Source organism: Pelobates fuscus, chromosome 1 (assembly GCF_036172605.1).
Source record: "Pelobates fuscus isolate aPelFus1 chromosome 1, aPelFus1.pri, whole genome shotgun sequence".
NCBI lineage: Eukaryota > Metazoa > Chordata > Amphibia > Anura > Pelobatidae > Pelobates > Pelobates fuscus.
Genome location: NC_086317.1, coordinates 276,326,167 through 277,433,681, shown reverse-complemented (window position 1 = coordinate 277,433,681; position 1,107,515 = coordinate 276,326,167). Strand labels below are relative to the sequence as shown.

Genomic DNA, 1,107,515 nt, shown 5'->3' with positions numbered 1-1,107,515 from the left:
AATAGCTTTGGGTGATTTCCATCAGGTCCCATTGACTTATTTGTCTTTACTTTTGACAGTTGAAATAGAACCTCTTCCTCTGTAAACTCACGTGTAATAAATGACTCATTTATCCTTTTTCTTAACTGAGGTCCATTTCCTTCATTTTCATCTGTAAATACCGAACAAAAATATTCATTGAGGCAGTCAGCTAGACCTTTATCCTCATCTACATACCTTCCTTCTTTTGTTTTTAATCCAACTAATCCTTGTTTTACTTTTCTTTTCTCATTTATGTATCTAAAAATGTTTTGTCCCCCTTTTTTACTGACTGTGCTATTTTCTCTTCTGTGTGTGATTTGGAAGCTCTTATAACTTGCTTAGCCTCTTTCTGCCTAATCTTATAGGTCATTGTGTCTTCCTCACTCTGGGTTTTTTTTATAATTACTAAATGCTAACTTTTTGTTTTTTTACTATTTTGGCCACATCTGCGGAGTACCACAGCAATGTACACGAGCAAAGAAGAATGGCTGTGGGAGTATTGACACAGTACTTGGGATCATGGCAACGACCTGTTGCATATATGTCCAAACAACTGGATGCAGTGGCCAGTGGTCTTCCACCTTGTCTAAGAGCCGTAGCTGTTGCCGCCCTGCTGGTAGCCGAAGCTGATAAACTTACTCTGGGTCAGGAACTCTATGTGCGAGTCCCGCACGCAGTACAAACGTTGCTAGACTATAAAGGCAATCATTGGTTTAGTAACAGCCGCATGACTAAGTATCAAGCTATGTTGTGTGAGAACCCGAGAGTGCACCTATAGACTGTTAACACCTTAAATCCAGCTACCCTTTTGCCACAACCTACTGAGAGTCAACATGATTGCCTGGAGGTGATGGATGAAGTGTTCTCAAGTAGACCAGACCTTCGTGACTTTCCCATTCAGAACCCTGATGTCCAGTACTATACGGACGGCAGTAGTTATGTGAAAGAAGGGATTCGCTATGCAGGATATGCAGTAACAACCATAGACAAGGTGATAGAAGCTCGGCCATTGTCAAAAGGAACATCGGCACAGAAGGCAGAACTAATTGCACTCACACGAGCGTTACAATTGGCTGAAGGTTTAAGAGTGAACATCTACACGGATTCCAAGTATGCGTTTTTAACCACTCATGCCCACGGAGCTTTGTATAAAGAAAGAGGATTATTGAACTCAGAGGGTAAAGAAATCAAGTACGCAGCTGAGATATTACAACTACTGGAAGCCGTGTGGGAACCGAAAGAAGTTGGTATCATACATTGTCGGGCGCATCTGAAAGGAGATGGTGATGTAACCAAAGGAAATCGGATGGCAGATAATGCAGCTAAGCGTGCCGCTGAATCAGGAAGACAGGAGTATGTGGAACATATAGCTGCTCTTATATCGACCCCACTGTCTCAATGGACTCCAGTTTATACAGCTCAAGAAGAAGAGTGGTTAAAGACTGAAGCTGGGAAGTACCTGGAGAACAATTGGTATCAGTTAGAAGATGGAAGAATAGTTATTCCAGCATCACTAGCTGTTGAAATTGTCCAGAACTATCATAACGGGACACATTCTGGAAGAGATAGTATGGAAGAATCTCTCAGGAAACATTTCTACATACCAAGATTGTCCAACTTGACTCAAGCCATTGTACGAAGATGTGTGATATGTGCCAAGAATAACGCAAGGCAAGGACCAGTGAAACCACCGGGAGTCCAGTATATGGGGGGCTCCCTATGTCCGATCTTCAAATAGACTATACGGTAATGCCTAAATCCGGTGGACATCGCTACCTACTAGTAGTTGTGTGTACCTACTCAGGTTGGGTAGAAGCATGTCCTACTCGTACAGAGAAAGCAGGAGAAGTTGTGCGATTCCTGTTGCGAGAAATAATACCCCGGTATGGACTACCATGTTCTATAGGATCGGATAATGGTCCAGCCTTTGTTCACCAGTGCCTACAACAACTGACTCATATGCTTGGTATTAAGTGGAAGCTTCATACGGCATATAGACCTCAGAGCTCTGGGAAAGTAGAAAGGATGATCAGAACTATTAAGAACCAATTGGCAAAGATGTGTCAAGAGACTCAGCTTAAGTGGAATGTTCTTTTGCCCATAGCTCTGTTGCGTATTCGTAGTACACCTACCAGAAGGATGGGTCTCTCACCTTTTAAAATCATGTATGGGCATCCACCTCCCGTACTTGGTAACTTAAGGGGGGATTTGAGTCAGTTGGGAGAAGGAATTACCCGGCAGCAGGTTGTAGAGTTGGGTAAAACTATGGAGGAGGTACAGAAATGGGTAGAAGATAGATTACCTGTGAATATTTATCCCCCTGTTCATAGTTATCATCCAGGAGATCAAGTATGGATAAAAGAGTGGAACAGTGTACCGTTGGGGCCTAAGTGGAGGGGTCCTTATGTTGTTCTTTTGTCTACCCCTACAGCTATAAAGGTGGCAGAAGTGACTCCGTGGATTCATCGCTCCAGGGTTAAACCAGCCTCAGTAGATTCTTGGCAAGCTACACCAGATCCAGAGAATCCTTGCAAGATCCGGTTAAAGCGCACAACTCAGTCGGAGTGACGAGGAGATATCGGGATTCCAAGTGTGATTTAAGAGATCAGCAAGTAAGTGTTTTGACGGCCATAATAAAGCCTGACCACTTACCCACGTGACATAGCCAGAGTGTCTTGAAGGGACCTCTGTGAAGGGAAGAGAGGACCTGCAGAACTCCATTCCTTGCAGCCCTTACATCCTGGAAGCTGAGGTGCCATCGCACGGACGAAGAATGAGGATGAAGACGTCAAAAGAAATGCACCAGATAATGTATATATTTGTGTTTTTAATTATTCAGGAAGGTAGAGGTACCGACACACCTAGCTGTGAGGTTTGCATTAAGACTACTATAACAGGTAATCATATTTCCCAGACCCTTATTTGGCATTCACAATATGAGTGTAAAGGATATGTATCTAGGTGTAGATACTTAGGTATAGATTATAGTGTATGCCATTTAGGAGTAGGAGAACCTAAGTGCTTCAATCCTATTCTACAAGCTACTGAGTCATAGGCAGTAATAACAGTAGTGATTGTGATGCCACTACTCACCTGGCATCATCCAGTCATAAACTGTCTAACCATTTATGAACTGTTGTACACCTAAACTGGTTTAAATGTGATATGCTAAATCAGAAGTGTATATGTTTGTATGACCATACTAACTCCATACTAACTCCATACCAAGTGTGAACATTATACACTGTCTGAGAGCCATCATTATAATTACATAGCTGAAAAGAGACTTCCGTGCATCAAGTTCATCCTTCCTCACATATGTTTTTGCTGTTGATCCAAAAGAAGGCAAAAAAAAAAGCTAGTCTGAAGCGCTTCCAATTGTGCAACAAACTAGGAAAAAATTCATTCTTGACCCCAAAATAGCAGTAAGATGTCTCCTTGGATCAAGCAGATATTACCCCACTAATTAGAAATTATATACCTTTATGTTATGTTTTTGCAAGTATTTAACCAATTGCAGTTTAAACATCTGTATGGACTCTGATAAAATCACCTCTTCAGGCAAAGAATTCCATATCCTTATTGCTCTTACTGTAAAAAATCACCTTTTCTTTGCCTTAGATGAAATCTCCTTTCTTCCAGTCTAAATGCGTGACCTTGTGTCCTATGTATAGCCCTGTTTATGAATAGATTTCTAGATAATGGTTTGTACTGGCCCCTAATGTATTTTTATAATGTTATATCCCCTCTGAGGTGCCATTTCTCCAAACTAAAGAGATTTAAAGTTTTTTTTAACTTTCTTCGTAACTAAAATGCTCCATTCCTTTTATCAATTTTGTAGCTTGTCTCTGCACTTTTTCTAGTGCCTTCCTTAGAACAAGTGCCCAACATTGAACAGCATATTTAAGGTGTGGTCTTACCAGCAATTTATAAAGAGGCAAAATTATATTTTCATCCCATCACTGACGCCTGGGTGCAAGAATATTTTTGTCTCCCCCCCCCCCACCCCTGCTGTGGGTGTGGCTATATTGCTAACTCCTTCTCTTTACAAACATAACACTTCTAACCACCTCCATTTTCTATGGAAACCACTACACTCCCAAACCAGGTCACAAGTCACCCACTTCCTACAGTGCCAGCTTTGCCCCCAAGAAGCTTATTAGTGCCATATTTGTGCCCTGCTTCCCAGTGCCACCTTTGTCCCCATACAGCTTCCCTGTGCCATCTTTATCTCAAAATAGCTAATTTGTGCCATCCCTCTGTCCTAATATAGCTAATTAGTGCCATCTGAGTCTCAAAATATCTTTGTCCCCATTTTAGCAGTGCCACATTTGTGTCCAAATAGCTTAGTAATGCCATATTTGTGCCCAGCTTCTCAGTGCTGCCTCTGTCCCCACACAGCTTTGCAGTGCCATCTTTGTCTCGATATAAGCCAATCAGTGCCATCCCTCTGTCCCAATATAGCTAATTAATGCCAGCTTAGTTTCAAAATATCTTTGTCCCCTTCTTAGCAGTGCCACTTTTGTGTCCAAATAGCTTAATAGTGCCATTTTTGTGCCCGAATCGCTGACCAGTGTTATTGTTGTCCCAAAATTGCTAATCAGTGACATTTCTTTTTATTCTCACCTTAATTACGGTTGCTGGCTGGCTGCTGTGACTGCCAGGCTGCTGTGGCCAGCTGTCAGGCTGCTGTGGCTGGTTGGCAGGCAGGCTGACTGCTGTGGCTAGCCAACTGGCTGGCATCTATTTCTAACCCATTTGTGTGTCTCTTCCCCCAGCACTTCTGTCTGTTTGTTAATATCCGCAGCCCTTCTGTGTTCCTCTTTGTCTCTCCCAGCTCCATTGTGTGTCTCTTTCTCCCATTCCCCAGCCCCTCTGTGTCTCTTTTGCTCCCAAGTGCTTATATGTTCCACTTTGTCCCACCAGCCCTTCTATGTGTCTCTTTGTGCCCCCAGCACCTCTGTGTATCTATGTCTCCCCTCAGCCCCTCTGTGTGTGTCTTTCTGTCATCTCAGCTATATGTGTGCCTATTTCCCCCAGCATCTCTGTGTGTCTCTTTAGACTCCTCCCCTCCTGTCTGCTTATGTAGCCCCTCTCCTGTGCCCTCTTTAGCCCCCTCCCCTGCCCTTGTTTGCCCCTCCCCTGCCTGTGCCCTCTTTAGCCGCCTCCCTTCTTCTGCACTCTTTAGCCCCTCTCCACCACTTATGTAGCCCCCCTCCTGCACCCTCTTTAGCCCCCTCCCCTTCTGTGCCCTTGTTAGCCTATCTCCCCTCCTGTCCCCTTAGGTAGCCCTTTTCCCCTCCTGTGCACTCTTTAGCCCCTCTCCCCTCCTGTGCCTCAAGTAGCCTCAATTCCCTCCTGTGCCCTCTTTACCCCCTCCCGTGCCCTCATTTGCCCCTCCCTTCTTCTACACTGTTTAGCCCCCTCTCCTCTTTAGCCCCTCTCTCCTCTTGTCCGCTTATGTAGCACCCCTCCTGTGCCCTTTTAGACCCCTCCCCTTCTGTGCCCTTGTTAGCCTATCTCCTCTCCTGTCCCCTTAGGTAGCCCTTTTCCCCTCCTGTGCACTCTTTAGCACCCCTCCCCTCCTGTGCCTTATGTAGCCCCAATTCCCTCCTGTGTCCTCTTTACCCCCCTCCTGTGCCCTTATTTGCCCCTCCCTTCTTCTACACTGTTTAGCCCCCCTCTCCTCTTTAGCCCCTCTCTCCTCTTGTCCGCTTATGTAGCCCCCTCCTGTGCCCTCTTTAGCCACCTCCCTACTTCTACACTCTGTAGCCCCTCTCCCCCACTTATGTAGCCCCCCTCCTGCACCGTATTTAGCCCCCTACCCTTCTATACCCTCTTTAGCCCCTTTCCTGTCCCCTTATGTAGTGTCAGGGTACCTGTGGTCTCTACCTCCAAAAGAGGTAGAGACTTAGCTGTTCCACCATCCAGACGGTCTGATGACTCCCTTCCCCGCGGTCTATCCGGTCATGCAAGGCCGGCCGCGAGGGAGTGACTGCCTTTTACACCATCTAGGCAGGAAGTCATCATCAGGACACTCCCCCGGATCGACCTGTCAGTCAATTGCTGCAGGACCAATCAGGACGTCTCGGAGGTGTGGTTACTGCTCTGAACAGGGTATTTAACAGAGCTTCCTTCATTAGCTCATTGCCCTGTCGTGGTTCTAGCTTGTTCTAGTCACTCAGTGCTTGTGTATTCTATTATCCCTTTTGGTTTTGACCCGGCTTGTTTACCTTACTCTGCTTATCTCTGTTACCCTTGATTCGGCTTGTCTCTCGCTTACCTGTCTTCTGTTACCCTCGACCTCGGCTTGTCTTTGACCATTCTATACGGTACTACTTACGTTAGTCCGGCCATTCTAAGGTCCGGTATACGTATCTGGCTACTGTTTGTACTCTGCGTGTTGGATCCCTGTCCCGATCCTGACATTACGACAGGGCCAATGGATCCTGCAAGTACAAACAGTCAGCTGGCTTCTCCTGATCCTAGGTTTGAAGCCATGGATCACAGAATGGATCAGATGGCGCTTGCGCTACAGGCTCTATTATCTCATGCCAATAACCCACCAGAGGAGATACGTAATACCCCTGTTTCTCCTGTCAGTTTAGGTCTAGAGGTAGCCACAGTGGGTGCTTCTTCTCGCATTACCCCCCCAGTACGCTATGGTGGGGCTCCTGAGAAGTGTCGTGGTTTTTTAAACCAAATTAGTATCCACTTTGAATTGCAACCCCGCTCTTATCCTACAGATAGGGCAAAGGTAGGATTTATTATCACCCTACTTATTGAGAAAGCTCTGAGATGGGCCAACCCACTATGGGAGAACGATAACCCATTAGTGTATAACTATAACGCATTTGTAGCTGCTTTTAGAAGAACATTTGATCCTCCAGGTAGAAAGGTTAATGCAGCCAGATTACTGTTGCGCCTGAGACAGGAGAACCGAACACTGGTGGATTATGCACTAGAGTTCAGGTCTCTGGCGTCAGAAGTCAAGTGGAATGAGCAGGCGTATATGGATGTATTTTTGAATGGCCTATCTGAAGTAATCCTTGATGAGGTTGCTACCAGAGAACTCCCTGAGAATTTAGAAGATTTAATTTCGTTCATCTCTCGTATAGATGAACGTTTAAGAGAGAGACAGAACACTCGAGAGAGGAACCGGAGACCTTCTTTTAGGTTAGCCCCCGCTTTTCCAAGTCCTGACTCCACGGTATCTTTGCTTCCTGAACCTATGCAGATAGGTTATACCCGCCTCTCTGAGGAGGAAAGACAGTACAGGAGAAGAGAGGGTTTGTGTATGTATTGTGGAGCCAAGGGTCATTTACTCTCGAACTGTCCTAACCGTCCGGGAAACGCTCGCACCTAAGTCTCTCTAGAGGACAAGCCTTGGGTGTTTCTATTTTGTCCTCTACTCCTAATTATAAAGATCACAGGCTTCTGCTACCAGTTTCCTTAACTTGGGAGAAGGAAGTAGTAAGGGCTATGGCATTGATAGATTCCGGTGCTGCTGAGAATTTTATCGACCAAGCCTTTGCTATTAAGAACAATTTCCCATCCCAGCTAAGGGAGACACCCTTGGCCGTTGAGGCCATAGATGGTAGACCACTACTAGACCCTGTTATCTTTTGTGAAACCATACCCATTAGGTTAAATGTTGGTATCCTACACGTGGAGAATTTATCTCTTTTGCTCATTTCATCCCCTTCCGTTCCCATAGTTCTGGGGTACCCATGGTTGAAGAAACATAACCCTATTATCGATTGGGAGTTAGGGGAGATACTCTTGTGGGGCCAGGGTTGCCAGGATAGGTGTTTATGCAAGGTTTCTCCATTAGCTAATGTTAACATACCTGAGACTCCTATTCAATCCACAGAAAGACAGATACCAGACCTTTACCTAGACTTAAAGGCAGTATTTGACAAGAAGAATGCCGATTCTTTGCCGCCACACAGGCCATTTGATTGTAAAATTAAGCTTCTACCTGGGACTATGCCTCCGAGGGGCCATGTATATCCTTTGTCTGTTCAGGAAAACTTGGTTCTAGAGGAGTATATTCGGGAGAATTTAGAAAAGGGATTCATTAGGAGGTCTTCTTCCCTGGCCGGGGCTGGGTTCTTTTTCGTTAAGAAAAAGGATGGCACGCTGAGACCTTGTATCGATTACCGAGGCTTGAATAAAATAACTGTCAGAAATGCCTATCCTATTCCACTTATTACCGAGTTATTTGATCGTCTTAAGGGCTCCAAAATCTTCACCAAGTTAGATCTCAGAGGGGCATATAATTTGGTGAGAGTCCAGCAGGGACACGAGTGGATGACGGCGTTCAATACTCGGTACGGTCACTATGAATACACAGTTATGCCGTTTGGACTTTGCAATGCTCCTGCAGTATTTCAGGATCTGATTAATGAGGTACTTAGGGAGTTTCAACATGATTGTGTCATTGTCTACCTAGGCGACATACTGATACACTCTAGGGAGATTGAAACTCACCATAGACAGGTCAGAGCGGTATTACAGAAACTTCTGCAACATGGTCTATACTGTAAATTGGAAAAATGCAGCTTTGATCAGTCTCAGATAGATTTTCTTGGTTACGTGATTTCTGGGGAAGGTTTTAAGATGGACCCTGACAAACTCCAGTCTATTTTAGATTGGCCATTACCTAAGGGACTCAAGGCTATTCAGAGGTTTATTGGTTTCTCCAATTATTATAGGCGCTTCATTAAGGGTTACTCGTCTATTATTGCGCCCATTACCAATATGACCAAACAGGGGGCAGAAACTAAGACGTGGTCTCCTGAAGCTCTCGCTGCTTTCAAGAGGCTCAAATAACTTTTTGCTTCTGCTCCAATATTAGTCCATCCTGATACGACTTTGCCGTTTCTACTCGAGGTCGATGCCTCTGAGACAGGAGTAGGTGCGGTTCTGTCACAAAGATTAGCGGTAGATAAACCATTACACCCGTGTGTTTTTTTTTCCAGGAAACTTTCTGGGGCTGAGAGCAGATATGACATCGGAGACAGGGAACTGTTAGCAGTCATTAAAGCCTTAAAGGAGTGGAGACATTTGTTGGAGGGGACCCTACACCCTATTACGATTTTGACAGACAACAAAAACTTGTCATATATTGGGGAGGCTAAGCGCTTATCCTCTAGACAAGCTCGTTGGTCCTTATTCCTGACTCACTTCAATTATGTACTGACTTACAGACCTGGTTCTAAAAACTCTAAAGCCGATGCATTATCTCGCCAATATGAACCTTCTACTGTACCTGAACCAGTTCTTTCTTCTATAGTTCCGAAGTGCAATATCATTGCTAATACGAATCTCAGGATTCATTCTCCATTACTGGCCGAGATCATTAAGTTGCAACATCTCGCACCTAAACAGACCCCTGCGGGTCGTCATTCCGCCGTTCCTCCTGCTTTTCAACTGGAACTTTTACAGTGTTTACATAATAGCAAGATGGCGGGACATCCTGGTATTCGCAAAACTTACGCCTTGATCTCTAAGGACTTCTGGTGGTCTACTTTACGGAGGGATGTTGAGGAGTTCATCGCTGCATGTGAAGTTTGTACTAAAACCAAACAACCCCATACGCTTCCATGTGGACTCCTGCAACCCTTGGAGGTTCCAGAGAAACCATGGTCCTGTTTGGCCATGGACTTTATTGTCGATCTACCTATCTCTAAAAGACAGACTGTTATCCTCACCGTGGTTGACAGGTTTACTAGGATGGCACACTTCATTCCCCTGCCTAAACTTCCGTCTTCTCCCGAATTGGCAGAGATATTCGCCAAGGAGATTTTTCGCCTACATGGGATACTCAAATTGTATCGGACAGAGGCTCCCAATTTGTTTCCCGCTTTTGGAGGTCCTTCTGCTCTCAGCTTGGTATTAAATTAAACTTTTCTTCTGCCTATCATCCTCAGTCTAACGGAGCTGCGGAACGTACCAACCAGAAAATTGAACAATATTTACGATGCTTTGTTTCTGAACACCAGGATGATTGGGTCGGTTTGATTCCTTGGGCGGAGTTTGCACACAACAATCTCGTTTGCGATTCTACTCATTCAAGCCCCTTCTTCATGAATTATGGTTTTCATCCGTCTATTCTTCCTTCGGATTCTCCTTCCCAGGGGGTGCCGTCGGTTGATGTTCATGTTGCCAATTTGAGGAAGTTGTGGGATCAAACTCGACAAATCCTTGTGCACAACTCTATGTTGGTCAAGAAACACGCTGATAAACGTAGAAGGGCGGCTCCGGTCTTTGTTCCAGGTGATAGGGTATGGCTGAGCACGAGGAACATCCGTTTAAAAGTGCCCTCCATGAAGTTCGCTCCTCGTTATATTGGACCCTACAGGGTGCTGACCCGTATCAATCCGGTTGCGTATCGTTTAGCTCTTCCTAATACCTTACGCATTCCGAACTCGTTTCACGTTTCATTGCTGAAACCACTCATATGTAACAGATTTTCCTCCACAATAGCCCCTCCTCGCTCCGTTCAGGTGGAGGGTCAGGAGGAGTATGAGGTCAACTCTATTATTGATTCTCGAATCTCCCGGGGGAGAGTACAATATCTGGTTGATTGGAAGGGATATGGTCCTGAGGAGAGGAGTTGGGTACCTCAGGAGGATGTTCATGCTCCCCGTCTCCGCAGGGCGTATCACTCTCGCTTCCCATCTCGTCAAGGTTCATTCCGCCCGGTGGGCGTATCTGAGAGGGGGGGTACTGTCAGGGTACCTGTGGTCTCTACCTCCAAAAGAGGTAGAGACTAAGCTGTTCCACCATCCAGACGGTCTGATGACTCCCTTCCCGCGGTCTATCCGGTCATGCAAGGCCGGCCGCGAGGGAGTGACTGCCTTTTACACCATCTAGGCAGGAAGTCATCATCAGGACACTCCCCCGGATCGACCTGTCAGTCAATTGCTGCAGGACCAATCAGGACGTCTCGGAGGTGTGGTTACTGCTCTGAACAGGGTATTTAACAGAGCTTCCTTCATTAGCTCATTGCCCTGTCGTGGTTCTAGCTTGTTCTAGTCACTCAGTGCTTGTGTATTCTATTATCCCTTTTGGTTTTGACCCGGCTTGTTTACCTTACTCTGCTTATCTCTGTTACCCTTGATTCGGCTTGTCTCTCGCTTACCTGTCTTCTGTTACCCTCGACCTCGGCTTGTCTTTGACCATTCTATACGGTACTACTTACGTTAGTCCGGCCATTCTAAGGTCCGGTATACGTATCTGGCTACTGTTTGTACTCTGCGTGTTGGATCCCTGTCCCGATCCTGACATGTAGCCCTTCTCCCCTCTTGTGCTCTCTTTAACCACCTCCCCTTCTGTGCCCTTAAGTAACCCCCTTCCCTCCTGTGCCCTCTTTAGCCTCCTTCCCTTCTGTGCCCTCTTTCGCCCCCTCCCCTTCTGTGCCCTCTTAAGACACCTCCCTTCCTCTGCACTTTTTAGCCCATCCCTTATCTGTGCCCTCTTTAGCCACTTCCCCTCCTGTGCAGTTGTTAGCCTCCCTCCCCTCCTGTACCCTCTTTAGCCACTCTCCTGTCCCCTTATGTAGCCCTTCTCCCCTCCTGTGCAGTCTTTAACCCCCTCCTGTACCCTCTTTAGACTCCTCCCCTACTGTGCCCTCTTAAACAACCTCCCTTCCTCTGCACTCTTTAGCCACTTCCCCTCCTGTGCAGTCTTTCGCCTCCCTCTCCTCCTGTGCCCTCTGTAGCCCCTTCCCTTTCTGTGCCCTCTGTAACCCCTCCCCTCCTATAGTCCCCCTCCCCTCCGGTGCTCTTCTTTTAGCCCCTCCCCTTCCTGTGCCCTCTTAGCCCCCTCCCCTCCTGTGCTCTTCTTTTGGCCCCTCCCCTTCCTGTGTGTTCTTAGCCCCTTCTCCTCCTGTGTCCTCTTTACTCCCTTCCCCTTCTGTACCCTCTTTAGCCCCTCCCCTCCTGTGCTCTTCTTTTGGCCCATCCCCTTCCTGTGCCCTTTTGGCCCCACTCCTTTCCCATCTTTACCCCCTTCCACTCCTGTGCCCTTATGTAGCCCCCCCCCCCCCTTCCCTTCCTGTGCTCACCTTCCAGCCCAGCCAGCCTTCCAGGAGCTCTGAGGGGCTTCAGGCAGGAGGCGGAGTTTAAAACAAAGGGTGGAGCTTATCAAGAGGGCGAAGCCTAACGCCGTGATGCGCCTCTACTAACTGAGCGCCTGATCGGCTATGGCCCCTATTAATACATGACAAAACCTTACTGGCCTTAGCAACATTGCATATTGCTGCCTAATTTGTCATCTATAACAATTTCCAAATCCTTCTCGTGTGTGGTTATCCCTAATTCACTACCATTTAGGGTGTAAGTTGCTTGTGCAGGGGCTGACTAAGGGGACAGGGCTGGGGAGGGGACAGGGGCTGACTAAGGGGACAGGGGCTGAGAATGGGGGACAGGGGCTGAGGAGGGGGGACAGGGGCTGAGAGGAGGGGGGACAGGGGCTGAGAGGAGGGGGGACAGGGGCTGAGGAGGGGGGACAGGGGCTGAGGAGGGGGGACAGGGGCTGAGGAGAGGGAACAGGGGCTGACTAAGGGAACAGGGGCTGACTAAGGGGACAGGGGCTGAGGAAGGGGGACAGGGGCTGAGGAGTGGTATTAAAAAAACTAAAGTGCCTCCCCCCCCCCCCCGAGTCTTACCTTAGGCCATGGAGGGGTGGGCAGGACCAGCATACAGCAGCAGCTGCAGTCAGTGAAGTCGGCCTCTCCTGATGATGTCAGGAGGAGGGGGCATGATTTCCTCTGCTCTTCTCCCAGACTCCCCAGCGGTCCTGTGAGAAGAGCAGTGAAAGGCACGCCCCCTCCTCCTGACATCAGGAGAGGTCGGCCCACTCCACTGGCTGCAGGCTGCAGGAAGAGTGAGGAAAGCTGAAAATTCTGAGTCCTCAGCCAGAGGCAGGGCCGGTGCCAGAGGCAGGGTCACAGCCAGAGGCAGGGTCACAGCCAGAGGCAGGGCCGGAGCCAGAGGCAGGGCCGGAGCCAGAGGCAGGGTCACAGCCAGAGGCAGAGCCGGAGCAAGAGGTAGGGCCGGAGCCAGAGCCAGAGGCAGGGAGAGAGCCAGAGACAGGGCCGTGGCCAGAGGCAGAGCCAGAGCCAGAGGCAGGGTCAGAGCCGGAGCCAGAGGCAGGGAGAGAGCCAGAGGCAGGGCCAAAGCCAGAGGCAGGGCTGGAGCCAGAGGCAGGGAGAGAGCCAGAGGAAGGGGATTCAGATTTTTCCTTTTTTGCTGCATGCGGTCGGCCCTGGGTTTAGGGCGGCCTTCCCAGCCTGCCCCTGCCAACCCACCGCTCAGGCGTGGGGGCCAGGTGGGAGGACAATAGCCCCCCCCCCTTATTCTAATTTAGGTCCCCCATCCACCGCTCAGGGATGGGGCCCAGGGGGGGGGGGGAGCAATAGGTCCCCACTCGTGCGGCTCGGGAGGGGGGACACTTTTTTATTTTATTTACAGTGAGCAGTAAATTTGACTGAAAGACCAATTTAGGTATTTCAGCCTTTTCGTAGATGGCTCCCTAATACCGTGGGAATTAGGGAGTTATCTACTTATTCATTCCTGTCATTCCATTGACTGGCTAAGTAACTTACATTTTATATGACTGTGTTACTTGATTGTTGTAAGTGTTGCAAATTCTTACAGCCGAATCCTGTCTATGTTTGTATACTTTTTTATTTAAAGGCACAGTCCAGGCACCCAGACCACTTCTGCCCACTGGAGTGGTCTGGGTGCCAACTCCCACTACCCTTAACCCTGCAATTGTTTGTTTTCCTGGCACTTGAGAGTCCCTTTAAACTGGTATACAGTGTAAAAGTCGTCATTCTTCCACTGGGTATATTAATACTTTGGCAATTCTGTGCTTCGGAAATTAGGCATTTCGGAACTTCGGCATTTCGGCACTTTGGCATTTCGGCACTTTGGCATTTCGGCACTTTGGCACTTCGGAAATTCGTGAACTTTGTCAATTCGGACATTCGGAAGTATCGGAACGAAACAAATTGCACATGTCTAATGTGAAGTGTCCGTAATTCCAAGTTGTTAAAATGTAGGCCAAAGTGGAAGAAAAGTTCTTCAAGTCAGCTATGCTTTCATTTTTGCTCTTTTGGCCTAAACTCATAACCCAGAATGAAATACAAACAAGTGACGGGCACATACCACTTAAAGCTCCCGGTTGGTCCCAAACATTTTGAAACATCACCTACTATTGTAAATATGTAAGTGGATCATGTAACTTAATTTATACAAAGCAAATTTAATGACAACATATGAAACAATAGGAACTAGTATTCTCACCTTTACACAATAAAATACCTGATAAAGATTTAATAAAGTGATTTAAACTACACAGCTAAAGCCTATGCAGTATGTGTGTCACACTTTGCATGTTGGACTTTTGCCAAGATATACATTAATATTGTTATAGAACATAACATAAATGTTGATAATATTTCACAGTGAAATCCAAGTGACACGAGGGCCTAAATTCTTAACTGATATCTCTAGCGAATCTCTATTATCCTCTGCACGAATACAGACATTTATTAAATCCTTTGAACACAAAGGATATGTGTGTTTTATTGCAGTAAAAGCTAACATTATTATGACATTTACAGTTAAAATGCCATGCAGAAGTTGAAAAATAACATTTATTTTCACCCTCTTTTTGATTTTATTCATATTAAATTGTGTTATCTAAATAAATATTTGATGTGCATGAAAACCGTATTTTTCCTAAACAAAATGATATATAATAAGCGTGGGTGCACTTAATATAAAAGAGATAAATTATGGTTGAACAGACATACAGTTTAAATTCTAGGTTTGGTTTTGATCAGAACTTGTTCAAATGCCTCTATCCTTAACCCCTTAAGACCGCAGGGAGTTCTATGCCGTCCTTATTTAGATGGCTCTAAACGCCGCAAGGCGGCATAGAACGCCCTGCGATCTTTTGTACTTACCCGGTCACCGGCGATCCCACATGGGGACTTACCTGGGAGCCCAGGGAGTCCCCCTCCGTCCTCTTCGGCCCCCCTGGGCCATGTGATCACAAAGTCCTTGCGAGGACCTCACGATCACATGGACGGCATAGCCGTCCAAGGCATTGCCAGCAGGAGGAGTGCCTGTAATGACAGGTACTCCCACTGCTGCCTGGAAATAAAATTAAAACATGTTAAAACAGTGTAAAATTAAATTATATATACTTAGATCATATATACTTATTATATATATGATCTAAGTATATATACACATATACACACATACACATAAATATACATACACTGTCTACGTGTATTTTAATATTAATATATACATAATTATATATATATATATCAATATCAAAATACACGTACAATGATATTGATTAAATATATATATAATTTTCATTTTATATATATATATATATATATATATATATTTATATATAATAAAAAAATAAATATATAAATACGTTAAAAAATAAAATTAAGGGGGCGGGGCCTGACCGCCATGCAGAACAGTCGCATGAAACAACAGCTCCGTAATCAGGAGTACTTTAAGCAAGTAAAAGCTGACCTGGTACCCTCTTGAAGACCAGAGACTGCGGTCCGATACATGAGCGGGCACTGGATCTGAGGAGAGGCTTGCAATTCTTGTTTTAGTCCCTCAGAAAGACCCATGTCGTCCGCATAGGATGAGGCCTACTCAGGCGGTGAGTGAGGTGGACGGCCGCTGCCCCGCTATCCTGCCCGACTGTGTCACACAAGACTCCCACAAGCTTGTGGATCTGGCCCCGTCTCCCCCCTTGGGCCGGTGGGGGTCATCCCGGTCCATGCCCCAAGACCCCTGCAGCAGCAGTGACCCTGCAGCAACAAAACGTCACCATGCTATGGATGAGACCCAGAGCCACATGTAAAATGGCGGCAAGCTGGACTCTGAAAGCCCATACCCAGAGGCAAATAAACTCTCCCTCCTGGCTGGTCAAACTCCCCACAGAACCCTGTTGGAGGTCGACAACGAGATCAAGGAGGCTAAAGCAGCTGGGGCTCTGTGCTGTGCCCACTCGGTATTCGCCAAGTATCTGGACCCACAGGCAGCACATAAGATGGAGACATCGGTACACCAAAGAGGCTCGGAAGCAGCCCACACCGTTCCCCTTTAGAGAACTTACCTTCGGGCTTGCTCGGCACGGGGCGACACTTTAAAGGAAGATCCATGACACCCGACGACAGCCTGACCACAAGGGGGCAACAGCTCACACGAACTCTCCATACTGCAAGCAGAATCCACAGGCAACGAAGCTTACAATTGAAAGGGGAAACTTGCTGCAGGTTTCTAAAATAGCTGGGATATCTGCTACCACCACGTTGTATAATTTAATACCATTCTGAGGTTTAACCTTTAATTTGGGCCCTCTCTTACTGATGTCTGCTTTCTGTTATTAACCCTTGCCTTACATTATTAACCTGTAATTAACCTGAGAGGCAGAGCTACTCAGCTTGCTGTATAGTCGAGGGGGTCTCTGGGGCAAAAGAATCTCCTTTAACCACTAGTCGATTATCATAACTACCGGTACTTTAAAGCATAATAATAATCCATGAACCTGTCTGAGGATTTCTCATCCTCTGCCTTTTGAATCATATAACTGGTTATACATATGGGCAGACCCATTAGGCATGTATGCATGCTATCATAAAGAGTGCAGAATATGTGACATAATGTAAAGCTCCTTGAGACTACTCGTGCTGTTTTCCATAAGACATGTCGGGTATATAACAAGCATATCGTCCAGCATTTACTTTTATTTTTATTTTCTATGATTTGTAACGCGCTACAAAGGCATATATTTAACCAACTAGCCTGCTTCATATAATATACTGATACCTTTGCTAGCTTCACATATAGTTAATCTAACCCTTAATGCCTATAGGTCACACTACACCCAAGCTACACACCTATAAACTAGATCTGTTTTATGCATGTCTAGCTTAGCATGTTTTACCACAAACGATGTTTAAGAGCTTGATATCGTCATATAATATAAAAAATGTGCCGTCTAAACTGCCACACTGTGAAATGTTATGGAAATGCTTGTAGATGCTGTTGTGGGTCTACACGCTTGTTGTCAATCTATGCACAAGAAAAATAAAGAATAAAAAAAAAAAAAAAAATTATAAAAAATAAATAGATAAAAAATATACTTGCGTAATTTCGTTCTAACTGTATTTTAAAATCAATATATATATATATATTGATATCAAAATACATGTAGAACGAAATAATATATATATCTATATACATAAGTATATACGTATATATCACTATATATACCTATATATAAATAAAAATAATTTAAAAAAATTATATACATATATATACACACCTATATATATATATAATAATTCTACATATATATATTTATGTAATAATTTTACCTAATTAGGTCATTCTATTAATTACAATTTGCAGGACCTGCCTGACAACCCAGGCCGAAAGTTCAGGGAATTACATTTTCTAGCACTATATTTAACCCTGTAACTTTCCAAGACACCATAAAACCTGTACATGGGGGGTACTGTTTTACTCGGAAGACTTCGCTGAACACAAATATTAGTGTTTCAAAACAGTAAAATGTATTACAACAACTATATCGTCAATGACAGTGAAATGTTTTGCATTTTTCACACACAAATGGCACTTACACTGACGATATAATTGTTGTGATACGTTTTACTGTTTTCAAACACTAATATTTGTGTTCAGCAATGTCTCCCGAGTATAACAGTACCCCTCATGTACAGGTTTTATGGTGTTTTCAAAAGTTACAGAGTCAAATATAAGGCTTGCGTTTCAGTTTTTTCACATAAAAATTCGCCAGGTTGCCTTTGAGACCGTACGGTAGCCCAGGAATGAAAATTACACCCATGATGGCATACCATTTGCAATAGTAGACAACCCAGGGTATTGCAATTAGGGTATGTTCAGTTTTTTTTAGTAGCCACTTAGTCACAAACACTGGCCAAAATTTGCGTTCAAATTAGTTTTTTGCTTTTTCAAATATTAACAATAACTTTGGCCAGTGTTTGTGGCTACTAAGAAATACTGGACATACTTCATTTGCAATACCTTGGGTTGTCTACTTTTGCAAATGGTATGCCATCATGGGGATAATTCTTATTCCTGGGCTACCATATGGTCTCAAAGGCAACGTAACCAATCTGGCGAATTTCAAAGTGAAAAAACTGAAATATGTAACACGCTATATTTGACCCTGTAACTTCCCAAAACACCATAAAACCTGTACATAGGGGGTACTGTTTTACATGTGAGACATCGTTGAATACAAATATGTGTATGTTACTGCAGTAAAAGCAAACAGTATTTTGACATTCACAGTTAAAATGTTACGTAGAACTAAATTTTTTTTTTGAAATTCTTATTTTCTCCAATTCTTTTATATTTTTTTCATATTATATTATGTCCCATACCTAAATATTTGATGTTAAACAGAAGCCCTGTTTCCCCTGAATAAAATGATATATAATAAGTGTGGGTGCATTTAATATGAAAGAGGTGAATTACGGTTGGACAGACATATAGCGCAAATGCCAGGTTTTGTTTACGTTTTGTTTTGATCACAACTTGTACATTTGGCTGTGGTCTTAAGGGGTTACAGCAGCATGTTTTATCTTTTCCCAATCACTTCCTCTTCTCTTCCTCTTACAGAATCTGTTCTTTTCTTTATTTCTGATCTAGTTTTCTTTAAAACATAAGACAAAGTAGGGACTGATTGGGAGCTTCTATTTTTACATGTTACAGGGAGGGAGCCATGCGCCTGCAGCTTTATCCATGTAATTAACTAAATGAACAAACAAAGAGCAAATTGCAATTCGGTCTCTGTTTCTTTCAGTGTAATTTCTGTTCGTTCATTCGTCTTTCTGCATTGGACGAACAGCCAAAAATCGGTCCGAAATGTGAACGCTCGCAAATGCCCAAGTGTTAAACTGGACATGTGCGCGAATTTCCAAGTGCGAGCTACTGTGGACAGATGATGGCATTGCGAGACACGTCATGCAGGAAACCCTAAGATGCCTAGGGTGCCTAGGGCATAGATCCAGAGAAGAAATAAAGAGGTAAATAAAGGTGAAATGGGGGATCAAGGAGCATTTGTGGGACAATCAATTGTAGAGAAGTTGGGAGGGGGTAAAAAAAAAAGCAACACATGTGGCCATGACAGTCCTGGTTTAAGAGGTTAAAACCCAGTGATTGGGCAGCTATTGCTGCTCAGATGCCCTCCCCGCCCATGCATCCACTATGCTCAGTAATCAAAATCTATTCGGTTCAGACCAGTGCATTTTAATGGTGAAATTAATCATTCCAATTTCATAGCTATAATAAATGCATCATTGCCAATTAAGTGCAAAACAAATATAAATACCACTATATTTACACAACCTCTATATTAGGGATGTGCATGGGAAAAAAATTTGGTTCGGTTTGGCACTTCCAAAATTCGGGACTTCGGCACTTTGGGACTTCGGCAATTCCGGACTTCGGCAATTCGGGACTTCGGCAATTTGATAACCCTGCCAATTTATGCACTTCTCCCATTGGAGGAATACATTGATTTAAAGGAAGAAGACAAAAAGGCTGCAAAGAAGGAGGAGGAAGAGAAAAGGCGGAAGTATCGCAAGATACAAAAGTCTTTTTTTAATTGGTTGTGGGCGTTCTGCATTTTAGCCAGTGTGCTCTCAACTTTTTTGTTATTTGGATGGCATATGGGAGGCATATAGGACGTATGGGGGTTTAGCTTGGTGGGGCTACGATGAGCAATCTCGGCAGCGTCTCTCTGCTAAGCTGGGCATGCAGTGGGACCAAATGGACCTGCCTTTATGGATCAAGCTCATGATGGTGCAAAATTGTTATCACCCTTTCAGTCCGGGGCCAGCGCGGTCTCAGCCTCGACCTTGTTTATGTTGGTCATTCAACGAGGGACAATGTAAGTGGGGCTCAACTTGTAGATTTAAGCATGAGTGCTCCAGCTGCGGTGGGGCACACATCCTCAACCATTGTTTCAAGCGAGGGAAGGCGGCAGCTGGGGGTGGGGGCAATACCGCGGCCCCATCTACTTCCACAGGGTCGGCGCGATGCTGCCGTGGCTAAACTGCTACATTAACCAGGCAGATGCGGCGCTACTGCAGGATGGCTTTACGCATGGTTTCTTCATTCCGTTTCAGGATTGGAAACTGGAGTGCCGGTTCCATAATTTAAAATCGGTTGCCGAATTTCCGGATGTGGTGAGGGTTAAATTAGTTAAGGAGGTCCAATTGGGAATGATGGCTGGACCCTTCGATGACCCCCCTATGTCTGATCTTCGTGTTTCTCCTTTAGGAGTTGTGCCAAAGAAGGAGCTAGGGAAATATCCTACCGTACCCGAAAGCATCGTCAGTTAATGACGACATTGACGCGGACTTATGCACGCAGTCTTATACATCATTCAACAATGCTGTCGACTTGGTTAGGCACGCGGGGCTTGTGTCATTGATGGCTAAAGCTGACGTGGAATCGTTTTTTCACCTGTTACCAATTCATCCCGATTGTCACCATCTTCTTGGCTGTTACTTTGAGGGTTGACTTTGTTGACCTTTGTTTGCCCATGGGATGCTCTATATCATGCGCTTATTTCTAAAAATGTTGTACTTTCCTGGAATGGGTGGTCAAGGTAGAAACAGGTAGCAAGTTCATGGTTAATTATCTGCATTATTTCCTATGTGTCGGTCCCACCAGTTCGCATGCCTGTCGCGTAGGGTTGCGCACACTGGAATGGGTTGCCCATGTATTTGAAGTCCCTTTGGCGGCTGACAAAACGGTGGGACTGACCTCATGTCTCAGTTTTTTGGGTCGTGAAATTGATTCGGTAGCAGGGTAATGTTGGTTGCCAGAGGATAAGTTGGTGGCGTTGCGCCAGGCCGTTCGGGAAGTTCGGGCAGCGCGTAAAGTGACGCAGAGAACACTGCAATCCTTACTCAGTGTCAGGGACCAGGAACCAGACAGAGACAGAAGTAGATGCAACACACCTTTATTAATAAATAACAAATAATAAATAACAGCAAAGTCCAGGAATCAAGCAGGGGTCAGTCACCAGAACGGGTAGTCAGACAAGCCAGGATCAGGAGCACGGAGAGCAGCGGAGTCAGGAACAAGGCCGGAGTCAGGAACCAGGATCAAACAGGAAACACAGGAACAAGGAGACTTCTGGGAAACAGGAAACCACGCAAGGGCAAGGAGGTTCTGGGCTTAGCTGCTTAAATAGGCAGAACTGATTAGCAGCAGGGTTGATTACTACTCACAGGTGAGTAACCGTGGCAACAAGCAGAAGCAGCTCATAGTAATTGCAGCTGCAAACTCAATCACTGAAACAGAAAGGTTTGCCGTTTAAAACAGCAAAGAAACCCTGACAGTACCTCCCCCTCAACGATTCCCCCCATCTCTGTTGGTGGGTCCGGGCTTCATGGGGAAGCGGGCGTGATAGGAACGAAGGAGGGATGGTGCATGGACATCAGAGGCTGGAACCCAGGAGCGTTCCTCTGGACCGTATCCTTTCCAGTGCACCAAGTATTGGATCTGTTCTCTGAAGACCCGTGAGTCAATGATGCTGCGTATTTCATATTCCTCATGATTGTCAATCAGAACAGGACGTGGACGTGGCACTGAGTTGGTGTAGCGATTACAAACCAACGGTTTCAAGAGGGAAACATGGAAAACATTTGAGATGCGCATGTTAGCAGGAAGGTCAAGTGCGTAAGCTACAGGGTTAACCCTTCGAAGTACACGAAATGGCCCAACGTATCGGGGTGCCAGTTTTTGTGAGGGAACACGGAGGCGTAGGTTGCGGGAAGACAGCCAGACCCTCTCTCCGACTTGATAGGTAGGTGCAGGAAGGCGTCTGCGGTCGGCCTGGAGTTTGTAGTTCTGCATTGCGCGTTGCAAAGAACTCTGAACCTGCACCCAAGTGGAACGGAGTTCCCTGAGATGTTCCTCCAATGCCGGTATCTCCTGTGGCAAGAACGTATCAGGCAACATGGACGGTTGAAACCCATAGTTTGCCAGGAACGGGGATAGCCGGGAGGAGGCATTAATCGCACTATTGTGGGCAAACTCCGCCCAGGGTAGCAGATCAGACCAGTTGTTCTGGTGGTCAGAAATGTAGCAACGCAGAAACTGTTCCAGTGTTTGGTTAGCTCGTTCCGCTGCACCATTGGATTGCGGGTGGTAGGCCGAGGAGAAGGAAAGCTGAATTCCCATTTGCGTACAAAAAGCTCTCCAAAATCTGGACACGAACTGGCTACCCCTATCTGAGACTATCACTTTGGGTAACCCATGCAAACGAAAGATCTCCCGACCAAAAATTGTTGCAAGTTCCTGGGAAGTTGGTAGTTTTTTCAAGGGAATGCAATGCGACATCTTCGAGAATCGGTCAACAACCATGAGAACGACTGTATTGCCACGAGAGACCGGAAGATCTACGATAAAATCCATGGACAAGTGGGTCCAGGGTCGTTCACCATTAGGTATGGTTTGCAGGAGACCCACTGGAGGGCGTCGTGGGGTTTTGTTTTGAGCGCACACAGGACAGGCAGCTACAAAAGCGGTGACATCCGAACGGAGACTAGGCCACCAAAATTGCCGGGATACGGACCAGATTAACTGGTTTTTGCCTGGATGTCCAGCTGCTTTGGAGTCGTGGTATGTACTCAATAGTTTCGTACGGAGGTTAATAGGTACAAAACAACGGCCATTAGGTTTCTCTGGAGGAGCATTACTTTGTGCAGCCAGAATCTCCTCGCCTAGGGGTGAGGTTAGGTTAGTACGGATGGTTGCCAGTATATGGTCCGGAGGAATCACAGGAGTAGGGGTTATCTCCTCTCTAGATGGAGGGGAGAACTGTCGAGACAAGGCATCAGCCTGGATGTTTTTTGTACCGGGCAAGTAAGAAACCACATAATTGAATCTTGATAGGAAGAGAGCCCATCTAGCTTGCCAGGGGGAAAGTCGCTTAGCTTCAGAAAGATATGTTAGATTCTTGTGGTCTGTGAGTATGAGGATTGGCACTGAAGTACCCTCAAGAAGGTGCCTCCATTCTTTGAGAGCTAAAATTATGGCTAGAAGTTCTCTATCACCAATCTGGTAGTTGCATTCCGCCGGGTTCAATTTCCTCGAGAAATACCCGCACGGATGCCTGGAACTCTCTGGGTTAGGACGTTGAGACAGGAGGGCGCCCACTCCTGTCTCAGACGCATCGACCTCAAGAATGAATGGTAAGGCAGGGTTAGGGTGTGCCAGTATAGGGGCAGCAGCAAAGGCGACTTTGAGAGATTCAAAGGCAGTAATGGCTTCCTGTGACCAATGCTGTGGATCAGCATCTCTCCTGGTCATGTCCGTGAGAGGTTTAACCAAGGAAGAAAAATTGCGTATGAACTTCCGATAATAATTGGCGAAGCCCAGAAACCGTTGTATAGAGCGAAGACCCGTAGGTCGAGGCCATTTAAGTACAGCCGAAAGTTTCTCCGGATCCATAGGGAATCCAGTATCTGAGATAACATATCCCAAGAATGTAACCTGTTTGCAGTGAAACTCACATTTCTCCAATTTGCAGAACAGACTATTTTCTCTAAGTCTCTGTAGAACACGAGAAACGTCTGCGTGATGGTTCTCGAGAGATGTGGAATGGATCAGAATATCATCAAGATAAACCACCACACATTGCTGCAGCATATCTCGCAGGACGTCATTTATAAATTCTTGGAAAACCGCCGGAGCATTGCAAAGACCAAAGGGCATTACTAGGTATTCGTAATGGCCGCTCCTGGTGTTAAATGCGGTTTTCCATTCGTGGTCCTCTTTTATCCGGACGAGATTATATGCCCCTCTTAGATCAAGTTTGGTGAAGACCGTTGCTCCCTTGAGGCGGTCAAATAATTCCGTGATTAATGGAATGGGGTAGGCATTCTTAATAGTAATGCGATTGAGACCCCTATAGTCGATACAGGGTCTCAACTCGCCATCTTTTTTCTTTACAAAGAAAAAGCCGGCCCCGGCAGGAGAAGATGACTTCCGAATAAAACCCTTAGACAGTGCATCGGTAACATACTCCTCCATGGCTCGATTTTCTGCTACAGACAGTGGGTAAATCCGGCCCCGGGGAGGATTGGTACCCGGTTGGAGTTCGATACCACAGTCATACGGACGGTGTGGTGGCAGAACGCTGGCTTGACCCTTGTCAAATACATCTTGGAATTCTTGGTACTCAGCGGGTAAGGAAGGGGCAGAACATGCGCCCAAAACTTTGACCGGTTTCTGGAGACAGGACAATGTGCATTGCTGGGACCAAGATAATATCTCAGCTTTGCGCCAATCAATTGTGGGGTTATGCTTCTGTAACCAAGGGTATCCCAAAACAACCTGGTAATATGGAGAGGAAATGACCTGGAATTGGGTCGTCTCATGATGTAGAGCCCCTACAGCCAGAGATATGGGCACGGTTTCTTGGGTCACGTGGGTTGGCTGTATTGGTCTGCCATCGATGGCTTCGAAGGCTAGTGGGGAGTTGCGAGACTGTAAGGGTATAGAGTGCTTTGCTGCAAATGCACAATCTATAAACAAGCCTGCGGCCCCAGAATCAAGTAACGCCCGGGTTTCAATGGATGAATCAGACCAGGAGAGGATAACAGGCACCAAGGGTTTGTGCACACATATCTCTGGGTCTGCAGAAAGACCACCCAAGATCTGCCCCTGACAGTATCTTGGGTACGGACCCTTTGCCGGACGGATCGGGCAAAACTTTAACATGTGACCGTGGTGTCCGCAGTATAGGCACAGGCCCTCCCTCCTCCTAAAGGCTCTCTCCTCGGCCGAGAGGCGTGAGAAGCCTAACCGCCTTGGCTCCACACAGACAGAGGACTCAGGACCAGGAGGCAAGGGAGGTGAGGGAGGTTCGGGTGGGCAAGAAAAGCTCGGTGTCAAATTTACAAGAGGCCTCCGCAGGCGCTCCTTGGATGAGGATCTCTCTCGGAGTCTGATGTCAATGAGGGTGACAAATGATATCAGTTCCTCGAGATCTTTAGGTAATTCTCTGGCTGCAATCTCATTTTTAAACACATCGGAGAGACCTTGTGCAAAGGCAGCCACAAGAGTCTCGTTGTTCCAGCCACCCTCTGCTGCCATGGTACGGAATTCACTGGCATACTCGACAATAGTTTTTGTGCCCTGAGAATTAGACATGAGTAGTTCGGCAGTAGGGGTGGAGCGAGCTGGAATATCAAAAACCCTATTGAAGGATGCAACAAATTCAGGGTAATTGTAAATAATAGGCTTCTCCGCCTCCCAGAGAGGTTTTGCCCAAGCTAGGGCCTTTTCAGACAGCAAAGAAATCATGAAGTGAACTTTGTCACTGTCTGTAGGAAATGCCTGGGGCAGGGTTTCAAGGTATCCTTTAACCTGATTTATAAATTCTCTGCACTGTGCTGGGTCGCCCCCAAAATGCTGAGGGAGCGGGACAGACCCAGTCATTTCTCTAGCCGCTACAGGTTTGGAGGTTACAACCGGTGCTAGAACAGGAAGTGAGGCAGAGGCGGCCGCAATCGCAGGCTGGCCGGGTACTGGATCCAGATGGGCATACTGGTCCAAATGGTGGTTCTGCTGGTCCCACTGGGTAAGCAGGTTAGGTATAGGTGTCTTGCCTGTACCATCTGTATTCATGGCCCTTGCGTAATGTCAGGGACCAGGAACCAGACAGAGACAGAAGTAGATGCAACACACCTTTATTAATAAATAACAAATAATAAACAACAGCAAAGTCCAGGAATCAAGCAGGGGTCAGTCACCAGAACGGGTAGTCAGACAAGCCAGGATCAGGAGCACGGAGAGCAGCGGAGTCAGGAACAAGGCCGGAGTCAGGAACCAGGATCAAACAGGAAACACAGGAACAAGGAGACTTCTGGGAAACAGGAAACCACGCAAGGGCAAGGAGGTTCTGGGCTTAGCTGCTTAAATAGGCAGAACTGATTAGCAGCAGGGTTGATTACTACTCACAGGTGAGTAACCGTGGCAACAAGCAGAAGCAGCTCATAGTAATTGCAGCTGCAAACTCAATCACTGAAACAGAAAGGTTTGCCGTTTAAAACAGCAAAGAAACCCTGACACTCAGTGGGGACAATTTTTAATAGGTTTTTGCCAAAATCGACAGGAGGGATTAGTTCTCCTCATCATTTTATTAGAGTTACTGTCCCAATGAAGGAGGACTTAGCAGTTTGGGATGTGTTCCTTCGGGAATTTATTGGATGGGTCTTTTTTCGGGATTCAGCGGTCCACTCTCGGGAGTTGGAACTCTTTATGGATGCTTCGGGGAGTGTGGGTTTCGGGGCATATTTCGTGGGACAATGGTGTGCGGAACCGTGGCCTGAGGATTGGAAATCGAATCCCATCATTCATAATCTGGCATTTTTTGAACTTTTTCCCTTACTAGTTGTGTTGGCTTAATGGGGACCCATGTTGAGGGATAAGAAAGTTATCTTCTTTACGGACAACATGGCAGTGGCGTCAGAAGTCAAAAAGTTATCTGTCTCTTCTATCCCAGTAATTCGCTTGTTGCGACGTTTCATATTGTTTTGCATGCAATTTAACATTGTTTTTAAGGCACTTCATGTGCCGGGGTTCTTGACTATCATTGCTGATGCGCTGTCTCGTTTACAGTGGGGTCACAGGGTCAGGTCTGTCCGGACGACATATGGCAGCTAGGGACCTCCTTCTTGGACGTCTGATCAAGGAATCGCTGGCTTCAAGTACTTGGTTTGGAGGTCTTGGGATGAAGCGTGTGTATGTGCTGGTGGAAACCACTCCACAAAGGTATGGTCGGATACGTTGTTGTGGTATTTGTGCAGATTGTTTTCTAACGGGGCTTCTCCTTCCGTGGTCGACAGGCATATGTCAGCCTGAGCATTTTTGTTCAAGCTGAATGGGTGGGAAGATATCACAAATAATTTTTTTGCCGCCCCCCTGCGAAGTACCGCCCAAGGCAAAAGCCTTGTTTGCCTCGCGATAGATACATCACTGCTACTGTCTTCAACTGCATTACATGACACATTTGTGACTTATGGGAAGGTCACCCCCATTATGAAGACATTTGTGGTTTAATGGGAAGGCAGAAGTAGAGGAATCTATTAGTTTCCCCTTAAATCAGAGGAGTGGATCTTTAAATAGGCTGTTTAGTTTAAAAAAAGCCAAGAATGTTGCCTGTTTAAATAAATAGTTTATAAAATGGAAAGTCGCAAAAATACATACACACATATATATGCATATATGGTATTTGATTTTGAAATAGACATTGAAAGTCATGTTTCAGTGTTTGCAGCAACGCTGGTGCAAAGCTTTTTGGGTACATAGGCGAAGATGCATTTTTCCACCCCACCCCCCCACAAAAAAAAATAACATCTGCACCTGTGTGCCTCTTAACCTCCCTTTTGTGTTTCTTATCCCCTCTTTTAAATCTCTTACCCCCTTTAGGGTATCTTATGGCCCATTTTTTTCTCCATTGTCTGTCTTACACCTCCCTTGTGTATCTCTTACAACCCCCCTTGTGCATCTCTTATGTCCCCTCTTTGTATGACTCTTACATCCTCCCACATTTTGTGTGTCTTACTCCCCCAGCCCCTTTGTGTAACTCCTTCTCTCCTATCTCCTTTGTGTGTGTCTCTCTCAAACCAGCCCCTCTGTGTGTCTCTTTTTCCCCTACTCAACCCCGGTGTGTTTCTTTCACATCCAGCATCTCTTTCCTCTCCACCCCTTAGTGGTCCCCTTCCTTCCCTGTCCCTTAGTGTCCCTCTCCCCTCCCCTACTTTCCCCGTCCCTTAGTGTTTCTCTCTCTTCCCCTCACTGGCCCTTGGTGCATCCCTCCACCCCCTTAGTGGTCCCCTCCCCTTCCTGGTGTGCCTCCTACCTCTCTTGTAGCGTGGCCAAGCGGAGTGGATCCCGGTACAGGAGCTCAGGTCTCTGTACCCAGCCGGACTGACAGGAAGTGCTCTCTCAGTGAGCCCTTCGTGTCAGTCCGGCCGGATACAGGAAACAGAAGCTCCTTTACCGCGGTCTGCTCTGCTCGGCCATGCTACACTCAGTGGTGTATACACACTGACAGTCACACACACTCAATGACAAACACACAGTCATCACTGACAGACACAGACTCACTGATTTAACATACACACATTCCCCAACAGACACACATTGGCAAATACGCACTGACAGTCACACACACACACTCAATGACAAACACTCAGACGTCAATGACAGACACAGACTCACTGATCTGACACAGTCATTCATTGACAGGCACACACACGCACACTGATGGACACACACACTGACAGGCACACAAACACTAACAGACACTCACAGACTCAATGACAAATATACTCTTACTGATTTGACAGACACTCACAAACATACACTGACAGACACACACTGACAGACACACTCATACACTCACATGCACACACATTCACTCACAGACACACATACACACACTCATACACACATGCACTCACTCACAGATGCACACACACACTCACAGACACACACACACACATACACTCACTAATTATTAATATTAATATAATTAAAAATATTCCACCCACCATCCCTACCTGGAGAACTGGGGGGTCCAGTGGGGCTGCTGTAAGGCGTGCGGCTGTATTGTCATCCAAGGCAGTGAGGGAGCTCTGATCTCCCTGCTTTGCTCCCTCATATTCCGGCTCCCGCTGCATTAGCAAACGGCACGCGAAGGAACAGAGCAGGGAGATTAGAGCTCCCTCGCCACCTCGGATGCCAATATAGCCCCACACCACGGGTCCAGAAGGTGGCCTGGTAGGAGGGAGTGCTTTCCTCCTGCCGGTCACTGGAATCTTGTACCTCCAGAGCCGATGCGGCTAAGGTGGCCGCTTTTGAGGCCTTATGTACGCGCCTGTCCTGTTTTGCACAAAACTCTGCAAAGTAATAAAATGTAAGCAGGATATATGCTGCAGAGGGATTTGGGATTGGGGAACTGGGCACTAAAATTGCAGAAGATATTTAATGTAGATAACTACAGTTATACATAGAAACATAGACACATAGAAACATAGAAACATAGAATGTGACGGCAGATAAGAACCATTCGGCCCATCTAGTCTGCCCAGTTTTCTAAATACTTTCATTAGTCCCTGGCCTTATCTCATAGTTAGGATAGCCTTATGCCTATCCCACGCATGCTTAAACTCATTTACTGTGTTAACCTCTACCACTTCAGCTGGAAGGCTATTCCATGCATCCACTACCCTCTCAGTAAAGTAATACTTCCTGATATTATTTTTAAACCTTTGTCCCTCTAATTTAAGACTATGTCCTCTTGTTGTGGTAGTTTTTCTTCTTTTAAATATAGTCTCCTCCTTTGTGTTGTGTTGATTCCCTTTATGTATATAAATGTTTCTATCATATCCCCCCTGTCTCGTCTTTCCTCCAAGCTATACATGTTAAGATCCTTTAACCTTTACTGGTAAGTTTTATCCTGCAATCCATGAACCAGTTTAATAGCCCTTCTTTGAACTCTCTCTAAGGTATCAATATCCTATACAGAGTCAAATATAAGGCTTGTGTTTCATTTATTTCACATTAAAATTCGCCAGATTGGTTACGTTGCCTTTGAGACCCTATGGTAGCCCAAGAATGAAAATTACTTCTATGATGGCATACCATTTGCAATAGTAGACAACCCAAGGTATTGCAAATGGGGTATGTCCAGTCTTTTTTAGTAGCCACTTAGTCACAAACACTGGCCAAAATTGGCGTTTTTGGCATTTTTCCACACACAAACAAATACTAATGCTAACTTTGGCCAGGTATGCCATTATGGGTGTAAATTTAATTCCTGGGCTACTATACAGTCTCAAAGGCAACGTAACCAATCTGGCGAATTTCAATTTCAAATGTAACGTGCTATATTTGACCCTGTAACTTCCCAAAACACCATAAAACCTGTACATAGGGGGTACTGTTTTATACGTGAGACTTTGCTGAATACAAATATGTGTATTTTATTGCAGTAAAAGCAAACAGTATTATGACATTGACAGTTAAAATGTCATGTAGAACTAAAAAAATAACAACATTTCTTATTTTCTCCCATTTCTTTTCATATTAAATTATGTTTCATAGCTAAATATTTGATATTAAATGAAAGCCCTGTTTCCCCTGAATAAAATGATATATAATAAGGGTGGGTGCATTTAATATGAAAGAGGTGAATTACTTTGCCCAGGGTCATATTAATATTATAGATGGCGCGGAGTACGGGGAATTTAGAGCATTGACATATATAGTTGAAGAGAGATAAGATAAAATAGCCATTTTGTAAACTGGATGTTTGAATAGCAAGGGTTGTGCATTATACATCATTTTATTATTGGTTGGTGTTCAGTTTAGTCTATTGAGCAGAACAATGGCATTGTGTTTATCTGTGACTCAATGGTGTTGTGGATGTGATAAAGGGAGTATATAGGAGATGTGTATGCATTCTACAAGCTACTTCCTTAGAGTAAAATATAGTTAAGAAAATACAATCAATTAGTTATTTCTGTTTGTGTTTGTCATTGCCTGTGTTTTCATTCCAGAATGTTTAGCAAGGGGATTGTATTCCAACTGGTTATCCAGAAGGAGAACAAGCAGTTCTGAACTGTAAAAAGAAATACTGCAGATGAGAGTAGAAGTCTAGATCTTGTGACTGCCCTGTCATGTAATGATTTACAGATGTTATGGAGTTGTGGTGTCCAATGTTGTGTGAAGCAATCAGTCCTCTTTTCAGGATGTACCAAAGAGCGTCAGCTCTCTCTTTATCACCAGCTAACGAGTACTCCTCCTACTTCTCCCAGTGCTCTTTTAGTGTTTCTTTCCCTGGCTCTGCCTCTTCTACCCAATTCCATTCTGTTAGTATTCCCCAAGATTCTGTCCCTACTGTTCTTGATCTATTCTGCCTCCCTTGGTAAACTCATCAGCTTCTTTGGCTTCCAATATCATTTATATGCAAATCACATCAAATCTATCTGTCCTCTCCAGATTTCTCGCTGCACTTCTTGACTCATGTCTCTGACTGCCTCTCTGCTATTTCCAACTGGATGGCTGTTCACTTACATAAAGTCAACCTGTCCAAAACTGAACTTCTGTCCAAAACCATCACCTCTACCTCACTGCCTTGGTGTCCTCTTTAACTACGACCTCTCCTTCAACCCTCATGTCCAGCATCACCAAATCCTGCCGATCTGAAAAACACAGTGTGCATCCGCCAGTATTTAACACTGGATATGGCACTGGCCCGTGCCGTTGTCTTTTCTCATCTTGACTACTGCAATCCGCTTCTCACTGGTCTTTTATGTTGCCCTATTAGAGTCTATAATGAATGAGATGGCGAGACTCATTTTCCTGTTCGCGCACACCTCCCAAGTCTTCTTCCTCTGTCAGTCACTGGCTTCCTGTAAGATATAGGGCTCAATTTAAGATTCTGGTACTTGCTTACAAGTCTCTACATAATATTGCTCCAACCTACCTATCCTCCCTAATACACAAGTATGTCCGTATGGGCCCCTACGTTCTGCTGAAGACCTACGTCTATCCTCTGTCCTTACACCCACCTCTGATGCTCACCTTCAAGACCTGCGACCGGGTACCAGGCCTGTTGCCACATTTTGCGGCCCTGGCCCGCGCGGCAAACCGCCGGGGCCTTATATGGAGGGGTCCATCGGGTGGCCCATGCTATCAGGGCCACCCGATGGATATGGATTGTGTTGGGGCCCGGTCTGCGCTGGGCGCTTTAAGAGCATACTGAGAGCCCGCACGGGAGGAAGGAGAAGGAGGAGGGAGTCAGAGTGGGAACTCTTACTCCCATCAGGCTGAGCCAACACTGGATCCCAGGGAAAGTAACAAGGTAGGAAACATTTTGTGTATGTGTGTGTGTTTCTCTGTATGTATGTGTGTGTGTGTGTGTGTGTGTGTCTCTGTATTTGTCTGTGTCTTTGTCTCTGTATGTGTATGTGTGTCTGTGTCTCTGTATGTGTGTGTGTGTCTGTGTGTGTCTGTTTCTCTGTATGTGTGTGTGTCTGTGTCTCTGTATGTGTGTGTGTGTGTCTGTTTCTCTGTATGTGTGTGTGTCTGTGTCTCTGTATGTATGTGTGTGTATGTCTCTGCATGTATGTGTGTCTGTGTTTCTCTATGTATATGTGTATGTCTCTCTGTATGTGTGTGTGTGTGTGTCTCTGTATGTATGTATGTGTTTGTCTCTGTATGTACGTGTGTGTCTCTGTATGTGTGTGTGTGTCTATGTATGCAGTGGCGTACACACAATCCATGGGGCCCGTATGTATGTGTCTGTGTCTATCTATGTGTATGTGTCTATGTATGTGTGTATCTCTGTGTGTGTCTGTGTCTCTGTATGTGTGTGTGTCTCTGTGTGTGTCTGTGTCTCTGTATGTGTGTGTCTGTGTCTATGTGTGTGTGTGTGCCTGTGTCTCTGTATGTATGTGTCTGTGTTTATATATGTGTGTCTGTCTGTGTGTATGTTTTTGTGTGTGTCTGTATGTATGTGTCGAGGGGATGGGGGGGCACGGATCGGGGGAGAGAGGGGAGCATGGATCGGAGGAGAGAAGGGAGGGAGGGGGGCCCACTGATCAGTTTTGCACCGGGGCCCCATGGATTGTGTGTACGCCACTGATGTAAGCTCATTAAGCAGGGCCCTCAACCCCTTTGTTCCTGTGCATCCAACTCGTCTGGTTACAATTACTTGTCTGTTAGTCCACCCATTGAACAGAGTTCAATGTAATGTGCGTTATATGTACATATAAAGTAAGTTATATGTTTAGTTGGTTAATTTCTGTATTATATTGTTTTTGTAATTCATTGTTTCTGACCATAATTTGTTGTTGTCTGTTATATACTATAACTTGGTGTAGTAAATTGTTATATATTACCTTTTGTTGATCTTCTTTCCACATATTCGTACATAATACCAAGAAATATAAAACATAGTAATGCTGGGGGCGTGGCTTGGCACATGTGGAGTATGGCGGGTTAGCCTTAAAACTCCATGCAGGGTGGTTACTAAAGCCACTTCCACCACAAACGTCAGCACCATATTGAACACTGGGCAATACTTCATTGCAGGAGCCAAAGCAAAGAAGACACAGACAAGGCTGCAAACTTCACCTATAAAATTCAAAATGCTTATGAGGGAACTCCAAACTGACATTACACATCTGGCTTCACTGGCTCAGTGAAAGATTTATGAGAGCAGACTGATAAACTTGAAACAAAGATTGAAGTGGCTATCTCACACAACTGCATGGTAGGTAAATATGAGTAACATTCTCCTGATGTACATCACCTAGAAGGGCAGCTAGCTGAACTAGAGGATCAGTCGAGGAGGAAATATGTCCGTATCTGAGGAATACCAAACTTGGTCTCCAACTCAGAACTGGAAGATTACTTTAAAGGTTTTTTGATATCACTCCTGCCAGACTTAACATCGGATACATTTATAGTGGACAGGATCCAACTCCTCCCAAAGGGCTGCAAAGCGCCCACCACTGCTTCCATAAATATGATTATCTGCATCCACTTCATCTCCCACATGGTTAAACTGTTTTAGGCTATTCATGCTAGTAAGCACACAATAGGGAGGTTTGGAGACTTACAACTATTCCCAGATCTATCTCAACGTACCATGGAACAAAGAAGTGACTTGAGGCCTATAACACTGGCTCTTACGGAACACCACATATTATGTAGATGGGGCTTTCTGACTCATTTTATCATTACCAGGAATAGCATTACAATATGGGTCACATCTCTGGAAGAGGGCAAATGCTTGCTCAGAAGCTCGGATATCCAACTATATCCTTCTAGAGCAGTGTTCTGCAACCTTTTAACACCAGCGGCCTGGCGAAAAGAAGATAAATATTTCACAAACCGGCTTCAGCCAGAAATAAAAACCAATGGTATGTGTGAGGGATGCGGTGTGTGTGTGTGAGGGATGCGGTGTGTGTGTGTGAGGGATGCCGTGTGTATGTGTGAGGGGTGCAGTTTGTGTGTGTGAGGGCTGCAGTTTGTGTGTGAGGGCTGCAGTTTGTGTGTGTGTGGGTGAGGGCTGCAGTTTGTGTGTTTGAGGGGTGCAGTGTGTGTGTATGGGGGGCAGTTTGTGTGTGTAGGGGGGCAGTGTGTGTGTGTTGGGGGGCAGTGTGTGTGTATGGGGGAGAATTATTGTTGGTCTGTGGGGTTGGAGGGTAGATTAATAAATATCATTTTTTTTTTTTTTTTTTTTAAACTTACAGGGCGGAGCTTGAAAACGGAGCTGAGCAGCCGCATGCCGAGCGAGCTCCTGCACAAACTGACAATTTTCAGGGTAATACCCCCATTTTCAGCCTGAATCCGGGTTTCTATACCCATAAGCATACCCGGGGACAAGAAGCTGAGCATACTGACCCCACTCTCGAACCTCTGAGACGCAGTGAGCCCGCGGAGACGAGTTGCGTCCTTCAAGTGACCGGGTGGGGGGAAAGGTGGCCGATTTCCCCACTCTCCTGGTTGCAGAAAGGAACTGCTTTAGTCCATACCCTCCCCCCCCCCCCCCCTGTGGTCAGAAAGGGACACTACCCTGCGTACGACAAGAACACTCAAAATGGCGGACACACACCCTCCAGCAAAGCAGACTTGACTACCGACCAGTAATGGCCTCGGTGTTTCTGTCGCGCCTTCCCTGGCAAGACTAGAGGCTATATTCACCAACTTCTGGGCTAAATTAGAAGCACGAGCAGCAGCCTCAGACTCTTAACAGGGGACTGCGGATCAACAAGCCGAACCACGTGGAGAGAGTGGGCCCCCTCTGGACATCGAGGGTAAGCAAGCCCTTATACTCCCCCGTCCCTAACAACAACCGGGTCCCCACTTCGCCACACCAGCGCCCGCTCACCGCTGTTCGGAGGGAGACCCATCGCGGCAACCCACGCGAGAAAGATACGGGCACTCTGAGCCATCGGGCGCATGAAACAAAGGCACGGGACACCACACGGACCCAGCTCTGGGTGGACACTCTCTCACAAAGCCGCCCCAGAACTCCCAATGGTGAGGTCTCAGTCCACACCGTAGACCACCCAGGACTTCAGGATCTACCAAGCAAGCCATGGAGAACCTTGTTCCTGGCCACCGAAAAGCACAGCCTCCTACCTGGGACTCAAAACCCGGCACGCTCCAGTACAGATGGGAACTTTGCTTGGATGAAACGAGGCATAGGGTGACTGTTTTGTTCCACTACCTTCTCTGATAGAGAGGACCCCCTGGGGCATCGCTATTGCAAGTAATATCTCAGGCATACCCGGCTATGTTATATGTCCTTGCATTGTGCCCCAGACACACAACGCAAATTTAAGCGTAACCTACTTTGCATTATAGTTCATTGCCTACATAATCATAACCGTCAAGACACATGATTTAGGGGAACGGTATTAAGCAACATGTACTAGCTCAACCACTCACCTACCAGCATAATCTGCATTAGCATGTCACATAATCTCACAGTGATCCTGCATGTGTTAAACTGTACCTAAACCTGTACATATAGAATAGATAATCTTCATTAGCCTAGCAGGTATAAACCCACAAATACACTTTTGTCACAACAAGACTAGAAAAGCTAGAGTCTTACATCATAATCTGTTTACTTTACTTTACATCTTGTTATTTTTTATACCACTTCAAAAAAAAAAGTGCACTGTATTTCTCATGCCACGTCATACTATGTTAATGAACGGTTGGCTGCAGCTATTGTGGCGTAGCAAGCCAGACTGTAATTTCATGCACAAACAAAAATAAAGAATAAAAAAAAAAAAAAACTTACAAAATTTTAAATCCCCCCTTGCTTACCTTTGCCTTGGAGGGGAGACAGTACAATGCAATCCCTGGTGGTCCAAGTGGTGAAAGTGAACACTAGCAGCTCAGCCAGAGTTCACTTTCGCGAGATTCGGAGCGTTGCCGTGATAATCACTGCAACGCTCCGAGCTCATGAGTGGAGAACCTGGCGGAGCTGCAGGTTAGAGATCTCCCAGGTCCTTTTTCCCTTCCCTGCCGGCTGCCAGAATTACAGTGCTAGCTGGCCAGGGAGGGGAGAGGTAGGGGAAAGGGAGGCAGAGCCGGCAGGGGAGAGGGAGCCACAGAAGTCTCCACAACTCACTCAAAAATAAACAACGGCAACTACAAGTTTTTTCCGGCATTTTCTTTTTCTTTTTTTGATGATTTTTTTTTCATTTCCAGGTTTTCAGTTTATTACTCTCCCCCTTCAGTAATTTAAGTGTGAAGGAGGTAGGTAAGGTTTTATTGTATTGGGGGTGGGGAATAGGGGATTAGGGACTGGGGAAGGGGTGATTAGGGGGCTTGGGGACCCGTAGTCACCAAGCAGGGTTATAGTTACATTAAGCCCCTACCCACAAATGGGTGGGGGCTGAGGGTGAAGGCAGTAGGCCCGCCCGTTTTGTAATTTAAGAGCCCCCACCTGCCACTCATGGTGAGGGCTGGGGCGGCAGTGAGTCCTACCCCCCTTTGTCACTTAGGGCCCCCACCCACCGCTCATGGGTGGGTGTGGGGGGGTTGGAGACAGTAGGTTTTCCCCCCTTTGTTACTTAAGGCCCACCCCACTGCTCGTGAGTGTGTGGGGGGGGAGGCAATAGGTCTTCCCCTTTTGTCATTTATGGCCCCCCAATCCTCCACTCATGGGTGGAGGCTGGACCTACTGTCTCCCCCCTTTGTTATTTAGGGCCCCCGCTCAAGGGTGGGACCTGGGGGAGGCATTTTGTAATTAAAGAGCACCCACCTGCCCTTCATGAGTGGGTGCCAAGAAGTAGGTCTCCACTCCCTTTGTCACTTAGGGGCCCCACATGCTGCTCATGGGTGGGAGCTGGGAGGGGAGACAGTAGGCCCTTCCCCGCTTTTGCCATTTAAGGGCCCCCAACTGCCACTCAAGGGTTGGGGTGGCAGTATGTCCCTCCCCCCTTTGTCACTTAGGGCCCCCACCTTCACCCCTCTTTTCACCTACTTAGTTAAATAGCCCCTACTTCCAGGGCACAGGTTGGGGCTGTGGGGTGAAAACTCCCCCCCCCCCCAGTTAATTATTTTAATAGATATCCTACCATAGGGGCATTGGAGACCTGTGCTGGGGAGTTAAGAAAAATGGGTGCGGCCATGACAGTGCCGCTATATGTACCACTAACTGTGGAATAGGTTGGTAGATTAAATACAGTAGATACATACCTTAAAAGTAACCTCACACTAGGATAATTGACATGATGAGAATCTCCTATCTCCCACTCAAAGTTGTTTTCAGAGCCTGTCACAGTAGCTAACTTGCTAGATGTAGCAGTAAGCTAAATCTAATCTCACACTACAATTAATGACCCAAGCTATTTCCAACTCCCACATAGTCACAGCATGTGCAAAACACACAGGATCACTCCTTCTAGTAGCAGAGAGCAGCAGGCCCTGGGGCAGCGCAAGTTTCTGGGCTGCGCATCATTGCTGCTCCCAAGGCCACACTTGCCCTTGCATCACGGATGGCGCTTTTGCCATAGCAGGTGGCTCTGGGACCATGCTGATTAACATGGTGCCAGTCAAATCAATCAGCACCACACTTTAAAAAAATAAAAAATAATTGACAGCTGATAGGGGTAAGTGCTGCCAATATCCTGTTAGCTGCCCTGAGTCCATGACCTTGGTGGCCTTATAGCAGATCACCCCACTACAAAATATGTAGTTACATACAGATTTATTCCATACATACTTATCCACAATAAAACAGAAATAGGAAATAAACTGGCAGTTATAACTTTATTAGGTCTCTGCAACTCAATATTTGAAGCAAGGAGACATGGTCAACAAATTTATATGGAAAATTTGTAATATCATTAATATTCAAGACATGGTAGTACTAGCACATCATAACTGGATTTTCCTAATTTACCTCATTGGATTTTCAAGCATAGAATGTTCATCATTTATAGAAAATTATACAGTAAACATGAAACAACCAGTGGTGTCAGTTCATTGAGCAAGCATCCTTGTTAAGGATAGTGGTTAGAGGAGAATTAAAGTCTCATTCAAGCTGACAAACAGACCACAAATATGCAAACAGACATTCTTTACAGTGGTGCGCAAACAGCATTTTTGAACACCCAAAATTTTCAACATTGAAGATATGGGCTACAACACTGGGTCTTCTACTGTCAGGTAAGAACAGATGGCCAACTTTGGCCTGTATTCACTTCTCTATTATTTGCCCAGTTAAAGTGGTGAGTGGGAGAAGCCTTAGGTAAGGGTTGTGTTTACCTGTAAAAGCAGCTGCTAAATTGACAGCGTTAGAGTAGTTATTACCCTTACTTTAATAGACAACACTGTCTAAAGATGGCCTGTGACCCAGTGGAACTGGTGTGTGATGGGGACAAAATACAAATTTGTTTCTAATTTTGATACCGGAGAAACTGACGGAAGCCAAGCACAGAGAGATGGACACAGGTTTCTTCAGGAAGGAAGAGATTCTTTATTGGATCACCGATCGGGACTCAGAGGGACTAGCGTCACCAAAATACAGCAAAGTCTGAGTACTGAATACATAGAGTACATTCCTTATATAGCACTGTAGCTCCTCCCACAATTAACTACACCCACACATACCCTTAACCTATTTAATAAATAGAGTCTAAACTCATCCATCCGGTCTAACCACGTGGCTCATCTGATACAAAGGAGAGGGACGCGTAATTCCAGTTCTTACATTCCTGCACCTGGTCAGTACAGTGATGACAGTATCTTAGCTACGTGTTATTAACTAACTGATACTACAAACACATATACATACATATGCCTTGTGGCAATCTTAGCCTGCTAAACTTGTATTTTACTGGAATTACATCACATTCCCCCCTTTGATGCCTCTGATATTTCACAATTACTTGAGGCATCACTTAACCTTGGTTTGCATATACCTCAGGTTACCATGAACCAGACCAGACTTATCTTATGATGTGAATCTTTTAACACTCATCTTCCTGCATTGGTTCTCCTTGATCTAGAGCCTTATACTTATATATCGCCATTATCTGTGCAGCAGCCTTCCTCTCTGCTATACTTCCTATCAGGCTTTGCACAGACCTAACTACTAAGGGTATAAGACACGGTAGGAGTAGACACAACAGTAAAATCAGTAGGACTCCACCTACCACTGCCTTAAGCCCTCCAAACCACTCATACCAGCTACCAAACCAACTACTTGGATTGTACCCTTTCCATACCTGAGTAGGCACATGCGCTAGTTTAACCATATGGCTAGTAAGCTCAGCTATTGCTTGCCCTTCGTCATCTATTTGAAGACAGCAATTACTTAGGTTAAACTTCCCACATACACCTCCCTCTACTGCCAAAAGGTAATCCAAGGCTAATCTATTTTGGTAGACTGCTGTCCTCATCCTGGTGTTATGCTTCGCTAGAAGATTGAGCGCTTGTGATGTCTCATTTGTGATAATCTCAACCACCGCCTGTAATCTTATAATACGGTTGAGCATATAAATAGGGGTTCTATAACCAAAGGTACCATCCTCAGCCCACGTGGCTGGCCCATAGTAATCTATAATACGCTGGGGAGGCCATTCATCATCTTCCCAGGCGCCTATCTCTATGGGTCCCCTTTTCTTCCTATGATTCACATCATACACTTTAACACCTAAAGTCTCACCTGTTTCAATCGGTAACAAGAAGAAGGATGGTTTGAGCATACCCAACACACATGCCCCTTCCCAGTCCTGTGGCAACTCCGAATAGGCTTTCTTACCACAGATCCAGTACAAATTTGCTGGGGCTCTCCAGGTAGATGTGATGGATAGATCAAACCACACATCCTTTAAATTGGCATATCTAGCAAACGGGTTAGATGGTTCTGAGACATTTGAAGCCGACCACCAAGTTGTATTCTTTGTATCATCATCATAAGCTTTTTGCCCTAGACAAGTTAATTCTCCTACAGAAGTATTATACATTATTCCTTTCCTTGCTATGCAAACATAACCTATGATGGAGGTCTTTTAATCTCCACTCAGATTTACCTCTAACACTCAAATGATAATCGGCTTGTGTAGATATTAGTTGGTCAACTGCCTCAGAACCGGACATTACCTCCTTTGCTTCCCAAGGCCATTGGTCTCCCATGTTAGTACCTCCACACACATAGCAGTTGGTAACATTAAGACTACCGGCAATACTTTCAGCTAGGTCAATGAACAGGTTTTTAGCGTTATGGGGGATCTTATTATCTATACTCATCTCTTCATAAAAGGAATGGTATACTTGATGAGTCTGGGAGGATACCGTATCAGTCTCTATTCCTATAAACAATAATGTCCCAGGATCTAAACCCGTCCCGTATATCTGAAACCCAAATAAATTTCCATACTTATCTAGGAACTTGTCGGGGTTATTAATAAGTATATGGACTGGGTTGCATTCCATAGACTTACAATAAGGGCTAGTCGGCAACTTAGTCACTATCATGTCTTTATCTACTGTCTGTCCCCAAGTCGCCCACCCCACACAAGACCAATATGGACAAAAGTTATAGTCTTTATTTGGGCATCTAGGACTCACATATTTATTTTTACTACTGGGACAAATATATTTATCATTAGACCCATACGTCCTCTCCCATCTAAGATCCCCACATACATTCCACGGTTTTCTACCACTTGATATCGCCTTACATGCATCAAATAGCAGAACACCCGAAGAATGTACGGATTCTAACACCGTCTTATTAATTAGGGTCCCCTGAGGATCTCCATTCCTGAGAGTCAACCAAATTGTACGAGGTTGATACTCTGGACTGAAGCACTTAGGTTCTCCTACTCCTAAATGGCACACACTATAGTCTATATTTAGGTATCTACATCTTGATACCTCTCCTTTACATTCGTATTGTGAATGCCAAATTAGGGTTTGGGAAATATGGTTACCTGTTCTCGTAGTCTTAATGCATACCTCACAGCTAGGAGTGTCGGTACCTCTACCTTCCTGAATATAAAAACACATATAAATAAACACAATCAAAAGCACATCTTTCGCCGTCATCCTCAGTCTTCGTCCGTGCGATGGAACCTCAGCTTCCAGGATGTGAGGGCTGCAGGGAATGGAGTTCTGCTCATCTTCACAGGTGTCCCTTCGAGACTTTCCTGGCTTATACACTATGTGATGGTAAGCGGACAGGCTTTATTATGGCCTTCTCACTCACACCTGTAACAATAAAATTTGTAATCCACAATAATTCCTCGTTACTCCGACTGAGTAGTGCGTTTCAACCGGATCTTGCAGGGATTCTCTGGATCTGCTGTAATTTGCCAAGAATCGACTGCTGCTGGTTTAACCCTGGAGTGATGTATCCACGGAGTTACTTCGGCTACTTTTATCGCTGTAGGGGTAGACAAAAGAACAACATAAGGACCTCTCCACTTGGGCCCTAACGGTACATTATTCCACTCTTTAATCCACACTTGATCTCCTGGATGATAACTATGAACAGGGGGATAAATATTCACAGGTAATCTATCTTGTACCCATTTCTGTACCTCCTCCATAGTCTTACCCAACTCTACAACCTGCTGCCGGGTAATTCCTTCTCCCAACTGACTCAAGTCCCCCCTTAAGTTACCAAGTACGGGAGGTGGTCGCCCATACATGATTTCAAAAGGAGAGAGGCCCATCCTTCTGGTAGGGGTACTGCGGATTCGCAATAAAGCTATGGGTAAGAGAACGTTCCACTTAAGTTGGGTTTCCTGACACATTTTAGCCAACTGGTTCTTTATAGTTCTATTCATTCTCTCTACCTTACCAGAACTCTGGGGTCTATATGCAGTATGAAGCCTCCACTTTATACCAAGCATATGAGTCAGTTGTTGTAGGCACTGATGAACAAAAGCTGGACCATTGTCCGATCCTATAGAACAGGGTAGTCCATATCGGGGTATTATTTCTCGTAGCAGGAATCTTACAACTTCTCCTGCTTTCTCTGTACGAGTAGGACATGCTTCTACCCAGCCTGAATAGGTGCACACAATTACCAACAGGTAACGATGTCCACCCGATTTAGGCATTACTGTAAAGTCTATTTGTAGATCGGACATGGGGAGTCCCCCCATAAACTGGACTCCTGGTGGCTTTACTGGTCCTTGTCTTGCATTATTCTTAGCACACGTTACACATCTGCGTACAATGGCCTGAGTCAAGTTGGACAATCTTGGTATGTAGAAATGTTTCCTGAGAGATTCTTCAGTACTGTCTCTCCCAGAATGTGTCCCGTTGTGATAATTTTGGACAATTTCTACCGCTAGTGATGCTGGTATGACTATTCTTCCATCTTCTAGCTGATACCACTTGTTCTCCAAATACTTTCCCGGTTCAGTCTTTAACCACTCCTCTTCTTGAGCTGTATAAACTGGAGTCCATTGGGACAGTGGAGTTGGTATAAGAGCAGCTATATGCCCCACATACTCCTGTCTTCCTGATTCAGCAGCACGCTTAGCTGCACTATCTGCCATCCGATTTCCTTTGGTTACATCACCATCTCCTCTCAGATGCGCTCGACAATGTATGATACCGACTTCTTTCGGCTCCCACACTGCTTCCAATAGTTGTAGGATTTCGGCTGCGTACTTGATTTCTTTGCCTTCTGAATTCAGTAGTCCTCTTTCTTTATACAAAGCTCCGTGGGCATGAGTGGTTAAAAACGCATACTTAGAGTCCGTATAGATATTTACTCTTAAACCTTCAGCCAATTGTAACGCTCGTGTTAGTGCTATTAATTCTGCCTTTTGTGCTGATGTTCCTTTCGCCAGTGGCCGAGCTTCTATCACCTTGTCTATTGTTGTCACTGCATATCCTGCATAGCGGATCCCTTCTTTCACATAACTACTGCCGTCGGTGTAATATTGAACATCGGGGTTCTGGATGGGAAAATCACGAAGATCTGGTCTACTTGAGAATACTTCATCCATTACTTCCAAACAATCATGTTGACTTTCAGTAGGTTGTGGCAAAAGGGTAGCTGGATTTAAGGTGTTTACAGTCTCTAAATGCACTCTTGGGTTTTCACACAACATTGCTTGATACTTGGTCATACGGCTGTTACTAAACCAATGATTTCCTTTGTAATCCAACAACGTCTGTACTGCATGTGGGACTCGTACATAAAGTTCTTGACCCAGAGTGAGTTTATCGGCTTCAGCTACTAGCAGGGCGGCTGCAGCTACGGCTCTTAGACAAGGTGGAAGTCCGCTGGCCACTGCATCCAGTTGCTTAGACATGTAGGCAACAGGTCTTTGCCATGATCCCAAGTACTGTGTCAATACTCCCACAGCCATTCTTCTTTGCTCGTGTACATATAAGTAGAATGGTCGTGTGTGATCAGGTAGACCTAATGCTGGGGCACTCATCAAAGCCTTCTTCACATCTTCAAATGCCGTTTGCTGTTCTTGGGTCCATAAGAAGGGGTCGTGCTCTGTACCTTTGATAGCTGCGTACAGAGGTTTTGCTAGTATCGCATAGCTGGGAATCCATATCCTACAGAAGCCTGCTGCCCCCAAGAATTCTCGCACTTGTCTTCTATTCTTGGGTATTGGTATTTGGCAGACAGCTTCTTTTCTCTCTGGCCCCATAATTCTTTGACCTTCAGAGATATGGAATCCTAGATACTTGACAGTTGGCAAACACAACTGAGCCTTCTTTCTAGACACCTTGTATCCTGCCTTCCAGAGAATGTGTAGTAGATCGTGCGTTGCTTGCTGACAGATTTCTTTTGTAACTGCTGCTATCAACAAGTCATCTACATATTGTAACAATACACACTCTCCTGGGATGGACTCGAAATCCAATAGATCTTGACTTAGGGCTGAACCAAATAGGGTAGGTGAATTTTTAAACCCTTGGGGCAGTCTTGTCCAAGTCATTTGGCGTTTTGAGCCCGTTACAGCGTTCTCCCACTGGAAAGCGAAAATACATTGGCTTTCTGCGGCAATTCGGAGGCAAAAGAAGGCATCTTTGAGATCTAAGACTGTGAAGTAAGTAGCCCCGCCCGGAATTAAAGCAAGCAGGTTATATGGATTGGGTACAACTGGATGTATGCCAACAACCGCATCATTGACTGCTCTTAAGTCCTGTACAGGTCGATACTCATCTGTACCGGGCTTTTGAACAGGCAGCAATGGGGTGTTCCAGGGGGAAGTACAGAATTTTAGGATACCATACCGTATGAACTTATCCAGATAGGATTGGATGTTCTTCTTAGCCTTCTGCGGAATGTGATATTGTCTTAGGCTCACTGGATAAACCCCATGTTTCAGTTCAATTTTTATTGGTGGAATATTGCGGGCCAGTCCTGGTGGGTTGTTCTCTGCCCAAACTCCTGGTATGTTAAACAATGTCTCATCACTCCTAGGGTTTTGGCTAGTCAACACTGTATAAAGTCGCCACTCTTCTTCCTTTGGTACGGATAAAGTCATAATACCTGAAGGTCCATTAAACTTTAAAGATGTTGTTCCATCTGGTAGGAACGTAATCTGCGCTTGTAATTTGGATAGCATATCACGTCCCAGCAATTGGACTGGACATTCAGGCATATAAAGGAATTGGTGTTTTACTACGTGGCCTCCCAATGTACAGAGTCGACTTTTAAGAACCGGTCTTTCAGCACTTCTTCCAGTTGCTCCTATTACAGTAATAGTCCTTCCAGATGGAGGAGCAACTAGATTAGTCACCACTGAATGTTCAGCACCAGTGTCGATCATGAACGCACTCCTCTTTCCCCCTATTGATACATCGACCATAGGCTCCGCTCGACCAAGGGGGATGGAGCCCGGTCGGTATCAATAGTCCTCCATGACCGTGTCAGCCAATCCTACGAAGTCCCTACCTTCTCTATCGCGGGACCTTTGCGCTGCTGGAATATACCTATCTTCCCTAACACTTCCTCTGTTCCCATTACTCCCTCTATACCCATTACTCCCTCCGGGGCCTCCTCTACCTCTCGCTCTGCCTCTAAAGTTTCCGTAGCCTGCCCTGGGTTGGTCTCTCTCGTACTGCTCTCTTTGCGGACATTCGTTCCTCCAATGCCCTTCTTCCTTGCAATACGCACACTGATCCCTACTCAAAGGCTCCCTACTCCATCTATTATTGCCTCTATCTGGGCCCCGTTTATCTACGCCTGCGATCGCTACCGCTAGCATATCAGCCTTTTTACGCATCTTGCGCTCCTCCTCTTTCTTGCTTTCTGTTTCCCTATTCATATAGACCTTATTAGCTACCTCCATTAGTTGGGAGATTGACATACCTGCAAACCCTTCTAACTTTTGTAGCTTGCGCTTAATATCTCCGTATGCTTGGCTGACAAAGGCGGAGTTAACCATTCGGGAATTGTCTGCGTCTTCCGGATTAAAGGGGGTATACAAGCGGTATGCCTCCAATAATCGGTCATAAAAGACACTGGGCGCTTCATCGCTTTTCTGGATCACCTCAACTGTCTTCGACATGTTAATGGCTTTCTTTCCTCCGGCTTTCATGCCAGCAATTATAGCGTCTCTATAGGCTCTGAGTTGAACCATATCAGCACCATTTACGTTCCAATCGGGATCGGTGTTGGGATAGTGTGTCGCGGCCCATGCTGCTGGATTGGCTTGGTTCAAAGCACGGGCTCTATCCTCTAATGCTTTAATGGCTGCTTGATTTATTCTTGTCCTTTCCTCATTGTTAAATAAAGTCATTAGTAACTGCTGGCAATCAGCCCATGTCGGATTATGCGTCTGTACTATTGAGGTGAACAGATCAGTCATAGCTTGTGGTTTCTCAGTATACGAGGAATTATGGGTCTTCCAGTTTAAAAGATCGGTTGTGGTAAATGGGACATATACGAAGACTGGGTCAGCGTGTGCCATTTGACCTGCGGCATCGATATAAGCTGACCCGGGATTCAGACGAAGAGGCATCTGATAGTGCTTTAATTGTTGGGCACCAGTCAACTGTCGGGTTTGGATGGGGCTACGTAGAGAGGCGTCAGTCATGGGTTCCGGTCGGGGAGAGATAGGGTATGGGGATGTGGGAGGTCGGTTTTGGGAAAAGGTCGTAAATAGAACACTTCGGGCCGAGCTAGATGAAGCTTGACCGGAAGTCTGAAGTGGCGCCAAATCAGGATATTCGTTTCTAATGGAGGTTGGTCTATCTGGTTCCGGAAGGGGGGATTTAGTACGAGGGGGGGTGGATCCTGCACTGGAGGAGGAAGCGGAAGTGGATGAGGGTAATGAGGGAAGGGTTACAGGACTTCCTGTATTTGCGTCACTTCCTCTTACCGGAAAGTAAGGGGGCGGCAAAGGGATCTCGGACTCAGGGGGCGTGTCCAAAATGGGCCTAACACCAGTCCTAGTGGACGAGCAAGTCCTAGCTACCATGAGGCGACACTGCTCCTCGTGGCATGTCTGGAGCCATTTTGGCGAGTCATTTACGGCCTGTCTCCAACAGTCAATATAAGGAAACTGGCCGTAAAGTTCAGGCCTACCCGATACAGCCACGTGTAAGCGCTGTACCAGAGTTGGATCCAAACTGCCACGTGGCGGCCATGCCGCAACCAAAGTAGGCCACTCCCTAGTACACAAAGTGACCAAACGTACAGGAGACATCTTTACCCCAAAATCACAAACTTTGAATCCCTTTTTAAAATTCTTAACCATACATCCTAAGGGATCCGGAATCGTTGACTGCGACGCACCCATACTTAACAATGGAACGTCGTCGACAACGAATACTATACACGCGTACTATTCAACAGTCACACCCGTTTCCTCTGGCAACAGCACCACGTGGTACGGTTACCAAGTGAAACGTACACAATAACAATAAACACTCAGGGAATTCCCGTACACACACAGCTGCTACACCAGTCACTATATAATCAATATTATGCCCTTTGGCGTAACTACACAGTCACCCACGCTATAATTCTCTATATACGAATTACCCGTCTATAACACACCCCAGTAACATCGTCTTTTACAAATAGCGGTTACAGTACGGTTAGCATAGGTCAAAGCACAAGTTAAGGTCACAATACAATTATTAGTGGTTATGGTGTTAAACATGCAATGGACGACAATGATTAGTACTTATTATATAATGTCAGTAAATATACAGGGTTATGGTACCGTGCACTATAATACAGCAACACACTATTAACACTCTCGCTAGACGGCTGAGCTCGCGCTATCTAACAAGATATACACTTTACTAAAACAATCGTTAACACATTTACAATTCCCAACTAAACTATTGGCCAGTACCTTGAATGGACTACCTAAAACTATATACACCCGTTTTGGTTAGCCACACTGCCCAATCACCACATATACATAGCGAGCTAGAGAACCGAATTTACACAGGCGCCTCTTAGTCGCACTATACAACGAGCTAGAGATCCGAATTTACACAGGCGCCTCTTAGTCGTACTATCAAAAGTCTAGTGGGTTCCAAATTTACACGCCTTCCCACTTAGCCCAGATAGGATGAGAACTAGCGAACCGAATTTACACAGGCGCCGCTTAGTCTCCCGGTCCCTCCGACCTAGCGAACGTAATATACACCCTAGAACGCTAGTCTAGACAAGACACCGGTGTCCGGCTAGGGCTATCTTACACCAGGACCCCGCCTGACTAACCAAATCAAACGGTCTGACTAAAGAGCGTTCGATCGAGCGGTGCGCCTTCGCTCCTTCCCTCCGACAGAGGGGGCAGATACAGATTCAAAAACCCCTTTGGGCCTACCGCACAATCGGTATACCCCTAGCGGGTCCTGCCGTCTAAAACAGCAGTTATCTTACCTCCTCGTTCCTGAACCTGAGTTCACACTCATCGACGGGGACACCCCAGCACTTCTCACGTAGAGGCCGATGATCTCCTGGACAACAGACCAGTGGCGCCGAGACGAAGGGAGGTCCACGCAGAAGTTCAGGGGTGCAGCCGTAGAGAACGTGGGCAAAGATAGACCGTCTCACGCCTCTGCCTCTCAGCTACCGTTGAACGATGAGCTTCCCGGCCAATGCACCAAATGATACCGGAGAAACTGACGGAAGCCAAGCACAGAGAGATGGACACAGGTTTCTTCAGGAAGGAAGAGATTCTTTATTGGATCACCGATCGGGACTCAGAGGGACTAGCGTCACCAAAATACAGCAAAGTCTGAGTACTGAATACATAGAGTACATTCCTTATATAGCACTGTAGCTCCTCCCACAATTAACTACACCCACACATACCCTTAACCTATTTAATAAATAGAGTCTAAACTCATCCATCCGGTCTAACCACGTGGCTCATCTGATACAAAGGAGAGGGACGCGTAATTCCAGTTCTTACATTCCTGCACCTGGTCAGTACAGTGATGACAGTATCTTAGCTACGTGTTATTAACTAACTGATACTACAAACACATATACATACATATGCCTTGTGGCAATCTTAGCCTGCTAAACTTGTATTTTACTGGAATTACATCACAATTTCACCATCGTTATAGTTGAGAGAATATGGTTGTGAAGTTGTCAGGGTACCTGTTTGTGTTTGCCAGGCTGGGACATAGCTTGGGGATGTCCTCCATATGGAGTGTGCAGTCCTCATGAACCCTCATCTTTCCTCAGCGGTTCAGACATTGGCTGCTGTAGCTCGGGCCCTTTTTTTTTACATAGGACGTGTGTGTTTACGTCATGACGCTAATGAGGTCACAACCCACCAAAAATGTTTTTGGTGCATGGTTACATAATTAAAGAGCCACAATAGAAAAGGATCCTAAGACGTAGGTCACTGCTCTGTTGTGGTTCAAGCTTTGCTCCCAATAGTGTGTAATTATTATTATTGTGTATTATTCTGGTTCTGACTTTGTTTGACTATTCTACCTTCTATTCCCCCTTGACTTTGCTATTGTGGCTTCCTTGACTACGGCTTGTCCCTGGCTATTCTCTTTCCTTGTAAATATTAGCCCAGCCTCTCTAAGGTTGTTTTATATATATATATATATATATATATATATATATATATATATACACACACACATTATATATATATATATATATATATATATATATACGTTATCTCTACTATTCAATTACATTCTGCGAGTTGGGTCTTTCTGTATTCCTGACTGAATTACGGGCAAATTAATTTAGGGATCTAGAAATGATGCTACCACCAGTAATTCAACCCCTCCCCAAATAAAAAGGCCCTCTAAGCACTATAACTGTTATACTTTATTGTATCCAATATAGTACTCTTGATAAATGTGGTTTCTGCATTAACAGTGCGGTAAAGATGATACAGACTCTGCGTGCCTAGGAAAATTCTCATTTTTCTTTCTAACCATCCCCAAACTCTTGACAATTGAAAGCAAGCCCCTATAGACTAATATTATTAAAACCATTACAATGAGCTGTAATAGCTATGGCGTGAAAGTACTTCTTCAAACGATGAGAGGAGTTGTAGCCACCAAGGGGTGACCAGGCTATGGTTCAAAGGTGTCAAACCCTAGACTCATGTTTGAGATTCAAATGTTGCTAGGTCACCCCTTGGTGGCTGTAAATTTGATATTTATTTCATACGTGTCTGAGAGTGACTGGATTGGTGATCCCTCAAAGTGGAATAGTTGCTTCTATACACATCTTTTGATATAGTAATAAGAGAGCGGCTGAGTTAAAGACAGCAGTCACCATCAGTGACAAATGCATAATCTTGAAGGGTGTAATTGGGGAAAATAATGCCTTATAAGAGTTCTGGAGACCTCCATATTCCCAGAGTTCCTCAATTACATTATTTTCCAAAAATCCTTACTTTATGTATCCCTCTCTCTCTGAGACATACATCCAAAGGCCAGCAATTTACTGGTGATGAGAACCTTGAATTTCATAAAATCTCAGATGACAGATATCCCTTACAGTATATTAATCACATAAGGGCAATCATTAGGGTATGACCTGCCAAACGTGGAATAGGTCGGAGCAGTGGAAGGCTTATGCAACGTATAACCTCACTATTTAAAAGATACATGGTTTCATAAAATATTATAAACTAGATAATTGTGTTTTCCTGCTTGTTTGATAAAACCAGTGAATAGTATATGTGTGTGCACTATATGAGGTAGCGGGAATCTATAAGTAAAGAAATACACAGAATGCAAAAATGCAAAAACCACTGAAGTCTAAAGGTTACTTGTTATGTGGACAGGAAAAAAATGATCATTTGTGTAGCTGCATTAGGTGTAATATACAATCCATTTATTTACTTTGCTATATATGTTTCTTATGTGTTTAAATTCTTTGAAAATTTGAACATTTCTTGGTAGTTCATACTTGTAACAAACATGTTTCTTCCGTCATAAACCCTCCCCTCATCCCCCCAATATTGAGATAATAACTAATGGAATATCTAAAATGCTTGTTGTACTTTGTGATTGAGAAAAACCTGCCTGCCCCTGCTTCCTGCTGTAACAGTTTGAAAGCATTTTAAAGAACGAGTGCTGAGCAACAAATAGGTGACTCAGTAGAAAATTACAGTAATAATAGTGAGACACAAAAAAGGCACGTGGAAAATGTTTATCTGTAATGTGAGTGAAAGAAAGGCAGGCTTTAGTTGTTTTAATGGTAGAGATGCAAAAAAAAAAATAAAACATGACAATGATGCAATGTTCTTATCTATTTTTTGTGTCTTTTGACTAACACAAGGAACAAGTCCTTTTATTGTTTATAGGTAGACTATCAACATATAATTTCCTTATCTCCCCTGTTCCTCTTGTGTTTATGTATATGTAACATATGATTATGCTGGAAATTAGGGCATGTTACGCAGGCATAATTGCCATGGACTGAAGTATCTTATTTTGTTTTACAAGACTATCAAATAATCCTACAACTGTCAAAGCAATGAAAGTATATAATAAGGAAGGCTTTACTATGGTCCAGCTGTTAATACATCTTAAAGCCTCTCTGTCAACCCCCCAGCCCCCACCTCGTTCCAAATGAGCATTTTATAAAAATAAAATCTTTATGTAATTTCTCTGAAATTCCAACACAGTCAAAGATTTACTAATAGTGACTACTTCGTCTTAGTATTTTTCATCAGCCTGACAAAACTTGACAAAAGGCAGAGCTACCTTTGTCAAGTTTTGTCATTTCCCACAGACATCAATAGTGATGGCCATAAGAAATAAATGCTCAATCTATGGAGGATTCTGCAGTTTTGTGGGATATTTAATAGACTTCAGTGTTGTAGTCTCTTAAAGATGCTTGCCGGAGGAAGGGGGGCAGAGCCTGGCAGCACACCAAAACGGTAGCCATATTCTATAGCTCCAACAGATTGGAAATTAATCTAACAAATATCAGACACATAGAGCCCTTGCCAACCACGGACGGGCAGATATCAAAAGAGGGCATCTCGCTGAACATGCCGACGCCTTTCTTCCACACCGCGACAAGGAAAACCTCCCACTCGAAGCGGACTGGGCTCCCCAGGTGTGGAACGAACTAGGCCCAAGTGACCTGATCCCACACTCACCCCCAGCAGAGGAGATGGGGCAAAAGTCCCAGAAACCTCCACCAAGTACCTCAAAGACGCACCGTGACATAGGCCAGATGCTGACACCACCAACAGCCACAGCCCAGCCCCAACAGGCGGACGAAGGGGAATTCCCCCACAGCCAAGCTCCAGCTGAAGCAGTGAGAGATACCCCACACAGGGCAGAGGAAATGGCCCCTGCAACTAAAGGAGACATACAAGATATGCTGGCCAACCTCTAACAAAACCTCTGACAAATGTGGGAAGCGGACCTGGCAGCACTCAAGACAGAGGTACAAACAGTGACAGCTCGCACCCAGACTAACGAGGAGGATGTACTTACCTTGAGTCAAGGCCTGACCAAATGCAGCAGTTGAAGTCTACCCAAGCCACTGTCCTTAACCAAGTCAGCCTGTTGGATGACAGGGGCAGAAGGAAAAATATTCCGGAGATGGTACCCTTAGAAGAATTGCCACACTTTTTCAGTCGACTGGTGGCCACCCTCATCCCCACACGACAAGCTAAACACTTTTCCTTTGATGTGGTCTACAGCAGTGCTCCCCAACCTTTTTATCGCCGCGGACCGGTAAACATTTGATAATTTTTCCGTGGCCCACTTGTTTTGATTTAATAAGACAAAAAAAAAAAACAGTCACATATATTAAAAAAACACGCAGACACATACATAGTCAGAAAATCACAAACACAGTCACATAAAGACATAGACTCAAAATTGTGTGTATGTGTGTGTGAGCGGTGCAGTGTGTATGTGAGGGTGGCAGTGTGTGTGAGAGTTGCAGTGTGTGTGTGTTTGGGGCGGTGTGTGTATGGGGGGCAGTGTTTGCGGGGCAGTGTGTGTAGTGTGTGTATGGGGCAGTGTTTGGGGGCAGTGTGTGTAGTATGTGTATGGGGCAGTGTTTGTGGGGCAGTGTGTGTAGTGTGTGTATGGGGCAGTGTTTGTGGGGCTGGGTGTGTAGTGTGTGTATGGGGACAGTGTGTGTAGTGTGTGTATGGGGGCAGTGTGTGTAGTGTGTGTATGGGGCAGTGTTTATGGGGCAGTGTTTGTGGGGCAGTGTGTGTAGTGTGTGTATGGGGCAGTGTTTGTGGGGCAGTGTGTGTAGTGTGTGTATGGGGCAGTGTTTGTGGGGCTGTGTGTGTAGTGTGTGTATGGGGCAGTGTTTGTGGGGCAGTGTGTGTAGTGTGTGTATGGGGCAGTGTTTGTAGTGTGTGTATGGGGGCAGTGTGTGTAGTGTGTGTATGGGGCAGTGTTTGGGGGCTGTGTGTGTAGTGTGTGTATGGGGCAGTGTTTGGGGGCAGTGTGTGTAGTGTGTGTATGGGGGCAGTGTGTGTAGTGTGTGTATGGGGCAGTGTTTGTGGGGCTGTGTGTGTAGTGTGTGTATGGGGCAGTGTTTGTGGGGCAGTGTGTGTAGGGCTGTGTGTGTAGTGTGTGTATGGGGAGTAAGGAGGGTAGGGAGGCTTTTTAAAATTTATTTAATTAAATATAATATATTGATGTCCCCCCTCCCTTCTTACCTTTACTGGGAGGAGGGGGGACATTTCTTAGTCCCTGGTGGTCCGGTGGGGATTCCCTGGTGGTCCGGTGGTGGTGAGATGAACTCTAGCCCAGTTACAGGGCTAGAGTTCACTCTCGCGAGATTTGGAGCGTTGCCGTGGTTACCGCGGCAACGCTCCAAATCTCGCGAGAGGAGGACCCGGAGGAGCTGCAGGTAAGAGCTCCTGGGTCCTCTCTCCCTCCCCTGCCGGCTGCCAGCACCGTGCCTGCGGACCGGGGAGGGAGATCTCTGATCTCCCCTCCGGTCCGCAGGCACATTGCAGGGCTGGCACTTGGGCAATGCCAGCCCTGCATTAGCTGGCAGGCTCGCACACCCCTGGGCGGCCCGGTACCGTTTGATCCACGGACCGGTACCGGTCCGCGGCCCGGGGGTTGGGGAACACTGGTCTACAGGATAGCTAAATCCCCTCATGCCCCTACCACAGCACCACGAGACATCATCTTACGGTGCCATACGTTAACCGACAAAATGGGCCTGCTGACCGCCCTTAAAGGGAAAACACCATACAAGTTTGAAACCAGCCACATCTCCCTCTTTCAGGACTTAAGCAGATCCACACTGCTATGGCGAAAGGAAATGCAACCCATCACCAAACTACTCCAAACCGCAGGACTCACATACTGCTGGTCGACCCCCAGATCGCTGCTGGTCATCAAAGAGGGGAAACCATACAAGGCTACAGACCCAGCAGACGGCCCTGCCTTAATGGCAGCACTGGGCCTCACTTCACAGGGACTACCCACATCGGGACTATCCAGCACACATCCAAGTAACATTGAGAATATCCCCACTTTCACGCCCAGAGAGGGACGAAGCCGTGCGACCTGAACCCAAACAAGCAACCACAGTACACAATGTTTATGTTTTTTCCAATGTTTATGGTTTTCTTGGGCATGGTCACCCACAATCTCTGTATACTAGTTTAAAGCCTCATGGCGACCACTCCGCGCTCTGAGTACTTCACTCCCTTCCCCCCCCCCCAGTGCCCCAGGGTCAAAGTGATACCAGAGAAACTGACTGAAGCCAAGCACAGAGAGATGGACACAGGTTTCTTCAGGAAGGAAGAGATTCTTTATTCGGTTCACCGATCGGGACTCAGAGGGACTAATGTCACCAAAATACAACAGGTTCTGAGCCCCGGACAATAGTGCAGGCTCCTTATATAGGCATATAACTCCTCCCATATTAAGCTCCACCAGCACATTCTCTTAACCAATCAAAACAAATAAGAATTAACTTCCTGCTTGACCGCATGGCTTGTCCAGCACAATGGAGGAGGGGAATACTACATCCTGTATTCTCGCACATGCTCCGTACACTACTGATCGTATCTTACCACGTGCAACCAACCGACCGATACGTCAGCATATGCACGTACACATTATCACAAATACATCTTTCGTCGGCTGCATCCTCAGTCTTCGTCCGTGCGATGGCACCTCAGCTTCCAGGATGTAAGGGCTGCAGGGAATGGAGTTCTGCTCGTCTTCACAGGGGTCCCTTCGAGACTTTCCTGGCTTTTAAACTACACGTCGGTGAGCGGACAGGCTTTATTATGGCCGTCTCAACACTCACTTACCAATCTCTGAAACAATAAAATTTGTAATCCACAAGTTTCCTCGTCACTCCGACTGAGTCGTGCGCTTTAACCGGATCTTGCAGGGATTCTCTGGATCTGATATAGCTTGCCAAGAATCCACCGCTGCTGGTTTAACCCTGGAGTGATGAATCCACGGAGTCACTTCGGCCACTTTTATCGCTATAGGGGTAGACAAAAGAAAAACATAAGGACCTCTCCACTTGGGCCCTAACGGTACATTATTCCACTCTTTAATCCACACTTGGTCTCCTGGGTGGTAACTATGAACTGGGGGATAAATATTCACAGGTAATCTATCTTGTACCCATTTCTGTACCTCCTCCATAGTCTTACCCAACTCTACAATCTGCTGCCGGGTAATTCCTTCTCCCAACTGACTCAAATCCCCCCTTAAGTTACCAAGTACGGGAGGTGGACGCCCATACATGATCTCAAAAGGAGAGAGACCCATCCTTCTGGTAGGTGTACTGCGAATTCGCAACAGAGCTATAGGCAAAAGGACGTTCCACTTAAGTTGGGTTTCCTGACACATTTTTGCCAACTGGTTCTTAATAGTTCTATTCATTCTCTCTACTTTACCAGAACTCTGGGGTCTATATGCCGTATGAAGTCTCCACTTTATACCAAGCATATGAGTCAGTTGTTGTAGGCACTGATGAACAAAAGCTGGACCATTGTCCGATCCTATAGAGCAGGGTAGTCCATATCGGGGTATTATTTCTCGTAGCAGGAATCTCACAACTTCTCCTGCTTTCTCTGTACGAGTAGGACATGCTTCTACCCAGCCTGAATAGGTGCACACAACTACTAGTAGGTAGCGATGTCCACCAGATTTAGGCATTACTGTATAGTCAATTTGTAGATCGGACATAGGGAGTCCCCCCATATACTGAACTCCTGGTGGCTTTACTGGTCCTTGCCTTGCATTATTTTTAGCACACGTTACACATCTTCGTACAATGGCTTGAGTTAAGTTGGACAATCTTGGTATGTAGAAATGTTTTCTGAGAGATTCTTCTGTACTCTCTCTTCCAGAATGCGTCCCGTTATGATAGTTTTGGACGATTTCTACCGCTAGTGATGCTGGAATGACTATTCTCCCATCTTCTAACTGATACCATTTGTTCTCCAAATACTTTCCAGGTTCAGTCTTTAACCACTCCTCTTCTTGGGCTGTATAAACCGGAGTCCATTGAGACAGTGGAGTTGGAATAAGAGCAGCTATATGTTCCACATATTCCTGATTCAGCGGCACGCTTAGCTGCACTATCTGCCATCCGATTTCCTTTGGTTACATCACCATCTCCTCTCAGATGCGCTCGACAATGTATAATACCGACTTCTTTCGGTTCCCATACTGCTTCCAATAGTTGTAGTATTTCAGCTGCGTACTTGATTTCTTTGCCCTCTGAATTCAATAGTCCTCTTTCTTTATACAAAGCTCCGTGGGCATGAGTGGTTAAAAACGCATACTTGGAGTCCGTGTAGATGTTCACTCTTAAACCTTCAGCCAATTGTAACGCTCGTGTCAGTGCTATCAATTCTGCCTTTTGTGCTGATGTTCCTTTTGACAGTGGCCGAGCTTCTATCACCTTATCTATCGTTGTTACTGCGTATCCTGCATAGCGAATCCCTTCTTTCACATAACTGCTACCGTCTGTATAATATTGGACATCGGGGTTCTGGATGGGAAAATCACGAAGATCTGGTCTACTTGAAAATACTTCATCCATCACTTCCAAACAATCATGTTGACTTTCAGTAGGTTGCGGCAGAAGGGTAGCTGGATTTAAGGTATTTACAGTCTCTAAATGCACTCTTGGGTTTTCACACAACATTGCTTGATACTTGGTCATACGGCTGTTACTAAACCAATGATTTCCTTTGTAATCCAACAACGTCTGTACTGCATGTGGAACTCGTACATAAAGTTCTTGACCAAAAGTGAGTTTATCGGCTTCAGCTACCAGCAGTGCGGCTGCAGCTACAGCTCTTAGACAAGGTGGAAGACCGCTGGCCACTGCGTCCACATGTAGGCAACAGGTCTTTGCCATGATCCCAAGTACTGTGTCAATACTCCCACAGCCATTCTTCTCTGCTCGTGTACATACAAGTAGAATGGTCGTGTGTGATCAGGTAGACCTAATGCTGGGGCACTCATCAAAGCCCTCTTCACATCTTCAAATGCCGTTTGCTGTTCTTGAGTCCATAGGAAGGGGTCGTGTTCTGTACCCTTGATAGCTGTATACAGAGGTTTTGCCAATATCGCATAACTGGGAATCCATATCCTACAGAAGCCTGCTGCCCCCAAGAACTCTCGCACTTGTCTTCTATTCTTGGGTGTTGGTATTTGGCACACAGCTTCTTTTCTCTCTGGCCCCATTATTCTTTGACCTTCAGAGATATGGAATCCCAGATATTTGACAGTTGGCAGACACAACTGGGCCTTCTTCCTAGACACCTTGTATCCTGCCTTCCAGAGAATGTGTAGTAGATCGTGTGTTGCTTGCTGACATATTTCTCTTGTGACTGCTGCTATCAACAAGTCGTCTACATATTGTAATAATACACACTCTCCTGGGATGGACTTGAAATCCAGTAGATCTTGACTTAGAGCTGAACCAAATAGGGTCGGTGAGTTTTTAAACCCTTGGGGCAGTCTTGTCCAAGTCATCTGGCGTTTTGAGCCCGTTACAGCGTTTTCCCATTGGAAAGCAAAGATACATTGACCTTCTGCGGCAATTCGAAGGCAAAAGAAGGCATCTTTGAGGTCTAAGACTGTAAAATAGGTAGCCCCGCCCGGAATTAAAGCAAGCAGGTTATACGGATTGGGCACAACTGGATGTATACTAACAACCGCACCATTGACTGCTCTCAAGTCCTGCACAGGACGATACTCATCTGTACCGGGCTTTTGAACAGGCAGCAATGGGGTGTTCCAGGGGGAAGTACAGAATTTTAGGATACCATACCGTATGAACTTATCCAGATAAGATTGAATATTTTTCTTAGCCTTCTGCGGGATGTGATATTGCCGTAGGCTCACTGGATAAACCCCAAGCTTTAGTTCGATTCGAATGGGTGGAATATTGCGGGCCAGTCCTGGTGGGTTGTTCTCTGCCCAAACTCCTGGTATGTTGAATAAGGATTCATCACTCTTAGGGTTTTGGCTAGTCAACGCTGTATAAAGTCGCCACTCTTCTTCCTTTGGTATGGATAATGTCATAATACCTGAAGGTCCATTAAACTTTAAGGATGTTGTTCCATCTGGTAGGAACGTAATCTGCGCTTGTAATTTGGATAGCATATCACGTCCCAGCAATTGGACTGGACATTCAGGCATATAAAGGAATTGATGTTTTACTACGTGGCCTCCCAATGTACAGAGTCGACTTTTAAGAACCGGTTTTGCAGCACTCCTTCCAGTTGCTCCTATTACGGTAATAGTTCTTCCAGATGGAGGAGCAACCAGATCAGTCACCACCGAATGTTCAGCACCAGTGTCGATCATGAATGCACTCCTTTTTCCCCCTATTGATACATCGACCATAGGCTCCGCTCGACCAAGGGGGATGGAGCCCGGTCGGTATCAATAGCTCTCCATGACCGTGTCAGCCAATCCTACAAAGTCCCTATCTTCTCTATCGCGGGACCTTTGCGCTGCGGGATAGTATCTATCTTCTCTTACACTTCCTCTGTTACCACTATTACTCCCTCCGGGACCTCCTCTACCTCTCGCTCTGCCTCTAAAGTTTCCATAACCTGCCCTGGGTGGGTCTCTCTCGTATTGCTCTCTTTTTGGACACTCGCTTCTCCAATGCCCTTCTTCTCTACAATACGCGCACTGATTCCTACTCAGGGGTTCCCTATTCCACCTACTATCGCCTCTATCTGGGCCCCGTCTATCTACGCCTGCGATCGCTACCGCTAGCATATCCGCCTTTTTACGCATCTTGCGCTCTTCCTCTTTCTTACTTTCTGATTCCCTATTCATGTACACCTTATTTGCTACCTCCATTAGTTGGGTGATGGACATTCCTGCAAACCCTTCTAACTTCTGTAGCTTGCGCTTAATATCTCCATAAGCTTGGCTGACAAAGGCAGAGTTTACCATTCGGGAATTATCAGTGTCTTCCGGATTAAAGGGGGTATACAAGCGGTATGCCTCCAATAATCGGTCATAAAAGACACTAGGCGCTTCATCACTTTTCTGAATCACCTCAACCGTCTTCGACATATTTATGGCTTTCTTCCCTCCGGCTTTCATGCCAGCAATTATAGCGTCTCTATAGGCTTTTAGTCGAACCATATCTGCGCCATTAACATTCCAGTCGGGATCGATATTAGGATAATGAGTTGCGGCCCATGCTGCTGGATTTGCTTGGTTTAAAGTACGGGCTTCTTCCTCCAGTGCTTTAATAGCCGCTTGATTTATCCTAGTCCTCTCCTCATTGTTAAATAATGTCATTAATAATTGCTGGCAATCAGCCCAAGTTGGATTATGCGTCTGGACTATCGAGGTGAACAGGTCGGTCATGGCTTGTGGCTTTTCAGTATACAAGGAATTGTGGGTCTTCCAATTCAAGAGATCGGTAGTCGTGAACGGGACATATACGAAGACTGGGTCAGCATACACCATTTGACCTAAAGCATTAAGATAGGCTGACCCAGGATTCAAACGAAGAGGCATCTGGTAATGTTTGGGTTGTTGGCTACCGGTCAGTTGTCGGGTTAGTATAGGGCTTCGTGGAGGGGCGTCGGTTAGAGGTTCCGGTCGGGGGGTAATAAGACGTGGGGATAGAGAAGCTTCATCATGGGGAAGGCCGGTGAATAAAATATTCCGGGCCGGGCTAGAGGAAGCCTGACCGGAAGCTTGAAATGGCGCCAAATCGGAATAGATGGACTTAACGGGGGCTGGTGTCGGAAGGGTAGGTTTATTACGGCGTGGGGTGGATTCTGAGCTAGAGGAGGAAGTAGATGGGTGAGGGGGTGTGGAACTTCCTGTACTTGTATCACCTTCCTCTATAGGGAAATAAGGGGGCGGCATAGGGATCTCGGACTCAGGGGGCGTGTCCAAAATGGGCTTAATCGTGGTCCTAGTGGACAAACAAGTCCTGGCCACCATGAGGCGACATTGCTCCTCGTGGCATATTCGGACCCATCTTGGCAAGTCGTTTACGGCCTGCCTCCAACAATCAATGTATGGAAACTGTCCGTAAAGTTCAGGCCTATCTGATACAGCCACGTGTACACGCTGTACCAGATTTGGATCCAAACTGCCACGTGGCGGCCATGCCGCAACCAAAGTAGGCCATTCCCTAGTGCACAAAGTGATCAAACGGGCAGAAGACATTTTAACCCCAAAATCACATACTGTGAATCCCTTTTTAAAATTCTTTACCATACATCCTAAGGGATCCAAAATCGTCGACTCCGACGCACCCATACTTATCAATGGAGCGGCGTTGACAACGAATGCTATACACACACTCTATTCAACAGTCACACCCGTTTCTTCCGGCAACAGCACCACGTGGTACAGTTACCAAGTGAAACGTACACAGTAACACAATAAAAACACTCAGGGAATTCCCGTACACACACAGCTGTTACACCAGTCACTAAGTAATCAATATTATGCCCTTTGGCGAAACTATACCGTCACCCACGCTATAATTCTCTATATATGAATTACCCATCTATAACACACCCCAGTAACATCGTCTTTTACAAACAGCAGTTACAGTACGGCTAGCATAGGTCAAAGTACAATTTAAGGTCACAATACAATTATTAGTGGTTATGGTGTTAGACATGCAATAGACGACAATGATTAGTACTTATATACAGTGTCAGTAAATATACAGGGTTATGGTACCGTGCACTATAATACAGCAACACACTATTAACACTCTCGCTAGACGGCAGAGCTCACGCTATCTAACAAGATATACACGTTACTAAACAATCTTTATCACATATACAATCCCAACTAATCTATTGGTTGATGGACTACCTAAAACTATCTACATCCGTTTTGGTTAGCCACACTGCCCAAGCACCACATATAGCGAACTAGAGGGCGGAATTTACAACAGAACCCTTTTAGTCTTTCTACTCTATCAATAGTCTAGTGGGTTCCAAATTTACACGCCTTCCCACTTAGCCAAGATAGGTTGAGAGCTAGCGGACCGAATTTACACAGACGCCGCTTAGTCTCCCGGTCCCTCCGACCTAGCGAACAAATTGTACACCCTAGAACGCTAGTCTAGACAAGACACCGGTGTCCGGCTAGGGCTATTTACACAGAACCCTGCCTGACTCCAAACCAAATCAAACGGTCTTACTAAAGAGCGTTCGATTGAGCGGTGCGCCTTCGCTCCTTCCCTCCGACAGAGGGGGCAGATTCCATACACAGATTAACCCCTTATGGGCCTACCGCACAATCGGTATACCCCTAGTGGGTCCGCCGTCTAAAACAGCGGTCGTCTTACCTCCTCGTTCCTGAACCTGAGTTCACACTCATCGACGGGGACACCCCAGCACTTACTACGTAGAGGCCGATGATCTCCTGGACAACAGACCAGTGGCGCCGAGATGAAGGGAGGTCCACGCAGAAGTTCAGGGGTGCAGCCGTAGAGAACGTGGGCAAAGATAGACCGTCTCACGCCTCTGCTTCTCAGCTACCGTTGAACGATGAGCTTCCCGGCCAATGCACCAAATGATACCGGAGAAACTGACGGAAGCCAAGCACAGAGAGATGGACACAGGTTTCTTCAGGAAGGAAGAGATTCTTTATTCGGTTCACCGATCGGGACTCAGAGGGACTAATGTCACCAAAATACAACAGGTTCTGAGACAATAGTGCAGGCTCCTTATATAGGCATATAACTCCTCCCATATTAAGCTCCACCCGCACATTCTCGCACATGCTCCGTACACTACTGATCGTATCTTACCACGTGCAACCAACCGACCGATACGTCAGCATATGCACGTACACATGCCACGTGGTAATCTCGGCCTACTAAATTTATTTTTACCGAGATTCCACCACAAAAAGGCATAGTCACCCGAGGAGCATTACACTCTATACCACGAGCCTAACTGTAAGGGACACATAGCCTCATCAATCAGTCACAATAGGCTGCGTTCTGCAGCTACATAGACATCCATGCTCCGACTTCCACCCCATCCTCACTTAGACGACTCCCCGATAGCTACACAGAATAACACCTCAAATCAACCCTACACCTATGGGTTCCAAACCGTCTTACTGCCACAGAAGAGGGTATGCTTGCAAGACAGATGTAAAAGGGCACCCTATGCTATGCCATTCCCAATTAGTTTTCTTTTACCCTACTTATGCAGTACTGCAGCACTGATACAAGGGTCTTCTGACACACAACATAATTAACATACACCGGCTGCCACGTAGTGCTGAAAGGCATACTTCAGTGCGACCCAGGTTCCCAATGCTACCAACACCGCTCAACGGGACAGGTGGCTTACAAACGTAAAACCCTGTACCGACACCACACCCCTAATTAAAGGATCACTATAGTGCCAGGAAAACATACTCATTTTCCTGGCACTATAGTGCCCTGAGGGTGCCCCCACCCTCAGGGTCCCACTCCCGTGGCGCTGAAGGGGGAGGAAGGGGTTAATCCCTTACCCTTTTCCCAGTGCCAGGCTCCCTCAGCGCTGGGACTCTTCTCCCTCTTCTTCCGTCTTCGGCTGAATGCGCATGCGCGGCAAGAGCTGCGCACGCATTCAGCCAGTCTCATAGGAAAGCATTATCAATACTTTCCTATGGACGCTGGCATCTTCTCACCGTGAAAATCACAGTGAGAAGCGCGGAAACGTCTCTAGCTGCTGTCAATGAGACAGCCACTAGAGGCTGGATTAACCCATCGATAAACATAGCAGTTTCTCTGAAGCATCTATGTTTACTGCAAAAAATGGTTAAACCTAGCTGGACCTGGCACCCAGACCACTTCATTAAGCTGAAGTGGTCTGGGTGCCTATAGTGGTCCTTTAAGTGCTGAACCAACACATCATACATTGTAGCCCTAGCAATTACCACTATAAACAACAGCAAACTCGTTACAACTAACCAGACCATCATCAAAAAACATGTGCAACGTTTGTTCTAGCCAAGTCTCTCCATTGACATGTTTACTGTTATGTTTCATACATATGCTGTTGTGGCATAAACTAATGTGTCTGTACCACTGTTACTGCACTGAAAATAAAGAATTAAAAAAAAAAAAAAAAAAAGATGCTTGAGAGGACTACACTGACAGGAAGACCATGACTGTGAGGGACAGGTTCGGATGAATATAACTCACTGTCCTCTGCACGGCATGGCCACCGTACACACAGTGGAGCAAAGACCCCACATGGTGACAGAACCACTTTAAACAATTACACTGTAAAACTCTCTAGCAATTTCCAAAGGTTATGTATGAAAAGAGTCTGAAAAGTGGTACAAACATTGAAAAGGGACAAAGTCACCAATGTAATGTACCTACTGGCTCCACTGGTTTCTATGGTGACTACCCCACTTTTAGTACTTTAGACAACCTTTTTCAGAACACAAGACTTTTTATACACAACCCTTCCCATATGTTCTTGACTTCAATCTATTTAAATGGCTACCTTTACCATCATAACCAGCAGGGGTACTCATCTGGGAAAGGTAAATGTCAATCATACATAACTGATTTTGATTCGTAATAGATTACGTAATTTGATTTCTCAGTTGCAGAGCTGGACTGGGACAAAAATTCAGCCTGGCAGGCATTAGGGAAGTGAGTGTCAGAAAGGGGAAGATAGGAGATGTTTTGTGGTGAGAACTTTACCTTGGCGGGAAGCGGAGACCCAGGAAGGAAATATTTTCCTGGTCGTCTGGTGGATGCAGGGCCGGATTAACATAGGGGCTGATGTAGCTGCAGCTCCAGGCCCATGGAATAGGCCCATTGATTTTTACACACACTACAGTGTCCCTGGTGTCTCTCAATGTCCGTAGTGTGCCAGTGTCCCTAGTGTCTCAGTGTTTCCTAGTCTCCCAAAGTCCCCTAGTCTCCCAGTGTCTCAGTGTCACCTAATACAAAAGAAAAAAATCTCAGGCACTCACTGTGATAGATTTAAGCAGGTTTATTGGACACCGCAACATTTCGACCTGTAACCAGGTCTTTATTGAGTTTCCAGTGCCCCCTATGTATCACAGTGTCCCCTATGTATCAGAGTATCTCAGTGCCCCATGTCTCCCAGTGTCCTAAAGTCACCCAGTGTCCCCATTTCTCCATGTCTCCCAGTGTCCCAAGAGTCTCGGTGTCCCCAGGTCTCCCAGTGTTCCCTAGTCTCTCAGTGTCCCCATGTCTCACAGTGCCCCCAAGTGTCTCAGTGTCCCCTAGTATAGAAGAAAGAAATCTCAGGCACTCACTGTGATAGATTTAAGCAGGTTTATTGGACACTGCAACGTTTTGACCTGTACCCAGGTATTTATCAAGTCTCCAGTGTCCCCTAAATATCACAGTGTCCCCTATGTATCACAGTGTCTCAGTGCCCCATGTCTCCCAGTGTCCCCTTGTGTCTCAAAGTGTCCCAGTGTCCCCATTTCTCCATGTCTCCCAGTGTCCCAATAGTCTCGGTGTCCCCAGGTCTCCCAGTGTTCCCTAGTATCTCAGTGTCCCCATGTCTCCCAGTGTCCCAACGTCTCTCAATGTCCCCTAGTGTCCTAGTAACATGGAGACACAGACACTAAGGGACTGGGAGACATGGGGACACAGACATGCCCCCTTTTTGTGTATGTTCGTCCCTTTCGGCAGTTCCTGTTATGTGATTTGTGTCAGTGGCCCACCCTTTTACCCCATCCATAGACTTCCTGCTTTACTGGACACTGCTGTTAGGGGGTATGGGTTTACTTGAAAGATGAAAGCATGAGATTAGCATAGGGTATGTCTTTTCTCATAGCTGCATCCTGGAGTTTCCCTCCAACACCATCTCCATCAGATACATGACGCTTAGGAGGTAGGACTGTTTTAGTGTTTTTGGTCAATAAGATTTTGTAATTAGGCCCATCATAATTGTCAGCACCAGGCCCACTGGGCTCTTAATCTGGCCCTGGGTGGATGAAGTATCCACCCCAGGGTTGCAGACCATATGCACTGGGCCCGCACTGTGGAAGTTATCAGAGTAGTCATGCATCTTACCCGTCAACCTCATCCCATGGTCATCATGGCCCACTGGGTTATTGCCTTGTTTGCTCAATCACCAATCCGTGCCCACTCCGTGGAGAATCTAGTTGTCTTAATATAGCATCAGTGGGAAGGGGATGGGGCATAAGCACAACAGATGAAGGAGAAATTGAAAAAAATTGCAGGGATATTAAAATATTACATTTTCTGGGACAACATTCTAGCACCATTACTACTATAATAATATGTAGTGTCCCTTGAAATTTGTAGCAAATATGTTATAAACATGGCTTGCATATGGGTATTATTTCACCTTGAATACAAGTATTAAGAAAAGTTCAGAAAAGCAGTTATAAATATGTCTTCACATGTCTTGCTTACTTTTCCTTAGCTGTAGTGTTGCCAAATTGTTAGGTTAGTTTGAAGAAAAGCAAAAATTACTCATTTTTTGTATACTGCTTAAAATACTGTACTGTATTTGCACGGCAATCATCTTTTGTACGGGTAGCTCCATTGTATTCAATTAAAGAGTTTGTTCCAATTTGTCTATTAAGAGTTTCCTATGCCTCTTATCAAATTAGAAAGTATACTTATTCAGTTGCCTTGTTAAAATAACTAAAGGTACCTAAAGCAGATTTGACACATCTTGCTTTTTACAATACAGTAACTGACAAAATTTAATGGATTGTGCATTTTATTTTAAACCTCAGCCTTACAAAAAGAGATAAATACCAGAATTAAATTTGATTACACCTGACAAAGATTATGCTTAAAGGGACACTATAGATCACTTCATCTCATCTCAGTCACACTTAGTCCTGCAATGTAAATCATTGCAGTTTGTGAGAAACTGCAATGATTACATTGCAGGACTAAGACAGCTTTTAGTGGCTCTCAATCAGAATGCTGGACATCCTCAGGTTCTGTATGAGGACATCCAGCGTAAATAAAAAAAAATATTGAGGCGATGCTTTCCTATGGGGAGGGCCAAAACCACTTGCTTAATTTTTTTTAATTCATGTGTTTTGAAATTCTTCAAGACATTAATTGACTGCCGTTTCCATTCTGCCTTACTGACAGTTATATTTCGCATGTTCGCTCAAACTGTCAATTATCCCAGGCAGTACTCCATTGGCAAGTGAAAATTAAGCCCTGATGAGTCAAATATCACCCCAATGTAACTCTCCAGGCTTCCAGTGGTGAGTAACTTTTAAAGTATGGTTTGTAGGGTAGGACTTGATATTATCCCAGTTAATGCCGACTATTTTGCAACCAATCCATTGCTTAGCGTGCTTACGCTTTCTTGTAATTTCTCACACAATCTTGAGAGCTTCACATTTCATTAAAAAATAAATAAAAAACACCTACACAGGTTCATTAACTCTTTGAAATTATTTATCAGTCCTTAAGGCTGTAAAATACAATAAGGAATAAAATAGCTTTGATAATGTATCAGTAAATCTTATCTGGAGTGATTGTGGACGCTTAAGCTGCATACACCTCTCAACACAAAGTATATGGTCCCTTTCTTGTAAAACTGATAATGGTAAAGTATTTTTGAAATAGTGAAACAAATGGTTTACTTGGTGATCATGTCAGCATCATTAAGGGGGCATAAGTAGCAATAACCCTTGCGAGACATTATTCAGAATTTCAGCATGTCTGTTCCACTTCTGTTGACCAGTTGTCAATTTCGTACGAAAAATGTGGTTTTCTGAACAGGTTTTATTATACTTCCCTTTAGAAGAGGTCATATGAGTTGAGTGTAATGGTGTCATGACATGAAGGGGTGCTGCCCTGCAACAGCACTGTCCCTTTAAGTGTGGGAACCAACTTAGCAGAGAAATAATTCTAGGACACGATAAATGGAGTAATAAAGAAAATGTATTAAGGCAAACCAAAAGGATATAGATATATATAATATATACAAAACAAAATATGACAATGCTACAAATATATAAATATATACACAATAACCCAATATATACAATAGAGCAGGCAGAGTCCACGATAGTCCTAGGCAAAGGTAAAGGCTTAGTCAGGTTAGTGCAGCCACCAAGTACAAAATGAACATCAAGGGGCAAAGTCCTAAGCAGGTCACACAGATATAATGCAGCAGGTCAGAATCACTGGAGAAGGAGTCTAGACAGGAACACTGCAGGCGAACACTGGAACAGGAGGCAAAGGACACAGGACCATAAGGACATCGGAACACCGGATCAGGAAACACAAGATACTCAGGATACTCAGGAAACAAGACACAGGAGACAGGAGCCAGAATCACGGGAGCCAGGAAACAGCAGGTACAGGGTCAAGGATAGAGGATAATGATCTGACAGGGAGTGAGGGGAGAAACCAGAATATATAGGTGCTAAACAAGGGCCAGGTGTAGTGCCTAACGAAAGGAAATGAGAACAGTGCCAAACAGAAAGAGTGGTGAGTGCGAGTACTGCACGAGGGCATGTCGACTAAGGAGTGTCGTGACAAATGGCTGGCAAAACTGTCACCGAAATCTTATCCATCCCAATGGGCAAACTTTTTGTTTACTCTTTCACAACTGAAAATTCTTGTTTGTGCTATTCTGTACAGGTTTTTTTTTTTTTTTTTTTTTAATTCTTTATTTTTGTTGTGCAGGTAGGTACATGTCATTCACAAACGCCACAACAGCGTACTTATATAGTCATACAGGTTTGACAATGGCATGAGTGTGTGCACATTTTTTTTTTTAAATATTAACAAGCTCAATAAAACATTTAACATTTGGAGTATACAGGAGTGTACACATCTGCCTGAGAGACAAGGCTGGAGGATCAAGTGTAAAAAAGACAGACATGGAAATTGTTAAAACAACATAAGCTAGCTAGGTGAGGTCTGATGCTCGGTTGCCGCTGGGTACTTAACTTTACGGTGACTGGGGATAGCCCTCATGATGCTAGGGACAAATGATGCTAAATAACAGGCACATTTTTATAGATTATATCTGGTATGCGTAGTAGGTACTTTCGCTATGTGCTGTGAGTATACAGGCATTAGAAGAAAGAAAAGCTTCTGTGGCCAAAGATGGAGCCTAAGTAGTAGTAAATGTACATCTGTGTGATATAGGCTTACTGATAAGTGGCTAAAGGCATTGTCTATAACAAGTGACAAGTTGCAAGATGATATTGATTAATAAAAAATGAGAAAGAAAAAAAAAAAAAAAAATAGATTAAACATGCTGAATTATCTCAGAGCTATAATGCATTTCCTCTGCTGGGTCCATTGAAATGAGGCAAAACAGAGTTAACGTAGCATAGGGTTTTCATAACATGTTAACAGCCTTGTTGTATGCAATGAGGCTACATCAAGTGCAGGAGGTTTTGGTTCCGCCGGACCATAGGGGGGCCTCTCAGGTATGGGCCGTCGTCGGCATAGCCTGGGTGAGACCTTTTGGGAGAAATGTCTTGGAGGTAGCTGGGTTCCATTCATGGGTCTTGGAGGTTGTACGGGGTTGCCGTAGGGAGTCTTGTGGTAGGCCCCAGGTCGTTAAGTGTTGTCTCGCTTCCTGCAGGTCAGATATGATGTAAGTGGTGTTTCCCTGGATCACCTGGAGCTTGTGGGGTGAGCGCCACTGGTATTTGATGTTGCTGGTGCGGAGCAGAGTGGTGAGGGGCTTGAGGGTTGCGCGCCATGCCATCGTTCCTTTGGATAGGTCCGCATAGAACGTCAGAGACATATCCTCGAAGGTGTAAGGTGTTGCTCCTCTGATGGCAGCCATAAGTGCCTCTTTATCCTGTCTTCTCTGGAACCTAACTATTGTGTCCCTGGTTGCTGTAAGTGGGGCTGTCGTGGGTTTGGGTATTCTAAACAAGCCATCTATGTTCATGCTCTTGGCTTGCTTCTGAGGGAGTATTTGGCTTACCAGGCGTCTGATGAGATGAGGTAGTTCTGTGTCCGGGGTTGATTCGGGTATACCTCTGATTTTTAAATTTTGAGCACGCCTTGAGTCCTCCAGTGCCGCCATTTTATGTTCCATAAGCTTGTGCTGTTGTTGTAGTGATTGTAAGTCCTGCTGGTGCACAGTCAGTTGTCGTGTGAGGTTACGGGACTCCTGTTCCACTGTACCCACGCGATCCGACAAACCCTGAATGTCTCTTTTCATGCCCGCCATATCGACTTGGATATTTTGGCGGAGTTCGGCCAATAGCTCCCGCATCTCGGCCTTTGTGACCGGTGATGTGTCCTGTTGCGGTATGAGTGATACCGGCATCGGTGCTGTGAGTAAGCTCCCATCTTCCAGGTCTGAGAGTTGGTCGTCGGAGTTATCCAACTCGTCCAGGTAGTCGGCCATGTTAGGTTCCTGGGCGCCATGTGCTCGCCGCCATAGGTCCCCAATGCTTGCGCCCGGTCGGGGCATGTCAGCTTTCTGCTTTTTGCTTTTTCTTCCCATTGCTGGGTTCTTTGTTGGTGCAGTTCAGCTGTATTTTCTCTTGTTTGGGGGGTGATTTGAGGTCTTTTTCTGTGTTTTTAGGTTGGTATTTCACGGAGCTCTCTGTAGTTGCGACCAGTCGGCTCGGCAGTTGGCTCCGCCCCCCCTATTCTGTACAGGTTTTGCTATCATAACCTTTATAAAAAAATCATATGAGTTGAGTGTAATGGCTGGGTAAACTGTCTGCAAAACCCAATTCATCCTTGGACTAGTAACTAATTTTAAAGTTTTATTACAAATTATTGTGTCATTATTTTATATTATTCATTGTTTAGTGAATAAGTGTGAATAGCTGAAGCTTACGTTAAACATGTACATCTTTAGATGCAAGTGGCCAATAAGTAGCCAATTTATAGTCAATTTATTTTGTGAAAATATCTACTTGCTTTACTACTTTCCACCTGCTGAAGAACCTTCCATTAACACATTAAAATAAGAGCAAACGTGGAGGTAAGCAGGTAAGAAAGGGAAGAGAGAGGAAAAAGGAACATACATAAACAAGAGTAATTGGAAAAAGGGAGCAGACATGAAAGGGAGTTTATAAAGTGTCAGCATATATAATGGGCAAATGGAAAACAAGGAGAGCTTACATATAGGCAGACAAGAAAATGAGATACCTACATGACAGGTAAATGAAAAAAAGAGTAGAGAAGGAACAACATCAGAATATTTAACGGTCAAAAGGAGAAAATAGAGGGGCTTAAACTCTGTGTGAAAAGATACATTATATAATTGTGGGTAAATGTTTCTGCTTGTCCTTTTTTAACTTTATTTTAATTTATTTAAAAAAAATTTTTTAAAATATACTACTTAAAAAAAACCCCACAAAATGGTACAGATTACAAACGTACTCATGAAGGATATTAACAGACAAAAATGATAACAATTATAAAGTTAAAGCATATCTTGTGTCTTGTATACCCAGTCAGTGATGGCTTATGGAGGGGGTGTGCTAATAGATAACCAAAATGGTACTTTAATGTTACGGCCAGGTACTGGCAGGGTACAAAAACAACATAACGCTTGGCCAGCAAGGTGTACCAGTCACATGTAAGAACAAAGTGACAAACGGTGTCTGACTCCAGACTTTAGGCCCATCAACACTATTATATATTAATACCATCTAGTTTATCACAGGAGTAGACAACTTCCAGCACTCCAGATGTTGTGGACTACATCTCTCCTTATGCTTTGCCAGTATTATGGATATACCAGCACTAGCATGTAGATGGATGTCCAACCTAAAATTGGCTTCCATTTATGTATTAGTAGATTCTCTAATTTTAAAACTAGAAATCTGTTTGTTAAGATTGTTGGTAAGAGGAAGCCTGTGACCCTTGGCCTGGTTTGTGGTTGAAGAAGATTAGCAGTCCTTATCTCATTTTTATAATGTCTATAACTTGCAGCAGTTTGAAAATATGTCTGCAAATATGACCAGACACACTCATTTAATTTAATTTAGGGCAAGCTAATATTCATCCTGGCTGTACAAATACTTGTATGCCATGTGCCCAAATATCTGATAGGATTTAAAGCTTAGTATGCCTTTCTATATTCCTGTTCATAGAACCATGAATAGGAGTAGAATTAAGCTATGGCTACTATCAGCTTGTATGTTTCATGCAGGTTTTCTAATAATAATAAGAATGCAGGAGTATTTGATCTTCATATGTAAATGTATGTGTATATATATATATATATATATATGTATTGGTGCGTGCGTGCGTTTACTAATTTATTATCTATATAATAAGAATTAATGGCCCATTTTAGAGTGAGGAGACATGTTTTTAGGTTGAGTATATCAGTATGATCTTTTTGGGGGGACTTTTCTCCCACAATAATTTTTTTGGGGACTTTTCTCCTAATTATTAACATTTATGTCCCAGACAATACTTGAAAACTAGCAAAATCTTTCCTTATTAAGTATTTCAGTCATACTGTTATTATATCTTCATAGTTCTTATTCAAGGAGTTTTGTTTCATTGGACCCATGAAGATTTTATATGTCTACAAAATCCTAAACTCCAACTGTTCATCTGCGTAGCTAGTTAGTCATGCCATCCAAAACTGCTATTCCATTATTTGAATATACAGAAAAACAAAAACACTGTTTGACTGAAATCTGTCAAAGAGAAGCTGTGTTTAAAAAGAATGCATGTAGTCAGTTTTGAATATCTTAGAAAAACATGTGTCTTGGAATGTTGATTAGCGGGACAGAGTATACAGTATGTGTGACCTTTCATATTCATTTTAGAGGAGAAACATGGCAGGGTGTTGTTAGGAGAAGGCTATGCTAAATTGGACGGACATCAAAGCATTCACTAATTTAGAAACAAGAAGTGTGTGTTACAAGTTGCTTTGTTGCCTAAGGCATCTTGTAGCAAAAGTCTTTCGGGAGTGCTGACACTGTAAATGCTATATATGAATAAACAACAACCTATTTGAAATATTATGGGTAAAGAATTTTAGGCCAGAATGGACTATTTTTTTTAGCTACACCTACTATTTGCTTTTTAGTAGTTGTTTGCAATAAATAATTTTATTGCTCAACAAGATTGAGTTGCATTTAAAAAAAAAAAATGGTGTTGTTAAGGAACCCATATACATATGTAAAACTGTCTTGCTTGGGTTGATGGCTAAACTATATCTCCTCGCCTATGTTCGACCAGCCTAAAGGCTGGCTGAAAATCTTGGGAACTGTAGTTAACAAATAGTCTAAGTTAGTTGTCACTGGCATACAGAGTTTATCCACTGAGAGGGTTATCAGGTTAACAGAAGCTACATTAGATATGTCATATGTACTTATTAAGGTACACATAGGATGTTTTATTTATACAGAGTATACTGCAGTATAAAGTCACATCACTTGCATGGATACACAATCTGTGACTGAACATACTGTTGTTACAGAGCTTCAGTAGTAAAGGGCATGGGGTAGTGCAGGCATTTAAAACTGTACATTTTGGACCGTCAAGGACATAAGCTTAGAAAACTATTATCATAGAAGTGCCTAGTACTAAATGACCCCTGTTTGTAGTTGGTTCATTGAACAAACTGAGTGGCAAGCATACTATTAGACTGTTTATATTTTGCTGAGGTTGCATGGCAGGTGACTGTGGAAATGGTGAGAAAATAATATAGTGTTATCAAATTATCCCTATTGGACTATATTCATGAATCTAAAATAGTTTTTAGATTAGAACAAAGAAATTCTATAAGAAAGACCAACTGTATATAGCAGGTAGTAAAATTTTCCCGCATTTAAAATATTTTTTTTGAAAATAGCATACACTAAATCACCACATGGAGTCTAAGGTGCCAAGGATCATCATGCTCAAACAAATCCAGCCCATAAGGGATCCTAGGAGGTCTCTTGGTATTTTGTTTCTTCCTTCCAGGGCTCTATGGGAGCAGGGCCGGACTGGGAATGTAAAGCAGGCCTGGAAAAAATTCTACACCAGCCCCATAATGCATCGTGCCAGCATAGTGTGCAGATATGAAAGCGGGAAAAAAAAAACCTGAAAACTATCACTCAAACGTGAAAGAAAACACTCATAGGGCTTCAAACTATGTGCATTTGCATATAATCAATGTTTCAGTCCAACTACCTAGACATATTATGGAAAGTTTCATAATTGGATTGAAATTGTGATTGTATGCTATTGCACAGCAGTAAAAATAATTATGTTATCTTGCTCATTTTGAAGTAACAAGAGGGTGCTCTTCACTTTGGCTGACAACTGGATGATCTCAGTCAATGCCAATTCAATTCCCATAGTAAAGCATTGGGAGGCTATTGCGCATGTGTGGCAAATTGCTGTGCTTCACCGCACCAATCAGCATCTCCTCATAGAGATGCATTGCATCAATGCATCTCTATGGGGAGCGTTCAGCGCCTCCATGCAGAGCATGGAGATGCTCAACATAGGTGCTGCACAGAAACACAGCGTGTGCGGCGTTACTAGAGACACCGGCCTCTGTGGTTCCATCTTTAATAGGGAAATAGCCTTTGCCCATATCAAAGATAGCGCTTACGTGTGTGCCACGTCACGTTATAGACGTGCACGCATGTTTTGGGGTCAAAGGCCACATACAGCCAAATACAGCTTTAGGAGGGTTATTTAAACCCAAATTACCATTTGATAAGTGCCCTGTCATGGTTTCCCTTAGCTAGTTATCCGAGAGGGTGTTCCTGATCCTAGTATTTCTGGTATTTGACTTTTGGCTTTCCCTCATCGTTGTGTCTTGTTCTGTATCCCTGACCTCGGCAAGTATTCTGACTATTCTTGGATACGTTAAGTTCGGCCATTCTAAGGTCCGGTTATGCGTTATCCTTAGTCCTAGTTGTGATATTATTCTGCATGCTGGATCAACTATTTGTCCTGACAGTTCCTAGACAGCAATGTAAGCACTGCCTTTTCTCTGAAAAGGTAGCATTTACAGTGCTCAGCCTACAGGGACAGGCTATAGACACCAGAATCACTACATTAAACTGTAGTAGTCCTGGTGACTATAGTGTCCCTTTAATATGAAGTCTTTCTCTCACCGGTCAACTATAAATTACAGGGAGAGCAGGAGACACAAGTGAAGATGCACTTTGTTTGTGTCTTTCTCCCCCAAGCCCCTTTCTTGTGTCTCTTAGCCCCAGTCCCTTTGTCTCTTTCCCAGGCTGCAGCACCTCTGTGTCTCATTCCTCACAGCTCATGTGTGTCTTTTGTTCGTCTTTCTCAGCCCCTCTGTCTCTTTCTCCCCAGACCCCTCTGTATCTTTTTTCTCCACAGACTCTCTGTGTGTCTTTTTACTCCAATGCCCCTCCATGTGTCTCATTACCCCCCAACCCCTCCATGTGTCTTATTAGCCCCCCAGGTGTCTCATTAGCCCCCCAGCCCCTCCATGCATCTCATTAGCCCTCATTTGTCCCATTAGCTACCTAACAGCCTTGTATGTGTCTCATTAACCATCCCATGTGTCTCAGTAGCCACCCCATGTGTTCCATTAGCCCCCCAGCCCTCTATGTGTCCCTATAACCCCTCCTAGTCCTCCATGCTTCCCATTAGCCCCCTCCCAGCCCTGTATGTCTTATTAGCCCTCCCATGTGTCTCAGCAGCACCTCCACATTCCCATGAGCCCCCCATGTGTCCTATTAGCACTCTCTCAAAGCCCTCTATGTGTCCCACTAGCCCCCCTTCCAGCCCTTCTTGTGTCCCTATACTCCCTTTATGTGTCCCTTTATGTGTCCCTATACCCCTCTCTAGTCCTTCATGTGTCCCTATAGCCCCCCAGCCCTCCCAGTGTCCCTATACCCTTCTCTAGTCCTTCATGTGTCCTTCTACCCCCTCCCTGCCCTTCATATTCCCCTGTAGTCCCCTCCCCTGCCCCATGTGTCCCTATAGCTCCCCAAATCCACGTGTCCCTATAGCCCCCTCCCCAGTTCCATATGTCCCTAGAGCCCCCATGTTTCCCTATAGCCCCCTCGCCAGCCCCCATGTGTTCCTTTAGCCCCCTGCCCCTATGTGTCACATTATAGCCCCTTTCCCTGACCCCATGTGTCCCTATAGCCCCCTAGCCCCATGTGTCCCATTATAGCCCCCTCCCAAGCCCACATGTATCCCATTATAGCCCCCTCCCCAGCCCCCATGTGTCACTATAGCCCCCTAGCCCCATGTGTCCCATTATAGCCCTCTCCCAAGCCACCATGTGTCCCATTATAGCCCACTTCCCAGACCCCATGTGTCCCATTATAGCCCCCTCCCCAGCCCCCATGTGTCCCTATAGCCCCCCAGCCCCATGGCTCCCATTATAGCCCCCTCCCCCGCCCTCATGTGTCCCTATAGCCCTCTAACCCCATGTGTCCCATTATAGCCCCCTTCCCAGCCCCCATTTGTCCCATTATAGCCCCCTCCTCAGCCCGCATTTGTCCCATTATTGCCCCCTCCCTAGCTCCAATGTATCTCTATAGCCCCCAGCCCCCATGTGTCCCATTTTAGCCCCCCCTCCGCTCTCTTTGTAGGCCTGTACCTTGCTGTAGCATGGCCAAGCAGGCAGACTGCGTTAGAGGAGTTTCTGTTCTCGTACCCGGTCTGACAGGAAGCAATCATGTGCTCTCTGTGAGCACTTCCTGTCAGACCGGATAGGGGAACAGGAGCTCCTCTACCACGGTCTGCCTACTTGGCCACGCTACATTCTGGGAGCGGCAGGAGGGCATCCACTCCTGACGATTACTGTGTAATTATGCCGGCGGACCTGTGGGCCGGTGCGCACTAGGTGGCCATGCACCGGCCCAATAGTATGCTGGCCCACCGGGAAATTTCCCTGTGTCCCGGTGGTCCAGTCCGGCCCTGTATGGGAGCTATGCAAAAGTGAATGGGTAGCCAGCACGACCAACACTAAGCACAAACCAATCCTCATGTTGTAGGTGAGCAGCATCTTGTTCTAAAATGCAGATAGTGTAATGTCCTGGGCAGGGCTGCCATCAGAAATTTTGGGGCCCCTGACACAGCTCAAGGTCTGGGCCCCCTGGCGCCTGCACCCGAGTCCCCCCCCCCCAAGTCCGCTGACAGGGATGCAGTGTCTGCAGGGCCGGTGCAAGGATTTTTGCAGCCCTAGGCAAAAGTAAAGTTTGCCGCCCCCCCATGTGACATCACAGTGCCCCACCCATATGATCTGCCATGTTAACTAACACAGTGCTGCAGTGCCGCCGTGTTTACAATAAAAGGCCTGCAGGGACAGGCTATAGACACCAGAACCACTACATTAAGCTGCAGTGGTTCTGGGGACTATAGTGTCCCTTTAATGTGAGGTAAATTAAAGATTAGTGCCACGAATAATATACTAGATTGCCTACTTACAACCAGATGAGGATGATGATGGGCTTCAGCTGCCGTCTGGCTCCACTGGTCTGGTGTAGAACAGGCTCTCTGGAGGCGGTTTGTAACTGTGGTCACAAAAATCAATGCTCTGGGAGAACGGGAAGCAGCTCCATTTTTTGAGGGCCCTTTACACAGCTCAAGGTCTGGGTCCCAGGGTCCACCTTCATGTTCCACGAATGAGTTTGTTCACAGGGGTGTGTGGGGGGGATGTCCTGATGTGTGTAAGGAATGCATTGTGTGAATCTGTGTTTGTATGTGTAAGGGCTGCAAGGTGAGTTTGTGTATGTATGGGATGCACTGAGTGTGTGGAAGGGGTGCATTGTGTGTTGCTGTGTGTAAGGGATGCATTGCTTGTGTATGTGTGTCTGTGTGTAATGCATTGTGTGTTTTTCTGTGTGCAAGGGGTGCATTGTGTGTGTGATGGATGTCAATCTCTCCCCCTACCCCCGTCAATTTCCTTCTTCTCCCCCCCTCCAATTTCCTTCTTCTCCCCCTCCCTCTCATTGTCTTCTCCCCTCATTGCCTTCTCCCCCCCTCCAATTTCCTTCCTTCTCCCCCCTCCAATTTCCTTCCTTCTCCCCCCCTCCAATTTCCTTCCTTCTCCCCCCTCCAATTTCCTTCCTTCTCCCCCCCTCCAATTTCCTTCCTTCTCCCCCCTCCAATTTCCTTCCTTCTCCCCCCTCCAATTTCCTTCCTTCTCCCCCCCTCCAATTTCCTTCCTTCTCCCCCCTCCAATTTCCTTCCTTCTCCCCCCCTCCAATTTCCTTCCTTCTCCCCCCTTCCAATTTCCTTCCTCTCCCCCCTCCAATTTCCTTCCTCTCCCCCCTCCAATTTCCTTCCTCCCTCCCCCTCAAATTTCCTTCCTCCCTCCCCCCTCAAATTTTCTTCCTCCCCCCTCAAATTTCCTTCCTCCCTCCCCCCTCAAATTTCCTTCCTCTCCCCCTCCCTCAAATTTCCTTCCTCTCCCCCTCCCTCAAATTTCCTTCCTCTCCCCCTCCCTCAAATTTCCTTCCTCTCCCCCCTCCCTCAAATTTCCTTCCTCTCCCCCTCCCTCAAATTTCCTTCCTCCCCCCCTCAAATTTCCTTCCTCCCCCCTCAAATTTCCTCCCTTCCTCTCCCCCCCTCAAATGTCCTCCCTTCCTCTCCCCTCAAATGTCCTCCCTTCCTCTCCCCCTCCCTCAAATTTCCTCCCTTCCTCTCCCCCCCTCAAATTTCCTCCCTTCCTCTCCCCCCTCAAATTCCTACCTCTCCCTCCCCTCCCTCAAATTTCCTTCCTCTCCCCCCCCAAATTTCATACCCTCCTCTTCCCCCCCCAATTTCCTTCCTCTCCCCCCTCAAATGTCCTCCCTTCCTCTCCCCCCCTCAAATGTCCTCCCTTCCTCTCCCCCTCCCTCAAATTTCCTCCCTTCCTCTCCCCCCTCAAATTCCTACCTCTCCCTCCCCCCCCCAATTTCCTCCCTCTCCCCCCCACTCAAATTTCCTCCCTTCCCTCCCTCTCCCCCCCACTTATTCATATTTCCTTCCTCCCCCCACTCATTCATATTTCCTCCCTCCCCCCACTCATTCATATTTCCTCCCTCCCCCCCTCCCTCAAATTTCCTCCCTTCCCTCTCCCCCCCCACTCATTCAAATCCCCCCCCCAACTCCCTCAAATTTCCTCCCTTCCCTCCCTCTCCCCCCCACTCATTCATATTTCCTCCCTCCCCCCCCCCTCCCTCAAATTTCCTCCCTTCCCTCTCCCCCCCACCCCCACTCACTCAAATTTCCTGACACCCGGCGGGCGCGCGAGGGAGCACTCTCCTCTGAGTGCTTCCTCTTCAGCTCCCTCGCGCGCCGCGTACTGATGCAGGAGGCGGAAGATGACATCATCTTCCGGCTCCGGCATCAGTACGGTGCGCGAGGGAGCTGAAGAGGAAGCACTCAGAGGAGAGTGCTCCCTCGCGCGCCCGCCGGGTGTCAGCAGGGCCAGCCTCTGGGGGGCCCTGAGGTGACCGGCTGCTGGGCCCCCCAGGAGAAGAGGCTGGCCCAGTGGGAACATACCGGGTCGCAGGGCCCCCTGCGGCCCGGTATGTTCCCACTGAATGTGGGGCCCGGACGACCTGAGCAGTCCGGGCCCCCCAGGATCGCCGGGCCCATGACAACCGTTGCGGTTGTCATGCCCTGATGGCGGCCCTGGTCCTGGGCCATCCCTGCACTCTAATCCAATTTATTTTCTGTATTCATAAAACTTCATTCTGTAGACGTAGCATGTTTCCAGTGAAAATTTCAATGATAACTTTATCAGCAATAGCAATGAAAGGGACACTATAGGCACCAAAACAGCTTTAGCTTACTGAAGCAGTTTTGGTATATAGATTATGCCCCTGCGGTCTCTCTGCTCAATTCTCTGAATATAGGAATGAAATAACTTTATTTATACTGCCCTAGTCACACTAATCTTTAAACTTTCTTTATTGTACATTATTAATTATTAAGCATTAATAGTTGAATTTAGAATCTCGTATCTTCTTCTTTGTTAATAGCTTGCTAGAGCCTGCAGGAGCCTCCTGTGTGCGATTAAAGTTCAATATATAGAGCAGGAGATGAGAACTTCTGATTGAAAATGAAACCAATTTTTCCATGCAGGCTGTCTAAATCAAAAGCCATGGGAGGTGAGGCTAGGGCTACATGGACAGAAACAAAAGTGATTTAACATCTAAATACATATAATTGGCCATTGAGACTGTAGAGGGCTAGATCTATACAGTAAAACTGCTTCATTAAGCTGAAGTTGTTTTAATGCCTACAGTTCCTCTTTAACATGCGCAAAAATGCGCACTTTTGGTAAGTGAATACCAAAAATGATCAATGACACCATCTGCTGTCCACAGTTACATTTATGTTATAGGGTATTGCGTCATACTCAGAAATTTACATGTTCATGTTGTGTTTGTTATTGTTATCTTAGTGTTGTATCTTTGCGTTTCATCATACTGGGAAGGTTCTTTCCTACCTTGTATAAATGTTTGTTTTTTGTGAGGTAAGGTATTAACATGGATAAATTGCAAGCAACACCTGTATGCAGTAAGATTTAATGATGTTTAACTGAGGATTCTTCAAATCTTATTAATATCAGAGTCCTTGAAAAGACCTTGGTTAATTTATTAGATCCAAATTCTTGTGCATTGAGCAGTACAAACAGATTTTTATTTAAAGGCACAAAACAAACTGTTCAAAATAAAGAGGGGGTAGGGAGTTCAAGTATGGTTGAAGAATGGTTACTTTTGACAGCACATCAAATGACATGAAAGAAAGAGGCCAATGCATTGTATACATTTGGATTTAAATATGGGTAAGATGCTCTACGGGCTTTTAAAATCTGATGTTATTCCTAAAATCTGATAATATTCCCAAAATTAAAATATGGGTAAGATACTCTACAGGCTTTTAAAATCTAATGTTATTCCCTTGTTTGTGAGAAGAATTAACATATCCTTCACCTTACCTCAAATGCAGTAGAGTACAACTAGAATCACAAATCTCAAACACCATCATAGTGAAGCAGAAGACCTCTTAAAATCTCTTTAACCCCTTGTTGGGGTTAATACAGCTATACACGAAACTCCTGGAATAAGGAGCTATACACCAAACTTCTGGAATAAAAGGGAATCATGACATGTCACACATGTCATGTGTCCTTAAGGGGTTAAACTGACCATGCCACATTCTAAGACAAGATAGATGACTTGGAAATTGAAGTTGTCAGAATTTGTTCCTTTTTGTGTTAATTGTCTGCTAACACCAACAACAGCTCCCTGCATGCAATTAAAGAGACACTATAGTAACCAAAACATCTACAGCTTATTGTATTTGTTCTGGTGAGTATAGTCATGACAGGTGTATAGTCGCCATTTGGGCAGTCGGAATCCAGGACAAACCACCCCCATAACCTAACCCAATAACACACGGACACTAAGTATTATGGGGAAATTTGTCCACAGCTTTATTAACCAATAATTATAATAATAATAATAATTATAATAATAATAATAACAATAATAAATTAACATATTAAACATGGGTCATTGCCCCCCATACTCCGCCCCCTCGCATCCTGTTCCTTCGGCTACCATACAAAAGGCAATGACCCCCATATAATAACACCTATACATATTTATAACATATTTATAACATACACCAACATTCCAAAGTGCCAACCATCCATTAACCACGGCAGGGGTATACCCGGATACCCCTGCCCCACCAGGTTCTGAGTCACCTCCAGAACTCGAAACCTCTCAACCACCGATGACCACAATCTGTTTATTCCACCTCACGTTCATCCAGGGGAGCCTATTTCCTCTCCTTCGGCTCCCCGTCCCGCCACAAGCTCAGACCTTGACCCCTTAAGCTGTCTGAGCTCCGCCACCCCGAAGAAACAGAGCCATCCTGATACCATCCTGCCAACCCAAGTTGAGCAGGTCCAAACCCACCTCCGAGAGGTGAACACCATCCGAGCGGTAGTATCCTGGCAACCCTTCTTCCAGCTCAAGGTGCCTTACCACCACACCTCCTACCTTCCGCACAAAGCTTGCCATCAAGCTATTCACCTTCTTCCTGCACCTATCCATAGCTAACGGATCCCGAGCGTGCCGCCACCGGCGCCTCGGGACAATCTCCGACCAAACCAACATGACCCCCGGAAGCAGGCCCCTCAACTTATTGATGTCCTGCTTCATCCACTTCACCAGCCGGCGTTGCGGCGTAAGGCCCAGGTCATTACCCCCAATATGCAGGACCAGTAAGTCTGGCGTGTATCCCGCCGCCAGCATCCCAAACAGTTTACCACAAACATCCCCCCAGCAGAAACCCCGATACCCAAACCAGCGAACTGCCAACTGGCCTCTCGGAAAACCCAGCTGCTGGCCTTGCGCTCGAGCTGCGGCCCTCCTCTCGGCCCAGAAGACAAACGAATGGCCCACGATCCATGCCTCACGCCCTGGGGGGAGAAACAAATGATGAGGGAAGTCCGACAGAGACCCCCACCCCAGCCCAAATAACACAGTTAACCATTTTAGTACAGCCAGTTACCAGTCTCTTATTCCCAAAACCAAAAATCTTTTTTTTTTTTTGCATAAAACGGTCCCCAATCTCATTACTCCAACAGACCCAATCTGACATAGGAACGGAATCTTACCGATTCCCACCTCCCGATCCGTTTCACCACCTCGTCCCCCAATCCCAACCGAGCCGCCTCCGTGGCAGCCCCAATACGGAACGAGTGCGTTCCAAATCGTTCAGCCCGAAGCCCTAACTTGCCCAAGCCCAACCGAAAAACTTTCGTGAACTGAAACCGAGAGAGGGAGGATCCGTCGGCATGCACCAACAAGGAACCCCCCATCGCCGGCCTCCGCGCCAGGTACTCTGCCGTAGCAGCCAACGGGCACAAAGCCGAGCCCGGCAAGGCCCCCAGTGCCACGTCCCGGCCCACGCCGCGGACGTCCGTTTTGGATCTGCCGAGGTGCACCACCACCTTCCCATCCAAGACACGAACCCCCGAAAATTGCAGGCCCCCTTGCACCCTCTTATTAGCGCTCACCAGTTCCCCAATTCGGAATGCCCCAAAAAACGCCAAAATAAACGCCACCTTGAACAGCGAAGCCTCGAACCCATCAAAACAGATTTCAGGCAACAAAGCCACCAAATCCCCCAGTAGTCGAACCGACACCGGGCGCCTGGTATCCGGCGACCTGCGTCCCTTGCGATAGCCCTTCAGGGCCTGCCTGATAATGAAAGTCTTAGTAAAGTCCTCCTTCCCATGCCATCTGAACCAAAACGCCATCACCGCCATGGACCTGTCCACCATGGCAGGCGACGCCCCTTTTGCCAGCAACTGACAGGTGTACAACAGGAAAGCATCCCGCAGAGCCTCCCCGCTGTCCATGGCCAGCCCGTCCAGCGACCGCTCCCACAAGCCCCAAACCTTACTGTACGAGGCCCAAGTGGCCGGCGCCAGGGAAGCCTTCACAAGTCCTCCAAGCAGGATGTTCCCAGCTGCCAAATCTCGTCCGGGCAAGCCTGCCCGTCCTTCGAAGCCCCCGGCGCCGCCAGCCAGAATCGGGACCACTGAAAATGAGACAGAGCATCAGCCACCTCATTCAAATAACCGGGAACATGCCGCGCGCGAAAAACAACATTCCGAGACATACACAGCAATACCAGTCGCCTAAGCAGCCTAACCACCGGCCTTGATGCCGCAGATTGACGATTCACCGCGTGAACCACCGCCATGTTATCCGAGAAAAAGACCACTTTCCGATCACGCAGCCTGTCGCCCCACAGTGCCATCGCAACCACTAACGGGAACAACTCAAGGAAAGCCAAGTTGCGCATAAGAGGGCTCGAACCCCAAGAGTCCGGCCACCTCTCCGCACACCAGCAGCCACCAAAATATGCCCCAAAACCCACACTGCCCGATGCATCCGTGAAAAGCTCAAGCTTGGCCGATGACTGGCCCTCCTGCCTGAACAACACCGTCCCATTAAAATCCCGCAAGAAGGCATCCCAAACGCCCAAGTCCGCTTTCATGGCTGCCGACACCCGAATGAAATGGTGCGGGGACCGAACCCCCGCAGTAGCGGCCGACAAGCTGCGACTGAAGACCCTTCCCATCGGAATGACCCGACACGCAAAATTGAGCAGCCCAATCAAAGACTGGAGCTGCCGCAGAGTAACCTTGCGCGCCCCCGCTACAACAGCCACCGCCCCTCGAAGCCTGTCCAGCTTATCTCGGGGCAGCCGACATTCGCCCAACCCAGAGTCAATCTCCAGACCCAGGAAACTCAGACACGTGGTCGGGCCTTCAGTTTTTTCCGCCGCCAGCGGAACCCCGAAGTGGCCCGCCACCCACTCAACCGTCCGCAGCAGGCGCAGGCAATCCAAGGAATCAGCCGGCCCCACGCATAGAAAATCATCCAGATAATGCACAATAAAACGATTCCCCGCTTCCACCCGTACCACCCATTCGAGAAAAGTGCTAAATTTCTCAAAATAGGAGCACGAAATGGAACAACCCATGGGCAGGCACAAGTCCACGAAGTAGTTCCCTTCGAAGAAACACCCCAGCAGGTGATGACAGTCCCGGTGGACCGGCAGCAGCCGAAACGCGGCCTCAATGTCCACCTTCGCCATCAGAGCCCCACGCCCTGCCCGCCGGACCAGATCGACTGCCCGGTCGAAAGATGCATAAGACACCGAGCACAAGTCCTTATGAATACCGTCATTCACCGATTCCCCTTTCGGGTACGAGAGGTGGTGAATGAGTCTAAATTTACCCGGCTCCTTCTTGGGAACCACCCCAAGTGGAGAAATCCGCAGGCCTTCCAGCGGAGGCACTGCGAACGGGCCCGCCATGCGGCCCAGCCCGACTTCCTTGCCCAGCTTCTCCCTAACCACGTCCGGGAAGTCAGCCACAGACTTCAGGTTGCGCAGCCTCCCCGATCCCCCCTCCCGCTCCTGGAACGGAATGAAAAACCCCTTCGCAAAACCCGCCAGGAGCACAGCGGCATCCGCCTTGTTATCGTAGCGGCTTAGCCATGGCTCCATCGCGCTTAGCCTCACTGGGGTTAAGCCCAGGGGAAGCGGATGCACCCCCTCCCCCAGTCGCGACAGCAGCACCGGCACCCCCGGACTTCCCCTTCTTGAAGCAGCGGTTGAGCCCATGAGCGCCTCCACAGCCGGAGCACTCATGCTTGAAGCGACAGGTGGTCCCCCACTTGCATTGGCCCTCATTATAGAGCCAACATAAGCCCTTTGGTAAGGCAGCCGACGAGGCGGACTGCCCCCTAGCGCCGGCCGAGTTCTGAAAGGGCTGCGCCTTTTGCGCCATCATTAACTTCATCCAGAGCGGCAGGTCCATTTGGTCCCACCGCATACCCGGGTTAGCCGCCAGCCGCTGCCTAAACTGCTTGTCATACAGCCACCACGCCAACCCCCCGTAAGTCCGGTACACTTCCCAAATGCCATCCAAATAACAAAACAGAGAGGAGCATAACCCCGGCGATTTCTCGCCGAGCACGCTAGCCAGCACACAAAAAGCCCTCAGCCAATTCCCAAAGGATTTCGGAATCTTGCGATACCGCTTCCTCTTCTCCTCCTCCTCCTTCTTCTCGTCCTTCTTATCCTCCTCCTTGAGGTCTATAAAGTCCTCCAATGGGAGGAGGGAGAAGATCTCACAGAATTCCCCTTTCCATATCTTATCCTTCACTTCCTGCTTCAAATGAACCCCCAACGGGCCCGCAAACGACACATACGCGTGCTGCCTAGCCGCGTCGGGAATACCCCCGGTCAACTCAGCCCTCTCGCTCCCAATCTCCCCTACTTCCTGCGGCAACACCAAGTCCCCGCCCGAACTAGGCCCTGAGGAGTTCCCAACCCGAGAGCCCGTAGCCACAACACCCGGAGCCCACACCTGACCAATGCCGCTAGTGTCACCCCCCGCCCCCAATGAGTGGAGTAGTGCCTGAAGTGTGGTAATTAAAGCGTTAGAGTGTAGTGACCCACTGGACTCACCGGCCAAGCCCCCCGAAACCGGGACGGTGGGGGCTGCAGTGCAGATCGCCCGGCATCCAGGAAGAGGAACTTCCGCTGCTGTCTCGCCGACCGGGGAGCCCACCCGGTGACCAGCCTGCGAGGAGGCGGAACGGCTCCGAGACCTAGGACAAGGAGAAGAAGTCCTGGGTAGGGTGTAACGGACATCAGTACCCCTCCCGTCACGACCCCGGGAGCGCCTGCTCTGCACCGAAGCCTCCCGCCGACCTCTACCACCACGTGGCACCCTGGAACCCCTGGGGCTACGACTCTTCCCGTCTCTACTAGTAGGCCGCCCCTGCCGACCATACCTAGGGGCTGCCGCACATTCCCCTGCCGAGCTGTCCGAGGGGGAACAGTGCCGATCCGACCTCCCCCGAACCTCCCGGGACCCCTGCGATCGAACGGGCGATGGACTATCGCTACCACTCCCAGAATCCGGGCCCCCCCGCCGCCCAACCCCTACCGAGGATCCCGGTCCCCGACCTCCTTTAGTCTTCCGACCGACTGCCTCCGGAACCCCTTTTCCTGCGCCTACCACCACCGCCCCTTTACCCTTACCCCCCTGCTGACTAGACCCCGACAGCCCGGACCTACCCACCACCCCTACGGGGGACCCGCTCTCTGACCTGGCCACCTCTCGAGACCCCTCCCGCCCCTGGAACTCACACCTTTCGATCTACGTTTACGCTTAGGGGCCCCGGGACCCTCCCCCCTTAGGACTATGGCCTGGGCACCCCCCACTAGCCTACTCCCGCCTCTCTCCGTGGTAGAGCTCCCCCTAACGACCTTCCCGCCAAGAGGGCCCCGGCCGGAGCCCCCTGCACTTGCCTGTTGCCTCCCAGGCCGGCCATGCGGTCTCCCGGATCCAGCCTCGTCATCCTCGGTACTCTCCGATGGGGGGGAAGCCCGCCCAGACCTCCCCTCCGTGGGTCTTGCAACGCCAGGGGGCCGCCCGGCCACTTCCGACCCGACAGCAACAGCGCCCCCGTCCACGACATCCTTCTGCCGCCGAGTGCTCGTCCGAGGCTCCGTCCGCACGCTGCCGGTCGCAACCGAAACCCCACTGCTTCCGGGGACAACTTCACCGGGCCCCGTGCCCGGGCTTAGCCTCCTCGGGGGCCTCCGGGCCCTGACCGGTCTCCCGCCATCGCCGTCCCGCTCCGCCGCCTCCGCCAGGGCAGGGCCGAGCTGTGCCCGTAGCCAGTCCACACCCTGATGCCGTGCCGCCGACCTGATCCCCTCCAGCAACCGCTCCACGTCGTCCATTGGCCCTGCAGAGGAGACAAAGAAAATCCAACCAAGCAAAGTCCGCGCACACCGAGGTGAACACAAACTCAACCAGGTAGAAAGTTAGAATGACTCACCTAAAATGGCTGCTCATTTAAATAGCCAATCCTACTTACCCATAATCCAACCCTTGCTTACTTCCTCCTAAGCCCGCCTCCTAACCCCTGTCAAGGCCTTTTTCCGCTTAGCTGCGCTCTAGCTACATGGAGCTACATTCCCTGCAGGCTTTTTGCTGTAAACACTGTCTTTTCAGAGAATTTTTTTTCCAGTTATTCTTTCAAAGGGAAACAATGAAAAGTATACAACCTGTATCATAGCATTGTGTGTTGAGACTTTAGGCCATGTTCTGAATGATCAAGCCAAGACCAAGTAAAATTATTTTACTGGATTAAGACCTGATTGTCTAGTACTGTAAACCAAATTAATGGTGATACCGGAGAAACTGACGGAAGCCAAGCACAGAGAGATGGACACAGGTTTCTTCAGGAAGGAAGAGATTCGTTATTGGATCACCGATCGGGACTCAGAGGGACTAATGTCACCAAAATACAGCAAGTTCTGAGCCCCGGACAATAGTGCAGGCTCCTTATATAGGCACATAACTCCTCCCATATTAAGCTCCACCCGCACATTCTCTTGACCAATCAATACAAATAAGAATTAACTTCCTGCTTGACTGCATGGCCTGTCCAGCACAATGGAGGAGGGGAATACTATATCCTGTATTCTTGCACTACTGATCGTATCTTGCCTCGTGCAACCAACTGATCGATACGTCAGCATATGCACGTACACATGCCACGTGGTAATCTCGGCCTACTAAATTTATTTTTACCGAGATTCCACCACATTCCCCCCTTTGATGCCTCTTGATATTTCACAATTACTTGAGGCATCACTTAACCTTGGTTTGCATACACCGCAAGTTACCTTGAACCAGACCAGACTTATCTTATGATGTGAATCTTCAACACTCATCTTACTGCATTGGTTCTCCTTGATCTAGAGCCTTATATTTATAAATTCCTCTCTGCTATATTTTCTATCAGGCTTTGCACAGACCTAACTACTAAGGTTATAAGACTCGGCAGGAGTAGACACAACATTAAAATCAGTAGGACTCCACCTACCACTGCCTTAAGCCCTCCAAACCACTCATACCAGCTACCAAACCAACTACTTGGATTATACCCTTTCCATACCTGAGTAGGCACATGCGCTAGTTTAACCATATGGCTAGTAAGCTCAGCTATTGCTTGCCCTTCGTCATCTATTTGAAGACAGAAATTGCTCAGGTTAAACTTCCCACATACACCTCCCTCTACTGCCAAAAGGTAATCCAAGGCTAATCTATTTTGGTATACTGCTGTCCTCATCCTGGTATGATGCTTCGCTAGAAGATTGAGCGCTTGTGATGTCTCGTTAGTAATGATCTCAACCACTGCCTGTAATCTTATAATACGGTTGAGCATATAAATAGGGGTTCTATAACCAAAGGTACCATTCTCTGCCCACGTGGCTGGCCCATAATAATCTATAATACGCTGGGGAGGCCATTCATTATCTTCCCAGGTGCCTATCTCTATGGGTCCCCTTTTCTTCCTATGATTCACATCATACACTTTAACACCTAAAGTCTCACCTGTTTCAATAGGTAACAAGAAGAAGGATGGTTTGAGCATACCCAACACACATGCCCCTTCCCAGTCCTGTGGCAACTCCGAATAGGCTTTCTTACCACAGATCCAGTACAAATTTGCTGGGGCTCTCCAGGTAGATGTGATGGATAGATCAAACCACACATCCTTTAAATTGGCGTATCTAGCAAACGGATTAGATGGTTCTGAGACATTTGAAGCCGACCACCAAGTTGTATTCTTTGTATCATCATCATAAGCTTTTTGCCCTAGACAAGTTAATTCTCCTACAGAAGTATTATACATCATTCCTTTCCTCGCTATGCAAACATAACCTATGATGGAGGTCTTTAATCTCCACTCAGATTTACCTCTAACACTTATATGATAATCGGCTTGTGTAGATATTAATTGGTCAACTGCCTCAGAACCGGACATTACCTCCTTTGCTTCCCAAGGCCATTGGTCTCCCATGTTAGTACCTCCACACACATAGCAGTTGGTAACATTAAGACTACCGGCAATACTTTCGGCTAAATCAATAAACAGGTTTTTAGCATTATGGGGGATCTTATTATCTATGCTCATCTCTTCATAAAAGGAATGGTATACTTGATGAGTTTGGGAGGATACCGTATCAGTCTCTATCCCTATAAACAATACTGTCCCAGGATCTAAACCCGTCCCATATATTTGAAACCCAAATAAATTACCATATTTATCTAAGAACTTGTCGGGGTTATTTATAAGTATATGGACTGGATTGCATTCCATAGACTTACAGTATGGATTGGTAGGCAACTTAGTCACAATCATGTCCTTGTCTACTGTCTGTCCCCAAGTTGCCCACCCCACACAAGACCAATATGGGCAAAAGTTATAATCTCTATTTGGGCATCTAGGGCTCACATACTTATTTTTACTACTGGGACAAATATATTTATCGTTAGACCCATACGTCCTCTCCCATCTAAGATCCCCACATACATTCCACGGCTTTCTACCACTTGATATCGCCTTACACGCATCAAATAGCAGAACACCCGAAGAATGTACGGATTCTAATACCGTTTTATTTATTAGGGTCTCCTGAGGATCTCCATTCCTGAGAGTCAACCAAATTGTACGAGGTTGATACTCTGGACTGAAGCACTTAGGTTCTCCTACTCCTAAATGGCACACACTATATTCTATATTTAAGTATCTACATCTTGATACATCTCCTTTACACTCGTATTGCGAATGCCAAATTAGGGTTTGGGAAATATGGTTACCTGTTCTTGTAGTCTTAATGCATACCTCACAGCTAGGAGTGTCGGTACCTCTACCTTCCTGAATATAAAAATATACATATAAAAACATTATTAAGAACACATCTTTCGTTGTCATCCTCAGTCTTCGTCCGTGCGACGGCACCTCAGCTTCCAGGATGTAAGGGCTGCAGGGAATGGAGTTCTGCTCGTCTTCACAGGGGTCCCTTCGGGACTTTTCCTGGCTTATACACTATACGTCGGTGAGCGGACAGGCTTTATTATGGCCTTCTCACTCACTTACCAAATCTCTGAAACAATAAAATTTGTAATCCACAAAGTTCCTCGTCACTCCGACTGAGTCGTGCGCTTTAACCGGATCTTGCAGGGATTCTCTGGATCTGCTGTAACTTGCCAAGAATCGACTGCTGCTGGTTTAACCCTGGAGTGATGTATCCACGGAGTCACTTCGGCTACTTTTATCGCTGTAGGGGTAGACAAAAGAACAACATAAGGACCTCTCCACTTGGGCCCTAACGGTACATTATTCCACTCTTTAATCCACACTTGGTCTCCTGGGTGGTAACTATGAACTGGGGGATAAATATTCACAGGTAATCTATCTTGTACCCATTTCTGTACCTCCTCCATAGTCTTACCCAACTCTACAACCTGCTGCCGGGTAATTCCTTCTCCCAACTGACTCAAATCCCCCCTTAAGTTACCAAGTACGGGAGGTGGTCGCCCATACATGATTTCAAAAGGAGAGAGGCCCATCCTTCTGGTAGGTGTACTGCGGATTCGCAATAGAGCTATGGGCAAGAGAACGTTCCACTTAAGTTGGGTTTCCTGACACATTTTAGCCAACTGATTCTTAATAGTTCTATTCATTCTCTCTACCTTACCAGAACTCTGGGGTCTATATGCCGTATGAAGCCTCCACTTTATACCATGCATATGAGTCAGTTGTTGTAGGCACTGATGAACAAAAGCTGGACCATTGTCCGATCCTATAGAGCAGGGTAGTCCATATCGGGGTATTATTTCTCGTAACAGGAATCTCACAACTTCTCCTGCTTTCTCCGTACGAGTAGGACATGCTTCTACCCAGCCTGAATAGGTACACACAACTACCAGCAGGTAGCGATGTCCACCAGATTTAGGCATCACTGTATAGTCAATTTGTAAATCGGACATGGGGAGTCCCCCCATAAACTGGACTCCTGGTGGCTTTACTGGTCCTTGCCTTGCATTATTTTTAGCACACGTTACACATCTTCGTACAATGGCCTGAGTCAAGTTGGACAATCTTGGTATGTAGAAATGTTTTCTGAGAGATTATTCTGTGCTGTCTCTCCCAGAATGTGTCCCGTTGTGATAGTTTTGGACAATTTCTACCGCTAGTGATGCTGGAATGACTATTCTTCCATCTTCTAACTGATACCATTTGTTCTCCAAATACTTTCCAGGTTCAGTCTTTAACCACTCCTCTTCTTGAGCTGTATAAACTGGAGTCCATTGAGACAGTGGAGTTGGTATAAGAGCAGCTATATGCCCCACATACTCCTGTCTTCCCGATTCAGCGGCACGCTTAGCTGTACTGTCTGCCATCCGATTTCCTTTGGTTACATCACCATCTCCTCTCAGATGCACTCGACAATGTATAATACTGACTTCTTTCGGCTCCCACACTGCTTCCAATAGTTGTAGGATTTCGGCTGCGTACTTGATTTCTTTGCCTTCTGAATTCAATAGTCCTCTTTCTTTATACAAAGCTCCGTGGGCATGAGTGGTTAAAAACGCATACTTGGAGTCCGTGTAGATGTTCACTCTTAAACCTTCAGCCAATTGTAACGCTCGTGTCAGTGCTATCAATTCTGCCTTTTGTGCTGATGTTCCTTTTGCCAGTGGCCGAGCTTCTATCACCTTGTCTATCGTTGTTACTGCATATCCTGCATAGCGGATCCCTTCTTTCACATAACTACTGCCGTCGGTGTAATATTGAACATCGGGGTTCTGGATGGGAAAATCACGAAGATCTGGTCTACTTGAAAATACTTCATCCATTACTTCCAAACAATCATGTTGACTTTCAGTAGGTTGTGGCAAAAGGGTAGCTGGATTTAAGGTGTTTACAGTCTCTAAATGCACTCTTGGGTTTTCACACAACATTGCTTGATACTTGGTCATATGGCTGTTACTAAACCAATGATTTCCTTTGTAATCCAACAATGTCTGCACTGCATGTGGGACTCGTACATAAAGTTCTTGACCCAGAGTGAGTTTATCGGCTTCAGCTACTAGCAGGGCGGCTGCAGCTACGGCTCTTAGACAAGGTGGAAGTCCACTGGCCACTGCATCCAGTTGCTTAGACATGTAGGCGACAGGTCTTTGCCATGATCCCAAGTACTGTGTCAATACTCCCACAGCCATTCTTCTTTGCTCATGTACATACAGGTAGAATGGTCGTGTGTGATCGGGTAGACCTAATGCTGGGGCACTCATCAAAGCCTTCTTCACATCTTCAAATGCCGTTTGCTGTTCTTGAGTCCATAAGAAGGGGTCGTGCTCTGTACCTTTGATAGCTGCATACAGAGGTTTTGCCAGTATCGCGTAGCTGGGAATCCATATCCTACAGAAGCCTGCTGCCCCCAAGAATTCTCGCACTTGTCTTCTATTCTTGGGTATCGGTATTTGGCACACAGCTTCTTTTCTCTCTGGCCCCATAATTCTTTGACCTTCAGAGATATGGAATCCCAGATATTTGACAGTTGGCAAACACAACTGAGCCTTCTTTCTAGACACCTTGTATCCTGCCTTCCAGAGAATGTGTAGTAGATCGTGCGTTGCTTGCTGACATATTTCCTTTGTAACTGCTGCTATCAACAAGTCATCTACATATTGTAACAATACACACTCTCCTGGGATAGACTCGAAATCCAATAAATCTTGACTTAGAGCTGAACCAAATAGGGTAGGTGAATTTTTAAACCCTTGGGGCAGTCTTGTCCAGGTCATTTGGCGTTTTGAGCCCGTCACAGCGTTTTCCCATTGGAAAGCGAAGATACATTGACTTTCTGCGGCAATTCGGAGACAAAAGAAGGCACCTTTGAGGTCTAAGACTGTAAAATAAGTAGCCCCGCCCGGAATTAAAGCAAGCAGGTTATATGGATTGGGCACAACTGGATGTATACTAACAACCGCATCATTGACTGCTCTCAAGTCCTGCACAGGTCGATACTCATCTGTACCGGGCTTTTGAACAGGCAGCAATGGGGTGTTCCTGGGGGAAGTACAGAATTTTAGGATACCATACCGTATGAACTTATCCAGATAAGATTGGATGTTCTTCTTAGCCTTCTGCGGGATGTGATATTGTCTTAGGCTCACTGGATAAACCCCAAGTTTTAGTTCGATTTTAATAGGTGGAATATTGCGGGCCAGTCCTGGTTGGTTGTTCTCTGCCCAAACTCCTGGTATGTTGAATAAGGATTCATCACTCCTAGGGTTTTGGCTAGTCAACGCTGTATAAAGTCGCCACTCTTCTTCCTTTGGTACGGATAATGTCATAATACCTGAAGGTCCATTAAACTTTAAGGATGTTGGATGTTGTTCCATTTGGTAGGAACGTAATCTGCGCTTGTAACTTAGATAGCATATCACGTCCCAGCAATTGGACTGGACATTCAGGCATATAAAGGAATTGATGTTTTACTACGTGGCCTCCCAATGTACAGAGTCGACTTTTAAGAACCGGTTTTGCAGCACTTCTTCCAGTTGCTCCTATTACAGTAATAGTTCTTCCAGATGGAGGAGCAACTAGGTCAGTCACCACCGAATGTTCAGCACCAGTGTCGATCATGAACGCACTCCTTTTTCCCCCTATTGATACATCGACCATAGGCTCCGCTCGACCAAGGGGGATGGAGCCCGGTCGGTATCAATAGTCCTCCATGACCGTGTCAGCCAATCCTACAAAGTCCCTACCTTCTCTATCGCGGGACCTTTGCGCTGCTGGATAGTACCTATCTTCGCTTACACTTCCTCTGTTCCCATTACTCCCTCTATTACCATTGCTCCCTCCGGGGCCTCCTCTACCTCTCGCTCTGCCTCTAAAGTTTCCGTAACCTGTCCTAGGTCTGTCTCTCTCATACTGTTCCCTTCGTGGACACTCATTTCTCCAATGCCCTTCTTCCCTACAGTATGCGCACTGATTTCTACTCAGAGGTTCCTCATTCCACTTACTATCGCCTCTATCTGGGCCCCGTCTATCTACGCCTGCGATCGCTACCGCTAGCATATCAGCCTTTTTACGCATCTTGCGCTCTTCCTCTTTCTTAGTCTCTGTTTCCCTGTTCATATATACTTTATTTGCTACCTCCATTAGTTGGGTGATAGACATTCCTGCAAACCCTTCTAACTTTTGTAGCTTGCGCTTAATATCTCCGTAAGCTTGGCTGACAAAGGCGGAGTTTACCATTCGGGAATTATCTGCGTCTTCCGGATTAAAGGGGGTATACAAGCGGTATGCCTCCAATAATCGGTCATAAAAGACACTGGGCGCTTCATCACTTTTCTGAATCACCTCAACTGTCTTCGACATATTAATGGCTTTCTTCCCTCCGGCTTTCATGCCAGCAATTATAGCGTCTCTATAGGCTTTAAGTTGGACCATATCTGCGCCATTAACATTCCAGTCGGGATCGGTGTTAGGATAATGTGTTGCGGCCCATGCTGCCGGATTGGCTTGATTTAAAGCACGGGCTCTATCCTCTAGCGCTTTAATGGCCGCTTGGTTAATCCTTGTCCTTTCCTCATTATTAAACAAAGTCATTAATAACTGCTGGCAATCAGCCCATGTCGGATTATGTGTCTGAACTATCGAGGTGAACAGATCGGTCATAGCTTGTGGTTTCTCAGTGTACGAGGAATTGTGGGTCTTCCAATTCAAGAGATCGGTAGTAGTGAACGGGACATATACGAAGACTGGGTCAGCATGTGCCATTTGACCTGCGGCATCGAGATAGGCTGACCCGGGATTCAGACGAAGAGGCATCTGATAATGTCTAAGTTGTTGGGTACCGGTCAGTTGTCGGGTTAGTATAGGGCTACGTGGAGGGGCGTCAGTTATGGGTTCCAGTCGGGGGGAAATAGGGCATGAGGATGTGGGAGCTTGATTTTGGGAAAAGTTGGTAAATAGAATACTCCCAGCCGAGCTAGAAGAAGCTTGACCGGAAGTTTGAAGTGGCGCCAAATCAGGATATTCAGATCTAACGGGGGTTGGTTCTGGTTCCGGAAGGGGAGGTTTAATACGAGGGGGGGTGGATTCTGTACTGGAGGAGGAAGCGGAAGTGGATGAGGGCAATGAGGGGAGGGGTATAGAACTTCCTGCACTCGCGTCACCTCTTCCTGTAGGGAAGTAAGGGGGCGGCAAAGGGATCTCGGACTCAGGGGGCATGTCCAAAATGGGCCTAACCACAGTCCTAGTGGACAAACAAGTCCTGGCCACCATGAGGCGACATTGCTCCTCGTGGCATATCTGAATCCATTTTGGCGAGTCGTTTACGGCCTGTCTCCAACAATCAATATATGGAAACTGCCCGTAAAGTTCAGGCCTACCTGACACAGCCACGTGTACACGCTGTATCAGGGTTGGATCCAAACTACCACGTGGCGGCCATGCCGCAACCAAAATAGGCCACGCCCTAGTGCACAAAGTGACCAAACGTACAGGAGACATTTTAACCCCAAAATCACATGTTTTAAATCCCTTTTAAAAATGCTTTACCATACAACCTAAGGGATCCAAAATCGTTGACTCCGACGCGCCCATACTTATCAATGGAACGTCGTTGACAACGAATACTATGCACGCGTACTATTCAACAGTCACACCCGTTTCCTCTGGCAACAGCACCACGTGGTACGGTTACCAAGTGAAACGTACACAATAACACAATAAACACTCAGAGAATTCCCGTACACACACAGCTGTTACACCAGTCACTAAATAATCAAGTTTATGCCCTTTGGCGAAACTATACAGTCACCCACACTATAATTCTCTATATATGAATTACCCGTCTATAACACCCCCCCCGTAACATCGTCTTTTACAAATAGCGGTTACAATACGGTTAGCATAGGTCAAAGCACAATTTAAGGTCACAATACAATTATTAGTGGTTATGGTGTTAAACATGCAATGGACGACAATGATTAGTACTTATATACAGTGTCAGTAAATATACAGGGTTATGGTACCGTGCACTATGATACAGCAACACACTATTAACACTCTCGCTAGACGGCTGAGCTCGCGCTATCTAACAAGATATACACTTTACTAAACAATCTTTAACACATTTACAATCCCAACTAAACTATTGGCCAGTACCTTGAATGGACTACCTAAAACTATATACACCCGTTTTGGTTAGCCACACTGCCCAAGCACCACATATAGCGAACTAGAGGACCGAATTTACACAGACGCCTCTTAGTCTATTACTCTATCAAAAATCTAGTGGGTTCCAAATTTACACGCCTTCCCACTTAGCCAAGATAGGTTGAGAGCTAGCGAACCGAATTTACACAGACGCCGCTTAGTCTCCCGGTCCCTCCGACCTAGCGAACAAAATATACACCCTAGAACGCTAGTCTAGACAAGACACCGGTGTCCGGCTAGGGCTATTTACACAGAACCCCGCCTGACTCCAAACCAAATCAAACGGTCTTACTAAAGAGCGTTCGATTGAGCGGTGCGCCTTCGCTCCTTCCCTCCGACAGAGGGGGCAGATTCCATACACAATTCAAACCCCTTATGGGCCTACCGCACAATCGGTATACCCCTAGTGGGTCTGCCGTCTAAAACAGCAGTTGTCTTACCTCCTCGTTCCTGAACCTGAGTTCACACTCATCGACGGGGACACCCCAGCACTTCTTACGTAGAGGCCGATGATCTCCTGGACAACAGACCAGTGGCGCCGAGACGAAGGGAGGTCCACGCAGAAGTTCAGGGGTGCAGCCGTAGAGAACGTGGGCAAAGATAGACCGTCTCACGCCTCTGCCTCTCAGCTACCGTTGAACGATGAGCTTCCTGGCCAATGCACCAAATGATACCGGAGAAACTGACGGAAGCCAAGCACAGAGAGATGGACACAGGTTTCTTCAGGAAGGAAGAGATTCTTTATTGGATCACCGATCGGGACTCAGAGGGACTAATGTCACCAAAATACAGCAAGTTCTGAGCCCCGGACAATAGTGCAGGCTCCTTATATAGGCACATAACTCCTCCCATATTAAGCTCCACCCGCACATTCTCTTGACCAATCAATACAAATAAGAATTAACTTCCTGCTTGACCGCATGGCCTGTCCAGCACAATGGAGGAGGGGAATACTATATCCTGTATTCTTGCACATGCTCCGTACACTACTGATCGTATCTTGCCTCGTGCAACCAACTGATCGATACGTCAGCATATGCACGTACACATGCCACGTGGTAATCTCTGCCTACTAAATTTATTTTTACCGAGATTCCACCACAATGGGTATTATTGAATATAATATTCAGCACTATCCCCAATTTATGTGACACAGATCAAAAAGCTCTCTGGGTAGTATTTATTGATAAGTCAAGCCTTTAATGCGTGGAAGTACCTATAATGGGTTTACATACAGTGATGGAAGTAGTTCATCTGGACATGAGAGTTCCTTGATGAGTTCTGTCTGGTAAACTGGTAGTTAGTAATTTCTTGGATGGAAGTTGCCACTTCTGTTGTTGTGGAAGTTGTTGCATCGAGTGTGGTTGTTGAAATGAGTACCAGTCCACAATTTGCACAAAAGTAACTACAATTTGAAGAAAGAGTTTACCATCTTGTATAGAGGAAATGGAGTGGTTGGAGCCTTCATGTTTCACTATGATGGCGAATGGAAAGCCCCTGTGATATTTCAGATTATGATTGCGTAGGTGATCCATGATGGGTGTTAGAGCCCTTTTGGCTTGGAGAGTTAAACAGAATAGATCAGGGTAAACCTGTATGGGGTTTCCATGAAACATAGTTAAGGAGACAAAGAGTGCTGCATACACAAAATCTCTTCCTTCATAGAATAGTAGTGTAGCCTACAAATGACTTAATATAAAGAGGTACTTTTTCGACGTAGTTAATGATAGGCCCTGTCCAGAATCACAGGTGAGTCAATTGGCTTCCATATAATTAAGCTGAGAGAATTCCATATAAGTCTTCTCTGCTGTTTTCCAGTATGCCATGGATACAGAGGTTGTTCCTACGATGAATGTTATCCAGGTCGTTGAGGGATCGCTGGAGTGCTGTGAAGAAAGTAGAGTGGACTTTCATAGTAGTAGTAAGCTGCTGGACCTGAATGAGTAATAGGTCTCTGTCATCCTCCAAATCACTAACCCTTTTTCCAATATGGCGGACGTACGTCCCAGGCTGTCCAGTTTATGCTGGAAGGAGGCCTTTAGATTTCCCAGCATACTTGCTAGGTTTCCCCATTTAACAAGAGATTCTTTAAAAGATCCCTTATTTCGAGGTCTTGTGAGTAGGCTGAAACTCTGTTGGGAGGAAGAACCAAGGTCCAGCTCCCAATACTATCCAGCCAAGGGAGTGCCCAAAGGGTAAAGAAAAGTACTCAGAACCCACGGTATAACTAAATAATAAAAATCGAAAATAAAAAATCTTTATTGGAGAATTATTAATATTAAAAATCTATAGTAGATGACCAAATAAGTGCTACCAAACAACAACAAAAAAAATATGTCAAACACATTAAAATGGGTCTAGATATAGTCTACCTAATAAATCTGATAGATATCAAAAGACTGGAACTGGGTATTCCTTGAGACGGCAAGGTACCCGGACATGTTAGTTTATATATATAGAATAGGTAGACAGAGATAGCTGCCGCGGGGCATAGGTTGTTGTTGTTTTTGTTGTTTGGTAGCACTTCTTTGGTCATCTACTATAGATTTTTAATATTAATATTTCTCCATTAAAGATTTTTTATTTTCGATTTTTATTATTTAGTTATTCCGTGGGTTCTGAGTACTTTTCTTTACCCTTTGGGCACTCCCTCGGCTGGATAGTATTGGGAGCTGGACCTTGGTCTTCCTCCCAACAACACAGACCTTAGGGATTTTTTTCTATTTGTCTATTCTCCTGGGTTATGCCCATATTCTCTGCCCATCCAGTCCATGTTCGATTGCAGGGTTAGCTCGGCCTCTGCGGTCATTTCCTTTCTATTAATTATTATCTCCCTGAATATTATGTTTTTACAAGAATGCATCCAGTCACTGTTTAAAAATCTGTACATACACTGATAAAACTACCTCTTTAGTCAGACTATTTCATGTCTATACTGTTCTTACTGTAAAGAACTATTTCCTCTGCCTTAGACTAAATCTCATTTCTTCCAGTCTATCCTTCTTGAACATCGGGAAAGCAGAACGGGAACCGTCGAACCTGTCAGGCATAATGACAGGGTTCTGGGTATGTATGTTCCGGGATTGGATGTGCTGCTCCTTTAAATGCCAATGAACATCTCTGCAAATCCATAACATTCTGGGACAGGTTGGAGACTTGCTCAGTCAGGGAGGTGAGTAATTTGTATAACTCTGCAGACTCCATTGGTCAGTTCATTATGTAAGAAGTCTTACCTGATGGGGAGTCCAGCTAGCAGAGTTATACGCTCACCCTTGCAAAGTAGACACAGACCAGGTAAGACGCCACCTGACCTGTGAATCTGTGCCCTGGGGCTTTCCAGGAAAAGTGCTCAAAGTCGCAGTACAGCAGGGATTAGCAGAAGCGTAGTCAAGGAAAACCAAAATCAGGGAAGCCAGAGATCAGAGTAGTCCATGAGGAAAGCCAAGGTCAGAAGCCAGGATCAGTCAGGAAATACTGGACCGCTGATACGGAGAGACAGGAACCAAACAAGGGAACCAGAGTCAATGAACTGACACCCCTCCAAGGGTGAAGCAGGCTTTTATATCCAGCCAATTAATATGGGTTACAGGTGTGCAAGAGCAGCCACGGGTAAGTTCAGCTCCCAGTGCTGGAAACAAGGCAAGGACACCTATTAAAGCAATACTATGAATGACTGGATAGCTCAGTGGCAAAATAGCAACCACAGGACTGCAAAGTACCCTGGTTCAAATCCCCTGCTGGGCACTCCTGGGGTGACCTCGTCTGGGAGAATGGATGTCGTGGCGAGAACCGTGACAAGAAGTTACAGCATCTCTCTCTACTCACTGATCCGCGGGGGAGCAGCTCCGAGCCTGCGAGACAATCACCCCCCCCTCTCCTCATCTCAACTTTTTTTTTTTTTATTATCGGTGCCACATTTTTTATAAAGAGACTTGGGGACGCTGAGTAATTGGGAGACATAGGGACACTGGGGAACATGGGGATCCTGAGACACTAGGGACACAGTGGCCCCATGTCTCTCAGTGGCCCCTTGTCTCCCAGTGTCCCTGGTGTCTCTCAGTGTCCCTAGTGTCTGTGTCCCTAGTCTCCCAGAGTCCCCTATTATCTCAGTGTCCCTATGTGTCTCAGTGTCCCCATGTCTCTCCCAGTGTCTCAGTGTCCTCATGTCTCACAGTGTCCCAATGTCTCTAAGTGTCCCCTAGTGTCCTAGTGACATTGGGACACTGGTAGACATGGGGACACAGACTCTGAGGGACACTGGGAGACATGGGGATACAAACACTGGGAGACATGGGGGCACTGATCGACTTTGAGACCTGGAGACATGGGGCCAGGGCCGGATTTTCCTATAGGCTAACTAGGCTTCAGCCTAGGGCCTCAAGATCAAGAGGGGCCTACATTCAAATTGTTAGCAAAATTAAAATTACACTATTCTAAAAACAGTGAACACTAAAACACTGAACCGAAAATAAGGAGAAATTCTATGCATATGATATGACCAGTGGCATACTAAGGGGGGGGCGGTCCGCCCCGGGTGCCACTTACTAGGGGGGTGCGCGGGGTAGACTGCAATGCCCCTCCTGCCGCAATTGCCGAGACCGGTGGTCTGCAGCTCAGCAATGTGCAGAGTTGCATGGATCTCGCGTGCACTGCCCAATCAGAGCGTTGACGCGGGTTACCACGGCGGAGCTGCAGACCGGAAATGAGGGCCACCGGACCACCAGGCAGCCCCCACTGGACCACCAGGGATTTAAGGTAATTTTTTTTGTCACCCCCCCCTCTCCTCATCACCCCCCTCCCTCTCACAATCACCCCCCCTCTCCTCATCAACCCCCTCCCTCTTACAATCACCCCCCTCTCACAATCACCCCCCTCTCCTCATCACCCCCTCCCTCTCACAATCAGCCCCCCTCTCCTCATCTCGACTTTTTTTTTTAATTTATTCAACTTTATTTTGAATTTTTCATGGGTAGCAGGGTTAGGGTATAGAAAGAAAAACGTGGGAGTAAGGTTATGTTTACAGAGTTCAGTGGTTTCAATATCATATTCTGTAACAATCTCATATACTATGTGGTTCTACGACCATTTATTACATGTTGCCAACGTGGTCCTTCGTTGTCGTTGTTTGACTCCGTACATTTTGAGGGAGGGCCACATTTTTTATAAAGGTTAGTACCAATCACAACATGTTTCATTTATGATGTATTTTATTGTCTCTCATGTAATTTACAAACTTCAAAATGGGAGGTGAAAGGGCCTCATAAGTGGAATAGCCTAGGGCCTCTTTTCATCTAAATCCGGCCCTGCATGGGGCACTCCCAGTGTCCCCATATCTCCCAGCCAGTGTCCCTAGTATCTCAGTATCCCCATGTCTCCCAGTGTCCCAGGTGTCTCTCAATGTCTGTAGTGTGCCAGTGTCCCTAGTGTCTCAGTGTTTCCTAGTCTCCCAAGGTCCCCTAGTCTCCCAGTGTCTCAGTGTCACCTAGTACAAAAGAAAAAATTCTCAGGCACTCACTGTGATAGATTTAAGCAGGTTTATTGGACACCGCAAAGTTTTGACCTGTACCCAGGTCTTTATCAAGTCTCCAGTGTCCCCTATATATCACAGTGTCCCCTATGTATCTCAATGCCCCATGTCTCCCAGTGTCCCTGGTGTCTCTTAGTGTCCGTAGTCTCTCAGTGTCCCCTAGTCTCTCAGTGTTTCCATGTCTCAGTGCCCCCTTTTTGTGTATGTTTGTCCCTTTTGGCAGTTCCCAGGGCCGCCATCAGGGCATGACAACCATAACAGTTGTCATGGGCCCGGCGGCCCTCCTTCAGGGGCCCGGTCAGCGCTGTGGCCGTTGTATAGCGCGACCGGGCCCCTTAAAAAAAAAAAAAAAAAAAAAAAAAAGCAGCCGCAAGTGCTGCTGGGAGGAAGTGCTCACTTCCTCCCAGCTCACTCCGCGCGGGAGGAGCGCGCCTGCCCGCCCAGCCGTAAAGAGGGAGAGCCCGGCAATGAAGAGGGAGCAGCGCCGACTCCCATCATCCCCAGCCACCCTCCTGCAAAGAAAAGGTAAGAGACAGGAGGGTGGCTGGAAAATGAGCTGTGTGTGTGCATGTATGTATGTCTGTCTGTGTCTGTCTGTCTGTATGCATGTATGTGTATGTCTGTATGTCTGTGTGTCTGTATGCATGTATGTGTATGTCTGTATGTCTGTGTGTCTGTATGCATGTCTATGTATGTATGTATGTCTGTATGCATGTATATGTATGTATGTATGTGTGTGTGTCTGTCTGTATGTATGTCTGTATGCATGTATGTGTATGTGTGTCTGTCTGTATGTATGTCTGTGTCTGTATGCATGTATGTGTATGTCTGTCTGTATGTATGTGTGTGTGTCTGTCTGTATGTCTGTCTGTATGCATGTATGTGTATGTATGTCTGTGTCTGTATGCATGTATGTGTATGTATGTCTGTATGTATGTATGTGTGAGTGTCTGTATGCATATGTATGTATGTCTGTCTGTATGCATGTATGTGTATGTATGTATGTATGCATGTATGTCTGTCTGTATGTGTATGTCTGTATGCATGTTTGTCTATGTATGTCTGTCTGTCTGGATGCATGCATGTCTGTCTGTTTGCGTGTATGTCTGTGTGTCTGGATGCATGTATGTGTATGTATGTCTGTCTGTGTATGTATGTCTGTCTGCATGCATGTATGACTGTCCGTATGTCTATGTGTGTATGTCTGTATGTATGTCTGTGTGTATGTCTATGTATGTATGTCTGTATGTATGTATATGTCTGTTTGTATGTATGTATGTATGTCTGTGTGTATGTCTATGTCTGTCTGACTGCATGCATGTATGTCTACGTATGTATGTCTGTCTATGTATGTTTGTGTATGTCTGTATGCATACATGTATGTCTGTATGTATGTCTATGTATGTATATATGTATGTCAGTATGAATGTATGTCTGCATATTATTATGAACGTAGGTCTGTGTGTATGGATGTCTGTATGCATGTATGTCTGTCAGTATGTCTGTATATATGCATGTATGTCAGTCTGTATGTCTGTATGCCATTATGAATGTATGTGTGTATGGATGTCCGTGTCTGTATGTATGTATGAATGTGTGTGTGTGTGTATGTATGTATGTATGTCAGTGTCTGTATGTATGTGTGTCTGTATGTATGTTATTATGTGTCTGTCTGTCACTATGTATGCCTGTGTGTATGTCTCAGTATGTGTGTGTTAGTATGTATGCCTGTATGTCTGTTTCAGTATGTGTGTCTGTTAGTATGTATCTGTGTCCTTTTGTATCAGTGTGTGCGTTTGTGTCTGTGTGTGGACCCAGTGGGCGGTATTTGGAGGCGGGCCCGAGGGGGCCCAGACCCTGAGCTGAGTTAGGGGCCCCAAAATTTCTGGTGGCGGCCCTGGCAGTTCCTGTTATGTGATTTGTGTCAGTGGCCCACCCTTTTACCCCATCCATAGACTTCCTGCTTTCCTGGACACTGCTGTTAGGGGGTATGGGTTTACTTGAAAGATGAAAGCATGAGATTAGCATAGGGTATGTATTTTCTCATAGCTGCATCCTATGAGCTTCCCTCCAGCACCATCTCCATCAGATACATGACGCTTAGGAGGTAGGACTATTTTAGTGCTTTTAGTCAATAAGATTTTATAATTAGGCCAGTCATAATTGTCAGCACCAGGCCCACTGGGCTCTTAATCTGGCCCTGAAATCAACCACCTGCCCGTTCTCCAACTCTCCCATCTCCTTCCACTCTACTAGATGCCTCATTATACTCTGCCCAGTGAGTAGAAGACCCCTCAGTCAGTCTGCCTTAATGCTTGCAGATCTCTTCCAATGCTTACTGCCTTGCCCAATTGTGAAAAGTAATCACACAGACACACAGGCCACCTTATCCTTTGTTACTAGTTAAAATGTTAAGGCAGGTCTTATTGAAAATATTTTAATTGTAACCCTGTGAAGTCACACAGGCTGCATTATCTGAAATGCCCAGTAGATGGCACATGGCCCCAGTATGTTGTTAATAAAACATTGAGCATTGATCACATGACTTGCTGAAATCAGTGGGAGGAGTATGGCATCATCAGTTCCTGGGAGGATTTCCTGCACAGCTCTGGGGAAGGAGGGCCTAAAAGGATTCTAGAAGGATGACATGCTGAGCTGAAATGGAGGACATGTGAGAGACTGTAAAAAGAGATGGAACCTGGCGGAGAGAACTTGTTTCACCCAAGATCACACCAGATGAGAGAGGGACCTGCTGGCAAAGACAAGCATTGAGCCCAGACGTTTGGTGAATCCAGTGAGAGGAGACTGCTACTGACTACCTGGTTAATTGTGTTGTGAGGGTAAGCCAAATCTCTCCCTGTATCACCACAGGGCACCTGTCTTCTCACTCACAGTAAAGACTCTGAGGTCCCGTACAGACATTACACATCTGAGGCTGTGTCAGTGACTCTGTGGAGCAGGACTTATTAGGGCCCCAACTCTCCTATGTGCACCAACGGCTGCCGATAGATGTCCGTTTGGGAGTGTCTCCTGATGGAACAGATTCAACTTCACACTTTCAATATGTGAGGAACCTCAAACAAAACCTTAATCGGGCCTATGAGTTGGCCACCCAAGCTGCAGCAAAAATGGAAGAACGGAACAAAAGAAGATATGATGCTAAGGTGAGATATCGGGAGATTCAAGCAGGGGATAAAGTTCTTCTCCGGAATCTAGGTGTGCCTGGAAAACACAAACTGGCTGACAGATGGAAGGATACCCTGTTTGAGGTTGTGTCCAAACTGGAAGGACTACTAGTGTACAACATTAGGGGCCCGGAGGGCCGAATAAAGGCTTGGCATAGAAACCATCTGCTTCCAGTTGTGTATGCTGATGAAGAGGAAGAGAGTAGTGAAGAACTGGAGGAAAACCCAACAGAGAGTCCTAGAAATGGGGCAGAGGAGACCCCGGGGACTCCCAGTGCAGAGGATCAGTGGTGGTCATCACCCGCTGAAGAAACACAGCAATTGCCTCCTTTAACTCCTGTGGTTTCACAAAGTCCCGGAACCTCTCCTGGGTCACTAAGTTCTCCAAGGTTGAATCCAGAAAGTCCATGTTTTGTGCCTGGAACTTCCCTTAGAGACTCTACTTCGAGGGCAGGAGTCGAAGTTCCACAGTTGATGTCCCAAGATCCTCTCCCCCAGCGAGAACTGAGACACAGCACCAGAGTGCGGCAACCCCCTAGGACCCTAGTTTATGATAATATAGGAGAGCCCAGTTATGCCCCGCTGACACAAGCCGCATCTAAAATGGCCATTTTCCTACATGCACTAGCTGAAGTGGTAAATGTTAGTGACTCTTTACCCTAAATAACTAGCTAGCTAGGATGTTACTGTGCTAACTGTACTGTAGGTATGCTAAACCTTTCTCTGTTGAATTTTTGTTAAGCTCCCTGGCTAGGACTTGGAAGGCAAGTATTTTCAAGGGGGAGCATGTAACCCTGTGAAGTCACACAGGCTGCATTATCTGAAATGCCCAGTAGATGGCGCATGGCCCCAGTATGTTGTTAATAAAACATTGAGCATTGATCACATGACTTGCTGAAATCAGTGGGAGGAGTATGGCATCATCAGTTCCTGGGAGGATTTCCTGCACAGCTCTGGGGAAGGATTCTAGAAGGATGACATGCTGAGAGACTGTAAAAAGAGATGGAACCTGGCGGAGAGAACTTGTTTCACCCAAGATCACACCAGATGAGAGAGGGACCTGCTGGCAAAGACAAGCATTGAGCCCAGACGTTTGGTGAATCCAGTGAGAGGAGACTGCTACTGACTACCTGGTTAATTGTGTTGTGAGGGTAAGCCAAACCTCTCCCTGTATCACCACAGGGCACCTGTCTTCTCACTCACAGTAAAGACTCTGAGGTCCCGTACAGACATTACACATCTGAGGCTGTGTCAGAGACTCTGTGGAGCAGGACTTATTAGGGCCCAACTCTCCTATGTGCACCAACGGCCGCTAGGGCGAAGATAAGGGGGTGGGACGCAGGTGTGCTGGTGGGTGAGTGGGGAAAATCCACATTTGCATTGTTATCTGTTACGGCATTGTATTTTCCTATGTGTGTCGGTTCAATTGCTATTTACCATATAAAGTTAGTTCCAGTTAGGCTGTGTCAGTCTTATTGCACCAAGTATGTTCCCAGTGGGACCCCACATCCCTACCCCGGATGTTCCACTGGGTGGAGGCGCTGCCGCAGACATGTACCCCAGCTCCCAGATAGCGGAGGCTCAGGATCCGCCTGTCAGGCATAGTGAATTAACTAGGTTTAAGGACCCCAAAGACACTAGGGGGCATCCCCAAAACCCCGTTACATAATGAAAGATTGTGAAGCAGTAATGGGTAAAAATACATAATTTATGGACAATTTTTTTTCACTAGGCTCAAAAACTTCAAGTACACAGCAGAAATTACACTTATGCAATTTCAAATGTGTCCAACCTTGAACAGGAATGGTATGCTAAGAGCGCTGAGGCAAGGGGGGGAGGGGAGGAGGAGGGGCATTATTTAACATTACTGTCCAAGATTAGAACAGATTCTCACTTGATTATCTGCTGATTTTAGCATTATCAGGCGCTGGTGTGATATGGATGCTGGTAGGAGCACTGTTTATATTATGTCAAATCTCTACAAAGCAGTTTGAGAGAAAACCTGGAGATGATGCCCATAGACTCATAACTCCATAACCACTACAATGAGCTAAAGTGGTTATGGTGCCACAATTATTTAATTAATATAACATTTTGAATGCTGTTTTCATCCTTGAATGTCAACTGCTCTCACCAGCAGTTATACCTCTTCATTTCAATCTGTCCAGTCAGCTAAAACAATAGACTAAGGTGCTTGCAAACTTTAATCAATTACTGTGTGCTGGCGTATCTGTACTAACCATTGGTCTGTGACGTTCAAATAGTCAGCATAATTAATCTGCTCTATGTCCTACAGTTACTGTTGAACAATGCAAGCTGTGTGTGCAAATTCACCATCAGATGTGCCACCAGCTGCTGTCATCCTCCTAAGCGTACCTCTGATATATGTGAAAATGTGTGCGCATTGTATGTGTAAGCCAGGTTTATAGAGTGTATTTAGGCAGTAGATTTTAATGTTATCATCATTATCTGCAGGTGTGTTGGTACAAATAAATGATTCTTGAAAGTAGATGTCAATGGTTTAAAAAGATACTATAGGCGTCATAACAACTTTAGCTGAATGAAGTAGTTTTTGTGTATAGATCATTCCCCTGCAATTTCACTGCTCAATTCAATGCCATGTAGGAGTTAAATCCATTTTGTTTCTGTTTATACAGCCATAGCCACACCTCCCCTGGCTGTGAATGTTACAGCCTGCATGAAAACAAAAGATTTATTTTCAATCAAACCTAGGGACACTAAAGTCACTAGAACCAATACAGTTCAGGCCTGAACTGGACATCGGATAAACTGGCAAATACCCCAGTGGCCCTCGATGGACATGGCCAAGGCTGGGTGGCAGGGGAGGTCCTTTCAATTGGGTTACTCAGGCTAAAGAACACTCGCTAAATGCCACCACTGGACCACCAGGGCTGGCAAATTCCCCCCTCCCTGGCCAAAGGTAGGAGGAAGGGTGGGGGACATAAAGTTTTTTTTTGTTTGTTTTTTATTTACATTTGCGCCCCCCACTTAATATAGCCCCAATGCACCCCACATGAGCACCTTGCACCCTCCACACACTGCACCCAAAACAAAAACATTCTGCAACCCCTCACACATAGCATCCCTCACCAGAAACTCTGCAGCACACACACACTCACTCAGTGCACCACTCACAGTGCACTAGTTGTTACGGAACGTAGTATATTAGTCCATGATACCCGTTGGTATCCTCAGGAAATCCACAGTCACGACAGAAAGCACGGCAATATTCCCCATCCTCCCAATAACCGGACGAAACACAGTTTGGGAGTCAACTGAACTCGGTTTATTCACAGGCAGTATATTTATACAGTTCCCCATGCAAGGGGTTTCCAGACAATAATTCCAGGGGATTTCTCCCACCATGCACCGTGACTTTCCCAACAGGCCTTGCTGCACGAGGGAGATACTCCCACTAAAATGGACGACTAAGTGGATTATCTCCTCGTGCAGCGAAACCGACAATTTACATTAAAATACAGAAATTACACATTATTCGGTACTTTGCAATAGTTGAACGTTCGGTAGATAGCTGGGGTCGGAGCGCACACTTTGGGAGAATACCGCTCCGATCCCAGCTGAATTGACCGAACGCCGCACATAATACAACAAAACATTAAAGTGAGTTTAAAAGCACCGAATAAGTACGGGACATACAATGGACCGAACGCGGGACTCCCGAACGTGCTGGAAGTCCAGCGGCATTCAGATCATCGAGTAGCCGTTTTCAGTTCCAGGCGCTCGACGACCGAACACCGCTGCAGGGACAAAGGATCCAAGATGGCCGACCGCCGCATGGTCGGTAGTGGATCGACGGCCACCTCGGAGAGCCCTTAATCACCGATTGCAACAAGGTTGCAATCGGTGAATTGGTACCACACGACTTGGGAATGTGTGGTCGACCTGGGGAGCCCGGATTCGTATGGCGAACGGCCAGGATAGCCGTGTTTCGTCGTATGACTGCTTGGTGCGCTGGCCGCATACGGCGGCCAGCCTGCGAACGGCCACAACACGGTACATACACAGGTTAAAATACACAGTACATATTCAGCCTACGGACAACCTTTAATAACTACAGTCCAGAAGTGGCTAGTTTTGCCACACTGCTCCCCCAGAACCAAGCCGGCATACACAGTCTGATCCCAACGGATCGGCTTGGGGATGTCCGGGAGAGTACTCACAGATCACTTCTCGAGTTCAGTCTGTCTAGATAACCCGTCAGCGTTACCGTTTTGTTTTCCTGGCCGGTAATGGATAGTAAAGTCAAAGGGCTGCAGCGCCAAGCTCCAGCGCAGCAGCCTGGCATTGTCTCCAGACACACGGTTTAGCCACACTAACGGGTTGTGATCTGTGAGTAAAGAAAAAGGTTGTCCGTACAAATAGGGCTGTAACTTTTTAAGGGCCCACACCACGGCCAGGCATTCTTTCTCGATGGCGGCGTAGCTTACTTCGCGGGGTAACAACTTGCGGCTTAAGTAGGCTACGGGATGTTCTCCGCCATCGGCTCCCACTTGGCTCAGCACTGCCCCCAATCCAAACATTGAAGCGTCTGTGTGGACAAGAAATCTTTTAGTTGGATCAGGAGCCATTAACACAGGAGCATTAGTTAGTGCGGTCTTGAGCTGTTGGAATGCCTGCTCACACTCTGGGGCCCAGACAACCAGTCGGGGAAGGTTCTTTTTGGTCAGGTCCGTCAGGGGTTTGGCCAGGGTACTGTAGTCGGGTACAAATTTCCTATAATACCCTGCAGTCCCTAAAAACGCTAGCACCTGGGTTTTGGTCCTGGGGGTAGGCCACTTGGCCACGGCCTCAATTTTGGCGGGCTCGGGTCTCTGCTGCCCACACCCTACTCGGTGTCCTAGATACTGCACCTCGGCCATCCCTATGTGGCACTTACTCGGTTTCAGCGTTAACCCCGCTCCCCCAATACGATCTAGGATCGCCCCTATATGTTGGAGGTGGTCCTCCCAAGTCTGGCTGAAGATGGCTATGTCGTCCAGGTAGGCACAGGCATAGTCTTGGAAGCCGTCCAGTAGTCGATCTACCATCCGCTGAAAAGTAGCCGGAGCGTTTTTCATCCCGAAGGGCATGACCTTGAACTGGTACAGGCCAAACGGGGTGACAAACGCCGACTTGGGGATGGCATCATCGGCTAAAGGAATCTGCCAGTATCCCTTACATAAGTCAATTGTAGTGAGATACTGGCCCCGTGCCATTTTATCTAGCAGTTCGTCTATACGGGGCATCGGGTAGGCGTCAGACACGGTCTTGTCATTCAGCCTCCGGTAGTCAACGCAGAATCGGGTTGTGCCGTCCTTTTTAGGCACCAGGACTACCGGTGATGCCCAGGGGCTATCTGAGGGTTCGATAACCCCTAACTGCAGCATTTCATCCAGCTCGGCCTTCATATGAGTCCGGACGGATTCCCGGACCCTATACGGGGCCTGCCGCATAGGTAGCTGTCCCGGGGTTTCAACTCGGTGGGTGGCCAGCGGAGTGTACCCAGGTAAATTAGAGAACGTAGCCTCTTTAGCTACGATCAGCTCCTGTATCTGGGCACGCTCGCGAGGGCTTAGCCGCTCCCCCAGTTGAACCCCCCGGGAGGGCTCTACCGGCTCTTCCTGTTCTAGCAGATCAGGTAGTGGTAAGTTCTCCTGATCTTCCAGGGCTGAGGCACAGATTGCCGTCACATCCTCTATCCGCTCGTGGTAGGGTTTGAGCAGGTTGACGTGAAGCATGCGTCTCTTCCCTACCCCGGAGCAGGGGCCAATCACATAGGTAGTGTCGCATCGCTGCTCCACTACCTGGTATGGGCCTTGCCAGACGGCCTGCAGCTTATCTGTGCGGACAGGTTTTAAAATTAAAACCTTCTGCCCCACTTGAAAGCTGCGGTCCCTGGCTCCCCTATCGTACCATCGCCGCTGACGTTGTTGGGCCGCCTGGAGGTTGGTGTGTACGGCCTGGGTTAGCGCCTCCAGTCGGTCTCGGAACTCCAGCACGTACGATACTATAGGGGTTTCGCTAGCGATACTCTCCCCCTCCCAGTGCTCCCTAATCAAGTTTAAAGGTCCCCGTACTCTTCTCCCGAACAGTAGTTCGAATGGGGAGAACCCAGTCGATTCTTGGGGAACCTCTCTATACGCAAAGAGCAGGTGAGGTAGAAATCTCTCCCAGTCTTTGTGGGTTTCCCCGAACGTCCGAAGCATCTGCTTCAGCGTCCCATTAAAGCGTTCACATAGTCCATTGGACTGGGGGTGGTAGGCTGAATTGACTATGGGCTTAATGCCACACACTTTCCACATCTGTTGGGTAACCTCAGCAGTAAATTGGGTGCCCCGGTCAGATATTATCTCCTGGGGGAACCCTACTCGGGAAAATACTTTTATCAGAGCTTCCGCCACGGTTTCCGCGTGAATGTTAGAGAGGGCTACTGCTTCGGGATATCGGGTGGCATAGTCCACCACAGTTAAAATGTATTTTTTTCCCAGAAGGACTGGGTTTTGGCAGGGGCCCTACTATATCTACGGCGACCCTGCTGAAGGGTTCGGCGATAATGGGAAGGGGGCATAACTTGGCCTTGTGGCGATCCCCTCGTTTTCCTACCCTCTGGCAGACGTCGCAGGACGTGCAATATTGTCGCACATCCTGTGAGATCCCGGGCCAGAAGAACGCGTGTGTTAGGCGGTACCGGGTACGGGTCATCCCTAGGTGTCCTGATAAGGGGATATCGTGAGCAATTCTGAGCAGCTCCTGCCTATACTTCCGGGGTACCACTAGTTGTTTGTTCGTCAAAGTGACGGACCCCCCCACATCCTTGGCCGTGATACGGTACAGTAACTCTTTTTCCCACGTGTAATGCTCCCCCTCTAGCCCGGTCTGGGCAGCTTGTGCCCGGTCCCTATAGACTTGTAGAGTGGGATCGGTCTGTACTTCGGTGATAAAGGTAGTCGGGGTATCCCAGGATATGGAAGTCGGGTGAGGGTCGTGGTCTCTTACCTGAGCCTCAGAGTGTATCGGTGTAGCCGTGGTGCGTGCCTGTTGCCGTGTGGTTACTGGATGGGCTTCCTGGTGCCTGCGGAACAAAGGCAGAGGTCATCTGACCCAAATCATTCCCTAACACAACATCTGCTGGTAAGTTCTGCATTAGTCCCACTTCCACTGTCCCCTCTCCCGCACCCCAGTTCAAATGTACTTTCGCCGTGGGTAGTCGGTATACAGCTCCCCCGGCTACCCGAACGGCCACAGATCCGCCGGTATGCGTGCCCTCCGAAACCAAATGGGGGGCTACCAGGGTTAAGGTAGCTCCCGAATCTCGCAGACCCTGCACTTCGGTTCCCTCAAGAGTTACCAGTTGCCGGTGATGCTGCCGGTTATCAGTGGCTCGGACCGACATGACTTCGTGCAAAATGCCCAGAGGTTCCTCCGCCTGCACACTCCATAAATCCTGAGTGGCGGGGTCCCTCTGGTAATGGTGAGCAGCCGCCCTGGGTGCGGGGTTTGGACGGCCCTGATTCCAGGTGGGCCTGCTGCGATTCTGGGTGCATTCTCGGGCCATATGCCCCCATTGTTTGCAGGAATGGCATTGGATGTTGGCCCGCCCGTTGTATCTGGACGGTGGCGGTATCTGTCCTTGTGAGGGACGGAACGGGGCAGCGGTGGGCGCTAGGGGTGTTGTGGCGCTAGGTAGTCCTGGGGGTCGGGAGTAGCTTTTGGCTACGGGTCCCTGGGGTCTCCGGGCATCAAAATGTTGATCGGCCAATCTAGCCGCTTCCGTTAGGGTAAGGGGTTTCCTATCCCGTACCCATTCTTGCGTCTCCGGGGATAATCCATTAAAAAATTGTTCCAGCAACATCAGCTGGCGCAATTCCTCCATGGTGGTGGCGTTGCTGGCCTGGATCCACCCTTGGGAGGCTTGATCCAATTTGTGTGCCCATTCTGCGTGCGAATCTCGCTCTGGTTTGCGTAAGTGTCGGAACTTGCGCCGGTATGCCTCTGGGGTAATGGCATACCTCTCCAAGATTGCACGCTTTACTTTGGCATAATCTTTGCTGTCCTCACTGGGTACAGCACGGTACGCTTCGGCTGCCCGACCTGCTAGTTTGCTTGCTAGCAGTTGCACCCATACGGACCGTTCTAGCTCATGCAGATCACACAGTCTTTCAAAGTCCTGCAAGTACCCGTCTATCTCGTCCTTTTCCTCGCAAAAAGCCCTGAAGGCCTGGTACGGGATCTTGGGCTTTACTGGGTTGTAGAGGGACCCTGGGTTTGACTCGGTTCGAGCCAGGGTGTGTTGCGGGCTGTGTGCCATAACATATTCCTGCACATTTGCCATTACCATATTTAACATGGCATCTGATATCGGTTGCGGCAAAAACGCTAGCCTGGTCCTCATTTCTCTTTCATAGAGCGTTTCCTCCATAACTACCGGGGGGGTAGCGCTGCGGGCTTGGTCTCCCTCCATCAGCTCGGCAATGATTGTCGCCTTGTTTTTGCTGCTGGCTACTTTCCCTCTGGCTTCCAGTAGTTCCTTTAACGTCTGTCGCTTCAGTATGGTATAGTCAATCTCCATACGAATTGCCTTTGCTTTCCTCGTTCGGTAGTTCCAGTTACACGAACTCCGTTTTTCGGCTGTAAGGTTCGGATCCCGTCGCTTGCCACCAATTGTTACGGAACGTAGTATATTAGTCCACGATACCCGTTGGTATCCTCAGGAAATCCACAGTCACGACAGAAAGCACGGCAATATTCCCCATCCTCCCAATAACCGGACGAAACACAGTTTGGGAGTCAACTGAACTCGGTTTATTCACAGGCAGTATATTTATACAGTTCCCCATGCAAGGGGTTTCCAGACAATAATTCCAGGGGATTTCTCCCACCATGCACCGTGACTTTCCCAACAGGCCTTGCTGCACGAGGGAGATACTCCCACTAAAATGGACGACTAAGTGGATTATCTCCTCGTGCAGCGAAACCGACAATTTACATTAAAATACAGAAATTACACATTATTCGGTACTTTGCAATAGTTGAACGTTCGGTAGATAGCTGGGGTCGGAGCGCACACTTTGGGAGAATACCGCTCCGATCCCAGCTGAATTGACCGAACGCCGCACATAATACAACAAAACATTAAAGTGAGTTTAAAAGCACCGAATAAGTACGGGACATACAATGGACCGAACGCGGGACTCCCGAACGTGCTGGAAGTCCAGCGGCGTTCAGATCATCGAGTAGCCGTTTTCAGTTCCAGGCGCTCGACGACCGAACACCGCTGCAGGGACAAAGGATCCAAGATGGCCGACCGCCGCATGGTCGGTAGTGGATCGACGGCCACCTCGGAGAGCCCTTAATCACCGATTGCAACAAGGTTGCAATCGGTGAATTGGTACCACACGACTTGGGAATGTGTGGTCGACCTGGGGAGCCCGGATTCGTACGGCGAACGGCCAGGATAGCCGTGTTTCGTCGTATGACTGCTTGGTGCGCTGGCCGCATACGGCGGCCAGCCTGCGAACGGCCACAACACGGTACATACACAGGTTAAAATACACAGTACATATTCAGCCTACGGACAACCTTTAATAACTACAGTCCAGAAGTGGCTAGTTTTGCCACACTAGTGATAGGTACTGCATTGGTGAGCAGGTACAGGAGGTGAAGGGGGAAATGTATTTGGAGGGGGTGAAGGGTAGGGGAATTTGACACATGGAGGGGCTGGGACACAAGTAGGGGCAGGGTGGAGGGAATGGGACACATGAAGGGGCTGGGGGAGTAAGACATATGGAAGGTTTGGGGGTAGGAAATGAGACATATGGAGGGGCTTTAGGGGGAGGAAATGAAAAACATGGAGAGGCTTTGGGGGAAATGAGGTACATGGAAGGGCTTTGGGGGTTAAGGAAAGGAGACACATGGAGGGGCTTTGCCAAGGCAAATGAGGCACCTGGAGGGAATAGGAAATGGAGGGGCTGGTGGGAGGGAATGGGTTACATGGAGGGGCTGGGTGGGGGGGAAGGAGGTAGTAAAATCACCTTTAATCCCATACATGTTTGTATTACTGACACTATAGTATTCCTTTAACTTGCTTGATAGGTTTTTATCTCCTGCTCTGTAAATTGAACTTTAATTACATACAAGAGGCTCCTACAGAGTCTAGCTAGCTATTAACAGAGCAGGAGATAAGAAATTATAAATTAAAGGAACACTATAGAGTCAGGAACTATAGATTCCTGACCCTATAGTGTTAAAACCACCATCCAGCCCTTCCTGGCCCCCTCTTGCCTCTCTAAATATAGTAAAATCTTACTTTATGTCTGCAGCTGCTGCCTCTGCTCCTGACCTGTCTACTGTCTGCTGACATCATCAGAAGTGGTGGTCTGAGCCAATCACAATGCGTCCCCATAGGATTGGCCGAGACTGTCAAGGAGGCAGATCAGGAGCAGAGCCAGAACAAGTCAAGCATAGCCCTGGCCAATCAACATCTTCTCATAGAGATACAATGAATCAATGCATCTTTATGAGAAAAGTTCAGTATCTGCATGCAGAGGGTGGAGACACTAAATGGCAGTACTGCACACTGTACAGCACTGCTCCAGGAAGCACCTCTAGCAGCCTTCTGAGGAGTGTCCAGCGGAGTTATCACTAGGCTGTAATGTAAACACTGTATTTTCGCTGAAAAGACAGTGTTTACTGCAAAAAACCTGAAGGGAATGATTCTACTCACCAGAACAAATACAATAATATAGCTGTTCTGGTGACTATAATGTTTTTTTAAGCAGAATTTGCAATAAAGAAAGTGTAAACATTAGATGACTCTTTACGGGAAGTATTTAGGAAGGCTGTGTGAGTCACATGCAGGGAGGTGTGGCCAGGACTGTATAAATAAAGTGATTTAACTATTAAAGTTCAGTTTCTGATAATGTTACAACCATAGTGTTAATGGTTGAAACACTTGTGATGGAGTTCAGTTCCTCCTCCCAGTCCGCTTCTCAACCGCTTTCACGGACCCTGAAACGCTTCAGCCCCAGTCACTGAAGCTTGACTGAGGTATTTCAGAAACTCTGCCATCTGACATGCTGTAGGTATCTGCCTTTGCCTCCTCAACTCATTTTCCAGCCAGGTATCCACGCCTCTGACTGTAATGTGACCATCTACTGCCTTTACAGAAGCACTTGTGTCTCTCAGGCCTAATTATTTTTTATTTGTCCTGGGCCACAGATACCAAGCAACCAGCCAACAGATATAACAACTCTGCAAAGTTATGCACTTCGGGGCGAAGAATGCACAAGCAACTTTCACCATAAATGGTAGTAAATTAGAGATAACCACACACGAGAAGCACTTGAGAATTGTTATAGACAACAATTTAGGCAACAATATGCAATGTCAATCAGCAGCTACGGCCAGAAACAACAAAACATGGGAAATGTCTGTATAATCTAAAAGAGAACATAAAACAAAAAATAGTGTGGTACTGTTATAAATTATATATGTACGCTAGTAATCATTGCACTAACAGAATCGCGGATGTAAAAGCATTCAAAGGGTGCCTTCCCCGATGGTGTTTGGGGACTGTGAACCTACGCCTTGGTCCGTGTATAATCCTTTAAGAACAGGAATCCAGAAGATGGTGGTAAAAAAATATATTCTGCTTTATTTGTAAGTAAAAGGTGAACATGCACCAATAAAATTAAAAACAGAGGTTGGTTCTACGCATTTTGTCCAAATACACTGGACTTCCTCAGGATAACAGTATAACAGTATCATGCAAAATGACATACAAGAATAAAGAAACCTGACGAGTCGTTTCACCTGTGTGGGTTTTTAATCTTCATCTTTCTCAGCAGGTGTTCGGGCGTCTGTTGTGACTCGAAACCGGAAATGTAATGGCCTCAGCACTAAGGTTCAAAATATGCCTTTTGAAATACCCTGGGATGTCTTCTTTAAGAAATGGTATGCCTTTATGGTGTAGTTGGAAAATGTAGCCTGCTCAAGTGCTCCGAAGTGGGACACGGACGCATCAAAACATACATGAAAATTCACACTTAAAAACCTGAACTTAACACACAATTCCCACCGGGCATGACACCCAAAGACTTTGCCCGCTTTGAAGACAACGACCTCACCCGACTACATCACTTCTACAGAAACCAACAACCAATACCTTTCGCAGAACTCCCGCAGACCACGCCATACCGCACTTTCGACATGTTCCGCCACATCCAGATCAAAAGCTTCCTAGAAACACCGGCAATTAAACAAGCAGGCACCAAAGCACTCACACGAAAAACAATGCATACAATCACCAACACAAAAAGGCCATATATCCGCACTCTATACGCACATTATCCAAGATGTCAAAGAAGGTGCCCTTACATATGTGTCGGCTTGGGAGAGGGATATAGGCCCAGCAGCAGACCCAACCGACTGGGCCGAAATCTGGGAGGCCACAGCCTCCATCTCAATATGCGTCAATCACAAGGAACAGGACGCTGATGAGGTGGTATCTCACCCCCCTAAATCTCAAACAGATGGGCAGGTCAGACACGGACTCATGCTGGAAGGGATGCGGACAACAGGGAACATACCTCCACATGTGGTGGGACTGCACCCCTACCGCACAACTCTGGCAGCAAGTAGCCTCCATGGTAATGAAAATCCTCCACACAAACATACCACTAGACCCCTGGACATGGCTCTTATCTAAACCACTAACAAACACACCCAGGGCCCAAAACAAATTAATAGCCAAAATTGCACTTGCCACAAGAAGAGCCATAGCAGAAAAATGGGGTAGCCCCGACACCCCATCAATAGACACAGTCCACCGCAAGATAAAAGAGGCAATTAAAATGGACGAAATGTCCGCACTGGTCCACGACACGACCACACACTTCCATAGAGTATGGGACCCATGGTTCTACGAATTCCCACTCCCCACCTAAAACACATACTGATACACCCTGCACAAAGTCACTCTACAGGCACCCCACCTAAAACACCACAGGATACCACAAACCATCCCCCTCAATTCCAACTCCCCCGCCCACAACCGCAGTGACACAATCCCAAGGAATCTAAATGATTCACGACCGCCACAACGCAGACAAACCACACGCAACATCTCACCGGAGACCGAACAAATCCCCCAAACTGGGACACACCATAACACACCCAAAGAGACTGACCCCATACGAGGAACCGTGAGGCCATTGGAACGGCACGCCCTCAACTAATACACAATGGAACTGCTACGCCATAGGACAAAACGAACAAACTCATAATCCAGGACAACACAGAGCACCCAGAGCACACACACGCGCACACAAGAGAACCAAAACGGATAGAGCCACACCACCCACGGGCCACTAAACCTGGGCACCACCCGACAAGAAGCGCAAAGCACCCACCAACTAGGACACCACAACACATAATAACCCAGGTAGGCCAATACACCCTCAGTTCCAAACGGTTGCACCGATACAAAAAGACCTGGAACGAAAAAGGAAAGCACAAAGGGAAAAGTATGTGATAGTGTACCCTACCCCCAACCCTTCTTCCTTTCTGTACCCCACCCCTAGATAATGACGACAGACGTATAAAACTGTTAAGCTTGCTAAATTGTCTTGTCAAAACATGTCTGCTCTATGACACATGTACTAATATGCTTTCCCCAAGTTTTTCTTTCTGTACCCCAACCCCAAACAACCAAACCTTTCAAAATAAAGAATTTAAAAAAAAAACTGAACTTGTCACGTCTCTTTTACAGCACTGTAACTTCACGAAATAGAGTCTAGGTCATACATTGGGCTTATTGTTTTACTCAGAAGATGTAACTGAGCATAATTTGGGGGGAGGGGGGGAGGAAGGTTTATGATAGTGGTATATATCTAGTGTAAGAAATATTCAGCAAAAATGCAACAAATATGAAAAAAATCTATTTTTTCCCTCCTCACCACAAACATTGACATAAATTGGTGAAACAATGGTGACAAGTTAAGGCACAATATACACCATATAAGATACCCTGGGGTGTCTGTTTTATCAAATGAAAGCCCTTTGTAGGGTTATTTGAACAGATCCATGGGGCCCCAGTGCGAAAACTGATCCGTGGGTAAATAACCTTGGGTAAATAGCCTGTGATGTCTACTTTATATAAATATATACTTTTGTGTGGCAATTTTGTTTTCTGTGGTGGCTACAGTGGTGTATCCTGGTTTTGTGCTGCCCTAGGCGCCACCCCCACCCAACCCTTCCCCCGTCCCGCCTTCTAAACACACACACACACATTCACTGACAGATACGCATACACTAGCTAACAGAAACACACACTTGCTAACAGAAACACACACACTAACAGACACACTCACACTCACTAACAGACACACACACAGTCTAACAGACACACACACACACTAACAGACACACTGACACACACACACTAACAGACACACACACTAACAGACACACACAGACACACTAACAGACATACACACACACACACACTAACAGACACACACAGACACACTAACAGACATACACACACTAACAGACACACACACACACTTACAGACACACACACACACTAACACACAGACACACTTACATACACACACACTAACACACACACTAACAGACACACCCACATACTAACAGACACACTAACTGACATATACACACACACTAACAGACACACACACACACACTTACAGACATACACACACACTAACACACACACAGACACACTAACAGACATACACACACACACTAACAGACACACACACAGACACACTAACAGACATACACACACACTAACAGACACACACTAGCACACACACACACTAACAGACACACAGACACACTAACAGACATACACACACACTCACTCACTCACATATTTAACACATTTTATTTTTTTAAATTTAACCCCCCAGCCTCACCTCCTTACCTTTGGGAATGCTGGAGGGGGGTTATCTTTCTCCCTGGTGGTCCAGTGGCTGCTGTGCGCTGGCGGGCGGCTGGCGAGGGAGCACTTCCTCTGAGCACTCTGCTCAGCTCCCTCGCGCGCCTCAGAGTGAGGCTGGGAGCTGGAAGATGACGTCATATTCCGGCTCCCAGCCTCACTCTGCGGCGCGCGACGAAGCTGAGTAGAGTGCTCAGGGAAGAGCTCCCTCGCCGCCCGCCCAGCAGACAGCAGCCTGCACGCCCGGCATGTCAGTTAGCCGCAAGGCTAACAAGGCATTTGCCCTGAGCGTTTGGGGGCGGCTTTTTTTGCAGCCCCCTGGAAAATGCCGCCCAAGGCAAATGCCTTGTTTGCCTCGCGGCAAAAACGTCCCTGGGTGGCTACTAAACCTACTACAAGACAAACATACCAACTTCTAAAATTGTTTCACATGAAAAAAATTCTAGTCCTTGTATTTTGTGACCTGTAACTTTCAAAATTACATATTATGTACTCTATAAATCAAGACACATTAATGAATTTATTTTGAAATACTTTTTCTAAGCTGTACATATTATGCACACGCTTTTATTGCCAAAACTGAAAAACAAATTTAAAAAATGCAATTTTGTGGCATTTTTTTTATAATTAATGAAAATTTATCTATGTATATGTGACATAAAATTAAAGCCCTGTTTTCCCCCCTCAAAAACAGTATATAAATATATATATATATATATATATATATATATATATATATACGACAGAGATGCAAATTGCATTTGAACACAAACAGCAAGTACTGTTTTACTCGCTAAACACAAATGGAAAATTGTATTACAACGATGATATTGTCAGTGAAAGTGAATTTTTTTTGCATTTTTCATACCCAAACAGCACTTTTACTGACAGTATTATTGCTGTAATATGTTCTACTGTTTTGAAAGACTAATATTTGTGTTCAGTGAAGTCTCCTGAATATAACAGTACCCCCCATGTACAGGTTTTATGGTATTTTGGAAAGTTATAGAGTTAATATAGGGCTTGCGTTTCAGGTTTTTTCACATTGGCATTTGCCAGATTAGTTACTTTGCCTTTGAGACCGTATGGTAGCCCAGGAATGTAGCCCCATGGAACTTGAGCAGCATAAGTGGAATAGGGCCTTGACAGGGGTTGGAGGCCGGCTTAGGGGGAGAACTGGGTGGGTGTGTTTGGTAGTTTGTCAGGGGGAGCAGCTTAGATAAATAGGCCGGCCATTTTAGCTCCTGTCACCATTAACTTCCCTAACAGTCTGGAGCTGGTCCCTCCCTCCTTCCATTAGGTTGTTTTCCCCTCTTGGTCACAGCGATGGGGTAGTTAGGGGGATATTCAGTTATAAATAGTCACGGGGGAGGGGGGGGGGGACCACAGAGGAATTAAGAAAGTTGTGGGACGAGTGGTTCCAGTTGGTTGGTGACAAATTTGGTTATAAGGTTGGTTGTAATGGTGGTTAAGTTGGGGGTTCAAGCCCGGCGGTGGCTTTGAACCTTGGTGGGGTAGGGGTGTCTGAGGTACCAGGAAGCAATTCCAGGTCATGGAATTTGGATGGGGTAAGGGTATCTCGGTATCCCCTTACCAGGAGGACATTTGGGGTACGGGTGTCTGGGTATACCCCTACCAGGAGGCGTTGAATTATGTAAATATGTTTGGTATATATATGTATATATTATGTTATTTGGTATGTAAGTGTTTTATGGTTACATTATAATAAGCATATATTACATATGGGTCATTGCCTTATTATTATTACTGTTATTATTATTGTAATGTAATGGATACGGATGTTGATGTATGGTTGGGTGGGGGTGGGGCAATGACTTTTACATTTTTTTAATATATGCACAATGTTTAATAAAACTGCGGACATATTGACCCATACCCCGGAGTATTCTGGAATTATTTTGGGAATATGGGAAATGGGGAACATAAGTGTTTTAAAAGGTTAACCATCTCCCCCTGCCCAGATGACGACATACACCGGTCATGAAAATTACCCCCATGATGGCATACCATTTACAAAAGTAGACAAACCAAGGTATTGCAAGTGGGGTATGTCTAGTCTATTTTAGTAGCCACTTAGTCACAAACACTGGCCAAAGTTAGCGTTCACCACCTTCTAAATATCTTTATGTGCTATTATGAGTTTTGCATGTTTTCCATTATGATTTGCTTATTTATATTTCATTGAAGTTGTCACAGTAACTTCAATGTAGTGTGCATATGGGCTAGTTCTGAGTAAAAATTGTAAATGTTGTTTTTTGATCTGTGTGTCTATGATGGTTTGTTTAGATATACCAATAACTGAGTATTCAGGCCTGATTGCTGGGTGCTTAGTCTTTGTAGTCTAGGACAAGCTATATATATATATATATATAAAAAAAAATTGTAGAAAGAGGTGTAGATACTTCTTTGGGAAAGGAGCTGAAGCGGTGAATTCTGTGGAGACAATATCTCCTTGGAATGAGAGAAGAGCCACCTGGTCAAGGAGAAGAGTTCCTGAGACCCCAGCTAAGCTTTGGTGACTGGGGCTGGAGTGATCCAGTTTTTATGAAAGTGACTAGGAAGTGGACTGGGTAAAGGTACTTGGTCGAAGCAACACATCGGTACCTGGCTAGTCCACCTTTGGTGGAGGATGCATGTGACGGTAGTCACTATCACTGGTGATGTAACACTAACACTGTAGGTCCACAGATTACTGTTATGTTTTAGTCACCCTGTGCCCATTATAGGTGCAGGGTGTGAATAATGTATTTGTTTGATGTTAAATATTTTGTGTGTTCTCCCGAACTGCTGTTGCTTTCAACCACTTAGGTGGATTAGGCTGTGAAGTCTATACAGTGCCATCTGTTGGTGGTAAGAATCCTTAAACAGTTATATGGACTACATAAATAGCAAGGTTTGTTAATTTGCGTATTTAGGTAGAGTTGCATAGTATGACTTTTACAAGCAAGAGAGATATTTCTTTTTCGTTATTGTCTTCCCCACTCCATTTTTGAATATGTTTATCATTTCATTATTAGTTACTGTATGTTTCACCCTATGATTTGCTTATTTGTATTTTATTAATGTTGTCACAGTAATTTAAATGTAATGTGCATATGAGCTAATCCTAATTAAAACATTTAAAAATAAATAGTTGAGGTTGGTTTCTCTCAGCAACAGAGTCTTTGAACCTGTTTGTTGATTGCTTCGTCTTTGTTGATCAGAGGAAATAAAAACAATAAAAAAAACACAGCAACAACAGACTTAGCTGTTGAGAACCAAAAGTTCTATGAGGTTTGCTGGTGCTATATAAGTAATATATGTAGGCAGAGGTGTGGATACCTGTCTGGCAAAAGAACTGAAGAGGGAAAGGCCGATACCTGCCTAATAGAAGCGACTGGGGCTGAAAGTGGCCAGGAAGCGGTTGGAGTATTCCATGTAATGGCTTCTACACTTACAGGAAGCATTGGAAGGGTGTTTCTTCTTTCAGCACTCCACACCTTCCTATAGTTCACAGCTTTCCAAATAGTGTGGCGATGACACATTAGTCTGTCGGCTGCAGAGTCTAGGTGTGTCGCACCGAGATGTCTGGCAGGAAGGGGAGCGCATCACACCGCACTCTCCTCCTGCCGGTCATGCTATGTAGCGTGACCGAGCAGGCGGACTGCGGTAGAGGAGCTTCTAGAAGTGCTCACTGAGAACACAGAACTGCTTCCACTCAGACAGGGTAGGGGAAACAGAAGCTCCTCTACCGCGGTCCACCTGTTTGACCACTCTACATGGATGAGCAGTCACAGGTAAGGGGAGCACAGGGGAGGGTAAGGGGTACAGAAAAAGTGCACATGAGGGGAGGGGGAGCCAGAAGAAGGGCAAAGGAGGTGAGGTGGAGCCAAATAAAGGGCACAGGAAGGTAGGGAGGTACAGAAGAAGGGCATATGAGGGAAGAGGGGAAACGAAGAAGGGCACATGACGAGAGGGGGGGGGGGACAGTAGAATGGTACAGGAAGGTAGTGGGGACAAAAAAAGGGCATAGGAAGGGGAGGGGGAACAAAATAAGGGCTCGGGAAGGTAGAGCAACAAAAAAACAGCACAAGAGTGAAGGGGGGACATAAGAAGGGCACAGGATTGGGGGGGGGGAAGAAGGACAAAGGAGAGAAGGGAGAACAAAGAGACACACAGAGTGGCTGAGAGGGAACAAAGAGACGCAAACAGTGGAAGGGGAAAAAGAGACACACAAAGGGGTTGGGGGAGAAACAGATGCACAAAGTAGCTGGAAGAAGAAGAAAGTCACAGCTGCCAAACAGCCACAGCAGCTAGTGTGGCAGCAACAGTAAATAAGGTGATTAGAGTCAGCTTGGGCTGGATATGTTATATATTATGAATAGGGGCCAGAGTGTTAGAGCAGCGTTTCCCAATTGGGGTTCCGCCAAAAGTATAAAAAATAAAATGGCCGCGGGCAGCGAGGGAGCAGTGATCTCCCTGCTCAGCTCCCTTGCGAACACAGCAGTGATGCTGGAGCTGGAATATGACGTCACTCGGCTCCGGCATCACTAAGAGGCGTGCGAGGGAACTGAGCAGGAAGATCACTGCTCCTTCGCCACCCGCATGCCAGCTGCCCCACTGGACCCCAGGGACTGCACGCTCAGCACGCCTAAAGGTAGGGGGGGCTGGGTGGAGTAAAATGTAAAAAAATAAATAAATAATACAATTTTAAAAATTGTATGTGTGTCTGTTAGGAAGTTTGTATCTGTTTGTGTGTCTCTCAAAGAGTATGTGTGAACAGGGCACTTTTGTAAAAATGTTTAACCAAAAGAGTTGGAGTTGGTAGGGGAAAGGTAGGTAAGTGATTTCTTAAAATTTTAATATCCAGTGGGAGCTTCACGGCAGACTCAAAGTTTGGGATCCTGTGATATAGTCAACAGTATTTTAACAATTATAGTGTATTAAAGTGGCAGTGACACAAATAAAATAATTGGAGGTGTTATTTATCTCTCACTGTTATAGAGGAATTGGGACTACCAATGAAATTGTGCTAAAAGGGGATCTGGGGCTTTTCAGGACCTTAAGTGTTTCCAGTTCTGTGCAACTTTACCACTGATGTGGGATATCTAATTATCAAATAGAAACTTTAAAGACCGATTTTTTAATGATAGAAATATTCCATCTTTGGTACTTAAAAGGTTAAAATCTTCTTTTACAAGCAGTATAATACGTTTGTAAATGGTGGAATTCACCTTTTTGCCTTACTACATTATTTGCTTATATTCTAATTGTATTTATTTTATGTTCTAACTATCAGTTTCTTTGGAATGATAGACATAAAATACTAAAGTCTCTGATCTTCTTTCTGGGTTTCAAAGCTACACTTCTGTTCTCTCCCAATCTCACATTCCCCATTTATTTGTGACTTATGAAGAAGTTTTTTTCACAGATCCTAGCAAAGATAGACATATCAATGTGTATACTATATACATACAGTTGCTCTCAACAATTACCATCAGCTCATGTATCTGTATTTCTGACTTACTGATTACTTTTTGAAAGTTTTTTGCACATGTATCAGGTGTCTGTTATATTCTATAACTCTCACTTATATCAATGCACTAACTGTAACAAAAGATGGACTTTGCACTTTTTAAACAGATCCCCTTTTATTGTGTGCAGATATTTTTATTGGGACTAAGCATTATTGGGGACTAGAATACACTGATTAGAAATTAATAATTTTCTGTAATTTACAGAACACATTTACAACCTGGACTGGAGTGTTTGGTTCTTTTACAGGGCATAGTTAACCCCTTTTTGACATCCATCATTAAAGTGAATCTGTCACCATGACCATAGACAAACTGTTTTAGAATGTTTTGACTTTTTACCTTGGTTCAACTGGGCAAAGCTCCCCGTCTCCACTTCAGTTAGTTAGTCGTCAGGCCGGAAACCCCTGCTTGGAAGCTTCTGTTAGCTCTCATGAGATAAGCCCTGCAGGGCTGGATTAACATAGGGGCTGATGGAGCTGCAGCTCCAGGCCCAGGCCCATGGAATAGGCCCATTGATTTAAAAAAAAAAAAAGTTTTTTTTTTTACATTTTTGTATTTTTTTTACACACACTACTCTTAGCGTTGCCAGGTATTTCTCATGTATTTCTTATGGTTACCAGGTATTTCTCAGAAGTATTTCTCAAGTATTTGAGGCTGCCTAGCCAGTGCCAGTATTGCAGTAATACCGGCAATACAAATGTCTGTCTCAGTATAAACAGAGATTATTCTGCAATACCAGCACTGGCCAGTAGGGGGTCATTGCTTGTGTGGAGAGAGGCAGGGATAAGAAGTAACAGCATCTCTCTCCCTGCCTCTCTCTATTCACTGATCCGCGGGGGAGCAGCTCTGCACAGAGTCCAAACAGCAGGTTCGAGCCTGCGAGACATGGGGACGGTGAGAGACTTGGGGACACTGAGACATTGGGACACTGGGAGACATAGGGAAACTGGGGAATATGGGGACCCTGAGACACTAGGGACACAGTGGCCCCATGTCTCCCAGTGGCCCCTAGTCTCTCAGTGTCCCAATGTCTCCCAGCCAGTGTCCCTAGTGTCTCAGTGTCCCCAAGTCTCCCAGTGTCCCTGGTGTCTCTCAGTGTCCCCATGTCTTCCAGTGTGCTTGGTGTCTCTCAGTGTCCCTAGTGTCTGTGTCCCTAGTCTCCCAGAGTGTCCTAGTCTCTCTGTGTCCCCATGTATCTCAGTGTCCCCATGTCTCTCCCAGTGTCTCTGTGTCCCCAAGTCTCACAGTGTCCCAATGTCTCTAAGTGTCCACTAGTGTCCTAGTGACATGGGGACACTGGGGGACATGGGGACACAGACTCTAAGGGACACTGGGAGACATGGGGATACAAACACTAGGGAACACTGGGGGACATGGGGACACTGAGACACTGGGGGACACTGAGAGACATGGAGACACTGGGGGACACAGGGAGACATGGGGACACTGGGTGACTTTGAGACTTGGTAGATATGGGGCACTCAGTGCCCCATGTCTCCCAGTGTCCCCTCATGTCTCAAAGTCACCCAGTGTCCCCATGTCTCCCTGTGTCCCCAAGAGTCTCAGTGTCCCCATGTCTCCCTGTGTCCCCAAGAGTCTCAGTGTCCCTAGGTCTCCCAGTGTTCCCTAGTATCTCAGTTTCCCAATGTCTCCCAGTGTCTCTCAATGTCCCCTAGTGTCCTAGTGACATGGGGACACTGGGGAACATGGGGACACAGACACTAAGGGACTGGGAGACATGGGGACACAGACATGCCCCCTTTTTGTGTATGTTCGCCCCTTTCGGCAGTTCTGGTTATGTGATTTGTGTCAGTGGCCCACCCTTTTACCCCATCCACAGACTTCCTGCTTTACTGGACACTGCTATGGTATGGATTTACTTGAAAGATGAAAGCATGAGATTAGCATAGTGTATGTGTTTTCTCATAGCTGCATCATATGAGTTTCCCTCCAGCACCATCTCCATCAGATACATGACGCTTAGGAGGGATGACTGTTTTAGTGTTTTTGGTCAATAAGATTTTGTAATTAGGCCCATCATAATTGTCAGCACCAGGCCCACTGGGCTCTTAATCTGGCCCTGAAGCCCTGGAGTGCAGGACTAGCTCATTTGGCTGAGGGCATCATCTGATCTTGCTCAGCCAGAGAGCTAGGGCCTGCTGTTCTGTAGGTGTACATTCACTATAGTGGTTATGGTGCTTGGAGTGTTCCTTTAAAAAATAATAACCACTGGAAATGCTTGCCATTGCAACTCTAACATATACCTTCCAACATTAAAAAGCTGACGAATAGGAACACTTTAATTTTAGGTAACGTATTAATGACAATTTATGCAAATAAAATGTAAATAACAACATGACAAATCTATTTTATTTACACAAACTAATTTCTAAAAACTGTTTTTTGTAGGTTTTTAAAATTATCAATTTAGCAAGTCTTAAACACATTACAGTGAGTATTGTTGCTGTGGAGTTCTGTTATACACTTAAACCCACCAACAGAATGGAGCTCCTAGAAAAGAGAGACATTGGACAGAAAAGAGGGATGGAGAAATTTGAGCTCAAAATAGGTATTGCCCTTCTTAAATAGGGACACTTGGGAGATATGAAACATATGTGATGTGCCACCATTACATTTAAACACATGGGTGGTGCCTCTTATATACTTATCTTTCTCTACTCCATCTCACAGTCCAATGGTCATTGTTTTCCCTGAGCAAAACAATGCCTTATGTTGTCTCACACTAGCCAAAACATAATGTGCACAAAGAGAAGGATATATATTTTTTTTGAGGGTTATAAAATGTTTTTGATTTTACAGTGTAGTGATGTACATATTGGGTATATCATTCAGATGTATGAAACAAATACAAGTAAAATAATTAACAAGGAACATAGACAAAGACCAGAAAATCATGGTATATATAACATGTACATGATGTTCAGGTTGTATTAGCTTTCCCTGGACTGAGGTATCTCATTTAGTCTCCTATGGTTCTATGTTCCCCCATACGGTGGAGCCAAGTCTGCATGGGCGGTGTAGAGGACTGCTTCCAATACAAGCATGGACACAGTAAGTATATGAATAGTCAGGGAATTTTTATATAGTGACGGTCTTGTGTTTGTGTAGTGTAATTGTGGAGTTTTGTACCAAAGTGACCGAATTTTATAGGCTAATGTGTAGTGTTAGATCACAATTCTTCTGCCATTGAGTAGGTGTGAAGGAGAGCTCCCGTCCATGTTCCCATTTTCCAAAAATATTTGGCAAAGGGTCCCTAGCCTCGCGTTGGATTGTAGCATATAAAAGCGAGATCCCTGATCTATGGGATCAGGATCAGAACAGTAAATAGCGATGTGGGATAAAGTTAAAGAAAGTGATTAGTTGTCTATACCTGAATTGCATCATAAATGTGTGGTCAGAGTCCTGACTGTCCACTGCCAAGTGGCGCACCTGGGGGAGTGGGCATCTCATGAGTTGTTGAAAAATCGTGGGCGTAAGGTTAAACTCCAGCAGCAGCATCACATCCCATACTGGGAGTACTCTATTTAGGGGTTCAAAAAACTCCCAATTCCGTTCAGAAGCTGCTTATGACCCTTCTCCACTCCCAAGAGAGTGAGCGAGTGCATAACTTGAAAAAAGACAATAACCTGACCCAGTAGCCTTAACATAAAACAGGGCTATGTGACTAACACAGCATGTAGTGGCTACAGTAAGACTTATTGTGATTATATATATATATATATATATATATATATGTGGCGGGACAGCTGCCTGTTCGTGAATTGCCCATCAGATATTATGTGTATTTCCCTACCTTTTCATATCTTCTGCCCGCTCCACCCCGATACCCCCATTTAGAATGTTAGTTTAGAACTTTCACACCTCGCCACATGGTGTGAAACCGCAAACTGCAAGGGAAGCAATTAATGAACGCTCCTCTGGCTGGCGGCCATTCGTACAGACGAATGCTAGCCAGGGGGAGCGTTCGTGGATTGTTTACCGACTGGCCTCCCCAGTGCCCCATTAAAATGTTCACGCCAATCAATTATAACGTTCGTACTAGCAACATACGTGTGAAACTGCAAGGGATGTAATTAAGGAGTGCTACCCTGGATGGCCGCCATTTCTTATAGGCGAACGGCCCCCGGGAGAGCATTCGTATCCTGAAAGTAGATGCTTCCCTTGCCTGATTTCCACCATTCGCGATTGGAGCCATTGTGAGGGTCCCTGAGGTTGGTGTGGACACTTCTGGAGCACTAGCGAGTTTGGTGGGCTTTTCTGTGCCTGGGAGACAAAAGGGATGGTCCCTTTTTCCCGTGCCTAGACTAGGCACAGAGGCTCTTGGGAAGAAGACCCCTGGCCGTTAGTGTGGGCAACCCCGGGGATTTAGTAGCGGGCTCTGGGGACAAAGGGAACGGAGTCCCTTTCCAAGCTGGGAATTCGAGGAGGGGTGGAGGATGGTGGGATGTGTCCTTGTATGTGTGTGTGATCCACCACCTGCACAGGGTATGCATAAAAGCCGTGTGTGGCTAATAAAATCGTGTTGTACCTCCAGAACTGTGTGTCGTCCAGTTACTGGGGGGGGGGGGATGGGTCTCTTTATATCCTAAATGGTTCCTGTTCAGCTGAAGGAAGGGAAATAGCGGAGGTGATCGGTCGGGTTACCAGGAGGTCTGCTACAATATAAATATATATCTCAACCCCAGAAACTGAAATGCAGGTACCCCAACATGTCCCTTCCACCTGACCCAGCATGGTCCATCCCAAAAGAGTTGACCCCATCTTTCCAGCTTGAACAACATAAACAGTATGGAATCAAACACTGGAAAGCCCGTGCTCAGTGATCCTGATATCTGGAACATGCCAAGACCGGAGGTGACTGTTAGTAAAGGGGTTAGGTCAGGGCCCCCTAGACACCATGAGAAGAAATACTAGAGCAACTCTCATGGTCTCCGCTATACCTCAGACAGAGTTGGGAGTCTGCTAGTATGGTAGTCTTCAGCCTTCCACTCCTAGTTCTGGGCCGATCATGTGAAGGTACAGCAGATGGAGGTCTTTTAGAATTGGAGTGGCCTCTTGGAAGTCCTCTCTGGTCAGTAGTGCCCGGATTAGGTTAAGCCAGTCTGCTACCTGCGGGACACTTTCATGGCTGGAGGCAGGTAAGTCAGGAACCAAGGTCTCCGAGGTGTGATAGGCCTAAGATATTGCGGCCTGAGATGTGAGGTTGGCTGGTGTGTGGAGATATTGCCACAGTGAGGGTGTTATCCCTGTTTTGTGGGCATCAGGGGGCTGAGAGGAGATCTAGAAATTTTCGCCATTATGGCCCCCCTGGGATCTAGAATTTTTCGCCATTATGCTTTGCTTGAGCTGGATAATAGCAATGGGTGGCTGTCGAACAGGGAGAGCTCGAGATCAAGTGGCCATCTTAGCTTATGGCTCAATCATGCCCCCAGAAGATATCTGTTTTGCGTTACATTTTTAGTAAAGGAAAACTCAAATGACCATAACCACTGCAGTACATTGTAATGTTTATGATGCCAAAACTACTGTGGTGTTCCTCCCATTCTAAGTAGCCAAACCATTTAAGAATAGTTTGAGTTCTTGCCCTGGGTCCTAAGCAGGAACCTCTGTTATCTCTTCTGAACAAAATGCAATTAATTAGTGCATTGGCTAAGAACGCCACTGCTCTCTAGTATTTATAGTGGTTGGAGTGTTCTTTGAAGAGCTAACTGTTCTAAAATAAAAACAAGCAAACAATAAAATACAGAGGCACTGTCTTTTTTCAGTTGAGAGACAAATAAACATTCACTTTATTTAAAAGTGTTTACATTCTAATTACAATCTGTCATCTTGGTATTATAAGCATTTCCTGGATATATGTACTGTAAAGCAAGATGTGTTAAATAAAAGAAAAGTAATAGCAACTATAAAGACTGGAAATTACAGTGAAAGGGATTAATAATATAATGGGGATGAAGATCCCTCTAAAATCATCATTATTACATTATGCAGTTATTATTCGTGATGTTGCCATGCCAATAACTAGTATATCTATATCCCTTTTTAAAAAAAACATATTTAACATCCCACTTAACTGTGGACCAGGGTACTTATAATTACAAAGGATGTAATCACTCCAAATTCTAATAGATTTATACCTAATTCAAAGAAAAACAGATCAGATTTCCCCACCATAAGAGCAGGCTACATCCGGCTGATTGGTTCTCCAGATGATTATTTCAGCCTGCAATATACATCATAAGCGGAAAGCAACTAATATTGATACCGGAGAAACTGACGGAAGCGAAGCACAGAGAGATGGACACAGGTTTCTTCAGGAAGGAAGAGATTCTTTATTGGATCACCGATCGGGACTCAGAGGGACTAACGTCACCAAAATACAGCAAGTTCTGAGCCCCGGACAATAGTGCAGGCTCCTTATATAGGCACATAACTCCTCCCATATTAAGCTCCACCCGCACATTCTCTTGACCAATCAATACAAATAAGAATTAACTTCCTGCTTGACCGCATGGCCTGTCCAGCACAATGGAGGAGGGGAATACTACATCCTGTATTCTTGCACATGCTCCTTACACTACTGATCGTATCTTGCCTCGTGCAACCAACTGATCGATACGTCAGCATATGCACGTACACATGCCACGTGGTAATCTCGGCCTACTAAATTTATTTTTACCGAGATTCCACCACATTCCCCTCTTTGATGCCTCTTGATATTTCACAATTACTTGAGGCATCACTTAACCTTAGTTTGCATACACCGCAAGTTACCTTGAACCAGACCAGACTTAACTTATGATGTGAATCTTCAACACTCATCTTCCTGCATTGGTTCTCCCTGATCTAGAGCCTCATATTTATAAATTGCCATTATCTGTGCAGCAGCCTTCCTCTCTGCTATATTTTCTATCAGGCTTTGCACAGACCTAACTACTAAGGGTATAAGACACGGCAGGAGTAGACACAACATTAAAATCAGTAGGACTCCACCTACCACTGCCTTAAGCCCTCCAAACCACTCATACCAGCTACCAAACCAACTACTTGGATTATACCCTTTCCATACCTGAGTAGGCACATGCGCTAGTTTAACCATATGGCTAGTAAGCTCAGCTATTGCTTGCCCTTCGTCATCTATTTGAAGACAGCAATTGCTCAGGTTAAACTTCCCACATACACCTCCCTCTACTGCCAAAAGGTAATCCAAAGCTAATCTATTTTGTTAGACTGCTGTCCTCATCCTGGTATTATGCTTCGCTAGAAGATTGAGCGCTTGTGATGTCTCGTTAGTAATAATCTCAACCACCGCCTGTAATCTTATAATACGGTTGAGCATATAAATAGGGGTTCTATAACCAAAGGTACCATCTTCTGCCCACGTGGCTGGCCCATAATAATCTATAATACGCTGGGGAGGCCATTCATTATCTTCCCAGGCGCCTATCTCTATGGGTCCCCTTTTCTTCCTATGATTCACATCATACACTTTAACACCTAAAGTCTCACCTGTTTCAATAGGTAACAAGAAGAAGGATGGTTTGAGCATACCCAACACACATGCCCCTTCCCAGTCCTGTGGCAACTCCGAATAGGCTTTCTTACCACAGATCCAGTACAAATTTGCTGGGGCTCTTCAGGTAGATGTGATGGATAGATCAAACCACACATCCTTTAAATTGGCGTATCTAGCAAACGGGTTAGATGGTTCTGAGACATTTGAAGCCGACCACCAAGTTGTATTCTTTGTATCATCATCATAAGCTTTTTTTTTTGTAAATCTTTCTTTTATTATGGCATATGCGTTATGGGGTACAGAATAGAGAAAGGAGGTACATAGGGATAACACACGTGAATGCTAACAGGATGGTTCTCCTAAGAAAGACTGCCATATTTTCTTTTTTTTTTGGAACATGAATATACACAACGTTACAGATTAAGTTAAGTGTCATGAGGTAAAATAACATGTAATAACGTAAATGAGTGACGCTTAGTAGGTATTATTATAACACACGTTAATGCTGCCAGGCTGGTTTGTGTTTCACATTTAGGAAGGACTGCGATCTTCACTTGTTGAAACATGAAGAGACATAGTGTTACTGACAGTACAGGTCAACTGCTAGCCTACAATGGTGCATTCGTTCAATTGTAAGGGATTTATAGGCCATTCAGGCGCCACACTATTTTTAATCTATGCGTTGTATTACAGGCTGTGGACATACAACTCTAGTTGCGCAAACACATACAAGGTTAAGAAGTGAGATAAGCAGTTACGAGTAGTCTAATGTGACTTGCAGGGTAATCGTTATAGGCTAATACTAGCTTTCCTGCAACAGTTAGAAACGCGGGTTCAACTTAGGTTTTGCTCAGGAAGGACATGGTTAGTTACAGGCTGGAGATAAAGTGTATGGGGGATAGCCCCCTTTAAATGCTAGGGTCTAAACAATAACATTATAAACACAAGCCTAAGATTGCTAAGCATTTAGGTAGTTGGTAACACAGTAGACAGGGTAGACAATATGCCGCTCCCAGGATAAAGAAACATTTTGCCAGTACGTTACATGGTCGGTTGCACGGTTTAAACACGGTTAGTTTAACCATATAGCAGGGCTGCCATCAGAAATTGTGGGGCCCCTGACAAAGCACAAGGTCTGGCCCCCCCCCCCGCCCCCTCCCTCCCGGGCCGGCCCACGCCCTACCTAGTCCGCTGACAATGATGCGGGACTGAATGTGGTGTGTATAGTGGAAGTGAATTAGAATGTGTGTAATGGATGTAGTGTTTGTGTGTATTAGATACTGTTTTTGCAGTGAATGCAGAGTGTGTGTTTGTGTAGCGGATGCAGTGTGTATAGTGAACGCAAAGTGTGTTTGAGTAGTGCATGTAGTGTGTGTTTGTGTAGTGGATGTAGTGTTTGTATGTACTAGATGAAATGTGTTTAGTGGATACAGTGTCTGTAGTGGATGCAGTGTGTGTATTAGACGCAGTGTCTGTGTATAGTGAATGCAGAGTGTTTCAATTTGTGGTGGATGTAGTGTGTGTACTGTGAATACAGGATGTTTGTGTAGTGGATGCTGTGTGTACAGTTAATGCAGAGTGTGTGTCAGTATAGTGAATCCAGAGTGTGTGTTAGTGTGTAATGAATGCAGAGTGTGTGTTAGTGTGTAGTGAATGCAGAGTGTGTCAATGTAATGAATGTAGTGTGTGTGTGTTAGTGCAGTGAATGCAGAGTGTGTGAAAATGTGTAGTGAATGCAGAGTGTGTGTTAATGTGTAGTGAATGCAGAGAGTGTGTTAGTGTGTAGCGGATGCAGAGTGTGTGTTAGTTTGTAGCGGATGCAGTGTGTTAATGTGTAGTGAATGCAGAGGGTGTGTTAGTGTGTAGTGAATGCAGAGTGTTAATGTGTAGTGAATGCAGAGAGTGTTTGAGTAGTGGATGTAGTGTGTGTACAGTGATGTAGTGTGTGTTTGTGTAGTGGATGTAGTGTTTGTATGTACTAGATGAAATGTGTTTAGTGGATGCAGTGTCTGTAGTGGATGTAGTGTGTGTATTAGACGCAGTGTCTGTGTATAGTGAATGCAGAGTGTTTTAATTTGTGGTGGATGTAGTGTGTGTACTGTGAATACAAGATGTTTGTGTAGTGGATGCTGTGTGTACAGTTGATGCAGAGTGTATGTTAGTATAGTGAATGCAGAGTGTGTGCATAGTTTAGTGAATGCAGAGTGTGTGTTAGTGTGTAATAAATGCAGAGTGTGTGTTAGGGTGTAGTGAATGCAGAGTGTGTCAGTGTAATGAATGTAGTGTGTGTGTAAATTTGTAGTGAATGCAGAGAGTGTGTTAATGTGTAGTGAATGCAGAGAGTGTGTTAGTGTAGTGAATGCAGAAAGTGTGTTAGTGTAGTGAATGCAGAAAGTGTGTTAGTGTAGTGAATGCAGAAAGTGTGTTAGTGTAGTGAACGCAGAGAGTGTGTTAATGTGTAGTGAATGCAGAGAGTGTGTTAGTGTGTAGCGGATGCAGAGTGTGTGTTAGTGTAGTGAATGCAGAGTGTTAATGTGTAGTGAATGCAGAGAGTGTGTTAGTGTGTAGCGGATGCAGAGTGTGTGTCAGTATATTGGATGCAGTGAGTGGGTTAGTGTGTAGTGTATGCAGAGTGCATGTTGTATTAGTGAATGCAGTGTGTGTATTGTATTAGTGTATTAGTGTATGCAGTGTGTGTGTTAGTGTATGCAGTGTGTGTGTGTTGTATTAGTGTATGCAGTGTGTGTGTGTGTGTTGTGTTAGTGTATGCAGTGTGTGTGTGTGTTGTGTCAGTGAATGCAGAGTGTGTGTTGTGTCAGTGTATGCAGAGTGTGTGTTGTGTCAGTGTATGCAGTGTGTGTTGTGTCAGTGTATGCAGAGTGTGTGTTGTCAGTGTATGCAGAGTGTGTGTTGTGTTAGTGTATGCAGTGTGTGTGTGGTGTTAGTGTATGCAGTGTGTGTTGTGTTGGTGTATGCAGAGTGTGTGTTGTGTTAGTGTATGCCGTGTGTGTGTTGTGTTGGTGTATGCAGAGTGTGTGTTGTGTTAGTGTATGCAGTGTGTGTGTTGTGTCAGTGTATGTAATGTGTGTGTTGTGTCAGTGTATGCAGAGTGTGTATTGTGTTAGTGTATGCCGTGTGTGTGTTGTGTTGGTGTATGCAGAGTGTGTGTTGTGTTAGTGTATGCAGTGTGTGTGTTGTGTCAGTGTATGTAGTGTGTGTGTTGTGTTAGTGTATGTAGTGTGTGTGTGTGTGTTGTGTTAGTGTATATAGTGTGTGTGTGTGTTGTGTTAGTGTATATAGTGTGTGTGTGTTGTGTCAGTGTATGTAGTGTGTGTGTGTGTGTTGTGTCAGTGTATGTAGTGTGTGTGTTGTGTCAGTGTATGTAGTGTGTGTGTTGTGTCAGTGTGTGTTGTGTCAGTGTATGTAGTGTGTGTGTGTTGTGTCAGTGTATGTAGTGTGTGTGTGTGTTGTGTCAGTGTATGTAGTGTGTGTGTGTGTGTTGTGTCAGTGTATGTAGTGTGTGTGTGTGTTGTGTCAGTGTATGTAGTGTGTGTTGTGTCAGTGTATGTAGTGTGTGTGTGTTGTGTCAGTGTATGTAGTGTGTGTGTGTGTGTTGTGTCAGTGTATGTAGTGTGTGTGTGTTGTGTCAGTGTATATAGTGTGTGTGTTGTGTCAGTGTATATAGTGTGTGTGTTGTATCAGTGTATGTAGTGTGTGTGTTGTGTCAGTGTATGTAGTGTGTGTGTGTGTTGTGTCAGTGTATGTAGTGGGTGTGTTGTGTCAGTGTATGTAGTGTGTGTGTGTGTGTTGTGTCAGTGTGTGTGTGTAAATGTGCAATCTGGGGTGAGGGGGGGGCATTAACATAATAAAAAAAAATTACATTTAATTAAATTGTTTCTCCCCCCTCCCTGCTTACCTGTGTCTAGGGAGGGGGGAGATTCCATCCCTGGTGGTCCGGTGGCATGGTGGGGCCCCCCGGGTTCCCTGATACCGCAGAGGGGGCCCAGGCAGCACACAGCCTCTTCTCTTCGCTCTCCTCTAATAACTCTCGCGAGACCCGCGGAGCGTTTCCATGGCAACCGGGTCTCGCGAGAGTTATTAGAGGAGAGCGAAGAGAAGAGGCTGTGTGCTGCCTGGGCCCCCTCTGTGGTAACCGGGAAGCCGGGGGGGCCCGCGGCTGCACACATAGATAGCGATATTCGCTATCTATGTGTGCAGGGAGGGAAAGTGGGGCCCAGGACTGCCAGAGCAGTCCGGGCCCCCCAGGGCCGCCGGGCCTGTGACAACCGTCATGGTTGTCACCCCCTGATGGCGGCCCTGCCATATAGTGTCCTTGGGGTCGAGAGTCCATTATCAGCCGATGCCCTTGCTTGGCAGGACGACACCCCCATCCAGGTGAGACCGCGGGAAGGCAGTGGGGCGCCGTTGCCCGATGGCCATCAGCCAGCCCCAGGTCGTGGTGAAGGCCTGCACCTGTACTCCACTGACTCGGTGTCTCAATGAGGCCGGGTCTTCCCTTCTTTGGGCGCCACTATCAGCTTGGGTGTTCTGCCGCCGCCTGCAGCGGCCAAGCCTGCGGCGTTGTGGTCGGTGCCTCGGAGGTTTGTTCCGGGTGGTCTTCGGCCCAGGAAGGCGTATGGGACAACCATTAGGCGCAGCGGCCATTTTGCTGGTGCCGTGAGGTGGGCTGTCGGCCTGCCGAGGCTGTGCTTGCTGCCGCTGGCGCAGGGCCAGGTTTCTCCAGAAGTTGTCGAATATTTCATCCAGCCTTGCAGAATAATTTGATCGCTCGGTAAGGCAATCGGTGGATCTCGCTGTAATCTCCCAGGGCTGCGGGAATAAAGCTGTGACTGCCCCTTGTGTGTGGTTTGTCTCGCTTGTCGGCGCCATCTTAGGCAGGCCATGTGCTTGATAGCTTTTCAGTTTCTCTCCTGTGAGCTGTGGTTTCAGGCTCCGTCTGTCTCTCCGGTTGCCCAAGCTAGACCGAGATAACCCCCATCGGTCCAAAGAGGGGGGGGTAGGCGTTGGGAACCCCTGGGAGTCCATACTCAGGTCTGCCGTCTCTCCACTGCCCGATCTCTGGTAGGCCTCGGGTGTTAATGCAGGGTCTCAATGGGTTACACACTTCGTTTTTGCACCCAAGTGTCACCCGGGTGTTCCCTACTTAATGGCACCTCTCCTGCATGCCTTTGTGTCGTTATTTGGGGGGTAAATTCCCCAATTTGTGCCGTTTTGAGCAGGAGCTGAGGTGCAGCACAACCGCTCCGTTTGGATGCCAGGCTCCGCCCCCTCCATCATAAGCTTTTTGCCCTAGACAAGTTAATTCTCCTACAGAAGTATTATACATCATTCCTTTCCTTGCTATGCAAACATAACCTATGATGGAGGTCTTTAATCTCCACTCAGATTTACCTCTAACACTCATATGATAATCGGCTTGTGTAGATATTAATTGGTCAACTGCCTCAGAACCGGACATTACCTCCTTTGCTTCCCAAGGCCATTGGTCTCCCATGTTAGTACCTCCACACACATAGCAGTTGGTAACATTAAGACTACCGGCAATACTTTCGGCTAAATCAATGAACAGGTTTTTAGCATTATGGGGGATCTTATTATCTATGCTCATCTCTTCATAAAAGGAATGGTATACTTGATGAGTTTGGGAGGATACCGTATCAGTCTCTATCCCTATAAACAATACTGTCCCAGGATCTAAACCCGTCCCATATATTTGAAACCCAAATAAATTACCATACTTGTCTAAGAACTTGTCGGGGTTATTTATAAGTATATGGACTGGATTGCATTCCATAGACTTACAATATGGGCTGGTAGGCAACTTAGTCACTATCATGTCCTTGTCTACTGTCTGTCCCCAAGTTGCCCACCCCACACAAGACCAATATGGGCAAAAGTTATAATCTCTATTTGGGCATCTAGGACTCACATATTTATTTTTACTACTGGGACAAATATATTTATCGTTAGACCCATACGTCCTCTCCCATCTAAGATCCCCACATACATTCCACGGCTTTCTACCACTTGATATCGCCTTACATGCATCAAATAGCAGAACACCCGAAGAATGTACGGATTCTAATACTGTCTTGTTAATTAGGATCCCCTGAGGATCTCCATTCCTGAGAGTCAACCAAATTGTACGAGGTTGATACTCCGGACTGAAGCACTTAGGTTCTCCTACTCCTAAATGGCACACACTATATTCTATATTTAGGTATCTACATCTTGATACATCTCCTTTACACTCGTTGCTTGATACTTGGTCATACGGCTGTTACTAAACCAATGATTTCCTTTGTAATCCAACAACGTCTGTACTGCATGTGGGACTCGTACATAAAGTTCTTGACCCAGAGTGAGTTTATCGGCTTCAGCTACTAGCAGGGCGGCTGCAGCTACGGCTCTTAGACAAGGTGGAAGTCCGCTGGCCACTGCATCCAATTTCTTAGACATGTAGGCAACAGGTCTTTGCCATGATCCCAAGTACTGTGTCAATACTCCCACAGCCATTCTTCCTTGCTCATGTACATACAGGTAGAATGGTCGTGTGTGATCAGGTAGACCTAATGCTGGGGCACTCATCAAAGCCTTCTTCACATCTTCAAATGCCGTTTGCTGTTCTTGAGTCCATAAGAAGGGGTCGTGCTCTGTACCTTTGATAGCTGCATACAGAGGTTTTGCCAGTATCGCGTAGCTGGGAATCCATATCCTACAGAAGCCTGCTGCCCCCAAGAATTCTCGCACTTGTCTTCTATTCTTGGGTATCGGTATTTGGCACACAGCTTCTTTTCTCTCTGGCCCCATAATTCTTTGACCTTCAGAGATATGGAATCCCAGATATTTGACAGTTGGCAAACACAACTGAGCCTTCTTTCTAGACACCTTGTATCCTGCCTTCCAGAGAATGTGTAGTAGATCGTGCGTTGCTTGCTGACATATTTCTTTTGTAACTGCTGCTATCAACAAGTCATCTACATACTGTAACAATACACACTCTCCTGGGATGGACTCGAAATCCAGTAGATCTTGACTTAGAGCTGAACCAAATAGGGTAGGTGAATTTTTAAACCCTTGGGGCAGTCTTGTCCAGGTCATTTGGCGTTTTGAGCCCGTTACAGCATTTTCCCATTGGAAAGCGAAAATACATTGACTTTCTGCGGCAATTCGGAGGCAAAAGAAGGCATCTTTGAGGTCTAAGACTGTAAAGTAAGTAGCCCCGCCCGGAATTAAAGCAAGCAGGTTATATGGATTGGGTACAACTGGATGTATACTAACAACCGCATCATTGACTGCTCTCAAGTCCTGCACAGGTCGATACTCATCTGTACCGGGCTTTTGAACAGGCAGCAATGGGGTGTTCCAGGGGGAAGTACAGAATTTTAGGATACCATACCGTATGAACTTATCCAGATAAGATTGTATGTTCTTCTTAGCCTTCTGCGGGATGTGATATTGTCTTAGGCTCACTGGATAAACCCCAAGTTTTAGTTCAATTTTAATAGGTGGAATATTGCGGGCCAGTCCTGGTGGGTTGTTCTCTGCCCAAACTCCTGGTATGTTGAATAAGGACTCATCACTCCTAGGGTTTTGGCTAGTCAACGCTGTATAAAGTCGCCACTCTTCTTCCTTTGGTACGGATAATGTCATAATACCTGAAGGTCCATTAAACTTTAAGGATGTTGTTCCATTTGGTAGGAACGTAATCTGTGCTTGTAATTTAGATAGCATATCACGTCCCAACAATTGGACTGGACATTCAGGCATATAAAGGAATTGATGTTTTACTACGTGGCCTCCCAATGTACAGAGTCGACTTTTAAGAACCGGTTTTTCAGCACTTCTTCCAGTTGCTCCTATTACAGTAATAGTCCTTCCAGATGGAGGAGCAACTAGATTAGTCACCACTGAATGTTCAGCACCAGTGTCGATCATGAACGCACTCCTTTTTCCCCCTATTGATACATCGACCATAGGCTCCGCTCGACCAAGGGGGATGGAGCCCGGTCGGTATCAATAGTCCTCCATGACCGTGTCAGCCAATCCTACAAAGTCCCTGCCTTCTCTATCGCGGGACCTCTGCGCTGCTGGGAAATACCTATCTTCCCTAACACTTCCTCTGTTCCCATTGCTCCCTCTATTACCATTACTCCCTCCGGGGCCTCCTCTACCTCTCGCTCTGCCTCTAAAGTTTCCATAACCTGCCCTGGGTTGGTCTCTCTCGTACTGCTCTCTTTGTGGACACTCGTTCCTCCAATGCCCTTCTTCCTTGCAATACGCGCACTGATTCCTACTCAAAGGCTCCCTATTCCATCTACTATCGCCTCTATCTGGGCCCCGTCTATCTACGCCTGCGATTGCTACCGCTAGCATATCTGCCTTTCTACGCATCTTGCGCTCTTCCTCTTTCTTACTTTCTGTTTCCCTGTTCATGTATACTTTATTCGCTACCTCCATTAGTTGGGTGATGGACATACCTGCAAACACTTCTAACTTCTGTAGCTTGCGCTTAATATCTCCGTAAGCTTGGCTGACAAAGGCGGAGTTCACCATTCGGGAATTATCTGCGTTTTCCGGATTAAAGGGGGTATACAAGCGGTATGCCTCCAATAATTGGTCATAAAAGACACTGGGCGCTTCATCACTTTTCTGAATCACCTCAACTGTCTTCGACATATTAATGGCTTTCTTCCCTCCGGCTTTCATGCCAGCAATTATAGCGTCTCTATAGGCTTTAAGTTGGACCATATCTGCGCCATTAACATTCCAGTCGGGATCGGTGTTAGGATAATGTGTTGCGGCCCATGCTGATGGATTGGCTTGATTCAAAGCACGGGCTTTATCCTCTAGCGCTTTAATGGCCGCTTGGTTAATCCTTGTCCTTTCCTCATTGTTAAACAAAGTCATTAATAACTGCTGGCAATCAGCCCATGTCGGGTTATGTGTCTGAACTATCGAGGTGAACAGATCAGTCATAGCTTGTGGTTTCTCAGTATACGAGGAATTGTGGGTCTTCCAATTCAAGAGATCGGTTGTCGTGAACGGGACATATACGATGACTGGGTCAGCATGTGCCATTTGACCTGCGGCATCGATATAGGCTGACCCGGGATTCAGACGAAGAGGCATCTGATAATGTTTTAATTGTTGGGTACCGGTCAGTTGTCGGGTTAGTATGGGGCTACGTGGAGGGGCGTCAGTTAGAGGTTCCGGTCGGGGGGTAATAAAACATGAGGATGTGGGAGCTTGGTTTTGGGAAAAATTAGTAAATAAAACACTTCGAGCCGAGCTAGAAGAAGCTTGACCGGAAGTCTGAAGTGGCGCCAAATCAGGATATTCAGATCTAATGGGGGTTGGCTCTGGTTCCGGAAGGGGAGATTTAGTACGAGAGGGGGTGGATTCTGTACTGGAGGAGGAAGCGGAAGTGGATGAGGGCAATGAGGGAAGGGGTGAAGGACTTCCTGCATTTGCGTCACTTCCTCTTAAAGGAAAGTAAGGGGGCGGCAAAGGGATCTCGGACTCAGAGGGCGTGTCCAAAATGGGCCTAACACCAGTCCTAGTGGACAAACAAGTCCTAGCCACCATGAGGCGACATTGCTCCTCGTGGCATGTCTGAATCCATTTTGGCGAGTCATTTACGGCCTGTCTCCAACAATCAATATAAGGAAACTGCCCGTAAAGTTCAGGCCTACCCGATACAGCCACGTGTAAGCGCTGTACCAGAGTTGGATCCAAACTGCCACGTGGCGGCCATGCCGCAACCAAAGTAGGCCACTCCCTAGTACACAAAGTGACCAAACGTACAGGAGACATTTTAACCCCAAAATCACATGTTTTGAATCCCTTTTTAAAATTCTTCACCATACAACCTAAGGGATCCGGAATCGTTGACTGCGACGCGCCCATACTTATCAATGGAACGTCGTTGACAACGAATACTATGCACGCGTACTATTCAACAATCACACCCGTTTCCTCTGGCAACAGCACCACGTGGTACAGTTACCAAGTGAAACGTACACAATAACACAATAAACACTCAGGGAATTCCCGTACACACACAGCTGTTACACCAGTCACTAGATAATCAATATTATGCCCTTTGGCGAAACTATACAGTCACCCACGCTATAATTCTCTATATACGAATTACCCGTCTATAACACACCCCAGTAACATCGTCTTTTACAAATAGCGGTTACAGTACGGTTAGCATAGGTCAAAGCACAATTTAAGGTCACAATACAATTATTAGTGGTTATGGTGTTAAACATGCAATAGACGACAATGATTAGTACTTATATACAGTGTCAGTAAATATACAGGGTTATGGTACCGTGCACTATGATACAGCAACACACTATTAACACTCTCGCTAGACGGCTGAGCTTGCGCTATCTAACAAGATATACACTTTACTAAACAATCTTTAACACATTTACAATCCCAACTAAACTATTGGCCAGTACCTTGAATGGACTACCTAAAACTATGTACACCCGTTTTGGTTAGCCACACTGCCCAAGCACCACATATAGCGAGCTAGAGGACCGAATTTACACAGGCGCCTCTTAGTCGATTACTATCAAAAATCTAGTGGGTTCCAAATTTACACGCCTTCCCACTTAGCCAAGATAGGTTGAGAGCTAGCGAACCGAATTTACACAGGCGCCGCTTAGTCTCCCGGTCCCTCCGACCTAGCGAACGTAATATACACCCTAGAACGCTAGTCTAGACAAGACACCGGTGTCCGGCTAGGGCTATTTACACCAGAACCCCGCCTGACTAACAAAATCAAACGGTCTGACTAAAGAGCGTTCGATCGAGCGGTGCGCCTTCGCTCCTTCCCTCCGACAGAGGGGGCAGATTCCATACACAATTCAAACCCCTTATGGGCCTACCGCACAATCGGTATACCCCTAGTGGGTCTGCCGTCTAAAACAGCAGTTGTCTTACCTCCTCGTTCCTGAACCTGAGTTCACACTCATCGACGGGGACACCCCAGCACTTCTTACGTAGAGGCGATGATCTCCTGGACAACAGACCAGTGGCGCCGAGACGAAGGGAGGTCCACGCAGAAGTTCAGGGGTGCAGCCGTAGAGAACGTGGGCAAAGATAGACCGTCTCCCGCCTCTGCCTCTCAGCTACCGTTGAACGATGAGCTTCCCGGCCAATGCACCAAATGATACCGGAGAAACTGACGGAAGCGAAGCACAGAGAGATGGACACAGGTTTCTTCAGGAAGGAAGAGATTCTTTATTGGATCACCGATCGGGACTCAGAGGGACTAACGTCACCAAAATACAGCAAGTTCTGAGCCCCGGACAATAGTGCAGGCTCCTTATATAGGCACATAACTCCTCCCATATTAAGCTCCACCCGCACATTCTCTTGACCAATCAATACAAATAAGAATTAACTTCCTGCTTGACCGCATGGCCTGTCCAGCACAATGGAGGAGGGGAATACTACATCCTGTATTCTTGCACATGCTCCGTACACTACTGATCGTATCTTGCCTCATGCAACCAACTGATCGATACGTCAGCATATGCACGTACACATGCCACGTGGTAATCTCGGCCTACTAAATTTATTTTTACCGAGATTCCACCACAATATCTTTTAAGGTACCGTGAACACGGTGTCTAGGTCTGGACTCCCCATTAAACTTAGGGAGAGCCCTAAGCAAACTCATTGCAACAAAAACAGACTGAGAAATGAGCATGACAAGGCCCAAAGAAGGCCAAAATAAGTGTTGCTGTATATGAACTGTTCTTGTGTAGGGTTGACACTTGTATTTGAGGCTGTCAGCCAGTCTTTGCTGTATATAATGTCTCCCCCTCCCTTCTTATTACCTTTTACCAGTGAGGGGGTACATAATGCTGCAAGCCATGGTGGTATTTTTACTTTAGCCTGCAGGCTGACTCTCCTGTCATTCTGCGAACACAGCACTGTATTGTCACGCACGGCAACGCTCCGTCCAGCCTGCTCACAGGAGGAACACAGAGCCTCCCAGACCCTTCCCTCCCTCTGCTGGAGCTCACCAGCCCGAGAGGGCTTACAGCAAGGCTAGCTCTGCATGGGCCGGCAGGGGACATGAAAAGATCTCCTCTGCCGGCCTTGGTACACGGCCATCAAGGCCCACTAGGCTTTTTCTGCATAACCCACCACCGCCCACCTGAAATCCCAAACCAGGTTGACTACCACTGCTTTAAAGGAACACTCAGGGCTGGTGCAAGGATTTTTGTAGACCTAGGCAAAAAAAAAATGTGCTGCCCCATTCGCTCCACAGTGGTCATGTAGGTTTAATCATTACCTTACCTTGAAGGGTTAAACAAGCCTCTAGTAGCTGTCACACTGACGGCCACTGTAGACACCTCTGCTACAATGCCATGTTTAACTATGACAAGCGTTAGCACTTGCCACTTATGTACATCAGGTCCCCAATTCTCCTGTTTGAGGAACATTGGATTGGACCAATGATGCCCCATTAGTGACACTGAGCAAGGTAAGGAGGTAAGCAGTTCAGAGGGAATCTTGGTGATTGATAAATGTAAGTAACCCCCACCCTTTTTAAAAAATAATTTTTATGGTGGGGGGGAACTTGGATCTATGTAGGGACAGAGACACTATAGTATTTGGAATACAGGCATGGGCGTAGGAACCCAAAAAAATCTGGGGGGGGATAGCATTTTTACTCGCCGGGTATATTCTTATTCCGTAAACTAGGAGTTGTTTATCCCATTGTACAGCGCTACGGAATTTGCAGTCGCTATATAAATGATTAAATAATAACATTAAAGGGTCACTACAAGGAAGGGGTTTTACTTACCCGTATACAGCGCCGGGATCCTCCTGATTAGAACCACCCCTACCCTTCCCATGAATATTAGAACCACCCATACCCCTTCCATGCACAAAAGAACCCCACCTACCCCTTCCACGCATTTTAACCCCCTACCCCTTCCATGCATATTAGTACCCCCTAACCACTTCCATGCATATTAGTACCCCCTAACCCCTTCCATGCATATTATAACTCACCCTACCTCTTCCATTCATATTAGTACTCCCCTAACCCCTTCCAATAATTTTTCTACCTCCCCCCTCCTCCCATCCATATTAGTACCCCCCCTAAACCCTTCCAATTATTTTTCTACCTACCCCTCTCCCCCTATCCTTATTAGTAGCCCCCCTAACCCTTTCCAATTATTTTTCTGCCATGTTAACTAACGCCAGTGCTGGAGTGCCGCCGTGTTTACATTAAAAGGTCTGCAGGGACAGGCTATAGACACCAGAACCACTACATTAAGCTGCAGTGGTTCTGGGGACTATAGTGTTTCTTTAATGTGAGGTAAATTAGAGATTAGTGCCACGAATAATATGCTAGATTTCCTACTTACAACCAGATGAGGATGATGATGGACTCTAGCTGCAGTCTGGCTCCACTGGTCTGGTGTAGAACAGGCTCTCTGGAGGCTGTTTGTAACTGTGGTCCCAAAAATCAATGTTCTGTGAGAACGGGAATCAGCTCCATTTTTTGGGGGCCCTTTACACAGCTCAAGGTCTGGGTCCCAGGGTCCACCTTCACGTTCCACCAATGAGTTTGTTCACAGGGGGTGGAGTGTGTAGGGGATGTCCTGATATGTGTGTAAGGAATGCATTGTGTGAATCTGTGTTTGTATGTGTAAGGGCTGCAAGGTGTGATTCTGTGTATGTACGGGATGCAGTGTGTGCGTCTGTAAGGGGTGCATTGAGTGTGTGTACGGGGTGCATTGAGTGTGTGTAAGGAATGCATTGTGTGTTTCTGTGTGTGTAAGGATTGCATGATTGTGTGTGTGTGCACGGGGTGCATTGAGTGTGTGTAAGGATGAATTGTGTGTTTCTGTGTGTGTAAGGGTGGCATGATTGTGTGATTGTGTGTGTGTGATGGATGTCAATCTCTCTCCCTCGTCACTCTCTTTCTTCCCCTCCCTCCCTCGTCACTCTCTTTCTCCCCCTCCCTTGTCACTCTCTCTCTCTCCCCCTCCCTTGTCACTCTCTCTCCCCCTCCCTTGTCACTCTCTCCCCCCTCCCTTGTCACTCTCTCCCCCTCCCTTGTCACTCTCTCTCCCCCTCCCTTGTCACTCTCTCCCCCTCCCTTGTCACTCTCTCTCCCCCCCTTGTCACTCTCTCTCCCCCTCCCTTGTCACTCTCTCTCCCCCTCCCTTGTCACTCTCTCTCCCCCTCCCTTGTCACTCTTTCTCCCCCTCTCTCCCTCCGTCCCCCCCTTGTCACTCACTTTCTCCCCCCCGTTTCTTTCTTTCTCCCCCCTCCCTCCCTGTCCCCCTCCCTGTTTCTCTCCCCCTCCCTCCCTGTTTCTTTCTCCCCCCCTCCCTCCCTGTTTCTTTCTGCCCCCTCCCTGTTTCTTTCTCCCCCTCCCTGTTTCTTTCTCCCCCTCCCTGTTTCTGTCTCCCCCCTCCCTCCCTGTTTCTTTCTCCCCCTCCCTGTTTCTTTCTCCCCCTCCCTGTTTCTGTCTCCCCCCTGTTTCTTTCTCCCCCCTACTCCCTCCCTGTTTCTTTCTCCCCCCTACTCCCTCCCTGTTTCTTTCTCCCCCTACTCCCTCCCTGTTTCTTTCTCCCCCTACTCCCTCCCTGTTTCTTTCTCCGCCCCTCCCTCCCTGTTTCTTCCCCCCCTCCCTCCGTTTCTTTCTCCCCCCCCTCCGTTTTTTTTCTCCCCCCTCTCCCTCCCTGTTTCTTTCTCCCTCCTCTCCCTCCCTGTTTCTTTCTCCCCCTCTCCCTCCCTGTTTCTTTCTCCCCCTCTCTCCCTCTGTCCCCCCCTTGTCACTCACTTTCTCCCCCCGTTTCTTTCTTTCTCCCCCCCTCCCCCCCTGTCCCCCCTCCCTGTTTCTTTCTCCCCCCTCCCTGTTTCTTTCTCCCCCCCTCCCTCCCTGTTTCTTTCTCCCCCCTCCCTCCCTGTTTCTTTCTCCCCCCCTCCCTCCCTGTTTCTTTCTGCCCCCTCCCTGTTTCTTTCTCCCCCTCCCTGTTTCTGTCTCCCCCCTCCCTCCCTGTTTCTTTCTCCCCCTCCCTGTTTCTTTCTCCCCCTCCCTGTTTCTGTCTCCCCCCTGTTTCTTTCTCCCCCTACTCCCTCCCTGTTTCTTTCTCCCCCCTACTCCCTCCCTGTTTCTTTCTCCCCCTACTCCCTCCCTGTTTCTTTCTCCCCCCTACTCCCTCCCTGTTTCTTTCTCCGCCCCTCCCTCCCTGTTTCTTCCCCCCCTCCCTCCGTTTCTTTCTCCCCCCCTCCGTTTCTTTCTCCCCCCTCTCCCTCCCTGTTTCTTTCTCCCTCCTCTCCCTCCCTGTTTCTTTCTCCCCCCTCTCCCTCCCTGTTTCTTTCTCCCCCTCTCTCCCTCTGTCCCCCCCTTGTCACTCACTTTCTCCCCCCCGTTTCTTTCTTTCTCCCCCCCTCCCTCCCTGTCCCCCCTCCCTGTTTCTTTCTCCCCCTCCCTCCCTGTTTCTTTCTCCCCCCTCCCTGTTTCTTTCTCCCCCCTCCCTCCCTGTTTCTTTCTCCCCCCTCCCTCCCTGTTTCTTTCTCCCCCCTCCCTGTTTCTTTCTCCCCCCTCCCTGTTTCTTTCTCCCCCCTCCCTGTTTCTTTCTCCCCCCCTCCCTGTTTCTGTCTCCCCCCCTGTTTCTTTCTCCCCCCCTACTCCCTCCCTGTTTCTTTCTCCCCCCTACTCCCTCCCTGTTTTTTTCTCCCCCCTACTCCCTCCCTGTTTCTTTCTCCCCCCTACTCCCTCCCTGTTTCTTTCTCCGCCCCTCCCTGTTTCTTTATCCCCCCTCCCTGTTTCTTTATCCCCCCTGTTTCTTTATCCCCCCTCCCTGTTTCTTTATCCCCCCCTGTTTCTTTATCCCCCCCCCGTTTCTTTATCCCCCCCCTGTTTCTTTATCCCCCCTCCCTGTTTCTTTATCCCCCCTCCCTTCCTGTTTCTTTATCCCCCCTCCCTCCCTGTTTCTTTGTCCGCGGGTACAGGGAGCTTTTGTTTCCTGTATCCGGCGGACTAACAGGAAGTGCACACTCAGTGTTCACTTCCTTTTAGTCCGGCCGGGTACAGGAGACAGATGCTCCCTGTACCGGCGGACTATGCAGGGCTCGGCCACGCTACATTGAGGGAGTGACAGGAGGGAGCGCTGAGCGCTTCCCTCCTGTCAGCCCCTCTCCTCTGGCTGCGCCCGGGCAGAGCTGCAGCCGCCTGAGGCTCTCTGCAGAGCGCTCGGGCGGCTGCAGCAAAAGGGGAGCCGGTGGAGCTGGGGGGGATTTCCCCATTACCTGTCCCCCCCGCATGATTTGCTGGGGGGGATGCGTCCCCCCCATCCCCCCCGGTTCCTACGCCCATGAATACAGGCTTATATTCCTAACACTGTAGTGCTCCTTTTAAAGTATTGATTTGTTATTAATTGTTTTAATTATTCTTTTTACTCCAATACAATCGTTGATACATACATATACACATACACATATATACACACACACACGCATTCACTCACTCACTCACACTCAATGGTCCACACACTCACAATCAGTGACCAATGCACACACAAATTCACTGACTCACACAGAGTGACCAACAAGCACTGCAGACATCTCAACTTGCAAAACCTCATTTCATATATATTAACCCTTAATAGGGAACACATGGGATGGGCAGTGGTGTATCCTGGTTTTGTGCTGCCCTAGGCAGAACAAAACTCAGGCGCCCCCCCCGCGCGCCACCCCCACCCAACCTTTACCCCGCCCCGCATTCTAAACACACACACACACATTCACTGACAGATACGCATACACTAGCTAACAGAAACACACACTCGCTAACAGAAACACACACACTAATAGACAAACTCACACTCAGTAACAGACAAACTCACACTCAGTAACAGACAAACTCACACTCAGTAACAGACAAACACACTAACAGACACACGCTAACAGACACACGCTAACAGACACTCGCTAACAGACACTCGCTAACAGACACACACACACTCGCTAACAGACACACACACACTCGCTAACAGACACACACACACTCACTCACTAACAGACACACACACACTCACTCACTGACACACACTCACTCACTAACAGACACACACACTCACTCACTAACAGACACACACTCACTAACAGACACACACACTCACTAACACACACACACACTCACACTCACTAACAGACACACTCACACTCACTAACAGACACTCACATTAACACTTTTTTTTTTTTTTACTTTAACCCCCCCAGCCTCCTTACCTTTGGGAATGCTGGGGGGGGGGGGCTTCTTTTTTCCCTGGTGGTCCAGTGGCTGCTGGGCGGTCGGGCGGCGCTGCTAGGCTGTCTGCTGGGCGGGCGGCGAGGGAGCACTTCCTTTGAGCTGTCTGCTCAGCTCCCTCGCGCTCCGCACAGTGAGGCTGGGAGGGGGAGCCGGAATAGGACATCATATTCCGGCTCCCATCCTCACTGTGCGGCGCGCGAGGGAGCTGAGCAGACAGCTCAGGGGGAGTGCTCCCTCGCTGCCCGCCCGCCCAGCAGCGCCGCCCGACCGCCCAGCAGCAGCCCAGCATGTCTGTTAGCCGCAAGGCTAACAAGACATTTGCCTTGGGCATTTGGGGGGCGGCTTTTTTTGCCGCCCCCTGGAAAATGCCGCCCAAGGAAAATGCCTTGTTTGCCTCGCGGCTAATACGCCCCTGGGGATGGGTGGCTGCTTTATAACAAGGCTGAGTGATATAAAAAATGGATACAAATGCAGAAAGATAAGTCCTGCGCTCACTCCCATCACTGGGTGGCAGCAATGACTACAGTACACATAAGCCCCAATATATAGTAAAAACCAAAGAAAAACAAGTTACCTGCAGGTAGGCTTTTACTCTCATGGCCATTGGAGGTAACTAAAAACCTCCATTTGTTTAAAAATACATAGGGATTAAGGAGAGAGCAGCCATGTAAGTGCTCCCTAGTGCCCCGTGCCTTCATCTGTAGCACGCAATACAGAATTTGATCCATATAGAGGGGCTGCCCAAACCAGCAGTAAAGCTGCCCTGGGAACACAAAAGTCACCAGATTTACTGCAGCATAATGTGGTTGTACTGGTGTCTAAAGTCTGTCCCTTCAGGCTCAGCAATGTAAATGCTGCCTTTTAGAGAAAAGTACAACTTTAATGTCTGTCACACAGACGGTCACTAAAGGTGCTTCCTATTTTAGGCCTGCATTGTGTGCAGGACCTATGTTCAGCATCTTCACGCTCTGCGTGGAAACGCTGAACACTCCCCATTGTGATGCATTGATTCAATGCATATCTATGAGGAGATGGTGATTGTTGCAGCAAAGCGTAATGCACAATAGCCTGCCAATGGGAAAACATTGGATTGGCTGAGATCATAAAGATTGATGATCTCAGACATAGATACGGGGCCAGCCGAAGCAAGACCAGCATGGCGATGGAGAAAAGGTAAGTAAAATACTTTTTTTCACTGCTAACGTTATGTCCATTAAATAAATTAGTCTGCCTTATTTTACAGTTGGGCAACAGGGGGCGCCTCGGAATTTTGCGCCCACTGGCACCTGACATGTAAATCTAGCCCTGTGTCTGTCATTGTTCTGCCCAAGCAGCAAAGAAATGTATTGCATTAGTTTGCCTGGCATTTCTTCTTGGCATTGTTTACTAGGTCGAATAAAGGAAGACTGATTTAGAAAATAAGGTGTCTGATATTTCATATTAAAGGGACAATCCAAGCACCACAGACACTACAGCTTGCTCTAGTGGTTATGGTACCAGGAGTACCCTGGTGCTCCCCCAGTGTAAGAAGTCAAACTGAGTAAGACCATTTTTTAATGTTCTTAGTTCAGTGGCTAAGAGTGTCCTGTTTTGAGCTTCAAGCACTTTGGCATTATTAGTGGACTCCTTACACTGGGCAAGGCCTGAATTCTTATTAGACAGGCACTTATTACTCCCCATCAGCCCACTTAAACACCAAAAAGGTACGTTATAAATAGTCAACTACATATTTCTGTTTTCCAGTCGGCCTCCTATGCTTGATAGCAGACCCGCAGAAACTCAGTGTTGTCCCAACTCCTCCAGTGTCTGTGAGTGAGGCTGGACAGGAAGTAGACAGTATCACTTCTTATCAGCCCTCTAACACAGAAAATGCCTTGCAGGAGAACCGGGGACAGCACTGAGTGATGCACATGTACAACAACTACTACAGCATTGATATCAATCATAGAGAGTGCTTTGCAAATAAACCGTTAAATGCCATATGTATTAAAAACCCCTTTTCCTTAACATTACATTGAATCCCTCCCAAAAGTTAAACAAACTCTTGTCTTAAACTCACACTCAAGCACTCAAAGCTTAAACTTTAAAAAAAAACAAAAAAATTTACCTTAATCCTATGCACTCCTGGTACCATAACCACTACAGTGAATGAAACATACCATGAAAGGGTAAATTGGATTTGTAGAAACACTTTTTTGAGATACAAAATATTATGACCTTTTTTTTTTTTTTAAAGTAATACATTCTAGTCCCCACTTGCAAAAAGTCAAATCAAACCCCTTGATCTTTCAATATACCTAAAGATTTTTTCAAATAATGCTGGTGATTTATTTTCAAATGCATTCTAATGATTCACTTTAACCTGTATCTAGAGAGAGTTAAGAAAAATGAATATGCTGATTTGTTGACTTTCGCTAATAGTCAGCCTTTTTGCAGAGGGCTATCTTTAGTCTTACATTTTCATCTCGATACACTTTATCTGCTTGTATGGTTGCTATGCTGGAGGTCACCTTTGTACCATGAGATATGTTTCTATCCATTTGTTCATCAGGTTCTTGTGATTTTCCACTCTTCTAACTTGTGTGTTTTCAAAGCAAAGTGCTGACCTCTCTTATGTTAAATGGGTTGAGATAGTTTATATATAGATAGGGTGACCAGGTCCACCATGTCTTTAGGGACACATCATTTTGTCATATTTATGAAAATGCATGAAAAGGGTTACCCTACAATATGTGTAATACATATTCTGCAGAATTCTCCATTGCCTATTTACTTAGACACTTTAGTCACCAAAACAACTACAGCTAAATGTAGTTGTTATAAATGTCCCTGTAGACATTTTAATTGTAAACACAGCCTTTTCTGAGAAAAGGCAGTGTTTACATTACTGCGTAGGAACACCACCAGTGGCAGTCACTCAGACGGCCACTAAAAGTGCTTCCTGAATCAGTGCTGCACAGCATGCAGCACTGACATTCAGTGTCTCCACGCTATGCATGGAGGCGCTGAACTTTCCCCATAGAGATGCATAATTGGCCTTCCTATGGGAAAGCATTGGATTGGCTGAGATGATCAATTCTGATCATCAAGGGGGTGGATGCTTGGCAGATGATGGAATACAAGTAAGTTTTTTACTGTATTAAAGGGCGGGGGGAAGACCTAAATAGTGTTTTTAACACTATAAAGTCAGAAATACACATTTGTATTCCTGACCGTATAGTGTTTATTTAATTTTATACACCTTCTTCTGAATTCTCCATACTACACTTAAGCCTTTTCTTTTTTTTTTTTTATAATAATTTTTATTGAGAAATTTTGTTTTTAGAATACAAGACAGTTCAAAATGCATACATACAGTCATACATAGAATGTCCGATTGATATAAATAAGTCGACTTATAAATAAAGTGGATTCATATAATATCACAATCAGATGAATGTGAAAAACATACAAAAAAAAAATAAATACAAAAAAAAAAATCTTTAAAGAGCCAGGAAGTCATTAATATGACATAAACATATGTCTGTAGCCAAATAGTAAAAAATAGAAAGGAATGTATCGGTGGAAGCAAACACGGATTTAAATACATATTGTCCATGAGTTATTTTCAAATGGCCAGATAGATTTACATATACCATACTTCCAGTCAATCTACCTAATAGAATTTATAAGTTACCATAAAGTAAAGAGCAATTTTGAAGCCAAGTTGAATACCAGTCTCTTTTTTTGGAGACCGCTGAACAATTTTTGGTAATATCATTTTCCATTGTCAGTTGGAATTTAATTTGATTAATCAAGGAGATTTTCTGAAAAGAATTAGAGGATTTCCACTGTCTCGCGATGGTAATTTTAACTGCGATAAAGCAATGAATAGCTAAATAGATGTATTTACGTGATTTAAAGGGCCAATTCAAATGAAGAAGGGCCAAAGCTGGATTTGTATTTATATTGTTAAATGATACCTCATTTAGAGATATTTCAGAAAAAATATTAAATGCCCAGGCCCAAAGTGACTTAAGTGCTGGGCAAGCCCACCATATATGAATGTATGTACCAGAATAGGTACCACATCTCCAACAAGTAGAATCTTGGGAAGTGTACATTTTGGCCAATCTTGTCGGGGTGTAATACCATCTGTGGAGTAGCTTGAAATGACACTCGGTCAGGTGTAGGCCATGAACAAATTTGTTTACAAGAATTATAGAAGAAAACCAGTCGTTTTTTCTGCGTCTAAAGACAGGGCCAGGAGGGGCTCAGCATGAACTTTGGCTAGACCAATAATGTCGATGAGCTTTCGGGTGTTATTTGATGCCCATCTGCCGGGGATAAACCCTATTTGGTCCGGATGAATAAGTTTAGTTATAATAGTTTTCAGTCTCTCGGCAATAATGGCGGAATATATTTTCATATCTACATTGATTAATGCAATCGGTCTATAGTTTCTTGGGTCCGAACTATCTTTGCCCGGTTTCAAGATAGGGACAATATTTGACTGTAATAGTTCCTTTGGTATAGCCTCATTTTCTGCAACTTGATTAAACATTTCTGTAAGAGGTTTTAATAGATGAAGCTTAATATATTTATAGTATAAATTTGTAAAGCCGTCAGGGTCAGGAGTTTTATTTGTGGCTAATCTATCAATTTGAAATTGAACTTCTTCAGGAGAAATTTTTTTATTTAAGTTGGTCAGATCCTGGGAAGAAATTCTCGGAATTAGGGAACTAGATAAATATCCTTGGATGTCTGTTATTTCTGGGGACAGTTTTAGATTGTATAAGTCTTGATAGAACTGATTAAACTTTTGTCCAATCTGAGATGGAGTGGAGTATACAATGTGATCGTCCGCCAATTTTTCTACCCTATTTTTAGCATAATGATTACGTAATCTCCTAGTTAAACTTTTGCTCGCTCTGTTGCCCGAAAGATAATGGTTTAGTTTTAGTTTATTTATATTTAACTTAATTTTTTCCTCTTTTTTAAGTTGATTTGTATTTGCAACTCTTTTAATCGAGTTCTCAGCTCAGAGGTAGAGTGTAGTTTATTCAATTTTGAGCATGAATAAAATTCGATATATAAATCCGGCAAATTTGTGCAGTTTTTTTTCTTAAGGACATGGGCTATTTTGATTATATAACCCCTCATTACGGATTTATGAGAACACCAATTTATCAAAGGAGAGGTGTCTACCGGGTTATTTTTTACACAAAAATATTCTAGTAACTTGGTCAAATCCTCCCTATTATTAGTGTCCTTTAGGAGGGCATCGTTCAGTCTCCAGGTATTACGAAGGAGAGGAGGAGAATTACCAAGGTCGAATAAAACGAAGCTGTGGTCTGACCATGTATTTTCCTTAATATTAATATGATTAAAGAGCGGAATTGTAATAGCGTTTGTTAAACAAAAGTCAATCCGGGAGTAAGTACCATAAACTCCAGATAAATGGGAGAAGTCTTTTTTAAGGGGGTGAAATAGTCTCCAGATGTCATATAAATTATATTGCTTGCAGATATTATTTAACTTTTTGGCTTGCTTAATGGGTCCTTTATTGTTAGGAGAAGGAGATGAGGTAGTTCTGTCCAGGGAGGGATCACTAACACAATTAAAATCACCAGCGATGATCAAGTATCCCTTATTAATCTTATCAACTTTATCCATTATCAAAGAAAATGTAGTCGTTGGGTCAACATTAGGGAGATACACATTAACCAATATAAAGATCTTGTAATCGATCTTGCAGACCAAAATAATGAACCTGGCTTCTGGATCTAGTTCTAAATGTAAAATATCTAATTTGAGATCTTTGTTAAATATAATTGCCACCCCCCTTTTTTTATTATTGGTTAATGAGGCTTGGATCGTAGTTGAAAATTTATCTCCACCCCATGTTTGTCTGGTGTCTTTAAGCCAGTGCGTTTCCTGTAGAAAAGCAACCTGTATATTTTGTTCCATCAAGGAGTTATACAATCTATGTCTTTTCTTATTTGTATTAACCCCCTGGTCGTTCAAGGATAGAAATGTCAGCATAGAGATACATCACAAGCTATATTTTTTGGCTTCCTGTTCAAAAAAGAAAAAACATAACACAAACCCCCCCCCCCAAAAAACCCAAAACATATACTTCCTATAATTGGACTCTGAATAAGTCCAACATCATAAATCATCCGACTATTAGGTAAAGACCTAATACTGTTGTAAACATTGAAAGCCATATAGGCACAATGAAAATAGAGTAGTATTGATACCGGAGAAACTGACGGAAGCCAAGCACAGAGAGATGGACACAGGTTTCTTCAGGAAGGAAGAGATTCTTTATTGGATCACCGATCGGGACTCAGAGGGACTAATGTCACCAAAATACAGCAAGTTCTGAGCCCCGGACAATAGTGCAGGCTCCTTATATAGGCATATAACTCCTCCCATATTAAGCTCCACCCGCACATTCTCTTAACCAATCAACACAAATAAGAATTAACTTCCTGTTTGACCGCATGGCTTGTCCAGCACAATGGAGGAGGGGGAATACTATATCCTGTATTCTTGCACATGCTCCGTACACTACTGATCGTATCTTGCCTCGTGCAACCAACTGATCGATACGTCAGCATATGCACGTACACATGCCACGTGGTAATCTCGGCCTACTAAATTTATTTTTACCGAGATTCCACCACATTCCCCCCTTTGATGCCTCTTGATATTTTACAATTACTTGAGGCATCACATAACCTTAGTTTTGCTTACACCGCAAGTTACCTTGAACCAGACCAGACTTATCTTATGATGTGAATCTTTTAACACTCATCTTCCTGCATTGGTTCTCCTTGATCTAGAGCCTTATACTTATATATCGCCATTATCTGTGCAGCAGCCTTCCTCTCTGCTATACTTCCTATCAGGCTTTGCACAGACCTAACTACTAAGGGTATAAGACACAGTAGGAGTAGACACAACAGTAAAATCAGTAGGACTCCACCTACCACTGCCTTAAGCCCTCCAAACCACTCATACCAGCTACCAAACCAACTACTTGGATTGTACCCTTTCCATACCTGAGTAGGCACATGCGCTAGTTTAACCATATGGCTAGTAAGCTCAGCTATTGCTTGCCCTTCGTCGTCTATTTGAAGACAGCAATTGCTTAGGTTAAACTTCCCACATACACCTCCCTCTACTGCCAAAAGGTAATCCAAGGCTAATCTATTTTGGTAGACTGCTGTCCTCATCCTGGTGTTATGCTTCGCTAGAAGATTGAGCGCTTGTGATGTTTCGTTAGTGATAATCTCAACCACCGCCTGTAATCTTATAATGCGGTTGAGCATATAAATAGGGGTTCTATAACCAAAGGTACCATCCTCAGCCCACGTGGCTGGCCCATAATAATCTATGATACGCTGGGGAGGCCATTCATTATCTTCCCAGGTGCCTATCTCTATGGGTCCCCTTTTCTTCCTATGATTCACATCATACACTTTAACACCTAAAGTCTCACCTGTTTCAATCGGTAACAAGAAGAAGGATGGTTTGAGCATACCCAACACACATGCCCCTTCCCAGTCCTGTGGCAGCTCCGAATAGGCTTTCTTACCACAGATCCAGTACAAATTTGCTGGGGCTCTCCAGGTAGATGTGATGGATAGATCAAACCACACATCCTTTAAATTGGCGTATCTAGCAAACGGGTTAGATGGTTCTGAGACATTTGAAGCCGACCACCAAGTTGTATTCTTTGTATCATCATCATAAGCTTTTTGCCCTAGACAAGTTAATTCTCCTACAGAAGTATTATACATTATTCCTTTCCTTGCTATGCAAACATAACCTATGATGGAGGTCTTTAATCTCCACTCAGATTTACCTCTAACACTCAAATGATAATCGGCTTGTGTAGATATTAATTGGTCAACTGCCTCAGAACCGGACATTACCTCCTTTGCTTCCCAAGGCCATTGGTCTCCCATGTTAGTACCTCCACACACATAGCAGTTGGTAACATTAAGACTACCGGCAATACTTTCAGCTAGGTCAATGAACAGGTTTTTAGCGTTATGGGGGATCTTATTATCTATACTCATCTCTTCATAAAAGGAATGGTATACTTGATGAGTCTGGGAGGATACCGTATCAGTCTCTATTCCTATAAACAATAATGTCCCAGGATCTAAACCCGTCCCGTATATCTGAAACCCAAATAAATTGCCATACTTATCTAGGAACTTGTCGGGGTTATTAATAAGTATATGGACTGGGTTGCATTCCATAGACTTACAATAAGGGCTAGTCGGCAACTTAGTCACTATCATGTCTTTATCTACTGTCTGTCCCCAAGTCGCCCACCCCACACAAGACCAATATGGGCAAAAGTTATAGTCTTTATTTGGGCATCCAGGACTTACATATTTATTTTTACTACTGGGACAAATATATTTATCATTAGACCCATACGTCCTCTCCCATCTAAGATCCCCACATACATTCCACGGCTTTCTACCACTCGATATCGCTTTACACGCATCAAATAGCAGAACACCCGAAGAATGTACGGATTCTAACACCGTCTTATTAATTAGGGTCCCCTGAGGATCTCCATTCCTGAGAGTCAACCAAATTGTACGAGGTTGATACTCCGGACTGAAGCACTTAGGTTCTCCTACTCCTAAATGGCACACACTATAGTCTATATTTAAGTATCTACATCTCGATACATCTCCTTTACACTCGTATTGTGAATGCCAAATTAGGGTTTGGGAAATATGGTTACCTGTTCTCGTAGTCTTAATGCATACCTCACAGCTAGGAGTGTCGGTACCTCTACCTTCCTGAATATAAAAACACATATAAATAAACACAATCAAAAGCACATCTTTCGCCGTCATCCTCAGTCTTCGTCCGTGCGATGGAACCTCAGCTTCCAGGATGTGAGGGCTGCAGGGAATGGAGTTCTGCTCGTCTTCACAGGTGTCCCTTCGAGACTTTCCTGGCTTATACACTATGTGTTGGTAAGCGGACAGGCTTTATTATGGCCTTCTCACTCACACCTGTAACAATAAAATTTGTAATCCACAATAATTCCTCGTTACTCCGACTGAGTAGTGCGTTTCAACCGGATCTTGCAGGGATTCTCTGGATCTGCTGTAACTTGCCAAGAATCGACTGCTGCTGGTTTAACCCTGGAGTGATGTATCCACGGAGTCACTTCTGCTACTTTTATCGCTGTAGGGGTAGACAAAAGAACAACATAAGGACCTCTCCACTTGGGCCCTAACGGTACATTATTCCACTCTTTAATCCACACTTGGTCTCCTGGATGATAACTATGAACAGGGGGATAAATATTCACAGGTAATCTATCTTGTACCCATTTCTGTACCTCCTCCATAGTCTTACCCAACTCTACAACCTGCTGCCGAGTAATTCCTTCTCCCAACTGACTCAAATCCCCCCTTAAGTTACCAAGTACGGGAGGTGGTCGTCCATACATAATTTCAAAAGGAGAGAGGCCCATCCTTCTGGTAGGGGTACTGCGGATTCGCAATAGAGCTATAGGTAAGAGAACGTTCCACTTAAGTTGGGTTTCCTGACACATTTTAGCCAACTGGTTCTTAATAGTTCTATTCATTCTCTCTACCTTACCAGAACTCTGGGGTCTATATGCAGTATGAAGCCTCCACTTTATACCAAGCATATGAGTCAGTTGTTGTAGGCACTGGTGAACAAAAGCTGGACCATTGTCCGATCCTATAGAACAGGGTAGTCCATATCGGGGTATTATTTCTCGTAGCAGGAATCTCACAACTTCTCCTGCTTTCTCTGTACGAGTAGGACATGCTTCTACCCAGCCTGAATAGGTGCACACAATTACCAGCAGGTAACGATGTCCACCCGATTTAGGCATCACTGTAAAGTCTATTTGTAGATCGGACATGGGGAGTCCCCCCATAAACTGGACTCCTGGTGGCTTTACTGGTCCTTGTCTTGCATTATTCTTAGCACACGTTACACATCTGCGTACAATGGCCTGAGTCAAGTTGGACAATCTTGGTATGTAGAAATGTTTCCTGAGAGATTCTTCAGTACTGTCTCTCCCAGAATGTGTCCCGTTGTGATAATTTTGGACAATTTCTACCGCTAGTGATGCTGGTATGACTATTCTTCCATCTTCTAGCTGATACCACTTGTTCTCCAAATACTTTCCCGGTTCAGTCTTTAACCACTCCTCTTCTTGAGTTGTATAAACTGGAGTCCATTGAGACAGTGGGGTTGGTATTAGAGCAGCTATATGCCCCACATACTCCTGTCTTCCTGATTCAGCAGCACGCTTAGCTGCACTATCTGCCATCCGATTTCCTTTGGTTACATCACCATCTCCTCTCAGATGCGCTCGACAATGTATGATACCGACTTCTTTCGGCTCCCACACTGCTTCCAATAGTTGTAGGATTTCAGCTGCGTACTTGATTTCTTTGCCTTCTGAATTCAGTAGTCCTCTTTCTTTATACAAAGCTCCGTGGGCATGAGTGGTTAAAAACGCATACTTAGAGTCCGTATAGATATTCACTCTTAAACCTTCAGCCAATTGTAACGCTCGTGTTAGTGCTATTAATTCTGCCTTTTGTGCTGATGTTCCTTTCGCCAGTGGCCGAGCTTCTATCACCTTGTCTATTGTTGTTACTGCATATCCTGCATAGCGGATCCCTTCTTTCACATAACTACTGCCGTCGGTATAATATTGAACATCGGGGTTCTGGATGGGAAAATCACGAAGATCTGGTCTACTTGAGAATACTTCATCCATTACTTCCAAACAATCATGTTGACTTTCAGTAGGTTGTGGCAAAAGGGTAGCTGGATTTAAGGTGTTTACAGTCTCTAAATGCACTCTTGGGTTTTCACACAACATTGCTTGATACTTGGTCATACGGCTGTTACTAAACCAATGATTTCCTTTGTAATCCAACAACGTCTGTACTGCATGTGGGACTCGTACATAAAGTTCTTGACCCAGAGTGAGTTTATCGGCTTCAGCTACTAGCAGGGCGGCTGCAGCTACGGCTCTTAGACAAGGTGGAAGTCCGCTGGCCACTGCATCCAGTTGCTTAGACATGTAGGCAACAGGTCTTTGCCATGATCCCAAGTACTGTGTCAATACTCCCACAGCCATTCTTCTTTGCTCGTGTACATATAAGTAGAATGGTCGTGTGTGATCAGGTAGACCTAATGCTGGGGCACTCATCAAAGCCTTCTTCACATCTTCAAATGCCGTTTGCTGTTCTTGGGTCCATAAGAAGGGGTCGTGCTCTGTACCTTTGATAGCTGCGTACAGAGGTTTTGCTAGTATCGCATAGCTGGGAATCCATATCCTACAGAAGCCTGCTGCCCCCAAGAATTCTCGCACTTGTCTTCTATTCTTGGGTATTGGTATTTGGCAGACAGCTTCTTTTCTCTCTGGCCCCATAATCCTTTGACCTTCAGAGATATGGAATCCCAGATACTTGACAGTTGGCAAACACAACTGAGCCTTCTTCCTGGACACCTTGTATCCTGCCTTCCAGAGAATGTGCAGTAGATCGTGCGTTGCTTGCTGACAGATTTCTTTTGTAACTGCTGCTATCAACAAGTCATCTACATATTGTAACAATACACATTCTCCTGGGATAGACTCGAAATCCAGTAGATCTTGACTTAGGGCTGAACCAAATAGGGTAGGTGAATTTTTAAACCCTTGGGGCAGTCTTGTCCAAGTCATTTGGCGTTTTGAGCCCGTTACAGCGTTCTCCCATTGGAAAGCGAAAATACATTGACTTTCTGCGGCAATTCGGAGGCAAAAGAAGGCATCTTTGAGATCTAAGACTGTGAAGTAAGTAGCCCCGCCCGGAATTAAAGCAAGCAGGTTATATGGATTGGGTACAACTGGATGTATACTAACAACCGCATCATTGACTGCTCTCAAGTCCTGCACAGGTCGATACTCATCTGTACCGGGCTTTTGAACAGGCAGCAATGGGGTGTTCCAGGGGGAAGTACAGAATTTTAGGATACCATACCGTATGAACTTATCCAGATAGGATTGGATGTTCTTCTTAGCCTTCTGTGGGATGTGGTATTGTCTTAGGCTCACTGGATAAACCCCAAGTTTTAGTTCAATTTTTATAGGTGGAATATTGCGGGCCAGTCCTGGTGGGTTGTTCTCTGCCCAAACTCCTGGTATGTTAAATAATGTCTCATCACTCCTAGGGTTTTGGCTAGTCAACACTGTATAAAGTCGCCACTCTTCTTCCTTTGGTACGGATAAAGTCATAATACCTGAAGGTCCATTAAACTTTAAGGATGTTGTTCCATTTGGTAGGAACGTAATCTGCGCTTGTAATTTTGATAGCATATCACGTCCCAGCAATTGGACTGGACATTCAGGCATATAAAGGAATTGGTGTTTTACTACGTGGCCTCCCAATGTACAGAGTCGACTTTTAAGAACCGGTCTTTCAGCACTTCTTCCAGTTGCTCCTATCACAGTAATAGTCCTTCCAGATGGAGGAGCAACTAGATTAGTCACCACTGAATGTTCAGCACCAGTGTCGATCATGAACGCACTCCTTTTTCCCCCTATTGATACATCGACCATAGGCTCCGCTCGACCAAGGGGGATGGAGCCCGGTCGGTATCAATAGTCCTCCATGACCGTGTCAGCCAATCCTACGAAGTCCCTACCTTCTCTATCGCGGGACCTTTGCGCTGCTGGAATATACCTGTCTTCCCTAACACTTCCTCTGTTCCCATTACTCCCTCTATAACCATTACTCCCTCCGGGGCCTCCTCTACCTCTCGCTCTGCCTCTAAAGTTTCCGTAGCCTGCCCTGGGTTGGTCTCTCTCGTACTGCTCTCTTTGCGGACATTCGTTCCTCCAATGCCCTTCTTCCCTGCAATACGCGCACTGATCCCTACTCAAAGGCTCCCTACTCCATCTATTATTGCCTCTATCTGGGCCCCGTTTATCTACGCCTGCGATCGCTACCGCTAGCATATCAGCCTTTTTACGCATCTTGCGCTCTTCCTCTTTCTTACTTTCTGTATCCCTGTTCATATAAACCTTATTAGCTACCTCCATTAGTTGGGTGATGGACATACCTGCAAACCCTTCTAACTTTTGTAGCTTGCGCTTAATATCTCCGTATGCTTGGCTGACAAAGGCGGAGTTAACCATTCGGGAATTGTCTGCGTCTTCCGGATTAAAGGGGGTATACAAGCGGTATGCCTCCAATAATCGGTCATAAAAGACACTGGGCGCTTCATCGCTTTTCTGGATCACCTCAACTGTCTTCGACATGTTAATGGCTTTCTTTCCTCCTGCTTTCATGCCAGCAATTATAGCGTCTCTATAGGCTCTGAGTTGAACCATATCAGCACCATTTACGTTCCAATCGGGATCAGTGTTGGGATAATGTGTTGCGGCCCATGCTGCTGGATTAGCTTGGTTCAAAGCACGGGCTCTATCTTCTAATGCTTTAATGGCTGCTTGATTTATTCTTGTCCTTTCCTCATTGTTAAATAAAGTCATTAATAACTGCTGGCAATCAGCCCATGTCGGATTATGCGTCTGTACTATTGAGGTGAACAGATCAGTCATGGCTTGTGGTTTCTCAGTATACGAGGAATTATGGGTCTTCCAGTTTAAAAGGTCGGTAGTGGTAAATGGGACATATACGAAGACTGGGTCAGCGTGTGCCATTTGACCTGCGGCATCGATATAAGCTGACCCGGGATTTAGGCGAAGAGGCATCTGATAGTGCTTTAATTGTTGGGCACCAGTCAACTGTCGGGTTTGGATGGGGCTACGTAGAGAGGCGTCAGTCATGGGTTCCGGTCGGGGAGAGGTAGGGTATGGGGATGTGGGAGGTTGGTTTTGGGAAAAGGTCGTAAATAAAACACTTCGAGCCGAGCTAGATGAAGCTTGACCGGAAGTCTGAAGTGGCGCCAAATCAGGATATTCGTTTTTAATGGGGGTGGGTTCTGGTTCCGGAAGGGGAGATTTAGTACGAGGGGGGGTGGATCCTGTACTGGAGGAGGAAGCGGAAGTGGATGAGGGTAATGAGGGGAGGGGTGCAGGGCTTCCTGCGTTTGCGTCACTTCTTCTTAACGGAAAGTAAGGGGGCGGCAAAGGGATCTCGGACTCAGGGGGCGTGTCCAAAATGGGCCTAACACCAGTCCTAGTGGACGAACAAGTCCTAGCTACCATGAGGCGACACTGCTCCTCGTGGCATGTCTGGAGCCATTTTGGCGAGTCATTTACGGCCTGTCTCCAACAGTCAATATAAGGAAACTGGCCGTAAAGTTCAGGCCTACCTGATACAGCCACGTGTAAGCGCTGTACCAGAGTTAGATCCAAACTGCCACGTGGCGGCCATGCCGCAACCAAAGTAGGCCACTCCCTAGTGCACAAAGTAACTAAACGTACAGGAGACATCTTAACCCCAAAATCACAAGTTTTGAATCCCTTTTTAAAATTCTTCACCATACAACCTAAGGGATCCGGAATCGTTGACTGCGACGCACCCATACTTAACAATGGAACGTCGTCGACAACGAATACTATACACGCGTACTATTCAACAGTCACACCCGTTTCCTCTGGCAACAGCACCACGTGGTACGGTTACCAAGTGAAACGTACACAATAACAATAAACACTCAGGGAATTCCCGTACACACACAGCTGTTACACCAGTCACTATATAATCAATATTATGCCCTTTGGCGTAACTATACAGTCACCCACGCTATAATTCTCTATATACGAATTACCCGTCTATAACACACCCCAGTAACATCGTCTTTTACAAATAGCGGTTACAGTACGGTTAGCATAGGTCAAAGCACAAGTTAAGGTCACAATACAATTATTAGTGGTTATGGTGTTAAACATGCAATGGACGACAATGATTAGTACTTATATACAGTGTCAGTAAATATACAGGGTTATGGTACCGTGCACTATAATACAGCAACACACTATTAACACTCTCGCTAGACGGCTGAGCTCGCGCTATCTAACAAGATATACACTTTACTAAAACAATCGTTAACACATTTACAATTCCCAACTAAACTATTGGCCAGTACCTTGAATGGACTACCTAAAACTATATACACCCGTTTTGGTTAGCCACACTGCCCAATCACCACATATATAGCGAGCTAGAGAACCGAATTTACACAGGCGCCTCTTAGTCGCACTATCAAAAGTCTAGTGGGTTCCAAATTTACACGCCTTCCCACTTAGCCCAGATAGGATGAGAACTAGCGAACCGAATTTACACAGGCGCCGCTTAGTCTCCCGGTCCCTCCGACCTAGCGAACGTAATATACACCCTAGAACGCTAGTCTAGACAAGACACCGGTGTCCGGCTAGGGCTATTTACACCAGAACCCCGCCTGACTAACCAAATCAAACGGTCTGACTAAAGAGCGTTCGATCGAGCGGTGCGCCTTCGCTCCTTCCCTCCGACAGAGGGGGCAGATACACAGATTCAAAACCCCTTTGGGCCTACCGCACAATCGGTATACCCCTAGTGGGTCCTGCCGTCTAAAACAGCAGTTATCTTACCTCCTCGTTCCTGAACCTGAGTTCACACTCATCGACGGGGACACCCCAGCACTTCTCACGTAGAGGCCGATGATCTCCTGGACAACGGGCCAGTGGCGCCGAGACGAAGGGAGGTCCACGCAGAAGTTCAGGGGTGCAGCCGTAGAGAACGTGGGCAAAGATAGACCGTCTCACGCCTCTGCCTCTCAGCTACCGTTGAACGATGAGCTTCCCGGCCAATGCACCAAATGATACCGGAGAAACTGACGGAAGCCAAGCACAGAGAGATGGACACAGGTTTCTTCAGGAAGGAAGAGATTCTTTATTGGATCACCGATCGGGACTCAGAGGGACTAATGTCACCAAAATACAGCAAGTTCTGAGCCCCGGACAATAGTGCAGGCTCCTTATATAGGCATATAACTCCTCCCATATTAAGCTCCACCCGCACATTCTCTTAACCAATCAACACAAATAAGAATTAACTTCCTGTTTGACCGCATGGCTTGTCCAGCACAATGGAGGAGGGGGAATACTATATCCTGTATTCTTGCACATGCTCCGTACACTACTGATCGTATCTTGCCTCGTGCAACCAACTGATCGATACGTCAGCATATGCACGTACACATGCCACGTGGTAATCTCGGCCTACTAAATTTATTTTTACCGAGATTCCACCACAGTATAACTACACAAGAGGGGATACCCTAAACCATGCCTGAATAGGGAGTCTGCCGCTAAAGTGCCCTCCCTCTTTCTTGAGCTAAATCTCACTTGTAAGAAAAAAAAAAAAAGCCTTTTCTAAGGGGGGGCAAAGACATAAATAGTGTTTTTAACACTATAAAGTCAGAAATACACATTTGTATTCCTGACCGTATAGTGTTTATTTAATTTTATACACCTTCTTCTGAATTCTCCATACTACACTTAAGCCTTTTCATGTGCTGCCCATCAATATGTATACTTGATATGTGCCCAAGAAAACAGGCTGAATCTGGTAACTCTACATATAGTTAACTGACTTAAATGCTAGTTTAAGAAGTTTAAAGGGTCCCTGCCCTGCCTAACACAATATAGGCAAAATATAATCCAAAAATATTTTGCTACCTAACAAATATAATATAATGCTAATTTTGGTTTCAGCCTGGATAAGAGGTTGCCATGAAAATAGTGTGTGTATTCCTAACCATGCATCTCCTCTGATCTTTCCCAGAGTGCCTTGCTTGCAAGATGAAGCAGAGTAGATGACACACTAGATTTCAGTCCATCTATCTTTTATCTCCATGCACTGGGACAGAATGTCAAGCAAATTATTACTGTATTTGCTAATGTACACAATTACTAGTGATTCAGCCACAACAAAATAGATGAGATTAAATTAAAATGATAGAATCTGTGTTTTGAAGGGATTAGGTCAATCAAACATTCAGAGATTTTTTGAATGTATGCCTTTAGCTATAAATCTACCATTGTACTAGTATAGCACTGGCACAACTACCAACTGGCGCAATTGTTCCAGGCTAGTTAGTGCTCCCCCTTGCAATAGCATTACTTAAAGGAAAACGTTATAAGTAGTGGCTTTAGGAATAGAAAACTGTATTCTTAGAGTCCCTGTCTCTAGCTATAAAAGTCCCCCTCCCCCATGTGTGCCATAAAACTAATAAAACAAAGCTTTTTACCTACTTTTTTCCATGCTCGGATGCTCCCATGGCACCGCTTACCTCTTCTCAACCATTTATGGCTTCCTCCAATGTGGTCCGATCTAATGCTCCCCATACGTTTAGTAATTTAGAACACTTTCTAAATCGTCCCCAATGTCTCCAAGCCAGTCTTAGCATTCTTCCAATTACATCAAATAATTGGACGGACCATTCGTACATATAAGAGACAGACAGATGTTTCTGAAAACGCGTATATTTTTTAGGAATGAACTCACTGTAAGTCCATTCTTGCACCGGAATGAAATAAATGCACATGGTAACTTTTCTCTTTTTCCCCAGAAATGTAAAAATTATAGGTGGTGTGTATCTGGATGCAGATTTTGATAATAGACAATTTTTGATAAAAAAAAAAACAAAAAAAACATGCTCTTTGCACATGCTACACTGTGACAAAACTAGATGATGCCAGTTGCAGTGTAATACATATATGGGACTTTATTCTGTATTTTTTTTTTTCCATATGCCTTCCTTGTGTCATTCTAGGATGGTGAGTATAATGTGTAACATGTGATATAAAATATGGTTTCAAATTTTGTGTAAAAGTCTGTGTTAAAATGTTGTATGACAGGGGCGTGGCCTGGACACGGAGCGGGATGGACGTCTTCGCCTAGAGCTCCGCTCCGATTACACCACTAGAAAGCTAATATAAGCGTGCTATACTAATAAAACCACCGACACTAACTCATCAGAATGGAGAAAAGACCGGCCAAAAAACAGCCGAAGAAGGGCCAGGACACGGGTGCCTCTGTAGCGGAATACTTTTCGACACCACGCGCCGGGCCAGTAGGCCCACAAGATGCCGTGACATTGAGGCGAAATCCGCGGGAACACAGGGACCGTTGATGAGACCTACAGCGGTAACTGGGGGATCCCCAAGCGCCACTACAGAAACCACAAAAATCCTGGCAACCCTGACGGAGGTTCAAAATTATTTGGCAGGGGAGATCGAGCGCTCCACACGCGTCCTGAGAGGAGAAATACAGGCCATAGGCGACCGCACCACGAGGCTGGAAAACCGCCTAGAAGCCACCACAGCCGCCCACAATACGACGATCCAACAGATAAACCTGTTGTCCAACAGGATGGCTACAGCTGAACTGGCCATAGAGGACATGGCTAACAGATCGCGGCGGAACAACCTGCAGCTTCGAGGTTTACCGGAGGCGACAGGGGAAGGCCCACTGATCAACATGGTGACAGCAATCCTCAAACCCCTGCTCCCGGGCCTAACAGATCACCTCTGGCATATAGAGCGAGCACACAGAGCCCTGCGCACCAGGAGAACGGACGCAAACACCCCGCGGGACATCATCATACGCTTCTTACATTTCCAGACCAAAGAAGCACTAATTAAAAGGGGCAGAGACGAAGCAATCTCCTACCAAGGGGCTGACCTGGCACTTTACCAAGACCTGGCGCCGGCAACCTTACAAAGAAGAAGAGAGTGGAAGCCTATTACTGAGGCCTTGAGGGTAGCGAATATCCGCTACGCATGGGGTTACCCCTTCAAACTACTGGCCTTCCACAACGGCAGAACACACGTCTTACAACCAGGAGAGGACGCATCGGCACTCTCCGCAGATCTAGGTTTCCAGACCCCAATGCAAGTGCCTGCCACAATAACTGGGACAGGAGAACTTACGCCTCTTCCAGAAATGGGGAATGAACTCACTGTAAGTCCATTCTTGCACCGGAATGAAATAAATGCACATGGTAACTTTTCTCTTTTTCCCCAGAAATGTAAAAATTATAGGTGGTGTGTATCTGGATGCAGATTTTGATAATAGACAATTTTTGATAAAAAAAAAAACAAAAAAAACATGCTCTTTGCACATGCTACACTGTGACAAAACTAGATGATGCCAGTTGCAGTGTAATACATATATGGGACTTTATTCTGTATTTTTTTTTTTCCATATGCCTTCCTTGTGTCATTCTAGGATGGTGAGTATAATGTGTAACATGTGATATAAAATATGGTTTCAAATTTTGTGTAAAAGTCTGTGTTAAAATGTTGTATGTCAGGGGCGTGGCCTGGACACGGAGCGGGATGGACGTCTTCGCCTAGAGCTCCGCTCCGATTACACCACTAGAAAGCTAATATAAGCGTGCTATACTAATAAAACCACCGACACTAACTCATCAGAATGGAGAAAAGACCGGCCAAAAAACAGCCGAAGAAGGGCCAGGACACGGGTGCCTCTGTAGCGGAATACTTTTCGACACCACGCGCCGGGCCAGTAGGCCCACAAGATGCCGTGACATTGAGGCGGAATCCGCGGGAACACAGGGACCGTTGATGAGACCTACAGCGGTAACTGGGGGATCCCCAAGCGCCACTACAGAAACCACAAAAATCCTGGCAACCCTGACGGAGGTTCAAAATTATTTGGCAGGGGAGATCGAGCGCTCCACACGCGTCCTGAGAGGAGAAATACAGGCCATAGGCGACCGCACCACGAGGCTGGAAAACCGCCTAGAAGCCACCACAGCCGCCCACAATACGACGATCCAACAGATAAACCTGTTGTCCAACAGGATGGCTACAGCTGAACTGGCCATAGAGGACATGGCTAACAGATCGCGGCGGAACAACCTGCAGCTTCGAGGTTTACCGGAGGCGACAGGGGAAGGCCCACTGATCAACATGGTGACAGCAATCCTCAAACCCCTGCTCCCGGGCCTAACAGATCACCTCTGGCATATAGAGCGAGCACACAGAGCCCTGCGCACCAGGAGAACGGACGCAAACACCCCGCGGGACATCATCATACGCTTCTTAAATTTCCAGACCAAAGAAGCACTAATTAAAAGGGGCAGAGACGAAGCAATCTCCTACCAAGGGGCTGACCTGGCACTTTACCAAGACCTGGCGCCGGCAACCTTACAAAGAAGAAGAGAGTGGAAGCCTATTACTGAGGCCTTGAGGGTAGCGAATATCCGCTACGCATGGGGTTACCCCTTCAAACTACTGGCCTTCCACAACGGCAGAACACACGTCTTACAACCAGGAGAGGACGCATCGGCACTCTCCGCAGATCTAGGTTTCCAGACCCCAATGCAAGTGCCTGCCACAATAACTGGGACAGGAGAACTTACGCCTCTTCCAAGAGAATGGCAGACCGTCGGAGAGTGAGGTACTGGGGCCACAATACTCCACACATATGCTCGTCCACAGAGTCCACCGGACAGTCACAAAGGGACGGGCCCCATAGACACTGTGGGGAGGGGGCATGTATAAAAGGACACCGCAAATAGGAATGGGATCGGACATTTTACACAAAGGCCATAACTGTCTGATGTTCCCTCATCTCTACCGCCCATTGCATAAAGATCATCCCCGGGGTACCGGGAACTTGGGAGGGGGATTGGGGGGCTGGGGGAAGGGTCACGGACAAGGGGGGCTTACACAGGAGACCCCACCATCCCGAACCGGGCACAGGAGGGGGAACACACCGCAACTGGAGGCCGAGGACGTTGCCATACGATCAAACGGCAAGCATCCTCCCCCATGAGAGACCTCAAGTCAATAACTGTGAACGATATGCTTTGCACCCTCTGTATATACTGTTGTAAGCATAGTACCAAGTTCTAACACAATGTTATCGTGAGGGAGACCCAGGAACCCCCCAGGACGCAGGCACACAAAAGCTTAATCAGACGACGGTCGCACAGGCCCAGATCAATAGGATCAGACACAGACTCATTGCTACCAACTAACTACATAACTCGATAGACACGACCTCTTGACGTCCCATGCACCCTGACCACCGAAAACTCAGACCATGTTTAAGCTCCCCGCATACGGTTACACTAGCAAAAACAACAGGGACAGACTGTCTGTCATAAGCAGAGAGAGGGGATGCGAACAATCAATGGAGCCAGGGTCACACTTAAAACCCAAGCCTATATGACTAACCCCTACTCAATTGCACCCAAATACTCCTGACTGGGACCGAGCTAATCGACCGACATAGGGAAGCGTAACAGACAATCTCGCACGCGCTCGAACGACAGAAAGGGGCACCCTACGACGACACACGCAGACCCGATTACACCACCTCTGGTCACAATCACTCCCCAAGGTCAACCCCTGAAACCGGGCGACAGCAACAACTTAGGAAAACCCGGACCGGACGGGACACTCGTAGGTGAGTCGTCACATGCCCCCACACAAGGTCCCGTACCCCCTCCACTCACCCCTACACAGACTGGACGAGTAGGGACTAAGACGAGCGGGACAGGAAACTAAATGTATAACCGCACAGATCAAAGCTAACCCAAATATGCGGCAAGGTTTATAAACAATGTCTTTCACTTTGGTTCCCAGGCGAGAATGTCCTGGCATATGTACATATATGTTAACCTCAGTTATATTATTTTTCTATATGTTCGAAAATGTTTATGTATGTTTGACCATGTTGGTTACCTTTCACCAGCACTGAACAAAGGGCCCACCCCTATCGTCTACAGAGCTCGTAGGGTACAGCGATCGGTACTGCTTATAGCTCCAGACAGGGGGAACACAGAACCCTACATACAAGACTAAGCCATTCAAACCATACCAGCAGCTCCACCTCCGGCGACCTGCCACCTTTCCCTGACATAGTTCACCCACGGTCATAGAACAGGAAGCACTCACAAGCCCCCGGTGGAGTAGGCACTACATACAACAGGTCAGGCAACACCAGGAGTAGGTACCCATATCTCACACACCCCGAGTAGGCCGGGGTGTGGGACAGGGAACAACACCCCACAGCGGTCTGGCGATCAGTAAGTCCAGACCCTTTCTTACTCTTTCAGAGTTTCAACTCTTCTTCTCTCTTCTCCCCTTCTCTTTTTCCTCCTCCCTCCCCTATCCTGTTACGCCGGCGATGGATACAGGGCGGCGCGACAGCGTGGAGCCGCACAGGAACAGTCAGAACCCTGGGACACACCGTGTTCCTGAGTCTGAGACCAAGGATAGGCACATCACCAAATGGCAGGGATGACCCTAAAACTAACATCTATCAATGTTAAAGGCCTGAATGCACCAAACAAGAGAAGATTGATGTTTCGAGAGATAAAAAGACTAGGACCTGACATAGCCTTTGTACAAGAGACGCACATCTACAAGCGTACTACATTTCAATTACGGGACCGCACATATTCCACCTCATACGAAGCCAGATCACATCGTAAGGGCAACGGTGTTGCTATACTCATACATAACAAATGCCCATTACATATCGTAACATCCGATATAGACACGGAAGGGAGGTTTATTATGCTTTCAGGCAGTCTACACTCCCATCCAGTACACCTGGTCAATATCTATGCGCCTAACGCACCTGAACGCGGTGCCGTGCCCAGCCGCAGACAGAAGCTCTGGCAGAGGCCAACAAAGATCACAAGGGAGAGGAAGCCAGGACAAAATATACCATGAATTCAACCAACATACCGAACTGATAGACGTATGGCGGGCGCAACACCCGAGTTCGCTAGATTACACCTTCTACTCAGCCCCCCACGGGACATATTCTAGAATAGACCATTTCTTGGTAAATAAGGTGGGCATGGCTAGAGTGGTTGACTCGACGATAGGGTCTATAACGTGGTCAGACCATGCCGACATCTCATTAAAGCTAGGAAATCTCAGTACGGCTTCACCATGGAATTGAAGAATGAGCCCCCAGCTATTGAGACAGGGAATCCCAAGAAGCAATCCGAAAAGAACTTCAAGACTACTTCACCCTGAATGAAACAGAGGACGTGTCCCCCGGCGTTGAAGGGGCCGCACACAAGGCCGTTATCAGGGGCACATGCATTAAAATAGCCACACAGAAAAAAGCTCAAAAAATGCAGAGACTGACCCAGCTACTAGAAATACTAAGAAAAGCGGAACTACAACATATGTCCACACCGACTCCACAGATCCTAGACCACCTAACAGAGACGAGAAGATCCATCACCGAGCTCCTATTGGAAGACACTGCGAAAGCACTCACATGGACTAAAAGAAACTATTACGAGAAAACAAACAAGATGGACACTCTACTGGCCAGGACCCTACGCCCACGACAGGATAGGACACACATCACATTGATTAAGCACAAGGACGGCTCCGTCAAAAACACCCCCTCAGACATAGCATGGGTCTTCACAGACTATTATGAGAAGCTCTACAACCACACACCCAGAGACCCCGCGGAACAGGAAGAGACAGAATCACAAATGAAAACATTCCTAAATAATCTCGACCTACCAAAACTCCCGACAGCGGCGGCTCTGCAACTAAACGAAGACATTACTGCAGAAGACATAGATAGGGCAATAACAGGCCTCAAAGGCAACAAAGCCCCGGGCCCAGACGGATTCGACGGGGCATACTATAAAACTTATAGAGAAGAACTATCACCCCGCTTGGAAAGGCTTTTTAACGACTTTATGGACGGTGGGAACCCAGAGAAGGAGATGTCAATGGCTAACATAATACTTCTCCAAAAACCAGGAAGAGACCCTCTACTTCCAGATAACTACAGACCCATCTCCCTTATCAACCACGACATCAAGATCCTAGCGAAAATCTTGGCCCACCGCCTTAACCCCTTTTTGAAAAATTTAATTCACCCCGACCAAGTGGGCTTTATTCCAGACTGACAATTGTTCGAGAACACCAGAAGAAACATTGACCTTATTTGGCGTCAAACGACCACGGATACGCCCGCTGTCGTTGTATCGATAGATGCGGAGAAAGCCTTCGATAGGGTAGAATGGCCCTATCTTTTTAATCTGTTGACGTTTTTGGGTTTCCCGGAAAGATATATATCTACCATTAGTGCCGTGTATAACCAAGTATACGCACAGGTGAAAATTACCGGTGCCAGACCTAAACCATTCAAGCTGGGGAACGGAACTAGGCAGGAATGCGCTCTCTCCCCGCTACTGTTCATACTTACGCTAGAACCACTCCTACAAGCTCTACGACAACATCCCCACATACAAGGGATTATGGTAGGAGGACAGGAATTCCTCGTATCCGCTTACGCAGACTACGTCCTGCTAACACTCACAAATCCGATTGAATCCATGCAAGCTCTACAAGATGTCCTCACGAAATTCGGAGATATCTCGGGATACAAGGCCAATCTAGAAAAATCTAGCGCCATGCCAATGGGCCTGTCTGCGGAGGACACGGCGGCACTATGGGCAAACTATAACATCCCCATAGCAAGGGATCACATAAAATATCTAGGGATCCAATTAACGCGCGATCCAACCAAAATATTCCAGCAGAACTATGTACCACTCATACACACACTGATGCAGGACATGGAGAAATGGCTAGATAAACCCATTTCCTGGATCGGTCGTATACATGCTGTTAAAATGAATATATTACCCCGTATACTGTTCCTCTTCCAGGCGCTACCCATTAAACTCCTTAAATCCGATCTAGCCCTGCTACAAAAAGCTATAGGGGAATTCGTGTGGCAAAACCGGCGCCATAGAATATCCCGAAATATCCTATACAGACATAAACTGAGGGGGGGACTAGGACTACCACATCTATATTTTTATTATTTAGCGGCACAGCTTGCACAGGTGGCCATGTGGCACGCGCCACTGGACGTGAGGAGATGGGTGGACCTAGAGTCCCTCCTCGCGGGACCGGACCTGCCCCAATACCACATGTGGGTACCCAAAGCAGACAGACCGCTCAAAAGAACCAACTGCCCTGCAATATTAAACTCCCTACGAATATGGGACTTATCGGCACATAAATATAAATTAGCAACCTCGCCATTCCCATTAACACCCCTGCTGAGAAATAGGGCCTTCCCCCCAGGCATGGCACCTAGAGAGTTCGCAAACATAGAAAACGTGGGATTGCAAAGGATCTGCCATATGTTTCAGGATAATGAGGTAGTTTCATTTGAACACCTCAAACAGAAAGCACACCTCACACCAGCAGATTTTTTCCGGTACCTACAACTAAGAGACTACACACAAAAACCCCAAATACAAAAAGCGGGTAAGGGACCATTGACCTTTTTTGAGAAAATGTGCCTTAATGAAACAACACCACAGGGTCTAATAACCATGATGTATGCGCACATTTGCTCCGAAACAGAGGAATGGGGATCATTGACATACACGGACACCTGGGAAAGGGAATAAGGAGAAGTTCTGGAGGAGGTGGAATGGAGGGACATATGGGAGGCAAACAACTCGGTATCAATATGCGTATCCCTCCAGGAACAATCCCTCAAAACGATGCTCAGATGGTACACCACCCAGGTCAAACTATACCACATGAAACAAACACCATCTGACATCTGTTGGAGAGGATGCAGACACGGGGGCACTTACCTCCACATGTGGTGGGAATGCCCAAAGGTACAAATTTATTAGAAGAAAATATACAACATAATCAAGAAAATATTTCAGAGGGCTCCAGAGCTTAGCCCTTGGACATATTTACTAAACAGACAAATAGACGACTGGACAAACAGAGAACAGAGATTGATCCAAAAACTGACATTGGCAGCTAGGAGAGCGTTAGCTCAGTCATGGCTGAAGGTAGACATGCTGCCTATTAAACAAGTCATATCCAATATAAAGGAAGTTCACCTAATGGACAACCTTACAGCTATGGTGAGAGGATCCACGACTAAATTTGAAAAGCTGTGGGAACCCTGGGTAAACAGTGAGTACGCCTGACGCACCTCTACCCACTCTCCCAGGGAACAGGAAACTGACTGGGGGCCCCCTATAAGACAGTGAGCACAAAGAGGTAGCGTGGTCATGCCGCCCCCTGTACCACGCCGGCGTATCCCCCTCCCCCTCCTCTCTCTCTTCTCCTTCTCCTCTTCCACCTTCTTACTATCCTCCTTCTTGTTAACCTTTCCCCCCACTGGTCTATACTCTCTCTCCACTTTTTCCATGGGAAGGGACGCAAATGCAGAGTCCACTACACTTGCTCCCACCACAGACACCTAATAGGGTCCACGTCAAAGAGCCTAGTTATTGAGTCCCAACCCACACACCAAACATTACCACAGGCAACATAAACTGCTCATCACAGAAAGCTTGTCGAACTGCTCACCGCTGGTTTTTCTCCAAGTTATACAAAAACAAAAATGAGAGATCTTTGTTGCAACTAGTAACAAAAGTGTTTTTAACTGATAAAGGAACGCATTGATGTTGATATCACAGAGGCAATGTTAACCTGTACGTCAAATCTCACTGATCTGATGCATATTGTATTGTAACATTTCCAACAAGATTATGTATACAAAAATAAAGTTTAAAAAAAAAAAAATGTTGTATGACAACACAGGTAATATATTACCCGTTAATGTATCACATATACACAAAAGCAATGTTTTTGACTGTTTTACCTTGAAAAGACCTACTCATTCTGACTCTTGTTTCTTTCAAAGTTTTTTATTGTTTGACATTTTCTTACAGGTTAAACTAGTCATAGTGTGTTATTTTGGGAAATGTTGCAAAAAAGCAAACTATTTCCAGATTTTACTTTATGCAGAAATACCTTATAAAACAATTAATGATGAGGTAAATGATTACTTAGTTTACCACGCAGTTTTAAAGACTTATCATAATTCATAAAATACAGATTGAAGGATCAACTAGTTATTTAAATAAAGAATACTAAATAATTGTACGTTTATGAAGCTAAATTCTGTGACAGAAAAAGCTCATAAGTAAAAGGTCATCTTTCTAGAAAACCCATCATGCAACATGATCTAATAATAATCTACAGAAATGTTTTGAAAATCATTAAAAAATAAATCATTTTTTATAGTATTGACCATTTAAAACTAGTTAGCATTAGATTGTGTATGCATTGCCCTCTGCTGGTTAATAATTGTTACCGCAAATGTTAATTAATTTACAGCTTTTATTAAAAAAGGGACAGAACAATTACAATTATTTATAAAACATCAATACATTCTGCAGATGTACAATAGGTAAACAAGACAAACATTTATTTCTAACAAAACATGTTTGACATATGGGAACGATATGTGAAAAAGACCCTGACCAAAGAAGCTTACAATCTAAAGGGGTGAAAGAGAACTTGTATTTTATGTTCTTTTTAAAGTCTGTGAGGAAGCAACACACACTTTTAATGTGTTTCTAAGTTTGTAGTAAAGTACTTACAGACTTTACATGTGATTTAGCGATTATTTTATTGTGCAGAACAATTTCCACACAAATTCCCTGAATTTATTATGAGAAATCCACTGAAAAGGTTTTCTGTGACTTTTGAAACAAAATGAGTAGATTCATTTTACTTTTTATATTTGCACCTCACTGGTGGAACTACTGGGGGGCACAATGGTCAATTATGCGACTAAACCTTGGAGTTCTGCCTGTCAAGGAGCCGAGGAGGGGATCTGGCAAGGCTGAGGGCCCTCATTGCAAAACCATTATTTAGTATATTGCCAATTCAGCAATATACTAAATACAAAGGTGGACTGACCAGCCAGGCAATCAGTTGTGGTTCGAGGGCCAGACACCAGGTGGGGCAGCTTGTCAAGCGTGCTGCTGAATGTGGGGTCCCTCCACACAGACCGCCCTGCACTAACTAGAAGATAGTGGGAAAATTACAATAGGGAAAAGTGCGATATTTTAGGGACACATATAAAGTGGCAAACAGGAGGAGGGAATAGGTGCAGTTGGGGATTTAAAAGTAGAGACACAACTGGAGTTTAGAACAAAGAATCACAAGTGGATGTTATTTGGACTAACAAGATTAGATCTACTCTTTGGCCTATCTTTGACAGTACATCCCTACTAAATAACAATCAAATTAACAGCATGTCTCGAGGGGAGGTGATAAAATGGAGCTCCAAATGTCTGTGCTGCTCCCTTGGCCAGTGTCCTCAATGATTCTTGGCCCTGGGCGGATGGAGCACATTAGCACATTTTACATAGAAATGCATAATGCATCCTGAATTATGAAGACTAACTGAAGAGACAAGGTTGGGGAGTAGCAAGGCAGCAATAGTATAAATGATGTATCTCACACACAACCACACTCTCTGCTTATAGTAGAAATATTGCACACTGAGCATCTTTACCAGTGTGTAAAATCATGTGGGCATGAAACTCATTCTGAATATCACCCTGTATGTGGGTGATGGTTCCTGCATCTCTGTAACAGTTCTGCACCAATGGAAAACATACGAAAATACACAGTTATCAAACGTTTACAACAGTATAGAGCAGGAGAAGCGTGCATTAGGGATAAACAAAACTATTGCTCCCTTTTTGCTACTGTGAAAAGTGCGTGGAAGGCTTTTGTGCTTTTTGCAAGAACTGCCCAGGTGTGTTGGAATAGGGCTGACCTGGGCTGGAGTCCCACAGGTCTGATTTAAGCATCCTTTCAATTCATGGATACCTTGTCCCCTGTAATAGAGAGAGAGAGAGAGAGAGAGAGAGAGAGAGAGAGAGAGAGAGAGAGAGAGAGAGAGAGAGATAACATCTTCTAATATATAATTTGTGACAGTGCCACTTTAATGCACCAGATTTTAGAGTTAATTTTGCCGCTTAGTTTGAGGGGTATTGCTGTAGGTTCATGGTTTAAATGCAGTGGGTAAAGATGCAGCTGCATGTTTAGAGTGAATACTGACTGCTTGGTTAATATAGCATATTATAGGGTTCATACAAGAGACGTGGAGTTAATATATATATATATAGGTTTATATAATACAGCTATGCACTCCTTTTTTTGTAAAAGATTTGTGATATGTTCTACATCTGGCTGTTCAGATCATTACAACAAAATAGTTCAAGAGAGAGCCAATTCATTCTTTAACATAAAAGTTTGCTTTGAAGTCCTCATTCATTTACTCTGAAACTCAGGTTTCATGTATAGAATCAAAATAAAATGATAGGTAATTATTATATACCTATGTTCACCATTTACTGCTGCAAGATAGCTCTGCAGCTATTATAAAAGAGATCAAATTTAAAAAATGAACATATCCTTCATTAAATTATCAGTATGAAATTATGCTTCACACTTGCTCGGTCATACACAAAGGTTGGTAGAAGGAATTTAGGCCACACATCAAGTGCTCTCATGAAACCTTTCAAATAAATATGAAAGTTACAATATTTGCATAATAAAACTATAGTTTGTTGTAGTGCTCATGGTGCACAGAATGTTTAAGTGCTGTTCTAACTTTTTCTGACAATGTTTTTGAATGGTTGGACAGAAAAGGGGCTTTCATGACAATGAAACTTCATCTCCTCTGTGACAATAACAAAGATATTTCACTTCCTACTGAACAAAGGTCATCCAACCTTGGACAGGCTGTGAACACTGGGGCCTAGTTTCAATTGCCACTAAATGTTGTTGGACATATTCTTTCACTTTATCATTTTGGATGTTAAGGCTCAGGATTATGGTGAGAAAAGAGCCATGCGTTGGGTTTTATTTGTCAAACTCCTCAAAAAAGTTACTGGTAAAAAAAATTATAAATATGGAGTCACAGCACTGTGCTGTCACCTTCAGTGGTCTTTGTAGATGGCCACTTGTGTTGCAGAAGCTAAAGGTACATATATTAACCTGGAACTATTCCTCATAGGCATGGCCATCTTCACTTTGGAATCTCTCTTCAGCTCCTGAAGCACTATCCACCAGGAGCCACAAAAATGTCGCACTCTTATCACACATCTGAGAAAGTAAAACACAAAGTCCTTCAACACTGCTGAATCCTCCGTAGGCAAAACTCTCTCAATGCATAAGAAGAATTCTGTTTCCAGTAGCTGCCACCCTAGGCCCAGGGGGAAGAAACGGAAGTTAGGTATACTTATCTTAAGCTCTTCCCAGTAGGCACTGCCTTCTACATCTACAGTTCTTAGCACTTCATTTACTGGGAGCAAGTGCGATCCACCAAAGACCAACTCTGTGCTGACTGTTTTGGAAGCATTGACATTTCTCAAGTTCTGTTACCTTAGACTTTGACCCAGACAAAGTAATCTCTATTTTTTCTTACAATATCTTTTGATTGGGTTGGAAGTACAATGGAAATTAAGTTTTGCCACCGCATGCCCATCATTAAATGCTACAGTTAACTTCCACACACTGCTCAGTAAAGTGAGCCCTATGTAGCAAGCTTTTTATGTGTTGCATGCGAAAAAACAACCTGAAAACCTTGGACTTTGTGTCTCCAAAAATGTTTATTGTATTTTCCCATGTGTTATATGTGTATTTTCCTGTGTTATTGAAACTGCAATAATTAGGACAAATGCTACTGCGAAGGCTGAACAAGATGAGAATAAAATCAGGTATATTGTCATATAAACTTGATTTGTTTCTTCTGGTGCAATAACATTACCCAATATAACACAACCTCTCCAGTAAACAAATTATGTTCATCTTTTATATTTGAACAGATCCCTGTAACAAAAGGAGCATTTACTCTCATTCAAGGTCAAACTTCACAAGTAATCATTTTTATTTTCCATTTGTCTTGTAATTTAAAAAAAAAAAGACAGTTTATACAAATATTTGCAGATTGGTATAAATGTAATAGTTTAGCTAGGTAGATTCTCTACTTTTAGTTGTGTGTGATGTTTTAAATTCAAATCCATTTATTTACAGCTTTAATCTCTCAACTAAAAATCAGTCCCTAACTTGGTTTACTATATGAGAGAGATGGAAGGATCTGTAAGCTATTTGTACAGAGTATTTTTTAAATATTCTTTAACCCCTTATGGTGAAAAATATAACATGTAGTGTAAGCAGGGTATTGAGCATGTCAGTGAAATACAAAGTTACGATATACTAACTGACAGAGTGGAAAGTGTACAGAAGGATCAGCGCCTCAAAACTTAAATAAAGGCAGCACACCTAAAGGATAGGCTTCCCTCACAGGCCCTACAGGTATATACGTATAAGGAAGTAGAAAAAGGTGGCGCCACAGAGATAATATGTACAATTAAATATAAGCAAGTGGTAATATAGAAATAAACAATGATATATAATACAGAGAGAGAACAATACAAAAATAATAGGTGTATTAGTGGGCTAAGGTAGCGGCTGAGGAGCCGGGTATATGGCTTGGATGGTGTATTGGCACTGTGCGGTCTAGTATCAGGGTGGACTCCGTTAGCCTCGCTCGCCCCTCCTCCCCCACCCCTTTCCCCCCTCACCCGTTTTTATTGCCCTCACTTCATACATCCCTTCTCTCTTTTTTCCTCTCTCTCTTTCCTGCTTTGTCTATCTTCTTTTACGTCCTGCTTGCTATGCCCTTGGTATCTTGGGGTCTTATTTTTACTGACATTCATTTACTTTGAATGTCTCAGGTTATGTTTTTTTTTTTTTTTCTCTCTTTCTTTCCTTATTCACTCAGGCTTGATCATATTGGAGGAGAATTGGGGGAGCCTAAATTACAAGCTTACAGGGTCAGCGTTTGGGCCCCCTCTTAGGTCACATAGCCTGGCTATAAAAAACAAAATCCTTGATGGGAGGCAAGTGGTACAGAATTTATAAAGTGGCTTGTCAAATGTGCTGATGTCAATTATTATGTTTACACAATTGTTCTTTTGTATTTTGGCTTCTGCTCAAGCCTCACGGTTGTATTCTTCTTGCCTTACCTATCGTGTGCAAAAAAAAGAATTAAAAAAATAAATAAAATAATAGGTGTATATATATATATATATATATATATAAAGAACAGTTCAAAAAGAGTCCAGTAAAACCTTGGGATGAGTTTATACCACTTACGCCATAATATCGAGCAGTGTGTCTGCCCAATTAAATGTGATTAACCATTTGGTATTTTTATACACACTCCTGGTTTTATCACAGTGCACACTATTTTTGTTTTTTTATGTTACATATGGTCCCCATCTGACGAGATATCTACTTACAACACTCCCTCACGTATCCCATAAGGGGGGATTACACCACTGTATGCGGTTTATACTAGAGCTAGTTTTTAGCTCTCAAAAATGTGAGTAGGACCATATAGACCTTTTTTATTGGCTGCTACCTATTTGGGTTTTATTGCATTTTCTTTTTCATACGGATCCCGCAAACCCTTGATCCCACTACTCCATAGGCGTCTCTACCTCAGATAGAACTGTGATTGTTCTCTCATCCCAAGGTTTTACTGGACTATTTTTGGACTGTTCTTTATATATATATATATATATATATATATATATATATACATATGTTGGAAGGCCATTTGGCCTGAATTTGTGGGAGGAGTTATGATCCTATATCCTATATAAACCCTACCCCCCCCAACTTACCTTTGTCGTGCAAGCTGTTTGTCTCCATAGTTACCTGCACTTCCGGTCGTTGTTCCCGCCAGTCCTGCCTCGAACAAACACTCTGTCTTCAGCAGCTCCTGCCGCCGACCTCTGGGCTCGTCCACCAGCTGCCCCGCTGTATTCCTTACTCGTTACCGGCTTTCTTGCTTCTGGTCACGGGACCGGCACGCACACGTAAGCATCAACGTGGGAAATAGCGTTCAGCTATTTCCCACGTTCGGCCCTAAAAACGCGGGGATAGGCTCCCTATATTACTTACCCGTTCGTATAATTCTGCTGTTCATGTACTTCTGCGTTCGTGCGGCTATTAGCCGACCGCAGAGTACACACTCGTTCATTTTTCTTTCGTTAGTATTAAATACCGACCGATTATACTCACCTACATTCGCCTGTTTCTTACATACGTTCATTAGCCGAAAAACACGTACGAACGGCTGTTTTACTAGCTTTTAGTTTTTCCTAATCTATCACATGTGGTCCTGTTATATCCCTCTTGCACTTTCATTAACCGTACGCATGAGGTTTTATGCAGTTAATTGTATAATTTTGTTAATTTTGTTAATTGTAAAAAGTTAATTGGATAAGTATGTTCCTCAAATTTGTTCCTTTTATAAAACATATGTACAAAGTTCTCCCATTCGTTTTTCCTTAAATCAGAGTGTCACTATTCATCATAGTCACATTTAATTATGCATAAATTCCCAGGGGCATTCTCTTTTTTTTTATTTTTTTTTATTTTTTTTCTGTGTGCAGGGAGTAACAAAAAGGTTGTCAATGCCACAACAGCATATGCAAACGATATAAACATAGTAGTTGTACATTTGCGGCGTAAGAGTATCGGCACATTTTGTAAATGTTATGCTTTAAACACGCTGTATGCAGTAGATTATACATGCTTTAAGTAAGTTGTGAGATCGTAGCAGAGATTTCAACAGAAGATAACAGTAGATAACAGTATGATTAGTTACACGTTGAGAGGCCTCAATGCGAGGAACAGTATTAATATACTAGGCGGTTAGCATTATACTAGGTTTATACATGTTGGGATTTACGCTGAGTAGGGTGCCCGTCAGGCGACCATTTGCCAAGAAAACATATAAATTGAGACTGTTTCTATGGTGGGTGCATATTTAAGCAAGAATACATTGTCTAAATAAACAGGACCTCGGTGACTAGCTCCCTGTAACTGCATCCTTTCTGCTCACACATTACCTTTGATGCAGGAGATAACAAATCTTAATATAATGTAAGGTAACAACATATATCAGAGGAGGTGGACAGCTTTAGGGCAGCTTTAAGAAAAAGAGAAAAACAAAGTTCTGCCATAAGTCTCCTGTGGGTGAGTGGGGCCGGCATTAGAGACTGGTGCTTAGCCGAGAGTTCGCTCTGTACAGTCACCCTACCTCTTGCATGGGGAATGCGTCGTCTCGCACGGCAGCCTGAGATCCATATGCCACCGGTCTCCGGTCTTGTTGGTCTGCCTGCTCTCCCCAGCGCCATGTCGCTGTTTGGGTCGAGTTGTCGCGAGATGCTGTATGCGTAGGTGGGGAGGTGGCCGGTGTTGTGAGGCCGTTGATCGGTCCCAGCCCTGCGCCTCCAGAGGTACCTTGATAGGAGTTGGTGAGGTTGCTTGGCTGTACCTTGCTGCCGGTGAAGGGTCTCCCCTGAGGTGGTTAGCGTGTGGAACAGGCTTGTACCTGGCTTCCGCTGTGTCTTTCGTTTCTTCACCCTGTATGTGTGATGTGTGCGTTCCCCTCTCTGCCGCCATTTTCTGGGCATTAATCCCACCGATGTTGCGTACCGTTGCTGTGGGTTGGTTGGCAGCTGTCTTGGAGGGCGGCTTGGGCCGGATGGTCGTGGGGCCTGTTGTTGGAGCCGGTGCTTGAGCTTAAGCCAGAACTCGGCTAAAATGCGGTCCAAGTTGGACACTGGTTCTTGTGGAGTCTCGTGCTTGCTGGTGGGCCGCATGGACTCCACCGTCTCAGGGTGGCCTCTCGTTTCTCCGGCTTTCGTCTCATGTGTTCCCACTTTGTCTGGGGGGACCCCCAGGGGTGGACCGGGATCACCCCCGCCAGTCCCAGGGGGGGGGTTGCAGTAGGTCTCCGGGCATCCCCAGGCTGGGAGGTCGGCCGTCCCTCCCGCCCGGCGCGCGCCAGGCCGCATGTCCCTGCGGGCACAATTTGCCCTCTGTCGTCCACTCTTGGCCCTCTTTACCGGTTTACCATGTGGACTCTGCTTTAGGAAGTCGCTTTGGGTCTCGTGTTGTATTGTAGGGCGGTCAAGACGTGCCTTTGTTGCCATTTTGGCCAAGTTTAGTAGGGAGCTCCAGCTACACACGTCTAACCGCCATGACGGTCAGGCCCCGCCCCCCCCCAGGGGCATTCTCTTAAAGACACAGTTGGCCCCCTTACGCTTTTTTGATGTCAATAGGTCAAGCCCATCAAACCGCTTAAATTTATCCAGCTCATTAGCTCTTATTTCTAAAATCTCTATTTATATTAAAAACACTATACTCTGGTTCCCTATTTTTAAATAATGAACGTGTTTTAGGTTCTACTACTCTTCTTCAAGAAAACTCCAGGAGGTGGTTTCCAGTATCCCGTCTCACGGTATCAGATAGAAAAAGGTTAACAGTTTTACGTTTCTCCTGAGGCCTCATTCAGCCTCCACGGGCTTTTTTACTATCACCTCCCACCTCCCAAAGTGGGTTCTAACGTCAAACACACCAGGTCTAAAGATGCCTCACCCTCCATGTTACTATTATATTAATGTGTTAAATTTGTTTATCATTTCTACATATCATTACTTAGACCTGCACCATGTCGCAGATTCACTACGCCATCAACAAACCAACAGGCTACCTGGTCCCTGATGTTTCAGTATCAGGTATCCTTAATCTTACTCACTACGATTACGTTCCTTCTAAGGCCTCACTTTGCCTTCATATCTTTCACAAGTAATGCACATTTGTGGGAATCCAGGGGCTTGTCTCAAAATATTTGGATCAACGTTCAGGTCCCTCAGCTTACACTGGTTCTTACGCTACAGTTTCGCTGTTACACTCCTTTCCATACATTCTACATTTTTACACTTGGCATACCAGTGGCACGCCTCAGGCCTGCTAGCATCCTTTTACCCCTAGGTTCCTGGACTGGAACTTCGCAGTATATATATATTTATACATATATATTGAAGTTGCCCTGAGCATTGTCTATATATACAGGACAAACACTCGGGGTCAGTATCTACATACTTCCTTTCTAGAGACAAGCCGCGTCAGGTTAGAGAACTGGCTTTCAGGGTTAGGCGCGGGCCTAGCTTTCCCAAATAAAACTGTGGTCCGCGAGGTCTACACCCTCACCTCATACACGGAGGTTCAGCCCCACGACCAAATCATAGCTAGCCACCTTGCTCGCTCTTCTTTGGGCTACAGTTAGGGCTTCCCAAGTCACGGCCACACGTTTTGAATCTCTTACTGTCACCGAGAGGCCAACATCCTGCCACCTCGTTTGGTGGCCACAAAATCTCTTCCAGGCTTGCTTTCTGAGGCATAGTATTAGACGCCACTACTTTTCAAGCCAGACTCCCAGACGTTCTGTTCCGCATTAATAGGAGGGGGCTTCAGTCCTGGTTTAGGCCCCTCAACTTTGTTGTGCGTATAATTCTGCAGGGTTGGTCTCTTGTCCCTGGCTACTTAAATTTGCTCCACGAGGTACCAACCCCTGCCCAGCCATTCGGGTGATCCAGCCAGGGCAGTTTTACACAATTGGTGTAGTTTTTTGGCCGCATGGATTGGGATCTCTTCGGTCATTCCCCCACTTTCAAAACACTCACTTTCAATTCACACAGACGCAGCAGCACACACAGGGTTTGCAGCCTTTTTTCGGGAACCACTAGTTAGGGACGCCTGGCCACTGAGTCGGATGCCTTGCCGGCCTTTTGGAGAGACCTCTACTTTGTTGGAGATCTACCCTTTTGTGGTGGCCTCCCTCACTCTGGGTCATCTTTGGACCGGCAAGGCAGTTAAATGCTGCTCTGACGACTCCGCAGCCTGCGATTTCATTAGCAAGGGCGCTCATACTCACCGCCACTGTGGCTGATTCGCAGGCTGATTTGTCAGGCAGCAACCCCTCAGCTCTTTCTGGTCTACATTTACATTCCTGGTGTCCACTACACAGCCGCTGACACTCTCGCACGCTCTCATTTTAAGGTCTTCTTTCAGGCACTCCCTATGGTCCACTACATATCATCCGTGATACCACCATTCCATGAGCTAATCTTGGACTAAGCAAACAATTACACCACGTACAGGTGCGCTCGCTTCACGCAGTTTCACGACTACTCTATCACTCACGCCAGGGCCTTGTATATTGTACATGTCACAATTAGAGTTTGCTTGAATCAAGACTTTTGCAGTTAAATATGTTTTTTTTTGCCTCTTTCTCTAAACCTACAAATCAAGCATCTTACTTAACCCCTTGTGGCGAAACCAACTTCGCCACTGTGAACTGGAGAAGCCTGGTTGCTAGCCTCCTGCCCTGCGACTACGGCCCCTGGACATATTGCTCTATAAACACTATATTTGGGCATGTAATAATTTATATTGCTGCTACTGGCCTTTTAAAATCAGCGATGGACATATTGGGACTTTTGGGACTAATGTCCCTTTAAGACTTGGTAACATATCACAGTAATACTGTCTTAAATATTATGTAGGTATTTATGTGTTCAGTTAAACTGGGGATATGTAGAAATGTGTATATTCGAACTTTCAGCGCTTAGTAGATAATCCCCCTATTAATAAAGGGGGTCTTAAAATAAGAAACAGTGAAAAAAATATATGTAACACTGTAAACCATATAAAACTATGAATGAATATGGAATAAGATGACAAACAAACAAAAATAAAAATTATGAACTCAAGTGGAAAAAATCCAACTGATAAAAAATCCAGAATCAAAAGTGGAAAAATACCACTGCAAAAATCCAAAGTACGGTGAAAAGGAAGATGTAAGTCCTGCACCAAAATCCTAATGTATAATGGAAAGTAGGGGTCCAGATATGCGAAAATACCTTAGATAAAAGGGAAACAGAAACGGTATATAGTGTAAAACCGTAACACAATTTATTCAAGTATAAAATCCCCCCCTACATAAATACTCTTACACGAGAAAAAGAGATACTCATCATGTAGCAGACTGCTTCTCTGCCTAGTAGTTAGTTCGAATGAAGCTGTGAATCCTCCAAGAAGACAGGAACTGCCCGGTGCACTCGGGAAAAAAATGTCTTTGTTGTTGGTCGGGGAAACAGCGGACTTGCGGCAAATGCGGCTCAAATGGGTAGCCGGTGGAACAGAGAATGCTGCAGATGAAGTCTCAATAGACACCTGATCAACGCGTTTCGCCCCTACTACGGGGGCTTTTTCAAGATAGGTGTCTCATGCCTAGCTTGGCAGTTATATACCTTTGCCGGGCAAAATTTCATTTAAAACTTTAAAGGTGTAGCTACAAGCAAATAAAAACTTTATCAACCAACAAAAGCATTTCATATTCTTTAAAAGGCTGTAACTTGAATTATACAAATCACTGAAATGGGAGTGCATGTGCATCTTAACCCACGAAGTCTGAAGTGTATCTTAACAAAATTTGGAAAAAATACACATATAACTTCTGTGTGCCATATTCCCAATGTAACAACATCTTAGTACATTTTTCTGTATAATGGCAACTAATGTATATTTCTTTTTTCTTGAAAAGCCACAATTTAGATATAGCGCTCTAATAATACCAACATTATAGAGTGTCCTATCAAGCATTGAACCAAATGAAAAAATGATACATACATAAAATAGAGATGAAATAAAAATGAAATAAAAATAAATATATTAATATTAAAAGTTGAATCCAGATTGGGACCTGTGGGTAAGTATATAATAAGGACAGTAGCGACAGTATCTGTTAGGTCATGTTTTGATCCCGACATTGGTAGGGGTGTATCTCCTAAACCCTTTAAGGACCAAAATCATAGAAAACATTCAAATAGTGATGTACAGATTACTATAATATATTCATTAATTCCAGCTCTGCATTTAGGCCCCAGGGGACAAGGGTCTTCAAATTATAGATCCAGAACATTTCTCGATAAGTTAGTATCCTACTCAGCTCTCCTCCCCTCCATGGCACCTCTAGTTTTTCAATGCCACAATATGATAGGAGTGTGGGATCACGATTGTGATGTGTATTAAAGTGATTAGAGAGTGTGTGTTTATCAAACCCTCTTTTTATATTATACACATGTTCCCTGAGCCTAGTTTTTAATGTTCTTTTGGTTTGACCTATACATTGGAGGCCACACGGGCACTCCAACTTATATATAACCTGTTTTGTATTGCACGTGATACAGTTCTTAATCTGGAATATTTGTTTGGTTGTTGAGGACTGAAAGGTAGTGCAGTTTTTTCCTATTGTGCTTAATTTGCATGTGTGGCAACTGCCACATTTGTAGTACCCCTTTTGGCCATTTAAAAAATGGTGGGTTCTAGGTGGTTTACTATAGCTGTGAACCAAACTATTTCGTAACGTGGGAGCCCCCCTAAAGATGACTCTAGGTTTAGCTGGTAAAAGCATAGCCAAAGCTGCGTCTTGGCGAAGTAGGTGCCAATGTTTCTGTATGCTGTTTTTGATCTTATACGCCTGGGCACTATAATTAAAGACCAGGGGACATAGATCTTCATTATTCTTGTTGGACTCTGCACTTTTTCGTTTCTTATGTAGGATGTTTTCACGTTCTATATTTGTCACTTTTTCCAGAGCTGTATCCAGTGCTTTCTCGTCATATCTTTTTTCTATGAACTGATGTTTCACTTTTTGAAGTTGTTGGGTGCATACTTCAGGGTCAGAACAATTTTTCTTGACCCTTAAGAATTGTCCAAAAGGGACGCCTGAGAGCCAAGTTGGATAATGGCAACTGGACGTTAGAATGTAACTGTTGACGTCTACAGTCTTGAAGAAGGTTTTCGACTTGAGGGTACTTTGTTGATCCGTATAAAGGACCAGGTCCAGGAAGTCAATACTGCTGGAACTGTACTTATACGTAAAGGATAAGTTGTATTCGTTCCTGTTGATATATGCCAGAAACTCTAGTAGTTCTGTTTCCCCCCCTCTCCAGACGAAAAAACAGTCATCAATGTACCGTCTATAGAAGACCAGGTTCGCCCCCCACTGGTGTCCTTGCCAGATGGACAAGTTTTCCCAGTATGCCATGAAGATGTTCGCATAGCTTGGGGCGAACCTGGTCCCCATAGCGGTACCATTGATCTGCAAATAGATGTCATTACCATGCCAAAAGAAATTATTATTGAGTATAAAATCAATACATTCTATCAAGAATTCTACTTGTTCCACCAACATGGTGGGGTCCTCATATAAGGTTTTTCTCACTGCTTTTAATCCCTGATCATGTCTGATAACAGTATACAGTGACGTGACGTCACATGTAACCATAATATAATTCTGCTCCCATTGCAGGCTTTCAATATTTATAAGCAGATCCCCACTATCTTTTAGATATGATTTGGCCTTTTTCACAAAAGGTTGCAATATGACATCTATATACTGGGATAGGTTGCATGTTAAAGACCCTATCCCAGAAATAATAGGTCTCCCTGGGGGCTTTTCGAGGCTCTTATGGATTTTTGGTAGTTGGTAAAATACTGGTTTTTTGGGATGAACCACCATAACAAATTCCAGTTCTTTTTTATCCAATATATTCAGATAGCTACCTCTCTCCAATATACTGAACAAATGTTTTTTAGTGTCAGACGTGGGGTCTCCTCTTATTTGCTTATACGTGAGGGAATCATCCAAAATTCTCTTACATTCTCTATTGTAATCCTCAGTGTTTAGGACCACGATTCCCCCCCCCCTTGTCTGCTGGCTTTATAGTGATATCCTTGTTGGCACTGAGCTCTTTGAGTGCTTTATTTTCCCATACACTTAAATTATGTTGGTGATGGGCTACTTTTTTGGGAAGCTTCTCTATATCTGCCGCTACTGCCAGGTTAAATGCTGTCATAGGTCCACTTATTTGATTGGTTGGACAGAAGGAAGACTTGTTTCTCAGGGCTGTATGTTGGAAGATAGTTTTCTCCGGTTTTTGTATCGCCGGGATGGGATTGTTTAAGAAAAATTTCTTTAAAGTTAGTTTTCTGATATATTTTTGTACATCTAAATATGCTGAAAAAGGGTCTGATATGATTGTAGGAGCATATTTTAAGCCTCTGTTGAGAATTTTAATTTGATGCTTAGACAAATTGACATTAGATAGATTGAAAATTCCCATTAGGTCTACCTTCTCATTTTCTTTTCTCCTACGGTATCTTTCCCCCCCCCTGCATCCTCTAGCAGGGGTCTTTTTTTGATATTTGATTGTTGGGGCTCTGTTCGGTACCGACTGAGATATTGCCCTCTCGGTCCTAAAAAATCCTCACTGTCTTTTGAGTATGTTTGATTCTTAGGTTCAACCTCGTGGTTGGTCTCCTCTCGGTTCAGTACGTCGAACCTGTTGTAAGAACGCCAGTTCCGGGTTGGTTGATTTACCCTTGGTGATTCTAACTGTCGATTGTTCTGTGGTGTATTGGGGTTCCTCCTTTTGTGAGTGACCCTAGTCCACTCTTTGTTGTATACCCTCTGAGGTTGAGGTGTATGATATCTCTGCCTATGGTCCCCTCTTTCTATATGGTTGTGGCCTGGTGGATTGCTGGCAGTTTTATCATATTTTGATTTAGTAGAGGTGTCGTATTTTTTGCCCCTTGAAACATGTTTATAGGATCTTTCATTGGGGGTTCTCTTATAGTTCCTCACTCTATTTTCTCTAAAATCCTCCTCATCCCTCTCAAACTTTCGTTTTTTTAAAGATATGGTATCCTCAAATACAGAGGTCAACTTTCCTCTGATTTTGTCCATTAATTGTATGCACTCCGGTAGTGCCAGATGGGGAGACAACACTTCTTTCAAATTATTGATCTCCTCATCTAGGACCGCCAGCATACGTTTTCTCTTGCATATAATATGGCTCATAAGCTCATATGAACAATGGTCTAAAATCCTGTCCCAAACAGTATTGAAATCATCATCCTCTTTATCTGTAGCCGATTTCAGCATAATCCGCAAACCTCTAGGGATAATGCGTTTTTCCCAGTATTGTTCTAGGGAGGCGATTTCTAGCTTAAGTTTCATTTCTTTAATTATAAGTTTCTCAAGCTGGAATACTTGTTTTCTCCAATGTGTATCCTGCCTAATGATACATGCATTGCTATCATTATTTAAGGCTAGATCAATTTTACATTGTTCTCTAAACGTAAATAGGGACATGTTTGTATTGTACTGTGCAGCTACTCTTGTATAGGGAAAAACAGAATACAAAAGACAAGAAACAGAGAGCGCTAGTACTAGATAAATGGCTATAACAGCCAAAAAGAAGTCTAGACAGTATATAAATAAATACCAATATTGATGGATAAGCTGCTAAAACAAAAGAAATTCCCAATTTCTAAAAGACATGCATATTCGAACTTTCAGCGCTTAGTAGATAATCCCCCTATTAATAAAGGGGGTCTTAAAATAAGAAACAGTGAAAAAAATATATGTAACACTGTAAACCATATAAAACTATGAATGAATATGGAATAAGATGACAAACAAACAAAAATAAAAATTATGAACTCAAGTGGAAAAAATCCAACTGATAAAAAATCCAGAATCAAAAGTGGAAAAATACCACTGCAAAAATCCAAAGTACGGTGAAAAGGAAGATGTAAGTCCTGCACCAAAATCCTAATGTATAATGGAAAGTAGGGGTCCAGATATGCGAAAATACCTTAGATAAAAGGGAAACAGAAACGGTATATAGTGTAAAACCGTAACACAATTTATTCAAGTATAAAATCCCCCCCTACATAAATACTCTTACACGAGAAAAAGAGATACTCATCATGTAGCAGACTGCTTCTCTGCCTAGTAGTTAGTTCGAATGAAGCTGTGAATCCTCCAAGAAGACAGGAACTGCCCGGTGCACTCGGGAAAAAAATGTCTTTGTTGTTGGTCGGGGAAACAGCGGACTTGCGGCAAATGCGGCTCAAATGGGTAGCCGGTGGAACAGAGAATGCTGCAGATGAAGTCTCAATAGACACCTGATCAACGCGTTTCGCCCCTACTACGGGGGCTTTTTCAAGATAGGTGTCTCATGCCTAGCTTGGCAGTTATATACCTTTGCCGGGCAAAATTTCATTTAAAACTTTAAAGGTGTAGCTACAAGCAAATAAAAACTTTATCAACCAACAAAAGCATTTCATATTCTTTAAAAGGCTGTAACTTGAATTATACAAATCACTGAAATGGGAGTGCATGTGCATCTTAACCCACGAAGTCTGAAGTGTATCTTAACAAAATTTGGAAAAAATACACATATAACTTCTGTGTGCCATATTCCCAATGTAACAACATCTTAGTACATTTTTCTGTATAATGGCAACTAATGTATATTTCTTTTTTCTTGAAAAGCCACAATTTAGATATAGCGCTCTAATAATACCAACATTATAGAGTGTCCTATCAAGCATTGAACCAAATGAAAAAATGATACATACATAAAATAGAGATGAAATAAAAATGAAATAAAAATAAATATATTAATATTAAAAGTTGAATCCAGATTGGGACCTGTGGGTAAGTATATAATAAGGACAGTAGCGACAGTATCTGTTAGGTCATGTTTTGATCCCGACATTGGTAGGGGTGTATCTCCTAAACCCTTTAAGGACCAAAATCATAGAAAACATTCAAATAGTGATGTACAGATTACTATAATATATTCATTAATTCCAGCTCTGCATTTAGGCCCCAGGGGACAAGGGTCTTCAAATTATAGATCCAGAACATTTCTCGATAAGTTAGTATCCTACTCAGCTCTCCTCCCCTCCATGGCACCTCTAGTTTTTCAATGCCACAATATGATAGGAGTGTGGGATCACGATTGTGATGTGTATTAAAGTGATTAGAGAGTGTGTGTTTATCAAACCCTCTTTTTATATTATACACATGTTCCCTGAGCCTAGTTTTTTTTTTTTTGTCAATCTTTCTTTTATTGAGGCAGGAATTAAATGGGGTACAAAATAGAGAAGGGGGATGCACAGTAGTTGTACAGAGTGGGAGCACGTTTACACAACAGTACATCACCTACGAATGGCGGCCTCATTTTATATTAAGCAAGCTTTTTTCAAGAAGGTACTAACACGTATAAAATAACAATTGTGAGAGTAGCATTGGACAGTACGAATGTATCGTCAGCGTTAAATTGAGAAGACAAGTGTAGAACAAATTTAGAACATATGAAAAACAACACCAATCTATGCTTGTCATAGCTTGACTGGTTATGGTAAATAGTTAAATCTCGATGTTTAGGTACATGCTAGCTTGTGCACGGCTGTAGTCGCTTCAGTTGCTGTCACGTGTATATTCAGTAAGCCTATCATTGTAACCAGGCATATAACGGTTACTTATAACATTTGCTTATATCCACAGTAGTGGAATTTGTGAGAATATATGTAGGTGTATTTGGTAACTTACTGCTGTTTGAAAAGTCGATGTATGTAGTATAACTAGCAGTGTGAGCATGTGAGTAGTGAGAGTAGCTAGATATGACATTAAAATAGGCATAAAGGCACGTTCAGGTAAGTGAAAGTCCCGTAGTGTCCCTCAGGATGGGAACTGGCAGGTCAAACTGGTGGCTGCTTACTGTCCCCATGGTGGTGTGCCCGCTCATGAGGTACCAAGTTAGTCCTTTTAGCCGATGCCCTTTGCTGCTACTTGTGTCTTGCCTGTGGTGTTCATCTCAGGAGCGCTTCTAGACCGGGAGTCGGCTCCCTCTGCATGCCGTGGAGTGTGCAGTTTTGTGGCTTCTCGCTTTGCGGCAGTGGCGTGGAGGGAATGGCGTGAGACACATTTGCTGCCGTTGGGAGTCCAGAAGGTGAGCTGGTAGCGGATCACATATGAGCTGCTTTCTCTCTCTATCCCCTGAGCTTTACTGGTTGCTCGTGCAGCAGGAGTGGGTACATAGGTGGCTGGTTGATGGGAGCGAGGTTCGTCCTCTCTCCAGCCCCGGGCCGGGATGAAGGCCAACATCCTTACTCCACGGACCCCTGCACTTCTTTGGGCTGGGTCCTTCCCATGTTGGGAGTAACGGGGGGAGCTGATGGTTTGCCGCCTTCTGTGGTGGCCGTCCCTCCGTCCATGTGGGTGATGCCTCCGGGTCTTACCCTTGGTGGCCCTCGGCCCAGGTGGGCCAGTAGTGTGTAATGCAGGCTTGTCTGAGTGCTTTAGGTCCGAGAGAGTCCTCCTCGCCCTCCGGTTCTTGCCACCCCGTCCGCCATCTCGAGGAGCCGGCGCCATATAGAGTATGTGAGTTTCTAGTGTGACCCATAGCTGGTGGAAGTGCTCGTTTAGAGTCTGCAACATGCGGTCCACAGAGCGCAGGACAGGTTCTCGCTGTTCGTTTGCCGTCTCTGCTGGCCGTGTGGTAGTCGCCATTTTGGGTCGGGTCTCGCACGTGGCGGCCACCATGGGTGTCTCAAGGTGATTCTCTAGTGCTGGGTTGTCGCTTGTGTTTGCCGGGATATCCCCCGCCAGCATGGGGGGGGGAGAGGTAGAGTCCTCCGGGGAGACCTTCGTCCAAGGGGGCTGCTGCTGCAGAGGGATCGGCCGCTTCCCTCGCGTCGCCTGCTTTCGCCTCCCGTAGGCCTCAGATCGATCTCCGGTAAGAGACTGCTGCTGGCAGTTGAAATTTGTGGCTGGTATCGTCGCTTTGGTGTGCCCTTTGGGCTGGGGCTGTTGTGAGAGCAGATTTGAGGGCTTTATCTCGCTTATTTTGTTTGCTTTTTGGTTTTTGCCTTGGAGCCCATGTTGCATGCGACTGCTCGGCATGGCTGCCAGGCTCCGCCCCTCCTGAGCCTAGTTTTTAATGTTCTTTTGGTTTGACCTATATATTGGAGGCCACACGGGCACTCCAACTTATATATAACCTGTTTTGTATTGCACGTGATACAGTTCTTAATCTGGAATATTTGTTTGGTTGTTGAGGACTGAAAGGTAGTGCAGTTTTTTCCTATTGTGCTTAATTTGCATGTGTGGCAACTGCCACATTTGTAGTACCCCTTTTGGCCATTTAAAAAATGGTGGGGTCTATGTGGTTTACTATAGCTGTGAACCAAACTATTTCGTAACGTGGGAGCCCCCCTAAAGATGACTCTAGGTTTAGCTGGTAAAAGCATAGCCAAAGCTGCCTCTTGGCGAAGTAGGTGCCAATGTTTCTGTATGCTGTTTTTGATCTTATACGCCTGGGCACTATAATTAAAGACCAGGGGACATAGATCTTCATTATTCTTGTTGGACTCTGCACTTTTTCGTTTCTTATGTAGGATGTTTTCACGTTCTATATTTGTCACTTTTTCCAGAGCTGTATCCAGTGCTTTCTCGTCATATCTTTTTTCTATGAACTGATGTTTCACTTTTTGAAGTTGTTGGGTGCATACTTCAGGGTCAGAACAATTTTTCTTGACCCTTAAGAATTGTCCAAAAGGGACGCCTGAGAGCCAAGTTGGATAATGGCAACTGGACGTTAGAATGTAACTGTTGACGTCTACAGTCTTGAAGAAGGTTTTCGACTTGAGGGTACTTTGTTGATCCGTATAAAGGACCAGGTCCAGGAAGTCAATACTGCTGGAACTGTACTTATACGTAAAGGATAAGTTGTATTCGTTCCTGTTGATATATGCCAGAAACTCTAGTAGTTCTGTTTCCCCCCCTCTCCAGACGAAAAAACAGTCATCAATGTACCGTCTATAGAAGACCAGGTTCGCCCCCCACTGGTGTCCTTGCCAGATGGACAAGTTTTCCCAGTATGCCATGAAGATGTTCGCATAGCTTGGGGCGAACCTGGTCCCCATAGCGGTACCATTGATCTGCAAATAGATGTCATTACCATGCCAAAAGAAATTATTATTGAGTATAAAATCAATACATTCTATCAAGAATTCTACTTGTTCCACCAACATGGTGGGGTCCTCATATAAGGTTTTTCTCACTGCTTTTAATCCCTGATCATGTCTGATAACAGTATACAGTGACGTGACGTCACATGTAACCATAATATAATTCTGCTCCCATTGCAGGCTTTCAATATTTATAAGCAGATCCCCACTATCTTTTAGATATGATTTGGCCTTTTTCACAAAAGGTTGCAATATGACATCTATATACTGGGATAGGTTGCATGTTAAAGACCCTATCCCAGAAATAATAGGTCTCCCTGGGGGCTTTTCGAGGCTCTTATGGATTTTTGGTAGTTGGTAAAATACTGGTTTTTTGGGATGAACCACCATAACAAATTCCAGTTCTTTTTTATCCAATATATTCAGATAGCTACCTCTCTCCAATATACTGAACAAATGTTTTTTAGTGTCAGACGTGGGGTCTCCTCTTATTTGCTTATACGTGAGGGAATCATCCAAAATTCTCTTACATTCTCTATTGTAATCCTCAGTGTTTAGGACCACGATTCCCCCCCCCTTGTCTGCTGGCTTTATAGTGATATCCTTGTTGGCACTGAGCTCTTTGAGTGCTTTATTTTCCCATACACTTAAATTATGTTGGTGATGGGCTACTTTTTTGGGAAGCTTCTCTATATCTGCCGCTACTGCCAGGTTAAATGCTGTCATAGGTCCACTTATTTGATTGGTTGGACAGAAGGAAGACTTGTTTCTCAGGGCTGTATGTTGGAAGATAGTTTTCTCCGGTTTTTGTATCGCCGGGATGGGATTGTTTAAGAAAAATTTCTTTAAAGTTAGTTTTCTGATATATTTTTGTACATCTAAATATGCTGAAAAAGGGTCTGATATGATTGTAGGAGCATATTTTAAGCCTCTGTTGAGAACTTTAATTTGATGCTTAGACAAATTGACATTAGATAGATTGAAAATTCCCATTAGGTCTACCTTCTCATTTTCTTTTCTCCTACGGTATCTTTCCCCCCCCCTGCATCCTCTAGCAGGGGTCTTTTTTTGATATTTGATTGTTGGGGCTCTGTTCGGTACCGACTGAGATATTGCCCTCTCGGTCCTAAAAAATCCTCACTGTCTTTTGAGTATGTTTGATTCTTAGGTTCAACCTCGTGGTTGGTCTCCTCTCGGTTCAGTACGTCGAACCTGTTGTAAGAACGCCAGTTCCGGGTTGGTTGATTTACCCTTGGTGATTCTAACTGTCGATTGTTCTGTGGTGTATTGGGGTTCCTCCTTTTGTGAGTGACCCTAGTCCACTCTTTGTTGTATACCCTCTGAGGTTGAGGTGTATGATATCTCTGCCTATGGTCCCCTCTTTCTATATGGTTGTGGCCTGGTGGATTGCTGGCAGTTTTATCATATTTTGATTTAGTAGAGGTGTCGTATTTTTTGCCCCTTGAAACATGTTTATAGGATCTTTCATTGGGGGTTCTCTTATAGTTCCTCACTCTATTTTCTCTAAAATCCTCCTCATCCCTCTCAAACTTTCGTTTTTTTAAAGATATGGTATCCTCAAATACAGAGGTCAACTTTCCTCTGATTTTGTCCATTAATTGTATGCACTCCGGTAGTGCCAGATGGGGAGACAACACTTCTTTCAAATTATTGATCTCCTCATCTAGGACCGCCAGCATACGTTTTCTCTTGCATATAATATGGCTCATAAGCTCATATGAACAATGGTCTAAAATCCTGTCCCAAACAGTATTGAAATCATCATCCTCTTTATCTGTAGCCGATTTCAGCATAATCCGCAAACCTCTAGGGATAATGCGTTTTTCCCAGTATTGTTCTAGGGAGGCGATTTCTAGCTTAAGTTTCATTTCTTTAATTATAAGTTTCTCAAGCTGGAATACTTGTTTTCTCCAATGTGTATCCTGCCTAATGATACATGCATTGCTATCATTATTTAAGGCTAGATCAATTTTACATTGTTCTCTAAACGTAAATAGGGACATGTTTGTATTGTACTGTGCAGCTACTCTTGTATAGGGAAAAACAGAATACAAAAGACAAGAAACAGAGAGCGCTAGTACTAGATAAATGGCTATAACAGCCAAAAAGAAGTCTAGACAGTATATAAATAAATACCAATATTGATGGATATGTAGAAATGTGTGTTTTATGTGTTAAATGTATCAGTATGTAATTTTATGTCTTTTACTGTCTTTTTGCAACCATGTGGTTAATGGAGTCTGACTCTAGTCCTAGATAATTGGATTACTTCTCCAATTATCTCCAGGGCAGAAGGGAGGAAGCCGGGATGCATTGTGGGGGATGTTTTACTTCTGTTTGAGCCAGATTGTGCCATGCTGCAAGCCAGGGCCCAAAAGATACTTTTAGTAACTTTTGAACCCCTGGTCGGATTCATGCCATTTTTTAATATGTTGTTCCCCTGAATGGATTGATTGTGGATATGTATTTTTATGCGAATGTGATGTATGGTTTTAAAGTTATGAAAGTTGTGTAAAAGTATATTTTACTCTGTATGCATAATGGGATTATGTGTCACACTAAGGGGAGGGGATGTGTGGGAGGTAACATCTATGTCATTGGTTCTTTTATGCCTCCCCCTGGGTGTGGCCTGTATGTGTGAGTTGGAAATAAAAGCCAGGCTGGATGAGCCAGTCCTGAGTTCTTGCTTAACCCTCAAAGCGATGTGTCGTCTCGGTCTTTGGGGGAATGGGATTGTATGCTGACTGCCAAGAGTGTAAGCCGATGTCTGCTTTTCTTGTTCAGCTGTTCCAGTGTTCGTGTGGTTCCAGTCGGGAGAATGGTGTTTGCAGTAGCTGCCTGTGCATCTGGAAAGGGGATTATCGCCTAAACTGGGTTTTATCCTCTTGTAAGTGAAACGGTCCGTTACACCCCTTAAGGACCAAACTTCTGGAATAAAAGGGAATCATGACATGTCACACATGTCATGTGTCCTTAAGGGGTTAAAGGGAAACTCCAGTGCCAGGAAAATGATCAGTTTTCCTGGCACTGGAGGGTCCCCCTCCCTCCCACCCCCCAATCCCCAGTTGCTGAAGGGGTGAAAACCCCTTCAGTCACTTACCTCAGGCAGCGACATGTCCCACGTCGCTGCCTGCTCCACCCCCGCCGCTCCACCTTCTTCCTCTGTCGGCCGGTGGGCGAGACTGATCCCGCCCACCGGCCGAGGAGACCTAATGCACATGCGGGGTAATGCCGCGAATGCGCATTAGCGCACCCCATAGGAAAGCATTGAAAATTAATTTCAATGCTTCCCTATGGGGAATAGAGCGACGCTGGAGGTCCTCACACAGCGTGAGGACGTCCAGCGACGCTCTAGCACAGATAATCTGTGCTAAGGACCAGGAAGTTCCCTCTAGTGGCTGTGTAGTAGACAGCCACTAGGGGAGGACTTAACCCTGCAAGGTAATTATTGCAGTTTATAAAAAACTGCAATAATTACACTTGCAGGGTTAAGGGTAGTGGGAGTTGGCACCCAGACCACTCCAATGAGCAGAAGTGATCTGGGTGCCTAGAGTGTCCCTTTAAACCTCCTATGCTGTCACTCCGCTTTACGTCTCCAAGGTCATCCACACACTATCAGTCCTAATCCACTACTTCACATCTAAACCTTCCATTTAGGTGGAGCTACATCATGGCTTCCTTCGCCGGCCACTCTGTCACAAAGCGCTGCATCACTAGCTTCAAGCTCTTACACCCCAGTCTACATCACTAAGTGTCGGAGCCAGGGCCGGATTAACATAGGGGCTGATGGAGCTGCAGCTCCAGGCCCATGGAATAGGCCCATTGATTTTATTAAAAAGAAAAAAAAAAAAAATTTTAATTTTTTTTTTACACACTACTCTTAGGGTTGCCAGGTATTTCTAATGTATTTCTTAGGGTTGCCAGGTATTTTTCAGAAGTAATTCTCAGGTATTTGAGGCTGCCTAGCCAGTGCTGGTTTTGCAGTAATACTGGCAATAGAAATGTCTCTCTCAGTATAAACAGATTATTCTGCAATACCCGCACCTGTTTGTGTGGAGGCAGGGATAAGAAGTTACAGCATCTCCCTCCCTGCCTCTCTCTACTCACTGACCCGCGGGGAAGCAGATCTGCGCAGAGAGTCCAGACAGCAGCTCCGAGCCTGCGAGACATGGGGACGGTGAGACATTGGGACACTGGGGAACATGGGGACCCTGAGACACTAGGGTGTCAGGGTACCTGCCGTCTCTACCTCTGTAGAGGTGAGACACTTGGACGTTTTTCCTTGCAAAAGGGTTGAATCACTCGTTCCTCGCGGTTCCCTCGGTCGTTTACACGCCGGCCGCGAGGGATCCACTTCCTTTTATGACGCGGCGTTCATGACGACAAGCCAACCCGATCTGTCAATCAAGCCCCAAGCACGAATGAGGATTCGTCGGGGGCGTGATTACCTGTTTAGATCAGGGTATAAAAGAGGCCTTTCTACGTTTGTTCATTGCCCTGTCGTGGGTCTTGCTTGTCTAGTCACTCAGTGCTCTTGTATGCTGTTAGTTTCTTTGGTTTTGACCCGGCTTGTCTGTTCTACCTCGTTTACCTCTATTACCCTTTGACTCGGCTTGTCTCTCGTTTACCTGCTCTCTCGTTCCCTCGACCTCGGCTTGTCTCTAGACCATTCTTTACTACTCTTACGTTAGTCCGGCCATTCTAAGGTCCGGTATACGTACCCTGTACCTGTTTGTACTCTGCGTGTTGGATCCCTGTCCCGATCCTGACATTACGACAGGGCCATGGATCCTGCAGGTACAAACACTCAGGTTGGTTCTTCCGATTCTAGATTTGATGCCATGGATCACAGAATGGACCAGATGGCTCTAGCGCTGCAAGCTTTATTATCTCGATCTAGTAATCCACCGGAGGAGATGCGAGCTACGTCCATCTCTCCTGTAAGTTCAGGTCTAGAAGTAGCCACTGTAGGTGCTTCTTCCCGTATTACACCTCCTGTACGTTATGGTGGTTCTCCGGAGAAGTGCCGTGGTTTCTTAAACCAAATTGGTATTCATTTTGAATTACAACCTCGCTCTTACCCTACAGATAGGGCAAAGGTTGGATTCATTATCACACTCCTCATTGATAAAGCTCTGAGATGGGCCAATCCTCTGTGGGAGAATGAGAATCCGTTAGTCTATAATTATAATGCCTTTGTCGCTGCTTTTAGAAGAACTTTTGACCCTCCAGGTAGAAAGGTCAATGCAGCTAGATTACTATTGCGCCTTAGACAAGATAACCAAACCCTTGTGGATTATGCACTAGAGTTCAGGTCTTTGGCGGCAGAAGTTAAGTGGAATGAACAGGCCTATATAGACGTATTTGTAAACGGATTATCTGATGTAATCCTAGACGAGGTGGCTACTAGAGAGCTCCCTGAAAGTTTGGAGGATTTAATTTCGTTTATTTCTCGTATTGACGAACGTTTAAGAGAGAGACAGAACACTCGTGATAATACTCATAGACCTTTTCTCTAAACTAGCGCCTTTATTTCAAAGTCCTCAAACCACTATCCTATTTTTTTCTGAACCTATGCAAATAGGCAATACTCGCCTCTCAGAAGAGGAGAGACAGTACAGAAGAAGGGAGGGATTGTGTATGTATTGTGGAGTAAGAGGGCACCTTCGCCTAAATTGTCCTAATCTTCCGGGAAACGCTCGCACCTAAGTTTCTCTAGAGGACAGGCCTTGGGTGTTTCTATTTTGTCCTCTATACACAATTATAGAGATCACAGGCTTCTACTACCGGTTTCTTTAGCATGGGAGAAGGGAGTAATAAAGACAGTGGCGTACGTACCGCGGTCGCAGGGGTCGCAGCTGCGACCGGGCCCGGCACTCCAGGGGGCCCGGCCGCCCTGCGGACCCCCGCGACCGGGTAGCAGCTGCCACGCTTTGCGGCCCCGGCCCGTGCGGCAAACCGCCGGGGCTGCATGTTAAGGGGTTCATCGGGTGGCCCATGATGTCAGGGCCACCCGATGGACATGGATTGTAAGGGGGCCCGGTCTGCGCTGGGCACTTCAAGAGCGCGACCGGCCCCCTGTGATTACATCATCGCGGCTGGGAGGAAGTGACCGCACGTCACTCCTCCCAGCATACTGAGAGCCCGCGCGGGAGGAAACCGAAAGGAGGAGGGAGTCAGAGTGGGAACTCTGACTCCCATCAGACTGAGCCACCACTGGACCCCAGGGAAAGTCACACATGGTAGGAAACATTTTGTGTATTTGTGTCTCTGTATGTCTTTGTGTATGTGTGTCTGTGTCTCTGTATGTGTGTGTGTGTCTGTGTCTCTGTATGTGTGTATGTCTGTGTCTCTGTATGTGTGTATGTCTGTGTGTATGTGTGTATGTCTGTGTCTCTGTATGTGTGTATGTCTGTGTCTCTGTATGTGTATGTATGTGTGTATGTCTGTGTCTCTGTATGTGTGTATGTATGTGTGTGTCTGTGTCTCTGTATGTGTGTATGTGCCTGTCTCTGTATGTATGTGTGTCTGTGTCTCTGTGTGTGTGTATCCGTATGTATGTCTTTGTATGTGTGTGTCTGTCTGTGTCTCTGTGTGTATGTATGTCTGTGTCTTTGTCTGTGTGTGTATCACAGACGTATGTCTGTGTATGTATGTTTGTGTCTCTGTGTGTGTGTATGATTGTGTGTCTGTGTCTCTGTATGTGTGTATGTGTGTGTCTGTCTCTGTATGTGTGTCTCTGTATGTGTGTGTGTGTCTCTGTATGTATGTGTCTGCGTGTGTGTCTCTGTATGTATGTGTCTGCATGTGTGTATGTATGTATGTGTCTGTCGGGGGTGTGTGTATGTGTTTGTGTCTGTATGTATGTGTCGGGGGGGGGCACAGTCAGGGGGGAGTGGGTCAGGGTAGGGGGGGCCCACGGATCAGTTTCGCACCGGGGCCCCATGGAGTGTGTGTACGCCACTGAATAAAGACTATGGCATTGATAGACTCCGGAGCTGCTGAGAGCTTTATCGACCAAGTTTTTGTTTCTAAACACTCTATCCCATCTCAGCTAAGAGATACTCCCTTGGCCGTTGAGGCCATAGATGGTAGACCATTATCTGAACCTGTGATTTCTCATGAGACTATACCTGTTATTTTGACTGTTGGTATCTTACACGAGGAGGATATATCTCTTATGCTTATCTCTTCTCCTTCTGTTCCTATAGTTCTGGGGTATCCATGGTTAAAGAAACATAACCCTATTATTGATTGGGAGCTAGGGGAGATAACTTCATGGGGTCAGGGTTGCCAGGACAGGTGTTTACAGAAAGTCTCACCATTTTGCGTAGGTAATACACCGGTTAACTCCACCCAGTCTACAGACTTACAAATACCGTCTCGATACATAGATCTAAAGGCAGTCTTTGACAAGAAGAATGCTGATACTTTACCTCCACACAGGTCCTTTGATTGCAAGATTAATCTCCTACCTGGTACTATGCCTCCGAGGGGCAATGTATATCCTTTATCCACTAAGGAGAACTTAGTCTTAGAGGAGTATATCCGTGAGAATCTAGACAAGGGATTCATTAGGAGATCATCCTCGCCGGCCGGGGCCGTTTTTTTTTTTGTGAATAAAAAGGATGGTACGTTAAGGCCTTGCATTGATTACCGAGGTTTGAATAAAATAACTATCAGAAATGCATACCCAATTCCCTTGATTACTGAGCTCTTTGATCGTTTAAAGGGTTCCAAGATTTTCACCAAGTTAGATCTCAGAGGGGCGTATAACTTGGTGAGAATTCAGCAGGGAGACGAGTGGAAAACAGCGTTCAATACTCGATATGGGCACTATGAGTACACGGTAATGCCTTTTGGGCTCTGTAATGCACCGGCAGTATTTCAGGATCTGATCAATGAAGTTCTTAGGGAATTTCAACAGGATTGTTTTATTGTATATTTAGATGATATACTAATACACTCTAGAGAAATTGAGACCCACCACAGACAAGTCAGAAGGGTATTGCGCAAACTCCTACAACATGGATTGTACTGCAAATTGGAGAAATGTAGTTTTGATCAATCTCAGTTAAACTTTCTTGGTTACGTGATTTCTGGGGAAGGCTTTAAAATGGATCCGGATAAACTCCAGTCTATTTTAGATTGGCCATTACCTAGGGGTCTCAAGGCCATTCAGAGGTTTATTGGATTCTCCAATTACTATAGGCGCTTCATTAAAGGATACTCTTCCATTATTGCTCCTATTACCAATATGACCAGACAGGGGGTTGACACTAAGACTTGGTCTACTGAAGCTCTCGTTGCCTTCAAGACACTTAAGGAACTTTTTGCTTCTGCACCAATTTTGGTTCACCCCGATACGACTTTACCTTTCCTACTCGAGGTAGACGCCTCAGAGACAGGTATAGGTGCCATCTTGTCTCAAAGGTTAGGCGTGGATAAACCATTACATCCATGTGGGTTGTTCTCCAAGAAACTATCTGGGACTGAAAGCAGATATGATATTGGTGACAGGGAACTACTAGCTGTTATCATGGCCTTAAAGGAGTGGAGACATTTATTGGAGGGGACCTTGCATCCTGTTACTATTCTGACGGATCACAAGAACTTGTCTTATATTGGGGAGGCCAAGTGCTTATCCGCCAGACAAGCTCGTTGGTCCTTGTTCCTCACCCATTTCAATTACGTGCTCACTTATAGACCTGGTTCTAAGAACTCTAAGGCCGATGCTTTGTCTCGCCAACATGAACCTTCTACTATATCTGAGACGGTTTTCTCTTCTATAGTTCCCAAATGCAATATTATCGCCAACACTAGCCTCAGGATTCATTCTCCGTTGCTTGCCGAGATTATGAAGCTACAACATCTGGCTCCTAGACAGAGTCCTGAGTCACGGCATTTTGTTCCTGCTGAACTCCAACTAGAACTGCTACAATGCTTTCACAATAGTAAGGTGGCTGGGCATCCTGGCATTCGTAAGACATGCTCCTTAATAGCCAAAGATTTCTGGTGGCCCACCTTACGTAAAGATATTAGGGATTTCGTCGAAGCATGTGAGGTCTGTATGAAGACTAAACGACCTCAGACGCTTCCATGTGGGTTGTTGCATCCCTTGGAAATTCCCGAGAAACCATGGACCTGTTTGGCTATGGATTTCATTGTCGATTTACCTGTTTCTAAAAAACAGACTGTGATTCTCACGGTGGTTGACAGGTTTACTAAGATGGCTCATTTCGTGCCCTTACCTAAACTTCCATCTTCCCCTGAATTGGCTGAGATATTCGCTAAAGAGATATTTCGTTTACATGGGATACCTTCCGAAATAGTTTCTGATAGAGGTTCCCAATTTGTTTCCCATTTTTGGAAGTCATTCTGCTCTCAAATGGGTATCAAATTGAATTTCTCTTCTGCCTATCATCCCCAGTCTAACGGAGCTGCTGAACGCACTAATCAAAAGATCGAGCAATATTTGCGTTGTTTCGTTTCCGAACACCAGGACGATTGGGTTGGTCTGATTCCTTGGGCAGAGTTCGCACACAACAATCTCGTTTGTGATTCTACTCGTTCTAGCCCCTTTTTCATGAATTATGGCTTTCATCCCTCCATTCTTCCCTCGGTTTCTCCTTCCCAAGGAGTACCGTCGGTTGATGTTCATGTTGCCAATCTGAAGAAGTTGTGGGATCAGACTCGACAAATTCTTCTGCATAATTCCATGTTGTTCAAGAAACACGCTGATAAACATAGAAGGGCGGCTCCAGTCTTTGTTCCAGGGGACAGGGTATGGTTGAGTACCAAAAACATTCGCTTGAAGGTTCCTTCTATGAAATTCGCTCCTCGTTATATTGGACCTTACAGGGTCTTGACTCGAATTAACCCTGTTGCGTATCGTCTGGCCCTTCCATCTGCCTTACGCATTCCTAACTCCTTTCATGTTTCCTTGTTAAAACCCCTAATATGTAACAAGTTTTCCTCCACGGCATCCTCTCCTCGCTCTGTTCAGGTTGAGGGACAAGAGGAGTATGAAATCAATTCCATCATCGATTCTCGTATCTCCCGGGGGAAGTTACAATATCTGGTTGATTGGAAGGGATATGGTCCTGAGGAGAGGTCTTGGATACCTCAGGAGGATGTGCATGCGCCTCGCCTCCGCAGGGCTTTTCACTCCCGTTTTCCATCTCGTCCCGGTTCCTTCCGCCCGGTGGGCGTTTCTGAGGGGGGGGTACTGTCAGGGTACCTGCCGTCTCTACCTCTGTGGAGGTGAGACACTTGGACGTTCTTCCTCGCAAAAGGGTTGAATCACTCGTTCCTCGCGGTTCCCTCGGTCGTTTACACGCCGGCCGCGAGGGATCCACTTCCTTTTATGATGCGGCGTTCAGTAGCCGACGTCATGACGACAACCCAACCCGATCTGTCAATCAAGCCCCAAGCACGAATGAGGATTCGTCGGGGGCGTGATTACCTGTTTAGATCAGGGTATAAAAGAGGCCTTTCTACGTTTGTTCATTGCCCTGTCGTGGTTCTAGCTTGTCTAGTCACTCAGTGCTCTTGTATGCTGTTAGTTTCTTTGGTTTTGACCCGGCTTGTCTGTTCTACCTCGTTTACCTCTATTACCCTTTGACTCGGCTTGTCTCTCGTTTACCTGCTCTCTCGTTCCCTCGACCTCGGCTTGTCTCTAGACCATTCTTTACTACTCTTACATTAGTCCAGCCATTCTAAGGTCCGGTATACATACCCTGTACCTGTTTGTACTCTGCGTGTTGGATCCCTGTCCCGATCCTGACATAGGGACACAGTGACACTGCAACATTTTGACCCTCTCTCAGTGGCCCTAGTCTCTCAGTGTCCTCATGTCTCCCAGCCAGTGTCCTAGTGTCCCCATTTCTCCCAGTGTCCCTAGTGTCCCCATGTTTCTCCCAGTCTCTGAGTGTCCCCATGTCTCCCAGTGTCCCAATGTCTCTAAGTGTCCCATAGTACCCTAGTGACATCGGGACACTGGGAGACATGGGGACACAGACTCTAAGGGACACTGGGAGACATGGGGCTACAAACACTAAGGGACACTGGGCGACATGGGGACACTGAGACACTGGGGGACACAGAGACATGGAGACACTGGGGGACACAAGGAGACATGGGGACACTGGGCGACTTTGAGACTTGGTAGATATGGGGCACTCCCAGTGTCCCCATGTCTCCCAGCCAGTGTCCCTAGTATCTTAGTATCCCCATGTCTCGTAGTGTCCCTGGTGTCTCTCAGTGTCCGTAATGTGCCAGTGTCCCTAGTGCCTCAGTGTTTCCTAGTCTCCCAAAGTCCCCTAGTCTCCCAGTGTCCCAATGTCTCCCAGTGTCTGTGTCCCCTAGTATAAAATAAAAATCTCAGGCACTCAAGTCTCCAGTGTCCCCTATGTATCACAGTGCCCCCTATGTATCAGAGTGTCTCAGTGTCCCATGTCTCCCAGTGTCCCTGGTGTCTCTCATTGTCCGTAGTGTCTGTGTCCCCTAGTCTCCCAGGGTCCCCATGTCTCACAGTGCCTTCAAGTCTCTCAGTGTCCCCAAGTATAAAAGAAAAAAATCTCAGGCACTCACTGTGATAGATTTAAGCAGGTTTATTGGACACTGCAATGTTTTGCCCTGTACCCAGGTCTTTATCAAGTCTCCAGTGTCCCCTATATATCTCAGTGTCCCCTATGTATCACAGTGTCTCAGTGCCCCATGTCTCCCAGTGTCCCCTCATGTCTCAAAGTCACCCAGTGTCCCCATGTCACTCAGTGTCCCCAAGAATCTCACTGTCCCCAGATCTCCCAGTGTTCCCTAGTATCTCAGTGTCCCCATGTCTCCCAGTGCCCCAATGTCTCTCAATGTCCCCTGGTGTCATGGGGACACTGGGAGAAATGGGGACACAGACGCTAAGGGACTGGGAGACATGGGGACACAGACATGCCCCTTTTTTGTGTATGTTTGCCTCTTTCGGCAGTTCTGGTTATGTGATTTGTCAGTGGCCAACCCTTTTACGCGATCCATATACTTCCTGCTTTACTGGACACTGCTGTTAGTGGGTATGGGTTTACTTGAAAGATGAAAGCGTATGATTAGTATAGGGTATGTGTTTTCTCATAGCTGCATCCTATGAGTTTCTCTCCAGCACCATCTCCATCAGATACATGACGCTTAGGAGGTAGGACTGTTTTAGTGTTTTTGGTCAATTAGATTTTGTAATTAGGCCCATCATAATTGTCAGCACCAGGCCCCCTGGGCTCTTAATCTGGCCCTGGTCGGAGCCACGGGCAATCCTCAGCGCAGTTACATATATACCTCAATCAGAGTAAAAGCTTCTCACAAGCTTTCAGTACCCACGCTGTATAAACTTGCATAAAGTGTGTTTTCTTTGAATCTTCTTTTGCCCTCTTTTACAGGCCTACTCGTACGTTGGTTTCGGCACACCTCAACCAACTTTGCTTCTCATTCTACATCCCATTACATATTGGATAAATTCCGGGCACAAGTTGGAAGGCCATTTGGCCTGAATTTGTGGGAGGAGTTATGATCCTATAGCCTATATAAACCCTACCCCCCCTACTTACCTTTGTCATGCAAGCTGTTTGTCCCCACCCACCTACACCCATCTATATTTACAATTCACCTTTGTGGGCCCTCTTTTACAGGCCTACTTGTACGTTGGTTTCGGCACACCTCAACCAACTTTGCTTCTCCTTCTACATCCCATTACATATTAGATAAATTCCAAGCACAAATATATATATATATATATATACCTATTATTTTTGTATTGTTCTCTCTCTGTATTATATATCATTTTTTATTTCTATATTACTACTTGCTTATATTTAATTGTACATATTATCTCTGTGGTGCCACCTTTTTCTACTTCTTTATAACTAACTGACAGAGGAAGCAGTAATAATACCACTAACCAGCAGATATTAATATAAGGAGCAGTCAGTCTTGAAACGTATTGGAGGAGCTTGGGTCTCTCTGCTGAGTGCTAGGAGGGGGCACTCAGAGTGTGTTGATGTCGCCAGATTGCTTAACTCTATGCCGCGAGTAGGCCAAGCTCTTTTCCTCTCTCATTGAGGCTCCCATTCTCTTGCGCATGATGTGTGAGGCGTGACTGTCCTGCTGCTTGTTGTTCATGAGTCGATGGTGCCACTGATCTCCATGCCTCAGCCCCGAGGAGTGTTGGCGCTCCATGGGCCCCCCTCCTGCTGTTGATGCAGCCCCCTGGCAGTAGCTTGATGTGTGTGTCTCTTGGTCAGGTCGGCAAAGTTGGAAGCGTAGTGGATCGCAGCCCCTGTACCTTGGGGGTCTGTGCAATGTGAAGTTGGTGTTTCTCGCAGCTTCTGACCACGCAGTTTCCTTTGCGCTGTCCCTTTAGGGAAGCGCTGTGGGTGTTAAGACCTGAGGGCCCGTCGGATGGGACGGCTCCTGAGAGCAGGGGCAGGACCAGCAGGGGGTGAGGTAAGTCTCCGTTGACGTAGCTTCTCCCAGAATTGCTGGCAGATGTGGTAAAAAGCCATGAGGAGCTTATTCATTTGGGTGTGCATTTGTGGGGTAGTGGGGCAACCATTTTGACAGTTGAGCGCCCACGCTCCGACTCACCAGACGACTTGAGATCAGCTTCAGGTGGTGTAGCAGGCTAGTGCTTGCCAGTGGTGGCTGGAATAACCCCTCCCCCCTGGGTCCTGAGGGGGTGGGGAATTGGGGCTACAATGTACGTGTTTCTGGAGGACAGGTCATTGGCCGCCTCTCCCACCCCGCAGTTTTACCAGGCACCATCAAGGTTTCTGTCAGCTGCACAAGATAGTGCCAATTTGGCCTCCAATTTTCTCCTCTACTTCTTCCTAGGACAGGTGAGTGACTTTTGAAATCATTGGTGAAGTTGGTAGGTATAAAAGTCTGCTTAAATCATTAGTTGAGCCCGGAGCTCATGTAAAGCATCACCAGTCGCCATGAGGCCCCCCAAACTTTTAAAAACTTATTTTTTTTACTTATTAAATTTTTAAAAACTTTCTTAAAACTTTTTTTTTACCGTTAACCCAACTAGCAGTAAGCAGCACTAACAGTAAATTCCCCAATTGCCCATAACTCCCACCCACCCCAGCTAGCAAAAAATATAATTCTAAAATATTTGAAATAATTTAATGAAATAAATTGAGCCCCTGAGGGTTAAAAAAAAAAAAAAAAAATCAGATATGTGATCTGTATTTTGATCCCTGTAGGCATTTTGATCCCTGTTATTTTTTATTTTTTTTACTTTTTAAAGCTTTTTTAACATTAACCACTAGTTAGCCTAACACCAAATTCACCACTAACTTCGACCCCCCAGCAAAATATATAATTTTCAAATATTTAATTAATATATTAACTTTAACCCATGAGGGTTAAAAATAATAAATAAAAAGTTTAAAAAAAACAAAAAACAGATCACAGCAGCACATGAGCTCACTCAGATATCACTGCTGCAGGGACAACGCGATCGGGTGCTCGATCTGGGGTTAACGTTAGTAAATGACAGAAATGTTCTGTCATGCATCTTTAACGGTAGGACAAGCATGAGGGGCGTAATAAAAAATTATATCCTGTAATACAAAAGTAGAGTTTTGAAAATAATATACTAAGTATAACAAAGCAAACGTACATTATGCAATTAATTAACAATAGTGTATCAATCAACAGAGGCAGGTAAGAGTGGTGTAACAAAGAAACTTGTACAATAAAGAGGTCAGCCTATTTCAATAGGATATGCAGCAGGACATTCTCACCTATGTTATTTTTTTGAATGTTATGTAATGTGAATGTTTATTAAAATGTTGATATATGGTGTGGGCATGTACGCTTTGTCGCTTTCAGAGTGTAATGTATAAGGCTAGCTGTGTTCTGTGTGGGTAGCTGTGAGTGGTATGTGTATCTGTGTGAGTGATACGTTTGGGCCGCTGTGAGTGATGTGTGTGGCAATGTGTGAGAAATATTTGCAACAAATATATAAGGTGCTCTTTAGTGCTCTTTAGGTGGTACACCACCTCTGTGCAATTATTTAGAATAGGTAAGACATCCACCGATACCTGCTGGAGATTCTGCGGCCTCTGTGGCTTTTTTAAAAATATATTTATTTGCAGGAGATAACAGAAGATAGGTCACAGATAATCACAAAAAATAAACACTGTTACCTATGGCACAATCAGGATTTAATTGATCTCTCAATTTCCCACCTTTTTATTCTGTAATTTGGGTTATAATAAATAAAAAATACATGAAGTGAAAGAAGGGTAGATGGAAGCAGGATGGTTAGTAAATATGGTAAAGATGACTCTCCCAGTGGGAAACTAAGCGCTGCGAGCGCCTTGATCAGGACATCTGACCTTCCTACCATACTATGCTAAAAGATTTCATGGCATGTCTTATTTGGGCAGTAAATGTACCCATTTATCATGTATCTTTGATTTTATCTACCACCACATCTATTGAGGTGCTATTGCTCATTTGTGCTGTACCTGTCACAAAGTGGCTACCTATTGGAAACCTTTTTATATGTTTTTTTCTTTATTCAAACCCCTGGACGCTGTTATCTTGTCCTATGAAGGGCTTCCCAGCACATTCTCAAATGCTATTTAGTAAAATCACTTTAGTTACCCTGCCGGCTGTATGGTTTAAGGATACAATTTCTTTTCTACAGGAGATTATTGCCAAAGTTGCGAATAACTTCCTAGTGGACAAGCTGACAGCCAGTGTCCAAAATTCCCTTTCCTAAAATGTCGGCTCGGTGGCATAAACATGACTAGGCCCACGAGAGATGGATTTCAAAATTACCTTTTCCTCTACTCGCAGTGGGGGTTTCCCTTTACCTTATACTTTTTATTCTCTAAAGCTTATACAAAAAGATTGAATGGATAGATTTTGAAATCCTAAGGGTTTGCAAGCTGCTGTTCAAATGTTCAGAGGTTGCCTTGCAAGAACAAATGGACTGTTAAATGAAGAACCAATGGAATGGAAACTGTAGAGGCTTTTCCTTTTCCAAAGGAATATACTGAACCTTGGCAGTAATATCTCTGAAATCTTAACCTCTTAATTGACCAAGTTCCAAACCAAAATAAAACCTACAATTTGCACTATTGTTCCAAGGTAATTTAAAGGAACACTATAGTCACCTAAATTACTTTAGCTAAATAAAGCAGTTTTAGTGTATAGATCAGGCATAGGCAACCTTCGGCTCTGCAGATGTTTTGGACTACACCTCCCATGATGCTTTGCCAGCATTATGTGTGTAAGAGCATTATGGGGGATGTAGTCCACAACATCTGGAGAGCCGAAGGTTGCCTACCCCTGGTATAGATCATTCCCCTGCAATTTCACTGTCATTTAGGAGTTAAATCACTTTGTTTCTGTTTATGCAGCCCTAGCCACACCTCACGCCTGCATGAAAAAAAAAAAAAAAAAAACTGGTTTCACTTTCAAACAGATGTAATTTACCTTAAATAATTGTATCTCAATCTCTAAATTGAACTTTAATCACATACAGGAGGCTCTTGCAGAGTCTAGCAAGCTATTAACATAGCAGGGGATAAGAAAATCTCAATGAAACAGAACTTGCAAAAAAGAAAGCCTAAATAGGGCTCTCCTTGCAGGAAGTGTTTATGGAAGGCTGTGCAAGTCACATGCAAGGAGGTGTGACTAGGGTTCATAAACAAAGGGATTTAACTCCTAAATGGCAGAGGATTGAGCAGTGAGGCTGCAGGGGCATGTTCTATACACCAACACTGCTTCATTAAGCTAAAGTTGTTCAGGTGACTATAGTGTCCCTTTAAGGGTTTATTTTTACATGCTCCCATGCATATTATACATTGTTTTATAAAGGATAGAAAAGGCTATAATTTAATATCCAATATACATTCACAATCTTATTTATGATGAAAATCTTTATGGGAGTAAAATGCATATTTCCCATTTCTGCCTGTAATCATTTTTACACATCCAATGTAACTAAATAGCAGTGGCAGTGTTGGTAGTTACCACTAAACATATGCCAACACCACACCCCTCACACAATGTTTTCAATAACTATGTATATCTACCCTAATCTTACCATTACCATAAAACACACTCACCCTACAGCTAACCCCAACGACACCACTCTCCCAAACCCTGAATTCAAATCTGATATGAGATGGGTTTCCTAGTTAAAACAGAATATAGTTGTCTGTGACCATCATCTACAGGCTGTCTTCAGATTACATTTAATTATGAATGCAGCTTGCTTCTAGCTGGTTACGCTATGGTCAAAGCTAGGCAGATATTTAAATTTGGGGGTCCTCCCTTATAAAACATGCAGCCCAGAAATACTGACCAGCTGCAGTGTTATGAATGAATTTAAAGGGATCTAAGCAGCACTGAATTTGAATGCCACGTTATCACAATGGTGCTTTAGTAGTTGCCCTTTGTTGAACTAGTAATGATTGCTGTTGCGTACATACTTTCCACATCATTTATATAGAGACTGTGTGTCAGCCAAATCTGGTTCCGTAACCAAATCAGACAAAAGGGCGTGAAAATGGGCAGTGTGCTGCTAAATATATACATAACATGCAGTTCACTGAATAGACCTGAAAACATGTTCAGCCATTGCACATTTCTGTTGTTTCGAGGTTCAGCTAGGACTTCAGGAAGAAGGGAAAGGGGAAAAAATTAAAGGGACACTCCAGACCACTTCTGCCCAATGGAGTGGTCTGGGTGCCAACTCCCACTACCCTTAACCCTGCAACTGTAATTGTTTTTGTTTTTTATAAACTGCAATAATTACCTTGCAGGGTTAATTCCTCCCCTAGTGGCTGTCTACTAGATAGCCACTAGAGGGCACTTCCTGCTTCATATCACAGGTTTTCTGTGCTCCAGCGTCTCTCAATTCCCCATAGGAAAGCATTGAAAAACATTTTCAATGCTTTCCTATGGAGAGCGCTAATGCACATGCGCATTAGGTCTCCCCCGCCAGCTAACGTGATGAAAAGGGAGGAGCAGCGACGACCGCCGAGGGACATCGGCGGGGTCTCAGGTAAGTCACTGAAGGGGTTTTCACCCCTCCAGCAAGCAGGGATGGGTGGTGGGATGGAGAGGGGAATCTGCAGTGCCAGGAAAACGGATTGTTTTCCTGGCACTGGAGAGTCCATTTAAGGAACTAGTACCCCTTTCTGTATTTTCATGTGCTATGATCTCCTAAAGGTGGGCTTTAAAGACATTAGGGCAGCAGAGCCTGACAGTTTGTGAAATCCCCTGTATAAACACTGAAATGGACAGGCCCTAGCATTTGCACCCCCCACAGTGGCCAACAAAAAGACTTAAAGGACCACTTCAGCTTAATGAAGTGGCCTGGGTGCCAGGTCCAGCTAGGGTTAACTAATTGTTTTATAAACATAGCAGTTTCAGAGAAACTGCTATGTTTATTAATTAGTTAAGCCTTCCCCTATTTCCTCTAGTGGCTGTCTCATTGACAGCCGCTAGAGGCGCTTGCGTGATTCTCACTGTGAAAATCACAGTGAGAGCACGCAAGCGTCCATAGGAAAGCATTATGAATGCTTTCCTATGTGACCGGCTGAATGCGCGCGCAGCTCTTGCCACGCGTGCGCATTCAGCCGACGGGGAGGAACGGAGGCGGAGAGCTCCCCGCCCAGCGCTGGAAAAAGGTAAGTTTTTACCCCTTTCCCGAGCCGGGCGGGAGGGGGTCCCTGAGGGTGGGGGCACCCTCAGGGCACTCTAGTGCCAGGAAAACGAGTATGCTTTCCTGGCACTAGAGTGGTCCTTTAACATGAATTCTGGAATACCCCATGTTGTTGTCTTTGATTACTGGCATCACTTTTGCAAACAGCATGCCATCTCAGGGAGTAGGGGCAACTTCTGAAGTTAGTAGACCCTACCCTATATTTGACACCAACTGTGGGGGGGGGGAACTCAAACCCTGAACATGGGAGGTTTTTTTTATGTATGGACAAAATGTGAAAGGGTTTAAAATATACCCCTTCCTGTCTCATTAGAGATGTTTTTACTTTGTGATACCAGCAAAGTTTATTGTATGTGTAGAAGCCATATAAAGGGTTAAATGTGAAAGTGTTTATAAAATACCCCTTCCTGTCCCACCGGAGATTCCTGGCTGATAGCATAGCTAATGGCTAGTGTAGGAACTCACCTATTGAGGCTTGCCTTAATGTGGCAGGTGAGCTTATATATTCAAATGGCAATTGGAATAAAAACTAAAGAGCCTCCATTTTGTTTAAATGCACATGGGATTTTAGGCTAGAGCACAGGTAATGTTTTGTTTTTACTATGTATGTTAAGCTGTTGGATACTAAGCTGCTGCTGTAAGCACAGTGCTTAATCTTTGTATAAATCGATATTTGTTTATGGCAGTAAAACACGATGACGTTTAATTAAAAAAAATCTAGTGTGGAGATTCAGATTAAATTAGGTTTCATTTGTAAATATTTGATGACTAAAAGTCCTATTAAGTGTGTATGAACTTCATGTAAGGGAAGTAACTTGTGGTTGCACAGACATAACTCAGGTTCAGAACTTGAGCAATTCACTTCATCCTTAAAATGACCACTATAGGCACCCAGCCCCCTTCAGCTCAATGAAGTGGTCTGAGTGCCAGGTTTACATTACATGGTTAATCCAGATTCTAGTGGCCGTCTCCCTGATAGCCACTTCTGCGATTGAGGGAAATAAAAAATTTGCACTGAAATGACGCTGGACGTCCTCAGAGTCCAGCATCATTTCAGATCCTCATATGAAAGCATTGAATAAGTCTACATGTGTATATATAGATAAAGAATGTCTCTAAGTGTATTTTGTTACCTATATATGAACAAAATTACGGATGTATATATTTAATATTTTATTTTTGTAATTATATGTATATATAAAGATTATATAATGTCATTCTAAGTGTATTTTAATATATACTTATATTAAAATACTACATATTATATAAGATTATATTAATACATACTTTGATTAAAAAAAATAAAAGTTTAATTATTTTTCCACTACCAACCAGCAGGGTGACTGACAGCCCAGAAGATAATTCCTATCCAACCACCAAGTGTTAGCATTGCTTTTTAAATGCCTCTGTTCAGGCATAAAATTAATGTGCAATTGTGAACAGCCTTTTAAGATGCCAAACCAAAAAACATCACAATGGATATAATGCAGAATATTTACTTTTCTTCTGGGATTAAAGTGATTCACTTTCACAAGAATGTTCTGTTATGGGAAGACTTAGTTCCTGATGTTTTTTTAATTTTGCACAATCAGTCCCTGAGCGGGTATTAAACCCACCCTCAAACAGATGTAGCAGCATAATTCTGCAAGTAGTATGGAATAGCTACTCCCAGGTAAATTCACTGCATATTTTTCTTGCATTGAACATTTAAACAACACAACCTTAAAATATTTGTATTGTAGACCAACCAATGCCTCAAAGATGCACTTCATTTTGACTTTGTATATCTTCACATGTAAGAGTCAGAAGTGTAACATTGTTAGTTTGCGATTTAGAGCAACCTTATGCTTTGTAATTGTAGCTACATGTTCCCAGCCACAAGCCTCACTCTCCATTCTGACAAGTCTAACCCCAGACAGGTTTAGAAGGCAGACCAACACCACTATTAAACTCTCTAGCCATTCATACAGCACAATATAGCAACTTCTTCCACTAATTCATGCTTAATACATTACCACACAACACTGCTGCTATAGAATAGTTTACAATCAAGCTTTTATTTACAGGTTAGCATACACACCTTCCCGTGCTAGAGGTAGTAGGTTTTACATTGAAAAATTAGATCACAGCACGAAAGCAAAGATACTAGTAGCCAAATTTGAATATAAAATCTTTATTTCACAAGTTCATTGCAAGCAGACAACAGGACTTCCTTCTTTTAAACCTGTAATAAAGATGAAAGAGTTCAGCCAATTGTAAATGTAGCAATTTAAATAGGCCATGAAATTCAACAGATATCTCCTCTAAAATAGACCATGGTACACATCACAGAGTGCCCATAGTATCCTGTAGAAGATTATGCTTTAGGGTCATCGCGTAAGAACAAGTGGTTTGAAAGCCAGACAAGTTCTCTTTGAAGTGACCCTATTACAGTATAGGTGAATATGTTAAAGGTTTCACAGACATCAGTTTATAAGCAGGGCACTAGCTATTTGTAGCACAAATCTTACCTCATGTCACTGAAAAGGCCGCTTCTGAAATAAAGAAGCACATGGATGTTAAAACCTTGTTTAGTTACACTCACAGGTTGGAATGGTGGCAAGCAGACAAAAGTAAAAAAAAAAAAAGCATATGAAACTGTATGACAAAAGGCTTAGCCATATACATCTACAGCATCAGAAAGCCAAGTGACATTTACTTTTTGGTCATGTCCACAGCGAACTAGAAACTGAAGTTCATAGAAGCTTTGGTAATGACCACTTTTACTTTACAATAAGCAAGTGTTCTAATATATATAAAAAAAAAAAGAAAGTTTACCTCCAAACAAGGATTCTGATGTGTTCCCTAAAATTAAAAACAAACGGTTATTCCTTGACAGGCCTTAGATAGAAATTAATGTCACAGCATAAAAACCAGGCTTGCAAACACAAGAGGTCTGAAAACCAACGATGCCAGTTGCTGAGTTTATCTTGCACTGCGTAATGAACACCACAACAGGAAATTGCCATTGGGTGCAGATACCATCCAGTGCAGAACGCTGAAAGACCACTCACCTCATCTTCAGTTTAATGGATAGCTTTCACCTAAAACATGGAAAAGAGTTAATGGGCAACTAGTTTAAATGACATGTCAAAAACCCAAAAATTATGCAGTACCTGAAACAATGTATAAGTGGTAATTAGGTTTACCAAGTCTCCAGCTTAACAGAATACTTCATATTTTAAAAGCAGAAATTATGCCACCCATTTGACATCTTAAAGCAGAAGTGTGCTAGAATAAGGTCACCAACCCTAATCTTGCATTAAGTCAGTTCTTGTCAGAAGTTCATAATGTTAGTTCACACATCAGTCATACAGCAGTTGAACAGTGAAATCTCATCATATGAACTGATTTGAAATGCAGACTGAATGGAGCAGACTAATGGCAATTGCAGTATGGCTGCCATCTACCTGCAGCACTCATTTCACTCATGGAAGAAGTGATGCTTGTCAGTGATTAACCTGAATTCCATAAACTCCCCAAATGGCTAGAATGAGAAGCTACCAAGCTATGTTCTCAGCAAAACAGTATATGGCTTGCCTGGGTATTTAGAGCAGATTCAGAAACTATAAGTATGTAAAGATCATTTATCATCTTTACAAGATGTTGATACTTCAAGCATAGATTACTTTAACACATCTGATGTATGCTTAGATAATGCAGAGCAATCTACATATAAACATGGCTGCCAGACTGTACAGCATTGTTCTAGCCCATACTAACAAGTGGCTCTTTACTTTTTTTAACCAGGGAAACCTAGTCAAAGCAACATTCCACTTTGAGCTCTGAAAGTTCTTAATTGCAAAGTTACCTCTTAAATATTACATCTTCAACATTTGAAACCTCTAATTCTGACACCGGACAAGAATCACCTAAAAAAAAGAGAAACAAAATTTTTTTTTTTTTATTTGCGTCAGGAATGGAAAAAGAAATTATAAAATAAAATTATTCAGTGTAATGCAGTTTTATCCCACTAAAGATAAAGTTAGCAGGTAAAGCGAAACTGCAAGATTAATTTCTGAGGCATTTCCAACGATATGGTCCTACATCAAAGACCCATCGGGATAGACCTCAAGAGAGACAAATGGTGGTACACAGTTTTAGGACAATTCCAACAAAATGTTTGGGCATTGCCCTTTTCACCTACTGGTCATGAAGCAAGCTTACAATCTAGTCATGTGTCATAAGACTAACAAAATGCAGTCAGTGAAATAGAGTAGCAATACTTACCAGAGCAGTTTGCTAATGAAAGGGTCTCAAATTTTCAGATTTACTGGTCATGTTCACATCCAAATGCTAAATGAAAGAGGGACAAAAATATAAATAAAGATATGCATCACTATTGTGATAGAGGTGGGCCAACTGCCTCCCCCAATGCCACAGCTAAGAATATAATAATGTATCAACATAAAAACCAGGTTCACAAACACAAGAAGGCTTGAAAACCAACGATGCCAGTTGGAGTTTATATTGCACTGCGTAATGAACACCACAGTAGGTAGTGCTACTGAGTGCAGATACCATTCAGTGCAAAAAAAAACAAAAAAAACAATTAAGGCTTACCCTTTCCAGCAAGCTATGCCACTGTTAACCTGAAAGGAGAGGAAAATAAACAAACATCAAAAAATTTAGGCCAGGGCGGATTAATACATTGTGTAAAGATATCACTTTGTTCAGAAAAGCATATTATTCCATCATTCTGACTCAGAGCAGTTGAACATTGCCAATCATCAACACAAGTGAACACTGACTGCTAGAAGTGTTAAAGGACACCAATTCTTTATCATTGAGGAGTTAGAACATTTGTTTATGCAGCACTAGCGATATAGGATGTATTCTATCCTGCACTGTTAATTTAACTTTAATTACAAACAAGGCTCATGCAGGCCAACTGTGCAATATATAGCAAGTTTAAACATCTCCTGGAAAGATGTAATGATTTTAGGGGTTACATGCAGGGTAGGAGTGTATACACCTGCATAAACAAAGTTATTTAACACTTAAATAGACACTATACCAGTGAGACTGCAGGGGCATCAATACTTCAAAACTACTCCACTAACTAAAGCCATTTGCATGCTTATAGTCTCCCTTTGAGTGAAAGAGTTCATTAAGATACTAATTTGTCTATATGATGTTTGGCCAAAGATGGCAATACCATAGAGTTAAAGAAACCGTTCATAAAGGTCTCACATCGGTGATTGCTATAGAATAAAATTCTGTTAAAGATCTGTTGCCTCTGTTTGTACTTCTAAACAATTAAATGATTAACATACCTTATTTAAGATACATATTTCAGATGGGATCTAAGAGGGGGAAAAAAAAATAAATTTATAAGGCATATAGAGATCTCAAATTAAGATTTTTAGGTGACTGGCTAAACTAAAGGTTGTCCCTTCCCATAAGTAACACAACTCATACAGGACAAAAATGTTGTGGGTCGCAAGAGAAGGTTTTAATATCAGCACTTCTTTTAAGTTTGTACCAATAAAGAGGTACAGAGACACAAGTGCATTCATTTCATTTAAATTAAAACAAAAGACGGGGAACACAAACAATTTACCGTCATGGAGCCCTTTTCCAGTAAAGGAGTACATTTTCTGACAATGCATGTCAAAGGTTTCAACCTGAGGAGAGAAGCTAAAGTTTGAACGCATTCCAGAAAGCCATTGAGAAATCATTAGCAAGATAGTTTTCATAAAGACAGGTCTCATTGCAATACCAGTTAAGAATTATAATAAACATACAAGCTAAAATATTGTCCCTTCCCATAAGTAACACAACTCATACAAGACAATTTGTTGTGGGTTGCAAGAGAAGGGTTTATTATCAGCACTAGTTTTAAGTCTGTACCAACACAAAAAGGTACAACAAAAACACAAGTGCTTTAATTAAAACAAGTTTTACATTAATCTTACCCATCATGGAGCCCTGTCCCGGTAGAAGACTATATGAAAGTCAGACAAAAACATTTCAAAAGTTTCAACCTGAGGAGAGAAGTTAAGACATTCCTTGAATGAAGTGGTTATGTGGTAAACATTATGAAGTCAATATGCAAAAGGCTAACATGTGACAGGTCTCATTGTCATCACTGCAACAGAATATTTAGCATGATGGAAGCAAAACCTGTACTTTTAATTTTGCCTTGTAACAACTGACACATTCATGCAGAATTGTGCCTACAAGAAAAGACAAGGCGTCTTACAACACCCCCCCCCCCCCTCCTCAAAAAAAAAAACACTATTAAATTAATTCACATTTAATGACTGATCCATTATGAATGTACATGGGCTCTCCTATAAAGACTGTACAAGTTACACCAGATTTATGGCTGAGTTTTGGATTAGATGGCAACTCCTGGTGCAGCCAGAATGGGGTGGGGGAGGTTGTGCCTGCTGCCATTTGACTGTAGCCTGCATGCCATCAGATGCAAAAAAAATCAAATAGAAATGCAGATTTATCCTTAACTCAGCAATCAGAGATGTAGTTACACCTCCGCAGCATGGAGCTTTGTCTTGGAATGCTTTTAACGGAAAAATGCTGAACAAAGACTCCAATCACTAAAGCTGTCAGGGTGCTTAGCGTGACCCTTTAAAGAACACCAACTTTCACTGGTTATTGTGTCTCGAGTCCCCTGATGCCATTCTTTAACCCCTTAAGGACACATGACATGTGTGACATGTCATGATTCCCTTTTATTCCAGAAGTTTGGTCCTTAAGGGGTTAAGGTTATATGTTACTGTACAGACATCTGTAGCAGATTAAAGCACAGGGGACAATAGCATGGAAGGCTGAAATAAAAAAAAAAATAAAAAAAAAAAAACACATGTAGAACCTATTGTAGCAATAGAGAGAGCAGACAGAAAGGAGTGGGGACTCCCTGGATTGGGCGTGATTTGTAATAACCCAATATGTCCATTAGAGTAAGGGCTGCCATGGCAGGGAAATGCACTGCATATCGGGCCTGCTGGGAGCTTCAGACAGGAAGAAATGCTAAAACACTGCACAACATGAGTTTACATCGATAAGTAGCCAATTACTAAGAGCAGCATGGATTAAGAGCCATAACCACTTCAGTAGTTTAACTACTTACCCAGTATACACAAATTAAAGATTATAAAAAAATAAAAACCACCAGAAATTAATATCCAAGAGGTGGACAGAAGATGGCATTGCCAGCAGCAGGTACAGGAAGAGCTCCAAGTGCATTCAAAGTCAGAGAGCTTTATTTGCAGGAACAAAACCTGATGGACACGTGTAAAGCATGAATGTTAACTCGAAAATTATTTGGACGGAAACCTGTCTGCAAACATCAAATAACACAATGCAGTGCAAATGGGCAGGCAGCAAGTAAAAAAATAAAATAAATTTAAAAAAAAGAAATATAGAACACAACTCACCACCTACCAGCAAGGACAGCCGAGCAATGAGAAAGAAAATGGCGTGTGTTCCTCTTATATAGCCCTCTGAGATCGCTGAGGGTGACGTCATACTCTCGCGATTGCATTCGCACGCCTGGTCATGCGGCTATATAACTATGTATGACTCATGGAAATCTGCCAGAACCAAACCCCACGGCGGCCATCTTTATTATGGTCAAAACTGGATCACAACCTGATATGTCCATTTTAGAGTGGTAGAAGATAGTCCGTTTTACATTTCTGTTTACACACAAACACAGAATCTAGACATATGTAAAATAAAGAAAAGAAAAACAGAAAAAAAGAGCAACATTTGTGGTTAAACCGATCAAGAACAGTTTAACCCCTTGAGGCAAAAGTGCCTCCAGGGCCCTGCTAGCACCATAATGAAGTTGTTTTGGTGCCTAAAGTATCCCTTTATGGAAAAGCACCATATTGATGGTGTGGCTAATTGTATATCAGAGCACCTCAACAATAAGACTCCCGTTAATGTTCTTTTAGACTACAATAAATGTGTTTAGAAATCATTCTGTGCAAATGAGATACCGTATATACTCGTGTATAAGTCAACCCGAATATAAGCCAAGGCCCCTAATTTTGCCACAAAAAAAAACTGGAAAAACGTATTCACTAGAGAATAAGACTAGGGTGGGAAATGCAGCAGCTACTAGTAAATTTCTAAATAAAATTAGATCCCCAAAAATTATATTAATTGAATATTTTTTTACAGTGTGTGTATATAATGAATGCAGTGTGTGTGTGTATATAATGCAGAGTGTGTGTGTTTGTATAAATGCAGTGTGTGTGTATCATGCAGTGTGTGTATATGATGCAGAGTGTGTTTGTGTATGTGATGCAGAGTGTGTAACCTTGGTGGGGGGAGGACATTTTTATTATTATTGGTTTTTTTTTTAATTATTTTAATATTAAATTTTAAAAATATTATTAATTTTTTTTATCTTATTATAATATTATTTACATTTTTATTTAATTTTTTCGTCTCCCCTACCTGCTTGATACATGGCCAGGGAGGGGGCTATATTATTCCCTGGTGGTCCAGTGGATGAGCTGTGCAGGAGGGGGGCGCAAGCTGTTACTTACCTTTACCTTTTCAGAGAAACTGTCAATGGGACCTGATGGAATACACCCAAAGTTATTAAAAGAGCTTAGTGGTGTACTAGCAAAACCATTAACAGATTTATGTAACCAATCATTGTTAACAGGAGTAGTCCCAGATGATTGGAAGTTAGCAAATGTTGTGCCCATTTACAAGAAAGGTAGTAAGGAGTGATGTGGAATTATTAAAAATCCTTATTACACTTGTACTGAATTATTGCACTAACCCCATTTTAACTCCATACTGTGAATCCTCCATTTTGTCCTCCTAACCTGACTTCTTCATTCCTCCATTTTGTCCTCATAACCTAACTTGTTCATTTTAAAAACGACATTACATGACAGAATTTCCCAGCACATCTAATACAATAGTCAAAGACTGTATTTTCTAAAGACATGATTAACTCAGGAACTGCTGACTTTCCCCTAACTTGCAACATAGTATAATTTGAAGGCCATGAGAACACAGTAGTAATGAAATGTTCTATTCATAAGAGACCTTGCACCTGGCCACGAGGCCTGAGATCACCGACCGTGTAAAATGACGCACAAGACCCCCTTGTCCCCACCCGTGTCCAGAACAATCCCACCTCTTGGTGGGTGGGCACGGGACTAACCACTTAGTTTTTAAGCCAATTAATAATATTGATAGGTGGACACTAATCCCGACACTTAACAATTAATCCAATTAATGATGTTTATTTGCTGATATTCTAATAATCAACGATGACGCAAAATGCCTCTTAAAAGGGCCTGCGCGCCCGTTTTTTAATCACTTGCCAATAAATTTTCTCGAAGTTATTTTAACCTGAACTCTGTGTGTCAGACTTAATTACTTCAGCGTATATACGCAATTCAATTTTCTTAATTTGGACAGGAACAGATAGACATTTAAACATTTTGGTTTACTGCTAAAAAGTACCATAACAACTTGGCGCCCAACGTGGGGCACCGGGCTATGTTCGGCCGGTGAGCCGTCCTAAGGAAGACGCAGTTGGACGGAGGAATCCGGGGGGAAGGAAAGGAGATTGATCACCTCCAGGTACACGGTAGAGACTTCTGCAGAGCCACCGGTATGTTCCGGCCCCTTTGATTGACCCGTCCACGTGTCTGTGACTGCTTCCCGGGAGTTCATCAAAGACAGGTAATATCTTGCCCGGTGCCTCGTTACTCACTTGTTTACCTGCATTTTAGTCTATCTGTTGCCTGGGTATGTTTGAATTGTTTGCCTGTTTCCCCATTTTGAGATAAAGGGGGGTGGACCTGCAGGGGATTTGCCTGGGGTTCTCTGTTTTGCTTGTTTTCCCCTTTTTGGGATAAAGGGGGATGGACCTGAGGGGATTTGCCTGGGTCTTCAGTTTGTCTGTCTATCTGTTTGTATTTTACCCCTTTTGGGATAAAGGGGGGTGGACCTGAGGGGATTTGCCTGGGTCTTCTGTTGCCTGTTTTACTCCTTTTAGGAACCACGGTGCTGTGGTTGTAGGGAAAAAGGGGGGTTGACCTGTGGATGTGTTCCTGGGGGTCTTCTTTGCCTGTTTTACTCTTTTAGGAGCCTCATGGCTGGGGCTGTATGGAAAAAGAGGTGTGTTGGATCTGTGGAGATTGTGTAGACTCATAGTTTCCTGGGGATCCTTCTTGTGTCACTTTGATAGCCTAGCTAGCTTCTCTGTGCACGTAACTCTGCTTGCAGAGTGGTGGTACCCTCCAGCTTTGAGCGCTGAGCTGGAGCCATTCCAATTTTTAGCATATTTGGTGGATGAATTCGGGCATGCATTGCTGTCTTCATCGCCACGTGGTAGTGAGACCTGTAAGTGGGTTTTTATAGGGGCACTACGAGGGTGAGGGTAGCGCAGACACTATTAGTGGGCTGCTGTGACGAGGGAGGCTGGCGGAACTCGGACCGGTGTCAGTTGTTTTCCGCGGCCGCAGGTAGTGGAGACACTACGAGGTTGAGGGAGGTGACTTTGGAGTAAGCACACGAGTAAAGGAAAGGAATTACTGTTGATTTCATATGAACTGTGATGCATGCACTGTATTTCAATTGTATTGTTGTCTTGTTTGTTTAATTAGGAGTCTCATGAACTCCTGTGTCTGTCTCTAAGGATTTTCCTTGCCTTTCATCTTTTCTACACTTTCTATACTATTATACTATCCACTCCCATTTCTCTTAATAGAGAAGTGATTGGTCACACACTTCTCACCTCGCTCCAATCCGTGTCTACCACCCCGGGTAGGCGGATTCAGTGACTAGTCTACGTTTTGTAAAGACGCACTTGAGAAAGACCCACGGTTCTCAGGTGGCAGTCGAGCATTGTAGACGTTCCCGTTCAATTTTCCTTCTCTCTCCCTATATTTAGGACGCTGGTATAGGGGAAAAGGGATTATGGGACAGGATTTGAGTAAGCCCAGTAAGGGCTGGTTAGCATGTGATTTAGTTGAAGACAGAGAGGGTGAGGAGATGGTTAAAGGTGTTGAAAAGATTGCAAAAGTATGTAAAATTGCTGTACCGACATGTGGAAGATTGCAACCAGAAAGTTGGCGTAGATTACTGACAGAGAAGAAAGGCAAGCTTACAGATAATGATTTATTAAAGACTGCTGAAGCATGGTACAGAGTAGCGAAGGCTATTCAGCAAGAAGGTTGGGTTGAGGAAGAAGTAAATCACAAAGGTGTGAAATTGTTTGTGTATCATAATAATTGTGTTGCTGGGGTATTCCCCCAGCCAGCGCCCCAAAATGGCGCACAAGGGATGTCTATTCCCAAGGTTCAGTCAGCAATAGGTGATAACGAGCTGACTATGTTCCCCACTCCCAATCCTCCCGACGCCCATCCCATCACCTCCCCTGTCTGCCCGGTCCTGAATTCTGATGGATCTTTCTTTTCCCCTTCCCCTTCCCCGTCTCTAACATCCCTATCATCCTCATCCATCCCTACGCTACCTCCTGTACCTAATCCTAACATTTCATCTGCCATTTCTTCCCCGCATTCTCTCTCCGTTAATAATCCCCTCCCCTCTTTATCCGCCCAGCTAACTACCTCCTCCACCCTTGCTCCGGCTCCTCCTTCTGCACCCACTCCTACCAATCCCTCTCCGTCCCCTCCCGTAACCGTCCCTACCCCGGTCCAATACCCCACCTCCTTAACTGTAAATCCCCACCCTACTCTCCTGCCCTCCCCGGCCTGGCCCTACCCCTTCCCATATCCCATGGCCCTGCCCTACCCCGGCTACCCACAACCCCTTCCCCAAGCCACTCCCCAGGTTCCGGTCATGCCCAGTACGGCACAGTCTGCCCCGGATGTGCCCACATCCAACATGGCCGCCACTTCTTCCCTTAACCCCAATGCAGCTTCCTTTCACGCCCCCAATATGGCGGCCCCCAGTCATTCAGCCCTGATGCCGGTAATTCCCGGTGACTACCTAGGCTATGACTCGCTAACCACCCCTGCATCTGGGACTCCCTCTCACCCCCCGGTCCTAACACCTCAAGCGGGCCCCTCACGCAGGAGGGCCCAAATCATAGAAATAGATGAGGAAGAGGATGACAGGGTATCCCAGGTCTCATTGGAAGTTGCGGGAGCTTCAACTCATCGTTCTATCGATGATCCCTTCGGACACAAGGGTCGGGGAGGACGGGCCCCTCCTAAATATGTTGCCTTTAACCCCACTCAAGCTAGTGCTTTAATGAAGGCACTCCCTGACCCAGAAAAGCAGCCTATGCCTTTTTACCGAGGGATAGTTCAGATTCAAAAGACTTATTCCGCCGCATGGTGTGATCTGCTGAGCATTTGTGCTATCAAAGCAGGGGATGCATATTGGCCAAGCATGGCCCGCCACCTCAGTACAGATCTGCTCTCCAGTGATGTTGATTACCCCTCCGGGGTAACCTTTTGCAACCAATTAAGAGAATGGGCTAAGGACTTGCAGATCAGGCAGCTGGCCTTACTGATGTCATACAAGATAAAGGAGAATCAGTGGAAAGGTTTCATGCTAGACTGTATCAAATGTTCACAGATTTGGGGTTTGATCTTACTGACAAGATTCATTCACAAATGCTGTCAGGTGCGTTTGTCCAAGGAGTTAAAGACTCTATACGCAAGGGAATCATTGCTGCACGCCCAGAATATAAGGTTGTTCCTCTGGATACTCTGCTTTTAGTTGCCAGAGGTTTAGAATCTGCCCAGACCCCAAGAAGACCCACCTCGGCTCCTCTCATGGTGTCCCGCTCCACACCTGTTCCCAAGGGAACCAGACCGGAGGAGGGACATTGTTTTAATTGCAAAGCTAAAGGACATTTTAAAAGTGATTGCCCAGAACCAAAGAGAGAGCCAAGAAAGCCGCCCAGGCCTGCCCCGGCCCCTAAGGCCGAGAAGGAGGTTCCGATAATTGAGGAACCAGATGATTAGGAAATTGGCAAGCCTGTGTCATTAACCCCTGTTATGGCAGTGTCTACAGGGGATAAGGGGGGGCCACTTGCTACAGTGACTTTACCCATTGAGGGCCAACCAACCACATTTCTTGTTGACACAGGTGCAGCCCGTAGTGTTCTGCGAGAACAAGACCTGCCAGACCCATCTTTCCTGTCCAATATTGATGTCTCTTGTGTTGGAGTGGATGGCCAGCCAAGACACAGCCCTTTAACAACTCCACTACGAGTTGGCTCTAGCCTGCTTGCTCGCTTTGTGGTATCCTCCACATGCCCAATTAACCTGTTAGGCGCTGATGTTCTCTCACGCCTGCAGGCATCTATCACCTTCACTCCAGACGGACAAGTAGAAATGTCTACACCTCTATCTGAATCAGACACCTCAGCCTTGTGCTCCCTACCTCTGATGCTGCAATTAGAAGGTCCCTGTGGGGAGGCAGCAGAACCGAGGTCCAATTTCCCAGATGTGCTAAAAACACAGGTGCCTGCTAAATTATGGTCCTCAGGCCCAGAGGACATAGGCCACCTAAATGTCCCTCCTGTGGTGGTAAAGCTTGTTCCAGGAGCTAAGTTACCAAGAAAACCACAATATCCTTTAAAACCAGCACAGGCTGCAGCCATTTCTGTCCAAATCAAAGCACTCTTGGAGAAGGGTGCTCTAGTGAAATGTAAATCAGAATGCAACACTCCATTATTTCCTGTGAAAAAGAAAACTCCAAAAGGTGAGCCAGAGAAGTACAGGATGGTTCAGGATCTCCGTGCTGTCAATGAAGCTACTGTCCTGGACACCCCTCTTGTACCAAATCCCCATACTTTGCTCTCTGGAGTCCCACCATCTGCAAAGTATTTCACAGTCATTGACCTGGCCAATGCCTTTTTCAGTGTCCCACTGGACCCATCCTGTCAATACCTGTTTGCTTTCACTCATGAGATGCAACAGTATACCTGGACTGTCATGCCCCAAGGGGCACAAAATTCTCCAAGTCAATTTGCAAAGGCCATGGGCACCATCCTCGACCCATGGCAAGCTGAACACACAGAAGTTGTTTTGCTACAGTATGTGGATGATTTACTGCTCTGTGGAGATGATATACCCACTACTGAAAAGTGTTCAATTAGTCTCCTGTGCTATTTGGCAGAACAAGGATGCAAAGCTTCACTCATCAAGCTGCAATTCTGCCAACCTTCAGTAATTTTCCTTGGACATTGCCTATCTCAAGGTACCAGACATCTTACTCGGGACAGGGTGAGAGCTGTACTGGATATTCCGCCTCCAAGGACTTCAAAATCTCTCCATGCCTTCCTAGGCCTCATTTCCTACTGCAGAGCATGGATCCCAGAAGCCTCTCTGCTTATGCAACCTCTCTATGATGCACTTAAGTCTGACCCATTCTGTTTGACCAATGAAGCTCTGGACAATTTAAATTCTCTAAAACGTGCCATTGCCTCTGCTCCTGCCTTGGGCCTACCTGACTATACCAAACCTTTCAAGTTATTTGTCTCTGAAAGACAAGGCCATGCAACAGGAGTTCTTACCCAAACTAATGACTTAAGAGGCCGCCAGAGGCCTATTGGATATTTCTCATGTCAATTGGACATTGTGGCCAGAGGGACCCCTTCCTGCCTCAGGGCTGTTTTTGCTGCAAGGGAACTCATAGAAAGAACTTCAGACCTGGTCCTTGGCCACCCTTTGGTTGTTTTGGCCCCTCATGACATCTCTGCCATTATCAACCAAGTCCAGCTCAAGCACGTGTCCCCAGCCAGACACCTGCGCCTACAATGTCATCTTCTTTTACCTGACAACATTTCCATCCAAAGATGTCAAGTTCTTAATCCGTCCACTCTTCTTCCACTCCCTGAGGGGGGTATCTATTATGGATTTATCACGGATGAAACCTACATTTACCTGCTCTGTGGATGTATCAAGAAAGTCATGCATCCACATTTGACATTTTATGAAGATGAGACACCTCTTTGTGAAGGCCCGGATTACGCCTTCTGTACCATGTGGTACAAGCCGAACATTACTCCTGAACCTTGCTATGAAGATGAGCTTTACCACTGGACTGATGTAAAGCTCACTGCTCAAGATTTCTATTGTGACTCTGAAGGCAATAGCATGGTCTTGGTCCAACTACCTCAACAACTCAACTACCTCTACCGCCATTGGGATACTGCTATCCCACATATTCCTGTTACCAAGTTGAAGACAAGGTCATGGAATGATCTTGGGCCCATGGCAAAGTTATGGGCCACCATGGATGAAGAACAGCTACAGGAAAATGGTATTGCCAAATACCCAACAACTGACCTTCTGGAAGCATGGCCACGCCACTTCCTAGAAAAAGAATTTAAAGATCTGGTCATAGTGAATGATTATGACCCTGAAACACCTCATGACTGTTTTGAACAGATGAAAATGGAGACAGTGCACCTACCAACTGTGCATGAGAATCCATTACCAGATCCAGATTTTACCCTGTTTGTGGACGGTTCAAGATATGCTGATGAAGAAGGAAGATACCATACAGGATATGCCGTAACCACAACAGATGAAGTTATCAAATCATCATCCTTACCGCCAGCAATGTCTGCGCAAGAAGCTGAATTACAAGCTCTGACTTCAGCATGCAAAATTTCCGAAGGAAAACGTGCCAACATCTATACAGATTCAAGATATGCTCTGGGTGTGGCGCATGACTTCGGCCTTATTTGGAAGACAAGAGGATTTCTTACCACCGCCGGTACACCAGTTAAACACAGTTCTGCAATCAAGGATCTAATGGATGCCCTCCTACTCCCTGAAGAAGTGGCCGTTTTGAAAGTCAAGGCACATGGGAAGTTGGATACAGATGAAGCAAAGGGCAACCATTTGGCTGATCAGGCTGCTAAGCAAGCAGCCAGAAATTTGCAGGAAGTGGATGAAGAAGTGTCCGGACAAGAAGAAGAAGTTCCTGTTTTTGCTCTGCAAACTCTTCCTACCGATTTAAGAATTTTGCGAGAACAGCAAGCTGCAATCACCCCTGAAGAAATCCAGAAATGGAAGAATAAAGGAGCCATCCTAAAGGACGGAATATATTACAACAACTTCAAATTCTGCCTTCCAAGAAATTTATATCCAGCAGTTGTCCAATGGGCACATGGGCCTGCACACCTGTCAAAGGAATTGATGGCCGCCCTCATACAGAAGTATTATGAAGCACCTGGAATCACAACATTGATCAACAGCTTCTGTAAGGCCTGTGTCATTTGTGCAAAATGCAATCCAGGAAGACCAATCAAAGTGCCTTCAAAGCACCTGGCAAAGCCCATGTACCCCTTCCAGAGAATTCAAATCGACCACATCCAAATGCCCAAGAGTGGGCCTCATGAATATGCACTAGTAATAGTGGACATGTTCTCAGGCTGGCCAGAAGCCTACCCAGTGGCCAATATCACTGCAAAAACAACCGCAAAGCGCCTACTTACAGATATTGTATGTAGATTCGGACTCCCAGAAGTCATTGAAAGTGATCAAGGCCCAGCCTTTACAGCAACAGTGACTAAAGAAATTTGGACTGCTCTAGGGGTGACCCTAGCCTTCCACACCCCTTACCACCCACAAAGTAGTGGTAAAGTAGAGCGCATGAATGGCACTCTAAAAGCCAGAATGTTAAAAATGTCACAAGAAACAAAGATGCCCTGGCCAGAAAGCCTGTCAATAGCTTTATTCAGCGTTAGGCACACACCTAGAGGGAAGCATTCATTATCCCCATATGAGATTCTATTTGGGACAGCACCCAGACTAGGTTGTTATTATCCGCAGCAGTTACAGCTCCAATCAGATGTTTTAGTAGACTATGTAACTGAACTTGCAAGTGCCTTAAACAAAATACATGCCCAAGTTTTCTCTTCAATTCCAGATCCCGATTTGGATACAGGTACCCACAACCTGCTTCCCGGAGATTGGGTTCTGGTCAAGAAGTTTGTGCGGAAAAATACCCTGGAACCAAGATTTGACGGTCCATTCCAAGTTCTCCTGATCACCGCAACTTCCGTCAAACTGGCCGGTAGGCCACATTGGATCCACGCTTCCCATTGCAAGAAGTCTCCTGCCCCAGAGGAGGCAGATACCGCACAAGCATGTACCTCTGGTACACCTTCTCCTTAATTAGCCTAATTAAGGCCCAACAGGTAGCCATTACTAAGGATGTTAGTGGGTACACCTTCTTGTATAATTCATCATGTACCCATGTGGCTACCTATACCTTTGACTATTGTGACATCGTAGAATGCCCGTTCCCTACATCACAAATTCAGAATATCTATAGAGATATCCCCCATTCAAAAGACCCATATGTTTGTGTAGTGGACAAACAATGGGGGCACAATTGTGACCATTGGGGGGCGGCGGGATGGAATGCCGGGGCTGCCTGGGGTTACAAGCCAAAAAGTGCCTTATCTAAAGTAGATGATCAGGGTAGATCCCTTCTCCAGAGAATGACTTTAAGAAAGCCTGGGGGGGGAACACCAATGAAATTAATCCTTAACATTGAGCATCCAAGTCCAACAGATGCCGACCAATATGTGATGGGAATGTATTGGAAAAAGGGTTCCTACCATAAGTTAGGGCATTTCTACCTCAAAGATATGTGCAACTCTTCTGAGTGGCAAGGGGCCACTCATATGGTCCCTAATCCATTAAAACCACACATCCAGACTTTTCAAGATATGATGGCCATTGCTAACCCCACCTTTGAAGATACCATGGCCGCTGAAACAGGTTTTAATGATGTTAATCTATGGTTAGAATGGATGAAATATAATGCTAATAAGCATAACAAGACCGCATGCTATGTGTGTGGCGGTGCCCGGCCTCACCTGGGTACTGTGCCTTTAATCCTGCCAGTAGATATAGAAGAATGTGTTTTGAGCCTTTTTGCCTATCATTATGATTTCAATAGGTCCATATGTATAGCATGGACAAAGGAGTATCCTCTCCTAACCAAGGATGTCAAACCCCCGGATGGTATTACTGTGTATAAAGGTAATTACACTTGTTATGCTAATTATGATGGAATTGGTAAATTTTTGGGTAACTTCTCCAAGGGGTATTGTGCTACCTACAGAAATGTCTCCATGAACTTGTTGCAGTTTCACAGTAGGTCATTGGGGGATATTTACTGGTTGTGTGGGGATTTACAGCTAAGATCCAGGATGGACAAGGAGTGGTGGGGGGAGTGTACTTTGGCTAAGGCCATTATGCCCATACACATCATCTCTGATACACACCTCATCACCCACGAGTCCAGACACACTAAGGTTAAGCGCGAAGCCCCAGTGAAGGGGAGTTTTGACCCACATGTTTATATTGATGCCATTGGGGTGCCTAGGGGGGTGCCCAATGAATTTAAAGCAAGAGATGAAGTTGCTGCAGGATTTGAATCACTTTTTGCAATAGTTACCACCAATAAGAATTTAAATTGGATAAATTACATTTATTATAATCAACAGCGTTTTGTTAATTATACCAGAGATGCCCTCCAGGGATTGGCCGAACAGTTGCAGGCCACATCCCAAATGGCCTTCCAGAATAGAATGGCCTTAGATATGATCTTAGCCGAAAAAGGAGGGGTATGTAACATTTTACCTGACACCATGACATGTTGTACCTATATCCCAGAAAACACAGGCCCTAATGGTAAAGTTACATTAGCCATAGAAAAATTAAATGACCTGTCTGAAGAGTTAAAAAGGAATTCTGGGATTAAAGATCCCTGGGAAAGATGGTTTGGTTGGATGACAGGATGGCAAAAGGCTTTAATGCATATTGGTATGGCAATACTAATTTTTCTTTTTATTTTTGCTCTTCTCTTTTGTTGTATCCTCCCTTGTCTGAGGAAGTCCCTCATGAAGACTGTTGACCAAGCGGCACCCACTTTCACACATCTCGAAGTTGATGACCAAGATTTCCAAGATCTCAACTCACCCTGTTTACCGCTGCAAACTATCCCTTTTGTTGATAAAGTGCGAGAATTCTAGGAAGGGACCAGCTTAGGGACAGCATCTGTCAGTGAATGGTAAAGACCCCGTGTGGAGAAGTGGTGGGCAAGCCATCATGGGCCACCCATGGGAGTGAAGTGTTCGAGAGCCATGCTGACGATGAGTTAGCCTATTAGGGTCAGATCTAGGGACAGACTTGCACTTTGCATTAACACCAAGCTAGCGGCCACGGGGTTTCTGTGCCTTTGGGTTAACACGTCTTCCTGGTACTAACATAATAAAGTTTTATCTCTTAGAATCTAACATTTCATAGGGGGGACTGATGTGGAATTATTAAAAATCCTTATTACACTTGTACTGAATTATTGCACTAACCCCATTTTAACTCCATACTGTGAATCCTCCATTTTGTCCTCCTAACCTGACTTCTTCATTCCTCCATTTTGTCCTCATAACCTAACTTGTTCATTTTAAAAACTACATTACATGACAGAATTTCCCAGCACATCTAATACAATAGACAAAGACTGTATTTTCTAAAGACATGATTAACTCAGGAACTGCTGACTTCCCCCTAACTTGCAACATAGTATAATTTGAAGGCCATGAGAACACAGTAGTAATGAAATGTTCTATTCATAAGAGACCTTGCACCTGGCCACGAGGCCTGAGATCACCGACCGTGTAAAATGACGCTCAAGACCCCCTTGTCCCCACCCGTGTCCAGAACAATCCCACCTCTTGGTGGGTGGGCACGGGACTAACCACTTAGTTTTTAAGCCAATTAATAATATTGATAGGTGGACACTAATCCCGACACTTAACAATTAATCCAATTAATGATGTTTATTTGCTGATATTCTAATAATCAATGATTACGCAAAATGCCTCTTAAAAGGGCCTGCGCGCCCGTTTTTTAATCACTTGCCAATAAATTTTCTCGAAGTTATTTTAACCTGAACTCTGTGTGTCAGACTTAATTACTTCAGCGTATATACGCAATTCAATTTTCTTAATTTGGACAGGAACAGATAGACATTTAAACATTTTGGTTTACTGCTAAAAAGTACCATAACAAGGAGGAGTCGGGCAACTATAGGCCAGTAAGCCTTACTTCAGTAGTGGGGAAAGTAATGGAAACCATGTTAAAGGATAGGATTGTTGAACATCTAAAAACACATGGATTTCAAGATCAGAGACAACATGGGTTTACTTCAGGGAGATCATGCCAAACTAATCTTTTTGATTGGGTAACTAAAATAATAGATCAGGGTGGTGCAGTAGACATTGCTTACCTAGATTTCAGTAAGGCTTTTGACACTGTTGCACATTGAAGGCTTATCAATAAACTGCAAACTTTAAGTTTGGATTCCAATATTGTTGAATAGCTAAGGCAGTGGCTGAGTGACAGGCAACGGAGGGTTGTGGTCAATGGAGTATATTCGAAGCTTGGGCTTGTCACCTGTAGGGTACCTCAGGGATCTGTATTTGGACCCATTCTCTTTAGTGTTTTTATTAGTGATATTGCAGAAGGCCTTGATGGTAAGGTATGTCTTTGTGCTGATGATACTAAGATATGTAACAGGGTTGATGTTCCAGGAGGGATAAGCCAAATGGCAAATGATTTAGGTAAACTAGAAAAAGGGCCAGAGTTGTGGCAACTGACATTTAATGTGGATAAGTGCAAGATAATGCATCTTGGACGTAAAAACCAAAGGGCAGAGAACAGAATATTTGATAGAGTCCTAACCGCAACATCTGAGGAAAGGGATTTAGGAGTGATTATTTCTGATGACTTAAAGGTAGGCAGGCAATGTAATAGAGCAGCAGGAAATGCTAGCAGAATGCTTGGTTGTATATGGAGAGGTATTAGAAGTAGAAAGAGGGAAGTGCTAATGCCATTGTACAGAACACTGGTGAGACCTCACTTGGAGTATTGTACGCAGTACTAGAGACCGTATCTCCAGAAGGATATTGATACCTTAGAGAGAGTTCAGAGAAGGGCTACTAAACTGGTTCATGGATTGCAGGATAACACTTACCAGGAAAGGTTAAAGGAACTTAATGTATGTAATAAGTGGGGGGAACTGATTAACAGCCAAACTGTATGCCAATGTGTGATGTAATTCCAGTAAAATACAAGTTTAGCAGGCTAAGATTGCCACAAGGCATATGTATGTATATGTGTTTGTAGTATCAGTTAGTTAATTACACGTAGCTAAGATACTGTTATCACTGTACTGACCAGGTGCAGGAATGTAAGAACTGGAATTACGCGTCCCTCTCCTTTGTATCAGATGAGCCACGTGGTTAGACCGGATGGATGAGTTTAGACTCTATTTATTAAATAGGTTAAGGGTATGTGTGGGTGTAGTTAATTGTGGGAGGAGCTACAGTGCTATATAAGGAATGTACTCTATGTATTCAGTACTCAGACTTTGCTGTATTTTGGTGACGCTAGTCCCTCTGAGTCCCGATCGGTGATCCAATAAAGAATCTCTTCCTTCCTGAAGAAACCTGTGTCCATCTCTCTGTGCTTGGCTTCCGTCAGTTTCTCCGGTATCATTTGGTGCGTTGGCCGGGAAGCTCATCGTTCAACGGTAGCTGAGAGGCAGAGGCGTGAGACGGTCTATCTTTGCCCACGTTCTCTACGGCTGCACCCCTGAACTTCTGCGTGGACCTCCCTTCGTCTCGGCGCCACTGGTCTGTTGTCCAGGAGATCATCGGCCTCTACGTGAGAAGTGCTGGGGTGTCCCCGTCGATGAGTGTGAACTCAGGTTCAGGAACGAGGAGGTAAGACAACTGCTGTTTTAGACGGCAGGACCCACTAGGGGTATACCGATTGTGCGGTAGGCCCAAAGGGGTTTTGAATCTGTGTATCTGCCCCCTCTGTCGGAGGGAAGGAGCGAAGGCGCACCGCTCGATCGAACGCTCTTTAGTCAGACCGTTTGATTTGGTTAGTCAGGCGGGGTCCTGGTGTAAATAGCCCTAGCCGGACACCGGTGTCTTGTCTAGACTAGCGTTCTAGGGTGTATATTACGTTCGCTAGGTCGGAGGGACCGGGAGACTAAGCGGCGCCTGTGTAAATTCGGTTCGCTAGTTCTCATCCTATCTGGGCTAAGTGGGAAGGCGTGTAAATTTGGAACCCACTAGACTTTTGATAGTGCGACTAAGAGGCGCCTGTGTAAATTCGGTTCTCTAGCTCGCTATATATGTGGTGATTGGGCAGTGTGGCTAACCAAAACGGGTGTATATAGTTTTAGGTAGTCCATTCAAGGTACTGGCCAATAGTTTAGTTGGGAATTGTAAATGTGTTAACGATTGTTTTAGTAAAGTGTATATCTTGTTAGATAGCGCGAGCTCAGCCGTCTAGCGAGAGTGTTAATAGTGTGTTGCTGTATTATAGTGCACGGTACCATAACCCTGTATATTTACTGACATTATATAATAAGTACTAATCATTGTCGTCCATTGCATGTTTAACACCATAACCACTAATAATTGTATTGTGACCTTAACTTGTGCTTTGACCTATGCTAACCGTACTGTAACCGCTATTTGTAAAAGACGATGTTACTGGGGTGTGTTATAGACGGGTAATTCGTATATAGAGAATTATAGCGTGGGTGACTGTATAGTTACGCCAAAGGGCATAATATTGATTATATAGTGACTGGTGTAACAGCTGTGTGTGTACGGGAATTCCCTGAGTGTTTATTGTTATTGTGTACGTTTCACTTGGTAACCGTACCACGTGGTGCTGTTGCCAGAGGAAACGGGTGTGACTGTTGAATAGTACGCGTGTATAGTATTCGTTGTCGACGACGTTCCATTGTTAAGTATGGGTGCGTCGCAGTCAACGATTCCGGATCCCTTAGGATGTATGGTTAAGAATTTTAAAAAGGGATTCAAAGTTTGTGATTTTGGGGTAAAGATGTCTCCTGTACGTTTGGTCACTTTGTGTACTAGGGAGTGGCCTACTTTGGTTGCGGCATGGCCGCCACGTGGCAGTTTGGATCCAACTCTGGTACAGCGCTTACACGTGGCTGTATCGGGTAGGCCTGAACTTTACGGCCAGTTTCCTTATATTGACTGTTGGAGACAGGCCGTAAATGACTCGCCAAAATGGCTCCAGACATGCCACGAGGAGCAGTGTCGCCTCATGGTAGCTAGGACTTGCTCGTCCACTAGGACTGGTGTTAGGCCCATTTTGGACACGCCCCCTGAGTCCGAGATCCCTTTGCCGCCCCCTTACTTTCCGTTAAGAAGAAGTGACGCAAACGCAGGAAGTCCTGCACCCCTCCCCTCATTACCCTCATCCACTTCCGCTTCCTCCTCCAGTACAGGATCCACCCCCCCTCGTACTAAATCTCCCCTTCCGGAACCAGAATCCACCCCCATTAGAAACGAATATCCTGATTTGGCGCCACTTCAGACTTCCGGTCAAGCTTCATCTAGCTCGGCTCGAAGTGTTTTATTTACGACCTTTTCCCAAAACCAACCTCCCACATCCCCATACCCTATCTCTCCCCGACCGGAACCCATGACTGACGCCTCTCTACGTAGCCCCATCCAAACCCGACAGTTGACTGGTGCCCAACAATTAAAGCACTATCAGATGCCTCTTCGTCTGAATCCCGGGTCAGCTTATATCGATGCCGCAGGTCAAATGGCACACGCTGACCCAGTCTTCGTATATGTCCCATTTACCACAACCGATCTTTTAAACTGGAAGACCCATAATTCCTCGTATACTGAGAAACCACAAGCTATGACTGATCTGTTCACCTCAATAGTACAGACGCATAATCCGACATGGGCTGATTGCCAGCAGTTACTAATGACTTTATTTAACAATGAGGAAAGGACAAGAATAAATCAAGCAGCCATTAAAGCATTAGAGGATAGAGCCCGTGCTTTGAACCAAGCCAATCCAGCAGCATGGGCCGCGACACACTATCCCAACACCGATCCCGATTGGAACGTAAATGGTGCTGATATGGTTCAACTCAGAGCCTATAGAGACGCTATAATTGCTGGCATGAAAGCCGGAGGAAAGAAAGCCATTAACATGTCGAAGACAGTTGAGGTGATCCAGAAAAGCGATGAAGCGCCCAGTGTCTTTTATGACCGATTATTGGAGGCATACCGCTTGTATACCCCCTTTAATCCGGAAGACGCAGACAATTCCCGAATGGTTAACTCCGCCTTTGTCAGCCAAGCATACGGAGATATTAAGCGCAAGCTACAAAAGTTAGAAGGGTTTGCAGGTATGTCCATCACCCAACTAATGGAGGTAGCAAATAAGGTCTATATGAACAGGGATACAGAAAGTAAGAAAGAGGAAGAGCGCAAGATGCGTAAAAAGGCTGATATGCTAGCGGTAGCGATCGCAGGCGTAGATAAACGGGGCCCAGATAGAGGCAATAATAGATGGAGTAGGGAGCCTTTGAGTAGGGATCAATGCGCGTATTGCAAGGAAGAAGGGCATTGGAGGAACGAATGTCCGCAAAGAGAGCAGTACGAGAGAGACCAACCCAGGGCAGGCTACGGAAACTTTAGAGGTAGAGCGAGAGGTAGAGGAGGCCCCGGAGGGAGTAATGGTTATAGAGGGAGTAATGGGAACAGAGGAAGTGTTAGGGAAGACAGGTATATTCCAGCAGCGCAAAGGTCCCGCGATAGAGAAGGTAGGGACTTTGTAGGATTGGCTGACACTGTCATGGAGGACTATTGATACCGACCGGGCTCCATCCCCCTTGGTCGAGCGGAGCCTATGGTCGATGTATCAATAGGGGGGAAAAGGAGTGCGTTCATGATCGACACTGGTGCTGAACATTCAGTGGTGACTAATCTAGTTGCTCCTCCATCTGGAAGGACTATTACTGTGATAGGAGCAACTGGAAGAAGTGCTGAAAAACCGGTTCTTAAAAGTCGACTCTGTACATTGGGAGGCCACGTAGTAAAACACCAATTCCTTTATATGCCTGAATGTCCAGTCCAATTGCTGGGACGTGATATGCTATCAAAATTACAAGCGCAGATTACGTTCCTACCAAATGGAACAACATCCTTAAAGTTTAATGGACCTTCAGGTATTATGACTTTATCCGTACCAAAGGAAGAAGAGTGGCGACTTTATACAGTGTTGACTAGCCAAAACCCTAGGAGTGATGAGACATTGTTTAACATACCAGGAGTTTGGGCAGAGAACAACCCACCAGGACTGGCCCGCAATATTCCACCAATAAAAATTGAACTGAAACATGGGGTTTATCCAGTGAGCCTAAGACAATATCACATTCCGCAGAAGGCTAAGAAGAACATCCAATCCTATCTGGATAAGTTCATACGGTATGGTATCCTAAAATTCTGTACTTCCCCCTGGAACACCCCATTGCTGCCTGTTCAAAAGCCCGGTACAGATGAGTATCGACCTGTACAGGACTTAAGAGCAGTCAATGATGCGGTTGTTAGCATACATCCAGTTGTACCCAATCCATATAACCTGCTTGCTTTAATTCCGGGCGGGGCTACTTACTTCACAGTCTTAGATCTCAAAGATGCCTTCTTTTGCCTCCGAATTGCCGCAGAAAGCCAATGTATTTTCGCTTTCCAATGGGAGAACGCTGTAACGGGCTCAAAACGCCAAATGACTTGGACAAGACTGCCCCAAGGGTTTAAAAATTCACCTACCCTATTTGGTTCAGCTCTAAGTCAAGATCTACTGGATTTCGAGTCTATCCCAGGAGAATGTGTATTGTTACAATATGTAGATGACTTGTTGATAGCAGCAGTTACAAAAGAAAAATGTCAGCAAGCAACGCACGATCTACTACATATTCTCTGGAAGGCAGGATACAAGGTGTCCAGGAAGAAGGCTCAGTTGTGTTTGCCAACTGTCAAGTATCTGGGATTCCATATCTCTGAAGGTCAAAGGATTATGGGGCCAGAGAGAAAAGAAGCTGTCTGCCAAATACCAATACCCAAGAATAGAAGACAAGTGCGAGAATTCTTGGGGGCAGCAGGCTTCTGTAGGATATGGATTCCCAGCTATGCGATACTGGCAAAACCTCTGTACGCAGCCATCAAAGGTACAGAGCACGACCCCTTCTTATGGACCCAAGAACAGCAAACGGCATTTGAAGATGTGAAGAAGGCTTTGATGAGTGCCCCAGCATTAGGTCTACCTGATCACACACGACCATTCTACTTATATGTACACGAGCAAAGAAGAATGGCTGTGGGAGTATTGACACAGTACTTGGGATCATGGCAAAGACCTGTTGCCTACATGTCTAAGCAACTGGATGCAGTGGCCAGCGGACTTCCACCTTGTCTAAGAGCCGTAGCTGCAGCCGCCCTGCTAGTAGCTGAAGCCGATAAACTCACTCTGGGTCAAGAACTTTATGTACGAGTCCCACATGCAGTACAGACGTTGTTGGATTACAAAGGAAATCATTGGTTTAGTAACAGCCGTATGACCAAGTATCAAGCAATGTTGTGTGAAAACCCAAGAGTGCATTTAGAGACTGTAAACACCTTAAATCCAGCTACCCTTTTGCCGCAACCTACTGAAAGTCAACATGATTGTTTGGAAGTAATGGATGAAGTATTTTCAAGTAGACCAGATCTTCGTGATTTTCCCATCCAGAACCCCGATGTTCAATATTACACCGACGGCAGTAGTTATGTGAAAGAAGGGATCCGCTATGCAGGATATGCAGTGACAACAATAGACAAGGTGATAGAAGCTCGGCCACTGGCGAAAGGAACATCAGCACAAAAGGCAGAATTAATAGCACTAACACGAGCGTTACAATTGGCTGAAGGTTTAAGAGTAAATATCTATACGGACTCTAAGTATGCGTTTTTAACCACTCATGCCCACGGAGCTTTGTATAAAGAAAGAGGACTACTGAATTCAGAAGGCAAAGAAATCAAGTACGCAGCTGAAATCCTACAACTATTGGAAGCAGTGTGGGAGCCGAAAGAAGTCGGTATCATACATTGTCGAGCGCATCTGAGAGGAGATGGTGATGTAACCAAGGGAAATCGGATGGCAGATAGTGCAGCTAAGCGTGCTGCTGAATCAGGAAGACAGGAGTATGTGGGGCATATAGCTGCTCTTATACCAACTCCACTGTCCCAATGGACTCCAGTTTATACAGCTCAAGAAGAGGAGTGGTTAAAGACTGAACCGGGAAAGTATTTGGAGAACAAGTGGTATCAGCTAGAAGATGGAAGAATAGTCATACCAGCATCACTAGCGGTAGAAATTGTCCAAAATTATCACAACGGGACACATTCTGGGAGAGACAGTACTGAAGAATCTCTCAGGAAACATTTCTACATACCAAGATTGTCCAACTTGACTCAGGCCATTGTACGCAGATGTGTAACGTGTGCTAAGAATAATGCAAGACAAGGACCAGTAAAGCCACCAGGAGTCCAGTTTATGGGGGGACTCCCCATGTCCGATCTACAAATAGACTTTACAGTAATGCCTAAATCGGGTGGACATCGTTACCTGTTGGTAATTGTGTGCACCTATTCAGGCTGGGTAGAAGCATGTCCTACTCGTACAGAGAAAGCAGGAGAAGTTGTAAGATTCCTGCTACGAGAAATAATACCCCGATATGGACTACCCTGTTCTATAGGATCGGACAATGGTCCAGCTTTTGTTCATCAGTGCCTACAACAACTGACTCATATGCTTGGTATAAAGTGGAGGCTTCATACTGCATATAGACCCCAGAGTTCTGGTAAGGTAGAGAGAATGAATAGAACTATAAAGAACCAGTTGGCTAAAATGTGTCAGGAAACCCAACTTAAGTGGAACGTTCTCTTACCCATAGCTTTATTGCGAATCCGCAGTACCCCTACCAGAAGGATGGGCCTCTCTCCTTTTGAAATCATGTATGGGCGACCACCTCCCGTACTTGGTAACTTAAGGGGGGACTTGAGTCAGTTGGGAGAAGGAATTACCCGGCAGCAGGTTGTAGAGTTGGGTAAGACTATGGAGGAGGTACAGAAATGGGTACAAGATAGATTACCTGTGAATATTTATCCCCCTGTTCATAGTTATCATCCAGGAGACCAAGTGTGGATTAAAGAGTGGAATAATGTACCGTTAGGGCCCAAGTGGAGAGGTCCTTATGTTGTTCTTTTGTCTACCCCTACAGCGATAAAAGTAGCCGAAGTAACTCCGTGGATACATCACTCCAGGGTTAAACCAGCAGCAGTCGATTCTTGGCAAATTACAGCAGATCCAGAGAATCCCTGCAAGATCCGGTTGAAACGCACTACTCAGTCGGAGTAACGAGGAATTATTGTGGATTACAAATTTTATTGTTACAGGTGTGAGTGAGAAGGCCATAATAAAGCCTGTCCGCTTACCAACACATAGTGTATAAGCCAGGAAAGTCTCGAAGGGACACCTGTGAAGACGAGCAGAACTCCATTCCCTGCAGCCCTCACATCCTGGAAGCTGAGGTTCCATCGCACGGACGAAGACTGAGGATGACGGCGAAAGATGTGCTTTTGATTGTGTTTATTTATATGTGTTTTTATATTCAGGAAGGTAGAGGTACCGACACTCCTAGCTGTGAGGTATGCATTAAGACTATGAGAACAGGTAACCATATTTCCCAAACCCTAATTTGGCATTCACAATACGAATGTAAAGGAGAGGTATCAAGATGTAGATACCTAAATATAGACTATAGTGTGTGCCATTTAGGAGTAGGAGAACCTAAGTGCTTCAGTCCAGAGTATCAACCTCGTACAATTTGGTTGACTCTCAGGAATGGAGATCCTCAGGGGACCCTAATTAATAAGACGGTGTTAGAATCCGTACATTCTTCGGGTGTTCTGCTATTTGATGCATGTAAGGCGATATCAAGTGGTAGAAAACCGTGGAATGTATGTGGGGATCTTAGATGGGAGAGGACGTATGGGTCTAATGATAAATATATTTGTCCCAGTAGTAAAAATAAATATGTGAGTCCTAGATGCCCAAATAAAGACTATAACGTTTGTCCATATTGGTCTTGTGTGGGGTGGGCGACTTGGGGACAGACAGTAGATAAAGACATGATAGTGACTAAGTTGCCGACTAGCCCTTATTGTAAGTCTATGGAATGCAACCCAGTCCATATACTTATTAATAACCCCGACAAGTTCCTAGATAAGTATGGAAATTTATTTGGGTTTCAGATATACGGGACGGGTTTAGATCCTGGGACATTATTGTTTATAGGAATAGAGACTGATACGGTATCCTCCCAGACTCATCAAGTATACCATTCCTTTTATGAAGAGATGAGTATAGATAATAAGATCCCCCATAACGCTAAAAACCTGTTCATTGACCTAGCTGAAAGTATTGCCGGTAGTCTTAATGTTACCAACTGCTATGTGTGTGGAGGTACTAACATGGGAGACCAATGGCCTTGGGAAGCAAAGGAGGTAATGTCCGGTTCTGAGGCAGTTGACCAACTAATATCTACACAAGCCGATTATCATTTGAGTGTTAGAGGTAAATCTGAGTGGAGATTAAAGACCTCCATCATAGGTTATGTTTGCATAGCAAGGAAAGGAATAATGTATAATACTTCTGTAGGAGAATTAACTTGTCTAGGGCAAAAAGCTTATGATGATGATACTAAAAATACAACTTGGTGGTCGGCTTCAAATGTCTCAGAACCATCTAACCCGTTTGCTAGATATGCCAGTTTAAAGGATGTGTGGTTTGATTTATCCATCACATCTACCTGGAGAGCCCCAGCAAATTTGTACTGGATCTGTGGTAAGAAAGCCTATTCGGAGTTGCCACAGGACTGGGAAGGGGCATGTGTGTTGGGTATGCTCAAACCATCCTTCTTCTTGTTACCGATTGAAACAGGTGAGACTTTAGGTGTTAAAGTGTATGATGTGAATCATAGGAAGAAAAGGGGACCCTTAGAGATAGGCACCTGGGAAGATAATGAATGGCCTCCCCAGCGTATCATAGATTATTATGGGCCAGCCACGTGGGCAGAAGATGGTACCTTTGGTTATAGAACCCCAATTTATATGCTCAACCGTATTATAAGATTACAGGCGGTGGTTGAGATTATTACTAATGAGACCTCACAAGCACTCAATCTTCTAGCGAAGCATAATACCAGGATGAGGACAGCAGTGTACCAAAATAGATTAGCCTTGGATTACCTTTTGGCAGTAGAGGGAGGTGTATGTGGGAAGTTTAACCTGAGCAATTGCTGTCTTCAAATAGATGACGAAGGGCAAGCAATAGCTGAGCTTACTAGCCATATGGTTAAACTAGTGCATGTGCCTACTCAGGTATGGAAAGGGTACAATCCAAGTAGTTGGTTTGGTAGCTGGTATGAGTGGTTTGGAGGGCTTAAGGCAGTGGTAGGTGGAGTCCTACTGATTTTACTGTTGTGTCTACTCCTACCGTGTCTTATACCCTTAGTAGTTAGGTCTGTGCAAAGCCTGATAGGAAGTATAGCAGAGAGGAAGGCTGCTGCACAGATAATGGCGATATATAAGTATAAGGCTCTAGATCAAGGAGAACCAATGCAGGAAGATGAGTGTTAAAAGATTCACATCATAAGATAAGTCTGGTCTGGTTCATGGTAACCTGAGGTATATGCAAACCAAGGTTAAGTGATGCCTCAAGTAATTGTGAAATATCAGAGGCATCAAAGGGGGGAATGTGATGTAATTCCAGTAAAATACAAGTTTAGCAGGCTAAGATTGCCACAAGGCATATGTATGTATATGTGTTTGTAGTATCAGTTAGTTAATTACACGTAGCTAAGATACTGTTATCACTGTACTGACCAGGTGCAGGAATGTAAGAACTGGAATTACGCGTCCCTCTCCTTTGTATCAGATGAGCCACGTGGTTAGACCGGATGGATGAGTTTAGACTCTATTTATTAAATAGGTTAAGGGTATGTGTGGGTGTAGTTAATTGTGGGAGGAGCTACAGTGCTATATAAGGAATGTACTCTATGTATTCAGTACTCAGACTTTGCTGTATTTTGGTGACGCTAGTCCCTCTGAGTCCCGATCGGTGATCCAATAAAGAATCTCTTCCTTCCTGAAGAAACCTGTGTCCATCTCTCTGTGCTTGGCTTCCGTCAGTTTCTCCGGTATCAAATGAAGTGTTATTGTGTTCTAATACAGGGATTCAAGCCCCCATTCAATAATGGAGTCCTCTGTGAAGCACATGGCCTTTCACCAGGCAATATCAGTTGGGTTGTTGATAAACTCCTCCATTCCCTCTAGTGCAATCCCCCTTCCCCCAGGAGGCACTCTGGTTCTGTTACACTACCTAAGGGATTGACTAAGAAAGGTGTGTCCAGCAGAAGGAGGGGCTAACCTGTTTAAAGCCCTGTGAATAGCACATTTTCTCTCTCTTTTGAATTATCTCTCTTTTGAATTACCTCTCTTTGGAATTACCTCTCTTCACCTTCTCTCTCTCTCCCCACTATACACACCCTCTCTCTCTTACTCTCAGCTGACGATCAATGGAGTGGTAACTGCATCACGTGTCTATGTCTGTTTTACTATGTTAGTTTAGCCTACTTTCCATTCAGTCAATGATTAGTTTTAGTAGCAACATATACTAGCCTATTTCAAATGTATATGTATTGTTTATTTGTTTAATTAGCCTCTCTTAATAAATATTATTGAATTGCCGAAAGCAAGGAGTGTGGACTCTGACTTTACACTCGGTTTTTAAGTTATTATTTTTAGTTATTAATGTTATTATTATTATTTTTTTTAATTCTTTATTTTTGAGTGCAGAGGTAAATATACGATTCAGCAATATTACAGGGCTTTAGAGAGATTAAGAGTGTTCCGTATAGCATAGTCATGGTGTGCTGCACTTTTTTTCTTTTTTAACAGGATTAATAACAAGATATAAAACATGCTTGTCAACATTTTCTTTTGTGTGCGTTATAACAGGAGATGGCTTTCTTGTGAGCGCATCTGAGAGGTGTGATGGGTGTTAGGTATCTCGAGAAAAAAGGGGGCTCTTAGGTGTGCCCTTGTGATGTGTGAGAGAGTCGTATGGGATTCTATGTGGAGGCTCGTAGTGGCCTCCCATGCGTATGTCCGTGGTATTCTGCGGGAGGTCCCCAGGTGTGGGGTGTCTTTTGCCTAGTGGCTGTCATATTAAGGTATGTGGCTGGGTGTCGCTAGGCGCACTGCCAAGGTGCCTGAGGGGAGATGTGGGACCTCCTCTTTATGTGTTGCCCCCAACCAAGGGGGTGGCGGGGGGGGGGGGGAGGTTGTAGCATCAGTGTGCCTCAAGGTGCTTGTCTCTGCGGGTTCTAGAGCTCTGGTAGAGCAGTGGTCTGGAACGTGTGTATGAGAGAGAAACATGAATAAAAAAAAAAAAATATATACATATGCAACTTAAATCAAACAGGTATAACGGCTTGTGCCGATTGTGCCCCAGATGTTTTTTGTGCAGGTGCCATAGCCATAATCATTGGCCCAGTCCCCATTAGCTGTCAACCGTTGGTTTCCTGTGAGCTTCCGGCTCTTGGGACGAAGGGGGTGATGTGGGCAGGGTCCCATGTGCCCCCAGGGGTGGTCGCCAGTGGGTCCTGATGGCTGTCCGTTAGTCCCAGTGCTTGGAAGAAGGCCGGTGCCCCTTCTATTGACGTGAGTGTGTGAGTATTTCCATTGTGGGTTACCACAAGCGTTCCTGGGGCTCCCAAGCGGTAGGGTATGGCTGCGGATCGTAGTTGAGAGGTAACTGTACCCAATGACTTCCTCCAGACTAGGGTATTTTTGGTGAGGTCTTGATAAAATGTTAACGAGGAGCCTTCAAAGGGCAGAGGTGCTTTATTCTTCAGTGCCATCATGATCTGGTTCCTATCTTGTGAGGATAAGCAGCGGAGGATAACGTCTCGTGCTGTTCCAGTTGGTGTTTTAGGTGTGCCCGATATGCGATATACTCCGTCCATAACCATCTTTTTGGCTGTTGTGTGGGGCAGTATGGATGTGATTAATCTACGTACGTAATGAGGGAGTTCCTCTGCGGTCACCGCAGCAGGGATGCCACGGATTTTTATGTGGTTCCTGCGCTGTTTGTCCTCCAGGGCTGAGATTTGTTGGGACAGTGTGACTTGAGTGGTTTGCAATTGTTGTACTGTCTCTTTAAGGGCAACGATGTCAGTTCTGGCAGTACATATGTCCTTTTCAGACGTTTGTACTCTGTCAGTTATGGCCTGTATGTCAGTTCTCAGAGCCCTGAGGTCAGCAGTCCACACTTGTTGGATGTCATTAAGCAGGAGTTTCAAATCCTGCTTTGTTGAGGGTGCAGACCCGTCCGGGTTGTCAATTATGTGTAGGAGACTTGCCTGGGTGGTCGGTGTAGCCTCTTGTCTGTCCTGCGCCCGGTTCTCCTCATTCCGGTCTCCAGCAGGGGTCAACTTAGGCTGCATGGGCTGTCTCAGCATGTCCCCAATGTCTCTGCCGTCAGCCACTGTGTTTGGCTTTTGGGAGTGTCTCCCCATTGCGGTCCGGTGTTCCGGTTGCGGCAGGGAGGTTATGGGCTCCGTTCCCTGCGGGGGTTGTATGGTGCTGCCGCGGAGGAGTGCTTCCAGTCCCAGGCTCAGGGTTGTGTTGTAGGCCGCGGATTTGCGCCGTGGTTTGGAGTGCCTAGTCGTGAGAAAGAAAGGCATCTATCGATGCGTTATGGCTCTGGGGACCCAGCTGTGGCGGTAAGAGGGTCGGATGGGCTTTAGTTGCTTCGATATTTGGTTGGATTCAGTCGGTTGTTTGGTATTAATGTTATTATTAATTCCAAGTTTACTACAACTTGCGAGTTAAACGTTTATTACAATGTAGAATATTGCATATTCTATGTTTCTATTGATTATATATGGATGTGTGGATTGTGAAGTAACAGATGGTCTAAGTCACAAGGCTTTCTTTGTCTGAGAGCTCTGGAATGTGGATTTGGGGGTCTTGTCCTTATTGTCAGGATCGGGACAGGGATCCAACACGCAGAGTACAAACAGGAGAAGTTACGTATACCGGACCTTAGAATGGCCGGACTAACGTAAGGAGTAAGCAAAGAATGGTCTAGAGACAAGCCGAGGTCGAGGGAACGAGAGAGCAGGTAAACGAGAGACAAGCCGGGTCAAAAAGGTAATAGAGGTAAGCAGGGTAGAAATAATACAAGCCGGGTCAGAACCAAAGAGACAAATAGAAATAAGAGCGCTGAGTGACTAGACTAGCTAGAACCACGACAGGGCAATGAACCAATACACAAAACCTTATTTTATACCCTGGTTCTAAATAGATGATCACGCCCCCGACGAGTCCTGATTCGTGCTCAGGACTTGATTGACAGGTCGGAACGGATAGTCGTCATGACGTCGGCTACTAGAGCCGCGTCATAAAAGGAGGCGGATCAGAGGCGTCCGGCGTGTAAACGGCCGAGAGAACTGCGAGGAATGAGTGAGTCAGCCCCTCTGAGAGGGCGGAATTCTAAGTGTCTCACCTCCTCTGAGGTAGAGACAACAGGTACCCTGACAGTACCCCCCCCTCAGAAACGCCCACCGGGCGGAAGGAACCGGGACGAGACGGAAACCGGGAATGAAAAGCCCTGCGGAGGCAAGGAGCATGCACCTCCTCCTGGACCACCCAAGACCTCTCCTCAGGACCATATCCTTTCCAGTCCACAAGATATTGTAACCTCCCCCGAGAAATTCGAGAATTGAGGATGGAGTTGATCTCATACTCCTCCTGACCCTCAACCTGAACAGAGCGAGGGGAGAGTGCAGCGGAGGAAAACCTGTTACAAACTAGAGGCTTCAACAAGGAAACATGAAAGGAGTTAGGAATGCGCAAGCCAGGTGGAAGGGCAAGGCGATACGCAACAGGATTAATTCGAGTCAGAACCTTGTAAGGACCAATGTAACGAGGCGCAAATTTCATAGAGGGAACCTTCAAGCAAATGTTTCTGGTACTCAACCATACCCTATCCCCTGGAACAAAAACCGGAGCCGCCCTTCTACGCTTGTCTGCGTGTTGTTTGAACAACGTGGAATTATGAAGGAGAATTTGTCGAGTCTGATCCCACAACTTCCTCAAATTGGCAACATGGACATCAACCGACGGTACCCCTTGGGAAGGGGAAACCGAGGGAAGAATAGGAGGATGAAAGCCATAATTCATGAAAAAGGGGCTAGAACGAGTCGAATCGCAAACGAGATTGTTGTGTGCAAACTCCGCCCAAGGAATCAGACCGACCCAATCGTCCTGGTGTTCGGAAACAAAACAACGCAAATATTGTTCAATCTTTTGGTTGGTGCGTTCAGCAGCTCCGTTAGACTGGGGATGATATGCAGAAGAGAAATTCAATTTGATACCCAATTGAGAACAAAAGGATTTCCAAAAACGGGAAACAAATTGGGAACCTCTATCAGAGACAATTTCGGAGGGTATACCATGTAAACGAAAAATCTCTCTCGCGAATATCTCAGCCAATTCGGGAGAAGACGGAAGTTTAGGTAAGGGCACGAAATGAGCCATCTTAGTAAACCTGTCAACCACCGTGAGAATAACAGTCTGTCTTTTAGAAATAGGCAAATCGACAATGAAATCCATAGCCAAACAGGACCATGGTCTCTCGGGAATTTCCAAGGGGTGCAAGAGCCCACAAGGAAGCGTATGAGGTTGCTTAGTCTTCATACAGACCTCACATGCCCCGACGAAATCCTTAATATCCTTACGTAATGAAGGCCACCAGAAATCTTTAGAAATCAAGGAACACGTCTTGCGTATGCCAGGATGCCCAGCCACCTTGCTGTTGTGAAAGCACTGCAACAGTTCCAGTTGGAGTTCAGGAGGAACGAAGTGCCGTGCCCCGGGAGCCTGTCTGGGAGCCAGATGCTGTACCTTCATGATCTCGGCAAGCAACGGGGAGTGTATCCTGAGATTCGTGTTGGCGATAATATTGCACTTGGGAACTACAGAGGACAAAACCGCATCAGATATAGTAGAGGGTTCATGTTGGCGAGACAAAGCATCGGCCTTAGAGTTCTTAGAACCAGGTCTATAAGTGAGCACATAATTGAAATGAGTGAGGAATAAGGACCAACGAGCTTGCCTGGCGGACAAGCGCTTGGCTTCCCCAATATAGGACAAGTTCTTGTGATCTGTCAAAATAGTAACAGGATGCAAGGTACCTTCCAATAAATGTCTCCACTCCTTTAAAGCCATAATAACCGCTAATAGTTCCCTGTCACCAATGTCATATCTGCTTTCAGGCCCAGACAATTTCTTGGAAAAAAAAACACATGGATGTAACGGTTTATCCACACCTAATCTTTGAGACAAGATAGCACCTATACCTGTCTCCGAGGCGTCTACCTCGAGTAGAAAAGGCAAAGACGTATCAGGATGAACTAAAATCGGTGCTGAAGCAAAAAGATCCTTGAGTGTTTTGAAAGCAACGAGAGCTTCAGTAGACCAAGTCTTAGTGTCAGCCCCCTGTCTAGTCATATTGGTAATAGGCGCAATAATAGACGAGTATCCTTTAATGAAGCGCCTATAATAATTGGAGAATCCAATAAACCCTGAATGGCCTTGAGTCCCCTGGGCAATGGCCAATCTAAAATAGATTGGAGTTTAACCGGATCCATCTTAAACCCGTCCCCAGAAATAACGTACCCAAGAAAGTTTATCTGAGACTGGTCAAAACTACATTTCTCCAATTTGCAGTACAATCCATGTTGTAGAAGTTTGCGCAATACCCTTCTGACTTGTCTGTGGTGAGTCTCAATCTCACTAGAGTGTATAAGTATATCATCCAGATATACAATAACGCAATCATGTTGAAATTCCCTAAGAACTTCATTAATCAGGTCCTGAAATACTGCTGGTGCATTACAGAGACCAAAAGGCATTACCGTGTACTCATAGTGCCCGTAACGGGTATTGAAAGCTGTTTTCCATTCGTCTCCCTGTTGAATTCTCACCAAGTTATACGCCCCTCTGAGATCTAACTTGGTGAAAATTTTGGAGCCTTTTAAACGATCAAAGAGCTCAGTAATCAAAGGAATCGGGTAGGCATTTCTAATAGTTATTTTATTCAATCCCCGATAATCAATACAAGGCCTTAATGTACCATCTTTCTTATTCACAAAAAAGAACCCGGCCCCGGCAGGGGAGGAGGATCTCCTAATGAATCCCTTGTCCAGGTTCTCACGAATATACTCCTCTAAGACTAGGTTCTCCTTAGTAGATAAAGGATATACCGTGCCCCTCGGAGGCATGGTACCGGGCAAGAGTCTGATCTTGCAGTCAAAGGACCTGTGTGAAGGTAGAGTGTCAGCATTCTTCTTGTCAAAGACTGCCTTTAAATCCAGGTATAGGGGTGGCATTTGTAAGTCTGTAGATTGGGTAGAATTAACCAGTGTGTCAGCTACGCAAACCGGTGAGACCTTCTGTAAGCACCTGCTTTGGCAACCTTGACCCCAAGAGACTATTTCACCCAATTCCCAATCGATAATGGGGTTATGTTTCTTAAGTGAAGGATACCCCAAGACTATTGGAACAGAAGGAGATGAAATAAGCATAAAATATATACTTTCCTCGTGTAAGATACCAACAGTTAAGTTAACAGGTATGGTCTCATGAAAAATAACAGGTTCAGATAATGGTTTACCATCTATGGCCTCAACGGCCAAGGGTGTATCCCTTAGCTGGGATGGGATAGAGTGTTTAGTGACGAAGACTTGGTCAATAAAGCTTACAGCAGCTCTGGAATCTATCAACGCCATAGTATTTAATACTCCCTTCTCCCAAGCTAAAGAAACAGGTAGTAGAAGCCTATGATCTTTATAGTCATGTATAGAGGACAAGATAGAAACACCCAAGGCCTGTCCTCTAGAGGAACTTAGGTGCGAGCGTTTCCCGGGCGGTTAGGACAGTTTAGGCGTAGGTGACCTCTTGCTCCACAATACATGCACAACCCCTCCCTTCTCCTGTACTGTCTCTCCTCTTCTGAGAGACGAGTATTGCCTATCTGCATAGGTTCTGGAAGCGCTAAAGTTGTAGATTCAGGACTTTGGAATGAGGGAGCTAGTCTAAAGGAAGGTCTACGGGTTCTATCTCGAGTGTTCTGTCTCTGTCTTAAACGTTCATCAATTCGAGAAATAAAAGAAATTAAATCCTCCAAACTTTCAGGAAGCTCTCTTGTGGCAACCTCATCTAGAATTTCGTCTGATAGTCCGTTTAGAAATACGGCCATATAAGCCTGTACATTCCACTTGACTTCTGCTGCCAAGGATCTGAACTCTAAGGCATAATCAACAAGGGTTCGGTTATGTTGTCTAAGACGTAACAGTAGTCTAGCAGCATTAACCTTTCTACCTGGAGGATCAAAAGTCCTTCTAAAAGCAGTGACAAAGGCATTATAATTATAGACTAACGGATTATCATTCTCCCACAAAGGATTAGCCCATCTCAAAGCTTTATCAATGAGTAGTGTGATTATGAATCCAACCTTCGCCCTATCTGTAGGGTAGGAGCGGGGTTGTAATTCGAAATGAATACCTATCTGGTTTAAAAAACCTCGACACGTATCCGGAGAGCCACCATAACGTACAGGGGGAGTTATACGGGATGAAGCACCTACTGTGGCTACCTCTAGGCCTGAACTTACAGGAGAGATGGATGCAGTACGCATCTCTTCTGATTGGTTACTAGAACGAGATAGTAAGGCTTGCAACGCTAGAGCCATCTGGTCCATTCTATGATCCATGGCCTCAAATCTAGAGTCAGGAGAACCGACCTGAGTGTTTGTACCTGCAGGATCCATTTGCCCTGTCGTAATGTCAGGATCGGGACAGGGATCCAACACGCAGAGTACAAACAGGAGAAGTTACGTATACCGGACCTTAGAATGGCCGGACTAACGTAAGGAGTAAGCAAAGAATGGTCTAGAGACAAGCCGAGGTCGAGGGAACGAGAGAGCAGGTAAACGAGAGACAAGCCGGGTCAAAAAGGTAATAGAGGTAAGCAGGGTAGAAATAATACAAGCCGGGTCAGAACCAAAGAGACAAATAGAAATAAGAGCGCTGAGTGACTAGACTAGCTAGAACCACGACAGGGCAATGAACCAATACACAAAACCTTATTTTATACCCTGGTTCTAAATAGATGATCACGCCCCCGACGAGTCCTGATTCGTGCTCAGGACTTGATTGACAGGTCGGAACGGATAGTCGTCATGACGTCGGCTACTAGAGCCGCGTCATAAAAGGAGGCGGATCAGAGGCGTCCGGCGTGTAAACGGCCGAGAGAACTGCGAGGAACGAGTGAGTCAGCCCCTCTGAGAGGGCGGAATTCTAAGTGTCTCACCTCCTCTGAGGTAGAGACAACAGGTACCCTGACGCTTATATGGCTAGAGTTAAACTCTGATGTCAGTATGGGCACATCTATATAGTAACAGAGGTACACGAGGTCTCTCTCTCTCTTGGCTCTTGGCTCTCTCTGGCTCTTTCTCGATGTAAAGATGTAAGGATGTAACTCTCCCGTCAGGAGTCCAGCAATTACCATCTGCTGTTGAATGTCCATTATCCTGTAATATCCTTTGTTGTTGTATTATGTATCAGTAACTAAGAATAACCCTGAAGAAACCGTAAGTCAGATTGCGTATTAGTACTTTTCATTAATATAGACATATATTAATTAGTGATGTCGCGAACGTAAAATTTTCGGTTCACGAACGGCGAACGCGAACTTCCGCAAATGTTCGCGAACCGCCATAGACTTCAATGGGCAGGCGAATTTTAAAACCCACAGGGACTCTTTCTGGCCACAATAGTGATGGAAAAGTTGTTTCAAGGGGACTAACACCTGGACTGTGGCATGCCGGAGGGGGATCCATGGCAAAACTCCCATGGAAAATTACACAGTTGATGCAGAGTCTGGTTTTAATCCATAAAGGGCATAAATCACCTAACATTCCTAAATCACAATGGATATGGATTGACACCTGACATATGACATATTAACACCTTGACATATGGATTGACACCTGTCCTCAGAGACCCTGATACACACTGACACAGAGCAGAATAGGGACTGTTCCCCCTACATAGGGTCACTTGGCAGATATGTATTGACACCTGTCCTCAGGGACCCTGATACACACTGATACAGAGCAGAATAGGGACTGTTCCCCCTACATAGGGTCACTTGGCAGATATGGATTGACACCTGTCCTCAGGGACCCTGATACACACTGACACAGAGCAGAATAGGGACTGTTCCCCCTACATAGGGTCACTTGGCAGATATGTATTGACACCTGTCCTCAGAGACCCTGATACACACTGACACAGAGCAGAATAGGGACTGTTCCTCCTACATAGGGTCACTTGGCAGATATGGATTGACACCTGTCCTCAGGGACCCTGATACACACTGACACAGAGCAGAATAGCGACTGTTCCTCCTACATAGGGTCACTTGGCAGATATGGATTGACACCTGTCCTCAGAGACCCTGATACACACTGATACAGAGCAGAATAGGGAATATTCACTAAATGCCAAACATTGTTATACAGGGGAATATTCAGTAAATAAGGATAAGGGGGGGACCTACTGTCCTCCCACTGGCCCCCACCCCTGCGCGGTGGGTGGGGGCCATAAATCACAAAGGGGGGACCTACTGTCCTCCCGCCCGCCCCCACCAGTGAGCGGTGGGTGGGGGCCATAAAAATGGGGGGGGGGACCTACCGTATGATGTTGTATCGATCAGGTATTGTAAGGGTTACGCCCGCTTCACAGTGACAGACCAAACTCCCCGTTTAACGCACCGCAAACAGTCCATTTGCACAACCGCAAACTCCCCATTTGCACAAGGTTGGATACCAAGCTAGCCATGTCCCGTTCCTTGTCCTCACTGATGTCATTGAAGGTCTCTTCCTCCACCCAGCCACATACAACACCAAGGGTCCCCGAAAGGTGACAACAAGCACCCCTGTATTTTTTTTTAAATGTACACTACTGTTACACCAGATATGAGTTGCACTGGTGTGACACGGTGCCCTGGCAGGCCCTGAAACGCACACGTGTGAAGGAAACTGACTGCTATTATTTCACAGTCAAATTTCTAGTTTTTTTAATGTACACTACTGTTACACCAGATATGAGTTGCACTGGTGTGACACTGTGCCCTGGCAGGCCCTGAAACGCACACGTGTGAAGGAAACTGACTGCTATTATATTACAGTCAAAAAAGTTTTGTTTTTTTTAAATGCAAGCTATTGTGCCCCCAAAACGTTTGTGTGTGGGGGTGCTGGAATGACGTGGGCCAATGGGAGCATGAATCAACTTTTGGCTCCCACTGCCCCCTTAAGAGCGAGCTCGTGACTCGAGCCGTGCTCCTAGTGCCAGGCGGGCCACGTGACCGATCACTGCGGTCAGTGCACGCGGCTAAGTCAGAAGAGGAGATCAAGCCGCATGCGGCTCGTGTGGAGGCAGGAGTGATCCAGCCACGCGCGGCTCAAGCTTAGGAGCCAGGTCGGTCCCAGGATAAGGTAAATACAGCCACAACCACTTATCCCAATCACACACCTTTCCTAACGTCCTATCCCACTAAAAGCATATTACCGCGTATTTAATAAAATAGATAGACCCCCTACTTCATCCAGGTTACCGATCGATGGTTCGATATTCTGAACCCTCTCTGATTTACTGTACACGACTTCGATATTCCCACAAATTTTATATAGCATTTTATGTTTGTTTGAGACCACCTTAAAAATATTGGATATCGCTAAAAATCATGATCACTATATACTTTCTCTACAAACCTCTAAAACGAACCAAACTACCCATCCATCCGCTATACCACTTTATCCCACCTAGAACTAGTGCCCAGTTAAAATACTTGACTCTTACTTACCCACACTCAGTCATGCCACACACATTTCACCACTACTCTCACTGAATCCCTCTGACTACGGCTAAATTAATCTTCTACATCAGAACACTACTCCTAAGATTGGGTTGTATCCATGTCTCTGGTCTTTCATTTAGAATAGGGGCAGCTTCGGTCTCCTTCAACACTGACACTCCAGTGCATATTATTAAAAGATTGGGCAGATGGAAATCCTCAGTCTACAACCGATATATTCCTCATCCCGAGAAAGAAATTAGGAAAGCTTTTAAAAGTTTGGCTTTGTAAATTTGATGCAATAAGTGTGTTTTTCTTTAATACCTTTTCACCCTCTTTGCATGAACCCGATTTACATATATTACTAATATGTTTCTGAACATATATATTATATTATTCACTCACTCACTCTCTGGGCCGGCCTAAGACATCATGCTGCCTAGGTCCAACGATAAATGACTATGGGGGATAATGTATAATAAACACAGGTTACTGGCTATGGGGGGGATAATGTATAATAAACACAGGTTACTGGCTATGGGAGGGATAATGTATAATAAACACAGGTTACTGGCTATGGGAGGGATAATGTATAATAAACACAGGTTACTGGCTATGGGGAGGATAATATATAATAAACACAGGTTACTGGCTATGGGAGGATAATGTATAATAAACACAGGTTACTGGCTATGGGGGATAATGTATAATAAACACAGGTTACTGGCTATGGGAGGGGATAATGTATAATAAACACAGGTTACTGGCTATGGAGGATAATGTATAATAAACACAAACACACAAAAAAAAAGAATGCAGCTTCAGAATTAATCTAAATTGTATGCTGTCTGGGAGGTGGGAGGGTCTGGGAGGGAGGGTCTGCTGCTGATTGGCTGGAATATGTCTGCTGACTGTGAGGTACAGGTTCAAAGTTTACTCAATGATGACAAATAGGGGGCGGACCGAACATCGCATATGTTCGCCATCCTTGGCGAACGCGTACAAGCTATGTTCGCCACGAACTATTCGCCTGTGAACCGGGACATCACTATTCCTGATGCGAATTGGAAAACAAAAATATCTGCATGTGCCAGCAGCACACATATTCTAACCTCCCTACTGGGATTATCTCTAAAACAAGTCGTTGAGGAGCCAACTCGTAAAGAGGCCATACTAGATTTAGTGTTAACAAATGGAGATTTGGTATCAGATATTACTGTAGGTGAAAGTTTAGGATCCAGTGATCATCAGTCGGTGTAGTTTAATATAAGAACAGTGACTGAGTCACACCACACAAAAACAAAAGTTTAGGTTTAAAAAAAAAAAAAAAAAAAAAAGACTTTTCTAAAATTAGAATATTTGTAAAGGAGTCATTATCAGACTGGAGCAATTTAAATGGAGTCCAACAGAAATGGGATTATTTAAAAGTTGCACTGCTGAAGGCAACAGAAAATTGCATTAGGCTTGTCAGTAAAAGCAAAAAATTCAAGAAACCACTGTGGTACTCCGCAGATGTGGCCAAAATAGTAAAAAAAAAAAAAGTTAGCATTTAGTAATTATAAAAAAAAACAGAGTGAGGAAGACAGAATGATTTATAAGATTAGGCAGAAAGAGACTAAGCAAGTTATAAGAACTTCCAAATCACACACAGAAGAGAAAATAGCACAGTCAGTCAAAAAAAGGAGACAAAACATTTTTTAGATACATAAATGAGAAAAGGAAAGTAAAACAAGGATTAAAGAGGAAAAAGTAAGAGTGTATCATCCACTCTCACAAAGTGTGAGAGTGTTGGAACACCCAAGGTCAGAGTGGTGGTTCCAGATCCACCAGTAAAGGGCTTGTACCCGGATTAAAGTATTTGAAAAAGAAAAAAATAGAGTCTCAATAACAAGAAAGAGACTCTAAACTGGTTTTGAAATACAATTAATAGGACAATAATAAATATGGTGACCACACCGGAAAGCACTGTTCCATTTAAACCTAAAAATGCATCAAATGATATATAGCATGATATAAGGAATTACATAGCTCCAAAAAGTGGCTCAATATAAATAAAACTTACTTTATTGGTAAATGAACAGGAGAGAGGACACTTAAAATGGAATATAATAAATATGACTGAATACAATATATCAATATAGAGGCTAAATACCACTGTGCAAAAAATAAGGGGGTAAATTAGCAGCTTAACAGAGGCGCAGTAAAAAATAATAAATCCCCAGAGTTAACAGAAAACAGCTCAATTTACTGACTCCTAAATAGAGAGCCCAAGGAAATAACCCTATGGCTCCTATATAAGGCACCTTCCAGGGTGCACTAAGCTGCCCTTGCTGCTATATAATGGGAGAGAAAAGTCCCCAAATGAAGCAAGACAGCCAGTGACAGAGGTAGAGTAAATATAAAGAGCAAACATCCCTGTAACTCCTAGAAACACCTTCGAGGGTGTTCTGTGCTGTCCCTATATGGGAAAACAGGAAGGAGATTGACACAAGCAACTCCGACTACTTACTCCTGAATAGAGAGCCTAAGGAGATAATCCTATGACTCCTAGTAAAGCAAGACAGCCTACCACAAAAGAAAATAAATAAAGAAAACTGGTATCCCTGTAGCTCATAAAGGAAACACCTTCGAGGGTGTTCTGTGCTGTCCCTACATGGGAGAACGGAGAAACAAGCGGACTGACTGCAGCTGAAATCCCTTCAAAGTAAATAAAACAGTGCTTACAAAAAATAAATCAAACAGCTAGTGCTACCATTAGTGTAGAAAAGTGATAAGATTAAACCCGACGCGCGTTTCGGTGCGTCTGCTGCACCTTCGTCAGGGGCTAAAAATACCTCTGTCAGTGGGGAAGCTTTTAAATCCTAAGTAGCCAATCATATGGACAGTCCCATCACCCCGTAAGTATCAGCCGGTGTATGCACGGAGCATATCGTGGGAGGAGCAAGCGGCCGTCATCTGGTACTTCTGATGAACGATACGCCAACGTGTGCATCAACACCCACGTGGGTATCCAGGGGCGGAGCTAGGGGCGGCGAAAGGGAGGGTTCGCTCCTCCCTTACTCCAATCCGGCTCGAGTGTGCCGAAGAAGTGGGCGTACGGGGGGAGGTGGGGATCAAAATACCAATATGACAACTATGGCAAATTGCAATATATTATGCCGAAAGTTCGAAGCTGCAATCCATGGAGTCATAATGCAAAATAAATAAAAGTATATAAACCCAGAGCCAGATATTTAGCCCGTATAGACTAGGCAAAGTGTCATATATCTAGGGCTAAGATACTGCATACGTATATGTAAAGAAAGTATATTATGAGGGTTCACCTGGATCTCTATAAATATATCATCAGGTAATTAACCATATGTTCTCTTAGAGACAAAGGGCGAACCCACACATCACATATATCATATGTATGTCATATGTGGTCATAGGAATCTAGAGTTAACTTTAATTTCCATGTAGTGTGACTAAAATAGGAGATGATTCCACATTGAATTCTAGAGGTAATATCAAAAAATAATAAACGTGATAACAAATCGTGATGATTAGAAATGGTGTGATTAAAGTGTCATGAAATTTATTAAATAGAGATCCTATAAATGTGTAGGTGGTGTTATTATATTCAGAGATCACTAATGAAGGGGGAGTAGGAAAAACCTTCATTCAATCCCATAGGAGACAGTGTATTAAGGCAATAAATCCAAAAGCACTCTCGCCTCCTAAGGATTTTATCCAGATTCCCCTTCCTTTTGTCAAGTTTGACCAATTCTATACCCAAGAATTGGAGTACAGTATGGTCACCTTGGTGAAAATTCTTGACATGTCTGGATACTGTGGTTTCAATGTGTCTACTGGTTTTAATGGAATTTATATGTTCCAAGATCCGTCTTTTAAATTGTCTGAAAGTCTTGCCCACATATAATTTGTTGCATTGGCATTTTATCAAGTAGACCAAACCCTTAGAATTACAATTAAAAAATGAATTTGGATAGAAGGTATCGGTCTGTATACTGTTAGGGAAGCTCTTAGAGTCTTTGCAGATGAAATCACAAGCTTTACATCTGCCGCATTTATAGGTCCCTAGCAGTTTGTTAGATAGCCAATGAGTAGCAGTCTTCTTGGACTGTTTGAAGTGGCTATGTACAAGGGTGTCTTTGATATTCCTACCTCTTCGTGCTATAAGGGCCACATTTGCGGGGAGGACTTCTTTAAGATGTTCATCTTGTTTAAGTAGGGGCCAGTATCTATTTAAAATAGATTTAACTTGCTCCCAACCTGCGTCAAATGTAGCAATTACTCTTAAGTGTTTAGAGTTAAACGTGTTTTTACTTGGGGATACCGTTGCCTCTTTAATTAGATCTTTCCGATCAGTCATGAGAGCTCTATGGTAAGCCCGTTTAAGACATTTATGTGGGTAACCCTTAGCTCGAAACATTGCACGCAATTCACTGGCTCTCACTTTGAAGTCTTGAACATCAGAGCAGTTACGTCTAAGGCGTAAATACTGTCCCGTTGGTATGCCTTTCTTCAAAGGGGTAGGGTGGTGACTTCCCCAGTTAAGTAGGCTATTGGTAGCCGTATTTTTTCTGAAGAGGTCAGTTTTAATGGTGCCTTTTGTGTTTGGAATCAAAGTGAGGTCCAGAAAATTAAGATTCGGCGTACCCATTTCTGATGTAAATCTTAAATTTAAGTCATTATCATTAAGGGACTGTACAAAGCTGGTAAAGTCTTCTGTGGTGCCTCTCCACACAATCATAATATCATCGATATACCTCTTCCAAGAGAGGATATATCGGACAAATTGATTGGGATTGGCTGTAAACACCATTTGTTCTTCCCACCATCCCAGGTGCAGGTTGGCATATGAGGGCGCGCAAGACGTCCCCATCGACGTACCCTGCACCTGGTGGTAATATATGTCGTTGAATAGAAAAAAGTTGTGAGTTAACACAAAGTGTAGCAACTCAATTACAAATTCACTGTGGTGGTATAAATGTGGGCCTCTCTGTCTAAGAAAATACTGTACATGTTTTAGGCCTATGGTGTGAGGAATCGAGCTATACAGTGCCTCCACATCTAGGCTACAGAGTATGGAGTCCATAGGTATGGTCAAGGTATTAAGATGTGCCAATGCTTGTTTGGTATCTCTTAGATAGGAGGGAAGTTTCTCTACAAGGGGCCGTAGAATATGATCCAAATAAATGCTAACATTTTGTGTCAGGTTATTATTTCCTGACACTATAGGTCTACCCGTGAGGTCTTGGTACCTTTTATGAATTTTGGGTAGGCTATAAAATGTAGATATGCGAGGATTCATGTTAAGCATAAAGTCATATTCTTTTTTAGAGATCAATTTGTCATCGAGGCCCCTTAGTAAAATTTGTTTCAATTTTATCAAAAATGTGTTTGTTGGGTCTGTTTTTAGTATTTTATAAGTTGTATTGTCAGAGAGGATTTTCTGGGTAATGGTGACATAGTGTGGGGTGTCTAGAATTACTATATTTCCCCCTTTGTCGGAGGGTTTTATAGTTATTTCTTCCCTTGTTTGAAGACTTTTTAGGGCTTTTAATTCAGCACCGGAAAGATTAGAGTTTGGTTTGTGAATACACTTCAAAGGGGATAATGCGTCAATGTCCTTGCAAACCATTTCTACAAAGGTCTCTATGTATTTAGAGTCTCCCATTCTTGGGCAATATTCACCTTTACGACAGAGGTCTGTGAGGGGACATACTGTTCTTTCAACAGGATCACTTTCTTCCAAAAGTCCTGCTAAGAGTAAAGTCAACTGATAATCCTTAGAATCAAGACCCAGTGCTTTTGCCTTCTTTTCATCATTTAGAACATGTGTTTTGTGAAGTAACAGTTTTCGAGCAAATAAGTGTATATCCTTAACCCAGGTGAACTTGTCAAATATGGGGACTGGAACAAATGATAGACCCCTTTCTAATAAGTTAAATTCTGCCTGGGTTAAGGTATACTTAGATAAATTGACTATTTGGTCTCTCTCTAAAAAATTATTATTATTTTTTACTGCGCCTCTGTTAAGCTGCTAATTTACCCCCTTATTTTTTGCACAGTGGTATTTAGCCTCTATATTGATATATTGTATTCAGTCATATTTATTATATTCCATTTTAAGTGTCCTCTCTCCTGTTCATTTACCAATAAAGTAAGTTTTATTTATATTGAGCCACTTTTTGGAGCTATGTAATTCCTTATATCATGCTATATATCATTTGATGCATTTTTAGGTTTAAATGGAACAGTGCTTTCCGGTGTGGTCACCATATTTATTATTGTCCTATTAATTGTATTTCAAAACCAGTTTAGAGTCTCTTTCTTGTTATTGAGACTCTATTTTTTTCTTTTTCTAAAACAAGGATTAGTTAGATTAATAACAAAAGGAAGGTATGTAGAAGAGGATAAAGGTCTAGCTGACTGCCTCAATTAATATTTTTGTTCAGTATTTACAGATGAAAATGAAGGAAAGGGACCTCAATTAGGAAAAAAGGACAAATTAGTAATTTGTTACATGTGAGTTTACAGAGGAAGAGGTTCTATTTCAACTGTCAAAAGTAAAGACAAATAAGTAATGCATGGGATGCAGGAACAACACAACGCAAATATCTCAGATCTAGGAGTTCAAACATCCAATAACTGGAGACATTTTTTAAATAAAAGAAAATTTGAATTGTAACACAAGCGGAGTCATATGTCTTTTAATATGCCCTTGTGGTAAATATTATATTGGTGGAACCAAGCGATTGTTTAAAATAAGAGTATCTGAACATATCAGGAACATCAAGAAAAGTCTGCTAACACACAATCTCTCCAGGCACTTCCAGACCACACATTCAAGTAATCCAGAAGGACTACAATTTATGGCCATTGAAAAAATTAATCTACACTGGAGAGGGGGGAATTTGGAAAAGGCTCTGGATAGAGCCGAAGCAAAGTGGATATTCCAGTTGGACACTCTAGAACCAAAAGGGCTGAACCTTGAGCTGAATGCTTTTATATGAGAATTTTTTATGAGAATCTTTTATGAGAGAGTTCTACCAATTAGAAGGACTCTTTTTTAAGTTAGCCTCTCTCTTTGTCATTTTTCTCCTTTTCTTATTTTCTCTGTTTGGTCTCTTTCTGATTTTATCTCTTTTATATTTCTATTATTAAGTCAGTATTTTTAGAATGAAGAACTACACAATTACAATTTTTATTATATATTTTTATCTTTATATTTTATTATTTTCGGAAATAGAGTATTTCAATATGATTATGAAGTAGTGATGGTACCATGTATCACATCTGTATTTGTACAAAACATAATTATGTCCATGCTAAGAAAATATTTTTTTGGTGCTCTTTTCTGGTCTGTTTATACTTTATACTTCATTTTGTTTTTTCCAGTTTATTCTCTCCGTACATTCATACTATAGAAAGACCATATTATGGTATAAGAATTAAGTAACCAAAGGGTTAATATGAACCAAATGCCTATAGTGTATAAATATCCAGCTCTAGATGAAAGATGCTCTCCTCTGATGAAGTGACAGATCGTCACGAAACGCGTAAGGCTGCATCTTACCGATACACTGACACAGTTTGGAATGCAAAGTGGAACGCACGCGGCGAATCTCCCCTTCAGTTACTCGACACACACTGTAAGCCGGCTTCTGACAGTCAGCAACAGCAGAGTATCAAGACTGCAGGTGGTGAGACTCCAGAAAAAGGTTCCTACATGTTTGTGCCGTCTGTGAATATCTTTGATTTTCATATATTTACATAATTATATAATTTTTTAGAATAAAATCTTTTTTGATGAAAGACATGTTTCTGCACTTTATACTATGAAGACCAACGGCTGGTGTTGGATGGATAACATTGTCAGTTACTAACTTGATTTATATGTAGAAAAGTTAATTATACATTTCTACAACGACATTTCTTCACACAGTGGATTGCGTTATTATTTATGTGCACCATACTATTAATGCTATTACTAGTGTGTTACTAGAGTAATATTGTGCTCCCATTGGCTAGTTTTCCCTGCTGTTTCAATAGAAGGGATTTCAGCTGTACATAAATAGGAGCATACAGCTCACAAGACTCATTAGGACTGTTCTGCTTGTTTATGGTGTTTCAAACATATTAACCCCTTAAGGACGAGTGACGGACGAGGTCCGTCACTCAGGGGAAACCCTTAACGATGAGTGACAAACCTCGTCCATCACGCGGTAAAATTAACCCCAGATCGCCGCAATCGCGGCGATCGCGGGGTTAATGGTGCTCCGGTCTGCCTCTGTATTAGATGCAGACCGGGAGCACCGGATCGCGCTGTCCCAGCACATGTGCCCGTTCTGACAGTATGTCAGAGCGAGCACATGTGCTCTGTATACTCACCTTCCGCCTCCCTGCACTTCCGGGTTCACTGTGAAGTGCAGGGAGACGGATCAGTGCTGATCCTGCCCCCTGTAAAAAAATAAATAAAGTTTATTTAAAATCACACCCCCCTTTACCATTTTAATAAAAAATTAACCCCTTCCCTGCCAATTGATCACTGACTACAGTGATCAATTGGCAGGGATTACATTTTACTATGATCTTATTATTTTATTTTAACCCATGAGGGTTAATTCTTTTTTTTTTTTAACCCTCAGGGGTTAAATTTATTTTATTAATTAATTTAAGTATTTTAAAATTATATATTTGCTAGCTGGGGAGGGTGGAAGTTAGTGGGGAATTGGGGGTTTTGGTGTTAGGCTAACTAGGGGTTAACGTTAAAAAAAGTTTTAAAATAAGCTTTAAAAAGTTAAAAATTAAGTTAAAAAAAGTTTTAATAACGTTTAAGTAAAAAAAAAACAAAAAAAAACACCCCCCTTTACCCAGTCCAAATAAAAATTAACCCCTTCCCTGCCAGTCGATCACTGCCTACAGTGATCAAAACACAGATCACAGTATTATACGATTAACGATTGACGATTAACTTTTATTTATTTTTTAATCCTCAGGGGTTCAATTTATTCAATTAACTAATTTAAATATTGTATAATTAAATATTTTTTTCTAGCTGGGGTGGGTGGGAGTTATGGGAAAATGGGGAATTTATGGTTAGTGCTGCTTACTGATAGTTAGGGGTTAACTGTAAAAAAAAAGCTTAGAAAAATGTTAAATCCGTAAAAAAAAAAGTTTAAAGAAAGTTTAGGAAAGTTTAAAAAAATTAATAAGCAAAACAAAAGTTTAAAAAATAGTTTTAAAAAGTAAAAAAAGTTAAAAAAAGTAAAAAAATACATTTAAAAAAACTCATTACCACTACACCTAGAACAAACTAGAGAAAAAATGATACCACGCTAAGGTTCAAAATATGCCTTTTGAATTACCCCAGGGTGTATTCTTTAATAAATAGTATGTGTTTGTGGGGAAGTTTCAATAACCAACCATCTAAACTACTCCAAATTGGAACATGGACACAGCGTAAAGCTTCAAAGTTAGAAAAAAACTGAATGGCTGCGTCTCAAATGTGCCCCTTCAACATCCACATATAACTGGCAAAGGTACATACGGGGGTATTGCTGTATTTAGACCAAGGTTCAAAATATGCCTTTTGAAATACCCTGGGATGTCTTCTTTAAGAAATGGTATGGCTTTATGGGGTATTTGGATCATATAGCCTGGTAAAATACTCTAAAATGGGACATGAGCACAGCGTAAAAATTTAAAGTTTGAAAAAAACCTGGAATGGCTGTGTCCCAAATGTGCCCCTCCGATGTCCACATATACCTGGCAAAGGGACATACGGGGGGGGGGGGTATTTTTGTAAACAGCCGACATAGCTGAGCAACATATAAAGTATTATAGAGTGGTGGTACACATAAGGTTTGCAAAATATACTGTGCAAACTCACTTTGTGTGTCAAAAAGGCAGAAAAAACGCTTATTACCACTACACCTGGTACAAGCTAGCGGAAAAATGATCCCACGCTAAGGTTCAAAATTTGCCTTTTGAAATACCCTGGGATGTCTTCTTTAAGAAATGGTATGCCTTTGTGGGGTAGTTTGAATTATATAGCCTGGTAAAATACTCTAAAATGGGACATGGGCACAGCGAAAATAAATATAAAGTTTGAAAAAAATGGAATGACTATGTCCCAAATGTGCCCCTCCGATGTCCACATACATATACCTGGCAAAGGTACATACGGGGGTATTTGTGGGGTAGTTTGAATTTTAAACCTGCGAAGATGCTTGGAAATTGCACATAGGCCCAGCATCAAAATTCAAAGTTCTGTAAAAACTGATATGGCTTGGTCTCCTATATGGCACTTATGCTTCACAAAATAGTGCCAAAGACATTCATTGGGGATGTCTTTTTACTCAGAAGACTTAGCTGAGCATAATTTGGCAAAAAAATGCCCCAAATTATTTTTTACCACATACTTTGGCATATATTGGTGAAAAAATGGGGGCATGCTAAGGCACAATATGCACCTTATGATATACCCTGGAGTGTCTACTTTTACAAATGGTAGGCCTTTGTGGAGTTTTTTTGAACAGTCAAACTGTTATAATACCCCAAATGGAAGCATAGGCTCATTAAATCCGTCTCTCAAAATTCTACTGTGAATACTGAAAAGGACAGGTCTCCTATATGGCACTGTAGCTTCACAAAATAGTGCCAAAGACATACAATGGGGGTGTCATTTTACTCAGCAGATGTAACTGAACACAAAATAAAACTTTGTACAGGAATAGCACACACCAACTTTACAAAATACACGAGAAGTTCTTTGTTATAAGTTTGTGTGCCAAAACCCAAAAACACAATTGTACTCCAATATTTAGCAGAGATTGGCGGTGAAATGGCTACGTAGAAAGTGTCAAAACAACCTTAGGTAAATAGCCTGTGGTGTCTACTTTATATAAATATATACTTTTGTGTGGCAATTTTGTTTTCTTTTATGGCTATTAAGCTTGCAAAACAAACATACCAAATTCTAAAATCGCTCCACATTAAAAGTTTATTTTACTCCTTGTGCTTTGTGACCTGTAACTACCAAAAAAAAAACTTAAAATCCCAGACAAATTATATATTCTGTAAATCAGAACAACTAAATGAATTTATTTTTAATTACTTTCCTTAACCTGCACTAATTGTGCACACATTATTATTGCAAAAACTGTAAAAAAAAACACAACATTTTTCATTTTATTTGCATTTTTCTTATAATAAATAAGCATGTATATATATATGCTACATCAAATTAAAGCCCTTTCTGTCCTTTAAAAAATTGTATATAATATGCATCGGTGCAATAAAATAGTTAAATGTAAATTGCAGTTGAACGCAAACAGCAAAAAATGCAGAAAATGCCGGTCATTAAGTGAAAGACAAGCTTCCGAAGCTCTGTCCTTAAGGGGTTAAGGACTGAAACTATTACCATTTTCTTTACTTGTTGATACAATTCATATACTTTCATTTGGTTTGTGTATATTGAAGATTTAATTATCATTACAATTGCTACTGATTTATTGTATTACATTGTTTAGCAGACCTACCACTTCTGCAAACTTTAAATACTGAGGTTTTGAACCCCTTAAGGACTGAGCCAAATGTACAAGTTGTGAACAGAACAAAACTTAAACAAAACCTGGCATTTGCGCTATATGTCTGTCCAACCGTAATTCACCTCTTTCATATTAAATGCACCCCCCCTTATTATATATCATTTTATTCAGGGGAAACATGGCTTTCATTTAATATAAAATATTTAGCTATTAAACATAATTTAATATGAAAAAAATGGGAGAAAATAAGAAATGTTATTTTTTTTAGTTCTACATGACATTTTAACTGTTAATGTCATAATACTGTTTGCTTTTACTGCAATAAAATACACATAATTGTATTCAGCAAAGTCTCACGTGTAAAACAGTACCCTCTATGTACAGGTTTTATGGTGTTTTGGGAAGTTACAGGGTCAAATATAGCACGTTACATTTGAAATTTAAATTCGCCAGATTGGTTACGTTGCCTTTGAGACTGTATAGTAGCCCAGGAAATAAATTTACACCCATAACGGCATACCATTTGCAATAGTAGACAACTCAAGGTATTGCAAATGGGGTATGTCCAGTCTTTTTTAGTAGCCATTTGGTCACAAACACTGGCCAAAGTTAGCGTTAGTATTTGTTTGTGTGAAAAATGCAAAAAACGCCAATTTTGGCCAGTGTTTGTGACTAAGTGGCTACTAAAAAAGACTGGACACACCCCATTTGCAATACCTTGGGTTGTCTACTATTGCAAATGGTAAGCCATCATAGGGGTAATTTTCATTCTTGGGCTACCATAGTGTCACAAAGGCAACGTAAGCAATCTGGCGAATTTTAATGTGAAAAAAATGAAACACAAGCCTTATATTTGACGCTGTAACTTTTGAAAAAAACATAAAACCTGTACATGAGGGGTACTGTTGTACTCGGGAGACTTCGCTGAACACAAATATTTGTGTTTCAAAACAGTAAAAAGTATTGCAGCAATAATATCGTCCGTGTAAGTGCTGTTTGTGCGTGAAAAATGCCAAAAACGTCACTTTTACTGGTGATATCATCGTTGTAATACATTTTACTGTTTTGAAACACTAATATTTGTGTTCAGCGAAGTCTCCCGAGTAAAACAGTACCCCCCATGTACAGGTTTTATGGTGTCTTGGAAAGTTATAGGGTTAAATATAGTGCTAGCAAATTAAATTCCCTATACTTTCGGCATGGGTTGTCAGGCAGGTCACGCTAATTGTAATTATTTAGGATACCTAATTATGTAAAAATATTACATAAATATATGTGTAGAATTAATTTTCTTATATATATACACATATGTGTATATATACGTATATATATAATTTTTCTATATATTTTTATTTATATGGTATATATAGTGATATATACGTATATATTTATGTATAGATATATATATTATTTTGTTCTACGTGTATTTTGATATAAATATATATATATTAATATCACAATAGAGTTAGAACGAAATAAAACACATCTATATATTTTTTAATTATTTATTTTTAATTATTTTTGTATTTTATTTTTTTACGTATTTACATATTTTTTATTATATATAAATATATATAACAATAATTGTATATATATTTAATCCGTATCAGTCTACGTGTAATTTGATATTTATATATATATATAATATATATATATTAATAGTAAAATACACCTAGACAGTGTGTGTGTGTATGTATATATATATATATATATATATATATATATATATATACTTACATCATATATATATATATATATATATATATATATATATATATATATATATATGATGTAAGTATATAATTTTTCTTTTTACACTTAACTTTTTTATTTGATTTCAGCCAGCAGGGGGACTAACTGTCATTACAGTTAGTCCCCCTGCTGGCAATGCCTGAGCCAGCTATACCGGCCATGTGATTGTGAGGTCCTCGCAAGGACCTCACTCTCACATGGCCGGGGGAGCTGCTGGAGGGCGGACGTGCCGCGGGGGGCTCCCTGGGAGTCCCCCGAACCGCGATCGCCGGCGACCGGGTAAGTAAAAAAAAAACGGAGGGCGTACAATTACGCCCGGCGGCATTTAGAGCCGCTTAAAAAAGGACGTAATTGTACGCCCTCCGGTCTTAAGGAGTTAATACACCTATTTAAGAATTTTAAATGTTAGTAACTATCTCCTGGTTGCAGCAATTAGATTTTTTCTATTCCTATTCTTTAAATAAGTCAATGGGACCTGAAGTTATTAAAAGAGCTTAGTGGTGTACTAGCAAAACCATTAACAGATTTATTTAAGCAACTGTGGCGAAACCGACCTCGCCACGTGTCCTTGGAGGGGGCTGCTTGCCCGCCTCTTGCCTTTGGACTATGGACCCGACTTTATGTGAATGTGTTAACCCAGATAGCTATGCCATGGAGCCCATTCGTGTAGTTAAAGACTTCGGCTCCATGGCAATTGAACTGTGTGAATAGGATCTGAACGCTATTCGGTAGTTGTGTGCGCTCAGATCCCAGCTATCTGGGGATATGTGACATGTCTGTTTTATGTATAAAATGTGACTTTGTGTATTTTATAGTATTTTAATGCTTTGTGCTCACCATGTGCATAATGGAGACTTGTCTCTGTCCTGGGAGATAATTGAATTACTTCTCAATTATCTCTAGGATAGACTCTGAAACTGGTCTGGGCCGGAAAGCCATGCTGGCAGGGTTTTTTAAAAGATACTTTACTAACTTTTGAACCCCTGGTCTGATTCATGCCATTTTTTGATATGTTGTTCCCCTGAATGGATTGATTGTGAATATGTCATTTTATGTGAATTGGATGTATGGTTTTAGAGTTATGAATGTTGGTTAAAAAGTATGTTTTAAACTGTATGTATAATTGGATTACCTCTCAGGCTAAGGGGAGGGAATCTGTGGGATGTAACCATTGTGTGATTGGTGTATTGTAAATCCCTCCCTTGCATGGGAGAATCCTTTATAAGACAGTGTGTGAATAAATCTTGGCTTCTTGTTTTAACCCTCAAGCTGAAGTGTCGTCTCATTCTTGGGGGGAATTGGATTGTATGCGGATTGCCAGGAGTGTAAGCGGATTGTATGCTTTTCCTGTTCAGCTATTCCAGTATTCATGTAGTTTGCAGTTCGGGAGATTGGTGCTTGCAGTAGCTGCCTGTGTATCTGGAAAGGGGGATATCGCCTAAACGTTTTTATCCTGCTGTGGGCGAAACGGTCCGTTACAGCAATCATTAACAGTAGTCGTCCCAGAAGACTGGAAGTTAGCAAATGTTGTGTACTTTTACAAGAAAGGTAGTAGTGAGGAGTCGGGCAACTATATGCCAATAAGCCTTACTTCAGTAGTGGGGAAAGTAATGGAAACCAAGTTAAAGGATAGGATTGTTGTACGTCTAAAAATCACTTGGATTTCAAGATCAGAGACAACATGGGTTTACTTCAGAGAGATCGTGCCAAACTAATCTTTTTGATTGGGTAACTAAAATAATAGATCAGGGTGGTGCAGTAGACCCTGTTTACCAAAATTTCAGTAAGGCTTTTGACACTGTTGCACATAGAAGGCGTATCAATAAACTGCAATCTTTAGGTTTGGATTCCAATATTGTTGAATGGGTATGGCAGTGGCTGAGTGACAGGCAACAGCGGGTTGTAGTCAATGGAGTATATTCGAAGCATGGGCTTGTCGCCAGTGGTGTACCTCAGGGATCTGTACTTGGGCCCATTCTCTTTAATATTTGTATTAGTGATATTGCAGAAGGTCTTGATGGTAAGGTATGTCTTTTTGCTGATGATACTATGATATGTAACAGGGTTGATGTTCCAGGAGGGATAAGGCAAATGGCAAATGATTTAGGTTAACTAGAAAAATGGTCTGAGTTGTGGCAACTGACATTTAATGTGGATAAGTGCAAGCTAATGCATCTTGGACGTAAAAACCAAAGGGCAGAGTACAGAATATTTGATAGAGTCCTAACCTTAACATCTGAGGGAAGGGATTTAGGGGTGATTATTCCTGATGACTTAAAGTTAGGCAGACAATGTAATAGAGCAGCAGGAAATGCTAGCAGAATGCATGGCTGTATAGGGAGAGGTATTAGCAGTAGAAAGAGGGAAGTGCTCATGCCATTGTACAGAACACTGGTGAGACCTCACATGGAGTATTGTACACAATACAGGAGACCATATTTCCAAAAGGATATTGATATTTTAGAGAGTTCAGAGAAGGGCTACTAAACTGGTTCATGGATTTCAGGATAGAACTTACCAGAAAAGGTTAAAGGAACTTAACATGTATAGCTTGAAGGAAAGACGAGACAGGGGGGATATGATAGAAACATTTAAATACATAAAGGGAATCAACAGTAAAGGAGGAGACTATATTTAAAAGAAGAAAAACTACCACAACAAGAGGACAGTGTCTTAAATTAGAGGGGCAAAGGTTTAAAAATAATGTCAGGAAGTATTACCTTACTGAGAGGGTAGTGGATGCATGGAATAGCCTTCCAGCTAAAGTGGTAGTGGTTAAAGGGACACTCCATGCACCCAGACCACTTCTGCCCATTGGAGTGGTCTAGGTGCCAACTCCCACTACTCCTAACCCTGCAACTGTAATTATTGCAGTTTATTATAAACTGCAATAATTACATTGCAGGGTTAACTCCTCCTCTAGTGGCTGTCTTCTAGACAGCCACTAGAAGGCACTTCCTGGTTTCAAGCAAGGATTTTCCTTGCTCCAGCATCGCTCATTTCCCCATAGGAAAGCATTGAAATTCGTTTTCAATGCTTTACTATGGGGAGACCTAATGCGCATTAGGTCTCCCCAGCCAGTGGGCGGGATCAGTCTCGCCCGCCGGCAGACGGAATCAGAGGGAGGAGCGGCGCGGAGGAGGAGACAGCGACAAGGGACATCGCCGCTGCCTCAGGTAAGTGACTGAAGGGGTTTTCACCCCTTCAGTAACCGGGGATTGGTGGGTGGGAGAGGGTACCTCCAGTGCCAGGAAAACGGATTGTTTTCCTGGCACTGGAGTTTCCCTTTAACACAGTTAAGGAGTTTAAGCATGCGTGGGATAGGCCTAAGGCTATCCTAACTATAAGATAAGGCCAGAAACTAATGAAAGTATTTAGAAAATTAGGCAGACTAGATGGGCCCAATGGTTCTTATCTGCAGTCACTTTTTATGTACGTCCGCGGTCCTTAAGGAGTTAAACATTTTGTATTATGCTGTTCCTATGCCCTTTTTTCGTATAGTCTAACTGTTTCCTTAGATGTGTTTTATTTAAAGTAGGGATGTCAGCTTCTGAAGTCTTTTCATATTTGCAAAGAGCCTCAATGGTGACATAGTCAGTTGGTGGGTAGTTATCCGTATTAGATGTCACCTACAGGAGCTATCATCTACAACTTTCAGCTTCTGGTGCCTCATTCCCACAGCTGTTGCTAGCTAGGGCTGTAGAAAGTGATAACATCTTGACGGCAGTAGCCCTGCATTTTATCAAGCAAAAGATTAAATATAACACAAAGTAATCCCTTTAACTTTAAACTGCGTTGGAATTTCAACTTCTCACTATTACATAAAGGTGAATTTTTATGTTATGCACTCCACACAAGTTTTAAGGTTGCAGTTATTTACTACCTCTCATTTATTTACAAATACTGCTGTATTTGGTCATTTTTAAGTATTCTTACAGCTTTTGAGCTTATGGGGATTATGTTATAAAACAACTTACGTATATCTCAAAAGGTTTTAAACGTTCCTATTATTTAAAAGGGTATTTAGCATTCCTGGTTTGTCTTTTATATTTTATTCACTGCAGCATGTCCTCCAAAATAGTTCCCTAAAGTTTATTTTCATACATTTAAATTTGTCACATTTAACCAATTGAGAATGTTGTCACGCCATGAAATGTTAATCCACACTACAGCGGGCTCCCAAGACTTCAAGGTAGTATTTTTTTTTTAATAAAGACTTTCTTTTTTTTCTTTAAAGGTGGTAGAATTAGGATTCCAAAATCGATTTGGAGTGTTTGAGTGAACTGAATGATTAACGCATTAACCAACAGATGATGATGATGGAGAGGAGGAGGTGTCAAGCAATCCTTCATATCAAAAACAAACATCATCTAGATCGATTGTACTCGTCCATGTTCCTGTACAGCTCAAAATGAAACAGTTGTTGTCCTATTGAAAGAAAAAAATTACAAAAAAATTCATATTCCTTCATATAACATTTACACAATTTTAATATGTTGGACAATTTATTTTATGAGAAAACAGGGGGCTGGCTGCACTCACCTGAATATGAATAAGTAGGGTGCTGCCGGGAGCCAGTTTATACAATAAAAACAGAAGATCCCTTAAACAGCAACTTCAGTGCTGACAGATTTAGAGAACTCTAGATGGAACCCCCCCCTCGCCCCCCCCAAGTAAGTAGCTCATGAAGCATACACTATGCTGGTAGTGTATGACCTGCCAAAGATGGGGTACATTGACGTTGTGGCAGGCTTATGCAATATATGATCATATAATGTAACTAAACCCCCATTCTTTTTTTCCCCATGGATTAGGAGTTTAAAAAAAAACAAAAAACAACCAAAAAAAAAAAAAACAACCAAACAAAAAAAAAAAAACACTAACTAAATCTGTCAGCACTGAAGTTGCTGTTTAGGGGATAACGGAGTGCGCTGGATCTTTTGTTTTTATTGGACAATTTATATTTTTGACAATTAAGCACTTATTACCTATTTATAAATATACAAAATAATTTCAACAAAGAAAAAAAATAAACATAGAAGCAAAAACAGGCAATAATGGTGAAAGAATGTGAAATTAACTTGGAGCCAGCTTTTAAAGGTGAAGAAATAGAAAGTTTCACTAACCACAATTCTGGCATCATCTTCTTCTGGTTCTTCTTGATCACAGTTAGCATTTTCACTACAAAACATTTAAATGAATTCATATTTAGCACTTACATTTTCTGGTTTAAGTTACTACTTGCTTAAATATAAACTGTCACTTCTGAAGATAAATAATTAATTATTTATCTGTTATATTTAAAACAAACAAACAAAAAAAACTCTCAATGGAGGAACTGTGAAAGGTTGAGAGAAGTACATAGTTTTAGTTGCAATTAGGATTACTCATGATCATAAACTCTGTCCTTTATTCTTTACAGTCAACATAGAGAAGGAATGCAAAGAAAAGAAGAAATTAAGCAAATGTTTATATTTCTCCTTGTCATTTGCATTATGTGCCGCGCCTGTGCTGTCACTTGCCAAATCTTTAAAATAAATTTAAAAGAAAATGGAGCATCACATGAAAATAAGGTCAATAGAAGTTATAGGCAATTTTTAAAAAATATTTTTTATTTAAAAATGTAATTGCCACAGAAGTGAAGGCTCCACATTAATTATAGTATGGTATTTTTTTTTATTTTTTTTTTAACGTTCATGCAATACTTATGTAAACAGAAAAAAAAATGGCATATGCATACTCTACACATGGCGTGAACATTAAAAATATCAATATGTCAGTAATACCTTAAAGGAACAATCCAAGTATCATATCCATTACAGCACCTTTAAGAAATGCCCTGGCTCCCCCATTATAAGTGTTCAAAACAGTTTTCAACAGTTTACGTCTTACCCTGGATTTGCCAGGTGCTGCTCCGCACCTCCACTACTAATGCCAGAGACCCAGAGATTCCTTAGCAGGGACTTCCTGCCAAGTTAGCTCCCTTGTACGGATGATCTCACCGACACAGACTGGAGTTGTGGTAGAGGACCACCTCACCTCAGTGGTGTATCCTGATTTTGTGCTGCCCTAGGCACACACTCATACTAACAGGCAAACACACACACAGTCAGAGACACACACACTAACAGACAGACAGACACACACACACTTTTTTTTTTAATTTAACCTCCCCCCAGCTTCCTTACCTTTGGGAATGCTGGGGGGTTCTCTTTCTTCCTGGTGGTCCAGTGGCTGCTGGGCAGGCGGGCAGCTGGCGAAGGAGCACTTCGCTCAGCTCTCTCTCACGCCGCAGTGTAATGCCGGGAACCGGAAGATGACGTCATATTTCGGCTCCCAGCCTCACTCTGCGGCGTGCGAGGGAGCTAAGCAGACAGCTCAGAGGAAGTGCTCCCTCGCCAGCCCAGCATGTCAGTTAGCCGCAAGGCTAACAAGACATTTGCTCTGGGCATTTGGGGGCGGCGTTTTTTGCCGCCCCCTGGAAAATGCCGCCCAAGGCAAATGCCTTGCTTGCCTCGTGGCTAAAACGTCCCTGCCTCACCTGTTTCACTATTAGGGGAGCAGGAAGGGGGCCCAATAATTTAACTATACTTTTAAAAACACTCCAGAATTACATATAAAAGGTTTTTATTATTAACACTCAATAAAAAAAGAATCATTTACTGCACATATAACTAGGATATGATAGGGAAGCAAATATTACTGCTGTCAGACTCTATATAAAATTAAAAGTAGGACACAAAATTTGGTTTAGAAGTGTTTCCTATTTATATGCAAGCATTTATGAGCCAACATTTCTTATTTCACTTTATGCACTTATATTGCTGATAGTGAACAGTATCACAACAATAGCAACGCAAAGAATTCTTTTTTTTACACTGAACTGGAATGTAGTTACCCCCTCATTTTCTTATTTTGTGCTATACAATTCTAACATGTGCTTTCAAAGATAATTACAGCTACAGCTTACTCAGGCTCAGAGATGGGGGAAATGGGTCCTTCATCATCTAGATATTTGTATTTTCTGAATGCAAAACTATCATCATCCAAATCTTCTGTGACATTCATGCTCTTTAGTGAATTGTGCAAAGAACGCTCAGACTTGAGTTTCTCTACGTGATGAAGAAATCCACCTAGAACAAATTGCTTTAAAACAAGAAGTACATGTTTATAAAGTAGGTTCGAAGTAGCTTACATTAGTTTTACAAGATTACATTAAATGGTCAACAGAACACTTGGGCAAAAACGTGTTTCTCCCATACATAAACAAATCGATTTGTCTGAAGCAAAAGTCTTTTAGTACACACCTGATTAGTCGGGGGAATAAATGGACGGACCGATTTGCTTGCGTGTTTCAAAGGATTTTGATACAGGACAAATTTACTAATTTATGGAGGACATCAACAATTGGGGTGCGGTGACGCAAGTATGGTAAATTATGCTTCCCTGATGCTGTCCCCCGTGGGTGCAGCAATCCTCTTTCCTCAGCTCCTGGAGCACCATCCATCAGTAGCCCATGTCAGTGCTAAACTCTTGCACATACACCGCCTTTTGTTACGTTTTGTCACAGTAGGGTTTTATCAGAAGACAAAATAGTCCCTACTTAGTCTTATGTTATAATTTGACTGCATTGAAATTACAATGCAGGCTCTATTATCCAGCAAAGATGTTATCTTTTGTGAAATGCTCAACATTTCTTTTCTGTTGATAAAGCTACTTTCCCACAATATGCACCTGAGAATTAACAAATGCCAGCACCTGTATTATTACTTTTATCTGTAAAACACCAACATTTTCAGCATGGAAACACTTTTATGCAAAGTGTACAGCAAAAAGGCCTATGAGCTTACAATCTAGAAGAGAGATTTGGAAGGGAGACAAAAGTTAGCAGGGATTGCTTTAAATCTACAAGTTGCCAAAATAATCACAAATGACTAGAAAGTGTAGGACCCACCGATATTGGCATACTGTGAAGTAGTGGTGGGCTTAACACAATATGGCAAAATGGTGGAACTGAATCTCCATATTAGTTTGCTGAGATAGGGGATATTAAGTAGCCTTATAAATCTAAAAATGTAATTTTATGTATGCGCTGTTTCTTAATCTGTATGATGTACAAATTACTAATAACTCCTCACAGCAAACTAAACCATCGGTGGTATTAGAGATCCAAAACCAGAAATGGTGTTGCGCTACAATATTATTGCATACACATGGTCAGTTTCATATCTCACCCAAAAACAATTTTCATAAAACCATCTGAAAAAACTATATGCAAACAAATATAGTGCAGACCATCTGATATCCTATAGACTGTAAGCTCGTTTGAGCAGGGTCCTATTTAACCTATTGTACCTGTAAGTTTTCTTGTAATTGTCCAATTTATAGTTAAATTGTAAAGCTCTACGGAATCTGTTGGCACTATATAAATGGCAATAATAATAATAATAATAATAATAATAATAATAATAATAATTTATTAATTATTATTATTATAACATTTCTAGTTTTGCACACTTATAAAAAAGTTGGGAGTTTGCACTCCAAGAGCCTGGGAACTTTACAGGTGGACAAACAGGGAAAGAATATATGATAAAACAATTGATTACTTGTCAAACAAATTTTTATTTATTTATTAACATGCCCCTCTAACTTTCAATGTGTGGGTAAGACAACTAGACAAGTGCACACAAAAGTGGGGGAACAGGTCCGCAATATTAGAAGAGGTTTTAAAAAACACCCATTATCCCCCCACTTTATTTAGAAGCATCAACGAGATCCCAGCCAACTAACCATAGGCGTGCGCACGGGGTGTGCCGGGTGTGCCTGGGCACACCCTAATCCCCGCGGCACGCCTATGTATTGAGACCGGCAGGGGAGATCTCAGGATCCCCCATCTCGGCTCATGCAGAGCCGGCGCTATCCGAGCGCCGGCTCTGCTCTCAGCCTCCCCTCACCGGCTCACAGGCAGTGAGGGAGGCAGGAGAGGACCGGCGGAGCTATTGCCAGCAGCTCCGCCGGGCTCCTCTCGCGAGATCTGAGTGTTGCCACGGCAACACGCAGATCTCGCGTGAGTGAACTCTAGCCCTGCGGGGCTAGAGTTCACTCTCCACTGGACCACCAGGGATGGATGGCAGCAGCAGGATCCCCCCTCCCAGGCATAAGGTAAAAAGGGAGGGGGGATATCAAGTAATGTACCCCCACCTCCACCCCCCACAATCACCCACACACATACACAGCACCCACAGACATACACAGCACCAACACACATACACAGCACCAACACACATGCACAGCACCCACACACATGCACAGCACCCACACACATGCACAGCACCCACACACATGCACAGCACCCACACACACACACAGCACCCACCCACCCACATACACAGCACCAACACACACACAGCACCCTCACACACATTACACAAACAGCACCCTCACACTCACACAGCACACTAACAGTACCCTCACAAACACAAACAGGACCCTAACAAACACACACACACACAAACAGCACCCTCACACACAGTACATTTACAGCACCCTCACAAGTGCACGCACACACAAACAGCACCCTGACACACAGTACATTCACAGCACCCTCACAAGCACGCACACACAAACACCCTCACCCACATAGTACACTACCAGCACCCTCACATCACACTAACAGCACCCTCACACAGCACACACACAGCTTTGTGTGTGTGTGTATATATATATATATACATCCATACATATACATATATATATATATATACACACACACATACATATATATATATATATATATATACACGCCGCGTGTGCTTGTGCTTTAGGGTGCACACCCTAATGCAAAAGGCTGCGCACGCCTATGCAACTAACCTTTTTAGGGATAGAGAGTATTAAAGGGACACAATAGTCACCAGAACAACTACAGCTTATTGAATTTGTTCTGGTAAGTGGAATTATTACCTTCAGGCTTTTTGCTGTAAACACTGTATTTTCAGAGAAAATGCAGTGTTTATAATACATCCTAGTGATAACGTCACTGGCCACTCCTCAGATGGCTGTTAGAGATCCTTCCTTAGTCATTGCTGCATAAAATGCATCCAAACATTCAGTGTCTCCTCCCTCTGCATGCAGACACTGAACTTTCCTCATAGAGATTCATTGATTCAATTCATCTCTATGAGGAGATGCTGATTGGCCAGGGCTGTGGTTGAATCATGCTGGCTCTACCCCTGATCTGCCTCCTTGTCAGTCTCAGCCAATCCTATGGAGAAGCATTGTGATTGGATCAGGCTACCACTTCTGATGATGTCAGCAGACTGCTTTTTTTTTTTTTTTAGGCAAACAGCATGCAGATCTACAGCTTCAGGCTTGAATACATTTCTATATTTAGGGAGGCATGAGGGGCTAGATGGTGGTTTTAACCCTATAGGGCCAGGAATATATGTTTGTGTTCCTGACCCTATAGTGATCCTTTAAGAAGGACTGGGGGGGGGGGGGGGGGGGGGGAAGATTTGTAACAAGCTTATCTTATGATCTATGATCTATCCTCTTAAGATTTTTATTGGCAGTTTATCAAGTAGTTTTAATTAAGAATAATCTGAATACGATTAATTTATAATTCCATTTGAATAAGAGATTCTGCAAAGTCAGAGATCCAAATTTTGAAAATGTAATCCATTTTTGGGTTAGATGTGATTAATATAGTGAATAAAACTCTTAACAATAGAATATATGAGTATTTCATAAGTTTAAAAAAAAATGTATTTGGTACCTAAAGCATTTTTGATTTAGGCAATAATCCCTTTTCATTATAACAATGTTTTGGTCTTCCTTTTTCTTTCCTCTCTATATAAAAGCTATTTTTGGGGTAAAATTTTAAGCACATAGAGAATATCCTAATATAAGATTGGGCATTTTTATAAAACAGCATTTAGTAGACAATCTTTAGATTGCTTGAAAGCCTATAAAAATATATGGAGGATAAGATGTACGTATGTGGTATACAATTAAAACATATTCTGGGTTTTGGAATATTATAAAATGTGCCTGTTTTGATAATAATGAATAAATATATGATTGTTTCCCAATATTAAACTTTATTGTTTTGATGGATAATATATATGAACTCTGGTATACAACTGTGAGGACTTTGAAAAACTTTCGCCAGTTAGATAGAATGTGGGACGAGAGAGACACACGATTTGTATATCTTTGGATTTGGTTTACGAATTCCGCCAATCAGGAGCGAGTGGAGGCAGAGTTACAGGCGTAAATAGATGGCAAGCAGCACAGAGAGGACGTCTGAGGAAGCCCAGGACACATGGGTGAAACGTGTTATGTCACGAGGGGGCGGAGCCAGGATCCGTGACATGGAAGCAACAGGAACGATTTAATTTTAACAAAAAGCGCCTGTGGGAATTTGTGTATTACAAGCCCAAATCTTACTGAATAAGCAGTTTTTTTTTTATTCTTTATTTTGTTGTGCATAGGAGATTACAACATTGCTTGTATAGCCACAACAGCTCTAACAAGCGCGGTGGTCATAGAGTGATAAGCGTATTTGTGGCACAAAAATAACTTGCACATTTTTTGGTTAATTAGACGTTTCATAAGATTGCTAACAAGTTTAGCGTGAGAATAGTGAAAGTAGAGAGACATAAGCTTAATATCGAGTAGAAATTTTAGCAAGTATGTGCCATGAGGAACAGTGCACTTTTTAAGCATATGTGAGAGAGTAGTATCTTACCGGCACATTTTTTAATAAGGACGGGTGGTCCAGAATATAGGTATACAATGCTAGGTAAGAATTCTGGCTAGTGCGGTTAAGTTTTGTAGCAGTAGTATGGGTAAACAAGCTAGTCAAACATTTAGTCTCGCGTACAGTGTTGACAATAGTAATCAACAGTTGCTAGTGTAAGCTGCTTAGAGACATTTAGAAGCATACGTTTCAACAATTTAGACAGATTCAAATAATCCAGTATACATTCGTGAGAGTTCAAATGGGGCACAGAGGGCTGTGTGACATATGACATTTTTTTTCAGATGGTTTTATGAAAATAGTTTTTTGGTAAGTTATGAAACTGACCATGTGTATGCAATAATATTTTAGCGCAACACCATTTCTGGTTTTCAATATTTTACATCACAAATTTAGGTGATTGCTGCTGGTTTTATCACTTTTATGATTTTGTCTGTTGCACAATATATCCGAATCTTTAGCGCTGTCCACATTTTTGGTTACTTTTATCAGTGGTATAAAATGCAGACATGTTAAATCCCATACTGTTAGTAAATGACCCTATATATATTTAAGTGTCTTTAAAAAGAGTATTGCTGCAGACACATGTGATTGTCTCACACTTAATCAGGTAAAAAGCATTCCAGCATACCTCCTTCAAGTAATAGAGTAACCATTTAAGGCAACTGTAAAAGATTACTATCATCATTAACCACTGCAGCCCACTGTAGTGGTTCTGATTCTAGGAGTACCCTGGGACCTTCCCCTGGTAATGGATCAAACCATTTTGCAGCAGTTTGCTTCTTGCCTTGGTCCAACACATGCACAGAGGCAAATATCATGGCTGGCTGACCAAGCATCTGGTTCCTGCAGAGCTGAAAAAGCTGGATGTCAATCCTGCTGTATATACACTGGCTGAAAATTTCAGCTTAAAGTCCTCAGCCAATGAATGAACATAAAATATGCACAGGATTGACATTAGCGCTTCCAGACGAGGAGTTACTGAAAAAAAATGCACAAACTGCACAGGACTTACTGAAAAAACTGCACAAAACAAAGCACTCCTAGTGCTTGAAATAGCCCTTCATATCACAGCAGTAACATTTACCTTACTAGTTCTTGCTAATCAAGCTGTTGGGAAACTGCCAACTCACTCCAGGTAGAAACTACTGGGTTTAAATGAAATCCAAATAACAGAAGCCAAGAGAGGGTTTTTGCATAAAGATGTATCCAAAATAATCAAATGTTCAATGCCAACAGTAACATTTTATTAACAGCAGTTTTCTGTTAAGACCTTCTCTACGTTAGTGTTACTCCAGCTACCATGACCACTTCAGTGATTTGAAGTGACCATGAAGGTAGGAGTCAGTATCTGCAGTGTTTGAGAGTGAGAGACAGCCTACAGTACACACATGCGTTTTGAGCTGGCAAAATAGACCAATCACAGGCTTCTCCCTTTACACACCCAGTGGATTTGTATTAGATATGTAGAAGAAAAGCTACGGTTTACATAAACATGAAGCCAAAATAAACAAATATCCCTTAATAACTTGTGGGATAGAGTAAGTAAAGTAAGTTTTACATTGGGAAAAATGGAAAGCAATGATTATGCAACTTATCCCTCACAAAATTCGCTATGAGAAGCCTGTGATTGGACCACGCAAGGCCCTGTGACATCAGAGGTGGTGCATGGAAGACAGCGCTGGACTCAAAGGAAAGTAAAAATCTTTTATAGGCAGGTTATACTGCAAATGGAGGGGAGACCTTCTTCATAGTGCGCAATAGGGCATATTACTCAGAAAAGCCCCCCCTTTCAAAAATGGTTGGAGTAACTCGTTAATATACTGAATGCGTGACTGCTGTAGCAGGAAGGAACACATTGCTACTACTGCTTTTTTTCTACTACATAAGGAACCATAGGGGCGGATTATAAACGTGTCATGTCCTGGAAAGTGGTCTTAAGATGTAAAATGAGTGCAGTCACCAATGAAATGTGCTGCCTACATCCACAGGGTTTCATTGTGATTCTCCCACTTTTAATACTTCTGACCACTATTTGTAATACAAACAGTTTTTAAACATAATTTCAAAATATATTTTATAGTTAATCTGTTATGACAGGTTTCTCTTTAACACCCCCACCCAAAGTCTATGGATATATAATTTATCATAGAGATAGTGAATGTTTAATGTTGTTTTCATTTTAAAAGTTAAGCGTAATAAATATGGCAATCTTTTAAACGGTTTGGTGTTTTTGGACTATTGTATTGTCCTTTGCATTACTAAGAGATGCATTGCAAGGCTCACTTTTAAAAGATATCAGTGCTCTACAGAGTCCACCCACAAGGATGCAGTGTGTGCGCGCGCGTGTGTAGTGGTGCAGTGTGTGACAAGTGGCCAAAATGGAGATCCCCATTTGTTGTACAAGTCCCAGAATGCAGGGGATCTACAATTTGCTCATCCTTGCAGGATTGTATTTAGCATTTTTTTTAGATTGGCAGTATCTCTTGTTTTTCTATCCAATATATGGCACAGTGGGGAAGGCCAAAGGAGAGAGAGAAGCAATCCAATTTTCTTGTGAACATTTTTACATTATTTATTTTTCACTTAGATGAGGGTGTGGTTATATTAAAGGGACACTTCGGCCTATTGGAGTTGTCTGAGTGCCAACTCCCACTACCCTTAACCCTGCAACTGTAAATATTGCAGTTTTCATAAACTACAATATTTACATTGCAGGGTTAACTCCTCCTCTAGTGGCTATCTACTTGACAGTCACTAGAGTGAACTTCCTGGTCTATAGCACCTCCAGCGTCGCTAAAATCCCCATAGGAAAGCATGGAAAGCATTTTCAATGCTTTCCTATGGGGAGGTCTAATGCGCGTGCGCGGCATTGCCACGCATGCGCATTAGGTCTCATCCCGCCGGCGGCGGTGCATGCGCAATCGGTCTCCCCCCGTCGGCTGACGTCCCCCCACCGAGGGACATCGGCGGTGGTCTCAGGTAAGTCACTGAAGGGGTTTTCACCCCTTCAGCAACATGGGATGGGGGGTGGGAGGGCGAGGGGACCTGCAGTGCCAGGAAAACGATTTGTTTTTCTGGCACTGGAGTGTCCCTTTAAGTTTAATTTCACACACACTTCCAATTATTTGCTATAAATGTTGATGTACCAGCTATAGACATCTAGGAGAAGGAAAAGCACACAAAGAAAAAGACCCTGAAATCTTACCTCATATGCAAAAGACATCCTGAAGGACAAGTGTTTTCTATGTTTAAAAGGAAACTTAATTCCTTTGTGTAGCATCCGTTTTCTATACGCTTTCTTATTCTTGGGTGTTTTTCTTGGTTGTGGACGATACTTTCCTGCTTTGCCGATCTTTCTTTTTCTCTTTCCAAAATGTTTTTGAAAAATCTCATGGAGAGTAAGCTTCTTTGTTGGTGGAACATAGTCTGATGAGTCATCAGAAGATATGTAAGATAATCTTGGTGCTGGTTTCTTTCCCCCTCTTCGAGTAGGCATGCATGTCACCTCAGTTTGGAATAAGGACCCAGAGTCATCACTGATGGACACAGCAAAAAAAAAAAAAAATATAACAACAAAATAATACTATATAGTATTTTTCAGTGCAGTGGAAAAAGAGGTAACAATTAAAAAAGTGCTTACCTTTCCACTGTGCTGCAGTCATCCTTATTAGTGGAATTTTCTGAATCACTGAAAAGCTCTGGACTTGGTGGAATATCTTGATCAACACCTTCAGCTGTATTTTCTTGTTGGGATAGGTGATTAAGTTGCGCTACATTTGGAACTGAAATATCAGTAACTGCACCATGAGTCTTGTTGTATTCCATATCAAGGGCACAGGTGGAAGATGTGCACAATAATCACTGTATATATGTTTTAAAGTAACGCAACTGTATATGTTAAACAAACAAGAAATACACTTTAAAGCATTGCAAGCATATTTCACGAATGATGACTTGTCTCTTCATGTCCTCTGTCAAATGAAAGAAAATAAATACGTAAGACAAATTGAAAAATAGATGGAAAGCCAAAAAGAAAAAAAAATACCCCCAACGAGAGCAATGGATTAAAAAGTCCCTACCTTTGATTAACATTTAAAACTTTATTAATAGACACTCATCAACAAAAATTAAATATATCAAAGCAGTAGATTGGTGAGGCTAACTTACTATATAATTAAATCTATGATTTGCATTGGATATGTAGAAGAAATGCTACGGTTTACATAAACATTAAGCCAAAGTAGATAAACTCCACTCTATAACTTGTGGGATAGAGCAAATAAATGTAAGTAGGCTAGGTATCTGACAATCTTGGTGCTGGTTACTCCATTATCTTCGTCCTCCCCTCAATCAACTGCATGCTTGCCTTACAACACCAACACTCAAAAGTGACAAAGTAGTGGAATTCAAATAAATTATAACAAGGTGCCCATTTGATTGAGGTGAAATGATAGGTTACTGTAGGAATGCCCAAGTTACTTGACTGCTCCTTTGAGAATATAAGCATAGTAAGGGAGTTTATTATCACACACCGGTTTATCCTGCTCCTTATTCTAGACTATACGTCTCCCTCTTTGGAGTTGAAGTTGTAAATGGATAATACTTGGACATAGATGTACATGATTGTGTTAAAGGTAAGTTAATTATTGCCTAATTCTGTTATACATATAATTGGGTCTTAAGGTAGCATTTTAGGAATGGAAGTATTTTGTAATGGACATATCGCTAAGCATTGCTTTCCCTTTTTCCCAATGTAAGACTGTAGTCATTTACTTACCCTAATGCACAAGTTAGTGATGGGTATTTATCTATTTATTTTGGCTTGATGTTTATGTAAACAGTAGTATTCCTTCTACGTATCCAATGCAAATGCATGGATTTAATTCTATAATAAAGATAGCCTCAATCTAATCTTTAATTTATTTCATTTTTTTTTCTAATTCAGAAAAATACATGACCAAAACACTGAAAAGTCAAAACTGTGATTAAAAATGTAACTTAAGAAATTTGAAGTAATTTTGGGATCAAGGAGAAATGCATTAAAAGAAGATCATATTCCAAATAGTTTTAACTGGAAGACCTGATAACCTAAAACACAACACTGTTTTCTAAAATTATGGAACGTTGTTATGAAAGATGTTTTTTTGTATTGACAAATATACTGATCTATTTTAAAAATGCTAATATTTTATTTGCTTTAACCCCTTAAGGACACATGATATGTGTGACATGTCATGATTCCCTTTTATTCCAGAAGTTTGGTCCTTAAGGGGTTAACAGCAATGGACGACAGCCTAATAAACTGTCTCATGGCCTGACTGTCACGGTGCAGGGTGTTCGTATCGGCGTAATTGTGCCTGATCGGTGCAGCCACGCCGATACTTCAGACAAAAGTAAATCACATTAGCAGGGCAGTCGCGCCAAAAGGGAAAATTAAACTCACCTGGATCGCGGTGGCCCAATCCTCCCAGAAGACGGGTCCCGGCTGGTGTGGCATTCAAAGGGATGCCGGGGTCCTGTTCTTACTGATAAAGGGCACATTGCCCACATTAAAGATGACGCCGGCGTGTGTGAGATCACGATGTCGACGCACATGAACGTTTTGGGGTCAAAGCCCATGTACTGAACAATCACAGCACTGAGAGGCATATTCAAACTCTTTTCTCAGTGCCCTGTCGTGGTTTCCACTTGTTGGTTGTCAGAGTGTGTTCTTGGTATATTTTCTAGTTTTTGACTTCGGCTTACGTTTTGACAATCCCTACTTCTGGTATCCTGACCCTCGGCTAGTGTATTCGTATTGTCTCATTCTGTATCCCCGACCTCTGCTTGTTATTTTGGACATTCTCTTACATTATGTCCAGCCATTCTAAGGCCCAGTATACGTGTTACCATAGTTTTGCGTGTTGGGTCATACAGTAGTCGTGACATTGACTTGCAATTATTCCTATTGCCATCTGAACTATTTGTTATATTAAGTTTGGTAGTGGGACTTGCTCCTTGTCACATGTTCATAATATGCCAAGCCAGATTAGAGGGAGAGCCTAAAACTCAGTTATACTGATATTTCACAATCTCCACGTGCAGACATGGGTGTTTTAAAATGGATCCATGTTCTGATAAAAAAAAAAATGTTGCCAAGCTTGAAAGAACAGTCTAGACGTGCTTAACTGCTTTATGTGTCCAGAGTTTCATTTTTTTTCAACAGTTCAAACCACTTTACCTGCACAAATGGATATCTTTATGTTGAAGGGCAGCACATGAAAATGTTTCCCTGTAGTATGTGAAATAAATATTCTGCAAAATCCATTGATGATTGATGTGACACTCTATTTTTCATAACCACTCAAGTTTCCTGTAGTGTTTATGGTGTATAAATTGTTTATTGTGCCATCCCACTGTTTAATGGCAAAATATCATGAACTGAAAACAAAATGAGTATAGCCAATCAGGGGCTATAGTTAAGCTGGTGAATTTATGTTTGCCGATGCTGCAATTGGAGCCTTGCATATGAAAACAGCACCCATTCTAAGAAAAGGCATGGTTTATATCTTTCAGTTTCCACAACTACATCATCAGACATGCAGTAACTAAGGGATATGGACTAGAAAAGAGTCCTCTACTGAATAATTTTGACATCTGTCATCAGCATCATGAAAAGGTATGCTGCCAGGTCTAGGAGAAGCACTGGATTGGCGGATTGCGGCAACTGCCATTTACAGCTGTGTGTTTTCATTGCTTCTTATCGGATTGGACCACTGTCTTCAGTCTTGGAGACAGAGGACTGGAATGCAGCGAGAATACCCTTCTAGCTGTAATAATGTTATCTGGGGACTTTGCCAAATTCACAAAGATCCTCTCCTCCTCCGCCCCCCCCCCTCCAATAATGAAATCACCCCTGGGGGACTGGTGGCTGGGGTGGCAGGTAAAGGTGTGTTCTACTTACCTGAACCTGTCCCTCATGGGAGCGGCAATCTTCCTCCAGCGGATCCTTTTCAGGAGTAGACAACATTGCTGTACTCTCGCCCAAAGTACAGCATTGAAGTCTATTGAAGATCTTGTGATCCTCAATATAAAGAAAAAACAAAGTCTTGCAGTCCTCACTGGTGACTGCCGTCAGGATTGACACGGTAGCTTTGACTGGAGGGGGCACTTTAAAATACCAAAACAGATAACTTGGGTGGTGGGGTAGGCAATATTCTAACCATAAAAACCACACTGAATTGACAAAAAAATGCTGTTTTTGTATTTTTTGAGTGGTCCTAAAAAGCTCTTAGGACATACACATCATCTATGATGTATTTATATATATATATATATATATATATAGACTTCCTAATTTGTTTTGTCAGCGTTCAAGTTGTCAGTAATATAAATTAATAGGATGTTTTTTATTTATATATATATATATATATATATACACATCCTATTAATATTACTGACAACTTGAACGCTGACAAAACAAATTAGGAAGTCTCGTTTCATAAACCATAATATCGTCTGACAATGAAAATTTAGCAATGAAAAGAACGTACCTTACTACTTATTAGTTAGCAGAAGCATCCGAATACCTGCAAATCAAAACAATCCCCTAACAACCGGAACACACTCCGCACGCGCTATTTTCCTTTGCCTGCACCAATATGGCTGCGGCGTGTGTTCGGAGACGTAGTGGTTAAACCAAGAAGGCGGCGACTCGATGACGTTTATCCGATACCAGTAACTTCATTCCCTGAAGCTTTAGGATTACTTTGTATCAACTGTTTGGTTGGGAGAACGTGAAGGGCGGTAAATAGAACGTTCTCTGCTGGTGAGCTGCCCTTTTATGTAAATATGTAACTCAATATTCTGGCAGACTTTTTTTATTTTATTGCTTGTGGGCCTATGAAACGCATATTGCGTCTTAGAGTTTTGCAGTTAATGTCCAGTTTAATATAATAAATATCATATTCACACGCGATGGTTTTATAAACTAGGTAAGATTAGTTAATATATGCCGTATATAAAAATGTTAATGGAGAAGTGTGCTTTCTAAACCTCCATAGGCTGTGATTAAGGGCTAACAGAAATATATATATTTACACATTAACCCCTTAAGGACGGAGCCAAATGTACAAGTTGTGAACTAAACAAAATGTAAACAAAACCTGGCATTTGCGCTATATGTCTGTCCAACCGTAATTCTCCTCTTTCATATGAAATGCATCCCCCCTTATTATATATCATTTTATTCAGGGGAAACAGGGCTTTCATTTAATATCAAATATTTAGCTATGAAACATAATTTAATATGAAAAAAATTGGAGAAAATAAGACATTTTATTTTTTTTGTTCTACATGACATTTTAACTGTCAACGTCATAATACTGTTAATAAAATACACATATTTATATTCAGCAAAGTCTCTCGTGTAAAACAGTACCCCCTATGTACAGTTTTTATGGTGTTTTGTGAAGTTACAGGGTCAAATATAGCACGTTACATTTGAAATTTAAATTCGCCAGATTGGTTACGTTGCCTTTGAGACTGTATAGTAGCCCAGGAAATAAATTTACACCCATAATGGCATACCATTTGCAATAGTAGACGACCCAAGGTATTGCAAATGGGGTATGTCCAGTCTTTTTTAGTAGCCATTTGGTCACAAACACTGGCCAAAGTTAGCGTTAGTATTTGTTGTGTGTGAAAAATGCAAAAAAGGACAATTTTGGCCAGTGTTTGTGACTAAGTGGCTACTATAAAGACTGGACATACACCGTTTGCAATACCTTGGGTTGTCTACTATTGCAAATGGTATGCCATCATAGGGGTAATTTTCATTCTTGGGCTACCACAGGGTCACAAAGGCAACGTACCCAATCTGGAAAATTTTAATGTGAAAAAAATGAAACACAAGCCTTATATTTGACGCTGTAACTTTTGAAAACACCATAAAACCTGTACATGAGGGGTACTGTTGTACTCGGGAGACTTCGCTGAACACAAATATTTGTGTTTCAAAACAGTAAAACGTATCGCAGCAATAATATCGTCCGTGTAAGTGCTGTTTGTGAGTGAAAAATGCAAAAAAACGTCACTTTTACTGGCGATATCATCGTTGTAATACATTTTACTGTTTTAAAACACAAATATTTGTGTTCAGCGAAGTCCCCCAAGTAGAACAGTACCCCCCATGTACAGGTTTTATGGTGTCTTGGAAAGTTATAGGGTTAAATATTGTGCTAGCAAATTAAATTCCCTTTACTTTTGGCATGGGTTGTCAGGCAGGTCCCGCTAATTGTAATTAATTAAGATACCCAATTATGTAGAAATTACATAAATATATATGTAGAATTAATATATGTATATATATACGTATGTGAATATATATGTGTGTGTGTATATATATATATATATATATATATATATATAAGTTTTTTTAAATATTTTTATTTATATATAGGTTATATATATATATATATATATATATATAGTGATATATATGTATATAGATATATATTATTTCGTTCTGTGTTTTTTTTATATAAATATATATATTAATATCAAAATACAGTTAGAACGAAATAACACACATCTATATATTTTTTAATTATTTTTTTTAATTATTTTTTTACGTATTTACATATTTTTTTTATATTATATATAAATATATGTATAACAATAATTATATATATATTTAATCAGTATCAGTCTACGTGTAATTTGATATTAAAGGGACACTATAGTCACCTGAACAACTTTATCTTAATGAAGCAGTTTTGGTGTATAGAACATGCCCCTGCAGCCTCACTGCTCAATCCTCTGCCATTTAGGAGTTAAATCCCTTTGTTTATGAACCCTAGTCACACCTCCCTGCATGTGACTTGCACAGCCTTCCATAAACACTTCCTGTAAAGAGAGCCCTATTTAGGCTTTCCTTATTGCAAGTTCTGTTTAATTAAGATTTTCTTATCCCCTGCTATGTTAATAGCTTGCTAGACCCTGCAAGAGCCTCCTGTATGTGATTAAAGTTCAATTTAGAGATTGAGATACAATTATTTAAGGTAAATTACATCTGTTTGAAAGTGAAACCAGTTTTCTTTTCATGCAGGCTCTGTCAATCATAGCCAGGGGAGGTGTGGCTAGGGCTGCATAAACAGAAAAAAAGTGATTTAACTCATAAATGGCAGTGAATTGAGCAATGAAATTGCAAGGGAATGATCTATACACTAATACTGCTAAAGTGATTTAGTTGACGTAAAGTAGCTAAAGTAATTTAGCTGACTATAGTGTTCCTTTAATATATATATATATATATATATTAATAGTAAAATACACCTATATAGTGTACGTGTGTGTATATATATATACTTAGATCATATATATATTATATATATATATATATATATGATCTAAGTATATATTATTATTTTTTTACACTTTTAACATTTATTTTATTTTCAGCCAGCAGGGGGACCACCTGTCATTACAGGCAGTCCCCCTGCTGGCAATACAGAAGCCAGCTATCCCTGCCATGTGATTTTGAGGTCCTCGCAAGGACCTCACTCTCACATGGCTGGGGGGCCCGGAGGAGGAAGATCTGCCGCGGGGGGGGGCTCCCTGGGAGTCCCCCCAACCGCGATCGCCGGCGTGGGAATGCCGGCGACCGGGTAAGTAAGGAAAGAACGGAGGGCGTACTATTTCGCCCGGCGGCGTTTAGAGCCGCCTAGAATAGGACGTAATAGTACGCCCTCCGGTCGTAAGGGGTTAACATTGTATAAATCAAAAATGTTTATACTAACCCGCAGTAACATAACTACTAGTACTTGGAGTAATTATGCTATGAATTTGCAGGTGAGTGTTCTGTTTTAAGTTAACCCACGTCACCTAACATTATTGCACAACATGGTCGCACATGTGATTGAATCCTGAAGGTGTGCCTTTCAATTGAGTCCCAGGGTTTTAGCTAAGGGAGGCACCCTTCTTTGCCAAACTTACAGGGAACTTGCAGCTTCATTATTGATTTTGATTTTGGTACTGATCTTGATAAAGTCCCACAGTTTGGGACGAAACGCGTTGATCTGTGGGCTGCTGGCTGTTCCTTTCTTTCCATTTCCCCTGGGTTTGACGTCCTGTCTTCATCTTTGGCTGAATACCGCGGTCTTTTTTGAAAATACCGACCGCGGTTTCTATCTGCTGGTTGCTGTCTGGGCGGTTGCTGTACCACTCTGCACCTACTTTGTCCATCTTCACGGCTTCACCTCCACTGTGGTCTTTTTTGAAGATCCCGACCGCAGTGTGAGAGAGTTGGAGTTCCCATAACGAGGGTTTATCTGGTTGCTCTTTGATCCGCCCAACATCACCTTTATTCTGCCTACCCAGGGAGGACTTCCGGACAATTACTGTTTTTTTTCATTTTATTTTATTTGATTTCACTTAGTATTATTGTTTCTTGTCTCTTGTCTTTTATTTTTATATATCTCATTTATTCATCTTCTGGTTATATCTACCTCAGGTGGGGGCCCACACCGAGGACAGATATATATTTTTTCCCATTTATTATTACTATTGTGTTTATTGGTATATAATTTTTTTGCTTTTTTTATTTATTTATTTTTTTTTTGTATCCACCCTACCTTCACTTAGTGATCGGACCTCTATATATATATTCTTTATATTGAGGTTATTCCATCTTTTTGGCCATTCAGTGCAGTTAGTTTGTGGATACATTTGGTGTCATTTAATTTATTTATTTATTTATTTTTTGTTATTCTGTTTTATGAGATTTTTGTATTTAATTGTCCGGTTAAGGTATAACAGTGGTGATCGGAATTAGTCCTTTGCTGATTTATTTTTTACTTAATTAATAAATTATTTTTGATAATTTTTATACTATTTATCTAGTTTTATAATCTTAAGCGCACACACCCTATTTTCCATTTCTGAGTATATAACTCATCAAGTCGCTAGAGTGGGTGTGTAGCTGCTACTCTTCTTTTTTATTCATTTACTGATTTATTTGTGGTGTTATCACTGCATGTACCGTTTTCTATAAGTTTTTTTGTTCATTATTGATTTGTTGAAGTTCACCTCCCACACAACACTCGACAACACCAATTTATAACTAATAAAATTCTCCCTTAAAGGGACACAATAGTAACCTGAACAACTTCAGCAAAATGAGGTTGTTCAGGTGAGAACTATAGCTCCCTGCAGCCATTCTCATGTAAACACTGTATTTTCTGAAAATACAGTGTTTACATTGAAAGCTAGGAACACCTCCACTTGCAGTCACTCAGAGTGAACCAGAGGGACTTCTGAGCTGTGCACAGCATCCTGTGATTCAGTGTCTCCTCCCTCTGCATGCAGACACTGAACTTTCCTCATAGATATTCATTGATTCAATTCATCTCTATGAGGAGATGCTGATTGGCCAGGGCTGTGTTTAAATCATGCTAGCTCTGCCCCTGATCTGCCTCCTTGTCAGTCTCAGCCAATCTTATGGGGAAGCACTGTGATTGGATCAGGCTATCACATGTCAGCAGACTGCTTGTTTTTCCTGAGTCTAACAGCATGCAGATTTACAGCTTCTGGCTTGAATACAGTAAGATTTGAGTGGGCCAAGGGGGCGAGAAGGTTGTGTTAACACTATAGGGTCAGGAATACATGTAGTTGCACTGGTGACTATAGTGTCCCTTTAACCACCCCTGACATGCCACTGGTAGGAGATAATGGAAATATGGACATGTTCCAAAACGCTGCCAAAAAATTGGGTCTACTTGCAGAAAGAGACTGTTACCAAGACCTGGTTCAAGCCAGTGGCTATATCTACCCTAGCTGGGCTGGTCTCTAGAAGTGCTTTTCCTCCCAGGCAGGTATCAGCACCTCAGCCTGCCCCATTTCTAGCAGGCAGGTATCGGCCCTCTGACTTCAACTGCTGCTTTCTCAAAGGTACTTGTGGCTCACAAGCCTAGTTTTTGCCATTGTCTTTTCAAAGATGTTTTAGCTCTCAGGATGAGTCAATGCATCTCTATGAGGAGGTGCTGATTGGTGCAGCGGTTTGCCTATAGGAATGCATTTGATTGGCTGAGCTCATCAAGAGTGATGATCTCAGCCATGGAGACTGGGCCTGTATTTGCAAGACCAGCGTGATGAGGGAGAAAAGGTAAGTAAATTCCCCTTTTTATTGTAAAACTGAGAGGGATCGGTCACTTTAGCACTAAAGTGTCAGGAATACATGTTTGTATTCCTGACACTATAGTGCACATTTAAGAATTTAACCCCTTAAGGACGGTGGGCGTTCTAGGCTGTCCTTTTTGGGGCAGACTTAAACGCCGTTGGGCGGCATAGAACGTCCCCGCCATACCTCGGCGGTCACGATCCTGGGGTCTGCCTAGTAACTCAGGCAGGACCCCTTTTGCCCGATCCAGCCACCCCCAATTGCCATGTGATTGCGGGGTCCTTGCGATCACATGGCTGGAATAGCTGGCTTAGGCAGTGCCTGCAGGGGGCCTGCCTGAGCTCTCAGGCAGTCCCCCTAATGCCTGCAAAAAAGTTTATAAAGTTAATAGAAAGTTTAATAAAGTGAATAAAAATACTTGGATCTCATATAAATATATATTTTTATATATTCATATAAATATATACTTTTTAGGACATCATAAAACCTGTACATGGGGGGGGGGAGGAGTACTGTTTTACTTGGGAGACTTTGCTGAACACGAATATTAGCGTTTAAAAACAGTAAAATATATCACGATATGGTTGGTAAAAATTTATTTTTTTGCACTTTTCACACACACACAGACAGTCCTTCCACTGACAATATAATTGTTGTGATACATTTTACTATTTTGAAACACTAATATGTGTTCGGCGAAGTCTCCCGAGTGTAACAGTAAACCCCATGTACAGGTTTTATGGTGTTTTCAAAAGTTACTGAGTCAAATATAAGTCATGAGTTTACTTTTTTCACATTGAAATTTGCCTGATTCATTATGTTGCTTTTGAGACCGTATGGTAGACCAGGAATGAGAATTACCTTAATTATTGCATACCATTTGCAAAAGTAGACAACCCAAGGTATTGCAAATAGGGTATGTCCAGTCTTTTTTAGTAGCCACTTAGTCACAAACACTGGCCAAAATTAGCATTCAATTTAGTTTTTTCGCATTTTTCACACATAAACAAATATGAACGCTACCTTTGGCCTGTGTTTGTGACTATGTGGCTACTAGAAAAGATTGGATTTACCCCATTTGTAATACCTTGGGTTGTCTACTTTTGCAAATGCTATGCCATCATGGGGGTAATTTTCATTCCTGGCCTACCATGTGTTCTCAAAGGCAACATAACCAGTCTGGCAAATTTCAATGTGTATAAACTGAAAACTGTAATGTGCTATATTTGACCCTGTAACTTTCCAAAACACCATAAAACCTGTACATTCCCCCAATATTGTTTTAACCGTGAGACATCGCTGAAGACAAATATGTGTACTTTATTGCAGTAACAGCTAACAGTATTGTGACATTCACAGTTAAAATGCAATGCAGAACTAAAAAAATAACTACCGTATATACTCGAGTATAAGCCGAGTTTTTCAGCAAATTTTTTGTGCTGAAAAACCCCAACTCGGCTTATACTCGAGTCAATAGTCTGTATTATGGCAATTTACATTGCCATAATACAGACTGGGGGCTGTGGGGGCTGGCAGAGATGTTACTTACCTGTCCTGCAGCTCCTGTCAGCTCCCTCCTCCTCCGCGCCGTTCGTTCAGCACCTCGGTCAGCTCCCAGTGTAAATCTCGCGAGAGCCGCGGCTCTCGCGAGACTTAGAGTGTGAGCTGACAGAAGAGCTGACCGGACGGCGCGGAGGAGGAGGGAGCTGACAGGAGCTGCAGGACAGGTAAGTAACATCTCTGCCAGCCCCCCTCTCCCCCCCACTGAACTGCCAATGCTGGACCACCAGGGAAGGAGAGCCCCCCTCCCTGCCATATATCAAGCAGGGAGGGGGGACGAAAAAAAAATATAATAATACAAAAATTAATAATAATGAAATTAAATAAAAAATAATAAATAATAAAAAAAAATTAAAATACATTTAAAAAAAAAATAAAAAATTGCCCACCCCCCACCAAGGCTATGCAACACATATATACACACACACACACACACACACTGCACACATACACACACACTGCACTCTTATACACACACGCTGCACTCTTACACACACGCTGCACTCTTACACACACGCTGCACTCTTACACACACGCTGCACTCTTACACACACGCTGCACTCTTACACACACGCTGCACTCTTACACACACGCTGCACTCTTACACACACGCTGCACTCTTACACACACGCTGCACTCTTACACACACGCTGCACTCTTACACACACGCTGCACTCTTACACACACGCTGCACTCTTACACACACGCTGCACTCTTACACACACGCTGCACTCTTACACACACGCTGCACTCTTACACACACGCTGCACTCTTACACACACGCTGCACTCTTACACACACGCTGCACTCTTACACACACGCTGCACTCTTACACACACGCTGCACTCTTACACACACGCTGCACTCTTACACACACGCTGCACTCTTACACACACGCTGCACTCTTACACACCTGCTGCACTCTTACACACCTGCTGCACTCTTACACACACGCTGCACTCTTACACACACGCTGCACTCTTACACACACGCTGCACTCTTACACACACGCTGCATTCATTATACACACACTGTAAATAAATATTCAATTAATATATTTTTTTTAGGATCTAATTTTATTTAGAAATTTACCAGTAGCTGCTGCATTTCCCACCCTAGTCTTATACTCGAGTCAATACGTTTTCCCATTTTTTTGGGGTAAAATTAGGGGCCTCGGCTTATATTCGGGTCGGCTTATACTCGAGTATATACGGTACATTTCTTTTTTCTCACATTTTCTTTATATTATATTCCTATTTAATTATGCTTAATATACACATATTTGATGTGACACGAATGCCCTGTTTCTCCTGAACAAAATGATATATGTGTGGGTACACATAATATGAAAGAGGTGACTTACGCCTGAACAGACTTATAGCGCAAATTCAAGGTTTTGTTTACGTTTTGATTTGATCACAACTTGTACAATTGGCTCCATCCTTACGGGGTTACGAAGGTTTTGATTTTAATAAGCTTTTGGAAGTCATTCTAAACTTTCTAAATTATTTATCTACAAATGTCACCATTCAAGTCTATAGGAACAATTTGTAGATACATTTTTTGGGAAAGGAAACACCTTTTCTTAATTTTGCTTTTTCAGTTGTTTAGTAGATAACTCTCTTATTTCCGAACTCTATCAAAACAAATGGATCCAAAACAATTTGTTACAGAATAGTTCGTTTTCATTTAATTTTGAGTTGATTCATAAATTTGGATAAATTAAGATGAAATTTGGGACAAAACAAACTTCACGTCTAGTCTAAAGGCAACAATGTTGGCACTAAAGGTGATTTGTTTAATATCTCTTTGCACCAAAGACACTATTGTTTAGTATAATAATAGGGGTCCAGGCACTCCTTGGTTCAAGACAGGCACTTTATTGAGAACCAACCACAACAGCAACGTTTCAACCCCAAAAGGTCTTTGTCAAGCTTGACAAAGACCTTTTGGGGTCGAAACGTTGCTGTTGTGGTTCTCAATAAAGTGCCTGTCTTGAACCAAGGAGTGCCTGGATCCGTATTATTTTACTAATGTCTGGAAATCAGGTGTTTGATTCCGGCTCAGCAAGCACCCTGGCTCAGATTTGTGGGAGTGAGTGCAGTTCCACATATACTATTCAACTATTGTTTGGTATGTCTCAGTATGTTTTGTGTAGTAAATCTATAAAAATCCCTAAAATGGAATCTCAGATATAACAATATTTTAAACTATTACATATATTTAGCCTCCTAATCCTACGATTCACTGATCATTGCATAGTAAATAAACTTATTTGCATGAACAGTCCTTTTATTCTTTAACCCCTTCCCGACCGGTGACGGAAATTTTCCGTCAACCTTGTCCTTCAGTTAAGGACCGTTGACGGAAAATTTCCGTCATTTACTAAAGTTAACCCCTGATCGCGGCGATCGCGGGGTTAACGATGCTCCGGTCTGCCTCTGTATTAGAGGCAGACCGGGAGCACCCGATCGGGCTGCCCCAGCTCATGTGCCCGCTCTGACAGCATGTCAGAGCGAGCACATGTGCTCAATGTACTTACCTTCCGCCTCCCTGCACTTCCGGGTTCTGTGTGAAGTGCAGGGAGATGGATCTTCACCGATCCTGCCCCCTGGTGGGAAAAAAAAAAATAAAGTTAAATCCCACCCCCCCTTTCCCCTGTTTTAATAAAATTAACCCCTTCCCTGCCAATTGATCACTGACTACAGTGATCAATTGGCAGGGTATACATTTTAATGTCATCTGATTTTTTTTTTTTTTTAACTCCCTGAGGGTTAATTATTATTTTTTTTTAACCCTCAGGGGTTAAATGTATTGTATTAATGAATTTAAATATTTAAAAAAATATATATTTAGCTAGCTGGGATGGGTGGAAGTTAGTGGGGAATTGGGGAATTTGGTGTTAGGCTAACTAGGGGTTAATGTTAAATTTTTTTAAAAAAAATAAGCTTTAGAAAGGTAAAATTTTTTTTTTTTAACTGTTTTAGTAACGTTTAAGTAAAAAAAAAAAATACCACCCCCCTTTACCCAGTCTAAATAAAAATTAACCCCTTCCCTGCCAGTTGATCACTGCCTACAGTGATCAACATATAGATCGCAGTATTATACTGTGATCTAATTTTTTTTTAACCCCTGAGGATTAACTTTTTTTTTTTTTAACCCTCAGGGGTTCAAATTATTTAATTAATTCATTTAAATATTTTATAATTATATATTTTGCTAGCTGGGGTGGGTGGGAGTTATGGGAAAATGGGGAATTTACTGTTAGTGCTGCTTACTGCTAGTTAGGGGTTAACGGTAAAAGAAAAGTTTAGAAAAAAATTTAAGTGTAAAAAAAGTTAAGAAAATGTAAAACATTTAATAAGTAAAAAAAAAGTTTAAAAACGGGTTTTACAAAGTAAAAAAAGTTTTACAAAGTAAAAAAAAAACATAAAAAAATGCTCATTACCACTACACTTGGTACAAGCTAGCGGAAAAAATATCCCACGCTAAGGTTCAAAATATGCCTTTTGAATTGCCCTGGGATGTCTTCTTTAAGAAATGGTATGCCTTTATGGGGTAATTGGATTATATAGCCTTGTAAAATACTCTAAAATGGGACATGGACACAGCATAAAAATTCAAAGTTTGAAAAAAACTGGAATGGCTGTGTCTCAAATGTGCCCCTTCAATGTCCACATATACCTGGCAAAGGTACATACGGGGATATTGCTGTACTCAGCCGACATAGTTGAGCAACATATGAAGTATTATACAGTCTGGGTACACATAAGGTTTGAAAAATATACTGCGCAAACTCACTTTGTGTGTCAAAAAGGCAGAAAAAATGCGTTTTACCACTACACTTGGCACAAGCTAGCGGAAAAATTATCCCACGCTAAGGTTCACAATATTATTATTATTATTATTGCAATTTATATAGCGCCAACAGATTCCGTAGCGCTTTACAATATTATGAGAAGGGATTTAACTATAAATAGGACAATTACAAATAAACTTACAGGAACAATAGGTTTAAGAGGACCCTGCTCGATCGAGCTTACATTCTATAGGAGGTGGGTGTAAAACACATTAGGACAGGAATTTGCAATCAAATAAGGTGGACTGCCCTTTAGGAGAGGGCAAGAGACAGGTATGTGAGGTAAGGGTTAGTCTTGGAGGCCATATGCTTTCCTAAAGAGATGGGTTTTAAGGCACTTCTTAAAAGATGCAAGACTAGGGGAGAGTCTGATGGCGGTAGGCAGGCTATTCCATAGGAAGGGAGCCGCCCGCGAGAAGTCCTGCAAGCACGAGTTGGCCGTACGAGTGCGGACAACGGACAGGAGGTGGTCACGGGCAGAGCGGAGAGACCGAGAAGGGACATACCTATGGATCTGTGAGGAGATATAAGAGGGGCTAGAGTTGTTCAGTGCTTTATAGGTGTGAGTTAGTACCTTGAATTGACTCCTATAGCATACAGGAAGCCAATGTAAGGACTGGCAGAGGGGTGAGGTGTGAGAGAAACGGCTAGAGAGGAAAATCAGTCTAGCAGCAGCGTTCATTACGGACTAGAGGGGTGCAGTACGGCTTTTGGGAAGACCAATCTGGAGAGGGTTACAGTAATCCATGCGGGAAATTACCAGAGCATGGACAAGCTCCTTGGTAGTATCTGGTGCAAGAAAGGGGCGGATGCGGGCTATGTTTTTAAGATGGAATCTACAGGATTTGGCAACATGCTGGATGTGAGGCTCAAAAGTGAGACCAGAGTCAAGTATGACGCCAAGACAGCGTGCTTGCAAAGATGGACTGATGTTGGTACCACAAACTTGAAGGGAGAGTGAAAGAGGAGGATCAGTATTAGGAGGAGGAAAGACAAGGAGCTCAGTTTTTGAGAGATTGAGTTTCAGAAAGCGGGAGGACATCCAGTCAGAGATGGAAGAAAGGCAAGCAGTGACACGTTGCAGGACGGCAGGGGAGAGGTCCGGGGAGGAGAGATATAGCTGGGTGTCATCAGCGTACAGGTGGTAGTGGAATCCAAAAGAGGTAATAAGTTTGCCAAGAGAGGCAGTATAAAGAGAAAATAGAAGGGGACCAAGGACGGAGCCTTGGGGGACTCCAACCGAGACAGGGCGAGGGGAGGAGGTATCATTAGAAAAGGAGACACTGAATGAGCGTTGGGAGAGATAAGAGGAAAACCACGAGAGGACAGAGTCACAGAGACCAAGCGATTGAAGAGTTTGAAGAAGGAGAGCATGATCAACGGTGTCAAAGGCCGCTGAGAGGTCAAGAAGAATTAGTATGGAGTAGTGGCCTTTGGATTTAGCTGCGATTAGGTCGTTAGTGACTTTAATAAGGGCAGTCTCTGTAGAGTGGAGAGGGCGGAAGCCAGATTGAAGGGGGTCAAGGAGAGAGTTGGAATTGAGGAAATGAGACACACGGGTAAAGACAAGCCTTTCCAGAAGCTTTGAGGAAAAAGGGAGCAGGGATATGGGACGGTAGTTAGAGAGGGTGGATGAGTCGAGGGATGGTTTTTTTAGTATAGGTACTACAGTGGCATGTTTAAGGTCAGCAGGGACGATGCCAGAAGAGAGCGAGCAGTTGAAGATGTGTGTTAAAGAAGGCACGAGACAAGTGGAGAGAGATCTGATAAGGTGAGATGGGACAGGATCGAGCGGCAAGTGGTGGGGCGAGAGGAGCAAAGAAGAGCAGCCACCTCTTGGTCAGTAGCTGGGGAGAATGTCTGAAGGGTAGGAAAGGCATGATCTATGTGTGATTGAGAAACAGAAAGGCAAGGAGGGGAGAATTCTTTCCTTAGCTGTTCAATCTTGTCAGTGAAGTAACATGCAAAGTTATCAGATGTAAGGTTAGTTTTGGGGGTGGCCACAGCAGGGCGAAGAAGAGAATTAAAGGTGTCAAAGAGACGCCTGGGGTTGCGGGAACATGAACTAATGAGAGAGGAAAAATAGGACTGTTTGGCAAGGGCAAGGGCTGCACTGTATGAACACAATATGAATCTATAATGGAGAAAGTCTGATTGGGTACGAGACTTCCTCCAGGAGCGTTCAGCACAACGGGAGCATCTTTGCAGGTAGCGCGTTGATTTAGTATGCCATGGTTGGGGGCGGGTCCTCCTTGAGGTGCTGGTTTGGAGTGGCGCTGCCGTGTTCAAGGCAGATGTAAGAGTAGAGTTATATATGGAGATGGCCAGTGAAGGACAGGAGAGGGAAGGGATGGACAGCAGTTGTGAATCAATGTCAGCTGAATTGCCTTTTGAAATGCCTTTTGAATTGCCCTGGGATGTCTTCTTTAAGAAATGGTATGCATTTATGGGGTAATTTCATTATATAGCCTTGTAAAATACTCTAGAATGGAACATGGACACAGCGTAAAAATTCAAAGTTTGAAAAAAACTGGAATGGCTGTGTCTCAAATGTGCCCCTTCAATGTCCACATATACCTGGCAAAGGTACATACGGGGGTATTGCTGTACTCAGCCGACATAATAAATGGTATGCCTTTATAGTGTAGTTGTAATATGTAGCCTGCTCAAGTGCTCCAAAGTGGGACACAGGCGCATCAAAACCCTCTATGAAAATTCACACTTAAAAAACTTAACTTGTTATGTCTCTTTTACAGCAGTGTAACTTCACAAAATAGTGTCTAGGTCATACATTGGGCATATTGTTTTACTCAGAAGGCTTAGCTGAGCATAATTTTGGGGTTTTGAACTTAGTGGCACATATGAAATGTACAAAATGCCCAGCAAAAATCTAATCCATATGTAAAAAATGCCCAAAATTATATTTTACCACATACTTTGGCATATATTGGTGAAAAAATGGGGGCATGTTAAAGCACAATATGCACCATATGAGATACCCTGAGGTGTCTACTTTTACAAATGGTAGGCCTTTGTGAGGTTTTTTTGAACAGTCAAACTGCTATAATACCCCAAATTGAAGCATAGGCCCATTAAATCCGCCTCTCAAAATTCTACTGTAAATGTTGAAACGGACAGGTCTCCTATATGGCACTGTAGCTTCATGAAATAGTGCCAAAGACATACAATGGGTGTACCGTTGTACTCAGCAGAAGTAACTGAACACATAATAAAACCTTGTACAGGAATAGCACACACCAACTTTACAAAATACACATGAGAAGTTCTTTGTTATAGGTTTGTGTGTCAAAACCCCCAAAATACTAAATTTTGCTCCAATATTTAGCAGAGATTGGCGGTGAAATGGCTGCTTAGAAAGTGTCAAAACAACCTTAGGACAATAGCCTGTTATATCTACTTTATATAAATATATACTTTTGTGTGGCAATTTTGTTTTCTTTTATGGCTATTAAGCTTACAAGACAAACATACCAAATTCTAAAATCGCTCCATATTAAAAGTTTATTTTACTCCTTGTGCTTTGTGACCTGTAACTACCAAAAAAAAAAACTGAAAATCCCAGACACATTATATATTCTGTAAATCAGAACAACTAAATGAATATATTTTTAATTACTTTCTTTAACCTGCACTAATTAGGCACACATTATTATTGCAAAAACAAATTTTTTCTTTTTTTTTTCATTTTTCTGTATTTTTTAATAATAAATAAGCATTTATATATATATATATATATATATATATATATATATATATATATATATATATATATTACATCAAATTAACCCCTTAAGGACCAAACTTCTGGAATAAAAGGGAATCATGACATGTCACACATGTAATGTGTCCTTAAGGGGTTAAAGCCCTTTCTGTCCTCTAAAAAACAGTATATAATATGCGTCGGTGCAATAAACGAGAGAGATGCAAATTAAAGTTGAACGCATACAGCAAGAAAAGGCAAAAATTGCTTGTCATTAAGCGTAAGACAAGCTTCTGAAGCTGTGTCCTTAAGGGGTTAATGTTGTTTTATAGATTATAGGTCTGTATAAATATTTATCCTCTCTGTTAGTACTGATATCTCTTATCTGCATGAGGAAGAGTAATGTCAAATGAAAACCTCACAAGCTTATTAGGAGTGTGGTGACTGACCAAAGTAAAGCGCTCCTTTTATTTTTTTTCTTTCCGCTTCTTGCTTCAGATTTTAATGTTTTTTTAACTTTGTGTCTTGTATATAAATGTACTTCATAGAAACCAACATCTCTCCCTTTAATCATTAAAAAAAAACAAAAAAAAAAACTGTATTTATTCACAGCTGCCTGCATGCAACCCACTGCACTTTGGTCTTGGCTGGAATTTTTAATTTATTTATTTTTGTTAATCTAGTTTTCCTGTTTACACATTGCTGACCAAAAATGGCAGAAACTGAATCCTGTGCACTTCATGTCCCAGCTTTGGAGGACATCTCAGAGGGTAAGAAGACTATCAAAAAGACAAATAGGTTGCACTTCTCCTTTTGTTTGAAATTTGTAAAAAAAATGTATCAGTCCTCTAAGTTAGTAAAGAACTCTAGTGATTGGGGCTCTGAAATAATAATTGTTTATATTATAATTGTAAATGCTGCATGCATTTAACATTACTAAGAGGAGATGACACCTTACAGCTCCATTTTGCCTGTTGTTGTGATTACATATATTATGGTCAAGAAATTGTTTATATAATGCCTTAAAAAAGGTGTTGTCATCCCACATCCTAGATTGTCCATTTAAGTTCTCAAAGAAATATATTCAGTAGTACTTTATTATAATCTATTGGTGGCTTTAATTTTTTTTTCCACACCACATTGCAACACCGTGAAAGTATGCTAAAATGCATATTGCTTAACGTTTGTTAAATTATCTTAAATTGACTGGTAAAGATTACTCTTTTTTTTTATTTTTTTTATTGATGTTAAAAAGTTGACTCTCTTTATATTTCTTACTTGGCATGTTATCAGTCTTTAAAGTTGGATTACAGAAGAATTATGCAGAAGTCCATGTCAGAATAGTGGACTGCCCTGATCTAACACAAACACCTTTTTGTTTTCCTGTGAAAGGTAATATTCTTTAATTTCATTATATTACAAATATTTTTTTATTTTTAGCTCACAAAGAAACTTTAAATCTTAATAAAAATATTTATTTTAAAGCGTATCGATCACCGTCCAACTTATACCGATTCCTCTACTCTTCTTCTCTATGATTCTTTTCTTCCTTTCTGATATTCTTTTCTGACAAAATAAGTAGGGGCTACTTCGACTTCCTCCACTTGACAAATCTTGACTAGTGGTGGAGCCTAATGCAAACTCCACTTCTTTTGTCATGCTCTATTTTTCTCTTAATACTCAACTGCTTAATACTCCTCTCCTAATACTCAGACTATCTCTTACCTCTATTCTTGAGATGCTCCCTTGTCTTCATCTGAGCGTGTTACAGTGGTTTTAGCTTCTGGGTGCTGGACATGCACGGACAGAGTTTACATTGTGTGTGCAAATGAAGGCAGTGCTTATATGTCACTGCCAGACTCCAGAATATGGGTGCCTGGTGAGAGATGTGTTGCCCAAATTGAGGGAAACAGAAAGGTGAGTGAAAGCTGGATGAATGGAACAAAAAAAAAAAATGTAAGGACATTACAGAGCAGCTGCTTAAAACGCTAGCTTCTAACTCTAACAGTATAACATGTAATAGCAACATATTACTGAGCCTTAGGATGGCCGGGCTTAAATCAGTGCCTATAGTAGATGAAAATCAGATCGTATATGTCCTCCTTTGTTTCATTTTAGAAACTGCTAATTAATATTTCAGATACCCCCCAAGGGAAACATGCAAAGTAAGCAAAACATATGTCTTCTTTCTTTTCAGGTTATATTTATTATTTTTATTGGTGTTCAGTTAAATTTATGATATTGACAGGCAATAGTGTTTGAGGGTCATCTTACAAGATGTGCTAGTGTTGCAAGAATAATAGTCATTCAAATTAAGCTATTTGGGGGCATGCAAAAAAACGTGTTCACAAATGTGGATTTGAGGAAGTCTGAGCTTAATGTGTCTTATATACATTGAATAATATATACAGTATATATCTATCAATGTTTTAGTTTTTTCCCGGTACAGAAAAACCTGGGTATTACATGCTAAAGATTCTTAGTGAATTTGGCAGTGGAGCCCGGTGTCCCTTGGAGAAGAAATACTGAAAATATGTGGGAATTGCATCAATGTTTTGCAGATGTTTTATACAAGCCAAGAAACTCCGCATGGAGCTGAGTGCCTGTCATGATATCCATGTAGAGATTGCACAGGTCCCCCCTAAACACTACAACACAAGTATTTACGTCATTCTCTTGTAAAACTTGCCTTCAGGCATGTCTAGTTCATGTACAACCATATCCTTTTTAGATTCACTATATATTAAAGTGTCAATTTTTATAAAGTCATGGTAATTTTAAAAAAAAAGTTTGTTTTGTAGCTAATCTAATCAAAGTAAAAACATAGAAAGGGAAGCAGCACCTTCGTCAATGTACTGAAATCCAATTAAATATGGAACAATATGAAAAATAAAAGGACAATAAAATGGAATATAGTGTAGTATTTTTCGCTGCGGGTGATTATGAATGAGAGGAAATACACATACAATCTTCTGGAGCTTAAAATCCGCTTTAGATATATGCGCTTGGATTTGAGGACGTTACTGAAGGTGCTTCTTCCCTGCATTCCCTTTCTATATCTACCTACAGCCAGAAGGAAGAAAGTCTGGATAAAAGGGATGATATTTCTAGCACTTGCTCAGTATGTAACGTCCCAAACCAAAGTAAAAACTCAGATGATTGGGGGGGCGGGGCCTGACTGCCATGACGGAGAGACGTGTTAAGCACGAGCTCCTCTCCTATGCTGGCAGTTTATGCGAGTTTTAGCGACACTGAATCTGATCTCAGCCGTGCCCAGCGACTTAACTGACCTCTGCACATGCTGAAGTACTCTGTGGGATTTGAAAAACTGGCTGGAGCTCATCTGCTTCAAGACTTGCACAATGCGGCCTAGAGGGCACCGGCTGGGGGAAGTGTCCGATCTCCCAGACTGGGGCTGCTTGACCGCTGTCAGCGACATACAGGTGCCCCGGTACCCCCCCTTTGGACCGGCGGGGGTGATCCCGGTCTACCCCTGGGTGGCTTTACTGACCCACTGAGGGCTGGAGGTGCAGCCACAGAAACTGAGGAGCAAGTGAATGACTCCCCTAATATGGCAGACGCCACGAGGCATCCCGACATCTTGGAGGAAAACCTTGATATAAGGTCCGGGCTGGATAGGATATTCCACACTTTCTGGCAGAAACTGGAGGTGAGGTGGCGCCAAGCCGCCATGCAGCAGCCGAACAGCCACTCACCCCGACAGCCGATACCTCACACGCAGCAGAAGACCACGTCTCCAACGCAGAAGAGGGCCCCAAAATGGTGGTGCGGCAGAAGACACTCAGCGCTTCAAAGCAAATTGGCACGTAAGAGAGCACAGTCCCGTACAAGCGCTGGGACTCTTACAATGTCCAAGACCCGACAGCCGCATTTTAAAGCTAGACCAAGCGGGGAGCCTGTGGAGCAGCGAGGATCACCAACCCTGCCCTTTGCATGGAGCAGCATGTTCCCACGCAGCAGAAGGCCGAAGCTGACAGGGCCTCGTGCTGGACCAACCATCTGGCCCCGCCGACGCGCATCCACATGGCAACCCAGTATAGGTGACCCATATGGGAGCAGAACACGCTGCCGGAGAGAGTCAGCTTGGAAAAGTCTGCAGCGGGAGGAGTGGAATTCAGGAGACTTCGTGGCTGTGGTCGGCAAGGACGTACACCCTGAAGAGGCAACGCAAAATAGCAGCTGTATCTTACCGCAGCCCAGCAGAACGCTGCACACAGGTGTCGCTGAAGCTCCATCTACAGGCGTCTGATGAGTACATCTCAGCACAGAGCAACTCTCCCCTGCAGCCATGAACTCTAATATTACAAAGTCACTTTATTACTGCAGGGAAAGGCCAGCTGTAGCCTCTATACCTTCTAACACCAGGGGCACCCAGTAGAAGTAGAAATGGCATTACTAAACCCACTAGTATTGCTTAGCATGTTTATACTTATAATCCTCCTATGATTGCATATGCCTGAACCTAGCTAGCTTCACTGCACAATTGACAGTGTAGTCCTGTTTAAATTTCTATGCCTAATCTAGATAATGAGTACATGTCAAAATGCATAGCTGTCATATACTCTTTACTTATGTAACTCTCGCTCACCCTACTGTGGGTCTGGACAGCCTGTTTATGTCCAAGCTCCATGCTGTCGACACACTGACATTTACCTACGCTTATTTATACTACTTGTTTATATCTTGAGTCACTAAATATCAGACAAATGTGAAAAAACAAAACAAAAAAAACTTAGATTATTGGGAGATTCCCTCCCCTCCCCTCCCAAGTTTGGTTATTTTGATTAAACTTTAAATTCACTCTGGATTTATATAGGTTTACACTTTAGTCAATCAACTTAATAATCATGCACATGCATCTACACACAAAATATATAGCCAACAGATTTTGTTTTTGACACCTGAAATATGTTTCTGGTTTGGTATGAGTATCACAGAAAATTTCCAAATCTAGTTCCCAGTATACTTTGGTGTGTTCCTTCCCTATTGCAATTTTATTTCAGTAGAGAAGGAATTGATTTTGTTTGAATTGATGTAGCAGTTTATAATGCTTCTACAAAACTTTTTTTGTGTTTGGCTTTATGGATTTTAACTGTTATGTTTTTAGGAATCTGTGGGAAGTCCAGAATTGCAGATGTAGGTGGCGTTCCATATTTGCTGCCAACTGTGCGCCTCGATAAAGTATGTGTTACAGAAGAATATGTCCTATTATTGTTGTGATTTATCTGTTAATGCAGAAATACCCTTGGATTTAGTCACCAAACTAGGAATTGTGATGATTTTCAGAAAGGAATTACACATTTTAGAGATAAATAGCTGAAAAAAAGCTAAATTAGATACTTTCTGTTCAAATGTTTGGTCTGCAATTTTCAGTTTTCTTGTATATTCTTCTAACTTTTTAGTTTAGTGAAAAAAAACTGCTTCCCTTAGCAAATAAATAGTTATGGGTAACTGTATACACATAAATAGATTAAAATCAATTTTCTTATAGTTATCCAACCAGTATGTTTACATGGACATCATCCTAATAATAGCCATGCCAACATACTGCCAACTGGCCAGAGTTTTGAAATAAAGAAGCTATATTGTCAATTAAGGGCAAACAAATAAAACATCCATGAAATAAACACTATGTGTATCTGGAATACATAGCTGTCACTTGTATTGTAGATGTATTGGTATTGAAAAAATAGTTGACAGGGATTTTGGGAACTGGCCATGAACACACACGTACCCATATGGGAAACATGGTAGACAACTGCTGTCTGCCATTTAGAACAAATCGGATCTGTTTGATATGGTCAGGAGCAGTTTGACATGAAGTGATTAGTTGGATATGAAGACTGCCAAAGTTATTAAAACTTACAGATCAATATTTTATTACAGATTTACAATGTTAATACAGTGGCTAAGAAGATCAACCTTCCTGGTGCCTACATGTTAGGAGCTGGAGCAGCTTCCCACAGAACCTTAGGAATTAATGCTGAGGTTAGTGAATGATGCTACTATATGGCTATTGTAATAATAACTGGGTAGACTGGTCCACAACTTGGTATCTAGACCTGTCCTGCTAAGTCATCCTTCCCTTCTCCAGTGGTACCAGGGACCACCACCATGATTCTTCAGGGTAGGGTTTTGCCCTCTACCCACTGGACAAGCAGATATCACCAACTCTAACCACTCCTTCATGCAGGCAGGAATCAATTACTCTGGGTGCTTCCAACACTGTCTTTACAAAGGCACTTTTGGCTCATAAACCCAAGTGATTCATCATTCATTACACAAGTCCGCAGACTCTGCTGCACCTGCACCCCCCTTGATAAATCTATAATACAGTGTTAGATTGAGGAGCGGAGTTTTAGAACAGATGATTTGTTGTTTTCAACTTGTGTTGGTTTACTATGGAAAAGTATATTCTTCTGGGTAGATACCAAACAACAAAGGATGGGGCTGCGCCACAATATAGGAAAGTAAAAAAAAGTCCTAGCTCGGATAAGTCCCTGTGGGTACAAAATCCAGCAATGTGGAGCTGGAATCCAGTGGAGGTCTCTGAAGCCAGGGAGTTGTGGTTCTTGCACTTTTCAAATATATAGGAGAAGGCGATAAGCGGTGTGAAGAAATAATGGTGCAGTACGTTCTTTGAAATGCCAATATAAGAAGAGTGGTAAATTTCCTACTCACATTCAATAGAGCTTAAGCCAGCTCTGGTATATATAACCTACAGCGGTATAATCCCCGCTTATGGGATGTGTGGTGAGTGTCCTCTTGTGTATGGTAGTATCAAGGACCCAGGAAAGGGATGATAAAAAATGGAAACAATAATGGTGCGGTATGTTCCACAGTGGATAAAAAATGATAAAATATTGTAATAACACTCACATTTAGTAGAGCTTATACCGGCTCTGGTGTGATAAACATACAGCGGTACGATCCCCACCAATGGGATATATGATGAGTGTTCTTAAAGATAGTAGTATCAGGAGCCCAGAAGGAAGACACTAAAACAGCGGTAGTGCTCTCAATAAAGTATTACTGGTCTATAAAATATAATAAAATATACTCAAAAAGTATAGAGCAGGCTGACTGCTCTATGACAACAGCATAGGTGAAATGATCCCCACCTAGGATTCTTTGGAGTATGGAAAGGAAATGGTTGATGCCAGGTTGTTGTTAAAAATAATGAAAGTTAAATAAAAGATGATGGTACAAATGAAGTAAAAGGACCAAAATCAGTTTATTTAATAGTTTAAAAGCAGTATAATACATAAAATGTGTTTCACCATATAGGCTTTATCAATGGAGTAAAAACCAGTTTGAAGGATTGTGTACCCTCGGGTCCTTTCATGTTCCTCCTCTGGGCACCAATCAAGCCTTGAGAAAGCATAGTACAAAGATAGAAATAGGAAGAGAATAAGGGAAAGTAAAAGTGCCCTTGGGATTTAAGATCCCTCCCCCCTCCCCCCAGTGGCGGAACTAAAGTAGAGAGGGCTGGTGCAAGAAATGATTTGGGCCCCCTCTATCACAAGGATGGCCAAAAGGTAGATTACCATCTGTCGTACAATTCTTTGCCAGCTGGGGATCTACCATTTGCCTATCCTTGCAGGATTGTATTTAGCACTGAGCAGTGTTTAAATACAATCATGTTTTTGTAGGAGTGTGTGTGTAGGAGTGTGTGTGTGTGTGGTGTTTTTATGTACTTTAGCCATTTGAAAGCAATGGTTTACTTGTGTGTAGTGTTTGCCTTTACACCCTGTTCCAAATTATTATGCAAATTATATTTTTCTCATTTACCTAAATAATTGATGTAAATAACAGTCAGCATAATTCTCATGTTATCAACTATTAAGAGTACAATTCAAATTTTATTGAACAAATCTCCTAATGATAACAGTATTTTTTTTAAACATAAAAAAATACAATGCACTGTTCCAAATTATTACGCACAGTAAGTTTCAAAACACTTTATAGGTTGTAAAGAACTGAAAATTTTAATTTGTTGTGTTTGCAGCATATTTACTGAAATCAAAAGCTATTTCAATCAAACTTATAACAACATTTTAACTTTTTAAACATTTTAACAGGTCACGTTACATTTTAACATAGGACCCCTTATTTGATAGCAGATTCACAAGTCTTGCATCCATTGAACTTGTGAGTTTTTGGACAGTTTCTGCTTGAATTTGTTTGCAAGATGTCAGAATAGCCCCCCAGAGCTGCTGTTTGGATGTAAACTGCCTCCCACACTCATAGATCTTTTGCTTGAGGATGCTCCAAAGGTTCTCAATAGGATTGAGGTCAGGGTAGGATGGAGGCCACACCATGACTTTCTCTCCTTTTATCCCCATAGCAGCCATTGATGCAGAGGTATTCTTTGCCACATGAGATGGTTTCATTGTCATGCATGAAGATGATTTTATTACGAAAAGCATAGTTCTTCCTTCTGTACCAGGGAAGAAAGTGGTCAGTCAGAAACTCCACATACTTTGCAGAGGTTATCTTTACACCTTCTGGGACCTTAACCCCTTAAGGACACATGACGTGTGTGACATGTCATGATTCCCTTTTATTCCAGAAGTTTGGTCCTTAAGGGGTTAAAGGGTCCGACCAGCTCTCTTCCCATGATTCCGGCCCACAACATGACTCCACCACCGCCTTGCTGACATCGCAGCCTTGTTGGAACAGGGTGGCCGTCCACCAACCATCCACTACTCCATCCATTTGGACTATCCAGGGTTGCATGGCACTCATCAGTGAACAGGACTGTTTGAAAATTAGTCTTCATGTATTTTTCTGCCCAATGCAGCCGTTTCTGCTTGTGAGCATTGGTTAGTGGTGGCCCAATAGAAGGTTTATGCACTGTTGCAAAACTCTGGAGGACTCTACACCTTGATGTCCGTTGGACTCCAGCGGCACCAGCAACTTTAAATATTTGTTTGCTGCTATGTAATGGTATTTTAGCAGCTGCTCTCTTGATCCAATGAATGGATCTGGCAGAAATCTTCCTCAATGTGCCTTTATCTGCACGAACCCGTCTGTGCTCTGAATCCGCCACAAATCTCTTAATAATGTGATGATCACGCTTAAATTTTCATGAAATATCTACTATTTTCATACCTCGTCCAAGGCATTGAACTATTTCACTCTTTTCGGCAGCAGAGAAATCCTTTCTCTTTCCCATATTGCATGAAAATGGTGCTCTGCTTAATAATGTGGAACACCCTCCTTTAGTAGTCTTTCCTTAAATTGGGCTCACCTAGCAATCTAATTATCACAGGTGTCCGAGATTGTTTTCAGTGATCAAAAGAGCCCTGAGACACAATGCCATCCATGAGTTAAATTGAAAAACTAAATATTTAATCTTTGTGACACTTAAATAGAATTTGCATAATAATTTGGAACAGGGTGTATAGATTTCACGAATGTATTACAAAAATTATAAATGTCACTAGATTATTTAATTCATTGGTATATTTGACATTTTGGTGTGGATGACTTTATTAAAACAAAATGTCGAGATGTAATTTTTTTATGGTACTCTTTCTCTAATAGGCACTTTAGGAGTTGCAAGAGTAAAGAGATATTGCTTTACCAACTGGTTTATACTTGACTCTTTCTAAATTTCTGAAATCAGCTGATCATTTACATAAAAAGTATCCACTGTATGCATTTTATGCATGGAGACCACATAGTCCTATATCAATTAAATTAAATATAAACTTTCGTTATTGTTACAATTTCTTTGCAGATGATATTCTCCGTACAAGCTGAGAGTGCAACCTCCCCTTCTGTAAATGGAAGTTATATTGCTAGTGTTAACCCAGCAGATGGCAATTGTCTTTTGGAGAAATACAAGGATAATCACACAGATGATGAATTTGGGCTGCTATCCAACATATACGCCAGTGAGGGGAAACCAGGAAAAGTAAGTATTTCATAACAAACTTTTCATATCCAGTATGAAAGCTGTTAGTTTTTGAAGTATATAGATGTTTTTGTCTAAAGTATTTATTCTTAGTCTGCGTGTTATCAGTTTACTACAGTGTTCTAATCAGACGCATTTTCAAAATATATATATATATATATGTGTGTGTGTGTGTGTGTGTATATATACACACACACACACACACACACACACACACACACACAAATAAAGCAAAAGTTGTAATGTCCAGTAGGTATTATTATTTTATTATTTATATAGCGCCAGCAAATTCCGTAGCGCTGTACAATGGGTGGACTAACAGACAGACACGTAATTGTAACCTGACAAACGTACGCACAGGAACAGAGGGGTTTAGGGCCCTTCTCAATGAACTTACATTCTAGAGGGAGTGGGGTATATACACACAAGCTGTTGGTAGAAAAGTATTCACTGAGAACTTGCAGGGGGGGGGGGGGATTAAATGATATGCTTTCCTGAAGAAGTGTGTTTTCAAAGATTTTTTTTAAGGAGTGGAGACTGGGTGAAAGTCCTGGAGAAGTCTTGGAGGCGAGCATAAGATGTGGGAGTACGGACAAAGGATAGACATAGGTCTGCGGCAGAGCGTAGGGGCCTTGATGGGACATACTTGTGTATTAGGGAGGATAGGTAGGTTGGAGCAGCATTATGTAGGGACTTGTAAGCAAGCACCAGAATCTTAACTATATCTAACTGGAAGCCAATATAGGGACTGACAGAGGTGGGAGGTGAGGGCGGACAGGAAAATGAGCCTCACTTCCGCATTCTTTATAGATCGCAGCGGTGCAATCTGGGAACACGTAAGACCACTGATAAGGGGATTGAAGTAGTTAAGGCGTGAAAGAACAACCGCATGGGGGGCGTGGCTTGAACGCTGATGGCGCCGGCTGCCTGATTCCGGAGCTCCGACCCGCGCAGCAACTATAGGCGCACAAACAACTACACGGACTCTCTAAATGGGGCGCACTAAACGGCCGGACACGCACCAGACACCCGGGAGGCAGCTGTCCACCCCGCACAGTGGCTCCCTGGACGGGTACTTCCGCACACCAAGGAGACCGCCAAACACTGAGCAAGGCCCCAAGATGGCTGACGGGCCGACCACGCCGCCGGAGACTGAGCCACAAGCCCTGTCCCTGGCTGACATTAGGGCAGACATTAGAGCCCTGACCACCAACATGGTCACTTAAGCTGACCTGAAGGCCACATCAGACACGCTGCATGAGGCAATCCGTGCAGAGGTTGCCACGCTGGGAAATGACATAGCAGCGCAGGGCACTCGTATACAGGCATTGGAGGCTGCAGAACAACTGATGTGAGACCGCATTGAAGCTAACAACCTGGCTATAGGCCGACAAGGTACCATTCTCTTACACCTCAGAAGGCAGGCAGAGGACCTAGATAACAGGGGCCGTAGGCCTAACATTAGAATCAGAAATCTCCCTGAGCCACAAAACGAAGAAAATGTGGAAGCCACACTCACAGCACTATTCAAAGAGATACTGGGCCCAGACGCACCGCCTACCATCAGTTTCGGCAGGGCGCACAGGCCACGAAATGCTGATAACTCGCCCAGAGATGTTATATGTTGCCTACACGAATTTAAAGTGAAAGACCTTTATCATGTCAAAGGCTAGATCCAGACAAAGCTGGCCATTCCAGGGAGCTGAGGTAGCCTTATACCAGGACCTCTCACCCATCACACTAGAAGCCCGCAGAGCTCTAAGACCCATAACACAATTGTAGCGGAGCAGAAACATACCATACAAATGGGGGTTCCCCTTTAGCCTACTTGCTCGCCACGACAACGAATGGGTGTCCGTGAGGAGGCCGGACGAGGTCCCGGTGTTTCTGAGAAAGCTGGGCCTACCACACACTAAAGTAGCCGACTGGATCTTGGGACCACTTGAACAACGGCCGGGCCCCATGGCACAAAGAGCCGCCAGAAGACGCAGAGAGGACTCACCACGCAGACCCCCAGCACACAGGCCGCGCAACCCGGCCCGACAAGCTGACCCAGTGGACCGGTGTGACGCTGTCCCTGGCGGTCCGGAGACATTGACAGAAACGGATAGGGGACGAAAACATCACATCCTGTTCAGATAAGTACTTACTACCCCCCCCCCCCCCCCATCTTTTGACATGCACTGACTAATAGATCCTACCTTCCCCGGCCCTCCCGGGACCTAACCCACCATGGAGCTTGACTTTTGACAGAGGCGCACAGCCCACCACTAACTGCGACCATGGCTTATGTGTGCCCGACACGGAGCAGACCACAAGCTGGACGTACAGAAGCCGCTATTCGTGGCACCGATGGGCCATACCCAGCCATATAGCTCTTGGGAGGGGAGAGGGGGGAATCGGGCAAAGCTAAATATGCGTACCATACCACTTGGGGACCACGTAATGTGACATGGAGGGGGACGTCTCCCACGAACCCTACCTACGCAAGCGATGCTAACGGGGGTAGCACACTAGTGTGCCAAACACATTGGCAGACCTGCAGTCAAGTTGGGGGGAACATGTGACCGCATTGGGCGGGAGCACCTGCTGGGATAGGAAGAGGCACATCGGATTGGGGACTGATATGTATGATGACAGACCGGCCCTGTCTGGCTGTCTGATTCGACACGCTAGATGTTATTGCATGCCCTGAGTACCTACGGACTTTTTTTTGAACTGCCGTTAACAAAGCTCATGTGTTTTTGTGATAGATCCCATGTGTTTCTGTTATTTACTTGGTTACAAAGGGGAATGAATTTTGCTGCTTTGCCTCCCCCTCCCCCCTTGCCCGTTGCCTAGTCTTGACTGACATGACAGCCTGGGGACAAGTATGACCGTGACCTACTCCACCCACCCGATCACTGCACCGTGCACCCGTGAGTAGATAACACAACAAGCTAATATGACGAGCCGCTCCGAGCAGCTAGGAACAGGGAGACCACACTGGTGCAACATATATTTGATTGACAAAACAGACCCCAGATAGAGAGTACACATGAGCGCATGACCCGACAACCTAGTGCACAGTACTAGACGCACATTTAGCGGAACAGGAACCCAAATCAAACCACGAGAGACACACACACTAGACTGACGCCGCTTGGCGATAGCCACGACCCAAACTAGACCCGAGTATACCAGGACTACTGGGGGAACCACGCTTGCAGCCACTCCGGTAATCGCCGTGTAGTGGTACGGCGCTGGCCACCCACCCAGTTACACGGGACTCTGCCCGAACTAGGTTGAGACGACCCCACACATTGATTGTAGGGGCTTACACCCTCACACATTGACACACACCAAGACACCAACACTCAGGACGTAATTTAGCCCCTGCGGGAGGGGCAACACACACCTCTTCTCCGCATCCCTCCTCCTGGGTTCCCAAACAGCCGCTACATCCCTCAGCGCACGCCGCTCCCGCATCCACCGCCTAAACCCCCCCCCCCCCGGCCTCTGCCTGCCTGCGTAGCTAGTAGTCCAGCGAGTCTGGGTCCCTGACCCACGTATAGGCAGATTGGTGTAACGTTACCCATTTCGCACGATGGCTTACACCCCAACACCCTTAACAATACTTACGCAAAACTGCAGGGGACTCAATGCCCCCGAAAAAAGATCCCATCTTCTGCGAGACCTTCAGAGACAACACGGCTCAGTTGCACTCCTCCAGGAAACCCATCTGAAGACGGAAGCGAACTCCCTACTTAAAAACCGGTACTACCCACAGAACTTCTACAGTAACCACCCCTCTCTGAAGAAAGCGGGTACTGCCATTCTGATCGCAGCTGACCTCCAATTTATGGCTTCCGACCAGTTAGCTGACGCCGACGGTAGATTCCTATTCGTGAAAGGGGAAATAGCCGGAAAAACATACACACTTGCAAACATTTACGCCCCGAACTCGGGACAAGCCAGCTTCATTCGCAGAACACTGCTGAAACTGGCCAAGTTCGTGGAAGGAGTCCTGATACTGGGTGGAGACTTAAACGTCCCACTGGACCCCCTGACGGACACGTCCGTGGGACAGAGCAGTGTACCGAGCTCAACAATTAAGACCATCCTGAAGGCCCTCAGGGACCTTCGACTCATAGACACGTGGCGGGCAGTACACCCGGTGGAACGGGACTTTACGTACTACTCCACACTACACCGCCGGTATTCCAGAATTGATTACATTTGCATACAGCCGGAGGGACTTACCTACCTCAGGAAGGCTGACATCCAACCTACGCCCTGGTCAGACCATAGTGCGGTGAAAGTGGAAATGGAATCACCCCTGTATCGCCCGACCAAAAGGACATGGAGACTCAATGATGCCCTGCTTCTGGACGAACCGACGAGAACGCAAATAGCTGAGCACATCCGTCAATACTTCGAGGAGAATACGACGGAGGAACTGTCAGGCATGACGATATGGGAAGCGCACAAAAGCGTCCTGAGGGGACACCTAATACGGATAGCTGCGCAGAAGAAAAGAGACGCAGGACGGCAACTACGGGACCTCACCCAACAGATAACGGCCTTAGAACTGAGGCATAAAATATCTCAACGTGACCAGACATAACATAACACTTTGCCCCTAGTAAGCATAATAGCCTCAGTCCTATTGAAGATTTTTTAGAGACAGACCCCTCCCAAATAAGAGAAGAGAGAACTTTTCCCCTCTTCCAAAAAATGAACAACAAAAAGAGGAGGGGGGTACCCATAGAGGAACGAGGGGAAGTGGACAACAGTCCAGCCAAAATAAGATGTCTTTGATGAAAGGCTTGTTTAACTTGTCCAATTACACTTTAAATATGGGGGAGATCTCTCTTCTGAGTAAAGGCCTTAAGTTTGCCCCGGATAGATTACCGAACATTATTGATCTGTTTAAAGATCTGAATTACTTTGTTAAGAAACTTACGGTTTCTAGATCATTCAATATTAGGGACTCTAAGGGTCCTGAAGAGTGCCCCAAGATCTTCAATACCCCACAGGACAAAATAATTTTTCACAATTTAATTTTCCTATTGGACGAACAAGATAATCACTCACAACAAATTGGGGATACATTGAATATAATAGAGGCCAATATCCCATCTGGATTGAAACCTCCCTCCATGTTTTATCCCCAGATTGATAAAGGCCCGTACATTCAAATGTTCTACGAATTAGTCCTGAAGGATTTGAGAGCTCTCTGCGACACTTTAAAGGGGAAAAGAGACCGGGTTTGTAACAATTTGGAGAAATCAGAATTAGCGGCCATTACCAGCCTGAAAGCAAATTGTAACCTTATTATCAAAGGAGCTGATAAGGGAGGGGGGATTGTCCTGTTGGACAGAGTTGATTACCTTAAAGAAGCTGAGCGGATATTGGATAATGGTGATTACTACGAGGTCCTAAGGGATGATCCTACCTCACGCTTTAGGGCCGAACTGAGAGACCTTATAGAACTGGCCTTTTTGACTGGGGCTATTGATAAAAAAGAGAGAAGTTTTTTTCTTACAACGCAGGGAGAGATTCCCATTTTTTTACTACCTTCCAAAAGTGCACAAATCTCTCACCAATCCACCCGGCCGCCCAATTATATCGGGTTTAAACTCACTGATCTCACCTATTTCTAAGTGGGTTGACTTTCACCTACAGAGATATGTCCCACACTTGCCCTCTTATTTAAAGGATACGGGACACTTGTTGTCTATTAGTAAGGAGATAGAGTGGTCAGATCATTATTGTTGGTTAACAATCGATGTGGCAGCCCTTTACTCCAACATCGACCACACTTTAGGCCTCAAAGCCATCTCTCTTTTTTTACAATCAGATCCCCTTCTTCCACTCAAGCAGTCAGAGTTTATTATTAAATTTACGGAATTTATGTTGAAACACAACTATTTTGAGTTTAACGGAAAGTTTTTTGTGCAGACAAGGGGAACCGCGATGGGGGCGAGTTTTGCTCCATCCTATGCTAATTTATTTATGGGTCACTGGGAACACAGTATGATTTTTTCTAACCCCTATTGGATGGAGCGACTCGCCCTCTACCGGAGATTTATTGATGACATTATTATTATTTGGAGAGGTGATTGGAATGAAGTAGAGAACTTCATGACCTATATTAATGATAACCAATGGGGCCTTTCCTTCACTTATGAGAAACACAGGTCTTCTATTAACTTCCTAGACCTCACGTTGACTGGGAGAAAAGGAAGAATCGTCACTAAGACGTTCCAAAAGAGTGTTGATGTGAATGGCTATTTACATGCGAGAAGTGGCCATCACCCTACATGGATACAAAACATTCCTTAAGGACAATTTACTAGGATTAGACGAAATTGTTCGTTCTTGTCTGATTATGAGAAGGAGTCCCTTGTGTTATGCCAACGTTTCATCGATAAATCCTATCCGCCAAATAAGGTACTACTGGCATATTTGAAGGGGCATAATTTCTATTTCAATGTTAATGTTCCATCTGACATTCACCTCATGGACCCCTCGAGTCTGGCAAGTCCCTCCTTGTTAGTGTGTTCTGAATACGATTCTAATACGGTTGAGCACTACAAGATTTTAGACCTATTGGCTAATACCTGTGTCCCTAAGATGAGAAAAGCTATGTATAATATCAGCACAAGAGAGGTGGGTAGAGGCACAATACCCATTTTTTCAACCGCATTTAATGTGGCCTTTGATGGCATTATGGGGATTTTCCATAAATATTGGCCCATTTTGACCAAAGACCCCTGGCTTTCCTTTTGCATTTCAGAAACCCCTAGGGTCACATTTAGGAAGGCTCCCAGTCTAAAGAATATTTTAGCACCTTCTAAATTACGACACCCTAATGAACAGAAAGAGAGAGCCACAAAAGAGCGCCCTATCAATAAGCGCTGTGGTCGTACTAAGTGCCTTACCTGTGGCTTTATCTGTCATCTTGTTTCTAGCTGTAGCCCCTATAACAGCTCAGAGGTATTGTTTGTGCAATCTGCAATTACCTGTAACACTCCATTTGTAGTTTACCTTTTGATTTGCCCGTGTAATCGGCAGTATGTGGGCCAAACCACCAGGCCCCTGAAATGCAGGTTTCGCGAACATAGGACAGCTATAATTCGCAACAATACCAAGTCCTCAGTAGCCCGACATTTTGCTATGTACCATGAGAAAAATCCATCGGGCATTAAGCTATTGGGTCTGACACATATCCCCCCCTATCAGGATGGAGCATTAAGGAAAAGGGAATTAATCAAGTCTGAATCTATGTGGATTTTTAAGCTAAATACAATGAAACCCAATGGCCTAAATGAGGAGTTGGATTTGTTCTAAGCCCTGTATATTGGTATATTTTATGTAGCAACACAATCTTTATCATTGTGAATATGGCATTCATATTCGAGATTGTATTGTGGGTCTAACTAGTATACACGTTTGTATTTGTGTACATGCACTTATCTTGGTTATCCAGTGCGGACCATGTGACAGCATATACATTTTTATGCACCTCTATGCTTATATATTTTTTGAGATCCGTTTTTGGGTCCTTCTGGACAAACTACCGTCCGTTTGTTAGTCTGTCTAGTCGTGTGTTTAACTCTTTATTTGATATATAATTTGTTTCCCCCCCCCCCCCCCTCCTTTTCATTGTAAAGATTAATAATTATATTTTTTAGGTGGCTTAACTCTAATGTATTTGTCAATATTATTACCTATTTATTTATTTATCAATTTGTATTTGTTGTCTACATATATATTTTTATATATATATGTTTATTTTCATTTTTGTTAATTTGTTCTTTTGTGTAACACTTATTTGTATAGCAATAGTTCCTATATACATAGGATTGTGATTTATGATAAGTGCCCTATTAGTACTTATCTCTATTGCTAACTATCAAAGCTGATTGTGGATCCAGTCCAGAACTTACCTCCTGCCCAGTTTTACTGAGCTATGCTATGGCTATTTAAACTCTGATCTTCGGCAACTCCCTTGTCTTGAAAAAGTCCCGTGGGAGGGACGAAACGCGTCGATGAGTTGCAGCTGATTTCGGGACGTCCTGCTCTGTTGCTGTGGGAAGTTATAGCTGTGTGCCGGTTTCCTCGGGAGTTGATTTGCTTCACACTGCGGTCTTTTTTGAAGATACCGACCGCAGTGCAGCACAACATACCCAGCGTGAGAGAATATATCTTGGCCCCATTGGAGGAGTGCTTTCCATCTACACCGCGGTCTTTTTTGAAGATCCCGACCGCGGTGCAACGGTTGTTCCAGCGGTTATTTTATAATTAGTGGCCACTGTTATTCCTTCCCATCTATACCTCGGTGGGGGCCCCCACCGAGGCAAGGTACTATTTTTATATTTGTGTGATACCTATGTCCTGTTTACTAATTTGTTAGCATTGGTCACACCTCCAGATACTTTGTTTCATTTTTTCGACAGAGTATCTGTTAGGTGTTTATCCTGGTTTTTTATTTCATTTTTTATTTTTTCAGGATTTGTGTATCCACTTTGATTGGTTATTTACCTTTTAGCAACAGATCCAGTTCGTCATAATTGCATATGTTTTTTAGATGTCTTGATTATAAAGGTCTTTTTTACTTATTAAATATACGTTTGTATTATAAGTGTTATGTTTATTTTTTATTTTACTTTTTAGGAGCGCACATATACTTGTTCAGATTTTGAGCTTACACTCTATTTAGGTCACTTGTAATTATATGTTGCAGCCCATTTAAATTTTTTTGTTTCTAATTACACCTTTCCATTAGTTTTTATCAGACATAACATAGAACACAGATATGCGAGACAACTGCAACGCTCAAAAATATTCTTCTACAGACACGCTAACAAAGGCGGGAAACTGCTGGCCCAAATGCTACGAGGACCGCAAAACAGAGCCCACGTACATGCTCTGCGAACCAGACGTGGCAGACTGTCACAATTCCAAATAAATCGCTGAGGAATTCAAGCTCTTCTACATGAACCTTTATAACATAGACGGCTCAACCGAGGTCCCCAACGCAATGCGAAAACAAATGGATACGGTGAACTACCTGCAGGACCTAAGCCATGATACCCTCACCCCGGAGGAAGCAGAAACGCTGGACACGCCGGTGACTGAAGAGGAGGTCAGACTAGCCCTAAAAGTAGCTAAGAACGGTAAAGCACCAGGCCCAGACGGCTTCCCGGTAGAATACTACAAGAAGTTCGGCGACGAACTGATACCGAAGCTGGTTAATGCCCTCAAAAGCCTACGAGAAGGAGCTTCCTTTCACAAGGAATCCCTAGCAGCGACGATCACGGTGATTCCGAAACCGAGCAAGAATACAGAACAAGTGGGGAACTACCGCCCGATATCTCTCATCAACACAGACATCAAGCTCTTCTCGAAGATACTATCTTCTCGATTACAGATATACATGCCGCGACTGATCCACCCGGACCAAACAGGGTTCATCCTGGGCAGGGAGGCCAGAGACAGCACCCTCAGGCTCTTTGCGGTTCAACATGCAGCGAAACATCTTAAAAAGCAGCTACTTCTGCTATCTACGGATGCAGAAAAAGCATTCGATAGAGTGGATTGGCGATTTATGATGGAAACACTACGGAGGACGGGCATCGGAGACCGGATGCTGCACTGGATCGCGATGCTCTACCATCAACCTAATGCCAAAGTCCGAGTGAATGGGGCGCTCACAGATAGCTTCAATATAAGGAACGGAGCCAGACAAGGCTGCCCACTCTCACCGCTTCTACTTGCACTCACATTGGAACCACTCCTAGACAGAATACGAAGGAAGCCCAGGATACTTGGTCTCAGCTATAGAACGCAGGAACACAAGGTCGCCGCCTATGCGGAAAACATGCTATTCTTCCTGGCTGAACCACTAGAATTGATCCCCCACCTTATGACAGAATTTCAGACGTATGGTAACCTGTCAGGGCTCAAGCTCAACATACCCAAGTGCGAGATACTGAATGTGACGGTACCAGGGGAAGAATGCGAGCGACTACGACAACAATTCCTGTTCCACTGGTGCACGAAGAGCATGAAATACCTAGGGCTGCAGGTTACCCCTGATGCGAAGGATCTTTACGCGCACAACTACACCCCCCTCCTGTCCACTGTCCTGGAGGACCTTAAGAGATGGAACTACAACCACATCTCATGGCAGGGGCGCATCGCGGTTGTAAAGATGAATATCCTCCCCAGGATACTCTACGTGTTCCACACACTCCCATGCATCATCCCCCATATCTTCTTCAAAACGCTCCGGACCGCGATCCTTAAATATAAATGGAAGGGAGATAGAGCCAAGGATTGCACACGACAAACTATGCATTCCCAAAACATGGGGGGGACTTGCGGATCTATACAAATACTACCAAGCAACGATACTACAGCGCATCAGAGAACTCCATATAGTCACACCTCAGAAACGATGGACCATACTGTGCAAAGAGCTAACACATAACCAACTTCACAGGCACGACGGAACCAAAGCCCCGAACCTGATGGGAGAAGACTCCCCCATCACACAAACGCTCAAATCCTGGATCAGAATGAGGAAGGCACTCTACATATCCCCCTCTCCCAGCCCGCTGATCCCCATCACCCACAACCCGAACATAGGAGACAGTCTACCGCCCTCAGCATGGCCACTGGAGGCCCATGAAGGCTACATCCCACTGCATATAACGCTAACTGGAACCGGACTGAAGACCCTACAGGAAATATCAGACGGAAGGACACCAACCTCATGCACCGATTTCATTATGCCCAACTCAAGCATTTTTACCACAATCTCCCGAACAAGACCAAGCTGCACAGAGACCTGACCTGGTTTGAACAACTCTGCCTCCAGACGCCCGAAGCAGAGGGCACCGTCTCGACCATATACCAACGACTGGCGATAGGCGACAGGGACAAGAAGGACCTATTCAAGAGACAGTGGGAAGACCTCTTGGACACCACGTACACGGAGGGTCAATGGGAACAAATATTGCTGCTGTAACATAAAAGCTCCTCGAACACGAACTACCAGGAAATTAACTATAAACTGATGTCACACTGGTACCGCACGCCATCTCTCCTACATCGGATCAACCCAAACATACCAGACATCTGCTGGAGATGTGAAAATGAAATAGGTACTATCAAACACATCTGGTGCGACTGCAACAAGATTCAACCATACTGGAACGAAATTGAAGCAGAAATACGTAAAATATTGGGAGAACCCATGACCCTGACTGCAGACCGAGCCCTGCTACACCACACAAACGACACGCTCTCAGCGTACAAAAAAATCAATTCTCAGACACCTGCTAAACGCAGCCAAGGCATTGATACCGTTACTGTGGAAAACACAGACCCGGCCGACAATCGGGCAATGGCGAGACAGGAACAGCACGCAGAGCAATGGAGGTTATGGTATGTCTACTGCTCTTAAGACATATTCATTAACCCCTCCCCCCCCCCCCCCCCCAAACTCACGGGGAATCAGGCACCTGACTAATACGACCCATAGACACATAGGGAGCCCAGTCGAAAGCGGAGACGCAACACGAGACACACCACCACACAGGCACAACACCACACAGACTCAGACAAACACGAATGGCAACACTGCCACAGAAAGTTACACATATACAACAATGACTAACTAGGGAAAAATAAACCTGTTTAGCAAACGACTAGGTAACAAAAATAAAAACGAAACAATGAATACTAATGCTACGACAGACACACTGTGGTCACGCCTACTAATTGTTGAAGGGACCTTTGCGTCCCGTTGTTCATATACACCTAAGTTATTTCTTACCACCTCACTAATTATATATAGGCAAACTGGTCAAGAAGATTTTTCGAACCATGTGGAGCGAGGTTACCACTTCCACTCTACGACCGACTGTATGCCTCACTAATATGGATCTGCGCATCCAACTTGTATGTAGTTGATGTCACCCGAATGGAGACCTGCGCGTCCCACTGCTATAACACCTGACTGCCATATTTGCTTGTATACTTTGTTCATAACTTACAATAAAAAGTGACTTTATAAAAAAAAAGAACAACCGCATGGACCAGCACCTTAGTCTCGTCTGGTGTTAAATAGAGGCGGATGCAAGCTATGTTTTTGAGATGGAAGCGGCAGGATTTGGCGATCGACTGGACATGAGGGGTGAAGGAGAGTTCGGAGTCAAAGAGAACACCTAGGCATTGAGCCTGCGAGATAGAGGTGATGGTTGCACCGTTGACTTGTAGGGAGGGAGACACGTGAGTAGAAACACTTGAGGGAGGAAAGACCAGAAGTTCTGTTTTGGACAGGTTCAGTTTAAGAAAGTGAGCAGCCATCCAGTTGGAAATTGCGGAGAGGCAGTCAGAGACACGAGTCAAGATGGGCAGAGAGAGATCAGGAGACGACAGGTAGATTTGCATGTCATCTGCATATAAATGATAATGGAAGCCAAAGGAGCTGATGAGTTAGGAGAGAGGTAGGAGGAGCACCAGGAGAGAGCAGTATCTCCTAGACCAGGGGTAGGCAACCTTTTAGCAGCACTGTGCCGATATAGGATTGTGATGTCCCGTAGCGTGCCAGTCCTATTTTTTTAAATTAAGGTTTGTATGCTGCCAGATTCTGCTTGTGTTCTTTATACTGCAGTTACTTCGGATTGTTGTATTTGTATGTATATGAGCTATTATATTGTATATATTCATGAGTAGTTTGTGGTATTGTGTATGATACATATGAATGTGGGCTGTGTATGGGGGCTGCTTGTGGAATTGTGTGTGTGTGTGGATGGATATGTCACATTGTGTGTTTGGTAGTGTGTGTATGTGAGGGGCTGTTTGGGGTAGTGTGTGTGTGTGTGGATGGATATGTCACATTGTGTGTTTGGTAGTGTGTATATGTGGGGCTGTTTGGGGTATTGTGTGTGTGGATGGATATGTCACATTGTGTGTTTGGTAGTGTGTATATGTGGGGCTGTTTGGGGTAGTGTGTGTGTGTGGATGGATATGTCACATTGTGTGTTTGGTAGTGTGTGTATGTGTGGGTGCTGTTTGGGGTATTGCATGTGAGAGGCTGCATGTGGGGTTGTGTGCATGTATGTGGATTGTTAGCGGGTTACGTTTGTGCGGATTGTATGTATGTTTGCTTGTGGGCTGTTCGTATTATTTGTATGAGGGGAGGGTTATTGTGCATTTCTGTGTAAATCTAGCAATGTGGGTGGGTTCCAGAGGGGACCAGGCTGGCCAGGTACAGGTCAAGGACAGGAGCTGCTACAGCAGCTGCAGGCTGCTCTACTTCAGTGTGGATTCCCATTCACAAGTGCTGGGAGGAAGTGATCTGAGATCACTTACTCTATGTGCTGCAATATATAAATTGAGGATTGTCCTTCACCACCTTTTCGTATTAGCAGATATCTGAAGTTTCACTGGGACTCCTGATAGGCCAGAGCCTGTTTGGCTGTAGCAGCCTTGAATGCCGTGCAAAGACACCTCGAGTGCCGTGCATGGCACTAGTGCCGTAGGTTGCCTACCCCTGTCCTAGACCGAGATTACGGAGAATGAAAAGAAGCTGTTTATGATCAACAGTGTCAAAGGCAGCAGCATGAATAGGGAGAATTAGGATAGAGTAATGGCCGTGAAATTTAGCAGCTATTGAATCGTTGGATACTTTGGTCACCGCTGTTTCAACAGAGTGACTAGCGCAGAATCCATACTGAAGTGGGTCAAGCAGAGAGTTAGATTTGAGGAAGTCTGTCAATCTCGCATACACAACTCTCTGAAAGATCTTGAAAGCAAATGGCAGTAGCGATATAGGGCGGTTGTTGGATGGGGAGTTGGGGTCAAGGTTGGGCTTTTTCAGAATTGGCGTTATGGTTGCATGCTTGAAGGGTGAAGGAAATGTGTCGGAGGAAAGAGAGAGATTGAAAATTTTAGTGAGAGGGAGACAGGGTGCAGATAAAATATAATGGAATAGGATCGAGGGAACAGGTGGTGATGTGGGAGGACCGGAGCACAGCAGAAACCTCTTCTGTTGTAGTAGGTGCGAATGAGCATAGAACAGTGGATTGAGTGTGGTTGGGTGCTGTATTGGGAGGGGAGGGAGAGAGGTTAGAGAGCTCTTCCCTGATTGTAGAAATCTTGAAGTGAATTGCAAAGTTTGAGGTGGACAGGGTGGTAGGAGGAGGAGGGGGAGCAACAGGACGAAGGAGAGCATTAAAAGTGTGAAATAAGCATTTGGGTTGACGGGACAGTGTGCTAATGTGGGTGTCTCAGTAATTTACTTTAGCAGAGGAAAGAGCCAGAGTGTAGGAGCGCAGCATACATATATAGTGGAGAAAGTCAGGGTATGATTCATTGTGCACTGTAAAATTGTTTATTAAGGTGAAGCATATTTATTGTTTCATTGTCAAAATATGGTTAATGTGATTTGTGTGGTGGATGCATGGAACGATTCCCCAATGCAGATACTGATTACAACTGTGTCTGGAATGCAATAGGGTAAATTTTTTAGGTATTTGGGAAAATAGCTTGATGTGATACAATAAAACAAAAATATTGTAAAGGAATTTTCGACTGGTCTCTGAAGTCCACTAATATATGCTCCTGACCCTTGGATGGTCAAATGGTGTGTTATATCAATATTTTATAATCATATAATATTGTTTTATTCTTCAGGTCATTGAGGTTATTGTAAAGAAAAGGACTGGGGAGGACAATTTTGTGAGCTGCATGAGAAACTCTCTTAAAACTCATTATGGAGACAAACCTGTGGGTATTGGAGGAACATTTGTAATAGAAGAAGGGAAAGCTAAACTTCATGTCATGGTAAAATCCAAAAAAATTTTTTACATTAATTTCCATTCATTACGTATGCATTTATTTTCCTGCTTTACCATGTTCCTGTCGATTTTGCAGCCAGCTTGGTCCAAAGCTTCATAACCACTTATGCAGCTGGCTAGGCCATAGCTAGTGCTTTCCACAGGTCTTTCTCCAGGCAGAGTACCCTAATACAGTAAATTTATAAATGGGTGGAAACTGGTACCCAGTGAAGATGTAGCAAAGTGTATAGTGAGATGAACTCACTTTGTCATGAAACCTAAATATATCAGTGGATGACGTGTTTCAATAGAATTGTTTTACTGATCGTTAATGCCTCAACGGACGTTTCTATTTTATTTTTATTTATTTTTGAGAATATTTTTGGCTTGAATGTATTTCAAAAATGAAGTGCATAGCTAGTTCATAAGACACAAGTAGTACATTTGTGTATTATACAATATTCCTTCCAAGTAGTACAGTAAAATAGAAGTACAGGGATACATATACATTTTAGAACATGCGGTACAAGGGAAATTCTGAATTTAAAATAAAGATAAAAATGATCGACCGTAGTTCTTATGGGTTTTTCTAAGAAGTATGCTGGAATTTCTGATAATGTTGATTTCCAAGATGACAGCAGAATGTATTCATATATTGGGTATTATGCACACACACAATGAAAAAAAAAAAAAGGACCACTGTTTTTATAGACTACTGCAAAGCAATAGTGAAATCATGTATACAGGTTGGTGGTGAAGGTATCTATTGCATGGATGGCTATTTAAAGTTTATCATAGATTGTTCTTTCACATTAACAGCCTCGTGAATTTTCTGCTTGTCCTTTGATCACTGATGATGATGTCGATCAATGGCTGAAGTTTTATGAAATGAAAGCTCCTCTGATTTGCCAATCAGTGTTTGTGTCTCATGATCCTGTAAGTTTGGAATACAATGGGCAGCTAATTTTCTGCATGGTAACCATTGTGATTAAAAACAAATATATCTTCACACGGTCTTAGTAATATATCAGTCTGCCCAGTTATTCATAAATATATTAAATACATCCTTGGAAATCCTAAACTGAAACTCTAAAAGATTTGTAATTTTACAAAATAATTAAATATTAGGAAACCTACATATTACAGTTGGATTTGTGTTGGAATGATCAAGTTGTTGTTCTTATTTAGAAATCTCTATCGTTGGGTCTCTCACACTTATAATATCTCCCACCAACCCACCTGCCCCCTCCCCATTACCAGGAAATCAACTCTTAAATCTTGGTTAGGATAATACTTATCACTACTGCTTTTAGTTCTCGATCATTTATCAATTTGCGCCAGTTGCGCACTACTTTTAGTTCCACCTTATTTAACCCCTTAAGGACACATGACGTGTGACATGTCATGATTCCCTTTTATTCCAGAAGTTTGGTCCTTAAGGGGTTAAAAAAAAAGTAAAGTTTAATAAATACAAAGCCATATTACTGGAACTATAGCTCCCTCTCCTTACCCCCTCCCTTTATTTACTTGACTTATCCCAGTGCCAATGTCCCTATGTCATGACTCCGCCTCCTTCAATGTTCTGCGATGGGGAGACGCTAATATGCATGATCAACAAATGCCGTGCACGCACATTAGACCTCCTCATAGGAAAGCATTGAATCAATGCTTTCCTATGGGGGGAAAAAATCTGACTCTGGATGTCTTCATGCAGAGCATGAGGACGTTCAGCGTCATTTACCAGACCAAAGATCGGTTATGATGCCGGAAGCGCCTCCAGTGGCTGTCCGTGGGATAGCCACTGGAGGTAGATTTAGTGCTGCAATGTAAACATTGCAGTTTCTCTGGAACTGCAATGTTTAACATTACAGCACGGAGTGCAATAGAGACACTGCACCCAGACCACTTTAATGAGCTGAAGTGGTCTGGGTATCTATAGTGTCCCTTTAACCCCTTAAGGACACATGACATGTGTGACATGTCATGATTCCCTTTTATTCCAGAAGTTTGGTCCTTAAGGGGTTAAGTGAAAACACAAGTGATGAGGTCAGTGTAGAAATTTATAGCATTCAGATAAAACAAACCTCAATTGCTCTGATTTTCCATTTATTACTGTATATTTAGGGCTTTGACTTGCGCCTGGAACACAGTCATTGCTTCAGTCACCATGGGGAAGGAGGACACTACCATACTGACACTACCCCGGAAACAGTGCAGTACCATGGCTACTTCCACCCTGCCGAATTTCTTTACCGAATTGACAAACCTGCTGTCACACACATGGTTGGACGGGACTAAATTGATGACAAAATAAATGCAAAATGTAAAGTAATTCCTGTGAAACACTGCTGGAATCTCGACTAGACACAAAGAAAGTGTTCTCCTGATTAATGCACTTACTTGTTTAATATTGCTTTTAAATCAAATATTCAGCTGCTATTAGAAAGCGATAGACACTTATAAAAAAAATAATGATATCAATATATATTTCTAGGACAGTAGCGCTGTATCTTTGTTTCCACTTTAAGATCAGGGTTCCAAATTTCCATTCCTAATGTCATTGGTCCTTCATTTACAAAACTTTGAATTACAGATTGCTTTATGATAGCTTTATGAGCCATCCAATTAAATATATCATTCAAATAATACAAGTCTAAAATGTTTTCATTCGTGCTCCTTTTTTCTTTATTTTTCTTTTTTTTTTTTTAGTGTTTGCTAAGAATAATGTATTAATATCTTGTTTCAGTATGTCCTTTTTTTTTTTTCTTCTTCTCTTTTATTTTATTCATTTTTTTTTTTTTTTAACAGAAAATTAGAAATCTAAAAACAATATATAAGATAGACATTCCTGTGGATCCGACATCCACAATAAATAGAAGTTATAATGTGGGACAATTTTAAATTTTATTTTTGTCTTACATTTATAGTTTTGAAAGCGTTACTTCAAGCACCATAACCCCTTCACTTCAGCGATTTGAAGTAGTTATACTGTTTGGAGTCTGTGCAGAATTTCGCTATGAAAAACTGCACAAAGTCTAGCCTCTTTGCTGCTGAAGGTGTAACCAAGTTCATCATCAGTATCATTATCCAGCCCAGAACAAGATTTCCGGGCTGGCAACAGTCAATTCTGTGCTGAGAGGCATAAGGAATATGCTTTGAGTCAATGAATGGAGAACAGGTTTGTCATGCGACTTTTGCAGAAGTCGGATACACATTACCCGACAGGACAGGAGTCTTGGCAACTGGCCGGACCCAGGTAAGAAGGTGAACTATTGCAAAATGGTTTGCATCAGTTCCGGTAATGGAACTTAGTGGTTACAGCTGTGAAGTATGGATTGTTATTATTTATAGTATACATACACATTCTAGCTGTGTATATACAGATTCATGACAATGTAATTCTTAAGGCTGAAGTTAGGACAAAGTTGCCATATGTTGCCTGTCCATCAAAGGGTACACAAGACATCTTCACACTGCCAATATTTTTTTTATTTTTTTTTTTGAGCGAACTACATTCAGTGCTAACTAAAGTGTCTGCTGGCTACAGCTACACACAGTACATTACATCAACAAGTCAAGAGCCACTGTAACATTTTTGGGAGAAATTATATTTTCAGTACAGCGATAGCTGGAAATTGTCAAATTGTCATTCATCCTTATATCCATTTATTCCACTATGCACACATTCTGCTGTAATTCTTCACCCAATTTTCGAGTTACATACAAGTGTACTTGACAAAGGGCCTGAAAGCTGACTGCTGCTTGGAGTAACCCTTGAATGCAAAATCAGGGGGTACTTTGCAGTGGGTTTTTTGCCTTCCTTTTAATCAATCAAGATTATTCTTTATGGCCTTGATCATTTTTTTTCAGTCATCATGGCAATTCTTGTGTACATTGCAGCAGCAGGTAATTAATTTAGTAATGAAATCAGAAGCACAATGTTTATATTACGTTAAACGTAAAACGTTATTATATTACGTTAAACGATGTGAAGTCATTTTAGAAAAATGTGATGTTACATTAATTTATGTGCAGTGTTTAAATTCCCCACTAAATATGTAAATGATCAAGTAGTAGCATCCCTCACCTTCCACTTTTCATTGGCAGAGATATGTTCTAAGATGTCAGACAGACACAGTTTGTTCAAGGATCACTATAGGGTCAGGAACACAATCAATTCCTGACCCTACAGTGTTAAACCATCTAACCCCCCCTTCCCCCTTCCCCCTTCCCCCTTGGGCTCATCATGCCTCCATAAATATAGCAAAATCTTACTGTATTCAAGCCTGAAGCTGTAGATCTGCATGCTGTTTGCCTCAGAAAAACAAGTGGTGGCCTGATCCAATCACAATGCTTCCCCATAGGATTGGCTGAGACTGACAAAGAGGCAGAGCCAGCATGATTCAAACACATCCCTGGCCAATCAGCATCTCCTCATAGAGATGAAGTGAATCAAGGAATCTCTATGAGGAAAGTTCAGTGTCTGCATGCAGAGGGAGGAGACACTGAATGCTTGGATGCATTTTAGGCAGCCATGACCCAGGAAGGATCTCTAACAGCTATCTGAGGAGTGGCCAGTGACGTTATCACTAGGCTGTAATGTAAACACTGCATTTTCTCTGAAAAGACAGTGTTTACAGCAAAAAGCCTGAAGGCAATGATTCTACTCACCAGAACAAATTCAATGAGCTGTAGTTGTTCTGTTGACTATAGTGTCCCTTTAAATAACTGATATAAGAGCCCCAAAAATTATGTCTGCCAGAAATAAATGCAACATTTGGCAACTGTGTTGTTGGGTTCTGAAGTATTCCTAACCCACGTTGGGAATTGTTCTTTTACTCAAACAGGGAATATGCTAGTTTATATAAACCATAAACACAGTAAATTATATCTTCACTGCATATTTAAACTTAACACTGCTGGGTGTGTGTGTGTGTGTGTGTGTGTGTATATATAGCAATTTCTTTGTCTGCTACAATACACAACTTTCCCCATCGCTAACATTCTAGGTTATTTACTCATAAGAAAATGTGTAAGGTAGATAAAATCATAACCACCACTCGTTCCCTTCTTACCCCATTATAACAACATACGTACCCAACATATTTCAGGAAATATGTTGGGTACGTATGTTGTTATAATGGGGTAAGAAGGGAACGAGTGGTGGTTATGATTTTGTCTACCTTACACATTTTCTTATGAGTAAATAACCTAGAATGTTAGCCCTGGAATGTTTGTGATGGGGAAAGTTGTGTATTGTAGCAGAAAAAGAAATTGCTCATCTAATATGGATAGATAAATCCCCAGACCCGCTGGTCAAACTAATCTATCATTTTGATATACTCAACAGCACAGCTGCAACGTGTGAATTAGAATTTTACTTTATTCCTTTCCATGCTGATATTATTAAGTTTTCTCACCAGATTTTAATAACTTCTCTGGAAAATTCCTTAGTTCCTGAGCAGTACTTTTCAGTACACTAGGTTTCTATATTGAATATATCCTCCAGCTCGTTCAATCCATTCTACACTACATAAATTAACCAACTGTGCAAAAGTGGTTAAATTCAAGATCTACCACTGTTAGTCTCTCAATATATCTGCCCCATTGTATCTTCAATCATTAAGCTACATTTAAAAAATAAAATAAAGACATTTACAATACATACTATGTATACGTACTCTCCAGGACATACTTGAAAATAAAGTAAATCTGAATGCATTTTAAATGGCAACATGCTTAATAGCATGTTTAACAATGTTAATCTATAACTGTAGATTATAGCTAAACTATGATTATAGTGGGTAATGATTTCTAAATAAATTCACAGTATTACATAACCTTGTATCTTTTTCTCTGTACTGTCTTGTCAAAATGTAAATAAAAAATATATTTCCGTAAGCGCTGTCCATTTTGTTACCAGTGATTAAGTGGGGAAACAGGGTATCCTTATGTGAAAATTTATGTGAAAGGGATACTAGACGCATCAAAATAACTTTAGTTTAATAAACTAGTTTTGCCATATTGATTATACCCCTGCAGTCTCACTGCTCAATTCTCTGCCGTTTAAGAGTCAAAGTGATTGTATAGTGTCAGGAATACAAATGTGTATTCCTTTCAGTATAATTCCTTTTTTTTTTTTTTTTGTTTTTTTTACATTTAATGTGGCCAGAGCCTGCTAGCCAGCTGCCACATGGTGTACCCCTTGCCCCTCCATTATTAACTATTTCCCATTGTCTGCTAGTACTTCCAACAAAAATAATTCAGATCTGTAAAACCCTGAATTTAAGCAGCAGAGTTTTGATTTTACCCTTCTGGGTCTGCTTATAAACTGTCTGGCTTTCTCATTAGGAGCCTGGTTTGCAAATTGCAGACATTGTTAAATACTGTGAAAAAAACTCTCCCTGCAAGCCCAGCAGTGTAAAAATGATCTTTTCTGAGAAAAAAAACAGAGGGAATGTTTCCACAGCCATCAGGGAGATTAAAGCTGTCCCTCACTGGCCAGCCCATGTTAATGCATTCTGGTGAGAGGAGAGAGAGATTGAATCTCCAGAAGGTCCCTGCAATGGCTTCTGTATTTAGAGTATTGTCATGGGTTACCACAGCAACACACTCATACTTTCTGTGGCGCAGGCAGAAAATAGCTGTCTGCACCCACTAGGGATGCAGACATAGTGCCATTCCCAATCAACCACTAGGGTATCACTCTCCCTGGTCCAAGGTAAGCCATAGGGAAGGGAAATTAATGTTTGATTTCAACAGCCCCTGTTTCCCTTATACTACAGCCCATATCCCTTATACATACCAGCTCTTATCCTCCACACACTATTGCAACTATCTCCACAAACATTACAGGCCTTTTTGCCCCCACATACTTAAAACGCTATACTCCACATGCTATTGCCCATATATCCCAACACATACACTTTGGCCCCTAACCCCTCACCCACTACATCTGTGTCAGTAGTGGTGTATTTTGATTTTGTGCTGCCCTAGTCGGGATTAAACTCTGGCACCTCCAACCTAAATTTGCCCCACCCCTTTCTGTAAAGGTTGCACCCCTTCCTGTTTAAAGCCAACACGTACTTTGACTAACAGACACTAACTGACACACCCACTCGCTGACAGTACCCACTCTCAGATATAAACACAGACCTTCACTCATTGACTGACACACACACTGATTTGACACACTCACAGACACACACTGACCGCTTCACACTCGCTGATGGACACACACTCACTCAAACACACATTCACTGACAAACACTTCAACACCCACTCATTGACAGACACACACTCTCAGATACACTTACACTGACATACACTGCCATACATATTCACAGATTTGTCACACTGACAGATTGTAATCTTAATTAAATCATTGGCAGTGTATACTTGTTTAATTCATTAACAGATTAATGTAAAATGTAAAGATTTTAAACCGCTACACACACACATCCCCTGAAAGACAGACACATACATACACACTCGCTCACTGACATAGTCATACATTTTTTCATATACTCACACAAATAATTTTTAGCATTTTTATTTAAGTCCACCCAGTCTCCCTACCTTTTGGAGAGTTGGAGTGGATTCTATCCCTGGGGTACAGTGGTACTGCGGAGTGTCTGGGTGGTCAATGAAGGTGGCGAAGGAGCTGTAATCGCCCTCCTCTTCTCCCTTGTGATGATGCCTTCGTGATGTCAGGAGCGGAAATTACATATTCTTGCTCCTGACTGTGGTGAAAGTAACCTTGCCACTGTTTTTTGGAGGGGCCTGTTTGCCTGCCTCAGGACTATGGGCCATGCACAAAGGCTCATAAAAGACCTTGTTTGTGCCTTTTTAGCTATTCTGTCCAGTAGATTGCATTCCCCTCCTATTTTAACATTGTCCCGTTCAACTTCTGAACAACCGCACGAATCAAGGACCACACGGGAGCTTGTTAATACCTATTAACACCTTGAAACGGTTCTCACTGCAGTGTTCTAACTGTTCGTCTGGGTGGCCGCAATTCCTATGGACAACCACAAGGTGGCGGCCATCTTGTTCGCATGAATGCAGGCAGCGATGTTTGGGCATGAATCTCATGCAACTAAAATCGGACACAGAAACTCCTGAACACCGCTGGACTTCCATCATTGCCTGCGTTCGGTTCTATACAAGTTTGAAGGGCACTGTTCGGTGGAATTGTTCGTCTGGATGAGGGGAAAAAGCTCCAGTGTAAGAACATGGACTATGTTTGGTAGTTTATTTGTTTTTTAAACTACCGAACTACACCGACCGCAAGCCCTGATTCTCTGGAACTATTTTGGGAATGGGACCATACGTGCGGTCCGTCAGATAAATGACTTCCAGGAAATTCCTGAACTCGTGTGGGTGATTTTTGGATGTTGGTCACGCAGATCAGGGCTTCCAGGGGGTGTAACATTTGTGGGGGGGCTTTGTATGTTTTAAAGGTATTTGGTTTTTTTTTTATAAAAATGTGTGTTTTGTATTTGGAGATAATTGAGTTTAGTATAGACTCCATTATCTCCCAGGTACAGAGGAGGGATTATCTGATTATGTATGGGAGTGTCCTGAATCTGAGGGCCAATGTGATTGTGTATTTGTTTATACTGTGGTTTACTCTCAGGTCTAGGGGGGCGTGCCCCTTGCATGGGGACTTGCATTAAAGGCCAGTTGTGGCTACCATTAAATGAGTTCCTGCTTACCCTCAACATAGACTTTCATCTCATGTGGGGGAAACGGCTGTATCTACCCTGGGGATTGCTATATCACTATACTCCCCTGGGATTATAATCACAGCCTGCTACACTCTCTGGAGAAGGAGAGGTCTGTCCACTGGAAGCTGGATCCTGGTCTTGGGTCCAGGGTGGGTGGAGGACGGCGAGACCCCAGCCAAGCTGTAATGCTGGAAGTGGGGATTACAGTGCGGATGGTGTCTGGTGGAGTGCTTGGAGTACTCAGTGAGCACTAGGAGCATCGATTGGCAGAGGCACCCGGTCGGGGTGCCAGGCGATCCGTCACACTGACATCACAGCAGAGAGTGGTAGGAGGGAGCAGAGCAAAACGAACACTGAGATCAGCACTCCCACACCGCTTGGCTACAATAGGCAAAGCCTCCTGTCTCGGGGGACCTAAGGTGGCCAGCTCTTGGGCCCCCATGACATGAGTCTGACAAGGCATCTGCTGGGGCATTTGGGGGCAGCATCTTTGGCCACCCCCCTGGAAAATGTAGCCCAAGGCAAATGTTTTGTTAGCGTCCTGGTTAATACAACCCTGGTGACAATGTGTGTTTCAGTGTGTATGTGCGGGACATTGTATGTACATACATCCCAGCAATCAAACACCAACTCTACATACAAACACAAACACTAAACACAAGTACACTATGCAATTGTGCAAATGTGCATGTCATTGGTGATGACACATGCCCTGCCCCTCTTTACTACTATTGTAGTGGAATTTAGTGCATTTTAAGTATGTGTTAAACCACTTGACCGTGGTTTCATACAGATCCTTATACCCTGAGCCAGTGATGGCTAACCTTGACATCATAGATTGTTTCTGGACTACATTTCCCATGATGCTCAGCTAGCTTTTTCTAAAAGCTAGCTGAGCGTCATGGGAAATGTAGTCCAGAAACAATCTATGGTGTCAAGGTTAGCCACTACTGCCCTAAGCACTACAAGACGTTTTCGTGTTTATGGAGCTTAAAGTGCCCCTTTAATAACGAGTCCACGGGAATGTATTGCATTTAATATAACTATAACTGATGTATATTTTAGATTAAAATACAAGACGTACTGTAGATAAAAACTGATATAGTGAGAGAGATAACGCAACGGCAGAAAAAAGAACAACATTGAAAATGAGAAACAAGAAGATAAAAGTAACAATAAAAGAAATGTAATAGAAGAAAAAAAAATGTAAATAAAGAATAATTTCGATTCAGATATCCACAGTCATCAGCATTCGTTGTGCAGTTACTTTGTTAAATCTCCGCCCTAATCTCCTCTAGACTCTAAGCGTTGGTATTCAACCTGCGGCTCCCTGACAACAAGGTATTCCAACTACAGCTACCTGCAACAAGGTATCCTACCTACAGCTCCATGCAACCAGGCATTCCAACTACAGATTCCTCCAACCAGGCATCCCACCTACAGCTCCCTGCAACCAGGTCTTTCAGTTATTGCCCCCCAGCACTGCCTGCAACTTCCTGAAAACAGGTACTTTACCTACAGCTTCCTGGCAACCAATGACAACAACGCTGCACTGTAGCACTAAACCTGTGACACCAGCACTACTCAACAGGCTTACAGACACTTACACAGAATAGGGCTTCTGGAATACTGCTACTGTGCAACAGTGTGAAACATCTTGGAAATCTGCAGGGAGCAGCGAAAGGTATTACTACTGTGTGTTAACACTTACACATATTTGTACAGACTACTACTGTAGCAATAGTTTTCTAGTGACACTGCAGTATGACTTGTTTGCAAACATGCTATTGCCATACAGTTATGTACACCAGCTCAAATGTCCAGGTTTATTTATACTGTATTTATGTTGCAATTCGATTTTAAATTTATTTCCAGCAGCTATTGTATGTAAAAAATTTTTATTAACACGTGTGGTTATATTGTTCCTTAATAACTTTATGAATAGAACAATTAGAAAGAGACAGTGAATTAATAAATAGTTATTAATGCTATCAGTTTGCAATCATTTGTAGGGCAAGCGTTAGCATTGTAGTATTGTATATACCTTATTTATTATTTAAATATGCCTTTTGTATATCACAAATATGTTAGCATATCAACTGTGAATCAGAAGGGTGAACAATTTGTGCAAACACAACACAAAGTGAACTTAAGGCTGTGATAGATAGTATACAATAAATAAAACAGTGCTGTAAAGTGACATTTCGAGTACATTTTAAGGATACAGTTAAGGATAATTTAATGGAGTTCTAAAAAGACACCTTTACTGTTGCTAAAACAAACCTTTGTAAACAGCCTCCAGGGTAAAGATGAACACAGCATGTAAAATACCAACAATGCATTCCAAACTCAGCATGATTTGCAGAACAAATTTAGATTGAAATTAAAAATTAAAAATATTCTCAATGAAGAGCAATAAGCAACACAGGGTCAGGAAAAAATATTTAACTTTTGAGTGAATGCTGATTTTGTAATTTTTTGCTAAATAGAAAGAATTTAATGAAAATCTGGTTAACATTTATTTCGAGTTTACCTTCAATAAATGATTTTATAAGTACATACATATGCTTTGTCACATGTATGAGAGTAAACATACTGGGTCATTCAGTATACAGTAATTTGTGCTGAATTAGTAAAGTAAAACATGCATAATTTAGGCCAAAACAAATGAATGGGAAAGAGAGAATTTGAGTATTTGTACGGGTTGACTGGATGTTGTATACCTTTTTCCATTCCCTTGTAAATTTAGGACAATTCACAGTTGGGTGAAATTCAATGATTTTTTTTTTTAAATTGAGAGTTAAACTTGATTTGCATGTTTCTCAATTTGATATAAATCTAAAATGTCAAAGGGACAATGCCAGGGTTAAAAGGAACACTCCAAGTACCATAACCATTACAGCTCACTAGCTCACTCTCCCATTATAGGGTGTCAAAATGTTTAGTTTGGTTTCAAAACTTACCTGAGTCAAAGGGTAGGTTGTTAAAATGTGCTTACAAAAAGGTTTGACATCTTACTGTATGATGCAGTGCAGTGGCCTTTAGTGTTTATGGTGCTTGGAGTATCTCTTTAAAATTGGATGGGCCTAAATAGGAATAGTAGGAGTTATACAGGATCATGATTGCATATGCCCCCTTAACCCTAAATACTAACCAACCCTAACCATAATTTCATCTAATCTTTACGCATGGAATACACTGCTGTTCCTGCATCATTTTAGAAACATGTATTGTATTGTACTCCGATCTGTAATGGTGGCTGTCATTATAAATCAGTTGATTTTAAAGTAAGACTCCAAAAAGCATAAGCACTGCAACTCACTGTAGTAGTTATGATGCCAAACATGACTTTGGATCACTCTCATCCAATAAACTGAGCCAATTACTGTAAGTTTCTTCTGAGCATATTTACTTCCCAGCATCAAATGTATTAAAATATCTATGGTAAATGTTTGGAAAATAGGCCTGTCAAAAATACCATTCATTTTAGGCAACAGCCTGCCACCTAATGAATTGGACATTACTGTTCGAATCTATTAGGACAGCATGGGACCTACATTTGCTCCTGACCCTAAGGTTAAATAACACTGTTATAATCAGTGTTATTGTGCTGCTGAAACAGTGTCATTGTGTTACTATAATTTTCATGTCAACATGAAACATGAATTAATTCATATACATTTTTCGCTGTTAATTGAGATTTTTGATTAGCTTACATGATCCATACTGCCTCGAATGGCTCTCATATGAAATAGCACACAGAGATAAATATATATTGTAAAATTGATACTTGTTTATTGAGCATGTTACTATTGCAAACAGCACTACATTTTAAATAAATAGGTGACATTCTGTTTAAGCGGTATTCTGATTGGTTGACAGTAGGTTTTAAGGAACATAATAGTATAACATAGACATAGCTAACGAGGGGGAACCATGTCTTGCCCTCTTGCGTGCCCCCCCAACTTCTATGACTTTAAGCCAGCTTTTGCTCATGTAGATTGAGAACTAGCAGCTAATATTCCCTCTGCGTGTGTTAGATGTGGGTAGGGGCAGGTCTGTCTGGAGGAGAAATCAGCTCTGTGACGGCATGCTGCTGGAGAGCCTATATTACCCCCTTTCACACTTGCACTCACTAGAGTCCCTACCCCCTGCACCCACTACAGTCCCTACTGCATCATGCACCAAATACAGCCTATATTACCCTCTGTGGCCCCCTCCACCAACTACAGCCCCTGTGACCCCCTATATACAGTCCTATATTAAAACTATATTTTCCTGATTTAAATTTGGATAATTCTGGTAATTCTTTTATGAAACTTCAAAATAAATTCGGCCTAGAATATAATATACAGTTAGAACACAAACTAATTATTAATAAAAAATAAAAGATACATTTTCCATTCGAAATTTAGATCAAAATTATCCAGAAAATAATACATTGTCTGAACTGGAAAAAACATACTTACATAACCCTAATAAACTCGGAACTATATCTCAATATTACTCTAATCTAGTGCCACACCTAAATTAAAAGATGATTACATGCTTGCATGGGAAAAGGATATAGGTGCTTGTTACGACCTGGAGGAATGGCTTAAATTTGTACCAGCTCTTAAAGGAGTTACACAGTGCTCCAATCATTGGGAAACCCATTTCATAATAAATTATAGATGGCATTTATCCCCTAATAGGTTGAAAAAAATGAACTCCAGATATTCAGATAAATGTTAGTGAAACTATGGAATGATTGGAATGATTGGCTCGCTTTCACATGTTGTTTGGTATTGTCCTAAACTCACATCATTTTGGCAGGAAATACATAAATTTATCCAAAAAGTAAATTCTAATATTTGTGTACTCACTTCAGAATTAGCTCTATTCAAATTCTTCCCTGATACTATTGAAAAAATTGATAACATTATAATCGGACATATTCTTTTTGCTGCTTCTACGGTCATCCCCAGATACCGGACGTCATGATCGTTTCCAGCAGCTCTAATAGTATTGCAGTGATGCCTCCATGTTGTGGTGATCCCCCCAGAGTGATCACTTCCGGGATGCTCCACATGGAGCCTGACAGTGAGGCAGAGCGTTGGAAGCCATCAGACAGGCTTCTGATGCTCTGCCTGTACTGAGTGCCTCGAAGGGTCAAGACACTCAGTTAAAGTAAAAAAAAATAAAATTTAAAAAATGTAACCCCTCTCCTCCCTCCTTCTCCCTCCCCATGTACTTACCGATCTCCGCCGTTCCCCCGCCAGCGATCGGTCTTCTTCTTAGGGCGGACTGTGTGAGCTCACCCAAACAGTGCCCCCTCTCCAATTTAGGACTCTCTGGGGCCATGTGACCACTCTAAAAGATCGGTCACATGGCCGCAATAGGTGTCCACAGTGCTGCCAGCAGGTGGACTGCCTGAACTAGCAGACAGTCCCCCTGCTGGTGAAAAAAGTTTAAAAAATAAAAAATAAAGTTAATACATAAAAAAATATATAGGGGGCGGAGTTTGCCGCCGAGCCGAGCGGACGCACCAGCCACGAGCTCCGAACCGGCAGGCAGAACCCGGGGGTCACAACGCAGACTACCAAGCCCACACTCACCAGAGGGTGCACCACCCACGTCGGGGGTGCCCCGCTGAGCAAATCGACACCACCCTGGTGTCTGCAGACCCCGGGAACGCAGAGATCTCAATGCGGCCTAATGGGGCTGAGGCAGGGGGGAGACGGCCGCTCCCCTCTCGGCCAGAGCCCACAAGCGATCTTACCTCAGAGTACCCCCCCCCCCTCTGGACCGGTGGGGGACATCCCGGTCCCCTCTGGACGCATGGACCAGCATGGAACATGGGCATACCAGCCACGAGCAATGAAGGGGCAACAGACCCACGAGGTACAGCCAATATGGCCGCCCGACCTGAGAGGAGAAAGCGGAGCACATGCCCAGAGGCGCACACATCCCCAATAGAGATATTTGACAGGACCTGCGCTGGCCTCAGGGCAGCACTGCAAAGTCGAGGGGTGACTCTCCGCCAAGCGGATCTAATGGTGGCCTCCTGGATACGACCAGCAGCGCGACGCAGGTACTACAAGCAGGCACACCGAGCATCCAAGATGGCCGTCAGGCACCATAGACACCGGAGGGCCTCGCGGCAGGACTCGGCACCAGGCCTCTCGGGCTCACGCATCCATCTGCACACAAGCAATACCAAGACCACAAACCCAGCGACGCACACAAATAAAGTGCCTGACCTTAAACCCGGCTATCAGTGCAGCACCGGGCGCCTCTTCTCAACAGCGGCCACAACGCAAGCGACTGTGAGACAGCACACCAAAAAGAGACGCACTAAAACGGACTCCCGAAACGGAGATACAGAGATGGCCTCCAGGACGGGCATCGGCTGAGGCCATATGGACAGATGCGTGGTGAGGCTCACGGCCCAAGACCCTGCACACAATGCAGAGACTCTCTCCTCCCAAAGCTCACTGCATGTCAGACTCATTACACCTGTTTACTTACACTTAGCACTACTCTGCCCCATTTTGATTTTCATTTGTTTGTTGTTTATTGCGCAAAATAGGCATGTGCCATCAATGCTGGTTTGCATTACATCACATAATGCTGCTTCCACTAGCTTTTCATAGCACACTAAATGCAAACCGCATATTTATAAACGTAAGCGCATCTACTATAATTATAAGCGACGCTACCCTAGCAGGTTATAACATATAAGCGAACTGTCTAACTTCCACAGATACATATGTACTAGCTAACTAGCTAGCGTTGTATTACACTACCTGTACTATCTATGTTGATTTTCACATAATTCACACATGAACCAAGCCTGTTTGTATAATATATTTACATTTCGACTGTTGCTTTAACGTTACATTAATTTAGCCTGATAAAACAAAAAAAAATTGTGCCAGTTAATCGTATACCCCGCATGTTAAGCGTGGGAAATCCCTGAGGATTGCTTTTGGGGCACCTCAAGCTTACCTGTCTTATTTTCGTGCACTACAAAAATAAAGAATTAAAAAAAAAATAAAATAAAATAAATATATATAAATGATATATATATATATATATATATATATATATATATATATATATATACAGGGGTGGGGGCCAGGGGGGAGGACATTAGGTCCCCCCCCTTATTAGTATTTAGGGCCCCCACCCACCGCTCAGGGGTGGGGGCCGGGGGGGAGGACATTAAGTCCCCCCTTATTAGTATTTAGGGCCACACCCACCGCTCAGGGGTGGGGGCCAGGGGGGAGGACATTAGGTCCCCCCCTTATTAGTATTTAGGGCCCCCACCCACCGCTCAGGGGTTGGGGCCAGGGGGAGGACATTAGGTCCCCCCGTATTCTAATTTAGGGCACCCAGCGCTCAATGGTGGGGGCCAGGGGGGAGGACAATAGGTCCCCCCCCTTATTCTGATTTAGGGCCCCCACCCGCTGCCCAGGGGTGGGGGCCGGGGGGGAGGACAAAAGGTCCCCCCCATTATTTTACTTTAGGGCCCCCACCCGCTGCTCAGGCTGCTCACTGTTTAATAGACATGTCCCTACTCGCGGTATAGCCATTCAATAGTCATTGGATAGGACTTATTAAACATAATAAAAATAAGTGGGTAAATATCCATATAATAGCCATTTGAAGGAACGTGTCAATAGTGGGTATTTCAACAGTAAAAAGGGGCATTGTGATGTTAAATCTTTTTAGAATTAGCCCAAACCTCTGTTCTGTGAACCTACAGAGGTGTAAAAAATATTTTTTTATTTTTTTTAAATATATTCTATAGACATTTTATATATACAGAATTGATGTGATGTGGTTATACTGGGGTTATTCTAGACCGTAATGCTGTAATTTAACAACTATGGATAGGATAGCCCCAAGGTAACAACACGTAAACCTCAATGAGGTAAATGTCACCGAGAGTATATACAATTATTATCAAACTTTTAGTAATTATTTAATAATCATAATACAAATACATATAGAAGTTATATGAAGTAAAATAAGAGTATATGAATAAGTATAGTTTAAAACATATAGGGCATGTTAAAATGGGAAACGTAACTAAAAGAGATGTACCAGCTGGAGAGAAATCTTAAATACTAAAAGGGCTCATTTAAATATAAATAGCCATATTAAAACACTTAAAATAGCTTAATAAACCTTTATAAAAAAATTATATAGATCGAAATCAACATTGGGGGGCTAGGGTCTGCAAGTTAAAAACCCATTCCATTTCTGATCTGCCTAAAATATATATAAAATATTACCCCCTCTCCAAGGGATTTTCCATTTTTTTTAATATCAATGCATTTGAGAAATTTAGGGTCCTGGTTATGATTGATAAAGTGCTTTGATACAGAATGATTTTGGTATCCGTTTTTGATATTCCTGCAGTGTTCTCCTAGTCTTGTTTTTAAGCACCTAGTGGTCATACCTACGTATTGGAAGCCACACGGGCATTCCAATAGGTAAATTACATTTGTTGTGTTGCATCCGATAAAATCTCTAATGTTATAACTTTTATTAGTTCTGTTTGATTTAAAACTAGTGACCTTAGATTGTGTAGAGGGGTCAGTACTTCTACAGACAATACAACGTTTACATTTGTAAAATCCTTTCGCTCCTTCTAAAAAAGTATCGTTTGTATTTTGTTTTGTTTCCTTGGTGTAGTTCTTAGTTAAAATAGATCTGAAGTTTGGTGCACCTCTAAACACAATCTTTGGTTTTGTTGGTAAGATTTCTTTAAGAAGGTTATCTTGTCTCAAAAGGTGCCAATGTTTGTTAATAGTTTTTTTTTAATAAAACCACTCTTGTTGTTATAATTACAAATTATGGGGAGAGTAGGAGCGTCTGAAGTGTGTTTGTCTTTATAAGTTAAAAGGTTTTCTCTTGGTTTATTTCTAACTGTCTCTATGGTATCATTCAGTTGTAATGGTGAATAGTTTTTCTCAGTAAATTGTTTTTTTAAAATAAGTGATTGTTTGTTAAAATCATCAATGTGAGAACAGTTTCTGCGTATACGTAAGAATTGGCTCTTGGGGGCACTTTCAAGCCATGGCTTACAGTGACATCTGGTTTAGTCTATTGCTGTATTGGTACATACTTTTAAAAAAGGTTTTTGTATGAACTGCCCCATCTTTAATAAAAATATTTAAATCTAAAAAGTTAATTGTGTCTTTATTATATTCAGAAGATACATTGATGCCCCTATTGTTAGTGTTGAGGTGGGTTATAAAAGAATTGAGTGAGTCATCAGAGCCCTTCCATATAAAAAATAAATCATAAAAATATATCTAAAATAGGAGACCAGGCTGTGCTCCCAAGCATGCCCCCCCAAATGGCACTGGACACCCAGTCTGCCATGAACAAGCTGGCATAGCTGGGGGAAAACCTGGTCCCCATAGCTGTCCCTCGCTTTTGGAGGTAAAAGGAATCAAAGAACCAAAAATAATTATTATTTAAAATAATATTAATACCCTCCACAATAAAATCAATTTGGATATCAGGAATTATTTTTTCTTCTGATAGAATAGTTTTTATAGCTTGACAACCAAGTTGGTGGGGGGTTATGGTATAAAGAGAAGTGACATCACATGTTACTAGAATAAAATCTGGTTGCCAATAAAAATCATTTAAAAACCTTAGTAGTGTCATGGAGTCTTTGAGATAGGATTTCATAAGCTTCACTGATGGTTGAAGTAGGGTGTCAATGTATTGGGATAAATTGCATAGAGGGGCATTAATTCCTGATACTATGAGTCTTCCTGGGGGATGTTCAATGTCTTTATGTATTTTCGGGAGAAAATAAATTACTGGAATTTTTGGGTCTTTAATATAGAGATAGTCGTGTTCATGTTTGTTTAAAATGTTTTTATCTAATCCCTTTTTAAAAAAGATAGCACTAACTTCCTATATATGCTTTATACCTATCTTTTTATTCATAGTCCATATTGATATATTTTGGCGCAGCCCTGCACTACTGTTGTTGTTGTTAAAGACTGGACATACCCCGTTTTGAATACCATGGGTTGTCTACTTTTACAAATGGTATGCCATGATGGGGTTAATTTTTATTCCTGGGCTGCTGTACGGTCTCAAAGGCAACATAGGGCAAGCAAACCTATCTGGCAAATTTCAATGTGCAAACATGGAAAAGCCCTACATTTGACCCCTGTAAGTTTGCAAAAACCCATATAACCTGTACATTTGGGGCACTGTTGTACTTGGGAGATGTTGCTGAACACATATTGGGGTGTTCTTTGTCAGTAACACATAACAGGAACTGAGAATCCATGCCTAAAGTACAATGTGTGTGAAAAATTACACAAAAAAAATTACTACCCAACAGGTTGACAAAGACTGGTGGTAGAATTAGTGCATGGAAAGTGTTAAAATACCATAATTTGAAATACCCTAGGCTCTCTACTTTTCAAAAATATATGGTTTGATGGGTGTAAATTACATTGGCTGGCTTAACAAATTTCCCAAATAGGTGCATATAGTGAAAAAATATAGCTGAGAAAATTCCAAGTTTAAAAACTGGAACCTCCAGATAAGGTCTATTAGTCCCTAGAAAACCCGAAACACCTATACATAGGTGGTATCACTGTACTCAGGAGATGTTGTTGAACACATATTGGGGTTTTCTTTGGCAGTAACCCTTAAAAATCTCTGTACATGTATTCTTAAATTGCTATGTGTGTAAAACAAAAATCACCAATTATTATTTTTATTTTTTCAATTTGGCATAGATTGGTGGTAAAATGGTTGCATGAAAAGAGTCAGAATACCCCAAGTTTAATACCTTAGGTTGTCTTCTTTTAAAAAATATATACATGAGAAGGGTTATTCAGGAATTCCTGACAGATATCAGTGTTACAATGTAACTTGCGTTAATTTTGAAAAAAAAATGGTTTGGAAATAGCAAAGTGCTACTTGTACTTATAGCTCTATAACTTCCAAGCCAAGAACAGGTTAGCATGGGGCATTTCTAAACTCAGGACAGAATTGAGAAACTATTTAGCATGGGTGTTTTGGCGGTTGTAGATGTGAAACAGAAAGTTAGAAAAAGTATCATATGTTATAATTGTTTTTATAGTAAGTTATATTATATGATGAAAATAATGGTATCTTTAGAAAGACCATTTAATGGCGAGAAAGATGGTACATAATTTGTGTGGGTACAGTAAATAAGTAAGAGGAAAATTACAGCTAAACACAAACACCGCAGAAATTGAAAAAGAAATTAAAGAAATTAAAGAAAAAAATACGGTCTGTCACTAAGGGGTTAAAGAAGTTAATTATATACTAGAAAATAAGGGGTACGAACTGGCTCTCAAACAACCTTCTTTGCAGTTAGATAATCTTACACACTACTGAGATTTCATGGGAAACAAAGAGTAAAAGAGAATTCAGGTTTTGATTGCTTGTATAAAGAAATTTATTTGGAAAATTGTTTGACAACAACATTTTTTATTCTATTATGCGATTATCTGAACTAGTTATTGTTGTGTCATTTTTTGTATACTAGAATTGGTTCTAGTCATTAGAATTTATGTGGAAAAAAAGCTATTGTGGATGGATGCACTCCCCCTCCCCTTTTTTCTTTTTTTTTTCTTCTTCCTTTGCCCCCTCCTACCAATTTTGTATTTTTTGTTTTACTCATTAACTTATTGTAAAAGTTATTATGTAAAAATATCTCTTTAATAAAATATATTTGAAAAGGAACAAGCTGAGGACAAGTGACCTAGTCATTACAAATGAAAATTGAGCCCTTTGAGTTCCCAGTAAGGCTTTACAGAAAGCCTGCCTAATCGTGGAGTAGGGTACTTCTGTGCTTGAAGCGCACATTAGCAGCACGTACATGTTATGTCATGTACACCCCCTGTATATAAAATTCACTGCATGTATGATGCCCTATCCTTGCAATCAGGTCATCATTTCCCCTGCTGTCAAGACTTACCTTCACTCCCTCGCTTATCCAGCGGCATCTCCGGATCATGTCCAGGGTCAGATTAAGAGTCCAGTGGCCGGATTAAGAGCCCAGGGGGCCTGGTGCTGAGAATTATGATGGGCCTAATTACAGAATCTTATCGACCAAAAACATTAAAACAGTGGTACCTCCCAAGCGTCATGTATCTGATGGAGATGGTGCTGGAGGGAAATTCATAGGATGCAGCTATAAGAAAACACATACCCTATGCTAATCTCTCTCTAATTTATGCTTTCATCTTTCAAGTAAATGTATACCCTCTAACAGCAGTGTCCAGTAAAGCAGGAAGTCAATGGGCGGGGTTAAAGGGTGTGCCATTGACGCGAATCACGTAACCAGAATGTCACGTATTCATCCGCTTATAGAAATGTGGTTAATGACATTTACTGTCCACACAGGAAAAGTTGTGCCGAGCTGCAACTTAATCCACAGAAGGGTTAATGCTGAGCAGCAATTATGCAAATGAAACCTGGTAACTGATTTTGGGGTCAAAGGCCGTTTACAGCCTATCAGAACTAAAGGAGGGGTATTTAGGCCCAGTTCTCATCCTGCTCAGTGCCCTGTCGTGGTTTCCCTTGTGGTTGCCTGAGAGCGCGTTCCTGTTATTAGTTTACCTGGTTTTTGACTTTGGCTTTGTTTATTGACTTCTCTATATTCTGGTATCCTGACTCCTGGTTTTCCTCATCGCTGCGTCCCTTTCTGTGTTCCCTGACCTCAGCTAGTATTTCTGACTATTCTATGTATGTTAAATCCGGCCATTCTAAGGACCGGTAATACGTAACTTATTTTGTCATCCGTGCTATACAGTTCTACGTGCTGGATCAAACAGTAATCCTGACACAGAACTGCCGAGGGTTGAACATGCCAAAAAAGGGGGCATGTCTGCCCAAAGAATTGGAAGGCCAGCCTAGCATGAATGCATGACAGGCTGCCTGCCAATCATGCAGGCTGGCCAACTAATGGCACCCTGAGCCCTGAGCTCGGCATATACGCGTCTAATGATGCGCTTGCTCCACGCTTTCTAAGGACTGTCCCTAACACTCACATGTTCACTTGTCTCCTTACTAGCAGGCAAAAGCTCCTGGTATATAGACTGAGACAGAGAAAAGGTGTATGTAGTGAGTGTAAAAGAAAGAGGACATGCCACAGTGTCAGAGAGACCAAAGTCAGCATTACCTTAACTAATTTCATTGTCAGCCAGTCTACACAAGTCTTGTTCCCATACATCCCTCTTACGTTTCCATTCTTAAGCAAGAGTGTGTAAAGAGTAGCCACCTTTCTTGGAAAAAAATAACGGCCTTACTAATTTGCATAATTAATTATGTATGCGTGGCATCAGATGATGTAAATCACAAGGAATGACATGAGACAATTCTGTAAAATCCCCAAAAAACTACTTATGGTTCGATTCTGCTATATAGATGGATTGCTGCCAGTATCTCAGTCTCCCAGGTTTCCCAGTGTCTCAGTATCCCTGTGTATCACAGTGTCTCAGTGTCCCCATGTCTCCCAGTGTCCCCAAGTGTCTCAATGTCCCCAGGTCTCCCAGTGTCCCCTAGTGTCTCGTGTCCTCATGTTTCAATTTGTCCCCTAGTTTCGCAGTGTCCCTATATGTCCCCTAGTGTCACCCAGTGTCCCCTAGTGTCTGTGTCCCCATGTCCCCCTGCAGCCCTTTCCCCCATCAGTCACTTACTTGAGCTGTAGGCTGTCTCTGAAGGCTGGGAGCTGCTGTGTGGACTCTCTGTGCTGTGTAGCTGCTCCCCTGAGTAAGTAAAGAGTGAGTAAAGTGAGTAAAGAGAGACAGTGATATACTGAAACTTCCTATCCCTGCCTCTCTCCACACACAGCGACCCCTACTGGCGGGCATGGAATTGTAGAGTAATCTCTGTTTATACTGAGAAAAATATGGCATTTGTATTGTCGGTGTAACTGCTATTCCAGCACCGGCAAAGCAGCCTCAAATACCGGTAAAATATCGGCGAGGTGTAAAAAAAAAAAAAGAAGAGAAAATCAATGGGCCTGGGCCTGGAGATGCAGCTCCATCATCCCCTATGTTAATCCGGCCCTGGTCACATCTCGCAGGCACACATAGACGGTGGGAGGCATGTGTGATTGATCCATGCCGCTGAACAGGAGGCAGGAACATATTAGCAGGCAGTCACTCCCCATGGATTTTGACCTTTGGATTACCTGACTTTGCCTTGCCCTATTGGATTTGTTTGCCTTGCACATTTCTTTATTATTTATGCAAGTAGAAGTTCTGCATTTTTGGGTTCCATATACCCAACCCTGACACCTGTTTTACTAAAGACACAGATATATGTCGACAATTATTAAGGCTGCTGCTCTGCAGGTCATTAGGGTAAAGCCCAAAAAGTCAAATATTTAACAGATGTATATGGACTATGGGAAGAATGAGGATCATGGCAGGATGTCCAATATAATTTATAATTATTTACATTTAATACATTAAAGAATAATAGTAATAACAACTGATACCTTTAATAAAGTGTTTAATATTTTAATGTTTAACTTTTTTCATTTTACTATAATTTTCCATTTATTTTATGAAAGATTCTAGGAGAATGGAAGAATTACTGCAATGGCTTGAAGTTCGAATCTCATCATCCCTGAGACCACGATCAGATGAACTTAAAACTTTACTACAGCATCATACGTACAGGTCAGTAACTATGAACTACATAAAAAGTAGTCTGGATATCAATGAAATCCAATTTTGACAACAAAAGGACAAATCTACCACAGTAGAATGATATAATACACTGTAGTGAGTCTATTATTATTATTATTGGCATTTACATAACGCAAACAGATTCTGTATCACTTTACAATATTATAACTATAAATAGGACAATTACAATTTTTTTTTACAGGAACGATAGGTTGAAGGGGACCCTGCTCAAACAAGCTAACAGTCTATGTAAAACCAGGATTAAAATGTACAGCTAATTATAAGCAAAAATTTCTGTTTTTGAAAATAATCTACTTTGCCTTGATTTAATATGGTTAGATACATTTTTTCAATGTTTGGATACATATTTTATCATTATAATTATTAAATTATATATAACTATTAAATTGAAGGAGAATCTGCATTCAGATTTTTAGTTATAAAATATAAATATTCTTATGAGAAGATACTCCTCAGGAGAAACATTTAAAAAATATATATCTATATATATATTTTTATGTACAAAAAAAGATCAAGTAAAGTGGCGCTACAATATTGTTCTAAAAATATTAAAAAGATGTACCGGTAATAAACTATTGTATAAAAAGCAGCACCAGAAGTGCAATAGCTCATAAATACACTCATTCAAATATAAAACAACAAATAAGGTGCAATGTGTCAAGACTTAAAATTTTTTTTTATAAAACAGTTCAGAATAATATTTTAAGTGCTTACACATATATAAAGTGCCAGTGTGCATAAATTAATTAGTGATGTTCACTCCTTTGCCAAAGTGCTTCAAGTGAAAAGAAAAAAAACAACAACAATATGTTGTTAGAATTGCAGGCAGCTTTGTATATAGTTACATAGTTACATAGCTGAAAAGAGACTTGCGTCCATCAAGTTCAGCCTTCCATATTAGAGGTCTACACGCGCTGAAAGTTAGGACAGGCTCATCTGCTTTTTTTTTTGTGAGTGTTTTTTTTATATTTTACACTTACACTATTTCATATGAAGATCACACTATGTTTTTTCTGTGTTTTTTTTATCTTTGAGTATTAGCTCGGATGGTACAAAGCTACCTGCAATTCTAACAACATATTGTTGTAAGTTTTTCTTTTCACTTGAAGCACTTTGGAAAAGGAGTGCACATCACTAATTAATTAATGCATACTAGCACTTTATATATGTGTATGCACTTTAGATATTATTCTGCACTGGTTTAAAACAATGTATTAAGTCTTAAGGACACGACGCACCTTATTCATTGCTTTATATATTTTTTTTATATCAATTTCATTTTCATTTTACTGTGAAACAAAAATTTCTAAGTAATCGTTTGGCGGCATCTTGTGGCTAAACTTTGTATTGATAAGCAAATAAACCCCTATTTTTTTTTACTAAGTAATAGGAATATGTCTAATATGTCTATATAGTTTATTCCATGTATATGGGATCATAGTTGTTCCATATATACATATTCATATTCCTGTTTAAAACGATTTAGGGACACAGTCAAATCCAAGTGTCTAGTCTGGTGCCCCATTTGAAAAGTCACCAGCCGCCACTGCTAAATACCACACTGTGCACCATCACTTCAAATATAGTATATACAGATACACCCATTAGTGGATAGACACACTCAGTGGGCAATAGATAAAAAATTCACAACAATTACCCTTTTACTGACAATACTGTAGACAAAGTACTCCTCCTAGTCCTCAAGACAATATAGAAAAGATACCCAAAGGTAATCTAGCATACAATAATAACAGAGAAAAACAGTGCAATAATGTTGAAAGGATACGAGTGAATAAATTAATAGTCACACTCACAAACCAATATTGATTGTAAGCATATCATCAAATTATAGTAGCCTCAGGACTTGTGAAACATCATGGCAAATATGGAAAGGAAAAAATAAAACAATAGTGCAGAGTATCTTAATAAAATGACACTTTTTAATAAAAAGGCACACTTACAAGATGAAAGTGGCAAATAAGCACATCAGAATAAGTATTCCGACCACAGCATCCCAAGAAACAGGAAAACCAGGAGACATAAAATAAATAAACAGTCCTTTGAACTTCCTCAGGGGAATATGTTGAGATTCCTTTCTGTATGCAGGCATCTGCATACATTAAAAAGTGTTATTTTATTAACCCCTTAAGGACACATGACATGTGTGACATGTCATGATTCTCTTTTATTCCAGAAGTTTGGTCCTTAAGGGGTTAAGATACTAGATAACAGTTTGCAGTACACGGAATCAGTTTTGTTAGTTCAGTCCATCCATTGTACAGCTTTGCGGAATTTGTTGGCACATTACAAATAATAATAATATGTGCATTTATATAATCATCTCTACAAACTGTCAGTAATAGAGTTGACACAGTTTTTGTTTAATACACTGCCATCAATTGTGCCTCAAACATTTCCTTTATGTTTCAGGTCTTGCATTTCGGAGTTCCTAAAGAATGAAGATGTCCATGCTTTGTATGTATATTTTAAACAAGCAAAGACTTCATTGACAGCTTCCATTTCTCCGCCAGAGACACTTCAAAACAAAAGCATATGTTTTGTAAAATTAGGAACTGCTCTCAAACTTACATTAGAAAACATAGGTAAGACAAACTGCCTGATGCTTGATGATGATGAAAGCTAGAAAACCTACACAAAACAGATTTACTATATGCAGTAACAGCTTTAGTTGGGTCAGCATGAATACATGTACGTTTCCCTTCCCTATGACTTCCTTTTCCCTTCTCTTTCCATTCCCATTCTTTTCCTCTTATATTACTACTTAGCAGGCAGTTAGACAATTATGGTTCCTGTCTACTAACACAATACCAGCAATCGTACAATTTTCTGAATAAACAATATTATTAATGCACAATGTGTTTCATCCATTAGCAAACAATGTAATATGTGTGGATTGTGCTAAGTTCCCAATGCATTACATTGATACGGTACTTCACCAAGTCTACCTGCCACTTCTGTGCAATGATAGTGTGATGGCTGGGGCTCCATATAATTCGGAGAAAATCATTGACATCTTGCATAGGTTCACTGGGAACCTGGAGGTCATAGCCGGTCATGCTGAGGTAGGTTAACTTATCACATATAAATAATAGTGTGTTATCCTCAAATTGCAGTTAAATCTGGGTGCCATGATTGGTTACATATGTTGATCATAGCTGACTCAGGCCCTTGATAGCAAACTCATTTAAACGCATAAGTTCAACCTTGGCTAATATTCTATTTGTTTTAATACTTTTCCTAGTCTTTTTTTATTGCCTTTTCTGATATTACTAAATTATTGTAAAACCCATTCGCTTATTTTGGATGGCTATTTCATGCATTCAATAGTATTTTGTTAAAAAACACAGGAATGATCTACCACGCCAAAACAACCATATAGATAAAAAAATTATATTTAAAGTGCCCTTATAGTGCAAGATTAGCATATCATCTTATATATACATACACTCATTAACAGTCAAAGATTGGCAATTCCAGATCGCACAGGACCTGAGCAGGGGATTGTACCGTCCAAGCGCTATACTGCAAAGCTCTTAGCAGCTCAGAAAAGTGTGAGTTTCACACCTATGTAATCTTAAAACACTCTCACACAGATCTGACATATTGCACTATTATCTGTATATACTGCTTTGTGTTTTGCGGTCCTGTGTGATCTGTAATTGCCAATCTTTGCCTGTTAATGAGTGTATGTATATATACGATTATATACTAATCCTGCACTATAAGGGCACTTTAAATATATATTTATTTTTTTAATCTGTGTGGCTGTTTTGACGCGGCAGATCATTCCTGTTTTTTTTTTCACAATTTGCACACTTCGCAAGGTTTGGGAATCCTTGCTGATCTACTGAGCCCATTTTTATTGATTAATTATAGTGAGCTCCCACATCTGTTTCTTTATACATTCAATAGTATTTACAATATTTTCCATCCAGTATCATGGCTTCTTTGGGTGTTCTGACCTTACTCGTGACCTTGAAAATTCCACTTATTCAGATACTATGGGGGAATTGAGCCCAGCTAGTATGCATGGTTAATTTATTTATACATATTGGACCTGGGCTCTTTTTGGTTTAGGTACTTGGTATGTTCTCCATTACCAGGATGACCGTGGGATCCCTGATGACCTCTTGTTTTTTTCTCTCTATATATGTTATATGTATCCCAAAATATAAGCATTAAAATGCTTATTAGTCCTTTATTGTAGACTTATATTATTAATAGAAGATAATTAACATCTTGAATGCACTTTAATACTGTGTTGACTTTCTGATTACAAAGGGTTCTATTGTGCTTCCAATGCTATCAGTGGAGTTACTGAAGGATACACCATTTGCTAATAAGCACGGAGCTGTCATCCATATAATGGAAACAACAGTTATTGGATGGATAAAGCAAATTAAGGTAAGATCCCAGCTGTACTGACATGTACTTGTGATTCATGTTGTGTTCAGTCTAGCTGATTTGTCTCTTTGTAATAAGTCTCCTACCTACCCATGAACTAGCAGCAGTTTGAAAGAATCCAGAAAGACGGCAATTAAACACGCATTTCCTGAACAAAATACCCCAAGATGATTAGTAGTTAATGTATGAAGAGTGTGTCCTCTTTAATCTTTTTGCCAAAAGTGCCGATTTCCATAGGAATTGTCACTTTTATAAGTTAACCTTGTTACACCCCCTTGCCAGTCAATTTGATGACTGGTCCAGTTACTTCCTGCTCGCTTAGCTCAGTGTAAATCTTTTCTGTTGCTTTGTAAAATTGGGCCCAAGGATAGGCGAAGTTATATAAAGGAATTTACACCTAGGAGGGGCAAGAAGTTGGGGGGGAGTAGAGCAAAGCAGACTTTTGTTGTATACAATTGAAATATTAGCTACAATATTAATAACCACATCTAACCAGAGCCGGATCATCCTATAGGCCAATTAGGCGGTGGTCTGTGAGTGGGGGCACCTGCAGGGGCGGAAATGCTTTCTGGATCACCTGTGAGAATGTGCTGGCCGTATTCAAAGTAGGTACTATACTAAGTGACTGGGCTGCTATATGTGTCTATTAGATTATTTGTGTGTGTATTGGGCAGTGTGCACGTCTATCAGACTGTTTGTGTGTGTATTAGGCAGTGTGTGTCTGTTAGACTGTGTGTGTATTAGGCAGTGTGTGTGTCCATTGGATGGTTTGTGTGTGTATTATGACTATTAGACTGTTTGTGTGTGTATTAGACAGTATGCTTGTCTATTAGACTGTTTGTTTGTGTGTATATGTATTAGGCAGTGTGTGTCTACTGGAAAGTCTGTATATGTATTAAGCAGTGTATGTATCTGCTGGTATATGTATGTATTACATGTTTGTAATCATTATATATATTTTAGTTGGTATCATGGATGTGGAATTTATATCACCCGACCTATGGCATGGAGTTCCGGGCGTCAGAGTGGAAAATGTTTTTATTCTTTAGGGGCTTCTTCAGAGGAAGTTGGTGCCAAGCAGGGAGTATTTCTCTGGCAGGCATACCGAAATGCTGTAAATGGTCCTGGCTGCAACTCACAGGGAAGTGTGAGGAGCAGCAGCATCCAACTGCTCCTCACAATGCTAAGTACTTATGGCCGCCGGGATTCATCGTGACATCATACCCGGCAGCCAACACGCTATAAAGGGCAGAATGAGCATGGAACAGGCTGCTGTTGGTAATCTGTGCTGTGTGTGAGTGTCAGTGAATGTGTAGTTTGTGTGTGAATGGCTCAGGGTGTGCCAGTGTGCAGTGTATTTCTGTATGGGTCAGTGTCAGTGTGCTGTGTGTGTATGGTTCAATGTTACTGAGTTGTCAGTGTGTAGTGTGTTTGCATGGGTCAGTGTTAGTGATTGTTAGTGTGCAGTGTATAGATAATTGTGTTTGTGTGTGGGTCCACTTTAGTTCCTTGGACAAGTAGATTTAAAAAAATAAAATAATCCAAACCCATGTATGTATCTATAAAGCAGTTTGTGTGTGTGTGTGTGTGTGTGTGAGTGAGTGAGACAGTGTAGGTATGTATTAGGCATTGTGTGAGTGAATATATTAGGCAGTGTGCAAGTATGAGGCAGTTTGTGTGTTGTTTGCAGTTTGTGTGTGTGTTTGCATTTGGCAGAGTGTGAGAGTGTATTAGGAAGTGTGTGTGAGTATGAGGCAGTTTGTGTTGTGTGTGCAGTTTATGTAATAATCATATATTTCAATGTGTGTATTAGGCAGTTTGTGTGTATATATAAGGCAGTGTGTGTGAGTATGAGGCAGTTTGTTTGTGAGCATGGGACAGTTTGTGTGTAAGTATGAGGCAGTTTATTTGTGTATACATTAGGCAGAGTTAGTGTATATTAGGGAGTGTGTGTGAGTCAATTTTTATATGTTGTGTATGGATGTATTCAGCAGTTTCTGTGTGTGTGTGTGCAGAGTTTGTGTGCATGTATGTAAAAGGTATTTTGTGTGTGTGTGTGTATGTATTTGGCAGTGTGCAACTGTTTATACACACTGTTTATATGTGTAAGGCAGATTGTTTGTGGGTTTGTGTATGTATAAGACAGTTTGCTAAGATAGAGCAATCCTCTACTCACTTGAAATATTTCAGCTTGCTAAAGTGCCTTATATGTCTGGAGTTTTTAATTTTCTTGACAGTTTCTAAAAGGGCTAATTTCAATCTAATTCGGACCTTTTGTAATTGGGGGCAAAAATACCCCCCCTGCCTGTTACACAGCTAGGAAGGTTTTCTTCTACTGAACTAACAGATCAGGCAGACATGATGTACTAGTATGCACCTGTCTTTCCCCTTTCTCAATGAGCTGAACTAGACCTCAATGGTAAAGCTATGATTGAGTGTGCATGCGCACAACTGCAGCCCAAGCTCAGAGGCTTCTCAATGAGAAGGAGGGCTTAATTGGAGGGCTTGCAGAAAAATATAATATTTTCATTGGGGGTATATCTACTATATTGATAAAGAAATCAGTGGAATATTTCCTTCAGTAAATAAACTTGTGCCACAATGGAACTATCTCATGAAGGGACACCAAGTGGATCTTTGCCTAGGGCGGAAGAATTCCTTGCACCGGCCCTGCATGTAGCTAGCTACATGTAACTGCAAGTAAAAAATATTGCAGAAGCAGTAAACTATAGGTATTATTCTTATTATTCTTATTTTTGTTATTGGTATTTATATAGTGCCAACTTATTCTGCAGCGCTTTACAATATTAAGGAATGGGAATTTTAACAATAAATGAGACAATTACAAAATGATACAGGAACAATGGGTAGATAGGGAACCTGCTCAATCAAGATTACAGTTTAGAGGAGTGGAGTATAAGGATACAATAGGAAGGGCATCAAGGGAGACAATAAACTGACAAGGTGGAAAGTAACAGAACTGGAGGTGAGAGTGGAGTGTGGCTCTTTCGGAGAGAGCCAGAGACAGCTTTGTGACATAGAAGTTTAAATGTGAGGCCATAAGCATTTCTAAACAGATGGGTTTTGAGGGATTACTTAAATGATTAGATAATATGGGAGTGTGTGATGGGGGTAGGCAGGCTGTTCCAAAGGAAAGAATCCACATGTGAAAAGTCCTACGGGTGTGAGTTAGCAGTAAGGGTGCGAGCAGCGGACAGGAGAAGGTCACCAGCAGAGCGGAAAGACCAAGAAAAGCCATACCTATGAATCAGTGAAGAAATTTAAGAGGGGCTAGAGTTGTTTAGGGCTTTATAGGTAAGGGTTAGTATTTTCAATTGACTCCTATAGGATACAGGAAGTCGTTTTAAGAATAAAGGCGAGGTATGAGAGGATTGGCAGGAGAGAAAGATCAGCCTGGCGGAAGGTAAAAATGGTTGCATTGTTATAGTAAATACATACTGTGGTAAAATAAGGTAAAATAAATTCTGTGGAGTATCTTCCAAATTTTAGTCAGTACCTTAAAGGTGCAGGGAGATTTGAAATTAAGTGTCTTTGTTTCTGTTGCTTTTAGGAATTGGACCCCAGAGACATTATAATAAATGTTATCTTGATTGGTGTTACTACCTTTAGGTCACAGCTACCAAATTGTTTAATATTAATGCTACCTGCTGACATTAGTGTCAAGTTCTTCTTTATGTATTTGTCAAAATATTCATTTTTCTTTATTATTTGGATTTCTGCTTTTAAAAGGTTTTGGAGGCATCCCTGGTGGTAAAGCCCCCTTGTGACAAATTGGTTTTATTGGCGTCTGCTTAAATTGATTTTGCCATTAATTGTATCACTTATTGGAATGAAAGATGCATTTTATGTTTGATGAATATAGGTGTCTCTGATAGGGATCTTTCTGTACTATGTTCTAAGATAATGGTTCTAATATTTATTGGGTTAAAGGAGCACTATAGGGTCAGGAACACAAACATGTATTCCTGACCCTATAGTGTTAAAACAACAGTTTAGCTCCCCCCAACCTCCTTGCCCCCTAAATATAGTAAAATCTTACTTGTATTCAAGTCTGCAGCTGCTACATCTGCCCCTGATTTACCTGCTTACAGCTGACATAATCAGGAGTGATTATGTGAGCCAATCACAATGCTTTCCTATAGGATTGGCTAAGACTTTCAAGGAGGCAGATCAGGGACAGAGCAAGCTCAAGTCACACAATCCTGGCCTATCAGCATCTCCTCATAGAGATGCATTGAATCAGTGCATCTCTATGAGGAAAGTTTAGTGTCTGCATGCAGAGGGTGGAGACACTGAATGTCAGTACTGCACAGTGTGCAGCACTGCCCCAGGATGCACCTCTAGCAGCCTTCTGAGGAGGTCCAGTGGAGCTATCCCTAGGCTGTAATGTAAAGACTGCATTTTCTCTGAAAAAAATGTGTTTACTGCAAAAAAAACTAAAGGAAATGATTCTGCTCACCAGAACAAATACAATAAACTGTAGGTGTTCTGGTGACTATAGTGTCCCTTTAAGTGTGCCTCAATCCACATGTTGAAAACTTTGTGATAACTTGTGTTAAAAATCTTTACAATTTTACTCGAGCTGCACATAAGCTGCTAAAGAGCAAATTGTAATATAACCAGTAAATCAAACTCTAGATGGCTAGCTCTACAGCAAACATATATATGGAAACAAATCACAATACAATTCAAGTTCAAATAAACACTCCTGTATGCATGTTAGTCTCTAGTGAATATTTTGTCAATATAATGATATTTGTGTTACATATTATATATTTAGCAAATATGATTAATTATTTTTTTTAATTCTTTTATAGGTTGTACTGAGACATGAACCAATTACAGAGCTTCAAAGCAAGATTCTAAAACCTGGGATTTATGATGAACAGGAAATGTGGAAAATGCATATCCAAAACCTTTTATGTATCATCAAGCAGCTAAACTGCACAGAGGCCCAAGAGATTGTTTCTCACCTGGAGGTGGTGAAAAGCACATATGGACATTCAATCACAGCTGTCGCTCAAGATGTCAAACAGGTCAGACTAAAAGCCTTATCCTTGCTAGGTGCTGTTCTTAAAATCCTCATATTCAATGCTCCCGATCCAATATATCAGTATGGCCTGGGCCCTAATTACCATATTACCAATGTGTAAATATATATATATATATATATATATATAAATATATTTATATATTTTGCGAGTATCACTGTATATATGCAACTTTTGGGACCCCCAGGCCACATCTGTATGAAGAGGGGTCCAGTAGACTTCCAAGTTCCACCTCTGACAAGCCACGACTGTAAGAGAATTGCTGCGGGTTACCACAACAATGCGACAATGCTCTTACGAGAGAGGGATAGGACCTGCTGCCTACTGGTTTGTGCAGATGGAGACTTCTTGGCCTCTCTTCACTATACATGCAGACAATATAGTGCCCCCTCCCTGGCCACAGGTAGAAGTCAGAGAGGAGGGAATAAAATCAAATCTAAAATTATGTAAAAAAAAGAAAGAAAATTATTCCTGCCCACAGACCCTATTCTACCCACACACTAAATCCACTACACACACACAGCATCCACTATACACACTTTCTGCATCCATCAAACACACATTGCATTCACTAAACACGCTAACTGTGTCTGCTAGACACACTTTCTGCATACACCATACACAGGTATTGCATCAACTACACACAAACACACTGCATTCACTAAACACACACTCTGCATCCCCTCTAAACATGCTACATTCACCACACACACACACACACACACTCTGCATCCACTCTACACACATATTGCATCCACTCTACTTACACTGTACCCTTTACAGACACATACACTACATCCATGTGGAGAGACTTGGGGTGGGCCCTGTGGTTTGCTCAGGGGCGAGCCCAGGAATAGAGCTGTGTAAGGGGCTCCAAAATTGCCATGCCACACTAATTATAGCCTGGTACTGAGTTCTGCTGGGAATAAGTCAGAGGCGGATCCAGGAAAGAGGCACCAGAGCAAATTCCCACCCCCGAGAAACCAAGGTGAGGCAGTCAGAGTTTGCCCTCATGCTACTTGAGTTATAGCCCAGAGAAGGGGCTGCATGGTTGGCATTTTTACGGGAGTAGGAGGGAAACAAAGCAGAATATTGCCCCCCCGAACCACCACCAAGGAACATGATCCCCCCTCCCTAGCCCAAGGTAAAGCTCAGGGAGGGGGAATAAACTTAATTTTTTTTCCAGCACCCTCACCCCCCAGTCCCAATCTACAGCCCAAAACCCCACTTGAGGCTCTAACGCCCGATTTGCAGCCACTAACTAACCAATTCATCCCTTCTCCCCCCACTACTTTTTTTCAATGTGCACGTCTACTAAACTATCAAAAGTTGTCATAGCATTGTGCAGATGGGAAGAAACAGGAAAGCACTCATCTTACATCTAAAAGTCTTTGTGGTTTTTTTTAATCAATTATAACCAAACTATTTCTGCTTCTAAACTGAATTTGAGTTTAACAATTAAATAACTGATTCAAAACAGGGGGTGTTTTTCATTGTACAAATTCCATTTACAGGCACTTTCAGACGCTGAAGAAAACTTGACATTTTTGAAGACTCTTCTTCAGTGGTATGATCGGATGAAATCAGCCAGATCTACGGAAAATCTAAAATACTTTCTCCAAATGTTACACAATTTATATTTAGTTTGGAGACATTCAAGGTAATACTTATATAGTAACATTTTAAATGACATTTGTTATAGTTGGAGTTTGCTGTATATTCAAATTATCCATACTAATGTGAACTGTCATTGAATTTTTTTTTTGAGATAACACTAAGAAACTATGGCGGCAGATTTCAGAGCGAGACGTTTTTTAAATTTTTTTTATTTATTTAAAATGGATATATCTGATTTTACTTACCATGACAATGATGCTCAATGCTCAATGTGTAGGATAATTGTTTTATCTCCTTATCACTAGGCAGTGATCTGTAATTTTGTGTATTCACAGGTACTATCATCATAACAAGGTATTTTTAAACCTTCTGAGACTAATGTCTAATGAAGTGGTTGAAATAGCAAGTAGTCTTCTAGGAAAAAAGATTTTAGACAATCCTCAGGTAAGAGAGTATAACATTTATTTTAAAAATGAATGTAGTGACTGTAAATAAATGTCTGTTATAGTGTGGTTAACATATATGTATAATAATTATATTCCAAACATATACATGAGGAATATGAAGATGTCATGCTTATCTTGAGTGCAGGATTTTCATACAATCTAGCGAGTCCTTTGCCACATTAAGGAATGTTAAGCCTTAATCAAGAAAACAGTCTTAGTGATGATGCATTTGGTATTTCTGCTCAAGCCACAAATTAATCTTCCAGCGCTCTCTCTCTGATTGACAAATCTCACCAACATGCAACAGGGTTTCATACTCACTCAGATTGGGCACAACATCTAGAGATTGTCTTACAGTTTCTCTTATTCTTGTTATTTAAAAGAGACCATGGGAATGGAGCAATGAATGACCCATTTTATTGGGTAAAAGCACAAGGATTGCTCAAAATGTTATTATCACAATACTAATAATATGTGCTGAGATCAAGGTGTTAAAAAAACCAGTAGCAAAGTATAGAGGGAATGCTGAATTCGGGGGTATTTTGAATTAATCTTTGGCACTCAAACTGCTGTGGACTACATCTCCCATGATGCTTTGCTGACATTATTGCTGTAAGAACATACTAGGATATGTAGGACACAACACCTAGAGGGACAAAGGTTGCCTACCATTGGCCTATATATGTATTTTCCAGAGAGAGTATGTCTAGTGAGGTCTACAGCCTATGTATCTAATTATTACCTTGCTTTATTTCCCACCCAATTCTTAGCAAAGTAGGTGTTACAAGGTATCATGACTGATACCAAAGAATCTGATATGGTTAACTATTGCATGCCTGACTATTCGCTTAAAGGGCTACTTTGTATTGCTAACTAGTAACCTTGATTGTTCTCCTGACATTCTTTTGTTCTTTAAACATGTTTCCCATTCAATTCCCAGTACCTTCCCAAAACAGTAAGATATGAAATATGAAATAAAAAAGAAAACTATTGCAAATGGTGGGGTTTGAATTTTAATGTTAGGGATATTTCCTGACAAATCAGGATCAAATTACTAAAATGAACTGTACCAAGTGGCAATTGTTGAAACAAGTTAATATACTTAAATGAAGTGCTGTTGCATTTTCATCTCCAATTCTTCTCATTCTTCTTCTGCTACTTCACAGGATTGACATCACAGTATGAGTTAGTAAATAGCGGGGGAAAAATGTTTACATTTTTTTTTTCATTTTATATAGCTGTAATTGGTTTTGTGTTTACAAATTTGCATATTAATTTTAAAATTGTTTGTTATAGCATTGTTTGTTATTTGAATAGATTAGTAATGTACAGGTTTATATTTGTGTATTAAACAGGCATACAGCTTATTAAAAGAAGCTTTGAAACTGTGTGCAACTTTCCGGGGCACTTACTTGGATGTAAAAATTAAAGCTGACGAGTTTAACATGAAGAAGAAAGAGGAAAATGACCGCCAAATGTATGGTGACCATAATATGTTTGTTTGCATGACTTGTTGTTTAATAAATACAGATAATGGCAATATCTGCATTATTTCCTAGCTGGGACATAGACAAAATTATTAACTGATTAGGTAGCTCATTTGGTTAATACACCACCATTGGGTCCTGTGAATACCACACTATTGCATATTTAATTCCTATTAGAATCTTCTCAGACTCTCCTCCCTATGAAGTCAATAACACCACTACGTTGGTAATAGTGATATATTTACCTACACAGTGTTATAATATGTATTGCTTTCATCAGATATTATTGTAATATATTCCACAACCCTATTCTGGTATTGATTATAATCTGAGAATTACAAAGGTGCATTTGCTGTTTTGTTTTGTTTTTAAATAATTTTCTAAACAATTCCATATAAATTAATATTTAATGCATTTCAATTTCTAATGCTTTCATAACAAATTTGAAAGTCATGCTACACATTTAATTCCCATTGTATTTTCTAGATCCAAAAAAGCACCAGGTGCTGCGTGGAACCTTAAAATGTATGAACCATCACAGTCAAAATTCAATAGGAAAGATTGGTTTTCTAATAACCAAGGCAAGGAGAAGGATGCCACACAAGACTTATGGGTAGATTCACCTTGGCCACCCCATAATGCACATTGCTTCAAGAATATTAACATGTTTATGGAAAGGTGAGTATGATAACTTTCCTTATATCTATGCTTTGAGTATAGGGGTGTGACGGTGCACAGAGTTCACCTTAGCAGGCGTCTACAGATAGGAACTGAACAAAATGTCCTCCCAAATATTTTGTAGGAGAAGAGTTGGAAGCATAGTCTGTATAGAAATAAATGTAATTAGCTGTATTATGTGCTGCATTGCCAGCCCCACCGTCCATTGGTTTACCTAGACCACCAATTTCTCCTCCACTAGTTTTACAACACTATATTAAAGCTTTTAGCTCTTTGCTGAAAGTACCACCACTTAATTTACACCTTTAAGCCCCAAATTATATTTATTCTTTACTTAAAATTGTTACATGGGTGGAAGAATTCTGTTGCCCAGGTCATTTGCCACTCATAGTAGGGAGTAAAAATATAGGCACATGACCGTTTAAAAAAAAAAAAAAAAGCAACAAAAAACTAATATTAGTTGTAAAATCTTTTTATTGAAAAATATCATAATAACAATACATCCACTACATGTAGACGATGGAGTATGATTCAGCATGTAGACAGTATATATATAGTGCTAGTAATAAAATATATCCCAACATTTTAGCAAACAATATACATATGTTTGCAGTAGAAACGCTTAATAGAAAACATTTTATATGAACAGTAAGGCTCTCAAATTCAAAATGTTCATTAAATGTAGGTGGCAAAGGAAAAACAACACAAACAAAAAGTTTGGGTGTGGAGAAAAAACAAAAAAACATGAAATGAGAAGGGTAAAAACACAAAGATTGCTCAAAATGTTATAATCACAATACTAATAATCTGTGCTGAGATCAATGTGTTAAAAAAAAGTAGCAAAGTGTTAAGGGAATGCTGAATTCGGGGGTATTCTGAATCAATAGGGGTCCAGTAAGCACCTAGTGACATGTAGATAGGAGACTGCAGAAACCACTCTCAATTGCACTAGAATTGAATCATTAGAGAACTCTGGCCTTTATTTGAGGCTGTTAAAGATTCCAAAAAATTTACCTCTCTCGTACCATCTATCCATTCTGAAAAGGGGGCAGGGGGTATATGGGAGGGAATATGATCTCTAATGTCTAGGTATCAGAGAAGAAACCACATTACGGGAATGGTGTAACATTTATTTTAGTGTGATGCAGTAATATTGCAGAAAATGAGCCAGAGATGTCCTCTACACATATCTCTTTAATAGCAAATAGGAGGTCTGCCCAGAAATCATTAATACTTGGGAAATGTAGCTAAATGTTGATATAAGTCCCCTGCCAGAATGGTACCTACAGCACTTGTCATATACTGTAAGGAATATAGAATAGAGTCTTACTGCTGTTTAATGCCATCAAGTGAGAATCTTACATGCTGATTCTTGGAGTTTAGACACTATAGAGCAATGGAGAAACTGATAAAAATTATAAAGTTCTGCCTCCCATTGTCTGATACAATATAGGCACGCGATGAGTGTATCAGTAATGCAAGCTAGATAGGTCTTTGAATTGCAAAGATGTTTTTCACCACGCTAAAGAACATTTTCTGGAGATATGTCTCATTGGTTGAATACACAATCCTTACTATACCTAGAAATAGAGGTGGACTTGCAGTTCCAGATATATTAAAATATGATAAAGAAACAATGTTAAACTTGTTAGAGGGCTGATCCTTTAAGACATCTACAAACAGATGGATTTAGATAGAAATGAATTTGGTAGGACCCCAATGCTCCTTCCTGCTCATCCCTCTATTACCCCAACTTTAAAAGTATGGAAATTATTGAGATTGAACCCAACTATACCCTCATAGTCCTCCCCATGATACCTTTACCTGGCAAACAAGACTTCCCTCCTGGTTTTATTGGTGTCTCAGGCTTTTGCTCTCAAGACATGCCCCCCAGAGCTATTACACATCATTCATATTTTATAAAACAATTGTTTTTACTCACTCCAAAAACTAAGCAGCAAGAAAGTCCATTGGTAAAGTTTGTATGCACGCAGCTGACCCATTTTGTGCACTCCCCCAAAACAGCTATTTTCTGTCCCTTAACCTTTTTTTTATTTTTTTTAGAGGCTCTGCATAAACCCTTGTCTAGCATATCACCTTTTGTATGACTGCATTTTGACAAGCGTAAATTGAAAGTAGGTTTTTAGGTAGTTTGGAAAATGAGTTCAATTTTTCCTTAGACAGCTATCACATTCTATTATTATATATGCTATTATTACATTTTATTCTTCTAGCTCCATTCAAATGTTCTGCTTTGCCTCCATTTCCCTTTATTTATTCTTATGTGAGCAATTTATAGTGAATTTCTTTTTAATGCACCTGTCAGTTGTATTGATTGTTCTTTAGGCAGCCAAGACGTTGCTGAATAGTGGGCAATTAATTGCTTGCACTGCTTTAACCTGTAGCTGTAAAGAGCCACTGAGATATGTTCACAAAGCACAGAACAGAATGAAGAATGGTTGTGAACCGGCCAAATTTTTTAAGGGAACTCTTAGCCAGAAGCTTTTCCATTCATTTAAATACATCAGAAAGATTAATGTTTGCATTTGTAATGCTACTAGAGCTGCACACATATCCATTAGTTCTGTGTTTGGATGAAAAAGAGCTAGGCAAAATTGTAAACCTGTGCTTAATTCTTTTTTACCGTGTTCAAATATATATTTATATATGTAAAAAACACTAAAGTCCAATAAAAAAGGTATTACAAGATATTAATTTTATCTGTTTTTTACATCTACATCTACATTACTGCCTGGACTAATACGGCTACAATCTCTACTTATGTATTTAAGTATATAACTATATATATAAATGTATATAAATATCCTTGCATTTCTATACAGTTCAGTCTTCAGTTATTTTTTTTATAGCATAAGGGGACACTTCCTGGATGGATTGGGTCAACGTTTTATACATATTTTTTATGCATTCTAAAAAATAGCTTTTCTGCAGCATATATTATTTATTTTATCCTGTAGTTAATACTCCTACACTGTTATTCACTATAAGCAGGACCTAGCTGGTATATCAAAACCAATCCCTTGCCTCCTATTACCTTCTACTGGGGAACATTCTGTGCAGAATTGTGCAATATGTCACATATTATTTGTGTAATGCTTCACATTACACGATGTTAGGAATAAACAAGTCGTCCAATCATGTGAGCAACTGAGCATGTAGTTCTACTGATTTACTAACATGCTACCAAACCTTGGATTATTTATTTATAGTTTTAACTAATATGCAGATGCTAGTTAAAAATGTACTTGAAGTGTCCATTTAAGAGTTAATGCATGTTCTAGTCAGTGCAGGGCCGGATTAATTGCACAGTGGGCCTGGTGCTGACAATTATGATGGGGCCTAATTACGGAATCTAATCGACCAAAAAAACTAAAACAGTCATTCCTCCCAAGCTTCATGTATCTGATGGAGATGGTGCTGGAGGGAAACTCATAGGATGCAGTTATAAGAAAACATACTCTATGCTAATCTCTCTAATTTATGCTTTCATCTTTCAAGTAAATCCATACCCCCAACAGCAGTGAAGCAGGAAGTCAATGGGCGGGGTAAAAGGGTGGGCCACTGCTGCGAATCACGTGACCAGACCTGCCAAAAGGGGAGAACATGCCCAAAAAGGGGGCATGTCTGTCCAAAGAATTTGAAGGACAACCTGGCATGAATGCATGTCAGGCTGCCCACCAATCCTGCAGGCTGCCCAATTAAGGGCATATTATGCAGGCAGCACCCTGAGCTTAACATAAATGCGTCTAATGATGCGCTCACTCCAGGCTTTCTAAGGACTGTCCCCTAGCACTCGCTGGTCCACTTGTCTCCTTACCTTCTTACTAGCAGGCAGAAGTTCCTGGTATATAGTCTGAGACAGAGAAAAGGTGTATGTAGTGAGTGTAGAAGAAAGGGGACATGCCACAGTGTTAGAGAGACCAACGTCTGCATTACCTAAACTAATGTTATTGTTAGCCAGTCCACACAAGTTTTGTTCACATACATCCCTCTTAAGCTTCCAAACTTAAAGGGACACTTTAGTCACCAGAACAACTACAGCTTATTGTATTTGTTCTGGTAAGTAGAATCATCCCATTCAGGCCTTTTGCAGTAAACATTGTCTTTTCAGAGAAAATAACTCCACTGGCCACTCCTTAGATGGCTGCTAGAGGTGCTTCCTGGGGCAGTACTGCCTAGTGTGCGGCACTGCCATTCAGTGTCTCCACCCTCTGCATGCAGACACTGAACTTTCCTCATAGAGATGCATTGATTCAATTTATCTTTATGAGGAGATGCTGATTGGCCAGGGCTATGTTGGACTTGTGCTGGCTCTGCCCCTGATCTGCCTAGTTGACAGTCTCAGCCAATCCTATGGGGAAGTATTGTAATTTGCTCAGACCACCACTTCTGATGATGTCAGCAGACAGTCAGTTCAGAGGCAGAGCCAGCAGCTGCAGACTTGAATACTAGTTATATTTTACTATACTTAGGGAGGCAAGAAGGGGCCAGGTGGTTTTAACATAATCGGGTCAGAAATACATGATTGTGTTCCTGACCCTATAGTGCTCCTTTAAGCAAGAGTATGTTAAGAGTAGTTAGGGTTGTCACCTTTCTTGGAAAAAAAATACCAGCCTTAATCATTTGTATAATCACAAGGAGTGACATCAGAGAAAATTCTGTAAAATCACCAACAAACTACTCACAGTTTGATTCTGCTGTATAGATGGATTGTTCCCAGTGTCTCAGTCTCGCAAGTCACCCAGTGTCTCAGTGTCCCTATGCATTACAGTGTCATTGTCCCCATGTCGCCAAGTCCCCTAGTCTCTCAGTGTCCCCATGTGTCCCAATGTCTCCGTGTGTCCCCATGTCACTAGGATACTGGGGACACAGTGAGACATGGGGACACTGAGAGACCCGGGGGCATTGAGAGACATGGGGACACTGAGAGACATGGGGACACTGAGAGACCCGGGGACACAGAGACATGGGGACACAGAGACATGGGGACACTGGGAGACATGGGGACACTGAGACATTTAGGGAAACTGGGAGAAATGGGGACACTGAGACATTAGGGACACAGACACTGGGAGACATGGGGACACTGAAACATTTGGAGACACTAAGACACTAGGGACACAGAGACATGGGAACACAGACACGGGGAGACTAGGGGACACTGGGAGACTAGGGGACACTGGGGACACTGGCTGGGAAACAGACACATGGGGACACTGGGACATATAGGGACACTGGGAGACATGGTGACACTAGGCACACTGAGACACTAGGAACACAGACACTGGGAGACTTGGGGATACAGACACTAGCGACACTGGATGTGGGACACTGGGAGAAATGGGGACATAGTGTCTCCGTGTCCCAATGTCTCAGTGTCTCCCAATGTCCCTATGTCTCACAGTGTCCCCATGTGTCTCAGCATCCCCATGTGTCCCAGTGTCCCCTAGTGTCTCAGTGTCCCCATGTGTCCCTGCTGCCTTTCCCCCTATCCCTCACTTACCTGAGCTGTAGAACTGCTGTCTGGACTCTGTGCTGTGTTGCTGCTCCCCCACAGATCAGTAAGTAGTAGAGAGAGGCAGGGATATGCTGTAACTTCCTATCCCTGCCTCTCTCCACACACAGTGACCCCTACTGGCCGGTGCTAGTATTGCAGAGTAATCTCCATTTATTCGGAGAAAAATACCTGCATTTGTATTGCCGGTATTACTGCAATACCGGCACAGCCCAGCAGCCTCAAATATTGGCTGTGCCAGTAAAATACCGGTCAGGTGGCAAACCTAAGAGTAGTGTGTAAAAAAAAAAAATAATATATATATATTTTTTTTAAATGGGCCTATTCCATGGGCCTGGGCCTGGAGCTGCAGCTCCATCAGCCCCTATGTTAATCCGGCCCTGAGTCAGTGATATCAGCTGCCCTTTCTTGAAGCAGGTCACAGTACAACAGACAGACTATAACACATAACCCTATTACAGTATATAACTAAATAGGATATATACTGTATATAGGGAATGGCTAATATAGTGTACTACTGAACCTTAGAACAGTAGCCTTAGAACCAGGGCTGTGTTTAATAATGGTTGGACCCTGGGCAAGCTTTTGGACCCTGGACCCTACCTCCCCACTCCCTGGCATGCAATCTGTGTGTTACTAACATACATACTGACACACAGACACACAGACACATATACTGACACACACACACACACACACACTGACAGACATACTGATACACACTCGGACACACATACTGACAGACCTACTAAAACACACAGACATATAGACTGATAGACATACTGACACACACACACATACACTGACAAGTTGCTGAGGGTCTGCAGGGGCAAGAAGTTTTTTTTGGGACCGCCTTCTAGCACAAAGTTGGCCAAAATGTAGATCCTTATTTGTCGTACACGTTCACAATGCTTTGCTAGCTTGGGATCTACAATTTATCCATCCTTGCAGTGTTGTATTTAGCACTCAGCAATGTGTATGTGTTTGAAAGTAAGAATGTTTTTGTAAGGAGTATGTGTGTGTGAATGTTGTTTTTTGAATGCAGACATGCATTTGTATTTGTACACAGCAACAGACATGCAAATACACAGACACAAAGCTACACACACTGACACATACACAGAGATACACCCACTGGTACTTACACACATTGACACACAGATACATACACAGACATCTGTTGGGTAAGTGTGATAGTAGGTGTGAGGGTAGATGAGCATGCCACAGTTAGGGAGTGAGAGTGACAGGGTTGGAGCTTTGAATGTGAGTGTTGGAGGTTTCTAAGTGATTGTGGGAGGGTGGCCAGTGTAACAGGGTTAGGGGTGGTTAGTGAGACTGGGTAACGGGTGGTTAGTGAGACAGGGCTGGGGGGATAGTGAGACAAGGCTGGCGGGACTTGTGAGACACGGCTGGGGGGGCTAGTGAAACAGGGCTGGGGGGGCTAGAGAGACAGGGTTAGGGGGTTAGATGGTTAATGTGACTTTACCAAACCTGCTGACCTTCTGTACAGGCAGGGGAGGCAATCATCCATTTCATGGTGGTCCAGTGGGTCCCTGGTGGTCCAGTGTGCTGCTGGTTCGCTCCCTGATGGTCCATTGTGTTGCTAGTGAACTCCCTGGTGGTCCAGTATGCTGCTGGGGCTGCCGCACTCCCTCACGGTTCTGGCGCTCTGTGAGGATGCCAGAGCACAGGTTGGGAACCCGACGCCTGTGCTCGGACACTCACAGTGCGCCGGAACCGCATGGGAGCGGCAGCCCCAGCAGCGCACTGCACCACCAGGGAGTCCATTTGTAACAGCTGGCAAGGAAATCTTTTGATCTCCCTGCTGGCTCAAGGAAAGGGGCTCAACCCCCTCTGCCACGGCCCTCTCAGTGTGCAGGCCTGCCGCCCACAACAATTTATTTTAGGATCGGTGATCCTAAAATAAATTGTTGTGGATAGAGGGAAAACGGGGCATCTGCTTTGGGCCCCCCAGGACTAACTGTGCGTGGGGCAGCTGCCCTGCTTGCCCCGCATTAAAGACGGCCCTGCTTAGAACAGTAATACACAAATATGTCAGAGTGGTTAAAAATACAAACTGACAATCATAGGATTAATGAAGTATAGGATATCTCAGTTATGGCTGCCATCAGAACTCTTAGGGTGCCTTACAAAACTACTGGCTGTGCCCCACCTCACACACATGCTTCCAAAACCACAGAGACATATTTACAGGTACACACAAATATGTGTTCCCAGACATTCACAGATGCACAAACACATACATGTTCCACACATTCACACACTGCCAGACAGTTACATACAAATAGACACTGTCACATACACACAGATAGCAACTGCCATACACGCACACATACATACTTCCAGATATACACAGATGCACATTGCCAGTCAGACATACTCAACCACAAATATTGAAATACATTTTGTTTTTAGATATTTTTCTGTCTGTCTACATTTTTGCATATGAGGGTGGCTACCCCTGGTTTCCATGCTCTATCAGTGCAGGCTGCCCCTTTATTCCGGCACTGCTTCCTTAGTTTGTTGGGAGGAAGTAATAAGACATCATGTCCTCCCAGCACTGCCACACTAGAATGGAGTGTGGACTGGCTTGGGAAGACATTAATATGAAAGTTTATTAATATATATATATATATATTTTTTTATCAATCTGATTTTTATTAAAGGCATAAAGTATGGGATACAGAAGAGAAATCGGAGGAAACGTTTAAGTGATTTACAGCATAGGGTTGGTACGACAATACGCAAAATTAGAGTACATTTCCAAATTTTCAATGCCTCATTTTTTTATATGTAGTGTAGTTAAACTCCAGTTTGAAAATACAAGCTATGGATCAAAGGATCCGGGTTGGTAACTCGCTAGATCATGTTAGTCAGGTGTCAGGAGACACATGGGTGAGAAAAACATTGGTTACTTATGCTAGGTATATGTTAACTTCAATATGCAAGCAGGTCTGGCTAGTTCAGTGTCAGTAGTGCTGGTCGGGTATGTTAAGCTATGAACTGGTTATGGTCTTTGGGTGTCTGAGTAAGGTACACGCTTTAAGAGTTAGAGTACATAGGCTACAGCAACGATCATAAAATTACTCGCTGAACATAGACAAGCTAGGTCAAGTAAATAAAATAAAATAAAACATTGCTATCCATCAAGAGTGTCATCTATACTGAAGCTGAGTTACGTCGTTTAAACAGCAGGACGAACAGGAAAGGAAAGGTAAACCATCTACATGGCACACTATGTTATTGTGAGTAGTCATACCCACAAAAGTACAACAATTTGCCTGCTATATTGTCCACCAAGAGTCCATAGTTGTGGGCGGCATGTGGTGGGGCTGCAGGCTTACAGGCCATCCATCAGCCAATACCCCTGCTGGGAAAGTCTGAGCCATGTGCCGGACGGGTCAGCGAGAGGCTGGTGAGCCGCTGGTGCAAGGAAGGAGTACTCCAGCCCCAGGCCGGGATGAAGGCCAGCACCTGTTGTCCACGGACTCGTGCTCTCTTAGTCGAGGCCGGGTCCACCCTCTGTCGGGCGCCGTGGGGAGCTCGGATGTTCTGCCGTCGCCTGCGATGGCGGGCTTCTGGCGGTGTGGTCAGTGCCGTGGAGGTGTCCTCCGGGAGGCCTTCAGCCCGGGAAGGATTGTAGGGCGGTCTGCGACTGTCGCCTTGCGTAGTTTGCCCGTTGCGGGTCCATGCCAGCTCCGCACCTTGTCCCTCCTTACTGTGCCCACCGGGTTGGGTGGTTCCCATCCACAGCGCAGTATCAGTCGCTCCCAGAGCCGTTGGAAGAGCTTGTCTAGCCTCTCAGCGTACTGCTCTGCCGTGTAGAAACTCTGGCTGCTTGGTTGGGCTGGCGCGCTTTTCTGCCGTTGAGTCGCGGCCGCCATCTTGAGAGGCCCACTGGCCGTGTTGCTCGAGCCGCGGAGTTTAGCCGGGGCTTGTGAAGTCGCTTGCCTTGGTTTGATGGATACCGGGATGACCTCCACCGGTCAAAGGGGGGGGGAACGGGGCCCCATGTTGAGGTCGTAGCCCAATATGGTCCCAGGAGAGCGGCCGTCTCCCCCGTGGTCCACTAGGTTCAGTGACCGGTAGGCCCTGCTGCTCTGCTCCGGTTTCCGTGGTCGGAGCTGCATGTTTCGCGCATCGTTAGGTGCCGCTTCTGGTGCTGGTTAACCCCCTCAGGTTGGTAAGTAAATATAGTCTCAGTAGGTCGCCGTGAGGGCTCAGATTATGCCCCTTGCCACCGGAGCACGCAGCATGTGCGTCCGACCATCTTGGCGGTCAGGCCCCGCCCCCTATTAATATATTTTTAACTAGGAACTCACTGTTGTAAATAACTAGTGATGTCCCGAACGGTTCGCTGGCGAATAGTTCCTGGCGAACATAGCATGTTCGCGTTCGCCACGGATGGCGAACATATGCGATGTTCGGTCCGCCCCTATTTGTCATCATTGAGTAAACTTTTACCCTGTACCTCACAGTCAGCAGACACATTCCAGCCAATCAGCAGCAGACCCTCCCTCCCAGACCCTCCCGCCTCCTAGACAGCATACAATTTAGATTAATTCTGAAGCTGCATTTATTTTTTATTTTTTGTATTATTATTTTTTTTTGCGTCTGTGCTTATTATACATTATCCCCCCATAGCCAGTAACCTGTGTTTATTATACATTATCCCCCATAGCCAGTAACCTGTGTTTATTATACATTAACCCCCCATAGCCAGTAACCTGTGTTTATTATACATTATCCTCCCATAGCCAGTAACCTGTGTTTATTATACATTATCCCCCCACAACCTGTGTTTTTTATACATTATCCCCCCCCAAAGCCAGTAACCTGTGTTCATTATACATTATCCCCCATAGTCATTTATCGTTGGACCTAGGCAGCATGATGTCTTAGGCCGGCCCAGAGAGTGAGTGAGTGAATAATATAATATATATGTTCAGAAACACATTAGTAATATATGTAAATCGGGTTCATGCAAAGAGGGTGAAAAGGTATTAAAGAAAAACACACTTATTGCATCAAATTTACAAAGCCAAACTTTTAAAAGCTTTCCTCATTTCTTTCTCGGGATGAGGAATATATCGGTTGTAGACTGAGGATTTCCATCTGCCCAATCTTTTAATAATATGCACTAATAATATGCACTGGAGTGTCAGTGTTGAAGGAGACCGAAGCTGCCCCTATTCTAAATGAAAGACCCGAGACATGGATACAACCCAATCTTAGGAGTAGTGTTCTGATGTAGAAGATGAATTTAGCCGTAGTCAGAGGGATTCAGTGAGAGTAGTGGTGAAATGTGTGTGGCATGACTGAGTGTGGGTAAGTAAGAGTCAAGTATTTTAACTGGGCACTAGTTCTAGGTGGGATAAAGTGGTATAGCGGATGGATGAGTAGTTTGGTTCGTTTTAGAGGTTTGTAGAGAAAGTATATAGTGATCATGATTTTTAGCGATATCCAATATTTTTAAGGTGGTCCCAGTGCCACCACTCATATCTGGTGTCACAATAGCTTGCATTTAGAAAAAAAACAATTTTTTTGACTGTGAAATAATAGCAGTCAGTTTCCTTCACACGTGTGCGTTTCAGGGCCTGCCAGGGCACAGTGTCACACCAGTGCAACTCATATCTGGTGTAACAGTAGTGTACATTTAAAAAAAAAATACAGGGGGCTTGTTGTCACCTTTTGGGGACCCTTGGTGTTGTACGTGGCTGGGTGGAGGAAGAGACCTTCAATGACATCAGTGAGGACAAGGAACGGGACATGGCTAGCTTGGTATCCAACCTTGTGCAAATGGGGAGTTTGCGGTTGTGCAAATGGATTGTTTCAGGTTGTTTGCGGTGCGTTAAGCGGGGAGTTTGGTCTGTCACTGTGAAGCAGGCGTAACCCTTACACTACCTGATCGATACAACATCATACCTGATGTTTTAAAGCACGTTATTACAAACAATTTAGGAATGTTAGGTGATTTATGCCCTTTATGGATTAAAACCAGACTCTGCTTCAACTATGTAATTTTCCATGGGAGTTTTGCCATGGATACCCCTCTGGCATGCCACAGTCCAGGTGTTAGTCCCCTTGAAACAACTTTTCCATCACTATTGTGGCCAGAAAGAGTCCCTGTGGGTTTTAAAATTCGCCTGCCTATTGAAGTCTATGGTGGTTCGCCCGGTTCGCCCGTTCGCGAACATTTGCGGAAGTTCACGTTCGCCATTCGCGAACGGAAAATTTTATGTTTGCGACATCACTATAAATAACCCTCCAAATGTATTTTGAGAGAGATAACAAGAGATAATAAGTCAAAACATTCTAAAATGCCAGAGCATTCCTGGTGCCATAACCACTACTTTGTACTGTAGTGGTTGTGATGCTTGGATTGTTTATTTTAATTTTCCTGCAACAAGTCTTCCAGTTGCATTCGTACTATATGATCACTATTGTAATCACCTCAACAATTTCATATACTAAAAAATACTTCACAAACGTTATGTCTTAAAAGAATTGTAATTTCACTGTATTTCTCTTGGCTGCTTCACATCAATTTAAACTGCATAGGCTACATGCAAATAGTCTGACATTGAAGTCAAATTCTACAAGAGGGCAAAGTGCAATTAAATAAATACCTAGTAAGGACTCTAGGACCTCTAATAACCAGGAGGAAGGCAGAATAGGTGAACAATGCAGTCCATAGCTTCCATGCACTGCATTACAGGTGAGCCAGTGACCAAGTGTCTGCAAGAAGAAAAAGAGTATAATACACACGCTAAAAAGGGGGAATACTTCCTACAGGGTGCTCCAGAAAGGGAGGGCCAATCCCTGGAGACATCAAATGGAAGAAAGGATAAATATTCAGGCACACCTGCAGTTTCCTCTAAAAGGCAGTCTTTTTTTTAGGAACAAAAAAGTGGAGACAATGTTTTGGCTCCTCTCTGAGCCATTATCATGTCTTGATAAAGGCTTTGAGAGGAGCCGAAAAGTTGTTTCCACTTTTATGTTCATAATAAAAGACTGCCTTTTAGAAGAAATGTCAGTGAGCAAGTGTCTGTCAGAGCCAGTGGTATAAATAGCCAGATACAGTTTGGCGAAGGAAAAGCCAGATAAAATGAACACTGAACCAAAGATCGGTCAGACATTGGTTCAAACAGATCCGGCAAATGAGCAACATGGTAAGGTGTGTCTTTTTGCTGATGATACTAAGATATATAACAGGTTTGATGCTCCAGGAGGGATAAGCTAAATGGCAAATTATTTAGGTAAACTAGAAAAATGGTCAGAGTTGTGGCAACTAATATTTAATGTGGATAAGTGCAAGATAATGCGTCTTGAACGTAAAAACCCAATAACCTCAACATCTAAAGAAAGGGGTTTAGTAGTGATTATTTCTGATGACTTAAAGGTAGGCAGACAATGTAATAGAGCAGCAGGAAATGCTAGCAGAATGCTTGGTTGTATAAGGGGAGGTATTAGCAGTAGAAAGAGGGAAGTGCTCATGCCATTGTACAGAACACCGGTGAGACCTCACTTGGAGTATTGTACGCAGTACTGGAGACCGTATCTTCAGAAGGATATTGATACCTTAGAGAGAGTTCAGAGAAGGGCTACTAAACTGGTTCATGGATTGCAGGATAAAACTTACCAGGAAAGGTTAAAGGATCTTAACATGTATAGCTTGGAGAACAGACAAGACAGGGAGGATATGATAGAAACATTTAAATACATAAAGGGAATCAACACAGTAAAGGAGGAGACTATATTTAAAAGAAGAAAAACTACCACAACAAGAGGACATAGTCTTAAATTAGTGGGGCTAAGGTTTCAAAATAATATCAGGAAGTATTACTTTACTGAGAGGGTAGTGGAAGCATGGAATAGCCTTCCAGCTGAAGTGGTAGAGGTTAACACAGTAAAGGAGTTTAAGCATGCGTGGAATAGGCATAAGGCTATCCTAACTATAAGATAAGGCCAGGGACTAATGAAAGTACTTAGAAAATTGGGCAGAACTAGATGGGCCGAATGGTTCTTATCTGCTGTCACATTCTATGTTTCTATGTTTCTATGTAACACAAAATGTAGATGCCAGAAATTGTTATATACAAATTAATACCCCTGAATAAACAGACTAATAAGGAATCTGCATACACCATGTGCACTATGGAAAATTAATCTGGTAACATTCCAAGCAAGAAAATGAATGCAAAAACCATGCTAGCTCACCAATATCACCATGCATTCGATACAGTAAATATTATGGTAAAGGAAAAATGTGTTATGTTTATCATATATTTTCTCATTATTTTGTTTTTGTATAGGTGCAATGATGTCCTTGACTTAGTGGAGACAATTAAACATTTTGAGACCCTTAAGACTGTGGCATCTATAGGTGGTGCAGGTTCTTCAAGTTTGGATGCCATGGTGCAAGAAATCTGGGACTCATATGGCATTGCCAAAGAAAACTTTGTTAACCAAATAACCGATATTTTTACTACTGATAGAAGCAGTCCTTTTGAAAAGGCATTTTTTGACTTCAGAACTAAAATAAAGGTAGGTTATATAATGCTATCCGTCTGTCCTTTATGACCATGATAGCAACTGAGAAGTTCCGATCTGTTTCCATTCTTGAAAATGCTGGCATGGAAGAAAACAAACTGATATTTCCTGGCCTAGAATTTACAGTTCCCAGTTTAGTGAATTAGACTTTAGAATATGTGGTTTGCTTTCTGCAATACACAGACTGCTGTATTTCCCATTTGTACTGTGACCGTTTCCTTTCACAACACATTTTGAGACAATAAATTACACTTTATAGTTGTTGTAGAGCATAACATTCTCTGGGAAGGCTCATAAAATAGAAATAATTTACTTCACTTCACCTAGAATATTGAATATAGGCAGTGTGTCTTTTACAAATTTTGCTATCAAAGAATTTCAGTTCATAAAAATAGATAATTTAATATAAAACACAATGGCCTTGATTTAAAGGGACACTACAGTCACCATAACAACTACAGCTTATTGAATTTGTTCTGGTGAGTAGAATCATTACCTTCAGGCTTTTTGTTGTAAACACTGTCTTTTCAGAGAAAATGCAGTGTTTACATTACAGCCTAGTGATAACTTCACTGGCCACTCCTCAGATGGCTGTTAGAGATCCTTCCTGGGTCATGGACCCAAAAATGCATCCAAACATTCAGTATCTCCTCCCTCTGCATGCAGACACTGAACTTTCCTCATAGAAATTCATTGATACTATTCATCTCTATGAGGAGATACTGATTGGCCAGTAACCGGGGTTGATCACCTTACGCAAAATGGGAGTATCTATATCGATAGAATCTTAAGTGCAACCACGGGACATCCAATTTTGAATTACTTTCTTAATATCTTTCCTCTCCCTATTAGGGATATATACTTTAAGAATGACTGAACTCTTTACATGCTTTCTGTCATTGGAGGAGTTAATTTGTTTGCTTTCATGACCCTCTATCATTGGAGGGGGTAATTGGTTGGTTCTAATGACCCTCCTCCTCTTTCTCTGCTTAATTGGATACGCAGCTGTTACTGACATCACAAAAAGGGGCGACTCCATTTTCCCTTTAAAAGGAGGCAAGATTTCAGTCTGATCTTAGCTCTTGACATAGGCGCATATCAGCACCGAAACACACATTGAGCAGACGCTCCACTGGTGATTTTTAATACTTGGACAGCTTTTGCATGCCTTAGAAACTTGCTATTACTATAAATCTTAACGATCTCCCTGGGCAAATAGGCAGTTTCTATTTTAGGCAGTAGTAAATGAGTTAGTATCGGCTATTTTAGCTTATTTCACACTATGTTGGGTTATGCCCTAATTACCCCACAACCATTACGGACTCGATGTTAGATTCTCCTTCATCGTGTTTGTATATTTGAAGCATTATGACTGGTTCAGACCACCGCTTCTTGACTTACCCAGAGCTAGCACCTATTATTATTATTATTATTATTATTATTATAAGCTACATTTATTTTTAATTGTCACTTTTGAATTTGAAAAAGTTTTTATGAAAAGCTCGTGACCACATTTATGCCAAATATGTACTCACAAGTATTTTATTTCATTAGGAAAAAACACAATTTTGGTAACTTGTAGAGTTTGTAAAAATGCTATTTTGACTTACTTCAGCTTCCTTAAATTAATTTGTGCAAACTAATTTTGTTTCCATATTTTTCATTTCTTATCAAATTTAATTTTCCCATATTGCAGAGTCTAGAACACAAGCTTGGGGAAATTCTGAGAAGCAGTTTCATTCAATGTCCCACCATAGCATCTCAACTGAGACTTTTAGAGGTATTTGAAGGAATCAGCAGACGAGATGTCGTGAAGGTAATATTTGCTTTAAAAGGAAGGACACTCCACAGCCCAAAAACAAAACAGTTAAAAAAGAAACCAGAATTGAGTAGATATACCCCAAATAAAATGCATGCATTTAATAATATTTTTTTTTAATTAGGGTATATCTAGAACAGCTTGAAAGAGCTGTAGCTCTATTGTTTGCAGCCTTTGAACCTCCCACCCCTTTGCAAGGCAGGTGCTCTGAACCATTGCCTACCACTGAGCTGAACAACCAGGAAGTAACAGGACTGGTTGTCTGGTTAACCTCATGGGAGTGTAACAAGGTTAATTTATAAAAGTGTCAATTTCTATTGAAACCCGCACTTTTTGTAAAATGAAAAAAGAGAATTTGAAAAGAAATCACTCTTCACACAAAAACTACGTACTCAAGCTAAGTTATTTACGAGTTTGGAGTATTCATTTAATCATCTATACTCTTACTGTGAGGGGTATTTTGTGTCTCACGAAAAACTGACTGTAAATACAGTACCTTTATGAAACAACGAGTGAGTGGGTTGCATTTAAACCAAAATCATGTGGGGATAGGGGTAAAACTCTGGAACTATAAAAGCTTAGAAACAAAACAGATCTTGATTCTTTATGATTTACTAACAGATTAACTACTGACTGAAAAATGTGACCTTATTAAATTTTAGCAAATATAGTTAGCAGTCATTAAAAGTTTCAACTCAACATGAGTGGACGGCAGGACAAGAACAAAAAGCAATTCTTGGAAGAATAAATCACATTCATACTTATAGAAATATTTTAGTCTTGTATTTGATTTGTTATTTTTAATTTTTTATTAATTTCTCTTTATGATAATGCTTTATAGTCTATATTTTTAACCCAATAAGTGCTTTGATAAATGAGTTTAATTCAAGGTTTTTCAACTTCACCAAAGTATGCTTACTATGAGTGTTATTTACTAAAGTGAATTCAAAGAAAATTGAAAGTTGGCAAAAATAGCCAAATTACAAAATTTCTCCAGCACAATACTGTGTTCAGTTCAACTATTTTGGCATTTAATTGGAAATTCACTTTGACATCAGTCTGAATTTCTGGCAATTCTCAATTTAGTCAATAACTTGCTTCAATGTTAAACAATTTAACCAATACACCAGTAAATGTCAAGCTATCATAGCATGTAATTATCAAATAAATATAATGGAATGGAAATTGTGAGTCACACAATTTACAAAAAATATATCTTTCATTTTCAGGATCACTTGAAGGACAAAGATGACCAGTTAGTTGCAATGTTCATGGAAGAACTCACTCAAGTGAATGAGATGTATGTGTCCATGGCACATAATCCTCCTATGCACATTAATATGGCTCCTACAGTCAGCAAGTTGTTGTGGATTAGAGGACTTCATGCACGCATTTCTGTAAGTTGTTTTTGTAAGAGTTAACATTTTTTCATGTTTATTATGCATTAGTCTAACGGAAGAAGAATGAATAATGGGTTGGAATATGTGATGTAAAGCCCTAATTGTGCTTAAATGTGTTTATTCTTTTTTTTACATTTTGTATTTCATATTGTCTATCCCAGGAACCCATGGTGAAGCTGAAATTAGTATCACCACTCACTCTAGAAGGAGACTTGGGATGGAAACTGAGGCATTTGTACTCAGCAACAGAAGAAGAAATGAAAAGGTACACAAATGCAGAATGGCTAATATATTCAGCATGCTACAACAAACACCATTTTGTTATTTCAATTTTGATATAGGTGTGGAAGTGCAGCTCCACATATTGTCTGCACAAGGAAGCTCTTCACAAAATATACCCAAATAGAATTTCTCTATGTATTTCCCTAATAAATAGCGAACATAGAAAACTGATAGATTACAATTAGGTTCATAAATACAAGTGATACATGTAAAATCCTTGTTAACAGTACTTGATGTTAAAAAGCATTGTCATTTCTGTGGAATGTGTGACCACTCATTGGTGTCTATCACAAGGTGTCAAAGGGTGTAATTGCCCCCCAGGTCTTTACTATTGCACAATGCACAATTCACCTGCTGAAAAGCAGCCGCAGATGAGTTGGTATGTCTGCTACTAGAGATATATGGCAGAAGCAGGCAGGACCTTTGCTACCATGTGGATTTGTGCGCTCCTGATTTTTACTGGAACATTGAGATATTACCTTAGAACAGGCATAGGCAACATTCGGCACTACAGATGTTTTGGACTACACCTCCCATGATGCTTTGTCAGCATTATGGGTGTAAAAGCATTATGGGGGATGTAGTCCACAACATCTGGGGTGCCGAAGGTTGCCTATACCTGCCTTAGAATCTGCTGTAGTTGGGCTCATCCAGGTGGCCAGACCTCCCCTGGTGTCTGTCTGCTTTACCAATGCTCCAATCCATGATACCCTGATGCTATGAGCTATACTGGCTCTACTGCACATTCCCCCCTAAAAAAGCAAATCTAATTTTTAGTGAAACATGTGGTTAAAATAATGGCCTGAAATGAAGGTGAAGAGGGGCCCACAAAATTCACAGCCTCTAGTAAGGACTGTCATGGATATTTAACTGAAATATAATTACTATATAATATGTATCTCCTGCCAATGAGAAGATTTGTAAAGATCAAAGTGATAATCTGAGTGTACATTTTTAAAATGTCTTTCTTACACACCAGGTTTGAGGACAATCTAGTGAAGTCTTGGCTATCAGATGTGAATAAGGAACTCAGCGAGTCCTGGAAACTCCCTTTACTTGTAAGCAAAACTTACATATTTTTGTGCATGATGGTTGTCACAGTCCGGGTATTGCTGGAGGCTCATCTCCAGCTTCCAAAAACTCTCTCCAACTCTTGTGAGCCCCTGCCTAGCCGTGTGTAGGTCTACAATCTTGTCCCTTACATCCTTGGACAGCTCTTTGGTCTTGGCCATGGTGGAGAGTTTGGAATCTGATTGATTGTTTCTGTGGACAGATGTCTTTTATATAGGTAACGAGCTGAGATTAGGAGCACTCCTATTAAGAGAGTGCTACTAATCTCAGCTTGTTACCTGTATAAAAGACACATGGGAGCCAGAAATCTTGCTGAGTGATAAGGGATCAAATACTTATTTCACTCATTGATATGCAAATCAATTTATAAAAATTTTGACATGTGTTTTTCTGGATTTTTTTTGTTTTGTTAGTCTGTCTCTCACTAAAATACACCTACCATTAAAATTTTAGACTGATCATTTCTTTGGGCAAACATTCAAAATCAGCAGGGGATCAAATACTTATTTATCTCAATGTGTATATATATATATATGCCCGTGCGGTCTCCCGGCAACATATGTATTGAAGAGAGGGCCCAGCACATGCCATCTTCAGCTTCCAGAAGCTCATTCCAACTCTTGGAACCCCTGACAGGTTTGTTGCTGGATATCATGGCAATGCAACATGCAGGCTGGGCTCACAAGAGTTGGAGAGAGAAGCTGCTGGAATCTGAAGATGGTGTGTGCTAGGCACCCTCTCCACTACAGAGCAAGTCTGTACAATGCCACTGGACCACCAGGGGGTGTTACAACTACCCTCCTTGGCAACAGGTAAGAGGCTGAGAGGAGAGAATACAATTAATAATTAATGCTGTTTTTTAAATAAAATACTTTTTCCTACAGAATGCATCTTCTATCCTACCGCACATCCATCATCTACTACAACCTTGCATCCACTAAACTCAAAATGCATCCGGTACACACACCCTGCACCCACTATACAAACACCTTGCATCGACTACACATACACCTTGCATCCACTACACACTGCTTGAACTACACACACTCACATCCTGTATCCACTACACACATTGCATCCACTACACACACTCTGCATCCACTACACACATGCATTGCATTCATTACATATGCACTACACACACACTGCATCCACTATACAAATACATAGCATTTACTACAAACACTCTGCATCCACTTTTTCACACACACTACTGCATCCTTGTGGATGGACTTTGGGGGCGGACCCTGTGGGCGGACTCAGGGAGGACCCTATGGCCAGACTCAGGGGTGGACCCGGGGGTGGAGGGGCCCAGACCTTGAGCTGTGTAATTGGCCCAAAACTTTCTGATGGCCACTGTGTTTTTATGGGACAAGCCATTACTATTAAAATGTATCTGATTAAATTGATAGTAAAGTAAATAGTGTGCTTATTAAAAAACAATCAAGTCAGGCAAATAGACTGAGATATTATGTTCTCCATATACTGAAGATAAAATGTTATTCCATGGAAGTTATACCCTAAAATAAGTACATATGAATTGAATGTTAATGTGAAAACTGGAAAATTTCATTTTGCTGAAAAATACCTCTTCGTGTTGTTAGTTTGTTTAGTAATTGTTATACAAATATGTATGGAAGTATTTTTCTTTTTAACTGAGATGTACAATTTTTAATGTTAGATTTGTACTTGCTTGTCCTATGCATATACCATTGCATATTTGAAGCTCTGTCCACACTCTTGGTTTATAATATCCATACATTTGGGCTATAATATCATATTATATTTTTGAAACTTTGACCATTCTCTTGTGTTCAGTAATGTCCACTTGTAAGAGTGTCAATTCGCGGTAATTAATTTATGTAAATAATTAAGGTAATTTGACCAAAAGTATATTATTACTTGTTATGACCATAACATGTTTTAAACAATAATGAAATTAAGAGCAAAAACGTTTAATTGTGTCCAAGCGCACTCCAGACTCCAGTACACTGATAAATATAGTATTAAAAAATAAAGCAACTGTTTAGCACACCTTGTATTTCAACCCAAATCTCTGTGCAGCATTTCAACAATATGTATTTGTCAAGCTCTCTCGATGTTTGAAAGACCATAACATATCACTAATTCTCCCATATCTGGATTCTTTACTAACCCTTTAAAATATCTAGATGTTTTCACATGAACATTTTTTTATTAGTCTTAAAAAAAGTTCTGAATGGGAACGGAAACATTAACACCATTGATACTATGAATTTTAAACTCATTATAAAGGAATTAATTTACTAACAAGATTATGGATAGACAGATTACTGTTATGCATTACCTGTATATCTCAAATTGTTTTTTTTTTTATTCCTGTTACAGAGACCTTCCTTTTCAAGAAATGAACAGGAGGATTATTTTGCTCAAATCGAATTAAATCTTAATCCAGACATTCTCATCTATCTACGGGAAGCTGAATATTTGGTGGGGCCTCCTTTCCTGATGAAGGCAAGTTAAATGAGATATATGCAACATTCTATTCAATGTCTTTATTTATTCTTTGCATTTTTTGTACATCAGAATTTAAATGGCATCTAACCACTTGTTGGTTTTAAGTGCCTGACTTAGGACTTGTTTCTACCGTTATCACTACTTTTTAAGGTCTAACTGCTATTCATTAAATTTTGGCTGCCACCTCTTAAAGCTGGTTACTAAGCATTGGATAATGGCTTGCTTTATTTTTCATGGGAGCCACTAACTACTTAATGAATAGTTTCCTACTGGTTTTCAACCCTTTCGCTACTGTTTAATGGCTGCTACTAACATTCAAGACTTAACACCAGGCACTTGCCATATGCTAGGAAGTTAACAACAGCTAAATTCCTATAAAAAAAATATTAGTTGTATGGTATTACAATTAAATCCTGAAGCACATTATCAAAGCATATTAAACCATAATGGACTGCAATCAAATTACAGAAAAGACCAAACACATGATATAATGTATATGGTCCTTCTTTCTATAAGCAAAGTGCATGTGTAGTTTAAATGAACCGTTCATAAAGTAGAAATAAGCCACAAAAGTGACATATGAATGTATCTGGCATGACAGATATTATTACATTTCATTCACTGTCAGTATCTCCCTTTAAGGATAATGTATCAATGCTTAGGGTGCATGCAAAGTATGGTTGATATGGTGACAGCTTACTCAGCATACATGTCTGGGATTTTGTTTCCTGGCACTTTAACTAATCTATACAGTAATGGATTAAGGGTCTCAGAGCCTTGACGTCCTTCAATATTTCTGAATATTAATTGCTTGACAGAAGTATTTTTGAGGCGTGGTAGACCCCCAAAGGAAACAAACTATTCATAATACAGTGAGGGGAAAAAAGTATTTGATCTCCTGCTGATTTTCAGGGTTTGTCCACTGACAAATAAATGATCAGTCTATAATTTTAATGGTAGGTGTATTTTAACAGTAAGAGAAAGAATAACAAAAAAAAAAATCCAGAAAAACGTCAAAAAAGTTATAAATTGATTTGCATGTCAATGAGTGAAATAAGTATTTGACCTCTTCGACTTAGTACTTGGTGGCAAAACCCTTGTTGGCAATCACAGAGGTCAGACGTTTCTTGTAGTTGGCCACCAGGTTTGCACACAGCTAAGGAGGGATTTTGTCCCACTCCTCTTTGCAGATCCTCTCCAAGTCATTAAGGTTTCGAGGCGGACATTTGGCAACTCGAACCTTCAGCTCCCTCCACAGATTTTCTATGGGATGAAGGTCTGGAGACTGGCTAGGCCACTCCAGGACCTTAATGTGCTTCTCATACAAAGCATGAGGACGTCCAGTGTTGTTTCACAGAGTCAAACTTTGGGAAACTGCAGGAATTGCAGGAAGCACAGACAGACACTACACACAGGTGCAGACATGCACAGACAGGCACTAGAGACAGTCTTGACACTGCAATATAAACATCTCTAAAACTGCAATGTTTTATATTGCAAGGTAAAGGGAAAAGGGACTTCACCCAGACCACTTTAATAATGGTCTGGGTGCCTATAGTGTTCCTTTAATTATGTTGCCTGCCTGTGCACTTTTTAAAGCATGATACTATCCTTATTTAAAAAGGTTCCCAAAATTGCACAGCATATTCAAGGTGTAGTCTCACCAGTAATTTATAGAGAGACACAGTTATATTTCTATCCCAAGAATGAATGCCCCTTTTTATACATGACAATACCTTACTGGCCTTAGCAACCGCTGCTTGACATTGCATAGTTTGTCTATTGCAATTCCCAAATCCTTGTTTTGTTATCCCTAGTTCACTACCATTAAGGATGTAAGTTGAATGTGCATTCTTTATTCAGAAGTGCACAACTTTGCATTTATCTACTGTACATGAAATTTAATCTGCCATTTGAGTGCCCAGTCTCCAAATCCATTTAAATCCATCTGCAGCAAAACAATATCCTGCTTACATTGTATTACTTTACAAAGTATTGTGTCATCTGCAAACACTGAAATATAACTTTAAATGTCTATTTCAGTATCATTTATGAATATGTTGAATATAAGTGGTCACAGAACAGACTGCTGTGGGACACCACTTTTGCCCAACTTGAAAATGTAACATTAATTACAACTCTCCGTGCTCTATCTTTAAAACTAATGTTCTATCCAAGAACAACATTTTTTCATATAGACCAATTTTCTTTAGTTTGAAAACTTACCAATTGTGTGGAAGCATATGTAATGTCTCGGCAACATTAAAGTAGATTACATCCACTGCAAAACCCCGATCTATTGCACAGATCTTAATCTGATTGAGCATCTGTGGGATGTGATGGAACAACAATTTTGATTCATGGAGGCCTCACCTTGCAACTTGCATAACTTAAATGATCGGCTGCTTATGTCTTGGTGCCAGATACCACAGGACATGTTCAGATAACTTGTGGAGTCCATGACTCGACATATCAGAGCTCTTTTGGCTGAGCAAGGTGAATCTACACTGTTTTAGGCAGCTACTTTTAATGTTGTGGTCTGATCAGTGTATGAACATTTTTTTGATAGTCTTATGGTCCTTATGGTATTTTTTTTTTTTTATAAAAATTGGAAACCTGTTATATCAGCTTATAATGTCAAACTTCATTTGTCAACAGGTTAAGTGTTTATTTCTAAATATATGGATAATTTGTTGTATGTATATTAGATAATCACAAAGAATCAGAGTGCATATATTAGCAGTAAATATATCCACAAATTCATCTATTCTTACTGAGAAAATGGGGAAAATATTTAGACATTATCACGAGTACATGAAGAATATCTCATCTACATATTTGTATTTTTTTTTTGCCATATATACAATATCTATGATCAACACTTTATCTCTTCTCTCCTAAAATCTTCCTTCTTCCTCATTAAAGAATTTAACATGCTTCCCCTGTCTACAGAACTTCCTCAAATGTCTTTCTCAAGGTAGCAACAGAGTGCAAGAGGCAAACAAATAACATACAAACACTTACAAGCTTGTCTTATGTTAAGTTCCATTCAGGATGTCTCACATAAGTAATATGTATTTTACCACACTTTAAAGAGAAGACAGTCCTAAGCTGAATTGTTAGGCATGCCTTCTTTGGTTTTAAGGTATGGGTGATACTTCCTTATGCAGAGTGAGCGAGGGGGCCACATCTGATGTGTGGGAATTCTGCTTTGTTTCTATCTTCCCATTCTCAATTTCACGTCTTCCCTCAAGCTGCTTCCTTTACATATAAATGCTTGCTGTCTTTCTCTCCTAATTTCTTTGTATCCCCAGCCTACAGCCTTCTCTCATACTACCGCCTGTCTGCCTTGCTTGATCGAAGACTTGTTCCACATTCATAACTTTACATACCAATTTAGAACCTACGTTTTCAAGAATCTCCACTATTCCCTTACTAATTACTCTTAAAAATCATCATGTAGAGCAATTTCACTAATCAGTTTAATGCTTAAATATCATGTAGAATGTAAATTCAAATGTAAATGATCTCAATTACCTAACTGCCATTATTTAATACAATATTTAATTTAATTTAATGTAAATGAATTCTTCTGGGAATAATATATTTCATGTATAAACCATATAAAGTCTTCCTTAAAAATTCTAGCTCCCTGAATCTGTGAAATCTTTAATGAAGAACACCGATATCGAGAAGTTCAAGGTTCTATCCACATGTCTTGAGACAGTGGTGTCAAAATACAATGAAGTAATAAAAAATATTTCATACCATCAGAAGGCACTGTTTGAGAAAAAGTTGTTGAAGACCTCAGAGGTATGGCTCAAATGTAAAATACATTTTAATGGATTAGTAACTTTAGATCACATACCAGACAAAAGAATTACAAAAGTCATTTAAACATCTGAAAAAAATAAAGGTAATTTTTATGCTGGAGTATATCGATATATAAATATCTGTACACCAGCCATTTATTACTAGTATAATGCAGACACATGCTAGTAAAATGTGAAAAATAAAGGAAATAATAAATCCTTCACCCCAGGGTGTGAAAACAGTGTTAAAAATTAAAAAATTATTTGCATAGATTAAAATGTGAATATCATTTCTTCAATAGTCCAACAAAGAGCACCTGACAATACTCAGGGTTATTCACTAGAGTGAGGATTTTTTTTTCAATTTAAGGTCAACGCATCTCACCTGTTTTAATAAAAAAAAAAATTAGCTATTTTTACAGTTCGATTACTTTGGCCTTAAATTTGAAATTCACTTTGAATTCTCAGTTTAGTGAATAACCCTAACTCTGAATTATGCTGTAAATCTGTCTGTCAATTCTACTATAATAACAATCTACACGTAGAATAACAGAAATATAGATTTTAGATAGATCTAATTTAAATAGATAGGTAGATAGATATTTTTTTGCAACTTTATCCTTAGAGTTCTTGTCACATAGGACAATAAAAAAACTATTATTGATGGGGTCTGTTCACTAGAAGCTATTTTAGCCTGAAAGCGCCAGAATGGCATAATAGACAGAAATTAATTCAGTGATCGCTCACTGCACAGATGCACCCAAGTTGCTCCAAGTAAAATTTATTTTTCTTAAATCAAGAAGCTACTGATGTTGATATGAGTAAATAGTCACTTTCTGCTCTATATTCTAATTGAGTTATGACCTTTTCCAGATGAAAACCCATTTCACTGCTTTTATAAGCAGATCAATTTCACAGTATTTGCTTTTTCAAACAGGTTCTGAAGGATGGAATGAGCCTTTTCACTTGGAGCATGAATGAGAGCACAGATTATATTGAACGTGCCACCTCTTATATTTGCACAGACCTTCATACCAATTTCAGCATTGTTACAAACAATTACAAGATCATTACCGAACTTGCAGCAGCATGGTGCACAGCAAAGCTTGACATATTCACCTGTCGAGATTTCAGCAGGAGCTATTCCATTACTGAATTAATAATAACACAGAGGTATGTTTCATTGTGCTCCGTAATGCTGGTTTATTTTAAAATGAAAGTTAAAGCACAAAAGTAAAGCTGATGGAAAGAACTCAAATAAAAAATAGCAGATGGCTGTTACTATGGGATATTTCATTTTTCTGTGTGAGATAATAGTACTTATTCACTAAATGGAGATTTGTAGAGAAGTGACAAGTAAATTGCAAATGTTTTGCCAAAATAGCCAAACTGTAAATGATGGAGAATTATTCAAGTTTGGCCTTTCTCCCCAAAATGTGATTTTCCATGTCAATTTTCCACATTGAAATATATCAGCCAGAAAGTGATGTAAATATGTGTTAAGGGCAATTAAGTGTATTGGGCAGGCCTGCCCTCAAGAGGCCACGGGCCATTTTTTGTAAGTGGTACAACAGTGTTTCTGGCTTACATGACCCTTGCTTGAGGAGTTACCAGTAGGACTTTGCTTGCCATAAAATAAACAAAAGTGATTTTACTACGTAATGGCAATTAATTGAGCAGTGAATTTTAGAGGCATGATCTATACACAAATATGGCTTCATTAGGCTGAAGTTGTTTTGGTGACTAGTGTCTTTTTAAGTGAAATTAGATTAATTTTGGTGACATGGGAGAGGAATTAGTAGATGTTAGGGAGGTGGTTCCACTAGTGGGAAATAGGGAATTATCTCTATTGAAGCAAAGGGGACTGGTGGTAAGTCACTTTTACTGTGGCTGGGGTGATTTAGGTGTGTCTGCCAAAACTTTGCTTATTATCTCACAATGAAAACTAGTATAGATATAACCAATAAATTACAAAAAAAACTTCCTTATATAGGTCTAGTATAAACAGCATGTGTACTGATCACATACAGACACTCCTCACTTACCGACCGGGTTCCATTCCTACGACTCGGTTGTAGAACGAATTGGTCGGTAAGTGAGGAGTTAAGGGATTCTCTGCTATGCTGTGTTCTTCTATGTTCAGGGATATTTCCCCGAACATAGACGAATGAAACAGAGCAGGGAATCCCTCTAATCTATGTTTGGGGAAATTTCCCCGAGCATAGATTTAAGGGATTCCCTGCTCTGGTGCGTTCGTCTATGTTCGGGGAAATATCCCTGAACATAGAAGAACACAGCAGAGCCGGGAATCCTTCTAATTCCCATGGTGGCTCGCACTTACCACCCCGCGAGACAGCTGGTCGTAAGTTCGAGCCGTCATAAAGCAGGTAGGTCGTAAAACGAGGACCACCTGTACACATTTCTGCAATGGATAACAAAAAAGTTCACATACCCTTCTCTCTGTGTAGACAGACTGTACACATACAATGTTTATTGTCAATTTATCTTTATTTGATCCAAACTCTTTGAATACAAATTAATATATAACACATATGAATATTACAAATTTATCTAAAATATAAGCTAAAATTTATGATTTTTAGAATATACTCCAGCTTTGCTTTGCATTAATGGATAAATGACTTCCAAATAGATAGGGATTCTTAAAACTGAGCAAGTTTACCAGAACCACCTTAAAACATTTAAAGCTTTAAAATTATTTGCTTTGTATTTGAATAATTTTAATTACTAACTTATTTAGAAACATTGAACATGAATTGGAGAACATACTCATTCCAGAAGGACAGAGAATCCATAGCCTTGTTCAGCAATCCTTTCATGCCAGTGGCATTAGCGAGGCCTCACCTGCTTGGCAAGACTACATAATGGGCATCGATGACTTGATTTTCCAAGGCCTAAAGAAACTTACCATCTCTAGCTTGGCTGCCCTTCTCAACACAATCATGGATGGCGAGGTAAATCATTAATGTTCAGCATTATAAAGAGAAGAACTGCTCCTCTAAAATTACTTTTTTACAGTTCACAGTGTGATATTAAATGCTAATCACAGCCCTTTTCTCCTCAAATATCATACAGTTTTCTGGTCAGATCACATTTCTGTTTCTCTCCAATTCCTTCTGAGAACTCTCATTAATCAGACATTCCTTTATTCCACTTCTTTTTCAAATTCAACTAAACTCATCAGCCTTACCTGTGCTTATTAGATCTATTCTGCCATCGCAGACTTTCCTATCTTGATAAATACCTGATCTTTATCATCCCTCCATCTCTCCATCCTTTACTGCTCTTCTTTTCCTTGCTCATCTCCCTTTTCATTCTCCAAACCCTATTTTTTGTCCCACACAGTGCATTTTCATTATCAGAACCCTTTTCCTTTTCAGCTAATATTCCTTCTCATATCACCCTCTTTTCTTGGCAGACACAACTTTTTTTTAACAGCCTCAAACCTCCACATGCAAATAAATAAATAACTTTGTCCATTGAAAGCAATAAATACACAGGAGGCATATGCCTTTTTCTGTATGGTAACTGAGCAGTGGATGCCCTCTTTCAGTTGGATCAATAAAATAAAAGTTTAAAGGTACACTGTAGTCACCAGAAAAACTAAAGCCTATGGTATTTGTTGAGTATAGGCAGTCCCTCCAGGCTTTTGTGCAGTAAACAATTTTTTTTTCTTCAGAGAAAAGGCAGTGTTTACATTGCAGCCTAGGGACACCTCCAGTGGCCACTCCTCAGATGGCTTCTACGGGTGCTTCCTGGGCCTTGAAATTAGACCAACACATTTCAAAGTAATGTGTTTATTATGTGTCAGACACTTAAAGGATTAAATTATATTGCAAATTATGTATTACTCAGTATGATTTGTTTAATAATTTACACTACTTTGAGGTTAAAGGACAAGACAATAATATTATGAACTGTTCCTTGAAATCTGGTTTAATCTGCCAAACACACAATGCTGGTATTGTGTAATTCCTTTTTTTAGCAGATAAAACCACAGAGAGAAACAATCAGTCTAGACACATAAGTAGCAATATACATTTATATACATTTCCAAATTTTGAGTATATTATGCTTTGTGTTTTACCCCTGTAACCAGGATTCATTTACTTATATAAGAATTAAATGTTTTATTTTTTTTCTTATGATTCTTGTTCTTGGACTGGTCAGGTTGTCAGGGGGGTCAGATAGTGTTTTAACACTAAAGGGTTAGGGATATATGTTGTATATATGTGTTCCTGACCCTATATTGCTCCTTTAAAGTTTCCGCCTCAAGATCCTTTCATAATATTTTTCTTTGTGTTTTGTTATCCTTTCTCTGATTGGCCATATTTGAACTGATACATTAGAACATTGAAAATATGTAACTCTAACAGGTTCTTTTTTTTTTTTTTAAATATACAATCTGCTATGGATCATAGGATCCCTTGAAGCAAATCCAGGTGACATGATGCTGAATAACCAAGAGCAAAGGTTCCCCCTAGGGTGTGTAGGATATGAGAAGTGAAAAGATAACACCCATTGTGGATCCTATGGTGCATGGAGCAGTGTCATTTCACACATCCAAACATATCCTCTGCAACCAGGACATTATAATGTAAAAATAGACACAAGCTTTGAAAAAAATTCAGGGCCTGTATATTACCAATAATACATCACGAGTCTTGTTCATCGGGATCCCAGGCACTATTAAGTCTTGATTCCTCTGCAATTTACACTTCAACACCTATCATACTCTGTAACCCATGATTCAAAGTTGAACTCAACCACATGAGATTCATTGACCACTAGTGATGTCGCGAACACTCAATTTTCAGTTTGCGAACGGTGAACGCAAACTTCCGCAAATGTTTGCGAATGGGCGAACCGGGCAAACCGCCATAGACTTCAATAGGCAGGCGAATTTTTAAACCCACAGGGACTCTTTCTGGCCACAATAGTGATGGAAAAGTTGTTTCAAGGTGACTAACACCTGCACTGTGGCATGCCGGAGGGGGATCCATGGCAAAACTCCCATGGAAAATTACATAGTTGATGCAGAGTCTGGTTTTAATCCATAAAGGGCATAAATCACCTAACATTCCTAAATATTTTGGAATAACATGCTTTAAAACATCAGATATGATGTTGTATCGATCAGGTAGTGTAAGGGTTACGCCCGCTTCACAGTGACAGACCAAACTCCCCGTTTAACGCACCGCAAACAACCGCAAACAGTCCAGGAGGCTACAGGACTCACCCACCGAATAGCATTGGCAACAATACCCGGCAATCTATGGCTCCTGAATAGCATTGGCAACAATACCCGGCAATCTATGGCTCCTGAATAGCATTGGCAACAATACCCAGCAATCTATGGCTCCTGAATAGCAGTCGCAGAGATACAGCACCCACGGACTGGTGATCCTTAAGGTGCAGCTAAAGCCACTTCGTCTATAGACAGTCATAACAGTTAACCTTTCCACATCATATACATGTCGCAATGCAAGTCTCTGAGAGCGGTTGATCACAATTCATACTAGGATGTCTTCCATGTTTTAGTGCAAACTAGTCTAACTACTAATATAGTTGAAACATGCTACTTTTATTCATGCCAGACAACCATGCAGGCCAGACTAACAAACATGCCAGGGCCAATCATAGTTAACCACCTCAGATAGTAACATGGCTCCCTCTATATACAAAGTAAATATGGCTCCCTCTATTTACAGAGTAACATGGCTCCCTCTATATACAGTGTAACATGGCTCCCCTCTATATACAGAGTAACATGGCTCCCCTCTATATACAGTGTAAACATAGCTCCTCTCTATATACAGAGTAACATGGCTCCCCTCTATATACCGTGTAAACATGGCTCCTCTCTATATACAGAGTAACATGGCTCCCTTTATATACAGTGTAAACATGGCTCCTCTCTATATACAGAGTAACATGGCTCCCCTCTATATACCGTGTAAACATGGCTCCCTCTATATACAGAGTAACAGGACACCTACTGTCCTCCCCCCGGCCCCCACCCCTGCGTGGTGGGTGGGGGCCCTATAAAACAATAAGGGGGGACCTACTGTCCCCCCCAGCCCCCACACCTAAGCGGCGGGTGGGGGCCCTATAAAAGAATAATGGGGGGACACCTACTGTCCTAGTTACAATAAGGGGGGGGACCTACTGTCCTCCACCCCAGCCCCCACCCCTGCGTGGTGGGTGGGGGTCCTAAAAAACAATAAGGGGGGGGACCTACTGTCCCCCCCGACCCCCACCCCTGAGCAGCGGGTGGGGGCCATAAATGAAACCCCCCCCCATCAAAGGTGACTAGGGGTCCCCAAGCCCCTAGTCACCCACCCACCCAAATAAAAAAGCCCCTACCTACCCCCCTCACCCTAAAAAATAGTGAGGGGGGAATAACATTACTTTACATTACATTTTACATTAAGTAAAATTCAACTTACTATTCGACGTCTTCTTTTTTCTAAAATCTTCATTTTTCAGCCCCAAATAAAAAGCCATCATACCTGTGGCAAAACCGACCTCGCCACGTGTCCATGGAGGGGGCTGCTTGCCGCTTCTTGCCTTTGGACTATGGCCCTGGGAGATTGGGCCCTTTTACAAAACGTATTCGGCCCTAACAGAGTGCATGTCACTCATTCTGGCCCTTTAAACACAGTGGGGCCATTTGGTACTTGCCCTGTGTGAGCAGTGATACCCCCAGATAGCTATGCCATGGAGCCTATTCATATAATGAAAGACTATGGAAAAGACTTTGGCTCCATGGCAATTAAACTGTATTTGTGTGGTCTGCGTGCCATTCACCTAATAATGCGCACGCAGACCTGAGCTATCTGGGGATATGTTACATGTCTGTGTTTAATGTATAAAAAGTAACTTTATATATTTTAAAACATAATCCTGTATTTAGGTCCCCACATGTGTAATGGAGTTTTGTCTTTGACCTGGGAGATAATTGGATTACTTCTCCAATTATCTCCAGGGCAGAAGGGAGGAAACCAGGATGCATTGTGGGGATGTTTTACTTTTACTGTTTGAGCCAGATTAAAATACTGCCAGCCAGGGGGAACAAAATATACTTTTACTAACTTTTGAACCCCTGGTCTGATTCATGCCATTTTGTAATATGTTGTTCCCCTGAATGGATTGATTGTGGATATGTATTTTTATGTGAATGTGATGTATGGTTTTAAAGTTACAGAGTATGTGTGGAAACTGTATTTTTACTGTATGTAATAAATTATGTTAACTGCTTATCTGAGGGGAGGGGATGTGTGGGTTGTTCTATTACTTGATTGGTTGTTTTATGCCTCCCCCTGGGTGTGTCCTGTATGTGCACAACTGTAATAAAAAGCAGGCTGAGTGTTCCAGGCCTCAGATTCTGCTTGACCCTCAAACCGATGTGTCGTCTCGTTTTTGGGGGAATTGGATTGTATGCTGACTGCCAGGAGTGTATGCTTTTCCTGTTCGGCTGATTCCAGGGTTCGTGTGTTTCCAGTTCGGGAGTTTCCAGAATTCGTACAGTTTGCAGTTCGGGAGATTGGTGATTGCTGTAGCTGCTGGTCTATGGAAAAGGGGGATATCGCCTAAACTGGGTTTTATCCTCTTGTAAGTGAAACGGTCCGTTACAATACCCGTTGAACTTAAAAATAAAATAAAAAACCTGAGCGCAAAAAAAAAATTCCCGATGAAAAAGAAAAAACTCGACGCTCAAAAATTAATCCATCTTCACCCATGGAGGGCTCCGCGCAGACTAGGGTATTAACATATACCCTATTGTTACAATTGTTACTTGAAAAGCATGAGGAATGCCGTTGGGGTACCACATGCTCATTTGTTATACCTCCATGCACTACAAAAATAAAGAATAAAAAAAACAAAAAACAAAAAATAAAAAATAAAAATAAAAAAAATGTATGCAGCTTCCGAATGAATCTAAAATGGATGCTGTCCAGGAGGTGGGAGGGTCTGGGAGGGAGGGTCTGCTGCTGATTGGCTGGAATGTGTCTGCTGACTGAAGGTACAGGGTCAAAGTTTACTCAATGATGACGAATAGGGGGCGGACCGAAGATTGCATATGTTCGCCATCCGTGGCGGACGCGAACACGCGATGTTCGCGAGGAACTATTCGCCAGCGAACCGTTCGGGACATCACTATTGACCACATAATCTGCACTGAGCTGGGACCTACTCCCAATCCCAAAACCTAGTTACACACTTCTTTCTTGTGCCTTAATTGTGATAAATCCATGGATTTTTGCTTTGAGCACATTAAGAGGTTTTTGCTCACTGTCCATGACTTTCACCAGAATAATTAATGGATTTTGCTTACCCTGGAAATGTAGCACATATAACTGTTGACACAGAGCTCATTATAATGTTTTCTTCCAAGAATGAGTGCAATGATGGGAAATTATCATATGTCTTTTTATTTACAGCATGTTCCTATCCTATGCATTGAAGTTGAATTGATTAATAACGAAGTTGCCTTTAATCCACCACTGGACCAGAGCACATCGGATACAAGTGTGATGGAGAACATCGAAGAATGGCTTAAGGTCTTTCTTTTGAGAGGATCTCATATACTGGCAATCTCTCCTGCTGTCAAGGTAAGTGTAATACAAGTTAATAACTCACATAATCTCTGTTAGATTACAGTGAGTCAATGCTGGTTTATTGAATAGTGATTTAGGGGAACTGTGACCAAAATTTTAAGAAGGCAAAAAAATTCTATCCACCCCTCCCTTCTAATTTATCTTTAGAGTAATGTCTGCTTGGCTACAGTGCCCTATTTACCTCAGGATATAATGAAATGTTTCCATTCACCTTTAACAACTTTAACCCCATTAGAAGGTGTGTTTTTGCTTTCAGGGTGGATTCCAAAAGTATTTGTCAGAAGATAATGAAGCGTTACAACTGGTTGGTCACATTCTGCAACAGGTGGACACGAGTGTTAAAGACTGTCAGGTAGGAATCTCATCAGTAATTATCAGGACAGCAAGAGTTATTTGGTACTGCCATGAGAAAGTAAGATTCTCATCATCCAATGTGTAACGCTTCATTTTGAACAGCTGGTGGCACTGTTGCTTCATGAATCATACGCTGTATGTTTCTCCTGTTCAGAACAATGCTGGATAGAAATAATAATAATTCTGCAAGCTAATGATTTCCTTCATTGAAAAAAAAAAAAATATCCTAGACATTTTCCTCATTTAAATATTTAAAAGGTTTTATAATTCCCCCCCCTCTTTTTTTTTATTTCCATCCTTATTCTCCTTAGAGATTCCATTTACAAATTACCCTTTGCAGAAAATCCTTCACTCCTACTCCAGCTGTTTTATCTTGTTACAACAGACATTTATATTGAAACATAGCAGGCTGTTTGTCTTCTTGTACTACACAAGATTTCCTTTGAGGCCAGGCGGACCTTTAATTGAGACAATTGCAAGAGCCATAGCAAGCTGTTGTAGTACAGAACACCGACCTGATGTCAATCACGATCGCCAATACACTGTGACCATGTCGTTATTCTGTATGTTTGTCGTACTTCCATTGATTAGCAGATCAGTAAGCACAAGGGACAAAAAAAATATGAAATACAAAAAGCTCCTACAGAGTATGCCTTGCCAACTAAGGGCTTTTTTTACAATGTTACTGGTAAGTATTTCTAACAAGCTGCCACTCACTAAAATGGCTGTTGCTAACATTACAGTTTTCAATCTGCAATATCCAGCTGTTGAAACTTGAAAATACCAGATGAGACTTTTAATGACTCCCATACACAATAACAGGAGATCAGTGATTGTTGAGGTATTTACATACTTGTCACTAAATTTGAATGGGTGCTGCTATGTCACCAAATTTAAAATCTTCATGTAAAGGCAGCCTGTAACTTGCCTCTAACCTGCCTAAAAAGAGACAGAAGTTAATAACAAAATGACCAGATAGTGGTAAACTGAATAGCCCGTATTCCTACCTTTGCTCCATAAGCGTTAACATTAGGGGTGCTAAGCCTCCTATACCCCTATAAGCCCCCAATACTGCCCAATGTACTCAGATGTTGCTCAATCTCATAATCCCCCCCCCCCACACACTTTTCTTTTTTAATTCTTTATTTTGCATTTTTAAACAAACATAGATGAGACATTTACATTTAAAAATAAAAAATAACATATAGATCTCTTTCCATAGATGGTGGATGTATCCTATAAAACTATATATTTTGAAAATTTAGTTGGAAGTAGATGGGGAGAGATTCCAAAGTGCACTGCAGATTCATCATTTTCTAGAGATACCTCATTCTCAAAATTCTCTTTTAAGATGTCAGTCTCCTTCTTCTATCTCTCTCATCCTCTCCTCCCCCTCCTCTCATCTGTCTTTTATTTCTGGCCTAAACTTTTCATCGAATGTAATAATTCAATCTCCTAATCTCTTAATATGCCACTGGAGCCAGAAAAGCCCAATCTCATAACCCTTACGTTACAGATTTTACCCATAACATGCCAAAGGGGGCTAGGAGATGCCCAATTATTCTGCAAATGTTTTTCTGGTAAAGGACAAACCATTTTGCCATAGTTTGTCCTCTTACCTGGCTCTCAACTGGGTGCGAAGCTACACCTCCAGCAGCAACCGTGTTAAACTCTGTATGTGCAGAATTTCACAGTTCAATGCTGTACATACAGACTCGAAACACCATGACTTCAAATCACCGAAGTGGTCATAGTGCTTAAAGTAACCTTTTAGTAGGGAAGTGTTGGCCCAAATATGATGGAAAGGGTAGGGGATTTATAATTACAAGTTGAGGAATCACAGTGTGTATTCTTTTACTGATCTTAATGTGCTTTTCCCATCACTCTGGTCTCCGGGGCAGCTCTAATTCTGTCAATTAGAACTTTGTCCTGGTGAAATTGTTATGGCAATTATTTGAAAATGTAAGTTTTTCAAGTAGAGTACAGCCATTAAAATCAGTGGTAAGCCTTGAAAACCTATTGGTACTTTGTGGCTGAAAATTTCAAACAGCTTTTACTAATAACAATGTTTAGAGCTGATGTTTACCAACACAAGAAAGTGCAAATTGTATTCCAAAACACCTAAGTTGGAGAATTTTTCGAATCTGTCTAATCTACTTATTTTGGACATTCATTTTCATCTATCACGTATGCGTCACACATTATGGACATATGATCCTTTTTAGCCAGACATGCACAAAGCTGGAAGAGGGCTACACTATTCAATCTCTCTGATGGGTTGTGGACACCAGACACATAGAGAGAAGCATTTGGAAGCCATTCATTCAGTGATTGCATATTGAGCAGACTAAGTATGCCTTTCCATACTATCATGAGACTGAGGAATGAGCATCTATTAGATTACTGCTTTTACCAATATGACTTGGAGGAGATATGAAACAGTGACAGAATAGGTGGTGTCAATGTAGCATGATGATTTAGCTGAGTTCTGCAAAACGGCACTTCAGATACAGATCTCTCTTATCTAGCATACAGAGAATCTAGTTATTCTCCAGCCTCTCTTACAAATCTCAGAGCAACATTACCAACTAAACTCAACTCAGAGCAAGAGCACACTAGAGAGTACTTGGTTTGAAATTACAGTGTTTCTGAAGTCCTGCCTAGTTATTCCAGCCGGAATCTCTAAAATAATGGCAACTCAGATTAGCAGCTGCATTGGATTTTTACACAGAAGCTTTAGAAGTCTGTAGACTATACATTGACTGTAAAATGACTAGTATAATAATTAATAAGGACGAATGCATGCTTCAGGTCCCCTGCTATAATGTGTTAATCATAAAGCGCTTTTCTATATGTATTTTTTTTATTATTTAGGCCTTGCTGGATGTTTTTGGCAATTATGCTTTTCTATGGAAACAAGATATTAACGTAGAATTCCAAAATTTCCTCCATGGCAAACATTCTCCACCTTCATTGATTATACAAGATATGGAAGACGAGGCTGATCTAGTTAGCAAGAGGTAAACTAGTTTATCATGTTAACCTTTTTGTAATGAATCTTCTGTCATTTATACTTTCAAATACATGGAATGTCATATAGTCCGGTATAGAACACACATTATAAGCTTATAAAAAAAGAATCAGAATTTACAATATCCATGCTTTAAGGAACACTCCAGGCACCATAACAACTTCACCTCAATGCAGCACTAGTCAGCTTGGTCCCTCTTTTTTTCAATGAGGATCCTCTTATTTAGTTCCTGATTGCCCATTGAGAAACATTCACTCACAAGGTATGTATGATCATTGGCACCCATTCCAAGAAACTGAGGAAATTAGGTGAAGACAGAGGGGCATAACTGACAAGTGCAATATGGGCAACTTTGTGGCTAAACCATTTCTAACATGTTTATCCCCTTAAAGGGAACCTATAGTCCTGAAAGTGGATGTGGCGTTATATAAAGATTCATGGAATCTGTCATAAAGCAGTGTTTCCCAACCCAGTCATCGGTGCACACCAACAGTGTGAAATTCCCAAAAATGTATTGCAAATTGAAAAAAAGTGTATAGTGCAACACACATCTAAACATAATATCAAAAGTAAAAGCTTGAGAAAGGCAGATTTGCCTTTGGTTATATTAACTTATGATATGCCTATTATTAACTACAGTCCACAATAGCCTCTGAACTGGAAAATATGGGAAAAATCCTCCAGAATTAGCCATTCTATTAAGCCCATCATTCCAAATTTGTGACATCTTGGTTTCAGTGATTGTGATGAATTATGTAACTGCTGCTTTAATTGCAACAGGAATGACAACAGTATGAAGACACTAATTGAAGCAGAACGAGCCTTCATTCTTCCTACAGATCACAGAGGCAAAAAACCACATAGCCCTCTGCTAGAGGATTTTGATATTGAAATCTCCAGATATAAGGTATAAGGGCTGCCCCCTCTTCTGCGTCCCATTCTAACAATGAAGACATATAATTTTATGTGTTAGTTTTATAGTATCATGTTATAGTAATCATTTTCCTGATGTCATTGTCTAGGTGTAAAACCACTATGTAACTTTAAAATAAATGTGTATTTATGGAAACGGAAAATTATATATGACGAGATATCCTGCATAGACAGACAAAGTAAAACAATTCTGAAAAAAACAAAAACGGGTAGAAAGTAAGAAGACCCAAAATATATAAGAAAAATTCCTACCCGTTATAAACATTTCATACTGTATCATTACACAGTGTATACCAAAATCAATTTATATGTATTATAGGTCCACACATAGTTGAGAAATTATAGTTTTTTGGCAAGCATGTCTCTCCGTTCGCTGTTTATTTATTAAGAGGAAACCTGAAGCAAAATTCTAAAAGTGGAGCAATCACAATGGAAGCCAAAGGATTTGCTCTGTTTTTAGCACTTTGCATAACCTTTTGTGATAATAATCACCAGAATAGTTTTAGGAAATAGTCATGCTAGACACAAAAATTTGTCCTCTTATCATTAGAATAATTTCTATTTCAATGGCATGTTTTCTACATGTAGGCTGCCAGAGACAACATTCAGACTCTGCCAAATCTTCAGAGGAGCGGGTGGATTCAAGTGGACTTCTGTCCCATAAAGCAAGTTCTCAGAGCATATGCTCTCAAATGGATGTGGACCTTCACAAAATACCTTATAGACCAGGTGAATCACTTTTTCCATTTCATGTTGTGGAGTTGTGTTTTGAATTGTTACCAGGGATGATCTAAACCAGGGGTAGACAATCTTGAGCACTCCGGATGTTCTTATAGCCGTAATGTTGGCCAAGCACCAGGGAAGTCTTGAGTGCTGAAGGTTATCTACCCCAGATCTAGACTATCATAATCCATAGTGGAAGACAGTCATAGACAGTTTGAGATGTACCCTCAGTCCTTTGCGTGCTATGCTTAAAGGCAGACTTTTCATCTCTGCCCAAAATATACCGATTGGACCATACATTGCTTTGTAGTCAAATAAGGAGCAGTAGCATCCCTAAGGGACAAATGTTTTTTTTTGTATGTAGACAGTTTTCTGACAAATTATGAAATATTGAAGGGATGTATCAAATCATAGTGAATCTGTCGACAATTTGGGCATTTTATTGTTTAATGTATACTTCAGTAGCAATATACATCTATATACATTTGCAAATTTTGAGCATATTATCTATATATCTTCTTATTTGGTCTAGTGGTAGATGCTTTGTTTTTTACCCTGGTAACCAGGATTCATTTACTTATATGAGAATTAAATGTTTTATTTTTTTCTTATGATTCTTGTTCTTGTCACCAGAACAACTACAGCTTGTTGTTCTGGTGAGTATAATCATTCCCTTTAGGCTTTTTGCAGTAAACACTGTATTTGCAATAAAAAATGCAATATTTACATTATACCATAGGGATACCTCCAGTGGCCACTCCTCAGATGGCTGCTAGAGGTGCTTCCTGGGATAGTGCTGCACGTGTCTCCACCCTCTGCATGGAGACACTGAACTTTCCTCAAAGAGATGCATTGATTCAATTAATCTTTATGAGGAGATGCTGATTAGTCAGGACTGTGTTTGGCTTGTGCTGGCTCTGTCCCTGATCTTCCTACTTTACAGTCTCAGTCAAACAAAAGCTATGGGAAAGCACTGTGATTGGCTTAGATCACCCTTTCTGATGATGTCAGCCTAGGAAGCAGATCAGGGGCAGAGCCAGCAGCAGCAGACTGTAATAAAATTAAGACTTTACTATATTTAGTAGGACAAGAGGGAGCAGGGGGGCTTGATGGTGTTTTTAACACTATAAGATCAGGAATATTTGTGTTTCTGAACCTATTGTGTTCCTTTAAGTAGGAGAAACACAAACATGTTTGAAATGCCACATGCAGCGAATAGATTATCTTACATAGGCCATTGTATAGGTAAGTAACTGATTCACTCCATGTTCACATCACAGATATTCAATAAGTGAAATTAGTTTTATTATTTTTTTATTCCCATCAATGACCAAAATAAATTTACAGAAAAATAGGGGAACAATTTTTTTTTTTACCTACATTTTACTCTAACTGTAAGTGTTAATTAGTTACTTAGAGTCCTGCATGTCACTAAATAATTTTTCTCTTTTTAGACAACAACTATTTTAAGAAACTTAGATTCCTTCTTAAAAAGAACAGAGCCTCAAATAGAAAGCATATCTGGAGATGCGCGAGACACCGGATCCTTTATGAAGATGATGCGACTTTTCAATGAGGTATGCTAGTAGAGATGTAAAACTGTTTTGTGCACATTAATTGGAATTCTCATTAATCACATTCTTTTCTCCTTCCAACTTATTTACACTTTCCACAGCCAGTACAAAAACAAATTAAAACGTGTTAATTCGTTTTGCTCTTCAGAGATGCCATATGTTATTATCAATGGAAAAGTATGTGCTCTAGCCAGCTCACCTAATGTTTCCAACCCCTGCTGACAGCACACGTTGCTAATTTGTACTAATTCAGTTTTTCCCACATGCACTGTTACATCAAGGACAGTGACTGATCTTCAGATTGAAAATGGGCTACTCTTTACTAACAGAAATTTTGTGCATACTGAAAGATATTTAAAAACTCTCTCACTCTCTCTGTATATATATATACAAATTAATATGTAGATTTAAACATCAGAGTAAGTACCAGGGCACTGGCCAATCTAGCAGATATCTTTTTGTGAGTCTTACTTTAGCTATTCACCAGGCTGCTTTCAGCTAAAATGCAAAAGAGACAATAAATGGTGTTCTTATAAATCCCTACAAATTAATAATTCCTTAATATGGCACATATTTTGGTGCAGGACTCATTTTTGGCTTTTATTTGCTTTTGTTACGTTACAGTGCTGCTGCCCAATGCATAAGTGCCCTATTAAAGATGAATTTGTTTTTTGTTTGTTTAGTTTTTTTCTTTTTGCATTTCAATGGCATGTATTCAACTGAGTAATAGTGCTTTGTTCCTCCAAGCTATTACTATTCTGCATTATGTTTAGGACAAATAAACACAGTGGACATGAACCTTAAACTCCATTATTAAAATTTACAACAAATTGACTTCAAAAACAAAGCAAATTATACCTTTTCAGTTTTCTAGCCAACATTCCAGAAATCAAAGCCTGGAGTACAGTGATGGATGATACATTTTAAAGATGGTGGGTTGCAGCCCTCTGAGTTGTTGGGCTCTACTCACTAAACCTAATGAGATGCCATGACCTCTTTAAAACCAGCTGCATCTATAGTCATGAATAAGCAGAGAATGGAAACCGCAGATATAATAATGATAGAATCATGTTTTTTTTTCCTCCAATAAATTCATCAATAGTCCTTACATTGCCTACAGATTCAAAAACTATAGCTGCCCACCTGTCTCATGGAACAACCTCCACTGCAGGAGCATCTTTAAAGGGTTACTCCAAGCATCATATCCTCTACAGCCTGCTGCAATGGTTTTGGTGGCAGGAGTACCCTAGCTCCATTCCATGGTAAAGGGGTCAGATTGTCTTGCAATTGTTTCCAACTTACCTGAATCCCAACAGGGGCTGAGCCTCAAGGAATAGGAGTAGTTTAGAGTTTTGATACACTATCCTCCTTTTAGATATTTGGTTTTCCGATTAATATTCAAGTAAATATCCTGCTACCTAAACTCACATGTCAGTGACAGCTAAGTTTGGCAATCCAATATCTGTAAACAGCATTGATTACATGTGAGATGCCAGAACAGCCATCATGGTCATATATTATTATTATTTTATTATTTATATAGCGCCATCACATTCCGTGGCGCTGTACAATGGGTAGATATGTACATACTAGATATTTCAATGTCCAAACCATTAAAGCAAATGTTGCAAAAAAAGAAAAGTACTGCAAATGTAATTATTAATAAATGATACATGTTTAAACTATTACAAAGTATCTTATTTACTGTCTAATAGAGTGCAGCAAGTTTTTTTTTATGACATGCAGGAGTGTGCACAGTTATACGGTACTAAGAGTTATAGTTACAGTCTACCTCATGTGTAATTTGAGGAAAAATATATCACAAAGCTTAAACCCTTAGCAAGCTAGTAAGACACATTCCTCAAATTACGCATGAGGTAGACTGTAACTATGACTCTTAGTACCGTATAACTGTGCACACTCCTGCATGTCATAAAAAAAAATAACTTGATGCACTCTATTAGACAGTAAATAAGAGATTTTGCAATAGTTTAACCCCTTAAGGACCAAACTTCTGTGTCCTTAAGGGGTTAAACATGTATCATTTATTAATAATTACATTTGCAGTACTTTTCTTTTTTTTGTAACATTTGCTTTAATGGTTTGGACATTGAAATATCTAGTTATCCAGCTTGTGCTACCTGTCACGGTAAGACATGTACAGAGCAATTCACAGGAATGTGTTTATTTTTATTCTAATTAAAGAAATGTGTTATACTATCGTTGACAGCAGCTTTAGAGTTCCTTTCCTTTGACCTGTTTTGTTTTGTACTAATTGTGAGCTGTTTAGCATGACTGAATGTGACTTAATTAGAATTGTCTGTCCCATTTTTAGAATAACACATCAAGATTTGCCCTCAGCATGCATTAATTAGAGGAATATGAGGACAAATGAGTTTCAGAACGCCAGAGTATAAAAAAAAAACTGCATATAAAGAATGACTTCTATGGTTACCAAACAAAACTCCCAAGTTCTGTGTTTGGAAGACTAGTCATTCACAATAACCTATGTTAACCTTTGAGGAATAATATGAATAATAATATGAGCATCTGATACTCAAATGGACAAAAAACTTGCTTAGTGCAGAAAATATGGTATTCTATTATGTGACCCAACAGAGATGGTTTGGGTTAAAAAAACATTTAAACTGATCAGTGCCGAAGGGACTTGGGTGTCTTAAAAGCTTATTATCATCTCATTTAATCACTAAAGGTATTTATTTTACATCAAAGAAAAACAAGTTACCTGCGCTCTCTCCTTAATCCCTATGTATTTTTAAACAAATGGAGTTTTTTTAGTTACCTCCAATGGCCATGAGAGGATGAACCCACCTGCCAACGTCAAGGCAGACCCCCCCTAGGTGGGTCCTAACTCTAACCATTCACCTTGCTTCCTTGAGCCTCTGGCAAAAATCTCTACTGAGACAGAAAGGGGATTTTTTTTTATATACACCCCTATACATTATTAACCCTTAATAGGGAACACATGGGATGGGCGGCTGCATTGTAACAAGGCTGAGTAATACAAAAAATGGATACAAATGCAGAAAGATAAGTCCTGCGCTCACTCCCATCACTGGACGGCTGCAAATGACTACAGTACACATCAGCCCCAATATATAGTAAAAACCAAAGAAAAACTAGTTACCTGCGCTCTCTCCTTAATCCCTATGCATTTTTAAACAAATGGAGTTTTTTTAGTTACCTCCAATGGCCATGAGAGGATGAGCCCACCTGCCAACGTCAAAGCAGACCCCCCTAGGTGGGTCCTCACTCTAACCATTCACCTTGCTTCCTCTCATGGCCATTGGAGGTAACTAAAAAACCTCCATTTGTTTAAAAATACATAGGGATTAAGGAGAGATGTTTATTGCCTACTTATTAGAGAGTTAGACTAACTGTTTAAACGTCTCTAAAATGACAAGCAAAATTAATTGGTTACATCATTGAGCCATTTTGCTCAACTGAGGAATTATTTAAACCTGATTATTATTAGATTGTTGTGAAATTCGCAATAGAACTCATTTTATTTGCTTTCTCAAATACAATAGTCTATTGATCAAGCCCTAGGGCTATTAAAGGACTGACCTTAGAAAACGTAGTCCTGATTCTTTATAAAGCAGGTCTTAGATAAAATAGGTAAGGTTGCTTAGATAAGGTATGTAAGGGAATTTGGATAAGGTAGATAATGTAGTTAAGATATGAGAGTTTAAATGAGCTACATATGAAAGCTAAATACATTGTGCCTGAACTCCTCTGCCCCCCACTAAATTTAAAGGAAAATAAAGCCTGGCTGTGTATTTTGTAATTATTACATGTAACATAACTTCCCAGTGCATCCACTGATTTACAATTGCTCCATGAGGGCCGCCATTTTTAGCCTCTTTGGCCAGTATCACTACTCTAATTTACCTGCATGGGTTTTGGTCAGAAAGTCTGTGCTTCCAACCAAAGATTACTTAAATATATATGACTGCTCTCATAGGGAAACTAAAAGTCAGGTGACGCATTGCAAAGACACATTTGGATTTATGAAAGCATGACAAATTATACAGACCACGGCTATAACAAAAGTAGTATTTTATTTTAAATAATAAGAAAACATGATGTTCATTTTTCTTTAATTCCAAATGCAAGTAAACTATTTTTTTTTTTGGTTTTGTGTGTAGGTTTCAGCAAAACAAGGGGAAATGGAAGTGCAGTTTGTTGTGCTACAGAAGACAGTAACACTTTTAAGAAATCATGAGATGGAACTACCGGCAGATTGTGAAGTCCTCTTCAAGACAATGCCTGCTCGGTGGAACAACATGAAGACCAAAGTTTCACTCGCAAAGCAGCGCCTAGGTCCCAGGATACAGCAAGCAGCTGATAGGGTGACACAGGTACAATTTGGTTGACATTTCTCCATCACATGCTTTTAAAAGTGTAAACAAATGGTGGGAAATATCAGTTTCTTCATTTTAAAAAATGTTTTTTTTATTTGAACTATCAAGATTGCTTTGAGGCATTGGTATAAACTGAGCAGAGCCATTATTGATAGGCATCCATATATGAAGTGACACAACAATCACAACAAATGTAACTTATAATTAAAGGTACACTATACTATATTTAGGCGGGGAAGAGAGGGCAGGGGGGCTAGATAGTGCTTTTAACATTATAAGATCAGCAATACATATTTGTGTTCCTGACCCTACAGTGCTCCTTTAAATTAACAGGCAAATGCTTCTGTTTGTATGGCTGCTGCTTCTATTTGAATGGCCACTGTAAAGTTGCTCTTAGCTATAAACATACCAATTAGTAGTTGTAATGGATGTATTTGACTAACAATCCTGACTGACTATCAAGCAAAGTCAGGTGAAAATAAAGGCAAAAATAAAGGCATTTTATGCTCAAATATTCAGCACATGGTGCACTCAATTAAGAATTTTTTTCATCTTATATTATCAATTGTTATTCTTCTAATCCAATGGAATAATTTCTTCAAAATATGCATTGTGTGATTAGAAACAGGAATAGATTTGGGCTTATTCTTTTTTTTTTATGAGACATGAATGTCTAGAGACTGAATTATTTAATCTGTGTTTACATTTTCTTGCAGGATCTTAAACGGTTTCAGCACAAACTTGATGCTCTCGGTCAGGATATTGAAACCTCTGAAGTATACATGTACAAATGTACGTCACATGAAGCCTTTAGGGCCATAGAACATTTCAACACAGATGTACAAATTCTACAAAATGAGGCAAAAGACTTGAAGGAACTTCAGGAGCTACTGGAAACCACTGTGGTTGACTTCTCCATTTTGGCTAAGTAAGGTTTAAAAACCTCATCAATTTAGTCAAGAGATGTATGTTTTATTTGTTTTTTGACTGGTGTATACAATTATAATACTACATTGAGCAATTTTGGAAACATTTTAATCTGTGGCTTACATTGTTTAAAAAGAATATTGTAAAAATTAATAAAAAATTGCAAGGCTGTTAAAGTCTCATAATAATATATTTACATAGGCATCATGCAAATAATTGTAGTGAGTAATGCCATGATCTGTTAGTTCATGCAAAGTTGATGTAGGTTCACACATTAGTTATTTTACCTGAAAATAACATTTTAGATTACTATATGTATAAACCAAGGTATTACCTTATTAATAAATCCATAATAGCTGCTGTTCTGCAGTATTTTTGTTGCACACCAGACATATGCTAATGTTGCCTTTTGCAGCTGTGAAGAATTACTACAGAAACTCAGCCTTGTTTGGCAGCATGTGAATTCAATCCTTAAAGAGCAAGACACCTGGAAGAAAGAGGTATGGCAGAACATGAACACAGAACAACTCTATCGGAGGACCAACCACCACCTGGAACTTCTGAAGGCCCTGCCAGAAGAGGTCCAGGAATGGGATGTCTATAAACACACACTGGAAGCTGTTAATATCATGCATGTACGTATCATCAACACATCAGTACAATAGTTTATTTCACTTTCTTTGCACATGTTTCTGTGTAATTTTATCATAATAAAATGCAGTAAAAACAAAGAAGGTGGAGCAGCGCTGAACAACTAAGCAAAAACATATGGGAGGCAACACTCTTGAAAGTAAGACATTCCCTCTAAACCCATAAGATAACTGAAAAAAACAAAACAAAGATACAGGTTGCGTCAATAAAAAACTTGTAAACCTCTAAGAGCTAAATACCAGTAAGTAAAATATAGTCCTAAAAGTGACATTCCATCTTCAGACTTTCTTGTGATGTTCGCTGGACAGTTTCTCTTAGTAGCAGCATATGAAAGAGAGCAAAAAAAAAGAAGGAATCAATATGACAATAAAGTGTTTGACATGCAACACTAAAATGTAAAAATGCCAACTCACATATAATAGAGCTATAACCAGCTCTGAATAAAACAGCATACAGTAGTTTTATTATCCCCACTTACAGGATATTCCTCAGGCAATGTTTCACCTTAGAGAGGAACAAACTAGATAAAATGTTTTCATATTTTCTATTCTAGATGATCATTGACACTATTAAATTCCCTCCCTTGGTGTAGGAGTTAATTTATAAGATTAAACATGTATTTCCTATATTCTGTGAGGAGACAAGTTACCTCTTTGTAATGTTGCGATATATATCTGCAAAATAAAAGTACAGTGCAATTAAAATATAAATTGAGTTATGTTAATGTTATGATTATTACACTCAGTAGGGAAATAACACTGTCTATAAAACTCATAATCATTGCAGAAGCGTTGAGTCAAAGATAAATCAAATACGTAAAATTAGATAAAAAAAGAACACTTTGATACATTTAAGGGTTAAAGACACCTACCAAACAAGATGATCTGAGAATTAAATCTGTATTTTGAATTTCACTAATATTTGTTTAAACGATTATGATAGGCCCACGTAACCCATTGTACTCCAACATGCAAAGAACAAAATAAAATTATGACTTCTCTAAACACCTGGTAACTAATACAATAAACATTGTATTTTATACCTCATTTTAAAGTAGAATTTTTCAAGTCAAGATGAATAGGTATTTCTTTCTGAGTTTACACCCTAATGTAAAATGTTGTGTATTTGAATATACATTTTTAAAAAATGCATTGTATAACCTACTGTAAATATATTTAAACACAAAAATGGCACGTGTTTTTTTCCCCCCTTCAGTTGACCTTGCCATTGATAGAAGAAATCAGCCACCCAGCAATGAGAACAAGACATTGGAACCAGTTGGTTCGACAGACAGGGGGTTTGCTCCTTGTTACTCAGCAAAGTTTTAAGGCACTGACACTCGGAGATCTCCTAGCAATGGGCTTAGAAAGTAAGTTTTCAGATAGATATATCATTAGTTATACAGAGTTTTGAGTGAGTTGTTTTTCTTTCATCCATAATAAGAGATGAATAATGGCATGCTGAGTTTGTCAAAGGTTTGGCCTAATTTATCATGATGCTAACAAAACTCCCCACTTAACCCCTTAAGGACCAAACTTCTGGAATAAAAGGGAATCATGACGTGTCAGACATGTCATGTGTCCTTAAGGGGTTAAATGTATCACTCTCTCTGTATACAAAATTATACGGATTTATTCACTAAACAGAGCATGGTGGCTACATGTTTCCAATTCATCCATTTTTTTTACAGTTAGCAGGTTTGGTTTTCAATAATTTTAACCCCTTAAGGACCAAGCTTCTGGAATAAAAGGGAATCATGACATGTCACACATGTCATGTGTCCTTAAGGGGTCAATGGGCAAAACCCATTGTTTTTTTTTTTAATTTTCAGACAATGATGTTCAGCCACTTAGCAGTGAGTTATAGTGAGCTGACAAATGAATTGTAGCTGCACTCCTGACCATGATCTTGCAAACTGATGTTTAATTCTCAATAACTCACTGTTTAATTAATATGCCTAAATTTGTTTGCAACATGAAATCCTAAAGCTCAAATATTGATTTAAAGCAAATAAGATCCTTAAAGGACACTCCAAACACTTAAAGCACTTTAGCTTGTTAAAAATGCTTTATGTGTGAAGAGTGTGCCCTCTTTTTTCATTTTACAAAAAGTGTAGATTTCAATGGAAATTTGCACTTTTATAAATTAACCTTGTTATACCTTCGGCTGTCAGACAATCAGTAGTGTTATTTCCTGGTAGTTTATCTCAGTGTAACTAAGCTCAAAGTTGTTACGCCCTCAATAACAAAAATGCAGAAATGAATGCATGTATGTTTTCATTAGGGGTATATCTATTAAATTGTTAAAAAAAAAAGGTATGTATTATGAAAATAAATCAAATAATCCCCAAAAAGTGTATACTTGGGCTAACGTTTGCCCATGACATTCAAAAACTTAATTTAGTACAAAGAAAAATAAAATAGTTTATTTTGTCTTTGCTATCACACCACACGGAAAAGTAAATTTGACTGCCATTGCTTGTTTCTGTTCATCTGCTTTTCTAACAAGGGACTCTTCATGGCAGCCCTTTACCCTGTTTAGTGTGGAACATCTTATCTGAATCTGAGCATTCACAGTTTGGTAAGAATGTATCAAGGCCTCTGAACACTGTTAAAGGTTTCAGTGACACCCTGCAATTCACTGCATAGCACAGATGACTAGAGGACTAGAGTAACTGTAATTACTGTATGCAGGCATTAATCTGTTTAAATGCATTATTTTTTTTATTAATTCCCATTCCAAAATATAACCAGGTTCGGTTGAAAGAGTTAAATCACATATTAAAAGGAAAGGATAAATATGTTAAACCCTATGACAATAGCAACCCTTCTAAAAGGGAAGGGAAGGAGTGTCACAAGGGGAACCTATAAAGGAAGTCACTAAACTTTCAGTTTTGAATTTAGGCACTCATATTGAAACACAAGACTAAAACTAGCAACAGGGTATAAGGTCCAGGTGCAGGTATGACTGAGGAAAATATATTACAGAGTAGTTTGAAATAACTTTATTAAATACTAAATCAAAAGATGAATACAAAGAGGACATATGAATATATCTGCATAAAATATATATGTAAAACTTTGTATAAAATAATTAGTGGGCTGCTAGGAATTATTGACCTAGGAGAGATAAGTACCATACTCTATGTGATTGTTAGAGATGGGTGCTCAATCCTCTGTAATGGAGAAAAACAAATATATATATATATATATATATATATATATATATATATATATATATATATATGTGTGTGTGTGTGTGTGTGTGTGTGTGTGTGTGTGTGTGTTTATATATATATATATATATACATATATATATATATATACTGAACAAAATTATAAACGCAACACTTTTGTTTTGGCCCCAATTTTTCATTAGCTGAACTCCAAGATCTAAGACTTTTTCTATGTACACAAAAGGCCTAGTTCTCTCAAATATTGTTCACAAATCTGTCTGATTCTGTGTTAGTGAGCACTTAACCTTTGCCAAGATATTCCATCCACCTCACAGGTGTGGCATATCAAGATGCTGATTAGACAGCATGATTATTGCACAGGTGTGCCTTAGGCTGGCCACAATAAAAGGCCGCTCTAAAATGTGCAGTTTTATCACACAGCACAATGCCACAGATGTCGCAAGTTTTGAGGGAGTGTGCAATTGGCATGCTGACTGCAGGAATGTCCACCAGAGCTGTTGCCCATGAATTGAATGTTAATTTCTCTACCATAAGCCATCTCCAGAGGCATTCCAGAGAATTTTTCAGTACATCCAACCGGCCTCACAACTGCAGACCACGTGTTACCACACAAGCCCAGGACCTCCATATCCAGCATCCTCACCTCCAAGATCATCTGAGACCAGCCACCCAGACAGTTGCTGCAAAAATCAGTTTGCATAACCAAAGAATTTCTGCAAAAACTGTCAGAAGCCGTATCGGGGAAACTCATCTGCATGCTTGTCGTTCTCATCGGGGTCTCGACCTGACTGCAGTTTGTCATCGTAACTGACTTGATTGGGCAAATGCTCACATTTGATGGCATCTGGCACTTTGGAGAGGTGTTCTCTTCACGGATGAATCCCGGTTTTCACTGTACAGGGCAGATGGCAGACAGCATGTATGGCGTTGTGTGGGTGAATGGTTTGCTGATGTTAACTTTGTGGATCGAGTGGCCCATGGTGGCAGTGGGGTTATGGTATGGGTAGGTTTATGTTATGGACAACGAACACAGGTGCATTTTATTGATGGCATTTTGATTGCACAGAGATATCATGACGAGATCCTGAGGCCCATTGTTGTGCCATTCATTCACGACCATCACCTCATGTTGCAGCATGATAATGCAAGGCCCCATGTTGCAAGGATTTGTACACAATTCCTGGAAGCTGAAAACATCCCAGTTCTAGCATGGCCAGCATACTCACCAGACATGTCACCCATTGAGCATGTTTGGGATGCTCTGGATCGGCGTATACGACAGCGTGTTCCAGGTCCTGCCAATATCCAGCAACTTTGCACAGCCATTAAAGAGGAGTGGACCAACATTCCACAGGCCACAATCAACAACCTGATCAACTCTATGCAAAGGAGATGTATTGCACTGCGTGAGGCACTAGATACTAACTGGTTTTCGGACCCCCCCGGAATCACTCCGGACCACCCAATACAGTAAAACTGCACATTTTAGAGTGGCCTCCAATCCTCTCTCACACAGTGTTATTGGTCTGGCGAGTTGCCGGCATTGCTGAGGGTCACTTCAGGGTCAGGTCAGCGCGAGGCACTTTACGGAGTTTCTGCTGTCTCAGGGTTACAGTGTCCCCCTGTGCTGAGCGTCCTCTCTGCCTGAGTGCCTGTCCGTCGGTCTGGTCCCTCGTCCGCAGGTTTTCGTGTCCCGTCAGCCTAGTCCGTGAGTCCATACGGATGGGCACTCCGTCTGTGTCATTCCACAAGCTAGGCTCCATGTGTCTTGTCCGGGGCTTGGGAACCCACAGACTAACCAGGTTCCCCCGGCACTGCAACATTTCCGCGTGTTGGATTTTATGTATCCGAACGAGCTGTTTGGGAATTTAACCCTAACCATATGTGCAGACAACCTTTCCTTTCTTACAAATCTCCTATTTCGTGCTGCGTTCGGCACTTTCAGGTTTCATTAGCATTCCTATTAAGTCAGGGGTTCTGGGCTTTCGGTTATATTCACCTCTTTTCGGCTGCTTCCAACCCCCTTTTCGTATAAATTCATATCATTAAGAACATTATCGCCACCTTGTGGCCACGTTATAGTATTAATCTGTGTTAAAATTAGTATGCTTTACGGTTACGGACAATATTTAATTTTGTTTTTGTAATTTTGTAGATAAGCAGGGAAGTTTTGTTTTAGGATTTTACTTAAACCTGATATTTTGTTAACATCTATAAATACTGTTTTGTTCTACCGCTTGTAACGGACCATTTTGCTCACCAGAGGTTAAAAAACGTTTAGGCGATAATCCCCTTCCAGATAGACAAGCAGCTACTGCAATCACCAATCTCCCGAACTGCAAACTGCACGAAGTCACCAACTCTCAAATAGGAAACACACGAACACAGGAAGCAGCCGAACAGGAAAACCATATGAAAGGGTTACACTCCTGGCAGTCAGCATAGAATCCAATTCCCCCAATAACGAGACGACACTTCGTTTTGAGGGTTAAGCAGAACTCGTTTACTAGGGCTAACTGCCCGACTTTTATGCAGGTCTCCCACCTGGTGGACACTCCCCTAGGGGACCAGATGGGAAACTGGGAAACATATTGGACATTGACCAATCACAGACATACACCTTTAAACACTCCCACAATGCATCACAATCCCTGCTCTCTGTCCTGGAGGTAATTGGGAAGTAATCCAATTATCTCCAAGGACAGAGGCAAAACTCCATTAGCCACATGGCAGACAAAGGACAATAAAAGACATAAAATTACACACGGTTGCTTTTATTACATAAAACCCATACATTCTACATATCCCCAGATAGCTTAGATCTGAGCGCACATTACTACCGAATGGCGCTCAGATCACATACATACAGTTCAATCGCCATGGAGCCAAAGTCTTTCCCATAGTCTTTCGTTACACGAATAGGCTCCATGGCATGGCTATCTGGGGTGATGCTGTTCATACGGTCAAACTACCGAATACAGAGGTAAGGAGGCTGGCGGCTCAGCGGTGTTCGCGCAATTAAGTGTCTGTGGTCAGTTCCATAGTTTGGGCGCTGAACACCGCTGGCCGTTCGGGTGTTAAATTGGCCGCTGCCACGTGTTCAGCAAACGAACAAAGGCCACCCAGCGTTCATCAATTAAGCTGCGGTTAACCGCAGCTTCTGGGCGGTGAATTGACGGCACACTCCAGTTCCCAGGTGGTCCATCGATCGTTACTTTGTTCGGTACATTCAATCTACCGAACACCCCGGCAGAAAGGCACGAAAAAGCCTTTCTGCAGGGAAAATAAAGGTTTGAACTGCAGGGCCATAGTCTAAAGGGAGCAGGCGAGCAACCAGGCTTCTCCAGTGCACAGTGGCGAGGTTGGTTTCGCCACACCGCTGGTTTGGTTCAGAACTGTTAGACAGGGGAATTGTACCTGTTTTACAAACATTTAGATGGATACATTTGGTTTTACATTGTTTTGAGCTACAGCCTAGTTATTTCCGGTTATATCTAATATTCTTTAGGCGACATATCGGGCAAACTATTGCAAGTTGCAAGGTGTTCGTCAATTCATGGCAAGCATTTGCCAAATTTGCGCCTGGTGTCTAGCAATTGGGGCAGGTTATATTCAGGTAGATATTCGCCTCGCATGGTGGCATAAAGAGGGCATCACCTGTCACTCCCTACTCCCCATACTATTTTCTGCTTTATTTGTCACAGAGAGGTTGACACCCCGCCACAACGTTCGGTCGCCACAAATCCTTTCAGGCCAACGCATAGTTACAGCCTCTCAAGCCACTGGGCAACTAGCAGAGCCTCATCTGTCACCCCTTTTTAGTGGTATTTTTCCCTACTTGGCAAATAGCTGGCCTGCCAGTACCAGTTGGGTTTACACTAGTGGTAATTAAATATTTCAAGTATGTCTTAGGCTCCAGAATGTAGGGATGTGTGCTGCTCTGCGGTTACTGGCTATTAGGAATCCAGGTGTTCAATAGTGTATATTTTCCGGCCTCTATGCCATAGTCTAGAGGTCCCGCGAGGCCAACACCCATCCTCATACTCACAGGGATAAGCCCATAGGTCCAAGCATAGTTATCCGACTCGCACAGTTGCATAGAGAGGGCCTAACCTGTCACTCCCATACTATCTTCTGCTTTAATTGTCACAGAGATGCCGACACCCCACCACAATGTTCAGTGGCCTCAAAAATCCCCTCGGGCCAACGATAGTTAGAGCCTCTCAAACCACTTAGCAACTAGCAGGGCCTCACCTGTCATCCATCCTGGTGGAATTTTTTGCTGCTTTGCAATAGCTAGTCTGCCAGTACCAGTTTGGTCTTACATATATGTTAATTTATATTTCGATAGGTGCAAGGTTTCCGACTATAGGGATGGGCATTGCTCTTTTAAGCCATAGAATTGTGAGGAACTGGAGGTGTATATGCAAAGGCCGGGGATCTGGGGCACAAGTACGGTAGTATGACTTTCTACGATTACCACCATTCATTTTCAGCAGAAGTGGTTGCAGCTCTGACTCAATTTAACTTCAGTATGGATTGGAATAGTCTAAATACTGAGTTTATTGGCAGACACTTTGCAGACCTCAAGATTCCGGCTTGTGCAGTTTTTGCACGTTCAGGTCACGCTCTACGTATTTGTGCCCTAACAAGGCACAAGTCCCTCGGGGCCACTCGGTTCCTTACACAGCTGCAAATCTGATAGGGTTGTTAAGGTTAAGCCTGGTGGAGACATTGTTTTGGGCAAGTCCCAAAGGTGCAATAGCTTCAAGGCAGGTACGTGCGGTTTCGGTGCTTACAGGTTATTGCACGTTTGTTCCTACTGCTTCTAGACTCATGCCTAGTCTGGGTGCCCAAATAGAATGCTCTCTAACAAACCTACCTTACGGATATTGATGTTATAGGTGTTGCTGAACCATTCGTGGTTCTAACCCTCACATCAATTGGTTATCTTTCTCTTTGATCAGTTATGGCAAGGGTTTCACGATAGTTTCATACACTTGCCATCTGATGTGCTGGTATGCAATGAATTGCAGGCAGCGCGAGCAGATCCAGAATTGGCAGATACATTGATAAGACTGAGTTGAAACAGAGAATTGTTTTGGGCCTTTTAGGTCCCTTCCTTTTTACTTGGGTGACACTCCATTGGTATAGTCACTGGTAAATCTTCACATAAATACAGTTTGATCATTGACCTATCAGCACCACATTCCTCCACAGTTCCTAGTCTCAATAAATCTGATTTGTCATATGCGGTCAAACTATTCCAATTCACCCCTCACTTTGGCATGTGCACGGCATTAAGTGGCAGGGTTTATACTGATTTCTCCCGGCGTATGGTCAGTTCCAAGGTAGCACCAAGATATTCAATATTTTGCAGGAAACTGGTGCTGGTTGCTACTTGATGGGTGCAGATGCCTGACTGTTACACACTATTTGGACGATTTACACAATTTAAAAATAACTTACTACCCTGTTGCAGTCTCACAGCAGCATCAAATCCCTGGATTTTTTAGACCGACGGAAGAATTTTGGTACTTAAGACCAATATATATGATCTTAAAGTAATTTTTATTTCTATCTTTTGTACATAATTGGGATCAACACAGTTCAAGAACATACTGTCAGTATTAAAAAAAAACGGCTTGTTTAAAACCGAATAACCCCGGCTGTTCCGATAACTGGGGTCATCTGATACAGGCAGACACTATAAATCTTTGAACATTGTATCAACTGCATCCTAGTTAACAATTTATTGTGGCAATATTCCAATAACATTGGGACTAATATTTTGAAACATATTTGTTATACACAGACTGCCATTTTTTACTTTGATATTTCTTAAAGACGTATTCCACACACCATAACTACTCCTGGTAATTTATTAGAGTTTATCTAATAACTCTCTTTTTTTCTGCAAATTCTTTCTTTAAGTGGGAGCCTGTTTTATCCAGTAGAGTAGTATCAAAGCCATTACTGCCTATCTTAATTTGAGAGTTTTCACTCTCACCTACACTTGCTCTATTACATTGTCTGCCTACCTTTAAATCATCTGAAATAATTACTCCTAAATCATTTTCCTCAGATGTTGAGGTTAGTAGGGTATCAAATATTCTATACTCTGCCCTTGGGTTTTTACGTCCAAGGTGCATTTTCTTGAACTTATCCACATTAAATGTCAGTTGCCACAACTCTGACCATTTTTCTAGTTTACCTAAATCATTTGCCATTTGGCTTATCCCTCCTGGAACATCAACCCTGTTACATATCTTAGTATCATCAGCAAAAAGACATACCTTACCATCAAACCTTCTGCAATATCACTAATAAAAATATTAAAGTGAATGGGTCCAAGTACAGATCCCTGGGGTACCCCGCTGGTAACTAGACCTTGCTACGTTCATTACAACCCTCTGTTGCCTGTCATTCAGCCACTGCCTTACACATTCAACAATATTGGAATCCAAACTTAAAGATTGCAGTTTATTGATGAGTCTTCAATGTGGAACAGTGTCAAAAGCCTTACTGAAATCTAGGTAAGCAATGTCTACTGCACCACCCTGATTTATTATTTTAGTTACCCAATCAAAAAAATCAATAAGATTAGTTTGGCATGATCCACCAGAATTAAACCCATGTTGTCTCTGATCTTGAAATCCATGTGATTTTAGATTTTCAACAATTCTGTTCTTTAACATGGTTCCCATCAATTTCCCCACTACTGAAGTAAGGCTTACTGTCCTGTAGTTTCCCGACTCCTCCCTACAACCTTTCTTGTAAATGGGCACAACATTCGCTATTTTCCAATCTTCTGGGACTACTCCTGTTAATAATGATTATTATGATAATTAAATAAATCCGTAAATGGTTTTGCTAGTACACTACTAAGCTCTTTTAGTAACTTTGGGTGTATCCCAATAGGCACAATTGACTTACTTTTCTTTACTTTTGACAGTTGAAATAGAACCTCTTCCTCTGTAAACTCACATGTACCAAATTACCCATTTGTCCTTTTTCTTAAGTGAAGAAAAAATATTCATGAAGGCAGTCTGCATACCTTCCTTCTTTTGTTTTTAATCTAACTAATCCTTGTATTACTTTTCTTTTCTCATTTATGTATCTAAAAATGTTTTATCCCCTTTTTTACTGACTGTGCTATTCTCTCTTGTGCTTTGGAGGCTCTTATAACTTGCTTTGCCTCTTTCTGCCTAATCTTATAGATCATTCTGTCTTCCTCACTCTGGTTTTTTTTTACAATTGCTAAATGCTAGCTTTTTGTTTTTCACCATTTTGGCCACTTCTGTGGAGTACCACTGTGGTTTCTTAATTTTTCTGCTCTTGACAAGCCTAATGGAATCTTCTGTTGCTTTCAGTAGTACAACGCTTAAATAATCCCATTTCTCCTGTACTCAATTTAAACTGCTCCAGTCTGAGAAGGACTCCTTTATGCATATTGTAATTTTAGAAAAGTCTGGGGCCCTGGAACCGCTCTCTCCTGGAGCCGAATGGGAAACGGACGACACTCAGTCCTGGGAGCTCCATTCCTTACAAGGACTTTCCCCGTTGAATCCTCCACACTGGAACAGTGATTAAAGAATAGCCCTTTCCCCTCACAGTAACCAGATGACACATAGTTCTGGGAGTACATGCTGGAATCCTTTAATGGCAGCCACAACTGCATTTTTTTTGTGTGTTTGTAGGGATGCATTTTCGCCTGTGTCTCCTGCTCTCCCTGTAACTGAGAGAAAGACCTCTTATTAAATAGATTTTCCTTCCAATATATGCATTTTGCTAGCAAAATTGGTAACACAATGTACAGATAGACGTAATTGATGTGATTCTGACAGTAATACACACACACATATATATATATATATATATACACGTGTATTAATGTGTGTATTAGTAACATGTATAATTATGCCTATAATATTTACACATATATTAATATACATTTATATATGCATAATACACACAAACATGTCATGAATACTAGTTGCATACTCCAGCACAATAACATATTCAAAGTGAAGCGCGCACCCATAGGACTAGATAACTTGGTTTTTTTTTTACAGCAGTGCAACCGCATACATTCACCAATTTCAGTCCCATTACTAAAATTTCCTTAATATGTTAAGGTAGTTGGACTGAAACATTGATTACATGCAAATGTACGTCTGCTTAAAATAAAGGCGCTCTTTTGTTTATTTTGAAGCCCTATATGCTTTCTTTCATTGGAGTAATCGTTTAAAATTTTAAGTTATCTTTTCCACCTGTATATCAGCACACTATGCTGGCGTGAAGCATTATTGGGCTGGTATAGATTTTTTTCCAGGGCTGCTTTTAGTTCCCAGTCTGGCCCTGGGCAGCAGTATGCACTATGTGAAGAAGACAGCGCTGGGAAACTTTGGGTCATTCATATGGATATTACTTTGGCGTATGCCACCTATCTAGAGATTGTTGCATACCACGTACAACCCTTCATGGCAATGGTGTTCCCTTATGCCCTGATAGCACTCTGCCACCTGAAAAATAGTTCAGAAATGGTTTGAGGAACATGACAAAGAGTTCAGAGTGTTGCCTTGGTCTCCAAATTCTCCTTATCTCAATCCAGTAAATCTTCTGTGGGATGTGCTGAAACAACAAATCCGATCCATGGAGGCCCCACCTTGCAACTTGCAGGACTTATGGGATCTACTGCTAATGCCTTATTGCCAGATACCACAGAACACATTCAGAGAAATTGTGGAGTGTATACATCGATGCATCAGAGCATTTTAGGCAGCACAAGTGGTCCTACACGATATTAGGCAGGTGGTTTTATTGTTGTGGCTGGTCAGTGTACATACTTATGCATGTTATACTTTAAACACAAACACATATACACATAATGTGTTAGAGTTTAAATAGTGCACTTTAAAAGTGCATGCAGAAAGATCTGAGGGATAAGTAGGGACTGCAGATTTACTATTGTCATAAACGATTCATTTATTCAATTATTTCAGTCTGTTAGAAATTCTTTACAGCTGATTTATATACAAAACATCACATAGACTTTAATGGTGACTTCTGATAACTAATTTGAAAAGTGTTTCTGATAGATGAGAATCATTTGAAAAGCATATAAAAAATAAATAAATAGAGGACTATGTGTAAAAAGGCTGCTAAAACACTTTGATTATTAGAAATGGACTTATTCTAGGGTATTTTTCCATCAATGCAATGTTTACTGTACATGAATTTGTGGTGAGACTTGACCATGTTTATTTACTTTAATAAAACAACAGAACACAGTGGTGACGTGAAGGCGGCTGTACAACGCGCAGTACGAGACGTGACCATTGAAAGTTCCTTGAAGAATTGTGAAGAAGTCTGGCTGAGTCGGACATTTGACCTTCGACCTCACAGCAGAGTTATATTATCTAAAGCACTCAATGAGGTATATTGCTGTACATCTGGAAATCATAGAAGATTGTGTTTCACTTTCGTATAGAGCTCATAAGGGTTGTATTGGGTAGGAACTGAGAATTAACAGCTTGTTAAATAGGAAATAAAAAATGTTTCTGAAAAAGTCACAGGGGTCTGAAAATGATCTAATGTATATAATTTAACTAACATATATCTGTTTAACCTGGTTCAGTGAAAACACTTTTACAGTGCAGTTACTGGCATCATTTGAGGCTGAAGAGCATAAAGTGGTATTTTTGAAAACCGAATGCAGTGTATATAGCCTCAAACTTACTGTAACTAAACTAAAAAGTTTACCACAATCCTGCAACTGAATAGTGACATGGTAAAGTCATACCTTCCCAAACAGTAAACTTGATTTGAAGTACTGGAACATAAGCAAATTGGCATTATTATTGACATCTATAGAAAATGATACTACTTAATGAAAAGATCTGATTCTACTAAATGGTAATTAAAAATACCATATAAGCAGATCTGTGTGTATGCACAGTAGTGAAACTGACTCAGACATTCATATGAGTCCACCATTAAAGTTCCCTGTGAGTAGATTTATCTATCAGAAATGTACACTGGCTCCAGTCACTGGTACATTTAATGTAATACCTCTGTTTTATCATTGGTTATGATTATGCTGGCAAGTATTAGACTTTTTTTTATTTACAAGGGCAAGTGTCAACCAAAGTGCTTGAATTGCTTGAATTGAGACAACAGTTAGACCTTGCTAGGGTGCCGATTCCTGGTTTGAATGAAGGCAATAATGGCAAAACAATATGGATATGATCCACCAAATCCACGAGTAGCAATAGAGAATATATGGAGCTATATTGAAAAGGAGTATGCTTCAAAAGGAGCTTAGAGTGCTGAACTCTGGAAAAGCTTTGAGTGGCCTGAGCCAGGAGTAATGCTGCTAGGACAGGTTGTTGGATACTGACATTGTGTAAGCAATTGGTCAGAATTAATCTGATATGTGAGAGGAACCACTCATAATTCAGGTAGGGGTAGATGTTGTGATTACCACTACTGTACATGCTCTTCTTCAGGATTGGTGCCATGGCTATGTAATCGGTGGACAATTGGGAGATTTGGCCTGGTTCTGTGCGCCCACTGCTTCCGTGCCTTTTTTTGGTGCCTTTGCTAGATTTTGCTGCCCACATCCCAGGCCTCAACTCGATTTGCACTTGCGATGGTGAGGAATGTGCTCAAGCTCCAACACAGATCAACCAGTGGAGGTTGAATGGCGATGCAGCATTGGTGGAATATTAGCAATATTATGCTGTTGCAACACTTGATGGAAATTGATTGTAAATAAAGATAATGGAGCTGAGTTAACCAGAAGTCACATTTTTACTCAAAATAACTGATTTGGACGCCAATTGGACAGATCTGAGGTCTGAATTTTCTTCCATGTGATGTGCAATAAGAAACAGTGATAGATATATTACACTAATTTCTCTTCCATCTTGAAGCACCACCAGTTTATTTCCTCTTCACTTAATTCATCTTTCATCCATCTCTCCTCCTTTCCAAGCCATTCCTGTTGGTTGTATTGTGTCTAATGGTCTGCACTTCACTCTCACAGGGAAGCTCCTGTTGATGGATGGCATTGGTGATATGACTTTATATCCTCTCATCATCTGTCAACAGGTGCTTCTTAGTGGGTCCCTATGTAGAGAAAGGTGCAGTGATCAAACTGGAAAGGGAAGTGCAATCCAGTCAAAGTACCTGATACAATGGTAAAGTAGAGGGATTACTTTAGGTGCCACCTCTGTAAAAAAAAAAAAAAAAAATATTAGAGCAAGACCAATAAAACTAATATAAATAAAAGTAACACATTTAAAAAATGACTGTGGGCAGGAATTATGATGATGATTATTATTAAGGAAACCAGCAGGCACAACATATGTTGTAAGGCAGTGTTTCCCAACCCAGTCCTCAAGGCACACCTACCAGTCCAGGATTTAAGGATTACCCAGTTTTGTCTAAGGTGTTTTTTCTTTTTTTTCTAAAAACACCTTAGACAAAACTGGGTAATCCTTAAATCCTGGACTGGTAGGTGTGCCTTGAGGACTGGGTTGGGAAACACTGTTGTAAGGTATATTTTCCCATTATTTGCTAGTTAAAGATAATTAAATAACCTTTCTTTTTAAATACATGAAATAGCTAAGGTGTGTTCTGTTTCAGGATCTTGCAAGTTCTGTGTCTGGAAGTCACTACACTAAAGGAGACATGAGCAGAAATGTTACAACTAGAGGAGGTAGCAGGAGGCTGAGTAGACAATCTGACAAAGGCTTCCTTATGTCCAAAAAAGTAGGCAAAGGAAGCAGCGTGTCACTCTATGAGTCTCTTAAACATATCGAGGTAAGAAAAGAATACAGCTCCTAACCAAACACCCAAGGAAATTACTGTCTCTGATATTGCATCTTATGTTGGGGTTGAAATGCACTTTTGAGAATACTGTAATCCTTCAATTAAGGGGACCATACTTAGGACTGCATATAATCCAGTTTTTATTAAATAATATTAAAATAAAAGTACCTAATTGTCTGGCAAAGTTACCAGTAGCGTTGGCCCACCTCGTCACTTATCTTATGATGAGTCGAAAAAGAGTGAATTTACGTACAGGAAGGATAGACAATAATCAAAACAGCAGAATCAGAATATATGAGAATACAAGCTAGGTCAAGGGAATCAGAATTCAGTATAACAAAAGTTAAGATTGATACACAGGAATATAAATCAATCAGAAACATAATAAAAGTGTATCGAACCACATAAGGTTCCTTTGGAGGTGCTCGATTTAAATAGTCAACCACATGGTTAATGAATTGGCTCAATTTGGCCACATCAGTGATATGTTAATGTATGTAGACATCGACAGTCATAGAGTAAAGCAACAGATAAATTAATAGGATATTAAAGAGACAATGTAAGAATCAGAACAGCAATGTAATTTTCAAATGAGGAAGGGCTTAGTCTAATGATAAGAATATATAGTTGTGTTCCTATCTTTTTTGGCAGAGTTTTGTCTACAGTATTGTACTGGCATCTGCTACCACTGCTCTTTATTTTATATAAACAATACACACCTTTATTGTTGCTTAGGAACTGGGCACAGTTGTGCTCTTGAAATCTGCAGATGCTATATTTGAGGAACTTCAACATCACCAACTTGTGCTGAGCAGCATACAGCCCCATGCAGAATCTGGCTCTTTCCTGGATGAAGTAACAAAATGGCAGAAAAAGTTAAAGATCATTGAGACATCTGTTCAATTGTGGCTTATGGTGCAGGAGAAGTGGGCTCAGCTTGAAGAGGTTATTGCTTTATTTCTCGTGTATATTCCACACTACTACACAAATCTACTTTAATAGTGATTATTTTACAGTTATTAAGATCCAAATAATACATTGTTTCTATTATTCAGTTATACGGTAGATAAACCAAGTTTTTTGAAGGATAATTCTGAAGTGCACATAGAACCACAAAACATGTTTGGAATGTTAATTTTAAAGAACTCTAAAACAAAGTACTTAATTGAATAAACGAGTTGTCTGTTGCTTCAAAGTGTTCTGTCATGTTTCATGTATAGTTACATAGTTACATAGGCTGAAAAGAGACATGCGTCCATCCATCAAGTTCAGCCTTCCTCACATCCTCACATGTTTTTTGCTGTTGATCCAAAAGAAGACAAAAAAAAAAACAGTTTGAAGCACTTCCAATTTTGCAACAAAGTAGGACAAAAAAATCCTTCTTGACCCCACATTTTAAGCAAATACTTAATATTATATTGATTTGTATAGTATATTTTCCATATTTTCCATTTGTCCCAGAATCCATTTAAAAAATTGCACAATTATTCAATGTAACATAAAATAATATTATAACATAATAGCTCAACAGTTATTCATGTTTAGTAGCCCACTTTGACATTTCCACCTAATGGCTTTTTGTTGTTGCAGATAATGGTTATGTTTAACTATACGTTTATCAATTAAGTGTATTAAGATAAACTAATTTATTAACATAAGATGAATTACTATATGCAGGTCTTTTCAACCCTGGCATTTCGTGTGGCCATGCCTAGAGAAGCATCTCTGTTTGCTGATGTGCACCATCACTTTTGCCGGCTTATGAAATCAGTAGAAGAAAATCCAAACATCTTGCAGAACTGTATGAGAAGAGGTACTGCACTATGCTATAATGTTTCTGTGTAGCTACTTTTTAAATATTTTATTTTTAGCTACAGTTTCCCTTTAACTCTAAACCATAAAGTATATGTCTTTGAAAGGTTAAGCATTATTTGTACCTAAAGCTGAAAAGCCAAGCTGGGGAAAATTCTAAAAGAAAAAGATAAAAGTATCTATACGTGATCTCTCTGACTACGGCCTCGATTTATTATTTTGGATAAGCTTTTCAAATGATTTAATATTTAGAAAATATTTAGATTTTTTTTATATATTGATATACTTTTTATTTATTGAAAATTATTTATGCGATATATTTTCGTATTTTAATATTTTGCAAAGATCATTTTAAAAGTTTATGCAAAAAATATTAAATACTTTTGAAACACCTGACATTGATGAGTAAGCTATGTAGCAGGGTTGATGTTCCAGGAGGGATAAGCCAAATGGCAAATGATTTAGGTAAACTAGAAAAATGGTCAGAGTTGTGACAGCTGACATTTAATGTGGATAAGTGCAAGATAATGCATCTTGAACATAAAAACCCCAAGGGCAGAGTACAGAATATTTGATAGAATCCTAACCTCAACATCTGAGGAAAGGGATTTAGGGGTGATTATTTCTGAGGACTTAAAGGTAGGCAGACAATGTAATAGAGCAGCTGGAAATGCTGGCAGAATGCTTGGTTGTATAGAGAGAGGTATTAGAAGTAGAAAGAGGGAAGTGCTCATGCCATTGTACAGCACACTGGTGAGACCTCACTTGGAGTATTGTACACAGTACTGGAGACCCTATCTTCAGAAGGATATTGATACCTTAGAGAGAGTTCAAAGAAGGGCTACTAAACTGGTTCATGGATTGCAGGATCTTAACATGTATAGCTTGGAGGAAAGACGAGACAGGGTAGATATGATTAAAACATTTAAATACATAAAGGGAATCAACACAGTAAAGGAGGAGCCAATATTTAAAAGAATAACTACCACATCAAGAAGACATAGTCTTAAATTAGAGGGGCAAAGGTTTAAAAATACTACCAGGAAGTATTACTTTATTGAGAGGGTAGTGGATGCCTGGAATAGCCTTCCAGCTGAAGTGGTAGAGGTTAACACAGTAAAGGAGTTTAAGCATTTGTGGAATAGGCATAAGGCTATCCTAGCTACAAGATACTCCATATTTACAACTCCAATTGTATATATTTTTCTATTCAGAGGTATTTTGACAGTCCTTTAAATAAGACATCAAGACGTTGCTTTATTTCATTACTATTTGGTATAACCATTGGATACATTGTATATCTTCATTGAAGATTTAATAGTTCCTTTTAATATGAATCAATAAAGGTTAAGTCTTAATTTAGCCATCACTATTTATTTCCGGTCAAGGCATTCAGTCATTCAAGTCTACTACTCCTCAGGGTTCATGCCCTCTTGCCCTTAGACCCTTGATGCAATTCCTCCCATTTTTTTTTTATGTCCTTAATCAAAAAACCAAAAGGCCATTATCAGTGCACCATAAACAGATTCAATGCTCAGCTACCATAGTGAAAATAGTATTATTATTATTATGTCTTTTGTAATAGGAAAGTTATTGTTTTATGATATACACATGCTTTTTAAAGAAAAATGCTTTGTTGTACAACATGCCCATTATAAACTTGTCAACAAGTATTGAGCACATAGATAAAAGTATAGACATTATCAATAAAATTAAGAGTTAGTAAATTAAAATTAAAATGAAACAATTTACACTCATGATCCCACTTGACCAGTTACAAATATTTAAAGGAACACTATAGGGTCAGGAACACAAACATGTATTCCTGACCCTATAGTGTTTAACCCACCATTAAGGTGGCTTGCCCCTCCTTAGCCCCCCCTATAAAAGTTTTTAAAACTCACCTTATTTCCGGCGCCGCTAGGGTCCGCCGGTGCGGGCTCCGCCCCCTTTATGACATCATCAAAATGGTTGATTTTTAGCCAATCCAATGCTTTCCCATAGGGAAAGCATTGAATTTGGCTAAAATCGCCACGGGGGCGGGTCCAAATACCATTTTAGCCAATCAGGACCTCCTCATAGAAATGCATCTCTATGAGGAAAATTCAGTGTCTCCATGCAGAGCATGCGTGGGGACACTGAACGTCATGGCTGCTTTTTCGGCAGCACTGACCCAGGAAGCACCTCCTGTGGCCATCTAAGGAGTGGCCACTTGGAGGTGTCCCTAGAGGCAATGTAAACAGAGAAAAGGCAGTGTTTGCATTAAAATGCCTCAAGGGAACTATTAAACTCACCAGAACAACTACATTAAGCTCTAGTTGTTCTGGTAACTATAGTGTCCCTTTAAGAAATCATAAACATTTATAAATGTTGCACCATTATAATTTACTGAAGATATTTTATTATACATACATTTCTAGAGGATTTGCATAATTATTCACTAGTTTTATTTTTGTATAATGTAACATTTTTATGTGTCATTATTGTTCAATATTTTGTTAAAACATTTTTTAATACTGCAATAAAAATAATTTTAACAGAATTTTTTTTAAAAGAGTAAATGCAGTATTTCAACCATAAATAATGAAATCTATTTAAAACAATTAACAGGTAGTGGTTTGTAAAGTAAGCCCTCAATCTCTGTGTGTAAGTCATTGATCACGATAAGATGGAGGGACCATGTGTAAGGCTATGTGTCATAGGCAGGCTTTTCATGCTTCTTAGAACCTAACTACGATATCTCTCTTAGGTTTAGAGTCACTACTTGAAATGTTGAACTACAAACTTGAACGCTGCCAGCAAGCTGTCCGTCTACACTTAGAGCAGAAACGGTTGGCCTTTCCACGATTTTATTTTTTGTCATTGGAAGATACCCTCAACATTGTGTGCTATGGTAAAAATCTACGTTAATATATTGTATCTGGCACATTTGTGTTGGTGACTAGTGAGTAATGAGTGCTGAACTCTTTCTAAAACGTCTGATATCCTCTGTTCCTATACTGGGTGGCTATCTTTTGCTTGCTAGCTTTTAGAATTTTTTCATTTCCAAAGACAGAGCTCCTATAAACCTACATAAATCTGGATGATTTCTACATTATGATTCAGGCAATCAATAACTTTTCAAGCTGCTGTATTTTAAGACATGTCCCACTGAGATGTTGTCCTGGTGAAACCTGCCACGTGTATTCAAAAAGGTGTATCATACAAACAGCTTGGTAGGTCAGTGCCCTAAAATCATTTAGGTTAATACGTACGAACTGTGAAGATCATATGTCTTTTTCATGTAAATGTGTCAACTTAATTTATGACGGTAACCATGATTTAAGATATAAACATTAGGTATTATTGTACATTTTGTATACAATCAGATACACATTTTTTTTTTTTTTATTACTGGTAACATATTCCGCAGCGCTGAATGCAATGATAATGCTTATTATTTGGAGCAGCATGATATTCCAGAAAAGGCACATTTTTTATTACCTCTTAGATTGTTGGTAGCATTGAATTTTCATTTGTTCTTATTTGCAGACATAAAGCATCCAAGGCATCTCAGATCACTCTAAAACTACATATGTTAATTTGTAATTCACAGTTTTGCTCTCCTTGGATTTGAAGCCTATTCCCACTTGTTTTTTTTTTTTCTCTATTGAATCACTGTATTACAACTTTGCATATGCACAAACAACAGCTGATAATGTCAGCAGGGGAACTGGATACTTATATGTGTTCACAGTAGGGGCTGTCACTCACAATAATTCATCTTTCAATCTAACATCATTATCAACAGTGGGGCATCCTCAAGATTTGGTTTAGGGATTGCATGTAATAAGCGGTGCAATACCATCCTGACACTGCAGTAACATAAGGGCGATTTGGCCTTGTTTCGCTAAAGACTGCGCATTCCGTATGGGTATATCAATCAAAGAGTCACTAGTGGTGAGTCGACAACTGGCTGGTAAATGTAAGCAAAAACTATTAAATTAGGAAAAAAACTTCACTCAGTTTACTTTTTAATCAGTAATAGCTTATTAAAATAATTATATTGTTGGTTATAAACTATATATACCTGAAATCTGTATATAAATACTTTTTTTAGGAGAGAGAGAGAATTCCTTTTTAGGATGCTAAAAAAAGTTTTTAATTTTTTTTATTTGAGGCTTCATTGATGTAATGTCTGATTTAGTTTGTTAAAGGCGCTTTAACCATTACATCTCTATATACCATTGTTTATAGTGCTTAGAGAGTAATTTGGTGCTGTCTCTCCAGTCAGTGTTAAACAGTTTTCAAGTAGTTTAAAACTAAATGAGGGTCTATAGCCACATTCAGTCCAGCTCCCACTGGTGGTATGACTAAGGCAAATATTATACACTTCACTATAGCCATAGCAATTAATTTCATCAGTGGCAGCTGTGATAGGATGGAAGTGGTCAGATGACAGTTTCAGCCAATCTCTAGTGTTTTGATCTTCATGAAAACCAAAACCCATTAGCAAAAAGATAAAAAATAAATAAATAACATTCAGTTACTATTTAGGTAAAAGTAGCTATGCTATAGCAGAAATATATTTAATCTATATGTTTAATCTCCTGTGGGAAAGCAACATATGTTCTGTGATAATATACAGATCTCCTGTAATACTGAGAGAAAAAAAATACCTCCAATTATATCATTTGTGACAGCACCACTTTAATACACCATATTTACCATATTTACAGTGTGTGTGTGGTATTGCTGTGGTTGAAGGGGTTTTAATGGAATGGGTGCAGGTTTAATGCTACAAGTTTGAGTAAATACTGCAGGAGCAGGATTAATTCAACTGGTGTGGGTTTAATACAGAAGGTGCAGGGTTTATCTGAATTTATTGAAATATTTGATGTCATAATGTGATCCAAAGAACATGCAAGGGCTGTGGTAGGCAACCTTCAGCATCATTAGCCTAACTGTAACAGATGTCCAATGGTGGCACGACTCTCAATTATCTGGCCTGCCAAGGTCCTGCCCTTAGACCATCCTCCCTGACATCCCTCCCCTTAATGGGAGTGATGTAAATGGAGGAGGAGCAGGCTCCTGGGAGGCCTTGGCCATCTTACACAGATATGTTTTGGCTTTTTTCTTTTTAGGATGGGGGAGATACTAGCACAGTTTTATTAAAATGCATACATAAATATTTATTTATCAGGTGAATAACTAATTTTTAAAAATAATTTTGTATTGCAAAAAAAGCAAAAATGTTTTTCGGAACAAGTCTTTGACCCACAACTGCAAAGTATGTTTTCCTCACTTTACAGGATATGATTTGGAAATATTAAGCACCTATTTAGTGAAGATATTCTCTCATGTCCAAAGTCTGATTTATCATACAAGTGAGCCAAGCTCTGAAAACGACTGCCATAAAATCTTGGGTGTGAGAAGCTTTTTAGGTGAAGAATTGTATCTTGTTGAGGTGAGTGTTAAATGTAAATGTTTCAAAAAACTATTATTCCACATATCATTATCACTTGGTTCATATTTGTATTGCCATAGTTAGCGCAGGTTTGCACCTAGTGGTCTTCATATGAGAAGCACCTCCTTCAAAGAAACATGTACCAACTTAGAGGTCTTTTTCTAAAGTGAGAATTCAAAGTTTTAAGGTCAAAATAGCAGAACTGTCAAAAAAAATCTATAATGAATTCTCTTTGGCTACCCTGACGTTAAATTTGTATTCTTTAGCAAATTAACCTGTTAGTGTAATCCTTCTAAAAAAAAAAATGACCGTGTTGGTATATTAAGCAGAAAATTTAAGTGTCTTTAACATTAGAAATACATCATGATATGCATCACAGACTCAATTTCGACGCTCGTCCAATAGTGTTGAAACATTACTGTGTCCATCTGCTTAATAGTTTAATAAACAATTCAAATTTGAAATCATTGCATATATATCGTATTGTTGATTGTTATTGGAGTCCTGGGCACAATCTACTATACCTCACCCTATTATAAGATAAACATTAATGCGTTTGCCTTACCATTTGAGATTAATCTAACCTTTATAAACTTGAATATGAGCTCGCTTTTGCAATGATTCTCTGTACACAGTATTCCATACATTTATAAAGAAAATATTTTGAAGTGCTTGCCCACCACTTGGGGGTTTATTCAATAAACAGGGAATTGTAGGGACTTAAAAAAATTTTTTTTTTTTGGGGGGGGGGGGTGGGGGGGGGGGGGGGATAATTTACAAGCTATAGCTGTAGCCTGGACATTTTAGCCTGAATTAAACAGTTAAGATTTATTTTCACCACTATTCATTGATAGTGAATAAACCTTAAATTGTATTATAAATATAATTAAAATATTTCCTCATACGTATTGGTTGTCCCCGGTTGAACATGCAAATTACATGTTGTATCCAGGAAAGTGACTGTTACATAAAGATTGACTAAGCAAGAGTAAACGAAGTCCTTGTTTGCTTTTGAGTAAAGTGGACAACTGAATTCTCATAATTTCCCCTTGGAATTTGTACACCAAATGTAAATGTACGCATTTATGTAAAAAAGTAATGTGATACTTTTCTCCCATTGACTGCTGATAGAGTATATTTTACCCTTTCACCATTAAAATAATAATCATTTAGAAACAAATATGATACTATTACAATGTAAAATAGTAAAATATACAAATCAAAATTGAATAGCAAAAATGCATATAGAGCAGGGGTGGGCAATCTGCGGCCCTCCAGATGTTTTGGACTGCATCTCCCTTGATGCTTTGCTAGCATTATGGCCCTAAGAGCATTATGGGAGATGTAGTCCAAAACATCTGGAGGGCCACAGATTGCCCACCCCTGATATAGAGGACTGTTTTGTTTTTGGAGTTCCCGCAGTGGCAGAATTTCCTCCATTTTATCTTTTGGTGAGATATGTTTCCCATGTCTGTACCTGCAGTTTTAAACTCAGTCACTGTGGAGACGTTGAAAAGAGAAGACCAATTTCTTTGTTTAGAAAAATCTGCAGTATTCACTCAACAGTTATCTACAGGCACTGTGCGCTGTTCTTAACATAAGAATATATTTCCGAAACCTGCAGTATGTGTACTATTCCTGGGTACTGCTGATATTTAAAAAAAATACATCACATGTATCAGATAGCGTTACAATAATTAAAGCAGCAGCATATATGTTAGCAACACGAAGTCTACTCTTACTGAACAGCTTTGAACATCCCTTGACTAGTGAATCGTAGATAACCTGTCTTTCATTTCACTATAGCCACTTGAATGCAGAGGTCCTGTGGAGACCTGGCTGCCACAGCTTGTAAACAGCATTAAGGCATCTCTACAGCAGCACCTGTGGGCAGCTCTAGAACACAAAAACGTTGTTACAGCAAGGCGAAAAGAGATTCACAGTGCTGGGGCCCGACGGGTGGTTATAAACAAGCCAACTTCCAAAGAGGAATCTACGGCAGATAGAAGTATGTAATAGCTTTCTCTTTTCTGATTACCTCTGTGCGGTGAAAATTATTTGGAACAGCATGGCTTACAACTGCAGTCTGCAACATTGTTACTGCATGCATCTTTTGTTTTTAATTCAGCTTTATTCACATGGTGTTTTAAAATAAAGAAGCCATGAGCATGTTTTACTATGTTTATAATACATATATGCATTGAGAAAGTATTCAGACCTCTACTTGTTTTTAATGCTGCAGTCTTATGCTATAATTGTTTATATTTATATATTTTTTCACATCAATCTTCTCTCAATGAGAAAGCAAAAACCTGATATCCGATATAATTGCAAATATGTAAGACAAAAAAAACATTAAATATAAAACCAATATAAAAAGAGAGATGGCCTGGAACAGCGCTGCAAAACTGATCATAATAGTGAAGGAGGCTGCACACCTGAAGAGAAGGGTAACTCTCAAACCCTTAAAAAAAACAAAAACTGGAGAGACAGAACAACGGATACAGTTGTGCCAAACAAAAAGATAAATAAACTAAATATTAAAAATGCAGAAAGGTACCAAAAGCAAACAATGAAAGTCTATAGATTTCACTTTTCTTCAGGTATTCATGTGATGTCTCGGTTCAAATCATCAGCATATGAAAAAGACAAAAGCAGAAGGGACCATTGGTGCAATAACGTAGATACATTTGGCTACAGACAACACTGAGGTTAAAAAGTGCCAACTCACGTTTAAAAGAGCTATAACCAGCTCCAGGTAAAACAGTGTACAGTGGTATTTAAACTCCCCACATGTAGGATATTCCTCTGACGGTGGTTGCAGTGCAGGCCATATGTAATAAAAGCAAAAGAGACGGTCCATAGTGCTCTCTATATATGTAAGTGCAGAATGTAATAGGAGATGTACTTACAATTTTAAGAGCAGATTAATCACTCTATGTGCCATGCGTGGGTGGAACAATACGCACCTAGGATTCTTTGGGTGATGGTTAGGGTGCTTTAGATAGTAGGGTATGCCAGGTAAAGGAAGATATTAAAAATATTAAATAAAAGTGTAAAGACTGATCTAGGTAGTCAAAACAATAACTTTTATTAAACAAAATATAAAAACACAACGCGTTTCGCCCTTACAAGTCTTTTTCAAGTGTCATGCAGTTTTGGTTCTCAATTCAGCTTTAATCACATGGTTTATAATTCATATATGCATTGAGAAAGTATTCAGACCTCTACTTGTTTAATGCTGCAGTCTTATGCTACAATTGTTTAAAGTGATATTATTTCACATAAATCTACACTCAATGAGAATGCAAAAACATGATATCTGATATAATTGCAAATATATATATATATATATATATATTAAAAAAAACCTGAAATTTAAAATCAACATAAGTATATAGACCCTTAACTCAATACTTTGTTAAAGCACCTTTGGCAGTGATCACAGCCTCAAGTCTTTTTGGGTAACAAACTTTTCACACCTGGCAGTTTCTGACATTCATCTCTGCAGATCCTCTCAAGCTCTGTCAGGTTGGATGTGGACCATTAGTGGACAGTCATTTTCAGAAGCTTGTTCCTAAATTATTTTTGTGTAAAAAATCTGAAAACATTTAAGTAGTCTAAATACTTTCTGAATGTTCTGTATGTTTAATTTTCACACATATCTTTCAGTGTATTTACTTCAGAAGTTCTTATCTTCTGCCCTGTTCACTAAACTTTAATCACACACAGGAATTGTTGCAGGATCTAGCAGGCAATTAACAGTGCAGGAGATAACTTCTAAATTAAACAAACTGTGCAATAAGGGAAGAGTAAAATGAAAGTTATTTTTTAGGAAATGTTTAAAGAGGGTGAGATAATTTCAACCAGCGGAGTCATAGCTAGGGCAGCATAATCAAAGTTATTAAACTCCTAAATGGCTGAGTAATAATTAAGCTTTACTAGTAGCATAAGACTTAACCTTTTGAGCTCTGGTTTAAGGTCTATTTTTTCCCACTTACTTCCAAAGTTATTTAGCATTTTTTGCAGCAGTATTAAGCACCGTAGAATTAAGGAACATTTACGGTAGTCCATATTCTCAATTTTTATTTAATTTTCCTGCATTAGTCTCAAATATTACTAGTACCAATGCTATGTGAAGATCAAGTGTCGAATGTGACCTGCCGGGGGCTTTTATTTTTTTCTTTTGGTCATCTCATATAGCTCCTGTGTTTCACAGAGATGAGATATACAGTTAGGCCCAGAACTATTTGGACACTAAAACAATTTTCAGAATTTTGGCTCTGTACCCCACCCCAATGTAGTGTAGACTTTCAACTTTAATTCAAGGGGTTGAACAAAAATATTATATGAAATATGTAGGAATTGAAACCATTTTCATACAATACACGCTTAATTCAGGGACTCAAGTGCAATTAGACAAATTAACACAATCATAAATAAAATGTTAATTTGTAATACTATGTCAAGAGTACTTGCAGGCAATGACTTCTTGGAGTTGCATGGACATTACTAAATGTTGGTTTTCCTCTGTTGTGACTATTTGCCAGGCCTTTACTGCAGCTGTCTTCAGTTACTGTTTGTTCCTTGGTCTTTCTGCCTTAAACTTTGTCTTCAGCAAGTGAAATGCATTCTCCATCAGCTGGATATTAGGTGATTGACTCGACCATTGCAGAAAATTCAACTTCTTTGCCTTAAAAAAACATACTTGCTTTTGTGGTATGTTTTGGGTCATTGTCCATCTGTAAAGTGAAGCGACGTCCAATCAACTTCGCTGAATTTGGCTAAATCTGAGCAGACAATATATCCCTATATACTTTAGAATTCATCTGGCTACTTCTGTATTCTGTCACATCAATAAACACTAGTGAAGCCATGCATCCCCATGCCATCACACTGCATGCACAGTGTTTTACAGATGATGTGGTATGCTTTGGGCCCAAGCCTTCTCCATACTTTTTTTCTTCCCATCTTTCTGGTACAGGTTGATCTTTATTCCATCTATCCAAAGAATGGTGTTCCAGAACTGGGCTAGCTTTTTTAGATGTTTTTCTGGCAAAGTCTAATCTGGTCTTTCTGTTATTGAAGTTTATGAATGATTTGCACCGTGTGATGTATCCTTTGTATTTGCTTTTGTGAAGTCTACTCTTAGACTTAGACTTGGATAATGATATGTCTACCTCCTGGAGAGCATTCGTCACATGGCTGGATGTTGCGAAGGGGGTTTTCTTTACCATGGAAAGGATCCTGTGGCCCAGGAGTTTTTGTGTTGCAAAGTTCACTTTTTTTCAGAATGTATCAAACTGTTGATTTGTCCACTCCTCCTAATGTTCCTGCTATCTCTCTGATGGATATTTTTTTTTTGCAGACTAAGGATGGCCTGTTTCACTTGCATTGAGAGCTCTGCTGACCACATGTTGTGGGTTCACAGCAAGAGCTTCAAAATCTGAATGCCACACCTAGAATAAACTCCAAACCTTTTACTTGCTTTTTTGAAGAAATAAGAAATGAATAGTTCACATCTGTCCATGAAACAGATTTTGAGTCAATTGTCCAATTACATCTGGTCCCTTGAAAAAGTGGGGGCTACATATTAAAGAGTTGTAATTCCTAAACCTTTCCTCAAACTTGGATGTGAATACTCTCAAATTAAAGCTTTATACTGGACTTTAAGTCCTTATTCAATCTTCAGTTGTCACTTGAATTTATTTTGGTAAACAGCCGAAATAACAAAACCTGTGCCAGTGTCCAAATATTCCCAGACCTAACTATCTAAATAGTTTGTATCTAGTTTGTGGTAGAAATATAGACAGGATCTGACGTGCTCTTGTTACTGTGTGTCACATTAACAAACCTTAAATCATATTGCAGCTTTCAACAAATGGCTTGCAGCAATATAAATGAGACAGCTATTTGTCATTTGTACTCTTTTCATATTTTTCTGATGTTGAAAAACTGTCAAAAGTTGTCTTCTGAATGGTTTCAAAGGAACGAGTGAACATCTAATAGGAAGAGCCTTGTGTTAAGATGCATTTCAGATCTTTAATGTGTGAAGAACATTACTAATTATTGCTCATGGTTACATAACTGACTTGTGAAACTGGAAAAGTGAAATATATAAAATCAGTGTGCTGATAAAATTTGATATACATGAAATCACTTTGTGCACTTAGAATTGGAGCCATATAACATAATTAAATTATTTATATTTAAGGTTATAAACTTAGAGATTATGGATTATAGTTTAAGGAAGTCAGGAATAGCAGTAAAGAATTTTGAAAGTTAATGTTGATATTTCATGTTATGAGTTACAGGGGTAAGTGTTATGCAGGATGAGACTTAACTTAAATTCTTGGTTAATACACTGCTCAAAAAAATAAAGGGAACACAAAAATAACACATCCTAGATCTGAACGAATTAAATATTTTTCTGAAATAATTTGTTCTTTACATAGTTGAATGTGCTGACAACAAAATCACACAAAAATTAAAAAATGAAAATCAAAATTTTCAACCCATGGAGGTCTGGATTTGGAGTCACACTCAAAATTAAAGTGGAAAAACACACTGCAGGCTGATCCAACTTTGATGTAATGTCCTTAAAACAAGTCAAAATGAGGCTCAGTAGTGTGTGTGGCCTCCACGTGCCTGTATGACCTCCCTACAATGCCTGTGCATGCTCCCAGGGCCGCCACCAGAAATTTTGGGGCCTCTAACTCAGCCCAGGGTCTGGGCCCCCTGGGGCCCGTCTCCAATCCCGCCCACAGGGTCCGCCTCCAAATCCCGCCCACAGGAATACACACACAGACACAAAAACACACACTGATACAAAAGGACACAGATACACACAGATACTAACAGACACTCATACTGAAACAGACATACACGCATATAGGCATACATACTGACACACACATACTGAGACATACACATATATACAGACACACAGGCATACATAGTGACAGACACATACTAACATACATACAGACACACATGCATGAGGACATACACATACATACACCGACATACATACACACAGACATATATTCATTCATACAGACATACATTCATACAGACAGACAGACATACAGACACCGACATCCATACACACATACATACATACATACACAGACATACATTCACAATGGCATACATTCATAATGGCATACATACATACATACATTCATTCATACATACTGACATCCATACACACATACACACAGACAAACGTTCATAATGACATGCAGACATACATTCATACTGACATACAATCATATATACATACATACATACATACATAATGACAGGAGTGCTCAAACTTTTTAAACAGGGGGCCAGTTCACGGTCCCTCAGACACTGTTGGGGGCTGGACAATAAACAATATGAATGAATTCCTATGCACACTGCATACACACGCATAAGGACATAAATACACACACACAAACAGACAGACACAAACATATACATACATATTGAAATACATACAGATACATACACACAGACAGACATGCATACATACACATACTGACTTACACACACACACAGACATACATACATACTGACACATACATACATACATACTGATAGACACACACACATAAATACATACACACACATACATACATATTAACATACATACTGACACACATACATACATACACACACACATACACATTAACATACATACATACTGACACACATACATATTAACATACATACTGACACACATACATACATACTGATAGACACACACACATACATACATACATTAACATACATACATACATGTTAACATACATACATATTAACATACATACATACTGACATACTGACATACATACACACATACATACATATTAACATACATACATATTAACAAGCTAATTTTGCTTACCTTTTTTGCAGGTGGAAGGCTGTGGCTGGTGGGAGTCGGCGTGGCTCCAGCGGCCTGGCATTCTTCCCTCCCGCGCGGCACAGAGGGGAGGGGAGGGAGCTGGGAGGAAGTGACGCCCACTTCCTCCCAGCAGTACTTTGCGGCTGCGATTTTTGTTTAAAGGTGCCCAGTCGCGCTATTGCATGGCTGCAGCGCTGACCGAGCCCCTGAAGATATAGGGCCCATCGGGAAGCCCTAAGTGCGTGGGTCACCCGATAGGCCCCAACAGCGGGCGGGCCCCGGTGCAACTGCACTGGCGGCAGTTCCGCCGCTTCTGCCGTCATGGTTGTCACCCCCTGATGGCGGCTCTGCATGCTCCTGATGAGGTGGCGGATAGTCTCCTGAGGGATCTCAGGACTAAAGCATCTGCCAACTCCTGGACAGTCTGTGGTGCAACGTGATGTTGGTGGATAGAGCGAGACATGATGTCCCAGATGTGCTCAATTGGATTCAGGTCTGGGGAACGGGCGGCCAGTCCATAGCATCAATGCCTTCATCTTGCAGGAACTGCTAACACACTCCAGCCACATGAGGCTGGAGTTTCTTGCATTAGGAGGAACCCAGGGCCAACCGCACCAGCATATGGTCTCACAAGGGTTCTGAGGATCTCATCTCGGTACCTAATGGCATCAGGCTACCTCTGGCGAGCACATGGAGGGCTGTGCGGCCCCCCAAAGAAATGCCACTCCACACCATTACTGACCCACTGCCAAACCGGTCATGCTGGAGGATGTTGCAGGCAGCAGAACGTTCTCCACGGTGTCTCCAGACTCTGTCACATCTGTCACATGTGCTCAGTGTGAACCTGAAAGCACCGCCAGCATTCAAAAGTGACCAAAACATCTGCCAGGAAGCATAGGAACTGAGAAGTGGTCTGTGGTCACCACCTGCAGAACCACTCCTTTATTGGGGGTGTCTTGCTTATTGCCTATAATTTCCACCTGTTGTCTATCCCATTTGCACAACAGCATGTAAAATTGATTGTCACTCAGTGTTGCTTCCTAAGTGGACAGTTTGATTTCACAGAAGTGTGATTGACTTGGAGTTACATTGTGTTGTTTAAGTGTTCCCTTTATTTTTTTGAGCAGTGTATATACACTCTGCTGATAGCTATCTACTCAGTGACATTTTAAAGTTGTGATTTGTCTCGAGGGCTGAATAAAATGTTCTGATACAGTAATCAAGAGTGCTTTCCTATTGATTATTTGAGACACTGTGTTATAAGTATGAGTGTCCAAAAGGTGAAGAGCTATTTAATGAACACATCAAGAGAAGTAGCATTTGATTTTCACATTTATCACCTCTTTTACCTCCAGAATGCATTAGCATGTACAGTGTTTTATTAAATATGTTTTTTGTTATGTTCCTCAGAAAAGAGTTTGACACCTAGCAACAAACAAGATAGCACACATGTGGGACCAAGACAGGATAAGGACATTCACAGGGAACCAGATTTGAGACACTGGGTACTCAGTACCTCTAGTGATGTAGTTTATCTCTCCACTCAGATTAAATTCAGCAGGATAATGAAGGAATGCTCCAGCCCAGAGAATGAACACAACAAACTAATCCAGGTAAGCTAATTTACTTTCTCTGGATGATGTTTTCCATTTGCATGTGTGCTGTGTGATATGATGCATGTTGCTGTAACAAATGATCAGTTAACATATAAAAGCATTATAGCTGAAGTAATGCACTGTATTCAAAGGTATTCAGACATTCAGACCAGGGCCGGACTGGAAACTAAAAGCAGCCCTGGAAAAAAATTCTATACCAGCCCAATAATGCGTCGCGCCAGCATAGTGTGCTGATATAGAGGGTGAAAAAATAACTTGAAATTGAAAACTCTTACTCTAACGAAAGAACGCATATAGGACTTCAAAATAAACAAAAGAGTGCCTTTATTTTAAGTAGACGTACATTTGCATGTAATCAATGTTTCAGTACAACTACTTTGGCCTATTAAGGACATTTTAGTAATGATACTGAAATGCTGAATGTCTGCAATTGCACAACTAAACAAAAATTAAGTTAGCTTGTTTATTTTGAAGTTCTATGGGTGCGCTCTAAACTTTAAATATGTTATGGTGCATGAGTATGCAACTAGCAACAAGACTGGGCCAATACGTGTTCATTATATATATATATATATATATATATATATATTAATGACATTTATGTGTGTATTATGCATATATAAATGTATATTACTATATGTGTAAATATTATAGGCATAATTATATGTTACTAATACACACATCAATATATATATATATATATATATATATATATATATATGTGTGTATTACTATCAGGATCACATGAATTTACGTCTATTACTTTTACCTCGTTTAGTGTATCTTGTCTCCAATTGTCTCCTTTTTTTCCACTTACAGCGACCCTTGTGCATCTTTTACTTCATCCCAGTCCCTGTGTGTTTCTTTTTACCCTTCTCCAGCCTCTGTATTTCTCTTTCCCTAGCCCCTTTTGCGTTGTTCTTAGCCCCAGCCAACAAACCTTCTGTGTCTCTTTCTCCCCTCTCCTCCCTGTCTCTCTTCCCCCTCTCCTCCCTGAGTCTCTCTTCCCCATCTCCTCCCTGTGTCTCTCTCTTACCCCTCTCTCTTTGTACCCCCATCCCCTGTGTCTCTCTATTACCCCTCTGTCTCTTTGTCCCCCTTCCCTGGTGTCTCTCTATTACCCCACCTGTCTCTGTGTCCCCCCCTTCTCCTGTGTCTCTCTATTACCCATCTCTTTGTCCCCCCAACCCCTATGTCTCTCTATTACCCCTCTGTCTCTTTGTCTCCCCCCCTTCCCTGGTGTCTCTCTATTACCCCTCTCTTTATCCCCCCATCCAGTATCTCTCTATTAGCCCTCTGTCTCTTTGTCCCCCCCTTCCCTGGTGTCTCTCTATTACCCCTCTCTTTGTCCACCCCATTACCTGTCTCTCTATTACCCCTCTGTCTCTTTGCCCCCCTTCCCTGGTGTCTCTTTATTACCCCATCTCTTTGCCCCCATCCCCTGTCTCTCAATTACCCCTCTGTCTCTTTGCCCCCCCCTTCCCTGGTGTCTCTTTATTACCCCATCTCTTTGCCCCCATCCCCTGTCTCTCAATTACCCCTCTGTCTCTTTGCCCCCCCCCCTTCCCTGGTGTCTCTCTATTACCCCTCTCTTTACCCCCCCATCCCGTGTCTCTCTATTAGCCCTCTGTCTCTTTGTCCCCCCCCTTCCCTGGTGTCTCTCTATTACCCCTCTCTTTATCCCCCCATCCAGTATCTCTCTATTAGCCCTCTGTCTCTTTGTCCCCCCCTTCCCTGGTGTCTCTCTATTACCCCTCTCTTTGTCCACCCCATTACCTGTCTCTCTATTACCCCTCTGTCTCTTTGCCCCCCCTTCCCTGGTGTCTCTTTATTACCCCATCTCTTTGTTCCCCCATCCCCTGTCTCTCTATTACCCCTCTGTCTCTTTGTACCCCCCTTCCCTGGTGTCTCTCTATTACCCCTCTCTTTGCCCCCCCATTCCCTGTCTCTCTATTACCCCTCTGTCTCTTTGTACCCCCCTTCCCTGGTGTCTCTCTATTACCCCTCTCTTTGCCCCCCCATTCCCTGTCTCTCTATTATCCCTCAGTCTCTGTGTCACCCCTTCCCCTGTGTTTCTATTACCCCTCTATTTATCCCCCCTTACCCTCTATTTGTCCCCCTTCCCCTCTTTTTGTCCCCCCTTCCCCTCTATTTGTCCCCCCTTCCCCTCTATTTGTCCCCCCTTCCCCTCTATTTGTCCCCCCTTCCCCTCTTTTTGTCCCCTTCCCCTTCCCCTATTCTTCTCTGTACCTGCTGCAACAGGAGGACTGAGGGAGGGGGCGGAGCTAACTACCATGCTCCCTCCCGGTTCCCATAATTCCCAGCATCTACACATCATAGAGTAATCCCTACTCTATGATGTGTAGATGCTAGGAATCATGGGAACCGCGAGGGAGCTTGGTAGTTAGCTCCGCCCCCTCCCTCAGTCCTCCTGTGCTGACAGCTATGCTGCTGTCAGTATCAGTGAGTGTGCTGCTGGATCGCTTAGGCGGCCGCCCGGCACACTCACTGATACTGACAGCAGCATAGCTGTCAGCACAGGAGATGGGGCCGCCGGCTGCAAGGTGAGTAATCACCTCAGACTGTGCCGCCGGACCGGCCACCCGGCGGCACCGACATGCGGCCGGTGGCCGCGAAATTATTAAAATACAGGGAGCAGGGCTCCCTCTCCAGCCCCCCAGGTGCCGCGGCCCACCGGGAAATTTCCCGGTATCCCGGTGGGCCAGTCCGGCCCTGATTCAGACATTTGCCTTTTGCCAAATAGTGGAAATCTAATGCTACAATTGCTTAATTTTTTTTCCCACACATATATACACTCAGTACCCCACAATGATAAAGAAAAACCAGATTTTAAAAACTGCACATTAATTACGAAGAAAACACTAAAATATCACATTGACATACATATCCAAACCCTTTCCTATGACAGTTGAAATTTAGCTCCAATGCTTCCTATTTCTTTGTATCATCTTTGAGATGTTTCTATACTTTGATTGGAGGCCATCTATGGCAAATTCAATTTATTGAACATAGGTTGTCTAGGTTGAAAAAAAGACTAAAATCCATCAAGTTCAATTGTGAGTCCCATTATTTTATACTGTTGATCCAAAAGAAGGCAAAAGCTATTAGTAGCCATTTACAATTATGCCACAAAAGGGAAAATATTCTTCTTGACTCAATAATGGCAATCCGATTTCTCCTTGGATCAACAACCTGCTTACATACATATCAATGAGTTCCTTGAATATTCTGTTATTGCAAAACAGTATCCAAGTCTTTTTAAATGTATCTATAAATAACAATAACACAACATCTTTAGGCAGATAATTCCACATTTTTATTGTTCTTTCTTTAAAGAACCATTTTCTCCGTTAAAAGCGAAAAAAACACCTTTCTTCCAGTTTCAATGGGTGACCTCTTGTCTATATTCCTGCCAATAAACAGGTTAGCAGAAAGTGGTTTGTACTGATCCTGCACATATTTGTATCTGCTACTATATCTCCTCTGATGCACCTTTTTTCTAAAGAAAACAATTCCAGTTTTTTTTAGCCTTTCCTCATAACTAATGTTTTCTACCTCCCTTATTAGTTTTGAAGCTGAGACACAGAAATAAGTCCTGCGCTCAAACTCCCACTACTCCTGGGTGGCAGCAACGACCATAGCACACGTCAGCCCCAATACATACAAAACAACCAAAGAAAAAGAGTTACTTGCGCACTATTCCAAATCCCGGTGCATATTTATATAAATGGAGGTTTTTAGTTCTACTCCAGTGGCCATTAGATGTAAGCCCACCTGCCAAGTCAAGGAAAACCTCTTAGGTGGGCCCTAAACTAACAATTAATCTTGCTTGTTTCAGCTTAAGGTAAAATAAAATCTCTAATGAGACAGAGAGGGGTATATTTTAAAATCCCAATGGGATAGGTGGCAGCACTGTAACATGGCGGTGTGATACAAAAGGTGAATACAAATGCACAAAAGTAAGTCCTGTGTTCAAACTACCACTACTCCTTGCCGGCAGCAACTACCACAACACAAAGCAGCCCCAATACATTTTTTAGATTTGTAGCTGCACTTTTTCTATTTCTGCAATATCCTGCTTTAAAACTGGTGCCCAACATTGCACCACATATTCAAGGTTGGGGTCTTACTATTGATTTGTAAACATTATGTTTGGATTGTAGGAATCAAAACCCTTTTATCTGGTTTCAGTTTTACTAGTAACCTTTTGTACATGCCTTAGCAAAATCAAAGTAAATCACATCTACTGGAACACCATAATCTATATTTCTACTAGCTTCTTCATAGAATGCAATTAAATTAGTTGGGCATGACCTGTCTTTCACAAAACCATGTTGATTCCTGCTAATGATATTTTGTTCAAAATTATTTCTTGAATATTTTCACTTAGCATTCTTTCAAATAATTTCTTAACACAGATGTTAAGTTCCCAGGTCTGTAATATCCAGGTTAAGCTTTTGAACCATTTTTAAATACACACCACATCACCACATCTGCTTATCTCCAATCCTTTGGTACAATTCCTGAAAGAAAAGAATCCGGAAAATGTAAAAACAGTGGTGTGGATAGTGCTACACTAAGATCCCTAAGCACATATGGCTGAATACCTTCTGGCCCCAGAGCTTTGTTTACATTAACTTTATTTTATTTCTAAAGCACATTATCCTGTGTTAACCCCTTCCTGATGTAGGGCGTGCTGTGCTACAAAAGGAGGACTTTAAAGCTGTAGAACAGTATAGCATGCCCTGACTATTGGGTGCACTCCCCAGACCCGTATACGCAGGTATCCTGGAGAAATGCACTCAGAGCACTTCTAATCAAGACTACTAGTCCTCTGAGTGCATTTCTCTGGGAATATTATATTGAGGCACAAAATAGCACAGAGTAAAGGACAGGACATTAATGTGAGTGCCAAGCCCATGCGAGATAGATATATGTATATATATCTATATATACAGGGAGTGCAGATTATTAGGCAAGTTGTATTTTTGAGGATTAATTTTATTATTGAACAACAACCATGTTCTCAATGAACCCAAAAAACTCATTAATATCAAAGCTGAATATTTTTGGAAGTAGTTTTTAGTTTGTTTTTAGTTATAGCTATTTTAGGGGGATATCTGTGTGTGCAGGTGACTATTACTGTGCATAATTATTAGGCAACTTAACAAAAAACAAATATATACCCATTTCAATTATTTATTTTTACCAGTGAAACCAATATAACATCTCAACATTCACAAATATACATTTCTGACATTCAAAAACATAACAAAAACAAATCAGTGACCAATATAGCCACCTTTCTTTGCAAGGACACTCAAAAGCCTGCCATCCATGGATTCTGTCAGTGTTTTGATCTGTTCACCATCAACATTGCGTGCAGCAGCAACCACAGCCTCCCAGACACTGTTCAGAGAGGTGTACTGTTTTCCCTCCTTGTAAATCTCACATTTGATGATGGACCACAGGTTCTCAATGGGGTTCAGATCAGGTGAACAAGGAGGCCATGTCATTAGATTTTCTTCTTTTATACCCTTTCTTGCCAGCCACGCTGTGGAGTACTTGGACGCGTGTGATGGAGCATTGTCCTGCATGAAAATCATGTTTTTCTTGAAGGATGCAGACTTCTTCCTGTACCACTGCTTGAAGAAGGTGTCTTCCAGAAACTGGCAGTAGGACTGGGAGTTGAGCTTGACTCCATCCTCAACCCGAAAAGGCCCCACAAGCCCATCTTTGATGATACCAGCCCAAACCAGTACTCCACCTCCATCTTGCTGGCGTCTGAGTCGGACTGGATCTCTGTGCCCTTTACCAATCCAGCCACGGGGCCATCCATCTGGCCCATCAAGACTCACTCTCATTTCATCAGTCCATAAAACCTTAGAAAAATCAGTCTTGAGATATTTCTTGGCCCAGTCTTGACGTTTCAGATTGTGTGTCTTGTTCAGTGGTGGTCGTCTTTCAGCCTTTCTTACCTTGGCCATGTCTCTGAGTATTGCACACCTTGTGCTTTTGGGCACTCCAGTGATGTTGCAGCTCTGAAATATGGCCAAACTGGTGGCAAGTGGCATCTTGGCAGCTGCACGCTTGACTTTTCTCAGTTCATGGGCAGTTATTTTGCGCCTTGGTTTCTCCACACGCTTCTTGCGGCCCTGTTGACTATTTTGAATGAAACGCTTGATTGTTCGATGATCACGCTTCAGAAGCTTTGCAATTTTAAGAGTGCTGCATCCCTCTGCAAGATATCTCACTATTTTTGACTTTTCTGAGCCTGTCAAGTCCTTCTTTTGACCCATTTTTCCAAAGGAAAGGAAGTTGCCTAATAATTATGCACACCTGATATAGGGTGTTGATGTCATTAGACCACACCCCTTCTCATTACAGAGATGCACATCACCTAATATGCTTAATTGGTAGTAGGCTTTCGAGCCTATACAGCTTGGAGTAAGACAACATGCATAAAGAGGATGATGTGGTCAAAATACTCATTTGCCTAATAATTCTGCACTCCCTGTACATATATCTACTGAACAAAATTATAAATGCAACACTTTTGTTTTTGCCCCCATTTTTCATGAGCTGAACTCAAAGATTAAAGACTGTTTCTATGTACACCAAAGGCCTATTTCTCTCAAATATTGTTCACAAATCTGTCTCAATCTGCGTTAGTAAACACTTCTCTTTTGGTGAGATAATCCATTCACCTCACAGGTGTAGCATATCAAGATGCTGATTATACAGCATGATTATTGCAAAGGTATACCTTAGGCTGGCCACAATAAAAGGCCACTCTAAAATGTGCAGTTTTACTGTATTGGGGTGGTCCGGGTAGGTCCGAAAACCACTCAGTATCTAGTGTGACCATCATTTGTCTCACACTGTCCAACACATCTCCGCATACAGTTGATCAGGTTGTTGATTGTGGATTGTGTAATGTTGGTCCACTCCTTTTCAATGGCCGTGCAAAGTTGCTGGATATTGGCAGGACATGGAACACGCTGTCATATACGCAGATCCATTGCATCCTAAACATGCTCAATGGGTGACATGTCCAGTGTATATGCTGGCCATGCAAGAACTAGGAAGTTTTCAGCTCCCAGGAATTGTGTACAGATCCTTGCAACATGGGGCCTTGCATTATAATGCTGCAACGTGGGTGAATGGCACAACAATGGGCCTCAAGATCTCGTCACGTTATCTCTGTGCATTCAAAATGCCATCAATAAAATGCACCTGCGTTAGTTGTCCATAACATACACCTGCCTATACCATAACCCCACAGCCACCGTGGGCCACTCGATCCACAACGTTGACATCAGCAAACCGCCCACCCACACAACGCCATACATGCTGTCTGCCATCTGCCCTGTACAGTGAAAACCGTGATTCATCCGTGAAGAGAACACCTCTCCATAGTACCAGATGCCATCAAATGTGAGTGTTTGCCCACTCAAGTTGGTTACGATGACGAACTGCAGTCAGGTCGAGATCCCGATGAGGATGACGAGTGTGTGCTGAAATTCTTTGGTTATGCAAACCGATTGTTGCAGCAGCTGTCCGTGTGGCTGGTCTCAGACGATCTTGGAGGTGAATATGCTATGTGGAGGTCCTGGGCTGGTGTGGTCACGAGTGGTCTGCAGTTGTGAGGCCGGTTGGATATACAGCCACATTCTCTAAAACGCCTTTGGAACAATTCACGGGCAACAGTTCTGGTGGAAATTCCTCCAGTCAGCATGCCAAATGCACGCTCCCTCAAAACTTGCGACATCTGTGGCACTGTGCTGTGTGATAAAATTGAAAATTTTAGAGTGGCCTTTTATTGTGGCCAGCCTAAGGCACACATTTGTAATAATCATGCTGTCTAATCAGCATCTTGATATGCCACACCTGTGAGGTGGATGGATCATCTCGGCAAAGGAGAAGTGCTCATTAACACAGATTCAGACAGATTTCTGAACAATATTTGAGAGAAATAGGCCGATTGTGTACATAGAAAAAGTGTTCAGCTCATGAAAAACGGGTGCGAATACAAAAGTGTTGCGTTTATATTTTTGTTCAGTGTATATATAATATTATATATATATATATAGATACATGTGTATATATATATATATATTTTTATATATATACATGTGTATATATATATATATATATATATATATATATATATATATATATATACATACATACATATGAGATATACAGTTGTGCGCATAAGTTTGCATACCCTTGGAGAATTCATAATATATGTACACTTTTTAAAGAAAACATGAGTGAGCAGGGAAAACACATTTCTTTTATTTCTTATGAGATTTAAACTCAACTGTAGGTTATAACAGAATAGCACGATCATAAAACAAAACATGGCAAGAAAGAAAGAAATGAAATGAACCCTGTTCAAAAGTCTGCATTCCCTTAGTGCTTTATAATAAGGAATTGCCCTTTTTGCATAAATGTCAGCATGCAGTCTTTTGTAATAGTTATCTATGAGGCCTCTTAATTCTTGCAGGTGGTATTGCTACCCATTTGTCTTGGCAAAATGCCTCCTGGTTATGCAAAGTCTTTGGTCATCTTGCATGAACTGCACGGTTTAGATCTCCCCAGAATGGCTCGATGATATTAAGATCAGGAGACTGTGATGGCCACTACAGAACCTTCACCTTTTTCTGCTGTAACCACTGGAGGGTCAACTTGGTCTTGTGCTTAGGGTCATTGTCATGCCGGAAAGTCCAAGAGCGTACCATGCGCAGTCTTAGTGCAGAAGAATGCAAATTGTCTGCCAGTATTTTCTGATAACATGTTGCATTTATCTTGCCATCAATTTTCACAAGAATCCCTAAAGAAGCCTTTAGAGTTCACACCCCCCAAAAAACATCAGTGAGCCACCGCCATGCTTCACAATGGGGATGGTGTTATTTTCACTATAGGTCTTGTTAACCCCTCTCCAAACATAGTGCTTATGTTTGTGACCTTAAAGCTCTATTTTGGTCTGGGCACTCCAAATTACAGTGTGCCAGAAGCTGTGAGGCTTGTCAAGGTGTTGTCGGGGATATTGTAACTTGGCTTTTTTGTGGCATTGGTGCAGTAAAGGCTTCTTTCTGGCAACTCAAACATGCAGCTCAGTTTTGTTCGTGTATCCTCGTATTGTGCTCCTTGAAACAACCACACAGTCTTTTTCCAGAGCAGCATGAATTTCTCCTGAGGTTACATGTGGGTTTTTCTTTGTATCCCGAACAATTCTTCTGGCAGTTGTAGCTAAAATCTTGGCTTGGTATCAAGAGATCCCCAAATGTTCCACTTATTAATAAGTAATTGAACAATACTGACTGGCATTTTCAAGGCTTTGTATATATGTTTTTATCCTTTTTCATTTTTATATAGTTCCATTGTCTTGTTACACAGGTCTTTGACCATTATTTTCTGCTCCCTATAGCTCAGTATGTAGCCTGCTTAGTACATTCATGTGAGATCAGGGCTATTTGGGTGATTTCTGTTATCATTATGATTTAAAAAGGAGCCAAACAACTATGTGATAATAAATGACTTCATATGATCACTATCCTTCAATAAAATAAATTTTTTTGTCATATTTTCAAAATCAATGCCAAACTTTCACAATTTCTGCCACGGTATGCAAAGTTTTGAGCATAACTGTATACATATATATATATATATATACATACATATATATATATATATATATATATATACATATATATATATATATATATATATATATATATAAGAAACCAAGAGGGCTGCACTCACCTAAACATGCATACATTATAGGGTGCTGCTGGGGCCAAAATATACAAAATACAGAATCCAGCGCACTCGCTTATTAACTAAACAGCGATTTCAAATCTTAGAGATTGTAATAGTTTTATTTAAAAACACCTCACCTAGGCAAAAAATGATGGGGGTTTAGTTACATTATATGATCATACAATGCATAAGCCTGCCAACTACGTCAAAGTACCCCATATTCGGCAGGTCCTATCCTAGTAGCAGCCTAATGCTTGCTCTTATGAGATTAATCCACTTACTTGGGAAATACTTCCTTACTGGGACTCTCTGCAAGTCAAGGCTAAATAGGGTCCTGGAATGAGGCACCTGTAACAGGGAGGGGTGCAAAACCAAGGAGTTGGCCTGGGACTCCCAAATATATAAAAGAAACCAAGAGGGCTGCACTCACCTAAACATGCATACATTATAGGGTGCTGCTGGGGCCAAAATATACAAAATACAGAATCCAGCGCACTCGCTTATTAACTAAACAGCAATTTCAAATCTTAGAGATTTGAGTCCCAGTCCCAGTAAGGAAGTATTTCCCAAGTAAGTGGATCAATCTCATAAGAGCAAGCATTAGGCTGCTACTAGAATAGGACCTGCCGAATATGGGGTACTTTGATGTAGTTGGCAGGCTTATGCAATGTATGATCATATAATGTAACTAAACCCCCATCATTTTTTGTCTAGGTGAGGTGTTTTTAAATAAAACTATTACAATCTATTACATCCGAATGTCCGAATTGCCGAAATGCGTCCGAATTTCAGTTTGGACCAAAACAAATTGCACATGTCTATTATTTACCAAGTCTGAGTAATCCAAATTATGGCATGCTGTTTATTTTATGCCAATATCTCAAGCTTCTTCCTAAACCACTCTTTTTTCTATAATATTTACCACATTTACCCCTTTTTTGCCCCCCTTCCCTCCTGATTTAAAGACTCATCAAAGCTTCTAGCCATTCTCTCCCCAAGCACAAAATACCCTCTTCTATTGAAGTGCAATCCATCTCAGCTATAAAGATTGTATCCAAGTGCAACATTGGCCCATTGCTCTAATACCCCAAACCATCCTTCCTACACTAAGACATCAGCCATGTATTGACCTTTCTAATATCCTGCTGCCTTGCCACTTTAGTGTCTGGCACATGTAATCTCAGATAATACCAACTTGGAGGTCCTCTTCTTAAGTTTCCTACCTAATTCCCTGAACTCATTCTATAAGGTCCTCCATCTTCCTCTAACTTTGTCATTGTATCAATATGGACCAATAATCTCTCCACTCTGTCAGCAATATTCCGGACCCACGCGACCGGGCGACAGCAAACTGGTTGATGCGATTAGAGCGGCAGATTACCCTGTCTCCTCTTTTAATCCACCTCAATGTTGCAATTTGCTTCTCTAGATCTCCAAACTAAACTTCCAGAGAAGCACATTTGTGCGTTTACCCTGAAAAGACTCTTCCAGGCATGCATGCATACATTGGAAAACAGAGATTTAGGCGCTCACTAGAATAACAAAATAAGAGGCTTCCCAATACCTGCTTGTGGTGATCCAAAGTAGAAAAGAAAATGGTGGACCGTGCCAAAGAATACTCAAAGTGGATATAATAAAATAACGGTTTATACATACATATAAGTTATCCTGACATTGTAGCAAATTGTACGACCCTCAAAAGAGATAAAAACAGAACAAAATAATAGTGCAGTATGTCAAATCATTTTTAACACACATATATGTAAAACCAGATAGAAGACTAACTACTAAGAGCTCTGCTGTATAGCGCCTGGACGGTCTAATCCCCGTCTTAGGATATGTGGGTAAAAGCTGTGTTGCATATCCAATTCCCAGCAGCCGTATATGTGGAAAAACAGAATAAAAATCCAATAGTACCGTATGTCAAGTGTAATTGGAAATAGGAAAAAGCAGGTATCCTACTTACGATTTGTAGAGCAATAACTTGCTCTGGTGTTGATGGCTTGTGATGGTATAATCCCTACCAAAGGATATAAAGGATAAGCAGGAATCCAGTTGCACCAAAAAGTTGAAAACCAAAAAAAGGGCTTTGGAAAAAAAGTAGTAATTTTTATTAACAACAAATAATAAAATATTATAAAAAACAGTTTCCAGTCCCTTACTTTACGCGTTTCGCCCGGGTTTGGGCTTCATCATATACTTCTGGTCAGACACAAGGTTCTCCTCTCTGCAAGATGCATGAAAGCACACTTGGAATTTGAAAAAAGGTATCTAAAGAACTCTCAGATTGTGAAAAACTCTGGTCTGATTAAATTAAGATTTTTAATCAGGATCTCAGTCTGAGCTTAAGATTAATCTTCCATCAGGGCAATGACCCAAAGCACACAGGCAAGATAATGCAAGAGTGACCTAGGGACATCTCTGTGAATTACTTTCACTTGAACTTAAAGGACCACTCTAGTGCCAGGAAAACATACTCGTTTTCCTGGCACTAGAGTGCCCTGAGGGTGCCCCCACCCTCAGGGACCCCCTCCCGCCCGGCTCTGGAAAGGGGAAAGGGGTTAAATCTTACCTTTTTCCAGCGCTGGGCGGAGAGATCTCCTCCTGCTCTCCTCCGATCCTCCTCTTCTCCTCCCCGTCGGCTGAATGCGCACGTGCGGCAAGAGCTGCGCGCGCATTCAGCCGGTCACATAGGAAAGCATTCATAATGCTTTCCTATGGATGCTTGCGTGCTCTCACTGTGAAAATCACAGTGAGAATCACGCAAGCGCCTCTAGCGGCTGTCACTGAGACAGCCACTAGAGGACATAGGGGGAAGGCTTAACCCATTCATAAACATAGCAGTTTCTCTGAAACTGCTATGTTTATGAAAAAATGGGTTAACCCTAGAAGGACCTGGCACCCAGACCACCTCATTAAGCTGAAGTGGTCTGGGTGCCTAGAGTGGTCCTTTAATCTTGATAACATTTGAGAGGATTTGCAGAAAATACCAAAATTCAAGTGTGCAACGCTTGTTGAATCATGCCCAAAAGAACTTAATACTGTATTCGCTGTCAAAAGTGCTCAGGACTTTCACTGCACTATCTAGTGTGGGCAGATGACGTGGCCCACAAGGCCTTCATCTGCACACACTAAGATAGCGTCACCCAGGTCCTAGGTCGGGACATGAATTTTAAAGGTTAAAAAGGGTGAAAATGGGGTGCTAGGGGCACTTGGGGGCTACTATGGGGACAATTAAATGTAGTGCAGTTGGGATGGGGGTTTATAAAAAAAAAAGGATGCAGCGATGACAGTGCCATTTTAATACAGTGATTAGAAGAGGCAGACAGGCAGCCACAATGTTGTATAGATGTAGAGTTTATGCAAAATATGTAAAAAAAAAAAAAAATGCAATTTTCACAATGTGAATTCTATGCAATAATAGCATTTGCTTTTTTGTGATAATAATTGTTTTGCTGCAGCTAATAAAAAGTGGTAAAATGAAATACATTTTCAGTAACATCTTCGATATAATGGCCAAGATGGAAAGAATATTACGTCTAGTTAATAGAGCACTCATATTAATTTATTTCAGCACCTTGACCTCATTATTTTTCTGCATTCATTTTTACCACCTTGATGAGAGCTGATATGGCTCTGCACCTTCAGAAAGAATAGGAAACTACAGTAGTGCTCCGATAGTTGAGTAAAGAAGTATGCATAATTTGCATAAAAAGAAGCAAGAAGACATAATGTGAATAAAATCCCCTACGCTATTAAGATGTTTCTGTAATTTCTTAGTATCCTTATCTTGGAGATTCCTAGACGAGGACAAGATTTCATTTAGGAGATTTTCTCCTTATGGATCTACACTCAGAGGTCAAGACTCTGGGTTATTGGAATGATTGCCTCTGGTATAGAAGAGGATGTTGTATGATTGGTGTGGTAGATGTGGCTGGGGCGGGGGCCCACTCTCAGAAAAGAAAGAGAATTGCCAATAGGCTTAATAAGGAACAGGAGAAGGCAAATGGAGTTAATAGATCTTTGAAGAAGAGCATAAAAAAGAGTAATGGTTAAAATAATATCGATAAATGCCCAAGGTTTAAATTCCCCTAGCAAGCGAGCGATTTTGTTTGATTATATTAAAAAAGAAAAAGCTCAAATCATTTTCGTACAGGAGACACACTGGAAAAGAAACGATAAGCTGAGATTTATCCCACAACATTTTTCAATAGTAGTAACTGCCTCACTAGAACAACAGAAGAAAAGAGGGGTAGCCATTATGATGAATGAAGATTTAGACGCTAAGATTATTTACCAAGAAACAGATGAGGAAGCTAGATTTATTATAATGATAATTAAGATCCAAACAGAATTATATACGTTGGTAAATGTGTACGCGCCCAATAATCCTTCAAACAAGTATTTTTATGATCTCTTTGACAAAGTAGAAAGATTAAAACAAGGGAAATTACTCCTATCGGGGGATTTTAACTGCATAGTGAATCCAAATCTGGATAGGAAAACTTTAAATCCTACTGGGTTAAACAAAGTAGTAATCTCACAGGCAGTACAATTTCAAAGGATACTTAAGAAATATGGGTTTTTGGATATATGGCGTGTGTTCCACCCACTGGAGAGGGATTTTACATGCTTCTCCAGGTCATTTTTCTCATATTCAAGAATTGATTTAGTTTTGGGTTCAGTCGGCCTCACCAATAGTATTAAAAAAGTTCTTATAGATGTAGTAACTTGGTCGAATCATAATGCTATAATTTTGGAGCTGGATACAGCTAACTATAGGGCAAATAGAACTAACTGGAGACTAAACGATAATATTTTTTCGACTAAAGAAAATAGAGAATATATTAAGGATATGACAGATAGGTTTTTTGAAGAAAATGAGGGTGGAGAGGTTTCGCTCCCAGTTGTGTGGAACGCATATAAAAGTGTCATCAGAGGTCATTTAATTAAGTTGGGCACCAATGATAAAAAAAAGAAGGGACAATCTCTGAAGGAACTTTATGTAGTCTATTATAATTTATCTAATGATAATAAACTCTTACCTACTCAGGAGAAAAGTATAAAAATGTTATTAACACAAAATCGTATAAACGATTTACTATTAGAGGAGAAAAACAGAAATTTACAATCCCTAAAGATCAACTGGTACTATAAAGGCAATAGGGCAGATAAGTTGCTTGCCAACAAATTGAAAAATAAAAAACAAATGAGGAGGATTCACAAAATTGAAATTGGAAAGGAAACGTTACTATGCCCGAAAAAAATCGGGGCAGCTTTTAATGACTATTATAGCCGATTATACAACTTAGACAATGAAGGACAACAAATTTCCTCTACAGAATTTTTCAAAAATAAAAAAATGCCCAAATTAACTAGAGAACAACTGAGTGAGATTAATAAATCAATAACTTCAGAAGAAATAACTGTAGCCATAAATAAGATACAGATAAATAAAGCACCTGGCCCAGGTGGCTTTTCAAATAAATTTTATAAGATATATAGAGATACCCTTTCGGCACGCCTTGCTAGAATATTTAATAAAATAGTGGAAGATGCTGAAGCGAACATAGTTCCAATCTTGAAGCCGGATAAAGATCCAGCCAAATTGACGAATTATCGCCCAATATCCCTTCTAAATGGAGATGTCAAGATCTACGCCTCGGTTATAGCAGATCGGTTAAAAACTTATATTCCTGCTTTAATACATCAAGATCAGACCGGATTTATTCACGGTAGAGTAGCTTCAGGAGGCCTTAGAAGGATTCTGGATGTACATGATGTCGCGACTAGGAGAAAGGTTCCCCTTCTGACCCTGTCACTGGATGCTGAGAAAGCGTTTGACAGAGTCAGATGGGACTTTCTGGGAAACGCATTGAAGACGTTTGGTTTAATAGGAACGATCTACGACGCTATTATGGCGCTATATACCGTCCCCTCAGCCAGAACAATAGGCCCAGGGATAGAAGCGGACTGGTTTAGTATCAGGAACGGTACAAGGCAAGGCTGTCCTCTCTCCCCGATGCTTTATGTTTTGACTATGGAGTTCCTTGCAGAGACCATAAGGCAAAACGAAAAGATAAGGGGCTTTTCTGTTAATAATTTTGAACACAAGATTAATCTTTATGCTGACGATGTAATTCTTATGTTGCAGAATCCTAGAACATCACTGCCGGAATTGATGAGAACACTGAGCCATTATAGTGAATTTTCAAATTATAAATTGAATATTAATAAGACTACAGTAATGACAGTTAATTTATCTAGGGAAGAAAGAGACTTTATTAAAAATTCTTATGATTTCGTATGGGCCAAGGAATATATTTTGTTTCTTGGAATTAGAATACCAAGAGATACAAATAAAGTTATTGAGGCTAATTTCCTTCCTCTTATAAAAAATACCAATAAGACTTTAAAAGAATGGGCTCATAGAGAGATCTCTTGGACAGGTCGTATAAACACTATCCGCGCATATATTCTGCCTAAATGGAATTATCTTTTTAGAATGATCCCTATACAAGTCCCAAACTCATGGTTAAAAATGATACAGGCAGCTTTTTCCAAATTTATTTGGAAAGGCAAGAAACCGAGAATAAGTTTACAACTATTATCTAAGAAAAGAAAAGATGGGGGCCTTGCTGCCCCAAACATAACAGAGTACCATAATGCATGCATGCTGGCACATATTGTTAATACGTTAAGTACAGATCAAAAAGATCAAGCATGATATCAAATAGAGCAAGTAATGGTAGAGATAAACAGCCTATCTGCTCTGTTTTGGACAACAAGGAGGAAAGGAAATAAAAATAATTCAGTCCACCTAGAAAATTCGACAATTATACATAGTTTATGGAGATATTGGTATAAAATCAAGAAAAACTATAAAATAGAATACAGATTATTTCCCTTTTTACCCATTGAGGTGATCAATAATAATATTGACGATATTGATATTAGTGGCTGGTCATATCGGGGCATTGAGTACATCCAACAGATAATTGATATAGAGAAAATTAAGCCTTTTAATCAACTACAGTTAGAGTTAGGGATTGATAATAGGGAGATATTTACTTATTTGAGAATTAAGTCTTACTTGGCGAAATTTTTGGATATCCAAGTTAATAATAATATAAGTATTCTAAAGAAGATCATTGAAACATATAGACTCAAAGGTCATATCTCCAGATGTTATGAATTTTTAAAGATCTCTCAGAGGTCTTTTTCACGGAGAGCTAAGATCAAGTGGGAAAAAGATCTACAAATAGTAATCTCCGAGCAAGACTTGATAAATGCGACAGTTAAAGTAAATAAATTGATTCATTGCTTAAATATAGTAGAAAATTTTTATAAACTCCTAAACAGATGGTACATGGTCCCAGATAAATTGGCCAAGATTTATGGAGATCAGAATCCCCTCTGTTGGAGATGTGGTGAAGAGAAGGGAGACTACCTCCATATCTGGTGGCATTGTAGATATTTAAAGAACATTTGGAAAACTGTATATAGGCAGATTTCTAATTCATGTCAGCTATATATACCATTCACACCACAAAGTTTTCTGCTACATCTGGGATGGCCTTCTATGCCTACCGAGAAAAGTATGATGACAATTCACATTTTAATGGCAGCCAAGATGGTTTTGGCCAGACATTGGAAAAGCAATAAAATATTAGAGTGGATTGAAATTAAAAAACAAGTAATTTACCAAAGTAGGATGGAAATGGGAATAATTCAGAGCAACTCAGTTGGGTTAAAGAAATTTAGCAAATGGGAAACAATGGTTGAAAACTTTATTGCCAATAAGGAGGAAAATTATAATTAATGAGTGGATGGGTCCCCCCGCAGTGTGTATGTTCCTGGATGAGCATTTGTAATACAGTTCCTATGCTTAGGAATAGGTATAATGGTTAATATAGGAAGCACCATCCGGAGGGTATGTTTCAGAGTATGAAAGGCATATGTTTTTAATGTACCTCTATGGGAAAATATGGGAACAGTGGAAATGGTCATTTAAATTTGGAAGCATAGTTGAAATGTTGTTTTAATTGAACCTATCCATTATTGTACTATTGTCTTAGAGGTAAAGTATGTAAATTGTACATGGAAAATTTGTAGAAATAAAATATATATATATAAAAAAAAAGATGTTTCTGTAATTTACATATAGAATATATTCTTGTGAAGGCAAAACATACCTCTGTCTGTCTGTGTATATATCGCTTACATATTTTCATGTCATGTACCATTATTTTATTGTAATTATAGCTGGAATTGTGCATTCCCAGTTCAATTTGGTAGAGTAAAACTTTAATGCATTCATCAGCTAATATATTTCTTAACATCCGATCTCGTACCAATTTATTCATTAGTTATTGAAGTTTTCTCAACATCACAGGTGCAGTAGCCTATTTTCAATCTGTGTTATCCTAAGCATTACCCCCCGCAGCACATCAAGGTTTATAAACTAGATCAAGAAATTATCATGAGATAAGAAGAGAAATGTCCCATGACAGCCCAGCTGCCCGCGACATATTTTTCTTTTTTGTAAATCTGAAAACCTGTCAAAATATATTAGTTGAAAAATTGTAAGAGAACAGTGAAACTTGTAACGAGAACTTTGTAATTACAATGACTTGCAAAACAGCCTGGTGTTAACCCTCTCCCCTTTGTCTCTGAAGCTCACTCCTAATTAAAAACAAAAAATAGCCAAGTATATAGCCAGATAAAAGCTGTATTCTGATACTTTGTACTATGCGGTGGAATAATAACCATATAACTGAGTAACAATGGTAAAAGCTGTTTAAGTGCCACTAAGATTTTGTACTCAAAATGTTCAGGACAAGTTTGACTTATATGTTACTCAGAGTAATATTATTATAGAGAAATGTAAACAACAAAAGGTGTGGAAAATGGCGCTTTAGTAAGGGATTTTGTGATGACAGTAGGTTTCAGCTGCTGTGAACACTCTGTGGGTATTCCCAATATCCCACCATAAAACAACACCAAAAAAACGAAATAACTTGGGATCCGGTTAGTGTTTCCACTCTCCGGGTCTCAAATTAGAGTGCAGTGCTTAGTGAACAATATGGATAACTCTAATCTAATTAGCTTGTGGGGGTATACATGAAAAATTGTGTACATACAATATTACACTAATATTCTGTATTTTTTTCTCTTTTATTTTTCATGTATACCCCCACAAGCTAATTAGATTGGGGTGAGTTATCCATATTGTTCACTAAGCGCTGCACTCTAATTTGAGACCCGGAGAGTGGAAACACTAACCGGATCCCAAGTTATTTCGTAATATTATTATAGAACTAACTTTCTTAAAATATCTTATGAACCTTCTAGCAGGGTCGCTGAACTGCAAACAGGCATTTTTTACATTGGTCATTTGTATTTCATTTGACAAGACAGCCATGGTTTTTTTTTTGTGAGGGTACCTGAAAATGATGTGTAACACCATTCTACTGAAAATAATGAAAAACGTACAGTATTGTGTGTTTTCTCAATGTATCTTCTGCAACTAAATTCAGTAGATCACAGACTTAGCTACTTATCTTTCCTCCAAAGGCCTTCCCTACATCACAGTTATATGCAACTTTATACAGCTCTACCATTTATCTTGTGGAAACTGCACATTTCCTCTGTGTAACTTTGTACCTATACGTGATCTCTTTTCTTCATGTCTCACATTAATCAACTAGCAAAAACATGCAATTCATTCAGTCATCATATGGAAAAATCCAAGAATTTCTTCTTTACTCTGCCTCCAGAGCTGTTCTGATTGCACCATCTCACTGGAAGTTCTGCAACTGTCTACTTACTTATTATTATTATTATTATTATTATTGTTATTTATAATCTTTGAAAACTTACTTCTTTAGGACAGCATATCAATTAAACTGTGAACAGCTTTCCCTCCCCGCTCCCTGATTCCTCTCCTGAAACTGTCATCAAAACAAAACTATATGCCCTCAGTGAATACTATCCTAGCCACCTAATTTTCTACCCTACCCTTACCTTTTTGTGTCACTATACCCCACTCCCTCTAGCATGTAAGCTCATTGAGCAGTGTCCTCAATGCCTCTGTTCCTCTGTGTCCAACTCGTCTTTTCACAAATACTTTTCTGTTAGGCCACCCATTACCATTTTCCTCTTTTGCTCAAAGCAATCTTGTCTCATTGATTAGAATACATATTAGAATATGTTGTAACAATACTTAAATAACTAAAATCGCTACACTACTAAAATCAGTTTAATGGCTTCTTATATTGAAGTCCTTTACTTACACTATTCAGTCTTTTATCCTTAAAAGTAATATTGTTCCTAAAGTAATCTATGCTGCTCTACCTATTCTGGAAACCACTCATTGTTTTCATCTTTCTAATTCTCTATCACAACTCCCTACCAAGTCTCAGCCACCCACCCATCAATGTGACTCTAAAATCCCAGTAATTAAATGAATGCAACTCCCTATCAAGCCTCAGCCACCCACCCATCAATGCCACTCTAAAACACCAGTAATTAAATTAAGTGCTACATTTATTCACAAGCGGAAAACCTGGTTGTATTTGTACACAGCACGCATATTCTCAGGAAGATTGTAAGCTCAACAGGGCAGTAAACTCCCACTGAAAATTATTAGAGTATATTGTAATCTTCCTTATTGCCTATATAACTATAGAAAATAATGTAATATTGTATTGTAGTCTCACTGTGCTGCAATGCAACCTTTAAAGTGCAAATTCACCTGTTGGTGCTAAATAGATACTATGTACATACATACAAATTTACAGTTGTAAAGATAATACATGAGACTTCTACTCTCTTTAATATTTGATTGATATTCATTATGTAGCTGTTCACATGTCCATTTTTTTGCAGCCAGCAAGCCATGGGGGGACATGCCAATTTCCTGACTTGAACTCACAAGTCAGTACTCTTTACAGTATAACTAATAAAACATTGGGTTTATGTGTGTGCTGAGTCTACATTGCATTGCACCGCCTTCTTGTTCAAGAATCCATTGAGCAAATTATGAATGTAGTCATCATAATATACTAGTTTGAGTAAGGAACTCATTGCACAAAATCATTTTGCTGACTCTAGCAATAAAGCATTCTGCCTTTTATTTATAGGATTGCCTTAAGGATCTGACAGAAGGAATTGAGTATGTTGCCAAGATATTAAATGAAATTCCCCAGGAAGACATTCTGCAACCTTCTAAAAGAACCTCAAAGGCAGAAAGAGAAGGAAATGAGCAAGGTAAGTCATACTTAATGATCCTGGTTGGCGTCCATTGATCTGCTCCAGGATCCTTCGAGAGTTGGATATTTATAAAAATCTTTTAAAGGTAGTTTGAATGCTCCATTTTAGCATTAGTGTCTGCCATCATCCTTTTGTGTTGAAACATGCTAGAGTTTTCTAAGATCCGGCCAAATCCCAAGAAGAATATTTCATTGTAAAAAAAACAGCAATTTTATGTGAGCAGGTAAAAAAAGAATAATGTAAAAAAAAGCCAAGGTTTTATATGAACATATACATTTTTGTGGTCTACTTAGCAGAAAATCAGGCAGAAGGCTGTTATTTTTTATTGTTAGAGATTTGAATCCTACTATGAAGTATAGTTTGATCAAAACTATCCAGCCAGCTATATGTTGAGCTGTGTTCTGGCATCTGAAAGCAATTTAATATTACCATACTCATGCTTATTTTAATTAGTTAAAATGCAGCTTGAAACTATTAGCTCTCAGGAATTTAAATATTGCCATTTCCTTAGTGCCTATAGATGCTAGCATCACATATTTGGGAACTTTCTAAATCACCTGCACACTGATATTCTTCAAAATATTAACTCACTTTCACCAAATACAATCTAAATAGAAGTAGCATGCATATCGCATGGAAAACAGGAAAAGGCTCTGACAATCAGGAGTCTCTAACTCTGGTCTATGGAGATTTTTTTATTTTCTTATCCCATAAACCTCTGTCCATCACAATAAACTAATCACAGCAATTCTGCTGCTCTCTTTTTGTAGCTTTGTAGGGAAAATTGTGGCAAAGTCCTGTATGCACATACATGCAATTGCAACCTGGACTAGCAACATCACTGCAGGAAGTAGGAGAGAAAATTCGAAGTTGTGCATGCTCTTATACCACATGCACATACTTTATATACAATCTAACTTTTAATTTGTCACCACTTCTATATTTTTTCTATTTATATATCCCATCATTACTCAATGATGGGAGTCTAAATGAGCTGTAAGACTTTGTAAGAATTAAGTATTCACAGCCTGCTCATGCCTTCTATTTCAGTCTAATTCGCTTGCAGGAGCTGTGTTTGAGCACATATGGACTCATCACACTTCCCTAGTAAGTTCAGGGAGGGAGTGAGAGGTCCATATGAAGTCAGGAATACAGGTCCTGGAGGTGAGGGTTCAAAAGGTGTATTTTTAGGAATAACTTCTTGGCTCCATTATGATAAGTGCGTTAATTTTGTGAGTCCTGGTCAGCTCAGGTTTCTTAGTAGTACTATGATATAGGTAGAGTGGATATGGGTTTGTATAATGAATATAGATGAATGTTGATAAGATTGTTTGTTTGTTGTGAGAACCTTATTTAGTTATCATAATGACAAATGCAATGCATTATCCAACTGCGGACAAACATATCAGGTAATCCAAATTATTAAAGTACTGTGAAGCAATGTTAAAAATTACAACATAGCTTATGTGTCTATTGTACATGAAGCATGTTTTTAATAATTATAGGTAATAGAGTAAAACCAAGTTAGTATATATTCAAATAATTTACTCTATATGAATTCAAACAAAATGGATAGGACACTGAAAGTAGCACTTTCAGAATTATGTGAATTCCTTACTATAGCTTATTATTGTTAATAGCTCCCATATGATTCCTCTCTTGCAACTGTCACCAGTCTAATACTATCCTGACCTCTTTGTGTCACTTTACCCCACTCCCTCTAGCATGTAAGCTCATTGAGCAGGGCCCTCAACCCCTCTGTTCCTGTGTGTCCAACTTGTCTGGTTAAAACTACATGTCTGTTCGTCCACCCATTGTAAAACGCTGCAGAATTTGATGGCGCTATATAAATAACATATTAATAATAATTGAGGTTGAGGTTGAGCTAAATCCTCAAATAATAAGGAAAATTACTACTTACTGTAGTGAGTAATTCACATCATTCTGAAGGATGACAAGGATTTAATAATTTAAAAAAAAGTTTAAAAGATTAAAGTTTCTGTATATCTGTATAAATCTTTTATTGCATGTTGGATACTACTAGACATAAAACATTTAAGGATGGCACATATTAGCCCCCCCCCCAAAAAAAACCCAAAACAAAACGGTAAAGGGTAGGAGGTGTTATGTATTCACTGATATACTTAACAAATTTTCTTCAAAGAACAATGTAGTTTACTTGAGTAACATTTATGAAATATATTAATTAACATTTAATCAGGATTGTAACATTTACAGATGATTATTGCCATCTGTGATCTCCAAAGTACTAATACTACTGGTAACCATTGCAGTACAATGGTGATTCATCATATATCTTTAGAGCTTCTAGAAAACTATTTAATTTTTTTCAAATTTCAAATTTCAAACAGGTGAAGATCTTAGTACCAGCTCAGGTGGAAGCGATGGTAACCAGGAAATTCTTAAACCATCCTTGTCAGCAGGAGATGTCATTAAACTCACTAATCACGCCCTACTTTTGTTATATCAGGTATTTTTTTTTGTTGCTGTTGCAATTCATAATTTTTTTGTGTTATCGGTTACCTTAAATCAGTATCAAACAAGACAAAAATTCACTGACATTTTTTTTTTTTTTTTAAATAATACCCAAATACGATATTTGTGCATACATCTGGCTATCATAATTTGACAATAAATGTATTCTTCTTAGAAGTGTATGGGCAGTATCTTTTATGCTCATCTATCCTTATTTTCCTTATGTATTAACTCAAAGGTAACCCTTCCAAAAATAAACAATATTTGGGAAAATAGATCTTTTTGTTATATGTTAACACAGCAAATCGGTTCTAACATGTTTTTACCACATTCTGGTCCAAAAAAAGACCATCGTATGCATCCCTTGGTCTGTTTTTTTTAAATAAAAGAACATATGTTAAATATGTTGTAAGCCACTGAGGAAAATATCCAGAGAAAATGCACAGCTGACAGAGTTATTCATTAAAGTGAGAAGTGCCAGGAATTCAAAGTGAATTTTAAATATAATGTCAAAATAGCAGAACTGAAAAGAAATTTAAGTTGGAGTTTTTTTCCAGTTTGGCTGTAGGCACTAAAACCATTTTATCTGTGATTTGGTTATACTGCCTGGAGTCCTCTGATGCTGCCCCTCTATTCAGTGTTAAACCATTTCCAAGTAGGGTTAAACACTAAATAGTTTCTCTGGCTACCCACAGCCTCTACTGGAGGTTTGGCTAAAGCAGAGATTACACTATTGCTTCTAGCCCTAACACATATCATACCTGCAATGTGAACTGTGATAGACTGAAAGTGATCAGCTGACACTCTCAGCCAATCACAAACACCAATTGCTGCTCACGCTTTGCTTCCTCATTAGACCAAACGGCACAGAGGAGATGGGCTGCTGAGGGCTCTTGTTTAGCATTAAAATATTAAAAACAGTTTAAAGCCATTAGGAAGGATGGTGCCAATGGAATTTAGACATTATAACCACTTCAATGAGTTGAAGCATTAAAATGCATACAGTGCCCCTTTAAGTTTTGAAAATCACTTTGAATTCCTGGTAATTCTCACTTCAGTGATTAACCCTGAGAGAAACGTTTAACTAAAAAGTAGTTTAGTTTGCAAGATGATAAAGCAAGTTACTCACATTCACAGAATTTAGGTTTTCTATCTAATTTCTGTTACAGTGTGTATAGTCCCATAAAGACGCAGCTGAGTTAATATAGTACTAAATGGAATTTGTCCTGGGAAGGGCTGGTGCAAGGACATTTGGCCACACAGGGGAAGATGCATTTTGCCCCCTACCCCGTCACGACTTACCATGACTCCCTTTGCTGCTCTTGCGACACCTCTGAGTCGCGGCCGCCCATGTGTGAATACAGGAGGTAGGCTACGACCTCCAAACTAAAGTCGTGTCACGTCTCCTGGGTAAAGAGAGATTCCTGAGAAACGTGTGCTTGTTCCACGTTGCAGGACAGCCCTGGAACTTAATAACCTCCCATGGCAATCTCAGACCTCTGACAGACCATACACCAATAGGATGGTAGGGAGGCATGTCAGAATAAGCATGTCTACAGTCAGGCGCCCTATTTAACCAGTAAACGACTGAGCTATCATTGCTCAGTTGTTCTGTGCTACTTCCTGTGATATAGTTTTCCTTTCCTGTATTACCTGACCTTTGGCTTGCACCTCCGCTTATGAATCTCATTGCCTGGATATTTGACCTTTAGACTATCTGGACTGATCTTGCCTTTACGTTGCCCTATCTGGATTTTTGCATTGGCCTTTATTTATTATTTTTTCTACCTCTGCAAGTACTGCATTTTGAGATTCATACTACAACCTGACACATCTTCACCTGTGTGTCTTTTAACCCTGCCTCTTGATTTTCTTACCTCCTTGTGTGTTTTTTTTATCACTCTTTTGAATGTCTTACCCCCTTTAGGTTATCTTATCCATCCTTTTTCCCATATGTGTGTCTTACACCATCCTTGTGTGCCTCTTTCAACCCTGCCTTTGTGTCTCTTACTTCCCCCAGTCCCTGTAATTCTCTTAATTCCACCCAGCCTTTTTGTGTGTCTTTTACTGCCCCAAACCCCCTGTTTATATATTTCCTCCAGTCCCTTTGTTTGTCAATTTGTCCACTTCATCAGCCCCTCTGTGTGTCTCTTTTACCCCCTAACCCTTTTTGTGTATCACTTTCTACCCTTTTACAACTCCTCTGTGTGTCTCTTTCACCCCTGCATGGCAATGCTACAGCAAGTGACTGGTAAGGGGGAGTGCTGTGCTCTGCGCTCTCCTCTTGCAGATCATCTGGATATAGAAACCCCTTGGCCTGTGCTCTCTAAAGCAGCTATATGTGACAACTTATGGTTGCGCCGGCCCTGATCCTGGGGTATGGAGTAAGGCATATGTCTGGTATAGACCAAATTTCTGTCAGTTAGCATTAGAGAGGAGAGACCTTAAACCCACCTGGACTCATTTCCAACCCTTCATATATCAACGCAGTGGGATTGGGTCATTGGGTTTGGGAGTTCCAAATATTCTTGAAACAATCATTTCTTACATATCATATCATTCTATACCTTAGGCATGGTAATGTATCTCTAGTCTCCAATTCTATCCTCAGAGTTTTCACACATTTCATCATTTAGGCGTAAAGTAACTGTCTCAATTAGAGACATATCATAGGCTTTCGTTCAGTAACTATAATAAATAAGGATGGCAAATATGTTGTGACAGAATGCCATAACATACAGTGGTTAAGCAGGACGATTTCCCGATAGGAATGAAACAGGCAGTATTAAGCCTAGTGATTCATTCTAAATCTTCACTGACTGTCCTGATTTTCAATTTTGCATTTGCAGCGTGACATTGCAGAAACATTTCTATCAAAGACAGCCCCCATCTGGAAACTGAGACAGCCTCTGAGCTATGAATATGATGACACTGCCATTGATCTCATTGTGAGGGTAGGTGACTTTTAATTACAAGAAACTGGAGAACAAAAATGAAGTACGAATAACACAAGTTAGGATATTAGCACCTAAGACTTGACAAGTGTTATTGTAAATTGTCAATGCTTTATGTGTGTTACAACTCCCAACTAGTCCTCTACAAATCTGCTATAATATGATTTAAAATGACACCAATTGTTACTTAAAAGTTGTTAATGCTCACAATGCTTTTAATTAAAAGGATAGCAACACAAACGTACACAATATTTATTCAGAAGCTTTGGTGTGTCCTGCATCATTGCAGCTAGAATTATCTCTATCTCTCTGCTCATTCAGTGAGATCAGTAAGGTGCTAGTCTTTGCATCATACTTATCATCACTAAATAGTATTTTAGAGCTGAGTAGACCAAAGCTCCCTGTTTAAGTTGTCAAATATTCTCCATAAGCCAACATCTCAAAGTATTAGGTGTAATTAATATTACCCATGCTACTTTTCAAAGGACTTGCCGTATGGGGAGTCAAAGCCTCAAGTTATTATCCTGCTCTCATTTTATGGTTTAATGTCTTCTAAAAAAAGTTTCCCACATAGTTTCTGGAGCAGAGGAAGTGTCATACCATTCTGCTTTTTTTTTTTTTTTTTTTAAGCCCAAGGTCTGTGCTTACATCTATAATGCATTGACTAATGGGAAGGAACATGTTTTATGTGGAATTCATTTCAATGTTGCCATGTAATACTGTGTGTTTATTTCCAGATGGGTGACTCTGGAATTCACTATGGATTTGAATACCAAGGATCCGCAAAGCATGTTCTAATTACACCATTGACTGAAAGGGTCTTTGCCAGTGTCATTTCTGCAGTCTGCAATGGAGTGGATTCATTATGCATAGGGCCAGAGGTACTTTAATTATTACATAAACATAGAAACATAGAATGTGACGGCAGATAAGAACCATTCGGCCCATCTAGTCTGCCAAATTTTCTAAATTCTTTCATTAGTCCCTGGCCTTATCATATAGTTAGGATAGCCTTATGCCTATCCCACGCAAGCTGACACTTCTTTACTGTGTTAACCTCTGCCACTTCAACTGGAAGGCTATTCCATGCATCCACTACCCTCTCAGTGAAGTTATACTTCCTGACATTATTTTTAAACCTGTGCCCATCTAATTTAAGACTATGTCCTCTTGTTGTAGTTTTTTTTTCTTTTAAATATAGTCTCCTCCTTTACTGTGTTGATTCCCTTTATGTATTTAAATGTTTCTCTCATATCCCCGCTGTCTCATATTTCCTCCAAGCTATACATGTTAAGATCCTTTAACCTTTCCTTGTAAGTTTTATCCTGCAATCCATGAACCAGTGTAGAAGCCCTTCTCTGAATTCTCTCTAAAGTATCAATATCCTTCTGGAGATATGGTCTCCAGTGCTGCATACAATACTCCAAGTGTGGCCTCACCAGTGTTCTGTACAATGGCATGAGCACCCCCCTCTTTCTACTGCTAATATCTCTCCCTATACAACCAAGCATTATGCTAGCATTTCCTGCTGCTCTATTACATATCCTGCCTACCTTTAAGTTATCAGAAAGAATTACCCCTAAATCCCTTTCCTCAGATGTTGAGGTTAGGGCTCTATAACATATTCTGTACTCTGACCTTGGGTTTCTACATCTAAGATACATTATCTTGCACTTATGCACATTAAATGTCATCTCCTGTCATGGCTCTTGGCTGCTTTTCTGCGCCCCGCTCACGGCACATCTTAGTATCATCAGCAAAAAGACATACCTTACCATAAAGACCATCAAGACCTTGGAGAATGGGTCCAAGTACAGATCCCTGAGGTACCCCACTGTTGACAAGCCCATGCCTCGAATATACTCCATTGACTACAACCCTCTGTTGCCTGTCACTCAGCCACTGCCTTACCCATTCAACAATATTGGAATCCAAACTTAAATATTGCAGTTTATTGATAAGCCTTCTATGTGCGACAGTGCCAAAAGCCTTACTGAAATCTAGGTAAGCAATGTCTACTGCACCACCCTGATCTATTATTTTAGTTACCCAATCAAAAAAATCAATAAGATTAGTTTGACATGATCTACCTGAAGTAAACCCACGTTGTCTCTGATCTTGAAATCCATGTGATTTTAGATGTTCAACAATCCTATCCTTTAACATGATTTTCATTACTTTTGCCCACTACTGAACTAAGGCTTATTGGCCTACAGTTGCCCGACTCCTCCCTACTACCTTTCTTGTGAATGGGCACAACATTCGCTAACTTCCAATCTTCTGGGACTACTTCTGTTAACAATGATTGGTTAAATAAATATTTTTGCTAGTACACCACTAAGCTCTTTTAATAACTTTGGGTGTATTCCATCAGGTCCCATTGACTTATTTGTCTTTACTTTTGACAGTTGAAATAGAATCTCTTCCTTTGTAAACTCACATGTAACAAATTACTAATTTGTACTTTTTCCTAACTGAGGCCCCTGTCCTTCATTTTCATCTGTAAATACTGAACAAAAATATTAATTGAGGCAGTCTGCTAGACCTTTGTCGTCTTCTACATACCTTCCTACTTTTGTTTTTAATCTAACTAATCCTTGTTTTACTTTCCTTTTCTCATTTATGTATCTGAAAATGTTTTCTCTTCTGTGTGTTACTTGGAAGCTCTTATACTTTGCTTAGCCTCTTTCTGCCTAATCTTATAGATCTGTCTATCTTCCTCATTCTTTTTTTTTTTTTTATAATTACTAACTGCTAACTTTTAGTTTTTACTATTTTGGCCACATCTGTACACTGACAAGCATAATGCAATTTTCTGTTGCCTTCAGCAATGCAACTTTTAAGTAATCCCATTTCTCTTGGACTCCATTTTAATTGCTCCAGTCTGATAATGACTCCTTTACACAGTCTAATTTTCGAAAAGTCTGTTTTTCTAAAGTCTAAAACTTTTGTTTTTGTGTGGTGCGACTCAGTCACTGTTCTTATATTAAACCACACTGACTGATGATAACTGGATCCTAAACTTTCACCTACAGTAATATCTGATACCAAATCTCTGTTTGTTAACACTAAATCTAGTATGGCCTGTTTACGAGTTGGCTCCTCAACGACTTGTTTTAGAGACAATCCCAGTGGGGAGTTTAGAATATGTGTGCTCCTGGCACAAGCAGCTATTTTGGTTTTCCATTTCAAATCAGGAAGATTAAAGTCACCCATGATGATAACTTTCCCCTTCATTGTCATTTTAGCTATTTCCTCAACTAGTAGATTAACTAACTCTTCTATTTTTCCTGGGGGCCTATAAATCACACCTACATGAGTTACTGTGTGATTACCAAATTCTAACTTAACCCAAACGGACTCTATGTTCACCTCACTAACTTTTATTAGGCTAGATTTTATGCTATCCTTCACATACAGGGCCATCTCTCCCCCTTACTTACCTTCCCTGTCTTTTCTATATAAAGTTGTAAAATAGTTGACCCTCTTTTAGGCAATCACCAATGTATAGCTTAAAGGGAAGATTAATATCTACTTTAGTTTAACTCATAACGTTTTTAGAATTTTTACGTTTAGAGCTTGCAACTCCTATATTTCCAAAGACCACAAATAGGGGCATGTTTGTTCTAGAAGTCTGAAAAGAGAAACGAGTGTTGCATTCAATCATAAAAATCACAGGGTGCTGACTAAGTATGGGTCAGCATACCCCATAGAACATGTATCAAGAAAAAATCTCAGGCACTCACTGTGATACGTTAAGCAGCATATATATATATATATATATATATATATATATTATATTTGCACATGTAGAATCAAAGACAATTTTTTTTAATTAATTGTGTTTTAGAACACTTTGTTTACTGAATTGCTTTTTTTTAACATGCCACATGGGTTCTTTATTTATCAATGTGTTCAGTTCAAAAAAAGTGGTGCAAAAATGTAAAGAGGGGGGTCAACCATGGAATATTCCTTCTGTTGTTTTCACTGGTTTTCACTGTGATTGCCCAACTTTTAGTAAGTTATAGCATTCTTTAGAACCGAACATTTTGATAAACAATGCTCTATATTCTCTAACAATTATAGTAGTGTTTTCTTACTGCATGCTACCTAAACACCACCCTTACATTTTTTTAAAACTTTTCCAAAGAAGAGGCAAAGAGGGATTATTTTTTAGCATTTTTACCAAAGTTTTGATTTTTGATGGCATAATGATTTCTAGAATTTACCATGGGAATGTTTTCTAACCATTTGTCTAGCATTCAATTTTAAGTCTTCTTGGAAATAAAACAAGCCAAGTCAACTACCCAGTAACTTTAATGTAGACGAGGAACAAGATTTTAAGGGAAACTCATAACACCAATGTTCCTGGTGGGACACTTTTAAGCTGAGGTTGCTTGGAATGCGATGAAAGTTAACGAAGAGGCATGGGCATTTTCTTTTGTGAATATCACGTTACACATTTTGGTACTGCTTAACATTGTCTGTGAAATTGCTCAGTTTTCCAATACAGCAAATGTAGAACATGTTTTTACCTAGTGTAGCTGTTTCCACTATGAAATGTTCATCTCAGTTTTTCACCCTTTCATAGATAAATAAAATGTGTAACATTCAGGTAGGTAATGATAAAATCTATTTTCACTTGCTGCTTTAGGCTGGTCATTGAGACACCACTTAGTAAGCACTTTGAAATCCGTTCAAGATGAAAGGGCAATATATAAATAGTTATCATTATGATTATTAATAATAATAAACCATGTAGTTTTTCTTATCTAAGCAGATTGTTTTCATTCGCTGTTTCAGCCATATTTTACCCAAGTACGATTTTCTATTGTATCTCAGGGATCTGGGAAAAAATCCATGGTTCGAGAATTATGCTGTGCACTTGGAAAACCCTTTTTCTCCTTTTCTTGTACAAACACCACAGCATGCAGCATTCTGCAAGACATATGTAAAGGACTGGCTGCTGCAGGTAAAAATTTTTGAATTGAGCATGCAGTTATAAATTGATTTGCATATACTGTACCACATTTTGTAGCAATGTTTCATTACGCTTCAGTGGGGATATATTAAGCTGTTGCCATTTTATTTTTTGTTGTACAAGATCATTAGCTAAAAATATACCATTGTCAATAATATTTAGTGTTTGCCTGTAATTCTAGGCATTCTCTTTTATTTGTGTTCGTACTTGTTTTCAGCAAAGGCCTATGTCCAAGGGATAATTTGCTAATTCTCCAGCTACAGCGATTTAATGTTGAAGGCTATCCTGTGCATTATGGTCATACATTTTCAATTAGCTGTTAGAGAGCTACAAATAAGGCTTGTCGACACGTTGGCAGCTGTGGAGCCATAGTGCAGATTAAATCACTTCATAATAAAATAACATTTTAGATTGAACATGGAGGATTTGTCGTGTTAATTGTATACGGCACACATCTCATTATCCTGAAAACACACAGGGAAAGCAGATGGCAATTTAGAAATAATTGTGATGGTCACTTAGATTAATTGAGCAGTATGGGGATTTAAAATGGCATCCACATCAGCAAACAATAGAAATAAATATTATTTAAAACACCCACCATAGCAATGTCAATCCTTTCTGTAATCCTTTACAGGAAACTATACTTTAGGTAAATAAGAACTAGAACATATTTTAAAGACAAATAAATAAAATAAAAAATTCTAGAGGAAAGCTCCAAATTTAGGAATCACCTTGGAAACCCACTGGAGGCTCCTGCTGATTTCTCCAGTTATAGAACTTTCCTTTAAAATTACTATTTCAACGCGTATGATTGAAAATATCTATTCCCAAGTATAATTACCAGTGTATAGTAGGTAGTATACAGGGTTTGATAATTAATTCCCAAGATGTGTGGCCTTCAACGCTGATACGCTAATTGTTGATTGAAAGTCTGACAATTATCAACCCAGAATTCCAATGGAAATAAACTCATTCATGGTAGATTTTCTCTCTGACACAGCATTGTCTTCCACTTTAACTTTCCGAGCTGCCGCTGAACCCATAATTACACTTTATAATGAACTTGGACTTTAATCTACGAAGAGAGTGATTTGTCTTGGTTAACACTGACTATGCCATGCTGCTGCAAAAATATAGTTACTGTAGGTAACACAACTTTTGTAAATTGCCTTTAAAGAAGACGATAGTATTCATACCATTGCATAGTTTCCCTTGGTCACGATGTTGAACATTTTATTGAACTGGAATCTGTGTTTGTAGTTATGAATTTGGGTTACAAATAGAATTTAGAATCTCATCTTTAGTGAATAACGTTGCTTAGGAGGCCACAAACACTGATGGCTGGCTTAAGCCAATCTCACTTGCCTGATGTGACTAAAAACTCAACTAATTCAGTACACTATGAGAAACAAAATATACAGAGCAGAGAAGAGGGTAAGAGCAAGGTACACCTCTTCCCAGTTTCCTATTCTCAATACCCACATAACACTTAAAAAGTATTTAAGCCAAGGCCTTTCTCTAACAAGAATGGAGTCAACAGAGTAAATAGGCTCAAACTGACCCAAATTACACTCTGCAGAAAGCTGCCAAACTAAAAAAAAATGTTTTGCGTATACATATGACTAGGTGCACTAGTACACATGCTTTGGCAAATTTCAGCACTTAATTCTTAGTTGCAGTGAGTAAGTTATTTTCTGAGCTTGGCCAAGCATTTTGTATAAAAGCCTGAAAGCCTAAGGAAAATTCACTCTGCTACTCAACTGGGGATGATCATTTATAGCTCACCACAGCTGAATTTTGGTAACCAGTCCTAACATCTCATGCAAACTCTAGACCACTCACGTGGAATAACTTGGTAGTGAGCTGTGTTTGAATGTTTGCATTCAGCATGAAAGTGTCATCTGCTAAGGACCCTGCCATTGCAAATTTTACTTCATTAAACAACTGTGTTGACAATTTAAGGAGCTTAGTAAATAGGTCCCTAAACGTAAAGCTGGGGAACTGTGATACTCTTTAGAGAGTGCCATTTCTCTCTAATGATCAGTGTGAATGTTTTAGGGCAGTTCAATTCATAATCTAAATGGTCTCATCTGACTAAGTTGATTTCTTATGTTACAATCTGTGACAATTTAAGAAGGCTTACTGGATGTGGCGGTCCATGCACTAACAGTCTACATACACCCTTTGATATTGCTCTTCAGTTACCAGCTCAATATTCATTAGTTTATTAATGAATATTCAATATCAATTAGCTTATAAGGATATGAAGCATTCATATTTAATCATCATTTTCTGAAACAATGCATCTTTTTGTTGGTATTACAGGAGCCTGGATCTGCATCAGTGGATTGGAGCAGCTACCACAATCTAACCTCGCTCTGTTAGCACAATTACTCGGAAAGATTCAATCAGCAAAGCATTGTGGGAAAGAAACATTCACTTTGCAGTGGGATGAAGTCCCTTTAAACACAGCAGGTGCATGCATCACTGTCATTAAAAGGTAGGAATGTTTAATTTTGCCTGCTAATCGGGATAATCTCTGTGATTTGTATCACTTACTTTTTCAGACATCACATAACTAGACAGCTGCCAATTATTCTGTCTGGGACTTGGTTATGACTGCTGTGGCAACTGCTGCTATTTCTTATAGTCAAATTAATATCTGTGTATCTTAAATGGAAACATGCTTTGAAAAATAACTGTTGATATGAATGTAATTAGTATTCATTCCAGCCATACATATTTGTATTCTGCAGCGTCTGTACTCAAACAGTATATTTTCTTCTTTTATTTGTTTATTGCTTGTATATGGATGTCGAGTGGAATGTCTTATTTATGTTACCGAGAGACTAAATTATACTCTGGTTGTTTATTATTTATTCTAAATCAGAATTTGCTAACACATTAAAATAAATTAATTTAGGCTAAATTAATGATGCATTTTAGAATACTTTATACATGTAAACATTTCTGTCAATTTAAATATATAGTAAAATGTACTAAAGAAACCTTGTCAGATATCTATAGTATAACAGACACATTTAGCAAAACATTAATCATGCATTAATCACATTAAAACATTAATCATGCATATTCTCTGAAAGCTGCAGCATTATAGCAGGGTTACCATATGTACAGGGAATCTATAAAAAGTTACCTCGGCAAAGGAGAAGTGCTCACGAACAAAGATTTAGACAGATTTGGGAACAATATTTGAGAGAAATAGGCCTTTTGTGTACATAGAAAAAGTCTTAGATCTTTGAGTTCAGCTGATGAACAATGGGGGCAAAAACAAAAGTGTTGCATTTGTAATTTTGTTCAGTGTATATTAATATGATATTATAAATTGATCAGTGCTTAATTCATTAAAAAGTGCACAGAAATATATATGTTAGTACCATAAAACTTCTCAATAAATGTAAATAAAGGGAGAAAAAGGAATATGGCTTAGTAAGTAAAGATATTTAATTTTGCATATAAAAAAAACTAAAATGACTACAGATTAAAAGATAACTAATTTGCTTAAAGGACAGTATAGGCACCCAGACCACTTCAGCTCAATGAAGTGGTCTGGGTGCCAGGTCACCCTAGTTTCAACCCTGCAGCTGTAAACATAGCAGTTTCAGAGAAACTGCTATGTTTAGAATCAGGGTAAATCCAGCCTCTTGTTGCTGTCGCCTTGACAGCCAGTAGAGGCCGCTTCTGCAATCCTCAATGCGAAAATCGCATTGAGGACATGCTGGACGTCCATAGGAAAGCATTGAGTAATGCTTTCCTATGGGCGGTTTGAATGCGCACATTCGGAGCTCACATTGGCAGGGGAAGGAGAGGTCACCACCGCTGAGGGAGCCCGGCGCTGGATTAAGGTAAGTGGCTGAAGGGGTTTTAATGCATTAACATTATGGTTACATTTAATTTCTTCTATACTTATTTTTCTATTAAAATATCCTCCTCTCCAGTCCCTTTTGACTAACTTAACTGCGCAGAAGAAGAGGTCTGTTGGATTTTGATTGTGGTGTATTTTAAAATGTTGGGAGACACTATGCGACTCCACACCCTTTTTTACATTTCTAATGTGCTCTGAAATTCGTGTGTGGAGGCATATTGTTGTTCTCCCAACATACATTAAATCACATGGACATTTTAAATTAAAAATAATGTTTTTTTGAAAAACAGGTAAGCTAATCTTTGATTTTTTTACATTTTTTTTTATTTGTGGTTTTTTATATTGGTTACGTGTCTTTTTCTACTTTTCGTTTTCCTACATGGTAGGCAAGAACCGCAGCAAAAAATTTTTTTTTCGCTTTTATTTAAAAATGTGTATTTTTCATTTTTTCCATACAGTGACTTTGCACCAAAATGTTTTTAATGTTTTTGCTGCCTCTATAACTTACTTTAGGTTTGGTAGGTAAACTCTTTTTTTTAAATTGGGTCATCTTTTAGAACATACCAATTTTTATTGATTATTTGGCTATTTTTCTATTTTTGTTTTTATAGTTACAAAAAAAAAGATATATATAATTTTTTGTGTGTTCTCTTTTTCTTTTATAAGTCAATACATATTTTCTTTCTATTCTTTTTTGACTTCTTCTATACTTCTTTGTAAATTTTCTTCTTTCTATCATTTTTAAATACATTCTTGATTATTTCTATTAACTTGGCATATATAGCGGGCTTCTTGGGTGCAGTTTTGTCGTATTCTTAAGAACTGGCCTTAAGGTGCATTTATCAGTCAATGTGCAAAGTGACAGCTTTTCATATCAATATAACTATTAGCATCTACTGCCTTTAGACATTTTTTTGTATAAATATTGGAATCTTTGATAAAAAATTATGAGGTCTAAAAATTAATTTCTTTTGTACTGTACTGTGTAGAAGTTAAAATAATGCCCCAGCCATTTTAATTTAGATAATAAAAAAAAAGGGTCAGGTTTATTTTGTCTCCTTTCCAACTAAAAAATATATCGAGGCCATTGAGGATTTATTCTTGAAAGGCCTTTATTACCATAAAGAGAGCAAAATGTACTCTGCCTAAATAGCAAACCAAAACTGCACTGGTGTCTGTACAAATATAAAAAACACAATGGTTAATTTTGAGTAGTTTTAGGCTTTAACGGTCAGTGAAAAGTCTAGTGAAAGAGTTTGCTCAGTAAGTATAGTAACAGGTTTGGCCATGGAAATCCACGATGATGCATACAGCATTGATTACAAATTCTTAATCTTTTTAGGAATTTCTTAGTTATGACTTAAGATTAGTAATGGTATGTGGAATACTAGAAGTAAAGAAAAATGAGTAGGACTAGAGATAGAGACAAAAAAAGGTGTCAGGTTTCGATAGATCTTATGTGAAGTCAAAAGCTGTTCAAAGTCAGGTTTGCCAATAAGAAAAAACTTTTCCAAAAACATTAGGTTATAAGATAAATGTAAGTCACAAAAGCTACAAAAATCATCATGTCTGTACATTAACCCCTTAAGGACCAAACATCTGGAATAAAAGGGAATCATGACATGACAGGCATGTCATGTGTCCTTAACCCCTTAAGGACACATGACATGTGTGACATGTCATGATTCCCTTTTATTCCAGAAGTTTGGTCCTTAAGGGGTTAAGGGGTTAAAATATGTCTCACTACTGTTCTATTTCTGGATGCATTACATACACTCCGATCAGCCACAACAGTAAAACCATTGACAGGTGACATGAATAACATTGATTATGTCATTGCAATGGCACCTGTCTAGGTATGGGACAAGTGAAGAGTGACTTTGACAAGGGCCAAATATTGATGGCTAAATGACTGGGTCAGAGCATCTCCAAAACAGCAAGTCTTGTAAACAGTCTTGTGTGGTGTTCTCCGTATAGGCAAGCAAAAAGATCTGAGTGACTTTGACAAGGGCAGTTAGTGATGGCTAGATGACTGGGTTATTGCATCCCCAAAGTGGCAAGTTTCGTAAACAATCAATTTTATCTAGACCTGTTGCTCTACTTCCGTTTCCTAGGCAACCCATCATGAACTAATTTGTGGTGGCATTCATTAATGGGAACGGTTGGTATATCATAGGATCTGTAGGATGTACAGTGCAAAGGAAGCTAGGTCCAGTACATTTGAGTAGTAGTCTGAATTAGTTTGAGGGAGCACAAAAATGTCACTGAATACAAACAAATAAACAAACAAACAAACAATTACTAAATTAAAATATATCCCAAAAATAATAGCTTTAACATCACCAAAACAGGTACATTTGTTTGTGATTTAACACAGAGTTTAGGTACTTCACAAACATAAAAAGGCAAACATATCAGATGACATGTTATCTTTCATGTACTTTTGGTGCTCTTGTAACTGTTTTTACCAGTACTTGTGTGTGCAAATGTGTGTGTGTTTTTTTTTTATTAAATCTTACCTTACATTATCTTACTGTAATTTAGTGACCTGAACACCCACTGCCATTCAAACAAACTACCCAAATCACTTCTGAACTGCTTTCGAATAGTTGGAGTTAGTGAAGTTCCTGTTCATATTATCCTGGAAGCTCAACTGCTGCTAAAAGGTATTTCATGTCTTTGTTGGTGAATGTTGATAAAGAAACAAAACAAAAACAAACTTTTGTAGAGAATATAGATCTCAAACTCACTACTTTTACTGTATCATGTAGTGCCACATTCACAAACATTTTACACAGACAATTATTGCACATTTACTTCCAGGTTAGAAATGTTTTCATTTCATTATTTATGAACATTGTACTACACACAATAAATACCATCTCAGTTTGCCGACTATTCTGCTCTGCATCAATGCAGGGAAGTGTATTTATTTCAGTTACTTTATGATTTACAGGTTTAGGATTAGTTAGTTGTCATTATGAATAATAAACATGCTCACATCACTGAAAAGAAGAGATTTGAAATATATTTAATTGCTCTTCATTCTTGGCATTGGCATGATAAAAAAAAAAATACATTTGGCATTCTGTCACAGCAAGCAGGCGTAAAGCCACCACAGCAGATGGATGGCAGGGTAGCAAGCCAGTGGAATGTATAAAAGCATCTAATGTGTTTATTGAGGAGAGGACTCTCCGCCAGAATAACTGAATATCTGCCTTGTTCAAGCTGCTGTTTGTAATAGAATGACAAAGACTTGTACCAGCAACTCCAATAAATATGATTTATCACAAGGATAAATACTTTGCTAGGCAATAAATGTGCTGCTCTTTCTGTAGAAGAGTCAGGCTATAACTGTAGATATGTATATGTATTTCCTTGTTACTGGACTCAAATATGAGCAATTACTTTGGATGTAATGTCACAATCTGATGGCTATGTAAAGTTAGTTGGTAGTTGTGCATTTTTTTTAAAGCTCTATATATTATTATTGTTAGGGGATACATAATTCAAGGCTGTACTGGCACAGTCTAGCATCTAATGCAAATGACAAATGTTCCATGTTTACTGCTTGAACTCATGGGGAACATGGGGAAATTATAAAATTATATCCAGAGCATATGTGCACTCAGAGCATTTTGGGAAGTTGACAGCAGTAGGTGCCCTGAAGTCAGAGGAGGGCTGGCATCCCTTAGCCTTATTGGCAAGTATAAACAAATGACTTTTCAAACAAAGCTCACAAATCCGGATATGAATGCCCCGTTCCCCTCCCTCTCCCCTCAAGAAGGACATGCAATATATGCATCTAACAAATTAAGATTTCTGTAGTTCTGAGATGTGACATCATATGAGTGACAGCACCCATCTGTGCACAATTATGAGATATAGGCTTTGTTTCCTTTGCCACTAATAAAAACTTGTGTGTGAACTGTCTCATCTTCATTTGTAAACACATGGGACACCATATATACTGTCATAGTCTGGCAGCTTGTTCATTCCTGGATTTTTCTGTAAACATAATATCCCAATGGGCAAGTGGGGAGCACTGGGATTTTATAATCCATGCAGTGCTAGAATAGCAAAAGATCTGCAAATTTGTGCCTGATGCCTCACTTCTGCAGTACTCTGCTATAAGATATCCTTATATACATCCATATATATGTCCTGTTGATTTTGTAGCAAAATAATGATATGAGGCTGCAGGCCAGAATTCCTGTATGCTAGTGGCCCAGGGAGGCAATTGCCACTTGCCAGCATTCCCATGCAGAAGGTACAGAACAAATCAGTATACTATACACACCTCACCTCTGCAAATGCTTCCCGTGCCGGCCATGATTTAGCCAAATCACAGCAGTCTTAGAACTTTGGGCTGTGAGACCATACATGTGTGCCTCCATTCCTGGGAGCAGAGTAAGGCAAGAACACACAGATACAGAGTATGGCCCTTAACAACAGTAAGTGAAATATTAGCAAGGAACTACCAATAGGTCTATACTGAAAATAGCGGTGGGATGGCATTTTTGAAAAAAAAAAAAGAAATGCAGTTAAATATTGAAAAATTATACATCCAGTGCTGTTTCCTGCCATTTACAAAAACAAAACTTATGAACTGTCCTGGAACTGGAAAACTGGTGAGGTCTTGGGCAGGGGTTTTGTGCATAGCTAGGGTAAGCAGTTCACCAACTTGTGTTAAAAAGCATAATACTGAAAAGGTCACATTGGCAGTAGGGGAGAGAAGGCCATCTCCATTCATTGGACAGGATGGAACATAGTGAATTAATGTCTTCATGGCAACAGGAATAAATTAAGGATTGTATCCATAAATGCAAAGAAGGGTGTGAATTTAAAGAAAGACAGTAATAATATGTTGAGTTTGATGTACCTATAAACTCTCATTGCTATCCTTTTTACTGCTAGACAAGTGATTCTCCAAAAAGTCCTCATTACCCACCAACAGTCCAGGATTTATATGTTTACCATTTTCATTCCAATGGAGATACTGAAAATAAACTTGGATTGTTGGTGGGCCATGAGGATTGTTTTGGGAACCAATGCCCTAGACAAATGTTACTTTTAAGTTTAGTAGTCTTTTTCTGCTACACACATTCGCAAATAATCCAAATGATTTTCAAGGGACTCTCTCTCTAGTATCTGAAGTGATTGTACAAGGAGAAGATATTGTATAAACCTGCCAATTCTGAATGATGCATTTCTGTGTCTCTAATTTGCCAGACCTATAATGCCACATAATATGATTGCATGCCAATATACCGTAGTTAGATATAGTTATTTGTATTATTTTTTCTAATACATTTGCATATGGTGTATTTACAATGCCAAGATAGTTTAGCTGCTGAGTGGATTGGAAAAAGTTAGGTTTGCAACCATTTATAGAAATAGTTATAACTAGATATTTTCTAAACAAGTAATTGATACTGAAACTGCACATGTTATTCCAGGAATTGATGTCCTTTAGGCTTCTTTATTGCAGGAGATCTTGTTTTATCATACCCTGTCATATAAGGGTGAAGGATATTAAATGTTAATGCAGTAGGTTATGCTGAGTTATTGCATTTGTTGGTGGTAAATTCTGTGAGTCAGTAACTGAATTGCTCATTACCCAGATTTCATCGTCTACACTGGAAATTATATTATGACATGTTTGAAGCAATTTTCTTTGTTACATGTTATATTATCACTGATTATGTTACTATCATATAGATTGTTGTTGTCACATTAAATTATATTTTTAAGCAATATAGTTATTGTATGTTACATTGCATCAATTTGTAAAATTAGGTTGAACCACAAGAATTTAGGAGCAGAGATAAATAGTATCTCTTTAAATCAAAATTGTGGGCCTGGTTCTATAATAATTTATATTGTCATATTAATATTCATATCAATATTTATATTATTAATAGTAATAATGGTAACAAAATTATTATTTTTTATAGTTTTCACAAAGTAATTGCAATATTTTGTCTCACAATTATCCCTACAAAGGCCAAGATCCATTTCCATTTTATGTTTGCAATATGTTAATACCCTGTTTTCCTGAAAATAAGACATTCTCCGAAAATAATGAGAATAGTAAAAAAAAAAAAAATCAGGAAAACTGTGCAGCACTCACCCAGAAAGCACCTCTAGTGGCCATTTACGTGACTGCCACTCGAGGTTTTCCTGAAAATGTAGTGTTTACATTAAAAAAAAAAAAACTGGATACTATGCACACCAGAACAACTCCATTAGACTGTAGTTGTTCTGGTGAATATAGTGTCCCTTTAAGTAATAAAAAAAGATAACTCCTTTAAACATGCCATTTTTTCATTAGACAATTGTTTTTTTAAGATTTAAGATCTCTAAAATATAGATTTGCTATTTGAAAATAGGTTTGTTATTTTTTTATTCTGATATAAACAGAACTATGATAGTGTAATATTAACTGCAAGGTTGGGATATTTTCCAATGTATGCATGATTAATATTTTTGAGAAAAGGGCTTTGCATTTCAGATTTGGTGAACAAACCATTACAATTGAAAAAGTTGGAAATGCTTTACATCTGTGTTTCCTGATACTGTGTTGCATTAAATGTGAGTAAATAATGTTCGAATTAAAATGTTTTTTTTTTTTATATATATATATATCATTCTGCATAGGATTACAATAATGAATGTTATCATTAGACACTGCATAGTAAATAACACATTTTTCTTTTCCCTTGCCAAATATCTCAGGTTTTTCACGTGTAACTTCCTTGGCACAGAAACTCACCACCCTACTTGATTCATTTACAAAGCTTTACAAACCAGCTCTGCTGGATTCTGGGTCAGCTAGAAAAGGTTAGAATATTGCTTTTGTAAAAAAATAAAAATAAACCTCATTTATACATTGCCATTTTTGGTTATGACCATAACTTATATACTTGGTTCCCTTATTTTATATCCAGGACAACATCTCTGTTTATCGGTTTCTGGACTCCGCTATCTGCTTAGTGAAGCAAGCAGTAACCTTAAATCACTATACAGGAGCCATCACACCACGCTAGGTAGGCAACATGAGCTCTAAAGTTTTGCTCACTTATTTTCAGTTATAAATTATTTGAATGTTAATACAGTACATTATTATATAATCACTTTGAATTTGTATAGAGAGTTATGAAGCATGACATCTGTCTTTCTAATCAGGAGCAGGAAAGAGCTATTTCATAAATTACATAGTTACATAGTTACATAGCTGAAAAGAGACTTGCTCAAGTTCAGCCTTCCTCACATATGTTTTTCCTCTTGATCCAAAAGAAGGCAAAAAACCTAGACTGAAGCGCTTCCAATTTTGCAACAAAGTAGGAAAAAAATTCTTGACCCCAAAATGGCAGTCAGATATCTCCTTGTATCAAGCAGCTATTACCCCACTAATTAGAAATGTTATCCCTGTATGTTATGTTTTTGCAAGTATTTATTCAATTGCAGTTTAAACATCTGTATAGACTCTGACAAAACCACCTCTTCAGGCAGAGAATTCCATATCCTTATTGCTCTTGATGAAATCTCCTTTGCATAGCCCTGTTTACGAATAGATTTCCAAATAATGGTTTGTACTGTCCCCGAATATGTTTATATAATGTTATCATATCCCCTCTGAGGTACCGTTTTTCCAAACTAAAGTGGTTTAAATTTTTTAACCTTTCTTCGTAACTAAAATGCTCCATTCCTTTTATCAATTTTGTAGCTTGTCTCTGCACTTTTTCTAGTGCCATGATATCCTTCTTTAGAACAGGTGCCCAAAATTGCACAGTATATTCAAGGTGTGGAATTACCAGTGATTGATAAAGAGGTGAAATTATATTTTTATCCCGAAAATGTATGCCCCTATTTATACATGACAAAACCTTACTGGCTTTAGCAACTGCAGATTGACATTGCATATTGCTGCCTAATTTGTTGTCTATAACAATTCCCAAATCCTTCTCATATTTACACTCTGATTGGTAGGCTAGTAAACCAACCAAACAGAGCTCTGACTGCCAAGTCTCATTTCTATTGAAAAAAGTCTTCTTTCTTCTAATTCTTCTATTATTCAGCCCCAAGTCTCAATAGAAATGAGACTTGGCAGTCAGAGCGTTCTGATTAAGACTGGTAAGTATAATTTATTTTTTTACAGGTTTTAGATTTTTTACCCCCTACTTGCTAATGTTAGGAGTAAGGGGTATAGGTAGGACATTTATGCTAGGGGGTAGCTAGGGAATTGGGGACCCCTACCCACAGGGTGAAAATGTATTATTCAGGTGGGGGTTAGCAATGGCATGTACACTTCCCCTACTTTAAGATTAATTAGGGTCCCCACCCGACAGCATTGGTGGGGACCAGGGGAAAGAACACTATGCCCCCCCCCTTTATTATACTTTTTAAGGACCCCACCCACAGGCATGTGTGATGGCCAGGGGAGGGGACACTTGATCCCCCCTTTCTTATACCTAGTAGAATGGAATGGGTGGAGGAGGGGAAATTAGGTTCCCCCACATTTTTTTTACTTTATCAGGGCCCCTACCTATTCTGGCAGGGGAGGGGACACTTAGCTCCCCCTTTTAAAATGTAAAGTATGTACTCCATGTTATTTTACAGGCCCCATCCCAATGAGATAATGTATTTACTAGTGGCTGGGCTGCGGTGCCTGCTCAGTCACTAGTTTTTATTTTTTATGTCATCATATTGGGGTTCTATTGACCCCATAGGGATTTTGGTTATTTTTTTTTTACTTTTTAATGTGGGTGCTGAGGATTTTTAACTATTTGTCCACTGTTTGCTATCATTACCAGCAGGCAAATCATTTAGCTTTTTTAAAAAACTGACTCTGAGGTGAACTGGGCTCCAAAAATGGATTTGCTGCACTTGGCCCGGCTAAAATCCGGATTTACAAACTTGGACAGGATGTATTTTGTCAACAATGCCTGGATTATGCAGGCCCCGTATGGAGCCACATGATTTTACCCCATTCGATTTGGGGCTATTCAGGGTTACCCTGTAAGATCAATGATGTTATCAAACCAGTCTTAACACCAAAGTCTGGGACACCAAAGGCCGAGAATAAAGTTATGAATTAGTTTAATTCAAATGGAGATCTCAATAAAATCCTCAGTCTGAGTTAGAGTTTTTTGCAAAACTCATCAAAATTTGTATGCAGTGAATGAAAACGTTGAGTATGCACATTTTGGCATATGGTATTTAGAATTAGTCAGTCTTCCTGTGATGCGTGGTGTTTGCAAAATGTGTCAAAGACTGCTTACCAACAAAGCACAGATTCCCTCTACAGTGTTTTCCAAGTAGCAAAATGTATACAAATGGTGAGTAAAGCCCAATGCAATCTACTGCAGCTCAGAGGTTTAGGAAATCCAAGGACAAGATTACCAATTGTTATACTATGGTTTCATGACTTACAAATCATAGTCGCATGTGTATTCTCAGTGCCCTTCACTCTTGCTCTTGGCTGCTCTTGGCTGTTCTGTTTGCCAGAGAACCCAGTGTGCTACTTGCCCTGTGTTCTTAATAACAGGGTCTCACAGTGCATAGAGGCCGTGCTATACTGCAGAGGAAAGATAATATAAAAGCATTTTATATATATTGTCATTAAAATACATACCTCCATGGATTTTTCATTAAATTCTCAGACTTTGCATAGAAAGTTTGTCATTCAAGAAAATAAACCCTTAATCGCCATGTGGACTTTATTATGAACTCTAAATCACATTTAAAAGCCATGTCACATCTGCATGGAGCTAATAAAAAGCCTGGATGATGAAAAAAGTTTATTACTACTGCTCGATTCTTAGTGGTTTGTGGTGAGTGTTATAAGACCTACAGTTTATTACATATGGTCAAAAACTTATTCAAATAATGACATGGGCACCCTGATTTTGGATAAGAGCGTGCAAGAAAAAGAAAATCAATTATAAAAGCCAGGAACAGTGTGGGTTTCTGTATTCAGAAAGGTATGTAGCAAACAACCACATGTATTTGCTACAATAATTTGCACCAATCATCAAGTTACCAAGTCTAACATTGGTGGCTTAGTCCAATAGTCATACTTCCCTTCCTTATTGATATACAGGGTTTTTTTTAAAAATTTAGACTAATTCAATATTTTAATACATATAACATTTTCTCATATCACTTGGATAGAAACCATAATATTATTTTTGTCATAAAACCAAAATAAAAAACCTTTTTCTTCACTGAAAATCGTTTTATTGACCTTCTTTTCTATTATTTTGCTTCCCATTAATACCATTAATAACTGAGATACCTGTATATATAATTGACTCTGAATATTTTCTCCCACTTAAACATTAATGCTTTTAAAAATTACATTCATAACTGCTGTATGGGTACAGGGTGGCTTTATAGCTTACGCTGACCTGGTCTGTCGGCTCTTTTCATTCAGTATTACATTACATGAAAACAACATTCTTGGGATGTACTTTTGTTGCTGCAAATCATGTTAGACTGACTGGTTGTTTAAGTACATAACTCTCGCGAGCCAAAAGTGATTACTGCCATGTTTTCTTGGAAGACAGAAGTCGATGCTGGCAGTATATGCAGAGAGAATGGAAAGTAAATCCTATATCAAAGTCATTCTTCAATTTTACATCATTGAAATAACCTCCACTGACAGCAAGATTCATAAAAATAAAGCCATATCATAATATATTCGTAGAAAAAATATATACTGGTGTAAACTTGGGTCTTGGTGATTTGATTTAAACATGCATTGGCTGTTTGTTTATGGTTCTATTCAAATTATGAGGAGACTGCAGAGGAAATCTTGGACAACTCTATTTATGTGGCTTTTTTGTTTGTACAGGTTTACACTTTTGAGTGTTCTTTACGATTATACACCATATTTATGCAATGATTTAAAGTACAGCTAATTGTACGTTATTAAGTGCTTTATTAATGTTTAGAATCCAAACTCAAGAGCTTAAATTCCCCTCCAGCTACTGAATTGTATTAGTTATATATCAAAGCAAAGTAATTTTAAACCAGCACTGCAAAGCACATTTTTTTTTTTTGCTCTTACTCTAAATAATCTAAACATACATTAGACTTGCTCAGTATTAGGTATATTTGGAATCTGCATAATACATTCTTCAGAAATTCCAATAAATGTTATACAATAAATAGAGAATGGCCTAATAATTTGACCATCTCCCTCTGGGGAGTTGGGGCAGAGAGTATTGCACTTAATGGGGGCTAAAGTGCCATTCACAGGGCACGTACCCAGTTACTGTATTATCCTGCACCCCATAGAGTGAAGGCATTTGTTAGTCACCATTATAGCCACCATTTTCTAGTCACCATTTTAGCCACCATTTTCTAGTCACCATTCTAGCCACCATTTTCTAGTCACCATTCTAGTCACCATTTTATAGTCACCATTATAGCCACCATTTTTTAGTCACCATTGTCTAGTCACCATATTTTCTGAGCATATCTCCTAATGCCAATTAGTAAATCAGATTTGGTGTCACCGTTTTGGAGCATTTCTATGTTTCTTTTTTTTTTTTTATATATATTTGCACCAAGTATGTTTGCACTGGCGTTGTTCTACATAGGATAAGCGCTACCCCACAAAAAGGTTGGAATAAGACTTTAATTATGTTGGTTACTATGTAACAAAATGTGTCTGTCTGTTTGACTGTCTGTGGATTTCCTAAGGACTCTCTCTCTTGCTATCTCACTCTCATATATTCTCTTGCTATCTCTCTGTCTGTCTGTATTTCTTTCTGTACATATGGAAACATCTGTGCATTTGTCTTGTATTTTCTCTATGCATCTGACTACAGCTGACAGAACTGATTACAGTTTGTGAATAATAATGTAGGGCAGATTGCCTCTAGCAGAGATAGCATCACAGTCTTTTTCCCTTTCTTACAAATAATAGACCCACTGAAAAAAGCCATCTCTCTTCCCAGAAGAACAGTTATTAATCTCTTAGTGGTGCATTTCCATATCATTTTGGACACTTATTTCCTTTCTCTGATATTACCGAACCCTGCATTTGTGTCAGTTTCAATGCAGCGCAACACGCCAGAAAATGAAAAGGCATAATTACTGCCGTGGTCATTTGAATTGCTAACCAGTTACTGACATTTTGAAATCTGACCAATTTCATTGTGATCCAGTAGTTCGCATGAGTTCTCCGTGAGTTGAATTAAAATTACAAGACAGTAAGAACAGGTGGTAAATCTATAAAATGGCCATTTGGGATTTGGGGATAATCAGCCCTTAGAAATCAGGCTTTGTTCACAAGATAACAAAAGGATTTTGTTTAAAAAGCTTGACTTAAATAAGTTACGTTGAAAAAATTGCCAATCAGTAGAATAGTCTGAAGCATCATTAAATGGCATAAAAAAGCATTTAACAAGACATGCAGGGCTTAGCACTGCACACCACGCTATAGGCTGAGAGGGGCTTAGATTTAGACTTAGAAAGTGCTATGGGTTAGGGTGATGAGCTTCCGCTCTTGAATACTGAATCCATTTTGATGCAGTATTCTTTTTAAACACTAACGTTTTGTCTAAAGCAGTTTGATGATACTTTATATACCCCATAGGGAAGCGTGCATTCACTGCAATCTCCGCACTGCACGAATCAGCATCTTCACATAGAGGTGCAGTAACTCAATGCATCTTTTTGGGGAGAGGACCTGCAAAGATAGCAGAACTGCAATAGAAAACATCTCTAGTGGCTGTCTGAGTGACAGTGTTTGTGTGGACTAGACATGTGCAATTCATTTTGTTCCGAATGTAAATTCGGATGAATTTTGGGCAATTCGGACATTCGAATACTTCCGAATGTCCGAATAGCTGAATTGTCATCTTGCCAAATTTCTGAAGTGCCGAACCGAATTGCTGAAGCACCGAATGTCCGAATAGCCGAAATGACGAATTTTGGATTTGCCGAATAGCCGAATTGCCACAGCACATAATTGCCAAAGTACTAATATATCCAGTGGATGAATGAAGAATGTTACACTGTATACCAGTTTAAATAAAAAGTATACACACATAGCCAGGATTCAGCTGTAAGCATTTGCAAAACTTACAAAGGGGTGGGTGGGGGCCATGGAATACAATGGGGGGGAACCTATCGTGTCCCCCCAGCCCCCACCCCTGAGCGGTGGGTGGGGGACCTAAATCAGAAAAATGGGGGGGAAACCTATCGTCCTCCCCCTCGGCCCCCACCCCTAAGCGGTGGGTGGGGGCCCTAAAGTAGAATAAGGGGGAAGACCTATTATCCTCCCCCCGGCCCCCACCCCTGAGTGGCAGGTGGGGACCCTAAATTAACATCTACAGCCTGCATAAATGTTTGAGAACAGTTTGATAACTTACTTGAGCTCCACCAGGTCACCCCTACCTTCTCCTCTCTAGTCGGATGCTCCCTACACTGAACTAAACTTAGTGGTGCAGTGAGACATTCACTATCTGAGAACACTTAGCTAAAACTCTCTGCTAATGATCCAACCTGGCAATGCAATAGATCTAACAGAATAGAGCTAACAGAAGCTACTTCTAGGTGCTTCTGGCATCCAAATGAGCATGTGATCAGTACACACCAGGTTAGTTGTCAAACTGTTTTCAAATGGTTTAACTACTTTTCTTGGGAGAGCCCAAATGCACTCCTGGCAACATAACCACTACAGTGGGCTTTTGTGTTTATGGTGCTTGGAGCAGTGACTCTCTTCTCCTCTGATGCTGCCAGTGTGGCTTCACCGGGGTCCGCACTCTCAGATAACCCAAGATCTGGTCCATGCACTTATGGCCAACCAATGGTTATTTCTGAACAGGGGCCTGCTTGAGCACAGTGGCCATTTAATTGCGTGGCCTGTGTAATATTGGCAGTCTGCTGGGAGGAAGTGAGTGCAGGTCACTTCTTCCCAGATACATACAGAGAGCCTACACAGAGAGGAGAACAGAGAAGGAGGCAGCCAGATCCACACTCTCATCTGGATCAACCACCAGGAGGACTCCAGTGAAGCCAGCCTAGTGCTTATAAAAGGTATGTTAACAGGAGCGTGGATAAAAATATAAAAATTATGACATATGTATCAGTGTGTATATCTGTTTGTCAGTGTGTATTTATGTGTGTATGCATCAGTGTGTGTATCTGTGCGTAATTGCATGTCAGTGTGTATCTGTGTGTCTCAATGTGTATGTGTATCTATGTAATTATGTATGTATGTGTATATGTGCATACATCCTAGCAATCAAACATCATCACTACATGCAAACACACACATGTAATCAAATGCAAACATTACATACAAATACATCCCTGCAATCAAATGGTAAAATTATATACAAGTACACCCCTTCATTGAAACAACCAATACTACACACTACATACAAAGACATCAATGCATCTAAACGTAATACTCAAATTATAGTCAAGCACAACTTCATTCAAACACCAACACTGCACACAAAAGCATGCATATATTATACTTTTGTTTTAGTTTTCTGAAACATTAAAGCAGGCTGATTTTGAGCCTCCATATAAAACGTCCTAAACCTACAGACTTTTTACGTTTCTGCAGTAATAAACATTTTCTTGTTTATCGAATCACGTTGTTATTATTAGGCTTCATGTTACCTCTCTACAGACCTTTACAGCCCAGCTGTATTCTGTGCTGTTCAAATGTGTACCACCTATGCATAACGTTTTCTGTTTATGGACAAAGTAAATATTATTATGCTAGTTTTTGTTAAATCTTTGTTAAACCCACGTTGATTCTGCTTAGTGTAATGAAGCCTTGCATGTACTATGCACACAGTTAAGCATAACTTTTAGGATTTATTTATCACAAAATGGCATATACATTGTATTCATTAAAGTAGTTAACTCTTTCTGTCATTATTTCAGTGTACATGTCAGATACATATAAATAATTTGTGAAAACCTAGACTGAGCATCCAGACGATAAAAACAAGAAAAATGTTGAAATAAATGCTTGTTATACTGAATAGAGAAAAAATACACATAGTTACACTTGTTGAAACATTGAGCCAAATAAATGTCAATGTTTTTTTCCTTTAAAATAGGAGCACTAGTTCAATTGTGTCTGTCAGTAAACATTAATTGTTAGAGGGCTCTCTCAACAGAGGGCCCCAAAAATACGTTAATGGTTTTAATGTTCCTTGTCTAAATATTCTTTAAAATCCATGATTGTACCATTCTTGAGAACAGCATCCTACAAAGTAAATATGACAAGATAGAACATGTAATAATTAACTTAATTATGTGTGCTTTTATCCAATCTCTAGGTCAAGGATTGGCAAGAAGTGAAGATGATCATCGGCTGTCTCTTGAAGACAAAGCAGTGGTCATTGCTATCAATAATTTCTGGTTACCACAACTGTCTGCTGATGAGGCATCAGTTTTAAAATCTTTGGTAGCAGCAGAATGGCCAAGTACTCTCAATTCAAATTATCAGAATACCTCAAATGATGCCAATGATACTGGTAATGTTTTAATTTGAGATGAAGAAGATAACTCTATATTTATCAGATTGAATAATTTAATTTCTTATATAATGTAAAGCTTTAATTAATGGCAATAATTTGGGGGTGCCATAAAGCAATTTGCAGAGACACTCCATTGAATCTTTGCTTTGCCACTTTCTTTGACATGGAATTCTTGGACTGTCTTCTTGGAAGGAATACCCATTCATACCCACATGTGTTCATTACTGACTCTGGCGGTTGTTGGAGATGTATTTATGTGTGCTTTAAATGCATTTCCACTCTCATGTACCTTAATATTACTTAATATAAGAACTGAGCCTGGGAGAATAGTTGTGTTTAATGTTTTTGGATTGTCAAAATCCTATGATAAAATTCTCATCAATACTTTGAATACTAGAGAAAACCTGAAACTGTGAAAACAATATCAGATTTTCATTAAAAGCAGACACACCTTCTAGACTAACCAAAGAGTACATATTTTTTAAATAAGATTTTAATTTCTCATTAATTTTGATTAGGACAGTAATAGGATATACACAGAGAAATATATATGTTGAACCTACTATTTTATGGTCCACATATTCTAGCAAAACATATTTTTGCCTCTCTAGCAGTGACTGGAAGGGTGGCGATAGAAAACCATACCAAATACCTTCTGTCTCTGATAGTGCCTGTTACACGTAACATAGATATAATTTCTCTCTTAGCTACTGTTATTGCCACAATAATATTATATTCCCCACCTTGCCATTCTCTTTCTCAACTACACATAGATGCCTTTCCTACCCTTCATACTTTCTCCCCGACTCCTGAACAAGAGGTGTCTGTGCTTCTCCTTTTCTCTCGCCCCACCACTTGCCCACTCGATCCTGTCCCATCTCACCTTATCAGATCTCTCTCCCCCTGTCTTGTGCCTTCCTTAACACACATCTACAACTGCTCTCTCTCTCTTCTGGCTTTGTCCCTGCTGTCCTTAAACATGCACTGTAGTACCTATCCTGAAACAAAACATATCTTGACCCATTCCCACTCTCGAACTATTGTCCAATATCCCCGCTCCCTTTTTCCTCAAAGCTTCTAGAAAGACTTGTCTTTACCCGTATGTCTCACTTCCTCAATTCCAACTCTCTCCTTGACAATCTTCAATCTGGCTTCTGCCCTCTCCACTCAACCGACACTGCTCTTATCAAAGTTACTAACGACCTAATCGCAGCTAAATTCAAAGGTCACTATGCCATACTAATTCGTCTTGACCTCTCTGCTGCCTTTGAAACTGTTGATGATGCTCTCCTTCTTCAAACTCTTCAATCACTCGGTCTCTGTGACTCTGTCCTCTTGTGGTTTTCCTTTTATCACTCCCAATGCTTATTCAGTGTCTCTTTTTCTAATGATACCTCCTCCCCTCGTCCTGTCTCGGTTGGAGTTCACCAAGGCTATGTCCTTGATCCCCTTCTATTTTCTCTTTATACTGCCTCTCTTGGCAAACTTATTACCTAATTTTGATTCCACTACCACATGTACGCTGATGACACCCAGATATTTTCCCAGGACCTCTCCCATGCTGTCCTGCAACATGTCACTGCTTGCCCTATTCCATCTCTGACTGGATGTCCTCCCGCTTTCTGAAACTCAATCTCTCTAAAACTGAGCTCCTCCTCCTAATACTGATCCTCCTCTTTTGCTGCCCCTTCAACGGTACCCCAACGGCATTCCTCATGCTTTTCAAGTAACAATTGTAACAATAGGGTATATGTTAATACCCTAGTCTGCGCAGAGCCCTCCATGGGTGAAGATGGATTAATTTTTTGGGGGCGCTCGGGTTTTTTATTTTATTTTTACGTTCGACGGGTATGATGGCTTTTTATTTGGCCTTTTTTGGGGCTAAAAAATGAAGATTTTAGAAAAAAGAAGACGTTGAATAGTAAGTTGAATTTTACTTTAAAGGGTAGTAATTTTATTCCCCCCTCACTATTTTTTAGGGTGAGGGGGGTAGGTAGGGGCTTTTTATTTGGGTGTGTGACTAGGGGCTTGGGGACCCCTAGTCACCTTTGATGGTAGAGGGGGGGATTTTCATTTAGGGCCCCCACCCGCCGCTCAGGGGTGGGGGCCAGGGGGGAGGACAGTAGGTCCCCCCCCTTATTGTTTTTTAGGGCTCCCACCCACCGCGCAGGAGCCATGTTACTCTGTATATAGAGGGGAGCCATGTTACTCTGTATATAGAGAGGAGCCATGTTTACACTGTATATAGAGGGAGCCATGTTACTCTGTATATAGAGAGGAGCCATGTTTACACTGTATATAGAGGGGAGCCATGTTACTCTGTATATAGAGGGAGCCATGTTTACACGGTATATAGAGGGAAGCCATGTTACTCTGTATATAGAGAGGAGCCATGTTTATACTGTATATAGAGGGAGCCATGTTACTCTGTATATAGATAGGAGCCATGTTTACACTGTATATAGAGGGGAGCCATGTTACTCTGTATATAGAGGGGAGCCATGTTACACTGTATATAGAGGGAGCCATGTTACTCTGTATATAGAGGGAGCCATGTTTACTCTGTATATAGAGGGAGCCATGTTACTATCTGAGGTGGTTAACTATGATTGGCCCTGGCATGTTTGTTAGTCTGGCCTGCATGGTTTTCTGGCATGAATAAAAGTAGCATGTTTCAACTATATTAGTAGTTAGACTAGTTTGCACTAAAACATATGCAAATGGGGAGTTTGCGGTTGTGCAAATGGACTGTTTGTGGTTGTTTGCGGTGCGTTAAACGGGGAGTTTGGTCTGTCACTGTGAAGCGGGCGTAACCCTTACACTACCTGATCGATACAACATCATACCTGATGTTTTAAAGCACATTATTCCAAACAATTTAGGAATGTTAGGTGATTTATGCCCTTTATGGATTAAAACCAGACTCTGCATCAACTATGTAATTTTCCATGGGAGTTTTGCCATGGATCCCCCTCCGGCATGCCACAGTCCAGGTGTTAGTCCCCTTGAAACAACTTTTCCATCACTATTGTGGCCAGAAAGAGTCCCTGTGGGTTTTAAAAATCGCCTGCCCATTGAAGTCTATGGCGGTTCGCCCGGTTCGCCCGTTCGCGAACCTTTGCGGAAGTTCGCGTTCGCCGTTCGCAAACCGAAAATGTTATGTTCGTGACATCACTACTCACATCCAGTTTGTTGCCAAATCCTGTAAATTCCATCTTAAAAACAAAGCCTGCATCCGCCCCTTTCTTATGCAAGATGCTACCAAGGAGCTTGTCCATGCTCTAGTAATTTCCCGCATGGATTATTGTAACCCTCTCCTAATTGGTCTCCCGAAAAGCCGTCTTGCCCTGCTACAGTCTGTAATGAATGCTGCCGCCAGACTGATTTTCCTCTCTAGTCTGTCCTCTCACACCTCACCCCTTTGCCAGTCCTTACATTCCTCCCTACTTTTGGGATAGCCGGGTGGATTTTTCACCTGGGATCCAGTGGGGCTGCTGGACAGGAAGGCGGACGGACGTGCAAGCAGGCGGGTGGTGCGGGAGCACTTTCCCCTGAGCTCTCTCTGCTCAGCTTCCTCGCGCACCGCAAAGTGATGCCGGCATTACTGCGGGTCGCGCAAGGGAGCAGAGCAGAGAGAGCTCAGGGGAAAGTGCTCCCTCGCCGCCCGCCTGCCCGGGGGGCCAGCTCTTGGGCTCCCATAGAACGAGGCAAACAAGGTATTTGCCTGTGCATTTGGGGGCGGTTTTTTGACGCCCTCTGGAAATTGCTGCCCAAGGCAAATTCCTTGTTTACCTCGCGGTAGACACATCCCTGTATATGAGTCAATTCAAAGTGCTAACCCAAACCTATAAAGCACTGAACAATTCTAGCCCCTCTTATATCTCTTCACAGATCCATAGGTATGCCCCTTCTCGGTCTCTTCTGTGCCCGTGACCTTCTCCTGTCCGCTGCTCGCACCCACCAACTCACGCTTGCAGTCCTTCAAGTGGGCTCCCTTCCTATGGAATAGCCTGCCTATCCCCATCAGACTCTCCCCTAGTCTTCAATCGTTTAAGAAGTGCCTTAAAACTCATCTCTTTAGGAAAGCTTATGGCCTCCCAGAGTAGCCTCTACCTCACATACCTGTCTCTTGCTCTCTCCTAAAGGGCAGCACTCTACTCTCTCCTCCAGCTCTGCTTCACTCACTCCTTATTTGATTGCTATTTCCTGTTCTATTGCGTTTTATACCCACCTCCTATAGACTATAAGCTCGTTTGAGCAGAGTCCTCTTCAACCTATCGTTCCTGTAAGTTTTCTTGTAATTGTCCTATCTATAGTTAAATCCCCCCTTTCATAATATTGTAAAGTGCTACAGAATCTGTTGACGCTATATAAATAACAATAATAATAACTGAATGCATCCAATCATAATGGGAAACTCTAACATGAAAAATAAAACGTAAGCCATAGAGCCCCCATGTAAAACTAAAATAAAAATGATGTACTCACCTTTCATCCCTTGGCACACTAATCTTGCTGAGCTGTCCCAATCTCCGTCCCATCATAGAGGTGCATTATTCTAAGGCTTCTCTTAGGGGAGTGTTTGAGGTCTTCTTTATGAATGTAAGGATGCTGCAAACATTGCAGGACAATAAGAAGCACTTATATTGGCTGTCTAGTGAAGGCCTCTAAAGGCAATCTTACAAGTCAATGTAAACAGAGCCTTTTCACAGACAAAGCAGTGTTTATATTGCTGAGACTGCAGGGACATTCTCTTTACACCTAAACTACTACATTAAACTCTAGCAACTCTGGTGGTTTTAGAGTGTCCTTTTAATAGAGCAATCATGCAGCACTGGAGACATTAGAGCATCAATGTTCCTCATTTATTTCTATTTTTGTATGTTTTTTTTATTTGAATGTTTAATTTTTAAACTTACTATCAGAGCGAGATAATTAACACACTTTTTGCTGTGCAAGAAGGGTAATCATAAATATATATTTATCCTGTTTGTGGACTGTTACACTTAATATGCTTACTTTAAATGCATATGCTAGACAAAACAAAGACAATTTTCTGTAAATTAGATATTTTTCCAGTGTGTGTGTGCAGCAGTATAAACTATTTTCTACCATAAAATCTGTTATGTGTTTAGCTCCAGATGGTCTGATCCCTGCAGTCGTTACTTCAAAATATGGTTGTGGCCAGCAGGTTGCCTCATCTGAATGTACAGAAGATACCAGCGTCCCAAATGCAATAATAAAAGCCATAGAAAAATGTCATATTTTTCCCAGTAACACATTTGTATCCAAAGTTTCCCATCTGGTTCAGCTGGCACTAAAGTACCAAACAGTAAGTACAGATGTAGCTTATAATGACTAATTTGAATGCATCATCAAAGTTATTGGATTCATTGTAGCTGCTGCAGGCTAGAAGCTCACTAACTATAGACACTTGGCATAGGACACTGTCCATTATCAGTGGAAACTTCCTAACCATGCCCCAGACAACAAAGCACTAACAAATGAGTTGTTCTTCCAGGTTGCCTAATCAAATAGAGCAAATGAGAATCAAAGTGCTGTTTTTGGCAGACCAAACAAAGTATCGTAATAATTATGTGTGTTTGTGTATGCATGTGCTTATACGAATATGCATGTATTAATGTGTGCGTGCACAAATATATGTGAATTTGCAAATATGTGTGTGGGAATGTTTATGCATTAGCAAGGATGTACAATGCCCGAGTAATACAGAATTCTAATTTTTAAATGCAAAGCTTTAATTAATTACCTTTCGTTCAGATAGGCGTGTAAGCATCACCAGGGAAGTAAACTCTGGCCGAGAATAGGATTCTGATTGTGCCTATCTACTCTGAAACTTTATAGAAGAATCTGTGACATTAAACTGAATCGAGCACAATAATTAACAGACTGTTTATATTTACATTTTTTTTTTCTAATTTTTTTCTCATTAAGGTGGTGATAACAGGACCTCCGGGATGTGGGAAGACAAAATGTATAGAAGCCTACATGGAAACACTGAAAGAAGAGAAAAAGATAATTAAAGATACTGTTTTCATCAATGCCCTCCAGCCTGGACATCTTCTGGGGTTTGTGAATGAAGAGTCAAGGTGAGAAGAATTATGTCATAACCAAAACAAGACATAACTTAAACAGCCAAGGTGGTGGTTTAAAGGCTGCGACCTCTTGGCTCTCATAAAGACATGATTCAAATCAGTGACTTTTGACATGAATGTTCATTAGAATTGCTAAAGTATAATTGATTTAAGCTGATGTATCAATGTTATCTTTATTCCAATACTGCTTTTCAAGGGTTACATGATTTTAAATGATATATTGTTCACAAAAAGGGCCACCTTTAAAAAACCAATAGGAGAGTATGTGACAAGGGATATAGTTACAGACACTAAATATGTACCCTTCTGGCTTTAGAAAATATATGTTTACAAATTATGGATGCACAACTATAGGGAAATTAAAATGGTGCATTGAATATGTAACAGTATAAAGTGATCTTCTGCTGGTGACTTAATATGAATTTAATATTTTTTTGTTTAAAATAGATGAGCTATTCATTTTTTTGTTTACTTTTCAGTTTGAGTGTACCTGTTCTATGAGTTAATTTTCATGATAATATTTTTTTAAAGTTTATTCAGACACATATTTACCCTGCTACTGTTTGTGGGTAGGATATGTACCACTAGTTTTTTACACACATATTTCTACACACATTCCCACACACATATTTGTTTTCTTTTTATTACTATTAATATGATCATTTGTATCTAACGTTTCACTTGTTTAGTGGCTTTGGTGATGTCTATTAAACATTTCTTACACATTTTAGTAACTTCAGAAATCCAGTTGACAAATGCACATTTAGAGTAATTCTTCACCTTAGCACCATAGAAGCATTTCTATCTATCTATCTATCTATCTATCTATCTATCTATCTATCTATCTATCTATCTATCTATCTATCCACCCAGAACATGCATTGTGTATTTCTCAACAGCAGTGCTGCTGTAAAGACCAAAATATAAACAAAACACAGATTAAGGAATAGCGCACAAACCCAAAAAAGTACATTTCCCAATGTATTTATTTATCTATTTTGTGTGTGCTATATTTTGCATATATTTTGTTTTTTACAGCAGCACCTCTCTTTAGAAATGCATTTTCTAGGTGTGCCCCCGCATTCCCTTTTCTGTGTATATATTTGGAATCTGACCAGATTCCTTTTGGTTGAACACCCTGCCCCTCCACTGCAAGTGCCCCTTTGGAGGTGACAACAGAAAAAATGCATTTGAAGAGTCTCCAGAAGCTGTTTAAGCAGTAAGTATTGCATAGTTACATACATAGTTACATAGCTGAAAAGAGACTTGCGTCCATCAAGTTCAGCCTTCCTCACATATGTTTTTGCTGTTGATCCAAAAGAAGGCAAAAAACCTAGTCTGTAGCGCTTCCAATTTTGCAACAAACTAGGAAAAAAATCCTTCTTGGCCCCAAAATAGCAGTCAGATGTCTCATTGGATCAAGCAGCTATTACCCCAATTATTAGAAATTAAATCCCTGTGTGTTATGTTTTTGCAAGTATTTATCAAATTGCAGTTTAAACATCTGTATGGACTCTGATAAAACCACCTCTTCAGGCAAAGAATTCCATATCCTTATTACTCTTACTGTAAAAAAAACTTTCTTTGCCTTAGATTAAATCTCCTTTCTCCCAGCCTAAATGCATGACCTTGTGTCCTATGTATAGCCCTGTTTATAAATAGATTTCCAGATAATGGTTTGTACTGGCCCCGAATATATTTGTATAATGTTATCATATCCCCTCTGAGGCACCGTTTTTCCAAACTAAAGAGATTTAAGTTTTTTGTAAATATATGTTTATTGAACATTTTTCATCGTTACTTTGAAAAACAGTGCGGACTCGCAGGTCCCACTCGAATAATGCGACTTCGATCATGCAAGAGAAATATTGAGCATATTAATATATTACGGTGACACGCAGGTCACAGGTGAGAGCATATAGCAGATACATAGTGGACTCGCAGGTCCCAATAGAAATCTTTCTTCCCATAGGGAGATTTGGTCCTCTTGGTTGAAATACATTGTTGTTTTAGTATCATCTTTTTGTTATATGTTTTCGTGTTAGGGATCGTGTGGGTTATGTAGGTCCTGTGTTAAATATGCATGAGATGGTATTAGGTAATTGCGTGAAATATCTATTTGGGCACGCAGGCCGGGAGCATCTGAGGGCTCGCAGGTCCCAGCCCTTAAATTTGTATTCTCTTTAGTCTGGGATCTTCGCATTATATTTTTACATAAACAGTAAATAACATGTAGAAATAACTCTGGTGACATGTTGTTCTAGTGGTCATGGATGGTTAGAACAAGTGGCGTTTGTTTTTAGTGTGTGTTGGACTTTTAGGTCCATCCTAGTTGTGTTGACCTCCCCCCTAGCCTTCCTGTGTGTTATGTCATAGCCTCGGGCAGATCATACGGCTGGGGTGTTTGTATGTGCGATGTAAGTTCCTTTGAAAGGAGAACTATCCTCGTTACGCATGTGATCGTGGCTCTGGGATCAAGATTTACAGTCGCTAGTGCGGTAGTGTGCATGGTTTGTTCTTAGGTCTCTTGTTGTCCAGTCCCGTCTTGGGTGTTGATGTGTGAGTCAGCTGTGGTAGCCTGGGTTCTGTGTGAGGTCTGTGTGTGGTTGTTCATCGGGTTCGGGAGGTTGATGTGATTCCCTATATTGACTGTTTTGAGTCTCGCGTGGGGGGTATCCATCTCTTGTGATGCGTTGTTCTCTATTAGGTTATGTGGATCTGAGGTGAGAGTGAGGTGTAGTACATCATGTCGCTACGTCTTGCGGCTTCGTGGGTTATGTTTGTGGGGTAGCTGTGCGTGGATAGTGTGTTGTTCGTGTGAGTGTTGTAGCTGCAGTGTGTACGGTGCGTGTAGTGTGTATAGTGGGTTCAGCTGGAGGAGGTCCCCCTAGCTCCCTTCCAAGCCCGCCGCATCCCCCGCATCCCGTCTCGCCACGTACATTATCCAGGGTTGCCATTTGTCCACGTGTTTTGTGAGGGTGTCTCTCACAGTCGCGTGCATTTCTTCTGCAAATCTAATCTCTTCTACCCTGGTTAGCCATTGCTCCATTGTAGGGGCCTGTGTCGTTTTCCATAGGGATGGGATTGCCACCTTGGCTGCGTCAAGGAGTTGACGTAGGATAGATTGTTTGTTTGTATTTTGAGATCGGGTCCCTAGTGTGGTGTAGGAGTGTGTTTTCTATGGACAATTGCTTCGTGTCCCCCAGTACATCTTTAATGCGAGCTATAATCTGGTTCCAGAACGGTTTGATATTGGGGCAGTCCCACCAGATTTGTTTCAGCTTTCCGATATCTGTCTCACATCTCCAGCATGACTCCGGGGTGTTGGGGAATATTTTGTGGAGTAGGTCTGGGGTTCTGTACAAGAATGTCAATAGCTTGTAGTTAATTTCTTGGTAGTTTGAACTAATTGTAGATTTGTGATGGAGGATGAGAATTTTGTCCCATTGTGCGTCGGTGAAGACTTTGTCGGTGATGCTTTCCCATTTTTCTTTATATCGTCGTGTTGCCTGTTGGTTATCTGTAATTAGGTATTGGTAGAGCGTCGCCGTTGGTTTCTGGACTGGTGTTTTTTTGTTGCATATGTCCTCGAACCACGTGAGGGTTCTGTGTACCTCGTGCTTGTTCGGTAGTGTGTGATAGAAATGTGTCAGCTGGGAGTATCTGAATATTTGCATGGGTGTTGGCGGGCCCTCTATCAGTTGTTCCAGGGGTGTCAGTCCAGTGGCGGTTAGTGCTTTGTGGAGTGGGATGAAGTCCGCTCCTTGCAGAAAGTCCCAGGCCTTGATCGGTAGGCCACCTCCTAGTGTTTGGTTGTGTGTTAGCGTGGTCATCGGGCTGGGTGTTGGGGAAATGGTCGCCGTTTTCCTCATTGTCGACCGTGTTCGGAGGGTTTGGCTCACCGGGGAGGGTGCACAGGGATCATCGTTTCGCGGCATTTTCATGTTCCAGAGGGATGCAAAAATGGATGGGCCGCATGATTCCTTGTCTAGGGCCACCCACTGTTTGCATCTTGGGCTAGTGTGCCATTCCAGTATACGTTGTAGGGCTGTCGCTTGGTGGTATTTGCGTAGGTCATTTGCGTAGGTCTGGAAGTGCCAGTCCGCCCTGTCTTCTGGTCTTGCACAGTATTTCATACCTTAGTCGTGGTCTGCATCCTCTCCAGACGTAGGTCAGGAATGCGGTCTTTAGTGTTGCGAAAAAGGTCGTCGTTAGTGCCAATGGGATTGTGTGGAACAGATATAGTATTCTGGGTAGTATATTCATTTTGATGACCGCTATGCGGCCTAGCCACGAGATGTGTGGATAATTCCATGTTCGAAGATCATGTTGAATGCGCGTGAGGAGCGGAAGGAAGTTTTTCTGATAGATGGCGCTAGGGTCTGTCATCACCCATATCCCTAGGTATCTCATTTGGGTTTGGCACCACTGGAACGAGAAGGCCGAGGCTATAGCTCTGTGTTCTCCTGACGGGTCAGTGATGTTGAGCAGTTCGCATTTGCTTAGGTTAAGTTTGAGGCCCGAGAGGTGTCCGTATTTTTCAAGTTCGTCCATTAGGCAGGGCAAAGTGAGTCTTGGTTGCGTGATGAAGAATAACATATCGTCCGCATATGCGGCAACCTTGTGTGTGGTGGTTTTCCAGGTGTAGCCTGAGATGTTAATATTTCGCCGGATTGCCTCCAGTAGAGGTTCCAATGTTAGTGCGAACAATAGCGAGGACAGGGGGCAACCCTGCCTCGTACCATTTTGAATTGGGAAGGACCGTCTGGGCGCTGTAAATTGCTCCGATCCATTTCTGTATGTTTTCATTAAATCCCAAAAGACGTAACACCATTTTCAGGAACGTCCAGTCCACTCGGTCGAGCGCCTTTTTGGCGTCCGTGGATAGAAGCAGGAGTGGGGATCTGTTTTGTCTTGCTAGATGCTGTATAGCGAGGACCCTCAGGGTGCTATCTCGAGCCTCCCACTCCGGTATGAACCCTGTTTGATCGGGGTGCACTAGTGTTGGCATCAGACTGCTAAGTCAGGTAGCTAATATTTTGGAAAAGAGTTTTGTGTCCACGTTTAACAGGGAGATGGGTCTATAGCTGCCACAGGTTTCCGGGTCTTTACCCAGTTTTGGTATTACTGTAATCGTGGCCGACAATGATGCAGCGTGGAATGTATGTCCCTTGGTGATGGTATTGAGCGCTTTTGTGAGTTTGGGGACCAGTATATCTTGGAATCTTTTGTAGTAGTCCAGTGTCAGTCCGTCGGGCCCGGGGGCACGTCCTGTTTTCGTCATTTTGATAGCTGCTTTAATGTCATCTTCGGTGATCGGACGGTCGAGGGTTTCTGCGTCTTCGGCTGTCACCGTTGTGTGGCGATATTCCCTTAAGAAGCATTCTATGCGATCTTGTTTGATACGTCTACCTTCATCATCGCTTTGTTTATGTGTATTGTAGAGTGACGAGTTGTAAGTTAGGAATAACCTGGCGATTTTCTCAGGATGTTGGGTGGTTGCGCCTCCTTGCGTCTTTAATTTGTGGACTTGTGCGGGTTGTTGCTGTCCCCTGAGCATTTGTGCTAGGAGTTTGCCTCCTTTGTTTGCGTGTAGGTAGAAGAATCCTTTAGATCTGCGGAGTTGTCTCAGGTGTCTCTTGAGCAATAGTGCGTGTAGTTGTCTCCTCGCCTCTAATAGTTCTTTGTAGGTATCTTCTACCTGGTGACGTTTGTGTTGTGTTTCGGATCTGGTCTTAGATGTTTGACATAATCATGCCTGCCTCTTTCTTCCGTTGTGATGCGAGTTGGATAAGCTTGCCCCGAAGTACGCTTTTGTGGGCCTCCCACACTGTCATATCGGAGACGTCTTCTGTCTCATTTTCAGTGAAGTACGTTGTCAGTGTTTCGGCGATTTGGGTCCTCAGTGGGAGGTCAGTTAAGAGGGAGTTGTTGAGTCTCCACAATGTTTTCGTCGGTCTTGTGAAGGGGGATTCGAGGTCCATCGAAACCTGTCCGTGGTCCGACCATGTCGCGGCGTGAATAGATGCTCTCCGGAGTCTTATCAGAGCTTCTTGTTGCATTAGCAGGAAGTCTATTCTGGAGTATCTTTTGTGTATTGTGGATTAGTAAGTGTATTCTTTGTCTAGTGGGTTCATTATTCTCCAGCAGTCTACTAGGCGCAGTGTTTTTAAGGTTTGGTGAATGGTTCTTATTTCTCTTTGTGGGATGCTGCTGTGTCCCATTGAGGAGTCTACTTTAGGATCTAGTGTGACATTAAAGTCCCCTCCCGTGATCAGTGTTCCCTCAGTGAAGTCTGCTAGTGTCTTCAATGTGTTTTTGAGGAATCTAGATTGGTTGTTGTTAGGGACGTATAATGTCACGAACATGTAGCATCGTCCTGAGATATCCCCCTTGACGAAGGCGTATCTGCCGTTTTGATCTATAAGGTGGTCCTGTTCTTTGAATTGTAGTCGAGCCGCTATCAGGATTGCGACCCCTGCCTTTTTCGCTGTAGGGTGGTTGCCGTAGTAGTTGGTGAGGTAGTGTTTGTTCTTGAGTGTTGGGGCCGCTCCCTCACGGAAGTGAGTTTCCTGTAGAAGAGCTATTGCAACTCTCTCTCTCTGAAGTTCCCTCAGAAGGTGTCAGGGTACCTGTAGTCTCTACCCCTGAGACGGGTAGAGACTTAGACGTTTTTCCATCCAGACGGCATAATTCTCCCGTTCCTCGCGGTCCCCTCGCGCATGTGGACGCCGGCCGCGAGAGAACTGTGCCTTTTTGTAACGTGACGCTCAATAGTCGACGTCATGACGCTATTCTAGCCCGACCTGTCAGTCAAATCCCGGACACGAATCAGGTCTCGGCGGAGGCGTGATTAGTCTCTAGAACCAGGGTATTTAAGGGAGCTCTCAGCATTTGCTCATTGCCCTGTCGTGGTTCTAGCCAGCCTAGTCACACAGTGCTCTTGTCTTCTCTTGTCTTTTGGTTCTGACCCGGCTTTGTTATTACTTTCCTGTCTTCTCTGTTATCCTTGACCCGGCTTGTCTCTCGCTTACCTGTCTTCTCGTTCCCTCGACCTCGGCTTGTCCCTGACCATTCTGACCGATATACGTATCTGCTACTCTTTGTACTCTGCGTGTTGATCCCTGTCCCGATCCTGACAGAAGGTGAGTTCTGCGTTCAGGGAGATTTAATCCTCTGCAATTTTGCGTGATGATTTTTAGCGGGTCCGGGCGGTACGTCATCTTGCCTGAGTCCCTGTGCTGGGGTGGTGTCCTGTCAGGTACCGGGGTCCCTCGTCCGCGCCCCGCCCCCGTTAGAGGTGATTTAGGTCGTCCTTTGTGACCATCATCGGTGCCATGCGTTTGAGTTCTGCTCCGATGTCTGCCAGTGTAGTGGTGTCGGCAGTGGAGCATGTGGATGCTGGCGAGGTCGGCGCCATTTTGGATGTCGGGGAGGTGGGGACCGGCCCGCCCGGCGCGTGGAGATATTCATCCATCGGGGCAATTTGCGACCCCGATGAGGAGGTTCTGGGGGTCTGGGGTTGGTCCCTTCTCTTTGTGCGACTCATTGGTGCCGGTTCGTGCGCGTGAGTAGCGTGGTTCGCCGTTCTTTGTGCTGTTGTGTTTCTTCGTAACTAAAATGCTTCATTAAAATTGCTGTTAGTATTTCTGTTAGAATGTTTATCTTCAATATTAAAATCAGTAAAGTACCCACATTTTAGATAGATAGGTGATTTTAAGTAGCCTTGTAAAACTTAAAACTGCATGTGCACTGTTCCTTATTCTGTATTTTTTATCTATTAAGATCAGAAGAGCGAACTACATTTTTAAATAAACGTAAAGCAAATCCCCAAATGACTGAAAACATAACATAGCCATCTTAGAAATGTTTGTGTTTTTTGACCAACCTGAAGGGTTTAGCATACCTCTACTGACACAGTCAAACCATTAATATGAACAAATATTTCCTTTAAAAGCTTGAAGACAGCAGGCTCAACACTTTTGTGGAATAGCTATATGTTTACTTTTGAGTTAGCTTTTTATAACTAGAAAATCATTAGCTAAACTTTCAAAATAAAGACTGGCTGCTGTCTGTGGTGCTGAAACAGATTCCTAAAGTAACCTTAGAATGTTTATATTGCATCTTTTTTCTATTGATTCTTGTTACATTCTTGCTCTACAGCTTGGTTTAATATCATGGCGAAAATTCTGTATCAATATTCTATAGAGGGTAATTGTCAAGAGGCACTGATAAAAATCTGAATGAGAATTCTACCAGTCTAGATAATTTAACCATGTTTCTTGAGGTATCTTATTTCTCCCATGACAGGTTACTTTCCAATGACAGAGAACCCACCAGTGCAAAAAGGTTTTGGAGATAATAAGCATATCATCTGTCATAAGCACATTGACTATGGTCATGTATCATTAACAATAAAGGGAAATAGATATTGATTTTCTCTATTGTGATGAAACAAGTGTTGCTTGAGGCTTTATCTTTTCCGTGTGACATGAATTTATATGTAAAAAACAAACATATCATCCTTTACTTAATGCACAGATAGCAAAAATGCAACTAAAATAAATCATGGTCTAATGGAATCCACACAATAAATAAATAGCAGAGATTAATTTGGCTCAATTCAGTTGTTGGTGAATACAGTGAACCACATAGGAATTTTAAGTACTGAATGCAGGGGAATTGAGCCTAATCCAGTCAGCCAAATTAGCAAAAACAAGACTGATGTTTAGTAAAAAAAAAACTGTCAGCAGAGTACTGATGCAGTGCCCGTCCCAGACTGTATCATTTGGTTTTACGGCTGTTTTCTATGTTTCTTACTGTAGTACGGACTATAATCCCTGATGCTAGCTATTAGCAAGGATCTTAGATGCCTGCACAGTCTGCACATTGATGTATACGTAGCATTTTGGAATAAAAAAAACAGTTTGAACAAATTTTCATCCCTAATAATTGCTTTCATTTTCCAATTCAGATATATATCTAAAACACTGCTTAGTTAGCATGTTCACTGTTATTTGTGTTGCCCAGTATAAAACATGGATATATGTTATAGGCAAGACCTGTAACATATATTCTGGCATTCATTTCAAGTACTGAATGTGAATGGCGTTAAGAAACAGTGCAGTAATGTAACAGACCACATTGTATTTCAAAATGGCATTTCTTTTTGTAGTTATCCTATATATTATTCTGCAATTTCCTGTAGATGGGTTGATGGATTGTTGGCCAGATTGCTCAGAAGTTATTATCGGCAGAGCACAACCGCTAAAGGCAACCAAGTGAATATTCTTCACCTGGAGGGTGAGGTGAGTATAAAGACTTTAAGATTATTCACTGAAGTGTGAATTGCAGGGAATTAAGAGTGAATTTAAAAATGTAGACTAAAATGGGCAAATTAGAGACATTCTCAAATTAATTTCTGTTTTTGGTTTTACTGTTTTAGCTTTAAAGGGATATGCATCACTTTGAGATAACTGTCTCATTCAAAAGCTTTAGCTTTGAATAAGACAATTGCCTCACTCTGCAGACTGAAAAAGGCAGGTAAATATGATTTTTCATAATTACCTGCCTTTTTTTTGTTATGCTTTCCACTTAACAAATATCTAACCAATCAGTGTCCTATCCCTAGGAATTATGGAAACATGCCCTGGGCATTCCTTACAGATTCACACATGTGCAGCTGGAAGAGCTCTACACCTCACAACATACATAAAGGGGGAGAAGAGAGGGAGTATGATTAGTGTGATCATGTAGAGCAGGCTCCAATGTTAGGGTTCTCTCTCCTGGTGCTCACAATGATGCTCTATTTCTGTCATTAGTAGACTGGTCTGAAACTGAGATGGGTGGGTAAGAGGGGGTAGGGCTGAAGTAACTCCCCTAGCTGAGAGGTGTAACTAACAATGGAATTCAACCAAGCTGTTAGTACATTTATAGACTTACTTTTCAAAGTTTTTCTTGCTTTATTTTAGTTTGTGTGTTTTTTTAAAAGTGTTTGCTTGCTGGTTTAAAAAAATACTTATCAATTTGAAAATCTCTTTGAATTCACCTTAAATTCCCAGCAACTCTTACTTTAGTAAAGTTTCTCTAAGAAATTAGTATGGATCTGGTTCTAGACCTGGATTTGACTAATATTTCTTATATCTGAAGGGCTAGAGAAATTAACATCTTCTCCAAATATGTCAACAGACTAAAACAATCCTTATGGGATGCGTCTACAGTATATAAAAATTATATGTATTTAGCCAAAGGTACTGCTGGCGTTAGTAATTATTTATTAATATATATATTACACTTGCCTTAATTGCATGTGAGAACTTTATGCTTCATTCATTTTATGGCAAGAGGTGTTCTGATTTATAGAACATAAATATTGTATAGATTAACATTTTTACCCAGAAGCACTCTTGAAAATCAATCTACTAAGTATAAATGAGATGAGACTGCCATAGACAGAAACAATTTTATAGATTGCAGGCATATACATGTGTTTTCAAGATTTGATTGGCATACTTTGAAATCTTGTAATTGACTATAATATTCTTATAACATGGCTATAAACTCTTTATTGCTTCAATATAGATTGATGACCATCAAATGGCACTTATGCAGAATTTGTTTTGTGGTTCAGGTGAGATTTTTAAACAAATAATTGAAAAAATACTTACATTTCAGTTCGATATACGAGTGTTGAAATGTTAACACATTCAGCAAACATTCTGCAAGATAATGTTAACAACAATAACCTAAGCCAGGTACAAATATACAAACAGAGGAATGTCTGTAATGCAGATTGGTGTATTGTCCACTTGCAATCACATTCTATGTGTGATAAGAGCTTGCAATCATCATAATCATTTTAAATAATGTATTTTTAGAAAAAATAATTAAAATAATGTTTTTTTTTTTAATTAATAGTTTATGAAATGTAGCATGAATATGCAGTATATGTAAGAAAACATCAGACAACAAGAATACTTTCTTGGTTTTGAAATGCAATATGATAGTTGAGTCCTTCCATTTCAGTTATAATGGAGATCAACACTTTTTCTGTTTCAAAGGCTTCTCATGCTATCAGCATTGATGAGATGTTGTGGCTCATTCCCTAACTAAGCCAAAAAAAATGGGAATTAATTGGGAATGCATATACTGTACTGTATGAGTGTGTGTAAATATAGCTCTCCTGGTTTGGGCCAATTAATCTGTGATTTGTAGACTTGGATTTTATCTAAGGCCACATTCAGATCCGTACTATTAGAGGATAAATATAGTCCTGCACATTTTAATGGCAACATTTACACATGTATCCTTAAAAAAATTTACTTATTGCTTTATTAAATTTAGGCCTTAAATTATGCTTAATCAGAATATTATGCATTACAATAAGTATTCATTTTCACTTTGTATATTTCAATATAATATATGTATTTTATTTGTTTGATCTTACTGTCTTCATGCATCACAGGATTTAAAAAAAAATCACAATGTCACACTCATTCATGAGTATATACATTCAATATTTAGAAATTGTAATCAAATGAAAACCTAATTTTGAATATGAGAATCCATAAATGAAGAGTATAGGGGCACGTTAAATTCATGTCTGAAAAAAGGAAAACTATTTGGAGGAGGAATACATTTCGCTTACACTATTAACACCAACAAATATATAATTAAACACTTTTAATTTTAGTTCCAAATGTGCTTAGCATCTCTCTTAGAACCACAAATATAATACATAATTTAAAATAATGTAAAACAAAATTTAGATTTCCAAACAAATTTCCAGAAAAGTTTATCTTCAACTTGTCAAGAGATAAATAATAACCAAATTGAATGAGTATTAACTAACAACGTTTCTTTCCGTAGATTATATTGTTTTGGAAAATAATGAATATATAAGGATCTCGGGTAATTTCCAACTGTTCTGGGAGGTATGTGAACATTTACTCTGTTTGCCTGTTATATAATGTGTTTTCAACGGTCCATGACTTATGCATTTATATTTAGTTTTATTGACAGTAGAACCTCTAAAGAGTCATACTCCACTAGGTAAACTTTTACCATAATGCACACAATAAAAACACTATACAATGTACAAAGAATTTGTGGATCTTTGACAAATAGCTAGAAGATATAGATATATGCAAAAAAAGAGAAGTTTCATAATAATTATTAGCTTTATTTTAGCCGAAGGGCATGCAGTTTCTTTTTTTCTTTTTGTTTCTGTTTTACTTCAATCTCTGTGGCAATATAAGCAGAGATTATTGGAGAAATTATCCTTAAGAACATAAAGATAATTTAAGTGTAACAGGAAACATATTCAGATATTTACCAGCAAACGTGAAATCAGAAAATAAAGCAACTCTTAACTTGGTATTTTTAAAATTAAGTGTGCCCTAGTAAAGCCTTGAAGATCTGAACCACGAGTTGTTCTCTTATGTTTGTTACCAGCTAACTGTTGGACCGACCATTCAAAAGTTCTGCAGATGTAATCCTTTTTACATCTCTGTTTCAAACTAATGTCACATCACTCAATTACCTTGTTCTGTTCAGTATAAAAGCAATGAACATGTCATCTACTGTATTACCGTATAAACACAGAAAAGACTTTTGAAAATTAGTCATAGATGTGTAAATATATCATAATTTGAAATCTCTCAGCCCCCGAGTTCTCAATCACATTTTCAGTTTTTACGAGATTTTTGTTAGACTGTCTGTCTAATTTCAAAGTGTTCGCTTAACTCATATACAAAGTAAATCTGCTGTGATGTAAATAATGTCTATCACAATGTTGCAGATTGTATATTTATGGTGATTAAAATACTATTCACTTTTTTTTCGTTGTGAATTTTACCCGTAAGATTTAAATCCATTGTTTGCTGTAAAATCCAATTTGCTACGGAGTATGCATTGATATCATAAATTTAAAGAAAGTGTGGCGTCAAAAGTATATTGCCCTCCATGTTATACTGAAGATAGAACATTTTTATAATGGTGTTATTTTTCTATTCAGGACTTCTAGTTTGTGAAACAAGAGTTGGCTATAAAAGCCTTATCATTCAGAACCTAAGAATTTTTGTAATTATACAAATATAGTTATTTCTCTTTGAATTTAAGTAATGCTGTATCGTTAAAACCAGTGTAGGCCACTGTGATAAAAGCTTTACGTATGTAAAACACCCAGCTGATTTCCAGAAAGCTTTTATACTTGATACATAAGGATAAGTCACTTTGCTCTGTAATTGCTAGAATTCTTTCTATGCATAATAATCGTTTTTATTTTATTTATAAGGCACTGACATGCACTGCATATTTGTTTTGTGACAATCTGCAATTTTCACAGAAAACATATCTAGTAAATTTTTTTTTTTTAATGTATTTATTACCTCTAATCTTATAGAAAGTATTCCCATATACATTTTACCTGACCAACTGCATTAGATTATGGAAAAATGTTAAGGATCAAATCAGCACGAACTACATGGATTACCTCCCTTGTAATTTTGCCTTTTCAGTTTACGTTCAAACACTATTGCAATGTTATATTTCCTTCTGAAATTATTTCATAACAGCTGTATTTTCATCAAAGTTTGACTGATTCCCAAAGAAAACTTGATCTTCTCTGTGAAAAAAAATGTGTAGTCTTTTGCAGAAGTATAGAATATATTATATTATGATAGTTGTTAGTACACATTTAGGGGGTTACTCCAACCAAAGACAATGTTTTCATAAATTATTGTTTTGAATGAATAGAGCAACCCTTACCAGCAAAGTCCCCCTCCCCTTAAAAAAAATTTGGAAAAAAACTGCCCTTAATCCAGCGTTGAGACTAAGTTCTCCCAGTAGACCGATTCTTCTCCAGTCAGAAAGGACGGGCTGAGGAGAGGGCTCAATTGACTATTTACTATACACCCACTACATATAATTAGCATTAACCAGTTTAGAACTTAATTCCTAATGATGCTCTAATGACATTGCCGGAGGTCCCATTGCACCTCCGTCAACAAAGCGCATTTTCTCTGTGTGTGCAGCATTTCCTAGCACCAAAGAAGCACCATGGCCAATTTAAGTCACATGGTGCATCGAATAACCTTTTTTTTTTTTTTTTTTAATTCTTTATTTTTGTTGTGCATTTGAGAACAAAAGCGTGTAATACATCATGACATTTGTGGTAAGTATAATGAAAACGGGTAAAGCATGTCATAAATGAGAGTTGCACATTTTTTTTGTAGTATAATCAAATAAGAAAACATGGTAGGTTGCAAGCCTCAGGTACCTAGTTATAACGATAAGGACGGGGTGATATAATCCCGGTGAGAAGTCAAAAAATAATAACGTGTTTCTCCTACATGCAATCGGGTGTAGAAGTGGAGCCTGTGTTTGCTTTTGTGGGGGTTGAATACAGGAGAGGACCAATTATTAAGTCGGCCTTTACAATGCCAACAACGGGCTCTTGCTTGCGTGGCCCCTAACCTAGGGAGCCGCGGGGGGGTATGGGGGAAGTAAGGGAGGTGTAAGGGAGCTTTAGCCATCTAAGCCTCGGGGGGGGAGAGGGGGGGGGGTAGCCCTCCGGTCTAACCTCAGCACCAACAGGTTATTCGTCATCTGGGCTGCGTAGCCTAAAAATAGTGAAAATTACATAACATAAGAAACAAACTAGAAAACTACAGTAACTGGTGAAACTGCTGCCAACTCCAACCACAGTTAAGCAGTCCTGTAAGGCCTTCGGCCGCAGTGTCTGTGGCCGTAGTCAGGTCTCAAGTTGTGTTGTCCTTTGCCCTTGAGGTGTAAAGGGGATCACGGTGGCCGGGTCCCAGTTGTGGGTGCTTTGTCGGCGTCTCGGGGTCGTTGCAGGTACTGCCAGGCCCAGAGTGTGGAGCATGGTGGAGGCCTCCTCTACGGTGGTAATTTTGTGTGTGGTCTGGTTGTGATTAACCAGGAGGGTTCTCGATAATGTCCACCTGTATGGTACTCCAGCCTTTCTCAGGAGTGTTGTGGCTGGGCTGAGTGATTTCCGCCAGAGCAGGGTGGGCCGTGAGAGGTCCTGAAAAAATGTCAGGGTAGCTCCTTCGAAGGAAAAGGGTGTCTTGTTTTGCAGCGCTGACAGGAGTGATCTTTTGTCGCTTGATAGGGAGCATCTGACAATGACATCTCTCATAGCTGTGGGCGGCGCTCTAGGAGATTTTGGGAGCCGAAAGATGCCATCAAAGGAAAGCTTCTTGGCCTGGGTTGGTGGCAATAGAGTTGTCACCAGGCGTCTAATGTAGTGTGGGAGCTCTTCTATTTGTATTGCGTCTGGTACTCCCCGTATCTTTAAGTTATTGCTCCTGGTGCGATCGTCTATCGCAGCTAGTTGTGTGGCAAAAGCGAGGTGGGAGTTGTGTATAGAGTGCATTGAGTCTCTAAGTACAGTCATATCCTGCTTTAGGCCTGTGATGTCCTCCTCTGTGGCCCGGACTCTGTCTGTGGTCATTTGCACTTCAGCCCTGACCAGCTCCACATCAGCTGCCAGGAGCTTCTTTATGTCGGACAACAGGTCTTTGATGTCCTGTTTGGTGGCCAGATTAGATCCCCCTGTAGGGCTTGGGGTGGATAAGGCCTGTGACTGTGGGGAAGGCTGCCATGGAGGGTCCCTAGGAGTGATGGGTTGCTGTTCAGCTTGGGCCTCACTCACCTCCGCGGCCGCCATCTTGGATTGGGCCTGCCGCTGAAGCATGGTCCCAATATCCCTTGAGTCTTGTGGGACACCCGGTGCTGGTTTCTGGGATCTCCTTCCCATGTTTGTGTGCGGGTCTGCTGTTTCGGAGGCTGGGTCTTGAGCTGGTGTGCTCAGAGGCGGGAGCGGCCTCAGGAGGTCGCCCAGGTTCAGATGGGGATGGTAGGCCGTAGACCTCCTAGTCTGCCGTTTCTGCCCGGGACGTTGAAAGAACGGCATGTATCGGCGCCGTTTGTCGTCCGGAGGCGAGTATCAGTGGGTATGGTGCTGGATGAGCCGGGGCTGATGAGATTTTAGGCAGATTGTGCTGCGAATCCCCGGAGCTCGGGAAGATGGCGTCCGCTCGCTTCTGCGGTTAAGCCCCGCCCCCATCGAATAACCTTTTAACAGTATCAGTAAAATGTTTGAGTACATTTGCTTAATAGGATCATGCTGTGAGTTGGTGATCTTAAAAGTATGGTATGACAGACCATGCTTGTTTGCATTGGACTTGGTAAAGACATGATATGAATTAGAATTGCACCTAGTTCATCAGTCCTTCATTGAGATACTGACCTAAAACACACACACAACAAGTGCATGAACTCTCATTTAGATTCTATGGTATTGAGCTCTATAGAATGGATACATGAGGCCATTAGATTTAGTTATCCTTCATAACCTATTCGTTACTTTATCACTGTTATTTTGTACATTGTAGCAATTGATTTTACAAGTCATGTATATCATCAACTAAATGCTGAAAATATTGCATGATTGATATAATTCACTATCTAAAACATTGTTTATCAACTGTTTTTTTTTTAAAAAAAACATACATATCGCCTAAGCAAATAAACTTTTCAAATAACCAATGTAATAAGTTCATTAAAATGCTATTTTTTAAATATAAAATATTGAAATTATCATGGATTAAAACCATATTTATATTCTAGTGATATGAAAAGTAGAAAATTTGAAAGTTAATTTAAACCTACATTTCAACAGTAGGTGGCACTGTGGTCACACATACCAAAACAGTAGAAAATAAATACAAGGGCATGTATGATTTACCTGATCCTCTTTTTTTTTGGCAGCTTGAAACATTAGCCAATATAAACCCTTCCGTTTTATGTTGCATGGGTATCCTGGCTATGCCATGTACTGACATTGATTGGAAATTACCTCTCTATGTATGGATCAAAACACAAGCTGAAGAACATCAACAGCAGTTGCAGCAACTCACTGATACATTTCTAGGTATTTAAAAAATATATTATGAAAAATATTATTATGATGATATAGTGCAAGTATTTCTCATATTGTTGAACAATAGTGTTAAAACCAAAATTACATTGATCTTAACAATAATTATTCAAAGGTAATTAATAACTTGATTGAGATCACATAGTGTAACTGGACTGTTGTGTTACAGTTTTTTCAAGTTTCATATTTCTTTCTCCAATGCTATATTCTTTTAAAATGATTTAGTTTAAAGTCAACAACCATGACCATACATATCATTAAATAGCTGTCAGAAACAGCTAACATATTGACATAATGACACAATTTTTTTTTCTTAAGTCATAACAATAAAAATTAAAAGAAAAATCTTAACGCATAATGTAATTTTTTTTTTCTGTCTAATATAGCTCTTTGTTGCTTGAACCCAAGTATCCCATGTTTGGCCTAATTGAGCATAAATAATAGATAATAGTTAATTCATATTCTTTAGTTTCTAGAAACATGGCAATTATTTCTTCTCTAGATGGCATTGTGGGGGTATTCCAATACCTTGGCAGAGTAGAAGTTGCCATAATCAAAATATATAGGATTACAATTTTGTTTGGTTTATTAGATGCACTATGAAGAAGCTTAAATAAGCATAACTTAGGAGATAATGTAGTCAATGAAGGATTTACAACGGAATTAATGCAAGAACATCTTTTCAGAAATCCCTTAACTTAGGACAGTCCCACCACATGTGAGTCATGTTTCCACCCTTCCTCCAACACATTTCTTATGCATCTGAAAAAAAAATTCTAACCTTGTTGGCACTAAATATATTTTATACAGTATGTGACAGTGATTCTCAGGATGGTTTGAACATTGAGTGACACCTTTTAAAACATTTTCTATCTTGTACCAAGACCATAAGTCTATTGAAATTTGCAATTCTTATTCCCGTTTCTGCACATATTCCATCTTTTGATTAGGAATAGATAACAAAAGGGAATAGCATAATGTTGTCACATTTTCGATTTGGATTTTTATAGATACTTTCCACACAGGATAAATCTAGACGGGCTAATTGTTGGTCGGTTTCAGAAATATTAAAAGGTTTCTTTTAATATTTAAGATACAGCTTTATATTTATCCAACATGAGATCATCCATGGAATATTTAGTTTTCATAGTTGTGACAAACGCTCTTTTCTACGGACGTTTGCAATGAACCCCTGGAGGAGTGTGGAGGCTGGCCTCCTGCCCACCGACTATGGTCCAGGTCCATTAGTGGCTTTCCCTCGGTGCCCCTAGTTAGCCACTTTTCCTTCTCATGAATGGAACCGAGGACTAGCTCCCTGGTAGCCGTTCACATGACCAAACCCACGAACGGTTCTCAGTGGTACTTACTGCAAATGTTATGGAGCTGTTTTCAACTAGGTGACCTTGCGGTTCCCAGGCAACTTGGTACGGGATTTTTAACCATTTTGCGACCCACCAGGAGAGTGCTTTTTGGAAGGAACGTGCCTGAGACTACGGGGAACAAACACTCCCTGAGTGCCGCAGGAGCCCCCAAAAGTTTACTGACAAAAGCACCAAACACTCTGGAACTTTTCTTTTTCTTTTTGGGCTTGGACCATGTGTCAGAACTTTGCCCTGGTGGTGTTTCCCCTAAATTGCATGGATCTGAGCGTTATTTGGACAACTTGGGTGCTCAGATCAGGGCTGTTTGGGGATGTAGGACATGTGGAGTTATTGTATGTTTTTATGTTTGGCTCTCTATTCCTGGGAGATAATTAACTTACTGGTCTTTAACTCAATTATCTCTGAGGTACAGAGATTCCTGGGAGGGGCTTGTATTGTATTATTTGGAGACCCCCTGCTGGGGTTTGTGCATAAAAGGCTGCATTTGGCTCATTAAAATCATTGGAACTCCCAGAACTATGCGTCATCTAGTTACTGGGAGGGCAAAGGGTTATTCACTTGTCAGCATCTGATTCCAGCTTGTGGAGGATTCAACGTCCAGTTCCTGGGAGGGAATAGAGCTATTCCCCTATCCTGTTCCAGGATGGAGAGGCTCCAGGAGGACCCCAGTCAAGCCACAGCATCTGGGGCAGATGTGCTGGGGTTTTCCCCGGTTCCAGCTAGGAAGCAAACCTTGGGACTCATGCACATCGTCTGGAGAGGAACTAACTTCAGAGCTGGACAAGCATGTCGTCCAGCTTCACTGTCTGCGAGTTTGACAAGATGCTGAACGAGCTGCTGGACCCAACCCCGCTGAGAAATACATACAGCACATGAGGAATATAGTGTCCGAGTACCTGCAGCACAAATCAGAGCTAGCAAGCAGGGTGGCACAGTGGGGGATGCCCCCGCCCCAGCGGCAGTGTGAGTTAAAGGGAGGCGAGACGTCCAGTCTCACTCCTCAGTGGCAGAGTGTTCCAGGGAGCAGAGACGGCTGCTCTCACTCCCCAGCAGCTGTGTGCATACCAGGGAGAGGAGCGTATCATCTTCCCTTCCCAGTGGCAGTGTGAGTTACAGGGAGTGGAGACAGCCGGCCTGAGTTGTACATCTTTAGTGCAGTTCTTTATATTTTAACTTGTCAAATGTGATATTCATGAAATAGGTGCAAAATTTTATTTATAATTGATAATGTTTTTTTTCTTTTTTCTTTTATCTTTTATCTAAATTTTCACCTTTCTTAGTATTTTGTCAAAGAGCTATTGTTTTACAATTTTCAACCTGATGAAACATTATAGTTTTTGGCTTGTGACCATTATCAAGGGGTTCTTTATTATTAAATCATTATTAACATGTAAAAAAATACAAGAAAAAATAAAACTAAGAAAATAATATTTCTATGCCATAGGGATGATACCCATTGTACAGCGCTACGGAATCTGATGGGGCTATATAAATAATAAAATAATAATAATAACAGCAAACCACAGTGTTTTGCATCATGTAAAAAATATACATGCATGATCTGCCTCATTAGTTGCGTTAATGTTAAAGTCATGCTGTAAGTATGCAGTAACATATGATGCTGTAATTATGTTGAAATATAAGAGGCTAATCTGTATACGTTAATTAAGCCATTGCCTATAAGGCTGATTAACTGCATATATTGTTAACTATAAGCCTAATTACCTTCTGTAAGGAAATATGTGTATCTGCAATTATACATATTTTTCTATATGAACAGGACTCAGATGTCATAGTTTGCTTAGGGCACCAACATTTGTATGCTTTGTACATACTGTAAATTGTAGCAGGAAAATACTGTGGATTTATTATTTGAGAATCAACAGTGATGATTTACGTTTTTAGCGTTTCCTAATTACGAACAGGCTTGTAAACACAAAATATATTTTAATAAAGTTCTGCATTAATGTATTTGGTTGCTAATGGCTCTAATTTAATTTAATAAATTTGCAAGCTTGCACTGAAAATGTGCTTAATTACAATAAAAGACAACAGACAAATGTGTGTGATAAACTGTTACCACTCTACAAAAGGTCAATTACTTATTTCTAAGCCTACGTCTGTTTTTTGAACAATGAGTGCAGATGTTTTAAGGGAATTTTGTCGAGTTTACATATTGCACTGTTTGGCAAATCACCAAGATTCTAAATTTAATGAGCATTTTCATTTTTCATTAATTTTTTAAATTGCTAGAAGGCAAGTTTAGGAGCTGACATATTTATACTCGTCTGTTGAGAGGAGAACAAAGTCCCCCTTGTGTAGTTACATGATTTAGAACAATTAGAATTAGAAACTCTAGTTATAAAATATTAGCATGTATAAAAATAAAATTTCTAAATTTCCCCCCAAAAAACTGTCTGCTGGACCAACACTATCAAGAAAGTTGGAAATATGACTTACAAATCTATATGTTGATGTGATTTTATCCAGCAATTTACTCTGAAGATTAAAATAGAAGTTCAGGAGAGATTGATGGGCACCATTGTTAAGCCTGATATTTATTTCAGAAAATATATCTATATATTGGTTGGTAAACATAATTTTCTAATTTTGATGGGGAACCTATATTACGGAAAATAACATATTTTTTCTGGACTAGTATTTCTGTGACCACCGTCCATCCACTTTGGCAGTAATAATTAAAGTTTAGTAAAGTTTACTTACCTTGTTTCAAGTGCCGAGAGTTCCACTCCTCCTCCAAAGAGGTCAGCATGCTGTAACGAGAATATACCCCAACACGCAGGATTCAGCTAAACAAAAGAAAACACAGAGGGGAGAAGAGACAGCGTAAACTAGGACTAGCCGGGGTCTGGTACACAGTAAACAGCAAGCCGGCAAACAGATAAGGATAAGGATAAAGAGATAACGTAGTCAGAAAACAAAGCCAAGGTCAAGTACGAAGGAACACAACTGAATACAACAAGCGCTAAAGGGAACTGAAACAGAAACCACGATAGGGCAAGGAAGCAAGGCAAAAAGGTGAGTATAAATAACTAAACATCTATTTTGATTGGTCTCTGTCATCTCCACGCCCCCAAAAGGTAAGTGTATGGGGAGTGTGGCATGACAGGGACCAATGGGAGGCCTTTTCCAATTTAGGCTCCCACTGTCCCTTTAAGAGCGTGCCCGAGACCCGCGGCGCGCTCTTAGAGTCATGCGGGACACGTGACCGCTTCTCACGGTCACTGCCCGCCCTCCTGTTCCTGCCTTCGGATGAGCCGCGCACGGCTCGAACAGAGGACCCCGGCCAGCCCCTGGAAAGAGTAAGTACCGCTACAGTACCCCCCTGAGGACACGCCCTCCGGGCAGGGAGGGCCAGGCCTGGCAGGAAAACAAGAATGGAAAGAACGCACAAGGCGAGGAGCGTGAACAGCGTCAGCGGAAATCCAACTGTGTTCCTCAGGCCCATAGCCCTTCCAATGCACCAGGTACTGAAGTCGACCTCTAAGAAAACGAGAGTCAAGAACAGCAGAAACTTCAAACTCCTCATGACCCTCCACAGAGACAGGAGGGGGAGGAGGAGTATGCCGGGTATAGCGGTTGCGTACGTAAGGCTTCAACAACGAGGTGTGAAAGACATTAGGAATACGCAGATTCTTAGGAAGACCTAAGGCATATGAAACAGGATTAACCTTATGCAAAATACGATAAGGACCAATAAAGCTGGGAGCCAATTTCATAGAAGGCACCCTGAGGCGAATATTCCGCGTGGAAAGCAAAACCCTGTCCCCCATGACATAAGAAGGAGCCACCCACGATGCTTGTCAGCCTGCACCTTCTGGCGAGCAGCGGAATCCACCAAAGAACGCTGAATCTGCTCCCAAGTATTACGTAAACCAGCCAAATGCTCATCCAGAACTGGCATGCCCTGTGAGGAGAAAGCAGCCGGAAGAACAATGGGATGCTGGCCATAGACAACGTAAAAAGGACTTGATTGGCACGTTCAGCAGCTCCATTAGACTGGGGGTGGTATGCGGAAGAAAATGAGAGAGTAATACCCATTTCCGAACAAAAGGCTTTCCAAAACCTGGAAATAAATTGGCTACCCCTATCGGACACAATAGAAACGGGAATGCCATGCAACCTAAACACCTCTCTAGCAAATATAAATGCCAGTTCCCTAGACGTGGGCAGCTTGCGAAGAGACACAAAATGGGCCATCTTGGAAAACCGATCTACTATCATTAGGATAACTGTGTTACCATTCGAAGGGGGCAGTTCAATAATAAAATCCGTGGACAGGTTAGACCAAGGTCTTTCGGGAATGGGTAACGGATGCAACAGCCCACAAGGAACTCTGCGAGAAGATTTCATACAGGCACAAGTAGTACAAGCACCTATATAGTCGGTGACATCCCTGCGTAAGGAATCCCACCAGAAATACCGAGAAACAGCTGACAAAGTTTTGGAAATACTAGGATGTCCAGCAGTCTTAGTGTCATGATACAACGACAGAATATCCCGTCTCTCGGGAACATCAACAAATAGTTTATCAGTAGGCCTCTCGCTAGGAGCCATGCTTTGTTTCGCTTGTATGGCCTGCAAGAGGGACGAGGAAATAGACAAAATAGTAGTAGCTATTATCCTGTCTGGGGGAATGACGGGAGTAACATCAATCTCCTGTTTGTCAGCAGTTTCAAACTGTCTGGACAGAGCGTCTGCTTTAGTATTGTGATCACCTGGCCTATAGGTGATAATATAATTGAAATGAGACAAAAACAGTGACCACCTAGCCTGCCTAGAAGACAATCTTTTAGCCTCAGTAAGGTAGGATAGGTTCTTGTGATCTGTAAATATAAGGATAGGATCCTTAGTTCCTCCTAACAAATGTCTCCATTCTTTAAGTGCTAAAATAATAGCAAGGAGTTCGTGATTACCCACATCATAATTCTTCTCTGCTTTGGACATCTGTTTGGAAAATAAGCCACAATGATGCAATGGTTTTTCAGGCGACTCTCTTTGGGATAAGACAGCACCTACCCCGATATCGTAAGCATCAACTTCAAGAATATTGGGCAATGAGGGGACAGGATGCTGTAAAATAGGTGCAGAGGCGAACGTAGTCTTAAGAAATTCACAAGCCTGAAGTGCGTCGGGAGACCAGACACGAGCATTACCATCCTTTTTTGTCATACGGGTGATAGGCGCTACAATAGAGGAAAAACCTTTAATAAAACGTCTATAATAATTAGAGAAACCAAGAAAACGCTGAATGGCTTTCAAACCTTGTGGTAAAGGCCATTCTATGACAGCAGAAAGCTTCTGGGGATCCATACGAAAACCTTTAGCGGAAATCAAGTACCCCAAAAACTGGACTTCAGATTGGTCAAATAGACATTTTTCCAGTTTACAATAAAGACCATTAGCAAGAAGGGTCTTCAGAACTGTTGTAACATGTCTGTGATGAGTGTGTAAATCTGTAGAATATATTAATATGTCATCCAAGTACACAATTACAAATGAGTGAATAAAGTCTCTTAAGACGTCATTAATAAATTCTTGAAATACTGCTGGGGCATTACATAGACCAAATGGCATAACAGTATACTCGTAATGGCCAGATCTAGTGTTAAATGCCGTCTTCCATTTGTGGTCTTCCATTTGTGGTCACTGCCTGCCCTCCTGTTCCTGCCTTCGGATGAGCCGCGCGCGGCTCGAACAGAGGACCCCGGCCAGCCCCTGGAAAGGGTAAGTACCGCTACACATGCCCACTGACGTCTCATCTAATTCAGTGCTTCTCATTGAGTTGCATGTGTGTTTGAGGTGACAGTGTGTGTGTTGTGTGTGGGATGAAATTGTGTTTAGGTTTAGGGTGGCCATAAGTGTTGTAGCTATGAATGATGTGTGTTGCTGTGTGTGGATACAGCAAAATATGTGTTAGTAGCTGTGAGTGGTGTTTGTGATTATTTGTGGGTTGCTTGGCTGATATGTGTTACCATGTGGGCATCTGTGAGTGATGTTTGTTGGTAGTTGTGGCTGGTGTGTTTTATTGATTGTGGGTAGCTTCAGTAGTGCTTCTGGCTGTGTGGAGGTAGCTGTCGCTGATGTGTGCTGTCCCAGTTTCCATGGGTCACTCCTTATTTTAGGATCCAGTTCTGCCATTCTGACTTCCACTTTTAGGGACATCAAGGAACTGTCCCAAGGAAGCATAGTATGTGTGCATGATAAGCTATTGAATGCTCAGGGCACTAGAATCCTGCAGCGAGTTCTCGAATAACACTCTCTGCCTGCTTGATTGGCAGGCAGTTGATGTGCATTTATGCCAGACTAACATGCCAATCCTTGGGTGGGCCCTAGCCTTTCCTGCCTCCATGGCAATTCTTAGGTGGACATGCCCACATGTACTGATGAAAGTTCTAAATTTTAACTATAAGTTAACTGTTAGATTTATGTTGGAATAAAGAAGACTATTTGCCTAAAGCCCTAGATTGCTGGCTTTTCTTGTATTTACTGTTTATTTTATTGCCAAGCACTAGGTTAAATTCATCATATTATAAGGTTGGAGTGCAGGACTTTTCTACTGTAAAAAACAAATTTCATCCTTGGATCCATGTAGTACAATGTCTTGGGCTGGGCTTGGGTGTTTGTAACATGATTCATGTGATTTGCCTGCCCCCTTTACCCTAAATGTAAAAAATAATAACATAACAATTATGTTTTTGTACATCTTTCTTGCTCACCCTGGGCAGGGGCCAAATTTCCCTATTGTGTGGTGACCCAGTGGGTCAATGTTCAGTCCCTGGTTGCCCAGTGAGTCAAAGCTTTTCCTGGTTCACCCATTTTTTGATCTCACTGCCATCGTGTGCTGCAGCTGTGGCACCCGCTAAGATCCAGTGCTCCATTTACATTAGGTTGTGTCTAGGCACACGCCAGATGCACACCTATTATTAGAGTCATTTATATAATTCTAAACACTTTATTGAGTAAGAGATTGACACATAATAAAATATTTTTCTGATGATCCCATATATTTTATGCATCCAGATGAGATAAGTCCAGTTAAATGAATACATTCAAGATGGAGCAATAGCAATGCCAGGAGTCAGATGTATACACGCTGTGACCCTGAGTAAGCAGAATGTAATTTCGGACACCTTTCGTTATAGTTTAGATTGTTTGTAAATTGCATGAGCTTAATTCAGAAAACAGTATACGTGTAGAAAGCCTTTTCCAGGTCTGAAACTAAAACATGATTTGCTTTTATTAGATACAATTGGTATGATTGCCAGCTCAAACATCTCCTTGGCTAAATTACATTGGTGAACTTAAAGTCTGATAAAGGAGTTATGTACAGCAATGACAGAAATTGATTTCCAATTTTTCTCTAGAATTACTCTATCATTGCTCATGACTCAGACAATTTAGCTTACATTACCGTGCTAGCAGTGGGCTGTAGATCACGGAGACAGGCTCCTCTTCTCTCAAGACACTGATTTTGACAATACGTTGCAAAATAAATTTGTGAAATGAAAACTTGCATTTGTAATCATTTCACTTACTGCTCTTTCAAGTTAGTAGTATTCTATTTTTAAGCTATTAAACCATAATATTTTTAGTAAACATATATGACAACCTGTCGTATTTTTTTTTACCCTTGTGTAAAGTCCATTGGTGAGCTTATATTGCTCTTATTTGGTGCACCTTCTTTTGACTTTGCAGTCAGATTTTTTTTAAATAAAAACACTTCTAATTTTGATTAGTCTTTCATTTTGTAGGTTTTAATCACTTTTTCACCCACTAAATTTGAGTTTAGTAATACAGGTTTTAAAGTTTTTGTAGCTACTATGCTCACTTAAGTAGGAAGTATATTTTGCAGTTCTGAGCTTCCAGACATTTGGCAGATATGTAGATGACTGCAGAGCTCTTCCCAGGCATTGCTGTTACTAGTGGAAGCTTGGGTGTTCTGAAGCATGTCAGCACTTAATTATATTATGGGCCAGCTCAAACCTCTCGTTGGCTGTATTATACTGGTGAATGCAAACTTTAATAAAGACGTTATGTACATCAATGACAGATGGCCTTGTTGCCATAAACGTAAGATCGGGAATTAGAGTGGCCTAAAGTATGTCTCAGGGCATGTGTACTTTAGCTTGATATACAGAAATGTTTCACAGGAAATTTTATACAATATATGTAACATTATACGTTTTACAGATCGTGATGGCTGTTTGGGAATCTAGCTTCCGAAGTATGGGAGCATGCGTACAAAAAGCCATTCATATATTTAAGAATTGCAGGTTTTACACCACCATAATATAATTGCATAAGCATATATTCTGAATTGTAAGGCAAGAGATTATGTAAATTAATGGCACTTTAAATTCCTACCACAGCATATTTCTGTTCTGGAAATATCTACACAATTTTCTTTTTCTTTTTCTTTATTGTGCTCGAAGAGCAGCATTACATGCAGTGATAAAGAGGCTTGAACATGAGGACTGGTTTAAAGAGAAAGATGCATCTTTGACAACAACTTTTAAAACATACGTTCCATCATTCCACTTTATACATTTCTTCAGTTCTATTGGTCTCTAAGGTTTAGGTATTGAAGGAATTAACAAAATTTGCATGCAATGAATAAAATATGTTAAACGTTGTTAAATTAGATTAAATAAAAGTGTAAAGTATGTATAGTGTTTTAGGGTAAATATAAGCGATTTTTAATATGTGTTTTCATTTTTTGATTATATTATATTATATATATTATTATATATTAACATCATTATCACTTTAAATCTTAACTAATATAGTTAATTAATATAGTTTTTTCTTTCTTTTTTTTGAATAAATCTCCCAACCATAAGACAATATTACTGAGTGTTTGTATTGCTAAGCAAAGTTTGAAAGATAGAAAAATAATCAGTGCGAATGTTAATTAAACCATTTTATCAAAGATAAGGAAATGCTAGCAGAATGCTTGGTTGTATAGGGAGATGTATTAGCAGTAGAAAGAGGGAAGTGCTCATGCCATTGTGCGGATCACTGGTGAGACCTCACATGGAGTATTGTACGCAGTACTGGAGACCATCTCTCCAGAAGGATATTGATACCTTAGAGAGAGTTCAGAGAAGGGCTACTAAACTGGTTCATGGATTTGAGGGTAAACCTACCCAAAAAAGGTTAAATAATCTTAACATGTCTAGCTTGGAGGAAAGATGCGACGGAGGGATATGAAAGAAACATTTAAATATATCTTAAATTAGACGGGCAAAGGTTTAAAAATAATATCAGGAAGTATTAGTTCACTGAGAGGGTAGTGGATTAATGGAATAGCCTTCCAGATGAAGTGGTAGACGTTAACACAGTGAAGGAGTTAAATCATGCATGGGATAGGCATAAGGCTATCCTAGACTTAAGAGGCTAACGGAAGTATGTTAGTCTGGAAGTCTATGTTTCTATGTTCACTGCCAACAGAAGTGCTATCTATATAATACAGATGTACAGATAATTACTCCTGTTATATAGTATTTTAGAGTGACATGCCTTGGAGGGTAGATTTTTTAGAAAGTAAACAGCCAGCTGTGTAATTTCCAAATAATGATCAAGCAGGCCAACCATGCTTTCAGTTATTCTCTCTTGTTTTACATGAAACTGACTATCAAGAACTTGTAGCTCCATGACTATTTTACAATATACGGACTGGAAATGGCACTTGATATGCAGACTCCGGGTGACACACAGTCTGATGCATCAACATACCCACCACAATATAAATGAAAAGGGACCAGGCACACAAGACCTCCAGCAATAGCAGATTCATTGACTTGATAAAGGGTCTTCTATGAGATTAAACAATGTTTAAGCTGCTCTAATAAATCTGCTATTGCGGAGGTTTTGTGTGCCCCAATCCTTTTCTTTGTAAGTTGAAGAACTCTTGTCAGATTACTAATAGCCAATCTATAGTATGTATAAAGTGGAATTATGAGGCAAAAATGTGGTTCTTTGTTGAGCTCATTTGCATACGCCTACCCAGAATCTCTTGCAGTAGTGAGGGCACTGTTAGTGAGATTTCTGTGGTAAAAGCAAGTGTTATGGCTTGACTGGTGTGTGTATTTTTATATACATAGTTCAATGTTAAACAAAAATTCTGAACACCAGTCAAGCCATGACACACCAGTCAATCACAAATTTGCAGGAATGTTACTACCGCAAAGGATTCTGGGTGGGCATATGCAAATTAGTTTAACAAAGAATCACATGTTTCTCTCATTCTATTTAAACATGGATTCATTTGAGTCTGTTTTTGCTGTATACAATAGTTTTGAAACACAACTTAGGAAAAGATGCAACGCAAGTCTTATGGCTTGACTGGTGTGCAGATTTTTGTTTAACATTGTATTAACTATCCACAGACTTCAGGTGGGTTTTTAATCACAATTTGTTCCCCACCATAACCTTTTGGGTTTTTGCTTTATATATATATATATATATATATATATATATATATATAGAAAAGTAATGAAGGGAGCACACTAGGTCTTAGAAATAGTGCAAAATTATTTACTGCATTCAAAAGAATACATCGCTGTGGTATACAAACAAATCAACGTTTCGACCCTGCTTGATAAAGACCCAGCAGGGTCGAAACGTTGATTTGTTTGTATACCACAGCGATGTATTCTTTTGAATGCAGTAAATAATTTTGCACTATTTCTAAGACCTAGTGTGCTCCCTTCATTACTTTTCTATATATATAACGCGGGATTGCACCTGGGCCTATAATACTTTAAAACTATCTGAACGGAGGAGTGCCTGGCTTTGGAATTTTTTCTATATATATTCGAGTGTACAGGTCATTAGATAAACAGTACAAAGTGCTTGCAAAAGTTGACATTGAGATGGAAAAAAATAACAATATATATGGATGCCACCTCAAAACATCATGGATAGTGATCCATCAACTCTCAGTTTCAGGCAGTAAAAAACTAATCTAAAAAAAACTAAACTAATCGAATCTAAAATGAAATGTTTTGTCTTTCCAGGTGTTTTAATGCATGGTTTGCAAAGACTGATTGCAATGGAATGTCCCACTTTCACACCCAGTCCAATTTACAACCAGAAAAACAAATGTAGTTTGGAATGTAATTTAAACTTTTTGAAAAGAAATCTATTTGCACAATACTTCCTTGGGTTTTTGCTGTCTACATTTTGTGAATGTCACATAACATTAGTAACAAATGCCTGGGTTAATTTGTATGACTAACCTTTCAATACCAATATATTTTTAGAGCCCTGTTTGCAGTTTCTACGAGAGAACCGAATACTTCACCAAGATGGTAATTCACTGGATACAACACTAAAAACTCTCGTTTTTTCAGAAGTAAATGTAGCAGAGACATTCTGCAGAATCTGTACGGTGAGAAATAAATTTAATAATACTTTTATTTCTGTTCATTAACTGTGTTTGAAATGGTTTTACATGAACTTACTTAAGCTTCAAACAATGCACAATGTCCAATTGGCTTGCTCTACAAGTACATCTCTGTTGTTGTTTTTTTATAGTTTTTATTGGTTTTAGAAATTTCAGTAAGGCACAACTGAGTAAATTATACTTAAAACTATACAAAAACATAGACAAAAGAAGAAAAGTACTAACAAAAAATAAATTAAAGTACTATACCATGACACTTTGCCTCAAAACAAACAAAAAATGTTCTTGTGATTTTACAACAGGCCTCATGGGCTCTTAGTGTTTTGGTGTGAGTGGATCAGGCTGGCCTCTGGAATAACTTGAATTGACACAATGCCTACCTGATCAATGCACTGATCTGTACACACCGACCAGGAGACAGTAGTTTCCAGATCTGGTCCTGCATTGGTGTCTGCCCCACGGAACATGAAAATAGTTATGGGCAGCAAGAAGGATGCTGCACGCTCGTGGTGTCCCTCTACTTATGTTAAAAAGATGCACTCTGTCATTTCTGGCCACAGGGGTTCTATGTAATCCATGCAACCTCACTCCTGCACTTTTGGGGATCACAGGGGTGACATGGACCAATCAGAATGTTTCTTAGTGTTTAAATAAAGTGTTAGCCCCATTGCCATTTCCCTATCATAGTTTCCAGTCTGATTCCCTATTAGTGCATTATTTTCTTGTCTTTCCTGATTTTCTGGAATTGGCTTTGGCTTGTTTGCTAACTCTATGTTTTTAGATGTAAAAAACAGATACAATTCGTATCTTGTAATACCTTTTTTTTTGGACTAGCAGAATTTTGTAATGACAAGCTTTCCGGAGAACCTCTCCCGAAAGCTCGTCATTACAAAATTCTGTTAGTCCAATAAAAAAGGTATTACAAGATACACATTTTATCAGTTTTTTTACAATTGCATCACTGGACTAATACGGCTACAATCTCTACTTGAACTATATGTTTTTATGTATTCTTGACCTTGGCATGTTTACTTGACTTTCCATACCTCTGTTCTCCTGGCCTTGGTTTGTTAACAGTTACTACTTATCTTTCTATCTTGCATTTAGCCTAGCCATTCTAAGGACTGGTAATATGTTTGATACTTTCCTTGACTACTGATCCAAGCTGGGGTATTGAATCCTAAAAGGAGTATAGATAGATACAAATGTGCTTAAAATATTACCCATCAGTGCATGCAGAGGCAAAAAGGATAATAAATGGGGATGCATCTGTGAACACGTCAGAAAATATCTCAAAATTTGCAATATTTCGTCATTTTTCAAATTTTGTTATAAGATGAGGGCAGACATCGATTCATATATGAAATGTTTATTCCTATTTGCAAGTAGCTCTTTTTAAGTTGCAATAGCCTGACTCTTCCAATGAAGGGCTATCAGTCACTTAGCTGCTAAAATTAAGTAGTCCAAGCGTGTTGGTAAAATATTACAGAACGCCAGAAGAGTCTAGAAGGGGCATATATCATTGCAGTTCCACCATATATGATATGCAATAACTGACTTTGAGGGCATTCCCAATGCTGAGGGCTAATAGGTCTTGTGTAATCAGTCCAGGTGAGATACCATTGGTATAAACTGGTTCATGGATTGCAGGATAAAACTTACAAGAAAAGATTAAAGGAACTTAACATGTATAGCTTGGAGAAAAGACGAGACGGGGGGATATGATAAAAAAAAACATTTAAATACATAAAGGAAATCAACACAGTAAAGGAGGAGACTATATTTAAAAGATGAAAAACTACCACAACAAGATGACATAGTCTTACATTAGATAAATAACTTAAGAGCTTAAGGTATGACAAAGTTCATTTACACATAAAGCATATCATGATCCAAGTTAGCCAATTTTAATACAGACTGGACCAAATGGCATCTGTAGCTTGAGCCTTGGAATCGAGATGCATTCCTTCACACTCTTTTAATAACTTTGGGTGTATTCCATCAGACCCCATTTACTTCTTTGTCTTTATTTTTGACAGTTGAAATAGAACCTCTTCCTCTGTAAACTCATTTGTAACAAATAACTGATTTGTCATTTTTCCTAACTGAGGTCCCATTTCTTCATTTTGATCTGTAAATACTGAATAAAAATATTGATTGAGGCAGTCAGCTAGACCTTTATCCTCTTCTACATACCTTCATTCTTTTGTTTTTAATCTAACTAATCCTTGTTTTACTTTCCTTTTCTCATGTATGTATCTAAAAAATGTTTTGTCCCATTTTTTTTTACTGACTGTGCTATTTTCTCTTCTGTGATTTGGAAGCTCTTATAACTTGCTTAGCCTCTTTCTGCCTAATCTTATAGATCTGTCTATCTTCCTCACTCTGTTTTTTTTTTGTAATTACTAAATGCTAACTTTTATTTTTTTACTATTCTGGCTATATCTGTAGAGGACCACAGTACTTTCTTAAATGTTTTGATTTTACTGACAAGCCTAATGCAATTTTCTGCTGCCTTCAGCAGTGCAAATTTTAATTAATGCAAGTTCTCCTGTACTCCGTTTAAACTGCTCCAGTCATAGTCTAATTTTAGAAAAATCTGTTTTTCTAAAGTCTAAAACTTTTGTTTTTGTGTGGTGTGACTCAGTCACTGTTCTTATATTAACCCCTTAAGGACACATGACATGTGTGACATGTCATGATTCCCTTTTTATTCCAGAAGTTTGGTCCTTAAGGGGTTAAACCACACTGACTGATGATAACTGGATCCTAAACTTTCACCTACAGTAATATCTGTTACCAAATCTCCATTTGTTAACACTAAATCTAGTATGGCCTCTTTACGAGTTGGCTCGTCAATGACTTGTTTTAGAAACAATCCCAGTAGGGAATTTATAATATGTGTGCTCCTGGCACAAGTAGCTATTTTGGTTTTTCAGTTCACATCAGGAAGATTAAAGTAAGCCCATAATGATACCTTCGACCTTCATTGTCATTGTAGCTATTTTATCAACTAATAGATTATCTAACTCTTCTATTTGTCCAGGGGGCATATAAATCGCACCTACACGAGTTACTGTGTGATTACCAAATTATAACGTAACTCAAATGGACTCTATGTTCGCCTCACTAACTTTTATTAGGCTAGAATTTATGCTATCTTTCACACACAGGGCCTCCTCTTAAACTTAAGTAAAGAGTAGATGTGTAATTAGAAAAACAATGGATATACACAATGGAACACATTTATTAATAGCTATAAAGTAGCTTAAAAATCTAGACTTGCACCAATATTAATCAAAACTATAGAATTGTAAAACAGAATGAAAAACACAACTTTTGCCAAGTACATAGGTAATGGTGGGAAATTAAAACCCATGAGTAGCAATTCTTAACACGCCATATTTCCCCTCATAGCGTATACCAAGAGTGAGAAATTAATAGAATTAACAGAAAAGATGGGTGCAATGACCGCTCCTTATTCAGTCACCGCGTATGTGGTTTAAGTCAAAACACATATTTAAAGTCAAATATAAGCACAGTATTTCAAACTGATTTTTCTTACCTCTTCCCCAATGTATACACAATGTTAAAGTGCCCCCTCAATTTAAAACTGGATGCACCAAAATCCTGCATTAGCAATTTGAAATGTGTGTTAAAATTCTGCTTCTGCTAATTTTCTCAAGATCAATTTTTTTGTGTGCAAGGTATTACAAGACAAATCCTTAGGCAATAACATTATACTGTGGGTTTCTTTTTCGGATTAACATGCTGTCATACTTCTTTCCTGCACAGATGGTTCATTTAGCTGCCAATTAATGTTCTGCCTCTAAATGTGAAAAAAAAATGATTCAATAAATGACATGCAATTTCCCACTACATCTTCTTATTACAAACATTTTCTCACCAGAAAATACTCATCTTTTGGAAATTAGTCTAATGTCCTTCATATTTGAAAAATAAAGTTTTTTAATATCTAAATTAGGGTGAATTAATGCATATTACGAACATGCTTTAGTGATGATGCTTTACAATGTGTTAACAGACACACTCACTTACTGACACACACAGACAAACACTAACAGACAGACACACACACACTAACAGGGTAAATTAATGCATATTACGAACATGCTTTAGTGATGATGCTTTACAATGTGTTAACAATGCAAGAAATGGTACAGATCTTTATAAGAGTTAATGTGGCCATCCTACATTAATCAGTATTACATAGTGCAAGTCAGGTGTTTAAAATATGTGAGATATAAAAGCATTATTACTAATTAGATGAACTGATAATGCTATGTTTGACCTGTGACTGAAACTTTTCTGTTGTCTCTGTATAATGCATAATTATCTTTATGTTTTTTCTAACAGTCAGATGGAGCATGTACCAATGAAAGGCAAAAAATTGCAGTAGTAGTAATTTATTAGTCCAGTAGCGAGCTGCAAAGGAATTTCAAAACTGTGTGTAAATACAGTCAGGTCTGGAAATATTTAGACACTGACACAAGTTTTGTTATTTTGCCTGTTTATCAAAATAAATTCAAGTTTGGGGCGGAGCCTAACTGCCGAGGCAAGCAGACGCACAGCACAAGAGCTCCGGGCCGAAATCGACGATAACAAGCCTGAATCATAGAAAATATCACCCCATTTTAACCATAAACCGTAAGCAAGAACCTCTAACACACCATGGGTCGCAAAAACCAAAAACAACTGCCGGACAGACCTGCCCCGGGTCTCACAATCGGGGAAATGTGGCGGCAGGCACGAGGCCCAAGTGAATCCAAGATGGCGGCGCTCCACGGAGGCTGCTCAGACTTCTCGGAAGACTACTCGGAAGACGCCGACGAGGACTGCCAGTACACCCCAGACCCAAAGCCGGTGACAAAACCCGGCAAACCCAAGAATAACCCTGATGCCGACCTGGTTACCACCGGGGTGCTCAAAACCCTCCTAGCGGATCTGCAGACTAACATCCTTGCGGATGTAACTGCACTACGGGGAGAGCTGCAGGGCCTGACAGGCCGTATTGCGGTACTGGAGGGCTCCTCTCAAACATACCAGCAGACTATCATCACGATGCAGAAGGAAATTCGAGACTTAAGCCACAAGAACAGAATGCTCGAACGGCGTCTGGATGTACAGGAAGACATGAGGAGAAGGTGCAACATAAAAGTCAGAGGGATACCGGAGGGGCTCCCAGAGACTGAACTGTCACATACGATCAAGAGCCTGCTGGCTACCGCACTACCCCCAGGCCAAACCAAACCTATTGCACCTGTGGATCTAATCAGGATCCCGAAATCCGCTGGGGCACCGGACAAAGCCACAAGGGACACTATCCTCAAGTTTAAAAATGGATCGGACTGCTCTCCGAGGCAAAACCCCCGTGCAAATTGAAAACACTCCGATAACCTTCTACAACGACCTGTCCGCTGGAACTCTGGCCTGGCGCAGAACGCTCCGACCTCTCACCGCCACACTCCAGCGACACCAAATACAATACCGATGGCGGTCCTCCCATACCCTCGTTGTGTTGCAGGGCACATCAACTCACCAAATTCACGGCCCGCAGGAGGCAGCGGCCCTTTTACAGACCCTGGGCCTGCCGCAGGCCTCACTCACACAAGCGGACCCCCAAGCCCCCTCCACGCCGGCGACCATCTGGGATCCGGAGAGGAGCGCTCCATTTATACCACGGAACGCAACCCCGATCACCTACGCATCGGTCACAACCTAGACTGGGCCTCCGCTCTAACCTTAACCACCTCATGACCAACCCGCACCTAATCACAGCTTTACGCTCGCTGGGGATCTTGCCTCCCCTGGGAACCCGACAACCTCTACCCATCGGACCGAGATAACATCTCCCTTAAGCGACTAGGCGACTTACGTACACTCGCCTCATGGACACACGACAGCAACTACCATTACCCCAAGCCACTCGAAGTGGACTCCGAACTGACTTACCTTACTCATAAGGACGATCTATTCAGCCTGGAAGCCGACGTCAGCGCTAAATTCAAACGACGGCACGACCTAGACCTCGCTGGAGGCTCTAAGGCTAAGACGGGGTGAGGACAGTCCACGCACCATAACCTCACATTTTCAGGCGAGACTCTCCCGGGACCCGTACGGACATGCCTAGCCGGAACACTGGAGGTCAGTGCCACTCACCTCCGGGCACCAGACCCACAGACTCACCCAAGAACTTGAGCCGCCTGATAACCGGCTAAAAGGCGCCCAGATACCTGTGATGTACTCTCATTATTAAGTTTAATATGATTTGGTTGTGGTTACGTTACATTTTTATTTTGTTATTAATTCACACAGTGCTCACATTAGATATATGAGTAGTGCAAGACATTAAGAACAGCAACAGCCAACCAGAACACAATACGCCCACGGGGGGCGAACATACAAGTTAACTCTTAGTGGCACCACATGGGAAACACCAGCCCGCTTCATACGAATAGTTGAATAACATACCCAGTCGCACCACACAGCTAGCTGCTCCACTTAACACATCACATAGCACCGGCAGATATCATGCTGACCCCGCGGCACAGATTACTGCCTACACCGCCTAACATAATTTAGAGGAAAACCCCTGGAATAACAGCAGGTTACGCACTATTTAAGGCCACATCCGCAGGCCCACTGGGCAACACACATATTCGTTCTGATTACAACAGCTGTGTACAACAAAGTTGTCGCCCAGTCTTAACTTTTACACACACGAGGGAACACCGAGGTTCAACCTCAGCCAGATCCAACAGTTCTGATTCATTTCTGAATGTATGACACTACAGTTTAACCAGTTTCACCAGTTTGATAATGCTCTAAACGAAATGGGACACTCGTTGACTGTTAGATTTACAAATCCTAAAAAAGTGCCTGAGCTACAATTGCCACACCTCGATGTACATTTATGCTTAAATGTCCACATGTTTGAAGCTGCAGTTTAACCAATCCCACCAGTTTAATAGGGCTTAAAGGAAATGAGATGACTGTTGAATGTTAGATTAACAAACTCTAAAGAAGCGCCTGATTTACCAATGCTACACCTCGACGCACAGTTATGCTTAAATGTCTACATGCACGAAACTGCAGTTTAACCAGTTTTACCAGTTTGATAATGCTTTAAACACAGTGAGACACCTGTTGATTGTTAGATTACCTACATTTTAAAAAGTGCCTGATTTACAAATGCCACACTTGGATGTACATTTATGTTTCAATTGTACCTTGACTCAGCTGTCGTGGCGGGCCATGGCTGACTTGTTAACTATTATGCACAATAAAAATAAAGAATTAAAAAATAAATAAATAAATAAATAAATAAATAAATTCAAGTTACATTCAAGTTAATATGGGCTAAAAGTGCAGTCTCCCAGCTTTAATTTAAGGGTATTCACATGCAAACTGGATGAAGGGATTAGGAATGACAGCTCTTTACAATGTAGCAGTTTATTTTTCAAGGGAACAAAAGTAATTGGACAATTTACTTATTTATGTATAGGTGTGGGCTATTATTTAAATTGATTCCAGATGTGGCATAAACATTTGAAAGCTGTTGCTGTGTACCCACAACATGCTGTCAAAGGAGCTCTAAATGCAAGTGAAATAGGCCATCCTAAGGCTGCAAAAAAAAAAAAAAAATCCATCAAAGAGATAGCAGGAAACACACTGATGAGCTCTACAATACAAAAAGTCTGGATGTACACAAAAAAAAAAAAACCAGAGGTGGATGATCGTAGGATCCTTTCCATGGTAAAGAAAAAACCCTTCATATAATCCAGTCAATGAAGAACACTCTTTGGGATGTAGGCATATTATTATTCAAGTATACCATAAAGAGAAGACTTCACAAGAGCAAAGAAAGAGGGTTCACCACAAGCCTCAAGAATTGAAAGGCCAGATTAGACTTTGGTAAAAAACGTCTAAAAAAAAAAGTCAGCCTGTTCTGGAACAGCATTTTTTGGACAGATGCAACCAAGATCAATCATGGAGAAGGCAGTATGATGGCACTGATATACATGCAGGGACGTTTTAGCCGTGAGGCAAACAAGGCATTTGCCTTGGGCGGCATTTTTCAGGGGGCGGCAAAAAAAGCCACCCCCAAACTCCTTGCGGCTAACTGACATGCAGGGAGGGCGGCTGGCGAGGGAGAACTTCCCCTGAGCTGTCTGCTCAGCTCCCTCGCGCGCCGCAGGGTGAGGATGGGAGCCAGAAGATGACGTCATATTCCGGCTCCCAGCCTCACTCTGCGGCGCGCGAGGGAGCTGAGCAGAGTGCTCAGAGGAAGTGCTCCCTCGCCAGCCGCCCGCCCTGTTTGTCTGTGTGTGTCAGTAAGTGAGTGTGTCTGTTAGTGGGTGTGTGTGTGTGTCTGTTAGTGTGTGTGTGTGTCTGTTAGTGTGAGTGTGTGTGTCTGTTAGCTAGTGAGTGTGTGTCTGTTAGTGTGTGTATGTGTGTGTCTGTTAGTGAGTGTGAGCGTCTGTTAGTGTGTGTGTGTTTTTGTTAGCGAGTGTGTGTTTCTGTTAGCTAGTGTATACGTATCTCTCAGTAAATGTATGTGTGTGTATTTAGAAGGCGAGGGAAGGGTTGGGTGGGGGTGGCGCGGGGGGAGGGGGGCGCCTGAGTCTTGTCCTGCCTAGGGCAGCACAAAACCAGGATACACCACTGTATACATGGCTTCCAGTGGCACTGAATCACTAGTATTTATTGATGATTTCACAGAAGACAGAAGTAGTCAGATAAATTCTGAAGTGTTTAGGGATATACTGTCTGCCTAGAGTCTGACAAATTTAGTGAAGTTGAAAAGAAGGCGCTTCACTTTACAGATGGACAATGACCTAAAACATACTGTGAAAGCAACCCAGGAGGTTTTTATGGCAGAGAAATTGAATATTCTGCAATGAATTACAGGCCGAGTCAATTACCTGATCTCAATCCGAATGAGCATGCATTTCACTTGCTGAAGACAAAACTTAAGACTGATAGATCCATGAACAAACATCAACTGAAGACAGCTGCAGTAAAAGCCTTGCAAAGAATCACAAATGAGGAAACCCAGCGTTTGGTGATGTCCATTCATTCCAGACTTCAAGCAGTCATTGCCTGCAAAGGATTCTCAACAAAGTATTAAAAATTGACTTTTTATTTATGATTGTGTTAATTTTTCCAATTACACTTGAGCCCCTGATATAATGGACTGTGTATGAAAATGGTTGCAATTCCTAAATGTTTCACATGAAATTTTAGTTCAACTAATTGAATTAAAGCTCAAAGTCTGCACTTCAATTGCATCTCAGTTGTTTCATTTCAAATACATTGTGGTGTCGTACAAAGCCAAAATTATGAAAAATGTCCAAAGTATCCAAATATTTCCAGACCAGCTGTATATTCCCAATTTAGAACTATTTCAGCATGTTGCTGATTTTAGTGTGTTCTTTAATGCAGAGGACATTTTACATGGACATTTTTCTTCACCAATTATCACAATAGTGCAATTACTACTGCAATAAATATTTTATATTTATGTGCAAAAAATAAAAAATAAATGTAACACACAGTTATTGTTTTTTTTTTTATTGTTTTTTGTATTAACCCTGGTTAGTTCATGCTCTCCAGGGAATGATGCCTAAGTCAATATTGTTGTGTTCTTATGCCTGTCTCTCGTCTTGGTTTTTTCGTTTCTTCCTCTGACTTAGGCATGCACTACGTAAGGCATTTTTCTAGAACCCTCTCTAGGAATCCTCTTTTTCATCGCTGTTGTTTTATGTTCTATTCTGAATCCTAATCTACCTGTGACACAGTGTTAACTTCATGCTACACAGTGCTTATTCTAATTGCATCTTCTCATTCTATGTGCTAATTTTCTAAGTTTCTCAGAAGACTGATAATGTAGAAAAACATTGTATTTATAATGAGAGTTTTCCACATTTCTGAACCATTCCCAGATACTGTTTTCCACAGTGCAAAGCTACACATGAATGATAATGTACTTCTTGCTCATATCTAGAATACAAAAATCTGAAGTACTTAGTGTATTTCCCAGAAATGTTATAACAACAACACATTAATATATATTATCAGTTTCTATACCAGTTTATTACTATCAATATAGACAGTGTGTGATATAGTTTTGTTATGCTGTATCAGTTCATATCTTATTAAGGCCTTTATGTAATATTGTTGGATAAGCTTTCCAACTTATTTAATATTTTTGGTTAACTTTTTAAATTATTTTTTTTAATACCTGAAAAATATATATTTTTAAAAATATATTTTTTTATATACTTAACTTTCCAAATGACGTATCTACAAAAATGCCCTTAGACTTCTGCACCTCATGCACATACACTTATTACACATACATAAAAATATATTAAAAACTGAACCATATTTTCCGAGAGGCAACCCAAGGCCACAATCATATTACACCAATAAAAACAGTTTTTAAATTGAATAAGATATCACCAATATATTTCATCATTTAATTCCCAACAGAATTCACCCACGTTTTACTACATTCCATCTCGCCCACATTTTTTTTAAATAGACAGAGGGAATTATTAGTCTGTGAAGACATTTTATCATAACAATGAGAAGATGAAAATATTTCAAGCAGGATATGTAACATGTAGGTGATAAATAATTAGATGTCATATTTTGCCAAACTCTCATGTTTACATTGTGATATGGTAGGAATAGAAGCTTATATTGTATTGATTTGCTTGCAATTTACCTCTGTACACAAAGAAAGGCTTTTGTAAAGCAATTTGTTTATATTGTATTGTATTTGTAAACATTGTTTTTCAAGCACTTTTTTGTTATTTCTTTAACAAATATGTATTTTTTTGTATTTTGTTTGTATTATTTATTGTGCATGATGTGGCCATTGTATTGTGTATTTTTTCTTTTAAAAAAATCCAACAAAAATATATACATGGAAAAAAATCCCCACAAACTTTAATGGTGACTTCTGTAGATAAATCATGTGGAAAGATTTTCTAATAGTAGTGAATCATTTGGAAAGCTTATTAAATCAAGGCCCAACTTTGAAAGATTGACTTTGACCTTTCATTGATTTTTCTCCTTACGTATTGATTTGAAGGATTATTTTAAGGTGTACTACTGCTGTATATATTAACTGTGATATGTTGACATTTATATAAAACCAATACCTTTTTAGTGTTTTTCTTATATGGCCTTTCTTCAGATAAATATAAAAAATACTGCTCTTAATCATGCTGTGATTTTTGTTGTTATGTTCCTGTTAAACTGATGGGAATTGGTGTTCTCAATAGTAAAGCTAACGCATTTCTTGAAAATATGAGATTAATAAAAAAAAATCCAACTGCTTCCATACACAGGCCTTGATGCAGCATGTTTCAGAAATGATGCCTGAGGATATAAAGACATATTTCCTACTTTCTTCCATATGGTCTTTTGGAGGATGGCTGGATGCTCAGGAAAAGACAAGTTTTAGCAACTGGTGGAAAAGAACCTTTAGAAATCACAGTACATTTCCTGCTGATGGACAAGTAAATATTTCTAAACTACTAAATAAACAAGAACAGTGCTTATATGTGCCAGATAAGAGTAGTATGTATTATAAACCCCACTGGCACATAAAAATGAAACAAACGACAATATATGCAGTACATGTGAATATACTAGTTAATATATGAAGTCATTATTACACTGTTCAGTCACCACATTAAAACCACTGACAGGTGAAGTGAATAACATTAATTATATTGTTACAATGGCACACAGAAGAGCTATTGTAGCTCAAATTGCTGAAAGATTTAATGCTGGACATTATAGCAAGGTTTCAGAACACACAGTGCATTGTACGTCACTGCGTATGGGGCTGCATAGTATTCACTGCCAAAGGTGCCTTCAATGGGGCCGTGAGTGTCAGAACTGGACCATGGAGCAATGGAAGAAGGTTGCCTGGTCTGATTACTCACATTTCTTTTAGATCAGGTGGATGGCCGGGTGCATGTTTACCTGGGGAACAGATGGCAGCAGGATTTAGCCTTAGGACGAAAGCAGGCTGGGCAGAGACATTCCTAGCATTCGTGTGGAGGTTACTTTGACATGTATCTAAAAACTGTTGCAGACCATGTACACCCCTTCATGGCAATGGTGACACTGCAAAAAAGTGTTAAGTAATGCATTGAGGAAAATCACAAAGCATTCAAAGTGTTGCCTTGGCCTCCAAGTTTTCCAGATCTCAATCTGATGATTGAGCATTCTTGGGATGTGCTCGAACAACAAATCCAGTCTATGGAGGCCCCACCTTTATCTGATGCTAATATCTTGGTGTCAGATACCGCAGGACACATTCAGAGGTCTCGTGGAGTTCATGATTGACACATTAGAGGTGTTTGGGCAGTGTGAGGGGTCCTACATGGTATTAAGCATGTGGAATTAATGTTGTGACTGATCAGTGTATAGTTTGGACAATCCATCTAGAGAACTGTGGGTTAGTGTTACCTAAAATTGTTTTGCACACCACTGGAGAGCCCAAATGTTGAATGAACCCACTTTATTATATCCCATAATTATTACATTTTCAGGTTTGATCCTGTGATTTGAAATGCTTCTTTTAAACATTTCATAACAATATCATCTAATGACAGAAATGGTACAGTACCATTTTTTAAAATTATTTTTACACAAGACTCACAGTTTTTTTTATAAGAAAACTCAACTCAAATGATAATATTTCAAACGTGTGTAAGTTTATGTGAAGTAAAAGTATCTTGAACTCAGTGTATCATTTTTTAAAATAGCTAAGGTTTGGGCTAGGATTTCTTTTATCTTAGGGCACCAGGGCATGCATGTTTCAGCTGGCCCAAAATTGCTATTTGTGTCTGCTGTGCTTAATTTAACCATACTGGAAGGAGATTAGGGCACATTGTGGAATCAATGTAAATATATAGAGGCCTCAGTGTAATATTTTTGGATAAGCTTTTCAAATTATTTCATATTTTTGCATAAGCTTGTAAATGCCTTTTCAAAATATCAAAATAACATCAAAACATATATCAACATATCAAAAGATGTCGAAATATTTAAATGTTTTTCAAAATAAAATTAAATAATTTAAAAAGTTTATTAAATAGACGCCACAGAGAGAATAATTCTACATTCTTGCTATTGCAATTGAGGTGTTTTTTTCTAGCAGTTGCCAGCTATATCTTAAATTCAGTTGAAAAATGTAACTTGGCACTGACTAACTTGTGGCAAAGAATGATTGTGTTGGAGTGATGTGTCCATGAAAGAATGTCAGCATCTGTCATCACTGCTCAGGAGCATAAATATTTAATCTCAATCGAACGTTTGTTGCTGACAATCAACCTTCATTTGTGCTGCAGGTCTGGGACTATCATATTGACACTGATACACGACAGTTTGTCAGATGGCATGACACACTTTCTTGCTATTTTGTAAGTCACGGACAAAGCACGGCCTCTGAGGCATTTGTTCACACAGTTCACAGTGAGGTAAGCTTGTCAGACCTGCATATATGTTGGCCTTATTTTAGATATAATGTGTGCTATAGCCTATACTTTGTCTTTATTAAAGGAGATCTTTGTTATAAAAGCATGATGTAAATAAAACAACACAAAAGCATCTTGTGCACATATGATTCTGTAACAGAGCTCCCTGAAGCCCGGCTGGGTACCTCCGCCAGCCACAGCTTTCCCTCGCTATCGACTCGATCTAAAGTCTTCCACCAGATTCCAAACGCAGTGACTATAACCTTTATTGCAGTGTATCACTTTTATATCCAGACATCAGCCCGAAACGTGATGCAGGGAAGAGCAGTTCCCTCCAAGAAACCAGCAGAGACACGGTTAAGGGTGAAAGTAGGACTAACTCTATTGTGGAAACACACATATTTATACCATAAAATTCACTTAGCATACAATAATGAGTTATACAATACATTATTTACATTATTTACTTACAATGTGCTATACACCCAGTAGAAGATTCTCAGTGAATAGAACTCCACACCAGTCCCATACTGGCCCTCAGACAAACTGATTGGCCATGATTGATCTCCCCTGCTGGGCCATGCAGAACTGGTGCTATCAAAGTGCCTTCACAAGTTGGTGGAGAGATCACCGATCTGGATCACTTGCCCACATGCACTTTACTTTACGAGAATAAGTGGAAAGGAGTAGCACAGAGTATCTATGGCTCTTGCAAGCAGGGTAGCTCAGAGCATTACCACGGTTACCACCCCCACTTGACCACCAGGGCTTGCAATGCCTTTAGAGAAAAAAGAAGTGTGTGTATATATTGCTGTAATTAGAAAAAACACAGTAAAACACTGCTCCCCTCTCACACACTGCACCATTGCACACACTGCACCCTTTTCTCACAAATTGCAACGTTTTCACACCTTTTATCCACACACTACCTTCCTGGCATACACACTACATCCCTAATATACACTCTGGATCATCTTTGCACACACTACAGCCCTTATGCACACACACTCTCTATAGTACCTAGCCACATACATTACAGCCCATAGCCACACATATTAAACCACAAACACAACACAGCACAACTGAATGCATAGAATGTCATAAAAAGCCAGAGCTTGTGTTTAGATTTCCAACTATGGGAAGCATGTACTAAAGCACAAAACCTTTATTCATTAACTAATAACTACTATTTGTATCACTCATAATTTATCAAATAATGAGATGTCATTAAATGTTATAACTGTAAAAATATATTCATGAATTAGAATTATTTTATCATGTTAGCTGACTACAAATATAAATGGTTATGTGTTCTTTTAACACAAGTACATATATCCTAAACTTCACCATATATATGTGCTAAGGATGCGCTGGGTGGGACCATGCACATCTTAATGCCAAACTTTCCCCTGTGCTCCCTTTTTTAGGCCTCTGTGTTACATTGGGTTTTAGTTAACATATTTTTGAAGCAAAAAATCATAGCTGTCTCAGTATACACTTGGTATAAGCAAAATGCATATGTTTTAACACATTTTAAAATTAATTATTTCTTGTGAAAAGCTTAAAGGATCTGGGTACATACACTAATACAGTGCTCTGACCACATCTATGAACTCCATAATTGCTCTGCAGTGATAAAATCTTTTACCACATTTTTTAACTAATATTTTCTTTAGGTACACACATTATTACAATGCTCTGACCATAACTATGAACTCCATAATATAATTTCACAAGATAAAATCAAGATATTGTTAGGTGCATAGGGAGAGTCATGTTTTATACTACAACAACATTACTATCTAACCTGTGCTTTTGTAAAAGTGTCCACAGAGGCCTAACAGGGGACAAGTAGGACAAATTGACCCTGCATTAGGGAGTGTTTGGGAATACCTGGTTCACCTATTGCATACTTTTATGCGGCTTTATTAAAACCTGTTTTGTTTTTTTCTGGTAAAAACATTCTGATATTTGAACAGACCAACATATCTTTCACAGCCTTCTGGATTCGATGTGATGCATTGTATTCTGTTATAAAAGCATATTGCAAATTAACATTTAATTTTTTTTTAGAATTTGTTTTAATATTAGAAAATTTAATTTCATTAAAATATTTCATCTTAAATGACTGGTTTAGTATATATATATATATTAACTTTAATTCATGTTAGTGTTTACGAGGCTCCATGACCCTTGGGAAATTATTTATTAAACCATTTAAGCTATGTATATTTTTATTGGACATGGTTTATTAAAGGAATATTAGGGTAGGGTCAATCTTAGTTGACCCCTAATTCATATATATAAAGCAATTCAATGAACAGTTTTACATTATGTAATGAACATTACTGTTTTTTCTTATTTTTTTTATTTTTTTCTGCAGCCACTTTTGTATTTTTCAACCCTGTTGACTACAGCCGGTTGTCCAGTGATGCTGGCTGGAGATGCAGGGTGTGGTAAATCAATGATTGTCCAGGAGGTCCTGAATTCTCTGTGTTCAGGAGATGTTGCAGAAATGTTACAGCTCCGTATTCCTATTAACAAGTAAGTGTGCATGCATATTGAGAAATACTGGAATCCCCCAGCTATATGTACAAATGGTGACCTTCAATGTTATTTTACTACTGTGATCTTACCCCAGTCTCTTTGTAACACATTGTGCCATACAAATAGCTTACAAGAAGTATGGACATTGTAGTTCATCAACTGCTGAGTGAACACAGGTTGCTTCTAACTACCCCAAGCCATTCAATATTTTGATTACTGCCGTCTGTTTTGAAATATAAATACGGAAACAAGATTTTACATATATAAACAGGGTTTGCTCGGCCCACCTCTTATTTTCATGGATTTATCATTTATTTGCAGTTCCACAGATCCCAGGAAATTATGGGAATGTTTGAAAGACCGTCTAGAATGGCAATATGGCACTCTGCATAAACCAGCAGGAAACAAGAAATTATTATGTTTACTTGATGACCTAAACCTTGCTAAGGTGATTAATATATATCCAGAATAATAGACAAATTAATTCCTTATTGCAGGTCAACTTGGAAGACCTGTATTCAAAATTAAACTTTTCTGTCAGATTAAGTAGTGTTAACAACAGATACAACAATGTATAAAACATATCTATAATTGAAATATTTATTATTATTTTATTTATAGAAGATCTGACAGCTTAACCCCTTAAGGACACATGACGGAAATATTCTATCATGATTCCTTTTTATTTCTGAAGTTGTGTCCTTAAGGGGTTAACATTAATATCATTATTAATATTTGCTTAATTTGTTGAAATATATATATATATACATGCAGTGATGTTAAAAAGTATTTGGTGTTGTCCTATCTTTTTCCTTATATGAAATTATCATTCAAAACTTAATTTTATGTTTCTCAAAGAAAAAGATTCTGTTTGTATTATGTTACATTTTGTATTAAGATCTAAAACCGTTCAATGTGATAAATATGAGAAAATACAGGAAATCAGGAAGGAGTACCGTATATACTCGAGTATAAGCCGACTCGAATATAAGCCGAGGCCCCTAATTTTATCCCAAAAAACTGGGAAAACTTATTGACTCAAGTATAAGACTAGGTGGGAAATGCAGCAGCTACTGGTAAATTTCTAAATAAAATTAGATCCTAAAAAAAATATATTAATTGAATATTTATTTACAGTGTGTGTATAATGAATGCAGTGTGTGCGTATGTGTGTGTGTATGAGTGCAGCGTGTGTGTATGAGTGCAGTGTGTGTGTGCATGAATGCAGTGTGTGTGTGTATGAATGCAGTGTGTGAATGCAGTGTGTGCAGGGCCGGTGCAAGGATATTTGACGCCGTAGGCAAAAAACATTTTGCCGCCCCCTCCCCCCCCCCATATGTCCTGACTTCCCCTCCTCCTCCCTCAGGGGTCCTTACCTCCCCACCCCCGTGTTCCTTCACCCCCCCCCCCAGTGGTCCTGACTCACCCCTCCCCTAGTGGTCCTTACCCTCCCCTCCCCTAGTGGTCCTTATCCCACCCCCTCCCTCTCATAGTGGTCCTTATCCCCCTTCTCCCTCCCATAGTGTTCCTTATCCCCCCCCATCCCTCCCATAGTGGTCCATATACCACCCCCTCCCTCCCATAGTGGTCCTTATACCCTCCTCCCTCCCATAGTGGTCCTTATACCCCCCTCCCTCCCATAGTGGTCCTTATACCCCCCCTCCCTCCCATAGTGGTCCTTATCCCACCCCCTCCCATAGTGGTCCTTATACCCCCCCTCCCTCCCATAGTGGTCCTTATACCCCCCTCCCTCCAATAGTGGTCCTTATCCCTCCTCCCTCCCATAGTGGTCCTTATCCCCCCCCTCCCTCCCATAGGGGTCCTTATACCCCCCCTCCCTCCCATAGTGGTCCTTATCACCCCCCCTCCCTCCCATAGTGGTCCTTATCCCCCCCCTCCCTCCCATAGTGGTCCTTATCCCCCCCCTCCCTCCCATAGCGGTCCTTATACCCCCTCCCTCCCATAGTGGTCCTTATACCCCTTTTTTTTGTTATTATTAATTTTTATTTTATTATTATTATTTTTTTATTATTTCTTATTTTATTTATATATTTTTTTTCGTCCCCCCTCCCAGCTTGATACATGGCAGGGAGGGGGGCTCTCCTTCCCTGGTGGTCCAGTGGCAGTTCAGTGGGGGGGAGAGGGGGGCTGGCAGAGCTGTAACTTACCTGTTCTGCAGCTCCTGCCAGCTCTCTCCTCCTCCTCTGCGCCGTCCGTTCTGCTCTTCTGTCAGCTTACACTGTAAGTCTCGCGAGAGCCGCGGCTCTCGCGAGATTTACACTGGGAGCTGACCGAGGTGCTGAACGGACGGCGCGGAGGAGGAGGAAGCGGACAGGAGGTGCAGGAAAGGTAAGTACAGCTCTGCCAGCCCCCCTCTCCCCCTGTCTGTATTATGGCAATGCAAATTGCCATAATACAGACCTTGACTCGAGTATAAGCCGAGTTGGGGTTTTTCAGCCCAAAAAATGGGCTGAAAAACTCGGCTTATACTCGAGTATATACGGTAAATATTTTTCTATACATTCTGGGTAGTTTAAAATAGTCTTTACATGAATTCTAGTTGGAATTTGCCATAGACATAACTGAACACAATTATGAAGAATACTTAACTTTTATGTATTGGGGCCTTGGTCATGCTGTAGTATTTCATGATAAAGTTTTGAAGAGAGAATTTGATAAAGATCATCATTATTTACATACTTTATTTTAAGAATTGCAATGTAAAACGTAATAAATCTTTGTAATTATCTTAAAACATTTTTATAAAATAATACATTTTACTCTTTTGAATGGTTTAAGTGGCTTGTAATCAATAAAGCCTGTTTATTTTAGGTGTTTGAGAATGGGAATCAACCAGCCTGTGAATTTGTTCGTCAATTGCTTGATCAGGAGAGAGTGTTTGACCCTTCCTCTTTAAAGTGGAGAACTATTAAAGATATAATCTATCTGGCCACATGGAATGCAACTGCGGGAATGCTTCCTAAACAGAGACTACGATTACTTAGACATTTCTGTGTCTTGTATTGCCACTATCCAAGGTTTGACACTAGCTTTAAACAATTATATTATGATATTTGTTTATTTACCATGTGCGGTAGTATCATGTCCTGTTTCTTTTTCAGATAGTTATATTTAAAAACCATTTATTTTTCCAAGTGCATGCTTTCATTTGGTCTTCCATTTTAATTTCACAACATTTAGCCCTTAGCTCCAGAATAAATTCTGTGCAATTGCAGCCCTTATCTTCATAGTTGCATTTCCCCCCCTTTCAGATAAAAACGCAGAATAAAAGAGTTGATGCTTCCCAGGTTTGGACTAAAATAATCTGACATTTTGAGCTCTGTAGACATTGGATTTTTGTGATTTCATACCTAACCTCAACCAATCTGTCAATATTTGAACAACAGCATTTGTGTACTCTAAGATTCATCTTAATTTTACAATTATGAATCGCAAAATTACTTTTGTTATGTTAAGATAACTGAAACTTCAGGCAAGTAGACATTTGCTATTCATTTTTGTTGTCAAAAAGCCACAGTCGACATGTTCTATTGTATAGATTATATGCAGATTATAGTTTTTCTTTTTTTCTTATGAATACATTGATGGTATTCCCAACGTCTAGTACTTATACTAATGTCATTCTACAATTAATTTGTCAATGAAATCATAAAAAATAGAACATATCTCTGATTGTTTGTTTTTCTTCCAGTCGAGAGCAACAGCTTAGCATATTCAGCACCATCTTGAATACTCATTTTCTGCCGCAAGTCACCGAAAGCAAGGTATATTCATATCTCTGCTACATTGATTATTAACTAGAATCTTCAACACATCTCAAAGTGCTCTAATTAATGTATTAAGGGCTCCATGTGCAGCATGCTGTATTTTTACATATTACATACTCATAATGAATGCCTATAACTAACACTGTGAGTTCCATATAATAAATAAATGAAAATGAAAAAAATATATATTTTGGCATGTTTAAATGAAAAGTAACTCTAGCATCTTTGTGAAATGTCTCTTTTTAGCCTGGCAAGTTTTTCCAAAGGCTCACCCCTGACTCCCACTCGTTAGGTTCAATGTGTAGCATTTGTTAGAAAACACTATGTTGTTTGAGTTTGTAGTTTTACTGATACTATTTTGCTCCAAAATACTGCTGTACATAATCTTTCAGCTTCTATTTTCTGATAGTTGTGATTTAGCTGTTAGTTCACCAATACACCCTCTGGAATGTTGATCAGACAACCAGTCTTCTCATTTCCCAGATGTTTACATCAGTGGGGGCTGAATTTTAGAGTCAGGTAATTGTTTAGATCACCTGCCTTGTAAATATTTATAATTGAACTGCAAATATTTACAATTGAACTGCACTGATTGGACAGTCACAGATTTTATGGGCTGGAGAAAAAAGGGAGGGCTTGCAAAGGCAGTGGGCAAGAGATTTGTCACCGTTGCAAGCTGTTTATAGATATATCCCCAAAGAAAAAAATGCATAATTAATTGAATGCATATTTTAATTAGGGGTATATCTAGTATTGTTTTGTGAGGGTCGGTGTAGTGTAATTTTAAGTGAGGTTCATAATTGGCTCCTGATATGGTAAGTGCTCACTGCAGAAACTGCAAAGGATGAGGGTTTTCAGAAAATGCAGGAATCAAGCAGTGTTTATATTTTTTTATTATTTTAATTATTTATTATTGTTGTTGTCATTATTGCTCATTGTCGTTGTACCAAATATCTTCAGAAGTATTATTTTTAAGAGATTTAGATTGAATCTCATGTACTTGTCCTCTCACATTGTACTTTGAGACACGTTTACTTTGTAGCTAACTAATCTTGAACGTGAAAGTATAACAAAATATAAATCAATCAAAAGTAACAAAAGAGCATAAGTGCTGTTTATCACCATTCCTCTCTGAGCAATCTGACAGGCAAATCTTTGTACAGATATGCAGGTAAATAAAAAAAATGAACTACACTGCACTAAATTATTGTAAAACCTTCTTACTTTTATTTCTTGTGAATAAAATATTATTGCATATATGTTAATGCATTGTCTATAAAATGAATTAAAAAGAATGGGTCACAATTTTATAAAGGTATGCCAAAGGTTTCATGCTAAAATATATTTTATAACTCAGCCAAGATGAATATATTTCACTGTTTCATACACCAATCTGTTTTAAAAAGGTATTTGCAAAATATTTGCAAACGCATAATAGGAAGACTAAACAATTAAATGCTCCATTAAGTGAAAAAGATAATAATCACAAACATTAAAAACTATAGAGTTAGAATAACATCTCTTAAGTCATTACATATCTTCTCAGTGTGCTAGTTAGAAAGTACAAGCATATTTCATAAAGTAAATTGTATGTTAAATTGCCTCTCACACAAAGAGTAATATGGTGCTGCTCACACGCACAAGACACAGTTTTTTTTGACTCTCAACTAAATGCTGCAGTATAAGTTGTACAGAATTGAAAATCATTATGTGGAAGTGTAAATTATCATTGTGGGTCGGTGCCAAAAATAACCCTTGTTTTTGTCAAATGACAAAACAAGGTACTCCCAATTGGTCTTCCAAAGAATGGGGCTGGAGGGGGATAGGTGGCATCCAGAGACTATCGGATGCATTATCGCTAAACTGGGATATAGTGTTATTTTAAGCCTATGAAATTCAATCATATAGGCAGTGTCTTATTTTTTTATGCAATAAAGTAATAATACTTAAAATTTTTTACACTTTCTATTTTTAGGCAGAGGGTGTAGCAACTCCATCTAATCATCACCTCCCAGAATTGCTTACAGCTATTGCTTCAGTTACTGTAGAACTACAGGAAAGACTAAGAGCTGTGTTCTTGGGGACATCACAGCGTTGTCATTACTTATTCACACTTCGAGACCTTGCAAAGATATTCAGGTAATGGACCTAGAAAGATATAACGTTTTGACTTGGTGCTTTAAACAAGGCTTATTCATACATTACCAATTATCTCTGTAAGAGGTTTGTATAACATGTAAAAGCTGTTTAAAAACTACTCTGAGCTGACATGTCAGAGAATACTATAATATATGAAGCTTAAACTTGCCAGCATCACTGAAAGAAAATCTCAGCCTTAGGGCAATGAGTGGTAGATATTGGGGAAAAATGGACCTGGCCCTGTGCTTGGGGTCATTGTCATGCTGTAAAGTCCAAGAGCATCCCATGCACAGACTTCATGCTGAAGAATGCAAATTGTCTGCCAGTATTTTGTTCAAGTATCGTTGTATTGTGCTCCATGAAACAACCACACTGTCTTTTTCCAGAGCAGCCTGTATTTCTCATGAGGTTACCTGTGGGTTTTTCTTTGTATCCTGAACAATTTCTGTGGCAGTTGTGGCTGAAATCTTTCTTTGTCTACCTGACCTTGGCTTGGTATCAAGAGATCCCTGAATTTTCCACTTTTTAATGTGATTCTTAAAGTGATTGAACAGTACTAACTGGCATATTGCAGGTTTTGGATATCTTTTAAAATCCTTTTCCATCTTTATAAAGTTCCATTACCTTGTTACGCAGGTCTTCTGACAGTTCTTTTCTGCTTCCCATGGCTCAGTATTTAGCCTGCTCAGTGCATCCACGTGAGGGGTAATAAACTCATTGACTATTTATACACAGAAACTAATTGCAATTTAAAAAAAAGAAATTACCCTTTAATTGCCATTTTAACCAGTGTGTCTCACCTTGTGTGTCTGTAACAAGGCTAAACATTAAAGGGTATGTAAACTTTTGATCAGGGCCATTTGGATGACTTCTGTTATCATTATAATTTAAAAAGGAGCCAAACAACTATGTGATAATAAATGGCTACATATCCTTCTATAAAAACAAAAGACATTTCAGTCATATTTTCAAAAGTTCACGATTTTTGCCAGGGTATGCAAACTTTTGAGCACAACTGTATTGGAGATATACAGGGAGTGCAGAATTATTAGGCAAATGCGTATTTTGACCACATCATCCTCTTTATGCATGTTGTCTTACTCCAAGCTGTATAGGCTCGAAAGCCTACTACCAATTAAGCATATTAGGTGATGTGCATCTCTGTCATGAGAAGGGGTGTGGTCTAATGACATCAACACCCTATATCAGGTGTGCATAATTATTAGGCAACTTCCTTTCCTTTGGCAAAATGGGTCAAAAGAAGGACTTGACAGGCTCAGAAAAGTCAAAAATAGTGAGATATCTTGCAGAGGGATGCAGCACTCTTAAAATTGCAAAGCTTCTGAAGCGTGATCATCGAACAATCAAGCGTTTCATTCAAAATAGTCAACAGGGTCGCAAGAAGCGTGTGGAAAAACCAAGGCGCAAAATAACTGCCCATGAACTGAGAAAAGTCAAGCGTGCAGCTGCCAAGATGCCACTTGCCACCAGTTTGGCCATATTTCAGAGCTGCAACATCACTGGAGTGCCCAAAAGCACAAGGTGTGCAATACTCAGAGACATGGCCAAGGTAAGAAAGGCTGAAAGACGACCACCACTGAACAAGACACACAAGCTGAAACGTCAAGACTGGGCCAAGAAATATCTCAAGACTGATTTTTCTAAGGTTTTATGGACTGATGAAATGAGAGTGAGTCTTGATGGGCCAGATGGATGGGCCCGTGGCTGGATTGGTAAAGGGCAGAGAGCTCCAGTCCGACTCAGACGCCAGCAAGGTGGAGGTGGAGTACTGGTTTGGGCTGGTATCATCAAAGATGAGCTTGTGGGGCCTTTTCGGGTTGAGGATGGAGTCAAGCTCAACTCCCAGTCCTACTGCCAGTTTCTGGAAGAAACCTTCTTCAAGCATTGGTACAGGAAGAAGTCTGCATCCTTCAAGAAAAACATGATTTTCATGCAGGACAATGCTCCATCACACGCGTCCAAGTACTCCACAGCGTGGCTGGCAAGAAAGGGTATAAAAGAAGAAAATCTAATGACATGGCCTCCTTGTTCACCTGATCTGAACCCCATTGAGAACCTGTGGTCCATCATCACCTCTCTGAACAGTGTCTGGGAGGCTGTGGTTGCTTCTGCACGCAATGTTGATGGTGAACAGATCAAAACACTGACAGAATCCATGGATGGCAGGCTTTTGAGTGTCCTTGCAAAGAAAGGTGGCTATATTGGTCACTGATTTGTTTTTGTTTTGTTTTTCAATGTCAGAAATGTATATTTGTGAATGTTGAGATGTTATATTGGTTTCACTGGTAAAAATAAATAATTGAAATGGGTATATATTTGTTTTTTGTTAAGTTGCCTAATAATTATGCACAGTAATAGCCACCTGCACACACAGATATCCCCCTAAAATAGCTAAAACTAAAAACAAACTAAAAACTACTTCCAAAAATATTCAGCTTTGATATTAATGAGTTTTTTGGGTTAATTGAGAACATGGTTGTTGTTCAATAATAAAATTAATCCTCAAAAATACAACTTGCCTAATAATTCTGCACTCCCTGTATATCTCCACCAACTATTAAATAATGGATAGACAGAATGGAGGCATTCAAGGTAATGGAGGAGAAATTCTTCTCCATAGGCCATTCATACCACCTAGATGTCAAGATTTGGTCTCCGTGGCTCCGTGGCCATACTGAACCCACCATAGCATGACATCCTACAGAAGGTGTATAGATCAAAGGACTTGCACTTGGAAAAAAAGGGCAAAGTTTGGTACTACTTAGCAGCTCACCGCAGTTAACATAAATAAGGTTTTCCACTACTCACTATTCAACCTCCATAAAGATGTTTTTATATTTAGCCATTTCAGCCAATATCTTCTTATACATGTATCCATACTTGTGACACCTTATTTAAATACTGTTAAGTTAGGCTTTTCATCCTGGGCTAACTCAAAAGCTGTTTACCTGTAGAGATGTCGCGAACATAAAATTTTCCGTTCGCTAACGGCAAACGCGAATTTCCGCAAATATTCGCGACGGGCGAACCGGGCGAACCGCCATAGACTTCAATAGGCAGGCGAATTTTAAAACCCACAGGGACTCTTTCTGGCCACAATAGTGATGGAAAAGTTGTTTCAAGGGGACTAACACCTGGGCTGTGGCATGCCGGTGGGGGATCCATGGCAAAACTCCCATGGAAAATTACATAGTTGATGCAGAGTCTGGTTTTAATCCATAAAGGGCATAAATCACCTAACATTCCTAAATTGTTTGGAATAACGTGCTTTAAAACATCAGGTATGATGTTGTATCGATCAGGTAGTGTAAGGGTTACGCCCGCTTCACAGTGACAGACCAAACTCCCTGTTTAACGCACCGCAAACAACTGCAAACAGTCCATTTGCACAACCGCAAACTCCCCATTTGCACAAGGTTGGATTCCAAGCTAGCCATGTCCCGTTCCTTGTCCTCACTGATGTCATTGAAGGTATCTTCCTCCACCCAGCCACGTACAACACCAAGGGTCCCCAAAAGGTGACAACAAGCCCCCTGGGACGCCTGCTGTGTTTGGTCTTCCACCTCCTCAAAGCCACCTTCCTCCTCTGACTCCTCTTCTTCAGACTCCTCTCTCTGCATTGCCTCTCTCTGCATTATTATAAGGTGTGTTAAGTAGTACTATTCCTATCAGTTTAATCCCTGTTACGTCCCCTATTAGGGGACGTGTATATGGCATCGATTTTAGGAACCGGGAGATGGAAAAAGATGCTTGGATGGTCCTCCTACTTCAAATTTGGGGCACTGCACATGCAATCTAATGTGCCACCAGATAGGAGTGGTGTGTTAAGTAGTACTATTATCAGTTTAATCCCTGTTACGTCCTCTATCAGGGGACGGGTATATGGAATCGATTTTAGGAACCGGGAGATGGAAAAAGATGCTTGGTCGGTCCTCCTACTTCAAATTTGGGGCACTGCGCGTGTTTAATCCCTGTTACGTCCCCCTCATCAGGCCTTTTTTAGTCGAATGTATCGCCCACTGTCAGTCCCTTCGGGATCCATCCCTCAGTCATCTTAATAAAGGTGAGGTAATCTAGACTTTTTTGACCAAGGCGACTTCTCTTCTCAGTGACAATACCTCCTGCTGCACTGAAGGTCCTTTCTGACAGGACACTTGAAGCGGGGCAGGCCAGAAGTTCTATCGCAAATTGGGATAACTCAGGCCACAGGTCAAGCCTGCACACCCAGTAGTCAAGGGGTTCATCGCTCCTCAGAGTGTCGATATCTGCAGTTAAGGCGAGGTAGTCTGCTACCTGTCGGTCGAGTCGTTCTCTGAGGGAGGACCCCAAAGGACTGTGGCGATGCATAGGACTTAAAAAGCTCCGCATGTCCTCCATCAACAACACGTCTGTAAGGCGTCCTGTCCTTGCCGGCGTGGTCGTGGGAGGAGGAGGATTACTTTCACCTCTTCCCCTGTTAGATACCCGTTGTACTGTGACATCACCCTTATACGCTGTGTAAAGCATACTTTTTAATTTATTTTGGAACTGCGGCATCCTTTCCGACTTGCGGTAATTCGGTAACATTTCAGGCACTTTCTGCTTATACCGGGGGTCTAGTAGCGTGGACACCCAGTACAGGTCGCTCTCCTTCAGCCTTTTTATACAAGGGTCCCTCAACAGGCACGACAGCATGAAAGACCCCATTTGCACAAGGTTGGATGCCGAGCTACTCATGTCGCGTTCCTCGTCCTCAGTGATCTCACTGAAGGTATGTTCTTCCCCCCAGCCACGTACAACACCACGGGTACCAGATAGGAGACAACGAGCACCCTGGGATGCCTGTTTTGGTTGGTCTTCCTCCTCCTCCTCAAAGCCACATTCCTCCTCTGACTCCTCTTCCTCACAATCCTATTCCAGCTTTGCCGCAGGTCCAGCAAGCGATGCTGATAAGGCTGTCCTTGACAGACACCTGACTGTGGGCAGATGAGCAGGAACTGCTCAAGGCGAGAGACGGAGTGGCGGATGGTTGAGAGGGGGCAAGGAGGACAGCAGTGGTTGACGTTCCTGAAGATGCTGAACCAGGAGGAGGATGGCGGCTTTGAGTTTGTGTGCTGCTTGTACTCATGTGTTGATCCCATAGGTGATTGTGATGTGCGATCATGTGCCTTCGCAAAGCAGTTGTACCTAGGTGGGTGTTGGACTTCCCACGACTCAGTTTCTTTTGGCACAGGTTGCAAATGGCATCGCTGTTGTCAGAGGCAGACACACAAAAAAAATGCCACACCGCTGAGCTCTGCAATGACAGCATTCTGGTGGTGGCAACAGCATGCGTTGATTGGCGTGCTGTCTGGCTGACCCCGGGTGCCGATGCATGCTGTCTGACTGTGCCACTTGCTCCTTGCGACGACCTCCCCCTGCTTTGAACTCGTCTCCTCCTCCTCTCTGTCTCCCCATCTGAACTTTCCCCCTGTTCTTCTTCTCTTTTAGCGGGCACCCACGTGACATCCACTGACTCATCGTCATCATCAACCGCTTCACTTGTATCTGACAACTCAGCAAAGGAAGCAGCAGCGGGTACAACATCATCATCATCACACCGTACATCCATGTGTGTAATGCTGCCTGACTGAGACATATCCCTGTTATCTACATCCTCTGGCAATAATGGTTGCGCATCACTCATTTTTGCCAACTGATGTGTAAATAACTCCTCTGACAGATCAAGTGAAGTGGCTGTGGTGCTAGTGTTGGTGGTGGCGGCGGGCGGGCGAGTGGTAACTTGAGAGGTGCCCGAAGCTAAGCTGGAGGAGGATGGTGCGTCAAGGTTCCGAGCGGAAGCTGTAGAAGATTGGGTGTCCTGTGTTAGCCAGTCATCTATGTCCTCAGAACTTTTCGAGTTCAGGGTATGTGGCCTCTGAACACTGGGCATTATTCTAGGGCCAAATGGAATCACAGCACCACGACCACGACGGCCCCTGCGGGCTGGCCTGCCTCTGCCTGTCATTTTTTTTTAGATTAGTGGTACTATGCGTGCAAGCTACTGTGACAACAGATATGAGTGGCACTGTGCACTGGCAGAAGTTGGCAGAGTAGACGCTGTAGGCCTGACACACACGCTTGCAGACAACTAACTGCTATTCAATCTATTACAATCAAAATTGTATTTATTTTTTAAATGTACACTACTGTTACACCAGATATGAGTTACACTGATGTGACACTGTACCCTGGCAGGCCCTGAAACGAAAACGTGTGAAGGAAACTGACTGCTATTATTTCACAGTCAAATTTCTAGTTTTTTTTTAAATGTACACTACTGTTACACCAGATATGAGTTGCACTGGTGTGGCACTGTTCCCTGGCAGGCCCTGAAATGCACACGTGTGAAGGAAACTGACTGCTATTATTTCACAGTCAAATTTCTAGTTTTTTTTTTTAAAATGTACACTACTGTTACACCAGATATGAGTTGCACTGGTGTGACACTCTACCCTGGCAGGCCCTGAAACGCACACGCGTGAAGGAAACTAACTGCTATTATTTTACAGTCAAAAAAGTGTTTTTTTTTTTAAATGTACACTACTGTTACACCAGATATGAGTTGCACTGGTGTGACACTGTGCCCTGGCAGGCCCTGAAACGCACACGTGTGAAGGAAACTGACTGCTATTATTTCACAGTCAAATTTCTAGTTTTTTTTTAATGTACACTACTGTTACACCAGATATGAGTTGCACTGGTGTGACACTGTGCCCTGGCAGGCCCTGAAACGCACACGTGTGAAGGAAACTGACTGCTATTATTTCACAGTCAAATTTCTAGTTTTTTTTTAATGTACACTACTGTTACACCAGATATGAGTTGCACTGGTGTGACACTGTGCCCTGGCAGGCCCTGAAACGCACACGTGTGAAGGAAACTGACTGCTATTATATTACATTTTTTTTAAATGCAAGCTATTGTGACACTAGATATGAGTGGTGGCACTGGGCAAGTGGGCACAGTATACGCTGTGAGCCTGACACACACGCTGGCAGGCAGGCACGCAGGCAACTGCAATTAGATTACACAGGAAAAAAAAAAAGCAGACTGATGTTCTAGCCCTAAAAAGGGCTTTTTGGGGTGCTGTCCTTACAGCAGAGATCAGATGAGTCCTTCAGGACTGTAGTGGACACTGAATACACTAGCCTAGCTATCGATTTCCCTATTAAATCAGCAGCAGCTACACTGTCCCTCCTCTCACTAAGAATGCAGCTTCCAAATTAATCTAAAATGGATGCTGTCCAGGAGGTGGGAGGGTCTGGGAGGGAGGGTCTGCTGCTGATTGGCTGGAATGTATCTGCTGACTGTGAGGTACAGGGTCAAAGTTTACTCAATGATGACGAATAGGGGGCAGACCGAACATCGCATATGTTCGCCCGCCGTGGCGAACGCGAAACAAGCTATGTTCGCCAGGAACTATTCGCCAGCGAACTATTCGGGACATCTCTATTTACCTGTGTTTTGATTGCTATATACTTTAGACATATCATCTGGATACTTCCTTGTTACAAAGGCTTATCACTGTACAATGTATACAATTTGTACATACTACTTCCCCATACTGCTGAATCGAGTATAAGTTGTATGAAACATTTCTTACTTTAATTCATTTTATCTGCTCATTCACTAAAAGTGTACTTCAATGGCATTGAATAGTTGACATTTTGCGAAAGGTTAGAAATATTGTTCAGAAATTGTAAGCAGAAAATGAAAAGCGCATCATGTTTTATTGTTTTGCACTGTAAAATGAGAAAGTTAACAATCATATTTTATTTGATAAATTGTTCACTTATCCAAGGTAACTTATGGCAAAACAAATGCATTTATGAGCATACACATTGTGGTTTTTTTTTTTTTCCTGAAAACCTAATACATATATACTTCACAGAAAATACATTTTAGAATTTGTTTACTGACTGAGCTTTGAAATAAAGGTACCTTTCTTATGAAGAGTAATTTAACTGTTGATGCTAACAATTTTAGCATTGTCACAATGAAAGGAACACCACACTCTTAAAGATTGTTTAGAAAACATTATTAGACTACTTAAGCCTTCTATTGGATTGAACCATTAAAACCTACATTGTATATATCCAATTAGATAACTACAATTGTTATAAAATGTTTTGACCTTTTTCAAATGTTTTTATTCTTGCACTGCTTTTACCTAAAATATATGATTTTCATAGTTTGCATTAATAAGCTTTTTGTTAAAAAGAATTTGAATAGACCAGTATCACACACAACATTTATTCTATTGAATAGATTGATTGGACATTCATTGTGTTTTTGTAGAACAGCTTTTATTACAGTTTAAACTGGTGCAGAAATTCAGATAATTTTGAAAGATTGGTTTGGGTCCCAAAAAGCTAACTTGTACTTCTGAATTTTGGTTTTTCTCTCTGTCTCTATCTTTTTTCTTTTTAAAATGCCACTCGATTATCATTATGTAACTCAGCAGTGTTGTCTTTATTAAACTCATAATGATGAAAAGCTGGTATGATATAATAATGATCAATATGATATGCAACAGATACAAACAGAGACTGTTCAAATGGAAAGATATACAATTTCTGCCTTCTGTCGATTTTCTCATATTATTTAATTTTGATCATATCTGCCTTCTTTTTACCTTGTCCTTGAGGTTAAACTGATTCCCCTATACATATAGTGAGCATGGATTCCAGACTTGTATTACCCTTTAGCTTAGGAGACACTAAGAAAATGTATCTAAGAAAAACAAACAAAAAATATGAGAATGGCCAATACCATAAAAGCTTGCCCTTTGGTCAGTTTCTACTCAGAGACACAATTTTACCCACATGTGCCATTATAGTAAGAACCATGACTGTAACATGTCAGACTAATCCCACAAACTATAGCAGATCAGATATGAAATACAGGCAAGCTTCCTCTGCACACCACAGGTGATCATTTCAACCTTCTTTGGGCCTTCTCAGTGTTATATTGTTTTACGCTTCAGTGTATTTGCTTACGATTTCCCTAAACAAGAGGATGACAGGGTAATATATATACCTCAATGATAAGGCCCATAGAGGGCCAAAACTTTCCGGGGCTGCTGTGTATCTCCTGCAGTGGGACGTGACAGTATGTTGGTCCTGACCTGTCCTTGTGGCAGTCCAGATTCAAATCTTCCAAATAATAAAGAAAAAAGTCTATTCATTCACAATAGACAGCAATGCAAAATATTTTTTTATAATCTCTTTATTTGCAATGATAGTTGTATTGTTGAAAATGAAATCGAAATATAACCAAGCACATAGTAAACTGTGGGGTACATAGTGAATGATGCAACTTTAATCAAAAGTAGAACATCTGAATGTATAAACCTTAATCTGTAATTTTTACAGAAATATCTGCTTGTCTCAAGATGAGAGTACCACAACCGACATACTCCTACCTTTATGGAGGCATGAATGTGACTGGGTATATAGACAGCGGATGTCCAGCTATGTGGATCAGCACAAATACCTACAAGAATATACCATTGCAACAAAGAAAGTATTTACAAGCGAGGAAGAGGTATTTTCGATTTTACAAACATTTGCAGTTATATATTTAATGATTCAGTTATATGTTATTCACCATGGACATCTATATCTATATCTATATCATAAAGTCAGTTTTTAAAAACCAGCATAGCAGTAGTAAAACATTTTTCAAACTGGATCAATAATTTAACTTTTTGCTAAAAGAGTAACTTTGATAAATTCTCTACAACTACTTGCACTGTACTCAGGTATTCTCAAAAAAATCTAGAAAGGATGAAAGTAAATTTTTATTATGATAACAACAAGATCAATAAATGGTTAACTAAAAAAAAACTTAAAAAAACAAATGGTAAAAATAGGATTAGTAGTATTAGAAAGGACTCAATATTATGTAAAAAAACAGAAACTATAGCAAAGGCTTTTCAAATATATTATGAAACCATATTAATATATTATATAACCAACCAAAAGAAGAGGCAATAAATGATTATCTGAGGGAAATCAATTTTCCCAGGATTTTTGAGGAACAAAACATAATGCTCAACGCTCCTCTCCAAATTACGGAATTTATAGTTGCCATTAAAAAACTTGTGAGTTATAAAACTCCTGGTCCAGATGGTCTGACCAATAGATTTTACAAAATATATGGAGATATCTTGGCAGAACATTTGACTAAAACATATAATGAAATCTCATTGAAAGGTATAGGTCCTCAGGAATTACTACATGCAAATATAATCCCTATACATAAAAAAGATAAGGATCCTCAAGAATTAAAGAATTATCGCCCTGTTTCACTTATCAATGTGGACTCTAAATTATTTTCATCTATACTTGCAGAAAGGTCGAAAAGAATAGTTATGGAATTGGTAGATAGAGATCAGATAGGGTTTGTCCCTACTAGACAAGCTAGTACCAACATAAGAAGAATGATTAATGTTTTGGATTGGAGTGATAGAACTCGGATCCCTCTCCTGACCCTGTCACTGGATGCAGAAAAGGCCTTTAACAGGGTCTGGTGGGGATATATGATGGGGGTGCTGAAGGCAATGGGTATAGATGGCTGGATGTTGTCTGTGATAGGCTCTATTTATCAAAATCCAATGGCAAGGGTAGTGGGCATAGATCTTTGCTCAGATTGGTTCCCATTGAAAAATGGCACCCGACAAGGGTGTCCGCTGTCACCAATTTTATATATTTTATCTATGGAACCTGATAGAGAACTAAAAATAAGCATGTATGCTGATGATACTATTCTAACTATTATAGATCCAATTAAATCAATTGATAACTTGATGAAGGAAATAGAAGTATATAGTATTATCTCAAACTACAAGATAAATACAGAAAAAACAATAGTGATGTTTAAAAATTGCAACAAAGAGTGGAAAAATGAATTTTTAAAGACATATTGTTTTACGGATGCTAATGGTAGTTTTGAATATTTAGGGGTAATATTATCGGATAAGTTGGATAAAATGGTGGAGATTAATTATGCTAGGCTTCTGAAGTCTAATGGGATATCGTTAAAAAAAATGGAATCCCCTGTTTTTAAGTTGGTTGGGAAGGATAAACATAATAAATGCGTATATAGTACCTAGGTGGACATACTTCTGTAGAATGGTTCCTCTAAAAATCCCATTACCATGGTTGGAGATAATACAGAGGCTAATTAAGAACTTTATTTGGAAGGGGAAAAAACCTCGGATTAGCTTAGACCAACTAACGAATACTATAGGGCATGGAGGGGTAAACTTTCCAAATTTAATAAGTCATTATGAAGCCTCTATTATATTCCATACCCAGTTATTAACTAAAAAGGTTTCTGAAAAATCTGGTTGGTTTGGACTAGAGACCCAAGCTTTAAATGGAAAATAATTAATTAATAGTGATGTCGCGAACACAACATTTTCGGTTCGCGAATGGCGAACGCGAACTTCCGCAAATGTTCGCGAACGGGCGAACCGGGCAAACCGCCATAGACTTCAATGGGCAGGCAAATTTTAAAACCCACAGGGACTCTTTCTGGCCACAATAGTGATGGAAAAGTTGTTTCAAGGGGACTAGTTGATGCAGAGTCTGGTTTTAATCCATAAAGGGCATAAATCACCTAACATTCCTAAATTGTTTGGAATAACATGCTTTAAAACATCAGGTATGATGTTGTATCAATCAGGTAGTGTAAGGGTTACGCCCGCTGCACAGTGACAGACCAAACTCCCCGTTTAACGCACCGCAAACAACCGCAAACAGTCCATTTGCACAACCGCAAACTCCCCATTTGCACAAGGTTGGATACCAAGCTAGCCATGTCCCGTTCCTTGTCCTCACTGATGTCATTGAAGGTCTCTCTTCCTCCACCCAGGAAGCGGGAGATGGAAAAAGATGCTTGGTCGGTCCTCCTGCTTCAAATTTGGGGCACTGCGCGTGCAATCTAATGTGCCACCAGATAGGAGTGGTGTGTTAAGTAGTACTATTCTTAACAGTTTAATCCCTGTTACGTCCCCTATCAGGGGACGTGTATATAAGGCATCGATTTTAGGAAGCGGGAGATGGAAAAAGATGCTTGGTCGGTCCTCCTACTTCAAATTTGGGGCACTGCGTGTGCAATCTAATGTGCCACCAGATAGGAGTGGTGTGTTAAGTTGTATTATTCCTATCAGTTTAATCCCTGTTACGTCCCCTATCAGGGGACATGTATATAAGGCATCGATTTTAGGAAGCGGGAGATGGAAAAAGATGCTTGGTCGGTCCTCCTACTTCAAATTTGGGGCACTGCGCGTGCAATCTAATGTGCCACCAAATAGGAGTAGTGTGTTAAGTAGTACTATTCTTATCAGTTTAATCCCTGTTACGTCCCCTATCAGGGGACGTGTATAAAAGGCATTGATTTTAGGAAGCGGGAGATGGAAAAAGATGCTTGGTCGGTCCTCCTACTTCAAATTTGGGGCACTGCGCGTGCAATCTAATGTGCCACCAGATAGGAGTGGTGTGTTAAGTAGTCCCCCTCATCAGGCCTTTTTAGTGTATCGCCCACTGTCAGTCCTTTCGGGATCCATCCCTCATTCATCTTAATAAAGGTGAGGTAATCTAGACTTTTTTGACCTAGGCGACTTCTCTTCTCAGTGACAATACCTCCTGCTGCACTGAAGGTCCTTTCTGACAGGACACTTGAAGCGGGGCAGGCCAGAAGTTCTATCGGAAATTGGGATAGTTTAGGCCACAGGTCAAGCCTGCACACCCAGTAGTCAAGGGGTTCATCGCTCCTCAGAGTGTCGATATCTGCAGTTAAGGCGAGGTAGTATGCTACCTGTCGGTCGAGTCGTTCTCTGAGGGTGGACCCCAAAGGGCTGTGGCGATGCGTAGGACTTAAAAAGCTCCGCATGTCCTCCATCAACAACATGTCTGTAAAGCATCCTGTCCTTGCCGGCGTAGTCATGGGAGAAGGAGGATTACTTTCACCTCTTCCCCTGTTAGATTCCCGTTGTGCTGTGACATCACCCTTATACGCTGTGTAAAGCATACTTTTTAATTGATTTTGGAACTGCTGCATCCTTTCCGACTTGCCGTAATTCGGTAACATTTCAGGCACTTTCTGCTTATACCGGGGGTCTAGTAGCGTGGACACCCAGTACAGGTCGCTCTCCTTCAGCCTTTTTATACAAGGGTCCCTCAACAGGCACGACAGCATGAAAGACCCCATTTGCACAAGGTTGGATGCCGAGCTACTCATGTCGCGTTCCTCATCCTCAGTGATCTCACTGAAGGTATGTTCTTCCCCCCAGCCACGTACAACACCACGGGTACCAGATAGGAGACAACGAGCACCCTGGGATGCCTGTTTTGGTTGGTCTTCCTCCTCCTCCTCAAAGCCACATTCCTCCTCTGACTCCTCTTCCTCACAATCCTATTCCAGCTTTGCCGCAGGTAGGTGATATACCTGCTCTGACCATGCTTTGCAGACCAGGTATCAGTGGTCAGATGGACCCTTGCTCCAACACTGTGTGCCAGACATGCCATTACTTCCTTTTGCACAATCGAGTACAGGTTGGGATTGCCTTTTGTGCAAAGAAATTTCGGCCGGGTACCTTCCACTGCGGTGTCCCAATAGCTACAAATTTTTTGAACGGCTCAGACTCCACCAGCTTGTATGGTAAAAGCTGGCATGCTAAGAGTTCAGTCAAGCCAGCTGTCAGACGTCGGGCAAGGGGGTGACTTTGTGACATTGGCTTCTTACGCTCAAAAATGTCCTTGACAGACACCTTGACTGTGGGCAGATGAGCAGGAACTGCTCAAGGCGAGAGACGGAGGGGCGGATGGTTGAGATGGGGCAAGGAGGACAGCAGTGGTTAACGTGGCTGAAGATGCTGGACCAGGAGGAGGATGGCGGCTTTGAGTTTGTGTGCTGCTTGTACTCATGTGTTGATCCCATAGGCGTTTGTGATGTGCGATCATGTGCCTTTGCAAAGCAGTTGTACCTAGGTGGGTGTTGGACTTCCCACGACTCAGTTTCTTTTGGCACAGGTTGCAAATGGCATCGCTGTTGTCAGAGGCAGACACACAAATAAAAAATGCCATACTGCTGAGCTCTGCAATGACGGCATTCTGGTGGTGGCAACAGCATGCGTTGATTGGCGTGCTGTCTGGCTGACCCCGGGTGCCGATGCATGCTGTCTGACTGTGCCACTAGCTCCTTGCGACGACCTCCCCTGCTTCCAACTCGTCTCCTCCTCTTCCTCTCTGTCTCCCCATCTGAACTTTCCCCCTGTTCTTCTTCTCTTCTAGCGGGCACCCACGTGACATCCACGGACGCATCGTCATCATCAACCGCTTTACTTGTATCTGACAACTCAGCAAAGGAAGCAGCAGTGGGTACAACATCATCATCATCACACCGTACATGTGTAATGCTGCCTGACTGAGACATATCCCTGTTATCTACATCGTCTGGCAATAATGGTTGCGCATCACTCATTTCTTCCAACTGATGTGTAAATAACTCCTCTGACATACTAAGTGAAGTGGCTGTGGTGCTAGTGTTGGTGGTGGCGGCAGGCGGGCGAGTGGTAACTTGAGAGGTGCCCAAAGCTAAACTGGAGGAGGATGGTGCGTTGAGGTTCTGAGCGGAAGCTGTAGAATATTTGGTGTCTTGTGTTAGCCAGTCAACTATGTCCTCAGAACTTTTCAAGTTCAGGGTATGTGGCCTCTGAACACTGGGCATTATTCTAGGGCCAAAGGGAATCACAGCACCACGAACACTACGGCTCCTGCGGGGTGGCCTGCCTCTGCCTGTCATTTTTTTTTCGATTAGTGGTACTATGCGTGCAAGCTACTGTGACAACAGATATGAGTGGTGGCACTGGTGTGACACTGTGCCCTGGCAGGCCCTGAAACGCACACTCGTGAAGGAAACTGACTGCTATTATATTACAGTCCAAAAAGTTTAGTTGTTTTGTTAAATGCAAGCTATTGTGACACCAGCGAGTGAGTGGTGGCACTGGGCAAGTGGGCACAGTATACGCTGTGAGCCTGACACACACGCTGGCAGACAACTAACTGCTATTCAATCTATTACAGTCAAATTTTTTTTTTTAAATGTACACTACTGTTACACCAGATATGAGTTGCACTGGTGGGACACTGTGCCCTGGCAGGCCCTGAAACGCACACTCGTGAAGGAAACTGACTGCTATTATATTACAGTCCCAAAAGTTTTTTTGTTAAATGCAAGCTATTGTGACACCAGATATGAGTGGTGGCACTGGGCAAGTGGGCACAGTATACGCTGTGAGCCTGACACACACGCTGGCAGACAACTAACTGCTATTCAATCTATTACAGTCAAATTTTTTTTTTTAAATGTACACTACTGTTACACCAGATATGAGTTGCACTGGTGTGACACTGTGCCTTGCAGGCCCTGAAACGCACACTCGTGAAGGAAAGTGACTGCTATTATATTACAGTCCAAAAAGTTTTTTTTTTTGTTAAATGCAAGCTATTGTGACACCAGCGAGTGAGTGGTGGCACTGGGCAGGCCCTGAAACGCACACTAGTGAAGGAAACTGACTGCTATTATATTACAGTCAAAAAGTGTTTTTTTTTTTTAAATGCAAGCTATTGTGACACCAGTGAGTGAGCAGCAGCAGCTACACTGTCCCTACTCTCACTAAGAATGCAGCTTCACAATGAATGTAAAATGGATGCTGTAGAGGAGGTGGGAGGGTCTGGGAGGGAGGGTCTGATGCTGATTGGCTGGAATGTGTCTGCTGACTGTGAGGTACAGGCAGGGTCAAAGTTTACTCAATGATGATGAATAGGGGGCGGACCGAACAGCGCATGTGTTCGCCATCCGTGGCGAACGCGAACAAGGGATGTTCGCCAGGAACTATTCGCCGGAGAACAGTTCGGGACATTACTATTAATTAAGTATATTTGGCAACCCAAGAAAATTGGGAAAGAAGTCAGTAATATAATCCTAAGACTTGAATGATTGGATCATGATTAGAAAAAAACTAAGAATCTTGGGAAATATTTTTGGGTTCATGAAGATAGAAATATTGGAGGCTTTAATGCCAGATCTAAAAATAGGCTCTTGGAAGGATCTGAATATTGGAATTCTGGAGGATATAATAATAAGAGAAAAAATTAAAGATTTTTTAACTTTGTCCAAGGAATTTGGCCTTCCTCAGGCAGAGGCTTTCCGGTATTTAAGAATAAAATCCTTTATAGATACATTTCTTGCTAAGAGTATTATAATTAGTAGTAGTCTTATAAAACAGATTTTTAGAAATACTAGCTCTAGGAAAAACATGGCAAATTGCTATGCTTTGATAAGATCAACCCCAAAAAATATAAGGTCTAAACAAATAAAAAGTTGGGAAAAAGAATGTAATTTAAAAATTGACCCTATAAATTGGGGAAATATGTTGATACAGCTAAAAAGGAATGTTCACAATACTACTCTGTTTGAGACACATTATAAAATTTGTTATCGTTGGTATTTAGTGCCAAATAGATTAAATAGAATTGATCATAATGAGTCTAAAGTATGTTGGAGATGTGGTAGTAACATAGAAAGCTTTCTCCATATTTGGTGGAGCTGCAGACTAATTAAGAAACTTTGGGAAGAGGTTTTCAGAAGATTGTATGATTGGGATAAAATTCTGATAGAGCATTTTCCAAATACGGCCCTTCTACATCTCCACTGGCCTGATCTACCTTTATACCAACAATTTCTAGTCAGCCACTCTTTTATGGCAGTAAAGATCTTGATAGCTAGAGGATGGAAAAACTCTAAGGCAATTGAGTGTAAACACTGGGAGAAACAATAAAAAACTCAGATTAAAAATGAGATAGGGCTATTTAAGAGGAAAGATACCGTACAGAAATATGAAATGGGAAAAAAAAATGCCTAAAATTCTTAGAAAATAATGAGCAATTTCATTAATCCATTTCGATTTTTATATACTGAAATGCCAAAGAATAAGATATATATAAAGTGTATCCTATGTATGCTGTGTCCTTTTCCCACTTTGTATGCTGTTACGAATGATGTATGATAGATACAATGTTGTATAGATTGAATGGTTAGATATTATTATTTTTGTAATGTCTGATTTTACTTTTGTATGAGATATTTGTAATAACATTTTTTGTCTAAAACCAAATAAAGATGAAAGTTAAAAAAAATATATATATATTTCTTTATAGACACAGGACAGAATGCTAGACATTACATGGTATGTGGTAAGAACCATGTGCATGAATCATCTGCCAGAAGCTGGTCCTGTCAGATTTTTCTCTCTGTCATTGGAGACAAGTTTGTCAATTATTTTGACTGACTGGAATTTTCCAAAATGTATAAAATTATATACATTTTTTTCAGTACTATTTTAAAAGAATTCATTTTGTGACAAGAAATAATTTCCACGAAGTGGGAAAAATTCTCTCATATATACCGTTTCACAAATCATCTGAGGTTATTAGAAACAAGGACTGATCAAAGTAACATTGACATAATGAACACAAGCTTTTATGATTCTCATAAGGCACCTTTTAATGAAATGTGAAAAGCAGATTTATCATCCAGCTTCAGGGTATTACAGAGCTAGTGCATCACCACTTTACAAAGCTATGCTACAAGAAAAAAAAAGAGCACTATATAGGTCAGCAATCCTGAACATAGGACAACAATACAATTTATTTTCTGTGAATTAAAATATTAATTTAACTGTAGTGGTAGCAGTAATTTGACATCTTTCTAGCAAATGAGTGGTTTGTAGAAAATAAAAAAAATTTTTTGGCTACGTCATGAAATTTCTGTATTTGAAACAAGTACTGGAGCTACTTCCTTCTTTTGAATTAAGTGTCAAAGTATATTATATAAGTCCCAATTCAGCGAGATAGTGAACATTACTGACATTTGTAGTGAGGGTAAGGGGTGAAAAGGAAAGGAAAATGTATTCTCTGTTGCTGTAAAGAATGGTATAAGACTGTGAATTGGTTTACCAACCCTTGTTCTCCTCTTGGACATTTGGCCGAACTCATGAAATAAGATACAGCAGCACATCATACATTTTTTCTTTTGCTGTAAAGAAAAAAAGCGTTTGAAAAAATAAAAAATGGTACATGTGTTGAAGCACTTCACCTTTCAGTAACCGTCATAACAGTATCCATTAAAATATCTCACAAATCATTTACTGCCTGCAGCATACTCTTTAGATATTGTCTAAATCATGTATTCCATTGCAAAGCAGATGTATTTACCAGTTTTTCTCTTTCTTTCTTTCTTTCTTTCCTTCTTTTTTTTCTTTCCGTCACTTCCCATCTCTTCCCTCCCAATCCCATCCCTTTCCATCACAAAACAAACAGGTTTTACAAATTAGATAACTAATTTGCTGGCTTGTTATTACCTAACTGTCAAAGGAATATTAAAAACAAAATACAGGCCATTTTTATTCTTTGTTAAGTAAAATTAAAGGTTATTTTTGATGAAAGAATCGTGTTAACTATAAAAACAGATGAGTTCTTAGTTTAGATTGAAATTCATGAACCCACAACACCCTCAGTAAATCACAACTGTCTAATAGCATAATTAACATACTAGAATGTTTTAGATATTGCTATTCTGACTTACTTAATGTGATAAGCAACTTTCTGGAAAGATAGAGACAGATTCTCATTAATTAATTTGGTCAGATAGTTTACTAAAACAAATTTCTAGGCTCAGATATAATGAATCTTTCGATGTGTTTTTATTGACTGGATGAATTAATAGATCCCAGGGGTACTGGACTTGGTAAGTTAGGTAAAAATAATATGCTGTTCCAGAGGTGACTAAAACAGTTCTCACATATGTGGAATAACTCCAAAATGGAGACAAGAAACCAAAATGGAGAAATGGACGGGTTACACCACATACCAAAAAACACAAAACTGTGGGGAAGCACAGCAGAGTGAAGAAGATACCATTAATATACACAACTAAACTTAATCCTCTTATATACTTTTTATATTTAGTATCGGAGGCAGGCCTGTCTGTTTATAGTGTCAGTGACTGAAGGCCAACTGAATGGTTTCTGTTCACTTGGCTTAGTTTGGGGTATACTTCAAGTGTAAGATATAAGGCTGCTTTACACAAAATAATTCTGCTTACCTCCCTTAAACCCAGTGACATAACAAGATAGAGGGCGTTATTTTATTATAATTTTATACATTAGTATGTTATCACATACTATCATTGAAAGCACAGTAAACAATGAAACATAAGACACAAATGGAAGCTTGCATCTGATTGATATTTTGACTTAAGTATACCATTATTGCTTAAAGGACCACTCTAGTGCCAGGAAAGCATACTCGTTTTCCTGGCACTAGAGTGCCCTGAGGGTGCCCCCACCCTCAGGGACCCCCTCCCGCCCGGCTCTGGAAAGGGGAAAGGGGTTAAATCTTACCTTTTTCCAGCGCTGGGTGGAGAGATCTCCTCCGATCCTCCTCTTCTCCTCCCCGTCGGCTGAATGCGCACGCGCGGCAAGAGCTGCGCGCGCATTCAGCCGGTCACATAGGAAAGCATTCATAATGCTTTCCTATGGACGCTGGCGTGCTCTCACTGTGAAAATCACAGTGAGAAGCACGCAAGCGCCTCTAGCGGCTGTCAATGAGACAGCCACTAGAGGACATAGGGGGAAGGCTTAACCCATTCATAAACATAGCAGTTTCTCTGAAACTGCTATGTTTATGAAAAAATGGGTTAACCCTAGAAGGACCTGGCACCCAGACCACCTCATTAAGCTGAAGTGGTCTGGGTGCCTAGAGTGGTCCTTTAATTGCTAACTTGTTCATTGGAAAAAAGTGGCTTTGAATAACAAATCACTACATATTCTGATTTAACTTCTATAAATTGGTGAAAAATGTTGTCATATTAGCCCTCCGTCTGGACAAAGTCCTACAGTGCCTAAACAGATTTGTCTTAATGGATACCCCTATTTTTGAGCAGATACATTAATGAAAAAGGACAGCCATCTATCTAAACATATGCATATGGAAATACATATGAATAAAATAACCTAGGCTTACTCTTTCATATAGGGCTGCTAATTATTTCTTCTTGAAGAGTGTATACCACCTGTGGGCATGTTTCTAAGAATCTACATATATCAGGTCACTTTATCTTTTAACATGCTACATTCCAGCCCTGCAGCAATACCATGTGATATCTTCACCCAGACCACTCTTATTTATCTGTACAGAATAGCTTAAAGATATTTATTGACTGCATGTTAGCCTGCCAGTGGTCTTTAAGCCTGAACCAGAAGTATCTTGCTGATGAATTATATGGATTCTATGGTTACACGCATTCTGAGATAAGCACACAGAATAATTAGCATACTCTTTAAAACAAGATAAAATGAAGGAAGTAGTTGGATTCTGAGCAATTGTCTTCTTTTTAAGAATCAGCTGATGTATTGCATGTTCATTGTTGCAAGTGTAATGTATGACTTCATCAGGTTCTAAAACTAAGGCTACTTGTTGGCGTATAAAGAAAAGTCTGTGCACACTTCAGAACATGGTTCCATTAATTGATCTGACCTAAAGTATAATGTAATCTTCTTAGAAGTCCTGATAGATAAATGGATAGATACATTTTCCTCTCTCAAGGAAAAATGTAAGCAATGCGTAGTGGTCAATTTAGATGACCTAAAGGTATACATTAAAATAAATGAATAAAAATTTACTTAAACAAATATACATGTATAGCAATACAAGTATAGACGCTTTTAATCATAATCAAGTGGATGTGTGATGTAAATTGTCCATGTACAAATTAAGAAAATGCACCACAGAAATAATCCTAAACACATAAGTAAACATGAAAAGCTGTAACAAAGAATATGTCACATTTTGGAATGCTTTCAATTATATATTTTTATTTATTTATTTTATACATTTTTGTCATTTGGGTGAATCATTTCAAAGTTAATTGTCCGCCTCCAAATGGAGCCAAACTCGATCTGAACTGCTTCAAATGAGCCCTTCTAGCGTAATGTGCGTTTGTGCTGAAAAACTTGAAGTAATCTTGAAAAGTTCAGGAATTGTTTTCTGAATAATTTTGAAAATAGAATCTGAATAAAATAAATAATTTAATAAATAAATATATATTCAGAAAAAATAAAAATAATTACATTACATATTAGATGCTCCCAGATCCAATAGCCAACTAAAGCCTGTTGGAAGTATTTAACCCCTACACCTTTGCATTATTTTACATTAGAGTGCCTAGTCCCCCAATCTATCTAAATCCCTTTGCAGCAAACTAATATTTTGCTCACATTGTATTACTTTATAGAGTTTTGAGTCATCTGCAAACACTAAGACATGACTTTCAATGCTTATTTCCAGATAATTTATAAATTGTTTAATTTAAGTGATCCTAGAACAGAACCATGAGGTACACCACTTACCACTTATGTCCAGGTTAAAAATGTACCATTAATGACAATTCTTTGCACTCTATTTGTAAGCAAAAAAACAGAGTACAGAGAGTTTTCATTAATGGAAAATTAAAGGAAGTTTTTTTTTTTTAATTTCCTCTCATTCCCAATCCTAATGTAGCAAGTTTTGTAGCACCTATTCCCCCACTACAACCCCCATTTCAATCACTACAGCCCCTAACCCACCACTATAGCCCCTACCCCACCACTACAACCTATATTCCTCATTCGAGTCCATGTCTCCCCACTACAGATTCTATAGCACCACTACTGCTCCTGTCCGCCCTAATAGCACCTATTTTCCCTCTACAGCCCATATTTCCTCTACTTAAGTCCCAAGTTACCTACTATAACCACTATCATTCCCTGAACAGCCCCTATCCCACCACTATAACCCCTTGCCCCCTACTACAGCCCATACCCCACCACTACAGCCCCTACCCATCTTCTACAACCTCTATCCTCTCACTACAGCCCTCAACCCCCCCACTGCAGCCATTATTCATCCACCACAGTTCCTAACTCCCCACTACACTCCTATTTCCCGACTTCAGCCACTATCCTTCACATTATAACTCCTACAGCCCTTAACCTGCCATTACAGCCTATCCCTCATTAGACCCAATAACAAACACTACAATCTATACCCCCCAATTACAACCTCTATGCCCCCCACTACAGTCCATATGATCCATTACAGTGCTTGTCCCCTCACTCAGAGCTACATTTTCATTCACCAATGGGTAGTAGCGAATGGAAATATATATCCCTCTAAACCGCAACAAAGCAACCATTACCCTCTCAAGAGCTGAACGGAGTATAAAAGTTTTTATTTTCAAGTATTTGGCAGTAGGAAATCTAGTCCATACCCTCATTTATACTATAGTTATGATTACCAGGATGTAGTGAATGAAATTTATCTGCAAGAAGCCATTAGTCACTAATACAATGGCTATAAAGTTACTGAAAATGTAAGCTCACACCCTACTTTCAAACAGTACAGGAAGTTGCAGTGAGTCATATCATTACTACAGTAAGGGAGAGGGAGGAGTGAACGAACTCTACAACTTCACTCCAAAATATGTATACACAAAAAGAAAATGGGATCTGGCTGAAAAAAGAACTACAAAAAAACAAAAAACAATACACAGTGCAATATTGCATATTACAATAATTTCTACATTTTAAATAATGGTACTCACAAGAAAGTTGGATGTAAATCGTTCTATGAGTGCATTAGATTTACATTATACTTTCTTGTGAGCGCAACAATTTAAAGCATAGAAATTATTGTTATATTATCAATATTGTACTATGTATTGTTTTTCTTTTTGTAGATTTTATTTTTGTGTATACATATTTTGGAGTGTTAAAGGTACCTAATTGTGAGGTTGAATTATACAGTGAAGTTAAGTTATTTTACTTCATCTATTAATCACTTTTATTTTTATTGTTTTATGTTTTTTCACCTTCACTTGTGGTTAAAATTGATATTCACTCTACAATTTCTCTGTCAATATTACATTAGCAGTCCGGTCCAGGGATACAGATTACTATAGTAGTTTTAATGATTTTTCTTTGAGAAATATGTGATTTAACTGTATATATTTAATGTGGGTATTATGCTCAAATGCAAAAGTGCTTATTATATAATGTTGCAATTTTTAATAGGCCACATTGCTGGCTATGCCTTTAGGCTCTTTGCAAATTCCTATAAGAAGGTATTTGACCATTATTATTTATATATTTATATTACACCTACTGTGTGAGAAAAATTGCATTTTTGCGTTTTAGTTTCAGACCCTGAGTGAACTATAACAAGTATACCGTTTAAAGCTTTTCATTTCCCAAATATTTTTTATAAAGGATGTAAAAATATGTAACAAAAAAATCAAAATTGTGTAAATTTACATAAATTCAATTTTTAAGTTTCTCTGAAACTAATCCATCCACAAAGTTGCTGAGTTATATGTTTATATGCATCTCTTACTTCAAATAAATGTTATGCTAATATTTTTTATAGCAAAGTCACAATCACTATGCTATTTTGTACACATTTTAACAAATAATTCTTTGCTGCATATCTTATCTGTTACAGTTGCAGATCATTCTCAGTCCTCACCAGCCCTTGTTTAGTAACATTGTGGAAGATGATGGTGGCTTAATAACCACTGTAGCTAAGCAGCAGGAGATGAATCTGTTCCGAAAGACAAACATTCAAACCTTAGACGGCTACCAGCAAACATTTAATTTTAGCCACACAGAGGAGTTATTAGCAGAGGCACTGAGAGAATACAACAAAGTCAATCCAAGAATGAACATTACTTTTTACAAGGTTTGTTCCTGCAATTTGTTTCTCTGTCATTCATAGTTTGGTGCATCCATTATTTAAGGAACAACTGTGCACAAGCTAGGAAAAAACTTGAAACAGACTTATTGATCTATTTGACTCAATACAATCTTTTGTCAATTGAATTTGCGACACAGGTGTCCCTCTCTATTTTCCAAACTGGAGAGATGGTATGCATTTTAAGACCCGTTACACTTTAAATCTGTTATTTTGTTAGGCTTCCTATGCATTTGCATGTGATTTGCTATTGTTTTATACTTATTGAACTCTTTATAAATATGTTGGCTCTCCATTACTAGTGCAGTAGATTCTTGGCAATGTTTGTCTAAAAGAGGGGCAGTCACCTTTTTGTTGGTCACAGTTCATCAATACATTATTCTGTTTAATCTGCTGATGCAATTATTTCATGCGGTGAGAAGTAAGGGTAAGTAGAAATAAATTTACCAAATCTTCTGCTCTTGTTCGTGCATGCTGGTTGTGCATGAACTCAGATGAGTGCATTTTTTTGCATGCACTCATCTGAGTTCAAATACAATGTAAATGGAATAATAGAACATTTTATATTTTCAGCATATTTTAGGCTGTGCAAATCCAAACTTGAAGCTAATGGGAATATAAACTTAGTAAACATTAAACAAATACTATTATCTATTAGTTTTAGAATAAGTCAGTCCTTCCTCTCCAGCCATGTAGCCAGGTGTCCTCAAGCTTCTAGTCACATAATGCTGCAAAAAACACACTCTGTACCTCTGAACCCTACATTATTAATAATAATAAAAAAGTAAGATGCTTCACTTTTACATGTAATTACCTATCGGAGGAGGTTGTCTTCTATAACCTTTGCAAGAAAATGGCACATTTGAAATATAAATAAATATTCTATACAGCTATTATCAATATTGGAAATGTATATTAATATTCATTAATTTTGGTAATTGCTGGTCATATTTGTTGGTGAAAAAATGGAGAGCTCCACTTAAGAAAAATAACTTATGTTCAGTATTTCCCCATTAAATGTCTATCGGTGATTTGTTTTACAAATGTAGTAATAAATAAGTATTAATATGTTTAAAAGTTTCAGAGACTAGATTACATTTTAATATTTCATCTAGTAAGTAAACTTACACTAAATAATAGAGAGCATTGCAGATTGCTATTACAGCCTACAAAGAATCTTAGCAGTTTGCTTAGATCCCCCACCTCCATCTCATAGGTTGCTACAATGAACACCTGCATTTGACCTACAAAGGTACTCCACTGTGTGTGGGGGAGCTAGGAAAGGTCAGTATTTACAATCTTTCAGAAATTCAGAAGGACAGGTTAGAAAGAACCAAGGCTGAGCAAATCATATCCCTACAGAGTGAAAATGACACCAGGGAAAAGGCGGAAGGGGGGATTTACAAAGCAACAATTAGAAAATCTTTGCACACTTTATAAGTGCCTAACTGAGAAAATGAGCACTAATACAATTTTCATAAGACATTTAATACATTATTGCTGATTGTGGGTTTATCAATGAAGAAAATAAATTCAAAGTTTCTTATAACTTTAAGGAAATGTATCACTCAAGCTACTGGTCATATGCAATTATTTCATGCGGTGAGAAGTAAGGGTAAGTAGAAATAAATTTACCAAATCTTCTGCTCTTGTTCGTGCATGCTGGTTGTGCATGAACTCAGATGAGTGCATTTTTTTGCATGCACTCATCTGAGTTCAAATACAATGTAAATGGAATAATAGAACATTTTATATTTTCAGCATATTTTAGGCTGTGCAAATCCAAACTTGAAGCTAATGGGAATATAAACTTAGTAAACATTAAACAAATACTATTATCTATTAGTTTTAGAATAAGTCAGTCCTTCCTCTCCAGCCATGTAGCCAGGTGTCCTCAAGCTTCTAGTCACATAATGCTGCAAAAAACACACTCTGTACCTCTGAACCCTACATTATTAATAATAATAAAAAAGTAAGATGCTTCACTTTTACATGTAATTACCTATCGGAGGAGGTTGTCTTCTATAACCTTTGCAAGAAAATGGCACATTTGAAATATAAATAAATATTCTATACAGCTATTATCAATATTGGAAATGTATATTAATATTCATTAATTTTGGTAATTGCTGGTCATATTTGTTGGTGAAAAAATGGAGAGCTCCACTTAAGAAAAATAACTTATGTTCAGTATTTCCCCATTAAATGTCTATCGGTGATTTGTTTTACAAATGTAGTAATAAATAAGTATTAATATGTTTAAAAGTTTCAGAGACTAGATTACATTTTAATATTTCATCTAGTAAGTAAACTTACACTAAATAATAGAGAGCATTGCAGATTGCTATTACAGCCTACAAAGAATCTTAGCAGTTTGCTTAGATCCCCCACCTCCATCTCATAGGTTGCTACAATGAACACCTGCATTTGACCTACAAAGGTACTCCACTGTGTGTGGGGGAGCTAGGAAAGGTCAGTATTTACAATCTTTCAGAAATTCAGAAGGACAGGTTAGAAAGAACCAAGGCTGAGCAAATCATATCCCTACAGAGTGAAAATGACACCAGGGAAAAGGCGGAAGGGGGGATTTACAAAGCAACAATTAGAAAATCTTTGCACACTTTATAAGTGCCTAACTGAGAAAATGAGCACTAATACAATTTTCATAAGACATTTAATACATTATTGCTGATTGTGGGTTTATCAATGAAGAAAATAAATTCAAAGTTTCTTATAACTTTAAGGAAATGTATCACTCAAGCTACTGGTCATACGTGATCAAAAGCCAACATATATAATATTCAAGATAAAGAGACCTAGAAATCAGTGTAGATTTCAATTTTTAGCTCTATATCCATGGCAAATATTATACTGATGAGTAAACCTCTTTAGCAAATACGTACACTCTGTAGAATCAACTGATAAAAGAAAATTGATTTTATGTTGTTATAGTGTGACAAACTGAAGCATATTTAAAGGTTGCGTTAAAAAATAACATCATTATTTACATAATATTTTGAAATTGTAACAGATATTTATGTTTTCCAGATTTTATTAAAGAAAAGCATATGTACTGTGGGTTTCATATGCCAATTATTATTTTTTATCAGTGAAATAGGTGTTAATTATGCTTATAATGAGTACATCATTATGAATATATCCTTCTGTAGCAACAAATAAAATATGTATTTATACACACAGAAATACATTTAAAACATGTAAAGTTGTATATTCACAGTAAAAACATTGTAATCAACATTGAAAAAACACTGGTTTTCTTTACTAAAGGAAAAATTGTGGAGAATTGATGAGAGAATTGTAGATTTTGGGTCCCATTTTGAAGAATTCAAAAAAATCTGTTTTCCTACAGTTTTCAGTTTCATTGTCAATTCTCTTAAATTTCCAGTTTTGTGAATAGAGACACTTGTGTGTTTCTCAAAGCATTTCTAAATAGTAATTTTTGTTATGCACTTTTATTTTTGATATCCTCAGTCTGCTGTAGAACTGTTGTGCCGCTTAACTCGAAATTTACGGAGCCCTCGTGGGAGTGCACATACAATGCTGTGTGGAGAGGGTTGTGTCAGATCCACCATTTCTCTAGCCCGGCTGGCAGCACACCTTTCTGGATTCAGTGTGGTTCAACTCGGATCATACAATAAAGCAGACAAACATGAGCCAAGAGCCAGGCACTTCAAGTCTCAGCTGGTAGACTGCTATGTAAAAGCAGGACTGAAGGTGAGTAAGTTAATGAGATAGTTTTTTTTTTTGTTACTTCAAGATTAAAACCATGGTAAAAACATTTAACAATTTTAACATGCAATCCACCATTAGAAGCTTCTTTTTTTTCATTCAATGTGTTATGGGCAAATATTTCATTGTTTATATGTTCTATCCTAGAGATACACACAGCATCAACATTCCAAATTTACCATAGATATTGCAGTGCTTGGACTCTATCTCATACCCAAAATATTGCACATAAATGTCCCTTACACTCTGCTGGAATTTTAAGACCTCTATATCGATCAAATCAAAAGGCAGAACGGAGGAGTTCACTGTTACTGATACTTCCAAGAGAAAAATTGAAAAGTTGCTATTTCAAAAAGGAGGGTTGAAATATCACTTGGGGCTTTGATAAGATTTGCCACAACTGTCTTTCGTTGGGTGGAAATATAGGTTTGAAAATCCAGCAATGTGTGTGGTGCGTCCCACTTGAATGAAACCATTACAAGCAGACATTTTTTTTAAAATACAAAGATTGAATAGGTTAACTGAGTGATAGAAAGACCCACTCTCGTTAACCCAGTGGAGAGCTAAATAATCTTAGACTTATTCTTAATCAATAAGGGAACAATATGGTCTAGCTATATATATTTTTAGGCTTTTTGTCCATCCAAACAGTTCATATAAATGAGGCCTTCTATATGGGCATTGATTGCAGTGCTTTCTGAAACCATTAACTTAATGACAGAGTAGATAATATTCACTTCCCCCCCCCCCCTTGTATTTTTTTTTTCATATTTATAATTCTTTGTAGAGTATGGTGCTGTGTGGTTTTAAATTATGTATTAATTAAACCTACTACTTCCTGATGATTATGAGTATTGATATATATACATTAACTCCTACTCTCCCACATAAGTATCTTCTAAAATAGTGGTTAATTAATATAGTATTACATGCTGTATAACATTTTTACAGGGCCAGAGAACATTGCTTTTGCTTTCAGAAGAAGAAATAGATTCTACAGTGTTGGTTCATATGACAGAGTTTGTTGTTTTTGGATCAGTGTCCCATCTCTTCACATCTGAACAACAAGCAACTATAGCAAATGCCATGAGAAACGAGGTATGTTGTAATGATGTAATCCGAAATTCTGAAACAAAGCCGCATTGTCACTAAGGTGAAAGGGAACACCTGTGAGCCACAACAATTAGGAAATTATATAGCAGACAAGGTTCAGCGTGAGGTGACTTGAAATACATAATTATATGCTAAAATATAATTGTAAACTCAATTTTTGCACAACCAATAGGGGTTCAAGATATACTTAAAATAGTAATTACTGCCTGAACAAAAAATAATTGATTAAATTTACGTTTATTTCAACAGCATCTTGTCTTAGCTCTCAGATAGATGTCTCATACCAAGGTAGGCTAGGCCCATAGAAAAATTATAAAATACAGATATATATATATATATATATATATATATATATATATATATATATATGCATATATATATATATAGAACAAAAAACAAAAAACAAAAAAAACAACTGATATATATTAGTTAGGGGTTTCCACAATAGTTCACTCTACTGCTCTGAAACTCTGACTAAATCAATTCTATTAGTAGACATTTGTTTCCTGTACACATTTTCCTTAAAACAATTTACGTAATTAGCAGCTTTTATTGAGGTTTCAATGTAAACCTTTACCTAATACTTGACTGATCTGTTAAATTTTTCAGGTAACCAATGCTGGACTAACCTACTCTAAAGAGAATGCATGGAAACTTTTCCTTGAAGCTATTCAGCAGAACATCCGCTGGCTTCTCATTCAGAGCAGCACGGGACCTGTCTTTCGCAAGTGGTGCCTTGAATTCCGTTCACTTATTGATGCTGTAAATGTTTATTTTATTCCTAAATGGTCACGGTAAGCCAAGTCTAAAGCTCATGGATATATTTACATTGAATAACCTAGATATGGAAAGGGATATAGTGCAGATCAGATCAACCGACAACTGCACAAAGCTTCTTTTCTACAGTGTCTTAATATGTTTAACCCCTTAAGGACCAAACTTCTGGAATAAAAGGGAATCATGACATGTCACACATGTCATGTGTCCTTAAGGGGTTAAAGGAACAGTCAGGTAATACAAAATGGAATTGAAAACAAAAATCAAGTGACAATTTTCAGTTATTTTAAAGGATCTATGTGACATATCTGTAAGAAACCATATACTGGTTGTAGTCTTCCCTTTACCTTTTGTTGACATCCAAACATGATTTTGCAGTGGGCAAAACTTTTTTCTCTACAGTAAAAATCCCATTAGATTACTAGGGTTTATAGTGGTAAAAGTCACCGATTATAGTTACAATAGGGTGAGCATATTTGAAAGGTCAATGCACCATTCATTTTTTTTTTTTAATGTTCTAAAAATTGAGCAGATATAGCAAGCAATATTCCTGCAGATTGCTCTCTGAATATAATTTATTTGTATTCATATCTCCATGGTATTTCAGAATAACACTGTTACTACATTTTCTTCCTTATCATAAAATATTAGTTAATTTACATTAACTTTCATAGCTGGTGCCATTTCAAAAGTACATTGATGTTTTATACCTTTATAAATCCCAAAAACAGTAGACTTTTATCTTATTCACAACAACAATTTTAACAAAGTAATGCCACTCCAAAACTCATAGGGGCAACCAGTACTACTTTGCTGGAAAGCGATGCATAACAATCATCTAAATATGTCGTCTAAATAAACAAATAAGAAATGTCAAAAATAATAAAATGCAAAAGCTGCGGTAATGCATTAACAGAGTTGTTGCCTTGAGCTAGGGCCTATATTCATGAAAAAAATCCATGGAGATAAATATAAATTTATCTAAGATACAAAACAATATTTCCAAAATTAAGCACTGGAATCCTGTATTTTATTGATTTATAATCTCACTCTAGATTATTCACTAAACTGTGAATTGCTGGGAATTAAAAGAGAATTTCAATGTTTAGCCAAATGGAAAACAAAGCTGAATTAGATATTTTTTTTTCCAGTTAGTGTGCCCTAAAATGTTAAATTCACTTTTAATTCCCAGAGATTCACAGTAAATAATTCTGCCACTAATGGCCAGTGAGTAATCTGAATTTTAAGAAAAGGCAGGCAGTTAGAATCAATTTAGGAGCTTCATAGATAATGTATGTTGCTCTGCCTACTTTCTGAACTTAAGTAAAACATAAAAATGCCATTCTTAATAGGACTTGAAATGTTTAATTAAAATGCAGCCTTGAAATTATGGAGTCCAAACATTTATCTGATATTTATCATAAACACATTTTAAAATATCAAGATGCTAGATGCTTATGAATAGGCAGTGAAATGGCAAATGTCTGAATAACTAAGATTACTAAGTATTTTCTTAACCAATATGATTGCCTTAGAGCTTTGAAAAGGCAACTATACAGGCAGACGGAGGCTGGTTTTAGAGAAGATATCTTGAGAAAGGTAGTTTGGTAAGCCCCATGCAGGGTTCCAGATTCAAGCTGACTAAACATAACTGTAAGCAGCAGCAGTTGAGTTTCCTCAACTAATTTTTCATATTAGAAACATAGAAGCATAGAATGTGACGGCAGATAAGAACCATTCGGCCCATCTAGTCTGCCCAATTTTCTAAATACTTTCATTAGTCCCTGGCATTATCTTATAGTTAGGATAGCCTTATGCCTATTCCACGCATGCTTAAACTCCTTTACTCTGTTAACCTCTACCACTTCAGCTGGAAGGCTATTCCATGCATCCACTACCCTCTCAGTAAAGTAATACTTCCTGATATTATTTTTAAACCTTTGCCCCTCTAATTTAAGACTATGTCCTCTTGTTGTGGTAGCTTTTCTTCTTTTAAATATGGTCTCCTCCTATTAAATAATTCCATTGCTTACAAATAAATGCACTTTACCAAGATGAAATTGACAGCCTATAGAATTTAGTTGCTGTTAAAAAAAGTAATTCTGTCATTATGTATTTATTTTACCTTAGTGAATACCTAGTAGAACACGCAAGTTATTACATTCGAGAATTAGAAATGTTGACCAAAGAAGAGAAAGAAAACATTTGCCACCTCTTATCCTCCATGCATCTTTCTATTGCCAATCATGACAAAACCACAAGAGGAACACATGGCAACATCACCAATACAACATTCGAAAACTTTGTGAGATGTTTTACAGTCCTTGCTAAAGAACAATATGACCTCATTGGCAAAAATCATGAGCTGGCCAAGGAAACTCTTGGCCACATTGAGGAGAAGCTGAAGTCTCATGAAAAGTTGACAGGTGATCTTTTACACCAGAAGACTGTTCTTGAAGAACATAAGGAGGGAACTTTGAAAATATTGCATCAGATTGCACAGGACAAAGCTGTGGTGGAACAGAAGATCCATGTTATCTACCAACAGTTACAAAAAATCAAAAAGTTCAGAGCGCTGCTTCCTGAATATCAGATTGCATATGAGAAAGCACAATATAAATGTTCCACTATCATAGAAAATATCAATGAGCTAGTGCGTCATATGGATGTAAGGGCTCTAGGTGAGTGATTTTTTTATTTTTTATTATATGAAATGTAAATTTTCATTTCGCATAAATCTTAAGGACAAAATACACTAGATTAATAAAATAAGAAGCAGAGTGTGAAATACAGGCAAACGTAATAGAAACATAGAAACATAGAATGTGACGGCAAATAAGAACCATTTGGCCCATCTAGTCTGCCCAATTTTCTAAATACTTCCATTAGTCCCTGGCCTTATCTTATAGTTAGGATAGTCTTATGCCTATCCCATGCAAGCTGAAACTTCTTTACTGTGTTAACCTCTGCCACTTCAGCTGGAAGGCTATTCCATGCATCCACTACCCTCTCAGTAATGTAATACTTCCTGATATTATTTTTAAACCTTTGCCCCTCTAATTCAAGACTATGTCCTCTTGTTGTGGTAGTTTTTCTTCTTTTAAATATAGTCTCCTCCTTTACTGTGTTGATTCCCTTTATGTATTTAAATTTTTCTATCATACCCCCCCTGTCTCGTCTTTCCTCCAAGCTATACATGTTAAGATCTTTTAACCTTTCCTGGTAAGTTTTATCCTGTAACTCTTTTTAGTGCATCTCCTGGCCAACCCTTAATCTGTTAGGACAGCCATTATTTGGTCAAAATAACAACTTATCTGCTTAAATCATGCACAACCTGAAGGTCTGAAATAATCCTAGGGTGCATTTTTAGATGCCCTGTGCTTGCTCATGGTTTCAGGATTTATGAAGCCACACTAGCTCTTGATTATCAGCATGTTTTTAGTCATATAAACTATAATTCTGAAAAAGAGTTTTGGCTACCCCCATAGAACTAAGTGAAGCCATGAGATGCAATGCAAAATTACTGTTATTATTATTTATAAAGCGCCAACAAGTTCCATAGCGCTGCACAATGGGTGGACTAACAGACATGTATTTGTAACCAGACAAGTTGGATGCACAAGAACAGAGGGATTGAGGGCCCTGCTCAATGAACTTACATGCTACAGGGAGTGGGGTATAGTGACACAAAGAGGTAAGGGTATGGTAGAAAAGTAGGTTGCTAGGATAGTATTCATTGAGGGCTTAGTGTTTTGTTTTGATGACAGTTTCAGGAGAGGAATCAGGGTGCGGGGAGGGAAAGCTGCTCACAGTTTAATTGATATGCTTTTCTAAAGAAGTAAGTTTTCAAAGACTTTTTTAAGGAGGATTGGGTGAAAGTTTAACAGAGAGGGAAAGAACGTTCCATAGGAACGGTGCAGCCCTAGAGAAGTCTTTAAGGCGAGCATCAGAGGTTGGAGTACGAACAGAGGTTAGACGTAGGTCTCCGGCAGAGTGTAGGGGCCTAGACAGGATATATTTGTGGATTAGTGAGGATAGGTCGGAGCAGCATTGTGTAGAGATTTGTAAACAAGTATCAGGATTTTAAATTGAGTCCTATATCTTACGGGAAGACAATGTAGCTACTGACAATGGGGTGAGAAGGTGTGAGAGGTGCGGGCGGACAGGAAGATGAACCTCACCACCGCAATCATTATAGACTGTAACGGGGCAAGTGGGGAACACGCAAGACCACTAAGAAGCAGATTACAGTAGTCAAGGCGAGAGGGGACAGCGGCATGGACAAGCACCTTTGCCGTATCAGGTGTTAAAAAGGGTCGGATGCGCACAATGTTTATGAGATGGAAGTGGCAAGATTTGGCAATTGATTGGACATGAAGGGTGAAGGAGAGGTCGGAGTCAAAGAGAACACCTAGGCAGTGAGCCTTAGAGGTAGAGCGGATGGTAGCGCCATTGACTTGGAGGGACACAGACAAGGGAGTAGCAACACTTGAAGGAGGGAAGACCAGAAATTCTGTTTTGGACAGGTTCAGTTTAAGGAAATGAGCAGCAATCCAGTTGGAAATAGCAGTGTAGCGGTACTTACCCTTTCCAGGGGCTGGCCGGGGTCCTTTGTTCAAGCCGCGCGCGGTCCTGCTGCTGCACGAGCCGCGCGCGGCTCATCCGACGGCTGTAACAGGAAGGCGGGCAGTGACCGCGAGAAGCGGTCACGTGTCCCGCCTGACTCTAAGAGCGCGCCGCGTGTCTCGGGCGCGCTCTTAAAGGGACAGTGGGAGCCTAAATTGGAAAAGGCCTCCCATTGGTCCCTGTCATGCCACACTCCCCATACACTTACATTTTGGGCGCATGGATATGACAGGGGCCAATCAAAATAGATGTTAAGGTATATATACTCACCTTTTGCCTTAGTTCCTTGCCCTATCGTGGTTTCTGTTTCAGTTCCCTTTAGCGCTTGTTGTGTTCGGTTGTGTTCCTTCGTACTTGACCTTGGCTTTGTTTCTGACTATGTTATCTCTTTATCCTTATCTGTTCTGTTTGCCGGCTTGCTGTTTTCTGTGTACCAGACCCCGACTAGTCCTAGTTTACGCTGTCTCTTTTTTCCCTTGACCTCGGATCGCTCCTGACTCTGTACTCTTCTCATATACGTCAAGTCCGGCCATTCTAAGGTTCGGTAGACGTATCTCCCCTCTGTGTTGTCTTCTGTTGAGTTGAATCCTGCGTGTTGGGGTATATTTTCATTACAAGCAGAGGCAGTCAGAGACATAAGTCAAGAGGGGTGGTGAGAAATCAGGGGAGGATAGATAAATTTGCATGTCATCTGCGTAAAAATGATCCCGGAAGCTGAAGGAGCTGATGAATTTACAAAGGGGTTCAGTGTAGATTGAGAACAATAGGGGACCAAGAACAGACCCTTAGAGAACACTAACAGAGAGGGATTGGGGAGAAGATCCAGATAAAAAAAACACTCAATGAGCGCTGGGAGAGGTAGAGAGAGCACCAGGAGAGAGCAGTAAATCATAGACCGAGATTACGGAGGATGAGAAGAAGCTGTTGATGATCAACAGCATCAAAAGCAGCAGAAAGGTCGAGAAGAATTAGGATAGAGTAATGGCCATGGGATTTATCAGTGATAAGATCATTGTATACTTTGGTCACTGCTGTTTCAACAGAGTGACAGTGCGGAATTCAGATTGAAGCGGGTCAACCAGAGAGTTGGATTCGAGGAAGTCTGTCAATCTCGCATACACAACTCTCTCAAGGATCTTGGAGACAAACAGCAGTAGCAAGATAGGGTGATAGTTGCATGGGGAATTAGGGTTAAGGTTGGGCTTTTTCAGAATCAGGGTTATGGTTGCATATTTGAAGGGAGAAAATGTGCCAGAGGAGAGGGAGAGAATGAAAATACAAAGAAATACAAAAAATAGAACACAAAGGCTATAATATATGCTCTCTTTAATTTTTAATAATATAAACACTGGCACTTTTTCATCATGTTGCATAATCTAATCTATGTTAGTATGCATATTTGATTAATCTGTTCATAATGCTCAAATAATGATCTGGCTGCATTTATAGCGCAGTGCAATTGTTAGGAATGAACACTTATGTTTATACTTGTTTATACCAATATGTTTTGCTTCTCTGCATTATTTATATACAAGGATTCAGTATGAGCTTGTAAATCAGTAATCTTTAAAAACATCCTTGAGTATAATTTGTGATTTATTGTGCTCTGTTACACTTAAAAAAAGAGTATTGAACTATTCTCTTCTATGTATACTTCTGTGTGCACTAGCTACCAATCTTTATTTCAGAGCTGTAACCCATCCTATAAGTCACACTGTCAACTTTGCACATCTACACACACACCCCTGCATTGTAAACCCGAACACTACTTACAGATACACTACTATCAAACAGCAACACCACACACAAATACACCCTGCATTCAACACCAACACTACATACAAAAATACACCCCTACATTTAATCAGCAACATTACACACAAATTCATCTCTACATTTTAATGCCAGTACTGTATACAAAGACAAACTGTATTCAGATGCATACAAATACACACCTATATTCACAAATTCACACACACACACATACTCCAAACAAAAACAAGTTATATAGAAAGACACTGCTCACAAACACAGCCCTGCAAAAATGGGCATATGGTAAATTCCCAGCTGAAAACGCAATGTGGGTGCTGTATGACAGTTAAAGATCTACCTTTTGACCACGATTGCGCTACAGGGGGTCCTAAATATTCCTTGCATTAGTGCCCTCTCTGTATTAGTTTTGCCTGTTTAGTAATGGTTTGACTTTCTTAACTGTATTGCACCAGATGCCAATCTACACCACCTGTCTGCCTGCTTAAGAGTTTCCAATAGCTCTCTTGAGCTAAGACCTCTGCAGGGCAGAGTTAGCTGCTTGCTCTCAGCCAATGAACTAACCCATGCACAGCTGGGCTTTGTTCAATGTAGAGAGCTTCTGGCAGACAGGAGGTGTTCAGCGGCATCCGGCAAACCCAGCTAAGAAGTCAAACTGGATTGACTCCTTACATTTGCTGTAGTGGTTATTGTTCTTGGAGTGTTCCTTTAATTAGGTGAACACTGCATTTTATCGAATTATAACATTTATGAAAAAATTTTCACATGCTATCACCATGACAACAGATAGAACATGTTTTCCAAATTGTAATTTTAATTTACTTGTTGCGTGATTGCTTAGATATAGCCCCAAAGATGCAGCTGTACAACAAGAGTAAACAAAACCTAACTGGTGACCAAAACTTGTTTATCCATATGAAGGTGTAAATAAAAGAATCACTTTCATTAAACAGTGCACAGCTTCTACTGATTGCTTTCAATTAATCAACACATATTTCAATTAAATGCTTCGGAGCTCGAATTTATTCCTATAGAGCAGGCTTCCCCAAACTCCGGCCCTCCAGCTGTTGCTGAACTACAACTCCCATGATTCTATGAATGAAATATGCTGAGAATCATGGGAGTTGTAGTTCAGCAACATCTGGAGGGCCAGAGTTTGGGGAAGCCTGCTATAGAGAGTGTGTTGTGGTTGGTGATTGCTTATCTTCATGCCCATATCAAATCAAACTGTCAAAATAACCATGGAACATATTAATGGCTACTCACGTATATATTGTGGTGAGTTGATTTAGGGTGTATTGACATAGATTTGTTGCTCACCACAACTCCAGTAAACCCCAAACGTATCTGACTGTTCTTCCACATTTGAAAACTGAAAACAGTCATTTCATTCAGACAACAAAGGGAATGTTTTTTGTAAATACATGTCAGGATTTTTCTTTCACTCTTAGGAAACTCATTGAAATATGGTGTTGGTTCAAGAATGTGCACAATGCCATAGCAACTGCAGAATTGTGATAACTTTGTGCTCATTGAGACCAGCATTGCTTTATAATGATCTTCCTCTGAGTTAATGAGGAAACTCCAGGAAATGTTTGTCACCTACACCGTTTAAGTCAGAAATAAATGCACTTAATAAACTCACTAGAGAAAAAAAAACCATGTATAGGTTTTTGCCTAATGAGAACTGACAATAGCAGTAAATAATTATCTCTATTTACAATGGTGTAGATTTGTCGTGTTAACACAAAGATTAGTTGATATGGAAATGTTTTTTTCTTCTGTAATGTTGAATACAGGAGGTAATATGATGGATGACTTATTCATATTAAGCCGAGACATGCATTAACTTTTCTTCATTAATAAGGCTTCATGTTTTTAATGCTCATCAAAATTAAGTTTGACAATTTCACATTAACAATAGGTGAGCTGCGTGCTATGCAAAAACCTGATGTGGATATTGAAGAACTTATGGCTTCTGTCATTATAATACTGAAATCCCCTAACACAGACCTGACTTGGGCAAGGGGAGCAAAGAGGCAGATGGCCAACATTGACCGTTTTATGAATGAGCTAATAAATTTCAGCAATGCAAAGGTGAGAAATATGAGATGCATATATTGCAATATAAATGTGTCTCTTCTGATAACTCGCCATTTAATAAGATCTTGCTTTGCTAAATTCTAGTTGCCACAGTCCACATTAGAACTCCTAGAGTCAAATTTAAAGAAGTCACAGTTTACACCTGAGAACATGGAGAGAAAGTCGGGAGGCAACTTGGCAGCAAGTAGTCTTCTTAGATGGCTCCAAGGTGCAGTACGATATTACAGGATATTGGCCTCCAAGGTAAATATTCAATGTCTTTCATATTATTGTTCTACATCCATTCCATCTTTAATGTTCATGACAATCGGTCAGTCATTATGATTCCAGCACTTTAACAATTAAATGTAGTTATTCACTAAACCATAAATTGTTTAGAATTGACATGGTAAGTACATTTAGTAATTTTGGAACAAAAATCTGCTATTTTTCTAGCGCTACTGTTTTGGCCTCAAACTGTTAATTCTCCACAATTCCCAGTTTGGTTGGGGTTTGTTTCTCTGAGGAGATTAATGTAAATAAGGTTTTTCTTTGAAAACATTATTTATACCTGTGACCTTAAAATACAGAATTATGAGAAGATAATTAGCAATGGCAGTATGGTATTTTACAAGCAGGTGATAATCTTAGAGACACACATTTAAACACAGCTGTGGACAGTTTACTAATTATTATTACTTATATACTCAAAATTGGCCTTCTTTTTTTCAATTATGTTTGTTATCATTTTGTAGAGGTGCCTGTGAGTACATGTTTTTATTGTTAAGCGCTTGTCTTTAGAAGAATTATGCCCATGGTGCTTTGGGAGAAGCCCACACAAGTATTGCAGCAGGGGTTAGGTTATGTTTTTCTATTTATTGGGCATGATTATTTGAATGTATGTTTAATGTCATTGCTTTAATTGTTTCTTGCTCGTCAGGGCAGCAGTATTGGTTTCTACATATAGAAAATTGAATCTGTGTTACCATAGGTCCTTAAGATTGCTGCTTATCTTAATTTATAATCCAAAAATTTAAACCCTGTTGTATACAAAATAGATTGAGATCAAATTAACATTTGAGGAAGTCAACATCCATTTCATCATCTAACTTTGTAGAGTCGCTCATAATGCACAAAATTTTAGCAAATGTGACAATTTCGAATGGTCATATTTATGCTGAAATAGCCAAACTGTGGCGTTAGACAAGTTGGAGAAGTTTTGAAATTAATAGCTATTTTGCCTACATTTTGCCATTCAGAGGTCAGTTTCATAATTTGAACTGCCATAATTTGCAGGAAATGGAATGTTGATGTGGCAAGCACTCTCTCACAGGATCTAATACCAAGTCTGGGTGTTCTTCTTATCTTTTTATTTTATTATTTCTGTTACTATCGAATATGGAATGTGACAACATTTAGGCAGGCTCAGGCACCTATATCAGGCCATCATGATTCATATGAACAGCGATGGATTGAGGACTTCATGAGCCTCAAATTATGGACTTATTGACAGAAGTAAAATGTAAATGTCCATTGTCATGGCAGCACTTATGGACTTAAGTGTGGCATATAGCAAGGCTTCCACTAGTCCTCTTTTCTATAATAGCAATGTCACACATCTAGCTTCGAGGTTGTGCAACAATGACATTAAAACAAGCCACTTTATTGATAGATGCCATTTTCACATTAAAGAAGAAAAAATTATGGACATTTGTATTGTAGTTGTTTGGGGCCTATCGTAAATTATGAGCCTGGAGCTTCTGCTCTACTAGCTATGTAAATATGACTGTGCCTAAAGGCAGTCTAGTACCATTGGTGATGGCTAACATACACACTTTGCATAAGGTAACAAACAATATAAAATCAAAAAACTGAAGTCAGAGGCGGAGAGGGAAATGCTAAGTCATTTGTGCTGCAATAATCAAAGAGGAAGTCCTTTGGAATTGCATATTTTTATGCATTTGTAAATCACATCTACAAACACACTATAAGCACCAATCCCTACTCTGTTTAAAATTCTACCAGCTTTCCACTAGCTTATTCAATAAGCAATCTTTCCGTGCAGAAGATTGGAAAATGGTAGAATTCTCAGATAGCAGATCACTCACATTTTATTTACATGGGTGATTTAAAGTCAATGATCCATTTCACAGTAACAGATTAATTATTTATCTATCCTTCGTCTTTTCTTATTTATTGTCAGATGCATGTTATGCACATTTATCTTGTGAAACCACTGCTGTAATACATTTAATAATACAGTAAACAAAGAGAAAATAGGCTACTACCTAAAAAGGACTAGTCCAACCTGGTAATAGCTACATAACTAAATAATAAAAGTAAGCATTAGCTTAATAGTGTAAAATATATATATATATATACACAATGTAGCATCCACCTATGGTACTGTCCGACACAATCCCCATGTAGCAATGTGAGTAATAGTCAAAGAAAAAGTCTAAATAAAAGTAGAGCATCTCCAGGCTTTTTTCCTGTATTGCCTATGTGGTCCACCCATTACAAAAAAGAAAATTTTGATTTAAACACACCTGCACAAAAAGAAATAGGGAGTAAATAATAGTGAAACACACAGGAATTTAAAAGGGGTGGGCTATGGGTAATGTCTCCTAAATGGTGTATACTGCTAAACAATAACACAATCCCGTAGATCCATAATATATAGACGGAGATAGCCCTTAATGGGGAGGGGAAGGGGGGCATAATTATATATTCGTGGCCTAAAAACTCTAGCAGACCACAAAATAAATAAATAGTTGATCAGTATGTGTCCCAAAAGAGCTATACAAAGGTTCCTAGAGTAAAGAGCAAAAGAGGCAGGAGGAAAATACAAATTCCAGCTGTCAGTGGTGTAACACTGTCAGGCTACATACTAACCATCTCTCCCTGTAAATCTAATTGAAAAGGGCAGTATAGAAAAAAATAATATTGTGAAGAATGCATATTGTACAATAGAGTGCAGAGTTCTAAATGAGACATGTCAGTCCAATACGCATTTCGGTGCAAAGCCAGTGCACCTTCAGTAGGGGTCTATACATTTAATAATGCATGCCAATACTGCATCATTTATGCAATCAAATCCCATCTGTATTATATATTATTTATAAATGTTATCATTTTAAAGGCACACAATTAAAATATATAAATATATAAATATAAAGGTTATGTAGGTGACATGGCTTTATATATATTTGAGATGCAACCAGACATCTGGTTCTAGCATTCCTCCATGCTTATATTTAATCCTCCAGTGGAATATGAACGTATAAATATACAGATGTAACTCATATGAAAATAATTGAATACAATTAACCCTTGCCAAAAGTGGGGTAATTTGACAATAGGCAATATGCTTAAATGATTTGCACATCTAACGTCATAATATGCATTTGAAGGCGATCATGTTCAAAGTGCTAATACACATATTATGGTATTATCTAATAGAAAACAAATTCATGAATTTATGTGACATACTTGCATGTGCTCAAAGAAACCAATTTAAAATATTCTTTTATCAAGGCCAAATGTCAATCATAAGAAGAAATATGTGTGAAATTTTAATTGCAAGATGTTCAGTGTAAATTTAATGAGTTAAATAAGAGAGGTGAGAATTCCAGCATGCTCAGCTCATGCATAATGTTGACTTAAATTGGCTCTCTAGAGTTACAGAGAATTGCATTTGTAGAATTTACACACTGTTAGAGCAAATGTATTGGGTCCTGGAGGTTAAGGTTATAAATCAGAATCACTTAACTTTCTCTGAGTGATTGCTAGAGAGTATAATGGGTCAGGGATTGGGCTTCAGCTACAAGTGATTACTCTGCCTAGATTATTGAAATGCTGTTCAATATTCACAAATCTGTGATCATCAATTCTCCCGATAGTTCCTATCAGTTGTCTAAATACATTTCTCGTCAGTTAATTGAGAATGAAAGAGACGTTTATGCACCGGGTGTGATTTAAAACAAATGAGATGCTTTGGACTTGGGTTATACTAAAGGTTCTGTCAATCTATGTTAAACTTTCTGACTTATGGAAATACAGCAATGATCTCCATTATTCCCTGTAGAAATGATTGTCTGTCCCATGTGTGTGTGTGTTCGTGTGTGTGTGTGTTTATATTGTTTGTTAATTATGAAAATCACTTTCTAACATTTAACTGTTAAAAAAGCTAAAATATCCACACAGATGACTTTACTCTTTATGATGTTTTTTTAGTTGTAGCTTTCTATCTTAGTATGTCTAGATAACAGCTTGCTTGAATACATGTGTCCCTTTTAGGGTTATGATTTAAAACCATTGTCACTTTAACCAAATTGTACATTTTACAATTCTGTAAAATAGTTCATTAGAATTATTGATAAATAAAATAACCAATAACTCTGGGAATAGGAACCTGGACATCATTCCAAAGAATGTATATGCTTATATCTCCTAATTAATATGTTCCTTAGGTGGAGGGAACTGATTGACTCTTTGAGCAAAGGTTAGGTAAATAGATAATTGTTTAAAATGGATAGGCTTGTGATATGTTTTGAATGCAGAGCTTCAGAATCATGTCAAGATATTTCATTAAGCTTGAAATGTCAATATACACGTAAACCTAGAGCCACACTATTTACAGGTAGGAAGGATAATGGTTATGTTTCTTGGGAAAACAAATGTCTGTCATCCGGATACTTTAGTAGAGTACCTTTAACAGCAGTGCTTGCTGCTAGATGGAGAAATGAAAGATGCACATACTTTTATGGATGTATTAAAGACATAATATATTTGTCTTTCTGATATATATTACATCACAGTTTACTAGAACCATGCCTTTCCATTCATCACATAAAGAACTTTTAGCTCAAGTGGCCATCATACATTGGTTGTTGACCTTTGAGAGCAATTTATATGATTAAGCCTTGTATTGTAGGTAAAGCCTTTACAGAGCAAAGTGGACGAAATGACTGTTGCTTTACAAGAAGCAGAACAAAAAATGACAACTTTACAACAGAGAAAGAAGGCACTTATTCTGAGATTAAGTGACCTCGAGAGAGGATTTGAAGAAGCTACTGTCCATAAAAACAAGCAACAACAAAGAACTATTGAAATTGGGCACAAGTTGGAAGAAGCCGCTAGTATAGCACAGGTATGTACAACAACAAAATAATAATTTAAAAAAAAAAATCACAACTTGTGCAAAACAAAATAAACAGCTCTGAACCACAATTTATAGTTAATATAACACTTAATGCTACATCTTACAGTATTGGTCAAATGTTATCAACTTCTATTTCCTCATTATATCAGCAACCACTTATTAACTTTATAAATAGATGTAGTATGTTATGTATAGACCGTACAAATAAAAGATGTAACAATGGCAGGTAAAGGAAGAGAGAATGACACAAACTTTGTTAAATATAAAATATAGATATTTATCCTCGCTGGTAGTTTTTACTAATGTGTTCTTTATTTTAATTGTGGTTTGTATTTCAGTTTCACTAAGTACAAGGCGCTAGAGCTTTTTCCTTTGTGCGTATGCATTTTAAATACATCTTTATTAGCTAATGGATTGATATGGTTTTGCATTTCTTCCTCCTTAAAGTAGAATAATAATTTATTTTATTTTATCACCAATATTCTTTGCAATTCCATGCTCTCTGCATACCAAATTCTTCCCATTTTAATACAAATTATATAGAAAACCATTTGGATGTTTGTGTTAAGGATTGCATCCTCCTTCTCTTAATAGCTAAATAACTGAGAACAAAATTATAATGGGTCGCCTTACTACATATCATATCATCATGTATTCTTTTTTTTTACTGTGAGCCCAACTTGCAACGCAGTCCTCTGTTACTGAACTGCTGAAAGCTGTCAATGTGTCTCTAAATCACCACAGTCCCTCCTATACACTACTGTCAGTGATATGAATAACTTAATTGAACCCTGGAGGCATATGATTGTAGCTGACAACTATTGGACTCAGGTGGAAGGGAAGCATTAAATGTTCTGAGTGTAGGTATAGGTTTGTGGAATAGTGGACTACTGGACTCTCTTCTCTCTTCCTTCATTGTCCTGAATGTGGGTAAGCATATAATTAGAAGTTGGATCTTAGGACACTGTGTAGCAATTCACTCTGTCAATCATGCACTCAAACAGTGTTCCCATAATTCTATAAGGTTATTTCAGGAATGCAATGAAGCTCGCAAACTTGCCCACACTCTGTAGATATAGTTTGAAATTATTGCATATTTCTATCTTTGAAAAGTGTAAGGTGCAATCTTTTTATTTCACACATTCCTAATAAGTGGGGAGAATGCTTAGAGGTAAATGCTTGGAAAATAAGATATCAGATATTTCAACAATTTGTCACATAACATTTCTTGACAGTTTCACTTTTTTTTTCTTTAATCTGTTTGAAGCTTCTTGAGGATGAAAGAAGAAAATATGCTTCTGTTGTTAGCTCCCTTCCAGAAAGACTCGGTGGGGTTCCAGGAACTACATCTATGGCAGCAGGATTAGTATCTTACCTGGGAGCTTATGAGCACTATTTTCGACAACTCATGCTAACTATAGAATGGCCAATGGCTTTGAAAGAAAAAGGCTTTCCATTAATGATAGATTCAATCGATCCAGTCAAAGGTAACTCAAATTCAAAGAAAATATTTTTAATCATAAATAAATTGTGTCTTTGCTTAAAGTACATGTATGGATTATTCACTAATGTTATCAAATAAATAATTAATAGGTTATTTTTTTTATCTATCTTATAAAATATGAATAAGTTGGTCTATATATTTTATATTATATATTGAGCCTATGCATATGCCTCCCTTTGCACCCTAACCCTCTTTCAACTTTCTACTGTTATACAGTTTCTGTCTGCATAGCTGCTGAGTGAGTGAGCCTAGTTCAAATTAAAAGAACAAAATGTCTTATTATTTATTAGTAAGTTTTCTTTTTTTCATTGTTAGGGTCACCAGAAAACACATTTATCTGTCCTCACAATGCTATCACTTTATATTTAATTACCAGGTGGTGAGAATTTTTAGATTTCTGAATAGCATGAAAATTCCTCAAACGCTGGTTCAGTTGACAGTTTAGGTCGTCCTAATATTGTCAATTTAAAATATTGGGGAACATTATTTGGGATATTTTTGAAATAAAAATGGTGCATACATTAGCTAATCATTGTACTGCGAAATACATACCATATATACTCGAGTATAAGTCGAGTTTTTCAGCACATTTTTTGTGCTGAAATACCCCCACTCGACTTATACTCGAATCACTGTCTGTATTATGGAAACTTACATTGCCATAATACAGACCAGGACCGCTGGGCTCATTACAAGCCCGGCGGTCCTGTTGGGGGGCTGGCAGGAAGCGTTTACTTACCTTTCCTACAGCTCCTGTCAGCTCCGTGCAGCTCCCCTGTCAGCACCCAGTGTAAGTCTCGCGAGACCCACGGCTGTCAGAGCGTTGCCACAGGTTACCTTGGCAACGCTCCGCGCAGCACGCAGACCGCGAGATTTACACTAGGAGCTGACAGGAGAGCTGCACGGAGCTGACAGGAGCTGCAGGAAAGGTAAGTAAATGCTTCCTAACATCCCCCCTCCCCCCTCCCTGCACAGCCCATGCCACTGGACCTCCAGGGATTAAGATAGCCCCCCTCCTAGTTAACAAGCAGGGAGGGGGGACAAAAAAAATATTAAATAATACAAAATAATAATAATAATATTAAAAAAAATTACAATATTAAAATAAAAAAAATTAAAATAATAAAAATACCCTCCCCCCACCCAGTTCACACACACTACACACTACACACACACACTACACACACACACACACTCTGCATTCACACAAACACACACACTCTGCATTATATACACACAGAGTGTGTGTGTATATAATGCAGAGTGTGTGTGTGTATATAATGCAGAGTGTGTGTTTGCATGAGTGTGTGTGTGTATAATGCAGAGTGTGTGTTTGTATGAGTGTGTGTGTGAATGTAATGCAGAGTTTGTGTGTGTATATAATATTAAAAATCACAGAATTTCATAGCCCCAAGTTTTACCCTCGACTTATCCACGAGGCATAGCATATTTCACAATTGTTGGTCACAAAACTGCACTCGACTTATACACAAGATCGACTTATACACGAGTATATACGGTAAGTAAATATAATAATTATTAATGTTAAATAAATGCAAAATATTATGTATATATTTTACAGTACACTGATAAGTGCATTTTTCAACATTTGGTTTACACCTCAGGCGAAAGAAAGAAACCAATAAAGGGGAAAAGGGAAAAAGCAGTAAAAATAATAATAATAATAATAATAATAATAATAATATATATATATATATATATATATATATATTTGTTTTACTACTGCTCCTTTTTTCCCTTTGTTGGTCACTTCTCACTTGTCCCCACCTGTCCCCTACCCACCAATTGTAATTTTTTCCAATGGGTAATCTCTTTTATTTTTTTAATGTGTCACAGTGGAATTTAAATACAGAATCAAACGAACATGTCCAGCCATCGCACAAGTTATTTGCTTGGTTACATGTGCACTTGATGCTGTGGCGACAGCTAATTGGTCTAAATTCAGACGAGCTGCAATTTGTCTGAAACAAAATGTACAAGTTTAATCATTTTGTGATGATACCTGTGAGATACCTGTGAGATCTTAGAAATGCATTTTATTTACATTTTATCAATTATTTCCAGGGCGCGTAATAGAATTCTCTCTAACATCTACATGTGATTCTCCCATGGAAAGTGAGAAGAAAGATATGAATAGCAAGTTGAAACAAAAAGAAAATAGTGGTACGTAGTATCTGTCCTTATGGTTAAGAACATTTGCCAGGTTAGATAAATCATAATTTTTAATGTTTTATGTAATTTTACATTTTCAAGAGATTTTGCTATTTGCTATTTAAAGGGTGGATTACAATCAGGATTGTAATAATTACTGACACAACAATGGCTTCCAATAATGATGGTGATGCAATCACAGTCTCACTATCCTATTGCAAGAATTGTATCATTATCATAAGCAGGATGCAAATTATCATAAGGACAGATGCAAATTTCCAACTTCTAAACTAAAACAAAACTAGAATTGTGTTTTTTTTTCATCATAAGGGTTCTCTTTAAGTGCACACATACATATTTTATAATGAGTTAAAGAACTGAAAATGCTGTATTTTAATATCCTATATGTATACCTAAAAAATATTAAAATTTTGAAAAAAATATGTTTTTTTCCCTATAATAATAATGAAGTAAAAAAAAATAAAAAAAAATCAAAATGGAAGATCCTGACGTCCTTAAGGGCTTAAGGAAAATTAGTCATTATGAAGAAGATTTATTGGTACATTAATGGATCCTTGGTAAATTCAACATAAAAAAAGGAATTGATAAATAACTAAAAACCCTTTTCCTATAATTAGCCAATACTCTGGAAAAGGTACAAAATGTTTGGCCATGAGCAGAATAAACACCGTACCTGCTACACCAAACTATGACTAAAGATTCCTCATTAATCAAATCAAGCAAATAAAGTACTAATAAGTACCGTAACAATATAACACACACACACACACACACACACACACACACATATATATATATATTATCTCACAATAGTGAGTACACCACTTTTGTAAATATTATTATATCTTTTCATGGGACAACACTGAAGAAATGACACTCTGCTACAATGTAAAGTAGTGAGTGTGCAGCCTGTATAACAGTGTAAATCTGCTGTTCCCTCAAAATAACTTCACACACAATCATTAATGTCTAAATCGTTGGCAACAAAAGTGAGTACACCCCTAAGTGGAATTATGTCATTGTGTTTTGTTTTTTTGTTCCCTTAGGAGAAGAATGTTGTTTCAAGGAAAATGACAATTGGTATCATGACCTAGAGGAAACACACCTAAATGAACTTTCTTTACAAAATCAGTTTTTACCAATAATTACTGAAGAGTTATATGGTGATTTCATAAAGGCTCTTTCAACAAGAATTGTGAAGAAATCAGTTCTTCAGACGTGGACAGCAAAGGGTAAATTGTGTTATTCACTTAATAGACTGCGAATATGGAACATATTTGATATACTACATATCAGTTTATGTAACAGGAATTCTTCTTACTTTAAATAACATGAAACCTTAACTCTCCTATGATATTAGTAGCACAATGCAGGGTTATAACTAGAAATTACAAGCACTAGTGCAAGAATCAAGTAAAGCCTACCCTCCACCTCTTCGCCCCTCCTTCTCTTTGCCCTCTTCATCTTGTATGTGTGATTGACCAAGTGTGATTGCGCGGTGTTTAGTTGAGTGTGATTATGTGTGGGATTGCCTGCTGGAATTATCTGTTGGTTAAACAAGTTTGAATGTGTGGTGGCTGAGTGTGATTGTGTGTCGGTCTTGGGTGAATGTAATTGTATGAGGGATTGGCTGAGTGTGATTGTTTGGCGGATTTGCAGAGTGTGTGGGAGTATGTGTTAAATATTATTATTATTACTATTATTTATAAAGCGTCAACAAATGGTGGACTACTAGACACGTATTTGTAACCAGATGAGTTGGACACACAGGAATAGATGGTTTGAGGACCCTGCTCAATGAGCATACATGCTACCCATAACCCCTTTACTGTTTACTTCAATTCAGGTAAGAGAGTTAAAAATGTTTAATCCCTTTTGGGGATCCTAGTGGATGCTCTCAGGGTTTCTGTTGGTCCAGTGGAGGAATGCATAGTCTCTGGTGGGTGCAGACCACAGTACGTGTTCCTTCTGGATGGTTGAATGAGTGAGTCAGATAAATGCTATTGCAACCCATCAGCACTCTGATTAATTCACACACACTTGCAATGTTTAGAAGTTCTTTAATACATTTCCACAACGGCAGTATATTAAATATACATTTTCCTAGACTCACCCCCTTGACAGGCAGAAAACCAATGGCCTCATGTTTATCCCACCATTGACACAGTGTATAAAACATAAATCTATTCTACAGAAGTATCTTAAAAACAAAGTTGAGCCAGGAAACTACCACAGAAAGGTATTTTATATATTTTAAAGCATGATTAGGAGTGTGCACTAGAATTGGAGAGATGTTTTTGGATGAACTGCAATAAATCCAAATATTTGTGGTACGTTTTATTATGTTTGGTCTCACCACAATCTTTTTGGTACCTTGCTATATGCTGTCAGAGAGACTTCAATTTCTAGACCAGAGCCAGATTCATACTGAACCTCCATATTTGTTTGCTGAGATATGTAATTTTAGGTAACCTTATAAAGTATAAAACTGTATTTTTATGTCTGCACTGCATTTGCAGTGGAAGGTAGGTAGCTATACTTATCTGAAGGTGTCCCTCGTGGCCGCCACCACATTCTTCTGGAAGACCTTCTTCAACTCCTGGCGGTTCATCTGCCAGTAGCCACATTAGTCTTATTGAATATGAGCAAGATTACAACAGTGAGTTCTATGGAGGATCCTGCAAAACCACAATAGCCTACATATATCACATTTCACAATGAGCGAGTCGATGCCTGTTTCTTAATCTGTATGTTGTACACATGTTGGTCTCTACGGCAGCACCACTGCTGAGAAATGCATGTTCCTCATATGCCCTCAATTCCCTTAATTTTTTTTACTAAATCTGCAGTCCACGGCTGGTATCTGGTCACTGATCACTTTGGATAAGAGCACATTCTTTGATTAATAAAAGATATAGTGTAAAACACCTTCTATTGCCAAGGCTATTTGCAGAATGCTGTATGAAGTCTAAAACACGATGTGTGTCTGTGCTGATTTGGGGGACTTTTCAAAGTTCAACATTTTATATATATAGATATAAAAACAAACAACTTTACATAAGTAAATAATATTATATACTATGAATTTTTATTTTTATTTATTTGTTATTATTATTTATTTATGTAAGTTGTAAAGTTGTATGTTTTAGTTGCCCAGTTAGTTTTTCCTGGATCAGATTCAGGTGCCATGAAAATGTAATATTTTATTGCTTTAGTGATCAAGTTAATTTGCTATGCTTCTGCTATGGATCTGATGAAATTAGAAATATCCTGTGGTTTTTGTATCATTATAATGCTTGGCTGACCTTGCTATTGCACAGGTGGCGACCTTGATGTGGGCTCAGAATATGAGTAACAGAACAGTAATTCAGCTGTGGTTCGATGTAAATATGATTTTATCTTTCTGCAGACTGGACTCCTCAGCAGATGGAGAATGCAGCTATACTTTCATTTTCTTGGCAGCGTCCGGTGTTGCTGATAGACCCATGCTTTGAAGGAGAGCAATGGGTTCTAGAGATTTTGGAGACATCTTTTGCAAAGTCGTTTTCTTCCATAAATCTTCAGGCAAGGTCAGTTAAAACAATAACCTATAGCACATTTCTTTAAAAAGTCACTGGGATTTTTCTATATTTTTTTATTTAAGAGAGATGGTTAGGAAGACGGTCAAGATATGCAATATACATTAGATACAGAAATCACGAGTGCATGTAAACATAACACATCACAATAAGTAGTACAACATCACAAATGACAAGAAGATAATACTATATGGTTGTTTGGTCTAACATGTACTTCCCACCACCCTCAAGATTTTTCATAAAACAATAATCAAAAGGAAACAGATAAAGAAGGGAGAGGGAATAAAAGGGTATCAATATGGGAGAAGAGATGTGGATGGGGAAGAGGAAGCACCGCAATGGGATTTTTCTAATTTTAAAGGTGTATTTACTCCACATACATCTTGTTTGAATTACTTTAGCTCATCTTTTTGTTTTTTTTTTCTACTTTTCTTTAACACTTCCATTTTCTCACTTTTATGCCTCACTTTTCAGTCATTGGTCATGAACAGGTTACAGTAACAAAACATTTTTTTGATCCCTTGTTGATTTTGAACGTTTGTCCACTGACAAAGAAATGATCAGTCTATAATTTTAATGGTAGGTGAATTTTAACAGTAAGAGCAAGAATAACAAAAAAAATCCAGAAAAAAAACCATGTCAAAGTTATAAATTGATTTCCATATCAATGAGTGAAATAAGTATGTGATCCCCTATCAATCAGCAAGATTTCTGGCTCCCATGTGTCTTTTATACAGGTAATGAGCTAAAATTAGGAGCACTCTCTTAAAGGGAGTGCTCCTAATCTCAGCTCGTTACCTGTATAAAAGACACCTATCCACAGAAGCAATCAATCAGATTACAAACTCTCCACCATGACCAAGACCAAAGAGCTGTCCAAGGATGTCAGGGACAAGATTGTAGACCTACACAAGGGTGGAATGGGCTACAAGACCATCGCCAAGCAGCTTGGTGAGAAGGTGACAACATTTTGTGCGATTATTTGCAAATGTATGATACACAAAATAACTGTCAGTCTTCTTCAGTCTGGTGCTCCATGCAAAATTTCACCTTGTGGAGTTTGAATGATCATGAGAACGGTGAGAAATCAACCCAGAACTACACGGTAAGATCTTGTTAATTATCTCAAGGCAGCTGGGACCATAGTCACCAGGAAAACAATTGGTAACACACTACGCCATGAAGGACTGAAATCCTGCAGCGTTCGCAAGGTCCCCCTGCTCAAGAAAGCACATGTACAGGCCCATCTGAAGCTTGCCAATGAACATCTGAATGATTCAGAGGAGAACTGGGTGAAAGTGTTGTGGTCAGATGACCCAAAATCGAGCTCTTTGGCATCAACTCAACTCGCCATGTTTGGAAGAGGAGAAATGCTGCCCCAAGAACACCATCTCCACCATCAAACATGGAGGTGGAAACATTATGCCTTGGGGGTGTTTTTCTGCTAAGGGGACAGGACAACTGCACTGCATCAAAATGACAATGGACGGGGCCATGTACCGTCAAATCTTGGGTGAGAACCTCCTTCCCTCAGCCAGGGAATTGAAAATGGGTAGTAGATGGGTATTCCAGCATGACAATGACCCAAAACACACAGCCAAGGCAACAAAGGAGTGACTCAAGAAGAAGCACATTAAGGTCCTGGAGTGACCTAGCCAGTCTCCAGACCTTAATCCCATAGAAAATCTGTGGAGGGAGCTGAAAGGTCGAGCTGCTAAATGTCAGCCTCGAAACCTCAATAACTTGGAGAGGATCTGCAAAGAGGAGTGGGACAAAATCCCTCCTGAGATGTATGCAAACCTGGTGACCAACTACAAGAAACGTCTGACCTCTATGATTGCCAACAAGGGTTTTGTCACCAAGTACTAATTCGAAGGGGTCAAACAGTTATTTCACTCGTTGACATGCAAATCAATTTACAACTTTTTTGACATTCGTTTTTCTGGATTTTATTTTTGTAATTCTCTCTCTGACTGTTAAAATACACCTACCATTAAAACAATTAGACTGATCATTTCTTTGTCAGTTGACAAAAGTTAAAAATCAGCAGGGGATCAAAAATGTTTTTCCTTCACTGTATGTGAAGATCTGGAAGATGGAACATTATATGATTTATTTGTTTGTGATATAGACATAGAATGTAGACTGATTTTCCCTCTGTTCATTTTTCTAAAAGGCAGGACAGCAGTGTCTTGGCACCAATTGAAAAAGGAATTTTGTCTGGCTGTCCATTGTTTCTAAACAACTACAGTAGCAAATGGGATGATTTACTGATGCCCCTGATTGATCACTGTGGTGCTACTACTGAAAAATACAACCAGCAAGGTATGTTTTCAGTTTGTACAAATTCCTTTTACATTTAAGAGATTATTTCACAATTTGTTTTTTTTGTCAATCTTTGTTTGTCAATCTTTGTTTTTATTGAGGCATAAGATGGGTCCGTACAGAAAGTAAAACAAGGGGTTATTTCATGAAATACATACGGTATGCATAACTGATTGTACAATTGTTGCATGTAATCCCGAGTATAACGGCCTCATTTTATGAAAGTTACAACGGTAGTACTATACAGGCTAGACACGTTTTTTATTTTTTAAAGGTTTGTCGTTGACCTAGAGTTTGAAAGTACAAGCTATGGATCATATGATCCGATTGGTAACATGCTAACTAATTAATACGGCAAAAAGTAGCTGCATAGTTGTAGGCAAATAAAGTTAAATGTAGTACAGGCTGATGTAGTGTATCAGAGGTGGTAAAGCACGTTAGGGCAACAGACTTGTGTCAATAGACATATATGCCTGTTCAAATGTGGTAAGGAATTCTGTCTTGTTGTAAGGCATATCAATGAACTGGCATTATATAGTTGCTTAAGATGCGTTGAATGGCACAACAGTGTATTACTATACTGGTTAAACCGGTAGGTGCATGTGTAGTCTCCTTATCGAGCCTTAAAAATCTGCAGGGTAGACAGCATGTAGCCCATGCGATTAACGGGGCACAGCACTCAGTGGGGTATGCTTACAGGGGGTTAGCTTTCTGCTGAGGTTTTGGTAAGATTACTCCATCACAGGCTAGGCCAACGATTTCAAGCTAGGTTAAAGCAGATGACCAATATAGTATAAAATAGGCTGTATTCGATTAGCAGGTTAGACTGATGTCACTACTTAGGCATTGAATTCCTAGCCATCTAGGAAATTGTGAAATAGGGAAGCTGATCTAACATAAGAAGCGTAACTATTCTGCGTTCCCCTCTCTAGTGTCAAGGTATCGGCAGTAGCTAATATAAGCTGCAGTAGGGATTATAATAAGAGACATAACATCTTAGCAATTGAATATTAAGGCATAAAAAAAAGGGGTAAAAAAGACTGGCACATATTAGGTAAGTACAATTTGAAACATTAAGCATTAAGCAGATCGTAATTATTGAGCAAGTTAACCCTCTCTCCACCCTCTCTTTAAGATCAGATGCTGTACAGTGCTTGTACTTCTGAGCAAGAAAGGGTGGGGTGAGCTACCGGGGTACGGTGGGCATTTAACATTTAACCAGCTATGTGCTGCTTCGGTCCTAGTCGGTCGTGCCGGTAACCCAAGGTAAAGGGTGCATGAAAAGAAGTCCCGTATTGGGTTTTACTTGCTCGGCTTTGGTGACTGTGTGGAAGTAGGCAGCATCCAATGGTGACTGTGTGGAAGTAGGCTGCCTGCGTTCCGCCGGGTCATCCTATACCTCTGAGTGGGAGCTGTAGCGGCTGTGTCGGGTAAGTCCATACGGTGGCGGGCAGCCAGGGATAAGCCGGGTCCACCCCCCTGCTCCGGGTTTGTGTGAAGGCCAGTATTGTTTATCCACGGGCTCGGGGTCTTTTAAAGGCCGGGCCCTTCCCCATTGGGGTAGGTCTGGAAGCCATGGTGGTGTTCTGCCGCCTGCGGCGTATGAGCCTCTGCCTTTGTGGGGGATACGTCGGGGCTTCTCCCCTTAGGGCCTTCAGCCCGGATGGGCTCGTTTGTTGAGTGGTTGTCAGCTTTGTCAGGTTTATGCCCAAGGGTCCACCGGGCCTTCTCCGGCTGTCGCTCTCATGTGTCTGCTTTGCGCCCCAGTTCGCCTGTGCCCGTATCTGTGCGGCAGCGTGTCGAGCTTCCACCCTCACCCAGAAGTTCTCGAGCAGCTTTTGCAGGCGAGTGTTTAAGGATTCGTCTGGGCTAAGCCGGTACTCTGGCAGCGCATGGTCTTCAACAGGCTGAGCATCCGCCATTTTAGTGCTGCTTGCGGCCTGCGCGCAGCTCCCTCCTTGTAATATGTAAAAAAAGAAGAGGCAGGGAGCAGTGCTCCACGCCACTTCCTAAGCACCCCATGTCCTCCCTCACTCTATGGGGGTCAATAGGAGAGGGAGATTTAAAAAAAAAAAAAAAAAAGACAAAAGAGACCACTCCAAGCACCCTGTGCCCCGCGAGTGGGGGCTATGCAACTAAACAAGGCCCCACCCATCACTCATGGAGAGTGGAGGCCCTGAATGAAAATGTGGGGGGAACCTCTTGCTCTCCACCCTGGCCCCCACCCCTGAGCGGCAGTTAGGGGCCCTAAATGAAAATGGGGGGACCTATTGTCCTCCAGGGGTGGGGGCCGTGGGAAGGACAATAGGTCCCCCCCAATTTTCATTTAGAGCCCCCCACCCACCTCTCAGGGGTGGGGGCTGGGGGGAGGATAATCCCCAGCTCGTTTTCATTCAGGGCCCCCACCCGCTGCTCATGGGTGGGGGCCCTAAATGAGGACAATAGGTCTCCCCCCATTTTCATATAGTTAATAGATGCCCCACCATGGGGCCATTTTTTTTAGAAGGGGGGGGGGTTGCAACAGCTAGCAGCCACAGGCTGCTCACTATTTAGTAGACATGCCCCCTACTCGTGATATAGCAAGTAGGGGCAGATGAATTACTAATACCAGGTAATTTTTACTTGGTATTTCGCCCTAACAGCTTCCTATCCTTATGTCCCTCTTTTCAAGGAGCTCCATATTGTTGCCGAGTTTAAGTGTATAACAGAGCTCCACAGCAATAATACTAGCAATATTTTTTTTTTTAAATCAGTGTAAAAAATATACATTGTTTTGTTATAAATTATATTTTAGTTACATAAACTATTAGTCAGTCACCTAAACCTTTCTCAAAACAGCCCGCCCCTGTGACCAATTGAAATGTTGGTAGAAATGGAATATCTTCTCCGCATAGCTTTTGAAACAGTTAAATTTTATGAAGCAAAAATATCAGTGGTAAATAATTGAGAAATATTTATATATATATATATATATATAAAAAAAGTGAGGTCAGGTAATTTAAGTGGGTCTCTATCCCATTGCAATAATAGCCTCACCAGTAATAATGTATTAGTTTGCCTATAGAAAACTGAACGGGGCACATATTTGTTATTAAAGGATTTTTATTAAAGGATTTCTTTGGATCCTACACCAGTAATAAAAAGTCAATGATAACTCTCTGACAATGCTTTTATATATATATATATATATATATATATATATATATATATATATATATATATATCTATATATATATATATATGTATATATATGTATATATATATATATATATATATATATATATATATATATATGTATATGTATATGCTTGTGTGCCTTTTTCTTTAAACAAATGTATTTGAAACATTTATTTTTATATTATAGGATCATCATCAATCATTTCCTTCAATGGACATAGGCTTCTGTGCACAAATCAGTTCAAACTCTTCATGGCAACCTCCGAATTGGATCCTTTGTTTAATATAGAAATATGTTCAGGAACAACTATGATTAATTACAGTTACTCTGATGGAAGTTTGTTAGAATTGCTGCTTAGAAGGGCTTTTGAGAAACTCCTGCCTGATCTCTACAGTCAATTAATGGTGAGTTTCAAGTCGCTCCCAAGAGTACATACTGTATCGTGTGAAAGAGCTGAAAAACCCTAATAAGATGTCTTGATATATCTGTCTGTCATGTCCTTTTTTATATATTGTGTAATAGTACCAGAGAAAGTAACTCTTTACCATTAGCAAAACCGGATTCAGATACTTGTCTGTGTGAGCCATAATTTTCTGTAAGTACAGTTCAATTTGCTGATTATTGCAAAGAAAGATGAAATGAGTCAGACACCAGTCTTTTAAGCTATAGCCTAGTTTTGGGGTTCATTAATGTCAGTGATAGCATCAAAGACATGTGCTTACATCTTTTTCAAAGATCAGAAACCAAGAAACAGTGGTAACAAGTTTTAAACATTCCCTCCTTGCAATCCAGGTGGAGGTATTTGTTTTCATTACCTCTCCTGTATCCCTTCCATGTACCCAGTATATAAGTGGCTCATTGGTCAGAGGGAGAGGGGAATCACAAAATAAATGTATCTCCATTCTATTCAGTATGAAAGTGACTTATAAAGAAGTTGACAACTGTCTTTAGATGTCACCCACGCCAGCATGCTGTATAGAATGGAAACAGTGTGCTCTAATTCCTTCATTTTTTCATTTTTCTATAATTTTAGTGTATCCCCCAATGGTTTTATTATTTGTAGAAAGTGTTTAATACAAAATGTCAAATATCTATGCTGTAATATGTATATGTTAAATCATATTTTGGAATGAATTAATGAATAAGTGTATTCAATTAATCAGAATGCTAGGATGAACTATTGATATTTATTTTGATTGATATTTTCCCCAGTACCATGATGTTTTGCACTTTAATTTTGCAATAGTGGCTGGCATCCAGTGCTGTTAACAAAAATAGAATTAACACTGTTAATTTTTTACTCTTAAAACAACATTACTGATCAATGTACATCCCGTTTGCTTAATCACAATTCTTAAAATAATAGCTACACGTTATGAGCTTTGTAATATTGAGCTTTTTTTCTACTTTTGAATTGTATCTCAAGGTCAATGCCAAAACGTTTGCTAGTGGTGTTGTTTACCATTGATTCCGTGAAAATTGCTCTATCTATTACACTTTCACTGTGATAGCAATAGCAGTACCAACAAGTTGAAAGAGATTACTTGTGCCATGTTAAAATATGCTTTGTGTTATTTGTACAGTTCCCATACATAGGCAGTGCAAATAACCCAGACCTTGATTGTGTTTACAGAATGCAATTAAATACTGATTTGTGTCTTGTATTTCATTACAGAAAACATCAAACACTATTCTGATGCACCAGGAGAGCTTAAATGAACTAGAGATTAGAACCAGAGAATGTTTTATTTCCTCTGCTTTGAATGACACGTATGACACCATCTACATAACTGAAATATTTAATGAGAGAAAGACAGTAAGTAAAAATGTATATTTTAAAAGGAAACAGACATGTCTCACATTACCATAAAACACTGAAAATCACCTACAACCTGTGTTGACCTTTTTAAATTAGATGCTCTGTTTTCCTTTAAATTGACATGTAAGAGTTGGCAAATCAAATCATAATCCAGTTCATAAACTGAGGCAAAGCCCGAGAAAACATTGCTAATGAAGGGGAGAAATAGAAACATCAATGATCGACAGGGAACTTGACATATTTGTTACATAAGTCAACCGAATATTAAAAATCATGGAAAGGGACAGTTCCCCTTTAAATAATTGCATGCACCATATTTGTAACTGTTTATACAAACTGCTTAAAGGAGCTTTTATTTTTAATTTCCACATGTTTGCCTGATGTATAGATGGGCAAAACTGCCCATTTCAAAAATGTAGGGATGATATACAAATTAAGTAAAATTAAATGGACTTTTGATGGTATATATGCATTTTTAAAACATTTTTTTTTACAAGTATCAGAGTGCTAATACACTGCACAGGCTAAGAGTGTCAGTTTTGTTCAATGTTAAAATTCTTTCCCCCAGGTTTTTGAAGAACTTGAAAAAGCTAAAGCAACTTATACCAATTTGTTGAAATTACGAGACAAACTGTATCCCCTTGCTCACCAAGGTGCTATGCTGTATTCAGTATTGAAGTCTCTTCGGGCTCTTGCTGTAGAATATTATTTTTCCATAGAGTTTTTTCAACGGCTCTTCGACATTGTGATTGAAAGAAATGCTGACTCACATGAAACAATTGAGGTATGATCTGTCTCTTTGTGACTGCCTTCAACTAACCACATAATATACCCTGTGCCTCTATCAGCAGTAAACTGAAATAACATATGGAGATTGTAGTACACTCTTTGTCCAATAAGATGTACCCATGAGGTATATGTAAATTACGTTTAGAAACTGCAACTTGAAGTATGACATATATTCTACTTTTTTTAACTTGATAGCAGCTGAATGGAAATGTAAAATTTAGGTAGTATTGCTTAAAAAAGGGGAGGTGGAATGAGGATTATAAGAACAGAAGTGAGCTAATTGAAATAATTAAAAGGAATACATATGATGGTAACCCCTAATAAAATTGAACTAAGCAGAGAAGAAAAAAGAATTCCCTAAAAGTATTGCGTTGTACATAGGAATAACAATACAATATATACTAGTTGACACAGAGATTTTTAAGACATCTGGAGCACCTGTGGAGTCTGTAATGATATAATACATTTATAAAGGAAAAGAAAATTGCACAACTAAATTAATCAATCAACTGCAGACGACATCTCCCCTACACCTGTCCCGTATGAAAAACTTCCCATATAGGTAGATGCAGTCCATCATCTCATTGGCCCTCAAACGATTCCTTGCTCATGGATGAAGTGACCAGCACACCTAAGGAGACTCTTGGGTCCACCAAAATGCCACCGTATACCACAAACCATCTTTAATCATCTCCAAAAAACATGTGCTCCGTGATTGCCAATTCGAAGGAGCTATATATTCAGGCATGTATCGGCAGTAACTCCAGGCAGCTTGCCGGGAACATTGATCTGGTTTAGCATGTGGGCTTGCAATCGCTCCTCATCACTTACCTAAGCCATGGCATGTGGTTAGGTAAGTGATAAGGAGTGATTGCAATTGTAGGAGAACGTGATCAGGCCTTGTGATTGACATGTTCGGAGAGTGGCTGGGGAGAGAATAACATCCCAGATAGCTGGCTTAGGTTAGCCCAAAATCGGTCACAAAGGGTGTCAGAGGCTCTAAGGAAGGCTGCCGTTGCCCCCAGGTGTATTATGTCTTGGTGTGAAGCTGAAATTGGCATGGACTCAGCAGACTTCCAATGTGCATGCAGGAGTTACAGAGATGTCATCTAGGTTAAGGCTCCATAGTGGACCAGGATGACCACCACCGGTCCAAATGAGGGGGATTAGAAACAGGACCAGTAATAGTCTGTAACAACAAATGTATGTGTTACATTCAGATAAGATAGTAGACCGGTGATTGTCCACCACACTCACTGTCTACGAAGAATGCAAACTCAAGAGCTATGATCCTTTCACAAAGAGTCCAAATCCCATGTTACAGGATTGGATATAGAACCAGCACACTATTACATGACTGACCTCAGCTGACCGATGCAACATATTTTAGCAGCACTTTTTTAGTGGAAGGGCAAAAAAACTCAGGAGCTGCTCTATAATGTGACCAGTAAGCATGGTGGTCAAGCCTGTCCTCTACCAATGTAGTATTTTAGAAACATAAGTTATATTTTCTCTTAGAAATTTATTTTTATTCTCTGTTTAGCTTATTGATTATTCTACATTTGTGTTAGAAACATATTTTATAATCTTTAAAATATACTCATAAAAATGAATCTCCTGAGTATGTCTGCTGCTTGTTAATCAGGTCTGCTTAGTGGTTAGACACTGCATTGCAAAGGAATGTAAATTAGACACTCCATCCCTTTTACATGTCCTTAATAGGATTTCTTTTATGTGCAAAATAAGTGCCCTGTCATCACACTTGTTAGACACCCTGGATATGTTTCCCATATACTGTACACACGCAAGGATTTCTCAGTTACCTGTGGGTTCTCTGGAAGTCTTCAGATAAGGAAGGTCCACAGCCAAGACCTGAATGTTTCTACTTAGCAGCCATCTATGCTACTTATGTTATCCTAATCCCTACTTGTTCAGTTTTCTCTACAGTGACATAGCTACTTATAATGTTAAAAAAGGAAGTAGTGCTGTACTCTCCTTTTTTCCCTCACTACAGGAGGTTAAGTCTATTAGATCATTCAACAACTATTTGTGTCATGCTTTTATTAGTTTGTTTTCAAGCACTTTTATGGACTTGTTCTGTACCCTTATGTTTTCAATGAAGAACTGAAGAGTTAAGGGTTCTTCTGGACTGCTCTTGGAACCAATCTTTCCTTTCTTCTAACTTATTCTTATTGGGTCACAATAGTTACTTTAAAATTGTGATGGCATGTGGAATAAGTACCAATATCTTATTAGGGATATGTTATGACCACTTTTACATGCTTATTTACTAGATTTTAAAATTTTAAATTATTCCTTCAATAACATCTCATATATGATAAACTGCACAGCAGTATATACATATGATTTTTAAGGTGCTAGAAGGAATATATATTTCATTGTATTGGCGAAGGTTTCTCTTCTACAATACTTCTTTCAAAGAGAATGGACATTTACCATGTTTCGATGTTCACCTAGCACATAAAAGGCTATACAGATCAGACACAGAAGGAGTGAGTCAACTAATGACACAGATCAATTGTTCAGAGAATAATATGAATGAAATAACTTTGACCTTTAAAAAATGTTGTCCCTTTTACTTCAGTTTCAATACAGCAATATTATTTTTATGTTGATGTTCCCCTTTGACGCTATTTAGCACCTTTAACTTCAAACCTGTGCCTTGGAATAGTTCAAATACAAATGTAGATTATTTAAAATTTGATTTGAACTGATGGACTTTTAATTTTCAAGAAATTTTCTGGACCCAAATTGACTTTTCATTTAACCCCTTAACCCCTTAAGGACCAAACTTCTGGAATAAAAGGGAATCATGACATGTCACACATGTCATGTGTCCTTAAGGGGTTAAGGACACATGACATGTGTAACATGTCATGATTCCCTTTTATTCCAGAAGTTTGGTCCTTAAGGGGTTAAAATGATAAATATATAAAGAGCTGGGAAATCTAACCTAGAGGGAATAGATTATTGTCAAGTACAATTCTTAAGCTGATTGCTCTAACTTTAGACCTTTGCTATGGTTTAAATTTGCATAATGTATTGAATATGTAGCTTGAATTCCTGGAATGTCAAGGACAGAGTTTATCAAGACAGCATACATTGAAAAACCCTCCCTTTAAAAAAGGTAGTCATTGAGGACTTTAAAACCTGCAATTAAAACATGTGTTAATTAAATGGTAAATAGTGATGGAGATTTGTCCAATAATCTATACTATCACTCACTCTTGTGCAAAGGGTGGCATGTTAATAGTAAGCAGGGTTCAAGGAAGGCCTATTTCCAAGGTGGGATCTTTCTTAATTATCTAATTAAGAATGCAGGATAGGCATGCACCCTGCTTTTAAACTTGATAGTAATGTACAGGAACTCTTACCAACTTAATCAAAAAGCCATCAGGTGTTGACATCCCAGTCTTTATTCAACAAGCAAAAACATATTAGTCAGACAATAAAGGGCGCATCAACGATGAAGGCCTCCCACAACCCCTCTCGGATGATTGACGACAAGTAAAGGGTTTTAATCTTGTAGATGCCCTATAAGAACAAACACAACTATACCACTTATGCAAAAGGTAAAAAAAAAAATGATTCATAAATGAAATAAAGAGTAAGATTGGGGGAAAAAAAAAAAATGTCAGTGAATACTAGAAAAAAAAAGAAACAAAATAACATTCTCCACAAATTGTGTAAATTTTTATTTAAAAAATCACAGAATAAACTAAAACAACAAATGATAGTGATTAAGAATTAAACACACTTGCTGATACGTTAACATTCACATTCCATTCAGCTTCAACATTAAAGGGTTGATATAACCGTTTGTAACACATTGTTTTTTTTTGTTTTGTTTTTTCAAAACTTAAAATGCCCTAATGGGCATTACTAATAGGTCCCCCACCCCGTATTACCTGAAAAAAAGCCTTCTCTGCGAATCTTAATACCTGGGTGCCTTTATTTTGTTCTAATAAGCCAAAGTCCTGCCCATTGCCAACATTTGCCAAAAATCGAGCCCCCCATGAGAAAAAGTAGTCACAACAAAAAATAAATAAAGTACATTTACAAATATAAATATAACCAAGGGGAAATAGAGGAGTCTGCTCAAGTTTGTACGTTAAAGAGTATTATGAAGCCCATACCACAACACTGTAAAGCTTTAATAGAGCACAAACAAACGACTATTGGAAATCTCACAGGATAAAAATGTGAGCACTTAATGCTTAGTCTCACTCAAAGCATTTACAATTCCAAACCTCATATTAGCATTTATGAGATCAGGAAACTAAACTTTATAGTAAAACTATAAACATTTCTTGTCTAGTGAGAAACTGCCAGATGTGTAATTATTTTTATTAACTCCTTCTTTAATTATTTAACTCCTTTAGTCAGAATTGGAACACTAGTGAATAGTGTCAGACAATGAGGAACAGATCTTATTTGATGTTGGGTTCCACATGTGACTTGCAGAGCAAGCTACATTTAGCTCTGTGTTAGTTTTTAAAACACATGTTGGGGTTTGTATGTTACTATTATCTAAATTATTTGAACTCATTTCATGAACCTCTGAAGGATGAAGCACTGAGCTGATTTTGTCGATAATTGAACATGTGACTCTGAAATTCAATAACTTGAGCCATTTCACTGATCTATCTCATTGACAATATTAATATTTTTGTTATTTCATTTAAAAAGAATCTGTCATGCCAGGTTCATCTTAGCATATGACAGCTCCTAAGACAGTAAATATTTCAGTTAATAATACTTGCTTGATACATTGATTTGCCTTAAGCATTATTATATGGCAATAGTCTACAAGTCTGCACCACCTCTTAGATGTGATTTGACTCACATGTGGACACTTCCTAACGCAGGTCAATCCTGGATCCTCTATTGCACCTCCAAGCCTAAGAAACTCTTGCTGAGGGAGTAGCACTGTGACAGAAAATGTGAACCCCTTCTCTTACAGTCAATCTCAAGAGTTCTCTGCCACTGTCATAGAGGACTATGCTGAAGATTGACCAGTGCTGACAAATATATGAGCTATATTGCAAGTCCATGCATTCCTGGTTTATGATTACTTAGACGAGGGACACATGAGTTAGTGTGTTTTTTAAAAGTTTTTCAACCAATAAACACTTCTTGCCTCTCTTAAACTATGACAATCTCACACCGATACATCATATGTTAACCAAAAGTCATTTAAAAAATATTTTATGTTACATAGGTAGAGAAAGATGATTTCCAGACAGACTCTATTATATCAACTTCAGTTTTAGAAGACAAGAAAACTGGTCTACAGTCCCAAACAGCATTAACAGATCAACATGAAGAACACAGTGAAAGAGAAGGTAATAATCAATAAATATAAATGCTGAGGAAAGTAATACAAAAATGTATGCAAGTAGTAATAGTGAAATATGATCACAATATATTGATGTTTAACATTAAATATTTTTTATGAAATATATAAATAAGGATTATATTTCTCTAACTTTTTTCCCACTATTGGTCTCTTCTCACTTGATCTGTGGATAAGATCAACATTTAGTGGCTGTTTTGTAGAAATTAATCATATTTTTTCCCATCAATTATCCCTTTTTTTTGGCGCCAGAGTACAACTCTGAATATAAAAAAGGAATCCAAATGAAAATGCTCGTCCATTTTGACAGCCATTTGTTTTGTGATTAGTCTGTATGGCAGTTCAGAAATCTGGAATACAAACGATCACCCAAACAGACGAAATTCGGACAATGTGCAGATCACAATGAAATGAATATTTGTCAGTGATACTGTGTCTTTGTACACTCAGTATGTAAATATGCCATAATCTGTATTTTTTGCTCTTTGGTTCTGTGGTGTAGATTGAGACATCAGTTCACTCTTATCATAACTAACTTTAAAGTTATCAAATGTTGAGTATATATTTATTTTGGGAAGTCATGAAGGTATCTGATTTATTGATTGAAAATAGCAAATCATCTACGTACACACTGGCATTTATTTCATCATAATTTACTGGGAATCCCCAGGTTTTTGTGGAAAAAAACAAAAGCACCCCACCTTCTTTAAACATTATCATCCTCCACTTCGACCACTAAGTTTTGCAGCTAATACTGGGTAGGCTAGAACACTGATATAATGCAGTTTATTATAAATTATGTCTCTACTATATATGTGTCCCAGTTGAAATCAAATGTTTTTTTCAGACCAGGCAATGTTTTCCAGTTCACCAATCCTCCAGTTTTGATGATCACATGCCCTGTGCAACCACACCATCTATCTTACAGCTAAACAGAGTGTAACCCAGTGTGGTCTTTTGCTGCTATGGCCCATCACCGCTCACATTCAGATATGCTCTTATTTCTGGTCAATTGACACAAATGAGTGCATCCTTTCTCCTCTGACCTCTCTCCCTTTAAACACTTAAGGAAAGAGGCAGTTGTCTAAGTCCAAAACAAAGCCAAGAATTTGTCTTTGTTCCACTGTAATTTAAGTTTTTCTCTTTAAGTTAGCACATATATTTATATATTATAAAAGACATAACTATTTTTTAAATATCCTATATGTATACCTAACACAACTTTAAGTATGAATAAAACTGCAACTAAAGAAAGAACCAAAGATACATTCATGTATTAGTCCTGATTGTTAAATGCCTTATATTTCTAGGATCTAAAATAATTTTAGTCAGTTAATGCTTATCTTATAGCAACCCCATACCAACTCTATCCCTATGCTTACACTATTACTACCCATATACTTACCCTAACCTTGACCCTACACTATCCCTAACTCTAAACCAACACTAACCCTTATCCTACCCCTACTCCCAACGCTACCCTAACACTATCTCTAACCTTAAGGGTTTCTCTCTACTAATATTAGTACTGATATCAGCAGAAAGATTCCTAAGCTAAACCAGTAGAGCGCAGTTTGTGACCACTATTTACTAGCTCTTTTCTCCCTGTAATGCTGAAGCACACACTGTGATCACTGCTGAAAAGCTAGCAAAGCCCAGCACTGATCACAATTAGTAAGGGCTTTTCAGCAGGTAGCCTGAGAATCAGAATAGGATTAGGATCCTACAGGGCCCTAGGCATGTAACCTGTTTGGGGGAGGGAGGCATTTACTCTTCACACAGGAATGTTTAATGGAGCTAAGCAAATTTATGGTACTGGGGCCCCTGTCTAACCCCTGGGCCCTACGTAGCCACCTAGAATCACCTTATTGTTACTCCTCCTCTGCTGAGAATAACCTCAGTATTAAATGGATTTAAAATGCTGTATGTAGCACTCACTTTAGTTGATAATAAAAATATAAATAACACATACATATTTTAATGATATATTTTTTTTTTGAATTCTTTATTTTTGTTGTGCAGGGTGTTACATGGTAGCGACATACGCCACATCAGCGTGTTAAGAGATGTACTGGAGTTTGACAGTGGCTTGAGGAATTGCACATTTTTTATATTTTTAAGCATAGCTAAACGGTGAACTTAGCAATAGTAAAATAAAGTAAAGTAGGACGGTCAACGTTTAACAGTTCTAGATTAATTATATTAATGACATGAGTATGACAAGAATTTACATACATGCTAGTGTGTTTTCCACAGGTTAATACAAGATATGACATTAGTGTGTCGTTTGGGTATTAAAGGCACAGTAACAAGATTTGCTGATTATTAGGCGAGCCTAAGTAACATTCTACTGTTATGCAAGCTGGTCGTTTAGATGTCTGCCTGCTGAGTGTGTTAACGCATTAAAACGATATGGTGCAATGTAACGACAAATGTTAACAAATTATATGAATGCAAGTTTTTTCTTGGGATTGGATTGTCCGTCCATGCCTCTTACGATCACACCAGTTCCAGTCCCGGTTCAGCCGACCCCGCATATGGGCCATTTGGGATAGACAGTCTCTGCAACTGGGGAGGGCCAGGGTTCCTCTTTGGTTTGTTCGTGTGCGGCAGTAGGCTGTACTGTGGTTTGGTAGGTTGCTGTATTCCCCGATTGCATAGTATAGGCTGGCTGGTCGAGGGTGCTGTGTCTAGGTGCTTTGCCGGGGCTTTGTGGCTGCCTGGCTGTCCCGCTCTTATTTGTATGTGAGTGGTGGCATGCACCAAGTGTGCTCCGTACCTTCGTCCGCCGCCGTTGTTGCCGGTGCTTTTTGGTCTGCTTGTCCTCCCCGAAGGCCCGCAGTGGGGCTCCGTAGTGGCGTCGGCGGGTGTCAGGACGGAGCCATGAGGAGACCATCTTAGCCGCTTGAAGGTACAACACCCCTCTGTCGCATAGTATAATATAGAACTTTGAGCAAAGTCGGTCCAGTGCTTCTAGGTGCTGCGAGTGTGGGTAGCTGTCTGCGTGCTTTCTCACTGGCCCTTGTTGGGCGGCCATTTTAGGCATGCTCAGACACCCTTCGTTTCAGTCGACTATTTAGCCGAGTTTCTCTGCTTCAAACTGTGCCCGCTTTTCTGATAGGGACCGGGATGACCCCCACCGGTCCAGAGGGGGGGGGGGTAGGAGACCGGTATTGACTCTGGGGGTTCCGGCGTCTAGGAGAGCGGCCGCCTCTCCCCGGCATCCACTCCCGCAGGCCGCAAGTCGTGTGTCGGGCCCCAGGCTCCGACAGGCTCAGGAAAAGGTTCCTCCGGTGCTGTGGTGCACCCCCGTCTCGGGTGGCGCACCCCGATGGGTGTACGAGCTCTGTGGCCGCCGGTATCGGCGTTATTGCTGTCCGCCTGGCGGGAGCTCTTTCCACGCACGTCCGTGCTGCTTGGCCATTTTAATGATATTTTGACTCTACATTTCATTGTCCATGGACTTAAAGAAATGTCCAAGACTTTCCACAGGAAACCCACAAATCAAACCAACTTGGATTTAAAGTTCAATTTGTCGCCCATGTATACAATCCAATGGTGAAGTCCAGAACTACTGTAAGAAATTCAGAATCCCATTGCCAGTCTTTTATATCTGTTAGCAGTGCCGCAAAACTATTGTCCAGTTAGTTTACTAGGGAAATTCTTAAATGAAGAGTGCATCAGGAACTAAAGCATATGGATCAAGGTAAGATTGTTTTTTTTTTTTTTTTGTAGATGACACTTAAATGCCTTATGATGCAGCTCGCTTACTTCAGCTACCCCTGTGGTGGTCGCTACATGTATGGAAAATAAATTAGACATATTAATACATCATTATAACCTTAAAAACTTCTTAAATAAAGGGTTTACGTGTGATGGAGATCAAAGTATATGCATAATGCTTGCATATGGCTTTAAAAAAAAAAAAAAAAGTAACAACTGAAACCATGCTGTCTATTACGTTTATAATACATAAATTAAATCAACTGAAGTCTTAGAAACAAGCTCAAACATTAAAACACCAGTGGAAGATAATTCAAGTAATTTACATGGGTTCCCTTTTTTTTTTTTTTTTTATTAAACTTTCACCTAGCGCCTTTTTTTAAAGCAGAGAATTAGTTCTGATATACAGTCACTCAGAGGAACATCTTGGATATAATTATACATCGATAGAACGTGCTGTTATAGGACCAAGCTCAAGCTGCGTTAATTGCATGCAGCTGCTGACCACTTCTTGATTCCATGTAATGAGCCATTGTATTTGCCCTGGAGACACTCTGCACAGTGTTTAGGAATAAGCTAGCTGAGAAAATACTAGGGCAAAGACTGAATAAAGCCGCTTTGGAAAATAATAAAGAGAGACAAGTGACTAGACATGTGTCTGTTGAATTTCTAGGTCCAAATATCAGATGAACTGTGACTGCCACAGTAGACTTGAACTCTTTTTCAGAATGGCTTGCTTGCCATTCGAATGTATGGTTTTAACTACTTCCATTACCTGACTGTATTACAGGACATGTAAAAGGTGAAACCGCAGAGCAGTGATAACTCTAATCATAGTTCTTTTTTTTTCATCAAACTGCTGCACTGCCAGTCTGTGATGTATTGTAGTTATAAGCTGCAACAGGGGATACATTTAAATAATTGCAGTTTGTTTCACTGGTATACAATTATAGTAACTAAACATGCAGTTTTCATTATTAATACCTATGGCTTCACATTGAGATTGGCGGTCATCCATTTACTGTATGTATGCATTTTATATAGGCCTCCTGTGTATATACTTTATTTTTGCTTGTCTTTAGGCTGTGTAGTCCTGGCTCAGTCTGGTTCCAAGTCTGTGCAGGTGCTACAGCAATTTAACCATTTATGTATTTTTAAATACATCAATGATTATCTTAGTTCCTCTTTTTTTATATATTCCAGAGCAATAATACAATGATGGAGCCACACTAATAAAAGGATAGAAATAATGATATCTTTTGCATGCACAGGTGGAGAGATTACATAGTCTGTCCTTACGTAAACCGTGAACATCTGAGGCTCATTTAGAAATGCTATTTTCTTTTGAGTGTATGGTTTCTTTTTTTGCAAGTTATTACAGTTTTTTTGGCCCCTTGCTATAGCTCAGAAAAATGTAAAATGAGACCTGCATTAAATATTTGGCAGAGAAACTGAAAGCTGTAACACAAAGATGTCTGCATATGGTTGTATTTGTAAAGAACAGACATGGTAGGATGGTACATCAAAAACAAAAGGTACAATGTGGGAAGATTAGTATGGGGGTGAATGCACACTCAGTGATTTTGCATAATGAGCTGTGAGAAATCCCACCGGAGGTTGTTAAAGCAGACAGCCTGCAGTAAACAAGAAGGAAGGTAGTTTTTGAAAGCAGATACCTTTGAAATTCTAGCAAATTACTTTTTTATACCTGAAAATCTGTGCCTTCGGGACACGATGCACCCATCCACCCAATCCTTCCTCACATGCATATCATAAACTTCTGCATTTTATTATGTTAGGTATTTAATTGAACATTAGTTGAATAGCTGATTTTAAACAGTTTGCAAAAGGAGATTAGCACCTTAAGCAGTTTGATCAATACATAATTAGCATGTAAAGAAACAAACACAAAAATGATGATATTGTTATGATAAGTTATAATACCCACAATTATTATTATTTTTTTATTATTACTGGTGTTTATAATGCACCAATATGTTCTGCAGTGCTGTACAACTGGGGAAAAAGACAGTTCAATATACACAAACCAATACAAAGTGTAAAGAACACCCTGTCCTTGAGCTGAGATCTAGCCATTTAACACGTGTATGTCAGTTAAACATTTTTGGAGAGTTTTTCATCATCTGCGTTTGTTGCCATACATTAGTTACTGTCACTACAGTGCCATGTTTTGATATTGGCACCCTTGGTAAATATGAGCAAAGAAGGCTGTGAAAAATTGTCTATAGTGTTTAACCTTTTGATTGTTTACTATCCATGACAGCAGAGTATTTTTATGTTCAAAATCTTTATTAAATATATGTGTGGGACAACAATGGGCACCCTTTTAGTTAATATTTGTCCTGTCTCCCTTTGGCAAGATAACAACTGAGTCTTCTCCTATAATGCCCGATTAGGTTGGAGAATGCATGTCAAGAGGTCTTAGACCATTTCTCCATACAGAGTCTCTGCAGATCCTTCAAATTCAAGGTCAATGCTGTTGGACTTTACTCTTCAATTTACAGCAGGTTTTTGGGGGGGCTCAAGTCAGGAGACTGAGATGGCCATTGCAAAATTTTGATTTTGTAGTCAGTAAGCTAAATGTGATGTATGTATTGGATTATTGTCTTGCTGGAAGATCCAACCACTGCCCATTTTAAGCTTTCTGGCAGAGGCAGTCAGATGTTCATTTAATATGTGTTAATATTTGATAAAGTCCATGATGCCATGTATCCTAACAAAATGTCAAGGCATTCTGGCAGAACAACTACCCAAAAACATTAAAGGGACACTATAGACACCAAGACCACTTTAGCACATTGAAGTGGTCTGGGGACAGTGTTCCTATCACACTTAGAGCTGCAATGTAAAGCATTGCAGTTTTAGAGAAACTACAATGTTTACAATGCAGCACTAAGTCAGCTTTTAGAGGCCCTTCTGGGATTTTACCAGACTTTAACTGATATTTAACTGTGGGCACGTGGTACTTTTCCTCATTGCTACCTCTCTGTGCACCAAACACACTTCTGGTTATTATCACTAAAAAGCTCTTTTTTGGTTTAATCTGATTATATAACCCGATACTATTTGAAGTTCCAGTTGTATCTGGCAAACTGAAGATGCTTGAGTTTATTTTTAGATGAGAGTAAATGCCTTTTTCTTGAAACTCTTCGAAACAACTTGTTGGATTGTAGTTTTGGAGACTTTCTGACCCCAAGGCACATCTAACTTCTGCAATTCTCCAGCTGTGATCCTTGAAGATTTTTTGGCCACTTGAACTATCCTCTTTACAGCATGCTGAGACAATATAGACACACATCCTATTCCAGGTTGATAACATTTCCAGTTGACTGCGACTTCTTAATTTTTGCCCCGATGGTGACAATGGCCATTATCAATGCTTTTTCTTATAGCCACTTCCCAAGCCCAAGTTTTCAAAAAAAAAAAAAATCAATGGGAATATACATCAAATATATTTTTGAGAGGGGTGCCAATAATTGTGCCAGATATATATTTAACAAATATTTTTGTTTTTTGTTTTTATAAACCTGCGTTGTTTGCATTTGTTTGATACCGATGAGAGAAGAGTATTCTTGTGTATTAATCTTTTACAGCCTTCTCTGCTCATATTTACCAAGGGTGCCAAAATTACTCGAGGATATGGCATTGGAAGCACTTTCATTTGCTTATTGCTGCATGGATTTGCAGCTTATTTTTTTAGCTAGATGCATTAAATGCTTTTAAGTATTAAAAGTGAAGGATTCCTCTGAATACATTGCTGTTTACTTCACTTCTGTTTTGTCATATACAAAGTTTAGGCATTTTTCAATTAAAGGGATACTATAAGCACGAAAACAACTTTATCTTAATTAAGCAGTTTTGGTGTATAGCTCATGCCCTATATTCTCACTGGTCAATCCTCTGCCATTCAGGAGCTAAATCACTTTGCTCTTCTCCCACCTCCCTACATATGACTTGCACATGGCCAAATTAAAAGACCATTGGGCCTAGTGCTGACAATTATGATGGGCCTAAGTTTAGAATCTTATCGACAGAAAACACTAGAACAGTCATTCCTCCCAAGTGTCATGTTTCTGACGGATGTGGTGCTGGAGGGAAACTCACAGGAAATAGCTATAAGAAAACACATACAAATACCTCGATTTCATCTTTCAATTAAATCATACCCTCTAACAGCAGTGTCCAGTGAAGCAGCATGTTGGTGGACGTGGTAAAAAGGTGGGCCACTGACGCAAATCAACCGCCCAAATGGGAGAACATGCACAAAGAGGGTGAACGCTTTTCAGACTGCCTGCTAATCATGCAGGCTGGCCAAGGAAGGGCATACTATGCAGACAGCACTCTGAGCTTGGCATAAATGTGTCTAATGATGCGCTCTCTCCACGCTTTCTAACGATTGTCCCCTAGCACTTGTGACAAAACTACATCCTCGGTGCCTTTGCCAGAACCTCTGTTCATTCATTGATGTATTTTCCCCTTTGTATTATTGTGTTTCCCCAGGCTTTACGTGTGTTATGCCCTGCACCCCGGTTCCCCATTAGAATGTTCACACCAATTAATTAGAACGTTTGCAACAGTAACATAAGTGCGAATCCGCAAGGGAAGTAATTAATGAGTGCTCCCCTGGGTGGCCGCTATTTCATAGTCAGCCAGTTAACAAACATGTTCCCATTGATCCCTCTTAAGTTTCCATACTTTTTTTTTATATATATATAAATCTTTAATTTCATTTTTTTTTTTTTTTAAAAAGGTTCATTCAAGTACAGATACAGCTTACATCTATATAATTTTAAACACGGTACAAAAAGATACTTTGAAATAGTAATACAATAGTAATACTAATAATAAGAATAATATTAATATTGATAATTATAAATAACAAACGGGCCGTGCTTAAGTTTCCATACTTAAGCAGAGCATGTGGAGAGTAGAAAAAAAAAATCAATGGGGTTATTCCATGAGCATGTGCCTGGAGCTTAAGCTCCACCAGCCCCTATGTTAATTCGGCCCTGGACTTGCCCAGTTTTCCTAAACGCACCCTGAAAAGGAACCTAGATATTCTAGTTTCCTTTATTGCACAGTCCGTTTAATCTAGCATATCTTATCTTCTCCTCTGCTATCAGCTTTCTAGAACCTGCAGGAGCCTCTTGTGTATGATTAAAGTTCAATTTACAGAGCAGGGGATAAAAAGTCTAAAACAAGTTAACATCTGATTGAAAATGAAAAAAAAATAACTTATGTGACAACCTATACATTGGTGCACAAAATCAATTAAAACAGTGTACTATTATCTAACAATATATATAATGCAAAAAGATACCCATTAAGGAGCATAAGTGACCACTAATTAACAATAGAATAATGGTACATAGATTAAGTGCAAAAAAGTGCAAAACAATCACCACATTTTATGAGTGATTTTCTAGCAGTTAACAAATATAACTAAATACTTGCACATATCCATTTGATGAGTATTTTTTATTAACAGGAATTTAGGGTAAAGGGGGTTAGGGAGATATTATTTGTATTATTTTTAAAGGTCCCATCTGCCTCTCATGGATGGGTTCCCCTCATTTACTTTATTTAATAGTCCTCATCCGATGGCCCCCAACTGCAGGGGTGGGAGAACTGGAGGGGACTCTATGTCCCCCTGCTTTATTATTTATTTGTAGCACCCTGTTTATTGGGTCCCTATCCTTTTGTATTAGTGACTGGGCAGCAATAGCTGCCCAGTTTCTAGTCTTTTATGACAATGAACAGCCACTACTCTGTTAAGTAGCTATTTCCCTACCCATGGTATGGTGCACAGGGGCATGAGGGAGGGTGGAAAACTCCCTTATAAACTCCCTTAAAACCACAGGGTTTTATTTGTTAATGTAACCCTCTTAGGATTGGAGGAAGGAATGAATTAGGATGAAACAAAAGAAAACAGACAAAATTCTATTCTGCTGAATATTCATATGAAGTCTAATATTTATAAAATGTATATATTTTACAGTACACTAACAGGTGCATTTTCATTCCATTTTGGTTCACCGAATAGTTTTTCCTGTAATATTGCATGGGCAAAATTAATCAAAACTTAAACACCATATGAATGAAATTTAATCCAATTGTCAATTGCACTCAACACTTGGTAAATATTTCTCTGAGAGTATTTCCCTGGAATTGATTTCTATTCTATTTGTTCTATTTGTTTTGATTTTATGTGATTTTTGTCCTATTTAAGGCTTTATACACTGTTTAGCCACATCATTAAAACCAGACAGGTGAAGAGAATAACATTGCTTATATAATTACAATGGCACCTGTCAAAGGGTTTGATATATTAGGCAGCAATTGAACAGTCAGTTATGCATTTAATATATTGTAATCAGGGAAAATTGGCAAGTGAAAAGAACTGAGTGACTTTGACAAGGCCCAGCTAGTAATGGCTAGACGACTAGGTCAGAGCATACCCAAAATGGCAAGTCTTGTGGAGTGTTCCCTCTATACTGTGGTTAGTACCTACCAAAAGTGGTGCAAGGTAGGACAACTGGTGAACCGGTGTCAGGGTCATGGGAGCCCAAGGTTTATTGATGTACATGGGAAATGAAGACTAGCCAGTCTGGTCTGATCACACAGAAGAGCTACTGTAGCTCAAATTGCTAAATAACTTGATGTTTGCCATGATAGAAAGGCGTTAGAACACCCAGTGCATGTTACTTTGCTGCCTGTGAGGCTGCATAGCCACAGACCGGTCAGAGTGCCCATGATGGTCCACGCTTGTTTCATAATTCAGCTACATTTCAGCTCAGAGTTCTGGAACTCATATGGTCACAGATAGTTTTAGATGAATTGCAGTTGGGTGAAAATGCCCTTTTCCCAGTTTCCAGTGGTTCCTCTTGTCTCATGTATATTCCTGCTAATGAACCGATTAGCACATAGAGGTTTGTGCTGACTTTGTGTTTATTTGTATAGTGCTATTATATATGCCTTTTTTCTAGGCTTTCTGTGTAACTGTTTTCTATTCCCCTTAAAAATTGTGTAGCTCACCTCTGCACATTTTCTAGTTCTGCAATATCCTTTTTTAAAACTGGTGCCCAACATTGCACTGCATATTCAAGGTGGGGGTCTTACCAATGATTTATGAAAAGGCAACATTTATATTCTTTGCAATGGCAGACCAACATTGTACACTGTTGTCTAGTTTATTATCTATAATTGTCCTTTTCATTTAATTTTATCTCTAACTGAGCATTATTTAATGTATAAGTGGCTTGTGGGTTACTTGATCCTAAATACCCGACTTTGCATTTATCTGTGTTTAATTTCCATGTGTCTGTCCAGTCCCTCAATTTATCCAAACTCATCTGTAGAGAAGGTATAGCATGATGACTTTCAATGCCCACTTCAAGATCATTTATAAATAGATTAAAGAGAAGTGGATACATGAAAGAACCCCAAGGTCATTCATTTTGCCACTTTTGTGCAATTTGAAAATGTTCCATTTACAACTACTCTATTCTATCCAATAATTTTATATCCCAGAACAGAATAATTTTCATCTAAACTAAAAGTAGGTGGAACTGCATCAAATATCTTACCAAATAAAAAGTAGATCGCTGGAACACTTCAATCTATATTTCTACTAACTTCTTTATAGCATACAATTACGTTAATTTGGAATCACCTGTCTTTCATAAAACAATGTTGATTCCTAATAATGATAGTGTTAGAAATGAATTCCTGAATAGTATCCCTTAACAGGACTGCAAGTAATTTCCCATTCACAGGTCAGGAGTTTCCAGATTGGGCGTAAAAATACTTTCTAAATCTACACACTACATCTGCATTTCTCCAATCCTCTGTTGCAGTTCCTTAAAGATATTAATCCTGAAAAGCAGTGATATGGATATTTCTCTACTATGCTCCCTAAGTATTTGTGGATGACACTTGTAAATGTAGTTATTTCTTCTTCCTCTTCTTCCTCTTCCTCCACTTCCTCCTCTTCCTCCTCCTCTTCTTCCTCTTCCTCCTCTTCCTCTTCCTCTTCCTCCTCCTCTTCCTCCTCCTCCTCCTCCTCCTCCTCCTTATCATTCAGTAGCACTTTACAATATTATGAGAGGGGGGATGTAACTATAAATAGGACAATTACAATAAAACTTACAGGAACGATACGTTGAAGAGGACCCTGCTTAAATGAGCTTACAGTCTATAGGAAGTGGGGTATAAAACACATTAGGACAGGAAATAGCAATCAAATAAGGTGGAAGTAAAGCAGAGCTGGAGGAGAGAGTAGAGTGCTGCCCTTTAGAGACAGGTATATGAGGTAGAGATTACTCTGGGAGGCCATAAGCTTTCCTAAAGAGATGGGTTTTAAGGCACTTCTTAAACAATTATAGACTAAGGGCGGTAGGCAGGCTATTCCATAGGAAGTGAGCAGCCAGCGAGAAGTCCTGTAAGCGTGAGTTGGACGTACGGGTGCAAGTAGCGGACAGGAGAAGGTCATGGGCAGAGTGGAGAGACCGAGAAGGGGCATACCTATGGATCTGTGAAGAGATATAAGAGGGGCTCGACTTGTTCAGTGCTTTATAGGGATGGGTTAGCACTTTGATTTGACTCCTATAGGATACAGGAAGCCAATGTAAAAACTGACAGAGGGGTGAGGTTATGAGAGGACTGACTAGAGAGGAAAATCAGTCTGGCAGCAGCATTCATTACAGACTGTACCTGGGCAATACGGCTTTTGGGAAGACCAATTAGGAGATGGTTACAATAATACATGCAGGAAATTACAAGAGCATGGACAAGCTCCTTGGTAGCATCTCGTGTAAGAAAGGGGCGGATGCAGGTTATGTTTTTAAGATGGTATCTACAGGATTTGGCAACATACTGTATGTGAGGCTCAAAAGTGAGGCCAGAATCAAGTATGACGCCAAGACAGTGCGCTTGCAAGGATAGATACCACTAATTTGAAGGGAGAGCGAAAGAGGAGGGTCAGTATTAGGAGGAGGAAAGACACGGAGCTCAGTTTTAGAGAGATTGAGTTTCAGAAAGCGGGAGCACATCCAGTCAGAGATGTAAGAAAGGCAAGCAGTGACATGTTGCAGGACGGCAGGAGAGAGGTCAGGGGAGGAGAGATATATTTGGTTGTCATCAGTGTACAGGTGGTAGTGGAATCCAAAGGAGGTAATACGTTTGTCAAGAGAGGCAGTATAAAGAGAAAATAGAAGGGGACCAAGGACAGAGCCTTGTGGGACTCCAACAGAGACAGGACAAGGGGAGGAGGTATCATTAGAAAAGGAGACGCTGAATGAGCGTTGGAAAAGATAAGAGGAAAACCACGAGAGGACAGAGTAACAGAGACCGAGTGATTAAAGAGTTTGAAGAAGGAGAGCATGATCAACGGTGTCCCCATATATATCTTCCCCAAATGTATGCATTGAGAATATACTTTTGTAGAATTTGTTAAAAGACATACCACTTATCCTCTTTATTTTTGCCAGCGAATAGTTACTGCCAGTCAATTTGAAATTATTATTTTTAAAATTAAGCATTTTTGTATAACCATTATACATATATTTTTAGTTAATCTCAAATTATACCGTATTATGATCACTATTTCACAAGTGCTTCCTAGCTTCAATGTTTAAAAATAGTTCAACATTATCAGATAGGAGACTCTGAGCTAGAGAAAAGGTAATTTGTTTATTTGTATTTATTTATTTCTGTTTTTGTGCAGATGGTGGCGGGGGGAGGGGGTGCAAAATGATAAGGGGCATCACATATGTATTCCTACTGCTACAGTGTTTCTTTAAATCCCCAATATGTAACAAATTACCCAGATGGACTGGCTTTGGAAGTGGGAAAACACTCCCATGCAAGAGCAATTTGCGTGCTTTTCTTGTTGTTTCCAGATGTCCGTAGGATGTGAATACACTTTTATTTTTTTTTGTGTTTAGCTATAAATATGAGTTGTTTTCTAGTAAAATTTCCAGATGAAAGTTCTGTTCTTAAACTTAAACATTTATCATCAATAAAAGTTAACACAGAAAAAAACGGGAATTCGGGCACATTCAGAGCATGCAATTCTAAGTGAGACCTTTATTTGCTGTAACTTTAAACACAAGCACTAAAATTAAATCCTGCAGAGAGTGACTAACCCAAAACAAATAGTTTAAAAATGTATCTAATGCATACAGAAATATGGTATACTCTGGTGTATGGCATATTATATGAGACAATTTGCTGTATAGCTGCAAAAAACTCTAGATCAATAAAAAAAAAAAAGACAAATATAATCAGTTTATGTCCTTGAAATACATTATCTTTGAATACTTTTTAAAAAGTTTTTTGTTATGATATTTTGATATATTAAAGTGTTCCTCATGCAACTGAGCTAATATTGCAACCTTTATTTCTGGAAATAAAGCAATTATTTATATGTAGAAAGTAATAAAGCATATTTTCCTCTATAGAATCATATTTTATTTTATTCATGTACAAAAAATTCTCACACTTTGTTTTATCACACTAGAGGGCAGTGGCACACCACTGAGATGTTTACGCTCCCTCAACATGTGCTAGATTAATGGCTGTAGATTGCTTTCCATTAGGAAGATGCCACATTTGACACCGATTGACAAGACATCACTTACAACATTAGAGACTGGCATAGATTAATAGGTTTGAACATATGCAGGGTTTCCTTTGTGAGTCTCTAGCATATTGCTTTTACCATTTGATATGCTATTAACATTTTAGCTTAATTTTAGACTACACTCATTTTGATTGCCACCCAGTAGGAGTGTAATGTAGTTTAGTAATCATAGCAATTGTTTCTGCCACGACAGAATACAATAGGGGATAATTTGAAGTAGTCTTAAAATGTTGCTACATACTTTTTTTTTTTTATTGGAAAATCCAGCAAAATACAGTGCAGCTATCTTTTTTTTTTTTTTACACAAAATGAACATTTCTGGCTTTCCATATATCAATATTTCAATTATTGGTTACAGTAAACGGAGGAGTATACAATACAGAAATTCCTTTAGGAAAATAATTCAAAGATAGGATAACTGTAGACTTTATTTAACACTAAGTATGGAATGTACTATTGTGTTGTATCTTCAAAAGTAGTACCCCTGTAGTAGATATGGGCACTGGAGACATTTTCTTGCAGCTGTTTAGTAGATGGCCACCTAAATCCCACAAGTATTAGGGAGATATCTACTGAAACAAACTTAAAGTAAAAATACTTAGTATGAGTAAATAAGGGAGGTTATAAGCTCCCTTCTGCCTCTACTTACAATGCCGCCAGTGGGGGCATGTATACTAAACAGTGAGCAGCCAGTTGTTGCTCACAGATGAAAAAAAAAAGCCCCCCCCCCCAAAAAAAAATTCAATAAAGGGGTTCCCGGCACAGGTCCCCCACACCCTCACTGAGTGGCACCTATTTAAATAATTAACAAAGGGGGGAGGGGGGGAGGGCATAGTGTCCCTCTCCAGCCCCCACCCATGCCCTGCAATTAGGGGGCTATTAATTTAAAAAGTAAACCTTGAGCCTTGCAGGTAACCAATCAGGTAAGGTTTAAGATTTACCTGTCAGAGCACTGTGATTGGTTTCTTAGTTCAACAGAGTTTATGGATTTTTATTTCGCTTTTTTTGTGGCAGACAGCTACTGGTAAGTATTAATGGTTTATATAGAGATATTTAATTTATTGCCCCCACTATTATTAGGAAGAGGGGATAGGTAGGGTATTTATTTATTAGGGGGGTGACTAAGAGCATGGGTACTCCTAGGGGCCCCCACCTGGCAGCATTTTTTTTTTATATACAGGGAGTGCAGAATTATTAGGCAAGTTGTATTTTTGAGGATTAATTTTATTATTGAACAACAACCATGTTCTCAATGAACCCAAAAAACGCATTAATATCAAAGCTGAATATTTTTGGAAGTAGTTTTTAGTTTGTTTTTAGTTTTAGCTATTTTAGGGGGATATCTGTGTGTGCAGGTGACTATTACTGTGCATAATTATTAGGCAACTTAACAAAAAACAAATATATACCCATTTCAATTATTTATTTTTACCAGTGAAACCAATATAACATCTCAACATTCACAAATATACATTTCTGACATTCAAAAACAAAACAAAAACAAATCAGTGACCAATATAGCCACCTTTCTTTGCAAGGACACTCAAAAGCCTGCCATCCATGGATTCTGTCAGTGTTTTGATCTGTTCACCATCAACATTGCGTGCAGAAGCAACCACAGCCTCCCAGACACTGTTCAGAGAGGTGTACTGTTTTCCCTCCTTGTAAATCTCACATTTGATGATGGACCACAGGTTCTCAATGGGGTTCAGATCAGGTGAACAAGGAGGCCATGTCATTAGATTTTCTTCTTTTATACCCTTTCTTGCCAGCCACGCTGTGGAGTACTTGGACGCGTGTGATGGAGCATTGTCCTGCATGAAAATCATGTTTTTCTTGAAGGATGCAGACTTCTTCCTGTACCACTGCTTGAAGAAGGTGTCTTCCAGAAACTGGCAGTAGGACTGGGAGTTGAGCTTGACTCCATCCTCAACCCGAAAAGGCCCCACAAGCTCATCTTTGATGATACCAGCCCAAACCAGTACTCCACCTCCACCTTGCTGGCGTCTGAGTCGGACTGGAGCTCTCTGCCCTTTACCAATCCAGCCACGGGCCCATCCATCTGGCCCATCAAGACTCACTCTCATTTCATCAGTCCATAAAACCTTAGAAACATCAGTCTTGAGATATTTCTTGGCCCAGTCTTGACGTTTCAGCTTGTGTGTCTTGTTCAGTGGTGGTCGTCTTTCAGCCTTTCTTACCTTGGCCATGTCTCTGAGTATTGCACACCTTGTGCTTTTGGGCACTCCAGTGATGTTGCAGCTCTGAAATATGGCCAAACTGGTGGCAAGTGGCATCTTGGCAGCTGCACGCTTGACTTTTCTCAGTTCATGGGCAGTTATTTTGCGCCTTGGTTTTTCCACACGCTTCTTGCGACCCTGTTGACTATTTTGAATGAAACGCTTGATTGTTCGATGATCACGCTTCAGAAGCTTTGCAATTTTAAGAGTGCTGCATCCCTCTGCAAGATATCTCACTATTTTTGACTTTTCTGATCCTGTCAAGTCCTTCTTTTGACCCATTTTGCCAAAGGAAAGGAAGTTGCCTAATAATTATGCACACCTGATATAGGGTGTTGATGTCATTAGACCACACCCCTTCTCATTACAGAGATGCACATCACCTAATATGCTTAATTGGTAGTAGGCTTTCGAGCCTATACAGCTTGGAGTAAGACAACATGCATAAAGAGGATGATGTGGTCAAAATACTAATTTGCCTAATAATTCTGCACTCCCTGTAGAAAGTCAATTGATAAGAAGTTTTTTAAACCTATTACAGAGAAGGTTCACAGACTAAAGGCAACTGGTACAATTGCCAACTTAAACTAACTTTGAGAACTATTTTGATTCTTACTATTAGCACTTGCAAGCTGCTTGCTTTTTTATTATCTTTTTAAGTATAAATGACAAATTTGGACAAATGTGTACATGTCCAGTGAATTTCAGTTTAAAAATTTGCCTTTAGCAAATGCCCTTAGCAAATGCCCAACATGAACATTTCCCCTCAGGTCAGCAATTTTACCCGACATTGTGCAAAACTGATACAATTCGTCCTTTTATTATGTATACATTTATAATATAGTATACAATATAGAACATACATTATATGAAAGTCTGTATATTTTTTTTCCATGTGGTTTAGTTTAAACATTTCAGTGGAAACATCATATTTTAGGACTGTGAGATTCGCAATAAATCTATGACTTCACTAGCAATTGTTCGGTTTGCTCATTTTCTTTCATTGTATTGTAGACATGTGCATCAGTTTTCAGATGAATGTTACAATGACCAAAATTTTGGGGTTTTGGTAAGTTCATCTGAAAAATAAACACACACACAAATTTTTTTGATATTTAATGAATGATTGAATGAACGAATGGTTTGGTTCCAAAGGTTTGTGTTCCATTAGTTCATTTGTTATCATAGTTACATATATTACATAGTTAGATAGCTGAAAAGAGACTTGCGTCCATCAAGTTCAGCCTTCCTCACACCTGTTTTTTGCTGTTGATCCAAAAGAGAAAAAAAAAAAAAAAAAAAAAAAAAAAACCCAGTTTGAAGCACAATTTTGCAACAAGCTAGGACAAAAAATTCCTTATTGACCCCAGAATGGCAGTCAGATTTATCCTTGAATCAAGCAGTCATTACCCTACATTGAAAGATTATATCCTTGAATATTCTGTCTTTGCAAGTATGCATCTAGTAGCTGTTTGAACATCTGTATGGACTCTGATAAAACCACTTCTTCAGGCAGAGAATTCCACATCCTGATTGTTCTTACAGTAAAAAAACCTTTCCTTTGCCTTAGACGAAATCTTCTTTCTTCCAGTCTAAACGCATGGCCTCGTGTCCTATGTAAAGTCCGGTTTGTGAATAGATTTCCACACAATGGTTTGTATTGGCCCCGAATATATTTGTATAATGTTATCATATCCCCTCTCAGGCGACGTTTTTCTAAACTAAATAGGTTTAAATTTGTTAACCTTTCTTCATAGCTGATATGTTCCATTCCTTTTATTAATTTTGTAGCCCGCCTCTGCACTTTTTCTAGTGCCATGATATCCTTCTTTAGAACAGGTGCCCAAAATTGCACAGCATATTCAATATGTGGTCTTACCAGTGATTTATAGAGAGGCAAAATGATATTCTCGTCCCGAGAATGAATGCCCTTTTTCATGCATGACAATACCTTACTGGCCTTGGCCACTGCTGATTGACATTGCACATTGTTGCATAGTTTGTTGTCTATAACAATTCCCAAGTCCTTTTCGTGTGTTGTTATCCCTAATTCGCTTCCATTAAGGGTATACGTTGCTTGTGTATTCTTTACGCCGAAGTGCATAACTTTGCATTTTTCAACATTAAATTTCATCTGCCATTTGAGTGCCCAGTCCTCCAGTCTATCTAAATCCTTCTGCAGCAAAGTAATATCTTGCTCACATTGTATTATTTTACAAAGTTTTGTGTCATCTGCAAACACTGAAACATGACTTTCAATGCTGTCTTCAAGATCATTTATAAAAATGTTAAATAGAAGGGGTCCCAGAACAGACCCCTGAGGGACACCACTTGCCACCTCTGTCCAGCTTGAAAATTTACCATTAACGACAACTCTTTGTATTCTGTTTTTAAGCCAATGTTCTACCCAAGAACAAGCATTTTCATCGAGACCGATTTCCTTGAGTTTGAACACTAATCTTTTGTGTGGAACTGTATCAAATGCCTTGGCAAAATCCAAATAGATCACATCCACTGCAACACCCTGATCTATACTTCTACTTACTTCTTCGTAGAACGCAATCAAGTTAGTTTGACATGACCTGTGCTTCATAAAACCGTGCTGATTTTTGCTGATAACCATATTCTTCTCAAGGAATTCTTGAATATTATCCCTTAATAACCTTTCAAATATTTTACCAGCCACAGAAGTTAAGCTCACAGGTCTATAATTTCCAGGCAAGGATTTTGAACCCTTTTTGAATATAGGAACCACATCTGCCTTCCTCCAATCCTCCGGAACACTTCCTGAAAGAAAAGAATCTTGAAAGATTAAAAACAGAGGTTCACTTATTTCTACACTTAGTTCCTTAAGTACACGTGGATGGATACCGTCAGGCCCTGGAGCTTTGTTTATATTAACTTTCTTTAGTTGCTGCAGCACATTGTCTTGAGTTAACCAATTACAATTATTCTGCAAGTTTTTAGTAGCAATCATTTGCACATCTATTGCCATGGGTTCTTCTTTAATATATACGGAGGAGAAATAGTTATTTAGAATTCCTGCCTTTTCTTGGTCTTCATTAACTAACACCCCCGTTTCAGTTTTAAGTGTACCTATACTTTCATTTTTGGGTTTTTTGGAATTTATGTACTTAAAAAATGCTTTGGGGTTGGTTTTGCTCTCTTTAGCTATCATTTTTTCATTTTGAAGTTTAGCAAGTTTAATTGCCTTTTTGCACGCATTATTTGCTTTCTTATATCTTTTATAAGATGCATCTGATTTGTCTGATTTAAATGCTTTAAATGCCCTTTTCTTATTTTTAATCTCTTGTTTTACTTCTCTACTAAGCCACATTGGTTTTAATTTGTTTCTTTTATACTTATTTCCCAATGGTACATACTGAGAAATGTACCTTTCTAATATTTGTTGGAAGATGATCCATTTATCCTCAGTGTTCTTTTCACTAAAGAGTTTATGCCAGTCAATATATTGTAAAGCTTCCCTTATCTTATTGAAATTGGCCTTTTTAAAATTATATGTTTTAGTATACCCCATGTGCTTTTGTTTTTTTGAGTTTATTTCAAAGGACACTATATTGTGATCACTATTTCCCAAGTGCTCACCTACTTGAATGTTGGTCAAAAGATCAACGTTGTTTGTTAAAACCAGGTCCAGACAAGCGTCCATTCTAGTTGGTGCTTGTACAAGTTGTGACATGAAGTTGTCATTTAACAAGTTTAAAAACCTAATTCCCTTTGCTGAGCTACTAGTCCCTATGTCCCAATTTATGTCTGGGTAATTAAAATCTCCAATAATTAAAGTGTTACCAAGATTTGCAGCTTTCTCAATTTGCTCAAACAGCTGTTGTTCCTCGTCAATATTAACATTAGGTGGTTTATAACATATCCCAACCAATAGTTGGTTTCCCTTCTTTTCCCCCAAGCAGATATTTACCCATAAAGCTTCCACATTTTCCTCATCGCATTCAATTTGCTTAAGATTTGGCTTTAAATCATGGTTGACATACAAACATACCCCACCACCCTTCTTGTTTTTCCTATCCTTCCTAAATAATGTGTACCCATTTAAGTTAACTGCCCAGTCATGTGTCTCATCCCACCATGTTTCAGTTATGCCTATTATATCATATTGTTTAGTGTATGCTAATGCCTCTAGTTCCCCCATTTTGTTATTTAGGCTCCTTGCATTAGTAAGCATACATTTAATATCATGTGCATATAAAGCTGTAGCCAATTACAGTACATCTGAGAGCTTTTTTCTGACGTATCCTGTGACCACAATCACAGATCAGTCATCATGCAGTGCTAGGGAGTGTTTTATCAGCCAATCATTTGTCAATTTCCTGCAAAATTAGACCAATCTTGGACTGGCTGTCAGTTTTTTAAGTATTTCCTGATGCTAGAATACTGAGTGTGGAACAGTGAACTAGCATTTTTGTGTTGGATGGGTTGGTTCAGGTTATGTTTTGAGAACGATAGAAGCTGGTGATAGTAGAGGGAGAGAGACTGAGAAGGATTAGAGAAAATTTATGACAAACTTACCGTAATCTTCTTTTCCTGGCTATTTCTCATGGCAGCATCACTTATGGGTAGCTCCTCCCTTAGCAGTCACAGGACAGGAATTAATTAGATTAAATAATTAGACTGATAGGTATAAAGAGTCCCTCCTCCCCTTACACCTCAGTTCAATTATAAAGCTGAAAATTAAAAGAATGGGCGGGAACCCTGATGCTGCCATGAGAAATAGCCAGGAAAAGAAAGGTAAGTTTATCATAAATTTTCTCTATTCCTGGCTAATCATGGCAGCATCACTTATGGGTAATACCCAAGCTCACATAATTATAGGGTGGGAATACTAAAATTGAGAAAAGACACTAAACAGACTCTATGCTGCAAAGAAATTTAATATCAACGGGATAAGGAAACCGTAGATAGGACACTCTTCCCAAAGGAAGTGGAAGGAGTATCCACATCCAACTTGTAGTGTTTTATGAACTTCATTGGGGAAGACCAGGTGGCTGCCCTGCAAATATCATCGTATGGAACCTCTGCCCAATTAGCCCATGAAGTGGACAATGCTCTGGTAGAATGAGTTTTCATCTTCATTGGAGGAGATCGATCTTTAGAGATATATGCTTTCCTGATCACTAGCGAAATCCAACATTTCAACATAGATAAAGAGGCTGCCTCACCTCTCCTGGCTCCTGAAGGTAAAATGAAGAGTTGGTCAGTTTTTCTGTAAGACTCAGAACTCTGAAGGTACATAGACAGGCAGTTCATGCCATCCAAATGTTGCCACCTAACCTCCTCTTGCGAAGAAGGATTGGGGTAGAATGATGGAAGAACCACTTCTTGAGCACCAGAGGAAGGTCCCAAGGAGGAGTAGTAGATCTGGAAGGAGGTCTCAACCTGAAAGCTGCCATGAAGAACCTGGAGATCAAAGGATCTGAAGTCCATGAGATGTTGCACAAAGCTGAAAGTACTGAAGACTGAACATTAAGAGTGCTGAGGCTAAGGCCCTTATCCAGACCCTCTTGCAGGAACTCCAAGATTTCACTATTGTGAGGATGCAAGAAGTCAATATTTTTGGCCGAAACCCATTCCCGGAACACATCCCATAGGCTTATGGTAGCCTGAGGAAGTAGAAGCTTTCCTTGATTGCAAAAGGGTATTGACCACTGCTTCTGAGAGACCTAGTAGTTGAAGTCTGTCTTTTTCAAGACCCATACCCCCAATTTGAGGCGTTCCGGAAGAGGATGGAATATTCGGCCCTCAGCTCTCAGTTCTCTTAGATTTGAGAGTAGCTGATTTTCTTCTTGGGTCCACTTCCCTTGAGTCCATGTGGAATTGAAGTGGGCACCCCATCCAAAGAACTGGCATCTGTCGTAATAACCTTCCAAGGAGGTTCTTCCAATGGGAAGCCTGTTGCCAAATTCTTCTTGTTCTTCCACCAGTTCAACCCTTTCCTCACGGGCAGGGGTAGAGAGATCCTTAGCTCCCAATCTGTTCCCACTCTGTCGAACTGGAGAAGGAAGGAATTCTGGACCTGACAAAACTTCCACTGGGCCCATTTTACCAACCCTATAGTTGATGTCAAAGAACCCAGGAGACTCATGACTTTTCTTGCAGAGGCAGTCTCGAGACCTTGCAGCTTCCCCTCTTTGTCTCTGAATTTTGTGACCCTTTCTGGAGACAGGAACACATGGGCAGATACGGTGTTTATCACTGCTCCGAGGAATATGATCGTGTGAGAAGAAATCAGGGAGCTTTTCTCTTCGTTCAGAAGCCAACCGTGGTCTTGAAGAATGTCAAATGCCACCAACGTGTGATGAGATGGACCTATGATAAGGATGTCGTCCAAGTAATGGAAGATCCCGATACCTTTCTCCCTTATGAAGGCTACCAAAGTGACAAGAACTTTCAAGAACATTCTTGGCGCCAAGCTGAGGTCAAACGGTAATCCCCGGAACTGAAAGTGCCTTCCTACCGCACAAAACCTGAGAAACTGCATATGATCTTGGTTTATAGGGATTAGGTAGTAGGTGTCCCTTAAGTTTATGGAGGTCATCCAGACTCCTCTTTTGACGCTCTTCAAGATGTTATGTAAAGATTCAATTTTGAAAGTTCTTACATCGAGCATGGAGATTACACCCTTCAAGTTCAAGATGAGACGCCACTTTCCCTGGCGTTTTGGGGCCAAGAACACTGTGGAGTAAACCCCAAGGAACCTTTCCTGTCATGGAACTTCTTCCACCACTTTTTGTTCCAGAAGAGTAGAAATGCAGGTCCCCATGGCCCTTTGTTTGATGCCTGCCAACAACCTGGATTTTTTGAAGAAAGCGGATTTTGGGCGAGAGGAAAATTCTATCCTGTAACCCTCCTTTATGAAGGATGCGACCCACACATCCGTAATATTCCTCTTCTTCTGGAAGCCTTATTGGAAGAAGAGAGTGAGAAGGATTTCCATGAAGAATTATTGGAATACTCCCTTCCTGGTTTATAGCTTCTGCTGTCCGGAAAGGACCGATCCTTGAAGCGCTTATTCTTCCAGGAGGAGGGAAAGCTCTTTGAGGCAAAAATGCTTTTTGTTTCCCATCAGCAGCTTTTTGAAAAGCATCCTCCAGAATTTTGCCAAATAGGAGATTCCCCTGAAACGGAAGGCCACACAAGGATGCCTTAGAGGCATAGTCCGCTCCCCACGAATGCAGCCATAAGGCCCTTCTAGAAGCCACAGACAGGGCCAAACTCTTGGCAATCATGCGAGTGATGTCTAGGGAGGCGTCTGAACAGAATTCCATAGCAAGGCTAAAGTCCTTAAAGCTTTCCAAAAGATGTTCCCTACGGACACCCCGATCAATGTCCTCCTCCAAATTAGCAAGCCATACTCTTAAGGCCCTGGAGAGAGTGGTCAGAGTCACTGCCGGACAAAGGGCGGAGCCCAGGGCCAAGTAGGCTGTAAACAAATCTCCATCCATACGCTTTTCCATGAGATATGAGATATGCCATGTAGTCACTAGGAAGCGCAGTTTTCTTTGCCATATGAATCACCGCAGCGTCAATCTTAGGAACCGAATTCCATAGGCAGCAGTCCACGGCAGAGAGAGGATAAATCCTAGTAAATTTATTTTTCAAGGTGGATTTCCTTTCTGGCTTAATCCATTCTTGAAGGATCATGTCCCTGATCGAGGAATGCACCTGGAATGTAGGTCAATTCGGTTTTAGGTCCTCAAAGAACCTGTCAGCCTCTCTCAATACAGACTTTTCTTCCGTGAGACTAAGAATGTCTCTGAGAAGGGTAATGAGTCTATCAAAAGACTTCGAGTTGAGAGACCTGGAGGTATAGTCAACTTCCTCCTCTCCATCATCTGAGACCTCCCACTAGTGATGTCGCGAACACAAAATTCTCGGCTCGCGAACGGCGGACGCGAACTTCCGCAAACGTCCGCGAACCGGGCGAACCGCCATTGACTTCAATGGGCAGGCGAATTTTAAAACCCACAGGGACTCTTTCTGGCCACAATAGTGATGGAAAAGTTGTTTCAAGGTGGACTAACACCTGGACTGTGGCATGCCGGAGGGGGATCCATGGCAAAACACCCATGGAAAATTACACAGTTGATGCAGAGTCTGGTTTTAATCCATAAAGGGCATAAATCACCTACCATTCCTAAACCACAATGGATATGGATTAACACCTGACATATGACATATTGACACCTTGACATATGGATTGACACCTGTCCTCAGAGACCCTGATACACACTGACACAGAGCAGAATAGGGACTGTTCCCCCTACATAGGGTCACTTGGAAGATATGGATTGACACCTATCCTAATGATCCCTGATACACACTGACACAGAGCAGAATAGGGACTGTTCACCCTACATAGGGTCACTTGGCAGATATGGATTGACACCTATCCTAATGATCCCTGATACACACTGACACAGAGCAGAATAGGGACTGTTCCTCCTTCATAGGGTCACCATTTTTAGCCCAAGGCAGCTCATCTCATCAGGCCTTTTTTAGTCGAATGTAAAAGTCCACTGTCAGTCCCTTCGGGATCCATCCCTCATTCATCTTAATAAAGGTGAGGTAATCTAGACTTTTTTGACCTAGGCGACTTCTCTTCTCAGTGACAATACCTCCTGCTGCACAGAAGGTCCTTTCTGACAGGACACTTGAAGCGAGGCAGGCCAGAAGTTCTATCGCACCCAGTACAGGTCGTTCTCCTTCAGCCTTTTTATACGAGGGTCCCTCAACAGGCACGACAGCATGAAAGACCCCATTTGCACAAGGTTGGATGCCGAGCTACTCATTTCCCATTCCTTCTCCTCAGTGATCTCAATGAAGGTATGTTCTTCCCCCCAGCCACTTACAACACCACGGGTACCAGATAGGTGACAACGAGCACCCTGGTTGTGGTTGGTGGTCCTCCTCCTCCTCAAAGCCAAATTCCTCCTCTGACTCCTCTTCCTCACAATCCTCTTCCAGCGTTGCCGCAGGTCCAGCAAGCGATGCTGATAAGGCTGTTTGTGGTGGTGATGGTGACCACAACACTTCCTCTTCCTCTTCACGCTCATCTACGGCCTGATCCAGCACTCTTCGCAGGGCACGCTCCAGGAAGAAAACAAATGGAATGATGTCGCTTATGGTGCCTTCGGTGCGACTGACTAGGTTTGTCACCACCTCAAAAGTACGCATGAGCCTACAGGCATTGCGCATGAGCGTCCAATAACGTGGCAAAAAATTTCAAAGCTCCCCAGAGGCTGTCCTAGCACCCCGGTCATACAAATATTCATTAACGGCTTTTTCTTGTTGGAGCAGGCGGTCGAACATTAGGAGTGTTGAATTCCAACGTGTCGGGCTGTCGCAAATCAAGCGCCTCACTGGCATGTTGTTTCGCCGCTGGATATCTGCAAAGTGCGCCATGGCCGTGTAGGAACGCCTGAAATGGCCACACACCTTCCTGGCCTGCTTCAGGACGTCATGTAAGCCTGTGTACTTATGCACAAAGCCATGTACGATCAGATTACACACATGTGCCATGCACGGCACATGTGTCAACTTGCCCAACTTCAATGCCACCAACAAATTTGTTCCGTTGTCACAAACCACTTTGCCGATATCCAGTTGCTGCGGAGTCAGCCACTTTTCCACCTGTGCATTCAGGGCGGACAGAAGAGCTTGTCCGGTGTGACTCTTTGCTTTCAAGCAAGTCAAACCCAAGACGGCATGACACTGCCGTATCCGGGATGTGGAATAGTACCTGGGGAGCTGGGGGGGTGCCGTTGATGTGGAGCAAGACGCAGCAGCAGAAGAGGACTCAGCCGAGGAGGTTATGGAAGAGGATGGAGTAGAAGGAGTAGAGGAGGTGGCAGCAGGCCTGCCTGCAAGTCGTGGCGGTGTCACCAACTCCTCTGCAGAGCCACGCATTCCATGCTTGGCAGCCGTCAGCAGGTTTACCCAATGCGCAGTGTAGGTCATATACCTGCCCTGACCATGCTTTGCAGACCAGGTATCAGTGGTCAGATAGACCCTTGCCCCAACACTGTGTGCCATACATGCCATTACTTCCTTTTGCACAATCGAGTACAGGTTGGGGATTGCCTTTTGTGCAAAGAAATTTTGTCCGGGTACCTTCCACTGCGGTATCCCAATAGCCACAAATTTTTTGAACTCCTCAGACTCCACCAGCTTGTATGGTAAAAGCTGGCAGGCTAATAGTTCAGACAAGCCAGCTGTCAGACGCTGGCCAAGGGGGTGACTTTCTGACATTGGCTTCTTACGCAACTGTCCTTGACAGACACCTGACTGTGGGCAGATGAGTGGGAACTGCTCAAGCCGAGAGACGGAGTGGCGGATGGTTGAGAGGGGGCAAGGAGGACAGCAGTGGTTGACATGGCTGAAGATGCTGAACCAGGAGGAGGATGGCGGCTTTGAGTTTGTGTGCTGCTTGTACTCATGTGTTGATCCCATAGGCGTTTGTGATGTGCGATCATGTGCCTATGCAAAGCAGTTGTACCTAGGTGGGTGTTGGACTTCCCATGACTCAGTTTCTTTTGGCACAGGTTGCAAATGGCATCGCTCTTGTCAGAGGCAGACACACAAAAAAAATGCCACACTGCTGAGCTCTGCAATGACGGCATTCTGGTGGTGGACACAGCATGCGTTGATTGGCGTGCTGTCGGGCTGACCCCGGGTGCCGATGCATGCTGTCTGACTGTGCCACTAGCTCCTTGCGATGACCTCCCCCTGCTTCCAACTCGTCTCCTCCTCCTCCTCTCTGTCTCCCCATCTGAACTTTCGCCCTGTTCTTCTTCTTGCCGAGCGGGCACCCACGTGACATCCATGGACGCATCGTCATCATCAACCGCTTCACTTGTATCTGACAACTCAGCAAAGGAAGCAGCAGCGGGTACATCATCATCATCATCACACCGTATGTCCATGTGCGTAATGCTGCCTGCCTGAGACATATCCCTATTATCTACATCCTCTGGCAATAATGGTTGCGCATCACTAATTTCTTCAAACGGATGTGTAAATAACTCCTCTGACATACCAAGTGAAGCGGCTGTGGTGCTAGTGTTGGTGGTGGCGGCAGGCGGGTGAGTGGTATCTTGAGAGGTGCCCGGAGCTAAGCTGGAGGAGGATGGTGTGTCAAGGTTCCGAGCGGAAGCTGTAGAAGATTGGGTGTCCTGTGTTAGCCAGTCGACTATGTCCTCAGAACTTTTCAAGTTCAGGGTATGTGGCCTCTGAAAACTGGGCATTATTCTAGGGCAAAAGGGAATCACAGCACTACGACCACGATGGCCCCTGCGGGGTGGCCTGCCTCTGCCTGTCATTTTTTTTGGGATTAGTGGTACTATGCGTGCAAACTACTGTGAGACCAGATATGAGTGGCAATGTGCACTGGCAGAGGTCTGCAGAGTACACGCTGTAGGCCTGACACCCGCTTGAAGACAACTAACTGCTATTCAATCTATAACAGTGGAAAAAGTTTTTTGGTTTTAAATGCACGCTATAGTGACACCAGATATGAGTGGCAATGTGCACTTGCAGAGGTTGGCAGAGTACACGCTGAAGGCCTGACACCCGCTTGAAGGACACTGACTGCTATTAGCTTACAGTGAAAAACGTTTCTTCTTTTTAAAGGCACGCTATTGTGACACCAGATATGAGTGGCAACGTGCACTTGCAGAGGTTGTCAGAGTACACGCTGAAGGCCTGACACCCGCTTTAAGGACACTGACTGCTATTAGCTTACAGTGAAAAACTTTTTTTCTTTTTAAAGGCACGCTATATTGACACCAGCTATGAGTGGCAAAGTGCACTTGCAGAGGTTGGCAGAGTACACGCTGAAGGCCTGACACCCGCTTAAGGACACTGACTGCTATTAGCTTACAGTGAAAAACTTTTTTCTTTTTAAAGGCACGCTATAGTGACACCACATATGAGTGGCAAAGTGCACTTGCAGAGGTTGGCAGAGTACATGCTGAAGGCCTGACACCCGCTTTAAGGACACTGACTGCTATTAGCTTACAGTGAAAAACTTTTTTTCTTTTTAAAGGCACGCTATAGTGACACCAGATATGAGTGGCAAAGTGCACTTGCAGAGGTTGGCAGAGTACATGCTGAAGGCCTGACACCCGCTTTAAGGACACTGACTGCTATTAGCTTATAGTGAAAAACTTTTTTTCTTTTTCAAGGCACGCTATAGTGACACCAGATAGGAGTGGCAAAGTGCACTTGCAGAGGTGGGCAGAGTACACGCTGAAGGCTTGACACCCGCTTTAAGGACACTGACTGCTATTAGCTTACAGTTAAAAACGTTTTTTCTTTTTAAAGGCACGCTATAGAGACACCAGATATGAGTGGCAAAGTGCACTTGCAGAGTTTGGCAGAGTACACGCTGAAGGCCTGACACACAGACGCTTGCAGACAACTAACTGCTATTAGCTAACAGTGAAAAACTTTTTTTTCTTTTTAAAGGCACGCTATTGTGACACCAGATATGAGTGGCAAAGTACACTGGCAGAGTACACGCTGAAGGCCTGACACCCAGACGCTTGCAGACAACTAACTGCTATTCAATCTATTACAGTGAAAAAATTTTTTTGTTTTTAAATGCAAGCTTAAGCTATTGTGACACCAGATATGAGTGGTGGCACTGGGAAAGTGGGCACAGTATCCACTGGGAGCCTGACACAGAAGCTGGCAGGCAGGCAACTGCAATTACATTACACAGAAAAAAGAAAAGAAAAAAAAAGCAGACTGATGTTCTAGCCCTAAAAAGGGCCTTTTGGGGGTGCTGTCCTTACAGCAGAGATCAGATGAGTCCTTCAGGACTGTAGTGGACACTGAATACCCTAGCCTAGCTATCAATTTCCCTATCAAATGAGCAGCAGCTACACTTTCCCTCCTCTATTTAAGCATGCAGCTTCAGATTGAATCTAAAATGGATGCTGTATAGGAGTTGGGAGGGTCTGGAAGGGAGGGTCTGCTGCTAATTTGCTGGAATGTGTGAAAATCACAGTGAGAAGCGCGGAAGCGCCTCTAGCGGCTGTCAGTGAAACAGCCACTAGAGGCTGGATTAACCCTAAAGTAAACATAGCAGTTTCTCTGAAACTGCTATGTTTACAGCAGGCAGGGTAAATCCTAGAGGGACCTGGCACCCAGACTACTTCATTGAGCTGAAGTGGTCTGGGTGCCTATAGTGGTCCTTTAATACATGATAAACCCTGCTGATAAACCCTGTGAGCACTACGGATGCTCACACAAATTAGTGTATTCCACAGGCTTCTGGTCAGCAAACTGACAGTTGTCCATACAGGAAACAACATGCAGAGAGTCCCATATAGCAAGTAATGTCAAAATAATCAAATCTATAAAGTCCAATTATTTTTGAACTAATGCATTTTCATGTACCCCCATACATCATCTGTCATTACCACAGTCATAGAGTTTATATCAGACTCCTGTCCAGATAGTCACTCTAAATAAGGGCTGTTTACTGGGTCTTCAAGCAAAAATGGGCTCATGCACCTCTTGTAGCACCGAATTGTGTCTTTGGAAATGGCACATTGTCCTTGGGCAGGAGGCTAACTAGCAGGCTCCTCCAGGAGCTTGTGGCATAGGCACGCTTGCCACACTGCCTGCCCTTGCAGTTTCATACAGAGCAATCACATCAGCAAATCAAAAGTGACATAAGCTCAACATACGCAATTTAGAAAATATTAAGTTTCATTAAATGTAATAAACTTAAAAATATGAGAATTGGAAATTTCATGACAGTTGCCCTTTACATTGATTTTTGAATATCCACAGTATATACCTCAATGCGATGACTCCTAAATTCTAGCTAAGCAATGGAATCCCCCCATCAGAGTTTTATGTTTGCATTCATTCACAAGCATTGCAGCTTCTTATCTGACAGAGAATCATACAGTTTCAAGTGTAACATGTTTAATTTATTCATTTTTGTAAACCTGAGCCATTCTTTACAGCCAAATAACAATGTACTGTAAGAAGATGATTAACTATATTACAGCCCTGTTTATTCATCAAACAATAAGGCTATTTGTTTATGGATGGGCAAACACAATACAGCTTAATGTTTCTTAGATTTTCATTGTAAATGATTTATTGGCTCTCTGTATTTGTGTTTTAATTACCATATGAATATAAAGTGACACTAGATAATTAGCTGTACTATAATTGTAAGCTGGGAGAACATTCATCTAAATTGCTACAAGCATTCTAGTGGGCGTCTGCTTCCTAAGACCTTGTTTAACACAAAATATGAGGATAGATTTTACAAAAAATGGCAAAAAACAAAAACTTCAGTTTTCCCTGTCATGTGTTATGTTAAATAGGCTTCCTGCTTGCGTGTTCCTGGTAAAGCAATTTTATTGATCAACATTTCCACTTGCAGAATTTTATAATATATGTATGTGTTTAATATCAACTTGTGTAAGCATTGTATCACCCCGATAACCCTTAAATGTGTTACTCTCAAGGCATGGTGTTTTTATTTGAAATAGTGTTTTATTTGTACAGCATAAAAACTTAATGTTATTTGAGTCTCTAACTTTAAGATCCATTTAGTTGTGTTACATCCGTTACCTGCTAATATGATACAGTATACATAATACCAGTTGTTGTGGATTACCAAGGCCTGATGTGGTGGCATGATTGCAGTCTTTCTGGCCTGATATTAACGTAAGTTGTAGGTATGGGCAGCCTAGTGCTGCTCAGGTCAGACATGCAAACATAATGTGGGCAGACTGTCTGCTCTTTTTTTTGTGACCGGTCATGTCCTCGTCCCCATACATTCTGGCCTGGGTGTGCGTCATGACATGGTGGTGCTTGAACTTCTCCTAGCTCGCCTTTCATCAGAAAGATTAGGGTGTTTACTGCATGTCTACCTATTTGTAGTGGTGTGATCTGTCATAGAAGGTTCAGGTAGTCGTTAGTGTTATAGGGCATTTCAATGCTGCTTGTGAAGGTTCCTTTCCATGTGAGTCTTCGGTCTATGGAACAGTCATTTCGTCAGTCTGTCCCATGGGGAGGGGGGGTGTCATGTAATTCCGGTATTCTGGTTTGGGTGTATTACTGTCGTCCGACCCGTGCCGTCCCACCTTATTGCGCTCATCTCCTTGGAGGTGCTGCCGGGCCTCGGCCATGCGGCTCCTGGTCCTTAATGCCGGCGTGTGGGGGAGGGGGTAACAAAGGAGAGGGAGAGATGGATGAAAAGCTAAAGAGGGTGAGAGAAGAGGTTCTATCCTGGTGAGATCAAACCTAACCATCAGCCATTCATTATGCTTGAAGTCTGCTGATGATATGAGCTCCAGCCAGTAGAACCATCAATGGATGTACCGTTCTTTCTCCTTGACAGTGGTGGCCTTCAGATCCTCAAATTTTCTGGCAACCTATACTTCTTCCACCCACTGCGTGATCTTAGGCGTCAGTGGCTGTTTCTAGTAAATGATGATGACCTTTGCTGCATTTAGGAGTCTTGGGATCACCGAGCGCCTGTAGCTTTGAGTGAACAGTCAGTTCTTGCATTTCATGTGTTGGAAGCAGGATAAATGGACAACCATGCTAATGCTACTGCAATTTGTTAGAGGACACGGTACAGATAGCAGACATTTCGGGCACTAGCCCTTTCTCAATGCTAATGTCAGCACATTAGCATTGAGAAAGGGCTTGTGCCCAAAACATCTGCCATCTGTACTGTGTCATCTAACAAATTGCAGTAGCACCTGGGTTTGCACAACTACACTGGATGCGCAGGACTCCGTTTTTTCTTTGTTTGCTTATCAGTGCTTAGAAAGTTAACTCAACAGCTCATGTTGGAATAGCGGAGTTAATGAGGAGTTATATTTGGGCCTGATGTGGTTAGTGGAAAGTCAGCTGTGTGTCTGACTCCTGTTTAGTGCGGTCTTGTAGACCTCCACTTTTGACATTAATTTACTATTTTAACAACTAAAATTAATTTACTATTTACTCCTAATTAATTTACTATTTTTGATGCTTGACCTGTTGCCTAATGCCAACTCAATGTGCTGATTGCGAGCTATTTAAGTAATATATAGTCTTCAATTTGGGATATCAGGAGCACCAGGGGTATAAGAAGCTCACAAGCTGAAATACATGATAGCAAGAAATAAACCCAAGGCCTTAATTTAATAAACTTTCTAAGTGACTCAATAGTGTTTCTTTTCAAATGATTTATCTACAAAACATCCTATAGACTTTAATGGGGACTTCTGTAGATAAATCATATGGAAAGTTTTCTAACAGCGTTAATCATTTTGGAAAGCTTATTAAATCATGTCTTCATTTGGATCTTTCTGGGTAGATCTTCTATACATGAGTAGCAAGTCTGCTGTCTTTAATATTATCCAATGCAATACAACTGGCTAAAACACATACCCAGGATTATAGGTTGGGTATGCTTATCTGTAGAACAGGAGTCTGGTGGATCAACAACATGTTTTCACTCCACTTGCTGGGAGACAAATTCAGCTGAAGTCAGCATAAAATGATAAAAGCCGAGATTTTAAGGTTTTATATAACACTTAACTAGCAACGGCAGACTTGATATAAAGAAACTTGATGAACATCTTGTCATGAAGTAGTTAAATAACCAAAATGTAATGTATTGCCCCTACCTTATTAATTAATATTGTCTTTTTGAATGGATATTTTACTAGGCATATATTGACAGTAAGAATCATCTGTCTGATCTTTACACAATCTTGATTTTGTTTCCAAACTGATAATGAAATTGCACCTTACCTAGAGGTCTCCACTAATTCATTTTCTTTCCAGTGCTTAGCTTTGTTTGTATAAATATTATATAGAGAATTACCATCTTGCCATCAATCAGCAATGCTGCATAAAAGCAGCAAATGTGTAGGACACAGCTAGCCTTGCATAGCAAAGACAATTTTGAATCATTATTGAATGCTCACAGGTCAAGAGGTATTGTGTAATTAGTAGTGATGTCGTGAACATGAAATTTTCCGTTCGCGAATGGCGAACGCGAACTTCCACAAATGTTCGCGAACGGGCGAACCGCCATAGACTTCAATAGGCAGGCGAATTTTAAAACCCAACAGGGACTCTTTCTGGCCACAATAGTGATGGGCCCCCGGTGGGTGGGGGCCCTAAACAAGAATAAGGGGGGACCTAATGTCCTCCCCCTGGCCCCCACCCCTGAGCGGTGGGTGGGGGCCCTAAACACAAATTGGGGGGGGCCTAATGTCCTCCCCCTGGCCCCCACCCCTGAGCGGCGGGTGGGGGCCCTAAATACCAATAGGGGGGACCTATTGTCCTCCCCCCGGCCCCCACCCCTGAGCGGTGGGTGGGGGAGGGCCCTAAATACCAAAAGGGTGGGGGACCTAATGTCCTCCCCCCGGCCCTCACCCCTGAGCGGCGGGTGGGGGCCCTAAATACCAAAAGGGGGGGACCTAATGTCCTCCCCCCCGGTCCCCACCCCTGAGCGGCGGGTGGGGGTCCTAAAAAAAATGTCCCCCCATGTGACTAGGGGTCCCCAAACCCCTAGCCACCCCCTCCCCCCCCAAAAAAAATGATCCCCCTACCTACCCCCCTCACCCTAAAAATAATGAGGGGGGAGTCAATAAAGCTAAAAACCTGTAAATAAATAAAAATAAACTTACCATTAGATGTCTTCTTTTTCCTAAAATCTTCTTTCTTCAGCCCCCAAAAAGGCCAAATAAAAAGCCAATATAACCGTCGCACTTTGAAAAAAAAAAAAATTAATCCTTGTTCACCCTTCGAGGGCACGCCGCGGACTGAGCTCTGCAGGGCGGGTCAAGGCTTATAAAGCCTTGCCACGCCCTGCAATTAGGCTTAGAACACTCTGATTGGTTGGTTTAAGCCAATCAGAGTGCTCTGTGTCATTTTACACAGTGTGGGAAAATTCCAAAGAACTTTCCCACGCTGTGTAAAATGACACAGAGCACTCTGGCGAACCGTTCGGGACATCACTAGTAATTAGAGCTAAATATTGTGTATGTAGTGTTACGTTGTATCCCTTATTTTTCTTTACCCAATTCCAAAATAAATATAAAAAGCATTTGGTTTATGTGTGTACATTATTTGAATTACTAGCCATAATGCAAACAAATCCAAGCTCAATTGTAGTAATATATGTTTATGTTATATATATGTGTCTTTGTGATTATTAAATTTTTGAATCATACTTTTAATAGTGCTATAAACCTGATATACAATGTAAGACTCAATGTTGAACATTTTCAGATCATTAGAAAACAAAACTGTTCACATTTTGTAATGATCTTCAAAATAATTACATGATGGACTTATTTTTAGCCCTACAAAATGAAAACTGCCAGAGGTAGAAACGCATGCGTTAATAATTATTGTATACTGTGCCTTTCACAAATCATCACACTCTACATAATGAATTGTTACAACATAGCAAATTGTAGCTCACTTATATGGCTCTGACTGAGTTTGTCTTACTTCACTTGGTAAGTAGCATGGAGATACATGAGCAATGCAATCCAGGTAGCTTTGAAGTGGGACTAACATGCTCTGTACTGTCAGTATCGGCGTGGAACCAAAACATGCAGACTATAACACGATAAATAGATAAGCCATGTACCAGTCCTTAGCATGGCCGGAATAATGGTAGATGAGTCATGGAGAAACATTATAACAAGCCAAGGTAAAAGGATACCAGAGATCAGTTTAAATGAGAAAAAGAACAAAATCAGTAAACAGGAGATCGAAGGAATGCGCTCTCGGGCTACCAAAGCCACAACAGAACAAAATGGAGTGGGAGAGGTAAGTATATATAGGTAAAGCTTAATTTCTATTGGTCCACATCATAGGTAATGATTTGTGGACAGTAGAAATCCTTATTAGCTAACTTGTCAATGTCATATTTTTCTACTAAATCCTGTCCAGAAAATTCACCAATAAGACCCAAATTCGCTCTGTTGAATTAATTATCCAACCCGCATTTGACTGTCCATAAAACCTCGTGGCACATGAGCATCACAGAGAACGCCAGGGGATTCAGGCAAGAGGTAGGCAATCCCAACAACTATATTTTAAGAAGCCTGGGGAATGGGTAATCAACCCTTTAGCCTCTGCATATTTGTGAATGGGCATTAAAGTTGGGATCTGCCAACTAAATATGCTTTCAGCAGATCCTAGTTTAAGTAGAGTCTAGAGGTGTCCAAAAAGTGTATCCCCACCTATTGTAGACCCACAACTTCCATGATACTCTGGCAGCATTAAGGGTGTCAGAGCATCATGAAAGTTGGAGTTCTGCATTTAATGAGGATCTACCTATTGGCAATTTGTGTTCTAGGGGATCCAAGCTTATTATGCCCCAGTTTCCCAATTGCTGTCAATGGTGTGAAGAGGTAGCCCCTATGTACCATGGGTTCGTTCATTTTTTTCTTTTTAAGTTGTATTTCATTCCAAAGCCTGAAAAATTGCTAGGTACAGAAACAATTGTATTCATTTTATTTAAAACAATACATCACAAAATCATAAAAGATTGAGAGAGGGCTATATTAGACATTGCGATAACTACAAAAAAAAATCAGTTTATCAGACTTTTGAATGAAATACAAGATAAAAATGAAAAAATATATTTTGTTGCAAGTACTTATATTTTGAGCACAGACACAGTTTTGCATTATTTTTTTTATTTGTGGTCAGGTGCGTAAGGATTATTGCATAGGCTGGATTCAAGAGGCACAAAATCCAGTGCCGTATTTAGCCCAAGGCAAACTAGGCATTTGCCTTGGGCGTCACTATCTAGTGGGTGGTAAAAAATGCGGCCCCCAAATGCCGCTCGGACGTCCCCCTTGTCATGGGGGGCCCAAGAGCTGGCCGGCTGGCCATCTAGTGTAGCCCCCCGGCAGGCGGCTGTTCTAATCAGAGGTGGCGAGGGAGCTGTGATCTCTCTGCTCTGCTCTCTTGTGCCCCGTTTGCTAATGCCGGTAGCTGGAATATGATATCATATTCCAGCTCCAGGGATCAGTAGACAGCCTGTGAGAGAGCAGAGCGGAGAGATAATAGCTCCCTCGCCGCCTCTGATTAGAACAGCAGCCTGCCTCACTGACAGGGGGGCGTCCAAGCGGCATTTGGGGGCGGCATTTTTTGCCTTGGGCTAAATACGGCACTTTTTGTATGTATGTATGTTAGTGTATGTGTGTATATATGTCTGTTAGTGTATGTGTGTGTGTGTGTGTATGCATGTATGTATGTCTGTTAGTGTATGTGTGTGTGTATGTCTGTTAGTGTATGTGTGTCTGTTAGTGTATGTGTGTGTATGTTAGTGTATGTGTGTGTGTGTGTATGGTAGTGTATCTGTGTGTATGGTAGTGTATCTGTGTGTATGAGTGTATGTATGTCATTTAGTGTATGAGTGTATGTACATCTGTTAGTGTTTGTCAGTGTGTATGAGTGTATGTGTCTCTGTTAGTGTATGAGTGTATGTGTGTGTCTATGAGTATATTTACACCTGTTAGCGTATGTACGTGTGTGTGTATGAGTGTATGTGCGTCTGTTAGTGTATGCATGTGTGTGTTTGTGAGTGTCTGTCAAATCAGTGAGAGTCTGTTTGTCATTTAGTGTGTATGTGACTATTACTGTGTGTCTGTCAATGAGTGTCTGTCAGTATGTTTGTGTGTGTCTCTCTGTCAATGAATGAGTGTGTGTCAGTGAAAGTGTGTGTGTGTCAAATCAGTGATGTCTGTGTGTGTTACTGTCAGTGTGTATCTGCCAGTGTGTGTGTGTGTCTCAGAGTGTGCGCTTAAAGGGACACTACAGGCACCCAGATTACTTCAGCTCATTTAAGTTTTCTGGGTACAGTGTCCCAGTCCCCTTAAATCCCCTTAAATTCTCAGAAACTGCAAAAATTACCTTGAGGGGTAACTCTACCTCTAGTGGCTGTCTACCAGACTATAGGGAATTATAGTGCCAGGAAAACAGCTTTGTTTTCCTGACACTATAGTATTCATTTAAAAGGAGCAAGTAAATGTGGAGTCTAAATAGGAAGGGGTAGGTTCTTAACCCCTTAAGGACACATGACGTGTGTGACACGTCATGATTCCCTTTTATTCCAGAAGTTTGGTCCTTAAGGGGTTAATCAGGTAGAGGTGTGCCCTTGACAGGAAGGGGTGGCAAATTTAGATTAGGGGGGTGCCCAGATTTAGTCATTCCTAGGGAAGCACAAAATTAAAATACACCACTGACCATATCACATATTGTAGTTTTAATTTAGAACAAACTAACAACATTAAGTATACAGAGTGTTGTTTTTTGTGAAATGGATATGTGGCACAGATGCTTACACTGAACCATAATGCCTGTAACTGGCACTAAAGGGTTACTCCAGGTACAATGACCACATTACTGTGTGTCCTAACTATTACATTAAGTATAGTATGTGGAGCCTATTTGGGGCTTAATAACAAAACATGTTAATATCTAAAAAAAATTTTTTTAAAGAAATAGTAAAATAACTTGTTACTGCTATTCTAAACATGTTTTTAGGTTAACAGACAATTTTTAGGACATGGAATTATTTATTTTAGATTTTTAACAACTTTTAAATAACTACAATCAGCAAATAAATATTTGTCACATTCTGCTGAATTAGAAGAAGCATAAACATGTAAATAAGGTATACGAAATGATATCTAAATCATAAAAAACACCTCTTCATAGTAAGAAAGTCTGAAGTGTAGACTGTTTTTCTATTGTTATTGTCCCTGGAAGGCACTAGAACAAGTTGAAGTTAAAGAAATTTTGAAGATGATTGTTTAATGATGGGAAACTTATTTAGCAATCAAATCCACAAGCAAAATCGAGGTAGAAACATAAAAGTGGTAATGTAAGTATGAAGCAAGTGAATTGGATGCCTGATCACTCAGTGCTTGGAACTCCAAGAGACTCTTGATAACAATCTTTCATTAGCAAATAACTTGAAATGAATATAAAATGTAATTGAAATGACTGCAAATATTTAAAACAATTTATTTGAATGATTTCATTTTTCATAAAATGCGCAAACATGTTGATGATGCACAATGGCACAGTTAAAAATAAAATATTCTTTCTAATTAGAACTGTTCAGTGGGGGATGTGATAGCCAAATGTAAACGATCAGGACTTTTTGAATGATTTCAGATCAAACTGATTAAAATCACTAAATATATATAATCCTACTAGTAATGTGAAGATAATATCATTTAGTCAAATCCTATTTTATGATTTGCTCAACTCTATGAAAGCCCCCAAATTGTGTACAAATTCTCTGTTTGATAGAGCAGTCCGAGATCCGTTGGATGCACCATGACATATGCTTCATAATATGCAGCAACATTCGATAAACACCCTCACTCCAGGACTTAAAGTACTTAAAAAATGTAGATACTGTTTAAAATCACATAATAAGGATGAAAACCAGATCACAAAATCATTACAGCTATGTACGCCGCAGTGTGCATAATCTACCTAAAAAATATCACAGCCCCAAAAATCACATTGTGATCCACCTCGCGCGTTCCGTTTAACATCTCAGTATTTATACATAGGCATACGTCCATTCATGTAGTCAGCTCTTTAAGTAGCCCACTTAATTATCAATTTTTTTCTCAAAGAAATTAAAACTCTCAGTTAAGTCACAACCCCTATTACCTGCCTTAACTATTTGAATGCATTTTATTTGCAAATTCTTTACATTGGGTCCATTGCATAGTCTAAATTGTCTTGCCACCTGGAGAGTTGGTGCTTTTCATTTGTTGCTTAAATCCTAGTTTTACCTGGATTCCTCTGTAAGCACCATAGCCTTATGGTGCTCCCCAACTCCTCTCTGTTGGTGTCCCCCAAGGTTCAGTCCTTGGTCCCCTACTGTTCTCCATCTATACTGCCTCCCTTGGTAAACTCATTAGCTCCTTTGGCTTCCAATATCATTTCTATGCAGATGACACGCAAATCTACCTGTCCTCTCCTGATCTCTCCCCGTCCCTCTTGACTAGTGTCTCTGACTGCCTCTCTGCTGTTTCTAACTGGATGACTGCCCACTTCCTTAAACTAAACTTGACCAAAACTGAAATTCTGGCCTTTCCTCCCTCAAGTGTTGTTACTCCTGTGTCTGTCTCCCTCCAAGTCAACGGTGCTACCATCAGCTCCACCACGCAGGCTCGCTGCCTAGGTGTTCTCTTTGACTCCGACCTCTCCTTCAAGCCTCATGTTCAATCTATCGCCAAATCCTGTCATTTCCATCTCAAAAACATTGCGCGCATCCGCCCCTACTTAACGCCAGATACAACTAAGGTGTTGGTCCATTCCACTGTCCTTTCTCGCCTTGACTACTGTAATCTGCTTCTCAGTGGTCTTACGTGCTCCCAACTTGCGCCGTTACAGTCCATAATGAATGCGGCGGCGAGGCTCATCTTCCTGTCCGCCCGCACCTCCCATGCCTCACCCTTCTGTCAGTCCCTACATTGGCTTCCTATAAAATATAGAGCTCAATTTAAAATTCTGGTTCTTGCTTTCAAATCTCTACATAATGCTGCTCCCACCTATCTATCCTCCCTTATACATAAGTATGTCCCGTCTAGGCCCTTACAATCTGCTGAAGACTTACGTCTATCTTCTGTCCGTACTCCCACCTCTGATGCTCGCCTTCAAGATTTCTCGAGGGCTGCACCATTCCTGTGGAACTCACTTCCCTCCTCCGTTAGATGCTCACCCAGCCTCCACTCCTTCAAAAAATCGTTAAAAACCCACTTCTTCATAATAGCGTATCAATTAAACTGTTAATAGCTCCCAACTGGTTCCTCTTCTGCAACTGTCACTAGTCTAATACTATCCTTACCTTTTGTGTCATTTTACCCCACTCTCTCTAGCATGTAAGATCATTGACCTCTGTTCCTGTGTGTCCAACTTGTCTGGTTACAACTACATGTCTGTTCGTCCACCCATTGTAAAGGGCTGCAGAATTTGACGGTGCTCTATAAATATCATAATAATAATAATAATAATAATAATAATAATAATAATAATAATGGCTATGTACACAAGATAATATTTTTTTTTTTTTTGCTATCAGGAGCTGTTCTTTATTCTGGCACATTTACATTGAGTTATGATGGCTGTATTCACTGCCATGCTGTCTCCTGTGCTCCTTGCAGTGGCACTCCTTTCTATTTTGCGGCCTGCTCTCAGTCTGTTACTGTCTGCCATTTAAAAATTACAGTACATATGGTAACTGTCAGTAAGCTGCCAAAGATAGGCTGAGAGCTTTAATGACATAGGCCATCGCTGATCATGATCAACAACATTGTGAAATATTGATGTTTAATATTTAAAATAATTTATGGAATTATATCAGAAACCTGCCTCTCTGTCAGCTTATATGCCATAGCTCAAATCTCTCGAAGTATCTACATTTTTTGTTCTTTAGATTTATCCTATATTCATGAAATTTGAGCATTATATCTTCCTTAAAAATAAATGCGTTGTGCTATCCCATTTATCTAGTAGAATGGAATTGTATGCTACGTTGCTAAAAAAAACATTTTTATGCTTCAATATTATACACTAAGGATAAATACTTTAATGTCTGCAGCATTTTGTTGCTAAGTTCTGTGTGAGCTGCAAAGCTGTGATTGTATTCAAGATTACATTTTCATTTTCCCAGCAGAAAAAAAAATAACATTTCAGATAATTCACAGCCTGATTAAACTAATCCTGCTGTTTGCCATGCTGTACTCCCCACAGATACCATGCAATTTCCCAATGGACAGGAGTTCAGCAGTACTGCCGAAGTACATAGCTTCAGCCTGTCTTCCAATCAGATTAGGAAGCTGATGGATCAATTAACCCAGGCTGTTTATCAATGCCTGATTCAGTGAGTATTCCTGTTTGGAGTGTACAAATGTGTGTTTTCTTTGTAATCTCTCATTCTTTAAACTTTTTATTTTTTTTAATATGCTTTATTTTTGCTGTGCATAGAAATACAACCAAGTTTGCAATGTCCCAACAGCATGAGCAAGTACCGTATATACTCGAGTATAAGCCGAGTTTTTCAGCACATTTTTTGTGCTGAAAAACCCCAACTCGGCTTATACTCGAGTCAATAGTCTGTATTATGGCAATTTGTATTGCCATAAAACAGACTGGGGGCTGTGGGGGCTGCAGAGAGTGTTACTTACCTCTCCTGCAGCTCCTGTCAGCTCTCTCCTCCTCTGCGCCGTCCGTTCAGCACCTCGGTCAGCTCCCAGTGTAAATCTCGCGAGAGCCGCGGCTCTCGCGAGACTTACAGTGTGAGCTCACAGAAGAGCTGACCGGACGGCGCGGAGGAGGAGGGAGCTGACAGGAGCTGCAGGAGAGGTAAGTAACGCTCTCTGCAGCCCCCACAGCCCCCCCCCACTGAACTGCCAATGCTGGTCCACCAGGGAAGGAGAGCCCCCCTCCCTACTATGTATAAAGCAGGGAGGGGGGACAAAAAAAAATAAAAAAAATAATAATAATGAAATAAAATATGATAATAATGAAAAAAAAATATAAAAAAAAATAAAAAAATAATAAATAAAAAAATAAAATAATAAAATTGCCCACCCCCCACCACTGCAACACACACACACACACACACACACACACTGCACTCATACACACACACACACACTGCACACATACACACACACACACTGCATTCATACACACACACACACTGCATTCATACACACACACACACACTGCACACATACACACACACACTGCATTCATACATACACACACACACTGCATTCATACACACACACACTGCATTCATACACACACACACACTGCATTCATACACACACACACTGCACTCATACACACACACACACTGCACACATACACACACACACTGCACTCATACACACGCTGCGCTCATACACACGCTGCACTCATACACATGCTGCACTCATACACATGCTGCACTCATACACACGCTGCACTCATACACACGCTGCACTCATACACACGCTGCACTCATACACACGCTGCACTCATACACACGCTGCACTCATACACACGCTGCACTCATACACACGCTGCATTCATACACACGCTGCATTCATACACACGCTGCATTCATACACACACACACTGCATTCATTATACACACACTGCATTCATTATACACACACTGTAAATAAATATTCAATTAATATATTTTTTTTAGGATCTAATTTTATTTGGAAATTTACCAGTAGCTGCAGCATTTCCCACCCTAGTCTTATACTCGAGTCAATAAGTTTTCCCAGTTTTTTGGGGTAAAATTAGGGGCCTCGGCTTATATTCAGGTCGGCATATACTCGAGTATATACGGTAAGTTCTGTAAGTTCCTAAACAGTTAGGAGACAGCAGATACATATATACAAGCCTCTCTCCCTGGTACACTGGCTAGATAGGTAGAGGAGTCAAGAAAACATAAATGTGTATTTTTGGTTCACACATCACAAAAGAGTTATATCACAATAATGCAATCATTTTTCAGTAACATTGTGTAAGACAAATATACAGTTAGACAGTTAGATCCGGTAATATTTGGACACTGACACAAGTTTTGTTATTTTGGCTGTTTTTTCGAAAATAAATGAAAGGTACAGTTAAATAATGGATATGGGCTTAAAGTTCAGTCTCTAATATGAGGGTATTCACATCCAACCTGGAAGAAAGCTTTACCAATTACAGCTGAATAATATGTAGACCCCTATTTTTCAATGGACTAAAAGTAATTGGACAATCGACTAAAAAGCTGTTTCATGGACAAGTGTGGGCTATTCCTTTGTTATATTTTCATAAATTAAGCAGATAAAAAGTCTGGAGTTGATTCCAGATGTAGCATTAACATTTAGCAGCTGTTGCTGTGAACACACAACATGCGGTAAAAGGAGCTTTCAATGTAAGTGAAACAAGCTATCTTTAGGCTGCAAAATAAAAAACATCAGAGAGATAGCAGGAACATTAGGAGTAAACAAATCAACAGTTTGGTACATTATGAAAAAAAAAAGAACTCAATGGTAAGCTCTGCAACAAAAAAAGGACTGGATATCCACAGAAAACAACCTTGGTAGATGATCATAGGATCCATTCCATGGTAAAGAAAAATCCCTTCACAATATCCAGCCATGTGAAGAACACTCTCCAGGAGGTAGGCATATCATTATAAAGGTTTACCATAAAGAGAAGACTTCATGAGAGCAAACACCACAAGGTGCAAACCATTTATAATCCTCAAGAACAGAAAGGCCAGATTAGACATTTCCAAAATACATCTAAAAAGTCAACCCAGTTGTAGAACAGCATTATTTGGACAGATGAAACTACGATCAACCTGTACCAGAATGATGGGAAGAAATAAGTATGGAGAAGGCCTGGCTTGGAATGACTCATGATCCGGAGCATACCACATCATCTGTAAAACACGGTGGAGGCATTGTGATGCCATGGGCATGCCTGGCTTCCTATGGCACTGGGTCATTTATTGATGATGTGACAGAAGCAGCTGGATGAATTCTGATGTGTATAGGAATATATTGTCTACTCAGATTCAGTCAAATTCAGTGATTCATTGGACAGTGCTTCACTTTACAGAGGTACAATGACCCAAAACATACTGCAAAAGCAACCCATGATTTTTAAGGCAAAGAAGTGGAATATTCTGCAATGGCCGAATCAATCACGTGATCTCCACCTAATTGAGCATGCATTTGTACTTGCTAAAGACAAATTTTAAGGAAGAAAGATTCACAAACAGACAACAACTGAAGACAGCTGCAGTAAAGGCCTGGCACAGCATCACAAAGGAGGAACCCAAGCGTTTGGTGATGTCCATGCACTCCAGACTTCAAGCAGTCATTTCATGCAAAGGATTCTCAATAAAGTAAAATTAAAAAAAAATTAATGATGTGTTAATTTGTCCAATTACATTTGAGCCACTGAAATAAAGAAAATGTGTATGGAAATGATTGCTGTTCCTAAACATTTAATACAATAATGTTGTTCAATCCCTTGAATTAAAGCTCAGAGTCTGCACTTTAATTGCATCTCAGTTGTTTCATTTCAAATCCATTGTCCAAATTATGAACATTGTGCCAGTCTCCAAATATGCACAAGACTTGCAATGTGAGAGATTTTTTTTTTAAACAGAAACATGAGGTATGACATTCGAGCATATTGAAGACAAACAAAAAAGACAAATAACATAGGAAGAAACTTGCAACATCGTAATTTAAATAAGTAGCAAGTATAAATAATATCAGCTTCAGATGAAGATTCCTCAGCCCACTCCAGCATCAGGGAACTCTCTCACTGAAGAAGTCCTTTTAGTAATTCTCAAAGAGACAGAAGCCAGATGTAATTTTCTCCACCAGCCCTAGACCATTTCATGAGCAGTAATCAATGGGCCACAGATCTGGATATGCACAGCAAGCAAATTGAAGTCCAAGAGTATAAAGAGTATACGCTGGAGAACCTCCCAGGGGTGTGGACAATGTCAAGCAGGTCTCCCCCCAAAGGCCCATAGCCTTGTTGAGTGGCAGCAAAAGCATGGCAGCTTAGTGACCTGAGATGGCCTAAGAATGATAGCTTTCTTTGGAGCCAGCATCTGGTGAGATATCGCTGGTATAGTCATAGAGAAGGATAGGCAGCGGTAACCAGTACAAGGGTTCCCAACCTTGTGACAAGAAGGATACAAAAAAACGAAAGGAACTGCGCCCCAGATGGTAATTAATATATAAAATATACGTACATAAAAATTATTAACGATTCTTGTAAATCCTCAGAAATAAAAACAGAGAGAAAACATCATAGTGTAGTATTATTAAGTAAAAAATGAAATAATGGAGTGAATTAGGGTAATTTACACTCACATTTGGTAGAGCTTTCCAGGAGCTCTACCGTACTTTGCTTGGACGGAACAATCCCCGTCTAAGGATCTATATCTCAGCGGATAACTCCAAATTTCCAATAGTGGTGGTGTTATAAAAGGGATAAAAAAGAGAACTCCAATAGTATAGTATGTACTGATAAAATAAATAAAAGTACAGATAGAGAATGTGGTACTCACATTTACTAGAGCAGAAACTTGCTCTAGTATAATCAGCTTGGGTGGTATAATCCCCACCGACGGATATGGTGACCAGGAAGTAAAATAGAAAATAAGTGTATATAGCTTTAAAATGTAATATTTAATAACAAATATATAAAACAAAATGGCTATATATAAAAGAAAAAAGTCCCACTTTACGCGTTTCGCCCGTCAGGCTTCTTCAGAAGTGTGAGAGAGAGTCTTAATAAATGTCCTTTATATAGGTAGTGCAATACCGGAAGTGACGCGACGTCTATATACGCAGTGAATACTGCGAATAGCAGGCTTGGAATGCATCAACGGCCATTTTGGGACCGTGTGCATTCCATTTCGAGAAGAACCGCTCTGCGGTATTACAATAAACATACTGATAGCAATGGGAAAAGAACGTTTTTGGAAAACCATATCATTAATGTCCATCTATTTTAAAACAATAAAAAAGGTGCAGAATGTCTTTATCTTTTTCAACTCCATGTGGAATGGCATCATTGAGTCTTCAAAAAGGGATGGGCTCAAATAACAGTATTATTTCAGTCATATTGGTGAATGGCACAATTGTAGGAAAAGACATAAAAAGACATAAAGAATAATAAATCAATACTAATCAATACATAATAGTATATTATTTGTACATATGAAATCTTTGAGTAAAATGTGCAAAAAAAATAAAATAAAATATAATTAGAAAATTACTTATATATAAGAATAAAAGTAAAATGATACAAAAAACACTTTGAAGGTTTATAAATGTATAGTAGGACATAGAGTTACATATCATAAAAATGTATACAATAAAATGCATATCCCTAAAGAGTTAATACAAACAAAACTATATTTAAGATAATGCTATACATAAAAAGACATACAAAATGTAATTGGGCAAGAGATGGAATGGGAGTAGTTGTATATACTCCTTTTCTCCTTTTTTCCTTTTCTCTTTCTCTTTTCTTTTTAATTTTTTTTTTTAAAATTATAAAAAATTAAACAGATCAAATTCTATGTTTAATCCGTTAGGATATAAAGTATCTAGATGGTAGACCCATTCCATCTCTATCCGTCCTATTTTTTTAATGTAATCACCTCCTCTCCAGTGATTTTTAATGGTGGCAATCCCCATAAAAATAAGATCCTTAGGATTATTGTTGTGGGTGCAGAAGTGGGAAGGAACAGAGTGATTCTTATAGCCCTTTTCTATATTTCTGCAATGTTCAGCCACCCTTACTTTTAGAGGCCTAATAGTTCGTCCAATATATTGGAGGCCACACGGGCACTCCAGCAAATATATCAAATTTTTGCTGTTGCATGTAATTGTCTCTTTAATATTATATATTTTACCAGTGTTGTTTGATTTAAAAGTAGTTATTAATCTGGATGTTTGTTTTGTCTTTTTGCATGCAGTGCATGTATTACATTTGTAAAAACCTTTAATATTATTTATAAAATTATCTTTTATTTTGTTCTCTACTTTAGTATAATTTGTTGTGAGGTGCATTTTAAGATTAGGTGCTCCCCTAAATACTATTTTTGGTTTTGCTGAAATTACATCTTTTAAAATATTGTCCTCTTTCAATAAGTGCCAATGTTTATTTATGATTTTTTTAAGTTCTCTATTTTTGTTATTGTAATCTAGTCCAATTGGAAGGGATATGTTTTGTTTTTTAACTCTTTTTTTTAGATAATAAGTCCTTTTTTTAGTTATTAGTGCTTGTTCTAATGTGGATTGGATAATTGTATTGTCATATCCTTTTTGTAAAAAAATATTTTATTTTTTCTGCTTGTTGTTTGAAGATAGTGGTTTCCGAACAGTTTCTCCTAAGTCTTAGCATTTGACTTTTTGATATACTGTCTAGCAAGACTTTATTGTGACAGCTATTGGTATCAATATAATTATTAAGGTGTACGTCTTTGAAATGTGGCTTAGTGTTAATTACGTTATCCTTAATATAAATATTAAGATCCAAATACGTAATTTGAGTGTCACTTATTTCTGAAGTTAAAAAGATTCCTTCTTGATTGGTATTTAAAAAAGAGATACAATTCAGTGCTTCGTCTGCAGATCCTTTCCATATAAATAAAAGCTCATCTATATATCTTGAGTAGGACACCAGGTTTTTTGCCCAGCCATGTCCATTCCATATATATCTATCCTCCCATTCGTACATTTTATCTCTTTTTTAACTTCAGAAATAAGTGACACTCAAATTACGTATTTGGATCTTAATATTTATATTACATTTTTTTATGTCTTTTTATGTATAGCATTATCTTAAATATAGTTTTGTTTGTATTAACTCTTTAGGGATATGCATTTTATTGTATACATTTTTATGATATGTAATATTTTATGATATGTAACTCCTACTATAAATTTATAAACCTTCAAAGTGGTTTTTGTATCATTTTACTTTTAGTCTTATATAGAAGTAATTTTCTAATTATATTTTATTTTATTTTTTTGCACATTTTGCTCATAAAGATTTCGTTGTTATTATGTATTGATTAGTATTGATTTATTATTATTTATGTCTTTTTATGTCTTTTCTTACAATTGTGCCATTCACCAATATGACTGAAATAATACTGTTATTTGAGCCCATCCCTTTTTGAAGACTCAATGATGCCATTCCACATGGAGTTGAAAAAGAGAAAGAAATTCTGCACCTTTTTTATTGTTTTAAAATAGATGGACATTAATAATATGGTTTTCCAAAAACGTTCTTTTCCCATTGGTATCAGTATGTTTATTGTAATACCACCGAGCGGTTCTTCTCGAAATGAAACGCACACGGTCCCAAAATGGCCGTTGATGCGTTCCAAGCCTGCTATACACAGTATTCACTGCGTATATAGACGTCGCGTCACTTCCGGTATGACGCACACGACCTTAAAATGGCCGCAGATGCGTTCCACGCTGGAACACATAGCACTACTCCACGTGGTAACGCCGCGTCACTTCCGGAATGACGCATGCGTTCCACGAGCGAACACACCAGGAAGTCATTGTTCATAATTGCACTACCTATATAAAGGACATTTATTAAGACTCTCTCTCACACTTCTGAAGAAGCCTGACGGGCGAAATGCGTAAAGTGGGACTTTTTTCTTTTATATATAGCCATTTTGTTTTATATATTTGTTATTAAATATTACATTTTAAAGCTATATACACTTATTTTCTATTTTACTTCCTGGTCACCATATCCTTCGGTGGGGATTATACCACCCAAGCTGATTATACTAGAGCAAGTTTCTGCTCTAGTAAATGTGAGTACCATATTCTCTATCTGTACTTTTATTTATTTTATCAGTACATACTATACTATTGGAGTTCTCTTTTTTATCCCTTTTATAACACCACCACTATTGGAAATTTGGAGTTATCCGCTGTTATAGTCATGCCTACAATTTGTTACATAGTTCATCAAAATACATAATAAATTTCTCACCCATGGGTGTTGGCAGATGGATGGTTGCTGTAACGTCAGAGCAACAGCCATTTTAGCATAAGCCTCAGAGATAAATATGAGGCAGAGATAATCATTCATCATCTGGTTTAGCAGTGGATCATTTCGGTGAGGACCAGGATAACCCCCACTGATCCAAGGGCAGTAGGACAGGGCTTTTTACGTTGACGATGTTTGTCTTGGTTGGTTTGTGATTTGGCTACATTTTGACTCGGAGTGAGTCTTTGTGAGCTTGACAAAGACCCATCTGTGGGTCAAAATGCTGCTCTTTACTTTTTATTCTAATACGTTTTCCTTAAAGGACCACTCTAGTGCCAGGAAAGCATACTCGTTTTCCTGGCACTAGAGTGCCCTGAGGGTGCCCCCACCCTCAGGGACCCCCTCCCGCCCGGCTCTGAAAAGGGGAAAAGGGTTAAAACTTACCTTTTTCCAGCGCTGGGCGGAGAGATCTCCTCCTCCTCTCCGCCTCCGTTCCTCCCTGTCGGCTGAATGCGCACGCGCGGCAAGAGCTGCGCGCGCATTCAGACGGTCGCATAGGAAAGCATTCATAATGCTTTCCTATGGACGCTTGCGTGCTCTCACTGTGATTTTCACAGTGAGAATCACGCAAGCGCCTCTAGCGGCTGTCAATGAGACAGCCACTAGAGGAAAAAGGGGAAGGCTTAACTAATTGATAAACATAGCAGTTTCTCTGAAACTGCTATGTTTATAAAAAAATTAGTTAACCCTAGCTGGACCTGGCACCCATACCACTTCATTAAGCTGAAGTGGTCTGGGTGCCTAGAGTGGTCCTTTAAGCTGTTGGAGTGCCTGGACCTCCTTTCTATTTCTGGTATCTACAGCTGATGGGATTTTGCAGTTTTATATATTTGCCTATATCTATACATCTGTGTTCTCATATTATGTTCTGTTTCTCGCACCATAGTTAGCCATGTTTGCAATTCACTTTACATCTAATTATACAAATATTTTATTACAATGTTTCGGTCTTGCTTGTTGAACTTTGCCTGACTTAATGTGGCATGAGCTGTAGGTACATAGTCAATGTGTAAGTAGCCACTAATATTGGTCATCATGTTCAAATTAATTGGCTCAAAATATTTGAAACTGATCACTTATAAGGTGACAAAAATATCATCTAATTAGTCTATTTTTATAAAGAGCTACATAAAAATTGCTAATTTGAAGTCACTATGGTAACTATCTTTAATATTAATTTATTATTCAAATTTTATTTATCATATACAGATTAACATATTTTAATATGACGCATGATAGCAATTAGCATTGTAAAGATTTTTCAATTTGAATGTAGTTATCTTGGGTTGTTTACATTAAAGAGGTTTTTTAACACTTTTAGGGTTAGTTACTAGTGATGTCGCGAATACAAAATTTTGACGTCAAAGGGCAGGCGAATTTTAAAACCCACAGGGACTCTTTCTGGCCACAATAGTGATGGAAAAGTTGTTTCAAGGGGACTAACACCTGGACTGTGGCATGCCGGAGGGGGATCCATGGCAAAACTCCCATGGAAAATTACACAGTTGATGCAGAGTCTGGTTTTAATCCATAAAGGGCATAAATCTCCTAACATTCCTAAATCACAATGGATATAGATTGACACCTGACATATGACATATTGACACCTTGACATATGGATTGAAACCTGTCCTCAGAGACCCTGATACACACTGACACAGAGCAGAATAGGGACTGCTCCCCCTACATAGGGTCACTTGGCAGATATGGATTAGGGTTAGTTACCCTGATACACACTGACACAGAGCAGAATAGGGACTGTTCCTCCTACATAGGCTCACTTAGCAGATATGGATTGGCACCTGTCCTCAGAGACCCTGATACACACTGACACAGAGCAGAATAGGGAAAGTCCCCTCCCTACATAGGGTCACTTGGCAGATATGGATTGACACCTATCCTAATGATCCCTGATACACACTGACAATGAGCAGAATAGGGACTGTTCCCCCTACATAGGGTCACTTGGCAGATATGGATTGACACCTGTCCTCAGGGACCCTGAAACACACTGACAATGAGCACAGGCAGCTCATCTCATCAGGCCTTTTTTAGTCAAATGTATCGCCCACTGTCAGTCCCTTCGGGATCCATCCCTCATTCATCTTAATAAAGGTGAGGTAATCTAGACTTTTTTGACCTAGGCGACTTCTCTTCTCAGTGACAATACCTCCTGCTGCACTGAAGGTCCTTTCTGACAGGACACTTGAAGCGGGGCAGGCCAGAAGTTCTATCGCAAATTGGGATAGCTCAGGCCACAGGTCAAGCCTGCACACCCAGTAGTCAAGGGGTTCATCGCTCCTCAGAGTGTCGATATCTGCAGTTAAGGCGAGGTAGTCTGCTACCTGTCGGTCGAGTCGTTCTCTGAGGGTGGATCCCGAAGGGCTGTGGCGATGCGTAGGACTTAAAAAGCTTTGCATGTCCTCCATCAACAACACGTCTTTAAAGCGTCCTGTCCTTGCCGGCGTGGTCGTGGGAGGAGGAGGATGACTTTCACCTCTTCCCCTGTTAGATTCCCGTTGTGCTGTGACATCACCCTTATACGCTGTGTAAAGCATACTTTTTAATTTATTTTGCAAATGTTGCATCCTTTCCGACTTGTTGTAATTTGGCAACATTTCAGCCACTTTCTGCTTATACCGGGGGTCTAGTAGCGTGGACACCCAGTACAGGTCATTCTCCTTTAGCCTTTTTATACGAGGGTCCCTCAACAGGCACGACAGCATGAAAGACCCCATTTGCACAAGGTTGGATGCCGAGCTACTCATTTCCCGTTCCTCCTCCTCAGTGATCTCAATGAAGGTATGTTCTTCCCCCCAGCCACATACAACATCACGGGTACCAGATAGGTGACAACGAGCACCCTGGGATGCCTGTTGTGGTTGGTCTTCCTCCTCCTCCTCAAAGCCACATTCCTCCTCTGACTCCTCTTCCTCACAATCTTCTTCCAGCGTTGCCGCAGGTCCAGCAAGCAATGCTGATAAGGCTGTTTCTGGTGGTGATGGTGACCACAACTCTTCCTCTTCCTCTTCACGCTCATCTACGGCCTGATCCAGCACTCTTCGCAGGGCATGCTCCAGGAAGAAAACAAATGGTATGATGTTGCTGATGGTGCCTTCGGTACGACTGACTAGGTTTGTCAACTCCTCAAAAGGACGCATGAGCCTACAGGCATTGAGCATGAGCGTCTAGTAACGTGGCAAAAAAATTCCCAGCTCCCCAGAGGCTGTCCTAGCACCCCGGTCATACAAATATTCATTAACGGCTTTTTCTTGTTGGAGCAAGCGGTCGAACATTAGGAGTGTTGAATTCCAACATGTCGGGCTGTCGCAAATCAAGCGCCTCACTGGCATGTTGTTTTGCCGCTGGATATCTGCAAAGTGCGTCATGGCCGTGTAGGAACGCCTGCAATGGCCACACACCTTCCTGGCCTGCTTCAGGACGTCCTGTAAGCCTGTGTACTTATGCACAAAGCGTTGTACGATCAAATTTCAAACATGTGCCATGAACGGCACATGTGTCAACTTGCCCAACTTCAATGCCGCCAACAAATTTGTTCCATTGTCAAAAACCACTTTGCCGATATCCAGTTGGTGCGGAGTCAGCCACTTTTCCACCTGTGCATTCAGAGCGGACAGGAGTGCTGGTCCGATGTGACTCTCTGCTTTCAGGCAAGTCAAACCCAAGACGGCGTGACACTGCCGTATCCGGGATGTGGAATAGTAATTAGGGAGCTGTGGGGGTGCCGTTTATGTGGAGTAAGATGCAGCAGCAGAAGAGGACTCAGCCGAGGAGGTTATGGAAGAGGATGGAGTAGGAGGTGGCAGCAGGCCTGCCTGCAAGTCGTGGCGTTGTCACCAACTCCTCTGCAGAGCCACGCATTCCATGCTTGGCAGCCGTCAGCAGGTTTACCCAATCCGCAGTGTAGGTGATATACCTGCCCTGACCATGCTTTGCAGACCAGGTATCAGTTTTCAGATGGACCCTTGCCCCAACACTGTGTGTCAGACATGCCATTACTTCCTTTTGCACAATCGCGTACAGGATGGGGATTGCCTTTTGTGCAAAGAAATTTCGGCCTGGTACCTTCCACTGTGGTATCCCAATAGCAACAAATATTTTGAACGCCTCAGACTCCACCAGCTTGTATGGTAAAAGCTGGCGGGCTAATAGTTCAGACAAGCCAGCTGTCAGACGCTGGGCAAGGGGGTGACTCTCTGACATTGGCTTCTTATGCTCAAACATGTCCTTGACACCTGACTGTGGGCAGATGAGCGGGAACTGCTCAAGGCGAGAGACGGAGCGGCGGATGGTTGAGAGTGGGCAAGGAGGAAAGCAGTGGTTGACGTGGCTGAAGATGCTGGACCAGGAGGAGGATGGCGGCTTTGAGTTTGTGTGCTGCTTGTACTCATGTGTTGATCCCATAGGCGTTTGTGATGTGCGATCATGTGCCTACGCAAAGCAGTTGTACCTAGGTGGGTGTTGGACTTCCCACGACTCAGTTTCTTTTGGCACAGGTTGCAAATGGCATCACTGTTGTCAGAGGCAGACACACAAAAAATGCCACACTGCTGAGCTCTGCAATGACGGCATTCTGGTGGTGGACACAGCATGCATTGATTGGCGTGCTGTCGGGCTGACCCCGGGTGCCGATGCATGCTGTCTGACTGTGCCACTAGCTCCTTGTGATGACCTCCCCCTGCTTCCAACTCGTCTCCTCCTCCTCCTCTCTGTCTCCCCATCTGAACTTTCGCCCTGTTCTTCTTCTTGCCGAGCGGGCACCCACGTGACATCCATGGACGCATCGTCATTATCAACCGCTTCACTTGTATCTGACAACTCAGCAAAGGAAGCAGCAGCGGGTACAACATCATCATCATCACACCATACGTCCATGTGTGTAATGCTGCCTGACTGAGACATATCCCTGTTATCTACATCCTCTGGCAATAATGGTTGCGCATAACTCATTTCTTCAAACGGATGTGTAAATAACTCCTCTGACATACCAAGTGAAGCGGCTGTGGTGCTAGTGTTGGTGGTGGCGGCAGGCGGGTGAGTGGTATCTTGAGAGGTGCCCGGAGCTAAGCTGGAGGAGGATGGTGCGTCAAGGTTCCAAACGGAAGCTGTAGAAGATTGGGTGTCCTGTGTTAGCCAGTCAACTATGTCCTCAGAACTTTTCAGAACTTTTCAAATTCAGGGTACGTGGCCCCTGAAAACTGGGCATTATTCTAGGGCAAAAGGGAATCACAGCACCATGACCACGATGGCCCCTGCGGGGTGGCCTGCCTCTGCCTGTCATTTTTTTTTGGATTAGTGGTACTATGCGTACAAGCTACTGTGAGACCAGATATGAGTGGCAATGTGCACTGGCAGAGGTTGGCAGAGTACACGCTGTAGGCCTGACACCCGCTTGAAGACATCTAACTGCTGTTCAATCTATAACAGTGGAAAAAGTTTTTGGGTTTTAAATGCACACTATAGTTACACCAGATATGAATGGCAATATGCACTTGCAGAGGTTGGCAGAGTACACGCTGAAGGCCTGACACCTGCTTGAAGGACACTGACTGCTATTAGCTTACAGTGAAAAACTTTTTTTCTTTTTAAAGGCACACTATTGTGACACCAGATATGAGGGGCAAAGTACTCTGGCAGAGGTTGGCAGAGTACACGCTGAAGGCCTGACACACTCGCTTGAAGGACACTGACTGCTATTAGCTTACAGTGAAAAACTTTTTTTCTTTTTAAAGGCACGCTATTGTAACACCAAATATGAGTGGCAAAGTACACTGGCAGAGGTTGGCAGAGTACACGCTGAAGGCCTGACACCCAGACGCTTGAAGACAACTAACTGCTATTAGCTTACAGTGAAAAACTTTTTTTCTTTTTAAAGGCACGCTATAGTGACACCAGATATGAGTGGCAAAGTACACTGGCAGAGGTTGGCAGAGTACACGCTGAAGGCCTGACACCCAGACGCTTGCAGACAACTAACTGCTATTCAATCTATTACAGTGAAAAATACATTTTTGTTTTTAAATGCAAGCTTAAGCTATTGTGACACCAGATATGAGTGGTGGCACTGGGCAAGTGGGCACAGTATCCACTGTGAGCCTGACACAGAAGCTGGTGGGCAGGCAACTGCAATTACATTACGCAGAAAAAAAAAGCAGACTGATGTTCTAGCCCTAAAAAGGTCTTTTTGTGGTGCTGTCCTTACAGCAGAGATCAGATGAGTCCTTCAGGACTGTAGTGGACACTGAATACCCTAGCCTAGCTATCAATTTCCCTATTAAATGAGCAGCAGCTACACTTTCCCTACTCTATCTAAGAATGCAGCTTCAGAATGAATCTAAAATGGATGCTGTACAGGAGGTGGGAGGGTCTGGAAGGGAAGGATCTGCTGCTAATTTGCTGGAATGTGTCTGCTGACCGTGAGGCACAGGGTCAAAGTTTACTCAATGATGACAAATAGGGGCGGATTGAACCGTGCATGTGTTCGCCCGCCATGGCGAACGCGAACACGCTATGTTCGCCAGGAACTATTAGCCGGCGAACAGTTCGGTACATCACTATTAGTTACTAAAGTTTGTATTGTCGGGAATAAAAAAAAAAGGATTCATAGTGGACTTCAAATCGAAGGCCGACTTAGCTGAATTGGAAAAAATTATCCACGTTACATATGTTCCCAGTTCAGTTATCCTTAAAGAAATTAACTTTCAATTCCTGACAATTCTCACTTTAGTGAATAAACCTGTCAGTGTTTTAGTTAAATCTTTGGCTCTTTTGAAAATCAAAAATAGTTTGAACAGCTCCCTGAATGTTGTATTATCAAAGAGGCTTTTGTGAATAAGAAATATGCAATAGGTCTGTGTGCGGTCAACTGAGTAAACATAAGGTTAGTTAATTTTATTTTCATTCATCTATTAAAAAAAGTATCTAATCTCTTGCTGTAATTCTTAATATAAAATCTAATGTGTACATGCTCTTCACTTTCTTTTGAAACATATATCATCCATCATTGTAACCACATCAGTAATTATTATAGTCAGCTCTTATGTTAAACAGGAATCTTATTTCAACCATTCTCAGTTTTTTTCCCCCTAATACGTACAATCACTTTCCATTACCCATAAAATATGACAGCACATGAAACAGCAAATTACTTATCACAGTAATTTCAAGCATGAACATGCATAAGGACTCCTCATAAAATCATAATTTACCAAGTAGCTTTCCTAGGAACAGTGTATATAAAACGTTATGAAATATATGATTTTTTTTTCCCCTGGCACTAAGAAAATGTGGTTATTACTTTGCTTACTTTAAGATTTTTGTACTTCTAAAAGAGTATGAATGTCTATAATTGCAGCACTAAACTGCGTATTTTTGCTCTGCTCTACATACTACAAATAACTCAATAATCTGCATTCTGCATAGTGGAGTTTTTCTGAGCATTTCTTAGTAATATAAAGACACTACATAGAATGGAGTATCAAAAGGTTCTGACTTGCTGTGCAATGAATCCTTAAAAGGGTACTACTGTCACCTAAACATCTTCAACTTTATTTGGGTGTACATCCAAACTACAACAACAGTTTGGCTGTATAGAACATGCCTCTGAAGTTTCACTGCTGAATTATCTGTCATTACCATTGCCATTGCAATGAAACAAAGAATATGTTTAATTTTCAATCAGATTTTACTTTGGAGATGTTTAATCTCCTGCTCTGTAAATTGAACTTTAATCACATACAGGAGACTCCTGCAAGGTCTAGTACATTTTTAATATTGCAGGAGACCCACAATTCTAAACGAAATGGGAAGTGTAAACATTAGATCTCATTTTACAGGAAGTGTTTAGGAAGACTGTGCACATTACTTGCAGGGAGGTGTGTCTAGGGCTGCATAAAAGTGATTTAACTCCTAAGTGGCAGAGTATTGAACAGTGAGACTGCAGGGGCATGATCTATACACTAAAACTTCATTAATTTAAAGTGGTTTTGGTGCTATTATTATTGAGAGTTTAAATTAAACAAAAAACATTTATCCATAAGATAATTAAATATTACAATTAAATGGTGGGTTTTGAGCAATCAATAATGTTCTCATGTGTCTCTTATCTTTACCTGTTCGAGATTTAAGTCTGGCCTAAATGCTAAACTATCACTACAGTCACCCAGACCACTTAATCTTAATGAAGTGGTCTGGGTGCAGTGGTCCTGTCGTTTTAACCCAGCAATGTAAAACATTGTAGTTTTGTAGAAAAGGACTGCTTAAAGGACAACTACAGTCCTAAAAATTCAGTCTGGAAATCAAATGGTGTTTATCTTTATCTAGCTTAGTTTTTTAAACACAACAAATGGTGGACAGAAAGTAACCAGTCCAGAAATAATGATTGCTATTTTCAGTACTAAAGGCTCCTTTTAAGACAATATTTTAGAAAACAATAATGTAGCAGAATCAATATTCTGTATTGTATAAATACTAAATTGTGGTACATTGACAACAGAATTGCAAAATTAAACTAAATGTTGAGTTAGAAAAATATCAAATATTTTCTTCCTTGGCAATTTTGATATCAGTTGTTGCATGTCTGTTTTTTTTTTTTTTTTTTAAGATTCCATTAACTTTTTAGTGTGAAGTTGCAAAACATAAGGGTGTATAAAAATCCATTGGTGTCCATTTTACTGGTTTGATAGCATAAATGTTGTTATTAATGGAAGCAATACTTGAGTTTGTGACTATTGTCTATTCCACCTCTCCAATACTTTAGGAGTTTACTTCCAGAACATAGCACCCAAGCCTGTGCTATGCTGTTCCTCTGCATTCAGCAGTTAGAAAATGAAAATGCCGTCACAGAAGAGGAGCTGGCCTTTTTTGCTCATGGTACAGTAAACATGGTTTTATTATTGCAATATCATCCAAAATTCTGCTATACTAACCTACAGTTAGAGTCCCTGTTTGCTTTTGAAGCTAAAGGTCTCTACTGACAATCATTCTCTATTAATGCTTTGAATGGTTGATCTTTTCTTTCATTGACCCGTTTTTAAGGTATCCATTCTGTTACCACATTAGTTGCATACAGTTCCTATAGATATTGTACATAATACAAAGTCTTACTCCTTCCTGATAAGATATGGGTAACTACACCTAGCCTGGCGTGTATTCTAGCCATTCAATCTGTAGTGTTCCAGATTCTAAACTTTTATCTGAAAAGAGCATCAGGGATAAATAAAAACTATATTGGCTTCCCTACTTGTCATAGATCATGGAAGCCATTTTATCCATGTCCAAGAATCTGCTGGTCTATCTTGGAAAAATATTTTATAATTTAACTTTTGATATGCAGATACTATCCAACAGTATGCTTGGGAATGCACTTTAAGTAATAAGGAGCATTTGTCATGTAATGTTATTTCCACAACTGTACTAATGCCAGGATTAGCAGAAGACATTTTGTATGTTAAAAATCACAAACACAGCAATCCAATGGAATTGTTTTTTTTTTTTTTTTTTTTTTTGCCAGACGTAAATGTAAGGATTAACACATGACAAAATATTGGATTTTGTCATGCATATTTACAGGCAGAAATTATCCATAAGGGGTGATGGTGGGTTTCTTGGTCCCACAAGGCATCTACAGTGGGTGGCACGATTCCAGAGTATGCTCCACATTCCAATAGTTGCCTTTATTTTATTTATTACTCTTTTCTTTTGTATATAGTGTTGCTGAAATAAGGTCTTAGGGGAGTGACACAAATGGAGATAGACACAAGTGAATATGAATACAAGAAGGATAACAAGCAAAGACAAGGGGACTTACACACATAACAAAAGGCTGGCATAGTATTATGGTGGCTCTAGTTCAGTAATTACTGATCATCTGCTCTTTTTGCAGCCCTTGCTTAGTAAAAACATGCCAACATGTGATTTCATTGTACATAGATGCAACCTAAAGAAACACTATAGTCACTAAAACAACTTTTGCTTAATGAAGCCAGAGACTTGTGACTCTTGTACAAAAACTCCCAGACTGCTGTTACATAGGAAATCTAGTAGAGATAAGGAATGCTGAGATAGCTATAGAGTGGACCCACCATGTCCTATATACTGGTCTCTGCAGTAAAGTGTGCTGTGAGAGAGACTAACAGAGATTCATTTGTTGGGCTCACCACTGCAATTTATTCACAGGAAGTAAAACATTAGTCTGTATATCATTTTCTTATTGGAGAAAATTGTTAGTGGTAATCTCTAGAGATACACTACAGAAGGTCATTAATTGTAAATTATTAAGCACAATGACATAATGTTTGATCCATTTAATAGTTCACTAGGCACTTTTTGGTGGTAATAATAATGGGAAACTCTCATTCATGATGTCAGGGTACCTGCGGTCTCTACCTCCGAAAGAGGTAGAGACTTAGCTGTTCCTCCATCCAGACGGCCTGATGGCTCCCTTTCCCACGGTCTATCCGGTCATGCTAGGCTGGCCGCGAGGGAGTGACTGCCTTTTACAGCATCTAGGCAGGAAGTTGTCATCAGGAAATTCCTCCGGAACGACCTGTCACTCAATTGCTGCAGGACCAATCAGGACGCCTCGGAGGCGTGGTTACTGCTCTGAACAGGGTATTTAACAGAGCTTCTTTCATTAGCTCATTGCCCTGTCGTGGTTCTAGCTTGTTCTAGTCACTCAGTGCTTGTGTATTCTATTATCCCTTTTGGTTTTGACCCGGCTTGTTTACCTTACTCTGCTTATCTCTGTTACCCTTGATTCGGCTTGTCTCTCGCTTACCTGTCTTCTGTTACCCTCGACCTCGGCTTGTCTTTGACCACTCTATACTGTACTACTTACGTTAGTCCGGCCATTCTAAGGTCCGGTATACGTATCTGGCTACTGTTTGTACTCTGCGTGTTGGATCCCTGTCCCGATCCTGACATTACGACAGGGCCAATGGATCCTGCGAGTACAAACAGTCAGCTTGCCTCTCCTGATCCTAGGTTTGAAGCCATGGATCACAGAATGGGTCAGATGGCGCTTGCGCTACAGGCTCTATTATCTCGTGCCAATAACCCACCAGAGGAGATACGTAATACCCCTGTTTCTCCTGTCGGTTCAGGTCTAGAGGTAGCCACAGTGGGTGCTTCTTCTCGCATTACCCCCCCAGTACGCTATGGTGGGGCTCCTGAGAAGTGTCGTGGTTTCTTAAACCAAATTAGTATCCATTTTGAATTGCAACCTCGCTCTTATCCTACAGATAGGGCAAAGGTAGGATTTATTATCACCCTACTTATTGAGAAAGCTCTGAGATGGGCCAACCCATTATGGGAGAACGATAACCCATTAGTTTATAACTATAACACCTTTGTAGCTGCTTTTAGAAGAACATTTGACCCTCCAGGTAGAAAGGTTAATGCAGCCAGATTACTGTTGCGTCTGAGACAGGAGAACCGAACACTGGTGGATTATGCACTAGAGTTCAGGTCTCTGGCGTCAGAGGTCAAGTGGAATGAGCAGGCTTATATGGATGTATTTTTGAATGGCTTATCTGAAGTAATCCTTGATGAGGTTGCTACCAGAGAACTCCCTGAGAATTTAGAGGATTTAATTTCGTTCATCTCTCGTATAGATGAACGTTTAAGAGAGAGACAGAACACTCGAGAGAGGAACCGGAGACCTTCTTTTAGGTTAGCCCCCGCTTTTCCAAGTCCTGACTCCACGGTATCTTTGCTTCCTAAACCTATGCAGATAGGGTATACCCGCCTCTCTGAGGAGGAAAGACAGTACAGGAGAAGAGAGGGTTTGTGTATGTATTGTGGAGCTAAGGGTCATTTACTCTCGAACTGTTCTAACCGCCCGGGAAAAGCTCGCACCTAAGTCTCTCTAGAGGACAGGCCTTGGGTGTTTCTATTTTGTCCTCTACTCCTAATTATAAAGATCACAGGCTTCTGCTACCAGTTTCCTTAACTTGCGGGAGGGAAGTAGTAAGGGCTATGGCTTTGATAGATTCCGGTGCTGCTGAGAATTTTATCGACCAAGCCTTTGCTAGTAAAAACAATTTCCCATCCCAGCTAAGGGAGACACCCTTGGCCGTTGAGGCTATAGATGGTAGACCACTACTAGACCCTGTTATCTTTCGTGAGACCATACCCATTGAGTTAAATGTTGGTATCCTACACGTGGAGAATTTATCTCTTCTGCTCATTTCGTCTCCTTCCGTTCCCATAGTTCTGGGGTACCTATGGTTGAAAGAACATAACCCTATTATTGATTGGGAGTTAGGGGAGATACTCTCGTGGGGCCAGGGCTGCCAGGATCGGTGTTTGTGCAAGGTTTCTCCATTAGCTAATATTAACATACAGGAGAATCCTACTCAGTCCACAGAAAGACAAATACCAGACCTTTACCTAGACTTAAGGGCAGTGTTTGACAAGAAGAATGCCGATTCTTTGCCGCCACACAGGTCATTTGACTGTAAAATTAAGCTTCTACCCGGGACTATGCCTCCGAGGGGCCATGTATATCCTTTGTCTGTTCAGGAAAACTCGGTTCTAGAGGAGTATATTCAGGAGAATTTAGAAAAGGGATTCATCAGGAGGTCTTCTTCTCCGGCCAGGATTCTTTTTCATTAAGAAGAAGGATGGCACGCTGAGACCTTGTATCGATTACCGAGGCTTGAATAAAATAACGGTCAGAAATGCCTATCCTATCCCACTGATTACCGAGTTATTTGATCGTCTTAAGGGCTCCAAAATCTTCACCAAGTTAGATCTCAGAGGGGCTTACAATTTGGTGAGAATCCAGCAAGGTCACGAGTGGATGACGGCATTCAATACTCGGTATGGCCATTACGAATACACTGTTATGCCATTTGGACTATGCAATGCTCCTGCAGTATTTCAAGAGTTGATTAATGAGGTACTTAGGGAGTTTCAGCATGATTGTGTTATTGTTTACCTGGACGACATACTAATACACTCTAAGGAGATTGAGACTCACCATAGACAGGTCAGAAAGGTGTTACACAAACTTCTGCAACATGGTCTATACTGCAAATTGGAAAAGTGCAGTTTTGATCAGTCTCAGGTAGACTTTCTTGGGTACGTGATTTCTGGGGAAGGTTTTAAAATGGATCCTGGTAAACTCCAATCTATTTTAGACTGGCCTTTGCCCAAAGGACTCAAGGCTATCCAAAGGTTTATTGGTTTTTCCAACTACTATAGGCGCTTCATTAAGGGTTACTCCTCTATCATTGCGCCTATTACCAATATGACCAAACAAGGGGCTGATACTAAGTTCTGGTCTGAGGAAGCTCTTGGTGCTTTTAAGACTCTCAAGGATCTTTTTGCCTCAGCTCCCATTCTAGTTCATCCTGATACGACTCTGCCTTTCTTGCTCGAGGTCGATGCTTCTGAGACAGGAGTTGGGGCTGTTCTGTCTCAAAGGTTAGGGGTGGATAAACCGTTACACCCTTGTGGTTTCTTCTCTAAAAAATTTTCGGGGCCTGAGAGCAGATATGACATCGGGGAGAGGGAACTGTTAGCGGTCATTAAGGCTTTAAAGGAGTGGAGACATTTACTGGAAGGGACACTACACCCTGTTACTATCCTAACGGATCATAAGAACTTGTCTTATATTGGGGAGGCTAAGCGCTTGTCCGCCAGGCAGGCTCGCTGGGCTTTGTTCCTCACTCACTGTAATTATGTACATACGTATAGACCTGGTTCTAAGAACTCTAAAGCCGATGCTTTGTCTCGTCAATATGAACCATCCACTATAACTGAACCACTTCTGTCCTCCATAGTTCCTAAGGGGAATATCATCGCGAACACGAATCTCAGGATTCACTCTCCATTGCTTTCTGAGATCATGAAGTTTCAGCATTTGGCACCCAAACAGACTCCTGGGGATCGACACTTCGCTCCTGCCGCTCTCCAACTGGAGGTGCTACGCTGTCTCCATAACAGCAAGGTGGCTGGGCATCCTGGCATCCGCAAGACTTATGCGCTGGTCTCTAAAGATTTTTGGTGGCCTGACTTACGCAAGGATATTAAAGAATTCATTGGGGCATGTGAAGTTTGTACCAAGACCAAGCTACCCCATTCGCTTCCATGCGGATTTCTGCACCCTTTAGAGGTTCCTGAAAAGCCTTGGTCCTGCCTGGCAATGGACTTCATTGTTGATTTGCCTATCTCTAAAAAGCAGACTGTCATCCTCACTGTGGTAGACAGATTTACTAAAATGGCTCACTTCATTCCCCTACCTAAACTCCCATCTTCGCCCGAATTAGCGGAGATATTCGCCAGTAAGATTTTCCGTTTGCATGGGATACCTTCCCAAATTGTCTCTGACAGAGGCTCCCAATTTGTTTCCCGTTTTTGGAGATCATTCTGCTCCCAACTAGGCATCAAATTGAATTTCTCCTCTGCCTATCATCCTCAGTCCAATGGAGCTGCTGAACGCACTAACCAAAAAGTTGAACAATATTTACGTTGTTTCGTTTCAGAACACCAGGACGATTGGGTCGGTTTGATTCCTTGGGCGGAGTTTGCACATAACAATCTCATTTGTGATTCTACGCATTCTAGCCATTTTTTCTTGAATTATGGCTTTCATCCTTCCATCCTTCCTTCGGAGTCTTCTTCTCAAGGGATACCGTCGGTGGATGTTCATGTTGCCAATTTAAGAGAGTTGTGGGATCAAACTCGACAAATTCTTTTGCACAATTCTACGCTGGTTAAAAAACACGCTGACAAACGTAGAAGGGCAGCACCGGTGTTTGTTCCAGGCGATAGAGTATGGTTAAGTACTAGAAACATTTGGTTAAAAGTGCCGTCCATGAAGTTTGCTCCTCGATATATTGGACCTTACAAGGTACTGTCTCAAATTAACCCAGTTGCGTATCGTTTAGCGTTGCCTAATGCCTTACGCATTCCTAATTCATTTCATGTTTCCTTGCTAAAACCATTAATATGTAACAGGTTCTCCTCCACGATCGCCCCTCCCCGCTCAGTTCAGGTGGAGGGTCAGGAGGAGTATGAGGTCAATTCCATCATTGATTCTCGAATCTCCCGGGGGAAACTGCAATATCTGGTCGATTGGAAGGGTTATGGTCCTGAGGAGAGAAGTTGGGTACCTCAGGAGGAGGTGCATGCTCCCCGTCTCCGCAGGGCGTTTCACTCTCGATTCCCTTCTCGCCCTGGTGTATTCCGCCCGGTGGGCGTATCTGAGAGGGGGGGTACTGTCAGGGTACCTGCGGTCTCGACCTCCGAAAGAGGTAGAGACTTAGCTGTTCCTCCATCCAGATGGCCTGATGGCTCCCTTTCCCACGGTCTATCCGGTCATGCTAGGCCGGCCGCGAGGGAGTGACTGCCTTTTACAGCATCTAGGCAGGAAGTTGTCATCAGGAAACTCCTCCGGAACGACCTGTCACTCAATTGCTGCAGGACCAATCAGGACGCCTCGGAGGCGTGGTTACTGCTCTGAACAGGGTATTTAACAGAGCTTCTTTCATTAGCTCATTGCCCTGTCGTGGTTCTAGCTTGTTCTAGTCACTCAGTGCTTGTGTATTCTATTATCCCTTTTGGTTTTGACCCGGCTTGTTTACCTTACTCTGCTTATCTCTGTTACCCTTGATTCGGCTTGTCTCTTGCTTACCTGTCTTCTGTTACCCTCGACCTCGGCTTGTCTTTGACCACTCTATACTGTACTACTTACGTTAGTCCGGCCATTCTAAGGTCCGGTATACGTATCTGGCTACTGTTTGTACTCTGCGTGTTGGATCCCTGTCCCGATCCTGACACATGAATCCCACTAATCCACATCAACACTAGGAACAGACACATTTTATTTTGTTAATAATAGTGCATTAAAATGTCTTGTTTTAAAATTTACCTTGAGAAAAGATGTAGTTCTTATCTAACTCAGTTATAAAGATTTGTCCAGCCTGGAGAGGTTAAAAGTCTGAGTTGGTGCTTTTAGAACTTGCAGCCCTTTGGTAAATCATGTTAGCGTAAATTCTGTTTTCTTAGTTGATTTTGAAGTTAACCTGTTTTACAGGAAGCTGCTCATTTGAGAAAATTGGATGGGAGACCACTGGTTCTAACATAAATGCACCATCATGGATGCCTTCAGAAAGATGGGAAGATTTAATTACTTTATCGATAATTTCAGAACATTTTAAAACAATATGTGCACAGGTAAAACCTTATTACTTTTATAAACTACAATACATGTTATTTCATCATTCAAGTAAATGTACAGTATGGTATATGTATATATATTTAACCAATTTGGAGGATTGTATCTGAAACCTCATTGATATGGAACATTTTGCAAACAATGACAGTTTTTTTAAATAGTATGTTATAAAGGTAAATGTGTCATTAACCTAATTACATGAAAATATGGGCCATAATAATTCCAAGATTGATTACTACCTTGCTAGTGACCTGGATATGATTAAGGTTCATAGAGTTGAAATCAAAACTGCTACATGGTCAGACCGTGCATACATTGTCATTTATCTACAGTACTTATATACCACCTCCCCTTTTTTGTTGAAATTAGATTCCTCTTTACTTAAAGATTTGAAGTTGGTACAAGATCCTTGGCCCATTATAAAGGATTGCTTTACAATACATAATATTACTACTGCAATATCCTCCTTGATTGCTACATAGTATTAAGGAGTTACTTCTTTAAAATAGCTAACCATAGAGAGAAGATGAAAACAAAACTTCTCACTTTGAGTTGTAAGCTATCTTGCATATGGTAGAACAATAACATAAACTTGCTCAATTAAGAGCCCTTCGAAATCAATCAGGGAAGCACCCCTTGATGATTTCGCCAGATCACTTTTATGGTCCAAATGAATGCTTTATGATAAGTCTGGCTAAATGGACACTCTCTTAGACAGAACCTTGCAGCCAAGGCATAAGTCCCAGCCTATTATATATGATAGCTATCAAATCATAAAGATGTGAGGCTATACTACAGTACCCCAATATTAGTGGGTCCTACACTCACAGTACTCCAATAGTAGTGCGTCCAACCAATATAGCCATTTGGTGGAACTGCATCCCCATATGTATTTGCTAAGATTGGTGATTTTAAGTAGCCTTGTTAAATTTAAAGCTGTATTTTTGTGTGTGCACGGTTTCTTAATCACTAGACTTTCTTCCATTTCTCCATGGTCCAGTTATGATACTCAAATCCCAATTAAAGGCATTTTCAGCAGAGGACATGATTCATCATGGGCACTCTGACTAGTCTGGTGCTTAGCAGCCCTATACTCAGCAAACTGTGATGCACTAGGTGTTCTGACATCTTTTTTTTTTTAATCTTGATTAGCATGATGGTGATCAAACCAGATGGCTAGCCTTTGTTGTCCATGTGCATCAATAACCATTGCTCGCTCATGACCCTGTCACTGGTTCACTGGTTGTCCTTCCTTTCATCACTTTTGGTAGGTTTTACACACTACTTACCCAGAGCACCCCACAAGACTTGCCATTTTGGAGAAGCTCTAACTTAGTTGTCTAGCCATGACCATCTCAAAATTACTCAGATCTTTTAAATTTATCATGTTCACTGCTTCAAACACATGAAATTCAAGAACTGACTGTTCACTTTCTGCCTAATCTATCCCACTCATTGGTACCATTGTAACGATATAATCAATGTTAGTCACTTCACCTGTCAGCTGTTTTAATGAAGTGGCTGATCAGTGTATAATGTAGGCTATTCTGATCCTTGCCATGTCATAAGGTGGTAAATAGGACTTTATGGGTATGTCAATTAAAATAGCATATGAAATGGATGTTCACATTCATTCTTTTATGTAATTGCAGATCACAGAAAATTCATCTGCATGGGAAAATTGGTACATCTCTGTCTATCAAGATGATGAAAATACAGGTAAATGTATCACATTTTTTTAGTCGTTTTACAATAAACAAAAGTCTCATAAAAGTGATAATAGTCTGCTTAGTCAGTGTCAGTCAATTCCTAATGAATAAGTATGGAAACTCCCCAGGGTCACCACCTTTTCCATCTGTTAGAGGGAATATATAGTGCTAGGAATACAAACCTGTATTCCTAGCACTATAGTGCCCTCTGGTCCTCCCCTCGCTCACACCCCTCCCCTCACAGTTAAGAGGTTATAATGTCCTTTTAATACTTCCCGATTCCAGTGCTGATGTCCCTTGGTGCTGGGTCATTGCTCTGCCGTCATCAGACAGGGGGCGGATGCACATGCGTAGCAAACGCTGAGAGCACATTAGGTCCTCCCAATAGGAAAGCATTGCTTCAATGCTTTCCAATGGGGATTTTACTGATGCTGGATTGTTACGGTTTCCTCCAGGCTGGCTGGAAGTTGGACCGTAGAAAGGATACTCCTAGCGCTCACCAAAGGACCATCAGTACCGTAGACACTATAAGCACTGCAGACTCCACGAACCACCGCTGCTGGGCTAGGATCTCGCCGTCTGCTATCCACCCTGGACCTATGACCAGGCTCCAGGTTCCAGTAGGTCAGGCATAGGCAACCTTCGGCTCTGCAGATGTTTTGGACTACACCTCCCATGATGCTTTGCCAGCATTATGTGTGTAAGAGCATTATGGGGGATGTAGTCCACAACATCTGGATAGCCGAAGGTTGCCTATCCCTGCAGTAGGTGAACCTCTTCCTACTGTAGAGCGAAGCAGGATCAGTAACAAGAGCTCTTACAATAGCTCAGTGGTTAAGGGAGTATGAAGAGCATAGCAATCCCTGTAGTGATTATAGCTGTCCCCTACAAACATGAGTCCAGGCTGCAAGTTAGAAGGTCAAGTCATTCTGTTTAATTGGCACCCAATGGCCTTCTTTTATGCAGGTTTTCCTTACATAGGACAACCCACCGGGATTTACAGAACAACCAATAACACACGTACATTACAGAAAACACTCCCAGCAATTACACACAAAATCCTCCCCTCTGCCTGTGATATAATTATGGTACACAATGGTTAACATAATTATCACAGGCAGGAAAAATACAGTTTTTATACATGTACTCTAACTTTAAAACCATACATCCAATCTTCATAAAAACACTATTATTATACTAACAATATTATTAATCAGCATCCTTTAAATATAAACATACTCAAAAATCCTAAAAAGTAGATCAGTAGATCAAAAGTTAGACGGAAGTCCTTTATGACCGACCTAAAAAGTCTCTGCGGCTGAAAGTTCAGTATGGGAGAAGATACAGGTCAGCAGTGTTCGCGGAAATGTGCAGCCGATTTCAGTTCCATGGACTTGGCTACACATACCGCTGACCTCGTTCGAATGAACAAAGATGGCCGCCGCCACATGTTCGTTTGCACGAACTGCGGCCACCCAGCGTTCGGCAATTTACCTACAGCAATCTCACAACCTGGGAGGTAAAGTGCCTGCACACTTCCACTTCTGGGTAGTCCACCTATGTGGGACTTGGTTCAGTAAGCCCCATTTACTGAACCACGTGGGTAATAGCCAGGAACAAAGGGTTTTAACCAAGTCTGGGGACACTGGGGACACAGGCTTAAAGGGGCAGTGTCCCAAACAAGTCTGGGGACACCATCTTAAAGGGGCAATTTTCTCTATGTCCAAAAAATGTGCTTAAAGGACAGCACCAGTTCCATAAAAGTCCCTAAGCACCAATATGCCCACCGACTGTCTTAAAGGGCCATACACTCTCGGTCCATAGTCATGGGGAAGGAGGCTGGTGATAAGGCTTCTCCATAGTACCGGGAAGCAGGGCATTTTGTCACAGGAAATAAAAGTTACAAAAGGCCTTTTGTAACATGGATATCCTCATGCAGAGCGTAAGGATGTACAGTGTCAGTAAGGCGACCAAAAGTCAGTTAGTCACCAGAAAGTGCCTCTAGTGGCTGATTGAGAGCCACTAGACTCAGTCTTAATCATTCAATGTAATTATTGCAGTTTCTGAAAAACTGCAATTATTTACATTGTAGGACTAAGTGGGTCTGGAACACTGCACCCAGACCACTTCAATGAGATGAAGTAGTCTGGGTGACTATATTCCCTCTAAGTAACTCACATCACCCCACTCTTTAACTATCCAACCCATCCTGACTACCACCTTGTAACTTTCCTCACTGTTGCCAGGTAGAGTGTTCAAAGTAGGGATTGGACCTGTCCTTCTACAATCTACTTTCATTAAAATTTGCCATTTATGTGTGTAGTTAACTTAAAAATGATAGCCTTTTTGTGTTAAGGGACATTTGGGCAATATTTCAGAGATAGTAATAATATGGAAAACATAAACATTTTACTAGTAATATCATAAAAAAAAATACAGTATGAACACTTGTCTTTTAAACCACCTACATTGATTCTGTTACAGGATAGAACCAGAGTTATAGAGATAATGAAATGTAGTACCAAAATATGAACAATAAAGAAACATTATGGAGTATTAGACATATTAAGCATACATATAAAGGTATCAATTTAATGACGCCTAACTCATTGGAAGCTGGGGCTGCCAGTTAACAAACCAGTCGACCATTAATTAACCATTAAAAATGGTTTCTGCCCCTTTATTCTACAGTATAAAGAGTAGTCAATGTTTAAAGGATGCATAGGAAAATATTAGGATAGAGCTTTTCTTGATTTGCACCTTCAAAATCTGAAAATGGACAGTTTTCTGTATGTATGCTCCTATATTGTATAGCTATATGTAAAACTAAGCATCCACAAACAGGTGTGTAAATATAGGAGTGCAAAATAGAGATAATTTAAGGAAACATCACAGTGATTGGTGGATATAGACTAAAAACATACCCGCATGTAGGTAATGGAGAACCTCTAGAAACAGCTTGCCAATGAAAATAGATGGGATAGATGTTCCAGTATTAACTGACAATTTATTATATGGAAAACAAAAATAATAATAAATAATCATAGGGTGATACAGTAAATTAAATTCGAACAAAAAGTTCACAAATGCACACTTACAACTAGGTAAGCACTTTAATAGGTAAGTGCAGAGTATATGTATGGCCTCTTTTTGCCCCCCTGGCAAATGACAGTCTTATTTTCCTTCAGTTAGCAGTTCAGGTCCCAATAATACATATTCTGACTGTCTGCAAACACAGAATAGGATAAAACACTGGGGTTCTCATATAGCTCTGCTATGCTGACAAGTTTGGTCCTGAGACATTATCAAATCAGTGTGTTCTGTCCAATCATCCTCATCTCGAGTTTGAATACCCTTATTTAATAAGACATATGAGAACTAGTAAGAAATCCCATTGCACAAGAGTCCTGTATTTAGCATAATACATTTATCTGCTAAAATCGATACTCACAGCTATATAATAATAAAAATCATGTTTTTTGGGTATTTCATTTTTCTTGTCACAGGATAACTTTTTTCAGCTTAGTCCAAATGCCAAAGAAATAATACTGCTGTCAAATAGCTTACTTAGATCAATACAGGGAGTGCAGAATTATTAGGCAAGTTGTATTTTTGAGGATTAATTTTATTATTGAACAACAACCATGTTCTCAATGAACCCAAAAAACTCATTAATATCAAAGCTGAATATTTTTGGAAGTAGTTTTTAGTTTGTTTTTAGTTTTAGCTATTTTATGGGGTATCTGTGTGTGCAGGTGACTATTACTGTGCATAATTATTAGGCAACTTAACAAAAAACAAATATATACCCATTTCAATTATTTATTTTTACCAGTGAAACCAATATAACATCTCAAATTCACAAATATACATTTCTGACATTCAAAAACAAAACAAAAACAAATCAGTGACCAATATAGCCACCTTTCTTTGCAAGGACACTCAAAAGCCTGCCATCCATGGATTCTGTCAGTGTTTTGATCTGTTCACCATCAACATTGCGTGCAGCAGCAACCACAGCCTCCCAGACACTGTTCAGAGAGGTGTACTGTTTTCCCTCCTTGTAAATCTCACATTTGATGATGGACCACAGGTTCTCAATGGGGTTCAGATCAGGTGAACAAGGAGGCCATGTCATTAGATTTTCTTCTTTTATACCCTTTCTTGCCAGCCCCGCTGTGGAGTACTTGGACGCGTGTGATGGAGCATTGTCCTGCATGAAAATCATGTTTTTCTTGAAGGATGCAGACTTCTTCCTGTACCACTGCTTGAAGAAGGTGTCTTCCAGAAACTGGCAGTAGGACTGTGAGTTGAGCTTGACTCCATCCTCAACCCGAAAAGGCCCCACAAGCTCATCTTTGATGATACCAGCCCAAACCAGTACTCCACCTCCACCTTGCTGGCGTCTGAGTCGGACTGGAGCTCTCTGCCCTTTACCAATCCAGCCACGGGCCCATCCATCTGGCCCATCAAGACTCACTCTCATTTCATCAGTCCATAAAACCTTAGAAAAATCAGTCTTGAGATATTTCTTGGCCCAGTCTTGACGTTTCAGCTTGTGTGTCTTGTTCAGTGGTGGTCGTCTTTCAGCCTTTCTTACCTTGGCCATGTCTCTGAGTATTGCACACCTTGTGCTTTTGGGCACTCCAGTGATGTTGCAGCTCTGAAATATGGCCAAACTGGTGGCAAGTGGCATCTTGGCAGCTGCACGCTTGACTTTTCTCAGTTCATGGGCAGTTATTTTGCGCCTTGGTTTTTCCACACGCTTCTTGCGACCCTGTTGACTATTTTGAATGAAACGCTTGATTGTTCGATGATCACGCTTCAGAAGCTTTGCAATTTTAAGAGTGCTGCATCCCTCTGCAAGATATCTCACTATTTTTGACTTTTCTGATCCTGTCAAGTCCTTCTTTTGACCCATTTTGCCAAAGGAAAGGAAGTTGCCTAATAATTATGCACACCTGATATAGGGTGTTGGTGTCATTAGACCACACCCCTTCTCATTACAGAGATGCACATCACCTAATATGCTTAATTGGTAGTAGGCTTTCGAGCCTATACAGCTTGGAGTAAGACAACATGCATAAAGAGGATGATGTGGTCAAAATACTCATTTGCCTAATAATTCTGCACTCCCTGTACATAGTAAACATGCAAAGAATATTCACGAAAGTGAGATTTATTGGAATTCAAAGTGAATTTAAAAATGTAGGCCATAATATCAGACTTTGAAAATTCTCCAAGTCAATTTTGTTTTCACTTTGGCTTTGAATTTTAACAATATTTAAACTTTGAATTCCGAGAAATATTCACCTTAGTGAATGACCCAGGATGTGCATTCCCAATAGGTAGATAGGTAAAGTACAAAAGGAAACAAAAAAATTATATAATGCCTGATAACAACATGTGTTCAGTATCCATATTCTTAGACAAGGTAATCTGTGGTTCACAGGAAAACCGTAGTATATCCATGTTAATGAAAAAGACCATATCATACCCAGCCACTGTGTCCTAACCCATCCTGTAGTAGGTATATTATCATGAACATATTGGGCTGTTTATGGTGGCCAAAAGTGCTGAAAATGGAAACATAATAAACCCTGCTAAAATGTCTGTGGTGCAATATAAAAAAATTGAAATTGGCAGAAATTAGATGATCTTATAACAATATCCACTTAGTCGCTCTGGAATAGCAGCGTTATGGGATGAGAAAGTTAAAGTGGTGAATTTGTGTTTCAGTTTATTGTTTGTTCACTAAATAATATCATTGTAGTAAATTAAAAACCAAATTGCAAATTTAAGCCAAGTGGTGACTAGCTAAATTGGAGGATTTTTTTCCAAATTGGTACTTTTTGCCTAAATATTGGAATTATTATTTTTTTTTTTTTTTACTTCATACTTACACAGTAATCTAGATTGAAAAAAGGCTCAAGTCCATCAAGTTCAAACTTCATATTATGTAATTTCGTGTTTGGTGAATAAAGCCCCTATTATTGTTTTAAATGTAATAGAAAGGGAAACATTTTGTTCATATGATTTTTGGGGGGCAGAAATAATGGTTAGAATTGTATTCATAGCATAACTACAAACATGAATCACACAGCTGAATGTCAAAATAATCCTTTTCTTGCAAATCAAGTAGTCGGTGTGTCAAATAACTGCTCAGTGCTTTTGGCCAGTTTTTATTCTTTATGCTAGTGGAATGCTAGATGAATTACATTTTTATGTAGCTCTCCCAAGATGGTGCTGTCACAGAATTTGAAATGTAGATAGACAAATTAAATCCACATTTCAGTCCATTATATAGCCATTCATTTTTCTCTCAATTAGAACCTTAAGCTAACAATGTGGTTTGAAGGTCTTTCTGTGCTTTCAGGCATAAATGCACATCGGTTTTGCTATCAGGTTAATTAACTCTTTAACTGCAAGAATGAGCGTATTGCAGGCTATCATCCAATTCCTAACAGTGATGACCAGTCAAAACAGAAACAACGCATGTTCGTTTGTGAACACATGCATGCTTTGCTTATGCAAATGTAGATTCCAGTATGCATACACTTTTATTTTTGTATTAACCTTGGCATATAAATCCAATAACATGAGACTTTTTCTTCCCTTGCACAAAGGGAAATACAAATTATTCTTGGCAGATGATGCATAATAATTTATAACTATTCCAAGTACTTTACCCAAGTGGGACAGCTGAATATTTATGGGGATTATGAATTACAAACAATATTGCAAATTAAAATAACTATTCTTAATTCTTTGTCATTTACAAATTGTTCCCATTGTCACACATTGTTAAGGGACTAATTACTTCAGTAAAAAACAATAAAATAAAAGACTTATTTTGAAGTCAGTGTTAATGTACCATATGGTATGCAACAGAAAACAACTTTGTATCACACCAAAGCCAGCAGTTTGACATTAATGTAGCAGTGAACCTATTCCTTCCCTTCATATTTATTTTTATGCTGTATCTGTCATTGTATTGTTTTTCTCATTGCCTGCAAAACAATTGGTGAAGAACACTGAACAATGGGCATGTGCATGGGAAAAATTTTCGGTTTGGTTTGGCATTCCGAAATTCGGGAATTTCGCAATTCGGGACTTCGGCAATTTGGCACTTCAACACTTCGGAACTTCAGCACTTCAACACTTCAGAATTTCGGAACTTCGGCATTTCAGAATTTCGGAACTTCGGCATTTCGGAATTTTGGGACTTTGGCACGTCTATTGCAGAAGCTTAGTAAATAACTCCCTAATTCCCACGGTATTAGGGAGTTATCTACCAAAAGGCTGAAAGACCTAAATTGGTCTTTCAGACAAATTTACTAATACTAAATACTAAGGTCCTTCCCCCTGGCCCCCACCCCTGGGCGGTTGGTGGGGGCCCTAAATACTAATAAGGGGGGGACCTAATGTCCTCCCCCCTGGCCCTTGAGTGGTGGGTAGGGGCCCTAAATACTAATAAGCCACTCAGGGGTGGGGGCCGTGGGGGGGCATTAGTTAAAAAGCCCCCACTCGCATCCCGGGTGGAGGCTTGGGAGGGGGGACCTTTTTTTTTTTTAACAGTTAGCAGCCACAGGCTGCTCACTGTTTAATAGACATACCCCTACTTGCGAATAGCAAGTAGGGGCATAATTTACTTATACTTAGTAATCTTTACTTAGTATTAGTAAATTTGGCTGAAAGACCAATTTAGGTCTTTCAGCCTTTTAGTAGATAGCTCCCTAATACCGTAGGAATTAGGGAGTTATCTACTTATTCATTCCTGTCATTACATTGACAGGCTAAGTAACTTAAATTTGATATGAATGTATGTTACTTGATTGTTGTAAGTGTTGAAAATGCTTACAGCTGAATCCTGGCTATGTTTTTATACTTTTTATTTAAAATTGTATACAATGTAACATTCTTCTTTCACTGTATATTAGTACTTAGGCAATACTTTACTTCGGAACTTCGGCACTTTGACACTTCGGCAACTTCGGCACTTCGAAAATTCTGTAATTTCGGAACTTCAGGACCTCAGCAATTCGGCACTTCGGCAATTCGGACATTCGGAAGTACCCGAATGTCCGAATTGCCCGAAATTCGGCCGAATTCATATTCGGGCCGAAACGAATTGCACATGTCTACTGAACAACACTCCAACACTTTATGTACAATAGAATAACACCCAATTGTATATAGCCAAAGAGGGACATGTTTGGTTTTGGTTGAAATTGCAAGTGGTGAAAATTTTTTGCCATGACTCTTTATGAACATTTTTTGTGGTAATGAAATAATTAACACTGTCATTCATTGCTGTTAAGTAATGTACTGTACGCTGGCAGTATGTTTGAGCCACATGTCCATCCAGGCTATTTGATAATAACTTTAAATTCTACAACACAAAGCAAACATTCTCATAGAGAGCATCCTGAAAGACCTTCACAAAAGAAATACAGCTTACAGCATTGTTGTAGTTTATGAAGAATAGTCACACCTTTGACACAGAGATGAAATTTGAAAGCTTTTAACTAAAATGTTTTTTCTATATGCTTTCTTTAAAATTATTAGCAATTTGGTAGTGTATACAATATTTTATTATGTTAACCTTTTACTTTTTATGGTGACAAGGGTACTGTAAAGAAAATAAACATACGACTCCACAAATTCCCAACTTGAGAGTGACTGGAGATAAATAATATTCAGAGATTGTCCAAAAAAAGACACTCCTGCCTGGTATTACAATTGTCCTTTCATATAGTTAAAAACAGATTATAATGTGCTCTATATGCAAATAACCACATTATATAAGCAGAAGTATAAGTTTGGAACCTAAAACACTCCTATTGTAGAAAAGCACTCCTTTGTTTTGTTATACTTCAATAATTGTTGGATCGCCCAACTGCCCTGGTGGGTGCAGGTAAAAAGATATATCAAAGCTGTACATTTGCAGTATTGAGTTGCTACAGGGCACATAGATTAACAGGAACAGTACTTTCCAGAGAAGTGACTTCTTCCCAGTAAACACTATTTAAGCTTTTCTACAGGGCTGCAGCGAATGGAAGTAAAAAAAAAAATATAGAGCAGTTGAGCATAAAACATACATCTCATAGAGAAATGTTGTATGTGCCCATGCACAGTTTGGATATTTCAATAGAGGAAAACTTGTTTCAGTTTTTCTTCCTGATTCTTCCTTAAGCTCTTTCTCAACGATTAATTAAGTACTTGTCCATTTCCTTCATTTGTACCAATATATGGCACTCCATCAAGTGAAATAATTCCAAAGAGTTATCCAAAATTATTATTCTCTTTATTAAATATCCATGTTAACATGCAGACAAAATATGTGGATAATTGCGTATAAGCAGCAATAATGCTACTAGTGCATAGTGTTGGGAGGGAGAGATGAATCAGGCGCCTGATCTGCTGAACACATTTCGCACCTTTAAAGGATGGTAGCTGTATTTAGTAGGTGTTAGTGAATCTGGCCATGGATTGCTCAGTCACATGCTCTAAAAAAATGCCAGGGTATGTGCTAGTATTTGTGGACTGAAGTTAAATGCAACTAAATGTAAAATTATGAATTTTCAACTGAAAAATCCCAAAAAACAGATTAAAGACTCAATGACACTTTAAATGAAACAGAAATGAATGATATTTTAGAAGATGATTAGCACACATTGTAACATATGTTGAAGCAAAGACCAGTACGCTACTAAATTGCATAAAAAAAAGAAATATTGTGTGAATTTATTGATTAATTGTGAGGTATCAATCAGAATAGTGTGTCCAGGACATGAATTATTTAGAGGGAAAAAAAAACCTTGAATATGATGACGGATTCAATAACGTTGAAAAATATGAATGTAAAATGAGAGACATATTACTATTATTGCTGTTACTACTGAAATAAGGAAATCAATATCTGGAATTGCTTCTCAGGGCAAGTTGTAAAGACCCATTAAATTAAAAACGCTTGGAATACACATAATGCTGTCCTAAGATCAAGCCATCCAAATCAGTGCAAAATAAGAACACATATTTACTATGTAATTTGTCTTTTACAATAATTTTTTTTTTTTTTAGATAATGGCCATTTGTTAAGTGTCATTAAAATTGCTGTGTAGCTAAAATGTGCACAATAATTTCAGTAAAATCACACATGTACAGCCATAAAACATCTGCACATCCCAAGGGTAAAATATGCAAATAACCAGAGATGGCACTGCCTCTTTTTCAGTTTTCCAATCAATGTTTCCGTGGGCTGACTTTGCAATGAGCTGCTAATTTACAACTAAATGTTTTATTGTATTGCATTAACCTGTTCATCTGTTTGTTAAAAATTATAGATATAAAAAATGTCTTCTCATGCATCTGCTCAGTTAAAGGGCCTCTCCACTGTCACATAAATAAATATAACTGTTTAAACACATAATGAAAACGTGTGCATTTAACTATGCATTTTTTTATTTGGGGGTATATCTAAAAACAGCCCATATCTAAAAAAACAAAAAACAGCCCCCTTGTTTCTGTGGCTGACCATTGACTTCTCAATGCAGTTCAGTCTGACGTTTTTGCAAGGCAGGTATTCCTGGCAATTGCCTGCTTCTTGAGTTAGAGGACCACTATAGTGCCAGGAAAACATACTTGTTTTCCTGGCACTATAGTGCCCTGACGGTGCCCCCACCCTCAGGGTCCCACTTCCGCCGGGCTCTAGGGAGAGGAAGGGGTTAAACTTACCTCTTTCTCCAGCACCGGGTGGGGAGCTCTCCTCCTCCTCTCCTCCCTCTTCTTCCGTCACTGGCAGAATGCGCATGCGTGGCAAGAGCCGCGCGCGCATTCAGCCAGTTCATAGGAAAGCATTATCAATGCTTTCCTATGGACGCTGGCGTCTTCTCACTGTGAAAATCACAGTGAGAAGCGCGAAAGCCCTCTAGCGGCTGTCAATGAGACAGCCACTAGAGGCTGGATTAACCCAATGGTAAACATAGCAGTTTCTCTGAAACTGCTATGTTTACAGCAGGAAGGGTTAATCCTAGCTGGACCTAGCACCCAGACCACTTCATTAAGCTGAAGTGGTCTGGGTGCCTATAGTGGTCCTTTAAGCTACATTAAGCTTAGCAAACAGGAAGTAACAGGTTGTCTGACACCCAAGGGGGTGTAACAAGGTTAATTTATAAAAGTACAATTTTCGTTAGTTGGGATAACAGGACATATCTTGAGTAGTGCCTTAACCCCTTAAGGACACATGTCATGTGTGACATGTCATGATTCCCTTTTATTCCCGAAGTTTGGTCCTTAAGGGGTTAAACAGTTGTGTATGTGATTATTAAACATGCGCCAGGTTGTGTATGTGTATTTTACCTCAGTATGAAAATGATTTCTTGACGGATTTGTTTTGTCATTTAATTACGGTAAATTTATACCTTTATTAATTTTTTTTTTTCATTCAAATATGGTACTTGCAATGAAGAAGAAGTCGGTAAAGGTAGCATTGCTCACCTTCCTGAATGTGGAGTGCATAATGACTTTCACCAGTTACTGCTGTTCCGTGCTATCTGTCCAAGTCGATTTCCTGATGACGTGTCTCACTATGTTGCTAGAGTATCAAGAGACCTTGACTTTGAAGATCTCCTACCAGGTGTAGAGAATCTAGCAAGTAAGTATAGATCTTCCTTACACTAAGAACGACTAAAAGTCTTACTAATGATCAGTTCAGATAAATGTATGCATATTTTCCTTTTAATAGCTGTGATATCTAGTGACATTACATAATGCACACATTGTATATTGATAAATAAATTATGCATATCAGATGGCAACATAATGTCAAGTGTTGATAAAGTACACCCTTAATAACTCAAGTCCCCATATGGACAATATCTGTTTAAAGCAACAATATTTCAAACGGATTTGCAATTCTCATATTTACTAAAAGCAAATCTGGTTAAAATTTGGTCAACTCAGTTAAATGAGCACATTCTATTCAGTTCCATCTGTTGTCTTCTTCAAAATGAGTAATTCCCATATGTGAATCCTATGTAAAACATAGGATTCAGATATTTAGCAATTAGCAAATTTCTACTGAATACTCTGAACAAATTGGTTATTGCAAAACATCTACAAAGCATACAAATATATAAATTATTATTATTATCGCCATTTATTTAGCGCCAACAGATTACGTAGTGCTTTACAATATTATGAGAGGGGGGATTTGACTATAAATAGGAAAATTACAAGAAAACTTACAGGAACGATAGGTTGAAGAGGACCCTGCTCAAACGAGCTTACAGTCTATAGGAGGTGGGGTGTAAAACACAATAGGACAGGAAATATCAATCAAATAAGGTGGGAGTAAAGCAGAGCTAGAAGAGAGAGTAGAGTGATACCCTTTAGGGGAGAGCAAAAGACAGGAGACTTTGGGAGGCCCTAAGCTTTCCTAAAGAGATTTAAGATACTTACTAAATGATTGAAGACTAGGGAAGAGTCTGATGGCAATAGGCAGGCTATTCCATAAAAAGGGAGCCGCCCGCGAGAAGTCCTGCAAGCGTGTTGGCCGTATGCGTGCGAGCAGCGGTCAGGAGACCTGTAACTAAACTCCTATTTTTTTTTTTTTTGCATTGGTGTTTTTAAAATAACATTTGGTGATCTTGCAACTTGCTCCCTAGTTAAAGAGTGAGTGCGATGGATCTTGTATGTTGTATGAACTGGCCCCAGCAGCACCCTATAATGTATGTATATTCAGGTAACTGCAGCCGTCTTGGTTTTATACTGATTTATAATTCACTTGATTCCTTTTTTTGTTCACTTGGGCAGCGGAGTGTACCTTTAAATGATCTGTTTTTTTCAGTCTAGTACATTATTACTTCTAACAATCAAACATAAAACAAAATATACATGTAAATTATGACTGCTGACGTACTAAATCAAAGCAAAACGGTAATCTGTGCAATTCTAGAACAACTAAATTAGAACTGCTCTAGTAAGCATGAATTCCATATTAAAGGCAATATTAAATAACCCACATTGCATAAAAGCAGGTCTTGTTCTGTTTGTGCACTATATAAATCTATAGTTAGTTTATATATAATTGGCCATGGTTCTTTCAAGTATTGTATAACATATGTCAGGTAAAACAAGAAATTAGACTCCACTGGCACTTAGGTTGCTGATTACTGTGTTCCTAGTGACAATATACAATTTTGAGCAATACAGGTGGTTTGAAAACCTCTTTCTGGAGGCACAGTAAAAGGCTGCTTGCCAAACCTTTGGGAGCCCTAACAGTTATGATAGTATTTATGGATTTAGAAATGTAAGATATTATAAATTTATTTTCCGTTCTATGTGCCAGGGTGCCTTTTATAGCATGTAAGAAGTCTTTTTTTTTTTTCATATATATTTTTGTTTTTAGGGCTGGATGAAAATATACTTGGAGTACTTGTTATACTTCCTTCTGCAAGCAATGACAAATCTTCTTATAGCAGTGCAATTGCAAGCCACAAACCACAAATGGCCATCTCTAGAGTGGCAAAGGTAAGAAGACACTTTACTAATTAAGTCGATTTCAGGAATAGTTTATAATTAGTATTTATTAAACTTATGTATTTATAGTCAGATGAAATTGCCAAATCACCTGAATCAAACAAGTCCTGAATTGCACAATGAACGCAATTCTTCCATTCATTGATTTGATGATTCAATTGTGAATTAAATTAATTTCAAATACATATGGCCAGTTACCAATCAGGCCTACTAAGCAGCTCCCTAATTTGTTATCCTTAACTATGGCAGTCCCACATAAAGGTATCAAATTAGTAAGCTAGCTACTAAACAGCTGAAAAATCTAAATCAAGACAAGCTTGAGATTTTGTAATTTGATTCATCTGAATCAAAATAGCAATCCAAATTTATTGCACAAAATAATAGAATAGATTGAATAGATAGCATCTCTATTAAATACTAGTTTTGACTGTGTTGGAATTTCACTGACCTCAATGTGCTCTTGTGCATGCAAGAGAGAAGCAGAGTGAGAAAGATGGTTCAGTTAAAGGGACATTGTAGGCACCCAGACCACTTCAGCTCATTGAAGTGGTCTGGGTACAGTGTCCTCATTGCCCTTAGTGCTGCAATGGGGAACATTCCAGAGAAACTGCAATGTTTAATGTTCACGCTTTGCAATAGGACATCCAGCGGCAGATTTTTTCCCATAGAAAAGCATTATTTTAATGCTTTCCTATGGGAAGGTCTAATGTGTGCACGGCATTTGCCACGCATGTGCTTTAGAACCTGCTTGTTGCGGAATGGAGGAGAAGGAGCTTCGACCTAGCGCACAGTGGTTTGGATCAGGTAAGTAAATAAAGGGTTTTTAACACTTTATTTAACCGGGGGAGGGGAAGGGGGAGGGGGAGTGGATGCAAGAGAAGGGGGAGGCAGAGTATTCCTGACATTATAGTATCTCTTAAGGGATTTACCTGCTTGCCTGGCCACCTGACCCCCAGAGGTGATGTCACTGTCGAGAGTCTTTGCAAATTCAGCAATGTGACAGTGCCACTTTAGTGGATGAAAGTTAGTTTGGCCAAATTTTTTACCTGTGAACAAGTTTAGTATTTATTTAGGATGCCATAGACTCTATAGATGTGTGTTACTGAGCAGCAGTCTCTTGGGTAAAATAAAGTAAAATGTGCTAAAATTATAAAAGTAGTCATGAAGTAATATAATTTTCAAGCATCATGATTTAGCTTGTAAAATAGATTATTGTAGAGTATGCAGTACGTATAATAAAAAGCATACATTTGGAATAAACAGATATAGAAACAGCTGTGAAAATGAGGATCAACTGCTGTATTGTCTATCATGTACTAGACTGCCTCTAATATTCTCAATCTCACTGTATTCTTTTTTTTTTTAGCAAAGGTAAGATATGGAAGCTAATCTCTAGCAGTAAAAATAGTAAGAATATGGAGTGGGAAGTAGTTACACCTTCCTCTGAACTGCTAGATAGGAAGGAATGCCTTTAGAGATCCCTAAATAGGGATCTCATATTCTATTATATATCTCTTATGTAATTATATATTATCTACCCTCATGATGTATTTTCCATATGTCCTACAGGCAGGGCCGGACTGGAAACTAAAAGCAGCCCTGGAAAAAAATTCTATACCAGCCCAATAATGCGTCGCGCCAGCATAGTGTGCTGATATAGAGGGTGAAAAAATAACTTGAAATTGAAAACTCTTACTCTAACGAAAGAACGCATATAGGACTTCAAAATAAACAAAAGAGTGCCTTTATTTTAAGTAGACGTACATTTGCATGTAATCAATGTTTCAGTACAACTACTTTGGCCTATTAAGGACATTTTAGTAATGATACTGAAATGCTGAATGTCTGCAATTGCACAACTAAACAAAAATTAAGTTAGCTTGTTTATTTTGAAGTTCTATGGGTGCGCTCTATACTTTAAATATGTTATGGTGCATGAGTATGCAACTAGCAACAAGACTGGGCCAATACGTGTTCATTATATATATATATATATATATATATATATATATATATATATATATATATATATATATATATATATTAATGACATTTATGTGTGTATTATGCATATATAAATGTATATTACTATATGTGTAAATATTATAGGCATAATTATATGTTACTAATACACACATCAATATATATATATATATATATATAATATATATATAATATGTGTGTATTACTATCAGGATCACATCAATTTACGTCTATTACTTTTACCTCGTTTAGTGTATCTTGTCTCCAATTGTCTCATTTTTTTCACTTCTTTTACTTCATCCCAGTCCCTGTGTGTTTCTTTTTACCCTTCTCCAGCCTCTGTATTTCTCTTTCCCTAGCCCCTTTTGCGTTGTTCTTAGTCCCAGCCAACAAACCTTCTGTGTCTCTTTCTCCCCTCTCCTCCCTGTCTCTCTTCCCCCTCTCCTCCCTGAGTCTCTCTTCCCCATCTCCTCCCTGTGTCTCTCTCTTACCCCTCTCTCTTTGTACCCCCATCCCCTGTGTCTCTCTATTACCCCTCTGTCTCTTTGTCCCCCTTCCCTGGTGTCTCTCTATTACCCCACCTGTCTCTGTGTCCCCCCCTTCTCCTGTGTCTCTCTATTACCCATCTCTTTGTCCCCCCAACCCCTATGTCTCTCTATTACCCCTCTGTCTCTTTGTCTCCCCCCCTTCCCTGGTGTCTCTCTATTACCCCTCTCTTTATCCCCCCATCCAGTATCTCTCTATTAGCCCTCTGTCTCTTTGTCCCCCCCTTCCCTGGTGTCTCTCTATTACCCCTCTCTTTGTCCACCCCATTACCTGTCTCTCTATTACCCCTCTGTCTCTTTGCCCCCCCTTCCCTGGTGTCTCTTTATTACCCCATATCTTTGCCCCCATCCCCTGTCTCTCAATTACCCCTCTGTCTCTTTGCCCCCCCCCTTTCCTGGTGTCTCTTTATTACCCCATCTCTTTGCCCCCATCCACTGTCTCTCAATTACCCCTCTGTCTCTTTGTCCCCCCCCTTCCCTGGTGTCTCTCTATTACCCCTCTCTTTACCCCCCCCCATCCCGTGTCTCTCTATTAGCCCTCTGTCTCTTTGTCCCCCCCTTCCCTGGTGTCTCTCTATTACCCCTCTCTTTGTCCACCCCATTACCTGTCTCTCTATTACCCATCTGTCTCTTTGTCCCCCCCTTCCCTGGTGTCTCTTTATTACCCCATCTCTTTGCCCCCCATCCCCTGTCTCTCAATTACCCCTCTGTCTCTTTGCCCCCCCCCCTTCCCTGGTGTCTCTCTATTACCCCTCTCTTTATCCCCCCATCCCATGTCTCTCTATTACCCATCTGTCTCTTTGTCCCCCCCTTCCCTGGTGTCTCTCTATTACCCCTCTGTCTCTTTGTCCCCCCATTCCCTGTCTCTCTATTACCCCTCTGTCTCTTTGCCCCCCCCCCCCTTCCCTGGTGTCTCTCTATTACCCCTCTCTTTATCCCCCCATCCCCTGTCTCTCTATTACCTATCTGTCTCTTTGTCCCCCCTTCCCTGGTGTCTCTTTATTACCCCATCTCTTTGCCCCCCATCCCCTGTCTCTCAATTACCCCTCTGTCTCTTTGCCCCCCCCCCCCTTCCCTGGTGTCTCTCTATTACCCCTCTCTTTATCCCCCCATCCCCTGTCTCTCTATTACCCATCTGTCTCTTTGTCCCCCCCCTTCCCTGGTGTCTCTCTATTACCCATCTGTCTCTTTGTCCCCCCCTTCCCAGGTGTCTCTCTATTACCCCTCTGTCTCTTTGTTCCCCCATCCCCTGTCTCTCTATTACCCCTCTGTCTCTTTGTCCCCCCCCTTCCCTGGTGTCTCTCTATTACCCCTCTCTTTGCCCCCCCATTCCCTGTCTCTCTATTACCCCTCAGTCTCTGTGTCACCCCTTCCCCTGTGTTTCTATTACCCCTCTATTTATCCCCCCTTACCCTCTATTTGTCCCCCTTCCCCTCTTTTTGTCCCCCCTTCCCCTCTATTTGTCCCCCCTTCCCCTCTATTTGTCCCCTTCCCCTTCCCCTATTCTTCTCTGTACCTGCTGCAACAGGAGGACTGAGGGAGGGGGCGGAGCTAACTACCATGCTCCCTCCCGGTTCCCATAATTCCCAGCATCTACACATCATAGAGTAATCCCTACTCTATGATGTGTAGATGCTAGGAATCATGGGAACCGCGAGGGAGCTTGGTAGTTAGCTCCGCCCCCTCCCTCAGTCCTCCTGTGCTGACAGCTATGCTGCTGTCAGTATCAGTGAGTGTGCCGCCGGATCGCTTAGGCGGCCGCCCGGCACACTCACTGATACTGACAGCAGCATAGCTGTCAGCACAGGAGATGGGGCCGCCGGCTGCAAGGTGAGTAATCACCTCAGACTGTGCCGCCGGACCGGCCACCCGGCGGCACCGACATGCGGCCGGTGGCCGCGATATTATTAAAATACAGGGAGCAGGGCTCCCTCTCCAGCCCCCCAGGTGCCGCGGCCCACCGGGAAATTTCCCGGTATCCCGGTGGGCCAGTCCGGCCCTGCCTACAGGACTGTAATACTTTCAGTATTTTATTCTAATTTAAAAGTAATTGATTGGAAGGATGACAGTAATACACTTGCTATACAAGTAAATACTAATAAAGTGCACATGTGTACTAAGCACTAAAGAAGATTTATATTTTTCGTACAGGAAATTTCACATCTTTACTAAGAATAGTTAGTTTTATGGAAAAATCTCCAAGAAGCATTAGTGAATTACCACTCGACTGAACTTTTTTAGCGAGGATTTCATTTTGTTTGCATGAACCTTCCCCATCCCCTAATTTGGTACAGAAAATGTAATCCATTCCAAATTAAATAAGGAGTAAACACTAAGCTTCATCCTCAATATTTTTAAGAAATAGGATAAAAAATGAATTATTTCATTGTGATCATGTTTATTCAACTTCATTGAAATATATTAAATAAATGTAAGGTACTGTCATGCATGAAAAAGGGCATTCATTCTCGGGACGAGAATATCATTTTGCCTCTTTATAAATCACTGGTAAGACCACATATTGAATATGCTGTGCAATTTTGGGCACCTGTTCTAAAGAAGTATATTATGGCACTAGAAAAAGTACAGAGGCGGGCTACAAAATTAATAAAAGGAATGGAACATATCAGCTATGAAGAAAGGTTAACAAATGTAAAACTATTTAGTTTAGAAAAACGTCGCCTGAGAGGGGATATGATAACATTATACAAATATATTCAGGGCCAATACAAACCATTGTGTGGAAATCTTTTCACAAACCGGACTTTACATAGGACACGAGGTCATGCGTTTAGACTGGAAGAAATAAGATTTCGTCTAAGTCAAAGGAAAGTTTTTTTAATGTAAGAACAATAAGACTGTGGAATTCTCTGCCTGAAGAAGTGGTTTTATCAGAGTCCATACAGATGTTCAAACAGCTACCGTGTTTCTCCGAAAATAAGACCGGGTCTTATATTAATTTTAGTCACAAAAAACACACTAGGGCTTATTTTCAGGGTAGGGCTTATTTATTTACAGTACCGGTATGTACATTGAACCCCCCCTTTAATCAATCCACCCCTTCTAATTAATCCACCCCCCTTTAATAAATCCACCCCCTCTAATTAATCCACCCCTCCTTTAATAAATCCACCCCCTCTAATTAATCAACCCCTCCTTTAATAAATCCACCCCCCTCTAATTAATCCACCCCCCTCTAATTAATCCACCCCTCTAATTAATCCACCCCCTTTAATAAATCCACCCCCCTCTAATAAATCCACCCCCTCTAATTAATCCACCCCCTCTAATTAATCCACCCCCCTCTAATTAATCCACCACCCCTTTAATTAATCCACCCCCTTTAATAAATCCACCCCCCCTTTAATAAATCCACCCCCTCTAATTAATCCAGCCCCCCCTTTAATTAATTCACCTCCCCTTTAATTAATTCAACGCCCCCTTTAATTAATTCACCCCCCCTTTAATTAATTCACCACCCCCTCTAATTAATTCACCGCCCCCTTTAATTAATTCAGTCCCAGACATAAAATATCTACTCACATTTCAAAGATGCCTTCCTTGCCAGCCGAGTCTGACCACTGGGTGCCTCACCGCCCGGAAATGGATCCTTCCGCTAAAGAACCGTGAAGGCAGACTGACGGTGCTGCACGCGTCGTCATCACGTTGCTTGATGCCGCGGCCCGCAATGCTCCTCCCCCTCCTCCTCATAGAAGAAGGAAGTCCCGCCGGGCCGCAAAGGTGCAATGCCCAGGTCTTATTTTCGGGGTAGGGCTTATATTGCAGCCCACCCCGAAAATTCAGCTAGGGCTTATTTTCGGGGTAGGGTGTATTTTCGTGGAAACACGGTACTAGATGCATAATTGCAAAAACAGAATATTCAAGGATATAATTTTTCAATGAAGGGTAATAAGTGCTTGATCCAAGGATAAATCTGACTGCCATTCTGGGGTCAAGAAGGAATTTTTTTCCTAGCTTGTTGCAAAATTGGAAGTGTTTCAAACTGTTTTTTTTTGCCTTCTTTTGGATCAACAGCAAAAAACAAATGTGAGGAAGGCTGAACTTGATGGACGCAAGTCTCTTTTCAGCTATTTAACTATGTAACTATGTACATCTACAGTAATATAATGCCTACACAAGTTCCTAAACTCGTCGAGTACCTGAATTAAATACAATCTGATAAAAGAAATTCAATGATTATATAACGAATGTTTCAAAATCAGTAAATATGATTAAAACAATTAAAATGACATGCATAACAGAGAACAATAATTACGTAAGTTCAATAGAATTTTACTGCTGGTTAAACTCAGTAGGCAAAAAAAAAAGTAAAGGTAAAGTGATCACATACAAGCTGGTACACAAAACAATGTATGCATTCACAGAAGCTCAGCATACTAAAGTAAGAAAATATAATGAAAAAAATTAAAAATAAAATTGTACACAGAATATAAAGCATATACTCTGCATGTTGTAGCAAAGAAATTAATCTAGAAAGAAATATATTGTGTAGCAAGTTCACTGCAAATGGTTATAAATATATACTATATATATATATAAACAGACACAATAGGAGCTTAACTGAAAATCATTGGAGTTCCAGTTATTATTATTTTATTATTTATATAGCGCCGTTCAATGGGTTCACACACAGTTCACAGTGCCTTGAAGGCAGATATCACCTAAATCCCCCAAACCCTAAACAACCCTAAGTCAACCTACAATCTAATTCTAAAATCCACTTTTTTGAAACCGCAGACCCTTCCAAATGTAAAAAGATCCTTAAATTATCCTTAAATGATATCCAACTCTAGCCGTACCTTAGCCATGTCCTTTTGAAAAGCATTTTAACAGTGCCTAAATAGTACTGTGACCTTATGAACATTATTTAATTATTATTATTTAATAATGTCACCTTTTTTTCCCCCCAGCAACATTAAATACTCCCCTTTTAATGGCAATGTTTTATATGTATACAATGTTCTAAATGTATTTTGTGTTATTTTGTATTTTGCTGTAAACTAATTCTTTCTCCTTCCCCTGCCTATAGGAAAAAGACATTCCCTTGTTTACAGTGAGTATGAAAACAGACAACGCAGAGGAGGTGAAAGCAGCTTTAAGTGATGCGATGAATCAAAATGGATGGCTATTAATTGAAAACCTGCATCTGACACCGAAGACTGTTTTAAAAAATCTCTACAGGAGTCTGACATATGCCATGAAAATGCAAGGTAGAAAATCATTGAAAATCAAGCACAAATGATTACTGGATATGTTATATATGTTACAAATATGTTATATGTTATATATGTGTTAAACATACATTAGTGTCAAACTAGCTCCCGAAAGGCTTAAATTCACATTTCAGTATCTAAGTATGGTACCAAAAGAGCCAATGTGGTAGTGATCACCACTGTTTAATTATAAAATATATAAATGTATGACTGACACAACTACTTGGAAATAAAATTATTTAAATGAAATGATAAAAGTGAATAGCCAGACTGCATTAAAACATATCAGTGTATAGATCACTACCTAGCTATCAGTAAGTGCACAGTAACATCACTTAGATCCTCACCAACTTCCATTACTTGCCATGTATTCAGTTGGGCCTTGTGGGTATTAAAGTTTAGTATTTCTACCTGTTACTTGATCCAAGGAAAATAATAACTAAAGAGACACTCCATTGCCCAAATACAAAAATATATATATATTTTAAAAAGCAATGTTAAGTAAATATAGCCCTAATGAAAACATTTAATTACAACTTTTTTATTGGATGTATATCTAAAATCAGCTTGCAAAACCTGCAGTTGTCTTGTCTGCTGCTTTTGCAATCTCTCCCCTTCTAACCCCGCCCACACTTTCTGTGGCTGTCCAATCACAGACTTTCCAATGCAGCCCAAAGAGAAAGCTTTGTAAGTCAGGTGCTCTGGGCAATTGCTGCCTCTTGAGGTCAGCTGCATTGAGCTAACAAAACCAAAAAGTAACATTATCTGTTGTCTGCTTGAAAGCCAGGGGGTTTAACCAGGTTAATTTATAAAAGTGCCAATTTCTATTGAAATCTGCACTTTTTGCAAAATGAAAAAAGAGGACACTCTTCACACATAAAGCCTTTCAGCAAGCTAAAGTTGTTTTGGGGTCTGGAGTGATCATTTAATGTTATGTGTCATGTGTTAACCTGGCCTACACATGTAAAGTAAGAATCAAAAGAATTATTAGACATATTCAATCCCACTTCTCACACCAGAAATATCTAGAAAAATGAATCTGTGGTCTGTTGGTTAAAATAGCATCTGGAAGCAATACTAATTAAGCAGCTGAGTAAGAGGCAGAGGCATTTTGTAACAGGCAGAGTTACTACACTTTTATTGGTTATTCACAGAGCAGAAACACAAAGACTGCATACACTCATTTAATTCTCCCTACTTTGTCTTATTTCATGCTAGTTAAAACATTTTATCCATTTCTCTTACAGAAACACATCACATCAGAGTATCCTATCGATATATTGTCTTTGTTGTACTAATATATATAATAGAATAAAATAATTTTGTTGTAAAACAGCAATTTTAAATGTTGTAAGTTTTTTGTTTGTTAGATATTTTCTTTAATTTACGAGTTAGAAATTATATGAGAGATGAGACCATATCAGCAGTTGTGTGTATGCACCTCTCCATTCATTGATACATAGTTTTCAATTTAAGTTTTACTTACTTACAATACTTCAAATGATACACATATAGGATGAGCACTTGACAGCTAACTGTGTCAACTGATAATTGACACTTGAAGTAATATTGATAGATTCGTGATAAATAATTATGACAGCATGAAGCAACTGCCATGTTATGATTTGTATTTTGCAAAGCTTTAGTTTTTGATGATCAATACATGTGACTTAGGTCAAGAAAATTAACTGGATCTTGCACACTGGAAAAAAAAGTGTTTGCCCTGTAATCATTCTTGAGACTTTTTTTTCTTTCTGTAATGCACAGCTACACAGAAGGCAGAGAGACAGTTCTGTGTCTGGTTAATATCTGAATGTGGAGCACCAATCCCCCCAAATTTTGTAGCGCAACTTAAAAAAGTGAGTCCTGTAAACAGTTTAATATTACGTTTTGCTTTTTTCTTGCTTAATGTGTAGTTATTTTAACTTAAATGAACACTATAGTCATCTAAATTACTTTATCTAAATAAAGCAGTTTTCGTCTATAGATCATTCCCCTGCAATTTCACTGCTGAATTCACTGTCATTTAGGAGTTAAATCACTTTGTTTCAGCCCTAGCCACACCTCCCCTGGCTATGATTGACAGAGCCTGCATGAAAAAAAAACCTGGTTTCCCCTTCAAACAGATGTAATTTACCTTAAATAATTGTATCTCAATCTCTAAATTGAACTTTAATCACATACAGGAGGCTCTTGCAGGGTCTAGCAAGCTATTAACATAGCAGGGGATAAGAAAATCTTGATTAAACAGAACTTGCAATAAAGAAAGCCTAAATAGGGCTCTCTTTACAGGAAGTGTTTATGGAAGGCTGTGCAAGTCACATGCAGGGAGGTTTGACTAGGATTCATAAACAAAGGGATTTAACTCCTAAATGGCAGATGATTGAGCAGTGAGGCTGCAGGGGCATGTTCTATACACCAAAACTGCTTCATTAAGCTAAAGTTGTTCAGGTGACTATAGTGTCCCTTTAATAAGTGTGTATCTTAAATGTATATTTCTGTTGCAAAACTGAACAGATAAGATATTGATCCATGATTGTCACACGAATTGTAAACAAATGTTTATGTTGAGCTATTTTCAAAATAGATGCATGTATATATTTTATTATTACCTTCTTACGACTAAGTGTGACTAATGTGTCCCCTAATATTTTGACTATACAATGTATGTTAATACATTTTTGTTTTTACCTGGTTAGCAATATTTTCCTATATCTTCTTGTTAAACGTTATATAAGCAACATTTGCGAGCCTATGTCATGGATTAACAGCAGCAAATAGAGTGTTAAATTGCAAGTATTATAACCAGAATGCTTAACAAGATGACCATTCCACATCCCAGATGTTATAGCACCTCATAGAAGCGACTGTAATTCTTCGCACACTTTTATAATGGTAACCTTTATTATGCAGCCTTCCAGTTCCTCTCATCTATTGTCATAACAATCTCAATGGGAAATGTTATCTTAACGGTTTTTATAGAATGAGTCTCCTGGTATATATTTTGTACAGAGTGGATCATATCCGCTTTCATATCACTAAATATCTCATTGCATACCTTGGCAGAAATATTGTCATTTTTGCATTGATTTTGAAAATATGACTGATCATGCAAAAAAAAAAATATATTTTTATAGAAGGATAGTGATCATATGAAGCCATGTATTATCACATAGTTGTTTGGCTCCTTTTTAAATCATAATGATAAAAGAAATCACCCAAATGGCCCTGTTTAAAAGTTTACATACCCTTGAATGTTTGGCCCTGTTACAAACACACAAGATGATACACACGGATTAAAATGGCAAAGTGCTTAAAGGTTAATTTTCCACACCGGTGGCTTTTTAAATTGCAATTAGTGTCTGTGTATAAATAGTCAATGAGGTTTTTTTAGCTCACACGTGGCTGCACTTAGAAGGCTAGATACTGATCCATGGGGAGCAGAAAAAAAACTGTCAAAAGACCTGCGCAACAAGGTAATGGAACTTTATATAGATGGAAAAGTATATAAAAAGATATCCAAAGCCTAGAAAACTCCAGTCAATACGGTTCAATCACTTATTAGGAAGTGGAAAATTCGGGGATCTCTTGATGCCAAGCCAAGGTCATGTAGATGCAAATAGATTTCAGCCACAGTTGACATAAAAATTGTTCGAGATACAAAGAAAAATCCACAGGTAACCTCAGGAGAAATACAGGCTGCTCTGGAAAAAGACAGTGTGGTTGTTTGAAGGAGCACAATATGATGATACAAAAATGAGCTGCATTGTCGAGTTACCAGAAATAAGTCTTTACTGCGCTAATACCACAAAAAAGCCCAGTTACAATATGCCCAACACCTTGACATGTCTCACAGCTTCTGGCACACTATAATTTGGAGTGACAAGACCAAAATAGAGCTTTATGGTCACAACCATAAGCGTATGTTTGGAGAGGGGTCAACAAGGCCTATAGTGCAAAGTATACCATCCCCAGTGTGAAGCATGGTGGTGGCTCACTGATGTTTTCGGGGTTAGTGAGCTCTAAAGGCATGGGGAATCTTGTGAAAATTGATGGCAAGATGAATGCAGCATTCATGACCCTAAGGATGACAATGACCCTAAGTTCAAGGCCAAGTTGACCCTCCAGTGGCTACAGGTGGTTACATCAGAAAAAGGTGAAAGTTCTGGAGTCTCCTGACCTTAATATCATCAAGCCACTCTGGGGAGATCTCAAACGTGCAGTTCATGCAAGATGATCAAAGACTTTGCATGACCTGGAGGCATTTTGCCAAGAAGAATGGGCAGCTATACCACCTGCAAGAATTAGGGGCCTGAATGAGAACTATTACAAAAGACTGCATGTTGTCATTGATTCACAAGGGGACTGTACACAGTATTAAAAACTACAACCCTGGCACACCAAGCTGACCCGATACCTCAGAAAATGTTCCAGAACTGCTAAACGATGTTGGAGAAAGTCTCACTCTGCATCTGACTTCCTCTACTATAAATGTTTGCTGTGCTCCTACAGTCTGGCTCTTTCCTCTTGAAAAGAAAATGATTTCAATACACTCATACCCACACTCTCCCGCGAGCCCAAACTGCTGTTTCATGCTTTTAACTCTCTTTTGTGCCCTGTTGTGCCTCCTCCTCCTACCAGTTAGACCACCACAAACTTTGCAACTTACTTCACTGAGAAGATTTATACAATCAGGGAAGATATCTCTCATTTCTCTCCATTCACTACCAACCATACCCATTACCACACTCCCTTAGCTGTCCTATGCTCATTTGCACCCACTAGAGCAAAAGAGGTTTCTTCTCTGCTCCATTCCTCCCACCCCACCACCTGTTCTCTCTTTCCTATTCCCTCGTATCTCATCCACACTTTGTCTCCTTCTCTTGCTCTGCCTCTCACTAAAATATTCAATCTATCCCTTTCCTCTGACACATTTCCTCTACCCTTCAAACATGCAACCGTAACCCCAATTCTGAAAAAGCCCAACCTTGACCCTAATTCCCCGTCCAACTACTGCCCTATCTCACTACTGCCATCTGTCTCCAAGATTCTTGCAGTTTTGTATGCTGGATTGATAGACTTCCTAGAATCCAACTCTCTGCTTTACACGCTTCAATCTGGATTCCGTGCTTGTCACTCTGTTGAAACAGCTGTGACCAAAGTGTCCAATGATCTTATCACCGCAAAATCCCATGGCCACTAGTCTATCCTAATTTTCCTTGACCTTTCTGCTGCTTTTGACACTGTTGATCATCAATAGCTTCTTCTCATCCTCCGTAATCTTGGTCTACAAGATACCGCTCTCTCTTGGTGATCTTCCTACCTCTCCCAGCGCTCATTCAGTGTTTATTTCTCTAGCTCTGACTCTTCTCCCCAATCCCTCTCTGTTGGTTTTCCCCAATGGTCTGTCCTTGGTCCCCTATTGTCCTTAATCTACACTGCCTCCCTTGGTAAACTCATCAGCTCCTTCGGCTTCCAGTATCATTTCTATGACACGCAAATGTATTTGACCTCCCCTGTTTTCTCACCACCTCTGGCTGCCTAGGTTTTCTATTTGATTCCAATCATGTCCAATCAATCGCCAAATCCTGCTTCTTCCATCTCAAAAATATTGCGCGCTTCTGACCCTATATAAGCCTGATACGGCAAAGGTGCTTGTCCATGCCTCTGTCCTCTCTCACCTTGACTACTGTTATCCACTTCTCAGTGATCTTATATGTTCCCCATTAGCCCCGTTACAGTGTATAATAAATACGGCGGCAAGCTTCATCATCCTGTCTGCCCGCACCTTTTGCTTTTGCTTCCCGTAAGATATAGGACTCAATTTAAGGTCCTGATACTTGCCTATAAATCTCTACTCAATGCTGCTCCAACCTACTTATCCTCACAATTACACAAATATGTCCCATCTAGGCCCCTATGCTCTGCCGGAGACCTGCATCTAACCTCTGTTCATACTCCTACCTCTGACGCTCACCTTAAAGACTTCTCTGGCGCTGCACTGTTCCTATGGAACGCCCTTTCCCTCTCTGTTAGACTTTCACCCAATCTCCACTCCTTCAAAAAATCTTTGAAAACGTACTTCTTTAGGAAAGCATATAAATTAAACTGTGAACAGCTTTCTCTCCTGCACCCTGATTCCTCTCCTGAAACTGCCATCAAAACAAAACACTAAGCCCTCAATGAATACTATCCTAGCCACCTACGTTTCTATCCTACCCTTACCTTTTGTGTCACTATACCCCACTCCCTCTAGTATGTAAGCTCATTGAGCAGGGCCCTCAATTACTCTGTTCCTTTGTGTCCAACTCGTCTGGTTACAAATACTTGTCTGTTAGTCCACCCATTGTACACCACTACGGAACTTGTTGGTGCTTTATAAATAATAATAATAATAATAATAATAATAATAATAATAATAATAACTAAGGGTATGCAGACTTTGGAACAGGGGTAATTTCATTTTTTTCTTTGTTGCCATGTATTGTTTTATGATTGTGCCATTCTGTTATAACCTACAGTTAAATATGAATCATAAAAGAAATGTGTTTTACCTGCTCACTCATGTTTTCTTTAAAATTGGTACATATGTTATTAATTCTCCAAGGGTATGTAAACTTTTGAGCACAGCTGTATTTACTTACTGACAAAATTACTCATAACATACTGACTTTTAAAAGAGTATATTTAAAATTGCTCTAAATTTCTGTAGATTGAAAAATGTCATTTCAGTATAGCATACAATTTGTTTGCAAAGGTCTATTAATCTATTATATTAAAATATCAAAATCAGTATCAGATAAGTCTCCTTCACGCGCAGGATCTGTACCTTAAGCCTAAATGTGCACTGCATAGGATCTGGGTACATTGAGGTATCCTTCATATTCCAGTTGCGTTCTTTGCCCAACTATTCCCACTCATTTTATTAATTTCTATACCCCACAGTGTGTTTTTTCCTGCCCCCAGCACTATATATGCAAAAACAGTTGACATATTTTTTTATCTGGTTAATAGAAAAAATTGTTAGCCAATTAATCACATATGAAAATACGTGTTACTAGCGGCCCTACTAACATGAAGTGTGTCAGTAAGCAGTCTGTGCTTTCCTCATACATATACTTAGTGACAGTATTATATGTAGCACCGTGGCACAGCCACAGAAGTTGAGGAAAAATTAGTGTTGTGGTTTTCAGTTTTCAATCACTTCTTGTAATTATAACTTATGTTAGCTCAACCAGAAATATTAGTGTTAATGCTTCACTCAACGTGTAATTGGGGACTTATAGTTACCTTATCTGTTATTAACAACAAAAAACAACTTCACACGTTGAAACAACATGCTTATCTGGATATACATGCTATATATCATTTATGCCGTCTGATAATCTCTGAATTTACTTGTAGTTAATTAAATATGAGAACCTTTAGTAAGTGGGTGAAGCTTAATTGCTGTTTATTACATTTTAATGACGTCTGTCATGAAGAGCTTTCAAATTTCAATTAAGTGTGGGAATGCCGCAAGTCTAAATTATGAATGAAGGAGAAAATGACAATAATCTTCATGCATAAAGGATTTCATATCATAAACATCATAAAACCCTGCTGACCTTTTTCACAATAGGATACATTTGTAATCACTGTAATCTGATTTTTGTGTGCACCTTACGGTTCCAAAAATATCTTTAGCTACACGCCATAAAATGAATTTCACATATTCCGGAGCAGATTGACTAAATCAGACACTCCTGATCCCTTATTACTTTTAGCTGAGATACTGCAGCTGAAAATAGCATCCTTTTAATGGGCAATTATCCACTAGGCAAACAAATATCCAATGATTTTGGCAAAGATTGCAGTGGGGAGGGTGGTCACAACTATTGCCTACATAGGGGTCTGAAGTGAGACCATCTAGAACAGGCATAGGCAACCTTCGGCACTCCAGATGTTTTGGACTACACCTTCCATGATGCTTTGCCAGCAATATGAGTGTAAGAGCATTATGGGGGATATAGTCCACAACATCTGGAGTGCCGAAGGTTGCCTATCGCTGATCTAGAAGGTTGAAAGCTTGACGGTGTCCTTAAACTTTGCCATTGCAGGTGTGTTTTGTTTTTGTTTTTTGTCCATGCAGCTTACAAGCAAGAACAATTATCAGACCAGGAGGACCACTTGCATGCAATAAACAGTTGGAGATAGTGCAGTAAAATATGTGACCCTTTTTTCCAGATGAGTACTGAACCCCATTTTTTTTGTCTAAGGCTCTACTGCTCCCATATAACAAGCATGGTAATATGTATTTAAAGTACACATATTTATTATAAGTTGTTTTTATCAGTGTTTAATTTTTTTTAGATGTTACGTAAAAGAAAAAAAAAGTTGTAATGTTAATATTTACAATAATATCAATTAAAATAAGAAATATATTAAGTATGTATATTCTCCTGTGTTTTAGGTTTCTTGGCATTTCTTATTGCTGAATCAGAAAAACAGTAATGTATCAACTAGGAATGTCACTTATATTGATTGTCTGCCACAACTGCTCTCCTCAGGTAATTTAAATCAATTTGATGCAGACTATATTTCCCATACTACCAGTCATTGATGCTGTGATTTCTTCATCAATAACATGCCAACGATCTGTTCGGTCAGAGCACTAATACTGAAGAAGCTATGCAAACAGTAAATCTCACTATTACTTACCATTTATTAACTCATCTTCATAGGAAAATGAAACTGAACGGAATGTAACACGACGATAGTTGCAGAGGGAGAAAAAATAAAATAAAAAATAAAAGCATAATCTCTCAAAGCATAGTTCTTATTGAGAGAGGTAATAGGACAAAAAAAAGGAAAAAGACAAAGAGAGAAAACAAAATTTACCTATATTCATGGATAGGGAATTCCTATTTCCCGTTGCCCAGGACATGTAGTTCTGGGTGCCAGGCAGGCAGTTATTGTGCTATTAACGTTGCCACAAAAAAATCAACAGTGCTGCTGACAGTCCTGAGGATAATAGGGCCTGGGCAGGGAGTGTGTGTACTGCACCTTCAGCAGGTGCAGACTGCAGCAATTGTGTCCTCACTGAAGAGTCAGAGCCAGCTGAGATTCCCAGCTTGCACTTTGACTTACTGAGCACTGGAACCAAGTTGGAGGTGCAGACAAAATGCTCCCCCGATAGACCATCAGGTACTTTACTGCCAGAGGACCACAGCCCACCTCTGCAAAACATTATGCAGTGTGGGAGGCGAGACACAGCACACAAATCACACATAGACACATTGAACATATCACACCCACACACTACACACAGCCAGTAAACATCACACAAATTAAACACAACCAACAAACATCACACACATTACACATTTGCAGAAAACATCTCATACACACACATTACACATAGTGAATTTGTGCATTAAAAAGTTCTACCTGGGATATAAACATACTTATTTAAGACAGGTTTTTGCATATTTCAGCTCATGTTTCTGATCAAAGATAAATGTTAAGTTTAAAGGAACACTATAGTGTTTTGTGTATAGATCGTGCCCCTGCAGTCTTACTGCTCAATTCTCTGCCATTTAAGAGTTAAATCACTTTTGTTTCTGTTTATGCAGCCCTAGCCAAACCTCCCCTGGCTGTGACTGACACAGACTGCATAAAAATGGTTTAATTTCAATCAGATGTTACTTACTTTCAAAGTGTTTATCTCCTGCTTTGTAAATTGGACTTTAATTACATACAGAAGTCTCCTGCAGGGTCTAGCAAGTTATTAGGAGGACAGGAGATAATAAAATCTAAATGTAAACAGAATTTGTAATAAAGGAAGTAGAAGCTGTGTAAGTCACATGCAGGGAGGTGTTCCTAGGGTGCATAAACAAAGGAATTTAACGCCTAAATGGCAGAGAATTGAGCAGTGAGACTGCAGGGGCATAGTCTCTACATCAAAACTGCTTAATTAAGCTAAAGTTGTTTTGGTGACTGTAGTGTCCCTTTAATAATTAAAGTCTCTCAGCTAAAGTACATTTTCCATTGTGCTTTGCCATGGTTCCTTTAGATACATTTTATGACAGATGACTTGACAGGGCAATCATGATAGAAAGTGATTTATCTACCTCTCTTTTCATAAATGAGTTAAACAAGCTCATAATCTTGCAGGGATACCTCCAAGTCTACATGTCAGGGTCAAAGCACATTCTGTACTGAAGAACAACAAAGGAAAAAAAAATGAAAATGAATAAATTCTTTAGCATCTGTACTGAGTGTACAGACTGCACTGCTTTGTGCAGTCTCTCATAGATTTTAATAAAATGTTGGAATAAACACTTCATTTTAAAAACACATTGTGCTTGTTTAAAATGTCTGGAAGGTTGCCCAGGTGACTTCCTATTGCTGTCTCAATAGTATTGATTTTTGTATTTTTATTTTATTAATCTAAATGAGAAGATTGCAATATCATTAAAAAAATGCTGACGGCAACTTACACTAGGCATTTAATAAAGATAAACATGCACAATTTATTATTTTGACTTTGAACAATGCGTAGCTGTACACCATTAGTTGTTTTTGATATTTAGGGATATAATCCCTATACATGTGTTGTAATTTGTCACGTATATCTTAATTCATGTCAAAGCACCACAGATTTACATTCATTTAGTTATCCCTTTAGTAAGAAACTGTCAATAAAGAATGGCTGTTGAACCAAAAGCGTTCATGTTTGCTTGAGATGAATACATGAATAAATGTAATTGCATAATTAAAGCTCATCCATTGTATCATCCATTGTATCTACTTTGTGAAAGTGGTAGCCGTTTATGCAGCAGCCACTGAGCTAGAGTGCAGAACCACATGTGGATGAATTCCCAAATGATCCATCACTCTTGGCAATAAAGAGCAAGCTTTTAAATCATATTTCCCCTGTTGTTCACCCATGATGACAAAGCTTTCTAAAATCATCGCTGCAGTTGTGGAATGATACTTACCTGCGTAGTCTTGATGTATTACATTGTGTATAAAGAGATATTACCAAGAACATAAAAACACAGAAAACACATTAAAATTGCAACCAAACATTCTTTTTTCCCCTTGGCATCCGTCTTATTCTTTTATGTAGTCAGTGCATGAGAGGGCTGGAAAGAGTGGGAGCGGGGCTATCTCTAGCCACTGGTTTCCAGGGATTGTGGGCTATAGCCTTACACCAATATTCTGTGGATTAAAATGAGTTTGTGCTTGTGCTAATGGCAGACAATGCCAATGTTATGGAGGCCTGGACTGGGGCTGATCAAGTTACCAAACTTCATGAGTATAGGTGGTGACACTGGAGGTTGTTGAAATCGTGCTTATGAAATACATAACACACACCTGTTGCTGATGGCATGGGAGAGAGCCTTGTCTCAACTTGGCAGAGTCTTTGTTTGAATTATTTTACTGCAAAAGATTGTACAGATGCTTTTAAAGCAGCCTCCAACCTTTTAATTTACATTTTGTCTGCTCCACCCACGTGTCCCTAATTCTATTCTTTGACATGACTTTGACTGAGCACAGCTCTCATACACAGTGTTTGTAGGTCAGTTATTTTGAGTGTGAGTGTACTAATGAAGCACTCACGTTGCCGTTGATAAATAGTTAAATAGTTGTCAGTTCTTTCACTACTTTACCTGCAGTTTTTGTGCACTTTTTTTTTGTAGTTTGACAAACCATCATTCATGTTGTATACCCTAACTGTATGTCAATAACCTATGTTGGCATACAGAAGCTGGCATGACCAAACATCCCATGTTGTTTAAAATAATAAAGAAGTGACAATGTGTGTATATGTGCTAATATTTTAAATTGTTATTTAAGTTAGTACAGACATTTTTGTGAGTGTATGTAATCAAAACTGGTAATGTTGTTGCTCTAATTTACCTAACTGGAATCTGTATATTAATCAAACATTATGCAAATTTTTTTTTCATTTTTAGCAATTCTTTCAGCACTAGAAATAATGAAAGAAAACATGTGTGAAAAAGTAAATGGAAGCAACGCTAGCGTTCAGATTATCAGCTATGGAATCTGTGTAATACATGGAATTCTCCAAACACAGAAGATATATCCCAGGACAGGACTCACTAACATGATGGATGTCGGTTTGGTACAACTGAATCAGGTAGTCTAAATAATCCTGTGCTGGCTATATCAGAGTATATCTAACAACGGAAAACAATATGTTATGTTACATGAAACTCTCTAGTATGGATTCAGCCCCCCTATTGTCAGCCACTCAGAAATCACTGAGTAAGGTGTAGACATTTTCAGTACTCTGTTATTGTCATTGAAAGGAAGTGTAATAAGCATCAATTGGGTTCCCTATCAAGTGCTACATTATGAATTGCCTCTTAATCTAATGCTCACAAATTTAAAAAAAGTCTAGTCAACGCTTTCATGTTTTGTAATTTATTTTTATAATAATTATAACACAGCTGTAGTGTGCCATTAGCTAAATAGAATATTGTGAGCTCTGTCTACATAGGATCCAGGAGGAGATAGCGACTTCTTATCTTAAACACCTACTAAGCTGTGGATCCTGTATATGGCCCTCATTCTCTCCGCAGTGACATACTGGTAGAGGGGCATACATAGCCACAGCATTACTTTCTCAATTTATTGGGCTTTAGCGGGCTAATCAATAAATATTTGGACCCAACTTTAAGGTGCTAGGTTGTCTTAAAATGTGAAATAGATGCCCGCCCCCAAATTAAGCAATAATTCATTTCTCTCCCACTATGTCTCATATATATGTATATTTGGTTTGGAATAGTCATATATAAGTTTTCCTCATGCATAAATACATATACCAAATCCAGTTTTGTCAAGTAAATTCTGCATTATCCATGTAAATAGGAAACTTTTAAAATATAAATAAATTAAAACATGACATATAGTGACAAAAACAAACAAACAGGTGCACTTAAAACCATTCCATGTAGCTTAAACGATTATGTAAACAATGCCTATACCACACTAGTGATTTCTACTTCCCACAACATAACCACAAGGCCTGTTTTAGCCAATCACTTTCCTCAATTTCCTTCTCATTCACAGGTCATTAATACCTTGTTGAAGTCATACCTTGTGTAAACTGACGGTTTCCTTCAGTTTTCAAATGCCTTTTGATCGTGTAGTAAACTGTACTCAATGGCAACGTGACATTCTTTGTGACTTCTCAAAAAAAAAATTAAAAGATAATTATAGTGCCTTCTGCCCTCCCCGCCACCCCATGGCCCCAGGGTTAAAAAAAAGTTTACACAAATTTTTTTTTTTTTTTTTTACACAGAATCCAGAGCTGATATCCCTCAGCGCTGGTTGCACTCCTATTATTCAGATGTCAGCTGATGGAGGGGACCTAATGCGTATGCGATGCATGTGCCCCACGCACATTAGGCCTTCCTCTCAGGAAAGCATTTCCTCATGTGGATTTTTAACATGCTGGACATCCTCACTCAAAGGGTGAAACTCTAGGACGTGCTTCTTGTGGCTGTCTGGTAGACAGCTACTAGAGGCAATCTTAACCATTTAATGTAAACATTGCAGTTTCTCAAAAACAGGAAAACTGCACCCAGATCACTTCAATGAGATTAAGTAGTCTAGGTGCCTAAAATGTGCCTAAAACCCTTCAAGGGTTATAAAGATCTGTCTTTCTTTGTTATGTGTATCTTCCTCACATTTATGATGGCAATAAATGACTGCATATAGTACAATACTATCCAAATAATGCTCAAGAGAGTGTAGTGACAGTCTTTTCCTACATTATTTTAATATAGACAGGGGATTTATAAGGCATCAAAAAAGTTACCTGTAGGAATTGTTAGTATCAAATTTCAAAGCATAATTTACTTCCATTGCAGCAGAACAGTTGTATGTTGCCAACCCATTTCTTCTCGCCTGAAAAAGACATCAGTTTATAAATCCAACCTACAGTAGATGACTGCTTGTTGTATAAATCAAGATTATTTACTGGACTTGAATTGCTTAAATGTCAATGTAAGCAGAAACAAATTGAGGTGTTCTAAACTACTGCTAACTCTAAACTGACTACTAGTATGTATTCCTAAAATGCAAGCAGTCCTTTAAATGTGAAATACCCATATAACAGGTTTTATCTTAGAGCATTCAGATCTCAAAAACGTATACATATTATGATGAAGGAAGCAGCTGGAGACAGCCAGGCAAAAATGAAATCTCTGTTTATTCATTTTGAGAGCCGTCTGAGGTATTGTGAAATGCCAAAGGGTATATTGCATTAATACAGCATTCAAATAAGCAAAAATCCCCCTTTCATTCCAAATCCAATTTATGGTACTTTATTTAGCCACCATATATGTAATGGTTGACAAAATTACCTGTAAAAGGTGGTACAAGTAATTGAGTTGCCCATATGATGGCTGAATAAAATATACTAAATAGGATTTGGAGTGCTTTAGCTATTATTGTGCAGCATAGTATTATTGTGCAGTATAGTGTAGTGCAGTGTAGAGTGTTAACGTATACTGTTATCAATGATTTGAACACTCAAACTTTCTTAAAATCTAGCATTATGGAAAGCCCAGTGCATATACAAACTTGCTGTACTAAATACAGGTTTTTATGTTGTTTGTTGATTTTTTTTATTTTGCCAATGATATAATGGTTCAGACTTAAGTATCAGCATTATTCCCCTGTGTGTGTACTAATAGGCTCTTAACGTAGTGTTGTCGGCTCATGAGAAAATGAAGGATCCCAATGAATTTGCTGCAGCTGTGGAGAAAGGTGTCATCTCTGTATATATTAACCTCACCCTGAGACCTGAAGATGCAGCTTATGTTGAAGCACTTGTGCATGAAATAATCTCATGTATTCTACAGCAAAAGGGTAAGCATTTTCTCATTTAGAACTGTTAACATGCCGGTGGGTTTTCTGGTTCAAACATCTGACTTGCTTATACATTCTTCTGTCCACATTGTTACTGGACCTTTCTGTATAATGCTTGAACCACAACCACAACATATATTCAGTGGCACAGCCTGAGTAAATATATATTATATGTGTGGAAAGTTTCTTCAATAAAAACTAATCATACTTGATCCTTGAAACAAAAGGCCATTATAACCAATAATAATTTGAAGTTATGTATATTACCTATTATACTAATAATGTCAATAGTTTACATTTTATTATGAGTATGGTTAGGTATGGTTCTTTTATACTTTCAAATCAATGAATCCCCATTTCAGCCACTGTTTCTTTTTCACTTTCAATTTTGTGGTTTCAAAGCAAAAAGCAGATATTCACACAAACCGTTACAGACACACACAGGCAGACAGTCACACAAATGGAAAGTTACCATTACATGTTATCTTAAAAGGAGCACTCAATGTAAGTAGTCAAACTGCTGATGGTAAAGGATTGAGCTAGTTGGCTGAGCATTAAGATGACACTCTCAGCCAATGAACTGGCCCTGCATTACAGGGTTTTAGCTCAGGAGAGCTAACAGAAACTCTGTGTAGGGGCTTTGGACTCTTAATGGTAGAAATGACTGGTGCCTCTAAGACTCTATGTAAGTTGTCAAAGTATTAATGGTTATATGCTTGGAGTGTTCCTTTAACCCCTTAACGCTGTTACGGCGTTCTATGAGCGATCACATGGTCCCCTATAGCTGGCTGTGGATCTGTCTGCAGGGGGACTGTCTGAGCTGTCAGACAGTCCCCCTGCTGGTGGGAAGAATGATAAAAAAATAATTATACATGTTAACATATACATATACACATATATATATATATATATTTGTGTAAGGGGCAAATAGCCGTATATGGAGTAAGGATCCAGCATAAGCGTAGGATAGTATAAAGGGAGCAAGTCGGTTGTGGTGTGCCGAGACCGACGATACGGTAGGCCTGTAAATAAAGAGGGCCCACCAAGGAGTAAGAAAGTAAAGTAAATGGAAAGAAAAGAGAAAGTGTTGAAATGAGGAGTGGGAGGGAGGGTCATTCTGCTGCTGACCTCAATCGATATGAGTCAAGTAAGGGGTGTCCCTTATATAGGGGAGTGAATTAATTTAAGCCCCTCCCACAAATACAGGCCAAACGGCCTTAATACTTGTGTAAGGGGCAAATAGCCGTATATGGAGTAAGGATCCAGCATAAGCGTAGGATAGTATAAAGGGAGCAAGTCGGTTGTGGTGTGCCGAGACCGACGATACGGTAGGCCTGTAAATAAAGAGGGCAAAAATGAATAATCAAAGATTTAATACAGTCAACAAATATATACAAATTAACCAGACATTTCCTTAAATGCATTACAGTATTTAATTCCTGGAAGAATTTTGAAGGTAGGAATCTAGGACCGAAAGTGGACACCATTTGTTGTGGGTAGGATAGTATGTTATCTCTACTGTTGGTCCGTGTTGACTCGTTTCGGAATGTGGTAGAGCCAATAGGTAATGATATATGTGTTTACGTACGTGGGATCGTTGAAGACAATGATCTGTCTGAGTGGTGGTGATGGTAGTGGATTCTCTGGCCCGAGAAAGGCATAAAAGGCAATGTGCATGGCTGGTAATGGCCGACTTGGTGTATAATTGAATGGTTGTAGATCTAATAGGTCCGATAAGGATGAAAAGTTGGATGGCTATTGGTAATCTCTGAAAGTATCATGGGGGAATGGATTCCTGAAAACCTCTGAGTATATTCTTGTCTGGTATGATAGCATGAAGTTATGGTAGTTTTGGCCATAGGTTATCCTGTGTTGTTGAATGCCTGTAAAATATATAATTAATGGTGTGTGAGATAGTTTAAGGTGGCAAAAAGAAGCAAAACCTAGGAGAAATGTTATGACACAGGTTGAGCTATGTTGTGTTCCAATGAGATTCTTTAAGCCAGGTAAAAAGCTGTGTTATGCATTCAGACAAGTATGGGACGAAAGTGCTAGGTGGGATAGTGCATGCTATGCTGCATGAGTATGTCTAATCCATGATTTTGTCTCTGGAACGAAAGAGTGGCCGTGACTGTATGGGCGGCTGTAGGAAGCGTATGATGAACATGCCTGGAATATAAATGAGACAATTGTCGGCAGGGATGTATACCCCCGTCCGGTACATGAAAGTGAAATGTGATAAGTGGCCAACCAAGTGAGTTCCCCAGAAATATCATGACCTTATGGATGAGTAGTGGCGTTTGTTGATGATATGACATGTGCCTAGTTGTCTGAGTAACAACGGATTGATGACCCTGACCATGATTTACCCCATGCCACAGCAGCGGCTACAATTGGTAAGTTCTCCCAAAGGGGCTGAGGTGGTGGGAAAATTTCCAAACCTGGATGCCATGGCCAACAGTCTAGGGACATCCTCTGATCGTCATGTTGGAAGTGTGGAAAAAAGGGGAAAGTACTCTGGATGTGAAAGCGTGGTCTTGTGGTATGATTGGCATGGCAAAATTAAGGAACCTGGTAGGGATTGTAGTTCCTTGCAGTTGTAAGTACTAAGCAGGAGGTAGTGATTGATGTAGTTGAGAATGTTCCCTATTTGTCTTGTGGTAACTTGCGTGTATGGATGCCGACTCAAGTCATATGCCCAGTAATGTGATGATAGTGTCTGAGCCTTCTGTTTCTTATGGGGTACTGGGACGCCCAAGTGGTCAACCAGACTAAGCTGCCGTGAGGCTTCTAGTGAAAAATATGTTATCTTTGATCAACAAGAAGTCTTCTAGATAGTGTATGACTGTAAGGCCTCTGGATATGTTATCATAACCAGCACAGAGTATCTGCAAAATATCGATAGTAGGCTAATCTGTAGCTCGAAAGTTGAGCAGGGAAAGGATTGCCCAATTTATGCCATGTAAGTGCCAGTGTGTAGGGTAGATGGTAGCCGTTTACTGCGTTGATGATATTGGTCTTCCTTAATCAAGCTTCAACCCATGCTTGAGTGATAGCTGTAAAGGTAGATCAATGGTGTTGTATAGTAAGAAAACTCCTCGGAGGGTATGAGGGAGTTGAGACTTGGGGTAGCCGAGGTGTGTGGTGCCAATAAGGCTACGGTTAGTCTTTGTTTAAGGGAAGATTCCTTGTGACAATACCAATGTGTTTGTGTTTGGTGCCATGCTGTAAATGGTGGAGATTGGAAGACCCTTCTGCAAATCTTTGCTCTGAGTGTGTTTACAGCCAATGGTTTTGTTGTGCTGACTAAGTGAGGGCATGCTATATTCCTTGAAGGTGTGTTTATGATACCTGTATGGGAGCCCTTTGAAGCTCCAGAGCTTTAGTAAATCTACTACAAGTCTGGAAGGGTGATGAGTCAGTAGTGTTGAAAATGCATTAGTGTGTACAGATGGTGAGTACGTTATTTGTAAGTTGTATTGGGACACATGGTTTGTCATGTGCCCTGAACCATTTGAACATATATGCAACAGTCTATATGCAATGCAACTACTCATATCAATGGTCTCTGGTAGTTCAGAGGTGCTGGTACCTGGAGCCTGAGAGTGCTCGTCCATTTGTTTGGGACAAACTCCCTTCCGTATGGGTACCTGCACAAATAAACATCTCTACATATTCCAAAATGCCAACCCAACCAAGGGATGGTCAGTTCCCGATTTACCTGGAATCCCTGGATCTGACCATCACAGATACATCATCATACATATATATATGCCTTGCTTCCCCAATGTGCTGGGATCATACGTGCAGGGTTAACGTCTTGTGTGTCATAAGAATTGATTGTACCAGGTAACCAAGTTTCGGTTGGTGCTGGTTGTAGAGTAGCGTGAGGCCCAGCCTTGTGAGGGCTGTGGTGACCAACTCGAGATTGCCAGTCTATCATAATTTTTTTTTTTTTTTTTTTTTTTTTTTTTTTTGGGGGGGCTCATGAGTTTATGAGTGAGGCTAGCATAGCCTGGGTGTCACCTGAGTTGATGTAGCTGGGCTTTCCCCTGCCTTCGTGTTGTTCGTTGATGTATGGAGGAGTTTGAATAACTCTGCTTTCCTTGCTGTAGCAGGGTAGGGGATTTGTCACCTCCTTAGGTCGGTGGTAATGTGTGGGATCGTCCAGGATCTGATTGCTGCTGGACTAGCAACATCTCCTCTGCTTGAAGGTGTATCAATTCTAGCCGGGGTGCTAGGAAGAGGTGATTCTTCACCATCTTTTGGAGAAATACTTAAATAACAATAAAGATTGCAATTATTATTTGTACCCAGGGTTCTTGTACTGGCTTGCTAGCTAAGCCGTAAGGCGAAACGATTAGGCTTGGTGTTTTTTTTTTTTTTTTTTTTTGGGGTGACTGGTGAGGCCCTGCTAGTTGCCAAGTGGCTTGAGAGGCTCTATCTATGCTTGGCGCGAGGGGATTTTGTATGGCCACTGAATGTTGTGGCAGGATGTTGGCCTCTCGGTGACAGTAACCAGAAAATAGGAAGGGGAGTGACAGGTGAGGCCCTCTCTATGATACAATTCGAGGCAGCTAGCTCATGAGTGGCCCGAGGGGTGTATGCCTCCGACGAGTGAGGCGGGGTGTTGGCCTCGCGGGACCACTAACCGAAGCATAATGCAGAGAAAAAAGGGGGTAATACCTATTGGGCCCTAGAACCCTAATTGCCAGTACACTATTACTATTCCAGGGAAGGTAAGAGATGAAAAACTACGTGAGCAGGTGTATGTACCTGGTAGTATGGTATTGAACCTGACAATACGTATAGGTTTTTAGTAGTAACTGTATCCTGAATGGATAAAACCGTATGGCATAAGGAAATGTGGCATAGACCAAGCTTATCTTAATACGTACAGTATATGTGAAAAGTAAAGTGCCGTGATGTGTAAATATTAAACATCGTAGCCATACTGGTTAAATATGTATCAATCTTAACCCATTAAGTGCCGTATGTACAAGTGAAAAGGTGGTCTGTCCCCACCTTGTAAGTTGTATGTCCCCTTGCTAGGGGAAAGCCTGTTGTGTGAGCAGCGTGCTGTGAAAAATGTATGTGAACTATATTACCAGTTACGTATATACAGATGTGTCTGCTACTGTGTAATAATATATGTATTTATACCAGATGTTTGATATAGTACTTGCTATGTGAATTGGTGTATGTCTTATTGAATGGCAGGGGTCAGTGAACATGGTGTTGCAAAATGCAAGTGCACTGGAGATCTGCAGAGTGCCCTATAGGTGGCAGTGCAGTTGGATACTGATTGGTATGTGAAATGTTGTTTGTCTGTTGACCTATAGGTGTCAGTGTTTTGGTGTTTGTAAAACCCCATGAAAATTGTCAACGTACTTGACAGACCTGTAGGTGGCAGTGTTGATAGAACCACTGTTGGTCTTGATGTGAAATGTAAATTATTGTGAATAAAACCTGAAGTTGAGCCCGTGCTGGAGTTTAATTTATGGTTATGTTTAAAACAATCTTATGTGTAATTTATATTGGCTGGTAAATTGTATATGACATGTGAAGACAGTTTTGCTGTTGACCAGTAGGGGTCAGAAATGCTGATTGTATGTTAAAATACCCTTTAACCCCTCAAGGACCAAACTTCTGGAATAAAAGGGGATCATTACATGTCACACATGTCATATGTCCTTAAGGGGTTAATCCTACCGTTTGACAGATAGGAGTCAGTATAAAAGCGAAAATGCTGTAGTTAGTTTGCTTGCTTATGAAGTGAAATAAAGTCTGAGAAGCCTGTAGTATACCGATTGACCGGTAGGGGTCAGCATGTAGGCGAAAATGCCATGGTTTATTGTTTTGTACATGAAAAGCAAAAATGTCCTAGAAGCCTGTAGTACACCGAATGACTGATAGGGGTCAGTGTGTAGGTGAAAAATGCAGTGGTTTGTTAGTTTGTACATGAAATGCAATAATGTCTGAGAAGCCTGTAGTACACCGAATGACTGATAGGGGTCAGTGTGTAGGTGAAAAATGCAGTGGTTTGTTGGTTTGTACATGAAATGCAATAATGTCTGAGAAGCATGTAGTACACCGAATAACCGGTAGGGGTCAGTGTGTAGGCGCAAATGCAGTGGTTCGTTGATTTGTACATGAAATGCGATAATATCTAAGAAGCCTGTAGTACACCAAAAGACCAGTAGGGGTCAGTGTGTAGGCGAAAATGCAGTTGTTCGTTGATTTGTACATGAAATGCAATAATGTCTGAGAAGCCTGTAGTACACCAAATGACCAGTAGGGGTCAGTGTGTAGGCACAAATGCAGTGGTTCGTTGATTTGTACATGAAATGCGATAATGTCTAAGAAGCCTGTAGTATACCAAAAACCAGTAGGGGTCAGTGTGTAGGTGAAAATGCAGTGGTTTAGTTGTTTGTACGTGAAAATGCAAAAAACGTCTAAGACGGCTGTAGTACACCAAATGGCCGATAGGGGTCAGTGTGTAGGTGAAAAATGCGGTGGTTGGTTGTTTTTTACATGAAATGCAATAATGTCTGAGAAGCCTGTAGTACACTGAATGACCGATAGGGGTCAGTGTGTAGGTGAAAATGCAGTGGTTCGATGGTTTGTACATGAAATGCAATAATGTCTGAAAAGCCTGTAGTACACCGAATGACCGGTAGGGGTCAGTGTGTAGGCGAAAATGCAGTGGTTCGTTGGTTTGTACATGAAATGCGATAATGTCTAAGAAGCCTGTAGTACACCCAAAGACCAGTAGGGGGTTTAAACGAATGATATGCTTGAACTTGCAATGGTTTTAGAACAGACTTAGACAAAATGCAGCCGTAAAGTGAGGACCTGACCCGTGCATGGTGCCGTGGGACTGATGCCTGGCATAACGGGTAGGTCGACTTACAGTTTGTGAGTCACTTGGACACCATCCACGGTGATGGATTGAAGTAAGAAGGTGGTAGGCCAGAAAAGCCTGTGGCTGGATTCCTGACACAGCTCTGCTTAGAAAACCTCATGGAGTAATCAGGTAAAATGGCATCTGGATGACCCGGAAGTGGAAATCATTCTGCTGCTGACCTCAATCGATATGAGTCAAGTAAGGGGTGTCCCTTATATAGGGGAGTGAATTAATTTAAGCCCCTCCCACAAATACAGGCCAAACGGCCTTAATACATATATATATATATATATATATATATATATATATACATATATATATATATATATAATAAAATATTTGTAAAAAATTTAAAATAAATTATATATTCATATGTAATTTCATTCTAGCTGTATTTTGTTATTAATATATATATATATATATACTTTGGCCAGTGTTTGTGACTAAGTGGCTACTAAAAAGACTGGGCATACCCCACTTGCAATACCTTAGGTTGTATACTTTTGCAAATGGTATGCCATCATGGGGGTAATTTTCATTCCTGGGCTACCACACAGTCTCAAAGGTAACATTACTAATCTGGCAAATTTTAATGTGAACAAAAAATGAAAAATGGAATGTGCTATATTTAACCCTGTAACTTTTCAAAACACTGTAAAATCTGTTAATGGGGGGGTACTGTTTTACTTGTGAGACATTTCTGAATACAAATATGTGCATTTTATTGCAGTGAAAGCGAACAGTATCATGACATTAACAGCTAAAATGTCAGGTGGAACTACACATTTTTTAAAAAAATCTTAATTTATCATTTATTTATTTTTTTCATAAAAAGTTATGTTTCATATATGAATAGTTCATGTGAAATTAAAGCCCTGTTTCTCCTGAATAAAATGATATATAGTAAGTGTGGGTGCACTTAATGTGACAGCGGTGAATTACGGTTAATGAGACATATAGCGCAAATTCTAGGTTTTGTTTACATTTTGTTTTGATCAGGACGTGTACTATTCACTCCGTCCTGAAGGGGTTAAACGAAACCTTTTTTTTGTTGTTATTTTATGTATTTTTTCGCACTGCTCCATTAGTGTAGTAATCCGTATTGATGTACAAAAACTGAACGAAAAAAAGGGGTTAAAAGGAAATAAAACCCTTTATAAGAAAGGAGTAATCCATATATAAAACTTAGCTTTTATTAAAGTCTTATAGAATTTTAAATATAATGCAACTATAATTATAAAAAGTCCCTACATATAGGAGACTTGATATCGTGATATCACTGTTTGGAAGTTATGTCCTAAAATTGATCTGAAATAGCTATTGGATCCAAAATACAGCAATCGTAGTGAAGCAGAGAAATAACTAAATAAAACTAAATAAATCTTCCTAGTTTATCAGCCTAATATAGCTATTATATATCAATAGTGCTGAAAAAAGAACCAATTGTAACTAGATTCAAAAACAAAAATAAAAATAGTATCCCCCTGGATTATATAGTAACTTAGTATCATACTCAAGAAGGTATGTACAAACATTGAGCATGATACTAAGTTACTATAAAATCTAGGTGGATACTATTTTTATTTTTGGATCTAGTTTCCCCCCTTCCCAACCTCCTCCCCTCCCCCCAATTCTCCTCAGAGTAACCTGACATGCTCTACCTTAAATGTTTGTTTGCATTTTTAGTAATCCGTATTGTTTCTGTCCTCAGCTGATTAACAGAATTTACACAACTTGCCTTTCAATATCCCATTGCTATTCTGGTAACAGAGGTGTTATACAGAATTTACATGTTCTTAACAAAATGCATGGCAGATTTATTGGGCTGGTATGATTCTGTCAGTCAGCATTTCCACGCACTTACTGAGGAATCAATTCAAAATCAGTTTTCTAAAATGGAACGCTGCCTGGAATTATACATTACTATCCTTTCAGCCTCCAATTTTGTCTGGCTTTTAAGGAATAAATACCAAATTACACTCGCAAAGATTATCATTACTTTTCCTTACAGCCATGAAATGAAGAACCTACTATATTCAGTCCATGCTTGAAACTAGTTCTTCTTGATTAATGTACACGAACAGTATATAGTAACAGAATTATACATGTCAATTTTTTACTAAGCTGCTATAAAGAAAAACTCAACTTCATTTTTCCCCCCTTGGTTATTTTCCCGTGTGAAACATGTTTATTGCAATCTAGAATACTGCTTTACATATTTCAAAAATGTTAAAACAGACAAAAATCCTTGCAGTTTAACCCATGCTCAGAGCACCCAAAGTATGATCTAAAGCAAGTATAAAAAAGAAAAATCATTAAAGAAACACTCTAAAATTTTAGATATATACAATGAAAGTGTTCCTAGAATTATTTAGACTGTCCAACTTAGTAAAAAAAAAAAATCACCATAATAAAACCATGATGAAGATGCTCATTCACCATTTATTATGCCTTTTGTCCAATGCAATGTTTTTTTTTATTCAGTATGACGATACCGATTGTGAAGACTTTTGATTAGAAAGCATCTTTAGTGGCATGGATTCAGCTAAATCTAAATACTGTGGTTTCTCAGAAATGTCCATATTGTACAAATCTGAAAAGAGGACAGGGCCTATGCATCAAAAACACTAATACGATGAAGTGGTTTTGGTGTTTAGAATGTCCTTTCGCATGAACACTCGAAGCACCATTACCACTACAGTTGCTGTAGTGGCTATGATACCAGGAGAATCTTGTTTTTTCGCTCATTGTCAGTAGTCAATTGATTTTTGAATGGTTTTATTTTTTTACCTGGGGTTTATGGGGTTCCACTCCCCATCTCCGCTACCAACACCTGACTTAGACGGAGAGTGATCAGCTGACAGTCAATGAGCTAAGCCATGAATTGCTAGGCTTAGTTTAGGAGAGCTAATGAAATTGCTTAGGAAATTCTAACTCTCCAGTGAGGTGAAACCGGTAAAAAATCTTTTGAAAATGAAGATGGAAGCACCAGGGAGCTTCTGGCCCAGAACCACTAAAGCAAAACAGTGGTGAACAAAGTGCTGAAAAATATTTCTACGCTTCAGAAGAAACATTTTTATTTATTTTGTATTGAGTATTAAAGGGACACTATAGTCACCTGAACAACTTTAGCTTAAAGGGAAACTCCAGTGCCAGGAAAACAATCCGTTTTCCTGGCACTGGAGGGTCCCTCTCCCTCCCACCCCCCAATCCCCAGTTGCTGAAGGGGTGAAAACCCCTTCAGTCACTTACCAGGGGCAGCGACAGGTCCCACGTCGCTGCTTCCTCCTCCCCCGCCGCTCCTCCTTCTGGTTACGTCGGCCGGTGGGCGAGACTGATCTCGCCGGCCGGCCGAGGAGACCTAATGCGCATGCGCGGCAATGCCGCGCATGCGCATTAGCGCACCCCATAGGAAAGCATTGAAAATGAATTTCAATGCTTCCCTATGGGGAATAGAGCGACGCTGGAGGTCCTCACACAGCGTGAGGACGTCCAGCGACGCTCTAGCACAGAAAACCTGTGCTATGAAGCAGGAAGTGTCCTCTAGTGGCTGTCTAATAGACAGCCACTAGGGGAGGACTTAACCCTGCAAGGTAATTATTGCAGTTTTAAAAAAACTGCAATAATTACACTTGCAGGGTTAAGGGTAGTGGGAGTTGGCACCCAGACCACTCCAATGAGCTGAAGTGGTCTGGGTGCCTGGAGTGTCCCTTTAATGAAGCAGTGTTGGTGTATAGAACATGCCCCTGCAGCCTCACTGCTCAATCCTCTGCCATTTAGGAGTTAAATCCCTTTGTTTATGAACCCTAGTCACACCTCCCTGCATGTGACTTGCACAGCCTTCCATAAACACTTCCTGTAAAGAGAGCCCTATTTAGGCTTTCTTTATTGCAAGTTCTGTTTAATTAAGATTTTCTTATCCCCTGCTATGTTAATAGCTAGCTAGACCCTGCAAGAGCCTCCTGTATGTGATTAAAGTTCAATTTAGAGATTGAGATACAATTATTTAAGGTAAATTACATCTGTTTGAAAGTGAAACCAGTTTTTTTTTCCATGCAGGCTCTGTCAATCATAGCCAGGGGAGGTGTGGCTAGGGCTGCATAAACAGAAACAAAGTGATTTAACTCCTAAATTACGGTGAATTGAGCAGTGAAATTGCAGGGGAATGATCTATACACTAAAACTGCTTTATTTAGCTAAAGTAATTTAGGTGACTATAGTGTTCCTTTAATGAGATTAAAAGGAACTGTCACCAACTCTCTGAAGATAGCTCCTCTTAAACTTTTATTTTCTTAAAACATGAATGTGTACTGCCTCTAGAAACACCTCAAACGAAAACAGAAAAAACTAGGAATAAAACCAAAACATTAGGTTGTACACAGTTGGTTCTGTGTTCACATTCACCTAGAAAATAAAAGAACTACGTGAATTTAACACAAGCATGTCTATGCTACTGAATTGATTGTATAAAGTCAACGTCTAGGAGAACTAATATTTCAAACTGCTACTTTGCACAGCATTGCTTGCACTCCACCCTTTACAACATTTTTGTTTCTTCAACACAACCTAGCCTATTGAAAGATAGCATAAATAATAATGCTACTGTTGTTCACAGCAATATCCCTCCACAATGAACACTATGACCTCCCAAAGCATTTTCTAATATAATTCGGCCATACCTGCAGGCAGACTGCATGTTTATACTATAAGTCTGTAACTTACTTTGAAAATGTTGCACAGCAGTGCTTTTGCCATAATGTTTACGTATAATTTACCTTTCCTTAATGTCATGTTGTATGTTTAAATGTGGAAAACAAGTCAGCAGCATTTAAAAAATGGATTTACTAATTAGATTTGCTAAATAGTTCACTAGCTTTTCATCATTAATTGCCCTGGACTTTACTATGCAGCTAATTAAATAAAATTCATTAAAACAACTTACCTCTTTCTGTAAAGTCTACTATGACCTGTTGCTTTTTAAATAAATGATTCACTTCTAGGCTCAGTAGGCATAATAATTGCATTTTGTAGCACAAAGATGTGTGTAGCACATGAGGAGAGAAATATAGACTCCTGAATTATTTAATGTAGCCTTATGTTCTGCTTAAAATAGATTTCAGGGATGAACACAACATTTAATTATTCTAGAACAATGAACCACATTTCAAATTTTTGTAAATTTAAGCATTCATTAGAAATGCTAAACAGTAATCTGATGGTTTGTAAAAGCTATGTGCTGAAATAAACACTTCGACCTGGACAATTAAAGTCATTGAAGGAGATTTATCAAAGAGTTCTGTTATAAAAAGTGATCCGAAATGTAACAAGGGAGGAGTTACTAATGAAACATGTCTGCAGATTCCACCCACTTTCCATGGTGACTACCTCACTTTTAGTACTTTTTAGACTACTTTTTAGAACATAACTTTCACCCATTCCTCCATATTGTCTAAAGAACAGTCTTCTTGACAAATTAAGAAATTAAACAACACAATATTTTGTTTATTTATTCATGCTAAGAAAACCACAAAAGCTAACCCTAATCTCATGTCCTTTCTGAAATTTAATATCCCTTTCAAGCCCTAATACACTATACTCTTAAAAGAAAAAACTTCTGAATTCTACTCTGAGGTTAAAGGACCACTATAGTGCCAGGAAAACAAACTCGTTTTCCTGGCACTAGAGTGCCCTAAAGGTGCCCCCACCCTCAGGGTCCCACTCCCATGGCGCTGAAGGGGGAGGAAGGGGTTAATCCCCTACCTTTTTTCCAGCGGCGCTGGGACTCTCCTCCCTCTTCTGACATCCCTGGTTGAATGCGCATGCACGACAAGAGCCGCGCGCACATTCAGCCAGTCCATAGGAAAGCATTCTCAATGCTTTCCTATGGACGCTAGGCATCTTCTCACTGTGAAAATCACAGTGAGAAGCGTGGAAGCGTCCCTAGCGGCTGTCAATGAAACAGCCACTAGAGGCTGGATTAACCCATAGGTAAACATAGCAGTTTCTCTTAAACTGCTATGTTTACAGCAAAAAAGGGTTAAACCTAGCTGGACCTGGCACCCAGACGACTTCATTAAGCTGAAGTGGTCTGGGTGCCTATAGTGGTCCTTTAATGTCTAACATTGCCTTTAACCGTCTTTAAATGTAATGTGCTGTTCTATGATTTTTTTTCATTGCAGGTATAATTATAAACAACATTACCATCCCTGTTCCATCTTCTAATGTGGAACCCTTACAGTATTCGAACTGGCTGATTGACAATATGCCTGGGAAACATTCCTTGCAAGCACTGATACTATCAAACAGCGCTGAGAGAACTGTTCATGAGAAATTGTAAGTACTTTATTTTACAATGTTTCATATGTTATTGTTATTGACTAGTCATCCTTTGAAGCTGTCGAGTTGGTAATAAGAATCCCCTCAACCTGTTCTAGAAATGTAACTCTTGTGATGCATTGCCAGCCTCACTGTCTCCTATACATTATGCCCACAATTACTCAAATAGTTAAACTTCAGCTTAGTTGCTGCTCTCAGTGGGTTTTATTTAGCTTACATCTCTGTGTTAAGTTATACTATACTATATTATCCTTTAAGACATTCTAGTTCAAACTGTGTTACTAAATTATATATGATTCTCAGAAACAGTTGGATAGCATCATTCTAACATACTTATGAAAATCTCGTCTGAATTATAACATTGTAAACAGTGCTATATTTTTTTGCTAGAAGATATAAAAAAGATCATTGGGCATGCTTTTAATTGCTAATATTGTGTAACTACAAAAACTGGAGCAGTGCAGCTTGTTGTAATTGGCCTTGGTTAATGGAGCAGGATATTTATATATATATAAAAAAAAAATCAGTCCCACATGTTCCTTAATCTTTGTAGATTAATCAGCATCCTCGTCTGGATTACCCACTAAAGGGCAGGCTAATTGAGCTGTTGTCGGTTCTCAGCACTCTCTTGCGACTTGTTTTTTGCTCTCCTTAAGTTTAAAGGGTAATCCAGACATGGACCCCTTGCTCACAGTGCCTAGAGGGATATTGGCTATACCTCACTGATAATGCCTAACAAGGTTGAAACGATCATCTGGGGTTGCTGTATCTCTCGTGCAGAGAGAGCTGGCCTGCATTTAGGAGCTGTTCTGCCCTTTTGGGTGGAATCAGTCTGCGATGCATGGCCTGGTTCTCTCTGTAAGAGCACAAGATGAACTAAAACCAGTTTGAGAACTGAGCGGGGATCCACCGAAGGGCAGGCTAATTGAGCTGTTGTCCATTCCCAGCACTCTCTTGCAACTTGTTTTTTGCTCTACATATACATTACATACATATTACTTGTTAATGGCCTATTCACATTTTCAGAGCATCTAAGCTTGAAAAGTTGTGTCATTTATGTAGAAAATATAAAAACATCTTAGTATGCAAATTACCACCTTCTACTTATGCTAATTATTAACAATTCAGCATGTAAATTAGTAATATTTTAGTATGTTAATTTGTACCAATCAAGTAAAGCAAATTGTTGTATCATTGTAACATAAGTGGTTTTATATAAAATATTGAAAGTAAATTTGTTATATTTTGGTCACATAGAAAGGATTTAGCACTTTTGGAATATTCATTTTGTATATAGCCACGTTTCCCTGTAAAGCATGTCCCTGTTTTCTTATTTCATTATCTTATGGGGAATTATGTTTTTCAGAGTGCTACAGTTTCAATGGATTATTTTATCAGACTTTTTTTTTTTTTTTTTTAGATCTAAAGTCTTTCTTTAGATCAGGATACTTTATTTATATAAGCTATTAAAAGATTACTAGGCAAACAAAACTTACGCTAGAGGTCCTCTATTCAGATATTTTTTGTGTGGTCTCTTTAGTTAGTGTTATACACATATTATTTAATCGATGTTGCAGCATAAATGTTGTGATATAAAAATTTTCAGCAATCATTGGCATTCCAAAGATATGAGTTTACAACTTTATACAAACAGGGCTGAAGAAAAATCAATTTATAAACCAAGCTTATATTCTGTTCTAGTTTAGAAACTTCTTAGTACTGTAGAAAAGGATGCTATATATCTTAATTTATCTTGTTACTGCTTGCTGTTTTATCTTGGTTTCCATAGGACGTTTTTCAAAAATGTGTTGAATAAACACCTTTTGTGGTCCATAGCTTATATTTTTACAGGGTTTAGAAACCCCATAGTATCGGAGAACAAGGTAACAACAGTATATCCTGTTTTATCTTGTTGTTGCTTGTTTTTAACAGGAAGTAACAGGTTTATTTCTAATTTAGTATGTTGGATGGTGCCCTACAAGTTGTTTCTACAGGTACCTGCTGCAAGTCTAGTGATGAGCCTTTCTTGTACACATTGTTTCCAAGCTTGTTTAGTATTTCTCTTGAGAAATAAACCCATTTGTACTTATTCGTTCTGAGTGATTCATGGCTGACTGAACATTACATTGGTTTCAACATCCAATAATATGAACACCAGACAGAGACAGCATGTTTAATTTAAATCGTGTTGGTGGGGTGAATATAAGCTCAATGTTTTAGCTTGCTTTACAGATAAGTATTAGAATGCATTTTAAAATGTAAGTGGGACAAAAAAAAAGAACATTTTTTATCATTAAGTTTAGATTGAAAGAGGCATATTCATTCCACGTTCCTTGATGTTGATGGGGCTTGTTCAATAATGTCTAAAAATGCGTATATTAAAAAAATATTTTTTAACAAACTAAAAACCCATATTGAACTCAGTGGGAGTTTTTCAAACAATAAACTCAGCAGCTGTTTCTTATCTTATTAAGTTGCCACTGATATCAAAGTTTATTTCACTTATTTTGTTCTGTGAGTCTCATTACCTTGTGTGCGTACCAGCGGGACATATTGCGGATATGTTTATAGCATATGGATTGTAATAGATTTATCTGTATAAAAATACTTTGCATCACCATTGCTCTTTAGAAGACTCATTCCCTTAGTCTACATCAGGTTCCTCTTTAAGAAGACTCACTCCCTCTCTAGACCTCTTTTCTAGATGCTCGGGATTTTTACTGTTTGCTTTTTTAATAGTATAATAAAACACACAGTTATGCATGGTGTGTATGAGTGTAACGCAGAACTTCACATTATTAAATCTCACAGTCGAATGTCTCTAATGTATGGTAAACATGTTTAAACATTAGTTTGTGGAAATATAATGTTGGCATTGTTCTAAATGACCGCGTTACATAGATGGCCATTGGCAGATGCTCAAGTTAACTCAGAATTCTCTTATAAAGGTTTTGTTTTGGTCATACCTTCAGCCGCACTACCTGGGGATTATTAATTAAAAAATGAATTGTAGTAAATAAAAAACAAAAGGGATAAAAATAATATGTTGTGGCTATAAATTGATTGTAAATTTTTTAGAAATCCACAGTTTTTTCAGTTCGGTTTTCAGTTTACTACAATTTGATGTTTAGGCATTATTTCCTCTAAAATTATTTTGGTGCATTCTAGAGTAAATACATAATATTCTGTTCATAGCATATCATAAATGGCTTCTATTTTGTTAATTTTTCCACTCTATAGGAATATCCCTCTCTACATCTGAAACAACAAAAGTGGTATTAATATGCCATCGTTATTTCCATAATTCATATTTATCTCTGTTCTTCAGAATGTAGATGTATATTTAAAAGCGTGATTCAATCTGATTTGATCGCAACAGCATTGTGTTCAAAGTAATTACCATTCATTTGGCTTTTGAGGCTGTTGAATGAATTTTCCACATGAGATGCCTTAATTTGTACGTGTTTTATTGCTGTAAAGTAGGTATTGGCAGCTTGCCTGTAACTGTAGCAAAAAGGATTTTAATAAAACAATGGATCACAGCAACCCAAAATGGAATTATTAAAATTGATTTTGTTGGCTGTCAGATTTTTAATTCTTACAGAAACAAACAAAAAAAAAAAAATATGTGTAGACTTGGGATATGTTCAATAAATACTGATATAGCACAGCTGTTTTTTGGCAGAACTCTACAGCCAAAGCAAAACAAATTCTTTGATTGCAGAGTGTAATGCTGGAGTAACAGAATAGTATATCAATACTGGCAAGTTCTTAAGAGATAAAAGCCATATTTACCTTGAGGGTTACTTACTGAAGTCTGAATTACCAACCAAATTGCTTAATTCGGTTACTGCAGTCGAATTAGATCATTCTATAAATATAATTCAGTGAAAACCTTTCATTTAGCTTTTCTAATTCAGTCTGTTTACATTGGGATTATTTGCAAAAATTGTAAAAAAAAAAAGGTTTTAGGTTTAGCAATTTTAAACTTTACCCTCACCTAAATTATAAGGTACCTTTCACAAAATTATTCTAGAAATCAATTGATGTGCACATTTCATAATTCCTGAACATTAAATCAGCCTTGCAATTGATGTTAATAAAGCTGTATGAACTTCCAAAATGTTTGTCAGGGTTCAAACTTGAGAATCAACTTTCAAATATGTATTGTCATTTCAGTGTTTCAGAATTCATGCAAGTCCTGGTGAAACTGTATGACTCAATGAAGGTATCTTTGCCATTGTTAATGCAAGAAGATAGTTATTCTGGAAAAGATTTGACCTCTCTACATACATCTCTGGAAAGAATTTCAGAACAACTTCCTCCGTTAATACAGGTGAATAATTGCAATAAAAATAAATAAATAAATCCTTATTCATGTAAGAGTCAGTGGTTGAAATTTGAAAACCTTTGCCAATAATAGCCAAGTTTAGAATTAAGACAAGCATGGCGACTTTACCAGTGCAGAATAACTAAGCAAAATCCCTTTTTTTTTTTTTATAGTTACATATCAGATGAGTGTAGCAGAGAAACAGTGAGCCACTCGCAGGTTGAATACACATTTAACTAACGGCCTAGTAATAGAACAATAACTGTGACAATGCTTGTTCGTTCTAAGTGTGTAGCATCCCATGTAGTATTGCTACGGCATAAGACTTTGTGGGATGTAATATTGTCATGGTCAGATCCTCATTGCCTTCTAGTAGGTACAGCACAGAGGACCTCATGCCTGTCTGATGAATCAGTCCTAATAGAGTCATTGTATTTAGTAATAGTGTATGCCATCATCTTTTGTTCAAGTAGGTTTTCACACTGGCGTTAGGTGGCAAAGCTACCAACTAAGATACTGCAGTCTAAGCAGGTTGGCTAAGAATCTCAGGGGTCCTTTCTGTGTATGGGGGCAGCTTAGTGTTGTGTGTGTGTGTGTGTGTGTGTGTAGGCTGAGTGTTGTGTGTGTGAGTAGTGTTTGAATGATGTATGTATGAGGGGGAAATTGCATGTGTGTGCTGGCTGTGTGCTGTGGATGTGAGAGTGCAAGGTTACTGAGTGTTTGAAAAGGCAGAGTGTGGCTGTGTGTAGTGACTGAGTATGAGTATGAGTACTGCATGTGTTTTGGGGGGATGCTGTGTGTGCATCTGTCTGGTGGTTGAGTGTTGTGGGGGATTATTGTGACTGTGTGTGGTGGCTACCTTTAGAGAGGAGGAGGCTGAGTGGGACTAAGTGATGTGTATATAGGGAATGTTTTTCTTTGTATGGTAGCTGATTGCTGCGTGTGTTGGGAAGTAAGTAAAGTGTGTGGTGGGATGTCTATCAACACATTTTTCCTTTTTTTTCCCATTTCCCCCTTCTGTTAACCTTTTGTCAGGTGGAAGTGTATTCCATAGAGGAGCATTGTGGTTTTTACCTCTATTGTGAGCAGATCACTTTAAAAGGAAGCTATAAGCAACAAAACAACTTTAGCTTAACAATGAGTTTATGGTGTATATATAAGGCCCCTGCAGTGCAACTGCTCTGTTCTCTACCATTTAGGAGTTAAATCACTTTGTTTATACAGCCCTGGTCATACCACCTACACAGTCACCCTATACATTTCATGTAAAAAAAGATCTAATGCTTAAACTTTTTTTATTGCACAGTTTAATTTTGAATTCCCTAACGCCTGTTCTGTTAATATCCTGCTAGAGCCTGCAGTATGTGATTAAAGGTAAATTATTAGAGTAGGAGATAGACATTCTACATTAAACACACTATGATGTCACATCTGATTGAAAATATTTTTTTTCCATGTAGGTTGTGTGAGTCACAGTCATATTAACAGAAACAAAAGTAATTTAACTCATAAATTGCAGAGAATTGAGTGGTGAGACTGCAGGGGCATGATAAATACACCAAAACTGCTTAATTCAGCGGAAGTTATCTGGGTGTTTAGAGTATTCCTTTAAATCCTGGCACTCAGTCAATGACTCAGAGCATTGGCTTCAGTGCTCTGAGTCATGGAAAAGCACCAAGACCAAGAAGGAGCTCTCGGGGGTAATGGGTAATCTGTCTCTGTTTATAACCATGTGGAAACTTCTATGAATTCAGATTAGTGTATTTAAGTAGCAGTGAACTGGTTCCCTCCTGGGAAATACAAGCCACATTTGAAATATATATAAATTCCAAATGATTAATTGCGTTATAGAAATGATTGGAGCAGCTCTGTGCACTGGACAGAGAGACAAACAGGTCAACACTTTTTCTACCGGAGAAAAGTTCTTTTGCTACTTTTTCTTATAAAGCTATGCAACCACCACATTTTTAAGCTCCATTGTTCACTAAACAAAAACTAAAAACAGAGCGAATACAGTATGTAAGAAAAATATCTTGTTGATCCAGTGATGCCGTTGGTGTAGACATATTTATTATTTCTGCCTGTGCAAACAATATTTTCTTTTCAGATTAATACAGATAATGTACCTACAAGTGCATCGCTGAATAGACATACAGCTGAATCAGAATTGCAAGCAAGCAAACATGTTTTATTACAGGTAAGGTTCTGTTTCTAACGTCTACTAATATGTCATTGTAATATCCTCAGCAAATACTACCAATGCTTCACTTCCAAAAATGTGTGTGTACATTGTTTATTTACTTTAGCACTGGATTTCAATACAGAATTACATGTATCACATGAATTATCAGTTCATCACCAGTGTGTTTTCCTACCTTGCTGACTAGCACATTTTCAATTGGAGGTCTCTTTAGTTCCTTTGCCACACATAAATGGCATCCAAGGAAGATGATTAAGTAATAGAGGGCCTGAGGTATACATTAGAACAAATGTGTTGGGTACAATAGCAGTCTGCAAAGCAAATTGAAATATAAAAGCCTGATAACTATATTTCCTGTATGTCAGCATTATACTCACAAGCAATCATATTCATATGCTGTTGGTATTTTGAGAATTGACATTCCCAAAAATAAAAGTTGATTGATTTTTAATATCTGTGAGCAGGATATATTAAGATTTGTATTTATACCCCAGAAGTGTTCCTTGATAGGGCGGCTCAGCGATGAGCCCGGTAATACTCTGTTCCAAGGGCACACTGATGATGTAGAAAAACTAGCTGGCATCAGAGGTAAACGGGGGGATACAGCACGACAAACTAAGATTACTCATAGTAGTATAAACCCACACTAAAGTGACTCAGAGTCGTCTTACTGTAGAGAACAAATGGTAGAAATCACGGATTGAGACCTGGTGATACCACTCAGGTGGAGAGATTCACTCAGAACACCACCTCCGCTGCACTACACACCTCACAGTCTATACGAATTGTTGAAACTGTTTGAATTATTATGTGTATTTTGCCAACTGATCTGACGAACATTTAGTATGTAACCGTTTATTGATTGTGAGTTGCAAATTACAACTGTACATATGTTTACTGACGTCACTGTTCTGTACCTTGCTACTTACCATATGTGTAAAAAACTATTTGAAAAAATAAAGATTGTCTAAAAAAAAAAAAAAAAAGATTTGTATTTAAACTTTTTGTGAGACCTACCATGTGTAGCAAATATAGGATTTTTAGAAAAACGTGTATTATTTGTTCCAAGACTATGGGTACTAGTAATTAATCTCTAGTAATTGATAACCTCTCAACTTCCTGCAATTATCAAGTGAATCACCAGAAAAAAAAAAAGGATTTATATAAATTTACATTTTAGCATTTTTATGTATCTTTGAATATTAATTAATAAGCAAAAAAATTAGTAATGTAGAAGATAAAACCATGCGGTTAGCATTTACAAACCATTTTGATGTTAGAACCTTTGTTCATTAGCAGCAAGTTCCTTGTGTTTAATAAGTAGCAAAGCCTTCTGCTGTTCACAGTAGAAGTATTAAGGTTTCAGAAGATATCAAAGAGTGTAATACTAGTATTAACAACTACCATACGACATTGGAAAGTCCTGAATTCCTTGAGAAGGGCATAGGAAAGCATCAATTTCAACCTTGATCATATTTTATTATCAGAATATAACACTTAGAGCTGACACTGCTGAATTAGTCTGTAGCAGTCATGATAATATAAAGCCTTCCGCACCTGCTTCTTTTGGCACTCTTCTTTGTGGACACTTCTCGCCTATGGGCAATTAATCATTTGCAAGAAGAGAAGTTGCAGACCAATGCACTTTGGATTGCAAACATTATAGAATAGATATAACTTTCTGAATGTCTTTATATTTATTATGGAGAGTAGTTTAAATTGACCATTCTGGTATAATGGTTAACCACTTAGGCCTTGATTCAATTTTTCTGAATCAGAATCAGGAATTATTCCATTCTGTTGGAGATATTTTTTTCAAATTACATATGTACAAAAGTTCCCATAGGCTTTAATGGTGACTCTAACAGAATGGAATAATTTTGCATTCTGATTCAAGCAAATTAAATGAAGGCCTTCATTGGGAGATACTCCTACAGTTCTGCATTGATGTCTCTTGTGTTATGGAGAGTATCCTGAAACTCAGAATTTTGCCTTTGATCACCACTTAAAGGGACACCAAAAGAACTGTCATTAAGTGATTTTGATGCATAGAATTATAGATCATGACCACGCTGTCTCACCGCTCAATTATCTGTCATTTAGGCGTTTAATAACTTTGTTTAATCTGCTTTACCAATAACTCTCCTGGCTGTGACTGAAATAGCCTCCTTAAACACATCAGTAGCAAAAGGTCTATTTTTAAATGCACCTTTTTGCATGTTTAGTCTTTGTCTCTTCCTCTGTTTATTGTCCACTAGAACCTGCAGAAGCCCCCCTCCCTCTATATGTAATTAAAGAGCAGGAGATTGGAACTTCTAAAGTAAATAACCTGTGGTGTCAAATCATTTGAAAATTATGAAAATTATTATTATTTTTTTTTTAATGGAGCTGGGTGAGTACCAGTCATGAGAGGTGAGGCTAGACATGCATAAACAATGTAATTTAACTCCGAAACACAATACAGTTGAAAATAAAGCCTGCTACAGGGGCAGTATTTGTGTCATGGTGTTGTGGGCTTCTGTCAGCATGACAGCACTGAAAACCAGAGGTCACGCTGACAGAAATAGCAAACACTCACCTTACCCGCGGCAGAGCAGGATCCGACCTTCTTCCATATTGGTTCCCTGGGTGTGCATCATTATCAGACATCGGCCACTGCGGTTCAGGTTTTGTTAAAGAAATACCCCTTGCCCATATTAAAGATGGCCAATTACAACTCTAGGAGGGTTATTTAAACCCAAATAACCTTTTGATCAGTGCCCTGTCGTGGTTTCCCTTAGTAGGTTATCAGAGAGTGTGTTCCTGAGGGTTAATTTCTGGTTACTGACATTGGCTTTGTTTTGACTTCCCTGTATTCTGGTATCCTTGACTTTTGGCTTTTCCTCCTTGTTGTGTCTCCTTCTGTGTCCCTGACCTCGGCAAATATTCTGACTATTCTCTAGTACGTTAAGTCCGGCCATTCGAACGCCTGGTAAGATGTTACCTTTAGTCCTAGGTGTGATATAATTCTGTGTGCTGGATCTACTAGTAATCCTGACAATTTGTAAATCAAAACTGCTTCATTGAGCTAATGTTGTTTTGATTATCAAAGTATCCCTGTAAATTAACCCATTAGAAACTCCCACCTTTTAAAATAACAGCTGGAATCGGAACACTATAGTTGTAAATTGATCTTTGTGTCCAGATAAATGTAAGTTTCTATTAAGAATATTTATTCCGCCATTTAATACGAGAAACATGCATTACATGAATTATTATACATTCATACATTTGGTCAAAGATGGATGCGTTTGTTTTAAAAGGACACTACAGTCAACAAAACAGCTTTAGTTTAATAAAGCTATTTTATTGTGTAGATAATGCCTCTGAAGTCTAACTGCTCAATTATCTGCCATTTATGAATAAATCACCTTTGTTTCTGTCCATGCAGCCCTAGCTACACCTCTCCTGGCTGTGAATGACACAGCCTGCATTAAAAAATATTTTAATTTTTAATCAAACGCTCACTTACTTTAGAAGTTTTTGCTCTATAAATTTAACTTTAATTACACACAGGAGGCAATTGCAAGGTCTATCAAGCTATAAACAGTGCAGGAGAAATGAAGTTCTAAATTAAGTAGACTATGTAAGAAAGGAAATATAAACAGTGGATCTCACTTTACAGGACATGTTTAGGAAGGCTGTACACCTTCCATGCAGGGAGGTGTGACTAGAGCTGTATAAACAAAGCAATTTAACTCCTAAATAGCAGAAAACTGAGCAGTGAGACTGCAGAGGCATGATCTATACACTAAAACTGCTTCATTAATTTCATTAAGCTAAAGTTGTTTTGGTGCCTATAGTGTCTCTTTAAGGTTAAATACAAGAAGCCTGATTGTGGAGCAGGGCATTAAACAATAATATTTATGTAATACAATTTATGACAAATAATTTAATTGCATAAGAGCTTTAAAATAAAAAAAATATATATATTTTTTAAATATCTGAAAGAAATTGGCTTACACAAATTATAGGTACTAACACTTTCAAGGTTACAATTATTTTATATAACTTTTTGGTGGTTTCAGCAGCATGACTATTAAGCAATGAATATTACAGTTAATACACTTACCATTTTTTGTCTTAATTTTTTTTCTTTTTTTTAAATATGTTTAAATATGTTTACTGCAATTAGAACACACATTATAGTGAGCTTACAATTAGGACTCTGAAATTACTATAGAAAAGACTTGGCTCCATATCGGAAAATTTGTGTAGCCAGCACAAAACCTAGAGAAGATGGGTGAGAATATAATGCTTACCTAATTGTTAAAATCACAAGTGAAAAATCATAATCCCTGCAAATTGGTGTTATCTACTAGGTTTATCTCAAACCATTAATGAGTGACTCTCCTGACACCTTCTGCCTGGTTTCCTCTTTGGCACTTGACTTATATAGATGCGAACTTCCTCATTAGCCTGTCCATCTTTAGATAGCAATGATAACCAGAGAGCTCTCCTCAGACAAGCTGTAGTAATTATGACACTCACAGTGCCTCTTTAATCAGTAAAAGAAAATTGCAGTAATTATGGAACTGTCTTCTGTTTTCCTGATCAAACCATGGCAGCATTAACTAATGCATAATACCCAAGCTATATATATCTAATAACAAGAGAAAGTAGCCAGCTGCAGAGTTGTTGCATATATCATTCTAATGCATTATGCTAAACCAGACATATTGACCATGTGGTGTAGGAATGAGGGTACCATTGGTAATTGGTAATGCCTCCCTCCACCAGGGAATTCCCACACTTTTTAAGAACATCTGTACAGGATCTGATGAAAGTTTTTGTAAAGCAAGCTAAAACGTTGATTCTTTTTATGGCAAGCTTATTAAAAGAGAGAGAGAGATGGATTTGATGAAGAAAAAAAGTGTATTCACATGAATTGATCAACTTTTCGGCAGACAAACCTTTGGATAAGGTTTTATCTCATGAGGGAAGAGTGCCAGAAATGTCAATATTGTGTGTGTGTATATGTATATGTATGTATATGTATATATGTATGTGTATATATATATATATATATATATATATATATATATATTCGTATTTTTAGAGACAAAAATAATTAATAATAATAAAAAATAAAAATAATATATATATATATATATATATATATATATACATACATATATATATATATACATCTATAACAAATATCTTTGTTAAGATACCTGTGCGTTTTATATTGAAAGGACAATGTGGATATTTGCCATGGACACACCATCAAGTATAACATGGCAGCCATGTCTACCTGACATTCAAATGTTGAAACAAAAAGCAGGGGAAATCTTAAGAGAAGTGATGGGAAGGTAGGCAGTAGAGAAATGGCACAAGTGAAATTAACTGTTCCTTTTATAAATATATTCCTTTAGTGACCATGGTTGGTACAAATGGATGGGGCAACTAGTTCTCCCGAGCTCATTAGTACCTTAAAGTGTGTCTGGGATGACATTAACTATTTTTTTCCATCTGTTTTAGGAGTGCAGGCTGATGAATAGTTGCATCAGCAATTTCAGACTCAGTATTTCAGAGCTATCAAAATGCCTGCTGAATGGTTTAACTGGAACACCTGTTCACCTCCTTGAGACTGCAGAAGCATTACAAAAGCAAGAGGTTCCCAAATCATGGGTTTATTCACACAACACCCACATGGGGTTCTATTCTATTAACAGCTGGCTGCAAGGTACACACTGCATCTCATTTATATAGGTCATTGTGTGTTGTAACCAGCATATTTCTCTGTATTACTTTCATTTCCAGTTAGTTACTAAAGCCATTATTATGTTGTTATTACATTCTACATGTTGGGTGCTACACATGCACCTGTAGTTTATTTTGACTATAAAAATAAATGTGCAGTTTATTATAATTATTTATTTCTTGTAAGTTCAATATGCCAGGTCAATTGTATAATGAAATACTTTTTGTATTAAGATAAACTAATTTGATTAAAATTGCCTGGGTGGAAATTGTTAAATGTTCAGTTGAATAACCTTAGATTACCTACTGTCTTTTTATAATCCCTTCTCAGATCTTTCGTCTGGTCTCCCTCACCTTGTGATCCTAGAGCTTTTATTAAATGTTATAACGAGAACATTTTATGACAGCTATAGATCAGATGCAGCATTTATCTGTGATATGTGTCAATCAAAGTCTGGTTGTCTATCCCTCTTCATAAATTACCACCTACATTCTGAATCCATGTTCTGATTCTTATAAAATTCAGTTGTCACCTGGTAAAAGTTAATAACAGCAATCAGCAGAAGATAAAGATGTGTCTCTGTTACACAGGGTTATTCATGAAACTGTGGATTTTGAGTGGGCAAAATAATTTGAAAATGAAAAAATTCCAACCACAATGGCAATTGTATTTTTTACTAAAACCAAATATGATTAAAATTCGGTCGGCCAAAGCAAATCTACTGCAATCGCATGAATGCATTTGTTGTTCGGTTCTTATTAGTGCTTTTGCATACGAAACAGTATACAAAGTATAAGATTTGGAAGATTCACAAAGCACTGATATTAAAATTCAGAACCGAATTAATCTGTCAGGATGCACATTTGCAAAATATTCTTTAAATCTCATTAGAGCAAGTCTCGCATAAGACTTGTCTGTCAGAACACTCTAATTTGTTCGCTTACAAGCCAACAAATTAGACCGCTCTATTAACAATTAAAAGCATGGAAAATACTTTATGAAGGTTCTTCCTGCTTTAAAGAAACAACATGGGGTCAATGTATTCCTTACCCTATAGTGTTAAAACCACCATCTAGCCCACCTGTTAACCCTTGCCTCCCTAAATATATTAACATCTTACTTGTATTCAAGTCTGCTGCTGCTGCCTATGCTCCTGGTCTGCCTGCTTACAGCTGACATCATCAGAAGTGATTCTGTGAGCCAATCACAATGCTTCCCCGTAGGATTGGCTGAGACTGTCAAAGAGGCAGATCAGGGACAGAGCCAGCACAAGTCAAACACAGCTCTAGCCAATCAACATCTCCTCATGAGTGTCTGCATGCAGAGGGCAGAGACACTGAATGGCAGTAATGAATAGTGTGCAGCACCTCCCCAGGAAGCACCTCTAGCAGCTATCTGAGGAGTGGCCAGTGGAGTAATCCCCAGGCTGTAATGTAAATGTAGCGGAGCCCTAGTCCTGGCAGGGACTTTCCTCCGCTGGATCACCAAGAGTAGAATCAGGAACAAGAAAATGCCAAGTAAATAGCCCACCTTCTCCCCATCAACGGGACGACACACAGTTCTGGGAGTACAACTGACTTATTTCTGCCACACACGGCTTTTATGCATTGCCCCTAGCAGGGAGTTTCCAAGTCAAGAATACAAGGTTTTCTTTCCCAGGATCCTTTGTGTTTTAGAGATAATTGAGCTTAAATTAGGATAACTCACTTATCTCTCAAATACAGAAACTTACAGATATTTTTAATATACCCCAAAAATACATGAAAACATTACAGGAACCCCAAACAAATCATATTCCTGAATGGTGCTGATCTGAGCACACAACATATCCAAAAAGCTCTCAGATTGGTTCAGTAGAATGAAAGTCGAATGAAAGTCGAACAAAGTTTTGACAAACCACCCAAAACGGTTCCAGAGAATTGGGCATGTTGGATTTTGGGGGTTCCTGTGCGAACACCGATGAATGCTCACCCTGGCTTCTGAGGAGCAAACGCTCCCCCTTTTCAGTAGATCCTACCTCCCAAATGCCGTTCGTCTAGATGGTTGGGAAGTGGGAAGGGCAGCGTTACCATCTTTGCCCGGCTTTGCAGAGACGCAAGGCCAAAAACAGTATTAGGCGTTCGACCAAGTACCGCTGCCTGCGTTGGGGAGACAAAATGGGCGTCATTCACTGGACCACGTGCAGTACCATATCTTTTCATTACATACTGCAATTATTATTATTATTATAATTAAAAAAAAAATAATATTCTGGTGACAGTTGTCCTTTAAATTGAACAACTTGCAATTAACACAATATTGTGCATAGTTATACTTTGGGCATACATTAGGAAATAGAAGGAATGTTAGATGCTGGTAAATAGGGTTAGGATGCTCAAAATGGGCAGAGTAAATATATTTTATATGTAAATATAAAAAAAGATTATCTCCCAATCATCTAATGTAAAGTATTTACTAAATGAGCATTGAACGTATCGGTCTGTTGATTAAAATATTGTTTTTAATAATGGTAATTCATCCACCTAAAAATGTTTATGTAAGCATGCTAGCCTACCTAAAAATATAAAAAAATTAAACCCTTAAGCATTATATTGACTGAATAAATAGCTTTATCAAAGTTTGAGCGCTGCTTATAAGAATTTGTGTGATGCTAAATACTACGTCACCTTGAAGATTTTAATGTTTTGTGGTAAGTATTTACCAGTTTTGGAAACAAACTCAAACAGATGGATTATCTAAATGTCAAAGCCTTATGTTGACTGGGAAAGCTTCCCATATTAGACATGGCAAATTCAGTGCCAATAAGTCAACAAAGCAGCCATCTATGCAAGATATTTAGCCTCTCACCTCTTCAGAGCTGATTATGTGGAATGGCCTGAAAACAATACATAATGGAACCAGCTCAGTTTTCATGAACAGTAAATGGCTAAAAGAGCCAGATGAGGCCTGAAAAATACTTTGGTGTCTGTTGCTTAACATCTTCTTGGCAGTGCCTGATAGCTTAATGAAACTATAAATCTGAATATTAAGCTGCAACTGGAACACATAAATGTAATGTGAAGCCAACATGTTATGTGACTGCTTTGCCTATTTAACAATTTATATATCACCTAGATCTGCACAAGAAACACAAACAGCTAAAGCAGTGGATGAAGAAAGGCATAATGCCTTTTGCCAAGGGTGAAAAGGGAGCCCTGACCTCTGTAAGCCTTGGGAGCCTCTTTAACCCGGAGGCCTTGGTCCTGGCACTGAGACTGCAGTTTGCAGTTCATCATGGATATTCATTACATGAGGTATGTCTGCAGACTCTGTGGTTACTGTAATTGGAATTTGATTAAAGAAACAATCAATTATAACTGCTCTCTATTGTATGCATTGATTGTTGTTAATAGATACAATCTATATTTGTATATTTATGTTATTATTATTATTATTAATTTTCTTTTTTATGCACTTTATGTCATCAATAATTATTAAAGGAACACTCCAAAGACCACTAAAAACTAACACAAACTGTAGTGGTTATGGTGCCAACCTATATAGGTAATAACACTTTTCTATGGTTCTGCTTCTTACTGGTGGTCCGCAGGCACCACTCCCTGCCTCCACTATGTTGGTACAGGGCTTTGCTCATTGGCTGAGAGTGATCAATTGATGCTCTCAGCCAATGAGCTAGTCCTGCACTGCAGAACTTGGCTCAAGAGAGCTAATGGAAGGCCCTAAGCAGGAACTTGTAGCTCTCTTGGCTGCTATGCTAGAACCGCATCCAACAGACTGGGGTAAAAAAACAAAACTGTTCTTAAAAGGTTTGATTGACTACATTGGGAGGATGCCAGGGCTTTTAGCAATCTGTATTTTCTTTATCGTGAGAAATCCATGGAGAAGATTTTTGCTCAAATGTTCATGTGCAATTTGTGAAAATTGAAAGGATTGGCAGATGGAAGGACATTAGACTTTGCCACTGCACCCCCTGTCTTGCTGTACTCTGCTTATTTATCCCCATGTATTCAACCCTTGACTCAATAAGATGTGTGCCTGTTAAATATATGAAAAAATATTCATGGGAAGTGAATATGTTTTTACTTGTTTACACATCTTAGAATACTTTAAAAGCACCTGGGGAAGTTTCATGTCCACCAACAAATTGAGTAGGGCAGGAGGAAATTTAGTGCCTTTATTTCCTGCTATGGATAGTATTTTTTATGCATCCTACTGTCCTACACTATTAATGTGTTTGTTTTATTGAAGGTTAATACTTCCAAAAGATCTACTGTGAATCTATATTCATTCAAAGCTTTCTATTTTTTAGTGTTTGCCAGTGCGCTAGTTACCTAATGCCCATTTTGCTGTCGCCTTTGAACATCACACAATTGTATGTGATTTGTATTCCTCAAAGGATTGGCTGTATCCCTTAATGGTTGTGATTGCAACACAAGTAAAACATAGGATATATGCTGAGAATTCTGCAGCTTAAACAAAATTGTAGCACACAGCAAAATTGAGAAATCAAAGCACCGGGCCCAATATTAAAGGAGTTAATAGAGTGTAACTTTAATGTTAAAGGAAAGGATCTAAAGTCAACCAGATGACGCCATCTAAATGAAGTGGTCTTGACGCAGAGGTCTTTTTTAGAAACTGCAATATTGACATTGCAAGTTAAAAACACCACTAGTGTAGTGATGTCGCGAACATAAAATTTTCCGTTTGCGGACGGCGAACGCGAACTTCCGCAAATGTTCGCGAACGGGCGAACCCGGCAAACCCGGCGAACCGCCATAGACTTCAATAGGCAGGCAAGTTTTAAAACCCACAGGGACTCTTTATGGCCACAATAGTGATGGAAAAGTTGTTTCAAGGGGATTAACACCTGGACTGTGGCATGCCGGAGGGGGATCCATGTCAAAACTCCCATGGAAAATTACATAGTTGATGCAGAGTCTGGTTTTAATCCATAAAGGGCATAAATCACCTAACATTCCTAAATTGTTTGGAATAACGTGCTTTAAAAAATCAGGTATGATGTTGTATCGATCAGGTAGTGTAAGGGTTACGCCCGCTTCACAGTGACAGACCAAACTCCCCGTTTAACACACCGCAAACAACCGCAAACAGTCCATTTGCACAACCGCAAACTCCCCATTTGCACAAGGTTGGATACCAAGCTAGCCATGTTCCGTTCCTTGTCCTCACTGATGTCATTGAAGGTCACGTACAAGGGTCCCCGAAAGGTGACAACAAGCCCCCTGTATTTTTTTTTTAAATGTACACTACTGTTACACCAGATATGAGTTGCACTGGTGTGACACTGTGCCCTGGCAGGCCCTGAAACGCACACTTGTGAAGGAAACTGACTGCTATTATATTACAGTCAAAAAAGTTTTGTTTTTTTTAAATGCAAGCTATTGTGCCCCCAAAATGTTCGTGTGTGTGGGGGTGCAGGAATGACGTGGGCCAATGGGAGCCTTAATCAACTTTTGGCTCCCACTGCCCCTTTAAGAGTGAGCTCGTGACTCGAGCCTTGCTCCTAGTGCCAGGCGGGCCACGTGACCCATCAGAAGAGGAGATCAAGCCGCATGCGGCTCGTCTGGAGGCAGGAGTGGCTCAAGCTTAGGAGCCATGTCGGTCCCAGGATAAGTTAAATACAGCCACAACCACTTATCCCAATCACACACCTTTCCTAACGTCCTATCCCATTAAAAGCATATTACCGCGTATTTAATGAAACAGATAGACCCCCTACTTCATCCAGGTTACCGATTGATGGTTCGATATTCTGAGCCCTCTCTGATTTACTGTACACGACTATTCGATATTCCCACAAATTTTATATAGCATTTTATGTTTGTTTGAGACCACCTTAAAAATATTGGATATCGCTAAAAATCATGATCACTATATACTTTCTCTACAAACCTCTAAAACGAACCAAACTACTCATCCATCCGCTATACCACTTTATCCCACCTAGAACTAGTGCCCAGTTAAAATACTTGACTCTTACTTACCCACACTCAGTCATGCCACACACATTTCACCACTACTCTCACTGAATCCCTCTGACTACGGCTAAATTCATCTTCTACATCAGAACACTACTCCTAAGATTGGGTTGTATCCATGTCTCGGGTCTTTCATTTAGAATAGGGGCAGCTTCTGTCTCCTTCAACACTGACACTCCAGTGCATATTATTAAAAGATTGGGCAGATGGAAATCCTCAGTCTAAAACCAATATATTCCTCATCCCGAGAAAGAAATTAGGAAAGCTTTTAAAAGTTTGGCTTTGTAAATTTAATGCAATAAGTGTGTTTTTCTTTAATACCTTTTCACCCTCTTTGCATGAACCCGATTTACATATATTACTAATATGTTTCTGAACATATATATTATATTATTCACTCACTCACTCTCTGGGCTGGCCTAAGACATCATGCTGCCTAGGTCAAACGATAAATGACTATGGGGGATAATGTATAATAAACACAGGTTACTGGCTATGGGAGGGATAATGTATAATAAACACAGGTTACTGGCTATGGGGGGGATAATGTAGAATAAACACAGGTTACTGGCTATGGGAGGGATAATGTATGATAAACACAGGTTACTGGCTATAGGAGGATAATGTATAATAAACACTGGTTACTGACTATGAGGGATAATGTATAATAAACACAGGTTACTGGCTATGGGGGGATAATGTATAATAAGCACAGGTTACAGGCTATGGGGGAGATAATGTATAATAAACACAGGTTACTGGCTATGGAGGGATAATGTATAATAAACACAGGTTACTGGCTATGGGAGGGATAATGTATGATAAACACAGGTTACTGGCTATGGGAGGATAATGTATAATAAACACTGGTTACTGGCTATGAGGGATAATGTATAATAAACACAGGTTACTGGCTATGGGGGGATAATGTATAATAAGCCCAGGTTACAGGCTATGGGGGAGATAATGTATAATAAACACAGGTTACTGGCTATGGAGGGATAATGTATAATAAACACAGGTTACTGGCTATGGGGGGGATAATGTATAATAAACACAGGTTACTGGCTATGGGAGGATAATGTATAATAAACACAGGTTACTGGCTATGGGGGATAATGTATAATAAACACAGGTAACTGGCTATGGGGGTTTAATGTATAATAAACACAGGTTACTGGTTGTGGGGGAATAATGTAGAATAAACACAGGTTACTGGCTATGGGGGAGATAATGTATAATAAGCACAGGTTACTTGCTATGGGGGGGGATAATGTATAATAAACACAGGGTACTGGCTATGGGAGGATAATGTATAATAAACACAGGTTACTGGCAACGGGGGATAATGTATAATAAGCACAGGTTACTGGCTGTGGGGGATACTGTATAATAAACACAGGTTACTGGCTATGGGGGGATAATGTATAATAAACACAGGTTACTGGCTATGGGGGATAATGTATAATAAACACAGGTTACTGGCTATGGAGGATAATGTATAATAAACACAAACACAAAATTTTTTTTTAAAAAAAGAATGCAGCTTTAGAATTAATCTAAATTGTATGCTGTCTATGAGGTGGGAGGGTCTGCTGCTGATTGGCTGGAATGTGTCTGCTGACTGTGAGGTACAGGGTCAAAGTTTACTCAATGATGACGAATAGGGGGCGGACCGAACATCGCATATGTTCGCCGTCCGTGGTGAACGTGAACAAGCTATGTTCGCCAGGAACTATTCGCCACCGAACCGTTCGGGACATCACTACTCTAGTGGTATTCCTCCAGAACCGATTGAAAGTTGGTTCTGGAATAAATTGTTGCTGATAGCAGCATTTGATTGGAGGAGCACTCAGTGTTTGGCCATAGTATTTCGTCTCTATAAGAAGCAAGGGTTTGGAGGAGATCACGGGTGATGTCAGCTTGGATGCTGACAAACCCCCGGAGGACAGGCTGCAGGCTGTAATGGAGGAGTCCTGGCTCGGAAAACAATGAAAGATCTTTATTTTACCTAATTTTACACAGCAAAGGGCGGTGGACAGTGATCACTTTGCTCTAAGGAAACCTATAGTCCTGAAAAAAATATTGTTCTTTTCGGGACTATACATTCCCTTTAAACTCCACTGCTTGCAATTAGATTTATTTAAAGAAACACCTCATAAAAAGTGATATTGTTAATTTTGTGCTGTTCATAACTTAATGTGGATAAGTGCAAAAACCTAAATGCATAGTATAGATTTGATAGTTCTAACCTCAACATCTGACGAAAGGGATTTAGGGGTAATTATTTCAGATGATTTAAAGGTAGGCAGACAATGTAATAGAGCAGCAGGAAATGCTAGCAGAATGCTTGGTTGTATAGGAAGAGGTATTAGCAGTAGAAAGAGAGAAGTGCTCATGCCATTGTACAGCACACTGGTGAGACCTCACTTGGAGTATTGTACGCAGTACTGGAGACCGTATCTTCAGAAGGATATTGATACTTTTGGAAAGAGTTCAGAGAAGGGCTACTAAACTGGTTCATGGATTTCAAGATAAAACTTACAAGGAAAGGTTAAAGGAACTTAACATGTACAGCTTGGAGGAAAAACGAGACAGGGGGATATTATAGAAACATTTAAATACATAAAGGGAATCAACACAGGAGGAGACTATATTTAAAAGAAGAAAAACTACCACAACAAGAGGACATTAGAGGGGCAAAGGTTTAAAAATAATCTCAATAAGTATTACTTTACTGAGAGGGTAGTGGATGCATGGAATAACCTTCCAGCTGAAGTGGTAGAGGTTAACACAGTAAAGACGTTTAAGCATGCGTGGGATAGGCATAAGGCTATCCTAACTACAAGATAAGGCCAGGGACTAATTAAAAGTATTTTGAAAATTGGGCAGACTAGATGGGCCAAATGCTTCTTACCTGCTGTCACATTCTATGTTACTATGTTTCTATAAAACAATGAATATCTAACCAGAAAAAAATATATATTTCTGGACATAATAATAAAACAAACCAAATGCATTATTAATAAAAAAATATAAAAAAGTTCCTACTTTCTTTTATGTACCTTTAAAGTCTGACATCTTTACGAATATAACTCTAACACAGCCATGTTGATAAGACAAGGGATCAGGTTTAGTATTCCTAATAATTTATCATACATACCGTCCTTTGGGTAAATGTACAGGTTCCTCACGCAAAATAATATAACATGGAAAATGGTGTTGCTTTACAAATACAATATTAAATATACCAGGTCACAATATTGTATGTAATTGTCAGCATATATGTCAATTATTAGTGCTTGTTTCGGAGTTCATGGATCACCTGACCTAATAAGGTAAAGCTGAACAAGATCATCGGTACGCTGCCACTGCCTTGTCTCTCATAGTTAGAGAGCATAAATATGATTACACTGCATGAACTGTGTCAATTTCATCCTTTCTAGAGATCTTTTTATTGCTTTTTCTTCTGCTTCATCTAGGAGCCAGTTCGTTTCTGTTATTAAATTTATTTGCTTTATGAAATATGAGTATAGCAATTTCTTAAACTGCTCTATAACCAAGAACTGCTTGCTTTTTTCAGTTTTTATTCTTTTCTTGGTGTAAGCTCGTATTTTATTTCACAAAGCCAAAGATGTATGCTTCTCACTCAAAAGGCGTCAGCGTTCAGTGTTACAGCAACACAAGTATGGAGAATGGGGGGCAACTTATTTGCATTTTTTTTTTAGTTCAGGTATTTGCATTTTTTTTTATTTGAGTTGAGTATCTTTGCTAGTTACTATTCAAAGTCTATCTTCTCTCTTAAATCCACCTTCATCTTCTCCAACTCATTGATTGCCTTCTACTAAAACAAAAATGCTTACTCCCATCTTCAGTGTTCTGACTGTGTGTGTCTCTCTCCCTCTCTCTTCCTTCCTTCCTCCTCTCCCTCTCTCCCTCTCTCCCACCCTCTCTCTCTCTCTCTCTCTCTTCACTCATGGGTCTTCTTCTGAAAATATCATAAGCTGCTTTATCAAGACTGGGTCTTGATAATCCGACATGAGGGTTTGAGACATTGACCTTTTACTGATATGTATTGACTGCATTCAAAATATAGCAGTTTATGATAGAATTACTTTATAATGTGTGTATTGCCACTTGTCGAGCACCGAGGTATAATCTTTTTATACTGGGTCATCGAGTGCAAGTTTGGAAATAATTGTGCTTATGTAACATTTCGATAAAAAAAAGAACATTTTCATTAAATACATTTAGTGTTTCATTGAAATAATCACATCATGTACCCTAATCCTCTTTGTTCAGTTCAGGGAGCAGATTTGAGTAGAACAAATGCCACTAGTAAATTAGAAAATCATGCAAATGATAAAACCCTATAAGTATCAGATGGTATTAATATATTATCAACTTCTACAGTGGATGGGTTCTGTAGAAAATCTCCTAGCTGCTTGTAATTTTATACTAACACAGATTTGCAGACTTCAAATTTCAGTTCTCATAAAACTAAATTTAGCTCGATACAAATAGCATAGTTTTAACATAACATAGTTTTGTAAAACCTGCTTAACTATTTCTAAAAACTCTCAATGGCAAGCAGCTCCACTTTGAATTGTTCTTTCGCTTTGGTTTTGAGGGCGTTTGAGAGCTTTCTGTGGTTGTTAGTAGAGATGTTGCAAACATAAAACTTTCCGTTCACGAACGCGAACTTCCGCAAATGTTCGCGAACGGGCATGCCGGAGGGGGATCCATGGCAAAACTCCCATGGAAAATTACATAGTTGATGCAGAGTCTGGTTTTAATCCATAAAGGGCATAAATCACCTAACATTCCTAAATTGTTTGGAATAACGTGCTTTAAAACATCAGGTATGATGTTGTATCGATCAGGTAGTGTAAGGGTTACGCCCGCTTCACATTGACAGACCAAACTCCCCGTTTAACGCACCGCAAACAACCGCAAACAGTCCATTTGCACAACCGCAAACTCCCCATTTGCACAAGGATGGATACCAAGCTAGCCATGTCCCGTTCCTTGTCCTCACTGATGTCATTGAAGGTCTCTTCCCCACCCAGCCACGTACAACACCAAGGGTCCCCAAAAGGTGACAACAAGCCCCCTGTTTTTTTTTTTTTTTAATGTACACTACTGTTACACCAGATATGAGTTGCACTGGTGTGACATTGTGCCCTGGCAGGCCCTGAAACACACACGTGTGAAGGAAACTGACTGCTATTATTTCACAGTCAAATTTCTAGTTTTTTTTAAATGTACACTACTGTTACATCAGATATGAGTTGCACTGGTGTGACACTGTGCCCTGGCAGGCCCTGAAACGCACACGCGTGAAGGAAACTGACTGCTATTATTTCACAGTCAAAAAAGTTTTTTGTTTTTTTTTAAATGCAAGCTATTGTGACACCAGATATGAGTGGTGGCACTGGGCAAGTGGGCACAGTATACGCTGTGAGCCTGACACACACGCTGGCAGGCAGGCAGGCAACTGCAATTAGATTAAACAGGAAAAAAAAAAGTATTTTTGGGGTGCTGTCCTTACAGCAGAGATCAGATGAGTCCTTCAGGACTGTAGTGGACACTGAATACACTAGCCTAGCTATCAATTTCCCTATTAAATCAGCAGCAGTACACTGTCCCTCCTCTCACTAAGAATGCAGCTTCAGAAATAATCTAAAATGGATGCTGTCCAGGAGGTGGGAGGATCTGGGAGTCTGCTGCTGATTGGCTGGAATGTGTCTGCTGACTGTACAGGGTCAAAGTTTACTCAATGATGATGAATAGGGGCGGACCGAACATCGCATATGTTCGCCGTCCGTGGTGAACGCGAACAAGCATTGTTCCCCAGGAACTATTCGCCAGCGAGCGGTTCGGGACTTCTCTAGTTGTTAGCGTACTAGATGAGGTTGGAGCAGGTATGCTTATGTAACCAAAGTACTTAGATACACAAGGTTGTGGTAGATCTTGTAGTCACACAATAGTTTCAGATCTACATCTCCATATCTTAATTGTGAAACTATATTTAGGAAATTCATCTGTCTTTTAGGAAGGTGCATTCCTTTAAAACAACATATTTCCTTACAGGTTAGCACTAAATAATATTTGAATTAATTAACTCCTCAATAGTAAAAGTTCTCACGGTGCCCTTGTGTTTAATTTAAGCTGATGAATGATCTACATGCAATACTCACGTGTTTGATCTGTTTTGCCTGCAGGTGGTACTCCAGTGTCATATAGCTGAATATCCTGATTACAAGCCTGACAGAGAGGAATATTCACTCTATGCTGAGAATTTCATTTTACATGGTGCAATGTGGGATTTTAAAAATAACCATTTAACAGAGTCAAGGTAATATAAACATACATATTTTGTATTCATTTTATAAAGATTGTTTAAATTTGCTTTACATTAACATTCATCTGTGATAATTAGCTGTAAAATGTTCACTAATTCATTAAGTAAACACAACAATAAACAACTTTTAAAACCAAAACACATTCAAGGTTACTCACTAATGTCCAAATTGTCATGTACAGCACCGAACTCTAGTGATTTAACAATCAGTCTGGATATTGTATTGTTTTTAAAATTGATGCATTTTAAGCTTTTTTGTTCTGGATTTTAACTGTCCAGCAGCATTGGTTCTGCTTGCAATCTGGACCGCAGTGTTTCAAAGGCTTGTAATTTAAAATAAAAAAAATCTGAACTATTTGCTTGCTGGCAGCATTAGCTATTGTTCATCCCCCAAATGAGTGCAATTGCCTGCTGCACCCCCAAGCTGTTGTTTCTGCTAGTGCTGCTAGTGTCCAAACAGTATTTGAAATAATCATTCAATTGCAAAAAGCAAGTCAATGTTTGAATATGTATCCTGCTGGGTGAACTTGGTCCCAATTTTTTTTTTTTTATAAAACTGATGCTTTATGAATAATCTGATTTCTATTTAGGGTTTGGATGTGAAAGCTCTGATTTTAATTCAGACCCCAAATGCATCTGGCTGAATGCTGTTGATCTGGTCGGACCAACCAAATTCCAAACAGACTTGGCTTATTAAATATGAGAATTGCCCTTCTAGTTGAAATTCTGACAATTCACCAGATCCAGTGTTTAATAAATTACCCTTACTGTTTCCTTGTTATAAGTGATTTCTTAGTTATTTAAAAAATATATATTTTTACAAAATAAAATTAGTATCATTATTCTGTTTGTGTTGTTATTGCTTTCTTTTTTAAGATTCCTGTATGGTTGTGTGGAATTTGAGTACACATGTACTTGATGTCCTTAGAATGTTATTAATCTATAATGTTATTAATCAATGTTTATTCTGTCTGACCTTATTTTGTATCACACATTACTATATGTAAATTGATGGTCCCTACAAAAACAGGACACATACATTTACAATAGAATTAAAAGAAAGGGATTATAAAACATTGCTATAAAATTCTCCCTGTGGAGTATGTAGTAAGCAATTTGTGTATATATACCATTCCAAAATAAGGCAATTCTGGTTTGTTCATAAAATATTGCAGCTCTATTTAAAGCTTCAATATAAAGTTAATACTTTTTTGTTATTAATGAACCATGTATGACATAAATGTGTTTTCAAAAATTATTTTTTCAATAAGAATGTCAATTCTTTTTACAGAAATGTTGTGCAAGCATTGCCATTTGTAATCATTACTCCAGCCTATATAAGGAATATAAAAACTGATGATGCCACTGGTATATATGATTGCCCTGTATGCACTGACTGCAGCATGGAGGTAAGTGGTCTTGAATACAATGCATGCCCTCTTTCACAGATCGCTGCAATCAGTTGGTGTTTGCTTTGCTTGGCCCCAATGGATTCGTTCCTAAATGAAATGCTCCAGCATATTGGCTTAATTCTTAAATAAACCCTTTCCTAACAATCATATCAAAACTAAACCAAAATAATAGCAAAGATTACACTTTCCGTAGTGTGCATTCAAGGCACATATGAGATTATTCACTAGATAAAATTAAAATTGTAAGTTTAGTGACTAATCCTGAATATACTTATTATACATTATTGTATAAATTGCATATGTGTATAAATTAAACCTACAGAAGTTCTCTCTCTCTCTCTCTCTCTCTCTCTCTCTCTCTCTCTCTCTGTTAGTAATAAGTTATTACTCTTTTTACAATCACTTTGATACTATACAGATCATGATCAGTTATTGTCTACTTTTTTCTGCATCACTTGCCCAGTTATGCAGCTACAAGACTTGCAGGGTTATTAACTTAAGAGATCACTAAAGGGTCAGGAACACAAACCTGTATCCCTGACTCTATAGTGCTAAACCCACCATTTAGGTGGCTTGCCCTCCCTTAGCCCCCCCCCCCCCCCTATAAAAGTTTAAAACTCACCTTAATTCCAGCGCTGCGCGGGTCTGCTGGCGCTGGCTCCACCCCCTTTGTGACATCATCAAATTGGACGATTTTTAGCCAATCCAATGCTTTCCCTATGGGAAGCATTGGATTGGCTAAAATTGGCACGGGGGCAGGGCCAAATGATGTTTTGGCCAATCAGGACCTCCTCGTAGAGATGCATTGAATCAATGTATCTCTATGAGGAAAATTCAGCGTCTCCATGCAAAGCGTGGGGACGCTGAACGGCAGGGCTGCTTACTGTGCAGCCCTGAGCCAGGAAGCCCTCCAGTGGCCATCGAAGGAGTGGCCACTTGGGGGTGTTCCTAGGGCCAAATGAAAATTAAAATGCCTCAAGGGAGCTATTATACTCACCAGAACAACTACATTAAGCTGTAGTTGTTCTGGTGACTATAGTGTTACTTTAAGTAAAGTTCAAATGTAAGGTCAAAATAGCCAAATTGGAAAAATGTACGTCAACTATTATTTCAGTTCAACTACTCTGGCCTTGAATTTGAAATGCACTCTGACTTTACATTGAATTTTCCCTTGAGTAAATAACACTGAGATTGCATTCAAACCTGTAAATGCACATGACTGGTATATCTACTCAACAGTCATCTGAGCGAAATCATATAGTAGTGAGATCTCAGACAACCGTAAACTGGTTCAAATGTGGTTTTAGTATAGTAACACTTTAGCCTCTAATATTTGTAGAAGTGGTTGTTTTACCTGCAACAAGTAGTATTTTGTAGTTCTTGCAGATTTCATTAACTACTAAATGGCCAATAACATTCTTTGTTGTCACCAGTGTCTGTTTCATAAAGATTCTGTGTCAACTCGAATATCCTTATTTAACATAAATAACTATATACTGCTCTTCTGAATTTAAATTAGTGTCATATTATTTTGGATTATTCTTCCAAAATAATAATACAAGTATAGACTAGTCATTGATCCATAAAATAATACTCCTACGTGACTTAAAGGGACTCTCCAGTGCCAGGAAAACAAATCTGTTTTCCTGGCACTGCAGAATCCTGCAGTGCCCCCCTCCCTCCCACTCCCCATCTCATGTTGTTGAAGGGGTTAAAACCCCTTCAGTGACTTACCACTGGGGAGCATGCGCATTAGACCTCCCCATAGGAAAACATTATACAATGCTTTCCTAAGGGGATTCAGGTGATGCTGGAGGTCCTCATGCACAGCGTGAGGATGTCCAGGGTTATTTAAAACACTTTTTGTGTTTTAAGAAGCCATAAGTCGCTCTAGTGGCTGTCTGATAGACAGCCACTAGAGGAGGACTTAACCCAGCAAAAATAAAAACTTAAATAATTACGCTTGCAGGGTTAAGGGTGATGGGCAGTGGTGTATCTTGGTTTTGTGCTGCCCTAGGCAGGACAAAACTCAGACACCCCCCCGCGCGCGCGCCACCCCCACCCAACCCTTCCCCCCTGCCCCGCCTTCTAAATACACACACATTCACTGACAGATACGCATACACTAGCTAACAGACACACACAGTCAGACACACACAGTCGGACACACACACACACTAACAAACACACACAGTCGGACACACACTAACAGACACACACAGTGAGACACACACACTAACAAACACACACTAACAAACACACACAGTCGGACACACACACACTAAAAAACACACACAGTCAGACACACACACTAACAAACACACACAGTCGGACACACACACACTAACAGACACACACAGTGAGACACACACACACTAACAAACACACACAGTCTGACACACACACTAACAAACACACACAGTCGGACACACACACACACTAACAGACACACACAGTGAGACACACACACTAACAAACACACACAGTCGGACACACACACACACTAACAGACACACACAGTGAGACACACACACTAACAAACACACACAGTCGGACACACACTAACAGACACACACACTAACAGACACACACACTAACAGACACACACTGTCGGACACACAGTCAGACACACACAGTCAGACACACACTAACAGACACACACACACACTAACACACACAGTCACAGACACACACACTAACAGACACACACATACACACTAACACACACACACACACTAACAGACACACACACACTAACAGAAACACACACACACTATCAGACACACACAGTCAGAGACACACACACACACTCACATTAACACATTTTTTTTTTATTTACTCCCCCCACCCTACCTTTGGGAATGCTGGGGGTGGGGGGGTTCTCCCATTCCCTGGTGGTCCAGTGGCTGCAGGACGGCACTGGCGGGCAGGCTGGGCGGCCGGCGAGGGAGCTCTTCCCCTGAGCTCTCTGCTCAGATCCCTCGCGCGCCGCCCGCAGAATGAGGCTGGGAGGCGGAGCCGGAATATGACGTCATATTCCGGCTCCCAGTCTCACTCTGCGGGTGGCGCGCTGGCCGCCCAGCAACCAGCCCAGCATGTCTGTTAGCCGCAAGGCTAACAAGACATTTGCCTTGGGCATTTGGGGGCGGCGTTTTTTTGCCGCCCCCTGGAAAATGCCGCCCAAGGCAAATGCCTTGTTTGCCTCGCGGCTAATACGCCCCTGGTGATGGGAGTTGGCACCCAGATCACTCCAATGGGCAGAAGTGGTGCCTGGAGTTTCCCTTTAATCCTCCAAAACAAGTTTATTTCTATGAAGTTGTTATGAGAGCAGGAGTGCCTTGGTGCTGTGCTACCTTATGAAGATAAACAGGTTTCTAATGGTTTACCTTAACATTGTACCTCTGGGAGCCTGACAACACTGCCTCCTGTCTCCTCTACCAGCAAAGATCAGGAAGGTTTGCCTTAGCAGCTGCTGTTATTTGCTATTGTACATTGTACAAATGCAAAATAAATTAAAATATAAATTTTTAGTAAATATGTCCTCAATGAAAACATGCATGCATTTAATTATGAATTAATCAATAGGGGCTATATCTAAAAACATTTTGCAAAAGTTGCATATCTCTTGTCTACAGCCTTTGTATGCCCTCTACTTCTAATCAAACCCAGACTTTATGTCTCTCCTATCACAGACTTCCCAATGCAGCTCTATTATTATTATTATTATTATTATTTTATTTATATAGCGCCAGCAAAATTCCGTAGAGCTGTACAATGGGTGGACTAACAGACACGTACTTGTAACCAGACAAATGGACGCACAGGAACAGAGGGGTTGAGGGACCTGCGCAATGAGAAGTCTTTGCAAGGCAGGTGCTCTGGGCATTTGCCTGCCTCTTGAGTTTAGCTCAACTGAACTAACCAAACCAGGAAGTAACAAGAATGGTTGTCTGATTGACGGCCAGAGGGGTGTAACAAGGTTAATTTACAAAAGTGCCAATTTATTGGCACTGTTCCACAGAGGAACAGTTAGTGTTAGAACTACATCTTTGTATTCCTGACACTATAGTGTTCCTTTAAACTGTTGTAAAACGGATTTATAGAGATGACGTTGTTATTGGTTCCTTTAAAGAGTTATATGTGGTCAGGAAAAAAAACTAAAACCATGTGTCTTTATTTTGATCTGTGCCAGTATTTATAGATTGGCATTACATGTTCTGAGCTGAAGTAGAAGTTGATCATATTTGCAAACTAGCAGATGGGATAGCAAAGCAATACAAATTATTCTAGGGCTTCTTGATACAAAGTGAAAAATAATATTAATAAACTGGTTAACTGCCATCCTAGGAACTCAGTCAAACAATGAATAAAAAAAACACGTACAAAAAGCTGAATTAAAATAATACTTAACAGACTGCACATCTGGCACACAAGTAATAAGCAGCACAGCTACACATATATATTTCAAGTCACTGGCAAGAGTGACACTCACATTGTAAAAGCGTGAATAGATATAACATTTATTATGGAATATAAATTAAAAGTAGTCTAATTAGAAATGTGAAAATTAGCAACCCACTAGGGATTCTTTTACAAACCGGAATGGGTAACTTGCCATGAATTTTTATAATGCAGCCTTATATCTCTCCATAAAAAGCCTTAATATTGTAAGCATGAAGAAAGAATCACACAGGGCTCATGAAGTTCTCCAGTGAGATATAATAACATTGTAGGCAGTGATTATATGCCTTATGCTTTGCAATCTCTGGAGAGAGAAAATGAAAGGTGACTCTTTATAAACTTTTGCACAGCGTTCTATAGCAACATGAGGCAAGTGTGCATGTTTGTGTATAAGTATGTGTATTAAGGCATTCTGGATACATCACACAACTTAAAACTGAACCCCCAACAATGTGTTATTAAATAACACATGTTATAGTTACGTCTCTATAATATTACATAAGCTATACATGATAGTTTTATTTTAAATTGCAAATAGAATTGTGGATTATCTGCTTTGCTGTGGAGTGGGTAAATGTTGTTAATTAGTAAGACAGAATGAAAAAAGACACTATTAGGTAATTAGAAATACTATATAGAATGAGAAACATGAAAGGGAGACTTACATCATTATTCTCATTATGTATTTATTTATATGCTTACATCTGACTAATAGTGAATATTAATATTATTAACATAGTGAAATTAATTGGTTAAAAAAAGCAGTTACATTGTTTAACAGTTCCAACCAACTGTATAAATATTGTTTGTTGTTTTGCCTCTATTTGGTGGGAAAAAAGCTTTTAATGGGTATTACGGAGTGCATAATTGTTGAAAGATTTTATCAAAATTGAAGATTATGCTAGCTTTAGTGTACTAATAATCTTAATTTTAATAAGGACAGGAGGCGAGTATTTTGCATGAACTCTCTTTACTAAACTCCACAGCAGTAAAGAAAACGTAAAGAGTAACAAGTAAATCACTGAGCAGCATAGTATATAAGGGGCATGCTGCCTGTACAACTTCCTCTTTCTTGAAGCGACATCCAAGTCCAGATAGAGCTCGAACATCCAGAAACTCAACGAAACTGTAACTGCGGTCTCTGGCGAGCGGAACTTGAGGAGACTCCTGGTAACGAGATAGGAGATAAGACCAAACAAAGTCGTCATCCCATCTTACGGAGTCGTGAGGTTAACAAACCAGCGACCAGTGGAGGTCCTGAAGAGGGTTACACTGAAAGAAGAGTATAAAATCGGTTAGGTAATGAACCGTAACTGTTCACGCCTGTGTGCTTTAACAGAATGGTGTAAATTAAATCAGTACAGACAGATTGAAAGCCGGCCAGAGGCTAAATATGTGTTAGGTGTAAGTATGTAGTACAACTAAAACTGTCCGTTTAGGTGTCAATATTGGGGATAGAGATGGAAGAGATTCCGAATATGTCCAGAAGGTAGAGCAAGTACTAAATAAATCCCCAAATCCGTCACCTTAAGATCCACTCCCCCGAGGAGTCAGGGTAGGGAATAGAAGGGAGGGAAAATACTCGCCTCCTGTCCTTAAAATTAAGATTATTAGTACACTAAAGCTAGCATAATCTTCAATTTTATAACATGACAGGAGGCTTCCTATTTTGCAATTTTAACGCTGAAGAAGAGACATCCCAGCAGAAGGGGGAGTGCAAAAATAAAATGTACGGAAAGTGGATTCCCTAGACCAGTCCGCTGTTCGGAGAATATCCAAAAGGGACGCCCCTGCCAGGAAGGCTGACGACGCCACCGCTCTGCGAACGGAGTGGGCGCCGAATGCGGGGTCTATACCCGCGAGGGAAAGGATCCAGCGGATCCATCGGGCCAGTGTGGTGACCGAGACTGGGGTGTGAGGGCGTACGTAGGAGACTAGGAGTTGGCCCGACGAAGAGGACCGGAGTGAGGAGGTAACCGAAACACACCTGCGGAGGGTGGACACGACACAGAGCTGCGGGTCATCGTGAAAGAAGGGGTAAAAGACCGAAGTCCCGAGTGCGACGGGAAATGTGGAACGTGACCCTCGAAAGCGTCCACGTCGAAGGCCCGAACGTCCGAAACTCGTCGGAAAGATACTAGACAAAGGAGGAAAGCGCACCTAGCGGATAGTTGGCGTAGGGAGAGGCGGTCATTCGGAAGCCAATCCCTGAAAAAGCGGAGAACCAGTCCCACATCCCATAGGTGAGGGTATCTGGGGGCCGGGGGGTGGCGGAGTCGCATACCGTGGAGTAGGCGGCAGACCAGAGGGTCTTTGCCGACCGGGAGATCCCCGACGGGGGGGTGAGCCGCCGAAATCGCGGAACGAACGACGTTGACCGAACGGTATGAGCAGCCAGCTAAGAACAAGGAGGAAAGAAAATTAAGAATCATGGGAATAGGTGCTGTAAATGGATCGGAGTCCCGTTCCATGCACCAAGTAGATCAGGAGGCCCAAGCTGAAAGGTAAAAGCATCTAGTTCCCGGGGCCCATGAGTCCCATAAGAGGTCCCCCGCAGCCAGCGATAGTCCGCTGACTCGCCAGGAACCCCGGAAAGAGACCAAGCCACCAGGGGTAGCCGGTCTTCCAGGAGGAGTGGGTGGAGGTACCCTTTGGGATCCGTGAGTAGGTCCGGGAAGGATGGTAGGAGGAGAGAGTCCCTGTAGGAGGAGGCCAGGAGGTCCGGGAACCATGGTTGGCTCTGCCACAAGGGTGTTATGACAACCAGTTTGATCTGTTGCGTCCGCATCTGGTGTAGTGTTCTCGTAATCATGGAGAATGGGGGAAGGCGTAGGCTCCTGTCGTCGGCCATTGTTGGAGAAAAGCGTCTGTCGCCTTGCTCTCCGGGTCCGGGAGCCAGCTGAAGAACTCCGGGGTCTGGTGATTGTTGCGAGAAGCAAACAGATCCAGGTGAAAGGGACCCCTCCGGGCTGCCAGGGTCCTGAAGATTTTCTCGTGTTTAGCTTCCAGTCGCTGACGTCTCTCCAGTGGCAAGAGAACCAGTCGGCTGTGAGATTGATCTCTCCCGGTAAGTATTCCGCCTGTAGCGTGATGTTGCGAGGGAGGCAATAGTCGAAGATGTCCCTCGTGATATCCGACAGCAGGCGTGAGCGAGCGCCTCCCAGACGGTTGATGTACTGGACTGCGGATACATTGTCCATGCGCAGGAGGATGCAGCAGTTGGATCTTTCCCGGGCCAAGCTGCGGATCGCGAAGGATCCTGCCAGGAGTTCGAGGCAATTGATGTGCATGGAGAGCTCCTGCGCCGTCCATGTTCCTCCCGTGGAGACGGTTCCGTTGGTGGCACCCCATCCCCACAGGCTGGCGTCTGATTCCAATACGAAGTCTGGGGTGTCTCCGAATATGGCCTTGCCGTTCCAGGCTTGCATGCTGTCCAGCCACCATGAGAGGTCCTCGCGAACCTCCGTCGTCACCGGGACGGGTTGGTCGTAAGTAGGCCTGTGGCGTAGGTGCTTCGCCTTGAGGCGTTGCATGGCCCTGTAGTGGAGGGGACCCGGAAATATGGCCTGAATGGAAGCGGATAGGAGTCCTACAATCTTGGCCAGGTTGCGTAGTGGAATGGAGTCGAGTCGGAGAACCCTGCGAATCTCCTTGCAAATGGCTGTGATCTTTGAGGCTGGTAGTCTCAGGGTGCAAGTCGTCGAGTCGATTTCGAAGCCGAGGAATTGTATCGTCTGGGCAGGGTTCAGCTCCGATTTCTGTTGGTTTACCACGAAACCCAAAGATTCCAGTAGGGACACTGTCAGGTGAGTGTGTTGGCGTAGCCTGTGTTTGTCGGAGCAGAAGAGGAGAAGATCGTCTAAGTAGATGATGCATCGAACGCCCCTGGATCTTAGGTGGGCCACCACTGGTTGTAAGAGTTTGGTGAAGCACCATGGGGCTGAGCTGAGCCCGAAAGGGAGGCAAGTGAATTGCCAAGGGCGTCCGTGCCAGAGGAAACGTAGGAGTGCTTGACAGTCCAGGTGCACCAGGACTGACAGATATGCATCTTTTAGATCGAGCCTGGTGAACCAGTCGTTGCTTCGAAGAAGGTCTCGTAGGAGGTGGATGCCCTCCATCTTGAAGTGGCGATAGACCACATATGCGTTGAGGGCGCGTAGATTGATGACAGGGCGGTATCCCGACTTTTTCCGAACCAGGAAGATGTTGCTGAAGTAACCACCCCCGTTGCGGAGCGGCTGGATAGCCCCTTTGTCTCGGAGCTCGCGTAGCTTCGCGTTGATGAGGTTGCGGTCGGAGGATGACATGTGGATGGGGCGAGGGGGCTGAACCTAAAAGGGGGTCCCCACTAGGTCTATGATATATCCCTGTACAGTTTGTAGGATCCATGTGTCTGAGCATAGGGTGGCCCAATTCTGGAAAGAAAGGGAAATACGGCCCGCAGTATGGGTACATGGTAACAGTGGAGGAATATGGGTCCTTACCTGCAGCAAAGCGGGAACGTCCGCGTCCGCGGGATCCACGACCTCTATCCGAGCCTCTGGAAAAGGGTTGCTGTCGGTAGTCTCTTGTTGGAAAAAATGGTGTTGGTTGGGTGCGGGGGCCTGAAGGCCAAAATCGGCTGGCGGCACGGCCCCGTTGCCGGCCAGCCCTCCCAAAAACCTCTCTGGCAGGGTTGCTTCTGAAAACTCTGCGCATTGAGGACTGCGCCTTATTAAGGGAGGTGAACACGTTTACGTGTTTATTAAGTTCCTTGAGGAACGATTCGCCAAATAGTTTCCCTTGTGCCTGGGGCCCAATTTCCTTTGTGCCAAGGTCTGCCAATCTGCCGTTAATACGCTACAACGCTGCTTTTCGCCTCTCCGAAGAGAGTGTAACGTTAGTGTTTCCGATTAAACAAAAACACTGTTGTGCCCATTCACGAACATCATGTGCCCATTCCCTGATGTCCTCAGAGGAGAAGGAGTCGGCTTTGGTGTAGGCATCGTCCGCCAGATACATAACGCGAGCCAGGGGGCCTACGGAATCCAGCAGGTTGTCTTGGGCGCCCCATAGGCCTTTCTCTACCCCACTTTCTCTATCCCACCTTTCTCTATCCATTATAAAATGCTGGCATCACATTTGCTTGATGCCCGTACTATTATATAATGAATTAAATTAATTAATCATGGAGAATTAAAAACAGTGGTTCAGATATTACTAAATGAAGCAGCCTGTGGATGAAAATCATCTGGTCCAGCTGCTTGGTTTACTTTGAAAGAACATTTCAGGCATACTCCAGCCACCAACACAATTTAATATATTTGTCCTGTGTTGCCGTCTTGTCTTGATAGGCCAATTAAAACCATTATAATCCACTGCTTCTTAATAAAAATGTGTATATCTTTACACAGGGGTTTTGGGTCCCCTAGCCAGCCGTGGGGTAAAGTGTCACTAAGTGTCACTGGGCATCTCCTATGCTTCTTTTTATTTAACTATCTACCCCACAGCCCATATGATGGAGAAATTGTTAATGAGCCTTTACACTATTTTGGGGAGATTCCTGGAGAACCCACACTTGCATTTTAAAATTAAATAATGAATTACTTTATTAATGCCAATAGTTTCTTATGACAAGCTCAAGTCTCACACACATATCTTAGCATGTCCTTTTATTTATTATTTGTTGGGTTGTTTGTAGCTATAAGTCCCAGGCTTACCCCTGCTTTCCCTAGTAGCATGCCTTCTTAGTACTTATACAAGGCTGAGCTCAATTACACTCATACGTCAGTTTGTGGCAGTTTGTGATGGGGAATATCTCTGATCTTTAACCCCTTATGGACACATGAAATGTGTGACATGTCATGATTTCCTTTTATTCCAGAAGTTTGGTCCTTAAGGGGTTAAACTGACTTCCCATTTAAACTGATTTCAGCAGCAGTGCATCTTGTATGTAGCTTAGTAAATCAGTGTGTGTCTTTGTGAAGCCCATATATGTTTATAGTTTTTAGTTTATCTTAAAAGAGAACATATTCTGGCCACCATTTCCCAAATGTTCCCCAACTTGAATAGTTCTAAAAGGTTGTATTAATTGCCGCCAGATCCAGATAAACATACATTCTACTTAGTGATTCTGCTCATCTTGTCCTGTACCTTTTGAAGCACAGGCTCCCAGTATCCTGTTTTGAGTCTTTCCGTATTTTGCACAGTTCTATTGAAGACTGCACTGCATTCATATTTTCCAGATCAGTCGCTGCTCATCTAAAATACCCATCTGTTAGCATCCCTATCAGCAAACAAGCAGAAGTAGCAAATGCATTATGAAAGATAATGCTCATGTTTGTACACATTTATACTAAGTAATTAGCCGTCTGGGAAAAATATGGAAAAGAACATTATTTCACGTGTAAATAAAGTGCTTACTTTTTAAATAAGGTGGCAAAATTACACCTCAGCTATTACTCTAAACTAGGTAATTTACAAATTGCCATGCTTTCTAGTGAAGTGAATTTATTTTCTGCAAAGCAAACAGATTGACTTAATAAAAACAATTTACCTTTTACCAAGCGATCAATATTTTGATTCCAAATGTCTTGGTAGAAGAAATTAGAAAGCTGATGCATTTGACGTACTGAGACTGCTGGTTAGGTGATTTATAGAAATGGTTCAAAGAGCTTAATCAGTTAGAATCAGTGTTTTTAAACAATAGAACGAATCCATTGTATACTTGAAAAAAAATGTTTTGTAGATTACGTAGTTGTTCAAAAATTGCAATCAACCGCAATTACAGATATGCTTTCCTATTTTTTATTTTAGTTTACATTACATGAGAATGAAACTGTAACCTACTTCAACGTCCTAGAGATGTAGTTAACTTTGAAGTGATGCAACATAAAGAAGGGGTACTGTAATTAATGTTCATGTGTCAGTTTCACCCTGCTGCACTCCTTATCCCTTGAAGCTTTTTAGAATAAGAATAATGAAAGTAATCACAAGATAATGGACTCTGAAACAGATAATGAGTGCTTTAATAAGTGGACCATAAGTGCTCAAAGTCTTATTTATGTCCACCAACCTAAAAGATTACCAAGAGAAGGTTATTCCCTCATCATATGTTGTACATATGTATGTAAAAAAAAATTACTCCCCAGTTACATAGTAACATAGACCGAAAAGTCTAGTTCAGCCTTTCACACATTCCTGTCTCTGTTGTTGATAGAAAAGCATGCAAACAGCTTGAAGTAATTTCCAGCTTTGCCACAAAATAGCAAATGTTATGCCACATACGAACTATTATATTCCTTAATATTCTGTTAAGATATTGTTCAGAATCCTTACAGAATCTGATAAACAACCTCTTCTGTATGAAAATAATTCCATATGTTGTTCTAAATGTAAAGAACACTTCCTCTTCCTTACGTAAAATCTCCTTTCTTTAAGTCCTTATTACTAACGTCTTGTCCTTTGTATAGTCCTATTAAATTAACAAATTACCAGAGAGCTGTTTGTACTGGCCTGGTATATATTTGCATAATCCTATTCAACCCTCTGACATTATTATTATTATTATTATTATTTTATTTTTTTCTAGAGTAAACACATTTAAGATTGTGTTTTCAAAAATAAAATCTTTAATTCACCTTGTTACTGTAATAGCCTGCCTCTGGACTTTTATCTAGTGTTCTAATATTCTTTTTTGAAACAATGTGTCCAAAATTGTGAAGCAATTTCAAAGTAGAATCTTAACATTAATTGATCAAATTATAGTTTTGTCCAGTCAATTCATACTACTTTTTATGCAGAACATATTGGCTTAGAGGATGCTGAATGACATAGCACATTGCTGCCTAGACTGTTGTCTATAACTATTCTTAAATATTTTTCATTTATTGCTTTCCTAAACTCTGTACAATTTATGGTATAATATATTTGTATGTTTCAAATCACAAAATGAATAATTTAGCATTTATCAATATTAACTCACTTTTGGAAGGTAGTATCTTGATTACACCGTATTGCTGGCACATTACTTTTTATGCTCATTGTAAGACCATTAAAGTGTTTGACCATTTCTTCTTAACCTTTTATTGTTGCCCATTGCTAATGTGAATTGGTTTGTATAGTGCAGATTTACACTCTGCATTAGCTGCACCCTTCAAGGAGGGGCATATGCTGAGGACCCTAATTTATTTTCAAACCAATGGAGATCATTTTGACAGTGAAGAGAGGGATGGTGCAGGGCACTTGGGGCTACTAATACAATGGTGACAACATGAGAATCCCCAGGGCATTTCAGGACCTCACTTGGAGCTTCAGTCCCTGTCAATCGTAAATAACAATGCCCCTTCTACTGTATCTCATGTATATTTCTGACACATACAGTGCTTTTTTATTAAAAAAATATTACCTTCTAGTTAGTGTGTTCTGATAATGTTAATTTATAAAGAACTATTCATAAATTATTTTATTCATAACCAATATTGTTATTCAAATAAATCTATTATATACAAGCAAATTACAAGCTAAATGAGGCTATACAAGTTTTAAATTTATATTGTGCAGTTTCAAAGGTCATATCAGTTTAATTTCCATTGCCTCTGTATAGTGAGAAGTGCTCATGGTGATATAAACATTAAATATTCATCCTCTGTCACTGTAACAGCAACCCGTTCCCACATAAGCCTCTGGAGGTAGTGAGTGAACATTATTATACTAGGTAATTCATAAAACCAAAGTTACTTCACTCTTCAGAATGAGTTAGTTATATATGATTACAAATGTCTACTGTCTTCACTTCTCCCAATATTAAAATGTGTGGTGGATTTCTAGTCCTATTTTCTACACAGTCCCTAATCTTTAAATAATAGTTTTAAAACAAAGCAATTGAAAGGGACAATATAGTCTGTGTGCATGGTATTGCTCATGGTATGATAATTTATTTTGCTATACATAATGATTTTCTAGCTTTTGTATAAAAAGGAAATTCTGCAAGCAAGCATGTCCCACCTTTCTTTCGTTCTTTCTTTCTTTCTTTCTTTCTTTCTTTCTCTTTCTCTCTCTTTCTTTCTTTCTCTCTTTCTCTCTCTCTCTCTCTCTCTCTCTTTCTTTCTCTCTCTCTTTCTCTCTCTCTCTCTTTCTTTCTCTCTCTCTTTCTTTCTCTCTCTCTCTCTTTCTCTCTCTCTCTCTCTTTCTCTCTATTTTTTTAAGCACACTATTTACATTATACATTAAATAAAATTGATGAAGAGAGTAAAGGCTTTGTTGACTGTCCTATTTGTCTCTTATTTTTTAGAAAGTTATGTTCTGTTTCAGTATTCCTGTTCATGGACCCATTTGTTTTTGTTTTTTACCTTTTCTTACATTTTGGTTTTCTATAATTGATAACAATGTGTTTATTTTATTAATTATATTAGAAATACATACTGCTTATCTCTCTTCTTTTATTAAAGTTATAGTGTGTTGCACTTTATTATGATGGCTACAGAGGTCTAAAGCATTCTTAGACTCTCTTTTCATAACATGATTTAAAGTGCACTTCTTCTCTCTTGTCATCTTGGAGATTCAACATTCTTTACTCAGGTTCTTCTTATGTGTGGTCTGGTTCGTTTTTCATCCATTTGGGATAGCATCTTGGTCAGGTGACACCATTTATTCTTGGACTCATCCAGAGATCATTGTGTGGTCTACGCCAAAGATACAATTTAGCCATCTTTGGGGTTTTGCAATGCAATGTTTTTTTGTATGCACTTTCTTATTGTATCCATAGTGATTTTATGTATTTCTATCAATTTGATGTATTTATCTAAATTTTATCAAAACATTTTTTTTCTTATGATTTTATTTTTATCACTTTTTTATTATTTTTCATACATTGTGCAGTGGATCTACTTTTGTTATATATCACATTTTATAGTTTTTCTAATTAAGATTTTTATTTATTTGCTCTGTTTTATTTTTTGCCTTTGGTTAGTTTATTGTGGAAAACTGACCTGTTTCCACTAAAGGATAGCTGCATCAGCAGATGTTTATTTTTTTTTTCAATTTGACAATTTTTATTTTGTCCGCAAATGCGGTTTAAGGGATACAGAAAAGAAAAGAGGGAGGGGAAACAGTGCTTCTGTACACATGTAGGGCGTACAACCCCCAACACTTTGCAACATATAGTATACATTATATTGGTGTACAAGTATAGGAGAGACACATTGCATTTTAACTCCTTCTGTAACCTGTATCCACTTGTGTTTGTGTTGGCGGGTATGTTCCTGCCTCTATTGTCTACCCGTCATGGAGGGAATCTATAGAAAGGGGGGGGAACTGGGGTAACAAGTTAACTCGTATGTCTTCGTCAGTTTGGTTGGTATATTTGTCCAGATCTGTTTTGTCCTGTTCGATGGCCCCTCATTATGTGTTCGGGTCTCGGTCTTTTGTGTATGCGGCCCATAGTGCTTTCGCTGTGACGTTTCCCTTGCCCAGTTTCATTTGGCTCCACATTATCCCTTCGTATTCTAGTGTAGTCGTAACCATCGTTACTACCTCTGCTGGGGTTGGGATCTCTGGAGTTTTCCAGCGTTTCGCTAGTAATGTGGAGGCTGTCGTTAAAACTAGGAATATTAGTTTGGTGATGCATTGTGGTGTGCCTGTGGGTAGTAGTTGGAGTAAAAACTTTTCTACATTGTGGTCTAGCATGCAGCCGGTGGCCCCCCAAATAAGCCCTGCTATTTGCTCCCAGTATGGTTGGACTAGAGCACATGTCCACCAGATGTGGAGCATGGTCCCTTCCTGTGTCAGACATCTCCAGCATCTGTCGCTTGTGTCCGGGTATATGATCTTGAGTCGCGAAGGCACCATGTACCATCTGTATATTAATTTGCGTGAGGTCTCTATGAGAGAGGCGCATGTTGTGAGTCCCTTGTGATTTGTGTGGATGCAGCGCCATTCATCTTGTGTGAGTGTTCTACCTATGTCCTTGTGCCATTCGGTCATATGTCTCCACTCCGGTTCTATTTAGTTCTCAGTGATCGACTTGTAGCACACAGAAAGTGTCTTTTTAGTTGGGATTTGGTGTATACACATCTTTTCAAAAGGAGTTAGGGTGACAGGGGATGTGAGCGGGGGGCCCTGTCTTGTATCCTTGCCTATCAGAGCTGTGAGCTGCCAGTATGAGAACGTGAGCTGTGATGGTGTCTTGTATGTGGCTTGGATGGCTGGCAACTGGTGTAGTCCCTGTGGGGGACATATCTGGTGCAGGTGTGTGATGTTGGAGGCCTTCCATGTTCTGTACGGGAATGTGTTGTTGCATAGAGATATCGAGTGTAGGGGCGTCGCCATAGACCATGGCTCTGCGGAGCATAATTTGGATCTTTGGCTGTCCCATATGCGGTACAGAAGTTTGGTGGTGGGTAGGGCTTTTGACGATGTGCGGCGTAGTTGTTTGGGTATCCACAGGGCTGCAGCTAGCCTCTATCGCTATCCATTGGGGAGTATAGGTAGTGGAATGCATGGCGAGGATGTTCGCCATTTGTGCTGCGTGGTGATACGCCTTGAGGTTCGGGAATCCCAGGCCACCTTTGTCTATTGATTTCATGAGCAGCGCCCTTGAGACCCTGGGGTGTCTTCCCCCCCAACTGAATTTAATCAAGCGAGATTGGAGTCTGAGTAGGAATGACTGCGGTAAGGGTATCTGCAAGGAGCGGAACAAATAGAGGACTTTCGGCAAAATTGTCATTTTGATGGCTGCTATTCGGCCTAGCCAGGATAGGAACTTGTTTTGCCAAGAATGCAGTATGTGCTCCACTTCTTTGTTTAGTTTAACGTAATTGGCTACAAAGAGGTCAGTGTGTCTTTTGGTAAGTTTGATGCCTAAGAAAGTCAAGTAGTCGTTCCTCCAGTGTACCTCTCTTCTTCTGTCTTTGGGGTGTTTATGCACATGGCTTGTGTTTTAGTTAGGTTTAGCTGGTAATATGATTGTTTGCTGTAATCTTGAATTTCTTTGTGGAGGTTTGGGAGGGAGATTGCTGGGTTGGATAGCGTGAGAAGGATATCATCCGCAAATAGGTTTAGTTTATATTCCTTGCCCCCTATGGAGATCCCCTTAATGTCTTGATTGTTCCGGATCGCTATGGCTAGTGGTTCTAGGGCCAACACATAGAGTAGCGGAGAAAGAGGGCATCCCTGCCGGTGCCATTGGTGATGGTTAGTGGGGTGGAACTGAACCCTGAATTTAGCACTGTTGCTGAAGGGGTGCTGTATAGGGCCTTCACCACGTTAAGGAAGGCAGGGGGGAAGCCATACCCCTTGAGCGCTTCCCGCAAGAATTGCCAGTGAAGCCTGTCGAACGCTTTTTCAGCGTCTAGGGATAGAAGTGTACCTTGTATTTTGGAGCTATTGAGGTAGTGAAGGATGTTTAACACCTTCCTCGAATTGTCTGGGTCCTGTCTGCCGGACACGAATCCCCTTTGGTCTGTTGAGATCAGGTCGGGCAGAATTGTTTTGAGCCTCTCTGCATATATTTTGGCGTATAGTTTGGCATCTGCACTCAACAGGGAGATGGGAGTGAAAATTGGGCAGGTCGTGGGCGGTTTGCCCGGTTTGGGTAAGGTGATGATGTGGGCTGCGAGGAATTCACTCGGCAGGCTGCTCTGAGTCATAGCCAAGTTAAAGGCTCGTGCTATGTATGGATCGCCTGGCCCGCGGTTTTTGTTTGCGGCGTGCGGGCTGCAAAGAATGCCGATTTGGCTTTGGGGTCCGCCACTTTTTTCCCCCGGTGCTGGGACATCTCTGGGGTAAGTTTCTTTCTCGTTTAGTGCTTTTTTTTTTCGCTGCTTATTGCTCCGTTATTGAGCCCTGTCGGCGGAGCTCCTTCAGACCGCGACCATACGGCTCGGGTTCCGGCCACGCCCCCAGATGTTTATTTTTAATGACTGATTTGTGGATTGAGCTCAAGATTATTTGTTGTTGAACCTCTTGTTCTGTCTTGTGTAAAGTTTCTCTAAATTAATCTGCCCAGGTCTCTCATTGTTTTTTCCATCTTGCTACATATTTTTAATATGTACGCTAAAGGCTTGCAGCTGGAGTGCTCAAGCTGGGATATCCAGAGTATAACAGATGAAAGTCCATGCTTATATACTCCTCAGTCAAGTGCTGTCTCGAGAATGATTGTAGAAATTGCATTATTTGGCAGTTATTCAAATATAATATTGAGGCAGAATGGCAATTGTTTTGGAGGTACCTCCTGTGGATGTGATAAGGTTGGGTATAGGACATTGTATGTGTGTTTTTTTTTCCTCAAAGAGGACTAGAGAGCTATACTTTGACAGACGGAGCTGTAGTATCATACAAATACACTGTAATGTGTGGGTATCTCTGTATTGCAGCTCTGTCTAATCCATCACACTAGCACCTTGTATTGTATGGATATTATAGTTAGCTAGAAGTATTTCATGCATAACTCTATATTGAATCTGGAGGGACTAACATCAAGGGTTGAGTACATGAGATGGAGTAAACAGATGACACAGGTCAGAAGATGGTGGCTACAGAATTAAGGGGTGGAGTCCACTGGTTGTCATGATTTTACTAAAGTGATAATTATAGAGCCAGATATTCAGTACAAATATGGAGGCATGAAATGAGAAGAAATATATGCTCTAGTAATTTCCCGCATGGATTATTGTAACCCTCTCCTGATTGGTTTTCCCAAAAGCCGTACTGCACTGCTACAGTCCGTAATGAACGCTGCTGCCAGACTGATTTTCCTCTCTAGTCGTTTCTCTCACGCCTCACCCCTCTGCCAGTCCTTACATTGGCTTCCTGTATGCTATAGGAGTCAATTCAAGGTACTAATTCACACCTATAAAGCACTGAACAACTCTAGCCCCTCTTATATCTCCTCACAGATCCATAGCTATGTCCCTTCTCGGTCTCTTTGCTCTGCCCGTGACCACCTCCTGTCCGTTGACCTCACCTGTGCGGCCAACTCACGCTTGCAGGACTTCTCGCGGGTGGCTCCCTTCCTATGGAACAGCCTGCCTACCGACATCAGACTCTCCCCTAGTCTTGCATCTTTTAAGAAGTGCCTTAAAACCCATCTCTTTAGGAAAGCTTATGGCCTCCAAGACTAAGCTCTACCTCACATACCTGTCTCTTGCTTTCTCCTAAAGGGCATACCTCCTATAGAATGTAAGCTCGATTGAGCAGGGTCCTCTTCAACCTATTGTTCCCGTAATTTTATTTGTAATTGTCCTATTTATAGTATAATCCCCTCTCATAATATTGTAAAGCGCTACAGAATCTGTTGGCGCTATATAAATGGCAATAATAACAATAAGAAGAAGAAATACAGTCTCACTGGGGTTTATTAGAAGTTAGACCTGCAAATTAGCAAACAACACTAAAATAACGACAAGCAGTTTAGCGTTGGTCACCAAATTAATAGTACAATGAGATTATGGTGGTTTGCTTTATGCAAGAGTATTTGAATGCCATCTACCAGAAACTCGTAAAAGAATACACATGTTTAAATAGACAAACTTAAAGGAGTACTACAACCAAAAAGCATTCTGGCTTTGGTTAGAGTAACCCTTTGCATTTTGCCTTGACCAAACAAAACACAAAACAAGAATGCATAAACTTACCTCTGTTCCAGTGCCGAGGCAAAGTTCTCCCCACAGCCCAATCCAGCTCTGCTGGGTGAGGAAGTGTGAGGGGAGGCCCTGAGGGGGCATGCTGTGTATGTTGATGACAGAAGTCCAATATGCACAGAATTGTTCTTGCCTGCCTAATGACTCCCCAATGTCTCGCTGCATAACAAAGCTCAGGATGTACAGACTTCTGGGACCATGACCACTTAAAATCACTGAAATGGTCAAAGTGCTTGGATTAACACATTAAATAAAACATGACAATCAGTCTCTCTACAAACCTCTTCTGTCTAATACCCATGGCATGATACATCATTAGAGATTGTAACCTGACTCACACTGTACATTAATAGCAGAATGCTTTCATTCAGCGCATTTAATGAAACACGGAAGGCTTTTACTTCAGATGTTTCCATTTACACGATTGAAAAATATAAATATTATTCTTGAAATACATTTAAAAAACATAACACTGTGTATTAAAAATTAAACTACACAATGGGAATAGTGCAGTACTTTGACAAGTAGTACTTTGAGCTCTTTATGCTGCTTATCTTAGCTACAAATGCGTGGGAAAAAGGTTATGACCAAAACATTAGTATAATATCTAATATAATATACATTTTATAGTCATTATTCAAGCATATCTACAGGTCTGAATTTCCATTTGATCTCTACCTAATTGCATTTATAGCACAGTTAAACTCCTGTGTGAACTTTGAATCAAACATGTTGCCTTTAAAAATTATAACATTTTTGTATCAATTTACTTATTTTGATAATTAAAGAATCACTGGTGCTCTAATATGTTTTCACATGCTCTTAAGTGGTAAGACTTATTTCTAAAACTGGTTGGTTTTCTATTATGAAAATAATGTTTTGCAGCAGGATTCATCCTATTTGGGAAAAAATGTCCCTAAACATTTTAGGAAAAATTGGTTAATCATTAAGAGATGATAACTCATAGGTAAATAATTTGCGTTCTATAACTTATCAAGATGTCAACGAATGTGCAAACGTTTAATGTATGAAACTGTATAAGGATACTTATAATTAATACAAGCAGTTAGGGAACCAAATGTACATGTCAATTTATTAAGTGGCGTAAATAGTCTTGTTGCAGTTAAATGGTTCATCTGAATGAATATATGAAAATAATGAACAAATTTGATTTGAAAACTAATGCCCAAAATTCATTTTGGAAGAAGGGTAATTTGGTACCCTTGTGCCAATTACAGTATTTATGGGTACCAGATTAGGAAAGTGACTTGAAAGCTCCCTTAAGGCCCTTCCTTTTCTTAATCTTGATCTTTTAGCCAACATACTAATACTGAGTAAAAATAAATAAATTAGTATTTAGTATAAATAAATAATAAATAATGGTATTAGTAATAGGGCAGGATTTATATCCTCCCTCATGCCTCTACCCATGTCGCAGATATGGGCATCTGATTGACATTTGCAATTAATTTCGTTCCGAATGTAAATTCGGCCGATTTTCGGCTATTTGGATGCTTCTGAATTGCCGAAGTGCCGAACCGAATTGCCTAATTTCTGTAGTGCCGAAGTGCTTCGGATTTCTGAAAAGTGGCAAAACAAGAGAGGGAGGGAAAATTACGTGAATGATGACAGGAATCTCGACCAATAAGCTAATTTCTGGCACTGGGAGCCCTATAGATGTGTAAGTGGTTGTGGTGGCAGTCCGGGCACCTAACCCTACTCCTAACCCTACCCTAACCCTACCCCCACAGATGTGTAAGTGGTTATGATGGCAAGAGAGGGATGCTTACGAATGTCCAAATTGCCGAAGTGCCGCATTTCAGAAGTGCCGAACCAAACTGAATTGCCGAAGTCCCGAATTTTGTTTTGAATATGTTTATTTGAGTCGCATAAAAGCGTAGGCAGACATTTTATGAATTGCTAAAGGTAACATATGGTTGCCTGCGCAGAGGCATATCAGTCAGAAGAAACAAGCAATAAAGTAAATTGGATGTACATAGACTTTGCGAGATTTGATATAGCAAGGGCATTGAACAGGCATATTAACGCATTATACAGGCTGTTTAGTCATACGAGCCATACCTATGTCTAACTATGCGTGTGATGGTGCTTTCCGTATGAGTAGTCTTATTCTTAACCCCTTAAGGACCAAACTTCTGGAATAAAAGGGAATCATGACATGTCACACACGTCATGTGTCCTTAAGGGGTTAATGAAATATACATGCAGTTAAGTAAATTAAGCGTACATAAACTTTGCGAGGTTTGTTTTTGCTTTAAATAAATCCTAAAAAAAAAATAGCAATAGTACTGTCATGCATGAAAAAGGGCATTCATTCTCGGGACGAGAATATCATTTTGCCTCTTTATAAATCACTGGTAAGACCACACATTGAATATGCTGTGCAATTTTGGGCACCTGTTCTAAAGAAGGATATTATGGCACTAGAAAAAGTGCAGAGGCGGGCTACAAAATTAATAAAAGGAATGGAACATATCAGCTATGAAGAAAGGTTAACAAATTTAAACCTATTTAGTTTAGAAAAACGTCGCCTGAGAGGGGATATGATAACATTATACAAATATATTCGAGGCCAATACAAACCATTGTGTGGAAATCTATTCACAAACCGGACTTTACATAGGACACGAGGTCATGCGTTTAGACTGGAAGAAAGAAGATTTCGTGTAAGGCAAGGGAAAGGTTTTTTTACTGTAAGAACAATCAGGATGTGGAATTCTCTGCCTGAAGAAGTGGTTTTATCAGAGTCCATACAGATGTTCAAAAAGCTACTAGATGCATACTTGCAAAACCAGAATATTCAAGGATATAATCTTTCAATGTAGGGTAATAACTGCTTGATCCAAGGATAAATCTCACTGCCATTCTGGATTTTTTTTCCTAGCTTGTTGCAAAATTGGAAGTGCTTCAAACTGGGTTTTTTGCCTTCTTTTGGATCAACAGCAAAAAACATATGTGAGGAAGGCTGAACTTGATGGACGCAAGTCTCTTTTCAGCTATGTAACTATGTAACTATGTAACTATGTAACTATACTGATAAAAGGGAAGTGTAATTATGATTAAAAGTTCTGCACGTTATATGCGGTTGCTAAGTCTAAGATGGTCAGTAAGTGCAGTGCTTGCTTAGATGCGCGGCTAAAAGGGAGCGCTTATATCTTATTGAGTCACAGTCATGTTCAGGTCTGTGAGCGTTAAGTGGGCTCTTCTCGAGCCAGGTGCCTGCGTTAGGTGATGTGAACGGAGCTTGACTCCTGAGCACTATGGGTGCGAGCGGCCTGTGGCTGCCTGTCTCTCGGTGAGGCGATATATGGCAATAGGGCATGTGTTATGGCAAAGGGTGTTGTGTTTGCGTGCCTTTTATTGAATACCCTATGGCTAAGCAGGTGAGTGTTACCAGTTGCGCAAAAATATAGACTGGTTAATTGACAGCAATCTTCGAACACGTATTAGTAACGCTAACAATAATCTATATGTTCTTAGTATGACAGCGTATAAAAAAGCATTAACTGCATTAACTGTATATTAAACTGTATTTTGAATTACATTTACACTTACATTTGAATTAGAGCAGTCAGCTGCATTGCTGCATGGGCGAGTGCTTATCTATCAGTGGTACCTTGCAAATTTAGAACGAAAATATAAACAGCAGTTAGAGTGGAGTGTAAAAAAGGTTAGTACATAGCTTCAAATTAACTGTAGCCCAGGACTCTGTATTAATCACGTTAGGGCTGTCCACATCTCAGCTACCATTTGACCCCAGTGCGCCAGGTCTCCATCTGTCCCCCCCGTACAGGTCTCAGCCCACCTGCATGGCTCTCCTTGGCCCTGTGGGCACCCAGAGGCGGAGATCGTCCACGAGACCCCCACACCTAGAGTCTGAGTACAATCTGCCCCCTGCACCTCCCCAGCACCTCTCAAGCCCCTGCGGAGCATGTGTCCCCCTGCCTCTCCTGGCGCCGGGCGCATACTTGGGGGTGGTGCGCGTTACTCCTGGCCACCGGTCAGCCTGGAGGCCCGCAGCCTCCTGGTCCACCGGGCTCGCAGCTCCTCCGGCTGGCGGACAGTCGGGGAATCCATCCGGATGTCTGCGGCATCTATGGTCAATCGAGCCGTCCTGGCCAGCCCCTAGTAAGCAATACTTAGTCCTCCCCTCATCTCCATTGCGGATCGGGCAAATGTGTAGTTGTAGAGAATGTACAGTCAGTGGGGTGCAGGCGCACCTATGTCCTCATCCTCTGTAGCACCTGTGGTTGCATATGTCGCTTTGGTCACAATCAGGGTGTCCCATCATAGCTCTTCAATCCCGTTTGCTGGTGGGCTCCTTGTCGGCAGCCTTTGCCAGTCCAGGAGGACGGCCCGGGCCCAGTACTGGATCTCCCTCCCCGGTTCGCGTCGCCTCCATGAGGCAGGGATTACCCCCACCGGCCGAGGGGGGGGAGCGGGGCCATGCCCCGAGCCAGCTGCCTCCGCCACCAGGGCGAGTTTCTCCATTGTGGTTCCTGGCGCGGGGGATCCGCACGTGTTTTGACCGTCTCATGTGCACCCGAGTCTGGTCTTGCGGTCGCGGGTAGGCCGTGAAATTTGTTTGCGGTGCTCACAGCCAGCTTTTGGGCTCCAGTTAGTATTGCCATAAAGCTGGGGCTATCCTCCACGCTGTTGCAGCGGGCAATCCGGTCTTTATGCCTTCTGTGGTCATTTTAAAAGCCATTTTGGTTTGTTTAGGTTTGGAGCTACATTAGTCTGCTGCCATGCAGCTCGGCGGCCTGGCCCCGCCCCCCCACGTCCCGAATTTTGGAAGTGCCGAACCGAACCTAATTTTTTGCCCATACACATCTCTAGCATCTGAACTAAATAGCAAGCAGCCAGACACTGTCATAAAATACTTTTGTTGCCCAGTCGCTGAGAATTTTGCTGCCCAGTTGCTATTTCAGTAAAAGGGATTTATCTGTTAGAGCACTCTGATTGGAAGCCAACCACAGTCCTCTGTTATTGCATAGGATGGAAATGTTTTTTTATATGGGCTTTTAACGCTACGCAAACTCAGTCTGCACCAACCCCACGCGGGATGGATTGTTGATGGATTCTGCTTTATGGTACAAAAAATTATTTTTTGAAGTTTGGGTTTATTGTCAGTCATCTACAGTAGATAGCTATTTTTTTAAGTTACTACAGTCTTACAAGTTAAGCAAAATTTACAAACGTACTAGACTGCATCAAACTGCTGCTTAATGCCAATGTATGCAATGCTACAGAATTTGACTAAATCTAAAGTATAATTTTGAGATGTCATAGTTGGATATCTAGGTGCTAAATTAATGTGATTAAATCATCTTCATTGTTTTTTAATCAATTAAAACAATTGTAAACAACATTTTGTGAACAAAATATTTATGTCTGTTTATTAATGTTCTCTCATTATATTTTGTCAGTGTTAGAGCTTAGATGATTTTAATTGTCTTTACATACAACTTTTCTGGTTGGCCACCCTAGGGTTGGATTCTACCACCTGAGCTTATCACTAGTATCTTCAATGAGAAATTACTGTTCAATTATTAGAGTAAAACGTATCTCTGGCCATAGACTCCAACCCCTATTACTCTCCTTTAACTTTGTAAGCATGACTTTAAAATGCAAGACTGTGAAAAAGCAGCTAATAGAAATAAAGCCTTTATGTTGTACAGGCTCATGCAGTGATAGAGTACAGTTTCTTGGTTGAATGCAAAGCAATCACAACCTTCCAGATAGATTATGTTCAGTGCTGTAAAGGGATAATGTTCAATCAAGCAACAACTGCCTTTAGGCCTTAAGTGCCCCAAGCAACCCAAACACATAACCATCTGGGAAATACTGTAGAAAGGGAAAAGTGAACAGTTTTGCAGAAAAAGATGCATGCTGAACTGAACTTCTGATTCACCAGTGCAGTACTAATTGGGCCATGAATATAAAACAATTCTTGCAAAATCTTATAGGGCTCTGTATCACTAAAAACATTGGATACAGAATACACTGAATTTATGCTTCTGGCTATTTTCTGAGGACATGCTAGAAAATGGAAACAAAATGACTTTGCAGAATTTAACTCTAGCAATGTGGGTGTCTTTGCACTTTAAAAGGATTCCTATAGTGCCAGGAAAACAAAGCCGTTTTCCTGGCACTATAGGTTTAATAGGTTCCCCCCCACCCCTTTCCGCATGGATTAAGGGGTTAAAACCCCTTCAGTCACTTACCTGAAGCGCTGGGTCAGGCTCTGCCTATGCTCCTCCCCCACCGACGTCAGTCGGCGGGGGAGACCTAATGCGCATGCATGGCAATGGCTGCATGCGCATTAGACCTCCCTAATGCTTTCCTATGGGGAAAATCGGACGCTGGAGGTTCTCATGCAGAGTGTGAGGATGTCCAGCATCAGGTAACTGAACAAAAGTCCGTTTGGATTCCGGAAGCACCCCGGGCAGAATTAGAGCTGCAATGTAAACATTGCAGTTTTCTGGAACTGCAATGTTTTAAATTGCAGCACTAAGTGCAATAGGGACACAGCACCCAGACAACTTCAATTAGCTGAAGTGGTCTGGGTGCCTACAGTATCCCTTTAAAGGGAAACTCCATATCCAAAAATGCATATTCTGTCTGTCTATCTATCTATCTACCCATCTATCTATCATGGTTCTACACACATAAAAAAAAGAAACCATATAAAACAATACATATAATATAATCTAAAACAGTTTACATGGAGTATTAAACAAAAAGCATGTAAAATCTAAACACAGAAAAAAATATTTTTTGCCCTATCTTTAACTGTATATTAATTTATTTTTTCTCAACAGAACCGAGTGATGACACTTCCTCTTCAGTGTACAAAACCTGTAAAACAATGGCATCTTAGAAGGGTGACTATTGCATTAAGCCCAGACTTCAATATGATGACTTTTGGAATGGGCAGATCCTCAACAGTAAAGGAACAGGGGAACAACACAGCCATAAAGTAAGACTAGCTTTAACTATTATATACATTAATTTAAATATATACTTTATTAGCAAAGTGTGAGTATTGCACTATTGTATTAGCCTCTTGGTTTTGTTCTGTATTTTTTTTTTAGCGTAAAATGAAATACACACTCTCTCTCTCTGTGTTTTTAATGAGCAGGGGATCTGAGGGGTAAGTGGGACAGATGAAATGGAAAGGACTTATGTACAGGCTACAATAGCAGCGTACAGTGCCCATTGAAATACAGATGCAGATAACTGTATTTACTTATTTACATTTCTCTATATAAGATGGTTAAAGGACTACAGGTTACATCAACGTTATTCGATGATAAAAAGTTGCAAACAATAGAATGTCACAACCTAAAACCTAAAGGTAACACAAAATGACATCTATACTGTAAAATCTTGCTTACCTTACTGTCCTCTCCAGATGTGGTGAGAACAATTTGCCCACGTGTATTTGACCTCTCCATCATGCTGGACTGTAAAAGCTTTCTCCCTTCTCCAATACCTTGTAAAAACTTTTATGGTTTAAAAGTACATTTCCTGGCTAATCATGGCAGCATCACTTATGGGTAGCTCCTCCCTTAGCAGTCACAGGACAGGAATTAATTAGATTAATTAATTAGACTGATAGGTATAAAGAGTCCCTCTTCCCCTTACACCACAGTCTTTTTTCCTGTCCTTAGCAAGTTCTACAGGACTTTTAACTTTTTATTTTATGGCCACCTTCCTGCGTTTGTCGTGGGTTCGTTCCAAATGAAGTTCAGCCTCTCTTCATTTGAAGGACCCAGTAAACAGCCTGCATGAGCAGGACTAACTGGGTCAGGTTCTGTGTAAGTACTGAACCGCTGCGTGGGATTTAGGTGTTCTGAGGGAGACACTGGTTTTCTATTTGTCTGATGGGGTTGGTCTTCCTTAAAAGTTCCCCTTGTTGTCAGCTTGCCCCTCTTAATTGGGGTCCAAAATCCCCCCCCCCTGCACCTATTTCTGGCAGTTCTTGAATCCATACTATGGGGCCCTGGAGTGGTCCTACCTGTGGTTTGGTGTGTTGTCCGGTTCCCTGTGGGGTCTCCTGGATTGGTGGCTATGCCTTCTGGCCCGTGGGGCTATTCCCCGACTGCCTGGGGCTTCCTGGGGGTTCGGGCGTCGCAGGCTGGGACACAGTTTGCGTTCCAGCAGTCAGGCTGGTGCTCGCGGCCGGATCCGGCGAACCCGGAAGTGATTTTCCTTGGCCGCGAGCGTTTGGAACGCACGGCGTGCGTTCCAGCGGTCTGCGCATGCGCGGACCGGATGGTTTCCCCGGCTCTATTTAAACTGGCTGATCCTGACAGTCTGATTGTGCGCTGCATCAGCTGTTCGAGCGTTCTCGTTCCTGGCTCCCCTGCAGTTCGCCCTTTGCTGTTTCTTGGCTGCCTGGAGGACTTTTTGTGTCATTATAAGGTAGGATTCCTGATAATTCTTGTTTAAGGTTTATCTTAATTGTTCTCTCTCTGCTGGTCAGTCTGCTCTGACCTTTTGGTTAGGTATTGTGTGTTGAATTTCCCTTTGGTTCTCCCTTGTAGTATGGATTCCCCCTCTGCCTCTGCAAGATCCCTCTCTAGAAAACATAGGTGAGCCATTCAATTTTTCTATTGGGGGGGGTTGTTAAAAAGAGTGCCAAACTAAGCCTGTAATATATGTCATATATGGCTTTATTTCAGCCCCAGCAAGCATCTGGATTCCCCAGCGAGGAAATCAAGGGAAAAGTCCAATAAATGCATTAATTGCTAATCACCTGCTCCACCTGGAAGGAACCTCTGCAGAGAATGCTTGTCGGAGGCGGCTAATGTCCCCAGTAAGGCTTCACCGCAGGATGACCTTAAGCTCTGGATTTCCCGTGCAATTGCTGAGGGCTTTAAGTCTACCACGGGATGTGGTGGCCCTCCTAAGAGACGCAGAGCGGAACCTCAGTCTTCCAGCTCTGGGGAGGATCCGGACCTGTGGGAGGTCTCTGATGAGGGGGAGGAGGAGACTGACTATGCCTCCAGGTCTCTGGACTCTAAATCTGTAGATCGGCTTATTACCCTCCTCAGAGACACTCTTAGCCTCACGGAAGAAAAGTCTGAATTGAGAGAGGCTGACAGGTTTTTTGAGGATCTGAAACCTAATAGACCAACGTTCCCAGTGCATTCCTCTATAAAGGACATGATCCTTCAGGAGTGGAATAAGCCGGAGAGGAAGTCCACCTTGAAAAACAAATTCACAAGGACTTATCCTTATTCTACCATGGACTGCTGCCTTTGGAATTCGGTTCCCAAGGTTGATGCCGCAGTGATCCATATGGCTAAAAAGACCACGCTTCCTATAGACTCCATGGCATACTTAAGAGAACCTATGGAAAAGCGTATGGATGGTGACCTAATTAAAGCCTATCTGGCGCTAGGCTCCGCCCTTCATCCGGCAGTGGCGCTGACCACTCTCTCCAGGGCCTTACGAGTTTGGCTCGCTAATTTGGAGGAAGATATTGATCAAGGTGTCCGTAGAGAACATCTCCTGGGAAGTCTCAAGGATTTGAGCCTTGCTACTGAATTTTGCTCTGAAGCCTCCCTGGACATCACTCGCATGATTGCCAAAGGTATGGCCCTATCGGTGGCCTCCAGAAGGGCTTTATGGCTTCATTCCTGGGGGGCGGACTATGCCTCCAAAGCGTCCTTGTGTGGTCTACCGTTCCAAGGGGACCTCCTGTTTGGTAAGATCCTGGAGGATGCCATTCAGAAAGCGGCTGATGGGAAAAAAGCGTTTCTTCCACAAGTCAGCAGAAAGGGTTTTTCCTCCTCCTGGAAAACCAGGCGATTTAAGGATCGGTCCTTTCGGGACAGTAGAAGCTACAAGCCCGGAAGGGAGTATTCCAGGAACTCTTCGTGGAAGTCCTTCTCTCACTCCTCTTCCAATAAGGCTTCCAGAGGTAGAGGTGCCAGGACCTCCGGGAAGACCTTCTGAAGGTCCTCGGGCCCATCCGGGTACGGTGGGTGGAAGACTGCAGTTCTTTTACCCGGTGTGGGCCGCAAACGTCACAGACGAGTGGGTCACCTCAATCATAAAAGAAGGCTACAGGATAGAATTTTCCTCTCGTCCACGTGCTGCCCATTTCAGAAAATCAAAAGTGTCAGAAGGTGTCAAACGAAGGGCCATGAGGACTTGCATTTCCACTCTGCTGGAACAGAAGGTGTTGGAGGAAGTCCCTACTCACGAAAGGTTCCAGGGGATGTATTCCACTGTGTTTTTGGCCCCAAAGCCCCAGGGAAAGTGGCGTCTCATCCTGAACCTGAAAGGAGTGAACGCCTTTCTAGACGTAAGGACATTCAAAATGGAATCCTTACAGACTATCCTAAAGTGCGTGAAGCCAGGAGATTGGATGACCTCCATAGACTTAAAAGACGCCTACTACCAAATCCCTGTAAACAGCAATCACATGCAGTTCCTTCGGTTCTGGGCTTTAGGAAGACATTTCCAGTTCCGAGGGCTTCCGTTTGGTCTCAGCTTAGCGCCAAGGACTTTCTCGAAGGTCCTTGTCTCTCTGATTGCCGTCATAAGGATGAGAGGTATCGAGATATTCCATTACCTGGACGACATACTCATCGTAGGGCCTTCACAAGGAATAGTGGAGCATCATACATTATTGGCAATGAACATCCTGCAAGATCACGGGTGGCTTCTCAACATAGAAAAAAGCTCCCTGATGCCATCTCAGACCATCGTGTTCCTCGGAGCGGTGATAAATACCATTTCTGCTCATGTGTTTTTGTCTCCAGAGAGGGTCATGAAGTTACAAGACAAAGTCAAGAAGCTCCAGGTTCTCGAAAAGGCCTCGGCAAGGGAAGTCATGAGTCTCCTGGGTTCTTTGACGTCTACGATAGGTTTGGTGAAGTGGGCCCAATGGAAGTTTCGCCCTGTACAGAGTTGTTTTCTTCTCCAGTTCGACAGGGAAAAAACGGATTGGGATCAGAAAATTTCTCTGCCCCTGCCAGTAAGAAGAGAGTTGGACTGGTGGAGGAACGGGAAGAACCTAGCAAAGGGTTTTCCCTTGGAAGAACCTCCGTGGACCGTTATTACGACGGATGCCAGTTCTTCTGGTTGGGGTGCCCACCTCGATTCCTCATGGACTCAGGGGTGGTGGACTCGAGAAGAAAGTCGGCTCCACTCGAACCTGAGAGAACTGCGAGCTGTTTCCAAGGCCATTCAGGTGTTCCTTCCGAAGATCAGGAATTCCTGGGTGTTGATCAAGACGGACAACCGAGCGGTGGCCTCTTATGTAAACAACCAGGGAGGCACAAGGAGCAAGCGGCTCTTACAAGAGCTAGCTCCTCTAATGGTGATGGCCATGACCTATCTCCAGGGACTGAAGGCTATCTATCTCCCAGGCTCGGAGAACGTAGCGGCGGATTTTCTCAGCAGATCAGAAATTCTCCCGGGAGAATGGAAACTTCACCAGTCAGTTTTTGCTTGGATCACCCGTCGGTGGGGCATGCCCCAGATCGACCTGATGGCCTCGTTCAGGAATCGCCAGGTGGAGAATTACTTCTCCCTCCACCCAGAGAGTCAGGCACTGGGCCAGGATGCTCTATCTCTTCCTTGGTCGTTCGATCTGGGGTATGCGTTCCCTCCCCTACCCATGATACCCAGGTTCCTGAGAAAAGTTTGGGCAGAAGGGAAAACGGTTATTGCCGTACTCCCGATTTGGCCTCGAAGGCCGTGGTTTCCCCTACTGTCAACGCTGAGCCTGGAACAGCCTCGGCCCCTGCCTGTTTTGAAGGATCTGCTAACGCAGGGTCCAATATCCCATCCTCATCCGGAACGCCTCAAATTGGGGGTGTGGGTCTTGAAAAAGAAAGACTTCAACAATTAGGCCTTTCAGAAGCAGTGGTCAATACTCTCTTACACTCAAGGAAGGCTTCTACGTCTTTATGCTACCATAGAATCTGGGATGTGTTTCAGGAATGGGCTTCGGCCAAGCGAGTTGACTTCATACGCCCTCGCAACACTGAAATCTTGGAGTTCCTGCAAGAAGGTCTGGATAAGGGTCTTAGCATCAGCACTCTTAAAGTTCAGTCTTCGGCTCTGTCAGCTTTGTGCAACACCTCTTGGTCATCAGACCCATTGATCTCCAGGTTCTTCAAGGCAGCTTTCAAGTTGAGACCGCCTTCAAGATCCACTACCCCTCCTTGGGACCTTCCGCTTGTTCTCGACTACCTGTCTGAGGATCTATTCGTTCCTCTTGAGAATTTGGATGCTGTCCTCCTAACTTACAAAACATTGTTCTTAGTAGCAATTACTTCCGCTAGGAGAATTTCAGAGATCAAGGCCTTCTCCACCCTGCCTTCTTGTCTCCAATTCTACCACAATAGGGTGTGCCTGAAACCTAATCCAGCATTTCTGCCTAAAGTGGTCTCTCGTTTCCATCTATCTCAAGAGGTGGTCCTGCCATCCTTCTACCCCAATCCTTCTTCACCAGAGGAGATCAAGTGGCATCGTTTGGATGTTATGGACTGCCTGTCTGTGTACCTTGAACATTCTGCTCCTTACAGGAAAACTCACCAGCTTTTCGTTTTGCCTTCAGGGGCCAGGAGAGGTGAGGCAGCCTCTCTATCTACATTGAAGCGTTGGATTGCTCTTGTAATCAGAAAGGCTTATCTCAATAAAGATCGCTCTCCTCCACTGAAGATAAAGGCTCATTCAACCAGAGCATTGTCAACTTCCTGGGCTAATTGGGCAGAGGTTCCATACGATGACATTTGCAAGGCAGCCACCTGGTCTTCCCCGATGACGTTCATGAAACACTACAAACTTGATGTGGATGCTCCTTCCACCTCATTTGGGAAGAGTGTCTTGTCTACGGTTTCTTTGTCCCGTTGATATTAAATTCAGTCATAGCATAATAATTTGTTCTGTGTGTTTTATCATAATTTTATTCCCACCCTAAATTTGTGAGCTTGGGTATTACCCATAAGTGATGCTGCCATGATTAGCCAGGAATAGAGAAAATTTATGCCAAACTTACCGTAATTTTCTTTTCCTGGCTATTTCTCATGGCAGCATCAGGGTTCCCGCCCATTTTTTATTTCAGCTTTATAATTGGACTGTGGTGTAAGGGGAGGAGGGACTCTTTATACCTATCAGTCTAATTAATTAATCTAATTAATTCCTGTCCTGTGACTGCTAAGGGAGGAGCTACCCATAAGTGATGCTGCCATGAGAAATAGCCAGGAAAAGAAAATTACGGTAAGTTTGGCATAAATTTTCTCTAATTTTTAGTAGCCATCTAGGAGGCACACTAAAGGAAAACTGTGCAGGTTTCAAAACAGTCTGCCATTCTCTTTATAGTACAAATGCTCATTTGTAGCCGGACATCCTTACTTACTGTTAATCTGGAGAAATGTTTGTAAATCTATGTTTGGAAAAATTGCAGCACATTCACTGACGATACTCTTAAGAAATATATTTCTTTTTTCCACACCTATTGATGAAAATGAATGTATACATCAACATTATATTACAAATCATGCCCAAAGGATTGCAATAGAAGGGATACTGTAGACTTAGAGATTCATCGGAATATCTACAGTATCGCTACATTGCAAACACTCTGCTGTAAAAATGAAGCCTAAGTTTCAGCCAGGGGAGGTGTGGGTAGTGCTGTGTAAATAAACTTCCAAACAGCAGCAAATTGAAAAGTAAGATTGCATCGGAGGGGGTAGTGTGGGGGGGGGGGAGGGGGAGGTAGTGGAAGAGGTTTGGGGGGGTTATAAGCTACACACCAAAACACCTTTTATTAAGCTAAAATTTTTGGTGCTTAGAATAACACTTTACATTCCTCGACCTATGTAAATGCTTGTTTTTGCAAACACAGTTATTGCCCCTTTGCTTACGAAATAACTTTTGAGAATATCTTCATGCATGTAATATAAATAAAACATTTACACTTACAATTATTTTTCTCTTTATTGGTCAGAATAGATTTCAATGTAAAGATAAGGGACCCCTTTGCATTTCTGAATCACATTCAGAACACTTTGGAGCTAAAGTGTTAAAGAACTGCACTTAGTGCTTAGAAAGTCTCTCAATAATTATCTGCTCTTAGCATGCACCCATTATATTGTCTTTTCCATCTGACTGTTGTTAATGAAATATTTTTTAGTTGTTGTGAACATTCTAAGATACTGCTCAGGTTAGATTTTCCTTCCGGCAGTGCACAGAAATACTGATAAAGAACCTAATAGCACAAGGTAGCAGCAAAACTGTGTTTTAAGCTACTCGTCTGTCATGAACAAGCCCCACTGAAACCATGAGCCAGTAAATAAATGTGTCAATTCTATGTTGGTCTCTATAACCACTTGTCTGTTCTCACAGAAAGATGTTTGTGAGTGCAGAGGTCCCTCGAGTAACTGTGCATTTCTATTTCTCAGCACCAGGACAAAAATGGCTAAATTGTCACACTCAAAGATTTTCAAAAGAGCAAGTAAGATGAAAGATCCTGATGGTTTACAAACTCAACAATCAAAGGCCCCAAACAGCAACGGTAAGAGTGCTTCTTAATCATTGGTGTACCCTAGATATGTAACAGAACATATATCATGAAATAATAAATATACCCCAATATTTTAGCACATATAAACAGGACTTGCAGAAAATGTTGTATGATGATTATTATTTTTCATTTTATGTAATGATACTGAAAAGGATTTTGTAAACACCAGTAAAATAAAAATGTATGTCCAATTACATTGGATATTATTGTCTACCCTAGCAGCAAGTCCAGCTATATATGGTATGTCAGTATAGGAGCTTAAAATCTCAGTTTCTTCAAGTGTTTAGTCAGACAGTGTTAGTCCAAAGAGTAAGCCCAAATGGCCCTCGTCAGAATTAGCAGAAATCATTTAATACCATCCGGGACCATTCAGACGGCAAAACCTAAACCTTGTTTACAAGATTTATAAGTTTTTGGATTTTGCAAAGCAGCTTCTAAACTACCTTAAATATATACAAGTGGGTGGAACTGAATTCATAGTTCTTAAGGAAGCAGACCATTTTTATTGCTCCTTCCAGTTCAGCACCATGGAAAGCATCAGAATAGTGCAATGGTAACACAGATGAAGGAATAATTCAAGTGATTTGCACCCACCAGAGATGCAGACCACAATCTCCCTGTAACACTGGCATAAGAGGTCTCCACTAGCCCTTGGAGCATTCTTTTGGGCTGGCACATTGATAAAAGCCTTTTGTAGGAAAGCTCTTTGATGTTCCCAGTTGGCCTTGGATCATGGCTATTGTGGCCCTCCAGGCACTTGCCCAGTTTGCCTGATGGCCAGACTGTAATTATGCTATGCCCTTACCCTTATCATATGACTGGTTTATCATTTTTACCTTTCTCCCATCACCTCTTTTCCTTATGACATCCTTATCTTCTTACCTTATTTTCCCAGCCATCTCCTAACTTATCATTGTCTCTATAGTCTGACTGATATAGTGCTTTATCTGTATAGTAAGAGCACTATTTATTGTTGGCATATTTACCTTTATAAAACTCTGTTAATATTTTCAATTAGGTTGTGTATGTGTTCAAAAGTTAAAAATAATACTCACTAAACACACAATAAATGGTATTGCATACAATGTGCCCAGTTACTTGGAATAACTGAATTTCAACTAGATATACCTTTAGTAAATATAAGAATTGCAAATTGATTGAAATTTGGTTATTTTAACTGAATTGGGTCCATATAGACTTAATGTAAATATTAGTGAATGCAAATATCAGTGAATGCATCCACGTCTGCATGTTCTATTATTCTGATGATTTTGATAATTTAAAAAAACAAAACAAAAAATAACAGTCTGGAAAATAGCCTGTCATCCTAATTTTACCCCTTTTCATTTTCCTTGACATCTTCCCTTCTCCCCTTCCTTCTCTCTTTCTGTCTATCTATCTGATATATCTCAAATATTATGTAGGCTACTGATATACAATTCTGCTTTTGAAAACATTCTTTTTATGTTGACATATCTAACTTAATTTGGTTTTATAGCCTTTGAAGCAAACTGCTTAAATTGATGCATTGTCAGTGGAAAGAGAAACAATTGAACTACAAGAGCGAACGAACATGTCTTAAGTCTCATTATATGTTCATGTTGAACTTTGCTCAATATTGTCTTTCATTAAACTGCAGCGACTTTAGACATCTAGCAAGATCATTTGAAGCACAGGAGCAGTATTAATGCTTCTGTGACACGTTCGCCAGCAATGCCAGCAGATTTTTTGACCAATATACAAATTAACGTTCAGCATTTATCACCAAGTCATTTAAAGGGGCACAATGTAAAGTTGATCCCAATTTTAAGGTATCATATATGGTTAGGTCTGGAAATATTTGGACACTGGCACAGGTGTTTACAAAAAAAAAATCACATTACAGTTAAATAATTATTATGGTCTCAAATTAAGGGTATTCACATCCAAATTGGAGAAATTACAGCTCTTTTGCAAGGGGACAAAAGTAATTGGACAATTTATTCAATTTATTCATTATTTCAACATCAATTAAGCAAGTAAAAGGATCTGGAGTCGATTCCAAGAAAGAAAAAAAAGGACTCCCTGGTGAGATCTGCCATGAAAACTATAACGTGGTGGATGATTGTAGGTTCCTTTCCATGGTAAAGAAAAACCCATTCACAACATCCAGCCAACGGAAGAACATTCTCTGAGAGGTAGAAGTATTATTATCCAAGTATACCATAAAAAGAAGACTTCATGAAAGCAAACACAGAGGGTTCACCACAAGGTGCAAATTATTAATAACCATCAAGAACAGAAAGCCCAGATTAGACTTTGTCAAAAAAACATCCAAAAAAGCCAGCCCAGTTCTGGAACAGCATTCTTTGGACAGATGAAACTAAGATCAACCTTCACCAGAATGACTGGATGAAAAAATGTATGGAGAAAGCTAGGAACAGCTCATGATCTAAGGCATACCAAACTATCTGTATAACACTGTGGAGGCAATGTGTTGGCGTGGCAATTGGCAATTGATTTGACAGAAGCAGCTGGTGTGTAGGGATATATTTAGTACACCAATATATCCATTGAAGTCCGCACACGGTAGTAGCTCCAAAATAATGCCACAGGTAGGTAATAAAAAAAGTGCACAATTTATATTAAAAAAAAAAAGATAAAGGAAAAAATATAACAAAAATGGCAGCAGCTAGTAGTCCACCTAATTAGATGTTACCTCCAATATGTGCACCAAAAGCTAGTGTGCAACTGTTATTCACATTCAAATAGGTGGAAATGAAACACTCTGCATCCAAAAGTAAAAAAGGGGAAAGCAGGGATAGACAAAAAGGCAACTGGAGATAGCAAAATCTACTAGAGTGGGGGAAAAAAGAGACACTGGAGAGTGTCTCATCAAACCTTCAAAGAAGTCCAGGACCTGTTTCGTGACTGCACTTTCTCAGCATATATATATATATATATATATATATATATATATATATATATATATATATATATATATATATATATATATATATAGGGATATGTTGTCTTCTCAAATTCAGCCACATTAAGCTGGATAGCACTTCACTTTACAGATGGACAATGATCCAAAACATACTGCTAAAGCAACCCACGAGTTTGTTAAGGGAAAGAAGTAGAATATTCTGCAATGGCTGAGTTAATCACTTGATTTCAGCCCGATCAAGCATGCATTTTACTTTCTAAAGACAACACGTAAGGCAGAAAGACCCATGAACAGACAACAACTGAAGACTGCTGTAGTAAAGGCCTGACAAAGCATCACAAAGGAGGAAACCCAGCATTTGGTGATGTCCATGCATTACAGACTTCAAGCAGTCATTGCCTGCTTGAATTCTCAACAAAGTATTAAAAACTAACATTTTATTTATGATTGTGATAATTTGCCTAATTTAATTGAAGATTATGCTAGCGTTAGTGTACTTATAATCTTAATTTTAGTAATGACAGGAGGCGAGTATTTTGCATTAAACTCTCTTTACTAACTCCACATAGCAGTAAAGAAAAGTGAAAACATTAACCAATCAAAATGCAATAGGAGGTATAGTATTCACAGTGCTGAGGCTCCTCCCCCTCTTTCGAAGCGACATCATGCATTAAGTTCCGAAAAAAATCCAAAGTCCTGTAACATGTACCAATGGGTGACTTCCAATAAACGAAATATTAACGGCTGAAGGAAGGTTCAAACGTGTCCATCCTGAGTGTGAACTGTACCGCCACGAAGTTACACTGAAAGAGAATGTGAAATGGGTTAGGTACCGGTCTGGGAACTGATTGAAGTAATGTAAAAGGCCCAAGAAAACCTCACAGAGAATTATATTAACAAATATCGGCATAGATCATAAACGACACGAAATGTGAGAGGCAAACCAGATTCAAACATTATACCATACCTAGGAGAAGTAAGGAGGATAGGTAAGGAAGGAATACGTAGAATATAAGTATACTTACGTGAGTCCCTTCACCCCCAAGGGAGGGGGATGGGAAAATACTCGCCTCCTGTCATTACTGATATTAAGATTATAAGTACACTAACGCTAGCATAATCTTCAATTTTACCACATGACAGGAGGCTTCCTATTTTGCATTTTTAACGCTGATGCAGGAGAGACGTAGCTGCACCTGAGCTCGGGCGGAAGTAGAAAGTCCGAAAGGTCGATTCTCGTGACCAATCCGCAGAACGTAGTATGTCCGCCAGAGAGGCACCCACCGAGAAGGCAGATGAAGCCGCCGCCCCGCGAACGGAGTGGGCCCCAAAGATCTCATCCACTCCCGCCAGAGAAAGAATCCATCTTATCCATCTGGCGAGGGTGGTAGCTGAGACGGGAACATGGGGTCTAACATAAGACACCAGGAGTTGTCCGGAAGATGCGACCCGGAGCGGAGATGAGACCTCCACGTACCGACGTAAGGTAGACACCACGCAAAGTTGCGGATCGGTAGGGAAAAAGGGGTAGAAGACCGACGTAGAGTCTGATTTAGTACGACGCGATACTCAAAAGGTAACCCCGTCATGGGAGACCGAAAAGGCGTCGATGTCGAATGCCCGTACGTCTGATACCCGGTGAAATGAGACTGAGCAGAGAAGAAGCATCAGTTTGGCCGGTAGTTGGCGGAGGGAGAGCCTGTCATTATCTGGCCAGTCCCTCAAAAATTGTAGGACGACTTCAACGTCCCATAAGCGGGAATATTTGGGTCTCGGAGGTCTCTGCAATCGGATGCCTCATAGGAGTCGGCATATCAGTGGGTCTTTCCCATACGGGAATTCCTTGGACCGGGACATGGGCCACCGAAATCGCGAAGCGTACAACGTTGAGGGACCGGTAGGATAGGCCCGTGGATAAAAGGTGAGAAAGAAAATTCAGGATGGCAGTTATAGGTGCCGTAAAGGGATCGAGGTCCCGTTCACTGCACCAAGAGGACCAGGAATTCCAAGCTGATAGGTAACATCGTCTGGTTCCTGGTGCCCACGAGTCCTATATGCCATATCGCTGTTTGCGATAATTCGTTGGTCTGCCAGGCGCCCCTGAAAGAGTCCAAGCCACTAAGGTGAGGCGGTCTTCCAGGATGAGAGGGTGAGGGTTCCCTTTCGGATCTGTGAGTAGCGTTGGATGAGCTGGTATGAGGAGGGGATCCCTGTAGGATGATGCCAGAAGATCTGGGAACCATGGTTGACCTCGCCATAGAGGAGCAGAGATCTGCGTTGAGTCTTCAAGTATTGAACCGTCCTCGCATTCATGGCGAACGGGGGAAAGGCGTATGCTCCCGCGGGTGGCCATGGATGGAGAAACGCATCTACTGCCTTGCTCTCCGGGTCTGGGAGCCAGCTGAAGTATTCAGGAGTCTGTTTGTTTTTGCGAGATGCGAACAGGTCCAGGTGGAGGGTACCTCTCCTGACCGAGAGGCGCTGGAAGATCAGTGGGTCCAGTCTCCAGTCTCTGCTGTCCCGCCAGTGGTGCGAGAACCAGTCCACTGTCAGGTTCGTCTCTCCCGGGAGATATTCCGCCATGAGGGAGATCTTTCGGGGTAGGCAAAAATCGAAGATCTCCTTCATAATTTCTGGGAGGAGTCTGGACCGTGCTCCTCCCAAGCGGTTGTTGTAGCGGACCGCTGAGATGTTGTCCATCCGGAGGAGAATGCAGTAGTCCGTCCTGTCCCTCGCTAGGCTGCGGATCGCGAACGATCCCGCCAGGAGTTCTAGGCAGTTTATGTGAAGGTCGATTTCTTGAGAAGTCCAGGTGCTGCCTGTCAATCTGCCTTCGCCCATGGCGCCACAGCCCCAGAGGCCGTTCCAAGCCTCCATGCTGTCCAACCACCATCCAAATTCTTCCTTGACTTCCTCCGTTACCGGAATGGTTTGGTCGTAGGAAGGGTTCTGGCAGAGAAAGGAGGCCTTCAGGCGCTGCATTGCTCTGTAGTGGAGCGGGCCTGAGAAGATTGCCTTGATAGACGCGGATAGCAGGCCCACAATCCAAGCTAGGTTGCGGAGTGGAATGGTACGGCAGCGGATGACCCTGCGTAGTGCCTTCTTGATGGTTGCGATCTTTGCTGTTGGTAGCCGTAGTGTGCTGGACTTGGAGTCTATCTCGAAGCCCAGGAATTGTACCATCTGGGCTGGGGATAGTCCACCACAAAGCCTAGGGATGTTAGGAATTGTGTGGTATAGTGTGTGTTTTGCGTCAGTCTGGACCTGTCGGAGCAAAACAGTAGCAGGTCATCCAGGTAGATAATGCACCGAATTCCTTGTGCACGTAGATGTGCAACTACTGGCTTCAGCAGCTTGGTGAAGCACCATGGGGCTGAGCTGAGGCCGAAGGGGAGGCAGGTGAACTGCGAGGGTCGGCCTTGCCATCGGAACCTGAGGAATTGGTGACAGGAGAAGTGGACGGGTACTGACAAATAAGCGTCCTTGATGTCCAATCACGTGAACCAGTCTCCGTCTTGAAGGAGGTCTCTCAGGAGGTGAATGCCCTCCATCTTGAAATGCCTGTACATTACGTAAGCATTGAGTCTCCTCAGATTTATGACCAGGCGGAAATCCCCAGACTTCTTTTTTACCCGAAATATGTGTTGAAGAACCCTTTTTTGTCATGAGCGGGTTCGATCGCACCTTTCGATTTAAGCTCTCATAGCTCGCTGTCGATTAGAAGGTGGTCCTCCCTGGAGCACTGTATGGGTTGCGTTCTACGAAGAAGTAAGTAGAAGTAAAGATCAGGGTGTTGCAGTGGATGTGATCTATTTGGATGTTGCCAAGGCATTTGATACAGTTCCACACAAAAGATTAGTGTTCAAACTCAAGGAAATTGGTCTCGATGAAAATGCTTGTTCTTGGGTAGAACATTGGCTTAAAAACAGAATACAAAGAGTTGTCGTTAATGGTAAATTTTCAAGCTGGACAGAGGTGGCAAGTGGTGTCCCTCAGGGGTCTGTTCTGGGACCCCTTCAATTTAACATTTTTATAAATGATCTTGAAGACAGCATTGAAAGTCATGTTTCAGTGTTTGCAGATGACACAAAACTTTGTAAAATAATACAATGTGAGCAAGATATTACTTGCTGCAGAAGGATTTAGATAGACTGGAGGACTGGGCACTCAAATGGCAGATGAAATTTAATGTTGAAAAATGCAAAGTTATGCACTTCGGCGTAAAGAATACACAAGCAACGTATACCCTTAATGGAAGCGAATTAGGGATAACAACACACGAAAAGGACTTGGGAATTGTTATAGACAACAAACTATGCAACAATGTGCAATGTCAATCAGCAGTGGCCAAGGCCAGTAAGGTATTGTCATGCATGAAAAAGGGCATTCATTCTCGGGACGAGAATATCATTTTGCCTCTCTATAAATCACTGGTAAGACCACATATTGAATATGCTGTGCAATTTTGGGCACCTGTTCTAAAGAAGGATATCATGGCACTAGAAAAAGTGCAGAGGCGGGCTACAAAATTAATAAAAGGAATGGAACATATCAGCTATTTAGAAAGGTTAACAAATTTAAACCTATTTAGTTTAGAAAAACGTCGCCTGAGAGGGGATATGATAACATTATACAAATATATTCGGGGCCAATACAAACCATTGTGTGGAAATCTATTCACAAACCGGACTTTACATAGGACACGAGGCCATGCGTTTAGACTGGAAGAAAGAAGATTTCGTCTAAGGCAAAGGAAAGGTTTTTTTACTGTAAGAACAATCAGGATGTGGAATTCTCTGCCTGAAGAAGTGGTTTTAATCAGAGTCCATACAGATGTTCAAACAGCTACTAGATGCATACTTGCAAAGACAGAATATTCAAGGATATAATCTTTCAATGTAGGGTAATAACTGCTTGATTCAAGGATAAATCTGACTGCCATTCTGGGGTCAAGAAGGAATTTTTTGTCCTAGCTTGTTGCAAAATTGTGCTTCAAACTGGGGTTTTTTTTGTTTTTTTTTTCTTTTGGATCAACAGCAAAAAAACAGGTGTGAGGAAGGCTGAACTTGATGGACGCAAGTCTTTTTTCAGCTATCTAACTATATGTAACTATATGGGGTGCGGAGGGACGGTCTGGTATGGGGTTTCTACGAAATTGATGATGTAGCCCTGAACCGTTTGGAGGATCCATGCATCCGTGGAGATGGCTGTCCAGTTCTGAAAAGACAGAGCGATACGACCTGCAGTATATGGGGTAAGTGGTACTTGAGATACGAGATTGCTTACCTGTGGGGAAGCGTGCTCTGCCACGGCCGTGAGGTCCTCTGACACGGTCAGCTCCTCTGGTGTATGAGAAGGGTCACTGAAGCCCGCTTCTGGGTTGAAGGGTTGAGGTCTCTGTGAGCAGGGGCCAGAGGGCCAAAAACGGCTGGCTGCTCGGCCCCTTTGGCGGCCAGCCCGTCCAAAAACACCCCGGCTGGGGTAGCCCCTGAAGACGCATCTCATGGAGGTCTGAGCCTTATTGAGGGACGCAAAAATATTAACGTGTTTGTTTAGTTCTTTCAGGAAGGCTTCCCCGAACAATTTGCCCTGTGTCGAAGGTCCTAACTCCTTGGTGCCCAATTCCACCAGCTTCCCGTCAATGCGGAGCAACGCTGCTTTATGCCGTAGGAGAGGGCTACGTTGGTATTACCAACGAAACAAAAGCACCTCTGTGCCCATTCTCTTATGTTGTGCGCCCACTCCTTGACCATGCTGGCATCGAATTGGTCAGCCCTCATAAATGCGTCGTCCGCCAAATACAAGATGTGGGAAAGTGGGCCAATGGAGTCTAGCAGTTTGTCCTGAACTTCGTGGAAACCTTTCTCCACACCTCTCCGGGGGTCACGGCCACCCCGAGACATGAAGGTGGTCTTGACCTGGTCGAACTCCGGAGTTTGAGTCACGTGATCGGGGAGTGAAGGGCGAGGGCATTCGGAGCGTAGGCGGTTGCGCACCGTTTTATCCAGCGGTTTGCGGAGCCACCGGTGCATACATTTAGAGAGATGGTCGGGGGGAGTCCAGTCCCCTGAGCGCGGGTGGCGGATATTACGAGGATTGAAGAGACGTTGCCCAGTGGGATCTAGGATGGTATCCCCTTCTTCTTGGGAAGTTGTGAGGTCTTCCGGCAGTTGGATGTCGTCCAAGAAAGTGCCTCGGAAGCCTCCAGTATGGGAGTCAGAGTCCGAGCCCCAGTCATTGTCCTGCGAATCAGAATCCGCAGCCTGCCACTTGTCCAACACGGCCATGGAACGTGTATGTTCTTCCCCCTCATCCGAGGAGTAGTAGACGGGAGTAGGCGGGGTTGGCTTGTGGCGTTTGGTTGGCGCCTTGCCTTTGCCTGGATTATCGCTCCCTTTTTCGCCCTTCCAGTGGCGTTTGGTAGGACGTGAGTCCACCTGTGCGTGTGAATCTGAAGCCTCAAAATCGTAGTCATGGTGTTGGGTTTGTGTGGATTTTTTGGTTTGATCAGCTAACGCTGACATTACCCTGGAAATTGCTTTCTCCATTGAGGCGGAGATGGCTTCGGCAATCATTGTCTGGAAGTCCGCAGGGGTTCTGGGATGCTTCCATAATGTTATGGAGTGGGACCGGTATGGGTCAAATAAATGTGTGGCACAGGGCGTCGGTTGGAGCAGGGGTCAGGCTGTGGTGTAATAACACCGTAAGTGATGGTACCAGTGGTACCTGTATAACCCCAGCAGGGTATAAGTAGATGGAAACCAAAATATAAGTACCCCAGCAGGGTGTGAAAATTAGATATGTGGTATAAGAATACCAGACTCCCCAGCAGGGAAAATTGGGTTTTTCTACTGGGTCTCACCCAGATATGTATATGTAGATGCAGGTGGCACAAAATCCACCAGGTCTTAAGATTGCCGTGTCATATACATAAAGAGGTGGCACAAAATCCACCTGATAGCAGCGGTAGTTAAAGGGTCTCACCCAGTTGTGTATAGGTGGCACAAAATCCACCTGGTCTCAGTGTACACAGTGGCCTCACCACTGGATAGGGCTATCAGCCACTATAGCAGGTTAGTGTAATGTTGAGACTAACCAGGGCAGCACAAAACCAGGATACACCTCTGCCTATATGCACTCTTAATCCTCTACACACACACACACACACACACACACAATCTCCTATACACACTCTGGGTCCTTTACACAGTAGATCTCCTACACACACACACACACTGCACCACCTACACACACACACTACATTCCTTGTCAGCAAACACATACAACATTCTCTAAACACACCCTCTCTACAACCCCTACACACACTACGTCACCTATACACACACACACTATAGCCCGTATGCACACACTCGCCTCATCCCCTATAACACTATGCCCCCTATACACACACTCTCTACAGCCCCTAGCCACACATTACACCACAAACACAAATTAAATTGACCTATTTACACAATACCACACCACACTCTACACACACGCAATCCCACAAGCAGGCTCCAAACATATGCACCATGCACTTTCCTGGCCCTTTTGTCCTCTGGTATCCCACTTGTGGAGACACCAGAGACAATTTAAAAGCAAACACAGCGCAGGCATGTTATTAAATTTGCTTGCGCTGCGCAGAACAAATTCAGGGCCTTTTTCTAATGCCAGAGCTCTTCAGCTGGGTTCTGCGCATCGAACTAACATGCTCACTTTGAGAGGGGGGCGTGCTTGTCATTAGTGATGACAAAACACACCCTCTCTGGCCCCGCCCCCTTCTTAGTGGGCCGCTCTGATTAAAAAATGCCCGGGCCTAATTTTTTTTCCCAGTCCGGCCCTGCTCTTGGGTAAGCATAGAATTGTCAAGAGCACCTGTGACAAAACTACCCCAGGGAACTGGGTTTGCCACCTCAGAGAGCAAGCCTTGCTGAGACCATGGTCATGCTATATCTCTCCCATCTGGTCTCGGTACATAGGCCCATGAGACTGCTCCTCCAGGACAGGAAGCGGAATCCATACATCTTCACCTCTGTCTCCCAGGCAGCTAGCATTTCCTCTGTCTGTCTAGCTTCTTCTAGGCTGGTATTGACTCCTCTGTTGTAATTTGAACTACTGACTTTACAAAGACACTTGTGGCTCTCAGTTCTGCCCTTTCTTAATATGTCCCTGGAACCAAGGACTAGTACAGCTAGCAAGCAGTTCTGACAACTCTTCTACTAGAATACCCAAGCAAACCAGACAGGACACACAGTTCTCAATGGAACTACCCACACACTTTATTTTGAACAAGGGCTAGCTTTATACAAATCAATGCATTTTTTCATTTTCACCAACAGAGGGCACTGGAGAGTCATCACAGGCCCGTCATTGAAAAACAAAGCCAGCATACACACACTGCGGCTTTATCATAGGTGGCAAATTACTGTAAGCTCCAGAGAAAGAGTTTCCAGGTTGCAGTCTGCCAAAAAGGACTTTACAAACCTGTACATTTCTGGATTAACATTGTATGGACAGATTAGACAATGATTATTCTTTGCTGTTGTTATAGAAAGTGGAATCTTATCAGCTGGGTCAGATTTACATGTTATGTGCCTATAGGCATACATTATATGGTGCACCCTGTTCCTCCACAACAAAAAGGAAAATGCACATATATTGAGTTTATTAAATGTATTAACTAATCATTGCATGCATACACATTTTAAAACATTAATTCCTGATAATTGCATAGATGTGTGTGTGTGTGTGTGTGTGTGTGTGTGTGTGTGTGTGTGTGTGTGTGTGAATTGTTTTGCTTGTAATGCATTATGTTTGAATTTCAGAGTATTAGTGAGCGCATACTGTATGAATGCAGGCACGTTTAGAGATAATGTTAGAAGTGGTTATGGTAAAGGTGTATTTAAGGGCTGAAAGGAGTTGACATCAAAGTGAAATTACATAAAGTGTTCAGTGTTAAGAAGATTAAAAGAGGTTACATTTGCGGTTTATAGGGTGTTTAGGATTACTTGGTTTTATTGTTAGAGTGGGGTTAAAGTATTTAGGTACTGGTGTGTTTAAAATATATTTCAACCAGCTCTAACATTATAATACATTAGGTATTTTGTGTTTAAGAGGAGATACAACACATATATCCCATTTACACCAGGGTTTATAATTTTGACTTGTCCATTTGCTGCAGGTGAGTAGAAAACTGGCTTGTACAAGCATGCAGTTTGCAGGGCAAGTCTTAGGCAATAAGGCATCTTGTGTCTACCCACCCAGCATTATTAAATATTTCTGTTTAATATTTGTTTAAATGAAAAAGCATTGCACAAACACATTCATTTGTAAGTGTATCTGATTGTGCCTGTGATAAATAAAATATGTTCACGTTTTTTTCAAAAAACAATAGTAACCAGCGACAGGCTGATGAAAGCACTCACACCCTTTCACATTAACAGATATGCTATCCCACCCTTAGAAGCATATTCACACATATTCTAACATATGTTGTAAGACATAGTCACAAATGCTCGCAAAAACTCACAGATGCCCTCTGATAATCTTAAACTCAAGGCCAAAAGAATTGTCTGGGTTTGCAGTATCTCTTGTGCAGAGAGAACTGGCTAGCACTTCAGACCTGGACTGCTCTTTATGGTGGGATATGCAAAACACTAAGGTTCCTTTGTGATGGAAAAATATGGGCTAAAACTAGCTTTAGACCTTAGTGAGGACCCAATGAAGGGCAATCTATTTCAGTTGTTGTCTATTCTCGGTATTCACTTATCCACTGGTTAAAATTATGTAAACTAATCAAGTTATATTTGTACCACTAAAATGGTGATATTATGCATATAATAACTGTAGTACTTTAATTACTGAATTTGTAAATACCATCAATATGAAGCTGGAGGTTCACATTTTAGTCCTGATGTGATATTCAGAGTGGTGACAAATGTTGATGTGGTTGGTGCACTTAAAATGGTGGAATGAGAAGCAATGTTGAAGTGCCAAGGTTGATCGCATCACAGGAAACATAGAGAACGTCTTCAAGAGGGGTGGAAAAGGACCGACAAGACGTGTCTTCATATCCAGTTTCGCAAGCCAGTCATCTAAGTGAAGAAGGTTCCTTATGAAGTTTGAATGCCTTCCACCTAGAAGCAATGGTATCTCATGTGAGCATTGTAAAAAGTACAGTCGATTCTACCCTAGAGACACTTACCTGAGGAAAACGGGATTTAGTGCATCTGCGCATTCCGTGTTCTCTGTCTAATTATCTGGAGCACCAGAAGATTGTCTCTCACCCACTTCAAATAAAGAGTTTGCAATAGCGAGGTAAAGGAGTCAGATGGCCAGAAGTGGTTGGCAACATTACCCTGCTGTTGACCAGTCCTGTAGAACACCCCCTAGGGAGGTTACCACGTAACACCTTCCTCATGGAGGTTTGGGTCTTGATGAGGGAAGCGGGAACATAAACGTGTGTAATAAGCTCCCTCAGGAAAGAGTGCGCCTTGTGCGTGGGGTGCCAATGTTTTGGTGCCCAGATTCACCAACCATCCGTCAATATGGAGGAGTGCTGCTATGCGCTTTTAATAGGAGAGGCAAACATTGGTGTAATGACGAAACAGAAACATCTCTGAGCCCATTCACGAGTATCGTGAGCTCATTCCTGGACGGTGCTGGAATTGTCAGGTATTTTACCCTTAAGAGGGGGTCAATAGAGTCCAGCAATTTGTCTTGGGTATCTCTGAAACCTCTCCTGACTCCCTTGCTGGGTCGCGGACACCAAAAGCCATGAAGGTAATCATCAGCTGATCAAACAAAGGCGTCTGAGCCACTCTGTCTGGGAGGGAAAGTCATGGGCAGTCCGACCGCAAGCTTGTAAAGCCACACGTGCATATAGATGGCCAGGTGTTCGAGAGGGGACCAGTGGGTTACACAGTCATTGACCAGTAGGGTCCAGGATCAATTCCGTGTCTTCTTGGTCAGTAGCGTGCGAGGCACCATCACCCTCAGCTACCTGGGGCTCACCCAGAAAAACCTGTACACGAATGCGAAACCATATGTGGATTCCGAACACCAGTCGTTGCCAGAGCCTGATGCCTCCACATGCCTTTGTTCCATGATGGATAGATAATGTTGCAGTCCTCAGCCGAGGAGAGGTCTAACTGTGGGGTAAGGGCAGTTGCCCGAATCAGTGTACTGAGTTTGGCATGACTTTTTCCTTAGAACAAGAAGTCTAGTGTCTTCGCCGTTTAAGTGGTGCTTGCTATAATGGGGGGGACCCCTTAGCGGAGACATCCCAGGCATCAGAGACCGCCCCGTATTGGCAGTACATTTGAGAGTGTTTTCTACCACCGTTGTGTGTATCATGACCTGAAATATCACAGGGTTAGCCATTGTATGACACAGAATTGTGACTCACCCAAAAAAGTAGACAGGTAGATTTATCGTGATATGGGATACTCCTGTAGAAGGCACAAATTAGTAGGCAATCCCCACACGCACCCAGCACGGTCCTAAACATGATTAGTTAGGCATGAAGTAACGAGCTACGGCCTTGCCACATCTGCAACGCACTAGCATGGCTTCTCCTGACATATACTTGTCGTAATCCACTTGATGTTTCGCTTATGGTTAGCTACTTTATTATACATACGCTACTCTTGTTAATAACCTTATTGAATGTTTCAATAATATAAAATGAGGCAGTTAGATGTTAGAGATGTTGTACTGTGTTAACGTTACCCCAAGCTGTATGTAAACCGTACATCCACTCTTCTTTATTTTGTACCCCATTTAACTAATGCCTCAATAAAAGAAAGATTGACAACAAAAAAAAATGAGTAGGCAATTTAAGAATGCAGGGCAAACAGACCAGACTACCATAGCAGCAGGAAATGCTCACAGAAACCCCTGCAGGGTTATAATCTTAACAGTGGCCAAATAAAATAGACTGGGGCTCACCCAGTAAACAGAGGCTGCAACAGCATGCCTCCACTCAGCAGCACAGTGCAGCACACATATAGTAGGTGCCTCATCCCAGGTGCACAGGGCATGAACCCTTAAGTGCTGACCAGGGCCCAGAGAAAGAGCACTAATCTGTGCTCAAACGGTTAATTCAAGGTTATGGGAGATATTCCTTTAAGCAGTATGTCCTGGAAATCTTGTCCAGCAGTTGACAGAGGCTGTAGCAGCATGTCTCCACTCAGTAGCCCAGTGCAGTAAAATATATAGAAGGTGCACAGGGTATGAACCATTGAGTGCTGGCCATAGCTCTGACAGGGAGCACTAATCTGTGCTCAAACAGTTAATTCAAGGTTATGGGAGAATGGTAGATAGTCCTTTAAGCAGTATGTCCTGGAAATCCTGTCCAGCAGTTAACAGCGACTGTAACAGCATGTCTCCATTCAGTAGCTCAGTGCAGTATAAATACAGTAGGTGGCTCACCCCTTGAGTACAGGCCATAGTCCTGACAGAGAGCACTAATCCATGCTCTAACAGTTGATACAAGATTATGGGTGAAAGCTCTGTAAACAGCTTATATAAATGGCCTAATTCAACATTAGCATGCAACCCCAGTAAGACCTCAAAGCCCCTCAAGCCCCAGAGAAGTGAGAGCAAGGAGGGGAGAGAGTAGAAACACAATAAATAACATAGAAAAAACACTGATGCGCACAGCAAGAACAAACAGCAAAATATATTAAGTAATGGAGAAGAGTAATAGTCTGACCTGTCTGCTTGATGGAGCAGCAAAAAAAAGAGGAAGTGTTTAGGTCATTATACCTCATGTACATCCTACTCTCTTGTGATTGTTTTTTTGTTTTTTTTTTCTATGTGTTTCTTTGCTGCTGTGGAGCTGCAACAAAATATAAAGCCTCCTGTCATGTTGTAAAATCTTAAATATTTCTCCAATTTGTATTGCTCCAGCAACAAAATACATACATTTATAGATGCTGGAATGGCATAGAACATATGTACATATTTCTGACCTCATTTTAATTTGTTGTTATTAGCATCAAGCTTTTAAGCTCTCTTTAAATAATTAAATTTTATGAGCATAATTGCCTTTGCTCTGATTTAATCACAAGGAAACAAAAACTAGTTTATTTCTATATGTATATTGTTTTAATTTTTTATTGGTAGGAACAGTCCCATTAATTCATGATTGTTAATTAGATTACAATGGCTAAATTAAGTAATTATCCTTCATTATAGTTATCTCGCTATTAATATCTCCCACTCAGAGCTACTGCTAGTTAAATTAGCAAAGAAACTACTGGAGAATGCAATATGTATTTTGTGTGGAAATTTAGAGTGTTTTGCTTGAAGATAAGGGCCACCAATGGACTGAAGAAGCATATATATATATATATGTAACGACACACACAGTTGTAATCAGAATTATTCCCGCCCCGTTGAAAACCAGGTTTATTGTCACTATTTACAGACTTTCAGCTGTTTGCAATGAGCAAATCAAACAAAAACAATTTAAATAGCTCAACACAACTAATGCTTCAAGTTGTTTCCCTAAATTTTACAGAAAATGCAATTACTAATGACTTCTCAAGTATAAAAAATATTCAACCCCTTCATAGCAAGCATCTTTAGTACTTAGTAGAGCACCCGTTTGATATTATGACCTGCTGCAAATGAGATGCATAGCCAGATAACAGCTTCTGGCAGCATTCCTGAGTAACATTAGCCCATTCAGTCCAATAATATTCTTTGGTTTTCATGCTGCAACCGCCTTCTTCAAATCCCGCCAGAGATTTCTATGGGGTCAGGTGAATTTTCCAGGACTTTTTCTGCCACCAAGCCTTGGTGGATTTGAGGTTGAAAGGTCCAATGACACCCAAGCTTCAACATCTTCATAGAGAGCATGATGTTTTCTCCTATGATTTCCTGATACTTCAGTTAATCCTTCTTGCCTTCCACACACACACACTGCACGTTTCCAGTGACAGAGGATGCAAAGCAGCCCCAGAGCATCACCAAGCCACTGAACAGAATCCCAAAACTTCTGTGACTTATTTGTATGATTTTGAGCATATGGGAGACATTTTTTCTTGTGCTTTTGGGTCAGTAGTAGTGTATGTCTTGCGGTTCTAGCATGGAAGCCATCTGCGTTTAGTACACACCTTACTCTTCTCACTGAAACCTCAGTGCCTGTTTCCACCAAGTCATGCTGCAGGTCTTTGCCAGTCACCTAAGAGTTTTTCACAATCTGCTTTCTCAGAAATCTGGTTGCAGCCATTGATTGCTTCCTTCTCCTGCCCGTCCAGATAGTGTAGCTACTGTTCCTTCAAGTTTACAAACTATGCTTCCAACGGTGTCTCTAATAACATTTAGTGCCTTCACTATCTTTTTGTATCCTGTTCCTTGTTTGTGAAGAGCGATTATCTCTTCTCTTAACTTTGTGGACCATCTTAATCATATTTCTAACATGCAGTCAAACGTGACACTCAACAAACCCCTAGCAAGTTCAGGAATTTCAAGTGTTCCAGCTCAAGCACACCCGGTGCAACTAATGAAGCCCTTGATTAGTTGCATCAGGTGTGCTTGAGACAACACCTTTTTTGCATATTTGTGCTTTTGTGAGGGATTTTATTTAGGAGGCTGAATAATTTTGAGACTAGAGAAGTCATTACAAGTTGCATTTTCTGTTGAATTTGGGGAAACAACTTGAAGAATTACTTTTCTTGAGCTACTTCAACTGCTTTTGTTTCATGTGTTCATTGACAGTGCTACCACTGCCTCTTTTTGTTTCTACCACACTCCCAGACTCAACTGTAAAGGAGGTGGTGTAGGCATCCTTCTCTCCTCTCAATGTACCTTTCAATCAATCATAACTGCCCCGACCCTATCTTTTTCTTCCTTTTACGTTCACATTGTCTGCCTATTTAAACACACTCCTATACAGTAACCAAGATGGCTGCACTCAACTGAACATGCATACATTATAGGGTGCTGCTGGGGCCAAAATATACAAAATACAGAATCCAGCGCACTCACTTATTCACTAAACAATGATTTCAAATCTTAGAGATTGTAATAGTTTTATTTAAAAACTGCAAGTCAAGGCTAAATAGGGTCCTGGAATGAGGCACCTGTGACAGGGAGGAGTGCAAAACCAATGAGTTGGCCTGGACTCCAAGTAAGGAAGTATATATATTTATATAGGTAAACACTAAGGTCCCCTTTATGTTAACGCTACAATGCTTTGTGCATGTTGCAACAATCAATCAAGATATAAAAATCTACAATTAATCCTTATTTAAAAAGAAAGTGCTCAGATACACTCTGCACAAGATTTATGTGTAGATTTTACATGCATCCCATTGGCCAAAAAACTAAAACAGTAGAAAGTAGAAAAAAGTTATATCCTGTTTTCCTATTTTGCTTCCCAATAAGAGTAATAAAAAATATCTAACGGATGAAAATCCAAATTTTATATGACCATCTTTAAAAATGTGTACCAAAATTAGGTGCAGATCTATACACTATGCGTAAAATTGTAAGCTTTATTTGTTTTACACAAATACATTTTGTTTATTGTCTGGGACTCCAAAGAGGACACATTGTAGAGTCAGCACTACCGTTGCATAAGTTGGTGGTGTGATCTGCAGAGGTGCAGACCTTAAAGGGAAACTCCAGTGCCAGGAAAACAATCCGTTTTCCTGGCACTGCAGGTCCCCACTCCTTCCCACCTCCCACTCCCCGGTTGCTGAAGGGGTGAAAACACATGTCCCACGTTGCTGCTTCTCCATCCGCCGCCGCTCCTTCCAGTGATTACGTCAGCCGGTGGGCAAGACTGATCCCGCCCACTGGATGGGGAGACCTAGTGCGTTGCCGCGCATGCGCATTAGAGCTCTCCATAGGAAAGCATTGAAAATGCTTTCAATGCGTTCCTATGGGGAATTGAGCGACGCTGGCGGTCCTCACACAGCGTGAGGACATCCAGCGATGCTCTAGCACAGGTTTTCTGTGCTATGATGCAGGAAGTGCCCTCTAGTGGCTGTCTAGTAGACAGCCACTAGAGGAGGAGTTAACCCTGCAAGGTAATTATTGCAGTTTATAAAAAAAAATTAAATAATTACACTTGCAGGGTTAAGAGTAGTGGGAGTTGGCACCCAGACCACTCCAATGGGCAGAAGTGGTCTGGGTGCCTGGAGTGTCCCTTTAAGCATAGCTCACTAAACCACCAGGTAGCCCACTGAATAACAAGGTAAAAAGCTATTAGGAAGGCAGCAACACAAAAAATGCTACTCAGTGTGAGGGGAGGCTGTACACATAAATGCAGCCCCCACCCCCCACACATCTTGCCACAGTCATTCCCACCACTCACCCCTAACCCCCTAACTCATCCTGCCATAGTCACCCCTACCCTGCCACATTCACACAGCTCTGTCACATTTACCCATAATCCTGGCAATTCACTCAGTTCGCCCTGCCACACTATGCTTCCTTCACCCAGTCACACTCAAACCCACTCAAACCCTGCACCACTCATTGCCACTGTAGCCCCCAAAGATAGTCACTCATATACACATAGTCACCTCCCACACATAAAAAACAGCCTCACCATAAACACAAGGTATGAAAGCTACAGGGACACTCTGATATCATTGCCAGGTAACCCCCTTTTAAAAGATCTATGGAATCTAAAAATACTCCATATTGGATCTCATTTGAATTATAAAGTGTTCAATAAAATGTGGGTTTATGTTTTAGATTTTGTGATTGCTAGAAATTGTACAATACTGGAATATTACATTTGGAAAATGTGGGACCTATCATACCAAGAAAACTGTAAGCATGTTAGGTATTTCCAACATCAGGACAAATAAACTCATCTATTTTGATATATTTATTGATATGCTAGCTGCAAAATATATAACATTATCCCTTTCGTGGCCATTACTAGCGAGGCCAGCTGCGGTTTCCCCTGTCTTGAGTACGGGAAGTTTTAGACCTTTAATACCAATGCCAGGAAAACTAAACACGGACGCAATGTACACCATAACCACCATAACCACCAAGCAGAATAACGTTACTGAAACTCCCACACTCAAGAAACAAAAGAGAAAACTTTAGAATGGGGATACAGAAGGACTTGATTTGGAACTTTAACTGATTTAAATGGACTGGAAAACGGCGAGATTAACAATAATAAGACACCGAAACAGAAGAAAAAGAAGAAGCTTGCAGAAAAAGAGAGTCCTTCTGAAACTGCTGATCAATGTAATGGAGAGCAGGATGATAATGATGCTCTTATGCCAAAGAAAGTTAAGAAGAAAAAGCAAAAAAAGGGCAAAACTGAAGATATAACAGAGCAAGAAACATCCTCCCCTGAACCTCAGGTTAATGGAGAGCAGAATGGCAAAATATCTAAACCCCCAAAAAATAAACTGGCGAATGCAGAAAATGATAATGCAGATAAGCCTGCTTACTGCGACGAACCATCAGCCAAGAAAATGAAAGTAGATCCATCTGCATCAAATGCAACTTCTGGAATTGATCAAGAACCTAAATCAGATGATGAAAAAACTAAAATGGAGAAAGCGGCTGGAGCTTTTGAAAATGTTCTCATTTCCAAAGAAACCATAAACAATCTCAGAGCTAAAGGAGTATCTTACCTATTCCCCATCCAAACCAAAACATTCCACACTGTATACAGCGGCAAAGATGTGGTGGTCCAGGCTCACACTGGTACAGGGAAAACATTTTGTTTCACAATTCCTTTAGTTGAAAAGTTAAATGAGGACAAGGAGGCATTGGCAAGAGGGAGACCACCCAAGATTCTAGTTCTCACACCCATCACAGAACTTGCCATCCAGATTGCAAATGAATTCCGTGCTATCTCAAAAAAACTGACGATCTGCTGCTTCTATGGTGGAACACCTTATCAGCAACAAGTATTCTCAATTAAAGAGTGCATTGATGTTGTGGTTGGTACTCCTGGACGTGTAAGAGATCTTATCCAAAACTATCATCTGAATTTTGGCATTCTGAAACATGTGGTTCTAGATGAAGTTGACATGATGTTTGATATGGGATTTGCTGAACACGTAGAGGAAATATTGAGTGCGCGTTACAAGTCTGATCCTACAGAGAATCCTCAGACTCTACTTTTCTCTGCGACATGTCCCAACTGGATGTACAATGTTGCTAAAAAAAAAACATGCAAAAAGAAAATGAAAAAAATCGACCATGTGGGACACAGGAGTCAGACGGCTTCAATTACTGTAGAGCATTTAGCCATCAAATGTACAAGAGCCCAAAAAGTCCATGTTCTTGGTGACATCATTCAAGTCTATAGTGGGCATCTAGGAAAAAACATTGTATTCTGTGATTCCAAGTTAGAAGCTCATGAGTTATCTACCAACTGCAACTCATTAAAGCAGAGTGCCAAACCTTTACATGGGGACCACCAACAGAAGGAACGTGAAGTCATCTTGAAAGGATTCAGACAAGGAACCTTTCAGGTTCTTATTGCAACCAATGTAGCTGCTCGGGGTTTGGACATTACAGAAGTTGACTTGGTCATCTTATATTCTGCTCCAAAGGAAGCAGACGCAAATGTTCATCGTTCAGGGCGCACAGGCAAAGCTGGGCAAACAGGAATCTGCATATCTCTCTATGACCCTAGAGAAAGTTATTGTCTGCGCAATGTGGAACGAAGCACAGGAATCACATTCAGACGTGTTGTAGCGTCTTCCCTTTTAAATGTTGCAGAGTCATCCAGTGCTGATGCAATAAAATCATTAGTCTGTTCCAGCTGATGTAGTCGAACATTTCAAAGGATATGCTGAGGAGCTCATTGAGAGAAAGGAAGCTCTAACTGCCCTGGCTGCAGCATTGGCTCATATATCTGGAGCTACCTCAATCGAACAACGTTCCATCCTCAACATGGAACCAGACTTTGTGACTGTAGTCTTGCAGAGTTCTGTACCCATCAACACAATAAGCTATGCCTGGAGATCTATTAAGGAACAAATGGGAGAGGAGATTGGTTCACAAATCCATAGAATATGTATGCTGATTCCATGGGTGTGTGCTTTGACATTCGGCCCAACACCAGTCTATGCAGGAAAAATGGACAGATTCCAGACGTTGGCAGTTTACAGTGGCTACTGAACTTCCTAATATACAGCCATCTAGGTCAGACATGAGCGGACCATGAAACAGAAGCTTTGGTGGCAGGGGAGGAAGATCACATGACAGACGAAATTCATCATTTGGCAGACGAGGCCATCACGGCAGAGGTGGAAGAGGGTCTGAAGTAAGAAGTTCAGGTGATGGCTTAAGACGAGGATGTTAAATACCATGGACTTGAATTAAATTAATTTTTCTATTTTGTTCTCGGAAAACCCTGCAATGTACGTTTACTGCCATTCGACCAATTGCTGAAACATCCTTTGTACTTTTAACTTTTGGTAATGCTTTATCCACTCGATGTTAAAGCTTATATTACAAAGCCCTTAATAAAAAGATATATAATCTTAAATGTAAAAAAAAATTAAAATATATAACATTATATGAAAAATGTAAACATGCAATTTTTCCTGTAATGTTTTACATTTTAATACTATTAATATATTCTACAGAATCTATATCTACAGAATCTATCCTTAAAGGGACACTATAGGCACCCAGGCCACTTAATATCATTGACCCTGTCTCCTTAACCGTGCAAGTGAAAACATTGCAGTTTTAGAGAAATCACTAGTGGGGCTTCCTGCTGGTTTACAGAGGACTGGACTCTTTGCATGAGGATGTCCAGCATCTTGAAAAATCCCCATAGGAAAGCATTGATTACATGCTTTTTTATGGGGAAGGCCTAATGTGCGCACAATGGTTACTGCGCTTGAACATTAGGTAGAGGGACACTGTAGTGTTAGGAATACACAGCTGTGGTCCTAGCACTATAGTGTTCCTTGAACACAGTGTTAACTTGTCATTTTGCATGTCAGATACACTTGTTGAATTGTAGGCTTCCCAGCAAATTAATACAACGTATGGTGCAAAAGCAGCTTTTATACATCTTAAAATTGTCCTATTTAAGTAATAATATATACATGTAAAGGATTGCATGTATTTATTGGTAATTACAACAGAAAAATTCCATTTTTGAAAAAAGACTGGTGCTGCTCAGTTGCTAAGAAACTGTTTCGAAAAGGTTACTTGGAGAAGAACGATTATTGCTGGATAGATATTCTATTTATGTGAGTGCAGCGAGCCTCTGTGCACCGCTAAGTGGATACTTCACATTCTGTTGATAAAGATTTGCTTGAATCCTTATATGAGAGCCATCATTTACAAAGAAATACTGGCAGCGCAAGAGAAATGTACAAGTGAATACTTTGATTTAAAACTGATAGCTTGGAGACTACGAAAATGTATACAAAAGACTTCTGCGGGAAAAGTAATGCCATTGCAATACAACTGGATAGGAAACTTGTCTATATGTCTAAATCATTTCACATATATATTTATTCGAGAAAAATACATTAACCCCCTAGTGACTAGACCGCTTTTCAATTTTCTTACCATTAAGGACCAGGGCAGTTTTTACATTTCTGCAGTGTTTGTGTTTAGCTGTAATTTTCCTCTTACTCATTTACTGTACCCACACATATTATATACCGTTTTTCTCGCCATTAAATGGTCTTTCCATTATTTTCATCATATCATATAATTTACTATAAAAAAATGTAAAATATTATGAAAAAATGTAAAAATACACACTTTTTCGAACTTTGACCCTCAAAATCTGTTATGCATCTACAACCACCAAAACAGTGTTAACATGTTTAGCTTTTGTTGTAAAGTTATAGGGCTATATGTACAAGTAGCACTTTGCTATTTCCAAATAATTTGTTTTCAAAATTAACAGGTTATATTGTATCTTTGGTATCTGTCATCAATCCCTGAATAACCCTTCACATGTATATATTTTTTAAAAGAAGACAAGCTAAGGTATTAAACTTGGGGTATTTTGACTCTTTTGATGTAACCATTTTACCACCAATCTATGCCAAATAAAAAAAACAATAATAATTTGTGATTATTTTGACATACATAGCAATTTAAGAATACATGTACTGAGAACTTTAAGGGTTACTGCCAAAGAACACCCCAATATGTGTTCAGCAACATATTCTGAGTACAGTGATACCACCCATGTATAGGTGTGTTGGGTTCTCTGGGGGCTAAAATTCCTTATTTGGAAGGTGCGAATTCCAGTTTTCCAACTTGGAATTTTCACAGCTGGTCATCAAGCACCCATGTCCTATTTGGGAAATTTTTTAAGCTGGCCGATGTAACTTACCCCCATCAAACCATATATTTTTGAGAAGTAGACAACCCAAGGTATTTAATACGGGGTATGTCCAGTCTTTTTTAGTAGCCACTTAGTCACAAACACTAGCCAAAGTAAGCATTTATATTTGTGTGTTAAAAATGCAAAAAACTATTATGAATGCTAACTTTGGCCAGTGTTTGTGACTAAGTGGCTGCTAAAAAAGACTGAACATACCCCATTTGCAATACCTTGGGTTGTCTTCTTTTGCAAATGGTATGCCATAATGGGGGTAATTCTCATTCCTGGGCTACCATACGCTCTCAAAGGCAACATAACCAATCTCGCAAATTTCAATGTGAGAAAACGGCCTTATATTTGACCCTGTAAATTTCAAAAACACTATAAAACCTGTACTGTTATACTCAGGAGTCTTCGCTGAACTCAAATATTAGTGTTTCAAAACAGTAAAGCGTATTACAACAATGATATCTTCAGTGAAAGTGCAGTTTGTTTGTGAAAAACGCAAAAAACATCACTTTCACTGACAATATCATCGCTGTGATATGTTTTACTGTTTTGAAACACTAATATTTGTTTTCACCGAAGTCTACCGAGTAAAACAGTACCCCACACGTACAGGTTTCAGGGTGGAAAGTTACAGGGTTAATTATAGTGCTAGCAATTTAAATTCTCTGGACTTTCTGCCTGGGTTATAAGGCAGGTCCCGCAAATTGTAATTAATAAAATGACTTAATTATGTAAAAATATTACATAAATATGCACGTAGAGTTTAAGTACATATACATATTTATATATTCGAAGTCTACGTGTATATTTATGAAATTATGTATTATGTATATGGACATATGTATATTTCATATTTTTTTATTTATATACATATATATATATATATATATATATAAGCTGCAAATGTCCCGCACTCAATGTACCGGTCTTGTGCTTGCCTCGGTGCTGCCTCAGCCTTCAATATATTCAAATGGAAAGAGTGCACTCAAAGGTCTTCTTAAGGATATAAACGATTTATTTTGCCAAAATTTCAAAAGACATACAAGTCGACGTTTCAGTCCTCGTAGGACTTTTTTCAAGATCTTGAAAAAAGTCCTACGAGGACTGAAACGTCGACTTGTATGTCTTTTGAAATTTTGGCAAAATAAATCGTTTATATCCTTAAGAAGACCTTTGAGTGCACTCTTTCCATTTGAATATATATATATATATATATAAAATACAGAATCCAGCGCACTCGCTTATTAACTAAACAGTGATTTCAAATCTTAGAGATTATAATAGTTTTATTTAAAAACACCTCACCTAGGCAAAAAATTATGGGGGTTTAGTTACATTATATGATCATACATTGCATAAGCCTGCCAACTACGTCAAAGTACCGCATATTCGGCAGGTCCTATCCTAGTAGCAGCCTAATGCTTGATCATTTTTTGCCTAGGTGTTTTTAAATAAAACTATTATAATCTCTAAGATTTGAAATCACTGTTTAGTTAATAAGCGAGTGCGCTGGATTCTGTATTTTGTATATTTTGGCCCAAGCAGCACCCTATAACGTATGCATGTTCAGGTGAGTGCAGCCCTCTTGGTTTATATATATATATATATATATATATATATATATATATATATATTATATATATATTAATATCAAAATGCAGTTAAAATAAAATTACATATATATATATATATATATATATATTTGTAATTTTTGAAAAACAATTTTTACATTTTTTAATTATTATTTATTTATTATATATATATATATACACACGTGTGTTATTTTGCTCTAAGTGTATTTTTATATTAATATATGTATATATTAATTAAAAATACACTTAGTATGACATTGTATATAATTTATATATATAAAGAAAGATAAACTTGGCACTCACCCTTCAAAAATCAAAACAATTTTCTTGCCTGGGTGCAAACCTCAGCGTCAAATATGAATATCCAAAAAGTATACAAGGTGCACTCACAGGTCTTCATAAGTAATTTTCTTTATTCTTTAGTGTATATTACATGTGTAGAAACAAATTTCAGTGATCGACGTTTCGACCCATATAGGGTCTTTTTCAAGCTCTTGGGAAGAGGGAAGGGGTTAATTTTTAAAAACTATGGGTCAGTGCAGTCTGTGTGTGGAGGAGGAGTACCCAAGGAGAAGCTGAGGCAGAACACTAAATAAAGTCTTTCAGATAAAGTACATTTTCAAAACTTGGGCTTGAAAACACTATAATATGTGAAATAGGGTTATAAAGTACTTTACAAACAGCTTGTTTTCACTATAATACATCAAGCACAATAGCCACGTATTGATGTAAAACCACATGAACAGAAATTTGTTCTCTGTACGTAACATCAAGAATCATGAAGATTTTTAGTTTCTAGAGAAAACTCTCTCTTCTCTAAAATGAACAAAGATGAGGTAAACCTGTTATTTCTTTTTTCGTGATTGTGTTCTGATAAGTCTGGTTTTCTATCATTCGTTGATTATTTTAAGAGCTAAAATCAAATGAATGATAAAGTACTTTTAGTTTATGCCTGTGGGTAAAGCTTTCCCTATGTGCTTCACTTTTTATTCTGTCTGCAGCTTTTGCATTTGATTACTGTCCTTTTGCAAGCTGATCAGTGCAGACAATCACTGTTGTAAACATTAATGGTGGCACCATTCTGTGAGGGAATTGCATCTATCACAGGCAGCGGCTTAAATCTCTGGTTTCACTTTGATCCTAATGAAAACTCAGGAGATGTTATATTTATTTTGGGTTTCTTTTTATTTTATAAAGTATAATCTGTACTATTTATGAGTGCACTGTATGCCTATACTCAAACAAATAAGAATAAACAGTTCAACAAGAGGTATTTATAGCGGCGGACTATTTAACATCCAACTATATTGAGGCCAACTATATTGTCCATTTTTGCCAATCTGGTAGACCACAATAGTGCCTTTTTAAAAAAAAAAATATTGCAAACTACCTTCCCTAATAATGGCTGCTGCCACCTGTTAATAGTTAATATGATAATGGGTCACAGGCTTACAGCTTAACCTTGTGATACGTTTGTATACAATTTACAAGATGGGGTGACATGGAGAGAAAAGGTCACAAGTGGAATGGACTGTAGAAAGAGAGACAAAAGAAGGGTGAGAGGGGAATGAGGAAAACAAGATGGTGTGAAATTAAGTCAAAGGATCAATAGTGGGTGTAGCAAGGAGACAGAGGGACACAATAGGGTGGAGAGACACGCAAGTAAGGTCTTCGTAAAGAAGTAGACCACAACTTAATTAAAATTGTATACCCCTGTATTATAATTCCATTTGAAGTAAACCTGTCATGGCAGGATCACCTTAACCTATAAAAGCTTATAAAGCAAGGGATACGGCACCATAACTACTACAACAGACTCTAGTTATTATAGGGCTTAGCTGGCACCTTTTGGTTAATGTTCACTTCTTCTCCAGCACTGGAGCCAGCATGACACAGCCTCCCAGGTAGCCCTAACTCACACCTACCTACTACACTATTGGGAATGGTTGGGAATATTCTCCCTTGCATGGCAATTAAGTAAGCATATGGCATTGCAAGCACAATCAGAACAACATGGAGTGCCATCTAAGATAATTCCTTGGTTGGCTGAAAGATGCACATATGTGATATTGACAATCAATGTATCTATGTGTGCTGCTGGCCTACAGTAAACCTTTGTCTTAAAGGGACACCATATTCAACAGAACAACTACATTTTAATGTAGTTGTTCTGGTGTTTATAGCCTGTCCTTGCAGGTTTTTTAAGATAAACACTGCCTTTTCAGATATAAGGCAGTGTTTTCATTACTGCCTAAGAACACCTCTAGTGGCAGTCACTCAGACGGCCACTAGAGGTGCTTCCTGTGTCAGTGCTGCACAATGTGCAACACTGGTGTACAGTGCCTCCACTCACTGCATGGAGACACTTAACATTCTTCTGTCTATAAGGAGAATATGATTGTCACATGCTCAATAGTCTTCCAATGTGTTCCTATTGGATTGGCTGAGATCATAAAGGTTGATGATCTCAGCCACAGAGACTGAGTGATGCAGAGCCAGCTATTGTGAATGAAAAGGTTAAGATTACTTTTTCAAAGAGATGCAAGAGGGCCCGGGGACCTAGACAGTTCTTTTACAGTTCTTTTACCACTATAGTGTCAGGAATGCATGTTTGTTTTCCTGACACTTGTGTTCTTTTAAATTATGTGATGTTACTTTCTTTCTAAAGATCATTGCTTACTCTGTAATACTAATATAGCGATTTAAGCTTTAAGTAGGCTTAGGTTTTTACCTTGAATAGATTCTATTTCTTATATTTAAATTGTACCTTAAAAGGGGAAGGGGATTTCTTTTATAACTTCAACATTAGAATCACATTCTCGCAGGATCAATAAGCTATTTGTCCAGTATTGTATTAGCACCTATTATTCAGGCATTAATAGCAATTTTCATAACAATTATGTAGAATTTATATATAATACTTTTATTCTTGTGGGATTTTTGTTATTGTAAAATGTTTAACCTAATGCTTTCTGTTTGGTTCTTGAGTGCAAGTAACACTAGATATATCGGTATGGTGTTTTGTTGCAGGGTTCCACTCATATATGACATATAGAAAGAGAAGAAAATCCTTTGAAAGGGTGACCTCTTGTATTGCAATCACATGAAATGATCTGTCATACAAGTCATTCAGTCTTTTTGCTCTTGCCTTTGCCCATTTAGAAACACAAATGCCATCAAATTTGATGTGACTAATTTATGTACACCCCTGATGCACAGCACACTAATTAGTCGTTGTTTTACCAATATGTATTTACCCACGTGGATTCATGCTCGTGAATCCATACCTCACACATATTCACTCCAAAATATGCAAGTCTAAAGTCAGCATGTGTAAACTTTGGGATATCTGGATGTAAGTATGTAAATATTTTAACCCCTTCAGGAGATATGGTTTGCCAGTGCTGTAATGAAATGTGTTTGTCTAACCTTCATCATGAAAAAGTTAAATAAATTCTATTGTGTAAAAAAAAAAAAAAAAAATGACACTAAGAAAACAATTATCTTTAAATAGAACCCAACCTGTCCTTTATTTACTGGTCAACATTATGATTTTGGGTTCCTTTGCATTTAATATTGTGTTATGTCCACACGCTTCAAGTTCACCCTGTGTAATATTATAAAACATGCTGTACAAATAGTTGACTGCTGTAAATGTAAGTTACACATACATTCTCTGCTATCTCATTACAGATCTCCAGAGCATTTCTGCTGGAACTGATGATAATTTGCTGTCGGACAAAGCCCACAATTCTACAATACCGCAACAAAACTCAGAAAACGACATGCTTGGTGAAACTGAAAATGTAGTTTTGTCTCCATTGTTCATTAACGAGACAATATCAAATCAAGATAATAAGGAATTCTTCAGAGGAGTGCAAAGCGGTACACATCAGAATGCCTCTCTCTCTGAAGTTGGAGATGGGAAAGAAATGAAAGCAGGATTGACAGAAGGCAAAGTATTGGTTAGGTCTGAATCTGAAGACACTGCTGACAAAGCAGAATATTTGATCATTAGAGAAGATTTAATAGTGGATACAAGGATTTCTGATTACGAGACTTCTAATAATGAGCATGGACAAAGCGATAACAATGGTGACTTTGATGAGGCTCAAAATGAAGGATATAAAGAAGATTTTGATGAAGAAATGCTCAACAACTTTGAGCAACGTGTACATGGTGTAACTGATTGTGATTCAGGTGAAAATCAAGACACCTGTAAATATGGACCGAATACAAATAATGATGAACATGAGTTTGATTATCAGGAAGGAGGCATACCCGATAACTCATATACTACCAGAGTGCATAGTGCTAAGAGTGAGAATAATGAAGAAATACAAGAAAGCATCAAGGAGCATGTAGGCACGGACCCAAGTCAATGGGATGTCAGCTTACATAGTAGCACAGAAGTTAATGAGCCTCAAAATATCCAGGCTTAACGGACAGATTTTTACTATGATGGCTATCATCAGTCCTCACTTGAAATAATAGTGGCAGACTTTAATACCATCTGAAAGATAAACATGTTATGGATGAAACTGAATAAAACAAAAAATGTGCACTATAAATATACCTATTGTATGTTCAATAAATAAATACCATATATTTCAAATTTAGTAATAACTCAAATAACTAATGATTTTTACAGCACACATTTTGACACACATTTTTTGAGAGCCGGCAGAGTTCAGAATACAGATGGTAGCTGATGGTAGCTGCACATGTGTTGAGGTGTTACAACTGGCCCATCCGAAATTGAAAAATCTTTCGATTCAGTCATGGATTGCCAAGGCTGATATGTCAGTATTTGAATCAACATTCACTCCTCTACCAACTCTAACAGGTTGCATCCCTTTCTCTCTAGAGATATTCTATGCTGGCATCACTAAGAAGACTGTTGCATGAACTTAGATACAACTTGTCAACAACATCAAAGCCTCAAAACCTCTTAGGTGAATCATACATTTACAGGGTTATTCACTAAAATGAGAATTGACCAAATGTAAAGTGAATTTCAAATTTAAACATATATCTTTGAGTTTTTTTTCTAGTGTAATTATTTTGGCATTATGTTTGAAATTCACTTTGAATTACTGCTAATTCTCATTTTAGTGAATAATTGTGTAAGTCGTGTTTTGTTTCTTTTCAGTTTTAAGGCAATATTTGGAATGAGATAGAAGTTTCCTAAAACCATACAGACTAATTAACTATATAAAGGGAAAATATTCCTTTCTTAATTTATTCCTGAATAGTGGTTGTTCACCCTGTTTTGCTTTCCCTTTTTTGTCATTTGTACCCTTTTCCCTTGTTATGTTTTTCCTTATTTAAAACAAGAAAAAACATGTAGCCACAATGGAAAAACAATGTGCAGCTGCAGGGTATTTAATGTTTGTAAATTAAGCTGTATCTTGAATGGATACAGTATAGCTTAAAATGAAGTTGCATAGGCTCCATGTAAATGAGTAAGTGGGATTTTATTCCTTGCTCATTATCTGATCTAATTTAATCCCCAAATAAAGCATTTTTTTTTTTTTTATCAAACCATTAATATAAGCTATATTCTGCTCATAACTTTCCTGGCCTATTTTACCACTCACTGTCAGTCAGTAAAGTCAGCAACATTGTGAGTCCTTTGCACAACATCATTTTTACCTCCTCTGTCTCCTGTGCCATCATTCAGATAATTGTCAGATTATTTCTAAAACCACTGCTTTCCATGTAAATATTTGCTATAATAACTAGAGAGAATGAAAGTAATGGGAAGGATTTAGCAAAATTTCTAAAGTGATATGATTTTGACAAAAATATTATTGACCCAGGATATGTATCCTATTAAAAAGTTCCTGCAGAATGTGGTGGTGATGATAATATTGCTACTAATGTAGAGGACAATTAACAATTTTGATAAAGGTTAATTAGGTGACACTATGTCTGGAAAATCACACGGGGTCTGACAAAGGAAATCTAGTAGATGCAGAGGAAAAAAAGCCAAGCTGGCATCAAAAGTCACCTTATTGTATTGTCATCACCCTTTGTATGAAGACTTCTGATCTATTATTGCAAAGAAAACATGTGAATACTCCATAAAGTACATTGATTGTTACATATTTTCTTCATCAACTGATGCATTGTCATCAATCTCAGTGCCAGTATCTGCTTCATTTAGAATGTCAGTTTCCAGTGCTGCTAAATGTACTGACACCCCCAAAATAAACTGTGATTAAATAATATTGATAAGTTCCTCTCTGTTCCTGTGTGTCCAACTTGTCTGGTTACAACTACATGTCTGTTCGTCCACCCATTGTAAAGCGCTGCAGAATTTGACGGCGCTCTATAAATAATATAATAATAATAATAATTAATAATAATAAGTGATTTATAGTGATTACTATCTTCCCTTCCTTATATTGTGTATATGGAAGATGATGATGAGCAAGAGTTATCCAAGTTAACCTGCAAGTCCAAATGGTGGACGTTGGAGGAAGTAAAAAGCCAGTGTCTAGCAAAATTTTGAAAAGTAGAACTTACATTCAGTTTCAAATTATTTGCAATTCATCTGAATTTTGTGCGATCGGCAAGTTGTCCAAAATCCATTACTCTGAATTGCCATATGGACATATCACAAAACAACAGAAACAGACAGTTGATAAACAGTTTAGTTTGTTTTGTGATTGGTGGGAAAAAAGATGATCGATAGGTAGGGGACAGTCATTAAATATTGGTTTTATTCACGAGTAACCAAAAGAGGGAAAAAATAAGAAAAAAATTATATAGTTAAATAATATATATTTAATTAATATATTATATATCAATACAGGTTGTTGTTTTTTTCTTTTTTTGCTGTCCTCCTTTTTGTCACTCTATTGGTTACTACTTTCTACTTCTCACTTGATTTGTGAACCAAGGGGTGGGAAAATACACCCATCAGTGTACTATAAAATATATGCATTTTATATATATATATATATATATATATATATATATATATTTTTTTTTTTTTTTTTTTGCAGTACGCTGATTGGCCCATTTTTACATTACTGTAAAATTTCCATGGACAAAATGAATTAAACCACAATGCCATATGAATGAATTTCAGACCACCATTTTTTTTGTTGTTTTTTGGACAAATTAATTCAGTCAAACTAAATTTTTACACTGTGCACTAGTCTTGGAAATTCTGAATTTTACAGCCAGAGTGGGGTTCAAAGTGAGAGAACTGAATGTACATTGAGGAGAGTCTATGTAGGTTACTTGGAATAACAGCAATGCCCTTTATATTGCATCACCTAGTTTTAGCTAATCAATTGTACATGCTATTTTTAAAACAATTTTTAAATTATGTTGCAATTGTACCAAGCTCTATTCCCACAAATAATATCAGGTTTATTGCAAGCCAACAATCCAGTATTATAGATTTAATACTGGGAAAATAATTTCTGCTTAAGTGATTGTTTTCCTATGATTTTCATATGTTGACACTGGTAATCTCATTTATCTTAATGTTGGAGAAATAAAATATCATTAGTTCATCAGAAGAACAGATATTATGTACAAATGTATTAATCCTTGACACTAGCAGCCCTGATTTATCATATGTAGGCAGCTGACAATTCCTACAGCAAGTTTACTCCATACTCATTATAACAGTCAACTCAAAGAAATAGAATATAAACTCTCTTGTTAATTGCTAACAGAAAGGGTAGCAATGACCATATTGTAGAACAATTATAATTGCACACATATAGCAGTAAAAATCATGGGTAATTACTTTAAGTAGCATTGTCAAGTACGTAAGCCACAGTTAAAAACATTAACACTATGAAACACTAGCACTGTTTGATTTCACTAAGAGTCACTTGTCCAAATTAGAAGTGCTACTTCCTATACTTTCATTGTTTTATCTCTATTAATCAGATTTGCCAATTTATATATTTGTCAACATGCAGAAAACAGTGCTTGCCAATTGCTAGCTTGAAGTAGTATTGAGTTTTGAGATAAAAAAATTAGATTTGAAACACATCACCAAGCACACCATTAATCCCTTCACCACTGTTTTTTTTTTATATATATACCAACAAAATGTACTGTAATAAATAAAAAAGGAAAACAGCCAATTTCTTTAGAGAAACACAGGTGGTACAAAACTAGGTAAGGTAATATAACGTGAACAAGATACTACTTTACTGCTGGGGGATATACAATTTTGAAATGGCAGGTGAAAATTATTGATGTTATTCAAAGTTATGCACTTTCGGGTGAAGAAAGCACAAACTTTATGATAGCATTATACAAATAAATTTGGGGCAAAATGGACCATTATCTGGAAACCTTTTATAAACAGGACTATACATAACACACAAGGTCACCCATTTAGACTGTGTAATGCAGCTCTTATACTTAGGATGAATACCCATTAGGTCAGCTTCTCCACCACTACCACGGGTCTCTAGACACTTCAGACCCAGTCGCCAAAGCTGGATTGGGTTCTCTTTAGGAACTTTTCCACTGGACAAGGCTACAATGGCCACATCTCTTTTACTCTTGATGCCTTCTATGCTGTACAGTAGCAGTGATTATAGCATTTTACCCCACACGGTTGAGACTGAATGTAAAGGACAGAATGTACAACCCTTTTTGCACACCCATTTATTTATATATGCCAAATGGGGATTCCCTCTCCAGGGAGTCTCAAAACAATACAATGGCAAGTACAGTAATCCTATCCCTCCTCCCCAGAGCCACACTGACTAGAGTCTTAATTGTGTTAGTCCTAGCTAATAAGATAGCCCCCGCCCCCCCATCCCAATGTGCCCACCCAGACATAGAGGCATGATATACAAAAAAGTTCCACAAAACCTTATTTCCCTGGACAACATCCCCACACATCACATATCCCTGGACAACTCATCACTTCCAATGTCAAAATAGTGCCCTGGTTGGAGAATTGGCAGTGTGTTGAAGTTTCACCAGGTTGCACAAGGTTGGATACCAAGCTAGCCATGTCCGTTCCTTGTCCTCACTGATGTCATTGAAGGTCTCTTCCTCCACCCAGCTACGTACAACACCAAGGGTCCCTGAAAGTATGCTAATAAACTGAAAAAATAAAAAATCTCCCAAGAAGGAGATCTAAAACTGGCATAGGAAAAGGTTAGACAACTATAATAAAGTGATACATACAAATCCTAGTGAGCATAGGTGTATAATAGAGGGGGAAAGGGAAAGCAGAGTAATGCTTCCAAATACTGTGGTTAGTACCCTTTGTTAAAGTAAATTGAGTAATGGACAAAAGTCTTTATTGTATCATTTATAAATAACAAAGGGATACTATACTCATTCCCCTATAGTGGCTAATTGTGTAATAATGGTAATACTATTACCTATTATATAATATTGGCAGGGGCAAGGAAATTCCCTCTAAATAGATGGGTATAGGCAGAGAGTATGGAGACCGGAGTGATAACGTGTCAATAAGGTGATATAAAGTTAAATGTATCACAGACACACAGCCACCCTTTCTCTTAGCTAGTTTCCAGAAATGCTGGATAGGTAGAAGGGATATAAAGACTCAGAGAGGTCTAAGAAGAATCCTCTATACTAGCCCTAATCTCCTTAACCCCTTAAGGACACATGACATGTGTGACATGTCATGATTCCCTTTTATTCTAGAAGTTTGGTCCTTAAGGGGTTAAACACCTTCAAGGGTGTTCTAAGCTAAAGCTCAATCTAAACGTTTAGATGACTGTCCGATTTCCCATCACAGATGCTGGCTAGGAATAACACTGTGCAAGACAAAGAGTGGGTCTAAGTGCCCATAGTGCAGTAAAGTGTCCCTAGTGAAGTGAAAAAGAGAATAATGAGCTGGCGCCCAAGAGAATAACGAGCTGGCGCCCTATCAGGGGACGTGTATATGGCATCGATTTTAGGAACCGGGAGATGGAAAAAGATGCTTGGTCGGTCCTCCACCTTCAAATTAGGGGCACTGTGCATGCAATCTAATGTGCCACCAGATAGGAGTGGTGTGTTAAGTAGTACTATTCCTATCGGTTTAATCCCTGTTATGTGCCTTTTTTTGGTTTGGTTTTTGAAGCCACAGTGCAGCACCAGAGGGCCGAAAAATTAGGCATGTCAACATGCCTAAAAAAATACGGTATTGTTGCAGCCGCTGCTGTAGCAGCGGCCATAAAAATTGATGTTTGTTTCCCAGGCAGAAAGTGCCCTAAAACATTGCGGCTTGAACCCTAGTTGGTGGCGGATAAGTCACGCAAGTCAACCGGCATTCAGAGCTAAAATACAGCAGTGTGTGGACCATTTTTAGCCCAAGGTAGCTCATCTCATCAGGCCTTTTTTAGTCGAATGTATCGCCCACTGTCAGTCCCTTCAGGATCCATCCCTCATTCATCTTAATAAAGGTGAGGTAATCTAGACTTTTTTGACCTAGGCGACTTCTCTTCTCAGTGACAATACCTCCTGCTGCACTGAAGGTCCTTTCTGACAAAACACTTGAAGCGGGGCAGGCCAGAAGTTCTATCGCAAATTGGGATAGCTCAGGCCACAGGTCAAGCCTGCACACCCAGTAGTCAAGGGGTTCATCGCTCCTCAGAGTGTCGATATCTGCAGTTAAGGCGAGGTAGTCTGCTACCTGCCGGTCGAGTCGTTCTCTGAGGGTGGATCCCGAAGGGCTGTGGCGATGCGTAGGACTTAAAAAGCTCTGCATGTCCTCCATCAACAACACGTCTTTAAAGCGTCCTGTCCTTGCCGGCGTGGTCGTGGGAGGAGGAGGATTACTTTCACCTCTTCCCCTGTTAGATTCCGGTTGTGCTGTGACATCACCCTTATACGCTGTGTAAAGCATACTTTTTAATTTATTTTGCAAATGCTGCATCCTTTACGACTTGTTGTAATTTGGTAACATTTCAGCCACTTTCTGCTTATACCGGGGGTCTAGCAGAAAGTGGCTGAAATGTCGTTCTCCTTCAGCCTTTTTATACGAGGGTCCCTCAACAGTCACGACAGCATGAAAGACCCCGTTTGCACAAGGTTGGATGCCGAGCTACTCATTTCCCGTTCGTCCTCCTCAGTGATCTCAATGAAGGTATGTTCTTCCCCCCAGCCACGTACAACACCACGGGCAACGAAATCTTGTGGTTGGTCTTCCTCCTCCTCCTCAAAGCCACATTCCTCCTCTGAATCCTCTTCCTCACAATCCTCTTCCAGCGTTGCCGCAGGTCCAGCAAGCGATGCTGATAAGGCTGTTTCTGGTGGTGATGGTGACCACAACTCTTCCTCTTCCTCTTCACGCTCATCTATGGCCTGATCCAGCACTCTTCGCAGGGCACGCTCCAGGAAGAAAACAAATGGTATGATGTCGCTGATGGTGCTTTCGGTGCGACTGACTAGGTTTGTCATCTCCTCAAAAGGACGCATGAGCCTACAGGCATTGCGCATGAGCGTCCAGTAACATGGCAAAAAAATTCCCAGCTCCCCAGAGGCTGTACTAGCATACAAATATTCATTAACGGCTTTTTCTTGTTGGGGCAGGCGGTCGAACATTAGGAGTGTTGAATTCCAACGTGTTGGGCTGTCGCAAATCAAGCGCCTCACTGGCATGTTGTTTGGCCGCTGGATATCTGCAAAGTGTGCCATGGCCGTGTAGGAACGCCTGAAATGGCCACACATCTTCCTGGCCTGTGTACTTATGCACAAAGCGTTTTACGATCAGATTACACACATGTGCCATGCACGGCACATGTGTCAACTTGCCCAACTTCAATGCCGCCAACAAATTTGTTCCGTTGTCACAAACCACTTTGCCGATATCCAGTTGCCGCGGAGTCAGCCACTTTTCCACCTGGGCATTCAGGGCGGACAGGAGTGCTTGTCCGGTGTGACTCCCTGCTTTCAAGCAAGTCAAACCCAAGACGGTGTGACACTGCCGTATCCGGGATGTGGAATAGTACCTGGGGAGCTGGGGGGGTGCAGTTCATGTGGAGCAAGACGCAGCAGCAGAAGAGGACTCAGCCAAGGAGGTTATGGAAGAGGATGGAGTAGGAGTAGTAGAGGAGGTTGCCGCAGGCCTGCCTGCAAGTCGTGGCGGTGTCACCAACTCCTCTGCAGAGCCACGCATTCCATGCTTGGCAGCCGTCAGCAGGTTTACCCAATGCGCAGTGTAGGTGATATACCTGCCCTGACCATGCTTTGCAGACCAAGTATCAGTGGTCAGATGGACCCTTGCCCCGACACTGTTTGCCAGACATGCCATTACTTCCTTTTGCACAATCGAGTACAGGTTGGGGATTGCCTTTTGTGCAAAGAAATTTTGGCCGGGTACCTTCCACTTTGGTATCTCAATAGCCACAAATTTTTTGAACGCCTCAGACTCCACCAGCTTGTATGGTAAAAGCTGCCGGGCTAATAGTTCAGACTAGCCAGCTGTCAGACGCTGGGCAAGGGGGTGACTTTATGACATTGGCTTCTTACGCTCAAACATGTCCTTGACAGACACCTGACTGTGGGCAGATGAGCGGGAACTGCTCAAGGCGAGAGACGGAGTGGCAGATGGTTGAGAGGGGGCATGGAGGACAGCAGTGGTTGACGTGGCTGAATATGCTGGACCAGGAGGAGGATGGCTGCTTTGAGTTTGTGTGCTGCTTGTACTCATGTGTTGATCCCATAGGCGTTTGTGATGTGCGATCATGTGCCTATGCAAAGCAGTTGTACCTAGGTGGGTGTTGGACTTCCCACGACTCAGTTTCTTTTGGCACAGGTTGCAAATGGCATCGCTGTTGTCAGAGGCAGACACACAAAAAAAATGCCACACTGCTGAGCTATGCAATGACGGCATTCTGGTGGTGGACACAGCATGCGTTGATTGGCGTGCTGTCGGGCTGACCTAGGGTGCAGATGCATGCTGTCTGACTGTGACACTAGCTCCTTGTGACGACCTCCCCCTGCTTCCAACTCGTCTCCTCCTCCTCTCTGTCTCCCCATCTGAACTTTCGCCCTGTTCTTCTTCTTGCCGAGCGGGCACCCACATGACGTCCATGGACGCATCATCATCATCAACCACTTCACTTGTATCTGACAACTCAGCAAAGGAAGCAGAAGTGGGTACAACATCATCATCATCACACCGTACGTCCATGTGTGTAATGCTACCTGACTGAGACATATCCCTGTTATCTACATCCTCTGGCAATAATGGTTGCGCATTACTCATTTCTTCAAACGGATGTGTAAATAACTCCTCTGACAGATAAAGTGAAGCGGCTGTGGTGCTAGTGTTGGTGGTGGCGGCAGGCGGGTGAGTGGTATCTTGAGAGGTGCCCGAAGCTAAGCTGGAGGAGGATGGTGCGTCAAGGTTCCGAGCGAAAGCTGTAGAAGATTGGGTGTCCTGTGTTAGCCAGTCAACTATGTCCTCAGAACTTTTCAAGTTCAGGATACGTGGCCTCTGAAAATTGGGCATTATTCTAGGGCAAAAGGGAATCACAGGACCACGGCCACGACGGCCCCTGCGGGGTGGCCTGCCTCTGCCTGTCATTTTTATTTGGATTAGTGGTACTATGCGTGCAAGCTACTGTGAGACCAGATATGAGTGGCAATGCGCACTGGCAGAGGTTGGCAGAGTACACGCTGTAGGCTTGGCACCCGCTTGAAGACAAGTAACTGCTATTCAATCTATAACAGTGAAAAATGTTTTTTGGTTTTAAATGCACGCTATAGTGACACCAGATATGAGTGGCAAAGTGGACTGGCAGAGGTTGGCAGAGTACACGCTGAAGGCCTGACACCCGCTTGAAGGACACTGACTGCTATTAGCTTACAGTGAAAAACTTTTTTTCTTTTTAAAGGCACGCTATTGTGAAACCAGATATGAGTGGCAAAGTGGACTGGCAGAAGTTGTCAGAGTACACGCTGAAGGCCTGACACACCCGCTTGAAGGACACTGACTGCTATTAGCTTACAGTGAAAAACAGTTTTCCTTTTTAAAGGCACGCTATTGTGAAACCAGATATGAGTGGCAAAGTGGACTGGCAGAAGTTGGCAGAGTACACGCTGAAGGCCTGACACACCCGCTTGAAGGACACTGACTGCTATTAGCTTACAGTGCAAAACTGTTTTTCTTTTTAAAGGCACGCTATTGTGACACCAGATATGAGTGGCAAAGTGGACTGGCAGAGGTTGGCAGAGTACACGCTGAAGGCCTGACACCCGCTTGAAGGACACTGACTGCTATTAGCTTACAGTGAAAAACTTTTTTTCTTTTTAAAGGCACGCTATTGTGACACCAGATATGAGTGGGAAAGTACACTGGCAGAGGTTGGCAGAGTACACGCTGAAGGCCTGACACCCGCTTGAAGGACACTGACTGCTATTAGCTTACAGTGAAAAACAGTTTTTCTTTTTAAAGGCACGCTATTGTGAAACCAGATATGAGTGGCAAAGTGGACTGGCAGAAGTTGGCAGAGTACACGCTGAAGGCCTGACACCCAGACGCTTGCAGACAACTAACTGCTATTCAATCTATTACAGTGAAATCTATTTTTTTTTTTTAAATGCAAGCTATTGTGACACCAGATATGAGTGGTGGCACTTGGCAAGTGGGCACAGTATCCACTGGGAGCCTGACACAGAAGCTGGCAGGCAGGCAACTGCAATTACATTACACAGAAAAAAAAAAAGCAGACTGATGTTCTAGCCCTAAAAAGGTATTTTTGGGTGCTGTCCTTACAGCAGAGATCAGATGAGTCCTTCAGGACTGTAGTGGACACTTAATAGCCTAGCCTAGCTATCCATTTCCCTATCAAATGAGCAGCAGCTACACTTTCCCTCCTCTATCTAAGAATGCAGCTTCAGAATGAATCTAAAATGGATGCTGTACAGGAGGTGGGAGGGTCTGGAAGGGAGGGTCTGCTGCTAATTTGCTGGAATGTGTCTGCTGACCGTGAGGCACAGGGTCAAAGTTTACTCAATGATGACAAATAAGGGGCAGATCGAACCGAGCTTGTGTTCGCCCTACTCGCCAGGAACTATTCGCCAGCGAACAGTTCGGTACATCACTAATAAGGATGTGACATTCTTTGCCTCAAGAAGTGGTTTTATCAGAGTGTGTACAGCTATTTAAACAGCAACTGGATGAATACTTGCAAAAACATAATATTCAGGGATATAAACTTTAATATGTGGGGTAACAGCTTCTTGATTCAAGGAGAGATATGACTGCGATCATGGGGTTGATCAGGTATTTATTCCTATATTCCTAGTGTGTGCCTTCTTTTGGATCAAAACCGAAAACATATATGAGAAAGTCTGGACTTGATGGACACATGCTGGCTAATCAAAAAAAGAAAGTCTGGACTTGATGGACACTTGCTGGCTAATCATAGCTATTCCATTCATAAACAGTACTATACATAGTACACAAGGTCATGTATTTAGACTGTAAGCAATGAGATTTAATCTAAGGCAAAGGAGAGTGTTTTTGCAGTAAGAAGAATACGTGATTTTATCAGAGTCTGTCCAGATGTTTAAACAGCAACTGAATGAATACTTGCAAAAACATAATATTCAGGGATATATTTTTTCAATTTGTGGGGTAATATCTTCTTGATCCAAGTAGAGATCTGACTTTCATTTTCCCCTTAATTTGTTGCAAAATTGGAAGCCCTTCAATCTGAGGTTTGTTCCTTATTTTGGATAAACATCAAAAAAAGATGTGAGGAAGGCTGGACTTGATGGATGCATGTCTCTTTTCAGCTATGTCATATAATATGTAAAGTATGGAGAGACTACTTAATGGTATAAACTATAAACACTTGGGTGCTATTCATCACCGGTATTCCCTCAAATACCGAAACAAACAATAGTTAAATGAAAAGGAGAATGCACACCAGAAACCATATGAAATCTCAGTCTTGGTTTAACAAGCCAATATTAGGTTTACAAATATAATACAATAATAAGTGATAGTAAACAGGCTAAACATAAAAACTCCCAAACGTTTCGGCACCTCCTGGCTGCCTAAACGCCCTTGAAAAAGGCAGCCAGGAGGTGCCGAAACGTTGTTTTTTTTTTCTTTTGGTCCGTGTTTCTGCCCTATTAGGTTTGTGGAATTTTGGTAAATATCTACTGTTGATTATTATGTTTAGCCTGTTTACTATCACTTATTATTGTATTATATTTGTAAACCTTATATTGGCTTATTAAACCAAGACTGAGATTTCATATGGTTTCTGGTGTGCATTTTCCTTTTCATTTATATTTTCAGCTATGTAAAATGTAACTGTGTGACTAAAACCTAATTGGTTGAATGACCTAAACATGTAGAAAACCACCTACATAAAGTGTTACCAATAAAGATGAGTACCCAAAATAAAAAAGTAAATACAACAATTCCTATTGTGCTGCTGACACCTCCCACTGCAGGTCCAAGCTGGGTAATTATAGACAGAAGTAAAGAGAAAAAGAATGAGGGCAGTGCTATCAATTGCAAAATGTGCACCCCAAGCGCTACATACAGGTTGATTGGAAGGACAGAAAAGTACAGACGTTTCGGGTTCTCCCCTTTTTCAATGCATGTCCGGCATGTTTTAATGCATTGTTAATCACTGTATGCACTCAATACTGGATGAAATATAGAATGACTCCCAGATGCATCATATCTTGTATCATAATTTCACTTGTCCTGTTTGTTTGGCCTGTTGCTAGGCAATACCAACTGTGAGATATAATAGAATGTTTCTGTATTGCCAATTGTCTAAAAGATTCACATATTCAAAATGTTAATAGTAAGATAATATGTGTCTCTGTCCTGGACATGTTAAAGGATGTGCTAAATATGATACCTTATACCCTATGTGCATATGATGCTTTTTTCATCAGTACTTTGCAGATGTATAAATAGTTTAGTGTAATTTTAAACAAAATACATTTTTACCTCTGTATTTCTTCAGACTAGCAGCACCTGAGCTGTACACAGTACAAGGACTGGGTTGCTCCCAGGATGATTCTTAAAAGAAAAGTAGGTAACAGCGGCAGTAAGTTTTGGTATTATTAATTTCTCTATTGAAAGGATGCAGTTAGACTTAGAGAATGCTAAATTCAGGAAGTACAGACTCTGTACCCTTTGTAAGCTAGAAGCTGATTGTTTATGTTTTCACTGGAGTTGATTCACAGGAGATGTGAAACAAAGCATAGTGGCTGTCTTCTTCCTTTCCCTGACAGTCGCACAGCTCATACCGTTCTCAGTGTATGGGTATGCATTAAGAGGCTGAGGCCAGTCCAGCAATACAAGGTCTGAAAAGGAGGTGTGTTGCAAAGAAGGTGGATTAATCTGTAGAAAGCTGCAAAACGTGTTTTTGTTTTTGATAAATAAAACGTTATAGATTTGAACAGAGATAAAATACCTTAATAAAATTAGCATAAATTGTGTTGGTGCACCTTTAAGTTTTCAAATTCATAATGGTATTCCTTTTTATTGGTTAGCATTCTTAGAAATTTGGTTAAATGTAAGTTAAGTTAAATTCACCTCTGAACATCACAATTGCTTTTACAAAATATCACACAAGTGCTTTATCTTTGGTCATCAACAAATTGTCATGGATAATGTGAGTATGTGTTGTGAAAATTTTAAGTAACACTCCAAGCAACATAACCGCCAGACCCCTGGCTTCCCCACCATTGTGAATAGTTAAACCATTTTTTTTTTTTAACAGTTTGAATCCTTTCCTGGGGTACAACAGGCACTACTCCCCACCTCCAACATTGGAGAGATGGACATTCCTAAGCAGGAACTTCAATTAGCTCTACTGAGCTAAACCCTGTCATCAGCTGACACTCTCGACCAATGAGGTAAACGCTGAGATGAAATAAAATTGTTCGTGTTCTTGAAATATGCCTCCAGTAAGACAGTACTGTCCCAGCTCTCATTTTGTGGAGCCTGGAATTTCAGAGTAGCAAGTAGTAATATATCTATTTACCTAAAATTGAAAACAATTGCAAACTTAAACTTATAAGCAAGGGGGTTATAATCTCCACCTGCAGATAAAGGTCTATCTCCTTGAATGTAGTCTCAACATTGAAGAGTAGACTGGGCAAATAGATCAAACACATGTGAGCAGATTCACAGTGAACCCAGTGTTCTCTCATGAATACATGCTCTGTATTCCAAACATTGTGGATGTCATCCTACTCATACAGCCAGATCACTATTGAGTGCTTGCCATTGATGTGGATAGTGGATTGGGCAACAAGTGTAACCTCAGTGATTTACAACTGTATTGATATTTATTTAACGCACATACATCATTTGATGGCTTAGCACATTTTTACTGAATGCCAAATCATGAAAGCTGTTGAGAGAAATGATCTATGAATAAACCTTTTAACTCATAAACAAACCAAAACACATCATGGATCATTTGACATGTTTGCTGGGATTAAAGAGAGTTCAAAGTAAACTTTCAAACAGCTTTTGACACAGGATTGAGATGATCTAGAGCCAACTACTGAAGGAAATTCATCTAAACGCTGTAAATAACAAGGTTTACAAATAAACCATAAGGCATTTTGTGAATTCTGTGGCGCTTAGTGGTTCAGAGAAGTATGTATCATAACATTTATGGACCTAAAAACAAACCGTAGTTATTAGTTATATTATTTTCAGAACACCACTTTTATTATACCAATATATTGAACTGTATGCTAAAAGATCACTGGTTTTATATGTAGCTGCTCGCATAAAGAGCTGGACAATTTTTAGATTAATGTTCATTTATTTAACAAATATCCTCAATCTTCCATCTCTTTCTGTCTATCTCTCTGGGAAGCTCTTCATTTTTAAATCTAGTAGTTCAGCATGTCATCATATACAGCTGTGCTATCTTACAGCCTCTTATGTATCTGCTTGAGAGCAATGTCATATCATAAAAATGTACAGCTACAATAGAATCCTCCATAAAAACAACACGAATATAACCACACACCAAGCTATCATTTGTTATCCTTAGGAAAACTAATGGATCAGAAAAAAATTGTTTCAATCCATTCTGAATTTGTTTGTTTTTAGTTCATTTTGGTTTGTAACAAAATTCAAAATTAAGAACAAAATGAATTGCACATGTCTAAGAACCATGACGACGAAACTCACAAGGTCAAAGCTGTACATGTTTTTCTAGTCCTTTTGGATCATAATCCTTGCTATGATTTTAAAAGCTGTATTTAAAACTGCATCCACTGCTAAGGGAACTTTCAGAAATGTAGGATAAAGTCTGAAGCGCAATGCCTGTCCTTGCTCACTTGCATGTTAAGCTGGGAACTCTGGAATAGTTGTGGAAACATGGTTTCTCTTATGTCTGCACACAAGAAGGACTTTTCAAAGTCCAACTTGAGATATGCAGGTGACACACAACATGCACTTTCCTAAATCATTTGCAGCTTCTTTTTCATCACATATGTCCACCTTCTCCTGTTTCTTCTTCTTGATGTCATGGTCACTGCATATTTCCAAATCCACCACCACTGCTATTCTTTTTTTCATAACCACAATTATATTTTGTGTTTTGCTGGATTCCTATTTTAGTCTCCATGGTGGGCAATGTTTCACGTTAAGCCTGATCTTGTAAAGTATATATAAACTTTTTAATTTCAAAAGTGCTTTCAGCATTTACCCGAGCTGTCTTAAATTACTATCTTTGTATTTAAGTACATTTTTTTAAGTACATTTTTGGGATCTAAAAAGTAAGTCTACTAAGAAGAACTCTGCTCCTTCATATTGTTGAGATATAATGTGATACTGAGAGAGAACAAAACCTTTTTTTGCTGTCTGTAGAGATTATTTCATGTCCTCTGAGGTCTGGAGAATAAATTAGTTTCTTTTCATGCACATGAGATTTAATATCTTTAAAACATACCAGCTTGCTAACTAAGTGCTGATTTACAGTAATTCTTTCTATTTCGTTTCTAATTGAACATTTCCCACAGGATCAAACCTGTCAGTGAGATCGTAGGCCCTAGAGTGTGATGTGCAAAACCAGGCAAAAAGCATCACTTACACACAAAGAGAGTCATTTTGGAAGGGGATTGAAAATCAATATGTGTCATCCCTGTGCACTGCACTATATTCACTGGGGCGTTTTGTAAGTGAAATCTCTGCAAGCATACTTTGAGCCAACACATTTGGCAGAAATGCAGAATATAATGACAATTCATGGACTTAGTGCCATTTTATGAATATTAATGTCAGGCAAGATTATGAAGAAGTGCTAAATTTTAATGCAGTCAAAGACAAGATTACTGCAGTATTCAAAATTGAATTTCCAAACACTCATCTACTTTAAAAGGTATAATGTATAATATAATATTTCAGCAGACGTTGCCAAGTACCTATTTTAGATTTATTTCAAGTGACCTCCAGCAGGAATATACTTAACAATATTTAATAATCATTGTATGATAAGAAATAATTTTTACTTTTCTTTGCTGCTTTTATTTAGTTTTTTTTTCTTTTTTCTTTGTTATTAGAAAGAGAACGAGAGGGAGAAACGATATGTAAATATTTACTGTGATAATATCAGTACTTAAAACGAGTTCTCCTTGAAGCATGAGTATGTTTTATAAAGTGTGTGGTTACAGGAAATTAATTTAGTTCTTTGTAATTACCTGAATTTCAGTATTATTTCCATGTTAAATGTGGGCACGGTGTCACCATACAAGACACATATAAGTGATAACCTGTATATGTCTATTTCTTCCTTAGTTTTAAGAAAGAAAAAACTATAGGCCAGTGATGGCAAACCTATGCCATCCATGATCTAAATCTGGAACTCAGTGTCTGCTTACACCGTATCACCAAGCATACCAGCTGTATCTAGCAGTGATATTACAATCCTTGAAACATAATCAGAAAGATAGGGAGATGTCCACATCAGAAAAGGAAAGGAAACATGCCAAATTGTTATTGTGCATAGGAAGAAAAGTAGAGGGTATTGATGTGAAATACTGGACTATCTGTAGGATAGACAGACAGTAGGTAGTGCCTGCCTATATTGAGATAGATTACATCTGCAAACAGAGAAAGGGAAATCAAAAACAAATTGTAGAATACAGAAGGAATACAGAAGTTCATTGAAACTAGCGAATGAGCCAATGTCAGAGATACCAGAAATCTGGATAAATGTATACTAGTTGAGTTCAATACCAAATAATGCTATCACACCTTATTGGGTATACAGGAGCCACAACAGGACACAGGATCGTCTGCACAGTAGGTTTGTGTAAGTCTTAGAAATCATTGGTCAGCATTAGAATGGTAATTCTAGAACATGTAGGAAGAGGTCTACAAATGGCACATTAGAATGTACTTCTGGAAAATGATGCAGGGCAGACGATGAGCAAGGTGATGCTAGGAAGCAGTAGACAAAGCTGAACATAATAAGAGTGGTGCATGGCATTGCATCATGTGGCATGATGCCTACCACACTAATCAGGATTGCCAAATACCGTGAGATGTGATGTGAATTATGTCCAGATTAAAATAAATACCAGAAAACCTTAGATATATAGTCTAGCATAAGCTGGGAAAGTTGAATGAAAATGCTTCAAATGAATGATTGTAAGATTACTCCAGTATTCACGACTCACACATGAAATTTTGGTCAGGATCAAAAATGAAACAGAAAGAAGCAATTTGTAATAATTTGTCATTGTTAGTTACTATGAGTTATTGTTGGAACATCTGTCCTTGGTGATCACCAGAGGTACCCATGGCCTTAAAAATCTATCCAGACCATACCACGCCCTTAAGTACTTGGGAACACTCTCTCAAGACCATACAAAGGAGTGAAATCTGAAAATGTCCAATGTTTATTAAACAAAATTAAGGTGTTAAATCAATGCAATAAGGGCAGTCTAGGGGCTGTTATTTAAATTACCAATTAAATATTAACAGCTATTAAAGCGACACTGTCATGGCTGAATCCAGTTTTTTTTAACCCCCCAACCAACTCCACTATATCTAATTGCTCCCCTAGTCACCCCCAAATGCCCCTTTGTGTGGGTAGATGAAGTTCCTGTGGGGCATGTCATCTGTCCACACTAGATAGTGCTGTGAAATTCCCGCGCATGCCCAGTTAAACACTTGGGCATGTGAACGGGAATTTCATCTATTCATTCATTTGTCAGAAAGATGAATAAATGAATAGAAATTTAAAACGATTGAACGAAGACCTCTTCGTTCGTTCATTTGGTTTATTACAAGGAGGGAGCTACAGCTCCCAGTATAGTTAAAGGCATCAACTCAATCCTATCCAACCTATCAGAATATTTGGACACCCGCCTCCAACCCCACGTCTCCAATATGAGATCATACTTGAAAGATAGTCTAAGACTCCTTCAGATTTTAAATGATTTTAAGTGGAAGCCAAATTACATCTTAGTCAACAGTGATGTCCAGTCCATCTATACCTTTACACCTCATCATCTTGGATGCACTGCTATAAAACGTATCTTAGAGAGAGACAGAGATACACCCTCAACTCTAACTGATTTTATTTTAGAGGGCCTGGACATCATTCTTAACAATAATTATTTTTGGTTTTATGACTCATTTTATATACAACGTCAAGGCACAGCTATGGGGACGAAGGTAGCACCAAGCTACGCCAATCTGTTCATGGCCGATTGGGAAGACAACTGTATATGGTCTAACCTACAATGGAAATCTAATATTATTTTATACTGTAGATATATTGACTATATGTTTTTTATTTGGAAAGGTACAACAAATGAACTTTTTAGAATTTTTAAACAACAATGACAGGGGTATTAAGCGTAGAACTGTGTCACGTCTAAACATTTGTTATGAAGGAACACAACTGCAGATTTCTTATAGTTTGAATATTTATTATAAAAAGTAAAAGGTATTGACTTTAATTCCAATTTACAGGTACTGTAGCTTTAAGTAGTAAACGATAACTGAAGTCCACAATTACAGGCACTGTAGCTTTAAGTAGTAAACGATAACTGAAGTCCACAATTACAGGCACTGTAGCTTTAAGTAGTAAACGATAACTGAAGTCCACAATTACAGGCACTGTAGCTTTAAGTAGTAAACGATAACTGAAGTCCACAATTATAGGCACTGTAGCTTTAAGTAGTAAACGATAACTGAAGTCCACAATTATAGGCACTGTAGCTTTAAGTAGTAAACGATAACTGAAGTCCACAATTATAGGCACTGTAGCTTTAAGTAGTAAACGATAACTGAAGTCCACAATTACAGGCACTGTAGCTTTAAGTAGTAAACGATAACTGAAGTCCACAATTACAGGCACTGTAGCTTTAAGTAGTAAACGGTAGTAATTAGCAAACACTGAATCAGAAAGAGTCTCTTAGTAGTATTAGGTGATAAGAAGTTACAATAGCTGTTCCATAGGATTTAACTGAAGCAAGACAGATGCAGCTAACTGATATAGAGTATGAGTTGAAGTTAGCTGTAACTGGTTTGTTTTATCGAAGGACTTTGGAGACAGGAAATAACAGCTTTGAGATGCAACGCTTATCACAGAGGTTTTACTTAGCTTCCGGCTCATAGAACACTGGTTCCCGAGATCTCCTCAGAGGCGGTTATCCTGAATGGAGAGAGTTCAGCTTTAGTCGTGGATGAGGAGAGGTGAAGGGAACTTGAAGTCTTCCAGTCCGGTCCGGTAACAGAGGGCTTTCACGACGATGTTGTAGCCGGTTCGTGAGTACGGAACGTAGTTCAATAATCCAGCGTCGATCAGCTGGTGCGGTCGGATTAAATAAGGAGACCGTGTCATAAAGGGGTGTGGCTAGGCTCCGTGGAACCAGGAAGTAAGAGGATACCATAGTTAAGGCATGACAAACTGAAATAAGCACCACTAAGGTACAATTTTTAGACCTAGAAATCTATATAGACAATGGCAATTTTTTTTTTTAAAAGTGCACACCAATACTTTTATAGACTTCAGCAGCTGCCATTAACCCCCGTGGCTCCGCAGCGTCCCAAAGAGACAACTTATACGATTAAAACGTAATTGCAATGATAATCAGGTTTTTAATGAACAAGCCAAATTTAAAGAGAAAAACTATAATGAAAAATATATGGACACCTTAATTGCTGAAATAAATCAAGCAGATAGAAGACAGTTATTGCAATACAACAATTCATAAAGACACAAAGAGGTTACTCTCCCTATCGTTTTAGACTACAACAATAAAAGTTTCAAATGAAAAAAATAATTAAAAAACATTGGAATATTCTGAAAGAGGATGACATTTTAAATAAACTTCTACCAGAAAAAACATATATTGTATCAGGTTTAGGGGGCCCCCAACCTAAAAACTTGCCTCACTAAAAACTATACTAAAAAACAGTTACAAGACCCCTTCTTTCCTCAACCAACATAAAGGATTCTACAAATGCAAAAAATGCTTGGCATACAGGAGAACCAACAACGAACACAGCAAACTTACAACTTTTAAATCAAAATATTCCCCTTATGAACACAAAATAAAGGATTTTATTACATGCAATTCTAAGAATATAATTTATTTGCTGGAATGCCCGTGCAAACTGCAATATGTTGGCATGACTACAAGATGCTTAAAACCCGCATTGCCGAGCATTGTAGAAACATAAAAAAAGGTTACATTAACCATTCCATGTCCAAACATTTTTAATCCAAAAGAACGACCCCAAGTTTTTAAAATTTTGGGCCATAGAAAAAGTATCCCCCTCCTGGCGAGGAGGCAACCTCCCAAAACTTCTAGGCAGACAAGAGATGAATTGGGTATTCCTACTAGACACTTTGGTACCCCAAGGGTTAAACATAGATTTTGCTTTGTATAACTTTTTGTAAATAATAATTTATTGTGGTGGAATCTCGGTAAAAATAAATTTAGTAGGCCGAGATTACCACGTGGCATGTGTACGTGCATATGCTGACGTATCGATCAGTTGGTTGCACGAGGCAAGATATGATCAGTAGTGTACGGAGCATGTGCAAGAATACAGGATGTAGTATTCCCCTCCTCCATTGTGCTGGACAAGCCATGCGGTCAAGCAGGAAGTTAATTCTTATTTGTATTGATTGGTCAAGAGAATGTGCGGGTGGAGCTTAATATGGGAGGAGTTATGTGCCTATATAAGGAGCCTGCACTATTGTCCGGGGCTCAGAACTTGCTGTATTTTTGGTGACGTTAGTCCCTCTGAGTCCCGATCGGTGATCCAATAAAGAATCTCTTCCTTCCTGAAGAAACCTGTGTCCATCTCTCTGTGCTTTGCTTCCGTCAGTTTCTCCGGTATCATTTGGTGCATTGGCCGGGAAGCTCATAGTTCAACGGTAGCTGAGAGGCAGAGGCGTGAGACGGTCTATCTTTGCCCACGTTCTCTACGGCTGCACCCCTGAACTTCTGCGTGGACCTCCCTTCGTCTCGGTGCCACTGGTCTGTTGTCCAGGAGATCATCGGCCTCTACGTAAGAAGTGCTGGGGTGTCCCCGTCGATGAGTGTGAACTCAGGTTCAGGAACGAGGAGGTAAGACAACTGCTGTTTTAGACGGCAGACCCACTAGGGGTATACCGATTGTGCGGTAGGCCCATAAGGGGTTTGAATTGTGTATGGAATCTGCCCCCTCTGTCGGAGGGAAGGAGCGAAGGCGCACCACTCGATCGAACGCTCTTTAGTCAGACCGTTTGATTTTGTTAGTCAGGCGGGGTTCTGGTGTAAATAGCCCTAGCCGGACACCGGTGTCTTGTCTAGACTAGCGTTCTAGGGTGTATATTTTGTTCGCTAGGTCGGAGGGACCGGGAGACTAAGCGGCGTCTGTGTAAATTCGGTTCGCTAGCTCTCAACCTATCTTGGCTAAGTGGGAAGGCGTGTAAATTTGGAACCCACTAGATTTTTGATAGTAATCGACTAAGAGGCGTCTGTGTAAATTCGGTCCTCTAGCTCGCTATATGTGGTGCTTGGGCAGTGTGGCTAACCAAAACGGATGTAGATAGTTTTAGGTAGTCCATTCAAGGTACTGGCCAATAGTTTAGTTGGGAATTGTAAATGTGATAAAGATTGTTTAGTAAAGTGTATATCTTGTTAGATAGCGCGAGCTCAGCCGTCTAGCGAGAGTGTTAATAGTGTGTTGCTGTATTATAGTGCACGGTACCATAACCCTGTATATTTACTGACACTGTATATAAGTACTAATCATTGTCGTCTATTGCATGTTTAACACCATAACCACTAATAATTGTATTGTGACCTTAAATTGTGCTTTGACCTATGCTAACCGTACTGTAACCGCTATTTGTAAAAGACGATGTTACTGGGGTGTGTTATAGACGGCTAATTCGTATATAGAGAATTATAGCGTGGGTGACTGTATAGTTTCGCCAAAGGGCATAATATTGATTATCTAGTGACTGGTGTAACAGCTGTGTGTGTACGGGAATTCCCTGAGTGTTTATTGTGTTATTGTGTACGTTTCACTTGGTAGCCGTACCACGTGGTGCTGTTGCCAGAGGAAACGGGTGTGATTGTTGAATAGTACGCGTGCATAGTATTCGTTGTCAACGACGTTCCATTGATAAGTATGGGCGCGTCGCAGTCAACGATTCCGGATCCCTTAGGTTGTATGGTAAAGAATTTTAAAAAGGGATTCAAAACATGTGATTTTGGGGTTAAAATGTCTCCTGTACGTTTGGTCACTTTGTGTACTAGGGAGTGGCCTACTTTGGTTGCGGCATGGCCGCCACGTGGCAGTTTGGATCCAACTCTGGTACAGCGCTTACACGTGGCTGTATCGGGTAGGCCTGAACTTTACGGGCAGTTTCCTTATATTGATTGTTGGAGACAGGCCATAAATGACTCGCCAAAATGGATTCAGACATGCCACGAGGAGCAATGTCGCCTCATGGTGGCTAGGACTTGTTTGTCCACTAGGACTGGTGTTAGGCCCATTTTGGACATGCCCCCTGAGTCCGAGATCCCTTTGCCGCCCCCTTACTTTCCTTTAAGAGGAAGTGACGCGAATGCAGGAAGTCCTGCACCCCTTCCCCCATTGCCCTCATCCACTTCCGCTTCCTCCTCCAGTACAGAATCCACCCCCTCTCGTACTAAATCTCCCCTTCCGGAACCAGAGCCAACCCCCATTAGATCTGAATATCCTGATTTGGCGCCACTTCAGACTTCCGGTCAAGCTTCTTCTAGCTCGGCTCGAAGTGTTTTATTTACTACCTTTTCCCAAAACCAAGCTCCCACACCCTCATGTTTTATTACCCCCCGACCGGAACCTCTAACTGACGCCCCTCCACGTAGCCCCATACTAACCCGACAACTGACCGGTACCCAACAATTAAAACATTATCAGATGCCTCTTCGTCTGAATCCAGGGTCAGCCTATATTGATGCCGCAGGTCAAATGGCACATGCTGACCCAGTCTTCGTATATGTCCCGTTCACGACAACCGATCTCTTGAATTGGAAGACCCACAATTCCTCGTATACTGAGAAACCACAAGCTATGACTGATCTGTTCACCTCAATAGTTCAGACACATAACCCGACAATCGCTGATTGCCAGCAGTTATTAATGACTTTGTTCAATAATGAGGAAAGGACAAGAATTAATCAAGCGGCCATTAAAGCGCTAGAGGATAAAGCCCGTGCTTTGAATCAAGCCAATCCATCAGCATGGGCCGCAACACATTATCCTAACACCGATCCCGACTGGAATGTAAATGGTGCTGATATGGTTCAACTCAGAGCCTATAGAGACGCTATAATTGCTGGCATGAAAGCCGGAGGAAAGAAAGCCATTAATATGTCGAAGACAGTTGAGGTGATTCAGAAAAGTGATGAAGCGCCCAGTGTCTTTTATGACCGATTATTGGAGGCATACCGCTTGTATACCCCCTTTAATCCGGAAGACGCAGATAATTCCCGAATGGTGAACTCCGCCTTTGTCAGCCAAGCTTACGGAGATATTAAGCGCAAGCTACAGAAGTTAGAAGGGTTTGCAGGTATGTCTATCACCCAACTAATGGAGGTAGCGAATAAGGTGTATATGAACAGGGAAACAGAAAGTAAGAAAGAGGAAGAGCGCAAGATGCGTAGAAAGGCAGATATGTTAGGGGTAGCGATCGCAGGCGTAGATAGACGGGGCCCAGATAGAGGCGATAGTAAGTGGAATGAGGAACCTCTAAGTAGAAATCAGTGCGCATACTGTAGGGAAGAAGGGCATTGGAGAAATGAGTGTCCGCGAAGAGAACAGTATGAGAGAGACAGTTATGGAAACTTTAGAGGCAGAGCGAGAGGTAGAGGAGGCCCCGGAGGGAGTAATGGTAATAGAGGGAGCAATGGGAACAGAGGAAGTGTTAGGGAAGATAGGTATTTTCCAGCAGCGCAAAGGTCCCGCGATAGAGAAGGTAGGGACTTTGTAGGATTGGCTGACATGGTCATGGAGGACTATTGATACCGACCGGGCTCCATCCCCCTTGGTCGAGCGGAGCCTATGGTCGATGTATCAATAGGGGGAAAAAGGAGTGCGTTCATGATCGACACTGGTGCTGAACATTCAGTGGTGACTAATCTAGTTGCTCCTCCATCTGGAAGGACTATTACTGTGATAGGAGCAACTGGAAGAAGTGCTGAAAAAACGGTTCTTAAAAGTCGACTCTGTACATTGGGAGGCCACGTAGTAAAACATCAATTCCTTTATATGCCTGAATGTCCAGTCCAATTGCTGGGACGTGATATGCTATCTAAATTACAAGCGCAGATTACGTTCCTACCAAATGGAACAACATCCTTAAAGTTTAATGGACCTTCAGGTATTATGACATTATCCGTACCAAAGGAAGAAGAGTGGCGACTTTATACAGCGTTGACTAGCCAAAACCCTAGGAGTGATGAGTCCTTATTCAACATACCAGGAGTTTGGGCAGAGAACAACCCACCAGGACTGGCCCGCAATATTCCACCTATTAAAATTGAACTAAAACTTGGGGTTTATCCAGTAAGCCTAAGACAATATCACATCCCACAGAAGGCTAAGGAGAATATCCAATCTTATCTGGATAAGTTCATACGGTATGGTATCCTAAAATTCTGTACTTCCCCCTGGAACACCCCATTGCTGCCTGTTCAAAAGCCCGGTACAGATGAGTATCGACCTGTGCAGGACTTGAGAGCAGTCAATGATGCGGTTGTTAGTACATCCAGTTGTACCCAATCCATATAACCTGCTTGCTTTAATTCCGGGCGGGGCTACTCATCAGTGCCTACAACAACTGACTCATATGCTTGGTATAAAGTGGAGGCTTCATACAGCATATAGACGCCAGAGTTCTGGTAAGGTAGAGAGAATGAATAGAACTATTTGGATCGTTCTCTTACCCATAGCTTTATTGCGAATCCGCAGTACCCCTACCAGAAGGATGGGCCTCTCTCCTTTTGAAATCATGTATGGGCGACCACCTCCCGTACTTGGTAACTTAAGGGGGGACTTGAGTCAGTTGGGAGAAGGAATTACCCGGCAGCAGGTTGTAGAGTTGGGTAAGACTATGGAGGAGGTACAGAAATGGGTACAAGATAGATTACCTGTGAATATTTATCCCCCAGTTCATAGTTACCACCCAGGAGACCAAGTGTGGATTAAAGAGTGGAATAATGTACCGTTAGGGCCCAAGTGGAGAGGTCCTTATGTTGTTCTTTTGTCTACCCCTACAGCGATAAAAGTAGCCGAAGTGACTCCGTGGATACATCACTCCAGGGTTAAACCAGCAGCAGTCGATTCTTGGCAAGTTACAGCAGATCCAGAGAATCCCTGCAAGATCCGGTTAAAACGCACGACTCAGTCGGAGTAACGAGGAACTTTGTGGATTACAACATTTTATTGTTTCAGAGATTTGGTGCGTGAGTGAGAAGGCCATAATTGTCATGCCTTAATTATGGTATCCTCTTACTTCCTGGTTCCACGGAGCTTAGCCACACCTCTTTATGACACGGTCTCCCTATTTAATCTGACCGCACCAGCTGATCGACGCTGGATTAATGAACCACGTTCCGTACTCACGAACCGACTGCAACATCGTTGTGAAAGCCTCTGTTACCGGACCGGACTGGAAGACTTCAAGTTCCCTTCACCTTCCCTCATCCACGACTAAAGCTGAACTCTCAACATTCAGGATAAACCGCCTCTGAGGAGATCTCGGGAACCAGTGTTCTATGTGCCGGAAGCTAAGTAAAACCTCTGTGATAAGCGTTGCATCTCAAAGCTGTTATTTCCTGTCTCCAAAGTCCTTCGATAAAACAAACCCGTTACAGCTAACTTCAACTCATACTTTGTCTCAGTTAGCTGCATCTGTCTTGCTTCAGTTAAAGTCTGTGGAACAGCTATTGTAACTTCTTATCACCTAATTAATCAATACTACTAAAGGACTCTTTCTGCTTCAGTTATCGTTTACTACTTAAAGCTACAGTGCCTATAATTGTGGACTTCAGTTATCGTTTACTACTTAAAGCTACAGTGCATATAATTGTGGACTTCAGTTATCGTTTACTACTTAAAGCTACAGTGCCTATAATTGTGGACTTCAGTTATCGTTTACTACTTAAAGCTACAGTGCCTATAATTGTGGACTTCAGTTATCGTTTACTACTTAAAGCTACAGTGCCTATAATTGTGGACTTCATTTATCGTTTACTACTTAAAGCTACAGTGCCTATATTTGTGGACTTCAGTTATCGTTTATTACTTAAAGCTACAGTACCTGTATATTGGAATTAAAGTCAATACCTTTTACTTTTTATAATAAATATTCAAACTATAAGAAATCTGCAGTTGTGTTCCTTCATAACAAATGTTTAGACGTGACAGATTAATCCAGCCATTGTAATGGATCCAGCAGATTTAGATTCTACTATAACTACGCTGAATCAAAGAGTTGATACACTAGCCCAAGGTGTGCAAGACCTGCAAGTTACTAACGAAAGAATTCTCACTTATGTCAGAGATCTACAAACTCATACTCCTCATACTATTCTGCACTCGGCTAGTGATCCTGCTGTATGTAACCCTGAAAAGTTCTCTGGAGATCGTTCAAAATACAGGGAGTTCCTCAACACCTGCAAATTATTAATTGCTTTGAAACCTCGATCTTATCCTACAGAAAGAACTAAAGTTTGTTCGGTTATTTCCTTTCTAAGAGGTGAACCTATGTCATGGGCCCATTCCTTTCTGGAAAACGATGACCCCATCTTAGACTCACTGGATGAATTTTTTGAAGCCATGTCTCTTCTCTATGAAGATCCTAACAAACAAGCTACAGCTGATTTAACAATCAGAACTCTACAGCAAAGAAATAGACCCGTTGAAGATTACATTGCTGAATTTAAAAGATGGGCAGTAGAAACGCAATGGAATGACATCACATTGCGCAACCAATTTCGAATTGGTTTATCTGAAGCTGTAAAAGATGAACTGTCTAGAACAGAACTCCCTACTACTTTGAACGCTCTAATTCACTTATCAATCAGCATTGACAGAAGATTAAGAGAAAGAAAGGCCGAAAAAGCCCTTTTTCATTCTAAAGACCGTAAACCTTTTACTCCCTCAAAAGCTCCAGAAAAGACTTCCTTACCAAGTGAACCTATGGAAATAGGGGTAATAAGAAGTCCTCTCACTCCTGCAGAGAAGAACCGAAGACGTCAATTAAACCTATGCATGTATTGTGCCTCTCAAGATCATCTGGTTTCTGATTGTCCCTTATTAAAACGGACAAAGGCCGGTAGACAAGCCTATACCTCTGCGATCTTCAGTGCGCTCCCCTCAACACCGACCACTCCGTTCACACCTATATCCCTTGTAATACAGTGGGATAAGGTGAGAATTGTTACTGAAGCTATCATCGATTCAGGTGCAAATGGGGTATTCATCGATTCAACCTTTGTAACAAAGAATAAAATTCCTTGTGTTCGAAAAACCATTTCTGTTCCTATTAAAGTGATTGACGGCTCCTTTATCTCCTCGGGACCGATTCTTCATGAAACCATCCCTCTAAAGGTAACCACCAATCATATTCATACTGAATTTCTAGTATTTGATGTTATTCCATCACCTCTCTATCCCGTTATAATAGGGATCAACTGGTTAAGGAACCACAACACTCAAATTTCTTGGTCTCCTTTCTCTCTCACCTTTAACTCACATTATTGTAAAGAAACATGTTTACAGCAAATTCCTATTCTTCAAATCTCCAAAGAACCAACCATACCTTCTTGTTATTCAGACTTTTAGATGTCTTCAGTAAAAAAGAAGCTGAAACGCTCCCACCTCATCGTTCCTACGATTGTCCTATAGACCTCATACCTGGTGCCCCAGTACCTTTTGGGCACATCTACCCTCTCTCTGAGGCTGAATTACAAATTCTCAAGGAATATCTAGATGAAAACCTACGGAAAGGGTTCATTAGACCCTCTAGTTCACCTGCTGCCTCAAGTATGTTTTTTGTAAGAAACAAAGACCAGACTATACGTCCTATCATTGATTACAGAGCCTTAAACAAAATAACAGTTAAAAATCGTTATCCTCTTCCTCTCATCAATGAACTGGTTGAACGATTGAAAACTGCTACCATCTACACTAAGCTTGACCTTCGCGGGGCATATAATCTCATCAGGATAAAGGCCAATGATGAATGGAAAACTGCTTTCCGAACAAGATATGGCCTCTTCGAATATCTGGTGATGCCTTTTGGCCTCTGCAACGCCCCTGCAACTTTTCAACATTTCATAAATGATATCTTTAGAGACCTATTGGACGTCTGTGTCATCATTTATTTAGATGATATTCTCATATACTCCAACACTCCTGAGGAACATAGAAAACATGTCAGATGGGTGTTATCCAGACTCAGAACCCACAAATTATTCGCTAAACCCGAAAAATGTATTTTTCACGTCAAAGAAATAACCTTCTTAGGTTATGTTATGTTATCTCCCCTCATTCAATAGGTATGGATAATTCAAAAGTCGATTGTATCATCAACTGGCCTGTTCCCTCTACAGTAAAAGAATTACAGCGATTTCTAGGGTTCGCCAACTTCTACAGAAAATTTATTAAAAACTACTCTGAGATAGCTCACCCACTCAATCAACTTAACAGTAAAAAACATCCCTTCAATTGGAACGAGAAGGCTCAAACTGCCTTCAATGAATTAAAGAGAAAGTTTACAACAGCTCCCATTCTTCAACTTCCAAATCCTTCATATCTTTATGTCCTTGAAACGGATGCTTCGGAAATTGCAATTGGAGCTGTCCTTTCTCAACACAAAACTCCTCAAGAACCTCTTCATCCTGTCGCCTTCTTCTCACGATCATTATCTCCTGCCGAAAAGAATTATCCTACAGGAGAAAAAGAATTATTAAGTATCAAAGTGGCTTTAGAAACCTGGAGACACCTTCTTGAAGGCGCTCAGAACTCTTTAATCATTTATACTGACCATAAAAATCTCGAATATCTTCACTCCAATAAAACACTGTCTGCTCGACAAGTAAGATGGAATCTCTTTTTTTCCCGGTTCAACTTCCAAATCGTCTTTAGACCTGGGTCTAGAAACAAAAAGGCTGATGCCATTTCCAGGATCCATAAAGACACTAAAATTGAACCTCCTTCGCCTAAAGTCATTGGAATCTTATCTTCTCTTATTGACGACATTAAAGATCTCAGTGAAGATGCTCTCGAACTTCCTAAATCAATTAAATTATCCAAGAAAAACGGTCTCTACTATTTCAAAGACCGGATTTATGTACCTCCCTCTTTCAGAATTAAAGTACTTGAATTTATTCATGATTCTCCTCTGGCAGGTCATCCAGGTATAAAAAAGACCCTTGAATTGTCTAAAAGATACTATTGGTGGCCTCGTCAAGACCAAACTATTGAATCTTATGTCAAATCCTGTTCTGTATGCCAAAGATCAAAACATGTCCATCATCAACCATTTGGTCAATTATTGAATTTACCAATTCCTGAACGACCTTGGCAATCCATTTCTATGGATTTTTTGGTAGAATTACCTCCTTCTCATCATCATACCACCATTTTAGTGGTAGTAGACCGCTTCACGAAAATGTCTCATTTCATTCCTTTAAAGAAGTTACCCACATCCTCTGAACTTTCGAAAATATTTCTTGATAACATAGTTAAACTTCACGGACTGCCAGACGAAATCATTTCAGACCGAGGAACTCAATTTACCTCCAAATTTTGGAATGCATTATGTGCCACTCTTCATATCCAACGTAAACTATCATCTGCATATCATCCTCAAACAGATGGACAAACTGAAAGAGTCAACCAATGCTTAGAACAATATCTACGATGTTATTGCTCTCACTTACAAGACGATAGGATAACTTGGTTACCTATGGCAGAATTCGCATATAATAACTCTTTTCATACCAGCAGTAAAATGACTCCATTTCTATCCAATTATGGATTTCATCCTTCCTCATTTCCTGCTCAGGCTGTTTCTTCATCTAATCTCTCCGATTCGAATCAAATCTCTCATATGTCCTCTTTATTCAAGAAATTGCATGAGAATCTAGAATTGGCCTCCTCCAATCAAAAGAAGTTTTTGATACAAAAAGACAACCTTCACCTTCTTATAAAATCGGTGATCTTGTCTGGCTTTACTCAAAGAACATCTCTACAAATCGTCCATCAAAGAAGTTAAGTTCTCTTTTTCTTGGTCCTTTTCCAATAATATCGGTTATCAACCGTAATGTTGTTAAATTGAAACTTCCACCAACTTTAAAGCTACATCCTGTTTTTCATGTGTCCTTGTTGAAGCCTCATCATCCTGACCCTTTCCAAAGAAATGTCACTACTTCTCCTGATCCCATATTGGTCCGGGGTGAAGAAGAATACGAAATTCAAAGTATACTGGATTCAAGGATCCATCGTGGCTCCTTACAATACCTCATCAGATGGAAAGGATATGAAATTGATGAAGATACATGGGAAAACTCCTCTGACGTTCATGCTGACAAATTAATTTCCAAGTTTCACAAGCGTTACCCTTCTAAGCCAAGTCAATAGCACCCAGAGGTTGCTCATTAAGGAGGGGATACTGTCATGCCTTAATTATGGTATCCTCTTACTTCCTGGTTCCACGGAGCTTAGCCACACCTCTTTATGACACGGTCTCCCTATTTAATCTGACCGCACCAGCTGATCGACGCTGGATTAATGAACTACGTTCCGTACTCACGAACCGGCTGCAACATCGTTGTGAAAGCCTCTGTTACCGGACCGGACTGGACGACTTCAAGTTCCCTTCACCTTCCCTCATCCACGACTAAAGCTGAACTCTCAACATTCAGGATAAACCGCCTCTGAGGAGATCTCGGGAACCAGTGTTCTATGTGCCGGAAGCTAAGTAAAACCTCTGTGATAAGCGTTGCATCTCAAAGCTGTTATTTCCTGTCTCCAAAGTCCTTCGATAAAACAAACCCGTTACAGCTAACTTCAACTCATACTTTGTCTCAGTTAGCTGCATCTGTCTTGCTTCAGTTAAAGTCTGTGGAACAGCTATTGTAACTTCTTATCACCTAATTAATTAATACTACTAAAGGACTCTTTCTGCTTCAGTTATCGTTTACTACTTAAAGCTACAGTGCCTATAATTGTGGACTTCAGTTATCGTTTACTACTTAAAGCTACAGTGCATATAATTGTGGACTTCAGTTATCGTTTACTACTTAAAGCTACAGTGCCTATAATTGTGGACTTCAGTTATCGTTTACTACTTAAAGCTACAGTGCCTATAATTGTGGACTTCAGTTATCGTTTACTACTTAAAGCTACAGTGCCTATAATTGTGGACTTCAGTTATCGTTTACTACTTAAAGCTACAGTGCCTATATTTGTGGACTTCAGTTATCGTTTATTACTTAAAGCTACAGTACCTGTAAATTGGAATTAAAGTCAATACCTTTTACTTTTTATAATAAATATTCAAACTATAAGAAATCTGCAGTTGTGTTCCTTCATAACAAATGTTTAGACGTGACAATAATAAAGCCTGTCCGCCCACCGACGTATAGTGTATAAGCCAGGGAAAGTCTCGAAGGGACTCCTGTGAAGACGAGCAGAACTCCATTCTCTGCAGCCCTTACATCCTGGAAGCTGAGGTGCCTTCGCACGGACGAAGACTGAGGATGACGGCGAAAGATGTGTTCTTGATAATGTTTATTTATGTGTATTTTTATATTCAGGAAGGTAGAGGTACCGACACTCCTAGCTGTGAGGTATGCATTAAGACTACAAGAACAGGTAACCATATTTCCCAAACCCTAATTTGGCATTCACAATACGAGTGTAAAGGAGATGTATCAAGATGTAGATACCTAAATATAGAATATAGTGTGTGCCATTTAGGAGTAGGAGAACCTAAGTGCTTCAGTCCGGAGTATCAACCTCGTACAATTTGGTTGACTCTCAGGAATGGAGATCCTCAGGGGACCCTAATTAATAAGACGGTGTTAGAATCCGTACATTCTTCGGGTGTTCTGCTATTTGATGCGTGTAAGGCGATATCAAGTGGTAGAAAGCCGTGGAATGTATGTGGGGATCTTAGATGGGAGAGGACGTATGGGTCTAACGATAAATATATTTGTCCCAGTAGTAAAAATAAATATGTGAGTCCTAGATGCCCAAATAGAGATTATAACTTTTGCCCATATTGGTCTTGTGTGGGGTGGGCAACTTGGGGACAGACAGTAGACAAGGACATGATAGTGACTAAGTTGCCTACCAGCCCATATTGTAAGTCTATGGAATGCAATCCAGTCCATATACTTATAAATAACCCCGACAAGTTCTTAGACAAGTATGGTAATTTATTTGGGTTTCAAATATATGGGACGGGTTTAGATCCTGGGACAGTATTGTTTATAGGGATAGAGACTGATACGGTATCCTCCCAAACTCATCAAGTATACCATTCCTTTTATGAAGAGATGAGTATAGATAATAAGATCCCCCATAATGCTAAAAACCTGTTCATTGATGTGACAGACCCCTTTTGGAGTGACAGATACCATCTCGGAGAATTGCCGTTGTATTTGGATTATTGTGGATTTCGGGTACTTGTGAATCCGTACGGTACACACCGCCACGTGGAAAGAACAATGGGTCACGGCCATTTTGACCGCATGAACTAATGACCGAACACTCACGAACTTTCCACACGACGAATTTCAACCTTACCGGTAACGTACGCCCATACTGGTCGACAGATCCAAAGTACCGAAATAGAGACACCGGATCCAAGAGAGAGTTTTTGTTTATGTTATATGGTTCCTGAGTAAATGGTGCAAACGTGTATCTAGCGAACGGCCCAACCGATCTAGGGGATTTTCACGTATATTGTTCCCTTAGATCTCCGTTCCCTAATACACGTAGCACATTGCATTTTCGTTATATATTGTGTGTGTTATTAAACCTGTAATATTTGTGAAATATTCTGCCCGGTACAGTGGGAGTGACTCCCACTGTAAATGTATTATCTCCTCCCGATACGGGGAGGAGTTGTTGTACGGCATAAAAGCCCGAGTTGCAGAATAAACATTATTCCTACTTTGACCCTCAACACAGAGTCTCGTCTCGTGCTTGGAGGGGATGGCTATTACTTGGATTCGTAATTATTGGGAACCTGTTATGCTTTAGCTGACTTCATGCTTGGGGGAAAGGACACCTTCTCAGCGGCGTAAACCCCTACTACACCGGGGTGCCGCTACAATTGGTGGCAGCGGTGGGACCGTTCTTTCACCCCAGAGGGACAGCTACCGAGAGCAATCAGGATGGAGGCCTACTACGGAAGGTTGAAACGATCTACCCTAAAAGACTTGTTGGAGAGCCGTGGTCATTCGGCTAGCAACAAAAAGAAAAGAGACATTTTGGCAGAATTGGTCGCATTGGACTTAGCTGAACAGAATGGCGAACTGGGTGTCGAACCAAACCCAGAACCGGAGATCGCATTGGTCCGAACCCCGGACGACGAACGATTCGACCACGAAGTGAGGGTAAGGCTGGCTCACTACGGACCAAACCCCTCACCTAGGATCGTGACTCAAGTAATTGCGGCGGTCGATGCCAACCGGCGCCAGACTTCAACCAGCGCCAGTCCAATTGCTGGGACTTTTCAAACTCCCGAGGAAAAGAGGAAAGTACACTTTGCCGCTTTTAAAAAATTCGTAGAAACAGAGGGGGAGATTGACCAATACTTAGCGGATTTTGAGCGTCAATGTGCCTTACATAAAGTACCCTCCGAGGAGTGGGTTAAAATTTTGTCTGGCAAATTATCCGGACGAGCCAGTGATGCTTTCCGGGCGATCCCGGACCATGAGGTGGGAAACTATCGATTGGTCAAGGAAGCTCTATTGTCCCGATATGCGGTAACCCCCGAAGCATATCGGAGACGCTTCCGGGAATCCCGAAAGCAAACCGGTGACTCCTACACCGAATGGGCCTGCCGACTACAACGCACGGCTGGCCACTGGATGGATGGGTGCCAAGCTACCACCGCGGAGGAGGTATTACAATTGTTTTTGTTGGAGCATTTTTTTGAAAAGGTGGACAAGGAGCTCAGAGAGTGGATTCGGGATAGGAGACCACTTACCCTACCCGAAGCCGCCCGGCTGGCCGACGAGTATGCAGACGCCCGCAAACCCGACCCCTCGGTCCAAAAGACAGCTCCCCGAGTAGAAAGCCGCCCCGTCCGCCCTACTCCAACCACCCCCGCTAATCAACCTAGCTACAACACTCCCTCCCGCTTCGCCCAGTCCAGTGTCCCGGACCGCCGGCGGTGCCATAGGTGCCAACAGGTGGGCCACCTGAGAGACAAATGCCCACTAGATCCAGCTCGACAAGCTTCTTGGAGGAAGCCCGCTGAAGGGAACACCCGGCCCTTTACCTCAGGGGCCCATTGCATTGAAGCCCAGCCCCTGGGGGAAGAGCAATGGGAAATTTTGCACGAGGCCAACCCCCTATATGCGGCTGCCGTAGACAACCGTCAACATCACCGACAAACAGTCCGAGTAAATGGACAAGTTGTCAGTGGATTATGAGACACTGGGGCCACCCTAACATTGATCCAACACGACCTGGTCCCAGAAAAAGAACATACTGGCCAAACGGTGGCCGTTAGAGTGGCCGGGGGTGCGGTGCATGGTCTCCCCACGGCCCGAGTACATTTGGACTGGGGGGTGGGAGCTGGCCAAGTGAATGTGGGCCTGATGAAAGGGCTACCAGCGGAAGTACTCTTGGGAAATGATTTAGCCCCGCTGTTGTCCGCTTTTGCCCCTCAAGGCCCTGCTGGAGCCTGCCCTGTCACCACCCGGGCTCAGGCTCGTGCTATTGGAATCGGCCCGCCGGTCGCGGAGACCCAGGTAAGATCTAACCCTCCGACTGTGACCTTAGGACAGACCCCCTTAGACTGGGATACCCCTGAGACTTTTGGGAGGGAGACGCGGGAAGACGTCACTCTACGAAAGTATAGGGATAAGGCAGATAAAGGGGAACCGGGGACAGATGGGGAAAGCTACGAGTGGGTGGGGGATAGACTGTATAGGATCCCCCAGGAGCCCGCAACAGGTAAAAACCCCGTCCCGCAGAAGCAACTAGTGCTACCGAAAAAATACCGACAAGAGATCATGAGGATCGCTCACGATATACCCTTAGCTGGCCATTTAGGAGTACGTCGCACGGGCCATAGGATTACCCAGAATTTCTTCTGGCCAGGGTTTAACCGGGACGTGCGACAATACTGCAGAACCTGTGACACTTGCCAATGGGTGGGTAAGAGGGGAGATCGCCCAAAGGCTAAATTAATGTCGATGCCGATCATTGGGGAACCTTTCTATAGGGTCGCCGTCGACATTGTAGGCCCCCTAGCGCGACCTAGCCCATCCGGTAAGAAGTACATTCTTACTGTGGTGGACTATGGGACCCGGTACCCCGAGGCAGTACCCCTGCCAAATATTGAAGCTGAGACGGTAGCCGATGCATTGGTTAAGATATTCACTCGGGTGGGGTTCCCTAAAGAAATCCTATCCGACCAGGGAACCCAGTTCACTGCCTTACTCACACAGCAGTTATGGAAAGTGTGCCACATTAAACCCCTGCTCAGTTCCCCGTACCACCCCCAAACTAACGGTCTCTGTGAGCGCTTTAATGGGACTCTCAAACAAATGTTGAGGACCTTTACGGACGGTTGCAGAGACTGGGAGAGATTCTTACCCCACCTGTTATTTGCGTATAGGGAGGTCCCCCAAGAATCTACGGGTTTTTCTCCCTTTGAGTTATTGTATGGGAGGAGGGTGCGAGGACCCCTCGATCTCATTCGGGACCACTGGGAAGGGGAAACCGAACAGGCAGGGACGCCTATTGTGCCATATGTCCTGGAACTCCGGGACCGCATGGAGCAACTCTCCCTATTGGTAAGGGAGAATCTCCAGGCGGCCCAGGGGCGACAGAAACGATGGTACGATAGGGGTGCCCGGCAACGACTATTCCACATAGGGCAGAAGGTATTGCAAGCTGCGTGGCAGGGTCCTTACAAGGTTCTAGCCCAACTCTGTGATACCACCTACCTTATTGCCAGCTGTGCAGATGAAAGGATCCAACGATCCTTTCATGTGAACATGTTGAAGGAATACCAAGAACGGCAGGAAGATATTAACGCTGTTTGTGCCCCAGCTACGGATGACCCCGAAAATTTACCCCTACCTGACCTGCTAGAAAGGGAGACTCACCCCGACCCAGTTAGCCTAGTGAAGCTGGGAGAGCGACTGAACCCTACTGAGCTAGAGCAAGCTAGACAGCTCCTATGGGAAAAACAGAGTACCTTCTCCCAGGAGCCAGGATACACCACCCTGGCCATGCACAAAGTAGAAACCCCAGGGCAGGCCCCCCTCCGACAACCCCCTTACCGTATTCCGGAAGCCGCCCGGGACGGGATGCTAAAGCAAATACGGGAAATGACCCAGCTGGGGGTCATTGAGCCATCAGACAGTCCCTGGGCCTCTCCCGTAGTCCTAGTCCCCAAGAAAGACGGAACCACTCGGTTCTGCGTCGACTACAGACGACTGAATGAAAAGACTACCACTGACGCTTACCCCATGCCCCGGGTAGACGAATTATTAGATCGCATAGCCAGGGGTAACTATCTCTCTACCATAGACCTCTGCAAGGGTTATTGGCAGATTCCCCTGGCCAAGGATGCCGTCCCCAAGTCGGCATTTGTCACCCCGTTTGGCTTATACCAATTTAAGGTCATGCCATTCGGGATGAAAAATGCCCCGGCTACGTTCCAGCGAATGGTGGATCGGCTCCTCGATGGATTCCAGGAGTTTGCGTGTGCATACCTGGATGACATTGCGATCTACAGTGAGTCTTGGGAAGAACATTTAGTCCACGTAGGAGTAGTACTAGATAAGATTCGGGCCGCGGGCCTGACACTAAAACCCGAGAAGTGCCATTTAGGAATGGCCGAGGTCCAATACCTGGGTCACCGAGTAGGGTGTGGAAACCAGAGGCCGGAGCCTGCCAAGGTTGAAGCAGTAGCGAACTGGCCCACACCTAATACCAAGACCCAAGTATTGGCCTTCTTAGGGACCGCCGGGTATTATAGGCGCTTTGTCCCTGATTATAGTACGGTAGCCAAGCCCTTGACTGACTTGACCAAGAAGAATTTACCTAGACAGGTCCTGTGGTCTCCCGCTTGCGAAGCCGCATTCCAATCTCTCAAACATGCTCTTGTTAATGCTCCTGTCTTGGCTGCCCCAGTACCTAACAAACGTTTCCTTGTACATACAGACGCTTCCATGTATGGACTGGGGGCTGTGCTGAGCCAAATCGGGGAAGATGGAAAAGAGCATCCGGTCGCATACCTCAGCCGAAAGTTGTTACCGAGGGAAGTGAGTTATGCGGCCGTAGAGAAAGAGTGCCTGGCCCTGGTATGGGCATTGAAAAAACTAACTCCTTATCTGTATGGACAAGAATTTTCCTTGGTAACCGACCACAACCCATTGGTATGGCTTAACCGGGTCGCAGGAGACAATGGCCGATTGCTAAGATGGAGCTTGGCCCTGCAAACGTACAATTTCACCATCAGCTATCGACCCGGTAAGCTAAATGGCAACGCCGATGGGCTGTCTCGACAACTGGACAATTCTCCGGATAAGTGAATTCCGGTCATCCCTAAGTTAATCCGAAAGGATCAAGCCAGGTCTGCCGGAGTGTACCACTAGGAGGGAGCCGTGTGACAGACCCCTTTTGGAGTGACAGATACCATCTCGGAGAATTGCCGTTGTATTTGGATTATTGTGGATTTCGGGTACTTGTGGATCCGTACGGTACACACCGCCACGTGGAAAGAACAATGGGTCGCGGCCATTTTGACCGCATGAACTAATGACCGAACACTCACGAACTTTCCACACGACGAATTTCAACCTTACCGGTAACGTACGCCCATACTGGTCGACAGATCCAAAGTACCGAAATAGAGACACCGGATCCAAGAGAGAGTTTTTGTTTATGTTATATGGTTCCTGAGTAAATGGTGCAAACGTGTATCTAGCGAACGGCCCAACCGATCTAGGGGATTTTCACGTATAATGTTCCCTTAGATCTCCGTTCCCTAATACACGTAGCACATTGCATTTTCGTTATATATTGTGTGTGTTATTAAACCTGTAATATTTGTGAAATATTCTGCCCGGTACAGTGGGAGTGACTCCCACTGTAAATGTATTATCTCCTCCGGATACGGGGAGGAGTTGTTGTACGGCATAAAAGCCCGAGTTGCAGAATAAACATTATTCCTACTTTGACCCTCAACACAGAGTCTCGTCTCGTGCTTGGAGGGGATGGCTATTACTTGGATTCGTAATTATTGGGAACCTGTTATGCTTTAGCTGACTTCATGCTTGGGGGAAAGGACACCTTCTCAGCGGCGTAAACCCCTACTACACCGGGTTGCCGCTACAATTGATTTAGCTGAAAGTATTGCCGGTAGTCTTAATGTTACCAACTGCTATGTGTGTGGAGGTACTAACATGGGAGACCAATGGCCTTGGGAAGCAAAGGAGGTAATGTCCGGTTCTGAGGCAGTTGACCAATTAATATCTACACAAGCCGATTATCATATGAGTGTTAGAGGTAAATCTGAGTGGAGATTAAAGACCTCCATCATAGGTTATGTTTGCATAGCAAGGAAAGGAATAATGTATAATACTTCTGTAGGAGAATTAACTTGTCTAGGGCAAAAAGCTTATGATGATGATACAAAGAATACAACTTGGTGGTCGGCTTCAAATGTCTCAGAACCATCTAACTAGATACGCCAATTTAAAGGATGTGTGGTTTGATCTATCCATCACATCTACCTGGAGAGCCCCAGCAAATTTGTACTGGATCTGTGGTAAGAAAGCCTATTCGGAGTTGCCACAGGACTGGGAAGGGGCATGTGTGTTGGGTATGCTCAAACCATCCTTCTTCTTGTTACCTATTGAAACAGGTGAGACTTTAGGTGTTAAAGTATATGATGTGAATCATAGGAAGAAAAGGGGACCCATAGAGATAGGCGCCTGGGAAGATAATGAATGGCCTCCCCAGCGTATTATAGATTATTATGGGCCAGCCACGTGGGCAGAAGATGGTACCTTTGGTTATAGAACCCCTATTTATATGCTCAACCGTATTATAAGATTACAGGCGGTGGTTGAGATTATTACTAACGAGACATCACAAGCGCTCAATCTTCTAGCGAAGCATAATACCAGGATGAGGACAGCAGTCTACCAAAATAGATTAGCCTTGGATTACCTTTTGGCAGTAGAGGGAGGTGTATGTGGGAAGTTTAACCTGAGCAATTGCTGTCTTCAAATAGATGACGAAGGGCAAGCAATAGCTGAGCTTACTAGCCATATGGTTAAACTAGCGCATGTGCCTACTCAGGTATGGAAAGGGTATAATCCAAGTAGTTGGTTTGGTAGCTGGTATGAGTGGTTTGGAGGGCTTAAGGCAGTGGTAGGTGGAGTCCTACTGATTTTAATGTTGTGTCTACTCCTGCCGTGTCTTATACCCTTAGTAGTTAGGTCTGTGCAAAGCCTGATAGAAAATATAGCAGAGAGGAAGGCTGCTGCACAGATAATGGCAATTTATAAATATGAGGCTCTAGATCAAGGAGAACCAATGCAGGAAGATGAGTGTTGAAGATTCACATCATAAGATAAGTCTGGTCTGGTTCAAGGTAACTTGCGGTGTATGCAAACTAAGGTTAAGTGATGCCTCAAGTAATTGTGAAATATCAAGAGGCATCAAAGGGGGGAATGTGGTGGAATCTCGGTAAAAATAAATTTAGTAGGCCGAGATTACCACGTGGCATGTGTACGTGCATATGCTGACGTATCGATCAGTTGGTTGCACGAGGCAAGATATGATCAGTAGTGTACGGAGCATGTGCAAGAATACAGGATGTAGTATTCCCCTCCTCCATTGTGCTGGACAAGCCATGCGGTCAAGCAGGAAGTTAATTCTTATTTGTATTGATTGGTCAAGAGAATGTGCGGGTGGAGCTTAATATGGGAGGAGTTATGTGCCTATTTAAGGAGCCTGCACTATTGTCCGGGGCTCAGAACTTGCTGTATTTTTGGTGACGTTAGTCCCTCTGAGTCCCGATCGGTGATCCAATAAAGAATCTCTTCCTTCCTGAAGAAACCTGTGTCCATCTCTCTGTGCTTTGCTTCCGTCAGTTTCTCCGGTATCATTATGACTCTTTAATGATCTTATGTTCCAGGGTCGCCCACATTAATGTTATCTGGTCCCCTTTCTTGTATAATATTTTTAACCACACCACTTTTACATTTGCCATAGGTACTAAAGTGTTTATTCTGTTGTTATTAACAATGTATGACACCTTTTATGATCTCATGTCCCAAGGTCTCTCACATTTATTTTATTTGATCCTCTTTCTCTTATACAGACTTTTAATGACACCTTTTTTACACTTGCTTATTTTTTTTAAATTTTTGCAAAGTTCCATTCTCCTAGTACTGTTATTTTATGTTTTATTTATAATCCATTTTACTCTCACTTCTAGTTTCTTTCAGGCATGTATTTCTTCATTTTGCTACATTCCCCATGATTCTATGGGGTAGAAGGAGGATCCTGTTGTCCCTTCCTCTTGCCAGCCTCCTCCCCCTGTTTCCTCTAAGTTCAGGTACTAAGTGTTTCCTGTCTCCATGACAACATGACCCGGCCAGTCATGTGACATAGGCCATGTCTGTCATCCCCACGGTAAGGTCAGTCCTCCCTTACCCCTGCACTACAAGACTGTGTAGGGATGGTCTCCATGGCGACGTGTTGATCATGTGGTTTGGGTTGGGGTTGCCATTTTGTTTGTTTGTTTGTTTTTTTGTTTTTCTTATAAAGATGGAAAAAAAATTCCCTCTTCTTTTACTTTTTTTCACCTAAAAATGCTAATTTTCAGCAGGGAGACATCTCTTCCATCTCCCCATCCCCTATACTAGGGATTTAGGTACTCCATCCACACTTTTAATATAGGTATAATTAAGCCAGCGGCAGCCATGTTGGTGTCCCCAATGAACATAATTTGGCAGCCATCTTGGTGCTCTTCTTAAAACCACCACATCGTCTTCTTTTATCTTCCCCAATTTAAAGATTTATGTTTATCCTTTTGATAATTTATACCTATTTCATGTCCCCCTCCCATCTGCACTGTATTATTGCTTGTTTTAATACGTTTTAATATGTTTTCTGTATCACATGATTGATGATTTCACTAACTGTAATGGTGTAATCAATTGTATTTGTGATTTAGACAGGATAGGCCTCTGATGATGTAATACTTTGATAAAGCCTTTTTTTTTTTTTTTAATTCTTTATTTTTGTATGTGCACAGGTTTACAACCGGCATGCAGAGCCACGACAGCTTCTGCACACTCTTGATATCATTTTACAGTGTAGGCAGCACATTTTTTTTTTTTATAACACGAAGAATACAGGCATGTAAGCATAGCATATAAACAGAAAGGCATTATGGGTTAGACTGAGCAGTTAACTAACATTTTTAGGTGGGGTCCCTAAGTGGCAGGCAAGGTACATGCTACAAAGATCGACAATCATGACGTTACTTGCTGAGGATATACATGTTAGGTCGAGGAAACTTTAGATTATAGTAATAAGATATGATCGAAACTAGCATGGCTAAATAGTGAGATTTCTAGAGTAAAGTAAGCTAGACATCTTTTAACATTGTTTAACAGTGCTAAGTTAGTGTCATCTATATGGGTAGCAGGAAACTACTGTATGATACGCTAGACAGTTTGAGGCAGATTGTCACGTTAGCTCTCCCCACATGCTAAACACCATGTTAATTGCCACGTTGGACCCTGTTGCAGATACGCCTATCTGAGCATGGTGGTCTATCTACGCTAGGGTAGGCTGCATCATAGGCAATTAACTGAATTCAGGCACATTTAAGTGAGGGCAGGTTGCCAGTGGTGACCAAACATCAATACAAATTATAGAATGTTAGACTACAGTATTCTTTGTCATGTTTAGTCCCATAGTGGGCATAGGTTGGGGGTGAGGATAACGCTTAGTGATAGACCCGGCGTTGTCATCTAAAGACTGTGGTGGAAGGGAGGCATAGTCCGCAGTTGACCTGTGGGAGATGTCTGAGACTGGGTATTCCTCTGTAGCGAGAGTTCGTAACAGTCCAGGTCGGGAATACCTTTGGGGCAGCGTGTTAGGCAATTCAGCCTATGCCCAGTGTTGGTAAGTACCGTGCATCTAGGTAGCTAGTCCCGGCAGTGCGGACATAGGGTCTGGTGTCTCCTTTCTGAAGGACCGATCTAGCGGTGCCCCCCATGTTGTGGGCCCACGTGGCTACACGTATTGTGGTTTCGGATGGGAAGATGGACTTCATGTTGCGCTGGCCACCAGGGTTCCCTTCAGGCTGGAGATGTGTGTGCGTCGCTTGGTTCACCTTCATGACTCCTTTTGTGTGAGCATAGAGGCTTGTACCTGGTGGGTTTAGTGTTTTGCCCTGTTTCAGAGCCCGGCGATGTGTGTTGCTACAAGTGGCCATCTTGGGAGCTCGTGGAGCCTGGTTGTAGTGGCTGCGCTTTGCTGCTGGACGGATCCACGAAGCCACCGTTAAGTAAGCTTGTCGGTGGGCTGCTCCCCTGCTGTATAGTGCTCTCCTGAGGATTGTGCAGAGCCGGTCGAAGAGTTTCGCAGTGGACATGTGTCTGTTCGCCTGGGTGCTCCGCTGTCTTTTTGGATGCTGGTCGGCCATTTTGGCTAACCTTCGTGGGTCAGTTGCCCTTTTGTGCTCTGGTACCATACCGCTTGCTGTTCCATCAGGCTTGTGCATCCTGTGGGGACCGGGATATCCCCCGCCGGTCCAGAGGGGGGGGGGGTAGATTGCAGCACGGTCGTGTGTAGGTTGCAGTGCCGAGGAGAGCGGCCGCCTCCCCTCTGCTGCAGCTCCAGTAGGCCGCATTTGGATCTCCGCGATTCCTGCTCGGATCGGTCCCGGGGAGGTATCAGTGGGTTCGGCGGGGCACCCCCGACGTGGGTGTTGCACCCTTGGGTGAGTGTTGGCTTGGCAGCCGTCGATTTGATCCCCGATTCTGCCCGCGGGTCCGGAGCTCACGCTAGTTGCGACCGCAGAGCTCGGCGGTCAGACTCCGCCCTCGATAAAGCCTTTTTTGAAGGAGAAACACGTTAGTGTTTTTTAAAGCTGTTTTATGTTACTGATTTTTTTGTCTCCAATAAAGATAGCCCATTTATGCTATTGAAGCCTCTAAGCCTATCCTTTTATTCTATTTTTTTTTTTTTTTTTTCAACTCCCTCCAAAACCCCCACTGGAGGAGTGATATCCTTGGTGGGGATCATACCTCCTATGCCTACATTTATATATATATATATATATATATATATATATATATATATATATATATATATACAGGGAGTGCAGAATTATTAGGCAAATGAGTATTTTGACCACATCATCCTCTTTATGCATGTTGTCTTACTCCAAGCTGTATAGGCTCAAAAGCTTACTACCAATTAAGCATATTAGGTGATGTGCATCTCTGTAATGAGAAGGGGTGTGGTCTAATGACATCAACGCCCTATATCAGGTGTGCATAATTATTAGGCAACTTCCTTTCCTTTGGCAAAATGGGTCAAAAGAAGGACTTGACAGGCTCAGAAAAGTCAAAAATAGTGAGATATCTTGCAGAGGGATGCAGCACTCTTAAAATTGCAAAGCTTCTGAAGCGTGATCATCGAACAATCAAGCGTTTCATTCAAAATAGTCAACAGGGTCGCAAGAAGCGTGTGGAAAAACCAAGGCGCAAAATAACTGCCCATGAACTGAGAAAAGTCAAGCGTGCAGCTGCCAAGATGCCACTTGCCACCAGTTTGGCCATATTTCAGAGCTGCAACATCACTGGAGTGCCCAAAAGCACAAGGTGTGCAATACTCAGAGACATGGCCAAGGTAAGAAAGGCTGAAAGACGACCACCACTGAACAAGACACACAAGTTGAAACGTCAAGACTGGGCCAAGAAATATCTCAAGACTGATTTTTCTAAGGTTTTATGGACTGATGAAATGAGAGTGAGTCTTGGTGGGCCAGATGGATGGGCCCGTGGCTGGATTGGTAAAGGGCAGAGAGCTCCAGTCCGACTCAGACGCCAGCAAGGTGGAGGTGGAGTACTGGTTTGGGCTGGTATCATCAAAGATGAGCTTGTCGGGCCTTTTCGGCTTGAGGATGGAGTCAAGCTCAACTCCCAGTCCTACTGCCAGTTTCTGGAAGACACCTTCTTCAAGCAGTGGTACAGGAAGAAGTCTGCATCCTTCAAGAAAAACATGATTTTCATGCAGGACAATGCTCCATCACACGCGTCCAAGTACTCCACAGCGTGGCTGGCAAGAAAGGGTATAAAAGAAGAAAATCTAATGACATGGCCTCCTTGTTCACCTGATCTGAACCCCATTGAGAACCTGTGGTCCATCATCAAATGTGAGATTTACAAGGAGGGAAAACAGTACACCTCTCTGAACAGTGTCTGGGAGGCTGTGGTTGCTTCTGCACGCAATGTTGATGGTGAACAGATCAAAACACTGACAGAATCCATGGATGGCAGGCTTTTGAGTGTCCTTGCAAAGAAAGGTGGCTATATTGGTCACTGATTTGTTTTTGTTTTGTTTTTGAATGTCAGAAATTTATATTTGTGAATGTTGAGATGTTATATTGGTTTCACTGGTAAAAATAAATAATTGAAATGGGTATATATTTGTTTTTTGTTAAGTTGCCTAATAATTCTGCACTCCCTGTATATATATAAGTTAACATTTCAGAATTAAAATCTTTCATTAGGGCATAGTTTTAATATTATGTATAGATTTTACAGTTCATTGATGCATTTACACGCTATTTCGGTCACAGATCAAGTCAGAAGAAAAAGCCAACAGAGGGAAAAAGAGGAGGATCATAAGCAAATTATCTATATTTATATACAGGTTTTAATCCAAAAATAAAATCTTTATATAGTTATGAATCTAATCTACGTATTCTTTCATCACCACTTATATTTTTTCTCACTCTAAGATTCACTTAATTAATCCGTGAATAAAATTAATTTCCAATTGTATTGCTTTGGAGAGATTTGAACTTGCTGCCCTCAAGGTTTGGGTATATTCTGCTAGGGGTGCAAAGGCTCACTGACCTGTTTCTCCAGCTCAAATTTACACTTGCAGAGTCCACTAGGTAACATTGTTTTTATTGTTTTTAGGTTATCTACCTCCTGCCAATATGTCCTTTTGATCTTTTAAACATGTCATGTGACTTCATTTAGGGTCAAAGGTCAAATAAGACACCATTTTCAATGTGTTGATTGTTTGGGCCCTTTATAAACCCACATGTGGCAGGCTAATACTATGTACACGTGAAGAAGCCCCTTGTGGCGAAACGCGTTGTGGACTTTTAGTTTGTTTTACTACTATGTTAACAAAATATATATTGTCTACTTTTACATTGAGTGTGCCATTTTACTCTTTTTACTCTGTTATTGTTCTTTTATTATTTTATTGCCTGATATCCTAATTTTACTTCCAGTAAGGACTACTCAAGAAATCCTTAGGTGGAGATTATTCCACCCGCGCCCTATCCATTGAGCAGTTTGTCTGCTCTGGTAAATGTGAGTAATATTCTCTTATTTATTCTTCTGGTTGATTTTATACAGTTAGCTCTATTGTTTCTTTTTTTTTTGGTCCATACATCGTTGAAACCCCTCTTCACGTATCCTACAAGTGGGAATTCTACCACTGTATGCCTTTCATACTAGAGCTTGTGTAAAGCTCTAAAAAATGAGTTGGACCATATATACTTTTATTCTTATTTTTATATTTTCTGGACATACTGCACCAGTGTCCTCTCCTTCTCTCCACATACGGACAGCATCTGATATCACAACAAGAAGGTTTTCCTTGAACAAGTTTGTGATTGCTCTTCTGGAAAGTATATACCATCTTTTTTTTGACTTTCTATCTTGGAATTATATTTAATATTTTATTTTCTATTTTTCTTATTTTCTATTTATTTGTTTTTAAAGGCATCTTATGCTGGTTATAATAGCCTCACTAGTGTCCTTCTAGCCTGGCGCTAATCCTCTACACTTTTTTATATTTTGTACTTGCATCACTACTATAGGGAGAGAGGGCTTCCCTTCCTTTGGAGGAAAGCTGCCTTAATTTCACTTTTCCCAGTTTGTTCTATCAGCGCTGACCCTTTACTACTGTTTCTAGTTATTGTTTAGTTGCACTGTAGTGTAGTGTAGGGGTAAATGATTATTATATTGTGTTAGGGTAAGGTAGGGGTTATGAGGAGGATGTTATATGTTACATAAAAGGAGTAACTGTCTCATTCGACATCTATTTCAGTTGTCACCATTAAAATGGTAATATAGAAAGACTGGGACATGTATTCTTCTCAATATTAGAACCCTCAGACGAGTGGCGTCTCTAGGATTCATTTTTAGGGGGGGGCACATGGTGGGCCAGGACTAAAGTAGGGGGGCACATTTAACTCCACCCTCACCGCAGTTTGACCCCGCCCCTGCCGCATGTTAAGCCCCACCCCCAACACAATGTGTTCTTTGTTTTTCTTTAATAATCCCTGGTGGAGAATTCATTATTTTCCACCAAGGATTATTAAAAATCAAACACATTTCCCTTGATACAGTCCATACACACACACACACACAGACTGCTGAGTCCTTACAAACAGAGACACACAGACTGCTGACCATACACAGACTGCTGAGTCCATACAAACACAGACACATAGACTGCTGAGTCCATACACACACACAGACTGCTGAGGTCATACACATAGACTGCTGAGTTCATACACACAGAGAGAGACTGCTGAGTCCATACACACACAGACACAAACACAGACTGCTGAGTCCATACACACACAGACTACTGAGTCCATACACACACACACACACACACACACACAGACTGCTGATTCCTTACACACACACATACACACACACACACACACACACACACACACAGACTGCTGAGTCCTTACACACACACAGACTGCTGAGTCCATACAAACACAGACACATAGACTGCTGAGTCCATACACATACACACACACAGACTGCTGAGTCCACACACACACACACACACACACACACACACACACACACACACACACACACACAGAGACTGCTGAGTCCACACACACACACGCACACACACACACACACACACACAGACTGCTGAGTCCATACAAACACAGACACATAGACTGCTGAGTCCATACACACACACACACACACACACAGACTGCTGAGTCCATACAAACACAGACACATAGACTGCTGAGTCCATACACACACACACACACACACACAAAGACTGCTGAGTCCAAACAAACACACACACACACACACACAGACTGCTGAGTCCATACACACACACACACACACACACACACAAAGACTGCTGAGTCCACACACACACACACACACACACACACACACACACACACACACACACACACAGACTGCTGAGTACACACACACACACACACACACAGACTGCTGAGTCCATACAAACACAGACACAGACTGCTGAGTCCATACACACACACACACACACACACACACACACACACAGACTGCTGAGTCCAAACACACACACACACAGACTGCTGAGTCCATACACACACACACACACACACACACACAGACTGCTGAGTTCATACACACAGAGAGAGACTGCTGAGTCCATACACACACAGACACAAACACAGACTGCTGAGTCCATACACACACAGACTACTGAGTCCATACACACACACAAACACACACACAGACTGCTGAGTCCTTACACACACACACACACACACACACACACACACACACACACACACACACACACACAGACTGCTGAGTCCATACAAACACAGACACATAGACTGCTGAGTCCATACACATACACACACACACAGACTGCTGAGTCCATACACACACACACACACACACACACAGACTGCTGAGTCCACACACACACACACACACACACACACACACACAGACTGCTGAGTCCATACAAACACAGACACATAGACTGCTGAGTCCATACACACACACACACAGACTGCTGAGTCCAAACACACACACACACACACAGACTGCTGAGTCCATACACACACACACACACACAGACTGCTGAGTCCATACACACACACACACACACACACATACAGACTGCTGAGTCCATACACACACACACACACACACACACAGAGACTGCTGAGTCCACACACACACACACACACACACACACACACAGACTGCTGAGTCCATACAAACACAGACACATAGACTGCTGAGTCCATACACACACACACACACACACACAGACTGCTGAGTCCAAACACACAAACACACACACACACAGACTGCTGAGTCCATACACACACACACACACACACACACACAGGCTGCTGAGTCCATACACACACAGACACAAACACAGACTGATGAGTCCATACACACACACAGACTACAGAGTCCTTACACACACACACACACACACACACACACACACAGACTGATGAGCCCATACAAACACTGACACATAGACTGCTGAGTACATACACATACACACACAGACTGCTGAGTCCATACACACACACACACACAGACTACTGAGTCCATACACACACACAAACACACACACAGACTGCTGAGTCCTTACACACACACACACACACACACACACACACACACACACACAGACTGCTGAGTCCTTACACACACACAGACTGCTGAGTCCATACAAACACAGACACATAGACTGCTGAGTCCATACACATACACACACACACAGACTGCTGAGTCCATACACACACACACACACACACACAGACTGCTGAGTCCACACACACACACACACACACACACACACACAGACTGCTGAGTCCATACAAACACAGACACATAGACTGCTGAGTCCATACACACACACACAGACTGCTGAGTCCAAACACACACACACACACACAGACTGCTGAGTCCATACACACACACACACACACACACACACATACAGACTGCTGAGTCCATACACACACACACACACACACACACACAGAGAGACTGCTGAGTCCACACACACACACACACACACACACACAGACTGCTGAGTCCATACAAACACAGACACATAGACTGCTGAGTCCATACACACACACACACACACACACAGACTGCTGAGTCCAAACACACACACACACACACAGACTGCTGAGTCCATACACACACACACACACACACACACAGGCTGCTGAGTCCATACACACACAGACACAAACACAGACTGATGAGTCCATACACACACACAGACTACTGAGTCCTTACACACACACACACACACACACAGACTGATGAGCCCATACAAACACTGACACATAGACTGCTGAGTACATACACATACACACACAGACTGCTGAGTCCATACACACACACACACACAGACTGCTGAGTCCAAACACACACACACCCACACAGAGAGACTGCTGAGTCCATACACACACACAGACTACTGAGTCCAAACACACACACAGACTGCTGAGTCCATACACACACACAAACACAGACTGCTGAGTCCATACACACATACAGACTGCTGAGTCCATACACACATACAGACTGCTGAGTCCATACACACATACAGACTGCCGAGTCCATACACACGCAGTGCTGAGTCCATACACACACAGATTGCTGAGTCTATACACACATACAGACTGCTGAGTCCATACACACATACAGACTGCTGAGTCCATACACACACACACACACACTGCTGAGTTCATACACACACAGACTGCTGAGTCCACAAACAGAGACTGCTGAGTCCATACACACACAGTGCTGAGTCCATACACACAGACTGCTGAGTTCATACACACACACTGAGTCCATACACAGACTGCTGAGTCCTTACACACAGAGACACACAGACTGCTGACCATACACAGACTGCTGAGTCCATACACACACACACAGACTGCTGAGGTCATACACACAGACTGCTGAGTTCATACACACACAGAGAGACTGCTGAGTCCATACACACACAGACACAAACACAGACTGCTGAGTCCATACACACACAGACTACTGAGTCCATACACACACACACACACACACACACACAGACTGCTGAGTCCTTACACACACACACACACACACACACACACACACACACACACACACACACACACACACACACACACACACACACAGACTGCTGAGTCCTTACACACACACAGACTGCTGAGTCCATACAAACACAGACACATAGACTGCTGAGTCCATACACATACACACTCACAGACTGCTGAGTCCACACACACACACACACACACAGTCTGCTGAGTCCACACACACACATACACAAACAGGCTGCTGAGTCCATACAAACACAGACACATACACAGACTGATGAGTCCATACACACACACAGACTGCTGAGCCCATACAAACACTGACACATAGACTGCTGAGTCCATACACATACACACACAGACTGCTGAGTCCATACACACACACACACACACACACAGACTGCTGAGTCCATACACACACAGACACAAACACAGACTGATGAGTCCATACACACACACAGACTGCTGAGCCCATACAAACACTGACACATAGACTGCTGAGTCCATACACATACACACACAGACTGCTGAGTCCACACACACACACACACACACACACACACACACACACACACTGCTGAGTCCAAACACACCCACACCCACACAGAGAGACTGCTGAGTCCATACACACACAGAGACTACTGAGTCCAAACACACACACAGACTGCTGAGTCCATACACACACAAACACAGACTGCTGAGTCCATACACACATACAGACTGCTGAGTCCATACACACATACTGACTGCCGAGTCCATACACACGCAGTGCTGAGTCCATACACACACAGACTACTGAGTCTATACACACATACAGACTGCTGAGTCCATACACACATACAGACTGCTGAGTCCATACACACACACACATAGACTACTGAGTCCAAACACACACACACACAGACTGCTGAGTCCATACACACACACACACACACACACACAGACTGCTGAGTCCATACAAACACAGACACATAGACTGCTGAGTCCATACACACACACACACACACACAGACTGCTGAGTCCAAACACACACACAGACTGCTGAGTCCATACACACACACACACACACACACACAGACTGCTGAGTCCATACACACACAGACACAAACACAGACTGATGAGTCCATACACACACACAGACTGCTGAGCCCATACAAACACTGACACATAGACTGCTGAGTCCATACACATACACACACAGACTGCTGAGTCCATACACACACACACACACACACACACACACACACACTGCTGAGTCCAAACACACCCACGCCCACACAGAGAGACTGCTGAGTCCATACACACACACACAGACTACTGAGTCCAAACACACACAAACACAGACTGCTGAGTCCATACAAACATACAGACTGCTGAGTCCATACACACATACTGACTGCCGAGTCCATACACACGCAGTGCTGAGTCCATACACACACAGACTACTGAGTCTATACACACATACAGACTGCTGAGTCCATACACACATACAGACTGCTGAGTCCATACACACACACACATAGACTACTGAGTCCAAACACACACACACACAGACTGCTGAGTCCATACACACACACACACACACACACACACAGAGAGACTGCTGAGTCCACACACACACACACACACACACACACACACACACACACAGACTGCTGAGTCCATACAAACACAGACACATAGACTGCTGAGTCCATACACACACACACACACACACACACACACACAGACTGCTGAGTCCAAACACACACACAGACTGCTGAGTCCATACACACACACACACACACACACACAGACTGCTGAGTCCATACACACACAGACACAAACACAGACTGATGAGTCCATACACACACACAGACTGCTGAGCCCATACAAACACTGACACATAGACTGCTGAGTCCATACACATACACACACAGACTGCTGAGTCCATACACACACACACACACTGCTGAGTCCAAACACACCCACGCCCACACAGAGAGACTGCTGAGTCCATACACACACACACACAGACTACTGAGTCCAAACACACACACAGACTGCTGAGTCCATACACACACAAACACAGACTGCTGAGTCCATACAAACATACAGACTGCTGAGTCCATACACACATACTGACTGCCGAGTCCATACACACGCAGTGCTGAGTCCATACACACACAGACTACTGAGTCTATACACACATACAGACTGCTGAGTCCATACACACACACACACACACTGCTGAGTTCATACACAGAGACTGCTGAGTCCATACACACACAGTGCTGAGTCCATACACACAGACTGCTGAGTTCATACACACACACTGAGTCCATACACACTGCTGAGTTCATACACACACACTGCTGAGTCCATACACACACAGTGCTGAGTCCATACACACACAGTGCTGAGCCCATACACACACACACACACACACACACACACATACAGACTGAATAGTCCTTACAGAGTCAACACACACACAAACACACACAGAGACTGCTGAGTCCAAACACACACACACAGACTGTTGAGTCAACACACACACACACACACACACACACATACACAGACTGCTGAGTCCATACACACATACACACACACACACACACACAAACACAGACTGCTGAGTCCATACACACATACAGACTGCTGAGTCCATACATACATCCAGACTGCTGAGTCCAAATACACACACACACACACACACACATACTGCTGAGTCCATACATACACACAAGCACAGACTTCTGAGTCCATACACACATATAGACTGCTGAGTCCATACACACACAAACACAGACTGCTGAGTCCATACACACATACAGACTGCTGAGTCCATACACACATACTGACTGCCGAGTCCATACACACGCAGTGCTGAGTCCATACACACACAGACTACTGAGTCTATACACACATACAGACTGCTGAGTCCATACACACATACAGACTGCTGAGTCCATACACACACACACACACTGCTGAGTTCATACACACACAGACTGCTGAGTCCACACACAGAGACTGCTGAGTCCATACACACACAGTGCTGAGTCCATACACACAGACTGCTGAGTTCATACACACACACTGAGTCCATACACACTGCTGAGTTCATACACACACTGCTGAGTCCATACACACACAGTGCTGAGCCCATACACACACACACACACACACATACAGACTGCATAGTCCTTACAGAGTCAACACACACACAAACACACACAGAGACTGCTGAGTCCAAACACACACACACACACACACAGACTGTTGAGTCAACACACACACACACACACACACACACATACACAGACTGCTGAGTCCATACACACATACACACACACACACAAACACAGACTGCTGAGTCCATACACACATACAGACTGCTGAGTCCATACATACATCCAGACTGCTGAGTCCAAATACACACACACACACACACACACACACACAGACTGCTGAGTCCATACAAACACAGACACATAGACTGCTGAGTCCATACACACACACACACACACACACACAGACTGCTGAGTCCAAACACACACACAGACTGCTGAGTCCATACACACACACACACACACACACACACACACACACACACACACAGACTGCTGAGTCCATACACACACAGACACAAACACAGACTGATGAGTCCATACACACACACAGACTGCTGAGCCCATACAAACACTGACACATAGACTGCTGAGTCCATACACATACACACACAGACTGCTGAGTCCATACACACACACACACACACACACACTGCTGAGTCCAAACACACCCACGCCCACACAGAGAGACTGCTGAGTCCATACACACACACACAGACTACTGAGTCCAAACACACACACAGACTGCTGAGTCCATACACACACAAACACAGACTGCTGAGTCCATACAAACATACAGACTGCTGAGTCCATACACACATACTGACTGCCGAGTCCATACACACGCAGTGCTGAGTCCATACACACACAGACTACTGAGTCTATACACACATACAGACTGCTGAGTCCATACACACATACAGACTGCTGAGTCCATACACACACACACATAGACTACTGAGTCCAAACACACACACACACACAGACTGCTGAGTCCATACACACACACACACACACACACACACACAGAGAGACTGCTGAGTCCACACACACACACACACACACAGACTGCTGAGTCCATACAAACACAGACACATAGACTGCTGAGTCCATACACACACACACACACACACAGACTGCTGAGTCCAAACACACACACAGACTGCATAGTCCATACACACACACACACACACACACACACAGACTGCTGAGTCCATACACACACAGACACAAACACAGACTGATGAGTCCATACACACACACAGACTGCTGAGCCCATACAAACACTGACACATAGACTGCTGAGTCCATACACATACACACACAGACTGCTGAGTCCATACACACACACACACACACACACACACACTGCTGAGTCCAAACACACCCACGCCCACACAGAGAGACTGCTGAGTCCATACACACACACACAGACTACTGAGTCCAAACACACACACAGACTGCTGAGTCCATACACACACAAACACAGACTGCTGAGTCCATACAAACATACAGACTGCTGAGTCCATACACACATACTGACTGCCGAGTCCATACACACGCAGTGCTGAGTCCATACACACACAGACTACTGAGTCTCTACACACATACAGACTGCTGAGTCCATACACACATACAGACTGCTGAGTCCATACACACACACACACACACTGCTGAGTTCATACACAGAGACTGCTGAGTCCATACACACACAGTGCTGAGTCCATACACACAGACTGCTGAGTTCATACACACACACTGAGTCCATACACACTGCTGAGTTCATACACACACACTGCTGAGTCCATACACACACAGTGCTGAGCCCATACACACACACACACACACACACATACAGACTGCATAGTCCTTACAGAGTCAACACACACACAAACACACACAGAGACTGCTGAGTCCAAACACACACACACACAGACTGTTGAGTCAACACACACACACACACACACACACATACACAGACTGCTGAGTCCATACACACATACACACACACACACACACACACAAACACAGACTGCTGAGTCCATACACACATACAGACTGCTGAGTCCATACATACATCCAGACTGCTGAGTCCAAATACACACACACACACACACACACACACACACATACTGCTGAGTCCATACATACACACAAGCACAGACTTCTGAGTCCATACACACATATAGACTGCTGAGTCCATACACACACAAACACAGACTGCTGAGTCCATACACACATACAGACTGCTGAGTCCATACACACATACTGACTGCCGAGTCCATACACACGCAGTGCTGAGTCCATACACACACAGACTACTGAGTCTATACACACATACAGACTGCTGAGTCCATACACACATACAGACTGCTGAGTCCATACACACACACACACACACACTGCTGAGTTCATACACACACAGACTGCTGAGTCCACACACAGAGACTGCTGAGTCCATACACACACAGTGCTGAGTCCATACACACAGACTGCTGAGTTCATACACACACACTGAGTCCATACATACTGCTGAGTTCATACACACACTGCTGAGTCCATACACACACAGTGCTGAGCCCATACACACACACACACACACACACACACACATACAGACTGCATAGTCCTTACAGAGTCAACACACACACAAACACACACAGAGACTGCTGAGTCCAAACACACGCACACAGACTGTTGAGTCAACACACACACACACACACACACACACATACACAGACTGCTGAGTCCATACACACATACACACACACACACACACACACACAAACACAGACTGCTGAGTCCATACACACATACAGACTGCTGAGTCCATACATACATCCAGACTGCTGAGTCCAAATACACACACACACACACACACACACACACACACACACACACATACTGCTGAGTCCATACATACACACAAGCACAGACTTCTGAGTCCATACACACATATAGACTGCTGAGTCCATACACACACAGTGCTTAGTCCATACAAACACAGATTGCTGAGTCCATACACAGATACAGACTGCTGAGTTCATACACACACACAGATTGATGAGTCCATACACACACAGACACAAACACCAACTGCTGAGTCCATACACACACACTGCTGAGTCCATACAAAAACACACACACACACACAGACTGCTGAGTCCATACAAACACAGACACATATGCTGCTGAGTCCATACACACACAGACACACAGACACACAGACTGTTGAGTCCATACACACACATGCAGAAAGCGGAATCCATACACACACACACACACACACAGACTGCTGAGTCCATACACACACAGACAGACTGCTGAGTTCAAACACACACATACAGACTGCTGAGTCCATACACACACAGAGACTGCTGAGTCCAAACACACACACAGACTGTTTACTCAACACACACACAAACACACACACACAGAGACTGATGAGTACATACACACACACACACACACACAAACACACACTGCTGAGACAATAAACACACACTGCTGAGTCCATACACACACACACACACACACAAACACAGACTGCTGAGTCCATACACACATACAGGCTGCTGAGTCCATACACACATACAGACTGCAGAGTCCATACACACATACAGACTGCTGAGTCCATACCACACATACACACTGCTGAGTTCATACACACACAGACTGCTGAATCCACACAAACACACACAGACTGCTGAGTTCATACACACACACACTGCTGAGTCCACACACACACACAGACTGCTGAGTTCATACACACACACACACACTGCTGAGTCCATACACACACACACTGCTGAGTCCACACACACACACACTGATGAGTCCATACACACACCGATTGCTGAGTCCATACACACACAGATTGCTGAGTCCATACACACACAGATTGCTGAGTCCATACACAGATACAGACTGCTGAGTTCATAGACACACACAGATTGCTGAGTCCATACACACACAAACACAAACATCGGCTGCTGAGTCCATACATACACACACACACACACACTGCTGAGTCCATACACACACACACACACACACAGACTGCTGAGTCCTTACACACACACACACACACAGACTGCTGAGTCCATACACACAGATACTGCTGAGTCCATACAAACACAGACCCATATACTGCTGAGTCCATACACACACAGACACACAGACTGCTGAGTCCATACACACACACACACACACACAGACTGCTGAATCCATACACACACACACAGACTGCTGAGTCCATACACACAGACAGACTGCTGAGTCCATATACACACAGACTGCTGAGTTCATACACACATATACAGACTGCTGAGTCCATACACACACAGACTGCTGAGTTCATACACACACATACAGACTGCTGAGTTCATACACACACATACAGACTGCTGAGTCCATACACACACAGAGACTGCTGAATCCACACACACAGACTGCTGAGTCCATACACACACAGTGCTGAGTCCATACACACAGACTGCTGAGTCCATACACACACACACTGCTGAGTCAATACACACACAGTGCTGAGTCCATACACACACATATTGCTGAGTCCATACACAGATACAGACTGCTGAGTTCATACACACACAGATTGCTGAGTCCATACACACACAGACACAAACACCGACTGCTGAGTCCATACACACACACACACACACACTGCTGAGTCCATACACACGCACACACACACACACACACACACACACACACACACGCAGACTGCTGAATCCATACACACACAAACACACACAGACTGCTGAGTCCATACACACAGACAGACTGCTGAGTTCATACACACACATACAGACTGCTGAGTCCATACACACACAGAGACTGCTGAGTCCAAACACACACACACAGACTGCTTAGTCAACACACACACAAACACACACACACACACAGAGACTGCTGAGTACATACACACACACACTGCTGAGTCCATACACACACACACACACAAAACAGACTGCTGAGTCCATACACACATACAGACTGCTGAGTCTATACACACATACAGACTGCTGAGTCCACACACACAGACTGCTGAGTCCATACACACACAGTGCTGAGTCCAGACACACACACTGCTGAGTCCATACACACACAGACTGCTGAGTCCATACACACACACTGCTGCGTTCATACACACACACTGCTGAGTCCATACACACACAGTGCTGAGTCCATATACAAACACACACACATACATACTGCGTAGTCCATACAGCGAGACTGCTGAGTCAACACACACAAACACACACAGAGACTGCTGAGTCCAAACACACACACACACACACACACATACTGTTGAGTCAACTCACACACACACACACACAGAGACTGCTGAGTCCATACACACACACACACACACACACATTCACACACACACAAACACACAGACTGCTGAGTCCATACACACACACACACACACACACACAAACACAGACTGTTGAGTCCATACACACATACACACACAAACACAGACTGCTGAGTCCATACACACATACAGACTGCTGAGTCCATACACACATACAGACTGCTGAGTCCATACACAGACACTGCTGAGTTCACACACACACAGACTGCTGAGTCCATGCACACACACTGCTGAGTCCATACACTCACACTGCTGAGTCCATGCACACACACTGCTGAGTCCATGCACACACACTGCTGAGTCCATACACACACACTGCTGAGTCCATACACACACAATGCTCAGTCCATACACACACAGCACTGAGTCCATAAACACACAGACTGCTGAGTCCATACGCACACAGGCTGCTGAGTCAACACACACACACACACAGAGACTGCTGAGTCCATACACACACAGTGCTGAGTTCATACACACACTGCTGAGTCCATACACACACAGACTGCTGAGTTCATACACACACTGCTGAGTTCATACACACAATGCTGAGTCCATAAACACACACAAACAGACTGCGTAGTCCATACAGAGAATGCTGAGTCGACACACACACAAACACACACAGATACTGCTGAGTCCACACACACACACACACACACACAGAGACTGCTGAGTCCAAACACACACACACGCACATACTGTTGAGTCAACTCACACACACACACACACACACACACACACACACACACAGAGACTGCTGAGTCCATATACACACACACACACACATACACACACACACACACACAAATACACAGACTGCTGAGTCCATACACACATACTCACACACACACACACACACACACACACACAAACACAGACTGTTGAGTCCATACACACATAGACACACACACAAACACAGACTGCTGAGTCCATACACACATCCAGACTGCTGAGTCCATACACACATACAGACTGCTGAGTCCACACACAGACACTGCTGAGTTCACACACACACAGACTGCTGAGTCCATGCACACGCACTGCTGAGTCCATACACACACACTGCTGAGTCCATGCACACACTGCTGAGTCCATACACACACACTGCTGAGTCCATGCACACACACTGCTGAGTCCATACACACACACTGCTGAGTCCATACACACACACTGCTGAGTCCATAAACACACAGACTGCTGAGTCCATACGCACACAGGCTGCTGAGTCAACACACACACACGCAGACTGCTGAGTCCATACACACATACACACACATAAACACAGACTGCTGAGTCCATACACACATACACACACATAAACACAGACTGCTGAGTCCATATACACATACAGACTGCTGAGTCCATACACACACACTGCTGATTCCATACATACATACAGACTGCTGAGTTCATACACACACAGCTGAGTCCATACACTGAGTCCATACACATATACACACATAGAGACTGCTGAGTCCACACACAGAGACTGCTGAGTCCATACACACACACTGCTGAGTCGATGCACACACACTGCTGAGTCCATACACACACACTGCTGAGTCCATACACACACACTGCTGAGTCCATACACACACACTGCTCAGTCCATACACACACACTGCTCAGTCCATACACACACAGCGCTGAGTCCATAAACACACAGACTGCTGAGTCCATACGCACACAGGCTGCTGAGTCAACACACACACACACAGACTGCTGAGTCCATACACACATACACACACATAAACACAGACTGCTGAGTCCATATACACATACAGACTGCTGAGTCCATACACACGCACTGCTGATTCCATACATACATACAGACTGCTGAGTCCATACACACACAGCTGAGTCCATACACTGAGTCCATACACATATACACACATAGAGACTGCTGAGTCCACACACAGAGACTGCCGAGTCCATACACACACAGTGCTGAGTCCATACACACAGACTGCTGAGTTCATACACACACTGCTGAGTCCATACACACACAGACTGCTGAGTTCATACACACTGCTGAGTTCATACACACACACTGCTGAGTCCATACACACACTGCTGAGTCCATACACACACACACAAACAGACTGCGTAGTCCATACAGAGAGACTGATGAGTCAACACACACACAAACACACACAGATACTGCTGAGTCCACACACACACACACACAGACTGTTGAGTCAACTCACACACACACACACACTGCTGAGTCCATACACACACACACACACACACAGAATGCTGAGTCCATACACACACTGCTGAGTCCATATACACACACACACACACAAACACAGACTGTTGAGTCCATACACACATACACACACACAAACACATACTGCTGAGTCCATACACACATACACACACACAAACACATACTGATGAGTCCATACACACATCCAGACTGCTGAGTCCATACTCACATACAGACTGCTGAGTCCATACACACAGACAGACTGATGAGTCCATACACACAGACAGACTGCTGAGTCCATACACACATACAGACTGCTGAGTCCATACACAGACACTGCTGAGTTCATAAACACAGAGACTGCTGAGTCCATGCACACACACTACTGAGTCCATACACACAGACTGCTGAGTTCATACACACACACTGCTGAGTCCATATACACACTCCTGAGTCCATACACACACAGTGCTGAGTCCATACACACAGTGCTGAGTCCATAAACACACAGACTGCTGAGTCCATACGCACACAGGCTGCTGAGTCAACACACACACACCCACACAGACTGCTGAGTCCATACACACATACACACACATAAACACAGACTGCTGAGTCCATACACTCAGACAAACTGCCGTGTCCATACACACAGACTGCTGAGTCCATACACACACACACTGCTGAGTCCATACACAAACACTTCTGAGTCCATGCACACAGACAGACTGCTGAGTCCATACACACACACTGCTGAGTTCATACACACATACAGACTGCTGAGTCCATACACACAGGCAGACTGCTGAGTCCATACACACATACAGACTGCTGAGTCCATACACAGACTGCTGAGTCCATACACACACACAGACGGCTGAGTCCACACACACACACTGCTGAGTTCATACACACATACAGACTGCTGAGTCCATACACACAGGCAGACTGCTGAGTCCATACACACATACAGACTGCTGAGTCCATACACACACAGTGCTGAGTCCATACACACAGTGCTGAGTCCATAAACACACAGACTGCTGAGTCCATACGCACACAGGCTGCTGAGTCAACACACACACACCCACACAGACTGCTGAGTCCATACACACATACACACACATAAACACAGACTGCTGAGTCCATACACTCAGACAAACTGCCGTGTCCATACACACAGACTGCTGAGTCCATACACACACACACTGCTGAGTCCATGCACACACTGCTGAATCCATACACACACACAGACTGCTGAGTCCATACACACACATACTGCTGAGTCCATACACACATACACACACACACACACAAACACAGACTGTTGAGTCCATACACACATACACACACACAAACACAGACTGCTGAGTCCATACACACATCCAGACTGCTGAGTCCATACACACATACAGACTGCTGAGTCCACACACAGACACTGCTGAGTTCACACACACACAGACTGCTGAGTCCATGCACACACACTGCTGAGTCCATACACACACACTGCTGAGTCCATGCACACACACTGCTGAGTCCATACACACACACACTGCTGAGTCCATGCACACACACTGCTGAGTCCATACACACACATCGCTGAGTCCATAAACACACAGACTGCTGAGTCCATACGCACACAGGCTGCTGAGTCAACACACACACACACACAGACTGCTGAGTCCATACACACATACACACACATAAACACAGACTGCTGAGTCCATACACACATACACACACATAAACACAGACTGCTGAGTCCATATACACATACAGACTGCTGAGTCCATACACACACACTGCTGATTCCATACATACATACAGACTGCTGAGTCCATACACACACAGCTGAGTCCATACACTGAGTCCATACACATATACACATATAGAGACTGCTGAGTCCACACACAGAGACTGCTGAGTCCATACACACACACTGCTGAGTCCATGCACACACACTGCTGAGTCCATACACACACACACTGCTGAGTCCATACACACACACTGCTCAGTCCATACACACACACTGCTCAGTCCATACACACACAGACTGCTGAGTCCATACGCACACAGGCTGCTGAGTCAACACACACACACACAGACTGCTGAGTCCATACACACATACACACACATAAACACAGACTGCTGAGTCCATATACACATACAGACTGCTGAGTCCATACACACGCACTGCTGATTCCATACATACATACAGACTGCTGAGTCCATACACACACAGCTGAGTCCATACACTGAGTCCATACACATATACACACATAGAGACTGCTGAGTCCACACACAGAGACTGCTGAGTCCATACACACACAGTGCTGAGTCCATACACACAGACTGCTGAGTTCATACACACACTGCTGAGTCCATACACACACAGACTGCTGAGTTCATACACACTGCTGAGTTCATACACACACACTGCTGAGTCCATACACACACACACAAACAGACTGCATAGTCCATACAGAGAGACTGATGAGTCAACACACACACAAACACACAGATACTGCTGAGTCCACACACACACACACACACACACAGACTGTTGAGTCAACTCACACACACACACACTGCTGAGTCCATACACACACACACACACACACACACACACAGAATGCTGAGTCCATACACACACTGCTGAGTCCATATATACACACACACACACAAACACAGACTGCTGAGTCCATACACACATACACACACACAAACACATACTGCTGAGTCCATACACACATCCAGACTGCTGAGTCCATACTCACATACAGACTGCTGAGTCCATACACACAGACAGACTGCTGAGTCCATACACACAGACAGACTGCTGAGTCCATACACACATACAGACTGCTGAGTCCATACACAGACACTGCTGAGTTCATACACACAGAGACTGCTGAGTCCATGCACACACACTATTGAGTCCATACACACAGACTGCTGAGTTCATACACACACACTGCTGAGTCCATACACACACACTGCTGAGTCCATACACACACAGTGCTGAGTCCATACACACACAGTGCTGAGTCCATACACACACAGTGCTGAGTCCATAAACACACAGACTGCTGAGTCCATACGCACACAGGCTGCTGAGTCAACACACACACACACAGACTGCTGAATCCATACACACATACACACACATAAACACAGACTGCTGAGTCCATACACTCAGACAAACTGCCGAGTCCATACACACAGACTGCTGAGTCCATACACACACACACTGCTGAGTCCATACACAAACACTGCTGAGTCCATGCACACAGACAGACTGCTGAGTCCATACACACACACTGCTGAGTTCATACACACATACAGACTGCTGAGTCCATACACACAGGCAGACTGCTGAGTCCATACACACATACAGACTGCTGAGTCCATACACACACACAGACGGCTGAGTCCACACACACACACACAGACTGCTGAGTCCATGCACACACTGCTGAATCCATACACACATACAGACTGCTGAGTCCATACACACACATACTGCTGAGTCCATACACACACACACACTGCTGAGTCCATACACACACAGACTGCTGAGTCCATACACACACTGCTGAGTCCATACACACACACAAGCTACCTCACTAGCAGACAGACAGACACACACACACACCTGAGCATATCAAGCCTACCTGTTGCTCGGGTTCAGCCATCTTCTTGCCTTTCTAGCAGCAGCATGGTATGGTGCTTAACGACGGGGCGGGGCTTATGTGCGGGAGGTGGGGCTTCATTTGGGGGTGGGGCCTGTGCCGGGGAGCCTGTCTGTGCTTCCTCCGGCCACAGACAGCCCCAGCACCGTTCCAGCTGAGCTCCTCTGCCCTGCATTCCCTCCACCGGGCTGTCACAGACTGTTACAGCCCGAGGGAATAGAATGTAAGAACATGGGCAGCAGGCTGCTGGCATTTGGTGGGGCACAAGGGGGGGCAAGCATGATGTAGGGGGGCCATGGCCCCCTCTGGCCTCCCCCTAGCGACGCCACTGCCTCAAACTGAATTGAGGTGAACCATGTCTTTGCCTCATTCATTTCGGTTAATAATTGCATAAATGAGATCGCCTTTAATGCATCACAGTGTTCTAAAGCAAGGGTGTCAATCTCACTTGTTCTGGAGGGCCACATTTTTTACTGAAACAAAATTCATGTATACACAAATGCAAACAAGATAAAAAGCGGTCGCAAAGAACAACGTCACATGCACAAGATTAATGTCACAACTTCACAGCAACAACATTAAAATCACCTGCCTAATATTGTGTAGGTCCCCCTCGGGCTGTAAAAACAGCTCTGATATGTATAGGATGGACTCCACAAGACCTGTGAGCATGTCCTGCGGTATCTGGCACAGGACATTAGCAGCAGATACTTTAAGTCCTGCAAGTTGCAAGGGGGGCCGCCATGGATCGGATTTGTCGTTCCAGCACATCCCACAGATTCTTAATTGGATTGAGATCTGGGTAATTTGGAGAACAAGGCAACACCTTAAACTCTTTGTCAATTTTTGCAGTATGGCAGGGTACATTATGCTGCTGAAAGCGGCCACTGCAATCAGGGAAGACCATTGCCTTGAAGGGGTGTAGTGGTCTGCAACAAGCTGTAGGTAGGTGGTACGTGTCAAATTGACATCCGCATGAATGTCAGGATCCAAGGTTTCCAAGCAAAACATTGCCCACAGCATAACATTGTCTCCTCAGGCCAGCATTTTTTCTATATTGCTCCCCTTGATCCACATTTGGAAGGTACTAACCACTGAACACACTCCACAAGATGTGCTGTTTTGGAGATTCTCTACCATTACTATTTGGCATTTATCAGAGTCACTCAGATCTTTTCACTTGTCAATTTTTCCTGCTTCCATCACATGAAATTCAAGAACTGTTCACTTGCTGCCAAATATATGCCACCCCATGACATGTGCCATTGTAACAATATAATTAATGTTTTTTTCCATTTACCGGTCAGTTGATCAGTGTAAGTACCAATTAACACAGTTTTAGATACCCTCCTGTTTCCTTCCCTTTTGGATGCAGGACAGTGGCTTCCCAGGTGTCCAGTGGGAACTGTCAGGCCAATGCTGATGGGAGCCCCTACCATCTCTTGTGTCTGTGTGCCTGTTCCTGCCTCTACACACTGCTCTCAGCAGGCTGAAGTCTCCTAGCCATGATCTACAAGCCCTTCTGTGGGCCGAATGCAGCCTGCGGACTGTATGTTTCACTGCCCTGTTCTAATGTGTGGGCTATTTGTTGAAAAAGCAGGCAGATCATGTAATATGAATATTTCTATTTTCAAAAACTCAATATATGCTGTATATGTGTGATTCCCCAGTGGAGTAGTCTAGATATTTCATTATGCTGAATGTGCCACATGATTCCCATGACAGATGGTCCAACACTGTATCTAAACTTTACATCTATTGTCCAAAGGATCGCTTGAATATCAAGAAACATCAGATGTTCTTGTACCACTTGCTCTCCTGTCTTGTAAGTAAGCTATATGTATTCTGTTTACATCAATACATATTTCCCTTTCCACACATCTTTCTTAGAACATGAATGTATGTAAACCTTAGGGGAAAAGAGTTATACAAGCAGCTGTTCATGTTTTCATTCTGAAATAGATGCAGCATACAAGGAACATGATCTTATCTAGATCTTATATTACATAACACTTTAATGATGACACTTACCAGAAAAACATAAAAAACATATTGCCTATGGCCACCATTTTTATCTGTGCCTTTTAGGGAGGCATCAAAGTCAAAAAGAGTCAATAGAAACAGTGATTGTCTCTCTCTTTATATTAAATATCAAGTATTCCTGAAGATCTAAATTATATAAAACATGACATACTCTTCATGCCATAAACAAGAGGTGATTAGTATAAAGTCACATACTGTAACATATTCATGCTCACCTTACGGAATCTGCAGTGATTGCCTTGCTAACAAACGCAGTAGTACCATTCAGCGGCCATGCGTCAATGTGTCTGACTACTGCAACATGTTGGTGGCCGCTGGCCGCTATGGATCCACATGAATTTGTAACCCCACGACCGCCCACGGCATTGAAGATGTCAGCGTGTGGGGGATGTCACGTAAAGACGCGCACGCACGTTGTGGGGTCAAAGATCGGGTACGGCCAATCAGGTCTGAGAGAGGCTTAAATAATCTCCTTTTACCTTTTCCTCATTGCCCTGTCGTGGTTGTCCGAGAGTGTGTTCCTGAGCATTTATTTCTGGTTATTGACTTTGGCTTCGTTTTGACTTCCCTGCATTCTGGTATCCCTGACTTTTGGCTTTCTCTTATCGTTGTGTCTCATTCTGTATCCCCGACCTCGGCAAGTATTCTGACTATTCTTTGGTACATTAAATCCGGCCATTCTATGGCCTGGTAAGACGTTACCTTTTAGTCCTAGGTGTGATACAGTTTTACGTGCTGGATCAACTAGTAATCCTGACACATACTACCTCTTAAGGCATCTTCATCATATGTTTAATTTGTCTGACAATGACATCCCTACACGGTTGAGGGTAGAAGAGGCTAACGGGAAAATACAAGGGAAGCATAAATGTCTGCTAAGTGAAGGCAATAAGTATTCAGAGCTTGTGCATGAACAAAACCTTTGTGCAATGACATTTAATACAGTCACCTGACTGTGTTTACTGAAATGTGGCATTATACCCATATTTAGTTTTACTTTCTACTAGTATCTGGTAATTTATACTCTTAAAAAAGACTCCGTATAAAAACACATTAGTCATAGTAACTATTGATATTTATATTATATATTGCCACAGTTATTGTTCTAACTGTAAAAAAAAAAAAAAAAAAACCCTTTCCTTTGTTTTCGACTAAATCTGCTTTCTTCCAGTCCAAACATGTAACATTTTGTATTGTCCTATTTGTGAATAGAATAGATTTCCAGACAATGGTTTGTATGGGACCCGGATATATTTGTATAATGTTATCATATTCCCTTTGAGGCACCGTTTACATTTGTTAACCTTTCTTAATAACTAAAATGTTCCATTCCTTTTATTAATTTTGTAGCCCATCTCTGCATTTTTCTAGTTAAATTATATCCTTTTTTAAAAACAGGTGCCCACAATTGTACAGTATATTCAAGATGTGGTCTTGCCAGTGATTTATAAAGAGGCAACATTGTATTTTTATCCTGAGAATTAATGCCCCTTTTTAAAAATGACAATACCTTACTGGCCTTAGTCACTGCTGTTTGAAATTGCACATTGTTGCCTGGTTTGTTGTCTATAACAATTTCCAAATCCTTCTCATGCATTGTTATCCCTAATTCACTACCATTTAGGGTATAAGTTGCTTGTGCATTCTTCACACCGAAGTGCATAACTATGCATATTTCTACATTAATTTCAGTTATTTACAAAAGTGATAATTTGAAGTGAACTCAAAGAGAATTTAAAATTTGAGATACAAGTTGCCAAGTTATTTTGCCTTAAATTTGAAATCCACTTTAAATTCTCATTAGCTCTGCGGAATTATTGGTGCTTTATAAATAATAATTATGACAAACGCTCCTTATTCTGAACGTTTGCCCCAAACTCCTGGAGAAGTGTGGAAGCTAGCCTCCTGTCCACCGACTATGGGCCATATAGATACTGCCAAACTCACTATTTTCCCTTCTATTCTCAAGACATTTCCCTTCTGGTTAGTTTTTTTTTAGTTTCCCGAACAGAAACACTTTCCCTGCGTTCGGAAATAAATCTACTGAACACCGACCACCCCCTGGCTCATTAACTACAAAGAAACCACAGACTTAAGTGTTCTCTCTGTGTGGCCGCCGTTCATATAACCTTCTTGTCGCACGAACGCAGGCAATGGGAGTTGGTCATCAAGTGTCTGGAACTCTAATTCGGACACTCGCGCCTGCTTCTTTCCGCGGCAATCCGGTAGAGCACTGATCGATAGGTTTATTCGCACAAACAATCCGAACAAACGCTACCTATGAGCCAAGGGAACTGTTTGACAGTTTATTCGTATGCAATTCCCGAAATTGACTGACCGCTACCACTGAATCTTGAACTGATTTGGGCAGACACCTCATGTGTGGTCGGTTAAAACTTTACCCTGGTGGCAATTCGGCTGTGGGATCGAAGTGCTATTTGGACAACTTGGGCTCTCAGATCCAGGCTATTGCTGGGATTCCTATATGTCTTATATGTATTTATATTTTATGTTTAATTCTTAGTCATGCTGACAGAAATTCAGGGACGTGTTGTGGGAGTGTTCTGGGCGTGTTTTACTGTATCAATGCTGTGTATAAAAGTGGGCCATCTTGCCATAATAAAACATTCTTGTTGTACTCTTCATCAAGTCTATAGCTTTCAAATAATCCCTGTAGTTCACCAATTGCCTTACCTTCCGTCTCCCTATTGCCTGACTGCAATTATAGAATTTCTACTTCAAAACTGTGTTGCTAAAGAAGCAGGGGTTACTATTTTCAGTCCTTCTGGACAGATACAGAGGGACTGAATGGTGAATACTATTCTAGACAAAATGGGAAACTTGACTTTATGGCATAAATGTTGTTACATACTGTTTGCAGCAACCGTGCCAGTTCTTCTGTATATTTTATAAACATTATTTAGAATGCATATTTGTCTACTACATACAAAATATAACCCTATATAAACCCAAGCTATACATTACATCATTGCTTGAACATCTTTTTTTTTTTTTTTTTATATTCAATATAAAAATGGAATATAATCAATTTGTTTTCTTTCATATGGCTCCACTGGGATATGGAGCAGTACTTACCACATCAAATATTGTTAATATAAGGCATAGTTATTTGTCTGGAAATCCCATCTTCCCACCTATTGATCTATTAGAATCATATGAAATATAAAAATTGTTATAGCAGACACACTATACTGGTACTGGATGACACACTATCAGTAGACAGGTCAATTAGCTTTTTATTACTATGTAAATTTCAATACAGTGGTTGTGTTCTGTGTATATTTTGTCTTATATGGGCATAAAACATTTTCTTATTTTCATCTTTGGTAAATGCATCTTTATACATATGTCATTGGAATATACATTTGCTAATAATAATAAGCGTGTAGAAAAATAAAGAATGAGATGGGGAAAAAAACACAAACATGCAAGAATTGAACTCACAAACCCATGGATTTGATGTGCACATGAGTGAGCTGAAGAAAGACCTTGCCATGCATGGAAATAAAGCATGGGTCGTCAACCTGGTCCCTACTGCCCACTAGAGCGTGTTTCAGGATTCCAGGTGGGCGGTAGGGGGCAGCACAACAAGCTGAATCCTCCTTCCATCAAGAGAGTAGGCGGGCAGGCACGAGTGCAGAAGAGAATGCGTGCAATAGCACTGAAAAGGTGAATTTTCTCACCTTTTCTCCCACATCATATGGGTCTTGCCACGGCTTGCCCTGCCTCCATGGCTAAGATCATAAGTCTTGATGACCTCTGACAATCCAATGTGTTTCCAAAGGAAAGCATTGGTAGGCTATAGGGCATGTGTAGCAAACTCCACACTACACCAATCAGCATCTCCTCATAGAGATATATTGAATTAATGTATCTCTATGGGAAAGTTCAGTGTCTACATGCAGAGTGTAGAGACATTGAATGCCAGTGCTGACACAGGAAGCACCTCTAGTGGCTGTCTGAGTGAACTCCATTAGAGATGTTCTAAGCCTAAAAAAGGCAGCGTTTACATTGATGAGCTGTTAAGGACAGTCTATAAGCACCAGAACTGTTACATTAAGCTGTAGTTGTTCTGGTGACTATAGTGTCCCTCTAAACTCTCAACCTTTACACTACAAGCACAGTTCTCTACTTATATGCTACTTTTTATGTAGTGATTTAGAATGAGATTGAGCCTTTCAACTGTATAACCATGATGTCTAGCTTAGACACCCTTATTGGAGATTACAAATGTGCTCTCAGGACCAACCTTTTGGACCAGACTGAGCTGGGATATTCTCCCACTTGGCATTTTTCACAAATTACCAAAGTGCCAATATGAACCAGCCACCACTGAAAGCACAAAACCATCATCTGAAAAAATTATTTGTACCAATATAATAATGGTTATAAAAAGAAAAGGCTAGTTCTCTTTGCAAGAAATACACAATTACTTAGCTAGTAGCGAGTTTAATTTACATTCTTTTGAAATCCCGTATACCATATGTACCAGGCATATAAATATGTACACAGTAAGTGCCACAATTTCCAGGAAAAGATTACTTGTAATTAGTTAACATAAGCAAATGGAATAAATATACTTAAAAAAAGAGAAAATATGACTGCACATTATTGCTTGAAAATGACAATAGATTGCACAAATCCTAATAGATCTGTAAAATAAATTAAAGTAAGCATCTCCATTACTTAAACAACAAGCATTCATTATCATACATCACCTCTGTATTATATTTTCATACATTAACAAGGGCTCCAGTCTCAATAGAAGTGCAAGGATTTTAATGGACAGACACAATCAAAGTGATCACTGTTTCTAATAAAGACCCAGCTGTTTTGCTCTCACAGAATAAAATTGATACGATTAGGTGGCTGTAAATCGAATGAATTATACAACCTTTTACTGTTTCATTTTTGTTTTTATCTTCCTCTCAAATAGTATTTCACAGTAAAACAGCTGTTTGTCGAACTAAACAAGTGACAGCTTTATATGTTCAACTGCTTAGAGAGTAAGAACACCTGATATCTTTATGAGAATTTCATTGTTGTGCCAGTTCTTGATTTTGCTTCCACACTGTGACATGTAGCAAGAGACTTCTGTTTATGTACTTTCAATTACTACTCAAGTAACTATAAACTCTGGAAAAGAAAGTACTACCTTGCAAGTTAATATGTTAATATACAAAGAAATCGGTGCCAATTCACCATTTATATTCATTAAATATGTTTAGATATTAGAGTATAGGACAAAAAATGTCTTACTATAGTAAAAAAGACATGATAACTTGCATTTTGAAAGTCTACAACCTTTATCACACAAAAAAAACTTAAGCTATTATGAAAAAAAATAAAAAAAATAGACTGTAAGGTAATAGTGTCAGTATATGACTTAATAGAGACAACTTGAGAGGCATAACTGCTAGAACCAGATAATGCATAGATGCCAGCTGCACATTTGAGACATTCCCATGGAATGGGCCCCCTGCTCCTGCAAATATTAATCTCTGAGTCTATTTTACATTCCATAGGAAAAACTAACGTTGGTGCTGCTAGTGTAGCCACCCCAGGTCCCACATGAAGGTATCTAGAACTATGTGTTTTCTTTATTTCTTCATGAGTATGCATGTTAGTTTATCTGTGTGTGTCAGTGTGTTATTGTATGTAGCTGTGCATTTGTCATTGTGAGGATCTGAGTTTGTATCACTATTCATGTTAGCGTGCATATTTCATTCTGTGAGTGTGTACATCTGTGTGTGTATTTGCCACAAAGTGCCTTTGAAATGTTGACAACTATGCCTTATTCACAAACTAACAGCTACAATTATGTCTTGGCTATTTGCCTTATAGATTCTTCCTGCCGTTAATTTTATCTTAGGTTTTTTAGAGACAAGATGGTTTTCAAGCAAAAACTTGCTGTGTGTCATTTGAAACAATGCTAGGAATATTAAATACATCTTTCCCCTATTTAGTTCCATATGCATAGAATAACCAGTCCAAGAATATAAAATCTGCAAACAATCTGAAGTCGTCGAAAACATCAGCATCCATCTACTTTCAATCAAAATGTGTCACAAACAAGGCCATATCAGGTATGCATATAACTTTCTTCACTAGGTGCAAAGGTTAAAAAAAAAACAATAATTATAAAAATCCCTTGCAAATACCACCTAGACTTATTATAATATAATATAAAAGACGCCACCACAAAGACAATTTAAAAATGTACAGTCCTCTGACCACATCAATTTTTTTTTTTTTTTAAAAACACAATTTAACAAGAATCTATATGAAAACACAACAATATTAAATATCTCCCTTTGGTGATGTGAGCCTTATAATTTAATAAAGGCAGAACTTCTACTTTTACATTTGCGCATCTGAACTTGAAGGACGTGTACTTCTCTGTTCACGTTTAAACTTCCAGTCATCAGTTCCTGAGGTTTTGATGGCAAGGGGTTCCTTGGCAGTCCACATGTTATCTTTTCACCCTTAGATCACCTCCTTGGTGCTTCACCAAACTCCTAAAGCTGGCATTTTCCTATTTTTGAGCTCAAAGGATTTATTGTATAATTTACAATCAGTTACTTTTCTGTTCTGATAAGTCAAGCCTAAGACAACATTCTCGTTTTACTGTGAATCTTCTGGAGTCTCTCGGATTCGTAGTCATTCGATCTAAGTCAGCAATGGTTCCTTCCCAGTCAACTCAATTCTTGGGGTTCAAGACTGACTTGATGTGCATTCTACAACTACCTACCTCGAAGGTCTTATCTATTCGCAAGGAGATCCACAGGGTTCTCCATCGCAATTCTATCCCTCTTTGCATGCTCGCACAGATCGTGTCATCTTCCATATAGCCGATCTTCTCAGGAATCCTGGACTGGTTGGTTTGTGTAATGGGGTCTCAATCCATTTACATCCCCTGTATCCTCATAAACTTTCTCTTGGCTATTTATTCATTGGGCCGATCCTATCAATTTATAAACATGGTACTTTCTGCTATCTTGGCAACTCATGTTCTGATGCAAGGGGTATCTAATGGCAAGGATGCCCTTGTTTGTTGGTTGCGGATAAGCCCTGATAAGTACTCTCACTTGTGGGACGTCTCCCTTGTTCTCTTTTTTTTTACCAGACTAGCTGACTAATGACAGACTCTCTCTGCAACAATTGTCGGCTAAGTTCGCATTCCTTCTGTGTTTGTTTTCCTTCTGTCATGTTTTTGATGTGTGGGCCTTTGATGTGGATGCTTTCTCCTTCTCTTCAGAGGGGGTTACTTTTCAGATCTCTCAAAATTATTTTATCCCTATTTTGTTTCTGACCTGCAAATATGTGTGGTCTCTGATATATGCCTTTATGTGGAGGTTACTATGCCCCTACGATCACTATTCTTGCAAGGTGGATACAGTGGCTCCTATCTCTGGTGGATATTGACTCCTCGTTCAGTGAGTACTCTATTTGGTTTTTGTCAGCCTCTTCTGCTTTTTCGACGGGTGCTTTGCTTACCGGTATCTTGCATTCAGCACACTAATCTAGGGATGATAGGTTTTTGACCTTTTATTTCTGTCCCTCTTCTAATGCTGTTTTTTCTCTTGCATCTCAGTGTTAAAAATAAAAAATATGAAACCCCCTGTCATGTTGTAAAATTGAAGATTTTGCTAGCTTACTGTACTAATAATCTTAATTTTAGTAATTACAGGTGGACAATATTTTTTCTCACTTTCCTCTTCTTTGTTCTACACTGTTGGTTATTATCTTTGTTGTGTTGGTTCATGTTGGTGTTGTTTTAATATGTTCTTCTTCATACATAGTTTTTACAATTCATTATCTAGTTTTATTCGCTTCTAAGGACGCGTTTGTTGTTTGTTGTTGAAGTCCTTGTACTACAAGGCACTGATTCCGGGAATTCAAGTTATTCTGTCTTTTTTTTTTATGTCTTTGTTTGTCATATTAAGAAAGAGGAAGTGCTTTGGTTCACTCTGCCATGTATACACATTAATTGTTTTTTATTGGTTCATTGTTTATATATGTTTTCATTGCTGTTAGTAATGTAACTAAGTAAATAAAGATATGCAAGATATCCCATATAGTGATGTACCGAACGGTTCGCTGGCGAATAGTTCCTGGCGAACATAGCGTGTCCGCGGTGGGTGATCTGCCCCCTATTTGTCATCATTGAGTAAACTTTGACCCTGTGCCTCACAGTCAGCAGACACATTCCAGCCAAACAGCAGCAGACCCTCCCTTCCAGACCCTACCACCTCCTCTACAGCATCCATTTTAGATTCATTCTGAAGCTGCATTCTTAGTGAGAGGAGGGAAAGTGTAGCTGCTGCTGATTTGATAGGGAAATGGATAGCTAGGCTAGTCTATTCAGTGTCCACTACAGTCCTGAAGGACTGATCTGACCTCTGCTGTAAGGACAGCACCCCAAAAAGCCCTTTTTAGGGCTAGAACATCAGTCTGCTTTTTTTTACCCTGTGTAATCTAATTGCAGTTGCCTGCCTGCCAGCTTCTGTGTCAGGCTCACATTGGATACTGTGCCCACTTGCCAAGTGCCACCACTCATATCTGGTGTCAAAATAGCTTGCATTTAAAAAATTATTTTTTTTCACTGTAATAGATTGAATAGCAGTTAGTTGTCTGCAAGTGTCTGTGTGTCAGACCTACAGCGTGTACTCTGCCAACCTCTGACAGTGCACAGTGCCACTCATATCTGGTGTCACAATAGCGTGCATTTAAAAAGAAATTTTTTTTTCACTGTTATAGATTGAATAGCAGTTAGTTGTCTTCAAGCGGGTGTGTCAGGCCTACAGCGTCTACTCTGCCAACCTCTGCCAGTGCACAGTGCCACTCATATCTGGTGTCACAATAGCTTGCATTTAAAAACAAAAAAAGTTTTTGACTGTAATATAATAGCAGTCAGTGTCCTTCATAAAAGTGTGTCAGGCCTACAGCGTGTACTCTGCCAATCTCTGCCAGTGCACAGTGCCACTCATATCTGGTGTCACAATAGCGTGCATTTAAAAACAAAAAAGTTTTTGACTATAATATAATAGCAGTCAGTGTCCTTAATAAGTGTGTGTCAGGCCTACAGCGTGTAATCTGCCAACCTCTGCCAGTGCACAGTGCCACTCATATCTGGTGTCACAATAGCATGCATTTAAAAACAAAAAAAGTTTTTGACTGTAATCTAATAGCAGTCAGTGTCCTTCAAGCTTGTGTGTCAGGCCTACAGAGTCTACTCTGCCAACCTCTGCCAGTGCACAGTGCCACTCATATCTGGTGTCACAATAGCTTGCATTTAAAAACAAAAAAAGTTTTTGACTGTAATATTATAGCAGTCAGTGTCCTTCATAAGTGTGTGTCAGGCCTACAGCGTCTACTCTGCCAACCTCTGCCAGTGCACAGTGCCACTCATATCTGATGTCACAATAGCGTGCATTTAAAAACCCAAAAACTTTTTTCACTGTTATAGATTGAATAGCAGTTAGTTGTCTGCAAGCGGGTGTCAGGCCTACAGCGTGTACTCTGCCAACCTCTGCCATTGCACATTGCCACTCATATCTGGTGTCAAAATAGCGTGCATTTAAATCCCAATTTTTTTTTACACTGTTATAGATTGAATAGCAGTTAGTTGTCTTCAAGCGTGTGTGTCAGGCCTACAGCGTGTACTCTGCCAACCTCTGCTTGCCAACCTCTGCCACTGCACAGTGCCACTCATATCTGGTCTCACCATAGCGTGCATTTAAAAACAAAAAAAACTTTTTTTCACTGTTATAGATTGAATAGCAGTTAGTTGTCTTCAAGCGGGTGTGTCAGGCCTACAGCGTCTATTCTGCCAACCTCTGCCAGTGCACAGTGCCACTCATATCTGGTGTCAAAATAGCGTGCATTTAATAACCCAAAAACTTTTTTCACTGTTATAGATTGAATAGCAGTTAGTTTTCTTCAAGTGGGTGTGTCAGGCCTACAGCGTGTACTCTGCCAACCTCTGCCACTGCACAGTGCCACTCATATCTGGTCTCACAGTAGCTTGCACGCATAGTACCACTAATCCAAAAAAAAATGACAGGCTAAAGCAGGCCACCCCGCAGGGGCCATCGTGGTTGTGGTGCTGTGATTCCCTTTTACCCTAGAATAATGCCCAGTTTTCAGAGGCCACGTACCCTGAACTTGAAAAGCTCTGAGGACATAGTTGACTGGCTAACACAGGACACCCAATCTTCTACAGCTTCCGCTCGGAACCTTGACGCACCATCCTCCTCCAGCTTAGCTTCGGGCACCTCTCAAGATACCACTCACCCACCTGCCGCCACCAGCAACACTAGCACCACAACCGCTTCACTTTATCTGTCAGAGGAGTTATTTACACATCCGTTTGAAGAAATGAGTGATGCGCAACCATTATTGACAGAGGATGTAGATAACAGGGATATGTCTCAGTCAGGCAGCATTACACACATGGACGTACGGTGTAATGATGATGATGTCGTACGCGCTGCTGCTTCCTTTGCTGAGTTGTCAGATACAAGCGAAGCGGTTGATGATGACGATGCATCCATGGATGTCACGTGGGTGCCCGCTCGGCAAGAGGAAGAACAGGGCAAAAGTTCAGATGGGGAGACAGAGAGGAGGAGGAGACGAGTTGGAAGCAGGGGGAGGTCATCGCAAGGAGCTAGTGGCACAGTCAGACAGCAGGCATCGGCGCCCGGGGTCAGCCCGACAGCACGCCAATCAAAGCATGCTGTGTCCACCACCAGTATGCCGTCATTGCAGAGCTCAGCAGTGTGGATTTTTTTTTGTGTGTCTGCCTCTGACAACAGCGATGCCATTTTCAACCTGTGCCAAAATAAACTGAGTCGTGGGAAGTCCAACACCCACCTAGGTACAACTGCTTTGCATAGGCACATGATCGCACATCACAAATGCCTATGGGATCAACACATGAGTACAAGCAGCACACAAACTCAAAGCCGCCATCCTTCTCCTGGTCCAGCATCTTCAGCCACATCAACCACTGCTGTCCTCCTTGCCCCCTCTCAACCATCCACCACTCCGTCTCTCGCCTTGAGCAGTTCCCACTCATCTGCCCACAGTCAGGTGTCTGTCAAGGACATGTTTGAGCGTAAGAAGCCAATGTCACCAAGTCACCCCCTTGCCCAGCGTCTGACAGCTGGCTTGTCGAACTATTAGCCCGCCAGCTTTTACCATACAATCTGTTTGAGTCTGAGGCGTTTTGTAGCTATTGGGACACCGCAGTGGAAGGTACCCGGCCGGAATTTCTTTTCACAAAAGGCAATCCCCAACTTGTACTCGATTGTGCAAAAGGAAGTCATGGCATGTCTGGCACACAGTGTTGGGGCAAGGGTCCATCTGACCACTGATACCTGGTCTGCAAAGCATGGTCAGGGCAGGTATATCACCTACACTGCGCATTGGGTAAACCTGCTGATGGCTGACAAGCAAGGAATGAGTGGCATTGCAGAGGAGTTGGTGACACCGCCACGAATTGCAGGCAGTCCTGCTGCCACCTCCTCTACTCCTCCTACTCCATCCTCTTCCATAACCTCCTCGGCTGAGTCCTCTTGTGCCGCTGCTTCTTGCTCCACATCAACGGCACCCCCCCAGCTCCCCAGGTACTTTTCCACATCCCGGATACGGCAGTGTCACGCCGTCTTGGGTTTGACTTGCTTGAAAGCAGAGAGTCACACCGGACAAGCACTCCTGTCCGCCCTGAACGCACAGGTGGAAAAGTGGCTGACTCCGCAGCAACTGGATATCGGCAAAGTGGTGTGTGACAACGGAAAAAATTTGATAGCGGCATTGAAGTTGGGCAAGTTGACACATGTGCCGTGCATGGCACATGTGTGTAATCTGATCGTACAACGCTTTGTGCATAAGTACACAGGCTTACAGGACGTCCTGAAGCAGGCCAGGAAGGTGTGTGGCCATTTCAGGCGTTCCTACACGGCCATGGCTCACTTTGCCGATATCCAGCGGCGAAACAACATGCCAGTGAGGCGCTTGATTTGCGACAGCCCTACACGTTGGAATTCAACACTCCTAATGTTCGACCGCCTTCTCCAACAAGAAAAAGCTGTTAATGAATATTTGTATGACCGGGGTGCTAGGACAGCCTCTGGGGAGCTGGGAATTTTTTTGCCACGTTACTGGACGCTCATGCGCAATGCCTGTAGGCTCATGCGTCCTTTTGAGGAGGTGACAAACCTAGTCAGTGGCAGTTGTGTGTGTGCGCGTGTGTATGGCTGTCTGCCTGTGTGTGTATGTGTGACAGGGTGAAGATTTCTTGCACATGGGTGTGACAGGGTGAAGATTTCTTGCACAGGGCGCCCAAAGGCCTAAGGCTGGCCCTGCACATGGGTCAGTGGCTCTGCACCAGACTTCCCTCCAATTGATCAAAGTTAAAGGATTTCAAGTGGACTGATTACAATTACAGGGCCTCTAAAGAGTCCTGTATTGTTATTTGTCGTCACTACCTTCCCGCGTCGGGAGTGGGTCATTTGCGCCCCTGCTGCCTTCCTTGCGTGTGGTAGCTGTTTGTCAGGGATTTGTCAATCCATATCTGCCAAGTGACCCTATGTAGGGGGAACAGTCCCTATTCTGCTCTGTGTCAGTGTGTATCAGGGGTTTTGAGGACAGGTGTCAATCCATATCTGCCAAGTGACCCTATGTAGGGGGAACAGTCCCTATTCTGCTCTGTGTCAGTGTGTATCAGGGGTTTTGAGGACAGGTGTCAATCCATATCTGCCAAGTGACCCTATGTAGGAGGAACAGTCCCTATTCTGCTCTGTGTCAGTGTGTATCAGGGGTTTTGAGGACAGGTGTCAATCCATATCTGCCAAGTGACCCTATGTAGGGGGAACAGTCTCTATTCTGCTCTGTGTCAGTGTGTATCAGGGCTGGGCTTTGAGGACAGGTGTCAATGTTAGGTGATTTCTGCCCTTTATGGATTAAAAGCAGACTCTGCATCAACTGTGCAATTTTCCATGGGAGTTTTGCCATGGATCCCCCTCTGGCATGCCACAGTCCAGGTGTTAGTCCCCTTGAAACAACTTTTCCATCACTATTGTGGCCAGAAAGAGTCCCTGTTGGTTTTAAAATTAGCCTGCCCATTGAAGTCAATGGCGGTTCGCGCGGTTCGCCGGTTCGCGAACATTTGCGGAAGTTCGCGTTCGCCGTTCGCGAACCGAAAATTTCGGGTTCGCGACAACACTACTGCCAAAGTCTAAGTCAAGTCACACGTCTACTTTGATTATGTTCAGTCAAGTTGCAAGTCATCAAATTTGTAATTTGAGTCCAAGTCAAATCCGACTCATGAGACTGGAGACCACATCCCTGCTATCAATAGTGAATGGTGAATGAGACAGGGATGTCCCTATCATCCCCATTTATTTATTTTGTCTTGCGAACTAATTATGCCACAGTGCATACATAAGAAAAATAGATGACACATATTTACACCAGCAATAATTAAAAACAAAAAGGCTAAATTAACAGGAATTGTAATTACTAATTTTCCTGTTGCAGTAATGGAATCTTCTGTTCTGAGTAGCAACAACAGAAACTTGCACTCTCTCAAATTAGATTTGGTTTCCAAAGTAAGCACATGACTCATTCGAATTTCTTGTGCTTTTAACTCTACTGCTCCATCTCAGGTTTCCAAGCTGCCAGAAAGAAGGTATAGGATGAAGAGAAGGTATGGCGGTAGGCGGTGTAGGTTGATTACACCTCCCCTCTCCCTTTGGGCCAATCTTTATAAAGGAGTTTATAAAAGCACACTTATCTTCTGCTGTGATGTTGATACAGAAATTACTTTTACATCTATGGAATGGTCAATTTATCCATTTCATACATATCTGTCAAGACCTGTCTATGACGTAATACTGCAGACTTCCACAGTTCTTTCAAAATGGATTGTTATACCAGTCATGTTTGTAATCCATTAGTAGGGTATGCTTTAAACATTCTGAATATGTAAACTAGGAGACCTGATTGTTCACCTCTAGATTATTGTTATGCTTTTTTTTTTTTTTTTATAACTATTGGCAGAAGATTGTCTATTAACATCTAATGGTCAATTAGCATATTAACCCCTTAAGGACACATGACATGTGTGACATGTCATGATTCCCTTTTATTCCAGAAGTTTGGTCCTTAAGGGGTTAAAGAGGTCCTAAGTCTGCTATGCATAAAATAGGCAAATTAAGTAGAGCCAGTTAGTCTAGGAAAGGATAAACATGAATGTCCTTTGGGGTGCAGAATTTCCTACTTGAGCAGAGAGACCTACACGGTGCCTGGCTTCAAAAAGGATAATTATTTATTAATAAAAGTGATAATATATTTTCCAAATATTTTCCTGTGATCTGATATGCATCACATTAATATACAACCAAATTAACTCTTCATATGTCATAATCATCCCTACAAGGTAATAAGTTCATGTATATTCTACGCACAATTAATGATGCTTGCTGGGCATGACACATATGTTCCAATACTCTAGGATATTTGGTGTACATCTAGCATGCAAGACTAAACTATTCCTCTCCTTTTTTTGCTATATCCTTTGACATTTCTATTTGGTGCATCTCACAAATTTCATTGGTAGCCTACATAAATGTTACCGCAATTAATATGCTCCCATAATGTTATGCTACTAGGGGTGATTTGGGTTGCAATTCAACTGCAGCTTGTAAACACCATAATTACAATAGTGAAGAAATGGAGAATCCTTAAGTATTAATACTGTACCTTTAAGAAAAGAGAGAATCACTGGTAACTTGATTCAACCAAAGTTTTAATAAGTGTTAAACTTAAATGAATTGCATTTAGGCAATAATCCAATAAGAAGAAGTGCAAGTAATCAACAACACAAAGTTCATTATTAAGTATTTCTTCAGAGATGCATTAAGTAACATTCGTTCATGAGAATAATCTTCAATAGGAACAATAATCAAGTAGCTAAGGATATTTGCAAAGCAAGAACAGTTCATAGTGAATAAGCATGATGGGAGTTGTCCTTCATGAGATTAGTAACTTGAAGCACTGAAGATTTGAGTAAGCAAACATTAGTTCATTAATAAATGATATTGCAGACAAATAGCTGAAAGATATACTTAAGGTTAATATGGGTAGTCCTCCAATAGTCCAGAGATATGGTCCACTTGTAAAGTAGCAAAGTATCCGTTCTCCAGTAATCCTTTATGGCATGCAGCAATCCTTGCATTTGCTCAAAGGCTGGAACGGCTTGTCTGAGCTTGTGGAGAGGTAAGTCTGGTGGAAGTAGCTCCCAGTAGCTGAGCCTATGGAGCCTGCGGTCTCGCAGAGGCACCTCACACGTTAGCTCACACAATCAATCACCAAGCACCCTCCCTCTGGCCCAGTCTCCCTAAATACCATCAGAGCTGTGTCAGAGGGGGGCGGGGTCCGGCTCCTCACAGCTGAGTGCCGAACCCCAAAGTGTCACTCCATGACACATAACTTCCTTCTGTCTAGAATACATACAGCAGTAAATAAACTTTTTCACCTACTACAGCTCCATTCATTGTTCATTCTGCCAAATACTCTTATTATATATGATTGATTGATGATGTTGTTACACCATCAAACTTTCTGGAACATTTTAACTCTCCTTTTTAAGAATAAAGTTACTTTATGAAATAATATTCTAATATTCTAATATTTAAAATCTTGTAGCTGAACTGCATACACATTGATTGACAGCATGCAGCAGTGCATAGAGGAATCATTTTAAAATATTTTAAAAAGTTATTATAAAGACACAAACCCAAATAAACTGAACAATATCAAGCATATTAGTGTTTTGGGAGCTTGACAAAGTGTCATTTTAATACAACACTCTGCACAACTATTCCATAAATTTCAAATAATTATTACAGCGTATTATATAAAATATGTGACATTTATGCTATTTGGAGTTGAGAATTAGAGAAATGTTTGACAGGAATATGTTGGTAGCACTTCATGATTGACATTTCAAGGGCATAATCTGCTGTACTTATTCTTGCAGAGAGCGCTCTAGACACTATGTGTTTAGATTAGTTGACGGATGCTTTCATTAAAAACATGCTCTAGGCCATGTTACCTCCTCCTTTATTCTCCTCCTTTATTCTCTTCATCAATCCCATCCCGTTGCAGCCAAAACAATTCCCCAAGGTAACTTTCTATGGGACCAACATTATTACTATGCACTAAAATGATGTGTTATTAAGTTCATTTATGGATAATGACCTGAAATCATATTTCTGTAGGAGGAAACAAAGTCTTATAATAAAGTAAAAGAAGATGGCACAGTGCACATACACTATTCTTCTTTGTGTACTGTAATAACATAGATTTAAATGTATTACATATATCAGTTTATAATCCCTTCATTACTCCAATCTTTCAATTTAAAAAAAAATTGTACAGCCTACATATCGGATGTGCCCCGGGAATCAACTACCATTAAAATAAAATGAATTAAATAACAAAGGAAAAATGGCTTGTGCAGTGAATTCTGTGAATCCTGAATATATGATCCTCAACTGGGTATACAAGTATCAGTTATTAGTAAATAATAATATTAGTAAATGATTTCCCTTGCAATATTCTTTTGAGAAGTTTAGAATAACAGAAATGCCGCAAAGAATGCAAAGGAAGTGTCCGTAACCCCAAGTTAATTAAAAATACCCGTTAGATCACTACCGGATCGCTATTCTTGGTACTTTTTTTATTTATTTGTTAACTTTCCCTACTGTCAAGTTAAAGATAACAATATCCTAGATATTCTTCATTGTTGTAAAGCATTTATTTTTGTCATGTATAGATTAATATTTAATCTCTTCCTAAATGATTATAAGGATCTACTTGTTTTGAATGCCTTCAAATACGATTTGCCACTTGCTTTTCCTTTTAGTTTATATGAAAAAGTTATTCATTTCAATAACAAGATTTACTCAGACTTTTGTTAAAAAATAAAAATAAAAAACATGGTGCTATCTGAATTGGCAGCATGCATGCAGTAATGCCAACAGAAATATTTCTTCTCATCTTTTAAATATGCAAACGTATGTAATTTAGGATATCATGCCTTATCAATTCCATGAATAAACATTGTGGTGTCGTTTGGTATGTTGTAAGCTCCAATGTAGATATAATGCTAAAAACATTCTGAAAAATGATGCTGAGCCGAGGCAGTTGTAATCAAGGCATCAAAACAAAGTTATCCAAGGCCATTACTTGCAATGTTACTCACTAAAGTGAGAATTTAAAGTGATTTCCAATTGTAAAGTGTTTCAAACCATTATAACCAATATGGCCTGCTATGGTAGGAGTACCCTTGCACCATTCCCTAGTTTTACAGTGTTTTGCTCTCATACATGGTCTTTTGCTGAGTGTCACACAATGGCTATTTAACCACATCCAGCTTCTAAAGAGATGAACAGTCATTCATTGGCTGAGTACATTAGCTGATCGCTCTGAGCCAACTAATGAGTGCCTCTGCATAGATATGTGAACATAATTGGTCTGGGCTGGCTCATAAAACCCTAATGATTCTAAGTGGAGTTACAGGCCAACCCCTGGAGCGAATAGGGAGGGAGGAGCATGACTGCTGCCCTGAGGGGTTGGCATAGCAACCAAAAGGATACAGTTGGTTTTACAGTTGAAAGCATGGAATTCTGGGAAAAATTACCAGACTACTGGTGAACAATGCCGAGGGAGCCTGGCAGTGTCTTTCTTCTGGTAGTCCCTGTAAAAATGACTTTATTAAATTGAGTTTCCCTCCCTGAGGAAACCTGGCAGTGCTGTTTCTCCTTAAAAAAAAAAAAAAAAAAAAAAAAGACAGAAATTACCTTTTACTGGGAGTACAGGATGGCCCACACCCCTGCTGTGCCTAGGGAGGCCCTGCTTACCCTATTGCAGGCCTTCCAGAGGACCCATGGCTGAATCCTTCAACTCGCTGCTCCACAGTGCCCAGGGCGAGCAGGCTGCTTAGGAGGGGCCGGTGCAGGAAGTGCAGACCAGGAGTGGACATCGGGCCCACCATTCCAGACTGCATTCCAGACTGTCCCCTAGTCCAGTGCGGAGGTCCAGGGTCGGAGTACCACAAAAGGGTCCGGGGCCGAGTGAGGCTGGCTCCAGGCGGCAGGATTCAGGCAGCGCGAGACAGAGGAATGGCAGCAGGTGCTGCGGGAGTCAAGGTGGCCGGGCTGGGCCTGGGCAGCAAGATGGCGGTCCCCAAGATGGAGCCGGAGGCGAGGCCCCACAGTCCTCACCCTTCTCTTCCGGTGGCTGTGGAAGTGACGTAGCCGCACGCAGGGAGAGGCGGAGCGCCTCTCGCCGGAACTCGGGGGGCGGGTAAGTGACGTCTGCAAATCTCGCAACGCAGACGTTACAGGCCCCCGCGGAATCTGGAATTTCCAGAGCTCCTTGGACTGGGGAATCGGAGGAGAAGCACAGCTGGCTCCCGGCAAGTGGGGCAGACCAGCGGGTGGTGATGTGCTGGTGGAGGATCTCACCAACTTCTGGACCGAAGGCCAAGGAGCACCAGGGGATTCCCCTCAACATGCCTGGCATGGACGGACTGGAACTCCCTGGGGTGTGAACCTCTTCTCCACTGGCGGAACAGCAGGTAGGCGGACTGCAGAACCCTCACAGCAAGAAGGACCGGAATTGGAGCCTGGGATAGAGCGACCCCTTCCCCTGAACCGTGAGTTGGAGTGCGCTCGCTTGGCAGGAGTTAAGGGGGGACTCAGGGCTAGTGGGGGAGGGTCAAGGAGAATTGGTGTAATTGCTGCGCTTAGCGCTTGGCCGGTTGGCGTCTGTAGGGACTGTTGGGGCAGCGTACATGCGCAGGGCTCAGCGCTTCCCTCTGGGGCTCCCCCTTCAGATACAACTGAGGTGAGTACTTCAGGGGGAACTGTCTGCGACATTGCATCCCTGGGGTTACATGTGTCTTTGGAGGTGAGAGAAAAGATACTTAAGGGTGTGTATGTGGACCTACTATCCTTGGTACCATTTGACAAGGAGTAGGCGGATAGACTGCATTGGTGTGATGCAGCTGAGGGCGAAAAGGTAAGCAGATCCTCCATACCTCATGGAATTGGTTGCATCCTATCAGCTAGGTTTCCGGAAAATACTCCGTGTCTGTTTTTTGCATCTGGACTTGATTTGGGGGGCTTATAAGGTGTAAAAGGGGCAATGCTGGTTTAAATCCGACCAGCAGTTAAAATAAATAAATGTAAAAAAAATTTTTAAAAAAAATACAGCGGTTAGGCCAAACTTGGATTTCGGTGTGCAAGACGGAAACCTATGGTTGCTTCTCATTAATCCCTCTCGTCCGTCGGGTTCTTACTTTCCGTCGGCCACTGGCACTTCCGGAGGAGCATCAGCGGGTCACAAGAAGGGCATCTGTTGGCTATTTAACGAGAGCCACTGCAGAGAGTACAGCAGTTGTAGGTTTAAGCATGAGTGCTCACACTCTGGTGGGGCTCACCCAGCCATCCGTTGTTTTAAAAGGTGAAAACCCCACCCGATGTCCAAGGATTACGTTCCTTGGGGAGAGGACGCCATTGAGGGCAGAAAGACAGGTGCCGTGGCTCTCACTCTGTCTCAGGCGTTCCCATTTACTCTATCGGGGGAGGCGTCGTTGCGCCTAACCTGTCCTCGGTTTGGGGTAAGGATTGGGTCCTGGCAGCCGAGCTAGGGAAGGAGGTGAGCTGTAGGAAATCTGTCTTATCCGTCTGGATCCTCGGTTCATGATGGGATTTCAAATGAGGACTGACGGGTGCGATACGCTTCTTTTGATCAGGCTTTGGATTTGGTTTGTGGAGTAGTACCCGGGGGCCCTGTTGGCGATGTCTGATATCCAGTCGGCTTTTCGGTTGCTGCCAGGTCACCCAGATTGTTTTCATCTGTTGGGGTGTCAGTTTCAGGGTAATTTTCTTTGACATGTGCCTTCTCATGGGTTGTTCGATTTCTTGTTTTTATATTTTACGTTTTCAGTTTCTTGTTGGAATGGATCGTGGCGTGGGTGTCGGGCTGTCCTTCCCTCCTTCACTATTTCAACGACTTCTTGTTTGTCGGTTTTCTAATTCATCACAGTGTAGTGGTTTGTCCATCTCTTTCTGCACTAGTCGGGTTCTCAGGTTTGTACGGACTTGTTGTTTCACTTTCATAGGGTTGTGGCGGATTTTGGGGTTCCAACTAGTAAGATTTTTCTTCCTGGGGATTTAGATACAGACTAAGCTTCAGGTTGTCATATCTAGGGGGCTCCCTATTGGGCTATTTGAATTCTGCAATCCCAACAGGGCCATTTGATTTTTGGCTGTAAGTCATGCCCATGGGGCGTGCTTTCAGTCTCTTACTTTCCTTGACTGTGGTTGGGATTCATCTACCTTTTAACTTTACATGCGTTTTGGGAGTTTTGTTCCTCGTGGGTTTCAGTGGTCAGACATTTTGGTGCAGTGAAACAGTGTCACTGCTAGTGAGTGAGCTTGTGTTTTTATGTCAATGAGCTTATGTATATTAGTGAAATTGTTTGTCTATGAGGCTGTGTATCAATGAGCTTGTGTGTGTCAGTGAGATTGTCTGTGTCTGCATGTGAGTATGCTTACTGTATAATTAAATGTTTTACTCTGAAAGGACCAATATTTTATATTAGAAAAAGCAATATATATATATATATATATATATATATGTATATATATATATATATATATATATATATATATATATATAAACTCAATCATCTGGGGTGGCAAGACATAGCCTTTCATATTACATGCGACAATATATGGCGCAATGACTTATGGGGCTGGCATAGATTTTTTTTTTCCAGGGCTGCTTTGTATCCCCAGTCCGGCCCTGGTGAGGGGAAGATGTGACTAAAGCATTTGTGGTTCAGCGGGTATTGCACTGTTGGAGACGTAAACTGGTGGCAGTCGTTTGTGCACTTTCTGGTAGATATAGGTGGGATCCTGCCTGCTATTTATGTTTTCCCATTGGAGGCAATTCTGTTCCAGGTAGCCTTTTCTGTGTGTTTTTATGTAACTCTATGCATCGGCAGATTGGTGGAGCTCAGTCACCCCTTTTTAGGAAGGAGGTTCTTTAGTTTGAAAAAGAAGTGGAATTTCTAATCTGGCGATCTAATACTTATCAAGCGGGTAGTGGTAGAGTGATTAGGATTGGAGCGTCCATAATTGGAGATACGTTCCAGTGCATGCATATGGGTTATTATCCATTCACTAGAGTGTTTATGTTGGTGTTGCGCTCGTTAGGAGTGGATTATACTGTTTTGCGCTTGTTAGCAAAAATAAAAAATGATAGTGGTTATTCAACTCATTCATTCCGCATCGGTCTGACTCTGCAGGCAAACAGGTTAGGTCTGTCAGACTCTTCCATTTGGCTGCTGGGTCGGTGGAAATGAGCATGTTTTCGATTGTATGTTCGGCCTTTAATAGGTGCTTTTATAGGTGCCTGGGTATGGTTAATGTTCGGTTGATTTCCTCATAGCTAGATATTCTCTATATGTTTGGATCCTTGGGCATTCTTTTATTTATTGGGCAGCTTGTCAGGTAGACCAGAGGTCTTATGACCAGGATCTTGGGATTACTCATCACCAGGTCAATGTTAGGTGGTGTGGGATCAGGGGGTTGTGCTGGCAGTAATTTTATCTGGAGAGATCGCTTCAGCGATATGTGACGGTACCAGTTATACTGCTGATTCTGCTAATCCACGCTGGTGGTTTTTACCTAGGTCAAGAGCGCGCAACGCAAAAAGGGATATAATGAGGTGGACGTTGCTTCAACATGACAATATCACGATTCGTACAATGCTTGGGTGGATTGGTGATTCCTCATGTTGAACTGCACCCTTACAGTCCGTAATGAATGCTGCTGCTAGATTGATTTTCCTCTCTAGTCGTTTCTCTCACACCTCACCCCTCTGCCAGTCCTTACATTGGCTTCCTGTATGCTATAGGAGTCAATTCAAGGTACTAACTCACACCTATAAAGCACTGAACAACTCTAGCCCCTCTTATATCTCCTCACAGATCCATAGGTATGTCCCTTCTCGGTCTCTCCGTTCTGCCCGTGACCACCTCCTGTCCGTTGTCCGCACTCGTACGGCCAACTCGCGCTTGCAGGACTTCTCACGGACGGCTCCCTTCCTATGGAATAGCCTGCCTACCGCCATCAGACTCTCCCCTAGTCTTGCATCTTTTAAGAAGTGCCTTAAAACCCATCTCTTTAGGAAAGCTTATGGCCTCCAAGACTAACCCTTACCTCGCATACCTGTCTCTTGCCCTCTCCTAAAGGGCAGCCCACCTTATTTGATTGTAAATTCCTGTCCTAATGTGCTTTACACCCCACCTCCTATAGAATGTAAGCTCGTTTGAGCAGGGTCCTCTTCAACCTATTGTTCCTGTAAGTTTATTTGTAATTGTCCTATTTATAGTTAAATCCCCCTCTCATAATATTGTAAAGCGCTACGGAATCTGTTGGCGCTATATAAATGGCAATAATAAATAAATAAATAAATAGAAGGAGATAACCAAAATGCTGTGCATACTGATTTTCTACATCTTACTCATGTCGGTTTGGATACATTTAAAATGTGGTTACAAGCAATAATGACACAGGCGCTGGCTTTAGGGGACGCATCCCCCTCCCTCTAGTAGGGGTGGGGTCTGTGGTGGCGGGTTTCCTGTGCCAGCAAGTTTGGTAAATGAATAATGCCCGGACGGGCTTGGGGAGTCACAGCCTGAATTTGGTTGATGACGAAGGACAGGCTGAAGAGGCTCTGGAAGAAGTTTAAAGTGTACCTGTCTGCTGGGTAAAAACAGCAGCTGACAGTATTTGGTTATGCTGGTTTAAATAAAGCTGTGGCCGTTGCCCTTACCCACTTAACATGGTGTTGCGTTACTTATTGGGAATGGAAGGGTAACGGGATTTGGTGATCGAAGGAGTCAGCAGTCAAGCTTTGGTAGCAATGGGATTAAACTCTATATGTGGAACCTTTCATAGAGAAGAGCTACACAGGCAGACTCCAGACACCATGAGCACTTTATATATAATTAAATAGTAATAGTGCTGGGAGTAACCCCTTTAAGGTAAGAGGTTCTGAACTGTAAGCATTACTGACCAGGAGATTTATTTTCCACTTAGATTGTTTTGGCCTTATATTTAAAATTAACTTTGAATTTCTCACAGGCCTCACTTTAGTAAATAAATATACCAGTAATTTCAGTGATTCTCAACTGCACTAAATTCTGCACTATTCACTAAAGTGAGAATTGTCAATAATGCAAAGTGAATTCAAAGTGGATTTCAAACTTAAGGCCAACATGCTTATATTGGAAAAAGTCTTCAAATCTGAAAACCTGAAAATCACTTGAATTCCCAACAATCCTCCCTTTTGTGGAAAAAAAACCTGTAAGGCGTCCTGAAAACAATTCTGGTTGCAAATAATGATTTCTACCTCTTTACAAAATATCTTATACTAACCAATTTCATAGACCTATATATAAACAACGTAATTCATTGAGTAATGTGTTATTTGTTAGTATATTATGATGTTGATCAATTTAAACTTTATGAATTATATAAAAAAAATACGGTTGGGTTTTCAGTTTTGTTTATCTGGTTTAATTTGGAAATCTCTATAATTAATATTAACCTAATTATACATATATTTGAAATTAATTGTTTACATTGACTATCATTTTTTCTCTCTTTTTCTCATTTTTAAAACCAATAGCTTTGCCAATTTGTTTTTAAAGGGACTTTGTAAGCTCTGTAACTGCTTTATATTATTGAATTGGTTATAGCGTCTAGTGTCCCCTGGCGCCATCCTTCCTTTCAGTGTTAAGCAGTTTTTAAAGTTTTAATAGATAGTGAAAAAGTGATAAAGCAGCTATTCACCAACAAGGAGTTCCTTTTACCTTGTGAACAATAGAACAAAACAAGCAAGTAAATAAGGTGGACAGTGCTAAGAATTATTATAAGAAAATCATACATACACAGGTAGCAGCAGATTTTGCAATTATGTGTCTTACTCTTAAAAAAAAAGGGAAATAAAAGTACAATGATAGTGCAGTATGTTATGAATAATATGGTTATAAAGATATATTCCGTAAATGCCACTTTGGAATATATCTTTATAACCATATTATTCATAACATACTGCACTATCATTGTACTTTTATTTTGCTTTTTTTTTAGACACATAATTGCAAAATCTGCTGCTACCTGTGTATGTATGATTTTATTATAATAATTCTTAGCGCTGTCCACCTAATTTACTTGCTCCTTTAAAGTTTTAATGCTCAACTATAGTAACCAGCAACCTATTCCCTCTGTCCTAGTTGGGCTAATGGGGAAGCATTAGCCTGAACAGTATTGGCTGGCAGTTATTGGCTAACTAATTGTCAGCTGACTACATTCAGCCTATCAATGCCGCCATTGATGGTATGAATTGGTATGGCTAGAATAAAAGGTTTGCTGGTATAAACGATAAGTCTTGACCTTAGCAATACTGTCAGTGGAATTTGAGCTGTGGTTGATCAGGGACTCTCATTCAGTTATAGATCAAAAATGGCTTAATACTAAACAGAAGGACTGTGCCAGATTGCTCCAAGTATTATAAATATTTGAATGAGATTAAATTATTCTAGCAACCAAGCTTCTCTAATTTCAAACTTATTTTTCAAACAGTACTCACAACAAGTACCATATTTATCGGCGTATAACACGCACCTCATTTTAAGAAGGAAATTCCAGGAAATGTCCCCCCCTCCCATAGTATTCCTCCCCCTCATCCCATAGTGCCCCCCCTTTCCACAGTATTCTCCACCCCCCCATAGTGATCCCCCCTCATCCCATAGTGTTCCCCCACTTTTCATAGTATTCTCCCCCCCATAGTATTCTCCACCCCTCCCATAGTGTTCCCCCCTCATCCCATAGTGTCCCCCCCCTTTCCATAGTATTCTCCACCCCCTCCCATAGTGTTCCCCCCTCATCCCATAGTGCCCCCCCCTTTCCATAGTATTCTCCCCCCCTCCCATAGTATTCTCCCCCCTTCCATAGTATTCTCCACCCCCTCCCATAGTGTTCCTCCCCTCCCATAGTATTCTCCACCCCCTCCCATAGTGTCCCCTAGTGCACTTTCCCTCCCCTTGTCCCATAATTACTTACCTGTCTTGAAGCCTGGGCCGGCTTTACAGCGCGTGTGCACACTTCCTTTCAGTCCCGCCGGAAACCGGAACCTGAAATTGAAGTTCCAGTACCGCGGTGCGCGCTGAACACCGGCCCACGCTTCAAGACAGGTAAGTAAATATGGTATATCGGCGTATAACACGCACACATCATTTTCCCCCTATTTTCAGGGAGAAAAAGTGCGTGTTATACGCCGATAAATATGGTAATGCTTAGCAAATATCATTACATTTTGACTCTCTATTATTATTTTATTGAAATTCTTCCAGCTGTAGATGAAGTACACATATGTATATGACGCTCTGCCTTAAACCATAAAAATCAAATAGAACATTATATTTATTAAGATATAGCTTATAATTTAAGAGTATATCAAATGTCTGTGTTTGTCTTTGATTTGTGTTAGAGATTTATATACCGGCTGTGACAATCTCAACATGAATTCTCTACATTAAGACTTTTCAGAAATGCTGTTTCATCACCTCATCTTTCTCATTTTTCACAGTCCTAAAGTTTACTTTTTTTTTTTTTATTGATAAATAATCATAAATTTCAGTACAATACAGATGACATGTTACACATTCGCAATGCAAAAAAGTCGCAAAAAACTCCAGTATTAATGGAAGAAATAAATATTTCTGTTCACCTAGGATTTTAATTGCTTAATAACTCATACAGACAGTTTTCACACTTGCCCTAAGCTAGGTTTATTGTTAAATCTTTGATTAAAATTGATATAGAATTTATGTTTGCATGAGTTTTAAAATCCATGCAATGTAATGTTAATTATAAAATACAGTAATGTGTAAAATATTTTTGCATTCATGTATAAAATATAAGGTATTGTTGTGACTTAATTTATTAAAAAATATATATTTCCTTACACTTACAGGTAGCTCCAGTCGGATCAGGACAGGAAACAATAACAAAAAAAATCAGAATGTAGGCACAAAAGGTTCTTCCTCCTTTCGCACATCTGTCTTTTGTCAGTCCTCAATTGGACAAACAGGTATTTAAGTTCCAAACCAATTTTATTATACCGTGGGTATACCAGACAAAGTTCAGTCTCAGTTAGTCTACAGAACTCAGCTTGCTGGAGCAGGGCAAATTGAGATAGGGTCAGCTTATTTAGTGAACTGCGTAGGAAGTTGTGTTTCAAAATTTAATTCATAAAGGTTGAAAAGTGCATTATCTATGCTCATAGGAGTTGGTTTTGGCCTTAAGAATTCCCATTGCTATAACTCCCCCACTATGGGTGTGATACCAATGGAGGCAGTTGCCTTATATTTTTATATAATTTATCTTGGTTCTACAGTTGTATTTGCTTAGGAAATTATAGAAATGATGTATAGCTCTTTAGTCATCTGTTGCCTTGCACTTTCCTTGGTCACAGTTTTAGGTCTCAATATTAGCTCGGAAGGCTCTTCAGCAGATTTGTGTCTGCCAGAGGACATGCAGGAAATGGCACACAGTTTTGAGCTCTAATTACCTAGCGTCTGCAGTGGTTCGATGTCCTGTATGGCACTTCATGTTCTGACATGCATCACTTTCTTCATGTCTCGGATTCTTTTGTAGACGTGCCAAAAATGATCTATCTTTCCTGAGCATGCGCATTGGCATGGCAAGTGTTCCACGCCACTGAGCATGAGCAAGTTTTGGTATTTAAAAGAAGACACCGCAAATGTCAAAATCCAGCATTTTGCCTTGGGTTGGTATTGAGAAAGTTCTGAAGAAGATCATGATCATTTGTTTTTTTAACATTAGTGCATTCCTGTGTAATTCCTTTTAGCATGGCTTCTCTATTAAGACATTCTGAAAATAGAAGGCTTTGGTGAGACAAATATTTTTTTATTGGGGGACTAAAAAGAGAGCCATTTGGGTCTTTGATGTCCTGACGAAGCTTTAAGGTGAAATGCATAGACATACGCCGTATTGACGTCACACGGTGGATGGCACCTTCAAACTGCGAGAGTCAACTCGACAAGTGTTTGCGAAGTTGCCAAAAACATCACAGTGCTGTGCGAGGGGATAAGAGACTTTCACAAACAAAGCAGTTACTGACTCAACCTATCTCACTCCGAAAGATCATATACCAACAAGCTTAGCATGCATATGCTCACTTACTGCGATATTGTAAGCATCTTTATATTATGTGTGTTTTTAATGTTTACATTTCTGAAATACATTTTTTTTAATATCCACAGTACATTACAAATATTTATATATTCATTGTACTATTGCATATTAAGCAACCACAGACTAATCTTTATGTACTGCACAATCATTTGTTATTTGTTCTTCCTTTTTATGATGATTCTTTTGATGAGCAATATAATAAATCCACATAAGTATAACTTTTAATACTAGTATTTTATGGTGTATTCAATTTTAATTTTTTTTTTTTGCACTCCATTTATCTCTTAATTTTTAGATTTAATTTCACTGTTGAGTTTCTGGAGTCACAACATTCAGTGTGCAGCAGCATTTACAAAAATTTGGTGGATACCACTTTTATTTAAAGATATATCACCTTTTACTTTATTTCAAGGGAGACCTTTTTACCCATGTTTCCTTCTCCTCTTGAATGCATTTTTTTAGCACTTTTTTACAATAACTATTTTTGTATATCTATATATGGCCTTATAGTTTTTACAGCCCCAGAAGAACACATGATTCTTCTCCAAGGAAGCTTAAAGGACCACTAAAGTGCCCACCCTCTGGGTCCCACTCCCGCCAGGCTCAAGAGGGAGGAAGGGGTTAAATTCTTACCTTTCTCAAGCGCTGGGCTACCTCCCGTGTGCATTCAATCAGTCCATAGGAAAGCATTTCTGAAAATCTCAGTGAGAAGCGCCTCTAGCGGCTGTCATTGAGACAGCCACTAGAGGCTGGATTAACCCTATTGTAAACATAGCAGTTTCTCTGGAACTGCTATGTTTACAGCTGCAGGGATAACCCTAGATGGACCTGGCATCCAGACCACTTCATTGAGCTGAAGTGGTCAGGGTGCTATAGTGGTCCTTTAAGGTAAAATCTAACAGATGTTTGAACTGTAACCTTTTGCTCCAGAAGGGAAGAATTTATGCAGCACACAAGAGATGTCTTGCAGATGTAGAAGATGACTTAAATAGAAGGTACTCAGAAAGACTTAAAGCAATGGATATCTCAAGCAATAGCTGAAGGTTTCAGATCACCTACAGAAAAATGAGTCCCATCTAAGCATTCTAGAATTGAGCCTCCTTCCATTTATTCAGATAAAAAATAAAGGAACACTAAAGGGTCAGGAACACAAGCAAGAATTCCTGACCCTATAGTGAAAACCCACCATTTAGACCTCTCTATAGGAAAACATTGAAAATGCTTTTCAATGCTTTCCTATGGGGATTTTAGCGACGCAGGAGGTCCTCACAAAACCTGTGCTAGAATCCCAGAAGTGCCCTCTAGTGACTGTCTAGTAGACCGCCACTAGAGGAGGAGTTAACCCTGCAATGTAATTATTGCAGTTTATGAAAAGTTCAATATTTACAGCTGCAGGGTTAAGGGTAATGGGAGTTGGCACCCAGACCACTCCAATGGGCAGAAGTGGTCTGGGTGCCTGGAGTGTCCCTTTAAGTGTGCCATGGAAAGAGAATCAGTGTAGAACTGTCATGCATCATATAAAGTCACAGCCAGGGGAGGTGTGGTTGGGTTGCATTTTTTTTTTTTTTGCAGGTTAAGGGTTAAGGTTAAGGGAAAAACATATTTTATATGTCTTTCATTATTTGCTAACAAGATAATAGATCTAACTGATATAATCTGGAATAAGAGTGTATGTATATACAGTGAGAGAAAAAAGTATTTGATCCCCTGCTGATTTTGAACGTTTGTCCACTGACAAAGCCTATAATCTTAATGGTAGGTGTATTTGTATTTAAACAGTGAGAGACAGAATAACAACAACAACAAAAAAACAAGAAAAATGCATGTCAAAAAAGATATAAATTGATTTGCATGTCAAAGAGTGAAATAAGTATTTCATTCCCTATTAATCAGCAATATTTCTGGCTCCAAAGTGTCTTTTATACAGGTAATGAGCTGAGATTAGGAGCACTCTCTTAAAGGGAGTGCTCCTAATCTCAGCTCGTTACCTTTATAAAAGACACCTGTTCACAGAAGCACACAAACTCTCCACCATGGCCAAGACCAGAGACCTGTCCAAGGATGTCAGGGACAAGATTGTAGACATACACAAGGCTGGAATGGGCTACAAGACCATCGCCAAGGAGCTTGGTGAGAAGGTGATAACAGTTGGTTGCGACTATTCTCAATTGGAAGAAACACAAAATAACTGTCAGTTTCCCTCGGTCTGGTACTCCATGCAAGATCTCACCTCGTGGAGTTTCAATGATCATGAGAACAGTGACGCATCAGCCCAGAAGTACAAGGAAGGATCTTGTTAATAATCTAAAGGCAGCTGGGACCATAGTCACCAAGAAAACAATTAGTAACACAATATGCCATTAAGGACTGAAATCCTAGGCAGCACAAAACCGGGATACACCACTGGTGCTACCTATGACCCCAAGAACACCATTCCCACTGTCAAACATGGAGGTGGAAACATTATGCTTTGTGAGTGTTTTTCTGCTAAAGGGCCAGGACAACTGCACTGCATCAAAGGGACAATGGACGTGCCATGTACTGTCAAATCTTGGGTGAGAACCTCTTTCCCTCAGCCAGGGCATTGACAATGGGTCATGGTTGAGTATTCCAGCATGACAATGACCCAAAACACACACAGCCAAGGCAAAAAAGGAGTGGCTCAAGAAGAAGCAGTAGCCTAGTCAGTCTCCATCCCATAGAAAATCTGTAGAGGCAGCTGAAGGTTCAAGTTGCCAAATGTCAGCCTCAAAACCTTAATGACTTGGGGAGGATCTCCTGAGATGTGTGCAAACCTGGCGACCAACTACAAGAAACGTCTGACCTCTGTGATTGCCAACAAGGTTTTTGCCACCAAGTACTAAGTCGAAGGGGTCAAATACTTATTTCACTTATTGACATGCAAATCAATTTATAACTTTTTTGACATGCATTTTTCTGGATATATATTTTTTGCTATTCTGTCTCTCACTGTTAAAATACATGTACCATTAAAATTATAGACTGATCATTTCTTTGTCAGTGGGCAAACATTCAAAATCAGCAAGGGGATCAAATACTTTTTTACCTCACTGTATTGTGCCTTGTGCAGAGACCAGTATACATGCTAAAGGCATTTGTGATTAAACATTGTACATTTGGACTCTCTGCATACTCCAAAAATGCAGTTTCTCTGCTCTATATGATGTGAAGATATCTTTATTTTTCAAAGGTAACTCATGTCTTCTCTGAGTCAGCCTTTTTATTTTATTTTATGTTTTGTTCAAGCCTTTGAACCAACAGTGCCTATATGTTTCTGTGCCTGCTCAATTCAAGGAACATGCCCCTCTCATTAAAACTCTTTTTTTTGTGTATGATTATAATTAAAAATACACTTACTTTAGGTTTTCTATTGTATGCAAGATGTGATATTTAAATATGTAATTGTATGCATCATATATTTTTCCTCTACTTGAGAAGTGCTAAGTGGTTCGGTGCACAGTGTAATGCTGATACTTAATGAATTGCTCTGTGGCCTCTAATATCTTCTATAATTCTTCCCTTGGACTACAAGGGAAAGAAGCCACAGGTGGGGGGTTTCTGCTTTTACAATAAATCATGATCAGATATAATGCAAGAAATTTAGGATATTTTTTGAACGCTCCATCAAATATACCCTGTGTGCTTTAGGTGACTAGAATGTCGGCTAAATATGGAGTGCTGCTGTACTAATGCCCTAAGAATGATCTACATTTCAGAAGAACCACTCATTATAAAAAATATACTAAAAGGTAGAGATGTGATGCAAACCATATCTGTACTCGTTAAAGCCTTAGACAAATATTTCCATTACTAAATACTAATTAGGAGCAGGTAATTACTTTTGGGATACTGGGATTTTAGTGCCCTATGGACAAATATTTCATTAAACTAGTTTATTCCTGTGATGTCACAGTCACACCTAGGTTTGAAGAGGTACACAACAAATTAATTTGCACATGGAATGTTAAAAATAGTGCATACCATATAAATAAATATATTAAGTATGGTATGTAAGTACTTTTTTTGCACATTACCTATACAAATTAGATCAAACTGTAAGTGGACATAACTGCCCAAATTAAATAAATTATCAAATATTATCTTATGTGAAATTAATTGATTAAATTCAATAAAGCATATAAATTGTGTTATCTAAAGTGTATGTTTCAAAAGGGTCAAATTGTATGTATTAAATGGCCTCCTAATGACAATTGTGCAGGTCTTGCTTCACCTCTCACTCTCCAACAATAGTAAATAAGGATTGCAAAACTCTTAGTCTTACTCTTATAGCAGTAGTATATTTAGCCAAAAAATTTGAGTATTTACTTGTTTAAAAATACATTTAATTAAGAGGACACCAGATTTAAAAAAAAAAAAAAAAATGTAAAGCATTATTTCCCAGTTTGGGATTTAGCCGTTTAAAACTTTTTTTCTATTTCCAATTTCACATGATCAATTTAATCCATTCAGCATGAACTATGACAATTGTATTTTCCTTTGCTGCCACAGACATTAATTTTAATCAGTAATGAAGCATTAACATAATTTATATAACAAGACTTAAATCTTACTTCGGAAGCTGCAAATATATTATTGTCAGTAAATGACAATACATTAAAGTAAATGCAGTCCTGTCCAAACTGTACCTGAATATAGTAATGGTTATTAAGTAGTTTATGAGTTTGTTAAGATACTATTGGCCTCATTAACCTATACATTGCATTGATCGCTCGGTACGTTATCATGCTGTTGAATCCATTTAGGTGCTCTAGGGATTTCCCTATTGATTGGTGCCTGGCCTATTTCAGGAACAACAATCACAAAACAGAACCAGTCAAGGCATACAATTATTTCTTAGGGTAGAATAATAAACTCAAAGAAATACAGGAATAGGGCTGCGCCAATAGTTAAAAGGTGCAATAGTTCGTCTGAATAGGTAAGGCAATATAACGTAGTTGGTGTCACTGATATGGTGGGACTAAAGTTCTGATGGAGTAACTGAAGGTAAAGTCCAATACTATTGAGGTCTCACTCAGAAGTAAGTATCTTTATAACTTGCCTGTTTTTGGGTGTAGAGTCCTCAATTTCCCTGGTGGTCCAACTATCCCGCTTATATGCAAGACAAAAATGAGGAGACCCAATGGTGCAGTATATAAAAGCCAATATGGGTAAAATAAACAAATATGTGCATGAAACTCACATTTAAAAGAGCTTTAGCCAATATGTCAGAGGTGTAATACATCTTTGGGGCTAAGGGCCCATTGCCGCACGTACCCGCATAGCCCACGAGAACTATACACTAACAAGGGCAATAGAACCCTCCACACTGACAGCCTACACTGTACCACACTCACATTTCTAGAACGGCCCCATTAGCTTCCACTCCTCGCGACACTTGCTAAATTTTAATTGGCCTACTAACCTCATGGCGGGGACCCCGGACCCACAGACCTGTGCGTAGCCGATGATGAATCCCATTAATGGGGATTAACACCCCGCACATGTAGGTTACAGACCATACACACGATGGAACACCCATGCGAGATATCCACGGTTTTTAACATCTTATACACCGCGGCACACCAGCCAGACATACACCTTGTGTCATTCAAGCATTGTTACTATACGCTGGAGTCTTTATGATTGATGGGAAGTAATATCTAAAATGTGCGACACATAATGCCACTACCTAACATGTATATATTCGCTTTTGTATACACTGTTGTGGCGTCCTGAAACTGTTATGTACCTACCCGCACAACGGAAAATAAAGAATTGAAAAAAAAAAGAGCTTTAGCCAGCTCTGGTGTGAAGGGTGTACAGCGGTATAATCCCCGCCTTAAAGGGTATGTGATGGGAGCCCTCCAGAGGGATGGTATCCAACATTTGAAAGAGTGATATAGAAAAGACAGCCAATAGTGCTCTCAGTAGAATAAAATATGCAGTAAACATAAATAAAAATGTACTCACAATAAAGTGCAGGCAAACTGCACTGTGATGTCAGCATTGGTGGTATGATCCCCACTTCGGATATACTTGGAGTCACACGAAGGTAAAAGGAAGCCAGGTAAAAAATTCCAAATCAAAAAGTGTATTAAAAATATGATTGGCACAAAATTGTAACCAAAAAGCCTTTTATTAATAAAAAATACACAATCAAAATAACCATAATGTGTTTCACCACTAGGGCTTTATGAAATGGTTTAGAGTTTAGAACCTGGCTGCTCTGAGTATATATAGGTAACTGAGCAATTAAAATTGGCGCCAAAAAAATCATAGATTACCAGCCAATACAATCAAAGAATATGAACACATACATAAATATTAAGAAAATACATAATGAAAGAATTATAAGTGTAGCTGTATCTTAAAATAAGTGTAAAAAATAGAAAAACAAAGGTTTTGGACCAAGTATAACTTTAGTATAGCAGGTCATGTTACTGACGTCATCACTAAAAAAAAATGTATTCTATTTATTTTTTAAATATTTTTTAATAAACATAAACCATAAGGATGATAAAAGGCATATATACTATCTATCTAGAAATAAATCTCACAAGAATATAATTTAAACGAATATAAATGCATATAAGATTGAAATTACAAAAATGAATAAGAAAGCATATAAAAGGCAGTAAGATATAAGGATTAAAATAAAGACACAAATATGTATTTAAAACTTAAAAAGGAAACATAAAATTGTATCTAAATCAAAACAAAAGAGATCACAAAAAGTTTTGCAAGTCAAAATCCACATTTAGGCCATGGGGGGCTAGGGTCTGCAAATTAAAAACCCACTCAATTTCCAACCTGCCTAAAATATTTTTAATATTTCCACCTCTCCATGCTATCTTACAATTTTTTAGTCGTATACAATTGAGAAGTTTAGGATATTTGTTATAATTAATAAAGTGCTTTGATACAGAGTGGTTTAGATATCCATTTTTAATACTTCATTTAATCTCGTTTTTAGGCATCTTGTAGTTATACCTACTTATTGGAGGCCACATAGGCACTCCAGTAAGTAAATTACAATTTTGGTATCACACCCAATAAAATCTTTGACATAATAACTTGTATTAGTTCTGTTTGATTTAAAATGGGTGACTTTGGCCTGAGTAGAGGAATCAGTGCTCTTGCATACAATACACTTTTTACATTTATAAAATCCTTTCACTCCTTCGAAAAATGTGCAGTTGTTAATTGGTTTATTTTCTTTAGTGTAACTTTTAGTTAAGATAGTTCTAAAATTGGGTGAACCACTAAAAAGGATATTCAGGTTTTTGAGGTATTATTTCTTTTAAGAGATCATCTTGCCTTAAAAGGTGCCAATGTTTTTTAACTACCTTTTTTATAAAACCAAGTTTGTTGTTGTAGTTAAAAATAATGGGGAGAGAAGGGTAATCTGAAGATTTTTTTTCTCTTTATAAATTAAAATATTGTCTATTTATTGGTTTCTAATACTCTCTATGGTATTGTTTAATTTAGTAGAAGAGTAATTTTTTTCAATAAATAGTTTGTTTTTTTTTAAAGAGCTTGGTCATTAAAATCTTCTATGTGCGAACAATTCCTACGTTTACGTCTAAGCCAATGAAAAGTTTTTTTTACTGTAAGAACAATAAGGATGTGGGATTCTCTGCCTGAAGAAGTGGTTTTATCAGAGTCCATACAGATGTTCAAACAGCAATTAGATTCATACTTGCAAAAACAGAATATTCAAGGATATATTTTTTCAATGTGCGGTAATAGCTGCTTGATCCAAGGATAAATCTGACTGCCATTCTGTGGTCAAGAAGGAATTTTCGATCAACAACAAAAAACAAATGTGAAGAAGGCTGAACTTGATGGACGCAAGTCTCTTTTCAGCTATGTAACTTATGGGGGCACTTTCACGCCACGGTTTATAGTGACAGCTTGTTTGGTCAAATGCTGTATTCATGCATAATTTTAAAAATAATATTTTTGTTTTGATGGTCTTATTTTTTTTATAAAAATAGGTTGATCTAAAAAATGAATAGACTCCTTGCTATGCTCACAAGATAAAATAATACCTCTGCTATTGGTGTTTAAATGTGTAATAAAAGAGGAATCCACAGGACCCCTCCATATGAAAAATAAATCGTTGATATATCTAAAATAGGACACCAGGTTTGCCTCTGAGGCATGCCCACCCCAAATGGCGCTGGATTCCCAGTCTGCCATAAAGAAGTTGGCATAGGGGGAGGCAAACCTGGTCCCCATAGCAGTACCCCTCTTTTGAAGGTAAAAGGAATTAAAAAAACAAAAAATTGTTATTTTTAAGATAATATTAATTCCTTCCGGATAAAATCTATTAAGATATCAGGAATTCTTTTCTCAAGAGATAAAATAGTCTTAATAGCTTGACAGCCTATGTGGTAAGGGATTATAGTATATAAAGAAGTGACATCATTTTTTTTTTTTTTTTTTTTTTTTTTTTTTTTTTTTTTTGTGTCTATGTGGGGGATGGCTTGTTGCTCCTTAATGAATGCATTCTTTTTATATAGTAGGATCTATTTACAGCATTTGGGGCAATATGCAATATGTATGTGTATAATGTATGTTTCGAATTGTATTGTAATATAAAATGTGAAAACTTTTTTGAATAAAGAAATATTAAAAAAAAAAAAATAAAGAAGTGACATCTCATGTCACTAGTATAAAATCTGGATGCCAATTAAAATTATTTTAAAATCTTAATAGTGACATGGAGTCTTTTAGATAAGATCTCATTAGTTTTACCGATGGTTGGAGTAAAGTGTTGATGTATTGGGAAAGATTGCATAGAGGAGAATTATTTCCAGACACAATTGGTCTACCAGGTGGGAAATTTAAGTTTTTGTGTATCTTAGGTAAAAAGTATATGACGGGTATTTTAGGATCTTTAATATTTAAATAGTTAAATTCATGTTTGTTTAAAATATTTAATTCTAATCCTTTTTTTTTTTTTAAGTATGGACAATTTCTCTTGAATCTTAAGGGTTGGGTCTGCTGATAATTCTTCATAGACTTCAGCATAATTCAGTTGTCTATTGGCTTCCTCTATATACATGGTACTGGATTGTCTAAATAGACCCCCTCCTTTATCCGCTGGCTTGATGGCAATATCGTTAGTCAAATTGTTAAAATTGTATTTATTATAGTTAATTTTATTCAAATCCCTTATAACCAATTTTTTAAACATGATAAGAGGGGCTGATTTAAAATTGGAGGGATAAAACTTGGATTTCTCTTTGAGATTTGTATTGATGAATTGAGATTCATCAGTGGAGGTGGATCAGTGTTGGGAAGAGGGATTAGTCTGTACGTTCTTATCATTAAAAAAATTATTAAGAGTGGCTTTCCGCACAAATTTGTTTACGTCTAAAAAGGCTTCAAATGGCTTAAAAGAATTTGTTGGGGCATATTTCAAACCTTTGCTTAAAACAGATATTTGGGCTGCAGTTAAAACTTTCTGCAATAGGTTAAAAATGCCACACCTACTCATTGGGGACAGTTATTGTCTTTCTATCCTCTCTTTTTTGTTGTCATCTGCCACTGTTTACCTCTGGGCTCAGTGTACATTTTTTGGCTCTTATGGGGTAAGGGGTATGTGCAAATGTGTTTGGGTGAGTGTGGATCTCTAAAAAAAATTCTTCGTGATCAATTTCAGAATCAATGTATAATAGTTGGTACCTGCTTGGGTGAGTAACGGGTGAGTCTGAGTGATTTGTATATGAAAAAACTGGCCTCTGAGGTTTAGGTGAGTGGTATTTGGTGTCAGGGCTTCACGCATCATAATAATTTGAATGAGTTACATGGTGATTGAATAATTTGAATGAGTTACATGGTAATTGTTGTAGAATAATAAACTGTAATTTAAAAAACAGTAAAAAAAATATTATTTATTTTGTTTGTTTGCTGGTAGGAAATCAAAACATTGACTGTTACTATATTTTTGATTTTGGCAGTGTTAATATGCCAAGTGCAAAAAACTTGGATAGTTAGTACACCAAATGAACTTTTGATAATGTGCTTTAAAGGAATAGTACAGGCACCAAAAAACGTCAAGCTTACAGTCTTTAAGCCCTAAAATGGCTGCTTTTGACCATTCTTGAGTTGCTTAAGAAACAGTCATCCACTGCCTTCCACATACAATTTCCTTGGTAGGGAATATTCCACTCTGGCTCTGTGGTTTGACCAAGTCAATTTGCTCTATATACTGTAAGTTCCTTTCCATTTATTAGCACTTACATATTTTATAGTATGTACCACATGGTTATTTATCTTAAAGTCCCCACCCGATACCGACTGTTATTTTACAGGTCTCATCCCATGGGATGGGGACTTTCTAGAGATTGGCCTGTGATGGCTGCCCAGGCTAAGAATTAAACATTATGTAGATATGCTTCCACCTGCTGCAGGTAGGAGCATAGAGAAGTTTAAAACATCCCTTGTAATTTATTTTTGCACTTGCACAATTTAATTTTTAACCCTTGCACTGCTGAGGGTTTTTTAACCAGCAGGCCAATAGTTATGATTTTTATTTTTTTTAAATCTCTGGCCAGATTTGACGAATTTAGATCCAGATTTCAGCCATCCAACAGTGTTCAGTCCTGCTGAAATAGACCAAATTCATGATCATTCATAGCATGAACAGTGTCTGAATTGCGCAGTCCGAATGGCTCCGTATGCAGCCATATGGTGTTGCCCAATGGGCTCATTCAGACCCCAACAGTGTTCCTTTGACGAAAATGCATGAACAATTTTCTTTCAAATTATTTTTAGTAAAAACTAGGAAAGTTTTAATTGGATAGTTCTTTCCCTCCTTTCCCCACGATCATTTCTTTGAACCTTTTCAAATTATATAGAGCAAATGTAAGAAACTTGAGCCAGCTGCAGTTGCACTTTAAAGAGGACATTTTCTAACGATTACATTTTTATTTGTCATAATAGAGAATTTTTCAACGTGTCCCTAAATTATCTTCTTTCTACTTACCATGAAAGCTTACAATGGCACTATTTTTGTGAATTCAAAACACTTTTTTTATCTTATAACTGTCCTTTCACAGATAATTAGGGTACAAACTTAAAGGACACTACATTTATAATAACTATATGCAGTGCTGCATATAAGCCATTGAACAGTATTCTGTTAATTACATTGTACAAGATCATCTCATATATTCAGAATAAATAAGCAGACTGGCAGGCACATTTGTCTTCTCTTTATATCAGCCTGAAGACATCTTTCCTGAATGCCCTTTACAAAGGCCTTCGGAGATGGGAGAATAGAATCTGCAATGAAACATAGTGATGAATGGGTCTTTCTGGCTTGATAGACATTGCCAGAGGGATGTCATTGGTGATTACAAGAACCAGTCTATTGCGTAAACCCTTTTTCTTCTGCAGTGGACTGCAATTCATTTAAAATACATTATGTGTGTGTCACTCTGCTTAAAGCAAATTAATTCATTGGTCAATACAAATTCAGATCTCTTGACAATGTGTATATTCATGTTACTTTTTCCAATTAAAATGTTGCTTTACATACAGATTGACTATTTTTATTCTACAATGTATGCACTGTACTGCATATCTATCATGCTGAAATGAATTGTATTAAACAGCCCTCCACAATATGACAATAGTTACAAATGCAGAAATTAGATATGTGTAATACGTGTGCAGCATATTACATCCAAGACTCCTTAAAGAAGCCAAAAAAGATGTCTGGACACACAGGGACTTTGACTGAAAAGTCTCTATGTGGCTTCATGCACCTGGATTTCTCTGTTTCTACTGTATGCAATTGAAGTAATGCAAGAGGCACCTTGGGAATACTGTGAGGTGCCTTGGGAGTATTTCCATAATATGTTGAATGTGTTCAGTCTCTTAACAAAATTTCCAAGTGTCCAGGAAGACATTAGCAGCCGTAATGGCTTTTAGACCGGGGCAAACTAAATTACTAAATGCCCTCATCATGAATATCCATGCTGCTAGTTTTATGCAGTGACCATGGATCTTAGAAATCAAGTACCATTTCTAATACATTCAAGTTCACTGTAGAATGACCAGGTGTGCCTGGAAAGGTGTGTTTTTACAATGTTGGGTGTGCAAAGAAGTTTTAGACAAGCTAAGTGCGCCTCTTTTTGAAGGCTATTGTATCTTTCTTCACTCGTTCTGAATATTAATGAGGCAAGGTTAGAATTTTCTGTTCCATTAATTTCTCTAGAATTAAATTCTGTGTAAAAATCTAACAGATGGTGGGTGCTTTTAGTGAGTGCTAATGTGTCTGAGTTTTTCTCCTTGCAGCAAAGTTAAACAGTTTAGAAATCTGATCTTCCATACGAAACACAACGATGCTAACAACTAATTGAGCTTAGAGTTTTTGTTGCATAAAAAAAGCATTGTGCTATAATTGACCGCTTGAATTTGCTGCTTGATATAAAAATACATGTAGTTATAGTTGATTTTTTTTTTTTTTATAATACTATCCAAATACTAGTGGTATGAAAATAGATATCGATTTAAAGTTCCAAATAAGCTGAAAAACACTTTGATGAAGCAGTGAGAGTGTTAGTAGTGATGCTTAGGGATCTGTATTAAAGGGACACTCCAATGCCCATATTTAAAATATATATATATATATATATTAATAATAATATTTATGAATCACTGTTTCATAGACAAACCCTTAATTAAAACATACATGCATTTAGTTGCGTTTTTTTTTTATCGGAGTTATATGTAAAACCAACTTGAAAGAGCTGCAGATCTCTTGTCTGAAGCCTTTGCAAGCCTTCCCCAGCACAGACTTTATTTCCAATCACAAGAGAAGTCTTTGCCAATGCAGTTATTGTGGAATAGTGTCTGCTAAACTACTAGTAACTGAAGTTACAGAACAGGTTGGCTGATTGACAGCCAGAGGAGTGTAACACGGTTAATTTATACGTAAATATAAAGATAAGAAAGGGAAATCAGCTGAAGTCAATGAGGGTGGAGATAGAGAGAGTGGTAAGATTAGCAGACAGAGCAAGAAGGTATTTATTACATGATTACACAAATGGTAACTTTAAATGTCTGCTTGCTAACACAAAATACTTGTGTAGAAAATGGGGGAGCTTGTGATATTGGCATACAAGTAGCAGTATGACATAATTAGGATTACTGAGACTTGGTGGGATGAAACAATTGGTTGGGGTATTAATTTAGATTGATATACATTATTTAAAGAGGATAGAAAAAGAATAGATGTCTTTAAATTAAACCATTAAACCTGATCTGAAGGTAAGTGCTAAAGATGACACAGGTGTGGATGTGGAAGCTTTATGAGTAGAAATATGCTTAGTATAAAATACAGGACATCCATTATAGTAGCCCCCAAACTTTAATACTAATGGGGAAAAGAAACTGCTATCTTAAATTATTAAAGCTGCACAACTGGTAATTTGTTAATCATAGGGGATTTTAATTATCCAGCTATAAATTGGGCCAGAGGGACTTGTTGTTCAGTTAAGGGAAATGATAAATGAAATTTTGAATCTGATAAATGATAATGTCATGAGCCAATTAGTAGATAAGAAGAGATGCTTGTCTGGATCTTGTTGTAACTAATAATAATGACTTATTTTCAAACATTCAAATAGTGACCATAATATGTTATCATTTCAGATTAACTAAAAAAAAACAAATGCATATGGTCTGTACAATACACCTAATTTTAAAAAGGCTAAATTTAAAATATAAGGGCATCTTTACAACTAATTGAGTGGTAGGAAATATTTACTGGCAAAAGCACAGAGGAAAAATTAAAGTTCTTTAAAAAAATTCTACAAAAGTAAATATTTCAAAAGTCAATATTTATGCCAGTCCTCATTAGTATAGTGGTAAGTATCCCCACCTGTCACGCGGGAGACCGAGGTTTGATTCCCCAAAGGGGAGGGTAACTTTTCCCTCAACCATTCTTTTCCTGTGTGTCCAACTTGTCTGGTTACAACTACATGTCTGTCCGCCCATCCATTGTAAAGCTGCAGAATTTGATGGCGCTATATAAACAACATAATAATAATATTTCAATACATATCAGTAGGAAACAAATATAAAAGATGCAAATTAAAACCAATGTGGCTTAGAACAAGGGTCAGTCAAATGATAAAAGATAAGAAAAGGGCATTCAAAACATTTAAATCAGAGGGGTCAACTGTATCCTATAGATAATATAAGCATGCAAATAGGGCTTGCAAAAAGACGATTAGACGGCTAAACTTGAAAGTGAAAAGCTTAGCCGAAGATAGCATGGAACCCCCCCCCCCCCCCAAAAAAAAAGTTTTTTTTATGTACATTAATGTCAAAAAACTTTAAAAGAAAACTGTTGGTCCATAGGATGGTGAGTTAGGTCAGTTAATCAAGGAGGATCAGGACAAAGCAGATATTCTAAATAATTATTTTTCTTGAGTATATAGGGGAATCCCTATAGAAGAATCCATTGCTGTAGATTTGAAAATCCCTATTACATAAGCCTTACAGCTAACAGGTAATTGGTTAGTACAGGATTAAGAGTTTCAGAATTTAACCCCTTAAGGACCGGACTGTTTTTGCGATGTTGTACATTTGCGACCAGGCATCTTTTTACACTTTTGTGGTGTTTGTGTTTAGCTGTAATTTTCCGCTCTCTCATTTACTGTTCCCATACAAATTATATATTGTTTTTTTCAGGACAAAAGGGGCTTTCTTTACATACCATTATTTATATAATCTCATGTAATTTAATTTTTAAAAAATTAAAAAATATGATGAAAAATTGAAAAAATACATGTTTTTTGACTTTTATGTGAAAAATATTTTACTCATCTACAAAAGCGAATGAAAAAAACTGCTAAATAGATTCAAAATTTTGTCCTTAGTTTAAAAATACCCAGTGTTTACATGCTTTTTGCTATTTTTTTGCATGTTATAGGGCTATAAGTACAAGTAGGATACTGCGGTTTCAAAACATACATTTTTAAAATGTATCAATAGTGACATTGTAACACTATTATCTGTCATAAATCGCTGAATAACACCCCACATGTACATATTTTTTTTTAAAGTAGACAACCCAGGGTATTCAATATGGGGTATGTCCAGACTTTTTTAGTAGCCACTTAGTCGCAAACACTGGCCAAAGTTAGCGTTCATATTTGTTTGTGTGTGACTAAGTGGCTACTAAAAAAGACTGGACATACCCCATTTGCAATACCTTGGGTTGTCTTCTTTCGCAAATGGTATGCCATCATGGGGGTAATTTTCATTCCTGGGCTACCATACGCTCTCAAAGGCAACGTAACCAACCTGGCCATTTTCAATGTAAAAATATTTGACCCATATATTTGACCCTGTAACTTTCAAAAACGCTATAAAACCTGTACATGGGGGGTACTGTTATACTCAGGAGACTTTGCTGAACACAAATTTTAGTGTTTCAAAACTGGAAAATGTATCACAACAATTATATCACCAGTAAACGTGCTGTTTGTGTGTGAAAAATGCAAAAAAAAGTCACTTTCACTGACAATATCATCGCTGTGATATGTTTTACTGTTTTGAATCACTAATATTTGTGTTCAGCAAAGTCTCCCGATTAAAACAGTACCCCCCATGTACAGGTTTTAGGGTGTCGTAGAACGTTACAGGGTAAAATACAGTGCTAGCAAATTAAATTCTCTGGACTTTCGGCCTGGGTTGGCAGGCAGGTCCCTTAAATTGCAATCAATAAAATAACTTAATTATGTAAAAATATTACATAAATACGCACGTAGAATTTAAATATATATACATATTTATATATTTGAAGTCTACGTGTATATTTATATAATTATTTATGTAATTTTGTATATGGACATATGAATAGTTTGTATTCTTTTTATTTATTTATATATACATAGATATATATATATATATATATATATATATATATATACAATTTCATTCTAAGTGTATTTTGATATAAATATATATATATTAATATCAAAATACAGTTAGAATAACATTTCGCATAGATATATAATTTTTTTTACATTTTTATTATTATTTTTACATGTTTAATTTAATTTAAATTACTTATTATTTGTATTTTATAATAATATATATATATACAATATATATAGTTATTATATATATATTATTTATATACGTGTAATTTAATTATACGTGTATTTTTATATTAATATATGTACATATTAATATAAAAATACACTTAGCATGACATTATTTATATGATATATAGACATATATTATATAGGTATAATATGTCTATATATCATATATATATATATACACATATATAATAATATTTTTTTTTTATTAACATTAACTTTATTTTATTTTTAGGATTTTACACTGGCAGGGAGACTGCCTGTCAGCACAGACAGTCCCCCTGCAGGCATACACATGGACACCTATTGTGACCATGTGGTCGCCCTGTAGGGCGATCACATGGCCACAGGGGTCCTAATCCGCCATGGGGAGACTGTCTGGGCTGCAGGCAGTCTCCCCACAACGGGAGCACCGCCGATCGCCGCCGGTGGAAAGACGGCGATCGGGTAAGTACATTTTAAATTTAGGACGGTTCAGGACCGTCGTCGGTCGGCAAGGGAAAAATGTCGATGACGGTCCTGAACCGTCTAGCGTCCTCAAGGGGTTAAATAAAGTTAATGTAAACAAAGATCCAGGGCTAGATGGTATTAACCCACATGTACTTAGGGAGCTAAGTGTAGAAATATCAATAGAAATGCTTTTAAGGATTCTTTTCTTTCAGGAATTGTACCAGAGGATTGTAGAAAAGCATATGCAGTGTATATTTAAAAAGATTTTAAAAACTCAATCCAAAAACTACAGACCCATGAGGTTAACACATCCGTGGTTGGAAACGTATTTGAAGGGCTTTATGGAATAATATTCAAGAATTCATTAAAAATATCTATCTATCTATCTATCTATATATACAGTTGCAAGAAAAAGTATGTGAACCCTATGGATTTCTGCACAAATTGGTCATAAAATGTGATCTGATCATCATCTTAGTCACAACAATAGACAATCACAGTCTACTTACACTAATAACACACAAATAATGAAATGTTGCCATGTTTTTATTCACAGTGCAGGTGGAAAAAGTATGTGAACCCCTAGACTAATGACATCTCCAAGAGCTAATTGGAGTGAGATGTCAGCCAACTGGAGTCCAATCAATGAGATGAGATTGGAGGTGCTGGTTACAGCTGCCCTGCCCTATAAAAAACACACACCAGTTCTGGGTTTGCTTTTCACAAGAAGCATTGCCTGATGTGAATGATAAGAGCTCTCAGAAGACCTACGATTAAAAATTGTTGACTTGCATAAAGCTGGAAAAGGTTATAAAAGTATCTCCAAAAGCCTTGCTGTTCATCAGTCCAAGGTAAGACAAATTGTCTATAAATGGAGAAAGTTCAGCACTGCTGCTGCTACTCTTCCTAGTAGTGGCCTTCCTGTAAAGATGACTGCAAGAGGACAGCGCAGACTGCTCAATGAGGTGAAGAAGAATCCTAGAGTGTCAGCTAAAGACTTACAAAATTCACTAGCAAATGCTAACATCCCTGTTAGCGAATCTACAATACGTAAAACACTAAACAAGAATGGATTTCATGGGAGGATACCACAGTGGAAGCCATTGCTGTCCAAACAAAACATTGCTGCACGTTTACAGTTTGCACAAGAGCACCTGAATGTTCCACAGCAGTACTGGCAAAATATTCTGTGGACAGATGAAACCAAAGTTGAGTTGTTTGGAAGAAACACACAACACTATTTGTGGCGAAAAAGAGGCACAGCACACCAACATCAAAACCTCATCCCAACTGTGAAGTATGGTGGTGGGGGCATCATGGTTTGGGGCTGCTTTGCTGCATCAGTGCCTGGACGGATTGCTATCATGGAAGGAAAAATTAATTCCCAAGTTTATCAAGACATATTGCAGGAGAACTTAAGGCCATCTGTCTACCAGCTGAAGCTCAACAGAATATGGGTGTTGCAACAGGACAATGACCCAAAGCATAGAAGTAAATCAACAACAGAATGGCTTAAACAGAAGAAAATATTCCTTCTGAAGTGGCCCAGTCAGAGTCCTGACCTCAACCCGATTGAGATGCTGTGGCATGACCTCAAGAAAGCGATTCACACCAGACATCCCAAGAATATTGCTGAACTGAAACAGTTCTGTAAAGAGGAATGGTTGAGAATTACTCCTGACCGTTGTGCACGTCTGATCTGCAACTACAGGAAACGTTTGGTTGAAGTTATTGCTGCCAAAGGAGGTTCAACCAGTTATTAAATTCAAGGGTTCACATACTTTTTCCACCTGCACTGTGAATGTTTACATGGTGTGTACAATAAAAACATGGCAACATTTCATTCTTTGTGTGTTATTAAGGAAAAAGAAGGAGCCTGGAAGCTGGAGAAGGGCACTTGTAGGCAAGGGGTTAACCCTCAGGGAACTGCAAATGTAGTGAAGCACAAAAAGAAGAATAGCAAGTGCCCTGTGGTAACTTAATACATAACTTTTAATAAAGCCTTTAAAACGTGAAAGTTGCCACTCTCAGTGTAACACAATATGAATAAATGAATTAATACATAACTTTTAATTACTTCTTAAAAATCAAAGGTGGAATTCGCCACCTCAGATATAATAAAAGAGGAGCCGTGCTATAGTTATCAGTCTCCTCAGAGAAAAAAATCTCTATGCATGCACAAAGCTGAGATTCGGTCCTAAAAAGGTCCTGGGTGTAATAACAGCAGATAATGATTTATACTGTATGGATATAGTTTGTTGGTGTGCATATATCACGAGTGATATGGAAAAACTTTCAGGTACTCAGGACTAATATGTAGTCCTGGAAAGTCCATACACTTGATGATTCATGCTTAAATTAATGTGCACAACATACAGTTAGTCATATGGGGGAGACACTTTGACAAGAAATACGATGTCACAGGTCAATTTCGTACGAGACTGCAAGTAAGCAATATTTTCTTATTTCCTGAATTGGTCAGTCTTTCAAATTGATTGGTCCTGACCATTTGATTGAGAGCAGACCTTTAGGTCATACAAATTAGTAGTTGTTATTAGTTTAAGCAGACTGTGATTGTCTATTGTTGTGACTTAGATGATGATCAGAACATATTTTTTGACAAATTTGTGCAGAAATCCATATCATTCCAAAGGGTTCACATAATTTTTCTTGCAACTGTATATATATATATATATATATATATATATATATATATATATATAATATTAGAAATCAATTTAGTTTTATGAAAGACAGGTCATGACAAACTAATTTAAAGGGACACTATAGGCACCCAGACCACTTTATCGCATAATGTCACTATCACTGTAATTTTAGCCCTGCAGGTGCAGAAAACTGCAATATTTACATAGCAGGGTTAAGCTTGTCTCTACTGACTGTCTACTTGATAGCCACTTGAGGCCTTACTGGCCTTTCACTGAATTTGACTCCATGAAATGACGATAAAGGTCCTCACACTTTGCATTAGGATGCCCAGCATCTTCAAATCCTCCATAAGGGGATAGGGGGCCTAATGCATGCATTCCCTTTCATTGTACAAACTTGAGACAATTTCATTCTATTTATACACTGAACAAAATTATAAATGCAATAAATTTTTGTTTTTGCCCCCACTTTTCCTGACTTGAACTCAAAGATCTAAGACTTTTTCCTAGTACACAAAAGGCCTATTTCTCTCAAATGTTGTTCACAAATTTGTCTAAATCTGTGTTAGTGAGCACGTCTCCTTTGCCGACATAATCCATCCATCTCACAGGTGTGGCATATCAAGATGCTGATTAGACAGCATGATTATTGCACAGGTGTGCCTTAGGTTGGCCACAATAAAAGGCCACTCTAAAATGTGAAGCAAATGTAGTGAAGGTCAAGTAAGGACAGTGTTTAAAGGTATTCCATGAATCAAGATCTGGATAGTATTGATGACACTAAATTGTTTGCAACATGTGAGTATATTTAGGCTGTATCCTATGTAGGTGATGATGATCCCGCCTAATAAACACTGCTGAACCAGAGTGTTTGACATGGGGTAGGGACAGCGTACGTGATGAAGGATGCAGTTTCCCCAGGATGATGACCTATTGAAAGGTAAGGTATGATTTGTTTATCAATATTGTGTAGTGTTGTGGTGTAAGGTAGTATGCAACCCCTGTAAGTGCATGTTATGCAAATGAAAAGCACAATGAAGGGCTGAAATAGGAACATAGTATGTTGTCCACTGAGGGTCATGTGAAATGGACGTTGCAAAGTCCCACTGAGGGCTTTTTTGCAAGGATTATGTATATGAGGACTAGAAGGGGCTAATGTAAGGCCTGAGGTAGAGGATGGCTATGTTAGGCTGTGATAAAAGTAATAGGGGAGGTGATTGGTAGATCAGATATAGGTTGTAGAGAAAATAGATGTTAAAAGTGATACAATTCATAATTACTGAGCCAGTTGAATGGAGGGTATAAAACAGAATTTACAACAGGAATGAGGTGTAGACCACTAGAATGCAATAGTGCTGAGTTGGTTTGAAGCCAAGATGGCCGTATGCTAAACGTAGGAGGAGACAGAATTTGTAAGACATACATTTATAAAACGTCTAGCTTGTGAAATGGTGAACGTAATATTTGTATACGTTTTATACATTTATAAGACCTACTTGTGGAATGCCTATTGCCTATATAGCCTTTGCCGTTGATGTGGTTTGAATCAACGGCAAAGGCTAGAATAAAGCCTAGGAGGATGATTAAGACTTATGCATAAATAACTGGTATGGAAGAGTAGGGTTTGAATCAACGGCAAAGGCTAGAATAAAGCCTAGGAGGATGATTAAGACTTATGCATACATAACTGGTATGGAAGAGTAGGGCTTGAATCAACGGCAAAGGCTAGAATAACACAGAGTAACATGCATTAATGTGAGGCTAGTGACGGTCGAATCAAATGCCAGTACCATGTGTTAGAGACTCTGTAGGGCTTGTTAAAACAAACTTGTAAATAAAATCCCAATAAAAATAAATAAAAATCAATGCATGTTTTCATTTAAGGTATATCTGCTAAGCAGTTTTTTTTGTTTTGTTTTTTATTTGTTTATTTATTTTTATTTTTTGGGGCAGTGGAGTGTTTCTTTAAGTATGTTTACTGATGACACCCAAGTGTCAGACCTGGTTCATGGCATGTCTTGATCGAAGTGCAACTATTACATTTAGATGGGGGCCATGTATATGGCTGTATAACCATAGAACAGACATAATTATGACCAACATAATTTAAAAGTACGATTAACTAAGCACGTGCTGAGGCCAGAAAGGGCTAAAACAATGTAAGTATTGACAGACAGTGAAATAAAACAGATTATTAACAGGGTGTACCATAAATGCTGAACACATGTATAGGCCCAAGTTTGGGCCTGACAAATTTGGACAGTCAGTAGTAACATTTTGCCACATAATTACTAAACAGTGTAGGCCCCATGAGTGCCTGAATACCAAGAGGGCAAACCATAAAAAATACATATCGGTACTGAGACCTGGTGAACATAAGTAACAAATGCTGACAAGTCTAACTGAGGCCATGTGGGCTGACAATAATAAGCTACAAATATGAAAATGGAATATGTCATAGCATTTATTATACAAATGAACGTAGGGTGACTAACTAAATTGCATATTATAAAATATGATATGTTCAAATACAGTAAGTTTAATGCATGAACCGAATTGAGGTATCACTGTGATGCTGTGATTGACATAAGCCATTGTTACGGTTGCCTCCAGGCTGGCTGGAAGTTGGACTGTAGAAATGGATGCTCCTAGCGCTCACCAAAGGACCATCAGCACCGCAGCCACCATAAGCACTGCAGACTCCACGAACCACCGCTGCTGGGCTGGTATCTCGCCGTCTGCTCTGTGCCCTGGACCTACGACCAGGCTCCAGGTTCCAATAGGCGAACCTCTTCCTTCTGTAGAGCGAAGCAGGATCAGGAACAAGAGCTCTTACAAGAGCTCAGTAGCTAAGGGAGTATGAAGAGCATAGCAATCCCTGTAGTGATTATAACTGTCCCCTACAAACATGAGTCAAGGCTGCAAGTTAGAGGGTCAGAATAGGTCTGAGATGCTGGAACACCCAGCCTGGCTTTTATTGAGGTTACATGCAAATAGGACACTCCCAGGGGGAGGCATAAAATCACCAATCACACATCTGGTGCAGCCCACACATTCCCTCCCCTCAGATAAACAGTTAAACCAATTATTACATACAATAAAAATACAGTTTTTACACACACACTGTAACTTTAAAACCATACATTCAATTTCAATAAAAGTTGCATATTCAGACTCAGCATAGACATAGAAACATAGAAACATAGAATGTGACGGCAGATAAGAACCATTCGGCCCATCTAGTCTGCCCAGTTTTCTAAATACTTTCATTAGTCCCTGGCCTTATCTTATAGTTAGGATAGCCTTATGCCTATCCCACGCATGCTTAAACTCCTTTACTGTGTTAACCTCTACCACTTCAGCTGGAAGGCTATTCCATGCATCCACTACCCTCTCAGTAAAGTAATACTTCCTGATATTATTTTTAAACCTTTGTCCCTCTAATTTAAGACTATGTCCTCTTGTTGTGGTAGTTTTTCTTCTTTTAAATATAGTCTCCTCCTTTACTGTGTTGATTCCCTTTATGTATTTAAATGTTTCTATCATATCCCCCCTGTCTCGTCTTTCCTCCATGCTATACATGTTAAGATCCTTTAACCTTTCCTGGTAAGTTTTATCCTGCAATCCATGAACCAGTTTAGTAGCCCTTCTTTGAACTCTCTCTAAGGTATCAATATCCTTCTGAAGATAGGGTCTCCAGTACTGTGTACAGTACTCCAAGTGAGGTCTCACCAGTGTTCTGTACAATGGCATGAGCACTTCCCTCTTTCTACTGCTAATACCTCTCCCTATACAACCAAGCATTCTGCTAGCATTTCCTGCTGCTCTATTACATTGTCTGCCTACCTTTAAGTCATCAGAAATAATCACCCCTAAATCCCTTTCCTCAGATGTTGAGGTTAGGACTCTATCAAATATTCTGTACTCTGCCCTTGGGTTTTTACGTCCAAGATGCATTATCTTGCACTTATCCACATTAAATGTCAGTTGCCACAACTCTGACCATTTTTCTAGTTTACCTAAATCCTTTTCCATTTGGCTTATCCCTCCTGGAACATCAACCCTGTTACATATCTTAGTATCATCCGCAAAAAGACACACCTTACCATCAAGACCTTCTGCAATATCACTAATAAAAATATTAAAGAGAATGGGTCCAAGTACAGATCCCTGAGGTACCCCACTGGTGACAAGCCCAAGCTTCGAATATACTCCATTGACTACAACCCTCTGTTGCCTGTCACTCAACCACTGCCTTACCCATTCAACAATATTGGAATCCAAACTCAAAGATTGTAGTTTGTTGATAAGCCTTCTATGTGCAACAGTGTCAAAAGCCTTACTGAAATCGAGGTAAGCAATGTCTACTGCACCACCCTGATCTATAATTTTAGTTACCCAATCAAAAAAATCAATAAGATTAGTTTGGCATGATCTCCCTGAAGTAAACCCATGTTGTCTCTGATCTTGAAATCCATGTGTTTTTAGATGTTCAACAATCCTATCCTTTAACATGGTTTCCATCACTTTCCCCACTACTGAAGTTAGGCTTACTGGCCTATAGTTGCCCGACTCCTCCCTATTACCTTTCTTGTGAATGGGCACAACATTCGCTAACTTCCAATCTTCTGGGACTACTCCTGTTATCAATGATTGGTTAAATAAATCTGTTAATGGTTTTGCTAGTACACCACTTAGCTCTTTTAATAGCTTTGGGTGTATTCCATCAGGTCCCATTGACTTATTTGTCTTTACTTTTGACAGTTGAAATAGAACCTCTTCCTCTGTAAACTCACGTGTAATAAATGACTCATTTATCCTTTTTCTTAACTGAGGTCCCTTTCCTTCATTTTCATCTGTAAATACCGAACAAAAATATTCATTGAGGCAGTCAGCTAGACCTTTATCCTCATCTACATACCTTCCTTCTTTTGTTTTTAATCTAACTAATCCTTGTTTTACTTTTCTTTTCTCATTTATGTATCTAAAAAAGGTTTTGTCCCCCTTTTTTACTGACTGTGCTATTTTCTCTTCTGTGTGTGATTTGGAAGCTCTTATAACTTGCTTAGCCTCTTTCTGCCTAATCTTATAGGTCATTCTGTCTTCCTCACTCTGGGTTTTTTTATAATTACTAAATGCTAACTTTTTGTTTTTTACTATTTTGGCTACATCTGTGGAGTACCACAGTGGTTTCTTGAATTTTTTGCTTTTACTGACAAGCCTAATGCAATTTTCTGTTGCCTTCAGTAGTACAACTTTTAAATAATCCCATTTCTTTTGGACTCCATTTAAATTGCTCCAGTCTGATAATGACTCCTTTACACATATTCTAATTTTGGAAAAGTCTGTTTTTCTAAAGTCTAAAACTTTTGTTTTTGTGTGGTGTGACTCAGTCACTGTTCTTATATTAAACCACACTGACTGATGATCACTGGATCCTAAACTTTCACCTACAGTAATATCTGATACCAAATCTCCATTTGTTAACACTAAATCTAGTATGGCCTCTTTACGAGTTGGCTCCTCAACGACTTGTTTTAGAGACAATCCCAGTAGGGAGTTTAGAATATGTGTGCTCCTGGCACAAGTAGCTATTTTTGTTTTCCAATTTACATCAGGAAGATTAAAGTCACCCATGATGATAACTTCCCCCTTCATTGTCATTTTAGCTATTTCTTCAACTAGTAGATTATCTAACTCTTCAATTTGTCCTGGGGGCCTATAAATCACACCTACACGAGTTACTGTGTGATTACCAAATTCTAACGTAACCCAAACTGACTCTATGTTCGCCTCACTAACCTTTATTAGGCTAGATTTTTTAGGCATACACCAAACATAAACACTTCCAAAAATCCCTCCAGTGGATCAAAAGTTAGCTGGAAGTCCTTTATGACCGACCGCAAGCACAATTTCCTGCCCAAAACAGTTCCATAGATTTGGGCTGTGCGGTCAGTCAATTTCATGCGGAAAAACGACTAAGTCCCATTTCGACGGGACTTAGTCACTGGAGCTGCAAGTTCAGTATGGGAGAAGATAAGGGTCAGCGGTGTTCGGCAAAATGTGTAGCCGATTGTAGTTCAACAGAATCTTTAGCATACACCGCTGACCGCATTCGAATGACTAAAATGGCCGCCGCCACGTGTTCGGCTGCCGAATGGCGGCCACCCAGCGCTCGGCAATTAACCTGCAGTGACCTCACAGCCTGGGAGGTAAATTGCCTGCACACTTTAGCTTCTGGGTGGTCCGCCTGTGTGGTACTTGGTTCAGTAAGCCCTATTTACTGAACCAAGTGGGGGACAGCCAGGAACAAGTTATTTTACAGGTCTGGGGACATAGTCTTAAAGGGGCATTGTTCAGCAAAGTCACAATATGTCCCCAGACGGTTCTTAAAGGGCCATACACACCAATAAAAGTTAATAGTTTTTCAGGGGCACAATCTTCCAGGGGCCATAGTCATGAGGCAGGAGGCTGGCAATTAGGCTTCTCCACAATCCAGGGAAGCAGGGCAATTTTTCATTTAAAGGGCCAGTTACAAATATCCATTTGTAACAGCCATATATGCGTTAGTAGTGAAATTCGCCATATCCAAGTGAGGAAGGAATATGGACTGAAATGCTAATGCCACCCTAGTTAGTAAAAGGCCAAATGTGGGCTGAATACGTGTGGAATGTCAGTGATAGCGTGGCCAGGGCTGGCCTTAGGCCTTTAGGCGCCTATGCGAAAAATCTTCACAGTGCCCCACCCCCCGCCATCCATGTATAGTGTGTGTGTATAGGAGTGTAGTGATTGTATAGGTGTCAGGGTACCTGCTGTCTCTACCTCTGTGGAGGTGAGACACTTGGACGTTCTTCCTCGCAAAAGGGTTGAATCACTTATTCCTCGCGGTTCCCTCGGTCGTTTACACGCCGGCCGAGAGGGATCTACTTCCTTTTATGACACGGCGTTCAGTAGCCGACGTCATGACGACAACCCAACCCGATCTGTCAATCAAGCCCCAAGCACGAATGAGGATTCGTCGGGGGCGTGATTACCTGTTTAGGATCAGGGTATAAAAGAGGGCTTTCTGAGGGGCGTGGCCGACCGGCGAACCTAATGGACGCACACTAAGCCTCCAGCTCCGGACTCAATTACAATCCAAAGCAATCGGAGAAAACTAAGAAGAATGGGTAACCACAAAAAGAACAATAGTAATCTGGGACAACCAGGGAAGACTCCAACCACGAAATCGGGCTCCCTAACCCGTTACTTTAAAGAGAATCCAGACAGATCCCACGAGGCCGCGGCCGCGACCTCGAGTATCCTGGAAACTGACTCTCCATCGGATTCACAACCTCGAAGCCCCTGCCTCTCTGACAACTCCCAAAATGTTGACATACAAGAGGATCTGGATTTAAAACAAATTATTAAAAACTTACCATCGAAAGCCGATATCCAGCAAATGCTTAACAAAATGGAGTCGTCCTTCCAATCCAGAATGGAGAAAATGGACACAGGCATCCAGCAACTGAACCTTCGAATCACGGACCTGGAAGAAGAAAAAGATTTAATGCAAACACAAATAACTAACATCTCGACAACGTTAGACTCACAAATTATAAACTGGTCATCCACTCAACGCCATATAGATGATCTCGACAATAGGAGCCGAAGGAACAATCTGAGGATCAGAGGTATGCCAGAATCTCAAGGGGAAAATATAACAGGGCTGCTCACGGAGCTTTTTAATTTAATTCTGGGGAACGCCATAGTTGATCCAATTCTAATGGATAGAGCCCATAGATCAATACGACCAAGAGGTCTAACTCAAGAATCCCCAAGAGATATAATCTGCAGGCTCCACTACTTTAATATAAAGGACAACATAGTGAAAATACTAAGAGACACAAGCCAACCTCTCTTATTCCATGGCACACCTATTCAAATATACCCTGATCTCTCCTGGTATACTCTCCAAGCGAGAAGAGCGCTTAAGCCCATTACCGAACTTCTACGCCAAAGAAATATTAGATACCGCTGGGGATTCCCCTTTGCTCTAATAGTAGCAGTAAAAACCACAATTTACTCCATCACGACATTCATGGATGTAATTCCTTTTCTTCGTGCTTTGGATCTCCCAAATACACCAGTCGTGGACTGGAACACCCCTCCATCAAACCAGGAACTAATACAACCCTCACATAGGCCTAGATGGCTCACACCTGCGAGGAAAAGACGTCAAGATAGAAGATTCCAATCTCCGGATCAGAGACTAAACAAGCCTCCCATGGAAGTTACTCCACAAAGACAAAATCTGAAAGACAACCTCCCAGCATAAGCATCAAACCCGTTACTCCAAGACATCATCTAACCCTCCATACCGGTGAGATCGACTGATACCTGACATCACACAAGTGACGTTTGTTACCCTCTTAAATTTTTCCGGGACTTATGTGCACAATTATCTATTTCTTCCACATACGCATCCTTTCCACTCAGGTCGTATAATTATTTTTTGCAATGAGTTACCTGTGCATATTTAAATATTGTATATCCGGAATTAGTTATCTCATATGCTGTGTTAATATGTGAATTCGCATTTAGAAATGTTAAATACTTTAGTTTATAAGCGAAAGACTGCTTAAATAGGGCCAGCGACCGAATCATTTTTCTTTCCCTTTTTCTTTTATTTCTTTGCGTATATCATACTTCTCAAAATTAAGCTGCGCCCACAAACAATATGAGAAATGAAAACGAATATATGACTTTAAGCCTATAATATTATAACATATTTACTTTATCTCTATAGCAATTTACCTCCAAATCGCTAAACTTTCACAGCGACAGTTCACACTCTCAAAGGGGACAATAATTGTTAAACAAATTTCTGTCACCATATAGACATGGCTTTGAAGAATTTAAACGACCCAAAGCAGGCACTCTCTAAAAACCATACCCAAATCTCTTGGAAGGGTAATTACAATCTATTCCCAACTAAAAACCTAGCAACTTACATAATTAACAAACAAGCAATAGTTAACTAGGGAATATACACTTTACGAATCTCACCGGACAAAGGAGAAAACACACAAACTATTTCTTCTCCACAAAAAAAACCCCAAAATATAGGATTGTAATTTGAGCTCCCAGCCCAAGTCTGAGCTCACGACCCCAATAATTTTTAGGTTCTAGCTTCAACGTCAAGCTAGAATCAAAGTTCCCTCAAGGGATTAATTCCTTTCCTTGGCTCCCTTTTAACTCCAACAACACCTCGACCTTAACTTGCCTCACCTCCATCCCTGCTTCCCCTAGACTTCTGTCTTCTCTCCTCATCTTCTTCTTCCACCCTCTTTCCCTCTCCAACTCCCTACCACCTTCCCATCTTCTATTTCTAAAGTACGGGTTTCCCCGAAACCAAGATTAGCGAGCAATCTAATTATATCCATAACGCTACTCAAAACATTTAAACTTTGTAACCGGAAGAAACTATAGTATTGACTCACCAGCAACTAATAGACCCTCAGGTTACGGTTTTCTTTTTTCTATTGTTAATTGTGTATCAATAATTATTTATTACTGTTCTGTTCCATTATTGATTACTGCTTAATTTGCGTAAATTATCTTAGTACTGACTGTGCTAAACTGTTGGCAACGTTACATCTTACACCTTAGATTCCTAACTTAGGAATTGGAGGATCAAGGACTTTCTCACTCGGCAGCAAGTAAACAAAACCCTATAAAACAAAACGTACCAATTATACCTCACAAAAACACTCCTACCTTAAAGCCTTCTTCAATTATCCTACGGAAGAAACTTAATATTCCACAGGTCGACTTCATAATCTTACCCAGATAAACTCATTGACTGAATACAGGATCTACACTTAACCACGGCATTCCCACACCCAAATAGATCATTCACCATACACACGAACTGACAAATATGACTACGATCAATATCCTCACTCAAAACGCAAGGGGATTAAATTCTCCAGAAAAAAGATCTATAGCCCTAACTGACTTTAAAAGGCATAAAGCACACATAATATATATTCAAGAAACACACTTTAGAAAAAATTCTGCCCCCAAACTCCGCAATAAAGATTACCCTCTTGGCTACTTCAGTCATTACTCAGAAGCAAAATCTAGAGGAGTAGCAATTCTCCTAAGTCAACATATACAATTCACATTCCAGGAACAACTGGTAGACGATTCAGGGAGATTTATATTTGTTAAAGGCAAAATTTGTAATACTCAAGTTACTCTAGCCAATATATACCTGCCAAATAAGAAACAAAATCTCTCTCTCAAAAAAATACTAAGCAAACTTTCCATATTCAGGGAAGGTATCCTCATAATGGGGGGAGATATGAACATAACTCTAGATGAAACATTAGACTCTACATCTCAATCTAGAGATTATCAGTCCCTAACACGTTCTCAAATTAAAAACTCCCTCTATGAGGCTCAACTATACGACAGTTGGAGATCCATCAACCCTACCAAACGAGACTACTCTTTTTACTCCGCCCCTGCAGGCACGTACTCTCGAATCGATACAATTTTTTTACAACATAGATATCTTCCGCTAATTAAAGGCGCAACATATGGTCCTATTACCTGGTCAGACCATGCCCCTATGACATTGTCAATCTTACTGCCAGCCTCCCCTAATCCATTCTCACAATGGAAACTTAATGATTTAATTCTAAATGACAAAACTACATTGCACAGGATAAAAGAGGCAACCACTCAATACTTCTCAGAAAACACGAATCCCGACACTTCCTCCATCATGACCTGGGAAGCACATAAAGCAGTTATAAGAGGGGAACTTATCAAAGCAGCAGCAACACTCAAGACAAATAGAGAAAAACAAGTAAACCAACTAACCAAAGACATTGTATCCCTAGAAAGTAAACACAAAACCTCTCTCTCCTGGGATGACCACAAATCGCTATCTAGTAAACGCACAGAATTATCGACCATTTTACATCTACATGCTAGGAAAAAAATATCGCTAACGAAAAACCTATACTACACTCAAAGCGGAAAAGCGGGCAAACTTCTAGCAAAATCGATACAAACAGAAAGACAATCCTCTTTCATATCCGAGATTAAGAAAAAAGATGGAAATCTAACGTGTCGCATGCCGGAAATACTATCATCCTTCCATGAATTCTACACTCAGCTTTACAACCTCACAAACACGAAACCTACTTCAGAGGAAATAATGGAATTCCTTAAAACTAGAATTAAACGCTCTATCCCCACAAACGAAATTAAATTCTTAGACAATCCCTTAACTACAGAAGAATTCATAAACACAGTCAAATCTTTGCCCATCGGCAAGAGCCCAGGCCCTGATGGCTACACTGGGAAATATTATAAGGAATTAGCTAACATCTTGGCACAACCCTTCATCGAAGCTTACAATATGAAGAAACTTTCATCCTCCATACCTAGTTCAGCTCTTGAGGCAATAATCGCTATTATACCTAAGCCAGGTAAAGACGCAACTCAATGCGGGAATTACAGACCTATCTCACTAATCAATATCGACTTAAAAATTCTGACCAAGATAATGGCTAATAGGCTCAAACCATTCATGCCTTCACTAATCCATTCAGACCAAGCTGGTTTTGTTCCTGGCAGAGAATCTAAAAACAACACAACGAAAATTCTAAATATTATCCATTGGGCCCAAATACACAAAACTCAGAGCGCCCTGCTTGCCATTGATGCCGAAAAGGCTTTTGACAGAGTTAATTGGACGCTACTAAAACATACCTTACAATATCTCAACTTTGGTCCTAGATGGATCGAATGGATTGACACTATATACTCGAAACCAACTGCGAAACTAAGAATCAATGGTCAACTATCAGACCCAGTAATGATCTCGAACGGCACAAGACAAGGATGCCCTTTATCGCCACTCCTCTTCATACTAGTGTTGGAGCCCTTCCTGCAAGGCATCCGCGACAACAACTCAATTAAGGGAATTCAAATCAAAAACCAAACCTACAAAATTACTGCTTTCGCAGACGATCTCCTCTTCACAATATCAGACCCACACAAAACTATACCAAACATCATCACAGAAATGCAATATTACGGAAAAATTTCATTTTTTCAAGCTAACCTCACAAAATGTGACTTGATGCCACTCTATCTCCCTGACTCCACTTGTCAAAAAATTAAATCCAACTTTGCATTCCAATGGACTACAACTTCTATTAAATATCTGGGAATACACATACCACACAAATTAAACTCCATATACTCGATGAACTTCCCACCTCTGATTGAGTCAATAACTAAAGACCTATCCAGATGGCATAAACCTTGCTTTGGGTTACTTTGTCGTGTAAACATTATTAAAATGAATATCCTCCCTCGCATCCTCTACCTATTACAAACAATCCCGCTATTAATTCCATCAAAATTTTTCTCTACTATCAAGTCATTACTCTCGGAATTCATATGGGCACACAAACCTGCACGCCTAGCCTACCAGACGCTGATTAAAACTCGAGAACAGGGAGGTTTAAATCTACCAGATTTACACGATTTCTATAAAGCGACCCATCTACAGAGGATTTATGAATGGTCGAATACTTCTAGCAAGCTCCAATGGGTAAAGTTGGAAAACAGCTTCTCAGAAGTTCCACTCCACATACTCCCTTGGATTCAAATCGACAATCAACTTATGAGAAAACTCAACAAACACCCAACGATTTCGGTTTCCTTACATATTTGGCTCAAAATGAGATCCCAAACAGAGGTAGCTCCATATCCGTCACCAATATACCCTTTAACATCAAATCCCCACTTACTTGACGGAACTCATGGGAAACAATGGGGTCTACAATACGAAGGCCCCTTCCTGAAACTATGCGAAGCAACGATAAAGAACAAACTAAAGCCCTTAAAAGAACTTACAGACACAGACGAACATTCTGGGATTCAGTTTTTTTTCTATAAACAACTGAAACACTTCATAGACTCTAATGAGCTCTTGCCGAGGGGTACAAGATCTCTTACCAAATTCGAAGGCCTTTGCATCGAGCACCCGCCAAAACTCAAAACACTCTCAGCCATGAATTCAATCATTAAAGAAGCGCAATCACAAAACCTTCCAGCTTTCACACAAAGATGGAAAGAGGAACTCAAACTTACCCTAAACAACACACAATGGAAACAAGTCTTTACATTCATCCACAAAACATCGATCTCTACTCACGCACAAGAATGTAACTACAAAAAATTGACCCGCTGGCACAACTCGCCAGTTAACTTACACAAATATTATCACGACTCCATCGACCTGTGCTGGAGATGCAATGCCCCAGGAGCACACCACTCTCACATATGGTGGCAATGTCCAATAATACACAAATACTGGGTAAGAATCCACAAGATTATTATACTTATATTCCGAAAAACATTCCAATGCACACCTGAACACTATATCTTTCTTCTCAAACCGAAAGAATTTACCAAACTAGAACACGCACTTTTCTGTCATCTAGCAATGGCGGCATCGCAGCTCCTACCTAAATATTGGAAACAAATTCAACCCCCTACAATTCGGGAGTGGGTGTTAAGAGTCGAAGATATCAAATTGATGGAAAAAATCACATCAGCTAAACTAGGCAGACTATCTAAATTTCACTCTATTTGGAATCATTGGAATACATACAACTCCATTAAACTTCAGGCGACCGAATAAAAAGCTTCCAACATATTAAAAAACTACTCCTAGGTCACTACCAACTGATGATATAAACCATTAGCATAAAACATATACCAAATTACTTGCACCCTTTTATATAAGTCATAATTACCCCTATATTTTCTTGATCTTCCGATTCCTATTTATACACACATAATACACGTTGTTATATAGATGTACAGTGACAAAGTTTTTCATAATTTTACTTTTACTATTAATCTGTGTTACTTGGGATGATATTTACCATATACAGAGTGTTGTTAACCTAAAGTCCTATTCCAATTTCACGGGATTGATAACTGGACAAACTGTACGTTTAGAATTGTCAACTACCCTCAGTTTAACGAGATAATTACATTATTGCTTTATTATTAATTAAGCATCACTGTTTAGCTACATATTTTATCATAATATCCTCAAACTTTCGTTCTAACATTATGTATTAGTATTATGTAAAAAGTACTATGACATTGTTTCTTCTCTATAATAACCATCATACTGTTTTTCTAGGAACATGTTAATTAAGCGTATAATTTTCTGTTATTTCGCTATATCTGAATGCAAACTTGTTATGTATAAAATACAAAACAATAAAAACATTAAATATTAAAAAAAAAAAAAGAGGGCTTTCTACGTTTGTTCATTGCCCTGTCATGGTTCTAGCTTGTCTAGTCACTCAGTGCTCTTGTATTCTGTTAGTTTCTTTGGTTTTGACCCGGCTTGTCTGTTCTACCTCGTTTACCTCTATTACCCTTTGACTCGGCTTGTCTCTCGTTTACCTGCTCTCTCGTTCCCTCGACCTCGGCTTGTCTCTAGACCATTCTTTACTACTCTTACGTTAGTCCGGCCATTCTAAGGTCCGGTATACGTACCCTGTACCTGTTTGTACTCTGCGTGTTGGATCCCTGTCCCGATCCTGACATTACGACAGGGCCATGGATCCTGCAGGTACAAACACTCAGGTTGGTCCTTCCGATTCTAGATTTGAAGCCATGGATCACAGAATGGACCAGATGGCTCTAGCGCTGCAAGCTTTATTATCTCGATCTAGTAATCCACCGGAGGAGATGCGAGCTACGTCCATCTCTCCTGTAAGTTCAGGTCTAGAAGTAGCCACTGTAGGTGCTTCTTCCCGTATTACACCTCCTGTACGTTATGGTGGTTCTCCGGAGAAGTGCCGTGGTTTCTTAAACCAAATTGGTATTCATTTTGAATTACAACCTCACTCTTACCCTACAGATAGGGCAAAGGTTGGATTCATTATCACACTCCTCATTGATAAGGCTCTGAGATGGGCCAATCCTCTGTGGGAGAATGAGAATCTGTTAGTCTATAATTATAATGCCTTTGTCGCTGCTTTTAGAAGAACTTTTGACCCTCCAGGTAGAAAGGTCAATGCAGCTAGATTACTATTGCGCCTTAGACAAGATAACCAAACCCTTGTGGATTATGCACTAGAGTTCAGGTCTTTGGCGGCAGAAGTTAAGTGGAACGAACAGGCCTATATAGACGTATTTGTAAACGGATTATCTGATGTAATCCTAGACGAGGTGGCTACTAGAGAACTCTGGTTTGGAAGATTTAATTTCTTTTATTTCTCGTATTGACGAACGTTTAAGGGAGAGACAGAACACTCATGATAATATCCGTAGACCTTCCTTTAAACTAGCGCCTTTATTTCAAAGTCCTCAAACCACTATCCCAGTTTTTTCTGAACCTATGTGTAACGGACCGTTTCAGCATACAAGGGGAAAAATGCGTTTAGGCGATAATCCCCTTTTCCATAGACAGGCACAGCTACTGCAGAACATCAGAACTCACGAGCTGGATACGAAATAACACTCCGAACTGGAACAGCTGAACAAGAAAAGCATACAATCGGCTTACACTCTTGGCAGTCAGCTTACAATCCAATCCCCCCCAAGAACGAGACGACACTTCATTTTGAGGGTTAAGCAGGAACTCAAGACTGGGACACCCAGTCTGGCTTTTATTACCAACAAGTACATACAGGACACTCCCAGGGGGAGGATGAAATTAACCAATCACATGGATGTACCTCCCACACATTTCCTCCCCTTAGATTAACACTTAACACAATTATACTGTACACCTTTTTCCCCAATTCCTGGATGTACCCCAAATACATATGCTACACCTCCAAAACAGGTATCACCTGATAGCCCTTATTCAGGGGGACAACATATGCAAGAATCAGCCCATTCGGATAAATGGTTCAGGAGTTATGGAACTTTAAAGTATTGACCGACCGCATGGGTAAAGTATCCGAAATCAGTTCCATGCATTTTGGCCCTGCGGTCGGTCACAAACAAGGGAATGAAAACAGGCGAATTGCCTGTGTTATAGAGCCTGGAGAGGGTTAGAATGAATTCCCTTGTTTGTGGGGTTCTTTCTACCGAACGGCGGGTCATTCGGTAGTTTCCATACGAATTTCTGGAAGTATGGAGGTCTCAGCGGTGTTTGCCTAGTCAAGTGTCCGATTTTAGTTCCAGACACTCGACGGCAAAACACCGCTGTTCGGTAGTTTAAGATGGCCGCCGCCACGTGGTTGTTTCCTGAATGGCGGCCACCCAGAGGACACAGAACACATTACATGATTGCCAATTACCCGTTTGCAACATTGTTGCAAACGGTAATTGGAGGCACACTTAATCCTGGGTGGTCTGGTTGTTCGGTAGTTTCCTCAATACAATGAATGGAGTGATTCTACCGAACAATCAGATGAATGCTGTACACATATATAACCCAGGTTAACTGCATACAAAAATACATACATGACATGAAAGTATTAAAGGCAGGATTACTGTACTACGCTCCACAGTCTTAAAGGGACAGTAGTCCCAAAATGTCCATTGCTGATTTTAAAGGGCCAGTAGCAGCAATACAAATTAGTACATGCCCAAATATAGTCTTTAAAGTGCAATATGTCCAGGGGCCATAGTCAGCGGGCAGGAGGCTAGCAGCCAGGCCTCTCCAGTTCACAGTGGCGAAGCTGGTTTCGCCACATTTCTCCCCTTTGTCAATTAGACTAACAGGGTACCTGACTTTCTGCCGGTCAGTGCCCTGGTTAGTCCAGCAACCCACCCACGAAACAGAAATAACAGAGCAGCCCACCCACACTAACCGGTTACTACATCTGGGTGAGGAAGGATTTTGTCCAAGTTCTGGTGTTTCACCACTGCTGGGTGGGAGACGGGTAGGCTGCCTTGGTGGGTTGCTGAGGGGGCAGAGACCAGCGGTACTCTGTCCTGTTGCCAGCCCTACCACGGGAGTAGTCTGGTGGGCGCCTGGTTGCTGGAGACTGGCTGTCTCCCCTTTAGGTGCACAGCTCGACTGCCGGAGGGGGAGACCGACTGTCTCCCCTTTGGATCCATCACACTGAGGCTGGGGAACAGGACCGACCGTCCCTATCCCTTGTGCTGTAAGTGCAGAGACTACGGTCCCATCTGCACAGTTGTGGGGCTTAACATCTCCCCTTGGTGGATTAGGTTGCCGTGGGAGAGAGGGTGTAACAAGTTCCTCTCTCTGGATGGCAAACTGCCGCTGGGGAGAAAGGATGGCACCTTCTGCTCCCTGAGGTACACACTGCCGCTGGGGAGGAAGGACGCTGCTCTCCTCTCCCTTCACCTCACACTGCCTTCCTGGCACATCACTTTGTTGCTGGGGGGCAGGAACAACAACCTCTGCCCCCTGTAACTCAGCCTGCCGCTGGGGAGGATGGACGACACCATCAGCTCCCGGAGACACACACTGCCGCTGGGGAGGGAGGACGCTGCTCTCCTCTCCCTTTACTTCACACTGCCTTCCTGGCATATCACTCTTCTGCTGGGGGGCAGGAACAACAACCTCTGCCCCCTGTAACTCAGCCTGCTGCTGGGGAGGAAGGACGACACCTTCATCTCCCTGGGACACACACTGCCGCTGGGGAGGAAGGACGGCACCTTCAGCTCCCTGAGGTACAATCTGCCGCTGGGGAGGAAGGACGACACCTTCACCTCCCTGGGGTACACACTGCCGCTGGGGAGGAAGGACGACACCTTCACCTCCCTGGGGTTGCTCACAGGACCAGTCTATGAGGACCCCTACTTCGGGTTCTTCCTGCCGCCTCAGGGGGGGGCGGCTAACCTCCTCGGATGCAGCCTCTACTCTGCTGCTGTACCACTCTTCCTGCTCATCATACTCTTCGTCCATCTTTGAGTTTTGCTCAGCCATGACCTGGTTCCAGATCCCCTGGAATGTGTCCATGGATATATAACCCCCATACTGGGCCACTTGCTGCCTCACCTTGGCCATAAAATCATCTTCAGCGTCAGAGCCTTCCATACTTGTCTGCTCCAAGTCGCTGGATACCTCTGCTACCTCGGGTACTGCTGGTTGCTGTTGGGCGGGAGGACCGGTTGTCTCTTCCCAGGCCTCATTGATGAGTCGCAGGTAATCCCCCTCCAGGTTCCATTCCTGGTTAACCAAATATCGTAGGTCTGCCTCGAGGTCAATAGCGCCAAAGAGACCCAGCATGTTCTCTCGGATGCCGTACAGGTCCCAAAAACGATAGTCGGTATCTTCCCCAAAGTCCTCGTCACCACTATTATTCCAAAATCGACCGGGGCCAGTGTAATCTCCGCCTTCTGGGAACTCATACTCTGCCACCCTGGGGACACACTGAGCCGCGTACCACTGTAGCGCCTGGTATGCGTCGTCGAGCACCAGTTCTGCGTATACTAGAATCTCGAGTCTAGTCACCCACTTTTCTGTGGTCTGTTTTCTCAGGAGGGGCATCCGCTCTGCCATTCTAGCCAGAATTCGCTGCCTTCTGCTGCGGCGCTGATCCCCTCGTGAATACTGTACTTCCTCTAGGGCTTCGTCCCACAATTTGGCTCTGACAGTCTCTCTGTACATCAACATGTTCTCCTCTGAGACTGCTCCAGACTCCAGGACGTAATCGTCCAATCTAACTTGAAACTTCTCCTCCATTTTCTGAGTTCCTTTGTAGATAGGGTCGCTGTACGGATACTAGCGTTGCCCTCAATTTGTAATCCAAAAAATGGTGTTGTCTGTAGCTGTCCCTCTGGTTGTAGGAACGATCCCGCCGCTTGCCACCAATTGTAACGGACCGTTTCAGCATACAAGGGGAAAAATGCGTTTAGGCGATAATCCCCTTTTCCATAGACAGGCACAGCTACTGCAGAACATCAGAACTCACGAGCTGGATACGAAATAACACTCCGAACTGGAACAGCTGAACAAGAAAAGCATACAATCGGCTTACACTCTTGGCAGTCAGCTTACAATCCAATCCCCCCCAAGAACGAGACGACACTTCATTTTGAGGGTTAAGCAGGAACTCAAGACTGGGACACCCAGTCTGGCTTTTATTACCAACAAGTACATACAGGACACTCCCAGGGGGAGGATGAAATTAACCAATCACATGGATGTACCTCCCACACATTTCCTCCCCTTAGATTAACACTTAACACAATTATACTGTACACCTTTTTCCCCAATTCCTGGATGTACCCCAAATACATATGCTACACCTCCAAAACAGGTATCACCTGATAGCCCTTATTCAGGGGGACAACATATGCAAGAATCAGCCCATTCGGATAAATGGTTCAGGAGTTATGGAACTTTAAAGTATTGACCGACCGCATGGGTAAAGTATCCGAAATCAGTTCCATGCATTTTGGCCCTGCGGTCGGTCACAAACAAGGGAATGAAAACAGGCGAATTGCCTGTGTTATAGAGCCTGGAGAGGGTTAGAATGAATTCCCTTGTTTGTGGGGTTCTTTCTACCGAACGGCGGGTCATTCGGTAGTTTCCATACGAATTTCTGGAAGTATGGAGGTCTCAGCGGTGTTTGCCTAGTCAAGTGTCCGATTTTAGTTCCAGACACTCGACGGCAAAACACCGCTGTTCGGTAGTTTAAGATGGCCGCCGCCACGTGGTTGTTTCCTGAATGGCGGCCACCCAGAGGACACAGAACACATTACATGATTGCCAATTACCCGTTTGCAACATTGTTGCAAACGGTAATTGGAGGCACACTTAATCCTGGGTGGTCTGGTTGTTCGGTAGTTTCCTCAATACAATGAATGGAGTGATTCTACCGAACAATCAGATGAATGCTGTACACATATATAACCCAGGTTAACTGCATACAAAAATACATACATGACATGAAAGTATTAAAGGCAGGATTACTGTACTACGCTCCACAGTCTTAAAGGGACAGTAGTCCCAAAATGTCCATTGCTGATTTTAAAGGGCCAGTAGCAGCAATACAAATTAGTACATGCCCAAATATAGTCTTTAAAGTGCAATATGTCCAGGGGCCATAGTCAGCGGGCAGGAGGCTAGCAGCCAGGCCTCTCCAGTTCACAGTGGCGAAGCTGGTTTCGCCACACTATGCAAATAGGCAATACTCGCCTCTCAGAAGAGGAGAAACAGTACAGAAGAAGGGAGGGATTGTGTATGTATTGTGGAGTAAGAGGGCACCTTCGCCTAAATTGTCCTAATCGTCCGGGAAACGCTCGCACCTAAGTTTCTCTAGAGGACAGGCCTTGGGTGTTTCTATTTTGTCCTCTATACACAATTATAAAGATCACAGGCTTCTACTACCGGTCTCTTTAGCATGGGAGAAGGGAGTAATAAAGACTATGGCATTGATAGACTCCGGAGCTGCTGAGAGCTTTATCGACCAAGTTTTTGTTTCTAAACACTCTATCCCATCTCAGCTAAGAGATACTCCTTTGGCCGTTGAGGCCATAGATGGTAGACCATTATCTGAACCTGTGATTTCTCATGAGACTATACCTGTTATTTTGACCGTTGGTATCTTACACGAGGAGGATATATCCCTTATGCTTATCTCTTCTCCTTCTGTTCCTATAGTTCTGGGGTATCCATGGTTAAAGAAACATAACCCTATTATTGATTGGGAGCTTCATGGGGTCAGGGTTGCCAGGACAGGTGTTTACAGAAAGTCTCACCACTTTGCGTAGGTAATACACCGGTTAACTCCACCCAGTCTACAGACTTACAAATACCATCTCGATACATAGATTTAAAGGCAGTCTTTGACAAGAAGAATGCTGATACTTTACCTCCACACAGGCCCTTTGATTGCAAGATTAATCTCCTACCTGGTACTATGCCTCCGAGGGGCAATGTATATCCTTTATCCACTAAGGAGAACTTAGTCTTAGAGGAATATATCCGTGAGAATCTAGACAAGGGATTCATTAGGAGATCATCCTCGCCTGCCGGGGCCGGTTTTTTTTTTGTGAATAAAAAGGATGGCACGTTAAGGCCTTGCATTGATTACCGAGGTTTGAATAAAATAACTATCAGAAATGCATACCCAATTCCCTTGATTACTGAGCTCTTTGATCGTTTAAAGGGTTCCAAGATTTTCACCAAGTTAGATCTCAGAGGGGCGTATAACTTCAGCAGGGAGACGAGTGGAAAACAGCGTTCAATACTCGATATGGGCACTATGAGTACACGGTAATGCCTTTTGGGCTCTGTAATGCACCGGCAGTATTTCAGGATCTGATCAATGAAGTTCTTAGGGAATTTCAACAGGATTGTGTTATTGTATATTTAGATGATATACTTATACACTCTAGAGAAATTGAGACCCACCACAGACAAGTCAGAAGGGTATTGCGCAAACTCCTACAACATGGATTGTACTGCAAATTGGAGAAATGTAGTTTTGATCAATCTCATATAAACTTTCTTGGTTACGTGATTTCTGGGGAAGGCTTTAAAATGGATCCGGATAAACTCCAGTCTATTTTAGATTGGCCATTACCTAGGGGTCTCAAGGCCATTCAGAGGTTTATTGGATTCTCCAATTATTACAGGCGCTTCATTAAAGGATACTCTTCCATTATTGCTCCTATTACCAATATGACCAGACAGGGGGCTGACACTAAGACTTGGTCTACTGAAGCTCTCGTTGCCTTCAAGACACTTAAGGAACTTTTTGCTTCTGCACCAATTTTAGTTCACCCCGATACAACTTTACCTTTCCTACTCGAGGTAGACGCCTCAGAGACAGGTATAGGTGCCATCTTGTCTCAAAGGTTAGGCGTGGATAAACCATTACATCCATGTGGTTTCTTTTCCAAGAAACTATCTGGGACTGAAAGCAGATATGATATTGGTGACAGGGAACTACTAGCTGTTATCATGGCCTTAAAGGAGTGGAGACATTTATTGGAGGGGACCTTGCATCCGCTTACTATTCTGACGGATCACAAGAACTTGTCTTATATTGGGGAGGCCAAGCGCTTATCCGCCAGACAAGCTCGTTGGTCCTTGTTCCTCACCCATTTCAATTACGTGCTCACTTATAGACCTGGTTCTAAGAACTCTAAGGCCGATGCTTTGTCTCGCCAACATGAACCTTCTACTATATCTGAGACGGTTTTCTCTTCTATAGTTCCCAAGTGCAATATTATCGCCAACACTAGCCTCAGGATTCATGCTCCGTTGCTTGCCGAGATTATGAAGCTACAACATCTGGCAACATCTGGCTACAACATCTGTCCTAGACAGAGTCCTGAGTCACGGCATTTTGTTCCTGCAGAACTCCAACTAGAACTGTTACAATGCTTTCACAATAGTAAGGTGGCTGGGCATCCTGGCATTCGTAAGACATGCTCCTTAATAGCCAAGGATTTCTGGTGGCCCACCTTACGTAAAGATATTAGGGATTTCGTCGAAGCATGTGAGGTCTGTATGAAGACCAAACGACCCCAGACGCTTCCATGTGGGCTTCTGCATCCCTTGGAAATTCCCGAGAAACCATGGACCTGTTTGGCTATGGATTTCATTGTCGATTTACCTGTTTCTAAAAAACAGACTGTGATTCTCACAGTGGTTGACAGGTTTACTAAGATGGCTCATTTCGTGCCCTTACCTAAACTTCCATCTTCCCCTGAATTGGCTGAGATATTCGCTAAAGAGATATTTCGTTTACATGGGATACCTTCCGAAATCGTTTCTGATAGAGGTTCCCAATTTGTTTCCCGTTTTTGGAAGTCATTCTGCTCTCAAATGGGTATCAAATTGAATTTCTCTTCTGCCTATCATCCCCAGTCTAACGGAGCTGCTGAACGTACTAATCAAAAGATCGAGCAATATTTGCGTTGTTTCGTTTCCGAACACCAGGACGATTGGGTTGGTCTGATTCCTTGGGCAGAGTTCGCACACAACAATCTCGTTTGTGATTCTACTCGTTCTAGCCCCTTTTTCATGAATTATGGCTTTCATCCCTCCATTCTTCCCTCGGTTTCTCCTTCCCAAGGAGTACCGTCGGTTGATGTTCATGTTGCCAATCTGAGGAAGTTGTGGGATCAGACTCGACAAATTCTTCTGCATAATTCCATGTTGTTCAAGAAACACGCTGATAAACATAGAAGGGCGGCTCCAGTCTTTGTTCCAGGGGACAGGGTATGGTTGAGTACCAAAAACATTCGCTTGAAGGTTCCTTCTATGAAATTCGCTCCTCGTTACATTCGACCTTACAGGGTCCTGACTCGAATCAACCCAGTTGCGTATCGTCTGGCTCTTCCATCTGCCTTACGCATTCCTAACTCCTTTCATGTTTCCTTGTTAAAACCCCTAATATGTAACAAGTTTTCCTCCACTGCATCCTCTCCTCGCTCTGTTCAGGTTGAGGGACAAGAGGAGTATGAAATCAATTCCATCATCGATTCTCGTATCTCCCGGGGGAAGTTACAATATCTGGTTGATTGGAAGGGATATGGCCCTGAGGAGAGGTCTTGGATACCTCAGGAGGATGTGCATGCGCCTCGCCTCCGCAGGGCTTTTCACTCCCGTTTTCCATCTCGTCCCGGTTCCTTCCGCCCGGTGGGCGTTTCTGAGGGGGGGGTACTGTCAGGGTACCTGCTGTCTCTACCTCTGTGGAGGTGAGACACTTGGACGTTCTTCCTCGCAAAAGGGTTGAATCACTCGTTCCTCGCGGTTCCCTCGGTCGTTTACACGCCGGCCGCGAGGGATCTACTTCCTTTTATGACACGGCGTTCAGTAGCCGACGTCATGACGACAACCCAACCCGATCTGTCAATCAAGCCCCAAGCACGAATGAGGATTCGTCGGGGGCGTGATTACCTGTTTAGGATCAGGGTATAAAAGAGGGCTTTCTACGTTTGTTCATTGCCCTGTCGTTGTTCTAGCTTGTCTAGTCACTAAGTGCTCTTGTATTCTGTTAGTTTCTTTGGTTTTGACCCGGCTTGTCTGTTCTACCTCGTTTACCTCTATTACCCTTTGACTCGGCTTGTCTCTCGTTTACCTGCTCTCTCGTTCCCTCGACCTCGGCTTGTCTCTAGACCATTCTTTACTACTCTTACGTTAGTCCGGCCATTCTAAGGTCCGGTATACGTACCCTGTACCTGTTTGTACTCTGCGTGTTGGATCCCTGTCCCGATCCTGACAATAGGGGATTTATTCAATTAATAATGATTTAAAAACAAATATTAATTCCTCCTTTCCTGTTACCTAGTTGGGAGAAGGGCATGCTGATTTGAATCTGGTCTGTCTCTCCACTGGGTACAGGCAATGCGTAACTGTCTTGCAAGATCAGGGACTTGCAGTGTCCCGTGGTAACCTGCGGCAGCACTTTGATTATCCCGAGCTAGAAAGACAGCTACTTATGGTCTGCAGCCAACAGAAGTGCAGGCCAGAAGTGCCAGACTGCCTCCCCAACATTACAGAGGAGAAGACTAAGTATTCAAAAATATAGTAGTGTGAGCGCTCCAATAATAATAAAAATGTAGAAATTATATGAAAATAATAAGACCAACTACTCCAGCGATGAAAGTGTTAATGGGATCTATAGAGAAACTCTAGTATCCTGAATCCACATATAACAACACAATCTGTTGATTTAAAATATGGCAAACCATATAATGCCTTTTATTTAAAAGTAATGAAATTCAAACGACACATAACAATATATAAAAAAAAGTGTAACCCAGCAAAAAGCTATATCGTAGGATATTATCCCTAACAATAGCTAGATATAATTCAATGGGCTTAGATGTCACTAAGTAGCCTTCTAGATAGATACATAAATGCACATAACCAAAAAAGTCATAAAAGGTACAATAATATACACATAAACCCATATAAAAACAGGGATTCCCAAAAAAGGTAATATATTTCCAGTGAGTGGCCCCTCCGCTGGAGTTAATATATACAAAACCTTTTTCCAACACCAAAAATGCCGGTGTTAAACAAAATAAAAGAATGTTAATTAGTGATGTCGCGAACATAAAATGTTCGGTTCGCGACCCACGAACGCGAATTTCCGCAAATGTTTGCGAACCGGGCGAACCGCCATAGACTTCAATAGGCAGGCGAATTTTAAAACCCACAGGGACTCTTTCTGACCACAATAGTGATTGAAGGGGGGGGGGGGAGACCTACTCTCCTTCCTCCCCCGACCCCCAGCCCTGGGCGGCGGGTGGGGGCCATAAAGATAATGAGAGGGGGGACCTACTGTCCTCCCCCCAGGCCCCCACCCCTGTGCGGCGGGTGGGGGCCATATAGATATTGAGGGGGCCACAGTGCTCTGTGTCATTTTACACAGCGTGGGAAAGTTCTTTGGAATTTTCTTTGGAATTTTCCCACGCTGTGTAAAATGACAAAGAGCACTGTGATTGGATGGATTTCAAGCCATCCAATCACAGTGCTCTGTGTCATTTTACACAGCGTGGGAAAGTTCTTTGGAATTTTCCCACACTGTGTAAAATGACAAAGAGAACTCTGATTGGCTTAAACCAGCCAATCAGAGTGTTCTTAGGTTAATTGCAGGGCGTGGCAAGGCTTTATAAGCCTTCCCCCGCCTGCAGAGTTCAGTCTGCGCGGAGCCCTCCATGGGTGAAGATGGATTATTATTTTTTGCGCTCGTTTTTTTTTTTTTTTAATTGCGTCGGTTATTTTTTTTTTATTTGGCCTTTTTTGGGGCTGAAAAAAGAAGATTTTAGAAGAAAGAAAACATTGAATGTTAAGTTGTTTTTTTTCTAATTTTTTTTACAGGTTCTTAGTTAAAGGTTCCCCCCTCATTATTTTTAGGGTGAGGGGGGTAGGTAGCGGGATAATTTTTTTTTTGGGGGGGAGGGGGTGACTAGGGACCCCCCCATTTGTATTTAGGGCCCCCACCCGCCGCTCAGGGTTGGGGCCAGGGGGGAGGACACTAGGTCCCCCCCTTATTAGTACTTAGGGCCCCCACCCACCGCTCCTTAGGGCCCCCACCCACCGCTCAGGGGTGGGGGCCGGGGGGGACAGTAGGTCCCCTCCATTATTGTTTTTTTTAGGGCCCCCACCCCCTGCTCAGGGGTGGGGTCCGGGGGGGGACAGTAGGTCCCCTCCATTATTGTTTTTTTTAGGGCCCCCACCCACCGCTCAGGGGTGCGTGCCGGGGGGGAGGACAGTAGGTCCCCCCTCATTATTTTTATGGCCCCCACCCAACGCTCAGGGGTGGGGGCTGGGGTGGGACAGTAGGTCCCTCCCTTATTGTTTTTTTTAGGGCCCCACCCACCGCTCAGAGGTGGGGGCCGGGGGGGGACAGTAGGTCCCCCCTTATTGTTTTTTTAGGGCCCCCACCCACCGCTCAGGGGTGGGGGCCGGGGGGAGGGACAGTAGGTCCCACCCTTATTGTTTTTTAAGGGCCCCCACCCACCGCTCAGGGGTGGGGGCCGGGGGGGACAGTAGGTCCTCCCCATTGTGATTTATGGCCCCCACCCACCGCTCAGGGGTGGGGGCCGGGGGGGGACAGTAAGTCCTCCCCATTGTGATTTATGGCCCCCACCCACCATGCAGGGGTGGGGGCCGGGGGAGGACAGTAGGTCCCCCCTCATTATTTTTATGGCCCAGCCACCGCGCAGGGGTGGGGGCGGGGGGGAGGACAGTAGGTCCCCCCTCATTATTTTTATGGCCCCCACCAAACGCTCACGGGTGGGGCCGGGGGGGGGAGGACAGTAGGTCCCCCCATTGTGATTTATGGCCCCCACCCACCGCGCATTGGTGGGGGCCGGGGGGGAGGACAGTAAGTCCCCCCTTATTGTTTTTTTAGGGCCCCCACCCACCGCTCAGGGTGGGGTGGGGGCCATATTCCCCCATATAACAATGTTTGGTATTTAGTGAATGTTCCCCTGTATAACAATGTTTTGCATTTAGTGAATATTCCCCTATGTAACAATGTTTTGCATTTAGTGAATATAGGGGAATATTCACTAAATGCCAAACATTGTTATATAGGGGAATATAACAATGTTTGGCATTTAGTGAATATTGCCCTATATAACAATGTTTGGTATTTAGTGAATATTCCCCTGTATAACAATGTTTGGCATTTAGTGAATATTCCCCTGTATAGCAATGTTTGGCATTTAGTGAATATTCCCCTATATTCACTAAATGCCAAACATTGTTATACAGGGGAATATTCACTAAATGCAAAACATTGTTATATAGGGGAATATTCACTAAATGCAAAACATTGTTATACAGGGGAATATTCACTAAATGCAAAACATTGTTATATAGGGGAATATTCACTAAATGCAAAACATTGTTATATAGGGGAATATACCAATGTTTGGCATTTAGTGAATATTCCCCTATATACCAATGTTTTGCATTTAGAATAAAAAAAAATAATAATAATAAAAAAATTTTAATAAAATGATTGCAGCTTCCAAATGAATCTAAAATGGATGCTTTCTGTTGACTGTGAGGTACAGGTTCAAAGTTTACTCAATGATGACGAATAGGGGGCGGTTCGAACATTGCATGTGTTCGCCTACGGTGGCGAACGCGAACATGCTATGTTCGCCAGGAACTATACGCCGGCGAATAGTTTGGGACATCACTAATGTTAATAGCTGAAGTGAAGAGAGGCAAACGGAACAAGGAACTCTATAACCCACCTGACAGATGCGATGAGGCACCCCATGAGCTTCAAGGGAGGGCTGTTTTTTTTTTTTTTTACTAATATGAGGTAAAATGAATACTTGCACAGGCCCCACCATGCCAAGACTAGCTTGTTTGTAGTTCAGGTAGTTTGTGTTGATAACCTTTGAACCGGAAGTAGATGGTTCTGTACAGAACCAGAAAGCCAAGAGGAAGGGGAGGCCTGCAAAATTATAGGCTGGGTAAACCCCACCCACAACGACATGCTTCCCATATATGGTTGTTGGACCACGGAGAAATTTAGATTGCCATTATTAATTCAAAAAGGATTTTTTTCCCAATTTTTTTGTCTTCTTTTAATTACCTTCCTGTATATATAAAGTGTTTAATTATTTTCACTCTGATATTTACATATACTGAGAAAATTCTGTTAAATGTAGAAACATTGATTGCAGAGAACAAGTAAGATGTGTTTTAATTTGAATTGATTCTCCAGTTTCAAGTACAACTAGAAACCAGTAAGTCCTAATTTAAACTATGTGATGAAAGCAATTGATGACGAGCCATCCGTCTAACAAATCTGATCGCTCAATTATTGATTATTGTAACAATTGATACTATTATACAGTGAAACGTACACCATCATGGCAAATCTTCTCATCAAAACAAAGTGTGGTATTTATTTCTCCATTATATTACTAGAATACATATATTGAGTGCAAAGTATAATTAAAAAATAGGCAGGATGTATCAGCTTATCCTACTTGCATGCCATTATTGAAGGAGCTCATCTACTATATAAAACACGAACTAAGTGCCATGGTTTTTAATATTAAAAAGCTCCCATTTATTATTAAGTATCCCTCACCCACTCCACAGGGCTGCGGGGAACAGTATTAGAGCCTCCATCTGCTGCCCATGTATGGGGGCTGTGGAAGGACCATAAGTCCCCTCCCTTTCAATGTTATAGTATTATCCCACTGGCCATGGGTGGAAGGCAGTGGGTAGGAACATGACCTGTCCACCATCCATTACTTAATTTGAAACCTCCACCAGATGCCCATGGGTGTGGGTACTAGGTCACCCCCTTCCTCCCCCCACCTCAGTGTTTGTTAGTGAATTGACAGCAGTAGTTGCTCAGTTGCTTGTTTATATTACAGTGAGCGAGGGGTTCGGGGGGCAGACCAGCAGAAGCAGACCCTCCCTTCCAGTCCCTCCCACCTCCTGTACAGCATCCATTTTAGATTCATTCTGAAGCTGCATTCTTAGTGAGAGGAGGGAAAGTGTAGCTGCTGCTGATTTGATAGGTAAATGAATAGCTAGGCTAGTGTATTCAGTGTCCACTACAGTCCTGAAGGACTCATCTGATCTCTGCTGTAAGGACAGCACCCCAAAAAGCCCTTTTTAGGGCTAGAATATCACTGTGCTTTTTTCCACCTGTGTAATCTAATTGCAGTTGCCTGCCTGCCAGCTTCTGTGTCAGGCTCACAGTGGATACTGTGCCCACTTGCCCAGTGCCACCACTCATATCTGGTGTCACAATAGCTTGCATTTAAAAACAAAAAAGGTTTTTGACTGTAATATAATAGCAGTCAGTGTCCTTCATAAGTGTGTGTCAGGCCTACAGCGTGTACTCTGCCAACCTCTGCCAGTGCACAGTGCCACTCATATCTGGTGTCTAAATAGCTTGCATTTAAAACAAAAAAAGTTTTTGACTGTAATATAATAGCAATCAGTGTCCTTCATAAGTGTGTGTCAGGCCTACAGCGTGTACTCTGCCAACCTCTGCCAGTGCACAGTGCCACTCATATCTTGTGTCACAATAGCGTGCATTTAAAAACAAAAAAAGTTTTTGACTGTAATCTAATAGCAGTCAGTGTCCTTCATAAGTGTGTGTCAGGCCTACAGCGTGTACTCTGCCAACCTCTGCCAGTGCACAGTGCCACTCATATCTGGTGTCACAATAGCGTGCATTTAAAAACAAAAAAGTTTTTGAATGTAATATAATAGCAGTCAGTGTCGTTCATAAGTGTGTGTCAGGCCTACAGCGTGTACTCTGCCAACCTCTGCCACTGCACAGTGCCACTCATATCTGGTGTCACAATAGCTTGCATTTAAAAACAAAAAAACATTTTTGACTGTAATATAATAGCAGTCAGTGTCCTTCAAGCGGGTGTCAGGCCTACTGCGTGTACTCTGCCAACCTCTGCCAGTGCACAGTGCCACTCATATCTGGTGTCACAATAGCTTGCATTTAAAAACAAAAAAGTTTTTGACTGTAATCTAATAGCAGTCAGTATCCTTCAAGCGGGTTTCAGGCCTGCAGCGTGTACTCTGCCAACCTCTGCCAGTGCACAGTGCCACTCATATCTGGTGTCACAATAGCTTGCATTTAAAAACAAAAAACGTTTTTGACTGTAATATAATAGCAGTCAGTGTCCTTCATAGGTGTGTGTCAGGCCTACAGCGTGTACTCTGCCAACCTCTGCCAGTGCACAGTGCCACTCATATCTGGTGTCACAATAGCTTGCATTTAAAGACAAAAAAAGTTTTTGACTGTAATATAATAGCAGTCAGTATCCTTCATAAGTGTGTGTCAGGCCTACAGCGTGTATTCTGCCAACCTCTGCCAGTGCACAGTGCCACTCATATCTGGTGTCACAATAGCGTGCAATTAAAAACAAAAAAAGTTTTTGACTGTAATCTAATAGCAGTCAGTGTCCTTCAAGCGGGTGTCAGACCTACAGCGTGTACTCTGCCAACCTTTGCCAGTGCACAGTGCCACTCATATCTAGGGTCACAATAGCTTGCATTCAAAAACAAAAAAAGTTTTTGACTGTAATATAATAGCAGTCAGTGTCCTTCATAAGTGTGTGTCAGGCCTACAGCGTGTATTCTGCCAACCTCTGCCAGTGCACAGTGCCACTCATATCTGGTGTCACAATAGCGTGCAATTAAAAACAAAAAAAGTTTTTGACTGTAATCTAATAGCAGTCAGTGTCCTTCAAGCGGGTGTCAGACCTACAGCGTGTACTCTGCCAACCTTTGCCAGTGCACAGTGCCACTCATATCTAGGGTCACAATAGCTTGCATTCAAAAACAAAAAAGTTTTTGACTGTAATATAATAGCAGTCAGTGTCCTTCATAAGTATGTGTCAGGCCTACAGCGTGTACTCTGCCAACCTCTGCCAGTGCACAGTGCCACTCATATCTGGTGTCAAAATAGCGTGCATTTAATAACCCCAAAACTTTTTTCACTGTTATAGTTTGAATAGCAGTTAGTTGTCTGCAAGCGGGTGTCAGGCCTACAGCGTGTACTCTGCCAACCTCTGCCAGTGCACATTGCCACTCATATCTGGTGTCACAATAGCGTGCATTTAAAAACAAAAAAAGTTTTTGACTGTAATATAATAGCATTCAGTGTCCTTTATAAGTGTGTGTCAGTCCTACAGCGTGTACTCTGCCAACCTCTGCCAGTGCACATTGCCACTCATATCTGGTGTCACAATAGCGTGCATTTAAAAACCCCAAAAATGTTTTCACTGTTATAGATTGAATAGCAGTTAGTTGTCTTCAAGCGGGTGTGTCAGGCCTACAGCGTGTACTCTGCCAACCTCTGCCAGTGCACATTGCCACTCATATCTGGTGTCACAATAGCGTGCATTTAAAAACCCCAAAAATGTTTTCACTGTTATAGATTGAATAGCAGTTAGTTGTCTTCAAGCGGGTGTGTCAGGCCTACAGCGTGTACTCTGACAACCTCTGCCAGTGCACATTGCCACTCATATCTGGTGTCACAATAGCGTGCATTTAAAAACAAAAATAGTTTTGACTGTAATATAATAGCATTCAGTGTCCTTTATAAGTGTGTGTCAGGCCTACAGCGTGTACTCTGCCAACCTCTGCCAGTGCACAGTGCCACTCATATCTGGTGTCACAATAGCGTGCATTTAAAAAAAAAGTTTTTGACTGTAATATAATAGCAGTCAGTGTCCTTCATAAGTGTGTGTCAGGCCTACAGCGTGTACTCTGCCAACCTCTGCCAGTGCACAGTGCAACTCATATCTGGTGTCACAATAGCTTGCATTTAAAAACAAAAAACTTTTTGACTGTAATATAATAGCATTCAGTGTCCTTCAAGCGGGTGTCAGGCCTACAGTGTGTACTCTGCCAACCTTTGCCAGTGCACAGTGCCACTCATATCTAGGGTCACAATAGCTTGCATTCAAAAACAAAAACAGTTTTTGACTGTAATATAATAGCAGTCAGTGTCCTTCATAAGTGTGTGTCAGGCCTACAGCGTGTACTCTTCCAACCTCTGCAAGTGCACTGTGCCACTCATATCTGGTGTCACAATAGCTTGCATTTAAAAACGAAAAACGTTTTTGACTGTAATATAATAGCATTCAGTGTCCTTCATAAGTGTGTGTCAGGCCTACAGCTTGTACTCTGCCAACCTCTGCCAGTGCACATTGCCACTCATATCTGGTGTCACAATAGCGTGCATTTAAAAACAAAAAAAAAATGTTTTCACTGTTATAGATTGAATAGCAGTTAGTTGTCTTCAAGCGGGTGTGTCAGGCCTACAGCGTGTACTCTGCCAACCTCTGCCACTGCACAGTGCCACTCATATCTGGTCTCACAGTAGCTTCTACGCATAGTACCACTAATCCAAAAAAAAATGACAGGCAGAGGCAGGCCACCGCGCAGGGGCCGTTGTGGTCGTGGTGCTGTGATTCCCTTTTGCCCTAGAATAATGCCCAGTTTTCAGAGGCCACGTACCCTGAACTTGAAAAGTTCTGAGGACATAGTTGACTGGCTAACACAGGACACCCAATCTTCTACAGCTTCCGCTCGGAACCTTGACGCACCATCCTCCTCCAGCTTAGCTTCGGGCACCTCAAGATACCACTCACCCGCCTGCCGCCACCACCAACACTAGCACCACAGCCGCTTCACTTTATCTGTCAGAGGAGTTATTTACACATCCGTTTGAAGAAATGAGTGATGCGCAACCATTATTGCCAGTGGATGTAGATAACAGGGATATGTCTCAGTTAGGCAGCATTACACACATGGACGTACGGTGTTATGATGATGATGTTGTACCCGCTGCTGCTTCCTTTGCTGAGTTGTCAGATACAAGTAAAGCGGTTGATGATGATGATGATGCGTCCATGGATGCACGTTGGTGCCTGCTCGGCAAGAAGAAGAACAGGGCGAAAGTTCAGATGGGGAGACAGAGAGGAGGAGGAGGAGGAGGAGGAGGAGACGAGTTGGAAGCAGGGGGAGGTCGTCGCAAGGAGCTAGTGGCACAATCAGACAGCATGCATGGGCACCCGGGGTCAGCCCGACAGCACGTCAATCAACGCATGCTGTGTCCACCACCAGAATGCCGTCATTGCAGAGCTTGCAGTGTGTCATTTTTTTTGTGTGTCTGCCTCTGACAACAGTGATGCCATTTGCAACCTGTGCCAAAAGAAACTGAGTCGTGGGAAGTCCAACACCCACCTAGGTACAACTGTTTTGCGTAGGCACATGATCGCACATCACAAACGCCTATGGGATCAACACATGATGCCATCCTCCTCCTGGTCCAGCATCTTCAGCCACGTCAACCACTGCTGTCCTCCTTGCCCCCTCTAAACCATCCGCCACTCCGTCTCTCGCCTTGAGCAGTTCCCGCTCATCTGCCCACAGTCAGGTGTCTGTCAAGGACATGTTTGAGCGTAAGAAGCCAATGTCAGAAAGTCACCCCCTTGCCCGGCGTCTGACAGCTGGCTTGTCTGAACTATTAGCCCACCAGCTGTTACCATACAAGCTGGTGGAGTTTGGGCCGTTCAAAAATTTTGTAGCTATTGGGACACCGCAGTGGAAGGTATCCGGACGAAATTTCTTTTCACAAAAGGCAATCCACAATCTGTACTCAATTGTGAAAAAGGAAGTAATGGCATGTCTGGCACACAGTGGTGGGGCAAGGGTCCATCTGACCACTGATACCTGGTCTGCAAAGCATGGTCAGGGCAGGTATATCACCTACACTGCGCATTGGGTAAACCTGCTGACGGGTGCCAAGCATGGAATGCGTGGCTCTGCAGAGGAGTTGGTGACACCACCACGACTTGCAGGCAGGCCTGCTGCCACCTCCTCTACTCCTCCTACTCCATCATCTTCCATAACCTCCTCGGCTGAGTCCTCTTCTGCTGCTGCGTCTTGCTCCACATCAACGGCACCCCCCAGCTCCCAGGTACTATTCCACATCCTCGCAGCAACTGGAGATCGGCAAAGTGGTTTGCGACAATGGAACAAATTTGTTGGCGGCATTGAAGTTGGGCAAGTTGACACATGTGCCGTGCATGGCACATGTGTGTAATCTGATCGTACAACGCTTTGTGCATAAGTACACAGGCTTACAGGACGTCCTGAAGCAGGCCAGGAAGGTGTGTGGCCATTTCAGGCGTTCCTACAGGGCCATGGCTCACTTTGCCGATATCCAGCGGCGAAACAACATGCCAGTGAGGCGCTTGATTTGCGACAGCCCTACACGTTGGAATTCAACACTCCTAATGTTCGACCGCCTGCTCCAACAAGAAAAAGCTGTTAATGAATATTTGTATGACCGGGGTGCTAGGACAGCCTCTGGGGAGCTGGGATTTTTTTTGCCACGTTACTGGACGCTCATGCGCAATGCCTGTAGGCGTCCTTTTGAGGAGGTGACAAACCTAGTCAGTCGCACCGAAGGCACCATCAGTGACATCATACCATTTGTTTTCTTCCTGGAGCGTGCCCTGCGAAGAGTGCTGGATCAGGCCATAGATGAGCGTGAAGAGGAAGAGGAAGAGTTGTGGTCACCATCACCACCAGAAACAGCCTTATCAGCATCGCTTGCTGGACCTGCGGCAACGCTGGAAGAGGATTGTGAGGAAGAGGAGTCAGAGGAGAAATGTGGCTTTGAGGAGGAGGAGGAAGACCAAACACAACAGGCTTCCCAGGGTGCTCGTTGTCACCTATCTGGTACCCGTGGTGTTGTACGTGGCTGGGGGAAAGAACATACCTTCATTGAGATCACTGAGGAGGAGGAATGGGAAATGAGTAGCTCGGCATCCAACCTTGTGCAAATGGGGTCTTTCATGCTGTCGAGCCTGTTGAGGGACCCTCGTATAAAAAGGCTGAAGGAGAACGACCTGTACTGGGTGTCCATGCTACTAGACCCCCGGTATAAGAAGAAAGTGGCTGAAATGTTACCAAATTACAACAAGTCGGAAAGGATGCAGCATTTGCAAAATAAATTAAAAAGCATGCTTTACACAACGTATAAGGGGGCTGTCACAGCACAACGGGAATCTAACAGGGGAAGAGGTGAAAGTAATCCTCCTCCTCCCACGACCACGCCGGCAAGGACAGGACGCTTTACAGATGTGTTGTTGATGGAGGACATGCGGAGCTTTTTAAGTCCTACGCATCGCCACAGCCCTTCGGGATCCACCCTCAGAGAGCGACTCGACCGACAGGTAGCAGACTACCTCGCCTTAACTGCTGATATCGACACTCTGAGGAGCGACGAACCCCTGCACTACTGGGTGTGCAGGCTTGATCTGTGGCCTGAGCTATCCCAATTTACGATAGAACTTCTGGCCTGCCCCGCTTCAAGTGTCCTGTCAGAAAGGACCTTCAGTGCAGCAGGAGGTATTGTCATTGAAAAGAGAAGTCGCCTAGGTCTAAAAAGTCTAGATTACCTCACCTTTAGTAAGATGAATGAGGGATGGATCCCGAAGGAACTGACAGTGGGCGATACATTCGACTAAAAAAGACCTGATGAGATGAGCCGCCTTGGGCTAAAAATGGTCCACATGCTGCTGTATTTTAGCTCTGAATGCCGGTTGACTTGCGTGACTTATCCGCCACCAACTAGGGTTCAAGCCGCAATGTTTTAGTGCACTTTCTGCCTGGGAAACAAACATCATTTTTTCTGGCCGCTGCTACTGCAGCGGCTGCAACAATACCTAATTTTTCAGGCATGTGTACATGCCTAATTTTTCGGGCCTCTGGTGCTGCACTGTGGCTTCAAAAACCAAACAAAGAAAAAGGCACATAACAGGGATTAAACGGATAGGAATATTACTACTTAACACACCACTCCTATCTGGTGGCACATTAGATTGCAAGCGCAGTGCCCCAAATTTGAAGGTGGAGGACCGACCAAGCATCTTTTTCCATCTCCCGGTTCCTAAAATCGATGCCATATACACGTCCCCTGATAGGGCGCCAGCTCGTTATTCTCTTGGGCGCCAGCTCATTATTCTCTTTTTCACTTCACTAGAGACACTTTACTGCACTATGGGCACTTAGACCCACTCTTTGTCTTGCACAGTGTTATTCCTAGCCAGCATCTGTGATGGGAAATCAGGCAGTCATCTAAACGTTTAGATTGAGCTTTAGCTTAGAACACCCTTGAAGGTGTTTAAGGAGATTAGGGCTAGTTTAGAGGATTCTTCTTAGACCTCTCTGAGTCTTTATAGCCCTTCTACCTATCCATCATTTCTGGAAACTAGCTAAGAGAAAGTGTGGTTGTGTGTCTGTGATACATTTAACTTTATATCACCTTATTGACACTTTTTATGACAGCATCACTCCGGTCTCCATACTCTCTGCATATACCCATCTATTTAGAGGGAATTTCCTTGCCCCTTGCAATATTATATAATAGGTAATAGTATTACCATTATTACACAATTAGCCACTATAGGGGAATGAGTATAGTGTCCCTTTGTTATTTATAAATGATACAATAAAGAATTTTGTCCATTACTCAATTTACTTTAACAAAGGGTACTAACCACGGTATTAGGAAGCATTACTCTGCTTTCCCTTTCTCCCTCTATTATACACCTATGCTCACTAGGATTTGTAGGTATCACTTTATTATAGTTTTCTTTTTTTTTTAATTTATAAGTTTTTATTCTTTTATAAGCATACATTTTACATGAAGTCGTAAGTTACATACAACAAATTCTTCACTGTTACAAAGAAATTATAATTCAGTACAGTATGGTATACGTGTTATAACATGCAATGTTGACAAGTGATTACATTTTGTGGTTACAGGGTACAGGGTACAAAAGGATAAATCCTAAAGAAAATAGACAGTATAAATCTAACGGTAAGATTTTCTATCCCAACATATTTAAATGTGCCACCTCGTGCGTTATTCGTATATAATAGTTAGAGTCATTGTGGACTATCAGCAAGGTGCTGGAGTGTTTTTTGCGGTGGGTGGTTAGCGTGGACATGAGGGCGGTATAGCTGATTTCTCTAAGAAGTGTGTTTATTGAGAGAAGGGAGAGGTGTTGTATAGTTGGGTTTTGTTGCACTAGTTGCAACCATGAAACGTGTCCATGGTTCCCAGGTAGCAGTGAATGTTTTAAATTCTTTCAAAATGGCATATGTTATTAGTTCCAATTGTTTGATATTTTCTACTCGCTTGATCCATTCCCTGATCGTGGGAGCCTGTGGTTGGTTCCAATACTTAGGGATCAATTGAGCCGCTGTCATGGTCAAGAGTTTAAACAGTGTGCGTTGTGGTTTATTTAGGGTGAGGTCTGGGGGAAGTTCTTGGAAGATGAACTGTAATGGAGCTAGTGGGAAAGTAATATTCATTATGGACTGGATAAGAGTATGTATTCTGCTCCAATATTTATGTATGACTGGGCATTGCCACCAGACGTGAGCATGATGTGCTGTGGGGTTGACACATCTCCAGCATTTAGCTTTCTCATTACCATGTATTTGTTGGATTTTCTCTGGTGTATAGTGCCATCTGGAGATACGTTTGAAATTACTTTCTTGTGTTAGTAGAGAGGTGGAAGTTCTATGCGTGGAGTTGAAAATAGCTTGCCATTGTTTGGGGGTAATCTCTATTTGTAACTCTTGTGACCATTTTTGCGTACATTTTGGTAGTTCTATCGGTTGTGAGTCCCTGATCGTTTGGTATAGAGAGGATAATAGTTTTTTCGTAATTTTGTGCTTCTCACAGATGTTTTCAAATTCAGTCAAGGGACGGTTGCCCATTGGTAAAAGGTCATTGGACGTGATAAACTGTTTTAGTTGGGTGTAGTGTAGTAATTGGTTACCAGTCGGGGGATTGGAGGGGAAAAATTGCTGTATTGGTTTCAGTGTGTTATTAGTAACCATATCCCGTAGCCGTAGCGTGGAGCCACAGTGGTAGATAGCATAGGCCCCACCTGACTGACCTCCCTGGAAGTTAGGATTATTAGTGAGTGGGTATAATGGTGAGGGATAGGGGGATATTTCGGTGGTTCGTGTCAGTTTGTGCCATAATTGTAGTGTAGGTGTGATGGTAGGATGAGGGCCATTGAGTGTTCCGCATTGGGCCGGTGGATTCGCTAGCCATGGGCGGTCTTTTAAGGGAATGATTGAGAATTCATTCTCTATCTGGACCCAATGGTGGGCTGGCACGGGCCTTGTCCATTCATAGATCCTGCTTAAGTGGACAGCTTTGTGGTATGAGACAATATCTGGAAAGTTTAACCCCCCCTTGTCTTTGTTTTTTATAAGTGTTTCGAATGCAATCCTAGGTTGTGAGTTTGACCATATGAAGCTAGTGAGTGTTTTCCTGATTTTGGAGAAGAAATTGGTGTTTAATTGGATCGGAAGGGCTTGAAGAGTGTAGAGTAGGCGTGGGAGAACATTCATTTTGATTATGTTGATTCTACTGAACCAACCGAAGCATGGTTTGTTCCAGTTGTGTAGGTCAGTAGTGATGTTATCTAGTAACTTGAGGAAGTTGAGGCTGAAGATAAGTTTACTTGTTTGTGGTATGTGTACTCCTAGATATTTGATAGAAATGGGTTGCCAAGTGAATTGGAACCTGTTCTTGAGTTGTGTGTTCAGGTATTTGGTAGAGTGGATAGGCATCAGGTCACATTTAGATATATTTGCCTGAAAGTTGGAGATTTTGCCGTACAGTTCCATTTCTGAGATGATTTTTGGTAAAGAGGTTAGCGGGTTTGTTATTGTGAAGAGGAGGTCATCTGCAAAAGCCATGACCTTGTATTCATGATCCTTTACTTGGATGCCTCTAATGCTTGGGTTGTCTCTTATTCCTTGGAGAAATGGCTCTAGAACTAATATGAATAGTAGGGGTGAGAGTGGACACCCCTGCCTCGTCCCGTTGGTTATTGGGACCTGCTGTGATAGTTGGCCGTTAATACGTATGCGTGCCGTTGGTCTGGAATAGATTGCTGCCAACCATTCCATCCATCGTGGGCCAAAGCCCAGGGCTTGCATCGTATGTGTGATGAGAGACCAGTTGACCCTATCAAATGCCTTTTCGGCGTCTATGGCAAGGAGTGCGCTGTGGATTTTGTGTGATTGGGCCCAGTGAATCAGGTTCAGGACTTTCGTTGTGTTATTTTTTGCTTCCCTACCGGGCACGAAGCCCGCTTGGTCGGTATGAATTATGTTTGGGAGGAAAATTTTAAGTCTGTTCGCCATGATCTTCGTTAAAATCTTCAGATCTATATTTATCAAAGATATTGGTCTATAGTTTCCACACTCAGTTGGGTCTTTGCCTGGTTTTGGGATGAGTGTGATGGTTGCCTCCAATGCAGAATTGGGGAGTTGGTTGGATAATTTTTGTGTATTATATGCCTCTATGAATGGCCGGGCTAGGATTTGTGAGAAAGTTTTATAATATTTCCCCGTATAGCCGTCTGGCCCTGGGCTTTTACCTGAAGGTAGTGATCGGACTACATTTTGAAACTCCTCTATTGAGATGGGTTCATCCAGGAACGCTAGTTCATTGGATGGGATTGTTCTTTGAATTCTCGGTTGTAAATATGTGCGTATCTGCTCGCTAGTTGGTTGTACTTTTGCGATATTGTAGAGGCTAGTGTAGAATTTATGGAATTCTCTGCTAATTTCAGGCATGTTTTTTGTTAATTTCCCTGCGGGTGTTTTAATTTCTGAGATGAATGTGGTTTGTTTATCTGGCTTTAGTGCTTGCGCTAACAATCTCCCCGCCTTACCCCCCTTGGTATAGTATAAGTGTTTAGTCAAGGTAACCTTGCGTCTAGCATGGAGATGTAGAGTTGTCGTGAGTTCAGCTCTTTTTGATAGAATTAGTTTGTACGTGTCAAGGGATGGATCTTGATCGTGGTGTGTAGATTCTAGTGTTTTTAGTTCCTTCAGTAGTTGGGCCACTCTTCGTTCTCTGTTTCTTTTGACTGAGGAGGCAATTCTAATGAATTCTCCTCTTATGACTGCTTTGTGGGCTTCCCATAGGAGAGGTAGTGTGGTGTCTGGATTTGTATTCTCTTCAAAGTATGTTTTCATTGCTTTGTCTATATGTGATTTGGTGTCTGTGTCATTAAGGAGTAGGTCATTTAATTTCCACTGAGTGGAAGGGTGTGGTAGATGTGGTATTGTTAGTGTTAGTGTCATTGCTGCATGGTCAGACCAGGTGATCGGACCGTAAGCGGCAGCAGTCACCAGGGACAGATACCTGTGTTGAAGAAATAATGAGTCGATTCGGGAATATGTGCCCGCTGGTGGGGAGTAGAAAGAGAAATCTCTACGGGAAGGATGAAGTAGCCTCCAGCAGTCAAACAATTGTGCTTCGTATAGGGTAGAGTTTATCTTTTTTCTGATTTGCGTCAGATGAGGTTGTGATTTAGCTGTAGAGTCTAGTTTTCCATCTAAGGAAATGTTCATGTCTCCCCCTAGTATTAGGATACCTTCCTGAAACCCTGATAGTTTCTGTAGAACTTTGTTCAGAAATTGGTTTTGTTTTTTGTTAGGTATATATAGATTGGCCAGCGTTACCATGGTTGAGCCTAACGTCCCTTTTACAAACAAAAATCTACCTGAATCGTCTGTAAGATGTTCTCGAATAGTGAATGGGGAATGTTTCCCTATCAGAATCGCTACCCCTCTAGATTTGGATTCTGAGAAATGGCCATAGTATCCCTGTGGATAGTCTTTATTGCGTAATTTTACATTTGTGCCCTTGCGGAGGTGTGTCTCTTGGACAAAAACTATGTCCGCCTTTTGTCTGCGGAAATCAGACAAGGCCAGTGATCTTTTCTCAGGGGTGTTTAGGCCTTTGGCGTTTTGTGTTAATATTGTTAGAGTTGTCATTGTTAGGTGTGTGTGCTGGAATGGAGTCTGTTACAAAGCTAATGTTGAACTTCCTTATCTTGTGATGATAGGTATACACTTCAATATATGTTTAGATGAGATGCACGTCCACGTGCAGAAGTAACAGTCAGAGATGTAAAGTGTTATATAATCACTCGTTAACAGTAACTAAAAAAGAAAAATGAACAGTGAAAAGACAAGTATAAATTTAACAATTGAAATGATAGACAATGGTGAAATATGCGAAAATGGCTACCCTGTCTTACAGTGAATGGAAAAAAGTTTTAGAAATTGATCTGATTTACAGGTCGACTTTATTAGCGCAGGTGGTCTGAGGGGCTGCAGCCTGATCAGTACCACCTGAGCTCAGAACCCACTTTCTAGTGGTCAGGCGTTAGTGTGGCATGGATGGGGTTCTGTATTAATTAAACGTATCTTACCCCTTTCAATAGGGGTTTTCTCTCGAATGAGAGAGAATGGGTGATCTATCTAGGCGCAACCGATAGATACCCTTTTATAATTGGGGAAATCCGTGGCATAGCTAAGGATCCCGGGTGTGGCAATCCATTGATTTGGACATTCATTTAGTTATTTCAGGAGACATGTTAAATAAATCAGGTCAGCTACCAGAGACTTAACGGAGCGGATATAGGGGGGGGGGGGGGAGGATAGGGAAGAGAACAAGAAGGAAAATGGGGTGGGATTACCAGGAAAATGGATGGTAGGTAGTTAGGGGGGGGAGGGGGGGGGGGGGGTAATGTCATACAATGAACTACATTCAAGTTATTAGAGGTATGTAGACAATACATGTACATATTAATTCGTAAGTGATAACGGCCCCAGAGAGGCAGGTCTCAGTGGTGGTTTGGATTAGCAAGTTATGCATATAACACAAATTGTACAGTTCATAGTAATGTTGATACGACCTGTTCAATGGGCAGGCAGGTAAAGTCAACCTGATGAGAGAAATTGGAGGTGTCTCTTTGAGTCTGGTTGTACCCGCTGATAGTTCAGGTGTCTTTCTCATTCTGTCTGCTTTACCTTCAACTTTCTCGGAAGGCATCAATTGTCCTCTGAAGGTAAGCTAAAGAAAAATAAACTGTTAATAAGGAAAGTTTTTGGATCCGTTTTGACAAGGTATAGGTTAGGGAGTATAGGGTTGGATGGAGTGGAGTGGTCGGTGTCCGCTTCCAGGGGAGGTTTGAGTAGCATGTAGTTGTCTTCATCTGGTTGACCAATGAATAGTATGGGTCATGAGACATGAAATATTGAATCTTGTTGTTGGTGTAAACAGTCACTTATTCCGGAGATTGTAGATTCCTGCGGGTTGAGTCGTCCGGAGGTAATTTGGATCTTTGTGTCGGCGATATAAATCGTTGGTCGTTTCTTCTCTTTTTAGCAGGCGTAATCCAGCGTTGTCTCTGCGGAAGGCTTGCTGTGTCTTGTTGGGGTTGTTGCCCGTTCCAGTCTAAGACTGTGGTGTTCGGTAGATCTAGTGCCTGAAGGAATGGAGGGACATCTAGGATGGAGGATATCGTTAGAAGCATGCCTTTGTGGTTAACAATTAGGGCGAAAGGAAATCCCCAGCGATACCTGATATTCCTGTTCCTTAAATGTTCGGTGATAGGTTTTAGGGCCCTTCGGGCTTGTAAAGTGTAGCGAGATAGGTCCGGGTAGATCTGTATGGGGTGACCGTGGAAGAGGAGGGGTTGGGAAGTATCCCTGAGTGATTTGAGGATATTTTCTTTGATTGAGAAGTAATGAATTCTGCAGATTACATCTCTGGGGGTATCAGGAGTTAGGCCTCTGGGGCGTAAAGAGCGGTGAGCTCTGTCAAGCAGGATGACATTATCGCTTTGTTCCCCCATAATGAGATTAAAAAGTTCAGACAGTATAGCGTCCAAGCTCTCACCTTGTGACTCTGGTAGGCCTCTAATCCGCAGGTTATTCCTCCTCCCGCGGTTGTCCAGATCATCTATGTGTCTTTGTGTGGCTGCCATATTGTATGCATAGGAGTTTAGTGTCGTTGATAAGTTTGTCAATTGGGCCTGAGTGAGATCTCTCTCCTCCTCCAGGTCTACCACTCTGAGGTTCAACTGCCGGACCTCCGTTCCTATACCTTCCATTTTCTTGTGGAATGAGGCTTCCAGTTTATCGATCGAGTTCTGAAGATCGCTTTTCATGCTGTGGAGATCAGTTTTGGAAGGTAAGTTCCTCAGTATTGATTTTAAATCTGTATCTATTGTTAGTTCCGTCGAGGTTTGTGAGATCTCTGAGGCCGATGGGCTATTCGGATGTGGGTCTGTATCCGCCATTACGCCAGCTATGGTTGCGGCCTCCTCCTCGCGGTTTAGGTTTTCCTTAAAATAACGGGTCAGAGCTCCCGATTTTGCTGATGGAGTCCTCCCCGATTGTCCTTGTGTTGAACCCTGCTTTTTGTGATTACCCATGTCTTAAGAAAGTCTCCGATTGTTATGGATTGAGCCCGGTTCCTCAGGAGCTAAGTCAATGTGCGTCCATGTAGCTCCGTGGTCGGCCACGCCCCCAAGAAAACACTTTTAATTTCCTTTTTTCTCTATTTTGAAGAATTCTAAAGATGTTTGCGGCAGGTCAGCTAACGGGCCGAAATGTTCCCTTTTGCATTGTGATTCTTACTCGTTAGTAGTGGGGATGTGACCTCCTCCTATGGGCGTCTAAGACAGTAGCTTGAAGAATTTTGATGATGCCTTGACCGACTGGGTGCCTCACCGCCCGGATATTGGATCCTTCTCTTATTATAGTTTTCTAACCTTTTCCTATGCCAGTTTTAGATCTCCTTCTTGGGAGATTTTTTCTTTTTTCAGTTTATTAGCATACCTGGGTACACGCCCTCGGTGGGGCTGGCACCACCACCTGACCACATTTCCTCGTTTCTTCCACTCATACCGCTTTTTCCATCTTTGAAGGGGTTTGGCGAAACAAGGAAATAGTCCTCTACTCGTAACAGGGATTAAACTGATAAGAATAGTAGTAGTTAACACACCTTATAATAACGCAGAGAGAGGCAACGCAGAGAGAGGAGTCTGAAGATGAGGAGTCAGAGGAAGAAGGTGGCTTTGATGAGGTGGAAGACCAAACACAGCAGGCGTCCCAGGGGGCTTGTTGTCACCTTTCAGGGACCCTTGGTGTTGTACGTGGCTGGGTGGAGGAAGAGACCTTCAATGACATCAGTGAGGACAAGGAACGGGACATGGCTAGCTTGGTATCCAACCTTGTGCAAATGGGAAGTTTGCGGTTGTGCAAATGGACTGTTTGCGGTTGTTTGCGGTGCGTTAAACGGGGAGTTTGGTCTGTCACTGTGAAGCGGGCGTAACCCTTACACTACCTGATCGATAAAACATCATACAGTAGGTCCCCCCCTCATTATTTTTATGGCCCCTGCCCACCGCTCACGGGTGGGGCGGGCAGGAGGACAGTAGGTCCCCCCCATTGTGATTTATGGCCCCCACCCACCGCGCAGGGGTGGGGGCCGGAGAGGACAGTAGGTCCCCCCCCCCTTATCCTTATTTACTGAATATTCCCCTGTATATCAATGTTTGCCATTTAGTGAATATTCCCTATTCTGCTCTGTGTCAGTGTATATCAGGGTCCCTGAGGACAGGTGTCAATCCATATCTGCCAAGTGACCCTATGTAGGGGGAACAGTCCCTATTCTGCTCTGTGTCAGTGTGTATCAGGGTCCCTGGGGACAGGTGTCAATCCATATCTGCCAAGTGACCCTATGTATGGGGAACAGTCCATATTCTTCTCTGTGTCAGTGTGTATCAGGGTCTCTGAGGACAGGTGTCAATCCATATGTCAAGGTGTCAATATGTCATATGTCAGGTGTCAATCCATATCCATTGTGATTTAGGAATGTTAGGTGATTTATGCCCTTTATGGATTAAAACCAGACTCTGCATCAACTGTGTAATTTTCCATGGGAGTTTTGCCATGGATCCCCCTCTGGCATGCCACAGTCCAGGTGTTAGTCCCCTTGAAACAACTTTTCCATCACTATTGTGGCCAGAAAGAGTCCCTGAGGGTTTTAAAATTCGCCTGCCCATTGAAGTCTATGGCGGTTCGCCCGGTTCGCCGGTTCGCGAACATTTGCGGAAGATCGTGTTCGCCGTTCGTGAACCGAAAATTTTATGTTTGCGACATCACTATTTCTCAATGCTAATGTCATTGAGAAATTGAGAAAGGGCTGCTGCCCGAAACGTTTGCTGCTTAAACTTTGTCCTCAAATAAATTATGATAGCACCTGGGCGTGCACACCTATACTTGATGCGCAGGACTCTTTGTTTTTTGGCTATTGTATATACACTGTTGGGGCTACAGTGTGGAGTTTCTGCAGCACAGGTCTAATTTTCTTTTTTTATAATTTGTATTCTGTAGGCATTTTTTGCCTCTACTTCACCAAATATATAGTGATTGTGTATCAGTGAGTGTCAGGCTGGTTCTCAACAATAGTCAAGGAGAGTTGAGTCCGCTGGTGGAGCCACATCCAGAATTATGACCAGATATGGTCCAAGGCTCTGGTTAGTTGTTCCTCATGTGAGGCCCAGGCCTCAGGAGTGTGGTGGGGTGATGGCTTTGCCTTGGTGGCCATCTTGGGTTGCTCTTCACAGTAAGGCCACACGTCAGGGATTGCAGGTTCCTGCAAAGGATTGCAGGTTAGCACCACTGTGGGGACTGGGATAACTCCCGCCAGTCCATAGGGGGAGGAACGTAGGCCCTGATTCCAGGTTTCAGCCATGTTTTGCATAAGGAGATCGGCTGCCTCCCTCATGCTGACCATGCTTATAGGCCGCATACAGATAAGTCCTGCAGCAAAAAACGCTTGTCTGGTGTCAGTATGCTCCCGTCGTTGTCACCTGTCACCTGGTGGCCCTTAGAAGTCGAGTAGAGGTTTAATTAAGCTTTTATCTACAATATTTGCAGCTGAGAGCAGGAGCTGCAGTTCTTTATTAAATATTTTAGTTTGGAAACAATAAAAAAAAAACAGCACGGACTTTACAATAAATAGCTTTAAGATGTACATCCGAATCAGCTTTAAGATAACTAAACGTAGGAGGAAACCTCCATAACATACCAAATATTTGGTTTAATATAGAGTGGGTGTAAGCTATCTTTGTAATCACATACATACATAAACAATAAATTTTCTTTCAAAGACAAGACAATGCATAGTTGCTACTAGAAAATGCCACAAAGAGAAAAGAAAATTAGCGTTTGTCCATAGTTATGAACTATATAGTAGGGATTTATAGTGACTAATCTGCTTAAAATTAGCTATTAATCTGTTTTCCTTCCCCTATCTTCTATGAGTTCCCAACAGGTGTTCCAGATGGATAGCTTCTTACTCAAATTTTGATTACTTAACATTAATTCCATTTTGATCTGAAATTTAAGTTGGTTTATAACTTTCTCCCAGGGAATAGAATTTCCATTTATCCAATTTCATGATATGACAATTTTAGTGGCTAAAAATAGGTTAGTTATTATAGTTTTAATCTCCAAAGGCATAGGGGGCCAGTTTAGGTGAAGCAGAACTACTTCTGGAGATAGTTTCAACACAAAATTGTATACACCCTATTGTGTTTTATACACCCTCCCTGTTGTGTTTTTAGATGCTTAACTTATTTGCTCATGGTCCTCATCAACCTATTTTTTCTGTCAAAATTCATAGGAGATTTTCTCATATTTTGTTCAATTCCCCTCTTTATAATATTGTAAAGTGCTGAGGAATAAGTTGGCGCTATATAAAAGCCATAATAATAACAATAATAATTATTATTAGTCCCATATATTTGTGGCCATTAGTGCAAAGCCAGGTAGACAGGTTACAAGAAGAATGGACAGGTTGATCAGAGGAATGCAAAGTAATTAAGAGCAAAATTATAATGGGCTTTCAAATAAGGATAAACGTGCACATTTTGTTCTTAACACAGAGGCTGGTAGAAAGGCTTTTGTAAAGTGGTAAAGCACAAGATTTGTAGTATGTAGTAAAAATCTCATTCACTTTTTCAATGTATTTACGCTTATAAATAAATGATAACATGGGAAGATATATATATATATATATATATATATATATATTTTTTTTTTTTTTTTTTTTTTTAAATATCAAGGCAAAAAACAGGTGCTATTGGGACAAAATGCTAAATAAAGATACATCACCATGGAAACCAAGAGATCCTCTCAACATTTAGCACTTTGCACTAAAAATTGTACCTGCTTTGTTTGTTTTCCCAAGCATTTTAACAATAACAGTTATTTTCTGCAGGAAGTGTGATGTGACAACCTGTATTCCAAAATAACTATACCTCATTTTATGTAATAAAAGACTAGCTTTGGAAATAGTGCCCTTGCTCCTTAAATTGTCTTTGACATGGACATAAAAATAAACTCCTCACTATTATTGATCTAGATGTTAGAGGATTGTGGGTCCTGTCCCTATTGCAGACTATGATCAAAATAAAACAAAAGAAAATAAGAAAGGAACAAAGGAAAATTATGATTTTTGAACAATTATTTGTATGAACATTTTTTTTTTATTTTTTTTTTAAGTGAGAACCATTGTTTTCCATCCCAGCCACCATCTTAAGTAGTTGTTATTATTAAATTATTGTCTCTTTATTAGTTCTCTTTTATGACTCCCATTAATGTAAAAAATAACAAGCAAAACTAATAATTTAGTTTTAATATTGCTGTCATGCCAAAGCATGGCCTTTGATATATATTATCAGTTGTTTTTTGTAAACATTTGAATAACATTTATTGTGGGCTTTGATCTTACACCAGGCATAAGCCATAAAACGTCTAGCTAACCATCACCAGAGCTGTACATAGGGCATTGTAAAAGGTATTATTGCATGTGCTCTGACTTTGAGATCTTCGAAGGACAAGACAATTTTAAGAAAATATGGAGTGGGCAATAAACTGCCAAGCCAAACCCCTCTGATCCACCCAGGCATCCGCCTACTTAGAAACAACTAGTTTAAGGTATATATTGAGGATGTCGGATTATCAAGAGGAGATTTGTCTTGTTTTCAACAACTACTTGGAGACCTGTAATCTGAATCTCCCACAAAAATTATATAGAAGGAGTAAATATATGTAAGGAATTTCTTGTGTCTTCTCCTATTTTATTTTATGGACTGTTTTGTAATTTGTTATCTGTGTTTCTGTATGTCATTTATTTCTGTATTTTTGTACCCAGCACTGTGAATCATTTTTGTCAGATTAAATGTTTATTTAATCAGCTTGTGTCTTTGTTCTCTATGAGCTCACTCTCTTGAGGAAAGCTCAGGTAAACACGTTACCAAAAGGGTTGATTATATATGTCTGTATGTCTGATCAGTAAAGTAAGGTTGTGATCCTATAATTCTACCGTGTGTGGGGTAACCAAAGACGCCCGGATATAAAGTCTTTGTGGTGGCAGTAAAGTGTGTACTAGGGTATTAGTGTGGAAGGTATTGCAGGGGTTAACTTAGTGGGACTAGCAACAGGTAACCAGGGGTCTGGTGTCATTAACCCTTTCACTTCCAAACTCTCCCCACTGTATTGGCTGGGCCAATAGCCCACGTTCGTGACAATTGCAATATGTCATTTTATTTTTAAATTTACAATATCATACTCCCTGGATCATTTATGATAAAAAAAAAAAAAAATAGCCCATATTGTCCTGGTTGTAAAACATACAAATGAACACTGCTCCATTTATATTAATAGAAAGAATAAATCTGATATGAGTTTCCCGTGCACTGTTAAAATAATGAACTTCAGATAGAATAGCCGGTGCGTTCTGCACTTAATTGCAGCAAAGCTAATTTTAGAAAAATGTGCTTGTTTTCTCTGTCCATGATTTAATGCCCTTGAATGCTTTATGCCAAATTACTGCAGACCTTGTAAATTTGTGCAAGCGACAAATTACTTGATCACACAGCAAGAACCTTTTCACCATCTTATTTAAAAATATGAAGTTGCTGTGTACTAGAACAAAAGATATATAATGTTGGATAAATTATCTTAAATTGGATGTTTAGAAAGAACTAGAAAGCCTCTGGAGGTCCTTTACTACTTCAATTTGATGCCTCTATCTGATTTATACGTAGTTTCTGCCACAAGCTTTTTTACAGTAATTTAAAACATTTCTCTGAAATGAAAACTAACTCTAGGCAACTGTATTAAATGAATTATTCTTAAACAACAACATGGAGTCATCATATAGCATGTTACTTTTTTTTTCTAATCTGGCTTTATTACATTTACAGGGTTATTTACTAAAGTGAGAATTGTCAGGAATTCAAAGTGAATTTTAAATTACAGACAAAAGCAGATAAACTGGAAGCATAGATGGCTTGGAGAATATTTCAAATTCAGCTATTCTTGCCTTAAAGGAGCAATGCAAGGACCATAACCACAACAGTTCGGTGGTGCCACTAAGCGCATTTCCACTTTTTGACTTCTTAGTCTTCCCCATTAGGCTTTCTTACCCACCTCCACTACTGGTGTTGGAGAACTGGAAGCTCTTATTGATGAGCCAATCATTGCAGTGAAGGGCTTATGTGATTGATTGAGAGTGATCAGCTGATTCTATCAGCCAATGAGCTTGCCCTAAATTGCAGGGCTTAGCTCAGGAGAGCTAACTAAAGCTTCTGCTTGTGAGATTCCAACTCCCTGTTGTCAATATTTGCCAATAGTGGAAGCAGGGAGCAGCACCCAGCAGACACCAGGTTAAGATGTCAACTCCTAAAATTACTTGGTCCCTTTAAAAAAGGAGGAGGCTCCTGGGCTCTCTATAACCACTATAGCGAGCTTTCAATTAAACAGCAGTCAAAGAAAACAAGAGAAATCTCAATGTATCTTTCCTGGTAAAATATTTTATAAATAAATAAATAAAGTTAATACATATATATATTGTGTGTGTATGTATGTATATGTGTGTGTGTGTATATATATAGAGAGAGAGAGATAAATATACACATAAATAGATCTATAAAGATATAGATGTATACACCGTATTTACTCAAATCTAATGCGCACCCCTTTTGCAAAAAAAAATATAGATATAGATAGATATCTATATCTATATCTATATCTATATCTATATCCATACCTTATTAGTATGTTTAATGTGCTAGATTCGCTGTGTACTCTTTCCTACCCTCTTGCTCCTTGTGTTACATGTAATGGATAAGTAAACATAATATTAAAAATCCTGTAAAGTGGCAATTCCCATTTAAACATATTTCTCAGCTACATAAACCAAATTTGTTTGACAACTTCACAAGTATATGAATTTATTTTCCTGCCTTTTAAATGCAGTTACAAAACTGGCTATTGAGATACCCAAAATGTTTAGGTTGTAAAATTATTTACATGGTTATAAAGCAAAACAAAGAAATTGCCAGAATAACAATGTGCACGTTCATAATAATTAAATAGATATGCCAAATTCACGTTTGATGGGCAACATATGTATATTGCTGCACTTATTAAGTAGAAGTCATAATGCAGACAGAAAGTAAGATGATAACTCTGGAATCCTTTCTGTAGTATGTACATGCAACAGTTAACATAATTTTATACATAAAATCAGTCATTATCAAGTTCCATTATTGAAAGTATAAACTGATCAGTCACAACATTAAGACCACCCGCCTATATTTTGCAGGTCCTCCTCGTGCCTTCAAAACAGCTCTCATGCATCAAGACATGGACTCCACAAGACATATGAACGTGTTCTGTGGTATCTGGCACCAAGTCATGTAGGTTGTAAGGTATCCATGGATCAGATTTGTTGTTCTAGCACATCCCACAGATACTCAATAAGATTAAGGTCTGGGGAATTTGGAGGCCAAGGCAATACATTTAATTTGTCATGTTTCTCAAACCATTCCTGAACATTTTCTGGGAGCATTATTCTGCTGAAGAGGCCACCGCTATCACGGAACACCATTGTCATGAATGGGTGTACATGGTCTGCAAGAATTTCTAGGTAGGTGGTACATGTCAAAGTAAGATCCACATTAATGGCAGAACTCAAGGATTCCCAGAAGAACATTGCCCAGAGCAAAACACTGTCTCCACAGGCCTGCATTCTTCTCGTAGTGCATCCTGCTGCCATCTCTAAAGGACACACATGAATCACATTTTATTTTAGGTCAGAATAATTGCTGGGTGCATCAGACTAGGCAACCTTAACCATAGTTTCACAGTCCAGTTCTAGTCCCATTGGATGCACTCTAAAATGTGGACAGGGGTTATCGTTGGCACTCTGACCAGTCTGCGGATAAAAAGCCCAATATGCAGCAAACTGGGATGCACTGTGTGTTCTGACTCCTTTCTATCGTGGTCAGCATGTGATCAGACCAGACAAGTTATAATTTGCTCTCTACGTGCATCAATGAGCCTTGGGCGCCCAAGACTCTGATGCAGGATTACTAGTTGTCCTTCTTGCCAGTGCTGCATGACAGTATCATCTTCTTGACAAAGGTTTGTAAACAGGCAAATCAATGAGTCATGATCAATGACTTCTTTGAAAAAAATTACAATAATCCAGGTAATTTCATCATGTTAAAGTATCCATAGGACCATGGAAGAGTAAGAAAAGGTAAAATTTCTACATCATACAACTTACATACTAAATGCATTTAGGCAACATTTTAGCAATTTGTTTTTCAGTTCTTCACGGTTTAGTAAATAATCTCTCTTGCATTATGTGTCTGTTATGTTCTGGTAAATCGTTCTTGTATAAATTATACATTTTTACGTGACTGTATATTGCTTTTTTATGGACCAATAAATAGGGATATGGAAAATATATTAACAGATCGTTCTCTCATTCTGTTGATTCCTATTAAAAAAATAGAGACAGGTGACATCAATACTGAACGAGGAAAAAAAAACAGATAAAATGTGTCTCTGTGAAAACGTATTGCAATTAAAAGTACTAGTTTGTATCTAAGGAACTCTATTTAAAGGGACACTATAGTCACCTGAACAACTTCAGCTTAATGAGGTTGTTCAGGTGAGAACTATGGCTCCCTGCAGCCTTTCTCAGGTAAACACTGTATTTTCTGAGTTTTGTGCTGCCCTAGGCAGGACAAAACTCAGGCGCCCCCCTCCCGCCCGCGCCACCCCCATCCAACCCTTCCCCCCACCCGCACCACCCCCACCCTTCCCCCGCCCCGCCTTCTAAATACACACACACACATTCACTTACAGATACGCATACACTAGCTAACAGAAACACACACTCGCTAACAGAAACACACACACACTTACAGACACACTCACACTCTCTAACAGACACACACTCACTAGCAGATACACACACACTCACACTAACAGACACATGCACTAACAGACACACACTAACAGACATACATACACACACACTAACAGACATACATACAGACACACACTAACAGACACACACTAATAGACATACACACACACACACACTAACAGACATACACACACACACACACACACTAACAGACAGACACACTAACAGACATTCACACACACACACACACTAACAGACATACACAGACACACTAACAGACATTCACACACACACACTAACATACATTCACACACACACACATACTAACAGACATACACACACACACACTAACAGACACACAAACACTAACAGACAGACAGACACACACACACACACACTAACAGACATACACACACACACTAACAGACAGACACACTAACAGACATTCACACACACACACTAACAGACATACACAGACACACTAACAGACATTCACACACACACACTAACATACATTCACACACACATACTAACAGACATACACACACACACACTAACAGACACACAGACACTAACAGACAGACACACACACACACACACACACTAACAGACAGACAGACACACACACACTAACAGACAGACACACACACACTAACAGACAGACACACACACACACTAACAGACAGACAGACACACACACACAGACATTCACACACACACACACACTAACAGACATTCTCTCTCACACACACACACATACTCACTCACTCACATATTTAACACTTTTTTTTTTTTTTTTAATTTACCCCCCCCAGCCTCCTTACCTTTGGGAATGCTGGGGGGGTCCTATTTCTCCCTGGTGGTCCAGTGGCTGCTGGGCGGCACTGGCGGGCGGCCGGCGAGGGAGCTCTTCCTCTGAGCTGTCTGCTCAGCTCCCTCGCGCGCCGCACAGTGAGGCTGGGAGGCGGAGCCGGAATATGACGTCATATTCCGGCTCCCAGCCTCACTGTGCGGCGCGCGAGGGAGCTGAGCAGACAGCTCAGAGGAAGAGCTCCCTCGCCGGCCGCCCGTCCGCCCAGCAGACCGACCGCCCGCCCAGATGGCATGTCAGTTAGCCGCAAGGCTAACAAGGCATTTGCCCTGGGCGTTTGGGGGCGGCTTTTTTGCCGCCCCCTGGAAAATGCCGCCCAAGGCAAATGCCTTGTTTGCCTCGCGGCTAATACGCCCCTGCCTGTGATTCAGTATCTCCTCCCACTGCATGCAGACACTGAACATTCCTCATAGAGATTCATTGATTCAATTTATCTCTATGAGGAGATGCTGATTGGCCAGGGCTGTATTTGAATCATCCTGGCTCTGCCCCTGATCTTCCTCCTTGTCAGTCTCAGCCAATCCTATGGGGAAGGACTGTGATTGGATCAGGCTATCACATGTCAGCAGACTGCTTGTTTTTCCTGAGTCTAACAGCATGCAGATTTACAGCTTCTGGCTTGAATACAGTAAGATTTGTATTATATTTATTGAGGCATGAGGGGCCCAGGGGAGAGTAGGGAGTGGGGAGGGGAGAGACAGCCTATATATCAGGTAAGTGAAGGATGGGGGGGACAAACAGCCTATAGATCAGATAAGTGAGAGATGGGGGGTGCAGCACACAGATCTGGTAAGTGAAAAATGGGGGGATCCACCTACAGACCAGGTAAGTGAGGGATGGGGGGAGACAGTCTATAGATCAGGTAAGTGAGGGATGGGGTGGTGCAGCATACAGATCAGGTAAGTGAGAGATGGGGGATCCACCTTCAGATCAGGTAAGTGAGGGATGGGGTGGAGGCAGCCTATAGATCAGGTAAGTGAGGGATGGGGGAGACAGCCTACAGGAAGGGTCAGCAAGGAGCAGGAAGGTAAAGTAAGAGTGGGAGCATAAAGGAGAAGGAACAGAACTGAGCAGAAAGGGACATCAAGGAGCAGAAAGGGGCAGCAAGGAGCTGGAAGGGACAGCAAGGAGCACAAAGGAACAGACATGAGCAGGAAGGGGCAGCAAGGAGCAGGAAGGGTCAGCAAGAAGCAGGAAGTGTATTTTAATATTACTTATATATATATATATATATATATATATATATATATATAAAAGTAATATTACTTTTGAAATGTGTGCTACTTGTACTTATTGCCTTATAACTTTCCAAAAAAAAAGCTAAGGACATGTTAACATTGGGTATTTCTAAACTCAGGACAAAATTTAGAAACTATGTATCATGGGTGTTTTTTGGCGGTTGTAGATGCAAAACAGATTTGGGGGGTCAAAGTTACTAAAAGTGATTTTTTTAAAAAGAGTTATTTAATATGATGAAAATAATGGTATCTTTATAAAGACCATTAAATGGCTAGAAACATGGTATATAATATGTGTGGATACAGTAAATGAGTAAGAGGAAAATTACAGCTAAACACAAACACCGCAGAAATGTGAAAACAGCCCTGGTTCTTAATGGTAAGAAAATTGAAAAACGGTTTTGTCACTAAGGGGTTAAAGACAAAAGCAGGTCTTTCTCTGACACATTTTCTACATCTTTATTAAGGCTTCAAGAAATTGCTAGCTAAGTACCTACTTATGTGTAAAACTCTAAAATCTTCATACTGATTTAGAAACTGTTTTATTAGACTCAGCAGGTTTCATTTAGCCAAGATTTGTTTCTGTAGCTAAATCACAAATCTTATTTAACTCTCTAAAAAGATGCAGCATTGTATAAACTGTTTGTTAGGACACCATTCTTAGTCCCTTGTTGATATAATTTGTCCTATTCATTCTGCTTTATTCTATTTACAGCTCTAATTGATAATGATTTTGTTTTAATTAACAAACACCTCTGTTCTATTGTCATGCAGGTTTAAATCCTTGACTATTATTTTTTGAATAAATAATTGTCCTCACTTTCTGGTAGCAGGAGCTGTGTTAAAAATGAGCAATGTGATTGTAACTGTAAAAGATGGTCAAACTGTTAATCCAACCCTTGTTGACAGTTTAATTTGTTTGTGCTTACTATGCCCATTGTATTGTTTGTTCCTTTTTGTTTTGTGCCAAATAAACCTCCCGTGGGTTTTGAGCACTTGCAGTGGCGTTATTTCCATTTTTTTTTTTATTACGGGATTTGGAGTTCTTACACCTGCCGACCTGTTATTTAATGGGAACTTTGTGTTGCCATTACCTTTATTGTTTGTTTATTTATGCTCAGAGACTTATGCAAGTGGCATTTTGGAGTTTTGCTGCCTTAGTCCAAGTTTTTTTTTTAAACTTACTATGATTCAGCACTGGGCGATGCTCCCATTGATGATATCCCTCCTCTGTCTGACGTCAATAAAAGGGCCTTGCGCGCTCATAGGGAAGCCTTGGGTTGGACCATTTTGTGGGCTCAGAGAGCATGTGCACTCTGAGCCGGTGAAGTGAGGAAGGAAATATATAATTATATTTATAAAATAAAAAATAAATAAAAAGGTAATGGAGGGAAGAGGGAGGTGTGAGAAAGCTTGCTCTTGCAGGTGTGATGCATGCAACAGAGAAGATTGTTGTAACTGTTGCCAGCATACGATGTACAGAATTGGCATTTTGCAGTCTGCAACAGAGTTCTTGGCTCTCAAAGTATCATTTGCCATGGGTGTAACTAGTCCCTGCAAACAAGTACAAATATCTATAAATGTACAGTGGCTCAAGCAGAAATGCTTCACATCCAAGCCCAGACTCAAATCATTTAAGTGGTCATGGTGGTTGGAGTAACCATTTAATGCTATGGAATGTACAGAGAAAATAATTTTGCCGCATTCCTTTTTGAAGGTTTCTTTTCCAGTATAAGCAATATCATATGCTTATAAAGTTTAGTGCTTCTACATAGGAAATGCGCTCTAGAAATTAACTTGAAAGAACTTCATGTGCTTCTGCAACAACAATCCTTGTACACTTTAAGAGAAGAAATGCTTCTGAATGAGCTGGTTTGTAAGGCCAAGATTTGTCCAAATGTTTTCTTCATTTAATAATTGATTATTGAATAGAACTCTGCAAAAAAAAAAAAAAAATTGTATTACTTAAATAAAACTAGGAGCATTGTTTTAGACTTCTCAATCAAAATTCTATTACTTTTTCTCTGCAACATAATGTATTTATGAACATTAAACATGTAGCCTATTAGCTTTAGGCAACGGAGCCTACATTGTTATCAAATTGTCATTTACTGTCTCCTGAAACATCAGAAGTCACTGAAGCAATCATCATACTGGCAACTCATCCAGCCTTTGATTGATTATACGAAGGATGCATTATGTGAACTGCTGCTTGTCACTGTAGGAATATTTGACCTCTAGGTGTGAAGTGTATTTGTCACCTCTCCTCTAGTTGTATCTTGTGGTTACAGTTCTATAAACATTCCTCCAGTAAGTTCAGAAAATTTATTTTACAATGAGGTTTATTGCATGAGCCTAGGGCTTAGTTCTGGATTACAATGAAAAATGGTGGGCATGTGATTTTACTTCACTTTCCTGACATGTTTAAATCTGGTAGAAATCTATAATTTATAGAATTTCTTTCTTAAAAAGAAGTTAAATATAACAGAACACTCATGGTAGTATATATAAAATGTACTTGTGTTTTTAAATGAAGAGCATTGTGCCTCCAGCATGCCGTTTTCTGTAGTTGAGAAATTTGCTCACACAGTCTGTCTGGAATGGTTTAGAGAATTATCGAAAATATCTTTTCTTGCTAACAGTAGTACATATAGGTAAATAAACATCAAAAGAGACTTTTAAATAACTAACTCAGTTGTCTGGAAATGTATCCTAAGTCACTCTGACATTTTCAGTGTTACCATCCCTATAGATTCATTAGATGATATACAGATTTGAGCATTTGGATTCGGATTAACAGCGATTTGGACCAGAATTGTCCAATTTGGTCGAATTGTCAAATGTCTGAATGAACAAAGAATGAATTGCACAATGGATGCAATTCCTCATTCATTTGTTAATTCATACAATGCAGTGCTTGCGTCACACAAAAGGAGAGAAAGGGGGAGTGAGCTGATTTTACTTGGCTAATTGATTTAATTGATTTTGTGGACAAAGAAGAGTCATTTTGGGTTAGATTAGGAGGGGAATGGGCGATGAGGGCTTCTGCCCTGTAGGGGTAGACTACCAGGTCAACTTAGGCTTGCCTAGTAAATAATTACTAAACTAGCTCTTAAGTCCTTTTATTGATTTTTTTTTTAATTGAGTGAAGTTATTTAAAGTAACTTAAGCTTGTAGTGCAGCAGCACCTATAGTACTAGTGGTACTGTTGCTGCTTAATAACTACAGGGTGGCCCATAAGTCCCTACCCATCCAACACACAGATACACTGGATACATACGATATATGGATACGTAGGGACTTATGCATAATTAAACTTAATTGCACTTAGGGTTTCTGATGATTTCTGAATGTCTATCTCTGATAGTACCAGTGCAATTTAATTAATCCTTTCCTTTACTGTTTGCAGCAGTACAGTAATATTGTGTGACTGTACATTGCATTGTAAGAGTTGATGCATGATATAGATCTAAGTTGATCTTTGTTATATTCAGGGGAACCCAAATTGTTACAAGTGCACTTGGAGGAGCGTGAATTCAGACACCAGATGCGTGTTGGTTATCAAAATAAGCCTCTCTGTCGTTTATTTATCAGTATGTGTTGTTATACATTAAAAAGTAAGTGCTTACATGCAAATACTCATAGAACAGTAGTAGGAAGGGAGTGAAATGGTAAATAGTGATGTACCGAACTGTCCGCCGGCGAACAGTTCCCGGCGAACTTAGCGTGTTCGCGTTCGCCGCGGCGGGCGGACACATGCGCAGTTCGATCCGCCCCCTATTCGTCATCATTGGGCAAACTTTGACCCTGTGCCTCTCGGTCAGCAGACACATTCCAGCCAATCAGCAGCACTCCCTCCCTTCCACACCCTCCAACCTCCCTCCCAGCATCCATTTTCGATTCATTCTGAAGCTGCATGCTGAGTGAGAGGAGGGAAAGTTTAGCTGCTGCTGATTAGATAGGGAAATTGATAGCTAGGCTAGGGTATTCAGTGTCCACTACAATCCTGAATGACTCATCTGATCTCTACTGTAAGGACAGCACCCCAAAAAGCCCTTTTTAGGGCTATAACATCAGGCTGCTTTTTTTTTTTTTTCCTGTGTAATGTAATTGCAGGTGCCTACCTGCCAGCTTCTGTGTGAGGTTCACATTGGATACTGTGCCTACTTGCCCAGTGCCACCACTCATATCTGTTTTTACAATAGGTTAAGCTTTACATTTAAAATAAATATTTTTTTTTCACTGTAATAGAAGAGCAGTTGCCTGCCTGCCAGCTTCTGTGTCAGGTTGGATGCCTTGCCCATTTGCACAGTCAGTGCCACCACTCATATCTGTTTTAACAATAGGTTAAGCTTTACATTTAAAAGAAATATTTTTTTTCACTGTAATAGAAGAGCAGTTGCCAGCCTGCCAGCTTCTGTGTCAGGTTGGATGCCTTGCCCATTTGCACAGTCAGTGCCACCACTCATATCTGTTTTAACAATAGGTTAAGCTTTACATTTAAAAGAAATAATTTGTTTTCACTGTAATAGAAGAGCAGTTGCCTGCCTTCCAGCTTCTGTGTCAGTGTGTATCATGGTCTCTGTGGACGGGGAACAGTCTCTATTCTGCTCTGTGTCAGTGTGTATCATGGTCTCTGTGGACGGTGAACAGTCTCTATTCTGCTCTGTGTCAGTGTGTATCACGGTCTCTGTGGACAGGGAACAGTCTCTATTCTGCTCTGTGTCAGTGTGTATCAGGGGTTTTGAGGACAGGTGTCAATCCATATCTGCCAAGTGACCCTATGTAGGGGTAACAGTCCCTATTCTGCTCTGTGTCAGTGTGTATCATGGTCTCTGTGGACGGTGAACAGTCTCTATTCTGCTCTGTGTCAGTGTGTATCAGGGCAGGGCTTTGAGGACAGGTGTCAATGTTAGGTGATTTCTGCCCTTTATGGATTAAAAGCAGACTCTGCATCAACTGTGCAATTTTCCATGGGAGTTTTGCCATGGATCCCCCTCCGGCATGCCACAGTCCAGGTGTTAGTCCCCTTGAAACAACTTTTCCATCACTTTTGTGGCCAGAAAGAGTCCCTGTTGGTTTTAAAATTCGCCTGCCCATTGAAGTCAATGGCGGTTCGCGCGGTTCGCCGGTTCGCGAACATTTGCGGAAGTTCGCGTTCGCCGTTCGCGAACCGAAAATTTTGGGTTCGCGACAACACTAATGGTAAAGGTAGTACAGATAAGACATAGGGATGAACGTCATGTACATATAACAGATAAGTTCCGGGAAAGAGAAGGAACAGACTGATTTAGGAGAGACAGCTCAGGTGGGGGCTATCTGTTCCCGGAACTAGACCTATATGGTCTTAGGTGTCATTTTAAGCATTAGGCATTTCCTGACTCCAAGTTAGACAATTTTAATATAGGATATCTAATATGACACCTATAAACTTGAACCTTGGAATCAAAGTTAATTATTTCACATGCACTAGGAGTACAGTCACAAATGCATGCACATCATAAACAGGTTGCAACTAATAATAAGTAATTCATGTTTTCAACTCAATGATAAGTGAGAAAATAATAAATTACATACAGTCCAGAATACTTTTCCCTTTTTGGAGGGAGGAAGGGTGTCCTTGCTTCTTTTTTTTTCTTTTTTTTGCTTGAATTTATCTGTGGGTAAGTCTAATAGTGCAGTATGTCTTGATAGGTGGAAAACATGCAACACAGAAATGTGTAATTGCCCACTCACACTCATTAGATTGAGCGTAAGATTTTGTCTTTAGCAGTTTTGCTAGCAAATGTATAGATTATGAGAAAAATCTATTTAAAAATAGGGTTCTCTCCCAGCTTTGCTGTCAGTCAATGTCTCGGTGTGACCTGTGGCTTTATCGGTAATGTATCTGTTCTCGACAATCAGTAGTTAAATGAACTGTTGTTGAGAGGTAGATTTAATGAATCGGTTTATTTTAATATGGTTTTCTCAGTAAAGCAACTAGTGAAACTAACTGGCTGTTTTTATTAATAGTTTGCGCAGAATCTATGAGTGTAAGAGGTCAAAGGTAATTGTAATACTGCTTTAGTTTTATTCTATCAGTAGGTAATCTCATTCTACAAAACAACTTTTCTATTAGTAATTTAACATTTAAATGCACTACGTAATGAAGTCTTGTTTCAGAAAGTGGTGCAGAGAAGAAGCCATCTGCCTCTGTCTCTCTGCCTTTGGTCTGTGCTTTGAAAAGAGCTATAGTCTTGCAGATGCAGTTCTAATTTGCAAGTGTCTTTTGCAACTGGCTGTGGTTACTTGCTGTCCTCTCTCTTTACTTCTGTCTCCTTTCTTCTTTTTGTCTAATTCAGGGGTGCACAAAAGATGGTAGAAATACAACTCCCATGAATGACAAAGCACCATGAAAGATGTTGTTTTAAGACATCTGGGAACTACCTTTTGGGCACCCCTGGTCAAATTCATTCTTTTAGACATAGTTAGCTAGAATAGCAACTTGCAACACAGGTAACCGAAACTAACATCAAATTTCAAGTCACCACCAAAATAAGCTACACCAACAAGCCTATAAAAAATAACACTTTAATTTTGTTGAATAAAGTTCTTTATTTCTGTTACACTTTGACAACACCATTCCATTTACAAAATAAAGAAAACACAAAAATGGATCCTTATATTCCTACAAAGAAAGTGAGGAAGGGTAGTGTTACAGCCAACATAACCACCACCACCGGTACTGCTACTAGTGCTAATAGTACTACTACTCACTCTGTACATCTTTACAGTCACGCTAGTACATTAGTTAAGTCAGACTTCCCACTAAGGAGACAAATTTACTACCAGGGGCAGACAGTGGTACATCCTCAGCTAGCCCCCGGACCAGCAGAAGTTTTAATAGGAAACTTGCAGTGCCTTCTAAAGATAGCACTAGGGTTACTATTAGTACAAAGAGTCGAAGTTGCCCAGTGAGAGAGTAGTTCTAACCCCCAGCTTATTTTACTAGTACCCTCTGCTCATGAAGAAATAGAATTGGATTGGATATGTGCATAGATAGTTTGGCAGTATAGCAGCAAGTTTGGGACTGGGCCTCAGGTTACAAAGTAGTCTTTTTCAAGGACATGGAAGTCTTTTTCGGAATCCCTTCTCAAGACGACAAGCTTGTCAATTACCAATCACTTTCCATTTTCCACTTTCTTTTCTATTTAAATATCTTTCTGTCTTCCTTTTTCTAGAATTGTTGCCTTCATTTAAAATTCTCTTTCAAAGTTAGTATTTCTCCTTTTTTACTTTTTTGCAGTTTGGAAACATTTAGTACCATCTTCCGGCACAGGCAGTTAATTTCTAGGGCACTACTTTTGCACTCTGGATGTCCGCAACCACATTAAGGACTGAAAGTGTACAAAAACTTTGTATAGGGGATGAAACAGGTGGATTGTCAATTGCCCACTCACTCTACCGTTCCAAATTACACATTCTTTTGAAATACCCATCTTCCGTCCGTTTTCTTTCATTTAAAAAAAATAAATATATATATATATTTAAATGAATTCCATAAATTTTAAATTCGCTTTAAAAGTGGTCATTTTCCCTCTTTGCCTGCATCAGCCTTTCAGTCTTTTCTCTTAGAAAAAAAAAAGAAAAATAATCAGTAATCATAAACCACTAAGCAACACAACATCATTGGCTCAGAGCATCACATGATAAAATGATAAGCTAAGTTCTGTACAGTCAGGCTCGCCCAAGGAAGAGAAAGAGCCTCAGGTAAATTGCTTGTCAAACCATTAGCAAACAGGTTAACTATGACTACTCTACTACTTACATTGAGTTGTGTCAGGAGGTGCACTGCTCCTTGCACCATAACCACTACACTGGGCAAGTTGAATTATGCAAGTATCTTGTTGCAGTTGTATTGACATCCTATTGGTCTTGTAGGGGTAATCTATAAATTACAATTTCATTAAATCTATTTAAAAAATATTGCATTTGTTTTAACGATAACATTAACACTGTATCTTGTTTGTTTGTTATCTCTTGCTACAAAGCTTCAAAATTGTAGCATTTTATGCTACAGTAATATGTCAAAGTCCATTTTTTCATGTTCTATGGAATGACAAATAGGCAAAATATTATATTCACTTATGATTTTCTGAATCTTCACTTCATGCCATATGGGATGATAGTTGGTGTACTAGAGCACTTTGTTATCAAACATTGATGTGTGTCATATCATGGAGAAAAGGCATGGCAAGTTAGAAATTGCAACATGGTCTTGAGATATCATGTAGCTCTGTATTTGCAAAAACAAAATGAAGAAATATTGCATTGAAGGGGCACTGTAGTCACAGGAACAACTACAGCTTAATGTAGTGGATCTCATGTCTATAGCCTGTCCCTACAGACATTTTAATGTAAACACTGCCTTTTCAAAAAAAATGCAGTGTTTACATTGCTGCATAGGGACACCTTCAGTGGCCATGCTCTGCATGGAAATGCTCAACTTTCCCCGATAGAGATGCATTGTATGATGAGATGCTGATTGGCTAGGGCAGCAATTAGCTCAGTTCCCTGCCCTGCCTCCTTTGCTGAGATCATCAGAATTGACGATCTTAGTCAATCCAATACTTTCCTATAGGAGAGCATTGTGATTGGCTGATATCTTCAATACTGATGATCTCAGTCAAGGAGGTGGATTGGGCTGTGTGGCACTGGCAATAGGTAAGTAAATAACCTGTCTAACCCAAATTAAGGAGCTCATGTTTTAGTATAGCTACAAAGATTGTGAAAATACAAGTATATTATGAAATATGCTCACTCATCAGCAATGTTTAGCTGTGTATTATATAATCAATGCATACTGTTCCAATTAAAAAGCTGTATAATATTATATACATCAAGTTTTGATGGCATTCACAAATCACATCAATTTGACATTATATGAAGGGAAAATTTCATCTCATCTGCACAGAGAGCAGGATAGAGCTATACTTATTGCAGAATCATTGAGGGCACAGCTCAAGAAAGATAATAAGCAAATATGTAAAAAGACATTAAATATATCAGAAAGCAGTCATTTGGAATTGTTAGACTGTAATTAAATTATTCATGGAATTATTCATTATTCATGATGTAGAAATAAAGGAAAAGCATCAAGCATGCATGCATATTAAACGTAATCACAGTGTTCTGATATATCTACTGATTTGTGTTTAAATCACATAGATGCTACTAATGCATGATTTTTTTTTTTTCTTATAACTTTTTATTGTTTTGCAAGTTATGGGGTACAGAAAAGAAAGGGGGGGGTACGAGATTACATATTTCAGCAAGTTATACAATATGCAAACGTGTTATACAGAAATAAGATACAAATTCTTCCTTACTATACAATTTGGGATGACACAGTGGGGTGGTAGTAGGGGAGAGAAGGCCTACAGGGCAAGGAGGGGTGGAGGGATAGGTAGGGTTGAGCAGTGGTGGGTCAGTGTCCTTACATCTCATGGTATGGCCATGCACATTGGTAGTAACCTGATAAGTTATCTGTCGGAGCATTCGTTACAGGTTTTGTTTGTTCAATACTTTAGCATATATTGTCCGCCATGGTTGCCATGCGGTTTCGAACCGTTGTGTGTCTGCACTTTGGTGCGCTGATATGCTCTCATAAATCTGATATTGTTGGATCTTGTCCCATAACTGAGACTTGGATGGGCAGGCTTGTGATTTCCAGTTAGTTGCTATAAGGTTCCTAGCAGCCAATATTATGAGAGCACTAATTTGCTTGTGTTCCCTAGGAATCCTGGTCGGGAATATAAGCAGGAGGTACATTTGGGGATTCGGGGTGAGGCTCCCTATACCCAGCGCCTCCAGCAAACTCCGGACTTCTGTCCAGAGGGGCTGAATCACTGGGCACGACCACCATATGTGGAAAAAAGTTCCCATCTCCTTGGAGCACCTCCAGCACGTTGGCAGCACAGTAGGGTAAATTTTGTGTAGTCTCAGTGGTGTCAGGTACCATCTGTAGAGCAGTTTTCTATGTGCTTCAATGTGTGTGTAGCATTTAGTGAGTTTAGAGAGACCATTGAGGGCCTGAACCCAATCTTCATTGGATAAATTGAGGGAGCAATCTTCCTCCCATTGCTTTTTACACTGGGGAGTTTGACGGGGGACTACTTCTTCCCACATTTTATAGCAGAGGGAGATAGACTTGGGTTTGCTTGGTACGGCCCAGCATCTTTCTATAATTCCCTCTGTCAAAGGGTTTTTCTCACGGGTATCGTCTTGTTTTTGTACGTGAGTCAGTATGGTACCTTTAAGTCTGAGGTATGTGAATAGTTCCACCGGTGGTAGGTGCCATTTCGCTTGTATGTCAGCGAACTGTATAACCTCCCTGTCCTCCAGCAGGTGTTGTATGTTGGTGATACCAGCTTTAACCCACCTGTTTAGAGGTAGGTGCGGTGAAGTGGCTTTTAGAGCCGATAGTGGTGCCCTGACGTGATATAAGGTTTTACATCCTAGTGAGGACATGAACGTGTCCCAGATGCTGAGTGTGAGAGTGGTGGTTGGGTACAGGGCTAGTCCGGGGGGTCTTAGGTGTTTGGGTGTCCACAGGGTGTCAACCATGTTCCCTCCCGGAACCTGTTTGTTCTCCATATCTACCCAGCTTAATTCTCCTTTAGGGGAGTGTAGAAGGATCCCGGCTGTTAGCGCTGACGCTTTGTAGTATTGGGCTATATTCGGTAACCCCACCCCCCCTTGTTTGACTTGTGTGTACAGGAGTTTGGCAGGGATCCTAGGTCTTTTATTGTCCCATATAAAGGCGTTACATATTTTTTGTAGGGTTTTGAGTATGGGTTGTGCTATCTTTAGGGGAAGCATGCGAAAGATGTATAGGATCTTGGGCAGTATGGTCATTTTGAAGGCGTTAATCCTTCCCAACCAAGAGATATGTGTATGTTTCCATCTCAGTGTCTCCGTTTTGCACATGTTGGGGAGAGTTGAAAGATTTATGCGGGCAGTTTTGTCAACTGAAGGCGCAATTTTAACCCCCAAATATGTAAGGGAGGATGACCTCCAATCGAATTGGTGTTTGTCTTTTAGAGCTGTTATGCGGCCTGAAGGCAGGTTAACTGGTAATGCCTGGGTCTTGTCCTGATTTAATTTATAGTGGGAAACCAGGCCAAAGTCTTTAAGGGTATGTACCAGGTGGGGCAGTGAATGTTCCGGGTCTGTTAACGTCACTAGGACATCATCGGCGAATAGAGCCAATTTGTGTTCTTGGCCTAGTATTCGTATTCCTTTGATGTTTTGATGACTGCGGATCTTTTGGGCCAAAGGTTCTAGGGACAGTATATATAGGAGGGGGGATAAAGGGCAGCCCTGGCGTGTCCCATTGGTGATATGGAGTTTGTCCGAGATGAAGCCTCCACTAGAAACCTTGGCAGCTGGCGTGCTATACAGTGCATTGATACTTGTGATCATTTCTGGTGGGAACCCATATTCTTCTAAGACCCTAGACATGTATGTCCAATTGAGGCGATCGAAGGCCTTCTCCGCGTCCAGCGCAAGGAGAAGGCCCTCTGTGTTGCTCTTATCCATACATGCCAACGTGTTTAGAATGCGTCGGGTGTTATCCGAGCCTTGTCGGCCGCGGACAAACCCTGATTGGTCGTTATGCACTAGTTGCGTGAGGAAGGGGGCTATTCTGTTGCTAAGTATTTTGGCGTATATTTTGGCATCTCCATTCAGCAATGATATGGGTCTGAAATTTTTACACTGTGTAGGTGGCTTCCCGGGTTTAGGGAGTGTGGAGATGTGGGCCAGGAGAGTTTCTTCTGGTAAGGCACCTTTGTTGCTACTCTGCCTATATAATTTTAGCAGGTGAGGTGAGAGGACAGCTGCAAACTGCTTGTAGTAAGTATTCGTGAGACCGTCAGGTCCTGGTGACTTGCCTGTGGGCAACGCCTTGATCACTGCCGAGATTTCGTCCAGTGATATAGGCTTCTGCAAGGCCTCTATTGCGGTTGGGTTCAGTGAGGGTAGATGTAGGTCCGATAGGAAGTTGTCTATGTCTGTTTTTGTCGGGACTATAGTTGTTCCTTCGTGTTGAAGGTTATATAGTTGACCATAGTACTTTGCAAAGGCATTTACTATCCCCTGAGGGTCAATAATTTTGTGGTTATTGCTGTCTTGTAGGTAGGCAATTCTGGAGGCGACAGTTTTTTGTTTTATTTGTGCTGCTAATTTGGCTCCCGCCCTGTTCCCTGCTGCGAAGAATTTGTGTTTTGATTTTTGTAAAAGGTAGGTAGTTTTAGCCAGTTCAATATCCCTCAACTGGGATTGGAGTGCCAATAGTTTTCTCTGTAGAGTGTTATTGGGTGATCGTTTGTTCTCATGTGTGAGAGTTTTAATCTCATTGACTATAGTCAAGTATTGCGTTTGTCGTACTTTTTTGGTGTGGCTAGCGTGTTTTATAAAGCTTCCTCTAATGACCGCTTTATGAGCTAACCAGACGTAGTCTGAGTTAATGTCCTGTTGATCGTTGTCTGTAAAATAGTTCTGGAGGTCTGTTGTTATTTGTTTGACTATGTGTGGTTGTGTTAGCAATTGGTTGTCTAGCCTCCAAGATGTTTGGCCTGTATTAGGGAATCTCTCTTTGAGTGTTAATGTGATAGGAGCGTGGTCTGACCACGTGATGTCTCCTATTTCTGTGTCCAGAATTTTTGTGAGGGATGTGGTCTTTATTAAGAACCTGTCTATCCTGGAGTAGCTGTTATGCACCGCAGTGTAGCAGGTGTAATCTGTTTCAGAGGGGTGTGTGATTCGCCAAGGGTCTACAAAGTCATGTGTTGCTAAGACTTCTTGAATGTTACGTGACTGTGTGAGCCTCCTCTTGGAGGTGGTCGTTGCCACTGTTTTCGAGGCTGATGAGTCTCTAAAGCTATCTAGAAGAAAATTGGTGTCGCCTCCAAGTATTACCTCCCCAAATTTATACAGGTTCAATAATGCAAACATTCTAGACATAAACTCCTCTTGGTTCTCGTTAGGCCCATATATGTTCATTAAGGTGAAGGGGTTATTGTTGAGATGGCATTGAATTATCAGGTATCTACCTTTTTTATCAGTGATTTTTCGGATCAGTTCAAAAGTAGTTTGTTTGCTAATTAAAGTGGACACTCCCCTTTTTTTGTGGAATAGCAGGAGTGATGGTCTATAGGAAACCAGGGTGAGTTGAATCTGGGGCGAGATCCCCATTTAAAGTGGGTTTCTTGGAAAAAAACGACATGCGCCTTCTGATTTTTGGCCTCTAGCAGTGCCAATCTCCTCTTATTGGGTGTATTTAGCCCTTTTACATTAAGAGAAAGTACCTTGAGGGCCAATTCACCAGTGTGAATTCTAGGTTCGTTGTCTACCTGAGCTTTGTGACAGCGCCGTCGGAGTGTGGTGGCGACACTGGTGGGGGGGGGGGGGAGGGGGGAGGGTTAGGTAGCACTATATAACAGAAAAACGTGAACTATATACAAGCCCGATAGCCAGGTGGCTGGTGCAGAAATCTGCTGACGGGTAATAAAGTGGCTTAGTTCTTAAGCCTTGTGGGGTACCGTGGGTGCTGTCGTTGCGTTACTAATGGGGTATGCACACGTGGGGAAAAGCTAAAATAAAGATAACTCAAATTAGTGGGTGTGCTCCACTGGTAACACTCGGTATCAGAAATCACAGGTCGTAGAGAAAGCGAAATATTCAGTATTATAATAATATCTAACTAATAGTTGTAACAATCATGTATAATCAGCCGCCTCGTGTGGACTCTCGGCTGTGCGACACCATTAAAGTGAAGACAGGTATGAGGGTGCACAGGGGGGATTTGCGTATATAGTCTCTGTTAACATATACATATCTGTGGTTTATCAACGATGGGCAGGAACGGTGCGCCCCAAGTTGTCGTCGTGTCGCTGGTATATTTCTGGAATGTTCATGTTGTGCCAAGGGAGCGAGTTGTGGCCTTTCGTCTGCTTTCGGGGTGGTGATGTCGTCGGGGATCTGGAGCTGCCTGGCGGTGGTGGTATAGGAATGTCCCATTCTTTGAGTAGTCTCGCGCCGTCACGTGGCGTGGAGATTATCTTGTCAGTTCCATTCCTTTTAAGTAGTAATTTCGTTGGGAATCCCCATTTGTAAGGGATGTTAGCCGATCGTAAAGCAAGGGTTATCGGTGCAAATTCTCTTCTCTTGAACATAGTCGCTGCAGATAGATCAATGAACAACTTGATTTCTGCAAACTGTTGCGGCAGCGGAGGGTGCTTCCTGGAGGCCTGCATGATTTGGTCTTTCACTGTAAAGTAGTGGACTCTGGTGATTACGTCCCTTGGTGTGGAGGAAGGCAGGTGTTTAGGCTTAGGCAGTCTGTGCGTGCGGTCTAGCCGGAGGTCTGAGGCCTCTAACTCTGGGATGAGTGCCTTAAACATGTCCTGTACAAATTTAGGCAGGTCTTGTGGGCCCACTTCCTCAGGCACCCCCCTCAATCTTATGTTGTTTCTTCTGTCTCTGTCCTCATTGTCTGCTATTTTCCCTTCTAAGTATTGTACCTTTTGCTGCAATGCAGTGTGTGCTTCTGCTAAGTCGTTGTGGGCTTCCCTTAGCCCTTCTGTCGCCTCCTCTAAATGCGCCGTCCTGTCCCCTAGGGCCTGGATGTCTGCCCTGACGTCCGCCGCCATTTTAGAGAAATCGGAACGGAGAATGGACTGCAGGGACTGCAGCATGTGGCTCACGGAGGCATCCGTGGCCGGTTGGGTACAGGGGGGGTCCGTTGGATCTGGACACTCACCCGGTTCGCAGTCTATAGCTGTGGGGTTGCGGTCGTCGGCGCCATCTTGGCTGTCACTGCGGCCCGTTGTGAGGTGCGAGTGAAGGGTTCTCTGCTTCATTTTTTTCGTTGACTTAGTCGACATGACTTCCCCTGAGCTCTCCTCGGTTTTCAGTCGTGTTTTGGTGGTGTAATGCTGTGTTACACGCTGTGTTAGTCCACGGAATGGCGGAGCACTCAGATTATGCGACTGCTTCCATGCGGAGTCAGGCCACGCCCCCTAATGCATGATTTTAAATTCAATTCAAATGTATTCACATATATTTCTAGGTTCCATGAAATGTTTTAATAAGTTTAAAGTTTGATAAAAAAAACCTGTGGGTTTATTTTCTAAACAATGAATGTTGGTAAGTTAATTACAAATAAATCTGGGTATTCATTGACTTAATGTGCATCTCAATAGGTCACATTGGGTCTTTGCAGAGTCCCATTAAAAATGTGTTGTAACAAGATATGCATTTACAGGAATGTAAAGGTGAGAACATGGTTAGTTGTACAGTGCATTTCATCTAGCATATTGAATAGTACAGGTACTTAGTGTTAACATTTCTAGTCATGATCTGTGCCAGTGAAGGTTTGCCAGGGCCTGAGAGCATAGTACATACAGTGTTTCGGTGTTTACAGAAAGGAAAAACGTAGGTTAGGTTACATGTACATATCTGGCATTGCGGTTATTGTAGTGGCATAAGACATCAACGTATTTACGTTTATTAACATTACGAAAAGAAAAAAAAAAAAGAAACTTGGTATTTGAAACAGTACGAAACTAGTGTGTTGCACTGAGCTGGTCAACTCTCTCTATGAACACATATAAACTCCCAATAATACCAGATAATGGATCTACCTCTTTAATGTATGCTCTTTAATGTACCTCTTTCTTCATCCCATGAGCTGTGGGACAAATATATGTAAATATTATGGGGTACAGGAGATATCTAGTCTCTAAGACAACTTTTGCTCCCACAAGAATAACGCTGTAAAATTATACACCAAGTAATATAGAAAATTTTCTCCATAATTACCGTAATTTTCTTTTCCTGGCTATAATTCATGGCAGCATCACTAATGGGTTAGCTCCGCCCCTAACAAGAACAGGACAGGAAACAATTAATCAATTAATCACCCAGACTATAGCTATAAAAGGTCCCTCCTCCTTCTAACCCACAGTCTAGTATAAAGCTAAAAAATTATTTGGGAGGGTTGCTGATGCTGCCATGAATTATGGCCAGGAAAAGAAAATTACGGTAATTATGGAGAAAATTTTCTATATTCCTGGCCATTCATGGCAGCATCACTAATGGGTAATACCCAAGCTCCGTAATTAAGGGAGGGTGAATAAAAAACGAGACTCCAATATAGTGCTGCAAGGAGATGTAATCACGAGAGAGTCACTGAGGACAAAACCCCTCTACCTGAAGGCTGATGAGGAAGAGACCACCTCCAGTTTGTAATGTTTGATGAAGGTTATAGGTGACGACCAGATGGCTGCCCTGCATATGTCGTCAGAAGGAACCTCTGCCCAATTAGCCCAGGAGGTGGTCAATGCTCTCGCATAACGGGTCTTTATCTTTTCCGGAGTAGATAGATTTGAGTTTATATGCCATTTTTATGGTATTAGAAAACCCAACGCTTTAACCCCTTAAGGACCAAACTTCTGGAATAAAAGGGAATCATGACATGTCACACATGGCATGTGTCCTTAAGGGGTTAAAGTAGCTGTAGAGGCAAGCTCCACTTGTCTGTATCCAACGGGATAATAAACAATAGCTGCGATTTTCTAATTCTGTTTGAGACCTCTATATATTTCATTACACATTCTCTTACATCCAACTGATGGAGTTTAACTTCTTCCGCAGAAGAGGGTTTTTGGCAAAAAGATGGTAGAACCACTTCTAGAGCCAAGCGAAAAGTAGAAACCACCTTAGGTAGGAATTCCATTCTAGGTCTTAGGATAATTCTATCATTGAAAACCTGAACGAGTTTTGGATCACTGGAGAAGGCTTGAATTTCAGATATTCTTTTTGCTGTAGTGATTGCCACCAAGAACAAGGTCTTGTATGTCAGATTAATAATACCCAACTCATCCAACGGAGCAAAGGGGGTTTCTGACAAAACATCCAGTACTACAGGAAGATCCCAAGGAGGAGCCTAGTTACTATATGGAGGTCTTATGCGTATAGCTGCCTTAAAGAACCTCGCAATGATAGGGTCTAATGCCCAGGAGGTGTTACACAGGGCCGATAGAGCTGATGACTGCACTTTTAGAGTGCTCCAGCTTAGGCCTTTCTCTAGACCTTCGTTTATAGATTCCAGAATATCTATTTCCGAAGGCTGTAGGAAATTCTTGGATTTCTTTTCTGCCCATAATTGAAACAAATCCCATATCCTGTGGTAACATGCAGAGGTGGAATTTATCCTGTATTTTAGCAGTGTATTCACCACCGGCTCTGGTACTCCTTGCTCTAAAAGTCTCTGCTTCTCAAGAGCCAAGCCGCCAATTTCTATTGGCTTGGATTGGGATGCATCGCTGGACCTTGTATTAACAGATCCATTCTTGGAGGAAGAGGCCATGGAGGACCCAAAAACATTTTGTTCAAGAGTGTGAACCACTGTCTTCTCGGCCAACTCGGAAGTATAGCGATCACCGTCTTTCTTCCCTTCCGAATTTTTCTCAACAATCTGTGAATCATAGGCAGGGGAGGGAATGCATACCCCAGATCGAAGTCCCAAGGACAGGAAAAGGCATCTTGTCCTGCTGATTGATATTCTGCCTTGAGATAAAAAAAACAAAAACAAAAAAACTTCGGGACTTGAGCATTCCGATATGAAGCCATCAAATCGACCTGGGGTGTGCCCCACCTTGACGCTCTCTTCTGAAATACCTCTGGGTTTAATTGCCATTCTCCTGATAGAACTTTCTTTCTGCTCAGATAGTCTGCCAGAACATTTTCTTTCCCTGGAAGATATACTGCTTTCAGGCCCTGTAGCATATCTTGAGCAAATTCCATCAATGGAAATATTTCTCATAATAGAGCCTTGCTTTTGGTTCCGCCTTGTCTGTTTACATATGAGGCCACTGCCTTGTTGTCTGTTTGGATTCTCACCCAATTCGTTATTGCTTGCCGAAAGCCTTGTAGGGCATATAATATTGCTCGGATTTCTTTAGGTTTTAGTGCAACTTGCTTCTCTCTGTGTCCATGAACCTTGAATCCCATAATTTTCCTTGTAGACTTGCGTCTGTAAAACTATTATCCATGTTGGATCCTCCAGGGGAAATCCCATGGATAGGTTCTTGGTTTTCTCCCACCAAGTCAGGTCGTCAATTGTGTTTTGAGAAATAGGAATATTTCGATCCCAGTCGTCCTCATGTCTTGAATTCTTTTAGAAACTGCAACTGCATGGGACGCATCTTCCACTGGGCCCATTTCTTCATCTGAATCCTCTTTCCACAGACAAATTCACTTGACCGATTACCGTATCTATGGCAGCCCCCAGGAATATAATATTCTGAGAGGGAACCATCATACTTTTCTTCATGTTCAGTTTCCAACCATGGTTCACGAGGCTATTCATGACCCTCTGGTTGTGGAGTGCTACCGTCTGGTTGGATGTACCTATAATCAGAAATTCGATTGACGTCATCCGATCCCCCACACTGGTGTTTGGCAATTTCTTCAAGTTCAGGATAAGTCTCCACTTTTTGTTGTGGTATTGGGGCTAAAAAAAACTGAATAATTGTGCCCCCTCTTCTGTTCTCTTTTTGGAACGTATTCTATTACATGATCTTTTAGGAGTTTTGAGATGCACTCCTTCATAGCTTCTCTTTTTCTCCTTTGCTACCCGAGACTAGGTAAACACATCCTTTATTGGAATGGTCTCGAATTCTAACCTGTATCCTTCTTTTAAAGTATAAGCATACTTACAAAGTAAGACTAGATTGAGATAGAATGGCGCTAAGCAAGCTTTTTGCCCTTAGTGGTGTCACGGTTCTCACCGTGACATCCAGATGCCAAGATGAGGTCACCCCCAAGAGTGCCCAGCAGGGGATTTGAACCTGGGTACTCTGTAGTCCTGGGGCTGCTATATGCCTCTGAGCCACCATACAGCTCTTGCCAATATTGATAGGACCCAGGCGCCTGTCACACTTCTGACCCGGACAGGATAAAATAGATGCAGTCTTCCTCCTGTAATTCCTGGCTGGGCCGGCACATGTTCAGAAGTTTTCACCCTGTCTTGCTCCTCTTCCTCTGGAAGATTGTTGCTGAGTGTTTCTCCAATTTGGTCTGGAATATTCTTCCCCAGGATTATATCTCCTGCTTTCTCGAAAGGCACGGTTTTTATATCGCCTATCTTCCCATGTTGTAGAACCGTATTTTCTGACTTTGAGGAAGAAAAGCTTTTCTCCCATCTTTAGCCTTATGTATAGCTTCATCCAACACCTTCCCAAATAGGAGATCACCTTGAAATGGAAGGCACACAGGGACGCTTTTGAGGTGTAGTATGCTCCCCAGGAGTGTAGCCATAATGCTCTCCTTGCTGTTATAGAGAGGCCCATGCTTTTAGCCACCATTCTGGTAACATCCATAGATGCTTCAGAGCAAAAATCAGTTGCTAACTTCAAATCTCTCCGTCCTTCCAGCACATGATCTCCCTGAACTCCTTTAGTGATATCCTCTTCTAAGTGGTCTAGCCATACTTTGAAGGCTCTAGTTAACGTTGTTAACGCTACTGCTAGATGTAGTGCTGATCCTAAGGCCAGGTATGACTTTATCAGGCTGGCATCTAGCCTTTTCTCCATCGGTTTCTCAAATAAGCCATGGAGTCAATAGGAAGGGCTGTCTTCTTTGCCATATGAATGACTGCGGCATCAATCTTGGGGACCAAATTCCCGGTTTTTCAGAGTCGCTTTTCTTTCTGGTTTCTGCCATTCTTGTGAAATTATCTCCTCTATTGTAGAGTATACTGGGAAGGTAGGTCTATTGGTTCTCAAATCCTCAAATTATCTATCGGATTCCTTCATTTCCTTTCTTTTTCTGGGAATCTCAGGGTCTCTCTGATTATGTTGATCAACTTATCAACTGATTTTGAATCCTCTTCTCAGGCGTTTAGATGAGGACATCTTGCTTGTGGATTTGAACCCTTCTGCAATCGCCTCTGCAATCCATTTCTATATTCTGTTTGTGGAGACTTCTTCTCTCCCTTACTTCAGCAGCTTCTGTCAGACAATCCTGACATAAGTTTATTTCACTGGTTGCCATTTGTCTTAGTGAATCCTCATTAGGACTATTCGGGCTGTAAAGAAAGGCCATATTAACAATAATATATTTTTGGCCCATAGTGGCACTCTTTTAACCCCCCCTTTAAGGGATAAACGTATATGAGGCTCACCTATGTTTTCTAGAAACAGATCTTGAGGCAGAGTGAGAAGCCATCTATTTAAACAAAAAAAAAATTTGTTATCCTATTACTTTGAAAATCTAAACAGAAGAAAAACAATATAACAAAGAAAGAAAAAATTCTTTACCTTATATATCCAGAATCAGTCTAGTGCAGCCTTAAACACACCAAAACTGTTCCAAACTTCAGCCAAAACATTTTTTATATGATTTTCGGATTTGAAAATTTTTGCGCGATATCTCTTTAAGAGTCCGGCGGTTCGCGCATGCGCAATAGCAACTCCCCGACGCCGATGCTACTGCACATGCCCCGCCCTCCGAACCCGGAAGTAGCACCCAGCTGGTGCAAACAAGCAGGCTTTCTTTCTCCAGTATGAGAAAACACAAGAGAAAACAATTAAAACACTATACTGTCTACCTGAATTACAGCAAGCACATTCAGGGTAAGACCAAAGATTTTCAGTCACTTACCCAGCTTCTCTTCTGCCACAATTCTGAGGGGGTTATTGATGCTTAAAGGGGAATTTTTAAGGATACACCGACCCCACATCCTTTTAAGTTTTTAACAGCCCTGTTATTCTATTAAAGAGGTACATATACTATAATGTACCTTAACTCAGTTAGTCCTGCTCTTGCAGGCTGATTACTGAGTTCTTCAGATAAAGAGAGGCTGAATTTATCTGGAAGGAACCCATGGTACACATGGGAAGGTGGCCTCAAAAGAAAAATATGAAAGGTATAATTCCTGTTTGTCCTGCTAAGGACAGAAAAAAAGACTGTGGGTTAGAAGGAGGAGGGACCTTTTATACCTATAGTCTGGGTGATTAATTGATTAATTGTTTCCTGTCCTGTTCTTGTTAGGGGCGGAGCTAACCCATTAGTGATGCTGCCATGAATGGCCAGGAAACATATTTAAAATGCATAACCATATGAAAAAAGTGCTATAATATTTAGTGCACGCATTAATACAAAAGACTTAAAAACTTACAAAAAACTTAACTCCGACATGAAAATGACCTGTTGATTGCCAAAACACATTTTACTCAAGTAATGAGCTTCCTCAGTCTGTGTAGTGCGGGTTTATACTACACATGATGTCACACACCTAACCGGATTACGCATCAGATATCGAGTGCTATTTATGATATACCAGGGGACCCCGTCGCCTAGCTGTAATGATCTGGGACAGGCAACAGGACCCAACAAATTAATGTCACACATATGGTTTTCTTAAGACCCTCCATGAGATCTTGTTCCCTTAATGTTAAATGACTAAATGTCTCTCATAAAAGGCATATGCTCACTAGGGAGCTAAAGTCTCAGGGAGCTGATGTAGCGTGTTTGCAGGAGATGCATTTTAGGACCACCCGCCCCTATCACAAGCTACATACCCACACCAATTTCACGCTACCTCACCCACCAAATTCAGCGGTACTTCCATACTGATCAGTGCTACAGTTTCCTTCTCACTGGCTAAACAAGACATTGATACACATGGGTGATAAGTTACTGTTGTGGGCACTATTAGCGACATTTTATACACTATAGTCAATCTATATGCCCCAAATACTAATCAACGTAACTTCTTACACAAAGTACTCACCAAAATATCTGCGATACAGTTATTTGTTGTGACTTTAATTATGTTATGGACACCACCCTCTCACCTCATAGTGCCAGATACCGACCTGTGAAATGCCAGATCAAAGCTATACAAAAGCTCCTTTCACTGCATCACTACTTTGATGTGTAGATACTAACCCATGTTACTGAAAATTCTTACTCCTTCTTCTCACCAGTGCACAATTCCTATTCCAGAATAGATAGTTTTTTCCTGCAAGGAAACTCACTAAATCAGCTTATCAAGGCAACAATACTTGGTCTGACCACGCGCCCATCACCTTAGAGCTCAAAGACCTATAAGACTTCAAACATCATAGTGCATGAAGAATAAATTCCTCATTACTACATAACACAAAATTCAATGACAAACTAAACACAGGCCTCCAACACTACTTTATGGACAACACTACACCGGACACCACCCACAGCACTTTATGGGTTGCACACAAAATGGTACTTAGAGGATTACTTATTTGACAGGCGTCATACCTAAAGAAACAAACACAAACCCAAGCAATAGTGATGTCCCGAACGGTTCGCTGGCGAATAGTTCCTGGCGAACATAGTTTGTTTGCGTTCGCCACGGATGGCGAACATATGCGATGTTCGGTTCGCCCCCTATTCGTCATCATTGAGTAAACTTTGACCCTGTACCTCACAGTCAGCAGACACATTCCAGCCAATCAGCAGCAGACCCTCCCTCCCAGACCCTCCCACCTCCTAGACAGCATACAATTTAGATTAATTCTGAAGCTGCATTTTTTATTTTAATTTTTTAGACAGAAGTGTGTTATATTTGAGCATGCTAGGCTGAACGTGTGTATATCATGGCTAGTTGCACTGAGGGTATGAGTATATAGCAGTACATTGTTGTGAAAGATGGCTGTTATGTTTAGGGTGTAGTTTGCACGTTATCAACTGTGTATTTATATCAGCAGCTCCACCACTAGTTATAAATCAAGTGTAAGTCGCCCCATGAGATGAGACTAGTGAATAACATAATACATGAACGGTTAAGGTAAAGGCATGTAAGGAACTACGACAATAAACTCTTTAGGAGGTGAAATAATGACATGTTTAAACGCTTGCTACTTTACGATTAGTTAATGTGCAGAGAGCAGTTCATGTCATCAAAGGCATGGTGTGGAAGATCGGCTATTGTGGGACATGCTTGGCAGGCTGCTGTTTACTGCTTGTGTTCATCCGATCCCTTCTGGGCGCCAGGTGCAGACCCTGGGAGTCCCTGATACCTGGAACAACAAAGGCAAGTCTCTGGCTGAGTGCCGGGTTCGCGGCTTGAGGTGGTGGAAGCTTGTTTTGTCGGTTGGTCGGATCTGTCCCGGTGGTGCTTCATGTCCGGTGCGGGATTGTGGTGGCTTAAGGTGGAGGCGAGTGCTTGACGTGGGGCAGGCTCTGCATTTCTGTTTGTGCCTCCGGTCCCGTCTTCGACGCCTTTTGCGTTGGTGGATTTTAATGGGGACTGCTGCTTGTTATTTGCTTCCAAAATTGATTAAAGAGTCTGTCCAGCTTAGACTCAATATCCTGCCATGCTTTGCTGGTACCAGGAGGACACGCGGCTGCCGCCATATTGGGAGAGTCGCAGATGAGTATGTCAGCCTGGGCGGCTGTGCTCTGTGCATCCATTAGCTCCAGACAGCCTCTCAGGGGTGGACCGGGATAACCCCCACCAGTCCGAGGGGGGGGGGTAACGGAGCTCCTGCCGGTAAGCAGCTGCTCCTGGGCATCCCAGGATCGGGAGATCGGCCGCCTCTCCTGCCCGGTGAGCACCAGGCCACACTTGCCACGCGGAGGTAAGTAAGACTCTGTCGAGTTGCTGACCGCTATTAAGCATGTCGGGTCGGTCAGGTAGGAGCAACATTGCTGGGTCATCCCCTTCTGGGGTGAAATTCGCTTGTTGATAGCTGCTTAAAGTGAGATATTGAGGGAGCTCACACAAAGTGCGTCTTTCCTCCATGACAGCTAGGCCCCGCCCCCCGGAAGCTGCATTCATAGTGACAGGAGGGACAGCGTAGCTGCTGCTGATTTAATAGGGAAATCGATAGCTAGGCTAGTGTATTCAGTGTCCACTACAGTCCTGAAGGACTCATCTGATCTCTACTGTAAGGACAGCACCCCAAAAAAGCCCTTTTTAGGGCTAGAACATCAGTCTTCTTTTTTTTTTTTCTGTGTAATCTAATTGCAGTTGGCCGCCTGCCAGCGTGTGTGTCAGGCTCACAGCGTATACTGTGCCCACTTGCCCAGTGCCACCACTCATCTCATCTGGTGTCACAATAGCTTGCATTTAAAAAAAAAAAAAAAAAAACTTTTTTGACTGTAATATAATAGCAGTCAGTTTCCTTCACACGTGTGCATTTCAGGGCCTGCCAGGGCACAGTGTCACACCAGTGCAAGTCATATCTGGTGTAACAGTAGTGTACATTAAAAAAAAACTAGAAATTTGACTGTGAAATAATAGCAGTCAGTTTCCTTCACACGTGTGCATTTCAGGGCCTGCCAGGGCACAGTGTCACACCAGTGCAACTCATATCTGGTGTAACAGTAGTGTACATTTAAAAAAAAAAAAAAAATACAGGGGGCTTGTTGTCACCTTTCGGGGACCCTTGGTGTTGTACATGGCTGGGTGGACGAAGAGACCTTCAATGACATCAGTGAGGACAAGGAACGGAACATGGCTAGCTTGGTATCCAACCTTGTGCAAATGGGGAGTTTGCGGTTGTGCAAATGGACTGTTTGCGGTTGTTTGCGGTGCATTAAACGGGGAGTTTGGTCTGTCACTGTGAAGCGGGCGTAACCCTTACACTACCTGATCGATACAACATCATACCTGATGTTTTAAAGCACGCTATTCCAAACAATTTAGGAATGTTAGGTGATTTATGCCCTTTATGGATTAAAACCAGACTCTGCATCAACTATGTAATTTTCCATGGGAGTTTTGCCATGGATCCCCCTCTGGCATGCCACAGTCCAGGTGTTAGTCCCCTTGAAACAACTTTTCCATCACTATTGTGGGCAGAAAGAGTCCCTGTGGGTTTTAAAATTCGCCTGCCTATTGAAGTCTATGGCGGTTCGCCCGGTTCGCCCGTTCGCGAACATTTGCGGAAGTTCGTGTTCGCCGCTCGCGAACGGAAAATTTTCCGTTCGCGACATCACTACCAAGCAACATTTCCTTTCCAGCCCAATAGACGAGGAAGAAATTAGGGAAGCCATTAAAGCCTTGCCTTTTGGCAAATCACCTGATAGGATTACATAATGAAATCACAACAGGTCTACAGGCCACCTTTGTTAGATTGGAGAAAAAATTATGTCACTTTTTTAGGACTCAAAGTCACAAAGAACCCAGACCTAGGGGGATTACAGCACAATTATAACACTATACATGGCACCGGTGCTCTCCAGTCGCCAGATTAATCGCCTTTCCATAGGGATCTCACTAGCAGACAATAGGAGCATACATTACAGGCAGGCCAAACACTAGAATGTTCCAAAATGTTAAATAACCATACTGGAAGGGCTATCTGCCACCTACACCATGGCATATCTAGATACTGATTACTCATACGGACTGGTCAGGGCCTGCTGATGATAGGGAGAGCAGTGTTTTAGTCTGTAGATCTACTCTCTATGTGTTTCAGAAGTTAGGGATATTTGAATCCCCTACCGTGGTCATGGTTAGCAGATGGGAAGGAGAGCTAATGATAGTACGGGTTTGCAATACATAAATATTAACATATATGTTAAAAAAGGGACCTCCCTTTAGAAGCTGCCTGCATCATCATCGACCTCAGAAAATTGACCCCTGGCTCTCCAGTAATCCCCAAGGGTACACTTGCATCACAGCCCAATAGGCCCTTTTTAGAGGCTGCGGGAGACCGATAATATAAGTAGAGAATTTTCCTGGCCCTTCCGTGAGATGAGCCATTACCGACCTTAGATCTTAGGTTCAATTTCCCTATACTCTCCCTCCTCCCTTGCCCAACAGCGCCCTTTCTCCCTGAGTAGATGAGGTAGAATACTCACCTGAGTGGCACCAAAGTGATGCCGAGGCCTAACCCCGAGGGTGTCTGCCGCATGTTCTATGGTTCTATTGTTTACTGCTTTATTGTTGTTGCAATTATGTACATATTCCGGCTTGGTGCATGGATTGGAAAGTTCGAATATTTGATAGGCCTGCCTTGAAGAGTACTAAAGTAGCGTTACAGCGTGTATGGGTCTTGGCTCATGGTCCCACATCTCCTACGAGCGCTGCACGCGATGGAGGTGCGGGATCATGTACCCCCCCACGGGTCTGGCAATTCGTGAGACCAGACGTCTTCTAGGCACATTTAGGTATGTATATTGCATAACGCCTCTCCTTTCTTTACTTCCCTTCTTTATTCTTCTCTAGGGCTGGGTCACACGAGTGGGGTCAGTGATGGGTGGGTGGGGATGGCTACTGGATCGAGAGTAGAGTGGCTACCAGCTGAATGTCTCAGAGCAGCCGAGGTGGGCGTATCAGGTAGCGTGTTAGACCTACAAGGCCCATGGCTATAAACATTACCTCTTTGAATGTAAAAGGTCTTAACACCCCCAACACGAGGCACCTCTTGTTCTGCGAATTGAAGAGGATGAAGTCTGACATCGTATTCATCCAAGAAACTCATCTGCCTAAACATGTCAATTTCAGGTTAAGGGACCATACATTTGGAACGACTCACGAAGCTTGAGCACACCATAAACGTAATGGTGTTGCAATCTTGATAAGAAATAGCTGCCCCCTACGAATTGCATCCTCTGAAATGGATTCGGACAGACGATACATTATGCTGACTGGCACCTTATTTTCCCCTATAATCCACTTAGTCAATGTCTATGCACCGAACCAACCAGATCCAGGGTTCTGGGATAACTTAACGTCCAAGATTCAGACATTACCGCACGGTTTGATCCTAACGGGTGGGGACTTCAACGCAGTACCGTGTCCAGCCGTCGACAGGAGCGCACAAAGGTATGTGCCTAGATTGGAAACAGGGATGCCCAAATTTTGTGGGAGTGATCACCAGAATCAAAGAGAGTAAACTGATGGATGATCTCACAGCTAGAGTAAAGGTAACCATTAAAAATTTTAAAACATTTGGGAACCTTTGGAGGACAGCCTTTTGGGTTCTCAATGAGAGACGATTGCTTAGGTTACCTGACCACACTCATGACTTTCCTACGCTTTCAGTGCTGACCCTGACGACTGTCCTCTCCCCTGGAGCCCCCTCATCATCGTCAGGGCACACCTGACACAGCATATCAAACTATGCAGAACTCCCCCCTCCCTTCCCCCTCTATACTTTCTGCACTTTCTCTTTCCTTTCTTACTATCTCCCTTTATCTTAAGGGTATTAATATTAAAAACCATGACTACTACTCCACAAATCTTAATTGTAATGGTAACATATGGATATTTACTGTGTCTGTACCTTGTAAATACCTTCATCTATAAAAACACCTATTAATATGTGGATTGTATAATTATGTACTATTACTGTTGTGCTTTTTCAAGTGGCATGCAAAAATAAAGAATGTAAAAAAAAACAAAAAAAAATACAGGGTGTTTTGTGTGGGATCCCCCGGTCACTAACGGGGCTGCTTGTTGTATTCCTGCTGCTCGAGACAAAGGGTGTTATCACGGTAGAATGGTAGCCAGCAGTCTCCTAATGTAGTGTGGCAGTTCTTCTGCCTTAACCACTGTGGGTATGCCCCTGATCTTAATGTGGGTGCATCATTGCTGATCTTCCATGGCCATTAATTTGTGTGATATGGTTTGTTGTTGAACATGGAGCAGCTGCATGGAGTTATCCATATTAGTCAAGTGGGTCTGTACTGATAGCATATCTCCTTCCGTGATTTTGACACGCTTTGTTACAGCCTGCACCTCTGTTTTTAGGGGCACAGAGTCAGCCACCAGCAGCTTATGAATGTCGGCCAGTAGGAGTTTTTAATCTCATTTGGTAGTCAGTGCAGAGTCATCTGGATGCTCTTGGGGCTCCCCCCGAGTGGCTGATGAGTGTGGTGGAGTCGCAGGCCTTTAATTTCGTGCAGCAGCATTGCGGGTTTCGACATGTCGATCTTCAGCGGGAGCGGGCCAAGGCTGAACGGGCCGAGGGTTGTGGCTTTTGGGAGTGCTGAACAATACCCGGCATTTGTACTGTTGAAACAGTCGGTATCACCACGGGGTTGCCGTCGTATCGTGCCACCCAGGAACTCTTCTAGAATTTGAAGCATGCGGTAGGCCTCAGGTCTATGCTTCCATCTGCTTCCTTTTGAGGACTGAAAACAAGGCTTCCATCGATGCTACTCGATACGGAGGGGGGGGGGGGGACTTAATCTGAGTCAGACTAGATGAGTGCAGTGTCTGGATGGCGTTCAGGTCAGCAGATATCACTCAGATTAAGAGGTGAGATGTGGAGCTGTTAGAAATGGCATCTGGTCAGGAATGCTAGCAAACTCTGTCCCCTCCCCCTTTTGTACCGACTATTCTCTCTTCTGTGTGTGCTTTGGAGGCTCTTATAATTTGCTTTGTGTCAGGATCCTAGGGGGGGGGGGGGAGACTTAAATGTGTTTTTAACACTTTAGGATCATGAATACACATTTGTATTCCTGACCCTAAACTGACTCTATAGTGTTTTTTTTAAATACTGTCATAAGTTTAACATAGACATTGCACCACGGGTAAAAACTGCTAACATTTATATCAATGTTAGAATGTTTGGAAGACTGCGAGAGTAGTTCCTATCCATAAAAGTGGTGACACTACTTTGGTTTCTAACTATCACCCAATATCCGGTATTGTAAAAAATCTTCTAAAAATGTGTCCATACGCAACTATGTGACCCCTGATCAATCGGGCTTTCGCCAGAATCACTCCACTACAACTGCCCTCTTAAAAGTTTGCAATGACATCCAAACTGGCATGGAACAAGGAGACCTAACTGGAGCTATTTTCCTTGATTTTGCAAAGGCCTTTGATACAGTAGACCACGACATTCTACTGCACAAACTCAAAAACTCAGGCATTGGTGATTGTCCGCTAACCTGGTTTCGATCGTATGTATCGGATCGCTCGCATTATGTGTCCATTTCTGACAGCGACTCCCTCCCTCTCCCAGTCTAGTGTGGTGTTCCCCAAGGTTCCATTCTCAGCCCCCTACTATTTACATTATTTATAAATGGTCTGCCTAATGTCTACAAATCCTCAAATGTACACATGTATGCAGACAACACAGAAATTTATGCAAGCAAATTCGATCTACCGCAGCTTGAGGCTGTGCTCCAAGACCAGTTTACAGAGGTAGAAAAGTGGATCGCAAAAAACAAACTCTTCCTAAACACTGACAAAACTGTCACAATGATCTTTGGAACAGTGCCTAAATTACACAAATTACATGATTCCCACCTATCCATCAAAACAAATTCAAATAGCACACTGACCGCAGTCCACTCTTTCAAATACTTGGGTATGTTGTTAGACTCCAATCTATCTTTTGGCCTCCACATAGAAAAACTTGCATCTAAACTTTATCCAAAACTAGGTGCCCTGTACAGAAACAAATCCTGCCTAAGCCCTACAGTAAAGGAAAAATTGTACAGCTCATGCCAATCATTAATTATGGGGATGTAGTATATGCATCTGCACCGCAGTTAATAAACTCAATACATTACATAGCCGATTTGTGCTAAAATGTAATAACAGGACCCACCATTGTGACATGCTAAAATAACTAAACTAGCTGTTGCTGGAATCCAGACGCACCCTTCATCTTTCCAGCCTTGTGTTTAAGAGCTTTTCTAGGAAACTCCCACCCTATCTGAGCAGAATGCTCTCCTCAGCTGTTTCCACCTCCGATAACCTCCGATCCAGTACCAGCACTTTATTTAGTCTACCTCAATACAAAAAATAATCGGCCCAATCCTCCTTTTCCTACAGAGCGCCGCAATTCTGGAACGACCTCCAGCACACTTTAAAATCTTCCCCATGCCTAAAGTCCTTTAAGAGATCCCTCTCTACATACCTCAAAACAGAACGCACCTGTCATGATTGAGTATATATTTCCTACCTGTTCTATGTTACATTTTGTATATATTGTGTATTAATATTGTTTTTGTATTTTATTGTACCATAATGTATCAATGAAATGTTTTGTGGACACAGGACATACTTGAAAATTAGAGAAATTTCAATGTATCTTTCCTGGTAGAATATTTTATAAATGAATATTTATATATATATATATATATATTTTTTTTTTTTTGGGGATAGTTGTTTACATTACTAACAACAGCATGGGGTCTGCTCATATCTAACTGGACCCATTGTGCACCTAGAATTAGGACATCCATAGAATAGTTCAGTGTTAAGCTTTTTCCTGTTAACTATTTGAGAACCACTATCAAAATTCAGGTTTTTTTTATGTCTAGAAAGCAAATGGAAATGAAAAAGGTGCATTTCTTACTATAAAGTTAAACCCTCAACATGGTGTGTTAACCGCTTAATTTGAGATATCCATCCCAGAACAGCTACTGTGTGTTTTATTAACAAGGGAAGGAGTGTTGCCTGGAAAAAAAAACAAAAAAAACATGAAATATACACAGAAAAAGATTGACTGGCAAATTCTATTAATTATATAACTCACGTATTGTGAAAGAAGCACTGAAAATAAAAAGCAAAAATCTGATACAGACTCCTGTAGGTAAAGACATGGCATATCTGAGAGCAGATGAAACACATTTAATTTTCGGGAAAGGGACCGCTGTGAGAGCAGCTGGGGGAAATCAAATGCTCAGCAGGCTAGTATAATTCACAATAATTTTCTATGGCAGTTTTGATGACATGATGTCAGGCAAAAATGCTGCTGCTTCTTTTGCAGTTCACTGTGGCTTTATCACTGAAGTATTTGCTTAAGATGCTGTTAAAACAAAAAGCAGACCTTTGACTTTACAGCAGCTGACATTGGTAAAAGTTATACCTTTTGGCTGCATCCTTTTGTTTCTTCAAAGATACTAATTGTATAAGTAAATACAGGCTATCATTTAGAACGGTAAGGGGCTAGTTACATATTCTGGAATGTTAAATATTATAGAGAATGTTTCTGTACAAATACAGCTTAATTTACTAAGCAGCATTAATAGCCACACTGCTGCTGAATTTAGCTACGCTTGGAAGTCCGTTTAAAGAGCAGAGCTATTTACTATCTGAGCTTTGCCAGAAGATTTATTGCACTGCTCAGCCAGAGGATGTATATCTATCTCCTAGGAGATGCCCAATATTGTACACACCTTATTTGCCCAAGAGAAGCCCAATCACCATGGCCCATTAATTATATGGGCTCCTAGAGCTCATGATATGCCCTTGTATTATAGATGGGCCCAGGACATTGTCAGTCACCTGGGCCTAAATAAATCTAACAAATTGCATCTCCCAGCCACCACCCTCCCCTCATCCTCCTAGCTTGGTGGATACTTAGCTATTTCTGGTGTAAAAAAAGCATTGGAAAGTCTGATGTATGATCTCACTGTGGCAATCAGCCGCTCCTTATAGAAATCAATTCTACATCTCCAACGGAAGCTGTGACGAGACCAATCTCGCCACATTGCATTGGAGTAGCCTGGTTGCCTTTGGATTATGGACCGGCAGTTAAAGGGTTAATTTTACTGTGCAGAAAGATTTATTTCTTCCTTTCTGCACAGCCGAAAGCCGCGGCTTAACGAGCGTGTGCCGGCAATTGACCACCCAGTAGCTGCGGTTAACCGCAGCTTAATTGATTGTTACTGGGTGGTCGCGGTTACACCTAGCCGCCACACGATGGCGGTGTTCTGGAGCTCCCCGGGCAGCCAGCGCTTTTCTGCCCGGCTTTCATGCACTAGAAGCAGACACATTTACGTGCAGTCACCGCTGTGCCTCCAGCCCCCTGGTTCCTATTCGGGACAATTTAACAAACACCTGGAACTTCGGGAGTTTGTTTTATGGGAATGTTGTAACCCAGATAGCCATGCCATGGAGCCTGTTCGTGGAATTAAAGACTTTGGCTCCATGGCAATTAAACTGTATTCGTGTGGTCTGAGTGCCATTCACCTAATAATGTGCACTCAGACCTGAGCTATCTGGGAATATGTGACATGTCCATGTTTTATGTGTAAAAGGTGACTTTATGTATTTTAAAGTGTTTGCTGTTTTTGTGTCCCCACGTGTGTAATGGAGTTTTGCCTTTGTCCTGGGAGATAATTGAATTACTTCTCAATTATCTCCAGGGCAGAGGAGAGGAAGCCAAGATGCATTGTGGGGAAGTGTTGTGACCGTATGTCCTGAAATGCACTTGTCTGTCCGTTGTTACAGTCTTCCATCGGGTCCCCTAGGGGAGTGTCCACCAGGTGGGAGACCTGCATAAATACAGGGGCAGGTAGCCCTCAATAAACAGACCACTGCTTGACCCTCAAATCGCAGCCTCGATTCGTTTTGTGGGGACTCACTGTATGCTGCTAGGGACTGATTGCCAGGAGTGTAAGCCGCTTGGGAGCTTTTCCTATTCGTCTGCTAGCAGCTATTCTTGAGGTTCCGGTTCGGGAGTTTGGAGTACTACCTTATTCCCTTGTATGCAGTTCGGGAGTTTGGTGCATTCACTTATATCCAATTCGTGAGTTTTGGGTGATTCTACAGTAGCTGTGCCTGTCTTTGAAAAGGGGATTATCGCCTAAACGATTTTAACCCCTTGTCTGCTGAAACGGTCCGTTACAGAAGCTTTCTGCATCTTCATGCTGACTGTTACTACACAGTATGTAACAATAATTGGAAACAACTAATTGGAAACAACAATTTTCTGTCTGACATGTTTATTGTACCATAACCACTACATGAAGTTATAGAGCTTCTGGCGCCTGGAGTTTATAAGGTTTATAATTCACCCCAAAATTATCAACAGACCCCCCAAAAAGCTCATATTGCAAACACATCTTTCAAAAAGGTTGTTTGGAAAGTACTGGTAATGGTAATGGTGAACAAATTACACCAATGGAAAAAATATATACATTTACTTGTGTCCTCTGTGCCAGTTACACGTTGATAACCAAATGATTTTATTTGAAATAAGGCGTTGTCCTCTAAAGCAAGTACCTGGCACGATGACAAGGTATCCCAAATGTTTCTTTTTTAACATACAGTATATTTATTTAATTTGAGAGCTTGATTCCACTGTACCCAAATCTATCATTGTCCTTCTTGACAGAGAAGCCCGCATCACTCCAGGATAAGATACAGAGGGCTTGTCAGGCAAGACCACCACAGTAATATAGCTCTCAAATGATATTCATTATGTCATCAAAGATCAAAGCAAGCATCTCACATAGTTTGATGTTTTTATTAAACTAACTGCCATACATTTCTTCTTGTTGACAGCTTTATACTCTACATTACACTCATTTGTAACCTAAACATAGGTCTGTGGCCAGGGCTGTCATCAGGCCCACTCACAGGGCCCGCCTCCAAATCCCACCCACAGGAATACACACACACAGACACAAACACAAGCACTGATACAAAAAGACACAGATACACACACAAAGATGCACACATACTGACACAAATGCACACATACATACTAACAGACACACATACTGAAACAGAAATACACACATATAGGCATACATACTGACACACACTTACTGAGACATACATACATATACAGACATACATAGTTACACACAGACACAAAGTAATATACATAAAGGCACAAACACACACATATACTGACATACAGACACTGACATACATACAGACACATACATACAGATATACATATATACTGACTAGTGATGTCGCGAACATAAAAATTTCCGTTCGCAAATGGCGAACGCGAATTTCCGCAAATGTTTGCGAACGGGCAAACCTGGCGAACCGCCATAGACTTCAATAGGCTGGCGAATTTTAAAACCCACAGGAACTCTTTCTGGCCACAATAGTGATGGAAAAGTTGTTTCAAGGGGACTAACACCTGGACTGTGGCATGCCGGAGGGGGATTGTGGGGATATTTATGGGATAATAATAGTAACATGCGTGACAATAATCAATGAATATTTAGTATAACATGGTATGCAATACAATATGGTAATGTAAAAACATCTTCCAATGGCTAAGACAAGATTTATGACTGTCTTTCACAGAGCTTTGAAAGTGAAACTTACACACAGACACAGAGCTGCAGCTTAAGGCCATAAAACTTTAGCTGACAGTTAGAATAACCCTTTCAATGCTGGCTAGACCTCCTAGGTAATTAAGATCTATTCTCATGTAATTTTAATTAAAATAACATTTATACCAGCTCATTAGTCATTTCCTGGAACCATCCAATAAGAGTAATCTACCATGTTCTATAAGCAGAATTTTAACTTGCCTAATCAGATATTTTATCTTATTTTAGAGCAAATCAATACACCTGGATAAATATCACAATATGCTAACATGTGATATGTCACATTAACCCCTTAAGGACCAAACTTCTGGAATAAAAGGGAATCATGACATGTCAGACATGTCATGTGTCCTTAAGGGGTTAAATACATAATTAATCTTTTCTATCTGCAGAATAGAATGTTTAATCATATACTTCTTAGTTAACTAAGATTTCTAAATATCAAAATCTAATCGTGATTTCTCCAGTCATATATCATGCTATTAGAACATTTTAATTAATTTAGATTAATTAAATGAAGCCAGTATAATTACCAGTTGAGTAGATATTTTCATCAGATTAGTAGGTATTCTCAGGAATTTGAATGTCATGGGTCTCTTTCTCTGTCTCCTGACTTAGCCTGCTTCCAACTCTTTGCCCCTGACTGCTCACCCTCTTGCTTCCTTGCTTTGCTTTGCCTTCTCTGCATACCTCTCTCTTCCCTTTGTCTTAACGTAATTTACCTTATCTTTATAGTTGTCTATAACTTAAGTTTTCTGTCAGTTCAAGAGTTTCTTTAAGTTTTGTCCAGACTATGCGTCTGGCAAATTCTGCTATCATTTCTAATATGACATTTATAACTAAATATGACCCCTAAACTTACAATGGGACGTTATACAATATCGAAAGTAAAATTAAATTATTTAATCTTCTCTGTCACAAATGTCTGGGTTTAGAATTGATTTTGACAGTCTGTCCATCCCCCGTTCTCATTTCTTATCAATTTGGTTTGTATATACTAAGCATTCCTTAGCTTCTGGCAAAGTGGTTAGTTTTACAGAAGGGATAGAAATCTTGTGTCTTTTGTTAACTTGAAAATAACAAAATGGAGTCTGCTCTGTTTCAGAGTGACTCTGACAATATACATTTTAATTTCTATCATAGCACAAAATGTCTACCGATATAAATACCCTGACAGGATCCATGGCAAAATTCCCATGGAAAATGACATAGTTGATGCAGAGTCTGGTTTTAATCCATAAAGGGCATACATCACCTAACATTCCTAAATTGTTTGTAATAACGTGCTTTAAAACATCAGGTATGATGTTGTATCGATCAGGTAGTGTTAGGGTTACGCCCGCTTCACAGTGACAGACCAAACTCCCCATTTAACGCACCGCAAACAACCGCACAGTCCATTTGCACAACCGCAAACTCCTCATTTGCACAAGGTTGGATACCAAGCTAGCCATGTCCCGTTCCTTGTCCTCACTGATGTCATTGAAGGTCTCTTCGTAAACCCAGCCACGTACAACACCAAGGGTCCCCGAAAGGTGACAACAAGCCCCCTGTATTTTTTTTAATTGTACACTACTGTTACACCAGATATGAGTTGCACTGGTGTGTCACTGTGCCCTGGCAGGCCCTGAAACGCACACGTGTGAAGGAAACTGGCTGCTATTATTTCACAGTCAAATTTCTAGTTTTTTTTTAATGTATACTACTGTTACACCAGATATGAGTTGCACTGGTGTGACACTGTGCCCTGGCTTGCCCTGAAACGCACATGTGTAGCAGTCAGTTTCCTTCACACATGTGCATTTCAGACTGTCAAAAAAGTTTTGTTTTCTTTAAATGCAAGCTATTGTGACACCAGATATGAGTGGTGGCACTGGGACCACCTTAAAAATATTTGATATCGCTAAAAATCATGATCACTATATACTTTCTCTACAAACCTCTAAAACGAACCAAACTACTCATCCATCCGCTATACCACTTTATCCCACCTAGAACTAGTGCCAGGTTAAAATACTTGACTCTTACTTACCCACACTCAGTCATGCCACACACATTTCACCACTACTCTCACTGAATCCCTCTGACTACGGCTAAATTCATCTTCTACATCAGAACACTACTCCTAAGATTTATTTAGAATAGGGGCAGCTTCGGTCTCCTTCAACACTGACACTCCAGTGCATATTATTAAAAGATTGGGCAGATGGAAATCCTCAGTCTACAACCGATATATTCCTCATCCCGAGAAAGAAATGAGGAAAGCTTTTAAAAGTTTGGCTTTGTAAATTTGATGCAATAAATGTGTTTTTCTTTAATACCTTTTCACTCTCTTTGCATGAACCCGATTTACATATATTACTAATATGTTTCTGAACATATATATTATATTATTCACTCACTCACTCACTCTCTAGGCCGGCCTAAGACATCATGCTGCCTAAGTCCAACCAGGGCCGATGCTTGGATTTTTAGGTACATAGGCGAAGATGCATTTTTCCGCCCCCTCCCCCTCCAAAAAAAATCTTCACCTATGTGCCTCTTAACCAGCCCCTCTCCCCTCCCCGACCATTAGTGGTCCCTTCCCTGTCCCTTAGTGTTCTTCTCTCCTCCCCCCTCTTTTCCCTGTCTCTTGGTGTTTCTCTCCAATTCCCTCCCTGTCCCTTGGTGCACTCCACACCCCTTTAGTGGTCACACTCCCCTTCCTGGTGTGCCTCCTACCTCTATTGTTGCATTGCCGAGCGGAGCAGATCCCCTAAAGGAGCTTCAGTTTTCTGTACCCGGCCAGACTGACAGGGAGTGCTCTCTCTGTGAGCACCTCCTGTCAGTCTGGCCAGGTACAGGAAACAGAAGCTCCTGTACCGCGCTCCGCTCCACTCTGTACACACTGACAGTCACACACTCAATGACAAACACACAGACGTCACTGACAGACACAGACTCATTGATCTGGCACACACTCATTCATTGACACTGACAGACCCACACTGATTGACACTCATTGACAGACACACTGACAGTCACACACAGACTCAATGACAAACATACTCTCACTGATTTTTTTTTTTAATTTGACAATTTTTATTGGGACATGCGGTCATAACAGTAATGCAAGTGTATCTTTAAAATGTCCTTGTTAACTTAACAGAGGAGGTTGTGGTCTGGTTACATTTATCTTGGACATCACATTATAAATGCTTGCATTGGGTACCAAAACAATACAGAACACGATACAAAGAAAAACATGCCCCAAACATTTTGTGGGGAAATGTGAAGTAAGAGGGGGTACAGAAAGAAGAGGGAAGGGAGGGAGGGGGATGTGGTGACCCTAGGGTATTGTGCCGGTGTGGTTAGTTGCCTTGCAAATGGGAGATCTTCCAGCGAGCCACTTCAGTCTCCGATGTGTCGTCCAGTCTCCTGGTAGAATAGTTCCAGCCAGCACCGCACCACGGACGATGCACGCTACTTTCATTAGCCATTATTTGTAGGGTTATTTGTGTGTGTGATGTATGTATCCCATACGCGCTTTGCCTGCGCTATTTTAGGTTTTATTCCAAACTGGTGTTGGTGCATAGCTTCATATGTCCAATTGAGTGCAATTTGGTTTATCAGATATGTATGCGACGGTATGTCCTTGCATTTCCACTGTCTAGCTAATAGGATATGTACTGAGGTGAGCGTATGGTAAATCAACATCGGTGGGTCTTGGACATTTTTTCAGGAAACACATAAAGAAGGCATAGTGCAGGGGTCTTGTCTACTTGGTGACCGATCAGGTCCGACATGAGTTTGAGGGCTTGTGCCTATAGTGGAGCCAGCGTGGGACATGTCCACCATATGTGGATCATTGTGCCAACCTCCCTTTCACAACGCCAACACAAGTTTGAGGTGGCGGGCCATATTTTGTGTATTTTTTCCGGCACTAAGTACCAGCGGTATAGTATTTTCCGTTGTATTTCTAAGTGTTGGGCGCACGATGTGAGTCCTTTATGCGCGACGTATGCCCTTTTCCACTGCTCTAGGCTTAACTCTGTTCCTAAATCTATGTGCCAAGCTGCTTTGTAGTGTTTGAGTGGTGTGGGCTGGCTGTGAAGGAGTAGGTGGTAACACGTAGATAGAGGTTTAATGATAGGTTTGTGTGACAGGCACATATTTTCAAACCTTGAGGTCGGCGCGCCTACTAGTTTGTCAGGACTGGCGGGTGGATTGTTAGTTAGTAGCGATTTGATTTGGAGGTAGGGGAATAGGGATTTTGTGGGTAGATCAAATTGCTCCTGTAGGCTAGGGGATGTTTTGAGGTGCCCCCCTAGATAAAGGTGGTGAACGTGTGTGATGCCTTTGTCGGTCCACGTCTTAAAGGGAAATGTAGGGATCATTAAGTTTATAGATTGTAGGGGCGCTGCCATTGGTATTTTTGGAAAGTGAACCAGCATTTTCCTCACCCCGTCCCATGTATCCACAAGCAACTGAGGGGTTGGGATGCCCGGGAATGGTTTCGGTCTCTTGGTATTGTCTATCCAGAAGATCGGGCCTATGTGGTTCATATTAAGCCAAAAGGCCTCTATACCTATCCACTGAGGGATATAATTGGGGTTGTGTGCCGCTAGAATAGTGCTCAATAGTGCCGCTTTGTGCTACATGTATATGTTGGGGATGCCTAGGCCTCCCTCCATTACCGGCTTGTGTAAGATTTTGGATGCTATTCGGCTTTTTTTGTGCTGCCATGTGAATTTCATAAACAGGGAGGTGACCGACTTGAGGTAAGTGATTGGTATGGATATTTGCAGTCTTCTAAAGAGGTACAACAATTTCGGCAGCAGGGACATTTTGATCGCTGCTATGCGCCCTAACCATGAGAGGAATTTTCCTTCCCATGATCTCAGGGTGGTGTCGAAGCCCTTCAGGAGTCCCATATAATTAGCCTGGAAAAGTCCTGCAGGTCTTTTTGTATTCCCAGGTATGTTAAGTGATCTGACCTCCAATCCAGTGGAAATGCCTCTTGTAGCCTAATTCTAGCTGCCTTTGTTACTCCTATCGTCAGTGCCTGTGTTTTGGAAACATTCAGTTTATAGTATGAGTGTCGGCCAAACAGGTCTATTTGTCGCATTAAATTGGGCATGGTTACGAACGGTTGTGTCAAAGTGAGGAGGACGTCATCCGCGAAAATGTTTAGTTTAAATTCTTTAGCGCCCAAGGGGATACCATGGATGTTTGGGTCTGTTCTAATTTTGGATGCAAGCGGCTCCAAGGCAAGCACATAGAGCAGGGGGGAGAGAGGGCATCCCTGCCTGGAGCCATTGGTAATGGTTATTTTTCGTGAGGGGAATCCCGCATAAAGGACCTGTGCAGAAGGTGCGCTGTATAAGGCATCAACTGCAGCAATAAATTGCCTAGGGAAGCCGTATTTGTGGAGTACTCTGTTCAAAAATGTCCAGTTTAATCTGTCAAAGGCCTTCTCCGCGTCGAGGGACACGAAGAGGCTCTCCAGTCCTAGTTTTCTAGAGCTATGCATGAGGTCTAGTACTTTACGGGTGTTGTCCGAGCCCTGTCTGCCCCGCACGAAACCCACTTGATCATCTTGTATTAAATCTGGTAGGATCGCGTTAAGTCTATTGGCTTGTAGTTTTGCGAATAGCTTGGCGTCTGTATTGAGGAGGGAAATCGGGCAGAAGTTCGGGCATGCAGTCGGAGGTTTCCCCGGTTTGGGAAGGGTGGTTATATGTGCCTGTAACATTTCTGTGGGTAACGAGTGTTTATCTATGGCGTGGTTGAATAAAGTGGTCAGCGCTGGAGATAGGATGTCAGCAAAGAGGGGGTAATACGTGTTCGCGAACCCGTCAGGACCTGGGGTTTTGCCTACTGGGAGAGTTTTTATCGTGTCTTTTATTTCTTGCTGAGTGATAGGTGCTGCGAGGGCTTCCCTATGCTGTCGTGTGAGGGTTGGCAGGTTGCCATCCTGTAGGTAGTCGTCAATAGATGAGGGGGACACCGAGGGTAATAGTGGGTCATTTTTAAGGTTGTATAAAGTTTCATAGTATGTGGCAAATTCGTCGCTTATAGCTTTCGGAGCCATTACCTTGTCTCCCATTGGTGTCTGTATATACACTATTTTGGATGTGGCCTGTCTGTCACGTAGTCTTTGGGCTAGTATTTTGCTCGCTCTATTACCCTGAGAGTAGTGGGTGGCTTTCAATTTCCTCAGTGAGTAGCCAACTCTAGTGAGCGCCAGGTTCTGTATTTTATCCTGCGTTTCTGAGATTTGTTGTTTCAAAATCAGGGACGGGTTCGTTTGGTTTAGTTTATTAAGGTTATATAGTTGTTTGTGCCAGGTGACCAGATGGGCATGGGACGTTTGTTTAAGGTAGTGTGCTCTTTTTATCAGTTCCCCGCTTATGACTGGTTTGTGAGCTAGCCAGGTGTTTGCCGCCGAGATGTCAGGTGTGGGGTTTTCCATAAAATAGTTGGTGAGCGTGGTTTCTATGTGTTTTTTGAATGTTTTGTCATGTAACAACGTTTCGTTTAGGCGCCACGGGCTTCTATTGTGGCTTTCAAATTTGTCTTTGAGTTCCATGGTGATAGGCGCATGGTCAGACAATGCAATAGTCGCTATGGAACAGCTGAGTACCTGCGTTAGGTGTTTCCCCTCAGTGAGGAACCTGTCGATTCGGGTATAGGAGTTATGTACCGATGAGAAGTATGTAAAGTCTTTTTCTACGGGGTGGAGGACTCTCCAAGCGTCATATAGGTTATGTCCGTCTAGCAGTTTCTGGTATGTTTTGCATTGTCTTTTGGCTGGTGTGTGTCCCTGTGTTTTTGCTCCTGTGGATGAGTCTAGGGCAGGGTCTAAGATGTGGTTAAAGTCTCCACATAGTATCAACATTCCCTTCTGGATAGGTGCTATTTTCGCTAAAATTCTGTGAAGAAAGTTGCGTTGTTCTGAGTTGGGTGCGTATACGTTTACTATTGTGTATAGCTTATGAGCACCGAGACCCCTTTTGTTTTCGATTTTGCTGTGGCGTGATGTTGGAACGGATATGTCAGAGGTTTGAGGCTGAATGGTTTAGTGTCTCCTGGAGACACACAACGTCAGGTAGGGATTTTTTGAGGTCTTGCATTAGGAGGTGGTGTTTTACAGGGGTATTCAGCCCCCTGACATTATGGGTATATATTTTCAGGAAGGTAAGGTCTGTGAGAAACGCTAATCATGTTACCAATAGTGGGAATTACTTGTATTTCCCAGGTGTCTATGCGTGACCTGGAGGTGAAGTCTATTGTTGTGTATATAGGCAGTAGTGTGGTGTGGTTTATACTTGCGTTTGAAGCGCATACTGGCTGAGGAGGTGTCTCGCAGCATACATCCGTGGTGGGTTGGGTTCCGTCTTGGGAATTCTGGCTCTGAAGTCTGGAGTTGGTGTGGGAGCATCCCCTCAGAGGGTCTAGGTTGTACTAGTTGAGGGAAGGAAGGTAGGAAATTAGTAGAGAAGAAAAGGAGAAACAGTGCGGACAGGACCGCAGAGCCCATATTGGGCTGCGTACCCTGGGTGGGTACTACTGGGGTTGGCAATGAGAGTAAAACAAACATAGCAACTTGGACGATTAGCCCGTATACATTTCTAGACAATTCTGCAATATCACGCAATAGTTCTTTAGAATAAAGAAGTTGCAAACAAGATTTTCACTAATACAATTATAAACTTGGAAAGGCAGCAAGTCCATGAGTAAGGTCAGATGGTAGGGCACTCCAACCTGTAATCAGCTTTGTCAGTAAGGATGGTAGGTCTGAAGTATTGCGTTTTTTGGCAAAGTGTATCTGGCGTCAAAGGGAGTGTTCTAGGAACAGTTTGTGTGTGAGCTGCTACGTCTACCTTTAGTGGTAGGTCAAAGGGAAGGGGTAGTTTACTGTCTCTTTGTTTTATTTACCGTGTATACTCGAGTATAAGCCGACCCGAATATAAGCCGAGGCCCCTAATTTTACCCCAAAAAACTGGGAAAACTTATTGACTCGAGTATAAGACTAGGGTGGGAAATGCAGCAGCTACTGGTAAATTTCTAAATAAAATTAGATCCTAAAAAAATTATATTAATTGAATATTTATTTCCAGTGTGTGTATATAATGAATGCAGCGTGTGTGTATGAGTGCAGCGTGTGTGTATGAGTACAGCGTGTGTGTATGAGTGCAGCGTGTGTGTATGAGTGCAGCGTGTGTGTATGAGTGCAGCATGTGTATGAGTGCAGCGTGTGTGTGTGTGTGTATGAGTGCAGTGTGTATGAGTGCAGTGTGTGCAGTGTGTGCAGTGTGTGTGTATGAGTGCAGTGTGTATGAATGCAGTGTGTGTGTGTGTGTGTGTGTATGAGTGCAGTGTGTATGAGTGCAGTGTGTATGAGTGCAGTGTGTATGAGTGCAGTGTGTGCAGTGTGTGCAGTGTGTGTGTATGAGTGCAGTGTGTATGAATGCAGTGTGTGTGTGTGTGTGTATGAGTGCAGTGTGTATGAGTGCAGTGTGTATGAGTGCAGTGTGTGTGTGTGTATGAGTGCAGTGTGTGTGTGTGTATGAGTGCAGTGTGTGTGTATGTGTGTGTTGCAGAGCCTTGGGGGGTGGGCAATTTTATTATTTTTTTTTACATTATTTTAATATTTTTTTTTCATTATTTTTTTTATTTACTTATTTTTTTTAATTATTTTCATATTTTTTTATTATTATTTATTATTTGTAATGTTATTTTTTTTAAATTATTATTTTATTATTAATTTATTTTTGTTTCGTCCCTCCTCCCTGCTTGCTAGCTGGCCAGGGAGGGGGCTCCTTCCCTGGTGGTCCAGTGGGGTTGGTAGTTCAGTGGGGGGGCTGTGGGGGCTGCAGAGATGTTACTTACCTTTCCTGCAGCTCCTGTCAGCTCTCTCCTCCTCCGCGCCGTCCGGTCAGCTCCCGCTGTCAGCTCACACTGTAAGTCTCGCGAGAGCCACGGCTCTCGCGAGATTTACACTGGGAGCTGACCGAGGTGCTGAACGGATGGCGCGGAGGAGGAGAGAGCTGACAGGAGCTGCAGGAGAGGTAAGTAACATCTCTGCAGCCCCCAGTCTGTATTATGGCAATGAAAATTGCCATAATACAGACTATTGACTCGAGTATAAGCCGAGTTGGGGTTTTTCAGCACAAAAAATGTGCTGAAAAACTCGGCTTATACTCGAGTATATACGGTATTTATTTATTTATTTATTTATTTTTTTGCCCTGTCCCTTCTTCCCTGTGCGGTAGAATAAAGAATATATGGGTGTGGAATAGAATATACCCGAGTGCAGTTATATATATATATATATATATATATATTTTTTTTTTTTTTTGTGTGTGTGTGGTAGCATGTGCGGGTATGATGCGAGTGAGGTGAGCTAAGAAAGGTGTAGAATCAGATACTTATACCAAAGAGATATGGTCACAATCAGGAGGTGTCTTTTCTCAGTACTGAATCTGTACTACCCATGTTTGAGTGCGTGGCGGTGAAGGGTGCATTATCTTTTCGCCTTCTTCCATTCTTGTTCGAGTCGTTGAGGTGAGGTCTGACGCTCAGGTTGCTTGCTGACCAGCAATCCCCATTGCTTCAGAGCTTTTAATCCGTCTTCTGGCGTCTTCGCGTGGATGAAGGCGCCATTGCGCTGGATGATTAAGCGCACCGGGTGCCCCATCTATAGGGGATCTTGTGTTCCCGCAGAGTGCCAGTGATCTCTTTGAAGTCCCTGTGCCGTTGTAGGGTGGCTGCTGAGAGGTCTGCATATATTTGAAGCTGGTTGTATTGCGCTGTGAGGTGCGTGCGCTTCCTAGCTGACTTCAGTATGGCCTCTTTGACGTGGTAATAGTGTAGGTGAGTCAGGGTGTCCCTTGCTGCGTCCGCGGGCAGGAACTTTGGTTTAGCCACACGGTGAGCACGGTCCAGTAGAATCATATCTGTCGGTATGTCATGTACAAGGCTCTTGAAAAAGCCTGTCAGGAACTCTGGTAAGTCAGCTTGCATAACGGATTCCGGTATCCCTCTTACCCTCAGGTTTTGCCGCCGTGATCTGTCTTCAAGATCAGAGAGCTTGAGTTGGGCAGAGGTGAGCTGCTTTTCCAGGGCTTGGATGTGGTCCGCCAAATCGTTGTGGGCCTCTGCATATTCGCCCATGCGGTTCTCCACGTGGGCAGTTCTTTCACCCAGATCCTGGATATCTTTACTGAGCACATTAACCGATGCTTGGATTTTGTTCAGCAGCTTGTCAGACATTTCATCCAGGCATGCTTTCAGGATGTCCTGGGTGACTTGGAGATTCCCTGAGTCGGGTGAGTGTTGTAGGGGGAGGGTGTCGTCTCCGCCGCCATCTTGGTCAGCCTCATGCTGGCTCTGGGCTTTGTTTGGCGCTGAGCGTGCCTTGAAGAAGCCTGACTTGTCCCCCCGGTCAGGGTTTTTCTTACCCTTCGGTTGTGCCATGATCTTGGGGTGAGTGGGGGCAGTTTGTAGCTGCTCAGTTGCTGGGTTTAGTCGCTTGTCGGGCTAATCTCGGAGCGGAGCGCTAGTGCCGTGCGACCATCCGTTTCAGCGTACAGGCCACCCATACTCTCACTGATTTGACAAACACACACTCATCATACACTGACAGACACACTCACATGCACACACACTCATACAATCACTCACAGACACACACAGACACACTCACTCACACACACACACTCAGTCACTCACAGACAGACGCTGTCACTCACAGACAGACGCAGTCACTCACAGACAGATGCTGTCACTCACAGACAGATGCTGTCACTCACAGACACACACGCTGTCACTCAAAGACAGACTCTGTCACTCACAGACACACACACTGTCACTCACAGACACACACGCTGTCACTCACAGACACACACACTGTCACTCACAGACACACACACTGTCACTCACAGACACAGACACTCACACACTCACATGACATACATTCACTAATTATTTTAATAAATAAAAATTTTCCACCCAGCCTCCCTACCTGGAGAGCTGGTGTGGATGATGGATCATTCCCTGTGGTCCAGTGGGGCTGCTGGGCAGCGTGCGGCAGTGCTGTGATCAGGCGTGGCGAGGGAGCTCTAATCTCACCGCTCTGCTCCTTCACGGGCTGTCTGCTGATGCCGCGGGAGACGGAATATGAAGTCATATTCCGGCTCCCGCGGTATCAGCAGACAGCCCGTGAAGGAGCGGAATATGACGTCATATTCCGTCTCCCGCGGCATCAGCAGACAGCGCGCGAGGGAGCAGAACGCTGAGATTAGAGCTCCCTCGCCGCGCCTTATCACATCACAGCACTGCACTGAGAGCTTCCCTCCTGCCGGCCACTGAAATATTGCGCTCCCAGAGCCCGTGCGCCCTAAGGCGCCCGCCTGTGCCACCTTATGGACGCACCGGCCCTGGGTCCAACGATAAATGACTAGGGGGATAATGTATAATAAACACAGGTTACTGGCTATGGGAGGATAATGTATAATAAACACAGGTTACTGGCTATGGGGAGGATAATGTATAATAAACACAGGTTACTGGCTATGGGAGGATACTGTATAATAAACACAGGTTACTGGCTATGGGGGGTAATGTATACTAAGCACAGGTTACTGGCTATGGAGCATAATGTATAATAAACACCAAAAAAAAAAAAATGAATGCAGCTTCAGAATTAATCTAAATTGTATGCTGTCTAGGAGGTGGAAGGGTCTGGGAGGGAGGGTCTGCTGCTGATTGGCTGGAATGTGTCTGCTGACTGTGAGGTACAGGGTCAAAGTTTACTCAATGATGACAACTAGGGGGCGGACCGAACAACGCATATGTCCGCCTGTGGCGAACGCAAACACGCTATGTTCGCCAGGAACTATTTGCCAGTGAACCGTTTGGGACATCACCGGTGCAGCTGCACTGGCGGCAGTTCAGCCACTACACGTGAGGCCTGGGCCACCAGGCCCTTGACCAGGGCCAGATTAAAAGTCCAGTGGGCCTGGAGCTGACAATTATGATGGGCCTAATAACTGAATCTTATCAACCAAAAACACTAAAACAGTCATACCTTCCAAGCGTCATGTATCTGATGGAGATGGTGTTGGAGGGAAACTCAATGTATGCAGCTATAAGAAAACACATACCCTATGCTAATCTCTCTCTAATTTATGCTTTCATCTTTCAAGTAAATCCATACCCCCTAACAGCAGTGTCCAGTGAAGCAGGAAGTCAATGGGCGGGGTAAAAGGGTGTGCCACTGGTGCGAATCACGTGACCAGACCTGCCAAAAAGGGTGAACATGCACAAAAAGGGGGAATGTTTGTCCAAAGAATTGGAAGGCCAGCCTGGCATGAATGCATGTCAGGCTGCCTGCCAATCTTGCAGGCTGTCCAACTAAGGGCATACTATGCAGGCATAACCCTAAACTTGACATAAATGCATCAAATGATGCCCCTACTCCACGCTTTCTAAGGACTGTCCCATAGCACTCACATATCCACTTGTCTCCTTACCTTCTTACTAGCAGGCAGAAGTTCATGGTATATAGTCTGGGACAGAGTACAGGTGTATGTAGTATATGTAGAAGAAAGCGGACATTATCTAAACTAATTTTATTGTCAGCCAGTCCACACAAGTTCTGTTCCCATGCATCCCTCTTAAGCTTCCAAACTTAAAGGGACACTATAGTCACCAGAACAACTACAGCTTATTGTATTTGTTCTGGTAAGTAGAATCATTCCCTTCAGGCTTTTTGCAGTAAACACTTTCTTTTCAGAGAAAATAACTCCACTGGCCACTCTTTAGATGGCTGCGAGGGGTGCTTCCTGGGGCAGTACTGCCTACTGTGCAGCACTGCCATTCAGTGTCTCCACCCTCTGCATGCAGACACTGAACTGTCCTCATAGAGATGCATTGATTCAATTTATCTTCATGAGGAGATGCTGATTGGCCAGGGCTATGTTTGACATGTGCTGGCTCTGCCCCTGATCTGCCAAGTTGACAGTCTCAGCCAATCCTATGGGGAAGCATTGTAATTTGCTCAGACCACCACTTCTGATGATGTCAGCAGACAGAGTCAGTTCAAAGGCAGAGCCAGCAGCTGCAGACTTGAATACAAGTAAGATTTTACTATATTTGGGAGGCACGAGGGGGGCCAGGAAGACATGGTGGAACTTGTGAATAAAGACATGGGGACACTGGAAGACATGGAGACACTGGGAGACATGGGGACGCAGACATTTGGGGACACTGGGAGAAATAGGGACACTGAGACACTAGGCACACAGACATGGGGACACAGACACTGGGAGACATGGGGACACTAAGACACTAGGAACACTGAGAGACATGGGAACACAGACACTAGGAGACTAGGGGACACTAGGAGACTAGGGGACAATTGGAGACAAGGGGACACTGGGAGACATTGGGACATTGGGAGACTTGGGGACACTGGCTGGGAGACAGACACTTGGGGACACTAGGAGACATGGGAACACTTGTGGGCATAGACATGGGGACACTAGGAGACATGGGGACACAGACATTTGGGGACACTGAGAGACATGGGGACACAGACACTGGGAGACTTGGGGACACTGGGAGACATGGGGACACTGAGGACACTGGCTGGGAGACATGGGGATACTGAGTCACTAGGCATGGGGACACTGGGAGACATGGGGACACAGACACTGGGGGACTAGGGAAATGGGGACAGTGTGTACCTCGTGTCTATGGAAATGGGGACACTGTGTCCCTAGTGTCTCTGTGTCACAATGTCTCAGTGTCTCCCAATGTCCCTATGTCTTACAGCATCCCCATGTGTCTCAGTGTCCCCATTTGTCTCAGCGTCCCCATATCTCACAGTGTCCCCTAGTGTCTCAGTGTCCCCAAGTGTCTTAGTGTCCCCTAGTGTCTCAGTGTCCCCATGTTTCCAATGTCCACAGGTCTCCCAGTGTCCTCTAGTGTCTGTGTCCCCATGTTTCCCCATGTTTCCCCATGTGTCCCCTAGTGTCTCAGTGTACCCATGTCCCCCTGCTGCCTTTCCCCATCCCTCACTTACCTGAGCTGTAGAGTTGCTGTCTGGACTCTCTGTGCTGTGTAACTGCTCCCCCACGGATCAGTGAGTAGTAGAGAGAGGCAGGGATATGCTGTAATTTCCTATCCCTGCCTCTCTCCACACACAGTGACCCCTACTGGCCGGTGCTGGTATTGCAGAGTAATCTCCGTTTATACTGAGAAAAATACCTGCATTTGTATTGCCAGTATTACTGCATGTCATGTATTCATCCGCTTAGAAAAATGTGGTAAATGGCATTTACTGTCCACACAGGAAAAGTTGTGCCAAGCAGCAACCAAATCCACAGAAGGATTAATGCTGAGCAGCAATTATGCAAATGGAAACCTGGTAACTGCCTTTGGGGTCAAAGGCCATTTACAGCCTATCAGATCTAGAGGAGGGATATTTAGGCCCAGTTCTCATCCTACTTAGTGCCCTGTCGTGGTTTCCCTTGTGGTTGTCCGAGAGCGCGTTCCTGATTCTAGTTTCTTCTGGTTTTTGACTTTGGCTTTGATTTTGACTTGCCTGTATTCTGTATCCCTGACTTCTGGCTTTCTCTTATCGTTGTGTCTCTTTCTTTATCCACTGACCTCGGCAAGTATCCTGATTATTTTTTGGTACGTTAAGTCCGGCCATTCTAAGGCCCGGTAATACATTACCTATTAGTCATATGTGTGGCACAATTATACGTGCTGGATCAACTAGTAATCCTGACACTGCAATACCGGCACGGAAAGGCAGCCTCTGTGCCAGTAAAATACCAGTCAGGTGGTAAACCTAAGAGTAGTGTGTTAAAATAGTAATATATATATATATATATATATATATTTTTTTTTTTTTTTTAAATGGGCCTATTCCATGGGCCTGGGCCTGAAGATTCAGCTCCATCAGCCATCAGCCCCTATGTTAATCCGGCCCTGCCTGTGACAACCGGCATGGTTGGCCCTGACTGTGGCAGGTGCAAAACTACAGAAAGTGCAGCCAGTACAACTGCACCAGGGCTCCAATAAACACCATGTGGTCCTTCCTGGCGACACTGACAACATAGGTAGTTCCATGAAATAGAAGGTAATAGGGCTTCAGGGAGCAGCACTCCGTGGGAGTGAGTGCAACTATGAGTGTGCAACATTGTGTGTATCCATGTATATGTGTCAATAATTGTAGATACAAGTTTTATTTTTCATAGAATTTGAGAAATATAGACAAATAATAGATCCAAAGTTGGCAAGGCATTGTGTGAGGTTTATGGCAGTTGAGGGTCTGCCTTTTGGCCCTGCTCTGTTGGGGGCCCAGATGTTTTTTTTTACCCCATGGCCTTTTCTTCATTACCTTTACCATTGAACTTTAATTAAGTAAATATGTAAAAAAAAAATTTACAATGGGCCTTCGATTTCAGAAGGTTGGAAAATGCATGATCCTATATAAATAATTTCACTAATGTCTGTTGAACCCTTCAATGTCAAGGAGCTAGGCAAATCCCTTCTAACAAGTAATGGAGCCTTTTTTTCAGAAAGTGTTAAGATAGCATGAACATCCATTTTGATGGTTGTGTAATAAATGAGAATTGTTCTAAAAGAGTGCATCAGTTTATTTACTTCCTGTGATTTATAGGTTTGTTACAGACTAAAAAGCTCAGAGCGTTTTGTGATAAGGGCCATGAGTGATTAGAATGTAATGGACTATGGAGAAGTATCAGAAAATTCAAGATTAGATTTGCTCTAGTGAGTGGTAATCAGAAACTGAACTATCCATACAAAATGTCAGCTTTTCACAACTGTTGATTTATTTCTGTTATCATTACATTTCCCCTGTGAGAAGTCAGATAAAACATTAAGTGGTTAGATACAAAGGAGTTATTGTTACCTGTTGGCTGAAATTATTTTGCTACTTTATAAATATTTAGGTTAATAATAAGCCATCAAAATTGACACTATCAGTAATATATATAGTATATATATATATTACAAAACCAATAATATTAAACATAAGGTACACAATACCTGCTGGGGAAAATTATATTTCTGTTTTGATATTTTTTTGAATAAGTCCATGTAAGTTTTGATAATGTTTTTACAAGTACACTTATATTATTATTAATATTATTACTGACTAAGCTCTGAATTTTAGAAGGAAATGTATGGAAATATATGACCAATATTTGGTCGCAAATATTCAGACTTTTACTAATTGTACTATGCTCCAAGGAAAGCTAGAAGAGGTTAACTAACTGTTCAGTCATGGCATATATAAACAGACAACTTCTTGCTGTGTTCCAGGGGGTGTAGAGAAACAATTAGAGTGAACTAATCACAAGTCACCAAGGGAGCCACTCTACGTGCCACAGCATATGGCATTATGAGTACCACAAAAAAAAAAAAAAGCAGAACAAAGCACATCCAATAACCAATATTTATTTCAACTTCTTTAGACCTGTGTTCTCCAACCCAGTCCTCATGGACCACCAACAGTCCAGGATTTATGTATTTACCTGTTTTACTCCAATGGAGATTCTGACAAAATCTGGACTGTTGAGGACTGGGTAGGAGAACACTGCTCTAGATGCTACTGAGTCTAACTATCAATGAAATACATGGGGAACATACACCAAAGCACACCCTGCAACTAAAACTTATATCAACTTCTCTAAGAGGCCCTGTGGTCTTGTTTCCAAATATTTTGGTAAATAGCTGTTGTGATCTCCAACCTTGTTTTTGTTTTGTTTTGTTTGTTTTTATTATCATCTCACCACCAATAATGTGTGAATACATGTTCTGTAAGTGGTCACCATAGCAACCACTAGACTTGTGCAAAAATTAGTTCTGCCCATAAATAATTATCCTGTCCGTATGAATCAAAATACTTTCAATCCACATCCCAATGAATCAATTCACTCAGGAAATTGTGTTTTCTGAACAAATCAATTAATTCAGGTGTGGATCGAAATTATTTTTTATTCATATGAATTGATTTGTGAATGAAACAAATGTTTGCACAAGTCTAGCAACCACACCTTGTTGGTAAAACAAGTTTAGCCCTCAACATGCATATTTCACCATAGCAGGATATAGCAACAGTATATGCATTGTATTATGGTTTTGTGCTATGCCAGATATACCAATTTACATACCTTTGAGGGGAATTTGTACTACATGAATTGTTTATTTAACTGTTTCACACCAGCTCTTGTGTATACACTATTGCCAAATATGCATTCATATCCCACTATCATGTATACATGATTTGCATAATTGCAAGTTAAATTAGTTTATTGAAAATTAATTTCATTTATAAATTATGCCTTTTGTAAGTCCCAAAAATCCCAGACCAGCAACTCCAGGAGCCACCACGCTGTGAGCTTAAGAGATGAATACAGAGAGCTCTCTGAATTTAATGTCCTTGTAGCTGCTGACCTCTCCTCCAATTACACAGTGACCAGACTGATATTTCTCCTGTTGGGTGAGGGAACTGGGGGAGAGGGCTAACACAGCTTGGTTGGTCACTAACTTTATTTATAGGGAGCATGGGAGAAGCTGGACAGGTAAATGGTATCAAGATAATTTCCTCCCTATTTGAAAAAAAAAAAAATTCAGGGACACTTTATGGGAGATTTATCAAAATGTTGTCAACAACTTTACATTTAAATTTTAGCAATTGTGTTTCCTCTCCTGTGAATCTTTTCTCTTTTTTTTTTTGCACACCAACAGATTTGCCCTGTCACAGATACAAATACATACAGTTATACTCACATGGATACACACAAAGGCACACAGATAAATATACAGAAATACTCACACAGATACCCGGAATAACACACAGATACCCAAGCACAAACATTCACAGATACACACAGACAAATACATATACATGCAGACATGACCGATATACAAAACACTGTCACAGATACAAACAGACACACACAGAAATAATAAAACAAATATATATATAGTTAGCTATCCTACTGTTTTCTACCTTCTGATTGCAGAATGTTGGCTTCCCTGGGGTCCAGTGGGACTGGGCAGCAGCAGTCTACAGTAATTTGTGACTGTATGTGGCTGAAGGGAGTGGGCTGCTGCTGGTCTGGGTTCCATCTCTCCTCCTCCACCACCTGTCTGTCTATCAAAGAAAGGCTCTATGGGAGGAGGTCAAGGGAAATGTAATTACTACCTGCGGGTGGCGAGGTAACATAGTAGAATTGCAAGCAGCCAGGTAACCAAGTAAAGTCCTGGGACCCGTTTTTGCCAGGAAAGGGAGCCCAATGGGACTGTCCCGGCAAATACAGGACTGTTGCCAAAAATCTATAATGATACTGTATAGGACTCCAAGCCATTTTGGGGGTGGTGTTGTTTTCCAGTGTGAGGTTTCAGCGTGCAGAGCGGTCAAGACAAGTAACAAAACACAGAGGGTTGGCAGATAACAAGGCATATGGAACAGTGTACCAATCTCTGCTAAGTTGCACAAGGAACAGCTGCTGTGGACCCCCTGTAAAGTATGGGTACCAGGTAAGTAAACCCCTTTGTCCTGCGGTAAATATTGCTATGACTAAACTACCAAGGTAAATGTGTGTTTGTTTGCAGGGTGTGTGCATCTGTCAGCATGTATGTGTACATGTGTCTTACAGTGTGTTACTAACAGTGTATGTGTGTGTGTTTGGCAGTGTGTGTTATTGGCTATGTATGTGCGTCTGTCAGTATGTGTGTATTTGTCTGACAGTGTACTTTAGTGTCTATGAGTATATAGGTCTCTGAGATTGTGTATCTGTGTGTGCCTGAGAATGTGTGTCTGTATGTAGCAGTGAATATATGTGTACATGTGTGTATATGTGTGCATGTGTCAGAGCATATATATATATGTGTATGTATCAGTGTATATTTGTGTGCTTGTATTAGTATATGTGTGTGTGTGTGTGTGTGTGTGTGTGTCCAAAACAGCAACATAAGTAAATAGAATAGTTGGGTACCCCAAAGGGGAAGCAACTGGGTGTGTGTCTAGGGGCGACCAAAAACAGGGGGTAACCCTCACATACATGTGTTAGTTGAGAAGTAGACCTAAATTGGTCAAATGAAAAAGGGCGCCCCCTAGTGCATAACTATACATATATACAACAAATTATAAAACGTAACCTTTAATGGTGGCTGTAATAAAAAACTCTAGTGGAGAGTTTTAGAGAGAAAATAATAAACTTAAAATAGGAGGATAAGTGTCTAGAAGGGGATGATTATCCTAAGGGTATCACCTAGAGGATATAGAGCTAGATAAAGCTAGAAATCCCCCCCCAACCTGTATAGTCCGTCTCACAAGAGCAATCCCTCAGGGAATTACCAAAATATAAATGAGCCGCTTCAGTAGTCACTATGTACAATCCCTATATAGAGTGCTTGCTTGCAGCAAAAAATATGTGCACACATAGGAAAAGACTGTAACAGAAAGTAGTGATGGAAGGGGTTTACGTGATCAAAAGCTAGTCTGAGTAAAGTAAATAGATGGATACATTGTGGCAGTTTGCATAACATCTATTGCAATACTGTCACTGGGGGACGGAAAACAAAAAATGGGAGGAGAAAACCTGAGATCTAGTAGACAGCTCTAAAAAGAGACTGACCAGCAATGTAAATTGCAAGATCTGACGAAAAGTTAATAAAATCCCCGTCACCCACAGTTCCCCCGTCCCCTAAATCGTACGAAGGTCCAATGACATAGAACTGACTAGCTGATCTTACAGTGAGACTATACTGGTCGGTGTCCAAACTTGAACTATCCTTCCTACTGCTACCTAACACGTGTTTCGGCGCTGCTAAACGCGCCTTCGTCTGAGGCTAAAAGCCTTTTCAGACGAAGGCGCGTTTAGCAGCGCCGAAACACGTGTTAGGTAGCAGTAGGAAGGATAGTTCAAGTTTGGACACCGACCAGTATAGTCTCACTGTAAGATCAGCTAGTCAGTTCTATGTCATTGGACCTTCGTACGATTTAGGGGACGGGGGAACTATTGGGTGACGGGGATTTTATTAACTTTTCGTCAGATCTTGCAATTTACATTGCTGGTCAGTCTCTTTTCAGAGCTGTCTACTAGATCTCAGGTTTTCTCCTCCCATTTTTTGTTTTCCGTCCCCCAGTGACAGTATTGCAATAGATGTTATGCAAACTGCCACAATGTATCCATCTATTTACTTTACTCAGACTAGCTTTTGATCACGTAAACCCCTTCCATCACTACTTTCTGTTACAGTCTTTTCCTATGTGTGCACATATTTTTTGCTGCAAGCAAGCACTCTATATAGGGATTGTACATAGTGACTACTGAAGCGGCTCATTTATATTTTGGTAATTCCATGAGGGATTGCTCTTGTGAGACGGACTATACAGGTTGGGGGGGATTTCTAGCTTTATCTAGCTCTATATCCTCTAGGTGATACCCTTAGGATAATCACCCCCTTCTAGACACTTATCCTCCTATTTTAAGTTTATTATTTTCTCTCAAAAACTCTCCACTAGAGTTTTTTATTACAGCCACCATTAAAGGTTATGTTTTATAATTCGTTGTATATATGTATAGTTATGCACTAGGGGGCGCCCTTTTTCATTTGACCAATTTAGGTCTACTTCTCAACAAAACAGCAACATGGTTACAATGAGGGTATTATGGTATGGGCAATGTTATGGCAATGTGACCACATATATTATAATTAAACAATACATATTTATTTATTTACTGTTCTGTTTCCTTGTCTGTAACTTTTTTATTTGATACTTTATCTTTAACATTTTTCTGTCCAACCAAAATTCCTTATTTTGTTTCTATTAAAGAAATTAATTTAAACATTACTTAGCAGAACAACCAAATTACTCGGATTCTGGAGGTGTTTTTTTTTTTTGCAAACCACTTGGTAGTGAATGGGTTAAATGATACATGCACTTTACTTATAAAAAGAATAATTTATGTTTTATATTGTCTGGCCATTTCATTAATTTTATTTCTGTTTGTTAAAGTTTAATATGCTTTGATATGTGCTAACGTTTGACTTCTTACTATTACCTGCACGCATTACTCAGTGAAGCTCTGCATTTAACATCCTGCAGCAAATCCTACCACTCTCAGGTACTGACTGAATCTTGGATGATGCTCCACCTCATTTTTTCTTGGATTGCTACCATATTATCATATCTTACTATAGAATTGTTACCATTTATACCTGTAGTTTGCCACTATAATTTCTGTGCATGCAGATTGTATTATCGTCATTTAATGTTTCTGACCAATATTTCATGTACGCAGTTATTCATATTTTGGGTGATAGAATTTGGTTGCTAAACTTGTCAATTGTATTTCCTATCTCCTATCCCCTCTCCCTCTTTCCTTTGCTCCTCCTGTGCTGTAAATACCTTCATATAACTTCAATCTCCATCTCTGTTCTTCAGGCCTCACTTCACACTCAAACTCCATGAAGCTCTGCATTTTTTTCTCACCACTTCCTGCCCACCCAGGTTTAAATATATAGCATGCTCCTCCAGCTGTTTAAAAATCTTACTCAATTACCTCTTTTCCTTTTATAATTTACCAATAGCTGTTTCTCTCTGTTAACTCTTTTAGCCATCACCTCCAAATTTCCCCTGTTACCTCATGTCTCAAATCCCCACTGTATCCTTTAAATTGTAAGCTCATGGGCCATCTAGCTAAGCACTTTGTATAAAAGATCTCCAATGGCTAGATATCCGCTTACGGGCAGGGCTCTCTCTACCTCTTGTATTTGTCTGTGCATATTGTATGTTCTCCACTAATTGTACAGCGCTGCGAAATCTGTTGGTGCTTTATAAATACCAGTAATAAATAAATAAATTACAACAGAAGCCACATGGTTGGGAACCAGTTAGAAACACGTCACTAAGCATTAATACTTCTATAGAGAATATCAACAGTTGTTAGCCAGTAGTTAGAGGCTGGCTTTAAGTAGGCAACACCTGTAATTTCCTGTTGTTGCTGGTTACACTTTGCAGTCTGTAAACAACTGCTACTCACTAATGGTAGCTGACGATGTCTCAGTGACTAACAAGTAGCTGGTAAGGAGTAGCAACAACATTGGAAATAAGCTTTGAGTGTGGCTATCTGGGAACACCTGGAAAATCCAAAATATGCATATGATGTAACCAACAAATGACAGCTTCCTAATAAGAAAGGAAAAGAAGGTTGCATTATGAAAAATAGGCTTTTTTACACAGAGTAATTAGAGACAGATTAAAGGACCACTTATAGGTACCCAGACCACTTCAGCTTAATGAAGTGGTCTGGGTGCCAGGTCCATCTAGGGTTAACCCTGCCTGCTGTAAACATAGCAGTTGCAGAGAAACTTCTATGTTTACATATGGGTTAATCCAGCCTCAAGTGGCTGTCTTATTGTCCCGTCGCAGAGTCCGACCTGCTTTCTTCTTTAGAGTTTTCGTTTTCCTGCATGACTGGGTCGCGTTTGCCCGTCATACTCCTCGTGCTACATTGTTTTCCTGCAACCCCTCCCTCCCCCACTTTCCTTCCATGTTCCTCAGGTACGTCTTCTCTCTCTCTCTCGCTACCCTCCCCCTCGTAGTTAGCTGTGTCTGGCTGTCAGGATCCTAGGTGTCCATTAGTTGTTATTCCCCCTGGCTTCTTCGCCTTAGGTTAGTGGCCCGCGAGGCCAACACCCATTCTCATACTCAGAGGTACAACGCCCCTCGGGCCAAATCATACTTAGTCACCTCGCATTGTGGCATAGAGAGGGCCTCACCTGTCACTCCCATTCTATCTTATGTTTACCTGTCACCGAGAGGCCAACACCCCGCCACAACGTTCAGTGGCCACGTTATCACCTCACGCCAACTCATAGATAGAGCCTCTGACGCCGCTTGGCATCTAGCAAGGCCTCACCTGTCACCAAACTTAGTTTTTAATTGTTTCGCCTTTTGGCATTAGCTAGCATGCCGGCACACATTGGGTCTTGTATACGCTGCTTATTCACTTCCTTTTTGTTACTCCATACAGCCTGACCGCCTGGACTCTAACGTGCTTACTCTGCACTTCAGTTACGGTCGGCCCCACGGTAATCACTTTTACACCCCCACATTTCGACACACGTTCCTCAGGTACATCCTTTCTCTCACTCCCTTCCCTCCCCTCTTAGTTAGCTGTGACTGGCTTTCAAGATCCTAGGTGTCCATTTGTTGTAATTCCCCCTGGCTTCTTCGTCTTAGGTTAGTGGCCCCGCGAGGCCAACACCCATTCTCATACTCGGAGGTACAACGCCCCTCGGGCCAAATCATAGTTAGTCACCTCGCATTGTGGCATAGAGAGGGCCTCACCTGTCACTCCCATTCTATCTTATGTTTACCTGTCACCGAGAGGCCAACACCCCGCCACAACGTTCAGTGGCCACGTTATCACCTCAGTCCAACGCATAGATAGAGCCTCTCATGCAGCTTGGCATCTAGCAGGGCCTCACCTGTCACCAAACCTAGTTTTAATTGTTTCGCCTTTTCGGCATTAGCTAGTTTGCCAGCACACTAATGGGTCATATATGCGCTGTTTATTTGTTTGTTGTTTTTTCTAGCATGTCTACGGCGTTTTTTCTAGCATGTTTTCTAGCATGTCTACGGCGGTGCCGTAATACTTCTCCTGCTCGGCTCTCCGGCTAGGTCTGGTACTCCGTCACACTGTACAAATTCGGCTACCCCTAACTCCTTTTCATATCCTGGTTTCTTCTTTGCTTCACGGCGGTTTTTTAGGAGTTGTCTCTTATTCTCTCCCCGGCAGCCTTTCGGGCATCTGAACTCTCAGTGTCACTGTCTGCCTCCACGGATACCGCGGTTGCTGAAGGGGGCCCGAGTCGTTCTTACTTTCTCCATTGTTCGCCCCCTGTTGTCTCTGCTGCTGTCGTCTATGGGGTGGTTCAGTTAGCAGTTTGGGTAATTGGGGTCAGCCGCTCTGGCCAAGTCCCAGCCGGACTTCCTGCACCTTTTTCATACGGTCTATTCTGTAGCTCCACTGGGCATTCCACATGGCTCTGCCTGCGGCCTCTCCCGTAGCCGCTGCCAATCCTTGCGTTTCGGAGTTTGCCTGAGGACTTCCCGCCTTGTTAACTCCTGGTAGTCTTCTTTCACATCTGGCTCTTTCTACTAATGCTCGCGGTACATGTGCTAGGGCCTTCTCCTTTGGATGCTCATTTTTTTGCGTATGATGTTGCTGTCTCTTTTGCTAAGTGGTCTGATTGGTTTTCGCTTTTTTTGCCACTTCTAATTTACATTATCCCATAATACAATAGACTATATATCTATATCTACACCTTCACATGTGGTACAGGTTTACCATTCATACGCAGCTTCATGTCCTCATACCAGATCATTATCATACTCAAGGCGTTCAGGTTCCCGTACAAATTAAATCTTACAGATTTTTCATCAACATCCAATTATTGCAATCACTATGAGACCTATTAGATGCCTGTCTTTACGAATCAGGCACCAACCTAGAAGTTAAAGCCACCATATACCTGGTTTTTCGTTTCCTTAGGCCCCGCATATTTACCACATCTACCACGTCCATCTTCCAGCATTGCCTCAGGAAGCCTCACCTATCCTACAAGAGACTACTATTTACTTTCTCTACCCCACACTTGGTCTACCCAAGATGGTCAACACGTCAACATACCTTACTTCACCTTGCATAATTTAAGAGTGTCGGTTAAAGTTCTGTGCATCTATTTACTCTCTCTTTGAAACCAAGCCTCACAACCACATATATCACTACAAGGGCCAGTCCTCACAACTACGAAATGTCATGCTATTCTTTAGTTCATTGTTCTTGAGGCTAGGTTTAATCTACCCAACTATTCGGGACACCCCTCTAGGATAGGGTGGCAACCACGGTTTCAAACTAATTCATATTCCCCCGTATATTTAATCTCTAGTTCAATGGAAGTTTGTCACCATATTCCCCATATGTACCACGTTCCGTACAAGATCTTCGACAGGCATTTACCTTATGACTATGTAATTAACTTCTTTCTTATCAGTTGTTGATTGTTCTACTTTTTGGCATGTATATTTTTGCCCTCTTTTATTACAGGCCTACCGCGACTTTTGTTTCCAGGACACCTCAACCGACTTATCTCTTCCTATACTATGCTACTCTTTGTACGCTTCCTATACGGCCTTATTTGCCCCTCACATAAATGCAAAGGCTTGGCCTGCAGTTCTGGGAGGGGTATGTTACCCTATTTAACCCCTTAAGGACCAAACTTCTGGAATAAAAGGGAATCATGACATGTCACACACGTCATGTGTCCTTAAGGGGTTAAACCTCCTACTCACCTTCCTCCGTCCCTTACATGAGTTTAGCGATTCGCATGTCCCCACCCTACACTCCCTCTATCTATACTTTTCATTACAACTCATGGGTGGGCCCTCTTTTATTACAGGCCTACCGCAACGTCGGTTCTGGCACACCTCAACCGACTTATCTCTTCCTATACTATGCTACTCTTTGTACGCTTCCTATACGGCCTTATTTGCCCCTCACACAATTGAGCAGTGAGACTGAAATTGAACTAAGTCAATTTACATAAAAAAAAAATCAAGGACAGGTCAACGAATGATATGTCCATGTTTATAGCAATTAAATATTGCACCCACTTGTTAATTAGTCTATGGCAAGCTTATGATGCTGCACATTAATATCAGCAGTTAAAAAAGTTTATTGTTCTTTTCAATTAGTCTAAATTATTTAATTCTCAGTATGCTTTTTTAAATGTAATTATAATGTTCTAAACAAATACATCTTGACTATCTCAGCCTTTACTTCCCTTGGCAGATGCCAAAAATAAGGATAATTACTCTGACTTTACCATAATTATAATCTTATCTTTTAAATAATGAATGTGTTCTTTTAAACATAGCAGCAAGGAATAAAATGGCCGAGGGTGTATTATAAAACACTGGCCATAAATCATGTTGCAGACTTGCATAATGTGCTCAAGTATATTAGGTTTGCAAGCAATGTGAAATATTCATAGTTATTTGTGGAGACAAAAAAAAAATGAAATAAAAATAAAAGTGTATTTTGATAAACATTTCTTTCTTGGTCAGATAAAATACGAGCATAAGAGATACTATTATTTTAAACCTTCTTAAATGTATATTATAGTCACCATAACCACAAAGGTTTAATGCAGTTATTCTGCTGTCCATATCCTGTCCAAGCAGGCTGTTTGATGTATATGCTGCCTTTTGTGAGAAAGGGCAGCGTTTACATTGCTGCCTAATAACACCTCTAGTGGCAGTTACTAAGATGGCCTCTGTTGTTATTTTTAGGGGGAGGGAAAAGGTTAATAACACCAGCATTTATGGATTTTTATTTGGATTTTATAAGGATTTATGGCTTTTAGTTGGCCTTTTTTGGGGTTAAAAATAGAAAAAAATTGAAGATTTCAATGGGTGAGTACATTTTATTTACAGGTATTAGATTTATTTCCCCACCTCCCGAAGTATTATTAGAGGGTAGGATAATTTATTTATCCCACGCTGTTTTCCTCTAAATATGTATATATAATGTATATAGTTTGCTGTACACTGATTGGCCCATTTTCATGCCTTTTGGTTCATCTGATTTGCTTTCCCAAATCTTTTTTTATTGAGTCGAACCGCCATATGGCTGAAATTCCGAAATCTAAACGGAAGTGACCTAGCAGTTTTCCCTTCCTATTCCCTTAGGAAATCATCTTACAACTTTTTAAGTTAAATCAAATTATTTATACAGCCGTAGCCAAGTACTTGGCTATTAGTGACCCAATTGAGTACAGACAAACATTCAGCCACAATCATGAATTGAAAGGAAATAACTTTTTTTTTTCTCAGATTACATTGTTTTAAAAATAATTTAAATACTGAAAACTATTAAAATAAAATAGTAAAGCCCAATAAGAAATGTCAAACCCGTAGCACACAGCTTCAAATATCCTTATGTAATTTTCTATGAAGTGCACTAATATTAATATAAAAATATGTCACATTAAACGTGATTTCGATACAGCATTTTAATGCTACTTGTGCTGCTGAATTCCATGTTATTACTAGATAGACATTCCAGGTTATGTAATTACGCCAGGTTACTGACTTACTAAAGACATCAAGTTTTGAAACGAAAGCATTGTAATTTGTGCAGCCCCTGCGATTACAACAGCAATCATTGTAGGATTTATCTAATGGAAGGGTGTAGAGGCCCAGTTCCTGCTGAGATCCCATTACCTTGTAATTTTCAGCTTGTTCACTTTTGCAATAAAGATTCATGTCTTGTAATTCCTTCAGCATTTATGTATCATCTTTCCTGGACTTGAAGAACATAAGATACATTCTGTAGGGGATTTATTGAGATAAGTTACTGGAGTCAAGCAGGGAGGCAAGCGAGTGATATTATATTATCTAACTATGATTCTTTTTTAGATTTTTTTTTTATAGTTGCCTTTGAAAGCCTAATGTGATTGCAAACAATTGTGTTTTGTAGATAATAAAAAATTCATAACTTTTCTGCACAATGGAAAATTTATGCATGCAGCTCATTAGTCAGTGCAGATTCTGAAAACATCAGATTTTTCTTTGATGTGATTTCTACGAGACTAATGTTCTACATGTTTGTAAGTAAAGAATATGCAGACACTTCTTCACAAACCCATTTGATTTGTCTATAGTCCAATTGCATAATAATCATTATCATTTCAAAATGTGTTTTATCTGTTAACTACACTTTTTATTCATATTACTAAAAACATAAAATTATTTACATTAAAATGATTACTTCAAAGTCCTCTGTGATGCCGTGAGCCGGAATATGATATTATTCCGCCCCTGGCATACAAAACGGCGGTGAGAGGAGTGAGGATCTGCCCCACACTGGACCTCATGGAGGTGAGTGTATGTATTTCAGTAAGTGTGTGTGTGTGTCAATGAGTGACTGTATGTCTGTTAGTGGGTGTCTGTGTGAGTGAGTGTGTGTGTGTGTCTGTCAGTGAGTGAGTGTCTGTGTGTGTGTGTGTGTGTCTGTCAGTGAGTGTCTGTGTATGTCTGTCAGTGAGTGTGTGTGTGAGTCTGTCAGTGAGTGAGTGTGTGTGTGTCTGTCAGTGAGTGTCTGTGTATGTCTGTCAGTGAGTGTGTATGTGTGTATGTCAGTGAGTTAGTATGTGTCTGTCAATGAATGTGTGTGTCTGTCAGTGAGTGTGTGTCTGTCTGTCAGTGAGTGTGTGTGTGTGTCTGTCAGTGAGTGTGTGTGTGTGTGTGTCTGTCAGTGAGTGTGTGTGTGTGTGTGTGTCTGTCAGTGAGTGTGTGTGTGTGTCTGTCAGTGTGTGTGTGTGTGTCTGTCAGTGTGTGTGTGTGTGTCTGTCAGTGAGTGTGTGTGTGTGTGTGTGTGTCTGTCAGTGAGTGTCTGTGTGTGTGTGTGTCTGTATGTAAGTGAGTTTATATCTGTCAGTGAGTGAGTGTATATATGTCAGTGAGTGTCTGTGTGTGTGTGTGTCTGTCAGTGAGTGAGTGAGTGTATGTATGTCTGTCAGTGAGTGAGTGTATGTATGTCAGTGAGTGTCTGTGTGTGTGTGTGTGTGTGTGTGTGTGTGTGTGTGTGTCTGTCTGTGAGTGAGTGTATGTGTGTCAGGGTGTCAGGGGTGGCAGTCCGGTGACCAGGACCCAATATGCCTGATCTTGATAGTAGGAGTCACTGTGTGGAAAAGGATTATCAGGGCCTGATGCAGGGTAACCGCACGGCCCCTGGTGTTGAGCACTAGCGTTTGTGCAGTCACATATCAGGGTTCTAATGCAGCTTCTGCGGATCCCAGGTGCCAGATGACAATAAGCAGACCTCCCAGGTTCTGAATAGTGAGGCTCCAGTACAGAAACAAGGTAAGACTAGAATAGACACCAAACAAGAAAACAAGAAAAAACTAGGAGAACCCAGAACCAGAGAAGGACAGAAAGCAGAACCCAGAACATGTACACAATACATAAGGAAAACATGAACAGGATATGGACAGGGCAGGACATGGACAGGGCTGTACATGAACTGGGAATACAAGACAAAATAAAACAAGAGATACAAGGCAAAACAGACAAGACAAGAGGTACAAGGCAAAACAAGAGGAGACAAAACCAAGTACTATATATGCAAAACATTGGAGATTTAGACATACATAAATGGCCAAGATGAATGCAGCCCACCACTGCACCAAAGTACTCCAATTACGGTGAGTCCTAAACTGCCTAGATATGCATGACTAAATAAACAATAAAACACACACAGTACTTACCTGAAAAGAAAGGGGCAGAGGACATGAAGCAACTGCCTGCAGGAACCAACTGAAACAAAAGGACTAATGGAAAAGGAAAGGGTGTGGCAACATAAAACAAACATATAAAGGAATCCAGGAGACTGGGAATTCCCTCTCAGTAAAGTAATATTTCCTGATATTTTAAAACTTTTGCCCCTCTAATTTAAAACTATGTCCTCCTGTTGTGGTAGTTTTTTTTCTTTTTAAATATAGTCTCCTGTTTTACTGTGTTGATTCCCTTTATGTATTTAAATGTATATTATATAATCATATCTCCCCTGTTGTGTATTTCCTCCAAGATCCTTTAACATTTCCTGGTAAGGTTTATCCTGTTATCCATTAACTACTTTTCTAGCCCTTCTCTGAACTCTCTCCAAAGTATTCATATCCTTCTAAAGATACGGTCTCCAGTACTGCATACAATACTCCAAGGGAGGTCACCAGTGCTGAATAGGCACAACATTTGCTAATTTTCTATCTTCTGGGACTACTCCAATGATTGGTTAAATAAATCAGTTGAGGGATTTGCTAGTACACCACTAGGCTCTTTTAATAACTTTTGGTGTATTCATTCATGGCCCTATAGACTTATTTTGCTTTACTTTTGACAATTGAAATATAACTTTTTCCTCTATAAATTTGCATTTAATAAATGACAAATTTTTCCTTTTTCCTAACTGAGGTCCCTTCATTTTCATCTGTAAATACTAAACAAAAGAATTCATTGAGGCAGTCAGCTAGACCCTTATCCTCTTCTACATACCTTCCTTATTTTGTTTTTAATCTAACTAATCCTTGTTTTACTTTCCTTTTCTCATTTATGTATCTAAAAAAATAGTTTTGTCCCCCTTTTTTATTGACTGGGCTTTTTTTTTTTTCCTTCTCTGTGTTACTTGGAAGCTCGTATAACTTGCTTAGTCTCTTTTTGCCTAATTTTATAGATCTGTCTCTCTTCCTCTGATTTTGTTTATAATTACTAAATGCTAACTTTCCGTTTTTTACTATTTTGTCCACTTCTGCGGAGTCCCACAGTGGTTTCTTAATTTTTTTTGCCTTTGCTGACAAGCCATGTTTCCATTTAATATTTTTCTGCTGTAATAAATCATTGTATGCAATCTCTGAATACTATTTTAACCTTCACTGATATTTTTATAAAATAGTACAATAATAATAAAAATAGGTTATGCTGTATACATATCTCAATATGCAAAATGTGTGAGCGTTCCTAAAATCAAAGCAGAATCTGAATCAAAATCTCAATATTTAATATATAATCCAAACACGGAATTACAACAAAAACAAACACTGTAAAAACATAAGACAAACATTCAAGGGTGACTAATTTGTATTTGGTATATATTTGAGAATCAATCAGGTAACAATGCCATAGGGAAAACAACTGTGATCTGAAAAAATTTACAAACACCAACCGATCAGACATACCAAAGAAATGTATATTTAACAGACTAAAAAGCAATATGATCACCAAGAGATGAGGTAGTAATTATTATCAAGGTCTTCTTGATCACAATGCCGTAAGTTAACAACTGTGATCTGAAATACTCTAGAATAAGAACCACTGAGTTGTGTCAAAGTAATGTATCAGTATCTGCATACTACATATTAGATACACTAAAAACAATGTATCAAATTATCAAATTTATCAAATGAAAATATCTGTACTGCATAAAAGATAGAACATCACACTGTATATATATATAGAGAGATGATAGCAGCAAAAGTTATAGTACTTAACTGTGGTGGGCCCCTCCACAGGTCCAAGGATGATGCTGCAACTGAGATCAATTGTCTGCTGAGATGTAACCAGATGTTTGTAATGACAGATACACTGTCTAAGGAATTTGCCACACTGATTAGCAGGGGGGAGCACACCAAGCTGAGACTTCGAGGCGAGCCGTGACCAATGCTAAAAAGTCCTGATTTATACATATGCATACCTGGTTGTGAATTGATCTAGTTGCACAATGCAGTCTCATTTACATACTCCAAATCTGTTGACCATCAAAAAGTCTCCAGCAGACCTGAACACATGTAAACAGCACATGGAAGGAGAAAAATATTAGTTATAGCTTCTGCAGATTCTCATTTTCTGTACAGGAGACTGAAAAAAGGAGCCATTTTAATATGATACCACCAGACCTGTACAGTTGGACTAGTGTTAGGACCCTTTGTAAGTGAGGACAGGCAGGGCTGTCATCAGAAAGTTTGGGGTCCCTTACACAGATCAAGATGGTCTTGTCTGATGGTCATTATTTCATGGTCATAATTCTGTTGTTTAGTCAATCAGTGATCAGGGGGAGAACCTTCTATATGCCACCTGAATATTAATATATGCAGCCACTGAGTGACAGAGAGTGAGAGAAAGATATTGAATGTATTTATTTATTAATTTAAATTATTTATTATTATTTATATTATTTATTAGAATTAAATGTTAAATGACAATATTTTACTTACAATTTGTTTCAGAAACATATTCATTACATATTATGTATGATGAATAAAATCACCATAAAGATATTTTCGGGCATACTGTATGTAAATTGCATTTCTTAAATCTTAATTCTTAAATCTAAAACTGTGTAACCACAAGCCATTGTCTATTAACAGGCATATTTAGATTGATACATTTTTACTAAGATGTTTTAATAGGAATACAAAGTATAATATAAAGTGCAATGATCTTTGGCTCGGGCATATTAACACTAGCAATAAGCATTTCTACCTGAAGCAACATAGATACTTCCCTGCGCAATTACAATTATTGACAACCTTTTATTTTAGGTCAAACAATAGCGTGCTTGGGTCATCGTAGCTTAATCAAAGCAATGAGTGGCTAAATTCAAACTGTATTATGAGAGACTTTATGCTGTTGTACAGAAATGACTGTAATGCTATGTGGCCTAGCATTCACCCGTAATTAAAAGGTTGAGTTACTCTTGTAAACAAATTACCATGAACAAAGGGGTTTACAAACGCTTGCTAATTAGTTTAGATTCCCTAAAGCTTTTAGCTGTTTGTAATTCAATAACTCAGTGTAAATTCTCCAGTTAGAAATGTCTAATGGGAATTGACAAAAAACTAAATAATTGATATTGTCAGCAATTGCAGAGGCAAACACTAGAACATTATTGTCTGCCAGTAAGCAGGACTGCAGTGATTTCCAAGGAGGATAAATAACTGGTAATAATGAATTAGCAACATAAATGGTAGACAGCTGGCTCCCCATACTGCAGCTGAGAAGGCATAATCTTCTAGCTGACTAAATAAAAAATATACACCTTCAACATGGCTAGCTTTTAATTTCAGCTCCCGTTTAATGACCACGCAAGAAATGACTTGAAATGATTGGACCATGATTTATATATCTGCATTTTATCATCAACATGAGCCAATGCTTTTTGTTTTCTTTCTTGTTTTATCTATCATGTTTACATAGTTTATACATTTTGTAAAAAAAAAAAGAAAAGAAAATACCAATTTAAAGGTACATTATAGTCACCAAAACAACTTTAGCTAAATTAATCAGTTTTTCTGTATGGATCATGCCTCTGCAGTTTCACTGTTCAATTCACTGCCTTTTAGGAGTTACATCACTTTTGTTTCTATTTATGCAGGTATATTGTATTACCATGAAATTTACCACATCACCCTTACATAGCAGCCATGATGGACACACAAATGAACACCTACATATACAGACACTGATACATGCACATATGCACTCCATACATGCATACACACACACTCACACACATATATATATATGTATATATATATATATAAATATATAACGTATACTCGTAATGAAAGCGAATTAGGGATAACCACACACGAAAAGGACTTGGGAATTGTTATAGACAACAAACTATGCAACAATGTGCAATGTCAGTATGTAACTATGAAATTATGTAATATATTTGAATGCCCTGCAGTCGAACTGCTCAATTTTCTGCTGTTTAGGAGTTAAATCACTTTACTCATACAGTCTTAGTCCCATCTCCCTCCATGTAATGTGCACAGCCTTCCTAAACACTTCCTGTAAAGTGAGATCAATGTTTATATATCCTTTAGTATACAGTTTTTAGAATTTATTATCACCTACACTTAGCTCACTGAATGGCAGTTAATTGAGCAGGGAGACTTCAGAGGCATGATCTATACACAAAAACTGCTTCATTAGGCTAAAATAGTTTCAGGTACTATATTGTTACAATCAATTGTCACAGTGCTTACAAATAAAAAAATACTACAAACAAATTTCACCAAACAGACAAACTAAAAAGAGAGACAATTCACAAAAAGGCACTCACTGTACTAGGAAAGTACAATTATTTATATTTCAAGGAAGCCTTAATTTTGTCCAGATTTCAGCCGGGCTGTATTCCAGTCCGAATGCTTTAAATTCAGGCCCAGATTTTTTTTTTCAAATCCTATTTGCCCACTGGCTGCTAAGGCTGCCAGTTAAATAACCCTTAGTAGTGGAATATTTAATTATGTGAGCCTGGACAGTGCTTGGTGGCCAGTCACCACATTAAATAGATTAAAAAAAAAAAAAAATCCCTGTGGGTTCACTAAAACTTACCTATGCCCCCATGTCACATGCAGGTAGTCAAGGCTTATCTACTAAATATTTAAAAACTAGTAACTGGGCAGCCATTAAATAAAAAGGAGGGAAGACATAGTGCTTCACTCATGGGCACCTGGTGGGAGACTTGATATTAATTAATGGGGGTTGGCAAGTGATCTGTGCCCAACAGGTGAAGGATATTTAATGAAAGAAAATAGCCCCCACCTACCTAGCAGTAGTCTGTGGTTGGGGGCTATTTTAATATAAGGAGGGGCACATAGCTCCCCCCCTATCCCAACTCATTGGGGCCCTAATAACAATATATTCAGGGCTGAGGACCTTATGTCTGCCTACCTACCAACACCCATTCTCAGCAGGTGGGGCCCTTATAATTATATTCATAGTGTCTACCCAGCCATTAGTTTTAAAAATCAGATATGGCAGATTGGGGCATAGTGAGGTTTTAAACCTCTCTTATTGTAATATGATGGTCTTACTGGACCCATACATTTTTTTTTATTTACATATTTACCTTTTTACTTTGGTGACTGGATAGCAAGAGCTGGCCAGCCATCACATAGTTGACATTTGCACTGTGCACTGTGCATTTCTTTAAACTCTAAAGAAATCATCTGGGGTTGCTGTATCTAATGAGTAGAGGGAACTTGCCATCATCTCAGATCTGGACTGTCTGTATGGGCAGGATCAGTCTGATATGCAAATAATATAGGTTATCTTTGTAATGGAACAAGTGAACAAAAACTTTGTTGTGAAGGACAAGATGTTGAGTTTTTACCCATTCTCAAGGTTCCATATTTTTTGTTTTTGTTGCAGAGTTCTCTGTGATAACCAGATACCTGTTGCAAATCTGTAAACAACACATAAAATATGATTTCATTAGCTGTCCATTTGTGTTTATTTTGCAGAGGTTACCAACAAGATTTAACCATTGAGAAAGGGGGTAAACACATTAGAGGACAGTGTTTGGCAATGAGGCGAAATTATGTCAATTGCTCAGTTCCCAGTAAACAAACAGGTCCAGGCACATGAGGACCCAAGCACAATTTTACTTGGAAATTAAATGGGCAACATTTTGACTTTGCAATAGAGACGTTGACAATACCTTGAAAAGGGTTTTATTGCACAGTTAAAACATTGATATATAATATAGAATTCACACTATAACAACTTCAATCGTTAAGTACAACAAGACTTTAATCAGTAGAAAAATCACAATATCAAACAGAATACGATAGACAAAGTAACAGAAAAAGAGGCAAACAGTAAAAAAATCTTTCAAGCCCCAGGCAGAAACACAAGTCACCAACTCCTACAACATTTTGGCACCAACTGGTTGCCTTTATCAAGGGTACCTGTATCCATGAAGTGACATCATCACCTCAGGTACTGGTACAATATCCCAAGTGAAAAACATAATTTACAATGTATATATATATATATATATATATATATAAATACTAAACCTAATAATATTGTGTGTGTATATAGACTGAAGCAACTAGGTAAAGTCTAATTTTATTACATGACAGGAGGCTTCCTATTTTGCATAACTTTCTTTACTTATGCCTCCAGCAGCACAAGTCAATCAATCAAAAAAACTTTAACCAATCCTAGGCCAACATAGCCTGCATATAAGTCTTTGGTGGGCGTGTCTATTCCTCTTTCTTTGCTGCTTCCAGAAGGCACAGGTCAGAGTACTACCTTCAGAGCTTATTTATTTTATTTTAATTTCTTATTGCTAGGATAATATTCATTGTTTTCCATAATTTAAATGTTTATTTTTATATGTTTATTTTACTAGTCCTTTATTTTTTCTCTCTCCTCTGCCTACCTCTCCTCTCACCCTTTACTGTCTCCTACCCGCGGCGTTTTTCCGCGACCGCGTTTTTTCTGGGGTATGGAGCTCGCTTAGGGACCCTTTGGGAGGTGAGTGTGGGGTTGGAGGGGCATTCCGCTTTATTTGTGCGGCGTTTAGAGGCTTGACAGCGGACCGCAATCACGATCGCGGACCGCACTGTCTTTTTGGCGCGAACGGCGGCCATCTTGGATCTCACTCCCGCGAGACCCACGACGGCCATTAGCGCTCCTAACGGTCGTGATTCAAACGACCCGTCCTTTTTCTCCTCATATGTATATGTCAATTTGTTTTTTTTGGTTTACCTACACTGTGTATATTTTGTGGTATCAGACCTTGCTACACATATTAAAGGCTCAGTGCATGCAGGCTCATCCCCTGCTGCATATCTTACAGACACAGTTTAAGCAGGCTCATCCCCTGCTATACTTTTAAAGGCACAGTACAGACAGACTCATCCCCTGCTGTACATCTTATAGGCACAGTTTAAGCAGGCTCATCCCCTGCTATACTTTTAAAGGCACAGTACAGACAGGCTCATCCCCTGCTGTATTTCTCAAAGTCACAGCTCAAGCAGACTCATTCCCTGCATTACATCTAGAGTCACTAGTGCAAACAGGCTCATACCCTGTTATACACAGAAGAGTCACTATATAAACAGACCCATCATCTGTTTTAAATAAGTGCCAGTGCCAGCAGGCTCATCCCCTGCTATAATCAAGTGACACAGTGCCAGCAGGCTCATCCCCTGCTACATATATATATATATATATATATATGTAGCAGGGGATGAGCCTGCTGGCACTATGTCACTTGATTATATATATATATATAAGTGCCTAGCTGCAAACAGCCTCAGACAAGTGAAAGCAGGCTCATCCCCTGCTATATATATATTACTGAACCGATACAAGCAGACTTACCCCTGCTATTAAATCTAGTGACTCAATAACTGCAGGCTCGTTCCCTGCCATACTATCATATATATGTGACTCTATACATGAACTGTATCATACGGCACTCCACGCATTTCAGTTCCTAACACTTTCCTGTCTTCCACAGACAGACCCAACACACAACACAAGATGAGTGATTCACCACAGTTACCACCATCAGATTGGCAGGCACTCATTAACTCGGCGGTAGCGCCTCCGTGGAGAAAGCTATCGGCAAACTGCTTATGCAGAACCCAAAACCGGACACGGCTATTGAACAACCCACGGATTTTACTGACGATGCCCTTCTCGGAGATTACCACGCTACAAAACGGCAACGGAAGGGCACCGTATCGGACACCCAGAGAAATAGAGGAAAAACACTGTTGAAGAAGAGCCGCCAGGCAACGAAGAGAGGAACTTCCCCTCCATATTCTCCGTCCTCGGAGGACGATGATCACAACCCCCCACCATCACTTGACATCATGGATGAATGGAAGGCGGGGGATTCACACTCGGAAGACGAGGAATGGTTAGACGTCCAGGGAAACGACAGAGACTATGATCAAGACACATACCTTGAACAGGAATTCCCTCAGGAAGAGGGCACCTTCATAGACCCCCAAGGAGCAACCATGTTCGACCCCCGCACGATCCGACATCCAAGATCAACAGAATGGGGATTGCCAGAACACCTGACTCAGTTCGTCCATTTCTGGCTGAGAAAGCCAATGGACAAAGAAGTAAGGGTGAGACTACGGGCAGAATGCCCAAGACCCACACTACCAGATAAAATCGCACTGACCCCGGAATTTGATACTACTGTATCCCTGTTCATGTCCCGCGCAGGTCGGGACCCGCGAAAAGGGATAGAGAAGGGCCTTAGGGAATCCCAAGACAAACTCTTAGACATCCTGGGCCCTCTAGCAAAAATGCTATACTTGGCCGACTTAGCCCTATCCCAGGGCACCGCACTGGATGCCCATCACTATACGTGAATGGGCGCAACGGGCCATCTGTATGCTGGGTAACACCAATGCGGCAATGTGCGCAGAACGCCGCAGAACTGCATTTCTCAAGATGGACCCAAAACTGATGGAGCTGGGTAAAAAAAAAAAAATGGGACCGCTGGCGAACGGTCAACTTTTCGGTGACTCTTTCATAACTGAGCTCAAGAAACATGTAAGCATCTTCACCACTCTGAATAAGGCTCAGACCTCCATCAGGCAAGTTTTTCGCACCACCACACCACGCCGTGGAGTTTTTGGCAGGGCTGGTCGCCAAAGGGGCCGAGCCACCAGCCGCTTCTGGCCTACAGGCCCCAGATACCAGTCATCTCAAGCCTTCTTCCCAACCTCAAGAACCAACTTCCAGCGAGGATCTTTCCGTTCCAGAGGCACCCGCACCCGCGGACGCGGACGTTTCAATACAGGTGAGCATTCCCGACACACCCTGTCTTTTTTCCCACATGACTGCAGGCAGACCGTCTCTCTTTTCACAGGAATGGGAGAAGATATCTTCGGACAGCTGGATCCTCAATACGGTATCCGGCTACAAGATCGAGTTCTCAGACACCCCGGTACAAGACCGACGCCCACCTCCAATAAGAGCGTCGGCAACACACACAGGAATCATAGACAAGGAGATTCAAACCCTCTTCGACAAAGGGGCGGTGGAGGTCGCCCCGGACGATACGGGTTTCTTCAGCAACATCTTCGTAGTCCAAAAGAAAACAGGAGACTACAGACCAGTCATCAACCTACGGCAACTGAACGTTTTCGGCACATACAGGCATTTCAAAATGGAAGGAATCCACCTTCTAAGAGACCTACTATTGCAACACGACTGGTTCACTCGACTAGACTTAAAGGACGCCTACCTATCGGTACCGATAGCCTGCGTCAGCCGTCCTTTCCTCCGCTTCACATGGAACCACCTTTCCTACCAATTCACCTGTCTCCCATTCGGCCTCAGCTCAGCACCATGGTGCTTTACGAAACTCATGAAGCCGGTAATGGCTTACCTAAGGGAGAAAGGCATCCGCTGCCTAATATACCTGGACGATATTTTGATTTTCTGCGAATCAGCGCCCAGTCTTCACTCTCAAACGAGATTCATAGTGCTCTTGTTGGAATCTTTGGGCTTCATCATAAACAGAGAAAAATCTTCACTACAACCTGCCAAGGTGGTTCAGTTCCTGGGATTCAAAATAGACTCGGGGACATGTACCCTCCGTTTACCCACTGCGAAGATTGCGGCAATACGGAAAGAGATACGCCTGGTACTTCGAAAAGACTCAATACCGCTTCGCCTCCTAGCCCGAATGGTAGGCCTTTTATCGTCCTCCATACAAGCGATCTTCCCGGGACCGCTACACTACCGGGCCATGCAACGGGTGAAGGCATATCACTTGAGACAAGGTCAGACATACGACCACTGGATCCCAGTGTCAGCAGAAATACGGACGGAACTCAGATGGTGGCTCCTGCACATGGAGGCCTGGAACGGCAGAGCCATATTCGGTCCGAACCCGGACTTTGTCTTGGAGTCAGACGCCAGCCTATGGGGCTGGGGAGCCCACTGCACACAGGCGTCCACCGGAGGGCCATGGTCGGAGGAAGAAAAACTCCTACACATCAACTGCCTGGAGTTGATAGCGGGCTCCTTCGCGATCCGGAGTTTGGCCAAGAACATGTCCAATTGCTGCATACTCTTGCGCATGGACAACATTTCGGCAGTCCAGTACATAAACCACCTGGGCGGAGCCAGATCACGGGCCCTGACGGAAGCGACGAGGGACCTCTATCGATTCTGCCTACCCCGCAACATCACGATCAAGGCAGAATATCTACCGGGTGTCAACAACCTCACAGCAGACTGGTTCTCTCGACACTGGAGAGACAGCAGCGATTGGCGCCTGGACACCACCATCTTCCGCAGGATAAGGCAGATAAGAGGTCCGCTACACATAGACCTCTTCGCATCACGGACGAACACTCAACTACCGAGATATTACAGTTGGCTCCCGGACCCTCAAAGCGAAGCAGTGAATGCGTTCCTGCAACAATGGCCACAGTCAGGAGCTTACGCATTCCCACCTTTCTCAATGCTGGCGAGAGTCCTCCACCACCTACGCAGAGCGGTGACCTCTCTGATTCTGATCACACCGTTATGGAAGAGCCAAGCATGGTTCCCGGACCTACTAGCTCTATCACAGGACCATCCGCTACTCTTACCAGTGTTCCCATTCCTCCTGGTGAACCCAGACGGGGAACCTCATCCGTTGATTACACAAGACCGGCTGGAACTGGTAGCCTGGAGTATTTCCGGGGATCCTGGAACGTCTCAGGCCTATCGCAGACGACTAGAGACCTGTTATGGGACTCCTGGGCACCGGGCACTAGACGTAGCTACCTATCCGCATGGAACACATGGAACCGCTGGTGCATGGAAAGGGACCTTGATCCCTTTACAGCACCTATTCCCTGCATTCTAAATTTCCTGTCAAACCTGTTCTCAGAAGGCAGAGCATTCCGCTCAATATCACCAGATCCGCCATCTCGGCGGCCCACACCCCGATAGACGGTACACCAGTGGGTCAGAACACTCTGGAATGCCGTCTACTTCGGGGCATCAGACTAGCCAGACCTCCGGTCCCGAAGTATAACACTCTTTGGGACGTTGATGTAGTTATCCGATTCCTTAGGAACTGGCCGGACAACGAGACCTTGTCACTGAGACAACTATCGGCCAAACTAACTCTCCTCCTATGTTTAGTTTCGTTTCGTAGGGTCGCAGACGTTAGGGCTTTTGACATAGACTAAGTTTCACTATTACACCAGTAGGGGTTACCTTCTCGGTATCTCGCAGGACTAAGACGGACTCCACATCCGTGTCTTACCCATTTTTTCTGACGGTTCCGCGGCTATGCGTCGTGACCACCTTGCTTCGGTACGTAGAAGTTACCGAACCACTCCGTTTTTACCGATCAGGTCAACTTCTGGTATCTTACACCAAACCATACAAACCAGTAACTACCACTACGTTGGCCAGATGGGTACGATGGCTCTTATCCCTGGCAGGGGTAGAACCGAATTTCGGGGCCCACTCGGTACGCGGGGCGGCGGCTTCGCGTGCATACTCGGCGGGTGCATCACTCACGGACATCTTGCGATCGGCAGACTGGACTAGAGAAAACACCTTCTGAGTTTTCTACTTTCGACAGACATCTCACGCATCTTTTTCGTTGTTACCGCAGCGTTAAAAATGCAAAATAGGAAGCCTCCTGTCATGTAATAAAATTGCAGATTATGTTAACGTAGTGTACGTATAATCTTAATTTTAATAATGACAGGAGGCGAGTATTTTCCCCCCCATAGATCTTGAGATTGTTCCCCCCCCCTTGATACTCGCTGTTTATAGCATTTTACAGATAGTTGTGACATCATGACAGACTGTTACATTCATAGCATAAATCTCATGTAAACAGTATAGAATTAACTAGTTAACTACTCAATAGAACTGTCAATACTATAACCTACTACTTAGACATGTTAAGTAACTGAATCAGGTCTAGGTTGCATGCGGACAATAGTTCATTTCCACATCTTTCACCTATTTCCGTTTTTTTCCAGCATAAGATGACTTGGGAGCCGGACAACAATATCCCTCAAGCTCCAATCCAAGCTACGTTCGTTCAAGTTACAGAGTTCCAGTTTAAAAGATACCTCACAACCTGACGTTACAGGACTTCTCACATCAAAGAAAGAGGAATAGACACGCCCACCAAAGACTTATATGCAGGCTATGTTGGCCTAGGATTGGTTAAAGTTTTTTTGATTGATTGACTTGTGCTGCTGGAGGCATAAGTAAAGAAAGTTATGCAAAATACTCGCCTCCTGTCATTATTAAAATTAAGATTATACGTACACTACGTTAACATAATCTGCAATTGTTATTTCAATGTTAAAATTATTATCGCACTTGCGCCCTATATGGCGTGTGGTATCGCCATCTTGCTCATTAGCAATAAAGTAATCTTGTGTACACCTTCTACCGATTGTCGTGCATGCGCACAAACTCACTCAGGCCGCGCATGCGCAATATAGAAACATAGAAACATAGAAACATAGAATGTGACGGCAGATAAGAACCATTCGGCCCATCTAGTCTGCCCAGTTTTCTAAATACTTTCATTAGTCCTTGGCCTTATCTTATAGTTAGGATAGCCTTATGCCTATCCCACGCATGCTTAAACTCCTTTACTGTGTTAACCTCTACCACTTCAGCTGGAAGGCTATTCCATGCATCCACTACCCTCTCAGTAAAGTAATACTTCCTGATATTATTTAAACCTTTGTCCCTCTAATTTAAGACTATGTCCTCTTGTTGTGGTAGTTTTTCTTCTTTTAAATATAGTCTCCTCCTTTACTGTGTTGATTCCCTTTATGTATTTAAATGTTTCTATCATATCCCCCCTGTCTCGTCTTTCCTCCAAGCTATACATGTTAAGATCCTTTAACCTTTCCTGGTAAGTTTTATCCTGCAATCCATGAACCAGTTTAGTAGCCCTTCTTTGAACTCTCTCTAAGGTATCAATATCCTTCTGAAGATATGGTCTCCAGTACTGTGTACAGTACTCCAAGTGAGGTCTCACCAGTGTTCTGTACAATGGCATGAACACTTCCCTCTTTCTACTGCTAATACCTCTCCCTATACAACCAAGCATTCTGCTAGCATTTCCTGCTGCTCTATTACATCATCTGCCTACCTTTAAGTCATCAGAAATAATCACCCCTAAATCCCTTTCCTCAGATGTTGAGGTTAGGACTCTATCAAATATTCTGTACTCTGCCCTTGGGTTTTTACGTCCAAGATACATTATCTTGCACTTATCTACATTAAATGTCAGTTGCCACAACTCTGACCATTTTTCTAGTTTACCTAAATCATTTGCCATTTGGCTTATCCCTCCTGGAACATCAACCCTGTTACATATCTTAGTATCATCCGCAAAAAGACACACCTTACCATTAAGACCTTCTGCAATATCACTAATAAAAATATTAAAGAGAATGGGTCCAAGTACAGATCCCTGAGGTACCCCACTGGTGACAAGCCCAAGCTTCGAATATACTCCATTGACTACAACCCTCTGTTGCCTGTCACTCAGCCACTGCCTTACCCATTCAATAATATTGGAATCCAAACTTAAAGATTGCAGTTTATTGATAAGCCTTCTATGTGCAACAGTGTCAAAAGCCTTACTGAAATCTAGGTAAGCAATGTCTACGGCACCACCCTGATCTATAATTTTAGTTACCCAATCAAAAAAATCAATAAGATTAGTTTGGCATGATCCCCCTGAAGTAAACCCATGTTGTCTCTGATCTTGAAATCCATGTGTTTTTAGATGTTCAACAATCCTATCCTTTAACATGGTTTCCATCACTTTCCCCACTACTGAAGTAAGGCTTACTGGCCTATAGTTGCACGACTCCTCCCTATTACCTTTCTTGTGAATGGACACAACATTCGCTAACTTCCATTCTTCTGGGACTACTCCTGTTAGCAATGATTGGTTAAATAAATCTGTTAATGGTTTTGCTAGTACACCACTAAGCTCTTTTAATAGCTTTGGGTGTATTCCATCAGGTCCCATTGACTTATTTGTCTTTACTTTTGACAGTTGAAATAGAACCTCTTCCTCTGTAAACTCACGTGTAATAAATTACTCATTTATCCTTTTTCTTAAATGAGGTCCCTTTCCTTAATTTTCATCTGTAAATACCGAACAAAAATATTAATTGAGGCAGTCAGCTAGACCTTTATCCTCATCTACATACCTTCCTTCTTTTGTTTTTAATCTAACTAATCCTTGTTTTACTTTTCTTTTCTCATTTATGTATCTAAAAAAAGTTTTGTCCCCCTTTTTTACTGACTGTGCTATTTTCTCTTCTGTGTGTGATTTGGAAGCTCTTATAACTTGCTCACTATTGAGCCGCACGCTCAATATGAGCGATCTATTGCCGTAATAGCAAGAGAGGGCAAGTACAGCTTATCACGCCATCCTAATTGATGGCTATATACACAAATCAAACTACCATTTAACTACTGCTCATAGATCTGTCATTCCAATATGAGCACTCCCAGGCAATAATATATATATATACATCTAAGCAAAAAGAAGTATGTAAGGCTGAAAAAACAAATAGTAATTTTAAAAGAACTTATATTACTGGATACAACATATGTCTATAGTGCCACCAGTATTAATACATAGTGATGTCGCGAACATAAAATTTTCGGCTTGCGAACCGCGAATGTGAATTTCCGCAAATGTCCGCGAACTGGGTGAACCGCCATAGACTTCAATAGGTAGGCGAATTTTAAAACCCACAGGGACTCTTTCTGGCCACAATATTGATTGAAGGGGGGGGGGGGAGACCTACTCTCCTTCCCCCCCGGCGGGTGGGGGCCATAAAGATAATGAGGGGGGGACCTACTGTCCTCCCCCCAGGCCCCCACCCCTGTGCGGCAGGTGGGGGCCATAAAGATAATGAGGGGGGACCTACTGTCCTCCCCCCCAGTCCCCCACCCCTGTGCGGCGGGTGGGGGCCATAAAGATAATGAGGGGGGGACCTACTGTCCTCCCCCTCTCCGGCCCACACCCCTGGGCGGTGGGTGGGGGCCATAATGATAATGAGGGGGGGACCTACTGTCCTCCCCCCCGGCCCCCACCCCTGGGTGGCGGGTGGGGGCCATAAAGATAATGAGGGGGGGGACCTACTGTCCTCCCCCCATGCCCCCACCCCTGTGCGGCGGGTGGGGGCCATAATGATAATTAGGGGGAGGGACCTACTGTCCTCCCCCCCCGGCCCCCACCCCTGGGCGGCGGGTGGGGGCCATAAAGATAATGAGGGGGGGACCTACTGTCCTCCCCCTCTCCGGCCCACACCCCTGGGCGGTGGGTGGGGGCCATAATGATAATGAGGGGGGGACCTACTGTCCTCCACCCCGGCCCCCACCCCTGGGCGGCAGGTGGGGGCCATAAAGATAATGAGGGGGGGACCTACTGTCCTCCCCCTCTCCGGCCCCCACTCCTGGGCGGCGGGTGGGAGCCATAAAGATAATGAGGGGGGGACCTACTGTCCTCCCCCTCCATGGCCCCCACCCCTTCGCGGCGGGTGGGGGCCCTAAAAAAAACAATAAGGGGGGACCTACTGTCCCCCCGACCCCCACCACTGAGCGGTGGGTAGGGGCCCTAAAAAAAACAATAAGGGGGGACCTACTGTCCCCCTCCGGCCCCCACCCCTGAGCAGTGGATGGGGGCCCTAAAAAAAACAATAAGGTGTGGGGGTCGGGGGGGGGGACACAGTAGGTCCCCCCCTTATTGTTTTTTTAGGGCCCCCACCCACCGCTCAGGGGTGAGGGCTGGTGGGGGGACAGTAGGTCCCCCCATTGTGATTTATTGCCCCCACCCACCTCGCAGGGGTGGGGGCTGGGGGGGGACAGTAGGTCCCCCCATTGTGATTTATGGCCCCCACCCACTGCGCAGGGGTGGGGGCCAGGGAGGACAGTAGGTCCCCCTCATTATTTTTATGGCCCCCACCCACCGCGCAGGGGTGGAGGCGGGGGGGGGAGGACAGTAGGTGCCCCCCTCATTATTTTTACGGCCCCCACCCAAGGCTCACGGGTGGGGGCGGGGGTTGGACAGTAGGTCCCCCCATTGTGATTTATGGCCCCCACCCACCGCGCAGGGGTGGGGGCCGGGGGGGAGGACAGTAGGTCCCCCCCTTATTGTTTTTTTGATGACATAGGGGTCGGATCGAACATCGCATGTGTTCGCCCGTGGTGGCGAACGCGAACATGCTATGTTCGCCAGGAACTATTCGCCAGCGAATAGTTCGGGACATTACTATTAATAGACTTACCACCATCACCAACTAATAAAGAAACACACCAAAGAAGGTACCAAATCACCAAAGTGATGTGAAAAATAATAATAATAATAAATTTATTTAAAGAAACACTAAATAGTCACTACAATAAATAGTCCTTTATGGGTACATAGATATTTGTCTATGCCACTAGCGTGTTACTTATGCAACTACATAGATTGTTTTATTCAGTGATACATTTTTATATGTTGCAAGCCTGTGAGGCTTTATTTATGTAAGACCAGTATTTATATTGACATAATGGTTATGCGAATAAGAGCTTGCTTTAAGCAATTGACTATTTCTATAAGATTAATATTATTTTGATGTAATATTTTTGTTACAACGTACCTGTACTATATAACTGACCATTTATGTTATATTACTGTACACAATGTTACTACATGATTGACATGATATATGAAATGTTTATTTGTCTATTTGCAATCAATAGCACTGATTAATAAATGTATTTATAATTTTTTGACATCACTTTGGTGATTTGGTCTCTTCTTTGGTGTGTTGCTTTATTAGTTGATGATGGTGGTAAGTGCATTAATACTGGTGGCACTATAGACATATGGTGTATCCAGTAATATAAGTTATTTTAAAATTACTATTTGCTTTTTCACCCTTACATACTTCTTTTTGCTTAGATGTATATATATATTATTGCCTGGGAGTGCTCATATTGGAATGACAGATCTACGAGCAGTAGTTATATGATATTTTGATTTGTGTATATAGCCATCAATTAGGATGGCGTGATAAGCTGTATTTGCCCTCTCTTGCTATGACGGCAATAAATCGCTCATAATGAGCGTGCAGCTCAATAGTGAGCATATTGCACATGCGGGGGTTGTGCGCATGCACGGCAATGGGTAGAAGGCGCACGCAAATTTACTTTACTGCCCATGAGCAAGATGGCGATACCACATGCCATATAGGGCGCAAGTGTGATAATAGTTAACATGGAAAAAACAATTAGACTTTACCTAGTTGCTTCAGTCTATGTACACAAAATATTATTAGGTTTAGTAATTATATATATATATATATATATATATATATATATATATATATATATATATATATATACATTGTATATTATGTTTTTCACTTGGGATATTGTACCAGTACCTGAGGTGATAATGTCACTTCCGGGGGTGGTGACAATTTTGTGTTGATGGCCATCAGCTGTATGAGGGCTTTATAAGCAGACACATGGGATCATGGATACAGGTACCCTTGATAAAGGCAACCACTTGGTACCGAAACATTGGGGGAGTTGGTGACTTGTGTTTCTGCCTGAGGCTTGAAATATTTTTGGTATAATACTTTTGCATTACTGTTTGCCTCTATTTCTGTTACTTTGTCTATCATTGTATTCTGTTTGGTATTGTGATTTTCCTACTTATTAAAGTCTTGTACTTAACGATTGAAGTTGTTATAGTGTGCATTCTATATTATTCATATTCTGTATATATAATTTTGTCTCTGCATGGATTTTTGGTTTATGATCAGTTGAAACATTGCCCATTCCATTTCCAAATAAAAGCCAGCTTTAGATAAACCTCGTGTGCCCAGGCTTCCTGGGCATTGAGGAGAGAGTGAATTAATGAAAGAGGGTGGGTGTGATGAAGAAGGAGGAGTTTAGAGGAAGAAAAGGATTGTAAAATGGGGAGATTAAAGATTGTAGAAGGATTTCTGTATAAAAGGTAATGTACATACGAAATTATTCACTTAATTAAACAAACTTCTGTTGTTTTTATGCAAGTGAGAGTCACATTAATCCCCTTAACCTATATGCGGGGAAATTCACACATTTCTCCTGCTTAACCTATATTCTGGGAAATTGGTTCTTTGCTTTAAACCATCAAATATAATCATCACATATTAATGTAGTTTGCTTGATATAAACATTGTATATTTTGTAGCTTTATGTGGCACAACATTCTCTGGTTTCATAGAGAAATTTCAAACCGTTTAGTCTTTTAATGCTAACCTACACCAATTACTCTAGAAAATGCAAGTAGTAAAATAGTTACTGCTTCCCATATTGTTAAATCTTTATGGTTCATCTTCTCTCTCTCAAGTGTTTATAGAGCTACTAAGCTGACTATTAAGAAAATGGCTTTTGTGTATTCTTCTCAATGCAATTTAAAAGAAACAGCAACCGGTGGAGCTAGAAATAAATACATTGTCAATCCACTAAATAAATGTTTAACCCCTTAAGGACTGAGCCAAATGTACACGTTTTGATAAAAATAAAATGTAAACAAAAACTTGGAATTTGACTATATGTCTGTTCAACCGTAATTCACCTCTTTCACTTTAAGTTCACCCACACTTATTATATAATTTATTCAGGAGAATTAGGGCTTTCATTTAACATCAAATATTCAGCTATGAAACATAATTTAATATGAATAAAATATAAACAAATTAGAGAAATTAAGACATTTTGTTATTTTTTCATGACGTAAATGTGAATGTCATATTACTGTTTGCTTTTACTGCAATAAAAAACACATATTTGTATTCAGCAATGTATCATGTGTAAAACAATACCCCCTATACACAGGTTTTATGTTTTTAGCGGAAATTAAAGGGTCAAATACAGCATGTTACATTTTTCATTTTTTTCACATTGAAATTAGCCAGATTGGTTACGTTGCCTTTGAGACCGTATGGTAGCCCAGGAGTGAGAATTACCCCCATAATGGCATGCCATTTGCAATAGTAGACAACCCAAGGTATTGTAAATGTGGTATGTCCAGTCTTTCTTAGTAGCCACTTAGTCACAAACACTGGCCAAAGTTAGCGCTAATATTTGTTTGTGTGTAAAAAAAGCAAAAAACTAATTTGAACTCCAATTTTGGCCAGTGTTTGTGACTAAGTGGCTACTAAAAAAGACTGGACATATCCCATTTGCAATACCTTGGGTTGTCTACTTTTGCAAATGGTATGCCATTATGGGGTTAATTCTCATTCCTGGGCTACCATACGGTCTCAAAGACAACGTAACCAATCTGCCAAATTTCAATGTGAAAAAACTGAAACACTGTAACTTTTGAAAACAACATAAAACTTGTACATGAGGGGTACTGTTATACTCGGGAGACTTTACTGAACACAAATATTAGTATTTTAAAACAGTAAAACATATCACAACAATTATATCATCAGTGTAAGTGCCGTTTGTGTGGGAAAAATGCAAAAAACTTCACTTTCACTGATGATATCCGTGTTGTAATAGATTTTACTGTTTTGAAACCCTAATATTTGTGTTCAGCGAAGTCTCCTGAGTAAAACAATGTACAGGTTTTATGGTGTCTTGGAAAGTTACAGGGTTAAATATAGTGCTAGTAAATTAAATTCTCTGATAACCCAGGCAGGTCCCGCAAATTGTAATTAATAAAATGACTTAATTATGTAAAAATATTGCATAAATATATATGTAGAATTAATATTGATATTTAATTATTTTTATATAGGTATGTATATAATGATACATACATATATATTTATGTATATATATATATATATATATATATATATATATATATATATATTATTTTGTTCTAAGTATATTTTGATATTGAAATATATATATTAATATCAAAATACACTTAAAACGAAATTACACATATATATTTTTAATTATTTATTTTTCATTTTTAATGTATTTATATATTATATATATATATATATTTAATTAAAATCATTCTACGTGTATTTTGATATTAATATATATATATATATATATATATATATATATGTATATATATATATATATATATATATTAATATTAAAATACACTTAGACGGTGTATGTGTATGTATGTGTAAGTGTGTGTGTGTATATATATATATATATATATATATATATATATATATATATAATACACAAGATCCAGCGCACTCACCTATCCACTAAACAGCAACTTCAATGTTGAAAGATTTTTTTTTTTTTTTTTTTTTTTAAAACACCTAATCTAGGCAAAAATAATGGGGGTTTAGTTACATTATATGATCATACATTGCATAAGTCTGCCACAACGTCAATGTACGCCATCTTTGGCAGGCGCTGGATCTTGTGTATTGTATAATTTGGCACCCAGCAGCACCCCCATTTATGCATGTTCAGGTGAGTGCAGCCAACTCCCCCTTGTTTCATATAGATATATTTGTGAGTCTAGCCAACTCTTTGGTTTTACACCCCTCCCTGTCACAGGTGCCTCATCCCAGGGCCCTATTTAGCCTTGTACTGCAGAGAGCCCCAGATGGAATTTTTTCCCCAAGTAAGTGGGTTAATCTCATAAGAGCAGACATTAGGCTGTTAGTGTAGGACCTGCCAAAGATGGGGTACATTGACATTGTGGCAGGCTTATGCAATGTATGATCATATAATGTAACTAAACCCCAATTATTTTTGCCTAGATTAGGTGTTTTTAAAAAAAACAAATAAAATCTTTCAACATTGCTGTTTAGTGGGTAGGTGAGTTCGCTGGATCTTGTGTATTGCATAATTTGGCCCCCAGCAGCACCCCCATTTATGTATGTTCAGGTAGGTTGGCTGCATACTTAGATCATATATATATATATATATGATCGAAGCATATATTATTGTATTTTACACTGTTTTAAAACTTTATTAAACTTTTTTTCAGGCAGCAAGGGGACTATCTGTAATTCCAGGCACTCCCCTGCTGGCACTGCTATGGACTGCTATTCCGTCCATGTGATCGTGAGGTCCTCACAAGGACCTCACCATCACATGGCCCAGGAGGGCCGGTTCGGCAGCAGGGGAACTCCCTGGGATGTCAGTTAAGTCACCCCCATCGCGATCGTCGGCGTGGGATCGCTGGCGAGCAGGTAAGTGGGAAGGACGGCGTACACGTGCAATGCCCCCAGCCGGCATTTAGAGCCGGGTCCCTAAGGATGGCATAGCACACCCACCATCCTTAAGGGGTTAAAACAAGCATTATTTGTATCTATTATTAGTGTACTGGGCTGGGTGATTATTATTATTTTAAAATAATTAATTATTGGAGCATAATGTAACAATTAGATCTAGTCGGATGCGACCACGTGCAGCTGCGAGCTGGGGGCCGTGACACTCCCTATAATACTCTCTTTGCTGCTGTTCCCACCTCCTTGACTGAGATCATCCGTTTTTATGATCTCAGCCAATCCAAGGCTATTGGGCATGTACAGCAAATCTCTAGGAGCAGCAATTTACCAAGAACCAAGTTTGGCTCAGTTCTGAACGCTAAAGCGAATGTAATGGCTGGTAAGTAGACAGCCATTAGAGGTGTGTTCACCACGCAATGGTAACATTGTTGTTTCTACAAAACAGGGTTAAAACTACAAGGTCATTGGTCTGTGTGCCTGTAGTAGTCCTTTAAGTTTTGGTATGTTGACTTATTGCAATTGTGTTCACTTGTTTAACTTCAGACAACAAATGTCAATGTTGCTTGTCTTGTGTCCTTTCATTTGTATCCAAAATATGTAAAAGCAAAGACCTTTTTGAATCCCTGGATTTTTACATTATCCTAAATGCTTGCATTTGCTTGAGTGCATTCATTCTTGTTTTGAGAATAACAGCTGAGTTCACAAAACCAGTTTTTCTTTTCTATATATCACATTCTATCTGCCTGCATTGTAAAACACAACAGAAATGTGTATTTGCTGAACATGAAATACATGTTATTCTAATTACAAAGAACTCAATAGTTTCCTATAAAAAATGTTTAACGGGACTCTCCAGTGCCAGGAAAACAAATCCGTTTTCCTGGCAGTGCAGAACCCTGCAGTGCCTCCACCCTCCCACCCCCATCCCATGTTGCTGAAGGGGGTTAAAACCCCTTCAGTGACTTACCTGAATCCAGCGCCGATGTCCCTCGGTGCTGGGTCAGGCTCTACCCACGCTCCTCCCCTGCCTACGTCAGTCGGCAGGGCAGATCTAATGCGCGGCAATGGCCGCACGCGCGTGCATTAGACCTCCTCATAGGAGAGCATTATTCAAAGCTTTTCTATGGGAATTTCAGCAATGCTGGAGGTCCTCATGCATAGCCTGAGGACGTCCAGAGTAATTTAAAACACTTTTCGTGTTTTAAGAACACGGATGTCCCTTTAGTGGCTGTCTGTTAATCAGACAGCCACTAGAGATGGACTTAACCCTGCAAGGTAATTATTATAGTTTATAAAAATTGCAATAATAACACTTGCTGGAGTAAGGGTGATGGGAGTTGGCATCCAGACAACTCCAATGGGCAGAAGTGGTCTGAGTGTCTGGCGTGTCCCTTTAACCCCTTAAGGACCAACCTTCTGGAATAAAAGGGAATCATGACATGTCACACATGTCATGTGTCCTTAAGGGGTTAAAGCTTGTGGGTATGCAGTAAGATTGTACTTTACAGTGGAGAAACGAGCTGTGTATATCTCTGCACGTATTTGCCTCAATAAATAAAAACTATCCTTTTTTGTACCATCTCTTGTCTGTGCCTGTGTTCCAAGCATATGACAAGAGAATGGCACGTTGTGTATTGGTCACCGGACACTGCTGAAGATGATACTGAACATACTTTTGTGCTTTCAAACAGTAAGTTTAAATGAAATAGTTAAATATACACTCATGGCACCATAACAACTTCAGCAAAATAAAGTTGTTATGGTGCCAGCAAGTCCCTGGTGCTGTCTCAGCATAAGGGGTCAAACTGTTCTCAATTGGTTTAATCCTAAAGTCTATGTTCCAGCGTCGAATCTCCCTGCCTTTCTATCCTTCTGTTTTCTCAAAACTTTTAGGAATGCTGTTGCAGAATCTGGCAGTGACACTGCTGATTGTCCGAGAGCGGTCAACTGACACTCTCAGCCAATCAGTGTCTCCCCAATCAGAAAATTGGCTAGTGCACATTCTCAGCAAAATGCCATGTTGCGCCAATCAGATAGACTTTTTATTCTTTAATATATAATATAACCTAGAGGTGTGTAGATGACAATTAAGCAGAATCACTGTTTTGCAGTTATTTATCCTCACTCTTGATGATGTGAAATGGACTGTTTTTTTTTTTGGTTTGTTTCAGAAATATTTTACCAAATGTTCTGAGCTCAATTACAAATTGCGAGAGCCTCATTTACAAGTGCCCATGTTTGTCCAATTATCCACTGTATTGTTTGGACTATATTCCAGATGTTCTCCTTTGTAATGCTTTCCTCAATCTGAAGAAATAATGCTGGAAAAAAGTGCAGAATTCTACCACAAGCAATGGATTTTTTTTTTTCTCAATTGCTTTGTGTAATTGGCCTTCAAATTGGCCATTGTTTTGAAGCATTACATCTAAGTTAATTGAACTGTTTGTTCTCAAACATTAGCATGAAATAAAGAACATCTCACGTACTGCTCAGAAGTCACAATGCTACATTGATATTATTTAACACTAATTGAGAAGCATTGGGGATAACAGAGGTAATGAAACACATATATGACTCTACACATTTTCCGAGCATTACTCACTTGTTAGTTCATGGTAACAGTTGCAAAAAGGGTTATTGACTAAAGAGACACATGTCAAAAATTCTAAGTAAATTTCAAAAGTAAGTAGGGCAAAATAGCTGAACTGGAAATTCTCCAGGTTAGCTATTATTATTTTATTATTTATATAGCGCCAGCAAATTCTGTAGCGCTGTAGAATGGGATGCTTCCTGTTTGGCTATTTTGTTCTAAAATGTAAAATTCACCTTGAATTTCAGACTATTTTCACTTTAGTAAATAACTCTGAATAACCTGTAGTCTGTAGTTTGACATAAAGTTCACAGGTATTGTTTCAGGGTATTTACTCAAATCCCAGGGTCACTGGGTGACGACAAACATTCTGACAGTCTAAAGATAAATCCATTATATATTTTATCATCTAATGATAACTGAACCTACCAGTAGTTGAATTCCTAAATCATGTAAGTACTTTTTTGTTTTTTATTCTTTCTGTCTTTAGGTTGCCAAAGTGAGGGAGATTTGCATGAATACTCTGATTATAAAATAAAGACGGCTACAACACTCACTACTCATCGCCTTGAACATGCTCTTCAGTCAGTAATGAATGCTGCCAAAAGGCACATTTTCTTGACTGACCGTTACGCCTCTACGTCATAACTTTGCCACCACCCAAATAAAAAATAATAAATATTAAAAGCATTTTTTCTCTTTGATGTAGGCTAGTTTCAGACCAACTGATAACCAAGATCCAGCATTTCCAGCATTTCATCATAATTATGATTTTTACGTTTAATAAAGTGCTTTATATGTCTGGAGCTTCTATCATTTGTTTTCAATGTATTGAAGAACCAATTTTATACATCTGCGCCACAAAACCTCCCGGGCTGTCAAACAGACGAATGTAGAGGTTTTTCATTTGCTTCTGTTAAGTCCAGAGAGCTAGCATGAGTGGCTAGAGTGCACCTACCTTTATCTCCCCTGGCTGCCCACATAAAGGAATTCTCAATTAGAATCTGCTGATTTATTTTCTATATCCTCCAAAGAAAATATATTTTTTGGCAGTTGAGTGTCCCCTTTAAGGTCGTTCAATCTGTCTCGAAATTAGCACTTGACATAAAGGGGGTACTTGTTTATCCGCAAATATATGTCAGTATAATAAACATACCCATTAAACAGTGTGTAAATATTTAATTTTCCACCACCTCACCTGTATCATGTTTTCAACTATCCTCTTTCTAGGAGATCCTCGGTCTGTAACACAGTGTATGTTTAGAAAATGTATGAGACAATATTTACTGAATTTGTCTTGACCAGGTACATGTCTTTGGAATGGTAATTATATTTAAACAATACAAACTATATTTGCTTAATAGCAAGGTATGTGTGAAATTACACGTATTTATTAACTGTGGCGATAAACATATTAAATTTGCAGCCCAACTGTAATAATGAAGCTCCTTGTATATTACTTTTATTGCATATTTTAATACATATCAGGCCAGATGGTAATACAGAGATATACATTTTCATTTCATTTTATTATAATAATAATAATAATAAAAAATATTATTTTTATTATTATACGTTTTTGACAATGCAACCAAAATAACATATTTAAATAAGTTACATTATATTCTAACTATTAACTTTTATTATTAGCAAACAAAACACAATTGAACATCCACTGCTCCTGCTTTATCAATAATCATGACAGCCATGGATAGATAAATGTCATTTGTAATAATATATTTTTCTTATAAAAGCTTGACGCTTGGAAACAATCCTTTCTCGAGGTTCGAGTGGGGTCAGCATGAACATGAGTATTGCAACTGCAGTTCTTTGATCTTTCTATGTAACGGCAATTGCTGGCAGCTAAAAATCAATATTCCCATTTCACACTTGGAGAAAGTGTCAATGAGTTTGTCTATAATGGTTAATTTGTTGCTCAGAGCTCCTCAAGATATCTATGTGATAAGATCAGATAGCTATGATTTATTTTTATTCATATTTGCTTGTTTTTTTTTTTTTCTTTAAAGGTGAAAATACAGTAACATACAAAAGGAAACTAAGAGATTCAATTCCAAGCTTTCTAAACGATTTGTTGGAAAAATAATCAGAAGATGCTACACTCACACCCATAAATGGCCCATGCAAGAAGCCGTATTTATTATTTTCTTTAAGATAATATTGCTAATTGTTTAAAAACCACACAAGTGAAAATGTGCACTGTGCAAATGCCAGAATAATCTTTTTTAGTAATAAATTATATTAAATTATATAGGACTATTTGATGTAGTTCACATAGGTGTGCGCAGCACATTTCACTAAGTTGTACACATGGGAATTCTTTACCTTTGTTATTATTTAAGTTCACTGTTATAGTCCAGGAGTGCCATGGAGCTGCTTCAACAGTAAGCAGCCAAACCTTTTAAGAACAGTCTGACAGCTTACCGGGACTGAGCCCGCCACTGCCTCTCCTGAAGCTAGAAGCTCCTGTATGGCCCCTGTTACCTCCCCTGAGCTGAGTCCTGCTGAGCAGTGTCAACTGACTGTTTTCAGCCAATGAGTGCAACCCTACACAGCTAGGTTAGCTCATTGAATGCTGTTAGCTAAAGAGTGAAACCCTTAATGACCCGGCCTAGCTCAGTGGCAGGAACTTTTGACAGCAGAACAGACAACAGTGGGCGACAGTCGGGACCCAGGTGATCTGTCAAGTCATTCGCAATGGCCTATTTACTCTGAAATGACACCAGGGCACTCCAGCACAAAAACAACTACAACAGACTGTAGTGGTTAGGATGCTTTGAGTGTTCCTTTAAACATTTTGATGTGTGTAGGTGGCAGCATGTGTGTTTTGAGTGTTTGAGGTATCAGCTTGTGTATTGTGTGTGTGGGGGTTGGCAGTGTGTTGATTAGACTGGCTGTAAGTGTTATAGTTGTCACTGTTGAGTGTTGCTGTGTGTTGGTACCTAAAAGTGGTGTGCCACTATGTGAGGGTAGCTGTAATTGGTTTGTGTTACTGTGTGTAGCTGTTAGTGATGTTTGTGGTAAGATAAGTGTGTAAAAGTGGGGAGGCCATGTTTGTTCCAGTCTCCCCTTGCAATCTACAATAAATGTAAAAATAAATAATAATGATATAATAAATAAATATAAACTCAGTTTTTGATATCCCTACTGGCACATGCACTTGCCTGGGCACCATCTAAGCACTAGTGCTCCAGTTGGGTGTGCATTAGAGTGTACCTGGGCACATGTAGCACACCCAGTGCACACACGTATGATGGTTCATTTATTATGTACTGCATATATATTTTCAGTACAGTATTTGTTTGAGGCATCTGAAAACAGCCAGCATAGCTTGTCTTACCACATTATTTTGGTTGAGAGTAACAGATTACTTGCATTTGACATCCAACTCAAATAAAATAGTCAAATGATCTGCTTATTATGACCTGTTATTTTTTCGTCTACTTGAAGAAGCCTTGCAAGGCGAAACGTGTTGTAGATATTTTTTATTTATTTATTACCAATAAAGGAATCTTTTAAATATTTCTTCTATTTGACATCCTGATTTACCATCTCAAAGAGGACTAAAGAATCCTAGGTGGGGATAATATCACCAGCGTTCTATAAATCGAGCAGTAAGCCTGTTTAAACAAATGTGAGTACATTTCCTATACTACATATCATCTTATGGTCTTATTTCTACAGTGAGCACTATATTTGCCATTTTTTTTATCTTCTCGGTTTGGAACCTCTACCATTGCTAAAACATCTGAAGAATTTACCTACCACATATATCCCAGAAGTGGAGATCATTCCACTTAACGCTATACATACAGGAGCTGGATATAGCTCTGGTAAATGTGAGTAAAACTGACTCTATATACCTTTTATAAATATATTGTACCATTGGAGTTCTCTCCTTTATGTTTTACCGCACTTCTGGAATTACAAGCACTCCATCTCCAAGAATCGTTGATTTTATCCAGTCTGGCTGTTCCCTTCAAGACTTTTTATCTACCATCTATATACCATTGTATTTGGGCCACACTTGTTTTACTGTATATAATATTTCTGTCTTTTTTACTTTGGGAGATTCCATTTTATTAAGGTGCAACCTTCTTTTCTTTTCTTCCTTTCCATTGCATAATGTGGGGTATTAAGAGGGATTCCCTTTATGTTTGTAGGTATGCTGCCCTTTAAAATATATTATATTTTCTGTGGTTGTCCTTAGTGCTGATCCTTTTGTTACAATTTTCCATAAAATTATCTGCTTATTTTGTAACAAAACTGATTTTGCAGGCTGCTTGTCGGATGTTTGTATGTGGGCATAATGACCACATATAGTAAATATGATCTGCATTACTTAAGGTGTTTTATCACAGTATGTACATTATTCCTGTAGGGAGTTGTGAGGAAGGTGGGAGTTGGGCTATCACTTATTATTATGATTATTATTATTGTTTATTTATAAATCACCAACACATCCTGCAGCGATGCACATGAGTACAATTGGCACAGGTATAAAGACAAAGGTACCAAAACATCTGAGACAATAACAAAATTGACAAACAAATACAGAAAGGGTTGAGGGCCCTATCCCCGTGGGTACTTGCACATTTAACGCAGTCCTAAGGCACAGGGCCAGATTTACATGCCAGATGTCTCGAGGTACATAATTCTAATGTGCCCCCCCACAACATAAACAGCAGTCAGAGTTAATAGACATTCACCATAAGCTATGTTAAAGGGATTCTATAGTGTTAGGAATACAATGATGTTATATACAACCATGTACAACATTTCACTGATGCTGGAAGTCCTCATGCAGAGTGGGAGAACATTGAGCATCATTTAGGCCTAGAATCTGACCTAGAATCCGTGTGGCAAATCCAGCCACTGTTCATTGTCCTTTATGTATATGTAATGTTATGCATACGTGTATACACCTTTAAGAACCAAGCGTATGTATTCTGTGTAACATGGTTCAAGGAAATCCTAGCGTTCATATGCTGCCGGCATACGTATACCGCCAGCATTCATGTAATCGTTTCACGAGCGGTGAATTTCAACACCCTTCGTGAAACGAACAAACTACCGAATGGAGACCACACACAGGAGGTCGTGTGGCGCCCATTAAGGATTGCAACATTGTTGCAATCGGCAATTAAGAGGATTCAGGGTGGCCGTCGTTCGGCTACCGACCACGCGGCGGTCGGCCATCTTGGATCCTTTGTTAAGTTCAGCGGTATTTGGTCATCGAGCGCCTGGAACTAAAACCGGCTACTCGACGGCACGAATATCGCTGGACTTCCAAGCCGTTCGGGAGCCCCGGTCCTTCGGTAATGTGTTTCTATGTAGTCATTCGGTAGTTTGAAGGTAACTTAAAAATAATGTGTATTTCGTGCGGCGTTCGGTTATTTAAGCTGGGATCTGAGCGGTACTTTCACGAAACGTGCGCTCAGACCCCAACTATCTACCGAATGTCCATTCATTTAAATCAGACGAATATTGTATAAGTTATAGATTTTTGTGTGAAATATTGGTTCTGCTGCACGAGGGGATAATCCACTTAACTGTATATTCTGGTGGGAGTGTCCCTCTCATGCAGCAGTGTATTATGGGAGAAAAGTCCAGGTTGCTAAGTTCCCCATGTAGTCCCCTACTGTACAACCCCTGCAATGTCAGTAGGGAAACCCCTTGCATGGGGAATTGCATAAATACTGTGACCTGTGAATAAAGCACTCAGTTGACTCCCAGCCTATGTTTCGTCTAGTTCTTGGGAGGGAAGGATTCTTATTACGCTACCTGGAATATTGTATGCTGTACCTGCCTATGCTGATTATTGCCTGTGTTCCTGTCTACCAGCGGAGATCTTGTGGATTATACTGTCTCTCCGCTACAATCCGGTAAATTCCAAAAAGCACCACTAAAGGCTGTGTTAGTACTGAAATGTAAGCATTGCAGTTTCTCTCTACTAGCACTACAAACATCTTATGACTACATTTTCACACATAAGACAGAAATTCACACATATAGCCACTGTGTTTGCATGAACAGATATCTGTACAGAAGACTGATGTTTTATCATATGTTTATGTGCTTGCTCTTATTTTCCAAATAAATGTAATTTTAACATTTTATTTCTAACACAATTTGATTTGTAGTGAAGGGATTAATAGGTACTTTATATGTTAAAATTTTGGGTTAGGCAGTTGTCATCATGACCTCTCAACACATGAGAGCTAAGAAAATTAGCAGATCTAAGATGTAAGGAAACCAATGTTTCAATATATATATATATATATATATATATATATATATATGTGGGAAAGAAAAGACTTGCTTTTTAGAATTAATTAAGACCAATCCTCGAATTTCTCATCTTAGAGAGCACAATCCAGCAAGTAAGTGTCCTAGAGAGATATTGCACAAGGATGAATATATTATACTCTGATCAGCCACAATATTACAACCTCCTGCCTAATATAGTGTAGATCCCTCTCGTGCTACCAACATAGCTTTGGTGCATCAAGCCACGGACTCTACATAACCTTTGAATGTGTCCTGTGGTATCTGACAGAAGATCCCTTACATCCTGCAAATTGTGGGGTGGGGAATCCGCGGATTCCATTTGTTATTCCAGCACATCCTACAGATGCTCAATCAGATTGAGATCTAGGGATCTGGGCAATACCTTCTCACCATACTCTTTGTCATGTTCCTCGAACAATTCCTGGACAATTTTGGCACTGTGGCAGGGTGCATAATCATGCTGAAAGAAGCCACTGCCATCTGGGAACACCATTGCCATTAAGAGTTGTACATGATCTGCAACAATCTCTATGTAGGTGGTATGTGTCAAAGTAACATCCACACGAATGCCAAAACCCAAAGATTCCCAGTAGAAAATGACTTGCCTTCATCCCATTCTGATAGCATTCTGTTGCTATCTCTTCCCAAGGTAAACAACACACCCAGCCATCCACCTGATCTAAAAGAAAATGTGATTTTTCAGACCAGACAACAGTCTTCCACTGCTCTATGGTCCGGTTCTGACATTCACGTCCCCATTTAAGCCGTTTTTGGAGGTGGACAAGGGTTCATCACGGGCACACTGCCGAATACACAGAAAACTGCAAGGCACTTTCTATTATGGCCAGCATTACATTTCAGCAATCAGCAAGTTGAGCTACATTAGCTCTTCGCGTAATCGGACAAGATGTGGTATTAATGAGACTTAACCAGTTGACCTTCCTTGCACCACTTTTGGTAGGTACTAACCACTGCATACCAGCAACACCCCACAAAACATGCTAGTTTGGAGATGCTCTGATGCAGTTGGCTAGCCATCACTATTTGGTCCTTGTTAAACTCACTTGGACCTTTTCGCTTGCCCAGTTTGCTTGCTTCCAACACATAAAATCCAAAAACTGAATGTTCACTTACTGCCTGATATATTCCCACCCTTGAATATTTGCCATTGTAAATATAAAATCAATGTTATTTACTTCACCTGAGGTTTTAAAGGGACATTATAGTCACCCCAAAACTCCAGCTTAATGTAGTTGTTCCGGTGTCTACAGCCTGTTCAGAGAAAAGGCAGTGTTTACATTTCTGCCTGGGAACACTTCTAGTGGCAGTCACTTAGATGGACACTAGAGGTGCTTCCTGGGTCAGAAACTGAACACTCCCCCTAGAGATGCATTGATTCAATGAATCTCTATGAGGAGATACTGATTGGCGCAGCGCGATACCTAACCATGCATGCTCAATAGCCACTCAATGCTTTCTTAAGGGGAAGAATTGGATTGTCTGAGAGTGTCAAATTTAATGATCGCAGCCAAGGAGGCACAGAGGGGTGGGACATGCCGCAATGAGATTGGTGCAACACTGTAAATAAGGTGAGTAAAACCATCTATATAAGGGGAGACGGGCACCTAAATGTCACATTTACAACTATAGTGTCTAGATGTTTGTATTCCTGACACTGTAGTGTTCATTTAATTTTGTGGTGGATTAGTGTAAAGTCAGTGGAATCCTAGCTTTATTGGCATATGCATCTCCTATAGATTAGCTTATTTCAGAAAGGGGGCTCTTGATATTGTATGGTATGGCAAGAAGTGGTATAGTGTTTGTAAACCATAAGGAGCTCTATATACCACCATAAGGAGGTATATTTCCTAAAGACTCATTATAGTCAACCAGCTTACTTCATTTCAATGAAGTGGTCTGGGTGCAGTGTCCCTGTCCTCTTAACCCTACAATGTAAAACATTGCAGCTTTTGAGAAACTGAAAGGTTTAAATCCTCCTCTAGAGGCACTTATGCTGCACTGACTTTGTCAGGTGATGCAAAAGCCCCATAGGAAAGCATTGACTCAGTAATTCCCTATGGGGAATTGTGAATGCACACAAGGCTATGAAGAGCATTGGATTGGACCATCATGGAGGAGACCATATCTCCTTTGTAACAGTGTTGGGGGAGGAAAGTTAAGCAGTGCCAAGAAAAAAGGTAAGTAAATATTTACATATTATATTTTTATTGCACCATGGGGAACATACTGGTAGATAACTGTGATGGAAGTCCCTTAGGCACAAAGTGTTTTTAATATGTTATTGTTATGACCAACCAAGAATCAAAGTTTCACAGCATAACACAAATAACATAAAAATGATATGCTATGATTTGTTCATTCTACTAAGAGTGTCACCTCTGCCACAACCTGCAAAGTACATTTTAATAGGAATCAGTCATTATATTTCTATATAAATGTTATGCCAGATGGTTTTGTTTGCTATTATATGATCATATGCAGAGGTTGTTCAAGGTAGATCACTGTTATTATATTGTACATTCTCTTAAGGGAAAAAAGTGTGCAGTACAATCAAACTGCTGAAAGTCCTTTTAAAAAATAGCTGAGCTGTTGTGCTTTATGTAACTAAAATATCTAAAGCTTTTTAAAGAAGGTGCAAATGTTTGTTTATAATGTACACTAGAATATAGACAGTACTTAGTAGTAAATAAAAAAGTGAAGCATAAAAAATGGTTGTTTTTACTGAGTGATAAAATGATCTCTCTCTCTCTCTCTCTCTCTCTCTCTCTCTCTCTCTCTATCTATCTATCTAGCTATGTATCTATCTATCTATCTATTGATCTATCTATCTATCTATCTATCTATCTATCTATCTTTGTTTTTATTACTGGCATTTATAAAGCACCAATTAATTCCACATAGTTGTACAAATAAGGGAGAACATACAATATACACAGACAAATGCTAAAGGTAAAGAGAGCCCTGCCGTGAGCTGATATCTAACCATTGAACAATCTAAAGTATGTAGTGGGGATTTGAGAAAAGAGGTAGCAGGGGGAATTTGGAAGTGATGGATAAAGGAAGTTAAATGAGAGTAAAAACTACTGGTAAAATAGAAAGGGAGGGGGGTGAAGCTGATGTCCGAACTGCATTGGACATGCTGTAATCTCTCTCTGAGACAACTTTCAACTCAATCCAATTACATTGGGACAAAATCCCATAATGGGACACCCCAAGAAATCTCTGGCCTCACAACAAGCATCTGGGAAGCATCCCCCAGGCAAATCTGGAGCCTGATTAAATTTTTCGTGATAATGTGGACCATCAACAAGGTGCAACAGGCCCCAACATGGCGCCCGAGTCATCTTATTATGGCTCAGAACACTCGTACCAAGAAGGCTCTGCAGGCTCAGTGTATACCCCAGACACTGAGATCAGGGATGCTCTGCGAAACCTATCCTCAAAAAGCGACATGGCAAACATGTTGGGGAAACTGGAAGTTTCCTTCCAAGCGAAACTGGATGCTATTGGCGCGGATATCCGCCATGTTGGGGACAGAGTCACTTCTCTGGAAGACAACCGTGATGTGCTCTTTACTCAGATGCAACAGTTGCAAGCTGAAGTTACTTCCCATACTTACCTCCTCTCCGGGATACAACGCACAATGGATGACATCAATAACCTCTGCAACAACTTGCGGATCAAAGGCCTTCCAGAAGCAGATCCACTCGACGCTAAGGGAGCTCTTCAATCTCCTCCTCCTTATCTCTTCCTTTCAGGATCTGTTCATTTCTTCCTGTCTGCTCTAGTTTTCTTTAAAACATAAGACAAAGTAGGGACTATTTGTCTTATGTAGGTTTCCTATGCCTGACCATCTATGACCAGCGGAGGAGTAAAGTGTGCTCCATTTCCTGTGGTCAGAGAAATTTTCCCACAATTCTCACTTTTCCTCCCTGTTCACTGCCTGTGAGTGTGTGTGTGTGACTGTCTGCCTGAGTGTGTGTGTGTGTGTGTGTGTGTGACCGTCTGCATGTGTGTGTCTCTGTGTGTATGACTGTCTGCCTGTGTGTGTGTGTGTGACTGTCTGTGTGTGTGTCTGTGTGTTTATGAATGTCTGCCTTGTGTGTGTGTGTCTCTGTGTGTGTGTGTGACTGCCTGCCTGTGTGTGTGTCTGTGTGTGTGTGTCTGTGTGTATGACTGTCTGCCTGTGTGTGTTTGTATGTGACTGTGTGTGTGTGTGTGTGTGTGTCAGTGTGTATGACTGCCTGTGTGTGTGTGTGTCTGTATGTGTATGACTATTTGCCTGCGTGTGTGTGTGCCCGTGTGTATGACTGTCTGCATGTGTGTGTTTGTGTGTGTGACTGTGTGTGTGACTGTCTGACTGTGTGTGTGTGACTGTCTGCCTGTGTTTGTGTGTGTGTGTGTGTGTGTGTGTGTGTGCATGACTGTCTGCCTGTGTGTGTGACTGTCTGCCTGTGTGTGTGACTGTCTGCCTGTGTGTGTGTGTGTGTGTGTGTGGCTGTCTGCCTGTGTGTGTATGTGTGTGGCTGCCTGTGTGTGTGTAGCTGTCTGCATGTGTGTGACTGTCTGCATGTAAGTATGTGTGTGTAAGACTGTATGTGTGTGTGTGTGTGGCTGTCTGCCTGTAATAGTGTGTGAGTGTGTTTATCTACCTGTAACTGTGTATGTTACTGCCTGTACCTGTGTTTTACTGCCTGTGTGTGTGTGTGTGTGTGTGTGTGTATGACTATCTGCCTGTGTGTGTGTATGTGTCCGTGTGTATGACTGTCTGCCTGTGTGTGTGACTGTGTGTGTGTATGACTGTCTACCTGTGTGTTTGTGTGTGTTTGTCTGTGTAAATGTGTGTGTGACTGTTTGCCTGTGTGTGTGTGTGACACTGTCTGCCTGTGTCTGTGTGTTTTGTGTGTGTGTGTGCATGACTGTCTGCCTGTATGTGTGTGGCTGTGTGCATGTGTGTGACTGTCTGCATGTAAGTATGTGTGTATATGACTGTCTGTCTGTGAGTGTGTGTGTGTATGACTGTCTGCCTGTGTGTGTTTGTGTGTGACTGTGTGTGTGTGTGTGTGTGTGTGTCTGTATGTATGACTGCCTGTGTGTGTGTGTGTGTGTGTCTGTGTATGTGTATTAGTATCTGCCTGTGTGTGTCCGTGTGTATGACTGTCTGCCTGTGTGTGTGACTGTGTGTGTGTATGACTGTCTGCCTGTGTTTGTGTGTGTGTGTGTGTGCGTGACTGTCTGCTTCTGTGTGTGTGACTGTCTGCCTATGTGTGTGTGTGTGGCTGCCTGTGTGTGTGGCTGTCTGCATGTGTGTGACTGTCTGCATGTAAGTATGTGTGTTTAAGACTGTGTGTGTGTGTGTGTGTGTGTGTGTGTGTGTGTTTGTGTGTGTGTGTGTGTGTGTAAAACTGTATGTGTGGCTGTCTGCCTGTAATTGTGTGTGAGTGTGTTAATCTACCTGTAACTGTGTATGTTTGTTACTGCCTGTACCTGTGTGTTTCTGCCTGATCCTGTGCATGTGACTATCTGCCTGCTACTATGTGCATGTGGTGGATTTGACAGTGTATATGTATAACTGTGTGCATCTAACTGTGGGACTGTGTGCACATAACTCTGCAAAAATATACACCTGCATTCACACACAGGCCTAAATACATGTTTTTATCTGAATTAAATAACCATCACACACAGCCAATAAACCCAACACAAATATCACATGCAACCAATACACGCATATCACACACTGTTAATACACCCATTACAAATATCACACACAGTCATCACACCTATCATATACACAGACAACACAAACATTACATAATACATGGATGACGGGGGGGGGGGAGCGCTGTGAAGATTTTTTGCACAGGGCGCCTAAAGGCCTAAGGCTGGCCCTGCCCGCCGCATTAGGGAGCTTTCTACCAAAAGGCTGAAAGACCAAGGTTGGTCTTTCAGCCAACTTTACTATTACTAAGTTAAAATGACTTAGTACTAGTAATTAATCTGCCCCTGCTCGCTATATCGCAAGTAGGCGCATGTCTAGTAAACCGTGTGCAGCCTGTTGCTGCTCACTGTTGTAAAAAAATAAAATAGCCCCCCCCCCTCAATAAATGGCCCCATGGAGGGGCATCTCTTAATTAGCCTGAGGGGGGACAGAGTGTCCCCTCGAACCCCCACCCGTGCCCCGCGAGAGGGGATATTCAATTAAATGGGGGTCATAGGGCCTAAATGTAAATGGGGGGACCTATTGTCCTCCCCCCGGCCCCCACCCCTGAAAACTAAATCCCTGTAAATAAATAAAATACTTACCATTTGATGTATTCTTTTTTCTAAAACTTTCTTTTTTCTGCCCCCAAAAAAGCCAAACAAAAAACCATAATACCTGTCGAACTAAAAAAAAGCCTGAGCGCAAAAACAAAAAAATCATGACACTAAAAATAATTCCATCTTCAAAATGTAAAAAAAATAAAAATTGTATATGTGTCTGTTTGAATGTGTTTGTGTGTCTGTCAAAGAGTATATGTGTGTTTGTCAGTGAATGTGTGTTTGTATGTGTGTCTGTAACAGAGTATGTGTGTTTGTCAGTGAGAGTGTATGTGTGTCTGCCAAAGAGTATGTGTGTCTGAGTGTGTCAGTGTGCGTATCTGTGTGTCAAGATTTGTGTATGTGTCACTGTGTGTATCTAAGTGCATGTGTGTATGTGCCAGTGTGTATCAGTGTTTATGTCAGTGTGTGTGTGTATCTGAGTGTGTCAGTGTGTGTATGTGCCAGTGTGTATATGTGGGTGCAAGTGTTTATATATGTCACTGTGTGTATCTGATTTTTTTGTGTATTTGTGAGTCAAGGTGTGTGTGTTAGTGTGTATCTGAGGGGAGGGTTCCACGATGTTGATACACTATGTCAAAGGGTACCATGGGAAAAATTAATTGGGAACCCCTGGTCTAAAGTATTGCAGTATTTATTCAAAAATATGTGCTATTGCACAAAAATCATGCCTTGGTTAAGTACCAAATCTAAAACTAATCTTATAATAATTATATAGATTACTAAATATATATAATAGTAATTAGATATACTTTTTTGTAGTTAAGCATTACATCAGAGTGGTTAAGTTATATTATAGCAACCATTCCATAATTATTGTACAAATGCATTGAATAATGAATTTCATTTGAAGCATTCAAAGAATATGAAACATATTTGTACTTGATATAAACAATTAGATAACTAATAAAACAATATTGAATTAATTGTGCTTTTTTATGTTGTGATAAATTAGTATCCAAAAAGAAATGAAGAACAAGACGTGGGAATCTCTCTCTTTTGGATCTAGTAATGCTCATTTAAAAACCTCAAAGAAATGAAAAAGTAAGTTAATCTTATAAGACGTTTTCAGAATAGTAAAAACACAAAGCACAAGATGACACACATTTTGCCCTTCATCTATGGATTGATCGGGAGTTTTTTTTAAAGTTAAAGTACAAATTGCAGATGAAAAACATTAGAATGCTGATATATTTTATCTGATATAATGTAGACAGTGATACAACTGTTATCCACACATTCTGCTTGATCCATGTTTAATGCCTTTTCTTGATCTTTGCTGACTTTTTCATCTCAACGTCGTTGTGGATTCTCCTTAGAAAGATGATCTCTTTGATGAAATGTATGATATATTTGAAATAATGACAGCTGTGGATGCTCTTTGTTATTCAGTCAGAAGGCTCACTAATCAATCAATAATCCAGGGGAGCAGCTACAGCAACTCTGGAAAAAGAGACAAACTGCTGGAGAAACATATATCCTGCTACTTCAAAATAAACACGTTTTTGAAACTTATTCATGTAAATAGTGTTAACTCTTTTAGGATGCATGTTGGATAAATCTAAAGGATAACAGTCTTAACATGTTGTTTAATGGTATATTTTGGTAAGCAGGCCATACTATATGACATTAAATATGTTCATACATTTATTTATTTATTTATTTATTTATTTAATTAAAGGCTCAAGGTTCAAGTCTGCTTTATCAGCTTTGATGGTAAATTGGCAAATGCACCTATGGTGGGAAAACTCAGGGTAACAGACACAGTTCCTAGGTGGGTAAACCTGGATGACCATCCAAATAAATTTAATTAAATTAGTAGAATTTGTTTTTATTTAACATGTGCCATTCTGGTATTTGAAAGAATCATCTCAAGATTACTGAGGCAAGCTTGACCCCTGTCACTATAATTTTTTTTTTTAATTGTAAAGTAATTGATCCTGTATATGATGCCCATTGGTCTAATCTTCTCACCATCACACGTCCATGATGCTATGTTTTAGTACAGAATTAAATTCTAAATATTAACAGGTTATTTACTAAAGTCAGAATTACAAGGGAATTTCCCATTTTAGGTCAAAGTAGCCAAACTTGAACCATAGCAAACTTGAATTTTTCCAGTTTTGCTATTTTGGCCTTAAATATGAAATTAATTTGGATTTCTCACTTCAGGAACTAACCCTGCATAATCCTAATTTCATACAGCAAATATTAACTTATCCAATAGTGTATTCACTAAATGGAAATGTGGTGAACAGTCAAAGAAATTGCAAATTGTTGTTTAAAATAGCAGAACTGGAAAAACAAGTGAGTTGGACAGTTGTCTGATGCTGCATTTTTGCTATGAATAACCTTATTTGATTATTAATAATGGTGAATCAGTGTGTAGACTTGTAGCCACTTATGGCAATTTTCACAAAACTGTCGTGAGTTTTCAACTGATATCCAAAGTTTAGGACAACATAGAAAAGTTGAAAAAATAAATATCATGTTCAACATGAAGTACACATCTTTTTTCCAAGTGACCGTAATGGAAACCGAAATTGTAATAATTTTTCAAAATAATTAAAATAATAAAAAAAATAAAAAATTAAATAGAATATTAATCAAAGTATGCAGTTTAATGTGGACCTTATATTAGATTATATTTATACTTAGGGAACCTAGAACTATAATAACTGGTGAACTTAACCCCTTAAGGACGCAGGACGGTTCAAGACCGTCATCGGCATTTTTCCATTGCCGACCGCTGACGGTCCTGAACCGTCCTAACTTTAAGATTTACTTACCCGATCGCCGTCGTTCCCCCGGCAGCGATCGGCAGTGCTCCCGTTGTGGGGAGACGCCTGCAGCCCAGACAGTCTCCCCATGGTGGATTAGGACCCCTGTGGCCATGTGATCGCTCAACAGGGCGACCACATGGTCACAATAGGTGTCCATGTGTCTGCCTGCAGGGGGACTGTCTGTGCTGACAGGCAGTCTCCCTGCCAGTGTAAAATCATAAAAAAAAAATAAAGTTAATGTTAATAAAAAAATAATAATTATATATGTGTATATATATGATTTATAGACATATATTATACCTATATAATATATGTCTATATATCATTTATATATATAATGTCATACTAAGTGTATTTTCATATTAATATGTACATATATTAATATAAAAATACACTTATAATTAAATTACACACGTATATATATATAATATATATACCGTATATACTCGAGTATAAGCCGACCCGAATATAAGCCGAGGCCCCTAATTTTATCCCAAAAAACTGGGAAAACTTATTGACTCGAGTATAAGACTAGGGTGGGAAATGCAGCAGCTACTGGTAAATTTCTAAATAAAATTAGATCCTAAAAAAAATATATTAATTGAATATTTATTTACAGTGTGTGTATAATGAATGCAGTGTGTGCAGCGTGTGTGTATGAGTGCAGTGTGTGTATGAGTGCAGTGTGTGTATGAGTGCAGTGTGTGTATGAGTGCAGTGTGTGTGTGTATGAGTGCAGTGTGTGTGTGTATGAGTGCAGTGTGTGTGTGCATGAGTGCAGTGTGTGTGTGCATGAATGCAGTGTGTGTGTGCATGAATGCAGTGTGTGTGTGCATGAATGCAGTGTGTGAATGCAGTGTGTGCAGGGCCGGTGCAAGGATATTTGCCGCCGTAGGCAAAAAAAATTTTGCCGCCCCCTCCCCCCCCATATGTCCTGACTTCCCCTCCTCCTCCCTCAGTGGTCCTTACCTCCCCACCCCCGTGTTCCTTCACTCCCCCCCCCAGTGGTCCTGACTCACCCCTCCCCCAGTGGTCCTTACCCTCCCCTCCCCTAGTGGTCCTTACTTCCCCCTCCCCTCCCATAGTGGTCCTTATCCCACCCCTCCCTCTCATAGTGGTCCTTATCCCCCTTCTCCCTCCCATAGTGTTCCTTATTCCCCCCCATCCCTCCCATAGTGGTCCATATACCCCCCCCCCTCCCTCCCATAATGGTCCTTATACCCCCCTCCCTCCCATAGTGGTCCTTATCCCACCCCCTCCCATAGTGGTCCTTATACCCCTCTCCCTCCCATAGTGGTCCTTATACCCCCCTCCCTCCCATAGTGGTCCTTATACCCCCCTCCCTCCCATAGTGGTCCTTATACCCGCCCCCTCCCTCCCATAGTGGTCCTTATCCCCCCCTCCCTCCCATAGTGGTCCTTATACCCCCCTCCCTCCCATAGTGGTCCTTATACCCCCCTCCCTCCCATAGTGGTCCTTATACCCCCCCTCCCTCCCATAGTGGTCCTTATACCCCCCCTCCCTCCCATAGTGGTCCTTATCCCCCCCCTCCCTCCCATAGTGGTCCTTATCCCCCCCCTCCCTCCCATAGTGGTCCTTACCCCCCCCACTCCCTCCCATAGTGGTCCTTATACCCCCCCTCCCTCCCATAGCGGTCCTTATACCCCCCTCCCTCCCATAGTGGTCCTTAACCCACCCCCTCCCTCCCATAGTGGTCCTTATACCCCCCCCTCCCATAGTGGTCCTTATACCCCCCCCCCTCCCATAGTGGTCATTATAACCCTTTTTTTTATTATTTTTTATTTTTTTATTATTTTATTTCTTATTTTTTTTTTTTTTTTTTTTTCGTCCCCCCTCCCTGCTTGATATATGGCAGGGAGGGGGGCTCTCCTTCCCTGGTGGTCCAGTGGCAGTTCAGTGGGGGGAGAGGGGGGCTGGCAGAGCTGTACTTACCTGTTCTGCAGCTCCTGTCAGCTCTCTCCTCCTCTGCGCCGTCCGTTCTGCTCTTCTGTCAGCTCCCAGTGTAAATCTCGCGAGAGCCGCGGCTCTCGCGAGACTTACACTGGGAGCTGACCGAGGTGCTGAACGGACGGCGCGGAGGAGGAGAGAGCTGACAGGAGCTGCAGAACAGGTAAGTACAGCTCTGCCAGCCCCCCTCTCCCCCCAGTCTGTATTATGGCAATGCAAATTGCCATAATACAGACTCTGACTCGAGTATAAGCCGAGTTGGGGTTTTTCAGCCCAAAAAATGGGCTGAAAAACTCGGCTTATACTCGAGTATATACGGTATATAATAACTATATATATTGTATATATTATTATAAAATACAAATAATAAGTAATTTAAATTAAATTAAACATGTAAAAATAATAATAAAAATGTTTAAAAAAATTATATATCTATACGAAATTTTATTCTAACTGTATTTTGATATTAAAATATATATATTTATATCATAATACACTTAGAATGAAATTGTATATATATCTATGTATATATAAAAAAATAAAAAGAATACGAACTATTCATATGTCCATATACACAATTACATAAATAATTATATAAATATACACGTAGACTTCAAATATATAAATATGCATATATATTTAAATTCTACGTGCATATTTATGTAATATTTTTACATAATTAAGTTATTTTATTGATTGCAATTTAAGGGACCTGCCTGCCAACCCAGGACGAAAGTCCAGAGAATTTAATTTGCTATCACTGTATTTTACCCTGTAACGTTCTACGACACCCTAAAACCTGTACATGGGGGGTACTGTTTTACTCGGGAGACTTCGCTGAACACAAATATTAGTGATTCAAAACAGTAAAACATATCACAGCGATGATATTGTCAGTGAAAGTGACTTTTTTTGCATTTTTCACAGACAAACAGCTCTTTTACTGATGATATAATTGTTGTGATACATTTTCCAGTTTTGAAACACTAATATTTGTGTTCAGCAAAGTCTCCTGAGTATAACAGTACCCCCCATGTACAGGTTTTATAGCGTTTTTGAAAGTTACAGGGTCAAATATATGGGTCAAATATTTTTACATTGAAAATGGCCAGGTTGGTTACGTTGCCTTTGAGAGCGTATGGTAGCCCAGGAATGAGAATTACCCCCATGATGGCATACCATTTGCAAAAGAAGACAACCCAAGGTATTGCAAATGGGGTATGTCCAGTCTTTTTTAGTAACCACTTAGTCACAAACACTGGCCAAAATTAGCGTTCAATTTAGTTTTTTACTTTTTTCACACACAAACAAATATGAACGCTAATTTTGGCCAGTGTTTGCGACTAAGTGTCTACTAAAAAGTCTGGACATACCCCATATTGAATACCCTGGGTTGTCTACTTTAAAAAAAAATATGTACATGTGGGATGTTATTCAGCGATTTATGACAGATAATAGTGTTACAATGTCACTATTGATACATTTTAAAAATTTATGTTTTGAAACCGCAATATCCTACTTGTACTTATAGCCCTATAACATGCAAAAAAATAGCAAAAAGCATGTAAACACTGGGTATTTTTAAACTCAGGACAACATTTTGAATCTATTTAGCATTTTTCTTCATTCGCTTTTGTAGATGATTAAAAGATTTTTCACATAAAAGTCAAAAAACAAGTATTTTTTTAAATTTTTCATCATATTTTTTCATTTTTTTAAAATTTAATTACATGAGATTATATAAATAATGGTATGTAAAGAAAGCCCCTTTAGTCCTGAAGAAAACAATATATAATTCATATGGGAACAGTAAATGAGAGAGCGGAAAATTACAGCTAAACACAAACACCACAAAAGTGTAAAAAGATGCCTGGTCGCAAATGTACAACATCGCAAAAACAGTCCGGTCCTTAAGGGGTTAAACATGTCATATCTGCAGTGATTGTCAGTCAGCAAGTGTATAAAATGTGAGTTTGCCAGATAAATTAGCAAATATGATCTTTATAATATGTGTTCATCTTGCAAAGGTTGTTTTTGAAATGAATGCATACCTATCAAGTGGTGCATTCACAAATATATATGATACTTTTTAAACACAGGGCCAATGTTGAGTGTTTAAAGGACCACTCTAGTGCCAGGAAAACATACTCGTTTCCTGGCACTAGAGTGCCCTGAGGGTGCCCCCACCCTCAGGGACCCACTCCCGCCGGGCTCTGGGGGTAGGAAGGGGTTAAACTTACCTCTTTCTCCAGCGCCGGGCGGGGAGCTCTACTCCTCCTCTCCTTCTTCCTTGCGACGTCATCGGCTGAATGCGCATGCGCGGCAGGAGCCGCACTCGCATTCAGCCGGTCACATAGGAAAGCATTTACAATGCTTTCCTATGGACGCTTGCGTGCTCTCACTGTGATTTTCACAGTGAGAAGCACGCAAGCGCCTCTAGCGGCTGTCAATGAGACAGCCACTAGAGGTTTTGGAGGCTGGATTAACCCTCAGTATAAACATAGCAGTTTCTTTGAAACTGCTATGTTTATAAAAAAAAGGGTTAATCCTAGAGGGACCTGGCACCCAGACCACTTCATTAAGCTGAAGTGGTCTGGGTGCCTAGAGTGGTCCTTTAAAACATATAATACCCTTAACCCTTTAAGGACCAAACTTTAATATGTATTTGTTTCATTATCTTCAGCTACCAGGAGCAGACATCAGTGCTGTACACTTGGCATTGTGCAATAGTATAGCATTGAGATCTCTGGAGGATTCAGCAAAATGCTCCATTTTCCTGTAGCCATCACGGGTGATAGCTTTGGGAAATGAAAAGGCTTGACAGTGGTAGTTCCACCCAGCATCAAACTGAGACAAATCTATATTTTGTGTCAGTATATCTTTTGACTGGGTTTGAAATTCAGTGAAATTTCACCACAGTCAATATGAGTATTTCAAAAAGGTTCTATCTTCATAAAATACTCATTTTAGAGGGGGAGTGGGAAAACAAACAAAGTTCATAGCAGATTGTTTATATGTAAGAAAGTAACAGAAAATGGGGATTTACTCAAGTCTTGAGGCAATTCACTGATTCCTGCAGAAAGCAATTCCCATAAGGGAAAACACAAATATAGAGACTGGTAAACTGGCTGGTTATAGTTGAGTGCAAAAATGAGAGTTAATTTAGCTTTCAGCAGCTAAGGTGGAAATATTTAAAGACCAATGGAGAAATGGAGGAAACATGTTGAGTATAAGGATCCACCGAGGAGGTAAGTGGAAAACCAGTTCTGAGTTGAGTTGGACATTTTGAAACCTAAAAAATTAGTTAGCAGAAACATGCAAGGCAGAGAAACATAACAGGCTGGTGTCAGGTCTTTAAGAGTGCCCTGGTTCACAGGCAGGGAGGTTTTAAATAGGCTGCTTAATGTCAATGGATCTTGGAATTTAAAGGGAAAGAACACAATTTTTAAAGAGACAATAACATTGACATACATGTTCCTGACAACTATGCCTAACCTTAATCCTAACCTTAATTATAACCCTAGCAATAATGTTGTCAGCAGAGGATTACTGATTTTAGCAAAGGGATTTCCTTGGTGGCCTTAATCCTAATCAGAACCTTAAGATAATTGTATACCTAATCCTAACCCTATCCCTAATCCTAAAATTAATTCTAAAAATAACCCCACATATAAACATAATACTAAACAATATTTATCCTAAACCTAATCATAATACTTAATCTTAATCCCCAGTCTAATCCGAATCACAAGGGTTTCCTTCTGCTAATATCAGTACTGATATTCTAAATTCTAGAATATCAGGTCTAAAATTCTACTCTAAAACAGTAGAAAGCTGTATGTTGCTGTCATCTATGGCTTTTTTTTAATATTCTTTATTTTTGATGTGCAGTTGGTTACAAGTTATCATCATACGCCACAACAGCGTGTCTGAGGATACGTTAAAGATTGACAGTGCCATGAGAGTTTGCACATTTTTTATATAATTATAACAGAGTTAACTAAACAGTGACATCATTCACATACAATCTATGGCTTTTTTTCAGTATGAAAAGGATACATGTGAAAATGTTATGCCTTTACACTGTGATTGGTGTTGGGCAACTGGCAAGGCAGAGCACCAATCACTCTAAGGGACTCCACAAGAAGGCAGCATACATAGAATCACCATGGCTGATTTTGATGGCTCAGGCATGGTGTTCTCTATAAACTTAATATGCTGTATGTGCATTGCATACAGTTAATCAAAAAGTTTGGAGCCACTCATTTTGGCACCTTCAGACAATTGATACCTGGGTCTCCCTGGTGTAAACAAGGATTTAACCCTGCTCACACTACATTGTTGTCTAAAGTGCTGCATGCATTGCTGTGTCTCAGTCGGGGTAAATATTGTATGCTAGAAGAGGGGTGGAGTGACAGCAGCAGTAAAGCATAAAAGAGAAAACCGGGAGGTCCACAATGGTATTATATCTATAATTTATAATAGGCATTATGAAGTAGTGAGTTCACCCTTGATGAAACGCACAATTCACGCTTAAACATGTTAAAAAAAAATGCCAAATATTGCAAGTCCACGTGCCTCTTAATCTCCTGATCACGTGATGTACTGATCTGATCATGTGATGCACTTGTGGACTGGGCCTCCTGTGACGCTTTTTGCTCAATCGTGTTAGCTTGATCTGATGTCAGTGCTCCTTCCTAGTTCCCATTATAAAGCTACTCTTCTTCATTAGCTCCATCTCTGCCTGCTCCTCATTGGACTAAACTCTATGTGTACTAATTCATTCTTTATTGGCTGTCAATCACTACATTCTTTAAAATGGGGTCCTATTAGGTCATGTAGCATATTACCAAGTTTTTTTGTTTATTATTATCATTTTATAACATATTTATCAGACAAGGCACAATTGATACTATATACAAAATATTATTAACAACATGGCCTATCAGACCAACATCTAAAATCTTTCAGGTTTTAATACTATAATAACCTTCAAATGATTGCATATTTAATTTGTTTTTATTTTTTTCTTAATTTTTTTATTACCTAATTAAAAAGGGTTATTACCCTTAAGTATGAATAGCTAATATTCTTTAATTTGACAAAAATTTAATATTTAAAAACTGATGATTTCAAATTGGGCTTAGAGACACTTAATATCCAAACCACAAATGCTGTTATTATTACATTTATAAAACTGTCATCTTGACGCTCAAGCTTTTATCAACAGATGCATTAAGCTCATTTTTCAGTTTGGGGACACTAAAAAAATGATCAAAATGATACTTGGGTCTCTGGTGTGAGCAGGAGTATAACTCTGCTCAGTTCTTGGATCTAGCTGTAGGCAATACAATTAATGCCTATTTAAGGAGCACTTACTTTCAGGGCTGCATGAAGATCATCTCTCAAACTGCATTGGGATTTAACCCTGCTCACACTTCATTGTAGCAGTGTTGATAGAAAACCCCGTTTAAATGCCTGTTTACATCGCTTACTTTGAGAGCTGCAAACAGAGCATTCGTCAGCAGGGGGCCACTAATTCTAATTCTAATGCTGACAGAGGCAAGCCCCAGGTATTAAGTTAACTTTAGGTATCAAATGAGCTAGTAAGGTGCTGTCATGCATACAAAAAGAGTATCGAGTCATGTGATTAAAACATAGTTTTGCCACTTTGTAAGTAAATGATAAGACCCAGCCTTGAATACAGATTGCATTTCTGGACACAATGTTAATAAAGGATTTTCACAAAACTAGAAAAAGTTAAAAGGCGAGCTATACAAAATTAATAAGTGGGATAGAAAACATTAGTTATGAAGTAAGTGTCTAGAAAAACTGTGTTTGCTTTCTTTTGCAAAAAAGGCATCCCAAAGGGGATATGATAGCACAATATAAATTCATAATGGTCAGTACAAACCTATACCTGGTAACCTGTTCATTAGCAGGAATATACCGTAGACTAGAGGTCATTCACTGAGACTTGAAGAAGGTGTATCACTTACAGAGATAGGGTTCTTTTTCTCTTTAAATGTTTTAAATATGAGCCCTTTTTTTAAATGTCCCAAATCTTAGCATTAACAAAGAAGTTACAGAAGGTGATCTGTACCTGTGAGAGCCCCCTGAGGCCATTTATTTCATGATGTACCATTTTTTAATAACATTGTGATTATGATTTTCAAGAGTGTCTACAGAACTTGTATAAACCTTTTTCTTAGCTTTGTCTGGTAAAAGATTTTGATAATAACCATTGCAATACTTTTCTGGACACTCCATGCTCAACTAACTAACTAACTAACTAACACACAGCATGTGTAAAAGAAATCTGTCACTGTTGTTCCTTACAATTAATTAGATATAAGGCGCTTTGACACATATGTCAATAGCTAATAAGTAAACAACAAAATTACATTAGGGGAGTCAAAACCACAAAGGAAAGGTAAGTAAGAAATATATATTGGCATAAAAAATTGGTAAAAAAAAAGTTTAGAAAATACAAATATGACCAATTCCAGATGCAGATGAACATGGTATAAAAATTTAGCTCAGCCAAACAATCTTTTTCCAAAACAAATTTTTTTTTTGGGTGCCTGAATTTCAGGCAAATATTAGTTTGGCTGGCAGAAATTCAATACCAAAAACCTGATTTGGGAAATGAATCAGACAAACCAAAATTGTGCAAAAATGGGCAAATCTGTGTGCTGCATAATATATACATGATACTATTTTAGAATGTTTTCCTTATTTGGTACACAAATCAAGTAAGAAAAAGTTACCTATAGAGGGAAAAGGGAGGGGCAGTAATTGTCAACAGTCCTCCACTTTAGGATAAATGTTTAATGCTCTATGCTTGTCTGCAGTATAATATATTCTCAAACGATAGCACTCTATGAATGTATATAGAAAAATAAAACCTAACTTTTATTTAGCTCGAAAACAAGAAAGTCGACGTTTAAGTTTTTCATCTGAATTCTTTTTTAGGACATCAGAATAAAGTGAACCACAGTGTTTATATTGCATACAACAACAAGAATAAAACTTTAGACACTCACCCCTCCAGTGATCAGCATGCATGACTTGAACTGGCATGTTGCCAACTCGTGGCTGTGGGTGCGTTACCCACTAAATAAGATCAGCTCCCTAGTGTGCTTTCCAACTAGTTGCATAGCAACAGTTATAAATTGCATGCATGAAATAATGATCTTGCAACCTCCGAACAGCCCCACTCTACTCTCAATCATTATATTCTTTTGGATTTTCAGGAAGATCTAGATTGAGAGGTAGTTATGGGTACAGTAAGCATGTTTAACAATATTATATATTCAAATATTCTGCCTTTTGATTATTTATTTCTTTTCAATCAGCCGTCTACAATATGTTGCTTGTACTGATTTATCCACTCATGTGTGCTGTGTCTTTAAGACAAAAAACATTATATTTTTTTTTATGTGACTTTGCAAACATTAATTATAAGATGCAATGAATAAAGTGCAATCCAAATATAATATAAAAGGACACAAAAGAAGAATACATATATTGTAATACTGTAAATTATATTTTCAATTAAAATGTATTAGTGCAAACCACTCACAAGTGGAGAGCAGTGAAGACTGCACTAACTGTGATCACTCTGAGCATCCACTGTGTGGGATCAAAGCAGATCAAAGTCAGATGGCACAAGGTACCTGCCGTTCACTATCCCGTTCCACCTGAAAAAATAAAACATTTCCGTTACATAGAACATGTAGCATGATTGACAGTCCTACAGTGTGGAAAAAACTGTGCTCTATACTCTTATCACAACTATGTCTGCAATGTAGTAGACACGGCCACGCTGTGAGACTCAAGCAGGCAGGATAAACCACTATCATTAAAGGGACATGCATCACTTGGCAATATTTTTTTTAAACCAGCACGCAAACACTTTTAAACACATATACACACCAAAATAAAAGCAAGAAACATGTAATACATGTTAATAAACTTCCTATAATTTTGGTCAGATTGCATTTTTGGGCACTAGTGATGTCCCGAACAGTTCGACGGGAACCGTTCGCCGGCGACCATAGCGTGTTCGCGGTCGCGAACACGCGCGATGTTCGATCCGCCCCCTATTTGTCATGGAGGTGGGAGGGGCTGGGAGGGAGGGGCTGCTGCTGATTGGCTGGAATGTGTCTGCTGACTGTGAGGTACAGGGTCAAAGTTTACTCAATGATGACGAATAGGGGGCGGACCGAACATCGCGCATGTTCGCGACTGCCAGCACGCTATGTTTGCCGGCGAACGGTTCCTGGCGAACTGTTCGGGACATCACTATTGGGCACACCTCTAAGCTAGGAGAGTTTCTTCAGACCCCTCCCTCCTATCCACCAAATCAGTCTCACACCAGGCTACTAATGACAGAAACAGGACATCACTGTGCAGCAGCAGAAGAGTAAAACCTGATTTCAGAGCCTGCTTTGCATGAACACTATGATCACGCCCTCTCTTCTCTGTTTGCCAGGATGTTGCAAGGTGAAGAGATCATCCAACTGCACATGTGTTAATCTGTTAGTTATGCCCAATGCACGTAACCGCTTTTCTAAGGATAGGACACTGATTGGTTAGATCACTGTCCCCTGTGGAGTGGGTGTGGAAAGAATAAGACGGAAGAAGAAGGTAAACATGACATCTTGTGCCACCCAGATGGTTGATGTAACGGATGGCTGAGATAATGTCCATGCAAAGTAGTATGGAACAACTGGTTATGACCTTGAGGAGGCTCCGAAGGGCAAACGACCCCGCCAGGAGTTCCAGACCATTGATGTGAAGCTCTTTTTCCTGTGAGGACCATTTTCCACCTGTAGAGGTGGAATCACAATGCGCACCCCAGCCGAACCTGCTTGCGTCAGAATTCTATGATGAAATCTGGGGAGGTTCTGAAGATTGCCCTGCCGTTCCAGGTTTCCATGTGTTGAAGCCACCAGGCTAGTTCTTCTTTTGCCAAGCAATCAAGTGGAACAGAATCGGAGATGACCCAAGCGTAGGTGTGCGGCTTTGAGTTGTTGTAGGGCCCTGTAGTGGAGGGACCCTGGAAAGATTGCTTGTATGGAGGCTGAGAGAAGGCCGATTATCCTCGCGAGTTGTCACAAGGTCAAGACCGGTCATGCCAACATCCGCCGCATTTCCTTCTTGATGAATTTCACTTTTGTGGTGGGTTGACTGAGCGTTCCATGAATTGCATCTATGTTGAATCCCAAAAACTCTGTGGTGTGGGAAAGATGCAGTATTGACTTGTCCCAGTTGATTAAGAAACCTAGATTCTGAAGGAGGGACAGTGCCCAGGAGAGATGTTTACTCAGTAGTTGGGCATTGTGGGCCATGATCAGCAACTCGTTGAGGTATATGATCATACGGACTCCACTGCTGCATAGAAATGCGACCACCGGCTTCAGCAGCTTGGTGAAACACCACGGGGCTGAGAATAGGCGGAACGGGAGGCATTGGAAGCGCCACATAGTCTTTTCCCATTGGAAATGAAGGAGGTGTTGAACCTCTTTGGCGATCGGAATCATGAAGTACACATCCTGGAGATCGAGTTTGACCATCCAATCTCCCAGGCAGTGTATCCCTTCCATCTTGAAGTGATGGTACGTGACAAGGGCGTTGAGGGGTCAAAGATTGATTACCTGTCTCATACCACCACCTTTCTTGGGTACCAAGAATATGTTGCTCAGGAAACCGGGAGAGGTAACCGGAACCTTGTAGATCGCACCTCTTTTAATGTGCAAATCTCCTCCGATACTAGGCCTTTGTCTTGTGGGATAAAAATCAATCCGATGTGGTAGTGAGAATTGGATTGGTTGTTGTACAAATTCGATGCGATAGCCTAGAATGGTCTTTAGGACCCAAACATCCGATGTTAACTTATGCCATGCATTGATAAAATGGGATAGTTTGCCCCCCACATATGACAGAGAAAGGGTATGTGATGGGAAATAACTCACCATAAGGCCAACGGCCATCGAAGGATCCGCTGGTTCCACGGGGTTGCCACTATCTGCCCCTGGTTGGCAAGAAAGGTGACGGTACCCTGGGTTCTGGAGGTTAAAATCTAGATGTGGCGGAGCCCCGATAGCCCTGGTATGAAGTCCGGGAGGAGCGGCCAGACAGACGGCCCGATGTCTGCCGGCCCCACTGAAAACCTTCTGAGAGAACACGTTTCATATGCATTTGTGCTTTGTCTAGTGCCATGAAGGTCCTGACATATTTGCCCAGGTCTTTAACGAAATCGTCTCCAAACAGGAGACCTTTTGCCTGTGTGACAGGCTCAGATATTGCCATATTGAGTGACAAGCGTGGTGTTAGCGTTGCCTATCAAGCATGTGGACCTCTGGATCCATCCTCTGATGGCCAAAAGGTCTATTGGTGTCGTCTCAGTCAAGGCTGCTTCGATCATGTCGAAGATCTTGGCTACAGACCCTAACGCATCTAAGACTTTGTCCTGACAGTGTCGCAGGGAATAGTCTAGTCCCCTTTTGGCCTTCCAGCCTGATTTTCCCAGAAATTGGGCGGTCTTAGGATCCACATCCGAGGTAACACAGGCCATGTCAAGGACTGTAGGGCATGGGAACTCTGCTCTGAGTTTACTTCTCATGGCCTTATCTAGGGGTTTTCTAACTCTAGTTGAGATGTATTTGTCCACATGGTCAGTGGGGTACCAGTCAGCCGAGCGAGGTTTATGCAGGGCATCAGGGTCAAAAAGGGGTTCCCCTTGAGGGTCTAAGATAGCAGATTTGTCCGCCTCCCCCCTAGCTTCGATAGCTGGTGGCGCAGTCACACTGTGTTCAGGAGATGAGTCCTGCTAGTAAACTGGGTTTATAGCATCGGCCTCCTCCGAGTCCGAATCAGAGTCGGATAAGAGTTTGCCCTCTTCCAAGTCCGCACCGCTTTTGCCAGTTGAGGGGCTCTTTTACGTGGGAGCACCACATCCTCAATATCAACAGGGCGCAACCTGTCCATCAAATAATTTTTGGAGGCGTATTTAGCCACATGGTATTTTCTCTAAGGCCTTACGGCCTTGAACGAGCGTCGCGAGCATCACAGAAGCGCTGCAAAATTTTGCCAATTGCAATATGACCGCCACAATGGATAGTGGTTCAGGTTGCGATCTGGAG

The 1,107,515-nt window shown here is 41.3% G+C and overlaps 3 protein-coding genes, 1 long non-coding RNA gene, 6 other non-coding genes and 1 pseudogene across 15 annotated transcripts; 3 read left to right on the top strand and 8 right to left on the bottom strand.

The window, feature by feature from the left end:
* Window positions 1–217,971: 217,971 nt before the first annotated feature.
* On the bottom strand, window positions 217,972–222,767 carry LOC134593735 (uncharacterized). 4 transcript variants are annotated; one of them, XR_010090192.1, is made up of 8 exons: window positions 221,112–221,385; window positions 220,757–220,820; window positions 220,470–220,499; window positions 219,757–219,785; window positions 219,424–219,489; window positions 219,005–219,065; window positions 218,208–218,237; window positions 217,972–217,998 (listed from the first exon to the last, which is right to left on the bottom strand). It is a non-coding gene; the product is annotated as an uncharacterized LOC134593735 (long non-coding RNA). The 4 variants fall into 4 exon arrangements; XR_010090181.1 differs by lacking the exon at window positions 217,972–217,998 and adding an exon at window positions 222,601–222,767 and having other exon boundaries at window positions 218,030–218,237; window positions 221,112–221,180; XR_010090187.1 differs by lacking the exon at window positions 217,972–217,998 and adding an exon at window positions 222,594–222,615 and having other exon boundaries at window positions 218,030–218,237; window positions 221,112–221,180.
* Window positions 218,048–218,186, bottom strand: LOC134576854 (small nucleolar RNA SNORA8). Its single transcript, XR_010085882.1, has one exon. It is a non-coding gene; the product is annotated as a small nucleolar RNA SNORA8 (small nucleolar RNA).
* Window positions 219,144–219,269, bottom strand: LOC134576892 (small nucleolar RNA SNORA18). Its single transcript, XR_010085891.1, has one exon. It is a non-coding gene; the product is annotated as a small nucleolar RNA SNORA18 (small nucleolar RNA).
* On the bottom strand, window positions 219,589–219,725 carry LOC134576846 (small nucleolar RNA SNORA8). Its single transcript, XR_010085881.1, has one exon. It is a non-coding gene; the product is annotated as a small nucleolar RNA SNORA8 (small nucleolar RNA).
* LOC134576951 (small nucleolar RNA SNORA40) lies at window positions 220,582–220,707 on the bottom strand. The gene has a single exon (XR_010085901.1). It is a non-coding gene; the product is annotated as a small nucleolar RNA SNORA40 (small nucleolar RNA).
* On the bottom strand, window positions 220,951–221,080 carry LOC134576944 (small nucleolar RNA SNORA40). The gene has a single exon (XR_010085900.1). It is a non-coding gene; the product is annotated as a small nucleolar RNA SNORA40 (small nucleolar RNA).
* LOC134576871 (small nucleolar RNA SNORA1) lies at window positions 221,259–221,392 on the bottom strand. The gene has a single exon (XR_010085885.1). It is a non-coding gene; the product is annotated as a small nucleolar RNA SNORA1 (small nucleolar RNA).
* A 51,503-nt stretch (window positions 222,768–274,270) lies between the features above and the next one.
* TAF1D (TATA-box binding protein associated factor, RNA polymerase I subunit D) lies at window positions 274,271–289,836 on the bottom strand. Of its 2 annotated transcripts, none has more exons than XM_063457399.1 (6): window positions 289,696–289,836; window positions 285,804–286,134; window positions 285,369–285,699; window positions 277,370–277,545; window positions 275,526–275,580; window positions 274,271–274,827 (listed from the first exon to the last, which is right to left on the bottom strand). In XM_063457399.1, the coding sequence occupies exons 2-6, from the start codon at window positions 285,986–285,988 to the stop codon at window positions 274,753–274,755; spliced, it is 822 nt and encodes a 273-aa protein (XP_063313469.1). In that variant the 5' UTR covers window positions 285,989–286,134; window positions 289,696–289,836; the 3' UTR covers window positions 274,271–274,752. The 2 variants fall into 2 exon arrangements, with proteins under 2 accessions (XP_063313469.1, XP_063313468.1); XM_063457398.1 differs by lacking the exon at window positions 289,696–289,836 and adding an exon at window positions 289,107–289,303.
* A 59-nt stretch (window positions 289,837–289,895) lies between these two features.
* C1H11orf54 (chromosome 1 C11orf54 homolog) lies at window positions 289,896–331,712 on the top strand. Of its 2 annotated transcripts, none has more exons than XM_063457396.1 (9): window positions 289,896–289,970; window positions 305,143–305,229; window positions 305,753–305,851; window positions 309,588–309,661; window positions 310,367–310,468; window positions 314,226–314,402; window positions 329,097–329,246; window positions 330,059–330,175; window positions 331,364–331,712. In XM_063457396.1, exons 2-9 carry the CDS (start codon window positions 305,172–305,174, stop codon window positions 331,535–331,537), a joined length of 951 nt encoding a protein of 316 aa, XP_063313466.1. In that variant the 5' UTR covers window positions 289,896–289,970; window positions 305,143–305,171; the 3' UTR covers window positions 331,538–331,712. The 2 variants fall into 2 exon arrangements, with proteins under 2 accessions (XP_063313466.1, XP_063313467.1); XM_063457397.1 differs by having other exon boundaries at window positions 289,905–289,995.
* Window positions 331,713–339,564: 7,852 nt separating this feature from the next.
* On the top strand, window positions 339,565–823,915 carry LOC134567660 (uncharacterized). The gene is made up of 102 exons (XM_063426051.1): window positions 339,565–339,652; window positions 352,550–352,658; window positions 355,119–355,291; window positions 355,581–355,771; window positions 356,991–357,113; window positions 361,952–362,170; window positions 363,700–363,845; window positions 364,138–364,246; window positions 365,604–365,725; window positions 366,222–366,413; window positions 380,286–380,517; window positions 382,220–382,339; window positions 383,572–383,739; window positions 383,904–384,007; window positions 385,004–385,082; window positions 387,463–387,588; window positions 391,240–391,404; window positions 392,341–392,576; window positions 394,165–394,378; window positions 399,869–400,039; window positions 400,302–400,397; window positions 403,274–403,408; window positions 404,230–404,337; window positions 404,952–405,092; window positions 406,541–406,663; window positions 410,830–411,042; window positions 411,762–411,973; window positions 412,388–412,607; window positions 413,839–413,992; window positions 425,107–425,258; window positions 427,472–427,648; window positions 428,393–428,602; window positions 429,335–429,470; window positions 432,219–432,362; window positions 434,761–434,915; window positions 436,722–436,923; window positions 439,951–439,961; window positions 443,578–443,597; window positions 444,293–444,422; window positions 465,359–465,485; window positions 467,861–467,979; window positions 470,834–470,938; window positions 471,676–471,819; window positions 475,781–475,910; window positions 478,248–478,422; window positions 482,353–482,474; window positions 486,547–486,651; window positions 486,759–486,857; window positions 495,129–495,326; window positions 500,471–500,661; window positions 501,285–501,433; window positions 510,654–510,753; window positions 512,027–512,075; window positions 513,314–513,378; window positions 518,240–518,402; window positions 531,079–531,206; window positions 542,603–542,773; window positions 544,619–544,747; window positions 547,128–547,288; window positions 547,613–547,739; window positions 550,124–550,329; window positions 551,004–551,076; window positions 553,055–553,218; window positions 562,635–562,806; window positions 576,867–577,103; window positions 580,608–580,850; window positions 581,817–581,963; window positions 582,588–582,772; window positions 584,886–585,436; window positions 591,076–591,248; window positions 591,339–591,497; window positions 596,170–596,385; window positions 597,665–597,884; window positions 599,987–600,085; window positions 601,141–601,326; window positions 603,504–603,663; window positions 605,849–605,997; window positions 609,362–609,579; window positions 610,851–610,991; window positions 611,563–611,778; window positions 617,026–617,149; window positions 658,600–658,729; window positions 675,242–675,354; window positions 682,526–682,665; window positions 684,319–684,385; window positions 695,846–696,031; window positions 697,787–697,908; window positions 705,496–705,676; window positions 707,447–707,538; window positions 714,132–714,228; window positions 717,643–717,827; window positions 720,394–720,568; window positions 733,655–733,808; window positions 737,991–738,147; window positions 740,249–740,338; window positions 745,865–746,069; window positions 749,202–749,380; window positions 758,311–758,444; window positions 759,742–759,859; window positions 785,787–785,944; window positions 793,395–793,507; window positions 823,047–823,915. The coding sequence occupies exons 2-102, from the start codon at window positions 352,561–352,563 to the stop codon at window positions 823,793–823,795; spliced, it is 16,068 nt and encodes a 5,355-aa protein (XP_063282121.1). The 5' UTR covers window positions 339,565–339,652; window positions 352,550–352,560; the 3' UTR covers window positions 823,796–823,915.
* Window positions 813,461–815,923, top strand: LOC134612984 (nucleolar RNA helicase 2-B-like; annotated as a pseudogene).
* Window positions 823,916–1,107,515: the final 283,600 nt, after the last annotated feature.

Excerpts from the sequence above, each read along its gene's own strand:
- C1H11orf54 (XM_063457396.1), top strand. The coding sequence starts at position 305,172 with ATGGCAGAAACTGAATCCTGTGCACTTCATGTCCCAGCTTTGGAGGAC. Across the intron at positions 305,230-305,752 it reads TTTGGAGGACATCTCAGAGG|TCTTTAAAGTTGGATTACAG; the intron begins GTAAGAAGACTA and ends GCATGTTATCAG. Across the intron at positions 330,176-331,363 it reads TGTTTGTGTCTCATGATCCT|GGCTTTGACTTGCGCCTGGA; the intron begins GTAAGTTTGGAA and ends CTGTATATTTAG.
- LOC134567660 (XM_063426051.1), top strand. The coding sequence starts at position 352,561 with ATGGAAGAATTACTGCAATGGCTTGAAGTTCGAATCTCATCATCCCTG. Across the intron at positions 362,171-363,699 it reads TCGCTCAAGATGTCAAACAG|GCACTTTCAGACGCTGAAGA; the intron begins GTCAGACTAAAA and ends TTCCATTTACAG. Across the intron at positions 382,340-383,571 it reads GCAGACGAGATGTCGTGAAG|GATCACTTGAAGGACAAAGA; the intron begins GTAATATTTGCT and ends TTTCATTTTCAG.
- TAF1D (XM_063457399.1), bottom strand. The coding sequence starts at position 285,988 with ATGGAATACAACAAGACTCATGGTGCAGTTACTGATATTTCAGTTCCA. Across the intron at positions 277,546-285,368 it reads GGATGTCTTTTGCATATGAG|CAATTTGTTCTAGGTGGATT; the intron begins GTAAGATTTCAG and ends CTTGTTTTAAAG. Across the intron at positions 274,828-275,525 it reads AAGATGATGCCAGAATTGTG|GACAACAACTGTTTCATTTT; the intron begins GTTAGTGAAACT and ends TTCTTTCAATAG.